Source organism: Strix uralensis, chromosome 10 (assembly GCF_047716275.1).
Source record: "Strix uralensis isolate ZFMK-TIS-50842 chromosome 10, bStrUra1, whole genome shotgun sequence".
NCBI lineage: Eukaryota > Metazoa > Chordata > Aves > Strigiformes > Strigidae > Strix > Strix uralensis.
The window spans coordinates 15,128,960-16,147,063 of record NC_133981.1 but is presented as its reverse complement, the minus strand read 5'-3'; the positions used below and the strand labels follow the sequence as shown (position 1 = coordinate 16,147,063).

Genomic DNA, 1,018,104 nt, shown 5'->3' with positions numbered 1-1,018,104 from the left:
GTTGAAATTAATTTGCTTTAAATTTGAGTTCTTAAATTTTACCAATCAAAAGCAGCTAACATCATGCAAATATAAGCAAATGACTTTTGAACAGAGTGTTAGAGTGATTCAGAAAGCCTACTGCTGAGAAAACAGTCTAACTACTTTTCTGTCTGTAGAAGACGGCTCTCTACCAGGTGAGATCTATTTGGTCCAATGGGATAACGAGAAACATTCAAAGAGCTAAAGCTGTCTAACTAACCAACAGCAAAATCTTTTTTTTTCTTTCTTGTGAAAGGCTCACAAAGTATTGCATATTGCTAGTGTTTATCAGTTTGTTGTAAAGACAAACATGTTCTTCAGAATTCACATAGAACTATTGCTGCAATTATTTCTGATTATTTTTCCGTTGGGAAAAATAATAGATAATGCATGGTGAAATGTTACTTTAAACATATTTCTTTAAAAATGTGAACGAATATTCTCATAAGTTTTTCAATATTCCATGAATGCAAAAAGATTCCAGTTTCTGTGCACCTCTGTCAGTGTGAAGAGCAACATTAATCACATATTGCAGGGCCATGTCTGTACATAAGAATCTGACATGTCAGGTGAAAAAAACAATAGAGATGCCAGATTCACACTGTAGATGCCTCCTAATTAGAGGAAGTTGAATATTAGAGTTGCTTCCGAAGTACACCATATAAGCTTATATTTTTGCATGAGTACCTCTCAAGGAGCACTGAGCAGCTGACATGCTTCCCTGCTCCGAGCCAGTGTTGGTCAGCTATTACTAGTGCTACTATTTCACTAAGAAGTGAGTAGAGTTTTTGATCAATTATGATTATTGAATGCTGGCACTTTGCACAAGTATAATTTCCAAGTCAAAGTACTGTAGCTGGTGCTACCTATATCACCCACAGTCCTTTTAAATATTATCTCAATTGACAGCCTTCATCCCCTGCTGCACAATCTCAGTAAGTGCTGAAAGGCACTTCTTTCCCAAGGATACTGTCAGGATGGACTCCTCAGGCTTCCTTCTGCTTTCTCATCCTCCTGACACGAGTCTGCTAGGAAGGACTGTGTAGGGGAACATTTGTTTGCTTGGTTATACTAGTATAATTACACCAGTTGTAATTACACCAGTCTGGCCAGTATAACTCCTCCTTTGGATATATTTAGTATGGAATAAAGATATCTTTTTATCCTTAAACAGCTTTTCAAAGTGACATAAGCTAACCAGAGATAAGCACTCATAGTCCTTATATGAATGTCCAAATAGAGAGTTATATTTATATCCCAATTATAACAGTTCTAATTAAGCCACATAACTATGCTGGTAAATTTCCCAGTGTAGAGAAGCCCTTAATTAGGAGGTATAGTCTGAAAGATTTTCAGTTGGCTAATGCCACCCAGCTTTAAAACAACACCGTGTCCAATTCAGCGTGAACTAGGCAGCGTTGTGTGCCTGGTTCAGTGTGGGGTAAATCTGAGGTCAGAGGGGGACCTTTACGGGCTGAAACCTGTTACTAATATAACTGAAAGTATAGCTGCAGAATGGGGGGTGAAAAAAGAGATGATGTGACCAGTCTGGTGTTTCCCACCTTTTTTAAGGATGCTTGGTCAGGACTCTTCTTTGGGTCAGATTTATGCCTGGCAAAGAGCTTAGCTGTTTCTTTCTGATGTGGACCAGGAGCCTTTGCCACTTCCAGATGAGGCTGCTGCAGTGTACCTGTACCTCCAGGAGAGTAGACTGATAAAGAAGAATATCACCTGCTTAACAGATGATGTAATAGCATGAAGTCCTGCTGCTTTGTCATCTATAGGTAGTAGCTCCCAGACTGAATTTAAGACACTAGTTTTGATTTAGAAAGCTCCAAACAGCTTTGGACTATCCTATATGAGAGAATGACTCTCCAGTGCCATACTTTTGTACTTAAAATGAGCAAAGGCATCCCATTTCACTCTGAAGAGAGGATGCAGTTGTCTATAAATCCTTTGTTAAAGTCATCCCTTACTAGAAAAGCCTCAGTGTGCTGATTGATCTTCAGGGCATTTTGCAAAATACATCCTTTTATATGAATTTTGGAGCTTATGTGTTGTGATGGAAATTGGAGCTCTGTAAGGGATAGAAGGTGTGGGGGAGTTTTGCACAGGCTTAATCTTGATAGTTGTCAAGGAAGGATGTGAATATTTAAATCTTGTCTGGGTACTTTAAAAGGTACAGAAAGATTCTGGGTAAGTGCTCATTCTTTGTGACAATTTCGATAAATATTTAAGCATATACTGTCAGATGCACTGATAACCTTTGACCTCAGAATTAGTCATATTTTAGTTGTAGGTAGAATAGTTTAATAAACTGTATATAGAAATTATATACAGTTAGAGCTAGCTGTTATGGGAAACACCCTTTGATTTTTTTCATAGTAACAAATCAATCTGTGTTCAGGAACAAGCATTGTACTAAGCATGAAAAAATTGCTAGAGGACTTGTATATTTTTGGCACTCTAACCCTGATTTTCTAATATTAGATTTTGACCACCAAAAATAATGTAAAATATCAGTAGAGCTTTGCAGCTCTCCAAAAAAAGACCAAAAAAAGTGAATAAATCCTCTGAATTGTTGAACGCATTCAGAAGGGAAGGACTTCTCATCACATTTCAGCTAGTGCTGCAGACAGTAAGTAATGAATTGCGGAAATCAGATCAAAACTGTAGCAACATTTGTAGACAAAATCTAGAGCTGATTAATCAGGCTCACATCTGCTGATTCAGAGAGGAAAAGTGCACAGTTGATTAATTAGAGAGATTGATGCTAATGCTTTAATTCAACACTCTGTTGCTTTTCTCAATAACGTGCAAAATGAAGAATGTCTGGTAGCTGATGATCAGTATCTATGCGAAATTTCCCACTGCTGTCAGAATTGTGTGTGATACACAGTGGTGTTCTTTGGGGAGTAATGCACTTGGTTTCGTTCTCCAGCTACACGTTTAGTTACTTTCTCATACTTGCATCTTTCCTCATGGATTGTGGGGCCTAACTCTAACTGCCTTTGCCCAGGGAAATCTACAGTTGAAGGTAGGAGAAATCTGCCTGCTTAAGTTTTTGGCACAGAGAGGCAGGACTTCTTGAATCAAAGTCGGAGGCATGTGTAAAAGCAATAGCGGGTGGCTTTAATGAAGTTCTCCCAAGGCTCTACAGCTTCTTAGAGAAGTATTGACTGCCAGGCTGGTTTTTTCCAAGCTCTTACAGCTCTAGTAATATGGTTTGAAACAAAAATAAAATACAGAAGCTTAGTTAATTTATGCCACTTTCTTAGCTGTGTTTAACACACAAGCTGAGTCCTGAACTTATTTGGTCATTTTGATGATTGGCCAATTATGTATAATACATTGTACACTTTGGCTTTTTGTTTCCTGTTTAATTCTGAAAAACAATTACAGTACCTCCCTAAGAAATGGTTGTAGTCTTTTTAAATGTCACGGCAATTTAAACATACTTGTATTTTGGCAATTGTCACAATGCATTACTTCTTTAAAAATCATTTATGCACATTACAGATAAAAGACACAATAGATTTTGAGGAAAGACTGCATGCCACAGAAATAAGTGATGGCAGTTGTACAACAATATGGGTAGCTGTTAAATTGTATTAAGTTGCGGTCAACGTTTTTGGACAAAAAGTTTTAGTATGCTTTTGTTGTAACCTTTTTCTTTCCATGGAAAATATTTTTTCCTTGGGGGAAAAAAGCACATTTTTTCCTTTAAAAAAAAGTAAAATCCAAAAATGTTTACTTTGAACTGACATTATGAAGCAAAATGATCAGTTTCTGTTTCACTAAAAGTGTGTAATTTTGAATTTAATGTCAAAATATTTATTAGAATGGCAAATGTTATCTTTTTGTTGAATACCTCTTCATTTTTTTTAACTTGAGAGCTGTAAAACTATATACAATTCTAAGTTTATATAAATAGCAACATATTTTAATAAGAAAATATAATTCAGATCTGTCTGATTGTCAACTTTTGGAAAAGCAGATGAAGAATGAGACAGTTTGCTAAGAAAATGCTGTCTCTGTTCAATAAGTTTTCCCCTTCATATTGCAGTATAACATTAAGCTAGGCTTGTTCAGATTCAGAAGGCTTGTTCGGATGCATGTACAGGTCTATCAGCTTTGGAAGCACAGATTTTTTGCTCAGAATTAAACACATGCGTAAATGACTGCTGGAGCAAAGCCTAACTTAGCAAGGGACTTTACCCCCTTGAAGGACAGTGCTTCACAAACCCAGTTCTGTGATATTATATGCACAATATGTTCCAGAGCCATGCTCAGTGACTGATGCATCATTTGACTTCAATATGCGTTCATTTTGGATTCTTTGTTTCAAAATGTGGATTTAAAGACAAATGAGCCTGAACATAAGCCAACATAGGGACCTCTTTCTGTCTCAAACTATTAAATGCCTAAGCATCTTCAATTAAAAAAAAAATAAACAAGGGACCTGATGCTAACTGGCCTGAGCTGTAACAACCGTGCTTATGTGATTTTATTTATTTTTTAACATGTGTGTGATTGAACAGTATCAAGGCAAACCCACAATAAAATACAATGGAACTTCAGCATTAACATCTGTTTGCCCTATGCTGTTCAATGGAGGCAAAAAAAATCCCCTTTTAAACCCATCTCTTCCACTCTTCCTTCCCCATAAGGGAAGAAAGTGGGCATTGAGCAGGCTTTGGCCATCGCATTGTTGGTTCAGGTAAGAAACAGAGTGCCGGTGCTGGGTGTGCTTTCAGCTAATCTGCTCAGACAGACACCCCCGTGATTTGTATACCCTCTCTGATCTTGAATCACAGATCAAAGGAAAATGCAGGCTGGTAATGTCAAAGCACGCAGCTCTCAGACTGTGAAAGCGAAGAGCAGCACCTTGAGCTGCAACCATTAAGGGAATCTGCCATAAATCCTGTAGTGGCATTAGAGCAGGATAGGTGAAAGCCACCCACTGTGTTTGGCTTGTAGCTGCCACTTGGGTTTTACAAAGCCTGTTCGCTGCTTTTTTTTTTTTTTTTTTTTTTTTAAAGATACTTTGGTGGTCTCTATTATAGTGCCATCTAGTTCAGTACTCTTATAAAAGCAGTGGCTTGCATGCTTTTTGCTAGAAGACGAGAATTTTTGATAAAACACACATTTATATCAGGGGAGTGACAGGCATTAGTGGCAGCAGTCAGGACTTTCCTTTCAGTAAACAAAGGGAGAAGCTCATTTCTATTCCAAGGCCTGATGCACTATTTAAGCCTTGTGTTTGGACCAAAACCCTGGCAAACTATAGGTAAGTGGCAAAACACTCAATAATCAGGATTAGGTAATAAAATTGAAATGGTTTATGGGACTTTTGTGGGTCCTGGGCATTGAGACAAATTTCCCTCACAATTTCCATTGAATTAAAGCATCTGGGGAAAGAGGCAGAGTGCCTGAATGAAGATAGACGTATGGAGAAAGCAGTAAATGGTGGCCTGAGAGGAGCTGCTCAGTGAGCCTGTACTATCACATAGCACTGCAACAGAGCTGCTCAGTAAGTAAAGCCTGTCCTCAGAAACTGGAAATTTTGGTAACAAAGATTCAGCACTGTCAGAAGAAGTTGTAAGCTTACCATGCTACAACCTGAATCCCTTTAGAAAGAAAACCTTTGATTGCGCTGCAAGAAGAGGTAACCTGGGCGTGGAGCTGAGGCAAAGGGGAGGCAGAACTAGTTGCTTAGGTGCCTTCACATCCTCTCCCCTGCCTAAAATCCTACAGAAAATTTGCCTGGGCGAGGGCAGGCAGAGAAGAGGAAGAGCAATTCTTGTGGGAAAAATGATGCTGGAAAGAGGATGAAGCAAGATGAGAAAATGTCTTGATTCTTTGGTTGAAGTCCCTTCAGCTTTGCATTAACACAAGGAGGTCTTTATTTCTTAGGTTATTTATCCACCCTCCACCCTACTGTTGAATGAATGAAATAGTTGCCTGCTGCTTTGTGGAGTCCCTTTGGTATCTCAGTGACTTTCCTTGTGTGATCATTACAGGCATTTTCTAGAATCCCAAAGATGAAGCAGAACCAGCAATTAATCAGGGAGCAAAAAGAAACCCTAATGCTGGAAGTTGTTGTGGTGGATGCCGAACCATTTCAATGATGCCTCGGACCAGAAGCTGTTAAGTTCAGTGAGATTGGGTCCTTTCAGAAACGAAATGTGTAAAGATACTTCCTGCAGGAATTGCCACACTGCAGTGACTGGTTAAACAATGAAAACAGACGGGCTTTTGTTCTGAGTGCTTCATAATGGGTAATACTGAAATGATTAATGAGTTACTGGAGAACAAGTATCGACCTAACTGTTATTCTGTATGGTATTCATGAACTTCATGAACATAGCTGTTCGGCTGGAGAAAAACTCAAAAGTCAGAGCTTTGAAAAGTTTAAGCACATAAAAATGTTACACTGTTTTGTGTCTCCAGGAAGCACACAGTAATGTGAAACATCCACCACATGTTTAAACTGTGTAGGATTATTTATAGATGTGCATGTTTGTGTATTTATAGGGGGAGAGAGAGAGAGAAATAAAATTATGTGATATTACTGTTTTAAAGCTGTTTGCAGATATTCTATAGCAATTTTGTAAAAGGAATGTCTAGAATGAAAGAAATGAACACCCAGCATTTAAAAAAAAATTAAGTAAACAAGATTGTCAGATATCACGCTGGTCTAAAAGCTCAATCTACAAGAATTAATGGAGGAACTGGACCATGAAAGCCAAGAAATGGGGTCTGAAAATAAACTTGATTAAGAAGATAATGCTCAAGATGTACAAAGGAAGACTGATTATTATAGATGAGAACATCAGTGAACAAGCAGAGGAATAAATCTAACATAGACAGTTGCTCAGATCAGTTTGGAACATATTTAAAAGATGAAAGACAACATAAGGAGCAATTTCTGATTTATACTGGAGAGGAAGGCCTCCAACTGATGTATTCCTCCTATAAATGGCTTTTGGCCAAGACACAAAGCTTTGTCCACAAGAAAATATGGTAGTTGGTTTGCTTTTATCCTGAAAATCTGTAAAAAGACCACAACAGGAATGCCATTATGGGAAAGGGACACAAACTGATGAATAAAACAAATTTAATCAGCAAATAAATGTAAAGGCAGAAAAGGTAGTAGACTGGGGGCATGAGGGTGGGAATGAAGTTATGACTGATAGCTTATGCACATGCGAAGTAAATGTCCCCTGGTGGGAAAAGCCCAATTTTGATTTTTTTTTTTTTTTTTTTTGAAGGCAAAAGCCTTCAACCAATCAGACTGTGAAAGCATCACCACAGTGCAGGTTGCTAGCTGTTTATTAATTATTCTGCTGAGGGTTTAAGAGTGTGAGTAAGTCTCTAGATGATGGGTCAAAACTGAAATGCATCATCTCTGCTCTGAAAGACAAAAACAAAACCAGAAGGTTGGCAGATACATACGCTACAAGGAAATATATATGATACAGACAAAGTTAGCTACAAGAGCTTTTTTTTTTTTACTTTTTTTTTTTTTTTTTTAAATTGAGAATAGAGGCTTAGAGGAATAGAATGGAAAGAAAGACCTGAGCTTGTCACCTGTAGTTTATACAAGACATAAATAGACATGTTTTGTCCCAAGGGAAATGATTAAGGAGAAACAGAAGACCTAATCTGGCTAATGCTTTGTTATCATTGTTATACTGCTTTTTGGTAAGTTTAATTCTGAACGGACATTGCCATAGGGTGGCCTCACCAGCTCGATGTGTCTGAAGGTGAACAGGGTTGGGTATTTTGGGTCAGGCACAGGCAGTCACAGCTGTTGCTATTTTTGCGCTGACTCCTCTCTAATCACTCAACACATTTTAAAACAAGATATAATGATAGACTATGTTGCCAAGACAGAAAAATCAACAAAGTATCTAAGGGAATATGAAAAGAAATGAAAATTCAAAATGTATCTGGAAGAGAAATATAACAGACAAAAAAACTTTTGATAAAGGTTGTTTCTATAAACTTGGCAATGTCTCTGCTGTAAGTAAATATGACTGTCTGCCTGTCTTGCTTTATGTTCAATATGTCCAAAATTGGGTGTGTGTGGGGGAAATACAAGGAAGTCTGTTCTCTTGGTGTAGCCAGCTGAGTTTTCAGGCCTAATCCATTCTGAAATTAAAATTAGCTCAAATGGTTGGATTCTACCAGGAAATTTAAAATGGAGTATTTCCTTCATAAATATGGATAAGAAGAAGACAACTTTTTGGATGTTCTACACAGTGACTTCCATTAGGAAAAAAAAATAATCTTTTCCCAACAGTTTACCAACGCTATCTCTGAATTTCAGATATTATTTAATACATGACTGAGTATATAAGTCCCAAATACCCATTACTACTTATGAAGTATCTGTGGGTTTATATTGACATTTTTAATGGTAACCATTGAATCAGCTTACATGGAACCCAAGGACAAAGTTCCATTAACTTCATCACTACCAAATCACAAATGGGAGGTAGTAAAACCCCTCTGATTTAAACAAGTTAGGAAACACCATGGTTTAGTACTCCCCTTCTAAGCAATAAAAGTCCCAATCCAAAACAAACTGACATAAATAGAACAGCTTGTGTTTCTGATATCAAAGGGGTTTGGTTGCAACTGCAAATCATGGTGAATTAGGCATAATCTAGCTATGCTTCTATTTCTTTCATTGTAAAGACTGTCTTTCCATCTCCATTTTGGGGGGGAGTTGGGTTTTTTTAATTATTTTTTGATCAATAGTATTGTTTAGAATACATAATAATGTTTTCTGGCAAATGTAGGACAAATAAATTGCATTGTAATGACAAAAAATAGGTCTTCTACTGAATCAAGTACTCCATGTACCAAACATTGTAGAAGCTGAAATATGTGACATTCTGGAAACAGATTTCTGGTAATTAGTAAAACTGTATCATTTATGTTTGCAAAACATACACTGCATTTACATCAGCAAACCACGTGCTCATCAGGAAAGTCTGTAACATGACACAGTTGGTGCAGAGGATCTGACATCCCAAAATATAAATAAAGCAAGGAGTTGAACTCTGGGCAAGGTTTAGCACAGTCCCTTGGGCAGATGACCCACCAAGAGCTCCAGTACTTTACTGGGGCTTCTGAAACACATCTTCCAGTTCAGGTTCCTCCAGACCATGGGTTCCTCCGCAGCTTCACAGCATGAAGTCCAGCTAAGCAAGTGGAGAGTTGCTTCAATGGGTACGTATCTGACCCAAAAACAATGCTAATGTAAGTACAAACAAAATAGCTCTTTCTTTGCTGTTGATGTTGCTGTTAGACATTTTAAAATACTTTCTTAAGACAAAGCCATAGTGTAAAGTATATTTGTGGATATTACTTGCCAGAGTTCTTTATGAATTTACTGCACTGCCTCTGTCTGAATTACAGATTGTTATTACTTAAAATAAGAGATAGATGGATTACGCTGAAAATATGTGAAAAAGGAAAAAAAGACTGTGGTTTACAAGCTGTGTAGGAGGTCCACACTAAGTCAACATGGAAGCTCTTTAATTTTTTACATAAGTTTTCATAACTAATATATCTTACTGTTTCAAGAGGTATAATCAGAATTGTTTTGCTTCAAACCTATCTGATTTACTAATATTGAGTAGAACTAGTCACATAACTGCATCTCAGACTGGATGTTTTCATATGATGTTGATGTTGGATGCTATTCTGGGTACTCAAAAATCTTACAATTAGCCAAAGTGACTTTTTAGAACTACCTGAATATATCACGTGAATTATGCTTTTCATTGCTTTGCTGATGCAGGGGTAAAATTTGGTGGTGTTTCCCAGGATATGCAATTAACACCCTCCCTTGTGGCACAAATGGCAATGGCAAAACACAGACAATATGTGCAGCTTTGAGTATTCATTTTTTAAAGAATTTCTCTGTTACATCATAGTACCAGATAAGCTTTTGGTTGGGAAATGTCTTTTTGTTTTGTTTGTATAATAGAAATGTATGTATAAAGAAGTAATAATAGCAGTAATTCTTATCACACAACTAATCTTGAAAACTAGCTTTTGGAGAGGCAGCTGTCAGTAATGATCATTCCAATAATTTACATTTTCCTGTTATTTTCTAATTTAAATATCACTATTTTGCTACTATGAAAATGGATATTATTTTAGCATTTTTCTTGTTAGTTAAACTTGTCTTAAAATGCCCTTAGGAATAAATTTGTACTCTACGCCAATGTGAAAAGAAAATTTGATATATAACAGTTCTGATTTTATCCAAGTGAAATCATTTTAGCTAATTTTCTGATGAATAAGATTTGCGTTGCAAATAGCACTGAATCTTTTTTTGCATGTGGCTATTTCAAATACAAATATCTTTCCTTTTTGCAGCATTTAATTTGTGTATGAATACTTACTGAAATCAAACCCCACTGTGACAAACATGCCAAAATATATTAGGTAGAACATAATAGTAATGTGTAAACAAGTAAGTAGAAACAGAGCTCTATGGGAAAGATCACTCTGGATCCTCAGTATTAAGTAAGACAATTCAGTCCTATTGACATATGGCTCAAACCTGAAAATAACGAAATAATTGAATATGGCTTTTTCCTCAAGCGGGCAAACACTTCTCACATCTTCATAGTTTTTATCCCAGCCCTGTTTCCTGAAAAATGGCATTGCCTACGTAATACACCTGCTTATCATAATAAGCCACACTTAGCAATTTTCTCTTAAGTTTTCCAGAATGAAACCAGATTTACAGCTGTGTATATAAAGTGTGTATTTAAAGTATTTTAACATACTGGTACTTTTTCCGGTCAGTAACTTTGCTTTTACTTCCAGAGGCCAGCTATATGTGGCAGGATGGGTAACTCCTGATGTACCAATCTCTGTCTTGGTCCCCCACTTGCCCACACCATGAAATCTCAAGTGTCTGGATCCCTGCCTGACCCATGTGCCTTGACTCCATCCCAAGGAGACTAGGTTGTCCCCACCTCTGGCGTTGGGGCACAGCCAGGAACACACCTGAGCACACTCTGCCGGCATCCAGAAAATATCTTGACCCAAGTGCCGTTCAGACCAATGGATAGGTTCCTATAGACTAATGAGATTTAGACCTGAACCTGAAATATGGAGTTCAGGCTTGGTTACTTACATACACGTTAAGTATTCAAAGTATGGCCAGCACTGATATTCAATCTTAAGTCAGTTTGGTCTGTTAATGCATTTATTGCACGATCATGGAAGGCTCAAGCATAAGCTGATCAGGTCACATAATGGCTTTATTTACTTAGCAGGGCTGGAGGCAAATTCTTCTGTTTCAGTAGCTAGAGAGCCTTTTAATACTTGGAAGTATATCCTAAAAGTCTTTAAAAACTTTCTTTAAAAACAAGTGCATAGCATGTCCCTCTTATGAACCTGTGAAACCAGTAATATCCACTATCACACCATCAATATTATTACATCTACATTATCACATCTATGTAATGTTCTTGAGAGCAAACATAAGTAAATATTTCACATTCTTAACTATTCCATACCTACTCTCCCAGAAGATCCCCCATTAAATAGCTGCGGGATGGAACAGGAACAATCTCCTGTACCTGTTTCACTACTGGGATTTCTTAGTTGCATTTTACCTTGGGCACACAGTATTGAGGATCTTGCTATCAACTGACAAGGATAAATCTTAAGTAGGAACACATATAAAGCATTTTATAGGGTAGAAGATTAGTGTCTGATTCATCCTAAAGACCGAGTAAGGACTCACCCAGCCACTGGGATACGGATTGCATGTTATCAGGCTTCTGAAGATCTTACAGGTAAGGGGGATAAAAGAGCTGAAATACTTAGTCAAATACCTCTACATAAGAGTGAGCTTTATAGGAATATTCACGGTGTTCATTTTTTCCAGATTCAGTCTTATTCTAGATCTTGTGCTTCGCTTTCCTATCTAAATTGACTTTTAAAATGTCATGTTAAAATTATGTTTATTCTGTTAAGTGTAAGGCAAAATACTTGCTAGATTAATTTCTTTAACTGCTTATATATTTGTTGCAGCTTGAAACAAGAAAAATAACTGGCTAAAATTCCAGTACCTAGTATACGCCTACATCTTGTTACGCAGTCACCCTCAGGTAATACCTGTGCCCATATAAAATAATAAAAGTTAAGGCAAAAAGGAAAAGAGTATATAAAATAGCAACAGCATGTGATACCAATTATGTTACAGCCAAAAATAATACTTCTTGGCATGTTATGCTTAAACTATGTTCTGTTAATGTTACTTGGATATAGGCAGTTTTCGATGTACGCTTAGAAATATTTCTATTTGAGAACGATTAGGAAAATATTTTGAAATTACAATGTTTGAGCATGTGGAATGAGTTACCTCCCACAATTATGTGAACTACTGTATAGCAGAGCTGCATTAGATTCCGTGCAACTAATGAACCGTGTCATTAATTACAGACATTCAAAATAAAAATTACTCCAAGGCAAGCCAAATATTTACTATAAATAAAATGGTCAAGAACTACAAAGTAGCCATTTCATTCTAAACCAATTGTATTTAATTTTTATCCTCTTTCTCCTCAAATTTGATTTGAAGCAGATTAACTTGATTTTATATGTCAAATCTGACAGCTGTAGGTGCACCCCCAATGAAAATTCCATCGGGGCTAGGATCACTGGAAGATTTGCAGTAAAAGTGTTAACTATTTTAAGGATGTGTTTATTAAACTCACGTGACTTGTTCTCAAAATAGGTTTCTTTTGGATATAGCTAGGACGTGTATTTTCACAGGTTTCCCTTTGATTGTCTCACTACCTTCAAATTTCAGTCACAGCATCAGGCTGGTAAATAGCTGCATCCCCTCATCTCAGAGGAGCTTGGGGCAGAGGGCAGAGCCCTGGGACTGCACAGAGGGCTGTGGGTCAGAGCAGAGCTCCCGCTTGCCAGAACGGTGGGAGGAGGACCCCTTAACTCTCTTGCTATTTCTCCTCACCTGCTGCAATAAATGGGATCTGGCAGGTGCCACCAGCTTTCTGATATCTGTACAAGGGTGCTCCTCAGTGTTCACTAGGAGCTGGGGTCCTGCAAGGCCTTGCATGGTTGAACCACTGCCGTAGTGTTAAGGTACAGAAAAATGCGGTGCAGATCCTAGAAATTCAGGTAGGGCCAAAAGCTGACTGCTGTTGGTGGGTTTGATTAAAGGTGCTGGGGCGGAGACTGTCCACAAAGCTTCCTTCGGTGCATCAGGCAGAGTCCGGCTGTTGCCTCGGTGCTGGTTGCTGCAGCTCTAAAAGCCACCATACCCATTCTGCTTGCAGGAAACTTATAGCAAAAAAGTTTGCTTTCTTCCTCATTTCAGGTCTCCACTTTGCTCCTCTACTATATGCTGGCTCAGTGGCAGAGTGGGAAAAATAATTATAATTTTTGCGTAAATCTTTCTGTGGAGGAGAGTTTTCCTTGTCAGGCATCTAAAGGGGAACCCTCCCTCGGTCCTGCGGGCGAGCAGTGGCTGTCAGGAGGGGAGGCACTGCCTGCTGGCACTGCATGGACTGCACCACACGCTGCCTGACCTGCAGCTCCTACCCAGAGTCAAGCTCTCTGCACTGCCACTGTACTAATATTTTGCTTGTACTTTTACTATTTTGTCTAAGGTTAGTTTTGCTTGGTTTGGGTGATTTATTTATTTTTAGCAGGTAATATACAGTCCTAAGTAATGTAATAGCATTTTCTTCTGTGAACTCGTTATAATGGTTTGTGTAAGTCACATGATGTTACATTATTGCAAGTTACATCATTGAATATTTTATATTATGTATACTATAAAATATTTGCCCTCTATTTTCTTCTTTTTCCTCTTTGAACCACATTGTTACCTCTCCAAAAGTCAGGCATGAGGGTAGACAGATGCACTGACCATATAGATAACAAACAAGAGGTTTCCCCAACAAAACAGCCACATAAAAGTTCCTCAGGCATCCACCACCATGTTTGTAACTTGTTTGGCATAATAAAGATAACAGCAGTAGGTAAGTAGTTTATCTAAATGTATTGCCAAGAACAAAAGCAGACAAAATGATGATAAAGTATGACTGCTATCAGGAAGCCAGAAAGTGCCACAGTTCAACCAGTTTCTGTACTATTTTCAGTTAGGTTCAGTTGTGTTCATAGAAATTTTAACAAAAGTGAGAAAAACAAGAAGAGGAATTGAGTGGAAGCAAATAGCTCAAGCAGGCCTTGCTGGAATGTGGGAAAGTTGCTAAAAGTCATATTAAAATCAACAAAAGCACTCAATACATGTCTAGGAGAAGGAGGTTGTGTTTAAGTAAGGGAAAGGGTCAGCTGTTAAAAAAAATATTTGGGCAATATGAAAAATTACAAATCATTTCATCAGGAGTTTGTGACTGATTGCATGAGGTTGTACAGACTTAAAAGTGACAACTTTTACAGCTGAACGATGCTTTTGCAATGAAATCCTGGCTCCATTCAAATCAATGGCAAAATTCCCATCCGCTTCAATGCAGCCAGGATTTCATGAATATCTGTCTTTTTTCATTCTTCCTTGATATTTGTATCCCAACTATCTGGCAGACTGTTGTCTCTACAGGTCAAAATTACAGCTTTCTATTCATATATGTCAAGGTTACTGTTTGTTTTCTCACCAAAAAAAAGAAGAATGAAAAAGTGTTATGCATACGTGTAGTGGTATATCATTCACTTCATTGCTCAGAGTAAAGAATTGTTTGCTGCATCCACTAGGAGAATGACAGAAATGCAAGCAAAAGGGCTAAATGCTGCCTGTGTGTAACTCCAAGGCTTTTAAAGAGCTCTTATTTTCATCTCTACATGTATTAAGTTTCGGATATGGGTGTCACGGGATTTAAGTAGGGGCAGAATTACCTCAATGCTGTCTCCTCTTAAAAATGCTTCCTGAATATGGAAAAGTATTGCATGAGCAGGAAGGAAGGTGACTTTCATCAAACAAATCTGTCATGCAGTGAGACTATTTAACTCATCAGAAAAACCAGAGGCATTTGTGCTTCTGAATATAAGCATTAACCTAGAAAAATGAAAGAGATTAATGAAAATTCAAATTGAGAGAATGAAAATAAGAGATAAACTACTACTTTGCAGATGAATGAATTTTTAAAAATGCTTAAATCCACAGAGCTTGTCAAAATGCACCAAGAAGTGCCCTTGTAAGTGAGAAATGGCACAGAGAAAGTAATAAATGTGAATGGGGAGCTTTGTGTTCCCCCAGTGCACTATTTGTACACTACAAAAGCTTTAAAAGAATTGTAATTCTACACTCACTGTTGCTTATCTTGAGGAAAGTACATGCAGTCTGCAATGTGGCTATTGCTATTCTGTTTTTAAAGCCCATCTGAGAGCACACGGACATTGCAAACCAGAATGTTTTATAAATATAATGGGGAGCCTTAGGAAAGTAAGAAAACATTCAGACAAGTGAAAATCCTTTAATCACAGTCAAAGAAAGTTCAAAAAGAGGCAATATATCAGCTGGCTTTAGTTAGTGGATGGTAACATGGTAGATAAAATATACATGGTAGTGCATGTGCATCTATCAAAGACAAAGGAATATGTCAATAGTGAGTGAATCCCACGTAAGAAAATGATAATTAGATAGTATTGATCTCCAGAAAGAATTCAGCTCCAGGCTAGATATAGAGTGAATGCCAGAGCAGGGCAGTTTTGGATACGGTCAGTAAATAAGAACATGTTCATAGTTCTTCTGACCTTTTCTAGCCTCTATTATCCCAGACAAAGTCCATGAAGTTACATCAGAAACATTACTGTGTCATTAACTTAATGGACAACTGATCTGATCAAATATATTTGTTGTTTAAAATAAATATGCACATATATTCTCAATTCAGTCATAGTTAAATCTTGCACAATCCATGAAATAGAGGTTACACTGTCCATCTGTTCTGGTGGGGTGCGTGAGCATGGTATTTGCTATTCAGGTGCTGTTGCAAATACTTGTGAGTACATCGTTAACATTCAATACCACAGTGGTCATTTCTGAAAGCTGTATCAGCAAATATTTCTGCTAGCAGTCTCTTTCTGCAGAATATTAGTAGAAATTTAACACACTTGGGAAGTGCAAACAGCAGGGTTGACAAGCCTGGGATCACTGCCAGGTTAATGCAGCTACACAGCTTTTGTACCAGCCAGTTCATATCCTACAAGCTTGGAAAGCAACTAAGGAGAGCACATCCCTCCATGTAAGATGTACTTAAACATGGCCAAGACACTGAGGCAAACATCATAATTACTGATGGAAAAGGATGCCAAATGTATTGTCTCTCTTGTCTTTTCAGCTAGCCAGTGGAAAAGAAAAAGAAATCCTTTCTGAGTAGAAAAAATATTTCTCTTTTCCAGTTCTTCAAGGTCTCTTTCTCCTGATCCTGAGATGCTGAATGGTGTTTTGCTCACTGCAAATATGGATCATGGAACTGTCCTTTTTCCTTTGGCATATTTGCTAATTTTTTTAGCTTTCTATATATTGGTAATGGTGAGAACTTTAATAAAGCTCGAGCCTTAGATTCACAGAGAAAAACTGCAACAAACATGTTTGGAAAGTTTGCTGTAAATCTCATTGCTCAGATTTAATCTGGAAGCCACAGAGAGGCAATAAACATGGTAACCCCTGTTGCCACTTAATGTGTTACTTTTCAAACCACAGTAAGATCATAGTTTAATTGTGTTGACCTCAGGAATCTCTTTGTGATATTTCCATGAAATTCATGATAGTGAAAATTAGTAATTCTGTTTTGGGAGCCAAAGTTACCAGTTGTTGCCAAAGAATTGTGTGCTACTTAATTGAGTTTTGATGTTTTTACTATCTACAAACCCAATTTTTCCATGTGACTTTGTGATGAGATCTAAATCTCTGTATCAAATGTTAAAGCCCGTGGCACTTGCAAAACAGAAAGATTTATGTAATGAGCGATGGTTGAGGAAAATAAGATTGTTCTCACTAGGGAAGGGGAGACATTGTGGTGATCTAACTGATGCTTGTCCTCATATGCAGAAGACTGATAAAATTGATCTAGACAAACTTTTCCCACTGGCAAAAATGCAAAAACAAGATGACATAATGCACATCCTAGGAAATTAGGAGCAGGTAGGAACTTAACATGAAACCACTGTATTTCATCCAAAGGGAAATACACATATTGAATGGATTATAAGAGGTCCACTAAGAGTGGCAAAATCAATTCATTCAAGAGATAGTTAAAGAAATTGTAGACAGAAATGATTGAAAGGCATAGGAAAAGGCAGGATCTTTAAAAGGACAAAAAGGCAAAAGAATTCCTTTGGTTTCCACATACCTTGAATTTCTGGTTTAAAAAAGGTGCTAGTTCAAAAGCACAGAAGCAGGAAATTATATACCAAGATATTCCAAGTCTAACATCCCAGCTCTGAAATGCACCGTCTTGCTCCTATTATACACTGACCTGGAATATGTATTGAATGAGACTTATATGGTCCTTTTGTGGGAAAAAGTCAACTTTCAATTGGAACAAAACAGTAGTTCTAACCACTTTCAGGTGACAGTGCTTCCCTGTCTTTCTTCAAACTCAAAACTATGGAGGTGCAGCAAGCACATTTAAAAGTAGTGAAAACCTGACCATGAAAATCAGTTATGAAATTCCTACTGTTTCCCAATTCTGACTTTTAATGAGGTCAGAATCTACTGAATGTAATCTAGATATTTTGTCTAAGTCTAATTAGGTCAAAAGGAAGTTCTTTTGACTTAAATGTTCTTCTGGCCATGGCTATTTCTTGCAGCTCTGAAGATACATATTTGTAAGCCCCACTGACATGTAAATTAGCTCAGAAGCACTATTCACCATGAATAACACAGTTCAACAGTTTGTCTTCTATTCCCTGAAAAAAAACTGCACTACGTCCTTCTGAAATCAAAGATGATGTGTGCTTTAATCGTGTCCTCTTCCTTAAAAGCATTGCTTCAATATCACAGCGAATTTATATGCATCCATGAAATTATACTCTTCCTCCTAGAATGGACAAAACCAGGACCGCTTCCTGAAGTCTCTCTCAGTATCACCTGGGCAGCTGTGCTTATCATTGTCTTGTGAACATGTCCTGAGAAGCAGTCAGCTTAAACATTTGAAATGACAGTGTTTAGCCTCTGAACTGAGTAACACGAGCTGAGTGACTGCAGTGAAGTCTCCACGACACAGGATCCCCCACACTGGAGATCATGAAACACTGTTACACCTTCCTGAATTTCATGCAGGTGTGAGCTCTTTAAAGCAAGGGAATGGCCACATATCATGTCAGTTGTTTGTAGCAAATACAAAGGTTGGAAAAACCCTTGAATAGGAGGAGGAAAACAGAGTCTGAAATACTGAGAGTTTTAAGAAATTTAAGTTCAGAAGGCTGGAAAAAATGCTGGTATCTTGGACATGGGATTTCTTTTAAATATGGGATCAGATAAAGACTAAGGACATTGGTCAGTGAGGAGGAAGTTTCATTTGATTTACCACAGATGTCTGGTGAGAAAGAACTGTGCAGAAAGGGAAAGGGACTAAAACACTAGCTTAAGCAAAAACTGCTGAAAATAGTCAGGAATCTTGAAGGATAAAATGTATACCTATTTTCTGTTGCTGAGTTGAGATCTTGTACTACTTTTTGAAGTTGATTATCTTCACTTCTATCTACTATCAAGTGCCCCTGAAGAGGATAACTATAGAGTTTGTCTTTTGAACTAGCATCACTGGGCATTCGTTAGGTAGGGTAAGCCTAGGACAGAGAGAAGGCGAGTCAGCTCCTGATACACTGGTCAGCAGAGAGACACCAAGTCTGCTTTCCCACAGTACCTGTGTACTATATTACTGAGTACCTGTGCAAAGGACACCTGCCAGAGGTAAAAAAGAGGTAAGAAAGCATCACTGTTGCCTGTTCAGATCAAAGGGATTAATTTAGAGATTGTCCAGCAGGATAGCCTCATGAGGGCTATCCCCACTCTAACAATTCTGAGTTTATAGGACATGAGGGACTAAATATATAAAGAGAAGCACATGCTTACTTGCTTCACTGTCTGAATTAGAGCCTAAGTACCTGAAGCAGTAGGGTATGCAGGAAAAGCTGACTCTATTTCTTGCCTTTTTTGTATCTACTTGTAGATATGGTTTGTTAATGCCCACAATTAAATACAGAGAAGGAAAAAAGGGTGATACCCCTAAGAAGAAAATATTTCTCCCTCTTCCTCTAAGTGTTAAGGCTTCCCTGGCAAGGAATTCTGGTTTTCTGCTGGTCTGGAAGATGGTTTGAAACTGAAGAGCTGCATTAGCACTTCTGGAACAAGGAATAAGAGGAGTTGTGTTGCCCAGAGCATGACAAAGCACTGTGGAAGCCTTTCTGCTTGAGACACTTAAAAATTAAATGACTGAAGCTTTTAGAAATGTAGTGTAGAAGACTCACACCCAATTAACAGGTAAATAAAACAGATTGCCTAGGACTAATTTTTGAGTTGCAAAGTTTTGCCATACTCTGGTGCTAGCAGGGGCACTTAACTGAGCTGTTCCCAGGTGAATGACTCTCTGCTCCTACAGCAGGCTCCAGGCAGGAACTGACAGGAGGAGGAGGTAAGCAGAAGGTCTTACAGGGTGTAAGTCACTGAAGGAATGATCTCAGTTGGTTCCTGGGGTAGAGTGATCAGGGGAGAGCAGCACTCTAGACATTAAAGGGTGCAATCAAGCTTTGAGCATTTAGGTATCCATAGTAGCAGGAGCCAAAAGAGGCCAGTTTTGCCAAGTCTGGTAAAAACTGAACCTTCTCCCCCACCCCCATCCACATCTTCTTAAAATAGAAGGGAAAGTAAGAGAGAAAGATTATCTGCTTAACATGCCACAGTGCAAAAGGAGTCAGTCCATTGACAGCCTCTGGAGACAGGTCCAGGGTAGCTCTCGGGGCCAGCTGGCTCTGCATCACAGCCAAGGACCAGGCTGCAGCAGGTCAGGAGCTTTGGAGGTGAAGTGTCTGTTGGAAGGAATGAAGATCTTCAGATCCACCGGTTCAATTAACATAAATCTTTATATTTCAAAAATAATTATTTAGAGAGTCTGGTATATCTTATAACCATATATTCACACCCTGAACATTGTTCATTACAGTTATGTTTCTAAGAGTGACAAGGAAACCTTCACCCTGCTATTTAGCCTCATCTGCTGTGTCTTGTCTTGTCTTGTCCATGCAGCTGAGCCAATGAGGGAACTTGGGGAACTTTCTTTTCTACTTAAGCAGATGTTTAACTTTCAGCACCTAAGCTGACCTTTTGACTTGGGTTTGAAATTCTGGCCCGGCTGAAATGGGTGGAACTTTTGGCGCTGATTTCAATAGAGCAAGCATTTCATTCCAGGTGCTTTATTCAATAAAGCGTATAAAATTACAAACCATAGGCCTTTCCTCTTTCTCAACTTCTCAGTCATCCTAGGAATCACTAAGTGATAAACACAAAAATCTTGAGGAAATAAAATAGCATCTTAAAAAAGGCTCCTACATGAATGATTAAAATACCTTTTAATATATATAATAGGTACACCTATGCACACATGCACACACGTATATAAGATGTCAATGGGATCAAAGCTTTTCTCCAGCACTTTAATAGGTGGCATGCACCCTCACTTATCTGCTAAAATCAAAACTTGTACATGCACGTGCAGGTGCTGGGAGTTGCTTTTTCATATTGTTGGCACAGGGCCACAGAGTAGAGCCATACACCTTCATTTTTTAACAAGCCTGTGTTTTCTCAGGTGTTCATTTATCTCTGTGAAGAAGTTTCTCAGACCTGTAACCTCAAGTTTAGTATGCTAATAGGAAGAGGTGCTCTTGCTGCCAATAAACAAGCCTTTTTCTGTCTTAGATGCAAGGATATAACAATAGAATTCCTTTAATATTATTTATAAATATTCTTTGCAAATGAAGGTATCATGCACATGTAATAGAAATAATTTGCATTTGGAACAGACTACCAAAGGATGTTGTAGGTTTCCTACCAGTGTTTTACCATCAAAGTTGTATAACTTTCTAAAAGACGAGTTTGGGTTCAGTCTGCAAGATGCTGTCTTAGAGACATGAACCACTGTATGAAATGTATGGCCTGTGTTGTAATGGCTCTTTTTGGCCTTAAAAATCCATCAGTCCATGCTGGTTTTGGTGACAGAAAGATACCATGAACAAAGGCAGAAGGCAACTAAAGATTATTTTCTTGAAAAAAAAAAAAAATTGCTTTGAATAATGAAGCAGAGCTAAGGAAGGTGCATATAACTATCCATGTGATTAATATAAGCACTCTGTTCAAGTAAGCCAGTCTTTTAATTCACTGTTAAGTTTTAAAATTGCAGAGCGGATTGACTGAATTTTTGAGTGAGTGATTGAATTGTTTATACTGAATACCTTTTTGGCAATTTAGGAAGTTACTCTGCTCTTTCTACTTAAGCCCCATTACAACAATTGTGATTTTTCTGCAGGCAATATTGTCAGTTCCCATTTCTCTCAATACTCTGCATTTTGACAGCAGCACAACCTGGGAGTCAAATTACTGATTTTTTCATTGTCTGAGAGGCCTTTGCTTTTCTGCAGTTGTCTACTTCAAGGGTTCATTCCTTCTCCTTTACAGTCAGTAGTTTTATTGTTGTCTCTCACAGTCTAGGGATGGGGTTCTGGTTTTTCTTTTGTGCATTTATTTGATCCAAAGAGCTGGCTCTCGTTATCTAAACTGAAAGTCACTTTCTCCTCCATTAGTCATTGAATGTTAAAGATCAAAAGTTTGGAGGATTTGTTGTTGATTCTAATCTCACGACATTTTTCTCTATTTACTGCTCTTGTAGATTCTGTATTTGAGAATTTGCAAAACTTGTTTTCAATGTCAACGTCCAAGTACTTCCCATAAATAAAAAAGCTGAAGTCACTTAAAATAGTTTCAAAGACTTCCCTACAAAATCTCAGATGGAATAGTCTGTAGTTTCCTGGTATTAATCTATGTTTTTATTTTACATTATAGTATTATGTTGCCACTTGTTTTTTCTAGTTCTTTTGGATCACTGCTGAAATGTATAAGGTTATGAAAAGAAATGATATCTTTGAAGAATGCTAAAACCTTTCTAATTGCTGCTTACTTTTATGGGTACTCTGGAAGATGTACTGTTTTCAAATCTTATTAGGATCAAAAATATTTAACTCTTACCTATTTCAGAGTTTCCTGAATGAGCCTGAAAAAAACCCCAAAGAAAAAACAAAAACATAGATTACTTAAAACTGTATATTTTTCTAAGCATTAAAATGAGAATAACTTTCAGAGTCATCAGTTACTTCTAGGAGGAGGAGGACATATGACAGAAAGAGGCTTTTGGGAAGGAAATCAGTGTGCAGGAATATTCAGCTACCCAAGAGTAACCCAGGATTTTGTGGACAAGTTAACATCCCATGTGTCCACTGCATGGAGCAGCATGAGCCATTAGAAATATTCTGAAGAAATACTGTGGCTCTCCAGTACCAGCTAACACCAGCACTGCAGGAGCTGCCTTAGACCGTGCTTATTCTGTACCTATAAATGTTCTTGAATGATGTACATGGCTCCATTTCTGCCTTTCCTGACTCCCTGTGTCCTACTGCTACTCATGATGCTTCTACATCACCTGGCAGCAAGCAATACCCACAAGCATGGATACTAAAGACACTATTTTCCAAAGACTTGCTCCAATAGTCATTGCATTGACAGCAGGTCACCCATGACCTTAATGTTTGCATCTCCCAAGGGGCGTCTCTCCGAAGCTGCTGACAAACTCACGTCTGCTTTCTCTGGGACATACAGAATCACAGCTGCGGTGGGACAGGGCACCGCTACAACCTCCTGCTGTTGGGACACCTCTGGATCCTGCATGAGGAGGTTTGCGGTGCGCCCCCAGCAGCTTTGCAAATGAAAGCTGAGTTGAAATACTTGATTTCTCTTAACATGCTGTTTAAAGTCTTCCCTTTTAAATAGTAGTGCTTTCCTCAAAACCGTTGTCATACACTAAGGGACACCTCAGAGCAGCAGTGACATTGGCACTAAACCCAGCCCAGGCAGATCTGAGACCACTTGGGACATGCTGCCATGTTCACTGCTCATCACAAAAGGTAGGAGCCATTGTTCAGTGTCAATCATCTTTTCTCTCTTTTTCCTGCTGCTTTAGAGTAATTGTTTTTAGTAGTTTTTATGCCTCAACTCCTCTTTTCAATGGGCTCAGTGGATGGCTTATTCTCCAATTTCTGGTATGGATTATATTGATCAAGGTGCATTTTTCTCTTAGTACACTCTTTAAATAAAGCAGGGGGAGTATTGCTTGAGAAAGAATTTAAATTAATCTATTGGTTTATTTTGGTATTTGCAACAACTTCATTTACTTTCTTTAAACTTTCATACAAGGGATTTTTAAATTATTATTATTTGTGGGCGTAGTGATAGGAAGAAATAAAGTCTATAAATATGTATAGGCACAATATTTACGCTGCAATTCTATGTTTATCTTGGATGCTGTATCTGAATTAGGTACTCTCTAGTCTGGAAGTGAGTGATAGCATGGGGCTCGGTGGTCAGTAATTATCACGCACAGTTAGTCTGAAATATTGCCCATTGCCAAAGGCTTTTCAGCAGTCCCTAAGGTGAGCTGTAGTTTCATTGAGCTAACAGGAGATTTTTAAGTAAATATGTTTGTAAAAAATGCTAAAATTGACTTGGAAATTGCTTGCTAACCAAAAGAGGGGCTGTGACTGTCATATGAAATATCAGATGTGGATAATTAGCCAAGGTCTAGTTTTGATGTTTTTTAAGTTCTGATACATGCAAGCTTCATTTCTACAGAGGAATTTGTGTATAATCCTCTTTATACTGCCCCTTAATTTTGTTTCCAAAGAATGGCCATCTATTTGTATTTTTCAGGTAGTGCCTTTATAACATGCTTTATTCTCTCACTGATGTGTGTCCCTCCCCAGTAAAAACCACGAAGCAAACCATAGATTTCAAAACTCATGTCCTCCTAAGCACTTTCCTAGGAATTTTGCTGAGCTTAGATGTCTTCAGTATGTGTGAGAAAGTAAATATACATGTAACAAAGAGTTCTTCCTTCCCTGGGCAAAAGCATGTTATATAATGAAAGAAATATTATTCTTGGCATGATAATTAAAAAGAAATAATGCATTTGAATAGTATTAGCCCACAAAACTCAGGGCTTACAGCTGGCAAGTCATATAACATTATTCTAGGATGAATTTTTTTTTTCCACTAAGGTAGGAGTTACATGGGTGATATGTCAGGAGCCTTTGGCTTTGGTTAGTTTTTGTAGTAACATTAATACAACTGAAGTCATAAAATTTTATTTCATATATTAATTTTGCAGAAGTAATTTTCTTCTCATTTTAATTGAACAGTATGAGTGAAGTCCATACATACCAAATCCAGAACGGTTTCATAACAGTATAATTATTTCTTAATTTTTCTATGAGATTTCTTCTAACAGTCCCAGCATATTAGAGGTTATATATTTACAGAACCTGTCTTTCTCATTCGTCTTTCTCATTTTGTGCTGTGACAAGGCTAGTACAGTCCAGGTTCCTGCTCTCCTCCCAAGCAGCATGGCTGTGCCTGGAGATGTTCTGAGCACTGGAGTATCTACCACTTTCAGGGGTAATTTGCACTTTATATTAAATATCCATAAAAAAGTGTACCTTTAGCATTCTGCAGGTCAAGCATGGAGCCTTGGGAAGGCTGTGAAGCTCTGAAACCAAGTGCCTTTTTTTCTCTCTTTTTTTTTTTTAAATGAGTGGATTTGCGCAATGACCTCAGGGACATGGATAAGTGCCACAATTTTGCTTTAAACGACTATATCCCCAGAGTACATAGTATCAAGGACCTTATGCAGGGGAACCTGTTGAGGCGATGGAGCAGTACCAGTGCCAGAAAGAGCTAAGGATGTCCCAGCCTCTGTCATTCTTTTCTTCCTGCACCACATTCTCATGTCCCCCTAGTGCATGTGTAATCACAATATTCCCCTAAGAAAACATCTGTAACAAAAAGGAAGAGAAAAAAAAGCCTCAAATCCATTCATTTCAGTTCTAATGAAACTAATTATCAGATAATAGATGCCATCTGTAGCCACTGATTATTGCCAAGTCAGGGAGATCAATGGGGTTTTAGTGATTCTTGGTTCCAAGGGAATGGGCAGACACACTGTCACCTTTTCTCACAGAAGCCCAGCCCAGTCTGGTGGCAGACACTATGGCCAGGAGCTGGGGTGTGCCAGCAGGCATGCTGGGGAGCGGTTGCAACATCACCTTCTGGTGGAGAAATCTCCGTGTTTACCTTCAGGCGCATGGTCTGATCCACAGCCCACGGATGCTGTTGCTGGGTGGCTGGCAAGGGCATTCCTCGCATGCTTCTGAGTAAGTATTTGGAAGGAGGGTGGGTGGCCACACCTGTCAGCAGCTGCAAAAGAGGCTCATAGTTCCTATCTGTTCGAAAGGCAAGGGCTCTCCCTACATTATACTGCCATTATATCTTCCTCCACTGTAGTTTATTGCCAAGTAGTCTACAAAACAAGGAAAACCAATATGAAACCTTTCTGATGGTATAAAAATTGTAAAAATATTCTTCCACACTCCATTATATAACAGTGTGGAGTGTTCCTGAAGATGCCAGAAATACTGGGAGAAAGAAGAGACAAAGCACATGTCACCCTCTGCAATCCTTCTTCTCCTCCAACGCAAGTTGGATGATGAGCTGAGCTCACACCAGCCCCTACAGAGGTTCAGGACTTCCAAGCTGAGGAAACCTAGGGAGGGATAGTCTGTGATGGAAACTTGAGGGAGCCTCTGAATTTGCAGATCATTTAGGGGCTGTTGTTTTCCAGTGTGCATTAGTGTGTGTGTGTGCACAAGGCTGGTGGGTTCCTTAGGCACCGGTAGCCTTTTGGAGGTTGCAGTGTATTCGAGAAGGTTTGCTTTTGGCATCATGCGGCCAGAGTCTTTGGAGCCTGATCATGCACTACAGAACATGTCAGGAAACCACAAGACATAGTTTCTCTGTGTGGCGATAATCTGCAGGGAGCCGGGATAGCTGTAATGGTACATTGCTGCTTGCTTTATGTCTGGCTTCGCATTAACTCTTCAATTTGCTTGCTTTGGCTTCCCTGACTGTTAAATACATACACGCAGGGTCACTTTGACATAGTAAAAAATCGGTTTCTGGAATCGGCTCCTTAGTCTCCAAATCCTGGAGCTCCTTGCACCGGTCCTGCTCTCGCGTGCTGTGTGGGGTCGTGCCGCTGGGGTAAGTCACCATCTCGCCTTCCCTTGCAAATTTGCTGTGACAATGACTAATTCCAGAGGCATTGGTAATGAGCTAGGGACTTTCACCTGAATAAAATTTACTGTAAAATTTACAAGGATTATTTTTAACTGTTATCAAATGAAAAATAGTTTTTAAAAGATCTCTGTCTACCACTTCTGCCTTTGCTGTGCCAAACCCCAGCAAGCATGGGGCATCTGGCTTTTTAACCCTTTTCATAGTTTTCTACTTTTAGATCTCCTCTTCTACTAATGCAGAAGGTTTGCACTTTCCACAAGGCCTGGAATATTCCACTTCCTTTCTCTCTAATTCTTCTCTATTTTGATCATTTAGATTTAAAGAGACTAGACAAAAAATGGTGGCTGGAACATCTAAAAACTGTCTTTGGAAGAGGAGATTGTTGTCCTTCTCTCCCCACAAATCAGGACAATATTTGCAAGGCTGCAGAAACACCATTTCCTCTCCCATCCACAATATATCTATACATAATGGGGTCACTCAGGCCCAAGAGATGCAAAATGTATTGACCTGGGAAATAAGATTCCCATGAATTTATAGTACTGGAGGAAACTTTGAGTAATTGTTGCTAGATCTAGCTTTTGTTAGTATTTACTGCTGCTTTTATTTAAGCAGACGTACTTTAGATAATTTATATTCCTTGCTGATTGCATCTAGTAAAAACAGACAAAATAATGTTTGATAAACATAGCCTGTTAATTGAAATAAATTGTTCTTGAATGACTATCATCAGAAGTGAACTTAAAAAAAAAAATCTGTATTTTTCCATACTAAAAACACCCAACCTCAGATTTACTCCTACTGTCTGTGACTTAAACTTAGATTGAAGAGAGACAGGTAAAGAAGAACCAAATATTAACAGCGAGAAAAGAAACAAGGTGTCTGTCAGAGGGCACAACAGATGCCTTCCTGTCTAACCTGCTGTTTCACCTCGATGCATAAAATGGAAACTGGCCTTAGAGCTAGGTGACCTGCAGAAATGGAAAGATGCAGCATAGGGGGAAAAAAAAATAAATCAGAGCAGCAATGTAGCTAGATATACCAGAAAATATTTGGTTTGGCTGGAGTGCCAGTTTAAGCTTTAAGCAGTTCTTGATTTTTTTTCAGGTTGGTTTACGCATCATTAACAAGGACCGTACTACAGTTAGCTCAGTCACACAGAAGCTGCTCCCAGGATCTCGGTATCTTGAGCTGTGCTAAAGGTGTGAGTCAGAGTAAACAGGCGATGTTTACAGTTCATAGTTAAAGTGAACAATGCCGCATTGTCAAATCTCAATTAGCCGTGCTCGTGTATTTGGTCTAAGGATTATCCTTGCCACGGACCCCGAGCACTTGAACCTCCCAGATTTCTTCACCGAGCCGCAGCTGCGTGCGGACCGGGCCCTTCCCGCCGGGGCCGCCTCGGCTCCGGGCGCAGCGGGGCGGAGAGCCCCCCTCAGCCGGCCGGGCCGCGCCGCGGGGCAGCTCCGCCCTCGGCACCGCGTCCCGCCGCGGGAGGGACGCGCTCCGCGCCGGCAGCCCACCCGCCGCCTCCGCTCCCAGCCCCGGGGCTGGACCCCCGCCCGCGGGGCGGTGGCGGCGGTGACCGTGTCCCAGCCGGGCAGGGAGCGGGTCCCCCCGCGGGGCAGGGACCGTCCTCCCGGCGCGCGGCTCCGGTGACGCCCCGCGCTGCCCCCGCCTCTCCGCGGGCTCCGGAGTTTAACCCCGACGGGTTGGGGTTGTCAGTAGCGGTATGTCCAGGTCGCGTTAGCCGTGGCTCCTGGCAGGGACTCGTTTTTTGCAATTCTTTGCAATTCTGGATTGCATTCTTCATCATTTCACTCCTCAGAGATTTTTCTCCCAAGCCCTTATGGAAACCCAATTAAGCATACAGCAACGACTATTGCCTTATTAGTGGAGAAAGAAACAATGTAGCTCATGAATAGTAAATTAGTAAAAATTATTAAAAAATAGTAAATAGCAAGTTATCCTTCTTGTCACGAGTGTCTGATAACTGTCCAGCCCTGTGGGAGGCATTACACTGTAGTTGTATGTGGCACAACATGTTGTTACTCCCATAGCAGTGCTCTCAGTTGTAAGACTTGCACTTCAATATAAATGTGTGCAAGAACATGCATTAGAAGATATATCATCTTAGCACGTGAGACAAAAGCTTTTCCCTTGTAAATAGAAGCCTGAATTAGAAGTTTAAAATGCCTTCTATAAAATACTGCCCAAATATAAATGTTTTTCTTTAGATAATGCAGACGCCTTAAGACTGATTTAAAAAAAAAAAAAAAAAATTTAAAAAGCCCTTTCTAGAATTCTGTGGATGGATTTAATAGTAAATGATGTTTCTGGAGCAAGGAGAGGTTAAGCAGGCTCAGCTCTGATGGCTCTATTTCCAGCTCCAATAATATATTCCAGAGTATCTTGCAAGAGATCCTGTAAATGTGAATACAGAAAAACTGAACATTCTTTTACACAGGCAGGTCTTTTCCTCAAGCATAAAAATTTTTTTGAGATAAAGGCTATATCGTTACCAGACCAATGGCTGGACTTTCTCTTTGAAAATGAATCATTGTAAATGATGTGTTTCTGAAGTCAAATGCTCATAACGTCCAGGGAAAATTTCACCGAATATTCCATACAAATAGCAAATTGTATTAACTAGCACCTTTCAAACTTTACACAAAATTAATATTACATAATGTTGAAAGAAATAGAAAGTTATAAAGCTACTTCCCATGCAAATAATTTGGAGTTTTTATGCTTAAGTCCCTTCAAGATTTTTGAAATTATTCATGCACCTAAATGTCATGAAATTAAATGGAAGTTAGGACCATAAATAAAAATAAATGTCTATTTTTCATGTTTATTATTAACTTAAATCTGAGCTTCTTAAGAATCTTTAGAATTTTTTCAACTTTAATTAAAAAGTAAAACAGTGAATATGCAAACAATCATATGCCTCAAACACTGTGTGCATGAGAACAAATCCAGTATCTAAAACTCTGTAAAAAGGAAGTCAGAAGTCGAACATGATACCATCATGTACAATGTACAAGAATATCTTATAGTAGTTTTAGAAGATTATTTTCAGTCAACACCGAGCTCTAAACTACACAGGAAAAAAAAAAAATAATAATTCCATTAGATCTAGATCTTTTTTGAGTTGCTTGTTTGAGGATGCTTGCTTTGATTTAAAGAGCTTTAAGATATTCTTTGCCTTTTCTTATGACAAGTAACATAAAAAAATAAAAGATTTCCCCATATAACAGTAGCCACTGGTGTCCTGTGTCAGGGTATTAACCTTTTTAACCCTGTCAGTTGTCTGGGGCCAGGATATATAGACTAGTTTTTTACTACTCTTCTGTATGTCACAACTTTATTACACATCACATTTTTACTCTTCTGAAGTGTCCGTAGTACTAAAAAAAATAGTCTTGTAAAGAGAATTCCATGTTACATGGCCAAAAAGGTATGTAGGACTGAATATCATATATTTTATCAAAGCAATGTCCTTCTTCATCCGGAGTGCACTATTGTTGCTCTGTAAAATCTTAACATCAAAGAAAGACTCGGGGTTCTGTTCCGTATTTTGCAAAGGTGCTCTCTGAGCATTTCTAGTTGAATTATTCAATAGTTTGCTGTATATCATTTTGCTGATGACAAGAAAGCTGTCTCATACCTTTAGTGGTGTCTGTACAAAGTTGGCTTGTCTTTCAAGGTAGTATAAAGCCATATATAGCTGGCTAGCAATAAATATTTCAACTGCTATTAAAGAAATTTTAATTCCTACATGTAATAGTGTTGTCCATTCTTTATACATACTATACTCAGAGAGCTTGTACACATCCTCCATTAAGAAAAATAATGAAAATTATATGAGCACCTACAAATCTTGTGATGGTAAAATGGCATCATATTACTAGGATAATCAAAGACACACTTTAATTCATAGAAAAACATTGCTTTATCACTTAATTATAAATCTTCAGAGATTTACACGTTATTTTCAGTAATCCAGATGGTGGTAGAAGAATGTTATCTTCCAGTAAACATAATTTTGTTAAATATATAACAGCTTTGGGCATTACATGGCAAGCTGCATCTAATTCTCTTTTCATTGCTGGGGTTATAGCTGATGCAATAGCTTGGCTTCTTGCTCCTTATTCTTATGTCATTTTTTCCCAGATTGTCACCCATAATTTAGTATTCATGTTTGTGTGCAAGGTTCACCTCCAAGCACTATTTTTTTTAACAACCGTGGTAGCAATGGTTAAAGTGACTTAGAGAGAGTGTCCTCAAACCGTAGTGGTATCTGCCTGCCAGGGGCAGCAGCATTACAGGAAAAGGAGTCCTCTGTCCTATTTTGATCCTGACCTTGCACGCCTCTGCCTGGTGCAGGCAGGTGGCCCCAGCCATCACCTTTGGCTGGAGAGAGCTGCCTTGTTGCCTGCACCTCTTGCCTGCACTTCCCTAGGATCCCCTTCACCTTTCTTGCACCTGTGCCACCACTCTCCTCCCTTGGAGCCAGAAATGCGTAAGGTTTGGATCCCTCTGTTGCAAAATGGGTTGGGTAAACCCAACCAGCCTGCAGGACACCAGGTGGGCTTCCACTTCTCAGGTCACAGCCCAACCCCCTATTACCTTGGACCATCCAAGTTCTTGCTTGTTTTCTTTTTCTCTTTCTTTTTTTTTTTTTTTCTTTTTTTTAGGGGTGTGTGTTTGTGTTCATTTGGCTTCTGTCTCAGCAGCCTCCTTTGATTTAACTCCTGGCAGCCAAGCAGGGTAACGTCACACAGATAACCCAAGGGAATGGTGACATTTATTCCCTGCAACTCTGCTATTCTCCACAGAAGGGTATTTCTTTGGGGTAACTTAAATATGATCCGAGGAGCATTCTAATGAGATTTCATCACAACTAGATGGAATTTGGTTCCCAAAATCACTCTCTTTCTCCTTAATAACTTTAGTCCTTTAAAAAACTGTGGGGAAGACCATGGCAACACTTCCCGTGAGGAGGTGTTGTGTGCTGCAGTGGGATTTCAGCTTCATTCTGATCCCTCTGTGCACCTCTGGCAGCCTTTGGTAGACAGATTTTTGGGAGATAGATGTTTTGGGGATGAATTCAATCAGTAGAGCAGTAAGAAATAAAGTGAGGGGAAGTTTTCCCATTTGGTGAGATGATGCAGCACTGTAATAATCTGGAAATAGATGGACTGAATAGACTTTTGCTTGACTGATTTATAAGTGAAGTAGACAAAATAAAGGAGAACATACTTTCAAGAATAATCCTACCTCAGACTTTTCATCTGAAACTAGTTTGAGTTGGTTACTATTCACATTTTCCATTTCTTAAGCTAATAAGTATTCAGAGTTTCCAGTTTTTGAAAAAATGCTTAGTATTCAAAATGCCCAATTTTTAACAAATGTTAACTCATTCTGACCTGAAATAAAAACACAGCATTTTTGAAATTTTACACAAAATCAAAATTCTGGGAAAAAGATGTTTCCCCGCATTTTTTATTCCAGAATTATGAAATGTGTTCCAATCTTTGGACATATTTATAATTCTGCAACATATTTGTTGTTATAAGACAGTTTTATTTCTGGTTTGTGATTTATCAATAATAGTAGTAATCTGATAATATAATAATCAGTATGGTCTGTTCATTTTAAATTAAGGAGAAGTGCTCGTGTGATTAAAAACGTCTTCTTTTCATTCACAGTGGGTATATTTTAACCACCCCTGACAGCACTTTACATCATCAGAAGAAACTCCATAGTGACTGGTGTGTCTTTATGGTCCAGAGCAGAGCAGTGCTGAGAGGTTAATGAGGGTCCTAAACTCAACAGAGCTGTGCTGGAAAAGTTAGAGAGTGGTAAGTGCAGCAGCAGATAATGGGTTTGCTCCACTTTATCATCTTTTGTGGATTCCTTAAAGGTAGTCCAAAGACTTCCGAAAAGACTAGTGGAATTCAGGTTTATATCTTTCTTTTCACTCTTGATCCTTGTGAAAAGTATTTCAGTCCATTCTAAGGAGCTAAGGAGGAGCAAGTTATTGCGATTACTTTGTGTCATGTTAGGCATCAGTAGTTTGTACACTGTGTACTTCTGCTGACTTGCCAGAAACTAAAAATTAAGAAGAGCATTGTACAGATCACTGCCTGGAAAATTGAGATTATAAATGAAATTCCAAAATATTATAAGGTAAAAAAAACTCAGTGAAAATTTGTTCATTTCAGAACATTTTTCTTGAAAAACCTCCATCCAAACTTCTGAGATTTTATCAAGCAAGTTTATGGTGAAGGAATATTTGACTAAAATGTCATAAACCGTATACATATGGAGAAGGACCAGGTATATCTGGTCTAAATGAATTGCAAATAGAGGTGTTATTTAACTGAAATTTCTGAGCTAAGGAGTACTCCTTATTCATTGATTTGATGGGAATGACAATCTTTTTTCTGTATCACAGAGCTTGTTTACTTGGAGAATATGCTTTAAACCTTCACATTACATTTCAGATGGAAAAGGTTAATTTTTTTGAAACACTGTGCATGCTATATAAATAAATCTTGTCCTATTTTAGTAAGATAATCCATTTTACCCATGCCAAAAGTGGAATGTCCCTGTTCTGCATTTGTAGCTGAAATATTGTTTTTTAAGTTTAAGACTCTACTTTCATTTTTTAACCAAGTGAGTTTTATGGTAAGAGTAATTAAAAATGCAACACATTTGTTCCAGTAGCCTCTTGAGATGCAATTCGTGAAGTGCATGCCCCTGCTCTGCCTGGCCTTGCCTTTCCCTCCCTTCCTTTCCCTATTGTCTTTTTCCAGCACAGCAAATATGATTGCTTTATACCAAATATCATACATGACTTTTTTTACAAGGGTTATCCCTTTCTGGCATATTTTTCTAGTTTGTAATATATCAGTCCATCTTCATTTTTTTCTTATTTCTGGCACAACCGAGTGTTTGGAACTTGTTTTTAGATTTTTTTCTATATGCAGTTAAATGCAATCAACTTCCAGTAGTAAAGTTTTGGTCACTTAGTTCAAAATGCTGAAACAACATATCCTGTTTTAAGGTTTTGGTTTTTCTTCAAGACGCTAATATGGTGTTCATTATGAAAGGACAAAGGGCACTCTGAATTGTAATAAGGACTTTCTGGTTTTAAATTCCATTACTTGCATTAAAACCACTTACTGCCACTAAGAAAAATGAGTATAACTTTGTGCAGTTTGTGGCAAATAGGCAGTCTTTTGATATCTTATAGCAGAATGTTTCAGTTAATAGGCCTGCACTTGAAAGTACCCTTTCACACCAATGGTTGCAAGTGCATTCTGTGTTTTTGTTTAAGTCTGACATCCATGAAAAGACAACCAAGATCTGTTTCTTATTGTGCATTAAAGAGGATTCTTTGGAAATTGCTGAATAACTTAGCAATATGCTCTGTATCATTTTTACTGATGACAAGAGAGATGTCATCTCTGGTGCATCTGTCTGAAGTATCCTCTTGGATAACTTCTGTATATAGCAATCTGCTTCATTTCTTCAAATAGGAAGCAGTTTCAAAAGCCCTATTAATTGGCAAATACCAAAATATTTCACTCATTTGCAAGAAACAAAAATGGAGCATGCTGACTCTTGGGAATCAGTTCCCAATAATAACAAGTATTTCATTAAAAAGAAAAAAAAAAAAAAAGGAAAAACCCCACAACACTCTTGCACTTGATTCAAGAGCAGGACTATTTTTTTTCAACACAAATATGTTGTATCATTTCAAGCATTCAGGTCTTTGCCTTGGCATGTTTAATGATCACAGCTGTACCAAACTGGTTTATCTTTCAGTAAAGGTCAGGCCTGAAGACTGACTTTTATTATATTTTAGTGTTTAGATTCATTTTATTCTGTTTCTCGCTTTTGTACATGGAACAAAAAAGGAGTTCTTTCCAAATAAAACCCTTTCAAATCAAGATGTAGGCTACGTCTCCTGGTGGTGAGGCCACCATCTCACCAGGCTTCATCTGCAGGACGGATCAAACCTGACTGTGCAGTCCTTCCCCCTGCGCTGTGCGGGACTGATGCAGATGGGTGTTGAGTGCAGAAAGCACACGCATGTCCTGAAAGGCAGCTGATGTTTTAGCCACTGCTCTCTTGCAGAGAAAACTGCAAATCTGCCATGAAAATACGGTGTAACAGGCGCTTGACACACAGCCTAAAATAAGGAATGCTCCAGCTGCCTGCTGGTACATTTAGCATAGAGGATTAAGTAAAAACAAGGGGAGTTACTGCAAAATGAAGCTGAATAGTTTTACAACACAAATTTCCTGGAAATATTCCCCTCCTTTAAAAACGGAACAGCAGCAGAGCAGGGCAGAAGGGAAGGAAGACGCAATGGGAGGGAGTACAAACAGGGTGCACCTCCAAGTGCTGGCTGGTACGGCTGGATCTCATCCCAAACATGGGGTGAGACTGGCTCAGTGGCTAACATGGGTTTTCAAAAGGGACAGCTCAGTGGTGAGCATTGGTAAAAAGAAATCTGCCATCCCTGAGGAAATGTCCTCTGACAAAAATGAAGTAATTTTCAACATATTTTACTCAACGGTGCTAGCCAATGATGCTCAGTTAACATATTTGTGTTGGTTTTAGCCTGTAAATAATTGGACTGCCCATTACACGGTATCTCAGTGGAGACCCTTTTGAATGGAAAAGGCTCAGGTTTAGTGTATCCCTGTTATATCTGCGGGGGGGGGGGTGTGGTGTGTGTGTGCTGAAAGCTACACTAGTCTTAAATGAGCCTTTCTTCACTGTAGTTGTGGCATGGACTCCTGCCACAAAAATTCATCCCTGGGAAAGCTGCTCAGGATTTATCACATTACTGTGACTGGAGTTTGGTAATTATGATACTTAGATTGAGTATTTTTTAAAGTCCTGAGAGTTTTGATTTAGCATATTTTGTCAGGTTGTTATAGATACAGTGAGTCAGCATCAGTATTCAAATCTGGATCAAAACCTTCACATAATTTGGACTTCTCATACCCAGGGATTTTGTGATCCCATCACTGCTGCCCACTGCAGGTGGCCAAGAAATTGATAGCCTCTAATTGTAAAATCTTCTTGAAAAGAGCAAACATTGTTTGGTGAGATGTGAAGAACCTTGCTCTTATTGCTAGATTCACACCCTTCTTTCTCCCAAAATAAAATAAAATATAAAAGCTAGAAAAATGTTACTATTTAAAACTATAAAGACTGTCTCTTTTCATTTTTCTTTACGTGCATATACTTCATTATCTTTTTTTAACAATGTCAGTTCCGGCCATCTCTCTGTCACCCTGACTTACACTATGATTTTAAGATGTCAACAGAAACATTTCTTTTAGTGACTGCCAGTCATTAATTGCTTCTCTTGTATGTCTCCATAAACATTATATGTAGATATATTGGTATATAATATTCACATGTTTTATGTTTGTATAAACATACTGCTAATACTGTGTTTCTCCAATAGAGATCTCTATAAATCTAGACCTCCAGAGATACCTTATAATGACTTAAACATTAAACCAAACAAGAGATTCCAAGAGGACATGATCAGGATGTAATAATGGGCCAATGTCAAAGAGGATTTATGATTATTATTCATATGACTCAACCATATGCTCCAGCTACTGCTGTAATCTTGCTAGTCTTGGTCTGACATCTGTAGTGATAATGAGTAAAATTGCATTACGCCACAGAAAAAAATCAAGACACTTAAAAAATATCTAGTGGGCTGCCAGGAGAAACATTGACCTCCTCTGTAGGGTCAAGAGATGGTTTTAAAATACGCTGGATGCTCCTGACAAAGTTGAAGCACTCTGAGGGTCTGGCAGCCAGCTGTTCTAGCTTTATTAGAGAAGAAGTTATAATTGAATTCCTAACCCATATGTATTTATCACTGCAGTTAAATACCACACATAATCCTATCAAGCTGATCTTAAAAAAGGGAAGTTACCTATTTCATTCTATATAGTAGGACAAAGGTATCCGTTCTAATAATGTGAGTTTGGGGAAGATACTTAGATAACGTGTATTTGCAGGGTCACCTGAACAGTCATGGTACCTGTCTGTCTTTCCTGGTTAAGCATCAGGCTTCCAAGTGATTACAGTGAAAAGACAAATATTTCTGTTTTTTTTCCCTCTAACAGTCTTGGTCTGTCTTGGTCTTTTAGGGAGCAACCCTCAGCTCTGGCTGCAGCTGAACCTGGTGCCGGCTGGGAAACAGTAGCTTATCTGTGCCATTTCCAGGCTTCCCCGTTCAGTGGGAATTTAGCAAACATGCAAATAACTTCTGAAGAGATGTACAGACATTGAGAACTCCTTCGTGCTTCTGGACTAATATATAGTGTTGTGCAATGTAAATATATGAGCGTAGACTTCCCTAGTTTCTGTCAAAGTCCATTAATGTTCCATTACTGACTGCAGCACTTAGGTGGTTCGTTTCTCACAGAGAAAAAGAAAACTCAGGTGAAATGGCCTGATGTCAACCCTCCTAATCCTGCAGTGGTGGTTAGCAGATGGCCAGCAAGCAAAAGTCAAAGGAGCTCATGCATAAAGCCAGCTAAATCACAAACCACCAAAGCTGCTATAAAATCATGGCCAAACATAGCAGTAAAGGACAAATATTTAGGCAGTGTCAGTCAGTCAACTAATGTATGTATCAGCATATTAGTGAGGAAATCCCCAGAAGCTCTGTGGGAGTTTTTCTTTTTGATCTGCCACCACCTGCCAGGCTGCTGGCACTGCCGCTGCAGCCACCAGGCAGGCAGGAGCAGTTCCCCTGGGACTTGAACAAGTTGCTCCTTAAGGCAAATAGCCACTTCATTAATTCAAAGGCAGACTGAGCAATCAACAGCAGGTGAGGAGCAAAAGGCAGGGAATCAGACTAGAGGCAAGCTTGTCTGGATCCCCAGAACAGTGACGGGAAAGCTCCTTCTCTGCTTGTTAATAGCAGCAAATGTTCTTCATTGCTGTCAGACTTGCACAATCTCCATTTTGCTCATACTAAATTTTGATGCCTCTCCCCATCCTCCTGAGATCCTCAGCCAAAAGACATGTTCGACATCTGTGAAGCCTGAAGTCTTGGCTCGCACGAACACAAGCACTGGTAGACTCGAGATGTTGTTTTAAGCACCTGACATCCTCCATCTGTCTTCTTTATTTTTAATTATTTCTAGTCTATAGAGTGACCTAATCAAACAAGCTCCCGTCTGATGTCAAGGTTCTTTCTTTCCTTTAATCTCTTCACATTTATATATAGTTTCTTTTTCCTCTGGAACTATCAAAGTGTCTTTAACAAGCCCATCAATGAAAAACAAAGTCTGCATTCTTGAATTCTAAGTCACACATAAACCTTAAAGATGCTGTTTGTTCAGTGTTGACAGAAGCAGTCGTCTGCCCTAATTTACCTTCATCATATGTTTTTATTAGCGCTGTGAGAGCATGCATAAACTCACCAGGGGCACATGCATGTTACAGGACTCTTTTCTTAAACTCTCTCAGGTCTAATAAAAACACATGGGCTAAAACACTGTCTTGTATTGGGACAGTAATACCTCTCTGTCCTGTGTTCTTTCAATATGAGAACAATTGTCTCAGAATATTCACTCACATAAAAGTCATCACAACAGAAGTGAAGGAATGGTCTTCAAGAAATGGTCTCAATGAACTGTCTCTCTTCCACTGATGTTCTTCTGCTCAGTTCTGCCAAAGAGCTTAGTGATGCTTTAACTCAGGCGTCAAGCCTGATATCCCTTTTCTAACCTAATTATTTTTCAGGTGCTTATGGGGAGAGAGTGATGCCATGGACTAACGCTAATGGGCATCCAGAAGTAACTAAAATGGCCCACATATTGCTATAGGCTCACATTTTCTAAACAGGATTTTCATATCCACTGTGAATTTTTTGAGGCCCTACTAACTGACAAATATTACATATGGATGTATATAGCTGTATGCATAAACATCAAACTGAGACAATATTAGCTCAACAGTAGAAGGGTTATCACTGTGGCTGATTGGGGTTCTTCACGTTTAACTTGTAGTATTACTTAGATTAAAGAAAGGTGTCATTTGATCTTCCATTTTTCCACAGATGCTGCCAAATAGTTTTCTAAATCAGTCCCAAATGTGGCCTGGTCTCTGTGTTGGGCCAGTGTGAGCATAGTAGTGGTTTTGTTCCTCCTTGCTACCTTTTCTTCTCCCCCCATGCTTCCTCCTAGAGTTTGGGGCGAGAGCACTGAGCCCCAGAATATCACACGAGTTAGACAAAACAAAGCTCCAATGTGCGCTAGATGTAATAACCTGCAATGTCTCCCCTGTCATCCCAAATTACTGGAACACACTGTGTTTCAGCTCTGCCTACCTACATGCCTGCCTGTTGGAGAGAAGTGCCTCCTCCTCATCATCAACCAGGCTGGTGCAGGGTCAGGTGTCAGCTCCTTTCTGAAACATGCTTGCATTGCATTCTGCTTGCCTCCAAGGTCATGGGCAAACAGTGCAAATAGTGAAATAGTTTATGTAGTAGCTCTTTGAAAATTCATCTCAACCAGACAGAAAGAGGTTAGAAAACCCTTGTTAAAGGGTATAGCAAGTGCTAACAGCCAGGTGATCATGAGTACTTGAAGGCAGTAGACTCTTCCATTGGCTTAGGTGGGTCCCAAAGAAAATGTTTTCCAGAGCCACATGGTGAGGGAATCCACACCTACCCCTTTATTGCAGTCCTGTGTGCCTCAAAGAGGGTTGAGGCTACACCGTAACACATCTGTAGTCTATCCTGGTGTACTGACTGGCATAGTTGAAAGATAAAGGTGTAAAACTAATATTTCAGGTAAATCAATGCAAATATGCCACAAAGTGGTAAAACATATGTTTTCCCATAAATCAGTGAATTGCAACATAACTTGTATTTTTTCTCTACTTACCCCTGCAAATAGTGTGTACTGATCAGAAGACTGAGTCCTCAAAAAACTCTGAGATTGCATACATGCTTGCATGTGACATCTTTAATCACTGATACTTTGTGATCTATGTCACTTACTGCTGCCTTGTTCTTACACCTAGTTGTCTTTTTATAGGAAAGTTAATGATGGAAAAAAGTTTGATTATTTTGTAGGATGCCATTTACTCTTGCTTTCCACATACCTTTGCCTCTCTTTACCTGATTAAAAAAAAAAAAAAGCAAACATGACAGAATCCCATATGTATGGCCTGACATAGCCCCCACCCAGTTAAGACCCCACCTACCCAGCAAACCAGATTTTTTAACAGTACTTTCTTGAAGTGTGAGTATATGAATTTGGAGAAAATATTGTGGAAAGAACTCTAAGGGTTTGAAAAGGCTTGTTTGGTTTTTGTTTGATTTGCACAATATAATTTTTTGCTTGCAGCAATATATTTAATGATGATTATGGCAGAAGTAATTCCTAGTGTCAAGCAAACTCTTGCTTGACACTAGGAAAAAAAAGTCCTGCTTAATCTTGCATTTATTTAGAACCTTGTTTTGAAAAGCACCAAAGGATCACTAAGTGCGTAAGGGAACAACTGGAAAGGCAAAGTTCAGGGCCTCAAATGCATCTCTGCTCCACTTTCAGATGTGGACTGACTAACACAGCTAAGGACAGAGATGTAAGTGGAGAAGAACATGCGTCATTTTCTACCCATGAATATCTAAGGTAAGATACAGACAGTTCTAAAAGGATGACTAAATTTTTACAATAGCAGTTGCCTAATTCACTTCTTAGAGCCTGTCTAGAGATTATGCTTCTAAAGGGGCAGTTTGGAGGAAGAGACTTGGAGAATCAGACTAGAAAGTCATACCATGTTCAATAGGGTAGCATGAACACAGGGATTCAGGAGGTTGTAGAAGTGGAAAACAGGGATATAGTAATTGGCACTATGGCTAGATTAGTAGAGATAGATACATGAAGGGTTTATAGATAAGAAACAAGCAACACTCTTCTGCCCAGCTGTCCTTGGGTCACATAACTGAGTTATGTGAGTGGGCTCCAGATCAGGATTGCACCATACTAAACTAGGGACACAGGGTGACAACATGGCATCTGGATGTTAAGTGGTGGAGAATGGCGTGAGAAAGATCGAATTCCCAAAGCCCCAAATGGACTGAAGATAATGTCCATTAGTACCATTGCTTCCTTTTGATGTTTGCTTTTGATAATGTCTATTGGTGCCTTTATTTCCTTTTTTAGCCCACCTAAACTGCTTTGCTGGGCATAAAAGTACATAGGAATGCTTGAGTATCTTCAAAGGTGATGGAAAGAGAAATCCCATAACTTAAAAGTGTATTTGCACAACGTTAACAAAGGTCTTTTGGTAGACTGCAATCTGTATCACTGCTAATCTACCAAAGATGTCTATCCAGGAGCACAGTGTCCAAAATCAACCCAGGGAAATTTCCTCCCAGTGGTCACAGTGTGAGAATAATCACTGCCACCTTTTTATCATAGGGATTTCATATCTTTCAACAGACTTTTCTATCATCCTTGCAGTAGTGGTTTGTGAAACGAATGAGGTCCCATAAGTGAAAACATAAGTAGAGTAAGTGACCTTCATACATAGAGGTATAAAATAACAAATCAAGCATCGCAACAAGCCAACAGTGCAGTGTGCACAGATGGAAGCAGACAAAATAAATTAAAACAATGTTGATATCTGCTGTATTCCCCAGTATCTCAGAGGTTCTGAAAAGCTGCCTACATTTTTAGTTCCCAGTTGCTTATATTCAGATTTTTAAAAGCCCAGAATCTGCTTTATAGATGTTTTTCATGTCATTTAATGACAAATTGAGGGAAGGACTACTATAACTTCAGTCACTAATTGAGCTAGTAATTTAATCATAAATTAGATGGCAAAACGTTTTTATTTTCAGTAATAATTTTTGCTCTGCTTATTGCTCTGTAATTTAAGATTAAAACCGCTTTTTAAAACCACCATCTTAAAACTCAGAACAAAAAGAACTTACAAAAGGAAGTAGCTGAATGCTAGTTTTGGGATGTTTTTATTAGAATACTTTTAGAAGAAATTGTTGGTGAAATATTGTTCTAGTAGCTCAGTTTTCCTTACTACTGAGGAAAATCAGAAGCAGAAAAGGAGGTGGTTTCTGGTCACACCACAAGTCTAGAGAATTAGGGCTCAGTCTCTGTTTACTGTTTGAACTCATAAAATGTGTAGGCTCATCGCTTAGTTCAGTGGAGTTGCTCTGATAGCTGGCAGCCACACCAGCCTGTTCACCCGGGTTACTTCTAACCAGATGTACGAGCCCGTATTCTGCCTTTCCATACCTGTGTCCTCAGTGCCGACAGGAAGGAGCCAACACATACTTCTGTAAGCAGAACACAGCCACAATAGCTTGTCATGCCAGAAGAGATTTCTTTTTTCCAGAGATTGATGTGTTTTATAATGGTAACAGAAATGCCTTTCCATGCAAATTCTAGCAGTGACACACTGAACTCAACAGATTCAAATCAGGAAAGAATTTGAACAATACATCTAGAGTAAAAAAATCAGAAACAGAAAAACAGGGTAGGTTTTGTTATTTGGATTCTTTGTATTTTCATTTTACTGTTTTACATGATGAGTTCCCAGAGTTTCTGGAAGTTTGAATGCCTCTGCTGGGGGAAGTTGCCCCAGCAGGGGCATAAACTGGGCGCTTTTGTATACCTGGTCCCATGTTTTCACTTAATGCATGTATGACATTTGACATAGAGCTAAGTACATATACAGCTATCTCTGCAAGTAGCATTGCACAAACATCTCTGTTTTCTGTGTTTATTAGTTTTCCACACCCTTCCATTACATGTGGGTCTTAAAACAAAGTTATAAGAAATACTACTGTTGTATGAATATGAAAAAACTCCAAACCAAAGGCTGGGTTACTGCCCTAACAATTCAACCAGCTGAAACATTTTCTCTGTGTAATCAAATACACCTGTCTCATTACAACACTTAAGCAAACAGCTTAATAGGTGGCTTAGTCCAAGGATGTACAGCCCAATGTATAAGAAAATCTTGCTTTGTAGCTTGTCTCATGAAAAGCAAAATGTAGATTATGCCTTGGAAGTTGTTTACAAAATTGTTCTTGGTCTGTCCTGAAGATCAGGTTGTCAGCTTTATGAGCCTCTCGGCTGAGTCGCCTGTTCATGTTTCTGTGCTGCCCAGAGCAGTTTTCCTGGAGAAATAAGAGTGTCCTCTGGTGGCTGATACCCTGCTGCAAATCCCAAGGGTCTCGCACTGAGACAGGGGTGTCTGTAGGCACTGTAAGCTGCTGAGCCAAGTAACCGTTATTTTTATTTTGTAAATCGGGTAGTCTTTTTTGCCATGCAGTATCTTATTTTCCTTGCAAGTATCCTTGTTATTTGAAATGTTCTGTGATTAATGAAATGCTCGAATGGATCCTGCAAAGCATGTCCTCTCCTTGTGAGTGAATGCAGTGGCCCTGGTGGCATTCATGCCACTGTAAGGGGGCATGACAGGACGGGTTAACTGACTTCTGCTGTGAGATTTTCATAACGATAGGTTGTATCTGTGAGAGCTTGTAACTCAGCTTGCGTGCACCCACATCACACAGTGCTGTGGGAGCTGCTTTTGCCACGAGGACTAAGATTACAGAGCAGTTTTCTTCCCAGCCTCGTGACTCCACGCGTGCACACATGCACGTTTCCAAAATACTTGGTTCTGGGGTATAAGGGTTTTTTTGGTGGACTTGCTCTATGCCAGAATATTCAGAAAAATCTTTTGAACTTTTTGAGGGTTATGAGAGGACAGAAATGATGCTCTTCCTATGAGTTAAAAAATTCCAAATTCTGTTTATTTCAACAAGCAACAAGTAAATGTACTGTGGGTCCCACAGTGTTTCTCTTCACAAGCCTCCTCTTCTCTAGTCATCCTCCTCTTTCCAGAAATCATTGCTTTCAGTTTCCCCACTGCAAAAGCACAACCTATCTCCCTCTTCTTTCTCTCCTTCCTATCAAACCTGTTCTTTCTTTTCCTAGAAAATCCTTGCTTCTCATTTTCCCCTCAATCTTTTTAATACCACCTGCTCAGACCATAACTATTCCTTTTCCCAGTGGGCAGAGCCTGCAGTGTCATGATCCGTTGGTAAAACCACAAATGAGTGGAATTTGGCCCCATACTGACTACATGGACAGGACCCCAAACTCAGGGTTTACAGGAGTGCCCCTCTGAGAATTTTAGTGCAAAAGGCACTGTTTTATTCTCTTCTGCACCATTTTAAGCAAAGAGCTCAATTACCCAGATACAACAGTATTTGAGTCCCAGTGGTCCCATGATTTCCGTGATGAGTTAGTTGGCTGGAGTACCCCTGAGGACAGTCCTTTGTTAATGTGCCCACACTGATTATTTTCTTTCATTAGTAGGATATTTTCATTCACTGGAGTCAAACCCTCTCTCTTCATTTTGCCTGTCACTGAGATGAGCAGAGTTGGCCCATCTGGACCGCAAAGAAGGATCTGGTCCTGTTACTCTGTGGTATCTTTGTCTGTTTGTAAATTTTGTCTTTACCTTTACTTTACTGTCTTTACTTTACCCTGCATGAAGTGGTGCATCTGACATTTTAAGCCAATCTCTTTGTAACATCTCTAAACTAAACCCTCCGTCTTGTTTGTTAGTTTGGTTTATCTTTACTATCATCTACCATGAAGCTACAAGCTTCACATTCTTTCAGAAAATAGACATGACTGACAGCAATTACTATACAGAAAAGCTGAACCAACCATGCTTTGATAGATTTTCTGTTAGGATTCATAATAGCATGGAGTTAAAAGAGAGAAAATAGGTGCTTTGGAGCATAAGATCGTAAAATGCTAATTTCAGTGACACAGTGGTGGACTGAGTAAATATAGAAAGGATTTATTATGAAGTTCTTTAGTGTTGTTGGCACTAACAGCAAATTGCTGGGCAACATTATATCGCCAAAATCCAGGAAATAGCACAAACATTGAACCACTGTATTTTCAATGACAATAATGAGAGAAGCTTTGGTATTGGTTGGCATCTCCACAAAAGGCACATGTTGGCATGTTCAGGAATGTAAATGATAGATCTGCTGCTTGAAGTTTATAATTATTTAATCAAACCCAGACTGCAGAACCTGGAGGGACATCGTGTATCCTTAAAGGAGAAGAAAGAGGGAGAGAGAAAGAAAAGAAAGTCATACTTTGCAAATGACGGAATGTATCAGTCCCCCGGGTGTGCCTACCATGTATCTGTGACTGCTGCAGAATTTGTGGGTGATCTTTCTGCTCGCTACATCACCATATATTTAAGTAGCACTGCAGGAAACAAATTGCCGACAATCTCTTTTATGTGCTGATGGAAGTCAGATCAATTATCCTTTCATGGAAGAAAGAAAATCTACAGATCAGGACAGGAAACCACTCATTTGATGAACTATTTCTACACTACTGTATACGCACACACATACGCAACCTCCCCCCTTCTCTCCCGCAAGCAGACACGCACACAGCTACAAGCCCTCTCTTTTCTAGACACACAGAGAGGCACGTTATTTTCAGCTCACATTTCATGTTTAGATTATTATTACGGAATTTCAAGAAGACTTATTCTGTTTCCATTTTTTGTAAGGAAAAAAAAGAGATAATGAACATTCCGTTTTCAGAAATAAATCTCCCAGTACTGTATGTTCTGGCTGGTAACAAGCTGAGTAGCAGAGGTCTGCTGTGTTCCCAGCCCGGGCTTTGCTGACGACTCAACTTTCAATTTAGTCCTAGCATGATGGAAAAAGAAAAAAGTCTTTCAAAAGCAGTATTTGTGTGTTTCAGGGGAGAGAGAACAAATTGCTAAATCAAATTAGCATTACATTTCATTCCTAGACCCTAGGAGATTCAAGGATTTACATAAGATACTTTCTTAAATTACGTTGTTAGTGTAAACATTAAGATTCTGCACAAAATCCCTGAGAAGTGATGCATCATTAGGTGATGTCATCATGCAGTTATAATAAAAAAAAAAAAAAAAGGAAGAAATGCCTTAGCTGCACATATCAACACATGATTGCACTGTTTTTAAAAATAAAAGTACAGGATTTTATTATATTCTGAAGGATTTCATGTCATTAATCCATTCACTGTGTGTGCTAGGAATACTTGCGTTGGTTTTTATTTTCCTCTCCTCACAGACAAAGATATTTCCTGTAGGGTATTCATGGCTGTAGAAGATGAAATCCAGGCCCCACACAAGGCTGTGGAAGAGTTACCATGGATTTCTATGGGGTTGTCATTTGACTCAAAAAGGCTAAATAAGGGTCCTCAGTATTACTCCATTTCCCATCCCAAATTTCTGTATCTAGTGACCTTCTCCTTCTTCATATTACCAAATTCTCTGTAATTCTCTCTAAATGTATTGCTTTCTTTTTTTGCAACACTGAGGTAGAACAATGTTTCCATGTGGGGCTCTGCAGCTCATTGTTGCCCTATGGGCAGCCACACTCTCACACGCTGCTGCAACCAGCCACGTGGCACCAGGCTGCTTCTAGCTTGAGTTTTAAAACTCACTCTGCCAAAAAAAAAATGCAAAAAAAATGTTATCAAAATAAAAAGACAAAATTGGCTTCCATGTCTAGAGCATGTGCACTTGGTAATTAATAATTTGAAAATTAATCAGAGTATAATATAGAGAATTTTATTGTTAATTTTATGAGTTTCAGGTCCACCGAAGAGCTGCAAATGGTAAAAGGAGAAACAAAGTAAAATTGTATTTATGTCCTAAGACATATAAAGGACAGTCAGTACTGTTTTAGTTGTTGAATTAGAACTACCCCATTTGAGGAGCTAAGCCACAGCCGCATAAAGAAATATGCAACTTCTGTTTAATTCTTTTTAATTTAAACATGACTTAAAGAACCATACAAAACAAGGACAGCATCAAAACATATGGAAGTCAAAAATCTTCATAACAGTAAAAAATTATTATAGTGTTCAGGTTTTTTTAAGTTGGACTAAACAGTTCTGTTAATCCTAGGAATCTCTGTATATATTTTCTGTGTTTCAGACTATAAATGTTCCTTACAAATTTATGCAATAATATGTAATATATTCAGGGAAACTAATTACCGAAGCAATTTATGTTTGGAAAGTTATGTCTAACGCCAGAGGGATAGAAACATTTTGTATAATGAAAGCTTACATCCCACATAGAATTTCTTTTATTTAATCTACCTGTGTATAGAAACCTATTATTAAAAAAAATTATAATTGTCAGAATAAATTCAGTAGTTGAAAGACATAAAGAATAAATATGCAAATTGTGGAATAAACAGCTAAAATTACAGGTATTTTAAAACTTCTTTATTAAAAAAAAATATGAAGCTAAAAGTTGACTGTGTATCACAATATGCTACCACTCTAAATGTACCCTTCCACTACCTTGCAAATGGGCATTTATATTAATAGAGTGTTGCGAAAAAATGAGCAATGACCGCTTCTTATCTTTTTTGGTTTTTTGTTTGTTTTCTTGACAAGAAATGTGGAATTTACATTTAAATTTCCTGGCTTTTGTCTGTTTGTCAGCACTAAGGCCATCTCTGTGATTTACTTTTTTTGCATTTAATAATTTTCTCAAACAGCATAAGAAACTCTCTTTTTTAGTTCTGCTTTTAACATCTTATGTATTGATAGCAGGTTTTAAATAAGATCTATGATTAAAGAAAGGTGTGGTTAATTGTACAGTTCAAAATTCTTTTTAAATATAAATAAATTAATTTAAACCCCCCCCAAAAAACCAAGATCATTTTGGAAAGCCTTCACTCATTGATTAATCTGTAAGGATCAGCCAGAGAGGTGAAGGAATATCTACAATGTCTTAATATAATTTATATGAAAAACAAAACCCATGCACATTTTTTTCTCTGTGTCACAAAAAGTTTCTTTTCCTGCTAGTTGCTGGGTGCACTGCTTAGCTGCTGGTCTTTCTCAAAGCCTGAAATTTCAGATGAGACAGATCCATTATCCCAATACATGTGCTCTCTGCAGCTGATCCCAAATCCAGAGAAATCAAGGGAAGACCATGCATGAAGATCATACATGCCAGATGCTCCACACAAGCATGACTTCACTGAAACCAAAGGAGCCACATCACTTCACACCAGAAGTAACCCTATATACAGGCTGTTTTTAACCGATATTTTAAAACTGGCTCAGTTTCTCAATACGCAGAAGTCTCATGTAGAACATATATTCTGTATGTCGATATGTTCATTGCTAATAATACATCGAACTGTATCCCTAGGTGTGTTGAAGACACTCCCTAGGTATTACTAGGAGTCATGTATTAATACAAATTGAAAGAACTGGGTTTATTTATTAACTCACCTATGCTCCAAAAATGTTTTCACCTCAATGTTTTCTTTTTTCTTTCCTACATTTCCCATCAGTCTTTCCCTAAACTATATGCCATATTTGTGATTTTTTTCAAATATCATCATTGTTACTATGTCAGCTTTTTTTATCCCACAGTTGGGAAGTCCACACAATTCCTTCCTGATTGTCCAAGAGAGCTGTGTACACCAGGAGTCTGTATTTCAGGAATTAAGAAAATGTAATTACATGCTTAGATATCTTATGTCACCAACTCATTTGTTGTTAAGTAGCCGTCAGCTTTCAGCCCTGTCTTCTTGGTCCCCTCCAGCACCAGGAGTTCTATGTGTGTCAGGGGGAGTTCTGGCTCATTCCAGGGGAGGTGCCAGCTGTGCTTGAGCCAGCTGCACTTCTTCCTTCTGCCTCTGTATCACTGTGTGCATCTTCGGACACTGAAGTTGTTGATGGCAAATATGTGGCATAGTTTGTACTTCAGCAGCTTAAGTTAAATTATATCTCCTCTGTTAATAGCCATCTTTTGCCATTTAGGACAAGATCTGTTCTTCAAAGCACACTGCTTAGTTAAAGCATTTGTGTACGATTGTTACCCAAAATTTTGACTTACAAAGTCTCATTTTGACAGGCACATATAGAGCATGCAATATTTAAATGTGGTGTATTTATATCAGTTGTATACAGAGTAATTCATTCATATCTCTGTATATCAGATAGTTTTGTGTATAATGTAAATACCATGTCTCTTCCAAACAGCACTTACACTTCAGCAGTCTAAATCTCCATTCATCCTATGTTAGCAAGATGAATAAATTTCTCCAACCCTTCAACCCAGAAAGCTAAACATGCGGTTGAGTGGTGAACCCTTAAATTAATGACATGGTCTATGCTGATGTCACTGGACATGACAGCAATTCCACAGCATAAAACTCACCCAATATAATATCAACACACACAAGACTTAAGCAAAAGTTTCACAGTTTAAATATTTTTCAGAAATGTGCTTACATAAACAAAAATGTCAATGGAGAAAAAACTACACTGTTGGTTTCATTTATTTTTAATAAGAAATACATTACAATAAGAAGTGTTTCATCATTTTAATTAAACTTATTTGATTTTTATACCATATTACTAATTATATCATTTAACATTATAGCATAACGCAATGATGAACACTCAGAATATTTCAGTAGCTGCAGCTTTCAATCTCATGCCAATATTCATATTTCAGCTCACTTTTATGCCTTGCAATAATTTATTTTTGATTCCAAAATAGCCATTGAGGTGGAATTTTTGATTTCTGATCATCTTTAGAAAGCACGTCAGTATTAGGAGGAAATTCTTTTCAAATTTGAAGAATTTAGTCAATATTATATACATATATTCATATCCTTTCTCTGTGCCTCATTTTCCACTTTTGTAAAAGGGAAAAAGATAGGTCTTCCATTGTAAAGTACTTTGAGATTGACTTATGAAGAATTGTTTATGAAAAGTTGTTTTGGTCTTTCTCATCACGCTCTTCGTTTTTTTCACCAGGTTCTCCAGGACCAGATTCTCTCTCAGAAGCATGAAGCTACCCAGGAGCTGACTCCCCCCTGTACCCTGAGGTTTCTTACTGCCTACAAAACTCTTTCTACCATTTCACCTCATCTTTCCAACTGAGCATGTATCATGCTTGCATTCACCTGACTCAGCTTCTCCAGACAGGGCTGTAAGTACCCTCATCAGCTGGATCAAGAGGCAGAGCATGCAGCCGATTTTGTTCTTTCCCAAATGTTATTGCAGTGTGTGCCATAGGAGAGACAAGATCTGGATCATGGGCTGCCTTTTGAGTGAAAATGACTCTTGGCTGTGCACGGTTAGAAGCATGCCTTTGGTAACAAAAGTGGGGGCACTGGGCAGCAAAAATGCACTTATTTACTTTGGCTAAACCATGTGAATGCACCTGGCATTACCTTTTCAACTCTCTCAAATACATAGTGTGAACTAACTGGCAGTACACCAGTCTGATTGTGTATACACTTAATGGGAAATGCTTTGCTACATACTTAAAATGAGCCATGTAGATAAATTGAGTGCCACTGTATGAACTAGTTTACACAATCAAAACACACAGAAGATTTTTGGCTATCTTGCTCTGGAAGGTAGCATTGCATGGCAGTGAGCAGACCCAACAATACAATACCAAGGGTATCTCACAGGTAACATCCAGAACCCTGGGAGGATAGGTTGTGTGCCTGGGACAAGATGTGCAAGGCACTTAAAAATCTTATAAGGTTGCTGTTAAAACTAGAAAAATAGAAAAATTGCTGTTAAAGTCCTATTTAAATTCTACTCTGCATTGTTTTCCATTATGTTTGAAAACCTGGTAATAGTTCAGCAACCTATCAAAAAAGAGAGAGAAAAAAAAAAAAAAAGATTACGTTTCTTTAAGTGGGAAGACTAACAAGATTACAGCATCTGGGTGTCTATTACTCCAAACTACATTGTACAGAGCTAAAATGGATCTTCCTACAGAAAGCTAATCAAGGTGGAAGAGAAAAATTGGGTTCATTAACAATCCCTGTCACTGAAAAGTCACATAATTCTTCACTCTTCAGTTGAGTCCAATTACAGAGATATTATTAGAAATTGTTTTTCTGTAGCAGAGAGCTTTGATGGTGGTTTTTCTTTTTTGGCACTTTACTTATTGCTCACTCACATTGCACCCATTGCTAGGTGGAGATTAACACCTGTTACTGTTTTAACAGAAAATGATGAATGGTGCCATTACTGGCATAGCTTTACGTGAACAAAATTAAGCTTGTGTGTGTTAACTTTTGTAGTTACAGCAATTACCACAATTACTTTCAAATTATAGTTTGCACAGACCCTGCACCAAAGCTGAACAACTGAGAACAACCATTCTCCCATTTTCTTGGAGCAGGCTGTAGGCAAAATGCAAACTGCAAGCTCATTCCATGCCTCCCTTGAGTCAAGGGAAAGCTATAAAAGACCCCCCTTATTTTGCCCTCTCAGCTAGTGATTTTCATAACGCTCCTCTCTAATACATGTATAAGGTTCTCACATTTCAGTTTATAGCTACATTTGACTCAAATATGAAATGGATATTTATAAAGCTTGAGTCAAATCTCAAGTGCTTATCTGGATTTTTGAAACCTGACCCACATGACAAAATTAATGGGCACAGTTGTAGTTTGGCTTTAAATATATGTATCAGTTGTACCACTCATTATAATTCATCTCACCTGGTGTCGACTGTCGAAGGTTTGAGTTCCAATTTAAGCTGCTCATCGAGGTTCCCTCTATAGTCATTGGGGATCAAGACATGTCCACTCCACTGAAGATAGACGGCTGGTATTAATGAGATCAGTTGCCATCCAGAAGTGCCTTTTTCTTTTCTTCGACTATAGAGGGAGCCCACACAACTGGCTTGGACCAGAAGCCCAGATTTTATTTAGGATTAAATTCAAAGCCATCTAGATGAAGTGAAGGAAAATTGCCATCCGCAGATAGTCACTTATGGCTCTTCAGCTGGACCAGCCAGTTAAGCAGCTGTCTGTTGTGCAGTAGCATGTTCTGCTGGGTAAACTTCTCTATTAAAATAGAGAGTGCAACTGTTCTGCTTCTCTTGTTCACAGGCTGTGTTCCTTATAGTGAGATGTGCAAAAATCACAGCCCATACTTTCTGAAATGTGATATGTAGAAATGTAGTTGTTAAGAGATCTAATAATCTTTTAGTTTATTAGACTTATGGCTAATAAAAATATTAATGACATTTTAAAAAATTTTCTTTCCTGCAGCTAACCATGGAACTCAACATCCTTTGTTTTGTGGTGAGACCAGAAAAAGTCTCTTTGTGATTTAATCTGATATAAAATATTCTCTAAAATACTTTACATAAAAATTGTTCTTACAAAGAAATATATTTTTCAGAAAGAAAAAAAACAAAACAATTCCCATATCACATTTCTTGGGACTTATTATCCCCATTCATACAAACCAACCATTATATCTTCCTGTTGACAGCACTGTCTTCTTTTCTTTTCTTTTCTTTTCTTTTCTTTTCTTTTCTTTTCTTTTCTTTTCTTTTCTTTTCTTTTCTTTTCTTTTCTTTTCTTTTCTTTTCTTTTCTTTTCTTTTCTTTTCTTTTCTTTTCTTTTCTTTTCTTTTCTTTTCTTTTCTTTTCTTTTCTTTTCTTTTCTCTTCTCTTCTCTTCTCTTCTCTTCTCCTCTCCTCTCCTCTCCTCTCCTCTCCTCTCCTCTCCTCTCCTCTCCTCTCCTCTCCTCTCCTCTCCTCTCCTCTCCTCTCCTCTCCTCTCCTCTCCTCTCCTCTCCTCTCCTCTCCTCTCCTCTCCTCTCCTCTCCTCTCCTCTCCTCTCCTCTCCTCTCCTCTCCTCTCCTCTCCTCTCCTCTCCTCTCCTCTCCTCTCCTCTCCTCTCCTCTCCTCTCCTCTCCTCTCCTCTCCTCTCCTCTCCTCTCCTCTCCTCTCCTCTCCTCTCCTCTCCTCTCCTCTCCTCTCCTCTCCTCTCCTCTCCTCTCCTCTCCTCTCCTCTCCTCTCCTCTCCTCTCCTCTCCTCTCCTCCCTTCCCTTTTTGTAGCATGTGGATCTTTTGTTTTGTAGCATGTGGATCAAAGGTGTGTGGATTCTTGTCTTTTCTTGAACCCACAAGCAAAGTAGTAACACAACCAAGTTATAAAAGTTTGCAAATCATTAAGAAACAAAGCAGACAAAACATAGTTTTCCCAAGAGACCTGAGACATGAAAGTATCCGTGTTGTGATGTACGTACACAAAATCTGTTGGGACTAGACTTAGTTGTTCAGTAGGACTCAGAATGCACTATGATTCAGATCTCCTGTTGTAATTTCACAGAATTGGTTTATATATTTTGCCACAAATTCCCCAGACACTATGTCTGTAATGGAGTTGAACCTGTTCATTACTCTGGGCTGAACTTCAGATTTTAGGACACACTGATCTCCGTCAAGATTTTAGGTACATGTCTCATAATACATGTTCTACTTGAAGACAAACTCTGCCAACTTTTCCTAGGTTTTGTTTTCTTTACAAGCCTTATATGAAAAACTATCCCTATTGAAGTTAGTGGGGCTTTACCACTGCCTTCAGGATTTCATTCCTGTTTCTGTTTTCTTGCCATGGTCCTCTGGTGATAAACTTTCTGGTCTCCTTTCCTGCTTGTTTCACCTGACAACGGTCAGCCTGACTCCACACAGTTAGCAAGAGCAATGTCAGGCAGGAAACTGGCATGTGCTACCACACACAGTTATTACCCTCATTTTTCACTCTTCCCATAAACTACTTTACTCAGTGCTAATGCTTTAATCAGGTTATAGTGAGTTACTAAGTCAAATGTCTTATACAAGTCTTACATCTGTATAGTTACCTTCATCAAATTGTTTGACAAGACTTATTTTTCCATAAAGCTGTCTTGACTGGAACCAATTATAGTGTCATCCTTTAATTTTATACTAATTAAATCCCTTATCAGCTTTTCCATTACTTTAGTTGGGACTGAAGCCAGACTAAGTGACCTGTAATTACTGTGATCATTCTGCTTCCTTTCTTTGGCTTTTGGCAACGTTGCATATTTCTACTGTTCTCTAGCAACCTTTGGATTTATAGCGTATGGGATCTTTGACATAAAAATATTCATCTCTAATAAAAGGATTTTAACAGTGAATTCCTGGGCAATGCAAGGGAGTTTATTATCATTGTGTCATATGAATGTATTATCTTTTTTCTCTTCAAATACTAAGGAGTCTGTGTGTGTCTGCATGTTTAATATATATTATATACATGTATTTATGTTGTATATTGTATTTATATTTATATATTGTATAATATATATTATTTCTGTCTTATCTATAATAACACTGTCGATTTAAGCAATCCAGTAATGTGTTCATACCATTTAAAGGAACTGCAGAGGAGACGGTATAGTCCTGAAAAACCTTCTTATTGTTCTTAGCAACATATACTTCCTTAGCTTGCTTTATCATATTTCTACATTATTTTCTTTGCTAATTTATACATACCACTGTCTAATTTGATATACGTATATGTACATATATACAAACGAGAGGTTTTCCATGTTATTCAGCAATGTCATGTTATGTTTTGGTGTTTTCTGCCAAAAAAAAAGAGACATAATCACAAACACTGCTCATATGAAATCAAATGATCAGAAAATATGTTCTGATTGAATTTAATCCATTCTGTTCTGAATGGTGTTATTTTACAGCCCAGAGCATTTATTCTAGTATGTTCCAGTAAAGAACATAAGACACCCTCAACTCAAGCCCCTCTTTGTTTCCTTTTCCATTGTCCTTTTTTTTATTTGTTTAAACATGAGTTGTTTGGAAATTCTACTTATTCTACTCATTCACTTTTCCTTCAAACGGTCAGTATACATATGTCACTGCACCAATGCATACCAACAAAACAGCTTGAAGCTTACCAATGACATCCTGACAGCTGAAGCTTGCATTCTCAGTTTACTGGTTTTTTTATCTCTCCTGTTTACTGTAGCTTCACAAGAGAATGGTATTTTATAAACACCTGGTAATTTAGCTAAAACAAGGAGCTGGACTTTTAACAAGAGAGCGAGGTTTTTTTAATGTTTGGCATTCAGATATAAAACATATGTTTATTGTGCTTTTTAAGTGTCCGGGAGATCTTGTCAAAAGTGTCTGGCATGTACAGTGATTTTTATGTTATATGTAAGTGTATATTATTCTTTGTTTTCATGTATTAACACATGTATATTATTTCATAAATGAGTTTTGTTTTCTTATTATGGAATAATACTTTGGGTAATTGCCCGCAGCTCTGCATATAAATGTGCTCTACAAAGGTGTTTGGATTAAAGATGTCTGGCTGCAGCTTTATTAAACAAACTGTTAATTAATCTCAAATATTATCTAGCATGCCAAAGGCTTTCCCTTTGTAGACAATGAAGGTTTATCTATGGAATCTCCAGTCACTTGGGCTTTCTTACTTCTTATATGCCAAACCCATTTCAGTTGTTTCCCCATGCAGAACGCTGGGTGTAATAATGCATTCTACAGCCAAGAACTAAAGTCTTGATATGCAGCTTCGCATTGTCAAATCACATTACCAACCTGGACTGGACTATTGTCCTCACATTGTAGAATGTAGACCTCACCTTTAAAGTTGCATGAAATCAAAACACAAGATCAACTTTTTAATGGCAATTTCTCTTAGGACATCGGTCCTTTTCAAGCATTATTCTTAAGAGGAACCTTTGTTAAGAAAGCAAAGCTCTGGGAATAGCAGCCACTCCCACAAAAATGTTCCCATTAGATTCTGCAGAGACAACCAATTCCCAAAGCTCTTGTCTCAGCTCTTACTCATGACTAAGGACTAATAAAACCAAGAGGGATTAGTTCTTAAAAGCCCTCAGAAAACACCATTTGGGGATAGACTAACCGTTTAAGTGTGCCAGTCTCAATCTTAGTCAGATTCTGCCCTCGTTTATGCTAATTTAAATCTAGTGCAAGACTGTTGACTTCAATAATGTTCCAAATGAGGAAATTAAATTCTGAATTTTGGCCTATTTTCCTTTATGCTACCATTTCTGTTCTTTTTTGTCTTCTCTGTTTTGTCTCAGTCTATGTCCTCTTCTTTTGCATCAGCTAGTGAGTCCTCTCTGCAGCTTTATTTCAGATTTTGTTTGCCTCCAATCTTTTTCTCATTCTTCTAATGAAAATACATATTCTTATCCAAAAGACAGTAAAAAGATGTGTTTCCTGGACTAAGCATGAATGAGAGGGGTATAACACTTCTCTCTGTGTCTTCTGATTAAAAAAAAATTCTAATTATGGAGCAGTTAGTGGAGGAAAACAGGCAATTATAAATGAGCCTAAATTTAGAATTATGAATTTGAGTCAAAGCCCACGGAAGACCATAAGAGTCTTTCCACCAACTTCAAAAGGATGTGTAGTCTTACCTTGCTACTTAATACAACTTTGGGTAAGAGCTGCATTAACAGCCTAAGAAAACTGCCTTGAAGGTTAAGCCCGCCTTATTTTCAAAGGGAAAGTTTGACAAATTTTGCCAGACTCTGGAACTTAATTAAAACACTGGAAAATTTCAAAGTGACAACTACTTTAAGACTTTTTTTTCTATATTCCTTCTTGGGTGGATCAAGTAAAGTAAAAGAAAAAAGAGCATCTTTGATTGCTGGGAATATTTTCTTTCATTCAGATGCCTATCCAAATTCCATTCACAGAGAGGAAAAAATATTACTTTGACCTCTTTGATATCTTATGCAGAAATTAAGTTATGGGGTATTTATACATGTTGCCCTGTATCACACTCAGGACATGTCTGCTGTCTTCTAAAAAGAAAAATCATTACCAGTCATACTGTTCCTGTGATGATCTTTTGTATCAGAACTATATTTAGTACCTTTTGCTTTAACAGAATGCAAAGTGAGTCTGTAATTACAAGTTTTAAAACTAAATTATTGAAAAATTGGTTACTCTGATGCACTATAAAGATTTCAGGCCTACTCATGTTGTCATGTTGACAGGACTAGCCACTCATTTGCTGCACCACTCGTAAGGCAGAGGTGGTGCCCCCATTGGTGTCACTGGGTCCCTTGGGTCAAGACAGATGGAGTTTCTTACTTTATGAAATACCTTTTTTTTTTTTTTTCTTTGGGTATTGTTGTGCTTCAGAGCAGTAGCCATTTTGCAGTGTTTCTGAGGAAATGGATACTGTCAAAAATTATGGGCTTGAAAGCAATGTCACAGGGTACTGCCAAAGTACAGAATGCACCTAAGAATCCAGAAGGCACTGAGTGAGGTGACGTGGATCATGCTGGCTGTGCTTGTCTCTACCACAAACAAATTTCCCCTCCAAAGTTGTAAGTCTGTGTGTAGAGTTTGTGTGCACAGTATGCTTTAAAAATGCTGTGGTATGGTGAACCTCCTGGGGAGCCATGGGGAGCTTTTGCCTCCAACTTCTTTCTACTTCAGCAGTCAGTGTGGGATGCAGTCCCATGTGCCTTTGAACTGTGTTGTAAGATAAGAATATGAATCTTGCATGTAGAAATGTATGTAAATATTGTAAGATTTGTATACAATAAAAAAATACCGGTGTGTATATAGACATGTATTTAACTATGTATATTTAATACTTTTTTCTAGCATTGATCTAAATTTTCAAGCATTTTTCTCTGTTTAGATTTCCTTTATCCCATGTGCAGATTCACTATTTTCTTGTATCAGGAAACCAAAAGAAAAATCAAGAGTAAATTGCTTTCTCATCTCAGTTTATAGTATCATCTGACAAAATGTAGGTTTCTTCTCCAGATAAACTGTATAAAAAGTTAGCACTTTGCCAGAATCCCTAGAGTGCCTGTTAAATACTTAACAGAAGGCTTGTTTTGACAAAGGAATATCACCCCTAATTGTCAAATCCATTCCAAACAAAACTGGGAGAAGATGAGTGGGTAATATTTTCAGTCAGCAGTCAGGCCTTTGAAAACTGAATTGTGGACAGTCAGAGCTAATGCTGCATTTTTGTCTTATCAGTCACAGTTTCATGGATTTCATTATTTTCACGGGTTGCTTTCGTTTGATACTTTAAACATAATGTTTGACATGTGGGGAAGACGGACGTGACAGGACAGTATTTGGAAAGAAAACTGCTGAGCTGATTTCCTCATGGTGTCTGCTGGTATGTGTTAGCCCAGGCTGCAGAGCGGTGGGAGCTGGGCAGCAGCAGTATACCTGATGGAAAGGTCCAGGCCCAGGAGCACAGGTACAACAAGTTTTCTTGGGGTTTTTGGAGTAACATCTGTTGAGAATGAACTAAGTTTCTCCTCTCTTTCTCACTGTCCCACAAGGGTAGTGTCTTATGGTCTCTTTGTCTCAACTCTTTTTCACGTTGTTTTGTAATCCCTTTGAGGCCTGTTCCCACCCTCTTTTCTTTTTCCAGTACTGTGTTGCTTAGAGGTATTGTTGTCTTCCTTCCTCCAAGGTCTTTGCACTTTTAGCTAAAATTAATAACATTTGGGTCAGACAGCCAAGAGAAAACTGGATCCTTCCAGTTTAGGGACCAACTTTGTTGGCTTTGCAGAAGGACCAGCCCTGGAAATTGTTGACATAAAGGGAGACTGCACACTCATCTCTGCCTGTATATTTTAAAGGCTTTATTTTCAAATGACACTCTGTGTTTGGAGAAAAGAAAAACCACAGGATACACTTATGAGGAAAATAATTTCTAAAGCCATGCCAGATCCTCAGCTCTTTCCTCTGGCACAACACTGAGAAGCAATCTTTAAGCTGCCTGCAGAGGACATCTGGTGATTCTGTGGTATAGGGGAGTCATCATGTTGCTCAGCCACTTTAGGACATCTGCTCTTTTTAGCTTTTGGAAAGTGGTGAGACACAGCCAGAATTTGCAGTATTTCGAAAAAGATCAGTCAGCAGAATAGTCCCTGGAGAATTTTTTTCTTGCTGGTGTAATTTCAGGTTGATTCTCTCTTTGCTATTTCAAAATCAACCAGAAAAGACCCAGCGCATCTCCAGATGAGACATCAGAGATATGTTTTAAAGCAGCTTTTGCCACTTCCATGGACTCTGCCCAAAAAGTAGGTTTCCAGACAGGAGGGACCTGTTTTGAACACTGAATGTAAGTTTTTCCAGGAAATATCTTAGCCACTAATAAGGACAAGAATTGTGTAGCTTCATAGAGTCAGCATGAATTGAGAGATAGGGATTGTATTAAGATGTTGAGAGAACAAGGCATTTGGTACAGCTCTGAACTTCCCTGGACATGTCCTGAACATGAACAGTTGCAAGTGCCTGCTGTGCTGGTGATGTTTCTGTATGTCAGAAATGCTGAAGCTCCAACTGTCGGAATTACCTCTCCAGTCCCTTGTACCACCTTCTGCCCCAGTATTCTTGGATTGAAAACATCAAAGGCTTGATTGCATGGAGTTATGCTTTATTCTCTACAAATCAGATGTACATAGACTTGGTCTTACTGTTCCTACATGAGCAAAAAAGCAGAGTAAATCATTCACACATCCATCACGATGGAAAGCTAAATTTACCTGAAAGGTGAGTGGATCATGAATTAGTCACCTTCTCCCACTCTCTGCTACCTTCTTTTTTGGTAAAGATGGCCCAACCTCCACCAAGAAAATAAGATAATAGAACGATAACATAAGATAAACTCATTTGTTATGAACTGGAAGAGGATGATATAGAAATTTCCATCCTCTCCCATGCTATATGTGGTAGCTGCATAATTAGACAAGTTATTCTGTCACATTTCTAACACGTTAATCTGCTTAATAAAGAAAGTCTCATAAGTCTGATGTTTTTGACTTCTAGATAAATAATCACTCATGGAGCACACACTGTAACTTCTGTATGGACGAGATGGACTGGAACGTATGGAATGGTATCATCCTTCTTAGCACAAAACTGAGTTGGTATGTACTAAATTATTTTTACTCTTTAAATATTATAAGCAATTATTCTTTCCATATATTTAGGTAGAAAGCAAAAAATTAAAAGTACTTTTATATTTACATTCTAGAATGCCAACAAGGGAGACCGAGGAAAATTGTTAGGAGGATCATGTCTAATGTAGAAGATATCCATGAAAAGTACAGACATTTTTAATCCTGTCCTGAACAGATACAAATTCCTTGGTTAACAAAAAAAAAAAAAAAAAAAAAGGTGCGATTGGGTTGTTATGCAAAAGAGTAAATTATTTCAATTGGTTATCAAAATGTCTGTCAGGTGTTTGAATTTGTGAAAGTAAGATATTAAAATTACAAGTAACATCGGTGATCATGTAAATGTGAATTCCTTTTCAAGTATCTTAAGCACTGAGAAGTAAACTGAGCTGTAGAATATGCAGGTGTAAAGCCCATTGCCTTGAAAAAAGATTTACATTGTTTAAACCGTGAATTTTGTGCAGAATCATTTAATCCAGTAGATCTGATATCCTGAAATAATCTTGAGATATTAAGCCTCTTCAGCAGGTCTTCTAGAAACAGACATTTTTCTAGAGACATAAACTTCAGAATTTTAATCACTTTTTCAGACTGCTGGCACCAGTGATATGCATAATTCATGAGTTTCATGTTGCAGACATGTTAAGGCAACTATTGCAAACATGTAGCTACTTACCGTGTACATACAAATCCAGAAGTAAATACTGTTCATACTTCACTGCGCAGTGCAAAATGCCTTTTTGCTATTGAAATATAGAGGCAGCATTTTATGATTTCCATGGCCACAAAGAGCTAAGAGCGTGAATAGGTGGATTTCAGTATTTCTGTCATGATGGAGATGGTAACACATTTTCCTTTCCACAAGTCTCAATTGTTAAAATACATAAATCTTAACAGTGATTAGAATTTTAATTAGAAATGCTCTTTTAATTAATTTTCTCCTCTCCTTTCTTTCTTCAGAATCCAAGAGCCCTTTTCTGAATTCAGTCACAAATACAGTGGAGGCTTTTGAAGCAGTTCATTTGCAAATCTCAACCACAAAATAGAAGGAGTCACCTCTAAGATACTTGAACTACCTCAAGGAAAATGTCAATGTCAACGTTTACCAGTGAGGTGAATGACATTTTTTATTTAGGGCACCCTTAACATTATTAAAAATCCCTATGTGTCTTCAGTGCCTGCAAAGGGAGCCAAGATGTTGTTTGTTATTCTTTGTCTACTGCTCATCCGTTCATTCCCATTTATCTTCTGATAACATTTGTCAATACATGAAGCAAAGTGCCCTTCCAGCACTCCCCATGTGCTTCACAGATCATGAAAAGCCATCCATGTTTCTGAGAGATGCTCCTGGCTTTTGTAGCAGTTCAGGACAGGGAATGGAACAAAAGGGTTCGAATCAGGCAAATTAAGAATGATCTCTAAGATAAACATGTATTATTCCGTAACCTTATTTAAATTCCTGGAAGTCTGAAGACCAATACCTATTGCTTTGTGTTGCCCAAAGCCTGCTCTTTGTCTGCTGTCAGATTTTCAATGTATGGCTGGGGATGGCTGACTTGCCCATTCATTTCCAGGCATAACTACTTTCTCACTCTTCAGCAATGCCTTCAGATGTTTGTCACAGTCAAGATTTGTGGCTGTTGGCATGAATTCCACCAGGTCTGAGGAGGAGGAAGACATTGCACATTTTCACTGAGACAACTCAAGTCATCCTTCTCCTATTTCGGTCGCACTCTGCTGTCTCTGTCTAAAGTGATCAGAAAATGTTACCTTTTGCAGCTGACTTTATATAACCTCAGTGATACCTTAATAGATTCACTATTTCTGATTTTTTTTTTTATTTTTATCTTTTTACATGTACTGTCTTCCTATTAAACAAAGGAGGTGGAAGAAGGAAAAAATAACTGCCTTCAGTCATTCTGTTCAGACTGAAGCTGGGTAAGCTTTGAATTTTACATATCAGTGTCATGAGAAGAGTGCAGGGAGCATGCAAATTTCATGTCTTGAATATGAAAATATGAATGATGGGTATAAAGTACAAGTTTTGCTGCAGTTATTGCTTGAGTGGAGCTCACTTTCAACAAGGCTCAGTTAATGAAGCAGGGGAACAATTGTTTACCCTTTGTGTTTTTTTCCATTCATAGTAGAAAAATATGCAAATTAGAGCTCTGTCAAACATAGGATATCTATCTTATGCAAGGTCTTGAAATATGGCTCTGTTTCAAACTGAAACAAAGCTCCAAAATTTCCAAATGTTCAAATGAAGAAAACTGTCAGAGAAAAGTAATTCACCCTGGGTTGGCTGAATCATTTTACTTTGTCAAGACTGAAGTGTTCTATTTTGACTTTGATTACTTTATATTTTTGATATGATGCATCTAACCTGATGCAAAATAGAATACCTCATTCAAAACTTTCAAGTTCAAAAATCCTGGAAAATGACATCTGCTAGGCATACCACTTTGAAAGCAGAGTTATCAAAATCTTCACAGATGTCTACTGAGATTGTTGAGAGGGGAGTTTCAGTCATTTATTAATTTGTAATTGGTCATTTAGAATTGTTTATAACCATTTATTCAACAATGAAGCAGGGAGGCCAACTGACATATACCGAGCCCTCCCCACTAATGCCACCTGAGTATGGTCCCAGGGGTGTTTAGGGAAGCCCATGCAGATGCGTGAATTATCACAGCATAGGCTGAGGGTATGCCTCTAGCTGAGTGCAATCACCTGCTGCTTCAGGTCACAACCCATTTTAGCTGAAGGATGAACAGTCCTGGTAGAGAATGTTACAAGTTTCCTTCATGATCTGAGTTAAGATGGACTGAAGTTTGGGTCTCCATAACCTTGGAAGATTCTCCTGTGAATTAGCCTTGATCTGAGACCAGCTGGATGGAGTTCAGCAGGTGTGCCCAGACCATACAGGTGAGTTTTATGTATCCTAGAACAGCCATTGGCCATAATGAAATATTTAACAGCTGCATTATCCTTTTTTTTTTATTCTTTACAGTACCTAGCTAGAACACAATCTGGATGTGTAACTGGGAATACATGTTTTGAAATGATTGAAGCTAACAGTGGCAAAAGGGCTGTCCTTCCCCTACTCAGTTGCCACTATGTTGATCCTGTGGGGCTTGACTGGTTTTGTTTGTTTAGTAATCAAGCAGGGGCCTTTTTAGTCATTCTTTAATCATCAGGGCATAACTTGTTCATATGTGGTCATGACACACATTTCCATCACAATTCCTTCCTACTGACTATAAGAGGCATGACTGTAGCATAACCTAGGAGGGCACGTTCACCCCTTGTTTCATGTTGTACTCACAGCTTGATCACTGCAGTTTAATCACTGATATACAACAATGTGTGAGCTGAAACCACCACGTTTCTCAGAATAATTTGTTGGTGGAGAGTAGACCTCTAAAATAGAAAACATTAGGTTAGAGAGTTGGTTGATTCCTGCCATTCATTTATTTCCTTATAGAGCATTGATGCAGTAAAACTCCCATCACAAAGACATTAAGTAGTGCACGTTTATTTGCTTAAGGAGTCTAATAATCAATCAAATTTCTCCACTTGTTTTGTGGCATTGTACTTCATCACTTGGTAGGGTATGAAACATTATCATTCTTTACACAAGTTTGTTAATGGAATATTTATTTGAAAAGTTTTCAATATAAATAAAGATTTTCTACATATATTTCTTTAAAAAGATTTATTTTTATTTCAACTATTTGTTTTCCTATGAAAAATTTATGTGAAAAAATAATCCAGAAGTGTAAAAGTCACAAAAATGAAATTATCCATCAGATGGAAGGGGTGATCACTCTAAGTTAAGTATGTAGGTTTGGGTGGAGTACAGCAAATGGCTTCATTTGTTTATACGTTTGAGAGATTTTTCTCCATGCCCCTCTCTTCCCACTACTGTAGATCATTTATCCTTTGAGAAAGAAAAGAAAGGCTGGTATAAATTAGGAATGGTAATGTAAAAGCTTATATCCACTGCATAAAAGTTTTTCAAATTAATACAAGCATTAAATTGCCAAAGTTTTTTCCATATACTGCCAATATTAAACATGACATGCCTGCTAGGGTTGGTATAAAGTTTTGTCAACATTTTTGGCATACAAGGTCTCAGCCTGGGGTCAATATTTTCTTGACCAAATTTTGTTGTTTCAGTTGCCTTTTTACACTCGTATATTGTAAGTCAAACATTTCCAAAAAAATGAAATTTGGCAGGCTATTAGTCCATAATGTGGTCTAATGCCTTTGGGTATTTTTTTAAATGTAAATCACTGAGATATTTAAGGTTTGAGGTTTAAGAACTGTGCACACACTTTAACAACTTCTTTTAAAAATATTTAGTATGCATATTTACTACATATGTATCTTATAGAGACTAGAGATTAAACTGGAGATTACTTGCTAAAATATGCAAACTGCTGTCCATGAATAAACATCCTCATGAACTCCTATTGAAAGTTTTTCATTTAAAAAAAGTTGTTTAAAACTACAATAAAAGCAAAGGGAAGTAAGATGGGGAGAGGAAAAAAGCAACATTTAAGTAACTTTAATGGTTTAACTTGGCCACAGAAAATAAAAAAGTTCTTCTTTTTCTCCTGGGATCTAATCCAAAGCCCACTGAGGTCAAAAGAAGGCTTTCCACCTATTCCCATGCGCACTGGATCTGGTCTCTGCTCTGTTGCTCCCTCACTGTGCTGTGCTGATGGGCTGCAGCAGCAGCCCACATAACACAGTAGACCACTCATCTGCCATATATATTACATAGGTTTGGGGTAAGTTACTGGTGGCAGAGGAACTCCCCTCTAGAGTGTCCTTCCTCCTGCTGTAAATTTAAATCAGATTTCCACTTTTGCTTTGACATATCAGTGTTTACCAGTTATTCATTATAGTCCTCACACAGTAAAATATGGGAGGAAAATTGCAGAGTCCTACAAACGTCCCAGTGCGCCTGTGCACATAACAGTGTTACACACCACACAGCATCCCTGAGCCTGAGAGTTCTTCTAGATATTAACCTCATCTCAAAGTAATTTTTAACATCAGCCTGGGAATACATTCTGTAATTTTTGTTAGTTACAAATGACAGGATTTGTGTAATCAATGAGCACTGGCGCCATCGCATGCAATGCTCGTTAGAATGCAATTCCTGCAGTTCCTGGACAATCTGTTCCTTATGGTGATTTCTGGGAGCTTGTAAACTCTCACTAAGATGCTGGCAACATCAACCAAACATCTCAGACACATTGTCTTTCTGAACCTGAACTTTTTAAATGGTGGTTAAACATGTTGTCTGCTTTAGTTTCCTGTCTATCTTCATCATAAACCAGCACCTGTTTCCAATAAATTATACACAGAGCTGTATCAGCAACACCTTGGCAGCAGCTGCCACCCTGAAAAGCAGAATGCCCTTGAGGACAATACACCTGTGAACACATACAGTGTTTATTTAGCTGAAAGGCAAAACTTTTAAGTTACATAAAGCAATTATCTAAAGCCTAATGTATGCCCATTATTAACACAAAATAACCTTGTTCTTAAAAACCAATAAAAATCTATTTAAAGGCTTTTTCCAAATCCCAGGGAAACATGTACTAGCACTGTGGATCTGCTATTAGCCTAGGACTTAAATGTCTGATGGTGGGAAGACATGTGGGGGAGGCTATGTGTGCAGAGTTCCAAAGTAATAGGGCACAGATTTGGAGTTCATTATACACAGAGAGGAGGGAAGAAGCCAAATCCTTTTCAGAGAAGCTGTTGAACAACAGACTTTTTTTCTTTTTTGTTTCACATTATAAAGTAGCATTTTGTTGCTGAAGTATAGAACTACTGTGTTTAAGACAGTGTTTGATCTTTCCATCACTATGAGGAAAAAACGGTCCTGAGAAAAAGATTTTCTTATTACTAGAACAAACCTTTTATATCCAGTTCACTACCAGCACTGTCCTTTCATGTAACAGCAAGCCTCTTTTAGCAGCAGTAAGTGGAGTTTGTTGTTTGTAGCAGATCACAGGATAATGGAAATGAAAAAACTTATGATTAAAATAGAACACAAATTTGAGATAAGTTCTCAAGCTTTGGTAAAGTGAGAAGTAACACTAGGAACTCTGTAGTTCAAGTAAATTGTAAAATGTTTTCAGTTAAATATGCATACTTTAGAGATTATTTGACACATGAACTTTATAAATCACTTAAAGGGGAAGACATTTTCTATTTGATGTTTCCAAAATTAACACTAAATATGAAAAGTTTTTATATGTGTGTGCAAGTATATATATATTGCTCTATTAAATGCTCATAAAACACTTACACTTTTAAGTCATACTTTACAATACTTTCATTCCCTGTCTGATGCCTCCTGATGCCATTTAAGTGATCAACTTGATGCTCTTAGGTGAAAATGTGTTTTAACACTTCTGTTTGGCCAGACCTGAAAGCTATGTAAGGACTTGTTAATGAGTATCACAGCTTTCTTAGGTGTCATTTTTTTAAACCCTTACAATGCTGAATACAAATATATGTAGGGTGGTGATGCCAGCATGTAGCTATTCTCCCATCAGTAATTTCGGACAACTAGATCCAATGGGTTATGTTATATTTTATGAAGCACAAAATAAAATTCCAAGAGAATAGCATTAGCATAACCTCACAATAAATACCTTGTCTTTCAAATGTTGCTAATAAACATAACATATTTTGTTTCATATTTTATCATCAGATAGTTTGAAGTTTAATATAGCCGTATTTTTTCCAGTTGACTTTCTTAAAACGGCTCTGTTTTCATCTCAGAACAAGCCTGGTACATTTCAGAGATCCAAGCTAAAACATATGGATTAAGTCAATGATTCAGTTTCTAAACCTCCAAATGACTGTTCTGATTACTCATGCAAATCTATATTTTTGCCAGGTTTCCTTAAGACTTTAATACAAATAAAATTAATAGGAATATATTTTCTTCTCCTAATGCACGTGAGAATATGATAGACTGATGGTATCCATTTACAGATATAAACCTGCTTCTTGATTTCAGTTTTCTTGGCTGTGTTTAATTCTAATTGAATATAAATGCTAGGAGCACCCAGCTAAGATTCCAACCAAAAGGAAATTCAGCTATGGCTACAAAATAAAAACTATTTATTTTCCCCTGGAGTGTTTAGCTTTTATTAAATGTCAACAAATCTAAAAACATGCTTTACTAATCTATGGCGTGTATGGGAAATAAGTCACAAATACAAGTCACTGAAGATGATGTTTGCTTTGGTTTAGATAAACAGGTTCCAGAGAACTGGAATCTCTCACAAGTATTTAAAACCTACCCCTTGTTTTCCTTTAACATTTGTCAGATCTCCCACTGGTGATCAAAGAATGCCAAGCTGTGATACAGTGCAGGGGGTGAAAGCAGACATTTGTGATTGTTCGCTACCCTCTGTGATAAGTTTATCCATTAGTTTCTTTCCTGTTGACTTGCATGCACAATATTAAACCAGGATGTTACATGTTCTCAAACAGAAAATGGAATTACAAGTGGAAGATGCTGCCACCTGGAAGGTCTGCCTCTGTGCTGCCCATTCAGAGAATTGCCTTGGGAGTAAGGACCACAAAAGCAGCTTCATGCTGGGACCTGTGAGAAGCCCCACTTTGCTCCAGTGTAAGCTGTGTTCCTCCTGACCTCACATCTGTGTTGACAGAGGCTTTGCTGAGATTGGGATGTCAGAGTACAGGTAAGTGCTGTACATAGGAGAAATGTTTTAGTTATAAAAGAGAGGACGCAACCACCATGCTTCCTCCAGCACAGTTTATACTAGATTCAAAGAGGATAACGGGAGTGAAGGGCCATGTGGGTCAGTCCAGACTCACCCAAGGGATCCCAAGTTTGGTTTGATTTGGTGAAGAAACCGCTAAGGTTTTATAAACTGAGTTGCCTTGTGGAGGGGAGTAAAAGGACAAAACACTACTGATATATGGCATTGCAGCCAGTATGTCCAGGACAGAAGTGCTGAGCCAACAAAAGGAGGAGGTTAGAGCTGTGGAACCCTGCTACCCTCTCAACATCCTTACTCCAGTGTGGTCTCTTCTATTCATTAGCTGTCATCACTGGGTTTCTCATGATGTGATGTCTGGGCCCAGTAAATATAGGGCTTGACTTTGGTCTCCAGTCAGATGGCATCCAAAAGTAGGTATCAAAAGGCACCCTCCTCTTTTTAAAAAGCCAAACAGAAGAAGGTACAAATGCAAAATACAGTTTGGGTACAGTGGACAAACAACCACCAATAAGGCTAGGTATGTATCAAACCATCTTCTTCAAGAACATTTTATCTCAGACACAACAAGGCGGGAAGAGAGCCATTGGTATGAAAGTTTCCTTTATTGCAATGCTTCTTTATTATTTTAATAACATTTCTCTCCACTCATGGAGATACATAAAACAATAAAAAAAGCAACATGAAATGTCACAGTATGCAAGATTCATCTTGTATTCACAGGTTTTGTGTAACCCATTTTAAACTGATGTTTGCTTGTTTAAGAATGCACACCTGCACATTACCACTTGTGGTAAATAAGTTTATTAGCCAAGGAATGTCTGAATACTTACTGGAAATCCCATGTAAATACAGTTATGTTTTCTGTTAAGATCCTTCTTTGGTAAAATGTGCTCTCCCACTTCCATACTCCAGGGGGAAAAAAAAAAGCAGTAAATGGTGTACAAACATGCAGGAAAGATGCAGGTGAAAAGATTCACAGGGCTTAAAAATGTCGTATGCCTGATGATTCAGTGTGCCTTTCCATGTACAATTTAAGCATTCTGTTTCATATAATATTTATGTCAGATCAAGTGTTCCACTCAGAGACTAGGTCTTTATTAGTGTCTCATTTGTATTTTTTTTACTTTGAATTAAAACCTAAAGGTAGTGACAGAAGAAAGTCTGATGCTTGGCATAGGATTAATTCTTGAGGGCCATTCAACTTTGTTAATCATCCATTTGAAGAGAATTTCCTTATGCAAAGAGATTGCTCCACTTAGGACAAAACCATTTTTTTATGTCTGAACTCCAAAGAAGCAGAAGGGTGGAAAGAAAGTGAGGGGAGGCAAAGGAGCAAAAGGAGACAGAGTGAAGTGGGAAGCTTTGATCCTTTCACTGAGGGGCTGAGGCAGTTCAAAATGAAAGAATCTCTCACCACCTTAAAAAAAATAATAAATTAAAAAGGAAGAGAAACAGAGAGAGCAGTATGACAGGAGACAAAAAGCAAAGCAAGAGGCAAATCCTCAAAGTAAGGGCTGATGCCAGGCTCTGAAGGAGAAGCTTTGCAAGGAACAGAAGAGAGGAAGCATCTTGACTTCCTAAACCTAAGGAACTTCCAAAAGAAGTAAAGAAATTACAGGAATAAAATACATTCAAGTGACTTCTGATTTTGCATTGCTCATCACATTTCTTGCACTGTCTAAATTATAAAATAATTGTGCCATAACTGGACTGAACAGCCTGCAGCTATGGAAAAAAAACTAAGACAAAGATACTGGGCAATGTGCAAGAAGAGCACTGGCCCCAAAGCCTTCAGCAGTAGGACTGAGAGATGCAGCCTGGGTGTGTATCAGGGTTTGGGGAAGGGGCAGTGTTGAAGTCCATTTGGGTCAGGGTAAACTTGAGAGAAAAGGGGTCTACCAGCAGGTCTATCAGCTGTTTCATGACCCATGAGGGACAGGTCTACTACAACTGTGTCTCTGATTTAAAATGAGCAGAAAATTAATGAATTTAGCATTTGGGTTTAATTTTGTCATAGTCAGTTTGACTGGTACATTATTCCAGCCCAATGAAATGAGTAGGACTTCCCACAGAGCAAAGCATTATTACACTTGAGGCAGGATAAGTCTTCTAATCTGCTACCCTTATACAGTCCAGTTTTCTTTGTTTACACCTTTTACGTTACAATGCCTACATCATCTGTCAGTAAGCATTCTTTTGACCAGCCAACAAATTGAGGTGGATGTACAAAAAAGCCGATTTATCTGTGCCTGCACTTTGCCAGGGATCCTAATGGAGTATGAACGTACAGCCCAAACACTGTAGTATGCCAGCACTGTTCCTGGCAGTACATAGTTAAGCACGAACAATCTGTGATTTGTTGAAGACCAATAAGAAACTTGAGTCCTTCTTAATCTGTAGTAAGATCAGTTTTTGCAAAATAATGATTGCTATATAAGTGGTGCTTAGTATGCTTTTATTTTTGCATGATGGTAACCTCTACTGTTATAATTTATTCTTAAAGAACTACAGTGTATAAGTAATTATAAACAGCATATGAATTCAGTGCCTGAATAACTGCCATCTTTTTTTTTCCTACTAACAGCAGTCACTGTTCAGACATTTAAATGGTAGAAACAGAATACACACCTACCTACTGTAATTTATTTCAGTCATTTTCAACAAGATGTCCTCTTTAGAAAGAAATTCCTTGAAAAATCCACATCAATCCTTCATCTCTCCTCTGAGGGATGTGTATTTATATTATTCTTGAGCCAAGAATGGATCATCATTCACATATGCAAAAGAAACATTAGACTGCTTCTAGAGTTTGCCCATTCCTACTTTATTCTCTTCACTTTTGTGCAGAGTTATACATTAAACGAGTTCCTCTGCTGAGTGTAATAGGAATACCTGGAACCTTATATAGAGAAGAGTGCTAAGAGACTGAGTGAACATTGTCACTTACTTTTGCAAGAATCTTTTTTTTACAAAGAAATAATACAAGGCAAGCAATAGCAAGGTACTGGTTTTCTGAATCCTTCTGGAAATATTATTTACAAACATACCAGACCTTTTCTTTGTCTCATTCAATGTCCATGCTCAAAGAGAACGGGATTTCACATTAATTTAGCTGTATATGTTTGTTATTTCAAGTAAAATTCTCAAAGCATCAAAAGGCCTCTACATATGAGGTATTTCAAGAAAGCAGACACAGGCACACCAGATCAAAGGTACAGAATACAGTCTGATTAAACTAATTTTTTAAAAATGTATCCAAAGAAATTTTCTTTGATTCAGGGAACATGAAAACCAAACTACCTTTGAACAAAAAGTTCCAATGAAATCCAATATTTTTTTATAATTTAAGAAATTCAGGGGTTTTAATGTTTCTTTGCTTTTGCCTTTTTATATGTCAATTAGAGTCGGACAGAGCTATTGCATGAAATATATATGGGGTCAAAGCCTAAAGTAGAGTCATCAATAATAATGTCTGCAGAACATCTAAGCTTTCTTTGAATTTCATGCCACTTTAGAACAAAGATGTTTGCAAAAGTCTCAGCAAGTAGTGACATTTTAGGTTGTTTATTAAAAAACAAAGAGACCAAACCTTTGAAAAGCACAATATAAGTACATTTACAACTATCCTTGTTAATACATTTGGAGACTTCTTTTCTGTTCAGCATTTATCCTGTTTAGCTATCACATAGCTGGTCTCACTTCATGCTATCCTGCCAGTCTCACAAAATGTAAAGCATCCCCAAAATCCAGGACATGAGAGACATTATGGGAAAATTTAAGAGCACATACAGATTGTGACTTATGGAAGCAATTAGACATGAGACTTGTCTATATCTTATTTTAGGTAGAATTGTAGTATCTGCTCACTGTATGCTCAACTTTAAAAATTTAGTTAGCTTCATTCTTATGTCTTCATTAGTTTTGATGCTTTGGTCACCAGCCAACATGCTGCTATAGTTTCTTACCTTTTTTTAATTAAGAAAAATGAGGAAACATGTCTCTGAATATCTGAAGGTTTGGAATTTTTCTCATTTCCATTGACAAGAATTTCTCCAGCTAATGGCATACAATTAAAACTATCCAGCCCTCACTAGCTTTATTCCTGATCACTGCCAACAGCAGCACACTTCTTGGTCACAGTTTCAGTAGCCTATAGATGGGATAATCTCCAATAATATCTAGTTTCTAGTCAAGACTTGGGACCAGTCTGGAAAGTAAATGTTGTCCTTGTAATTTATCATTTTTCCCCTTTTCTACAAGAAATTGCCTAAAAATTGGTTGTCTCTTCATCAACTTTGGTTTCCTGACTAGCTGAGGTTTTTTTAATCCTCTTTTTATACTGTTCAGTTGTCATCCCTTTCAATTCCATAACCTCTCATCTTTCATCTTCAAACTGTCCTTCAGAAGCTCCTGAATTCTCTGAACAGATCAGCCTTTCTTATGGCATTTGTACATTCTTGAATGTAACTCTTAGATTTCAGTGAAGGCATCTTCTATAGAGACTCTTCTCTAGAATGAAAGGTACGGTGCCTGTTGGAAGTACTGCATATAAAGTCACCAACTCCGTCTATTTACCTACCTTCTATGGATGTCCAAATCTTATTTAGAAAACTGTTAGGTGAAAGCCAAGATTGTGAAAAAGTTTCCCAGTAGCAAGTAAACTTTACTAGTTATGCTTATAAAGTTGTGATAACTATAATCAGCATGAAGGCTATGAGCTTTCAGAAATGGCAAGCAAAAAAAATGCAGATTAATGGATATCAGTGGCTGTTAAAGCATTGCCTGGCATAAAGGCAAAAATAAGAAAATGTCTGTTAAAAAGTATATTTTAACTTTTGGATAGATATCTAATGACAGTAACCTTGACCACCAGTGTCTGGTTCTTGCTCATTTTCAGGATATTGATGCTAACATAGGTTTTGGACTGTGATTATAATAAACAAAAACCTAAAGACTCACCAAGCGATTGAGTGCAAAGGGACTGAAGAAGCTGTCAGACATTCTCATGTGTTGTCTGTGCTGTAATTGTTTCCAGTGGTCAGCAAAAAATGAAACAGAACCATAAGGTTTTAAAGATTAGGCTTAATGTCTCCCGCATAGTCTAATACATGATATGGCCCTTTCCTGGAACACTGTATGCACTGAAAGAGAATGATGAAGCAGAAGAATGGGCACTATGCCATTGCATCAGATGAAAGGGACGTTGGTGGATATTTGCCATGGGAATACTTGACTGTTAAGCACTTGATCTACTGTCTGTTAGCTCATGGGAATGGAACTAGTAAACTTGGGAAACCTCAAATAAATTCCCATTGTATATATAATATAATCCAAACCAGAATCTTCTTGGGAACAATTGCTAATGATACTGGAAGTCATCCTTGTTTAGTGGAAGAAGAAACAATTTTCTAATAATGCATTTCAGTACAGATTTTTATACTGAAAATTTCTACCCAATATTTACAAGATGGGAAGTCTGTCAGTGAAATCTCCATTTCAGGCATCAGTTTACTAGGGTACTAGAAAGAATATTTTTTAAAATGCCTGCTTCTGCCATCCTTGCAACGACATGAAGAACCTTTAAAAATACCTATATGATAAATTACTGTTTCAGAAGAATTCTTGAATGAGCTCATCTTTGTACCCTATCCACCATAGTCATGGTTTCTGTTACAAACCAGATGAGCTGAACATTTACCTTAGATCTTTTTTCTAATTTATGAAACAAATGTATAATAAAGACAAAGTTAGTTTCACATACAAACATTTTCACTAACATCTAAAACAATCTAATGGTTTTGTCACTATATTTTAAAATTCTTCCTCATCCCAAAACTGTTAAGTTTTTTTAAAATCAATCATCTGCAGATACTTCACACTGAATAAGTCATGCATTTCTAGCTGGCTTCCCTAAAGGGGTTTTATTCAGTGTTTAACAGAAACCATTAAGTCACTGGAGTCAGAACACACAGCTAACATATTAACAAGCCCAGAATAGAGTAATTGAAGTCAATCTGTAAAGAATTTCTCTTTTAATTACTAGGCCCCAAATAATGAATCAACATGGACTAGTGAATGACATATCAAATATATCTGGTTTATAAGGTACATATAAATACTTAGTGTGGCATTGGAGCTGGGGATATGACATATAATGAAATCTTTACATACATTCTTTTTGCAGGCATTTTTTTAGAAAATAGACTACTGTCATTTTAATAAGAGTTTTCTGTTATAACAGCAGTTTAATAACAATTCAATAGCAGTTTTCTTCTTACTGCCTTGCAGATTTGTTGTTCATTTAAGTTGTCTTGAAAGCATGTTTCTGTATTCACTGTCTAAAACCCAATATCTCCATAAAAATTTTATCTCAAAACATCTTTCTTGCCTACTTTTTTCACTTTCACAAGACATAGCCAGAGAATAATGTGTCTCAGATGCCACAGAATGAATTCCATCAAAAGAATGCACCCAAATTTGACCCAGGGAACAAGATACACCCCACAGTACATAAAAACCTTAATATTAAGTTGCCAGAAGGGTATCTGTCAAGCTCCAAATTAAACGTCTTTTCAGTCGTCTCTAGCTACTCTGATACTCCATAACCTTCTTCCCATGGCACACTACTTTTAGGTACTTTAAAAAAAAACAAAAACAGTTTGTTGGAAAGACAAGTCTTTTCACAATAACTCCAAGGTGCAGGTGAAACCCAATTTTCCTATTTAAATTATGCTCAGTTTTCATTCCCCTCTTTATCTATATTCTTCTCCCTTTCCTTCTGTTTTTCTGTCCTTATTTCTGAATGGATTAAAATTAAATTAAATTCTTTAGAAAAGAAGGGAGAAAAAAGACACACACATATGCATGTCTTCTCAGCTTTTTTTTTAAACTCTCACAGCTCTAGTAAAAATACTTTATACCTAGGCATTGCAAACCAACATTATTTTTGCTGTAAAAACACCACATGCACGTTCTTAGACATGAGCCCTCTGTGCAAGATCTTTTCACACGTGCAAAAACAGCTGACATTTCATCACTTTCATACAGGGATAAATAGAAGAATCATGGAAGAGAAATCCACTACTGTTCTTGTCTGTTCTTCTAGCTACAGATGCTGCTTCTTCAGCATCAGGATTGTGCATGTTAATATTAATTATGAAAGACCAGTGGCTGCTACTGCAGAAGTTTAAATTATTTGTGTGCCCTGCAGTTGTCACAAATGCAGTTCTTACAAAATGAGAAGAAATATTTATTTCCTGGACCAATGTCCTGCTGAACCCGATACAAGTACTAATCTACTATCCTATGTCACAGAATCACAGAATGCTTCAGACTGGAAGGGAGCTTTGGAGGTCATCTGGTCCAATCCCCCTGCTCAAGCAGAATAACCTAGAGCCAGTTGCCCTGGACCATGTCCAGATGGTTTTTGAACTCCTCCAAGGTTGGAGACTCTACAACGTCTCTGGTCAACCTGTGCTAGTGCTCAGTCACCCTCATGGTAAAAAATGTTTCCTGATGTTCAGATGGACCCTCCTGTGTTTCAGTTTGTGCTCAATGCCTCTTGTCCTGTCACTGGGCACCACTGAAAAAAGCCTGGTTCAGTCTTCTTTACACCCTCTCTTCAGGTATTTATATACATTGGTGAGATCTATCATGAGCCTTTTCTTCTCTAGACTAAATCATCCCAGCTCCCTCAGCCTTTCGTCATATGAGAGGTGCTCCACTCAATCATCTTTGTGCCCCTTTGCTGATCTCTCTCCAGTATGTACAGTATTTGCAAGTCAGGGTGGGTTTAAAGCAGCGCAGAACCTAGGTTAAACACGCTTGAATAAGGCAGCAACACAGTCAGTGAAACCGAAAATAAAAAAGCTGAGCAAATTAAAAAAAAATCAAAAATAATCTGTTATGCCCTGGATTTTGTACATAAAGCCTTAGCACGCAGAAATACAACTTGCATGGGGATTGTTCTGCTTTGGTTCTGGTGGAGAGCAAAAAGGGAAAACCAGGCATTACAGAGAACTAGGAGATGGGGCAGCGCAGAGATGTTTAGAGGTAGTATGCACATGTGGATGCATATGACCGTGTGTCTGTCTGCATGCCTACAGATAGTGGTCTGCTACTGTTAAGGCACTGTAATCTGATGCAAACTGTTTCACATATTAAAAAGCTGCATCAGTAAAAAGAACTTTTCAGAAATAGACAGATGTGGTGTCTATGCCAAAAAATGACATTGCAAAGGGATTAACTGTTTAAGTGGTCAAATTAAACAAGACAGAAATAGTTAGCTTCCCTTGGCCTGTAGCTCCTCTGCATGAGGCAGCTTGTCTCAAGTTGCCAATACCTCATTGCTACTAAGGCGAGGAGACAGTAACGTTAGGAATTGGGACATTTCCCAGTCTCTCACTGTCTGACCTTATGCCTTGTAGGCTTATCTGTGCTAGGACAGGATCTCCCAATCTCCCTATGCCTAAACCTGGGCCATAGAAGAGTGCTTTCCCGGTGTAGCTATTTCTAGAGAACTGTCCTAGCACTTGGCGTAGACATGTTTATTCTGGCAAAACTGCACTTTTGCTGCGTAATATGGGTGAAATAAGCTACCCTGGTGAATACACAGTTTTGTCATAACTAAGTCCACAGCAGGGACTTTTGCTGACACAACAAGGGATAATACTCTTTGACTGATACCGTAGTTTGTACTGGAAGCCTGGCCTAAGTCCAGGACTGGGGCCTATAACCTGCTTATTATTATTCTTATTAGCAATCTTATTTAGATTAAGGCACTGGTTTGATACTTGATTCAGGAGATTAGGAATAGCAATGTGCATATGGAAGAAAACACAGGGACATGCAGAGGTGCTCTGTCCAGTCCGAGGGCTATTCCAACACAATTGTTTCTGTCACTCAACTCTACTCTTTCAGAACAAGCTCAGCTATCTTTGGACAGTATTGCATTCTGCCATAAGGCTAATTGGTCTCTTAAAAGAGTATTAGCTGGTGTGAGAGAACATCAGCTGTTTTTTTCTCTTCTTTTTTTCCTTAGTAGGAGAAACCCACTTTATAAATACCTGTTCAGTTCTTTGCTTTAGTCTCAAGTTCCATAGCAAAGTAAGTGAGATGTGCTTTAGTCCTATGTTGGCAATATAAATTTAAAGTAAAAATGAAAGAAACAGCTCTCAAAGTCAGCTTAGTCCTTCCAAAGGCCACACCTGGTTCCATCTCCTTCTCCCTTGCCCAACTATTGTAATTTTCGCAGCCTCTGTGTGCACAAGTCCTGTCACTTCACTCCTTACGGCGCCAATGCATGATCTCTTTCCTTAGGCTTACCAAATGCCCACAGTGCAGTTGATATCTCCTTTAAGCTTGGATAACATGCCTGCAGCAAACATGAACTGAGATGCACGTTGCCTTGGCTGGTCCTGCCAGAACCAAACGCCAGGAATTGTGAACTAGTGTCTTTGTAACATATCTAAAGTATGTCCTGGCACAGCTCTTGGAGCATCTTGAGTTGGGTTTTTCAGCCTGACTTGCTTAAAACAAAATGGCTTCATAACCATGGGAAGGTGTGCTCCTTCCCACTCACATTACACTTATCAGCCACAGCAATATAGTGTGGTTGTAGTGTATTGTGATAGATATGGGCAGCCCCATGTGGCATCCCTAATTCTCACACAAGGTATCCTAGATGGTTCACTGACCCTACTCTGGACCGTGTAAAATTATCATGCCAGAGAAACCGACTTAAATCTGCCAGAATTTTTATTACCAAAGCATAAAAAGTAGATTCTGCAGACCTCCTGCAAATCTTAAACAAAATGCCAGAGATTGTTAAAGTCCTTAACTAGAGAAAATTGACTTTGCAACCACCATAAATTGCAAAAGAAACAACAAGTGATTTGGCAACATTTGCTACTGATACTAGGTTCTGAAAGATGACAAAAACATTTGCAGAAGAGTTGTATGGCACGGGGTGGCTTGATGCTAAAATGGCAATGACCACACAGCCCAGCACAGAACGAAAGGGTAACACTGAAGTACTTACTAGCACTCCCAAGGAATGAGACCTGGAGCCATAATAGATGTGTTTAGAACATCAGTTCACAGTCAAGCTAGACCATAAGGAATTATTAGGGAAGAAAAACAAAACTGAGAACTGCTCTATACCTGTATTTTGAACACCAGGTACAACTGTGGTGTGCTACATTTCAAAAATAGCAGAAAAGGTGCAGAAAAGGATACCAAAACCTGGTCAGTCCTGCAGAGTGGCAGGCACAGAAGGATGGGCTTGGTAGGACATGTCCTGGTTTCAGCTGGGATAGAGTTAATTTTCTTCCTAGTAGCTGATGCAGTGATATGTTTTGGATTTAGTGTGAGAATAATGCTGATAACACACTGATGTTTTAGTTGTTGCTAAGAAGTGCTTATCCTAAGTTAAGGGTTTTTCAGTTTCCTGTGCTCTGCCAGCAAGCAGGTGCATAAGAAGCTGGGAGGGAGCATGACCAGGACAGCTGATGAACTAGCCAAAGGGATATTCTATACCATAGAATGTCATGTTCAGTATAGAACCTGGGGAGAGTGTCTGGGGGGCAGATCACTGCTCAGGCATCTGTCAGTGGGTGGTGAGCAATTGCATTGTGCATCACTTGTCTTGGGTTTTATTTCTCCCTATTATTATATTCCTTTTCATTAGAATTATTATTATATTTTATTATTATTATTGATTTTATTTGATTTTATTTTAGTTATTAAACTATTCTTATCTCAACCCATGACTTTTTTTTTTTCTGATTCTCCTCCCACTCCCACTGGGAGTGGGGAAAGAGTGCTTAGTTGCTTACGGGGGTTAAACCACGACAGGGCACAATCCCCTTGCTGTCAGCACCATCAGACAGAATGCAGCTCTTGATGGCCCTCTGGTCAGCCTTTCCCTGTTGGGGTTTTTAACATGTAAATCCTTCATGGAGCTAGATCTGTATGGCCTTGAGTAGCTGGAAGGAAACCTAAAGAACAGGCCAAGTAGGGAGAAGAAAACAGAGAGGAGAGAAAATATTCACAGTCTCTGACAGAGCCAGTCAACACAGCTGGAAAAAATGTTCTGGATAAAAAATTGCAGCCAGTAGAAGTGATGAGGTGCAGTTAGATTGAACTACAGCAGTTCTGAGTGGACTTTGTCAAAAATATGCTTGCACAAGCAGTATCTCCAGTATCATTCACAAAACTGCTAGTGTCAGTGAAGCTGACTTTACCCAAAATAATTACGGATTTTTCTACTTTTAAGTATTCTCTAGATTTGCAAAAATACCATCAGCAACTCTAGTCTTCTATCCGGAAGTCAGATGGACAAACAGACAGGGATTCACACAGCAGCTGCAGAGCCTACAATGATCTAGGGGCTGCCTCAGCTGTCAGATGACAAAAGTACTAATACAGCAGATTGCTGAAAAAAATGCATCAGTAATTCTGTAATATTTGTGCTACATTTCTCATTTATGGTGTCATGTCTGACTATCTCTATAGCTTTGATCTTAGAGGGACCTGGCAAAGGACTGTTCTAACTACGCTTTGCATCGTTCTTTCTGTGAGCAGCCTTGGCATGGTCAGTATCTCCCTGTGCAGGTTGCCTGTTTGCCACATGTTATCCTTGTGTATACAGACATATGTACATGCTGATTAATAAGTTAATTTAGCGCAAGAATTCGATGGTGAGACAGAAGACCCCAAGAGAAAAGTTCTTTCCTGTTGAGATAAAGCAGCAACTCTGTTAGCTTAAGCCAGCAGAGACTTTTTTTACGTTACCCAGAATTGCTTAGACTGAGATTTTCTGAACATCTATGCATTTGAAAAAGACTAAACTATTTGAAAGGATCTATTAGCATGCATGCTTTAACTTCACTTCTTTTTCATGTTTGGCTCTTACGGAAAAATACCAGATTTTGATATGAACATCTGTTTCATGTTTTTCTAAATGTGAGCTTAGCATGAAAATTAACCCCTGAATTTTTGGTTTCAGCAGCCCTTCTAGCTCTTCAGCATACATTCAGGAGCCTTCTCTTCCTAGTATTGCTAGGATCTCAGCCCAGCCTATGGCTGCTTTGTCTTCTGGAAAGAACTTGGCCAACACTGGATGTGTTCAAACATTTAATGAAGATATTTTTCACATAGTCACCATTAGCAGTTGTCGCTTCTTTTTGCTGAGGCACTCCAATAGAAGTAACTAACCCAGCTCTCAGTTTCATGCAACCTCATTCAACTTTTATCCCAAGAAAATGTAGGAAAATAACAATCATAATTGGTCTTTCCAGAAATGTGTTTTAGTTACTAACAGGCCCAGAAGATGTTTAGCAATGGTGAAACCACTCTACAGAGCACAAGTCTGAGCTTGATTCAGTGGGGAGCTTCTTCTTGCTCACCAGAGGAGTATGGCATCGGACACTAACATATTTTCATCTACCAAAACAAAGGCAATTTTCTTTCCTGTCAGTTTAGGGTACATTAGCTAAAGGTAGTGACAGCTAGCAAATCTCCCCAAATGCAGGACTTCCCTTCACTGTGGGTGAGCACCCAAAATGCCAGAGGATTTTCTGAGTTACCCAAACTGCCAAGTCACCAAAACCAGCCTTTTGGTACCTCCTGCTTCAGGCTGGCTCCAAAATTGCTCAAATGTGATCTTTCTTTTTGACAGATTGGTGGTTCCCATCCAGAATTAAAGGGGGACTATACAAGGGGGAAGGAAATAACTAAATTAAAAAAAATAAAAATCTTTTATGCATTTTTAACTTTTCAGAATGTTTGACCTTGACCTGGGTGAGTTTCAGATACAACTCATCTCTCACCAGTTTGACTATCTGTGATCATAACAAGGTTCTGCATCAGCTTATGGAAAAGGTAGGTATTTGATTCTGTTACTATCTGAAGAAACCATTTTTCTTTTACCACAGTGAGAAAGTTTTGCACGCATTTGCACCGAGGACTTAAAACCAGTAGTAATATCTTTCAAAGCTAATGAGACGCTGTTAATCTCCCCTTCAAATGTCTAGGTGATGTACAGGGTTTTCTTTTAATACCTGTTCATGTTTTTTTTTCACATACTACCATTGTATTTCTGAGGCCATCAGTGACATCCAGTGGCCAACTAGATTAAGTCTAGACATGTTTTATAGACATCTGCTTACTGCTTTCCTTAGTAAAAAAAATCAATTAAAATGTTAACCATGCAGTTGACCTATTTAGCTTAATTCTCTCACAGGTGTGATGGGAATCTCCCTGGAGGAAAACTCACAGGATTGGACCCCCACTATATTCCCTCCCTTTGAACTCATGAGACCCAGATGTTTCACAGGAGGCACAAGGTTGTGATTTGGACTCTGCTTTCTGTGTCAGTGTCACTGAAGTGAGTCAAAACTGAAGTTGCAACCTCTCAGAATTTGAGTTGGTACAAAACTATAACTCGATTTTTTTCTTCTTGATGCAAGCAGACTTGAATCTCAGTATAAGCGTGTCCTGTCCTCTTTGTTTCATTAATGAAATTTCATTTTTACTAATTTATTTTAAAAGAGCTACTCTAAAAGCAGTTAATAGGAAAAGTAAGGGAAGCACAAATATTTATTCAGCCCAAATCATACATCTGGATAAAAAACTAGTGTGAAGCACTACAAAAATGTTAGTCATACTGTATCTTACAGAGATGTGAAAACAAAATTAGGTGCAGTAACAGATTTCCAACACTGAATTTTAAGCTTGCTTGCAGTGAGTTACCATGTTATTAACTCTGTTAATAGCCTTCATTGGGTAAAAAAGAGGTGCTCTGAAGAAGGTGGTTGGTGATGTTCAACCCCTTCAGTGGTGACAGCAGGGCAGCACAGGGGAGCCATATCTGGTCCTCACAGTGCAGTCCTTGCTGCGGGTGGTGAAATTGGGTGTCCCCCTCCCAGCGGGCCCTTCTCCTGTCCGTCCCTGGGGGCACCCGGGGTGCTGAGTTCAGCTCAGTCTTGTCCACAGGTAAGTATGCCACACGTCATGAAAGTGCATGGGGGTGACGTTTGCCCTCACATGGTTAACCCATGTAGAGTGTAAAATGATTATATTTTTCTTTGTAAAAGATCTTTTTAAATAGAAAGGATATGAAAGAAATAGAAATTAGGGACCACAACTTCTGGTGTGCGGTTCCCAGGGCGTAGGGACTTCAATTGCTGATTTAGCACTACAAAGCATGGACAATAGTACCAATGGTCACTACCATTGTATTCGAACAGCAGTAGTAGTCATCGTGCTACTAACGTGTCTTATTTGTGGTGCCTCTCATCTTTTACTAAATAGCCAATTTTCCTGTGACCTGTTCCAATGAAGTATTACATCTGCGCTTCGCAAAAAACTGAAGAGCTAAGTGCAATACATTGGAAAAGGACATTCATGCCAGCTATTATCATTGTCATATTTGTGATTAATTTCCCCCATTATCCTTTCTCCATAGTTGGCACAAACTAAAGAATCAGGGCTGCTTATGAAAAATATTTGCGGTCATCAGAAACAAGAAGAAAAAATAATAAATTCCAGAACTCTAGTTTAGAATAAAGTGTTTTACTTCTGGGAAACATAGTGTAAGTATGAAGTAGCAGTGAACAAGAACTAAATGTCTGTTGTTCATTAGTTCAGCAGATAATGAATTAAAAATACTTCATGGATTATAGCATGTAAAGATGGAAACTGGGCTCATGAGCTCATGACAAGGGGGAAGAACATCAATGAAACTGAAACTTACTCCCCCACTTATACTGTCAGAGAAGGAACTGCCCCTTGTTTACAGTGTTTTAAATTCCTTTAAATACGTAAATAATATGCATTTAACTGGTCAAGAAAGGCCCAAAACAAACCCCTGGTTTCATAAGCTTACATCTTTGAAGTGCACTAAACAGACTTTAAATTAAAAGATAATAGGTGTTTACTAAGCTTTTTTTGATTCTTGCCAAGGGCAGACTGACTTACAGAGCAGACAGTCATAGAAAATATGCTACCTTCTCATTGTAGGCAGAAATTTTTCATCATCTCTTCATACAATCACAGTTCCACTTCCACCTCTACCCTTTCTACAATAACTAGCAGCGACTCAAATGGCAGCCTTGTGCACCTGGATGCCAGTAAGCAATGGTGAGGGACTGCAAATATGTACATATAAATATTTGTAGATAATTTTTATATATATAATATATAAAAATATACATATATAAATATATGTATTTGAGAGAGAGAGAGACTATAGAGAGAGAAATTTTTTTTTCATGCCAAGCACTTATCCAGAAACAGCACATTAATGAGTCTGTTGAAGGTGTCATTACAAATATCAGCATTCAGATTCAGAGTCTGAGTGCCTTCATTTTTTCAGTGGGAGACGAGCAGTTTCCTCCAATTTCACAGCAAAGAGAAAGAACAAGGCTTGCAGAACTTCTACAAATGAAATACAGAAAAATTGTTGTGAATCATTTCTGTAGTAATTCCCCCTGAAAGCCAGTAATACATTTAGAAACTAGCAATTATACATGCAAGGCATCGTTACTGGCAAGTTGCACTGCAATGAAAGGCTGTATAGTTGGTATTGTGGTTACTGATGGTTTGCTCTGTTCTGCTATATGGTTTCCTTTTTATGTATCATGTAAAGATATTTTGATGATGTTTCACCACTGTAATATACAAACATCATTTTCTATGAGGCAGAAAATTAAAATCCAAGGTGGATACCCAAAGGCATTGAGAAAATATTAGCTACTTTATTTATGCAGTTATTTAAAGAATCTCATAAGAAAACTGGTATAGCTAAGCCACTACTCATTTGGACAGGATAGTTGAGCTCAAGATCTTCAGCTCACCATCAGCTGCGTGGTCAGATCATTGCATGGAGCTTTTGCCATATGTTTTCTTTGCACCGTGCTGATAACACAGCTTAAAAATCCCACTCAAAACTTTGAAGATATTCCACTGTGAGCAGGTGGTATGAGAGGATACTTGTGCCAGTTTTCTGTGCCTGAAGCCCTCCCTCTATTCTCAGAGCCAGTCAGCAAGAGCTGCCCCATGTGGGTGGTCAGTCTGCCAGTATCCCTGGGAAGCTGCAGCACAAGAGCATCCTGTAGGTCTGAAAGAGGGGAAGGTATGATACTGCTCGTCTAAATGAGAGGCCTTGAGCACCAGGCCTATGCAAGAGGCTATGGGTGTTATTGCTGGGATATGCTTTTTACAGCAATGAGAAGGACTTGCACAGCTGGATCAGAAACCATGCACAAACCACCTGCTGACGTCGGTCTGTTTGGAAGCAACTTTGGCAGAAATATCTACTAAAAGAAGAAATACTGAAAAAAGTACATCTGTTTCTTGGTGTGTCTCTGTCTAGAGGAAGTTCAACCTCAGTCGAGGGTCTGGCAACACCCAACCAGTCTGCGTGAAGGGAGCATCTGGGCAGCAACTATGGAAAGATGTTTCTATTCTCCACTAGGCTTCCAGATGCAAAGGATGGGAAATAGCTTCTCCCCGGAGAGACAGAGCAGTGAACGTGCATCTCTGCCTGTCACGGCTTCTTCAGTCAGTGTGAAGCATTTGCTAACTTTTGCAGGGAAACTAATCATACCTGCATTTTGGAAATCTTACTTTTAAAAGGCCCCGTGGCACTTCTATTGATGGGGCTCAGGTCTGCTGAGCTTTCTTGATGTTGCTGAACCTCTTTTGTTAGCATTTCCTGGCTACACAGACAGCTGATCACAGCATTGGCAGCGTTGTGTTTCCAAGGTTTGTCTCAGTTTTGGTCTAGGTTAAAGCAATTATGGAATTAATTATTGGCTGTACAGCTGTTCTCCCCCTGCACCCTGCCAAAAGTCAGCTTAGCATACAGTCTTCCCTTCACAAAATGTTGGTGACAAAGCAAATCTAGTGTACAGAAACAGCACCTACCATCATATAGCCAAACCAGAGGATTAAAAGCAAATGGTTACCAGGAAAGCTGCCATGCATCCGGCATGCCTGTCACTCTGCAGCCTTTAAGCAAGCGTTGTGAACACACCGCTGGGATCTGTAACATAATATATGAGAGTTAGTGATGCAAATTGGTTTGTCTTTAAAAAGCATTTGCCCTCTGTTTAGACCACCAAATCCTCTATCCAGTTATACTAATACTGAACCTCCTTCATCAGGTGTAGTAGAATTCTTTTTCAAGCACATTCTTTGTACTGATTGTCCTTCATGTGGTCTTGTGCATTTCAGTATGCTGGAATAGAATTATGTTTGGTCCACTTCTTTTATTGACATGGACACTTTTTTTCTCTAAGAACTAAAGGTAAAATTACCAATAATCCAGTCTAATTGGTGGCACTTTCCCTGCTCCACCTGCTTCCCTACATCCTGCCCAACCACTGTCCCACAAAAACACCTCCCATATGCTTCAGAAGAAGGTAGATTATTGTTATAAAATATCTTGTTTAAAAGAGCCCATATAATCACATGTGTCCTTGGAAAGTATACCCCTTGCCACATCATGACTTAATTTCACTTGCAAGGTCTGGTGTTGAGCAGCTGCCACTCACAAAGCCACCTCTTGCCTGCTTCCCAGTTTGGCACAGGCACGGAGATTATGAACTACCCAAGTGAATTTAAATGCTGGTTTCATCTTTGAGGATTTAGGTGACTACCGGGTATGTCATCTCTGCTGATGAACTGATGAGCCATAATATGCTTCATGTTATATGGAAACTGAAGTGAGGTGCCAGGAGGAGAAATGAGGGCAGTCTGGGACTGCCCTGGTTGCTGTCCTGGTGACAGGTGCAGGCAGGGTGTGTGGGTTTGCATAGTGCTCTGAGCTGGCTGCCAAACTGGGCTTTTCCTCAGCCCCACAAGCTCACTGCAGCCAGAGAGAAACCTGGTGGTCCTGGCACAGCAGGGCTGCTGTGGCCACATGTTGTCTGCCCCTGCCCTCAGATCAGGAGCCCGCAGGAGCACCCAGCTCCTCTGCAGGTGTAAGATGTCAGCACAGACCTAACATGTGGCTCTTGGTTGCATTTCCCTTAGTTTGGTTCCTTTGCTTTAATCAAAACAACCAACATGCACCTTTTTCTGCTAAGAACCTGTAAAAGTGCCAAGCAACTTTGATGCTCTAAGAGAAATTCAGGAGCCTGAAGGACAAAACACAGCTGCCATGAAGAAGCAAACTGGGCTGAATTTAAAGCTGCAGCTTAAACAACTGTCATCTGCAAGTGTTGCAGTTCAGCATAGCTCTTCCTGATGGCTCTCACCAAAGACATCTTCTCATTCAATAGTCCCCACAACATCTCAGCAGAAAAGCATATATCCTTCCAGTGTGCTGCAGACTATTATCACCACTTGTAAATGGAGAACTTGAGGTGTACAAGGATGAAGGAATCAGACTTTCAAAGATAGCATTAGTTCTCCATTATGTTTGCGATTTGTAATTCATTGGATTACATAATCACCTGATCAGTGACCAAAACCAATACCACATCACTTCAGAAGCTAACCACACCAAGGCTTCTGACATTTGAATAGTGAATCCTTACAGTGAATTGCTTGTGTACTATACAAAAAGCAAAATAATATTTTTAAGAAATGGCAAGCAATTCTGAGCAAATAGACTGGATAATTTTTTTAAAAAAAATGTGAACAAAAAAAGGAACTTCTTGTTAATTGTAGTTCATACTTTCAGCCTTAATCTCTGAAAAAACAATTCATATACTTAGGTGTTTCCACTCTGATTATCCTCCTCATGGCAGTTTTTACTCAACAGCTAGCAGAATTGTTAGGTTTTTTCTTTTGAGGATTGATTTCATCTGGAAGAATTGTATTAGGTATAGAAGTGGTAATAGGGAACTTTTTGGAACAATATATTATTTTCTAATGAAGTGTGTTTTATTGTTATCCTCATTCTCCTTTGTAAGTGAAATCTGAATTGGCCCTGTAATATCTGTGAAATTGTGCTTCCATGTCTAACCCTCACATCGCTTCTAGTTTCCAGTGACTTTCAATAAGTTGTCCAGTGGCTCCCTGCCAATCTGAAAATCTCTGTAAATGCAAAGCAACTCTCTGAGGATCATTTTGGAAGCACAAATGCTTTTGGTTTCGGTAATAGACACGGCAAAATCTAAAAAACATTTTGGGATATTTATTTATACAGCACAAATGGGCACACTGAGTATCATGCTGTTGGAGTTTTAATTCCCAAACTGCATCTTAGAAATTCAGAGCTTTTCCCCTCCTACAGTGAAGTCTGACTGTTGCAGAAGCAGAGAGAAACAAATGAGATTTTTCTAAAATGGTATGAAAGTTATCAATAACGAAGAGATCAAATTTCACCCCTCTGGTACATATAAATCTGAAATGACCTGAGTGGTTTCAGCTGAGTCATTTCCAGTTTGCACCAACAAATCTGACACTGGAATTTTCCTTCTCAGTGATATTCATCAGCTGCTTTTCCTGTCTCTGCTGGTCATTTTGGGTGCAGGGATGGGACTACGTGCCTCCATACACTGCATTGTACCTGCAATCTGAGCACATCTGCTGTTGTCCAGTAAAACAAAATAAGCTTTTAAATAAGTATGTGCTTAAGCCTAAATTTGTAGTCCAACACTCATGGCTCAAGCAGCCCAGATTACAGGTGAGGTCTGTAGGTGGTAATACCTGCTTTTGGTGGGTGTTTGAGGTGGAGGACTGGACAATCGGACAATTAACCCTGGGGTTTTGATATTGTGGTTGGTTGGTTGGTGGGGGTTTTTTAACATCTCTGAAGAATGACAAAAATTTGTAAAGCAGAACTGGACAGACAGTTTGCTGGCAAAAGAGGAAAATAATGGGATTGAGCAGGTGTTAGGACTGAATTTTCAGCTACCCCAAAACAAGCAAGAATTAACTTGAATAAAGCTGTTTCTTTGGGACCAGACAAGTATTTCATTCCAGCTGAAGTGTTTAGGCTTTAGTTTCTTTGAGTGAAATTATTTCTGGCTAGCTTTTGTTGACCTGAATAGATCTTTTTTTTTTTTTTGGTAAAACAAACTGTCCAAAAAGTTCATCCACCTCAGCTGTAGAGGTCACTTTTACACAGAACTGCTCATTGCAGAGCAGTGGAAGTTCATCTATCATTTCTCCCCACCAATGCAACAGAAACAGTGGACACCACCATTCTCAGGACAGAAATCACCAGCATCTCTGTGTGAGTCTGAACACACGAGAGTACAGACACCTGCAGGGCGGCTGGGAGGGCTGGGCATTCCCATCTGCCCATTCACTTGCTTTTTCAGTCATAAAGTATTGTGCCATTTGCACTGAGCTCAGATCAAAAATCCTTCTCTAATCCAGAGGATCTGGGACTGAAATGCAGAGGTAGGGATTTGTTTGCTTATTTTTTAAGACCTTCACAACCAGTCCTTTCTCACTAGTACACTTAATTAAAAACACTACTTCCACTGAGGTTTATTGATTTAGTAAATGTGTGAGACTGCATCATCAGTTTGAGTAAAGGAAGATCTGGCACAATATGTTTTTCCTAAGAAAACTACTGTGAGAACGTATGTACAGCAAATACTAAATACACAATGCGTTCTTCTTCACCAGATAATATACTGTCCTATTTGGTCACTGTTGTAACAAATTATGCAAAATCAAGAGATACAGAAAGAGTTCATCCTCCTGCAATAAAGCTGTTCACCTGCTAATGCTATTACTCAAGACAGGAATCAATTCTGATTAGTAAAGAGGAGACAATTGCAAGAGACACAACAGTATGATATGCTTTTTCTGCAGCTGTTTTCAACAGTGCTATTTTTATAATCATCTTGGAAAACTCCTGTGGACTTAAGAGTTGGCTGAAGTTCACTGAGTATCCAGCAGAAACACAAGACTAAGTGCTTACCCCAGCTCTGATAAGCAGAAGGAATCGGGCTGACAGGGTTTGCTCATTCACTCAGGACCCAAGTCAGCTCCAAGAAAGGAGTGACCAGCCAGCAGAAACATTCACAGATACCCCATGGACATACCTTGGTCAAAGAACCCAGCTAAGTAACGCAATGGAATATCTGTCAGCTTGTACCCAGTACTGGTTCTGGGGAAATAGTTTAAAAACAGATAAACTCACCAGTTCAGTGAATAGAAGTGCCTAAACCCTGCATTGTCCAGGTCAGGAGTGAGGAAACTCTGTTCAGCTGAATTTACTCCCAAATGAATCACCACTTAGGAACTAAAGCGAGAACAGAGTAAATAGTAAATAGGATGCCCAAAGTCATGTAGTAATGCTGCCACACCATCAGAAATTGAGCCTTTTCTCTGTTTCTCCTGAAAACCAAACCATATGCAAAGCCCAACAAGGAGAATGATCATCAACCAACTTCAGTGGCAATCCTTTTTGCTTTGCACTCCAAAATGACTGCACAGGCACTGATTATAATAAACCAAATATCAGTTGTGCTTGCCACACCATGCCAGCTAGCAGACACACTTTAAAAGACAAGTAATTATAACCTTCTGAGATCATTAGATTAGATTAGCAAAAATATAGCTGCAAAACAGATTTAATTACCATGCTAATTTTCTCTTGGTACGAGAAATACTGACTACTGTCCTGGAATTACTTTATACATCAAACCTTGCTAATACTACTGTTCAAGTTACTAAAGCACTTAAAAAGATGGAAACTTCACTGTAGTTGTGAAGTATGCTGAAACAACCTGTGAGTATAATGCAGTTCTGAGATCTTAAAAATGCAAAAACTAACTTTCATCCCTTTCAGGGGAAATAAAACCTAGAGCTGCAAAGCACTAGAGAAAATACAAATATATTTATCAAAAATATGTTCTCTGTTCTATGAAGAACTTGTGAAATTTTTAGTAATTGATGCAAAATGAAATCTGGGGATTTCCTCCTTCCTCCATTAGCATTTTAGCACTGATAATAAAACAGTCTTTCTAATGAAAGCAAAGAAGTAATCAGTCGGACATTCACCCAGAAAATGCTCAAACTTGGCCCAAATCCCTGAGTTTACTGTCAGTTTACTCAAGAAAATGAAAAGTGGAATTCACCATGGAGGTCTGTGTGATTTCAATCATATACTCTTTAACACCAAAAATCCACAGTTCTCACTATCTTCAGTGTCATGAGATCAAAGTTTAAAAAGAAATGCAAGAAAAGAGTGTCTATGTTGGATTTGCTGCTTGATAGATGTAGACACTCCTGCTATTATCATGCAGAAAGGAAAAAGTTCATGCTTGAATCCTTCCCCAAGGGCTGTCAGCCAGTTAGTGAGTGTGTACAGCCAGGGCATGGCTCCCTGCCTGGCCCGTGAGAGCCCCAATGGGCTTGTCAGCGAAGCCATTACACCAGTGCCCCAGCATCAGAGGCTGGTGCAGAGGGTCTGAGAGAGAAGGAATCTTCTGGGGGTGGTGGTGGTGGTGGTGATCCCAGGGGGCCCATGCAGGCTTACTGGAGCTGTACAATACACATCTGCTTCTGCCACTCCCTGAGTCTCACTTGGCTCCATTGCATGGGAAAGGGATGATGAGATGGGAGGCTGGAAAAATGTCATTGCTCTCAAAGGAGACATCAGATCAGCTCACCTAGAAGACACAATCCCATTTGGACATCAGAAATATCTATCATTCCTTCAGAAGAACATACTTTTTTTAGCCATATTTTTCTTCTTGCTCTTTTTTGGAGATTAATTTTACGCCTCTTGTTCAGCTCATCTTTACCTTCAATAGCAACAACTACCACTTTTTCCATTTGGGAGTATCTGCTATAGCTGGTATTGGTATTCAGCAGCAAAGAACTGTGCAACATGAGCCTTCAGGAAACAATCTCTGCCCTCAGATGTTCATGGACTAGTCCCATTGAACCTGGGGCATAACTTCACCTTATAACTTGTTTTTATCAGCAACATAATGTTTCTCTATAAACTGTTCTGGATTGCTAGGCAAACGTAAAGTGCTCTTTCTGAACAGTAAAACTATTTCCCACCCCCCACCCCCAAAGTAGAATATGCTTCTATTTTTGGCAAGAAACTCTCTCTCTACCCTGGGATAGCTTGAGTGAGTAAAAGGAACAAACCACTATAAACTGAATAAGAAAAGAAAGAAAGAAAGAAAGAAAGAAAGAAAGAAAGAAAGAAAGAAAGAAAGAAAGAAAGAAAGAAAGAAAGAAAGAAAGAAAGAAAGAAAGAAAGAAAGAAAGAAAGAAAGAAAGAAAGAAAGAAAGAAAGACTCTCCTCCTGCTTGCAAACAGAAGATCAGTTCATTTGCGCATGCTGTGTAAAACTTGCCACAAAGTCCTTTGTGCCATCAGCATGAAAAGAATCTTTTGCCCAGGCAGGAGATTAGGGTGGCCAGCGGGAATCCCTGCACCCGAAATTCAGATCAGAATGGCTAAGTTCATGGGAAGTTGGGATTTTAAAGGGATTGTTCTGATGATGCCAAAAAAGCAACAGCAACAACAGCCAACTCCATGAGCCTATCCAAATTTCTGTTTTCTCTCAGTAAAGGTACACTGAAGAGACACAGTGCAAGGGGCTGGTTTTGCTCACCTTTAAGGGTACTATACAGGAGTGAACCATAAAGGTGGTAGCAGGTACGTCAGGCATCTCATTTGAAATCCCCAACTGCAGCCTCTCCCTTCCCTTCATATTAGCAAACCCTGAGAGATTGGTGTGATGTTAAAAGCCCTGCAAGGAGGTAGCGGGGGCAGCTGAACGCTATGGTCTCATGCAGCACAATCAATGCATCAATCTTCCTTACATTGGTGTCTTATCTTGGCTCCCAGAGTTGTACTCAACTCCATAAATTATAAGGGCACTGGGGAGCGGGTGCTGAGATGCGGGCGCTGCAGCTGCCACTCCCCTCCTGCGCCGGCAATTGTGCTGCCACCTCGGGAGTGCTCCCGGCTGCCCGGCCTGGTCAAAAGACCTTTGAATTAACCTTTTCACTAGAAAAGAGATTGTGGCCCTATAGAAAAGTATGAATTCAGAGCAAAGCCTTTCTGCAGGATTAGTCCATTAGAAGCAAAAAGGAGAAAGGTTTTTTTGTTGTTCTGCAAAATATAAGTGATTACGGGATTTAAAGAAAAAAAATCGTCTGTCTGTAGTGGGGAGTATCTATGTTGGAACAATGTGCGCTCTTATCCTCTGCCTAAGTCATTGTACTGCCCTTATCTCCATCACATCTGACTGCTTGCCAGGAGTGTGAGCTAAGAGATATAGTGTAACTGCTGTCCTGTGTGGTCCATTCCTCCATCCTCTCTGAAGAGAAAAAGGTGTGTGTGAGATGTAGATCTGCTTTGCTATAGGATTTTTTTTAGGGAAGGGGGAGGGCTGTGCTAAGATTTTATATCAGAGGAAGAAAAGCCAACTAGTTCCCTATCAGAGTTTTTTTCTTTTTTTTTTTTTTGTTTTTGTTTTTGTTTTTGTTTTTGGTAGTGTTTCCTTTTCCTCTTCTTTTCAAGTTTCTCCCAGTCAGATATTTATCCCACTAATAGCCAAAGCACCCCCACCAGCTAATTTCACCTTTGAGAGAAAAGTACCACAAAACACAACAGTCCCCTCATCACCTTAGAAACAAAGGATTCTTTTGTATTTTCTTAATAAGATATCCATACACATGTGCTTAGGTACACAGGATCTTTTTTTTTTTTTTTAATTCTCAATTATTTGGGGGAGTATTTTCATTTTGGTAACAAAAAGAGTGAGATTTTTTTTTCCCCAGGGGCTGGAGAATAGCACTTACTTACTAAGAAATCTGTTCCCAATACAGGATCTAAAAACTGGAAGACAGCAAACAGTGAGCACCTCTGTTTTAATTCATCATACAACCTTAAATAAAGCTAAGGTTCCTATAGGCCCCATAGTAACTAAAGGTAAAAGGCTTTTCAAATTTCAGATCATGCAGTCCTTATGTCAAAACTATTTAGTGCGGACATTATGATCAGACTTTCAAATAGATTCTGATCTTTGTTTAGAAACCATCTGGCCAAAGAAAAATAGCCAACTGTTTCATCTCCCTTTTTTTTTTTTTTCTTTTTTCACCCCATCCCAAAAATATGTTTTGAGATCAGCATTCCACTTTTCATCCCTTTTTGTCAAATATGATAAAAGACTTTTAAATATCCAGTGCATGTTTGTTACACATAACAAAGTTTGTGTAATCACATGCTTGAAGCAGTAAAATCCCATATTCCTCCCCTTTACAGATGGTGCAGTAATTATCATTTAGCTCTCTGAATATGACTCAGGGTGTGGAAAAGATACGTAAAGTTTGCACGCATGCTAGCCCACCCTTTTACAGAATTTCAAATGTAACCAGTTTTTTGGTTGTATGGTCACATTAAAATTCCCCTTTTGCAACACTTTATGCAAAAACCAAACACCTGGATTCAGACTTTCCTAAAGGAGTCATCTGAAAATAGGTACTTTCTGCCAAAATGTCATGAAGATTTATGTGCTTACATTCATGGATTAAATTGAGGACAGGTGGGAGAACATTCAAGTATGAGAAGGAATGATAGCAAATTTATGTGTAAAAAAGGGTGGGGGAGGGTAGTTATTATGATTTCTGGTGGTTTAGATAAAAAAGACATAGATTTGTAAAAGGGAAGGTACTGTACCTGGAAAGCCATCCTTCAGCAGTAAAATAATTATCTGTAGGATTGTATTTCCTTAAAACAAAAATAGAGGCATTCTGGAATTCAAAGCATACTGTCTTGACTACAACCACGGCACTGAATGGCACTTGGATGCCATGCAGAGTGTTGGAACAGATGTTTATGGGGAGGATTCACAGTGTATCAGCATGGTGCAAGCAGGCACCGAAACACTGCAGCTTGCTTTCCTTCCCTGGCCAGGATAATTGCTCCTCTCCCAAGGACACCCCTCCCACCACAAAACAGGAGACAGCAACGGCTGCCGCAGGGGAGAACTGGATGGTCTCTGCCATTCCCTGGAGCCTCTCAGACATGGTGACCTCCAAGCTCTCGGCAGAAAGCCCATGAGCAAGTGAGCACTGGTCATGAAATACCAGTGCAACACCTTACCTCAAAGACTCAAAGCAAGTAAGCTGAATTAAAAGCAACAAGTTGTATATGGAAAACTTTTAATATCTGATTGGTATTTCAAACACTTTTGTAACACCAAGGTAATCTTAAAGTATGATCACCTAATGACTGGCCTGCTAGAAATGGATGCTGGAATCTGACAAATGTCCTCTTATCTGGATTTTGCTGGATGAGGGGGTTCGGGGGGGGAAGGTGTCCATTAAAAGTTCTGCTGTGACCAAACCCTATATAAGACACTTTCAAACTAAACTTTACACCAAAGAAAACTGTAACATAGCTCAATAGGCAGCCAAGCCAGCTGTAGTTTGAGCCTCTAAACCACCATCCCAACTATTATCAGCATCCGTAGCTAAGATACATTGTAAATCAAGCTTTTCAGTGGGAACTAAATTCCTTCTAAATTAAAATTAACATTATTCCAATCCATGCACCACAAGCTGGCTGTGTATACATTATTGTTCCTTTAAAACAGTGGTGCAGTGAAGATCAACATATTCCCAGTTTTTAAATCACAAAAGGTGATTACACTAAGGCAAATGAAAACTGAAGCATATTGACAAGCTTTCTTTTTTTTCCCTCTCTGTAGGGAATGACTGTAGATGTAGGCAGTCTAGTGTTTCACAGAAGTAATGTGTTTTATGTAAATAAATATATAGCTAGGAACAGTCATGAAGGTTAAAGGGCATCTGTAAAGAGAAAGTATGATTTCTAGACTCTTTGTTAAGTTTATTTAGTAGAGGGACTAGAGAAAGTTTCAGATTGGGCTGTAAGGTGCTAATAGTCCGACCAGATAAATGTTAGCTTCCCAAGTCTGGATGCCAGAAGAAACTGTAACATGGTTAAGAGCTGACACAAAATTCTTCTATCCAAGAAAAATACGTTATTCTGCACAAAAATTAGGGTATAGGGTATAACACTGATGTATTATTTTTTCTCAATTTCTAGCCTTCAGGATGATACATTGTTATTGTTCTATATTAATCCTCTTATGCATATATTTAGTTTTAAAATTGTCTAAGTGGAAACCATGAACCTATGCTTCACGATTTAAAATTTATTTTTATTCACTGTCACCTATGATTACTTCTTAGAAATTTAAAGCTGAAATAGGTTTCCTCTCTAAATCTATTTTTTTCCTGTATCACACATGCATAAAGATTTATCAACATAGAGCACTTGTATGAATTTTGTTGCGTTCTGTCCAGAATTGAATTAAATTATTTACACAGGGACAGTGACTGTGGGATTAGGACTTAATTACAGCTACACTTTTGCAAGCAAAACAGGTTGAACTCTTTGAAAAGTGGCAAATTCAAAGCATTCTTTCTCTCCAGCAGGATGTTAAATTTTGTATCTATTTACACGGTGTGATCAAATCGTGCCCCTATTTTCACCTGTACAATCACAGTGAAACCAGTGGAAACAGGAAAGTGAAAAAGAAAGAAGATGTACAGTGAGATCATTGTTCTTTTTTTCTCAACGATAAGAAGATTTCACATAACAACACCCTCTGGGAAACAATACATTTTAGACCAAATTAGTCCCAGTGGTAATGCTGATTTTTAGCAACTGTGTTACACCAGGTTTATGTTTAATCCCACTGTTCTTTGTTGTTCTCGTTAATAAGCCACATTATGTCACTCTGTCTGCATGCAAAAGTATCATTACTGTTATTTAATTACTTTGTTTTTGTAAGAAAAACTATGAGAATCAGTTGAGTATAAACAGTAAATGTGGCCAAATCAAAGTTGTGCACTCCAACCTAAATATTTTTTACTTTGTTTCTGCGCATATAATTGCATGTAATTTTTAGTTGTGTACAGAATTTTTATGATAAAACCTCATTAATCACAAATTCATCAATGCAGCAAAAATACATCCAAGCAAATGTGGTATAATGTTACAAACATAAGACATGTTTCAGGATGGAAAGAGGCCAGAATCCCCATCTTCATCTATCCCTTAATGTTACATAAATGGCTAAGTCATCATATCAGTGGTTTTCACATGGAAATATAAACACCACTGAAATTCCATATGCTATAAATGGCTATGACTTTAGAGTGCTCAAAATTACCAAGAGTACCATAAGAATAGAGTACACAATACCCACTGAAGGATGAGAACAGCCAAGGCAGCACTGGCAGCGTGGTGCAGTTCATATGGGGCATTAATTGCCATCCAGGCTTCTGCTCCTGGCTGCATTATCACCTTCCCCTGTGCCCTCACACACAGGTTGCTTCAGATCTCTGGCTGTTTGGTTCCCTCCAGCTCCTGAAATGTTTGTTATACTTCTGTCACTCTGGTTATTTAGCTCTGAAGACCTGCATGCATGTCTATGGCTGCTGAGGGAACAGGGTCTGAAACTTTGTTTAGCCTCTGAAGCCCTATTCTAGCACTAAGTAAAAATAACCGTTCACTGTGGACCCAGCTTCACACTCTTCTGCAGCACCGAGGAGATGAAGTCAGTGAAGTTGCTTCTAATCTATAGCAGCATCCAGGTGAGAAGAACTTTGCTCTGTCTGTGCTTTTGCAGCTAAACCAAAGCCAGGATATAATCTAATCTAAATATAGTCCTTAAATCAGCAGCTCAGGGTCTTTTTAACTTCAGAGTCTCGAGAAGACAATTCACAGACAAACGGTGGTTGTGAAATCCAGTCAGGCAAGACTTGCCCCTGATTTTGAAGCAGAAATCCATTCTATGTTGATGGCACTATTGGCTCAAATATCATATTTACATTCTGGTTTTTAATGGCTTGCAGTTAGGAATCAGACAAGCTGTTCCGTAGGTGGTCTAAATTATATCCTGTGTGCACGTTGCATGCTGAGAAGAGAGTTTGCTGATCTAACAAATGATAAAAGACCAAGCAATCACCCACTGTAAGTTCAAATCTTTACCCTGGCAAACCTTGCACTGATTTTTCACAGGAGTTTTGCCTGAGTAATGACTGTAGAATTTGGCCCATTTTGACCACACCAGTGATTAAGAGTCCAGCATCAGGACCCCTGTCCCTCCGGTCCCTTTTAGGTATTTAAAGCTGATTCACATTATTGCAATAACCAAAAATCTTACTATCTTCTAGTCATTTTTAACCTCAAATTTCTCTGTGGTGAAGATATTTTCTCCATTTAATGCTAATATTTTTTTTTTAGATATCTTTGGTTACCTAAAAATGTAGATGTATGCCTTATGGGATTTTCAGGAGTATCTGACTACCTGTCTCTCACTCAAATCAATGAGAATTAACTCCTAAATATCTTTAATGAGTCATACCAAAGTGACTGATGGAAAATATCACATTAGACAGTTTTGATAAAGCAGGAGATTTATTCTGCCACCCATATGCCAAACCACTACTCAGGTCCCTGCACTTGACTTCTGTCATCCTCCTTTCCCTTCAACTCACTTCATTCATGTACTTTAAAATAAGGGGATCTCTAAGATATGACCTGGTCTTTCAATCTGTACATAGCTTAGCAGTGAAGGTCTTAATCCTGACTGAGACTGGGAATTACTGAACTGAAATAATTTAATTCAAATAAATGGTAAAACTTAGAAATTGTAGTGACACCAGTGGCAAGCTGCCACTTTCCATTTTTGTTTTTAATTTCATACTTGAAATAGAAATGCTTGCAAAAAAGCTTTCTTACTTGGGAGGGCAGGTGAGTAAAATTTTAATAACAATTCTATGACAGGCCCCTAAATGGTATCAAAACCTAACACCTTTGTGCTATAAAAGGCACAAAGGATGGTACAACAGCCTCTGATGTCTGCTCCCTACCCAGCAGCTAAGCAGCTCAGGCTGCAGGCTCATCCCCAGGTGCGTGCACATCTAAGGCCTTTTGCCTGAAGCTGCTGAGGACAGACTCTGCAGGGCTGTGGCTCCTACCCTTTCTGTACTGGCATATTTACTGCTATATCCATGGCAGCAAATATCCAGTGCAGTCATAATAATAAAATAAGCAGTGCAGTCATGGTGGATCTAATGACATGGACCCAAAATCAACACAGTGCATTTCTGAGGGGAAAGGGGATTAGCTCTGGGCCAGTCCTGGGCTCACAGTGACAGCAGCAGCAGCCTGGGAGGTGTTTTGAAGCACGCTTCCCAGGAATTTGTGCTCTGAAAACACACTGGCTAGTGGGAACAATTAGGAGATTTACCTCCTGATCCAAAGTAACACGAGACATCATGTAAGAATAAGATTAAAATGATTAATTTGAGGCAATTGCAGGAGAAACAGCCTTTCTTTATGTTACTTTTTCATAATCCTGAAATAACCCCTGGAAGAAGGGAATTTCAGTTTCCTTCAACACCTGCTAATATGTTTGAGATATGTGTTGTAACCCTTATTCCTCCTTCCTGTACCTTGTTGGACTTTGCCTTTTGGGGGTGAGATTTCTGTAACTGTATCTTTAATTGAATATAGTTCTGCTTACAGCCATGAGTTACTAACACTGTGAAAGTCCTCACAGTGTCTCAGCTCTCCATCGGGTTTAGGAACAGTTTAGCAGATAAGGTGCTTTTTTCCCCTCTTTATCCCATCACCTTCCTACAGAGCCAGTAAAGAGCAAGGAATTGGACTATCTGGGCTACCTCTTCATTCTCAATAAAACGCCACTATGCTTGCCAGTAACCACAGAAGGACAGAAGGAAATGCTCCAGGAAGTCCAAACTTGTTGCCAGCCCTGATGGTCAGGCAGAGGAGGGAGCTGGTGGGTGCCCAAGCATGAACCCTGTCTCAGTGGAGTGCAGGCAAGGGGAGCAGAGAGCAAACCCTGTGTAGGTCTCACCTGCAGGAGCTGCTGCCACAGTTCGTGGACAGGCCATGGAACTGCAGCTCTTGCACCTTCTTGTAGTAGTTATTAGTAGTATAAGAGTTAATATTTTCATTCTTACAGGCAAAAATTAGTCTCTTTTTGCTGTTTTGCATGAAGAGCACTACTGAAAGCTCATTGGTAGTGTATTGATCTGGATGGTATTTTCAACCTGGGTGCAACCACCTACTATTTTCCTGCCCAAGACTTTGGAGAAGGCAGGACACCTGCACCATGCCTGTCCTGGCAAGCCAGGTGGGTGCTGCCCTGCAGGAGGTCAGAGCCTGCCAAGTGAGAGCTTTTACTCGGAGAAAGAAGAGTTTCTTCCTCTAGGAGCAATGTCCTAATCTTCAAGCCTTGCAGACCCTCAGCAGCAAAAACTACAATTCTCCATGGTTGTGCTTCCCCCTGTTTCCCCTCCCTGGAGGCTTCCCACAGCCCTGCCGAGAGGCCGCAACTTACTGCCTCCTTCCAGCGCCCTGGATTGAACCATGAGCTGTTGAACTGTCAAATGTGCTTTTTGGTGGGTGCACACAGTAATGTTTTGTCTGCTGCTCCTTCTAACTTGAGTTCATTTGTCTTGGTGTTTCTAACAGATGGTTACAATAAGACTGCAAATGGTTTCCCTGCTTTAAAAAAAGAAGAAAAAAAAAGCAACAAAAAACCCCTCTCCTTTCTGGTTTCTTAAGTAAAACTTAGATATCTTAGTTAGGAAGTATACTATGCAGTGTAGTCATTTTAGTTTTGCTCACCTGGATTTTTAAAGTCAGACCTCTCGGGGGTGGAAATGTTCCCTCTGCAACCCAGGGAAGAAGAATCTTTGCTGTGGTGTCTTGGGTGAAAAAGGCTATATACAATAAATAATAACATGGTAATATTTTCAACACTATCTTTGGTCATTTCATTAATCATCCCTATACATAAAAAGTAGTAGGCTTGCTGATCTGCTTACATATTGTTCTGCATATTATAGCTTTTTTTTTTTTTTAATATTATAGCTTTTTTTTTTTTCCATCTAGCTTGCTAGATCATGATGGGATAATTTCAGGAAGCCTACAGCTAGATTCCCTCCTGCTTGCACTGACTCTCTGAGCAGCAGGACATCTATTTCACACTAATATAAGAAAAATAAGAACAAGTTTTCACTGCAAGAGGTTCCTCTCCTAATTCATTCAGACTTTCTGGTAGAAGGATGAAAATGGCTTTGAAATATAAAAGACTGCTATAGCTGACTCTTCACTAGGGTTTGTCATATCCCATTAGCAGTGATCTGGAAATATCAGTGTCATAATGTGTTGGCAATCACTCATCTTTGCTAGTATCATATGAATGCCTATTCTTGCTAATGTGCAACCTGTCACTCAAACAGCTACAAAGGCATATTGCGCAACAGAAAAAAAATTGCTAATGCACGTAGACTTTCATGTTACCAATACGAGTAATGGAATAACATGCTTTATCCTGTAGAGACTGGTACCTATGTCAGTGTACGCTAGACAAAAAACATCACCATCACAGGTGCTTTCACCCTGTTTGCAGATTTTACATTTTAGATATTCTTTTAGCCCCATTAAAATCCATTGCTATACATGTATTTCATGGCCATAGTGTTTGTTGCAGTTCAAATTAAAATATAGCTCCTCTGCCTAATAATGCCTCATTTTTTTTACTTGTATTCAATTAGGCCCATTTTATTATAAAAGCCTCTATGTTCTCTCATTGTCAGGGATTACTATTACATATTCCTATAAATAATTGTTCACTTTAAGGATAAAATGATTAGGAATTTGCTTCCAAAGCATTTTCATAAATATACTGTCAGTTTACTGCTGATACCTTTTAATTACAGGGGCTTGTTTCTGGAGATTTATCCTTAAATCTCTTGATAATCCCAGCAAAATCTTGATGTCAACTAATGACCATTCCCCTTACAGTGCAATTATATCAAGCAAAGGATCTAAACAGTTCCTTTCCTTTTTCCTCAATTTAATGATATAAAATTGTTAAATGGGAATAGAATCTAGGAAATGTCAATCCACAAAGAAGAAAACTCCCAGTAAAAGAGACAGGGTTACATCTCTTCCTCTGAACAGAAAAAATTCAGCTGCAAGTCTGTGGCATGCAATTTCATCTTTTAGGAATTTTATTCAGACTCACAAATGAATACGCATTATTCAGCTTTTGTCCACAAAAGAAAAAAACAAAGCCAGCTATGCCTACAAGAGTTCAGAACAGGAAACAGAGAGAAGCAAAAGAATAGTCTTGAATTTTGAATAAAATTTAGATGTTAGGTGGCTGAGCTATTTGAAATATAATTGCAGTTGCAAATATTCTAGGGTTGCTCAGTGAAATTTAATAAATAAGTAAAAAATTGGGTGTGAACATGCTGTTGATCTGGGCATTCGGCAAAATGCCATCTCTTACAGACCTACAGAGGTTTTGTGCGCATTTTTCTGATTGAATGCTATTCTCCCAGTCAGTCAGAGCGCAGCACAAGTTGCCAGAAATCATTCATCAGCCCCTCGCAGAAAAGGCTGTCAGCTAAGGCTACAGGCCTAGCGCCAGGCTGTCAAGTTTTGGGCTTGCAGCCAGTCTGTCATGGTTTGAGGCTGGTAGCCAAGCAGTAACTTTGATGTTTAAGGGGTTAGCCAACTGGTATGTGAGGGTGGCCTATCAGCTCAGAAATAATATACCGCACTCAAAGGTCATGAGTTCTGAAACTAATCTGGCTGTTATAATATTTCTAATAAAAACTGAGGTAGACCTTTTATATTGTAAAAAGTGTTCAAATTATTTCAGTATTTGTTTTGATTAAAATTTCTATTACACGTGCTTTTCATTATGCAACTCAATTAGTATATAAAAGATTTTCTGTTTAAAATGTTCAAACGAGCATAATTGTTCAATTTGGAAAGATTACAATGCTTTTATTTAATTAACACTGCAATAAATACTTCATTTTGTAATGAACCCCATACTTTTGGGCCATTAACCATTCAATAAATTTACAGTATGGAAGGTTCTTTATGGGGAAGAAGATAAATAAAGCTATTTAAATGAATGTGCAACAGCTCTGATGCTAAGCAGCAAATTATAGCTTTTTGCTTCCCATCCACTAGAGTTGTACCTCGATTACAAACATATGGGAATGTAATAAACACTATACATTTCAATTACTATTTTGAACATGAGTTACACAACACTCTTTCAAATTTGTTACGTAGAAATGCAGTCCGCATTCGTGGCATCTTCCCAGAAAAAGAAATTGAAATAAATTTTCATCTGCCTTTCACCTTCCCCTTCTCCCACCCCATCCACAGCTTCTTCAGTTCTGAAAATCCATGTGGAATGTCCTTATTTATATCTGATCATTTGTTTCTTCATAAGAATAAAAGGAATCAGCAATATAGTGCAAACCCTAGCACTCCAGTTGGATCATGTAATAACATCCCTCCGTTCTGAGGCCTATGACAAGTGCGTCTAAATCCATAATTAACAAAGAGGCTCAAGAAGTAAAACTGTCTCTGTCAGGTAGTGGAAGTACTGCTCAGAGTGTGATGGGAAGTGAGAGTCTGGAGTCCCCACAAGCAGGGTGATCTGAGCCCACAGTGCCTGACGTGACTGACCACACAGTATTAAAGGCCTTCAAATCCCAACAAAATCAGCAGACCTGGGAGCTCTGGACAGTTGCAGAAGCTCTTCAACATCTTGTTCCATCCTGGGCTGCCTGGGAACTGTGGCCAGGGCCACAGTTCCATCCACCTGCTGAGTAGCTGTCATGGAAAAGGGGTTCACTTCTGTCAATATTTTATGTTGTTTCATGGTTGTATGCAAGGATGTAAAATGGGAGGGCAAAGTTATTTCAGATTTACAGAGCAGCTCAGCCAAAAAAGCTCATAAAACTCTAGTTTGCCAAAAACGGCAACATAACCAGTAACAAAATCTAATTTCTGAACTTCACTGGGAAAAAGGCCTCTTTGTGAAACTATGATATCATCTAGGAATATGGATTCAAAAGATTTTATTATTAGCTAAACCTCACTTTGTCTAATCCATGTGTTACAATCCTGAATCTTTAAATGAAAACCAAAAATATCCACCCAAGAACCAAACCACACCAACAAACAAACAAACCCAAGAAAATACTTTGGAAATCTATTAGACTTTCCTTTTTCACACTTTTAAAAATGGCTGGACAGCATTTTTCTAAAATGCCTACCAGAGTCATTTCAGATGTTGCACCGTGTTTACGGTATAAATTGTTTACAATAATTATGAAATGAAAATAAGCCACATAACCATGTATTTAGGTGTTCCCTATGAACTGTAACCACTGAACAAACTACTTGAAAAACATTACCGCATGCTGTATTTTTCAACTGTCATTTGAAGAATTTTTTTCCTATTCTGAAAATAATATATAAACAGCACAGACATAAAATCAGTTGTGGATGTAGAGAATGTATAAAACTACAGGTGAAAAGAAAAAGTACTGCTGAAACTTAAAAAATTTTTCTTAAGAGCATTTAAAATTCCTAAGTATACATTAAAAAAAGTAAACATTTAAAATGGGGTTTTTTTTCAGGAAATCTAGCCACCTGTTTTTGTATATTTTCTGGAAAGGGAAAAAAGATAGACTCCTGCTGTGTAAAAATAAATTGTGCAGTTTGTGGTAACTTTATTAAAGATGAGTAATTTTTAAAGCTAGCAGTGAGACATAAATGTTTAGCACAAGAGACTCTTTCTTATGGAAGCTTTGAATAAGGACATGCCTGTTTTAAACTGTAGATTTACAGGGAGAGAAGGAGTAAAATATTTTAAAATATTAAGTGTATAGTCTGGTCAATGAAAGTGTTAAAATCAGATTAAAAACTCAACAAGCCACGTCCTGTTTTATACAAACTTCTTAGTCCCTGGCTCTTGCAAACCTAGTGAACTAGTCTCGTAATAAGTGTAATAATACACTTAACATTGCTAGGAGAAGAAAGGATATATCCCTTAAAGTCTTTTTGAAGGCCTAATTCAAGGGCCTGATTAATTGATACACTTAAGCCTATTTCAAGGGCCTGATTAATAATCAATACACTTAAGAATATTCTACATTTCATGGTACTTAAACACAAGTATTTGAAGTAGTTTAGTTTAAATCCAATTGTTTCTCTCTGATAGTAATCTCTATCTGATTATTAGTTTTCTTTCTAATTTCAGACTATGAGAACTGCTCTTTTCTTGCCTAACTGCATGAATTAGGGTCAACCAGATTAAGAAATGATAAAAGATTCCTTCGTAATTAACTGATGTTATCAAACTCCAAACATAAAAGTAAAATATTCTGAAAAATCAAGTCCTCCAGTTTAGTTCTGCAGTGTTGCCTCTGAACTCTCCACCTAGAGAGGGAGACATCTCTGTTTTAAAGCTCAGGTACCAAGGAAATATGACATTCCTGCCTTTCATCTATATGGCAAATGAGAGAAAAAAATCAGCCATAACTGTCTAAAGGATAAGTTATTAATTTCCTGCTTTTGACTGTCCTGGCAAAACTATTTCTGTTTACACAAAGGAGGTTGATTTTTGTTTTGAAACATTTTTTTCTTTACCATTCTTATCCCAATCCTCAAAACTCTTCATCCCTCTCTTTTTATGGCAATAGAAACACTGATAGTAATAATGATACACTCTCCAGTGTTGTCTTCCCTCGTACCTGAACCTTCTATCTACTTACAGCATCTTAAGAAAATAATTGAAATTATCAGAGTGGGTTTTTTCCAGTGCATTCAGTACATGATTACGCACCAAATAGAGTATTTTATGAAACATGTGTTGTAGAACTCTGGCACTGTCCTGAAGTGTAAACTGGAAATAGGGTCAAGAATGCTGATTTTTTGACCAATCTGTATCCTAATGACAGTAGAAAGAGCTGGGGGTTTGTGGGCTTTTTTTTTTCTTTTTTTAGCTTTGTGGAAGTTTTCAACTACGCCATTAAGACACTTTTGACTTATATGACCAACAGACAGTCTTGCCTGGTGCCTTAAATAAATGTCTTGTCCTTTATTATATAGATCAGAAGTTGAAGTATGACACGTCTCATGCACAGCACTCTGCACTCAGTGTGAGCTCTTCTGAGATCCTTATCTCTAAACCAGTTTTTCTTCAAAGTCATAAACATCTGGAAATTGTGCACCATTCTTGTTATAGAAATCAAACGCTCAAGTCCTTATTTGATCTCCCAGGGAACATTCCCATTGCTTTCTTCTGTTGTGTAGGTGCCACAGGATTTGGCTTTCTACTTGACAGCTTCTTTTCTTAGGTGACTGGGAATCAGTCAGACAAGGATAAACTAGGTCTTTTTTTGCCAGCTGCATTATTTAACTAACTAAATAATAAAATCTTCAAGAGAGAGTAGGTTTTATATTGAGATAAAATTGTTACAACAGAAAAGTTAAAGTCTCATTTGCCCTTACCAGGCACACAGTGTCCAGTGCCATTCAGGCTTTACCTGTCCTAGAAAGCTGTGGGCCATTATGAAATCCAAACTATTAAGCATGTTTCTGGTTGGGGGTGAGACATATGCCTAACATAGTGTTTTGCCTTTGACTGACTAAAGGAAAAAAATAAACAGGGTAGGTATACAGTGATTTCTTCCTCAAGAAGCCCTTGCAGCTTCTGACAGTATCAGGCTTGGGGACTTCCTAAATTGTTTTCTAAAAGATAACACTCACTACTGTCACATAGTTGAGACATTAACAGTTTTTCCAAAAGAGACAGATCTTGCTCCATCTGAATGCAGCAAGAGTAGAGCTTGGCCTGATCTTTGAGAATGGAAATTTCCATAGCAGCTTCTTAAAAACAGGTTTGCATAGAAGGCTCTTGTGTGTGGCCACAGCTCAGCTTTAAAAGGAAGAGCTTTAAAGGATTATTGGAAAGATTTACTATCTATCTCATCCTGATTTTCCTATTTTCTCTGTTACTGCCATCAGGTGATCTCAGTAGCTTCATAAGGAATTGAAGTTAGGATATTTTTTAATTTGTCAAAAAAAAATCGGTGGTATATGTTCTATCCTTGATTTATCTTTAGAGCTAGGGAATACAGTTCCCCGTATCATGGTGATCCTACTGGCCTTGTAGTTAAAATCCTGTTCCCATCAAAGAAGAGTGGCCAATGTTCCCTACTAACATTTTATTTGGTGCCCTTCATTCAGAGAGATTCAGGATGTCTCACACATCTCAGGAAGCAACGAGCATCTGCCGTGTTTTTCATGGAAAAAACAGTCTGAATAAAACATCATGAAAATAGAAGCATAAATGGCACACTGGAAAAACAAATCTTCCATTTTTCATGTCAAACACATCACTTTCTTGAAAAAAAAAATGAAAGATTTCTATGTGTTTTCTTTTCCCCAAAAAAATACTTGAATTTCCTCCCGTCCTGTTTTTATTTTTATTTTCCTTTAATGTTTCCTTCAGGAAAAGAACAATTCTGACCAGGTCTATTTTCCTGAATGCTCTAATATAAAATTTCCTTGGCAGCTTTGCACCTGCAGGATGTGGCCCCTTGCACGGAGCAGGAATTTCTGGAGGACCTGGCCCATTAGAGCATCCCATAAATAGGAGAGACCAGCAGCAGGTGAGCAAACGCACTGCTTCAGATCTCAGTTTATCTTTGTGCCCTAAAAGCCTGAAGATGTTTCATATAAATGTCTTAATTGTGAGGCTGTAAATAAGGTGTACCAGATTCTGAAATGGAAGTTATGAAAAAATGCATTTTTTTTTAACAGGTTACCCCACATCATTAAACTTTCTGAAGGGCTGTCTGTATTTCTTAAACTTTTATTTTTGAACAACCCCTTAGAAAACAATGAAGTCATAAAACTCATTCAGATTATATTTATAGTTATGATGAAGGATAACAAGTTTCATGTGAGCATCTGAATATATGAAAAAAAAAGCAGCAAGTGAGACTGACTATACACCGGTGAAGCATCAAAATGTATTTACTTTCATGAGTTCAGGATGCCAAGCTAATTTATGAGCAGCTGAATGAAATAGAGCCATAAGTGAGTTCAAGTAAGTGGTCATTCCAGATAAATAAAAAAAACCCAACACTACTAGCCTCGCATCTAACCACTGGAGATGTTGCCTGTCGTGTTGGACCATGTATATTATCTGTGCAATAAGGAACAAGGGGAATTTAATGCTCTTCACGGGGTCTAAAATGTACATTTAGTGGTATTAGCAAGCAATTGTGCTGCAGAAATCTTCATGGCTGGCTGTCTTGTTCTAGTCTGGGAATTGTCAATCTCTCTACAGCACGTGAGAATAACATGTTGGGATGCCACAAGTATGTGGGTAACATTTATGTAACCTTCAGCCTTTGTGGGAAAATAAAAGCCTTTGTTACTTGGATTTGACTCTGTACCAGATGGTATGAATAAATGTTTGCAATGCCAGTGTTGTTCAGCTTGGCTGATCGATTCTGTCATACTCCCAAGGAGGTAAGAGAAGGCTTAAATAACTGATTCAGGATGTAGAATATATTTTCCTTTTCCTGTTGCAGTAGTATTATGTAGAAGTGACACTATTCTGACTGTCAGCTTCTCACTCGGTGGGATGCATGAATTATGTAAATATTGATCAGGTTTTTAACAAAGTTCACACAGCTCATTGCTAACCCTTTCACGTATTTTAATTCCCAAAGAAGCTTAAAGCACAATGGACACTATCTTTTTTGGTTTTGGTTTTACTGTTTGGTGGGATTTTCTAAAGTATTACTGTTGCTTGGACTAACCAGAGCTGATGCAAAACCTGTGTTCAGTTCTTGATCAAATTCTTTCTCATTTCCTATGGCAGAACAATTTGGCAAGCCTTTCTCTGGCCAGTACATGCCTGATGACAGCAATCACCTTATTTCTTATGTGTGGAATACAGTGCCTAGTACACTGGCCTGAAGCTGACTGAGGGCTTCTAGGTGCACACTGAATAAAAACAACAAAGCAATTCATTTATAGAGTTGGCATAACATGTCTTCTTTAAATTTTCCCCCTTTCTTTTCAGGATCCAGGGTGGTGGATCTCACAAACACAGGCACCATAGCTTTTTTCTGGAAAGGTTCAATCTCCTACACCCCACATCCCCAAAAGGCTTCAGCCCTTAAAGTTTGATCATGTGCCAAACTTTCTGTGGACTTTGCTAAAGCTGGACCACAGAGACCAAACTGCTTTTTTGTGCAAAATTGCAACCAAAAAACTCACTGATTTTTCATAATTTTCAAAAGCATGTGCTACTTTCAACTTCCATGCTACATACAAAACTTTGCTGAAACACCTAGTGTGGTATCAGGTGGGAAAAGTAAGTTTCTGCATGTTTCTGATGCAAAACCATTTTTATTTTGGCAATGTCACATAAAGAGCTTTATGTTGTTTTTTTCTGAAAACTCCTGGTCTATTTTAACCCATCTCCTCCATTTATGCTGCACTGTTTCATTTAGAAAGCTGTGAAACCTCCAAGGGTTTTTTGTCCCTTTTATATCCTTAACACAGTACATATCAGACCTGCTTCTGCAGAGAATTTCTCACTGCTCTTATCAGACCACAGCAAAGTCTCAAGATAATCTTTCTACGTGTCTTAAGGTGGGGGAGATACATAAGTGTTTAAATATTGGTGTCTACAAAGCTATTATTACAAGGAAAAGAAAAACCTCTTGGACAAATTCACATATGAATCATTTCATTGATACCAATAGAGCAAAGCTGTATTTACAATATTGTAACTTAAAAAGAGATTCCCCCTATCTCTATTCTACCTGAATTTACAACAGATGCTCTTTGGGATATATACATTATGAACACAGAACTGTCATCATGCCACTCAGGACTACATTTTAACCTGTACATGTGGTGTACACCTGTGCTTTTTCTGACAATGCACTTGATTTGTGGTGTGGTAAACTCCCAGGTTCAAAGCTAATCTAGTGTCTTTCTTTTCTCTGATGACATCTTTTTAAGCTTTCTTCTGCAATTCTTACACAGCTTCTGGGGTAGCTGCAAATTTAGTTCCATCTCCTTTAAGAATATGGAACTTATTTTCACTAATACAGATTAAACTAAGAATAGAAGGGCCCACTGCAAAGCACAGAGGATTATGATATGTCACAGCAATGTTGTTGTTCAAATGCTCTACTCTATATATGTTCCCTCAAAGTCAATAATGTTCAAGAATAAATAAATTTCATTAAATTCAAAAAAAATTACAAAGCCAAACCCCACATCTAAATGTAGAGATTTTACACTGTTTCACTTCAAAGACCATAATCACTGTCTCTGTTATATTCACCCTGCAAACAACCCTTGCATTTTCATGTGATGAACAAAAAATGGTGGAGACATTATACAATTATCATTCCAAAAAAGATCACCAACCTCTTCTCTTTCTCATTCTTCCAGGCCAAACTGTTTATGGACCCAAATGGGACCATGGACCTCCCTTTCCTTGTGCTTTCCTCACCCTCCCTTGCTGTATTCAAGGCAGCTGCTGCGTCCTGAACTCAACAGTAACAGAAGTTGGCTATCTAGACTTTTACAGGCAAAATGGCTATGTCCTATATATGGAGTATACTAGCCTCTTTGTAATTTAATGCTGGCATCTTTGACAAGGTAGCTGCATTCTGTCTCACAGCATGTTGTATATTTTAAATGCTGTTGTACAACTGCTAGCCAGACCGCACAGTATAAAGTAACGGCTGAACAAAAAAGAGATTCAGTATTAACAGGCAAACCACAGAAGTTTTGGCTGAGCATCCAAAACTGCTAATGCTTATCGGGACCTCGTGAGAGCCCCCTTCTTTCCTGCAGCCCAGAAACCTCCACCACCAAGTGTCCTGATCCTCATTAACTTCACATAACTGTCATTTGTTCGTTTTTTGCAGCAGCAGCCTCCGCAAGCTGCTTGGCACTTCCCAAACACAGTAAGAGACATGCTTTGCTATTGTTTTCTCCTTGGTTGTTTTTTTCATTTTGGGGGATGGCAGGAGACGTGAGCTATGCTGGAGAAATTACAGAATTAGTGCAAACCCTGCTCTGTTTCTGTGCAGCAATGTGGTGCCCTCTGATGAGAGCTAGATTCTGGCCTCCCTGGCCCTTTCGGGGTCCTTTGTTCTTTGTCACACCATCAGGCCTCCAATCCTGCCAGCTTAGTCTGAAGCATGGAAGCAGCTCCATTAAGTTAAAAAAGAAACCCACTTTAAAAGTTATGCCTGAGATCTTATGTCTTAGCAGAGACAGGGACTCTTACACGCATGATATGAGACTGCATCAAAGTGTAATGAAGAAAAGTTTTAATATAGCTCTCTATGTAAGTGCCTACGCCACGCATTTACCTGGCAGACAACAACTTCTCAAGCTTTTTCTTCTGCTCCCCATTCCTGCTCGGTCTGTGACTGCAGCAGCAAGACCACAGCTATCATCCACAGCACAACTGTCAAATTCAGTACTAAGACTCCATACATATTTCTTGATAGAAATACCATCACTGATCCTTTCCTCTGCCAATAAGCATTACTGCAAGATCATTTGGGGTTTATGCAGTTTCTTAGAAATAGTCTGCGACCACAGATGAGCTTCAGGATGCACCATGTAATCACAACTTTATCTGAAAACTCCAATTACCTTTCCAAAGGACAGAAATTAGAGGAAGACAACACAGACTCTATCACAGGATCAACATTTTGTTCACTAATTCTCTTTTTCTTTCCTTTCTCTTCCTACTTATCTGGATGCTCTTCTCCCCTTAGTGTTATTTTGTCCATTTGGCTTCCTGTGACAGACTGCCCTGCTCCTGCCCCTCTCTCTTCTCCTGTGGTTTGCAATGCTTTCCTCTTACATTACAATTTATGATTTATATCTGCAGTCACAAGACTCTGTTTCTGAATGGTCGATCAGGTACGATGGCATGTGTGACCTGACACCAGCAGAAAGTTTAGCAACACTAATTTTTCTACATATGACTAAGAATCACAGTTTTACAGGAAAGCAGCTACTCTAAGTCTTCACAAATCTGTGACCTGCCAGTGCCCTGGGGAGTGTCTGTTAGGTGTCACCAACACTCAGATAAAAGCACTTGCTAACATGATTTCACTCACTCAGAGTGTGACAATATGATGTTATCCCTTGGATCTGATCCACAGTGCCAAAAAGGGTGAGTATGTGTTGGGTTTTTTATTTGTTGTTTTTTAACAATAGCAAACATGGCTTCTGGCTTCTTTGTGGGTGGTATATTAAATTTAAATTTTTTCCCCCTAAAGATATTCAGCTATGAATTTATTTTCTCCCCGCCCTGCTTGAACCATAATATTATGCTAATATAAGTTACACTTTGGGGTTGCTACAAATCAGATATGCTGATTTTAGGATTTTCTTCTTGTTTTTTGTCAAGAGTTAGAAAATAATTAATTAGCATATGATGTAGCACCAGAAAAATCCTGATTACCAGCATTTTCATAATAGGCAATGTCTTCTTGCCGACATAGTCTTGCTGTAGATAATAAAATGATATAGGTTCAGTAGTTGTGGTGGTACTCTTTAGCAAGGGGCAGCAGTGCAGATTATGGATAAAAAAGGAAATTGTCAGAGGTATCATTAGAAAACTCTCATGATCCTGCAGACAAACCTCCATGGGAAATGAAGTGAAGTCATTAGAAAACTCTCATGATCCTGCAGACAAACCTCCATGGGAAATGAAGTGACACAAGTACCCATGATATGGCTCTATTTAACAAAGTAGTGCTTGTTGACACTTGAAAAACTAAATAATCCTTTAATTTAGAAAAGAAGTTGAATAATAATAATTCTCGGAGGAAAAAGCCCACCATCAAGTACATCCTTTATTGCTGTCTCATTTCTCACTTTGTTAAGGAGATGAGGTTTTCTTTGACCAGCTGGGGAAGAAGAAAATAATGCACAACTCACAAACCAGATCTGTCTTTTTAACTGTATATTAGAATTACCCAAATCATCTAACATGCTGCATTATTAACAAGAAAATAAATCATGGTTATTTTTCAGCAGGTGTGTTAAGAAAGAAGAAGAAAAAAGCCCTACCTGAAAACATGCTACTGAAGGTTCACTACTGCTTGTGTGAAGTTATAATCTTGCACTAACTGCTGTCAGTGGACACCATAGTTTGTCCTGGGATTACACACTGACTGCTTACATATTTCATAATTATATATTATTACATATCATCTTCACTGTTTTTTGGACATACTTCCCACATCTATGCCACTCTGCTACATAACCATACAGTGGAGGGGAACGAGGTCTCTATTCTGTGTTTCACTGAAATTCTGTTTTAATTAAACTAAAAATATGTGTTCCTAATGGCTAGCAAAGTTTCACAAGCAAGAAACTAGCCATTGTGCTTGCTTTCTAACTCATCTCAGAACCATCAGAAATAGTGATTTCCCACTAAGAAGTCCCCTCTGAGCACTTTGGCTCACTGGCTGCACAGTGTAAGAGGAATTTATATATACACTGGATTATATACAATCTTTGTCTGGCTAAGTCTTTTGCTTTTAAGTTTGTTAATCCTGGTATTTTTGGGTTCTGACTCACAAGTCAGATAGTTATCTTAGGATGTCTGTAGTGATTCCTGCTCTTTGGTGCCTGGACCACCCGCCTCTTGGAGATCTCCCCCCAGCCCCACCTTCCTCCCATTGCAGCATGACTCATCAGCTCATGGACCAGCCGTCACAGTCTCACATCTTTAAATAAGGAGGGAATGACAACGACCCACATCACCTCCAGCATAGTGCTCATCTGCAATATAGGTGATGCAGACTTGTGTTCTCTGACACTTCAATGGAAGTTAAACTCAGTTATCTGAATTCTGAGCAAATGGTGAAAGGACCTTTCTCCTCTCCTTATTTCCCTTCCCAGAGGTTTCATCAGCACTGTTTTTCCCCACTCTGCATGAGGCCCTTTTCCATGAGATCAGGCCATGCACCCACATGCTCTTGGAGGTTGTTTTGAACAGCCATGTGCGTAGTACATCAGTTGTCAGGACCTGTGAGGTCTGGCCATGTTCAGAAGTGGATATTTAGGTGTTTAGGGGTATTTAGAGTTAGAAATATACTTCTTATCACCATGTTCCAGTATTTAAAGGGTGGCTTCAAAGAAGATGGAGACTCCCTTTTTACAAGGATTCACTGGAAAAGATGAGGGTACAAGTTACTCCTGGGGACATTCTGATTGGACACAAGATGAAAATTTTTCACAATGAGAACAATCAGCCACTAGAATAATCTCCCCAAGGAAGTGGTAGATTCCCCAACATTGGACAATTTTAAGATTCAGCTGAACAGGATGCTGGGCCATCTTGTCTGGGTTGTGTTTTTGGCAAGAAAGGTTGGACCATATGATCCTGAGGTCCCTTCCAGCCAGGCATTCTATGATTCATGTAGCAGCTTAATCAAACTGAGGTACAAGCTGCAGAGGAATTTTTCAGGACCTATTTAAATTTAAAGTGCCCGAGTTCCTTTAGAGAGCTTTACACACCAGTTAGTGACTGGTTTAGTGCTAATGAGGAAGTGAGCAAGAAGTATGGAGAAACAAAGTTTGCTGAAACATCGAAGTCTGGCACAGAGTTTGAAAGACTGGTAAGCAACATAAGGAGTGATGGGAGCAGCATTTCCTTTTTGACACATACAGCTTTCGGGTGCATATGAAGTGTAATTCTGTTTTTATGATGATGGAAGTTAGCAAATGTAACTGCATCTTGTAGCTGATAGTAGACTACCCACTGGTTGTGAAGAAATGGGCAAATATCATAAATTTATATAAAATGTTAGAAACTGTTTCTGAGGTCAGGTCACACAGACTGTATCAAGCTATTCATTTTTCTGTGGGGAAAAAAAAAAACAACAAGAACATGTTGGGGAGCACTGACCTCTCTGAAAACCTTCTATAAAAGCTGCCATTGTTAATTTTCATCCTATGGAATAATAGAAAGTTTTATGTTGTTTATACAAGTCTTCCTATTATTTTTGTTTGATAATGGAATGTGTATTAATACAAAGTCTTCCGTGTTCTCACTTGGAACAAGTCATCCCTAGTACTGACATTCAACCTGGAAAAATCTGTTAATACCTTGCCTAGCACCTAGAGCTTTTCTATTCTTGACTTTTTGACTGCAAACTTTGTTTCAGCTTTTCATGTCATGGTTCTCTGTCACCTGTTGAGACAGTATTATTTAACAGGCTTTTTTTGTCCTCAGACATTTCTTCACAGCATTTTACCATCTGGCTGTCATGGCCTGCTTTTCTGCATGTCATCTGGTTTTGATTTAACAATTCTGGTGTGTGGTTTAGAAACTCTTGTCTGTGACCTCTGTATCTTGAATATCCTCTGTGAGTCACCTTCATCATCACTGTCTTCTAATTCCTCTAATTTCTTCTGATCTCTACTTCTTATACCTGACTAAAGAGATTTGTTTATTTTGGCTCCAGTCTAGCTTCTGATCTTGTGCTTATTTAATCCTTAATCCTCTTAACACCTCAGTTGAAATACATTTTTCTTTTGGGGGCATCTGTTCTTTCTAAATGAATTCTTAACTACAGTATTGTCTCAAGCAGCCACTTAATATTTAGATCTTCCTCCTTCTTCAGCACTAATAAGGCTCAACATTAATGCAGTGCTCAAGCAGGTGGAAGACAGAGCTCAGTTAAACCAGGGCTCCTCTAGTATTTTCATTGCTCGCATAAATGCAGTTAGACACACAAGTTTAGGCTCTGAGACAGAAATTTCAGCAACATAAATTTTGCAGCTGACAAAAGGAGATACAAGCCAACTTTGGTTTGGCCTCTTGTCCACCAGTAACACTATGTCCAGGTTTCCCTCTATTGCTTGTGAAGATGCAACAGTGTAGGAGACACAACTAAATGTTTTCAGCACAGAACTCTGCAGACCACTGGCCACCTTTGATAGACTTTCCTGTTCCAAAAGGGATGAGTGATCCCTAATGTTTCTTCATTACCCCTGTGTATAGTATTAAATTCATAAAAATTATATGTAAACCTGCTGGCGTGCAAGAAAGACTGAATTAACTTAGGCATTGATTCACTGATTTATCGTACTTCTTCCAAAACACTAGTGATCAGGACAAAACTTGGATCACAAATATAGTGACTGGAGCTACAGAAAACATCATGCAGTAGACCACAGTCAATAATGTAGCATTTTTTTTTGCTTTTTACTAATACAGCTTCTCTGAAAAGATGACCTTCTTTGTTTGCCTAGTTGTCCTACCTTGAGACTATCTGAGGTAGCTGTCAGTCCGCCTGTGTGGTGGGAGCACCAACCAACACATCAAACACCTGTGTCATCATTTTATTTTTCAATTTTACACTACTTCAGTTTGTCATGCATTCACGGAAACACAACAGATGTTTGGCATACTGACTGCTGCTGTGCTGTGTTGTTGTCTGGAGATCTTCCCACACTGCTGACCTGGCTGGCTAAGCAAGCCCTCAGCCACACTCTGGCACTTTGCTCTCTCCTATGAAGAGCTGCTCTTGGCACCTTCTGCCCTAACCAGTGCAACTCTCCCAAAATGGCACTCTGTGTAGCTCCCACCACCATCTGTTCCTGCCATTGGAAAGCATTTTTTCTTGAAGACTGGTCTGTGATGGCTGAAACATGGCTGTGCAGTAGACACAGGGAAGAACTGGATTTGTGTTTCAGCTACACATCTTCTTTAGCTTATGATAAATCCATTTCTATAATAAGAATATCTTCAATGAAAATGACAAACCAGTCTTCCAAATGTACTAGTTTGGATGTTCTTCATTGCCACACAACTCTAGAGAAAATACCTGGGTGTCTGCAATCAGAATATTTTTTGTTCAATATTATGTACAATATACATAACCCTTGCTGAAACCACTACTGAATACACTCTTGATAAAACTATGAAGCTATCAAAATTTATCTGTACTTGTCTTAGAAGTGCTTTTCAGGGAAAGATGCTTAAGGGAAAACTTATGTAATCCAGTCTTAACATTTCAGTCTTTGACTACACTGACATTTGTGGCTTTTCTCAGATTTGGAACATTTCTCAGTTTTCTTACCTAAACCCCCTTACTGGTGAGCCTTTGGTGACAACAGTATCTCATCTATGAGAGATCCTGGTTAAAGAGAAAAGGTACACTTTAAAAATTTGCTTTTCTTTATATATAAACTGGAAAAATTATTCTATACCAAGAGAGGAAAATACAATTGAAATGGTATTTAATACAGATAGTCCTTGAATATTCAAGATCATAAACTGACAGTAACTTGCTTTGATAGAGAAACATGAAGTTTTTTAGCATTCCTTTCCTTTGGGGCTTTTTTTGTTTTGTTCTATTTTTGAAGAGCTTCCTACAAGCATTTTGTATGTGGAAAAACATGTAAAGAACAATGACTGAGCTCAAAAAAATAGAAATTCTTTGTAATATAGGAAAGCTCCTTTGTTGTTCTGGCAATTTTAATCAAAATAGTTGATCAAAAGAATAGATCTACAAGGCAGTTAAAGGCATGTATGAAGTAATGACAGTATCACTTAGTAATTTCTGTCTTCATGATGGATATTAAAGAAATTTTGCTTAGTTTACAAACACTTTCCACACTTAGATCTATGTTATTAGTGATTAATAAGAGATCATGGTTTAAGCAGTTGGAGGTCCCTTTTTTTGCCTTGAATTAATGTTGATTCCTGGAACATGGTACCACTGGTTCTGCTAATATGGTAAAAAAACATGCTCATACACAGCTCAGTGAATGTAAGCAAAGATGTCTTACCATACCTGGGCACTGTGAGGACTGCATTTGCCATGAAGATGAACTACACAGACTCAGACCTTGGCTACAACTTGGCCGAGGGACAATATATAGAAATGTGTGCATAATTTTATTATTCCGTCGTCTGTGGTTTTGCTAATGGTGATGTAAAATCAATGATAAATCACTTCTCTGTGTGAAATTGTCACTGGGTTTTCCCTTGACTGCTGCAGTTTTGGAGTCAGGCAACATAAATCCATTGCTTCTGCACAGACCTAACATCTTTAAAGGACAAAACTTCTCCTGAAAGGCTCCCATTTCATACTTCAACTGACACTTGAGTTCTTTGTGAGAATAGATTACTTAAACGGGTGTGTACAGCTTGATGCTGCTCGGTTCTATCATATAATATGAAATATATACAAGAAATACAAATCCTGCTCATCTCTTCTAGCTCTGGTAGCTTTATAGAAGCTGCTGGCAAATTTCAAGTTTTCTACCTTGATTTAGGCTTTCCCCCTCCCCAAGAACAATGATGCACAGATGCTTGTCTTTGGACCTTTGGAAATTGGCTGGAAATAATATAGAAATATATATATACTCTGCCTTTAAGAAAGGAGAACCTCAAATTATGTATAGCTTTTCTAGAAGAGCTGCTGAAAATGTTGTGATGGTTTCTCTTTTTCGACAACTGCTTCATAACTTTAAAAATATTATCTCTGTTCTTATCTTCTTATTAGGTAATTTTAATCACTTTGCAGACATGGCAAATTCACCCTATTACTGAGAACAAAAAAACCCCATGCATAACTTTCACAGTTCAAATGAGCCATGTTTCAGAACATAAAAGCAAATATTTTCTACAGAAAGATAAGTTGTTATCCAAACAAATATAATTAGAAGCAATCTACTGAAATAACACTCACAGTCCCAATTCGTGTGTAAGAGACTAAGAGAAAATACAAAACTAAACAGTACCGAGAATCTTTGTGCATTTTTGTCTGATTTATTCTACTTCATCCATTACTAAAGTTTTACAAAGCAATCATACTCTAGATTTTTAGTCAGAAGCTAGAAGCAATATTGCCATCCAAACTACAGACCAAGTCTGGGCTGTAATGATTTCTTTTTCTTGAAAATATAGTAAACAATTTTGCAGTGTATATGACTAAGTTTATCATTGGCCATGCTAATTGGTATATATTTTACTATAGCAAGCTCAAAGCATTACAAAAGTGAAAGATGAAGAAATATCCCTCATTTTTATATTTTATATACACAATAAAATGTACCAGTTTATAGTAATAACAGATCCAACCTTCCAGAAAGCATTGAGCTTTTGTGAACTGTTCAAGCACTCATTAGCTGTTGACATTCTTTAGAAATGAATAATTTATTTGAGTTTGGGAGAGTAGCACATGATCTAATAAAATAAACAAGTCATTGTCATCTGCAGGTAGTGTGCCAGATATATGACTTAAGCCTTGGTGGAAGGAATAGTACTATTTGCATAGAATATTCATTTAATGCTAATGTTTGGAAAGCTCTGCTGACAGCTCTCGGCCTCTGCAGGGAGATATGAATCTTCACCTGCTGTCTGCTCCCACCTGCTGTTGAGGTCTCTTGTAAACTTAAGGACAGCCCTTGGCTCCTCTAAAAAAAAATTAATCATTCTATATATAACTACTCTACACCAGTCATTTAAAGCATAACTTGCTAGACTCAACTTTTTATCAGTACTTATATGAGCATGCTAGACTGTGTCTTTTGTGAAAATAAATAAGAGGGGAGTGATTTGTGATTAGTGCCTTCTGCTCTACTCAGACTGAGGACAAGGGTTGTATACATCTTATTCCCAGGCAGCTCTCCTGGCTGAGCGGACGTATCAAAGGACTCCAACTGGCAAGTTCAGCACTTCGTGGTGAAAGAGCGTCCCACCCAAGAGGCAGTCACTCCTCTATTTCAAGCCTTATCTCCAGAGACAACTGACTAGTCCTATGGAACTGAGATGACTTGGCATAGATAGCTTTAATACCATCACAGAAAACTGCATCAGCTCCCTCAAGCACATTACGTTTACTCAAATGCTCGCTATTTACCACACTGAAAGGTTTTGTTTTGCCCAAAGGACATGAATAGAGAACTAACTAGAAAAAACATTTTAAAAAGTCATGGATTTGTAATAAAATTGCAGGTTTCACCAACTGTTATGCCATGGGAACTGATAAAATGTACAATATCAATTAAACAGACTTGCTAGTTGTCATACAAAAAAAAAAAAAAAGCACAAGCTCTTAAATGTTCAAAGCATCAGCTTACAGCGCAGGAACTAATTAAGCATGCACTAATAAAGTATGATCTTATGAAACAAGAATTAATGAAACTTCAAAGTGCTACCTTTTGAAGTACAAAGCTGGCAAAAACAGCTCCAGATAATTGCCTAACTACTCAGAGTCAGGTCCCAGTCCAGGCTCCAAGACAGGCCTAAAAATAAGTTGCCACCCCTTCCCGTAGCCACAAGGAAGTGAACAATCAATCTCAACTAACTTCTGATAGTGGCATTTAAGGACTTGCTCCCCAACATATATATTTATACAATATGGACAACCTCCAGCAGGAAGTGAGCAATACCATCACCTCGCCAAAAGGAAACAGCTGGGGGCTAAACTACACAAAGCTGTTCAGCCCTGTGTCTGCAGGAGACTGTTTTGAAGTTAACAGAGAGAAGACAAATTCTTGATCTTGGCAGCTAGAGCTTTACAGCTTTGCTATCTGGAACTTCGTAAGCCAGTGTTTAGGAGTTTCTTTAGCTAATGTACCAAGGGAGTGACAAAACTAAGGGTTGGAGTGTCCAACTCTTGTTGCTTCCCTCCCTGCCTAATGAAGAGTTAGTTAATACAAAGCAGGACAGCTACAAAATGAAAATCAGGGACATATCCAGAAATAACAAATAGTCTGGTAGCTAAGGATGCTTGCCAGACATGCAGAACACTGCCTTGTAGGTCCTGGCTCTGAACCAAGGCCAAGCAAGGACTCAGCTTTGGTATCCAGCACCCGTACCAGCAGGTTACAGAGGTCATAGGAGCACTTGTATTCTCCATCAGCAAAATACTTTACTAAGCTAGAGAAACACTCTGAAAAATTACTTGCTTGGGAATTATTCGGAGCTTATCAGTGTAAGACGCGTCTCTTCAAAAAACCTGGGGATGAGGCTACCTGGGGCAGAGAATGAATTTTGAGATACTTTTCCAATCTGTTCAGCCCTACCATCTCATCTGAACTTTCAAGGCTGCAGTAACAATTGATAAACTGTCGTTTGCATCTGTCTAGACTCTTCAAAAATGTGCTTAATCCAAAAGATGTTGTTGGTGATTCTTTGCTTTGACTACAAATCGTGCTTCACAAGAATCAGTCCCTAACGGGCCTGCGGGACCATGGGAAGCATGCATGTAAGTAAAACAAATGGCTTATGTACCAGTAAGGAAAACACAACTGGGAAATGATGCATTTTAACATATTATCTTCCAAATAATACTTCAAAGTCACTTACATAAAACATAACTCTACATCATTCAATATGTTCCCTTCACCTAAAGTTCAGATCATTATTGACTTTAACTGGAAAGACTCTAAACCCTTGCATCAGGCAAAGCCTTTATAGGAACTCTGTCAGGCAAAGACTTTATAGGAACTATGGTTTTTAGCCACAATATCTCTATTAATATGAATACAGTTTGCATACTACCAGTATTTAACTTGTGCCTTGAGGAAGAACCTCAAAGTCTAACATATCAAACGCACTTTCTTCCTCTAGGTACTGTAGGAGAGCAATAAATGGCAATCTGAAGCTTATTATTTGAACAGATCTCAGGTGACCGTGTGTGAGGCATAAAAGAGATGTGGACTTCATTTCACACAACACAAGAAAATGGTGTTGTGCAACAACACAGTTCAAATCTACCAAAGAAAATCTGCATACTGGATTTTAGTTATGAAGAGAGAATTTTAACCATTTCATAACTTGCTCCTGCATCTCAAGTTTGGATTGAGAACATTCCACTGTTGACCCACTCTACTGTATCTTGTCACTCACTTTACATTTTGTTGTGTGAACTGCTGCCGCTCCACCTTTTGTACTGTGTCCACTGTGTGTCACAAAGATTTTGAACCACACCTGAAATGTCTGGAATTTTAGTCTCTCCCAAATCATTATGCCTTTAGCTTCTTCAACAGCTCTGGTTTTGATCTGATTTATTAGTACTTGTCCTTCTTTTTTTTAACTACACTTTCAAGGAAGAAAATGAAAAATGTCATACAAATTATTGTTCTCATATATAATGAAAAGCCAGATAAGGTCACTGGATGTAGATTTAAAGCTCCTTTCTTTTATTTAAAAACAGTAGGATTATTTTCATTAAAACATCTATTAAAGTTTGCCCAATATTTTCATAGATATGTTTTTGCCCTTTTTTTTTTTTTCAATGGAAAAATATTTTCCAAGGACATTTGGATATGTTTTAAACCGACAGTCACGAAATATGCGGGATAATATCCTCAGCTGGTGTAAACCGATGACAATCCATTTCTTTCAAAGCTAGATTTGTGCAACCACCCTGTTTTTCGCCAGTTGTGGCTCAAAAACTATCTGGAAAACAACCACTTTGGAAATGTTTACATGCCTGGCTGGTCTTATTCTATCCTCTTTTGTTTATATCTTAAATATTTTGGACCAGATATATGATTAATTCAGTGGAAATTTTACCCTGGTTACTCACGAGTTGCTTTACAGTGGTTTGATTTAACTTCAGGGAGTGGAGAGATTGTGTTTACTGATGGAGGAGAAAGAAACAGCAGTCATAAACTCCACACTTTGACACTGCCGATGCGCAGGAATGCTGCATACCGCCCTGTCAGCATTACACCATGCTTTCATACTTCTCTCACAGTTTACCAGTGAGAGATTCAAGATTCCTACAATTCCCAAAGTACCCACATCTTCTAGACTGAGGCCAATATCAAGTTATCACAGTAAAGTTCAATGAATTGTTGTAGCTTTTCAGACTGTATTTATAGGTCAAGAGGAGGATTTGTTTTGTTTTTCCCTCTTTGAAGCTTCAGAACATATACTTTTTAACAAGATATTATCTTCCAATTAGAAAAAAAGAAAAGGGTTTCTGGCCCTAAAATCTATGGCCTGCAAAGTAAACATACAAGCTTTCTTCTTTCATGTTTTCCAGACCAGACATCTTTAAACTCCTGGGAAGCTCCTACCTCCTGCTCCTATCAAAGGAAGACAGTGAGGAGGGGGATAGGGGAAGCCAGGACTTTCAAAATTGGTTTATTGGGGGATCAATTGTAGACTCCGTGATGCTGCTTTTGTTTTACACAGATACCAGGACTTGCAGCTTCCTTCTTTCCACAGAAACCAAACCTCCCTTGTCCTCCCTGCCATTTCTGTGGCTATCAGAGCTTTCAGCTATACAGAGCCATGATGAGAACAGAGATCCAAACCTCCAACAGAGCTCAGCTAGGTAGGGAAATAACTTTCATAAAAAGCTAATTGAAGCATAAGCCATTCTCCCAGCTCAGGTCGAAAAGACCCCCTGTCACTGCCTACTCTTAAAAGACCAGGTAAAAGTCACTTCCTTTCGTATTTTAACATCAAAATACTGACATTGGAAATGATCTTGAGACAGATACCTTAAAAATACTTCATTGTATGAAACAAGTTGAGAGAATATCCCACAGACAACTGATTGGGTAGGGAGAAGATGAACATGTGAATTCAACTCCCACAATGCTTTTGAATAATTCTTAATACTCTGTAATGGCTTATAAGCAATAGGAACACAGTGAAAGCTGTCTTTTCATGAGAAATTGCAGGTGGAAATAGGGAGAGAGAAGTAGCAGTTCACCACAGACCACCAGAGCACCACAGACCTCAGAGACCTTGTGTTAGGAGGGATTAATTCTGAAAAGCGAAATTAGCTTCCTGGTATTCAGTATAGCCAGATCTACACACCCAGAAATTATGAATGAGACCCCCAAAATCATGAGACTGGCTTTAAAGTGAGATTTAATAAAAATAGTAGTGTTTTATTTGCTTTCTGGGTGTTCAGCCTCTAGGGTAAACATTTCCAAGCTGCTGTTTGTAATCACAAGGCCTAGAAACCCACTATTTAATAAATGGAAACTGAGATTTGTACATGTGAAGGAAAAACCCTAAGCCTTGTAAGAGATGTGATAGAGTCATCGTAGTTGGCAGCACTGTGGATATTATATAGTTTGGCCTTGTCCAGGAGAAAAATATTCTCTCCAGCTGCTGACCTTACAAATTCTCCTGGTCTCTACTGGTGATACCGCTCAGTCTCAGGCAGTTCCTACACCTCTGCACAGCTCTTCTGAACTCCAAAATGTTTAGAGTTTGTTCCACAGTAAACTGAGCTCAACCCTGAACAGGCTGATCAGCCAAGGAGCCAACATCAATAGCTTTTCACAGTTTGGTTGGCCCCAGGAGTGCCAAATATACCATAGCAGATAGAAATCTGAGACATATTTTTCTAAAAAGAGAGCTAATTTTCTCAACATCTAATTGAATTCTTTAGTAGTTTCACTAAAAAAATCTTGTGCTGGTTTCATCTCAACATTTAATGAATACTGATTTTTTAAAGAAACTGTTTATTTACATTGAAAATTTACTTCCCCACATTCCCCAAAGTATCAAAAGAAATTTAATGTTAGATTTATAATTAATGTGGTTTGGATTTTAAAAGAAATTTTTTACAGCAAAGAACATTTCCATAAATCATGTCTGTGATTGAAAAAACATGGTCATAACTGAAGACAAAACTGCTTCATTTTGCATCTGTTTCACATATATAAATGTGTCAGGTTTACATAAAACACACTGATAAAGATGAGGAAGAAGGGAAGAAAATGATTAAAATAGCCTAGGTTGTATCGGTAACACCTCTTTTATTATAATTCTCTCTGATACTATTGTGACCAAACTCATGACTTTTCTTGTCTGGTTTAGTCACTTAAGCTGTTAAAAAGTTAAAAGAAAAATAACTTTTATTGAATTAAGCTCTTAGTTCAACCCTAGAAAAAAGCTGGTATGTGCAATGTGTCATTACCTTATTTTCTTCTGACCACTTCACAGATAACAACACTAAATTAGTTCATCACAGAAGTGATTGCTTTCTGTTCACACCAAATGTGGTCATATTGATAGCTTTGACTACAGGGCCAGTGTTGGCAGGGAAATGCCAGTTTGCACCAGGAGAGGACTTGCCCAGTGTTCCCATAAGGCTGCGGAAGTGAAGTAAGCAGTTTGCCAACAGAACCACTTATCACATGCAATGTCCTACGTGTAGTATTACTTCACAGCATAACATATGTCTTCCAAATAAATAACTCTGATGCCTAGTTGGCAAACAATCTACTATTAATAAAAAAGGTACACTAATATGTTTCTTCTAATATTTTTAATTAAAATATACGTCTTTAATGTATTTGACTTCTTTTTACCACAGCAGTTTGGCATGAAACATCAGAGAGAACAAGAGTATACAGCAAAAATAAATTGTTTAACCTACCACCATCTTGATGGGAAAGCGTATGTAGTAGATTATTCAAACAGAGGTAAGTAATGTGCTACATAACCTTTTTCTCCTAACAAACAAGTGTGTGGTTGGGGTGGCTAATGCAAAATGTATCTCTTTCACATGTAAAGTCCCTTTAAAGTTGTTTTCAGGCTCTTTCCATTTATAGTGGAATCTCCTTCAGTTTACTTAGGACTTAAATATTTGTGTGCTTAAAAAAAATATCCAATTCTTATTTTCTATAGCTTATTTTAGCAGCAATACATTATTTGGAATAAAAAAACTGTTTGTGAGTCATTTCTGCCAATAAATTCCCCTGTCCTTCAATGGCAAGGTATATTTCTTTTTGTGATATGTCCATTCATTTACAAATTAACAGCAAAAAAAGAAAAATCCTTAAATATTCTTCAAGAAATGGTAAGTAAGAAATAAAACTATCACTCAGTTTTCAGATGTTTCAGTTAGGCAAATTCATATGCAATTTGCAGGCTCAAGTGGATCTGGAGACTGCCATTGTATATGCGGTTTTTACTTTTACTTACTGATTTTTAGGAAGTAAAATCTTAGAACTTACTGATTCTAACTTTGGTTTGCCTCTGACCTCTCTGTGCGTTAGGGATGCAGCGCTGCAGCTTTTACTTCCAGCTGTTTCTCTACCACCATTGCCTGCCTACATACACATGATGGCCATGGGGCCTTTGCTCCCTTTCCAGAGGCGGCAGCCTGCCCTCGCCAGCGGCGCCCTGTGGGACCCTCTGGCCAGGGGCCACCCCCTCAGTGGGCAAACGCAGTCCCGGGGTGGAGAGGCCCTGTGGCATCCCAGCAGGCAGGGCGCAGGATTCGGCCATTTACACTCTGCTTTCCCATCCAGCCTCAAGAGGCTTCTAAAGCTGGCGTGTGGCAGGCCTCATTATTGTTTTGTGCTTCCTTTTTATTTTAGTTGGCATTTATTTACTTGCTGAGGGCAAGGTATCCTCCAAACTAAGGCAAACCGCATTTTTAGAGGCACAGAAAGAAAGAAGCGATACAATTTGTGCTGACAAAATGGAAACTCAGTTTGCTTCCCCACAGCCCCTGCAGCTGCACAGCTCCCTAGCCACAAGGCCCTGACATGGCCGCCCAGTTGGGGCCAGGCCTGTGCTACAGCCCTCACTCTTGGCTCCTGGGCCACCAGGCATCACCGTGGCCACCAAGCACAAACATTGAGGAATATCATAGCCATTTGGGAACAGGCCCCCACTTCCTCATGTCCTGATCACCTTTTGAAAGGGCTTTCAAAGCTCATGTTGAGTGTGGGTCATGACCAGCGCCCACCAAAGGTTGTGCTGTCCCCAAGGTGCTTGATGGCCACAAAAAGCCACCCAGCAGGGAAAGGCCAGGCGCCATTCCCTTTCCTGGGGCCAGGAAGCACCAAGCCAAGAGCCAAAATGCAGCTGCCCTCACTGGTGTGGGCCAGGGGTCCCCACAACCCTTCCACCTCCTTACCAGCACCATGCCTGGCCCTGTGCAGCCTCACTGGCACAGTCAGTCCCCAGTCTGAGACCCAGGAAAACACAAAACCAGACAAAATAGGAGGGTGGAGAGGAGGGGGAGAAGACAGGACAAAGAAAAAAAGACAAAGGTTTAAATAAATATGAATAAAACAATGAAGCAACAGAAACTGGAGAGCGAATCTGACAAATGACTTGTCTGCTGACAGCCCCCCTGGCTCTGGGACACACACTGGAGCAGGAGGGTTTGTACACACACAAGGCCTCAGGCATATTTTGGGAGATCCTTGGCTGTGCTTCCACCCGTGGTTCCCCAAGCAGCCCTGCCTTCTGCACCTCCAAGCTGACAAATTTGTCATGACTTCAACCGGCACAGACAGCACAGAGCAAGGAGGCAAGTGAGGAAGGACGCACCGGGGTCCCTTACTGCTAGAGAAATGTTTGTAAACCTGACAAGCAAATGGCCCAGTCATGATATTTTTCCCCTAATGTGAATAAGCTGTATGAGAAATTTGTTTTGCATGAGCAAAGGCTGCAGGACTAAGCCTAGGGACTACCTTATGAAAATGAAATGTTTCTTCTGATTTGGTTTCTATATTCCAAATCCTTGCATTAGCCAGTCTCCTAAATAGCAGTAATGCCAAATTTCCTTTTACTGAGCCTCAGTCCAGCTGGCTTTAGGTGCCAAGCCAAAACCAAAAAAATTTATTGTATGCTGCTATCTCCAGCTCCTAACAATATATTACTCAAAACCTGAAAATTTTAACTGTGCCAAGCATTCTTTATCAAGGAGGTACCTGTATAGGAACCTTACTTTTTGAGTGTTTCTGCAAAGAATAAACTACTACTTAATGGTAGGAACATTACAAGATGGATATATTCTGGCTCTATAAATTTGAATTCTGTGCTGATTTTACCCTATATACAGAAGAACATAAGAACAATTGTACTGGGGTGCATCTAAACCATATCCAGTCTGCATCACTCTGTCAGCTGGCACACGGGGAAATGAAAAACAAAAGGCAAAGATGTTGAATACTCCCATTACTGGAAGCATTCTCCCAGTCTTCAACTATTTTCAGCTTTGCTGATTCCCAGCTCCAGTCTGGTTTGCTCAGTAACCCTCAGAGGGTCTCTTTCATGAGCCCTTTTCCAGTCTTGGCTGGAGCCCATGTGAACACCCAACACCCAAAACATCCTTGGTCTAGAGGTTCTTCTGCTCATCTCATAGAGAACTCGGGGTTTTGGACCTGTCCCCCACAGCCCTCGCCTGTGAGTCCTCATTCTCCTGTTAGAGACAGGCAAGACTCAATCCCAGTCCACCTACTCATAATTTTCTAAACTTAAAAGAAAAGTAAGTAGTAAGACACTGTGCTTTTAAGAGGTGGGGGGCAAATGAAGAAAAAGGCAATTAGGAGGTAATAGCTCTACTGGGTGAGCTATTGAAACACTTTGATTTCCACATTAAACCAGCAAAACTCTGATGTTTCCAAGTTCACTGGGATGTGTGTCCAAATTGACCTTTTATTGCATATGGTCAAGTGCTGTGAAAAATCCCACCACTTAGCATCTCTCTGTTATCTCAGTCACAGGCAGGGAAATTCTCCCCTTCAAAGAGAACCATAAAAAGAGATAACAGAGACAGGGACTTCTGTGCCATCAGCATTTCAAACTCCACATCCCCTCAGGAAAAGAGGGGGGGGGGGGGGTGGTATAAGGGAAAAGAGAGTTATTTGTAAGAGTAAACTGATCAATGGCAGTAGTTTCTCACCCACCAATCTTATGCAACACAGGAGAAGAAATGCCTCCAAGCCCTCCACCTGGAAAATGTAGTAGCAAACCAGTGTGGGTACAATTCCTGGAGTACTAATCTGGCACCAGTGGCATTGGTAAATCACCTTACCAAACACACATGCTTACAATTTTCCCATATAGTTGCAGTGCAAAGACAGCTTTCTACCCAACTCTTACACAACCTCCTTTCAGCTCCCTTTTTAGCAAGGATCATGATTTTTTTTTACACTAATAGATCTATAGTCAAAACTTCTGCTGTATACTGAATGCCAAAGTAGATGCTGCTGTATGTGGGTGGGAGGGGGAAGGAGTCTGCCAGTATAGCACATTTCATTCAGGGAACTGGTATAAACTACATACAGACAAAACACTAGCTTGCCAGTATAAGCTGTGGCTACACTAGGAAAGTTTGCCAGAATAGCAAACTGCCAAATCTTTTCTAGCATAGAGAATCCATGCTATGCCGCAGATAAATGTTGCTTCAGACATTAACTCTCACTAGTCTCACCATACTGCATGTGCAAGCTGATGCAACTGGTAGATGCTACTTCTTTTCTCCATAATCTGTCTGAGGTCAGCAATTTCAGGAGGCCCAAACTCTTTTGGGGAAGATGGGAAGGGAAGAAGCCTTTGGAGACTGGGTTATACCCCTATACATTTGCTTCCGTGGGACAGATGCAATGGGGCATGGCCGCTGCCACATACAGAGACAGAAGACCTGGCTTTGCTGCATCAGAAAAGAAAGGGGACTACCATTTTGTTTCACTTAGCTGGAGTAGTCACTAGAATCCCCAACTGAATTCATCAAGCTATCTTCTATCATAAAACATGACAGAAATGGATTTTACTTGCAAGTGAGAGAATTGAACAACAGCTTGATGAGGAGTTAGAATAACATGCTATTACAGTAGCAAAAAATATCACCTGGTATAGCAACAGTAATCATTTCACAGGGTTTCCCATATGTTTGTGCAGGACCTTTTCATGTACTACCTGTGGCCATCTTTCCTATACTTTTACCTGAAGTCAAAGCAGTGATAGCTATGGTTCTTCAAAGACTTATACACTTAAACTAAGAGTAGACACAGAAAGGCCAGAACATCTGGCACAGTAAATACCATAGATGCAGAAGCAGGATTATCAATCTAGCACAGAAAACAAAATAAGCGCATTCCTTTTTTTTAGATGGCACTTCAAGGTAATGTCAAGAGCTTTGCTGGGAGAACATGTGTAATATAATATAATCACATCTGAAAACACAACAAAAATTATCAAAAAGATCATGCTGTACTCAAAGCATTTATCACAGCTTGAGAAAATCCTTTTATTGTTCAAAGTAATGGTTGACTCAGCATCTGAAAACAGAAAATGGAGGTAAAGAAGTAAATCAATCATCTAGTGGAGTGTTGCATATATGGCTTTTTCTGTGCAGGTTGTTTTTTTTATTGGAATTTTCTTCACATTCATGAAATCTTGATAATTAACATGCTAAGAACATTTAAACACTATTTGTGTAGAGCACAGGAAATGAAACCATTGAAACCACCAGAAATACCCCACTTTACAAAATTTTGGAGGTGATGCCCCAAGGCTATCCAACAGTGGCTCATGCTTTTTGCCACAGTGAAATAATTAATTTCTGATATGGGTTTAAATTCCAATCCCCCTCCATTTATTTTTTTTGAGAATTTTTCTTTCCTTTTTGCAGGTAGGTGCATTGCTTATTTACTTCATGTATTTATTTTTTTTTCATTTGTTCTCATATCATCCTGTCTTTTGTTAATCTAATTTCTGAGAAAAATTAAGTCTTCAGATTTTTTTCCTGCATCCCCAGACTGGCTGGCAACTGGTCCTACACTGTTAAAGGAGAGATGACAGTTTATTAAGCATTAAGCTACAGACTAATGAGTTCTTGCCAAAGCCCGTCAAAATTAATTCATTTTTCAGTGAAGTGAAATGAGTGGCTGAGTGGATCAATACAATTGCCTGCAATCAGTGCCTCTCCACAATAAATGTAAGAAAGTGCCGCCACTAATATTCTGCTGTATTTGTCATTAGTGACTCAAGTCTCAAATTACCCAGCTTCTCTTCCGGCTGCTTTTGCAAAAAGGTTTGCCAGGGAGGGTGAGGAAATTCAGGCAAAGTAAATAACAGTGTTATTAACTAATTTCTTATTCTCATCCAACATCTTTCCCCCTATTGCCCACATTTGCCAGCACTCAGATTTCATGTCTCCTTTGACTTTCAGGAAGAAATACTTCAGTTTCTCGTAAGGCTATCTTACCACTGCATGGGATCTGGCTTCAGAGATAGTCCCACAGTTCTCAGAGAGGACCAAAAGAAAGCAACAGTGGAGAAGGGCTTCAGATCAGTGGAAATACACATTCCTGGGTTAGGCACTCCTCAGTGTGAGCCAAGGTATTAGTGTGTTGCCACCAGGTTGTCTAGACTAATTACCTTGAAACACCACTGTTTATTATTAAAATTTATTTCACAGCTTTGTCTGTTATTTCTGAGCTTCTGAGTTCGTCCTTGTGACTCATTCCTCCGAATGCTCCTGCTCTGTCCCTTCACAATTAAAAAAAAAGTTAAGAAATCCGCCTTCCCCTCTTCTCCGGCCACCTTTCCTGGGGATAGTATGACCTAACTCACACATCAGGTCTCGAAACACAAAAGGCTCTGGAACCCCTTTAACGTAGCCACTGACTGATTTAAGAGGCAATTTTTATTTATTATACATTATGGTAATACATTTTTCATTGTTTGGGAGATTCAGGGGGCTTTGTGTTACCTTTAAAGAAAGTGCTGACAAGTTACCACAAGTGTAAGGAGAGAGGCCACACAAGAGGAGGAAAAGAAAACTGGTGCTAATGGCTGTTTGCTTGAATATGGCTGATATTCCTCATTCAGTCTGTATTTATTTAGGAACTCAAGGAGTATTACAATTGTGGCAACTAGTCAGGGGCTACTCCATTTTATAAATTGGTTCACTTATTCATATCAAGTGCTCAAAGCCAATAAATGTCCTGGTTTGGGATGTATGACACCAAAGTGCGGAGTCACCGAGGAAGGCAATGAGAGCTCTCCCTCACTCCAGCACTCAGCACTTAGCAATCGCTGGCTGCTACATAAATACTGTGCTGTATTATGATATGTGCTAGGTACAGCCTTGTTCTCTGGTCGAGCCCCAGCACCATTGCTTTGGCTCTGCACAGAAATAAGTTAGCTCCTCTCTTCAGACTTGGACATAGGAAGCAGAGCCCTGTTTTCCTTTCCTGTGTTTACTTATTTCTTGTGTCTTCTTACTTTTAGACAGATGAAATTTATTGGCTTTCTAGGATCAAGAATTTCAAATGTTGATAATGATCCCATCTCGGGGTATCTTCATAAGCAAACTCCCTGAGAGATAACAGTCGGTCTGTTGATGGCAGAGGCAGGAAAGCCTGCTTTCCTAAGAATTTGTGCCTGATAGTGAACTGCTGGGTATGCCATTATCTACAAGAGATTAACGTTCACTACAACCTGTCCTTTGGTAGGGACACAAGTTAGGTCCCTTTTCTCTGCTGGGATATTCTTATAAAACAAATAAAAGTGGAAACTATTTTAGAACTTTCCCCTTCTGTAAAGTTTTGTTTAAGCATCATTGGATGAGAATGGAGGAAAACTGACAGTGAAAAAACAAAATACCCTGCAAGAAAGAGCATTAATTACTGTGTAGAGCAAAGGTTGGGAACCCTAGTCAATTCTATTGTAGGTAAGAAACAACTGGAATAATTTTTCAAGGACCACATGATTAGTATATAGCTGACTAATAAACTATTTAAGGCATTTATAGGATTCAGGCAACGAAGAGCAGTATGCAATTAAAAAAATCCTCACATTAATTGCAGAAGTACACCTCATACACTATAAAGTGGATATAAATATAGTAGAAGAGTAGTGATTGTCATTTCTTTTATACTATTTCTACATCAGTATTTGTTAATTCTAGCTAATTCTAAGATACATTTTTATTTCCTATATTCCTAGAGATAACATTATAGAATAAATCTTCAAATCCCAGTCCCCATGTTTTCCTATGCTCAGAGTTAATATACACAAACACGTGCATTATGCACAAAAAAAGGGGACAAACAGCACATGTTTAAAAGAATAAAGAAATCATTACTTTAAAGCCAAAATCTCAACACTTTGAGAGAGATGAAGGGAGGGGAGAACAGGGAAGATGAAAAGGACCAAGTCAGTTTTAGAGTTTTTGCAGATGCTATTATATGGAGCAGCCTGAAATAAATAGGCTGTAACCAACATGCTCTTTCAGCAAGAAAGATACCCACATTCAGAGTGCTCTCTTGATGTCCATGCTTAGAGCCAAAGCTTTTTTTTTTTTAAATCATATATTTTTCCCAATTTCCAATCAGAAATCTGCAACTTGGTTGCAGGTCTGTCAGATATAAACTATTGGACTAAGTAACAGAGCTCCCTCTAATGGTGCTTCTATAGTTATACCGATTTTTAGTATATTGTTATGTCATGTTCTTTGTACTTGTTGCTAATAAAGTTACATCAAGCTTAGGACTGCCTTTGTAGTATATAATTGTGTTTACTCATTCCCATCTGGTACTACAGCTTTTCCCTCTGAGAAGAGAGCAGTTCATTGCAATGGAGTCTGAATATCAAAGGGAGCTTGTGCAGAAGAGAATCATTGTTATGTATTAAGCAACCCAAAAAGGGAGCAAAAGCATTAGCATCTAGATAGCATTTTATAGGGCTTTTTTTTCTGTTTGTTAATACTGGTTACTTGCTTGCAAAAAGCATGCATTAAGAAAGATAGTAATACTTTCTTTGCACGTTTGGATTTTATTTATTGTTTTCTTATCCTGGCATCCCATCATGGGAGAGGCTGTTGCTGTCTTTGGGATACTGCCAGGCATAGAATTGTTGAGGTGGGTTGAAGACAATACAGGATTCAAAGAGAAAATTTGAGGAAAGAAGTGTAAGCACTTGACAAACCTAAAGTAAGATAATATGAAAACTTGCTGATGCAGAACATTAGTTCATTCACTTGCTTTTCACCTAGAAATTTGCCAAAGCCAGGCTTATTTCATATAATTCTCCCGGCTCCTCCCCACTTGTTGCAAGCTCAAATGAAGCAAGACCCAAAGGCAAACCACACCTAATTTTGATCTAGAAAAACAAAAACTACGATGAAGATTCTGTTTGTTTGTTTTACCCCCAGAGCAATCCAATTTTGCCCAGAAGAGCTCTGAATATTCCAGTTTGACCACAAGTAGAAATAATCTGCAGTGCCTCATCTTTCCCTTCATTTGTGCATATCACCAAGTTTAGTAAATTAACAAAATTACAGCTGCTCAGTGAAGGAATAAGCAAAACATGAAAGAGATATTGCCAATATGAAATAAGAGGTATTGACATGGTTGTGTAAAGAAGTCAGCACCATTAATTCCCTCTTTAGTATAGGTATGAAACTCATGCACATATCTTAAACAAAAGATAGAATTGAACAGAAGCTTTACTACATAGTGTTGAAAGAAGAATAAAACAAGGACAATCTGTCCAACAAAAATTAAAAAATAAAAAATAAGAGAAGGAGAGAAGGGAACAGAAGCTATTGGAAAGAAACCTGGTTTCACAGAACTGTAACTATGCACAGCTATGTTTATACGTATTTTGTACTTTATAAAAAATTATGAGTATACACCACACTGGTTTAAGAAAAAAGAGCAGCAGAAGTACTGAGAGAAATAAAACACACCCTTGGCTAAGTATCTTGGTCTGTCTCCCCAGGGAGAGAAAGCATTTTTGGTGGTCAGGCAAAAGGGAAAGCATGGATTCGTTATTATTACTTTTGTAGAACTATATTCTCCATGCAAAAGGAAAGAATATAGAAACGGCACTTATTTTAACTTTCCCATGTACTTAATTGGTAACACAACTTTAAATAACAGATTCTCTTCCTGCATAGTACCTGCCTATAAAAAGGTTGGCCAGTAATCAGATCTTTTTTTAAGTTTGGTGGGTTTTTAAGTTGTTAGTGTTGACAATCCATCTCCTCAGAAAATCATCTCACAAGTTCAAAAATCTGGAAATCAAGAGTTAACAGAGGCATCGTTCAGCAGCTGGGGCACTGCAGGTGTACAGGTTGCAAGTCCATTTTAGGTCACAGTAGTGGGTGGTAGTGGGTGGCACTCGCAGTGGCTTATTTGATCCTAAGCTACCATCTTATTTGAGTTTGAAAAAACACCTAGTCGCGGTTTTCAAATTATGGAATGAACTTAATTAAACTGTAAAACATTAAACAACAGTAGGAAAGATTATATCCTTGGAGGAAAAAAAGAATAAATCAAGTGCCTTAGTGACTTGGAGAACATAAACATAAACTGGTTGTAAAAATAAATCAGCAGTTTCCAGTCCCACCCATCACCTTTTTAGTGGAGACAACAAGGTGAGTGTGCCTTCTTAGAGAAAGTTTCTTCAAGAAAAAGAAAAGAAAAATCTGATATATAGATGCAGGTCATTGAGAAAGATATATCACCTCCTTTCTCTTTTCTTCTCTTCTCCTTCCCCCCTCCCCACCACCCCTATGCCACTCTGTCATGCTAAGAGCTGCACACTCCAAAGAGTTTATATGTTTTTCTAAAGCTGAAGAAACACGGTAAAATGTGGAGCATTACAACATTACCACTTTAATTTATCAAAAGTTTGGAATGCTTCTCGATATGTGTGAGTGGGGAGGCAGAAAGAGGCATTTTTGACATGTAAAATCATGATTAGAGAACTTTAGAGAAAGTTCAGGTAAAAAAGGAGAGCAAAGGGAAAAAACAGAAAACAACAAAAGGAGAAAAAATTATGGTGGGGAAACAAATTCACAAATATATCTGACATTAATTTTTTTTAAAAATAAAAAACTGTAATGAATTGAAAAGATTTTCTGCATGGTAATTGAAAGAAAAAAAATTAAAAATCAGATGAAGTCTTTTACATGAGACAAAAAAATGTGTCTCTACCAGCCATCACGAACATATTGCACAATGACTGGCATAGAAAACTAACCCTCAGCGGTTTTGGGGTTTTTGTTTCTGGGTTTTTTTTTTTAATGTATAAGCAATGCATCAGAAAAGCTAAACTGGAAAAAGAAGTTACCACATTGTATTTAACTTTCAAACAAGTAAAAGCCTGATTCTTCTCTTAGTCTGTGCATTGTCGAACTACTGAAGACAATGTGATACTGAGAGATTAATTCAACAAGGTACTTAACAGTGTGCCCAACTTCAAATCAAAGTGACTGCTCAGTTCAGTCAGTGAAATTCTCCAAGTCAGGCTGCAGCAAAAATCAAGGACAATATTAATATCTTCTGTATAAGAAACTGTCAGTAAGAAATTAAAGTCCTTGGTCTTTAGAGGAGTCTTGGAACTGAGTAAATCACAGAGATTGACCAGGAATGTGAGGACAAAAACTGTCAAAGAGATAGGCTGGGACTATGTAACACCTTACAAACAAGGAGAGCAATTTCAAAAACAGTATGGTATTTGACTGGCAGCCAATACATTTTCAAAATAAATCGAATGTGCTCCTGTCGTCTCCTTTTCATAAGAAACCTGGCAGCCACATTCTGTGCTAGTTGGAGTTTATGTAAAGTCCCCGGTTCCCTTAACATAGTGAAAACCCAGCCTACACTACAAGTATTTTCACTGTTCATCTAAACCATACTTGCATCCTCAAACACCACTCTGTTTTCTCATGATTTTTCATCGTATTGCATTCATGAAGAGTCTTTAAAAGGTTAGATTGCCCCGATGAAGAAAATAAAAAAACAATTTGCTTGCAGTGTATGATCTCAGGAACATCATAAATAGAAGATTAATTATGTATGTGTAACTGAATGCTAAACCAGATCTAATGACTTTCACAAACAAAATTAACTGGTCTCTTTAAAATTTGGAACGAATTGTTACTTTCTGAGATTCGTTTCACATGAATAGTTTTTTTAATATCGTAATATTCTGTTCCAAGCATAGTATATTAATATTGAGAATTAGTATTTACTCTAACAGAAAAATTTCAGTATCAGTTGAATTCTGAGTAATAACTGAGTATTTTACAAAGATTAAACAGAGCAGGAATTGGCAACAAGTTGGGGGTGGGGTGGGAGGTAGGAAAGCAAAAATATTGCTAATCACTGAAAGGGAGGGAAAAGACCTGTGCAAGTATGGTGCAATAAATCTACCTTTAGAAAGCAATGAAACAAAAAGTCAAAACAGAAAATGAAGAGCCTTGCCATGATGACACACAGTAATCAGCGTCAACCAAATGTCTAAGTGGGGAAAATCATTACACTGCTTTATACAAACAAAACCAAATTACATTAGTTCAATTAGATTTTTTAAAATTCAATTATATACAAAAGTCCAGATTCTTAATATCAGACTCTTGATAGTAATTTGGGGAAGACTACATTAGAAACAGCCAAGACTGATACAGCAGCAGAATTTTAGGTGAGAGAAAAGATGCAATGGGTATAGTGTGTTGTCATAAATGTCTTTATAAGGGCAAAGAATGAGTGATTGCTGGATAAATGTTAGAACCAATTTTACTTAATATCTTTATTAGTAATCTCTAAGAGGGAGCACATAACACCTTAACTAAATATGCACAGCACATTAATTAGGAAGTGCTGCAAACATCAGAAAGGACCTAGAGATGTTTAAAACCCCAGAGAGGAAAAACCAAATGAAGTACCACCCAGACAAATATATACTGATATCCTGGGGAAAGAGGTGGTTAAATTCTGCACTGAACTTGGAGGTCTAGTGGCTCTAGCAATGTATGCAGAAAGGAAATTAACTGTGCAACACTTGCTTCACATAATACTACACAGGACAAAACCATCTAGAATATTTTGCATGCCTCCTTTTAGACAGGGAAAGATATTCAAGCTTCATTGTGGCAAGGCTAGCTCTTCACAATGATGCGTCAAGGGAAGAATGCCACATTTGGCTAGGATTTATCCAGATAACCAGATGAATTATTATGCTTTTTTTATCTTTAATTCCTATAGCTTACATCTTCCCCTTCTTTTTTAACCAGAAGAATCCTCCCCCAGATCCCAAATATGAATTCTGATTAAAAAAGAGAGTGCAATGTAGCTTGATTACTATGTTTTACAAGTTATTTGTCTAAATTATGTTGCCTCTGTATGAATAATTACTCTTTATCATTCAGTTTGCTCTCTATAAAGATAGCTGAAAGCTAATTAGAAATTGTCAGTGGTTAGCCAATGCTGTCTTTGATCACTCCTTGCTTTTAAAGTTTGTTCCTGTGCCCATACTGCATTCCCAAGATGTTTTCATTTACCATCAGGAAAGCAGATAAAATTAGATCATGTCACAGGGGAAGAGTGCTGAGACGATAAGTAAAATCAATGCAAAAAAAAAAAAAAAAAAAAAGAAAAGGCAGTTACGGTTTATCTCACAAGTTTTAAAAAAAAACCAAACAAGTTGGGTATTTTAGGATTTTTTTTGTAAAGAAATGAAATTGGTACAGTCCTTCCAACATGCTTATGATCAAATCCATAATGTGGCAGCCAAATATCCAGTGCTCATTGCTTATTGCTTCAATGGCTCCTTGTTAATTCACTTAACTCAAATATTGAAGTTATGTTTGGGAAGCCCCACTCAAAATTTACATGGCTAACTGACTCAGAAACGTCCCCCTGCTTCCATTAACTCTTTTTATATCTTCCTTTCAAAGCCTCATCACTCATGGAAAATAGGTCACTTGTGGCGGACTTTGATTTTGATAGGAACGCCATGGGAAAGGCAATTCGCACATAGGTGGGGTGGGCAGAGGACTGTTCATGTAGCACTCTCCAAAGCTCTTATGGAAACTCCTGTATTCAATATCACAGTAAACAAGGAAGTTATCAGAATGGACTCCACACCACTGGCCATTTGATACCTGATTATGCAGCAGGCTTGCCAGCAAGCTTGCTGAATAGGCTTTAAAATATCTTATATGGCTCAGTGGTCTCATAATCCCCATTATATGAGACCTGGAACATCTCTCTTGGAATTCACCTCTGCTTCGCTCAGTGTAAGTCTAACTGTCTTCAGCCTAAGCAGAACATATTGATCCCATTTGATTCTACAATACGTCTGCTTCAAAGAGGTTTTGCCATTACAGCTTTTATTGGGAGGAAGCTTCACTATAAAGGGCAGCCTGCTGCCTGCCCAGCATTTATCAATACCTATCTTCAGGGAAAATGAGCTCATTAGCAGTGTGCTATGTGGAAGGGCTGGAAACAGGGAAACTGCATAACAAATGACAACCCATAAATTAGAAAGTAAAACATGCTATAGCAATGATGGACAAATTTGACATCACAGCAATGTCCCTGCCCACACTCAGTGAGTAAAGGAGGTCTGCACTGAAGTTTATTCTAGACAGTAAATAGCAAGTGCTTCCCTTGCATTTGTCTTGCAGAATTAGCAGTGTGGCTAGAAATTGCTCTTCTGGGAAAAGCTTTACATTTTATGTTCCACATCTTCTTGGGAATTGTTGGCACCTCTATCTAAATCTTATCAGTAGATTTTGCCAGCTATCTCCTTCTTCACTCCAATTAGCATAGAAAGAAAAGAGCATTTATCTTTGTCTTCTTTAGGGACTGAACAAGGTGATAGGAGTGGCAGATAATACTGGATGCATTACAGGAATTTTTAGACCCATAGTTACATGCACTATGCCCTGCAGCACAGGTTTAGAGTTGCTGGTGCTCTCCAGCCTCTGAGGTCTTCTACAACACAGAGCCAGAAGGATGGTAAACAGGGATGTGTACTTCAAATAGTGTGAGTGGCCTCTCTAATTTTTTTAACAGAAACTTTCTTACTTCCTTAAGAAGACAAGACACAAACTTTGCCTATAAGAGTGTCAGTACTGGATCAGTTCAAAGATTCATCAAGCTCTGTATTCTGCCTCTGACAGCAGCCTCTAACAGACAAGGAGGGAACAGTAAGGATCACCTGAAGATACGCTTATAGATGAGTGTGCTGCAGTGGTACTCTCTCCAACATCTGCCTTCTTAACTTCAATCATAAAATGGCATAAGGACATCCAGAGCTGGGGGCTGCACCTGGACCATAGATTTTAACAGCCCCTGAAGGACTCAGCCTCCATTAATGTATCCAGTTCATTTTTAATCTATTATACTTTCAAAAACACAGGCCCAGGGTTCACTTCTTCCTCCCAATCAGCTCATGGGAAGGGAGAGACAGTCAGAACATGCAGTTGATGGTTTCTGGCTGCCTGGCTGTGCCTCTTTCAGAAATTTCTTATGATTGCTGAGGTGACATTTGAGAAAGGGGTAAGCAGGACTTCTGTTTTCATCGTGTTTAAAAACAAACTTCCAACACCACCCAAGCAGTCCAGCAGCCTACAGTAAAGGGAATTGTATCCACTCTTGCAGGTCCTGTGTGGGAGATTGGTATATTAGATGTGAAACAAGCAGTGCTGCTGAGCAGGATTTGATACATGAAAGACTAGACTGCTCACAGACTGTCTCTGCTATTGAAAATAAAGCGGAGTCTTTTTCTAAGAGATTAGAAGGTGCTGAAAACAAGTTTGCTGGTCTGCAAATTAGCTGTGCTGGATATGTTGGCATGTTTAATATGTTGCTCAAGGAAAATAAAGTGCTACAATACAAGATAGACAACGTAGATAATGAGACCAGAAATGGGAATTCTAAGAATAGTTCTTCACGTCTGAGAAAACCTAAACAGGGAAAGGGGATGTTTTCTCTGCACAGTGGCTTGAAGATCTGTAGTACTGGGGGAGGACTGGGTGCTGATTGCTTTGATCTCTGCTGGAGGAGTACCACAGAAAAAGCAATATATTCTGCAGGAGTCTGTTACCCAGTGCAGGGGGCCCTTCCGCACCAGTGGGAACCTCCCAGAGATTGGACTATCTCAAAGGTGGCTCAAGGCTGAGGAATTAACTCCCCCATTTGCTCACCACTTCTGCTTCCAGGGTAAAATACACCTTTTTGACCCTGTTTTCCCTAACAATTGCACATAAATTGCCACAAAGCTGACATGGTACAGCCTCCTGCCTTTGGGATGGGCCAAGACTCTCCGGGAGCTGCTGTGATTCATGCATGGGTGGAAAGCACCCACGAAGTGACAAGTGAGTCCCATAGCTTCATTTACTTGCTCTGGTGTTTTACTAAACTGTCTCTCCTTCCTGCTAAACACAACACCTAGTTGTTCATTTCACACATTAATGTCTTGTTCCAGTCACATCAAATATTCACCTTAAACTAGCTTAGAGGTCCTTTTCTCAAAATGTTTCTCTCTCAAACATTATATCAACCAGATGATAATAAACAAAAAGTAATCAGAAATTCTCAAAATCTGTTTTCTTTTACACTCAACTCAATAGAATGTTCCTCTGACATCAGTCTGCCCATTTTTCCCAAGTGCAATATTTATTGAGTACAGTAATTTTAAATTTGAGGAAATTATTCTAAAACGAGGGGAACTCTCTTGATTTGCATGTGAGAGTAAGTATGCACAAATTTCTATCCTGAAATCTTTTTTTCTTCCAGTTTGCTGCTTCTTCTCCTCTCTTCTCCCTGACGGTACGATTGGAACCTAGTTCAGAAAGCATCTTCAGCATCTGCTGCCCAAGAACACCAGTGAAGCAGCTGTTTAAAATGTCTACATGGTTTCTGAATAGAGGCCAGATAAAATGCATGTTTAAGTCTTTCTAAATCAGGGTGTTATACTTAACACAGGCCACTGTGCAAAGCCTTAGCTAGTCAGTTTGTTGGAATAGGGACCACTCACCTTATTTGCAGTGCTAAAAACATTGGGTTTCTAATCCTGATTTGTTCTAATGTTACATAAACAGAGACCTTTTGGTGGCTGGTGAACAAGAACAGTTTTGGTGCATACAGCAACTGCTCTACATTTACAGTTCCAATTCAGCTTGTTTACATACCCACAAGTTGCATGCGAATAGGTTTGTTCCCATTACCCTGTCGCATTCTTGTCCCTTCCGTCACTGAATGCTGTTGCAGTGGATGACAAACAACTCCCCACATAAAAGGCAAGCTAAGCTAAAGGTCATACTGCTTCTTCGTTCCTAAAGCATAGCTACTCCATTTCATTTGCTACAAGAGAAAACACAGTCCTCTTCACAAGAACTCTTTACTAAACCTGTGTTATTTAGGCCTAGATACAGAGGGTAAGAAGTGGGGGCAGCATCTTGCAAACACCCATACACACAGGTAACCTGACCCTGTCGCCTGGCTGGAGCCCGACTGCCCCATTGCCACGCACAGTGGCTCATGCACCAGTGCCAGGCCTGGGGGTCACATAGGTGTTTTGTAAATTTTAGGAATTGCTTCAGGAGAAGGGTATGGAGGGGGTATTCAAAATTCAGAAACATCTACTTTGATGTTGCATGCTTTTCTCCTGTCATTCAAACACATGTTTTTTTGTTTAAGGATGATTAATATATTTTTAATGTTTTTCCTAACTGAAGGGAAGCCTGTGCTATATATTAAAAGAGGCTAGAAAAACACCCCGAAAGCTGAGCTGGCATAAGTGGGTAGCCTGTATGTGATGTTTATTATGATTTTTCCTTAAGATCCTTGTCTCCTCGTTTTTCACTGTTTCTTTTTGCATTTGTCACTGCCCTGTTTGAGGCATCTTGTCTTCACTCCTGTATTAGTCCAAGTCCCAAGAAGAATTCAACCCAAAACACCCTTTGAGAAAGCTTTAACAAGTACAAAACTGAGCCAAGCTCTACTCAGAGCTTTGCAATACTTACAGAGAGCTAACTTTACCACCAGTGCAGTTCAACTTGACAAAAATCTGGGTGTGATAGTGCAGATTTCAGGGTGTTTGTCAGGTGCATGCATTAGGGTACAACCTGGGGCATCCAAGCCTGGGTATGGGAGACCCAGAGCCACTGATCTGACAGGGGAAGAGGAAGATTAACTACCCACCACATGCCAAGGCTCTGCGTTTGCCCTGAGCAGTAGCAGCGAGACCCTGGCATGTCTCCGCACCAGCCGCTCTGCAGGAGCCACCTGCCCCGGTCCCAGCGGGCCTGGGGAGAGCACTGGCCTCATCTCCGTCTGCTGCACATGGAAAAGTCATTTCAGTGTCTAACCCTGGGTCCAGGCAGATACGGCGAGTCCTACCAAAGGCAGGGGGGTTTATTCTCACTCTCATTACGACATTTTTCAGCTTTAACGGGGGTAATCTCAGGTGATGGCTGTGCTTGGCACAAGAGAAAAAAATGGCAGAAGAAAAGTTTGTCAGAAAACATTCAAATGTGAACAGTTCCTGGAACTGGATTCACGACACTTGTTAAACACTGGAACTGGGGGAGGCACCAGGTTTAGCAACGACTGAGCTCAGGCTTACAGGTCAGATGAAACAGCTGCTTAAATGTCCACGAAAAATGACTGTTTCACTGGCATGTGACACAAGCTGTAACATTTATCAAATAAATAAACAGTAGTCCATGTGGTCCACAAATTCATTCATTTCTATTTCTATCATTTTCACCTTGCAGATAAGACAAAAAAAACTCATTATATTTCCTAAATTTTATGACTCTGACATCTACTCAGGAAGATTGCCTTTGCTGTCGTTAACTACCTGCCAGCACTCTCATTAAGGTTCATTTAGGAATAACCTATTACCAAAAAAGAAAGGTCCAAGTTTCAAGGACAGATTATTTAAATCACAGCATGCCATTCTGCAGCAACAGGAAAATTGCCAGTTCCCCCCACCAGCACCTTTCAGAGCTGCTCAGTGGGGGAAGAGGCAGCCCATGGGAAGGTGCATTGAATTTCCAGATGGGAAAGTAATGGCAGAAAACTCAGGCCACCACAACTCTGGACAAGTGCAAAAGAGTGATATTTCACTCTAGTATGAAGAGCTGCACACAAAGAATATACATTCTGCACTGTCCCTTAAAAACTATCCAGATGGATGATAAGAATATTTAAGACAGCACGTGCCATGTAATATTATTTGCATAGATAGTATTCTTCTTACATGCATTTATAAAATAGAGATACAGAAATGACTAATATATTCTTGGAAAAGATACAAACATAGGCAGAATGCAAAGCATAAGGCTATTCTAAACTGCAGGTAATAATACATACACCCATCTTTTTTCTTTGATTTTAAAAACTTCTCTAGAAACTTGAATGTATGCTTGAATCAAAACTTAACAAATATTATAGTTTATATCACTTTGATGATTCACTTTAAAATATTTCTCATCATCTAGTTTACTTTTTAAAATGCATTCAAGCATAAATATTTTAGGAAAAAGCAAAAAAATGCTAATGGATTAAGAGGAGGAAAAATCAAGTAATATTGACTGACACATAAAAAGTAGGCTTTGTTAATGTTATATTCATTACCTTAGAAAATGTTTTACAGGAAGTGTAGTAAATCCACCACAGATGTGATAAAGATTAAAACCTCTTTTAAAGCAAATCTGCCCATTTAAAATAACCCAAAAGGCATATGCAACATTTCTTAGCAATTCTCCAAATAAATAGCTGATGAAACAAACTCAATATTAAACTGAAGCATTTCATAAATTCTAGACAAATACAGTCCTGTTAATCAAGAGGAAAATCACAAAAGCCCCATTTTTCCCTTCATCTCCAAGAGATATTAAAAAGCACTTAGAAGCTAATTTGAAATGGCAGTCCATTTGCTCTAGCACTGTGCTACCTACCACAATGACACACAAAACTGTGTTCAGTGTAACATGCATTTCCCTTAGAGCACTACTTACATTTAAAAAAAAAAAAAAAAAAACCAAAACAAAACATATTTTGAAATACAAGTATCTAAATTAAGAGTACATTATCTGATACATTTAAGGGAGGAAATGTTACTATTTTATCCACCATGTTTCATTTTGTTTTTTAATAGACCATCTTTAGATGAACCAGGATTAAATATTTGCATTAAGCATACCTATAAATGCCATTGAACAGCTGGGTCCTATCAACCCAAACATCACAAATGGCTTGCAAGATTCTGATTACTACATGCATATTAAATCAGCATTAACATTTTTTCCTAAAAGATATATGACAGCGCAGTAGAGTTAAATGAGAGTTTAAAAATAAAGAATTAAACCAGCCACTTTATCATGATAACATGTTGTATTTCATTCTCCTCCAATGAGTTTCCCCATCCTGCAATTTTCATTCAGGATTTCTACCATTCTCCCGTATATTTAATCAATGTTTCAAAGCAGTTGAATTGAAAGGAATATTTAGATCAACAATAGACACCCAGAAGAAAAATAATCACTTCTACATACAAAAATATTTTGCAATTGCTTTGTAAGACATGGTATAACCTGACCATTACATACTACTCCCACGCATGAGGTCTATAAGAGAATACAAAAAAAGTTGAAATGGTGCAGCTGAAGAGGAAAAACAGCCTTGGGACCCAAACCTGCAAACATTTTCTCCCATGATTAACTACTCTGCCATGAGGAATCTCATTTGAATCATTAAGAGTACTCAAAGTCCTGAAGTTAAATACATACATAAGTATTTACAGGCCTGGACTTTGATATGACCCAAGGAAGCAGCAGAGAAACTCTGTCCCTATTTTTCTTTGTTCTCAGCTGAGCTAATTCCCATCACTAACAGGAAAGACTTCTTCAGGAAAAAGACCAGTCATTGGATGGCAGCTTCCCCTGGGTACACAGATTATTAATTCAGATTTTTAATTTGAAGAAAAAGTTATCTCTCTCCCAACAAAAGCAGTACAAAGAGAACATGTGTGCAGACTGCAGCCCATAAAACTATATATAACGTTAAATATTTGCATATCTTCTTATGTTAGCTTGGCAAGAATTAAATTTGCTACTCAAGAGTATTGCTGACATTCCAAGTTCATGCCAAGAAATGTATTTACTACCACACACTGCCATCTTTTATACAACATAACATATGTGTGTGTTTATATGCATATACATATATGCATACACAGTCAAAAAGAGCTGTGCCATAAATAATAATAATAAATCAAGTGAAAATAGTATTTAACCCCCACACACCAAACTCACTAATAAACACAAGCAATGTATAGACAAAACCTATGCTTGACTTTCATCATGATGTAATTGCTATTTTAGATCAAACTGAGAAAATTAACATGCTAGCCAAACTAACACGAAGTAGGCTAATTTGGCCAAAACACCCAATTTCTCACTTTCTTTCTGCAATAAAAATATTACTGAAAAATTCCAATTATGTAAATGAGGTACGAATAAATAAAGTGTTAAAAATATAAATCAGTTCCAATGAGGGAGGAATACACCAGGGTATGAACCCTGTTTTTTAATCAGGCTAATTCTCTGCTGAAAAAAAGAGTGCGCAGATCAGGGTATGCCAAAAAGAACACAAGCGATCCAAATACAGCACCGTGTGTTACAAGGGAAATGTTACTCTTTTTTTTCTTAAAAGAAAGCAATGCAGTAAGTATATAGACTTCAATGCTTAAGAAATTTTCCCCATGGATGGCATACATAATTTGATATATTATATGTATTTCCTTGTACATTTCCTCCAAATTCCTATACTCGAATTAAGTCAGTTGTAATACACTATTTCTCAACAGGAGCTTTAACAGACATCAGATCTTTCACTCATCTGTGACTGTGCTATTTTCTCACAGAAATAAACAAGAACCAAACTTGCTTCCAATTAATTCCCTGATGTCCCATGCCTATGAAAGGACAAGGCACCAGCCTAAGTAGAACCCACAGCATGATAGCCATGGTACAGACTTGGACAAAGCGCAGTCCCTGTGCCTGTGGGGTTGTTGCAATATATGTTCATTCTCTGCTGTTCAGAAAGTGGGATGTGTTCAGGACTGAGCAAGAGAATCACAATTTACCTTTCACATCTGCATCAGTGGCTGTATATCACGATGTCGGGTGGTGTGTTGTGTTGGTGCCAGATGTCCTGATACAACACTGTTGGGCCCCTGCACTTGTTTTGTTCCAAGAAAAAGAGCATCTCCTTGTCTAAAAAGATTCCCACCTGAAGAAACAGTCCCTGGAGTGCCACTTGGCATCATTTAGAACAGCTAAAACCACCAATCCAGACCCCCAAAGCAGTTACGAGCAGACACACGCATGTCTACACCATTTGTGCACACATATTGACTTGGTTCTTCCAAGTCAAGCACAGCTCACCTGAGCCTGTAGCCCTGCAATCACTGCAGTGACTCTTACAGGTCACATCATGGCAACTATCAGAAAGATGAGTATGCTCCCCACTTCACAAATTTCTCTGGCCAACATCAAATGTTGATGTAGTCCAAGACCACATCAATTACACAAATTAATGTAAAGTTCACTGTAAAAACGAAAATCAAAATATTGGAGTCAATACACAAAATTCTGCAGAGAGCACCCTCAGGATTTCTATTAGTGAGAGAGAGCAAAATGCTCATAAAATGTAGGCAACTGGTAATAACATCACGGCAAGAAAGCAACTACGTATTGCTTAGAAGCTCAACAAATAAGTTTCTTACAATGCCTGGTCATTTGGGGGATTTAATTAACAACTACCTGTAAATTCTTACTTGAAAACTGACAAAGTTAATGAGTGTGCAGGTGACTGTCACCAGTGGGGTTGCTAGAGAGTCATTAATGAAACTTGAATAAAAAGAAGAAACTGCCACCCCCTCCCCCCCCCCCCCCCCATTTCAAGTTGATGAATGACATATGTGAGTGTGCCTTTAAATGAATAAACAAAACAAAACAAAAAACAAAAAAATAAAAAGAAAAGAGAGAAAAAAAAGGTTTCCTGATTAAATAATGAGCTATTGCCTGGAACAGCAAAAATACATAAACAAATACAGTGACTGAGAGCGCTAAAATGAGGAGAGAAAAACAGTTTCAGTAAAGACCAAGAGCCTCTTGAGAGCATGAGCTGTGAGCAGTAAGCCGAGCCCACGTCACAAGTATGGTTGGCACCAGTTACCACTGAGGATATCGGTTACCAAAATGTGCTGAATTTTTTTTAGCACTGATCCCAGCTCCTTACATGTCCCGGAGTGCATTTCTCTTTTTTTTTTTTTTTTTTGGTATGGGTTTGTTTTGGGTTTTCTTAAGTAGCAATGCAAAGTAAAGGGGTGGAACAGGTTGATATGGTGATGGCATTAGGTTTTGATCTCTCGCTTCAAACAAAAGATGCACACCCAGCTATCAAAATAAAGTGAACATTGTTTAACGCTACTTGCCTGACTTTCCCTTGCCTTTTACCTTGCATAGTCATACAGATCTGAGCCAACAGGATATAAAAAGTTACCCAACCAGAACTATCCACAATGCAGTTATTTGATACCCATGTTGCCGCCTCTTGTTTCTGAATTCCTTTTATAAATGTCCTTTTTACCTTAGTCCTCTTTGTAATATTTAAGTAATTTTCAAAGAATAACAAACTCCCATCTAATGCACAGTGTCAGAAAGGGAAAGCCATTTTTCCAGGACAGCTTCCCTTCCTCTCTGTCAAAGAACAGCAGGATACGGTGGGTCCCAGAGCAGGTGACTGATTTGTAGAAATGTTATGTATGACTAGGAAACCCTTCTCTGCTAAGCAAGAATAACTGTAGCTGCTAAAAAAGTATCATCAGCAGCATTATACGCAGAATTCTTTTAAATGGCATATTATAATATTGATGTTCAAGTAGGAGCTTCCACCCATTCTGTTATTTTAATATTGTCCAACCAGAAATATGTCAATGTATATATTTTTCATAAGGATTCCAAACTTTTAGATATCTCTAGCTGGGAAAACAAACAACACCCCCCTGCTCCTTCCAAGCCTCCCATTTCCTATTCCTGCAATGCAATAAAAATGCTTGCAAAAGTTTTTGGACAGTCTCCTATCTTTTCTCCTGTTTGAGGAGAAAAATAAATGTTCCTCAGATTCCTTATAGCAGAGAGAGGTTTAAAATAGTTTCTAAAAGATTTTATAGCATCTTAAAATATTCTCTTTTATCTTTTATATTTTTCTTATAGTGTCTGTAGATTATGGGCCGAGTTTAAAAAACCCTTGGGTGCTACTTTTGGAGTTGAGAGTATGCATATGGTGCACACATTTCCAACTAAGTGATGACTTCCATGAGACGTAGTACTATATGTGGGTGGGATGCTGGCAAGTAACAGATTTTAATGTACAATTCAAATAAGGGCACGAAAATCCAAGTTTTGCAATAAAAGAAACATGTCGAAATTCAATGGGAGAAATTTAAAGTTATTTATTATCTGCCTTCAAAAGAGCTGGGATTTTTGGTTGTGTCCTGAGGCTGTACAAAATGGCTAACTGGAAAATCTGTCTCCAACCAAATCTGCCCGGGACTGCAGGCATTAAGCTGGTTTTGTGATGTCATCTAGAGTATTGTTTCACACAAAATATGGAATTGATTGCATTTCGCTAAGTGAAGTGGAAACAAAAAGATTTCTCATGCTCAGTTGTAATCACTTCAAAATTAGGCCTAATACATCTTTCTGCCCTCAACAGAAACCTCTTTATCTATAAACAACTTCAGCAGCCTCGAATGAGGTGTGCTGATACCATGATGCCGCCTAAGCAGCGGGCTCTTAATGTTAGCTGGGCAATAGCCGTGGCTGCATTAAGATGCGGATAGTGTGGTCTTTAAAGCTGGAGCAGCAACACTATAAAAATTCTTTGCCCAAGGCACTAGCATAATTAGGGATGGCTCTGATCATTAGTGTTGGGGAAGCAGTTATATTGTTTTGCAATTTATCCAGTACCAGCAACATTCTCAGTTCTGTACAGTACATAGTTTACATTTATTTCCTTCCCCAAGGAAAGTATAGATTGACCACACCATGAAATGTACTGTGACTGGGACATTGTGTCCCAAATATGTTACAACATACTCTGCTCTTTGTTGTGTAGACACTGTTATTGAATTGTGTTATAGCTCTAGATTAATAAAATATTTTTAGGTCTTTAAGTGTGCTGACAGCTTAGTACATAACAGATAACCACCAGATTCTTGAAAGTCTAGCATCAAATTTGTACATATCCAAGAGATTTACCAACAAGTCTTAAAGGAAGGATTTGTTATAAAGACAGTTCCTGAAGAAAGAAAAAGTAGGTGTCTGTTTATTACAAAAATGGGAAGATGTTCTCACAAACAGAGGGAGTGGGTGGTGACAGCATAAGGCTTAGGAACATAAGTGGGAGAAGGATGAAAAGTTTGGGGGATGCGGTATCAGGAAAGAGCAAGAGGTTATGTAAAACTAATGAGACATGCAGAGCCCTAAAACCACATGCTATTACCCAGGGATCAAATCCCACAAACATCCCATGCAATTTCAGAAAATCATTTTTTCTCATCAGATCTAAGACATACAATATAGTAGGAAAATAGCGTCTCCCTTTTTTTAAGCTTGGCACATCATCAAAGTCTCCTGTGAAGTCAAAGAAAAGCACCTCCACCCTAAACTGAGGCTTCTACACAGGGAAAGAAAACATGTTCCCTTCACCAGCTATTTCTACTGATGAAAGCAGAAAGTAGGTGGGAGACACAGAGAGCAATCAGCTCTTCCCATTACACCTTAATTAAGCTGGAATTCAGCCAGGACACTACTACAAAAATGCCATCGAAACCTGTAGTGATCCAGTCCACCCCTTCACAAAGATGGCAACTTTGGAAGTCCACCACCACTTTAAGCACTAATTTATCCCTGACTCAGAAGGGCTCTGCCTCCTGGTAGCCCACCGGCTCCTGATGTGCCCGGGCTTTGGTGGCTTTGCAGAGACTGCAGAGGCCTCGCCCTCGCCTGCGAGCTGACAGCTCCCAGACCAATGGGGAATGGCTGCGCACTTGAAAGACACGCTGCTTAAAAGGCTCTCTCATGTTTCAGCTGACCATGTGTTTTCTCTTAGTACTCTGCAAGTTCAAATACCTCTGTATAACAGAAGTCAGACTGAAAAGGCATTGTGCATAAAATAATTCTTATCCGCATTGGTACGAGCCTTTGTGCTTTTTAAAAGCATATACAAGTAGGCAGGGTACTATTCGCGCTACTCGGTGCATAGATTGCATCTTGTTCAAATTCGGTTATTAAAAAAAAAAAAACGGTTTGTAAGGGTTTTCTTTTAAACCTGATCTGTAGCAGCACAGAAATATTTAACAACATCGTTCATAGGTAACTATCTTTTGAGAAAGACCAGATTTCTCTCTCTTCCTATGTAACACTGCTAACTCGAGTGCGTGTGCCAACCACAGGATCAAGCTCACAGTAATGACACAGTTTGCAACAGCATCCTACTAAGTCCTAAAGCCAATCCCAAATCACACAACTGTTTTCTAAAATAAATTTTTTTAAATATTAAAAAAAAAAAATAAATTGCAGTAGTAGTTCTGAAGTATTGGAGTAGTATTGAAGGATGCAAGTCCACCAGTGGCAAGAAATCAGGAATTGCACCAACAAGGTGTTTGGTAAACACACCCCAGTTCTGAAAAAGTGTTTGTTATCTCTGATTTTTATTAGTTATTTAAAGGTACTGTTTTACAGTTGATTCAATGCCACTAAATGTAATCATTGAAGTAAAATTTCTACACAGAATGAGTAGTCACTGTCACAAAATAAGGTGCGACTTCTTGAGGACAACAGCTTAAGAAAATTTTGATTAAATTGAGAGGCTCATATTTTACTATATTTTGCTTTCTACCAAGTTATTCATTGTCCATGAGCAAACATTTCAGCAGCACTCCTCAAAGTCTTTGCATTTATACTGCAAACTCTGGCACTTGCTCCTAGACATCATTTAAGACGATGTGATGGACTCTGCATATTTGATCTCACCGTCTACTTACTGAGCTAAGCCAGTTGCTCACTCCTTGGCATGGGAGTTAGGAAGCAGCTGAGAGGTGTCTTCATTGATGATTTTAGGTACTAACACATGGAAAAAAATAATCTTTTGGTGGTGACTTTCCAGCCTTGCAGATACATAGTCTAAAATGAAGTGTAGACAGAGACACACACACACACACTTTTCCACTCGGCATGCTCAGCCCAGGGCAGCGTTGCAGGTTTGCTTTCAAGACTCAAAAGAGCCTTTCAGTGCAGGGCCCCACTGTATGGCACTGTCCTCACCCTGTAGCCATCACATCCTTCCCCCTTGCAGCCCCAGCATGCTTTTACCACTCCCGTTTACTCTTTTTCTAATAAGAACATAACAAAATAAGAACAGGATTGCCCACACTGCCCACAGACTACTCCAAACTCCTGCAGACCCACACTGAGACTAATGTCAGGCGTTAGGGATTTAGCCAGTCATCCACACAGGTCAGAAGTAACTCCTCTCCTCACCTGTCTCTCTACTCCTGCTCAATAGCCACAGTCCAAAAACCAGAGGTCAGGGATGTGTTTTGAAGCAGTACAAGTAATCCTCTTAGGCTGCCAGGAATTATTCCCCAAACCAGGTCAGTAGGGCTGGGGGAGCTTCGTCTTCTTCTGCACCACAGGGCACTTTGCCACTGCATCCACCTGAGCAAAACACTGCAGCAGCTACCAACAAAGTCTTGCAGCGGGCAGCACTGGGAGTTTCCTATCCTCTACCTGCAGTTTAATTTCCCAGTTTCCCCTAATCAGCTTGTGAGGAGCACCTCACTACTACAACCATATTATTCTGAGTACTTAACTCATCCTCTAGGTTGTGCTGTGCAGACTACCCTTAACAGTCTGAGAAACGCAGTCTTCATGACCTGATGCTCTGCTATGGATTTTAGAAAACTCCAAATGCTTGTAAAACCCACATTAGCATACTGCATCCCATTGTCATGAAATTTTTTATCATTACAGAAAAATTCCAGTGTCATGAGAGCATTTACAATAATAATTTCTGTCAGAATTGTATTTTACAAAAGCCTTTTTCATTTGATAAAAATCAACCTACTTTGTTAAGTAAAATTTTTCTGCGTAAAGGCAAGTCTAATTCAAAACCAGCAAATAGGTCTAGAGCTTGTATTGCTTGTATCTGAGCCAGAAAGAATTAGTTATAAGATGCTTATTAATGTATACCTTTTCTACTATGTTGACTCAGCCTTCCACGCATTTTTTTTTCGTATACCCCACTTTATACCATCCATCCTCTCTGCTCACACAGAAAACTGAGACTGGCAGCCTTTAAGAAGCATGTTAGCTGAAAAAGCTAGAGGTATATTCCACATTTCATGTATTAAATTCCCTCAGCCTGCTGACCTCTTCTGCTTTCAGGGAAAACGCAGGCTGCATCACTGGGCAGGACTTCAAAACAATTAGGGACAGGGATTAGACACCACTGGACTAGTCAGGGTGAAGATTTTCTTTCCTTAAGAAAATCTACAAGACTCATGCTTCAGTTCTCATTCACAGTTTTTCTGGAGCACAACGTGTTCTGTGTTGCTGTGGGTTATGAACACATATTAGGGAAATTAAATAAGTACCTAATCCAAGCACCACTCAGTTAATTAATACCTTGCTGTTAACAGGGTTATAACTGCACGCGTTTCATGAGAATTAACAAGATTTGTTTGCGTTAACATGGTCTTACATCTCCCAGGTGACAGCAGGGACCATGCAATGGGGGTTTATGCTGTGCTTTGGCCGCCGTCACCAGTGCCCGGAAGGGCTGGGCAGGGACCCTGACTCTGGTGCACGGAGGGCTCTGATCCCCACCCATCACCTCCAGTGCCGGCTGAGGAAGGCCACAGCTTGAGCCCTGCTGTTGAAGCCAACTGTAGTTTGCATGGGGGAATCTGCTTGGCGCAGAGAGAGGGGAGATGACCCCCTGGCCTACTGATTAAATAGACTAGAACTGAACTTGCAACAAAAATAAACACAGCAAGTACACAAATCAGCAACACTTGCGTGACTTTATGAAGACAAAAATCAAATTACTTCAAGATGATCTTTACAATTACGTTAGCAAGTTCAATAGAGCATCAAAGTTGACAGCTGTAGCTTTCTGCGGCAAGGAGCCCGCAGAAGGCGGTGACAGAGTTTCTCTGGGCTTCGGCAGTGGCAGGGCTGTGCCCCTCTTCTCTCTCATTCCTCAGCCATTACTCACATGAGTACCATGAAGATTTTCATTAAACAGTATTGGGAAGAAAGTTAGGATAGAAATGGTAGTCCTGCTTTGTATTTGGCACTGGTTAGGTGAGACGTCTGCTATTTTCAGTTCATGATTTCCTCCATTTGCTCCTCTTCAGTTGTCTGTCTCACCAACTTTGCAAACTCCTACATTGAGAGAGGAGATGCACCTGCCCTGCTGCCTGTACGCTGCTGACAGCAATGCCTGGAGCCTTAGCGATAGGCCCAGGGTGCTGACAGGAAAACTGTGGACACCACTCTATAATAATAGATGGGTTTTGCTGTCCATTTGACTACGCAACTATTCATGATTAAAAGAAATTATCTTGCTTGCTTTTATAAATTTCAACTGTAACAATATTTTGCATTAAATCATTTACCTCCAAACACTGCATTTGTCTCCATTACTAAGAGTTAAATTTATCCATTTTCAGCAGTAAATAGGACAGTAGGACCCACAGCAATTTATAGATGAACACTACATCAAACTTAAGGTTTATACCCTTGAAAGGTCAGTATTATGCGTTTGATGTAGACTACACAAGGTTTAGCCAAATGATACAGGCCACATTATGGGGCAAATCTCTGTAGATCTAAGATGAGGTCCACATATTCTGCTAGTTTGCTCATTTGCAAACATCTGGAGCAGAACACACTGATCTTCCACTAAAAAAAACACCACACAAATGGAGTCAGTTCCATTTGTTTTCCATATATGGGAAGAACTGTCTCTAAACAAATTTAATTCTTGACTCCAAGTGGGACTGAAGATGCTTCTCAGATAAGAAGTGGTAAAATAAAATCGCAAGAGATCACAGAAAATTATGTTGTTATTCCCTTCCTGCAGCATTCATCTAATTTTATGTTTTGCATTGGGGCAGTTTGGCCTTCTCATAAGATCAGAAAGACAGCAGACAAACAGCAGTTGAGCGGTGGTTAGACTGCACTCATGTAACCCAGCAATCATAATTCAAGGGAGAAAATGATTTCCTGTCAGAAATATAGACTGAAACTGCCAAGAAAATCTCTCCAAAGCTACAAACTTATCACCGTTCACCCATTAGACTTGTGATGAGGAGAAAAATCAAAATTGCAGCACTTAGTAAACCATGGATGGAATATCACACAGAGAGGAAGAAAAGAAAATATAGCCATGAAGTCAGCTTGAGTTCTACTAAATACTTTGCTTTGAAATCACATTTCTAAAACATCAGAGAAACAGGTAAAAACACAGTGGCATTTATAACCTACCCAGTGTAACATTTTTCCAGACAACTGGCAACATTTTGCATTAGCTATGAAGCCATGTCCTAACAATCTTGTGGATTCACTCATCTTTCTATCCTTGGTGCCAGAACTGTCGTGTGTGATGAACAGCAAGTTGGCTTTAGGACACCATGCATATGATGAGCAACTGAGGGGAACACCAACCTGAGAGCAAGTGCCTGTATAACTATTCAAACCTCCCTAGCTGCAGTCCAGCTTTCATAAGGTTTATACCAGGATTATAGTCAAGTTAAGGAAAGTTTGAGAGGTGATGCTTCTTGAGCTTTTTCAAAAGTATTTGCCCAACGATAGTGAATTCCTCTCCCCAGTATAAGTGGCACTAGCAGTAGGAAAAGGGGAAAAAGCTTGCACAGTGGGATTTCTTGATTAAGCTACTCGCAACCTGTAACCTTCTTGGTCTATTTTCATCTGGTTTGCTTTGTTGTTTGGTTTTGTTTGGGTTTTTTTACAGTTTCAACTGCTGGGCCTAAAGGAGATCCATGTCAGAAATAGATGGCTGGTTCATAGCAGCATTATCTCATGCAGCATCAGAGATTTTCAGTTGTGAAACCCTTGTCCAGTTTTTTTACACTGGTGGCTATAGCAGATAAAGCTTCATCACTAATCCATTATCCAATGTATTATTTCAACATCCCAGAGGAAAACAGACTGGAAATTCAGTTATCTATTGCCACAAGTCACTTTGTTACACCATGAAAACAAAACCCGAAGCAGATTGATTTTTTTTCGTAGAGCTCCAGAAAACAAAACTTATCAAGAAATGAGAAACACAGTGAGAGCTGAATCTAACTACAAATTCTGACATATCTCCACTAATAATGATTAATGACTAAGAAAAAGAAAAGGGAGGCTGCATGCACAAATGCCAGCCTGAACTGACATTAAGACATATAGCTATTTTAAATATTTTCCCTTCTAATTACATATTTCTTACTACTGTAAAATACTCAACATACAAAACCAGATTGGCTCTATTGCCTGTCTCAAAAGCAGCAGGCAGTCAAATAAGCTCTGAAAAGCTAATTCAAATGCCACAAGTAAAACAGAACTGCTGTTTCTTTCATAGAAAATCCTAATAAAGCTCATTTACTTCTCTTGTGAGTATAAGACAAAGGTATTAACACCACAGTAGACACATTCTATGGTAATATATGAACAAGGAGACTGAATGCCCAAACCTGCAGTGCCTAGTACAGCCTCCAATATTTTTACTTACATTTCAGTGGGAGCACAACTCATTGACTTGTGGAGAGGGCTGTGGACACACTATCAGCTTGTTCACCATTATCTCCAAGAGAGAGCTCATGTGCGCATTGGTAAATACTATTCATGGTGAAACAGTATTCATAGTGAACTTTGTTCACTACTTTCCAAGGACCAAAACTACTTTTGCTGGCAGAATGGCTCTTTTTAAGGCAGCTTTACAAGTAATGCATGGCCAGTCACATTCTACATGATCTGAGTTTCACCATTCAAGTGCAAAAAATGTAAATTTTAGTATTTCCTTGTTTCATTGACAGGTGTAAATGAGAGTTTTTGCATGCCAGAGAGCATACTTGGACAGAGCTACACATGCAGCAGTAAAGGCTGTTGGAGCTCCGTGGGTCCACATAGCAGTGGGTGTTATATCAGCATCATGACATCAGCAGGAGGCTAAATGCTTGTGGTATAAAACATACCAAAGTTATTAGCATGACACCAGCATGATGCCCTACTCAGCACCCCACTGCTCAACCCACCCTGATTGTGTGTTGCTTTACCTTTGCTCTCACAGCCCAGCTTCCAGGGAAGGATGCTGTCTCTGCAGCAGTGCAGGAGGGCAGTGTGACTGAAGGGGGGCTGTGGATCTCCTCCTGCGCTGCAGGGAAAATGCCTGTGCAAACCAAAGCTTCTGAGTACAGGAGTTCAGAGGCTGTTTAGGGTTTTGGGAGGTGGGTGACTGAAAGCTTGGGTCATGCCAGGCATCACAGCCAGGACTGGTTTCAGCAAGGCCACATCTGGCAAAAAGCAGGTGACTAGCATCAGAAAACAAACCCCATCCCCTAATGCCACAGACCTCTCATACAAAAAGCTTAATAGCATGTTGATATTTGAGGATAGCAAGGTGCCCTCCTTGCTGTCCATTATCATGCAAGATTGAAATAACATCATTTGTCACTGGTTCAATGCCACGTAACACATCTGGAAGCAGGGTGTTGGTGGTATTTGTGTTATGCTCTCAGCGGGAGACAATTTGCTGGTAGAGATCATGACAGCACTGCTGGAGATGAAAACACCCAAAGAAGTGTCCCTGACTGGCAACTTTTATTTTGCAACATATGTCAGACTCTTGTCTGTGATGTGGCACAACTAGCTATCGTATGATGTAAGCGCAACAGCACATATTTTAACATACAATACAATTGTCTGGGAGAAGTTAATTCGACTCCCCACTGTGAGACACATTACGTGACAACCAAGTCTTGAAAAGTGCTCTAGTCCACTTAAAACAGTGCTGTGAGCTGAAAGGGCTTCTCACAAGGCAGGATGCACTGGGCAGAAATTTCCTGAAGCGAACTGTAAATGGAAAACCTTTAAACAAACACAAATATTAACCAAACTGGATGCAGAATTACTAGTTTGGGTTGGGCCTCCTCAGAGTAATGAAGCAATTCCCTTAGAAATGTCTCTATATGTTCAGAGCCTGCACTTAAGGCAGATTAGCCATGTTGTCATCTTATGTGAATACCAGTCTTTGCTTGGGAAAATGAATTAAGACCACACCAAAATTACTCCAATGAAGAGTTCTCAACACTCGTAACCTCAGGGATGCCGTTATAACAGCAAAAGGAACCAGCAAAATACAGACTGGTTTACCAATGCTGTTTTACTGCAGAGCAAAAACACGGTTTATGAAAGCGAAACACACCAAGGAAATACTTCGCTCAGACCCCAGCGTGGTGATGCAGTTCCTCAAGAAAAGAAAGTCCTTCTTCATCCCTTCCAACACGGAGCTTAGGAAAAAATCACATCTGACATGAGTCATCTTCTCATTCAGACATGAATTCAGTTTATCCTTGCTGGAAGGATGATCTAACCCCTACCTTCTCCAGACTTTCTCAACAGGGGATCCAGGCACAGGGGTAGAGAGGAGCTCAGTGACAGAGGTGAAAAGAGGAAGGAAAAACATACACAAACACACAGAAAAGCGATAATTCTGGAGCTTTCCTCCAGGAAACCGTGTGCCACTGCACAGCAACAAAAATAACCCAGGGGTTCCCTCTCTGCTTCAGCTCCCTGTGAGGAACCACTTTAAAGCTTTTAGAACATTTGCAGAGTTTGAGAGAAATGGTTTTTGTTTAACTTCAGCTACTTCAGAAATGCCTGGGGCCTGAAGAAACATATTTTTGGATTGCTCTTAAAGAACAGGCTGAACTTTGAAGTTTTGGGAATTTTTTTCAGATCAAATGTTAAATTAATAAACACCAACATGACAAATCGGTCTGAGTGCTGGGGAAAAAATTAACAATCACTAAAAAATCTTCTTGAATTAATTAATTGTGGCATATTGTTTCTTATTCTAATACGTTGATGGGTCTGGCACTTCAAGTTCTATAAGCCACGCTGCATAATGTGTTTTTGTGTTCTAACTAAGCACGTCTGATATTATTGCCCATTTCCCCATATAAAATAAAAGACATATTATCACCATTGAATAAATTTCAGTTTGGGTAATAACGAGATCATGAATAACTAGTTTACTTGTGGATCATTTAAGTTTAAGAAATGCACACAGAAATTCAAAGCATCTGGGATCTAAAATTACTTCTTTGTACACAGCTTCTTTATAACAGAAGTTTCATCAATGCCACTGAATTTACCCGGCACTTTCTTGTTAATTGAGGTGCTCAACTAAAGTGTCCCACATGACTCATTTATTCTTCACTGTATTGCAAGAAATGGATGGATAAGGAACCCTTGACTCCATGGGAAGTCATGGGTCAGTCGGCTGCAAGCCACACACAAACTATTAATTACAGCTACGTGGTTGCAGAATCATCCGCTAACACTGTACAAACAGAAACAGTATCATGCCGGTATTGCCACATCCACATTTTTGTATTCTCGCCTCAATTTTCCTCACCCTATTTTCGGAAGAAAAAACATGATTCATTCTTAATAGGTGCCCTATTAAGTACTTAAAAAGCAATAACGTAAAACGACCTTCCTCTATAAATACTGGTAAACAACAGTTCACTCACTGCTGTAGTTCCTTACCATCCCAGTGAAGTGTAGAGGGGGAAATTCTTCAATATATTTTCCTGCAGATTTCAGGGACATTTTTTCAGGAATCTAAGAACTATAATGCTTCAACAACCCTGAAGTGTACCTACCAAGGACCACTGGAACAAGTTTGCTTCTCACAACCTAGCTGATTTGTAAAAAAAAAGACACCACCTCCAGATTCTACTCTATTCTCATTAACACAAGCCAAGTTAATTATACCAGGACATTCCTACTGCAGGATGGAGCTGAGATGGGAGAGTTCCTACTGATTTTATCCCTGGGGAATCCTACACCAGAATCACCTCCTTGAAAAACGTGGTCCCTGCAGAGAGCCAGATCCTCAGCGGGCACTGACGGACAGGGTGCTTTGATTAACACCACAAGCTCATGACCCAGAACATCAGCGCCCTGAGGAGGATTCCAGCAAACATCTGTTACCATTAAAGATCGCTGGTTGAGATCTACACTCAGAGAGAGCCAGGGCTGAGGGATTGCATAGTTCCTCTCTGAGGCTTAAACAGCACACAGATTTGAATGTTAGCAGAGCAACATTTAAGGAAATCGGCTTTGGAATCAGGAATGAGGAATGTGAAGCTATTCATTTAGTGGTTTCTCTAATGCTTCTCCATTTAATATTTGCAAATTTAATATTTACACATGTAAGCCTTACAAAAATTATGTTACGAGGAACAGCTTCTGTACTTCTCATAATAAACAAACAACCAAAAATACATGGTATGTATAGCAAGGATTTACAGCTGGGGTCCTATATTACTTCTTAGAGCCACTTATCTAAGATCTAGTATCTATAAAAAGCCTCTCTGTTTGCTATTTACACAGGTGTCCTGGAGCATTATATAATCATGTAGCAGATCAACATAGCCTTAGGATCTCAAAGTATAATAAAAGTACATTAGGATCATGGCACAGAGGGAAAGAGTTGGCTACCATTTGACACTGGTCTTTTATTCCCTTCAGAAGTTCACCTAGACATGGAGGATAGATGTCTTTAGTTCTTCATGAGAATAAGGCAAAGAAAACACATCTTTTCCTAATCTTGCTCATCTAGATTTCTTAAATGTAGAGTCAGGCTGGCTCCTCACATAAATGTGTAAATTTTGCAACTCTTATTTACACTAAGTAGTTCCACTAAACTTGGTGATAGATCTCTTACAGTAAGGTCCACAAGCCAGGGGTGTTACAAGATCTCTGCTTTAAAACAATAAAGCCGTAGTAACTTAAAAGTATTCAAAATATACACCACTGAGGAGGACAGTAAGACATGAGAGATGACAGAGTCTACACAAGGCATAGATGTTTCCACATATCCTCTAACCACAGAGAGGATCAGAAACTACATTACAAATTAAAGCAGATTATATGATAAAAATGCCCTCCAGAAAAGGCATATATCATCCCTTCCAAAAAAAAAAAAAAAAAAAAAAAAGTGATGTATTATCCATAAAATCCTCCACAATGACTAATCTATCATTCCAATCAGCCAAATCCTGAAGACACAGTTTGAATCTTAACAAGGTAACAACAAAATCCACTAGAATGTAAGAACAAGGGACATATTCAGTTCCTATTACATCTGGCTTCGTTAGAGTTTATTCTGCTTTCAATCTGCTATAATAAAGACCTTACGTTTGAATAAAGATCTTAGAGTTTGACATGTTCATATAGAAATATATATTGCATGCAAATGACATGGCAAAGGCAACACTTACATCAGACCTTGTACTTACTATGAATGAATTATGTCCTTCGTTCACGAAGTCCTCCTGTCATTCTTTTCCAAAGCATCTGTTACGCAGGATCTGTACTACTGCCTTGTTACAGGAGACAACATCAGGATGAAGAAACTTCCACCTCACATTCCCTAGGCTGTGTACAGCTGCTGCTTATGCCAAGGCACTGCATCCTCTCCCCTATTTTTTATCAGCTCTTCAGATTCCCATATATACTAGAAGGCTGTAGCAAAGAAATAAATTCTTATATATAATGCAATGCAAATCATAATACTTTTATAAATTTAAAAAGAAATCTTATCACCTATATTCAGGTACAAGCATGTCATCATGCATACTGAGGATTGCCAGAGGTCATAACTAACAAGCATTCTATATAATGTATATAACTACCAAGGAATTGCTCCCAGACTACTATCATTCGCATTTGCCTAGTTGTATGTATATAAATCAAATGGCACTGTGGCTTAAAATGGACATACTATCTTTGACAGAAGTAACCATTTGCCTGCTTGAGCACTACAGCAACACCAGCTCTTAAAAAAAGTATGTTTGACACATCTTGCACCTTTCGTTTTCTTTATAGTGGTTTTTTGGAGCTGTTTCCTTGGTTATGGTTTTACTTCCACTTCATTAAGTCCTCAAATTTGATTTACTTACAGGCTCCTTACTCACAAATGTACTATGTAAGATGAAAGTATCATCAAGGGAATACTTTCGTCCAGAAAGCATAAATGCAGAAACACACAGACCTTCGATCTTACATGAATGTCAATCACCACCAAAGAAGACTGCTAACAAAGTCAATGTATTTGCCCACCATAACTTGGTCTTTTCCCCATTTTTTTCAGATATTTACTAGTTCATGTCTTGCTCAGTAACAACTTTCTTTTTCATGCTTGAATCCTCTCACCCAAAGGAAAGCACAAAAATACAGCTGACCAGTATTTTACAGCATTAATGACCTAAATCTCCCTGCCCCAAGTAATGGCCAGTTCAAGTTTGCTCAGGGCTTACCCTTTACTCCTTGAAGGCTGCCGATTTACAAAGCAAAGAGATACCTGAGAAGTCCTAAAACTATTTGCCTACCAAGCATTAGCTCTTCTGAAATCAATAGTCATGGAGAGTAAATCCCAGTCCATACTTGAGAAAAGCTGTGTAAAGATGCTTCTCTTTATGAAAAACAACAGGAAAACCTACCAGGAGATAGGCTTGCTTCCCTGGTAGGAAGAAGAGGCAGCAGCTGATGCTGTGATGACTGGGAAGATGCAGCTGCTGCATTCTGCTAATTAACTGCCAGGAGAGAAGCAGGAGGACACCCTGGGCAGTGGGTGGTTTCTGAAAGTCATCCTCACAATGTAACCTCTCACTGACAACATGGGAGTCACTGCACAGAGGTTACCATCCTGTACTGCAGTGACCATTTCCTTTGCTCAGGGTGTGCATCCCAGAAAAGGACTTTCCAAAAAAAATTCTTTAAAAAAATGTAATTTTGGAATGGGCTGCTTTATAAAAACAAAACAAATCCAAAAAGAACTGTGAACCATGCTATGAACTCTACGCTACGGTTTGCATTTTTTAAATTCCTTGCAATGGATCTGGAATACATCAGCAATGGGTCAAACTGGTTCAGAAAGTGTTTGAATAACTGCCCATGGAGTGTCCAGGGGTACTCCCTCAGCTGAGTATTTTGACTGCTGCTGTTCAATTACCATTTGAGAAAGCAGAACTGCTGGGAAAGACAACACAACGTAAACCAACATTGGCTATAAAAGCATACAGTGTACCAATATTCACGCTGCACAGCCTGGTTTCAGAGACATTACCAAAAGCAACTTCACATCACACACCACTCAGTGACACTCCTAGCCAGCAATTTTCAACACAGCCAAAGGTAAGAGGTCTTCAAGAAATCGTGAGAGCCCGAAATATCTCATTTTATCTCTATAATAGAAACAGTAATTGACAAATCATTATTTTACATTTATAAAATATATGATGAGGAGCATACCACATGCATTCTAGACTTTCTGTCTGCACTGGAAATCAACTGGGAAATTAGAAGGTATGGCGTAGAAACATCACTATGAATATACTGTATTACTGCTTTTGCAGCTGCAGTCCCAGAATTTGTTTCACAATAATTCAGTTACCCATGTTTAAATAACCAGCCAGCAGAAGAAAGGCTGATATATTTCATATGCATTCTCTTTGAGCAGGGGGGCCTTCACGTCTGGTCGAAAAATGTCAGGCTCATATGACACCACCAAAGTCAGGAGAGATGCCTAACCATAACTAAAAGCAGAATTTGGCCAACACAATTGGAAAATACCAGCAGAATATATACAAATGCACATATGCAACCTCATATAAGAGCAGAGCATGAGACAGATTTGATTTTTTTAATCACACCTTTTAAAAAAACAAAATTTAATTTGGTTCATTTATCCCGCTGTAACATAAACAGACTTACCAGAGCCTCTAGTAGGAGAGAAAGTTCTTTTTTTTTTTCTTTTTTTTCCCCCCATTGAGGATTTTAAATATAATTTGAAGAGCGAAAGAACAGATCTGGCCTGCCTTCCAAACTGACTTCAATAATAGATAAGCAATTTTAAGACAACCACAGTCAGCAAGTATGTACATAAGCTATACATTCATAGATTTATCTATATTTTTAAGAGAGCTTTATTTTTCCCCTTTGTTTTCATACTTTCCTCTAGCAAATAGTCCAGAAGAAAAAAAATGGATCTTTCCTGATTCAGCAAAACCACCCTTTTACAATGAGTATCCTAACAGTTCTCAAGAATTCTTACCCAAAGGAAAGCAGTTTTTCTGTCAGCTTCAGTACCAATTTCTACAAGTTTTGTATCATCTTTGTAAGATCATTCTATCAAACACATCCTTCAGAAAGGAAGGACTTCAGCTTGCTTTCTGCATGCAGTGCCTGACTCAAAGCTGCCATTCACTTCTTCAAGTTTCTTGCCTGTTCCTGGTACACTTCCTGCTAACACCTGGGGTTTCAGTATTTTGCAAAAAACAGGGTGAAAATCGGTATTGGCAAAGCCATAACTCAACACAAAGATTTCAAGAGATTACTAAAAATACAAGATTCTGAACCAGGGGATACCAGCATTTTTAATAAAATTAAACAGATAAACTTTGCTGCAAATTAAAAACAATTCTCTTGTCTCTGAGCCCATAATGACTATTTTGAATACAGATATTTACTGCTGCCAATAAAGAAAATTTTTGGTAACTTTTCTGTTATTGGGAAGAGCTTGAATACAATCCAGTCCAAAAAAATGCTGACTTTCCTAAATAGGGGCTGTGTTTTTGCAATAAAGAATACTGGTCAATATACAAGTGAAGGAAAACTGAACCAGATGTCAGTAATAGGACCACAGAACGTTGCATTTGCCCAGAATCGCTATTTTAAACACACGATGTTGGTCTACTGGTTTGTGGGATAATACATTCTTGGCAGCTAGAAGGAGTTTCGATATGTTAGAAGGTTATCCTTGAGAAAAAAAAAAAAAGAAAAAAAAAAGGAAGAAAAGAAGCAGAAGAGAGGTAGAGAAAGGCCACTAATTCATCAAGCTCCGTATAGCAGAAAAAAATTATGACTTACTCAGGAAATCAAAGAAAAACCAGTCTTAAAACAGGCAGCTTGGTTTTTACATTTTCATTTTCTGCTTTACTTCATTACTACTACTACTTCATTGTGCTTTGCCTTTTGTTTTTTTAAAGGATTCTTCCCTCCACAGACACTCGATTTCTGGGCAAGGAGTCTAGGGAAAAACTGGTGAGCTTTCACCTTGCAGCTGAAGCGGTCAGGCTGATGGGTGGGGAACCACACCCCAGCGACCGCAAGCGCAACCCAAACCGCACAAAACCCGGTCCTGAAAACGTTTCGGGTTGGAAACCTTTGCTCATGTGAGGCTCCTGCTGCCATCACTGGGATTACTGGAGGAAGCTGTTCACAGGATCAGGCCCTGCTGACCCAGAATCACTACAAGCAGCCCTGGAAGCCATAGGCGCACAAATAACATTAACCCAGGTCTTTATCCATGGCCAAATAAGTATTTATCCATCTCTAAACTGCTTTCTAATTCAGAGTCATAGGGATTTGGGATTGGGTTTTTTGTTGGGTTTTTTTTTTTCCCTTCTATTTAAGTAGTAGTTACATCTGTATGCCTTCTTAATTTAGAAATAAAACTTCAAGATGTACTTTGTATGTTTGGCGAACAATCGCTTCCTGTTTTACCACGTTGTAAATTTAAAAATCAACTCTGCTCATTGTTTTAACAAACCCTCCTCTGAAAGATAATTAAAACCACTTCCCAATATACAACCAAAGTTTTATTTTATAGTCTATCTTCCATTATGGCATAATCCTTTCTTTTTTTTTTTTAAACCAGTGAAATATACAAATCACACAAGACAGAAATATGTACATTAAATGTACAGAACAGAGGAAAGGACATAGAAGATTTACATATCTGAATGACAAGCAAAATATTTTACATTAAATAGTGTTTTAATAGCTAGGATCATGAGATTCAGCTCTGTTCAGATAAGTCACTAAAAAGGAACATGAGGTGATTCAGCAAATTAAAAAAAAAGATCATGGTTTTTGTACAATAAAAACCAAAGTGACGTATTCAATGAATTAGTGCTTTATTTATTTATCTTACTTTAAAGATATTCTTTGCAAACATCTGAAGATGAGGGGTAAATATGTCCTTGTACAATAAATTAAGAGCAATAAAGCGCCATTTCAGAAGCTGATAAATGATCGAGATGAACTTAATGATACAGCTCAAAGGCTCGTGAAAAGTTAAGGCTTTAGTACAACTAGGCTAAAGTGAAAGATTCTTCTCACTTGGTACTTGCAAAACCATTTTCTTGTTGGATGGGACTGAGTTGGAAAGAGGCATCTGAACCAATGATGAAATCCTGTGTAACTACACAGTACTGGGGGAAACGCATATGGTCCAACAAATAACAATTTCCATTTCAAAAACTGAAAAGCAAGGGCCAAATGCAGCACATTTTAAAGTTGGAAGGTGTCTCCTTTCAGCAATAATCAGTAATGCCCTTAACATGAGAGTGGAATAGACGCAATCTCCAGACCGGTACCAATTCAAGTGCAGGGTGCTGCCTCTACCAACTGCCCAAGAAAGTCCTAAAGCTGGGAAGAGACTTACTTCTTTCTGATTATCCTTAAAACTTTTGAATGAAAAAACCTTTTAAAAAAAAAATAAAAAAATAAAAAACACCAAAAGGTTAGAATCAGTCTAAAAACCGGAAGAGATCTGAAAAAGAAAATGGGGGATGAACTGCCCCTGTAATTTAGACGTTTTATTAATTCTTAAATCACTAAAATATATATGTACAAAAAGCTTTGAAATATCAGACACCAGCAGACCACAGTTCTCCCATATATATGTAACTGCTCAAGTATAGTCTGAACAGTTGTAGTGTATATCTGCAATATATTATCTAAAGCATGTGCATTAAAGACATAAGATGATAAATTTGGTATTGCTGCAACATTTCATTGAACTATAATAGTCAGTTAATGTTATTAAAATATGAAACTATTGTTTCTTTGAGTGAAAGCATTCCCAAAATCTGCGGAAAAAATAAAAATCAATCATTCCAAGAGTGGATATCTAATGATTTATTTTCTCACATAAAATTAGAGGAGTTATTTGTCAAGCTGTGTTTTGAAAGACAGCCAGCTATTACACCATTTTTAAGGCATTTTCAAATTTGGGGAATTCTATTTTCTATGGGCTTTCCAGGCTGGGAGACCGAAACTGTTTGCAAGCATTGCAGCTCCCCTCTGCCCAGCTACAGTGCTCCACTGCACCTCGGCTCTCTCCACACTCGGTAGCAGTGAAGTACTGCTCTGTAAGATGAGACACCTGGACATCACAATTAGCTAGTAAGGCCAAATTCTGCCTTGAAGAATATCTTTATTATTCATCAAAGCAGATTTTTTTTTCTGTTTTTTGGGTCTTGTTAGGTTCTGGAACCAGACACGGTGACTCAGAAATAGCACAGTTGAAGCCTTTATGATCCTTTGCTCTTTACCCTCCGATGACATTGCGTACTTAAGCAGGCACATTCAGATATGCAACTGACACCGCACTTTGTGATGAATATACCCCTTATTTGCAGAGCCCTAAATGTACTGAACAGTTTTATATACCCTGTTCTGATAACTTCTAGTGTCTGAAACTAAAAGTCATGGACAGGTCTGTGTGTTCCTCATATCCATAAAGATTGTTCTAACACCCCAAGCACATTACGTGGTTGCTCTGCCTACTGCACATGTATTACGTCCCATGGGACTAAATTAGGATATGTTGGATTTTCCCCTCAAACTACTCTATTGTTTTTAAGAAAAGTCAATTTTTTTTTTTTTACTTTGTAAAATAAATATTCTCAGGTTCTCCCCCATTATTGCCAAAAATATGCCACACACAGTTCTGGGATGGACGCAGAGAGGGTTTCCAAGGCACTTCTCTTTGCAACCTTTATATTTTTCTTTTTTCTTTCTTTTTTTGTTTTTCCCCTTCCCCCCACCCTTTTTTTTGTTTGTTTGTTTGTTGTTTTTTTTTTTTTAAAGAAGACGACAACTCGTTGGACTCTATAAATAAAGTGGAGATAGTCCTGTGGAAAGGGAGAGGGGCCTGCACCCCTTGCTGGCAGGTGGCTGCAGTTCCTCCCACCTCGTCCGTCCCCTATTTGCACACAAATTGGTCCACGATTTCTGTGCACAACTTGCATTTCACATAGCAGCACCAGTGGAACTTGCAGTGGCAGCGCTCTCGCTGCACCGTCTTGAACTGGTCATACCCCCGGCCACAGCACATGAGTTCGCAGCCGTCCATGCCCTCCGAGGTCTTATTGCAAAGGCGGCCCTGCGTGCCCAGGGACCCAGTGCTCTCGTTGCGCACGCAGTAGTCAGGGCTGGGGTCAATGTAGACCAGGTCGTGGATGGTGGGCGCATTGAAGCGGCTGTTCACTTGCACCAGCTTGCCCCGGCTGTTGAGTTTCATGGCAGCAGCGCTATCATATTTCTCCTTCAGGGCATCGCCTACCTTGCGGAAATCGGCAAGCTGCAGCCAACAGGTCTTCAGGCTACAGGAACCAGAGACACCGTGGCACTTACAGGCCACGTCAGCCAGGTTGTACACAGTCTGGAGGAGCCAGGGAGAGAAAGCAAAAATGATGATGAAAGATTAGCATGGCTGTGAAAGCATTTATTCCCCTCATTTCCTATCCTCTGTCTCATTCCCACTCACCCCTCCACAATATTCACTTTAGCATCCTCCTCCCTCCTGCAATATGCTGGGAAGGAAGAGCAAGAGAAGACACATGTGTACCCCCAGCACCCCTGTTAGCCAGAAGGAGGAGGGGAGCACTCTCGCCAGCCTCTCCCCACCACAGAGAACAGCCGCAACAGCACACACACAGCCCAGACAGCAGCATCAGTCAAGCTGCAGTCAAATTTTAGGAATTCACTCTCACGCCAGCAAAGGATTTTGCTGTTTCATTGAGAAATGTAAAACATCCCTTTATTTTCTATCTGAGTTACTCTCTCTATTGATCTCTGCTTGAGGCTGCAATTAGGGAAAGAGTTAAGATTCCTCTTGCTCCTGGCTCAGCTGCAGCTGATTGTCTACTCTTGGCTCAGCATCCTCCTCCCATCCAAAATATTGCTCTGCAAAGGAGCCTTCATCCAAGAAGAAACCCCCAAACACCTATGGGTGGGAGACAGTGCTACATAGCAATATCCTCTTTACAAAGCTTTGGCAGGGAAATATCAGTCATTTGCCCTGTACAAATAGAAATAAGAGTCAGTGTTGACACTGCCCCAAAAATCCTGGGGTCTGACACATTAGATGATACTGTAGACAACTTCCACCCAGCAGTTACAGAGTCTTAACACTGCCAAATGGCACTGCAAAGATGAGGCTGAGGAAGGAAAAAACTGCTCGAGTCTCTGTAAGCAACTGTGAAAGTGTCATTTTTCTTCTTGCTAATAGTAAATTGGCCTGTCCATTGCTTTCAGACACCCTCCTCTCACATTTAAATACTATTAATTCTCAATTATCTTTCATCTTTCTTCACCTTAGAACACAAGTGTAAAGTCTCCAGCTGAGTATTTCTGGCACTTCAAGGTCTAGGAAAATAATGATTTTGGCTCTTCATATTCAGACTATTAAAAAAAGAAAAGTTTACACCCATTCATTTAATGCATTTTTGAGATTAAAGAAACCATAAAGACATGTTTAACCACAGAAGACCATGTTTTCTAATAATATGGAGGAGCTTTTCACATCCTCTTAAAGCAGGGAAAGAAAAAAAGGTCAGAACAATCCTGCGGCACGATTCCAGCCTGGGAAGCCCAGCGCGTCCCTCCTCCCTCCAACGCACACTGTCCTGGTTGGAAATACAAACTAATAAAATTCTGTTCTACAGGGAATCCACAGTGAGGAGGGCACTTTTTGTGAAACAATACAGAGGGAAACACAACACACTTTGGTCCCAATCCCCATGGGGAAGGCAACAGGGCTGTCAGACAACCAGGAGCAACACAAATTCATGTGCTCCCCACCCACCTACACGCTGTACTTGCTGTCTTCTTGTTTTGTGCATCAGAACAGAGACAAGCCTTGGCGGCTGGTCACCACCCAGCGCTGCTCTATGCCCCACCATGGCACGTCTTTCCCCAAAAGGAGGGACGTGGACAGGGGCAGAGGGACATGCTGTTTCACAGCCACTTACTCTTCTCCCGGCCTCATTGTTGTGCAGGTTCATCATGATGCGGGCGCTCTCGTAGGAGCCTCTCTGGTAAACTCTCTCACGCTCCCGGGCGTCAACGAACTCCTTGGCAAAGCGGTATCCATATTCGATATTATCCCCACAGCCACCCCAAAGCCAGTCCCGGGGCAAGTCCTTGGGCCGTGCTGCACGGCTGCAGCCGCAGGAGGAGAGTTCACCCTCCCGGCAGGCACGACTCATGGCGTTGACCACCCCAGCTGCGCTCACCGCGTAGGTGAATGCCGTCTCCCGGCTGCCTGCACAGAAAGAGAAGCAGTGTTAGGGGAGAGCCCATGTGCACCGCTCCCTGCCCACCAAGGAGCCAGGAAGTCAAAGGCTCTCCAGGAGTCACCAAAACTCATTTGCCTGCTAAAAGGTAGAGTAACCCTGAACCATGCTTCTCAAAATGCCTCCACTCTGAAAACACCAAGAGAAACCAACCCATTAGAGCACACAAGGTGTTTGTGAAGAGCAGGAGTCACTTCTCATTCATGTTGGTGAAAGCTTGGATGAGGGAGCGGGGAGGAGGTGAATCAGAGCCAGAGCATGATGCCAGCAGGGCCAAAGCAACCGTGCCTGCGTGTGAGGGGTGGAGAGGGAAACAGACTCCCTGTCTTTCAGAAAAAAAAGAGATGTTAAATACAACTTTTAAAAGTCTGGTTCTTAAATTACTACTTCTCAAACATGATTTATGCACTTCACCCACTTGTTCCAATTTATTTAAAGTTATAGCGTTTTACAAAGCCTCCTGGTATCAAAAGAAATGCACAGCAGAATAACACACAACTTTTCACCCTATGCATAAGCCAGGCACTTCTGTAGGAAGCTATTTAAAACTAACGACAACCTGTGCTGCTTAGTATCCACCACTGCAGCTCACGTGAAAATAGCAAGTGAGTCCATGGACAATCATCTTTACAAATTACAGGGAATAAAAAACCCTTGGCACAAAGCGGCCTTCAAGGTTTTCTCCTGCATCTGGTGCCCTTAAATGGAAATTGAAAACCTCAAGTTTCAAACTTTTGGAAGAAAAAGTTACAATACCCACAAGGCAAGATATGGCCACGTACCATCTATCTAATCCCACCTTTATTTAGAGCTTGACTTCTCCTACTGCTTTTCCAAGGGTGCCACAAATTCTGACTACAACTAGAAAAGCTTTCATGTATTTTTTTCTATTTAGATGAGGTAAGTCTTATCCTTAATCTTTGGTCTAATCAATAGATCAAGCTATTTAATCTTGATTTTACAAGATTTTCCTTAGGGAACAGCATGGGCCTTTGTAAAATTAGGGCTTTAAGAGATTGCGTTTTGGACATGTCATATGTATTTAGGCAGCAACATTCTGAGGCAGAAATTCTTTGTACAAGACCTACCGTAACAGGTCAAATCTAATAGGAGCTTTCAAGCACTTCTGGAACATAAATAATTTGCAGTCTGGTCCATATTTAACATCAAGATGACACCATGCTCAGAGCAGCTTTGTTAATATAACAGCTGTCATCCACTGGATTAATTTTAGTAATAGATGCTAGTTTTAAATGGGAAAAATCAGAAGTCTGATGTTGGGAAAGATCAGATTTAAGGAAGATGAGAAGCACTTTGCTCCCTTACTTACAATGGTCTATTCTCACAGACACCTGCTCATGGAAGTACTTACATGAATTATGAGTATAAGGGGTTACAGGAGTAGCCTTTCCAGTTAAAAAAGATTTGGCTTTATATGGTGACTTATGCCTTGCATTTACTGCAAACTATAGCAGGGGGAACCTCATACAGATTTTAACGTTCCCGTTTGTTCTGTAACACACATTTTTGGATTAATTCCTTAAACAAAATTTCCACTAGATTGAGAGGAAAGAAACGTGGTCTGCTTTGGACCACAGGACTTGCCTCTTCCGTTCCATTTTATTCTTTTTCATGTTTAGTTAGCTCATGCTTTCACATGGTTAACTATGCCGTTTATTGCAGGATTTAAACTCATAAAGCTGACTTTTTTTGACTAGTTTTCGTTATTACCCTGGAGCATATTTTAAAGAACTTACTCTTAGTGGGAAAGAGAAGGAAAGGTTGGGGTACAGAAAGCGGAGCTGCCCCCCAAGTTCCCTCCTTGAACATTTAGGCAAATTAGAAACTAGCATCAGCTGCTGAAGTAGATTTCAAGCCCCCGCAGGTTGCAAGCCAACACTGCCTCAAGTCATCAACCCCAGAAACACATTAGGAGTGATGGTTCCACATGGATGAGTTACTCTGATTTTTCTCTTTTTTCTTTTTTTTTTTTTTTTTTAAGTCTTTAGGCACAACTGTGCTTTCCTTCACTGTCAAACATATCTGTCTTTTCCCACAGTCCAGCATTTCTCTCTATTGTAGCCATGGCAAGGAAACACACATTCCAAACACGTTTGAGTCCCTTCTCTCCCATATATATAAAACACAGAAATGGAACTGTTCAATATACACACACTGTAGGAAGCCACCCACAGAGCAAGGAGCTGAGCTTTACACTTGATACGAGTAAGTCTGCAAGAACAGAACAATTTTTTTTATACCTGGACATAAGATACAAAATGTTCTTTGTCTTGTATTTTAAAAGCATTCAACATCAGGCAGCAGGCATGAATCAACTGGACCCCAGCTACACCAAAGTGTCGTAGGAGGATCCAGTTATTTTATTTTACGGTAGCACTTAGCTGTTTGCAAAGCCCAAGCGCAGCCAGCCCAGGGCCGGCCACAAAGCCAGGAGATGGCGCAAGGCAGGGAAGGCAGCAAGGACCATGGCCTGACCTGGGAACCAGCAGCCAAGGAGAGCAGCAGAGAACAAAAGCCCTAAAATTTTGCAATTCAGTAAGCCACAGAGCAAGTTTCCAAACCCAATGCTAGGTTTATTTGTACAGCTTTAGCTAACTTTGCAGGATAAATCCTGGAAGAAAGACTGTCCATTTATACACTGGGGTAATTACTGTGCTGTCAGTCAGTGTTTTGCCTAGGCGCTCTCCTGTGCATGGCCAGCGACAGCTCAGATGACAAAATCCTCACAAACTATGTGCATTCAGATTGTGACTACTATCTTCTCACGTCGGTGACAGTAAGGAGTATCTGACAGTACCCGACAAGTCAGGGTATGGTGGGCTGAAGTAAAATTGAATCAGACTCTAGAAATACCCATTTTTTCCTTCCACTTGGAGGAACGGCAACTGGTCATTACCGAAGGTCAGCATGAAATAATACAACTGTTACCCACAACACCTTTCTTGTTCTCAGTGAATACACTTTTTAGGCTCTTTAACGCTTGAATATGGCTATTAACCTTGCTTCCATCTGCAATTAGAATAAGTGGCTTAATTACATGATGAATTGCTGTGTAGACATCAGCTAATGCAGTCATATTCAGCAGAAGGGTACGGCAAAGTTATTTAACTTGAAAGACACTACCTTTAAATAAATCTGTCATACTTGGGTAGGGCAGAAATGTCTATTCCAGAGACAGACACCACAAATCACGGGCCAAATCCTGTACATTTCTTCACACCAACAGTCCCCTTGAGCTAATTTTCACTTGCTTGGATAATAAATAAGGGCTGAAGGATGAAGGCCTAAATTTTAAACGTATTATTTTTGTGACATTTGTTAGATTATTAGAATAGAAAGGTGTACAGAAAAAGTTTTCTTTTGTGTTTCATGTGCTTTTGGTCAGGTAGGGTAAAAGAACCCAAACTCCAGAGGGGGGGTAACACTGTGCTTGCAAAAAGCCTAGGGAGGGGTTTTTTTTAAATCTAAAATCAGCTGTTCCAATTAGGTGCTTTTATGCAATAGATTTTTTTTCTAGTTGTCTGACAATCTTCATATAAAAACTTCTTTTAACAGAAATTGAGAACGAATGTGAATTGATGTATTCCTTCAACCTTAACTGGAGTTAGCCCATTTACAGATAAACCTAGCTTGAGTCTGATTTTAAAACTTTATTTTTTTAAAGCAAGACAGGAAAACAACCCATATAAAAGCTTTACTTTACATCTCCAACTAAAAAGCACTGCTGAGTTTGTCAGCGTACTGATCACTACATAAAAGATGACAACTGTCACCCAGAAAAACACGCATTTTTCGGTTGCTTACACAGAGTCAGCAATCTGACTTGGGAAAGTCAGAGGAAGGTTTCACCATGGACCCAGTTCAACAGCACTGGTTAAAATTTCGCCAAGGACTTTAAAATACGACGAGGTCCTTAAACGAGAGGAAAGGCAGGCAGCACGTGAGCACTGGAGAAGCACATTTCAAAGAGGATCTGATAGGGAAAGGGTTGGGTGCCCACCAAATTGTGGTAAGATGTTAAACAGGAATCTGTCTCTCTTACCAGCCATGTGATTACATTAAATGCGAGTTAGAAGGACAATCACATTTTGTCCTGATAGAACTGATTTCATAAAAATTACCCTGCCACATTATTTTTAATATAAATCAACCTTTTTCAAAAAGAGAAAAAAGTTACCATATCGGGAAATAAGCAAGAAGGAATTAGCTATAAATGCTAATAGACAGAGCAACAATTTTCATTTAACCTCCAGGCCAAGAGCAATTTATTATGCAGCCACTAACTTTGGAACTAGACATAGACATCTTTAATTTTATAAGACGCTGCTGGTTTTAATTCTCTTCGGTTGCCTTCATTTTGTCTCAGGTTTTCTAAAAGGAGATTTCAGGGCTGCATTTTCCTTTCTCCTCTATTCTCATATGCAAATATACATTCCTACTTTGTTTTCCAAGACACATGGCTGGACAGTGGTGGGAAATCACCTCCAGCTAAAAATAATTCAACTCCTTTGCCAACTTTTAAAAACACTTGGTTGTATACAGTACTCAGTAAGAACCTGGCAAGAGTTTCAAGTGCAGAACAGTATGTGCCATACATATCCTTAGTCAAGAGTTTAATTATAAAGATGTTGCTTCCTACCTATCTGCATGACTCTGCCAAAAACAGAGTTGTTGTCCACAGTGCTGCAATTCCATCTTCTATGTCTGAACTGATACTGGCACTCCTTGATGCCCGTCTTTGCACCCTCTCCAATGAACTGCATATGGTCCTGATACAATTGGCAGAGTTTCTTCTGTCCTTGGGAAAGCCCTGCTAGCTGGCTACATAGTGGCTGGGCTCCTATTATATATACCTCTGACATCTGAACAGGATTCATGGGGTTCATAGGGTTCATCCCTAAAGACCTGCATAAAAAAAGATTTGGATTAATACAGAGAAGACTCAAAAAAAAAAAAAATCTAGAAATCCCAACAGAACTGTGTCATATACATGAGTATACAACTCCTGGTTTTGCTAACAGGTGAGAAAAAAACCCACTTAAATATGAAACTTCTGTTTTAAAGACAGCACAGAAGTTATTAGTTCCCATCCATGTGGTTATCACCATAGATTAGGGACTGAAGTAATACGCAGACTTGGAAGACTTGCATCTAGACAGCCCTTTACCAACTTAAATGGATGTAGTAAAAGTAACAAAAGCTCCAAACAACTGCAAGGCCAGAAAAATAAATAAAGCAAAAATGAAAAGAGCCCCCCAAACCCCAGTTTATTTTAACACACATTTTAGATTTAAGCCTGGATTTTTCAATCTGTTCTACCAGAAAAAATAGGGAAACCTTTAACAAGCCAGAAGTTAGAAACTTGGTATAGACTATTTCTACCTTCTTCTGAACAACATATAAAAACACAGAGGCAAGTATATTCACTGTAAACAAAATCAACTTTGTTTTCTTAATTCTTAAAGTGCTCTTCACATGATACATTTCAATTAAAAGTGGCCATTAATCCAAAAAGGATCACTTGAAACAGCAGGGAAACACCTATTTCAAGAACTCCCAACATCGTGTACTACACAAAAAGAGAGAGTTTGCCAAAGCACAAATTTAAAAGTACTTCTTTGTAACAAAATATATTTATAAAGATTTAAATTACAGAAAAGTTCAAACCGAAACTTTAACAAAAGTTTTTACTTGTAAATCAGCATTCTCTTTCATATATGCAAAATCTCTAAGGGAGTTGAAATGACTCTTTTAAAAGAGAGGCAATTCTAGTAATTTACGGATGATCAGATCCATAGAGAATCTATCGTACAGCATCCTAAAAACTGAATTTTACAACACGAGATGTTGCACATTTACGCTTATTCGAGAGACCCGTTCACTTTACTACACAACGTATTACAACTAAAACATTACTCCCCTGCTGTCTCGTTCATGCGATAGTACTCCCTCAGAAACAAAGTACACAAGAAGTAAACAGACATTTAATCAAGCAAATCTTAACACCCCCTTTTAAAATCAAGTCGATACAAGATGCTTACCACCAAGAGCTGGCTTCTATTACAACCTGGGTAAAAGAGGAGAAAATGGCCAGAGCCACTATGAGGTACTGAGAAGCCATTGTACTGCCAACTGTCCCCAAAGCACCTCCTTGGATTAATACTGCCGTGGATTTCTGGAGGGGGGAGAAAAAGGATCAGATTGTTTATTGCTTCTCAGACCATTTTCGAGCATTCAAGTTTAAACAACGGAAGTATCCGGGCCCCTTTTAACTTGACTCTGACTCGCCTGCCCTTCTCCCCGCCGAGGCTTTGGTGCCAGACGCAGGCACGTCGCGGCTCCCGCTCCACCGGACAAAACCCACCCACGCACCCCCCCCCCCCCCCCCCCCCGACACCGCCTTCCCGGGGCGGCCGCAGCACCGACCCGCGCCCGCCCGGCCCGGCCCCACCGCTCCCCGCACCCCGCCCGCGGCGGGACGGGACGGGACCGCTGCTCCGGACACGGGGGACCCCGTCCCCCCACCCGCCTGGCCATCCCCGCTGCCCCGGGGCTACAGGCGACCCGTGGGCCCCGAGCCGGGCATTACCCCATCGCTCCCCGCTCCGGAGCCAGCATCGTGGAGACGAACGCTCCCGGCGGGCTAAAGGCGGCTTCAGGTTTGCAAAGCGAGCCCGAACGGGAACGGGGTGGGGGGGGGCGGGAGTGGGGGGGTCGGTGCCACGAGGGGGTCGGTGCCGCGGGGGGTGGGGGGCCGGCGGCTCCCACCCGGGGACGATGCGGCCGGTCCTCGCCCTTCCCCGCCGGCCGGGGAAGGCGCTCCCCGCTGCCCCTAAACCATCCCGCCGCAGCCTCCGGGCTGCGCCGCCGCCCGCTCTCCGCGATCGCCGAGGCAGCCCCGAGCTCCGCGCTCGCAGCCCCGACGGCAGCCCCCGGGCCCCGCCGGGGTCGGTGCCGGCCCGGGGAGGTACCAGGAGCTACAAGGAGCGACTCCGCGTCCCGACCCGGCCCCTGCAACGGCCAGGCTGCCGCTTGGAAATCAAACGCTTCCCCCGACAGGTCCCGCGATCACCGTCTGCGTCCTCACACGGGACTCTTTAACTTGCTAACCAGTGCCATTCACGGTTTTTTATTTCCCCTCCCCTCGGAAGGAAAAAAAAAAAAAAAAGACATTTCGACACTTGAGGGCTCCCTATTCATTCTCAAAAAGCCCTTAATGCTGAATTGACGCTGCTCTTAATTCTAATTTATTTCTGTTTGCGAAGGGTCGGGAGGAGAGGACCGATGGCAGCGCCGCGGCGGGAAGCCGGGCTGACACCAAACCCGCCGGGCACACGCGGGGAAGCTGCAGTCAGCGCGGGGCGGCCCGCGGGTGCGTGCGGAGCCCCCCGCGCCGCTCATCGCCACCGCGCCGGAGCTGCAGCCGCGGGGCGAAGCCTCCCCTGGCCGCCTCCCGCGGGTTAAACACCCCCTGCCCGGGGGCAGCCCCCCAGTCCCTCCCCGCGGGGGTGGGTGAGTGGGGGCCGGTCTCCCGCAGCAGGAGCCCGTCCGGTTTGGATGGGATCAGTCCCGGGACAGATGCGAAAGCCGAGGGCGTGTTAAGCAAGGGACGCGGCGAAGCAAAGCGTGCGAGGAGCTCGCTGCGACACCCAACAGCCAACGTGTTGGGGTTTATTTCTTTCATCTGTTAGTTCTCAAAATAATAACAGTAATAAAGAAGAGTCATGGAACTGCCCGAGCCCGGAGGAGGCGGGAGACGCCGCTGCCCAAGCGGGACCCCAACAGATGTGCAGCTGCCGGGCCCAGCAGCCGCCCCGGTACAACGCCGAGCTGCCCCGGCGGGGCGGGCGGCCGGGGCCCGCCGGGCGCGGAGAGAGCCGGTGCCCCCGCTGCCAGACTCGGATGGCGGGGACAAAGCCCCTCTGCCTGCGCCCTTCGAAGGGCCCGGGTGCCCCCTCGGGCCTGGCCGCCGCAGCCCGCGCCCCCCGCGGAGCTGTGCCGCCGCGCGCCCAACAGGGGGCGGCCTCCGCCGCCGCGGCCCCTGGAGGCGCCGGGGACGGGGACGGGCGGCTGCTGCCCCGCCGACGGCACCTCCCGCGCCTCATGACCGCTGCCAGCGCCTTCCTCGTCCTCCCGACACGGCGCTGCGTGGCCTGGCGGGACGAGGCACCTGCGGCCGGGGGCGCGGGCGGGGGCCCAGCTCCCCCCCCCGGCCCGACCCTTCTGCACGCAGCAGCTGACAAGCTGCCATCAAAAACAAAACAAAACGCCAACCAAAAAAAAAAAAAAAAGAAAAAAGAAAGACAGACTCGCCGGCAACATTGGCTATCAGGAGCGTGAGGCACCATTTTCAACTTTGTAGGGCCGCGGAGATTGGTTTTTGGTATTTAATGCACCCCATGCGGAGCCCGCGCTCTTTGCCGAGATGAAAAGGGAGGCTTTTACAGATCCTGCAGCCGCGGGATCGCCTGTGATCCTGTTTTACACGGGGTGTCTGGAAAGCCTGCGAAGGCATCTGGTTTTCTGGGAGCACTACCTGCGGGAAGGCGGCATCCAGAGCCCCGGCTCCGGAGGGCTGTAAACCGCGGCGGCCTCCGCGGGAGGCGCAGCGGCTCCGCGGGGAACCCCCCGGCCGCCCCCTGCGGCTTTACATCCATTTTTGAAGGGCGAGACCAGGTTTCACGTTTGCAGAGAAAGGCACTCGCTGGGTCCCCAGCCCAGCTCTCTCCTACCGGAGAGGCGGGGGAGGGGGGGGTGTTTTCCAGGGGGGTTTAAGGCGCACCTCCGTCCTTCCCTCCGCACCAGCTCCGGCCGCGGAGAAGCCTGGCTTCTTGGCCCAGCTGAACTCTCCGTGACCCTCCGAGCGCAACCGATTTAGCATACAATTGACAATTAAAAACAAACAAACAACAATAAGCCAACAGTCTTCCCAACATGGAGTCCTCGCAGCGCCAAGGGGACCCCGAGGATCCGCGCTCCTCCGCTCTGACCCAGGCGGGACCCTCTGCAGATGCAGAGTGATAATCTCCAGAAACTTAGAATAAAATTAAAAAAAGGGGGGGGGGGGGGGGGGGGGGAAGCTGACTCCGGGTCCTCCGCTGGCCCCCAGCCAGCTCTCCTTAAAGGTACAGGCCACCATTAGCGCCGACGTTGAGCTCCTCCATAGCGATCCTCCTCGGAAAAGTTTGGGAGGTTTGGAAAGATGTCTTTAAACTCGCGTTACGAGCCGCTGCCAGAAAGATGTACCGGGACGCGGCGGGCAGAGCGAGCCCAGCAAGTGTCCCTGCGGCGGGCAGCCTCTCTTGGGGGGGAAATTTAAAAAGAGAAGGAAAAAAGAAAATAAAGGCGCTTTTTCCAAGCGGGGAGCAGCGCTCTCCGCGGTGGGTGAGAGCGGAGAGGTGGGAGCGCCCGGCGGCAGCCCGGCGAGGAGAGGGCCGCCCCGCTGCTGGGGACCCGCGCCCGCGCAGGGCCGCGCCCCGCCGCGGTGCAGCCCACCCTGCGCGCCCGCGGCGGCAGCCCCCCGCGGCGCGGAGGCACCTACGCCCCGCGCGGACTCACCTCCATTGCCGCGGGATCACCGAGCGAGAGCAGCCAAGTAATCCAAGCAGAGCAGGAGGGGAAAGGGCGAGGCGAAAGTAAAATCCTGGATCGCAGGAGCCGGGCGGTATCCTCCCAAGCAGCGGACGGCGGCGGCTGCCGGGGGAGCGCGGGGGCCCGCGGAGCTGCCGGGGGGCGGTGGGCGAGCGGTCGCTCTGTCCGGCGCAGGCTGAGCGTGTCCGACTGCGGAGTGGGGCACCAGTGCAGCCTTCCTTCCAAGGTCCATCAGCAATCGCAGTAATTAGGGCTTTCCACCACCAGAAGAAGAAGGAGGCAAAAAAAAAAGAAAAAAGAAAAAAAAAAAGCCGAAAAAAAAAAAAAAGCCAACCCAACACACGCACACAGCGCCCGTGGGCGTGATTGTGCGGAAGCAAATAAAAATCTTCACAAGCGGCAGCGAAAGCGCCGCGGGCGACGATCCGTCCCACCAGCCCAGGTGGTGCCGCCGCGGGGCTCCCCGCGCTCCCACCCGGCCCCCGGCAGCGCTCGGCCGCCGCCGCGCCCCCTCCGCGGGTCGGCGCGGACCGGGCAAGGGGGACGAGTGGAGCCGAGCGGGCGCAGGGCTCCCCCCTGCCCGCCCCCCTTCACTTGCTTAAAGGCTGGGCGGTGCGGAGCTGGGCGTCCGCGGCTGCAGAGCCATCCTGGGGCTGGCTCCCTCCATTTTACACAGAGAAGAAAAAGCCCAACAGAAAAAGAAGTTTCTGCACAAGCGGGGAAGGGGGAGGGGGGGCCTTGTGCACGCGTGTGTCTGTCTTACGGGGCGACTGATCCTGCAAGGCGAGTAGGGGCAGGGGGAGGGGAGAAGTCCGGGGCTTCAGGAGCTGCAGCTCCCCCAATCCATCGCTGGCAAAGGCACACAGCGCCAGGGAGCAAGTTACGCGCGGGAGAGGGAGCCGGAGCAGACGGCGTCGCGCTGCAGCCGACCCTTCCTCCTCGGGGCTCTGCCCCCCGCCCGCTGCAGCCGGCCCAGCTCCCCCCGTGTCTCTCCCTCGTTCTTCTTCACTCCGCTGCTTAAAACTGTTAAAAAAAAAAAAAAAAAAAAAAAGAAAAAAAAAGTTGGAGAGCCAACGGCAGCTGAAAAACTTTCTCCGCAGCGCATGCGCCTGGAGCCGACCTATTGCAGACGGGGCTGGATTTTAAAGCTGTATGGCAGCGAGCGGGACCCCGGCGCAGCCTCGGGGCGGGTGGGGGGTGCCCGATACCCGCGGCCGCAGCGCGCCCCGGGAGCGCCCGCAGCGCCCAAGCCCCGCATCGCCGGGCCCTTCGGCGTGAGACCCCGCGAACACCCCCTCCTGCCACAAAGCAGTGTCCCCCCCGCCCCTACCCCAGCCGGGGGTCTGCCTGGCCGCCCTGTGCCGCCAGCATGGTATCCTGGGGTGGAGGACACCCCACCCCACACACCCCCCCCCCCCAATAACCTGCCGGGTCGGCCCCACGGGGGCTCCCCCGCGCAGACATGTGCGCGCAATGTGGAGCGCACATGGCCGAGCCGGAGGGGGCTGCACCAGCATTCCTGGCGAGTGGCTCATTTGACAAGCCCCGTTTATCGCTTGCTTCGAGACACGAGAGGCAGCCGCGTCTGCCGCTTGCCAAGCGCGGGGGGAACCGATCGGGCTCGACGGCTTTGGGTTCTTCCTTCTCTAGCGTCTTTTTTGTTTTTTTGTTTTTTTTTTTTTTTCCCGCTGTAAATTTGGCAAGTTGTTGACAAAACTGTTTGGGTTAAATCATGTAAGACCCAATGAGAGCTACAGGCGAGGAGGGCTTCGCGGACCCTTTGTACTTCAGAGTGCTTTCCCCGCTCGGCATTCCTCAGCCGAAGGTTTTTTATTGCACCTCTCACATCCCACATGCACCCAAGTGCAGGAAATGGGAGCGTTCCCCCAGCCATGCCGTAACTCCGCATTATTTCCCTTGTATTCGCCTGCGACTGCGGGTCCACGGGGGGATGCGGGGGAGGGGAGGGGGCACATTATCAAAGCAGCCCTGGGAAATCCAAACAGGCTGCGAGAGCCGCTCCGCTATCAATAAATGCATTCACTCCTTCAAAGCCGTTCCAGTGCAAATAAAATCCCTTCAGCAGCCCAGCGCGGGGAAAGGCACATCCCGGCCGGCCCGAGCCCGCCGCCGCACACACGCCCCCGGGGCCCGCAGCTCGCCCGCCCCGACGGGGCGCTGCCGCCAGGTAAGCGCAGCCCTCCTCCGGCACCGGCGGCCGAGCAGGCGGGCTCCCCTCCTCCAGGCCCCGCTCCCCCCGGCCCAGCCCCCTCCGCCGCTCTGCCCGGGGCGCCGCTTCCCGCCGAGCCCGGCGGCGCCCGCCGCCTCCCCGGGAGGGGCCGCCGGGAAGGGGGTCCCCGGCCCCGCGGAGCCGGGCAGCTCGGGCCGCGGGTGCGCAGGACGGGAGCGGGGCGGCGCGGACAGGGGAGCGCGGCCTCAGGCGGGGGCGTAAAGGCAGCGCGGAGCCCCGCGGGCCCTTGCGCGCCCCCGCCGGCACCTGCCCACCCGGGCGGGGCCCGAGGCCGCAGCATCGCTCCCGGCGGGTTTATCGCTCCCTAATACCCGAGGAGCCTTTCTCCATCAGGCATCCTCACAGCCCGGGCTGCGGTTCATTCCTCGGGACGGCTGGTGAGGAATTTATAAATTAGGTGTAGCACCGGGTCCGGGGAGGAATAAAGGGGCTGTTCGTTCCTTTTAGGAAGACCAACCTTAGTTTTATGCCTAGTAAATAATATTTTATTGCCTTTGGTTTACTGTGGCATTTCAATTATCCCCTTTAGGAGTCTGCAAACTGCGTGGGTTAAAGGTCATTTCTCAAATCACTAGAATTAGTAAAGAATAGCAGAAAACTGTAAAAAGGGGAGGAGCCGCGCAGTAAAACAAGAAAGATCGCCTGAAATAAACTAATAAAGAGCCCCGAGCTGTTTACCTCTCGCATTTGTATTCCCGAATGATGTTTATCATCATGTAATTGCATAATGTCATCGGGCACAGGAAAACGCCTAGCCCGGGACGATCAATACAGGCAGGCAAGCAGGCAGGCAGGGCTGTTAGCAGCCGTTTGGCAACAGGGGAAGCCAACACCAGATCATTTTCGTTGCCGGTATTCCTAGTCGTTGCTTTTTAAAAGAAAACTGAACAGGGAATTTATAAATCATGGGCAAATTTTCAAGCTATGGCGCATAGAAGTGGAAATAAAGGGCAGAAATCCAAACATCCTGCAAGGCTTTAAGAATTTTAATTTCTCCTCGCTATTTAAAACAGCTGGGTGAAGCTAGAGGGGGCAGGAGGGAGAAGTATAGACAATGTTACAGGCATTTGTGCTGCCCAAGCTTTTGTTTTCCAGGTTTGCTGGCGATGGAGCTCTTAAGTTAACCAGACAGTTATCAGGTGTGCTTTACTGCCAACGTCGAAGTGTTTTCTGAAGGAAAAAAAAAAAAAATGCCCAAGATATTGTTGAATGTCCAAAGAGCAGAACCCCGAACAGCAACACTGCAGGATTTTAGAGATGAAGGTCTGCTATAGCCCTGTGAGTCTCTGTAAGACAGAAATAGGTTATTTCTGGTCTTTTAGATGTGTTTCTGCCATTTTTCTACAGAGCAATGCATTTTAACAAAGGAGTGGTCACATCGAAATATTGCACGCATGTGTTCATTTTAACGTGTAGTGCTGTGTGATTTATATTTTTACACCTTGGCCAATGGCAAATATGCAGTCAGGCTGATAGGCAGGGGTTTCCATCATGAAGAACCCGTTTGGAAAGAAGAACTTTCAAGGGAAGAAGGTATTTTCCTGGGTATCTTTTTAGTTCATCATGGCATTTGAATATAGAATATGGGAATCATTACACATAGTGCACTGAACCTCTGTGAAGGCATAGCCCATCTGCAGCTGCTTTGGTATTACTATGAATAGTGTATCTGCATATATGGTTTTTTAGGTGAGGGCCATGCATAGTACTATAATGACCATTTGACAGAGCAAATATGTCTTGTTCCTTTGAACACGTAGCCTGCACTCTGCCCACCAGCACATTTACACCAGGCATGACTTTTTGTTTTAAGCTCTGAGGGACTTAAACCTAACTGCCTTGAAATCATATATGCATTTTCCTAAGGCTGTTTTCTTTCCTAAAACTTGCTGTTGCTTTCTTCTATAGACCACCCTGTCATCCAAAAGATGGCTAAACTACAAAAGAAATGCCAAAGATGATGATTTTATGGCAAATCTTGCAATTGTTATTTTCCTATATCCTTAGCCACTTAGAGGCAAGAAATAGCATGGGAAACCCTCTTTTTAAATAATCATTTTATATTTATAGCTTGCCTAACTGCTGAAGAAACTTTGACAAGTTAAGAGACTAGAAGACAAAGAGTATGGATGTCTGTCATGTCCCTCCACCTGTCCCCTTCCCCTCACTCAAATCCCAAATTCCTGATGTTGAAAGAAGTCAGGATATTTGGGGGCAGCAATAACCACTAGAGAGGAAGAAATAGAGTCTAGATTAGTATTCATCTTTACCAGGTGAAGACATATTTTAGATGCAGTGAGATTCAAATAAGAGACAGCCAGCAACAAGAAAGTTTACAGGGTAATGAAGTGTCACAGATGCTGGGAAGTACACCAATCTACAAACCTGCAAAGTCTGTAGAAAAAAAAAAATATACCATTTTATATTTGAATTGATGATAACTATACCAGCTATGAACTGCATAACAAATAGCCCCCTCAAAACACTCAGCATTTTTCTGCTGGAGAAAGACAGCTGTGGACTCATTTTTCATTTTTAATGTGCGAAACACAGGTGGGTTCTTTTTATTCCCTCCTACTGAAGTCCACTAAACCTTGCTGCCACTGCAGAAACTACAGCCCAGGTACAACATGTGTGTGAGCTGGGTCATAGAGGAAAATAAATATATAAGAAAATTCTTCACACAAAGAAGAAGTAACTCTAAGAGCTGTTGAACCAGGCTGCCAACGGAGTGCTACGTCTATTGGAGCGTGGGGCTTAAGTACCATGAGCTCAGCCGGGTGGAAGGTGGTCAAAAAATGCCCTCTCACAAGACCAAGAAGGCTGCGTTTTCGTGCCCCACAGTGATGATTATTTTACTGTTCTGGGAGGCTGGTGCCGCAGGCAGCTGCTTGTGCCCAACCCCAGGGTTCCGGCACACTGAGCTTGGTGACCTGATGGTGCAGGTGCTGACACTGATGTAGGTGTCTGAAGGAGGTGTTCAAGGAGGACGTGACTCCCCCCCCAACCGACAGGACATGAGAAAGCTGCCTTTCTGTAGTAATAGAGACCATGAAAGGGCGCTTCTGACATTTTTTATCTCTGTGATAGCAAAGATTGTTGAAGGTAATTATCAGAGGGATAAATTTATGCCCCCAGAAGTGTTTGCTGTTTTCTCTTCTGTCCTTTCTCTTTCCAGGGTATGTGTCCCTCTCCTTGCACCTTGTGCCTTTGCCTACAAGCTGTGGGTCTTTATCTTGGTGATACCTCTCCTGTCCTCATCTCAGCCATCCCCCTGCTGCCACCATATGTCATTGGAATGTTTCAAGTAGTGAGTCTGGTTTACTTAAAGAATAGTGCTTTTAGAGGAATAATACTTTGCTTTGTTTCCATTAGGACCTTAAAAAAAACGTTTATGGGAGGAAAAATAAACAATCCCACCACCACTCCTTAACAACAGAGTACTTTCCCTCTCGTAATGCTACCAGTTCCTTCTTTCACTGAGGCCAAAGGCACCTCCCATAAACTCTGGAGGGCTCTTATATGTTTCTTCTGAGTGGTCTGAACATAACTCTCTCCAATACACACACACACAAAGGCACACAGAGTTCATTTTCCAGAGATGACCAGGCAGGGAACGTTGCCACACTGACTGCAGACCAGCACAGTCTCCTGGTTCTTCTTCAGAGAGCCGCAGAGTAGCTGAGGCATGGAAGACCATGGCTGCAGAGAGCGTCCACAGAGGACACACCAGGGAAAGGACAGAACAAGTCTCTTTCCACAGCCCACCTGTATCATTCACGTGTAACAGCCCTTTAGCAGCCCTGTTCTCACATGCAGGTCTCTGCCTTGTGGCTGGGCTTCAGACTCCCAACTGCAGCAGCAAAGAGAGGGTTGAAGCGCCCCAGCACCAGCTACAGAGGTGAGGGGTCATGCTGGGATGATCTCTGCTCTTTAAACAGACACCCCTATAAGCAGACTCCATTGCACTCCGTTTACACTGCTAACACACCCCAGGCAGCCTGAGATGTTGTCTGGGGCTGCGTGTATGGTGCTGGGTGGTACATCACCACATTTGTTTCACCATCCTCCTTGGACCCTATAAGATGGTACACCTACCTTAGGAAACTTTTTTATCCCATTTTCCACCTGGCATATTTTCACGGTGTTGGTGTGATTGCTGTGCCATACTCATGACCCACAGGTAACTAGGACTCTCGGGAGATTTTGCTGATGGCAAACCAGCAGACCATGAATGAGCAGGAAGGGGAAGAGAGAAAAGGGCAACACAGACTTCCCATGAGCATGGACCAATCTGACACCCACTCCTGACATGGTCACAACTATGTGTGGTTGCCTGGGATGGTATCTGGTCCTGAATAGCACTACTTACTTCTGAGAAGATTAGGCTGGAGCTTATAATTGTAGCAATATGAGATCCTCAAAGTCTGCATAGCTCAGGGAGGAGTGTAGGTGGATGCTGTCTGAAGCTCTCACCTGAAATATCACTAAGCATGTCTTTAAAATATGTACACACACATGTTGTCAGTAAGGTGTGTTTAAGAGTGAGAGGAGGGAGCTTGGTTAGTCCTTAAATGACACTTATCTTAAAGACAACTTAGCTAATTCATCATTTCCTTAGGACTAAAGATATGTCATAACAGCTAAGCCAATATCTGTTTGTCCATGACTGCTTAAAGCCAATATAATTCTGAACATAGCTATCAATCTGTGCACCATGAGCAACACATCTGATAAATTTAACCCTATCTTTTAAGCTCCATAATAGTCTGTGAATTGACCTTGATTCTTACCAGTTTATTTAGAATACGGCATTGTTTGACAACTCATTTTATAAAGATATTTAAGGTTTAGATTAATTTTGAAGTCTTCATTTTAAGTATTTGAGTAGGCAAACCTTGTGACTTGTTTCCCCAGTGATACTGTTGTCTTTATTTCTTCATTGAATGATTAAGGTACCGTTTTAGCTCTGTATTATTTTCCTCAGTTCAAATGAAAATTGTGAAAACTTTTGAAAACAGCACTGACAGTGCAAATGTTTGCCCACAGTGAATAACACAAGGATACACTGATAGCACAGCCATGGGACCAGGCTGAGTAGTATGTATTAAGATTCTATACAGAATAGGTGTAATAGCCACATGTGTAGATCCGGCACTTATGGCAAGTGCTTCCCCTGCTAAAGTCACTAATCCAGCCTTGAAAAGTTGGAAATTGATTTATCATAGATGACCTCTCATTCTCTTTTGCTGTTTAGAGCCTGTAGACTGTCACTTTTTGAGGAGTGACCTGACAAAAAATGCTGTAGTATAATCTTGGAAGAAACAAGGACCATTGTAGTGGAACGTGGATTGTGCTTCCAGGCAGGACCTGGCAATGAAGTGGATGAGGGCATCTGCAGTGAGGCCTCTGCTGCGCTCCAGCCTGCCTGAGGTCTGGTATCAAAAGTCCATAGCCTGTGTATGTGTGACTCCTCTTGTTCTGCTTCTTCATTCGAAATCAGAGAAAAGCCATCCAAGCAGTTTACTGTGCTATTTGAGTTGAAAATCCCACAGAGATGGGAGATGATCTTCTGTTGTTTATTATAGTACGGAACACTGTAAGCTTTTTTGTCAAGTAGCTGTATTTTTTGCTTCTGGGAGAGCATGACAGGTATTCATTACTGCCTAGTGTGCTGCTTTGAACAGCTATGATAATTGCCCAGCCCTGCCTCGTTGGCATCTGTCCTGGTCACAGCATTTCTTCCACCCAAACAGTCAGTAATAACCTATAATTCAAAGCATAGTGGTGACTCCTTGATATCACTTTTAACAAAGCAGCCAAGCAAAGGAACAGCTACAGAAGTAGCCACTTAATTGCTTGATAATAGTCATTGCACTTTAGTTTATTTAATTGTCTTTATTACGGGTTGCCAATATAGCCACTTTTCTTTATTTAATCATCTGTTTTGCTAATATTTTCATGAAACACTTCCTTCCAGAATGTCTGAGGCTTGCAGGGTAACTTACCCAACATAAAGGTGGATGTACTGATCTACTGCTGGTTGTAGTGAACTCCACAGGAAAACAAAATCTCATTCATTTCTGTGAGGTTTTATGGAGAACATCTATTGCATTTTCATGATCAGTTACATGTATTTCTACGGAATGATGGAAATGCCAGAGGCTAATACCCTACCTGCTTTTCAAGCAGAGGTGCATTTCCATGCAGTGGCATCATCCTGTGACTTTTCTTTATTTTTTGATAGTATGGTATGAAGTTATTGTGAGGGCTGCATTATCACGAGTAGGATATCATGAGGATATCCTCTATTTCCATAGAACCTGACAGTATTTCTTCACTATCCCACAACACCAACTTGTGTTCCTTGGGAAAATATTTCCGAGTTTTTCAGTATTTTCTTTGTACCTCTCCTTTTTATCAAAAAGCTGCCTTGGCTGTAAGTCCCAGCTTGACTCTGTAAAAAAAGGGGTATAGGATATACATTGTAAAAGTCACTCAAATAGTTAAATGTATGTCAAAGCAGGGCCTTTCGCCACTAAGTAGGCAGGGTGCTCCCCTTCAAAATGCTGGACTTCATACTTGGCATTTGCACTGGCATGAATATTGACAGTCCTGTCCCTGAGACTAGAACAGTTTTGGGGAAAGAATTCCTTGTCTGAAATACAATTTGAGCAGTATTTTATTATACTGTGACCCTGTGAGTACACAATCAGGAGGGACTCCTGGGGTTTATTTCAGCTGATTATGGAACACAGAGCAGAATACAGCCAGTGACCTCTGTAAATGATCACATATTTGTCTTTTGGATAAGAAGTCATCCAGTCATAAATGATTTATCTAAAAGATTCTATCAGATCTGAGACTAAGCTTCACTCAGCTACATTAGCAAAGCACGTAACAATTTATAAATGTCACATGCTGTAGTATTTTAGAAAATATATTTACATTTTATATTCTTTACATATATCTGGACTGGATTTTGAAAGCTAATTCAAAGTGAAATCAGATTTTTAAAATATTTGTTAAAAAGCCCTTCCTAAAAATCTGGTATTCATTTTAAGACGATATCCTGTATTTAATAAGAATTGTTAATATAGTCTCTGTAGCAAAATTACAAAACTGTACTAAGATGTGGCACTCAAAAGAAGTGTCCTTTTCATCTTCATTCCTGCGGTGCAAGTAGGATGTGCATAACATCAAAACTATCTCTTCAGTCGACATTTTGTTTGTAACATGGTTTAAGGCAGTGACTTTGAAATGTTTTGAATATGCAAATAGGAAGAAATTTAGCAAAATAAAAACATCTGATTTTTTAAATTTATCCCATTCCCCTGGTGTTTGACCTTCCTGAAAGTACTAGGCTATCTCACATGAAGGCAGCCTTCCTTTCACACGAATTACTCAATTCAAATATCTAATTTACTTTATTTTCAGACTGCAGCTTAATGTCTGTGTTGCTAAGTAATCTAAATTCTTCTCAGAACTCTCTACGGTGTCAAGGTCCAACAAATCAGTTACAGAAAATGGCCCTTCAGTGCAATTTCTCACTAATCACTCCGAGTTTACAAACGTGCGTACATCAGAATTTGTATTTGGAATTTCAAAAGTGAAAGGGAAACATAATCATTGAGCCAAACTTATTAGGCAAGGGAACTCTGAAAAAACAGCATTTCTAAACAACCTATTTTAATATTTCCTGATTTGTCTGATTCTTTGGGACACTAATGATGGCAACCTAATGTATATTAAGAAAATTTTACAAGGTTTTCTATATTTCAGTCTCTATTGTGCAAGATGCTGATTATATTCAAATCCCACAGCAAGCAAAGGAAGGAGAGCATTTTCATATTGCACAGAATAGGACCCATAGGTAATCCAGGTCTGAAGCATGTGTTTAATTTCAGACAGTCTTACCTTAGGTTCCTCCTGCCTCATGCAGAGTCCTCTGTGCACCTCCAAAGAAGGTGGTGAAGCAGCCAAAGAATCACAGGATTCCTTCAAAAAGAAGTTTTCAAAGACTGCATATGGCACTTCTGTGTGAGGGAATTTAGAGCTGAAAAATGTGCAAAGCACTGCAGAAAGTAGAAAAATCAGTCCTGTATGCCCCTATGGCTGCAACGGAGAAGAGCAAACAGAATAGCAGCAAAGCATAAACATTTTAACCAAAATCATTCCCTGCGATGTATGTAGAGAACAGATGTGGATGAGGATTGCTATAAAAAGGTGTCAGTATGACCATGAGCATTCACATCACCCAAAAAGCATTTATTATTGATTTCAGGATCTAAGTCCTGTAAAAATTTGCTCACGTGAGTAGTTGTATTCTTCTATAAACTATCTGTCCAATTATAACCAAAAATGCCAAGCACTGATAACCCTTACTCACTTGAGAGGGACTGAGAGTAATTGCTTCTGACTTCAGTAGCGTTACTCATGGAAACAGGGTGCTATTCCCGTTCTCTGATTTTAAATTTTTAACCTGTTTCAAAGACCTGAATGAATATAATAACATTTATAGTCAGATTAGTAAACAGTTCTCTGTATTTTAGCAGAATAACTATATCCAATGCACTATGCTTCACACTGAAGGAAGTTTGTGACATATTTAAATTAATTTACCTATGAATTGCAATAACTGATGGTAATCTTGAAGAAAAATTAAGAATACCTACACAATCCTTAGGTCTGAAGAAGTTTCCACTGAAATATTCACGTTCTTGTAGCCAAGAAAAAAAATCCTTATCATATGAGCCGGACAGGTCTTTTCCTGTAGTTTTCAGACCTTGATGTTTTATTGACCAAACTCCTTGCTTTAGACTTGAGCTCATGTTCTCGGAGAAAGTACAAGTAGTAATTATGCAAGTCTTTCCTTCCCTGTCATAGGCAACATTCACAAGGGAGATTTACAACCTTCAGCTTTCAGATACGGAGACTGGTTGTTTAACTTCAGTGAGAATAACTCTGACATGGTGAATGGCATCAGAATTGGAACAAATCCTCTAGAAACTGGACCGGAACAGCCCTGGGAGTTAGTTATGGAGGGTGGGGGGGCAGGGAGGGGGTGTGTTGCCTCTTCTTTTTCCTATAGTAACCCCAACTGAAAGATTCATCAGAATTTATTTTGTTTTAGAAAACAGACTCCTTAAATATAATGCATTTTACTCCCTGAGGCAATAGAAAATCTATCTATAGCAATAGCAAACTAACCTATGGACTGAATGATACTCAATCGTGACAAATACTATGAGATAAGTGACTGTAATGTAGAGATACTATAATGAGAGACTGTGTTAAGAGTTGGTAGGAGTAGAGTTCTGACCTAGAAACAGTCAGGACAACTATAAAAAAAATACATTGTAAATGAACTTCAGTAATGAAAACTAAGATGTATTTTCTCATCACAAAGCATTCAAAAAGTCACGCAGTTTGTTCATCTGAATTACATTTAGCTCAAGTGCTGATATACAGAGGAAATGGTTTGGCCCCACGCTCCTGTAAATGTACACATTTGCTCCAGAAAGAAGCAAGTGGGGTACAATCAGAAACTTACTTTTAATCAATAGTCTTTCAGTTCACTTCAGTAAAGTTTGGATTAGTCCCTTAATGCACATCCTTACCACAACTGACAACAATCCTGCCTTCACATGTTTGATTGATCCAAGACTGGAGAAGGTACAGAGGGCAGGAGAGTTATGCACAAGGAATACGGCTGGTCCATAATGACCACATTTCTGTGACCTTTAGTGGATTGTAATAAGGATCTTTTTATTAAAACAAAACAAAATAAAACTGTAAGAGCTCCAGGGCAGATCTGTGTTCTCTTTTGGCCTGTGTTAACCTCTAACCAAAATCTGGCCATTTTAAAAAAAATGTACTTCAGCTGGTTTTCTTTATTTTTGGAAGTTTAAAATGAAATATAAAGCCCATAATAAAACGCATATGAGGACACAAATCAATAGACTTGAGAACTATGTTAAGAACTACCCAGCCATATAGATCTTCATTAACGAGGGTGTTCTTGTGAAATTCGGAAAATGCTCTTATTTCCTTGTACGCATGTTGTTGTTCATGATATTATTTATTTCTATGGTAACCTAAGCAGTAAATACAACAATGTTAGACAACAATAATCGAGAAAAAAAACCTTATTGCAAAAGAAGACAACTAAGAGCCAAAACAGAGGTGTTTAGATGATGGTGTAATTTGCTATAATAACTGTTTAGCCACATATTTGGCAAGCCCTGGATAATTCATTTATGAGTAATGCATTCGTCTAAATTACACTAAAATAAAAAATAGTTACCATGCTACATTATCATGCATTCTGCACAGATATTTCCTCTCTATTGATTTTCCCACGACAAGAAGACTTCTTACTGAACTCAAGTTAACTGTTGATTGATGCTTATTTCTCTTGTGCAACCTCTCAGAAGTTGGTTAGGTGATGTGGAGCCACACATCATCAGTCCTTCGCTATCTGGAGCTATCTAACTTCCTTGTGCAGCCTCCCACTCGCCTCTTTGCTGTCTGCTCCATCTGGAGGGAGCTGGCTGCTCTCCTCCAGCCCTGGCTCCCCGAGCGCAAGGCAGCCTGCAGCTGCCAGAACATCTGTTGTCTCCTGGCCTCGCTGGGGTGAGTACCAAAAGCATGGCTTTTTTAAAGTTGGACAGTCACTTCCATTAGAAAGTGGATGAGTTCAAAGTTCTTGGATTTGTCCTGATACTTGTAGCTATGTGGGAATATATGGTATAACTATCTATAACACAAATTCAAGTGCACATTTCAAAGGAATACATGCGTTATCTTTGGGATGCACTGGCATTTTGCCTGCTCTTCCCCTGCATCTGTGGTGATCTGGTTTTAAAATAGTCTCATTCTGAAGAAATAGTCATTTTGAAGAGCAAGGAGTGGAAGAAATGTAAAACCAAACAAAATCAGTCCTTGATTCTGCAATTGCATCTATCAAGGGTGGGCTACCGCTGCATCAGTGCCTGCCTCCAGGCCATACAAAATGTGTAGCGATGTGTCGTGGGCTACTCCTGGTGAAGGCAGAGGTTGCCTCGTCTTTGAAAAGGTGCATTTGAAAAAGGTGTTTTGTTTGAAGAGTTAGGAGTATGAAATAACGTCACTAATCTCACAGGAGGAAAATCTTTAGCCCTACATCACCTGTCCTTTTCATACATGGGCCAAATCATGCCCTGGCGACGTGCAGGGCTCCCACTGGCTTCATAATGGGAAATGTAGTACTTATTTTAGAGCTGACTTGGCTTTATTTAGAATGATTTAAGACATTAGTTATTAAAAGCTTTGTGTTTTGGAGAAGCAATATCAACAGGTGAAATACAGTGACGCAGTTCTTTGACCCTCTGTTTTGTACTTTCTGACAGGTTTCTTCACAAGGCAGGACTCAGTGTGCATAATTAGTGCGGCTCTTCCAGAATCAAACCCTGGACTTGGAGCACAGTGTGAACCACCGGGAGATGCAGTAGGTGTTCTGCAATTGGCTTTATCCAACTTGTGCGGTCATGGAGCTGTTTGGGGCTCTCAGAGTGTGTCTGAACTGACATGTTGGCTTGAAATGCAAGCAGATACATGGCTTCACCCCCTGAATGTCCCCCACTGCTTATACTTTTGCTTGCTCAAACCTCGAGCTACTTTGATTTAAGTCTGGTGTGAACAAACCGGCTCTCTTAGGAAGAAACCTCAAGCTCAGAAGAGGTTGACCCTCATTCAGGCTCTCTCCTGTAGGGCTGGAGGAGCTCTTGACTGTATGAACTCAGACTTCAAGTTGAGGTGAGATGTTCCTGCAGCCAGAGCTGCCCTCTGGGGAGCTCCCCTCCCCTGAGGCATCCACCAGACACAAACACACTGGTCCTGCCCCTTCCCCTGGGGCCCTCGCAGCCCCTTTCTACAGAGGAAAGAGGGGACTCCTCGCTGAAAAAAATCTCACAGAAAATGGGGCTCTTCCCAATCCACTGCAGTCTTGCTCTGTGTCCTTAGTATGACACGCTGGCACATACTGTCCCCTTCACTGTGCAGAGAGGCAGGAGCTGTCTTTAAAACAGGAAGTGATTAACGCTGAAAATAGAGTAAAAAATGTGTGTTTCCAATGGAGTAGGATGGAGAGTCCCCTAATACAGGCACTGCCTGAATATAGAACAAGGCCATTCTGAAAAATTGTGCAGGTCTAGAAAGAAGATAGAAGCAACTGCTACCCAATTTATAGTTTTGCAACTCAAAGCTAAGTAGGCATAAGTAGAATACACAATAAATGTATATTTAGCTGTAGTTAAAAGTGAAACTTAATATCCTATGTTAGTACATAGTACTCTCTTACCAAGAAAACTAATTTATAGGTAAAGAAACAGAGCTTAAAACTAAAAGACTGTGTGTTTTTAAATAACCTAAGTAAAATGCATACTTACTTACCTTTTATTCTCCTGCTGTGTGTGCCCTGAGCTGGTCCAGGGAGTTCTATGAGGTAAGAAATTCCTGTTCAACAAAAGTTCCTTTTCTAAAAAAAGTTAACATAATGGAAACGGGGAACCACTTACCAGGCAGCTGAAAAAGGAGCTGACTGTGCAGAGAATTTCACACCTTATGGCTTTTGGTCAGTAAAGTACATAAACAAAATGTAATTTTCTATGCAATTACACAGGGTCACACAAGAATATTATGTTTTAGAAACCCACTCAAAAGCATATTGCTCTCTAAGAGCCCAATCCAGAAAAAGGTTCCTCACTTTACTAAAGTTGCTGGTAAGCATTTCTGGGAGTGGGGCCTAGGAGACATTTTCCTTTTCATGCTTTCTTAAACAGTTTATGTGATAGCAACAACAGGAAGATAAATTACTTTGAATGGTAGCAATTAGAGAAATAAGGAGTGTGATAGATTTACCATGTGGAAAACATCTCTCACACATTTTCTTACAGTCATTAAACCTACTTTTAATGACACAACACTGATTTCAGAAAGAAACAAAGTTTATTTGATGAATATAAACAAGCTGATCAACACTAAATACTTCCCATACACATGATAACAATGTTATGAACTCTAAATACCTTGGTACTTTACACTTCTACTAGACATTAAATTACAATGACTGTCTAATACATGCCCACTGGTAATTTCTAGGAATTCCTTAGTTTCATATCAATGTCCTTAACCATATATCAACATCACAATCCAGAACATGCCACTCACTTGAAAAAATTATTACAAGAAGCACTATCAAATGAGGACCTAAGGTAAATAGGGAATACTGACCCATTGCTGCGGAACATCACATTCGAACGTCACCCTACACACACAAAAAAAACATTGCAGATATAGTTTGTGTCAACACATCTGAGGTCTTTTCATAAACACTGTTTAAAAAGTAAATTGAAACCCACTTTCAAATGAAAGTCAATGTGCAGGTACGTGCATACTGGATACACAAAATTCATTAAATACAAAATTCATACTGTACATTTAAATGAAAGAAAGAATGTGCAGTACAAGACTGACCTCACATTAAAATAATAATCATTATCTTAAATGTTAACCAAAAATTGGTTTGCTTCTTTACACTTAGAGGGGGAAAAAAACCTACCAAACATTGCTCAAATAAAATATTTCCCAACATCACAGTGTTTATTGTAAACCCCGAGATTCTATTTTAGTGTATGAAAAGATTTTCTCCAAACATCATAGAGTATCACATGAAATGGAAAAAAAAAAAAAAAAAGAAAAAAGCAATGTTAGACAAAATTTTACTCTTTAGGGGCTAACTTGCAGGCCCTGATAAAAGTTTAGGTCAATACTCTTACCAACATGAGCGGAGCAAAAATGCCCCTAAAATAATATCTGTGACAAAATTGGCACATACATATAAATATCTAACTATACAGCTTTGTATCTGTGACCCTATTTCCCCCCTAGTTTATTTCCTACTTCAAGTATTCAGTTGCAGAGTTAAGGTAAAGACCTGATTGTAAGAGACACAGACAATTGTCCCCTACTGTGACAACAAATTTGTCATGAGAAACTAGTTTTGTTGTCTGAGTTTCCAAGTGCAACATTTGTCATATGTGCTAAATATACTCCCAAAAGCTTTGCTGTTTCAAAAACAAAGATCTAAAATGCCATTGATAGTTAAAGGACAAACTTTTTAAACATGAATGAAATTGGGATTATCTATGCTATACTAATGCTATACATTTTACTTTATTTACTGAAGACAGTAGCATCCAGCAGGACTCCTGCTCGAATAAATTGCTCTTTGATTGCACCAAGAATTATGGTACAAATAAATAAAATATCATCTCTAGACAATAATTTTAAAGGGGTTACTATGTATGGCTCATGTAAGATGTTTAGGGTTAATTGCACCACAGGTTCAAAAAATAATTTTTCTAAATTCAGTGCAAGACTTTAGGAGTATCCATTTAATTTCTTTTTTTTTTTTACAGCAGCAAAGAAACACTACTAAGGATTAAGGCCACCCATGCTTAAATTTATTGTTTGTCCTTTAAAAATGCAGATATTCTATTCCCACTCCCATCAGCATGGAAGCATTTCTTCCATGGACAAAAAGATGCCTCAATAAAACAGCCAAACATTTGCACGTGTTTGCCAGACTGACTGAAAATGTTCATGGAGTCATACGGATCCTCTCCTTGAGAAGTGGTAGAGATTTGGCTATCAGTTATATTCTCTCACTGAATGTAATGACTTCACATTTTTATTTTTCCTTGCATGTGATTTAAATTTATTTTATTAGATACATTTTGTGGATGCAAACAGCCTTTAAGTGCTATTTGTTCATTGGTATTTTCTTTAGCATCTCAGATTCATTGGGATCCATGTTGGAGACTGTTTTTCAATGTAGAAAACAATAACAAACAGTTCCTCATTTACAGGAGACCTAGTGCATATACTGTATTCACAGCAATCTTATATTTAGTTTTGTTTTGTTTTGTTTTTTTTTTAAAGAGTCCCAGCTTTTACTGTTGAAAACCTGTATGCTTTTGGATGGTAAAAGGTTGATACATCCTTCTGTATATGTCCATATATATACATACATACATATGTATTTATATATGCCTCAAGCTTTTACCATCCAGGAATAGATACATTTTGTATATAATCTTATATTTATGCTCAAATTAGATGTCCTATGCATTGTCAGAGACACACACCATATTTTCATAAAGCTAATATTTGTCATCAGTTATTAGTACCAAAAATTGATTTCATTTCCAACCTGGCCCAGAGCTTAATACCGGTTATACTATCAATGTTTTGGGGGTTTTGTTTTGGTATTTAAAAAAAAATTATTATTATTTTATCAGTAGATATAAGAAAACAGAGGAGGGTAAAGGCTTGGGTTTTATCTTTTGGAAAAGCCCACATCTAACCGGGGGTAAGATTAATGCCAACACCCTTATATAGCATTTTACTAATACCTCTCTGATAATCTAGTGCAATAGAAGTGATACTTTAGAAGAGACTAAGTAAAATCAGCAAATGCAGATACCACATCTAAGAATCTGAATTACTTATTAAAATCAATATCAATTTACCAAAAATTAGTTAAATAACCTGCTTAACTGAACTTCATTAAACAATAATCTGAACAGATGGTTTCTTTGTGAAAACAGAATAACTTCCAAGACCCATTAAAGACAGAAATGAAGCTCTTACAATTTCTGCTTGAGTCTCCTTCATTATTTTCCAAAGTACCTAATTTCATAGTAGACTACAAGAAATAATGGAGAAAATGCCAATTAATGCAGCATTTCATTAGATATCAACCTTAGCATTAATTTTCTGCATCTGTGATCTTCTCCAGGATATCATGGTCAGGTTTAGAGATCCAATGCAATAGATTATCATCGTTAGCTTCCAGTGCTACATTTTTTTCTTCCTCTTTCGCTAGTTCCTCTGACAACTGTAACAAGGAAACAAAATATTCTGATTAATAACATGATCGAAGCATACAAAACATCCTAGTTCTCATCTAATCAAGCTTCTCATAGACATCAGTGGATATATTGCTTTTCTAGGGACTAAGGATTAAGTAAGGATTTAAATTTGATTTGAACCCACTTATTATGTTCATAGGGTGGCAATTACTTTTACAGCTGATTTGTATGACAAGATTCACCCTAAAAGGGAAAATTCTTAAATTCCAAAGATGTGAAATTCTGTTGTGCTTGTGATTCTGTGAATGGCGACTTTTCTGATCTTGTCTATAAGCACAGTAGTTTTGAAGTGGAAATGCTATTTATAAAACTAAATATTTTTGTTTGGAAACCAAAGGAATCATCCATTTCTTTCACTCTGTTCCATGGCAGGTGGGAATATGTAGTACCTCTTGCAACTCTCCAGAATTGAAGGTACTGACAGCAACACTTTATCATTATATTTTAAGCACTTTAAGTCCACTTTAATTTACAAAACAGTGGAGAAGGATTTTATGGATACAAGAACCTCAGATTTATAAAAGTTAAAATATACAACAATCTGTTATGAGTTTCTCAGCCATCCAGGCTGGCAGTCAATGACTGTTGCTCTTCATGGCCTGGCTGGCACTGCTGAAATCTAGGGGACTACGAGAGGTAACTGGTGTAAGCCTGACTCTGTCAGTGGAAAGAGTCTTCCTGCTTTCCACGGGCTTTGGATGAGGCTCCGTGTCTGATTGTAAGCGACTACAGAGTGAGGCCTGAATGATTTTTATTGTTACACTAGTTCTGCTGCAAGAAAATGGCACAGTATTCTTGAACACAGAGCAGTGGATTAGTCTTATTCACATTATCTGTGTATCAGATGAGTGGGAGGAATTAAATGATTCCTTTACAGGGCAGTTGTTCATTTATCCACTGACTTTGTTTCTAGAAAAGTGGAAATGGATTATGTATGTGATTCTCTGTTATTGCCCTTGCATTTATGTAACCTTAGAAGTTTCCAAAACATCCAATTTTATGAAAAAGAAATTGCCATAGAATGCTTACACTTTTGCATACAGCTGAAAAATTGTTGTTTTGTAAATAGAACTAGTTGACTAAAATGCCGCTTTAAATTCTAGAATCTAATATTTATCAGAGTAATTATTCTGTGAGTAAAGTGAAACACCGTTTACAGAATAAACTCACAAATTATTTTAAATCCCTATTTTCAAGTTCATATCTTTGTGGCAAGTACATGTAATGGTTATATAATACAAGCTTAGATGAATAATTCTACTTTTCCAAGGGGAGGTTGGTACAATTCTTCTGGTTGAAACACTTAGGGACTAATCCAAAGCCCACTGAAATGTGGAAGGGTTCCCACTGATTTTAACAGGTTTTGGATCTGGCCCTTGAATGGAGAAAAAATGACTTCTGCAGAGCTGGAAAGCCAGGGAGTTCCTAAAGTAGATCATGTTACTAGTTCTGGCACATAAAATCTTTGCAAACTTTTTATGAAAACTGTAAGTCAGAGCATGCATTACGTTTTGTGAACTGTGCATAGCTCCCATTCTTTTGTGTGCTGAGTATTTCTTAATCATCAAAGAGATACATAAGCATATGAAGCACCCACATAAATTAACGAGGAGAGTACAATTCCAGAAACTGTAGCACAAAAATGTCTATATTTTTTAAGAGTTTCACTACAAACATAATCACAGCAAATCTTCAATATTTTTGGTATTTTACAAGTTCCTTTGCAATTAATATTCATTTATGCTCTTAAAAATAAGAACCCAGAATAAAGTATCCAATCTGAGGAACAGTAACAAATCACAAAATATAATATCTGTCTGACTTGCTCCCCAAATTTTCAATGGGGTTTTACTGTAGAATGAAACCCCCAAATAAACCCCACCCACTTAATCAACCCACCCATTCATCAGGAAACCATACATGTATTGGAAGTGTAACAAAAACTTGTTCACCACAGGTAGGAAATGCAAAGTATTTCTCAAGTAAGTCAAATAAATATATAAAAGGATATTGCTGTCAAATACCAACTGAGCTTGAGTAAATTAAATTTATATTTGTTTCTTCAATGCTCTACTTGGTATAGGTCACTGAACCTCTAAAACAGAAATAAAATTTGGTAACATACATTGGGCCTGAGATTCAGCAGTGCTCCAGCTGAAATTAATGTCTTACGAGTTTGGCACCTCTGACAGTCCATTAGATACCAGTCAATGAAAACAGCAGAAGGATGTGAAGATATAAAAGTGTAGTAGCCCACAAATATTTGTTCAGATTGTTTTTCCTTTGGATAAAGACACCTGCCTGATTACTACTTTTTACCTTCAGTCCTTTCCTCTCAGCAGTGATTTGCAGAAACAAGCTGGAGAGGGTGGGTAAACACAAAGGGGTTAAAGGGGAAACTGTTTAATAACAGTAGTAAAATGCAGGCTATTTTTGACATCTGGGTTAATGTCCATTATGCTCCATATGCTTTCCAAATGTTTGCAACAAGCACCCAGATACAAAAACAGATACCCATTCACATAGGCTTAAATTGCCCTCTCCTAACCTGTTACACATGGTACCTACATAAAAGGCCAACAACTGATATGGTAATTAGTGAGTCAGAAAGAGAGGGAATAGCCACTTTATTGCAGGGAATTGGTATCTGACCAAATGTTAGTAGAGAAGGATATCATTAATAAAAACCTGTTAGGGCTATTTCTGCTCCTTAGTCTATGACAAGGCATCTGCATTATAATGTGACATCTTTTAAAAAGCTGTCAGGATGAATGACTCAGTTTCCTTCTCTAGACTCATTCATCATTACTGTGATCAGAGTACCAACAAATGATGGGAAATTATTTCATTTTCCAGAAACAAGTAACTAGACTGAAAAGTAGAATTTAAAAAATAAGGCTATAACTCATAAAGTCTTTCTCAAGTGACCTCCTGGAACTCACCTGCACCTCTTGCAACAGCAAAATCTAAATGCCGTGAAGAAAAAAAAAAAAGCATTCTCGATTTTTACTTTTGTCTGTGCAAAATCATGAGAAGAATGACACAATTAACTAAGACAAAGCCCTGGCACAGTACTGTTCTGAATTCTGTCCCTGCCACTAGCTTATTGTGTGACTAAGGAAAAAGCCATATCATTTTTCTGTGCCTAACTTATTCTTTGCTATAGCAGGGATAACATCAGGCTCCTCACAGGAATTTGCAAGGCTTAATGTTTGTAATGTGCCTTAATAGTCTTGGATGAGTGCTAAGTATTATTATTTTTCAGTTCCTGCATTTGATTAAAACTGAAATAACATAGTAAAAATTAAATTAATATATTAAGTTACAAGTAAAGAGCAAGCATGTGGTTTGTGGAGCTACTTGTAACACTTTTAATACAAACATGTATTACAGACTAGGTGATTCCCAAGGTCTGTAATGACATGTACCATGTGGGCATAACTTAACAACTGCAGAATCCCCCCAGATGTTTGATTCAGCCAAAAATCTGTTCGTGGCTTCTGTGCGAGCCCAGAGCTCGGACCAGTGGGAGCACTGCGGGCTGCTTTTTCCCTGCCCCTGAAGTGCAGTTGCAAACATGATCACAGTCCAGATATTTGCAACTCAGCACAAGAAACAATATTAGGTAGCACAGATCTGCTGGAGTGCTCGCCACAATATAGTTCCCTTAACACACAGGATACGAAAATGGCATGATATGTACCATTTGAACTTCTCTGTCATTACAGTCTCAACATTAAATACTGGTTTTGCTACTTCCTCCTGGCCTAACTCTCATGGAAAGAATGAAAACCCACTGCTCGCTTTCTAAAGAATACAGTAACCTGTTAAAGCCTGTTATAGTGATGTAAAAATCTCTAGCGAGGAGGGCCAAGAAGAGAAATAATTAAGACATAAAGTTGTATCCAATCTATGTAGAAAACTTTCAATGCCGAGATGCCAGAGACACCTAAGACACTTGTTGAGCTGAGTGAAAAGGTAAAATCTAGTTTAAATTTATAGCATTCCTTCAGTGTCCCTCTAGGAGTTTGGCTTTTTGCCAGTGTTCCTTGTTAAAAATTTGTTAAACGTGTTTGGCATTAATGCAAACACAAAGTGCTCATTTGTTACAAATTCTATTGGAATGCATTCATTTAAGGCAATGAAGTAGTTACCAGAAAAGAAAAAATGTTCATTAAGTACATTTTAAAAATACAATGATGTATGCGGTGCATAACTATGGCGCCCCAGTGGCTATATAAATATCTGACAGAATAACCACAAGTTGTGTTTGGTTTGAAATTGGAATCTTTTAAACATAACCGATAGAACAAAAACTGGTTTTGTTTGTTGTCAAAACTGATGTTAGTCTTTCTTGTTTAGAACTAGTTAAAATAACCAAAGTTTTGGCATACAATTTCTTACATCTCAAATCAATAAAGTCCACAGGTTAAAGCAATGCTAAAGGAAGTTTCTTGATTCGAACGGTAAGTGCAGCACTGCATATTATCTGGAGAACACTGAACACAGAAAGTAAACACCATGCTTGGAGGAGAACAAATTTTCGTCATTCTTAAAAACTCCACTTAAGGAAATGTTACCTGTGAGACCTGCAACTGTCTGACAACATTCAGGTATACCTAGGCAAAGCTGTCCTGCTCTACTCTTAATGCACTGATCCTTTCAGAAAATAAATAGCTCAAACCTAATTTACAAAATCCTAATAACAAATCTCTCTTTTATAATAATGTGAAACATCCCTGATAACGATAACTTGATTTTGAATAAGCAATTCTGAGGTGTATTTCTTAGAGTGTAGAAAATATCTTCTTAGCTACATTGTAAAAGTAGAACCATTTTTCATTTTACTTTTTCAATGATTTATAGTTACTTGCAATAAAGCTTAAAAATGGTAAATACACGAGTAAAATACATTTTAAAAGAAAGATCCAGAAACTGTGTGATTTAATTAAATATTGAAAGGTTCACAAAAAACATCAGTATAGAAAGTTATTTATAACAAAATTAACTTTGTTCCAATTCTGGCAAAGAAATTATTTATCCCATTTGTTGCTATTTATGTTTTAAATTCATTATACAGTAAACTTCAGAAGGAACTACAGCTGGTGGTAGAATCACTGCTTGAAAGTGATGAACTTTCCATATTGCTATAAAGCCAGAATTGTTAATCTGAGTTAGGGATAAAAGCAGATACCATTGGGATGAATAAAATCAAATGGATTCAAGCTCTCTAGAGAGTGAGAGACCTTGAAAACTACTGTACAATTATATGATAAAAGTAGATGAAGTTTATGAACCTTGAGACTATTTGGACAAGGATGTCTTCTCTACTGGGAATGTTTATAAATCAAAATTAGGTAAGTGGTATATGAGTTGAAAGACAGATTTTTTTTTTAATAAACTTTTTCTTTTCATAAAACAAGTCTAGTCCAAATCAAAGCTCTTCAGAAATATGAGAAAACTCAGCACATGTTCTTCAATCTGTCACTTTCACGCCGAATTAAAAAGAGGTCTATGGGAAATGGTAAGGATGGCTTCAGACTAGCACACTTCGATGGGCTGAGCTGGAGTGTATCAAAGATGATGGAAGAATTTCTATCGACTCCAGTGGACCCGAGAGCTGCTCATGGAGGCAGCAGTGACTCAGCAACGCACGGCATGGAGCTCTTTGTCAAGACATTTATGACTTCCTTAAGATGCAGCATGTGAGACCATTAAACTTCTTTTTTTTATTATTTAAATGAAACAGAAGTGACAAATAAAGAAGAGGTTTGGGGTAAAATGGATCAAACAACAAGAGTTCCCAACGTGATCCTAAAAACTGTCAATAGCAGAGATTACTTGATGAAATTTGAAGGACCCTTTTTCATCCTTGCTGATGTGGAATGCCATTTATTCTCATGCTAGGGACTAATTAGGGGCCTTTTTTGAAGATCAAGGTTTTGCGATCTCTGCTTCTTAATAACATGGTTTGCCTGTCTGCCACCTGGGACAAGGCAAGGCACTCTCTCTAACTCCCGAACAGCAGGCACTGCCTTAGGCCATTGCAAGTGCAGGCAGGAAACTGATCCTGCCTTTTCAGTTGTTTAACCCGTTCACTGCCAGCCCTCCACAAGCCCACTCAAAGTCCTGAATAGGCAGTGACCAATCCAGTGGGAAAGCATTAATTTAATATACTAAAAAATCGTGTGGCTGGAAATCTGACATGAAGGGCAAAATTATTGTATTGGTGTAGTGACAAAGTGATCAGAAACCATGCTCTACTTATAGACCAGATTGAATGCATGTGGCAGTATTTGCTGCAAATCCACATACCACTTACTGTGCTCCAAGCAGGCAGACAGTTCATGTTTCTGGTGGCTGGGAAAAGAAGTGGTTAAATAAAAGCTGTGTCAAGCCCCCAATCTAATAAGTCATCTTATTAGGAAGTTGTGATGCCCTGTTTGCCCTAGCCTGTGGCTTGTCTGCTCCACTGAAAGGTCTCCTGCTGGGACCTTTGTGGCATTATATGAGGTAGAGAAGGCTGCTGCAATATATGAGCCTTGGTTTTGAGCAGCCAAAACAGCAGGAGAACTAAGCTGCAAAGAATTAAACATGTAACAACTTTGTAAAAGCACAGACAGTGATTGAGGTTGGCCCTTTTGCTGTTGACACATTCTGGCCCCTGTAGGTTGTGGTCACTAAGCCCATTAGAGTTGCAGTGTGGCAACATCTAGTTCAGCAAGTTCAATGTGTTTCTGTTTTATTTCTAAATACTGGACGCAAGCTGGCAGTGATAGGAGAGTGGAATATGGCACCAGAAATATGTCATAAACACAGTCGTCATTGTCAGGGATGTGAAATTACTTTTCAAACTGTTTATTTTTGGCAGATGGAGGTTGTATGTACTTTTGCATTTTGTTAACTGAAATTTAATTGCAACTTGCTGCATGTTTTGTGTAATTTAAAAAAAAAAAAAAAAGGAAACCTCAAGATGCTGTTTTCTCTTAAAAGAGAAAATTTTCACTGGATAGAGAAATCTTTGTTGTCAGAAATTCATTGCAAAATGAAGACAGAAAAAACGAACCCACTAAAATCCCAGCTGGGATAAGTTTCACTTATGAGCATCCACTTATTTAACTCAACACTCCTCACTGTTCTTATTTTTTTTGTTTCTTGAAGACTAAACATATATTTAATTCAGGTTTTAAAAACTGGATTCTGAAATGGACAAGAGAAATGAATTAAATTAATGGAGATATTACTGATATAACTGAGGGGTAGATTTAAATTATAAACCCTAATATGAGATACAAATCAGAAGAATACCCCTCCCTATTGCCCCAAGGACTACACTTTTTTCAGGGAACAGTGTAAAGTTTCTATTGCACATTGATGAGGATGCTCATGGTCCCTGAGCTCTGAAGGTTCTGTTTGCCTTTCAAAACTGCATTGTGATCCCATCTTTTGTAAATCCCTGCAAATTCATCACTGCCAGTCTGTAGATATGGAGCAAATGATGAGCTGGCTGAACCCTTGTGTATCTGAAACATTTGACTCTCTCAAGCCTGTTACGTGTTGCTGCTGTCCTCATTCCCAAATGAGCTAAGGCTTATGTAAGAGGTTAAATGTGCAGAGAATGATAAAGACAGGTCACAGCTGAAGGAGGGATGGGGTTGGCAATCTTTTGTTCTTTCTGTCCACAGGCATTTCCCTGGTGCCCTTCCCTGTTTCTTCATGGGTGAGGTAACAGTGTTTTTGCTCAGGCGTAGTCACCCTTTGGGTGCACCCAGCTCACTGCTGCTGGCAGCACTGCCGAGGGCTCAGTAAGATCCGACTTGCTGATCCACAGAAATGACTGGCCACTCCTTTTGGAGGGACAAAAATTATGTCAAAGGAAAAGCACATTCTTTCTTCAGCCAGCAGTGGTGAGGGGGTGTTTCTTTCCTGTTCTTAGGAGTTTGCCTGAGCCAAGCAAGGTCATAGCTGTGGCTTTTCTCTGGATGAGGGGAATTTCTAGAATTTGTAGGACTTTTTTTTTTCTGTCACCTTTTTAGATTTGCTGATAGTTTGGGACTAGAAGGAAATTCTTAAAATCTCATACATATTTGTCTGGTTGTAGGAAGTATGATTTGGTTTTCACCTCATGCATCCTACCAGAGCCAGTCAATATTTAATAGCTAACATTGGCTGGCTGTCACCACACTCTGTTGTTAGAAGCATATTGGTTACTAGATGTTGTACCAGAGTAAATACTAATATATTTGGTGGTTGTAGTGAGGAAGTTTAATCCAAAAGCATTCCAGCCAACGAGCAGGCATACAAGGGCTGTACTCCTTTTGAAGTACCCAAAGGCTGGATGGAGTCAGGAGGAAGAGAGGTGGTGAGGGCTGAGTACAGGTTTGAGGTACTTCATGTGTGGGCCCAGTTCTTCCCTTAGGAAAAGGCTGAATACTTGACTAGAGAGGACAAGTCTTCTTGGAAGTGCTGGGCATAGCATGGTGTCCTTAGGGCAGATGACTCCAGTAAATTGGCAGAAGTTTTCTGGGATTATCTTTTTCTTAACCAAATAATAAGAAGAAAATTAATAAAGATGCATCTAATGGCTTATGTCTGCTTTTCCAATCACCTTAGATGGCTTATCTTCTAAAACTGAGAATAAACGAATGAGCTTCAGAGTATTGCTCTGTGGATCTGAATATTTGTACCAACAGCTGTATGTTCCCATCTATACTTCATAATTTAGGTAAACCATTAACATGCCATTTCATTAGTTTGTTCTGCTAGTTAATAGCCCTGTACTCTTTGAAAGTTATCCTATCAGTTATATTTAAATACTAATTGTGCTGTGGAGGGAATTGTGAGGTATACTTATTGTATAAATAATAATATAAAATAAATCAATATGCCAAAGGATAGCTCAGAGTTTTGTTATATATCAAAAGCCTGTTTTACAGCACAAGATGTACTTTCATCTTCTTCCTCTCCAAATGATCCTAAATATTTTTTATTTTACATGGTTCATGATATGAACCTAATTATAAACGTGAAGTGTGATATTTACAGTTGCATCTTTTAATGTCAGGAAGAAAGAGATACAACTAAGGAAAATGTTAGCAGGTTTGGTCTATTTGAAGTAAGACCAATGTTGGATCCACTTAAAACTCCTCAAACTGCTAAAGCATTACAATGACTGTGTGTGGCAGTGTGAACATGACTGTACATGCTTGACAGCTACTTATTTTTTAAATACCCATCCAAACAACATGCAGCATTTTGAAATCTAACTTGTGTGGTCTAATTATGCAATAATTTTTATACTTTAGGCCCCAATAATATGAGCTTCTCCACAATTATGGGTCTGCCCACGCATTTCTCAGTGCATGTTAGGGAAGACTTAGGGGCCAGTTCTAGTAAGCATATAAGCATATGTTTAATTTTTACCCTAAGTGAGACTTAAATGTGCACCTAACATTAAGAGAATACTTAAGAGTCTATAATGAAAGGGACCTTACAGGCTATCCTTTTACTAAGGGCATGCATACAAGACCCATAGTTACCAGTATACCAGTAATAATGACTATTGCATAAAGGGAAAAAATAAAATAGCAATAAGAAACTTGTTTAAGCAAAATCTTGCTTCCCCTCCCAAATTCCAAATACCATCTTTTTAACCATTTACGAACTCAAAAGCATGCAACTGTGTAAGAGTTGGCACGATCAGAGGCTTAGATTGCAAGATTTCCAAAGGAGATACTCAGACTTTCCATGCAAGTGTCAAATGACAGATAAACATACACAATGAAAAATATGAACTTCATTATGACATCATATAAAATTACAAGGGCAACATTTTCTACTTGATGCATTTATAAAAAATTGATAAACTGTGTTTATTAATACAAGACTAGTAAATTTATGAGCAGAAATAATCACTACAATTCATCATTAATCACAGCTTACACTGAATAGTATTTTTTTCTAGAGAACACCTATTTCCCTATGCCCATTTTCTTTCCCTTCAATCTCCCATTCCAACTGTGCACAGACCTTCTCTATTTTTTTCTCTCTATTATTCTTCTTGCTTAAGCTTTATTTCTCCCCACTCTTTTTCATTCCATTCTCTGCAGTAGTGCTCTTACCACTCTGTCAGTCTCTGTTGCCAATCTCTGACCAACTCATTGCTGAGTGATGGTATTGGACTATAACTGGAAACTGTGTGATATCATCACCGTCTACTATGCTTGCGTATTGCAGTTCTGTTAGTTGGAACAAGATAAAACACGAGAAGAGTAATTCACAAAAGCATTTTTGAGGATAATTTGCTAATTAAAAACAGCAAAACAAAATCAGAAGATACTCTTGTGCATGCACAAATGTGTCAGTCCCACTGAGGAAAAAGTAAAGCCCAGAGTGGAACTTAACTCATAGCAGCAACTTGGAAAATAAGAATAATGATGGCAGTACAAACTTTGTTAATTACTCCATTAATTTTAGAGGGAGTAGCAACAAAACTGGTACTTAATTTTTTTTTTTTTTTTCCTACTGAAACAACTATATTACAAGAAAGATAAGATAGTTTCAGGGCTATTTTCCAGAAGCTTTGTTCTTACTGGACTCTCTAATTCAAGAAGTGAAAACCAAATTTGACAACGCATCCTAATTTCTCATTAAGTATTCTAAATACAATAAAATTATCCAGCCCACTTAATTCTAGTCTTCTGGATTTATTTCCTTCCTCACACTTGCATGTCTTGCCTCATTTTCTATCTGAACTTAAAGATATAATATAGGTCACCACTGCTACATACACCTTCACATTCATATTTATACACTTCAGATATGAGACACAGTGGCCTGTGCTATATAAAGAACATTAGAGTTGGATACAAAGACATGGGAAATTCAGCAAAAAAGCACAGTTGGACCATGATATCATATTTGAATTTAGTGTACTGTATTGTGAGGGCTAGAATATAAAATGCAAGGATTAAGTCAAAGAACATGGTTTCACTGCATTTTTTTGATGAGAAAAACCTTGGTTTTACAAACATTTGCACAGATCAAATCAAACTTAACTTTTTATTAATTTATCTAAGCTACTTGTGCTTTTGAACAAGCCAGTTTTAGTAGCATATACCCTAACTGTAATTTATCAATTGTTTTATCATCAAAAGCAATTGATTAAGCCAGGAATAGCTTTTTAACAGAGCTCAAAAATTAACAATCATGTAAAAAACAACAAAACCCCATTAATTTTCTCATGCAAGTCATGAGATCACAAACATAGGACATTTTTTTCCAATAGAATGTTTTGGGATCTTTACTTTTATTTCATTAAATGAAATCTTATTTTTAATTCCCCAAGGTACACTCCTGATGGAAGCATCATTAGGCATTGCCCACAATAATGATCAGAAATCGTTTTGTAGGCTCATAGAAAATGCAGTTTGTTCCAGTAATATTTTCTAATTTATCTCTCTTCCAAATTTTGAAGTATGGATTAGGAACAACTCACACTTTCCACTATCCCTATGTAGAAGGAAACAGGGCCTGCCCTTCCCCTCCAGAGAATATATTCTCCAGGTTCCCCACAATGCACGTGCCCCTGAGAGTTCAGGGATCCCTGCTAAATCCGGAATGTTGCATTGAATAACCATCAGTAGACCAAAACCATCCACAAACCATTTAGCACTGTTCCAATTTCATTTATACTTGCGGTCTCCGCAGTTGGCATGGCAAGCCTAGGCAACAGTTACATGATATCTGAGTAAGTATCGCTTGTATTATATCTAAAATCCACTGCCTGCTCATTTCACTGAGTGTCCATATTGTGGGAAAACTTACCAATAATTTCATATTCACACTCTTCAGACTATTCATGATTTTAGAGACTTCTAATATTTATACTTCTTTTCCATATGGAAGAATTATATTGCAATAGCCTCTTTTTATGTAAAAACAATTTGAAATCCTTTTTTCTAGCCTTTTCTGTGCTCTCTATTCTTTCTCAGTGGCTTATTAAAAATGTGTGGAATAGCAAAGCTGTGGGCAAACCTTGAACAGGTACAGAGGTTAAAATGGCTTTGTGTTTAGATATCTATTTCTTTCCTACATATTTATAGTATTGTTTGCCTTTTTGATCACTGCTCCAAATAAAGCTAAGTTTTTCGAGGACTGCACAATAATTTCAATATCTCCATCCTGAAGAGTAACAGTAATTTACATCCTGACATTTGGTATGTAGTGTTAGGGTTGCTTTTCTCCCATATGCTTCTTTTTACATTTATCTAAAGAACACTTCATCTGCCATTTTACTGCAACCCAGATTTTGAATTTTCAGAATTCCTTCAATCCTACAGAGGAACAAAATAGATTTCAAAACCATTTCATGGGAAATTCCCATTAAATATATCTGGTTTCTCAAAAGAATGATCTGAAACTTGCAGGGCAGCTGGGATCGAGGGAAGGCAACAGACATATTTCCATCCTGTGCATAATTCAACAAAGTGCCAGTCCATGCTTGTGGAATCCTTTTCTGTGCTGGTGTTGCTGGCTGACACAGTGTCAGCATTTTTCAGGATTATGCCATTATCAGCCTGTACTGGGACCCTTTAAAACCGCTGAAATAAAAGGGCTCTTTTTGCCTATTTATGCCATCCTGCTCTGAGCACTTCCTGTTAGCCCCAGTAAATCTCTTTGCTAAATTTCAATCGACTCTTGTGGTGTTCCAGCTGTTAGATAAACTTCCAAGGATATTTTTGTGACAGGTACAAACCTAGACAGGAAATCTCACGAAGAAATCCTAAATTAATTATATGTCAACATTCAAGCCACAAGAAGGAGCAATTGTCATAAATTTTTGAAAGTTAGAATCCAATTTTAGTTGTAAGTGCAAAAAAGTTCACTGACTCAGTTGTGAGTCACTGCCAATAAAATAATATATTTCACTTCTTTAACAGTTCACTTTGGCTAAACATAGAAGGGAATAAGCTAAGGTTAGTGAACTGTACATTTAAATCACATAAAAAGACTACAGACACAAACCAATAACAAATTGTAGATTTATAAATTATAATTCAACATTGCCTAATCTTATTTCACCTTTTTGAAAACACGTACAAAATATAAACTAATTTTGTGCTAAATGAAAACATCTTCACTGCCTGAAAACCTGATAATGATGCCAACAAAATCTTTCTGCCATACCACACAACACGTACCCCAGCTCTCTTCCTCTATACACACATACTGTGCATTTCGTTTGTTTTATGAATGCTAGTGATATGGAGTAAGCAAGGGGTTGAGAGGGCAAAGAGTGTTGAAACAGTACACAGTTGACACAGGGCCCACAGAGGGTTGCCCATGTTTCTCTGGTTTTAGCATTGCTACGGATTTCTTGACAGCTTTTCCAGTTCCTCTGCGACATGCCCTTGCAGAAACTCTGCAGACTGCATCCGGGACACATAGGCAGTTTGAGTGCTCTGCAGCCGCTACCGGCTGTGCAGGTGGCAGAGATTCCCTGTCCTGTTCCCCCAATATTCAAAACATTTTCCTGGGAACGCTGTTGAGTGCCATAACCCTTGCAGTGCTGCTGCCTGGCAGTGCTTCCCCGGCAGCAGCGGCAGTGACAGTGTGCGTCCTTCCAGGCCTGTCAGCTGCACACAGCTGGGAGCAGAGCTCTGATCCACTCCCAGCTGAGAACAGCTGAAAAAGCCAACCACTGTGTGTCAAGTCAGGTACTCAAAAGCAACCTTGTGCTCTAGCCCGGTAGGGGGCCCTTTCCATACCATCTGCCTAAAGACAAAAGAGAGAGATTTGAGATACCTGTTGTCTCAGTACAGAGAAAAATGTGTTGTGGGGGTAGGAAGAGAGGGAGTGGGAGAAAATACATTAAGTTTTGCAGGCTGCATTCCTTGATGCAGCTTTGAGGCACACGTGGGAGATGCTTGTGGTCCTTATTCTGGCACCAGGTCTGTAAGAAGCTCTGGCAAACAGCAGAGCAACGCAGCGCCGCTCTGAATCCTGTGGCATCTATACAGACCTCAGGATACTGTCTGCTAGGTACGGAGCTAGCGGTGAGAAACTGTACTGGCCACAGCCATTACTCCTACACCTGGCAGCGCTCTGCACCATCGGCCATTGGCTACATGGTCCAGCAACCATTGCTCAAGAAAGAAAAGCCCAAGCAGGGAGATGCAGCCACCTTCCTCATGCAGAGAGGCAAGACAGAGGGAGCAACCTAGAGAATTTGCTTTACAGCAAGAAATGTCACAGCTCAGAAGGAGAGAAAGACTATTGAGAGGAGAAGCAAGAAAACAGTCATCTCGCACAATAGGCACGAGGCCATGGCTGACTATTCTGTCCATAAACAATATCCTTTTATAAAATACAGGTAACATTCCCCCTGCTTTACCGAGTGCTTTCTCTTCACAGATGAAAGGCACTAAAAGGATACATCCAAAGCCCACAGAAGACAAAGTCTTTCAATTTATTTCAGTGGAGCTATGTCAAACTAGTACCAGGAAGCAAACACTCAGAGACCCATCTGCAGGCAAAACTTGGCCACAGCATAAAATACAAATACATGAGAAATCTGGCAAGGCACCAGCAGGAACATACTGCGCTTAACTGACCACCTTGATTCTGTGTCTCTGAAATACTGTGGATAAATAACTATTTATGTCACCCTGGGAGAAAAGGAATGTATGATATGGCTATGAAACCACCTGGACTTTTATATATAAAAAGTGTTTTCACTACTTATGGAAAGCCAGACATGTAAATTACACTACCTTTAGCAGGAAAAAATATGTGCCACAGACCATGCCTAGGAGCAGAACTCAGGAAGAATGGGGGTATGGTCATGCCAGTTTTGCAGTGTTTTCTTTTACAAGCCTGTTTTACTGCTGAGGTAGGGGAGACTAGTGTTATTGCTTCCTCAGAAAGCTGTTCTCACAGGATTTGACTATTGGTCATGAAATTCTTATAAGGTCAGACAATCCTGCAAGATTTTAAGAAACTGAAGGTTTAAATGTGTTGCCAAGATTTTGGTTATGTCTGTTTATAAGATGGAAAGTAATCTACTTACAACTGTGTATCCCCTGGGAAACCAGAATTAAATAAAAGCAAATCTGGAGATCTGAATTCAGTTCCCTTGAAAGTTTACACAAATTTGTTATCAAATGGTTTATCTACTTTCACCACATGGACAGATAAAGTTGGCATTATCAGCAAAACTACATCTGCATATTTAGTATGGAAATAAATAGGCTTAGCCTGTTTTCTTGGTGCTGAAGACTGATTATTTTGCAAGACCAAGAAGACACACAGCCAGAGCATCCTATGCCATTAGAGGTCCCCTCAAGGCTGATTGTTAGCATTAGAACATTAGCAATCTGTGTATTTATCAAAATGTGGACACTAGAGTGGCTTGAAGTAGTTTCACTTCCTCTTAAATGATAATAAATTGGCAGCGTGAGTGTTGACTGCCTGAAATGCAACTTCATTACTTCAGAGGTTAATGGAGCAACCTCTCTCTGTTGATCTTCCTGTCACCATTGGCTACAAAAGACTCTCTGACACAGTGCAGTTTTCAGGAGAGGCACAAGTATAACAGAGATTAACCACATCAAAAAGAATGCTGTCCCGCTCCATTATATTCTGCAAAGCTGGTGTGCAGTAAATTACAACACCCAGCAGTGTGATCTGCCTTGTCTAAAAATAAAATTAGCATAAAAAGAGATTATGATGCTATATTACTGAGAGAAATACCTTTCCATCTTAAAAAGAAAAAAGAAAGAAGAAAAAAGAAAGGGAGAGAGGGAGAGGGAGAGGGAGAGGGAGAGGGAGAGGGAGAGGGAGAGGGAGAGGGAGAGGGAGAGGGAGAGGGGAGGGAAGGGAAGGGAAGGGAAGGGAAGGGAAGGGAAGGGAAGGGAAGGGAAGGGAAGGGAAGGGAAGGGAAGGGAAGGGAAGGGAAGGGAAGGGAAGGGAAGGGAAGGGAAGGGAAGGGAAGGGAAGGGAAGGGAAGGGAAGGGAAGGGAAGGGAAGGGAAATGTGAATACTTGAATTATGATGTAAAGTATTAGGAGCTGCTGACCTTGTGCTATTTTGCACTATTTCTATAGAATCCCTCTTGTATTTCTTACAGAAAGCTACACAGTGATTTAGCCAAACTACTATTCTTTTGAAAGATGAATTCATGCTTTTGCAGGAGATGAAGACTGACAGGAAAAAAGTAGGAGGTGGCTACCGAGATTCAAAGAGGATTACATTTAATGCTGGTTAAGTGAATAACCCACTGAATGAAAGTGTATTCATTTAGGGAAATGTGCCTCTTCTTGTTATATGTAACTGCCCTGAAATGCCTGGAAGGTGTGATAACTTTCAATAATTCATAACTCCTGTTGATCACTAACAACACAATGAACATGTCCCCCACAATTCTGAATAGAAAACATTGCTCAAGGAAGCAGAACATTCTGTACATCCTATAAACAAATAATTGGAAGTCACTTCAAGAAGGGAGATTACTCCTGTCCTACAAGCAGCATCTGCTTTCTCACGAACATTAACCTAAATTCACAATACATACAGGTTAGTTTTCTTTCTGTGAATATGTGAATGAAATAAAATTTCTCATTAGAAATGTTTCAATTTGTTCAATATTTATGTTCTCTTCAGCAGATTAACAGATGAATAAATAACTAAAAGTACATCAGCATGTAATTACAGCACTGTAAATGCATGCACATATCAAGTAATTATATGTGGAGCTGTGCAAACGATTCAGGTGTGTTTCAGGTCACTTGTATCCACTCTCCACTTCCCACCCCCACTAGTGTTTGGGATGGTGTTTAGCAAGTCTGACAACACATCTACAGCAAATATATCAAATTTCCTTGTTGAACTCTTATCTTTTGGATGTTTCAATTAGAAGTGAATACTTTTGAGCATGAAACACATCAGCCTGAATGAAAGCATTCAATTCCTACACACAGTGGCAGGTACCTGGACTTCTTATTAGAAGGCAACAATGATAATAAGAAGTGTCTGCTGATAGCATAAGGGAGGAGGAACCTACTGGAAATTAGGGGAGATAAGGAAGATTGGGATTTCTTGCTGGAGAAGCAAACTGGGTGTGAGATTCCAGGAAGAAACTCCTCTGGATGCCAGAGCAACTGTCACCTTCCCAGCCTGTGATCTAAGTGTTGTGAACAACGGGACAGGAATTCAGTGTTCGGCTCCAATTGTGTTAGTGGCTCCTTTTGAGACCTTGGGCTAGTTGCTTAATCTTTCTGTATCAAGATTTTCTCAACTGTAAAAATCAAAAAAGCAGCTACTAAACCTAGAGAAGTCCCTTATAACCTACAGATCAAAGTGGGATTTAAATACTAAGCTTTCTTCTGTACTACTACACCACTTCAGTTTCTTTAGGTTGAAAAATGTATGCAGTGTTATCTGAATTCAGGTTGATTAGGAATCATGGCTTACCTTTTAAAAGAGTGAATAGTGGCTCTGGATGACAAATTTGAAAAAAGTAAAAATGTTTCACTTTCACAAAGTATTCAGCCTTTCTCTAACTTAAGATGCAAAAATGAGGTCCACCAATTTGAAGTTGTGTTTTTCAATAGCTGCTATGTTGCAGATAACCCTTTGGTGAATGATTTAAGAAAAGAATTGAAGAGAAAAAATTGGTAGTTCAATGACATGTTGACCCCATGAATGTCAGAGTTGAGAACATCCCTTCCACAACTATATCAAACTCAAAAATAGATAATTAAGATGACAGCGCTGCAGGTTCTAAAGGTTACCAGTCATTGTCCCACTGAAAAGAGTTTGAGAAATTGTATATTGCATAAAAATATTAACCGAATATGAGAGCGTAAGACAACTCTTAAACATGGGAAAACTCCGCCTCTGCACACACAGAGCATCAAAATGCAACAATATATACTTCAAAGCTACATTGCTGCAGACAGAATCAGCCACATCTCTCTTTGTAGACTCTCCTTTGAAGAAGGAACTTTATGGGTAAGTGGGTGAGAGGTATAGCTGCCACTTGTGGCTACACAAAGAAAGTTGTCCTTCCTTATCCCAGAATGCTTCATTTTTGCTCCATTCAAAAGTGGACTATGGAGTGGCTGGTCTATAGGTTAAGAAAACATTTTTGAATATCAGTGAGAATTTAATTCCAGAGTTTTTTCTACGTCCATAGAAATTTTTTTGTATTTGTTTTTTCATATCTCTAAATCACAGTTTGGCTCTGCTGCAATGTTGCTGCTGCAATGCCAAAGTAATATACAGCTAATATAATGTTCAGAATCATGTAATTCCATCCTGCATCATAATGAATACTGTTGTAGATACGTTTATATAAAAGCACTTCACTTGAACAACCCAGAGGAAAAAAAAGTCTATTATGTATTGCAGAATCTATTCAGTAACACAGCTTAACAAAATACATCTGACTACAGATAATCACCTTGGACAAAGGAAAGTTACAGGAAATAAGGAACTTGTACCAGGAATCCTAATACAGCAGAAAGTTTTGTATTTTCTGAAATAGTATTATCTTATTACTGATATCAGGCATCAGGTTTTATTTATGTTATGTGTATATTTACAGATGCCTTGTCACCCACCATTGTAGCACAACAGTGCACTTTACCTGTGTATGAGAATGAGCAATTCCCATTCTCAATACAACACTGGAATTAAAGCAACATCCTGATTTACAAAAATAATTGAGCATAGACAGTTTATAAACCAACTACTATTAACTGCATTTGAATGACATGTATGGTTTCCAGAAAAGTCTATGGTAGGTAAAATAATCCTAAATATTTTAAAAATTTCACAGTAAGAAAATATTCTAGATTTTTAAAATAGATTCTGACTTTGCATCCTGAACTTTTTTTTAATAAAAAACCCTCGGTTCTTTCTTAATTAGAATTTTTAGCAACCAAGAGAAGAAATCTTAGAGGGAAACCTGTAGCTATGTATTTTTCAATGAGATCCAGAATTTAGAAGGGTTTTCTTTGTAAAAAAGCAACACTTTTCTGATCTTTATCTCCATTTGCATGGTAGAAGTATTCAAAGGAGTGAAGTATTACTGTCATTAGTAAGTAAAAGAGATATCAAGTGTACTAAATTCAAAGATTATCCATCATAAATGAAAGAAAACAAAGACTTTACAAGTATAAGATAGCCCCTTTTTTCTGCTGGCTGAAATCTTTCATATGGTATATAATGCTGGCAAAACAAAATTTTTCTATTCACCTTTTTCCCTATTGAAAAGTAATGCTCTCTTTATCTAACCTTTTCTAAACCACCATTGAAAATTGTATTTTCTGATTCAAACAAAACATTGTTTTTCTTTCTGCTGCATATGGCTAATAATAAAGATTTGAGGCAAATCTCCCTACAGCTGCTTTCAGTTCATTTTAAGTCAATGAAACCTATATAATCCTGTAATACAGTCAATTGTTTCTTTTCTTCTAGGCCTGAAGGGCTGCAAGCTTAGAAAGGGAAGAATTACTGTTTTGCTTTTAAGCACCTATTAATATTTTGCCCCTCCAGCAGTTCTTTTTTTCCCCTTTGAAGCCATTTTCCCACTAAATTAATGTTTAACAATTAAATCAAGCTGAAGGAGATCTTAAAAGATCTAGACAATTACTGATTGGGTAGAAGAACAGGCCTTTAATTTAAATGGGAAACATCTCTCAAATGATGGTATGAGACCCCACAACTAATTACATAATTTTCTGCATCTGAGAAAACATGAGCTGAGAGAATGCAAATAGAGCCACACATGTAATATCAGGAAGAAAAGCTGGAACTCTAACATCTACCTATTATCTTTGAAAATAGAGCAACTTGTAGAAAAACAAGCTTTGTGCTACTAGATATACAGAGCGAAAATATAACTTCACAAAAAAAGAAGAAAGTCCAAGGGATAGCATCTCTTTTTCAGGCAAATATTACCAATACACCTAGAATGGCAATACTAACTCTCTATGTAAACATCACAAGCAGGCCTAAGAGCCCTTTCAAAATTGTATATTCTTTGTATACATAATATACTTTTGTGTACTTGTAAGATAGAAGTGTTCTGAGTTTCCTGCTTTCTTCTACAGTAATGTGTATGTTAACTTAAAAATACATCCACAGCTGAGCAGTAAGCTATGATAATGGAGTTTTTCTGTTAGGCCTGAATAAATAGAGTTTGTCCTGAATGAAAACCCTTAACCTGAACTCAAAAGCTGGCTAGTGGCCATCTCCTTTGTCAGATCCTCTGAGTACCCAGTCAGAGAATTGTCTGCCCCCTTGATTCAGATAGTCCTTTGGGTACTGAGACCAACTCAGCTCCATAACCACACGTGTCTCTCCAGATCTCATGGATACATTAATGTGTGCTAAGATCCCAAACACTGTTCTTTGTCCCTCCTAACCCAAGAAAATTTAATCTGCTCCAAGCAGAGTATCATGACTAGCTTTGCTTCTTAAAAAGGGTCAGACTGAAGTATGGCCAGGGAGTGTTTGGACCAAATGTGCGTTACCAAGACTTAAGTAACAGAGTCAATAACATTATCCTGCTTCCAACGCAGGTGCAGAAGCAGCTAAGGGCACCTACTAGAATGTCCAAGAAAATGATGGATCATACCAGCAGAAACCAAATAGGTCTATGGTGTGAAACTTCCAACATCGAACCCATCCCCTTTAAGTTTGTCTCTCACACAAGTATTAGGGACAGACATTCAATGAACTAGACACCTAACTTCCCGACAGGCCCTCTAAAATATTTCCAAAGGAACCTAACTCCCACTGATTCCAAACATATGAGAAAACAGCAGTTTTTAAGAGCAATACTTTATGCTGGTTCCAGTTAAAACATATAATAGTTGAACTCTCAGGGAACTTGAAGGCCTCATTTGCTGTTTCAATGTTGACTAAACTACAGCTATTCCTTAAACCTTTCAGGAATTGCACACTGTTCTGTGAGATTTTGAGTATGTCCTACTACAAGACAAGCCACAGGTAAATGAATTTAAAAAAAAAAAATCTCAACAGATTTTCACAATTCAAATACTTGCTTAATATTTCAGATGGAGTTTTCTCTAATACAACAGTTTTACTCATCCCTAGATAGAATCCAAACATGATCTGAGGAAAAAGTGTTACTCAGTTTTATGAGTCATCAAATAATTTTGAAACACCGAGACCATTTTATCTCACCATCTGTTATATAACTTCAATGCAAAGTAAAAAATACTATGTTTTTGGCTAGAAATCTGAATTCCATTTTCAGAAAAAGTTTGAGATGACAAACATACTATGAAGAACACATTCAGCCAACCAAAAACACTCCAGCACTTCCAGGAATTAAGCCTCTGATTCCTGTAATAACAAAAAACATCACGCATATGAAGGTCATGTCCTTTCCTGCTTTTGATAATATTTTTTAAAATACAAATTCTTTAGTATCTTTCTATTATTCATTTTAAATGTTTCATTTCACCAAGGCAATTATATTAACAATACATTTCCCAATACAGACTGCAACTGATTCATGAATGTGTGTACAGCTGAGGCATATCCACTAAAAAGCTATCCTCGGTCAAATGTCTTCTTGTCCACAGAAAGAACAAATAGGTAATGACCTCACGTTTGTGTAATTTACACAACATGTTGTTAAAAATCAACAAAACTAGCAATCATTTGTATCTTATGCAACCCCCCACCCCAGGACATTCTATAGTTAACTTCATTTATGCTCCCGAAAGGAATTGACTCTCTCAAGGAAATATATACGCTGAGGACCAACATAAGCACCAGCCCCTTGCAGAGCACAGGCTCTGCTCACAGGTTCATCCCACTTAGTCCCTGTTTGAAAATCATTTGCGTGCGAGCTGGTGGGATGGGTGACAACCTCTGGGGCTGTGACTGAGCAGGCAGCAAGAGGAGGAGACGCAGCCGGGCAAATCAGATAGGAGCTCAGGGGCTCCCACCACCGCCAGCATCAGTCGGGTGCAGAATGTGTTGGCGGTAGCTCTTAAATGACAAATCTGAGGTGTGGTTGTAAGTGCACAAGTATCTACTGAGCAACCGGTACTGACTCCAGCACAGACTTACCTGCTGCCACTTTTTTTCTTCTGAATCAGAGTGCCACCAGAAGCAGCTGTCCCACACATCCAGTAAGATGCTGGAGCTTAGCCCATCCCTGAGGTCTCCAGCTCCTTCTGAGTTGTCAAGGGCTCTACACAGCCGGATGGCTTGAGGGCTGATCCCTCACCTGAACACGACATACTCACCAGGGTGCAGAGCAAGGCCTCCTGTAGCACTGCAAGAAGCAGCAGCCATGGTGGGCTGGTGACTCGGGAAGGGACGCACAGGACAGATGCCACTAGGAAGAACAATGATGATGGCTCCTGCAAAGCCTGGGACAGGCAGTGACAAACTTGTGCTGTGCCCAAAAGCCCCATCCTGCTGAGCTGCTGCGCTTTACCTCCACATTAGGCAGCAGATCCTGTTACCAGCAAGCTGTGAACCATGTCCTCACTCCCCTCCATTTCACCAAGCAAATCTGATGAAGACACTGTCCTCTGACACCTTCTGTTTCAGAGAAACTACAGAACAAGCAAAGATGTTGCTAACACTTCAAGAATGTGCTGATTTGGGCAGTAAGTTTGCTAAGGATTGTCTGAGAAGACAGAACCACCCTCCTGGGGCAATCTGAAGGGAGCACAGTATTAAACACTGTTTTTAAAAGCTGTGAAGATAGGGTAGGTCAAGAAGACAAATAAGGCAAAAAGTAGGAGAGAGATGAACAAAAGCACAGGCTTTGGGCCAAAGATTAAACTTTCCTTACTGTGTAATAGCAAAGGTGAAGGGGAGTTGACTGGCAGCAAGAAACAGCCTGCAAGTTTCCAAAGAGGGACTATGCCCCTCTCTAAAAGCTGTGTTCCTAACGCAAGAAGAAATTAATGCAAGGACATAAAGATGTTTCTTTCTTTTGGATTCAGGATACTTCTTGCAATGTCAAAAGTTCAAAGTGAAAATTTCCATCTCAGTCTGAAGAAAGATTTGACCTTTGGGAAAGCATGAGGATCTTCCTGGAGATCCGGCATGAATACAGGCCTAAGCAACAGAAAGCTGGTCTGAGCAATTAGAAGAGCATGTCTTGAGAAGGCGCACAGGAGCCCTGAGCCAAAGGCAGCCCCAGGTTCTGCTCAGAGTCAGGAAGATTGAGAGAGCACAGCTCCAGTGTGGTGGGACCTAAAGTCAGAGCTTGGGGAGCATCCAGCCAGGGAAGCCTGTCCAGAGCCATGACACCTAGTAACAAATAAATAACAAACAAAGATATACCGGTGACAACAATCAGCTTTAGAAGTTAACGGAGAAGCCTGGAAAGTGTAAAATGTATTTGTGTTGCTAGGCAAAGGCAGTGAAACTAATTCTAGAGTAATGTTGTGTCAAGTAGAGTTTTGTGCAGAGGAATTCAAAGACCAGAAAACACGGAAGATTAATTGTTATTTAAATTTCCAGATTTGGATCCTTCCCATAGCCTGACAATGAAAAATTAATAGTACAGATTCATGAAGTTTGTAACAAAAAGAAAGAGGCCAATATTGTGTTCTCAACAAACATTAGCTAACGGGCATGGGAAGGTTTAAACTGTTACCATTCAGAGCAGTGATGATGAGTGAAAAGTGACACAGGAAACTTGGGGACTGTTTTTAATCACCCTTGCATAGCTGTTAAAGGCACAATAAAATGGCAACAGGACATTATAAATAGAGCATGTAAAAGAGCGTTCTGTGACAGGCAGAACTGTTACAGACTCCCTTATTAGACAGGTTGGCTTAAGCATTCACTCCGTCACCTTCCCCAGTTGGTCAAATGCTCCATTCCATCTTAAAGATAACTGAGCTTGTTCAGCGTGCTTTGGCCCATCTCTAGTTTAATATTAAAAGGGTAATGTATCAGTTAGTTTAAAAAGCAAACGAAGCAACAACACAAATGTGTTAAAACCTTTTCATTTTCACAGAAAGGATGCCAGCTTTGTTGTAAAAGCTTCACGAATTAAAATTCACGAATTTCACGACTTGAAATACAATTTAAATAATCTGGGATGTTTGGAAATAAATTTGTTTATAGAAAAGAAACCTTTCTCCCCACAAAGATGCTGGGAGAGGATGGAGCTTCCTGGTGATCTCTGGTTGTGTGAGAAGTGAATTTTGCACATCTGTCTGCGAATCACTCCCCAAACAGCATTGCACAACATTGTCTTTTGGCCTAATTTTCAAAGATCTTGATACCAGCAATTCCCACTGAAGTCAGTAGGAACATAGAACTAGTGAAAGGAATTTGAACGCTTATGTCACTTATGAAGAATAAATGATAATCAGTCCATTTAGTCTTGAGATGTAGCATGCAAGCATATTAAATTCTAGATGCTTTTCACAATTTACAGCAACAGCTTCAGCACACAGCATTCAAGCTTAAGAAAAAAAACGAAGACAAATGTTTCTGTTTTTTTAATAATTCATTTGGATTCTTATTTCACTGCCAGTTATGAACTGTAATATAGAGCATAAAAATCAACTATCATTCAGAGTGAGCACTGAAGAATTACTAATTTGTTTCCAGCTTCTACTTCTTTTTGTTATTACATCACAGATGCGCACACATTTGTTTTACTGTTTTGTGCATTTAAGGTCACAGTTAGAGATAAAGAAAATGGGGTCTTCCTTTAATATCTTGTTAGCAATACTTGCTTTTTGTAATCATACAACAACATACAGCATGAAGCCCATAAAAGGAATATTGGTGCTCATGTCATTTAAATTTCTTATTCATCCTTCCTTTCCTCAAATGTGTATTGTGCTCAGCTAATATCACTTGTCATTCTCAGAAATGTTTAAAATAATGAAAAGAAACTCCTTAAAGAGAAAGATGATTTCCCTTAAGGCTAGGCATAACTGAAGTATTCCAAGAAAATAGTATCTGTAGTGCTCAAAGACAAAGGATCGTTCACAAGACCTACAGTTTTGGACATTTTAAATTTACATTCTTCTCCCAAATGAGGCAAAATATCAATGATTAAGAAGAATTAATGTTTTTTTGGGGTCACCCAACAGAAGGAAAAAAAAAAAAAATTGAAAAATAAAGAGCAGACTAGAATGCTGGGAGGGAAATTAAACAGTAAATAAATAAATCTGATTAGATTTAAGTGTGCATTTAATGCATGTTTGGAATTCTTCACTCATACCTGACTCCATTATTGCACAGATCACCTTTTCTTTACCCTTCCCTCTGGAAAACTAATTAATGGTATAGATGAGAGATGCTCACCAGGCACAATGAGACATGCAAGGGATGTACACGAGGAATACTCTGAACAGTCTTTGTAGTAAATCATCCCAGTTTTTCTAAACAAATGAGAGTGTAAATACGAAGTTCACATAAAAGTCAACCACACCGCACTTCTGCAAACAGACATGCCTCGTCTTACCAGGAGGCAACTGTGTGCGGAGTAGACCAAACCTTCATTATATGTCTCCTAAGATAAAAAAGGAACACACAGCAATGAATCTTACTATTATCTTTAGTTTTTCAAGTTTGGCATTTTTGTTCTGTTGCAAACTACTCCATTCTCACAGCTTAGAGTAGCTGCAGACATGCTTTAAAATGATGCCACTACTTCCATGCCTTTTCCATCTTACTGTACTCAACTGTTTCTAAAGGAAAAACATTTGGAAGCCTTTTCCCTCAGAAAATCTCCTTATATAAAGACTGTCTCTGAAATAATTAAGATTGCTCAATGCTAACCTAGAAAAGGATTGCACAACTCTGAGAAATAACCCCCTAGACATAAGGACATGGTAAATGACAGGATGTCAAAAGAAAAAGGAGGGAGACACCTGCAAATTAATTCTGTCATCTGCTCGCTACTCACCCACTCATATCACGTGGGGCTGAAGAATGAAGGACCTCATCTCATTGGGGTGGTGAAAGGATCACCAAAGCAGCAGTTGATCATAACAGTTGCAATTGAAAATTGGAAAGGAAAAGCTCAGGGAAAATTGAAAAACTGAAATTAAATACAGACATGGAGAAAGGCCAAGATAGAAGAGATAAAACACCCTAGGCAATTAAAGAGAGAAGACTGCATTAGAAGAAAAACAGGGTTTACCCCAGTGTGTCAAACAAAGGCAGACTGCAGACTTTGTACCTGAGGGTGCCCTCTGTGCCGAAGTACATCGAGGGGACTGATGGATGTCCCTGCTGTTTCTGAACCTGCAGAGAAACTTCCCCAGTCTGGAAGAGGGAGAAGGCAGGTACAGGCACAGCACTATCCTTGCTGAACTCCACTGGAAGGCTGCCAAAAAGTGAATGCAGTTGAGGATTAATTAAACTATGAGCAAACTACCATTGCTGAGCAAATCCTCCTCCCTGTGTTTGAGAAACTGAAAAGGGGAAGACTGAAGTGCAGAGGTAGCACAGAAGCACCCATCACCCCTGAGGACCGCCTTGTGGCTCTGGAGGATTCCCTGTGAACTTTGCAGACCTGACTGCTCACTTCACAAGGGAAAACCATACTGCTTCTGCTGCTCTACAGCCAAAAACAACCTACAAGGAAATTTTCCATTTTTCTTGTGGGCTTTTTTCAATTAGAGTTAGAAGGTCGTAACATTGAGATACAAATGCCTGGCTTGAAAGTCTGCAAAGTTCACCTGACAGTATGCCTTTAAGGAAATGTTTGTGTGGAGAAGGGCTGTGTATGTGGGAATCTACCTTTCTTCAAAAGAATATGTATCCTTATCAATGTGCATTTGCCTTCCCTCCTTGGGAGTAGGTACAAGTATCAGTGTAAAATGATAGCTTGATTGTTCAAGCATTTACATGGTTTTAATGAGTAGCTGCTTAAATGGTCCAACAATTCCACACATAAATATTTGACCCCAGGGCTACAGTAATTTATGGACCTTCCAATTATGGAAAGTATTCTTTTTTCTTTTGCATTGTACTTGGACTGTTCCTTTTATTGCTTACTCCGTATCTTTTCCCTCTGTTCCCCTATGAAGTTTTGGGTGATTGAAGGAAGTGACAGAGGAATCTGTACATTACTCTCACACGTGAAGGAAAAGGGTCTATTTGGACTATTTACAAGGAGGCATACAAAATACAGGGAACACTGGAAAAGTTTATGTGGAAAAATTCCACGTAATTTCTACTTTTCTAGAACAGCATGAAAGGGGAACAGAGCTTAAAAACGGGGACTACAGCTAGAGGTTCAAAATGATATATATACTTGCCTCTAGATAAAAGTTAAAATCCTGGCCTTTCAGGTATGTGTCAATAACTGCTGTAAAAGTTTATGAGGGAAAATGGAAATTCTCATCTAATTCAAGCCATGCCAGAAACATATCTGCATTGTCTACAGTGATATAGAAACTGTATCAACCACAGCCTGATCATATTAAAATTTTAATTACAAAGTCCTACGCAACTATGAACAAAGTCTTTGGATGTTTCTTCATGAAGTCCAACTTAAGACACACATTCCAGTACTTAAAAACTCTTGCTGTTTATAGCAGGGGATTCATTAAAGTACTTTAAAAATAAAAATTCTATGTCTTCCATATAATATTTGCAAAATCTGTTCTAAGTGTGTGTATCTTAGTGCTGGCAATATTACAACAGCATTGGAAAAGAAGAAAGCCACAAGTAATCTCTGTCCAGTTAATAACGATCTTTTCAGCTATCTGAACTAGCTAAAAATACACTGCTTGGATGAGGAAGGATAGCTTTCAGGTAAAAATAGCAGAAACAAAGAATATTTAAGACAAAACAAAAAAAAATCCCAAATCATTCTTAAGAACTTATGCAGAGCTTTAATATTTATAACCTCCTTTCCCAAGCAGAGCTTCAAAACGCAAAGAGGACATGAAATTGATAACAAAGGAAAGATGCCAAGAATGTACAAAATAGAAAGAATTTCTGCATTCCTTCTGTGAACATGGAAGTCCTCCCTCTGAAGCAATTTATCTTGGCTGATGAGGGATAAGTGGGTGTGCCCAAGACAAAACTTGTCAGACAGACATGTTTGTTTGCTTTTTATTTATCTTAAAGTCAAAAGCACAATACATTGCAGTGCTAACATGGGCCTTTCCAGATCTTCACTCTTTAGTGGGATATGAGATGGAGAAAAATACTTATTCCAAAGGGAGAATAGATCTGTAACTAACTCTGTAGTTATCATAAATTTGTATAATAAGTAGCCTTTGAAATGGCTGTACAAGCATATTGAAAAGCATTCTAAATAGATAAGACAAATAAAGGCTGAAAACAGCAGCAAAGACAGAGGTGAACCAGTATATTCCCCCTCCTACGGTAGAATAATGACCCACTCATTGCTAGAACTATTAGACTATAGGGCCTTGCTCCCTGCAGTGATGTTCCACCCCAAAGAAATGTAGATCCTTCAATTAACATAAATTAGTCACTCCAGCTGAAAATTCAGGCCTAACTGCAAGACAAACTTCTTTAGTTTATGTTTTCAATTCCAGTCTTGCATACACTGAAAATCTGGTTTTGAAGGCTAGGTATTATCCAAAATTAAGAGCTTCAGAAAAAAATGCTGCTTAGGGAGTAGGAAAATGGAATGGGTGAACTAATGTGTATATTTTTTAATTTCTATTGTCCATGGATCCAAGTGGACAATTGACCTTGAAAACTGCATTCCCAGCAAGATTAAACAGAGTACAATTAACTTTCTGTTTAGAACAAGATTAAAGATCATCTCTGGAAGACAGAGGGTCAATGTTTTACTTCAAAGATAGGTATGAAAATTCATTCTGACGAAACAAAACAATATCAAGTGAAAAGTCAGAAAAAATGGTCTTGGATCTCTACTAATCAACATTGCTTTTTTCAAAATGGAAATCCAGGAATTCCATCATCAGGAATTCATTGTAGATGAATTACAGTTAAATCAATTTATTCATGCATTATTTATATTATTTTATACTTTTAACTGTAGCTTGTTTTGAAATGCAATGGGCATCGAATTAATGCACTGGACATAGATTCTTCATTCTATTTTATACAGTCATAATTTCAATGTAGAACTTTTGGAAATCGGGAAGTTTTGAAATGCTTAAGTGTTGCTACATCACTCTGGGGTAAACTCTGCCTTGCATATTCTTTTGAGTGATTGACAACAAGAATAAAAATAGTACCATGTTAATCCTTTTTCTTGATTAAACTTGATTAATTCTAGTTACATTTATAATCTTATTAATCTCTTGGGATTACTAGTTTTAGGCTACGCAAGCTAAAATGTATTATCTGATGCAATCATTTGATGAAAATAATGGGCTAAGTGATTACTACGGAAAATGAGTGTTCAGTACCTCAGGGGATGAGGGCCTACCTAGGGGATAGCAAGGCATTGTTTTTTGTCCAAATCTTAACAGTTACATAATATTTACTGTTACCCACCCATTTACTAAAAACACATAATGCAGATGGTATTCCTAACTTGTATTTGTCTCATTCTCAGAACAGCCCACGGTGATTTTATTTATTTACAAAAAGACACTGAAGAAATAAGATATCCACTGTACTTGCATAAGTCCTGGTGAAGACCTAGGGTTTACTTTAGGCTGTATGAGTTTTAGAGGACTCACACCCTCCCTCATGTTGGAGTATGCCATATACTACCAATGCCTGAATTTTAGTCATGTTATTCTCAATCCTGGACAGAATTCTATTGGGTTTTTTTAAGAAAATCAGAAAGAGGAGAAATGGGAACACCTGGAACTTTGTGGTAATAAATGGCATTTTATAGTTTCTCCATGACCTATTTACCATGGGAAGAACCCGTAGAAAGGGGGAGGTTTGCGCCTTCCAGCATCAAGGTGCAGGGAGAAGCTTCTGCCTAAATAAGATACTACAAGGAATGCATAATTTTCTCCTCATTCTCATGAGTTTCAGAAGAAACTACAGCACCATACCTTTTTTTTTTTTTTTTGTCTTACAATCCCTTTTTTCATGCACTCAACCAGTTCTGTCTCACATACCTGTTAATCAAAGATTCCAACTACCTAAGATCATTATAAGAAGCATTTCCATTTTCAGAGGCAGGTCAACAGCAGAACATTTCATATGAAATGTGTATTCTCTCATGAAACAACATCTGAAATTTATCTATTAAGCAGACAGTGACTAGATGGCACAAAATAAATGTAATTAAGTAGCCAAGCCCAGCAACAGCAGGGTCAGAAGGAAATCTTGAACAGTCTGCAGTGCAGCAAGTTACACTTTTCCATAGGTTTTAGTCCTAAAGTAGAGAAATCCTGGAAAATTACATCTTTTCACAAGATTCATATAAAATGCAAAACATTCATAAATATGGTTTTAAGCTCCTTAAAATATAATGCTGTAAATCTTATTACAGACTTCAGATGTAATTGTTCTGCTGTTTGTCTCATAACGCTGTGCCTCTTAACTTTATATGGTTACAAAGGGGATTAATTTTGCTTTAGTCCTTTGTTTTCTTTCGCTAATAAAGACCAGACATGTTTGTTCATTTTCATTCAAGTACTTCTGTTTCTTATAGTGTGAGCTCATATAGATGTAATATAGGAAATTGGTATAAAAATCTAGATAGTTCAGGTAAAGTCCAAAAATTTGGACAACTTGAGAATAATTGGAAGCTTTTGGGGTCATCCATTCCCCTTTTATTCCCTCATATTTCTCATATTCCATCTCATATTCCTCTTCCCTTGAATTTTCCTTTTATTTCAAACTATTAGATACTTCTTTCCCTCCTCTTAACTTCATTTGCTTTCCTCTCAGAATCCATTTTTCTTTTTCCAAAGTATCACTGGCAATTGAAAATACCTTCACATTACAGGCTTATCAGTTCATCTTCAAAGGTCATCTTGCCAACAGGGATGTACATTTCTAGAAAAGACCATCTGATCCTCCTGCCAACTGAAGGGACAGACTCTTGTGTTTGTATAGTGCTTTGCTGGTATGAATGTATGGCAGATTTCCCACATAGCATATCTAGATCAGGTCCAATAGTAATAATTTCTTTTAAATACAGCATCACTTAATAGAACTCAGAATATAGGTTTATACATTAAAAAAATATTTTTTTAAAAAAAGGAAAGATATTTTGAAAAGTCAGCTAGAGTAGAAATGCTTTCAAATTTTAAAAATAATACAAATAATAATTGAAATTTTTTTGTATTGCAAGCCCCTAAAACCTGTGCTGTGATCCCAAATACAACTGCATTACAAACAAAAAGGCCAGAGTAGCTAATATATTATTGCCCAAAGTGAGAGTAAACAGTCCTTACAAATGAATGAAATAAATTTCATCCTTACAAATGAATGAAATAAAAATGTGCAACTGAACCAAATGTTAAAGTCAATAAAGATTTTGGTATGCTCTTCTGCTGCAGAAGCCCAAGATATTCATATCAAAGTAGGAGCTATATAGTTTACCTTGACAATATTCCTTTGCATTCTCTACTTATAATTCTATTTAAAGGATGAAATACTGTTTTAAATAAAAATTTTCATGAAAACAGCTCCCTTCATTGTATTCTTTAGACAACACAGGGCCCTCTGACCTGTAATTTCCTGGTCTACAACTTACGTACATATTAATAAAGAAATAACAGCTCTGACTTGTTATTGGCAAAAATTTTCCTCAATTTAATAAGAGATAAGCTCTTAGAATGTAGATACCAGAAATACCAGAAAGTTTGCTTATAGATTTTTTTTTACCCATCTCATACAGTAGTCTAAGGCAGGATGAATAAAGTTCAAGCATTACTATACTGTTTAAGCAGACCTTCATACAGTCTTTCTGACTTCATCTTTCCTTCCCCTCTAAATATATAATATTCTAAGCAGCATATAACTATGCATGTATATGCACTTGGTACTAATAAGTTTAAAGTAGGAAATGATGGTGATGTGATAGCAAATGAATGTTGGCAAAATGTCAAATGTCCGGTGTAAAATTTTATGAGCATGCACATTCCAATGTAACGTGGACACAAGCCATCTACTGTAGTTCATTTTGGCAGAAATATTGCAAAAATATAATTTTAGCATATATTACAATTCACTTATGGATACTTAAAAACACATTCATCAACCTCCCAAGAAAAGTCAAAGAAACACACGGGTATACCATATATAAGAGGAACTGGTGTATCAGAAAAGACTGGTTGAAAACTGAGACACAGATAGGTGCATCAAAGCTACTGCATAGATTTCTTAGTGCTGACTGGGCTACAAGTAAATACAAGTCTGACAGTAGGGAAAATGTAAGTGAGCACGGCTATGCTGATTTTAGTGGAACTATAGCAATTTAATCCAAGTAATGATCAGGCCATTAATTTGCAGAAGAATTAAAATCTTTGCCATCATCATTAAATGAAAGAGGTTTGATGCTTTGTGATGGTACATACATAGGGCCATGTTTACGATCATACCTGAGACAGTATCCATTTTTTTCATGGAATAATCCAGTGGTTTAATTTGTGCATTAAAAAGACTGAGTAGAACTGTTAGTTGTGTGTTTAATTATGGGTGGAAACTGGAAATCTGTTCTTGTAGTGGGAGAGCTGTTTTTTTAACAATGAAGGGATAGAGAAGTTGTGAAGAGATAAACAGGGTTAAATTATATACCTTATTGCTGTACAGCAGCATTGCACACTGGCACAGATGTAAGCAGCAAACAAGCAAACTTTGGGGCAGGACAATACAGCTAGAATCCACCAAACAGAAAACTACTTTTACACGATGTCTGAGCGAGAGGCATTGATGTCAGTGGGGTTTCTCAGCACATACAGTGCTTACAGCTCTCGGCTCAGTAAGTGTCGAGAAGTGCTGTGCTGGTACAGGGTTTTGTGCCAGCAGGTTGCTGGGCAGTCAGGCACTTCTGAACCTCTGTAAACAAAATCTCTGTGCACCAGTGACTGGATTACAGAATGACTCTCAAATACACCTTAAAAATATCTTTATAAATGTTCATGTTCTTAAATCTACTATGTATAATATAGGCAATATATGGTGGACACTCACATCACAGCAACAGAGAAGCAAGTTCATTACAGTGTTGAAAATTTTGTTATATCATTTGAGCTGGTAGGTTTTGAAAATAAGGTATCTTTACATTACCTGACTTCATACTCCTAAACATGTAGTCATTGGGAATTAGAGGTTTTCAGGATGGATATAAATATTCATTATTAATTCTTATTTATAAAATCAAGTTCACTAATGGAAATATGTCATTTGCCACACCAAGAATAATGCCGTGGTGTGCAGTATTTCTTTGAGTCCCGAAAAGCACATTCATTCTTTAGTTTGCAAAAAACACCTGGCATCTGGCAGAATTGCCCTCTTGGGATCTTCATCTTTATACACTGCTTCATCACTAATAATTATAGTATTTGTGAAAAAGGGAAACTTACTCAAGGCTTTCAGAACATCTGCCATAACTTACAAAACCACTAACTCTCAGACAAAACTTTCCTGTTAAAAAACATACGACATCCCTCAAAGCTCTACCTCTTCCAGACTCATTAGCAGGAAGTGATAAAAGACAATAACGAGGGAGATACTTCTAATGAGCTTGCACAGAGGTCTGTGGGTGTCCGCTAGCAGCCCAACCCCTTGTACTCCCTGGGCTCCTGTTTAACCAAAATAGGTCTCTTCTGAAGTGTGATTCTCTTCCTTCGGCTTTTGTCATCCCTTTACAAGCTGAAAGTAAGCAAGTAAACTAAAAACCAAAGAGCTCTGCTAAATATCTGCCTGGCAAAGTTGCTTTCACAGCAGAAGTCATATCGCATGTTCAGAGAGCATATGATATCTGTTGCTAGTGACTACTTAATACTAGGCAAAAACAAATAGCCACTGTCCTTCACCAAGCTTTGTGTGGCCAGTATTATCTCACCAGAAGTGCGAACCTTCAGCTCACAAAAAATGGCAAAAGCAAAGATCCTTAAGACTTCTTGTGACTGGAAAGGCTATGAGAAGTTAATGAAACATTCTACTGGATCAAACACCCACCAAATCCTTATCATAAACATTTGCTTGTCCATAGTGTTAGCTTCAGGCAGAAGTTAATGGAGAAGACCTCTAAATGGGGAGCGGAAATGTTAAAGTAACACTGATTGTCAAAGGTGCCCTGGGAATGCTGCCCAAGACACTTAAGAACCACCTCAATGACTTTTTCATTAGTCTCCAGAGTTTCCAAGAGTCTAGACTTACTATCTTGAAAATGTCAGTATCAGACAAATTTATGGTGAGAAGCAAAGTTCATGAGATAATGGGGGTGGGGAAAAAAGGATGTTGGGGGAGAGGGGGAGACAGAGAGGGTGGGAAGAGAGAGAGATAATAAGTCTAGACTTTCTTTTGAATATATCTTCCATTTTGTGACAAGATCTTGACTTCTAAGGATCTGGTTGATCTTGAACTCATGAAGAAATAAATCCAGTTCATAGACAATAGCATCAGTTTATATGATTGTGATACAAATTAATAAAAACAACAATCCTTGATATTATCCAATTAGACTAGCTAATGACCAGGGATTCACTGTGATGCACATATAGCTAATTCCTAACTCAAAAAAAGTATCGATTCAAAGTTGCAGACACAGAGTGTAAGATGGGATCATACAGAAATGAATATGATGACAAACTAACAGAGTTCTCTTAGGTGTTCTTTCTCATTCTTCAGTCAAAGTTTTACACTTGGGACTAAAAGTAAGGTAGATGACACTGCTGCCCAAGGCTTCTTCCATTCTTATCATTCTTTAATACTTAATTCATGGCTGTGTTGAAGCTTATTTGTACTGTACATATTGGTTTATGCAGCCTGAAAGCAATTAATGCTTAATAAATTTGCCCACTTCACCTAATGAACAGGCTGACCAGAATGAGCTTCCAACCTGCCTGATTAAACAAAGAAGAAAGGCAGACCTGAAAAGATTATAGGGCTTAAAAATCGTCTTTGATTGTCATTAACTGATCTGCATCTGGAAAAGGCATCAGAGAGCATAACGTGATAAAACTGAAAAGTTAAGATGTTTGCAGAACAAGAATAATCCTTATGCTATAGACAGGAAATATTCAACTCAGAATAAAGTTTAATGAGGCCAAAATAAAGCCTAAGCATGTGGAAATGCTCCTCTTTGAGGATATTCTTTATACCAATTACTCTTCAAAGTTATTGCATTAATGTTTTTGGCAAAAGATTACAATTAAATCAGATGAATAGTTTCCAATGTTTTTGCATCTAATGTGCTCAAAAAGGTTCTTTTGCTCATATTATGAATCTGTCATCCTTGTATTTTATTTTGGCAATTCATATAGATACTGATTTCAATTATGTCAAGAATTTAAAAACATCTCAGCCTATTAATCTAGTTTATGACATGACAAATAATTAATTGGTTTTCGTTATTGTTTTTTGTTTTCCAAGAATATCACATGGGGGGAAAAACTGCCAATAAGTTCCTACTTATTTCTTATTTCTTCCAAAGAGACCTATTTTCTTATTTTTATTATTACCATTTTCCCCTTAAGGATCAACCACTGTCTTGAACTATACAGCCGCTTCTAATTTCATTCTAAAAAATTATTTTGCCTTGTTACTGTACTAATATCAGAAGCACAGCAAAATAATACAACATAGTAATTCTGTGATAAAGCTAAATTTTGGGACACAAAGGAGAACATTTTTTGAGCAGTGAGTTCAAGATGGGGAGGCACACCGGAGTTGGGATATTCCTCAGTGTTTAACTTCCCACATATGCCCTCAAAAATTTAACCCCATGTTTCAAAAACAATGCTGTAATCTTTATTCCCCCACAAATTCTAATAATAGCAATAAGCCATTTTGGTTATGTCTGGATACAGAGATCTCCTTCCTTAGAAAATCTACTTAATCAGGTGATAAAGATCATCTTGAAAAGATCTGGGAGATGAAATGCACATCAAAGTAAAGATCAGTCTGAATGCACTTCAGTAACAAGAGCGGGGGTTGAAATCTCCTATCTCATGCATTCATAGGAACTTTAAACTCTGGATTCCTCTTTTTCTTACACCTTTTCCTATTGTCCCCATACCATTTCTGCAAATTCTCTCATGTCTGCCATATGCCATTCTGCATAGGACACCCCACCTTTGCAGGACTCAGTAATTCAGCCTTTTTTCTGACTGGTATTCTTGGACTTCTGTGTGTGTGCCCAAGACGTTGCCATACTCAGTGGTGCTAGCCTCCACTGAGGTGTCTTGCAAGCACTTTTGGATCACAGAAAGCAATCTGAGGAAACAAGGGGCAGCTGTGGGCAATTAGGAGATGATTGATATTTATTAAAAAATATATTTTTTTTCTTGAAAAATAGAAAAAAATTGTGACATGGGAGGGAGTAATGGGGAAGAATCTCAGACAGGAGGAAGGTTTGACATACTCTGTTTTCAGACATAATTACTTTTTAAAAATCTCTGTCAGAAGAGTTGGAGGAAACATTTTTTGTATAAGGATGTCAAGCAAGGCACAGTCTGGGCTGGGAGAAAGCAGCCTCTGGTAATAGGTGCTGATGTAAGAATCCCTGCATATTATCTCCCTTACAGTTTAGCTCAGGAGGACACTTGTCTCTTCCAGATTATCAAAACTTCGAATGAAATAACTGTTGTAGGTTGATTGGGGGTTTTTGGTAAAAAAAACCCAAACAAACAAACAAACAAAAAAAACACAAAAAAACCAAAATCCAAAAAAAGTTTATAGTAAGAATAGGTCACCATTGTGTTTAACCTTTTGTTTTCAAAACCTCTAAGTGAGCAGATAGGAACTTCTTATTAATCTAAGTTTTTGTTTTTCTGGAGATTAAAATTAACTACCTAACCAATATATTCAGAAAATACCAATATGAAAGATTTGTTACTGACAGATCGGAACTGCTGCACCAGCATCTTGCTGGATTTGGCCTCCCCTCGCTGGATCCTAGTTGCTTTGAATCACAGTTTTCAGATCTTTGTGTGTTTCCTTTTGCATTACTTTAACCTTTTTCTAAGTCCATACTTACCTCCACTGCTGTGCTCTCCAATAACAAATCCTCATTCCAGCTTTTTATATATTATAATTGCTTTATAGTTTTAAGAGGTTTGCTAAAACGAAGGATGATAGGGTCACCATAATGACAACAAAATATACCTTCCCTTTGTTTCCTAGCCTATTATGAAGAATTTAGAGATAAATTCATGTATACAATCAGCACTTTATTCCTTCGATAGAGCTTTTGTGCTCTATAAAATAGATGTACTACGTCAACTACCAAAAGGAAAATTTTTGTAGATCTCTTTTGTCTAACAGTGTATTAAATTAGGAAAACAAGTTGGATTTGAGTAGAAACAATGTAGCTGTTCTACTCAAACACCACCATAAATCTGACTCAAGTGCTTTGTTCAGAATTAGTGCAAGGAGCCATTACTGTAATTCTCCTACTCACTTTTTCCATCACACTTCTTCAGCACTGAAGAACCATCCCTCATTCCTGTGCTTTGAAGTGCATCCTCAGCCAAAGAGATCCACTTCCTATCACACACCCTTAAGTAATTTGATGCCATTTGCCTTCTTAACTACTACACAATTTGTTGGGATGCTTTTTCCAGGCAGCTGAACAATCACATGTGTTACTACTAAAGAAAATTTTCAGAGTCCCAAAAATATGAATGGAGGCAGTATTTGTGCAGCAAGGTGTCTAAACTTTCTGCCTGCAGTTATGGAGCATTCCAGTCTGCATGTGGAGCATTCAGCAACTAGCAGGCAGCCTTTTATGGTGAGATACAGGCCTACCAGTAATGACAGCAGTAAAAAATGACAACACAGAATGCCTTTTATAACATTGCTAATTCATTGCAGACTACAAAGTACATAGGCATGCAAAAAAGGAAAAAAATATATATTGCATATACTACTAACAACTCATGTATGAAATATAACAGTATAATTTGAAAACAGATATTCAAATTATAAATAGCTGTAGACATTTCAACACTAAGGTCTTCCAGTAATATTGCTGCTAATTTAGAAGAAGAGGTTATTGGGTGAAATGGTCTTAAACTATGTCATCAATGCCTGCTGCTAGTTTTCATTCTTTTTGCTGTATAGTCTTTTGGACATTACTATAGTTCTTTGGTTTTACCTAAAGCAGAGGAGCCAAACAGCATTCCTGTTTAATCACTGTGGCCCCTATGTGCCTAATGTTGATTCCTGGGATCTGGAGTGACCAGAAGCCAGACTTCTGTGGGTCACATTTAGCTCACAGATTGTTTTTTGCAGTAGGTTCATACATTTCAAGCATTAATCCCAATTTTGGGTTTCAGGATATTCAAGAACTTCATGGTTCAGCTGAAAGAAGTATATTGTCCTGAAAGAAGTATATAGAAAGGGCGGACAGGAGGGGGAAGTGTATAGAAAACAGTTTTCTGAAAGGCAGCCCCTCTTCTGCCAGTATAATTTCAAAATACCAGTTCAATTGCAAGTAGAATTTCTGTTCCTTGCACCTCTAAGTGGACTTGACTGTGGATACGAAAAAAGTGTACCTGTTTATTCTCTAAGGGAAAAGACTATTTAGAGTAAGTGGATGCTTACAATTATGGTAATGCTTAGAAAGCTCAGTTGTGAAAAGATTTGGGGTTTTTTTTTGTATATAAGTTGCAGTGTAATCTAATGAATTGTATTGAAAATGTACGATTTTTGCATTCACATCACATTGCTCCTTCTCTGTTCGCAAAATCTCGTAAATGTAACTAAGACAGATCAAGTTTCACAGAGAAAATTAACCTAAGAAAAAAAGCAGAATTCCCTTCCACTACCACCCTTCCTGCTTTCCTCATACATTCACAAAAGAAAGACTGGGGAAATGTCAGTTGTACTGAGAAGAAAGAAACAGGTCCAAACTTGAGACTTCATGCTACATGTAGACTATGTATTTAGAAATAGAGCTTTACATGTTCTGGTATTTGTCAATAAAAATATGGCTCTATTTAAATTCATAGAAATTGTGAAACATACCATATTTTGTCTTTCATTTTTATTTATCCTCTGAATTTTGACTTCATATGCAGAAGAATAAAGATTACATGTCAAAATAAAATGCTATAAGAATGAAATATACAGCATGTACTGTGGGAAAGTACTTGGTTTACTTACAGATGCAGCAGCTGGTGTGCACTACTGAAAAGTGCTTAATTTAATCACCCGGAAAAATAAAAGAGTTTATGGCATATTTGAAGCAAAGACATCTTGAGTTTTTCACATGCTTAGTATTCAGTATTTATTTTAATATTCATAAGTCTTCACTGAAAATTAGCACTTCCTATATGAGAAAAGATTATTTTTTAACTTTCCCATTCAGTGTAATATACTATTACACAGCAAGGAAATCAAGATGTCTTTTAAATCCAGCTTCAAGTATCCACACATTCCACGTTAATCTGCAATGCTTAATTTAATATCTGTACAGCACTGGTAAACATTTTAAACAATAGATTATGTACCCTAAGGGACAAAGCCATAGTATTCTGAAGGTGGTATAATAGGTTTGAAGGATGACTGTACACTTGAGAGGAGGCAGAAAAACCAAAAGCAAGGAAATCTTTACTACAATTGCCAGAAAATAATGCAGTTACTATGTGAGCACACCCTCTGGCACTCTCTTCTGTCAGGACAGGAGAGATGTCTACAGTACTGTCATGGTCCACAGGCTACAAATGTTCCCAATGTAGCTTTGTATTCAAAGCTTTTGACAAAAAAGGTCAACAGCTGTGGTTCACTGAAAGTCTGGGGGCAATAATTCTGTGTTTTAATGACATAAATGACAATAGTTTTTCAACAAGAGAAAGAACAGAGAGAGAAGAGAAGACAGCAAAAACAGAAAATAAAATTAGTCTTATTTCATTTCCTTTCTACATTACTAGTTGGAATAAACATAGAATATGATTCCAACTTCCCTCAAGTGCTTGAAATCATTCTTCAAAATGAAAGGTGTTAATTACCTGCAGCAGTTATGTTCATCTAATGTAACAAGATTTAATTTAGACTGTCTTAATCTCTTCATAGCTGTTATTGGGCTTTTATCTGGGCAGTGGAGGGCAGGCATGTATGTTATTATTAAAAAATTCATTACCAAATTTGCAAATAAAAATTCCTCAAGAACCAAAGGAAATAAGATCATTAATATACTGGTGCATACATTTAAAATTCTGTTGCTAAATACTGGCACTGATAGCAAAAAATTCTACAACTACTGCACATGACACTGCAAACTGCATACAGCACTTCCAGGAATGATGCATAAAAGCAGTGTCTAGGGAAGACAAAATGTTTCCTAGATGATATTAACATTACCATTTAGGATGAGCCAAAAAATATCCTGCAGGTTCAACTAAACAGCTTGGGAAACTCTGGCATCAAAATACTTAGTAGATCCAGATGTTAAGAACTTAAAAACCAAAAAACCTTCTAATCTTCCCTTCTACACTTATTCTACTGTTTTTCTACCATTCCTACCATTTCATGATGTGCTTGTGATTTTTCACAGGACCTCAAAAGTTTCAGCTCAGCTAGGGAACCGATGGAATAACTTTCTGCTCTCTTGTTCTCCATAATCTCTTTTATCCCCCAGAACACGCCTTCTGCCACTGACCATGCATGCTGCCTGCATGATCCTTTCCTCCCTCAGTGACTACCAGCAGCCTGAGTACCAAAATTTTGTCTCCAATATGATCCCTAAATTTTGTGGACCTATTGCAGATTTTCCTCTTCCTGTTCTCAGATTTTTAACAAAGCCAATAAAAATGGAGGGTCTGCTCATGGAATCAGTTCCACACATACTTGTCTTATGGAGGTGAATAATCCTGCTGATTTCAAAAGAATGACAAATGTGCATGAAGTTCAACATAAGTGTAACTGATTGCAGGCTCGTGGCCTGGATGCTGATCCCAGGATTTGGCTCCAGCAGCACAACCTTATGCAGCTTGTGCTGATAAGTCTTATTTTAATATTAGTAAAGGGGATATGGCACAGAACGTGTCTGTTAAAAGGTTTAAAATACATGTGTATTTTATTTAAGTAACGTTGAATTTCTGGGCAACCTCCCTAAATTCCTTTAGTTTGCTGAACAATTAGAATCAGCTTTGGCATTCTTGTGTAATGACGCAGCAGAGAATTAAATGACAGACCATATGTATGTGAAATGTATGTAAATTAATACAAACATGCAGTAAAATTAGACATATTATAAAAGAAATAATACAAAAGTATATGCTGTTTTGTGCACATAAGGTTCTACATTGTGGTAGAAAACCTGCTGTGCTTGCCTATGAATTAATCCTAATTTGCTTTCTATATAGAACAAACAAATGTTTAAAACTTTTCTAAAACATTTCTTAAAAGAAAGTGCACATGTGTTCACCAAATCTGACCTGAATTTGCACACAGTATTGAATCTTTCAAACATTTTTTTGGAAACAAATTTAGATTTTTCAACAAAAATGTTCCTAATTATCCTCATATAAAGATAATTTTTAGATACTGTAAGACACCAAAGCCCAAACTAGTAACATGTACTGAATCCTAAAAAAAGGAAGCAGACCTCTCTCTTATCTGTGTGCCCAGCCACTTTTCTACAAGAGTTTGCAAGCCACATACACACACACAGGCACTTATATATGCAGTCAGGGGGCAGTGCTTAGATACAAGATTTCAGTCGTGGTGTTACCCCCATATAACTCTTCACTTACAGAATGTCACAAGTATTTTAACACCCATAGCAAGATGTCACACTGCTTACAAAGCAATCTCTTAGAAGTCCAGGCAAACCAGATGATTTGCTTTCCATCATTTCACTGGTGTTATTTTCCTGACATTCACGTGGGATACTTGACCTAGGGGCTGCTGTGATCCCAATAAGAACAGCATGCTGTACAGATCTGCCTCACACAAAGGGGTTCCTAGCAGGGGAAACGGAACCTGCATTTTCCTGCTTCTGCTCCACGGGCAAAAGCCAGTTGCAGCAACCGTCCTGGTTTTCCTGACCGCAACAGCCTGAACAAATTCTATACTTGCAGCAGTGCTGATTATACTTAAAAAGCGAGACGGAACTGTCACTTGCGTAGCTGACCCAGTGCACAGGGAAGTGACCAGTCCTGCCGTCCAGTCGCAAGCAGAGAAGTGGCCAGTGTGACACCTTTGAGCAGGGTACTGCCTTGGCTCCCAGCAACTCTGGGCCAGGATTAGGAGCGCTGCATTCCTGCTCCCCCGGAGGCTGTGATTTGCAAGTCACATTAGAGTTCCTGAAACTGGCACGATGCCATCTTTTGTATGGGTGAATGTTTTTGGAAATAAGAATGAAACTATTGTATTTGCAATCACATATCTTAGCTGTAGGTTATCTTTTAAAAGAAATAATTAATAAAAGCTTTGCTTTCATGCAAAATTAATTTTGAAATGCATCAGTAGTTTTGCAGAGGACTGGAAAAAAAATTTAAAAGTTAACCTGCACTCTGAGAGAAACCACTAATCTGGAAGAAGAAAAGAGCTCAGCAAATTTTCCAAAATACTTCAGCCCAAATTTCCACAGGCTTTCTGAACCATGATCATAGAATTTATGCATGTATAATGACTTATTACAGATTTCTATATAACCCAAGGCATTTACTTTCTTAATTTGTTACATATCATAACAAGCAAAGCGAAAATAGTAATGACCACCAGTGACACAGATTTGTCAAATATGGACCACATTGATCCATGACAATAGGGAACATGAACAATACATGGACTGAAAGGAATTCTCTCTCAAAATGCAGTGCTCAAAAAACCTCTCCAAAAGCAACACTGATTTATCGATAAAGAACAGGGGAATGTTAAAATGAAAGTCCGTCTCTATCCATCCAATTTATACATCAAATAGGAAAAAAACAAATCCATATGGTCCATGATCTAAACACCTGCTAAAGTAAAGTTTTGTTAACATTTCTATAGTAATTTACTACAGTTGTTAGTACATAACAATTAATTTCTAATTATCTTCGCAACAGGAGAAACTCCTAACAAAAAATTATAGCCAGATATTAACATTGGTTGAACCCATTAGCAAAAGCAGTCATCCTCATTGTGGAAAATTCATCATCACTGTGGACAGTCCTAAATAAGTAACGAACATTTCCATTGGCTTTTGGTAAGCAGTAACTAAGCTAATCTCAAATTAATTTGTATTTGGTTTTGCATACCTTATTTCCCCATGAATTGGTCCAAGCTCTCATTTGCTACTGCAATTCCCAACTGGTCTTAAAATCAGAACAGACTTCTTGAATTTATGAGTCTCTGTTAGGAAGCTGGACAGATTCCAGGACACAAGATATGAACTTGACCCTCTGATTCGCAGGCAGCAGTTCAATACTTCTAAAGGAAAGTGCCTGGGGAGTGTTCGGTAGGAACTGAAACTTGCATATACTGCACACAACCCTCCCTGCCCCCCCCCCCCCCCAAAAAAAAAAATTCCAAACCTAAAACCAGACAAACTAACACACATTAGCAAGAGGAGGGGAAACAGTATGTAGTTTGCATCCATTCATTCATTCTCTGTTGTATAGGGACTGGGAAATATAGCTGATATCTGAAAATGATCTGGAATGCAAGAAGTATTTAATACTGGACCTGGGTCTTCCTTCAGAGATTTTTATATCCATTTAAATGAAAGTTGAATTATAAAGCTAAAAGATACCACACTCCTATGGAAGCTGTAATACTAAGAATTCAGTGCTTTTTCCGACAATGATTTAGTAGGTCATACACAGCAGTAAATTTTTTTCTGAAAAGTTTCTATGTTTGTGTATGTGCTGCAAGTGCATGGATTGGTGATGATAAAAATAACACTGGTCACAGAATCTGCTGTAAAACTATTCAGTTTACCAAAAAGGTAGGGAAAACTAGCAATTTTTCTGTTTGAAAGTATTTTTCTATCAAACTACTAAACCAAAATATAGTTCTTTTTTCCTTTCATAGAAAAATGCCAAGTGGCTTTTAAGCATGGAGCTTCACTCTTCAGCAAGATGCTACAGATACACATATGATCATTAAAGAAAAAAAATCCACCAATGGCAGATCCCTTCATCACAGATATGTCACTGCAGATTTATCAGTTTAATTATGGCATCCAAGAATGTCTGTGCAGCTGTTTTTGTTATTAACTACTTATCCTGTGGTAGTGCTAAGTTAAAAGCTTTCAAAAGAATGTAATTTAGCTAACTGTTTGCTAACTGTTCAGCAGCTTGGATTTACATAGCATAGCAGAGCTATTACTGTATTTGACAGCATGCTTATTGGAAGTCATACATGACTGAGCTTTGATACTTATGCTATGCACTTTTACCCAGAAAGAAAGAATGCAACCCATGTACCAGTTAATTTCCTGTATTCTATCATTTAGATATTCTCTTAACGGTTAGTTTCATAGTATGTAGATAATATTAATCATTACTAATTGATTTATGATGAGCTAAAAATTGTTTTGTTAGCTTCAAGAAACTTGTGATTTGCCATTAGGTATTTCCAGATCTTCTGTTTCCAAACTGAGGGTATAGAGCAGGAATACAGAATATAAATTGAAAACAGGCAACAAGTGCTTTTCTTGTGAATGACACAAAAGCAGGGAGGGATTTAGATGGCTTTGTGATTGGCATTGTTTCAGTGCTTCAATTATTCATTCCTTGTTTAGTACAAATATAAGGGTGTCAAATACTCCTTTTTAGAGATTGATTATGTACAATGTTTTTAACTAGTATATTTCTAAGTGATGTTGTGAATGGATTTAATAATTAACTAAGTGTAACTAAGTAATATGGCAGCCTCAGCCAACTTCAATTTATAATTTTTTTTGGTTGAAAAGAAAAACAATTACTATACTCTGCTTTACTCCCAAATTTTCAAGTACACGTAGGCTAAATATAAACTTAACATTAAACACAAATAAATGCATTTCAAGCATGGATGTTCTGTATCAATTACCTTTATACATATTAAGTCATAATTATACATCAAGTTTTTCATTGCTGATAGAGTCTGACTGATGAAACAGTTACTCTAGAGAGCCCTTTAAAATTCCATTTTTTTCTTTATTAAAAGATATGCAATCCCTGGATTGTTACAGGCTCATGCAAAACCTTATATAAAATGGAGGATAACATCATACAAAATAGACCCTCTTTTGAGTATCATTGGAATTAATTTTTTATTAACTACTTATATTTAAGATATGCAAGTTAGAAGGCTTAGGTCTGATTGACAAAACAGTTCTGCGTATTCTGTATTGAATAAATACTGATTTCTGAAAATATTGTTAAAAACAACACTATATAAAACAGGTACTGAAAAAGAAAGAATTTTTATGTTTTTGCAATTGGTAGACCTACAGCACATGTAAATATTTAGTGTATGTAAGTTCTACTACAAATATGACCAGTCTACTTACCAATATGTCAGCCTTTTCTAGTATCTTCAAAAACTGAAATTACTATAATAGTGGTATATAGAAAATGCCTCCATGACTTTCCTCTTAAAGAACCCAAGTGTCCCAGAGCAATAATTGTCTGGAAGAACAGCAGGTTGCTTTGCTCTTCACATACATGTATATAGTATTATTCAGATACATCTTTTCATACTTCTTAGACACTATTATCAAATTCAAATTGTAGCTACCATTGAAACCTTGATTTTATAGTCAGGTCATGATGAGTAAAATAGAAGATGCAAGGCTTCAGTGATCAGAGAAATTCCTGTATGGGTGTATATGCAGAAAATTGACTCTAAGTTCTCTGTAGGAAAAGTAAATATCTCAATACAAGGATAAGGGGAGGTGCTGACATTCTGACTTGCATAAATAAAAGAAAGCAAAAAAAGAAATTAAACACTAGGAAATCTGAATATCCCACACAAATCACTACAGGGAAAGCTTTGGATTAGGCTTCTAGAAACCATGATTCAGTAAACCAACAGTTGTCAAACTGATAGCAGACACGACAGCTGTTTCCTGTCTGGTGCTGTCCATTATGGAAATAAATTTACTAGATTACTAAATCACTGTGGAAAATGCTGCTAAATGAGTAATTCTAGCGGAGACCTTTTTTTCCCCTATTTATTATTTACATTACAATAGTGCCCAGGGGCTGTAAACAGGATTGGAACCTAGACACAAGTTTAGACAGCTCTTTGCATAGTGTTGTCTAAGCTTGCTTAATAGGTATGTATACATAAAATGAACATGTGTGTATACACACACACACAAATATAAATCACCCTTGCTTAGTACACATACGATTTTATTTACATATTCAAAACCATTCTTTTACACTATCAGGATCATAAATATATATATTAATATAGTATATAATGCAGTGACCTCCTGGTCCATAAGTGGGCTGAGTAGTCACTTTTTATAAAAAGCAATGTAGCACATAATCATCTGAGATCTGCTATTTTTGTAAGCAAAGTCCATAGTACTAACAGAAACAGATGTCATACACGTTTTAGTATTTTTAATTATTTTTCTCCCACTTCTCCTCCATTTTATAAATTCATCATATACAAAGAAAAAAACAAGTTACACTTATTTGTTAATTATTTGATCAGTATTTTGAACTTGAGATAAAGTAGGCATCTTTTTTTTGTGACTTTCTGATCTCTGTGGCACTGTAGCAAATAATTGATCAAGACTATGGTAAATATCCTTTAAGTAGGATTTTTCCTTACACTTCATGTTAAAAGACATGAAGAGTGGTTTCATAGCAGCTCAGTTAACTAGGCAAGTAACAATGCTCTTCAACTCTGCCCAGAATTAGAGTATTATCTTATGTTGTGCCTGTCAAATCTACAGATATTCTTAGCCTAGACAGACAACTTGCTCTGTAGATCACTTTACACCTTGTAACAATTTGAGTTATATATCTGTGTCTACAATCTGAACAGGAGGGAAAGCAGAAAGATAAATCTATAATACATCTCAGTTCCTTGTTGAGACTTCTATTAATTAGGTCTTCCTCATCACCATCCCTTTAATTGGCATTTTTCTAATATCAGGAAGAGACGCCTAATGTTTAGGTGTCTGATGCTGCATCAAAAGGCTACCAATAATGGCACAGTCCTATTTCAGGAGAAGAGCATGTGTTGTCAATAGAATTATTTCTCATTTTAAAAACAAAGGCTAAGCAATGAAGAACTTACAGTGCCAGAAATGAAAAAACTTTGAGGAAGAAGAGAAGCAGAAGCAGTGTTACAGGCTGCTTCTGAAAAGATAAATGTTCCCTAGCTAAGAGGACATACCTATATCAGAATAAGAAGACAGAAGAATAAAAGAGGACCATACTATTGGAAAAACTCAGAGACCAAATGACTCTGAAACATGCCAATGAAAGCAAAGAAAGGAACAGCACAGAAACATTTTTCTCCACCTATCTATGATTTTCACATGTGTTTTATAAGTAAAGGGCACATATTTAAGAAATTCCTCTGTGCAGACTATGAGGCTAGGATTATAACAGGCATATCGTACATGTGGCATTCTTAACTAGACTGGACTGCCACAAGGGAGCAGATCTGGAGACAGGAGATATCATACAGATTCAAAGCTAGATGTAATGTCGTGTATGACATACCAGAAATGTATTCAAGAGGCCAGATTTAGTAGACAGGGCCTGGAAGCTTTTTATTTCAGTGGAGCTGAGGAGGACACAAATGTATAGTTAGTGCTGTGTAGTACCTTGCTGTCAGCTGACAAGAATGATTTGGGTAAGACATCAACTCTCACTCTTCCATAGGAAGACAGAATATTCCCAGATATTAAGAAATACTGGCACACATTCTTTTTCTGTTTTGAGATGTATGCTGTAAGGTTTTCAGACATGCAACACACCTCAGGCTTCCATGAGCTTTCTCTAGGTTTTTTGTTTTGGGATTTCTTGGTTGTACAAGGACTAGGAAAGTAAATGTAAAACACCTTAAGATCTGTTACCTCCTTCTGTGTCTGGTTCTTTTCAAAGTTTTTTTCTAGTGCCGTGATATTTGCCTCATGATCCTTTTTCATCCTGAAGAACCATATCTACTGGAAGAACTTACTTGCTAATATTCTCAATCATTATTTTTAAAAATGCCCTACAGAATTCAAAACAATATGCTTCAACTAGGTACTAACGCAATTATTTATGCATTCCTTCATTCCTTTCAAGCAAAATCTGATTTGGCCCTACATCTGTATGCCTCTTAAAGATAAACAGGGCATTATTTAAAAAAAAAAAAAAAAAAAAAAAAAAAGTTGTTGTTTAGCCATAAGCTAAACGAAGCTTGGTGAATGTGACAACAGTTCTTATTTACACACAATTAAATCAAGGCAGTATTTGCGGTCTACATTTTTAAGGGTTTTCTGACATTATGAGTTAAATTAATTCAGCTTTTTGATTCTATTTTGCTGAATGACATTAACTTACTGTCTTTGATTGCTGTACCTTTGGTATTCACGATAAACGTGTCTAGATATTTATACTGATTGTGTTCTAAATAAGTTTACCTAGCACTACATTTTTATTCATGAGCAAAGTGCTAGCGATTAGAAGCTCATTATGTAGTCAGTAGAACTGTTTGTCTGAAAATCTACACATCTGTTTAATAGAGAAAGAGACAACAAGGGCAGGAAAGAACAGTTTTTGGTAATCTAGAACTAGATATATTTAAACTAAAGGGTTGTTTCATAGCATCTCAGGCTTTGATTTATTTTACATTGAAGGGATTCTGTCCCACATCAAAGATGTCTGTTAAAGAAAAGGAAAAAAAAAAAAAAAAACCCAACCAACAAAAAAAGATTCCTTTCTAGAACAAAAATCACCTTTGGCTGAACAAATAATTTTCAGTTTAGGAGTAGGTGACAGTAAGATATCTCCCAAGGGCAGTGTATTTAGACTTACATGGAACTAAACAACTCTGTTATGATGAAAGCCGGACATTCCTCAGTGCTGTGATCTAATGAAAACATCAATGTTTTACTAAGTTTTGAAACTGACAATTTAACAGTTTTACAAGAACCATTTAACATTTATCATCACTTTCTGCAAGTTACATTTAGACAAGGGAAATAGTTACATAAAGCAAACCATTCTTGCATATAGTAAAAAAAAATGCACAAACTTCTTAAGATGAATGTACATTGAAGAATGATGCCTCTTTGCAATAAACTGTCAGCAATAATAGGTTCCCATAAACAGGAAATGGTTTTATAAAAAGAAGAACAGATTATTATCATCTCTGATGACAGAAACTACATACTTTCTTTTTCTCTGACCATGCTCAGTGCAAAGTCCATCAGGTTGAGCACTTGTACGGACCAAGTAACAGGAAATTGTAAGGTCAGAACAGAACAGTGAAAATTACTGTAACACAACTGTTACAAACTTCTGTGCCACTGGAGAACAGTAGGAAAAAGCTGAAGAGGCAGGAGATAGATGATGTAACCTGGGAAAGTGGGGTTTTAAGTTTGGAAAAAGAGTTTGAACAGTCTGCAGCTTGCTAATGAGGAAAGAGGAAAGAAGGGAAAATAGACTGGAGATAGGCTTGAAAATAAATCAAATGAAGCTGAAAGCCTGGAAGGAATACTGCAGCTGGAAAAGGTTGTAGAGGGAAAGGAAAGCACAGCAGAAAGACCACATAAGAGAATGAAGAGCCACTAGAGGCTATAAGAAAGGAGACATTGAAATGCTGGATGAAAAATGTTAAAAGAGCAAATCTGGCAAAATAAGGATAAAGTGCTTCCTTGAATCAGGTAGCTGAATATGAGGCATATCCATACAAGTGCTGAGATATTAGTAACTGGAATATTGCAACATTTGTCATATAGATAATTTCCATTAATGACATGAGGCACATTGTCTTTGACAGGAGTGGTTGCTGGAAGACAAGCTCTAGGTGCTCAAGAAAACAGCTGGACGACAAATTTGAGGAGATACCATAGTTCAGGATCTCTGAGATGTCAAGAATGTAGAAATTATAAAAGGGACAATACAAACTGATATTTCTGTTTGTCCTATAATGTCTAGAACAGGAGGATTCTACACTTTAGAACTATGTCTTAGAAATCTTGTGGGTACTAAACAACATGAAAATTAATTAAACCAGATATAAACAGTTTTATAAGCTAACTTTCAGATATGCCTTTAACTGCCTATACAAACCACTGCTCTAAGAGAAATTGCACATATCCATTTTGTAAAACACCATTTCCAGAAGCAAAGTTTGCTCTCATTGAAACACATTTAAATATTTGTGTTTAGATGATGAATCCATTTGCTTGTTCTAAACATTCATTGCTTTTGATTCTGCATCTATAAGAAAAATAAATTTGCACAGAGGTTTATCACAATACTATTTCATTAGCACATAGAAAACCAAAACTGTTGGAAATGTGCAACAGTACCTTATGCAACAAAAGCCTATTTATGAGTTATGACTCTATACACAATATGCCTTGGGGATTGTTCCTGTTCTAATCAAATGCTTTTGCAAATTTGTTGGCCAGGATTGATAATCAAAGTGGGGAGAAAAACTCCAATGCGTGAATGGTGCTTCTATGGGAGCGGTGGTAACATACACAAATATTTGCATTTTCAAAGTATCTACCTGTAATAGTTAGATAAAAGAATGAGACTATCAGGTAAAATATATTTTCATATATACTTTGGATGTTTTATTCACTCAGTAGCCAGCTTCCAAAGCTTCCACAAAAAAATTAAATCACATAGCTTAAATATTTGTCCGCAAATAACACTGGTTAAATAGCTGCAACATCTGGTTTCCTTTTCTGTTTGCTATTTGAGCACTTTTTCTGAGTATAATTAATCCTTATAAAATGGGAATAAAGCAAGTTACTGTCTTCTGGAAACTAATGAAGTATATTACAACTACAGACAAAGGGACTGTACTTCATTCTGCACGGCAGAGTTAAGATGCCCACAAAGAGAAAAAGAGCTTATGTTCATAAGAAAACGGTATTTGGAACTCCAAGGTCTAGATTCACTTAACAAATGTAGTAAAAGGAAGTACTTAGAGTAACCACATAGTTGAAGTGGAAAATTTCAGGAGGACGGTTTGAAGAGATGGGAAATAAAAGCACAGGGAGACATGACAGGACACTTTCCTTCTGTCTTCATTTTCCATGTTGAGGGCTTTGTGCCAATACAGACTGAATTTTTGGGCTGGTACAGATAATCAAAGTGGGGAAAAAACCCCAATGTATGAATGGTGCTTCTATGGGAGCTGTGGTAACATACACAAGTATTTGCATTTTCATTACAGTATTGATCTAAGACCAAAGAAAGGTTTTGTTCTCCCTGCATCTGTCAAGGTGCACAGGAGAACAAAGCCACACTCTTAAGAAATCATCTTTGAATTTAGGATTCATTACTGTAACACTTCAACCAGCAGAACTTGAAAGGGTAGTTCCAGACCAAGCTGCCTAAAAAACTCTACACCAAAAAACTCTTTATTATGCCTAATTACAGAGGGCAAAACTAACATATACCAATCTTTCTTCTATAAATCAATAAAGCTTTTCACCATTGATTTCCATGAACATAGGTTTAGCATGAAAAAGTCAAGAATAGCCAAGAATCTTGTTGAAAATACTGTTCTACCCTCCTGTTCTGACAAGAATGGAGATTAAACCATTTTATGTTCTGTCACATCTTCTTTTTCTATTTGACAGAAAAACAAAAGAAAAATGAGGCACAATACTAAACTTAGCTAAAGCAGCCTTTACCACTGGTCCAGTTCAGGTACTTGGTCCACACATAAAAATCAATTAAAATAAAGGGTGGACTTTTGTCTCCCCTTTAAAATTAATACTGCAACCTAATCAAATTCAACAAAGGAGATTCATATTGATCAGTTAATCATGCCTCTGTAATGCATAATAACATATTATCTACTTTCCATTTTTGTTTTGAGGTTTGGTCTGATTTTGCCTTGTAAACACGAAGTGCTATATTTATAACTGTCTTTGTTTATAGAAGACATCTTTTATAATCAAAGCTTATTTTATGTTTCAACAATATATTACCCACAAAAGGATCCAGACTTTACTGAAGGGGCTGAGCCAATCCATTAGCTACCTACACAAGCTACAGTTTGAACCACAGACTCCAAAACATAACAAAGAGCTTGTCTTCAAGAAAGCCTCAGCAGGACTGTGCCTCAGGATGTAACCTTCAGTATCCCTCAGCATTTCAGACTGTACAATATATATGATATGGAAGAAGAGTGAGAGATATACATAGGAAAGTCACACAGCCATAACACTGTAAAGCACAAATGCCCACTATTCACTGTATTCAGTTTAATAAACCCTTATTTTTACAACTCTTAATTGTATCTTAAGAATAGGATATAGACCTGCGCGTAACCAGACATGTATTGAACTTTACTTGCATGGATCAAATTAAAACCATGAATTTGCATTACCAGTTTGAACTGGCAATAAAGACAAAATTAATTAAGTACTCTAGGTATGCCACATTACGCTGCTTCCAAAAATCAGTTTGCTAAAGGAAATCTTCCTGGAGAAAATGTCAGTTGTATACTTTTCAATATGTTTCGTATTTCTGCATTTTTCTGCATCAATTTGTTATGGAACTATCTTTCAGATTATCCCTGCTTTTATTTTGTTTGGTGTTTGGTTTTAAGTAGAGTCATAAATGTATTTTCATTTCATGCTATTCCCAGTTAGGAATAAAATGACGGTACTTCCAAGAAAGAAAATTACCAGGAATCTGTTCTGCATTTGTAGGCAGGACTGAGGCACTTTGAATGGAGAAGAAGAATTAAATTAGCCCCAGATATAGGGGCTGAATACTAGCCATGTGTTTTTGAAGTGAGTATCTGCAAACCCTTTCCTATAGATCCTTTACAGTGTGAACTTTATACATATAAATATAACAATATAGGTATAATCTGGTAAAAAGCTTGCTGCCCTACAGCAAGCACAAGTCTATCCAATTTTTAGGCAAAACACTTCTTTTTTTCTCTTCCAAAGGGACCACTGGTCTTTGAATAAAATATTTTTACCTTCCCCCACAGCCACCAGTTTAGAATGAAAGTATATTCCATGTTTAAGATTCTATATTTACTTAGTTTAAATATTTATGGGTGAGATGTATATACAGAATTGAATAAAACAGAAACCAGATTCATTCCTTAATGAGTGAGAAAGAATAGACTTCATATGGGGCAAAAAGTAGCGTTAGAAATTGTCACTGTGTCTTTAAAGTCAGCAACCACAAGAAATGTTAAGTCTTCTCAACTACCGTACAGAATAACAAAACCAAAATAGGTTATTAGTTTTTCTTCTATATTATCAGATTTTTATGACAAAGGTTAGAATGTTCAAAAACGTGTTTAAATTTATTCAGCTGTTCTCATAGTTTCATGTTTCACTGGGCTGCTACACTGCATTATGTTCCCATATGACTGGATTAAAGCTATCTAACATGCTGGTTAAGCTATTAGTCCAGCATCTGAATACTTGTTCAGAACCTTCTTCATCAAGTATTGACAAGCTGCAAAAGTCATATTGGATTTTTTTTTTGTTTTAAACATCACATCAATGGTATTTGTCAGATCAACAATTCTAAAGACTGCTCTTCCTCCAAAGACACTGATAAACTAAAAATGGTGTTAAACCCAGTTGTAGCGGGATTGAACAGCCCAAGGGAGAGGTAATGGGATACAGAGACTTTAACCTTTAGGTCATCAATTTAAATTCAGCTCAAGTTGATCATGACCAACATTCCCACATGATGAATGTTTGTTAGCCTGTGTAAAGAAATAGACACAATAAATATTGGTGGACACATTACCAAGGTAACTGATCCCTTTTGGTAATCTTAGAAGAATACCTACACACTGACAGGGCACAAAACAATCCTCATTCCTGTATTTTCATGGAATCCATCATCGGCTGTGTATTCCAAAACAATGTCCCAACCACAATCAAATTACTTATGACAGGTTTTGGAATATTATTTTTTTCAGTAGGTGCACATTTCAACTAGAAGCATCTTCAACAGTGATCACCACTGAGTTCACCTTGTCATAATAAAGTATAAGGTGCAAAAACAGAGATAGAAAACTATATTGAAAAATACCATTAAACTAATTGCTGTTATATCCCAGGTACTACTTCCAGGCAGGTTTGGTTGAACTGTTACAAGTATGGATATAGGAAAAACAGAGAAAAACCTGAGACAGATGACAGGAATAACCAGAGGCATGGAAAGATAGCTCTATATGGAGTCTGAGATTGAGATTTGCTTTAGAGTCCAGATTAATAAATGTTGCCTGGTATGAATATATAAAATAATGATCATTGCAGGCATTTCTTCAGAGCCTGGGGGTTATGAATAAAGCTAGGCACAAAGGTTCTTTCCTAGCCTATGAGAATTCTGGAGATTTCAGAAAGGTCTTTTTAGTATTAGGACAAATCCTTTCACAATTTCCACAAAAGCAGAGATACCCAACCTATTACAGACAATAGTCCAGTGGTAATGACAGTTGCCTTGGATGCATTAGATATTCAACTGGGTTTAAGTCTCTATTCATCTGGATTCAGAAAAGGAAATTGAACCAAAGTCGCATGTCTTAAAGGATAATGCCCTAACTATTAGGCTCTGGGCATTGTAATGCAGATTTCTCAAGATTTCTTGTTGAGCAGTTCCATTTTCAATAAATTAGTTATTTGCTATTTGAAATTAAAGCTTCTTAAAGGAAGTTGCTTTAAATTACCCTTGATATGAAAGATGTTTCAGGTTCGATAAAGCAACAATTTCTATCAAAAACTGTTAACTCGAAAAATTCCCTATCAGCTTCAGTATTTAAGAGTAAATGCAAATAAGTTTCAGACATTTGTAAACAGTCTATTTTTCCATTGTGGCAACACTAAAGAAGAGACAGTGAGACCAGGCCATGCAATCTTTTTCTGTTCAAGGTATCAAGTGATTTAAGGCTGGGGAATCATTGCTACTAATCACCCATCAATGAACCTCTCATAAAATAAAGATAACAAAATACGCAACAAAATGAGAAACATTTTCATTTAAAATTGATCAAGGGAAAGCACAACAGCATTTATATTACTTTTTTTTTTTTTTGCTAACTGACAATGCAGTTGACAATTTTTATACCTGGGAGGATAAGGCCTTGTGATTCCTTTTAACTCTTCCTATCTATAATCTTGAAAATATGCTGTTCCTAAATTAAATACTAATTTTCATGTGATTTGAACCGCAAGTCTGTTTTTCATTTCATTTCTATAGGTTGTCTTACATTTGACTATACCTCTATCAAGATGCTTATTGATCACAATTTTTAATTATTATAACTACCTTATGCAGAGCTTCCCAAATTACACCAATTCAAATCAGATAGAATCATGTAATATAGTTTATCCATAGTTATACAAACTTTATTCATTCTTCATAATCTCACCTCCAAATTTTACCACTCTATCAACACATAGCTTTTAAAAATTTTCCCTTCTGTAGAAATGTTTCTGTTTCCTCTTCTCTCCTACTCAATTTTCTGATTACAGTTTTCTTTTAGTCCTCTCTATCTTCCCCTGTCATTATGTAGGTTAATACAGTGTTTTTTTAGCTATTTATCCCAAATTCATAACACTGGTATCTAAGCACCCCATTTAACATACTAACAAACACCTACTTCTCCAGAGCAATCAAATCAACACCGTGCTAAGCAGTTAAGCAGTTCCCTACATTGGTAGGTCCCCATGCACACAAAATAATAAGATGTTGACTTACAATCTTTATCAATTTAAATTCTGCTGACTGTGAAAGGAGAGATAGCATTAAATTGTGCAAATGGTAGCCCTTCTAAAGACAGATTATGAGACAGTGAAAGTTCTGTGTGTAGAAACATAAATGCTGCCAAATGAACTGCACATAAATCTACTCTGTCAATAACTAGGATATGGATTGCATCCTTCCTACTTTTTCTGAGTGCTATCTCACTATATAAAAAGCTCCACTGCAATGAAAATAGACACTAGCGAGGCAGAAGACGACTTGTCTTTAAAACCAACAGCCTGTCATGAATATGAGTTTCTATTCCCACCTCCACCACCCCCAATTTACCATATTACAAAGCAGCAGTAGTTCACATTTGGATACCAAACTAGGTGACACATCTACTGCCAGAAAAGTAATGTGTAATGAATCACATTATTCCTCCAGTGTTTTAAACAGGTAGAAACAATAATAAAAGAACTGCCAAGAAAATCCACAGTTCTAATTTTATACTGTCTGTAGTTCTTCAGACTAAAAATAATTCACAGATGTTATTTTCAAAATTAGCACTTCTATCAAAAAGAAAACGAGACTCATCCTAGTTGATTTTAGATACTGACTTACCAGAAGAATTCCACTGAGGCAGATAAATGCATTTGCATGAATAAGGACCTGCACTGCAGGACTTAATAAAAACATACATATCGAAAGCCTAGGAATTAAGTCAGAAATTTTGAAAAACATTTGTTTTATAACTGCAATGCAATTAATTTAGTTGAATATTCCTGGGTTCAGATCTAATACACACTGCTCTACAGAACTGCCTAAAAGCATTAACACATTTAAAGCAATTTCATTTTATAGAGCTTCAAAACGCACTGTGTTTGTCTATGGTTCATAACTGTCAATGCACTTTTGAACCACAAATTCTTCCTATAATCTTGTTTAATTATAACACATTCTTTTAAAGTTAACTTATGTTTGAAAAACAGGTTCATAAAATCCCTCAGTTCCACATTCAAAGGAGCTGTTAAATTAAAATAAACTAATTATAGGCCTAAAATATGGGAATTCAAAATGGAACATGAGGAGAATTTAGGCACCTCCAGCCAAAATGGTGATTCTCAAGGCCCCTACCTCATCCTGGAGATGTCTATTCTCTGAAGACAATACAGTTTTTGATGGTAAGATGGGTCATCTGCAGAGCCAGAGTTTACTCACATGGCCAGGACTGAACATCTCACTGTACAGCTTATGTCTAAGCCTGACTGGGATCTAGAAATGAAGCCCACCCCTGCATAGATGATCTGAGGAGTTTGCTCCAACAGGTTTTCTCAAAGCCAGCCTAAGCCAGCCTAATAAACACCAACCAGGTGGGTTTCCTACAAAATTCTTCAGGTACTATTTCTTTCTAAAATGGTAGATGAATAGCAGTTGTTCCTAGCCTAGCAGCAGGACTACTCATCCCAGAAGGCAAAATCCCCAGGTTCAATTCCTTCTTCAGTCTAGGACTCAAAGCAATGTCTTTTAGCAGAACGTTCTGATCAATAGGCTACAGGCTGTGCTAAATGATGGGACAAGGATAGGGATATATTAAAGCACTCCTGTTGAAGATGTATCATTGTACAGAAAATAATTCAAGATTCATTGGGCCAGAGAAAGAACACAAGAGGGAGCAAGAGTCTGTAGCCTAGTGATTTGGGCACTCAGCTGGGAAAAGGAGTCCTGGGTTCCTGGCCTTTGCTCCACAGAAGGTTTATGCAATTTATCTAATAGCCTTTACATAATGTAAGTTCTAGGTTGAATCTGGCTATATTTTCCTTCTTGATCCAAGTCTATAAATGACATTTTGTGCAATAACATTTATCGATGTGAATTTCGCAAACATCAACATGTCTTTTGTATGATTTTAATGCTAAATTTTAGAGAACATCAATAAAACAGAAATGTGCCAAAAACCCAAAGCTTAATTCATATTAATTTTGCTTTATAAACATATAAAATACAAGAACTTACTTGAGAGCAGGTTAAAAAGAATATTAAAATACAAATACATTTATTTACCTTTGTCAATAATGTTGCTTGGAATTACTAAGTTGGAATTTATTTTTTCATCTCATCTTTCTCAGGATGTGGTAAGATTTTTATGAAGTTATAACAATAGTAACAGACTTCTAATATCTTAATTCTGCTCAGTTTCAGTTTCTGATTCTTACTTAATAGTATTTTCATTTGCTGGTTCTCATTCCCTAGCTCAACAGTGCAATGTCATGCAGGCGACTGTTTAAATCCAAGCAAGTTTACCCTGAAATTCCCACTCCAACAATTTCATGGACATATTTCTGTTTTTGCTAAACATTCTTTTTATAATAGCTTCATTTTGGCCCTAAGCCTACGTAACAGGGTCCCTTTAAATAAAATTCCATGCCTTGAAACATATTACAAAAACTGTTATATCAAGGCAAGTTATGCAACAGCTCTCTATGGTTTTAGCATATTTACTCTGTCACACCATATGTGAGACTGCAGTCTCCACAACAAAACCTTTACACACTGAAGTCATTATCTCTGTGAAGTCTGCAACTGGCATTTAAAACTTATTGATGGCCTGGGTATTGGTGGCTCAGTAGGCAGCACTCTTGCCGGAGGCCCAGAAGGTCAGAGGTTCACATTCTGCTCAAAGAACAAGTTGGACATATTCCAGGATGTGTGTGGGCTGTGCTAGACTCCTAAAGGGGCAGTCCTTAGGACAGTAAGTGAAACCTTATCTGTTTTGTGGATATCAAAGTCCTCTTGGAAATGGAAGAGTAAGAAGCAAGTTTAACTTGCCTGAAGCAAGTGAATGAAAATGAGCGTACCTGCTGGGGACCTGGATTTAGTTGCCTGTGCTATACAGTACACTGAATAGTTTTAAACAAGCCATTTTGTCTTTGTGGTCAGCATACGTTCAAAAGACAGGTACAGACTGTCAGTCATGCTCAGTATCAGCTAACTTCCTTAACAGTAGAATGACTTTGGATTCAATTCACACCATGGAACTATGAAAAATGCATGTGTAGTTTCAGTAACTGAGTAGTCTAAACAAAAATGCTTTAATGCTGCTGAAACTTCAGAGCATACTACATAATCACTGAAAAAAAATCTTCAGCCAAATATCCAAGTCAATACTAGCAACATATATATAAAAAAATATAAACGGAGATTCAACCTGCTCTGGTGTTAAACTTTGATACTTGAATATCCCAGATGTCTCCCTCCTCCTCTTCTTCTTTATAGACAGGTAAAGATGGATCTCTTGAAGGAACTGGGGATCACACTCTAGGCAAAGGTTGGACAGGTGATCAATGTACAGCATGAGATTTTGCCGTGGCTATGTGCCTCCAACAGTGACTGGATCATCTGGTTTAGAAAAACAATTCAAAATTGTAATATTTTTTAAAGAACTTATTTAGGGAAAAATTAGAAAAAGGGACAACAAATAATTTTTATAACATTGAATGTATCACAGAACTTCTTCCCATAATTATATAATTTCAAAAATTCATTTATTTCTACATTTAGTTCATTAACTTCTCAATTCCTCAGAAGTCAGACTTTAGAGGACTGTACCCCATTTCCATCAGCAGAAAGCATTCAATAGTTATTGATGAGATACGAAGTTATTCTTATGTTTCAATTTCTTTTTTTGGTGTCTAACACAACCATACAAACTGCCAAGGCCAGGTCTGGCCCATTACTTAAAGCCACTATTTATTAGTCAAATGGGATTCTACCCGGTACTGCACTTCAGGGAGGTATTCACAGAGGTTAATGTTTGTTAATGAAGATTCATCTCCCCACATTCCCTTAATTGTCAATAGACTGAAAGAACATTTTCAAAAGGACCATTCAGAGAACCTGAAGTGAGACTTTTTCTTCTAGCATTTAGAAACACCATCTTTTATCTACTTATCTTGTACATAGTGCTTTTTTTTTTTTTTTTACCATCACGGAAAGACAAATAATGCCTTCCTTCCCCGAAATACCCATTAGTATAATGGAGCTTTAGGCTTAAGCTTGGTGAAATCAACCTGTATTTAAGCAGCAGTGTTTACACACAGTAAAAGAGATCATGAATTACAAGCATCATGACATCTTTAGGCTATCACACAAGTAATGTGTAAGCAATGAGCTTACACAAAACAAGTTAATGATGGCATTATTTCTAGTTTAGAAACAGAGGAACTCATAACAGAATCCCAGTGCAAATTTGCAAAGAATTACGAGTTCATTTTGTCGCCAAAATATGAAAAGCAGCTATTTCAAGGAACGAAGGATGTCCTCTTAACCTGTGACAACAAACTTGTTTGTTTTCTTCTCTTTTCAGTAAGAAAGCAATTAGTTTTTTTCCCAATAAAAATATCCTTGTTCATATATAAACACTCCTGGTAATCATGTAATTACCTTACCCAATCAGATTAAATTGCTGTCGGTTGAGTTCCCACTGTTGATTAACTTTCGTGTACTCTAAACCTAAATGAAGTCTTTGGTAAAGTCACTTAGTCATTTACAAAGGTGTCTCTATGATTCCAAAAAGTGTAACAGCAATATATTATTTGCTATGATCATCAAATATCCAAGGTCAAGGATAGATCACAGTGGACCTCTTTTTTAAAACCCAAAGAAACACAGAATTAAACTATGTTGCTTATTTTTGTGTTTCTTGCCATGACTTCTAAACGTAATAGTAACCTTTGACCCCCCACATTAAACACCATAATTATGTAATTAAAACTAATTATGCAATTTAACATACATATTTTTGTCCTACAACAGGCAGGTCAATTACCTCACTCATTGACCTTGGAAGCTTTCACAGTTTAAACAAAACAATGAGGCTTTCAATTAATTTTAAAGTACAAACAGAGGAGGAGTAGCAGAACCACAAGTCTTCAAGCTGATGTTACATAGATGGATCACTTACAAATCTCTTCATTTTGTATTACATAAAATAAATCCCCCGATAAAAATTTCTGAATGTCTGTCTTTCTTATACGTTCCTATCATTAGAAATGTTATCATAGCTGTGAACAAATCATATTACTCGTCAAATGCAAGCAAGAAAGGAGGCCATATAATACTTTTTTCTTTGTCCCACTTCTTCAGTATGGTTTCCACTGCTTCCTCTATACTTCTCCACTTCCTGTTTCACCTTTACTTTCTGAGGTCTTTTTCTTTCCCCTTTTTGCTTCATTATCTTCTCTGTTCCATTCCTAGCTGTAAAACTTGATAGGAATTTATATATAATCAAACTGCTGTAGCCATTTTCTTTTCCAGTTTCCACTTGCATCCCTAAGCCCATTCACAAGATGGTGTTTCTCATCAGGTCCTGGCACCAGTGGCTCCAGCTGATGATAATCCAGAACTTTGAGGGAACTCTGGACTGCAGAAAGCTACAGCTAAAACAAATACAGTATAGTTCTAAAAAACATTCTAAATTTTCCAGTGTGGGAAGTTTCGTACAAGTGAGAGACACTTTATGAAATTATTGAAATACGTTTCACCTGGATAATGTCTTTATTATCTTTATAGACTTCGGTAAGCTACATATACTGCACTGAAAGTTTCTTAAATTGTACAACAGAGACTCATGCAATATTACAATGTGTGCAAGGAACCTCTTTCTTTTCATAGAGTAAAATTAGTATCATAATTCAACCAACCTTTTATTTTTCAATAAACTAAATCCCATTCATTAAAGAAAAATTCTTAAAGCAAGTACAAGCCTAGGAGCATTACATTAAAAAGACTCACATTCTGCCATCCTATTTTTTCAATTGCTATCTTAGCCACAAATAGTTCCACTGAAGTTAATAGACTTAGCTGTGAAGTGACAGACAATGTATATATAGGTACACCAATCCAGCTTTAAGTTGTTTTCTTTAAACCTTGTTTTATGTGGGGATCAGAAAATAGCTACTGACAAAATACATACACAAATCTTTGCTGACTTCTTGAAAGTAAGGCAAAAATATCTACAGCACACTTTGTGTTTTGGTGTCATTTCTAACACCATTTTTGGAGTCCTTTCAGTTCTCTGCTTTAATTAGACCTGACTTGCACATGGGGTTTGAAAGATATCAGTAAACCTTTGACATAATGGAAACAAGTAGCACTGAACTCTGAATGAGGAGTTACAACAGGAAAGAAACAATTTAAGACGGTTGCAAGCCTTATTGCAACACTAAACCTCAAATTGGATCTGATTTATATAAAGTATACCAATATACTGAGATAGTGCCCCAAACTTCTGGACCACAGTTTGAAGGAAAATAATATAGTGCCTGTGTAGAAATTCTATCCAATGGAGCAGATGAGATTATTCCTTATACTCTCATTTAACAAAAAGGTTCCTTCTGTTTTGAACAGAATATTAAAATTCTAATTCAGCTCATAGAGCATCCCAAACAGAGCAGCAAAAGAATGTGTGAAGGAGTCCAAATATGGTGCTATTGAAATAGAGTGGATTAGAGGAACTGGCACAGAATCCTACAAGTGGCTAAATAGCAGCAGGAGGTCAGCTTCACAAACAGCAGGATGCTGTTCTTTCCAGACGTGAGTGACATAATACAGGCAAAACAATCAAGATTTTAGCTGATAAGTGTATGTACTAGGAAAAGGCCTTGCTGTAGAACTTCTAGGTAAATTCTGTAGACCTAATTCACACTGGAGAACATTTTGTCTTATACGAACATGTCATGTTAATCATGTAAAACAGAATCATTTGTAACATCGAGACAATAAGTTTTAAGAGCCTAAATGCAGAAAACACAAGAGTATTTGCTTAATGTTTCAGTAAATGGATAAAGCCAAAAGCTTTTGTAGTTTGACACAGCTTCAATTCTGTCCTAAGCCATTCTATGTATATTAGGTTAAAAGACATAAAAATATTAGCTCCAAATATCTAGGATACCTAGAATGAGTAAGTAACAGAATCTATGTAATCCTACTGATTATTCATAAATTCCATACTATAGCAGTAGTATCAGAGAGGTTTTAAGGTTCTGAAGGGAACAGTTGCATTTGTAAAGAGACATATTGAGGTATCAAAATAAGATGCACTTAATTAAAAAAAAGGATTAATGGATCATTTTGATTTCCAACTTTGATGGAATTTTATAAAATCACACTTTCATTCTAAACATCTATTTTTCACTCACGTTATTTTAAAAATATCTTTTAAAAGGCCGAGATTCCACTTACTTTCCATCTTATGTTATGAGCAACCAGAAGAAAGTTTATTCAACTGTTTTTTAGCTAGAGAAGCGCAAAACATTACATGTAAAACATTCATCTGTCTTCCCCAAAGTATTCCCCCGTCCTCCACAAAATATCCTTTTGGACTAATTACTTTAGTAAATTTGAAATATAGTATAATTCTTACGTCAAGAACAGATTCCATCCTGGAGTAGAGGCCACACTTCCCCTCGACTCTTAGAACATAGAGAGACAAGACTTTGAGTGGTAGGGTAACAGAGTCCCTCTGCCATGGCTTGGGTTGGGCAACCACATAAGAACCACATCAGCAGAAGACACCTGAAGACTGTATTCCCTGAGCCCTTTCTCAGCACATGACCAGAAGTTCACTCACCATCTGATCACAAAACAGGCATTTCACATCACATGATTGAGTGAGTGAACATGATAGATGATGTCTGTACTTTGGTAATTTGATGGACATGTAAATAGATCTATAGTCACTTCTGGAGAAAGACCAGATTACAGAGTAGATCAAGTTCTTGCTAGCTGGCTCCAGTCTATGGATCTTGCCACAAGCTGGCCGTCTGTGATATTAACGTGTATGATTTATGGAGATCTTTCATAAAAATGTGCAAACAGAAATTTGAAATTGTGTAAAGATAGTCATAGTATTCAGCAGTTCTAGCTCTAGCCCCTTGCTTAGCTGAAAAACTAGACAATGTTGCTTTTCTATTACCTGCAGCATTGTGCAGTTATTGAAATATGTAGTCATCTTGTTCTCATCACCACAGGGAGTGTAACTTATTTACATGTACGGATGTATTGCACATTTATAGCATGTTTGGTACAGAGCAGAGCAGCTCTGTAAAAGCTGATTAAGACATTATGCTGAACTAAAAATTGGATGCTTTGTGTTTTGGCCTTTCCCCAAATGTCTTCCCCCCACAAAGTGAGAGAGGACAGCTGGAGTAGACTAAGTTTCTGTACACAAGAGACTTTTTTGCTTCCCTTTTGAAGGTATTACTTGCATATTATTACATTTACATAAAGGATTTTTATTCTTTCCCATATATAGTAAATTGTACTCCAGTATGCGAACGTTGTATAGCCATTTCCCCCCAAATACAAAATAGAATTATCCTGTCATTCAAGGTTTTTTTTTCCCCATTACAAAGAATTGATGCAAATCTATTTTTGTTTGGTCTGGTTTATGCTGACAGCAATTAATTCTAAAGCCTACAGCATAAAGACATACAAGTATCACATATGTTTTTCATCTACAAGCAAGTTATCCAATTATTTTAGGTAAACTTTATGATCACAACCATTCTTACCAACTCTGATATGATAGGTTACTTTCTTCTTAATGGCTTAAGACTCATATACACTGCTATGGGGAATATACTCTTGAACATTCCTTATGTTTTACCTCCTGATCTTGAAATAATAATATAATCAATGAGCACATTTTGTTTACACTTATTAGTAAAAGACACTAAAAGCATGCTGGGAAATAATATTCCATGCCTTAGGACTCAAACAAGTTCTCTTTATAAATAGATCTTGTGTAAATCACGGACAAAGTTGACAAATTTCATGGATTAGTCATGGTGAAAATACCAGATTTCATGGTTTAAAACAGATTAATAGGAAAATCATATTAGAATCACGATTATCCAAATTCTGCATGCTGCTGAAGAATGAAATGAACATAGTAATAGTTCCAGAGTCCATTCACTTATTTACACTTGCACTGAGTCACATACAGAGTGTAAATCTTCCTCATCAATCAAGTGCCTTGTTAAACCACTGAAATCTATATTTAGCTACATTAGGCAAGACACACTAGGAACGAGAACATCAGGAATTATAGACTATAGTACATTCAAGCTATTTCAATGCACTTTCCCATCAAATTATCCTAACGTGAAAATATTTTGTCACCTTATAGAAAAACTTTAACTAGAGGAAGAAACCGATTTTGAAATGAAAGCTGTTATATTCAGTTATTTATATTGGGTCCATTTAATCAAAAACTAGGGAAAGAATCTCCTAAAGAAATTTCACTTTAACATAGTATCTTGGAATTCTGGTAAAAATATAAAATTCATACCAGTGAAAAACATTTGGAGTTAAGAGAAACTATCAGTTTTCATGTAAAACTTCATGGCTTTTAAGTCTTTCATGATGATGTAATTTAAAGTGAGGCCTTATTTAAAAGAGAGGTTACATATAACCATGTGATTCAAAGAGACTTGTTGACTATATAACTATTTGGCTTGATGCCTACATCTCTTCTCCTTAGTTGTATAGACCACTTGTCATCTTTGCATATGAAGACAGCCAATTTGTCAGACATTTGCTTTAATTCTTTTTCTTTGTCTTCTTTTCAATATCCTTCATATGCATCCTGGTCATCAATATCATATATCTGACTGGAGGATGGAAATTCATTTGTGTCTCCGTCTTATTTCCTTTGCATGCAATTCTCCTGGGTCTTATAGGATGTACTTAATAAGAACCACATTATTCTGTTAAAGGAAGTCCTTGAGCAGACTTTGAGAAGCAGTATGGCAAATTAGTTTCAGAATGTGGAAGGTCAGGTTGGAAATAAAAAGCTGCAGTTATCTGCAGTATTTTCTGCACTTCAGAAAGTAAGAAAAAGAGGTCTAACTTTCAAGAAAGGATTTGTTTGATGTTTTTCCTTTAGAAAGCTGGATTGGATTAATTTTTCCACAAACAATAATGTGTTGGACATTAGCTGAAACTAATTAAAATTAGCTTTTAGTTAAATTCACATTTTTAACATATGAACAATCACATTTCTCTTCCAAGTGTATTTAAATGCTTTTGTTTCCACAAACTTAGAACATTATTTGCAACAAATTCTATACCATTCAAATATTTAAATTTAAAAGTGTGTTTGAGTTTGATCATAAACAGCCCTTTAGATGATTGGCAATGCCAGGTTTATAGCTGTCCTTGCAGCCTTTATTCTGCCCCCTGGTGTCTATAAATTATGGTTATTTGTAACTAATGATCACATATTATTTTTCACTCTAGGATCTCAGTGTCATTCTGTTCACAGGCTTAATGCTTCTTACAGAGTGAAGTTGCCTTTCAACAATACCAGTTTTTAAAATGCTGTCTTTGCTAAGCATCTCCCCGAAACTATGTTATTATTTGCTCCCTGGGCGTCTCTGTGCCACTCATCACCATATCTGGATACGTCTAGAACACTAACAAACTGCTTTCTGCATCTTCTTTGTGATACGAAGTGAGCGTTATTATCTATGTGAGAAAAGATGGTGCACAGACAATGGGAACAGTTTCAAAAGTCTGTTTGTTGCAGATGTCTTGGTCAACTGCTCTAATGCATTAGGCTTACTTGTGGAAAGTTCTTCATTTTTTATAGTCCTTTTCATTTTTGAAACAGTTGTATAGACTTTAACATGTTATATTTGACACATCTCCATAAAATAAAATTGTACGTTTTATTTTCCTCATTTTGTAGATGTTAAAAAGTGACTTTTACCTAGGCAGTCCAAAGAACTGTTAGAAGTGGCTTAAAACTCAGAACCACTCCTGGTGCCTCTGCACTGGTTTTGCTCCTGATGATCAGATACTTTTACTACCACAGTGGCAGTGTTTTCATTGCTCTGAGGTACTGCAAATGCTCTATATATCTGAGACAGGTCATGACTGCAATAAATAGAAGTTCACACAATACCTATATCTTGGTCTACACTATTTGTTAGCGCATAAGAAATCTGTGGCAAGTGAATGGATAGGGCTAAGCTGACCAATAACATTGTCTCTCCCACAGTCAGTGTCCCACTTAATATGTAACTCAAGAACGTATTTAGTATAATAGATAGTAAGCATGGAACAGCAGTGACATACTACAGAAAAGGTAATAAATGGCTATATAACTGAAAAGCACTGTAACATGTACCAAAAAGGGCACCAAAATAAAAATTACATGAGTGACTTTAAATCTGACACTTCCTGACTTCCAGACTTTTGATTTATACTGTAACGTCCATTTAATGAAGCCATTCTGTTGACTTGTAACATATATTTGCTGTATTAAAGGACAAAAGTTACAGACAACTTTAATGATGGTTCATCAGTATCAGAAGCAAAGTTTGAGCTCTTACCAGTGACAGCTGAAGTACAGATACATACCATTTAAAATAAACCTGTGGTTATTGGTGATCACTTCCAATTATAGTGTCATGTACTGAAAGAAAAAGCTGCTAGCTTATATACTTCAGCAAAGGAAAGCATTTTAGGTTGCTTTATTTATTGTTAAGACACACTGGAGTATAAATCCATCACCAAACAAGATCTGAGTGCCCTCTTTGGAGTGGCCATGCAAACTAAAAAATAGTGAAAATAGGGCTTTTAATTCTTTAAACTTACAAGCTTTTCCTCCTTATTTTCAAATGGATCTGGTCCAAAAATCAGCTGAACTTATAACGAGCTTTTTTGTTGATTTCACAGTTAGGTGACATACAACTTGGAAGAGTTTGAGCAATGTATACAGTCAGGTTAAAAATATCAGATCTACTCTTTGTTTTTATCATCTGGTTTTCAATCACACAGACCTCAATGGATTTCTCATTATCTGTTCTAACATCAGTAAATTAGAATCAGCTACAAAATTTAATTAAATGAATTTATTTGTAAAAGCAATGAATGCATTATTAAGATCCAATAATAGTCTCAGTCAAATCTATCAAAAACCTCCCATTTTCCTTGGCAAGAGCAGATTAAAACTGAAATACTATGAAAATTCCAATTTATTCTCCAGTAGTGAGCTTATGTGTTTTTGGGTCTGTATTTCATTCTCTTCAGTGATGAAAAATTATTATAACCAATTTTTGGTTCTTAATATTTTGGAGTGCAAGAACTGCAAAAGACATGCTTGATTTTCTATTGACACTGAAATAAGAGAAAAAAGTATTTCCTTTACAATTCTTAAAAAAAAAAAAAAAAAAAAGGAATATAAATTTTGGACTAAAATTGGTCAAAACTTTGTCATAGTAATCTCTCCCCCACCTTCTCACATACTGAAAGAAATAAGTAATCCATGTTTGTAAAGTGTTTTAATGAACTCAGATGAAAATTACAGAAATGCAAAGCAAGTATAATTGTTATTATGATGAAAACGTCTAGTTCTACTCACTATGTTCATTGCCTTAAGTAACACAGTGGGTAGCCTGTTATTACTAAAGGAATAAACTTTTTCATCAAGCACTCTTTATAAAAATATTTCCCTGGAAATGTAACACAGCATGTAGCAAGACTACTACAATTTTCCATCAACTATGAGTACATGCAGCATAGGTACTGTATTTAGATAATTTTACTCGAGCTTTTTGGCAATAGTTCCTCTCAAGGAAACCTACATTAACCCGAAATTTAGAGTCTGTTATCCCCAGGCCAGCTTCACTGGAATTTTTAATATGGCACTGTCTATTCAACAGTTGTGTGTAAAATGCCAATAAACTGGCCAGAAAAGAGCTGAAGGGCTAATTGCCTTTTAACTCCACTGTGATGATAAAGTCACATAGAAAGAAAGGAAAAACTCCCACTGCTTTAACAAGTTTATCTGACTGCCACTTTAACATTCTCTGTCTGCATGCACTTTAGTGCATTCACCAATAAAAGGATAAAAGCATTCAAAATCCTATACCCTCAATAACTAAGAAAGTCCAGATTCAAAACGTCTGCTCTGCTGCAATCAGCCCATTAGGTCAGCTAACTTTTTGCGTGGTACTTGATTTCAACTATACAGCATATACTAAGAAAAATTTTCCTTCTGATGCAAAATATTATAAATCCTTAGGAAACTGGAGTTAGAGAAGAAAAGGAAGGATACCATTTTGAAATAATAATAATAAAAAGCAGAAACTGCTTCTCACAGATGAAGGATGAAAGGGCCAATCAAGTCAGTGGTGAAATTCCCATTGACTTTAACAGGTCAAAGATTTAATCTCAAAATAAAATACAATACAGGAAAACATAGCATCATTTAATTTTTAATGCTGGATAAATATATAATTTCAATTTTCAGTTTTTTTCTCTATTCCTTCAACCACATCTTATATTCTTCTCTTCTGTACTTCCCTCTACAAAAATCCAGTTTTATAAATACAATTTTTCATCTGATTATGAATGAGATTTTTCTACCTAACTCTGTTTTTCTGCACCTTTTGCACAGTATTATTTCTTATTAAAAGTAGACATCAAATAATGTCAGGTATGGAAGTCAGTATTTATAGACAAAAGGCATATTTTTCTTTGCCAGCTGAGTGATAACCGTTCTTGTCCTACTTGATTCCAGAAAATGAGATGGTTATTAAAAGACATATCACAGAATGATTGAAAGGAAGAAACTAGTGGTCACTTAAATTTTTGCTAGACCTGTATCTTCACTTTGACCAGAGAAGGAATACAATCAGGTCTGATATTGAATTGACTTGTTCCACTTAATAGAATAAAAGCAGCACTAAGGCATTGTGATTGCCAGCTGCAAACCACCGAGTGTTGTTTTTCTATTAAAAATTTCTTCCATGTTTTTCTTATTGTAACCTGGAAAGAGTACAAAATCTGAAATCCAAAAGAATTTCTATAGAAAATAATACTGTTAACACCAAAAGTTCTTCAAGTACTCACCAAAGCAAATGTTATATCACATTACAGTAAAATTGAAAAAGAAGTTCAAACTAAAAATGGAGTGTCCTTCAAAACAGACTTAGGTGCATCAGAGCCTATGCATTAATGTACTTATTTACATAGAGTTCTGCATTTCCCTTCTCCATCACTTCATAATTTGTTCCAGATTTTGTTATTTCTTTCACATTTGAAGGTACATTGTTCTATATTTGGGTGATGAAAGACTGAACTGTATGGAAGTGCAGTGAAATGTTAGCGGGAGAATGAAAACAAAAATTAAGTTAAATTTTCAATTTATAAGGTAGTATCAAAACTAAAGAAAATTTAGTGCTCAGGGAGACCTGGAATGTTCATGTTCACAGTACAAAATAAACAACTTTGTTATCCTTCCAAATGTAAAATGCCAAAACCTAAGGGAAATAATGAATTTATCCATAACAATACACTACTTTTAGGTTGTCACTGCAGTTCAGGGCTAGTCTTAAAGCTTAGATCTTTGTTACTAGATTAGAAGGCTGAGTAAACTAAAAGATCAAGCTAATCTAGGATAAACTTCTTTTCCACAGTTCAAAGGCATTGGCCTTTCCACAGGTTCAATTGCAGGTTTCTTTGAAGATGTGCCCTAAAGTTCATTAAAGAAATTTCACTGACTTGAACTGATTTCAACATTAAAAAGATAATGCAAGAGCTTCATTTCCAGAAAGAACCTGACAGACTGACTTCGAAGCTTTTTTAGGTGGTATTAGGTTATTTTTTTTATTCTTCCACTAAAATCCTTCTTTATTTAAACAGATCTTTATGTTTAAATCCTTAAGAAAACTTTAAAAATTAAATTTAAAAAAACCTTGAAAACACAGATTTTAAAAAGTCTGGTCAAAAATCATTACTTAATTCTTTCTACAGAATCCAAACTCAGCATCACTGATTTTTTCCCTCTCATTGACTGTCCTTAACAATATTTCCAGGTGACAGTGCACACAGTGAACTGTCACCATGCATACACGTTTGCAAAGAAATGGCAAGAACAACTGCAGTCTTTAACAATGTAAGACTTAGACACATATACATAGCCTTATCTTAATAACATTATTATTAATTAATTATATTAATAACAATAATACAATCAGTTATTAATAGTAATTATATTATTAATAATATTATTAATAATTAATAATGATCTGAATGTGCTCCATAGCCTGTGTCAATACTAATGTGAAGAGCAAAACACTGTTTAAGATTTTCTCGACCTCTGCTGAAATAAAGAGACACATTTACTGATTATAACTCTGGAGTTATACTTGGTCTTTATAATAAACATTTGGTTTTTTACAGTAGGGTGAATGCTAATCTCCTTATTCGGAAAAAAATAGTAATTGTTGGTATGTCAGTCTTAGGCAGGGGACTTTTATTAATAAAGTAGCTGAAGGGGAGGCTCTGCCTAGAGAACAGGACTGCACATACCGTCAAGATTTGCTACAAAATAGCTTGCAATGTATTACAATGTTGTACTGGTTTTTAGTACATAATGCTGCACTGATGACATGAAAAAAAATTAATACACAGAATATTTCCGAAATCAAGGGTAAGCACATCAGCATCAGTTTTCAGACTACCCAGGCACCCTCTAACTTTCTAGCAATACAAGCTTAGTTCCTGGTTACTATAGTCTTCAGACTTCTGTACCAGACTCACATAATGGTATTCTTGAATTTCATTCAATTTCAAGTTTGGTCTAAATACTGACTTACTGACCGGATCCTGTCAAATAAAAACCCCATCATGGTGTCTGACAACTATCATTTTGTAAACACGGCTGATGCATGGAACTTGCCTTCTTGGACAATAAATTCTACATATTTAGGTCAATTAAATACTTTCATTGCCTCAAAAAATTGCTTGCAGGACAAGTCAAATATTCAGGCAGTACTCTATTCCACTTTTAAGTTATTCTACCTTGAACCTTTATGAGAAAATCCTAAACAGAGAACTGTCATATGTACCAAGGTTTATTTGAAACACAACATCCTCAGCTTTTTGATGTATCCTTTGTTACTCTTTCTCTGTCTAAAGAGACACAGCTGTCTCTTTAAGCCTATTTATTTACTTTGCTTTTTTGAGTTCAAGATTTTATCTTGTAGATTTAAAAAAAAAAATGACAGAACTACCTGTCAATGTTGACACATTTAGGCCTTGTAGTAAAAGCAGTCAGGCTATGCAGCTCACTCAAGGAAACTGTTTTATCAGAATAATGGAATTGATTACAAAATAATTATTAAAAAAATTATAAGATGACTGATACAGGTATACATACTGAAGATAAAACACTGAAATTCACATTAAGCTTTTGTCATTTAGCAAATATTTTGCTGTATATTCAACCTCTTGCAGTGATGAACAAGCAAATATTTTACTGATTAAAAATAGATTGAGAAGCTGATCCTTCTTTCTGTCACCTAATGTTAACCACATAATGTGATTAAAGTCTAGACACACATCAACATTTTTTTTTTAATTTACACAATGAATTTCCAGAAGTTTGTCTACTATTTTGTACATAGTCTACTTAATGTGTATTCCACACAGAAAAAACTTCTATGGTATAACATTATCAGCTTACAAGTTGAAACAAGCAAAATGTAAAAAGTTCTAGAATTAAGATTATCTATTCAGCCCGAATTTTGCATCTTATTAGATATTAGTTATGATACAGTCCTTATTTCTGCATATTTTGTTTTTCCCCAGGACTCCTGCCTCAATCAGTATGCAGAATGGATGTCAGGCCCTCATCCATCACCAACTAGCCAAAATTGTTGATACATGTTATCTTTGAGGTTGGTTAATTGAATGCTATTCAAACACTATTGTCAAAACAAATCTATTCATTTTGTTCAGGCTTTTCTAGAGCATTCTTTGTTATGACATTATTACATTCATTTACCTGAGTATCAGCATCCACTACTCAGCCAACTTGTAGTTATCATCATCTCTCTGGACCCTCTTCAGTTACTACCATTAAAGATTTTGCTCAGCCCGTTCCAATTTCCCCTCCATCTTCTGTATTCAATCATTCTTATTTGTGTACTCTGACCTCCACCATGACCTCCAATCCGCATCTCACAATCTCTTCCTTCACAGTTTAGAAGTCCCAATGTTTCCTGTCTCCTGAACCACCAACCATTATTCTCACCTGTTTGCACAGATACCTCAGCTCTACCTTACCCCTGTAGCTGATTTACCCTTTCTTTTCTATTGAGATATATTCCCAAAGTCTTTTTCCTCCCACCTCAAGGTTCTTCATCAGTCTCGGTCCTCTCTGGATCTCATTCTCCCTCCTCAAATTAACTTCTTGACAAAAATCACAGCTGTGGACTGGCAGATGACACAGAAGATACAGGAGACACAATGTCTCAGCTTCAGTTCTGGACCTGGCACACAGAAGCCATCCCAAACTGAAAATAAGGGAAATCTTCCTCAGCCCCAGAGCTGATCATGCAGATAGAATCCTAGTTGTTAAACCCTAATGATCTTATAGAAAGCGGGATTCTTCTAAATTAACCAAATTTAACAAACATTTACTTGGACAAGAAAAAGTACATCCATGAAATGAATACTATCCAACTGGTAAAACTCAGGACCTCAGGACACCATCTTGAAGCAGTTGGACCAGTAAATTTTTTCAAAGAAGTTGCCACTTGTACTGTTTACTAGTTTGTTGGGGTTTTTTTCCTATATTCACTGTCTTGGAAATAGCTGTCTCTTCAGCTAAGCACATGGAACCACTTGTGCAGAGTATAAACTCTTGAGACAGATACCGCACTTGGCAAGTGTCCCAAGTAATTTTATAAAGTTATCAGCTAAAAAAAAGGATTTCTTTATGTAAAAGGTCAGACAACCTTTAAAAGAAGAAAGGGCACTTAGGCAGGTCTGTAATAAACCCATACTACTGCTTTATTGTAATAACCTATTTATTTCTGTTTGTTGTTGCAGCTAGAAATGAAATTTTAAAGTGCTGTAATTATGAAACAAAAAGATGTAGAAAACCTTGGTTGATAATTTGTTAAAACAGCTGAAAAACTGTTAAAAAACCCCAGCAGAACAAGCTAATAAATATTGTAAAAGTTCTTCATAAAAAATTATATGATCTTATATGTCAATATAATTATATTTACATATTGATATATTTTCACATACTGATATACATGTTCATATATTGATATAAATGTTCATATACTGATGTAATTTTGGGGTCCTTCTTGCTAAGGGCAAAAAAAACCTCCAGCATGATAGGAACAAAAATTTGTTGTATACATATATATAACAGTTTCAAGCTACAGTATTGTCAGAGAGAATGTTGTTATTTAGAGTTGATTAAATATATTTATATCTATTTTAATATCGAGAATTATTTTTTGCTTTTAAAATTTTGTAAAATATTACTGTTCCAAATGAAGTTAGGGGTACAATTAGTCACAAACCAGGTCAATACAAATAGATAAATACCAAATAATTTATGAACAGGTCATAACATCTTTGTAGTTCAGTTTATCAAAATAGAAATATAATAGTTCCTACTTACAAATTATTTTGTGAAGTTTAAATTTATTAAAAAGAGAACACAGTATTAGTAGTAATTAAAAGCAGATATTATGATTAAAGATGTAATTAAAGGCCTCTCAGAGGAACATAATGTGTAAACTATATATATAATACTTAAAAAGAATGGGCTGCTTGAACAACACCCTTACACTTCAGCAATGAAGGTAAAACTTGCTTTTATAGTTTGATGTAATAGGTAATGGTTGACTTTCAACTGACATTGATGGATTGTAGATCACACCTGCAAACCTAGCTGGATGAATTCCAGTTTTCATAGGTGTGATATCACTATCAGTATTGCTACCACAGTCAAATAATTGACCAATGACATCACACTCCAATTGCAAGATTTTATTCTGAGTCCATGGACTGCCATGTGTTTAATACTACGGTGTACCATGAGGGCCCTTTAAGCATTTCCTTTTAATTTTTTTTTCTTCTGTTAGCTGGGTTATTAACTGTATTAGCAGTATTTCCTATTCTGCATATAGGAAATACCTGCTCATACCAGTAATACCTTGTCTAACTGTTAAAAATCTAAAAGGAAACTATCCACTATCCTACACTCCATAAATATATCAAGCTCTTAGGCACATAAAAGTGAGACCCTGCGATCCCTGGTTAATACCAGATAGATCTCTGTTAGAGTATTTTGGCTTCTTCTACACACATCCCACCATTAAATTTGATTCAACTTAATCCTGTCTAAAATTAAAATAATGGTCACCTGCTATATTTACTTTATTGAATGTGAATGCTTACTATAAGACGAGAAAAAACAACTAAGTAGAAGAAATGACAGCACAGCCATTTGAAATATAAGTATTTGTCAGTTTTTAACATAAAATTATAAAATTAAAATATATTTTAAAATCAGATCTATTTACTGACAAAAAAAAAATCTTTGTCTACAATGTCTGTTGAACTCAGCAAGTGCACTGCCTTATTTTTTAGGGCAAGGACCATTCATAAGAATACAAAAACATTTTATCTTCCTTGGGCTCTTGGGAATGACTGTTCTTTTGCTAAGATACTGTATATTGTATTCTATGGGAATGCTATAAAATTCAATCTCATTAAATTAATGCCTCACATAAAATTCAAAATTGTTGGTTCACATTATGGTGTATGGAGGATAACTTTGTTAGCATATTGCATTTCCCTTAACTTTTAGCCTATTAATTTCTGCATCAGAATTCCATTTTTGCAAAGAGTGTACGCATAAGATATTGGCCTTTTTTTTCAACTCTATGAATGAAGTAAAATGATAAACACCTTGGGTTTTTTTTTCATTTCTAAGGTAAAAAGCCCAAACCACATTTTAATCTATGCATTTACACCTTGAGATCAACACAGTCTGAAACCCCAGCGAAGTCCAGGACACACTGTCCCACAGAAATTCTGTATTAATTAAATATTTGAAAGGTGCACCTTTATTTCTACAAAGATTACTTTTAAATAATAACAACTTCAAGAATCCCCTAGCTGTAGACGTTAAGTTGTATTTAGAATTGTAAGAATTTTCTCTTTTCCTCTTAGAGGAACATCTGAAAACATTTTGTTTATTAAAACTTGCTAATCTCATTTCTGGTTTTTTTTTGTACCACAAACAGATGCAGAAATGTATAATATTCAGTGTAGACATGTCTAAAAATGAAAGGCAACAGAGAATAAGCCAGAGTCAAATTCTTTCTCAGCATTAATTCCACCCTTTTTTCCTCCACCATGCATTCTTGCCCCTTCTACAACAGTCCTTGAAGTTTAGCAGCTTGAAATCATATGTCTGTCTGTTAAGCTGCTAGGTATGTGGAAATAAAGTTTTTAGGAGACCCATAAAATCAAACAAGATCAGACTAAATTATCTGCTGCTGATCTGCACTGATACATTACTGCTAGTCACTAAACCAGCCACTTTAGGTCCTGAAAAAAATTCAAGGGGCAATGAACCATGCTATGCAACTTCACTGAAAGCTAGTTGAGCACATTATCAGACAGAAAAAGCATTTTCAACTCCCTTAGTTGTCAACTTGGAAAACAGTAAGAGTGATAATTACCTCTTTAGCACTAGTAGAGACCAACTGAGGTATTACAACATGAAAACTCTTTCATTACACAAACTGATCTCCTACTGACTAGAAATGCATTCAATTATTTTTTAATTATGGGATATAAGTTATGCCACAAAATTTGTACAGAGACCTACCTGAAGAAAATAAGGCTGCACTTCAATCACTTGCCATTGCAGATACCTTCTATATGCCAAGTATCTGAGATCAGATCAAAATGTGGTTGTTGGGCTTTCACTGCTCCTTCTTTTCCTTTTGGAAGACAGTATATCAGACAGTGCTTTATTTACCTCCCACTGTAGAGCTGTAACCAAGCAATTATGTTTTCTTCTCACTCCTCTGCTCTTTCTCCTATATCACAAACAGAGTCTGTTTTCCTCTTAGGTTTATACCTTCTAAGGCAAAAAAGGGTCTACAGCAGTCATTTAAACATAGTGTTCCAAATCTTTTCAGATCACCTGCTAATTCTAAATGAAATCAGAATTAGCCACAGTTGTAGAACTAGTCACAAATCCCTTGTATTTACTATTAAAGACAGTGTGAAAAGGTGTGTAAAAACTAGATATTGAGTGTGTATTTGTGCATGAGCTTCCAGAGAAAAGTCCTGATATTTGAAGACAACAGTGTGCAGGTGGTGAGCAAGTTAAATCATCCTTACTTTATAATGAAATTCTTAACACTTTTTCAGGTCCTTTGCTTTGTATAATTTCCCTCATGGTTAAAGCCGTGAAAAAACTACTGATAAAGCTGAAGTCCATCCATGACATTATGCATAATGTATCTTCAAGTGATTCCTTCAACAGATCCAGAATTTTTTGTTTAGCTGAAACACTGGATCTTAACTGAAGGTTTCAGAATGACAGAATCCACCACAATTTTTTGATGTTGTCTTCCCTGTTACAAATTTCTCTCATCTGTCATGTGAATTTTTTTGGTGTGAAATATATACTATTAGTTCCATCACAAGTTTCCAGTCATCCTAAGTGGCTATTTGCAATTTTCAATCCCTGAATGTCATGACAGTGGCTTCTAAGTGCTTCATCCCCTGTTTTCCTCCACAGTCATGACCGTTGGTTTTCTCTGCTTTATACTCTTCACTCACCAGACTCCTTTTACTTCTGCATCCTGCAAGAGTTGTATTTCTAATTTCCACTTTCTCTGTTCCTGCTCCCACTTTGCAAAACACTGGATAAAGCCTCATATCCATGAGGCTTCCTTTATTAAAAATTTGCTCTTTTCCTCCATTTTTAATAGGCTTATTTTGATAAAATTATTTCTACTAGCCATGACTCATTCCAAGATCCAAATATTTATTTGCCATTTCTCAAGTCTACCTCCCAGCATATTGTCACTATCTTTGCTCTGAATGGTTTTGGCAACTTTTTCAGCTTGTCACATATTGTCATATAAGTTATCTGACAAAATGTAAATACCAAAAAGTTAAGCTGAAAACAAAAAATATTTCTAAAAATGTATCCATATGCAGATGTGGGCCAAAAGAGGTACCAGAATGTGAAAGTGATAAAAACTGAGAAAGCATGTCACTTATCAGAACTACCAAAAATATTGTTTCTTTTATCCACTGTTTGACCTATACATTTACCCGAGAAGAGGTAAAAAAATAAACTGAATAAATACAAGAATCATAATCTCTTTTTTTTTTCTCATCAGAGAAAATTAGACAAAATGGAACCTTTGAGAATTATTTCAAGTACAAGTAAATCCCAACTTACTCCCTAGTTTTTGACTGCTGTATTTGAAATGACCAGGATATATACATGAGGAAACAACTTGAAGAGTTAAGAATAAAACTGAGTAAGAAATAAGAGTATGAATGTCTGAACAATGTGATTAAATACTAGAATCACAGACAGGTTTGGGTTGGAAGGGACCTTAAAGATCATCTAGTCCCCACCCCCTGCCATGGGCAGGGACACCTTCTACTAGCCCAAGCTGCCCAAAGCCCCATCCAACCTGGCCTTGAACCCTTCCAGGGAGGGGGAAGCCACAGCTTCTCTGGGCAACCTGTGCCAGTGTCTCACCACTCTCACAGTAAAGAATTTCTTCCTTCTATCTAATCTAAATCTACCCTCTTCCAGTTTAAAGCCATTACCCCTTGTTCTATCACTACATGCCCTTGCAAAAAGTTCCTCTCTGGCTTTTTTGTAGTCTCCCTTTAAGTGCTGGAAGGCCGGTATAAGGTCTCCCTGGAGCCTTCTCTTCTCCAGGCTGAACACCCCCAACTCTCTCAGCCTGTCCTCACAGGGGAGGTGCTCCAGCTCCCCCATCATCTCCGTGGCCTCCTCTGGACCCACTCAAGCAGGTCCGTGTCCTTCTGATGTTGGTGCCCCCAGAGCTGGCCACAGCACTGCAGTGGTGGTCTCAATGAGAGCAGAGTAGAGGGGGAGAATCCCCTCCCTCGACCTGCTGGCCACACTTCTCTTGATGCAGCCCAGGACGCGGTTGGCTTTCTGGGCTGCAAGTGCACGTTGCTGACTCATAGTCAGTTTTCCATCCACTACTACTCCCAAGTCCTTCTCTGCAGGGCTGCCCTCAATCCACTCTTCACCCAGACTGTATTAAATTATTAGACACTATTAAATGCATTAAAACTTTGCCTGCTATTAATAGATTAATAGTCAGCTATAGCAATACTCATACTGAAAATACTCATTATAAAGTAAAACACAAAAAAGCAACTGGCATGCCCTGGTTATGTATTGCTTATGATCTGAATTATGACAGTGTGTGAGTTAAAGGTATAGCTACAATAGTTTTGAATCACATTCCTAATTATGAATCTTGCAAGCCGGCACCTCCTAATACTGACTATCCACCCTTGATATTAATATCTTAACTTCTTCATGGACTCAATTTAATTACAAACATTTGAAAAATATTTTGGCTCTAATAAAATAAAACTTCTTTATTGTTGTTCCAACAGATATATCAACCCTGTTCTCAAAGACTCCGAAACCTTTGGCTATATGAGAATAAGCATCTTTTAAGTCTTTGATTCTTTGGATACTTATCTTCTCCGAGTATATCAAGGAAATTATGCAAATATATAAATAACCCAACTTTGAACTGCCATGCCTAAGACCTTTAAGTAGCAAACAAAAATACTTGACTGAGTTATGTTACGGTAAGGATCCAAACATCATATATACACTACCATGCCACACTCTTAAAACTAAGAAAATAAGAGCCACCATACACAACAATACTGTGTTTTTTAATTCTCTCTAAACACACAAAACATAAATCAATATGATGCACATTAGATGTATGTCTTCATCCTTTTTTCATCTTTTGGTTTTGATCACTGGTTTCAAATACCTTTTTTTTAAAGTGTAAGGTGAAAGGAAAAGCAACAATCACAGATTGGTTTACAAAGCAAATGTTCAAGTAAGATCTGTGGAACGCTTTCAGGTACTAACCTCAATCACTTGCACTCCTGCCATGCCTGGTTAGCCCTTGTATTCTCAGAGCCATTATCATCAGTTATGAGGCAGGCACAGTTACAAATTGAAACAAAAAAATCTGTTCCACTTCTAAATTCTGGAAGCTTTTCCCACATCAAATACTTTGTGGGAGACATCACTAGAGGAGGCACAAAATGATCTAGGACTCAGTAACATGCTCAGTAATGTAAACTACACATTAATAGCTCTGCTACAACTACACAGTATGTAGCTGCAGTGCACGCAACAAAGCCAAGGAATGCTAGTTAAGTTGTGGATCTCGACTGAATGAGTTCAGCCTCTTGTTTCAATAGTCCTTTCCTGTCTCTGAACTTTTTATTGAGCAGTTACCCTCACTGAGAGGAATTATTCACCACTGTCTGTATAAATAATGACAGCTATGATTATAGTATTCCTCTGGCATCTCAAAAATTAGCACTCCTGCTAGGTTTATTAGATAAAGACTGTCTTATCTTCTCTTGTGAGCAAACATTTAGTGTGCCTACAACATACAAACTACAGATCTTCTTACTATGAAGAAGAAAAGCAAAGAAACTATCTTTCAGAGACAAAAAGCCTTAACAGCAAAACTATGTATCAATCCTAGCAATTTACACTTTTAAAATAATACCATTTCTACACCTATACACAAAAAGTGAAGTATAGCAGGTAATGATGGCTTCTGGAAGAGATATTCAGACTAAGTATCTATTTGCCCCATGCAGTCAAAATTAATGGTGACTGAAACTTTCTAAGGAAGGTGGGAAATCACCCACTTCAGACAAGAGAATGCAGTGGCTGTAAGGGTGAGCATGCAGCTTTCCCAGCTCCCCAGTGCCTGTCACAATCCTAACAAATTGTGGGGCAAAGCTTTCCTTGCCACCAAAAAAGGTCTGTGCAACAATGCCCAAGAACTACTATTTTATAGCATTGCTTTCAATAAACTTCCCTAAGTGCACATTCCTTGATTTCTGATGTCCTGTGATTTAATGAAAATGAAAATTCAAAATCACACTGCTCATAACATTCAGAATTACTGATTTCTATTACAACTGCACCTATTATCCATTCAAGGACTTAAGTCCCATCATGCTATTCACAGTATAAATACCTTTCATCCAGAGTTTTCACAACTTACGATAAAAATATAAAGAAACTAATAAAGGTGAGATGAAGTAGATACAGCCCTGATATGAAATTGGAATTTATCAGCTTTGCTTGTCGCTTGCCCCTCTTTTGTCAGACAGAAGTTAATAGCCTTTAAGGATAATTATTAGTGATTTAAAAGGTGACATGGTAGTGAGTTTATAGATTTGGACATAGTTTCCCCTCACCTGGAAGAAACATGAGAGAAAGTGCAAAGTTATTGGAGGAACAAGTAGATTGTACTAGCAATAAATGTTGGACTTCCTGATGCAACCAAGGAGAGAATGACATTGTGTCCTGGAATCTTGGGTCTAAATGGTAGACAGCCAATTTCTTACTGAAGATGCGAAATCCAAAATGAGACAGGCCTAAAATATTCAAATTTAATGCATACTTTTCTGAGCACCTCAAAGACAAAGTTTACTGATGAGCTTACATCCTCAAACCCAGGACTCTTTTTTCTGCTGCATTAATAGCAGATGCTATACAGAAAGCAAACAGGTATGAAGACAGAAAATAAGGAATAATCCCTGAGAACAAAACTACAGCAATATTTTGATGCACAATGAATTCCCAAGGAATGCCATTTAGAAATCTAATTAGGTTGAAAGTGTTGATAAAAAATATTCATAACACATTTTGTACTAACTTTACCAGAGACTCAGGGCCAAAACTGATATGCTTATAGTATAAAGATAGCAACTGCTACATATATAACACAACTGTAATACATATCTTCAGGCATGTCAGCATTAAGTTTTCAAAAGGGTTCAAGAGCTTCCTATCAAAACCTGCCACACAAGTTAATAGAATGTGCTTGGACAACATATTATCAAAGCTGGTGATCCTGAAGATTGTCTTATATTTTAATGAACCTAGGAAAGCTTTGGAACAATCTCCAAAATATGCAAAAAAATGCAGATGTGCATATCGGAAAAAAGGAGAGATGTTTCAGTGACTGGTGTTTTGAGTGCACATACATGATAGAGAAGCAGCAAAACCAGCCCCGGACTGACATGGAGGGGAAATTAAAGCCCAGCTAGAGAAACACTTGTACTGTGACCTGCATAGCTGTGTGGACTGAACACTGCCAAAACCAGGATAGGACACCAAGTAGGTACAGCACTTCTACTTTATTTCTTCCATGCTCTGGCAAAAACAAGCTGTGTGTATTAGAATATAGATATATAGGTCAGTAACAAAGACAGTTCACTATTAATTGTCTCTGTTCCTGGAACAAGTGCACCAGGCCCCAAACACTGATAAGTTAAAAGTGGTAAATTTGTCATTGTGTTGAACAGCTTGGATATTCACAGCATCTCACCTCAGAGGAGATGAAAGAGCCACTGATATCAGAAGAGATTAGATCACCCATTAAAAGTTCTAGTAATAGACTTACCTTCGAAGCACAAGAGCAGCTCTATGTACTGCTGTGAAACCTTACATGCACATCCGGGGCAGCATTTGCTTCATACAATAAGATACTGTATTTCATACAAAAGATATTTTATTTGTATTTCATAAAAAAGATATTCCAAATTCTTCACCTATGTTAGTTGGTGCACTTATTCAATTCTTGATTTGATTTGAAAAATTTGAAAAATATTATTTGAAGAATAATAAAGTGACTTAGAACTGAAATTGCCCAGCATTCATTTAAAATAATGCAGTTTGGTTTTGGTATCATTTTTAAATACATAACTTTTCCCTTGTACAAATGCAAATATAAGCTTCCCCAAACACATGCCAGTAACTGCATCTGCCAAGCCTCACGTGCTAAACATGAAATTCATTCTTTTGGCCCCATCTCATGCTCTCCTGCTGCAAGACCTCATGCATTTACAACATGGTGCCGCTTCCTCTCTCCAAAGCCATAACCTAATACACTACATGCAGCTGACAGGCTAATCGACCATGTGTATCCAGTGTGACTTAGATGGCAGTGGGGAAGTGACAAGGGCAAGTCATGCAGCTGAAAAAGCATGCTACAAGGCCTGCATGGGCCCGGCTGTCTCTATCATGTGAGCAAACACCCATCTCCCTCACTTACACAGCTCACATGTTGGGATTCCAATAAACTGAAAGGGCTGGAGTGCGTAGGAGGGATTGACATGTGGAAAATCAAATATGGAGGGGAAACACTTCTTTTATGATGCACAAAACCCATTGGTGTGGTCAACAGATGGAATGTAGCCAGATGCTCATTACAGCAATGCTATTGACATTGCTACAATTAAGGTAAGAGTCACTGTTTCCACTGTAAACTCCTGTTGCAAGACCTTATAAATTGGCCGTAAAACTTCACTTCAGGCAGAACCTTAACACACAAGGTCTCAGCATTAATGTTTCACATATATTAAAAAAATGGTGTGCCTTTCAGATTACATGGTAGCTCAAAACAGGTTTCCCATTCTTGTTCTAGTATTCTCTGCACTCCTTGCACTCAGAAAAACCTTTGTGTCTACTGAGGAGAATGATGGAATTTTCCATTCTAATTACAATTTTCCACAGTTGGTAACAGTTTCATTTCTTATTTTACTATCGCATTAATAAGCTAAGTTGTTAGCTTTGGAAAACTGGTTATCATCTTTTGAAACAGTATTTTTAATTCATAACACCTCCTATATATTCATTTAACATAATCAAAATACAGCTTCATATAATAAAGCACCTTGGTTGAAAAGGATGCATTATAGTTTTTAGTCTATTTTCCTCACATAAACACCCACCCCCCACTATGTAAAACAAATTCAGCCAGCTAATACAGTATGTTATCCTTTGTCCTGAAGGAAGAGGGAAAAATTTCCTTGGATTTCACCAGGAGCAGACCCAAGCTTTCAAAATACATGGGTGCATAACACTATAATTACTTCTTATTTATAGAGTGCTGACAGTAGGCTCAGTGCTGTACAAACAAAGGAAGACATGGTCCCTGCCCCTTGGGGCTTACAATCTGAAAACACAACAATTGAGGCACATAAAACATCAAGTGGTGATACAGTCCACAGTGGAACACTGGCATGTTTGTTTTCCCATAAATAAATAGCTCTTTGGGAGTAGAGAGAAAAGGTATAGATAGCCTTCTTCAATTTGCTTTTTAAGAGAGGATTTGAAAGAATTCATATTCCTATCATCCAGCCTTCCAAATTCCCCATCAAATACAACTATGAGAAAAAATAATCTATAACAAGTAAGGACTTAGTAGGCAATTACTGTTACAGAAAAAAAGTTTACATCCCCTTTAGAAGTAGTTGAAATGCTACTGTATGTCTGTATTCCTCAGCTATTGAAATGCACACATCATCCTTCTACTTCTCCATAGGATGTAACAGTGTCTTTATACATACACATAACTGCATAACTAACCACGGTTAGCACTCTGATGGTGAAGTTATCCACAGCAGTACAGGACACTGCACTTTTCAGTAGAGCCTCTGTGCTTGTGAAACTTGCATTGAGATATTCAAAACTAGTGCACTTTCTTTTTAAAGAACAAATGCAGCTGGATTTTCTAAAGCTCAGAAATGACACTGCTCTAACTTCTCTAAGATAGGGTCCATTTCAGTAGCCCTCCAGGAGACAGAGAACATTTCATTCTATTCCCTTCCAGGCACTTTGCTGGTTATCTTCCCAGCAGACACTGAGTCAGACACATCCTATTCTGCAGAGCAACTCCTTGTTTTAGTATTAGTAGTTTTACACTTTAATCAGATCAGTTACAATGCAAACATTAAAAGTAAGACCAACCACTCCTTTCTCCTAATTTCATCTCTCCTGCATAGTGACATCTATACAGCATGCTCTGTATGTCTTTCTATTGCCAAATTAAGTTAGGAAGAATGTTGAAAACAGGAAGACTGTTTGGCACATGCAACACTTAATCCCAGCTAAAGTGCTAATGTTAATACTTTTGAAGCACTCCCCAACTGTGTATATGACAAAATCCAGTCAAAACTTTGTAATAGCTAGGTCATGCAGCTAGTAAGCTCCACAGTTCAAGTGCCTGAGACTACAGCTTCGCATTCTTCACATAAACTTCTTATGACCTATGGCTTCATGGCTGGATACAGTTTTTTAATTAATCCAGCCTCGATTATTTATCACACTGGGTCAGTGACAAGTTTTTAAAAAAACTATTCTTTAAATAAACATTTATGCTGTTAACTTAATAGTCTGTAATATCTTCACAGAATTATAGGGTGGTGGTTTTGGATTTTTTTTAAAGTGACAGATCAAGACTGGAAGGCCTATTACGTAGAACTAATCATATTTCCATCAACTTTGACTTCACTCATTGTGTTGTTCAGTTTTCATTGAAGAGACTACATATTTATGATTGTCTAGTGAAAAACAGAATACACTAGCAATTTAACTTTCTATGTGTTTAATATAATGCATATTTAAATCTAATGTTAATTCAATTGTAAGCATATTTAATAAATTTAAACATTAAAATATTTAATGCATTTCTAGGTAAAGACATCTGGTTTTAGGGATTAAACTGTAACTGAACAAAATGTTTTATTAATGCCAAATGAAAAGCAATTGACTCAACTACCTGCAACAGGATACACAACTCTCTTACAGAACTCCCCTATTTGCTCCTTGCTGGGGTTGGCTCAGTCACAAGGAAAGGAGGAATCTTATCTTAGCTACTGCTGATACCTTTCTGATATCCAGGAAATATCATGTCTAATGAATAGGCACTTTGTTACAGAAGTTCAGCTTCTGGTTAGAAATAATTTTTCAAGTGCTATATATAAGAAATGACAACTGAAATCTATCCGAAGAAAGAATAGTCTATGGTTTATAGCCTGCAATGATGGGAAAGCTCAATTTTCGTTATGCTGAATTTGTATTTGACCTTTAAAGAATTGGTTATCTAGGTAAAATGCAAAGACCTCATGTTGGTGAACTGTTTAAAGGAAACAAAAAAATCCATATTGGTTGAACACATTAGTATTCCAAACTGCTTGGATTATTTTTTTTTGTTTGTTTTAGCAGTATATTCCTAAAACAGCAAACATGCAGCGACTATGAATATTACAATTGATGCCAATGGATATAATTTTACAATTGCCTTCAGTTTATCTGCTCTTCTGCTAAAAGGGGACATCCTATCTTCCTATGCCCCCTCTCCCTGCACCTCCCACCTCCCAGTCACAGCCATGCAGTTCTAATCACTGGCTTCTTTTGGCATTATTATTCATTTGGTTAACTGGTGAGCTGGATAAGCTCACTGATTCAACAAAGTAATTTTTTTTTTTTTTTTTTTTTTTTTTGTGTAAGGGTTAGTGTTCAGCCAGATCTGCAAGCTGAGCATGAGTACTAATAATGGCAAAAAGACCACGCAGCTAGGAGTCAAGGAAAGGGCAGGAGCATCCTTCACAGCAGCATCAACAGACTTAGACCAGCTTTCACAGATGACAAAAAACCCTTTTGGATATTTTGTGCTTTCCTTACACACTGTTCTATCTCTGGTTTTTAATGTATCATTGCTGTCTTCTGAGATGTACTTTTTTAGTTATATGGCTATAAAGTAATAAATTAAAATTAATTAGAATACCTCACTCTCCTATGAAATATCTTTAAAATTAAAGAGTTTTGCAAGTTAATTTGATTTCTATTTTATGAAGCTAGAAAAATGGACAAGTCAGGTTATTGATAAAGGAAGTTAAAGATTTTCTCCTTTAGGTAACAGATTCACATTAATAATTATTGCAAAATTACTATAATCAAATAATCTTTTAACTGGCTGACATTAAATTAGTTACTATCATCTGAGTTCTAATAGACGGTCAGAAGTACTATATAGTAGGCCAGTACAGTGTTACTGGTTATCTGAAGGGAGAAGTCAAGGCAGAGAAGACAAGGTTTGGGGCTTCCAAATACAGAAAAGAGGTCCATTCATAGGGTTCTCCTGAATGCTCTAATAAATTCACATACCAAAGTGTATTGGCACTGGTGGAGTCATTAGGCATGTGCTAAGTTCCTTTCATAGCAGTTCAATCTCATGTAGAAAAAGGGCATTTAATGATCTCTAGATGTGCAGGTAAGTTTGATTCGTAACTTCTCTGTTCCTGACTGACCACTGATGACCTAAATTCTCCTTGACACAAGCCCAAAGTCCTCCTGCTGAGAAGGATCATTCACATAGTATTTGTGATGCCAGCAAAGACCTTTCAGCTACATCTGGTAGTATATTACCAACTTCACAATATCCCTGCTTCATCCTTTCTTGCATGAAATGTATATAGACAAATACATAATTTGTTCTTATTTCTGTACTACCTGTTTATATGTTTCCATATATTTCACTGACCATATAATCTGAGCTCTTGGTAAAAAAAATCTCAGTCCGAACAAGGGTCCGCATAGCCTGATCTAACTTTGAAGTTAGCACTACTTCAAGCAGGAGTGTCATCATAAGTAAAAATCTATTCATGATAAAATATAGTGGAAAATTTATGCAACATATGAGTTTCTAAGCTTTATGTAAAATTTTTACTTGAGCCTGAAGTCTCTCAGGATGGGACCAAGTGTCATAGCACTACTGAACATTAAGTAAGTTTGTCTGAGAAAGTATTTATTTCCTTTTGTTCATCAATGAACATGCTTTTTAAAATTATCTGAGCTGCCACTTGGTTGTGAAGTGCCCCAGACATGAGGATGGTTTATATATAACTGCCTATTCTCTAAGAACATAAATCAGCAGTCTTTTTTTTTTTTATTACTTTTTAATGTACACATGCACTATTCAAGTACATTATCTACAGATTTCCCCTAGAGCTGCTTGCTACACATGTGTATATGTTAGCTTTTTCCATTAAGCTGAGCTATTTTCTGCAGTACCACCTGAACCATGCCTATTAAAAATTGTCACTCCCATGTAACATAATCCCAGCTAAAATTCACATGCAAGATGTAATCTCGACAAGCCACTTGGAATCCTCTCTAAAATAAGTAAAAGCCTGCATTCTTCCAAGGGAATGAATCAATATGATAAAAATGTCTCAGATGGATGACTAATCTGTTCACATGAGAACCTGCCAGCAGAACACTCACAATGTAAAATTAAACCACCTTTATAATCTGTCATTAGAAGGAAGAGTAATTAATTCAATTTCCGAAACTTCTCTTAGACTCCCAGTTAAGATCCTTCTCTCATGTTTTCATGTTTGCATGGAAACTCCAGCAACAAAATGCATTAAAAAAAAGTAAAAAAATCAGATTTTCTTTACAAATTCCTCTTTAGTTTTGCCTCTAAAAATCTACTTCCATTCAAATCCTTCCTCCAGAAGAAGTATATAAGGTTTAACTACTAAAACAAGATATCAAGATCTTAAATTTATAAGAATTTTCATTAACTTCTGTCAATTTTTCTTTTAAATCAACAAACACAGATCTGAAACTACAATCATCTTCATGCATTCTTAACACTGATCATATGTCTAAGTAATTATTGACAGTAATACAGAAAACATTCTATTTCCATGACCAAATTCAAATGAGAAATCCAGATATCAACTTAATAAATTATTTCAAGTGCAGGTTAGTTAATATTCCACATGAAACAGAATTCTACATAAACTAATCAAATGGCTAACCATATCTTTGATCACTAAAAAGCAAATATTTCCAAGAAAAATATATCTACAGCACAAAGTAACCAAAAATATTATTTCACTATGTCTTCTGTAATGGATTTTACAAATTTTACTTTAGAAAATCCTTTCCACTGACATTTTTCTCATTACTGATCTTTAAAGGTAAAGCATTCATACTTCAATACCTCCTGGGAAGCAGACACCTCTGCGTTATCTCCCTACAGGAACCAGTGGAGATTACTATTTTAGAATTAAAGAGAAACAAGTTAATGGCTTAAAAAAAGCTTTCTAGACTAGGAAATAAATATAAGCTAATTCTAACAGCTCTGCTAACCACTTGATAAATCCTCTTCAGAAACAATGCTAAGACATATGACAATAATTTATCTGCGTAACACCTATCATCCAGAAGGGTATGTATCTACCCTTTAAACGATGTATATTTGAACCAAGACACTTCAAGCCACACTTAATTTTGAGTAAAAGTTACAAAAGTTAAATAAAACTAGGAAAAAATTAAAATTTAAAAAAAAAATTAGGAAAAAATTAAAACATACTAACTCCAGCAAAAACTACAATGGAGACTTTTAAGTGCGGCAGAATATCAAGAAAATGACTAAGTTAAATATGAAATTAAAGAGCTCTACCTTCCTGAAAAATGTCATGGTAATTTGAAGACAAGCTGAAAATGGTGATACCACTAATCAGCAAGCAACATAACTTTTTTTTGGTCAGAAGCAGTGTTATAATGATTTCATAATGGGTAAAGCAATATACTGGAATAAAAAGGAGCTGGCTTGAATTCTTCACAGGCAAGACCAGGATAGCAGTAACCAGGATGTCTCTCTCAGCTCATGCATGTTTGACACTTAGGCATTTTTTAGAGAAGTGTGCAACATCAGTGTTGTTTTACCATCACTATATAAGCAGAAACTTTTGACTGGCTAGGAAACACCAAACCTTTCTCCTTACCTATGACTCTTCTAGCCACCACAGTGCAGGCATTGTGTCCTCTAGAACAGACTGCTGTAACCTGGAAATAATTTGGAAATATTACACTGATTTCCTATCATGGAGTGGGCTGCTGTAGGTATATAAGCATGGAGCTCAAATCTCCCAGAGACTATCTATGCCCTATTTCTAGCTCAAAATGCTAACCCCAGCTACAGACCTGGGCCAAAGGTATATCTAAGTGACAAAATGTACTATCTTGCAACAGTAATAAGCTATACCTGAATGTTTGACCCTCACTACCAGAAGCAGCAAAGCTTTGCAACCTGATGAACATCTCAGGACAACTTGTTTCTGTAGAGTATCACACAATTTCATCTCCACAAGGTATGAAATCCTGCATTAAATTCTGAATAGTTCTGTCACTCTCTTTTTTTTCTTTTTTTTTCTTTTTTTTTTTTTTTTAAAATCTGGCAACAAAATTATCTAAATCAATGTCATATGAAAATCTGGAAGAAAAAATAGCAAGTGATTAAGGAGAAAGCCTATGAATAGTCAAGACATCTTCATTATAGAATCACAATTTGTGAGCATTAACATTGAAAATTACATGAATTCCTGTTCCAGTAAGAAGCTAGAAATTAATAACATGCTGAAAGAAAGAACTGTTACTGTTCACTTCACCTAGGGTGAATTTTCTGTGGTCATTATTTTAGGCAGTATGAAACAACATACAGTAAGCATCTTTCCTTGTTCCAAGCAATGAACTGAAATGTCAGCTCTATTTCATTAGGATTAATTCTATTGGAATAGTGCAGTTACCCATGGCAGAGGCCTCCTTGGAAATGGGGGTCCAGGTAATACTTAAAGACATATTACTTATTCCATAAGAATAGGGACCAGTTCACAGCCTGCACAGTCTGTGTAGTTATATCAGTTCCTAAAATTATAAAATACAGCAGGATGCTATTTCTAAGCTTTAAAATCAACAGTGTATCACTTTCCTCAAAGGTTCCCTGTAATAACTTATCCATGATACATAAGGTTGCTTGTATTCTGACACACATCTGCTTCTAAGTCTTTTATCAGTCACTCCTCCATACTGTGCACTTTGTTAAATCATCAAAAATCCCTGATTTGTGTTTCAAAGGAAGCACCATACTGCTTAAAAATTATGCTAAAAGATGAACATCGTAGATGATCCTACTAACTTGAACATATGCCTTTTTGATTCCACTGACTTTTATTTTCATAGTTTAAGACAGAAATATTTTTGACAAGGGAAAAAGCAAATAGAGGGAAAGCAAATGAATGTGAAACCAATGCTACTGAGAATCTTTTTATAAAAAGCACCATTATTATTTACAGCATGGAAAATAAGAACCAGAGACCAGCTGAGGTGTCAGTCTTTTAATTCACAGTAGGGCATTACCAGGTTTCAATCCAAGTATGCAGTTGATGGGCTGGATTCAGAAATCAGGTGGGAATTTTGCAAATTGTTTTCAGAAATTGAGATGGATTTCTTTATCCCCATGAACTGAAGTCCCACCAGAAAATGCTTCCCAGCTACAAATGTGACCAGGACTTGAAAATAGACCCTTTCAAAATTTGCATCACACCTAAGAACAAAGCAGGGGCATGGACCTAAACTGGGTAGTAGAGTCAAAGCTACATACAGAATTTCAAAATGGAATTTCAACTTTAAACAAAACACGTTTTTTAAAACAGGGTCTGAATGCCAGCAATCAATAATTATGTGAATTGTTTTTTTAGACTAAAATATGCAAACAAAACACAAAGGGTTTTTTTAACCACTGGGATATAAATACAATGTAATTAAACACTGAGAGACCTGTTTTCTACTTTACAATGGATTTAGAGTACTCAACTTAGCAAACTCCTTTTAACACTTTTATTGTTATTACTTACTTAAATTATAAATTTGAAAAAGAATGATTTGTTATTGAAAAAGATTCAAACTAGGGGAATTTTTCTTTTCGTTTAAGAAAACAAAAAGGGACACTTGCCCCATCCTAGCACACCCTCCCAAATAAATAAATAAATAGTATTTTTATGTTTATGGCAAGTTGCCAAAGCTTAAATTGGCCTCCCTGAGAGGCTGATAGAGCTGTTTTAGTCACTACCACTTTGTTTGAAAAACTGAATGAAAACCAGGGAGGCTAAAAATGTCTTGGTTTACATTCACTAGTATGTAAGAGAAAAGAAATAGTGATAATGGATACAGTGAGTGTAGCTTTGCCAAAATACTTTAGTCACTCTGCTTAAAAACAATGAAGAAAAAAAAGTGAAAACCCTCTTTGTAAACAGGGATGTTCTAATGGCTTTTCATTAAGCTAATTGGTTGGAACTCACACTGATCCTTTTCAGAAATGAACTAAAGTCTGATTAAAATTTTGAAGGATTTTAAATAAAGCATAATTTCTTGATGTTCTCTAAATTTATTTTAAATTCTTTGCTTTCCTAGAATGATCTCAAGTATTTCACCAAACCCTTCTCAAAATTTTCCCACTAAGGGGGCTATAATTCACTCCCTCTTTTCATTCCTCCTAGTGCCTCTGCATACTATAAAGTTCTTCAAGGATAATAGGGTCTGTGAGTCCAGGAAAGCAACAGAATGAAGGACCTAGATTAGAATGCTTTCTTCAGATTTGTAATTTGCTCCCTGGCTACTAGTCACATAGCAGTTTGCAAGTAGCTAAAATAGGCGTGTTCCTTTAAAGTGTTACAATGGGTACATTCTCAAAACAGAGTGCTCTAACACACCAACACAAAAAACTCTGTTTAAAATGTTAGTAGAAACAAGCATCTTCAGAGAAGACAAGCTTCTACAGTTACTATTATTATTATTAGCAATATTACAATTATTGCTACTATTATCATGAGTCATGATATCTACCTTGTGCAAAACACCAAGACAGGTCTCTTCAACAGGGCATTATCAGAGATAGGAAGAATTGGGGAAAGAATTTTTCTATTTATTAATATCTTCTGGAATGTGAACTTTCCATGTTAGTTTTCTGTGCAGTATTTTTTTCCTATTGTGTGGTGAATCAGTACCTTCACATAGGTAGATCTGTATATATATTTTTCCAAAAATTCTCATAAAAATACTACTAGTGGTCAAGCACAATCCTCTTGTCTCTGAATAAGGTTTAATGAAATTAACGCCTATTTGTATGTTTGAAAGATCTTCTCAATACATTATTTAATATGCATTTGGATCAAATCCCATGAAGAAGTTCCTGTTTAAATTCCTGTTGCTTAAATGATTCCTGATACATAAAATGCTTTTAAGGAGATGACTTTCCATTCAGTTTTATGCAACGTATAAAGTTTGTAGAAATAGTATTCTGTAAGAGAAGCCTCATGTAAGATATGGTTTGATTTGGGTGGTTATCATCTTAAGAAGAAATATGTCCTGTTCAAAGTTTTAGTCCTGGTAATAATTTACCCCAGACTACAGACAATGTGTAAGTTAATGATTCCAAGGCCCAAAAATATACTTGGGGTAATGGTCAAAGGTATCTATATGTACACCAATAGGCAACAGTGAATTTTTATAACAATTCAGACATCAGGTAGTTCACAAAAATTCAAAAACCAACTTCTGCAAATGTCAGAAAATGCCTGAGTGTATTGTAAATTTAAAATACCAAAGTAATGTAATTATTATTTTAAATAGAAAGATTAGAAATAGATCGAGACAAGCTAAACCCTATTGAAAATAAGTTTACTTTTTTTTTAAACTTCCAACTGCAACTGAATATGAAGTTTTGTTATTTTGAAAATGTTTTGACATTTCTTGAACTAAAACTGAGACACAATTTCAATTAAAGTCAAACCCAGTCTAGAGATGAACTGAAAAGTTTACCAGTTCAATTCCCTGCCAAGAAAATTTAGGAATGACACGTATTTTTTGAAGTCACTAAAGAGCTGGGAGATTAGTTTCTCATCTCATATATTGTTTGGAAATATACCTTACTGGACCCATTTATTCCTAATGCAATTTAAATGGCATCCAGTGGATTTAAGCAGACACTAGAGCTGGTACTCTGTTTTAAAAGAATGTCATTCATCATTGTACATAACCAAAAATCAAATGAGATCAGAAGAAACCAGATCTGAGCATTTCTTCAGCCCTACTTAAATTCTGAAAATCTTCAGTATCTGCCCAAGCACTTGGGATCATTTCACCAAGAGATTATTTGTCCACTATACTTCACAGCATTTAAAAAATAAGAGGTAGAAAGTTTCAGGTAAATTTTCATGTTGCTTATCTTCATTAGTATTTTCATCGGTTAGGCTTACTTTTCATTGTGCAGAATACAGAAGCAGACTTGCTATAAGTAATTGTTAATTACAAGTATCACAAAGTATAAAATGGTCTGTGAAAGAAGGCCTACTTGGCAGCAACTGTGAAAACTGAACCAAGGTATTAGAGGATTAATCTGCTGCTGAATGTGGTCTTACAAGTGCAGCTTTGGAAATGAAGATAAAAGAAACTACTGTCGTCCAACCACAAATCACTTCAGATAAGAAAAAAAGAAAAGACTGATAAATCATCAAAAAGGCAAATCATAATCGTAAGGAATGACAGGAAACAAACCCTACTGAACTACTACCAAGCATCAGATGATGTCCTCTTATTCTGTGCCTTTTAGTTCACAATGACATGAGTGCATTTTGTCTCAAGAAGCAGAGATACATGAAAAAAAATTTCTTTAGATAGATTTAATCTTGTAAGATTATAATTTAAATCAAGTACAAAGCTCAATTTCAGCATTCCTTATTACTAGCCATATTACAAAGACCAGCAAATTGGGAGGTAAAGCTGCTTTAGCAGTGATGCTTATCTGACTTCAACACATCTTTCTTCATGTTTCAATCAAAGAACAGCTGCTGTCATCCTACTGAGAAAATAGTGATAGCAGAACACATAGCAAGCCTTAAAAACTGCTAACACAGGAGCCTTATTGTGGAAATAACTCATCTACAGTTAAACTTCACATACAGGAAAGCCTGTAACTGAGGTGAAAGGATGGATTTAGCAGTAACATTCTTTCAAAGTCTTGTGCTCCCTTTCCAGAAGGACAGCTCTGAGCCAAAACAAGGCCTTGTTCTACAGGTGACGCACCATGATCTCCTCCAGATCACCGGAGAGATGGTCTTTCAACAGCCAGGCTGTTATGATGATCACAAATTACTAAATACATCATTGTCCCATCACAAGCCTTTAAGACAAAGTGTGGTGTGTCTTACTGTTGACAACAATATTAACAAAAAGTTATTTTTTTAATAAACTATTTATGCTACCTTTAAACTGCTATGTGGTGCAGAGTTTTGTTTGTTTGCTTTGGCTACGATTACAATATGTGGAGGTTTTTTTTTTAATAAGAGTAGAAATTAATTTTATCATTCCATTCATTGAATTATTTGGAGAAACATATTCCTTTAGGCAAAAGATTTAAAACAGTAGTTTCAATAAAAATAATGTGCTAAAGCAAATGCAGTAGTGAAAAACAATCATCCCAACAGTAGGACAGTGCATTGAGACATCATGTCCAGGAAAGGAAGAAGAAAATTCCCTGGACTTCCTAGCTTAAATAAGGACCTTCTGTAACTTTACATTTGGTGCAAATGAGAAGAGAGTAAAAGTTTTGTAAACCTAATACTTCAATTGATCTAATTTTATTCAGTTGTTACATGAATGAGATCTGTGTACTTTTTAAAACATATTCAAGTTTTCTTTAATACATGCAAAATAATAAAGTCTTCAAAAGTTATATAAACTTTACAACTAAGAAATGACATTTTAGGAGGATGAGTACCATTCTCCTCTAAAAGGATGATAGGGAAAATGAAAAGTGAAAATCCTTCTAGGATTTCACATCATTCCTATTGCTTCCAGGAAATAGCTGCTAATATGTAAAATCTCTAAAGATTTAAACAACAAACCACAAGGACCAACGTATTGACCTTCAACCTAAAATAACTTTTACTGTATATTGACCTTACTCATACAGTTGTTTCTTTGCCTTGATAAATAAAACAGAATATTAAGCACACTGCATACTGTACCTTTGTTAACATAAGAAATTCCCATGAAGAAATGTGTGTAAGGAATACCTCAGACCTGGATGTGCTCACTTTGCCAGTTGCTAACCACTTTGGTAAGTAAAACTTCCTGCCAATATGAACAACTAGATCCTTTGGGAAGGAAAACTGGCATGCTCTACCTCATCACGTTAGCCCTCATACCACACAGCTAGTTAAAGAGACATTCACTAACACATGCCAGCACGGACATGTTCTGCTTAAACCATAGGTGAACAGCAAACAGGCATTATTCCCAAGTATGTCCTTTATACCCCCTTCCTTCTTTCACTGACTCAGAGTATGCTACTGGTCAAGCTAGTCTCATAAAATCATAAACAGTATTTGACTATGCCTACAAAAAAGATACAAGCCATATAGCTAAATATGCAAATTAAATGGGATGGGTAAATGCCAGATGGATTTACATTCATGTGGGTTCAGTTCAGGTATGAGTGATTGGAATGACTGACTCTGAAAGCTTGCAGTCACTCCATGTAAATAGGGATGAATAAAAAACTTTGGCACAACTACTCAATCCCTTGACCCTCGCAGGAAAGACAAGTCAACTGGCCAAAGGAATTTAGATCTAGACTTCCCTGAACGTATTAGGATAATAAAATAGTACATTAAAAAATATATCTTATTCACTAAACAAAGAGCCATGTCATTTACTCTTTCAACCCCAAACACTGATATTTTGTTTCAATGCATGTCAAATTTTCAAGCATTCAGAAGCTAAAACAATTAGGAGCTCATTAATCTAATCAGCACAATATATTTACCTTTTCAGGCTTACAGTGCTTGCAAACATAAAAATAAAACAATAAAATATAGCATTTATGGCAAGGAAATTAATGAGTTTTCTTTGAAGTTGTTGTAAATAGGAAGAGCAAAGCAAAATACGCCCCTATAGAACCAGGAAATTATGCCAGAAGCCATCTTGTTAATTTTATAATATTGTTTTAAATAAGCAGATTGACTAGTTGATTCATTTCCAGTGATGACACTGTAAGTATCTTGATTTTTTTTTTAGCTCAATGGTCATACAGTAATTTACTGAGTGCTAGATAACCTGCCAGATTCCTACCTGGAAACTCAATAAACAGCACTGTCCTAACCACAAAACCAAAATAGCTGAGTTTATACTTTTAAGGCTTTTGCACAACAGGCCTTCTTTTTACTAAGTGGCAAACCCTTGGGAAAACACTACAGACCTGATGTGGAATCTGGTAGACCCGATTTCTGCCCTGACATAAAGAAAGCTTAAATCTGGTAAATCAAACCCTCTCATTTTTTTTTACCATTGGGATTTCTTTGATGGTGTACTGGCATTTTGGTCATATTCTTTACCATGATACACCTCTTACACCACAGTAACGTAAATAGTGTACAATTCTAAGAAAGGCAGAAGAAAATGGAAATTTACTAGATTTCAAATGACAAAAATGCAGCTATCAAAAGGTACCTCTAAGCATGTGATTCATTGATCTGCTGTCAATGATATTTTGTAAAACAAAATTATAATAAAAGTAAATGCACTGAGTCACAGTAATTTAGGGAAATCGATATTTTCAAACCCAGGTGCAAAAATAGGTGCACAAACCTTTGTTGATGCTTGACTTACATTTGATTCATTTTTTCAATATGCATGTACATACCGGGCTTTGTGTTCAGAAAAGGGTACATAAAAGGATTTGGAAATGTAAGCCTTGGTGTGCTATATCATACTGCATTCCAGTTATATGTTAAGATTTTTTTATTACCTGTTAATTTTGTTTTAAAATGGAATTTTCACCTAAATCTGCAAAGCTTTTGATTATTGACTCTAAAACACATAGATGTTCACAGCATAAATTTATTTAAACTATGTGTACATCCTACAGATTAATAAATGCCAAATTCTCCCATTGCTTCCAAATTTTTGTCCTGTTTTGAATATCATAGAAGCTGTCCTATACAATACAACACTGTTTCTGCCAGAAATTGCTAAAGTGAAAACAAGTGTTTAAGACTGACTTCAGCAGTTGCCTTGGCAATTGGCAATAAGGATCTAGAATTTTTATTCTGCCACACACCTGAAGTCTTGAGTCATTCCTGATTTCATAGGAGTAAATTTATACTGTGTACTCTGTATTAACAGATTCTTTTTAAATATTCTTCTTCATATTCTACGGCAAAGTAGAAAAACAGAGATTATGATGCATCTGTTTGTTTGGAGGGAGAACAATAAGATGGATTCCTTATAAGCAAGCTATATTTGGGGTGCACTTAACCGGCCCTTAACCATCTTTGTAGACTGGATAGACCAGCAGAAAAGATGACTGGCAGGCAAGCCCCTGGCTCTTTTCAATCAAAAAAATAATGTTGATGATGATGCATTCACACTGAGGGAAAAAGTAATTGATTTTATCTTCCATACGACTTTCTACAACTTTTCTGATTCCTCCTTAGCTCCTGAAAATTATTTCAAATTTGTGAAATCCTGGAAAGAATTTTCAGACTCTTTAAGACTCTACCTTTCACCAAATGGAAAACAGAAGACAGGGTATTATTTACCTTGAAAACTTATTTCTTTTAATCTAACAATTTCTTAAGTAATAAAAGTGAAAACTTCCTTAAAAGTGACTGACCATGCATAATTTTACGCTTTAATTATTTTTATTGTCTTCTTAATCAGAGAGATTTGAAAACTACTAAGAACTGTAGAATAAAAACTGGTTTCCCCAATTCAAAATTGAAATGTAGCATGATTTAATATGTAATATGATATGGAATATGAACTCATTACTTGTTCACTATCTCAGAACAGCAGTTTCTAAGGAATCTTTAACCTCAATATATTTTATAATATTTTATATTTTCTATCTAACTTCATTGTACATATATATTTCTAAACCCATTATATAAGGCAGAATTCTCCATCCACTAATGGACAAATCTTAAAAAAAAAAAGAAAAATCAGATAAAATGTCTTTTCCAGTGTAGTTTCAATTGGCTTTGAAGAACAAAACAATTTTTTAGACTTTTCTGAGGGAACGGGGTTTTTCTGAGAACTGACAAAAAACCATGAAGAAAGAAGAAAAGTATTGTCACTGCTCATATGCTTTTGCTAGCTCACAAAAGCAAATAAAAGCATCTGAAACAAATAATAGCACTTACAATATCATTGGTTTAATAGTTTGTTGGGTTTTTTTTCTTAAAATTTGACCTGTTCAGCTACTGAGGGCATAAATTATGTCTTCCTTAATAGAATACACTGGGCAGAAACGTAAATACATTGTAGGAGAAGAAGAATTTTAAATCTTGAAACATTGTGTTTAAAGACTTCAACTGTTGAATTAACCTTTTGAATACCTAGGTAATATCCCTGTACACTAGGAGTGGGATTTCTTTAATCTGTCCACATGACATCTGCTATACCAACACAATTCTTTTTTTCTGTATTCTGGTCTGCAGATTGAAGATAATTTAACTCACTGTGCCAATTATGACTATTTCTTTCTACTGAAATGGTTTTGGTTATGCTTTGTTATAGTAACATAGCTAATATATATTGCCTAACTCACTGGAAAGACCCCATCAGAAGATTCTTCCACAGGCTGGCAAGATGATGTGTATACTACAGATGGAGATCCATCCACACTAAATCCCAGCCAGTTTATTTTGTATGAGAACTATCATGTAGTGACTCATCTACAGTAGCAGACAGTCTATATCTGTTAGTTATTACCTTTAGCAATGAATAAAACAATCGTATTCTGTTCTGGAAGCTGGAAGCCAATTTCCTAAAGGGGCTTTCACAATCATAGGCTAAAGTAAACATCATCAAAACAAAAGCTGTTCTGGCACAACACAGGCATAACAAAGGTAAAAAGAAAACCTAGCCTTTCTCTGTGTTCTAGACCTCACCTCCCTCCACTTTCCTGCTTTGAGGTTTCAGCTGTGTGCTGCTCATTTTATGTGCCTGCTGAAGTAAACTACAGATCATGGTAGGCTGGCTATTTGGGGAATCTAAACAAATTAATTAATAAATAATATTAGAAAAATCATATTATGATAGAATGATCATGAAAGCAAGTAAATAAAAGCAAAAGGTACACTGCCTATTTAAGACTTAGTTCCTCAAACTAATAACTAGATACCTAAGGGTTGTAATAGCTCCAGTTTTAATTTGGAGAAAATTAGTTGGATCATAGCTCTGATTATGAACTACCAGCAAAGACATAGTAAACAAATAGGTTTGCAGGTGAGATTATCCAAAGGTTAAGGTGTAGAGACATAAGAAAAGGGAAACAAGAGAAAATGGAAACAAAAGGAACCTCAAAAAAAGTGATGGAGAATATCCATCAAAGAATAGTTGAAGGGAGTAAAAAAATAATGCCTATATCTCTCAGTCCTTTGCTGTTCTCCCCATATCCTAATTCTATCCCTAAAGCTAACTCTTAGCTTACAGTTTACCTACCACTTTCATTGGACATAACCCAAATAATCTGTTTTGTCATTCACCTTTTCACTCCATCATCTCAGATGTTCAGTCTTGCTAAAACAAACTACACCCCATCCTGGCGCTAAAACTAGCCAGGTTCTTCAGTGACTTCCTACTTCCACCTGCCCGAAAACATTCGTATCGGTCAGCAAGTCTGTCTCTCTTACAATCACATACAACAATCACAGGTTTGAAGAAATCTCTTTTTGTCAATCTGCAGTCTCAGAAAGTCAATTCCCAACTTCATAACCAATCTCTTCTCACTGACATATCACCAACCCAAAACTATCTTCCCTCATTACTGACAGTGGAACTGAAAAAGCAGAAGCAAGAGACAGCACATTATTTAGCCAATACTCCTAACTTGTGATCCAAGCACAGTTTTATACATTATTTGATGAAGTTTGTTTCTTTATAAGAATGGCAAAACTAAAAATAAATTATTATTCTACAAGGAAGAAAGAATATTTCCTGCCACCTCATCATGCTTCATCCCTGTTACTGGGGATAGCTGTATCTTGCTGTGATAACCTTGATTCAAGGATCACTATCTTATACAAGTTGTAGTGTTATCACCAGCATTGAAACATTTAGTAATATGACAGAATCCACACAATTCTTCAGGAAGTTAATTACCACTAAGTTTTAAAAATAAACTCATCTACTACCAGAATCTACATTTCACCATGTTACTCATATGTTGACCCATGTGATTAAGTTAGCCAAAAAAACCCAAACATAAAGGGCAACAAAATCAAATAATTTTGAAATGTAGATTTAATATCATATTGTAATATAAATTTGTACACATCCCATACACAAAAGCACTGATTGCAACAAGACACTTGGAAATGAAACCAGCTTTTTGCATGACCTCACTTCCTGTAAGTGGTTTAAAACTAATTTTTTCCATTTTAATCCAGTATTTCAAAGCAGCATCTGGACAAAATATGCTTTTAATATAGCCCAGTGATTTATTTATTGCTTAAAACAATATTTGGCAATAAAAATATTCATGCAACAACTTCATGCAAAACTGTTGCAAAGACATTCAGAAAAGCAAGTACTTGTAAAAGACAATTAGTTTGCTAAGAAAGAAGGCAGGCAGTAACATGCATTTTGAATGACATGTCTAAGTTTCAACAGCAGCTTCCAGGAAACATTTACATTTGAAAAATCCCTACTTTGACCTCTTTTCCCCAGTTTGCTTGCTGGCAGATAGGAGTACATGACAAATGAACCTAATTTAAGTGGGCTGAATGCCAGATTGCCTGTTAAAAAAGAGCACCTGATTGTACATTAGGTGAGAGGTCAGTGACACCGAACACCAGCAGGTGTAATAACAACCGCAGGCTTTTTGTAAAGGAAATGCAAACAAGAATTCACCCTGAGGACATTCACGATAGTACCTATCTGCTTAGGTACCAAGTGACTGGCAGTCAGGACTGCACATCAGGATACTTGGTGATGCTTTGTTAAGCTCTATCATGACAGGACGTTGAGCAGTATGTCACAAAAGACGGAGTCTTTAGCTAAAATCATAAAACAACACAAAACTAGTCACTGAAGAAGAAAGCAGCTTTTCTACTATTAAAAAAGCCTCAAAATACACAGAATAAATCGTTCTGCATCTCAGCACCTGTTTTCTCCTTGCTACAAAGCCTTTATTCATCTGCCATCATTTAAAAACACCAGTGTTGGAACTACCTGATCATTAATCTTTGAAACATTTGCCAAGAGAATATTAGGTTCTTGAAAACTCTGCACACTCTACCCACCATTTGTGGGAAGAACATAGAAAAACAATAAGTAAATAAGATTTTAAAACAGTATTATTTTATCTTACTAAATTACATTCATTTGTCAAACACCTCTCCTGCAGAAAAGTGACTGGTTGATAAACAATACTTTTCTTATACAGAAGCTTGCTAAAATTGTATTATTAATGCCAATACCAAAGCACACAATTTATAGCAACCACAGTGCAGTCTTGTAGCAAAGACTATCCAGCACAGCTTTTATAGATTTGGGGGCTTTATTTTCTAGAATACCACATCCACACTTTATTTCTGGAATGTTAGCATCTCTTTTGGTTAAGATTTATTTACTTTATATTGGTTTAGAATCTGTCAACGTATCTTTGTCTGTTTCAAAAATTCAATCATGATATTAAGAAGAATGTAGAGCTCTTGGGTAACAGGATAAATACTTTAGTTAATTATTGCTAGCAGGATCCTAGCAAAACCCATACGTGTCATATGTATACCTGCATTGGATCTCATGTAATAAAATTATGAAAAAAACCAGTTTGGTTAGTAATTAACTTACTGCTTTCCATTTTCTGAAATACATTGTTCTGAATGATGATATGTGGTAGATCCTGCTTGGTGAGAGAAATGGCTTGATTATCTTTCAGATAAAAATATTTGTGCTACAATGAATTTTGAACAAAATTTTTCTTACAATTATATTGTATCAGACATACCAAGAAAGGCTACTTATTAAAAAGACACTCACTGCTTAGATTTTTCTATCATATTAGTAACAAAATACAGCAGACATATTTAGATTTTGGTCATTATATTCTGATTTGTACTGGAAAGCAATTAATAATCATGAAAATGAGAACAGAATAGTTGACATACTCTCCCTTTTAAAAGTTCTTGTGTGAAATTTTGTCCTCAAAGAAGTCAATGGGACAACAATAGTTTACTGACAGTGTGTTACTGCACTGTAAATTCTTCAGGACAGTGGTGGCTTCACATGCCATGTCTTTCATCTTCAACAAACATGTATTTGGCATGTAATAAATAAAATTAGATGAAACCATGACAAAATAAAGATTTCTAAACCTAGCATTATACTTCTAGAAACAAAGTGAAACACCCACTGGCATTACTTTTGAAGTAAAAACAGTCTGTGGCTTACAGATCTTCCAGCTGGTCAAGTCTGTTTCTGAACAGCTTTTATATATAAAACCATGCACAACCACACCCTACACTACTGTTTCACCATACTCAAAATTTATAGAGCAGTTGACTATTAATGAATTTTTCCAAATACAGAAAGCATACACAACTGAAAAATATGCAACAATTTACTTGTGGAAAGAGCTTGTTTTCTTAAAATAAAAATGCAGTTTCATAAGGTGCTTAGTAATTCTTCCTTTAGAGAATTTCATATTCTAAGACAATTTGGTAGCAATTTACATGTATCAGATCACATAAATTCATGAATCTGAATACACAAAGACAGCATTTGAAATATTTCTAATGTCAGTTTATTAACTGAAGTTTGTTTTACGGGTGCGAAGCAGATACTTAATTTTGTCCAATCAGCTCATTTAGGGAAGTATGTACTTATGTGTTAATCACCTGCTGGGTGGTGGTGAGGAATCTATCCTTTGATCAAAGGGAGACATACTGGTTTTACTTTACATCCTGTCTCTCTAGCTCTCAACTGGCCCATACCTGGAGGGATTCATTTCAGGAGTTTTCTTTATTCCAAGTATTCTGTTACTTGCTGCATACCACCACCCAAGACATCAGGGCTAAAACTAAACATGCTTTGTGGTACACCCATGACAGACTTCAAAATGGAAACAATATTTAAGTTAAACCTGTAAGATCAAGTTTGCTGAAATCCTGCAACACGTGCAGCTTTTGAACACTACAACATCAGATCAAAGTTTGACAGGCAGAATCAAGGAGAGAATCAGTACGTTTAAACCTATCAGTCCTCAAGGAAAAACAGAGGACATTGGTAAAAGTACAGTTGACAGTATTTACGCTGTCTTGGTGCTAACAGCAGCTAAATATAGCTAGAGAGCTCATGTTTTTTCTCTGTAGAGTACCTTTTTTCTTTAACTAAGGCAGAGTTCTCAGCTTGTCTTAAAATACATTCTTAGAAGCTACACTGCTTTCAAGAGGGAAAGAAAGGGTATTTTTCTTTTGATTCTTATATTGAAAGACCATTTCCAGATAAAACTTTCCCAAACTGTCTTCAAGCAATAAGACTGTATCTGTGGAGGATTCATATACAACTTCAGTAGTTTTCACAGTAAGACCTCTCTTTCCTACAAAACCAAGAGAAGGTACTCTAAGGCACTGCAATATTTGAACAAGTAGTCTTCATTAGAGAACTTATCAAACAAGTAAAAGAGATGTGACTGAAAAAAAGAATTATCTCTCTGAGAATGAGCCCTCCCCTCTCTCATGCCATCAGTTGCAGGCTTTTTTTGGTTGACAGGTTCAATTCTAAAACTATTACTACTAGAAGATATTTTTTGCACATTTATCATTTTTCTTAAAATGAATGAAAATTCAAGTTCTAAATATTTTTCCTTCGATGAATTACACACTGACAATACATTACAAGCCTCAAGGTAAACTGATTTGCAACACTGCAATTGTAAAATAGTTCATTTCAATTATAAACAGTTAACAATAAGAGAGCTTCTTATTAAAATTTCTGCTGCTGACTTAAGAAATCAGGCAAATTTACAAATGAAGAAAAAGATCTCCTAGAAGATGAATGACCACAATTGTGTAAAAGATTGAATAAAAGCTGAATCTGATTTGGTAAAAAAATCTGGGAAAAAAACAGCAAAGATATTTCAAGCAGTTTTACAAGTTTTTAAAAGGATGACCTACCATTCATAAATATTTTACAAATGAGTGCTGCAGGATCTCGGTAAATTTCTCAACAATTTTGTCAGCCTCAGACAGACTATGAGTGAGGGTAAATTAAATAGGGTGGATAAGGAGTTATGTTTTCATTAAATCTAACTACAGATTTAAATCATAACTACAGCATATAGTAAGGCAGAGAAGAAAATTTAGAGACTTGGTAAAAAATTCTTTCAGTAGCATGACATTGGAGGCAAGCCCAACATTGGATCAGGAACTATTATAAAAATGTTTTGCAAAAGGAGTAAAGTGTCTCACCTTTATCCTTTTTTTCCCCCACAATTAATGCAGGTAGAATATAATAGTCAATTATATTAAAAAAATATAAAGGCAATCTCAGAGGACTTTCCATCCGAAAGTCTTGAACACAACTTAATTCAATCAAAATGTTAGGATCTGTTATTACTTACACAGGTATAAATTCCTATAGGGGTACAGAAGCAATGTGATTCAGACCTAAAGGCTCTAACTGCCATAATCAAAATCATTCTAGCTAACAGAATTCCTGAACCATTAAAAACTTACCTCAGTGTTTACATTTGACCCTATCCATATTCTTAGAACCAAAATGAATCCTCATGAAAAGCTCACATGCAGGAGCCAGGTCAACAGATGTAAAACACCACACAATGAATGTGCCTGTACTGTGCTTCTTTGATGGCTCCAACAAATAAAGATTTAGGCTTCAGCCACATTAGGGAACAGTAGTAATTCGTAAACACTTATAGGTAGACTTTAAGATCTGCTATAAAGGGCAAAGCTTGCAGCTTTGTTTGAGATTTATCACCTAATGTATTTCAAGGTCCTAGAACCATGTGTGACAAAATTAGTCATATTATTAATATAATTGGCCCAGCAAAGACTTATTGAAAGATCTATCAAAAAAACCCAACCAAAAAACAGTTTGGAGAACTGGTTTTCCTAGAATTTAACACTGATTTACTATCCAAAATTATAGCTCCTATATAAAACAGAAATTATCATTTATTACTGATCTCCATGCTTGCATCTGGTAAAAATATGTCTATCTGCAAAACGAACAAAGAGGTTCTGATTCTGATTAGTTAAACAAGAAAATGGCACTGGTTTAATTTAAATTATTTTAATAACCTGATTACCTAAATTGGTGCAAGTGCCTTTGAAGATGATCTCAGTGAGGGTCTTTTTGTTTTTAACTTATGGACATAATTCTCTTCCAGACTCAGCTTTTCCACTTGAAGATGTTACTGGCACTAGCTGTTCTTCCCTAACCATCAGCTGTATGTTACCACACAGTTTCTAACAGAGAAAGAAATGTCAGAGTGCTCTCCACTCCACACTAGGCAACAATAAACAGGCTTGTCTGATGAATGGGTATTCATCACTATTTAAGCTAACCTGGCTCAGTTTGCTTGAAGTTGATATGGGATTGATGGGAGTGATTTCTTCTGTTGATAGATCTGGGAAGGGTAACAATCTCTAGCAGAAAAATAGTAATAAGCACATAAGGGTGGGTGGTAATAACGTCATCAGCTGGCACAGCTGTTTGTAGAGTGCTCTGCCCATGGCCTAAGGCTGTGGACAGATATCCTCATCTACATCCAGATATGCTGTTGAAAGAGATTCCAGCTGCTTGTCCCTCTCCCTTCTAAGACTCTTACTTCAAATCTTCCAGTAATGCTGCTCATTTTAGTCAAAAAGATCTGGTTTAAAACAAAACTATTACATGAACTGTTCAGCTAGCTTGGCTCACTTTGGTAGAGCTCAGAGCCAGGCTACAGAAGAGCTCATGATCTGGCCAGTCAGATGATCTGAAAGGCTCCAGGAGGGAACCAGTGAAATCATCGCTGCTCTTCTGGAAAACAGACCTGCAAACATTTTCACTGGTGAACTGTCTATAAAGCAAAGATCAAAACTGAAGCAAAATAAAGCAGCAAAGCTCTGCCTTTTGTGATATGCAGGGATATTCCATCACAACTAAAGCTGCGTTTTGCCTAGTGGTCTCTGAAATGGGTAGCACAACAGGTATTTTTGAACAAATGAGAATATTGATGCCAAAATGGATGCCTAATTAGAGTGGGACAGTATAGCAAAATGAGGAATATTAACAAGCATTTCTTAACTATTTCAAATCCATTACATTAATATTTGCTACTAGAGCACAAGTATACAAATAATGTTGTCAAGCAATGTTCCCAAGATGCTTGGGATTAAATCACATGAATAAATATTTTTCCTAGATTTCTGTATGTACACTTATTTGTACAAGTATTTGTATTATATTGTATGTACAAATCTCTGTTATAGAATTATTCATAAATTATCATGTTTCAGCCACAGATTGAAGGCTCCAAACACAAGACAATCCCATCCTGCCCGGTGCTTTTTCTTTGGCACAAAAAGGGAATGGCCATGGAAGCAGTATACACCTGCTGAAACAGCCAAATGCCTTTTTAATTTGTTTCTTTGCATCTACGCCTCACTCAGCTCAGTTGGAGCTCCAGCCACCACACCCAGTTGAAGTGCTTCAATTATTGCATGTGTGTGATCTGAAAATCTGCATTAGAAACCACTGCCAGAATAACATGAAGCGTAAGAGACAGGGATGTGTCTCAAAACTGGCTCCAGGCCTTGTGGCTGGTAGGACTGGATATCAATGATAGCAGTCATCACCTATCAAAGCTTTTCCTACAGGAAATCAAGAGACATATGCAATATCAACTGGTATTTCATTGACGTTAAGTAGGTCAGCACAGGGAGGTTTTCTTTTTTTCTTTCTTTCTTTCTTTCTTAAAAAAAAAAAGCAGCATTATAGCATTGTAACTAACAAAATAAATATGTTTATTTTATATTAAAAAGAGATACTAGATAATTTTTATTAGGTATTATTTTCTCTACTTTACTGAATATTTTCTCTTGTATTTTTCATAAACTTCCCAGAGCAATTTATATAAATCTCATGCTTATTCAAAATTGACTGGTTTTTTTCATGTTTTTGTATTCAGTTTTAAAATCTTGCATTCAAATGTTTAGGTCATATGAGCTTTGATTAGGTCTTCAAGTCAGGTGGTACTTCTGCTTCCAAACAAACCAAGACCTACCAAGAGGAATGCTGTGCTGCCAGTCCCATATTCATATACTCTACTATTCAGACAACTGCTTGAAACTCTTTTCAAGACAAATAATAATAATTTCACATGTTCACATGAATATTTGTAGAAGTGCAATTCATCATTGAATTTGTCTCTTTAAAGGAGATTTTCGCTACTTAGGTTACTCAGCTTAGCTTCAGATATTAAACTATAATTAAATTATTTCATTACTTCTTTTGGCATGAAGTCAGTGATTATCTACTCCTGTTTACAGCAACTATAACATTTTGAAACAAAGTTTAGCTGTGAAAATCCATAGTGCCTTTTCTCACTTTCTACCATGTTAAAAATTGCTCTAGTATGTTATTTGTTTTTACTATGAAAGATTATACAAGAGCACAGTTGATAATTGTAGGCCCTGTGATTGTTGTCTTTAGGCTGACTACATCAAAAGCTTTGAAGTTCAGTTCATCAGCTACATTTTCAGATTGTTTGCACATCTTCTGCACCTGCAGTGAAGAAGCTGAGGCCAAAGTTCAGGTAGAATGGCCTGGCTCACACAGCTAAAACACAAGTGACAGAAAAAAAACCTATTGGATTTATATAATAAAGTTCTATAGCTAGACATAAGGGTGATTTGGTGTCTCATAAATACCAAGGATAAGATAAGATAAATGCCTGTCAGATTAAAGACATCCAGTTTGTAGAAATCTTTTTGAGAATACATATACGTATATGCACAGATGTTTTTCTACTAAGACAATGAACAAATAAAAAGACAGAAACTGATCTGAGTGAAATAAATAACAAGACTTTCACTGACTTCAGAGGGCCCAGGGTTTCAACTTCTGACCTTAACTCTAATGTATTTGGCTGTAGCAATGTTGTAATGGAAAGTTAAAGTATTTTTTTTAAATAACAATGCTGATGATCTTTACTAATCTCACATTCCATAGGAAACACAGAAAAGTTTCACATTTGTCAAGCAATTCATGTATTTCCAGTGTATAATCAATAAAAAATAACCAAATACATACAGCAAAATAAATTCCTATGTACTTTTAATGAAAAGCCTCTGTCTTCAACGGTGGGCAATCAATACCCAAAACTACTAGCAGTAGTAATGACATCTTCAAGGAAAGGTAATTTTTAAAGTAATATAGAATTTCCCAAATAAATTAAAAACTATAAATGTCTTCCATTATGAATAAAAGTATTTTAACAGGAATGAAGACTAGTCACAAAAATGTCCATAGTCTGCAAAACAAAGATTCCTAGGGAGGTTCCTCCTTTTGTTTAGTAAAAACCAAGTTGCAGTAAAACAACAATCATGTCTAAAAATTCACAAATCCAAAATGCCCTTGGGCTCCAGTCAATGTAGCAACACCCTCTTAGCTTATTAAGCATAGAGCTAGTATTCATACACTCTATGAGAAAATTAAAATGAACACTGCAGTCATGCTCCTTATTTTTCCATTGCTTTGCATGCTACTGAGACTCATTTCAAAGTTAACATGATTTTTCCAAAACAGGCTAAACAGAATATCCCAAATGTAAAGAAAAATATTTACAGAAATCTTGACTTGAAATAATGAAAACAAAAAGCAGAACAATAGCTAATAGTTAATGTCTTTAAACATATCCTTATATAGTAACATGACCAAATTTTGTTATGCTTTATACTGCTATTAGTAAGGACATCTTGAAAGAGAACTGTTCACCACATCTCAACAAAGACAAAGCTAGGCACCACATTTGTTTTAAAACAGCCTCTTCTTCTCCTCCCTGAAAACATACAAAAGACATCCAATACTTAGAAGTGAACAGTGAATATTTGCCTGAGCAATAATTAAGAAGCTTTATTCTGTCGCCCATTCTGTAGAGAAATACTGCTTTGAAGGGTTTTTTTTATCAAAGGACACTGATGTCTCCTGAAGAATGCCTCCACAGTATCTCCTAAGGCAAAATTTAAAATTACAGACTTTATGTTCTGCTCTTAAAACCAAATTTAGCAGACTAGCTTTATGATTCTAGTTTCAAAAACACTAGACGTAATTTGCTGCTAGGCACAAGCTTCAGTCCCTCTTTGTCTCAGGTGTGAAGGTAACCCTGCTCTAAGGATATAACAGACAATAAACTTGTCCAAACACTCCTAAACATCATCTTTCAAAACATCTAATTTACTTCACATCTGACAAAGAATAAAGTCTACAGCACTGTACAAACAAAATACTCTACAAACAGGTTTTGTGTTGATTTCTCTTACAGACACGCATGGACAACTTGTGGCAAAGTCCTAACTGTTTTTCCAGTGTCTGCTGCACTTCAGTGGTAGGAACTGGAAAGAAAAAAACAAGCACTTGTGTTCTACCTGCACACCTCAACTGTGTCACAAATCATACTTTCTGAGTCACATGGCTTCAGTTACCCATGACAGACTGCTATATAGGCTTAATTCTTAAAACTTATCACCTCCTGATTTTCTTTTTTTTTCCCTTTGTAAGGGTGAGGAGAGGGGAAGAGATCCCATTTCTAAACAAGCCCCAACCAGTGCAGCTACATGTGCTACCAAATTTGCTGGCCAGTGAGATTTCCCTGAACACCTTGTCTGTTCCTTAATGAGTAACTAGCTGTCTATAACCTTACAACATATTCTCGTCCTGCCACTCTACATTTCCACCATCATTTCATGTCACTCTTGTGTAGTATTTAAGTACGGAAGTTGTAAAGTTTAAAAGGACTTCACTGATTTTTAACTTACTACTTTTTAAACATAATTTAAACTATGGACCAGCCTGCACTATCCTTACTTAGGCAGAGTACTACCTCATGGCCTCAGGAACACTTTTGATTGCATGAGACTATCTGCATGGTACCTAAAACAATGTTAGTAAGACTATATAATCAGGATGAAATTAGACTTGAAAGAAGACAAGTTCAGAAGCTAAACATTTTGGTATCACAGGGGTTTTTTGTTTTGTAGAAAAAAAAATCCACATTTTTGCCATTCAAATACTTTTAAAATTAAATTGCTGGTAAAATTATATTTTCTGCTGCAACATAAAATATATTCCTCATGTTCATTCTCATTGGGCCTCTTGGTTTTCTCATGTTCACAATTAGATTTTGGTAGAAGTCTGAAGTAAAAAACAAATAGAGAAGAGCTTTTCTAAAGAAGATATACACCCAATTTAATTGTATTAAGTCTGTGTTTTAATATATACTAAACTGACTGAGAGATTTGATTTCCCCCAGTCATTCTGCTTATGAAAATCAGGACAGAGAGGAAGAATGGCAAAAACAAGTCTAATCCCTTGAATTAAGGGCTGTTTTAAGGGTTCTTATATTATGAAGAGTGCAATCAGCTCCTTCCTACACAGAGATGAAATCTCGATCTCATTCCCATTCCATTTATCTAGTTTCTAGATCTGTTTCAACAGGCTGCTGAAAGTTCACCAGTTCGACCACTCATCCTCTCTACTACTATCATGCAAAAAGAGTCAACCCATCCTGACTAATCCTGCAGCCACAGTGCAATGAAGATAACTGGAGTGAACTGTGCACCCATCATTCCTGGTGGTGAACAACTGTTCAGGGACTTTTATCACCTTGCTCTGGTGAGAAGAGCATCCAGACTCCTCTTACATGCACTGTCAAAAACATAGGGCAGAGCACTCTGTAGTGAAGAGTTTATGCCTACAGCTCTAAAACTCTGCACAGAAATGGATTTATTGTCATGACCTTCTGGGATATTCTACTCACGTTAACAATGCCACTTTTAAATAGTAATGCAACATTCAAGACAGTTCATTTCACCCTGATTTCTAATCATTTGAACTATTAAATTCATTTAGCCTTGAGCCATATGCATCCAAGACAAATCTTGTGTGTCTTATTTAAATAGCAATAGAAATGATTAAAATGTTCCAAAACTAAATCGCAGGCACTATTCCTTTCAATCCATAACTACAGCATCATAACGTGGATGCTAAAAGGAATATCATACAACAAGTTATAAGTACAGAACTAATTATAACGTCCAGACTTTTTACAAAGCAAACAAATGTGGAAAAAAGTGTATTTTACAAAGACGGTGTTAGATAAAGATAAAAAGATACAACTGTATCAACCTTGTATTGATTGTAAGTAGAAACAGGAAATAATCCATTTATCCAAAATTTTCATTTCCTTAACAAATCCAGGGCTTTAGTTATGTGGCAGAAAGTACCATAGTGTTACCTTAGAATCAAGTAATTTTTAACTGCTGCACTGCTCAAACTTCAGAAAATAGGAATAAAGACCTCAGAAGTAGTTTATGTTGTAACTTTTATTCCTCAAGAATACTTCTGAGAACTTAAGTCCAGTTTTCCTCTGGTTTAATACAAGAGCTAAGTAGTTCAGTTCTACTTGAGCAACCCCCATTGCTGAGCTAGATGAGTGGAGACTGCGAACTCCTGTGCTCAGCCAGCCAAATCAGGCTGTTAGCTCTCAAGTCTGTGCACAATAGAAAAAAATTATCTATTATTTTTTCTAAGTATATCTTTTGCAAGCATCTCTTTTGTAGGATATACTTACAGCCCTTAACAGTGAATGTGAGGAAATTTAGTATTACTACACGTATTTTCATAAGCTTTATAGGTCTGGGACCTAAACTATTCTTTTCCCCTAGGGAAGGAGGTCTATGACATGAATTTTCACCTTATGATAGCCATTTCACTAGACTCATGGCCATTTTTCCTACAATGACAGGTCTATTCATGAGTTCAGTCTGGAGGACAGACTATCCCTGCTACCAGCTATTTGTTATACATTTGCAGTGCTCCCCCACTTGAAAAGAAACAGCAAACAAGTTATTTGTCAAGGATCTGGTATATAACGATACCAGATAAATGATGTTGGCATTTGAACAAAAGAGAGAAGAATGTCTGTTTTTAAATTGGAAATATATATGGGCCTGGAAAATAAACAAAGATCTGCTCTCCACACCCAAACCAGAAGAATGATGCTGACAAACAGCTGAAAATTACATTACTTTTAAATAACATCATAAACTGCTATTAAAATATCATGCAGCTGCAGTTAACAGAACTTGCTAATTACTTAAAACACAGCACTAAGAAAATCCATAAACCTTTTTTTACATTTTTATGTGAAAAAGAACAATTCCAGATTCTTTTTAAGGCTGCTTATTTTCAGAAAAGAAGAAAGTGTAGCTAAAAAAATTTGGAATATGAGTCACATCCTTTCCTACTGTTACCACATGCAACATGTGTGTCCATAAACAAGGAGGTTATCTACACATACAACCTGTACAAGCATGACATTTAAAATTGAATCAGAAAGCATAAAACCGAAAAAGGTCTATAACTATACTCTGATAAACCAAGGTTGCTTTCTTTTAAATGTTAATGGTATCACAGTGCCCATTATTTTATTTTACAATTGTTGAATCTTAAAATACTCTGTGATGGAAAGCTTCAACAGTTTGGGGTTTTTTTTAAACAAAATACAAATTATTCATTATGGATAGCACTAATTTTGCATCTCACAGCTATTCTAAAAATAGTAAGTATAAAAGAAAAAAAATTATTTTGGAGATTTTATTCCTGTCAGAACGACTGACTTGTAACGTGGCTTATAACGCTACTGGAAACAAAACAAATCATACAGTCTTCGACTTGGGGTGACAGGGGCCAAAGTAATATAAAGTATGGCAGCTTTAATAACACATTAATCTTTACTTATGTGAGTTGATTTTGCTCCTCTGAAAAGTCCCATTGTAAATAGAATTGTTCCAGTAAGAAGTAGTGACATGAGCAACATGGTCTATGAGCGAACACCAGGCCCAATGATTTTAGCAATGTTGAGACCACAGTGATCATGAGCTACAAATTACCTACAGCTTCAAAGGCAACCACCAAAGAAGTGGATATGCATTGATCAATAACACAGTGACAATATAGTTACTTACTCATAACTGAAAGAGACTTAAACAAAATAAACTGCACTTTATACTCTTAAATATCACAATCAAATTATTGTACGGATGTTAGTCCATCAGATTATTTCAGGCAAAGAGCATGTATTGCATAGGCAGATTATACTTCCCTTATTAAGCATCTACTGCTTATATTAAAATTTCACCAAAACATTTTAGCTTAATAGGTAGTCTCATTTTTTCCATGCACATTATAAATTATACTCCAGTAAAATTGTATGCTTAATCTTTGGCAAACTTTCTTAAGTATCAAACTTTCACACTCATTCTCCAAATATATTACAGTTTTCTTACAGTGATTAATAGCAGGTTAATATTACCTTAGAGAAATTCTTATCTATTGAAAAAAGGAAATTGTTTAGACAGATACAAACAGATCTAAATACATTCCTTTTAAAGTTTTGTACCTACCTACACCTTTAGCCATAACAGGCTGTGAAAAAAAATTAAAGAATTAGACATATTTTCTCATTGTTCATTGCATATGAGAAGACATTTTTACAGGGTTTACAAACACACTTGTCAAGATACACACAGCTCCATGCAGTTTAAAATGAAACAATAAAAAATAGACTGCAACTTGAAAGAGATAGAAAAGAGAGTTTCTCACCCCTCAAAACAAAACTGGAACTTTGGTTTATAGGAACGGCTAAGCCCATATACCCTCCTCGTCATCCTGTGTGCCAGATATTAGGAGTTGCACAGAGAAGATGTTAGCATTGGAATGAAAGAAGAAAAAGTTAGTTACTTTGGTGCAAATAAAATACAGTTTTCTTGGCTGTTAAAAACATGATTTTTTTTTTTAGATGTAAGCTAGCAAAAACAACTAGAACAAGTTTGAGTTGTATATACAAGAATCTGCATCTATAGCAACCAAAACAACAAGAACAGTGACGTAAACATTTTTCCCACCCAGTTAAAACAGTGTGTAGGAAGTAGATTATAAGATTAAATATTAAAATATTATCTATTTTTTAATTGCATGCAATTCAAACCAACATTGACAGCAGAAAAAGATCAAACCTTATAAGTAAGCAAAGTAATTACTATAATCAAATTGTCTTAGATTCTGTTAGGTTAAAAGATACAAAACTGCTGAAGTGAACTTCATTAGTGAAGTACAGTTTTCTAACATGCTATCAAATCTATCTTTTAAGCAATCCTCAAACATTGCAAATCGTTGAATGCTATTAGACAGTTCCTCTCCTTTTTTCCATTTTTTAACCATTAGGATTATTTATTTAGAGTTTTAATGATAGATGACATTAATGACAAATACAAAAAATCATAACAATTTCATGAATTTGTTTGTAAAAGGAATTACTTTACTGTAGATACACTGAAAGCAGAAGGTCTTTCTTTATGTTTATTGTAAACCTGAAGTTAAAAAGCACAAAATAAAAACCATGAACTAAAGCAGGGGAGTGAAATGTTCTTTCCTGGATATGTTTAATGAAGTTTAGATTTTTTTATAATGATTATTTATCTATGCACACACAGATGTGTATGTGCATATCTATATAGTTCTACTGTGGCAAATTCTGATGGGATGCTCAGCTCCTAGAACAGAGGCGCACAACACAATGTTTTTCATTTAACTCAGCATTTCAAAATCAAATAAAATCTTATAATTTTAGATATCTTTAAAATTCACCCATTAATATTTTAGAAACGTAAAAAAATTACAATCTATAGTTTCAGAACTTTGCAAGTTAGCTGGTGTAACATACTGCTGGCCCTTAATTAAATCTAAAAACTAAATAAAATGAATGGTAATTAATTATGATTGAAACAGACAGGAATTTTAGCCTGAAAATATACACTGCCAGTATCACTACTGTTCCTAGTCCATTCTTGGAATAAAAAAGAGCTCCCAGATGTCAACCGTTATTAAAAACCAGATGTTAAGATACATGTCTTGCATGTTGCTGAATTGAGTAAAGAAATCTGACAGTCCACTATAAACTTAGCTATCATTTAACACAGAAGAAATGTGGGTAAAATTTTTACAGTTAACTTGGAACATGTCTTAGTTATAAGGTCTGCACAACTACACTACAAAGCAAAGTCACAGTAAGGCCTGAATATTCTTATTTATTTTTGAAACAAAGGGACAGATTCTGTAAAACTTCCAATGAGCTGGGTTCACCTCACTGAAAATACAAGTCTGTCCCTCTGAATTCTACAGGAGCTACTTTTATTCAGGCCTACTAACACTAATTGAACTGACTTTGAAGTTGACAAGAGTTTTGCCAGAGTAAAGGTTGAAGAAAGACTGAAGGATTTCTTTTCCACTGAGTAGTTTGATCCTAATTTCACTAACAGAATGCATTAGGTTAATCTTTGGTGATATCTTTAAAAACAGCAAAAATCAACAAAATGGGCAACTCAGTACATTTCCAAATGACTTCTAACTACATACAGCTGGTTTGCTGTTTAGTGTATTGTAATTCTTCAAACAGGCAGACGTTCATTTTTACTTCAATTACTTGCATGATCTCTTTTTGGCAGAATTCTAGAAGAGTTGAAAAATCAAATATTGTCAAATATTTTTAAAAAGTATTATGGGAAATTACTGACTATATAGTTTGACACTGATCCTGATATACAATAAGCAATAAATTAAAAGCTGGAACTCAGTTAATGTCAATCAATATCACTTTATTGTGTACTTGTCCTGTCAAAATAACTTTCTATCTTTTTCAATTACATAGAGACTCTTTCTGATAAGGTAAGTGCTTTGAAATAACATGCTGAGATTTGTGGAAGGCATTTGATTATATGCCATGAGACACAGTGTCAGCAAAATTAACTCTATATAGAATGAATGCTGCTGGAGAAGGAAGGGGACCAGCAGGTATCTTTTCTCATCCCAAACTTGTTCTGTATTCCCATGATCTGAAAGAAAAGTCTCACAAAGACTGCTTGGAAAAGTGAATGTATTTGGTATTACCTGAATAAATGTTATCAGCTGCATACAATATGACTGAAATCATGTATACAGTGTCATCACTTGAAAACATACAGGGCAAACTTAGAAGACAGGGGACTGCATCTGAAATTGATGATATCAAAAAGGGCTACACAGACCATGGTGGACATGAACATGTGATACAGTGTTGAATTTACAAGGACGAATACAGATGGAGAAATAAAAATCAAAGTTTGCTGTATCTCTATGCAGTAGCATAAGACCATTAATAAAACTACACATCTGGTAGTCATGTCATACTTTTGTGAATATTGGGATGACTGTAACCAGACCAGGAAACAGCTACAAAATTATTGAAAAATTAACTTGGCAATGAGAAACAAAAGAGACTCAACATAACTGGTCACTCAGAAAATATTCAAAGATTGTTTGATCACTATTAACTAACACCTACAGAAAAGGAGACAGCTCTTTTATCTAGCAGAAAAAACGGTAGATATTTATAGGATATAATTGCACTGCAAATATGGTACATATTTTTCAATAGTGCATCACTTCTGGATGACTTGAAGATTTTATATCAAGACTTAGACACTTTCTAAAAGATATGGATAACTGTATTCAAAATAATTAAAGAAAAAAATACTGATTTAATGAAGAAATTATTGGGTGGTCAAGTCCACTTCAGCATCTACAGTTAATAAAAATCATCTTCCATCTTTTTTCCTCACATCTGTTTTAGTGAGAATGTCTGTGCCATAATCTTATTCTGTACACAAAGAGTTTATTATGTATTTTCCAATTTTAGTGATTAAGAAGTTCATAAAAAATTAAACACGGTTGATCTATTTTGACAGACAACTGAATAGAAAAAACAAACCCACACTGGATTTTAAATTTTTAATACTAAGAGCAACCTCAAAACCACTCTCAACATACTGTCCTGTTTAAAAAATGTGTTTCTATACAGTTTTTTGACTAGAGTTATAACTATCACAGAAAATCTGTTCATATCTCATTTTCAATTCCACACACTAATTATTTATAGAAGATAAACAGATTTGCACTAACCTAAGTAGAGCTCATCTGCTCATCATTCCTATCAAAAAAGCCCAATGTTTCATAATAATGTGCTTTATTACCTAATATGTTATTTAGTTAATTATGTCATATATTGATGCTAGGTAATGCACTAGCCTAAAAATATTTGGCACTTAATGATAGTTGAGGATAAAGGTAAAATTCCTACAGATATTGGAGAATGTCAACACTCTTTTTGATTAAAAAAAAATAGAATTAAACCAAAGAACCATAATTTCATTATAGGTACTGTCACTTTTTAATTTAACAGAAGCCACAACGTGGCTTTAAGATGCAAGATCTTAAAGAATTATTAAAAGAACTCATTGATCACTTACTGTTCCCACTATGCATACAGGCTGTTTTCAAGCCTGCACTACCTCCTTCCAGTGCATTGGATCAAAGTTATGAGGTAAGACTCAACTATCCTTGTCATTCTGCTGCCTGTTACAATTTGAGGAGTGGATATTTAATGGTGTAAATCCTAACTTAGTGTTACAGGCTTTACAGATTTTTCTGTATGGATAGGAACAACTACCTAAAAGCACTGGATAAAAAGCATGTCAGAATCAGGATTGCAGTTTTCATTGGTTTTGTGAATAAACTATTCTATCAAGAAGCTAAGGTTTGGTACCTCAATGCAAACAGATAATGTAAGAGAGAATACAGAATTTTTCACTGATGTTCAGAGATAAATTAAGTTCATTACCTATTTTTGCATTCTTGACATACAAGCTGCAGTTATGCTTTATCATTTATTAATATTGGATCAGAGGCTTCCAGAAGTATGCTTAGTCTTTCGTATCAGTGTGTATCCTACAGAATCATTAATCTATGGCTCTTTCAAACAATAAACTATAATCAAGCAGTTTTTGATTAATGTTTGTGTACATTAACTGCTTTTTAAACTTGGATCTTTCATTGGTTTATGCAGTCAAGAATGACAAAAACTGCAAAGCAAAATCTCAATTACAGACAAGCAAAAAGGGAAAAAAAACCAAAATTCAAGAAACACCAATGGAATTGATAAATTAGCATACATGCTTAATTATTATAAAATTATTATAAATTCAAAATATTTAAGATATTGAATGTCTTGTATTTTTAGCACTGACATCCAAGTCTCTAATTTGGACATATATTTAGGTACAGTACATTGGTATAATCTCAAGTACTATGAAAGCCTTTATACATGGGCTATTTATATATTATTAATTCATTGATTTTATCTCATCCTTTTGCTAGTCCTTTCTTCTGTGCTGCTACTCATCATATTTGACATCTTAAAAAGAAATATCCGGTGTTACTAAATATGATTTACTCTTCTGATCCAATTGCCACAAAACGTGACATTAATACCTCAAAACGGGCTTCAAATTAGCAAGATGAGGAATTTAAGGAGTAGTGTTTGGAAAACACTGCACACAGATGTAGAAAGATGTCTTCTGCTTTACTATTGAACTATATCTCAATTCAAGTTTTGCAGGCACATTTCTCAGTCATCAATTCTTTAAGGTTTGTCAGTTTCAGTAATAAATTTGAGACAGATAAAAGGGGATACATTACACTGCAGGTTAGAAACAAAGGATAACTTTAATTATGGTGTACATGATCACGTATATCTAAAAAATTTTAACAATTAGATGCCAGAAATTATAAGCCTATTCCTAACTGGTTTGCATATAGCATATTCTTGAGTACTGGTAAATGTGAAATAGTTGCAAGAGGTTATATTTAGCAGTGTGTTGCAACAGCAACAGATCTACAGCCAATACAACTGGTACTGAGAATCAGCATCTGTACAATGCACCTATCTTGAGGGGGGGTATTCTGGATTAATTTTGCTCTGTCTGCAAGTCTAAATTCCCTTTAGCAATTTCACTGTGTTGGGGGACCTCCTGGAATGCATCTTTCAGTTAAATTTAATCAAAAAGGAATTCAGTATGCCCACTCCCACACCGCTTCTGGATATGATCCATAGTGGGAATTATCAAATTTGCACTCTTGATCAGAACTAAAACCCTAATGTAGATGCAATCAAAGACTGCAAAATTCTGCATTGATATGAGGCCCACTGGTGTATAACATTTGGTTACCTGAAGTGAAGAACATAGTGAAACTGACTCAAAAAACAGACAGCAAATACTTCCATGAAGCTGAAGTACAGCAGATGTCCCCTCACTTTTGTGGCATGCAAGTATCTTTATAAAATCCATTCTTTAAATAAATAAATTTTAAAAAAATCCTAATCTCCTTTTAGACAAAAAGCTTTTGCAATGCAGGCAACATTAAAAACTTGGTAAGTTAAGCTTTTCTGGCTCTCTTCCCACATTAGAAGACCCTTCCTGACAAGGCTCATCACATTTCCCTTTCATGTGCTGGCATGCTAAGAATTAATGTCTTAACTTGGGTTAAATAAATCTAGTGATAACCTGCTCATCTCTTGAACTAACTTTCTGATGACTGATTTACGCTACTCTCCTTATTATCTATGGCTACTAATGGGTCATTAAACATGTAACTACTGTCTCTGGACTGTGAAACTGTCCTACTTACAGCAAACAATTACATTTACAAATATTAATTTCCCCATGTGACACAAAAATCTACCTGCTAACCAGTGAAGTTTCTCTCAAATCTAGAACTTAATCTAAAATCAGAATCTTTCAGATCTTAGACTTTTATCTGCTACTCAATTTCTAGGAGCAAACATAGCTGAGGACTAATCTCGTGAACTCTCCATACACAGAACAACTGACTACAGAAGAGTTTTGTGCATGAATGATTTGAAGAACTGAGCCTGTAACTGGAAAGAGGAAAGGCTAACAGTGGATTCATTGAAGGCATAGAGTTTTAGAAGGTCTTTATGTTTCATTTGTGTATTCAAAAAGTTGAATAAATCTTAAAAATTGCTTCAGAAATACAGATTTATGTTACAGGTCTATTTTCAAACCTATCCATAACAGAAGGGGTCACAAGTAACCATGCATCACCCAATTATGAAAATGACCATAAAACCCATCTCACCATTTGTTCTATTTGTATATAGTTAGGTTAAAATCAAACATAAATACTGGCAGTGGGGGTAAGTGAAAGGTTGTTTCTGACCACTTACTTTACAACACCCTGACTAGCGTTAACATGAATAAGATGTTTCACCAGATACTCATGCATTCTAAAGCTTTATCACTAGATGAAGCGGAAACTCAATGCTTCTTACAAGAAGTGGTCCGTGAAATCAGATTTGCAATGCAAAAATTTATGGTCCCCTTTGTAGTGAAAGCCTGTGACATGTTATCTCACTTAAGTAACCAGCACCAGATATGCAACTTTTGTTATCAAGTTACTGTCTCCCAGAAATGCATTTTTGGCTCTTTCAGCTGGTCTAAAGACCTATTTTAGACTATGATGGTGGCAGCTAATTTTTCTAGTAAGAAATAGAAGATAAATGTAAACCTCTATACAAGTGTTGTATATTCTAACACACACATTCAGGGGAAGTGAGGGGGAGAGGTTTCTATAGCTAAACATGATCTCAAAAAATTCTTCCATATGTGGAAAAGACTGCAAAGCTAACATATAAATATAGATATATATAAATATACACACTGAGCAGTATGTATACATTTATATCACATTCATTAAACCTCAAAACATAAAATAAATTCATTTCTGTAAGCAAAGGAGAGGTATAACTTTTCAATACACAAAATCCATCTCCTTGAGGTATCATAGACAGCGAAACCTATTTTCTACTTCTTACTCTTAATACAGTTCCAGTTTAGCTGGTCTCTTAGTCAAATTACAAATTTAATATAATTAAAAGGTATATGAAAAATCATATGGCTACAATATACTTACAATTAAGAGGCAGGAATAACAAAAACATTAACAAATATTACAAACTTCTATTGGCTTTTACTTACAATGAGAAAACTTGAGTAGAGCACAATGTTTGTAACTGTAAGATGGCAGTATATCAAAATCAAGAACTAGAGTATCCCTGAAAGATAAATTCATACTCAGAGCAGACTCTTCCAATTTTCAAGGCTCTTTCTTTTGTTCCATCACAAGTACAATGTAATCTACAATGGAATTTAGGTTTGAAACCAATCATATTTTCCTCAAAATCTGGGCAAGCCTCTATTTCAGTTTTTAGGGTAAAGTAGAGAGAAATACCCAGATAGATGTCAGAGGCAGGAAAAATTCTCTGTATCTACTGAAATAAGCATATGATAACACTTACTATCTACAGAAATGCTTAGACAGAAATTGCATCCTCATTAGAAGAGAAGTATTTCCCATTCAGTGACATGTTTATAATAAACAATATAGCCAATGATAACTGCATACAATTTAACTGGAAAATTGACTTTTCAGTGGTGACCATGACACAAATAGGATTTTATTGCATTCAGTTCAACATGTCTGAATGATGTGTGATATGAATCGTAAATTCTTTGTTCCAGAGGAAGAGTATGTGTAGCAAAGATGAAAAATTAGAGGAAATACTTAAAAATGTGAAACCATTTATATGACTAATTTGCACTGTACTCCTGAGATCTCAAAACACTAATTAATTCAGCACAATACTAGTTATTTACAGTGGATATGCCTGGGATTGTTTACACTGAATGTACCGACAAGCAAACCTTGCCCTGCCCAAATTCCTAAATTAAATAAATCCATGTGACTCCAATGAGCTTAGAGCAGGCTCAGCACTGTGCTAATGCAATTGCGTGCTTCCTTGCAGCTTGAGGCACCAGCAGAACAAGTTCACATACATTTAGTGAACAGACAAGCGCAAGCTCACACCTGCCCAAACACAACATGTAAACATACAGAATAAAGAAACACACAGAATATTAAACAAAATCTGGGTCAGGGAGGGAGCCAATAATTCCGATTTACTGCATTAAACTGCTATATCATATCACTTCTTTTATATATTAAAATGTTACTGGTGCTTTGGGTTTTCCCCTTATTTCTGTTTCTTCTTCCCTGAACAATTGAAAGACAAAGTTTTAATATTGCAGAGAACTCCCAAACATGATATTTTAGTCTTCCAGATACTAAACTTCTGCTCAGATTGAACTTGTTACTCACAGTCTAAAGAAACTTGAAGAATTTCATGCTTTTCAAATAACCATCGTTATTTGAATAAACTAAAATAATCAGTTTGGGTTTATATATGTCCTCCTTTTAAGTTGTTTGGTTTGGTTTTGTTTTGGTTTTTTTTAAGACAAATCCCAGTTTCAATACTCCTGAGGCCTATTCAGGAGTTTGAGGTTGGCAATTTTCCAGTACGGCCACAGAATATAAGGCATTGTGCTAACAGCCAGGGCTGCCAAAACACAAAGTAGCATGCACTCCTTTCCCCTAAAATTACATATGGATCAATACAGTGATTTGCAGATCAGGATTCAGACACTAAAATAATAATCATTGTTTGACTGTCCTGTGGCTCTGATTTCAAAGTCATCCACCTCAAACAAAATCCCATCTGACCTGTTCAGAGTTTTTCACATATCATCTTTCAGCAACTCCAAGGATATTTAGCAGTTCCAGCTGATGAACAAAGACCTGTTGCCACGACCAGTCACCACTTTACAAATCAATAAACGTTTTTCTTGAGAGCACATGGTCGTCTTCAAAAATTTAGCTTTTAGTGGTGTACTCCTCCTTCAGAACAGTCAGACTGTTGTCAAATTTTGTGCATCATTGCATGTACCTTCTCAAATGAATTACTTTATCAGCATACTTTAAAAAATCTTTTTAAAATGACATGTATTTAATACTAAGACAGCTATCAGGTAGCTCTTTAAAAGTTGGCTTTCTGATTGGAGAGTGGCAGTAAGGGAAGTTTCATAGATACACACTGCCCAATCACTGTCCTAATAAGGAGGAGTTTTCCTTCAGATAAGAGGATAGTTCAGAAACCCTGAACTCCCTGAACTACCTTTTCGGCATCTTTGCTGAGATTTCAGAGTAACGGAAAACTTGATGGTGAGTTTGTGACAAATTACTTCTAAACACCACCACCTTGTAGAGGGGCCATCAAAAACGTTTTAAATAGGAACTAAATCTTTACACAGCCAGACTGGATTAAAAGATGTAAAAGAACATGTGACATGCTTACGACACTCTGTGACATTCCATCCTCAATTGCAGCTTCTAAGAATAGGGCCAACTTTTTGGAAAGCAGCCAGCTCCTACAGTCTTATAGCACACTCTATGATATTCAAATTTTTCTAAAAGTCAGATTCTTTTAAATGAGAATATCATCGCTCATCATAAAACAAAATTAAAATATATTTGTAGCCTTGGTGACCATGGAGTAAAGCATTCAACTTTGGTTGTAGCCTTGGTGACCATGGAGTAAAGCATTCGACTCAGCTACAGCTTGGGAATTCAGGAAATTCTTACGAGATGAGAAACACTTTATATTTTATGTCTTTAAAAATCTCCAGTACTATGAGAAGTAAGAAGATTTGATAGTTCTTATAATTACCAGGATTGGCAATAAAGTCCTGAGGTATGAAAATTCTTTGGATGTTATACCTTCAGTCTTCCACTGTGTGGATGCAGAATCAAGTTTTTCCACATGCCCTCTCAAATAGCATAACTTCCTTTGAAGAATGCCATCAAACTATCTTAAGTATATCCTAGACACATACATGTCATAGATTACCTACACAACTACTTCTAAATCCATTTTTTATGCAGAGATGCTGCTTTTAATTTGAATAATCAAGTGCATTTTTTTATTATGTAGTCTATAAACAGCAAGTTGAACCTAGGACCTTTCAACCACATAGCAAAAATTTCAGGTACTTGTTCAAGACAGTCCTGGGTGATAGCAAAAGAATGCTATTTGTTATGTGGAGACCTCCTAGAGTTCTGTCATACAAGCCAACAAGTTAAGGACTGTTTCAGAGACAGCAAGGAATGTAAAATGCCCACCGAAATTAATAATAAGTGAATAAGGGTGAATGGAGCCTGAAAGTCAGAACCAGATACAAATATGGAGGGGCAGAAAGGCTTCTGAGATTAGAAAACCAAAGGGAATGAGATGTCTCAATTTGACCAGACTTGTGGTTAGCAAGACAGAATTCCCTGTTGGTTACTAACTTACAGGCATGTTATGATACTAAAAGTACAAGAACGAACTGACAAAAGGACTGCAGTACAGTAAAGCAACTGGACAGGGAGTACAGATGTGCTGATTCCTATCAACTTTTAACAGTAACAGAAATTTCAAGAGCACACAGTCACTTGTGTGACACAAACAGGCACTTCCTTCAAAACATTTTCAACACAAGGAAGAAAACTGAAAGATCATGTGAGCAACTGAGGCCAAGAGAAACAGTTTTTAAGGAAAACCAGTAAGGATGTAAAGGTGAGAAATAAGAGAGGCAGCGAGTTGGACAGTAGGCTTTGTGATGAAGTCTACACAATGGGGCAGGACAGCTTCTAAATCTGAAGTTCCAATTTATTTAGCCATCAGGTTTTTTTGTTCCAGATAGACCTTGGATGCAATGATCCAGATTAGATTACTGTAATGCACTCTACAAGGGGCTACATATTACAACTCCTTGGAAACTGAAGCTAGTACAGAATGCTTATTAAGCTCATTTTCTTGCTGGGAGTATTACACCCACACTCCAGGATACACACTGACTGCCAAAATGTTTCCAGGTGGAATTTAAGAAAGATTGCCAACTATCAAGCCAAAACTGAAGAGAATAAATTTAAGTTTTTAGTGCAAAGCTGCAAAATTATCTTTTTTTTTCCAAGTTTTAAGAAGACTAGTAAAAATGGTTAATATTGCAATGTTATTGACATGGCAGCACTCAATCACCAGAAATTTATTTATATCAAATAAAAATCACATGTACCAACATAACTAGGGAACACATCATGACTCACTGTAACATGACCATGTGTATGGGCAGAGGAGAGTTAGTGTCTTCCTACTGCTTGTGAAGTTTTCTTACATCTTCCCCAGAGTTTAGGTCCAGACATACAAGAACAAAAAAGGTTGCCTACCTATACCTCTCCCTAAAGAGAAGAGCAAAAAAAGAGGGAATAAAGGCAAGAAGGGGCTGGAAATTTGGCTTTGGTCCCTAGCAGCAGCCAGAAGACATAAACACATCCATTACATCTGAAAAAAGGTGCCAGACTAGGTCCTTCAAGAGAAGTCAGAGATTTGATCCCTTAGTACACCTAGAACCATGCTGCCACATGCTGCCCATAGCAGGATATGATACGGCGTAACAGTTATAAAAAAACCATGATCATTAAAACAAAACATCAATACCCGAATTGAACAGCACCATGTAAAAAGTATATATATTTCAAGCAGGATGTGTGTGTATTTTTCTTCCAAGACTAGTGGTACACTATTCTCTTTAAAGGGGGTATAGACTTACAGTAGCATATATACAGTGTTCTACAACAGTAAGTAGGAAATGTCTTATTCTTTGCTACAAATATGTACTTTGTTACAAATATGTACACAGCCATACATAACATACATGCATTTCTCCATATAAATGTAGCATATAAATTAGAAAATCCAGTATTATGTTTCAAGATTAACACTGTGCATTCAAATTTCTCTTTCTCTCCAGAATTTGTGAGAAAACATTCAAAAAACCTTCCCTAGCATTCACTAAATTAAATGGCATTTATGTTACAATATGCACCACTTTCTTGTCTTCTTACAAAATTAAAAATGCCCTCCAATGATTTGCAAGTGTAGTGATAGGATGAGGGATAACTGTTTTAAACTGACAGAGGGCAGATTTAGATTAGATATAAGGAAGAAATTCTTCCCTGTGAGGGTGGTGAGACACTGGCACAGGTTGCCCAGAGCAGCTGTGGCTGCCCCCTCCCTGGAAGGGTTCAAGGCCAGGTTGGACGGGGCTTTGGGCAACCTGGGCTAGTGGAAGGTGTCCCTGCCCGTGTCAGGGGGTGGGGACTACATGATCTTTAAGGTCCCTTCCAACCCAAACCGTTCTATGATGATGATGATTTTCTCAGTTTATTCTGTGGTTTCAAACCACTAGCAACATGTTGGATTATGGTCATCAAAAACCACACATCTAGAATTTATGTGTAATACACTATTGAATGGGAAATACAGGTTTCTGTGGCACATGGCAGTCAAATTGCTGTACAAAAGGATACTGTACAGAATGGTAAATAACACAACACAGAAAGTGAAAAAATAAAGTAAAATCCATGACTGAAAACTGTAAGTTAAAACAATATCCAGAGTTCACTCATGATTATCATTGACTGTGCTGTTCTCAAAGATTATTTCAGCAAGGATTTTGCTATGGATCTCCTAGTTGCTTGCTTTACATGTAAACATTTGCTTGGCTAATACATTATTCACAGAAATTTAGGGATGGCAGTACTTCAGGAGAACACCTACTCCAAGCCCAGTGCACCAGCACAAGATGAAATAAAGCTATTATGTGCAACAGATATTAATCTAACCTGTTCTTAAAAAACTCCAAGAAAGGAACTTCCAGTAGATCTTTATGAAAGAATGTCCACATTTTCTTTCCACCTACAGATTAATTCAAGTCACAGTGAAAAGTTTCCTCTTTTTAATAACTAACCTAGTTATTCTTGGTGAAATTAAATTTACCACTCCTGCTCTTTCTCCGGTGGGCACTGGAACACAATTGATCATCGTCTTCTTTACAACAACATTTTATGTATTAGAAGACTTATGTCTCCCCTCTAGTACTTTCTAGACTAAACAAATCCAGTTCTTCAAACCTTCCTAATAGGTCAGGTTCTCTAAAACTCCTATCATTCTTGTTGCTCACTTTTTGTCCCTTTCTAATTCGTCTATCTTTCTTAAAGCATGGTGATCAAAACTGTATACAGTTTTTCAGATGAGGTCTCACCTGTGCTTGAAAGAACAGAATAATTGCTTCCTGCTTCTTTTTCAGTATTACATCCATCCCAGAATTACATGCAACTTCACTGCAATGGTATTCCATTGTGCAATCCAGATTCCTTTTTCCATGCTATTGGCTCATCAGTACATGAGACCTCTCCCTTGTAAATGGACTTGTCTTTAGTGAATTTCAGATTATTTATTCTAGACTTTCTCTGCAGTTTATTGAGACTGAAGCAGCAAGCAGCTTATTGAGCAGTTTAACTGCTCCTACTAGGCCTGCAGTTTCTTGCAGCTCGGTTCATTATCAACAATATTCATGGTTTTCCCTATTTCATCACTGAAATAGTTTTTCTAAAAAGATACTCCACAGAAGCAGATAAAGGACAGACCTCTTTGGAACCCTGCTGTAACTGTCCTTCTCTGACACTGAGTAACGGAAAATTTGTCTGTAGCATGTTATTTGTACCAGTTGCATACCCATCTCATGGTGATTTCATAATGAATTAAATTAAAATATTACTTATAGCTACAGCTTTTATTATTGTAATGCATTTCACTTCACATGTTAATTACATTACAAATTCATTTATTTATTTGTATATTACAAATATATGGTGTGACGGGACAGTGTTAAAGGCCTTATGAATTCAAAGTATGTCACAGCTACCATTTTCTTCTTTAGCCACAAAGCCAGTTATCCCATTAAAGGAAATTAGATTTGCTTGACATAATTTGTCCTTGACAAACACAGGCAGACTAAATATAGGATGGGTATGCTATGTAACAGCCATCTAGACCTGCATTCTGTTTTAGAGAGTGGCCCAAAACTGTCACCTAGGAAAGAGCACAAGAATAAAGTGAGTACATAGTGATAAACAATCTCATATCTTCAAGAATGTAATGTAAAAATAGTTTTTCTGGACTAGGATAGGAACCACCAGTTGATGATTAAGGAAAGAGGATAAGGGTGAAGCAGGTAAAAGGTGATCTGATATACACTGAGATGGATAGATCTGACACAGACATGAAGCTACTGAAAATGAACAGTAAAAAGACTACTGGCTTTCTATTGATTCACTGATTAATAATATATTCTATAACTTTCCAGGGTCTAAAATAAAGTTATTCATAAATCCCCATACATTTTATTTGTAAAGATGAGAACAGTGTTTGCCTTCCTTGAGCCTCCAAGAAGTTGTTGAATATAATCATAAATAGTTCGGAGTAAAACTGAGAATACTAGTACTAGTAAATACTAGTAAAATAGGTAGTATTTTAAGTACTCTATATTTAACCATTTTAATCATTCATATAATTTCTTCAGTTTTTTAAGTTCTTCAAGATAAAGACTTTCATTATGCTTCTTATCTGTTGTCTTCCCTAACTTGTTATTGTGCATTGAAAAGTGCCTTCTTCACTAAATGTTAGCTCTCTTACATTTTCTTGCCCCTCAAATTTTCTTTAGAGGTTCAGGTTTCTTGAATTAGTTTAAACCAGTGTCTGAGTTTCAGTAACACAGAGGTTGTTACCTGTTTTTTCACATGTCTTGCCTTAATTCTGTTTTTCTCATTCTATTCCTTGCACAAGGCCAAAACTTTTTTTATTTCATGGTCTTTTTCAGACAATATTGCCTTCTTTTATAAACTCAGCCAACTTAACTCTGCTACTCAGAAATGGAACTAAAACCAAGACAGCAAGTCCTTAATACCCTTCTCCACTTTCTGAAAGAAAAAGTTGTTTTAAGCGTGTTCCAAGAACTCAAAGGATTCCACGTTCTGTTGTCCAGGTTTTGGTCTGGTTTTTTTTTTTTTTTTAGTTGCTATTCAGGAAATTGAGTTTTCTCATACTTACCCTTTCCTGTGTTCAGTACATTTAGTCATTGTAAAAACAGTGTCATTTACCTTTTTATCTCCTATTTCAGATTAAGTAGTCTATCATACATCCCCACTGTAACTTCACCAATGTTTTCCCCTTTTATGTCTACCCAGACATTATGAACTTACAAGCTAATTTAGTATCAAACAATGATTCTTCACATAAAAGTAATGCTTTAATTTCCTCTGGGGTTCTCTACCTGAAAAAGAGTTACTTGCTTCTATAGACTGTTTTTCCTACTCCAGATAAATATATACATGGATAACTTCTCTCTTTGTCCCACTGTCACTGAGTTCCTCCTAAAACTCCTGCAGCTTTCAACTCTCACTCACTGTAGTAGGCTGAAGAGTCATAATAGTGAAAAGGAGTCTATCTTAAAATTTAAGTCATCTTCAGGCCAGACTCCATCCATAGCTGACACACTCTCCACTTACTAAACGCAGTCATTTGAAATGGAAGAGTGGCGCCCAGTATCAGCTGGAAACGTATGGCATGCTGGCAGCATATATGTTTTAATTTCAAAACAGAAGTTTGTTTCTTGAAATTTCATCTACTACACCTTAGCTTCTTTCATTTGTATTTCTTGTAGTTTAGCATTTCATACACATACATGCATGTATGTACACATACTATTTTTTACCATAACAAATTTTTAACAGTATCAGATGCAGACACCTCAGAAAACAGTTATGAAAACCTGTTTGTTGTCAGAAGGGTGAGATAAAGTTGTCACTATAATTTGAAATAATATTTTGGTGTGTATATATACAAATACAATGTATCTTTTATATAATTACATAATGAATTAAAGAATTTATTATTTTCAATACTATAACTTTAGAATGATAATGAGCTATAACTAGTAACTGTAACATTACTACTAATAGCTATAGCAATGCTATAACATTATTTTCAATATTAGAACTATAAAATTAAAGCAGATACTTTATTTTTGGTGGATCTGGCCTTTAAGCTTTCCAGAAATAAAAGGCGCAGCATTTTCTGTTTGGAAACATCTGTTTCAAACACATCAAAACAATAAATTTTCAGTCAAGGTGTCTGCTTCACCCAGTTGTCTATGAACCAGAAGTACTGAGCTGGCACACTGGACACTTAGCAAATTTCTGCCTACTGACAGCAACATTATCTGAAAAACCATATTAAAGTAGTCCCAAAGACAGTGTTGGAATGCACAGAACATCACAACCTCCTCATTCCAAATATACAGTGCAAATATTAATTTAAAACTGTGACAGTAAACTTGTTTTAATATTTTTGTATTTTAATTTTGTCTTAACTTTCATATCTTTAATATTCTAAAATATTATCAATAAAAGCAAGTGAGTTATATTTTTTTTTTTTAAATTGTGGTTGGAAAATTGTATTTATTTGTAAACAAATGTTGAAATTTACAAAATCAAAATAGTGTTGGGCTTATGGATGTTTTTTCAACCTGGATGGAGTAGAAAAGTTACAATGCTAACATGCTCAATTAACATAATTTAGAAGACCATGTTATTAGGACAGCTATTTGCCACTTCTGAAATGCAGGACTCTAAGAATAATAATATTCTAAGAAGAGTAATAGTGAATTAGTAAGCATTTTTAAAATAAAACATCTCTGGAATTTGGTTTAGTATTACCTAGCAAAAATGCATCACTATTGATTTTTAAGCTATATCTGTTGTTTGAAAGCTTCATCATAAAGATACTTTCTAAAACAGTTTAGAACCATTGGTTTACAAGTTGCCAAAGGGAACTGCTGCACAAGATTTTTCAATACTAATGATTAATCTATTTAAATAAACAAAAAATTATTCCAAAATTTTTCGCCGATTTTCTACTGAAAAAGTTGTGTTATGACATGCTGAAGATAGCTGCAAAGTTTATAAAGATAGGGAAGAAAAATGTAAGACACCAGATAAAAAGCCAAAATGTTTAAATTGTTTCAGGGATGCAAATAAATACGAGAGCTATTCGTTTCAGTTCAAAGAACACATCCCTTACTTATTATTTCTATGGAATATTTATTTTATCTTGAAATATCAAAATAGTAAAATTATAAAACTGAGGGTGAAAAAAGAGGTGACTAACCTGATCTGGAGAGGGTCTGTGGTTGGAGTGTTGTGGCCTCCCAGGAGATCGATGATGGTGGTGGTGGTGATGGTGGTGGTAGTGGTGATGGTCATCATCGTAGTTATCTGCCATCAGTTTCATTCTGTTTTGTGTCTGTTTAAGATGAAAAGTGAAACAATTCTATTACATGCTGGATTATATTACTCTTAACTGTTTTAGAAAGATCTTAGCTTTTTCTTAGCTCTCTTTTTTGGTGGGTTTTTTTTTTTTTTTTGTAGCTGTAAGGATCCAACAATAGAAGTCTGGACTGCTGGCTAACAAATAAAAGGAAATAGAAAAAGATAACAATGTGAACACATATTCTGTCTCAGTTTTCACATGTGTAGAATCGCACAAAGTCAGAAAAGGATTTGATCTAGGATGTTGCGTTTGAAGGGTGTCAGCTTTTCTAATTCTACTGTTTTAGAATCGTTTCCTATTTTTTTCCCATCTATTATTATAGCTTGCCAATTAACTTGTAAAATCTCACTGAAAGGAATATTAAGTGTACTTCAAATATTTACAGTTAGCTACTGAGGCATGTCAACAACAATCTTGACTAGTTATGCTAAAAGCTCTATTTTGGCTTAATTATTCTATTCACCAGAATCACCCCAATAAACAGTAAATTAAAAGGATCTGAAAACTAACTGATACAGACACAGGCAAATAAGTGATTATGGAACTTTACACATGTTACTGAATGAAAGTCTTAGATACAGATCTTGAAAAAAAGATGAATGCTTCAGCTACTGCCGTGTGCAGGTAATAAAATCTATGTCACCATGAGATAACAAGATACATCACTGCTCTTTATCGCTATTATAATTATTCCATACCATGAAATAAATAGACTGGAATAATTCAAACCTTGCTCATAATACCAAAATAATCTTACTACCAATTGCCCAATACCAGTGGATACAGTACTTATTTTTAGTGTTAGTAGGACTGAAGTCTGTCTCAGGCAAACTTGTTAACCTGTAATCAAGTTTTACTTAATTTTTCACTAACAAAACCCAGAAGAAAATGCTGTCAACCCTCAAAGACCTCTTCCAAAATTAAAAGAAACAATTAGAGACACATACAATTAATATCATGCAAATGACTAAAGGAAAGATAGCGGTCCTAACACACTTAATATCAACTTCAAAAATGTCACCTGGAGCATGATCTATTTTGTGCCATTTCTCTACGTGGACATCATTTGAGTTGGTCAAGCACACACAAGCCTACTTTGCACATGGACGTTTTTTGAGAACAGTAAAGACAATAGACTGAAATCAATTGCAAAAAGCCACAGTTTATTTGTACCCATGCTCCAAGGTAGCAGGATTCACAGTAAGTCCAGTGAGGGTGCTGGCTAAACACATTACCCCTGGACTTGCCCAAGCTAATGAGTTCTAAAGGATCAACTTAAACAGACAAATTTAAACACAACTCATTTGTTCAGGTACATTCCTATATTAACAGGTCTAACTGGCTTCCGATTCAAAGTGCCCATGAGATAGCTAGTGTTGCATAACTAGCATGTGGTAAATTTACTTCAAGGACTATTGTAAATTGATTTTCATATGAGAACTATCCTATATCAAAATCTCCATTAGGAAAATTTCACTGGTAAGTATATTTTAACAGAAAATGTAAAAATTCAGAGATTGCTATTGAATTCCACAATTTTAATGTTTTTTGCTAAAGTAGAAAAGAGATTTGGAAAAAAGGCAAATTAAATATTCATATCACACAATATTTCTAAGTCTAACAAAATCTAATACACAGAAAACTATGAACCACAGGGATCACAAGAAATCCTGATGTGTCTTTTTAGCAATTAATTTTTTTTGAAATGTCACAATGCTTCTCAAGCACTTCACATGATGTCCATTAGAAGGATCACAGAAAGCTATTTTACAGGAGGGGACCCATACTCAGGTCAAGTAAGACCAATCAACCAACCAAAACAAAACCAAACCTTAAGGCATCCACAATAAAAAGATAGAGGAACAACCACAGATCAGATGTGCCCATATTTTAGCCACTGTCAGATTCTTTCTGAGCACGTCTACAGCACTGAAAGAGCATCTTCTCAGTGTGTTACAGAATAAATGTCTCCACAGGTCAAGTGGTGAACTCCGTTGAACAGGAATTGCACTGGCACTATTTAGTATCATTTCACATTTTTTAACAGTATTTTCTGCACAGTTGAAACCATTTTATTTTCTCCCTCCTGGATAAGAATATGTAAGCATATAGCTGTATGGATTTCAGCTATGAATTTCTACTGATTTTGCCAAAAGATCAACTCAATCTGAATCATCATAGTTGGTCTGTTTGTCTTTAGACTCAAAGAGGATGGCCTTTAGCACAAAAGAGTGGAAAAGATGACGAATTAATAGACAAATAATAACCCACTTACTGTAAACACTGTAATATCCTGCCTCTTTGGGGAAGCTCCTAACATTTTATTAGTTTATTTTCTTATCAATGAATAGCCTTAAATTTCCTACCTTTCAACTGTATTCCATAAAAGAATGCAAAAGTTAAACAAGATGATATATGCAATCCTAAAAGTGTCCCCTGTAATGAGGTGTTGGGGATTAGACATGTCATGGGATAAGAACTGTAAATGAATGATGTCATCTTTCTAATTTGGTGCTGAAATATAAATAAACCACTTCTAATGTTTCTTCCTTTTGGATGCCAGATTGCAGTAAAATGTGCACAAAGAAACGTTAATGCTGTAGTGGGCTTCCTTTAGTGTGCCTGCTCTGAAAGCAAAATATATAAATGTGAAATGAGAATTTATCTTCCACTCAAGTGATCAACATCCAAACTTTTACCTGGCTTGTGATTGTCATTAATTTCTTAAAATGATGCTAAATAATTTGCAAAATACTATTTTTAAAAGTTTTTTGTTTTTATTTATTAGCTCTTCACAATGATAACTAATATGATTTTGAGATTCTGTTTGTCTGCTTTAGCTACTGTCAGAGTGCTATATTCCACACTGAACTGTATGTTCCAGGTATGCTTAGCTTTGACTTAAGAAGTACAAAACATGGTATGATTTCAAACTTTTAGAAGCAGGACTTTTGAGAAGAATGAACAGGAGGATTTCTGAGGAGGAACAAAAGTAAAGCCATCCAGAGGAACAATACAATCCTTTCCAGGTCTTTCTAAACAAAAATCTGTAACATTACTTCTGTTTGCTTCCCTCGCTAACTCTGAATCATTAGTAGGCTTTCAAATGCCAGGTATATTTTTGTTTGAGGAAGAAATTAATTAACCACATTGGAATTCATTCAGGACCCCAGGGCTTCACACCCCTACACCTACATAGAAGCACAAACACAAACACACAGAAAGGCATATACATTTTAGGACGTTGGTTTATCAGACAGTAAATCCTCCTGGTCTGGGTCCCACATCAGGACACTGCTTCAGTACTGATTGCGAGGGAAAAGTTCCACCTACTGACTTGGCAATGCCATCGTTTCCTGCAACACCTTCAGCAATCTTGAAAATTTCCTATTCAAGAACATCCAAAATCTTTTCCTACACTACTTTTGAAAGCACAACAGATTATTCAGTATGACTTTTCTGGATGATCGGGAAGCTTGGTTTTGGAATGTACAATTCATGAAAATTAGAATGATGATTGTACATGCATTTAAACTGTGCAATACCTAATTTGCATCATAACTCATCTGCATGAGTTACTCCATATCTGAAATAGTCATATAGTTCAAAATTTTATTCACATTTTCTTCTCAAAACTGTTATTATTGATACAGTTTTCCTGAAAATGGGTTTTCTCAAAATATACATAGCCACAGCTCTGACAACAAAATTATCATGCCAACATTTCTTTTTGAAAATGCCTGATGAACACCAGGCCCACACCTGAGAAGGAGCAGGTTTTAATTTGGATTTATACTAGGAAAGAAAAAAATGTTAACTTGTAAAATGCAACATTAATTAACTGCATCTCCAACAAATCATGTATAGGCTTATTAGTTTTAGCCTAGTTTTCTCAGATATTTTTGCTTTACGTTTATTGACTACATTCAATAAACATTGCATCCACTTTGAAATAAAGGAATGATAGAGGAATTAAAAGCAGCTTAAATCTGGGCGCACAGGTATATTAACCCTTAGGGCTCGAAACAGTTGTCTTTGATCATTCAATATCACTATTTGCTAAGCTGTCAAGGTCATGAATGGTATGTGTAACTAAATTTTTAACCAATTTACCAAAGAATTTATGATCTAGCACTGTAAGAAAACTGACAGATATTTCTTATCCTCCTAAAATTCTGTTGAGTTTAAGTAAGGATCTACTGACGTGAAATGAAAGTTTGATTGACTGGTAACAGACTAAATAGCTTAACAGCAATCTGTAACTGTAAAACTGTAATATTAAAACTGTCTTTTAAAAAATATTTTAGCAAGGTGGCAATAGGGAACTATGCTTTGATCTGTCATCTGGATCAAGTTAACAACAAAACTCTCATGAATGAGGTTCAAATGAGGAAAAATAGTAGGATCTGTTGCTCTGGGATATAGGTGTAATACCATTCAATAGCTATTACTTTCCTTTGGATTTTCTTCTCAATCTCTTCACTAAATGGAATTTGAAATATTTCTGGAATATTCACTTCCAATAGGGTAGGATTTTTCCCTATATAATATGGGAGAGATGCTGATATAAGGCCTACAAGCTATCCTGGAGATATCCTGTGGTCTAATTATAAAACCATGGGATTTAAAATCTAGAGACTCATATTCTAGCTTTGATTCTGCAACGGCCTCTTGTTGTCTTCAAAGACAGAGAACCTCTCTTTCTTGCAATCTCAGTATTTTAAGATAAGCATGCTAATATTTCCACAAAGCACTTTGAGATCTTCATGTGGCAGACGTTTAGTTCTAGTCTTCCTGAATTTTACCAATAAATTATTTAATCTGAGCTTTTTTTTCTAAGACAATAATTTTAGAAAACACAAATAAAATATTTTTTTAACTTTGAAATCCAGAAGGTAAGGATCTAAAAAATGGTGTGCTTAAGACTTTATAGTTCACCAAGTTTATCCAAAAGTTGCATAAACTGAGTGGAATTAACCTGGTTTTAATGAAAGCATGTGAAACTGCAGTTGGTTTTCCAGTATGAATCCAGTGCTTCAGCCCTGAATTCCATTAGCTGAGGGTTAACAAAATGTTTGCTAATTAAGCAGCTCTGTACTTAGTCTCTTCAAATAAAAAGTTTTTATGTCAGAACAATATTTTTACACATTCTTTGAAAACTGTCACTGTCTGAAGACAAGTGAAGTATTTCTTATCATTTCAACTGCTGCACAACACGAAAGTTGATAACTGCCACAGAATACAATTTATAGATGATTTGTTATTTGATAAATTAGAGTTAATTAAATACTGGACAACAAATCCTGTACTTGGCCTCAAACATCCTTAAAGTTCCCCAAATTGCATTCGTCACTCTCAATCTGTTAAAGGACCATAGCAGTTTGGACGAAATGAAGACTTTACAAAAACAGGAAATATTTGTTCATTAAAAAATACAAAACATTCCACAATGTAGATTGTTATGCTTCTGTAACAGAGGAAGACAGTCTTGAAAAGTAGATAAAAAAGCCATTTCAGAAGGCAGCACAGAATGCTCTGTTTCTAAGTAATCCTTATGGTAACTTCTAAGACCAAATAAGTCATCACAGGCTACACTGAAATTAAAATTAAATGCCATGTAAAGCCTGCATTCCTAGAACTTGATCAAGTCCACTGCCTTTTTTTTTTTTTTTAAACTCTTCAGCAAGTTTCCATTTGTTTCACTTCTGTCATCTGATCGCCATTAAATATTTTTCTGAGATCAAAAATAACAAGTTCAAGTTCCAACCTTGAAGCCTCCTAAAAAACATGGTTCAACATCACTGTCATTATTTCCACTTTATTTGAGCATCTCAAGCTTACTAGAGATACAAGCATCCTCCATAAGTGATTCGATAACAAACCAAATTTGCTTAATTGAGCTTAATTTGCCATCTAGAAAAGAGATTTAAGAGAGATTCCATTGCAAAGTTTCAGTTGAAACTTCTTTTGCTTAAACTTCTTGATATACTTTGAGATTTTTGAGCACTGGTTCACTAATTATCTAGTTGAAGCAAAAAAGATAATTCCAAGGATATTATTGTTAAAAAGCCTAACCATGAGACTGCTCTCAATTCTTTTCAATGGTAGCACAATTCTTGAATCAACACATAATTAAATGAGACAAATTGTTAAAACATATCCACCAGCTATGGTTTTGACAGGAGGACTTGTGTCATTTTTACAGAAGCCGAAGGATCAGTTAACTGGCCATTGCTCTGAAGGATCTTTAGCCAATACTAGAGCTGCATGGAAAAAGTGGACTTCAGTATTCTTCAATATACTTCAAATACTTATGCTTCAAAGTATTCCATAGCTTGCATTACTTTATGCTAATTATTCAGGTCACTTCTAACAGCATAATACTAGCAATATAATGCTAATTATTTCCAAAATAAATTATACTCTTGTCTTCAATTGTTAGAAATATATGATAATATTCAATTCAGGATTTTTTGCTGCTTATGCAGTGAGTTTTTAGACACCAAGAAAATTCCAATAGAAAAAAAAGTAAGTTATGAAGACTATAAGTTTGCAAGCACTCATCAGTAACCAAAAGATAACAAAAAAATAGAGTATGGTAAGTAACTAGAAACTCCAGATGCTAAATAACTATCATAATCATAAGCTTGTGGGTGTTGGAATGCATCACTATGGGGTAGAGTTATGGTTTACTGGTGCTTTAATTATGCATTTTCTTTTATAACATCCCTATAATGCATTCTCTTCTTATATTCTAACTCTTAACTGTATTTTAACATGGTTTTCCTGCTTTTTTCCCCACCTCCATTGAAGAACACAATTAATTTTTTCCCTGTTAAAATTCCAAATGGGCTAATAAGCATGTTTTTCTTTTCCTGTTATAGTGTATGACTTATCTTGGAAAGTGTGAGAGACAGGATACATGCAGGCTAAAAGTGTGCATGATAGCTTATTGAAGAAAAATGTGGCTACTCCTCATTTAGCTCTTTTTATTTTTTACCTCATTAATGATACAACTGTTGCATATGAAGTAAAGACCACAGTAAAGTTTTTATGCTAACAAAGCACATATTTTTTCCCCCTCTGTATCTAGTTATAAATTAAAGTTAATTCATATGATGTTTCACATTAAAGTCTTACAATTCTTATAATTTGTAACATGCATGTAACCAGAACACTTCTTCAGGTCATGTCTGCCCCCCCCTCCCCCCGCCCAGTTTCACAGGACAGAGAATAGGGACTAAGAAACAGTAGAGTATATTCCAAGTTTTCATGAAATCCAATCTTCCTCCCAGGTGAAATACAAAAGCATTTGCTGGTCAAATTAGATACCCTAACTCCTGTGCAGCAATGGAAAGCAGCTTCCAATGATGATCTTTCCAAAGACTTGGATCTGATAATTTAGTGCTGATCATGAGCATAAAAGATTTATATATATTGCAATTCTTTTTAAATTAGAGTACTATTTAACTGATATTAACAACCATTACACCTGCTGCTTTGCAAGATTACAAAATGTACTAACTTATCCTGAAAGTTAGAGCTCATAGTAAGTCTCCCTCTTCACAAGCTGAAGGATAATAGTCTCAGAAACACCAGCTGGAATATTAGACACTTGGCAGACCGAGACAGGCAGCAGTTTCAAGTGCCAAGCAGACACTTATCTAAAGTACTAAGGCCAAATTTCAACTTCCCTGACACTTGTGACTGAACAAAGTTTGAACATGGTCCATCTGACTGTTTAGTTGCGGTCTCTGCATTTAGAGTTTGTGTTTTTGAAGTCTTTTTAAGCACTGTGAATTAAAAGTATGGCTTGAAGCACAGGAAATATCTTGTAATAATACAGCATACTCAGTAATGTATAGGCTAAAGTCATGCTAAAAGTATTTGTCTGAGCCCTACTACTAAACTTGGTAATTACACAGAAGTATGTAAGAACATAGACACAAAGAAATGGGTTAAAAAGCATAATTAAAGCTCTGAAACAGTAGCTGCCTGAGGATATCTCAGGCCAGGTCCTACTAAATGCAGACAAGCAACGTGAGAACGTAAGGTTCTCTGTTTTTTTCCTTTTTTTTACAACAGGAAATAACTCATTAAAAAGATACTTCCCCATAATAATTATTTAAAACCAGACATGAATCAGAAACTGCAGTAGCTAAACAAGACCTTTGAAACTGCAAATCTCTAGTTAGTAGTACTGATTGTCTTTTTCAGCATCTTTAATGTCTGAATAGTTCGTTTCAGCTGTAATTTCTGCAATTTCATTACGAAGCCCAGTTCTCTCACTTGTATCATATACAAAATATAGCCTAAGCTGAAATGACTACATTTCTTCCATTGTATGCAATAAAAATTGATAAATAAAACATAAATTTCAACACATGGATGGTATATTGGAATATGGACCGAAATGGAGATAACATCACAACACTGTCTTGATATGCTTTGCAGAGACACCTTACCTATTGTTTAATGCTAGCTTGTAGAAATGATGTTTTATCCACCATCACAGGAGCAGAAAAATTTGACACCCAATTTTTACAATATTTTTTTAATACTTGGCTACTTAGCACTGTACTTGAGATCAAGTGTTAAACTATATTTAGCGTTATTATCATGGGGTACTTTGTAGTAGAACTTAAGGACTTGTTTCAAAAATGTCTCATGGAGGAAAACAACTTTTTGACTTGGGTGTTCACTCATTCGTATAATGGAGGTAATTCACTATTCTTATCTGAGATACTTAATACCCATTTTCACCTATAGAGCCAGCCAGATCAAAAATTACAAAAGTTCCAGTGTTAATATATAAATTATTTTATATCTTCATTACCTAATATTTCCATTTCAGATTTTCAGTCTCAGTTGAGCTAAACCGTTTGTCTGAACAACGTGTGTTATGACAGCTATAGCTATTGAGAGGTTCTAGTGTAAATTCACGAGATTATCACCAGTGAAAAAGGGTGCCATTACACATGGCCATGCTTAAGATATGATATAAATTCTTCAAGAATTAAAGCTCTGAACAGAGAACAAACAGAAACAGATTTTAAAGCAGATCACCAACTACAAAGCAGTAAAGGACTTATGTACCAGGCCTGTGATGCCTTCAGGGCCCGACTGCTATAGGCTACATGGCAAAAAAAGCCCTTCTCATTGGAAAATGTTTGTGTAAAAATACCATCCAAAAGAATTTGGATTCCTGAGAGCGTAAGGAGGAAAAAGTGATGCCATATCCAGTTATGACTTGAGTCCTTCATCTTTTATAATATAAATTGTCAAATCAAAAGTGTTGTGTGAGCACTGCCAACATCTTCAGCATTTTTCCAAGACAGAACATTTCTTCTGAATTAACTAATTTGATCAGGCAAAGGCTATTAGCTACACACACACATTCTCTTTCTTACCTTGTGCTATATGGAGCTTGTTGTGTTAAGCTATAGAGAAATGTGTCACTGGTGCTTCACCCCTACACTAATCTGTCCTCAATGGGCTTCTATCTAAGATGCTTGTAATTGGTAAATTGAGAATTATAGACTCAGATGCAAAAATACAGATTCAAAATTCAGGTTACAAATGAAGAGAATAAAACACAGTGTTAAGACATGCAGAGATACTGCCTTAGGATATTTTTAATTAATAGAAAAGTATAAACTACAAGGATTTTTAAGATAGTCAATAAATTTAAGGCCATTGAATGCATGGGCTGCTTGTATTGATGTCAATGGGGTCTGAACAGACATATTGAAAATCAGAGATTAATAGCCATTTTGCTACATTGCCTGAGAATTCTTAAAGAAAAAATAACCAGACTGATTTTCCTCATATGAGAGTTCAATATATGAAGTTATTAGAACACCTATTCTTACCTGCCCAAAATAAAACAAAGAACTTGTGTAGCATAACTGTAACAAAACTCCTGAAACTTAGGGGTCTCAGACTACTCCTTTGTTCAAAGTTAGGTGCTTAAAGCTTGAGCAAGACCAGTATTATGAGTGAGAGTAAACACTATAAACAGAAGAGTAAAAAAAATAGCACAATGATCAAATATGTCTGCAGTACCCACGTGACTGGCTTCATAACATGGATTCTATTTACTGTGCAGTAACATTTAGACTCAACAGTACAATAAATCTCTCTCTGAAGCAAATATGTATGTATAATAATAATAATGATGTAGTATTCTGTGCTCCTACAATATTGCCACCTGTAAAATTCAAGGAAATCAGAAACATTAATTTAGTCTGACATCAGAAACAGAAGCAATAGTGATCAGGAACCAACATAATACCAGGACAGTGCTGCTGATCACAAGGTCTACAGATGATAATTTCCACAGACACCATAAGGAATCATTGCAAGACTTTATTGTTCCCACACTTGCTAAACATTAGGGGGCTTAAATGCAATTAATTAATGCACAGTTTTGCAGAAAAAATGTTTTGGGCTGTCAGAATAATCACAATCACAACTTCTAATCCTATACTTTTTCTTATACAGTAATATAAACACTGTCAAGATCATAAAATACACAACGCAGTACAGCTGAAAATCTAGCAGGGAAAATATAACTTAAGGTATTTTGTTATTCTTGAGTACTTGATGTCACCACCATAATATCACATTGGCACTATTTTTGATGTACTTAACTAGAACAGTACATGTAATGCAACAGACTGCCTTCAATTCCATTTTACACCTTTGCTGCTGAAAGAGTTCTTTGAAATATTTGGATGTTAATTAGTAAATAATTCTAGGCATTGCATGCAGGAGAAAATGTTGCTATTGGTTAATTTGCTGAGAAACTGTGGTTACACAGATTTTTAAAATTCCTTGATTATCATTTCTCATTCTTTTTGTTTCATTAGCAATATGTTCATGTGATGAAATATAGAGTAGTGAACTAATGGACTAGAGAACATAGCCAAACACCAGCTTTGCCTCTGGCCAGAGTATTCTGTACACCTGCAGTCTTGAAAACACTGGAAAGGTTTCTAATTTCATGTTTTGAGAAGAAAAATAAAATGCTCTCAAGGAGTTAGAAGACCTTGTATTTTGGCCAATTCCACTTACATTTTTGGCTCTATATCCCAAAAGTGAAAAGAGGCAACTGGGAAATTTTCTCGCAGTATCCAAGTTCAGAATGAATCAGTAACATAGCAGTATCTTCTGCTCTTACCAAAATCTCCTGAGATATTCTAAAAATGGACTTTAAGCTAATTATTTCATGAAGGATTGCATCACTACACAAAATTCTCTAAAAATAGCTGTCTCAGAATTCTCAAAAGGAATCTTGGCCAAGGTTATTATAAATATTATGTAATGACTCAGCCAAGCCCTCGTGGTGATTTTGTTTAATACTGTATTTCTGAAAGTTTTTTTAAGCCTACTACAAAGTTCTATGGCTCTCAAAATGCAGCATTTGGTGTATGAATCAAAACAATTCCAGTGGTTCTGTTTTGCTGGGAGTGCATTAACTATGCTTCCCATTTATTTAAACCACTAAACAATAAATATTTAACTGACACATTGCAGCTGCTAAATTGTATTAAAATAATTACAATTAAATATGCTCATTTCTTATGGGAGGGCATTTGCAACGCAGAACTCAGTATTATTGCTACTAATTTTACAGGTGGATACACTGTGATACAAATAATTTTCCTAGGTTATCAAAATATAATGTGAAAAAACCTGTAAAAGTAAGCCAGCACCTGAGATAAAACCAGTGCTTTTCTTTTCTTCCAGCTTAGAAATTTTAGTGAGTTTTAGTTAAACTCACACAGTCACAATCCATAAAAAGACTGCTCAACTCATTCACATAAATTATATTTTGGTCTTTAATGTATGTACAACTGTAGCTTCATATTTAAAATAAATGACATATGCTCTCATTCCTTTACAAAGGCAGTATATTTCATTTCTTTAAGATGCTTCTTTTTCTTTTTCAGTGTGAAGAATTGTGACAAATTACTTCAAAATCAATGTCTTGGTAGTTTACAATCTGTTTGACGTTCCCAGAGGCCAGAAAAAATAGAATAGAAAAACTGGAGAAAAGCATTCAACTGCATATTTGGTGCTAGGATCAATATTTAAGTCATGAACTATTCAAAAAGAGAAAAGAACCTGGAATTTGCAATTGAGACTTTCTTTTTTGAATACATTCTATTTCTGCTTTAATTCTGTTTTAGTTTAGATTACTACTGGGATGTCCTTTGTCAGTCTGCAGGCGCTGCCAAGCAATGAAAATTAGTACATTTGTCAATGTGGAAAACATTGACATTTTATGACTAAAAAAATAATTGATAAAAATAAATGGATGCAGGTGGTTTTTTGAGTTTGGTGGAGGGGGACATAGTTGGGAAGTAAATACTTTGTCTCCAAACTGATTAATACTGACTTCACTGTTGTAAAACCACATTAAAAATAAAAGACATAAAATAACAAGTTTATGACATGGATACACTAAGATGAAAATGCATGCCTAAGCAGGCAGTACACTGTATTTGTTTTAGCTTTGCCAAAATGGTGTCTGTTTAGACAATAGCCTGTCACTCCTAGATATTGAAAAGCTCTTGGTACTTTTCTTCCTCATGGAAGTTTTCATCTTCATTGCCTGTGCCACAATGTTAATATTCTTCTGAAGCAACCCTAAGGAAGCTTATGGAGAGACAAGAAGCTTCTAGTTGGAAATCAAAATACACCAGGATGCTTCAGGAGTCTACCAGAGTGATTAGAGAAGTTTTACACAGTGTAAGTCTGAGGTAAAAGCAGCTACATTTGCATTTAGGCAATTCAATCTCAGTGCAAGTCTGTGATACATTACAGCTCAGCGATAGAATCTGTTTTTCTGGCCTTAATCCAATAACAATAAAATTCTATGAGTAACCTCAATACTTTGGGTTACTCCACTTAATAGAATTGACCTCCTGAACCTGTAAGACATCTACTACATACTGTGCCCTATCTCTTTAAATATGAAGCAGGCTTCTGATGACCTCACATGGTGGGAGCCACCCCAGCTCTTGTACAGCATTATGAGTGCAGTAGATGAATTTGCAAAAATTTTGATGTTCCAGCCAGGTAAGCACCTATAAATGTTACAAAGTATATCCATTAAAACTCCACAACCTTTAAATTGCAACCCTCCCTGGCCTCATCAGAGTTAGGTGAAAGAGCAGTAGTTAGTCCTCTCCTGCACATGGCAATATTAAGGAGGATTCACATTTTTTGTATGAAAAAAAATTCTGACTCTAGGATATTTACTTTCAACAGGATTTTGCAGAGGAAGACAATGACTTCCCTCCTTATGTCTCAAGAAGGATATTCCTGGGCATTTCATGTATACAATCAGAAATCTTGGGTTCTGATGAATTCATGTACATACCTCTTCTCTCTCTCTCCCAAGAAACAGCCTTTGTAGCCCTCTCAAAAAAAGCCCTTTGTACTTATTTTACATATCAGCAGAGGACTTTCCAAGCTACAGAGATCCTACCTCAGACACTGAAGTCATCACTTCAATAGCAATAGTAAACCAGCATCCTAGGCTTGGTTGGAGTATAATGTTGCAAATTTTTTAGGTATTATCCATTGCAATGATCCATAGTACAGTATGATTTGAAATTGCTAGAAATATGGAATTGGAGTTTATCAACTACATGACAAAGTCTAGGATACCACTGAAAGAGACAGCAGCAGAAACAGAAACTCAGAGAGTTTCTGAGATAGAAAGAAACTCCCCAAACTGCAAACAAAAGCATACAGCAAATCAAACTGTCAGATATATGATGATGCAGCATGAGGTTTGAAGTTTCACAGCAGCTTACTTAGTCCAAAGTGATCCACCTGCCCATAAAAATTAGAAAATAAAACTTGATTGAAATAGTATTTTCTATTTCAAATGGTAAAGTTATCCTCACTGAAGGGTAATCAAATTATTGCTTCTTTACTAAAATGACAATTCTTTGAAAAACAAAATGTTCTTGGGAGACACGGACACAAGGCGAGCAGATGAAATTAGAAGCTCAATTGCAGCATCACCACATGAATTCTGCAGTACAATGAGGAAAATATAACAAGACTATCTGAAGAAACTCTAGGACGTTGCTTCTATATGAGCTTTGTTGACATCTACAACAGTGCATGTAGATTTCCAGGCAAGATGAAGTTATGTTCAAGCAAATTTCTAACTTCAGTTAGCACTCTAAAATAATTACAAATTATTTCCCAATAGCTTGGCTACATGATTTAAGACATTATCTGCTTTACACTGCAATAACTGGCCTTCTGTTTTGCAATGGTGACATGAAAGTCTGGTTCTTAAGAGAACACTTATCAGCAAAAGTTGGAGAACATTAGACATAGCACAGGAATTGTAAAAGGAAGACAGAAAAATAGGTGGAGTAAAACAACTTTCTTCTGAAACACCTAGGAAATATTTTTATATTTAATGAAGAAATCTCCTAAAATTGATGGCACCTGTAATAGTAGCAATTTTGTAGCAACACAGAACAGATAAAACTGTACTTTTTATGTTCAGGAGATGCATTGTTTGATGTGCAAGTCAAGAATGGGACTTCCTCTAGGATATAAATATATCAGAATAAATGTCTGATTTGCAGATGCTGAAGGAGAAAGAAACACATTTACTCTTACCAGCTGATGCCTCTTTGTGGAACAGGGAAAGCCTCCTCTTACTGATGTTCTGCTAATAAGATTTTCAGCCACAGTGCTTCATATGCAGCCTAGCTTTCCCATCACCAACTGACAGTTAGTCAATGTAGCCATGAACAGAAGGCTTCCTGCTTGATTGGATCCATAGATAAACCAAAAATCCATTTGTTATTGTGGATATACATGAAGGGAATATAGATTTTTATCACTGTCCACCACATTATTTTGCCTCTCAAAACAAAAATTCCTCCTACAGTATAGAACAAGAGAGGATTTGGGGACCTAATGTTTAGCATTATCTAGTGAGTCATTTTCTAATATTTATAAATATCTCTCATGATCACATTAGACGGGAGAAGTTGGACTTTTTTTTCTTCTTTCTTTCAGCAGTGTAACAGCTGTGGAAATGGGGGATGGGCAAATAAGGCCATAAGAAAAAATTTGATGCTGCAGCTGATCATTCACTGAAGTTCTAGTGAACCAGAAATAGACTGGGAGATGGCATCTCTGCCGTCTGAGGAACAGAGTGGATATATCACACAGTGTGGAATCCGTCACTTCCCCCCGGGCCAGCACAGTCACAGCAATGAAGAGTAGCACTAACAAGCCTTTGTGTTGGATGCACATGTGAAAGCTTTGGGGGTTGACAGGGGTTCTCCCCAAAGGGATTAAAGAGGTATGAATGATCTCTACAACCTCTATTATCAGATAATTCTTAAGTGTAATAAAGTGGTGACCTAGTTAAACCACATTCCTGTTTCTGGTGTCTCTTTTTTTTTTTTTGTGGTGTCTAAGATAACAGGGAGATTATTTTGGCATCAATTTAATCTAGTTAAATAGCTTTACTGAAGATCTTTATCACTATAAATAATGGAGGTATTTGAAGTATTTGGTTACAATTCTAACTGAAGTTATCCAAAACAATGCCTATCTAGCAATCCTCTTCTGCTGTTCCTTCACTCTGTCTCAATAAAGTTATGAATGTTATTGCTTTTCAGCAATAGCTTAAAGGTACAAAAAAAACCAAACAAAAAATCCCCCCAAAAAACCCAGTTTGCCCAAGACTCTGATGAACATTTAGAAAACACCTATGACAGGTATCATGGAACATGGCAAAGTTTCATCACTCTTCAGTAATGAAAGATGACTATGAAAAAAGAAGATATCTAAAAGAGAAAATAACTGCCTTCTCTTTTCCAAAACAAACCAAAACAAAAATGCTTAAAATTACTTGGAACGTAATATCATCTGCTCCGATGCAGCACAGTGAGATGAAGTACTAAAAATCATAAAGCCTATTTAGCATATAAAATTTGGGTGAAACGTCTCCTGGCCAGCTGACTGACCTGAGACTTGAGTGCATCATGGCTGGAACACAGGTACTTGGCTGGGATGTCTGCAATGAAGTCAGCATCATGAGTGGATGGTAAGTTCATGCTCGGGAGCTGTTTCCTATTCTTATAGACCTGGGGGGAAAAGCTATAATGATTAGAGGCATGAGGTCAGAGCTATTGGGAATTTAGCACAACAGCAAGGGTCTTCCTGAACTTGCTGTTATTGAGTGCATGGAGTTCCTCAGTATGTAATGCATCCTTCAGAATAAAGAATCATAACATTGACTATGCACTACGTCCTAAACTTTATTAACATGGCACGCTCATTTGTAAAGTGGCACACTGCCTGACAGTGGAGTAGTTACTTTGACAGGCTAAGGAGACCAGAATGATTTTGCAGATGGTATTCTCCTCCTCCTTAAGCAACAATCACAGAATTCAGTAATGTCACACAAAGAAAAACATCAGATACAACAACTTCAGACATGGTCTGAAAACATCTTTCTCATCTTTCTCACCTATTCTGAAAGAGGAAAGGTGTTTAACAACATACATGACACACAGCACAGGTTTTAATGCCTATGTTATATGAACATCCTTTGTCCTCTTGCCTACAGTACCTCTTCTGGCTATGACTATTACCTTTTCAAAATCAGGGGTAGTAGCCACTGCACAGTATGCAGAGTTTTAAACATTTTAATTAGACAGAGAAGAGACCTATGTACCGTGTCTGGTACATGTGTGCTGTGTCTAGTATGGTTATTTTCCTCATTAATAAAGCAGAACATAAATTTACTTGTGATAAAGTATATTTCTAGAGTTTTTATTAAAACCTCAAATGACTTATAGTGTTGAAGGTAGCGTGATTTTTACTCACTTGAGAATTTATTTTAAGGATAATCACAATTTCCAGATCACCTCTCAGAAAGCCTGAAACCTTCTGAAAACACAATTACTTTACAACAGATGAGCAAACAACTGAACAGAAGAAAGTTAGAAAGAGTCAACAGAATGGATAGTCTTGCTTTATGGCAAAGAGCATCTGCTCTCCTCTGTCTCACATAATGGAGAAGGTTGGGAGCTATATGAAGAGGGAAAACAGAAACTGTATTGGCTGCATATAATATGAGTCAAGCAAGCATGCAGCTAAGTACTTAACAACCATAGAGAAGCAATAAACACTTACATTGAACACCTCCTACCTTTCGTAACCGCTGTCACATGTCAGACCTGGCTTGAAGACTTTCAATATGAGGTTCGACTAAAATAGTGCAAATGAAAATAATGCTGATTTTCTGTTGCCATGAAAATAAGAAAATTAATGTCTCCCCACCTGCTGTTTTAACTGATGTACTAATCTGTCCTTCTCTCGTTTAAGAGCCATTACTTCCTCTTGAGTCTTCTTTTTCTTTGAAGCAGACAGTTCAAGCAAGGCAATGTTTGCATCTTTTTCACTAATTGCAGCGAGCAAAGCTTCCTGTCTGATAAAGTAAAATAAAATCTGTTATATTCTCATTAGAACAGAACATACACTACTATATCACACTACATGAGGTGTTTCTTTTAACCACTAGGAGAACAATCAACCACATTCTGAACACTTTAAATAGCATTGTCAATTCTAATCAAATAATGAAATAAACTGATTAGCCAAAAAAGTTATCTTTATAGATTTCTCATTATTTAACTATTTTATAAAACATTTATCTCAGTCTATTTTAGTACAATGTGATATCTAACAATATTTCTGTGAAATGTCTTCTTTTAAAAATCTTTGGTATTTATTTTTTAAAGTCACTTTCATGAATTCTAGAATATCTTATATAAACCTGTTGTGAATTATTCAAATCATACAGACTGAATAATAAAAAGCAAAGTGATACAGATGAAGTTTTATATTATCCTGTTAATTTGGTACCCTAGAGACCGCAGTACAGAAATCTCTGGACATCTTCCTCACATTTACTTAAATGCTTTCCTATGGATTTATTGTTATTCATTGTGTCACCACAAAACTAGAATTCTCGAAGTTAAATATAACATTGAGAAAAGAAGTTCCTTGATCTAATTGTTCCTGAGGAATCTTTTTCCTTTGGAATCCTGACACCTCAATCTCTATACAGCAAACAGAAACTTACAGCACTCAGAAACATATAGAATTACATAGAAGCTAGGAGGGGCACATCGTAAATCATTTGTGAGGACATATTGCAAAGTTAATTTTTACACCATGCAGTTGGAAGCACAGATCTTGCAGTATCTTATTATTTCTTATACTCTAAAATGTTCATGTTGGCAAGGCCATAATCTGTCCCTTATTTTCCTAAATAAAAGAAATATATTCATCTTCTGCAATGCGTTCAGTGACAGACTATGACTTATCAGCCAAGAAAAAGCATATACTACTTAATAGCTTTTAGAACAGAATATGTTATGGCCTATGCCTTTTTCCAGAACTATATAAGATCAATCATTAAAAAATAAACATGGATAAATGAGTCATAAATTAACCTTAGGCTCCAACTGCTAATAAATATAAGAATACGGCTCATGAACTTCATACAGTCAAGGTGAGATAGAAGCTTGGAATTCTCATAGTCCTTTGCCTGCCAGCAAAAATGTCAAGAAAGCTATTTCACTTTTATTTCAAAGTTCCTAATGTATTAATGTAAATATTTATAGGACAATATTTCTGATGGAGTCAAAGAAAAACAACCCATTTATTTTACTCTCAAAGTTATGAGACATGGATCAATTTTAGATAAACAGTTTCATTTTATTCATACACTTAAATAGTCTCATTTATTATTCTGTCTTCTTCTTTCTAATCACAGTTAAATGATGTTTAAAAGAGGATGCCATAACTCTCCAACAGTCTTAATTTAAATGAAAGCTATTAATTATTTTAAATATTAGATATTAAAAAAAACCCCAATACATCAGAGGGTCACATATCCACAATGCTAATTTGAAATGAGATACAGGTATATTGTTTTCTATAAACCTCATAATAACACATAAAATTGCTGCATGGTAATTTGTAAAAGATCATCAGTGTTTTCACGTGTTGTGCTCAAATAAAATATCAATTAATTTTTTGATGCACTGAAATAGAAGAAAGCTGGTTTACTACTGTATTCAACAATCCCTCTCACCTTGCAAAAAGTGAGAATTCATGCACCATATAAAATCTAAATATGCCTTCTTTTGAGCATCTGGCTCAAACAGAAAGAAAAATGTAATACAATTTCAGCTTTTTCTCCACAGTACCTTTTACATACAAGTCCTTACTTTTCTGTTTTACAAATGTGTCCTAACCCTAGAACATGGGGGTTTTTTTCAGGGGTGGTAACATGAGCTTTCTGACAGAAAGTGTCAGCAACAGGTATTCTTTGACTTTAAAGTCAAAGAAACAGGATATTGCATTAATACTTTTCTTCTAAATGAAATAAGATTATGTTAGTTCCTCTACAGTTATCTGACAGCAGGCTGTATTAAAATTACAAAGAAAGGTTAGTCAGAAGTTTTGACAATGTTCCACTGGTTTGCAATTTTTAACTTGCATCAAGCAACAATTTTGTTGCTATTTTGAACATTATTAAAAAACAGGTTTCACAATGTTCCTCTGGTTTTCAGGATATGTAGGACAAAGATTGGCCCTGTCTGCAATTAACACCAGTGGGATTATATCCTAATCTTTAATTCATGGTATTCATTGCTGTAAAGTAGGTACCTCTGGTAAACAGCAAAACATAAATCTATTTAGACTAAAATTATCAGTCTAAATATATAATTATTTAAGACCTGAAAGTAAACATTGACATAACCATCACAAACCTGACATACTCAGAATAAAAATAGGTAAAGAAATATACATCTAAGAAATTCCAAGGTTTTTAAATATATTTAGATTAATTCTTAAATTATGTAAGTTAACTCCATCCTAGCCAGACGAAATACAATGTCTACTCATCTAATAGCAAATTTCATGGTAAATACTTGCCATCTACAAGGTTTCTAATGATATATAATGTTATTTAATTATGTGTATCACATATTACAGTTGTAAAAAGCCACAAACAGAATAAAAGTTTTAAATTTACTTGCAAACTACATGAAGTTATACTGAAATTTTACTTCTCCTCCAAAGTTTAGATTATTTCACTGCCTCAAATATGGCAGTGAAAACACAAACCTGACTAGTGATGAAGAAGAGTCAGAACTAATGAATTATTTGGTATCATTTCAACATCTGATAATGGATTCATTCACACCCATTTTTTTGTATTGTCAGCCAAAATGATCACACATTCTTCTGGTCATAACTGTTCGACTGTGCAACACTCTAGCCCCACTCTAAAGTAGCAGATGAGGTAAAACCTTCCACAGGAGAGAACAGCCAGTCAATATGCTCTGAAAAATCTGCACTCTGGATTCTGAAGCCCCAAAACCACAAGATTTTGCAGACCCTAGCACACTTTTTCTCAGCTGATGGTTTTGAGGGATTATGAAAGCCAACCAGAAGTTATGAGAATGTTTTTGCAATGAAAAGCTAACAAAATCTTTTTATCTATTGTCTTGTGGCTTACAGGATAATTCCATTCATTATACCACTTCTCCTATCTTGGGAAAATACATAGCTAAACACGTACTTCCAGGAAATAATGGTTCATAGTCATGCGAAATAGCTGCTCTCATATGACTCCATAACTGCTCCACTGAGACGCTTTAAGATTTGAATCAAACCCACAGCACATACACAAGTTTGAACTGGCCTCCCAAAATTATTGTCAATATATTTTTTAATTCTTATCTTTATAGTAAATGTAAGTGGAGTTGGGAGGCCTTAAACCTATGAATGTTGAGATGACTACACAAGAATATAAGGATGGGGATTTCTACTTAATTCCACAGCAATGTGGAATGATGACTATATCCACACAGATGGGCAGCTGAATGCAAACTTACACTGCCAGTACTCTTGAAGCCGTCCAAATGTGAGTCAGCTTCAGTTCAGAAGCTGTAAAGCCTCATTTATCTAAGAGACAAGGTGTTTTAGGTTGGGCATGGTGCCACACAACATGCTGATGGCTTCCAGACTGGAACTGGCTCACATACAGCCTGCTCAGACTGTACGCAGAGCAAGCTTGCATCTGTCTGCACCTGTCTGCACAGACATACTCCTGGAGTATGTCGACATATTATCTGTGTCTATTATCATGGATAATCTGAACAGTAATAACCTCAAATATATAATCCAGTGGCATTTAACTAGGCATCCAGGTTAACAAGAGTTCAGCTGAGAAGGACTGTATATTCTAACAAATGATACATATTGGTTGCTTGCATTCTTATCAATTAACTACTTCAATACAGAGGGAAGACAGAGAGACCCAACAGTTATTATTTTACAGTGTGAAAAATAAAGATGCAGGTTGTGACAGGGCATCTAAAGAAACCGAAGTGGCCTTCTTTAATTCTGCATGGTCAAGCATACTACCAGAGTTACAGTTCCTCCACTACATCCCTGGGAGATAGAGGTTGAAAAATACCTTGCCCATGCTGGTGAAGCACCGTAAATGAAGACATCCAAGCCATTTATTAAGCAGCCTTTGAAGATAGACCTGGAGCTCTACATTATCATATCTCATTTATTACATATCACACACTGGTTTACCCACATTTGTGAAAGTTGCTGTGCTACCCTGTCAACATACTTCAAGTTCCTATGGAAAAACCAAATCTGATTAACAGAAGCAATTTATTTTAGCTACCCGGTGACCCTGCTAAAAAATTAGTATCACCATTTTTGCAGGAATCATTTGAAATGAGATTATCTGACCACTAGGAAAAAAGCTGAGATGTCAGCAAAACAGCTGACAATACTGACTTTCTCACTTACAAACATGAAGTAAACTTAGTTCAAAAATGTAAACAGGTGGCAAGGTCTTCATCTAAATCCCTCAGGTAATACACCTCTGCTTTGCGGCTAGAAACTGAAACTCATCATGCATTTCTGTGCAAGAATTTTTGAAAATCAAGACCTGAACTGGCAACAAGAACATGCAGTCTGATATATTCTCCAGCTAGCATGCTTAAGAGTGTAAGTGTAATTTATAATTCCTAATTATCTACTGTCTCATGAAAAAAAAATACTATCCAAATACAGTACTATAGAGATGTTATCACTATTTGCAGCCAAAATGTCTCCTTATTGTTTAATAAATGATGGTAATAAAATACATTTTAAAATAATTTATTAGAGCACTGAATTAAATGACATTCTTTAACAGTAATATTTATAAAGAGTAATCCTTTTAGCTATTAGTAGTTTTCCCTCTCTTTTTTGGCAAACTAATCTGTTATACAAGTAACAAGGTAGTACTTTTAACACCAAGAAAAATCATTCTAACTGTACACAGTAAAATTAGGTAAACTCTCAGATTACTAAAATAAATATTAAATCTAACAGAATTTGCTCCACGTTGGTAATTATTCTGCACATTTGCCTTTAACATATATAAAATAATTCCTAGGATTCCCAATCTATATATCCTCCACTATAACATGGTTGCTCATTACAAGTAGGAGAAGGAGAACTTTTGCCCAGAAAAACAAAACTCATGAAATGAAACTTCATCCCCCCAGCAAAGCCTGACTGCATTCTACTCCATAGTAAACTACTACCTCAAGCTAGTGTCCTTAATACAAAGACAGTGTCTTGATGGGCATACATGCAGCTGTGAGATCAGGGCTTGAAGTACTAATGATTTCAGTGAGAAGCACCAAGAAACTTGCACAAATATCTCAGTACACTTCATACTAAAATAGCACTTCATACTAAAATACAAAAGAAAAGACAAGAGGACCAGTCCCTTCCAAGTGGCCAGGAATTCATTCATTTATGCAAGTGGTATTCCATCCAAAACTATTCAGGATTCCACTCTGTTTAATGTTTTCATTAACTACATGGGTGATGGACTAGAAAATCTACTTATTACATTTCTATGAGACTTGAGACTGGAAGGATATTCAAGAGCCATGAAGACAGGAATAAAAATGTCTTGACAAACCAAAGATGCTGTCTAGAAAACTAAGGAGGAACTACATATTAAAGATCTGTTGTGAATGAGGCAACATCGTACTGTGAACTGTAAATGGAAATAGATTGCAAGACAGAAGTGGTTCTTTTGATCTGTGTGTCTTCAGGAAGATGGTAGCTGAAATACTGAACCCAGTTTGGATATGCTTCTCCATGAAAAATGTGGAGACTCTTCAGGGGAGGGCAACAAAAGCAGTCAGAGAAATGACTGACAGGAAAACACTGGAAAAACTGTAATAAATACTCTATGAGTGGCAACATGATAATCAGAAGATAAAATGCTATGTCAAATTGAAATAGAACATTTTTGTCCATATCCATGACACAAAGAACACGAAGTAATGTGCATAAATTGCAGGAGAAAAAGTTGCAGGTTTTTTCCTCCTAATGTCTACCCAAGGTCTAATGATAATGGCAGGTAAATATGAATAGTAATTGAGTACGGGAAGAAATTTCTGCGGAAAGATGGTCACTGACAGTGGAAGTCTTTTTGAACAATTAAGGCAAACATCTGTTAGAAATGACCTTGGTATAGCTGATCTTTCCCCAAGACATGACTTTACCAGCAACGCAATTATTCAATGATTCAATGTTTTAAAGCTGATTTAGTGAGTCTCACTTAAGACAATAGTCCTTGGAGCTAATCTTACATTTTATCTGATTCCATCACATGCTTGCTAGCCTTCCTACGACTGGGAGAAAACACCTTTTACATTTAAGTTTCTACATCTATAATAAGAAAGAACAATACCATTTTCTGTGAAAATTTCCATGACAACAATTACAGATAAGAATGACTTTATACTGCATAGGCTATTCCTCAGTGATAGTGAAATAAAGAGATGTCGTTCATTGCAGGATCTATCAACTATTAATCTGACAATAGACATGGCTTTTAGACAAAAAGATAGTATAAAATCTTATAAATCTTCTAGCAAAGTCACTGGAAGTAGTGTTAAAGAACAATTTGAATTAAAGAAAAATACCATACACAGGATTAGAGAAAGCAGATGATACCAAAGCAACTCAATTATAAATGTAACCTAACACCCGAAAAACACAATCTTATAGATCTCTAGCAATACAGACATAGAGTATGCATTTGTGAAAGCATCTGTCTTGAAGTGAAAAAGATTACTTAATATGAAAAGGAAGCCTTAGCATACTAGAAGGGAAGATAAGATAATGCAAGAAGAAATAAATCCATGAAAGACTCTGTTGAATGCCAAACTGAAAAAGTATATTGTATACAGTATTTTATCAAACTGCAGCCTAAACAAATGTCAAATGGAATAATTTCTTTAACAAATACGGGCAACAACTGAGAAAAAAGGGTTGTTCACTAGCATATATTTAGTCAAGATTAACTACGGATAAAAAAATGTACTAAGAACAGATTTAATAACCCTAAACTGTCATTCAGCTTGTAGGAGGTATTCAAGATACAGCTAATAAAACACAAAAAATGGTTCTAACCACCCACAAAAAAATCTCAGTAGTATAAAACACTGAAGGATGACCACTAAGATAAATGCTTTCTTTTGAGAGCTGCCTTGCAGTTAACCTTCTTAAAGAGTCTCCCAGAAACCTCTAATCATAATACATTGCATTGCCACTTATCACAGTCAATTTAGAAGTGAACTCTGCAAACACTCCTGCTTTACTCCCCACCTCTGTTAGTCTAAGAAAAATTTTCTGAGCCTTAATAAAAGAACTCATGACAACTTTTTGGGAGGTGGGGTGTGTTCTTAGAAACAGTCCAATTGTAATCTAACAGAATTCCAAGATTAAGATTTATAGAAACAAGATCTTCTAACAAGAACTTTTACTGCCTTTACTACTTAAGCTGTTTTCCACAAAATACAGAAATGCAACTTAAAAAGTCACCATTAAACTTAAATCAAGTCAAAAATGTTTCAACTAATGATATACCATACTCAGCCAGCCTCTTAGATGCTAATTCTACTGAAGAAGAAAAAAAAACAGCTCAATCAACTTTTTCTCTTAATTATTGTTTTCTTTCCCTCATGACCCCCAGTATTCAACCTTAAGTTCAGTAGGAGGTGACCAGAGATAGACGGTGATGAGAGATCCTGTTTGAAACAGCTTCTCTCTGTCACTCCTAAAGCAAATAAATGGTTTGTTAAAACATGCTGTTAATCCATTATGGATGTGCATGCATCTTAGAAAATAAACTTCAGAATATTATTGGTATTTTAAAGCTTTTTCTTTAAAAACAAGACATACTGATCACAAGCATGAAATTTAAAATCTGTATATTCAACAACAGAGTTGTAAGTCTAAGCTAGCTGTGTGACACAGACATGTAAATTCAGTCACTATTGATATTAGACAATTATCCTAAAATTGTACGTCTGAGGCTACAGAAAATTTGTCTCTCCAGTTACATGACTAAATATGCTTTCCAAAATCACACTTATAGCTTACTGCTTTTAAATGAACAATTATTTTGCACTGTTTTCAAAGAACAATGCCTTTTGAAGTACTTTCAGAAATAAAAACAGCATGAAATAGCACTTCAGGTTGGCCTGGTGCCCTTCCAGCAAGCACAGAGAGCTACTGATGCTCCACAGCCCAAACACACCAAGAAGCAGAGAGGACTGCTCCATTAACTATGGGACAGAAAGACCGGGGGCCTCACTCCTACACACCCCAGTCCAACTCACCAAGCACTTTTCCTCACATTATCTGAGTATCAAACCTTGAATTTACCATCTGATCAAGCCTTCTGCTGGAAGCAGGTTCACACTGTGTGAGATAGACAACAAATAGTCTCTATATTGCACCTGTATTAGATGTATATTTTCATTAGACTAGAACCAAGGAGAGACAGGAAGAAGCAGCTGTGCTTAATGTGAACTTTCAGAGTAAATGGAAAGAAAGAAAAGAGAGGACCTGATTCTGAATAGTCACAGAGGAGTTTCTTGAAAAAGCAGCTTTCTTATCCATTTGTCCTTTTCCTCCAGTTTACCTCCCCAGAGCCACAGTTCAGTGCTTCTTCCTTATGTTTCATTATTCCCGTAACCACATTTCTCCTTACATCCTCCAGCAACAGTAACTGTATTGTCTTTAGATTGGCAATTTTAAATTATAACTTCATTTTCCTCCTTAACAGCAATTTTGAAGTGCATATAGGACTTTTGTTCAGCAAACAAAAGTCATCCAGTATAAAGGTACAAGTTCAGATAGAAATTTTAAAAGGCAAAGAAGGAACTTCATGCCCATCTTCTGGGGCTAATTTTCAAGTAAGAAGTAGGCATTCAACTGCCCTTTGAATTCTCTGAACTTTTTCAAGCCCTTTAACATCGTACTGCTGATGATTTGTTTTAGAAATGACAGATAAGTGAAACAGACCTCCTCAGAAAAGACAGATTCATCTGTGAAAGCAATTACATCATAGTTTCATAGATCATGCTTCAATAGCCACTGCATTATCATTTCATTCAAATGGGCAACATTGCTCACACATGAGTAGATATACCAAGCTTCAGACCATGTGTGAAATGCAGAGAAAAAAAGAATTCACAGTGCTGCAAAAGTTAGATGATGACAATTATTTCTGGGTTTTGCAGCTTATTACTAGAGTTGACTCCTATTGTTCATTAGGCTTTGTATGATTCTCCATAGGAATGCAACCAACACTTGGTTAAAATACCTCTGCCTGTTTTATGCTGTACCACAACATGGTGCAAAAATGGGGACTGCTGAGAAGAAGGACAATGGCATCTGAACGTTTGGGATTGTGTTACAGCAGAACATAGCACTGCACAGGGTCCACCTAAGTTAAACAGGAAAACAAAACTATAGGTAATCTGTCATTGTCAGCCTCCTTATCCTTCAACACCACTTTTTGTGTTTATAGAAGACAAAGATAAAAGTACTTTGCAGGATGAATGGTTTGATCTCTAGAATATAGTTCTTGGTAACGTTTTTGAACTGCCAAAGAAATATTTAAGCTTGGAAAAAAGTTAGTATTAAGACTTACTATTGTTTTAATGAATTTGCAGACAATTCAAAATATTTGAATCAAAGACATACAAAACTGAGATGCAGCGACAGAATATTAAAAAGACATAAACTTTGATTAATTATATTCTGTTCTTAATTTTGAATTGACAACATATTCCAAATGGCCATTTGTTACAAAGTAAATGTTTATGCTAAAGAATGAGTGGGCTTTCTTACAACTTTTAATAAATACTGATCAACAATCAAAATTATCCTTCTGGCAAACAGATAACAACTTAAAAGATACCAAAATCTATTTCCTTCCTTTCCATTGGAAATTTAAGAACAAGATCAGTTTGATTTTGAAAGAAGTAACTTAAGGTCATCCCTCTAATTCCCATAAAGTTACAAGCACCTGCCCTCTGAATAACATATATAACAAAACTCATAAAATCTAATTTAGATCACACTGAACTTTAAAGTATATCAGAGAGGGAATAATTAGCTCCATTTTGAAACAACATACAGAAATCAATATGAATATGTATTAGAATTTATGCCTTGAGCTTTACAGTATATTAGAAGGCAATTTTAAGAAAGAAAATGACCTGAATACATATGATTAGCAAAATGCATTATCTTGCAGTGCATAATTCATATTTCATAACTGATCCGAGGGCATAGTTTAAATGCTCACTTACCAAATAGGGTGTCAGACAGAGATTATGTAAAGCAGTGTCATATAATTTTCACTAGCCACAAGTATATGTCAGAGTACAATTCTGTGTATTAGCCTTAAACTAAGAAACTCCTTAGAATCTTGAACGCACACACACACACACACACACCCCCCAAACAGGCCGACAGTTTTTAACATTTTAATTATTGTATCAAGATCCGTGAAGTCAGAAACATCATTACCATCATTAACATGACAACATCCATTACTTACTGCTACACTATGAGTACGTGTTAAAACTGTTACATAGCTTAACTTGATAGATACGGAAAATTCTACAAATTATTACAACTCAACATTTTTTTATTTTTTAAAACAAAAATGTTTTTGTTAAATTTGCCTAGTTGATAAGGTATTGCCTTATAAATAAGCCACCATTCCTTTAGGTGAGGGATGTCTAAAGACCCAGGTGCCTAAAGGCATTTTGCCAGAGAACATTTATTCAAACACTGCCTTCCCTCATTTTACCTCAGTGAAAAAAAATCCTTCATTTTTAATAAAATACTGCACGCCCAAAATACAGCATATGAAAATAATAACTATAAAATAGAAAAGTATCAGTAAAGACAATGAAAGCCTAGAGCAGGCAGAAGATATTTTATAAGGAAGGAGAGAGGGAATTAGACAGCAGCACACAAATATTTCTCTAATTAGTATCTTAAAAGATTGGGAATGAAAGAGATAGGATACCACATGATGTTATTTAATTATATGACTTCCTTGCTAATGGAGCTATTCACAAGCGTTGCCAGGAGCATGAAGACCATCATATGATTCAACTTTGCATAAAGACATTCGCTCATTGATCTTCTTTGGTGGGTTAACTGTTTGAAAATTTGTTTCAGACTAAGCAAGCATTTTAAAAAAAGGCATATGTACAGTCTTAGAGCTCTAAAATAATACACATTGACTTACAGTGAAGACAGTTTGTAGTAAGTTTCTCAAAGCGGACAAAAGAGGCATAAGATGTAACACTGAACTGTATGAGAGAGAAGGTATAGTGCCCAGCAAGGCAGATGTCTGAATGGCAATAAAGAGCCATCACACTAGACATAACAGTAGTTGGATATTTCAAGACAGTTCCACAACAAATTGTAGCATGTTTAGTCTTGATAAACAATTAACTAACATATGAAGTTCTCTATTGATCTGAACAATATTTCTGATAGTCTAGAAAAACTTCTAAAACTGAAGGACTTTTACTGAGGGCAAAGAAAGAGTCTGCTTTTGAGCTAAAATCAAGTTAGTTCAAATTTTACTACAAAAATGGATAATAGAATGACATAGGACTACACTGACTACAGAAAAGTTGTTTGATGATACTTTTTAAATTATTAAAATCAGTGAACTAGAAATAAAAAACTTGGTTTGGTAGGTCAACCAAACTGCTTCTCCTTCCTTGGCAATGTTTTAACTATCAGCTCTTTCCATAGTTAGATCACTCCCTTCTGTAGATATCAGTTAGATGTATGTCAGAAGGTATCTCTTCTAGTTGGGTAACCTCAAGTATATGTTAAAAATAACTGACTGAGGTGAATCTTCCTGGGGAAAGGGGATATTAAGACCTTTTCTGAAGAAGCTACCTAACCTGCAAGGTGACACACAGAAAGATGTCACAGCAGGGAGCTGGGGGTCAGCAGCTTGCACAAACACCCAGATTACAAGCAGGGGTGGCAGGGGACAGACAGTACTTCTGAGGAACCAGTAGGAACTGGATAGAGTTTGCTGCCATTCAAAAGTCACTGAGTTAGCTGGAAAAGGGGCATGTCTGCGGGGGGGGTGAAATTATATTTAGATCTTTTAATTTCTGATGAGATATTCCTAGCCTTTTGCTCATCTTCAAGGAATGCTTAGGGGCAAAAAAAAAAAAAAAAAAAAAAAAAAGATCCATGTCAAAACTAGGACTGAGCTGTGGCCTTGTCACAACACATTAGACTTTCAGACACTTAAATATGTAGTCATTCAGTCATGTCTCCATCAACCATAGGATCTGAGATCCATCCAGATGGCACACAGCTGAATTTACTCATTAGTTAAACACATACATGTTGGCAATGAATACACTGCTGTAATCTTCAAAGTGACAGTGGAGTACCAGGACTGTGTATAGTGGTTTTGTATATATTTTCAAATTTTTCTTCCTAATGAAGAATGCAACATTTTTCTCCTCACTCTTTCTGCTTTTATCTTATGGAAAACTACAGGAATCGGCAATGTTTCCCTTCCACCTCATTGTATCTGCAAGATTTTCAAGGTCTGAGAGTTCTGCTCCTCACTGCATTTCATTAATTGGGAGGATACAAATTACTTTTCTGTTAGAAACAAAATATGTCAAGTCCAATGTGCAAAGTCTGTTTTTAAGGTAACGCTTTAGAAAACATAGAGAAGTAATCTGAAAAGCCATCAATAATAAAAAGTCAAAATACTTCCAAAAATACAACTTCAAAATACTATCTAGATGTTATTTTGCAAACTTTTGATAGCTGTATCTTAGAAAAATATATAGAACCGTTGCAGAACACTGGGTAAAGTGACATTTATGGTCTTATTAAATCTAAGAAATCTTTAAGAAGTCAACAAAAACTACAGAAGGCTTAGTATTTGGCAGCCAAGCTACTTAAACCTGTACTAGACATTACAAGAGCAATACAAAAGCAGAGGATAAGTAATTCAACTAAAGAAACACAATCAGAAGGGATTGAAAGAATCAAAATCAAAAGGGATTATTATTGAAAACCCTGATGTTTAGACCAGGATGGATGACACTTTTTGGCAAAGAGGACGTGAAGATATTATAGTGCACTTGAATTTTAACACAGGCATAAATTTCATAGTTTAAAAGAATGTTACAGGGGAAAATAAAAGCACAGCATAGACACATCATGCAGAAGGCAAACCATTTCAATTTTCAATTTTATTTTTCAAATCTGACATTCAACAATGATGACAAACTTTATCCCATCAAATTTAAACTTGGGTTATAAAAAAAACCAAAACCAAAAGCAATGCAGGTTTAAACACTGAAAACTGGAAAGTACTCTGACAGTAGAGACAGTAAATTCATACAATCAGGTTTTCCCAGGGATAGTCCTACAAAAGGTATGCTTGCAAGAACATTTAAATTAATAAAGACTGCTAAATTTCCACAGTGGCTATGGTACAGTCAAAAACTATAAATTACTTCCAAGACCTAAGGCACGGACTGTAAGTGTAACTAAAATCAATAGTGCTTTTGGAAAAGTAATAACTGGCCCATTCAAACAAAAAATGCTTGTTTAGAATCAAATAAAGGATACTTTCTGGGGCCTCTGCATGTCCATGGTTGACTTGATTTTTTTCTTTTTTTTTAAACTATGTACAAAATTGTACACTTACTATAACATTGGATGAGCTCTAGAATTTAAAACAACAGAAAAATAAGATGTTTCTAAGAAGGATTTGAACATTACCTGAATCAACAGCACATCTGGAAAGAATCGTGACAGAAAGAGGCTAAGAAGTAGTTGCTATGGAAAATGCTCTCTTAAATTGCTATCCGGGTGGCCTTGTGACTCATACACATAATATGATCCATTTTAAGATGAGCTGCCACTAGAAGGAGGAATGCTAATAGAAGTAAGTGCCATTGCTATGAGAAATTAAACAACAGCTGTTAACTTCTGCAACGAGCAGAGATTCTGTACAGGTGGTAGGACATAACAGCACCTCAGCAGCTCAAAGAAGCCAGAACTAACCAAATCAAAGTCTAGATACAAAAGTAGGTGTAGGATTTTTTTCCTGTTGCACAAAAGGGAACTCATTAATTAGTACAACTGAGCTCTGCAGGTAGATATGCTATTGAATACACTGTCCAAGACAAAAGAAAATGCACACTCTCAAAATACAACAAAGACTTGCAGTACTCCAGAAATTTTTTTTAAAGCATATGAGAACCGTGTTAGCTGGCTAGAACAATATTTCCCCAAATAAGAATATAGCACAAACATTTGCCAAAAAGATGCTGAAAGAGAGGATGAAATGTTATCCTTTCTGGAATAGAAGATTAAACAACATAAAAAATTCAGGTCAGGATCAGGTGCTAAGAAAGGTTATGTATATCTGCCTTAATTCTTCCAAAAAGAGAAAGATATATAGGCTATTATTGTATTAATTACAAAAACTTTTGATTTAACAATAGAAACCAATGCCTTGGTTAATAAAGAACTGATGTATTTTTAGTAGTAGGAAGAAACACTATGTAAAAATCTAATAAATACAATATTTAAAAAATTAAAAAGTACATTCAAGTATTAAAAATCTGGCAAAGACATAATTGGTTTGGCTGTTCTGCTCGTTTTATAACTATACTATGTGAATACTGCTCATGATTCCACAGTTAAGGTTGACTTAAGCTTATCCTTAAAGCAGAGAGTCATATTATTTAAGTACAAAAGAACAAAGTATATTTCTCCCCAAATTACTTCCATGCTTCTGAACATTAGTGGAAGTTACTTTGTAATGAACAATTACTAACAGCTACAATTGTTTGGGAGGAACAGAGTGCATATGATGTTTATAAAGGCTGACATATTCAGTTCACATTTACAGGAAGCAGACTAGCTTGAAGCAAGAGAGCTGAAGAACAAGGAACTTAACCTATCAGTGCTGACTACCTAAGTGAAAAGTAAATCAGTGTAGTGTATGGGAACATATTTTCACATATGTTGACAATACCTCCAAAATAAATAATTTCTTATGTTTTCTAAGTCGTCACTGTCTCAGCCACTCATATAATAAATTATTTGTTCTATTCTGCAATCAATACAGTGTATAAGACATATGCGCATTATAATAAAAGGAAGAACTGCTAATAGAAATTTCCTGTTTTTTCAACAGGTAGAAAATCCTGTGCTGTTAGTGAATTTTTGTTGGGCCTGGAATGTTGAATAGATAGTAATTTTTGAAGTCCTTCCACCCAACTATAATCTATGTCACTAGCTGCCAACCTTTTTGCAGCTGAAAATCTCTTAAGGAGTAGTGCCCCATTGAGTGATCTACTTTGACAATCTTCCCATTCACAACACTGGGCTGTTGCCACCTGTCTTCTTTCTTAGCAGGTACTGCTGCCACTTCCACTTAACCTCAGCACTAACAGCTCTTCTGCATCCTGCAGTTGTGCCAGCATTACCACTAAGCCAGGAAGCTGGCTAGCCTGAAATCTCTGCCCTGTGCAGCCCAGCATTTCCCGGTCCAGCCAGCTGATAGACAGACAATTGATGGACAAACTGGACAAACCTAAAACCTACCTGGCAGAATTCATCTGTGCAGTTTATTCTGTGTAGTGCCTCATCACTAGGTTTATGTCATTATCTGGTAACTAAACATCAGGTAGTCATAGTATAGTCAACTGAATAAATCAGAGCAACATCAATATTAGGTGAAAACAGTTCCCAAAGTTCAATGCTGTACCTAAAAATGACCAATTCTCTGAGTTGAGAGATGGACAGAACCCCAACTGTGCCCCCACCTCCTTTCAGGAAACAGCTTAAATTTCTGAAAGGACCCAAGCATATGTTTGTATTGTTGAGAGATGCTTTAGTTTTTCAAGTAAAACAGTCTCAGCAACCATGACTTTTTCCAAATTAGCAAAGAAATTATTATGGACAATGACTACTGCACCTCCCTGGTGATTTGTTAAAGATGTTGATAAAATTCTCTGGTTAAAAAGCTGTGTCATTCATTTTCTACAGATGGATCTAACACTAATCACCTTAAAATAATTTACTGCAGCAGTGACACCTCAGCTGCTACAGGAGATGAGAGAAGCAGATGTATGTTAGCTACAAAAAGAACAAATAGCATTTACCAACATTTACCATCTCATAGATCATTTTTAGTTATCTTCTTCAAGGTGAACTAATTCAAACTCTGTTCTTTAATATACAAACACAAACCTACCAAATTACAATTTCATACCGTACATGTGACAATATGACCCTACGTGTTATTAAAAAAGCTGTAACTTCTTTAGCCTAATGATGAAAGAAAAATTAAGTTTTGAAAAACATTCAAAATATCCCACAGATCCCTTTTGCACAGAAACTAAAATGGTGAGAACCCTACAAAGGGCCATGGAACTCTTGGATGGGGTAAATATTGCTTATTCCAATCAGTTAAGATCACTTTTAGGAAACCCTACTCAAGAAAATATTTAAGTAAATCTCATTAATCATAGATTGTGCCATTACCCAGCACAAAATCACAGCTTCCAGGTACTGCATGATTATAGCCCACAATAATGAAGATAAACATAACCATACCTCTCAGGAGTCAGACTATGTCAACATCTCTTGATTGAGCAGAATGCCCATAATAATACAGGAAATAAGAGAGCTTGCTGGCAGGCTTTAGAGCAACCAGGTAACACTCACACATGAGACAGAAGTCCTTCGCTCCTTGCTTGATATACCAGCAGCCCATAGGCTTGAGATAACACTCTTCTGTACCTTCTCTGGCCCTAACCATAGTAATACATGAGCTAATCTAGTACAGCAGAGCTTGAGGTAAGGATTAAGTTTCATATTGCTCCTGCCAGGAATCCCCAGAAAAATTAACAGAATGTGTCTTTTGAGTATAAAAAAATAGAGATATTGAGAATTCCAGGCCTGGTCTTTTCCTATTCAATACAGACAAGCAATAGTAGAGCTAACTAAACCACAGCAACCCTCTAGTGTAAACAAAATCCAGCTGCTAGATTTGGTCCAGGTCTAATTCCAAAAAGGGACCCCAAGGACTCTAGTCCTCATAAGGTCACCATGTGGTATTAATTGGACTAATGTGTCTTTCCAAGCGCCTTTTTTTGTCAAAGATTCTTGGTTCCCAATGCTACATCTAGACTGCACAGCTGGCGCACATTATTCTTCAACTCATCCAGATTGGAGGCCTGGTTTTTACAAGGTCACAGGATCAGAGGGCACAGCAGCTCTTTTCTATCTTATATTCTAGAGTTTCCTTCCTGTGGAAGTTAAGTATAAAGGTGAGTTGATGGGATTACACACAGACCTCATCCTGCCACAGCTCAGAGGTAGTGTTGGTTCTCATACTTTCAGCACTGTCCATCAACAAGACACTCCCTTTGAGAAGTGCAAAGCTCTGTTTTAAGAAAAAAAATATTTTGAGATGACAAAGGAAAAGATCTCATGTGTCCAATTCATCCTGGTTCTGGCTTTGTCCATCCCTTGCAGACTCTCCATAGAAGGTATATCTCCTATGAAACACAACTATGGCTATGTGTCCAACAACAGACACTCTCCTACAAAGAAGGTCTCGCTCTGGACGTGGTCGGTTTAAATGAAAAATATAGCCAAACTATCAAGGGCACCTTACTGCATAAAGCCTAGGGATTGTGGAGTTTTTGGCAATGGAACAGGAAGCTGTAAGGGTCATAGCTTAGGTGTGAATCAATGCAGTCCTAAGAAAGTCAATCAGTTGCTTCACATTAGCATCACCATGGGCATTATCTTCTAGAGCCCTTCCCCGTCTTCTTTTGTATGGTGAGATGATATGGGCCTAAACTATACACTGGAATAACCAGAATTTCTTTATTACATTCACCAGGAAAAAGTGAACTCTATGGTTAAAGGAAGAAATCACTGTACCAGCTACTAATAACATATGTTTATAAACGAATTTTATTACATATATAACAAACTGATATTTTCAGTCCAACTCACAGTAATTTTTCTTTCCAAATACTAATATTTCCATTGTACTCGCAGTAGCAAATGTTTACACACCATATCTCAATCAACAAAGGCAACATGTTAAGAGATTACAAAGAATCTCTCAAACATGGCCTCCATTCTCTCAAAGTGTAGATTTGGCCAAACTTTTCATACACATTTGGTGTTATTCCACATTTAAAATCTGTGGAAAATTAAGTCAGAGTATTTACAGGCATTCATAAAATATGTAAATACCACATGAGGAAACAAAAATTGAAAGGAGTATGAAGAATCTGATGACAATTATATTGAAAATGTTGATTACATACCAAACCAAGGACTTCTGTAAGCTGCAAATTTACAGTTCTTTACTAACTAGAAATGATGAGACTCACAACTGCAGTAGTGAAAATATTATTGCTTCTGTAAACTCCATGCTCAAGTATAAAGTAGATATGTAATCTTCAACTCCCTAAACACTCCAATTTGGCCACTAAAGATGCTGTTTTACATTTCCAAACATTTTCCCCTGTCACTACGTTTTATACTTCAGTTCTCAGGTTGTAAGTATTTGTTACTTGCAAAGCAACTCCTTTTGAACACAGAATCATGGGAGGCATTTGTTACTAACTGCTAATGCAGCCTGCCAAACAAAAACTCCCTGCTGGTGACATGACCACCTAGTGACCTCTAAAAATGTTTTAACAATGTGAAAAATATCTCCCTCTTGTAGGAAACAGCAATTTTTTAAATTAAATGTACATTGAATGTTCGCTTACATACAGATAAATGGTATTCAGAGTCACCTTCTCTGTTTCCAATTTCAATCTTTTGAAACCCAGCCCAAACCTAAATAAATAAACGTTGATACTAAGAGGAAACTAAGAGCTCAAGAGCCTTGTGATTTCACAAACAGCTTTTTTCCATTTTCTAAAATCTAAACTTCGAGCCAGACATAGAACAGGTAATGAAAAGAAACAAGTTTGGCAGCCCCTATGTGGGTCTAAGCTGAAAATATGTCAGGCAAAAGTAAGTTGCTATAATTTGGCAGATTTAAAGTCTTTAAAAGTTTGCAGCTTGCTAGACTGATTTTTTTTTTTAAGTATGTAAAATTTGCAAATTGAAACACTATAAATGTGTTGAAAAGTGACTGTTACATAATTCCACCATAATCAAGCTTTTAAACATCATTTTGCCATTATCTATCCCTTAGGCAATAGCATCACAAAGAGAAAAATAAATTAGGGTATCTACTTATTGGATGATGAACGTCTAATGTTTAAATATGCTATATTTCTCTAATATTTTTTCAGAATTTTTTTTCAAGTTACCAGGACACTGACAGCTTTCAGGTAAATACTTTTTAGATAATTAGATCTCATTTATTTATTTGTTCTTATTTGGAAGATACTGGATTAAAAAATAATGCTATCTGATAACTTTTTAACAAAATATAACAGTTTCTGGAATGTTAACCTGTAATTACTTCAGATCATTCATAAAGAACAAATTTGCCAATCTCCATCAATTTTTACTAAGAATAATAAACTAGTTAAGATACAAGACTTGAATCTCTCTCCTACCCAGAACTATTTGGCCCTCTGTTACAGTAGTGTATCAGGTTAAATTAGCAGGCTAATACCACAAGACTGACAGAAGTTATGGCACCTTCCGTGTCACTGACATGACCGAACATAACTTCAAGCATGCTGTATAAATTAAAGCACTTTAGTCCTATTAAAATAAAACATGATAAACTTTTCCCATATTTAGACTTTGAATGAAAAGTCAGAAAATCTGAGATATTAGAGCTGAAATACTGACACCACAAATAATCCAAAGGAACTACCCAGGGATCCAGAACACATTTGAGTAAAGTCCATGTTACATCAACATGCTACATCAATGAACAAGGTCATGTATTTGCTAAGATAAGTATGGCTTTCAAAAACTTTCTACTGTACTAATTAGCAGTCATATTCACTATGAAGCATGGATAATTTTAATGGAGTCGTGAAGAACACTCCTTCAAGTACCATGATGAGAGCAGAACTTTTTATCCAGATAAAATTCTATTTCAGTGTGTAACTTAATCAGCAACATATGGAGGTTTTATATGCATCTAGTATGTGCAGCTACTAACAGCTTAGGTGAAGTACTCCTGTAAGGAGTTCCAAAAACTTATTCTTCTAAACCTTTTTCCTAGGCTACAGAGTATGTCTGCTTGATTCTTCCTTTGTTCCAAAGCAAAAAGTGTTATTTACACTTCTGTAACTGCAGCAACTGCCAAAAAGTAAAGGCATATAATTCAAGTTCTGAGTAACAGCACAGAATGCTCTTCACAAGAATAATACCCAAGGCACTGAATTATTTCTAATCTTTGACCCTGACCAAATACTACCGTTATCTGGGCAGCCTGATGCTGGTTCCCGCATCTGTCTGGAAGCAACCTGGAGCAAGGTGTTCTCCATTCAGAGGCACTCTCTCGGACAATATTCAGTATAGACATCTGATATAGACTGTAAGATAAATATACCTCACCTCCTTTATATCTGATGCAAGACAGACTTGTGCAAATACAATCATAAACAGATTAAAAGAATCTTTGTATTGCAGTATTTTTGCACCAAAGAGAATCTGCTGACTTATGTGAAGTGATGCCCTTTTGATGATATGAGGACATATTCTCAGAGCCAACTGTCACCTGTACTTTAAGTGTGCTTTTATATGTGAGGTACAGAGGTTTACATAAGGCTCCTTAAATCAGATCTCTAGCTGGTACACATTTGTAAATTTGACTAAAATCACAGGGACTGTCCTAGTTCAAACATAATGGTCTGGTACATAAACCTTGCACTGAGCCAAATTACCTTACATTAAAGGTGTAAAGATGTTATTGTGATTGTTTGGCTTGTATTTATTAATGCAAAACAATAAAGTTAAAAAAAACATATTTTAATGCTTTGGTATACTTATTAATATATTTTCTGACTTTTTTTCTCTACACTGTTTCTTCATAGATTTGATAACAAACTGGGGCAATACATCTCTCGAATTCCATTTCCAAATAACAGTATCACTGACTCTCTGCCTAAAACATTATTAGGTTTTATTCAGTCTGCTTGGACTACTGCACAGGAAGAACTACTCAAAGTTTTCTTTCTTCTTTTTTTTCACAACAGTGGGAGACATGCCAGCTGGGACATTTTAAGTCTCTTTCATTAAAAAAAGGTTAAGGTCAAAATAAGTATGATAAACATGGTAGTTCATCTTCTCAAAACTCAAGATGAAAGACTAAGCAGAAAAGAATATTTTAACCTCACTAATTGTAAAATATTTTTTTTCTTAGTGCATAATTAGAAGCAAAAAAGACAAGAAAAAACATTTTTGCTATAAATTTTTTGTCTTTAAATGTACTCAGTAGTTAATTTAACAACTACATGTCTTAAGTTTATTATATGTTTTCAATTATCTAAATGACTGACACTTTCAAGTTTTATGGAGGATTATGAAGAGTAACATACTTAAAGAGAAAAAAAAATACATTTTCCCATTGTAAAAGGAAAAAAAAAGTTTAAAAGAGAACTCATGTTGTGTTTTGGTTAAATGAGTTGTCCTTTGTCTAAAAATTTCTAAATGCTATGTCTCAGAGTTCCTTGCTTGTAGGAATATATTAAAATACAGTAAATCCCTACACTTTGGTTTCTTATACTAAAATACTTTGTTACAAGAACAGTGAAATATGTTTTCACTCACTTTCTTAAAGAAAAAAAACCCAACAGAGGTTATCAGACAAACGGGGACAATAGATTAACTTCCAAAGAACTATATTCTGTTTCTTGTAAAAGAAAAGTAAATTTATAGCACATCAAGCTTTTATTCCCAAGTGAATATGATAACTGGAATGCAAAAGTCTAAAACTGGCAACAAGTAGAGCTGGTCCAAGCATATGTAATGAAACTTGAAACTAGGTAAAGAGATTTGAGAGGTTAAAGGGAGATAGGGTGGGAAGCTAGCAAGGCAGACCTGTTCTCCCTCAAAACCACAAGAAAAATCTTCAGTACAGTGAAAGCAGCATGGATTGCATAAATTTGAAGTGACAGAGTCTTTTGGACTATGGTGTTATTTAAAGTGGGAGGATAGCTGTAGGGGTGGCAGGGATCCATGGAGCAGTACATGGGAGCAGCTTTCTGCCCAGTCTTATGGGTTAAAGTGAAGGAGAAATATCAAATGGACCATATTAAATTAACTTTACCTCAAGGACTGGTGCAATGAATTACCCATGGAGAGATAAGGAGAACGAAAGGCTCAACTAGCTGTTTTCCAAAAATACACTGCCACAAAACCCCTCTGTTAACCCAAGAAAATACATTATTTTTTTAGTATCCTTTAAGTCATAAAAAAATTGAAATCATGGAAGTTTTAATAGATCTAGTAATTATTCTTAATGGATAACATAAGTCATGTAGCATCAGTGAGTAAAATGTCCACAAACAGCTGACATAGAATTTATTAAAGGAAGAGGAAGGCTTCTGGTTTGTACAGTTATAGAGGAAAGGCAGCTCAAAATGGTGCCAAGTATCAACAACTAATAGCGTAACTCTGTTCTGATTTACATACCATATACACCAGGATGACTGGCACTGGAGAGAGTGTAAAATTAGGTAAGAATTTAGTCTAAAGTGCCCTCTTGGGCTAATTACTGCGATGTGCTCAACTCAAGGCAACTCTAGCACTGATGCAAGGGGAAATCTGAGCTAATGCAGAGGGCAGCAATCCATTTAGTAAGTCGTATATTTTAGACAGAGATCTTAACACCAAAACTCCATGACCTGCACTGGCTGGCTGCCAACTTCTGGGTGAAACTGAAAGTGTTAGTTTTGATCTACAAAGTCTTAAATGGCTTGGCACCTGCTTACTTGAAAGATTCCCTCTTACCCTTCTTTTGTGCTGGGCAGCGTAAGAGACCCAGCAGGAGTCTTTCCTATAGAAGTGTGAGTGTGTGGAGGCAGGGGGGAAGAAAGGAACAGGGATGAGGGAAGAAGAGAAAGTATTACGTGTTCTCTCATACTTGTGTAAAAAACTGCACTTATTGATGTGAAACAGTCCATGAGGTTATGCTATATAAACCATCATTTTACTTGAGTGTATGAAGAGGGTATGGTTTCCTATTCGTGACTATTTGATGAACACACTAACTGCACTGGCAAGAATTCAGTCTTTAACTTCATGTTATTCTGAGGTTTTCTTTATTCTTTGACTTCACTTATGGAGTTTCCTTAAAGAATGATAAAACAATACTTAGAGTGGTATATGATTATTTTTTTAAGCGATCACTACACAGCTAAATAATAACAAGGTTTTATATTTTCACATGATGCCCTAAATTTATAGCAAAAGTCAAATGGAAGTTACTAAAAATCACATTTTTATCAGTGTTTAAAGTACACCTTACTCCCAGTCAAATAAAGTCTCTGCATTCAACGGTGCTTCTCTGAATTTACCGCTATTTTTCAAGGTTGAAGCACTGCACTTAATGTAAAGACAGACATTAAGATATAAAATAAATTATATAGCAACAATTTCCAGGGAAATGCCATGTCCATATTGCTGTTATCCAACAGCAATAAAAAAGACTTAAAGATTTTGTAACTGAATGTTTGGAATGGTCAATGAATAGAACATCAGTTTTATGACTGTTTAAAAGACACTTTCACCACATATCACATAATGCTTTTGTACACATGGCAACCAGGTCTTACTTTAGCATATAAGCAGTTAAAAGGTACTGAATCAGGATAAGGCAAAGCAGCTATAAAGTTCAGTTGTTATTCAATATATTACTGCACTATTTTCACATATACCCTTGAGGAAACGAGAGCAGAAACATGCTGCACAGTTAATACACAGTTCAGCTATGAGACTACTGTATTCAAGCAGTAGATAAAGTCTGGGAGATGTCCCATAGGATATCCCTATTAAATACTCATCTGTGATTTAATCTAGTTAGCCACAGGGTGTCAACACTGGTCCACACAGAGGCATGCTCACTGAATATGCATTTGCCAGTTTAAAAATAAATCTTAAATAAAACAATCTAGAAATAACAGTTTGAACAATCTGACACGTACAATAAACATATGGAATGACTTAAAAGGCAAGGAAACTGAAGCACAGAGCAAAAGTGAGTTCAGGAGACACCCAGTCTTGTTACTTAAGCAAGCAATAAATTGAATCAAGTTCTTTTTGCTTAGAGCCAATGGGACTGGGTAGATGTCTCGGACAAACAGGGCAGAGATAACAGGGAAAAAGCAAGATTAGAATAGATGGAAAAGGACATCAGGCATCTTCTTCACCCAGTTATACTACTGTTCTCCAAATTCTTTCCCCAAAGAGAGTGTGAACCTAACAACTTTTCAAAGCTGATCATGCTATATAGTAAAACTGTAATTGCACAACATGTATTTAGTATTGTGGCTTGGATGGGCACACGCTTTGCTGGGTAAAAAACTGGCTGGATGGCCGGGCCCAAAGAGTTGTGGTGAATGGAGTTAAATCTGATTGGCAGCCGGTCATAAGTGGTGTCCCCCAGGGCTCGGTTTTGGAGCCACTCCTATTTAACATCTTCATTGATGACCTAGACGAGGGGATAGAGTGCACCCTCAGTAAATTTGCAGATCTGCAAGCCATCCCTATATACAGATCCTACTGAAGTCCACTGTAGGGGAAGGACTGCTAAAAAGAACCGCAGCTAAAGAGAGATGGATTTTAGCTCCCAGAACTCACTTATACAAACAGTTCCATCATTAGTGCCACTTTCTGAAAGCTGTAATTTTTTCTTTACCTCAGATGCATCCAGTAAAAGCTAGTAAAAAAAAAAACCAAAATAAAAGTCGTAAACAGCTACTTCAGTACTGGAAGATTAATATCAATATACATAAAGCATGTTGGAGATACCAGAAATTAAAATAATGTTTGCACATTATCAAGAATACCTTGTATATTGTGTCCTAGAGTCACAGAATATTAGAAGGAAGAGATCCATCTAAAACCTGAGAATTATAAAAATGACTTCACAGTGTTGTTTCAGTAAAGTAAAAACATGGTAATAATAACCGTGCTACGCTATGCACTAATCAAGCACTTAATGATCTATGCAGACTAGGAAAAATAATTAATATCAAGTGAAAATCTTCAAATACTGGAATTTCATTCATTATTCTAAAAGGTCCTGTTTTAACAGTTTAGATCTCTCCAGCAGAATCACTGACTGCATGTGCCATATACAGCACTTGAGAAATGTGCTGTCTGGTCAGTGGTTTTTCACTGCCATGACTTGGAGCAAAGTTGCCAAAATAATTTCTCTATCCAGAATTTCGTTCACTATCCAGAATTTCCATCACTTCCCTATTCCAGACATTCTGAAAGGGAATTGTTTCATTATGTAATATATTCAAAATACACTGATTAAATATTGTTCTCTGTTCACCCTAAATATGGTGTTCTCCCTTGTAATGACATGATCTTTCTTAAAAAAAAAAAAACAAACAAACAAGCAAAAAAAACCAAACCTAGTTTTAACTAGTTTTTCCATATGGTGCCAGTTAGTTACAACTACCAAAAGAAATTTTGTACCTGTTATCTGAATTTTTTCAAATTACTGAAGACAAAAGGAAAGAAAAGTTAGAAATACTGACAAAGTGATACATATATGTACAAGTTGTAACAGAAACAAGTGACTGTAATGGTTCATGGAGTCAAGGATGTAGAAAAATCCAACCAAAGACCTGCAATCACCATTAGTGATTATACTCCAAGTCTACAGAAACCCTTTAAGATTATTTTCCTTGACTAATAAGGCTGAGTCCTGAAAGCCACAGAGTGGTCTGCTCCTATTCACTAAAGCATTTAAACATATGATTTCTCATAAGCAAATGAGATCTGAATTCAGTAGAACTACCTATACGCTTACAGATAAGTATGTGCTCAAGTGCTTTTTGGTCAGGAATAGTGAGATTCTTACTTGTAAGATCCTCCCGAAATCCCCATCTATTTGTGGTTTTAGGAGCTGGTAAAGGGTCAAAATACTCTGTAACATTCTTTGTGTTTCCCAGAATCTTATTTAATCTGCAGATAAGAGCAACTATCAATCTTTTTAGCATGCTGATATCTCTATTCTGTTCATTGACTACAAAAACATCACCTGTTTGTATACTACCTCTATAATACAAAACAAGTCTTTCCAAGTTTTAAAGAGGTTGGCAGATCTTTGGAAAGGACAGATTTCTGCCTGAATCCAACTAAGCAATATTTTTTCACACAAGAAAAATAATTACAAACATTTGGAAAAAAAAAACCCAAACAAAAAAACAAAAAAAAAAACCCAAAATTATCTAGACTTTTAAAATGATAGAAAATATAAGTGGAAGAACAGTAAAAGCAGCCAGAAAAGAAGGGGAGACAGATTTCATATATGAGAGTAACGCATGAGACATCAGGACAAATATCATAAATTCAAGAGTAGAATAATATAATTATAATATCTCTAGGGCATTCTCAAACATTCTGTCTTCCTGCATATTGCTTTTAGCATGAAAACACAGTCCCTATGATAGGGTGTCTTCAAAAAAACTCACCAGACCTGAAAAATGGAGTGATGTACCATGTTAAGTAACGGATACTTTAGAAAATTACATCTCTCATAATCCTTCATACTTCCAGTGGCAAACCTCAACTTCAGCAGGCACATGTGTCACTTCTGCCTCTTCCACAGTGGATATTAATTCAGACCCACATAAGAACACATCCATCAGAGTCACTTGTCTGTGTGGTCTACAGGAGATAGGCCCACCACTGGTTTCAAAAATGTGGGGAGACAGTAACTGAAGTATTGTTCCAAACTAAAGTCATGGTAGTAACAGTTGGCAAGAGGTGATACACACACATTTGACACTGATGACGCCTGACTGTTCTAAAAATCAATACACCTAAAGCAGACCAATTTTATATTAAAAATAAATTGTAACTTTTGATGTTGTGGCCAAAAGTTGAGTTCAAGGAGTTTGGATTTATTGCTACCTTAGATCCATTATACTACACTAGTACTCACCTGGGCTTCACTTTATGTCCTTCTTTAAAGCACAACATAAATCTACAAACCTGACAAATTTAGAAACTTCTTTAGGTTGTAGTAATTAATTTCATCTTGATAGTTTTTAAGTCTAAAAAGTCTTTACACTGATCATTAATTCTGGACTGAAATAACACAGCTGATTATTTGAAAGTGTCATTTTTCTATTTCCTTAAGCAACTGTACTTTATGCAAAACCCTCCTGCAAGAATGATAATCTAGTCTGTATGTCAGAGATCATTATTTCTCTGCAGAGAGAATTTATAGAGAAGCAGTGAATCAATTTTAAGATCTTCTGCTAACAGACAGTGCTCTGCTTGACCTTGCTCCTTGCTCTATCATGTTTACATTTTCTACTACAGTATGTCTCTAATCCCCAAAGTGTCCCTAAGGGAACTTTGCTGTTTCTTAAGTCATGCTCGACTGCTGAACTTTGCAAAACACAGCCAGAGAACAAAAAAAGTATGTGAACTAACAAAAAAATTGTTTTCTATCTTAATTTTCTCCCAATTAAATATTAGTGGGGGTTTTGTTCCTTTGTTTAAAAGATCTACAATTATGATAGTCATTCATCCTGGATTTTCCTCTCACGAAAAATTTTACTTTCCAAAAATTCATTGCCTCATTAATATTCATTTATAAATTACTCACTACTGAGCTTGTAGCATAAAATTAAGAAATAATTTTAACTCACAGAAGTTATATCAAATATTCACCTGCAGCTCACAGCTTTTAGAACAAAGATGTGACTAACTGGCCTGCTAAGTACTTAGAATTTCAATAAACTCCTTCAAGCTATCTATGAGATATACTGTTCTCCATTAACATTCAGCGACCTTGTATCTATGATCCTGTGCGAAGTAACATTTAATGCAGTTTCATTATTAATCTCTTACTATACCGTAAGAGAATCTTGTATTGATATCACTGAAGATTAAAAAAATAAATATACTCTCTCAATGTTGCAATCATAAAAATACTTCCACAGAAGTCTCTCATCTGTGATATTTCTGCATAAGTTAATGCTATTTGGAAAATTTGACTCTGTATAAGATACAGTACTATATTTCTTCTATGTTCTTATAGCTTTGCCTACATATGCAAAAGAAATCTAGGCTATCAAGGAAATAATTGTTGTCAACAGGCAATGCATTAAGCACATTTGAAGGTAGATGATGAAAACAGGAAGATAACTCACCACCTCTTACAGTGCAGACATGGTATGCTAGAGTTGAGGTAATGAATCTTTGTTAACTGCAAGCAGGGCAGGGCTTTCAGAGAAAGATGAACTGTTAACACGCACAGTAAGAGAGCTGTTATGTGCCTGTGGACACAATGACTGAAAATTGTCCTACATCTTCGATCTCCTTACCTGCTCTCAGCCTTCTTATAAATTTCTGCAGAACACAGTTTGACATTCTTATGTCTAGTACTAACTAGTCTAGTACATGTCCAGTACTATCCAGTACAGTTAGAACACCAGGTATGAGACAATGACGTGCCTCTTGCCTCTGTACTAGATTCTGCAAACTACTTTGGAAAAGTTACTAAAAGGCAAATTAGGAAAAGGGTATTTAAGAGTTTAAAGATACCATTAGAAGCTCAATGGACAGGAAGAAAATACCCTGGTAAGTAATAGCCAATCTGTGGCAAACGGAATATATTGCTAACAGCATCTCAACTGTTCACCAACTGGGATGCTGGAAACTCACATGCTTTCAACACAGTGATACCCCTTATTTTCAGCTTGTCTACCAAACATTCCTGAGAGTTTGAGTAATGAAGACACTTTTGCTTCAGAGGAAAGAAAAGAAGGTTACCTAGATTCATGAATCTCTCTGTTATACCCAGTGGAACTTGCTCATGACAGGTGACCCAGGGTATCAATCACAAAAGCTAGCGCTGATAATACTTCTAGAACATGTCATGAAAACGTTTTCCATCATTTACCCAGTCATTTTAGAAACTTCTACTGATCTGTTGCTTAATTGTGTAGACATATACACAATTACTTAAATCTGGCTTGTCTCTTTCTATATCACTTCTAAGCTACAAAATAGGAATCATGTTAGGCATGTTGCAACAGTTAACTACATTGCTGTTATCATGATACTTAGACGTAGAAGTAATTGGGTGATATATATCTATAACAGAGATATTATGCAACTTAAAATAATATGGGGTTTTTAGCTAAAGAAATACACCTTTATTCCTCCTCTTAAATCAGAAATATCCTAAGTAAAAATTTCCACAAGGAGACTAAGTACACTCAAGAATTTGGATGTCAATTTTTTCATGTTTGTATGTGGTACTATGATTCAGAGATCTGAAGCTTTTTCCCGGTAGACAACATCTTTCCATTAGAAGTCAGTGCTTGCTCCTCATACAGCAAGAGAAATACTAGACCTTAACACAACATATGCAACTACAAAAAATTTATCTTGCTTAAAGAACTTAGGGAATCTGGTTTCCACAAACCCCCATACAGTAGGACTGATTGCAATTTAAGGCATTCATATTTTGAGGGATGCAAAAATATCCAATGTGAAAGTTCTTCATGGTTTAGAGTTCTAGCTTAAACATTTTATTTTTTACAACATCTGGCATACACAAAATGAGCAATGGTATGTTATGGTAACTTTTGTCAAAAGGCACATAAAATCAGCATATATATACACAGATACACAATGTTTAGCTATATTCTGATACAAGAGAAGGTGATAGGTTTGGGAGTTACAGTTGAGGAATGGGTGTTTTTATAAGGGATAAATTAATCCCTAGTGCCATTCTACTGATCTACCAGTAGAAAAAAAAAAAAAAAAAGAAAAAAAAAAAAAACAGGGATTAATCTGGCCCAGGACACCAACTGTAATAGTAAAATTATTTTGCGGCTGCTTTTCTATGTGGATTTATTAGCCCTTACCATGCAGACGAACATTGTCAATAAATAACATCTCTGTTCACCTAGCAAAAGGCCTTTCTTCTTAAAAAACTATATAAGGTAAATCTGTATTCTAGCACTTTCAACTTTTATAACATCATCTTCAATGGAGATTTCAAAGTTTCCTCTACTAATACCACAAAATAACACTGAATTTTGTTTTTCTTCCAAGAATCATATCAAGCATCATTTGTTATATTAATAACGATGTTGGGAACATCCCTAAGCTTTGACTCTGCTGACAGTTACATATGTACTTGACAAAAGTCAGCAGAAGTATTTGCATTCTAAAAATTAAGCAATACTTAAACATTGGCAGGAGTGGATCATAGTTTGGTTTCATTTAAAATAAAAAAATAGTATTTACTTACAAATATTTCTTAAGCAAATTGTAAAATTAAGTCCTAAGCAAATCTGCAATATCATAAAAACAAAATGGGGAAAAAAGAGTTGGTTTAGGCCAACAGAAATTAAAACAAAGAAACAAATGAGAGAATATATTTAAATGACTGCATATCTTCCATCTTTGAGCTCCAAAATATGACAGCATTATCATGGTAACAAAGTAATTCAAAGGCCACATAAATGAACTGTAATTTTCCCATATTTTATCCAAATAAGTGTACTATATTTAATTTTCCTGACATGTTTCATAGTCCCACACAGAAGAAGCTGAATTTCAGCTTTCAGTTCTATTTCAATTAAAATACCAATTTGGGCTTCAGAAACCCAAACATGAAAAACAGTATATACATAGTAAAGTATCTTCCAAAGGAGTATACATGATTCAATAAACTCAAGTAAATGAACTCCTAATGAATGTCACACATGTTTAAACAGGCAAAGCATTGTGTTAATGCATCTATGCCAACAGAACATGAAGATCCATGGACATAACCTATTTTTCTGGAATTGTGACTGGGTAATTAACTCATAGTACACCAATTACTGACATCTTAAGGCTTCATAAACATATGTACCATTTATTGGAAACAAAATTTGCCAACAAAAAACTTCCCTTTCCTGTCCACCATATTCACACAGGCCCAGGATTTCTGGGTTGGTGCAGAATCCAGCCAGTCCCCCATGCTCTCTTGGAAGGGTTTTTACTTCCCTCTGAGGCCTGGGGGGCTGCTTTCTGCTCTGCTCATCAGTCTCTCTGCTTTAAACTGCTAAACTACTGCTTCCCGCCCCATCTCTTTGGTCCTCACCAGAGATCCCCTCCAAGCTTTTTGCACCGTGCATGCTTAGCTCTTTCCCATGGAAAAGCTACCTCCCCTCACCTAGAAAACAACTCCATATAATCCTGTCATTTCTTTTTTACAGGAATACAACAAAAAGGAAGAATCAAACAAACAAAAGATATGTCAGTGCTGCCCCTTTCAGACAAGGCAAATCCATTGGATGGCAGCAATAGTTGTTTGTTTGACAATATATTTCCTTTTTAAAAAGCTAACCTACTATTTATGCATGGGACTGGTTTTTATCCTCACTGAGAACAATTCCCGTATCATCTTTGAGCAAGCCTTATTTATAGTTATTCAAAATATGATCTGGTTTTATGGAAATATATATGCAAATATATAATATAGAATGTTACTTTAAATATATGTAAGGAATTCTATTTAAATACAGTTTCACAGAAAAGAAAACAATAAGAAATACTTCACAAATAGAATTCAAGAAGGGAAAATCCAGGGTATCAAAAGTAATTTCAAAACTTTTAGGTAGCATTCAAAATATAATAGAAAAATTAACACATTTTTACTCAGAAGTGCATTCATAGAAATTCTTAGAAGTTTCTACAATAAGACATTTACTATAACTTGATATTTTCCATTGGAGTATCAGGGGTTCAAAGTTCATTCTGTGTATGAAAAACAAACTATGACACAATATTGGACAAAATCATGAAATCATAAAAGCCATGGTTTTAATTTCAGTGTAGGAACAGTTTCTATTTTCAACAATTCTTATTTTGATCATGGGTACTTTTTCACAATGATCAAAAAATATGGATAGTGGATATAACCTTTTTTTTTTTCTAGAAAGCACAGTACTGAATTTATACTAGGAGATCATAATTTTATCAAATTAACTTTCTCAAGGGGGGAAGTTATCTTCACCGCAGTTTGTGAAGCTTTCCTTTTCAGTCATCAATATATAATAATTTAAAAAAGGATATATTGCCTAGCTCCTAAGCAAGGAATAATCATATTACATTGCCTGGAACATCACCCTCAGCTTGATCCTGAAATCACAGCATAGGAAGATAAATTATATTTCCATTGCAAAGTCTCCACAAATAGTTCAGTGTTTTAATAGCTTGTTCTCCAGATATGCTCTTTCCCTAGCCTTTCAAAAACTACAATGTCAGACAATATGATAAACATAGTAATACAAAGGTGAAATTAACTTTGTAAACCAAGACCCCTAGGTAATGCAGTTGAAAAATGAAGCAAAGGTAAAAATGTCAGTGAAGTTCATCTTGCTTCATATGATGTTTGCTGGCTCAAAGGGCTTGTATACAGCCATGACCTAACACAAATTAAGTAACTCCAAAGTAGGAGGACTGTGACTACATCAGCACAGTGCCACATCCCAGCTAACAAGACCTGACAAGGTTAATTGTTTCAGATAATGATGTATTGCTGCGGTTAAACTGTTCCTAGAATTCAAACTTGCATTGCTCTGTAGAACAGAAAGATCATCCTCAGTTAATAAGAGTGTTTCTAACACTGCACTCCTGCTAACCCTTGTAACAACCTTCCATTTAAACCGAGCTAGCATTTGTTAAAATCACTCACATCCGTCTTCTATACTGGTATGCATATACCAAAGTTTCACAGGAGAAGATTGGTCTTAATTATTCATTATCATGCCATCTATCTTAACAGAAAAAAAAACCAACCTAAAGATCCAACTACTCATAAGCTTTTCTTGTTGCTAACATGGACACTTCTACCCTACAGCAGAAGGCCTATTCTGTACAGAATGAAATTTATTCTATGGAATAAAGCACTTTATTACATTCACTTTATAGCATTTATTTGACCTTCTATTGATTGTCCCAAAATTCATTGCACTGTTTTCAGGTTCTATCTTTACGTGCCCATGCACGTTACAGGAAGGAAGCAGGTGAACGAACGCACCTTGTCAGATATCCCACACTTCTATACTCACAAGGAGAGCCCTACATTCAAGGCCGCTCACTTCTGGTGTAGGACAGGAAAGTAGCCAGATCTTCAAATAAACTGAACAGTCAAAGTGTACCCACACTAACTCTTTCAAATCAGTTTCCCCAGATAGAATCTTGCTAGTTCTTTTGCTAGCACTTCTGGAATGGCACACCATATCAGAAAGACAGGACCAAAGCAAGACCACACAAGACTCCAAATTTTCTCCATGAGCTCCACTTAATTGAAAGTTGTCTTTGGTCACATTGCTTCCCTGGTTTGGGCTTGTTTCTGGGATTTTCTTTCTTTTTGTTTATTCCTCTATCATCTTTGACAAAATGGCAAGGATTGCCCTGTCACCTCACTTAAAACTTTAATAAACGCAGAGGACTACACTTCCTCCACTAAAAGTCCAGATTTTTTTTCTATTTAATTTTCTTATATACATCTCCAAGAAAGCAGCAATTAGCTTCAGCAGTGCACTGAAACAGGAGGGGTCCATAACAACATCAGTTTGCCCTTGACTTCCTTTATAAACCATAAAGTAAAAGGAAGCCAAATGTGGAAAAGCTAAAAGACACACAGAATGTAGAAGTCAAAAAGAATTCACAGGCACAGTAGATTAGTTTAGCTTTAGTCTTTCACTATTTAACAGCAAAGATCAAACAGCTGAAAACTTTTTCCTTTGTAAATCAAATATATTCTTATAATCTCTAATATCAAATAAATGCAATTTAAACTCACATCTAAACTTAAGAGCACTTTACATGCTGCACAGACTTGTTCACTACCTCATTTTTACTGCTAGAACCAAACTGAGGTGTAGCATAGGATGCCAATAAGCAGTACACTTTGTAAAATAATTTTTAGTACTCAATACGATAGCTGCATGTCAGCAGGATATGGTGATAGATTTTTTTTCAATGTTTTGTACTTGCCAAGTAAAATATAATAAAAGAGATAAATAAATGAGATAACTTCTTCAGTTTCTGCCTTTTACCATTTATTAGGGCTTCTGGACCAGTTAAGGAGTGACAAGACACCAGAAAAAAACAGGGATGTGTTATTTCTTATGTTACAATCACTATTAGTACTTATAGTGCTGTACTTTCTCTCAAGACCCTCACCCACGATTGTGTATCTTATGTATCCATGCACATGGAAGACATAAAATATATGTCAAACAAAATAAAGCAAGTTATTAAGTCAAAATAGACCCTAAATCTTAGTGGAAGTCAACAGATAAACACACTATAGGTCTAGTATAGCCTAAGTACACAATGCATAATTCAGAGCTGAACTAAGTTTATAACTTATTGCAATATTTCTTACTCAGAGAGAGGTCTGGTATATTAAAGCATTGTTCAGTCACTAATTCAGCAAAATTCATGAGAAACTTCTTTCTTACTTATAGTTGGGGTTTTTTTAAGAGCCAGTACATCTCTCCCATGCTTGGGAAGAAAAAACTCTGGTTTGAATCGGTCTATAATTAAACACAGAAATTTATTGCTAAATTATTTGTACTCAGTGCTCTCACTGCCACATTCATACACATATTACTTCATGTAATTCCATTATGATTGTTAGTAAAGACTTTTTTTTCCTTATCACTGGCTTTCCCAGGCATCCATCCTTCTGGACACTGCCATATAAATTCTGCTTACCACTAGTGTAGAATGTTTAAAATATTTTGTAAAATATTTGAAAATATAATGTGAACTTAAAGGCATAATAGATTTATGGAAGTATTTATCATCATCACCATTAAATATTTAATAATATTCATGACAATTTCCATCTCTACAATTTATTAAAATACAGATATAATCATAAATATTAATATCCATCATCTGATTGATAACGTTCAAATCTGTGCACCAAACTTAAGCATTCTATGCTCTCATACCTGTCACTTTGCAATGCTGAGAAGGAGGAGTAGCTCAATCTGAATGTAGAACATAAGGAATTCCCTTTGTTCCCAGCTGGAAAGAAACATCCTTATGAAAACAGACATGTTCATCCCCACAGGGTACAATACAAATCTCTCATGCAGAGTGTAAGGAGACTACCAAGATGTTAGGAACCCAAGAAGGAACAGTAGCATGTGGGAATCAAATAAGACGAAGAAGGGCAACCCGAGTGCAGACAGAAGACTTTGCAATTTCAACTTTACACCCATTTTCTGAAACTAAGCTAGGGCCTACCAATCCTGAACAGTTCAACTTTCATCAGCAAGTTCACCAATGACACCAAGATGTGTGGTGCAGTCAACATGCTGAAGAGAAGGGATGGCATCCAGAGGGACTTTGATGGGCTTGAGAGGTGGGCCTGTGCAAACCTCATAAAGTTCAACAAGGCCAACTGCAAGGTCCTGCACATGGGTCGGGGCAATCCTAAGCATAAATACAGGCTGGGCAATGAGTTGATTGAGAATAGCCCTGCAGAGAAGGACTTGGGGGTACTAGAGGATGGAAAACTGACTATGAGCCAGCAATGTGCACTTGCAGCCCAGAAAGTCAACCGCGTCCTGGGCTGCATCAAGAGAAGTGTGGCCAGCAGGTTGAGGGAGGGGATTCTCCCCCTCTACTCTGCTCTCATTGAGACCACCACTGCAGTGCTGTGGCCAGCTCTGGGGCCCCCAGTATAAGGACATGGACCTGCTCGAGTGGGTCCAGAGGAGGCCACAAAGATGATGGGGGGGCTGGAGCACCTCCCTGTGAGGACAGGCTGAGGGAGAAGAGAAGGCTCCAGGGAGACCTTATAGCGGCCTTCCAGCACTTAAAGTGGCTACAGGAAAGATGGGGAGGGAGTATAGGGATAGGATGAGTGGTAACAATGTGGCAGTCTTCATGGAAAGTCATAGGCCACATATGAAAGATTTAAAAAGAAATCAAATTACTTTTTTATTGTAAAAATAGGATCGCATGAGAAACAGTGACCTCACATATGGTTCTTTATTGGTGACAAAAAGTCTAGAACTATGTTAAGAATTTGTAGCGAAACAACTCCAATACATACTCACTTAACTGACAATATGTCACTGCATCAGTCCAGAGAATTTATTATAATCCAGTGAATGATGGAAAAAGGTGGTTGCTATTATTTACAAATCCAGTATCACTGTTCTGAACAAAATTGGTTTAAAGATATTTTACCTTAAATTAAGCACATATAGAAACAGCGTTTCTGTTTAGTACTGCCTCCCCCAATCCTTTTCCAGCATCTCTGTGCTAACCGTTTTTTCTCTCCAGTATTTACTCACTGGTTCAGCTATATAATTAGTATTTCCATTTTCATAAAAATCACGAAGAATTTCCTCATTCTAGTGTTTCTCTTCTTCTCTCATTTTCTAACATTCTAAAATCCTTTAAGCTACATTTTCTCAACATTTACTCCACTTCCTAAATAAACTTCAAATATCTCTAGTTACAATACCTACAAAATTTCATTCAGTAAACATTGTTATACAATTAGTGCCTCTTCAATTAATTATTATGTGACAGTATTACTTCAGTTTGTTCCAGTCATTTAAATTTAACAGCAGTGTCATTCCAACTTAGTCATGATATGCCTTGCATATTTCTATATTTCTTCCAGCCTGCTTTCCACAGTATTGCCCATGAGCATAGCAGTTGATTAGGATGATAAACACATGCTAAAAATTATCTTTTATAACCTAAATTACAGGGTTTATGATTAAAAAAAAATATTTTAATATTGTTTTACATTTTTAACGTCTGATATTCAGGAATTAGGGAGAAGTTTCTGATCAAGCGTCTTGCAGGACATCCCTTATTCACGCAAACTTAAAATTAATATTCTATTATAAATTTCAGTTACAAGAATTGAAATTGAAAGAAGAATAGAATTACTAGTCTTCCTATTCTTTAGTGTCAAATTTATTAATAAAAATTCCATGTTAAAAGAAAAAAGCTGAATAAATGCATCACTCACAAGGCAAACCCAGGATATGACAAATTATGGGACAATACTTAATTTCATGCCAGTGCCCAAATAGCATATTTTCAGTGACAGGCTTGTCATCATTATTAAGAACTTCCCCTGTCTCCCAGTGATGAAGAAACACATTACAGACAAACACATTAATCTTTCCACACAGTACAATGTAAAACCTTAATTACAACCTCATGCTTTCCCCCACAAACACACAACATACCACAGACCTAAACCGTACATATGTCAACCCTGAATATCTGTTGATGTTCTTAAGATTGCAGTTAAGGCTTTGTGTGAACTGTGAGGGAGATCACTATGTATGAGAATACAGCACGTTTTTTTCTCAATAAAAAGTTTAGAAAAGAACCCACGAAGCCCAACCTGTTCTCATAGATTTGGGGCTGCAGGTTTGTACATATATACAGACTCCTAATACAGAGAGTTTTCCAGCAATGGAATTAAATTATCTTTTTTAAGTTAAAGACAGAACTCAATACAGAGGTGCAGTTCAGTGACATAACTACAAATTGATAGAACCAACACACTCAAATGCCATCTGTGTGCTGATCATAGGCAACACCTTGTATCAGAAACAGAACTCAGTATCTCAGTATTCCTCTGTTTTCCCACTGCTAGTCCACTCGAAGCTCGGTCAAAACCTGACTGAGACTCAATCCAGATAAAACAAAATGTTTTCCAGGAAAGGAAAGGAATTAGAGTAACTGAGGGATTAGGGTCAAATATTTTCATTCTTTCTTTTAATCCACTGAGACAAGGATAGGAACCCAGTTTTCCCCAGGTCTCCCATAAACATTGGGTGATATTTCTTTTTTCTTTGCAGAACATTATTGCAATAGCTCTAGAAGATGAGACTGACTGACAGCCAACAGGTTACAATATTTTCCTAGCAGGTGAAGGCTGCAGATTCAACCACAACCGATCAATTAAAATGAAGTCAGTGCTCCTTCTCTGATACTGTAAGAACCTAAGCCCTACCTTTCTTTCCGCTACAATGAGTGAAATGAGTGAAACAAGTGAGTGAAACAAAAAAATTCTTGCTTGTTTTGAGAACAAACTCCTTCCTCCCATCACTGGACAAAACGAAAAATAATTACATGGCTATAAATGTGGAAGCTTACTTGATTAGTAAAATATGGTCACACACTGATGCTTTTACTAAAATAATTTTGATTCCTGCCTGTTGCCAAATTTGTTTGCACTTTACAACTCATTTTCCACTACAGCGAGCCTGGATTGGCCTTCTGCTGCTGAAAAATTGCAGGTCATCACTCCATTTGACCTCCATCCTGTATTATTGAAATGCTACGATTAAGGATTACCCCTGAGATCACTAAGACATGTCAGTCAATGTACTTCAACATGAGAAGCAAGGATTCCCATGGTTTTGTTCACAAAAGTACAACTTAATAAATGAGACAATAGACAAGGATTGAATAACAAAATTTGTCTGCACAATGTTCAATAGATGTAACAGGATATGCATTTCACATACAAAATTGTAACAGAGAACTCGGGAGCATTACTTTATTTCTACTTGAGTGGGATACATGCAGCTCAACTTTTTCTGCCTATCATCTCTGGTTCTAATATAACTACAAGATATGCTGCAAACACTAAAGCTTCTCAAGTCAGAGAGAGAATACCAGAGCAGAAAAGAAATGTTGATTTCTTAACTACCAGAGATAAACAGTCTTTTCTACTAGTTTACACAGATTTTAAAGAAAAGCTGCAGATCATGCTACAGCAAAACGTATTTTATGGATACATGCATATGAAAGGAAAATGTGCTTATTTACTTTTCTAAAATATTTTAAAGTATTATAAGGGGACAGTAAAAAAACACTTGCCTATAGTGCCACGTTGAATTTTCATGGTTCATCAAAATTTTCAAGGGAATAAACTAATTTTCACAACTACCTTACAAGAAATATATTTCCACAAAGCCATTCAAAAATGTTGTTAAAAAATTGCAAAGTAGAGACCTGTTTCTGTGACATACTCAGAACCTGTAACTATGCCTTTCAGCAAAAGCATTATGTTCAGCATCCTACAGGACACTTTCAGCAGATCAGCCTCTCTATGAGATGAGACTATGCTATCAGGTTCTGGTCATTTTTACAGGGCTTTAGTAAGACAAAGATCAAAAGAAATGTTTGTCTCTGGTCCTCAGTAGATTTACATCAGTTCAACTGCCAATATTTCTTAATTCACAATGAAATTGTGCAGTGCACCCTTCATAAATATTTATTCAAAAAGTTAGACAACTGAATTTTAGTAGTGTGCCAAGCTATAAACTAACTGAAAGACTATTTGTTCTTCCAGGGAACAGATGTCAAGGTACTCAACTTCCTCTTCATGTAGCAAATCTACAGGCATATCAGTTCCATTTTTTTTTTTTAGTAACTTACTACTAAGTTGAATAGTGATTATTCAGACTACTAAATGTGCTGGAATTCAGATTGTGCAGTAGAGCCACTATGTGTATTGTTACAGGATAGACCTCAGTCTCTTCTTGAACATGAAAATTACATGTAATGAGTAATTTCCTGAATTGAAGATTGCTTTATAGAGCTATTTATCCATTAAAGTAAGTTATTTTTAGTGATTATCATAAGTGAAATAAAATTCTAAAAGGAATAGGAATCATGCATATACTGCAATAGTTTATTTACTTAAATATTATGTAAGCATCATGCATTCGATAAAACCTATGTTATTATCATCATCTACTTTGTGTCATACGAAATATCTAATCTTTGGTTCTCAGTTTACACTAAGCTCAAAGGTGAGTAATTCCACCTTAAGAAAAATGTCACTAATAGACTCTGTAGACGTGTAAATGGTATTAAAAAGGTCAAAGAGACCAAAGTCTGGCTTTCATGAGGTCTCACAGCTACAAGGCGTTTGTCTTTGTTGTTGGTGCCAGTTAAGGCATGTCTGGCTTATTTGATCCCCCAGATTAATACAAAGAAGATATCTGAACTGTGAAAAAAAAAATACACAACAGGAAGCTTAAATGCAGCCATATGGACCATCTGATTCTTTCAACCTCTTAACAGATGAGGGTTGAAATAACTTCCTTTGCTTATTAGCTAATTAAATCGTCCTAACAGTGTATAAAATGGCTATAATAAAACTGAGTTTAACCATAACCTCCAGCTATGTTCCATTAAGTTTCACATTCTAGGTCATCTTACCATACAGTATACAACATATTGCTAACTGAAGTATAAATATATATTTTCTCAACTTAAAAAAACCCCTCATTTTAAAACTAATACAGCTCACAAAAAGACAAGAAAAATATTAAAAGTACTTTAAAATATCCACTTATATATATTTAAGATTTTCTACCAAGATTAAATAATTACCTTTACATGGCATTAATGCAAAGTCACTTATGCCTTAGCCCCTATTAAACTTTCTAGTAATGATTACGTGACAGTACCTATCGTATCTATCTAAAACAGCTTTCTTTTTTGTTGTTTTTTTAACACAGGGAATACTCTGGAATCAGTCATAAGAGAATTGAAAAAATAAAATGTGCTTTAATGTTGCACATTACATGCATGAAGATACATGCTCTTTCTCCACAATAGCTGCTTTAAATGTTGCTTAATTATTTGCTGTATTACTATGAAGTTTATTGCCCTTTTCATGTTGCACAGCTAAATGACTAAATAAAAAACATATCAGTGATTCTAATGCATACATATCATCAAGATAACAGTTCCTTTTTAAATTCTTCCTTTGCCAAGTTCAGATGAATTTTAATTAATGCAGCTGAAAGGACTCTACAAAATATATTCTCTGAACTAGAGCAAAGCCTATGACTCTTTCCAGAATGACTGAAAGCTCCTTTATATCCTGTTATCTCCAAACGATAACTGTACCTTTCAATGTATATTTATTTCTCCTAGATAGGAATAGCTAAAGTACATTTCCACAACATATGACTTCCATTAGAAGATGTGATGAATGACCCTCTCTCAACAGCCCAAGGAAGAGCTCATCTGTGCACACTGAAGTAACATGACTAGAATGAAATTCTTCCTCACATATCACCATATATTATCAAATTGACATGCACTGTAATTTTAGTAAAAGATACCGTACTGCCTGAATAAAAGTAAAAATAATCTCTAATCTGCAGTTTTCAAGGATGGTATTTTTTTTTATTGATACTTTGAAACCACTCTTCCTTAAAATTTGAATTAATTACATTTCACATTGTAATGCTGCCAAAAATTGCTAGTGATATCCTGTTTTCTTTAATCAAAGCCAAAATTGCCACCAACTTGATGGTGTCTGACTTTCATGTGTCATTTTAAAAATGGTGAGTGTGAGAAAAGTGCAACATTTAGTCGCCCATGAAACAGCAATCATTTGAAAGAAGAAAATTGTCCTTGCAATGGAACATATTAACTACATAATTTTACCTCAGCTACAAAAGGTGATATTCTCTGAGGCATGAAGTATCACTAACTTGCCTTGACAAAGCTGCCGGTAAGAAATTAAAAGGAGGTGCTTCCATATTTCTTGCATGTAAGTAAGTTAGGAGAATGGATGGATGGACCATGGAAAAAAAATGCAGGTGTTTTGTGATCATGCCAAAAGAAACAAGGACAGTGGGTTACAGTAAATGAGGAAGTCATATCCTCTGGATCTGGGAGGACTACTTATTTCCTTGTCACCAGCATTATGAGCTGGTTTACTGTGAGTTAATGTGAAAAAAGTGAGTATCACTCACAAAGAAAGAAATTAGCTCTCTGGAGTTCATTACTCCAATAACAAAACATATTCTGCTATAAAGGTTTGAGTGACGGATGAGGCAAAGTTAATGGATTGTCAAAGATTTTGTACCAAAGGAGGGTTTAATGCCACACTTGACATCACTTATTTTCGCTTTATGAATTTGCATTTCCAAGTTTCTCTAATACAACACACATTGAAAACACTTTCTCCTTACAAGACATAATGCACTGGAAAAACAGAAAATTTATATTTCATTAATTTAACACAAATAAGTTTTCATATCTATAGGCACTTAGGATGAAGAATTAATAACCTACTACTAAGAGAAAAATCACATTAAGAGATAACTCTAGCTAATGCTTATTGCTAGCGATTTCTAGCATAAAGGTAAGAACATACACTAGAGGACAACATATTTTGTAAAAATAAACCAACTTAGCATCTTCTTCTTTTGAATTATACAAATTAATTAATACCTAGCGATTTCATAATTGCCAGTATCTCCGGCAAAAATAACTCCTTAAAGAGGCTAAAAGTTGCACATGATTTTCTCGGACTATGTTCATCTCTGCAAAAGGATACCAACAGTCTGAGATTCATAAACTTTATCTTATTAAGGTGTACTTAGAGACAGGACCCAAATGAAAGTTTTAGAAAGAATAACTTTCTATCTAAAAATAATACCTTTCAAGCTGAATATACTTATTGCACTAGTTATTTGCTATGTTTGAAATATTAAAACTCTAGTTTTTCAAGCCCCACATTTGGAGGGTTGCCTATACACCCCATTTTCACTTCAATTTTCTTTAGCATTTCAAAATTCACAAGAATAAACATCCACCACTTCAGGAGAAAAAACACTGAACTCCTAGCTTTGTCTATTTTGGCTGGTGTTTCAGCTGGTCCGCTACATTTTGTAGGTTAGTAACAAGAAAACAGTATTCATATGTTTCAACTTTGGATACACAAAACCTCCCAGTAATTACTGCTGTTCTATCTGGATTTTTTGAACAGTTGGGTTTTCAGATAATGCAGTATTACCTTTTCCTAAAAGCCAGAGTTCTTAACTTATTTTTATTTTAACTTTACTTACTGGACAGTTTGAGGCATTTCACAAAGAGCCAGCTCATCTCCTGCTACAAAATAATAGCCATGAACTATTTTAGAACTGTTTAAATTCAGAAAGATTATGGGATAAAAACAGTTACTATTGTGTATGTTTTATGTATATGTACATAAATATATTTTTAGGAATATTATATGTCCACTCAAAGCCTGTGAAAAACTTAAGCATCATTTTAGAGTGATCACGTATAGGAAAGCATTTATATTTTTTGATATTTCTTTTGAAAGTCAAAAAGTGAAATAAAAATAACTATGTAATTTTCTCACAAATTGCCAAGACAGAACTAACAACAGAACTAACCCTCCCCACATAGTGGCCATGATACTATCCTTCTTCTCTTCATCTCTTTATCATGCAAGCTGATATGCTTGAACAATTTATTAATAGAGCAGGATGAAGATTAACAGCTGGTGGAGCAGTATGCCCGTTTCAATCAAGAAAGCCATGGAAAAACATCAATTACGGTACAAGCTCCCATGTTATCTTTGAAAAAATACCCACCTGGGTAAATGACTTCATTTTCACATATGCTAGCAGCAGTAAGCAAAAGAAAATACCAGGGTCTACACTTCAGGAAGAGATCCCAATTTAAAGTATGTCCAAACAACTAATTAAGCAAACAGATTGGTCTGAGAATCACAGAATGTTGGAATGCCTAATATAACTATTAATAAAGGTTTACTGGATGTGGAGACCTTCTGCTGAGACTTCTTCAGATACTGTACTAGAGCAGACCATTAAAATGTTCCTAATGTTTTTTAGATTACACAAGCCACTCTAGAACTTCCAGAATGGGTACTGCTGATTACAGCAAAGAAATAATTTCTCCAGACTAAATCTGTCTTTTATCTCCAATCACTGCAAAGGCCACTTTTTTTTACTACTATCTATCCAAAGTGAAAGAGAGCTGCTACTCTAAAACAGCAGATTGCAAATGCTTAAGTACATGTTGAACCTGTCCTCTAATACCAGGTATTAGCTATTAAAAATATTTGGGTTTTCTTTCCATTTCTCTTTGATAAAGAAACAACATTACAGCACATACATGCTGCATATAACAATGAACAACCACAGGAAGCTGGTTTGAGTAGTGAAGAGCAGTGAAGAAGCAGAGTGTTTTAAAAAGGAAACTTGTTTTGCATGCACCAGTTGTGCTTGCAGACACAAACCATGTCAAAAAGTCATGCAAAATGTAACAAGTGATGCCATAACAGCATCATCTCTCTAATTTGCTACAAATTAGAAATGAGCATATATGTGACCAGTAAAAAAAGTTAAACTTCTTTGTGAAGAGGAGTTCCTACCCCCTGTAGGCTTGTTACCCCATCATATCTTAGGAAATTATGCAACACTAATTGACTAGAATAGCCCTCCAGCTGCTGCTTTTCTGAATCCTGTGTCCAAGGAATTACTGCTTCCTATTACTACCTATATAAGATTGGACTCCATCCTCTACATGTTCTTCATCCTAGTTTATAAACACTGCAAGATTCAGTAGAGTAGCTCTCCAGCTCTTGATTTCTCTGACTTTAACCTTTACAACTAATTGCAGTGTGCAACTAATGTACACTGCAAACATGCCTTTCCATACACAGACTTCAACATCCACATTGACTCAAAGCATTCCTGCAAATAAATAATGACCTAAGCATGAACAACCAGTTCCTTTCCCTTGCATCATGTGCATACTTCCTCCTGCTAATCTATCCAAAATCCTAACCATCCTCTAACACTCTCTGCTGTCCATAGGAGGAAAAGATGAGTCCATCTGTACTGCTGATGTTTGCCCTCATTTTGTATTGACAGAATATCCCGTATCCAGAAAATACACTGATTTTTCAGCTCACAGTTTTGTAACTCGCACCATAAACTTCATTTCAAACATTCACATGAGCACAAGCAGACCTACCTATTACAAATGAATCCCTATTCCTTGCTAACTTCCATCACTAGCCTCACTTACAACAGCACTGAAGATCCTGCAAAATGGAGCTGCCCATTTTCCATTTTTCTAAATTTTTACTGCATACCCTCCCTTAAATATCATGTTAGGAAACATCCCCATCCCCTCAGATTTCATAGTAAAGCTACAAATTTAATTGTAAATCTGTTTCTATCAAAATTATCTGGTTTAGAAAAATGCTTAAGTGTTATTAAAGAATTTAAAATAATTTTGATCATTTTGACAGAACTAGGGTAGGAAGCAAATAAGAGTATAAACAGATTATAGTCACCTCTAGCAGAGCAGAAACATGCAGTGTTGAACTAAAAGAGGTAACTTCATAGCCAGACTCAGCTGCAGCCAGAACAGGGTGTCTAAATGGAGGCTAAGATATGCAAGAGGGTTAAATCAATTATGGAAAGCTTACCAACATTTTCACTCCATCCACTGAGATTACAGTACAAAAGTTTAACATAAGAATTATTGACTACTGCATTTTCAGGCTAACTTAAAAACATGCCCATTCAAAATAAACAAAACGCCAACATGGTTAAGATAGGCCATTTCTAAAAAAAAAAACGGAGTGTATTCCTCTACTCCATTTTGTCAGATTTATCATATTATTTCAGTTCTACTACTCTGTTACTAGAAAGCTGTGCTGTCAACAAGTTGGAATTCACTCTGGAACAAATGTATAAAGAAACAGTAACAAAAAAATATGCTATAGCCGGGTGGAGATTCCCAGTGCTGAAATAAGTCTTCAGGAAATAAATAAGAAAATTCTAAGCTGCAGTGACTTACCACGTTAGCATGTGAGCAGCAGGATAACACAAACTTTATATTACTTGAATGAATTCTTGCTTCAAGATTATGTTATTAGCGATATCAAATAAAAGAATAAAACAAGAATATTGGAAGTTCAGTCATCCAGTCAAGTAAGTTACTTACTAGGTTACTCTTTCTGAATTACTGAGGTCTCATGCCCACAGGGAAAAAAAAATCCACTCTCTAGTTCAAGTACCTTTCATTGCCAATCACCCAATACAAAGTTTAAGCAACACTATTTGTAGTAGATTCTAATGTAAACATCAGCAGCAGCATCAAAATTATCACGTAACACTGAAGTTACATGATCCTACTAAAAATAATGAGTGAAACCGCATTTGTGATACAAAACCACAAATACATACATACTGATTACGATACAAGAAAGTAGTATACATTTCCTTGAGTAGGAAAACTTTTTAGCCTTGCTTTAACAAAACTAACACCATAGCTCTAAATGCACTAAGATCTGTGCAGTGCTGGAGCCCAATGGTGCAAAAATCCTGAAGTGTGAACAACTGTATTTCCATCATGTCAGCTGATTATAAAAAACAGTGTATATTCCAATTTTAAGTTGCCTGCAGGAGAACAGAAATGCTTCTTGCAAAATATAGCAGGAATACAATAGAATAGTCCAGCTGGAAGGGACCTACAATGATCATCTAGTCCAACTGCTTGACCATCTCAGGGCTGACCAATAGTTAAAGAACGTTTCTGAGGACATTGTCCAAATGCCTCTTAAACACTGACAGGCTTGGGACATCAACCACCTCTCTAGAAAGTCTGTTCCAGTGTTTGACCACCCTCTCCATCAGGAGATGTTCCCTAATGTCCAGTCTGAACCTCCCCAGTGCAGCCTTGAACCATTCCCACACGTCCTACCACTGGATGCCAGGGTGAAGAGCTCAGCACCTCCCTTGCCTCCTCCCCTCCTCAGGAAACTGTAGACAGCAATGAGGTCACCCCTCAGCCTCCTTTGCTCCAAACTAGACAAGCCCAAAGTCCTCAGCTGTTCACAGAATCACAGAATCATCTAGGTTGGAAAAGACCTTGAAGATCACGTAGTCCAACCATTAACCTAACACTGACAGTTCCCAACTACACCATATACCTCAGCGCTATGCCAACTCTACTCTTAAACAACTCCAGGGACGGGCACTCCACCACTGCCCTGGGCAGCCCATTCCAACGCCCAACAACCCGTTCTGTAAAGAAATGCCTCCTAATATCTAGTCTAAACCTTCCCTGGCGCAACTTGAGGCCATTACCTCTTGTCCTATCACTTATTACTTGGTTTAAGAGACTCCTCCCCCCTGTCTGCACCCTCCTTTCAGGGAGTTGGAGAGGGCCAGGAGGTCTCCCCTCAGCCTCCTTTTCTCCAGACTAAACACCCCCAGTTCCCTCAGTCACTCCTTGTAAGACCTGTGCTCCAGACCCTGCACCAGCTTCGTTGCCCTTCTCTGGACACGCTCGAGTCATTCAATGTCCTTTTTGTAGTGAGGGGCCCAAAACTGAACACAGTAATCGAGGTACGGCCTCACCAGTGCCGAGTACAGGGGTAAGATCCCTTCCCTGTCCCTGCTGGCCATGCTATTTTCAGCCCTTTCATCAGCTTTGTTGTCCTCCTCTGGACGCATTTCGATACCTGAACATCCTTCTTAAATTGTGGGGCCCAGAACTGCACACAGCACTCTAGGTGAGGCCAACCAATCGTAAATGCAGTGGGATAATCACCTCTTTTGAACAGCTGGTTATACTTTGTGTGATGCACCCCAGAATATGGTTTATCCTCTTGGCTGCTAGGGCGCAACAGTCATATGGTCAGACAATATTTGATGTGGAATAGGGTCTGCCAGAAGAAATACGCTTTCCAAAATAAATGAACCATAGGGGTGAGTTTGTACAGCATTCATACTTAACAACGTAATTGATCTGTTAATAACTACCTTAAAACTGTATTTACTGTCTCCTGAAACAAAAATCCAATCTGATAAAGAACTGCAACAGATTGGGCCAGACTGCTTCCAGGTGAAACAGCCTCAAATTTCTGCTCAGAAGGACAAGTTTTGGGATTACATATCTCTCTCACAATCAGTCCTTTACTGGCAGAACTTCCTAAACATGGCATCTCTAAGACTCAGTAGTTCACAGAACTAAAGGTATTCCACTGTCTCTATACCTCCATCCTTCTTTAGAAACTTTACACTGCATCTCCACAACACTTAACTCACCTTTAAGAATCTGCTCATTTACTATTACAGATTCATCAGGCATACTTGCAGATTTTCCACACTGCAGCACTGTCTACAACATTTTTATATACATGTTGAACACTCCACTAACCATTTCCCAAGCTGTATCATACACTTAAACTGAACTATGTCCACAGTGACTACAGCATATACTTTTTCAAGTCCAAGCCAGATTTCCCTTTCACTCACCTCCCTGCCTCCTCCTTGTATCTGTGTCCCCACTTGATACAAACTTGGTTCGTTCCAGTCATGAGTCAGAAACTGAACCAACATGTTGACATTCTAGCAAAGAATTAAAGGTTTGAGTATAAAATCAATCGTCAAGATGACAAACCTAAAAAAATTAGGATTAGAACCTTTAAAAGTCTCTACTAATCTACATGCTTTCTTTTTTGAGTACACAACTTTACCTACAGCTGCATGTAATCAACAGATGATAATATTTTTCTACTAGAAACCTCAGGTTAAAAAACTATTATTAAACTGTGACTTCAAAATCTTGAGAAAGCTGTAGAAAAACAGAGACTAGAACTAAAGTATCTTAAACTTTATTCCAGTATCATAAATACTGTGTAGAGTTTTTGCTGTTCTTTTTCAGTTGTTTAACTTGGTCTAACTTATACCATTAGCTATGTAGTCAGACTACAGATATTACTGAATTCAGAATGCCATATGTACTAGTTAGAAATTTTGGGCCCTGGCTAGTGTATATAACACCTAACTTCCCAAACTAAGCATTTTGTTCTTTAATGTTTATTACACTCTTGTTACCATTTCCAGTTATTGCTAAATATACAATAATTTCTATCAAGTTGTATTGTGAAATACAGACGTAGAATATATTTTATATAACAAAAGCTATATTCAATGCCCACTTTATAATGTAAATACATAGTACATTATAGCTATATACATTGTAAAATTCATACACTATGAAACAAAATAATTTAGGTGAAGATCTTCAGGATTAGAAGTTATAAAAGAGCAGAGGGCACATGCATATACACACAGATCTGCTAAAACACAAGTATTTCAGTTACAGACTGGCATTACATTTCAGCATACTGTATTTTTCTCACTTTAACTTTGTTTTCCATGTTGACTTTAATTTTTTTTTTTATTTGCTTGGTATATTGAACCCTGGCTTGGAATAAATGGATTCAAATAAACACAGTTCAGTGCCAGAACTGCCACAGGCACATATTTTTCTTTCAGTGGTCCTGGGAAGTGGTTTGTTAAGCTATTGTTCTCAATTAAAAACTCATGTGTTTGTTCAGTACAATATGGGTCGCTGCTTTGAGTGAAAGATTCCCTTGACATGGCAAAACCTCTAATTGTAACAAGTCTATGCCAAGTATGTTTAACCAGATGCAGCCCCGGGTTTGATTAGCAGCCACTGGATTCCATGTACAATCAGATAATGATGGTTTTGCTTCTCTGCTGAGCAAACATCCTTGGCTTTTAATCAAGTATGTATGTGTATCTATATACGTATGTACGTATATGTGTATATTTCTAAAAACCTCTATACACATAATTATGAGCAGCACAACTATTTTAAAACTGTAGTTCATCTCAACTTATTTGACCTTTGACTGTTTAATCTTAGGAGGACCTGTGCAATACCAACTAAAAATAAATGGAATAAAATATTTATTTTGGCAGATACTATATAGATATAATAAAGAGACATGTGGTGCATGGAAAGTTTTTACCGCACATGTAGAGAGCAGAAAAGGCTCTGGAATACATTTTTGTTTTCCCACTTGTGGGATAGCATCTATTGGATAATGATGATATTAGAACTGCAAAGACACGTGCCATTTTGGAACAACATTCCAATACTCCTTAACTATGCCTGAGGGAAGGTGGTGAAGGTTGGTGTTTATTTTATATAAGAGTGGATATTAGTTAAGTTTGCTAATATGACTTCAAGAATGTTTTGGACTTCTACTATTTGCATTTATTTTTGGTTTTTTGCATGTATTCAATAAGGGCTATTAGTGGAAGTTGAAACAAAATTCTATCCCTTTTTTAAGCCTGGGCTTCTTTTATTCCAGAAATAAATATAGTATTATCTTAAATACCCAACACAATCAACATAATCTCTCACATAAAGTAAGAAATAAATGTCCTTCTTTTACACACTATATACACAAAGATAGTTAATTTTATCCTGTTCTGCTCTGGTTTATTTTGTTCAAAAGCACAGAACTGAGTTAAAAAGAACAAGGCAAAAAATAATTAAAAGTAATGTGTAGTGAAGTTCAGTCTAGAATAAATGTAAAACAAATTTTAAAGAATCTAAATGAAGGCTATGCTGAAGAGTGTTAGGGGAAAATTCTCCTGTGTCTTTTAAACTTTTATCTTCCGCAAACAGCAACAACACATATTCTGCAGTATTGCCAATGGCATACTTCCCTCTATGCTAACATACAAAAGCATATTTATTTCTTTCTATATAAACTAGCATTGTTCTTTCACTGAGAAGCATGTGTGTGAAATTAGCTTCATGAAGCACATAAAAATAGTTAAAGAAACTAAACATAAAACTATGTGAACAGTAGATAATATGACTTTTTTTTTAACTTGTTTGTTGAAATTAGTAGAAGTCTCAATTTAATCATCACTTCAAGGATGCTGTATGTAAATGTACTGGTGTCCTAGCTTCTGTCACTGCCATTCATAAGCAGCTGAGAGAGATGTGGGAAAGTTACTTGCATGTACTTCCTACCAGAGTCTTTAGACCAAAGCTGGTTCTAACACACAGTGTCAATTTTTCTATTACATTAATATGGACACAGTGACAATAGAAAGAAAAAGAAAAACCTTAAGGCATTATACAGCTTACAGTACTGGGCTACTAAAAATACTTGCCTCTAACAACAAACAGAAAATAGCACAGAATACATTTCTAATTATTCTCACTTAAGCTCTTCTTTTTCCATTTTCACACTGAAAACTAATGCAGTGCAGTATTCCAGTCTATAGTTACACTTAAAGTTTTACGAACATTTTAAGACTAGCAGCATCTCCTTATCATATGCTTCACAATGAATTTTCATCATGTAAATAAGCAGCTAAAACATGGTTGAAAAGCACTCAAAAGTCAATATACATTTTTTATCTTCTTCAGCTAAACTTCTTTCTTATGTTTACTTTGCAAGTAGGAGGCGTGGGAGCTGGGAGGAGGAATTGTACTGCTTTGTATCTACACTACAGTACTAGTACTGTGTTACGCTTCTGTGTCATGCTACATCACAACTCCACGGATACCTATTAATTCCTCCTTCCCAGTTCTGTTCTTGATTTGCCTATCTGTGTTGAATATTATTTCCACTGTGTGGTCTTAATTTCCTAACATGCTGTAAATAAACCACATTGTGAAATAAGTTATATTTTATTTAGTATCTCATAATTTGAAATATGTATAGTAATACCAAATAAATGATGAAAATTGCAGATTTCACCTGGTTCTAAAAGAAACACTCAACTTTAGAAAAAAAGAATATTAGTGTACATAGATAACTTGGTAGAACAGCAATTCCCCCTGCCTCACCTCCACGAGACGTAACACCAGGCCACAGCTGCAAGATAAATTAATACATTCTCTTTGGCACTGCCACTTGACTGCTTGCAGTAGCTTGGTCATTTTTTACAGTAACCCAAAGTGTTTCTAAAATGTTTTCTTCAACACAGACATATTTTATAGGTATGATAAAGCTGGGAAAAAGCATTGCGTAATTACACCTGCAAAACAAAAATTAAGTTTCTGCATTTTCAGGAGATTAATTAAAGAAATACCCTGGGAAACTGGGCAGTTAACACAGGCTCTAGGATGCAGAACAAGAGCATATACATTCTGACTTCCTAATTCCGAGCTGTGTGCACCTCTCTGTAAAATTGAGATAATGTGCAAAAACGATGAATTCCCATGGAAGAGTAAGAGATGTTTCTAACATTGCACTCCCTCAAGGCCTCTACTAGTTGTGGAGAGCTGGTGAAGAACACTAATTGACATTGTGGAGCAGCTCACCCTCTGGCATCACTGGCTATATCCCTCAAGGAGAGTTCTTGTAATGCAGTACTGGATGCCAGTGGAACCATCAGCAAATGCTTCTGCCTGGGAAAGGAAATAGCCTTACACTGTACCCTGAGGATAAAGAAACTTTGGCTTTGTTAAACCATGTATGTGTCTGTGTAAGAGAATTCCACAGTCAACAGACCTCCACTGAGAAAGTCCTGCCACCAGATGTTTAAATCAACGGATTGTTAGTGCACCAGCTGATCTCAATTGCTGGTGGTGGTAGTGGAGGCGCTTTTGGCTCTCTTTGAATTGGGCTGTTGTCTCCCTAGGTGGGGCTGTCATTTTAATAATAGATCATTGTATTTCCCAGTAGGAGGCCCACTGTCATGGTCCAGAGTAGGATGGGGAGAATTAAGCTCCTGTTTAATATTTTTTTGTTATGTCATATCTCACAAATAGCATTGTTTTACTCTGTAGTCCATGGAGAGATCTCGTGCCTAGGACTTATTTGGAAGAAACAGAATTTTCATATTTGCTTACAAAGAAGAGTTAGCTTATAAGCCTGTGCACACAAAACATACAGAATTTAGGAACACTGCCAGAGATCTGACATATTACCAAAAAAATCATAGTGCAGTGTATGTGTGGTCTACTGAATTGAATAAAGGTTTGGTACCAGGAACAATTCAGTTCCTCCCCACTTAGATATACTATGTGGCTAAATACAATATTTCAATTATGAAGCAGTTCTAACCCAAGCATCATGTACTTCATGGAGTTAAATCTCATTTATCTAAATGAATGCCAACGTGATGGACAGAGATGCATATTTGCATTGCCAAACACCAGGTGCATTTCTGGGGAAATGCACAGGCAGGGAAGTAGGAAATGCACAGCCTGAAGTAGTGTGAAATTAATGTGTTGCCTAATTCTCATCTGGAAAAAAACTTCAGTAAAAAGTTTCATTTCCATGAAAAGAAGCAGATTTATGTCTTCATTTATCTGTAAAAACTGCAGAAGCACTACTTCTCTACCACACCACAATGCTTCAAGAATACATCCATTATTGATAATTTAAGAATTATCAAAATACTACTCTATAAATAGGTAGGTGATATTGCCTCAGATTCAATGATGTTCAGTTCCCACAGATTATTATTTTTAAATATGACCTTAGTTGCAAAAATAACATTTTCAGCGTTTATAACATTAATATACATTTTCAATTCAGATATTTTGCTTCTAACCTGTTTATACATATTTACAACTCCAATATATTATTGAAGCTGTCAGGGATCTCATTTATCAGAGGTATCATACATAATGCTTCTACACTTGGAGTACACTGTGTAAATAGGTAATTTTTAAAAATCATGACCGGAATCAATAACTGAGTAAAATTCTACTATAATGTAATAAAAACTTTTAAAAGTATAACTATTCCCATGGCCAAAATGTTTTCAAATATTTGAGGGTATCTAAAGCATTTTATTTTTCCTTCCCCTAAACATAGATGATCTTTGTACTCCATCTTTATATAGATAAAAAAATTGGTTTGTTCCATATTTAAGTATTCTTCATATATATGCTTTTTAGCATACAAGTAAATGTCAATTAAATGAATGAATGTATTATTTACAACACTTAGCAAACACTATTCATGGATTAAAATAAAGTATAACTTGTCCAAGAGGACTTAATCCATTAAAGGCATAGGAAATCAGCTCAATTTGTCAGAATGGCAGCCATTAACTCTGCAAGGTTATGCAAATACAGCAGATGAATGAGAAAGTGCAGACCATCCCCACTGTGTCAAACATAAATAAACTGTATAAAACTGGCAGCTAACAAATTTGTTGTGTAGAGAAGGCAGGTAAGGAAACACAAATACTTTTATCCCTTAAACAGGAACAATTTAAATAATTCCACAGATGTTGTTAATGTTTGTGAAATTATACAACTACTTTTGCCTATAAATGCTAATACATTTCTTGGTCTCTGAGGTTCCCTAGAGGGAGGAAAGCTTCAGAATCTCTTGACAATCTGTGTGGAACTGGCATGTCAACTGGTAATTACAGACCTATAGGAAGTACTTAAACATAGTCTAAGTATAAATTTAGATAAATTAATAATATCACTAAGGAATAATATTGCTGACATGGAAAACCTTTGATTTTAAAAGTATATGACTTTCCTGACTCCATCAGGTCAATTACTGTTTTAAAAGCAGTAATTCCTGAAACTATTAGACAGTAGAAGAGGGTTAAAGGATCTTTCACACCACTGACAAATACAAAATCTATGTGTGTGCATGTATGTGTGTTATAGATGCAGATAGACAGACAAATTGACAAAGATCTTGCAAAACTTAATGCACAAATGGTCTGAAGTGGATCATACAGGTTTACAAGTCAGTACATCACTGTAATAACTTCAAATTTGTGTCGTTGCTCCCTATTGCTACTGTTATCTGGATCTTTCATGCATAGAGGCCCTTTTTTCCAAAAGTAAGTGTGGATAAATAGTCAAAGAACTCGTGAAGGGGCAGAGTATATAACCTTGGTAAAGAAACATGAATGTCTGTGTAAGAGCTGCTGACAAACACAAACTAGGTCATTTAAAGAAATACAGGAACATGTAACTATGTAATTACTATTTATGAGGGAAGAGGAGGAAAAGGAGAGAAAGAAGCACCCAAATCAATTTGAACAATAGTGTAACAGTCAGATAACCCAGAAATACTGGAGAAAGATTATATTGTACAGGAGTAAGATCGTCATGATCTATTATGTAGCATTAGGGAAAGAGTCAGGCATAAATTTCATTACACTCTAAACACATGTGCAACCAGTTTTACAATTCTGCTTTTTGGTTGTTTCACATGGAACAATTTTTATTCCAACTTTTTAAAAAGTGGGTCACATAACTAGCCACACGATCCCAAAAGATGACTACAAATAGTTTTGAGGTAATTGCTATATATTAAGCAGTATATCCAAACAGAAGGTCAAAGAGAAGATAAATTGTGAGACAGTGCTTGAAGCAAGTTCCTAGCTTTCACAGGGCAATTTCAGAAGGAAGACAGAGGGAACAAAGTTGTTTACATCCTCTGCATTTTCAGTGCTAGATGGCTGAACTCTTTAGAGTACTGAACCTCCCTTAACTAACTTTATCAGTTCAAGTTATCATTACAATTGAACAACCCCTAGTGTACCTCTTGACCAATGACCTCTTCTTTCCAGTTGTCCATCTCACTTTTTTTCAGATCTTCCACAACTACATGAAACAGAGTCTTTCTAATGCTGAAGTTTTTGTTTGGTTTGTGTTTTTTTTTTTTTTCCCCCAGCTTGCTCTACTCTGTCTTGCTATTTTCAGCTTCTGAAAAGGGCATTTTCTCCCACCCCAAATTTGCAACTTAGTTTATCCTTCAGCACTACACACATGCAACTTACAGTGCACAAACTTTTCCTGTACTGTCAGGAAAGCCCACCCTTGGATCACTTATCATCCCTGGGTTGGCCCCGTTGTACAAAACAGAAGAATTTGCTACCAATCCCCTAACAGCTAAGAATTAACAGAAAATCACATAGGATCTACTAGCACTGCTGCTCTTGAGGGGCTACAACATGAAGAAAAATATAAACCACACAAGATAGTTGTTCTTCCCTACCATATAAAAAACACTTACCAAACACTTTAATATATTTTTCATCATTAAAATGCTTAAATATTGTTTGCCAAAGTAATTCAAAAGAAACTCTTCCTTTTATAGTCATTCCACTACTTCCTACGCTCTCCCCCCTAGCCCCCGCAAGAACTCAGTCTACACATTCCTGCTAACAACTTTTCTTAAAAGGTAGAAAAAGATATGGAGCCATAGGAAATGCTTCTCTGAAGTTTCACTAATGAGGAAGCAGATCTTAAGGCTCTTGCTGCTATTGGGCTCATTTGTATTTTTTATGAGCTGATGTACTAGTGGGTAGAAGAGAGACAGACTCTCTACTGGCAGATTAACCAGCCCTTTAAGGGTGCCTGCTATTAATTTTGGTTATTCATCTGCACATCTGTCTCTGCCCAACTGTGTCATGACTATTGCTCCTTGCAGCTCACTTCATTTAATCAGATGCTTTTCACCACTGAAATCTGTCAGCTTGTTTTCTTCTCTTACAATATCTCAACTCTAATAATCTAGTTGAAGATCAGATCTTTCATTTCCACTAGTGGGAATAAAATAATCTCTGATATTAGAAATTCAAAAGTTATTGACTACATGTTTATTCACCACGTTACTGACATGATGGTTCCTGACAACAATTAGTACATCTATTATTTTCCTTAAGAAAACATGTTTTACTAACCCCAGACTGACCTAGCCGTGACTCTTAAGGGAGCCAGTCATACTAGCAAAATCTCTGAACTGAATACAGTTTAAACCCTCCATTGCCTTAAAATTTCATAGATAATTCCCCTATCTTCCAATGGAAGAAAGACTAGCTTGTACCAGCTTTCAGATAAGAGATGTTGTGTTCTCTACTGGAGAATATTTCCCTTTGTTTTGTCCCTCTTATACATCTTAATTCTAAAGGAACAAGTCATATGACCTGTTTCTTTAATGTCTTCACTTTCATTTTCTAGACTCTATCTGACTATAATAATTGACTTTGGATTGTTACTACCACCTGTGTACAAAGTGTAGTACCTTATCATTTCAGAAGGAATATACAGTACATTACTGTGAAGTTCATTTAAGCTCTGCTCCTGTCCCACTACTGCTTTGTTCACTTAGGGAAGCATGGGAGTTTTCTCAAGCATTCCATAGATCTGGCAAGTAGGAGCATGGAATCTGCTGTTCTTTACCTTTAGCTGCTATAAACTCTTGCCTATACAAACAGGAGACTGCTAAAACACTGTATATTATCCATGCTTGCCCTTTATGAGACCCAACCATGTCTCACATGGTTCACCTGACTTAGAAACAAGTGATATAGCAGAGTTGGGATTAGATCACATCAAATATATTCTGTTTTTATTTACATTTGCTTTGTTATGAATTCTACTTTAGAAGTACATATGGTCTTTCCCAGCTAAGAAACATGCTCCAACCACAATGGTCACTGTCAAAAGAACCACAGTACAGAAATCGGTTGTTTCCTTAGTAAGGCAGGATGTCTGCTCTCAACGTGAATCTTTTATCTGGTGTTCATTTATTCTGTCACTGTTCTTATCAGTCTGAGGGTTAACTACCTGAAGGAATACAACTAAAGAAGACTTTCTTCCTATCATAGTTTTGCCAGATTTACAACAATACAGGGTTCTCCAAATCAGGCTGTTTTCTTTACACTCTCGTTAAAGAAACCCCCTGCTTGCTTTGTGATGCCAGAATAACACAAAAAACCACAGCCACTGAAAGATTTTGCCTGTGGATTACCATTTATCTATCCTTTAAATAATATTTTCAATTTATTTTTAGTAACATTTAAATACCTACACAGAAATTTTAGCATTTAGATTCATCTAGCCTAGATGGAAGCCGGCACACTGCAAAGCTCTAACCATTAGCAGTTTCTCACAAATCCTATCACACCATGCCTCTTTTGGGCCACAGCGAACAGAGCCACTTTATTATGAATGATAGGTAAAACTGCCTGGATGCATAGGATCAAAGAAAATAAACCGCCGTAGATACACTTATACTATCTCAAAAGCTAGGTACTTTTAAAAAATGCAGGGTAGGAAAGAAGCTGTTTCTTACAAAAGTAGGCTTCCATATCAACTATGCCTGGGGTTTTTACATGCCTTTCCACAGACTGGGATAGACAACTTTAATAATCAAATTTCAGTCAAGGATGCACACATACAGTCACCATTATTTAAAACAAGCTAAAAATTTAGTGGTTTTGTGAACATTTCTACAAGCAAATTCTTTTCCTACACTATTAATAGAAGGTAAGCACAAAAATAACTGAAGATCAGCTGAGACAAATTTAGTGTCTTATTTTGGTGAATATTAATTTATTTTTTGAGGTCTGAACAGATTCCGTATAACAGGATGTTAATATGAACATCCCTTATTGAAAAGATTTTTCTCCTCCTAGTGTTTCTACTTGATTCAATAGTCATTATTATGGACTGTGAAATAACATTTTCCCAAAGGTGAAGAAAACAAAATAAACTATTTCATGATTTCTCTATCTTTCTACTATCTCCTACTCAGGTTGCTGTGTGATTCTTCATTGCTCAGGACTCCTTCTGTGTATCTGTATTCTACGAATAATTTTAAGAAGGCAGCTGCAGGTCAAGATTTGCTCTATCTGGTTGGATGCCTGTGGCCTCTGAAGTGAGAGTTAGTACTAATACAGATACCCCATAGAATAGACTTTTTATTCATATGCTTCCTGCAACTGTTAAGAGAAAAAAGCCATTAAAAGCAAAAGATTAGATCTAAAATTTATCTTTAAAATAATTCCTGAAACAGGAGTCAGACCAGAACAAACAAGCTTCTGATATTTACTGCCAAGCATATTGGTAAGTATAATTCAGAACTGCAACCACCTTGTAACATTTATACACAAAAGACTAACTTTGAGACACCAAATTACAAGTACCCGCCCCAGTTATAACACCTGTGCATTCCTGGACATATGTGAAATGATGAAAATAAATACACAGCAGCCTTGAAGTTCTACTCCTTTTGACATATCAGTATAATGGTCTGTGTCAGTATATGATAAAATTACAAAGTCTAGGCCTCTCAGAAAACAGAACAATTTTATGTATAATATGAGACATGGTTTGCTCTTGGAAAAAGAGAACAGGAAGAAAATTTTTAGATTTCTTTGTTAAGGTAATGAGGAAAAGTGAAAGGAAGAGAAATTACTTAAGTGACTCAGAAGGTAGCTACAATCTTTAAGAAAAAAATTATTAACTGGGGAAAAAATGGACAGAAGAAAGAACATGGTTTCAAAGAGACATCCTGAATCACCAAGTCTGGTTGCCTCTAAAAACCAGAAAAGGGTAAAATTAAACCTGAAATTCATTCTTAGGGTATAAAATTCACTAAGGCCTACCCCTTTCTATATGCCAAAAATCAGTGATTTCATGTGGAAGTCTTTCAGAATGTCCCAACTACTGCTTGACAAAAAGGCCCAGAAAACAAACATGGATCCCTCCCTTTGAAGGGGCATCTGAATCTTCTGCCTCACACAGAGACTGCAGGAAAAGTATTATCAAAAGGAGAAAATTCACATATATGAGAAGATACTGGACCAAGCTTTCTGTTAAGTGACTCCAGCAAGGTAAAAATTTTGTAAATGGGACATACAATGTCTATGCACTTCAAACAATACCAGTGTTCAAAGGAATTTTTTATACCGATCTTTCATGCCTACATTCAAGAGACTTACTTTGGTTTGGTTTGGGTTTGTTTTGGTTTTAACTGGTTCAAAATTCTGGAATTCTTTCCTGAATCAAAACATGTAACTAAATGTATCAATTCCCAGTGGCAGAATAAACATCTGGAATCATTCTAAGTAAGCCTCAAGAGGCATACTACTGTCACAGGGACCCTCCTAACGTTACACAATGCAAAGAACATTCTGGAGGCACATAGGAATTGTTCTGCCTATCTCATGTTTTATAGATCACAGTTGCTACAAAATCTGTCTGAAAATGCTAACAAGATGCCCAAGCAATGGCAACCAAAGAGGTGTTTGACTCAGTACTACACCTGAAATAGCTTCAGAACTGGGAAGAGTATGATCCTCAACTTAGGAAACAACCCTATGTTAAAGGGCCAACAGTGAATATTAGTGTCTCAGTTAATAAAATTTTATAATTAAGGTAGCCCAAATATTAGAACCGTCCTCTGACCAGCATGTTCTTTATTTTACATTTCTGACAAATAAGTTACAAACATGAAAATAAGGTTGTAAGATAACCTGAAGGAAAAATAAACACCGGTTTCAGGCAATGAAATATGGGTATCATTAATTACATGTATTTAGTTTTGAAAAAAAAAAAAAAAAAGGAGAATTTATACTATACCCCGTTCAGAATTCCTATGGTAAGTATGTATGGCCTTCACAGAATTCTTTATTTTCTCATTTGTGAGTTTTACAAAGGAAAGTAGTGGCACTACACCTTTCTTAGGGTATTGCTTTCACATAGGATGATAACAGTCCCTTCACTGCATATTCAGAAATCTAAAATAACAGAAGTGATGAGGTTCATTTTCTGACCAAAGAAAGCCACTCTTCACATATTTTATAGACATATATGGGCAGTCTATGTTTTCACATGTGTGAAGAACTTTTAAAAACTTAAGAGAAGTTAAAGTAGTTTTCATTAAAACAGCTATAGTTCACAAACCAGAAATGAATACATGAAGCTAGTGCAAAGGTAAAAGACAAATATTTCTATTAGGGGAAAACTCAGTAATACTGGTGCAACTGAACATTTAAAACTTACTTTAAAAGAATCTAATTTTATTGAAAAAATATATAGTCTACCAGCAACAAGATTTTTAGAGTTCACAGTGCGTTACATTCTATCATCTCTCTGATATTAAATAAAAGCAATTATTGTTGCACTTATAATGTTATTTAAAGCTTGCTATTTTTTAAATATAGTGTCTCAGCTTTAAAATTTGTATTGTTCAAAATCTCAGGAAAAAAATATTTCTGCTATCAAAGAATGAGTAATTTTCTTTCCTCCGCATGCTGGTTGTAATCCACATGTATTTTGTCACAATTTATCCTCACAAAACAGTAAAATCAATAGAAAAAAACTCTAGGGAAAGCCATCTGCAATGAAGTATAGAATGAATGCTGTTAATCTGCTAAACAAGAAAAGGGAAATTAGGGGTGGACTGGCTGCTGGCAGAAGTAGCATTATACATTTAAATTAACATTTCTTAATTAAGTTTATTTGTAAACAAATCTTGAAACACAGTGCATCATTTGTGTTCTAATATTTTCTGAACAAAAATAAAGTCACTGTAATATGGATTTTGACAGCTAAATCCACAACATAATTAAAAGGTAGCAAATGAAATCGTCTACAATAAAATGTGAGCTTGTGAAATGATTACCTCCTTTAACTGGGGCTTTTATACCTTTCTTTAGAGTTATAAATCATTCTTTAAGCTAATAGAATTTTAGATTTGTTCAGCACTTTCGAACAAATTATTCTCAGATTGTTTCATATTGGTACCTACCTTTCTGCTTTGACTTTCCAGAGCACCACTGAACCATTTGAGAGGTATTGAATAATCAACATTTATTCTGATCAGCAAAATTCTACCCTCCACTCCACGTTCATTTTATGTTGGGTTCCTTAGATGCCCACATCAAGGGTTATGATAGGCAGTTAGTATGCACACTTCGCCAAGACATGCCAAAATGTTGAATGTTCTCCATCAGACTCCTGAGCAACTCAGAAATAGCTCAAAAAATATTCTTAAATTTCTATCCTCAGACCTTCCTTCCCCAAAGGAACGAGCACTGTGAAAAAACAGCTATAGTTCTATTTACACTAAAAAAAAAAAAAAAAAACAAAAACAAAAAAACACAACCAAAAAAAACCCAAACCCAAAACAACCCACAGTTCCCTAGGGATGTACTTCTGTAGCAGTGGGAATCAGCATGCATTACTTTATAGCAGTACGTTCTGCATGCTTAGTTCTTTAGTATATAAAGTCACTTCATCAACCCAATTATTTCTTTTTTTTCCTGTTTTTTCCCCCAAAGTAACTCTAAACTACTTTCAAACACCTTCATTACAGAAATGATTCAACCAGCACTGCTGCAAACCATGGAAATGTAAAAGCTGTTAAAAATGTATTAAATGCTGTCCATGCCACAAGGGTACTAGTGTAAAATGACCTTAAGTTTAAAGGCTCCCTATGAAGGCAGAACAGTAATCTGCTCTGCTTCTCCTAATGAATAACAAATGGGCCTTCACAATTCATTTAGTTCAGTACAAGCTGCCATTACAACCCATTTTGTTTTTTTAACTTTGTGGTAATGTATCATCTTGCCTGACTCTATGTCATCTTCTTGAAGGTCACCAAAGATATGTAACTCCACTCTTAATAATGAAAAAAAGGAGGAAGGAAAAAGAGATATGACAAATTTTGACAAAGCACCAACCAGTCCGTTCCGATATACTATATCACACAGTGAGGCTCATACTTCCTACACAAAGATGCTTCCTCTATTTTTAAAAAAGTCAGAAAATCACTGAAGTCTTCAAAATAATTCTGTTTTTCAATTAATAACTAAAATACAACAGTATCGGGGAAAGAATCCTTTGGGTTTCTATTTACTTACTCTTGATTTTTGTTATGCCTTAAAATATAGTCTGAATCTGAGCATTCAAAAAGGAATTAAAAGACCACGAATATTTATCTTTATTTCACAGGTATTTAGAAACATGTATTATGTTGCTATGGACAATTAGCCTTTTATCCAATTTTAGTTGGTAGTTTAACTCACCCACCCTAAGGTTTTAATTATCCCCTCAGTCTGCATGCTTAGGCCTCAATTCATGCAGCTGGAAATCTGCCTCAGTGATGTTATAACCTTGTTAATGTAACAAAAGAGGAGTTTACTTAAAACTGTACTGACTGTGGACTTAAGCCAAATTTACTTGAAAGAGGAAAGAGACTGTCAAAAATCCTACAATAAACACAGAAATGCAGTTCTTTCATAACCTTCACCTTAATTCATATAGACAAGCAATTTACATGTAAGTGGATTCATATGGCCTGTGAGGGGCCTCCTCTCTGGAGCTGGACTATTCTTTGTACCCTACCCCCATCTTTAACAAAAAAGCTCCAACAGCTCACTTTACAGAAATGGCAAAGTATCTGCAATCTTTTTTAATCACAATAAAACATAATTAAGATAAACATTTATAAAGCTAGTCAGTATCAATAAAGGCAGCATAATTTCACAAAGCCAATTTCAAGTAAATTCAGCTAGTCCTTTGTCAAATACATATTTTAAATTCAATAAAGGTTTTATTTGAAGAGTGTAAAGTTGCACTTCTAATGAGGTAATAGTTACTTTAGCCTTAAGTGGAAGTTGCTTGTCATATACTGATATCCCCCATTCATTTAGTTGCCAAATTTCGGTAGGGATTTCCTACATTCATCTGTTAATTAGATTCATTTTTAGGCTAGATACTAACAAAAACCTACATTAGACTAAACAAAACATCATAGTATTGAAGTGTTGAAGGGAAAGCTTTCTAAGAGAGAAAAAAATATAAATTCTATTTCTTAATACAACTGTGAAAATACCATAGGTAATTTTCATCCTGATTGGATCCTTGTACTATTTTTTTTTAAGAGGGGATCTGATGGGAGGGGCAGTAGTGCGTAGCTGGGTGGTACACACGTATGCATAAGCCACAAAAACAATAACAGACTCTGTTTTCATTTCACCAGTTTTCTTTCAGTTGCTTCCAGGTGGGCAAGGAGGGCAACAGGCACCCAAAACAAAACCGGAAAGCAGTCAAGTTTCTTTCATGCATGCTGAAAGTTTAAATATTTTTCAATAGGTGAAAAGGCTTTTCTTTAAGCTCATGAATGTCAAGAGTATTTTCCACTCTGTTAAGAGGGTATCAGGTGGCTCGATGTCAGATGATGATCTATCACACTTCTTGGGCTTCTACTCTTTAGGTGTTATGTAATAATCTCTACTTTTTTGCTACTGAATTTCACACTAGTCCCAACACCAGCTCCTGCTCTAAATGCCACAGACATGAACTACTTACCTTCTGTTTATGGACCACACAGAAAACTAGAAAGAGTTTCTCAAGATAGTCATACAAGATCTGGATGAGGTTGTCCAGCTCACAAAAATATTCATAAGTTATCAAACACAGTAAATCCCCTAAACAGTGATGAGAAAATTCTGGTTTTGAAGCTATTAGATTGAGGGGGTTTAAAAGTTCAGATTTCTCTTCCTATTAACTGCATCACTCCTTCCTAACCAGTCTTTGGAACACAGCTTGCCATAAAATGCAGACAGCTGAACATAACTACCATGAAGTCCCCTCACTACTGCTCACTGAATGATGCAATAAGGTCCTATGTTCACACCTGACTGCATTTTATCCAAACCTCTTCCAGTCTAAAGAAATAATGCAGGATATAAAATAACATTCTTATGAGTGTAGATTTAAGTGGAATTAGAATTTTGTTCTGTAATGTATATTCACATCCCACATAATGTAAGGATTTGAAAGTATCTAGGCTAGTTTTGATTCTGTGTTGCACACAGAGGTGACTTACCTATCCTATCCTATAAAACCTACTTTTGACATTTTCTCCTCTGTTTCGACATTTTCTACCTCTGTTTCCTAAGCACAAAGCAAGCTCAGGAGGGTTGAAAAACAAAAGAACAAGTTAGTACATTTAATGACTGTCTCTCTCAGACCAATCTACATTCTCCCTCCCACCTAGAAGGTGAGAACTATGTAAGCTAGTCCTCAAAGAATGCAAGATGAGTTTATTGGGAAGCAAAAAAGAAGAATCCCTAGTAACTAGAATGATTTTAGCAATATGGTGATCCTCAGAGGCCTGTGTGGCCTAATTTTGGTCAGAGTCAAATGCAACAAAGACAAACTACATGTTTGAGGTAGGAGTGGTTAGAAACTGGGAAGAGTTTAACCACAAAAAAGTATTTTTACATTACTAATCTAAGCCAGTAAATCACAGTTCCCCCCTTAGTATCTACATATTTACAAAACTAAAACTGGATGGGGTTTGAGAAATTCACTATTAAATATGAGGAAAAAAATATACCATCTTTCACTTGCATCCCCCAATATACTTTTAAATACTAAAATGCAACATAATAAGCATAGTACTCCTATGAGGATTATGCAAGCTCCTCTACAAATGCAACATTTCTATTTACCAACAATTGAAAAAATCTTTCCACTAACAATATTCTGCACAAGTTTGTGCTGTCACCAAGCTTTTGTTTCACCTTGAAAAGTTTATCTATTCAATTGAAGCAACTTCACCCTAAGGGAGCAAACCAAGGTGTCCTTTTAAGGTGATGTTTATCCTGAACACAACAGCTTGACTGTAAGACGTAGCACAGACTTACATAATGTACCTTCTTAAACAGGACTTTTCTTTGATAAGATACCCTGGTACACTGCGTAACAGTGTGGACATAGCCAGGTTCTTCACAATCAGAGAAAATTGAGATGAGCTCATCCTAATTTCCACTGTCATCACATAAGTCATGATCTGTGAGTCTCTGCTAAACAGCAGCACAGCATTGAAAGGAAAGGTGGTGTTCATTAGAAATTCAGTGCTTTAGCACATTTTTGTGTGTTGTGCCATATTTTACCATTTTACACCTCACAAAGCATGAGAGGATGCACATTAGAGAGCATTAATGAACGCTCTCAGACATGAGAGAGCAAAATTTCAAGCACATCTTGCACCTTATTAGATGCAAGAGAACCCAATCAGAGGAAACAAAGCAATAGGAACTGAGATTTGTTTTGCCACAGCACACAGAGGAGTACTTGTTTTGCTGGGGGCATGGGGTAGGGGGGGGGGGGGGGGGCGGGGCAGGGAAGGGAAGGGAATGAGGAAGCACAGGAAGGAGGCAGCAGTGGATTTACTTCATAGCACCAAAGGAATAACAGGAAGACAGAGAAAGCTAACCGAACCCTTCCCTTCTGCCACTAAGCAAGCTGTTCCTGTTTGATTGCTTCTGACTCTGTTCTCTCCTGACTTTATAAGACCTTTTCCTTTTAACAGAAAACATCACCATATACATTTCTAAGCACATTTTATATTTTTATACAATATTAAACAATAAACCAGTAACTTAGTTTCAGTGATCCAAACCTTTACATTTCTTTGGTTCTCCATTTTCAAAGATCTGAGTTTACATTAAGTTCAGCATTATCCCACTGGGGAGACCCTCAGCTCATAATTCCTACCATTGAATTGCATGTCCTGGGTCTCAAATATGCAAGATTTGCCACTGGAAAAAGGAAAAAAACCTGACCCATCATATTTTGAGGTCTAAAATGCAGAAACATCTGCTAGAATCATATTCAGTTGGCTGAGGTTAGGAATATGGGAGCCTGCAGTTGATCAGCGCTGCCCTAGGTGTCACGGAGGCCAATGGGAATTACACTAAGAGGGTTTCAGTAGACAAGGGCGTAATTCAGTCAGCTTTAAAAAAAATCCATGAAACAGAAGCCTAACTTTTTCTTCCTTTTTTTTTTTTTTACTTTCAGCCTCCTACTCCTTCCTTTCTGTCTTTTGAGCCACTTGTTCTTTTGAGTATATTATCAGAGGTGGAGGCCTTCACATTCCCATGCTGGCTGAACTTCAAAACAAATGCCATCCTACTTCATCATTTTTATCATTACTGATTTTTTAGCTAATAAAAGCACTTTTAAGGTAGTTTTAAAACAAATCATATATAGCTTTGTCAAGATCAATAACTACAGAGTACAACTTTTTTCTATAGTATTGTTCTTCCAGATTTTGTTGCTTATATTTTCTTACATTAAAAAAGTGCAATAGAAACCAGACAAAAAGTGTTTAACACTTAGTAGACAGCATACAAACTTCTTCTTCTTTATCTAAAAAGTTCAGATTGCTAAACTCCCCAGTAAGTTAACTGTAGATAAAAATCATAAGCTTCCTTAGAAAATAGAAACATACTTCAAAACTATACTTTTCCTTTGGAAGAGTCCAGACCTGGATTTTTATTCTTCAGGTCTGTATAGCCCTCCTCCTTTTACCATGGCCCATGTTTTACTGAATACTAACTCATAGTCCCTTCTCATTTTTATATGCTATCCTTCTCATCACTGTCCCTTTTCCAGCTCACATGACTTTAGAATGCTATAAATCAAGTTATATCATAAACTGGTGTATTTTAAACCCTAACACATTTATAAACTAAAAAAACCCAGGCATTTTAGTTTAGAGGTTGATTTTTTAAAAAGGAAAAAAAGAGGAGAAACAAATGTAATGATTTTCAATTGCAATAGTTTCTTCAAATTTTAATTTACATTACAAAAGACTAGAATACATCTCAAAGTCCTTCAAGCAGCTTTAGACACCTGTAAACCTTGACACACTGTTAATCCTGTCTGTCTTCTAAGTGGTGCAATCACTAGAGAATGTCATGTAACTGTCATACTTCACTCTTACAACCTGCACTTTAAAACAATCACTTGGTCACTTGTATCATCTTGTAAATTCTCTTATATACTATAGGGCAACAGATGCAAAAGGCTATTCAAAGTGTGGCCTTTAATCTTTCTGGAATGTATTAGTTGACTTAATATAACTGGTTCTCAAAAAAAGTTTTAAGAATCATCTGATCATTATCTATATGTGTTTCAACATAAGACAGCAATGTGGGAGGAAAGAGTTAATACTTCAGAGAGAAAATAAATTTTAGGAACATAGTTCAAGAACAGCAGCCAAAGAGTATAAAGAAGTAGCCATTTATGGATCTCTTGTCCATGAATTTGTATAACTCTTTTTTGAACCAGCTGATGCCACCCTGCCCTCTGTGAAAGCAAGTTCCAGAAGGTCACCAACCAACCAATCCATAAAGCAACACTTCTCTGTCTTTTGAATCGATTACTGATTAACCTCAGCAAGTGCCTGATATTCCTCATGCTGGGAGATCTGGCAAACAACAGTTCCACATTCAGTTTACGCCTTCCTTTGAGATTCTGCAAACTTCAAACATATCCACCCCCTGCCTTCCCCAGAGTGAAAAGTCTTTAAGTCTCTCCCTCATAAAGCAGCTGCAGAATCCCCTTGATCTCTCTACCATTCAGGTTCTGGAGAAAGCACTTGAGGAATAAAACCCCTAAGTATTGTGGAATTTCCAATATAAAATGTTTGCTGGAGCATTGACTGTTATTTTTCTACTGAGGCAAGGTACCGGAATGGGTAGAGAATAATGGCAACAAAAACAGAAAGAAAAGTGCACTACTAGGATACAAAGCAGCAACTACCATCAAAGTTCCTTTCTGTCTGGCAGATGCCTCAAACCATATGGATCACAGGAACCTGGAAGATCATTTTAACAACTAGAGAGTCAGAAGCTTAAATCTCTATAGCTTTTTGAGAATATTGCTCATGGAAACACATGATAATTAAACCAAAATACTTATAAGATGAAGAAAACAAGCTGGTCAAAGTCCAGACCAATTTTCTAGATCAGAGAAGTATGCTTATTTATTATAACCGTAATATGTGTTGTCCGTAATATGTTTGAAGTCTTTCTGGTTCGCCTTCAGACAATGCTTCTGTGACATAAGAAGCACTACTGTCATTCCATAACAGAGAGGAAGACATTGCCTTCATGGGAGGGAAACACTTTGAAAAGGTTGTTACTGCACTCTACCACTGTCTAAAGCGGACAGGAAACATGGGAGAGGCCAGCTTCCTTTGCTTGGATATCCATTATAAAAACTGGCAAAATACAGCCTCTCATATCACATTTTGGAAAAATCCTAAATTGATCTTACTAGCCTCCAATAGCAGGTGACAATCTAATTTGAAAGTAAATTATGACCTTAACAAGAACAAAATGAAGAAATAGCACACTTTCTTCCCATGATGATGAAATTTCAAACATCACAAATCTTATAAAATAAAATCAAAGTATACTATCATTTAGTCTGAACATATAAGACTCAAGTGAATAGGAACTTGGTGACACTCACATGTCTTTAAATAAGAGAAGTGCTTTGCCAAGTAAACAGTTCACTCATTCTGTTCTCACAAAGAGAAACATTTTATTGCTTTGTGCCCCTTCGTTGTTTACAAAAGAAAAACATCTCTTCATTTTAGTCAAGAAAGCTTCTGTTCCAGAGAACAAAGCCTTCATTTGGGTTTCTCTAATCTTTATGGTGTTTGCAAGTTGGTGTCAAAAATGTTAGTCAAGGCATGCTGTGTTACAGGTCTGTGGGGCAAAAGCAGTCACAAGAGACTTTCCACCCAAGTTAGAAGGAGACCACATTACCATTCTAACTACTTCCTATGGAAGTCACAGTTGTATCAACATCCTGCTGTTTTGTTTGTATTTAACTTGGGATATGACTCTCTACACTCTCAGCATGAATCCTACAATTAAATGGAAGCAGTCCACAGGTTACTAAAAAACAGTCTAGTGTTCTACATTCAAAATGGTACAATTTTTGAGACAATCAACTTGCTATCCATTCACTGAACATGTTTAGTATACATTGCCACTGCTGAAACAAGTCAAAATAATCCCTCTAATAAAAATTATAAAAAATAGTAAACTGCTTTCTGAAAATTATTTTTTCTCCGCAGCTATTTATACACCACTCCGTTATCTAACCTATTAAGTAAAGATATGTTAAAGAATTCATGTTAGAGAAATTATCATAGCTATCTTTCTCAAAATATAGGCTGTACTAGAACTGACAAAGTAGCAAAAAATATTTTAAAACGATCCTACTTTCAAAATAATATTTTATTAATAGTCTAAGAAATCTGACCCTGGTATATTTGCTTAAAGTTCAATTCAAAGATTATCCTTTAATGTCATGTATCCACTACTACTTATTTAGCCTAGAACTATCCCCAAGGTAGGCGCTGGTTCTTTTTAGAAGATACTAGCATGTAAAAAAGGAGCATAAACCAATCATCTTTGCCCACACCTTTTAGTTAAACACCTTAGTTTCCAGTGGAGGCAAGAGAAACAGTTATCTACCTTCTTGCTTTCCTTTCTGAAAAGAAGGGGGCAGGGAGAAAGCATTGCCTAACTGTAACACAGAAAGCAGACAGTTTCTGTAAGCAAGTTACCATTTCAAGTGGTTTTAAAGAGTGAGTTACACGCAATTTCAAAGAGTAGTTCCATTAAATCACCCTGCCAATTTCTCCTACCTTGCTATATTGCTTTCCTCATCTTTGCTGCTGTCTGGAAGAACCCAAAAAAAGGCAACTAACTACATGCAAGTAGAGTCCCTACAATTTCATCAGGGATTTTCCGGTCAATGAGTGTCATGCTTCTGGCCCATGTGCACTGAACAGGTGAACTGCACACACAATTCTCTGAAATGTTCCAGATGCACTGGATTTATTACTCACACAGAGATTTCAGAAGCACTCTTGACCATAGCTGCACCCACAGCAATGAGGAAGAAACCACTATCCTGTGGGTGACAGAACATCTTGGGGTGGCGTAATTAGGACATAAAGGAAAACATGCTGAGTTCCTCACACTTTCCCTCCCGAAGTGCCAGTCTGAGATGGAAACAGTAATAGGGGAATGTAAGGCAGGGACATGAGCTGATTTGTCCAGGTGCTGGAAACATGTCTAGATTCTCTGGACATCCAACAGCCCTTGTCAGAGCTGCAGCTCCTACTGAGCTGCTACACAGATGTGAAATCCCCAACTTCTACTCCAGTAAAATTTATAGATGGAAAAAAGGGGTATGTCTGCAGAAAACCAGATGAATGGTAAACTCCCTTATACTTCTGCCACTAGTACTTCATAAAGCATTTTGACTTCCCTACAAACTCTGAGTGTGACTCACTAGTTTTATATCTTACACAGTCTTCCCCTTAGGCTGTGATGCCTGACTTTCAGAATCCATTCAAAGACCCTCTTCATCCCTGCAATATCCTCAAAAGTCCACTTGAAGCCATTTGTATACTTGGCCATGCTTGAATTTCCTGCACTAAAAGGAAGGAGGGGACCAGTCAGATCAGGTGACAGACAAATGGGCAAGACACATTCTCCTCCCTGCTACATGACAAGCTTCCTGCTTACTCTGTGAAGCTGCTCATATTCAGTTTGTTGAGCCAAGCAGATCCAGACCATGGTCTTGCGCCCGAGACTGGCACCTAGTGGCAAATACAAGTGCCCTCTCCTTGCTTGGCAGAGCCCCTGAACCACTAACCCAGCAGGTAAAGTGCAGTATCTGTTCAGCACTTCGATAAAGACTGGCAGCTGGTGGGACTGAATCCTTGGTGGAAGAAACATTTTATCCCCTTCTTCCCACAAATATTTCACCCTTGACTATACACAGGTGCTGTTAAATGAATAAAGTAAACACACTGAAAAACAGAGATAAGCAATACTCATTTATTATTTTCAGTGAAAAAATGGGTGGACATTCTTAAACACAGGAAGGGATGTTTAATTTTATACTGTCACTGTAAGAAAATTTAATGCAAAATCTTATTTAAAAATAAATTGGTATTGGACAGCACAGCAATGTTCTATTTTTGTTACTGAACGAAAGGACAATTCTGTGATTCTGTGACTAGTAGCTGGTTATTTTATTAGGAGATATTTAATGCTCCGTTATTGAAGTAATCTGATTTATTCCACATAAGGGAAAATATATATTCTTCTGGAAATTTGTAGTGAATTTCAGGGCAAGGTCACTTCCAACAAAACTGATTTAGCAATACCCACAGGTGATGGCATGAACTCTATCAAAGGCAAGGAAATTGCCTTTCAAACTCTTGGAATTTCATTCGGGATACTCTGAAAGCTTCAGAGCACTGAGTGTACTGAGTTGACTGCTAAAGGAAATAGTAATTAGCAGTTGGATCTCAAAAATTAAGAATTCACAGATCTTCAAGTCAGAACATGGAGTTCAGTCTTTTGGGGGATTAAACCCATGGCCACTGATTACCAAGTGCAGTGTTTGTCACATGTTAACTAAGTCACTGAAAATTGAAATTAATGCAAAACCACAATGCCATAATTTTCTTTCTTTTTAAATTTTGTATTTAAACATATTACTAAGTAGAGTAAACACCACAGAAAGCTAATTTAAGGGCTTTTAGCCAAAAAATCCCCAAGTTTTGATAACAAAATTTTGGGGTTTTTTAGGGAGGGTAGTGTTTTCTTGTTTTGTTTTTAACTTCAGTGGTTGCAGCTTGAAGATTATATGCATATAATTTAAAAGTTGAACTAACAAAACAGGTGATGATAATCTTTATATCTTTTCCCTCTAATGCCATTAAGACTTTCTTTTATGATAATTGGCTCTCCAGGTCAAACCTTATCTTTCAAGGGGAAAATAATTTTGACCATTTCTAAAAAGATGATCTATCCCATAGAGTAAAATCCACTTGCCATAAGGACAGGCATTTATTTTACATACATATATAAAGCAATTTTAATATTATAAAAATACTCATTTATATATCTATACAGCTATCTAATTTTGTTACAAGCAGGTTTATGAGTTTTGGAAGGAATCACCATATAGGAAAGGACATCTGTATGAAAGTGTTGTGGATGCCTTGTGGTCATGAAAGTATGCTCCACAAATACGGCATTTCTGAAACATCTGAAAAAACCTCTGCCACATCACAGCACAAAAACTCCTACCCTCAAGCTCTTCATATTACAAAATGAATAAGCTTTTCTAGGCAAGTCTTGTGAAGTTCTCAGTAGGCTGTGCTCCTTCTTGCGGACTCTCAGAAAACAAAACCAATGTCTGGAAAAAGTAGTCTTGATATATATATATTTCTAACTACCAATTTTTAAGTTCAGGCCAATTGAAACATCGTTATGGATGATAAATACATTTTTAAAAAATATTAACATGCCTTTTGTCACACTGTGCAATACAGAATTTTTTTTTAAACTATCACTTATTAAAAAATAAAAAAGTGCATTGATTTTTTTTTTTATGCTCAGTTAGAAAGAGCATAAAGCATTAAGACAATTAGGCAAAATGATGGATTTGAACACATGCTGCATTTTACTGTATGTGTAACTTCCATTAATGTCAGTATGAGTTATGTGTGGACTGCTAAAATAATATGACCATAACAAAAATATTTCCTCCAGAACTAATATAGTAATATTTTTAATAGACGTTTGGAAAATAAACCCCACATATTTAGAAAGTAACATGCAAATACAAATCCTTCTCCAAACTTAACACTTTGGAATTCTTTAAAATAAATCTTATTTTTTCACATGTTGGCATCAAGTTAAGAATAACTCGATGTTTATCTCCTTCTATCAAACTAGTTTTCATTTAATGGATACTTATCTAGTTTCTGGTTCAAAAAGACCAACCAGATAATGAACAAGATTAAGCTGCTATCCATTTTTATTCTAAACTTCCTTAAATAATTGAATGTATATGGGAACATGTAATGACAACTGAAGAAGTTATCTAAAACTGACCACTGATTGTAGCCAGTAAATTAAGATGGATCTTGGCAATGTCGGCCAGATGGGCCTAGAATGCAGAGTTATGTTTGGAACTTGAACATAATACAAGCATAGGAAATCATCATGAATGTTCTTAAACACACAGTTCATGCCTATTTAACTGGAAGCTAGCAGCCAAAATCACTCAATATTAAATTTTAAAAATGATAAATAGGAGACATGGTCAATGCTGTCAATTAATAAATTATCTTAAAATATCAGAGGGAAGACACACTATTTTAGTATATTACTACAACACAGAAGTATCATTATTCTGTCACTGGATGCCTGGGTCTTCACTGATTTCTACAATTGATTTTTGAGAATACCTTATTCATAAAAACAATATAATGCCATATTTAGTATATTCTGTTGTAATGCAGCAGTGTTATAAACTGTCATACACTTACTCTAGTGAGCAATTTCAAAAATTAAACTACTGTAATGAAATATCTGAATTATTTCTAAAAGACATTTACTAATGCATGTGTATCTATTAATTTGATTTTAGTATATCTTATTAAATTATCTGAAATTGAGATTTACATTTAATTTATATTTAATAGCAGTCATGCAGCCCTTATACACAGAGCTCAAAAAAATGACTAAGTATGTTCACCTTTGCTTCTCTGATTCAGTACTAATGTTGTTAAAGAAACAGTAAAAAAAAAGTAAATATGATCATGTGAATTTCTGTCATTACTCTTTGTTCTCTGTTTAGTAATATTGTGCTGTGATCTTACATATTTCATTTTGTTCATTAAAATTCTAATTTACTCCTAGACCAGCAAAACCATCCTAACATCTGATAGCCATATTCATTTCTTTCCATCTCACCACAAGCAATAGAAGTTCCGTCTGATTCCATCTCCAGTATGAAATCAGCCATGTAACATATTTCGCAGAAACTAAAGTTAGGATGGAATTAAATATAGTAATAGAATATATGGGGGTTTTATGAAAGTTAATTCTAATTCTAAGTTATTAGCTGAATCATAGATTTCAGGGGGAGTGATCTGTATATGAGTTAGAGCATTAGACTCTTACAGGTAACGACGCAGAGCTAAGTAGCTGGGAAAGCTACCTAGTAGAGGATTAGGTAACCCTCTGTGGCCTAAGTAGGAAGAAGTATGCATTATAATTAATTCTGTTTTATTATTACAGGTTAGAAAGGGTTTGTTATTAACTTAGAATTTCAAACAATTTTTAGGTCAGTTCAGGATTAAAAAATGAAAACTGTATATGAACGATTGCTTCTCTTGAAGACAGAAAAAAGACAATAGCAGAAGAAGTCTACATAATTACACAGCTAACAAAGTAGCAATTAAGAAACCAAACACAAAAAAGAAAAATAAGAAAGAAGTCTTACAAAAGAAACCATGTTACTCACTACACAAAGAAAAAAAACAAAAACAAAACACAACAAAACCAACATCCATTTAACTAGAATTTTTACTAATTTAATTTTTTAAATGCTACTTTAAAATTTTCTTCTAATCTTACTATTTTACTCATAAAATTTATATTGTAAAAAACACACTATATGCTTATATCTCATTTTAAATTCCAAACTATTCCTAACTTGGACCTTTGATACTGGGCCTTTCACCACTAGTACCATCTACTCAGTCATTTATTAATAAAATAGCTTTTACAAAAGAGGAGTCAAATTTCACTATTTGCCAATGTCACTCCCAGACTGAAGATACATGCCTTACACAGTTCTTCTGTGAGGTTCTGTGTACCCAACCAAAAAAATCACAATAACAAAATTAAAGATACTGCTTTTCTCTTCCCTATGTTGCTCAATAATTGATACTTATGATAAAAAGAAAAAAAAAAATCTTACCATTAGGATGAAAAACAAGCATGCACTCAAAGAAACGGACCAAAGCACTATACAGAAAACAGATGACTTCATGAAATATACTGGCACTGAGCATCTGAGTTATCATAGGTGAAATAATATGTACATATAAAAGAAAATCAGAGAAAAAATAATTATCTATTATAGAATATAATATCACATACTACTCTAATTTGCAAGTGCTCCCATTTTTCTGTATAGATACAGACCTCATTAAAGTCAAAAGCAGAAGTTCTCTGATTTCACTGAAAACAGTCATGCTTACATTACAGTATTTCTGCACCTGTATTACATGGCAGCCATTCTTAAAACCTACTTTTAAATTTAGATTTAAATTATATGTCTATCTTCCTTTTTCATTCTGTAGACATATAGATAGTGATCATGTGTATGCAAATAGGTTTTTGTTGTTTGGGGTTTTTTTTAACCAATTTAATGCAATAACATTTGCACCATCCACAAAAAGTTAATAAACCCTTCTCCTTGAATTTTACACTAACAGAAAATCCAACATAGAATTCCTACTGAAAGATGGGGCTTTAGACCCTGAATTTCTCATGAAAGTTATACTGTGCTGATATTTTATTTGCATGTAACAAAGGACAGCTTTCAAAAAATTCTTATCATGTCAACTGTTGAGTACTTCTAAACCGAAGACTTTTGCATTTCCATATTTTAAAAGGAATTTAACAGTCTTACAACTATTAGAAGTTCTTAGATTCAGATTTCAAAATATACATAGAAAAAAAACCTTACAGAAAAAAACCTTTCTCTTATGGGAAGAAAGTAGTAATTTTAATTTTTCTAGAAATTAGAGAAATCAATGTACTTACTTCATTTCTAGAATTTCTTCAAGCTGTTTTCTTCGCTCTATTCTCAGGTTAGCCAGATGTGCTTCTTTTTCAGCCAAAGACTGCTGTGTTGAGGCAAGACGGGCTTTGGTAGAATCTAATTCTTGTCTAGTCTTTTCCAGTGCATTCATCAGCTCTTCTACCTAAGAGAGATAATTTTTTAAGCTCCACATTCTTTACAATAAGTAAATCTTAAATCTATATAAATAAAAAAAAACCAACCCACACAAAAGGAATTATTTTAAGTAAACGGCTGTTCAAATCTATTCCTATCTTAACTGTTTTAAAAAATAACAGTAGTCTTTACCAAAAAATCTTAATGTTTCCATTAATCCATCAAGTAATAACCAATATTTATACAAAACAGAACTAACACAGATCGCTAGAAACCTATTTAACCTGAGCCACCGCCACACACAGACAAAATTTAGAAATATTTTCTGCACCATTTAAATTATTTAAATTCAGGGTGGTAGTAACTCATCATAATAGCAATTTCAGAAATTTTAGATGCAGATGTAGATATATATTTTAATATAAAACTGGTCATGACAATCCATCTATTTTTCATCAAAAAATGCACTCCCTTCTGTGCAGCACAGGTTGGCTAGGGAACCTGTAGACTTGCCAATCCTTGGGTATTTTCAGATCCTGACTGAATGAAGCCTGGAGCATCTGATCCAACTTCAAAGTTATCCCTGAGCAGGGTTTTAGACTACATTGCCTCCAGTGGTCCCTTCTAACCCAAATTATTCTATGATTCTGAACTTTAAATGTCTGTGACTGCTCTAATAACAAGCGAGTTATTTTCCTCATGACAACTGTGAGAATCTCTGAAGTATGAAATGTAGGAATGTTAGGGTGATCTTTCTTTAGCATTGGTAAATGTCAGCTGGATGTAGGATAAATTGCTTGTTGCAGGAATTCAGAAAACCTTAATCTTTTGAGAAAACAAAATTCAGAAACAAAAAAGTGTATGACATGGTCTATCACATTATTTAAAGAACACACTAAAGAATGGAGACTACATATGACACCTGTCTGGCAGCAGAAAATTTACTTGTGGGGTGAATCATTATATCCACAGAACCGGAGGGTCACAAATAGTCTCCAGCAACCAAGACACCAGTATGATTTCCCCCTATTCAAATGATACAGTTACATTAAGAGCTGCAAGTAAACAACAGATTTAACTTGGTTTTATGAGATATAATGATTTAAATAATAAATGTCCTATTTCCTGTATTTTCTTTTTCACCTCCTTTGTCCAAATATTAACATTTTATAAATTAGCAAACACTTCAGGAAAGAACATCTAAATAAAATTAAATGGGAAAGAGGATATATTCCAGTTGTTCAGGTCATGCAAATCACTGAAAAGTGTTCACTTTTGCTGGTGTATTGAAAAGTCTGACAACATTCTACTCTGGTCGTATAACAGAGAAAATAAGATGTTTTCTCACAAATTCATGCTTAACTGTTGTTTGCTGTTGTTATCTCAATCCTACTACCATGGGATCAGTGTTTACAAGCCACATATTTTTGTTTCAATTTGAACACACGTTGCCTCCTATATAACAGGTTTAATAAAGCAAAATTAATAATACAGTCCTCATCAAATTATAATGAGGACTCATACCCTGTCTGAAGATGATACACTGATCACTTACCACTTCTACACCAGCTGCATCTGCATCTTTATAAACACTCTAATAAGATCAATGGAATACTAGAAAAAGTCTGACACCCTTCAGCGTATAAGAAGTTATATTTCATGAATGCAGAATCAGAATTACCAATAACATTGAAACTACTGATGTTCAACCTTCCACTCAGAAAGTAAAACCAGTGTAACACTGATATAAATGAAATAGCAAGGAGTGCAAATTGTGCAGTAGAGTCTGTGCAGGTGCAAGATTCTACTAAAGCAAACCATGAAGATGAAGGCTTTCGGTATCTTTGTAAAATTACTATCTAAAGAACTTTTACAGTAGAAGCAGCAAAGAGAAAATATACTTGAGGGAAATAAAAAGTAAAAAAAGCTTGACTTGCATTTAAGTCCCGGGGGAAAAAAAAATTTTAAAAGCCAAAAAAAAAAAAAAATGCCAGAAGGAGAGATATCATATTTCTTTAAAAATACACTCAATTTCAATAACACCAGATACTTCATTTTCTCTTTTAGTACAAGAACACAAACCCATGCTGTCTCGAACATGGACAAGCCTCCACTGCTAAAACATAATATGATATTTCTACCTGTTTTCTTGGGTTATTTCTTAGGCTTGTCCTTGTGGTTTTTAAAAACTGCATATAGTTTCTGCTGAGCTTCCAGCCTGTTAGTTAATTCCAGGCAACATACATTAATAGAAACAGTAGTAAGGATTCAAGACTGTGAAACTCTTTCATACAGACTCTTGGTTTGAGGCAGCATCTTTAAACACCAAGTCACTCCACACTTGCAGATTTGTTTGGCAATGAGAACGTAGAAAGGCGGAACAGCAGCACTTCCGTATCTTTAGTATCATTGCACTCCTTTGCCTACAGGTTCAGCTGACTTAGTACCCAACCTGTTGACTGACTGAATGCTCACCTGAGTTCTGATATATCACATCAGTTACACTTTTAAACATTTAAGGGAATTAAAGACTTGTGGAAAACAAAGCTGTGGATTTGTTAATGTATATTAATAACATACTCTTATATTACAGACAAAAGAGATCAAAGTTTAAGAGAGGGGGGAAAAAAAACCTTTAAAAATTTAAATATGAAATCTTTTTCAAACCACAAATCGTTAACACATGTAGACTTCAAAGTTATGTTTTCATTTACACTTTCAACAGAGTATTTGCCAGCTAGTTCTTCCTCCACTTTTTGAATATGACCCAAGTTCAGAGTTGTATGTTTTCCTAGTTAACGGTCTCACCAACACCTACAGCAGAATTCAACTGGCTGGCATGTGCAAAAGAAACTGATTTTTTTAGGGTTTTTTAGATGAACTACTATCACACACTACTATGTGTGTGAATGCTGAAGTTGCACACAAAACCATCTTAGCATGTTTATTATTTAGCTGTAGCAGATATATTACAACTGAAAATTAAACACTGAAGGCAGTATTATCTAGATATAAAAGTCTAGGGGGAAAAAAAGCATTGTAAAACATAAACCAAATTCTTAATGTAAGCACATGTTCTCTTCTTTGATATTAAATTAAAATGACAGCAAAAAAAAATTAAGGTTTAATGTTGATGTACTACCTCTTAGTCCTACTGTAAGAAATGGAAATAAATCCAGTAATACTAATGACAAATTTTAGCTTTCTGACCTATGGCAAATACTTCTTTTGCTGCACTTAGGGGCACTTCATCTAGAGAATAATGCATATGCAGGAGTCCCTTCCTCTCCAAAGCACTGGTATGGTCTTGCCTTCCAGTTTCTTTTTAGTTTTTCCACTCTCCAGATATTCAGCTGAGTCCTCCATTGAAGTGTCAGATCAATAATGACCAAGTAACACATTTACATACTTTTCTTATTGTACAAAGGATCAAGATAAAGTTTGTATTCATGACCATATTTGTTACCTGTAATATCTCATCCAGCCATCTTCCCCCCAAACTGAAGCACGTATTCTACCTTAACTATCACATATGCATCCTTAAGACTTTTATTTACACCGAAATACAGAAAAGTCCCTCAAAGTAATTGTTGATCAGTAACATATTCTAAAACCCAAGCAGCGTTTGAAATGCCTTCACGTGCTGAAGCCAGGGCCACATTTTCACTGCGCGCACAACGCTGGTGTTTTTACCCGCTCCGGCAGCACCTCAGCCTTGCAGCGGCACCTCTCGGGAAGGCTGAAGCTAACAGCTCCCAGCTCCCTCCTGGCTGCTGAGGGGCAGCTCCTGACCCAGCCTGGCAAGACAGTTTGCCTGAAAGCTTGCTCCTTTTTTCCCCACTATATCTCTTAGTCTAACTACTTCCAATCACAAACTTTGCCGGTTTAGATACCAGCTAAAGAATTAATAAGAATTCATGTTTTGAAAGTTTACTGTGAGAACCTCACTGAATACAAAGTTCTTTCCTAGTAAGTACTCTATGCCCTGAATACATTATTAACTGGGTTTTCTTCCCCTTTGCAAGACAACGGCTTCATTTTATCCTTTGCATTTTCTAATAAAAGTCATTATTTTTTTTTCATACATCCAGAAAGCTTAACTGACCTCAGCACTTCAAGGATTTTATTAAAATTAGTACTAGAATTAAGTTTACATTTCAGAATAGCAGAAAACCAGCAAACTAAACTATTATAAATCTTTCTTAGCTTTGAGTATTTTAAATGAAGACTTTCTACTTCTGAGGCTTCACATTTTCAAGTCCCATCAGTAGTGTTTCACACCAAGATAAGAAAAGAAAAAAGAAATGAATGTGGCTGAAGTATACATCTGCATTACCAGATTCTGCAAATTAAAGAAGGTTAGAGTTCAAATGCATGACAGTTTATTAAAAATGCCCTGGAGCATTCTTAATTCCAGATTGGATTCGGCTCAGCACAACTCATGCTAACATAACACTGGTCCAGTTTGTGGGAATAAGGAGGGGGAGGGACAATTGGATGTTTTCTCAGTTCAAGTATAATATATTTCTGCAGGATGATGAAGAGCTGGCAACTTTACAGCAATCAAGTTTAGTATTATTACTATCTTCAAAGGGTTGGCATGACATTTTAGCAACTATATTGGTGATAAATACAAGGGGTTTGGATTTCCCTGACTTTTTCAAGTATCAATAGCTACAGAAAATCTCCATACCTACTTTAATTTAAAACCTAATCTTGTGTTAGTACACACATCATTTATTAATTTTACAAAGTAAAATAAAATAAATAAATCCTACTATTTACTTACAGGTTCTTCATTTTTCTTTAATAAAGAATCTTAACCATTCTAGATAATCCAAAAAAAAAAAAAAAAAAGGTTTAACAAACTATTACGTTCATCCAGTACAGGTTTATGTGAGCTATATTTTTATAATAATAAATTAGTCAGTGTAAAAATCCATCCAATAGTTTTCAAAGGTGCTTTCTTTTTTCCATTTGCTAAGGAAATGGGGTTTTTGTTTGTTTGTTGGGGGGGGGTGTGGGGGGTGGTGGTGGTGCCAAGTTACACACGATATGTTTCAGTTATCTCCAGTTCTGTGAAGATCAATTTAATAAAACCTGTATTTGGCTTATTTTCCCCATGATTACTCATGCGATTCCAAAAAAGAAAATACTATAATCCTTAAAGTTTCTCTATCCGGCTTTCCTACAAATTTATTCTGTCACTGGACTAAAAGGACATAGATAACACATTCACAGAGATGAGGGAAAACAGATAAAAACCTGGATTTGTACACACAAATATCCACTTACCGGCTCTTCTGACTCACAGGCTGGAGACTTCAGCTTTTTACACTAATGGATTGCCTATGCTATGCTCTGCGTAGTGAAGGATGAGCGCCAGGCGTCCCAGGGTCCTGTACCAGCGGCTGCTGGCCACGCAGAGAACCACTCTATCTCATGACTAATTCAATTACACACCTACAGGAGGTCCAACACAAGTCATGTGGATCTACTGCTCTTAAAATTGCCAACACTGTCCTGCAATATAGTTGCAAAAACCTTGTTTCTTTCTGTTTCTAATGGAAATTTCTCCAGTGTACAACTGCCTACACAGTTTCATTACAAAGGTGTTTTTCACAAAAGCAAACAGACGTAGCAAAGTGTCATACTGAGCTTTGCAAGACATGGAAATAAACTCTTTGTCACCCTCCCCTCCACTCTCTTCCCATCCCATTTGTCATCCATAGCCAAATTCCTCACCTCTGACTTCTTCCATCACAGCTTTTAAACCCAGGAAACAGGTCTAAGAAAACCAGTACAGATATGAAGGCTGATGCTCCTGAACCTTTCCAAATAAAGAAATTAGACACATGTTGTCTCTCACAATTTTGGATTTTGTCAGAGAAGAAAAAAGTAATCATACTCTAGAATGTATATAAGCTTTAAAATAAACATCGTAAGTGAAGATTTGACAGAAAATTAAGTAGAACATTTATAAAATCCAAAATAATAGTTCATCTTCAATTTGGGATTGGTTTTTTAAAAATCATAATAGACTAGGCAAGTAGGGCCCAATTATATCAACCAGCAATGTAGTGGTAGTATAACACAAATTACTGGAAGCACTGAAATAGCACTCCTCATGAAACGACTTGCCATCTCCAAAGGAACACAACAGCACAATTATTAAATGGGATGCCATACTGCAGAGTCTGAAATCTGAAACCTTATTGAGATTATTTTATTACATACAGTAGGATTTAAAACATTTTAATCCTTTTGTTAAGCACTATGTTCATAATACGTGAAGTTTAGTTTTATTCAAATAAAGAAGCGAGACAGTATAGATATAGCACATATTTCCCATCCAGACAAGGACCACAGTCAGGGAGAAAAGGTACTTTAGCTTCCTTAGTATTCCCTTGCTGGCTGTCCCATGGTGGCTACCAGTCATGTTAATTTATATTAGCATGGTGTTATGACAGACACATACGTCCATCTCTACATAAAAATTGAGCAGATTCCCATAGATTAAAGGAAACATATAACCTAAGTGGAAGGATTAATAAAGTAGTGGTCTTTATTAAGTTAATTTAAGACTTTGCAAGACAGTTCTCAGAACTGTATTGTATTAAAATTCTTAACTTTCTTGATACTGATACTGACAGAACATCAATCATCTTATATTCTAAACATCAGTAATTCGATAAAATATAGGATCACAGCAATATAATTCTTGGATTCATTATCTCATCTTCCAGTTAATATAGCGATTTAATCTACAACTGGAAAACATAATTAAATAATTTTGGAAAGTATTGGTAATAATCAACTTAAATAGAATAATAATCAGTTTTAAAAGCCAAACCAAAATAACAACTAAAAGCAACACTAAAAATGTTTTAATATATCTATATATATATAGTTTCAATTAACTCAAATGAAAATGATGCTATAAATAATGTTAACCTCTGTGCTCTAGGGTCCTGTTTCTAGATAGATGAAAACAAAAACTATTCTCAAGTGCAAACAAAAATGGTGCTTCCACTGCAGTCCCAGGAACACTGTAATCTATTTAAACACTTCATCTTGTGAAACACAACTGGCCTCCAATTATCATATTCTCAATTAGTTTCAACTAGAAAATGCTGTATGACAACCCAGTGTCAAAATGTGAATGTGACCTCCTGCAAAACTGAAAAGGATAGGGAAAACTGCAGAATACTCCTCACAGATGCAGCTGGAATGTTTTACCCCAAATAACAGCTCTTTCATTAGCAGCAAAATACAGTTATATGATGGTGTAATTAATATCACATTCTGGTTTTGCAATGCTATATAAATTAGAAAAAAAAACCCTCAGACCACGTCAATAAAGATACAGTATTCAAAGTGTTGCAAGAATCAGTCAACAAATGTTCTTTGTCCAAGGTAAACTTCATGCTGACAAGACCTAACTCACTGTTGGCCTCACTGAACTCTAGAAGTCATCCAGACATCACTGGAATGGCAACAAGACCAGGCACCTGAACAATTGTGCAATTCCACTTTTTACAAAAAAGTAGCGCTTTTTAATTATTTAGTTTGAAAATTAATTATTTCATTGACATTTCTTATTAGTTTTCTCTCCTTTTCCACTGAGCTTCATTTGAGCAAGTCTGTGATTGTCTTAAACAGCTGGTAGTCTCAGTTCTGCTCTTACACTTGTTTGATACTGTGCAAACCTAATTACAAAAGTAGCATTAAATATGTTTTATAGTTGTGCAAATGAAAGCAGATTTAGATATAATATACTGATAAATTACAGAGCTCAACCTAATGTTTTCAGAAGTATAAAAAAAAGTAATTGAATTAGCTATTGAACATATGTTGATTTCAGTAGGACACTCAATTGTCCTGCAGGATATTGTATCTGGAAGAGATCTCTTATAGACTGAAAACAATTACACTGTGTGATTTCAGTGTTGAGTCTTTTTAGATAAACCATGCAAGTAGAGCAGAGCAACTCTTTAGCTGGTGTTAAAGTACAGCGCTGTCAGACTGGCCTCTCTGGTTAATGTCAGTAGCACTGCGTATAAAAGGTGACTAAAGTGTGTACAAATGTTGATCTTTGGAGAAGGCATGCCTAGAATCATACACACATCTACTATTTCATCCACCAGGTCAACTTCAGGGAGAGAGGGCAAATTGGGAGTTTTCTTGCCAAAAGCTGATTCTTAGCACACTTGTTAGGTTACACTGCACAAAGCTACTTCCCCACTGCTTTTAATCCATAATCCAAATATATTATTGAAGTTAGAAATGTTTCTCCCTTAGAATATTTCCAAAGGTAGCAGAGATTCACATGGTATGTGTAAAGTCTTACTGCAAACAGGTAGTTTATGTACTTAAGAGTTTCTCCACACACTACAATATCATGAAGTAGCACATAATATTTATTATTAATTTATCATTATGCATGAAAATACTTGGATAGTTTTATGTGAGAAATCTCAGAAAATTCAGTTTCCTATCTAGTTTTGACACAAGCTAAATAATACTACTAAGCATCAAGATAAATAAAGATTCATGCAACTGGTAACAAGGTATAGTTTCTGCACCAAAGAAATTTTATACCATCTTCAGCACTGTGATTTTTAACATAGCATTCATGTGAGTACTGAATGCCCAAGGAAGTTTGGCAGAAAGGAAGAAAGATTATCTGCACTCCTCTCAATGCAGATGATCTTTCCCTGTTTACTTAATTCTATGGCATTTTTACTACAAAATTATTTATGCAATATTTTATAGGCTTGGCAAACCTGCAAAAGTCACAGTGGCATGGACATGCTACATGCTTATAAACTAAAATTAATTCTTATTGTATATAATGCAATATCAGCTATATAAACAACCTCAATGTATGGACATACCATGACTTCTCTTAAAGATCCAAGTTTTAGCTCTGGCACACCCCTTTGCAGATCCGTCTTATCAAGAAAAAATTTAATACTTGGTATAGCAATCAGTAGTTACATCCTTACTCAAATTTGCCCAGAGCCACAGGTAAAGTACAGGAGAACACATGGAGCAGGACCACAAACAGCTAAGTTAATTGTTTCAGACATGGTACAAACATAAGCAACACAAGTTTACTATATGAGCTCTGTCTTTATAGGTCAAATAAACTGCACTTAAGCCCCCAAAACAAAGGTTATATATTTAGTGTAATTTCTGGTACTTTTCTGGGGAAAAAGGTTCCTTAGAAGGCAATCTTTCTTACCAAAAAAAAAAAAAAAAAAAAAAGATAATTAAAAACTGCTTTGGAGGGTCATTTCAGGAAGACACCAGTCAACTGGAACAGAACTGAAGTGCTTATGAGTCTGTCCAGGATAGGGTGGCCCATAGGACAGTCAGGGGAGGCCTGCAGGGGACAACATGTCTGACAACTGGACTCCATTATTAACACATGATAAGCTAGGAATGATCACATGATGGAGCAAAAATATCGACCCAGAATTTGTCAGCAGGAATTCCTCCATGAGGCAGTTTACAATCAGCATGTCAAATTTTCAGAGAGCTAAATAGAAATCTTGCTCAAATAGGAGCTCCCTGTTCATGAAACTATCCCCACACCTACTACACAGTAATAAGCTTGCTGGACAAATCAGTCACAGGTCACAGCGTCTCCCTCAGTCAACACACTAGAGAGAAATTCCCTGTGGGAGGAAGAAGCAGTGCTGAAGGAGCAGGATGCCGAACTGAACTCAACAACAGTCTCAGGAAATACTACTTGTGCAGAAAGGGAGCCAGATGTGAGGGTGGTTGCAGAGCCTGCTGCCTCTGAGAGCAGGGCTGCCGGCAGTTAGCAAAAGCCAAGAAGGCAGTAACAGAGCCCGTAGATGCCTCCACAACACTGCAGGCACACTAGCTCAGGAGGAAACTATGCAGCAATTAAACAGATGCTTACACATAATTGCACAGACAGCATGCGATGCTGCAGAGCGAAGTTGCAAAGAGACAGAATATGCAGAATTATACACACATAGAGTATGCAGAAAAGAAACTCAGTAGGAATGACTCACTATGATTACAGAGACAGGAGAATAAAGTCAGGTGGGGGAGAAAACACTGACAAGGGTAAGAAGATAGCCCAAGAAATAATGTCTTTCTGAAGCTGCAAAATTTTCCTCAATCACTATCTGAAGGAAGGAAGAGACGTAAAGAGACTTCGTAACAATAGTTTTACTCCATGTTAGCTCCTGAAAAATTCATCTCCATCTCTTTGTGAAATACAGAAGCCAGTTAACAATGAATAAAAACATTGTTGGGAAAAACAAAGATGCTGAATTACAGAACCTGCTCTTTTCCAAGCAACAAAATTACATTGTCTGACTATCACTGAACCAAAACAAAGTATAGTGAGGATGAAGAAAAAGAGCTGTCACTTAAACTATTGCCTCACCTACAAAAAAAACAAAGATTTCAATTTTGCCACATAGGTTTGAGAGAGTTTGGCCCATGTATAAAAATGCAAATACTGTACACTCAAGAGTTCCAGCAGCTAGACTTTTTGTCTTCCCTCATGCAGTTAATGATATACCAGACAAATACACATTTAGCAATGCATTCCTATTGAGTGATAGATTTTATTTAGACTATAAAGGGGAGGTGGAGAAATTATAATATTTGCACCTCTATTCACCTTATCACTATATTATTACAAAGTACTTATATTATCCCAACATCTACCAGGTACAAGAAAATAATAGAAAAGGGCAATAGAAAATGGTGCTTAGCTCTCTGTTCTATTAATTCAGTTGCTTCTTCCCTCTTATAACCGTCCATGAGTACTCCCCCACCACAATGCTCTGCCAATCAATTTTCTATGTCCATTCTAGTCCCTTTTGGCTTCCGAATAAATAAATATCACAGAGCTGCTTCTTTAGCAAGCTCCCAGAATTTGCTGAACCAGTTCTCCCTCTTCCACTTCATCTTCCCAACCAGCTGATCCAAGCCATATTGGAATATTTCTCTATATTATTCTTGGAGAGTTTCAGTTCCAAATTCTGCTTAGTCACTTAACTAAATGGTTTTGCCTTTTTATCTTCTCAGCCCAAAGATGTGACTGTTGAAATATTCTAACAGATCTTCCCTACAGAAGTTAATTGATTTCCCAACTATCACCTTTGCTGAGCCTTTTCGTGGGTTATATGCTCAACAACTGGGGTAAGGCAGCTTTTCTCATTTAGTGATACAAGCAGGTTTTGCCATCTGCTAGAATGAAGAACACCAGCTGTCAATATTTAGATAGAGCTTTCATGCTTCCTAAGTTGCACTTCACATTACATTACCATAGGTATCCTTATGAAAGACAGCCTCATTAGATGCAGGAATCCTGTTTACAGGTAGCATGAAGAAAGTTGCTGTATAGATAAAGTAATAATCAGTTTATAACAAGAAAACTAAGAGAAACTGTACTATAAATCCTTGGCCTGAACTGGGCAGCCATAATAATTGCTCTATGGAATTTACTAAAGATTTTACTATTGTAACTGTTCTTGTATGATACAAGATCATTTAGATACAAAAGCAATTGGCACTTATATAAAAGCCTAAGTTTTATACAGCTATAAATACATTTTTAGACAAAATACATTAGGCAAAGTTTGATGAGAATAATAGTATTTCTCACCAGAAGAAAAAAGGAATAATAACAGAATCTTTAACTAACGTAAACTGCCTTTTATTCCTCAGCTAAATGTTGTTTTTCTTCTTAGCCTCTCAAGACTCTTCCCACACGAGGCAAAATGCAGGAGAGTATGAACAGAAAACATGCAGATATGCAAGTTGATATTATTCACTCTATTTTGAGGCAAAAATATGGGCATTAAGAAGACAAGCTAAGTGACAGGACTTAGAAAACTTACAGCTGGGACGCTTAAACTGGCATGGATGAGAACTGTATTTTGGATCTGCTTGACCTTTCATGTAAACTAATACCCTTGCCACTGTTCATATTCTGTACAGTAATTCTCATCAGAACTATCTTTTCTTATTCTTAAGTCACTCTCATCCAATGACAGGTTTGGTTTCAGAACATAGATATGACTATGTCCACATCAAGTTGTACACTGGAAGTATTTTTTAAGATCTAGAGTCCCTATCCAAGAAACACACAATACCACAAGTGAGGATACATTAAAACTATATTAATTAGAGTGTATTTACAAACATACATATTTACACATCATGTTATAAATTAATGCTTGTTTTCTCTCTCAACTTTGTACAGGGTTTTGTCCCACAGACAAACTTTATTACAGAAGTCTCTGCTATATCCAGCAGCTAAGTCCTTTAAAAAAATTAAATTTCTGTCTTACTTGTGCAGGAAAAATTTATGAAACAAACAAACAAAAAATTCTAGATTTATCTTGTATTAAGTAAGCAGTTATGTACTATGAATTAAGTAGGCAGTTTTTTAAGGCAGAAGAGCATTTCCATCCATTTCAAGGTGCCTGATACAGAAACATGACTCTTTAATGCTTAAATTACATATATACTGTTTCAGATGGGCTATTCAATCTCTCAAATCAGCTCCAGTACATGATACAGTAAATGAAATTTGTTGAGCATCTGATCTGTATTATGAGCAAAATCCTGAACGTCTTTTTGATGTTTTAAGAGATCTCACCTCCAAATGTTCAGCAAAGAAAAACTTATTCTTTCATCCACAGACTAACAAAAATAGTAACACCAACAATGTAACTGTGTGCTCACACCATACGATGTTACAGTTCGAAAACTGCCTACAATGGCTGAAATTATGTCGCCTGTGTTAAGCACACAGGACTGTTAAGAAGCAGGTTATATAGTTATTTAATTATTTTATTATTTGTATTTCCAATCAGATGCAAGTATTTTTTTTAAATGTTTGGGAATGACAATAGTCTAGATATAATACACTTCTAGTGGAAATAACATTTGCTCCATTTAGACCTCAGGCACTGCTGATGGCAGAACAAGATTGAAATGTGCAGATAATTATCTTTGAGGCTAGTCAATAGGTAGAAGTCCCTTATAATATCACCTTTAAGATCAAGCCAAGACATTCCAGTCTGAATCGAGGTTTATTTATTAAAGGATTTAGCACTTTTAGATCCAATATTCCCTGGAAGACCACCAATTTCCATTCCCAAATATCTAATTTCTCCAGTTTCTTGGACCTTCAAAATCACTTCAGTGAGCACACACATATGCACATAAACAACATCTAAATTCCTTCCCCTCTCTAAGATGAATTCCACAGGAAACACCTCTACAAAGCAAAATCTCCACAGACACTGTAGATTTCAATAATTCTCATTCATTTAGGCCACACAGCTTAGACAATTGCAGACATTTTTTATTGAAAGTTGGATTTTTCTTGATCTTGATGGGTAAAGGGATACTGAGAAGAATATTGTTTCAAGGCTAGCAAAAAATAAAATTAAATAAAATTAAATCATTGGTATACAAAAATCATCATATTTGTCCATTTTCCTTGAGCTAACAAAGACAAAAGACACATTAATTAGACAACAGTGGTAAGCAAATACATATAAGATGTGCTTTGAACATTTATCTAGGAAGAGAGGTGATCACTTAAAACTTTTTTACTTTTTTTTTCTTTTTAAGAAACACTGTTTACTATGAGTAAATATTAGACCTCAACAATTCTCTTGTTGTAAGTTGGCTTTTTCAGTCTGGGGTCTTTTTTTTGTGTTGGTGACACTTACCTAAAATCTACTGTTCATGACAAGACCAAAAGTAATGGCTTATAATACAACATCTGTTCAGTAAGTTCATGTGATAGTGTAATATTAAAGAGGCTTTCTATAAATGAACAAAAAAGAAATATAGCCTTTCTACCTATAATGGATTTGGTCAACAAAAAACCTAAATACTCACAGTATGATCCTGGTTATCCAAACTTCCCTGCTCTACATGTCTTCCTGTCTGACACTGACTCCTCATGATACAAACACTGAGACACCCAGACAAATTTAGTGTCATAGAAGTTGTTTGAATAACTGGTATCCTACTGTATTGCATTATGAATATAGTTCAATCTCAGATGTATCTCATGGTACTTCATGTAATATTATACAACATTCCACTCAAGGGGTGGGAAAATCAGTCATTACAAAAGAGTAACCCTCATTGCTACAAATGCAGAGTAACTTATGATAATAAAAATAGTAACAACTATTAACTTACTATGCTGTTGTAATACTACAAAAGCACCAGGTATTTCATATTAAAAAAAAAATACTGACAAAGAATGTTTAAAGATTTTTTTTTTTAAAAAAAGGAGAAAAGAGCATCTACTTTACCAAGACAATATCTGTAATATCTGTCTCTCCTTTACTTAAGTAGAGTTAGTAGTTAAGCTGCCAAAAAGAGGCACAGAATATAAAAGATTTCCCAAATCAAGTAACATAAGCTTCCTGGACATAGGAAAGAAGATTCAATCTCCTTATGTTAAAGGACAGCAACCTTCCTCCCTGCCCCCCACCTCCTCCAAATAGGGTTTCAAAGAGAAAAAAGAAAAGCCAATTATATCCTCTGTCAGGAGGATATATTCTACTCCCACATACTGCCCTTGGCTTCAGCAGGGTAGAAGCAGTATAGCTGATACAGATAGCAAACCACTATTATTTTTACTCAGAGTTGCATTTATAAACTAAAGCCATTTTAATATTCCCAGCACAGGGTTATGGTTAAAAGCCCACATGGTCCCATATACACTGTAATATCTAAAATGAGAGTCTTGAAAAAACAAAGAACTGAACCAAAGCTAAGAGCATTGCTGTCTTTACCAGAGAAGTCAACTCAGAAATAAACACAACTGTTCATGAGAAAGATATTAGAAGCAGTAAATTTTCTAGTGATGAGTGTTTTTAGGTGTATAATTTATGTGTGCAAACACTCACTGGTGGTATGACCAGAAATACAGATATCATGGAATGAAAAGAAGAAAAAATAGGGTAAAGTAGAAGATGTGGATATATGCTCCACTAGGCTGATAAATAAAATGAGCAAACTTATATGAAAGACTAGATTGTGACATATTTTCACAAAAGCAAAAACAAAAACAAACGTTGTTGACTCAAGAGTGAACGTTGGCAGGAAGCTGCCATTAGGTCTTCTATAGTTTACACTATATTTTTTCCTTCCAGACGCTGCCAGTGGGAGGTTTTATAGGATAATGATATACTGAGAAACTTATGACAAGCATGTCCAAACAAAGTAAAACATATTTTTCACAAAACAGTAAACTCTGATAGCTTTAAATACATGGAGCCAGAGGTAGCCTGAAGACTAATTATAGCAGAATTGTTAACTTGTGAAACCTGTTTAAGGTATTTAAGTGTTCTTGACTTTTTTCCAGAAAATATTGTTATAGCAGGAAGTTACTTCTAAAAAACAGAGTTGAAATAGGAAAGGCATTATTCATACAAAAATGCTGAATAGTAATATGTTTAACAGCTTGATGACAGCAAAAATAGACAAATTTCATAACTGGCACAATTAAAAAATGTATCTGGCGTAGTAAACAGAATTTTAAAGGACTGAGTATGCATAGAACTTGAATAGATTTTTACTCCTAGGAGCTGTTTTTTCTAAGTCATACTTAGAGTTTGTTAGCAAAACAGTACAAGGGTGTAACTACATTTGAGTATATTTAAATGTGTTGTGTAAATGGAGATATGACAGTCACCCATACAGTCACCTCTAACTTTTATTGCATAACCACATGACTAATTCCTGAAGTACCAAAACCCTGTAAGAATACAAGAAACCCTTTTCACATATTAAGACAAGTTTATCTGAGTCTGTGTAGAACAAAAAGATTGCTGAAGAACCAAAAATATGTTAAAAATAATATGGGTGTGAAAGATAAAATTTTAAAGTATTGGCAACAGAATTTTTTTTTAATCCTTTTATTCTTGTTAAAACACAATCTTGACCCAAGAAAAATTTCTCATCCAAGTTAGACAAAAAGGCAGAATCAACATCTTTTGATTCTCCTGACACTTTCAGATAGAGAAGATGCAACATTTCTCTCAATATACAATTTGGTCCCAAATCTACGCCACAGACTGAGTATTAGTAACCACCACCTGAGCACTGGCATGTGACAAGTGCTGAGTATGTCCATTATGATGATTTTTCGCCTTTCCTCCTAATATAAGGAATCAATAATTCTTTCATTCTAATAATTCCTAAGAGGGGATTAAATAAGGCACAGGGGCCCAGATGTGGCTTTCCCAGCAGAGATGCAATTGAATTCTCAGCAGTGTCTTGGGAGGACAAAGATAATCTCCTAGCATATTTACATGGCACATCTAGTCACAAGCAGGAATTTGTTTGTTCATCTCCTTCTGTGATCCCAACTAAGTAAATAATGAACAGGTCCAGCCTTACCCAGACACAACAAATCCACTCTGTCTTCTACCTGGTGCATAACTGCTGTCAGAAATAAAAAGGCTAACAAGAATCTAGGATATGGGATAGACTAATAATCTAAATATGACTGCTGAAAAAGAGTACCAGGATCAGGGATTATTTGGAAAATTAACTATATTTTTCAGCTCCTCCTTTCACACAGTCTTAACTGTACTGATAGCATAATACTTGCATTCCATGTGTATCATTCAGAGTTTAGTCCGTAAATTCACTAGTCATTTTTCTGTTGTTACTGAAGTACTTCTTTAAATACATATTGACTAATCTATGGTTTCATACATCAAGTAGACTATTTTTCATATACAGACTTAAATCTGGCTTTAAAAACTGTACGATGAATTGTAAAAACAGTTTAAAGTTATGATTGGCTGATAAAGTGAAATTCTACTCCATTTCACTTGGATTAGTGTGCAGCTGCAAGATATAAATTCTGTGTGAGAAACAGTACATTTTTTAATGCTCTTTGAATTATCATGTTTTTGCAAAATGAAAGACAACTGGTTTCATATGCAGGTAAGAAATATTGGCATAAGGAATGTTATTTGATTTTAACTGAGTCATGTTGCCAGAATGCATGAAACAGCTGCACGAGCCGAGTATCTGCCTGAGGCTACAACTGTATTTCCCCCATCCTTTACCACCTGTCTGTGCTAAAGTTACTGGATGCTGGTAGATATCAAACTCCACTGGGATCTTTAACTATCATAATTAGGAAATGCATTCTCTACTATCCTATTGACTTTTAATGTCCAAGCAGTTTGTACTAGATAAAACAGCATTATCCCTTTCATTTGCAAACTTTTAAAAGAATGTCATAAATAAACTCACATACAAACAAAATTACTAAAGCTATACTGAAAGAGTGAGGCTTAACTCTATTAAACTTACTCTCTTTGACACATCTCTTAATTTATTATATGATTATGCTAACACCACCAAAAGGCAGATGCTCTTTTACACCACTCTACTAAGGGTAGCACTGATCAACTCTCTAGTACACTGAGGGAGGGAAAGGAAAAATCTGTTAGTGGGGGAGAAAAACAACAGATAACAGAATACTGGGATGTTTTAATATTAGCTAGATATAGTGAATTTTGTCCTAGGAATAAAAATGGCTGATAAAATCTCAGTGCTGTTGAAAACAAAAGTGGTTTTGAGAACTCCTGGGGAAGAGTTGTGATAGCAAAAAACTAGGGAATGGCAAATATAATTTTGATCTTAACAAAAAAGACTGGAGAATTATAGATAAGTCAGTTTTGATTCTGAGACTTACTAGAACAAGTAATCTGCTTCAGACTATTTGTAAACACCTAGAAGAATCAATACAGACTTCCCAAGAAGTTATGTCAAACTAATCAAATTTTTTCATATGGCAGAGTAATTGGTTTTGTTGAAGGACAAGAGTAGCAGTCATATTTGGTAACAAATCTCAAGATATTCGCATAAGCAAGCTAAAGAAAAATATGATCCAAATGAAAGTAACATAACACGGATGCCAAACTAGTTGGGGAACTGTAGCAAGCCACCAACAACTTGCTGTTAAACTAGAAGGATGTTTAAAAAAATGGGATTTTGCAAGGTCATATGATACTCAATTATTTTATTAAGAATCCCAAATACTAAGACTACAAATTTGCAGACGGCATTAGTACGAAAAACAAAAATGAAACTTTTAAGACATCTTGGCAAACTTGAGAACTGAACTGGAAAAAAAATGATTATATGTAATAAGGAGAAAAGCAAGGTCATACACTTCAGCAGAATTAATCAACTCCACAAATCCAGGAAGAGAAATAACTGATTAAGAAATTGTCTTTTTCTACTAAAAAAAAAAGGATCAAGACACTAAGGTGACAAGTCAACAGTGTCATGTTTTTGCAAAAAACACACTATAGAAAGATGTGTATATATAGTAGTAATCCTTCTGTTTTCTTTGGCGCTGGCAAGATCTCAGCAGGAGAACTGGATTCAATTTTATCCACTCAAAGATGTGAACAAACTGGAAAGACCACAAAGAAAAGCAACGAGGACAATAAGAAAACTAGAAAACATAACCTCTATGGTAAGATTGAAAGAAGTAGGGTCTATCAACTTCACGAAGAGAAAACTAAGGAACATGATATGCATTTTCAGATACAGGCCATCAGGAGGAGGAAAAAAAAAAAAAATCAGTTTACTATGTCCAGTGTGGATAAGGCAAGAAATAACTGCCCAAAATTAAAGAAAAAGAGATTAAGTTAACATATTAGAGAAATCTTTTAATAGCGGTGGACAATGAATCATGAACAAGGTTATTACAAAGGTCACTGAGAACAAGCTAGACAAACTTCTCTCAGAAACAACAGTGGTGCAATTGATACTCACTTAGTACTATAGATGCACTAGAAGATACCTTCACATCCCTTCCAGCCCTGTTTTCTATGATATTTTAGTTTAAAATATATATATCTAGAAAAATTGTTTATCTTATTTTCTAGCATAAAATGCACAAAAGAATTGCTAGACAAAACATTCCAGACCTGCCAAAAATCATTTGAAAAGAACCTATTCTCCCAGTTAAGAAAGACAAACAACTTGAAACTATCTGCAATGAGAAAAGGCAGACTTTCAAGCAGAATTTTTCAGCTGGAAAATGCACTATTGAAAAAGAAGCCAGAGACCATAAATGCTATAGAGAAGGTGAACTGGGAACTATTGTTCACTATTTCTCACAGCTGAAGAATTATGGGCACCTAAGGACATTACTAGGCAACAGGCTTAAAAACCACATAAAAGGAAAAACTCTTAATATGACATTTTAAGTTGCACAGCTCAAAGATCTGGGGTAATTCTCAACCCCAAAATGAGTGCCAAAAAGTTTTAAACACTTTATTGATTAAAAGTTCTATGGCTTCTAAACATGACAATATATATGCTATTTGCAGCTCAAAAGGTCCCTAAAGCCACCAATGAGTAGAACCTGGGACAGTATACTAAGGAAAAAACAGTCTGCTTATTTTTATTTTTTCATGCCCTAATTCTTGTATTATTCTGGTTCAAGATTTTTTGTGCTGACCAGGACAAAAAAATTAAGTAGATGCATCTCTTATCTGATGCAGTGTATCATTTCTTGTGTTGCAAAGATTAATGCATTTTAATTGCATGAAAGGAGGACAGGAATGGTATCAAGGCTGCTGATTCCTTCTTTGAAAACACTGCTGCCACCAACTCATTCTCAATTCACCAGGAAGGCATAATTACTATAATAATACCCAGAGACAGTAGCTGTGACACAGAATTACAGAACTAGTTCCCAAGCTGCAGGGACCAATTACAAAAACTGCAGACATGTTAATTAAAGCTACTGCTGTTCATGGCTCGCAGTCTAATATTCATTCTGGGGAAATATCTAAAAATCACTCAGGTATGTCACACAAGTTACACTAATTCAGCCTCAGAGCATTAGTAATGTAATGTATAACCTTACATGGTACCATATTTAAAAAAAAAAAAAAACCCAAACCACACACCAAAACAAACTAGTAACAACCTCAGGGTGAAAAGTGCTTACAGAAGTGCAGAAAGATTCATATCTGGAAGAAAATTCTGTGTCATTCTTTTGCATAGAGTGAAGAAATAACTCTTGGTGAGACCCGTACGGTTCTTAATCGGCTAAGGATTCCAAAATAGAAAAAGAAATATAAGTCAAATTCCTCTATGTTTCTACTTAAAATCAAGAAAGTCTATCAAAGAGTTAATGATAGTATCTAGCATAAAAGTACTAAAAGCACTTCTCTGTTTCATGAAAATAAAATAAATATTTAGGAAAGGTCAAAATATATTATAAATTGAAAAGGACTCACAAGTATTATGGAGAGTAAAATCATTAGTACTGAAAACCAAAAGGCATGACAGGAGCTGGAAGCTTGTGATCTCCCCACTAAACTGAAGAAGAATGACATGTCTTCTACCCTTCAGGAAAACTTTACTTCTCAGTGGCCAACTCTGTCTATAAATCAAGCTGTTTATAGAAACGTGTATTAGTTGCTTAAATACAGCTGTGAGTAGATAGATAAGCACTGACAGATACTCTTGGTCCTCTGGTATACAGTAATGTGGACAGAAGTGCCCTACTGTAAATCACAGTATCTTACACTAATGCATGTACATTTTTCCTTGACAACACTGGAATTTAAAATGTATATATACCATATCATTACATTCGTAATTACTTACTGAAATGAATGATCATATGAAAATCTCAGGAACCATTTGTCTCCAAAGATGCTGCACCTCAGTTCAGATAGCTCATGAAACAAAGCCATTTGAGCTGCCATTTTTGATTCTTTCCTTGGAAAGTAAGACACCAGCTGCTGGATTATGGGCCTTGATGTCTAGAGTTTGTTCTGGGCTTTTACAAGCAATCAGTGACTTATGTCATGAAGTTGTTTTCATGTTCAGAATATCCTGTTGCAGCATGGGGGTGGGGGGAAAACAGAGAAAATCTTACAAATTATTCTACAGGTACAAAAGTTTAAAGCTTTTGTTCAGATTTTAAAGTGGGGGGAAAAAAGCAGCTCTATAAAAAATAAACATCTTTCACAGACTCTATAAGATCCAAGCATAATAATTTTAGCTTTTTCCTGCAGTCTCAGATATTCTAAAACATTCTTGTACATATCTCTGCGGTGCTTTAGAAAGCACAAAACTAACTGCTGGTATGCAAAAGGATGTAAACCAGGGGTCTCAAACTTAATATATTATTCTTCTACTAGCTAAGTCCTAAGTAATTGAGCAATTGACCCTATATACCTGTGCAGAAGTTAAAGCACATCCTCCTTACTTAAGTATTACTCATGCATTGAACAACTCTAAAAGTTCTGAGACGTGGCAGTACCACGTGCACTGATTTTACTTTTGCAGCCCAAGAACATCATTCACTATGTATTCCAGTTCCTTTTCACATTTTCAGCTTTTGCCTGATAATTTCACTGCCATCAACCAGTATCAATTTTACATTCCCACAGATAGAAATGATTGGTCTTGTGGTCATTCTGGGAACCACTGTTCCCCTAAATTTCATTACAACATTCATCCTACCTTTCTTAAAGACTATGAAAAAATTCTCAACAATTCCACAAGTGCAGATTCCACCCAAATGTTGTATTAAGCCTACCATTCCTTCTAGATCTGTCAATTAACTGCAGCTTGTTTTGTTACCAGAAAATTTTTCCTGTGAACATGTATTCTAGATATTAAAAATATTTATTATTATTTCTGTTCTGCATAATTGAAGGACCAACAAAATCAGTGATATGTCCTTCCATTTTAATGGGATAATTTTAATGGGATCAGACTTAGCTCAGTTACACTTCAAGTCCAAATTCATGCTTGCTAAGAGCAGGATTAGTTCCTCAGTTACACAAGTTTCCTTGTTTGAGTTGGGTTTTTTTGCTGTCTTTAAAAGACACATCCTGCTTATCTTTTTTATCCTAAGTCACATTTTGGCTGTATGTGAAATGGGTTTCCAGACTGTGACTCTTGAGCCCCATGTCAAGTGGATAGGTCAAATAAAGTTCCCATGATAGGGTTTCATTACACAACTGATAACAGAGCTTTGCAGTAGGGATACGGCTGGGTAATCTGAATCCCTGGCTGGGAAGGAAAAGAACCAGCTAAAATTATGAGATTGACTTATATACCAGCTCCATGGCTAAAGCAGATTCACCCACTGACCCCTAGAGATAGAGTCATTTCCTATTTGGTAAACAATCCGAAGAGCCCAACTTCTATCTCCCTACTTTTGATTTTTCAAGGTGTCAGTCTTGTGGCTCTCATCCAGAAAATTTTTGGTCCATAGGTTGTACGATTAAGGAATCCAGTCAGCTCTGATATACAATCTCACCCAACCCATAGACAAATGTGTATCTTTATCTCCTTTCTAACATAATATTGTGCCTTTAACTAATAAGTACAATGAGAAAAAGGACAGCTTACACCCAGCGTGGTTCGTTCCCATCTCAACTGATAAGTTGATGAAGTGGAAATCTTGATTCTTGACATCATTCTTGATTCTTCTATTCAGCTGCTACCTTTCTTAGCTAAGTACATTGCACAGAATTAAGCCCACTATCAAAAGCTACAGATCTGTATTGGGCCCTAACTAGTGCCTTCACAAAGAAATAGACATTTTCATTATTTACAGTAGGTATTTCTGTAAGTTAAAAAATAATTAATTTTAAAAGCCGGTATGTTGGTAGCCTGACGTTTTATATAAACCCCCATGTACTTCTAGTATTCCAGATCTCTTCAGAAACTTTTATCCCACTTCCACCAAGACTACAGTATTAAGTGTTTGACTCTCCTATACAGTTTTCAGAGAGTGCTCTTACTGGTGAAGTATCTATTTACTGGGTCAAACAGTCACAAGTGTTAAGAGTGCAGAAGCCTTTCACATGTTTATGAATCTACATAAAGACTTCACATAGAATCATAGAATCATTCAGGTTGGAAAAGACCCTTGGGATCATCAAGTCCAACCATCAGCCCTACTCTACGAGGTTCTCCCCTACACCATATCCCCCACCATCTCATCTAAACAACCCTTAAACACATCCAGGGATGGTGACTCCACCACCTCCCTGGGCAGTCTATTCCACTGTCTGACCACTCTTTCTGTGAAAGTTTTTTTCCTAATGTCCAGTCTAAACCTCCCCTGTTGGAGTTTAAAGCCATTCCCTCTTGTTCTGTCACTAATCACCTGTGAGAAGAGACCAACACCAACCTCTCTACGATGTCTACATGTAGAACCTTCTCTCTGCTGCCTGTCCCTGGAGATGAGCATGCTGAGAAGGACATAAAATAAGGGTGGAATATAATTTTTTTCCACATATTCTTCAGCATCAGTGTGACATGTCTAGAAGAAAAACCTGTAGCATCTTCAGGGAAAAAAATAGGTATACGTTCCACATATAATAAGCATTACCCAGCTGTATCCCTGCTGCTTGCAAATTCCACACAGATCTTTTGCTGAACAACTAACCTTCACTTAGAAAAATCTAACAGAGACACTTCACAGGAAATACACTTCCAGCTTTTTTATTCCTAGTTAGAGCAGAAACTTACTTGCGCCTGTCCCCACACCCCCCCCCACCCCACCCACCCCACCCACCCAAAAAAAACCCCCAAAACCACTAACCTACAGAGAGAGTTCAATCACAGAGATGCATGTAGCATGAAAGATTCTCTCTCCCTAATCTGTTTCAGCTATTGACTTACCATGGGAAGGGGACACAATAATAGAGCTGTATTCCATGCACTCAGGATATACAGTCCTTGCTTTCAAAACAAGTAATAAAACAGAAATGAGGTTGGTTATGCAGCATTCAGAGTAACAAAATCTATCCCCCTTCTTCCCCTCAATTCCTGATTTAAACTTTTCAAGGAGCTCTGTTTTCTAAGTTCCTCCCCTAGTACCCACAGGTTCCTTTGCCATAGTTTATTGTGGTCACTGCTTTTCCACTTTGTCTTTAACAAACTGAAGGTAAACAGTTACTCAATAAAACAGTTCGCTGATGAATTATGAACCTAATGCAAATTCCCATTTCTTCAATAGCATAACTAATTTCAATTTCGGGGTAAGATAAAAAGAAATTTGTCATATGAAAGCAAGCAAAGAAGATGATACTAAATTTATGATTTGTAGATAAACACTTTACAGTTCAGCTGAGGATACGGTTATTCAAGTCCACAAAGCCAACATAAAAAATAAAACTATCATGAAACTGCAGATATATTTGTGATACTGTCAGGACTGCAACTATTTTTTTCCAGATAACAGCTTCACAATACATACAATAAAATTCTGGAAAACTAAGTTTTCAAATGAACCTTAAACTTGTCTCTTTTGAGCTGTAATATTTGGCTAAGGTTACATGTGAATTTTTCATAACTCCATAATTCAAAAATTGGCCGAACTTCTGCAAACTTCACACACACACCCTTTTTTTAAAAAAAAAAAAAAAATGACAACCTGAGTGTTACCAGGAAAATTTTTAGGCCAAAGGAAAGCTTAAAGTGTGATCAGTTTTGTAACCTTATAAATGGGGCCACAAACATAACCCCTTAATAATGTGAAGAATAATATGGTTTTGATTTGACCATACAATGTAAGAAAAAATAATGGGAGAGGAATTTGATACCCTTAACTTCCCAAATCCCATATGGTATGTTTATCATTTACCATATGTACAGTGTCTGATGTGCATACAAAGACTACAGATTTGAGATGCTTTCTCAGTCCAGCAGCTTGAACATATCGTATCCCGCGGTTTCATGAGATCCAAATGAGATGCAGAAATGCACCATTTACTGTATAGGCACGGCTGTCTTAATGGAAAGTGGTATTTACATTACCAGAATTTGAGAGATACTTGTTAATATGTGACAGAAAGGAGCCAAACTATATCCATTTCTTAAACTGTTCAGTGTTTTTAATGTCTTAATTATGTCATTTCATATTCTGAAACACACAAGAAAGGCCAAGTATCTAACACTATCACTTCCACCATAGAGACAAAATGAAATATTTTCAAAATGGACATGAAGACACCTCATCATTTCAGATGGTATCTACAACCTTGTTCAAATTCTTCCATAATACAAAACTGAGAGACGAAACATTTAAGGTCTCATTTTTCATCTCCTTATGCACATACAGTAAAAAGGCTTTTACTGGTTATAGAGACTCCTATCCATTAAGATTCAGAAATAGAAAAGCAGCTCTGGAAAAAAGTGTAAAGAAACAAAGAAAGGGGAAAACCATTATGATAATTAGAGTTGTGTGAAACTTGGCTGTTATGGTATGTACGGTTCATCCAAACCTTTTCTTTGGCTTTGGTTCATATCCCAAATGTTGCTTTGACTTCTGGGCTTAAAGGAAGCCAAAAACTCCAAGTGAAACATTGCCAAATCCAACATATTTTTGCAGGTTTAGGGTCAAAACCATGCAAACCCACAGAGTTCCTCCTACCATCATAAATCAGCCCGAGTTTGCCAAAATGTTCTTTTCTGTTCTGCATAAACTTTTTCACTGCATTTTTCCCTGTAACGTTTAAGCTTTTTGCCATTAGTAGTGCATTTAGTAACATGATTACATAGCTTCATATCTTAATGGCTTTCTTATTCTATGACAGTTGTCTTTTTTTAAAAATAATGACTCTTATGGGTTTTGTTTTTAAAAACTACCCAGCTTCCTATGAGTTTCCAGGGAGGCACAATCAAAGAAACAATCCTTGGTCTTGGAGTGGATGATGCTGAATTTCAATAAACTGTTCACTCTCTTCTCCAGGCCTTTTAAAAACACACCTAACAGTTACAACACAGATCCTTATGGGACTTTTGAAAAATATCATGACTTGTGAACTCATGAGGAACGACTTAATTTTAGGAAAAGCACTTTGCCTCTTTACCAACATACTAAGCCATGTGCCCTCTAATTCTACTTTTTTTAAAACAATTTCTCTTGATTTGTCTAATGTGGATGTCATATGAAGAGGTAGTTTTCCAAAACCTACCTGAAAACCTTTTTAGAAACAGATGTCACATTAGCCACCTTCCAGTCCTTTGGTAAAAAGAAAATTTTAAGCAAGTTACACACCGGAGTTATAAATTCACATATTTCACCTCTAATTTTCAAGAAGTTTAGAATGAAAACTACTTGGTTTTGACAGCAACTTGGCCTGACAACAAGTTCACCCTGCTTTGAACAAGAGGCTGAACTTGATGATCCCTTTGAGGTCCCTTTCAACTGGAGTGATCCTCTGATCCATTGGTGCTACGATGATGGCATTGTTAATTTTGGTAGCTGTTGTAATCTCTCCTACAGTAACCTCACTCTGAGATAAATCTTCCAATACTTTGCCCATAAAAAGGAGTTCCAGAAGCAGAAATTACCCAAGCTCTTCTTCTATGAACACAGGAGAAAGAAATTTCTTTCATATTTTTGACCTCATGACCTTATTTTCTAAAAGCACTCTTTATATGTCTTGATTATCTTTGGCTCTATAGATTCTCTGGCAGGCTTCCGCCTTCTGACACATTGGAAAATTACTAGTTTGAATGCATTTCATGACTTACCCCTTAATGTGCTTCATGCATTTCATGGTCTGCCTATTTGTGCTTTTTACATTTTACTTGACAGGGTTTATGATTCTATTTTTCTCAACTGGACAAATTTCAGTTTTTTGAAAGATTTTTTTTCTTTTTTGCTTATGATAGCTTCCTTCAGCCTGCTGTTTAATTATGCTGGTTTCCATTCAGTCTTCCTAAAGTAGTTTTCAATAGGTCATATCCATTTCCTCTGAGCCAATATAACTTTCTTGAAATAGCCTTCATGATGCCTGTAAAGCTTTTACTCCTTTGACTGTCCTTTTTAATTTCTTTTTGACCAACTTCCTTATTTTTGTGCAGTTTCCTTTTTTTTTTTTTTTTTTTAAAAACAGATACAATGTATTTCTTGGGTTTTGTAGCTTCAGAGTCCATAGTGAGTCCAGGTAAAATGTCAGCTGCTACAGCATCACTCTCAGTACCCAGTTTTTAAACCAGGTTTCAATTTCATATTATTCAATCAGCACAGGCTAATATTAATTTTCTTTATTTGACTGAAAATACTAAACACCTACAGAGAGTATCAGCAGTTAATTAATATCACCACAGCTGTACCACATTTGACAACATAAGCTGCATTTTGCTGACTTTCCAGCTTTACCTCATGAATTGTAAAACTTCGTTTACACCAAGAAAAAAAGAGAACTTACAAAGTTCTCTGAATAGGGCATCTATTCAGAGAATGTTGCAGTGGTTTTTGAATAATGAGAATGTGTTGTCTGTTAATACCTATGGATGCACCAAACCAGAATTCCTTAGGTATTCAACACTGCGAATCAAGACATAAATATGAAAACACGATACTGACAACAAACAAGAAGATATTTGGATCATTTAAAAGATATGAACAATAAAGACATAGCTTAGTGTGAATGCTAGTGAAGTTTTTGACAAAACTACATGACTGCGAAAGTGTAGAGGAATAAATACAACCTTTTATATACATAAAACACAAATCAATAAAAATCAAAATTGGGTCAAATTTTAGATTTATATACTTTTAAAATTGAGTAAAATTTTCAGATTGCAGGAAAAATGTAACAGCAATACGGATACTAAATGTGACTGAGACTAAAAGCCTCAGAAAATTAACGTTCTCTTAAGCAGAATTCCATTTGTTCATATTTCAAATATTAATTCTAGCAAAGAGAGATTCTTGATTCTTTCCAGAACGCACACACAAAACCCCACTTTTTTCCCCACAATTTATAACTCCTACATGTATGGAAGTAAGCTACATAATTTCTTAAAGATAAATAAATTGGTGTATGTATAAGCTCACATATTCATATTATGGGCCTAGTTTGACTCACATTTTGTTCAATTATTTCATTAAAAAAGTAGTGGAAAAGTTTTTTTTTCCTTCTGAATGCATATTCATTGCTAAACATCTCAAATTTTCATGAAAATACTGATCTATTTTGCAACATCCTAACATTCTGAAATATATTTAAGTCCTTTGTTACTAGCTAACTGAATTTATTATTGATTACACTTTCCTTTAAAGCACAAATGCTAGAGTTACATTCTGCCTGATTTAATGACTTTCAATCACTATATGAAACATCTGGCCAGATGTGCTTTACCCAAGGTTTAGTCTTACAAACAGTAAATGTGAGGGGAAAAAATTATTTTTTTTAAAAAAAAAAAAGTACAACAAAAAAACCCCACACACCCTATCAGAGACATCAGACTCCTCAGAACCTTGCTAAAAGAGACAGATCGGTTTATACTTGCTATATCCATATCTGGGTTAGAGGACAGATGGTCACTGCACATGGGGTATAACCTGTGAAGGAAAATTTAATACATGTGCACCAAGCAGAGTAATTACAGCATTAATCCTCGAACAGAAGCAAGAAAAAACATCAGCAAGATGAATATGTAATTGTATCATTAAATCAGGGAAAGGAAGGAGCACATCTTTAAAAATTTAAAATTTTTGAAACTGCAGTTTTCTAATTTCTCATAAGACTCCTTTCACAAAGAAAAAGTGCAACAAAACCACAAGTGAATATGATGTAATGCTTCAAAGTAGCTGTGTACGTAATTTTCAACACATGCAATTGAGTCTACCCACCAGTAGTTTACTGCATTAAAATCAACATTACATACTTCAACCACTGAGCACGAGAGGACAAAGCTGCACCTATATATGAACTTTAATGATGTATATTTCAGAACTGTACAAAAACTGATTTAAATGAAGAGGCATTTATGTCTGTGTCCTTTACTAAATCTACTGTAATTGCAGTCTAACACAAACACAGATTTAAAGACTACCTATTTAAACTACTTATTCCTTTCTCAGAAATTTCAGATAGGAATATTAATCTGAAAGCTCTTCATTGTAAAAGACAAGGAAAATAAATATACCATATAGTAATACTTCAATTAGTTAAAATGGTTTAACTGAATTATTACTATTCAACTGTTTTAAATTAAAGCATTATTTTTATGTAAAATGTTTCCTTTTTGACCTTGAGGCTTTTGCTTTGTATTTGAGTGATGTTTCCAATTGAGATATACTTCAGTGGTACAGGGTATTTCTCTGGTAAGCACTGCCTGACTGAAATATTCAGTGGAGACAGAGAAAAGGATGTACAGAGGCTCGAAAATCTTTACCTTACAGACTGAAGGATTCATACTCTTTTTTAGGTTTTCTGTATGAAATAACTTGGTCAGTAAGGTGAGGGAAAGAGGTTACATAATATACCATATCTCTGCCAGAACTATGCTGTAGGTTTACCTGTCTCCATCCCCCAGACTGAGGTCAGCCCTTGGCTGTCAGTATCTCATACTGAGTGGACCTGGAGGGTACATGGCAGCCTGTTATCCCCAGCCAGGCCTCTGGCCGCCATCTCCTGCTCCTCCTGACTGGGTACCTTGATGGCCCTTGGACCCAGTTCATCACTAGTCAGGCCTGGGACTGTGGATAGACCCTGCTGTCAGCACCCAGCTCTGTCTGCCACACTGAGATCCTGTGGGACTGGACCAGCTGGCAAGGGCACAGCCCATGCCTGGGTGGCCTCATGCTCCCAGTCCCTGAGGGGGCAGCTGGCCTGCCCTGCAGCCTGGCCGTAAGCCCTGGCCTGCCACAGTCCTACGCCATGGAGCCTGCCTGTGCCCCTCCTCCTGAGGGCCCTGGCCTCTGATCTCCCAGCAGCCGACCCCCTGCGCTGCCCCAGGCTCCTCAAGGACTTCTCTGTCAGTGTGTGGTGGGGGGCAGATTCTCAGTGGCAGTCTCAAACACCAACTCCCCACCACCAGCCACAGGTCCCTGAGGCATGTCCCTGCCATGATGCTGACCCAGCTGCAAGTCCCCTGTGCCACCTCCCTGTCCCCTGAAACAGCCCACTGACACCCCATGGCAAATAGGTCACTTCACAGCCAGTTCTCTCAGAGCCCAGACCTTCAGGAGGCAGGAGGATGGGGCTGCTGTCAGGACCCTGAGGGCACCAACAGGCCTTAAAGGCCCTGACTGGCATCACCTGGGGCCTTCCCCACCCCCTGCCTACAGACCCTGGACCTTCATTTCAGCTTAGCCCTGTGCCCACCCCTGTCCCCAGTCCTGCCTCCTGGATCCACTCCAAATTCAGCTGCAGCTTGCTCATTACCATGATCAGCATTAGCATCAAAATGTTTGTGTATGGTTCCCGCTTCCCTTATTAGGACCAGGACAGCACTATTGCAGAATAATTCTGTACTGGAAAGTTGCAGAAATAAATATTCTTCAAAAGTTTTCACATGTATTTTATAACATCCTGGCTTTTCAAAGTACCACAGCAAAGTGAACAGGGAAATCACAATTTGTGGGATCAACCAGGACAACAATTATGTGAAACTTTCCCTTTTAGCTTTTAAGAAACATTTTCAGGATTTGAGATAAATTATTTCACCCGTCTACTAGACAAATCGATACATGTTTTAATTTAATAGGTGCTTTATACACATTTCAATTAGGTAAGGATAGAATGTAATTTGCAGTTGAAAACTGGAATAGAGTACCTTAGAGAACCAACATTACACAAGTTAGCTTATGTCAGGCAGCTAAGTATAGTTAATAATTTATATCCTAGCACAATGGATTTAGGATACCTTGATCCAGGTATCCCATGAACGTTTTCTAGGTAAGAAGCCATTAGGTGATGTTTTCTATGCTAGATTTCTGGTATTCATGTGATAAGTTTATTTCACATTTAGAGACAAGATACAGAAGAGAAGGAGTTTAAGATATCATTATCCTGCTTATAGCACTAATTATTTTAGTGTTCAGTTTCATAAGAAAAAGGTGAACAAAGCCACTACGCATAAAGGATCAAGGCCTATGCTGAAAGCAAGAGAACCAGACAGCAGCCTTCTAGCAGTCTTTTCTAATGTCTGTATTAAGAGAAGTAATGATGTTTGCTAGGACTTGGCAGCCAAATGTTCTTATAAAAGAACACCCAGACAGAAAAGCCAGTCTTGACAAACCTTACAGCTGACTGCGGAAGGACTTTCTCACAAATTACAACTCCCATCAACAGATCAGATGTAAATGATGAATGACAATGGACTGTTTCCATTTGTACTTGAGATCTGCTTTCTCAATGACCTTCTAAGTTTATTTTTTGTCTGTACAGGGGTTTTTTTAATTATTTTTCTCTTCATGTGAGAAATCTTTGTCTGACAAGGCAGTGGCAAAATTCCCATTAACTTCACTAGAGTCAGGAATTCACCCCATATGCAGGAAAACACAAAATTCTTTCTTCAAAACGACGGGACTATAGCACTCATGTGACACACTGTTCACATTGTTATAATGTCCCTTTGAAGTTTAAACAAAAAAGAGGAGGGGGGAATCACATACACCTGGCTTTTATCTTTGTCATAGCTTCTAGATGGATAAATTATGGTAGTTCTCAATATGACAAAGGTATGTGACAGCTAAAGAGTAAGTGTAAAATGCTTCTTATGCTAATATGCAACTGTGAAAAGAAACATGACTGGCTGATACTGAATAATATTGCTTAATAAAACTCCACCGCACTAAAGAACAAATGCATTTGTAAAAGTATTTCTAATTCATGTCACTAAGATATCCACAGAAATACAAAGAATAATTCAAAATATATTTTTTAGAAGGCAATATGAAAAATCTGCATTCTGTTCATAGTTTTGGTGTTTAAGATTCAAAGTTAACATATTTATAGTTCATCTATATCAAACTCCTATTTTAAATTAAGTTCATTTTTCCCTATTGACAATTATGAAAGTGTCACGGAAAAAATCTCCAATTGTATTGATACATTTCTTTAGTGAAAACATTAGGATGTCAACAATGTACACAACATATCAGGCTTTCTTCAAGGTATTTCTAGGAAAGGAGTCTTTTTCAGATGCAGAAAGCTGAACAGAGTGTTTCCCAAGGAAAGGAGAAATGGAAAAATACAAACTGAAGTAGAGGATCAAAGAAATGCTTGTTAAGGCAGTAAGGATCCTAGCTGTAACTTGAAAGAACAGCCTACTATAAAATTTAATGTACTGCACTCCAGTGTTGTTTGTCGATTATCTTGACAATCCAGGTTTTTTTTAAAAAAAAAAAAAAGCTGAATCCATTGTAAAAGAAATCTAAACCACAAATGGCAGTACTCTTTTCTTTTTCTTCATATGCAGCTATTATAGACCATCCACAGAGAAGCGAGAGGCTAGTAAAACTGCCTTGTTGCTGCAAAATAGTTAATGTGGTATGTAGTCTTCCTCAGCTTTCACATGCTAAAGACCAATCTTCCAATTGCTCACTGGACCAAAAACTATATCAAATTCACCTGCACTAAGTACCTCAATCAGTATCAATTCATTAGCAAACATTTTATTATGATGAGTAACACACCACTTCAAATTCTTATCAGTTAACAGTTCAGACCAGAAAATGGAATACTGGATAGACTAAGACTAAGTCTGTGCTCCTTAATGGAGCCATCTGGGACACCTTGTGTGTAACCTTTATTCCTTATGCCTCAGTTTCTATCAACATATTTGTTATATCTCTATTCTGTAAAATACTTTGAGATCTATTAATAAAGTATGCCTTCTCAAATGTGTGGCTTCATAATTGAACACTTAAAGTTTTCCCTTTACCTTTAGTCACAACTGAGTATTTTCTGGCAGCCTGTGGGTTACTGTTTTAACTTGCATGTATTGCAAAACAGCTAGGAACCTGAAATATTAACAATTTACTCTCATACTTCCATGGTTAAGTAGTCAATATCTGAATACAACTTTATTCTAAGTGACTACAAAGTTCAGTACGTGGCCAATACTTGTTCTAGTTGGGTTTAATCTGATCACATTATATTTGTGTAAATTAGAAGTGAAATATATTTTTTTTAACTTCAAGATCTGATGGTTCACCTTGAGATTTGAAAATCACCTCCTTTTCCCCTGACTTATCTCTTCTACCATAACTAATTTTGCTGGCTAAATTCTGTCCAGCTAAACCAAAACAATTTAAAAAAAGGATAGGCAAAGTATAACAGTGAAATTTGGTCCCAAAATCTTCAAAATCTATCTCTTGAAAGCTTCTCAAAGCAAAGATGCATTTACAATAAATAATTTTAAGAAAACTTTCCAAGGTAGGAGTGTTCTACACAAGATTATGTAAAGAAGCACCTTCACCTCCCTTCTCTTTCTAGTCTGTAACACAAGGTAGTCTGTAAGTAATAGTGTATAAGGCAATTACAGAACACTTGTAATGAGAGATAAGTGGTATAAATCTGGCTTATTAGCAACCAACCAAAATAATTTTACTGAGGCTTACCTCAAACAGAACTTTTGTTACTGAGCAGACGTATTAGTAACAGACTTGCATGCTATTTAAAATGATCTATGGAGAGTGACAAGCAGCAGCAGCTACAGCTAGCAATGGTTACAAACAGGTAAATACAAGACCAAATTATGAAACTAGCTAGAAATCTGAGCTTGATGCAGACCACAAGAAGGTTTTTGAAAACCTTTTTATATTTTCAACCAGCTTATCATGCTTTCAACAAAAAAATGCTATAGCCCATGGATAAGTTATGAATATAACGAAGTATACAGAGATACAGTTTGCATAGAATTTAGCTAATCAGTTGTATTTTTAGAACATGATTACTTTTTTGCTAGTTTAGATATAGGAAAACAGCTTTAATTTATGAAAACTGAAAATAAAAAAAAGTATAGGTTACATTTTTAAGCAAAGCCTAAACTGGAAAAATCTACGCTAATACAAATTTCCATTATACTGCTTTTATATTACAGGGTTAAACCTCCTATATTCATCTTATATTGAAGACAGCTACACAAATAGGGTCAGACATTTTACTGCAATTTCACTTTGCAGAATTTCAATCTAAATCATTGTTTTTGTCATTGATTATAATTTATGTAATATAGAGTGTTTAAATACATAAGTTAGTAAAATATTAGATGAGCTATAAGTCAATGTTAAAGTTAAAAATGAACTATATGTAGAATCCTATATTGGACAGTCATGTGCTGAAATACTAACATCTATTATAATGAGGTTATTGATGTAGAGTTGACATATGACTTGATTTGCAGATGCCCTACTGACTAACCTTTTGCAACTATATCTCAGTGTAAACCTGTGGTAATTATTGCTGGGCAGGGAGAGTTGGTTTAGCTGAACTATTTCTTTTGATGCATGTTGAATGTGATTGCCCCCTGGAGACTACAGGAGTCCCACATGTGTGAGTTATTACATAAATATTGAGGGGGAGAAAAAAGGTGTATCACATTAAATTTTTCCTGTTTCCTATTGTTGCAGTTTTGTTTTTTCCAACAGGATCTTTTTCTTCCAGTGTCTTGCCATATATGCCTTCTTCAACTAAAGCACATAGTAGAATTAACTTATTTAATCTAAACATAAAATACTTGTCAATAATTGCATTTCACAGATTTCTAAATAATTATATTAGAATATACAAATTTAACTTTGTTTGCAAATCAGGATGTCCAGGTTTAATTCTTGGGTAACATTACTTAAACACTAAAAAACATTATGTTTCTGACTTAAATGTAGAAATTGAGAAAGATGAGAAAGTCAGTATTCTGACTTTCTGATAAGGGATGCTCTAAAGTCCTTGTAATCGTGCAAATGTTGTATTAATAATTATATATTGTTCTATAATACTGCGTACTTGCCTAAATATCCAAAAGTAATAAATTGGAATAGTTCTAATAATAAAATTCATGTTATTTTATACATACTCATATAATGTAATACTCTAGACAGAAGAAAGGACATGACAACTACATACAACAGTTGCACTGATAGTGTTTTACCCACTAAACTTTTTTTTTATTTTATAGCTGGTTAGAGCAACACAGCACACAACACAGTCACTTCTGTCAACCTACCAATTATTACAAAGAGATTTGAGAGACTGTGAGTCTAGTAGAAACCAATCTTCAAGTGAGATTTTCATAGATTGTCTATAGGGACATTTTATAACAATAGTAGTTTTGGCTTCTGGGGATTACACTGCACAATGAAAACAAATGTCAAAGTAAGTCCCCAAAGAAAAAAACCACTTCTGGTATTGATCCTCAGACCCACCAATCAACCTTCCTGCCCTCTGTAAACTCTCAAATACTTTTCTTCATCTGAAACCTTTTAGAAGTATTTTCTTCAACATAACCTTAAACTACTGGCTTGAGTTCAATACACATTTCAGCAACACATATGGAATTTATCCACAACTTATAGAACTTCCACAGGCCAAGGAGGAAAATTCCTAAATGTCCATCCATGTTTACAATCTGAATTTATATTTCTATTATGTTAGAAATCTGAAGATAAGTACACTAGCTGTATCTTCATCAGTCTCACGTGTGTTTGAATTGATTAGTCTGAGTTTTGTAAGTATGCACTTCTAATCCGGTAACTTTTTAATATATTGCACTACATCATCACAGACTTATTTGGTTTTTCTATTACCTGCTGCCTGAACCTCCACTCAAAGATTTTTGTCTTTATAGATTCATTATCAATGCATCACAGAAAAGATAGCTTTGCTAATTCCTACTTTTTCAAAATGCCTATTAAAAATTTATGTTTTGTTACCACTTTAAGAAAATGCAATTTCTGCCTTTTTCCTAGATAGCCACAAGAAAAAAAAAAGTTCCCTGAACTGTGAGAAATTTATAATAAGCTATAGATTTTGCTGAAGGCTGGACATTTTTGAAGTTGTAGTTATTAGCTACACTCCATCTTTGCAAAATACAGCTACATTTAGAGAAGCAGAGAAATGCCAAAGGAAGTACCCATGAACATATCACTAATGCACACAATTGTGCAATCTACTGTGCTAGGTTCTCTACATTTGCTAGTACATAACTCTTGCTTTATAAGGGTAAAACTATTTGATATGTACATAAACGCTATTTTCTTACAAATTGACCAAACTTCAGCTTAACCACTCAAAGATGAAACTTTACAGTCCCCAAGGAATCTATAGTTTGAAAACAGAAGCATAAAAGAACATATTTCAGTTTTCAAGCAATAAATTGAAGAGAAATCTGTAGATGTATTACAGAAAACTACCATAAAATATTGACTTTTACATTTCTTCATATGTTAGTTCATTAACGTAATAGACTATATATGGAGAACTTAACCAAAAATTCCAAATATTGCTCACTTGCACTTGGAATCAGTTCACTTGTTAAAAAGTTTTTGCAACAGCTTAAACAAATGTATCCATTAAAACAAATTACAGTTTAGTGTGAAACTTTGAAAATATTTCTGCATGGGCTACAACATTAAATAGGACATGTACAACACAAGACCATCAAAGTCTTAATCTTAAATGTCAGGTGCATCATTAAGGTTCTGCTTTAATTGTAGAAAAGTTCTGGTAAAATAAATTTTTGACTCACTACAACCATAATAAAAATAAGTTTCTATTCTGTATTTTCCACAAACAAATCCATGGCAGTTTTAAAAGGAGAACTTAATTCTAGCTGTAGCTTACCCCATCTTCTGAATTTGCCACTGAGCTTGTTCCAAAACCTTATGATTCTTTATTAGCTCACACAAAGACTGAAAGACTTGTTGCAGCTGACTCTTACACAGATTTTCAAAAAAAACAGCTTTTGTTTCAAAATATTTGTACCTGAGAGCAGAAATCTTAGCAAGAGGCATGATCTTCACAAGCATTGGAGGCCATATCTTATTCTTTCTCTTGCCTCTGTACATATTTCCAAGATTCCATCTCCATCATATCTCATCTGTGTGTTCTGATTGCTCATAATACTGAGAAAGAAAAATCAAGGGCAGTCACCTGTTTCCCCTTATCCTCTGGCCCACAACTGAATGAGAGGTAGGGAGCAACTCTACTAATCAGAGCTAGACCACAATATGTGCTTCATGCATGCACGTTGTGGAAATCAGAGAAGAAAGGTGTAAAAGGCAAAATCCGAATCTTACCTCCATCTTCCCCTATAAAATGACCAGCCTTCTGAAGACAGAGAGATACAGAATCTCCTTAACGCTTGGAATTATTAAAGCCTTCCAGAGAGGTACAGGTCCACCTTTGGATGCATGCTTAAACCAGAATTCACTTTCAATACAGTAACTTATGATTTTAACCTCTTAAAAGGTTGAGCTTTCTCACTGCATATGTATTTCAGCACTAATAAATACAAAGCTATGTGTTTATGCAATGAATGCTCTCCTGCCTTATGTCAGCTACATACACTGATGCCTGTCTGCGTAAGTCATGACTGTTTCCTCTGTCTCTGAACTGATTACACTGCTCTGTTCATTTTTATTTGCAAGACTTCATCTCATTCCCTTCCTCTTTTTATTAATATTATAGTTTCAAAGTTTTTGAGACAATGCAGTAGGAAATACACTATATTAAGAGAAAAATCATAATAAATTAATGTTAGGTACACCCCTTGTTTAGGCCATACTTCTATTTTATTTTAAAAGACACAAACATAACATACAACAAGATGCTATGTCTTCCAGATATTTTGTATTTCTAGAACTACTATGGAGCTGAAAATTATATGCTGAAGCACAGAATGAAAAATAAAGAAACAAATCCAAGTTTAAGGCTTTACGCTGACTAGCTGTGAAATCTCTTGGGACCTATTTTTAGTAAGATATCACAGATATTCACATGGCAAGAATCAAACAGCAGTAATATTAACTACCCAGTTTTTCTCTCTCTTTTGATGGGACTTTCTCTTGATCATGTTTTATTCACTACTTAAGACTAAATTTCCAGCTGGTATGGAACTATTGAAAAATGAGAATTCTTGCCTTGCCTCACTATGTCCAGTGACAAACCAAGGCTGACATGCTGGACTCTGTTTAAAAAGCAAGATATTTACACCTGGAAAATGTACATGTGTACACAATCTGTTTCACAGTACTTCAGGCTTAGAGCATTGATCAAGCTGCCCATATGTGATATTTGAAATCAATGAGAACTACACATTGTCTTGCTCAAAAACAATTTAAGTCTCTTTTCAGTACGTGGATTTCATAGAATCATAGAATCATCTAGGTTGGAAAAGACCTTGAGTCATCTAGTCCAACCATTAATCTAACACTGATCATTCTCAACTACACCGTATCCCTATGCACTATGTCAACCCAACTCTTAAACACCTCCAGGGATGAGGACTCCATCACTGCCCTGCCCTGAACAGCCCATTCCAATGCCCAACAACCCCTTCTGTAAAGAAATACTTCCTGATATCCAGTCTAAACCTTCCCTGGCACAACTTGAGGCCATTACCTCTTGTCCTATCGCTTGTTACTTGGTTAAAGAGACTCACCCCCAGCTCTCTGTACCCTCCTTTCAGGTAGTTGCAGAGGGCAATGAGGTCTCCCCTCAGCCTCCTCTTCTCCAGACTAAACAACCCCAGTTCCCTCAGCTGCTCCTTGTACGACATGTGCTCCAGACCCTTCACCAGCTTCGTTGCCCTTCTTTGGACATGCTCAAGTCATTCAATGTCCTTTTTGTAGTGAGGGGCCCGAAACTGAACACAGGAATCGAGGTGCAGCCTCACCAGTGCCGAGTACAGGGGTAAGATCCCTTCCCTGTCCCTGCTGGCCACGCTATTTCTGATACAAGCTAGGATGTCATTGGCCTTCTTGGCCACCTGGGCACACTGCTGGCTCATGTTCAGCTGGCTGTCAATCAACACCCCCAGGTCCCTCTCTGACTGGCAGCTCTCCAGCCACTCCTCCCCAAGCCTGTAGTGCTGCTGGGGGTTGTTGTGGCCAAAGTGCAGCACCCGGCATTTGGCCTTGTTGAAACTCCTACAGTTGGCCTTAGCCCATCGCTCCAGCCTGTCCAGGTCTTTCTGCAGAGCCTCCCTACCCTCGAGCAGATCAACACTCCCACCCAACTTGGTGTCATCTGCAAACTTACTGAGGGTGCACTCGATCCCCTCATCTAGATCATCAATAAAGATGTTAAACAGGAGTGGCCCCAAAACCGAGCCCTGGGGGACACCACTCGTGACTGGCCGCCAACTGGATTTAACTCCATTCACCCCAAATCTTTGGGCCCAGCCATCCAGCCAGTATTTTACCCAACAAAGCGTATGCCTATCCAAGCCACGAGCAGTCAGTTTCACCAGGAGAATGCTGTGGGAGGCCTTACTAAAGTCAAGGTAAACAACATCCACAGCCTTTCCCTCATCCAATAAGCAGGTCACCCTGTCGTAGAAGGAGATCAGGTTTGTCAAGCAGGAGCTGCCTTTCATAAACCCATGCTGACTGGGCCTGATCATCTGGTTGTCCTGCATGTGTTGTGTGATGGTACTCAGCATGAGCTGCTCCATCAGCTTCCCAGGCACCGACATTAAGCAGACAGGCCTGTAATTTCCCAGATCATCCTTCCAACCCTTCTTATATATGGGCGTCACATTGGCTGATTTCCAATCTCCCCGGATAGCCAGGACTGCTGGTAAATGATGGAAAGCCGCTTGGCGAGCACCCCAGCCAGCTCCTTCAGCACCCTCGGGTGTATCCCATCCGGTCCCATAGACTTGTGTGTGTCTGTGTGATGCAGCAGGTCACTGACTGTCTCCTGGATTGCAGGGGGGTCGTTCTCCCAGTGTCTGTCTTCTGGCTGAGGAGGCTGGATTCCCTCAGTACAACTAGTCTTGTTATTAAAGACTGAGGCAAAGAAGACATTAAGCACCTCAGCCTTTTCCTCATCACTTGTAACCATGCTTCCTCCTGCGTCTAGCAGGGGATGGAGGCTCTCCCTGGTCTTTTCCATGGAGGAGTGTTTCTGGACTTAGTACAGATATGATTCCATAAGATTCGATTCACTTACTAAATAGATACTTCACATTTATGAAAAGTATGATCAGAAAAAAAGTGTACATTTAGTTTCTTTTGAGGCTATATAATGAGACATATGGGAATATGATTATGTGCACATTCTTACTGTTTACTTTAGAGAAAGGACTTTGTTGTTGTTGTTATTACAGCAGGTTTGAAAATCAGAATCAAAACCACACCCACTCAAATTCTCAATGTTATGCAAATGCTTTCTTTCCCAATTCTACTGAGGTAACAGTGTTACTGGAACAAACACGTTCCATACAAGAATCCAGAAAAACACATCTCAGGAAATAAACATCTCGCATCTATAACATTGCAAGATCCTTCAAAGAGACTTTATGACATGAACTTTATGACATGATACCTGTATATTTCTTAGCTTAGCATTTCTCAAAAAGGCGATCTTTTTAAGACAGACCAAAAAAAGAGAGAAAAATGAAGGCATGTTAGATACACCATTCTCAAAAAATTCCATGATAAAGTGTTCAAGGGCCAGCTCTCCTGCTGTGATGCTTTATGTAATATATGACCATCGTGTCTGGCAAGATTTGCACAGGTCTGCCCTTGATTTGTGAAAGGAAAAAGGAGAAAACCTCACAACTATTCCTCATTCCCAAGAATTAATCTGAAGTCTGGCTCCCTGATGTTTCCAATTTTACAGTGATCCAAATAACCCCCCAAAACCACACCTGAAGCATCACTCACAATTATAGCTGATAGCTGAGGGAGACCAAAGTGAATTCCCTCCTCAGGCATCCCAGGGCACCCTCCATCACAGCACTGGCCCTGGAGTGCTGTGAGATGGGGCCATCAGAGACTCAAACTTGACCTGCAAGCACTGATGCTAGGATATGAACCAGGCTTTTATCTGAAAAGATAGTGAAAAGTCTCACTAATATACATGATGCTACAAGCCTCAGAAACTATTACACACTACTGAAGCTTCAAAGAAACTACAGACTCCTGAACTACTTCAAACCTATCAGAAAGCAAGTGGACAGCTGAATGGATAGAGCTTCAGCCCCTACTTGAGCTGCACAAAATGGATGGCTCTTCAACAGATTGCTTCAGTTTGCCCTGAATGACTCCCTGAAAGGTCTGTGGACAATTATACTAGCTTGCTTATTACATCTTTTCCAGTACTTCTGCAAAAGGGATTGAGACTTGGCTGGAGTAAATGTAATTTGACTAGTCTAATTGCTCTTCAGTTCTCAGCTGAGCTTATCACAGCTAGCCAACAGCCAGCTTATCACAGCTAGCCAAAAAATACAATCATAACATCTGGCCAGAGAAGTTTAGGATATACATTACCCTAACAGCTCCATACATCATTCACAAATATAACAAGTACACAATAGACACAAGCACTATGTGTTATAAATGCCTATAAACAGAATGTGTTTCTATTAAACATAATAGAAGATATTATAAACAGTAACAAGAAAAGGTGGTCAGATCCCTATGGTTTACTAGGATTCAGTATTTATTGAAATACCAATTAATGTTATTTTTAATTAGCAGATGCACAGTACTCCCAGAAACTTGTTTTTCAAACCATATCATATATCTCACATCATGTGTCTCCCTACAAATCCTGCCTCACTTAAATCCTTAGATCACTTCTGTTACATTTTATTAACTCTATATATTATTTATAAACCAAAATTTAATATCAAGAATGATCAAGTATTCTACTCTGTCAGATTATTTATTTAGTCAACTCTAATATCCCAATTTGAATTCTGTATATGTTCACATCACTAGAAGAACTTCAGTTTATATTTTGCTTCCTGGTGAAAGTATTGTACCCTTGGGTTGGTAGGAAATAAAATAAATTTAGCTATTACATACTGCATTACATGTATCCTTTTGAACACATGCCTAAATAAGTTCAGATCTAAAACACTCACAAATGTAGCTGCATAGTCAGACCTGCAGAAAGCTGGTGTGTTCCATCCCTGCACCCAGGCATTTGTGGCTAAATATTACAAAAGTAAACATGTATTTTGTGCCAAATACATGAAATAGTTTTATGTGACCAGGTACAAAAGTGTCAAATCAAAATCATTCTGAAATAAGAAGCCATACACACCAATCAACATCATAACTGCATCCACCATAACTTGATCAAATTTTTTAAAAGGAAAAACTTGCATTTTAAGGAATATTTGCTCTTTAAACCACTCTGTGGAGGAGGAGGGTTTTTTAAAAAAAAAAACTTATGACAAAAATTTCCTTTGTCTACCAAGGCTAAGTGACTATAGCTTTAGTGTTCGTTTAGTTTTTTAACCAGTCAAAAACATTCTCATTAGATTTCGTATAAGAACAAGACTTGATGCTCTCACCTAATGTTGTAACTACCTTACACATATAAACCAAATAAACCATATCAGTGAAAAACTTTAAATCAAAATACTCTCCTCTCAGCAGAATAAATGCACATCAGAGTCATGTTACCTCCACTACTTAATGTCAAACTATTTGCTTTAGTTGTAAGAATCACTGTGGCATTTACGTACAACAACTAAAACCTCTCCAAATCTTGTGATGATAGGGAAACCTCAAATTCCCCATGTGTGAGGCAGGAACATGTTTCCTTTAGATGCAGAAGTATATCAGAAGCTTTACTGGAACAATGAATTTTGTGATTCATTTTTGAAGGCAAACCCTAAGGAACTTCCACAGAGTAAGAATTCCTTTACCTCACAAGAACAAGAAAAAAAAAAAAGCCCCAGATACTACCACTACCTCATCTTCCTTAATCTTATGAAAGAAGCAATCATACAAGGACACGTTATCAAGCCCATTTTGGGAAGGGTCACTTGAAGCAGTGAAATGGTATCTGTCTCCTGTACCTGCCAGACCAGAGCAACTCTGTATCTTAATTTGCCGGGGAAGGAAAAAGCTGCCAGACGTTCATCAAGTTTGACTGCTTTTGTGCATCCCTCACCATTCACTTTGTTTCCTTAGGGATTTACTTGAACACATCAGAGTGCTGTAGAGTCAAACTTCTATTTACAACTGCACATCTCCAGGTATTTTAAGGCTCAATCTGTAAAGTCAAACAAGCCATTTGCCTTCAGGTGGATTTGCCTCTGTGATCCATGCAGTGACAGCCACTCTAATTCACTAAAGAAGCAAACTGCAATGAAAGAACACATCCAGCCCTGCGTGAACACAACGGTCAACATTAAGAAAAGCATTGGAAGACACAGGCCAAGGAAATGAGGAAACATTTTAGACACAGGAAATTTAACAACTCATATGGCAGCAAACTGATGAGAGGAGAAGATTGCCTGTTTTGCTTCTGCCAGAGAAGGCAGGATTAGCTGTACCAGCATGCCAGCAGCACTGACAACCAATACTCACTTACTCCTGTTCTTGCAGCTACTGAAGGAAGAATTGGGGAATGCAAAGCACCTACTGACAGGCAGAAGCAGTTGGGATCCCCTCTTTTTCACTTTCCCAGAAGCTCAGCAAGTGTAGGATGGGCCACAACACATACACGCATACATTACTGAAAGTATTATATTGAAGTACACAATATCAACATTTTAAGGCATAGTAACAGAGAAATAACAGTTCTTAGTCAACTGGTTTTCATAAACTGTTCTTAGTGTGTAAATGCTTTATAGCAAGTGAATGGCACAGAAGAGCTATACACCAGACAAGGTTTTTCCTTTCTAAATTCAGGCTATTCAGCCATGCTGCTTCCATTTGATAGACCCATTCTCATCACATGACTTGAAAGCTCCAAGCATAGCAGTCACATCAAAGACCATAGGAATGACTTCTATTCTCTAGTGATCACATCACTCTGAAAGATTTCCAAGATAATACTGAAAAAATAAAGCTCTAATATATTCTTTTTACTGAACCACATTAATTACAAGCTGCTCAACACTGAAATTTATACCAAGTATTTAAAATATTTGACCAAATATTTCACAAGGTTTTATTACTATATCTGTACAGTAGAATGCATGGTGATGCAATCAGTGTGTAGTGACCAAGGTTTTAAAGTAGACATAACACTACACAGATGCATAAATAATGTATCCTGTTCCTGAACTCGATTCTGATATAGTTTCACCAACACAAGCCTGAAGAGAGGTGTGGTGTTAATTTCTCCATTTTGCATACAGAAACACATGAGAAATACAGTACCATCTGAAGCATGTGAGGGTCAAATTCCACCTACTGGAAATTTTCCAGAAACCCACTATATTAGCCAGAGCAAAGCAAAATTCGTATTTTGCACTGTAAATTAGACTTGCCTATAAACACCGGGTATGGAGACATTGATGTTGTGACAGAAATCAGTACTTCACAGTTTTTCATGGTCAGATCTCAGAATAATTTTTAAGTCAAACATCAGACTTGCTTTGTGGCCTTTAATACAAATTCCCTAGTATATAATGTATCATTTACACCAGATCAGCTAGTTATCATTCAAATCTCAATGCCCAAACTCAATAACTTACAAACTGTAGAAACTCTCCTAGAATAGGGTTCAAAGTCTATCTCAAATAAAAAAGAAATATAGGAGAACCTTTTCTTTCCAACGGTAAGAAAAACGTTTCTGGTGTAGTAACTGTACAGTAATGTTTATAAGAGATCTCTCAAATGAGACAGCTATAGCTGTCTCCAGTACTTCTCTATGCTACATCTAAGTATATAAGATAAAATGATCTTTGGTGAAGATTCTAAATTCATCATTACCCTGTTAGATAATCTATCCTTACCCTTTTAAGCCACTACATATGCATGTACAGAGAGATAATAAGATCAAATCACACTCAATGATCTGAGTATGCAACCAGATGATGATACAGAATTTCACTCCCAGACAGTGGATTTTAATGTGAAGAGCTACATCTAAAAACATAGAACAGGAAGGGGTTCGTGGGTCTCAAATGTTGTTGCATTCAATCTCCACGCTGGAAAATATGGCAGAATGTCTGTTATACAATTGAATGCTCTTAAAAAACTAAATTGTATTTTACAGAGCTAATGACACCATTATGTAAATGCGCCAGTAAAAAAAAAAAAAAATTAAAAAAAAAATCACAGCACGCTACTATTTGATATTCAAACATGCTGAACATTCATAACCACACTATATAACCTCACTATGGCTTGTGGATATAATGCTGTGAATAGCACAGAAATAGAATCCAGAGAGGATAATTATCCTTCTATTTTCTGACTCTCCTCAAAACAAGCTATAATGACTTACTTGCTTTTAAATAAGTAAAATACAGTCCTTGTGAGGAGAGGGCTTCAAATTCTATTGCTTTTTCCTCACCCTAAATAGTAAATATTTCATGGATGCAACTGAAGTCAGTAGTGGCCTCTGGCAGGAAAGGAGAGAGCCATCAGCCCTTTCTGGGAAGAGATTCATTTTACATCCTGGAAGACACACAGTGAAATAAAAGTGTCCTTTCTTTGATGGTTTTTAAAACACAATTGAAAAATAAACTCACTTGTAAATGTTGAGAGTTGTCAGTCATATTGTCCTCTCGCCTACGAACTTCTTCCAACAACTGTGCATTCTTCTTTTTCTCCATTTGCTGATTGTGCTTCAGATTAGCAACCTTCTTGTTTTGGTCCTTCATATGTCTAAGAATTGTACACACATATGCATTAGTGTTAATGACTACAATCACTTCTTTTTCTCTATAAATTAACTTGTGACTATGACACAGGACATTGATTCTCCAACAGATACAAGTATTCCAAGTACCAGATGTAAACAATAAAACTTCATCTTGTTTTCAAGATGGCATATCAAAACAGCTTTAATACCATCAGATTATACAACATTAAAGAAATTGGGCCTACAACATTTTTTCTTTTTTATCATTTGCTCACAAATACTCATACATGTTCTAAGCACTATGCAGAAAAATTGTTGTTGTAACAGAGGGAGATTATCCAACAATCTTTACACACTCACTGAGTTCAAGAACAATTCTAATAGGTGCCTTAAGTAGCATTAATTTAAAAGGAAGCCAAAGGTGAAGGTGATGACTAATGTATGCTGTGAAATTCTATTTTTGAAAACCTGGAGTATAAATACAATGTTTCTAGGAATTAAAGTGTGATGGGGTAGAAGGTCAGGCCATAAATATGCCATGAAGAATAAAGGATAGCTTTGTACATAACACAAACATTACATTTCTATCTTTTTTAATAATGAGACTTCTTTCTTCAAAAGATTATCAACAAATAGATTTATGAGTAACTTCTAATGAAAATTAGACAACCTTTACCATCGTTATATATTTTCTTCTGTTAAGACTGTACTCAAGTAAAAAAAAAAAAATTAATTGTTTCAGTGTTTAATTATCTTTTGCTGTGGATCTTATTCATGACGTTACCAGAAGCTGTCCCGATTCTGATGCTTAGCATACATCCTTTTAAGAAAGAAACAAGCTAATTTTGCCTGGCAGGCACTGAAAAAATATCCTTGCAGTAATGGTTTCTACCTGCTTGGATTCTTAGATATTATTTTCCCGACTTTCTCTGACTTTGAGGAATTCACTCCCTTTTATCTATATAAAAATAAAGTCATGTGCAAATTCCTAATGAGATCTACTCACTAATCCTACTATGGCAAATGAAGAGAATATTATTCAATGCCCAAAGGATCACTGAAAATGTCTCTGTCGCTTCACCATTAGAACTTTCAGTGAGAAGTTACAGCATACATTTCTTGCACTGGTTTTATTATGCTAAAGAAACTGGGTCATTTTCTATTTACTTCTATGACTGGTTTCTCTGTCCTACCATTGGGTTTTTTTTCACTGCTATTTATACTAAAAAATTAACAATAAAACTCTACTCAATAAATGTTGCCATGGTATTAAAAATTCTTAGGAAGACACTTCATATACAAGTTTGTAGGTACAGTACATAACAGAAAAGCTAATGTTATTACTGAAAAAAGTATCTTCGACTTGTCTAGAAAAATAAAAGTGGTCACAACTAATACAAATAAAAATCTTTGCTTTTTAAAGCCCACAGATATTTTTTTTAAAAAGACAAGTATGAATTCCTCTATTTGAAAAACAGATTTACCCTACAGTTCTGTTCGAGTTTGCATCAGCCCATTAATGCACAAAAAAACAGATTAGCCTAACTGATCATCTGTTTATAGCATTTGTCTTTTGTACTCATTTTTTAATGTTAGAAATCAAATTTGTGAGGACTGTACGTACAGTAAAGCTAAAAGAATCCTCGACAAGACATTGATACCAGAAAATAGACCAGTTTCAGAAAAAAAACTAAAACAATCCTTTTTAAATTTATTTATTTTTAGTATAATCATTTCTATATTACACAAAACAATGACTGGAAGACGAACAGCTGAGCTTCTCCAGGTTGAACCAGCTCCAGTCAGGAGTTAGCATTTTGCAATGCTAGAGACTTTGAGACCTTAGTCTGTATCTTCCTCAAATATTCTCAAATATTTTTTATGATACCAAGATATAATTCTAATAAACTATACACCTAAAGTTCTCTCCCCTTTAGACATACCTTTAACAAAATGACAAGACTCCTAAGAAACAACACCTTTCTCCCAGCTCAGAGAGACTATCAGTACAGCCCTATAGCCGTCTCCTGACATCACATTTAAATCCCCAAATTAAGTTGACTTGAGAACAAAAAATACACTACATGATGATCAGAAAAAAACTGCCTACATGGACCTACCACAATAGGCCTGGGACTACAGCATAAATCACCTGCCTTTTAAGAAAGCTTAATTTTCTGAAAAACATAACACTCTGCCATGGCTGACCAATAATAAGCAAGCAACATGACAGTGCTAAAAATAGCAGGGATATTTCTGTCAAAGTTACACTGACACATTAATAAATAAACAACCAGAAATTGCATGTCCCAGTTTAAAGTTGTTTCTAGGGCTTAAAAAAGATAATGGGTTTAGCTATTGAGTTGTCTATTTTACTAAATTTCCACAAGAATTTTAGAGTGATGCCCTTTGTCTTTCTAAATCAAGTATTCAAATATATGTTAGATGCTCGGTGCAACTCTAAATAAAATGAGTTCTCTTTCACGGGTCCATGTCGCATAATTGTAAGCATAGACCCAAACACCATAAAAACAAAATGAATATTAGAAAAAAATTACTTTCACAACTTCACATTGAAATGTGGTATTTGACAGAAATTTTGGTGGTATAATATGACTTTGTGCTGTTAAAATATAAAATGCTTTTTAATTCTAATGCTGAGTAAATGATAAATTCATTTATTTAATCTCTGTAAAAAGTTCAATTTTATGCCAATGCTAACTGCTTCTTTCATCATCCTTCCCCTGCACAACTTCCCATTTCAGTTTGTCTAATGCCACACTGAAAAGTAGAATATGGTAAAGCTCCAAAGGAAAACATCTGGTGCCTGTGATATGCAAAATCTTGAAGAGAAGGAAATAAAAGAAAGCTGTGTCGCAGCCTCGCTTTCTTCCACAACTGACTACATGCCTATGAAAATGAAAAGAAAATGCTACAGTTAAAAAGCCTAGCTAGTAGTTTTCTTTTAGCCTTGCATTAAAGGTACAGTAGGAGTTCAATAGAAGAAAGAAATACAAGACCACATTCCCCACCAATTTTAATTTTTTTTTTTAACAACAAATACATCAAATATAATCCTTGATCTAGTATATTTTTTGAGTATGCTTGCTCTGGTATTTTTTCACATGGCTCTGTTTCTAAAATGTTTTTGAATAAAACAGAAGATTAGGATAAGTGAAAATTACACACAAGAAATAGAAAAATATTTGGGAACAGTACACAATCAGCACAAAATATCATATGCCATTACCATGTAGAATATAAAATGTCCACATAGTTTACTAGTAGTTATGCTGATATGCATAGTTGAATCTACATTATTCTTTATCATAAGGAATTAGTTTCATATGTTCTGCTACACTGTTTCAATTTAAAGCTATAAGACCACAAAATTCATTAGACAGAATAAAATAAATAAAACATTACTGTTTAAGATATATGTCTTCAAAATCTGAAATATATGCTGCAGGGGTCTGGGCAGCAGAACTGATCTTACCATCACACGTTAATCATATTCTGGTACTAAAATATATGCAAAAGTATTCTTTGTTTGACAGTCCAACTGTTCCAAAGCAGTAAGATGAAATCCACAGCTTTCTGATTTTCCATATTGTTATAGTCCATTTTGAAGTTGGGTATCTATTATCTTATAATGAGCAAAAATCTTTATCCACTAAACTAGGCATTACAGTCATCTCAGACTGGTAATTCTAGAATACTATGCTGTGTTAGCAATTTTACAAACTTAACGTAACTGGAAAGCCAGTCTTCAAACTAGTTCTAAAGCACCCAAGCCCAGAGCACACTGAAGTGTGCCAACATCACCTTTGGCTTGAAGAAATAATGTTCTGAGCTCATACTACTTAAGAAGGAAAAAAGCAGTCTAAAAAGCAGTACAGATGACTAACACTTTACTTAGATGCTTAATCTTGGCCAAACATTAACATGGCTGATTAACGACACTTTTTCAGATAACAAATTTAAATTTCTGTTTGTGTTCCTATGGTTATAACCAGTCAGCAATTGTTATAAAACATCTAGCAGCTTCATCTATGGACAAAAGTAGAATTCAGAGTGAAGCTAAGCTGTCTCCAAATGGAGCTAGAATGTAAGCACATCTTGAATAGTTTGTTGAATAGTTTGTTTTTTTAAAAAAAAAAAAAAAAAAAAAAAAAGAAAAGAAACAAGTTCTGTTCTATTCCATAGTTACAAACTGAAGGACTTCATGGGCATCTTCCAACTCATTTGATCATTTAATATAGAGGAGGAGTATCCAGCAAGATGGAAAAGGGGCCCAAGAAAGCTCATTAATATTGAAGGATCATCTCCTCCACGCTCAGGAGCGATGCATCCCGATAAAGAGGAAGTCAGGCAAAAACACCAGAAGGCCTGCATGGATGAACAAGGAGATCCTGGCCAAACTCAAACATAAAAAGGAAACCTACAGAGGGTGGAAGCAAGGATAGCTAGCCTGGGAAGAATACAAAGAAATTGTCTAAGCAGTCAGGGATCAGGTTAGGAAAGCCAAAGCCCTGCTGGAATTAAATCTAGCCAGGGATGTCAAGGGCAACAAGAAAAGCTTCTGTAGGTACGCCACTGATAAAAGGAAGACTAGGGAAAATGTGGGCCCTCTGTGGAAGGAAACAGGAGACCTTGTTACCTGGGACATGAAGAATGCTGAGGTACTGAATGACTTTTTTGCCTCAGTCTTCACCAGCAAGTGCTCCAGCCACACCACTGAAGTCGCAGAAGGTAAAGGTGGGGACTCAGAGAATGAAGAACTGTCCACTGTAGGAGAAGATCAGCTTCGAGACCATGCAAGGAACCTGAAGGTGCACAAGTCCATGGGACCTGACAAGATGCATCTAGGGGTCCTGAGGGAACTGGCAGATGAAGTGGCTTGGCCACTATCCATGATATTCGAGAATTTGTGGCAGTCCAGCAAAGTTCCAGCTGACTGGAAAAGGGGAAACATAACCCCCATTTTTAAAAAGGGAAACAAAGAGGACCTAGGGAACTAAAGGTCAGTCAGTCTCACCTCTGTGCTGGCGAGATCATGGAGTGGATCCTACTGGAAAATGTACTAGGTCACATGGAAAATAAGGAGGTCATTGGTGACAGCCAACATTGCTTCACTAAGGGAAAATCATGCCTGACAAATTTGGTGGCCTTCTACAACAGTGCTCATGGATAAAGAAAGAGCAACTGACATCATCTACCTGGACTTGTACAAAGTTTTTGACACTGTCCCACATGACATCCTTGTCTGTAAACTGGAGAGACATGGATTTGATGGATGGACTAGTCAGTAGATAAGGAACTGGCTGCATGGTCGCATTCAAAGAGTTGCGGTCAATGGCTCAATGTCCTAGTGGAGAGCAGTGATGAGTGGTGTTCCCCAGGGGCCAGTACTGGGAACAGCGCTGTTTAACATCTTTGTTGGGGACATGGACAGTGGGATTGAGTGCACCCTCAGCAGGTAAGACAATGACACCAAGCTGTGTGGTACGGGCAATGCACTGGAGGGAAGGGATGTGCCATCCAGAGGGATCTGGACAGGCTGGAGAGGGGGGCCCATGCAAACCTCATGAAGGCCAAGGGCGAGGTCCTGCACATGGGTCAGAGCAATCCCAAGCACAGATACAGGTTGGACGGAGAATGGATTAAGCAGCCCTGTGGAGAAGGACTTGGGGATATTAGTGGATGGAAAAGTGACTATGAGTCAACAATGTGCGCTCGCAGCCCAGAAAGCCAACCGTGTCCTGGGCTGCATCAAGAGAAGTGTGGCCAGCAGGTCGAGAGAGGGGATTCTCCCACTCTACTCCGCTCTCATGAGACCCCCTCTGCAGCTCTGGGGCACCCAGTATAAGAAGAACATGGACCTGTTGGAGCAAGTCCAGAGGAGGGCCTCAAAGATAATCAGGGGGCTGGAGCACCTCCCTTATGACAACAGGCTGAGGGAGTTGGGGTTGTTCAACCTGGAGAAGAGAAGGCTCCAGGGAGACTTTATAGCGGACTTTCAGTACCTAAAAGGGGCTACAGGAAAGGTGGGGAGGGACTCTTTATCAGGGAGTATAGGGATAGGATGAGGGGTAACAGTTTTAAACTGAAAGAGGGTAGATTTAGATTAGATGTAAGGAAAAAATTCTTTACTGGGAGGGTGGTGAGACACTGGCACAGGTTGCCAACAGAAACTGTGGCTGCCCCTTCTCTGGAAGGGTTCAAGGCCAGGTTGGACGGGGCTTTGGGCAACCTGGGCTAGTGGAAGGTGTCCCTGCCCATGGCAGGGGGGTTGGAACTAGATGAGCTTTAAGGTCCCTTCCAACCCAAACCATTCTATGATTCTAAGACAGGTGAAGGGAAAAGACAAATAAATTCTTATACATATAGCCCTACAGCTTTGTCCCTTATGAAGTCCAGACCAAAGAACCTAGACCTCCTTAATCTTGTTGTGCAAACAGCAATATGCCGTTAGATCAATTACACTAGCCATTCATTCTACTTAATTTTTTAATTGAAATGTCTTTGTAAGAAATAAACATCAGTGTCATGGAGACCCAGACCCTTGATCAGCAGAAAGACAAATATCAAAACAGTAGCAGCACTTAGCTCTTGTTAGTGTGAATATCACTAATTGTAATGACTACGTTTAACCATATTCGCTTGTGGGTTTTCCTTCTTCTGGAATAGCATACAAAATGATCTCATAGTTCTAACTACAGTACATTTAATTCCTTCAGTCCAACTTTTTAAGACAAATATTAACATCTAGTTTCTGCATATATGTGAGTATCTTTCCAATTTCACTTTACAGTAGTGTGTAACTGTTGTCTAAACTCCAATGTCCTCATCTCTGGTAGATATAGAAAATCACACTATTTCATTAAGTTCCCAGCTTTAATTACCCATCTGGGTACCTTGGCCAAAAAATTGGTAACGTCAGCCAAAAATCAGTGTTACATGCTTAGTATAGCCTTTACTCTATTTCATAAAGATTTTTTTTTTCCCCAAAGCATCCAAAAAATGCAGACCTGCAAAATACTCCCAAGAGCAAAATCTGTAACATTTTCTAAAGGAATATGTCTCTGTAATAATTTTCATTACATTGATCAGCATTACAATGGGACCAGCTGCCTGAAAGTGAATCAAAAAATTCTCCAGTATGCTAGGAATCTGTACTCCCAACAAATAAAAAAAATGCAATAAACTTACCAAATAATGTTTTCAGGGGAAAAAAAAAGCTTTATGAAATACAACAATTTAGTCAAAACAAGTAATTTCTATAAAATAGGAAAGTCTCAAAACAACATTTTGAAATTTAATCCAGTACATATATTTTAAATTATCAAACATCTTCACCTATTGTTCTAGGCATGCACTATGTAGAATATTACCAACATCATTACTTGAAAAAATTACTTTTCTTTTTAACAGATCATCTCTTTCTCCTTTGTAAATAGTCCACACCTTTACAAACAATTGATGTATGTGAGCAATAGAATGAATCTTAGCATTGTACAAGGCACTCTGGATCTCAGTAGCTAGTCATGCAGAACACCTGATCCTGTAAATCCTGTCCATGTGAATGTCCATTCTGAACTACATCACTTCACTAAGACTCAGTAGAAATATTTCCAACAGTTCAGTTCTCACTGTCTTAAAAATGACAGTGCGCAAAAGCTCCCATAAGGGTAATTCTTTAAACTTCAGATCCAAGTCAGTTGAAATCTATAAAATAGAATTTACATTAAGATACGACCAACGTTAAGTATTGTTTCTTGCATCTTCCTGGAATACAAATGTATCTGCTACTACCAATCTATAAGCCTGAAAAACAAAGATTGGTTAGACTCTAGCAAACTGTAAATATCACAAGAGATACTAAGAGGGTTACTGACAGACACATTCCTGACACAAATATTCAAGGACACTGTTTATTCACTTGCAACCCATAGATGGATTTGTCTGAGGAAAATAGGTATTATCATGATAAGAAAACCTACATTCATGACAGGCTGAAATTTTGATATGACAAAGAAAACATAACATGCTTCAAATAACCATAATTTTTCTAAAAGAAAGCCCTTGTGCTTGACTGCTAATTTTATTTAATAAGTTAGACTCTAGTCACCTTAAGATTTATCATATACTAATAAAAAACTAAGTAGTATCTTTCTGTGCTGTCGTTTGCATTTACAAAAACTTTCAGGGTTTGTTTTTTTTTTAATCCAGATTTTATAACCTAAAGAATTATTAGTATCCAAAGCATGTTTTAAAATTTGAGGATTTTTCTTATTGTTTCTTATTTTCTTTTTGTTAACTAATGCAATTGTCATGATAATAAAAAAAATTAAAGTATACCTTAAATGCAAAAACAAAAGAAAGCATCCCAACCATTAAGAAATTAATAACTTTAACACAGCCAGCATGTCCAGCAGAGCTGAGCTTCAAAGTAACTTTTATTCTTTCTCTCTTGATGGCAAAAAATTATATTGGGATTGACCTTCTTTTTAATGATGTAGATGATGCTCAGAAGCTAGACTGCTTGTACATTTTAGTCCAAAACATTCATCTAGCTTTATGCCCCGATATAAAATGGCAGAGAGCAATGATCATAACCACAGGAAGAAAACAGATTAAAATTTATTAACATATAAAACTATAACATTTTATTTCATCAGCATTTTGACTTTTTCCTTGTAAAATGAAATCTACTGACTGCAAAACTGCAAAGCTATCTCACCATTGTACACAATGATTTTTTACTGTGAGATCCACTGACTAGCAAACATGTCATGTTACAGCAACACAAAATGCAACTATTTATTGCTAGTGCATTTGTTAAGAGAGAGGAAAGAATTAGTATGTCCAAAGCTGCACAGAAGTCATTGAAGTAAGGTGTGTCACAACTGCAGTACCAAAAAGGGAAAAAGAAAGGTACAAAGCAGCTGTCTGGTTCTCCCAACAGGGAGTCTTCAAAACACAGAAAAATATATATATATGTTGTGGGGCTAAATGCATCAGCACGAACTGTTTCAGTGATGTCCTACCAAAACTGATTCACAACCCACACTGAGTGCATATTCACCACTGATACAATATAATCCACCCACAAAACAAGCAACATATGTAGAATGGAGCCTAAGAAAGTCCCAAAGCTATAATTAAGCAATTTACCACTTCCAATATGTTACCCCCTCCAGAGTAATTATTTCACTTGAGGTTTGTCTCTTGGGTTATTCTGACAGTCTGATGACGAAGCTGCTATGAATATCTGATCTGTTACTTTGTTAAAAATGGGACCCAAACTTGTAATACTTTCTCTGCGCAGCCTCTTTATTCCGTTTGATAACGCTACACAATGCACACGTATTCTGAGAATATAAGTGACCAGATAACTGTCTGCCTTAAGGAAGACATGGCTCATACTAATTCATCTGGAACTGAAGTATGACACTGGCATAAATCAGCTCCGTTCTCTATTCCAAAGCTATTACACCATTTTGAAAAAATAACATTTCTTCTGTTTCTCTTGAATTTGGGAAACTTTCTACTTTTAATATGAAAATTTGACAGACCAACATAGAAAGCTCACAGATTAATACAGACCACTACATAGGCACATGTAAGTAAAGTGTTTTGAATGAAGACTTCCTACGGGAGGAAAAAAAATAAGATCTTTCCTGGAGTTTTGTTGAGGCAGACTCAGAAGAAAAAAAACAGAATTTTTTTCCAGATCTGTTATCAAAAAGGCCACATTTTGGAGGAATACTTCATCCCCAAATCCCAAGGGATTCCTTTCTTTGCATGTCTGACTAACCTATTAGCATCATATAGAAAAATTCCTGTCTATCCTGTCTCACCTTTGCCCTTCTTACCCTCGCTATTCCAAAGCAGAAAATCTAGCAGATCTTAGTCCCACCTTTTTCCTTTTCTCTAGAAGAACCATATTTTCTCCTCTCTACTTATCACCGAAAAGGACCAGGGGCAAGACTTCAACTGCCTGAACTAATTGCCTTTATAATTGTCTAAACTCCTAAACTGTGGAACAACATACCTACCACCCTACAGCTGACCCTGTGACACAATTTCATTTTTACAGTGGTGCTATCTGATTTTGTAACTGAAAAAAGTATCAGTTCTACAGTGACATAAATGGGAGTAGCTCAGTTTCCCTAGCATGTCTGTTATAATATGGGATGAGAAGGAAAGTTTGAGTGGTTGCCTCCTGGAGAGACAGGAAAACGTTGTCACCCTGGGTCTGGATTGCCCCTGCTGCCAGGAGGGCTAACAGGGGACATTAAAAGCTTGTCTTATGAAATAAGCTTATGATAACTGATTAAAATTTTGTTGCCTTTTGGACAAGAGAATTTGGAGGAAGGTAATACTCTCTGGTTAACTTTGGCCAAACTGACTTTATCTTTTGGTAATAAAGGCCACTATTATGCTACACGCCTCAGAGAATATTATCACAAGAACTCAATATTGTCATCTCTTACTGAAGAAAAATGCTTGGTCGTCTTTCTGCCATTCACCTCAAGCTGAGACTACAGCAAACTCCATGTCGCAGTTCATACTCCATCTACGCACCAGAAGAACTGAGAAGCACACTCTGTGTTCTCTCTATGCTGATATAAAGGACGGGAATCAAAATGACCAGCATAAACAATGGGCAAAAAAATCATCCAAATCAAACAATATTTTTAAAATTTCCAAATAATTTGATTCCTACATCCCTAATTCTCTAGTTGAATGCAAAAATACTGCAATGCCCAGAGTTACTAATTAGAAAAATGAATTTTAGTACATTCAATGTTTACATTCCCAGCTCCTGTTACCAATGGATTACATAGCTATTTCAGTTTCACTCAAAGGAGCAAGCCTGCAGCGCACACAGATCTATAGGTCTCAAAAAACGCAAGGCAATTCTATTACTGGGTTTAAAAAAAAAGCCACAAATTCAAATAACCCTTTAATTCTTTTTTCCCTCCTTTAAATCTCATTATTTCAAGTGTTTGAAGCCTAGTTTAAGATTTCTTAATATTCAGATTATGACAGTGCTTCAGTATGACAACTGTTTTGCCTCCAAACGCACCACAAAAAGATATTGTTGCCTTGAGAGAACCAACAACTCTGCCTGGTAGAAATAAAACGAGTGTCACAGAAGTCACTGAAACATTTCTCACCTCAAAGACAAAAATGTGGGAGGAAGGGTTTACCTAACACACAATCTGGGAAGTTTTCCAAAATCTTTGTTTAAGAAGTGTTTAGTCTGACACAGTTCCCTCCAAAGCCCTAGAGAGATGCTAGAAATATCCACATGAGGATAATGCATGAATGAAAAAGACCTACTAAAATCCTGTTCCAAAGTATGGTTCATATCACTTTGTTTCAACACATATCTGCACTGCAACCACTGAAACTCCAATACAGTGCAGTGCACTACTGTCTTTCTCAGCACATTCTTACTGGATGACACTTCATATGAACATGTGTGAAATCCGCACCAGAAGACTCATCTGTCACACATCTCTTGTACACCCAGGATTGTTCTGCATTTTCTTCTGATGTTGTTCTTTTAAAAATTTTTTTTAAAAAAAACAAACCTGCTGATGACAGGACACTAGATGAGAAGGATATTTGATCTGATTTAATATGGCAATTGCTTGCTCAGCTATTTTATTAATTGATACCATTAGCGATAACTGTAGCCAGTAACTGGAAATGGTTTGTTGCCTGATATTTGCAACCAAGGAGCTGCAGTCCTGCTGCTGCTTCATCAGGTTCTTTCCAGCTGTTGTTCAGGTAAGCTTTTATCTTTTTTCTTTTTTTTAAAAAAAACCAAATCAACCCAAACAAAAAGACAAAAATACCCTGCAAAAAAAACAGACAAACAAAAAACCCCCAAAGAAGCACCAACTCCTGACTCTGTCCAATTATTCTCTTCATCCAACTGCTCTATAGCATATCCAGCTCAGCCTGACAGCAATCAGGATCAAATCTCCTCTGCTGCACTTCATGTTTCATTGCAATTTCCATCTGAATCAAATCTTTCGACTGCAACTCCTGGCTCAACCTAGCAGTTCTCAGGATCAATCCAGCCATTATCATTCAATACATAAATCAAACTTTCCATGCTTATGAAGTAACCTCTTCAGACCTTCAAATAAATCTCATACATTTTGTATGATTTCTTGCTTTGACTTCCCCTTATTATAAATTCAGATCAGAGCATTTCAATCCAGTCACAATCATGTTGTCCAGGCATGTTGCTCCTGCATTATGGAAGCAAACAATGCAAGTGGAAGAAGTGGTTCCACCAACAGCCCAATTCCTAAATTTAGTTTCCCTGTCTCTTTTCAGTCACAGCTTTTTGAGGGTAAGCTTTGCTATCTCACAATGATTCTTCACTCACACACCCCTCCACTGTACACAGGGAATCCTGACAGCATTGCACCCAGGCAGTCACCAAGCTCCCCAGAGTGCTCTATGGCTACTTTATTCAGACATTCAAGAGGTGAAGAAATATGCACTGTGGATCTTCCCCACGGGAATACTACTGGAAGCAGCAGGTCTAGAGAAGCACAAGAAATATCGCTCTATCTTGAAATTAGTAACTGAAAAGGGAAGAGTAACAGTTCCTTGTGTTCTCTCTTCCCCAGCTCAGAACTGTGGTGTCAGGTCCTACCCAATCCAAAGTGAATATTTTTCCTTCACACAGGTAGAGCTCTTTTCTCCTCATATCCAGTTTATGCTGCATATCCATTTACTTCCACAGAGTATTTGCACTCCAAATCAAAACCAAAAAAAAGTACATCACTGAGAAATTACAAAATATACTTCTTTATTTAAATAATACATTTCTAGTTGTCTCAGAAATTATTATTTTAACCTCTGCATGCCTTTAAGCAAACTGAAAGGGCAAAGTATAGACCTGAGTAGACAGGTTCAGGAGTCAGTGGGATAAAATTAACAACAATGCATTGGACCCATTTGTATCATTTTATTGTTTATCACTGATTCCTGCTTATTTTGTAATATATTATTATTTTACTTTTTTTAAGAAAGTAGAATTCCAAGGAAATAAACTTTCTACTTTACTATTTCTTAAATAAAATGAAATGTAAATGTACACAAGTTCAAAACCACACATGTAATCAGCTAAATCTAAATAATCTCTTCTCAATTCTCCATCTCTTTCAAAATGTTTAAATGTTAAAATGTTCACAATGTTAAAATGTTGATTCTGTATATGTAGCAAACAGACTAAAACAGAAAGACATGACAACAATCTGCCTGTTATCCAATGTGACAGCTTTGTTTCTCACTCAGAATAACCAGTCTCTAAGAAGAGTAATGTATATCACAGATTCTCTCAGTTTTCCTTAGTACACTATCTCAATTTCTCCAGGGAAATTATCTTTGAACAACATATCACTCTGCCCTTGGAACCATCAAACTGACATTTGACAAAACTGTGGAAGGCTCATAAGTTAAATTTAAAACTCCATTAAACCTTGCCTTACACATCTCATTGAGCTCTAGCCTCCCACGGAAACAGTGAGGAAGGCCAACACCAGAGGCTGGTGGGAAAATTTCCAGCACTGGTCAGTATATTATACATGGAAAAAATATCCACCTCCTCTTTATCTGCAGTTTGGGTAGTATATAAACTGCTGTAACCTAAATGAAAAAAAAAAAAAAAAGAGTTACTGTACTGATTCTTGTGCTCAGAACACTTTTTTACTGTATAGGTAGATGCACATGAGGGGTTATGCCAATGTATTCGATTTTCTTGTTTGCCATCAGTATTAATAGCCTGTCAGGTTATAAAACAGATGCAACATTTTTTTAAGCATTCTAACAACATATAAATATAGATAAATGACAGCTACGAACATATTGATAAGCAGAAATTAAAGAAATTAATAGATCTGTTTCTTAAATTAAGTTTTGACCTTAATGATGATTCAAGCTGCGAAAACTTAACACTTCACTGAAATCCCACAATAAACTCTAATCATACGCTACAACTTATCCAGGACTCTAGGGATGAAAGTTGGCAGGGTTATGAGGACAGTTTGCTTCAGCAAGGTCAGCTGGTTTTTTTAGGTCAATAAAACATAACAGAAATTGCACCTCCAACTGCTGAACAAATGTTTCTGCATACCAATCATTGAATTCCAGTGAAATCAACCATAATGACAACCGCATAGCATAATACCTTTCTTTAAGCTGTCTCCAGCTAGAGAGATTTTCAATCAATGTTGAGTATGTTCTGACAGAAATGACAGAGTGGCCACGTTCAGACAATACTTTTATAATAGACAACTCCAAATGCATTTATTAATTTCTGGAAGAAAGACATATTCTGAAAACAAATTGTTTAAGTATTTTTATAATTCAGGTGTAATAACTATTCATTTAAGCACATTAAAAAGTGCTTATAGTAGATAGAAAATTAAAAGAAAGTGTTTATCCCATTCATTACTGCAGTTATTAGCCACAAATTTCAGAAACAAAATTTTTCAGCTGGAAAGTAACTTGCAATTGTGATGTGCGTTAAAGCACATGAGGAAAAAAAAAAATCTTGTTTTGTCAGTCTTTTCATATGAGCCACCTTTTGCCACATAGTTTGAAGGCATCCACGTTAGAAACTTCTCTGACTTGTCTGAACTGTGAAATGTGAACTGTGCTTGGTTTTGAGACTAAGATACCAAAACTCTCCCAAACTGGCAAACTCTGCTTCTATATGAACAGAGAACAATGCTGTGCAAAAAGTATACATTGACACAAAAATTCTGAAAACTTCAGATCTGAACACATTATAAAGGCAGACTGGACATGTGCCATGATCCTAGTCAAATGTGCAGCATGGCAACCTGATACCTGGCACTGTATCTGCAAATGCAAAACGTGGAAATCCGCCTGAGAGCCTTTGCAGTATATACCCTCCTTTATACTCCATTCTGATTGATCTATGAAGAATTAAACACTTTCCACCTTGATAATGATTGAAAACCAAGTCTGTTCCTGCCTAAAGCAAAGCTCCCCACTACAGGAAGCAAGACATTATGCAAGTTTCAATCACGAATTTCAGAAACTGAAAAATAAGGGATGAGGTTAAGAGTATAGAACTGTCTTAAATATCTGTCACGGGAAAAAGAAAAAAAAAAAAAAAGCCACACTCTGAAATGAATGGGGAAAGTAAGCAGCAGATGAACCTGTAGTCCAAACCATATAACGTTATTAGTTTCTAAAATACTAAGTAGATGCTTCAAGACTCTGCTAATTTACACTTTACAGCCTTTCATAAGCATGAGAAAGCAAAATTAACATCAAGGCCCACTAAGAGAAAAAAATGTTGACTAGATCCATTTTTACTTTCAACAAGCACCACAAGACATGTAATAATACTTGATGATAAGATTACTCAAAAACAGTGCACAAGCACAAATGCTAGCTAAACTAATCTAAAACCTGGAAGAAAGAAAAACATGACTCTGACTAGATGATGCCATACACAAACACAGCATATAAAACACACATACATACATACATCCCACTTGCAGTTATGTGCTGGTCCAGAATCTGGTCAGCACAAACAGCTAGAAGTTTCTGAACCAGAAGCTGAACCACTCCAACTCATCCTATAATGTTTGCAATAACAGAAAAAGGGGTGATGGTAAAGTATTAAGAATTCTGATCTTGGGTATAAATCTCTCTGTATACTATTGCTATTGTTCCATCCATTACCTACTGGGTTGGTTTGTCTACCGAAAAGTTATTACCAATGTTGAACTCCCTAAACAAAGATAATAAAAGTAAAACTGAAAGAAGAAAAAAATCTTCACACAAAACAACATATGAATTGAATATGTTGTTAATGAACATTTTTTTCTTACTGACTTTTGACAAAAACATTCATTTACTGTGAAGTTTCTGATCTAGAAATGGAATGACCAAAAACTTCACAATAGAGACAAGCAGAATAAAAACAAAAACGAAAAAAAGACAAACAGAAGTTATTAATATGGAATCAAAATGGCCAAATAAATTAAGCTTCAACGAAAACCTTCATTGTGGAAGGAGCAATTAAGTAGGAGAGCAGAAAATACTGACCTGGAAGTCAAGCTGGTTGGAGTAGGGATGAAAGCAGCGGTTTGGAGAAAAACAGATAGGGAGGAAGACAGCAAAAGAGAATAAAGGGAGGAACACATTAGTTCTTTAAAAATATAACAAGCAGATGTTATATCAGCAGATTTTATTCAAAAAAATGAAAAGGGAAAGCGAGAAGTAAAATAAAATCTCTGTAGCAATATACCCTTGCTGTGCACTGAATAAAACAGAAATTTTAAAGTAAAATGGCATCTTGTCATTTGTGGACTGTGGAAAACCATCCATATCTATAACTATCCAAATGCATACACAAACTGAACGGAACAACTAAGTTAGGTGGATATTGGTAGTGTTTGCTGCCACACAAATGTCTCATCATATACCACGTAGCCTTTTTTTGAACTGACATAGGTTTGGTGACCAACATTCATCAAGTCTTCCCATGAAAGCCAAAACAGCTAAACAATTTGTTCAAAGATTTTTAAAAGTTCACAAAGCACTGGATCTAATAATCAAAGACAGAGATTTGCTCCCCCCCCCCCCCCCCCCTCCAGGAAAGACAGACCCTTCTAACACTGACAGCAATTTTTTTCTTCAGTCTGGAGAATAAGGTTAATACTTCATCATTGAAAATACTCTGATAACTTATTTGTTAAAAAATACCTAACATGCCCTTTCAATTAACTAAGACCAAAAAATCCCTGCCTGACACCCAACTAGATTAATCCTTAAAGTTCTCACTGGTCCACAGTTTTTCATTCACTTATGAAAGGGAAATTTTTTAAAAGCCACAAAAATACTTTTTTTTTTTTTAATGCAATTATTCCATATGCTGATGTTTTGCCATTTATGCAATGAATTGTCAGTGCTGTGTGGACTTATTTTCATCAGAATTCAAATCCAAATCAATTCAGAATGAATAAATTGTAGTCTGAACACGCCAAGAGCTTAAATGCACATCTATGTTATTACCCAAAGCTTACCACTGCATAGGAGAAGTGGATAACAAAAAAACAAACTTTTTGTTTAAAAACAAACTGGTTTTGCCTCACAGCTAGTAGAGTATTTTAAATGAACTTTCATACTGTTGTAAGCTTTGCTGAGAAGCTACACTCAATCAAGCAAATGATCCCCCATCTAACATACCACTGGAGAAAAGCAGATCCAAGATTTTGCAATCTACACTATGTTCTCATCACTTTCTTTCTCTTTTCAGTCTGAATTTATTAATGGATAATTTATATCCACTGTATTATGTGCCAACACTTTTACTGAAATCACTCCTCTTTCACCGAAGTGCTTACCCCTTCACATATTTATAGAGAACAGGCATCCCTACCGAGCCTTTGTTTTGCCAGAGAAACAAACCACTGTTGTTTGGACTCCTCCTGTGACACGAGCACTCCATTCCTTTAATTACCCTACCAGCCCTCTCTGCACCTGTTTGCAGTTTTCATTCAACCTTCTCGAATATGACTGGTGAGAAGCATACAGCAGTGTTCCATATGGAGTCTTGCTAGCGCTTGATGACATTAATACCTTCCTATCCTTACTGCAGACATTTATTCTGACATATCAGGATTCACACCTCATTATTTAGAGGTCTGCTTCATTATTTAGAGGTCTGCTTCATTATTTAGATAGTTCATAATGACACTGCCATAAGCAAATTCACCCAGTCTTTCTCTTCCTAAACTGTATCAAGGATTATCCTTAGTTTACAGCTTGCAGTCTTACTGGTCCTAACTTCACAATCATGCATTTTGTACTATTGTATTTCACTTATTTTCATGATTCAAAGTTCCTAGCATATTTCATAAATATACTTTTCATTCTAACACCATTAATAAAAGCATTAAACAATATACTCCTTCCATCTTGACAGTTCCACTTCAGCTGCAGTTACCTCTATTTGGCTAGGCCCTTCACATTAAAATTTAAGCTGATCACTATCTTACCCAGTTTCATTTACATTATTAAAAAAAAAAACCCCAAAAAACCAAAAAACAACAAAAACCCACGACATTTCCTTCATCAAGAAAACCAAAGAAAAACATCAATCTAAGTTTACCGAAAGTTCATTATGCTGGGATATATTACATTTAATTTTAACCTGTTCTCATTATTAACAGATAAATCATGACAGATGTAATAAAAGTTATAAAACAGTTTTAGTATAGGAGGAGGAATTAGTTCTCCTACGTAGTAATGTTATAAAACACAAAATTAATATATATCAAGTAATTTAAGAAACAGACCAACATGTTTTTATACATGAGGAATGGTATGAATCTTAAGCGATGCAGCTCAGAAGGGTGATAGCTTCTGTGGCAAGAAAATCACATGAAAACCAAAAGAATTACCATTCTCATGAAATCGTCTTCGGGATTATTAATAATGTTCATCTGCCAAGTAGCATACACTTATAAATTTAATTGGCCGTATCTTGAAGCAGATATTTCTACCCTTGGGTATTTGACACCTTCTGTGTTGATACTTTCTGATAAATAGTAGAAAGTTAGTATTCAACATCTTAATTCTTTTTTGAATTTGTAAATGATAACTGTATTACATATGTTTTTACTTTTCAAACTGATTTATACAGGTACAGCTCATTATGCTGACGAATTTATATGTGATTATAATAAATATTGTAAAAAGATACTATTGCTTGCAATGCTCTTAAATTATAACTCTCTCAGAAATTTATGTTTATAAATTTTGAGAATTTATGTTGTTGCAATTATCTTGCAATGTAAAGATGTTGGCATAGCACTGAACATGGATCCCAGCAAGCCATTAACCAACAAATACATTTCAAAAGAGCATTCATTTTCCTACAAAACCCCAGAGATGCCCTTGCATCTGAAATTAGGGGAAATGTTAAAGATACACTGTTTCTGAGCAAGAAAAAAAGGAGAAAAAGTAAGGAGAGAAAATAGCAACCTAGAGCACATTATATGAATTACAAAACAGCGGGACAAGAAGGAAAGAACATTTTCAAATATGCTTCTGTTAAAGTTGCAGTCATTTTCACAATGCTTTATTCCCATAAAGAGGGTAAACTGAGCTTTGGCTCCACCTCTTCCCTTCAATAATGAGCCAATCAAGTAGTCATTACAAGCAGAAAAAGTAGTAGCACTTCATAAAACGTTACAGCAATTTACACTCCACCTAACCCCCTAGAAAGGGGAATTTCAACATCAAAGTTCCCTCTCTAAGGACACCAACAGGTGGCACAGTTATATATAGATTTAGATCTTTAGGCCAATGTTTTTAGAAAATAAGGAAGAGGGAGAGAAAATAAATTAAATTTTAGAGAACTGTAAGGTAAGCCTGATTAGTATAAAAGGTTAGATACCCAGTCTCTGAAAATATTTCCCTATGACAACTTTATATTGCTGGCAGCATCCTAGCCTTACTGTACTACTCAACAAATTTGGACCTGTGCTTATGCATGGTGGAAAGTGGCTTTAAGACTCCATTACCAAGTAAAGGCAGTAACTTTGGTTGATGAAATCAATAATAGATAATTTTTATGTAAATCCTTTTTTCCCTAGTTTACAATAATTAACTTATATATACTCTGTGTATAGGAATTTGGAATTAATCTTGAAAGCTATGCATCAAAGTGAGAAACTGCATTAAAGTTAATAGAATTCACAAACAAATCTTAGAGCATGATGATTCCCCAAAACTGCAACATACTACTGGCCTTAGCTGGTCATGCCACAGGTATCTTATTGTAAGCATTACAGAAGCACTTAAAGGTTCACAGCAAAGTTTAACTACTTCATCACATTCAAAGTACAGTATATCCTGTTCAAAAAGTCTGTGCTTACTCAGTGGTACCAAATTATTTTCTGAAAAGTTACTTCAGGATCAACACCCTCATCAACAATAACAGACTAGAAATTGGTATCCCAAAATTCCACTGACAAAAGTACATCAATTTTTTAGAAAATCAAAATAAATAAAAAATAGAAAATTCTGTCTGATACGTAACCCACTACAGGGTTTGCAAACAATAAGAAGAAGCTGTATGCTGACAGGGCCATAGTAATATCTCTGCACCCCTTGGTTCCTTGTTTCTTTGTAATCAATAATTCTCAATTTAATTCAAATAAATCTACTGATCTATATCAATTCTTTATTTCTTTTTTATATAAAATATTTAAATCAAATTAACATTTACTGAAAATTTTAGATCACAAGCTTCACTACTTCATGTTCATCTTTCAATCCTGTCATTTTAATATTCAACCATTCAACACGTATGAGCTACTTAATAAATCTCCTGAGATTATCCTCTTGATCAAAAGTTTAGCATGCCTACTATTGTGTCTCATGTCACACAATAATTCAGTAGGTTTTATAGCCCAATGAGGATATCACTCACTGTTTCTGTAAAAAACATACAGTCAGTTTCCACCAGCTTGGTCACACCTGGAGTCACTATATTACCAGCCTAGGTCTGTAACTGCCCTGCAGTACATGTACCAATGGGTGGAATAACAGCACTCTCCTGACCACACAAATTCAGCACTCATGTTATCTTTTTCCAAGATGCTGCTTTAGGATTTTGGACAGTTTAGGCAGCACTCACAGTCGTGGTGCACAAAGTGACCACTCTTCATCACTAGCTTCCTCTGGTATCTACTTTACACATTAAAATCAGTGCAAACATTAGAGCATTCTAAACTCCTTCTGATGTGGTAAAAGAGGTAACTGCTGATTAAAGTTGTCCTCATGTAAACACTGAGTTCTACTGTGAGTACAAATCATCTTTTTTCACTTTAGATTTGAGGTCTCGTTTCTCATGACACTTTGATTGATAACTATATACCATTCATTATTATCATTATTAAACCTTTGCCAAATGTCTGCAAAGATAAGTTTTGGCAACAGATAACTGTGAAGGTTGATAAGTCATCATCAATAAAAGATGCTCTACATATCTTCCTTTCCAAGCTGGCTGTTTTCCTCCCCCTAAGGTAACCAACATTTCCAGCAGATCTTCCCCTCTTTCATGGTAATTATCCCTAATGGGACAGACCAGTGCTATGTCTTGACTGGAACTATAGCAATAATCACAACAGTGAGATCCCTTAAGCTTCTCTTTTGGAACCATGAAGCACTTTTCTTCTGACTTGATCACTAGAAAACAATTATATAAAATATGTGAAACCACAAAATTCCTTCTTTCATTTACCTAAGAGTGGCTAAGTACAGGAAGAGAATAAAGAAATCAGATCCACATAAATTGCTTATCAGTCAAACAAACTGCAGCACACCATATGGGAGAAGGTTCCAAGAATCATTTAATTATGAAGGGCATGAGACAAATGGATCCCAAAACCTTCCTGTCTCAGTTAAGGAAAGACTGTACAACCTTCCCAGAAATAAGACAAACATTGCCTGGACAATATCAGAAAATATTCATTTGAAGTGGACTGATTACAGAAACACTGAGAAATAGTTACAACTATTATTAAATAATCACGAGACTGGTTGGAAATACTTACCAATACTCTTCAGGACCTCTGAGAACTGGAGATGCTGTTCACACTGAAGAAACATGTGTGGGGACAGTTTCAATTTACCGGTTACTAGAGAGACAGGATTGTTCCCCAAGGTTTTCTGGGAGGGTTTCTGTCACTGTAAATTGCATATGGCTTTTCCTATATGTGTTCCTTTTATAGAGACTGCTAAACAAGTGGAAACCTTGAATTGTTCCAAAATCAGCAGACAGGAGATATAGTTCTCAGGTAGCCATTTTTTTTTCATTTCCGATTCAATTTTAGAAGACATAACAAATACTCTGTTAAAGAACAACTTCTACTCTTAACTTCTCTGCTCTGCAATGAAGATCAAGTAAGTAAAAATGCCACTCAATGTAAAAAAAATAATATGAGAAATACCTTTCTAACTCAGCAATTTTCTTATCCTTGTCATTCTTCTCATTCTCTACTTCCTTGAGTATTTCTAGAAGTCTGTCAACCTCAGCCTGAGCTTTGCCACATTCTTCTCTATAGTACGATGCCTCTTTGTCAAGTTGTTTCATTCTGTCTGCAAATTCTGGATTCATCCGTGCCTCCTCTTCAGCCTCATGAGCCTTCAGAATCAATATTTCAAAAAAAATAAGGATGACAATAATTTATATAGCTTTAAGAGCCTTAGTTCTTCAGTCTCGGAGTTCAAATTTTCACTAAAAAGGATTATGGGTATTTCTGTCTGATGACAATGTTTTCCACAGAAGCAATATAAAAAGGAATGTAAATATCTTCATAGTCTAAAATTATAGTCAAATGCTATCATCCTGAAGGGGGAGGGGATTTATTAAGGTTTTTTACATATCAAAGCAACCATATTTTAAGGGTGTTTTTTAAATTGAAAAATCATCTTAATTCACATTAAGCTTTTAAAGTGTTTCAAATATACAGGCATCTTCTTAACAAGTCATATTCTCTCTCTTTCCCCATATATATACACACACACATTATCCATGTATATATATACACAGATACATATATACATATTGTAATCTGTATCACCAGATGTTTCAAATGCAGATTGATATGAAGAATTTGAAAGGAATAAATTGTTTTTATGCAGTGCTGTTTTTAAAAGGCAAACCAATAAACTAAAAAGTTGCTTTCAGCAGACATTTTACCCAATAATCCTTTTTCTCTTATTGTTAATACTTAACCTGAAACATCAGAAGAACAAGCCCATTGGCGAAAATGGCACAAACCTGGCAAACACATGCATGGATGGGTGGCAGTTTCACAGACAAGAAAGAACGCAATGAATACAACAACAACAGTGCAGAGCCCAATCTTACTCCCATCAAACCTAATGGCAAAAACCCAATTAACTTCAATGGGAGCATGATCTGGCATCAAGTGCTTTAAACTGTTGGCTGGAATAATCACAGACAGATGGAAACAACAATGCACTGCAATGCTTAGCCTACCCCTTGCTTCCCATTATTCCTAATTGGCATCTTGAAAGAGCAGGCAAGGAAAAAACAAGTAGTTTAAGGCAGTGCACATTAAACATAGAAAATTCAGATAACATTCTCTCAACATACATAAATTTTACAGAAATTCAGGATATTTAGAACTGAAGGTCCTCCAACTATCTTATTACACAGAGATGGTGTGGACTTAACTTATCCTTCTTAATTTCAGGGAATAGACAATGCAAGCAAGCAATGAAAGAAATGCAGATCAAAATGAAACATGCGTGGTTTGGAAAGAATTAATATAAACTACAGATACTAGAAGGTTCATATTCTTTGCAATGGTTAAAAGTTTCTGTATAAATAAAGAACAAGTCTGGGTTTAGTATAAATACAACAATTAAAAAACTGAAATTACTAGGGAAGAAACTTAGGGGGTTTGCATGTAACATATCATTTAAGCATGAGGATAGTAAGAAAAAAGATAGTAGATTTTAAGTGTTATTTATTCTAGTGTGAGATTTTTATTCAGAAGAAATATTTGGTTACCAAAATAAGACAAGGGAATGACATGAGAAGCCTACTCTTGCTCTTCAAATTCTCTGTTTTGGATAATAATACATGCTCTAGCCCTGAATTCTATGCAGATACAGGACTTCCCTAACACAGAGCTCGTTTCAAGGAAACATCCAAAGAGTATCTTGATTTTACTGTTTGGGTGAGATGATAGCAACAGATTCCTTTTCATCCTCATAAATCTTGCTGCTTTAATAATAAACTTTGATTTATTTTTCTGGGTGTTAATTGTGTCAAGAAATTTACTTTCAATTAGCTTTGCAATTTTTAAAGTAAATGTAATATTCAGACTCAGGGCCAATTATTTGAGATACTGTGTATCAATTTCTAGCTGTAAACCACTTCAATTTTCAATCAGCTCTATTAATACATTAGACAATGTTTTATCTCTCCAGAATGAACACTAAGTGTTCTTTTGCAAAGAATAAAAGTAATTCCATAGGTTGGCAAAGGTAAATTTACTCTAGGAAAAAAACAAAAACCAAACACACACACCCACACACCCCCTACCCCCCCCCCCCCCCCCAAAAAAAAAAAAAAAGCACCAATGCCTACCTTTAAGATACTAAGAAACCTATGCAAAGAGTATGTTGTTCCCTATTGCTCTTCATATTTCTCTTCTCCTAAGGGTAAATCCCAAATTTCACAGTTCCCCTCTAGAGGCTATCACTCTTTCATATTTCTTCTTGTCCCCTTTCTTTCCCTTCTGTTTATTTTAGTGTATAATTCACTTATTTATCAGCCTTGCTTCCACCATTTCATAAACAGGCAAAACACCCACCTTCCTGCCTCTAACCAGTCTTTTCTTCACTTTAGCATACACTCTCATCTTCAGCCCAAATTTTTTTTCCCCCGTGCACCTCTGCCCTAATTTTAAGCCAGGACAAGAAGCAATGCAGAAAAGATAGAGAAGCCTGTCTTTTCTTTGCTTTTCATTGCCACACTGGACTTTCTATGATGAAAATATACAACTGGGCAATAACATGACAGTGTCACCAATGCAAAGGTGCTGAACGTTCAACTACCATAGAACACTCCTGTAACACAGAGGCTCAGAAATGTACTGAGCAAATTATCTATTGCACAGCTTATAACTAAAGCATCAGCTGAAATAATAAATTATATCCTTCAATTTAGCCCTATAATCCTTGCTCAATAGCATGGTAAGGAAATTAATGTTAAGTTGCAAGAGTATTTTCAATTCTTGTGCTTTCTGTGGTACTCACGCCACTCCATATTTGTGGGATGTGTTTTTGGAAAATTCTGTAGCACAAACTTGGTCATTGTATTTCCTCATGGTTTTCAACACAAAGAAGAGGGTATGATCAAATCCAATGTGATTAAGAGTCCAACCCATACAGGGTTTTGAGGTGCAGCACAGTCATCCATATGTCACATATAAATCAATATAAGCATTCAGTTCAAAGACAAGTATAAGATTATTCTAATCTTTAAAAAAAGAAATCCCCATATTGCAACCCACCAATTAAGTTGGTTGCCTTTACTTTTACAAGCACTTCCTATAGAATATTTTTTTACTATTGGCAGGAATCAGGTTTCTACAAGGGCACTGCCTTAATGAAGAAGAAATGCAAAGTTAGTTAAAAAGGGAGCGCAAGAACATAAAACATTTTTGAAAAAGAGCATTCTGCAGGTGATACTCTAACTTGCAATGAGTCCCTTCAAGGGAAGCCTCATGTTGTAAACAAAGCTGCTGATACTACAAGAGTGCAAAATCAACCCTTCTGACATTCCCAGGACAAAAGCATAGAATTACTCATAAGAGCCCTTTTATATTTTATGGCTTTGAAAGATGTGTGTGGATTTGAACTAAGCACTTTTTTTAATTGTTATATACAGATATGGGGTGATTTGTTGACAGATGGAACTTGACTTTTGAGGTCAAACAGTAGGCCCAAAGGAGATGAAAGGCAGTTCAGCTGATATTGACCCTGCTCCTACCCAGACAGGGCAGATCTCTTTGGCTTTTTTGCAGGCTGTGGGAGACAGGCTTGGATCACTTCTAACCAGAAGCTGTATGGTTATCACATGAATCAGAAAGTCTCCACATATTACTGCTATCCTCTCTTCTATCCTTTTTTTTCATTTCTGTCCACTTTCTTCTCCCTAAGTTCTGTTTTCTTGGGAAGAATACATTTTCTGGTTTTATGGGGCTTTTATGGGTAAGAATGACTGGTTCACACATACCTTTCAGCAGCAAAGTAATTGATCTCTTAATCTGTATGTGTAAATGATAATACTTGTGTGTGCAGATTAGCCTAGTTTTAAGATAGCACACTTGGTTTATGATGCTTTGTCTGTCAATCTTGTGACTGTTGTTTTATGTTATTTTTACAATTCAATAAAAATAGCATATCACTCTTACCATTAGAATTTCACTAATTTTTACAGTAATTGTGTATCTGTTCTGACATTTGCTTAATAAGTACTACAAGTATTTTAGAAGTAAAGTAACATTTCCTTACGTAAACCACAAATTTCCCACAGAAACACCATAATAGTGTGGCATAGACATGCAACATGAATTATTTAGTCTACTAAAATTTTATGGTACAATTATGCATGCATTAGCCTGCATAACAGAAATGGATGAATAGATATAGTATTTAATTTTTAAAGCTTCAGACAAACATACACAGAAATCAACTCAGTACTTCATAAAAATTAAATGAAACAGCAGAATTTACATGCAAGAAATTACTTTGTAAGATCCTTCAAATTTTATTACTTTCAATAATAAACTAAAAAAAAAATTGATGTCAGCTTAATTTTTTTTTAGTCTCCTTAAAACTCAAGGGTTTTTTAATTTAACTTCAGGGACTGCTCTAAGCAATTTAGGGTGGATTCTGCAAGTACTTTAAATTTTAATCTGATGTTGCTCTGATGGACCATTTGGAAAATTAAGTCTTTATTATTCAGAAAAAGGTTCACCTGAACTCCAAACCAAGTACATCATTCTATTTTCATTACAGTACAAAATAATCATGTAAGTTCTTATAATCAATTTTGCAGAAGAATTCATTGGGTATTTCAAAAAGTTCACCTTTCAAAACATGAAGAAATGTTTGCCCAGTTCTGTTCACATCTTATTCATGCAGGTGAATACATTGTGAAATCATTTGCTATAGAGTATGCAGGATTTGCACCCCTTCCATATCATCTCCACTTTGGTACCCAAATGTGTGTAAGAATAAAACACTTCTATCCATTGCTGTATTTTAAAAACATTAGATTGAGCAATAAAGTCTTGGGAGTTGATACCTGCCTGACATAGTAGAAAAATACATATTCCACCACAAAAAAAAAAAAAAAGCGGTATATTACTGCATGGGCTAAAAAAGGTCTAATCAGAGACTGACTGTTGTTTCTCTGACACATGTAAACAAAAGACCATTAACCTTCAGTATTTTAAGATTAGATTGCCATCTGGTTTTTTATAACACTATTATTGTCAAACAAAAAAATGGCAAGGAAACATTCTATTAAATAAAGTATCATAGTGATTTGCAGTACCAAAAAAATGTTTCAAGTAACTGCTATTATGCCATCTCAAAGAATAAAGGTGGAATCTTGGCCTTGTGGAATTCAAAGAATATGTTGCCATTGACTTCAATCAAATCACAGTTTCATTTCCAGGTCTTAGGTGGTTTTGGGGGAGAAAAGGAGTATTACTACTTAAATTGTTAAAAGTAGACTGATATATATAAGTAGGAGAAGAAAGAAGATGAGCAAGAAAAGTTTATTAAATAAAATCTGTCTCATGGATATACTACGATTGCTGCCTGGTGCCAAAGGAAAAGGATCTTGTATCCATTATTTTGGAACTGCCAGCAGGCTGTCCTTTTGAAAATTAAGCACGTAAAGGCAGGAAAAAAAAAAATTTAAAAGGACTGACTGACTTTGGAATACCGCACACAAATAGACTAGGAAGTAACAAAGTAACAAACAAATTCCATACAGCAGAATAACTAATATTGAAATAATGACTGGAAAGCATTTATGAAAATCAAGAGAAAAACTAACACAAAAAAGACTCCAGTCTGAAAAGACATGCACATTAGGAGTGCAAATGATATGAATAGAAACATAACTACCACAAAGGTGAGCCAGGATGATAAGAAAAAAGAGTTTTATCATTCAAAGGGAAAAGCTCTTTGGCTAGTAGTGTGCTGGATGGTAGAGGTGATAATATGAGGTCTTATGCTACCTGGATAGCATATCCATTTATAACTGGATTCTAAAAACAGTTAACCCATAAATTTAAAAGTAAATACAGCACATTCTGTGGAACTCTCCTTTCTCATACATAAGTCATGACATATCCATTACATGGTTAGAAGCTGCAAAACTTAGCAATAATAGACTCCAAAGCTGGAATCCTGGTCCACTGACATTAATGGCAAAATTCCCATTGACTTCAGGGAAGGCAATACCTTCCCTAATGCATAGTATCACATTACTTCAGCTACAAAACCAGTTCTTCTGTATATACTCTCCCAATTACATGGTAATTCCAACTATGATTACTATGTAAACTGTAGCTTGTAAATTGCTATTACAGTTACATCATTTTTTCTGTCCTGTGATGCTCACAGCACATTAAATGTAACAGACTCAGCCAGAAAAATTAAAACTCTTCTCTGCAGAGAGAATGTTTGTTACTGCTCTTCCTCAAATTGAAAAAGGAATGAAGTCAAGTATTGTGCAATTAAAGCAAACATTGGCAAGAATGATAAAGCTAAACAAGCCAAAGTAATACTGTTTGGCTTTTTCAAATACTACCCTTTGCATTCATCATTTTATATTTCAGCATTTTCTTCTATTAAATATAGTGTTTCCATATTCTTAATGTGGAAAATATTCTTAACGTAGTCTTTTATGAGTAAAACTGTTCTGAACTATTTTAATCATACTGACTTTTGAAAATAGTACCAGTCACTTCCGAGATATTATTATTCACATAATCAACTCAGCTACTTAAGATAAACTGAATAAATTAGAAGTTATTTAAGTTTGAAGGATCGAATAAAGTACTGCAGAAGGAGGACTTAAAAAGCAAAGCAAAGCAAAAAAAAACCAAAAAAACAATAAAACCTGCATGCTTTTTCTAATGGAGAAGTTGAGGACCTAAAGGCTAGGATGTTTGTTTTCTCAGAAATACTGTATGTACCTATTTAATACATTTCATATTCTTAAAATGGCCTTGAAGTCCACAAAGTTCATTTATTTGGATATAATGAATATAGCATAGTGAGCATCAGAAGTATTCTGCAAAGCTCCACAGAGGAAGAGCACAACACAGTAAGGTAATGGATCCTCATGCTTTCATATGTTACAGCGGGCATTTTAAAAAAGAACTTACTGGATTGTACATCTGATTGAACAACTGTTCAGCTTGCTACATTGCAAAGTTGGAAGGGAGTGAAGCACAGACAGGAAAAGAAGGAAAGATCCAGGAAAACAGCATTAGCTCAACAAAACCAGTGCATTTGCACAGAAGAACTTGTCATAAAAAAGTAGAAATTTAAGATCCTAAACATTCCTTGGTGAAAGTGAGAGGCACTGGGGAAACATAAATGTTGACTTTGGCTCCTAAAAAAGAATAGCTGGAGTAAGAAATTTAAGGTTTGTGTTACTTTCCCTTTCTCAAGTTAAATAACCCATGAAATAAAGAAAGGTGTCCACTTTTGATGATACATTAAGTGCTGGTCTCAAGCAATGAATCACGAGAAGTGCTTTTGGCTGAGGCTGCAATTTATCACCAAAGCTTCAAAGATGGCAATAATAAAAGATTAATTAAATTGTATCATTAAATTTATTACTTTCCTTTTGTTTAACACAAGACTGAATTTTCTATGCAGAATGACTTTCAAACAGTACAGTTTGGCAAAAAGTACTTTAGCAACTGCAAATATGTCAGTAAGCAAGTAAATTTAAGATAATGAAAAACAACAAAAGGAGGAAATTCTAGAGTGGATAATAAGATTATATATATATACACACACATATATATAAAAAACACTTAGCTACCTATTAGGTAATTCCTGCTGTTCTTTCACTAGTAGCAATACAAAGTAAGTCAACAAAAAGTCTGTGGAATTTTGGCAAAAAAAAGCATTGAGAATTCTTCTGGGTTTTATGATTTTTTTTTTAATTTTATGAATTTCAATCCATAATCTTTGTCACAAAAAGTTTAATAAGCATGACTATGGTTTTAAACACTGTTTTCTGTACCAAAATATAGCACAGTTGCATGATAACTACTCTTTACAAATATTCTATTTATTACTTTTTGAAATGTGTCTACTCTACAGTGGTTTTAGAATCAGCATGTTTTCTCCTGCTGAAGTGCGAGTAATACAGTTATGTAATACTGAAAAATATTTGGATCGAATCAGACCCAATCAAAACCATCTTTATTATCAATAAATGAATCTTACTCTCTTCAAAAACAGAAAAGAGAGAAAACAAGGAAAGAGATGAGAAACTTTAAATTTTTTTTTTTTCATTTACAGATTTTGTTTGGATTTGCCCTTTGTACATGCTTTCTTTCAGGCATAGTACTTATCACCATTAATGCTCAAGGAAAACTAACTCCTAGCAAATGTGCACAGAATGCTATCTTCATATTTATTAGTATAATTTGTTTAAACATATAAATCAACATTAAACAATAGTGATTTTACAATACCATAATGAAAAGTGTCCTCTCTGATATTTTTAGAGAGGAGTAATGTGTAAGCTGCATTCAAATTTCTCAAAGTAACAGACAGCCCCTTGGAGTCACTTTTGAAAAAGAGATATAAACTCTGTCCGTTTCTTCTAGCTTCCGTTGTGGTTAATGTTCATACATAAGCACACTTATGGGACATGCAGGTTAATTTACTCCGAACTATGTTGATGTTCCCTCCTACTCTAACTCAGACATATGCAAGAATAACCCAGATTTCTGTTTCAGTTAGTTTCCTAAGGAGTGAAAACATGGTGACGGTAGTTTTCTGGGGACCAATTACTTTTAACACAGGATATTTACAGGTTTGAACATAAAGTATTTTATTAGAGAATATGTGAATTGAAAATTACTGTTTGGAGTCTACTATCATTAACAGTCACTGTTTCTGTTCAACTAAACATGCCCACAAAGAAGGTTGTAACTACATTTTATTGTGGAAATACCTGGTCTCCTACAAATGTTGGGTGAATTTCCATTGGGGCTTTATGCTGTATTTATGATATAATAAAACTATTATGTTTTCAACTTTCATTTAATAATCCTTTGTATTTATACACAGGGAACATACTCCCTTTTTATATGAAAGACGTCCCAGACACTCTCTGACTTTTATAAGTGCTTATTTTTCCATGACTGTATGATGTGTTTATATGTACAGTCATAAAAGATTGACTTAGGATTTCAAGTCCTTCAAGACAATTTTGATTTTTTTTGAGCTGCGCTTTTAGGGTTTTTTAAACTATTTTTTTAAATTAAGAAAGTAAGATATTTCAGACTGTAGTGAAGTATATTTTGTTGTGAAGTGCAAAGTAAACAATCACATTTTCTACAAAAAGAAAACAGAATAAAGGACTTCCAGAGAAATAGCTTCTTTGGATGTTTTAATTCTGACATCATTAGCATTTATAAGCTATCAAACATTTAAAGTAGTTGTGTTTCCATGAAAAGCTTCTGTATATGTTTATTGGAAAACAGTAACTTCTTTCCTCTCCACAACTAAACATGTACCACAGGCACCTAAATGCACTTATTCACTCTGAATTTAAAAATATAAGGTTTACACCCTGTTATCTGTTATACATTGCAATACCTTCTTCACAGGTAAGGCTACAGAAACAATGTTTAAACACAGAGCAGGATACTACTCAACCTGGGTAAAAAGAGTGTCAGAATATTATCCTTTGGTAACATTCATAGAACAAATAAATATTCTCTCCTAGAAAATGAAACATTAGCTATCAATATAAAAAAAATAATGTTTGACATACACTTAGTCATGGATTGCAGAAGGCAAACATAATGCCTAAACCCATCAAATATGTCATGAAATTGGTGTTTGAACAATGACAGCAGACATTACCAAATGACACAGAAAAAGGTCAAAGAAACAATGTATGGTAGAAAAGGCATCAACAAACTTGCAAATCATTTAAGCAAAAACTATTTTAATGCATCAATTTAAATAAAACCATGTTATAAAATATAGGATCTGTACATTTTCCTTTAAATGTTTGCTTCCACTACTTGCTGAATAGAAATACTAAATTGCTAGCTTAGATAAACTATGTATTATTTTGCTTAATTATCACAAACATGTTCACCAACAAAGCCAAAAAAATGCCAAAATAAAACCTAGCTAGAGTTTCCATTTTGGAAGCAGAATTTTTTTGATCAGGAAGTACAGCATCTCTTGGATGAGCCTTGAATTTTTTCCTATGCTACAAACATTTTAGTCTACTTCTGATAGCAATATAAATTCACATACATACAAATTGCTGATTTGATAATTTCTTTCTGCCCTTTTATTTTCCCTCCAATGTCCTGCTCCCAGTTCATCTATCTGTAGCAGCTTCTCAGAATTCCTTCATATACGTATTCAAGATAATTTCTGAGGCTCACTAGTGGCTTTGGTACAAGTCTCTTAAGAAAAAGTTAGCAGTATTTGATGCAAGCATCAGCAAACAGCGTAAGATGGGTAGATTTTAGATTTACTCCAAAAGAGTAAATAATCTCATCTTTTCAAAATGAGGGGGTGGGATGTTGATTTTTGGTTTTCTGATTGTTGTTGTTTGTTTTAAGATGGAACTTACCTTTTTCAACTGTGCTTCCAACTTACTACACTCTTCTTTCTTTTGTTCTATGGCTATTTCTAAAGACTTAAGTTTGGAGTCTCTTTTCAGCCCTGCTGATGCCAATGAAGATGCATGTTCTTTGAGATCGATTAAACTAGACTGAAAAATGACCAAGAGTAAAAAGTTAATTCCTAGTCATCAGGATACTAACTTATTGCCAACTTAGTAATCACTTGGATCCTGTTCCCCCTCCCCTTCCCCAAAAAGAGTTGACACAAAGATAAGAATTGATAGTAAAAGACACCATTTTGAAAATACAACCAGTTCGAACCACAGGAGCTGGCATGCAGTGAAACATAGAAACATTCATAATACAGACGTTATATTCTGGAAGTACGATTACTTTGAAGTCCATTGCTCTGACAAACGAAAACAGGAGAAACAATGGAATATTTGAGCCTACTGGAGGCTTATGTAAAGGAAAAAGTAGAGATAATGACACACAACTGCGCAAAAACTGAAGCAATATTTTATGTACAAAAGTGAGGACTATGAAGAATGCTTAAGAAAATAGCAGTTCAGAAGCTGACCACTGAAGTGGCAGGATTTCAGTACTTAAAATGAGTAATCCTAATTCACTTCCTTTCATCATAATGACACAGATAGAAGAATATAGATTTTACTGAAAAGACTGACCTCTTTTTCTGTCAGTTCAGCTTGTAAAGCATTAACTTTTTCCTTCAGGTCTTTGTTTTCTTTTTTATAAGATTCAATTTCTTCAAGTCTTTCTCTGTCATCTCGCTCCCTTTGCTCCTTCAAGCGCTCTATTATTCTTTCCTAACAAGGGAAAGAATTGCAAAATGGAAAAGTTGTGAATCATTCTAAGACAGAATAAAAATTTCTTTACATTAAGTAGCACTTAGAAAAAACAACCTTTAGAACCAGAGGATGATTGAGTTAATGGTATTAAAGTCAATGCAAGATTTCCCCTGATTGCAAAAGCATCAGATCAAGGTTTTAAATACTTGATAAGAGTAACATAGTACAAAACTTCATTAAATACCTATACTGATATGAGTATGTTTCGTCTTTTGATACTTATAGGAAGTTATTAATCTCAGTAATGTATTTCCTGTATTCATAAGCGATTGAAGTCTTGAATAAAAGTTTAAAACAGAGAGGCCTTGACTGGTTTACTCAGCTTGAATTTGGTTATGGTTTTTAAGTGCTAGTAGCCTCTACAGTGGTTGTAAGAAGTTTTCAATATTCTAAATCTAGAAATTCTGATACAACTCATGATATTCAAAGGAAGACTTTTCGCCATCTTATTAACAGCAACCCTACACATGTTTAAACTCAACCACGTTTTTGAATATTTTGCTGACTTGCAGTTACTATGAGAAGGATTGCTGAAAATCACCAGTCAAGGATTGGGTGATAAATTCAAAGGCTGAAATTTAAAAAGCAGATACAGTATGGTTTTGTTAAGCTTTGACTACATTCTTCAAAATCACATTCTACCAATACTTGAAGGACACAAATCCTAATTGGAGAGAAATATTTAGGGTAAAATAATAACCACTAGAATCACATTTGAATTGGGCATAGGCCAATTTAGGCAGAGTATCAGGGGAACTACTAGCATCATTTTGTAAGTGGTAGTCAGTCGGGCAGTGGAAGCACCATCATTTAGCAAAGTTAAACCTACATGAGAGAAAATTACATCCTGACTGATGAAGTTCTATACTATCAGTGGTGTGGCTCAGGTAGAACCATCAGCATGCTCATGGATCCTATCAAGTCCTTTTGTACTTATGCTTGAAATCTCCAAGGACAAGTTTAAGAGTGGGATCAATACTTAAAATACTATTTCATAAAACTGGATAAGACTGATGGAAGCCTAATATTATCAGAAAGAGAGAAAAATGTCATGCTAATTCCCTCTGTCTATGATTCCTTATACTGCCATATATATACAAACACACACACTGGAGATATAGAGATATATATATACACACACGCATATATATTTATACACTACACATATACATAAAGTTTACCTTTGCCCACATCAATATACTCTCAGCTGTGGCTATTGTATCTCAACAAACATTACAACACAAGCAATGTTTCAGCACATCCCCTTCTGATTTGTAATAAACTTAGTCATTATAACAAAAGAAAAAAATTAATTCATTATCAAAGTTAGCTCAAATAGTAATAGCACTTTCAGAAAGCATATATTGTTCAGACAATCCTGGTTATTCATTCATTTTCTCCATACAGTAAGTGTGGTGTTCCCCCAAGCCCTAGAGGATCTTCTCAATATGCTTTGTGCCTTTTAAAGATCAAGGCATGTTTTGCAAAAAAATGACTGTCAACACTTATACACATAAAAAAGAGCCTAATCTCAAGACTGTGATTTTCAACACAGCAGTCTCCAACCTTGGAGATACTCAAAACCCAGCTGGACAAGACCCTGAGCAAACTGCTCTAGTTGACCCTGCTTTGAGCAGCTGGGTTGGACTAGATAATCTCCAGAGGTCTTTTCCAGTCTCATTGGTTCTGTGGAATAGGCAGAGACGTTTTCTAGATTCTGTACCTTGAATACCAGTTGTTTCCCTTCTGCTCAGTCTCTCTCCCCTCATTTTCACAATTCATCCCTTTGTAACACTGACCATATCAGCAACTCTGATGACAACTGCCCAGTGCCTCAGCTTGTTGTCTGTTCCTCCTTTCATACTGCATAGCAAAGGAACTACTTACTAGAAAATGGAACACATAGTGTTTTCAGAAGACTGGGAAGTTTTCTGTAAATGTCCTCTTCTATTTTCAGCTTCTATGTATCTGCCTTTCACTAAACATCTGTTCAAGATCTCCCATTTATATACTCTCCTGTCATTTAAATGCCATATTAGCTACATGTATAAAGTTTAAAACTGATAATCAGTTTCTGTATGAACTGAATAAATATTTTGTTATTTTAAATTACTGATTCAAAACTTGGCTACACTTAAATCCATTTGACTTTAATGGATTATGTATTTCCCTGAAAATATTTAAATGCCAATTCAAGAAATCGAAAAATTCATCTCATACTGATCTTTACTTATTTGGAAAGTCTCTAATGTCTGCGGTTGCTTATTACAAAGCTACCTGTAGATTCCAGAGTAAGTGCAATTAAGCATATTAGATTTTTAATTTAAATCTAAATTTTATATATCCTTAAATATTTTAAAAATTCATTTTTGCATTATGTTTATATAGCAAGTGTAAGCTATGATGCAACATATTTTATTATGTAACAGGAGCTGTTAAGATCAAATAGCAAAAGCAGATGTGGGGTATTAATCTTCATAGATGCATTCTATATTACTAGTCTATTACTGAATGTGAAACTAGGCCTAAGTGCAAAAAGTCATATATTTCATATATGTTCCTTATAGAGCTATTTCAAACATTTATGCTCATCTGACAAATTAATCTTTTTCTTCCACTATATAATATTGGCTTCCAGCTGAAATAATTTGATTCACCAACAGTCAAAATTTTTAAAAATGCATCACTATTTTATAATGTAATTATATGTATTAGTAAAATTAACGTTAAATATTATTAGAAGGTTTTAAACAATTAAAGATATTTACCAAATAAGTAATTATATTTAAGTTTGTAAATAAACGTATTTTGAATCTTTTACACATTCAAAAATAATCAGCACTGTACTGAATAACCTTGCAATACGAATATTGATTTTGCTACCCAGTTCCTAAAAAAAAACTTTCCAAAGGGCTGGAAGTTCATAGTGCTACTTTCATTTTGCAGCTAGCGTTCCCCTGACATCAGGGACTCCCTTTTACAATCTAGGTAACTGAACATATGTATTACCAAATGAGTATTACTGTAAGAATCTTCACAGAAAACAGGGTTGACTACTCATATAAAACTCATACCCCTATGTATTTCATTCAGAAGGAAATACACATTGATGACATACTACATTCCACTTAACATACAGTCAAAAAGACATGGTCAAAATTAAAGGTAGCAGGCTATCTGTAATTAAATCTGATTGCAAGACAGTATCAACTGTCTGTGCACTGAGAGCCCTGGAACTGCAGATGTATGTGACTCCTGGCTTCATTCAGCCCACTGGCAAAATCTCCCTTTGGCTCACACCTGGCAGGATTTCAGGTAGAAATGTGTTCTAAAAGGCCTTATAGCAGCCTTCCAGCACGTAAAGTGGGCCTACAGGAAAGGTGGGGAGGGACTTTTTACAAGGGCATGTAGTGATAGGACGAGAGGTAATGGCTTTAAACTGAAAGAGGGCAGATCTAGATTACATATAAGGAGGAAGTTCTTCCCTGTGAGGGTGGTGAGACACTGCCCAGAGAAGCTGTGGCTGCCCCCTCCCTGGAAGGGTTCAAGGCCAGGTTGGACGGGGCTTTGGGCAACCTGAGCTAGTGGAAGGTGTCCCTGCCCATAGCAGGGGGTTGGACTGTATGATCTTTAAGGTCCCTTCCAACCCAAACCATTCTATGTTTCTATGGGATACTAAATAACTTCAAGTACATTCCCAGTAACAAATAACATAAATTCTTAGTCCCTTGAATATTAACATTAAAATAATAGGAATATTTTTATATATATATATTCTTAGCAACAATAAAGATTACATTGCAATAAACAAAAAATAATTTTAATCCTATTAAAAAAAAAGTTTGACAGACTATGCAAAAGTGCTATCAGCTTCCTTGATGTTTTAACAAGAAACTTTTCAAAGAATATCTCAGCTCTTGGACTGGCCCAAAGCAGCTCAAGAGGTTGCTTTCATGAAGCTGATATTTATAAAGTTGGTCCTACTGTAGCAGCAGCATACAGCAGATAAGCAATTGAGTATGTCTGATAATAGAGCTATATGCTGTGGCAATTCAGTTCCTGCTTCTGCGATAAAGTGCAAGTAGATTAGACCTGTGAGGTCCTAGATTAGTGCATAAGGAAAGCTTGCCAATGCAAATAAGACTGAAACAAGAACACATTGTTGGGATTTCTGCAAGTTAGCTGTTAATCAAGTAAAACATGGTATATTAGGACCTTTTAACACGTTTTTGACATTTAGCCTTATGCAGCTGACAGATAAATTAGTCTTCTTCTGTGATTGACTGAGAAAAAATTTATACTGTTCATTAATAAGATGAAATAGTGTAATGTTTAATTTGTTATAGAAGAAAAAATAATCATTTTGGTAAATAAATCTTCAAGAAAGAACTGGTACAAAACTAAGTCTGAATATAACTAGGTGGATTCTGAACGGTTATTAAACTATTCCGCTTAGTGGAATATATATTTATTATTCCACTTAGTTGAATAGGGATAAGAAAGGTTACTCACTGAGAACAGCTAGGATGAATTGGAAAGCTGGACACAAATAGGAATAAGACATGTGGAAACATAAACTATCAAGGTATTTAGCTGCCAGAAGACACAAGAAAGCTAGACATAATACTTCATTTGGAACTTCCAGAAGATGCCTATGGGCTTCTTTCAATGTATAAGTACATCCCAGAGACTACACTTAAGATTGAGAAATCTACCCTTGAAAGCACGGCCTTCAAGGAACATGATGGGAAAGAAACTGTGCATGATTTCTCTGTACAATAAACAATCAAAGTCATATAGAGGGATGCTTTTACCTTGAAAACTTCCTCCTCATTGTGTCTAATGCTCTAAGATCAAGTACCCTGTTTCTTAAAAGTTCATATTAATTCTAGTCTGTAGTGTTGCTTTTCTCCTTATTTTATCTAAAACACTAATCATTTCTCAACTGTAAAAAGACTTCCCAGTAGCACACAGTATCTGGTCACACATTACAAGTTATAAAGCTCATGTGTAGAAAAAGGTTATTATTTAATAATTCTGTGTATGTTAGATTAACAAAGTAGCATTTCTGAAGTTATATAGAACAATAAGCATATCACTATCATATGGAGTACCTGCCTTTATATACTGCCACCTAACTTTTATAAGTAACAATCTCTCCATAAGTGATTGACACCGTCACCAGTAACCACAGCACAACTCAGCTTCATGCCACTTCTCAAAAGCATTGGTTTACAAAAGATACCATTGCCTTCATTAGCTGCAAAAAGACAGAAACCTCTGTGGCAGAGGAAAACATCCCACAGTATTCATTGTAAATGTGTCGCAGAGTAGCCTGCAAACACTGCAGGAAAGATGCTGTTCTCAGCTGACTGTATGTAAGCAAAGTAACTACTTTGTACAGAATTCAACCTTAGGGATCCCAGGTGAGTTCTAATCAATTCCACTTGGAAAAGCCACACTGATTCTTTTAAAAAGGGTCTGTTTATATACATCCACGCAATTCCAAATGAAGTAGACATGAATTGCAAAAAACAGATTTCAGAGAAGGATCTAAATTCATCTAATTTTTTCAAAACATTAAAACTAGCATCATTTATGAGACTTTGAACTTTTATTATATCAATCAAATAAAGCTTGACACAAAATTTCCATACCATCTGAGTCTCTTGTGTGGTCACATTTCAAGTTATCATATACACAAATAAATTCTATAGCACAATTTTTAAAAAACTCTGGGGAAAATCCTCACTATGACATTCAAAAATAATGCATCCTGAGTTTAGTAAAATTTTACAATTTGTATGCCTGACAATTATAGAACACTTTACTTTCAGATACATACAAAACTTCTTCAAAATTATAAAAAACTTTTACATTTATTTATTAGTTTACATTTATTTCAACAGATTTTAGAATGGTACTGGAACAAAATTACTTGGAAACAACAAATTGCCACTCATTCATTTCAGTTAGGTTTTAACCTGCTACTACTTAATCTTTTGTATTTCTGGTAGTGAGAAGATGACTATACATGATCTATTCAATGCCTTCACACTAGCTGCTTCTACTATGAGCCCTGGCAAACTGTCATTAATTTAATATTTTCAACAGAGAAATAACATCACAGTTGAAGACAGACTGCAACATAGCAAATTACCCCCAGCTAAGAAGTATTGCATAAGTGCATTTTCTCTGAATTGCTGAAGATATAGCTGAGGCGGAAAATGGAATACAAGATTTCTTTGGCTTTTGACCATCTTCTTCAAGCTCAGTTGCACAGGAGAACTGGGAAGTTTGCAGTGTGACATTCGCTCTGCTTTCTACATTGTCAACAGTAGCATGATGGTTAAAGGACTGTTTTAAACTCTCAGCTGCCTCTATGGGCATTTTGGGAAAGTGACGACGTACACTAATCCAGAAAAGACAGTTTACAAGAAGAAAAAACAGATTAAAAAGTACTTTGTGAGATTAAAAAGTACTTTGTGAGATTGGTGAGCACTGTGTCCAGATTGGCAGTGAAATATTCACAAAACGCCTATAACTTTCTTTACTGCATAAATGCTGGAAGCTTATCCATATGAAGCCACAGAAATAATAGTAATGCCAACTTTTTTCACTGTTTTTGACCAAGCAAATGTAAGGTGATTAAACATACAAAGCAATGAAATAAAAAATTCCAACATTAGCATTTTAGGTGTTCGTGCCAACACCACAGTGGCATTTTAAAGTCATATACAGTCACACCTTCATAGGATTCCACACTGCAGAATGGCACATAATACTTTAATTAGTTGCAGTCACCTGTGCACATTTAAGTGACAGATATTAAGATCTGTGAGCTGCAAAAAGTGGATGCTTGTACTAATTTTTCTGGCATATAAATTCACTTGGATTACCTGTATTCAAAGTTAAATTGAAGAAAGACCCTGACCTCACTGAAACTGGTAGAAATGTTGTCACTAATTTAAACAGTCCGGATTTATCCCTTCTGCTAGGTATTTCCAATTTAAAGGCATATAGTTTTTAAAGGAAAAAAAATTAATTCTCCATTCAACAGTTTTCTGTCCTTTCTATTAGGTATTCCTTTGCTAAAAAGTATCATTTTCTAATAAATTACAGGAAATACATTTTCACTTATAAATTAAGTGTAGGAAACTAATAGTCCTAACAGCAAATCAGGGTAAGAGTTGGTACAGTCACTTGCTGATGAGTCTTCAGTTAGACTCTGCTTAACAGACAAAAGAACAGGATAATCAAGATCACAAAGGTATAAAAATACCCAAAACTCTACCTTCTTTAGGTCAGGTGTCCATGCCTTTCAGTTCTTTCAGAGAACAACCACTCATCCCATTGACTAAGGAAAAATCTTCCCATGTCCTGGGCCATTCACTCTGGCTCCATTTAAAAGAACATCCTTCTTTACCTTAGAGTCCTGTTTCAGTCCTGATTCAGCCAGGAATCACTCCTTGCTCATTCTACAAGAACAGAGCCACCTGCTTTCCCGACAAGGCCCACAGGCTTTGTTGCAGGTGCCAGACCAACTTAAAAAGACATTTTCTAGACATGCTTCACCCACAAGAGCAGCACATAATGCTGTTCCATGAGAAAACATTACCTTTTCTGATAGAGCTTCTTCTAAGGTCGCTAGTGCTGTGTCTGTGTTACTAGAATCCGTCTGCAATGACTTCACTCTGTCTTTTAGATTAGTTAGTTGTTTGTCTTTGTCCCTAAGTTGCTCCTGCAGATTTTCAATCTGAAAATAAAAACAGATGATAATGTTCATCGACCTTGTCTTCACATTCAAAGGCGGACTAGGATCAATTGAATGTATACATATCACATATGATACATATGCCTCAGTATACTCCCAGGGTACAATATCAACAGTTTTCTGTCCTTTCTATTAGGTATTCCTTTGATAAAAAGTATCATTTTCTAATAAATTATAGGGAAAATGTCAGTGCAGTCAGGTATTTTATTATCTAAATATTTTCTGATATCAATCACTTTAAGGTACTGCATTATCTGAGTAATTCAAACTATGTGTGGAAATATCCCTTTAGATTATTCTAGTTGTAATAAGAAGGACAAAAAAAGGGAGAGGCAAAGTGAGCCTTAAACTGCACGAGAAGATGACAACCTACTTATCTAAAAACCTCTTCTTCCACAATGCCCTGCTGTAAAGGAAACTCACCTGGACAGAGATCAGGATGCTCATATTTCAAAAAGCCAAACCCAGAAACAAAAGCAAACAAAAATCCCCACACACTCCAGAGGCTACCACTTCCATTCACTTTCTTCATCTCCATGAAGATTTAAGGTATGTCATGCTATTTTGGATATAAAAACTGCCTTAAGCAGGTCTAGTTCTTCCTCTAGTGAGTATCTAAAAATACTGCTAAGGTACCTATAAACACACTGGTTTGTTAAACACGTCACAACTTACAGTGTTCAAATCAGAAACGTTTTGCACAAAAAATTGTCCACAGGACCATGTGGGTTTTGGAAGCAAATCTGAATAAAAGCATGCAGCTTCTGATTGTCATGGTAATCACCTTCTATGGCTGTAAGGCACTATGACCTTCTGGGCATAATGCAGCAAGGACACGTAGTACGCCATATGTGCAAAATTTTATTAATTGTCTGTCAGAAGAATCAACCTCCCCTTTACCCTATGCTCTCAGTGTCACTCACTATTATGCCACTGGCATAAAACCAAAATTTGTCCCATAACACTTAGCACAAATAAACAGCAACAAGAAAATTAACTAGTCTATTATTTTAGTATGCCACTTTATATATATGACAAAATATGCCTAAATCCATAAGGTATCTTTTGTTCAAAACTGGTTTTGAATATGCTGTTAAAATTAGACAAATTATTACTATCAACGGAGAGTCAGATTCTTACTTTCATCAGTGATTTTACACTTTGGATCATGTTCTGTTGTCACTGAAATGAATTAAGTTTTGCTGTTCATTTCATAACATAATGTAATTTTTCTCATGGCCAATGTCATTTCCATTTAAAGCAATTCAGATTTTAACAGAAGCAGGATCCTTCATAATCACTGTTAAACTGTTTTTAAAGAATATTTTACAAATCTGAAGCTGAATTCAATGCATGTGCAGCTCCACAGAAGTCAACTGTTATGTCAATAAAAATTTGCTCTCCATATGCAAAAATGTATCCCCATAATCAAACACACTTTAATTTGGGGCATACTTTGATAAAAATTCTCCTACTACTACATTATCCATGTGCAGGAAAAAAAGCCTTTAGTTAAGTTTTGCATTATATAGATCTATAATCAACAAATCATAAAATCCATGGTACAGCTGTGTGTACTGTATAAAGTTTATTTAAATAAATCTAAATTTTAAAAGAACTTGAATAAAAAAATAAAATTTGCAGGAGCACATTCCAAGCAGAAATTCTTTGTAACAGTATGGCAAACACATATTGTACCTTTTTTTTCTTTTTTTTCTTCATTATATACACAGTTTTGTATGTCAGATTACTGCTATGGGCCAAAGATTCCACTTGCTCTGTAAACTATAAAATACTAAGGTATATATAGAAAGGTTTCTTGGGAAGACCTGACAGAATAGCTCACTCTTGTAAACGACCTCTCGTAATATTTTTCTTCGTGTGTATATTCTATACAGATACAGAAATAAGATACATGTGTTAATGAGTTAAGAACTTTTTATTTTATGGCATGTGTATTAGTCACATCTAAAATTACATTAACTGGCATTCAGAGGACTGCACACTATGTTTCTTTCTTTACTTTCATCCAAGTATTAATGATTCTAACAACTACCTCATGACACCCTGTGGAATACTTAAGCAATTGCACATTTCAACTTCTCCAAAATAAATTCTCAAACAAAAAGGAAATAAACCAGGAGAGTGAATATTGATTACATGTTCTTTGAAACAAAGCTAAGATCTGTTCCTTTATTATCATCAGCTTGACCTACCGATTCTAGGCACCCTAAATTAAAGTACTTATTTCCTATGCACAGCGCTTATCTGAATTCCACAGCATTTACACGATTTCCTTCCTCTTAAAACTAATTTAAAATATGATCCAACCCTTAACCAAGAAAACATGTTCTAAAATTATTCAGCATTTACAAAATTCTTTCCTCAGAGGTAAAGAGAACAGGCAGCAAATTAAAAACATCCCCATTGAAACACAACTGGTTTAAAATAAGTCATCCAATGCATAGGCAATAGATAAAATATAAGGAAAGGATCTGATTATTCTTCTATTTGTGCTATATAAATCTGAAGGAAATACTTTGATGGAAACAGGACCACACTGTGGTATGTGAAAGTAGAGTCAGTACCACAGAGTATTTGTTTGTTTGTTGGGATGGTCACAGGATTAGTAAAGATCTGCTAATGCAGACAAGATTTTATGACCAGTTAATCACAAAGTGTTCTCTCAAAACGATTACAGGAGACAAAGAGATTGAGCAGTCTCACATGCTAACATCTTGGAACACAAGATATGATTTAGTTCTTCCTGGGTTTTTTAAACCCAGAAAGAACAACAAACCCTCTGGTAACCTTTGTCATTCTCCCAACATATATTTGGGTACAGGCATGTATGTATATAATTTTATAGCTGAATAATGACTTACTTTTGAGCATGCCTGAATTCAATTTATGACAAGGACTGTTAAGACTTTCTTAATCCTCAAGCACTTACATTTTTATCTGATAGGAAATTAGTTACTATGTAGTTTTGTCAACATGTAATTCTTACCTCTGTAACTGTTATGTTCCTGTGCCATGAGCTGTATAAAAAGAAACTGCTCCATTCTTTCTGTATTTCAGAAAGTGTGTATATTCCCAGATTTTAAGACAGAATTTATTCCTTTTTAAAAACAATACCCTTAAAGATAAACGTCTTTCCTATGAGACATCCTGTCAATAAACTGCAAGTGCTAATCTTGTCACTTTTTGGCAATGGTCTCAGGAATGTTTCTTAAATACTCAAGGGATTAAATTAAATCTCATCCACAGACCAGCTTTAAAATTCTACAGTGACTCGAGTCCTCAAAAGAAAATTACTTTCATTATCAAGATTAAGGTACTGTACTGTGGAATTTGCAAGAAAATTATATAATCAAAGAAAATGTTCCATTCTATAACAACCTGTCTTTAGAGATATGCATGGAAGTATAAGAGAGTTTAAGACAGTGTAAAAGAGAATTTATCAGAGGCTTCTTAGGCCTAGCTAGTGAAACTGTAAAGCCATATACTTAAACTTAGCTCCATATATATTCCTCTCTGCTCTGTATTTGAGTTTTAAGCAACTCAGACAAGTATTTTGTAACACTGTTTTCTTAAGCCTAAAATTAATTTTGCTCTACTCTAAATTTCTCTAGGCAGAACACTTTGAGATTGGTTTCATATTAAAACACAGGTCATGTCTGTTCCAGTGAAATAGATCAACAATATAAAATTAGTTTAATTTACATTTAAAATTGAAACACGGGAGGAAACAGAACTTTTGTATATATCATTTGCATTATTTACTAAAAAAAAATCTTACTATTTCAAGAAAACAAATTCTACTGAACAATTTCTCAAGTACTGTTGCACTCTACTTTAAACAGTTAATGGAATTACAAGCAAAAGAGATTTAATAAACAGCATTCATCCAACATGAGCATTAACTATGACTACTTTAAACCTTAGTATTTATTCTCAGACTCTTGCTACTGCCTCATAGATACACAGGAAAAAAGACAAAAAAAGGTAACTATTAATTGAAACAGAAAAAAATAGGTATAGTTCAAATGCAAATACTCTAAATGTCTACTTGCAAAGTATTTTTATTGGTAAGACTCACAATAAATGTTCTGTCTCATATGGTCCTTTTCAGAAACATCTCAGTATATCCCAGAACATGAAATGAGCTTTGGTAGTGACTCAGTAAAACAGTTCTATCTATAGATGTCCTAACATCTCCATTCACTTATATGTTTGTGTGCATGCATAATTTGTAATGAAATATCCAGAAAAAAAATGAAATAATTTTTCCCTACCATGACTGTAAAAATATTACTACCTGAAAGTTCAATATACAGAGGTATAGTTTTTGGAAAGCACTATAGATTTTTAGCCAGAAATTTTTACCAAATTATGTACAGTTATTGAATATCAAGTCAGTCAAAGCATTTTAAAATTAACAGGCTTTACAGCAGCTATTTGAAGTTTCAGCCTATGGGGCAAGAGGGGGAAGCTACGACTCCATAGCTTTTCACTAACATTCAGGATATGGCCTTAATACGTTTTTCAGTTTAAGCAGGATTTCAGTTAACAAAATGAGTTCGTTAAAGGGCAACTTCTGCTTCAACAGTTTGACATTGCAGAATTGTCTTCTGGTTTGAAACAGACTAGCCCCCAAAATACTTCATCATTCAGTACCACTAATTTTCACTTTGTTTTTCTTCCTTTTAAGTAGTAGATAGACAAGCATTAATTAGGAATATTTTTTCAAAAGTCAAAATACATATACATTCAGATTCTGAAAATTAAATGTTATCTTGAAAAATTATACTATAATATAAAAATTTATTATAAAATGGGGGTTTGCTGCTTGCAACTGAATATATTTATTAAAGCATAAGATTTGCACTAATCTTTGGCTTTACCAAGATAATTGGAAAAAAGCTTGCTAATCTTATCATGACATGATAAAATACTCGGATTTCACTAGCATCTCCAATAGCTACCAAAATGCATGATCATTTCTCAGCAGAACAAAGCTTCTTAGCCAGAATTGCCTATTGCACAATATGTTCTCAATTTAAAGTATTTCCAGAGTGTCCTCCTGTCACTACCTTCCAAATTTATATTTTCCAAATTGGAGTAATACAGCAGCATTGTACTTCAGATTATCTCATGGTTCAATAGTACCTTTTAGCTTTATATTCTTTCATTATTTTGCCCCACAAGACTTTCTTAAACATCAGACATTGTAGATGGCCCAAAGCATATAACCAACTCAATCCTACACTGTCGGTATGACAGTGGATTACTAAATCAGACACAGTAAAGGTACTTGTAAAACTGTCCATAAATTTTACATAACCCTTTAGGTTACGTAAAACAACATTTCCAACCATGGATATGGTGTGTGTCTGAGGAGAAAGCAGTCTCCAAATCAGTGGGTCTGTAAGGTTTTCACAAAAGACGATCTGTCCAAATAGTTTTTACCTCAAACTTCCTTCAGGACTACAGTTCAAAGTAGCAAAGTGCAGCTGCACAGTGACTGTCACAAAGGAGCTAATGAAGCAAATCCTGCTTCAGACATCAGCCCTCACATTAACCTGATGACAAGAGCAATAGAGAAGTGGCATGAGCTAGTAATTACCCCATTGTTACCTTCCCAACTCACATAATCCAAGCAGAAAAGAAAATAATCCTTCAGAATTTTGCTGTACTTGACAAGTTTAAAAAACAGGAAAAGACATAAGACCATAATAAAAAAAAACAGAAAAAAGGTAAACAGAATATTTTCTCCTGAGGTACACTGTTTCCCTCCAAAGTTACAGCCTTTCTGTACAACGCATTTTCTGCTTCTTCAAACTCATCCAAGTTTTTGCTGCTAGGATTACACATCTGATCAGATTAACACTGTGGTTTGAAAAATTACTTTTATGGTTGTTCATTATTCTTATACCATCAAAGCCTCTTTTTTTGACCCACTACATTTACATTATTAAGAACCACCTGGTCATGCCCATTTTATGCAATATAACAGAACCATCTTTCCTTTTGCTTCATTCGAAGTTGTTAATCTTTACATTCAGAATTGTCTCTAATAAAGTGGGCTGGGAGGATGTTAGTTTATACTGTGATTAAGCAAAATAAGGCTTCAAATTCTAAGAAGCATCTTCACATAAATAGCAAAATATAAAATACTACATCATTTCACAAATGAAACTGAAGCATTTGTGACATTAATTTTTTCTCAGTGAAATCAATTCATCTCTATTTTTCATCATATTTTGTTGGGTAATGTTATCGCATTATTTATTGCATTAATGTATATAATGCCATTTAAAAACAATTCTGTATAAAATAGCTCAAATAAACCAACACAAACCAATAACTTACCTAAGACGTACCTTTCTCTATACTTACAAAATGCTAGTATTATCCAGTATTATCACTGTCAACCAAGAATTTACAGGGAAAATATACCCCATGGATTTATGCTGTCCCTTGTAATATGCACTGACATGTTAAGTAAGCCAAATGTACCATTTCATAGAGAATAAATGTCAAGTCTTGGGATGACATACTAAGTACAACTAATTTTGTTAAGCAAGACTCTGTATAAAGACAGTTGTGAAAGACTGGACGAGAATTTGATCTGTGCCTTGCTCAGTGGCTCGAAAAAATTCTCTTCAAAAAATGAGTGCTGTGAATTCAGCTGAAATTCTGAGCTAGAGAAAAGAGTGCTTGCTTCGTGGCTGTTACCACTTGTATTCCAGGACTATCCAAGATTTTATGAAAGCTACTCACTCACATATTTATCTCCAATTTCTTGTTAACAAGCAAAAACTGTCACCAACGTACTAAATAAAGCAATAAAATGTATACTGCTTACCCACTAGCACCAACAAGGCCTCCAGGAGGCGAGAGCAGAATAATCAGGACAGGGTATTACTCTGCTTGCAGATGTTATACTTCCTGTTTGAATTATTAGTAATGGCAGCAAGCTCTGCGTCAATATTTTTTATATCTTTTTCTCTCAAACTGCAAAGTTTGAAATATTTTCAAAGCCATTAATGAGATTTCAGATACATCTTTTCCAATGTATCTTACAGTTTTGATTTGCTTTTTTCTTTCATTTTAAAGAAACAAATAAGGCTGAAAATTTCATATACAATTTCTATACCTAGGTTAACAGTTGGACTAGATGATCTTAAGGGCCTTTTCTGATCTAAATGATTCTATGATTCTACAAAATATTAATAATTGGTCCCAAAACTTAATTATTATTCTGGAAAGGGAAAAACAAATTCATACTTTTATTTATATTTTTGTATATTTACAAGATCTGAAGTATGATTACATTAATATATTGAATTTGATTGCAAATACTTTATCAGAACTCCATAAAATAACAGAGAAATTCATTTCTTGCATTTACTTTTTCCATTAGTGGATAAGTAAATGAACCGTTTTCAAAATTCTCACATACTTCTAGGTACAGTAACCTGAAAAGAAATAAGGTCTTCATAGATTTGCAGTAGCTGAATCCCACTTGCCACAGAAGCTCTACAAACAAAATTTCAGCCCTTGAAACCCTCTTAGCTCTGTCACCTGAACAGGACTAATAGTTGCTTTTATATTGTAACTTACTACAAGTGTTTCATCAGGTTTGCTTATAACAAATCTCTGTCCTAAGGGAGAAGTGATTTAGGAATACAGGGATATTTTAAGGTCTAGAAGACATTCTTGCTACTAAACAGTTTAGTCCCACATGTTCACTCTGTCTATCCATCCATTTGATAGTCCAGTCAACACATTCACCACAGTATGGTTGTAAAGCTGCAAAGAACAAAAAGGATATGATTAACGAAGACATGAAATTTATGTTGATATCAAGCTTCTGAACAGATGTTACACAGTAATTAAACTTTCCTAAACTAGGCTGAGGAAAGCAAATAAGTCAGTGGTAGAATCAAGAGATCTACTTACATGATGTACAAGTATTTCCCATGTCATTATATGTTCTGTATGATTCAGTTTGTTAAATGTGTGGAGCATCAAAAGAGTATTAGTCAAATCTTGGGGAAAACTGTACAGAAGCACAAAGTATCATTATGCTATATAAAAATAAATCCAATAAGATTGGAAGTTTACCTAAAGAAAATATATATGCCCCTTAAATCAGGAGAGGAAAAAAAAAAATAGCATAAAGAAGGAAAAGAACCTATGAACTGTTGATCACTAAGAGAAAATGTATATCATTTACTGGGAATATGCAGTCATATTCTCTGGTCAGTAGCTGCAATAAAGTGCTGTTATATGTGACTAGAAAAAAAATTTTCTTTATTCTATGATTGGAAACATCAGCCTACTATCTCATGTACCTGTAGAAACTGAGAGCATCCTATTGCATCAATAAATAGAAGCAAATGCAACTAAAACTGGGGATCAAAAGCGATAAATATATTTTCTTCTTCCAAAACAAGCATTTTTGTTTATTTTATTATGCAATCACTGCCAGAAATATTTCATAGAATTATAGAATGGTTTGGGTTGGAAGGGACCTTAAAGATCATCTAGTTCCAATCCCCCTGCCATGGTCAGGGACACCTTCCACTAGCCCAGGTTGCCCAAAGCCCCGTCCAACCTGGCCTTGAACCCTTCCGGGGGCAGGGCAGCCACAGCTTCTCTGGGCAACCTGTGCCAGCACCTCACCACCCTCACAGGGAAGAATTTCTTCCTTATATCTAATCTAAATCTGCCCTCTGTCAGTTTAAAGCCATTACCTCTCGTCCTATCACTACATGCCCTTGTAAAAAGTCCCTCCCCCCCTTTCCTGTAGGCACCCTTTACGTGCTGGAAAGCCACTATAAGGTCTCCCTGGAGCCTTCTCTTCTCCAGGCTGAACACCCTCAACTCTCGCAGGCTGTCTTCATAGGAGAGGTGCTCCAGCCCCCTGATCATCTTTGCAGCCCTCCTCTAGACTCACTCCAACAGGTCCTTCTTATACTGGGTGCCCCAGATCTGGACACAGCACTGCAGGTGGGGTCCAACATGAGTGGAGTAGAGGGGCAAAATCACCTCACTTGACCTGCTGGTCACACTTCTTTTGATGCAGCCCAGGACACGGTTGGCTTTCTGGGCTGCGGGTGCACATTGCTGGCTCCTGATGATCTTGTCAACCAACACCCCAAAGTCCTTCTCCTCAGGGCTGTTCTCAATCCACCCAGCCTGGATTTGTGTTTGGGATTGCCTTGACCCATGTGCAGGACCTTGCACCTGGCCTTGCTGAACTTCATGAGGTTTGCACAGGCCCCCCTCTCAAGCCCGTCCAGGTCCCTCTGGATGGCACCCGCCAGCGTGTTGACCGCACCACACAGCTTGGTGATGTCAGCAAACTTGCTGAGGGTGCAGTCAACCCCACTGTCCATGTCTCCAACAAAGATGTTAAACAGCAGTGGTCCCAGTACTGATCCCTGAGGAACCCCACTTGTCTCCACATTTCACCCATTTTTACTTACTGTGAGATTCCAGATTCCTTCTATAATACTGGATTCAAATGTACGGGTACATGAAGGATTCAGAGGAATCAACAAACATTAAGAAAGAAGACATGTGTGCTGAGTTTTCATACAGAGAGGAGAAGAAAACTCTTCTAGGGCTGCTTAGGGAAGGGATCTGCCCTCAAGTCAGCTGACACTTTTACAGGGCTATAAAAGCAGGTCAGTGGGCAAACTGAGCCAAAAGAGGAGAAGGCTGTCACACAGAAAGGAGCTCCTGGACTGAAAGCTTGGCTTCTGTTGCCAGACTCCAGCTGAGAAAGAGCTGGAACTTAATGCTAAAATTAACCTTCCCCAGGAAGCTAGCCAAAAGAAGCCTGGGCTGATAATATCCACTTGTGTATCTGGAAATACTCAGTCTCTGTCTCCTCTTTAGGGACCAATAATTTTTCCGAACAAAACAGCTTGATTCTTGGACTCTTCTAAGCAGGACTCATAGTCTTGTGAGACATCCATTGAAAAGTTTTTGCTCTCATTATATCTATTTATTGTGATATAATTCAAAATGCAATAGGTATTTTCCAGATAGTAAATATAATAACACAAAATAGACTAACACATAAATCCAGTTATGACACATGACAAGATGGACATTCATTCTCAACAAGGTAATGCTTCTTATAACAACTGTCTGTATATATTCAGGGCCAGATTTTCAAGCTGGGTTTGTTCGGTATGAATTCCTACATCTCACAACAATTTGCATGTTACAGGATAATGACTGATTGCTGAACTTTTTTTGAAGTTTAGCCCAATTGCACATTGAGAGCATCTGAAAATATGACCTGAATTACTTCTCCAAGTTAACCATGAAAAATCATACCTTTCTGCTCAACCTACCTTTCAGGTATTTGAAGACATCTGATGATTTGTTACTTGTGGCCAGTTTTGTACTATTTGGTATAGGTGCATATAAAATAGGATATGTTAGCTTATGTAAGAATTTTGCAAGAAGATTTTGCATGGAAAACTGTTACACTATGTCATATGCAAGCCAAACTATATATACTCTAATATACTCTAATGTAAATGCACATGTAGAAAAAAAGCTGCTTTGGCATACTTTTAATACAAATCATTTAAGATGAACAGTGATATACCCTTTCCTTCGTATCTTGTCATTCCTATTATGTCTGTTTCAACTGGGAAGACTTAGTGGCCTCTGCCCAGATTAAAAAAATTACAGCACATCTCATAAAAAAGTTAACAGATGGTGGGAAGAGAGAGGCAGCAGATAAGTTGTATAGACAAGTGTTGGGCAACAGGGAATACTGAAATGGGAAGCTACAAAGGAAATAGAGTAAGAATAGGCATCTCAAGAGCTGCAGAAAGAGAGCAAGAGCCAGTTAGACAGTAGTATGGGAAGTCTTCCAGAGCAATGAATACAGAGAAATCAATACGCTAGATAACATGAATGGGAAGTAGCACAAGATGTGTATGGTGTGTGCATTATTTTAAAATACACAGATAAAGGGAAACATATATAGAAATAGAAAAATAACATAAGTTTAAAATAGATGACCAATCTATTCTGAAAGCAGATTTAGGTTTTGGTATCCAAAGTATCACAAGAAAGAAGCTAAAAAGCATATTACCTCATTTTAAATAAAATTATTTCACTTTACAATATGTTATTAAAGTCAATGTAGTTATTAAAAAGCAATACAGTCCCGAGAAATTAATGAGAAGCATTCATCAATGAAAACAAAGCAGTAAAGCAGAAACAGTCTCTACCACTAAAAGACTAAAAAGAGTTTAGGAAAATAACAGAAGGAATGATTTACTATAGCTTATCCTGAGTTATGATTTTACATACTTAGGAAAATCATTGATAGGAAAACAGACACCCAGAAAATTATTTCTTTTTAATTATGGAAAAGACCCCTCATCTAGAGTTCTGAATAACAGGCAGAAACCTTACAAACTGTGCTTCATTTCAAAGTACAGTCCTGCTATGATATTCTAAGATCCGTTCCAGGACTGTAGCTGATGTTACACCTAGCATTGAAAAACCTACAGTAATTGAACTTCATTTCCCATTTGAAGGCTATCCAATCACTAAGCAGATCTTTCAATCCAATTTCATGTTACTCATTTTCTAATTTTTACACTGTCCAAAATTAATTTCTCCTCTTTTGTGATACTTACAACTTCAGAATACTTGAATAAAAACCTAAGTTCTATTAGTTTTATCCAGATACCTGTCTCTGTCAGGTCTCTAACTATTCTTTTTGTCCAACTCTTTCACATTTGCATCATTGTTCTGACAATCAGATGTCTGAAATCAAGCATGGTTTTTCAGGTGGGATGACACAAAGGCCACCTAGAGAGAGGTTACCATCTTTTGTTCTGCTATCCAGTATTTCTGCAGACAAAAATATCAGCAATTTTTACTACCACATCCCATTGTAAATACTCTTCTAAATTGATATTAGTCATCCCTTCAGCCTCCTGGCATTAACACTCCAAATTTCTTTTTCAGGCTAGTCACCATTTCTTTCTCCCCCATCTGCATTTAAACTTTTTTTTTTTTCCTAATTGAAATACTGAAGAATATTTTCTAAATGAAAATATTGAAGAAGGCCATATCTGAGACAAAAATCTGCTTTCTCACTCCAAGTCAGTCCCCCTCATCTTAACTGTAGTTGCCCGTTTATCCTTTTTCATACTTCTTCAATCAATGCAGGGAATTTTTTTTATTACCTGAAGGATTTTTTCACATTTATTCTTACTCTCCGATGTTCACTCTTTCCATATTCAATCCAGAACTATGGCTATAACAAAATATTTCTAGCCTAGAAAGTCACTGCTCCATTGAGATGTCATATACATCTATGTGGACAATCGAGTTAAAGAATTAACACCAAATTTAAAATTTATCATGATCTGTGGTCTCCCATTTTTTCTTGCCTATTTTTCATATACTTTTAATTTATGTACATATGCATTGTAATTCTTGCAGAATATCTGTTTTATTTTTACTAACACCACTATATTTCTGTTGATGGCTTAGTGTTACCGTTTTAAATCACCTGCTTGAGTGAAAGAAAAGAATACCTTTATTTCCTTTCCTGGAAAGTTTAAAGAGATATTTAACATGCTTTGTAAGGTTTGAATTTGAAACTCAATACATCTCTCATTTAAGCAACTCCTATAGTTTTGATTCCAATTGAAAGCTATAAAGATACAAGAGTCCAGACAAAAGCAAAATAAATGCACATTTAAACATCACACTGTTCTACAGGACAGTGTAACTCTGACCATATATAATTATGAGTATAGCAAATGTCTAACATTTACTGCAGCATACTACAACTAATTTTGTTAGAAGACTCTGGCCATAAATTACATGATAACAGTAATTATATATCTCCTTATATTAATAGTTTCATAACATGCTTTTTACATAGAACTGTATGACAATATTAAACATATTTGGTATAAAGATTTCAAAAGTACAGACAGATCATTCACTTGAGAGCTAATGTAAGCTTTGTTTGTTCCAGAACATAGAGAATTCTCAGTATTCTTTATAACATTCAGAGACTTTCAGATACATGTACTGCTCTTAATTCTAAATGATAAATTGATTGTATAGAACTTATAAATCACAGACATTTCACACCCAAAGGGGAAAAAAGTGCAAACACAGCACTTTAAAACTTCTCTGTCATTTTTAATCCCGAATTATATACCTCTTCCTACAAAATTTACAAAATTATTTCAGAGATTTCCAATATTCTCTTATTTCCCAGTTTTTCTGTAAAATATTCTAAATAATAATATAATACTTCAAAGTCAACAGAGAAAAAATATTAAACTTTATAATTCCTTACTCTCAGAGAAAGGAATAAGGGGGCAGACAGGTTGAAGAGAGAGGAGGGAAGCTCTAAAAATGGAAAATAACTTTAAATGAGAAAAAAAATCTGTAATAGCAAAAATTTTTACATTGAGAGCAAAAATAACAGGCCTCCCCACCTAGCTACTATAAATAAAAGATGGTTATATGAATTCAATACAGCTATGTTGATTTGTACTAAAAGAGCATCCTGCCCTTAGAAATTGCATTCAAGAGCTTGTAATAGGGAAACCAGTTTCACATGGTACTATTTTATATGAGTTTCCTTAAGTGCCAGTGGTAAAAAGTAGGAAAAAAACCCATAGCAGTGAAGCTTAAGCAGCTAGGCAGTAATTAATCAGAAATAATAACACCCCTTCTATTAGAAGGTTTCCTTTTAGCTCCCTGGTTACAGAGACCATCTGTATATATAAGGGACAGTGTAATGACTTTACATAAAAGCTTTGCAGAAGGATAACATATCTCCCTGCCCCTTTTTTTAAAGATGTCTTTTCTTAATCATTCTAAATTAACATATGGTCAATGTACATAGGTTTATATCAATTAAGAGCTGAAGTGTTCAAAATGTTCATCAGAGAACTAAGATTCTTGTTACTATGCGATGTAATTTAATATTTGCACTATAGCTGCACGAAAGACAATGCACATATTGAGTTTCACCATTAGTTACTGCAGGCCAGACACAGTCTTTCTACGTATAAACTATCAAAGCACCACTAAACTGAAACTGAAATGTTAAACGCAGCAACTTGGATGTCTTTAATCAACATCTGCTGAACAGTTTAGATTTTCTATAGCAGCAAAGGTAACACGGCAATGCTTTTATATAAATGTCTGAATAGGAAGTAAAAATAAGCTGAAGTAGTTCTGTGTTTAAGATAGTTTGCTTTTGGTATGAAAAAACATCCTTTTTTTAAAATCTTTCACTGAATTTTCTTTATCATGTATCTCCTCCTAAAACCATGCGGGTTTGTATGTGTAACTTAGCCTCATTCTAACATCACCAACTATAAAAAAAAGAAAGGAAAATTATTATATGGTAGATCTATGACACAGAAATACTTTTTTTCCTCAACCTAGTTTTTCATTGGCTTGTTGACACCTGGAATTTAGTAATCAATGTAGCCATCTTCATTCATTTGGCTTTCTTCATTTTTTTAATTTATTGTAAAAGCCTTGATGAAAGGATCCATACAGAACACTCATTGTCCCTTTGGCAATTACAGGAAAATTCATTGTAATATCCTGGAGATGCATTTGGAGGTCATCTGCTATTGCAATGTCAGTGACACTGAACTCATACTATACTAAAACTGAAAACACACTTGTAATATTTTTTTCTCTGATGTATATTTCTTTGCTTTTTATGACAGGTATTTAAAAGTTTATCTTAAAGAATTACATAGGACACTGAGAAGTTTTAGCAACTGTCAGACACAGTTGTCTCTTCCGTAGCGTTAAGCCTCCATGATCACTTCTGTTACTACCTGAAACACGTGCCCCTCTCCGTGGTGGGGTTTGACAGACACTAGATAAAACCTTCAGAAGAGTGGTGACTTAGGAGTTTTCAGTTAAGAACACTTTGAAGTCCTTTAGAGATGATGGCTATATCAAAATATATTACACAGATTGACTACCTTATCTCTGTAGTTCTGCAAGCATTAGAATTATTACAGAACTTAATTTTTGAGAGGCTTCCTCCTCAAGAACATGCACTTAACTTTAACTGTAAGATTCTTTTAAAAAACTTAAGCATTGCTTAACAATGAAATCACAATAGTCTGACCACGCTTCCATTTTCAGTGTCTCACATTCAGGAGATGATAGATACTACTAATGGTCTGGACTTTTTAAATGGCTGAATGATGGCCAGCTCAATGCTAAAAAAACATCAGACACAGGAAAGAGCTTATTCCAGAACTAAGCATACAGAGAGATTACTTTCTACTGCTCTGCTCAGAGAATTTTTATTTTAGCATTAGTACAAAAAGTTAATCAGGTAGTCTTTGAGTGTTAATCAGGTATTCTGTAAATCTACAAACAAGCAAATCTTCCTGTTCTGTTCCTTTTTATGGTTTGGAGGTTTTTTTACAGGTTTTGTACTAGAACACTTAAAGCACAGTGATAACCAGTGACTGCAGCACTGCCCATACTCCACCCACCCCAGATCCCCTCTCAAAAAAAACCCAGATTTAGCCCTTACTGAGAAATATGTGCTGCAGCATGAATTGTAGCACAGGTCTCAATAAGAAGATATGTTTGTCAGCATTACAATATGCCCAAAGAAGGAGAAATGCTCCTGCCTTGCCAAGGGGAGGCAATTCACAAGGATATCAGTATGCATTGGTTCATTTTGCTGTCTATGAGGTGGCTCTTCTTGCCCCTCCCCAAAGTTGGAATGATTTATAGGGACTCACAGAAGGTGTTGCAATTCATACATTTCAAGGCAGAGGCTTGAAAGGTATGAATATTACATTTCATAAAATGACAGTATACAAAAATTATTAACAATTAAAGAGTGCTAACAGTGAAAATTGCTGAACATGTAAAATGTCATGCAAGAAATCATGTTTTGTAAATCTACCACAATGTACAAGTCTAGCTCTCATGGATAGTTCACAGGGATGATCTCTTCTGCAACTAAATTAGCAAACTCCTGTTTTCTATTACCTTTTTATGTAGTCTAGATTCTACACTTTGAAGTTCTTCACATTTGTTCAGCTGCTTACTATCACATCCACCTCCTGACATGTAAAAAATCTGAAACTCTCAAGTGTCATGGATTTTTTTTTTTTAAATAAACATTCAAATCAAGCTATTTATGGCTCCCATGACAGCCACAAAAAAAAATCCAGACTTAACCATAGATTAAGATTTTGGGATAGGTCACAGCAGGTATTTCACTCAAATTTAAAATGTGCTTTTACATACTGTCAATCCTGTCTATCAACAAGCAGCTGCTTTAAGATGAATAGTTTACAAATTCATGTGGACCGTTAGCAGCTTCTCACCCTCACTCAAGATCAGCAGTAGGCACTACAGAGAGCAATGTATAGAAGTTCCCGTGGTGTACAGTCACTTTGGCATGGGGTCAAACACAGAGCAATAAAGGACACTGTGCCTGTCTGGGGACATGAATGGAGATTTCTGCTGTCAAATCAAGGCATCTCTTAGGCAATAAATATAGTGGGCCTGATTTTTCTCCCAGATAAATAAGGGTTTACGCTAGTATAATTACCTTTAGTAAATTTACTGCACATTTATTCCTAAGTGAATGGCAAATAGGCCAAATATTTCTTTCATATATAAAAGATTACGCAATGTTATGCCATTTTTCTTCCTCCTTTCCAAAAACTGCTCTACTCCATTCTCTTTATTTCACTTTGATCTTAGCACTGTGCCTGGCTAGGCGTTAAAAATTGAAGTCAGGTGTGCTAGAAGGAAGTGAATTAGATTCAGATTCTATTCTAAAGTTGGATTTATTCTACTCATATTCAAATATACCACTGCTGATTCTACCAGCAAGAAATACATACTACTTGGCAACAAGAAAATTATCAAAGCAATCTGACCAAATTGGCACCACTAGCTCTGGCTACATCTGTTAACAATAACATGAAGGCAAAAGTATGAAGATAACAATTCTCATTTATTGTTACCATTAAACTTATCTGCATGTGTACTCTTAAGTCTTTGAACTTCATGCTTTCATAAAGCCAATAAGAGCTCCACTCAAAGGTGAGGGGTGATGCTTTTCCAAAAGTGATAAAATATCCAATTTACTAAGGTATTAGTCTCTAGTCACAGACTGCTCAGTCAGGCAGACAGCAATGGAATACCACCAGGAAAGCATGACTGCCAACATCAAGGAGCTCTAGCAATGCATAAATTAAGGTGTTTGATTCTATGCCAACAGAAGAGTAGAAATTTAATATACTACAAAATTGGTAAAACAACTGCTAATGCATAAGTCTACCTTTTATATTTATTAGGAAATGTTTCTTTTTATTTCCAGATATAACAAACTTGGATATACATTAGGTCAAGTTGCAGATCAAATGTAACCACCTGTCCTAGCAAGGAGATGAACAAGAGCAGTACAATCGACTTTCTTACTTCAGGAGGAGGTCAGGATGGTTTAGCACATTAACAAGTTATTCAATCACTACGTTGATGAATATTTCATGCATCAGACTATGAGAAAAACATTAATCTTAGTCAAAATAGGCTCAAAATCATACATAAAATGTACCATTTCTGAATCACTTAAGACTTAAAATTATCTTCTCATGAATTTTACTGCATGTAATTAAAAGCTGATGAATTTATTTTCCTAGGAAGCATTTCATAAAACTATGATTTGCAATTTTATAGCAATTTTTAGCTGGTATGCTAAAAAGGAATAAGGATCATTAATAAAAACCTGGTAGCCACACATTTGAAACCATGTACTATAATGATGATACAAAATCATACACAGATCATTTATGTAGATTCAAAATTTATCATTATACTTTGCATATAGGCAATCTTAGTCAACTTTGAACTGTGTCTGAGACTTAGTTTTAATACACTAAATTCCAGTATGAATGGTGCATTGGTTCAAATGAAAACAAATAAATAATATCCAAATATTTTGTTCGCTCAATTTTGTGTGTAACATCCTCACTTTACCCAAGCAGGAAGTAATTATAGCTTTGAAATACCTCTAGCATTAACAAAAATCTCCCCAAACTAGTAGCATCAACAGTTGCTCCCACTATGCATGTAGCAGTAAGAAGTATATATAACATCTTCAAATATACTAGCCTGACAGAGTGCACAGTTCCCAGCTTCACAAAAGATTATGTTGAACGTGACAACTTATGTATCCCAAAGGAAAAAGATAGGAGTTAAACATCTCTACCAATATTGGTGTAATCACAGCTATGCCATGTAACAAAATGTGATATACAGAATAAAACAACTGCTGCTTTAGTTAAAGTATTACTTGGCAACATATTCCCAGCTTGCCATCTTATATATTCTGAAGCTAGAGCTATGCTTTTAACATACATGTATTTATTCTACTGCAGAATATGTCTGAAATGGTAATTTAATACAGCAGGTCTAAACTTTGGAGCCTAGCAGAGAGTACTTCCTATACTCAGTTACAACATACACAGAGAAATGGCTGCTGATTCAGAGAGGCAGCTGCAGTGTGTTCCTGTGAATCCCCCTTTTCGATGTCTGTGTCAGTCAGAAAAGGTGAGAAGCCACCCAACCTCCTTCCTCCCTATGAAAGAGCTTTCACGAAAAAAGATTAGTATGTAAATAAGACATACAAGCCTTTTGGGTTTGTGCACAACTTTGTTCCATGCACTACTTTTTGAAGGATCTGATATTGTGTCATTTAAATGAGTTGTCAAGGATCCAATGGTAAACGGCTGGCAGGTATAAAACCAGCTGAATCTGTCATGTTGAGACAGTTAGCCAGGCTGCCACTCAAAGATGCAGTTCCAAGAGCAGTGAATCACATGGATACACACTCTCAGTCAGCAGCTGAAAATTCAAAAAAAAGTCATGACAGCAGAATACCTCTCTAATGTAAAATTATTCTCAATTACATTTATAACACTCTCCCTTATCAGCTTTAATTCCAATCAGCAGACTTCTATTAGATTTCTTGGAAGGCTATTTCACAGAAAAATATACTTATTCTCTTAAGCAATTCTGATTCTCCCTCATTCTTTTTTGGGTATATAAGTAGTCATCCATTTCCCTAAATAATTCCTTTGTGTTCTTCTGCACCTCCCAAATATGACAACTTCTACCTTCTTTTTGCCCAGTCACACTACACGTAATTTAGCTCTTTCACACTTCAAAAGACATTTCCTCCAACTCTATTGAAAAGAAATTACTCTTCACACAGCTTAAAATTCCCAGCATGCAAATTGGCTGTTTTCTCAGCATGAATAAAACTTAGGATCTTATTTAAAGATAACTTATTAATTAGTATTGACATTTCAGAGCTGAATGGCAGCTTCCTTCCTCACCAACAGCACTAGTGTCACACTAGCAGTATGAAACCCTTATGTATGTATCTCATTAAGCTCAGCCCTACTTTGCAAATGGCATACTGTTTTTAAGAGCACTCTGTATGTTATGCACAACCTGAGTCTTGAACTATTCAATTCTCTTAATTTGAGCTGTGTGTGAAGAACCCTCTCGAACTAGCTAGCATAACTTGGTCTATGTTATTTACACTTAATGATTCACATTTAAAATTCTGAATACATGTGATCTATGCATACACATTTACTATTTCCCAAAAAGTGAGGTGTTTTTTATCTCTTATTTATATATTGTACTACATCACATTTTAGATCTTACAACTGATTGCCTCCTTTCTGTATATATAACTACATTTAGAAAGTTAATAATGCATTAGTTAATAATGTATGTAGTAATAGTATCATTCTACTGTGCTAAAAACTACACAATTATATGACAGCATCTCTTCAAAGCACTTATTTCTTATTTCAGCCTATTTCTTCAAATAACTAGTACTTTTTTCACTTTCACTAACAATTTCTTACCCTATAGCTCCCAAATGAATTAAATGATATAACCAAAATGTTTTCCACAGGTAGCATACAAAGGCAGCCAAATTATTATTTTTAATTTTTAGGATTTTAAAAACCAATTAGGATTTTAAAACATGCAAACAAACAGGTTCCTATATTACCTGTTCAGAGATGTATATTACTGATACATGAACCGGACTAGTTTGACCAATTGCAGTTTGAGCCTGTTTCTTGAAAACTGCATATATGTTGCTTCTTGTAATATTTCCTGACAAGTGAAGGCCATCCCAAGGAATAGATGCTTTCTCCTCATATTGGGCGAATAACTACTGTAAACTAAGACATGCTTGCAGTTTCAGCTACTTACACTGAAACGTATTGACACTTCTGAATTCTTCCAAACACCTGGTAACAAACATCCCCAGGCATTTCATTAATTTTTCAGCCATTGATAAAGAGGAGACCTGCTTAGACATGATTATTATGAGTGGATCTCCAAACAACTTTAACACCAAGACCAGGTGCAGTCAATATTTCTTCACTTCTTGAGGGTCCATGATTTACAATATACCTGATATTCTAAAAATCACCATGAACCGGCATTAGATAAAACAGTTTTTAGATTTTGTAATCTCAAGATTCCTCTTTATTTGAGGAATTCAGTAATTTTCCTATGAAGATAAATGCTTACTTTCAAATAGGTCAGTAAGCAGAAGCATGTAATCCCTACTCTCCTTGTGAAGTGCAGACTTGAACAAAAGCAGCAGTAGCATCGGGAATGGGGGGAAAAGCACAAAATGCTGGGCTTCTAGCTTCACTGGGTGGCAGATTCACTAGAAAAAACAGTAGATTCAATCACAGACTGAAAAACTTTATAATGATCATGGATTTCAAGATGCAAGGACTTACCTAAACTCATAGCTATAGTTTTAGGCTGGATGATCATTCAGGTTGGCTTCATAAGTGAACCTATATTAAATCACATATTTCCAGTGACTTTTTATAATCTGTAAAAATTTAGAAAGTGTAGTGTCCTACAAAGAATGGGAAATTATAGAAGCTAAAGGAAGTAAAAATGGTCACTGCCTCTGATCTTAATGACAGTGTTCTCACTGTACAGGTTGAGAGCATCCAAACAGCTGCACTGGTTAGGCTTGAGTTTTTTCCTGTATTTATTCAGATAACCTCGATGTGTACCGCATGCAAAGTTCAAGGGTCTCAAGGCTGAATTTTTGTGTGCAGAATCATTGAGGATCCATTTGTTTGAAGGTGTATTGGGATCAATAACACCACCACCCTGGATGAACAATTGGCTATATTTAGTTCCATCTCACTCTCAGTCTGCCTTTATCTGAATAACATAACATGATTTGGCAAAGCTGCAAGCATAAACAGCCAGCAAAGTACTATTTTCTAATACTCGGTACACTGAATGCTGTATCCTCAAAGTGGGCATATATTCTTAGAAGAAACATTTCTTAACGTAATGCACAAGTCAATAGTCACCATAGCAGCTTTGAAACATCAAAACTTTCATGTTACTCCAGAATGACTCCCTAATTTTTTTAAAAACTGGCAATCTGCAGTCAGAACATTGTAATTAGTTCAGAATTTGTTGTCTCACTCCAGAAATACAACAGAACTCTGATTTGGTAATTGCAAAACACCAGTTCACATAACAGTCTATTTACAGTGTTCTGAGATAATTTGATAAAGTTAATATCCTTCATCATGCCATCATGTCCCCTTTATGGGATCATGAAAATGTGCTTCCAACTGATTAAACCATGGGAAAAAAAAAAAAAAAAATCAAAGGCATCTTCTATCAGCAACATGCTTGCGCTTTCTACTTGTTAAGATCAAATGAAAGAAATTGGTCTCTTAGGTCTTCCTGGACCATTCCGAATTCAGAAGTTTCAATTTCAGTGTTCTCAGCCAGAATTCCTGCATCAAGCAGTAATACTGATGCAAATTTCTACGCACAGAGTAGGACTCATTTCTTTAAACTAGTATACTCCTAATCTGTCCATATGTAAATTTCTTCTTTTTTAGAAGATAGCTAACAGTACTGGTGCTTAGTTGCTGGCTGGGGTTAAACCATGACATGCGTACAATTAATTGTACAACACATTTTAGTTTAACATGAACTGGACAGTATCACCTAGTGTGCAGAGTCCAGCCACTCCAAGTACAGATTCCAATTATTACATGAGAGCTAAGACTTTATGACATTTCCTACAAATGCTAATTAGCTGGTAGGTTAGGGCCCTCAGTCATGTAGCACTTCATCAATCACAAAGCTTAAACTATTAAAGATGGAAACTGTAACATTTTACATGAAAAGTTATGTTGCAAGTCAAAGTAGAATATTATATTAGCCCCCTTTACATGGTGTTCTTTTATAATAGTCCCCACAAAAGAATTTCCACACGCTGTTGTCCTAATATGATCCAGGTCTACATCCTCTATGCTGTTCTTGTCTCAATAGCTACCATTTTCAACACCAAGACTCATACTTCAGAGTATATAATTGTTTTTTAAAATATCTACAGATTCCTAGAGAACAAAACACACCAGGTATAGTCACTGTATGAAAGAGAAAATTTGGGAGCAAAAAGGGACACGAAAGAATCATCATCCAGTTCAACACTCCTGCCCTTCAAGAGCACAACTCAGCCATATTCATAGAACTTACACATTCTGGTAAAAAATACATAAAGATTTCTGAGGTCTGCCCCTCTGCATGCTAAACTGACAGATATGAGGTGTAAGACTAGCTTTGCCAGGTTAAACAAGGCTATTAAAACAGCATACCCAACTTTACTGGCACTAAAATGTAACAGTGGTGCCAAAGATTCTAAAAGAAAGAAATATTAAGTAATATTGCACCTCTGACATTGACATAAGTTTATTATTACTCCATGCCAATCTACCTTGATCCAAATCTTCTAACTGCATGCTGCTCCAGTGCGGGGCCTCCCTTAAGCCTGCAAATTATACTGAATAGTGTAGCAATTTTTCAATTTGGTCAAAAATTACACCAAAACCACTGCATGGAAGGACAACGCATCATTAGCTCGTTATCTAGCCCATTACTTCTTCTGCAACGTGTTGCCTTATGTGTGTTCCTACGTCATCCCATGGGACTCAACACAGCTGTTTTGTTGCCAATGTTTTTGTTTCTTCCACACCTCTGGGAGGGAGCCCTCAACAGAACCTGTCCTGTCCTCCAAGTATAATAGCTATTCAGAAAGAAGAAACAGCTCCAACTTTGAAAAGGAGCTTTTCTGCTTTTAGTTTGGTCTCCTTTGTATTTTTCAACATGGCAGATAACAGTAATGTATACAAGAGAAAGAACAAAGAATTAGAAGTTGCATCTTTCCAAGTTACATATTCCTTCCTACTCAGTTTCAGGTTATTACTGACAGAAATATTTTTAAGCTCTATATACAAATTCTTCATTCTTCAATTACTTGAATACAACCATTAAAATAAATATTATTTTAGGCTGAGTGAAGCACTTCAGGCTGAGTAAAGAGAGATGTAGCCATCTATCTTGCATTAACAAACGAAGGCACTACAGTAAGTGGTTATTCACAAGTCCTCATGTCAAAAGTAAATAAAAATGCACAGATATAAAATTTGACCCTGCATAGAGAAAAGAAAATGGAGACAAGCGTTATAATATTATAGTCAGAAAAATCTAATGTCTAGGGAGAACTTAGGACGAAGAACTAGAAGCAATTCTTTCACTTTCAGAAGGGTTTTCATAAGAGTAAGAGAGCAACCCAGACAATGTCCTGAAAGAAGGTATGTGAAGTGAAGAAAATCCACTGGAGGGCCCAGTAATTGTTTCACCTCCTAAGTGTCATATGAAACGGTCTATGTGGCTTTCCACCCACTGAATTCTCCACATATATGTGCACAATTAGAACAAATTAATTTCTAAATGCTCAACATACAAATGTCTGGCTGCCATCACTTGAAGTGAAAACAATAGTGGAAGAAGTGGCCAAAAGGTCAGAAGGAGAAGATGAGTAAAAATTGAAGGAATGCAAGAGGCATGTATAATCCATCCAGGATTAAAGGGTAGAAGTGTAATTAGATTCAAGTAAAGGTGGTGGTGCAATTCTCACCCCTCCTCGCCCCTCCTTGTTGGGCTGCTTGGTGCTAGGTGTGATTCCACCCACATCCCCCGAGCTATACACCAATCTGTGGAGATGAGGACTGCTAACGTTAAGGCACCCCCTTAACAAGCCTGACTCCTGCCCTCCTGATTGCTTGGAAACGGTTATAACAGCCCATCATCTCCTAACGGCCTGGCACACCTGTGCCTGGGATGTGGTCAAATGGGAACAATAACAGAGTTGCACATTCATCAAGTTCTTGTGCAACTGCTGGAAAACACCGGTATACTTTGTTGTTCGAGCTGGGCGTGAGCAAAAGGTATCTGACACAAGTCAGTTATCTTGGACCCTATAAATTGTGACCACAAGGGAGACCCCTTTGAGCTCTCCTGGATCGCAGCAGGCCTGTGACCAGTATCTCCCCTGAGCTGGGATGCCTCTCAGGTATCAAAAAACTTAAGGTGTCATCTGCTGTCAGAGCTGACGGAAGGCCAGGGCGAAGTCAACCTGCTTGAGTCTCAATCATCGCCCGTTGAGGAATGCCAAAGCATTGTGAGTATTTACTCTAAACTCAAGAGGAGGGAAATTTTCCTTTGAGCTAGTTTCTCTTTCACCCACTCCTCTGCTTACTGGTGTGTGTGGGTACATACTTCATCCTACTGGATCCGAATACTTTTGTCTCTGTGTGTGTTTGTACATTTTGTGCTTGTGTATGCACATGTACATATGTATAGATTTAAGACACCATAAAGTAAGTTAGTGTGAATCTTGTCATCTTAGAATCTGTAAATAAGTTGCTATTTTTATAACATTTTCTGAATTATTTTATAATGATCAAGTGCTGCTAGTTATTAATAAACCTAGATTTCCTGTTAAATCATTACCATGTTAATACCTTCATCTGCAACAAGGACAAAATTACTGCAATCAGTATATATTAAATACTTTCCCATCAAAATTTATTCTTATATATGGTTGCTATTAGAAAGCTATGTTGTCAAAATTGGAAAGAAAAGAGGTACATCATACAATGTTTTTCTTAAAGCACAGCATCCACTACTAGACTACATGAAAATTCCTGAAAAGTGACTATTCAAAAATATTACAATAAGAATACTACAGCACTAGGAATTACTACATATTTCTGAAATAACACATGACTGAATGAACAATCTGCCTATGGTTAAAAAGGAGCTGTGCTCCCTTTGGCTTTGACAGACTAAAGACTCTATGAGGTATGAATGCCCCAGGACACATAACTTCACATAGTGAGGCTAAAATTATCTAGAACAGAAAGGCACTAATGTCAGGAAAGCTTCTTCAAAAAAGGAGATAGACAATGAACATCTTCCCTTCTACGTGCAAGTATCATGGTCCAGAGATGAGATTGCATCTGCTGCCAAGGAGGCTGCGATGCTCAAGGAGGCTAACCATGAGAAGTCATGATCTAATAAGCACTGCCAAAATGAAGTTGAATGCTCGGGTTAACTAGACAAGGAGATTTTTTTTTTTTTTTTTCCCCAGATGAATTTAAAAGCCTGGAATTTCCATTGGTGACATACAGAATTTTCTACTTCATAATTGTACACCACACACATGAAAAGTAAACAGTGAATGCATCCTTTAGTATCATACTCTAGATTTATTTAAATAACAGGGGTGAGTAGAGCAGGATGATATTTCAATCAAATTTTTCTCTAGTCAAAATATCTGTGAGTGAATTTATCTCCAAACATATTGGAAGCAAGGCACGAGTAAAATAATGATCCAAAGATGCAACTGTGACCTAAGGGTAATTTTTAAAATGTATTTTTCAAATATAATATTCTTTTCCTATAAACCAAGTAATGGTGTAATGATGATCTGATATTAGCATTTTTGGTCATGCTAACATCTACATATTAAGATAATGTTGTTATTAAAAATGCTTCAGATATCTACACATAACTTTTATGTGATGTAAATGAACTATTTTTCTTGGGTTTTTTTAAAGTAATCATCATAATTCACTCTTCCCTAAACAAACCCATAGCAGAAAAACTGAACTTCAGAAGTTCCCTGTTGAAGCATATACACCAGAATAAAAACCTCAAAAAAAAATTCAGGTGCTACTTCCAGTTTTAAAGAGCAAATTTAGTAATAACTCTGATTTTGCACCTAGTAGTTAGTAGGATTTATTTATAACATTGTACACTAGAGCTCACAACGCTAAGACATGTGTTTATGATTTAGAGATAGTGCAGTTTGAGAATGATTATTTTCATTAAGAAGCAGGTGCAAAAGAGGCAAGACCATCTGCAAGCCCTAATAAAATAGCCATGATGTATTAAAACCAGAAAAACACACTATGTTGCAGATTTCTGAGCACATAGCCATGACAGATAGTGCTGACAGCTCTGTGATAAGTCATATTCATCACACAATTTTGATCACTGATCCACATTCCTCCTATTAATCTATTTCCTCAAGATCTAAATACAAGACCAACTGTAAATTGTTGGTTTGTTTGGGGCTTTTTTAGAATACAAACCACAAGAAAAGATGCATCCTTTTACTTCAAAATTCTCAAGCGATGTCCAAAACTAATTAGCATTCAGCACACAGGATAAAAGGCTTGAAGTTTGCTATCTCTACAACATCAGCATTGCTAACAAGGCAAATATTCAGAAATAAGATTAAAGTGGATGAATACCTATATTCCAGTTTTGATAGGCCTTATTTCCTGGGCCTGAAAAAGCAGTCTTCTCAGTTTCTGGAAAATAAGGACTTGGCTTTTTAAAGACTGTATTTAACCATCTGCAGACGGAAGCACAGCCAGACTATGAACCCTATATGAATCCTGAAGGAAAACCACAGTAACATGAACTACCTAGATAATAATAGAGAGTAAGGAGTAGACATTCTTTGAGTGGCTGTAAAAGGAGGGAAGAAGTAACAGTAAAGTGTACTTTACTGGAGAAAACAGTAAAGTGTACTATACTGGAGAAAAAGTCAGGAACTTTTTCTCCATTTATCTGTGTGCTTACGAGTGCATCTATATACGATAGTGTGATACACATGACACACACACCTGCTAGCATAAATATTTTTGTAAGCAGAAGGAAAAGGATATGGTAAATAAACATTACTACTATATGCAGAACTCTTGCAGAGCTGCCTTTCCAGGGAATTCCCTCCCCACTCCCCCAAGTGGAAACTGCAATGATTAAATCCAACTTCCCAAAGAGAGTAAATGCAGTTAGCTAAATTTGTAGAAAGTAAGACTAATAAGGCTGTTCAGAGAGAGCCTCCCTTCTTAATGTCTTTAGCTCACAGAAAAAGCAGGTAATTGACTTAATTTAGGTTCTTTCGCCATTTCCATCCTCCCCCCTTAAAAAAAAGTCTTAAAAAAGAAAGCAGTATCCTAATCTTTTAGCAGTCCCACACATTTTATTTACATTATTTGGAAAGAGTAGAAATCATTGTTACTAAGGATAACTGAATACTTCATGTTGAGGAATAAGAAGTTTTGTCAGACTTTTTAGGACATTAATTTGATTCAATTAATTTTCTGGAAGGTGCAGTACCTAATATTTTTGTGATATAATATAATTAAGATGTAATACTATAGAAATGATCCCATGGAAAACAGTAACACAGATTTTCTGTTAGAGAATTATTTGACTATTACAGACTTACTCCTTACATTTTTTAATATATTAAAAGTTATACACTGTAAGAAATAAATATATTTCCTTTGAATGTGACTCAAAAGTTTTACAGCATATCTTTTCATCAGTGATCTTACCTTTTTTTGAAGGACATTAATTTTTCTTTCTTTTACTTCCAACATGTCTTTCATATCTCGAATCTCTCCAGCCAGGGTTCCTTTCTCTTCTGTGAGGTCTTGAAGTTGTTTTGTTTTTTTGTTCAGAAAGGTTTCTTTTTCTTCCAATCGTAACCGCAAGGCATCAACCTACAGTGAGTAAATCAAACATATTTAGGTTTTAGTAAAGATCATCAGCATACTTTATTTATTTTTTTCTATTACCCTTTTTTGTCACTTAAGAAATGTTTTTTTCTTCTCTATGTAGATTTTCCAACTTTATCTCAGACTAAAAGGTTCTTTTACTTCTTAAAATGTAATAAAAAATTAAATCACTTCCAGCACCAATACATGAATAGAAAAAGTAGAACAGTTACAACATGAAATAGCATTAAAACAGTCCAAACTTGACATACACGTAAAATACTCGAAAAAAAATCCAAAAACAAAACCAAAACATTCTTGACTTATTAAATATATAACTCATTGAAAATAGTGTTCTGTATCCTGTATTTAATTTGCCCATTAAAGCCATGAAGTGGGCAATCAGATACTACAGTGTCTACACAGGTTTGGGCACGGATCAGTAATCTAGAAACACAATTATTTAACAAAGACATGGCAAATGGGGAAATGATAAGGTTCTTCACTTTTCTTCAGTGTATATCGCATAAGTCCCTTAACAAATGGGCCTTACTGTACTTTTCTGTAGTAAGCACAAATTCCTGTTAACCAAAATAAGGGATATTCCAAAGATTGTTCTAAGCAGAAATGTCTTAATAAAGAACTTCACCAAATTGCTCTGCATTACCTAACTGCTTTTTTCCTTTAGAAAACCTAAAAAAAATTTAAAAGAAAGAAAAAAACCAAAAGCATTTTAACAGCACAGAAGGTGTATGTAGCCTTGATTGTCTCATTTCTTGCTGTAAAAAAGTTCAAGCATGCAATTTTATCATTCCCTTAACACAGTTCAAACAGTTCTCAAATTATGGTCAGGCAAATACTTTCTGGTGGTCTGGAAAAATATCTGTAGATCACTTGATACTGGTTACTATCTATATACAGTTGTTTCTACAAACAGACAGCTCTACTGCTAATCACAATTAAAAGCTTGGGTACTCATAAAAGCATTTGGAAATAAGACGGAAAAATAGCTGACTTCTCCATTACAAGAGGAGAGAGAGGGGGGGAAAGCAACAGCAACCTTCAAGGACAGATATTATCATCAAAATAGATAAAAACATTTGGTGAAGCAAGGAACAAAGTGGCAAGAAAAAGGAAAATCTAAATGACAGGGTACCTGTTCAAGGAAATGGAGAAGGAGGGAACTGGCTCTTTGGGGAGTATAATCAAGAAACAGGAAAGTATGCACAATGTGAACAGACAGACATGGCCACAGCAGTAGGCATATACACATGGATCCAGATGGAAACACACAAAAAATGTCAAAATAGGGGAAGAAAAAGAGCTAGACAGGAAAGATACTTTTTTCAAGTAGATTTAACAATCTTACTTCACAGCTTCAAATTCCTAGTACCTTTTTTAATAATATCTTTCTACACAAGCACTGCCTAGAGTAGTTACCACAGGGTAAGGTATGATTCCAAGGTGTTACTTTTCACACAGTGAAGAGGAGAGGAAGCAGTCACTGTCAAGATGTCACTGATACAATCCTTGAGAACTCCTAATATACTATTCAGACTATTGGCTCTAAAGAACTTTCAAAAAGGTATTCAAAGTAAGAGATCTTGTCACAGCTTCCTTAAATTAAAATATAATAATGGAAGGGAATAAAGCAAATACATAAGTGGTCTTACAACGATGTGAAGGTGAAGTGGAGGTGAAACTGCAAGCAAGAAGTAAAGCTGGAAAATGAAGTTTCACAAGTTTTAATGGTGCAGCTTTTTATATAGTAAAGAACAACAAAACAATTAGAAATCGATACTGTGGTAATTCAAGAATATAAAGATACTGACTGTAGAATGTATGGGGTTCAATATATGATGCATGTAATCTTTACTGACCTTGATAACTAGCAAAATGAAAAATTATACATTTCACTGAAATGGAAAGAGCAAGAAACATTACTCCTACAAGAATGTATAAAAAAAAGTGTATGGAAGGGTGGGCTAAGTTGAATAGAAGAATAAAGAACTGTAAAGGGACAAAATTCAGAAATTAAACTGAATTGGAATGCACCTCTCTAGTTTACAATGTCTATCAATTTCTTTGTCTAAGCTAAAATATGCTGCAGGGTGGGGGACAGAACTTAATTCACTAATGCCAAAGAAAGAATTATCCATCACCTAAATTCTGCTCTTAATACCTTTGTAATAGAATAGCAGACATCTCAATTCATTAAAGCAACAGATCATGTTTGAGTTTAACCATCAGAACTGCAAGAGTTGCACCTTACACGCATTGGTCCCTTCAGTGGGCACATCCACTAAATCATACCTGTTTCTGCTCTGCTCTCGTGAGACCCCACCTGCAGTGCTGTGTCCAGCTCTGGGGCCCCCAACATAAGAAGGACATGGGGCTGCTCAAGCAGGTCCAGAGGAGGCCACGAAGGTGGTCAGTGAGCTGGAGCACCTCTCCTATGAAGACAGCCTGCGAGAGTTGGGGGTGTTCAGCCTGAAGAAGAGAAGGCTCCAGGGAGACCTTAGAGCGGCCTCCCAGTACTTAACAGGGCTACAGGAAAGGGGGGAGGGACTCTTTATCAGGGGGTGTAGGGATAGAACAAGGGGTAATGGCTTTAAACTGAAAGACGGTAGATTTAGATTAGATGTAAGGAAAAAATTTTTTACTAGGAGGGTGGTGAGACACTGGCACAGGTTGCCCAGAGAAGCTGTGGCTGCCCCCTCCCTGGAAGGGTTCAAGGCCAGGTTGGACGGGGCTTTGGGCAACCTGGGCTAGTGGAAAGTATCCCTGCCCATGGAAGGGGGGTTGGAACTAGATGAGCTTTAAGATCCCTTTCAACCCAAACCATTCTATGATTCTGTGTTTCCACATTCTGGTTCAGAAATGCGGTTATAAATGAACCACTGAGCAGCTCATGGGCAGCACAGCACAGAATATTGTGTGGAGATATTTTTGGGTAAAAAAAACAGATTTCATCATATATCAAGTTTTTTAAGATCAAAAGAGACACTACTATTTTTTTTTTTTTTTTAATGTGAGCCTCATATTTTTGAAGGCTAATTTGTAAATAAAATAATACAAGAAAATATAGTATACCCGTGAAATTTTGTCAGCACTTTTAAACATCAGAAGAGACCAACAAAACCAACCCATTGTCAATGTTAAGCATTAGAGATTCAATTCTGCATTCCCTGTGCAGTCTCAAACTCCCAAATTCAAGCCTGGGGTACAGAAATAAAGGAAGTTATTCTTAGTGAAATATTTCATTTTTCCAGAGGCTGGTTAACACATTGAAACTTGGAGTCCAGGAGAAAGGATAATAATAATACTGCTGTAGACCTACTTCTACATTTGCCCTTCTGCCCCACACAGAGAAAGACTTTGTGTAGCACAGAAAGCACACAGAGGTGGCAGTATGGGCATGGAGGACATTTGCAAGGTTTGCAAGCCGTTAGAATCCCATTCTAATTTCACGCAAAGTAGAGAACTAAGATAAAGAGAGTGCAATCATTTCTTATAACAGACAGGTTTCCTTGAATAGAGGCCATTTTTCCTGATACTGTTTTCTTCTGCAGCTCTCAAACCATGAGGTGTCCACATTAAGTGGACCTACACAGGCTTGTTTTGGCTGCAAGGTACACCATTGAGAGGACAAGGTTTGGATTGAAAATATATGATGTGGCAATCTAGAATAATTCTCCATCTACAAGAGAGCTGCAGGAAGTCAGGCAAGTGAGAAATTTTAGATTCACTAATCTAAATTTCAAACGTACGAATGTCAGAAAATAAAGAACAAGGGTTTAAAGTTTACATTACCTAGAAATTCATAAAGTTTATTCATAATAAAAAGCTAGCTGGAAGTAACTGAAAGGGCATAAATATCAGTTTAGCATTTTTAAGTTCTGCAGTTGGAATACTCAGAAAGGGCCATATCTATTAAGCACTTTTATTCATAGTTAATCAGAATATTAGTAAAGTACAAAACAATCAGCAAATCTAATTTATTTATATTTATATTCTGAGTTTTGTAATGCTAAATTTATTCGAAGTAAAAGTCTTTGCCATTCTAAAACTTGGTTTGGGACCAATTTAGATGATCTATTGGATCTTGAAATGCATGTTCTTCCTGCTCTTAAAATGGCTCATTGCTTTTCTATACACTGGAAAAAAGATTTATATTCTACTGAATTTATTTTATTTTTAAGACTTTTTTTACAATATTACAGTAATGGGATCTTGCAGTTTGTAAGCAGTGTGCAGTATGAGATTCAAAGATGACTTTTTAAGTTAGAAAACAAGAAATAGTAGTAGCAGCAAACTTTCAGACCCCTTAATAAACATAAAAGACCTCATCTGAAACTCATTACCACATCTTCTTTATACTTAATCACTTATTTGCTTCATGTCTGAAAGCAATCCCTTAAGTCAAATCATAAAAATCTCTGTTGGGCCTTTAAGCTGCAGCTGAAAAGCTCGTCATAACATCACAGTAGGAGCTCCAAAAGGGGTTCTCTTCAGTCAGGCACCGCAAGTCTCATTTTCCAACTGCCACTAAATAGAAGCTTAATGCTTTAAGTTGAAGGGAGTTGAAGGTGATTAGACCCGCTGATAAACAAAGCACTGACACCGTTCCCTCATGACTGGGATAACACAGTAGCTTACACATGTGCTGATACAGTTCTGTTCTGCTTGGCTGAACCAGGCAGTTTCCGAGTCAATAGTCTTTTCTTCTCTACCCATCCAGTCCCCACCCTAAGGGCCAAGCAAACAATTCTCACTCTTCTTCATAAATTTCTTCCCACACACCCTGTCATCACAGCTCACTAGATTCAACTCGGAAATGGGGATTTGAGGCATTAAAACTTGGGAGCACAAAACCAGAGGGTTGAGAGGATGAGAAGATGGCACTGAAGTCCAAATATGTGAGTGACAACCTGTGTGGGAAGGGGGTGCAGAACCCTGTCCACTCTGGTTTCTCAGACTCCAATCCTGTCCTCATACATCTGTTAAAGAGCAACACATGACTAAACTTTTCTGCATTTCTTTTCAGCACTAGCCAGCTCATAACACGGCTAGTACATTATTTCTATTCCCTAAACAAAGACACTAATTCAACCTGGAGAGACGAGAAAAGGTGCATGGTGGTTTTCTTTCACACCAAAAAGAAACATGCATGTAACTCTGGAGCAGAGCCGCAATCTCCATCTCTCCTTTCACTGGTTAGCATTCAGGCCATCCAAACAAAAACCTTTAAGCTATCACAAAGGTTATGACCTCAGCTATACCAGAGTACCAGGCACCTAGTATTTCAGAGTTGTCTGGACTGACTCTAAATGCAGAAACAGATTGTTTTCTTGTTAATGTCGTAAATAGATTACTCCACATGCCTTCACGTAAACAGTTGACACCTTAGATCAATTCTTTCAGCTCCATGGTAACTTTTTAACACTTATTAATAAATATTCATGTGTTTGAGCTGAATTGCATTCTTCCATAAGAAGTTGCACATGGACTTAAGATCTGAATATTTTTAGATGTAAGCAGTGTAACTTTTGCCTAGAACCCCAGTTCCCAGAAGAGATTGCTCTTAATATAAGACTGTATCAGTTTTCATTTAAGAATTCATTTCTAGTCTTGGTAGCTTCATTAAAAAAAGCTTTAAAGAATGACTGAAGTGCAGCCTCAATTGCACGGAGAAAAATGTTCTAAAAGATTTGAAACAGCCAAAGAATCTTGATCCCAGTAACCCCACTTCACACAAAGACAGTGCAAGCATTGGGACAGAAAGACTATGGCAAGGAAAGATTCCTCTAAGAAGGAATTTCACCTTCCTGGAGAAACAAAAACCTTTCTCAAATATGATGAAAAGAAGCTAGTGACGTGGGTTACTGACATAGCATCTCCCATGTTTCAGTCTGGATCATGGAGATTCAAACTAATCTTTTGCAAACCATACATTTTCCTATTCTTTGATAAGACACTACCTTATTTGATGCTCCCCTTTTTTTTTTCCCCTTTGTGCAGAAATATTTTAACTATTATATATTATAATTAAAGTCAAGTCCATGTGAGAGCTCAGACTAAAACCTTTAAGATCAGAAAAGGACAATATTTATAACACAGCATGGTTTGCCATCTGTGTCATCCTTTTCTCCTTGCAAGTACAGGAAACAGAAGTATCTCTAGTCTTCCTCCCTAGAAGCTATTTTTTGTGGAGCTCAAATTAGATTGTGTCCTGACACCAATGTTGGGACGAAAAAAAGAAAAAAAAAAAAAGATCTTCTGAATATATTTTCTTGTATTTTCTTACATCTCCTCAACCAGTGGTCAAATATTTTGAGACTAATACAGCAGAGCACTTTAATTGAAAATTCACCTACATAATGAAGCCCAGGTATTTTGATAGAATAGGTATATCATCCCCCAAACTAACATACACAGCAAGGAGCCATTCTGAAATCAGTGCTCTATGTGAGTTTTCAGAGAGGCAGAACTCTGAGCCAGTGCTAGTCTGGGAGACTGAATATGCAACTCATACTGTGTGTGGTCTTAGGTGTACAGATTTATTTTCTATTCACAGGAATGCAATGTGGAGGTTTACAAGAACATCGGTTATGTCAGTCATTTGCTCCTTCCCTAAATTCTTCTTTCTGTCTCCAGTAATCATGAACCAAGCCCTTTACATTTCTCATAATGCAAAATAAAACTACCTCAGCCTGAACTGCATGCAACCTTGTACTATATGGTATCTGTTTGGTGCTAAGCAGGTATGACATCATTTCATAAGTCAAATATGAACCTCCAGATGGTGTAAAACTGAAAAGCTGTTAAATCAGTTCTTCATCTTGTGGAAGACAAGAAGCAAAATATACTACCTTCATCTATAGCCAGGATGAATTTGCCAATATTGGAAATTATCTTTTCCCTGCAAATGGTACTGTGAAATCACATCTCCCAAAAATAATGAAACAATGAAGTATTCTAATTGGAGCCTGCCAGTACACCATGAGAAATGTCTGCCATTTTGTTACTTCTCCTTTTACATCTATGTCATTTCAAATATAATCTGAAAGGAAATTAAATATGGGTCATTTTACAGCATCAGATATATATTTTTATATTTGAAAGGATAAGGATTTCTGGTACACAAAAATCCTCTCTTTGGCTTTTCACTCAACACTATGTAATTTTAAGAGTCCTTGACTTATTTTTCCCAAGCTTTGGCAGTACATTTACCAGTAAAACCTGGCAATCTGAAGAACACCATCATCTTCCAGAAAAATAAAGCAAAAACAGATCTAATAGCTAACACATAAAGCATTTCAAAGACCTCTATCCAAGTAAATTGCTTTTTAATTTTCTCTAACTTTTTTTTCCTCAGCAACTACTTATTTCAGCTATTTAATACAATAAACTCTGTCACTTGCTCTGGAAATATACAACACACTGCAAAAACTTCAGAATTAGGTTATACTTTAGAAAGAAAAGTTCGTGTAAGTGGCAAAAATTGCCAAATTCAAAGTCAAACTTTATTAATCTTCATGTCATCACCCACCACTCATGACCAGCTCCAGTAGTGACGTCTATTTCTTGAAGTTCCTTATTCTTAACTGTTTAACTTATATGCCATATTATATACATCATTTATGAAAGTGTTTTTAGTGCTATGGAGCTTCATGTGGAAGTAAAACATGAAGAAGCACTACTGTGTTTCACTTAAGAATTATTTATTTTACCAACATAAATACATTTAAAGCAAAGGTTTGGCTGTATTTCTTTTAAAACTAATTCTGAATTTACCAGTCAAGCACTAAGTGTACTGTAGTACCACACCTGGGATAACAGAGAAGGCAAACTGTAACCCACTGTCAATCGCCTTCCTAACCCCACCTCTGTTCCAGCCACTGTGTCCAAGAGCCAGTCTTCTCCCCTTTTCTACTATCATCCTCTCCCTTCCTGATGACCACTACAGGTTCCACAGGGCTCTTGACACTTTTCTGTGTTGCTACTTGCTCTCTTAGTGTATTATGCAGCCATCTTTTAAGGAACCACTTCAGTTAATCAAAAAGGAAACTTCTATTAAAGATCTTACTGCCTGTATTTATACATCCGTATGTATCTGGGAAAATGTAATATACTAAGTTTTGATTACAAAAACCAGTTCAATCCATGAAAAAAAAGAGCTGTCACTTCAATTTTCTATACAGAAGTACTGAGTTGTGAGTACAGAGAGCATATCCTCACATGGGCCTTTTTGCAAATATGAGAACTGAGTTATAAGTATAGAAAGAATATCATGTGTCTTTAAAATGTCCCAACTGTACTCTCCACTTCAGAGCTAGTAAAAAAAAAAATATATTCTAAAATACAATAAAACGAAAACTATCCCTTCATCATATCTGTCCCTCATTTTTCAGTCTGATGTGATAAACATGAGTTCTTTCAAAGCAATAGCTGTACCTCGTAATCCATAGTATAACACATTCATTTCTTTCAAAAACATCTGATGTATGTAAAATTCAAGACAGAAAAGGCAGAACATAGCCACATTCTGAAGCTGCAGACACTTGAATTTTGTACAATATGCTTTACATTCTTGTTCCAAACTGAAACTTTAGTGAGTTCATTAGCTTTCTCCCTTCATAGAGGAAAATTCCACTTTCAAGCATTATTTCAACATTCCCACCCCGTTACTCTGGGTATTACGGTTGCTCTACCTTACATTTTAATTCAGAAATTATGTTATTATAGACCTGATAGTTAACAATCTTTATATTCTATAAAGGATATTTTACTGTCCTCTTTCTCCTAGTTCAGTATTTAAGAACTGACAAAGGGAGAGAGGTTTAAAGCAGTTAAGTACATTGTAGTCGAGGGGAACAGTGAGCAACATTAGGAGGTTTATAAACACAGGACAGTTGGCTGTTCACATCAGGAAAACAAACACATACCATCTCACACCATTTCCTTCACAGAATCACTGTCACAAGCTCTTTCAATCCTTCTGTACAAGGATGGGAGAACCACCTGATAGTATAATGCATCAAATGCACTTATTCCCCTTTACTTACTCCTTGAGAAATGGCACCTAAAGGTTTCATAAAGCTCCCAGCCTCCCTCCCTGACAGTTTAGCCAGCCACCATCTCTACTAATCAATTTTGATTTTTCTTTCATTTTTTTTTTTCCACTAGTCCAGATTATGCTGCTCTTTAAAAGAGAAAATTGGTAATACTAGTCAAACTACAGTAGAAAAGGTTTTAGCTGAACCAGAGATTGTAGCCAAGATATAAATGGTTCCCTCAGGCAGTTTGAAACTCATCCTTGTGGAACATTATATGCCACAAGGAATTCTGATCATGTGTAGCTTATCAATTCAGCCAACTGCCTAACAGCTGTTTTATTCAAATTTATATCCTTGCCTACTCCTAGCACTAAAATTAGGTAGTTTAAAGCAACTAGTCCAAAGTTCAAAATTTAATATTCAGTTCAGTTCCAGCAAATTTTGGAAAACACATGGGAATTGTAACTCATGTGCTAATACTTAAAGTTTTTGTTAATAAAACTTCCAACACTAACCTTACCTCACTGAACTTACCTCACTGATTTTTATGCTCACTATAAAACTATAGCTGTCATAATATTTTTGAATTATTGCAAAAGGAAGTCAGTCATTCCAGAGTCAATATTATTTAGCAACATAATGATAGTTATAAATTCAAAATACTTAAAGCCAATTTACAAAACTATCAATCTTGGAAGCTTTTAACTTTTGAAATTTCTGTCTCCAATAACATTCTAATTTTATTATACTGTAATAGATTAATAGAAAGTGAATTAAAAGGCCACAATGTTCTTTTTTAAAGTCATGCCACTGTGTTTAACTGCTTTATGAAAAAAATGTGTAGAATTCCATAATAGTATAAGAATCATCAGTAAATATATTAGCTTTATACATGATAAAAATAGAATTTTTTACATGAACCATTTTCCTCAGTTTAATTTTTTTTAATAGTACAAGTCAGTTATTACAAATAGTTGACATAGCACTGAAAGTGTGATTTTCAAAGAGCACATTCAGGTTTGTAACCTACCCAGAACATTCAAACAAAGAAGGTGCCTGTAGGTAAATCTCTCTCCAACTGAGTTAAAGAGCCTGTGTTATGCTTGCAGGGGTGAGCTGTACCCTTGACCTCTCTCTCAATTTCACATGTTCTGAGTGAGACACATCTCTCGGACGAGAATCCTATGATTTACCCTGTTCTGAGACTGGAACACCTGTTTATGTCACCCGCTTGTTTATCAGACATTCCTACATCAGTAGGTCCAGCTGGAATCAGCTTGGCTACAAGCTTGTTTTCCAGGATCTATGGCCAGCTCATAAATAGAGTGACATAAAACAGCTTGGGCAATATTTTTCATTTATTCTTAAGAACACAGCGCACAGAGAAGAAGGTTAAAACAATAAGCTAAACTTATATTGTTTACTTTAAGGATAACACAGCATTTTCTTCAAGAAATATGCCATTTTTGCTTTTGTATCTCTCCTGCCTGAATTCTTCCAGAGACCAAGTTATAGCCTTTTCTCTGCAAACTGCTGCATTTTTCTTGAGAGTGAATAAGCTTCTAACTAATTGTAATCTCTCTGATTAAAAATTCACCTCTAAAATCTTCCAAATATAAAAGCTGAGAGTGAAGTACTCTCTCTTCCAACAAGCCAGGCTCCATAATCTCCTAGACAACAGTAAACATCAGCTGGTTTGATTTCAGCCTTGAGTACCAGCAAGTGTTACAGGTCTGCTCAGCTCCATCACTTGAGCTCAATCCAAACCTTTGGTTCTCTAGGCCCTTCTAGAACTCAGAACGTTCTCATTAGCTCTGGCTTTCAAGGCACGTAAGACAAGGCAACCCCCTTGCATATACAAAGCAGGAAGATATTTGCCTGGTATCAGAGTGCAGTAATTTACTACATTAGATGGACCAAAAGGTGATGTGGAATATTTGGCCTTCCAGTAGCAATGTTCTGAAGAGAAAAGTTGTCACAGAAGTTAGGAGGTCCATTTTGGCTATATTTGAGACTTGCCCATAAAGGAAGTTCTTCTCAAGGAAAAAAACTCAATAAAGGTTCAGTTTGCCAACATCTGGCATATTCTCAATATTTATACATTTCAACTAAAAGCTACCAGACCCTCCTACAATCAAGTCTTTAAAAGTATAAAAGGATAAAAAAAGGTACTTTTATATAAAGATAAAAATGTAATTTGCAGGAAGATTCTGTACTTAAACATGCACTTATTTAGAAGGTCTCTGTTATCCATGCAATTACAGACATCAGCCACCCTCTTCAGTAAGGCTTGATCAGTATATTATTCTTTCAGGTTTTTTTTTTTCCTAGCTTCATAGTCAGTCTTCTTTACCCATGCAGATTTGGGGTGTATATTTTCTTGTGGTACAGAGCTGTATCAAAATACCCTGTCAATGTGCTGTTTTTAAAATTAATTTCCCTTTTACAGCACACAGCTGAGTTTGGGTGATATATAGAAATAATACCTTTGGTAACAGTACCCAAATTAAGAATTATTATAAATGCCAAGTGTTTGCCTGGAGGGAAGACAGTATGTTGATTATACAATTTACTAACTGTGAAAACAGACTGCACTGACCAAACTGTGTACAAAGTTCTCTGTCTTCATCTCAGTAAATTAGGCTGAACTATTCAGGCATATCAGAACCATGTAGACTTCAAATCAGAGGTCCCTGGGACAATAAGACCTAGAGTGAGAAACAGAATTCAGCTTTCTGGTCTGCTCTGGCTTTATGCACTAATAAAGTGGTACACATAAGCCCAGAATACCTTTTTTTCCAGGAAAAGCCTAATGCCACATAGACACTCAATGCATATACACACCTGGTGAAACCGACTTTTAGAATATCCCTTTTCACAGAGAGCAAAGGTCATAGGATACCTGTACTGCTTATGGGCTTCCAGCTCTCCTGAAAGTTGCTGGTCTTAATAGCATCCTATAAACTTACAAAATGACAGCAACCAGAAATGCCGTTTGCTCAGAATTCCAGAACGTTCTTGCATCTAGAGGCAAAATACTACATTATTGGTTACAATAGCTTTGACAAAACATTTCCAAAATAACAAATAATTTCAATCTTTAGCTGACAAGCCTTAATTTTAATAAACAACAATGCCAAGGTTTCTTGGAGAAATCTTTTTTATGAGATTAACATACAATACGTATGACACATTCTCTTTCATTGGCTGCACCAGCTGACTGTTATATCTTCTTTCCATGTCTCTCCTCAGTCCTCTGTGATTACAACGTCCAGTTTAAAGACTAGCAATATTCAAGGGTAGATTCAAAAATAGTAACTCTAATGTAAGAATTAGATAGATGATATAAGCAAACTGAATGTACTGAGTCTGAAACACATGGTGTAAGGCATCTGTGTAAAGAAACCGTACCTGAAGTCTGTGAAACAAACCCTTCCTGGCTCAATTCTATCATAATTATTAAATTTGAAAAAGACAAGCTGCAAATTAACTTCAAAAATGAAATTAAAAGTGACACCCTTTTTTACATTCTTTGATCTACCAGGCCAAGGAGACAAATTTCATGAAATTCAAAAGTCCGGTCTGCTAAAACAAGAAATAAAAGAAAACTAAGACTAGCTAATTAAATTACATCTTTCTAGCAATAAAACTAGAAATTATGTAAGAACAGATTAACTTGAGAGAGATCTTTATTTCCATACTCAGAGTTGAACCATACCTACTAAAATGTTTGATGCAAGTAATAATTAGTGAGTAATATTAAAAGCTTTTTTTTTTTTTAATATGGCCTGAAAGTTCCATAAATGGACCCTAAAAGGCCTACTCTGGCATGTAAGGTACATTCCTGGTAAATGTTTTTCTCTGTATCTATTAAACATTAATAAGATCTAAAAAAAAATGATAGAGATCTCCCAGCAAGAACATTCTAAGCTATTCAGGATATAATAAATAGCAATAAATAGTTCTTTAAATAGCAAAGTTTGCATACCATTCTGAGGCAGTTTTAACGGGAAGCCTGTTTCAAGCAAAGGCACTATGCACTCTACCTACAGCAAAGTCTTTTGCTTCCTGCAGTGATAGGTTAATTTAGGGGACAACTTAGTAAGTACATGTGTGTCTCAGATCAAGGGTAAAAAATGGTATTGATCCCAGTGTTTGTAAGGATAGTATTTTGAGGTTTATTTCTGAACTAAGGGAAAAATCACTGATTAATTCTGACTGATGAGACCCAAAAAGAAATGCTTCTGTAGCAAGTCCATAGTGATCTGAGTGCAACAAATGATCTACAAAGGCATTTCAAACTCAGCTGATGATGGTGATTCTTTTTAGCAGTGTGGTATAGCCTTAGTTTTTCAATTATGGCATCTTGAAGGTTAGAACGTCTTTCCAGAGGAATGAAAACACCAAATACATGCAACACTCAAAATCTACTTCTTTAACTGAAGGAGGAGCAAGAGTTGAGATTCTGCTTTGGGAGTAAGTAAAACTTGGTGTATGAAGTTCAGAAGAAAATTTAAGTCCAATATCACAAAGCAAAAAATTTCAGACTCAGAGATTAGTAATGAAAACTCTTTTTGATAATAGGTGAAAGATAAAAAAGCTAACAGTATAAATACATATTTATAGGTAGAACTGGCAAGGTTTTAAGAACTCTTGAATTACATAATTAAAAACTGTTTGTCAGCATTGCCTCAATGTGGTATCTGCACAAATCGCTGCTTCTCATGTGAATGGATGTGTTGACTAGTCTACACCAAAGATAAGCCAGAAAAAGAACAGGATATCACTTAATAGCTCACTTAAGGAAAACAGCTCTGTGCCGAGAATAACTAAAGGAATAACAGAAGAACTGACATTCTTGGAAGATTTGACATTGTAAAAGGAAAAAGCTAAGACTGTAATAGCAAACTACTACTCAAAATTAAGGACTCCGATACAAACTCAAAAATATACATAGCTGAGCTGTGTATCACACAATTACTTCATTTTTGCAACTAATCAACTTGAAAAAATACATCAGAAAAGTGACCCTAATACAGCTCAGCTGTAACAGTGCCTTTGGATGGATCATCAACTGTTTGACACAGGAAGTTGCCAGCTGGTCTATTCTTGTAAGAGTACAGATACATGCAGTTCTCTCAACTTTTCCCATCAGTGCCCTACCCACAAACAAGTTAAACAAATACCTACTAACAGCAACACTGTATTTGTTATCTAATGCATGCAACCTTCCAGAGTGCCAAGAATGTCTTTTCTGGAAGCTTATATCTATATTAGCGATATTAGGAGATGATACCTAAATAGATATATTTATGTTATGTGAGTTAGTTTTGGGACCACAGAAGAGTCTGAAAACATTTAATTTACTAGTACGGCCACTAGGACAAGTAACATTATTAGGCTAGTTTGCAAGTGACTTGAGAACAAGATTAAAACCATACTGTGAGTCATGTGATAACTACTTATTTTCTTAATATCTCAGATCAGAAATAATAAGTGTTGAAACTTAAAAAAAATTCTGGTCTTTATGATAGTGTAGAAAAAACATGGTCTAAAAAACTCAAAACAGAAAGAAAAATATATAAAAATCCAATTTAAATCACATTTAAAATGTTATGATTTTCAGACTCAACAGATGAGTCAAGATTTAAAGTGTGAGAGCTCAGTAGTTTTCAGATTTAGGAAACAAATAGCTTTTAAGCAATATTCTGAGCTCTTTAAAAATTGCTCTGTGAAATGCTGTATCATATATATTAATTTAATTATGTAAATCATATCTTACTGATAGTAGATGGCCCATCAGCTGAAAAAGACAAGGCTTGGTAATATTGCTAAACTATTTTGTTAATAACAAGCATCTCAAACAAAAAGCAGACTGTACTACTACTGAAACAGAAGTGCAGCTGTTTTGCCTGTCTTAGACATTGCAAATATATTTACTTTTCATGCTGGAAACAGATTCCCAAACTAGTTTCCAGAGATTGTGCTGACTTGTGATAAGTATTCCGGACAAGGAAAGACTACTTAGACCATGAGAGGCTCCTTGAGATGCAGTGTGTCAAGAAAAGACTAAAAGGGCAGTTTCAGATTCCAAATTGGTAACTCCTTTTTTATGTCATCTTTGCAGTAACATTCTTTAGGCATTTTAGGCAGAACTGGAGAAGGCATTTTACTCTAAAAACCTTCAATCATCACAGAAATGGTAGATCTCCACCTCATATTTTAAGTGTATGAAAAGTCTAAGAAAATTAATGAGGCTCAACATACTGCAAAGAAATGCATGAGATTAAACTAGGGACATAAAAGCAACAATTTTATTCTATGTACAAATACAGTGCTTATAATAGAGGTTACATGGTAAATTAAAAATAAAAAGTTATGCAGGAATGAAATCAGATGTAAGTTTCAGTTGCAGGCTTCTTAACATACTAACAGAGATTAGCTTGCCAAATATTTTTACTGAATCCAGTCTGCCAGATCATCTAGCAGCAAGTCAGAGACATGTCAAGATCTGATCTTGTGTTTATTTATTATTCAGCTGGAAGCTATAGGTTTACTGGTTTACCACAATTATATTCCATCTGGGAGACACTCAGTTTCTCAGGACAGAATAGGATCTGCATGAGAAAGATAAAGCAAAACTGATATGTACTGCTTTCATAACAGTCTTGACACTAAACAAGGCATGAAAACAAACTGTATCACAGAAATGGTCTTACACTGTCAAATATGTAAGGGATACTTTCAGAAGAATCAGCATTGAAGTAAGTCTCAAAAACTACTTTCAGAGAAAGAGCCCTGCAACCTACAAGAACCAACAGTGACAGTCAAGACACAGCAACTAGAGTCCTCAGCTGAACACCAATTCAGTGAGAATACCAGCCAACTCGGATTCTTCACAGTACAAGAAAGTCTAGAACACATAGATCTCTTAACTGCAATTTCCAAGATGCCATCAATGTCTTTCCTTCTCCAAAATGGAGACAATACTAGATATCATGTACACTTTATTACATTTCAAAAAGAGAAACTCCATGAACTACATATACATGTTTGATCTTGCGCTGCAGTAGAACCTGTATGAAAAAAATCATTAAACCACAGCCACCAACACTGGGATAGTTGAGAGAAATCTTTCCTTCTTGCCCCTTTCCCAGCTCTCTTCAAGGAATCTCCAATCTATAAAGCTTGTAATCAGGAAAAAAAAAAAAAAAAACAAAATACCAAAAAAAAAAAAAAAAACAAACAAAAAAAACCCACAACAACAAACAACCCCACCAAAAAACCCCCCACACCCCACATGTGGCTAATATAGATCTACTACAACCAGAGTGTCACAGAGCAAAAAATCCCAGGGCCCTCTAAATCCTGCAGAAGCATCCCAGATTTTTTACATACTTGATTCAATGTACTATTTGCTATAAAGAAAAATATGTTGGTGAAACATAACTACTGCTATATATCATAATGAAGACACAGAAACAATCAGTGGGTGGGGAAGGAATTATTTAGCCATGAGAAAGCAATTTTGCACAAACCTAACAATTTGTTCCTGACATCTCATTCCTCTAGGCAGTCCTGCAAAACAGCTTCAAACGAAATGCCTAGGTGTAAAATTCGTAACTCTGTTGGATGTTAAAATGGCCATTAAAAACAGTTCACAGAACAAAGCTACAAAATAACATCTACAAACTCCTCAGCTAGTTCTGTGTGATGAAAATGGTCGTCTCTAGGAGAGCCCAAGGTCAGTTACAAATTTGCCAATCACCTCTGTAGAATATCCAACATACAATATAACACTTGCACCTAATGGACTAAAAAAAAAAAAAAAAACCCAAAAAAAAAAACCACCAAAAAAACCCCAACCCACTACTTTTTCCAGAATAGCCTAATTCTTTCACAGCAACCATCAAAAATAGACAGAAATTAGTTTAGCTGCATTATCCTTGGCTTGGGAGAGTCTTCATCCATAAAATGGATTAAAGCCTTCCCTAAAATACGACTGAACAAATGAAAACTACTACAATTATAAAAGGGTCAAAAAATAGCCACCAAAAAATTAAACAGCTCTTCATTTTACTGTACTCAGCTAAAATTTAAGTGTGATGCAATAAAATGCCAATTCACTGACCTTCCATCTACTACTACTATGTATCTCTTTAAAACCTTGTTAGCACAAGTCTTACCACTAATTTGAGCAATGTTTGTCAAATGCATGCTGGATATGTTTCAACAGAATTTATAGAAGAGAAAGGTGTCACAGCATTCAACTTAACTAATTGGGTCAAAAATATAACTTAAAATAAATACAGCAATATGAAAATATGATGAATACATGCTTTTTAGAGAGTTTAAGAATTACTTCTCTGTTCAACCTTCCTCCCAAAAGCACATCCAGCAATCTCCCACCTACAGGAAAGAACTAGATACAAAAGTAATGTTGCAATAGAACTGCTGTCAAAACTAAAACAGAAACTGTAATGACATTCAATAAATTATCCAAATGTATTAAATTATGGTCGTTACACATCAGATAGTGAAACATCATTGACTTAATTTCGACACAACTATATATATAAGTTCTGTGTGATATATTTCTCTTTTTCCTTTTTTTATAGCAAAACTTTGTCACCAGCAGGAAGAAGTAATGCAGGGGGAGAAAAAATGTAGTCAATACAATAAAGTATATAATTATGTCAGGGTCCAAATGACATTTTCTACCATTTTCTGTAGAAGGAATTAGTGTCTTCAGACAATACCTCAAGTAGGCAATCAACAACAAGATGTTTCTACTCTGTCCAGCTCAGTTTTCCTGTCCATAATGCAAGCATAGTAATTGCTATACTTGTCTCTCGGACATACTATGAAGTTCCAACACTTTGTTAAAACCTTTGAAAAGTACTTTGCACAACAATCCAGAGGTGAATCATGCCACAAAAGCAAAAAAGAATAAGTCAATGGGATAATGGGATGTTGAATCAGGACAGCAGGCAGGCAGCTTGAGCCATTTCTGGAAAGACCACGGTTCCTTTAGGAGCAGGATCTCTTCCAAAAATTCCCAAGGAAAGATCCAGAGTCCCATAATAACAGTTCTCCCATTGAAGCTTGTGAAATATTTTCAAGACTTCTGATAGAGACCTAAAAGAACTGTTATTATACTTTACAATAGTAGGTTGGAAGGAAAAATGCAATATGATGTGCAGCATCTTAAGAGTAGATAACCTCCAGGCCAATTTCTACTAGTATTATTACTATAAATGTTATGTAAAAATCTGATCATTACCCCTAGAAAATGAAATGTACCCCTACTCAGGTAGCCTGTGAAAACTTTCCTGTATTTAAAAACTTGAAGCAAAAGTTCAGCTGAATGAAAAAATGCACAAGTGGAAATTTCATATAATTCATTTATTTGAAATATAATATACCTTTCAAACTGAAACCTTTTCTTGACTTGGTTTGCTCTAAAAAGTGAATTTGGGAAAAGTTTGAACAAAAATTTTATGACCATTTTTGGTAAAGACAGATTCCATTTTTTAAAGGGGGAAGGAGAAAGAAACATTCTACAGATTATTTTTTTTCCACACAACAAACCCAAATTGTTGGAATGCCAAACTGTGACATGTAAATAATACTAAATGATCAAGTAACATATAAGCTACAAGATGCTGAGCACAGACTGACACGTCTACCTTGTAAAATAAAAATTTTTTAAAATTCTATTTGAGCCTGGTCAGATTACCACAAGTAAACAATCTGAAGTTGTTTAAAACCTCATTCATCCCTGAGTGGGAAATTACCATTCCTTGGCAAATACATCATTACCAAAAGAGGAATGTCACCAGTTCATAGTAGTGATAAGCAAAATGAGTTGGCTGAAATGACCCCTGCAAATGAAACCGCAATACAATGACACTTCTGAGCCAAGCCTTTTTAGCATCATCAGCAAGTTCTTCCATTTTCCTGATCATCCCTCTAACTTTCCTCTGCACCTCTCCTATCCTGGATTAATCTTTTTTGAACCTGGGTGACCAGAACCATAAACTGCATTTCAGATGAGATCTCTCAGAGTACATTAAAATATTCCCCATCTGTAACAGAATTATCTCTCCTGATACATTCTAGGATCAGATTTTCCACAGCCACATTTTATTGGTGACTAACAGCAATCTTCTGACTAACACACTATTACTACCATTACCTCAATCTTTATATTACAGAACTTCTAGTTTTCAGTCCTCGGGGGCATAACTCTGCATTTCCTACTATCACATCTTGTCCATTTTTCTCATTACAGAATTCAAGATCATCCAAATCTCCTCAGCATTGCTACTGGCTCCAATCTGTGCATCTCCATGAAATCTTGTGTGTGTGTTTCCAAAGTTTGGCAAGCTATGCAATGAAAATATTAAATATGGCTCATCGCAATATCAGGACTTGAGATGCTTCAACAACTCCCCAACCTGTTATTTCCTCTTCCACACTATCTATACTGTTTCGCTATTAGCCAATATTTCACCAATTCTACCATTCTTGGACTGAAGACTCTTCCGCTTTAATCACTTGAACATGATATGGCATCAAAAGCCTTGCTAAGATTCAGCTAGATTAGACATAATGTAAAGAGGAGAATAATAATGTGGAGTGGGACTTTTTACAAGGGCATGTAGTGATAGCACAAGGGGTAATGGCTTTAAACTGAAAGAGGGTAGATTTAGATTAGATCTAAGGAAGAAATTCTTCCCTGTGAGGGTGGTGAGACACTGGCACAGGTTGCCCAGAGAAGCTGTGGCTTCCCCCTCCCTGGAAGGGTTCAAGGTCAGGTTGGACGGGGCTTTGGGAAGGTGTCCCTGCCCGTGGCAGGGGTGTTGAGACTACATGATCTTTAAGGTCCCAAACCATGCTATGATTCTGTGATTCTCTTTGTCTACAAGATTAGTGTTCATATCAAAGAAAGATAATTTCTTTTTCAGATTTCATAACCAAAATGGATGAACAGTGGCTCTCTAAAAATGGCTAAATGAAATGGGGTTTGTCATACAAGGGAAATAATCTTTTATAGCAAATGAAGAGGGGGATACTCAGAATAATGTATGTTTTTACTTTGGATACAAACAGATTTTTTACTATTTGTTTCAAGCTTGCTATCCCATCTGGGAATGGAAGGGGTAAAATTCTATTCTAAATCCTATGCTAGCAATGAAGTTGCACACTTGGAATAAGTATTTTGTGCCATACAAAATATAGAATAGAATTCCTGCTTTTTGAATAGAGTATGTTCAAAAGACTCTTGTAGAAAGTTTCTGTACTTGAAAGTGTATCTTTGAAATACTTCTAGGGTTTAATCTTCTAGGATTTTAACCCTTTCAACTGAAGTTATCCTTAAATATGAAGATATAAATGTCTGTGGAAAGGATTTTGCTAATATGCCATAGAAAACATGCAAGAAACATTAATTTTAAAAAAATGTTTACTGTTTAATGATTCTGAATATTCTTTTTAGTGTATATAGCATATGTATTTAGTGTATAATCTTTTTAGTCTATACATATTTAGCACATATAGAGAAATGTATATACATATTAATGTATAAACAAATATTACTGCTAAAAAAATCGGGGTATAAATAATTTAACACAGAAGTAGAGGCTACATGAAAGCAGATTTACTAGTCCTGGAAATGAAACTTGGGTATGAAAATTCATTCCTCAACCTCTGACAGTTGACATTAACATGGAGCCTTATAAATCTGCCCTTTAAGAAAATTCTACAAATAAATAAATAAAGCAAGCAAGTATCATTCCTCATCTGTTTTTCTTTTCCTGGAAAGCATTCTGAAAGTAATCTTTTTTCCAGACATAGATTATTCTGCACATGGGTGAAATTCTGCTCCTTTTTCCAGTCTCCTCAAAAGATTGGGAAAATAAAGATACATTTCAAGAAACAGGACAATGCCAGCAAAAAAAAAAAAAGGAATCTTAATGTAAAGTTTAGCACAGATTATCTACACAGGATCCTGCACTATGCAAATTTAATTATATTTATCAGCACATGTGAGTATCACAATACCATCTCAAGGAGAAGGAAAAGAAAAACAACCAGACCCTCAGAAACCCCCCACCTTTCCAACCCATTAAGTTATAAAGGACACGTTAAGGAACTGCTAATATTTTTCTCTGTAGCTGTCAACCTGTCTTAAACAATACCTAGTGGCTTTCCCTGTATAATCCCATCTCATGACACTCATTTCACACAGTTCAACTAAACGGCAAAATGCATAAGCAATTTGGAGCTTAAAATGATGCTTCAAAGAATTTAATTTCCAAATACTCCTTTGGTAAGGAAGTGTAAAAAAAAAGTAAAGAGTTAGTAGTTAGCAGATAAAACCCACCACATGCAATTTAATTTATTTGTTAAATATAAATCTACCTTAAGATTGCATTACAAAAGTATATCTGTGGATACATAGGTGTATTAGCCTCTTTGATTTCCATCTCACTTTACAAAAACTGGGGGTTTTTCAGGTCTATCATCTCTGAAAATTAAATCTAGGACAGGAAAGTCAGCCTCTGTTCTTCCTGCATATATTATACCCCCAGTAATACCTCTGCAGTCTGCCTGTAAACTTGTGCAGATGCAATTAAAGTGCCTCTGTAACTGAAACTTTCTAAACCCTTCTATTATTTATGCAAGAAGAAATATAACCCTCTACCCTCATTCATCTCTGTACTGGATTGCAAGACCTAGCAGAGGAGTAAAGAAAATTAAAACTTTATTTGCTGAATGATGTATATAGATGTGATTTTTACTGTTAACAAAGAACGAACCTGAGGAACACAATGTGTCTTTTCATAGTAATAAAAAAGTCCCCATACTTTCCTGTGATTTCTTTATATATATATGTACAAACTTTTATATTTTATATATGTACATATAAAAGTTTTTACTTTTAATAGGCATTCAGCCACTGAAATTGTACCACTAAGTATGCCCTTAACTGACTATTTTTCCATTTTGAACACCTTAATTCCAAGAATCTGTCTAAAGACTTAAACTGGCATCATTATCCTAGAAACATGTAAGAGTAAATGAATCTAAGGAATAATAAAAGGTTCTGACCTCAGTGTAGGCATCTTGTATCAAAAACACTTAATAGTGTATAAAAGATTGACTTCAGGTAATCTCATTCTTTAATATAATTTATTGTTTGGCATAACAATAAGGGTTGTTCTTCTGCACAATTGCTGGTTATAATTAATGACAGTAAATGATGCAAGTTTTATACACATGAATATTTTTCCTGTAAATTAGATAACATTGAGCATCCAAGCAATACAAAGAAGCACTTAATTAGCCTCAAGGTCACATGCTATATAAATCATTAAGCCACTGAAAAATAAAAACCTTTGAAACAAAAGACAGGATCCCAAGTTTGCAAGCAGTACAGTCCTACAAAAACGATAATCAGATGGCAAATGGACATCAGATACCAAAACTCAATATACAGAACACAGCCTTTAAATAACAGTAGCAGCCTTTCCCTGGGGTCAAGTTTGCAACACTGGGATGCAATCCTTAAAATTTTCTCCTCTTATTTAGAAAAAAAATTATTTTTACATAACTTCAGGATTTCTCTTTCAACCATGTCACTGGGTGACAGAGTAAGACAACTGTAAATCACATAAAAAGTTCTAGTCTTTCTCTTTTAGCTTTTAACAGCAGATGCCTGATTATGCCACTATAACAAATACCTCTGAACTATTTAACATATTAACACAGTTAAAAGGAAAAAAAAAACCAAAATCCTAAATATGTAATTCATAAAGCAACATATTTTCTTTAATTAATTTTCTCAAAGTTTACAATATCTGTACTAATTCTCTGTAACTAGATATGTTCTGGATCCATTCTCAGAGAATCTGTGTAGAATAAACATTTGAAACATCTTAAAGACTAACTAAAACCATCTTTCTACTACACTGCAAGGCAAATAATTTTTGGATGTTTTGCATTTTTATGCTAAATAGTGCAGCTGCAATTGATAAAAAGCAATCAAGCTAATTTAAGTCAATCATGTCCAGGAGGTTCTCATCACTTGTATAAAAATGCTCTCACACTCACTTTAAGGCTTTACCACAGCAAGTAGCTTCACCCCCTCCCCCAAATTTTGGTACCTTAAAGTTCCCTCTGCATCTTATGCTACAAAGAAAATGAAATATAATTTTTATGGAATAAGAATCTTTATAGTTTTACACTATAAATTAAACTTGTATGTCTCATTTGAATAAATACTTAGGTTGATAGTACCACTTGAGCACAAATTCGATTTATCCTAATACAACAACACTGTACCTTTGGTGTATGACGAGGCATCAGGTCAAAGGCAAAGTAAACTTCTAGCACTCAAAATGCACAACTGTTACCCTCTAATGTATAATCTGGATTACATTACTGAGATCATAACATATGTTTTGAATTTATTATTTTGATTTATCAATATGGCACATCATAGCTGCCATTCTGAGTTCCCTCTCAGCTGCTGTATTTGACATTTTAAATGATGATTGTTTATATTTTAAAAATTTGCATTAACTATTGTCACTACATTTTAGACCTATAAAACTATTATAGCCATGCAAGAACTCCTTCCTAGATGGGGAAAATCCAACATAATGGAACTGAATTCTGTTATGATTCTTACCCATATGGCCAACCCCCACACACATGTGACTGCTGACACTTCTCAGCCAGCTCAAAAATAATTAAATAAATGGAAGCCTTGAACATCAAAGTATGCCATGCCTTTATTGCTGTTCCCTATGCAATGGTTATGGGGTTCACTACAGTAACCACAGATGGAATCAGAGAACCACATAACCATGTCCTGGATCTCTTGCTCCTCCATGAAGAGATGAAACCAAGTGAAAGCAGGTGCTATCAGATTGACTCAAATTGCTGTCATTGCTTCTTTTCATGTTTTCTTTGAGCAGCTGCTCATCAAACCCATTTGCTCACTGTTCCCACAGAATCAAATAAGGAAAATACAAAAACATCAAAAAAGTCCTGCAACTTACCAAGGCAAGGTTTGAAAAACATACCCTGGCCTTCAAATCATAAAACCTGCATCTGTCTCAGTGGAGGAAAATAAGATTTAATCACTGAAATAGTTTTTCTAATAATTTTTGGTCTATGGTTGTTGGATAGGAAAAGTTCTCTTTTTATTGATGAACTACTATGTATTTTTCTAAATACACTGAACTCTTAAAATCAAATAATAATATAAGCTTTTCATCAAACTGTTAGAACTATAAGTGAATAATAATTATTGGACTTTAATAATAATAATTATTGGAATTAATAATACATTGCAATTCTGAACTCATGTTCTAGAAATGCTTCTTTTGCTTATGCATCAGAACACAAAATACTTCACAACAATAGCTAAACCAGCACAAAACAAAGACAACTAACTGGAGGAACAGGCAGCACTTACCTTGGGGTTGTGGAGCCTGTCTCTGGAACTTGTGAGATCATACTTGGAGCTCTGTGTCCAGTTTGGACTTGCCCAGTACAAGCCAGATATTGCAACACTGGCATGAGTCCAACTGAGGCCCCACCTGGATGGTCATGGGACAGGGGCACAAAACGGACCAGAAGAGGCTGAGCCCCAGGTTTGTGCACTCTGAAGAAAAAGCCACAGGGAGACCTTACTGCTGTCTTCAATTACTTAGTGCGAGGGCATGAAAAGATAGAGCCAAACTCTCCTCAAGGGTGCACTGGGAAGGGATGAGACACAGCCGGAACATGGAAATTCCACCTTGACATAGAAAAACTACATTTTTTTACCACAGGCTTGGTCAGATACTGAAACAGGTGCCTAGAGAGGTTATGGAATCTCAATCCCTGAGATATTCAAAACTTGACTGGACACAGCCCTGAGAAACCTGCCCTAATTAAGATCTGCTCTGAGCAGAAGCTTGGGCTAGATGACCTCTACAGCCCGCTCCCAAGATACATGATTCCATGGTTCATCTGAACTTAAGCCTCAATCTGTCAGTGTCACATACCCCCTGCACTAAAAGCACAGAGAACAGGTGTGCTCACACTAAGCCTGGCACCACAACACACCACGTTAGGAAGTACCCACTGGAAGAGGAAGCACCTGCAGACCAACCCTCCCTGAGGATTTCCCCAAAATCACAAATATGGGCATGCAGCAACTGGGCTGCATGGGCTGAGTGTGAAATGCACTGCATAAGAGAAAGTTAGAAAGTCCCAAAATTCCAGATATCCTGTGATTTTGTTCTTGAGGTAAGTGGTGAAAATTTATTATATAACTGTTCTTTAACCATCCTTTCCAGAACGAAGTTGAGCAAAGAGACTCCTTCAAGGTTTCCACTTGCCTAAAAACCATTAGAACCACTACAGACATCAAGTATTTAAAGAGTTTGCCAGTAACTGCAGAAGAGAAATACTCCAACAAAAATGCTTAAGAATTATCCAACTGAACATAAGCAAAGAACAATGTCAAATTTCAAATCAAACTATCGGCAACCTATCAAAAAGCTTTTCTTGGGAACAATCCACTCAGAAAAACTGCAAAAGTTTAGATAAAATACAAGGCAGAGTTTACTTATAAGTACATTCAGAATACTACTTTTATTTTCACAGAATTTTGTTATGTTCATTGATAGTGAAAGCAGCAAGAAAAAAAATACTATATTTCCCATTATCCCCAGAAATTCTAGAGAATAAAAAAAAAAACCTGCCAATGACAGCATATGTTGAGAGTGTGCTGAAAACATGCTTAAAGCTTCAGACATTTTGAGAAGTAGGCATGCAATCTGAAAGCTGGTGAAATTCATAAATCATAGTCCCGTACACAGGGAAAATTGGGCTAATATTTATCCTTTATCATGGCATCCTACAATCAGAGTTGTAATTAGCCATTACTATTCATGTGCTTTGGTAGTTAGCTATAAGCACTTTCTTCTTTGTTACTATACTTTTTTTTAACCCAATTTCTAATATTTTCAGGAAAGAACTGATAGAATAATAGAAAGATAGAATAATTATAATCTTCTTTTTTAATAACTACAAACTTACGCCACTGTGGACAGAAATAAAGACCAGTCTCTTGCATTCACATCTGTATTTATAAGGCAAAGTATGTTTTAAAGATGAGTTAGCTTGCAAATGGAATTATTCTAGCTAAAATGAAAGAGAGGCTGAAAACAAGTAGTGCATTGGCATAAATTAGAATATACGCTTACAAAAGATTTTAGGACTAGGTGGTGTATTTAGTAAGAAAATTCCAAGAAATGGTAGTGCTTGATAAACAGAACACAGTCACAATCTTACATAGCAACACAAATACTTAAGACCTCACCAGCAGCAACAGTAAATGCTTATGTGCAACCCTGGTAGTGGCAACTGCCTCCCTGAGAAAGGCTATCAGGTTGGTCAAATGTTATTTTCCCTTTATGAATCCATGCTGGCTACTCCCAGTCACCTTTTTGTCTGTCATATTTGAAAAGAGCTTCCAGGATTATTTCTTCCTTATTATGATCTTTCCAGGCTTACAAGCCTGCAGTTCCTTGGATCCTCCTCCTTGCCTTAAAGATAAGAGCAACATTTGCTTTCTTCCAGTCCTCAGAAACCTCCCTCAACTACCACGACCTTTCAAAGATAATTGACACAATGCCATCAGTACTTGTAGGTGCATTCCAGCAAGGCCAAGGGACTTGTGTGTGTCCAGTTTGTTTAAATATTCCCTAACCAGATCCTCCTCCACTGAGGGCAAGTTTACCCGGCCCTGGACTTTTGTTTCAGAAACACAGGATTGCCGAAGCCTAGTCTTACTAGTAAAGATCAAGGTGAAGAACGCATTCAGTACCTTGGCCTTCTCCATGTCCTTTAGGATCAGGTCTCCACTCCCATTCATCAGTGAGCACAGATTCTCCCTGGTCTTCTGCTGTTGATGTGCCTGTAGAAACCTTTCTTGTTGCTCTTCACATCTTGTGCTATATTCAAGTCCAGATAGGCTTTGGCTTTCTTAACCCTATATCTGCATGCTCAGATGGGGTCTCCCTATTCCTCCCAGGTCACTTGTGCCTGTTCCCACCCCCCTGTATCATTCCTTTTTATTTAGCTTCATAGTTAAGAGGAGGAGGAATGAGAGCTGATTTCAATTATACAAAAGTGATCACTTATAAAAATGCATTATACCAAAACATTCTCATATATTTTAACAATTCCTGAAAGCATTCTTTGTCCAGGAAACCATACATCATTTCTTACCCTCTCACTAGGTATGCGACAGACTGCTTCAAAATTTATGACAAAAGATGACAAAGTATACCAGCCCACTGCCAGACTCCTAGTACACAGAATCAGGCTGGAAGAGAAAGAGATAACAGAGGCAACCGGCACTTCAATGCAGATAGGCCTGAACTTTTGCTTGGCTCATAAACCAACACAGCTGCAGGGCTGGGCAACAACCATGAGTCACCAATGTATATGAGTCTAGGTCAAGCCTGGCAAAGATTTCCTGCCTGATTTAAACTTAGTTTATTTGGTCCAATGGCACTTTTCCTAGAAATGGAGGGCAGGTTGACCACACATGTGTCTGTCTTTATTTGTGGCCTGACACTTGGCAGGATAAACTTCATTATGTTTATGGTTATGCTTAGGAAAACTACTCTCGATTGTTTCCAGTCTGTTGCAATCATAAATCTACAAGCTGAATTAAATATGTACTATTGTATTTGCCACAACTTTATGAAATCATGCATAAAATCCTAAAATGGGATAAAATAAAGGCAACTTCTCTTCGCCTCCCCCAATTTCTGGCAACATTTCAAAATCAACAAGGAAGCAAACCAAACCTTATATTGGAAGGTCAGCCAGGACCTTATTTACAGGAAAAACTGTAAAACTGGCCTAAAAAATAAATTGTTCAGTAAGACAAAAGCAATTTTCTCTTGTATCAACTATGTAGAAAGATGAAACAGCTCCACAATTAAACATCTTAATAACTATCTGTGTCTATTAATAAAGAAAATGGAATTTCTTCTAGGCAAAGGAGTAAAATGAAATTTACACTTGCCTCAAAAATGAAATAAATTAATAGTAAGGGAAAAGACTACTTTATTGCAACTCAGACAACGTGGATCTGACTAGGTATTGAAGAGAATTGAGGTTTTAATCTTTTATTTTTCTACTTTCTAGTCTCAGGAACCTTACTGCTCCTGATATAAAGCAGAGAAATTTAGCTATAAATATTCAAAGACAGAAAAGAATGTGGAACTATACCAAGACACAAAATACATATTCCATTTGAAATTCAACATAGTGCAGAATCCATTAGAAACCGTGCACCATGTTACATTTAAGAGTTCTGAAACATGTAAAAGATGTTGCTCTAATGGTGTTTAAAACAATGAGTAAATGATACAGTGTAAAAGTAATTAAAATTATGGAAAGTATTTTCAGTATATTCTTGGAACTTCAACAGTTTAAACAGTTTAAAGGGGAAAATAAGCATGCAGCGAGCATGATCCAGAATTGTTTTTATTTACACACTCTTCAGTCTTTCCCACCCTATACCAATCTTGTGCATGATCTCATAGTGTAGGGCAGCTGGAAGAAAGTAGTTTTTAAAGATAAGAAACAGCTGTTATGCTTGTTTGACCTGAGGAAAAATTTGAAAAAGACAAAAGCAAAAGGACATGAGAAAGAAAATAGTCTTCACAAATGCAGTGTTTGCAGAATTGTTTCAGCCTATTTCTAGCCAACTCTGGTAATAGTATCTGATGTGCACTTTGCTTGCATCAAGCTTCCATTGAAAGACAGAAGTAGAAGGGAACCTAGCAAAGGCAATGTTAAAATAGGCAGCCAAAAAATTCCTGCAGAAACAGAAACCAAAGCATCTTTATCCATTTTATTCTATCTTCTGATCTACTTCTCAATCCAACTTTACACTAGTACCAACATTTTCAAAACTCTCTAAATTCTTGACTTCTAACTCCTTGATTTTATCCAGTTAGAGCTTAGTTCTACGATACTTAAATACATTTCTAACACTAATCATAGCAAAACTCTACTGGCTCAGACAATATTTAAGCAGCTCTCTACACCAGCGCTGATGTTTCTAATCCAGAGCTATTAAATAGCAGCATCTTCTGCAATCCCTGTCCGCAGTTCCATGCTCCTTTGTCACTCATTTCCTGACGATTCTGTAGAACACCTGATTTTCTTCATGAAGCTTTAGATTATTTTAATACTTGACAAAAATCTCCTCTTCTTTCCTTCTCTTGTAACTGTTATTCCTTCAAATGCATCAGAAATATTTGTTTGCATTTTTAAAACTATTTTTTTCCACTTTTCTAAAACTATTTTTTCTAGCATGGTACTGCTTACACAGTTTCTTCTGTAAAACTAAAAATACCATCGCACTGAAAATATTCAGTCATTGTTAAGCAAGAATCTTTCAAAAAGAGAGAGACAGTTCTGTGGCAAAGAGTATACAGTGGAAATTCATCAGGATGCACAGAGTCTTTAAACAATTACAGCTGGTGGAATGGACACAGGTAGGACAAGTATGATCATGTAAGAGCAAGAAACCTACAATATATGGTGTCTGTAACAACATCAGCAAAGTTTGGCATTCTCATCACTTTTTACATCCTACACTTCCTTCTCAAATATATGGAAATTAACATTGAGAATCATAGGATAAATTAATTCTCTGTATGAGAAAGTGCACATTCAACAGAGAAGGAAACAATTCAAAGCCTTTCTTCCTTATATTTCACAGAACCAATGATAACCAAAGGCAATTAATTATATAGATTCAAATTTCTTAATGCCACATAATGCTATTTCTTTAACAAATTTTATTGCAAGGAAATAAAGTAACTAATGTTAGCGAGGGAAGGTATATGATCTTGTACAGGAAAAACAAATGCAAAGGATTTGTTTAAAGAGCTAAGATTTAAGTTCTAATGCCATACATTAAAATAATCACAAGAAAAGAATCAAAGAATTAAACAAATGGAGAACTGCACCACAGTCAACTAACTGAACAGTTTACATCGTTAACCACTTACATGACCAAAGATCTAAAAAGAGCATTTTTCAAAGGAGACAATTTCAGAACTTTGTTACAAGCACTTTTTACCTAGTCAAGTCCAGCAAATGTTAATTAGCATCCTGCCTTTGAGAACATTTTGTATTTTAATAAAATTAAATTCACAGCCTTCTCATTAACTACATATCTTTAAAAATTTTTTGCTCTAAGGACATTAATATCCTTATTTAACTAGGTGCTATCATGCACAGTAGTTGTTTAGCCCAGCTTCTTTTTAAGTGTCAGACCACTATTTTCATGGGTCACTGTGCACAACTGCAATTCCTCCCTGCAACAACTGGAAACTAAGATGATTGTTCCCACATGTCTGTGCCACCCGACGGTCCACAAGGATTTTCATTCGCTAAAGCCTTAAGGCTACACAACTTAACCGCCATGACTTACCATGGTAGAGCTGTGAAGTACCGAATCTATTTCTGTAAGACAGCTTTTGCCACACATGTATTATCCTTCACTTGTCTAAATGAAACAGTACATTTATGTCTGGGTTTCTATTTCATCCAATTTATAAAATGAAAAAGCAGCTTCCACTTTAATAGAAAACAAAAATGGAAGCCACAAAACTGGAATTCCATTAAGTTTACCACACCAGCTCATGGAAAATATACCAAATGATGACAGAATCAAATTATTCAGGAGAAAATGCAGCTGCTGCTTCTTTTGAAGGAGGTAATTTATAAATACTTTTTACCTATAACAATGACAAATCTTTCAAATTCTCTCAGAGACTGCATTACTTGATGATTTTAAGTATGGAAAGTATTATAGAAATGTAAAGTATTATGTAATTATATTATGTTATCACTTGGGATATGAAGTGTATAACTTCTGTTTGCTTTAGCTGATCTTACTTGGACGTTTCCCTAAATAGTAGCAGGTCACCTGTGAAACCATTGATCTTTCACAAGCTTGGATTCTTACTTTCATTTTCTGCTGTGATACCAAGACATAGACATTTCTTTCCTTCTAAAAGTTAAACAAGGGGCAGGGGGGAATGAAAAAAAACCAACAACAACAAAAAACAAACCAAACAAACCACACCACTGCATAGCTATAAGGAAAATATTCAGAATCTTACCAAGGAATGAATCAAAAAGCCATCTGAGGTCTACTCTGTCAGTATGAGCATCTCCAAAGATTTCAGCACAACCACAGCTGCAGAAGCTTTTTTATTTCAAATGGGTCATATCTCCTATTTTATTAAACTCTGCTTCTGCTGCAAGCATGATTTTTTTCCTCTGCAGAAACAGGACAGGCTGAGAATGCATCTTTGCACTACTACAGGCCTGAGTGTTGAGATTAAGAGCAATTGTGAGCTAAGAACTGTTATCTCTGTTAGGAAGAGCAGAACTCCTCACTGAACAATGATGCTCCCAAACTGACTCACTACTTAAAAAAGACACCATTTGCAATCTCTGGCCTTAGCACCAACACAAATGCTGAACTGTCCCACATTATAAACCTGCATTGCATTCTTAACATCCATATTACAAAAAAACAGTTTAAAAAAAACCCCAACAATACACAACCCTTACACCGGTACTGTGTAAGAAGTAAAAAGGCTACCTTGTCCCTACCTTTGTAGAGCGAACTTTCGCCTAGCTGTATGTACCCTAGACAAGGGTCAGCCTCATTAACAATTTTCTATCTTCTTTCATTTTTACCCAAAGATAGCAGACACAAGAGACCAGCCACAATTGTCCTTTCCCTCTTTCACTTTTATAGACACGAGACCCACTTGCCTTTGGTCTTAAGGCCATTTGTGGCTTATTCACCAAACCACAGCCCCCGTCTCTCTTCAGCCAGACAACTTAATTCATGTCTTCCTTTCAGTGGCTCTAGCCCTTTCTCCCCAGCTGTTCCTTAAGCATAAAAACCAAAAATATGCAAAACTACTTCAGTAACTTCTCACATTTCATCATTATAGCAATACGTGCAAAATATCATTAACAGTTTCAGACTGGGGGGTTATGTCTACTAGTTATCCTAATTACAATGTCTACAGAATCACATAATCATCTAGGTTGGAAAAGACCTTGAAGATCATCCAGTCCAACCATTAACCTAACACTGATCATTCTCAGCTACACCAGATCCCTCAGCGCTATGTCAACCCAACTCTTAAACACCTCCAGGGATGGGGACTCCATCACTGCCCTGCCCTGGGCAGCCCATTCCAATGCCCAACTACACCTTCTGTAAAGAAATGCTTCCTAATACCAGTCTAAACCTTCCCTGGCACAACTTGAGGCCATTACCTCTTGTCCTATCGCTTGTTACTTTGTTAAAGAGACTCACCCCCAGCTCTCTGCAACCTCCTTTCAGGTAGTTGTACAGGGCGGTGAGGTCTCCCCTCAGCCTCCTCTTCTCCAGACTAAACAACCCCAGTTCCCTCAACCGTTTCTCGTACGACATGTGCTCCAGACCCTGCACCAGCTTCGTTACCCTTCTCTGGACACGCTCGAGTAATTCAATGTCCTTTTTGTAGTGAGGGGCCCAAAATTGAACACAGGAGTCGAGGTGCGGCCTCACAGGTGGTAAGATCTCACCAGTGGTAAGATCACTTCCCTGTCCCTACTGGCCACGCTATTTCTGGTACAAGCCAGGATACTATTGGCCTTCTTGGCCACCTGGGCACACTGCTGGCTCATGTTCAGCCGGCTGTCAATCAACCCCCCCAGGTCCCTCTCTGACTGGCAGCTCTCCAGCCACTCCTCCCCAAGCCTGTAGCGCTGCTGGGGGTTGTTGTGGCCTGAGTGCAGCACCCGGCATTTGGCCTTATTGAAGCTCCTACAGTTGGCCTTAGCCCATCGCTCCAGCCTGTCCAGGTCTTTCTGCAGAGCCTCCCTACCCTTGAGCAGATCAACCCTCCCAATTGTGTTCCCCTTGGTTTTGCATGTACCTGGTGAAATTTCAATACTGATTTGAGGTGGGTTTTTCTTTGCATTTCTTTGTGTACAGTGCCAATACACTAGGATCTAACTGGGCACTTTTAGACTTAATCACAATATAAGCAACAGTTAAAGTACACAAAGAATCATTTCTGAAGCACTCCTATCAAAGTTCCTCTCCAAAAATCTCCAGTTAGAGCAAAGGTTTTAAATTAGTAGGTAACAGGACTAATATTTTTCTAATCATTTCCATCAACTAGAATCAAGCTTAATGGAACCTTGATTTATCTTATCACACTAAATTTTGCTTCGTTATAGAAACCCATTAAACTGTCTAAGTGAATATTGTTTTAAATGTCAATAAGGTAATTTTCTGTAAATCTAAGAACAATGCGGGGGGCAACAACAACAACACAGTTATTTAATCAAATCACTTTAATTAAATAAAAGAGATGAAACTGAGAAGTGTTTTGACAGTAAGATAAATCTAGCAGTTATTAAACTATTTGTCCCAAATAACGTGCATAAAGTCTTTACACTTCAAGTGTACAACCCTTTGTACTTTCATCTTTCCCATTTTCTTTTTATTTGTGGTTTCCTGTCTCTGGGCACTACTTTCTATAGGCCCTGCAAATGGAACTCTCCCCTCCCTCAGTCACCTTTCCCTCAGGCAATTCCCTTCCAATCTTCTTATGAAATAAAATAATGGTGTCCCCAAAAGAAAGACAGAACATTTACAGCTACTATCAAGAATGGACTCAGTCAGCATGGGGGAGGGGAAGGTGTAAATATATCAATCAATATTTAATCTTTCTGTGGATAAATGAATGCTAGTATATAACTCACAAAGCCAAAAATACACATCTTTGGTACAGGATTACCTATCATGTATTTGAGAGCACTTCATCTGTAGTATCGTAGAGTCACTGAGGTTGGAATGGGTCTCAGGAGGTCACTAGTCCAACCTCCCACTTAAAGCAGAGAACACTGAAATCACACCATGCTGTATGATGTGCCTCTGAACAGTCAAGTCTTGAAATCCTCCAACAGATAAATAGACCACAAAAACCCTTTGCTTCACAGTTTACTTCTGTTTAAATATAGCAAATTGCTATTAAGCGTTCTTTCAGGTTACCTCTTTGAATTTACTGCCTTGCCGCTATGCTCCTCTCTCCTGTTCTAAACTGTCATGACACACACAAAACATGAAAACTGTATAAAAAGTGAAATGTCTGGCAAATTCCACCTAAGATAAAGCTGCATTTGAAATATGCAACACACTGTCAAGAAAGCTGTGAACAGCTGCAGAGTGACAGAGAGAGTAAATGGTACGCAAGCCTCCAGAATAGAGCTTTTTACAGTGGGTGATCTTTCCCTTGCATGCACAGCAGATCTACCAGAACAATACACTGGCAGCACAGCAAAAAGACCACACTGAAATATCTGGCCCAGCCTGATTTGAAACAAGAAAAATCACAAAACAATAGAAAAATACAATTTCAAAGTAAAACTCTAACTTAGAAAAATAAAAATGTGAGAGTAAAATAACCGGTTATACCATTATTATTGTAAAATTAAAAGCAGATTTACATTTCAAGCAATATCAAATATCAGTATTGTAATAGAAAAATAAAGCGTTTGTAGTTTTGTTCCAAGTTTTTTGTGCTGTCTGCTTTTATTTGTTCTTTATGCAAACTATGAACTGCCAAGAAGTCAATCATTTCACAGTCCTTCTCTATAAACAGATTTGTTTGAAAGAAAAAACAGATTGCAATAAATACCTACTATAATCACCTTTCCTCTTCATTTTTATTAGGTTTTCTATATTAATACATGTATGCTGAACACATCAGTATTCAGTTACAGTACAGACTTCACCTATTTTTCTAATCTATTTTTTTCCATTTGACAGGACTATGCTCACAATTTACAAAATTTCTTTGTAGACAATTACTTATTTCACAGTTCATTAACCTTCAAACACCACACTTGCCAGTTTGCAGGTGTGTTATCTAAAGCAATGATACACTAAGTAACAAAAGTGCTAAGTATGTTTGTGTCAGAATTGCTTAAAAAAATGAATGTTTTTCTCCACTGAGCTACTCAGCTGAAATGAATTTATTTGCATCAATTTATGTAAGGTTTTCTTCCTGATGGTAAGAGCAGTAGTTAAGCACTAGTCACTGCAACTATAGTCTCAAACTCTACCATCTACAACTTTTTAGAGTATACAAACGGTAGCACCTCATCTTTTTAAATCATCAAAAAGGATCATTAATGCTGTTTAATTTCTTCCCCTCTGTAGTAACAGGACAAGGCTTCATTTAAAAATTAACATCTATAGCTTTTTCACAACAACAAGGAAAACCTCAGCAACTCTAATATTCTTCCTTTTAACAATTCTGTATGAAGCGCAGTGACATTTTCAGTGTTCTATAGCTGGAGTAGCCTGACCTTGGCTCATTTTCATCTGACCTCAGGGTTTTCACATCACTAACAAAGAGATAATCAAAACAAAGTCTATATACATTTGAGTAGGAAAAGTTTGCATAGTTTGGCACTATTATCATATATACCCTTAAAAATGGAACAAAATGAAATGCATGTAGCAGAGGTGGTGAACCTTCTAAGGACTGATTCCAAACATTTTTCCTACTGGCAATAAACCATTTTCAGACCTCCCAACTCTGGCCACCATGATAGTTATTGCTTTACAGGATCATATCTCTTTGTTTCAGCTGTCAATAAAAACTTCAAATGATAGCTTTTCTAATCAAATAAACCTATTAAAAAACCACCAAAACACTGACATCACCGAGACAACAGAAACACCATGCAAAAAGCACATCATGTTTAAATCTAGACTTATTTACTATTGGCTTCAAATTTTCTTACATCATATGGCAAAGTGTCATTGTACCTGAAATCTTAACCAATTATCATCATTTGAAGGAAATTAGGTATAGTCATCAAAAAAATCCAGATGTCCTCTTATTTCTGATGATCTGTTATAACACATGTAAAACGACTATCAGAACAGATATGCTAGTCATGCCTCTCAATAGTAGTCAATATTCTGCAGAGATTAAGAATTATTGTAATTCCACTTACACTTCATTTCTGACTGTTGAAACCAACTATGTAAGAATGAGCTCAAACTTAAACTATACTTTTAAACTAGTAATATTTTCTGTGCCAATTTTGCTAAGACATCATGAAAAGTCCAGACTTGAAACAATACAAAAAAATTATCTATTCTACTGAATAACAAACACTGATAGAATTCACCAACAATGAAAGTGAAACTAACAAACTTCCAGGGATACCTGAACTACAAGAAACAATAATACCAACAGATTACTTCTAAGCCTCATGCCCTATTAGACTTGGCTTGTGAGGACCATGGAGGGAGGTGGAGGAGTATCAAGTAGAATCAGGAGACTCAAGTAGAACCAGTATTGTACCCCAGGGGTCAATACTGCATCCAGTCCTGTTCAACATCTTCATTACCGATCTGAATGACTGGGCAGTGTGTAGCCTCAGCAAGTTTGCTAATGGTACAAAACTGGGAAGAGCAGCTGATACACCAGAGGGTCATGCTGCTCTTCAGAGGGACCTCAGCAGGCTGGAGAAATGGGCTGATGGGAACCTCATGCAGTTCAGGAAAAGGAAACAAAGTCCTGCACTTGGGGAGAAACAACTCCATGCACATGTATATGCTGGGGTCCACCCAGCTGGAAAGCAGATTTGCAGAAAAGGACCTCGTGTGGTCCTGGTGGACACCATGTTGAACACCAGCAATGTGCCCTTGAGGCAAAAAGGCAAATAGTATCCTGGGTTGCATTAGGAGGGGTGTTGCCAGTAGGTTCAGGGAGGTGATCCTTCCCCTCCATTCATCACTGGTCAGGCCACACCTGGGGTACTGTGTCCAGTTCTGGGCTCTTCAGTACAAGAAGAACATGGACATACTGGAGAGAGTCTGGTGAAGCACCACAAAGCAATTAAGATGTTAATTAAGGGCTTTATTAAAGAATTGGAGCATCTCTCGCATGACAAAAGCCTGAGAGGGGTGGGACTGTTTAGCCTAGAAAAGAAAAGGGGGCATCTTATCACTGTGTATAAATATCTGAAGGGAAGACATAAAGAAGATGGAGCCAGGCTGTTTTCAGTGGTGCCCAGCAACAGGACAAGAGGCAATGGGCACAAACTGAAACACCAGAGGGTCCGTCTGAACATCAGAAGATACTGCTGTGTGGGTGACCGAGCACTGGCACGTGTTGCCCAGAGAGTCTCCAACCTTGGAGATATTCAAAAGCTATGTGGACATGGTCCTGGACAACCAGCTTCCTGAGCAGGAAGGTTGGACCAGATGACCTCCAGAGCTCCCTTCCAACCTCAACCATTCTGTGATTCTATGAATCACATCCTGTTGCATCATATGCAGCTGCTGTCTCCAAAACCTCAAGATAACTTGCAGAGCACCATTATTAAGCTAAATAATAATAAAAGGCTTGCTATGAAGTAACTGAGATTCTGTTGAGGATTTCTTTTATTACAGGATTTACTAAGCTGATTTAATTACAACAAGGTGATTACAAAGTAATCCTATTTAGGCAGGAAGTTGACACTGCAACTATGAATACATTACTGCGCTCCAGATTAGAACTAGCCTTTGATGGTTACTTTCACCTCCAGAGAGAAGCTCTTAAGGCAGGTTATGAGTATGTTTTAGGGCAGCATAGAATTCTACAGTGATAATTAAGAAAACCTGTCCATTCTACAAATAGACATTTTGGACATGAAGGAAGACAGGAGTGTGGCTTAATGCAGGCCAAAATGTTATTAACTTTACTCATCTGGGAATGACCAATAATAGCTTGTACAGTACATCCATAATGATTTCCACCTGCTGGAGGGCTGCCATTTGCCCTGCAGCTGCTGCTGGAAGACATTGCCCTACCTTTAGATAAGACCCGAGGCCTGGAAATAGAAGGTTCAGTTGCTCTAAGCAAACAAATCTTTTCCCAATTCCCAGTTGCAGAAAACAAAACCTGCTACGTCTAGAATCATTTTTGCTGTATTGCTACCGCACCACAGTCTAGACCTTGGCCTAGTCAGCTTAAAACCCAGGTCTCAGAGCACAGCTAGCAAAGCAGCATTTTTATTCCTCATACTTGGATAGCCCACATAGAGTCTCTCACACATCACATTTGTAATATTTTCAGCAAAGATTCATATGAGATATAAACATTCCCTCTACTCCCCCAAGAGTTCTCCAAACTAAATCTTAAATTGAAAGGTAAAATGTCCTTTTGAAAGACAGGATATTTCTGAGTACTGAAGACAGACATTGTTGAGTTATATGAAGCTGACATTTGCAAAGCGATTACCAAAAAGTTTCCCCATAAAACCAAGAGTAGGTATAAAGTGAATTCAGGAAAATTTTAATCAAAGGAATCATTTTGAATTTTCCTGTCTCACTGCATCACATTTAGTTTGTACAGGATGTAACAGGAGAATGCAGCTTGAAGGCATGAATTTGTTAATTGAAATATACAACGAAGCATACAATGAAACAAGCAAAAAAATTACTTAATTCTTATTGCCACTGCCCTCTGGTCAGTCAAAATATATGAGGGTCAAATAAGCATGCAAAAGAAATAAGAGAAAAAGGAGGCATTTCCATCTTGAATAAGAAGTGCAAGCAGCACAAACCGCCTGCTTTTAACCATGTCATAACTGACTAATGCTAGGAACAAGATCAGCTATAAAAACCCTCAAACTTATGGCATCCAGTGAGTGGTGTATAGCCTCAGTAATTAATTGTTACTGAGGTGTCTTCACTTATGTTAGGGAAGTGTTCTTTCTGCTTTTGTCTAAATATTGATAAGAAACAAGGACTTTGGCCTACAGGAGTAGAGACAGAAATCTACAAATTCAGCCGCTGTCCAGCTTCTGTGTTCCTCAGAGCTCCAGCACACTTCTCCAGAACACCCACAGTTTAACAGACTTCCTCTCCAATAAACTGCACACCCAGTCTGGAAGTTGTAACATAAGAGTTTGTGGAGAAGAGACAGCCTGGCAATCATTTTTAACCAGAAAAACTCCCTAACATACAGCAGGGTGGTAAGAAATATGCTGAAACCCTGAGAGTTTTAAAAATATGTAACAATAGAACATCATTAGAACATGCACATCAGCCTTGAAGAATCCTATTTTTTAATCTGTGAAATTGCTTGGACACAGAGATCTGTCACTTGTTTTCATGATTGTTAGAGAAAGCAAGTAACATTGTCACATAGTTACACAGCAATTTATGACAAATCCTGTGTTTGGTTATATGAGTATATTTCTTATGCCTAGCTGAAAGCTGCTATAAGACTCTATTCCGGGAAACAAGACTGGATAGGGTCAGTAGTTTTAAGGAGCTCTTGATTCAAAGTCTGTTCAAAAGAGGTGAAATGTATGTTCAGATTAACCACATATCTTTTGTGAGCCTCAATATTATTTAACTCCAGAAATTGCTCTTCATTTCTCATCCCTGAATATCTAGTCTTCTAGATGGAAAGTTGTATGGCCTGTGACATGCCTACAACAACCCCAAGGCTTTAAAATAACAAACAAAAGTACTGTTCTCTCCTGATAAGTCCAGGCCTGAGAAACTAATGGGTACACAACGTGCTTTATTTCTACATACATAAGATAAAAGATCTTTTTCAGCAGATCTGAGATGTGCTACAACCCCACAATAAAGTACAGGAAAGTAATAAAACATCTAGTGCATTGTAAATGGATAAGAAATTAGATTTAATTAATATTGCCCAAAGTATGCATGTTATTAAAGTATTTTGAGATCAGATAAATTGCTGACATAATTTAAAGTTTAACACAGGTTATTTAAAGTCTCTGCCTTAGAGGTAAATGGTGCATATAAGAGCACATCCTGTAATGCTATCTTTTCAAAAATAAATAGAAGACATTTTCAGGCAAGTGTTTATTTCCCATTTTAAATCTGCTATTAGATCAAATTTATTTGGTAAACCATTTCAAATAGTGGCTGCATCAATACATGTGCATAACTGGGATTGGAACTTGTTTTCTTTATGTTACTTCTAATTCATCTCGAGACCACATCCCAAAATGAAGTCTAGTATTAACCCAATACTCAGAGACCTTCATTTTCATATGATCTCCCAGAAAAAAAAGCTACATTAATATGACCCTTCCGCCAAAAGTCTCCTGTACATGAACAGACAATTACAGCAAATTTTAACTAAAATTACTTCCCATAGAGGTGGACATAATTCACCAACTTTCCCCAATTCCCTTTACAAAGGTATCTTAAAAAGAGAAAGAAACTCAAAAATTGTTGTTGTTGACAAAATCATTACCTACACCCTACTCAAAGCAGAAAATGGAAATCACCTAGATTTCTATGGGAAATATAAAATAGTTTGCAGTGTTTCAGAGCTTCATCAATTTATGAGGTAATGTAATTACTGAAGGCTGACAATAATGCATATGAAATAAAGCCCACAATTTTTGAAGATTTAGGCACAAAAAAATTCAGGCTCAATTGATTTAGCAAGTCCATGCAGAGCCAGCCCTTAACCATCTAGAACCAAGATATACTGTGAGGACTTTTACGACTTGTTTCACTTCATTTTTAAGTCTCATATCTGCAATGACCCACTTAGCTTACAGTGTTATTCCATTCAGAAACAAACCAATGCTTTGGATTATACAGAAGTAAAGGGTTGATTAAAAGAAATAATCAAAACCAGGAATTTATCTCTTCCACTGAATCAAAATTATACTGAACATATCTTTCACTAATCCTGTACCTAAACAGATACTTGGTTGTTTTCATTGAATCTCATATTATTTGTACAAAATATCACAATTACTTATATCACAAATAACATGATATTAGGCCAAACAAAAGGGATCAATTCTTTGCTATTACAGAGCATTCCTTCTATCAAGCTACCTCTCTGGCCATTTAACATTAATTTTTCATTTGTTATTGAATACCTGTCAGAAACCAACTGGTTCTCCACCAACTTGTTCTCTGCACAACTGCAGCATTGAGAACACTGTAGATTCAGTTCTTTTTACCACTGCCCATTTGCCAGCCACAAGACTGTAATGCCTTGCATACATAATGGTCTATTAAAGAATTAGGAAATCAAATTAGTGAAGAGCCAATGGAATTCACTACCAGCCTCAGCAGCATGACAGGTAATTCAAATCTTGCAAAACAGATTTGCATACCAAAAGATTTAAAATATGTAATATTTACTACTCAAAAGCTAGATTGAGATCTGCCAAAATTGCTGGAGTTTTTCCCCTTGTTCTACTATCATTATTTTGTATTGTATACAGGCTGGCCCATTAAACACAAGCTGGAAATTCCAAGATTTCATCTGTATCTTCTTAATATACAGAGGATAAGACATACAGCACAGAGATAATCAGAATCTTAGAACTATTTATTTCCTGCTTCCATAAGAATGACGAGTTTAAGCTGTTTTTTCTCCTAGAGCTTTGTTAGCCAGAAATTTGAAACATTCTGTAAGATTTTTGTATACCTTAAATAATATGCTTCTCTGAATAGAAACTATATGCCCTGTATGACTGAATTTCACAGGTATTTCTGTTTCTTGAAAGGAGTACACACATTAAAAATAAAATGAAGCCGTTATAATAGGAATCAATCTAATCAGTACTGTGTGCTCCAAGCCTATGAACTTTTTAAAACCCTAGGAAATGAACTAATGGACAACATTTTTAACACTGGATTTACGTATTCCATTGTGTGACAACCATCTCAACTGTGTATTCCACCACCCATATTTTTATGATCTGACTTTGTAGATACATACATAGGTAACATACTGGCCTATTTTAAAGACTGAAATTATTCATATTTTAAAATAAATTGCACTTAAAACAATAACCACAGATTAATAACATGCACATTCCAACAGATCCCTTCAAAATACATCAGTAGCTTCACTCTTCAAAAGAGAAATACATAGTAGAAAAGAAGCATCATGGCAGAGCAACAGAAAGGAAAAACTCAGTGAACTAACAGATGAAGAAACAAGGAATGAAATCACAACAATCGAGTCATTAAGGCCCAATTCCCCCCACAAGCCAACAAGAATTAGGCACAAACATTTTCTTAAAATGAAATCACAGGTGCTTCTAAAAAAATTCTACAACGAGAGCTAGTGTACTACCAGAAAATACATACCAAACATATTGGCATTTAAAGGGCTTTAAATTATTTCACTATTCTTTAACAAATTGCCTTCTACACAGACTTGCACCTTGACAGATGCTATTAACAAAATATTTCTATTGCATTTTATGATTAGAAGATACAATACCTCTGTCTGAAGTATGGCAGCTCTCTGTTCTTTGGCAGTAAGTGACTCTTTAAGCACTTCAATGTGTTGCTTGCAATCTGAATTCTGATTGCTAAGGGTTTCAAGCTTAGTTTGTAAGGCAAGAAGTTCTGATTCTTTCTTTGAGAGTTCTTGTTTCAGTTGGTCAATCTGTAATGGAGGAAAAAAAAGGTTAGATCATTAATTTCATTTCCAATTCATAGTTGCACTTGAAATCTAAAAGGTGTGAACGACCATGATATGACAACTCAGACACCTGTAAATTCTGGAAGAGAATTAAGATTCAGACTTACACTCACAATTGAGTTTCTTGTAATTTAATGTACCCTGTCTTCAGAATGATCGTCCTGCTGTTGCAGAAGTTAAAAGGAAACTCTTAAAGATTATACACAATGATTTGGCCTATAAATTCACCATGGACCTCACTTAAGTTCAAAGGAATTTATCCTGTGTGAGGCAAGTCTGGCAGGACAGCAAAAATGCATAGGGAAAAAAAATGTTCATGAAAGTATAAATTCAATCCAATAGCCTATTCCTTCCAACAGCATGATTCTTGTGACTTATCACCAGCCAGAGTGAATCAAGGTTTTTTTCAGGAGCCTGATAAGGAAAAGCAGGCATCTCAGTAAGGAGAGGAAAACAGAGAAGTGGAATTTTAACCTTACTCTTCTTGAAAATGTGTTGCTGCCCACCATCCCCACCTCCCTTTTCCCTCCCTGGCAGTTCATATGGAATTCTCAGGTACTAGGAAAGCCAAGCCAAAGAGATTTACTTAAGAGAAGTCTGGGGAAAACGTTATAAAAAATTCCACAGAGTGAAAGGTCTGTGAGACTGTAAAAGCATATCCTAGGAGAAACAGCAGAAACCCAGTCACTAAGACAGAGCTTCTGAATTTAAGTGATTTTAAGGTTCATCAGTAAATGTCATGGAATTGTGATTATTCTTCCCTTTCCACAACGATAAATGGGACACATACCCACAGAATGCAGAAGTGTGGTGGATTTAAAATATATGAATCTGAACAAAGCACTGGACAATACAAAGAATGATGCTAAAGGATTGTGAATTAGATGACATAACTATTATACTTAAAGTCGTGTGAAATAACACTGGTCACCAGATGAGTTCAGGTACATCATCTCACAAGGATTATTTGAAATAAACCACGTCAGTGCATCTGCATAACTCAGAGAAACCACACTTCCTTTATATCTGGAAAGTTTTCTTGATGACTGTAAGGTCTAGATATTTTTTTTTAAAATTCAAGTTTCAATTCTGCAACAACCAAAGAAGTGCTAGAAGAGCTCTTTCCATCCTGTCCTATCAGTTGCATCCCAACAGACATTTGGGATGCAATAAAACTAGAAGGGCTAGATGGAAGGATACATTGCAAGTATATCCTTAAAAATGAAAAAATGTTCCTTCCAACTATAGTCCATATGCACGTCTTAACATATGCATTCCTTATTTTTCTTTATAAATCTCAGTATATTTATCTAGCAGGTTAAGGTACCTGGCTAGCCACCCCTGAGCTACTGTATGAAATCAAGAATCTATATTAGCACTAAAAGCAGTCACCTTCACAGTCTGAAAATATCAAAATAAGAAACATACAAAAATCAGATGTTAAGAAAATGTAGAGTGGAATTAACAAACTGCTACAGAAAACTTTCTCTTGAAAGTAAATCGCCTTCCTCCATCCCTTGCCAGAACATGTAAGCAAGTGTGACAACCGAGACCAAAATTTATACAAAATGAACAATGGGAAAATCTGTCTACAAGATATAATGACACAAGGTAGATCTGCAGCCAATCTGAATTACATCACATGCTTTATATGAGACCCATGTGAACATCACAGACGCTTAATCTCTCCTAGAAACTCTTCCTGCTTTTCCATGACACAATCCACACCCTGAGAAATAATCAACAACAAAAAAAAACCCCAAGTTTAATTTTCATTGCAAGTATGTTCTTTGTGCTTTAGAAACAGAATCTGTTTAGTATAAAGTTCTGGCTACAAGACCCACAAATTGCCAGGAGTTTAAAAATGTGTTAGAGCTCTCAAATTAAAAAAAATAAAAGAAAACCCAAAACAACACAAAAAAATGTGTTTAATTATGCTTTTGGCTGGTGTTTTATTAAAATAAAGTGTAATGGTGAAAATGTACTAAAACTTCCATTTAAAAAAATTAAGGATCAAAAATACAAAAGGCATAACAAGAAACCACGTAACTTTTTAAAGGAAATGTTTAGACCTGGGCATATTTGCTTTTTTAAAATTCTGCATCATCTATTAGTGTGCAAAAGAAATTAAACAGGGCATGAAATAAATTTCTGTGTCCAGCAGATGTGCAAACATTTTCACTTTGCTATATCTTAAGTCATGTGGAAGACCAGCAGTCGTGATTCAATGAGATCTCCTGATGTCAGTACAAACAAAAGACAAAGGCAAAAATCTAAGCAAGTCTCTTTCTCATTTCTACAACTTCCATATAACTGCAAATCAAAATTAAAGCCTATATATTTGGAAGGAGTGAATATTACTAAGAATCAGTTAAGAAAAGGAACACTTCCCAACATTCTCTGCCACTCACATACAATAAATAATATTCAGTATTGGCCTCTACTTAATACCTTCCCATTTATTTAAATCAAGAACAGATCTAACACAAGTTATACTTTGAGAATAAATGTGAAGTATTAAGAGCCTTATAGCACCTAAGAATGTTAACTGTGAGAAGAGTTTTGTTCTGCTCTTTGCCATCAATCAAGACTTCTGTTTATCAGAATTTATCAACAATCTTGGGTTCAACAGATCAGGTATAATAAGATCCATTTGCTGACAGCTACATAAATACTTTTCCACCTTGAAAGGTTCTCAGATGAATGATAAAAATAGTATCTTCTGCTGCAAATCTCAATTTTAAGTGGAAGAAAAAGACTGGTGAAAGAAAACAGACAAAGTTTCATCAGAATGGCATTTATCAAAGATCAGAAGATTGTGGCAAAACAAGGCATGTTTAATAGTTTTCTCATTCATCTGCTTTCTGTGCCACAGAAATATACTGAAGAATTTCCTCTCAAAAACATCAGAAGATTGTTAACAAAATACTAGGCTTTGTAAATTATTTTTATATCAACAGATTTGCTAAGATGCATTCAGAGCTCTGCTGTACATTACTAAAACTGAATTGCTTTGAAATTAACAATGTTTAAATAGGCAAAATAATTTTCCTGATGATAATGCTCCTTATCAACTTTAGTTACTTTTCAGTAGCTTAGAGCCACTTTTTTCAACAGAATAAATATATTCTTTCAATTTTTAAAAAAATTTTTTAATATATCTGGATTAATTTCACATGGGCACTAACACTTCCATTTCTTCTGTAGCACAAAACCCCAGGAGAAGATAAAAACATGCCCCATGTCCCAAGACACCAGCATTTCCTGTGTAGTTTACAAGATACTACAGTTTCCAAACTGGGAGTCAGTAACAGGTCTTCTGAGATGGAAAATCTTCAGTATCCAATACTACACAGTGGTAAATTTTCTTACTCCTTTACTCACTGTGGAATTCAGATAAAGTAAAAGCATCTTGTCAAGAAGGTCTCTTTTACACATGAAAACAGAAAATCAGGGAACTCAGATTCTCCAGAAAGTGCTGACACCGTTTCATTCTCTGACCATAGCCAGGCTGCATACTTTCTCTGAATCTTAGCTTGCCCAACTCTGAAAGAGTGGCAATGGTATTTATCTAGCTGATATTGCAAACTTTGTACTTAAACAGCAACACTGCTAAGTATTTTTAGCATCAACAGACAACAGTAGGCAGAGAACTATGCTTTAAGTCAATTAACTCCTACTTTTTTTGCTTACATGACCTCTAGAGAGATAGTACCAACTCCTCCTTAAGCAGTTTTTTCAGAGCTGCAAGTACACACTTCAGAAAAAGTGAATCAATCCATCTCAGTTCCTTGGAACTTCATATCCACAATTTCCCCATACACAAAAACCCCTCAACATTAAACAGAATAAGAACCCAAACAAATAACTAGGATGGAAAGACTTTTAAAATAAAGTAAGATTTCATAATAATCATAACTACTGAAGTTGTTTGCCTAGACTTTTCTCTGGCATTATGGTCAAATTTTTAACATCCCTGCAAAAGATGAGATGGCTGGCTTTCCCCTTCAGTGTTTCCACTTCAGCCTGCTGTGACTTGTGTAGCCCATCTTAGTTTAGCTTATAAATAATACCCAAAAATGCTATTTCCAAAACCTAAATTTATTTATATGCAAATGGGAGCATCAGCTTCAGTCTCCATAATTTCAAACTTTTTTTTTCTTTTTATCAAGTACCATAATGCAGTATTTATCACTTCATGAACAGAACACATTCAAGGTAGAGAGCTGGGAATAAACCAGCACAAATTGTAACATTATATATTTATTGCAACTTTAGGGCAATTATAAAAATATCAGAAAAGAAATATTAGAACTCACAAGAAAAACTATTTGGTGTATTACCTAGACAGCAGCTGAGCACATAAAAATGAAAGGAGGTAAAAAGACCAGATGGGACAACAATTTAGATATCAAGCTTTACTCCTGATGTATTTTGAAATAATGAACAAGCAATACTGTTTTGTGAGCTTGATAGAAGAAATGTGTGACATCACTATACATTTACTATCTGCTTGTGGTCAACTCATAATTATCTATGTACAATAATTTGAAATGAAATGTACCACGCAGGAACAACGTCATCAAAATGAAAGTCTCTAAAATACTGGAAGATTACAATTTGGCATCATCTATGGAACAGCAGTCCTTACTGTAAAACTACAGTCAAAACGAGGAAAAAATGCACAATTAAAATTGTACCAAAATGGAGCAAGGCAAAATTATGAACTAATTCAAGAAGCCAACATTAAAACACCATAAACAAGAAAGGGAAAAGGGAACATGTTATAGACTCAGGATTGCAGTAGCCTCTGCAGAAGTGAAATAGGCTCTTCCTTACCTTCCTAAGTCAAAACATAAACACATTTTTATTTATCAAAATGCTTCACTCCTCCATAGCTACTGAGTATTGCATTGTAAAGATTTACCAAAAGAAGACATGCAGAGAGTTGCTTGTGTTGAAACTTTTGTTTCCATTATTTAAACAGCATTAAGCTATTTTATTAACAGACCTTACCTTATTTTTCATGAATTTTGAGTGACTCTTGTAAACTTCTATTTGTTTGATTTCTTCTTCTCGGTCCTCTGTATTCAGAACTCCATTTGTCTTTAACATCTGTATCTCATCTTCAAGATCTCTTATATTGCGCTCAAGTGAAGCTATCTTTGTATCCTAAGTTATAAAAAAGAGAGTATTGAAAATTATATGAAACATGTATTAAAGCATAACAGAAGTTAAAGAAATGCAGAATTTAGACCTCTTTCACCACCAGAAAAATACGTGCAATGCTATGTCCATTGCGTAGTCTGTAGAGAATACATTCTGGTTAAAATTCCGTCTTCATTCCTACACAGTTAAGGATGAAGGGAGAATGGAAGATGCCCTGTTTTCCCATGCGTACATAACATACCTTGTTTGCTTTGCTAACCACCTAGGTCTGGGTATTCTTCCAAGCTATTAAACACAAAGTTTAGCCTAGGGAGGCTAGTGCATCATCACTGCAAGACAACAGGCCACTTCATTATGTGACTCAGACTGAGGCTGAATTTCCCTGTTTCCATAGAGTTCTGCCTACTGTCAAGAGGAAGAAAGATTGTCTCCTCATATACTTTTCCTCCACTAATTCAGCCACATCACTAAAAGGGAATTTAGCATTTTTTATTATGAGTCCCAAAATAAACAAATCCACTACCACTAAAAAATTTCTACATCACAGCCAATAGCTGCCATATGGGCCAGCACACCACTGAAAACATCCAGTGATTTTTTTTTGTTGTTGCCAGTCATTTGGAAATGGACTAAATCTCTTCAGTGAGATTCAGAAAGATTAAAGAAGTGATTACACAAACTTCTCATGTAATTTTCTGTTTAAAAGAGTATTGCAAAATTACTCATTAGAAAATCTGCTTTAGGCCCTGTTTACAGACATTTAACAAATTAAAAACGTTGTGATTCAGACTGTCAGAGAATCAGTTCAAGAACATGAAGGAGCAACCACCCATCAAAAATCAGAGATCAGAGTGAAGATCTTGTTCCAGTGAGGTCAATGAAAAAAAAAAACCACCCAACCCAATTCAGTAAGATCAGGATATTAACCTAGAAAGCTAATATGGGGAAAATTACAAATTGAATTGATCCTTTAACCAGGACAAGCTAAGCTTGAATCACTCTGCTTAACTACAACTTTGTTTCTGTTTCTTTTATCAAAATTAGTTCTATTTTATTCAGTTCTAAGAGTACCCCAGCGCTTTCTCTAGGCTGCCTAAAAGCAAGCAAAATCCAAACTCCTGTAATACCTTGTTTCATAATACAGCTAGGCAAAGTTAGCAATTTAAGACACAGGACAGTTCAGACGAAGTTCCAAAAAGCATCTGAACTTTTGGTACTAAAGCAAAAATGAAACTCAGATTTTTTTTTGAGATTTAGCAACCACTGTTATAAATCCACAGGGAATCAAAGCTATGCAAGGACTAAACAATGTCATTTAGATGACACACTATCATTCCTCTAACATTTTAGCTTTTGCCTTTATAGTCTATAATAAGTCTCAGACTGAGAGAAATTTTCTTTCATTATTTTCTTATTTCTTACATTGGTTAAATTAACAGAGGTTTTTGAATGGGAAATATTTTAACTACTCAGTTTGCAGTACAAAAAGCTGTTTATAAACAAGTGAAAATATTCATAGTCTGAAATCCTGGAGGTTTTCCAAGGTCTGACAGGATAAGTATTCATAATATGAAATTAAAGTTTGTATTTTCCTTACAAGTTTCACTCCTAGAGAAATTCTACTTAAAAATACAATAACATGATTTAATTTACAGTAACTTCAAGATTTTTCTCTCAGAAGCTGATGCTCTTTCACCAAACATGCTGGAGCACATACAGATATTTTTGACTAGAGTATCTGAGCAGAATATCCTGAATATCTGTTATGTCTTCAACTAAGGAAATAAAGAACACTTATTCTCAGCCAATCCTATTCCTGTGTGGGATAACACATCTCAAAGAATGGTATTTACTGTAGTTAATACTACTATTCTTTTGTAAGCTAAATACAAACTTATTTGCCCAAATCTTTTCCATTATTAGTGAGCCAAAAACAATAATCCACACTATAGGAGCTGTGTGAGAGGATTCTACCTGTGCAGTGTGAAACAGTCCCACCAAAACTAGCATTAGAACTTCACAGCTTCTCTGCAAAATAATGTCATATGAACACTCAATTAACCACAAAGAGCTTTCCCGTATATCTCCATTAATGAAAGTATTTAGGATACTGAGACAGTTTGCCTAGAAAAGTAAGATGTGACATTATAGTTATTTGATAAATCACAGCACAGATCGACCCAATTAGAAGGTCTGCGTAGAAATAATCTATCCACACTCTTCATAAACTCAGAGCAATTGAGCTCAAGTTCAAGTTAATCTGAACTATGTAGGAAACAAGTATTTACTTTAGTCTTCAATGACAAGGTCTCTCAGGTCTCTGTTGGTTCTTGAAAGGGTTCAACCAAGAGTTAGTATCAACAGTGAGTATTCAGTCAGAGCTTACTTGTGAGAACTCAACCCATACAAATCCATAGGACTCAACAGGCTGCATCCAAGGGTGTTGAGATAACTGGCTGATGTCCTTGCAAGCCCACTCTCTAGCATCTTTGAAAAATCATGGAAACTGGGGAGACCTCTGACAACTAGAGGAAGGCAAATGTTGCGCTCATAATCAAGAAGAGACCAAAAGAACAAAACAGGGAACTACAGGCTTGACAGCCTCACTATGTTCCCTGGCAAAATTATAGTGAAGTCTTCTTGAATAACATTTTTGATGAAGAAAGTAATTGGGAACAGTCAGCAGGGATGTAAACAACTGGCAAGGTAAAAAAACTAGTTCTATGATCAGGCTTAGAGGGTAGTGATTAACAGGTTGTGCTCTACCTGGAAACCAGTAACAAGAGTACCATGGGATCCATACTAGTACCTGTCCTGTTTAATATCTTTATCAGTGGCCTAAAAGAGGTGACAAGAGTGCTTGCTTACAAAGCCTGTAGATTACACCAAGCTGGGAGGCCAGTCAATATGCTCAAGAGCAGAGCTGCTATCCAAAGGGACCTAGACAGACTGGATGAATGGGCAGACAAGAACGTTAGGAAATCTTGACAAAAGACGGAAGCAAAGTCCTGCAGCTGTACCAGGCAGGGACTGTGGAGCAGCTCTGCTGAAACAGACTTGAGGATCTTGGTGGACAGCAAGCTTAACAGGAGCCAGCACTGTGACCTGGCAGCAAAGGTGACAAACAGCATCCTGGCCTGTATTAATATGAACACAGCCAGTAAGCAGATCAAGGGAAGAGATTATCGACTTCTACTCAGCATTCATTAGACTTCACCTAGGGTACTGCATCCAGTTTTAAGCCCCACAGTACAAGACAGATTTGATGAACTTGAATGAGTCCAGGAGGTCTTGAGTACTTGCCCTCTAAGAAGAGGCAGAGGAAAGTGGGCTTGTTCAGCCTAGAGAAGAGAAGGCTTCAAGCAGGAACCTAAAAGTAGCGTTGCAATACCTGCAAGTGTTATATTTTGACTACAATCATTGGAGATGGCTGCCCAGAGAGGTGGTGTCATTCGTCTCTGGAGGTTTTTCAAGATCCGACAGGACAAAGCCCTGATTGTATCTCTTCATCTGGGCTTTGCAATCATGAGACACTATATAGTGCAGGCAAATATTAATGAATTTCAATGGAGTAGAAAGAGTACTCTTTTTCCATCATTACTTCCACAGTAGCTGTAGTACAGTGACCTTAAGCTGAATGTCTGATGCCACTGAAATATGTTCAGCATTTCACTAGCAAACAGCATTAAGATTTTTAGTACCCTTAATAATTAATGCCTTAATAATTAATCACAAATGGCTTTGCAATATAATTAATTGTAGAAGCCCATGGACATGGTTCCCAAAAGTAGGACTGACTTCAGTGCTGCTTTCTTGGCTTTTCTCTTCTGTAAACAGCCAGCTGCATTGTTCATAACCAAAATAATGTAAAAAATTACATTTACAAGTCTTTATAAGATCTAATTCCTTTTATTCATGTGTAAACACATTTTCAATCAAACCCTGTTTCACTGAAAACACCAGAAAATCACAATGACTGTAGCAAGCAGTAGAACATGGAAATAATCTCATTCAAAACAGTTAGTTGACAATTAGTATCAGAGTAAAAGCACATTTCTTCTGTGAAAGACCATGCCCTCATTAAACAGTTTTGTTCAATTGCACAATCAAAACCACAGTAAATGAATAACACTCTACTGATATAGGTACATGTATACCAGTTCAACTATACAAAGAGAATGGCTTTAAAATGAACAGCAGGAGAAGAACTTGCTTACAGACATACAAAGTGACCAGAAAATTTTTGTGTGAATCAAAATCCTGATAGTTACACAGTCAGATCCCTTCCATATACTTAAAAAGTCCAGAATACAAATTTTCACTTTAAAAAAAAAAAAATCAGTCATAAGATGATGGGGGCAGGGGAAGAACAAGAAGGAAAAAAAAAAAAAAAAAAAGACTTGTCAAATTTTGCCTACTGCTAACATGGTAGAAATGGGAAAAATAATTTAGCCTGCTCCTGAATGCAGATTCATTCACTTGCATCACACTGTGATACACCAGTTTTCACTGGCAGGTATGTTTCTGGGTTGTACAACTATGCAAATACACCGTGGTTCCTGTCTGAAGAGTTTTTCAGTGTGTTTTAATCCAGACAAAAGCTCAGTGATATAAAAGGATGTAAAACTTCAATAAGAAATCTCAAGACAAAAGAATTTAAAATAGAAGTTGAGAAGAGCTATCTTCCATGACAGCAAACATATTTTCATGCCATACAGGCAAAGTAATGCACTTTGAGGGGAATGCCAAACCCCTTTGTGCATCTCACAAGTTTCCAAATTAACTGCATCCTCTTTCAGAAAAGCAGCTCCAGCCAAAAGAGAACAAAGTGCCAGAATGCAATGGAAACAAACAAACAAACAAAATCTTGGAATGTTAAACTTGCTGTTTCTTATCTTTTATCTCACTAGCTGTTTCTTTTCTGGAAAATATCTGATACTGAAATGATGATAATCTTTATCAGCAGTCCATATTTTCCTTTCTTGAAGGATATATTAAAAGAGAAAGAGTATTCCACCAAAAATCAATTAAAAAAAACCACAAAGGAGCTGACTAAGGATGCAACTTTAAAACAAAGCAAAACAAACCCCCAAAAACCCACAACAAAAAACCTACCACACACACACACCACCACCTCTCTATTCTGGAAGACTTCCAACCAGCTTTTATGTTATATGCCTATATCTAATATAATTATGGAGTTGGTTTTTTGAATAGCAACTTTTCAAGTTACATGTAAAATGCAACGTAAATTACTTAGTATGTTAGTCTAACGTTATTAACATGACAGATTTCCAATAGTAGAATCCTAAAAATCTTATTAATATTCACCCATGGAATCAAAATTACTTGTATCATAGAGCAAAGGCTGTATGAATGATTGTAAAAAACAACTAATCTTTCTATTAAATGGCCAGTCCTTCTCATGACAGAAAATAAACATTTTTATGTTAACTGTTCTATTCACAAAACATTTTTGCATAAACATTTTTTTTAAAAAGAAAAAAGTAAAATAAAAGGTCGAGATGGAATGAAAAAAAAAGGGGGGGGAAGAATTCTCATGAAATCTTATCATTTGGTGAAATTGGTTGAAAAGAAAAATACTGAAAGAAAAGAGGAAACAAGAATTTTAAAAGCTATCAAGGCCTACACACAACAATAAATTATTGTAGCTCTCACAGATACTACAATTAAATCAGCTTGCTCCATCAGACTTCATTTTAGAAACTTTCTACTCCTATTATTGAAGATAAAAGCAAAACCTAAGCTTCACTGCACTTTAGAATGATTTTGCACTGAAATATATTAATACTTACATGACCTGTCATGACATCTCATCTGGGAGTAGTCCTCATCAAATCTCTCCAGCTAAGTCTTTAAGAGTCTGGCTTTTTGTACTGCATTTGTATTTTACATGTTCGTAAATATAACATGGCAGAAATAATTTCTAGCACAGCCTGTTATAGTCTTCAGAAGGTTTATACATCACAGAATAACATTTAAGCTTTATGAGAAATACCTAACATAACTTTTGGAAGCATTTTCTATACTTCTATTTTATCACAAGAAGTTTGAACTCTCCAAGGAAAACTTTTTTTAATCAATTTCTGCATACTGTGATTACAGCTGTGTAAAAACGAGTTTTCCTAGTCTAGAAAAAATTGTCAGTCAGATCTGTACTAACTTTTTATTGGAACAGAAGCCAGAAATTTCACAAATTTTGAAGACTAAAATCTGTTTCAGAATAATTGATCAAAAACATCAGTGGTGACAAGACAGAAGAGAAGCTAGACATCACCTTTGTTCACATAGTGTTCAAGGAGTCAAAAATACTGTTCCCTTATGTATGAACAATACAGGACCAGCAATTCTGCAAATACAGCAGGCAGGCTGCTGGCCTGCCCAGGAAACCCGAAAGCTTTCCTGTCTGGGCAACTGCTAGACAGCAAGGAACCTTGTAGGTCAAAGATGATACAGACAGCCTAGAGCTCCCAATGGGTACTGCCACAGGGAGCTGGGTTGATAGAAAGTTTCATAGCTTCGCTTTCACTAGAAGTTTTGACAGAATAGGCACATTCCCATAAAACCTTCTGATTCAGCTGAATCAGCATTTTCCCACAGAAAACTTCAGTTGGAAAACTTTCAGCCAGCTCTTGTTGTGGCACAGGGTCTGGCAATCCTTCAGAAACTGAAACAGGAACAGATGCAGTATTTCCTTCAAACCTTTAAGACTTATTCACATTAGCAGCATTCTGAAAAACTACGTGGGTCTGTGCTGAATCACAAAGAAGATTCCTTTGCAGTAGTATTAAGGAAGCAGCTTAGTATTAAATGGTACTAATAAACACCTTTTGAGTTCTACAACAATGCAACACTTGTGCAGATTTTTCCAGTCAGACCCTCTAAATCTGTTAAAAGACATGAGATTATATAGCAAGATTTCTGATACCGATCAGGGTACTCACCCTAACCTATCCCCTCCTTCCAGCAGCAATCAATACTTCGTCCTCATCTTATTTATTAGAATAGTGTTGCAGATATTAGAACAGTGTTGCAGTGAGAGAGGTTAGGGCTATTTTCTATGCTGGACCTAGCAGAAATCATCTCTTTTGGAACATGAAATAAATAGAATGTGTCCTGATGCTGAAGAAAATAATATTCCACAATGGAATGGAACTAACTCTACAAATGAGTTTCCATAACAATGTTTCATGAATATTATATATAGTCCTTACAACAAGAGTGCTACAGTACATTTCCTGAACATCTGGGGGGGAAGGGCAAAACATTTGTAAATAATACAGCATTCCAGTCTGTCTTATGACATCATTTCAAATACCTGATAAATTTAAACTATGTCTGTAAAAGATCTTGCTTGTAGGGCATTCAACAAGCAATCAGAAGCAAATATTTGAAACTTCACATTTAATAAAACTTGCACTTAAAGGCACATATGCACACATGCTATCAACAGACCATACACGACTACTCTTACTATATACTTTTTTAAACTTTGTCAATTTAATACAGAGAATATTCAGGTTTATTTCTGAAGGCAAAGGAAAGTGAAAGTTCATGCAATCTTAACAATAAGAGTATGTTGCACTGCAAACACACGTACACGCTTTTTTAGAACCAAACCCATACCTGAAATATCAAAGCTGGATCAATACATAAAGATGGCTCTTTCTGCAAGTAAGGTAAACCACAAATAGTTTCATTTATTTTACAGCTTACCATTTTTTAAGACTTTTTAATTCTTGTTGCTGACTATATATATATTGGTTGGTCAATACCTTATAGTTAGGATGAGTTTTATGTCATATCTGCAGGCAACTCATTTCTGATTTTCTCTCTCAAGTAATATCACTGGGTTAAGTCTGGAACTGTCTGAACAAGATCATAGAATGGTTTGGATTGGAAATGACCTTTAAAGCTCATCTAGTCCCAACCCCTCTACTATGGGCAGGGATACCTTCCACTAGACCAGGTTGTTCAAAGACCCATCCAACTTGGCCTTAAACTGTTCCAGGGAGGGGGCAGCCACAGTTTCCCTGGGCAACCTGTGCCAGTGCCTCACCACCCAAAATTTCATCCTTATGTTCAATCTACATCTACCCTCTTTCAGTTTAAAAACGTTGCCCCTTGTCCTATTGCAACAGGCCCTAATAAAACATCTGTTCCCATCTTTCTTATAAGCCACCCTTAAGTATTGACAGGCCACAAGAAGTCTGAGGAGCCTTCTCTTCTCCAGGCCAAACAACCCCAACCATCTCAGCCTTCCTTCACAGGAGAGGTGTTCCAGTCCTCTGATCATTTTTGTGGCCCTCCTCTGTACTTGCTCCAACAGGTCTATGTCTTTCTTGTACTGGGGACCCCAGAATAGAATGCAGTACTCCAAGTGGGGCCTCACAAGAGATGAGTAAGATTCATGTGCTCAGGAGTACTTGTTATTGAAAGAATGAAAAGCATGTTTCCTTTTACTCTTTTTTATTATATTACTCAGTGTTAATCAACTTTGGATATGACTGATATTCAAAGATATCAGTGATCTGGCATTTGTCAGCACACAATAAGCAAAGCAGTATGCATGAGTGCAACTGCAATTAGAGGAAAGGATTTCAACATACCAGCTTTATTTTATGCTTAAACAGACAAAGATTTAGGCATGGGGAAAAAAAAGCTGTTTGATTACATATATCCACAGTCACAAAGTCAGAAGCAACCATTGCAACAAAACTGGCTTCCTGTATAACAGAAGTCATAAAATTACATGAATGCTGTTAAACACGCTATAATTTAGTGTGCATTTGCTACCTCTAGCTTCCACGCACTGTACCTTACAATGTATTTGTTTTCATTACTGGAAAGGACTTTTCTTTTTTTAATGAAGATATCTCAGGTAGGTATCTACAGACTCTAATCTCTTTGCTCTGTCATCTCCTATTTGTTAAACTACACAAAATTAAACTCCTAATATTTTTAAACATGCTGGTGGCTCTTCTGTGAACACCATGAGCTCCATGATGTAACTCGCTGTTTTGGGCAGGTATGCACTTCAAAACTTTTACCTCTTTACTAAATCCAGGATACAGGCAACACATGTAGTATGCCTCACTTTCTAGAGAATGGATCTCAGAGAAAACCATGGTGGAGTACTGGGGGAACAAAACAAAACAGTCTCTTGAAAGCAAGGTTTACAATGTGATTAAGCAAGTTTCAGAAAACCAGGAGCTCAAGGAAATAATGGGAGCATGTGGGAAAAGGAAGCATATTGCCTTCCTTCTGTCCTGTGACTCTGCTTTCTGGAAGAAAGAAGGGCTTCTAAAGAAGGTCTGTTGCAGACAAGTGAACAGAGAGTAAAGAATGTAATGGAAAATAATAAACCAAAGACATGGGACATCTGGAAGCAAACATGTCTAAGAAGAAAAACCAGAAAGTTTGGAAAGAAAGGCCTGTGCAATGCATCTGAAAAGATAATACATATCTGAAAAGGAATAAATAAAGCAATAGAAACAGGATTCAAGACACAGGATGTGAATTTTCTATCTTTTGTTTGCTCTTTTTTTTTAAAAAAAAAGTATACAGGAGATATACCCTGGTTGAGGAGACAGCAGTTATGCAATACAATTGCTGTAAGAAAAGGCAACTTGCAAAGTTTTCAGAGAGAAATGAAGAGCCTGACAGGACAGGAAAGATACTGCATAAGAAAAGATTTTTAGGAAAAAAAAAAAAAATCACATATGAGATGATAGGTAGAAGAAATGGGTATATTTCATTGTATGAAAGGGAGGACTGACTGGGAAAAGGGACAGAAAGCATTCAGCTGTGGCAATGGACAGAAGAAAACCACAGGAAAGAATAGAGGGATTTACAAAGCAGGGAAAGCTGCCTCCTGGCAGAGCCTGGGGGAGCCATGGAGGGGACTCAGACAAAAGCTAATGTGGCTAGTGGGTGGAAGGGGTTGGGTGCAGTAAAGAGAAATGTATACTGCTTGGAGCCTCGGCATGGGGGAGTATACGGCCTCAGATTGCCATATTACAGGGTAATCCTCTCCCTCCTTCTACCCTCAACACTGTAGGGAAATTATTGCTTCAATGCTTGATCATTCAAAACAAATGTTCCACATTTTTTTTCAAAACAAATGCTGTCTGGATTAAGACAATTTAAATTTACTTGAAAACATTCCAAAGCTGGAACTTGTAATGAAAACTGCTGCTTAATCATGTGGATTTCAACATCTTACATTTGTCCCTTTTTCTTTTCAATATTAGGCCTATTTTAGACAGGGCAACCCCAAAGGAGCATGTGTTCATAGGAAAAGAAAGAATTGTGTGCCTCAGAGCCAAAAGGCAGCTCCACATCAGAATGTTCCAGCAACACGATTACAGCCTCACCCATGACAAATGAAAGCCCTCACTACAAAGACCAGATTTTTAAAAAGTGGAACATCGCACCACACCCAACTCTCCTGGGAGACAAACAGAAAAGACTTTACTGTCTTCAGGGACAGACACTGTCAGAGTAGCTGCAACTGCAGTCTTCATGTGTGTCATTCGTGTTTTGTGTGCCCTCCTGTCCCCGTTCTTTTCAAAGAGGCTTGGTACAGGAAGAGGCATTGCAAATTATTTTGCAACATAACCTTTACATTGTTAAAAGCCCACATGGAACACCATAAATTATTATAATGCATTATCTCTGTAATCCCAAAACTTGAAAATTTATAATTCTGAATATTAATAGAAAGAAACAAATTTCTCGGCCAGTATCGTACTTTCCCATATACTTAGGGTAACGAGTTACTGTGAAAACACATGTTTTAGATTTCATACATAGACTTCTGAACTAGAATAAACAGGGAAGGTCCAAGGCAAATACACATCAAAAGATGGAATACTGAAATTGATGTACCTTCTTGTTACTCATATAATCCAAACTAATTATTATCTATTAAAAGGCAGATACTGTATTTATGAAATCCTGATCGTTATAACTGTGTATTTACCACAATGTTCAGACATGCTGAACTCATTTGCTCTTAACAGAAGTCACTAGCAAAATGAGGCCTTTAATTTGCACTTCCTTTTAAGACTGAAATGAAAGACCATCATTAATGTATTTCAGGAAGCATTGCCAACTCACAAATTATCTCAAGGCTCATGGTATTTTTCTTAAAGATGTACATTCCAGACTTACAGGATTATGCAAAAATACCAGTTTTCACTTTTTAACTATCATTTTTATGTCTTGTTATTGTGGGGAAAAAAGCCACAACACTTTAGCAATATTATATATCAAAAAGAGGAAACTATATTCAGGACTAAGATAGGAGTCTCATCACATTTTATCATATCACTGTGCTGATGCAATGAATATTTTCCTTAGGTTAAATGTAAAATGATAGCCAAATAACCACCAACAGAAGTATTGTTTTTAAAGATCAAGAACAAAAACATTTTACATTGGCCTTGGACAGTTCATCTACTTTGGCTCACCTGAAATTCCTCCCCCCGCCCCCGACTCTTTTTAAAAAGTAATATTCAGTTCTCATTATTCAGCAATGCTGCACTTGATTTTTTTTTAATCAAGTCTTATTAAGCAAACAGAGTGGGAGAAAGAAATACTAATTATCCCTAGCTTCACAGCAAAATAAACTGAGAAGTAAAAGGAAGCATTTTACAATTTAATAGTAAAAGTTCTAAATCGAGGTGTTGTGGGTTAACCCTGGTAGGCAGCTAGGTGTCACACAGCCACTCATTCACTCCCCCAGTAGGATGGGGGAGAGAATCGGAAGGGCAAAAGTGAGAAAACCCATGAATCGAGATAAAGCAGTTTAATACATAAAACAAAGCTGTGCACACAAGCAAAGCAAATTACGGAATTCATTTACTACTTCCCATCAGCAGGCAGATGCTTAGCTATTTCTAGAAAAGCAGGGCTTCATCATGCATAACAGTTACTTGGGAAGACAAATGCCATAACTCTGACTGTTGCCCCCTCAGTTTTGTTGCTGAGCATGACATTCTATGGTACGGAATACGCCTCTGGTCAATTCAGGTCAGCTGACCCGGCTGCATTCCCTCCCAGCTGCCTGTCCACCCCCAACCTACTTGCTGGGGGGTGAGCAGAGTGAGAAACTGAGAAAGCTCTGACTGTGTAAGCACTGTTCAGCAACAGCTAAAACATCAGTGTGTTATCAACACTGTTTTGGTCCCAGATTCAAAACATAGCACCATACAGGTTGCTATGAGGAAAATTAACTCCATCCCAGCCATACCCAGTACGTGAGTTCATGCTACAAAAATAATGCATGGGAAAACATGCAAAGACCATACCTTCATTTCAATAACTGTTTGAAGAGCCTTCGTCTTTGCCGGCTCAGGCTGAAGTTGGGTTCTTCTGTGTAATTCCTGTGGAGGGACACGATAGAAATAAGCCTGACGACTCATCTTTCCATTACTTTAATCACTCAAATGAATCTATTACAACAAAATAAAAGTCTGATGATTAGAAGCATGTAACTCCAAATGCTACAGGTGCTTCCCTCTCTGTAATCCCTCTAGCATCACTGCAGTCCCTATCTTATATTACAGTCAACTCTGATGGCACATGCGCTATTTCTGAAACCCCTATCAATAATTAATGTCATTGGTGACAAAGGCAGCAAGTAATTTCTTAGTCTAAATACAATGCTGCTGTTTCTGCCTAAACATCAAAACTTAATTAATTCAGTTGTGTTACTAATTCAAACACTGTTAAGTCATTTAAAATCTTTTACTGTAGTTTCTTCTTAGTTTTTCATCTAATATCTGAATTAAGCAATTTGAAAGACATATTTAAATTTGACATTTTAAGGATAATAATTATATAGTGGGTTGACACAGCACCCTCTACAGTAGCAATTACATTTCAGTTTTCACATTTTCATACTATTTTTATGCATTTTAATCCACGGGTAAAAGAAAAAATAGGTTGCATTAGTTAAAACATACAGTTAACAGAATTAATGTCTACTGGTCTTTATAAAAAAATAGTCTGAAGACAGCAGCACTCAGTATCTTATAAGACACAGGAGTTGTATCTTGGTATGAGATATCTCAATAAAAAACTCACATATCTATATAGAATAATGTAGAGCTGTAATGAAACATCATCATTTAAGAATTTGGTGATGCTTATACCCCTTCCACAAATCATCTGAGCAGTTTATTAGGAAACAAAACCGACACAGGACAGATACAGTCCTGTTTCTAGTTCTTTAGAGTCCTTGCCTGTAAAGGACAGGAATGCCATGGTAAATATTCTTCTCTCCCTGTTCCCTCTACCCCAGTGCTCCACATACACACTTGAAATCAACTTTATAACCATGAAAAATACATTTATGCCTGGTACACTGAGGAGCTAAGTTCATTTACCACAAAGACAGTAGCTGACTCCAGAACCTGAGCTATTGTGCTTTCCCAATTATGCCTCTCGCAGCTCATCTGCATAAATTCAGAGCAGGGGGGATCATCAAAAAAACGTAACACCGTGGATCCTAATTACCTTTATTCCCATCTCTCAAATCCCCTTGAGTGAAACAAACAATGTATGACAATCAATTGACAGACTAACAATCAAAAATACAATCAACCATGGATTGTGCACATTTATTATTCTGTCCCCCCTCAGCCTATCCTAGCACATTTCTAGGTCTCGCCTACCTTATAACCCACAAGTTTAAAAGTCATAATTTTTTATATCACAAACTATCAGTCAGTTTCTTGTTCTGTTTAGCAACAAGCATACTGCTTATCAATGACTTTGAGAAACACCACTCTTTAAAGACTAAGTAGTAGGCGTAATTTGGGGCACATTGTTAAATTAAAATCTACTGATAATAAACATTTTTATAAAATACATTCAAAAAAATTGTGTGGCCTAATATATTAAAATAACTGAAAGACACAAGTTAGTTGTGCGTGCTTCATTTAACTGAACATAGATTGCTTAACTTGAAGTGTAGCATATGACAGGACATAATATCAAGCCACCCACCCCAAAATTGTCAGGTTTCACATGCATTTTTGGTTAAAATAAAAGAAGCTGTCCCTAGGTAACAGAAAATGTTATGTATACAGAAATAGATCAATACTTATGATCTGTAGGATTACAGTTAAGTAGCCAAGTTACAGTCAAATGGCTGGTAAATTAAGACCATTTAGATCATACCAGTCTGATCTCATTTTTCAGACCCCCATTTGTTCATGATGTTAGCCTGCAAACATCTGGGGGCATGGGCAGTTTTTCATTCCCTATTTGTACCATAGCTAACAATGATACCTTAGTCAATGGCTGAAGCTCTTAGGAACCCTGGCAATATAAAGAAGAAAGATTTGGATATACTCTGTCTTGTCTATTCTGTTTTGCCTGCTCTGCTGTTTCCATGGAAGGGATGCACAAAAACATAACAGATAAACTGTTAAATTAGATTCTGACCTGAAAGAGCCTATTGATATCTTGATAAACCACAGCACAGCCTGCAAGAGTCAGATTAGGTGCAAGTGTCTGAATGCATACCTAAATTTAAGTAGGTCTGCATGCTTTTTTATTACACTAAATATATTGCAGATATATGCATGCATAGTTAAACTACCTCTAACATCTGACAACAGTGAACTTCTAATTTTCCACTGGGCATTTATGAAAAAGTATGTCCAAATGGTCATTTTCCTTGTTTTTTTATCTGCAACTCTCTCCACGTTATAAAAAGAAAGAAATCTTTGCAAATCACCTATACAGGGAGTCTCTCAATCACCACCATCTGTTTGTCTCAAATGAAACAAGTACCTTCACTACACCAATGTTTTAAAAAATAAGAGTATGTCATAGATTTGTCATATAGTCCTCCTACAAAAGTCATGGAAAAATAGTTGGCCAGTCATACCACTATCTGATCAGCAAAAATTACAGCTAATTCTAAGACCAGACTTTGCTCCCCAAGGCCACATAAACTGAGTTGGAATATAAACAGGATTCCACACATTACCCAGGGAGACAAACCAGAGTTTCCACCCCCTTAGCCAAAGATGAATAGACTGCCAGAGATGAGTATTCCTAGATGTCTATCATAGCATGAAGCCTTGCCTCATAATACTTTTCCTGTTTGCTTTATGAATCAATCTGATGCTGGCTGACTTAAAAGCTTTTCTTCTCCATCCCTGATGGTAAAACAAAGCAGACTTTAGGATTCTGGAGAAGATCAGAAAATTACTCCCACTTTATTATTTTGTGTGGGTTTTCTTCCAATCAGATTCGAATGTTTGGAGACTCCCACAAAGCTCAGTTCTTGAATTTATGTTGTTCTATGTGTGCATTTTTTCTTTTGGGGTACCTGATTCAGGGATATACTTCTGGGGTACTGACTCAAGGATACTACCACTTTATGTGCATGATACCTTATACTGATTGTTTTAGTATCTGAGGTCATCTGGACGGTTTCAAATTTGTCTGAACAGCTAACCAAGAGATATTCTGAACATTTCACGAAGTCCTCATAGCTTAAGGAAATCAGATTTTTATCCATTACATCATGTTTGGAATGATGCTACTTTGGTCTTTTTAATTTCTTTTAATAAAAAGCCCAAGGAGCCTAATAATAAACTAAAAAAAAAAAAACCAAAAACAAACAAAACAAAACAAAAAAAAACCCAAAACAAAACAAAAACCAACACATCAGGGATAGGTTTTTTTAACCTGAACTGTATTGGATGGAACTCTTGGTAATTATAGCCATGATAAAGTACTTCACAGAATTGTCTAGGTTGGAAAAGACCTTGAAGATCATCCAGTCCAACCATTAACCTAACATTGACAGTTCCCAACTACACCATATCCCTCAGCGCTATGTCAACGTAACTCTTAAACACCTCCAGGGATGGGGACTCCACCACTGCCCTGGGCAGCCCATTCCAATGCCCAACAACCCCTTCTGTAAAGAAATGCTTCCTAATATCCAGTCTAAACCTTCCCTGGTGCAACTTGAGGCCATTCCCTCTTGTCCTGTCGCTTGTTACTTGGTTAAAGAGACTCATCCCCAGCTCTCTGCAACCTCCTTTCAGGTAGTTGTAGAGGGCGATGAGGTCTCCCCTCAGCCTCCTCTTCTCCAGACTAAACACCCCCAGTTCCCTCAGCCGTTCCTTATACGACATGTGCTCCAGACCCTGCACCAGCTTCGTTGCCCTTCCTGTGCCATCATCTCTGCAACCATCAAGGTCTATACTCATAATCCCTCAGATATTTACTCATTTATGAAATTACGCTTTCATTATATCCCCTGTATGACAACTGTATCACTCCAACTGGTAGCAGTTCTGAGTAACCACTTTGCACATACAAATTAATTATAATTCTGCATAACCCAGCCTCCACCTGGGATTTCATGATGGTGCTTAGTTGTCAAGGTGATTAACATAGCCACACAAAATTAACAGGCAATCAGACCTTTTTCTTCACATGAAATTTACTCTCATATTATTTGCTTTTAGACCAAAATGAGTCTTAAACCAAAGCTGGCCATTGCTTTCTCCTTCCACATGTTTCTGGGATATTAGATTAGCATCTTGTGTTGGCCTCAAAAGTAATTTCAGCACACAATTTAATTTAAACATCAAAAAAATCCTAGAGGTGACAGCTTATATCGCATACTTTCTAAAATAATGGTGGAAGATGAGTCCTGTTCTTTAGTTCAGAAATCAATAAAAAGACCTTGAAAGATTTTATCATTATTGACTGGTATTCAAAATCCACACTACACAGCATAGTCTGAACCCAATACTAATTAAAACCGAAACAATACTGCCTTTTTATCCCAGCTTTATTAAAAACACTTCATTACTTGGCTGCAGGAAAGCCAGGGTGCTGCGAACTGATCCTCCTTTAATTCTGTTTCTGATGCATTTTATTAAGGTTCCTAAAACATCAGTAACTATCTGTTGCTCTGATTAGATGAGATTGAGCTGAAATTCTTAAATAAAAGGCTACACCAATGCTGTTAATGGAGTTCAAGGTTTTACTTTCTATTTACATAAAACTGCCTAAAATAGCATGACACAAAGTACTAGAAAGAAAATTACTTTTTCGGAAAAATAGGCAATTTAGAGATGGTATCATGAAACTGCCAGTGAGTGCCTGCATTTCAACTGGTAATCTTCTACTGAGTAAAGAACAGAAGGAAAATTGAATCATGAATCAGAAGATTTTTAAAAATTAATACAGAATTCAAGTTGTATAAAAATAAACACGTAATAGGAACAAAGGCATCGGAATCAAATAACCATTGGAAGAAGAAATACAGATGATTAAAGATGGCAGCAGCTATACCTAAGGCAACATAAAAACAGGCATGAGAAACCATTGTGTCAGTAAATCTAGCTTCTTGTATTCCTAGGTAAAATGTACAAATCTGTAAATCACAGCCGGCAATAGTATAGGAGCTGCTAGTTCTCTCAAACACCTCAAAGCAGACTGCTTCCATTCCCCTGGAAAAGAAAGCCTTGGTATATCTTCTACATGATCAGCTTGTCTGAACGTTAAAATCTAAATCAGCAATATAATAATATTTCGATCAATTATTTAAGTAGAAGCTCAGCCACTTACCTAAAGTGTCTAAACAGTAGTGTTTCTTCAGATAAAAATACCATTAAAAAGACTGAATTCTATTTAACCAGAATACTACAAAAATGTAACATATAGGAATTAATTTATTCTTAACATACAAGCTTATCTTCTCTTTCCTGTTTTCTAACCCTTCACAGCTGTTCCCAGCCAAAATGGTCTCATAGTTATTTAGATGAAAGTATATTTAAGAAATCCTGATCAAACTCTTTATCTTTCTGGAAACCATAAACTGACAACACCAAAAATTTCCACGTCTGGCTCCAGTGTGTAGGGGAAAAAAAAGCCCTATTATTAGGAAGGATTCAAAAAATCACATTGCCATTGGTCATCTTTTAAAAACCCACTACCATAGGTGTTTGAACTCTGTGAGAACCTGTTAAAGAAATTCTGTCAAATCCCAACAAATTTTATAGTTTGAAGAAATGAAAATGTGGATACCAGTATATGAAATGAAAAATTGCAGGAAACTATAAAAAGCTGATAGCTATATGAGTTTTGCAATAAAGAAACAGTCTGTTTGTAAATTACGTGTATTTAAATTTATTAAGTTCTTACAGTTAAGCAAAATACTCAGATGCATGCCTAATTATCTCTTTATTTAATATTTTCAAATAAATAGGCAAATATGAGTTTTAATGAATACAGAAGAAATTGCATGAATTAGGCACCACCAAACAACTATAAAACAAAGATCAATAGTCCATCACTACAGACAAGTCTAACAATAATCTCATTGGCCTCTGTATCACTCTTGAGCAATGATTCTGACACCACTCCTGGCCTACATTAGAAAACTTTGGTGTGTGAAGAAGGGTAGGAGGGAGGAAGGAGGAGATTTTACACCAGATTAAAACAACCATATTGAATCACTAGCCAAAATATTTCTTTACAATGATCATAGTTCTACTTATTCCTGAATTCATGCACAAAAGAAGGGCTTATGATAAGTTTTACTACTATACCTAAAGACAGGTCATAAGGAAAAATGATCTGAGCATTAAGAAACTCAGCTTTTCTTTGACTTGAATGTCAAAAACACCTTAAGCAACCATGTATGTTGTCATACTGGAAGAGTGTCCTCTGGCAAGAGCCCACGTATAAAAAGTTTCAAGTGAAAAGGCGATTTGTGTATGGAGCTTGAAATGCATGTGGGACAATTTAGTTTCTAATTGAAAGCACATAGAATGCTTCCTGAAAGGAGCTACTGAAACTCTACTTCCACCAGAATTCTTGAAAATTTATTTCTTTTCTTTGTAGAAGGAACAAAATGTCTAGAGAATCATTTCTTTTTTTGCCCAGTATCCTTAATCTTTTTTTCCTCTTACCAAATTACTTCTCCAAAGTTAAGAAAAGGGAAAAGTTACTGCTTCACAAATATCTTCAGAGAAAGAAACTTGACAATAAATAGTTTTCTCTCTTTTCCTCATCCTAATTTTATTTTAAAATCCAGAACAAAACCTCTGAGTGCATGCAAGTAAAGAAAGCCCATACATTTGTTTTTAGGGGTAGTCAATTAGTAACAGAAAATAGGAGTCCCAATCACTGCTTACACTTCTGCAATAATGTAAAATCCTTATTGTAACAAATCCTTTTCATAATCCATAGTGTTTAAAAAATCGTTATCCAACAAATCCATGACTTTGAAGATTTATTTCCACCCTCCAAAACTGTTTACTCCTTCCTTCCTCTTTAGAAGTTTGAACACACAAAGAATTTTTATATTAAGGTTGAAAAAGAAAGAAATATCACATCAGTTTTACAATAAATGTAACACAATACTAATCATGAAGTAATAATGGAACTCCACCTTAGAGTGTAACTAAGAGCAGGCTTCCTAGCTCCTGCCATCAGAAGCATACAGGCAAACCTTAAAAGGGTAAAGTCACAGCACAGATTACCAAATACAATCCTAAAATCCAGAACATACAACAGAGATGCTGCTGTGTGCCAGCTCCACTCTTCATAGATTTAAATAAATTTTAATGCATGTACAGTACTGTGTGATAGGATGTTACAAGCAGTGCCAACATATAGCGCTTGTAGTATTTCTATGGGTCGGTTCATGTAAGTAGAGGAAAACAGTTTTCCAGTAGTTCTTCTCATATTTAAATAACTAACATCCTGCAAGTTTCCTAGTTCTGTTCTAGAAAAGCAAAAAGACAAAGGACAATATCCATTTTAATGCTTTCCTCACCTTCCAATCTATGCACACACCCAGTGATTTTTAAGTTCTATTCTGCATCTGTGCTCCTCTTCACACCAAATGCAGGTGGGGGAAAAAAAAAAAAAAACCAAACCCCACAATTAAAATGTTACTTCTTAAATGGAAGCAAAATAATACTGCCAAAACCAGAATCAAACTCAACTGCTCAGAGCCAGAAGTACTACATATTTCACACACTTGTTGGACAGACCTCCTAAGTTTACTGAAGAATGTGTCAGCTGGTGTTAATATACACTGAACTTCAAACACGCTGTTCACTTTTTTTGTGGAAATCACTTTTATAAACTTAGCATTAATACTCTGATTAAGGATTGATGTTTTATCACTGCAAACAGCCTGAACAAACCAAGGAAAGTGTTGGCATTCTGTATGTCATACAAATCCCCACACTGCAGTAATGCTTTAAGTTTATTAGCATGGGACTTTTTTAATTTTGAAAATCACAGTTTACTAGATGCATCTACTAATATCCATACTTGTTATTAATGGATATGCTGCTTTGTTACTATCTTTCTAGCCTACCTTTTAGTGTGTTCCTTACTGTTTCTTTTCTCTTTGTGTTGGCTCAGTGAAATCACTAGCTAAAATAATTTATGGGTTTGATTTTCAGTTCCCTAGTTCTCCAGGAAAGGCTTTTCTAAATATGGGTGGGTTTTACTTACATGCATTTAAAATTACTGCTGGTTTAGGCTATTTAGTATTTAAACATCAGGCCTTAATCAGCAAAGCCAACAAACATCAGAGCTAATAAGACTTCAAAAGTGTAAGTTCCTTGCCTCTTTGGTACTGCAATTTTTTTTTAAATGCAGTGTTTTGTAGTGATACTTGTGGTGTCACTCAGGGGGGGACTGTATTGGGACCAACACTATTCAATATCTTGATCAATGACAAGACAGCGGGATTGAGCACACCCTCAGCAAGTTTGCAGATGACACCAAGTTGAGTGGTGCAGCTGATAACACTTGAGGGAAGGGATGTCATCCAGAGGGACTTCGACAGGCTGGAGGAGTGGGCCCATCTGAACCTCATGAAGTTCAACAAGGCCAAGGGCAAGGTCCTGCACATGGGGCGGGGCAACGCCCAGTATCAATACAGGCTGGGTGATGGATGAATGGATTGAGAGCAGCCCTGTGGAGGACGACTTGGATATTGGTGAATTAAAAATTAGGTACCATTATTTTATAACTGTAATCTTTATGTTATCACATTGTCATGTAACAAAAAGTCAAAGCTCACAATTAACAAAATTATCTCCCCTAGATATTCAGAGAAATTTCATCCCTACATTCCCAAGTAGTTAATATATGTGCAGGTAAAAGCATTGAATTGCTGGATCAAATTAATGCATAAAAGGATTGCCAGTTGGTTTTTGTTAACAATGTATAATATAAAACATGAATATTCTTTGATTAGTTTTTTCCACTACATACAATTTGAGTGTGAAATATAATAATAATTATTTTAAAATAAATAAATGTACATATTTGTATGGATGAAGTAGTAAAAAGGATCATTAATAGAAATTCTATAGAGCTGTTAGGCTATACAGATAGAGAGGGACATGAGAGCCCTAACTGAATTCTGGATAAGATATGGTCAATTTTTCATACAATTTGGGTGTTGGGGTTTTTTTTGTGGGATGGGTGTTGTGTTTTGGTTTTTTTAAGAAAAAGTTGTAAGCAACATTGAAACAAATACAATTGTTTTGTTAAACTATGTTTAAAAACCTTTAGAAGTCTAAAGCAATCAAAATTTTTCAAAGTGTTAAATGAAGCGTTTGGGAAAAAGTATTTGAAACAGCTTTTATTTTCCATTGCCTTTGATCTTTTTCAACACAAACAACTGGAATGCAACTCTTAAATGTAAAGAAAGAAGCACGCTTTTTAACCTAAAACTACATTTTATGCTTGCCAAAAAAATTCATCACACTACGCCCCCCCCCACCAAAAAAAAAGAAGAGATAAATTATTTTTAATTGATCTTTTTAAAAAAAAAAAAAAATCCCATTTTTGGATCTACCAGAACCACCAATTCAATGTAGATCTACCTGTCAGTTGAGATATGCCAACCAAGTCAGTCCCTCTCAGCAGGGAAGAGGTGGGGAGTAACGTCTAAACGTTTGAGAACGCAGAATTCATTTCATCCTGAAACTTATATTCTCCCTAAGAGCCTGAATGCATCATTACAGAAATACATTTAAATCAGAATATTGTAAAATAGAGTTGACTGCATATGAGAATATTGGAGTGAAGCAAACACCAGTGTCATCTACAAAAACTAGTTGTGATGTGCTGCTTGTCGCCTATGCTGTGCGCTACCACACTACAGAAAAGAGCCATTTAAGTCACACAGTGAACTACCTGTACAAGTAGTTATCATCCAGCTGAATATTTACCATTCTATGAAGTCTGTCAAGAGTCTGATAAACTGAAATTCATACATCAGTTCACGTTAATTTTAAAAATTTTAAAATTTTTTTAAAAAAAGAAAATCCACTTAGCCCCTGCTCCAATTCTTTCTCCATTGCCTGGGAAACAAAGTGTTGCTTGGTAACCTGAATTCATCTGTTCAAGTTTCTTCTTTCAGTCTCCTTTTATCAGAACAAAAAAAACACCCCTTAACTGAAAATATGATCAGGAAAAAAAAGTTTTCTCACTGTATAAAAGATACTACAGGTCCTTACATGCATTAAAATTACGACAGACTTAAAAATATCTGATATTGTGTCTTCAAAACAATGCTGCTTCCCTTCCCAGATTTTGTTTTTTTAAAGAAAGCAAAAAAATTTGTTTTATTCATTTTTCTTACCTCAGGGCAATACAAGCAGCAAGACACCACTTCCTTACAGTTTAGAGACTGCATCTTTTCTGTAACTGTATGCTAAACATGAATATCTATAGCCTGGGGCTAAGGCACAGATTACAAACTACTTCGCTGTGCATCAGTACTTAAAATAAATGCTGAATGCATAGGTACCATAACTATCTAAATGCTTAGTTTTTTCTAAAGATGTAAATCAAAAGAATCTCCACTGAAATTACTGGTATTATCTGTTGTGATTAAAATCAGACCCTAAAGGTGAATTCTCAGAACTTTAGGAATCCTTGTGATGATGTAAACAGGGTAAGTCTAGAAAACACAAATGGAGAAAAACTACATGATGATATACGATTCCAAATTCTGCACAGAACACATTACCAAATGTATTAAAAAAAAACCCACCACGTTACAAGCAGAAGTGGTAGCAACGACAAAACAGAGTTGTCTAATGCTTTCCATTTTTAGGCACTAAACTTACCTCAGTGTAAGTATGGGGTTTATTTTGGTTTGGTAATTTTTGGAGCCAGATTTGCACAAAGGCTGAAGACAACAGGTTTAGTTTCAGCAAATAAAAGTGCTTTAATATACTGAGAAAAAAATTACATGCTATATATTATCTGATTGCTGCGTCTATATTTTCAAACTCAAAATCTTGGAATTACTGCAATTTTAAAAATTTTATGTCATCTTTGTTTCAAAATAATGGCAGAGTCAGCTCAAGGCTTCTCAAAGCAACACTTGTTTCAGGAGATCTTAAGGGAGAAGAAAGGAATTGAAAGATAGCAACAGGCAATGGCAGAGGTTTAATGCTCTTTTCTGCTCTTACCCAGACCACGCTTCTTCTACAGAAGGTTTCATTTTCTCTTATGTGGTGCACAGGACAATGTAATGCTCACATTCAACCTGGAGGTACTGCAGGGATTCACACCCTAGAAGCAGCAGCTTTCTCTTCCTTACCATTTGTCTTGAGAAGTACCATTCACCTTCCTCCTCCTCTCAAGCTCTGGGGAGCAAAACGGAGCTGAACAAGCAAAGGAAACACTTCTTTTAGAGTTTCAAGGAGGGGCTGAGGCAGACATCATTGTCACAGGAAGGGAGCCACTCAACAGTCTGAGTCCTTCCCTCTACAGCTGGGGAGACTGGAAGGTGGTTTAGAGCAGATGATTCACAGTTTCTCAGCACAGGCAAGGGCAGGTAGATCACGATCAAGGCAAGTGCCTGCTCTGCCCATTACTTGAACAAGCCAGAGTGAATAGACTGAATGGCGTCCCAATACTGATGCATCTAAGTGCATCCATTACCTTTTTTTCCTTTATACCTTAGTAACATTTTCATTTTTAACAATCTTTATCTGCTTTCACATACTATAGTTCAGGAACACACATCAAAAAACACCAAGTTCGCTAGCCCAGTTTGAGCCACCTACTATTGCTTGTACATTGCAATCAGAACTTAACTCATCCAGTCTAAGGCAAATATGGTATGTATAGACATGATGTCATCAACCCTTTTGGACTCTGGTTCAGGCACTTCCTAAAAAGTCCTGGATATCTTCTGCAGTACATAAACTGAAAATCTGAATGGAGTTCTGCAGTTTAATTAAACCCTTGTGTCCATTAAAACTATACCTCTTCTTAAAACCACCTTAAAAAAAAAAAACCTTTTGGAAGCACAATTTGCAAAAGCCTATATGTTTTATTACTCTTGCTGCTTCGATGTTTTAAGCCTAAATATCCAGTTTCTTAATATGCAAAGAATTTAGCGACAAAGAATTGTAACAATGTAGTTTACTAATGTGCAATTAGCTTTAACAGATTCAGACCAGAAATAAATTGACTAGACTTTTCAAGCACAGTATAGTTTTATATAGAGTAAAACATAAATGATTCTGCTGTAAAAGATCATATCATAAAGATGTCAAAATGACTGCAAGAACAGCACCACCATCTAAGTACAAAGAATTTTAAGTGAAAATATTATTACAACACAGTGACATACTGCTTTGTTGAATAACTTTTTCAAAATGGTGTCCATGAAAATCAGAACAGTATGACAAATTTAGCTGTTGACCTTTCTTATATTGTAAATGCAAACTAATGGAAAGTACCAATTACACATACACACCAGTAAAGTCCTGACTATGGTTTCTGCAGCAATTATAATTGAGCCCCCTACACCAACTTCTGCCATTTTGTGGCCCTGTACAGAGAAGGATGGCATACACAAAGATATTCTCATATCATAAATGTGTCACTGCAAACAACAGTCATTTTCAATCAGGACATCCAAAGGTCAGGTTAATTTTCTTCCAAGGTATGTTCCAGCAACTGTTTCTACTAAAAGCTTCATAACCTAATTTAAAAAAAACCCACACACACAAAAAAAGCCAAAACAAACAAAAAAAAAATCAACAAACAAAAAACCCCTACAATTTATAACAGTTGAAAAAACATTAAGAAATAAAGATGTCTTGTCAAATACAACAAACTTTCAGAAAGCTAAAAGATCTACTACCTATATCTATTAAATAGTCTCCTCCTTATAGATTTTTTTCTGCTCATCCGTTGACTGCATACGTATATTCATGAGATCTGTCCCACAGATGAACTGAAGAATGTATATAAAAAGAAGATGGGTTATAGCCATTAAAAGTCTCAACTTGGACTTTTTGACTTTGAAGTTCCAGTCCAGTTCAATAAGATCTACCTATAAATCAAGACAAAAGTGCTTTCTGAATATCAAGTCACCATGTAACATTGACTAGATTCAGCTACAACATAATTTAATAATCTGGAATTATTTTCCACACAGTTTACTACACACCAATAGTACATACCTTCCCCCTTGCAAGATTTGCACATATCGATTGGCAGCATTAATAGTCCTCTACATGGACCTTTATAATAGTCCTCTACATGGACCTTTAGACACCTGAATAAGTTTCACACAATCTTAAGTATAGATAGTATAATATACCAGTTAAGTGTAGATAGTATAGCATACCAGTCCTTATGCCACAAAATGAACATTTTTAATCATCAAATGTGGTAAACTTTCCACTATATGTAGGTAACCAGAATAATTTATTCAGTCCACAGCCTCTTCCTTTCTGCCTACTGGACAGTTATGCCAGCCTACACACTGCTACCATTTTCCTGAAAAACTTGCAGTCCATCACTAATCATATGACCAAATACACATCCATTTCATGAGTAAAAATACTGACTTTTCCCATACATAAGCAGGTACATCCTGTCACTAAGCCATGCCAACAGCATTTTGACCATCCATTAGATCTACTCCTTATTTTAAGGTGTAGATGTAGGTTGGTACACACATTCAGTGTTTCATATGGAGCTACATCATCTGCCCAGTGTCACGATTGCACAGCCCCACAAGTCCCGCTCAGAAACTGTTTATCGGACAGTGAAAGACAACTGATAGATAGTCCATTAGGGACATCTTATATGCCAGCAGTAACCAGGACCCACAGTTTTTAGAATCCACAGTGCTGCCTCCTTCTGAGATCAGGAAAGCACACACAGAGCTTCTCTTCAGCTTAATAGCCCCCGAGCAGCATAGTGGATCTGCGGCGCTGCTCCCTAGCAGTCAGGGAAGTCTGGCACCCAGGAGGCTAAGCTGTGCCACACCTACCTATTTTGTTCTGCTCTTGCTCTCTCCCATGGCTACAGAGAGCAGCAGGAACCTCCTCTAAAGGTCTCTATGACACTGAAAAGGATGCCTTAGATGCTTTCCCCTTATCACAAAACAGATTTGTTCTGAACTGAGAAAGTAAACCATTTTAGGATTACTGGCCAACATCAAATCTAACTTAGCCACAGAATCTTGGTATTAACAGCAATATATACCCTTACATGATAGCTGATTCGGGTTATTTACTTACACAAGTTGGATGAACATTTCTAATTTATTACTTATTAAAATACTTCTGAGCTCAAGCAATTATTTTTATGACATTTTGATTCAATTAGCACAGGACATTTTGCTAGTAATTCCAATGATAACTAGCATTTACCTGTCTCATTAGTGAACAGATGTTTGTAGAATAGAAACAGAATTCTCAACATACTATAAGAATCATGTTAAGGTTGTCTCAGTCAATAAACTGTTTTTCCAATGTGTCTGTCTTAAACTAAACATATGCTGTGTAGTACAACTACTAGCTAAAAGTCCCCTTCAGAACACTTCTTAGCCACAACAAACGAGCCAAGCACGTAAAATACCTGCAGTGTAAATGAGAAAGGCTATACGATACATGCTACTATAAGCAAAATGGCTAATAAAATTGTTGATCTTATTTCTACATTCTAACTACATGACAAAGACTGTTTTTACAAGCAAATTTACAAGAGCACAGGTTGGCAGAAGAATCTAGTGTTACTATGGAGATTTGTATAGTTTGACTTAAAAAGAGCAATTATCTTTGGAAAACACAATCTGTTGCTGAGAATCCCTAGCCATAACAAGAAAAGTAGTCTGAAAAATTCCTGATCTCTAATTATCCCATAATAAATGCATTAACACTTCAGAGTCTGTATGTGGATAAAATTTGCATAATAAAAAAATTTAGATAAACATATACAAAATAAATTCTTTTTATAATATTCTATGACCTAAAACTCAGAACACAAGACAGAGCAAACCTTAGTCTGTGCTGACACACAGACTACAATATGTGTGGTAATGAAGAACCACCCTTTTTCTGCCTTTTATTTACAAATTAGTTTCAAAATATATCTCACTGACATATTAATAATGTATTTGTAAAGCTCTTTGAAATAGCTGAGCAAAAGGTTCTAAACAAGTGAAAACTACAACACAGATGGAGTAAAATTTCACTCAACATTTGCTTTACATTACTTGTTGCCAAATCTCCTCTATATAGACCACTGTATTTTAGGGGATGAAATAATTTTATTTCATCATTTAGTCTTAAACCCAGTTACTAGAACATAAACATTACTACCTCATTATCATGTTAACAGAAAATTTCTATGCTCTGAGGCTGCAATAGGGTATCACCTCTTGCTTGAATGTATTTATGCTTCATCCATCCTTCAATCCATCTGTTTTTCTTCTGATATGGCTCTGTTTGGAGTTAAGCACCTGTTAATGCTGACACTTCTCTTTAGGGATTCCATAACTCATACTGACTATTCTTTTATTTTTCATACTACCTTCATAGTAAAGAGCAAACACAGCAACCTGACCGAGTCAGTTCTCTCAGGTTCATTTCTCACAGCTCTTCTCTATCTTAATACTGCCTGAGATGTTGCATTTCACATTTATGTCATATCTATTACTTAAGTTTTCATGAGCTTAGACAAGGTCAGTTCTAACGATCTTTTCAAACACGGTAGTTCTATGCTTTCTATGCCTTCCCAAACCTCCCTGTGGGGAATTTGGTTTAGACCTTCTGTAAATCACTAGGGAGCCGGAATCTTATATTTCTGTCACCAGTTTAAGTGCATCCTATTGACTGAACATAACAAATCTTCAGTCTAGGTACAAATGCCATTCATAAATGTTCCATATTTTTAATTAACTACTTACTGTGCATTTAGAAGCTCTCAGTGAATACAGAATTTCCAATACTGTCACTAAATTACAAAAAAAAAATCTTGTAACTTACCTAGCAACTCTATGAATTGATAGATTTTCCTTAATTTAAATACAGCAGTAGACTGTTAGCAATTATTACCCATGCTCACCTGACATCAGATAACAAAGCTTGTACATAAAGACATTCTGGCACAAGATAATTCAAAACAAAGAGTTATAAATAGTTTAAGGGTTAAAATCTATGAGATGTAGGCTAACTGTACAAAGAGAGAAACTGTGTAGAGTAAGAACTGAAATCTAGACAGTATAAAAAGTTACCTGGTGGAAACTTGCCAACTACATAACTCTGTTGACATATTACAGAAACAATTTATTTCATAGTTTACTTACTCCATTGCTTCTTGGTTAAATACTATCTAGTTATTTACAGCTCTCCATGGACTCTCCCAGTAGAATCTAGCAGATTTTCTAGGCCCCTATGTCTTACCACATAACCTCCATTTCCAAAATCACTTCTTCACATATCCTGCCAATTGATGGACTTATCCCACAAATGTCAAAAATTCTTGGCATCAACTCCTACCTAACAGAAAACTCTTCAAGTAACAGGTCCACAGTCACTATCTCAGCATGTTAAAAGCTTCCTTTACATACATTATTCGTTTTCTATTTCAATATTGTGTGTGCCATTATTCTGGACAGAATTTTAAGGCTGAACTTCAGCACTCCCTATGAACCAATGGTTTGACTCTTTCCTTATTTACATCAGCATAAGTCAAGTGTAATACTAATCAGTGACATCACTCTGCAGCAAAGTCATTGCAGTTTAAATCATACACAAGTCTATTAAGCATAACAGAATGGAAAAAGATACTACGGGGTATCTTACATTAGCTTCACTATATTTAGAGGCAATAAAAAGGAAATGGATATAATATTTTCCTTTAGTAGCAAACATACCAACAACAAAACATCTTTGTAAGTTAGATCTCTTATGTGCACTTCTCTCATTCATTGTTCAAGTCCTCCATACCATATCTCTGTAAGCACAGTTTTGGAAGTGTATCATTTTATGAAAAACTTAACGTCAAAGTTTCTTTGCATTTGTAATAAAAACATACTTTAAAATAACTACGTTTTATATATTTTTATTGTAAGCGCTTCATCTTATTGCAATTTTGGATGATCGCATTTTCTTTAGAACAGTTTACAACATGAGGAAATACTTCTAAAGAAAAAAATTAATGCAACATAATCCTTTTTTTCGCAGGCTCCTTCTGATCCTCCTATCGTTCACGTTTTCTAGGAGGAAAACGGTGGTACATTGGATGATCTCATCACAGGGGTGATCTAAGAGAAAGAATGGTACAATGGTGCTTTAAGTTAGGTAAAAGGATTGGGATTCTGTACTTTGCTTCATTAATATATATCATGCAGCATTCTAAGACACAGCTACTATATAGTCCTCATACCAAATGGGAAGAATTACAAGCCAAGGAACTGCATCATTACCTGCCTCAATTTAGTCTTTCAAGCTGGGATCATCAATTTCTTTTTCTGACCCTTCTCTTATGCAATTCATTTCCTATCAGATGATAAGTATCTGCAAGACAGGAAAAGGAAAAAAGAACCCTAAATTGATTTGTAGCTCATATCATTATCCAACCCCTTAAAACAAAAGATAAACAGAAAAATTTAAATATAATGATAAACTTAATTGAAAAATTAGGAAAAAAATTATTCCAAGACACATGCACAAATTGTTAGTTCTGTGATCACAAACATAAATACGAGTGTAACTGACAAATAATTCATTCACTATAGCAAACTTACCACAGAAAGGCTTGTAGGACTTCTGTGGTGCAGTCATGATCAGTACCCGGTGTTCACCGGAAGAAGTGGGCCACCCTGAAGGCCCCCCTTTAGTTCTTCTGCTACACCCTGATGTTCTCCCCATCTGCAGATGTATGCATACAGAACAATCCCTATATACAGGATAAGTACCAATTTATGGGCTTCTTTTTAAGTAATCAATGACTTTCACAAAATGAGAAATGATGACGTCAATGAGTGGTTTTTTGCTAAGAAAATAGAACTGAATGTGGTTCAAAATTCCACTTAACATGCTGGTACCCTTTCCTTTCTACAGGAAGGGGTCCTGAATCTCAATATCTTTATCTCTTCTTTTTTGAGCAATATCAACACTACAAAATTTATTTTACAACAGAATAGTTTTCAAAATCAGTTCTCTAATTTTCTCAATTACCATAGCTTATCTGATAGTTAACAATTAGTTTGTAATGATTTATTTACATTAAATAATACTTTAAAAGTTAGAATTAAAGATAAGAGTTTAACACATTGGGATTTTGCTTATGCGCTGCCTCTGAATTTTGGGGGGATTTAAGTCCTATTTTAAAATAAAAAAAAAATTTCAATTCATCTGAATGATTGTTACCTTAAATTACTCAACACTCTCCAGCCTTACTCTTGATGCAGGTTTTCCTGATACTTAGTTATGTACGCTTCCTATAGTTGCACACTAAATGTTCTAGGCACACTGTTTAAGCAAGCATCAGCATGGTTATGCTCAATTACCAACACCCAAACATAGATGTTTATATCCATATTTGGTTGTTAGTCGTCATTTACCTTTACTCATCTAAAAGTTTACTTTATCTACAGATACTAGCTGAAGAAAAAGCGGACTCTGTACTTCTAATATTAGATTAGCTCTATAATGTCATTAAATATGGATCAACGTGACAGTGGACCAGAACTTTCAAGCTTCACTGAGAAGAGACACTGTCCCAGTGTAAGGACTAAACAACAGAGGAAGAACAACTCATACACAGCAGCAATGAATGGAAAGAGTTGGCAAATTATTTTCCAGATAACACAACTTATACAAATAACCTCACAGGCTTCTCTTCCTATTCAAAGTCCTGTGACCCTTCAGAACCAGAGAAATTCAACTCTGAACGAAGTGATCTGAATATTCTCATGGCTGGAAAGTGGGATATTTATAAAGTAAGACTTTCTGAGATTTAGCTGTAATTTGTAAATATAGGTACTTAGAACCAAAACATTTACATGAAAACTTGTAGATGTCTATCACTTCCTAACACAGATGTGTTCAGAAGTGCCTCAAATACTGTCAGCACCAAGACGTCAAGTGTCTTGCTCAAAATTAGGATCTCTCTGAACTAAAGAGAGTTCTTTGTCTTCCTCTTGGAACTCAGTTTAACAAATATGTTCAGAGCATATTCTGCCTCCTCCTTCCATTCTTGAACAAAAGACACAGGTACTGATTACCTCCACTAAGACTGAAAGTCATGTTACCCTTCTGAAAGCACCCTAGAATGATGGATAGCATATTGCACCTCTTCTGTTGAAAGCTCTTCTTTGAGCAGAAATAAGTCCAGATTCACTGGAGTACACAGAACACGTATAAGTCTCTGCAGCTAGCAAGGTGACTCAATTTCAGCCCTTGCTCCAAGGCTGTTTGACATACCATCACTGCCAATAACCCTCTTTTGTATTTTAGGAGAAAATGCAAATGCCATTCACTTTTTGGACGCTTGAGAGGCATCAGAATTTTGAAGTGGACAATGACTCAGGCTTGGATAAAGGGCAGTCACTTAAATTTTAAACATCACTGAAAAAAAGTGCCTTAATACATAAATACTACTCTTTCTCATTTTCTTAGGGACTGAATTTATTGTAACATTAGGAAAATACTAGCACACACAAAAAAATCCTATTAGATTATTGCTAATCCAACCTTCAAATATTCCTCTGGGAAATATGACATTCCCATGAATGCAGAACTTCCATCAAGCTGTTGGAAAGCTAGTGAGTTTTCACTGCTGTAATTCCGGAAAATCCTGAGCTGCTATATAACAAGCATTTACCGTTTTAGTAGAGCTTTGAGGACTAAAAAATCTAGTGGTATACTGAGCTATAACAGAGACAACTCTCCCTTCTGTTTTTGCAGATGGTAGGAGATTTGCACATTATCTAAGCATAAATGCTGTGCTTTCACATGAACACATACAAAGCTCATTGGATCCAGGCCCTGAACACATCTTGTGCTGTCTTTATTGTCTAAAATTAATTTATCAAATTTTACTCAGTGTCCTGCAAGACCAACCATAAAGAAATTAAAGATCACATCCTATTAAGTTCCAAATATCCTGAAATACCAGCAGAGCCTATTCAAAGAAGCCAGCAAAAATCTGGAACAAGTACATCTCTCTTCCACTTCTCAGACCACTGCACTGGTAATATTACATGAAAACTAAGAGTCTTGAACATTTTAAGTTATGAAATTAAATTTTTTCAAGACTTTAAATAAAATCACAATAAGAACAGCATCAATCAAAGGGTTTCCCTTCATCAGAAAGCACTGCTGCATTTTTAATGCAAGTAATTTCCAACAGAAAACATTTAACAGAAAGCAGTCTGGGCAGTGCTCAGATTACAAGTGAATGAATTTTATACTTTAGCTTTTGCATTACCGTAACACTACATTATCTCATCTAATTAGATTTTTCCAAAACCTCTGGAAAATGAACTTTCCACATGCTCTGGATGTTTGTTTATTGACTAAACATGGTGTGCATGAACTAAACAATGTATTATAGTAATATGAATTATGAAAGAGCAATACTACAGCCTAATGGACTACAGAAATAGTTCTGTAAAACCATCACATTATCTCTAGCACAATATGTGTCTTAAACATGTTAAAGACTGTAACTTTTATAGTTTTGATCTTTATATTTCTCTCTCAAAAACAAAATGAAAAACAGCTCCATGTTAATGTATAGGCCCTTAAAAGTTTTGTGACATTTGTAATTTAATCAATGTGTAAATTACTGTTACATTTTGAATTTTATTCTGAAAAGTTACATATTTATTCTCCACTATTTATATGGCTATTTCAGAAAGATACCCTTCCCAGGTTCCTAACTAACGGTGGTTTGATTTCACAGGCCTGTCTTATCAGCATTCTCATTTGTGAGCTGTTCACACCACACAGCATGAGACACCCCAAATACTGGATGACTGATTTTGGGGGTTTTTCCCTAATAGACTATCTGCGACTTCCAATGACTTACTCTGCAATAACACTTAGCATTTACAGTATTCTTAGGATCAAAAGAATGATACCCAGAAAATCAGAAACAAATAAGCAGACGTTTCCAAAAACTCTGCCTGAATCAACTGGGCCAGCAATAGGGAGAAATGCAGTGGCAGAGCCCGCAAGAAACATCATAGCTGAAGTCACATATAACCCCTTTATTCTATAATACCACTATTTCTTTTCTTATCCCGCTTCATTCAATACACATCCTTCCAGTTTCCAGAGCAAATGACACAGAAGTTCTGTTAAAAAACCTACAACACCGATTGACTACCTGATCCCAGTATGGAACAACTGAGTGCTATTTTTTTTACATTAAGGGTTTTGTCTTGTGGAAACACAGCGTATATTCTGTAGAGACGAAGACATTAGAGGTTCTAGAGAAAACCAGGTTTTATGCTTCACAATTTCTGAGTACCTGGCTGTTCTCTCATATTACTTTAATAATATAGAAAAAAATTCTGTAAGATACTTTTTTTTTTTAAATCTGCCTGCTTTGAGTGGAAAGAGAGAGAGGAAAAGAAGAAACAAACATTTAACAAAAAAAGAAAAAATAAAGATATGCTCCTCTATCAGAGTTTTCTAGAATAAAACAGAAGATACAACAACCTAACTGGACATTCACAGAATGGTATGAAGTTGCATCAGAGGAAGTTCAGATTGGACATTAGGAAAAGGTTCTTCACTGAAGGATGGTCGGTCGCCGGAACAGGCTCCTCAGTGAAGTGGTCATGGCACCAAGCCTGTCAGAGCCAAGGAGCATCTGGACAACACCCTTAGTCACATGGCTTAGTGTTAGGTAGTCCTGCGAGGAGCAGGGAGTTGGACTCTATGATCCATAAAGGTCCCTTCCAACTTCTGTTCTATATAGATATTCTATAATTCTCTGAAAATTTCTCTGATTAAATTACAAATATAACTGACATTCTTTGAAGGGTTTTTAGCACAGGTTTCACATGTAGTGAGTACCTTCACTTCCAAGTTCTTATCAAATTGTATTTTCCTTCAACATCTAGCACACGAAACGTTTGAGCAATAGCACAAAAGCAACTTTTCTCTCCTGGAAGAAAAGCGCAGAGACCAAAACAAAAAGATTGGTCATAAATTCCCCAAAATATCCTCAGTACCAACTATTTACGTCTCCAAAGCCATTCTTATGCGTCCCTATTACGCTAATGTCAACACAGTCTAAAAGTCAGCAAAGACCTCATATTTTTCACATGCCACTCTCCAAGCGGCAGCACAAGACTTTTCTCAGTTACCTTCAGCTATTTTTGCCTTTCCTCTATTTCTATCCTTTTTCACATTATTAAACAATAATATATGAACAGATGGTCCACTAAAAAAAAAAAAAATCATATCCTGCACTGTTACAGCCCATGTGTTACAAAAAATAGAGTATAAAACCACCCTTCACTTCAGTGCTATTTCATCATAACACTTAAAGCATGCTGGACAGACTTTCTTCCATTAAAAAGACATAGAATTACTTGCACATTTTAGAAAAACAAAAACAACAACAAAACAAAAACAAACAACAAAACAAAAAACACCAAAGAGACAAACAAAAAACCCACAACACTTGGACTTTATTTCTCAGCACATTGAATTAGATAGGATGAACAGAAACATATATACGAACACTAATTTTTTGCTTGTATAATGGCATCTAAAACAGCTTTTGAAGGGTGTTTTCAAGACAAAACAATATATTGCTTCCAGTTATCACCTACAGTGTTAGCAATTATGAAAAATTAATGACGCCTCATTTTTTTCACTCCTTCCCCCAAGGTCAAGCATTAACTCAGCTTCTTTTCAAGAGGTTCCAAGCCAGTCCCTGAAAATCCCAAAGAGCTTTGTTCTTTACAGGTCTATTTCCTTCTTTTTTTAATCTTGCTGTTTTCCCAGTTAGGTGAGACTCTACCTCTGAGTGTGACAAGATCTAACATCTTATGTCCTTCAGGAACTTGCTAGCAAAGATAAAAACAAAATGTCTCATACTCAATATTTTACACTGTTAATAATAATTTGCAATTCTGTCATCACAGTGAAACAATCACATTACAGATTACTTTGTTCAGGTACCAGAGTGCATAAATCCATTCTTTTAATACCACTGATTTAATGCAGCTGAGAACATAATGGAAACTTTCAAAGATACTTCCTTTTCCTTGCAAGGTTTTGATAGATTGTTCACTCAAGAAAGCATTGGAAAAAATATTTTCTTAAGTATGTCTCCACAGCTGCAAGGCATTCTGTAACAGAATATGCAGTTTCAACCTGCTATATATATGTATTGTCTATCCATTATAGTAAGTGTCAATTTTTACATTTATTTTTGTTTTACACCAAGAATCGGGATTTGCAGTGCTTCAGATCTTGAAGGATGGAAGGAACAACCTAGAGCTCTGAAGACATGCAAAAGGCAGAATTAGTGCAAAATATAAACAGTCTATCTTTGATTTTATTTCTGAATACAAAAATAGGTACCCTACAGAGAAAAAACCTTCTACATTTCTACATTTTAAAAAAAGCACAAAAAAACCCCACCACTTTCTTCTTTCTGCCATTCATATACATTTTACCATGTCACTGAAGAAAATTACTTTTGCATTGGTAAACAAACACGGAAAAGCACAAGGTAGAAGCGTGGGTATTACAGTTTTCCCAGAATTATTAGAAAGAGTCTTTACAGATGGAATAAATTTACATTGCAGAAAAGAATGAAATTATTGTCTAGAATATCTCTGAAGGAACATTTGGATATCTTCAGATTACATCTTTTTTATATGCCATTTCACATAGGAATACTATCGTGAAAAAGAACTAATACAAATCATCACCCAAAACATTTTTACAGATCCATTAATACAACAAAAATCACATTATAAAATATGGTACATATTGGATATTATTTACATTGAATTTTTAAAAACACTAGTTACTATCTGATAACAATGCCTATTCAGTTGCAAAACTACCATGAGGGACTGCACACTTAATGCTAAGTATGAAGAATATCTCACTATCCAGAAAATATTTTTGTATCAGAAAATCCTCTGAGGCAAAAAAGAATATCAGTTTTTTAGCCATAATTGCATTTACTTCAATAGTGGACGTTCCATGTAAAATAAACATGATTTTTCTTATTTTTCAGTTTTTAACTGGTTAACTAAAAGGCAAGTATGCTCATTCTGTACACTGCTGAGCAGACATTCTACCAATAGTAATTTTTTGCTACTCTTCTAGAAATACCTAAGTTGCAAAGCACCTCAGAACTATTATAGCAACTTGAAAATCAAACTACTAATTGTCATAAAATTGAAGTAGTTACACATATTAATATGGCAGCACTTCACAGACTAAATCTACTCATATTCTACTGTAGAGGAGAAACGTGAGGGAACCCTAATTCTGCCTTAAACTGCATTACTTTAAGACCCACACAAATATATTTCTGACAAAGACTAAAATTTAAAATAGATGCATATGCACAAGTTCTTATTGGTGGTTCTGAATCTAAATGTAAATGAACATAAAATGAAAATATCCAGACCTCTATGTCTATGTTTCATATAACAGATGAGTTAAAAATCTGCAGTTAATGCATATGATGCCTGCAACAAGTGTATTACCAGATTTCTCACTGCACTTCAGAATGACATTTCTGAAGCTTGACTCAAGATTCTCCCTCTATGGATTAAGTCCGTGAAATAAGCCAAAAACATCAAGGGCTGCACAAAAAGCAGTCTTCTTACATTAGAAAAGGTTTATTTAACAGAGACTTGTGAAATAAATTATCTCTGTCAGTATCTAAAATTATTAGTGAAAATGTTTCTCACTTATAACCCAATACGTGCCACAGTCTTATCCTATTAGCTATTACTGAGTTTCAGCTTAAGGATAACTGAAACCTTTGCAATTGTGAAGCCTCCAGAAAAGCAAACATTATCCAAAGTATCATACACAATAAATACACAAAGTTAATACGTAGCAGATTTTGTATTTAATTTGAAGGTGTTTATTTGAAACTACAGTGACAGAAATATGAATGTACAGAAATATTAAGTGACAGTAGGAAAGGGACGCTTTATATTTTCATGAGCTGAACACTGATATAGAAACAAATTAACTTTCTTTGCTGGAGGATGGGAATTGTCAACCCCAAAAATATCTGGGTGCATTTCTGAAACTTAAGGTAGAACTTTTTCAGTCTAGAGGAAAGAAAGAAAAGAAAAGGAATTATTAATAGCCCTATTGCCAAGAAATTCACTTCAAAAAAACAGGTTCAAGTCCCTGTTCTATATGTTACACTGATTTTGTTGGTAATGGTTGTATTTGTATAAACAGTGATGCAGCCATCATTCCCAAGCAACTGCTTTTCGGATTGGAGGCTGAGAACTCACTGAGGTCAGAGCTGTGTAGCCAGACAGGTGTGACAGCCAGCCAGCCACACAAGGTTACTCATGTGCTTTATACACCTGCAACAGTTACAACAGCTGCTACTTATTCTGCACACACACCCTAGCTGCGCACACAGTATAAAAGATGCAAGAACAGGGAATGACTTATCACCGCTCTTTCTATGCTCTGAGTATAGATGAGAGTGGAAGTGATGGGGCAGGATGTAGAATACATAAAGGGTCAAAGCATCTCAAATAAATCCAGAGGGCAGACAAACTGGTAAACTTTCCTTTTTTTCAGTTGCTTGGCCTTGTGAGTGTTTCCCTATAAGTGAAAGAAAAATTCTGAATGTGTTCAAAGCCAGATAATTCATAGCAAACCCCTACTCAGAGACAGACAAATTTTTTAGTCTCTCAACAGGACTAACAGTTTAGGGAAGGAGGGCTTCAACCTTCAAACAAGAAGGCTCTTCTGATATCTAAGAAGTGCCATATAATTTCTTCCTGATTTGAATGTGTCTCAGAAGGAATACAGTTTAGCGTATAACCTGATTAAATGTGGAATTCTGAAGCTATCTTGGGCAAAAATTTTGAGCATGGCTTCATCCAGATCACCTCATGATGAAATACAGTAAAGTACCAAAGTGGGACAAAAGAGTCTCACAGAAGAGTCTTGATTGTTTCGCCCTGATACTGGCTGATACTGTCGTTGCTAAAGTAATTCCACTTTTGAAGTGAAATGGAAAAGGGATGGGAGACAAAGGACTTCAATACATTAGAGCTGGAATATTAAACTCAGATCTGCAAAAGGAGGGGAGGGTGATCTTGTGGAAGAACTCTTGCAGCTCTTTCGTAAATCTGTGAGTCACTGCAACCTTAAGGTACAGCAGTCTATTGAAGGACTAGAAACACTAATGACTGCCAAGTTTACAATAAATCATTTTTATCTGGAGGGAATACAGTCAAATAAATTTAGCTGTCACAATGGCAAATGTAATTATTCAAATCATGTACAAAACCTTCTCCAATCTGACATAACAAGCTTTCTTTGTAAATTCCTTCATGCTCTTACAATCATCTAAATTTGACTTTTCTATAGTAAATGTCTATCCAAAAAGAATGCTACTAAACATGAGGAGAGAAGACAGGTGTCAAATGGATCTCTCCTGCAGACACAAGAAATCTGATTTAAGAGATTACTGAACATGGCCTCTACAGCCAGCTGAAACAGCTGCAGAAGGCCAAAGGACATGTCAATGCAGGAGATGCTACCTGAACTGCTGTTTCGGCCACAACAATTGCAATGATAGGAATGCAGGTATTAGTTAACCTGACCGCTGACTCAGAAAACAGTCTCTTAGAGATCTCTGACCAGTCGTAGACCCAAGAACTCTTTGATATTCTTGTTTGCAATGAATCCACAGATGGATAACCCCCACAACTGGCAAACTAAATACATCAAGTTAGATCTTTCATTCTCTTCCCTGGAGAGTTTCTAAGACTTGTCAGCATGTTTTAAATAACTGGTAAGCATTTCACAACATCACAACATGATGATGTACATACCAGTTCCAAACCCTGCTTGCTAACATTTGTAATTACACAGCCTACACTTTCCCTTATTTATGGAGTTTATCACTATCATATTGGCCAATGATTCTAGCAGGAAGAGACTGCAGAAGATACTCAAATACATTTACATTAGTTAAAGCTCCACAATGTTAAACTGAGTCAAAGATTCCTGTGAAGCTCAACCACCATAAATTCATACACTGGGAATACTCAGCTTATTAATAATGTATTCATAATTTGTTTCCAAAGGAATAAAATGAGAGAAAGTTTTATACAAGTTTCTAACTGTATTTTTTCCATCAGACACAAAAGCACCCAGGTTTTCTGGAGATTTAAACCAGTATTTTTAGACTTTGCTGGAATGCAAACCATTTAGAAAAAAATGACTAATAAATTAAAGAACAAGTTTGCAAGTGGCACCAGGCTTCCAACTACATGTGACAGACAAGAAAGCCCTCCTGCTGAAGGGCTCAATGGAAACAAATGATCAAACTAACCCTTGATTTGGAATCCTTCCAGAAGCTCTGTCTTACCATCCTGAAGTCCCCTATTGTTTTGATAAATTCTGTCATCTGAGTTGGTGTTAAAATGAACTTTTTTTGAGATAAGAAGAATGCACAAGAGGGAGTATGTTTATCTGTTCCCAATCTCTTGGTAAGATTTCCTTTTTTCTGGTCAATCATCCTGTGCCTTAATGATGCAGATGGGATGTAAGCACTGCCAAGACCTCTGTAAACACTCACAATACTGTTGAGAAACTGAAGGGTAACATTATATTGATAATGGTTTCTGAGACTTGTTATCAGCAGAAAAATCTTTTGTCTGCCAGATGTACTCCTATGTGAAAATATGCCTTTTTCAAGTTGAGAGCTGAAAATGTCTCTCTCCAAGCGAGTCAGGAATAATTGAGAACAAACTGATTGTTCTGACACTGAAATGTGCAGGTGTTCAGTCCATCAATGTTCTGAAACAGAGCAACTTTTTTGTTGGGCATAACAATGCATCTGCAATAAAAATCCTTCCTCCTGTGCTATGATGGTACACTTTTAAACAGAATATAGATGTTACTTCCTTTGTGAGAAAGCTCTCCTGAGTGAGCTCTACAAAAGGAAAATGTTTTGTGTGGCATGTATGTGTAACTGCACTACAAAATCAGAAAATCTCCAACACAAGTTTCTTCAAACTACAAGAACCTCCACAGGCATCTTCTATGTGAGGTCAAAAGAAGTAAAGAATGAAAGCTACATCTTAGGGAATTATCAGTATGGTACTTCCCTAAAATACTGTAATTCTTTATCTAAATGGATGTTTAATAGATGACAGCAAAGGCAACAACTGAGCAAGCAGTATATTGGGTGTTCTCATCTATCTGACATCTCCACAATCGCTTGTAAAAATGTAAATAGTGAAAAGTTGAATTACTCACATTTAGGACAGATAAATTCATCAGGAATAACATAGTCTATGAGTCTTAAGATGGAGAAAACATGAGTGCCCTGTGTCTCAGAGGTGCCTTAAGCTGCAAGATGCAGTGGCTCTAATCAGTGCTGCTTGAACTCAAGATTTTGCTAAAAACTTGCTAACGTTTGAAATAACCATAAGTGGTTTCCTAATATGCTATCATAGTTTGCCTGTACACTTGATCAGCTAAAAGATAAAAGATTATTATAGTTGTCAGATATTTAATAGCGAGCTTTTCTTTAAAAAAATGTGCAATTGCACCCCCTAGTCATCTTTCCAAAACTGCTGTAAACTGTTGCTTTATGACATTGCTCACCACAGATTTAAAAGAAAAAAAAAAAAGAAAATGTTTGAGGCAATCCCTATTCCTATTGCTCCAGTGTTCTATGTATACTGACATAAGAAACAAAGATGTATATATATCAAAAAAAAAAGTTCGTCACACAACTTGAATCTAGTTTGTTAGGGGTTTTTTTGTTATTTACTTTCCTAGTTTTTAGATGAGTTCTAGTTTTAACCACATTACAGAATACAGGCTTCCTGAATTAAATACAAAGTAAATGTTAAAGAGTAAAGAGGTGTGTTTATAAGCACCAAAGTTTTCTTGATGTGTAGCAGTCAGGCAAAAAAGATCTTGATGGTGCAAGGATACAAGCAAAATTCTCATTCATATGGCTTTTTTCTGCTTTTTCCCTCCTCTGCTTCCCTCCCCCAATGGTCACTAGCTGTTCAACATGTTCTCTCTTGTTACAGGATCTGGTTCTGAAATTCTTTTAACGTCTTGCATATATTCTATGCTATTAGTTTCATTACGTTTAAGAGTTATGTACTTTGAGATTATAAATTTTAATACTAAAAAATTATGTTGTGTGATCTATAAGAGAGCCTTCATTGGAACTTTTTTTACATTTTTTAATAGAAACAACACATCTTTTTTGCTGTTTTGAATAAGTCCCAGCTATTTCTTCTCAAGGAACACAATCATTTAAGTATTATCTAATACACAGAGATAATAAAGGCACAATGAACATCTCATGCAGATGAGAGATTAAATTTTGAATAGAAGATTTAGATTTACAATTCCTACCTGAGTAAGAAATTCGCTTTTTAAAAATCTTGTTGCATCTTATTATTTTATTATATTTATATAGCCTTCTCATCTAATGTCAGATACTTTATCTTACATACTGAAGTAATTCTAGGAAGTATTTCATATATTCCTGAAGGCTACATCTATATATTGGCTTTCATGTCAGAGGATTCAAAATGCATCACAAACTACGTGATGTGAAGGCAGCTGTATATGTGCTGCCTTTGGCTTTCTTCAGTATGGTTATACATTACCATGCCATTACAAAGACAAGAAAACTTTCTGAGTAAGCTAAGTATTCCAAGCCTATCCTGAAATGCAGCAGGGCATGTCAGCATGACTTGAGATATTCTCCACCATCCACCTTCCAGGCCCCAATCACACAGTATCAGTGTAGAGGTTAATTTCGGCAGCTGGGGTATGAGAGTATCACGGTCAAACTTCATTCAAAAGAGGAAGATGACATCTTAGTTTGCTCCTTTACTTTTGTAAATTAAAGTGAAGATTACAAACCTTGACTAAGACATTGGGACTGAATTCCACTAATACCTTCAGACTGAATTCCTGATGTCATTTTTTCTGCAGAGAGCTGCACTATACTTTTTTGTCTTCTTGCTTCGCTTCTTAGATGCAGCTATTCTAAACTGCATTCCGTTTACAGACTACTATAAAACCTCTGTGAAATTGTCTTTCCATCAACTTTAAATGATGGTTGTCCTCGTCTTTATTCTATCCTTGTAAAATAAGCAATGAAAAATAACAAATAGGGCACGATCACCTATGAAAACCAGAATGAAAACCAATCCTCATTCAAGAGTGCCATCTAGTGACCAAAACAACCCTGTATCCTTTACATGAAGGATGCGAACCCATCAAGTTACCTACCGCTGAATTTTAGGAATTATTTAGATACCCTCACCCCTTTCCCCCTTCAGTTTTTAAAGAGGGGATAAGACATTTGAAACTGTAGAATGACAGTTTCTACTCTATAACAGGCTACCCTTGCTACAGTGTAGTATGTCACTTGAAGGCCACAGCAACTCATAGGTCATTCTTAAGTGACAATTGTAATTTGAATGTCTGTGACCTCCAGTGCTGAATTAATTTTATATGCCTGGAAGTCTGTATCTTCATAAACATCACAGTGTATATCCATGAAAATGCACGTCTGCAGAAGCCTACCTATTGCAGAGGAAATGTGTATGTAAATGGAGAAGTGGTGTTTGAGAATGGTGCTGGGTATTTTTTATAAATGCTGCATATTTCCTTAAGTACACTACTAACTTTTCTCAGCTCTCATTACAGATCTTCATGTGTGGGGATTGGTTTGTGATAAAAGGAGAGGAGAGATTAGATCTCTGATCAATATTGTTCCCTATGCTATGCAATTTTATACAATGTTCACCGGGACTATGCATACAAGCATATGCACAGTTGTACTGAGGTTTTGATGAGATAAGGCCTGTCATGTTCCCATCATAATTCAAAATGCCAACATTGGAACTATTCAGGAGATCCTTTTTACATCTTTCTTTTTAAACAAACTATACGATTAGATTCTGATCAATAGTTTACACAAGCATCTTGAAAGAAAGGTATGCTTGCAGAAGCAGAAACTAGCATAAAAAGTGAACCATAAAGTACTCTCTAGTTATCAAGTTATATGACAGATTATAAACCAATTGCTAACTTTAAAATGAAAGAAGTTTGAAAAAGCAAGCAAATCAGACAAAAATATGCTCTACTCTTGGACTATCGTGTGGCTTTTTTTTTCTTTAGTCTCCACTCCTTGACAAAAGGATATATGAAAATAGAATATGCTAAGTTTCTCCATGTCTCCAGTTTTCAAGGCACAGTTCCTCTAGGAAAACACAAAAAGTTTCATGCAACCTTTCTTTTAATGTGAGTAATGCTGCAAAAGAATAGCATAATCATACAGCAGAATAGCTGTATAGTAAATTCTAAAAGAAATTTTAGTATGTTCTGCTAACATAAGATGCCATTGGTTATTTGTTCATTTAACACAATAAAAATGACTAAAACCTCTTCTACATTAGCCAGATCTGCAGACTTACAAAACTGAATCATGCTTTGGAAGCATGGCAGAAACAATGCAGCTCTTCTTTTTTGTTGGCACAAACATACTTCTTTTTGAAGTATGGCACTTCAGCTCCCCTGTAAGTGTGATATGTTGTCAATGACTGATGAAGAAGCATCAAGTACCACACTTTAAAGACAGCCCCAACCAGACCATTTGAACCATAATTTGACTTATTCTGCATATAACTAGCACAGAAAAAGCATTACTTCGTTACCAAACAATTGCTGCTTGTCAGAAGCAATCCTGCAGAACAGACTAATTTTTATGGGTTATACACATTTACAATTAACCATTTTCACTTGAAGAAGAGAAATCTGAACTCAATTAAGCTTTAGTCTTAAAATATGATCTGAATGTTATCAATAGGCACAAAAAGTTATGTGGCAAATAAGGACACAAGTTAGTAACACCTTTTTTTCCCCAATACTGTCAGATATCTAGTAAACAATACACTATTTCTTGTTCAGCATCTGAAGACCACTGCTTTAGTTAATAAACCTTGTAAAAATTCAGCTGATAATAAAAAGGAGAAATTTAATTAACCATTTGCAGGAACTTGCTGAAAGGATATCATGAACTAAGAAATTACTCAAGTTCTCCTTCTAAAGATCCCATGCTAAAAGAATACTTTTTTCCATTTATTTTCTGTTTTGAGTCAAGTAATGAACCAAAGAAAAGAAAAACGCATCATTTATCTTATATGCATTGTTATAAATCCAAAACTTAATATCCACATATTTTGGTAAATAAATTTATATTCAGGAAAATAAAAGATGTTAAGAGTCAAAGCCAATTAAAGCAGTGTGACTAAAGAAATATATATATAGCTGTTAATTATCTATTAACAGATTAAAATAATGCGTTCTGCAAATGCAGATTTTAAGGAGAACAGTGTGTGAAGCACATTCCCATTAGTAAGATGTCTCTTTACTAACCCTGATTGGAACACTTTCACAAGAAATGCTTGTTTGAAATGAATTAGGAATCGGATTATCAGCACAGCAGAGCAATGGCAGTATAAGTTAATGGAGGCATACAGTAGCCAGAACTCAGTGATACACTGCTAAGAACAACCTGTTTGCAATTACCAAGTTTAGCAGGAAGTTGACTCAGCATTTTTCTCTATGTCAATTATTAGATTATTTTTCTTCTGAATTGTATCAGTGGAACTTGGACTACGTACAAAATCTTCCAGTATCATAAGGGTCTAGGAGAGAATACAAACTGTGTATTTAAAAATAATAAATTCAAGTAAATTGTGTAAAAAGCAGAGCAATAAAGAACATACTAGACATGCCCCTTACACACCCTGAGTCTACAGAGTAGGAAACCCTACAGTTTTGTCATTCATTACAGTCTCTAACAGAGTATTGCACTCCTCTTTCAGTAATTAGGAAAACATGTCTGATTCACACTTCCCTGGATCACATATTGTTTCTATTTATCACTTCACTTCCTTCAACAAGAACTATGAAGTGTTATTAAAAGACCAGCAGGAACATTGCTTAACTCTTTTGTATGAAAGTGGAAGGAACAGGCAAGGGCCCAAACCCTACAGATATGTGCAACAGTAAGTAGTCCCCTCAGTTCATATAACTGCCTATATTAACACTTAATCTTGGAAATGAGTCACAAGAACACACAGAACCAGTAACTATTCTAAATATATTCATTATACATAAATGGTTCTAAAAAGTCTGGGTGGTTTTGTTTTGTAAAGCTTTATGTTTCAGGGAGAAGAAAATAATCTGAAGAGCAACAGAAACACTTTTACATATGACTATGATGACATATGTGTTGGTAAATGGAGATAAACCAAGCAAGTAAAGAACTGAGCTCCATCTACAGAAAAGCTGTGGTGAACTACTACCTTCCAACCAGTGTAGCCAAGCAGTTACCAAGCAGTAACCAAGTCTGGATTCATTTATTCTTTCAAATCTAATCCTATTCACTTTGAATCACTTAATCTCATTGACCCCATCTGACTCACAAAAAAACACGGACAGAATTTGGTCCTCAGTACTTTCAAACATATCCATAATTTTGGTGGATATGTCTTTCAGAGCACATTGGGGTTATTCATCAAGATTTTAACCAAATCTTTATAGTGAAATAGGATATATTTATACTACTTATCAAATTTTGTATTTGCAAATTAATATATAGAGAACTCTATAATCATGTTGGACTATCAGGCTCAAGATGTCAAAAGAAAAAAAAATTACCTATAATCAAGATTATCTCACAGACCAATGAATACATCTATAAAATTAGGATATGATCAGCTAATTAGTGACCAGCTAAATTCCAGTTCCACTACATCAAAGGCTACATGTTCTTTCTGAAGAAAGGGTTCAGACTGTTTCAACAAGAAATTTACATCTGTTCATTAAATCAGAAATCGTGTTTCATTAAATAGTTTCATCTAACATTACACTTTTCCTTCACCAAACTGAGTTTCATGGGAACCTTTGGGAAGAGCTTACATTATTAGCCATATTCTACTACCTGTAATACACTTTTATTACCGAGACAGGCCATGCATATACTCATGTTGCTACACAGAGTTTAAGATTCGTACAAGTAAAAAGTTTAGTAAATGAAAAGCTTAATTCCTTTTTAGGTGACCGGGCCAGGGGGAAGGTGTTGGTTTTTTTCAAATATGACAAAACACATTTTCTTCTTTTGGTGCTTTATTTCCATGCAAAGGAAAAAATGTGTACATACACACACACGCACATGTGTATATAGTCTCTGGCAGGAGGCTAGCCTGTTGCAGTTTTCTGGAAGTCAAGCTCATATGACTACAATACCTGGGGTTTTAGTTCAGGTAAACGGCTGCATGATTCGTAAGACAAAGGAGTCTCAACTTAGCTAAAATGTGGGGTGCACTGGAAATAGCAGTTTTGGTTTAGAATTTAGAAGTCTAGTCCTGAAAATTACAAAATGGGGTTCACTAATCTTACTCTGCTCTTGGAGCTATGTATGTATAAAGGATTTAGAACAGTGAGTGTTCTTCAACCTATTATTTTACAAAACTTTCATGTCCTTCTGGAGTTCTAAGTTTTCTTGTGAGATGATGCAGGAGGCGGTAAGTAAAAGAGATGCCAGCTTACAGCAACTTTAACAACAACTGAAATTATTCAGATTGTCAGTCTCTTCTTCCAGTATTCTTCTGGAAATACTCATATAGTGGGAGAGCAGTGTTATCATAAAAAAGATAAAACAGCAGCTTTCATTTAAAATGGATGATAAAATAATTTTTCAGACCAATTTTCCTACTGGGGTGTTATAAGTCAATAGATCTGGAATAAAAAAGGTGGTTCAGGTCTGAGGTCCACATCCTAAGTACATTTCAAAGTCCTTAAGCCTGCCGATAAACGTACCCAACATGACTGTTACTCTGATGCTTGCTTAGTAGTATGGTTTTAAATTCTCTGTAATGTTTGTAAGTAAAGACAGCATCTGCCATAAGAAACCATGTCATTAACTAATGATATCTTATATCCTGATTTAAACATTGTCCAACAGCTATCGCCCCAAAGGAAGCTGAAAAAAAATCCCAGTAGATTCAGTCAGTTGTACCTCAATTTGAAATGCAGGTAGGAGTCAGCAAAAGCAGAACACATTATTTGCATGCGCGCAGTGTAAGCAGAAGATTAGAGGAAAGTGGTTTAATTACGTTCATTGGTTTGAGAAGTATGAACAATAATTCAGCACATGAGTAAGAACCCACTTGACTGAAGCCTTAATTCTTTGACCTCATCCTGAAAAAAAATTTTTTTTTTAAATATATAAAGAATAGTCTAGAGCCTGAATTAATACTATATAATCAGGTCTACACTTCTTTTACTAGAAAACAGGCCAGCATGATCTTACAAGACTATGAAAGACAGTAAATAATAGAAGGAAAATAGAAAGCTATCGCATTTCAGAGTATTAGATCTTTCCCTCAAGAGATAGCTCGTCATGCAACAGAAAGTTATTAAATGTTAAGGATGTACACTCTCGCCCACACCTGGAATTGAATTGATCACCCTGAATTTTCGAAGTACACAGAGGCAAAACTGGTAACCTGATAAACTCTCCAGGTTTGGCTGGCTTGAAAAAGGGTGCCTGTGAGGAGCAGTGCTTATACTAGAAATCTCACATCTAATGGCAACTCTTCCACCACAAGCACTCAGCTATTCTTAAATTAACAACTGGAAACCCTCTTACCCAGGGTCTATTCTTCACACAGGTATAAGCACTACCTTTTTGCTAAGCCTTTTCATTTCCAGCTGTCTCCTCCTCAAATTGATTTGACCATAGTTGCTTGCAGCATTTTCTAGTAGCTCATGTTTTAAACAAAACCTGTTTAATATATTAGCGTGTTAAAATACATTCTTCTATTTTAAATTCAAATCTTTGAATGAAGACACTCCTTTTTCAACTACTGCAGTTCCATTTGCATAGTGGACTGAAATGCGTAACAGTGGTCAGATCCTTCCCCCTGCTTCATTACTGGTTTTCTGAGAAGACCTGGCCAGTTTGCTGACTTACCTTTTACTTCATTTTCCTCATCTATAGAAGAGGAGTATTACACTAAGAAAGACACTGAGAGGTAATTTGTTAAAAAAAACAAAACTGTGAGGCATGCAAACGTAATCGGCAACACAGATCAGATCAATATTTTTGTTATATTTAGAGTGCTGAAATTCTGGAAGACACATTCATGCTCTTCTGTGAAGGATTTCCTTGATTTTGAGTTGACTGATCCCAGTGAGATGCAAGAGGTAATAATTATCTATGATGAGCTATATATAAAATAAAACTACATCTTAAATAATTTGGTGCTTTGTTTTGATATCTGTATTTGTTTTTTAAATCTTCAGTGATGTTTCTTTTCCCCCCCTTTTTATTTATTTTCCTTATATTTTATATGAGCAACATAGCACTATCATTTAACCTTTTTTTTTTAGGCTCGAAGAAGGTAGAAATATTACTTCTCCCTGAATGAATCAAGCAATTAGGAAACACAGCTTCTGTCAGATAGCACTGTCTAGGTGTTTACATTGTGCAGAGCGACTAAGGAGATGCATCACTCTCAGTCTAGTTCTATTTCAGTAGGAGCAGCAAATTTCCACATTCTCTCTGACAAGTTTTTTCTTTTTCTAATGACTGTTCTAAGTCTTAGCCATGGATTATCTAACGGGAACAGAATTCCTAAATGAAAATAATCCTAAAATAAATGTTGAAGATAGCACATAATATGACCAAATGACTTTCAAATGCACTTCTAAGCATAATAAACTGTGCTACGCATAAATTCTGTGGGATTTATGATCTGTATCTTGTATCTTCTTAGCCCAATTAAGGTTCCTCAACAACTCTGGGCAATCTATTCCATAGCTTGAACTACTCTCTGGGTACATCTTCTTGCACTTGGAAGAGAGTCTAAAGCAAAAAAGTATACATAGGAATTCAACGGTAACCAACTCTTCTTTTCCCTGCAAATTCAGCTCTGACTCTTTCTGTGAAAATGCATCAGCATGTCAGAGCCATGAGTCATATACGTAAGCTACTGTCATTCATATAAACAAAGACAAGAAGATGAAGCTAGAGAAAATTAATTACATTATGGAATAGAGTAATGAAGTTATTGCCATAGATATAAGCAGCAACATGTTTACAGAATAGAGACTTTAAAAAAATAATAAAAGATGAAAGGAAACAAAACATATCATAGAAACCAAAAATTGATCATTTTTCTCTGTTTCATTATTGGCTAGTCCCTGAAATGTTTACATACAGCCTGAAAGTTGCAAATGTGTGAACTGATCAAACAGCCCTGCAAAGACAGTATTTCCACATCCGGGGACAACACTAGTTTTGGAGCAATTCAAGACAGTCTGCAGATTACCTTCTAAAGGATGCACTTCCCAGGAGTGCTGGCAGGACCAACGCTTATCACCTCCACATATTGAAAGGTATAGAAAAGCCAGCTTATTCATGAATCTCTGGTTTTTCCTCACTCTTCCTGAAATAATTTCTTTAGTTGCTACTCTGAGACATGTCAGTTTGAAACTGACAGTTTTCTCATATTCTAGATTCTAAACTACTGGTGATGTTGTCATGGAGAGCAATCCCATCTTTAAAGAAACTGATTTCTAAATTAAAAAAAGCTTTCTAATCCTCCACGTGGACTTTCGAAAACTATTGCAACCAAGCACCCTGGTAAGAATATGATGGGGCATAACAAAATCTGAATGGGCTATGCTAGCAGTAATAACTATTCTCTAGAGCATAATCAGGTTCTGTCTACTTTTTCATGTCTGGAGTGACTGCCAACATTGCAAAGTCCTTCTGTATACTTAAGGGGTGACCTTAAAAACACATATTACTATTGATATTTTGATAGAAAGTAATTGTCTTTACAGCAACTGATAAGATTAATATTCTGAGCTGAGCCAGGACAAATAAAAGAAGGAGGCACTAATGAACCTAATAAAGAGGTTCAGTCTAGAATGGTTGTTAATCTACATAACTAACTTCGGGGAAGAAACGTTTGGTGTCGATAAAGCATTTCCTTAGTAAATTACTACTGGCTCCAGTGTAAGACATTTACAGTAAACACCAAAAGTCTGCAAGGCATCTGTTCTATTCACAGTGGAAGAAGGAACTTTGCTCCATTAATAACTTTAAAAACATGCAATAACTAATTCATGATGGCAGTTCAAATCCTATCAGCAGCCTTCATTATTTGACCAAGCTGAGTTCAAAGATAGAGCAAGTTTAAAAAAAAAAAAAACCTTGAAAGTTTAGAAGTACACTTTAGATTGTAATAAAGAAACTGTGTTCTTCTTCTTTTTACTAAATATAAAAAAGCTGTAGCTTTAAACCATGTGCAACAACATTATTTTAAGAATACATGCGAGATAAGAGTTAAAACATATAAAATGCTATATGATCTCAGATTCTGTTTTAGTGAAATTGTATGTTATAGAGAGGGCATGTGTAATATACGTGTATGTATATATAATAAAATACTTGCTGGAATTTTAACATTTGACTTTACTAGAGATTTAGTGGGACTTTGCCTAAGGCAAGCTTTTAATAGCAATAATAAAAAAATACTTAATGGTACTTAGGGTAAATAATGTGTGGTCACTATGTTTAAAAAAAGTAATACCAAACATCTGTGCCAGATTTCCACATGATAAAATCCCCATATTCCCTACAGTCCTCCCAAAGTTATAGAGAAACAAATGTTTATTTAAAATTCTAGAAGAGACATGTGATAACCAATTTAAGAACTTTAAGGCAGGCATCTTGTGTCTTCTGACAGGAATGTGTATTCAGTGATCTTCATGATATTTAATTCTGAACATGAGGAATGCCATGGTATGACATTATGGCTTCAGGACAGATTTTCAACCATTAACATATTAACCGGGAAACTACCTGGCCCAAGAATGTCCATTTTCTTACATGTGTGTATTTGCAAAGACCACTTTGTTCCATACAGGTTACGTTATTTCTCTATCAAATCAAATGCTATATCAGTTTGTCTTAGAAAATATCAATAAAATATTTTTCTTAATGTTTTTCAAAGGTAGATTAATTTGAGTGTAGTTACAGACACAGGACTCAGTCTAACTCAGTGATGGAAAACTGAGTGCAAACTGGGCAGAAGTTCCCAGAAACCATGGAAAAGAGCTCAACATTCTCTCCTCAGTCGGCTGCGTCTCCAAAACCGAAGCAGAAACACATGCTCACACATTTTGCTATTCAATCACCATTTTATTTGTTCTTTCTTGCTTTGTGAACCAGCAACTAAGGAAACTTTTGTCATAACTATTGAAAGCTGGGAATCTAGCTGTCCTTGTGAAAGCTTATTGCCTATATTCTGAATTCCTTAATACATGGAAAGAAATCTAATCCCATTTTTTGCATAGCTTATTTCCCAATATTTTAATGAACCTTACCAACACTGACATTCTTTGCTATTCCTGTAAAAGAGCAAGATTCCAACTTCAGCTGAGGTGTCCTTCTCCTCCTGTATAATAAACCTCAAATTTGTCATTCCTAAAACCTTCAAACACAAAACTTGAGTAAACCTATCATCACAAGTTTGCCTCTGTGAAACAAAGTTTAAAGATGCAGTAGACTGCGCACTGCAGAAAGGTACAATCTTTGAGGGCCAGGTAGTTAACATGCCAAAGTCAGTCCAAATCTGCTAAGAATATTAAAACAAAGAAAAAAATGGGTTGTTTTATTTTCCAGAGTTATTCCCATGCCTCTGATACACTAGCTATTTGTATGTCTCTTCCCTGTACCTTCTCTAAGAAATATAATCTAAGGCCTTGAGAAATTCCAGATCTTTGAAAGCAGCTTTATTATGAAATTCTGCTATGAGTATTCACAGGAAAAAAAGAAACAATCAGTGGCTCAAGAAAGAGAAATTTTTACATGATTCTTGAATATTCAGCAAATTATTTTGAATCAAAACAGTAGGATATTGGTTTCTGGTAATGTGCATGCTACGTGAAATGAGCAGAAAATGAATATGAGAAACATTTCATAATTGACAAAGTGGTAGAGACTGAAGGACAACAAGAAAAGTTATTTCCCTCTACCTAGTAAAAAATTGAAAAAATTACTAGGTAGACAAAAGCAGCTCTGGAATAACAAAGAACATATCCCTTACTATTCAGTTCCTAGTATGATCAGTGCTCAGGGGGGTGCAGGTCAAGGAGACAGAATTGACAGCCATTGGAGACACAAGTGTAGAAGAGGGTGTCCTTAATTACCAATGTTTCACGACCAGTTGCTTCAGTTTCTCTCACAGCATGTTAGTTTAATTCTCTGGTTTAGTCAAAATTCCACCCACCAGTGATTATTAACAACAAAATCAATTTCTTCTGCTTCTCATCCATTAGCTTTCTATTCCACCATGTTGAGAGATCTAAAAGACTGTGAATGAACAAGAGAGAAGACAGATTCCAGCTTTGGCACTATTGTAAAGAACTAAGAAATGAACAGCATAAGGGAGAAAGATATGGTTGCATTAGGAGAAAACATGTTCAAAAGCCCAGCAAAATACATATAAGACTTGGCCTTTCTCCCGCTAGAATTTAAAAGGTAACAGGGTGGTACACAATTAGATTTCAAGAACTGAAAAACTTCAGATTGAAAGTATTTTTAAACTAAATACCAGCAGCATAGCTTCTGAGAAGTCAATCTATACATGCTTTTTAATGTAGTGCTGAGGCTATAGAAAATGAGTAATCTTCAGGTTTTTTTCCACATTCAACCTCATTTCCACCATGTTCAGTTTTTTTTCCATAGACAGCACTCTCCACTGGACACTACAGCAGAAACTATCATTGTAACGGTAAACCAACACACTCGAAAATTCTGTTCATTGAATAACTTAATTTGCTGCTACAAAAAAGTTTACCTTCCTTATTTCTAGTGCAGTGGCAGAAAGTCAAATAGCAAAACTAATTAAAAAACAGAAACAAGTCTTCAGGATTTGATCAAACAGTATGTTACATGTGACAATACACCAGTTTCTCAGAAATACACTCAACACATGAGCTCTATACTCCAACCTGTAAAAATACAGAAAGTAGAATATTTTAGATGAAGTTCTAAAATGACAAATATTTTGTTAAAGCTATAGAAAGATTAAAACAATATGAGTGACTACTAAATAATTCATGAATGGAATTAATGTAAAATGTATCCAAGTTTCAGTTCACTTCTAAAGCATTCTCAGGGGGAAAAAAAAAAAAAAAATCCAGTAACTCCGCAAGGTCATTTACACAGTTAGGATGAAAACTTACAAACACTAGTTGAAAAAATAAAAATATCAATCCATTGAGAAGACTACTGCAGAAGATTCAACACAGTAATTCCTGTTTTATCATGTTGGAAAAATGTATTGTGCAGGATGAAGACTACATGCAGTGACAGCAATTCAAATGAGCACTGCATAACAAGGACTTACCAAGTTACACATGAAGATCAAAAGTTGATCCATTTGGACTTTAACAAATAGATAAAACTACAGAGAACATCTGATGTTCCCTCAAAGCATGCAGACAACTTCCCATAACAAGACAGCAAAAGACAAAATTTGAACCTCAGAACATTTTCCAAGAGCCCACTTGAACAATCAAATCCAGATTCCTGTAAAAATAAGCAGGCATCTACTAAACATTTAGTTTCTAAAAAGTTCATACACCCTACAAATCATACTTCCAAGCTCCCTACAGCAAACTTCAAATATGCAGAAAAAAATAAAATAATCAAAACCAATAAATACCATGTGCAACAGGAAGAGAGCTGGAGAGACAGACTTCACCCAAAGCCTTGAATTCTTATAATAGCAAGGAAATTGTTAGCAAAAATCTCCATATCACTAGATAGTTCCTGCCAATCTCATAGGGACAGATTCCAGACAGCAAACCTAGTAAATTTTTGAACCTTGACCAGTTACCAAGGCATATCAGAATGTCTTAAGCAGAACCTCCAGTAAACCCCATTCAGCACTTGCAGTACTCCAGAGGAAAGACAACCTCTATATCCTCATATAAATTGAAGGAAAAACAATTTTTTTTCATGGCCCCTGAGAGTAACCGGGGGGAACTCTGAAACATAAAACTAATTCAGTATAAATACAGGAGAAACATGCACAGTCTGTAAGTAGCAATACGATCTCCTTTCACCATTCCTTGGACTAATCAATAAATTGGATACCCAAGGACTTTACTTGGAAGCTTACATTTTATCTATTTTTCAAGCTTTATTTAGTTCTATTTCTTTCACTGATCTTGACTACTGTGCTAATCAGAAACTTTCTTCAAATTTCCACTGTAAATTTATTCATGTCCAACACATACCCAAATTAGGATTCACAAACTTAAGTGATACTGGTGCCACAGGTGACACAAACAATCGCATAACAAAACAAATAATAAACGGCAAATCATCCATCCTTGAAACAGACTGTATGTACTACTCTGAGAATAGCAAATCTAAATCCAGAAACTTGTCTGCTAGTTTATAGAACTTCTCCCACAATCCTTCCTCATCACAAACTCAGTATCATTAATTCTTTATGCAACTACTTTCAGGATCCATTGACTTTCAGACTTCATTAACTGGTGGCACCACTTTTTAATTAAAATTCTGCCTGTGAAAATATTCAGGATCTACACCTTCACAAGAAAACTCTACTGAAATGTATCATTATGCCTTGCAAATCTCCCAGTTTCCAAGCTTCAGATGGGCCCCAGATACCACTGAGTCCTCAACAGATAGTCTAGGTTAGAGAAGACAAAAAAAAAAAAAGCTAAAAATTTGCCCACAGCAAAGAAAGTATTTTAACAACATGCTGTAGATGTAAATAACTGTTCTTAATCTCTAGCATTCATACACTTAGTGATATACAGGAACCAATAATATTTTCATGCTCTTGTACTACTTTTTGTCATGCTTTGATCTGTCAGTCAAATTGGTGTTTTTACTAGACTGGACATTCAATCAGACTACACTGTTGCCGAGTTTACCCTGATTTCCCTTACTGTGGGTAGCTCATACACAATGTCCCTGCAGTTTTCACCCTTCTTAGCAGGAAGCAACAGGGTCTTTCGGAGGAAGACTCACACTGTCTTGTTTGGCTGACACTAGTTACATAATGATGCTGACGGGGCTGCTGGGATGTAGAGGGGCAGATGCGCTTGACATCAGGCAGATTCTCTTTCACTTGTACTAATTGAATCACTCCAAATCCAGTCCCAAAAACACAGTCACAAGTGATGTGGGCAGCTGGTGCGGGTGGGCTTGGGATCCAGTTAAGGATCTCTCAAAGTACAGTGCAGCTATCACCCCAGTGTTTTAATGTGGCAACATTGTATTTCCCTAAAAAGTTGGGGTACCACACATGAAAATACATTACAAACGCACAGAGGCAGAAGCCTTTGTTTATGTGGAAGGCGAAACATTTTAAAACATTCATTTCAAACACAAGGGATATAAAAATCAAACAGAAAAGCAGCATGCACTCATGACTATTTCATTTATAGTGGCAGAAGGTGTTACTTTGCTCTTCAGTAGTTCTAGTCTTCATTTGCCAAACACTAATTTGTCAAAATACAAAGAATACAGAAACCACACAAAGCAACATGTCAGAGACAGTGAGTCCCAAATTACTTTTCTTCCATGAATTCTTATGCTTGCTTTCAAATGTCATCTAGTTCTGTTGTGTATTTATTACAGACGTAAAACAAATGCACGTTATCTTTTTTATCAAAAAATGAGAGCAGAAAAAGATACTCTAAAGTATATTTCTATAACTGCAGCAAGTAATTTGACAATATCTTTTAAACAAATAAATTTTTCATTACCTCTCTAAGATGCATGTTCTCCTTCTCCTTCTGATCTAAAATCACTTCTAAATGATTAACCTGAGATTCAGCCTCTGCCATCCTTCGAGTTCTCTCATTGTCATCTTCCATTCCTTTAGATGGCAAACCTTTACTTTGCAACATTTCCAGAAGCTTTTTTATTGATTCATCTCTGGCATTTAGTGTTTGCTTTTGTGTTTCAATCCTAAGCTCCATTTCTTCTAGTGTTTTCCTCAACAGGAAGAGCTCTTTAGCCTGTCTATCATGTTCTGCTTGAAGTCTTCGAAAATTCTCCTCTGTGAGCTCAATGGTAAAATGTTCAGCCCCTCTGTTTCCACTTTCTTGCTGGAGAAGATGGTTAAGGTCTCTCTGGGTTCTTAGCTCATCTTGAAGTGCCTGGATTGTCATTTGCAGGTGCTGCAATAAAAAAAAAAAAAAAAAAAGAGAGAAACAAAATCAATTTAGGATCTGCATGTAGGATTAGTCTTTGATTAAACTTTTGTTGTACACTGTTACAATAATTCATTAGAATCAATGAAAGTATATCAAATGACCTTATAAAATAGCAAATGCATGTGACAATATTTGTAATGATATCTTTCAAGTGCTTCTAGAAAAGAAAAAAGACAGCAACAAACACACACACAAAATAATGTCAGCTAAAGATAAAATAAATAGCAAAGACAGGTAAACCAACAAACCCAAACACTAGGCAGTAACACATCCATTAGTACAGCCAATATGTACCTACAAAGCTGAAAGACTCAGTATTCCATGTTTTCTAAATTACTTCATAGACTGAAAGTAATTCTGCCCTTCATGGTGCTCAACAGTACTGTTGTTTATAAAGTCAATCAAAGCACTCACTATAATTGAAGGGGGCTTTGGGGACGGGCTGAGTTGGGGCTGGTTGGTTTTGTTTTTTTCTTTCGACAACTAATGCTATGAACATGTTTAGTAAACAGGATTACTGTATCTCTAACAAGCAAACAAAAAACCACAATAAACAATACTGAATTTTGAAAAATAAATTGACTGCAAATAGTGGACAAACCTTTGTTCTCCTGGCATCCAAAAACTGAACAGCATGGTAAATGAAAAAAATGAAGCAAAATCAACATAAATAAAGGTCAGATGCAAGCAAAGGAGATTCAACAGAAAGAACTGAATTCAACAAAAAGTACCTTCAACAGAAAAAAAAAAATTTTATCAAGTTATACAAAAACGCACCAACAACTCCACAGTACTCAAATATATAAACCTACAGACAGACTTTACTCAATAGATGTGACAAAGAAAAACATATTAGAAATAATCAATCCCACAGTGTATAACGACATTCCTATTTTATCTTACTGTTTATTTACTGTGTTTTAAAAAAACCTTAAAATGTAACTTGTCCTAAAATATTTGTACTGCATCTGAGTACAGGAGTCTTTCTTTGTTCAAGAGGTAAATCTTACATTCCTTACTCAACACAAATCAAAATCAAAAAGGATTTTGTCCATGATAAGGTTGGAACACAGATAATTATCCTAAATTACTGTGGTTTATTATATTCATTTCAGATTATATTGTTATCTGATGATTTGTCTTTCTTCTTATTTTTTCCCCTCTATTCACTGCCTACACAGCATACCGAATTTATAGAAATATGAATTCCTGGATAGTCACATGGTCTGTACCAGAAGACATTTAATTGCAGGAATTTGAGGACTTAAATGCATGGCCCTAGAATTTTTTTGCATTAAAGGATATTCTGCAACTTCACATTCTAAAAACAAAAAACAAACAAAAACCCAAACAAACAACAAAACATCATTTCATTTGATACTGCCTTCATGTTTAGCACAACTACATCTGAAGCTTCCGTCTTTAACAGTAATTTAAACTACATGAAAAATGCAAATGCCTTAAGAAAATAACCTTTTGAAATCATGTCTTTTATCAGTTATTTCAAATGGAAAAGAGTACTGTCAATGGTAGAATTCTGCACAATTAGACACTTTAAATCTGTTCTATTGTTAAATAGCACAGTTTTAATAACTGTTCAAATCTTAATTCTCTTAATATTTGCATCTTATTAGGCACACACTCAATTAAGAGCATACAAATGTAGGCTAGTCATTTACAGGCTGCTTTTATTTAATGGCGGTTATCTTTTCTTAATCTCATCATCTTTTTAACTATTTATATAAACTTAAAAGCTCCCAATAAACTTAAAACTCCTCTAGATGTACCAATTTTCCCACTTTAAATCTACTAATATGCTGTTTACGATACCAAGACTGACAGTTTTAGCACACAAATTCAGTGCATAAATCCAAATCAAATTTTCAAATAGTACAGAAATTATATTCAACGATTATCACGAATGAGTGAATTAACAAAGACAGGGAAAGGCAATGACAAGGAGGGAGGGATGCTGCAAAGTAAACAGAATCAAATCAATTTATTTTTAAATGTTTTTTCACTACGTTAAGACATAGAGACCTAATTTTTGTAGGTTACCTTACCCAGCCAATACAGTAGTTTTGCAATGACTCCAAACTAAATTACACCTTTCAGTAGAGAATACAGACTTACTGTATTCTCTAATCCTTTGTAGCTTTGTAACACTGAAAGTTGGACAAGAATAGATGCTTGAAATTACTGAATTAAAAATAATTAATGTTTTACTAAATAGATTGCAAGTTTCCTTTATACAAGAAAATACTATTTTTCTTCACTAGCATTAGAGCATAAATATGGATGAAACCCTGGTTTAAGAGTATTGAAAAGAAAAAAAGAAAACCAGAAGCCACCTTCACATTACATTACATTCTTCAATGTATGACTATTGAGATGGAAAAGGCAAGGGAGCAGGTAAAAGTAACATTTCACTTTTAAAAAAAATAAATTCTCAGAAAAAAAGTATGAGAGACACCTCAAAAAACATATTGGAATATCTCCATTCTCATCTTTGAAAACATTTTAGCTAAGGTGGTGATTTGCAAGCTACTTTAAAATTACACTCAGTAGTTTGTTTCAGTGGCTTGACTGGTAAGGGGTTTTTTTAAAAAGTATTAAGAACTCATAATACAAGTTGCTATCTTGAAGCTCAAGGAACTGGCTTTTTTTCTGTTCAGGTTTTGTTGTTACTGACTGGGAGTGGAGGGGGTGTTTGCACTGAAATCCTAGCTTCTGACAGAAAGCAATTATGCATGAGACTCACAGCTTCCATTTACAAAAATACATTTTTATTCAAAGGCTTCAAAAGAAACCATGAGAGTGCTGCAAATGTAACAAAAATTAAAAATACCACAATAAAATAAAATTTATATAAAATTTTTCATTCAATCTTATAAATTTAGGGAAACGGTTTCATTTTTTATGACTTGGGACTTAGAATCACACAACTGACCTATCTGATGCATCTTTACTTGTTTTTCTGGTAGATGAAAAGGTGGACATGACCTAATAATACGCACTCGCAGCCCAGAAAGCCAACTGTGTCCTGGGCTGCATCAAGGGAAGTGTGACCAGCAGGTTGAGGGAGAGGATTCTCCCCCTCTGCTCCGCTCTCGTGACACCCCCGCCCCGCAGTGCTGTGTCCAGCTCTGGGGCACTCTGTATAAGAAGGATACGGACCTGCTCGAGCAGGTCCAGAGGAGGCCACGAAGATGCTCAGGGAGCTGGAGCACTTCCCCTGTGAGGACAGGCTGAGAGAGTTGGGGGTGTTCAGCCTGGAGAAGAGAAGGCCCTGGGGAGACAGAGCAGCCTCCCAGTACTTAAAGGGGCTACAGGAAAGGTGGAAGGGACTCTTTATCAGGGGGTGTAGGGATAGGGAGAGGGGGAAACTGTTTTAAACTGAAAGAGGGCAGATTTAGATTAGATATAAGGAAGAAATTCTTTACTGGGAGGGTGGTGAGACACTGGCACAGGTTGCCCAGAGCAGCTGTGGCTGCCCCCTCCCTGGAAGGGTTCAAGGCCAGGTTGGACGGGGCTTTGGGCAACCTGGGCTAGTGGAAGGTGTCCCTGCCTGTGGCAGGGGCTGGGGACTACATGATCTTTAAGGTCCCTTACAACCCAAACCGTTCTATGATTCCTGTTATGGAAGCATTGGCTAGAGCTTATTGAAAATTTTCAGATGAGTAATTATGGAAAAATAGATTTGTAACCATTTAAACTATTCATAAATTTGTATCAGGCTTGACAAACAGCACCGCTCAAAAGAATTCAATAAAGTTTTTTGTCTGTTTTTCAAATTAGTAGTCTAAAACTTTTTCATGCTATCCTTAATTTTAAATTGTCTTTTTTTAAAACAAAGTTAGAATTTTATGGGAAATGTTTCCTTTTGATCAAATAAAATTTCATTGAACATTATGCAAAGAAATTTCCATTTTAATTAATTTTCACGTTGGTGTCCACATCAGCTATCAGCCAGAGCTTCAGTCCCAGGGCATTTATGTGAAGCACGAAGCTCATATCTATACATTCTTCAGAAGAATGACTGGCTGAAATAACACACATATAAAGATTTACTTTACATAAGCACAGTAGACTAAATCCTCTGCATTCCAAAATTATTTCACTACTAAGCAACAGCAATATTCAGCAACTACCGGTAGTCTAAAAATACTCAAAAGAATAGTCTTCTCCAACCTGAATAATGATTTACAATGTGTCCTCCTAATTTTAAATTGGACAATATATATTGCTTGATGCTGAAAAATATTTACAAAAAATGTTTTCCCAAAGTCAAGTGGTGTCTGTACACAAAGGGCCTATATGCCTATACGATTTTAACTAAGCAAAGGGAAAGTAATTTCTAAAGTATTTAACATGTTGTAAAACAAAAATAAAAGCAAACTTAACATACACATTGTTAACACACAACCCTTCTGAACGCAAGCTGTAAAAGCCAGAACTGTTGCATCGACACACAAATAACTAGAAATCAGAACTCAAACAGCAATTCTTGTTAAGATAAACCAGACAAGTTGTTCTTCTGTCCCACAGCAACCCATATATGTGGTTCTTTAGGTTGTACCCATAACTATGTTTGTCACTAAGCACAACAGTAGTTGTGGCTGCTTCTCAGTAATTATGTTTAAACAGCCTCAACTGTGGCAGACTACTGCTACTTTGACATAAGAGAATCCATTTTTGGACACCTTCAAGACTTAGAACTCTCTTTGAACATGATGGACTAGATTTAGACTTGTGCTGGCACAGATTTTTGTATCTGCAGCTAGCTAAGAAAAGGAAAGAACAAATGTTGTGAGGGTGGAAAGAAATTGTATAATTAATTGCAGTGGGGGAGGAATGTAGGAGTGCTATGAATATCTGTCACACTGCTGTCATTACATAAACATAGAACTTTATGGGATTTTAAAAAAAACATGCAAGTTCTATCACATTTTTTGTAATTTATATTAAAAACAGACCAGTTGACCAGAAACATTTCCATGCCAATTTATTGGTAACAGATAAATAGTTCTCTCAGAATTTTTTCATTCCTTCTCTATAGCCCAACTCCAAGAGACAATCCATGGAACTGCACAGGAGGTTCCATTAATCTTTCTCTGAATTAAGCATATTTCAGGTTTTCAAAGTTTGCCCCTATAAATTAAGACAAATCTATGAAAGGAAGATGAATTAATGGCCCTTACCAGATTCCAATTCACGTTCTACACAATGAAGTTCCTCTAATCTGTGCAAACTGGCTATACCCAAAGCAACTGCCTGCAGAGAAATGTCCTACCACAGTATGCTTTGGGCCAGAGCACATAAGCACTTTCAGAGCATCGCAAAGCCTCAGATATATGGTGAACAGTAGAGGAAAAGGAAATCACAAGAAGAATCATGAATTAAGATTGTTAGTCCACCTACAGAAGTACACAGCTTCTTGTACTTTGCACCATCACCCTGGCACCAAAAGCAAAGAACATGTTGAAGAATCCAGTCTACTGTCATGTAAAAAATTGCCTGCTACTAACATGGAAGAAAGTGACAAACTTTTTGTAGGGTCAGGAAAGAGAGAAGTTATAGCTGGGGCTATCCTGACTGGGAAAGCCAACCTGAAGTATCTGGTGGCAGAAAGTGGACTTACACTCTCATCAAGTGATGGATTTTGAAATATACGTCCATCCGTATACAATCTGCTAGTAGTTTTCTGTAATGTAGTGATAATCTAACAAGCTAATTCCTCAGACAGGAAGCACTCAAACTTGGACAGCAGAGCTGCTGAAGGATTCTGAGTATGTTCTTTGACAGTTTCTGCTCTAAATAATTCAGTACAGCACTATGACTGAAGGGGGTAATGGTAGCAAGATCATCCAGGAGATCTGAAACAACTATTTCCATAGCCATCCAAGATTATTTGTTATTTTGGTGCTTTATCCAAAAAGAGCTATAGCTTCTTTATTGGACTTGAGTGTTTTTTCACTACCTAATGCCTCAATCCTCCTTCTCACCCCTCTACTCTCTTTTTATTGACTTCTACTTCCTATCTCTCATAGCTCCATTTTTAGCTCCTGATTCTCCTGTTTCTTTTCCACTCTAAACACAAGGACAAAATGCATTAGCTTTGTCTTCTGGGACCCTCTTACCTGGCTTTACAACAACTGAGAAGTAATGACTACTGTAGTAACAGTCTCTGTCCTCTCAATGTCAGAACTTCCATATAATGTGATGGTCAATCTGACAAGAGTGAAAACCAACTGACAGCAAAACCCTACAAGTTTAGAAGGAATAATCAGTGTCCAGGAAAGAGAGCCGGTCCAGGCAACAGCCAGCCACACACTGCAGGGTGGGATGTGAGGTTAGGCTGAACAGCCTTAGCTTACACCAGGCCTCCAGCAGTACTGGAATACATAGGAGCACATCAGGATAGATTCATCACAAAGACTTCCAGAAGAGCTGGAAATCAAACCAAGCTGAAGATTTCAATATATTATTTTTTTCCTTTTATTAATGCAAATAAAAATGACAAGAGATTCTGTCAGTCATTTATGATCTCTTACAGCCTTTGGAAAGGTCTAACACAGTATTTTTCTGAATTTGTTCTTCAAACTACAAATGATTGTTTTAAGCAGCCTCTGCAGCTAACTTCTTGATGGTATGGGGTATTGTAAGCAGACTTGCATGATCACATTAACTCTATGGTGCATGCAATAAAAGTAATAAAATGTACTAAAACGCCCTGTGTCTTGGACATAAATACAGAATTTACAGAGCTGGATCAGTTGATATTGTCTAGCCTCCTGACGGTGGCAAATATGATGACACAGAAGACTGTGGGGAAAAAAAAAAAACACCTTACTGTGTAACTGCATACCGTAGAAAGCTACAACTATAACTGAATACATCTGAACAAGTAAAACAGCAAATTATACTATTGACTATACTCTAATTTTCTAAAATCAAACTTCATTATTTATTCTATAATCTGCCACAGCTCCATTTTCACTCTTCACTGTATGAAGCTCTATCACCGAAAGCTAAAAAACTACTTAAAGCTTTCTTATGAACTACATCTAAACCAATCTGTATGTTAACTTTAGTTATACTACTGAAACAAGTATGAGCATTAGACTTGCAAATATTTATAACTAAACATTGTTAAGGACAAACATGCAAATCTATCTTTTCTTCTGTAAGAGAAAACCAAAAAGGGAATTGGAGATATTTTCTTCATCAGCATAAACTAAGAAATGGATACTCCTATGCATTTGCTCATCTGTCTAATGTAATATAAAATTCTGGCATCCAAACAACACCACTGAGGATCAGATGACAAGAATTTTTCTTGAATAAGACCGGACTGACAGAAAGAGGCGAAAGGAGAAAACAGATGTAATTTGTGAGGAATGACAAGAGATTCAGAGCACACACACCATGCATTTTCAGCATTAAAAATTCTGGAGGTGCAACAGATGTGAGACAACTTCTGCATAACAACATCTGCTGATAGAACCATGTATTTGAAAAGGGAGGATTCTTGTTTACTGACTTTCCTTAATTTTTCTTTCCTTATGCTTTTAAATTTGGTGCCTTGTCAAATTCTATACAGCTTGCCTCTAATACCATGCTTTTCAAGTTAAATAAGGAATCTGGTCATGTACATTTGAATCTGCATTTCTTAATAGAAACATGTGGTGGGTTGGCCTTGGCTGGATGCCAGGTGCCCACCAAGCAGTTCTATCACTACCTTCCTCAGCAGGATGAAATGGAGAAAGTAAGATGAAAAAAACCTCGTGGGTCAAGATAAAGGCAGTGTAATAAAGCAAAAGCCACATGCGGAAGCAAAGGAAAACAAAAGATTTATTCTCTACTTCCCACCAGCAGGTGATGTCCAGCCACTTCCCAGGAAGTAGGGCTGTTGTGGTTTAAACCCAGCCAGCAGCCAGACACCACGTAGCTGCTCACTCACCCTCCCCTGCCCTGGGGAATGGGGGAAAGAATGGGAGGAGTAAAGATAAGGAGACTCATAGGTTGAGATAAAAACAATTTAATAATTGAAATTAAATAAAATTTAAATAATAATGATAATAATAATAGAATATACAAACGAGTAATACACAACACCATTGCTCACCACCCACTGACCGATGCCCAGCCCATTCCCTGCTAGCAATCCCAGAGAAGAGAAGATCCTGAAATCGCAATCCTGGAAGAGAGAGTACCCGCTTCCTGGCCAACCCTCCACTATATACTGAGCATGACGTTACATGACATGGAATATTCCATTGGCCAATTTGGGTCTGTTGCTCTGGTTGTGCTCCCTCCCAGCTTCTTATGCACCTGTCTGCTACCAGAATATGGAAAGTTGAAAAGTCCTTGATTTCTTAGCAACAACTAAAAACATCAGTGTCATATCAACACTGTTCTCGTACCAAATCCCATACCGAATACAAAACACAGCACTATTTTAGCTACTAACAAGAAGAGTTAGCTCTATCCCAGCCGAAACCAGGACAAGGGCTTCAGTACGTGTAGCGATTGCTCTGGAAGACAAATATCATAATAATGAATGCCCCCACCTCCAAAAGCCTAATAGTTGACCTCAGGTTTCTCCTGATGTTTTCTGCCAGAGGCTCCAGGTGAGACCATGCTTCCCAGCTGTGGTGTAGAGTACATTTTGCACAGCTGGTCCTGCCCAGAGAGGCCCAGGAGCTACCGCATGAGATATTTCCTGTTTGATATACTCAAAGGCTTGTTGTTGCTCAAGGCTCCACTCAAAATAGTTCTTCTTTCGGGTTACTCAATAGAGAGGGCTCACAGGCTGACTATAATCTGGAATATGCATTGTCCAGAATCCCACAAGGGTTAGGAAAGCTTGTGTTTTCTTCTTTTAACTTGTGGAGACACAGTTGCTATCTTGTTGATCACATCCATAGGCACATGACAGCGTCCATCCTGCCATTTTACTCCCCAGAACTGAATCTCCCATGAAGGTCCCCTGACCTTTTTTTTTTTAATGGCAAAACCAGCTTTCAGAAGAATCTGAATTACTCTTTTTCCATTCTCAAACACTTCTTCTGCCTTGTTGCCCCACACGATGTCATCAATGTATTGTAGATGTTCAGGGGCATCATTCTTTTCCAGTGCAGTTTGGATTAGTCCATGACAGATGGTAGAGCTGTGCTTCCACCCCTGGGGCAGTCAATTCCAGGTGTATTGGACATCCCCTCCCCGTGAAAGCAAACTGTGGACTGCACTCTGCTGCCAGAGAAATTGAAAAAAACGCACCAGCAATGTCAATTGTAGCATACCAGTTTGACTCCAGTTCATATTGGAGCTCTAACATGTCTGGTACAGCAGCACTCAGCGGTGGCGTCACTTCATTCAGGCCACGATAGCCTTACTGTTAGCCTCCACCCTCCCATCAGACTGTTGCACTGGCCACATGGAACTATTAAAAGGTGAGTGAGTTTTGCTGATGACTCCTTGGCTCTCTAGTTGATGAATCAGCTCATGGATGGGAGCCAGAGAGTCTCGGTTTGTGCAATATTACGGCCAGTACACCGTCCTGGTAGCAAGTGGCACATGCTGTTCTTCAACCTGCAGCAATCACACAACAAAGGGATCTTCCAAGAGGCCAGGCAGGGTGGATAGCTGTTTGATCTTCTCTGTGTTCACAGTGGCTACACCAAAAGCCCATCAGTACCCCTTTGGGTCCTTGAAATACCCTCTCCTGAGGTAGTCTATGCCAAGGATACAAGGGGCCTCTGGGTCAGTCACAGTGGGGTGCCTTTCGCACTTGTCCCCTGTTAAGCTCACCTCAGCCTCTAATACAGACAATTCTTGGGATCCCCCTGTCACTCCACAGATCCAGATGGGTTCTGTGGCCCCTATACCCTGATGGCACCAGCGTACACTGTGCACCAGTGTCTACCAAAGCCTTATGTTATACTTCTGTGGGTCTGAGGTGCCAAGCCACTGAATCCATGCAGTCCAGTATATCCGGTCATAACTTGCCTCCTCCTGGCCAAAGGCAGGGACTCTCCATTACTGTTCCTGGTCAGATTATTCATCTGACCTTTGCAGTGCCAGACCAGAAGACACCTAACCAGGATCAAGGGAGGTGACCTCAGTTCTTTTATGTCTGCGAGACTGCCAGTTGCCTTCTTGTGTCTCTACAGCAGCTAAGCTGACAGCCTTCTTGGGTGAGCCCCTTCCTAACAGCTGTTTTCCTGTACAAGGGCTTCCAGCTTCAAGGTGGGTTTACTATCCCACTTCCTCATGTCCTCCCCCGGTCACACAGGAAGAACCAGTGTGCGCCATGTGACACGTGCCCGGGGCTCCCTTTCCCTCTGACCAGGGCAGGACAGGACTGATTTCTTGGGGCACCCCTAACAGGCAAGGTGCTGGCCCATGGGGATGAGGACATACAGAGATTTTCTTCAAAGTTTTGGAGCCAAGACGACACTCTCTCCACATACTGGTGTGGACACAGGGTCTTCTATCTACAGCTGGATATTAGTGTATCCGTATCTGGGCAATACATCACTGCCAAGCTGTTAGAATATGATGCTGGTGCACCCTGAATCACTTACATCCACATGGACTGTGCGCACAGGACACCCTCTGGATCTTTGGAGACCTCATCATTGTCTAGATCACTGTAGATGACTTCCAGCACCACTAATTCTCTCAGGTACTGGATGCCTTCATCTGCAGTAGTCCGCTTTCCTGAGGAGTTCATAACATCCTCCTTGAATGGATATCTTGCCCTCACACTTGAGAGGAATCACCTCTAGAGACTGCAAACTGCTGACTCTTTTCCAACTCCTCTCTCTTCTTTTCTAGCAAGGGATCCCAGCTGTTAGGCCTTCTTACCTTCCAGCTGCTGACTGCCAGCCCCATTATCCCAGCATCAGAGCAGCCAGGCAGCAATCCGTTCACCAGGCTGGTGGCTGTAATCTTTCCACATGTCTCAAAGTTCTGATGAGGTCAGGGACCATGTAGTTTCCACTTCCTGTCTGAATTCTGTCACTCCTTCCTCCAATTTCTTTGCTGAGGGACCAGCTTCTTGATCAGACCTTTCCTCTTCTTCCTCCTCCCTTACTAATCAATGATATGGACCTGTTGTTTTCCTTGTCCACTGTTTCTTTTTCACTACTGGGGCAATTACTGTAGTTATTGTTGTTTGGTCCTTGCCTCAACCACAGTCCTCAGAGTACTGAACTGTGACTTGATAGGCACAGGCCAGGCCCCAGTACAGTGCTAGAAGCTGCTGGTTTCCACTGGGGTAGGCAAGGCACCCTTCTATCAGGTAGCATGTCGGTTTGCCAGGGTTGCTTGCCTGTTCAACTGTGAAGTCCCAGATTATTGGAGGTGATAACCACCCTAGAAACCTGCCCAAAGCCTTCCACACACCCTGCCACCCAGGGACTGGCCACCTCAGGGCACATTTCAGTATTGCCTCACCCAAAAGCTGTCTTCTCTTACACCAGGACGACACCAGATTCCACAAACCCCATAATATACTAATTGTTAATTAGTAGTATTAAACAGCTCACATAAGGGTGAGCAAGGACCTTGGGAACCTGCATAATAAAACCATCCACGTCAATCCTGCGTAGAAGAGATTTATTAGGAGATTTATTCCCTCATCCTCCCCACAAGACAGTTCCCCAAGCACAGCAAGGCCATCAATGACACGGCTATTGTTTGTACTAGCATGTTCCCAAGCTCTGCAAAATAAAGAGATAAGCAGTGCAGCCAAGCTCCATAATCCACACAGGAGCTTGCCATTAATAACTCCTATAGCTATAGCACGCTTAATACAAAACTGCCATTGTCTTGTGCCCCACGTTGGGCATCAAAAAGGACTGGGGTGGGTGCCCATCAAGCCATTCTAGCACTCCTCTAAGCTTGCCCTTAATACATGCTTTGCAAGTTAAATAAGGAATCCCATCATGTACATTTAAAGTTGCATTTCTTAATACAGACATTAATCTGAACTATCGGACTTCATTACTATTCGGTCAGCTTCTCTGGTTCATCTCACAAATATTTTGGTGAAAAACAACTAAGATTGGAAAGAGAGTATTGCCTGAAAACTTGAGGTCATTGTAAACAATGCATCTCCATGTATAACTGAGGGGTAACTGTAGGTTAAAACGTTTTAGTAGTGCAAGTTTCATAGTAGTTGTGCACCTAACTCGTAAGGCACAATCTGTAAATATACTTCTTCCCCGATTCCCTGGTTTGTTGTGGGCTGAGAGATGTCATTTTTCATTTATTTCCTTTGCTTTGCCATTTGCCCTAAGTAGGCCTGCTATCACAGATATAGTTTGTCATTCTGTCAAATAATATTTCTTCATAATAGATATTTACAGTAGCACAAATCCATCTCTAAAGCACTGAAGTTCATTTGTTAATTTGGAGTATTCTGGGGTAGAAAAAACTAACTGTATGTCTGAAATATCTCTCCCTATAATCCTTTCCTTCTTTCTTCCACTATATTTCTCCAGCATAGCCAACGCTTTCTATGGTGTGTCTTTCAAATTCACCTTGCCTCTAAAATGCAATACTACTATTTTTTTTTCTCTGTGAAGAAAGCTAGCTGAATGCTATTTGTTGAATTATTTATTCAGTGGATGATTTCTGACATTTATCAACCAGCTTTACCCAAAGTCAGAACATAGTCTTATCTCTGTGGAGACACAGTACATTTTACCTCAGTCCACACTTACCAATAGGAATTCAGTTCTGGTGTACCTTGCATAAAGTAGTCAGTATCTCAAAAGGAAAAATTCAGTACAACCTTCTTTATCAACTTTAATCCAAAAAATTTGAATTAACCTATATGTTTTCTGCTATTGATAAACATTTTAATATTCATGGGCCAAATCTTTTAGCCTGTAAGAACCAGAAGGCCAAGAGGAAGGGACTTTTATAAATGTAAGAAGTCAAACTCCTTGAGAGGAGTAATCTGCAAAGATACATGTTCACACAAATGCCCACATCAAGTTCTCTAGTTCCTGAAAAAAGCTTTATTAAACCATGTAAGTCATCAGTGTCAGAGCAAAATGCAAGGTTTTCTATTTAGGTGATCGTTACTGGCACTATTACAAGTTTTAAACAGTCCAATTATGCTGTTATGACAAGACTGTGGCCTTTTTTCCCCTCTTCCCTTTGGAAAAATGCTGCTAGTATGTTTTTAAGGCTGAGCGACGTCAGAATCACTAAATAGTATTTTAGCTGACTGAAAATCACCTGTAACACAGATTTTGACCAATCTGAACATATCTGGAAGAATCTGTTTCAATATTACCTATTACAACTTACTGGGAAGAAAAAAACAAAATACATTTTAACAAGGCCTGGAAATCAATGTTAGCTTAAGAAAAGCAGATAATTTTTTTTTCCCAAAAAAATTTCTGTCTGTAACATTAGCTACCCAGTTAAGAACAATGCAAGTTTTAGAAGTCCTGGACACTCAAAGATAAATCTTAGGCATTCATATTTAAAAACTGTTCTCATCAGATTACATAACTATATACCATGAGAAATCCTCCATCCTCTAATGCACTCCAGTTCCTCTGATTATCTTTACTTTCCAGAATAAATCATTTCCACTCTTTTTTGAAGAATGAAGCCCTTAAGGTTCTCTAAGGAAGTTTTTAGACCATTTGGGACCATAAACCTTTATCCTTCCCACACAAGATTTCTCATATGGCCTAGACTCTATATAACTGATCCTTTCCATTTGTATTCTGACTGCCCATGGTTTATCAAAGATGAGCAGAATCTCAGTCCTACAGCTAATCCCAGGAGTAACTGCAGTCACAGAACAGAATCCCCAGAGCTTCACATCATCACAGCATAAGTCTAGGAAAGTGCAAGAGCACTCAAGACCTTTTCCAAAGAAAATTCCATCCCCCTGAAACAACCCCACCCCCAAACCCCACTGTTAATGAAGAGATACAATATTAAAAAAAAGTAAAATATCAGCATTCCTAGCTCTCTTTTGCTCATAAAACAGCAGATTTCCAGTTATCTCCTCAGCCTTTTATTTAAAAGGAACAATAAGTTTGCAACTCCACTGATTCACTGTATAGTACTTCTGGAAGCCCTTGTTTTGAGTATTGCCTTCTCTGCTTTAAAACTTTCCTATCAAAAAAGATTTAACTCAACATCATAAATATACCTCTCAAGTAATAATCACTTGCTTTCAGAAGATAACAATTTGCAGTTATCTTCAACATGTTTTCATTGTGTTTTATGTGGAGAAGATACTTGCAGACACACAAAGCTCTTAAAACTTTGCAGAAAAAAAACTTTCTTAAAACTCAGTGAGCAAAGTGTTATTCATTAACAAAACGCTGCACTGTGTATTTAGAAATTATTGACATTTTCCTTCTGTTTTGTTTTAACCAAAAAGTGGAGGAAATTCAGAAAAAAATAATTTCCTCCCTGACTTCTAACAAGTTAAAGTTTCCATGAACAATGTAGACTTTTTTTTTTTTCCAGCATAGTGATGTTTAATATCAAGCTTTTTATCAAATAGCATTATCCTCCTCTTTTGTTATGGTTATAATTCGTGGGTTATTGTGTATTTAATGCCCAGAACAGCAAAAGTGCCATACCCAGAGTAAGTTAGTAAATCACATGGAATTTAGACAACACACTAAATTTTAACACACGTCTTATTGTGAAAAGTGCATATGGATTCATTAATGATTATAAGCAGTCAACACCTCTGCATTATGTCTTGTTTAAGAGTCAAAAGAAACCTATTGTTTTCTACCAGCAAGATCTAGTAAGTGTGGCCTTAATGCTTTTAATTATGTCTGGCCTATTTCATGTGTCTCATTCATCAAAGTCACTACTAAAATTATTCTTATTATCCTTTAAGGTAAGTTATTTCCAGTGTTTCCATTCTAGCATTTTCACTTAAAATTGCAGTATTTTACCACTTTGCAGCACTAGGTATTAATCAGCTCTCATCTGCATGCCTTTGAATAAGCCTCGTGAATGCAGTCTTTCTCAGAAAGGCCTTGACCTGTTGCTTAAATAGGAAGTTTCTTTCAGGCCAACCACTTGGTTTTGAGCCATGCAAATAGAACACTAAATATTTTAAATTGCCAACAATTACAACTGCTTCCATGAAATCATTCCCTAAAGGAACATGTTGAGTAACTTCCAACAAATTATTTGAGCAAAATTACACAAGTCTCAGAAAATAACTTTTTTGCAATATGTAAACTGTACATTAAAGATGCAAAAAGACAGTACTACATTGCTATTCCACTACAAAAATGTCAAAGGAAGATATCTGGAACATGAATGACAATCCAAAATACCGTTGAATTAAGATCATGTATAATTGAGCACGTTAATGGCAAATAACATTCAGCTCTATGACAGAATTCCTATTTAAGGTTTCTGAGATGCTAACAGTCAAATAACTGAAACCAAGTGAGCAAACATTCACAGAATTTTCAAGATACTGGTATTTCAAATATTTCTGGCTATCTTTTTTATAAGCAAACCCCAAACCCAAAAATTCTTTACATAGAATTTACACCTTTCATGGTTGTCATTAAAAATTTTAATTCCTCAGAGCCTTAAACCCAAGGTTTATTTCCTTCCTTCGAGTAACACTCTTCTAGTGCTTCTGTCGTCCCTGATGCTAGGGCTCATGTTTTAAACAGCATTAGATCCTGAACATACTGGGATTTTGAATACCTCTGTAATAGCTCAGAACAGGGGATGTTCTGAAACATTTCAACTGTACCCTCCATAAAGAGCAGGAAGATCGCAGCCTTCACCTATGGATGACAGTGCTACTGCAAAAACAACACTTCTGACTAACACTTAAGAAAAGCCATGAAACTCAGTATTTCACAGTTTCCATGAGCATTTCCTACTCTAAATATTGTACATACTGAAATCATAGTAATTCATACCACCAATATAGAATAGCTTCCATGAAATGCTATTACCTGCACTATGTCAGTTCACCACTTCTTATTCAGAAAAGATTAGCAATAAAGAGATGGACTCCTCCAGGCACCGGAAATTATACTGCATAAGAAGGGGATATGAAGAGATTCTTCCCTGATATCAGTCTTGTCAAAGCAATGAGCAAAGAAGCAGAGGTACAAATTGAACTTTCCATAAGAAAGGCTACTGACCATTCCTCAGTCTTCAAACCTGCTAACATGTAACTAAAGCATCTGAGAAATTATCAAAATATTATTTGTCTCTTACCGTAACTACAAGTTTTAACGTTTTTCGTATTCCATAAAATTAGTTACAGATTTGTGTTATCAATACAAAAATTGATTAATCAAATGCTGGGAGAGGGCTGGGGTGTGTTTTGGCTTTGTGGGGCTGTTTTGGGATTTTTTTTTTTTTTTTTTTTCAGAAAAAAAAAATACAGAGCTCCCCTCACAGTGAAATCACATACTATGTGCTCAATGCAGCAGACTGAACACTGCCTTGTCAGATTCCAGCATAGATTACTGACCTACTGGAATGTATTCTTCTTTCTCAGAAAAGCTCTAGGGACTCCATTAATTGCTTTTTTAGACAGTAGTAGAATGCCACAGGATCAACATTCTTCAACGTTGTTTGGGGGCTTGAGAAGAAATTAGATTTAGCATTGATCACAGTGGGACCAAAAATGAGTGTCAGAAGCATATACTTGGAATATTTATTTAAAAACAAGATTGTATGTGACTTAAGGGAGCTGAGCTCTATTCATGCTTCTGTAGTCATGTACAACTGAAATGCACCTGTTAGAAAACTTGGGAAATTATATTTGCCTTCTTCCTGGCACATCCATGAGATTATATTCAGTAATACCAGATCAGTACGAACTGTTGTGCAAACTTCAGTTAACGAAGAACTGAAAGTTAAGAATTCATTGTTTCTGATTGCCAGCTTTAAAAAAGCCTCATAAGCCAAAAAATATTTGGCAAGTAACTTCCTCTCTCTTTTTGGACAGTAGAATATGTTGTCCAGCTTGCTGATTCAGTCAAAATAATAGCATAGAAAAAATCTTGGATGCTAAAGAGGCCTATTACTTTCTTATTTCTCAAAAACTGATGTCTTGCTACATTAAAGGAATTTTTTTTTGGGCAGTGAGTCAAGAAATTACTTACAAAAGGAGAACATGGAGAGTAAACAAGTTCACATTTCAAACACTGAAAAACCCGTGGTATTTGATTTTCAGTCCCTCCCTTTATCTGCTTGATCTTTTGCTATAAAGTTTAGGGGCTTCTGGCAGAAAGCTCACTATTACCTTGAAAATAAATACTCATTTTCCTATATAAAAATCATGTGAACAGGGCTCCCTTTTCCTAATTTGCAATCTGCCTCCAAAGAAACATACATCCCAATTATTTCATTTAAAAACTAAAATAAAATCTGAGGGCAGGACTTTCTGTGGATATAATACAGGTTCTGCTGAAGCTATCAAATTAAAAACGCACATAGAGGAAAACTATATAGGCGCCCAAATAGTGTTTCCAGTAAGGTCATAACAGACTGAAATAGGGATGGTTGCCATTGTCAGTAAGTAGTAATGGTCAAAGCACTGAATTATGTGAATTATTTTAGAAATATTAAAACAATTACTTCCATAACATACACCACGTGTTTGTTTCTCAGGTGACCTTAATATGCCACATACTGTAAAAGTTAACTTTTGTCATATCATATCTAAGAAACAACACGGAGAAACATAACAGACTGATATAGGTTGTCAATTTCTCAAAAAAAGACACCAGCGATTATTTGACACTATATTGAAAGACACAGAATAGGAAAGAGAGAAGACTAGACAGAACCTCCACACTGCACTGCAAACATACATGTTTAATTTACACGTGAAATGAGCGCGTGAAGTTTCTGTACAGAAAATCTTTACTGGCATAAGAGACAAATGCATAGCATCACTGAAAGCTGTGGGAGTGGGGCACCTTAACATTTTTTTTATGATCTTATCTTCTCCACCTTTTGATTTTGAAACTTTCTAACTATATTCTTTTAATGCAGCCACTAGAAAAAACATATGAATATAAGTTACTCACATGACAATTTCAAGCACAGCTTTTAGTAAGCCAGAAATAAAAAAAAGTGATAAAGTTCCAATTTCAACCTCTCCCTGCTATATTTTAATCAGGCAAAATACATAAGAGAGCACTCTTCAGCTTCCAATTTTTTTCTCTACTAGGAATAGTACTGTGAGTTGATTAACCATAATACATAATCATTTTCCATTGAAACAATTTGAAAAGGAGCTTCAGAACTATGTGTTCTGCTACAATTAAGAAAAAAAAAAAATCAATATAGAGATTTTAGTAGCTCCAATGAAAACAGTGTTCAGTTAGATCCAACAGAGAAAAATGATGCATCACAAAGCAAGACAACCATCTGGAAAGCCATTTCATCCTGAGTTACTGAAGAAGTGCAGATCAGCAGGAAAGAGAAATCTAATGACAACGTTAGGAGGCAACATTTTGGGCTCAAAAGGTCTATACAGTTCGCAAAAAATAAGCTTTCATAAGTTTGAAGACTTTGGTTTCACAATATACTTTGTTAAATCTATATTACTCTTGTCAGATTTAATAGGAGTACTATTCAGGCCATAAATGAGAAGAATTCAATACATCGACATAAAAAAACCTGCAGTTATATGTCTCCCACAAGATGGCACTAAATCCATAGCTGCAGAAAATTATTCACAAACACAAAAACACAAAGGGAAAACTATGGTCACGTACCTAAAATAATCAAGCAATGTAACTTTACATAAAAATTAGAACCTGTAAGTACGGAAAAATAAAATTAATAGCCCAAGCCATGTCTTTTGCTAAAAAAGATAGGAACCTTCACCTCATAATTCAATAACTAGGGCAGGGGGAGGACACACAGACACAGACAACAGCACACACATGTATGCACACATGCTCAATATATACTTACACATACTTACATATACTTAAAAATATGTACCTGTACACATATATATATAAGTAAATAAAATCCAAGCATTTGTTCCTCAATGTGTAATGCACAAAAGTATCTGTAGAAACTGAAAATCCAACCATGAGTCTGAAAACTGGATTGCCTTGCAAAGGATAATCATTAAAAGACAAACACAGGACAAAACTGAACTTAAAATCTAGTAGCAAAATGCCCTTTAATTTGGAGCACCCCAAGTGCATAGCCAAGTACCCTCTCCAGAATTACTCAAATGAAGATCAGGGGATCCCTAAACTAACAACGCTATTCAAATTTAAATCGAAGCATTACTAATCTGGAACTTTGCTTTAATTCTTAAGTTTAAAACCATAACTCACAGGCTGACTTATCATCACTAACCAAAAATAGCTGCTATTTCTTCCCAAAACCATGTATAAAACTGCAGTGAAAAAAAGCTTATTGGGTTTTTTTCTCCCCATAGAAGTTTTTCAAAACTTACTACTCCCTGACTTACAGATAGCACTTAACAACAAATCAAGCTAACCCTTAGCTATTTGTTCCAAGTTCTGATATAGAACCACAATATTTATAAGTTAAAAATTATTTCATTCCCCTGGTTACACTAACACTGGTCAGTCAATGCCAAATACAATCACACTGCACTGCAAACACAGTCAGAGGCCATGTTCTGTACTCGCATGTTTAAATATGGGATGGCCTTCATTCCTAAGAAGCAATTACAAATATAGTTCAGCTACATACATCAAAGAATGGTTAAATCTATATGTCTTCCTAATCACCATTCAACACTCCGTACTGCGCAAAATACTCAACTGACTCTTAATTAAAAAGTATTTAGGATTTTAAGTTTTAAGTACTATTGACTTACATTCTTTAAACATGACTATAACACCTGTCGTGTATTTCTGTAGGAAAAATATATCAAATTAATGGTATGATTTTGAAACTAACCCACAAACAGCAAGAAATTTCTCAGCTAAGACTACAGATCCACTGTTAAACCACTACAGGGGAGCAACTGAATGCAGTAAATACTCCATATTAAACTACTTTAAGATTCTTTACAGCTATGATTCCCTCCCCCCGCCCCCAATCCCGCTTTTCATTCCTTGTACATTGGTGGATTCTTTTTCCCCCAAGTACACAGCATAATCTAAATTACTACAGTGCTGAAATAGTAGTGTATCCACCATATGCTGGTCTACTATTTAGTAGTGGTTCAAACTCATGAAGTGCCCAGAAGCCTCCAGGGAGCCTTTTGTTGCCAACTCTAATTAAATAAACAGGTACTAAGGGTCATTTGGGGCCACCTGCATTCCACAGTGCTGAATTTGAAATTGTTAGCACTATCTTCTGCCAACAGCCTACTGTATCATACTTTTTCCTCATTTCTCAAACTGCTTTAATGTAAGCATGCTGTAAGACTATTCCATTTATACAGCTATTAAGAAAGGAGTTATTAAGGCTCTGTAACCACTTTTCAACCAGACACAAAATAAAACAATGATTAAGGCAAGAAAAGGTAAAGTGATTTTAGGATATGGTCTGTGCTCCAAGCCTTGTATTCACAAAAAGCAATGCAAGCTCCACAAGCACACCACTACTATTGATTTCCTTTCAACCACCCCACATTGCAGACAAGAACACCACAAGATCTGCGGGGTGGGTAAGGCATTTTAGAGCCACCTTGGAGTGAAAAAGGCTTATTTAGTTAAAACTGCTAGGGTTTTTTTCCCAAATCACATGCTTACACATCTGTTGGCTATATAATGCAAACTCATTGCAGTTTAAGTACAGATTTGTGATCAGAATGAATATCCCCTTCAACACATCCTCCCTTAATCCCCAGTTTTTGCACTGTATGACCAGAGAGGATTTGCTCTGTGCTGCATAAAAGGAAATGAGAGTATAGAATCAATACTCATGTTGTCATCCAAAACACTCCATGCATCCCACTCAGCTAATGTCAGCTTCCATCAATAATTTAATAAAACGTATGGTCTCTTTCAACTTTTTAAGAAATTATGTAACCTTTTATCTTTCTACTTTTTAATTCATGCTCAGATGCATCTTTGTAACAGGATCATTTTATCTTACTCTTGAGCAGCACACAAGACATGGAGCAGAATAACCATATGAACTGGCTTTACAGCTTTTCGTTTTGCTTGAATTACCTCTGATTTCTCCCTTCTCTTCTGTAGTCCACATTTTCTCTAGATTTTCCTATATATTTGCAACAAGTTCTCACTAGTATCTGGTTTACTTTGCGCAACACATGTTTTCCAGTTGCAGCTTTCCTTTAACCCTGACGTTTCCCAGATAGTGTTGTATTTTCAGTAGAACTCATGCAGTAGCAAAATCTTGAACATCTGTGTTACTGTGGGTAGGGGGGCTGTTATTTCCCCAAGTACACACACAGACATGATGACTAGTAAAAATTAATAGAAAATAAAACAAAAGTGAGTGGAACAAACTATTTTCCAACATGATGGAATGATTTAAAAACCCCGTATAGCCATATCTGAAGCCATTTAAATGTACAATAAATGTCAGCTATGATAAGCAAAACATAGTGCATAATGCACCCCAGTGTGTCTAGAAGGTCTTCCACAGTTTGGTGGACAAAGCAACATATTATTCAGTATTTAAAGAAATATCACTAAATCCACAAAAGCCCAGAGTGATGTCATTGCTTTGCAGTGAACCACCATACACATGTAACAATATCCCTGTTTGGGGAAGTAAAACCATGCCTTTTTCAGAATATACCCTTTAGACAAACTCCACAGAGATCATGAGGTTGAAAGCAAAACATCAAGTAGGTATTAAAACATCAGAGAAACACAATCTTCTTTGCTGTGCTACACACACTTTTTTTAACTTCACTTCTAAGATAAAAAATAACTATATAAAAGTGAACTAAACTTTATGACTGAATGCAGCTAATCTACCAACTTTCATTAGAAGATTGTTTGATTTAAACAGAAAGCTTCATGATCCTTTATTATGTCTGCTTTGTGGCATTGCAAAGATTTTCAGGTTTTAATGTTTCTGCGTACATGTGTTCAAAGACTGCACTGGCAATCATTATTTAGTGAGACAGGTGTGCTTGTACAAAATGTTTCTCAAAGAAAACAGAAATATTTTTGTTTTTTTGAAGGATTATAGCGTTTTCTGAGTTCTGTTTCACAACACTGATTATAATTTCTACCCTGACTTTCATAAAAGACTGAAAATAAACTAGCAAACTTGTAACTTACAAATTGCTGCAGTTAATCTCTCAGAAGCCAGACTACGTAGGTTCAGTACTGCACTTCATTCGTGTTTTTATATCACTTAATTACTGTAAGATAAATTATTCTGATGTCAGACATCATTCAGACTCCACACTAGAATGTTAGGAGAATTCTAGGGGAAAAACTTTTTTTTTTCCCCAGCACAAACTACTTACACAATAATCTGGTAAACTGAAGACACTATTGAAAATATAAATTAAAATAAACCAATTAATTTCTATATAAAATAGTGGCATATACATCTCTATATAAAGGATAAGGGAGATAAAGCTTCATTCTGTTCCTGCTCTGACTGCTGTTTGTTGATCCTTAAGTGCAAAGCAGTTGGAAATCATCTGAAATCAGGAGTGCTCCCCTCCCCACAGCCTATACAGCAATAAAAAAAAACACTGCCATTGAAGGAAGAGTGTGACAAGCAATATGATAAAGCTGATTCCAAGACTCCTTCTCTAATGAAGAGAATCACCACTCTACAAGGTGGTATTTTCACATCACATTCCTAGAAGTAGTATATTGCACTATTCTTGAACAGTTTTATATGCACTGATTGCACAGAAAAATTCGTATTTCAAACAACTGCGCTAGTGCTAGAAGTAAATGTTGAATTTCAGTTCTCTAATTTAGGGCCATCCAACCACATTAAGAAGTGGAAGAGGTCCTGCTCTCATATATTATGATGCTGTACAGATGAGATCACTAGTAGCAGCAAAGGACTAATCACAGGGGAATTGCTCTCCATTATACCACATGCTATGGCTCCAATAACTTCTAGTATGCCTTCTCACTCATAGAAGGTGTACAGTAATGCAGATGCTCCTTGGGGTATAAAATCTGCACCAGAATTCTCTGGATTAAACCTTCATATTACTCAGCGAACCAGAACGCTCCAAAGAAGTTCTTCCAGAGGACACAACATACCGTGAGAACTTGTATCAGTCACTATAAATAAAAGAAAAAGGTCTGCATCTTAAGCCATTTAATGTTTTACAATTAATACCTCTGAAGAAAATTTCATTTGCTTTTTCAACTGAAAAATAGAATTAAAAAACTAGTTTAATTCTGTAAACATTGTCTAAGCCTCTTTACAGTCAGAATTCTATTAGCCCAAGAAGGCAAGCTTGTATATAGCCCTCCATCTAAAATGTGAGACAAGAGAAGAAAGTTTGTTAACTAAACAGTATTATTCCAATCAAGTGACATGTTTTATTAGAAATGCACAGAGACACCAACATTAAACATACCACTGTTCTGTGCTTCAGAGTAGACATTCTTAATTGTAACCTGTAGATCAAGTTGCTGCTGAACTTACTTATTTCCAATTTACTCTACAGGGGAAGGATAAAGTTGCTAGTAACAACAGGAAGCCATACTATGCACATTTATTATAAGTTATTTCTACACAATAAAAAATTAAGTAAGACCTTTTCTTCAGGACTGATACCACTTAGTGATATGGAACTGTCAGCCAGTGAGGTACAGGTGTAAAATCTGAACGGCCAGACAGTGTCCTCAAGTACATAGAGGAGAGAAGGACTAGGCATCAAAAAGAATGATCACGATGTTCAGGAAAGAGATTAGAAGTCCTAGAAGTGAGAATAAAATGGAGCTTATAAGGCATTACACTATCTTTTATCTCTAATAGGATTGCCAGAACAATGGCAGTGAAGACTGCATTGCAGGCTTTATTTTTTTCATATGATCAATTTCTGTACCTGATACAGAGATGTTAAATGATCACAGATGAGAACAGAGATGCTCAATGGAACACAGTCCTTTTGTCAAGTCTTAAACCATTATCTCAGACAATACCAGATATAATTCTACAATGCCTTCCCTTCTCTTCCTACTTCAATTCCTATCTATTATCATTAATTTACCTTAATCTATTAAAAAACACAACCCCAAGATGACAAGAAAGATTAGTTTTAAAACTGTAATTTTACTCACAAACATGAAGTATTGACCTCATTGATGTCTGCAGCAGTAAACCAAAGAGCTGCAGCTCAAAGACCTATTTCATACTTTTTTAAACTTCATTCATAATTCAAAATTCAATGGAATAATGAACCATTTGGTATTATTTCTAACAAAAAAACCCCAGCACATTCTATCTGTTCAAGCCATGTCAAAGGTACTCTTTGGGGTTTTTTTTCCTCTCCAAACTGCCTTCTTACAGAAATACCTTGAGCAGCTACCATGATTCATCTGTCACACAGACCCTCTCTTTAATATTCCCAGCTGCACTGGGAACACAAGTTCAGTCCTAGATATTGAATTTTGTCTACTAAGAGAAAAAAAAGTCTAGGCCACTTGTACTCTGAAACTTTGAGAACATGAAAAAAGCCTTTATAGCAAAGTGTACCTTAAAATAACACCCTGCCATTTCTACTGCCAAAAACCTTAGTAAAACATATTATACCTTTTAGAAAGGATTTTTTTTGCTTTGATAAACAGAGCCTATAGAAATCCTGAGTCAGTGCTATCCATATGCAATACAAATCAAACACCTGGGTATGATGATGTGAATAACCATTCCATTTTCCTCTGTGTTCTAAAACTGTTCATGACAGTGAATGCTTACTGAGAAAGCAAATTCAAGAAAATACCTCAAGCACTTTTATTCTTGATTACTTTAAAAGACAAAGGATGGCCATTCCAAAAAACCACACCTTTTCCTTGTAAGCACATTTATATATCAAAATCTTGTTAGTTGCAGTAAAATGTAAACATGTATCTGGTTTAGCCGCATTCCTTTTCATCTCTCAGTTCACTCAGATCCTAGAAGCTGTCTATATGTTATAGTGTAATCTACTCAGATTTCTTGTACTTGCATGAGGAAATCAAAATTTATTTCTGAGATGGAACAGCAGGATACCCACATAGTCCACTGGTCAAAAAATTCCTTTGGAAAGTGTAACAGAAAATGCTATTGTTTCTATAGGGCTCTGCTGGTTCTCTTAAGTTGCAAAAAGAAGGAAAAATAACCCTCTTAAGGAAAAATATTTTTTGTGGCTTTCACACCCACATCAAGTTCACAATGCTTCATTGTCTATGAGCTTAAAGCTCTAATTCTTTCAACCTTTCTTCTTGTTATAGCAAGTAAAATTACCAAAAAAAAAAAAATCAATTTGTATTTCCAAGCAACTATTTGAGAGGAGGGGGGGAAAAAAGAAGTTAAATTTGCATAGTCCTAAACTCTAATTACCCAGTAACATTTTTCTTGCCTTAAGACCTTTGCTTCTTTTTCCTCCAGTGCCACTGGAGGTTTAATCAAGCTCTACCATAGAAGATAAATTCCAGGAATGATGAAATGCAAAATATCCTGACCTCCTTGGAGAGTAATACCAACTGTTTACCTGCCAAGTGAAAAGTCTTCAGCCAGCTGGATCATTTATTTTTAACTATCACTAAATAGAATCAAAAAGGAGGTGGCTCCAAACATTTCAGAAAAATGAAGAAAAATGATACATTTAATTATTTTATAACCAAATAGACTTTACAATACTATTTTGTTCTGCAGAATCTTTTATCACCTTTTTTCCTCATAATATCTAGAAAGAAAACGCAACAGTCTCTATAAGTTCAGGGCAACCAGTCGATAATTGCTCGGGTAGTCTGACAAGACGTCTCAGGAACCAGATGTTAGAGCTCTGCTTAGCTAAATTAGCTAAATTAACTGTTAAGTGTAACCAAGAGTGTAAGAATAAACCCTAATAATCAAGCATCTCTACTTAGAATTATTGTGCAACTTCATTTGTGTGTACTAAATCCATTTTTAAAAGTTTGTTCAAAATGAAACTGTGCTGAAAGTTATCCCAATGACAGATGTTTTATAACTACATACGTACCTACAAAAGAAAGTGTGCTTGTAGTTTTTATTGTGTTAAAATTCAATTCTATGAGACAAAATAGCAGAAGGCTATCTTATTGCTGATGCACCGATATATTTTTTCTGGTCCTGAAGCCTGATTCATTGCAAGCATCTAATAAAACTATTCAGTAAATAAATCAATTCACTGTAGCTAGTTAAAAAATATTACCCAAATATAGCACATTTTCACCAGCCAGTGCTCTATTTTTTTTTTTCAGCAGAAATAATGTGAATATTCGCAATAGTTTAGGCTAATTAGACTGTTCAGAACATTGATGTTTTTGCTGGCTCTTACTCCTCATTGGGAAGCAGAGAAATCTAAATTTACATGACATAAGAAAGAAACATCAAAATGTGCTTATTTAAAAGTTACAGGAAAACGAAGCATTTTTGGTCTTGTGATTTTAAACTTAACAACCCTTTTGACAGTCTTCCTTCCTCTGAACAGGATATTACTTTCTTAATTCAAACTCCTATGTTAAATCTGAATCATTTCTGGTACTTTATATCTGGTGCCTTGGATTTTAAGTGCTTCCTAAGATAACTAATACCCACTTAAAGGAATCTCTGTCTATAAAGGTCAGAAGAATCCTGACCAGATGGTATACCTCAACAACTTTATTTTCCCTATTAAAATGTAACCTTTATTAAACCCAAATGTATTGTCTCCTAAAATATTCTGCAACTGATCTACTTGTCAGTTTTGATATTAAGCATATATTTTATAGTTGCAACTCTTGTTTAGAGACTGTAATTTTTTTAGTGTTTGAACAGCTTTTATGAAGTGAGTTAACACTATCTGCCTGTGAACAAGAGTTTGCTGACAATTAATTTAGTTTGATGGTGAGCATGGTTCCAGATAGAGATGTCCTTCTGGCACTTTTGATCTGGAGACAGAATCCCTGGTTGAGAGAACCAGGATGAAAGAATGTCTGGAAGACAGACTGATGTATATGCCCAGAAGATGTCACCGTTCATTGATGACCTTATGTTATTTATGACTACGATCACTCTGTTCTTATTAAGATCAGCAAGAGGTTTGGAATGCAGTCCACACAGGTGATTCATCTTTTAAATTCACAGACAGAGAGGGGTAACCACAGTTTAAATATAGTTCAAGTACAACCTATGTGCTTTCTTTTTCTGTGCTTTTATACAATTGATTGTGATTGCGTGATCTAGTGAGAAAATATCTTACATATAAAAAAAAAGAATCTTGGAACCGTCTTTTGGAGAAGGGCAAGAAACAGTGGAGCTCCTAAGTCAGACACTACAGGATGTTTTTGTACTGGATCCGACAACCAGCCCATATTGGATGCCTAAGGAAAAGCATAAGAGGCATAAGCAAAGGGGGCTGCAGGTTCCTGTAGTCTTCAGCTCAAGGAATTCTAGGTCCAGATTGGAGATCTATGTGCTTAATAGTCCTTGAAAGACTTTAATAAATCTATCTAATGAATTTCTGAATTTGTGGAAGCCAAAGTCCTGCAACAATGAGCTACCAGCTAAACTCCACATTTTTTGTTTAAATGTCTTCTTGCTAATTCTGATCATGCTACCTTCATCTGGTATTTTCCAATTCTCATTTTATGAGAAATATCAGTTATTTCTCACTCTTTTTTCTTCCCATGCTGCTCAAACTCTTCAGATTTCTATTACATCCTACTTCTGTCATCCCTTTTTTAACCTTAGTAGACCTTCCATATTTTTGTTTACCCTTCCTTCCTTTCTCAGTAATACCTTCTCTAGTTCTATTATGTCCTTCTTGAGATGAAAGAGATCTGAATTTGCAGAGAAGTCAGGACATAGATGAGCTACAATATATAAACTGTCACTGCAACATTCTCTAGTTTGCATGTAATTCCTTTTTCCCTTTTTTTTTTTAATTTTCAATCAGCTTTTTTGATGGTATTGAGCATGCAAACTGACATTTCAGTACAAAATCTATTATAACCCCAAAACCTCTTTTCTGTGTGCTAATAGCCCAGTGAGCATCGTCTATGTAACTTTAGGATTGTTTTTTCCCTCAGGTGCACCACCTCTCACTTATCAATACTGAATTTCATTTACAGTTTTATCATACATTCATTCAGTACACTCCTGCACTCTTTCTAGTCAGTATTCACTGTTATTAACCTGCTTACGAACATCAACAAAAGATGCCACCATACCCTTTGCCTGCTTTTTCATATGATTAAGATATTGAACAGAGGATATCCCCTTTGGACTCCATAAGCAATCTCCCTGATTCATTTCAACCTGTTATTATTCCATGAGAGTTATTCCACAAGTGATTAATGCATGTGAAGGAACTTTCATTTCACATGAGATTAGTTCTTTTAAGAACCTTTGACAGGTGACTTTGAAAAAGCTTTTCAAAATCCTATGCGACTATATCAACTATGTCACCATTATCTAGGTAATCAGTGACTCCTTGGCATACACAAATACAAGGGTGATTGAATAATATGATACAAATAAGCATGAACAAATTAGTTTCTATCAGGTTTGGACTCTGATGACTGGAGAAATACAATTACTCCTATACTCAATCTGATAGAAAAATAATTGTAGGCTTATAGAGTTAATCAGACTTTTCCATATTTTGTGGAATTTTTGCCATGGAACATTCCTCATACTGTAACATGAAAAATAATAATAATAAATTTTTTTAAAGTATCTCTAAACCACTTTTTCTGAAAGTTAGTATACCAGTGAACCATGAAGAGGCCAGGAATTTATAGTATGTTGACATAAGGTATAATTCTATGCCTCCAGCTAAAATAAGACAGTTTCTTTCATACAGTAAAGACCACAGGTTATACAAAATAATTTGCTATGATCAGCTTGCTACAGAACCAATGAATTACCTACAAGGGTATGTAAATATTTTTGTCAACCCTCCTGCCAGATACAGTTAATGAGTACAATAGCAGCCCATTTTCCTGTATGTCACCTGAGAACTAGACCTGAATCCATAGACCCAGGTTTAGTTTTTGCTTCTTTTAGCATCTCTCAAATTGCTCCACTGTTACTTAGCAGACAATAGCTTGCAGAGCAGAATTCTCCAATAAAGGGGTGATGTGTAGAGCTCCTACGCAGTCCGCTCTTCACCAGCTTCCTGCACAGCAGATCTGAGGTACTCAGTTGTAGCCTTAAATGATTAAAAGACTGCAAGGATGATGCTTGAACCACAGAGCACTCCAAATCACAAAATAACACGTATAAGAAACAGTACATGATAGAGTATCCTCTTGGGACCTTTCCATACCAAATCTCTAATAGATGCTTACCAGTAACTATGGGGGGGCTAGACGAGTTTGAATACAAAACTAGTTCTTCCCCATCTTTCTATGTTATCTTTCACCATTTGTATATTTTTCAACTGAGAGCCTAAACTATTTGGCCCAACTACTCTCACAAGCAAACCTCAGTTTTAATTGGAATCTCTCAGCAATATTGGAATGCAGATAAATAATTCTCTTCTTGCAGCCTATACTGTAAGTCCGTTACTGAAAATTCTAAAATTGTTTAAATGTCATAATGTACCTGTTTTCTATATTTATCAAAATATATTACATCTATTACTTCTTAGTTGAAACATACTGACACTTTGGGATAATTTGCAAGTTTCTAAATGAATTATTTGTGTCATTTTTAAGCTAATACTGCATTCAGATTTCCTAACTTGATATTAAAACTGCACGAGTTACATTTGAATTTGTTTGTACTTTTTAACCGCACATATACTAAGCTAATTTTACAATATGTCAACAATATATGCTAGTTATATATTTCCACAGGTGGTAAACAATAGGAATGTGTGACATCTTAATGACATACAAATGAAAGTAATTTTTAATAAGTCAGGAAAATAACTCTTTGCAGTCACCAGGAAATTTAATCCTACTTCTCAAAAATATCAACTAAAGTTTTTTCACACATTTCCTATTAAAGACTACAGCAATATGGTAACAACAATGAAAAATTCTTATGTGAACCCATATCTCTTTCACAGTGATTTTCCCTGAATAAGAACTGGAAGACTGAATGCAATTTGATTTTTTTCCATCTATTCACCTACTCCTACGTTAGATTATGGCTGTTCCATACTAAATACACTGGGAGAAGAGTGTAAAGAACAGATGATACCACAAAGCTTTCAATCACACTGTCCATGGAGGAAACAGCTATTCATAAGATACTACATCAGAGGGAAAATAACAGTAGAGAAAAATTAATTTTAACTGAAAAAGTAAGGATGTGCCATAGGTCTTTCAGGCATACTTTCACATACAGAAACTGTATTTTTCCTTTATACTGCTCCTGACCACTTCATCACTGGTGAAAATTAAATCACAACTTGTCATTACTAAATATGAAAAAATGGTTCTCAAGTAAAATTATCAGGAGCTTTTCTGTCTGTAAATGCAGTGCACTATCTAACCTTCCCAGAAGTGAGCTAGGAAGATCAATAGGAGGCCTGTGAAGTCTCAAGAACCCCCAAAAGGTAATCCCCAAAATAGGATTCTTCAAAGCAAAATATTTTTACATATTTTATACATTTAATAAATAAAATTATTCTGCTCAACTGAGTAGAAAGACTAGATTCCTAGATGGTGTAACAATCCTCTCTTGAAACACTATGCCAGAGCAATATCAATAAACAGTTTTCTGAAGGAAAACCAAAACCAAACAAAAAGCACCACCAAAAAAACAAACAGATTTTTCTTTTTATTTTTTCTTTCCTAGATGATAGGTCTCAGTTGCTTACCCAGCAAGTAACAGTCTAAATAACTGGAATACCAGTAACCTTTGACGAAATAGCTAAGCCATAAGCTCTCAACTCATTGTTCCTAATAATAGGAACTAATAGGCAAGAGAAGTCATCACAAGCTTTATACTCGGCTACAATAGTCATTAGGTCTCAACACAGACCAAAAAGCACACAAACCCAACAAAAAGCAAGGTTCAGACTAGAAATCTCAGCTGATCCTAAAAAGTGGACCAGAAGCAATACAGGAAATGAAATTAATATTATAAAACTAGGGGGTTTTCTTTTCTATTTATTTTACTGTGCCAATCAGCACAGCAGCTAGACAGCATAACATGTGTATATAAATAAGTACACATCATGAAAATCTTTTAAGCAGATAAAAATTCAGATCTCCTTCGATAACAAATGAAGGACCTCTTGTAGCTCCCAAGGGGGTTGCTATAATGGCCTCATTTTTACCCATCAAAACACACGTATCAAAGGCTGACATTTTAGTCTATTCAGTACAGAAGCTTTGACTCCACTTTCGGTAAATGCTCTTAACAGAAAAGATAGACTCCCTTTTGCTCACTTTTTGTAAAAATTATCTCTGACCTGGAGGTACTGCAGAACACCTGCAGTAAGACTATCATTCAAACTTCCTATGTTCAAAAATTCAAAGTTTAATTTTACTCTTATCTCATTGCTTTTAGCAGGAAATTGAAAATTTTACAGAAATAAACTGTAGTCATAACAACACAAAAAATATGCCAATTTGAATAAGGTTTTATGCCCTTATTCAAAAATAAGATTCTGTATAACTAGAAAAAAGGTTGGGAAAAGTAATTCTTCAACTGAATTCCATGGCCTCAAAAGAGTCTGTGAAGTAGTTTGTAGCTACTTTATGTAGTACTGTAGAAGCAGCAGAGAGCAGCATCAACAGGTAACAGATCAGTCCCTCTCTTCATTCTGATTAAATGCATAGTCCTGCCAATATTAATTCATTCACAAAAGTAAAACACCCAAAAAATTATAAACACAAGGTTCATAAAATCTCAAAGCAAGGTTTGCTCATACTTAGTAAAAAAATTAATTTCCTTTTCCTGCTTTGAATCGCCTTGACTGTATTCTGCTACTCCTTATTTTGAACTACAAGCACTGAAAACTTGATTACATTTTCTAGTATAAACTTACATCATCAAATAATCTAGTTACTGAATTTAACCTATCTATATCTATCTATATAGGAAATTCTTAGAGTTATAATGGTATCAATCCTACTATCCCATATTAACAGGTACTTTGTAACACTTTTCAAAGATTATTTTATTTTATTTCAGAGTTAAGTTCTCTTTGGCTATCAAGCTAAACATTGAATGAACGTCAAGATCACTCTGCACACTGGGATATTCACAGGCAATTAAAACAAGAGCATTAAATAAGTGAAGCTCTTCTAATATTATTTCAACAAAAATTACAGAAATGTAATCTCTTATGAAACTGGGAGGCACATATTGAACAAGTTATTTTGCTCATACATAAAAGGAGTCATGTGGGTGTTTAACAAATTACTGTGACACAGAGCATAAAATTAAGATGGAACAAAAAATTATATTATGGTGACACTACTTAACATGTTTCTAATCTGCTATTTCAATACATATGTAATTTATAAAACACAGAAAACTAAACTCTACAGAAATAACTCAAGACTAAAGTCTCTTTTCTGTGGAGCTTTCTAGGAGCTATAATGCTGTAGAAAGAAAATTGTGGAGCTTTCCTTTCTTTTCCAGGTGGAAAGTGTCCTGAAGATTTCACAGAAGATTGTTATTTTCATTTTCAGACACAGAAATCCAGAGAGCCTTCATTTTAATGCAAATCAACATTTCTATAGCAACTAGAAAATTAGCTAAAAAGGAGCTATCACAAACATCCTTTTCAAGAGGCCATCTTAGAAAGTAGTGATAGGAACAGTAATCAGACCTAGATGCCTATGACTGTCTTGCCCAGGTACCCCAATATCATAACTGAGAATAGCTTCAGTCTTAATCTAGAACATTCAAATGCTAGGAATATATAGCACAATCCTATTGCTGATAACCCAGGTTTTCTTACATACTGGAATCCAAAATCCATGGAAATGTAAAGAAGGATTTCCATGGAGTCAAGAGATGGGGAGGGTGAGCAGCCATCACCACACCTCTTTTTAAAAAACATTGAATAATATTAATCACTTCCTGTTTGCAAGAATCCAGATGTTGGGGGGTTTTCCTTTCCATTTTCCCTGAGGAAAAGCAAAAGGATATGTAGCCCTCAATTTCCTACTTAAGGGAAATTCCAAATTACTTAAAGTTTTGACTCACAGCAAAACTGAAAATGCTGGGTTTTATTTCCTAGTAATCTATATTGGTTTGTCTGAATGAATATGGATTTTAAAGTATGTGCTTGCCTCAGTGCTTGAAAAACATCTAAGTTATTCTGTCAAGTTTCAGTTTAACTTGGTTATAGAAATTTAATTGTGCTGTCATAATGAAAAGATATTTAATGCAAGATTTAAAGCAGTAATTACAGTTAAAAAAATCAAGACAGAAGAGTAAGTTTCCTAACTTCCAATTTCTTCATCAACCCTTTTTAAAATAAAAACCACAGCCAGGGGTTCGGCTAGTTAGACCTTGGGACTCACTTTGAGAAACCTGGCCTACCAGGGGCTGAGGGCATCCATCTGTCAGAGAAGGGGAAGAGCATCTTTGGTCACAGGCTTGCCAAGCTGGAGATGAGGGCTTTAAACTAAAGTTGCCAGGGAGGGAAACCTCAGTCCATCCCACTCCTACCAGTTTGATGCCCAGAGCCTGGAGAGGGCTCACAGGGCAGCAGGAGAGCACCTAAAGAGCAGCACAAAGGAATTCCAGCCAGTAAGTCAGCTTCACCGGGGGCCCAACTTAAATGCCTCTATACAAACACATGTAGCACGGGGAATAAACAAGAGGAACTAGAGACGTGTGCGTGCCTGCAGGACTACGATCTTATTGACATCATGGAGACATGTCGGAATGGAAGCATACAGGCCCTTTAGGAAGGACAGGCAGGGGAGGGGGGGGTGTCACCCTCTCTGTCAACAACCAGCTGGAGTGCATGGAGCTCTGCCTGGGGGTGGATGAGGAGCTGACCAAGAGCTTATGGGTCAGGATTAAAGGGAAGGCAGGGACAGGAGACATTATAGTGGGGGTCTGCTACAGGCCACCCCACCAGGAAGACCAAGAAGATGAGGCCCTCTATAGACAGGTAGGAGCAGCCTCACGTTCACAAGCCCTGGTCCTCATGGGGGACTTCAACCACCCTGATATCTGTTGGAGGGACAACGCTGCAGTGCATAAGCAATCCAGGAGGTTCCTGGAATGCATTGATGATAACTTCCTTCTCCAAGTGATAGAGGAGCCAACGAGGAGAGGTGCTGTGCTGGACCTTGTTCTCACCAACAAGGAGGGGCCTGTGGGGAGTGTGAAGCTCCAGGGCAGCTTTGGCTGCAGTGACCATGAAATGGTGGAGTTCAAGATCCTTAGGACAGTGAAGGAGGGCGCACAGCAAACTTGCTACCCTGGTCTTCAGGAGAGCAGACTTTGGCCTCTTCAGGGATCCGCTTCCCAGAGTACCACGGGATAAAGCCCTGGATGGAAAAGGGGCCCAAGAAAGCTCGTTAATATTGAAGGATCATCTCCTCCATGCTCAGGAGCGATGCATCCCGATAAAGAGGAAGTCAGGCAAAAACACCAGAAGGCCTGCATAGATGAACAAGGAGATCCTGGCCAAACTCAAACATAAAAAGGAAGCCTGCAGAGGGTGGAAGCAAGGATAGCTAGCCTGGGAGGAATACAAAGAAATTGTCCAAGCAGCCAGAGATCAGGCTGGGAAAGCCAAAGCCCTGCTGGAATTAAATCTGGCCAGGGATGTCAAGGGCAACAAGAAAAGCTTCTGTAGGTACGCCACTGATAAAAGGAAGACTAGGGAAAATGTAGGCCCTCTGTGGAAGGAAACAGGAGACCTTGTTACCTGGGACATGAAGAATGCTGAGGTACTGAATGACTTTTTTGCTTCAGTCTTCACCAGCAAGTGCTCCAGCCACACCACTGAAGTTGCAGAAGGTAAAGGTGGGGACTCAGAGAATGAAGAACTGTCCACTGTAGGAGAAGATCAGCTTCAAGACCATGCAAGGAACCTGAAGGTGCACAAGTCCATGGGACCTGACGAGATGCATCTAGGGGTCCAGAGGGAACTGGCAGATGAAGTGGCTAAGCCACTATCCATGATATTTGAGAATTTGTGGCAGTCCAGCAAAGTTCCAGCTGACTGAAAAAGGGGAAACATAACCCCCATTTTTAAAAAGGGAAAAAAAAAAAAGACCCAGGGAAGTCTCATCTCTGTGCCTGGCAGGATCATGGAGCAGATCCTCCTGGAAAATATGCTAGGGCACATAGGAAATAAGGAGGTGATTGGTGACAGCCCGTATGGCTTTACTATTTGTCCTAGTTTCAGCCAGGATAGAGTTAACTTTCCTTAGGCTGGGAGTGAACACAGCTGGAGGGCCAGGCCCGGATTGGTCACTGGAGTATTCCATATCATGTGATGTTATGCTCAGTATATAAAGGAGATGGATGTGCTCTCTCTTCCACTTCCAGTTGGCATGGCAGGATCTTTCGTGCTGTCAGGATCGCTGTTGGGGGAAGGCTTCATACCCGTTGCCGGGTGGTGAGCAACCGCATTATGTATTACCCATTTGGACTTCCTATTGTTACTGTTTTGTCACCATCTGGTAACAAAACTGGTTTTTTTATTCAGCCTACAAATTCTCCCTTTTTCTTGTCCCTCCCCTATTTTACTGGGGAGGGGGGAAAAAGTGACTGGCTGCATGGTGATTGGCCACCAGCCAAGTTCAAACCATGACACTATGGGAAAATTGTGCCTGACAAATTTGGTGGCCTTCTACAACAGGGTCAGGGAAGAGCAACTGACATCATCTACCTGGACTTGTGCAAAGCATTCAACTGTCTCATACAACATCCTCATCTCTAAATTGGATTTGACAGATGGACCACTCGGTAGGTAAGAAATTGGCTGGTCACACTCAAAGAGTTGCGGTCAATGGCTCGATCTCCAAGTGGAGACAAGTGACAAGTGGCATTCCTCAGGAGCCAGTATTGGGACCGATGCTGTTTAACATCTTTGTCAGTGATGTGGACAGTGGGATTGAGTGCACCCTCAGCAAGCTCACCAATGACACTGGGCTCTGTGGTGCAGTTGACATGCTGGAGGGAAGGGATGTCATCTAGAGGGACCTGGACAGGCTTCAGAGGGCCCATGCAAACCTCCTGAAATTCAACAAGGCCAAGCACGAGGTCCTGCATGTGGGTTGGGGAAATCCCATGCACAAATACAGGTTGGGTGGAGAGCAGCCCTGCAGAGAAGGACTTGGGGGTGTTGGCTGACAAGAAGTTCAACATGAGCCATCAATGTGCACTCGCAGCCCAGAAAGCCAACCGTATCCTGGGCTGCATCAAAAGAAGCATGACCAGCAGGTCGAGGGAGGCGATTCTCTTTCTCTACTCCACTCTTGTGAGACCCCCCCTGCAGTGCTGTGTCCAGCTCTGGGGCCCCAATATAAGAAGGATACAGACGTGCTTGAGGGGGTCCAGAGGAGGCCACAAAGTTGATCAGGGGGCTGGAGCACCTCTCCTATGAAGACAGCCTGTGAGAGCTGAGGCTGTTCAGCCTGGAGAAAACAAGGCTCTGGGGAGACCTTATAGCAGCCTTCCAGTACTTAAAGAGGGCTACAGGAAAGCTGGGGAGGGACTTTTTACAAGGGCATGTAGTGATAGGACAAGGGGTAATGGCTTTAAACTGAAAGAGGGCAGATTTAGATTAGATCTAAGGAAGAAATTCTTTCCCATGAGGGTTGTAAGACACTGGCACAGGTTGCCCAGGGAAGCTGTGGCTGCCCCCTCCCTGGAAGGGTTCAAGGCCAGGTTGCATGGGGCTTTGAGCAACCTGGTCCAGTGGAAGGTGTCCCTGCCCATGGCAGGGTGTTGGAACTAGATGATCTTTAAGATCCCTTCCAACCCAAACCATTCTATGATGTGAAGCAGAAGTTAATTATTTCTGCCTAAACGTGAAAGTTTTGGGTGGTCTACCTTGTTAATTCAAAACTTGTTCTAGCAGATAACTGAATAATTAGGATTAATATACAGCTACAATCCCATCAAAACCAACTGAAATGGGAACATTTGTGGGTTAAAAAAGACAATACCGGAGCCTAACTCTTCTCATACTCATTATTCTGCAAATCTGGAGTAGCTTCATTGAAGCCTACAGAATAACACCACAAAGGAAAACAAGAGAGAAGGGGATCATATCCTCACATATAATTCAATCCCCAAGGCTCCACACAAACTAAAACCAAGTGAGTTTTAATTAAACACATCATATAGCTGAACTTCAGATATAGACTGTGAATCAGTGAAACTTCTATATTATCTGGATAGAGAAAATAGAGAAACTTATATAACCACTCTTAAATCCAGTGTTCAACAAAATATCATGTTTCCCTTCAAAGAAAAAAAAAATACATGTTATTCCTGAACGAGTGGGTCAGTCTGCATGAAGTACTAAAACAATATATTTTTTTTTAATTCCAGGTAGGAGGTAAGAAAATATTTTTAAAGTAAATATACTGTATTATTTAGGTAATTCCCAGAATTAAAACTAAAGAGTAATGTTCATACCCTTTATCTAGTCTATGCTATGGCAAAATAATTGGAGACTGACAGAAACAGCAGGGAAATCTTAGCAAATGTATCCACTTTCCAGTGCATAATAGCCATACAGCCTTTTAAAACCTATTATTTCCCCAGCAACACCTATATAGTCTGGGATACACGTACATTTGGCCACAAATTCTGCACCTAAGAGCAAGTCCATTCTTGTTCAAATAATATTTAGTACAGCTCTTCAGGGCATTTGAGACCCATTTTAGGCCCTTCCCAACTGCCAAAAAGCACAGAGAAAAAAGTGCAAAAAAAAAAATTATCATCAGCAATTATGATACAGTAAACACTATGCTCAAGCATAAAGATTGTTCCTCTGAATGAATCCGAAATACAAATTTAGGACTTTCCCCAACCCTTGCAAAAAGAAATAAAACTTACTTTTTTATGAATAATACATGTATTCTTGCATGCCCCGTGGTTGTACTATAGAAAACAAATGCAGAGTAACATATAGTACATCTGTTTCATATTTTCTCTTTCTGCTGTCATACTATTTCTCTCAACATTCAATAACACACTTCTGTTGACTCATAATAATTATTCTTAAACTGCATATGAAACACAGCCTACCTCTACCATCATTCCTAGCACATATTCCTCCCTCCCTCCTCATACAAATGTACAGTAAATTATTAAGTTAGCAAAACCAAAATTAAGACAAGAGAGACCAGGAGTTGTATTATCAAATACTTTATACTCCTTTACTTCCAGAAGCTTGTTTTTGCAAACACTCCTACGCTGCATTTCACAGGGAAAGTGATAGCAATAGAAAGAACATGACACTAACAGAAACAATAATTACAACTCATTTAAGCAAACCCTAACACTTGTTCAGGTCTGTACAAAGATACATTCTCCAACTGTATAGGCAACCTCAGGCACAAAAACCATGCTAAAATGTCTGTGAGGCAAAAAGCATGACAAGAGAGCTAGAAACAAGCACTGAGAAAAGAATGGTAAAGGAACTGAAACTGGAAAAATATCATTAACTGGCAAAAGGCACGTGAAGTGGGAAAAATAAATAGATAATCAGAAGAGATATTACCTATAGGGTGGACTTACAGATAGAAACTTACTGAGAAATAATAAACCTAGGGAGAAAGAATATGGCATGTGTGGAAAAGAGTTTGACCTACAAGGAGGCATAAAAAGACACAACCGGGGAAGCAAGATAAGAGCCAATACAGAGCAGTGAATACGCAAGTAGTCAAGATAGAAAATAACAAGTTTGAGCACAAAAATAATGGAGACACCCAATTTTTCTCACCTGCATACATACAGAACAGTCTAGGCAAAAGAGAAGATATAGAGAGAAACAGAAACCAATTAGTAATAATCTTTTGTGAATCTGATACTGGAAGTTGATGATCGCATCAAAAACTCAGCAATAAATATAACCAAAAAAATGTTAGTTTGCCAAAAATATATTTTCTCCAGTCTGTCCAAGAAAATCTAAATACTTCTTAGTGGCTGCCTTTTCCTATGGGCTTTATATCACGTTACACAATGGGGCACTGATTGGCAAATCTGACTACCACTTTGTTAAATAAATAAATGTTAAATAAAAATAATACAGTACTATTGTTGAAATGCCAATTTTAATTGCAATACTTCAGCCCTTTTTATTTCTTTGTGGAGCAGCTGGTAGTTTTGCTGGAAAGTGAAGGACTGGAGGTAGTTAGATTCAGCACATTGAAAATTGGCACTGGAAGTTGAAAATGTTCCATTTCAATTTTGTCACAGAGAAAGACAAATCTATGAATTAGATCATAATCTGTGAAGCTAAAGGAGCATTTAACTCTCAGACCACTTCACCATTATAGAGTCTGAATAGTTTCCTCTTGGGCCAATATATTATTAAACCTATTTTACAACATGCTGTAAATGCCGTAAATTAATAAACAACTCCATTTCTAACTTCTGAGGCACCCTTACCATTTCTTCACTGCTCTTGCTGCATAACCACAGAAATAACTGCATTTTAACAAAAAGCTAACACATGTATATTCAAAAAAAAAGAAAAAATATTCTCATCAGGAAGGCAATTTTAGGTACCTGTTGATAGAATACAGTATTACTTACAGGACAAAAAGGTTGTTTAGACATTCATTGATCCAACTGATATAATACTGATGCGATATCATATATCATACTTCATATTTTGATAGAACTAAAACATATGGTTTTCAGTAGACTGTTTTATGAATTGGACTGTTGACAAAGAATAAGCTTTCCAAATATGCCATTGGCACTACACTAAACTGAAATATTAAAGCAATTTCTCATATACTAAAACATAAAAATATCAATATGCTTCCTTGATGTATGAAAAGTACTTTATGTATAAAGAAACAGAGTATGCGTCTATACATCTTTAAACAGAACATACAATCCTACAAAATTGCTTCTATAGGATGATTCAGAATACCAATACAAAGGATAGCAGTAGAAAAGCTTTTAAAGGGAGATCTATAAACAAAAACTCCAATAAATATTTGAGTCTTGTACAGACAATTTTCCAAAAGATTTTAATTTTTACTGATAAAAGGAGAGGTGGGTCATACTTTCTCAGCATTATTCTAACAGCAAGTGAACAAGGCACTACTAATGTATAACATGCAATCAATTGGCAACTTCATTCCTTCTGGTTACTATACTGCTACGTTTTCATGACTGTGAAAGGTTAAGTGCTATAGAGTATGTATTGCATCACTTTTTCAAAACTTATGTTTTACTTGAGGATGGGATTTTTCAAGACCTTAAAAGAATTTCACAGCACAAATTCAACGGCTAAAGTTAGCAAGGACTGCTCCCTATTTCCCCAGGCATTTTTCACAATCTGCCTTCAAAGCACTAAGTACAACCTTGCACAAACTAATTTTAAAATGAACATTCTTCTCTATCTCAAGAAAAGATATATCAAAATACATTGCTTATGCCAACAGGGGCATTGTATGAGTAGCATTCACTCCACTTCAAGGAATAAAAAGCCAGGTCCTTCATACACTACTGCTTTCTTACTGTGTTTAGCATCAAGACTACGTTCACATTCCAGGTGTACTCAAAAGTTACCTACTATCTGCTATTAGATTTGAGTTTTTCTTTTACCAAGGCACAAGCAGCAGTTACAAAAGATATTTAAATATTACCAAAAAATCATGTTCACAATTTTTCAACTCTCATTTTTATTAGAATACATTTATAGCTTCATTAATATTTTTAAGCCACAGCCCTCATCCCTCAATGTACATTCATTCAGTAATGACAGACATGTTTTTCCTCAACCATACATTCATTTATGTCACCAACTTCAGTGCACAGTAAGAATGATCCAAATAGTCTCAGGCATACTAAATTCAGTTATAGGCATGCATCTAAAATATAGCATGGTATTCCCAATGAAACAATTCCATTGTTTAATTACATTTTTTAAAAATAAATGTTTCTGTAATCATATTATGAACATTTTTAAAGTAAGGTAACGGTTCAAAATGATCACTTAGTATTTATTGGATTTCAGATGGGTCCTATACTGCCAATTTTTGTGGTAAGATATTGCCTTCTTTTTGCCATGCCTCCACAACATCCAAAATATCTCAAAATTAGGCAGGCAGAAACCAGTCCTTCAGAAATTACACAAACCCTCAGTTGACATTCAGCTTCTGGCACAATGCCAGCCTGAACATGCTCCAGTAATACAGCGATGTCAGCAGCTGTAAGCTCTGGGCTCTTACCCACCATGCACAGTGCCTTTGCCAATGCAACGTCTCAGTGAGGAGAGACACCAGCAAAAGCAGCCAAGCATGCATGCGCTTCAGCAGCACAGCAGAGCTGGCAGCTGAAAGGTGACAAAAGTTGGGTGATAAAATTTCTTAGTTGTAGACATGACCTCACCCAATAGAAACTAGTTGGGACAATGAGATTTGACCCATCAAATACACACCTCTTTCTCCACCTAATGAAATGTCCGAATGAACATTCTAATATTACTCTAACATGTTGGAAAAAGTCAGTTATGCATTTTAAAGATATAAATCAAATTGCATTAATATTTTGTAAAAAGGAAGTTAAATTAGTATGTGAGATATAAAGTTAAATTTGCAGAAACAGGCCCTATTTCATGTTATAGAGGAAATTACTCTAGGGATTAATTTATGTTCATATTCACAACCATTTGTCTAATACAGTCATTAAAATCTGTTTTATGAATCACTGTTCTCATCTGGGCTAAAGCAATTAAGTACTCAAGACAGAACAGCAGGTGTGCTAGTGCTAATTAATATTCCCCTCAGGTGAGCCTCGAGTTTGCTTGTGTCTCCAGGACATCTGAGGCTGGCATTAATCAAGATAACTATGCTTTCCTGGCATCTCTCTGAAAGTACAAGGTAGGCATTTAGGATCAAGTTTCTTTTCATCAGTGTGTGCCCTCATGGTCTTTCCCTGCACTAGTACTGAGGTCAGATGTGATGCTACATTTACTTGTAACTAGCATTTTATCTAACCAACTGCAGTGCTTTCCATCTAATCCACAACATTAAAAAGTCATTAACAACATGATTTTAGCCATTTGAGTTAATCTGTTCAGGAATCTGACTACTTAACTGATTTGCTAAAAGACCAATTGGGTAAAATCTGATAATACATGAAAAAAATGTCCTATACCTATGGCACTTAAGAAAACAACTAAGAGCTAAGGAAAACCTCTTCGAGTTTGTAACGAATCCTGAAAAAGTAGTTCTGGCTGTTTCTATATTCAGCTACATTTTTCCTCCCTTCAAATGCCTGATTATCCCATTGATTCACTGACAAAACACTAACAGTAGATTTTTTTTAAAAAATATGGCTTGTTTGAATATTTTACTACTTCAGACTCTACCATAAGGTAGGCCAAGAAATTTCTCTTACACTGGGGAATAAAATTTACTCTCCCCATGAGTTTTTGGTGGGTTTGTTTCAGGTTTTTTTATAAACAACATTTCAAATGGGCTTCAGAAACAGTTTTATGTTTTCTAGTTATGCTATTGATGAATGTACTATATATAGTACATTTCACATTGTTTTAAATTTACTATGATAGTTTATTCTTACTGTTTATAAAACTCTATACTTGTATGCACAGGTAGAAAGTTGTACTAACAAAGAAATAGTTTCAAATCCTTTTCTGTTTTCTCTGTTAAATTACCAACCAGAAAATACTTAAGTATTATCATTTTTAAGTCTATAGATTTTGCTTTAGTTCATCAATTCAAAGTTTTCTCAGAGAAATCATGCAAATTTTAAAATAGAGAAAATTGAGTAAAATCCTTTAAATTCTTGTTTAAAAATGTAAAGCTACAGTTACAGTGTTGCGAGTCAAAATTTGATTTGTCTTTATAAAGAGTGCTTATCTGTAACTTCTTTTTTTCCCTAAACCACTCTGTTGGGTTTGCATGTGGCAGGGTTTTGGTAGTGGGGGAGGGGCTACAGGGGTGGCCCCTGTGAGAAGCTTCAAGGAGCTCCCCCAGCTCCAAGTCCGACCCACCTGGGGCCAAGGCCAAGCCAATTAGTCACAGTGATCAGCCTCTGTAATAATGTATTTAAGGAGTTGGAGTTGTGAAGAAAATACCTCTGCAAACACTGAGGTCCGTTGAAGAAAAGAAAGAAAATAGGGGGAGACTCACTGGAGCAGACTTCCCTGCAGCCCGTGGTGAGCAGGCAGGCTGCCCCCCCAACGGCCCATGGGGGTCACCGAGGCAGCAGATGCCGACCTGCAGCCCATGGAGAACCCCATGCTAGAGCAGGTGGCTGCACCTGAAGAAAGCCAGGACTCTGAGGGAAGCCCACATGGGAGCAGTCTGTTGCTGGGAGGATAGCAGCCTGTATAAAGGACCCACACTGGAAAAGTTCATGGAGGATTGTCTCCTGTGGGATGGACCCCACACTGGAGCAGGGGAAAAGTGTGAGGAGTTCTCCTCCTGAGGAGGAAGGAGCAGGTAATGAACTGACCACAACCTCCATTCCACATCCCCCTGCACAGCTGGGAGGTGGAGGAGGTAGAGAAATCAGGAGCAAAGCTGAGCCCAGGAAGAAGGGAGGGGTAGGGCAAAGGTGTTTTTAAGATGTGGTTGTATTTCTCACTATCCTACTCTGATTTGATTGGTAAATTAGTGGTGGTGGTATTCAAATTAAATTGATGTTCTTTCTCCCCAAATCTTTTGCCTGTGACCATAACTGGCAAGTCACCCTTCCTTGTCCTCATCCATATCCCCAAGACTTTTGTTGTGTTTCCTCCTCCTCATCCCACCGAGCACGGCTGCATGGTGCTCAATTGCCCTCTGGACTTAAACCATGACAGCCACAGTTAGGGTCATCTTTAACACACTCCAGTTACTTCTAAATGTAAACCTGGAAAGAAGAAACAGGGTCTTTGGATTAAGTTATTTCCTAACCCCAAGATATGCTTTTTAAGAATTACTTCAGATTGTATGTAGTTCAGATATTCTATCACATCAGATTTAATGTAGATTTAAACATGTTTGCATATTTAGATCCATGCATAATTCCACATATGCTGTTGTTACTGACAAGTTTAATTGCAGAGAAACTGTTCATTTTACAGGCTCCTTCAGAAGATGTCACAGGCCTGACTACTGCCATTGCTGTCCCAAAATGTTCACTGGTCTCTCCTAAGGAAGATGATTTTAGATCTGCACATTTCATAATGTGGATGCTGCTTTGTACACTTGATCAGTTCCAAAGACAATAGATCTGTATTTTTTTATAAAAATGTAAAACTCCTATCTTCACTTTCTGCAGCTGTTTGATACAGCAGCCACCCAAGCACAAATCACTACTTAGCACTCTTACACAAAATTTGAAAATCTTTAAAGTTTCAACAAAACAAGATCTTCCATCTCATAACAGTTTAGAGAATAAAAGAGGTATGTTACACAAGACGGGGCATGTGGGTGGAACCAAATAAAAAAACAAATCCCCCAGATTGCTAGTTTCCCTAATAAAGGAAGCAGTAGTCAGTCTTCAAACTACTTGTGCAACAAGGTATTTTTAGTCTCACAAAGAAGGATTCTGGAATTGCCAAAGGCTGACAACTATTTAATGGGAGCAAGGAGCAGTACAGATATCTAAGTCAAAATAGCCAATGTAAAACTGGATTTCAGCAGACATCTGAAAAGTGCTTCCATATTTCTATGATATCCTGAGAAGTGTCAGAAGACATATCTTATTATTTTGGTCCATTTCATTGCAAATAATGATATGTCACTCATACTGTAATTAACACATTCATGTTTCAGTTTACAAAACACAGTGGCTCACCATGAATAAGAACAGATATGCTGTAAGGGCTGTGAAAAGGCATCCAATATGTTAAACCAGCAGCTATTCCAGACCTTTTGAGTATTTATTTATTGATATTGATGGAATTCTCTTATCAAGAGGAAAGCTATGTATGCTCAGGCATAACTAAAAAGTTGGTAAAACAAAAATAGCTTTCATCTGATTAAGACTGAGAAAACGGAAGTAAAACATTCTTTTCCTATCAGTATATTGAAGATTTCAACATATGGTCTGTTCTTGCCACTATTTTTTGTTATGTTTCAGTGTCTAAAGAGAAAGTCATAACGGGTAACAGTAGCTCATTTATGGGAAAAGTTTCCAATTTTCTTGTTTCATGAACTTCCATTAGAAATAAGTGGCCATAAGTTGATATTTCAACTATATATTTTAAATTATATCCATTCATGTGTTGCCACTACTTGCTAAATATGCTGGTCAGAATCCTAGACAACAAGCTGCATACACATAGGTTTGCAACAGCTGGGTCTTGAACCTGACTGGAAAGAGAGGAATTACACATATTTTGTAGCTGGGTACTACTGAGCTACAAAACCTCCTAAGAAAACATCTGTGCTAAAAGGCATTTCTGCAGCTTTTATCCTAAAAGAGGAATGGGCAGACGGTCCTCTCTCCCTTCAAATTTTTGTTAATTTTGAGCGTTGTGGTCCTAAGGGTCCTATTGTGACCTTCGAGGAAAACAGCGCAAGGCATTCTTTGTCACAGTTTATAAAAACATAGCCATATGGTTAAAAATTCCCCCTACTACTCAGGTAAATGTGACCTGTATCTATCTGAGATTATACAGTGTAATAGCATATTCCATACTAATTATCGAGAGAACAGGTATACTTTTTATGTTGCTGATAAGGACACAATTCCATTAAGATATTAGGAAAAAAATGCCAATTATTTTATTGGGTTATTCATTACTAAAGCTTTTGAAGGAAAATGGGAGAAATGTAAAAGTCATTAGAGGAAATACAGTAAAGCTTTGCCACTGTGCAACCAAGAATGCAAATTTCACAGGACCAGAAAGAACATAATAAAAGGAACTATGCCTAATCTATTGCAGAGGTGTTCTGCTGACAATAGGAAGGGAATTCCTGGTCCCTTAACAGTTATTGATTAGGGATTCTTCACACAAGAATAAAGAAAAAAAAAATATATATTTATGTGTTGGGTGCCTAAAAAATAGAGTAGACCCATTAATTATTGTGCTAACCTAAATTCCTTTGTAAATTTTGGCTTCTATTACGTATCTGTATTTATAACCTGTATTTATATTTTGCAGATGCTATTTTATTTAAAAGAGACTATATGAACAAGGTTCTCTACATTATTTAAAAACAAATATAAAGTGAGCTTGGGGGTGGGGGGGTTAATATTACTTTTGAGTATATTTTACTCTTGATCCATGGAAAACTCAGGTACAAGGCGTAGGTCAGAAGAAAGCCAGCATAACTTGAATGTCGCTCAGGTAATGACATGTGCCAAGATGTGACCACAGATCGAGTATTAGTTGTCAAGGAATTTAGAGTACACTGTATCTGGGCTATTGAACATTTGGAGGCTTAAGTAACTAAAAGCATAAATAAACTCTGGTTTTTAACACTAAATGCTAAACTAAAATAGTGGACTATGAACGGTCTCCTAAAAGCAAAGAATCAAAGAGAACAAAACATTTCCCAGAATGTATGCCTTTTGATATAGTTAAACATAGGCCCATAGCTGAAGGCATATAGGGACAGCATGGAACTGTTTGTTTGAAGAGCAGCCTAATCAGTAAATGTATTTTAAGAGCATTAAATACTTTTTTCATAGCTTCTTTAGCTATTCTGTGAAAACACAGGTTTGATAATGATCAAAGTCATTAAAAATCAAATTAGTGATGAATATTGCATTTTCCAGTTCTTAATTACTTTACCAGCTATGCATTATGCACTCTTAAATGCAAATTTTCTTAGTGCTTCTGTTAATAGACGTTTTAATAAATATTCTGTTCCATTAATTTTTTGCAGGGTAGTTTATAACACAATTTCCCTTTCAGGTCTTGGTTTCTCATCCTCAGTTAAGAGAAACTTACTGGCCCAACTTTCTGAAGGGAGAATAATCTACTCACAGAATCACTCATCCAACATTAAGATTTTTTTTTTTAATTAAAATTAAAAGTGAACTAAAATCTAAATAAGCTTTTGAGGTTGCAGGAAAATTCATCTATTCCCCCTTTCTGTGCCCCATGCACAGAAGGGAAGGGACAGCCCACAACTCAGCAAATCCACAACTGTTCTAAGTCAACCTGGTTAATTAGATTTAAACAATAACTTGGCAAAGTGGCAGACATAGCTTAACAAGCACAGTATCCATCAATACGTCCATAGTCTAGCCAGAAGACTAAATGAAAGTCAAACGACATCTATGTTGAAATTAATATTTAGACTATAGCTCTGATGCCAAATAGGGCATATTATCGATGAAGTAAAGATATTTACATAATAGCCAGACTTCCTTACCTAGTCAAAACTAATCCTGTGATTCTGATTTGAGGAATTCCTCAACAGAACCTTTTCCCCCACGTGCATCCCACTTCTTCTGAAAGAAATGGTTGGCTGTCTGTTTTATAATCTCCATTTTCCCCTACTAGATGGCATCAGTGGCCACCACCTTTCCTTAATTTTATTACTGGTCCAGAATTGCCATTAAAGATTATTTTTTTTTAAATTAAAAAATTTATTGGGTTCACTACCAAGTGCACAGAGTTCAGAACTAGAACTGACAGACATTTTAGAAGGGGGGCGTGAAAGGGCATCTTTTCACACTTTCACTTTGAAGGCACTGAATTACTCTACAGAATTATTCCAGATCATCAGCTACAACTGGAAAAATGGAAATGAAATTAACAGTAAGGAATCAGATACACCAAGAAAAGTAGTATTTGTATTCCTTTAGGTACAATCACTGTTCATGTGTTCTACTGATACAAAACCTCCTGATTTATATTTTGGTAACCAATTACTATAAGGAGTTAAATTTTGAACTTTTAAATACAGGGTAATAGTAGTAAAAGATTAATGGGAATATATATTTAGCAAAATTTCTAGTAGTCTTAAAGGTCAGATTTGGGTTCAGTTTTCCTGATATTTAATCATGAAATCCCTTACAGCATAGCAAGAATCCATGCAACTAAAACAGTAAGAATCATCGTCTAAGCTGATGTAAGGCTGATGTGGTATTAAACACTAGAAAAATCAAATCCTCAGTCACTAAAGTATAAAAATACTTTTCTGTGATTGATGAAGGCAAATTAAGTGATTTGATGGCAGAGATCCATATTCAAAAGCAATGCAGGAATGAAAATCATATGCTTGGAAGCTATGAAACCTTTGACAATAGGGCTTCTGAACTGCAAGATTTACACTAGATCCAGCAGGCCAAACCCAAAAAAAGAGCATGTTTATTCAGTGAGTATTTCCAGCTGCCCACAGACAACAGAGCATGAACTTCTTTAGCTGCTGTACAGCTGTACCTTTTGTTTCTGGAATTAAGCCACCACAGTCCTCAGAAATACAGACATCTTCTAAAACATTTGTTTCTCAAATACTTCCTACAGCACAGCAAATTATTTTGAAGATATCTGTACAAAGAACTGAAACACTCCACTTTCAATAAGAAACATTACTAAGGCCTTTCAGTTTGCTGTGTCATTCAGGTTTTGCCTGGCTTAAAGGAAAATTTAAACTAAAATAGAATAGCACTACAGAAACCTGTAAGACTGTTCAGAATCACTTAACTCATTGCTTGAATACTATTCAATTCGAAGAGTAGACTGCTGAAGTAAAAGAAGTCACAAGAAAAATAGTAGAAAATTAAAAGATATTGAAAAAAAAACTACATCTCAATAACAGGTAGGGAGGTCAGGAGAATTGCTTCATATACAAGAATTATCAATTTGAAATGTGAAGTTCAACAATGTAGTTGTGCATAGGCAGAATTTTAAAATACAAGTACTGCAAATGTGCAGGTGTATACTTGTTCTTTATAGCATTTATCACAAATTGCTCTATTTTCCTTAAGATTCTTATCTGCCAGTTTGGTAAATGAGATTATAAACTGCAGAAGTGTGTACAGTTACCTACCTTTGCACACTATTATAAGTGATACTAGAATTGTTGAGCATTACTATGTAATGTGCCAAAGCCACTGCTGGGTTCTCCTGAATTCCCACCTTTTTTCTTCTTTCATTTGTTTTACATGAGTTCATGGAAGCATAAGTAAATTTTTCACTACAATCTCTTGAAATGCAAATTAATAGCTTATTTGAAATAAAGCTTCATCCAAATTTGGTATTACAGGAAATCCTCTCCTTTCTGAAACAACCTGAAGTTGTAATCTACCCAGTGTTTTACCTGCAGAGCAGCAGAGTTGTGATACACATTGGTCTAAAAATCAATGCACTTCTGGCTAAAATTTAATAGAAAAGCAACAGAAAGTGACTTTATAAAACAGTAGGTAAATTAACCATCCTGAATTATGAAGGTCTGTTTAATGGTATGGTCTGCACTGCTTCTAGGTATTGAACAGCTGCAAATGTATTGATCTAAAGTTCATTGCTTGCCTCTGCAAGTGACACAAGAATATCCACCTTCGCTGTTCTCCTATAATAACCATAGGAAATGCAAGATTCATGCACAAACACAGAACTACTTCTTAATCTCAAAAGGAAACTACTGATTTTGCTTGGGTTTTCCTGCTTCACATCTAAAGCCTGAATTTCAGAATAATTTTATAATGGAAATGTTCATCTGCTGCATACTGTTTAGAGCCTTAGTTAAACAATTACACTTCTTAGTATTCAAAACAAAAGAAAGGAACATCTCAAGCCATGGTTATTTTATATACCAGTTATTGCCTTTTTGAGTGTGGGGGTGGGGGGGGGTGGATGTCACTTTTTTTTAATTGGCTTTAATTAATACTGGTTTAGCTTTTCCAGAATTTTCATCAGAATCTTTTTTCCCTCATCTACAGCTTATAAATCTGTAGATTTTAAGTTTATCCAGCCAAAAAAAGTGAAGCTTGATTTCAGTATTTAAATAATCTGTGTATATCTGAAAGTTCATGCCATAAGCAGCAAGTTAAACAACTTGAACAGATACCATCTATTTTCTCATATTTCTTTATTAGAGAAGGTAAATTCACTCTGACTCAGAAGGAGGACTTGCTCCAGATTATCAGGAAAGGGATGTTCCTCCTTCCCGAATTGCAAAGGCAATGTAAACCCATTTTGATTGGACGACAGCTTGCCAATGGGAAAAAAGTACCACTTTTAAATTTGAACAATAGTTTACCAATTGTTATGCTCATTATAATGGCTTAGAAATAAAGTTCTCCATTATGTCCACATCCATGTTCCCAAATGATTGCTTGTTTCAGTTAAACTGATCCTGCAGCACAGCACTACGCTCCATGTACTCACTCATGGAGCACAGTTATATGGGGAATTGGAAACCTCACTTATTTTCATGGCTCTTCACACCTGAGCTTTTCATCCTCCCAGATGCGACTGATGCCCGGTACAGAAGGAAATATTGCTTTTAACGACCACACTATTCAAAGCATCATTGAAGAGGAAACACAGTTATTCTTTCGGTATTTAAATGCTTGAGCTTGTCAATCTGAGAAAAGTAGGTGAGTAGCCATGCTCTAGAGTGTGGAATTACTACCTCAAGATACTGCAGACTTTAAATTTAGGAGTCAAAGAAAATACATAGTCACAGCTGAACAGCACAACAGAAAAGGGCAGGGTAATACTGACTGTGTAAGATGTGTAAATGGTATAAATACGGAGTTTACACAAATTGACTCACTCTTCTTGATCACACAATCTTCCCAGTAGCCTTTTGTGAGCTGAAATAAAAACAAGAACAGCAGCAAACCCTGTTATGTTTTCCAGGATTTTCTACCATCTGGTAAAAATGAGTTAAGCAATAAAATGAGAGGAAGAGGATCAATACTTCATAACAAAATATATTTACTAGATTTTATTTGCATTAAAAACTGTGTTTCTGCACATTTTAGAATTCCTCATCTGTTAAGATAATTATTTAAAATGGATGATTACTTATTTCTAGGAAAAAAAAAAGAGGAAAATAAGTCTTTAAAGCTCAAAGAATTAAATTTGTTGTAGACACTATTAAGCCAAGATTAAAAAGAAAAAAAGAAAAACCACCCAAATGTTCTCGTGGTGGTAGGGAAAGACTGATCTTAATCAAGTCACTGAAAAAAACCCAACTCTTCAGATTATATCAAGATAGAATAAAAAAATATTTATGGACATTTGAAAATAAATTGTTCAGGGCAAACACCAAAGATGACATCAGAGCTAAAATGCAGAGCTAAAATACTGACCTGCCAAAGAGAATGTAATTTAACGGCAAATTGCCTTGTACACTGTAGTCATAAGAATATCAGTATTCACCATTTTCTCATGATGCTAGTATGCAAGTACAAAATACTTAAATTAGTCTAAATGTTATTCTATGCACCCATTGAGGTATGTCTGAAACAAAGACTGCAGTATAGTACAGATATTCAAGCATTCTTTAACGAAATTTCCTAAGTGCCAAAAGCAGTCAAACCTCAGTAGCAAAGAGGCTCAGCAGCAGAATCTGAGCTGCTGCCAGAATTTGAGATTCCACCTTCATCTCCTACTCTCGGCCACTTGACCCTCTACCTGCTTTACACCAACACATGACTAGATGTGAGCAGTCAGGGAAGTGATCCAGCTGAAAATTAACCCGGGGAAAAAAAAACCTAAGCATTTTGTCTCTACTGTAGCACATTATTCTGACATACAAATTCTAATAATAACTATTGGGAAAAGCATCAGGAGAACAATGTGCGAGATTGCTAGTTGGCACAAAAATAAAGTGACTTTTTCGGTGCTCTGTGACCCCTCCCACTAAGATCCAAAGTCCTGCAGAAAAAGAATGATAGCCAAGGTCAGAAGACATTAAACCACACACATTTGCCAACTTTCAGGTTTGGGTATTAAAATAGTGGGGAAACACAGTCACAACCCACAACGAGTAGAATTTGAAATAAATGAAACTTTCTCTAGACAAAACTCTGCAAGTTGGATCACCCATTCCTAATGGATGTCCAAAAGGTAGAAGAATGTCCTGAAAGCTATTAAGAGTAAGCCTTCATCAGAATGTAAAGAAATTCTACACACGATGGGAATTCTTTCAAAAGGGCATATATACAATGCGGAGTTTCACAAATTTTCAATTATCTAGCACCCACAGGAGGACTGAAAAAGTAACCCTGAAATAAACAATGCCAGCTGGACATGAACACCATTATTCAAAACTGGCAGATACATGCAGCAAATGCAGAGAAAGATTGGCGGAGAGGGGAGAAAGGCAGTGGGGAAAACACACCCACACAGAATAATAATAATGGAAGTTGGGACCAATTTGGTGTAAGGCAAAGATGCCTTCTTATTTCCAAACTACTTCTCTACTGTTTTGTAGGTTGTTTTTTTTAAATTGAGATATGTTAAAAATATCTGAAATATTAATAACACAACACTGTGTAACACAATTTACCATAAAATACTTAATAAATGTGGGAACAAGTTTTTTCATATATTTTACCGAGTTATTCCAAAAGCTTAGTTCAAGGATATCAAATAGAATAGATTCTAGCTCACATATTTGGAAACAAAATGACTCAACTGAACATATCTGGAAAGTGCAAAGATTTTGGAACCACAGGTTTTCAAATAGAGTTTCCAACTGGATCAAGTTACCAATTTCTTCTGAGACCACTGTGACATGAAAAAACAAACTCTCTAGTTGAAACAAGTATGGAAAAATATATTCCTAAAGATTATTTTGTTTTCTTGTAAATTTGCAAAATCTTCTTTCTGATATTCCATTCTATGCTTAGCCATTGATGGCACCAGTTCTCTACACACTGAAGCACTCCTTTATACAAAATCTGAGTTCTGAAAAGGATAATGCCCTACCTGTTTAACATAGAATCTTTATTACTGGTGGCTTGAATTCATGATTTACGGTTATAACTATATATTTAAGAAAACAAACTCTTCCGTTAAATATTATTTAGAAATAATTTTACTTGGACTTTGCCAGACCGGCACTGCTTGTTCATTTTGCAGTCCTGAAGTCAGGATAACGCAGTGTATTCAGGTGGAAAAGCCTATCATGAGTATTCTTGTGTAATTGCTCAAATTCTCATTCTGACAGCTCTCCCTTTTCAGTGGATGAACTGCCCAAACTGCATGAAGAATGCCTGGTTTTGCTTTCTTAAGTAACTTTTGTGCTTTCTACTCTATAGTTCCCTCCTCTCTTCCTTAAACCCACTAGGGAATCTGAAGACAAAAAAAAAATATCACTAGTGTAGGGAAAGTATTATATTATTCATACACAGTTATGCAGCTCATTCATTTCCACATTTTGACCAAACTAAGAATGTTATGTTTATAAGCAGAACAATAAACATACTAAAACAATAACAATATAAAATGAAAATGAATAAATTTTATCCACAAGAGGGTGATGGCCTTCTAAGCAGTTATTGTTAACCAATGATTAAAAATTATCCAAATCTCTCTTAAGTATCAGAAACTTCCTAGTAAACCCTATACTAGCATAAAACACAATGTCTTCCTGAACACAGATTTTGTAGGAAGAACTTCAGACTTCCAGAACACTGTAATCATTCCAGCAGTATATTGCAATTTTCATGGCAGTATTAACCATCTCCAGAAATATAAAAGGGCTGTGGTTTCATTTTGGTTTTTACAATCTATATCAAAACAAGTAAGACAATATACCGCGTAGCTAGATGTATTTATGTTAACATCAAACTCAGCACAAGCCTTTATTTTAAATAGCTTTTATGTAGGTAACACAGTCCAGATTCCAGAGAGCTGGGCTGACAAGTAGGTACATTTGCAGTGGCATGCGAAGTAATACAATTTTGGCTGTAGAATAAAGGGCAATTGGGAATTTTGGTTTCCCTCAAAAGTCAAAGAGATACAGCTTAGTTTCTATCATTTGGAACAGTAGAAACTTTTGACACAGGGAAGGAATTTAATACGATCATTGAATGGAAAACATTTGGAATATCCCAACATATGTATAATTTTTTATGTATATGTATCTATGTGTATAATTACATATATAAATAGACCAGTTGGCTTTTATCACAGACCTGTTGATTTCAGTGTTTTTCAAACTGTTTCAATCCAAACTTATTAATGCTTTAGTATAGCAAGATTTAAATCGCAACCCAGTATTTTACCTCCACCTTCTACTGTATCCAGCAGGAATACTGTATCATGATATTTAGGCATTTTTTCACTGAATTAGTTAAGAGCACTACACTTTATCAGTAACTATTAGCTATCTGGAGTTGACATCACACAGAACGAAAAAGTTCACACTAATAGGACTATTCTTTCAGACTTTCTACCTACAAATTGAAAGAGCTATGCATCAGTTTACACATAATTTAAAACAAAATACATAGGAAGTATTTAATTTTCAAAGCACAACTTCCTGCCTCTTTGTGTTGTTTTACTTTCAAGAAAACAGATTCTGCAGTGAAAATTGTACTCTGTACAATTAAATACTGTAGTCAGTTAAATGGAAAACCTGAGTCTGTGCAAAAAGCAGACCTTTTTTCAGGGCTTGCTGCTCCTCTGAAGCTGCATCCCAATGTGTGTTACGCTTTTTCTCTATAGTTTCTGCTGACCTTTGCTTTTCTTCTACAGAAATGTGATGTGGTAGAGACCTCATACTCTCATTTAATTATAGATGGAACTGGAATAGAGATTACCTTACAAGACCTCGGTGTTCTCTGAGTCTCTAACACTGAAATATTTACATTGATTTGCCTCAGGATTTTTCTTTTGGCAAAAACCATCATTTATTCATTTCCCTTCAGGGTTCGAAGAGCACTTCACATGAAACCTAACTGCCTTCTTTTCACATGTATTTTGTTAGCTTTGTATATCATCTTCAAACACCAAGAGTAAGAGCAATAACTATATTGTGGCAGATGCTTAAGGAAATTCAAAAAGTAAATAACATTTCCCCATCCCACAGGCCAAATATTCTAAGATTACTAAATTCAGAAGTTATTTGCTCCTGCTACAGGCAATCCAATCTGAACCAAAGTTATCCTCTATAAAGTATACCAAGGGCTCCTGAATGCTAATTTCTTTGCTAACTCAACTGACAGATATTCTAGCATTAAATTCAAGTAGCAAATAATATCTTGAAACTGACAGATTTTACAACTGACTCTCTGGCATCAGGGAAATACACAGTTCTATAATCAGGAATGCCAGACACCTTGAACAGAGCAAACGACAGGTAAAGTCAGAATCTGACCCTGCATGACATCAACAAACCGTAACTCCCAGACATGCAAAAATTCAGAAGAAAATTGAATCAGTGACTAACAGGTTAAGTCACCATCGTAACATTCCCTTCACCCTGACACAATCTGAAATGCATCTTAATAACACAGAAACATAACAGAAAAGATTAGAAAGTGTCATGCAAGTTTATGTTCAAATTATATAAATATATAAAACAAATAAAAATAATGCTTTGCAGCACAGCCAAAAGGGTTGTGTTTTTCAGAAACAGCCTAAAGGATGGAGTTCCCTATGGCAAGCTAATAGAATATGGCATTATCGACTGCCTGGTAGGTAAATTGGGGACAACTCTCAGAAAATTCAAGATGAAAAAACCAAAATGAGGGAAAATGTCTGAAATAGTAAAGACTAAAAATGTATAACGAGAAAGGAATGACTCATTTTTTTATTTTAATACTTCCTCCTCTTTCTCTCCCCCACTTCAGATGATGAAAAATTCTGAAGAGTCATTTCCAGCATTTTTTTCAATTAACTGTAAGGCCTCAAGGTTTAAAGACAGGAAGGAAGCCAGTTTACAGAAGCTAACAGAGAAGTAAAAATATTTTTTAAAAAAACACCCCATAAACTGCAAGCTCCATCTCAATCAGTGGAAAAGAAATTCACCAAGGATAATGTTTGATGTATTATGATGTATTATCTATGATACCTGTGAGAAACTGTATTATTCATGAGATTAAATGTTCAGTTAACTTCTTCAGGAGACTTTATTTATGCTTTGTAAACCTTGCTTTCAAAATAGTCTCCTGCATTACCAAATAGTTTACTATTTATGTGATGTATCCGATACCTCCCAATTCTAACAAAACTCAAAGCTGTTTATAAACAAATACAATTACCTTTCTCTTCGCCTTGTTGATGTCATTCTGACAGCATAAAGCACCTACTAGAATGTCTACTCTTGACTGATCCCTAATTTAAGGCAGGAGTCAGCAAAAAGCAGCAGCTGCCATGCTTGAGGTACAGCTTACCCGTAGGTACTGAAAGAATACCTTCAAGCAGGGCTTCAAGCCTAAAGCAAGGATAACTTAAAGGTAGTTTTATCCAACCTATTTCCTGCTATATCTACATTTTTTGAAGTGATCATCTCTGAGACCCTGCCAGGATCCTGGCTTCTGTACAAAGGGTTTTACCCACACAGCAACATAACAATCACTGTTGAACAGCAGAACAATGCTTCAAAGCACACCAGAATGGGGAACACAGAATGCAGCATCCATCTGAAGCTGCAAGTGAAATTTAACAAACAGAATTGAATTACTGAATTCAGCTAAAGCATCAACTAATAAACCTATAGGCTTTCAGAAAAATCCTCATGCAATACTTCAGGTTTAAGTTTTATGCAGCAGATGATCACCACCATTACAGGACAAAAAAAAAACCCAACAACCCACAACAGAAGCAGCAGCACTTTTTGCAGTATCTCAGGGATGTACCATCAAATGTTAGCTAAGGATATGAATATGTTCAAAACTGACGAGATCACAATTCTGAATCGTATAGCATTACACACTTCCAAACCCCTTTTATTGGAATGCTGTTTCTGCTATAGAGTCAATCCATCTTTCCTTAAAACATGACCGGTCTTGTTTATGCTTCTTTATAAAGAACACTGACACTCATTATTTGACACTCGTTCTAAGACTTCAAGGCACAATTGAAATAACTTCAGCAGTGGCATACTTGAGAATGACCTATACCCTGCATTTAAAAAAAAAAAAGTCACCAAAAAAGGTGACCTAACTGACTAAAGTAGGTATTTTGCTCATATTCTTTCAAGTTTAAATCACTTTTTCAACAACTTTTAATTTCTAACATGATGAATAAAGTACCTTTTGTCTGAAATATAATAGTGCTCCTTCAGATGACAGAATTTTACATAGTATATCCTAGAGACTAGAAGTCACGCTCCTTATCTTTTTCAAATACTGGAGGGAACAGAACATAAAATCAGTGTTTACTTTCCTCAGAGCTCTTTATATCTCCAAAATGCATTGTTACTATCCTTTCCAAATACCCATTAACATGGCCTATAATTTTCATATGGCTTAAACTATTAGTTTTGACTACATAATGTATATATGTTTATTATTATTATTAAATTGGAATACCACCAAAAAGCTTCAGTCATGACTAAACAACTACTTGCACACTTACAGGCACACATTCCCCTTATTCTTTTTCTAGCTCACTACTTACTAAGCTTTTTCAGATTGAAAAATCCCGTAAAAAAAAAAATCAACATAAAGTGGTGAAAAGCAACTACATTCCCCATTCACCCTTAAACACTTGAATTATTGCTTTCTCAAAATTTCCTTTGATATCTACAGCATTATGACAACCTCCTTATCTCTTTCCACCCCCCCACCACAGAGCTAGTAGCCTTTCCTCATCTTCAGTAACAGCAGCACAAAAGCCACCTCACACCCTTCTGGCACGGCTTATTCCCTCTGTTTCACACCACCTATATGCCATCACTTCTCAACAGAAGAATACTGCTATCTTAGGCTCCCCCCATTTGACAGAAATGTTTTTATTTTCAAATTAGAAAAAACAAAAATACTGATGTACTTTTGTTTCATTATACTTTCATCTTCAGATAATGAAGGTTTGCACTATAGTGAATGTTTCACCTATTCCACACATTTAAATGTTTAGACACTTTGTCTCATTTTAAAAAAAGAAATATTTTGCACTTACCTAAATTACTATCAATGTACATGAATTTAAATGAACAAAACGGTGAAAACATCCAAAATAAAGTTAAAATCAACAAGTATGCATGCAGCTCTTAAGACAGAAGTATTAAAAAAAGCTGAAGAAAGCAGGAAACAGTACAATGAAAACCAGAAAATAAGGTGAATGAATGTGCTGAACCTATTACCTTTAAAATACCTTAAAAAAGACTTTCACTGGTCATAAATTCTATATTATAAATTTGAGTTGAAAATATTTAAATTTATTACTTTTTCTTGAAAAGAGATATAGTTAGTAAAAAAACCACCACATAATGTTTTTGTTATTCTTATTGCATTAGTTTATTAATGTGATAACATACCTCAGGAAGCACAGTAAAACATGAACAAATCATTTCCATTTCTCAGGTTACTAGCTTTACCTTTTGTGTGTAACCTTGTACTTCACAAATATTTACAACAAGCTTCAAAATTTGTGGTGTTGCACACATGTACCCAGAGACAATGAAACAGGCTGAAACTCCTGAAACAGGCTGAAACAGGTAAAACTCCTCTGACCACCTCTGCTATTCAGGAACAGTGGGGGGCCACCTTTCCAACCAATTATCAAGTGTGTACTTTGATGCATATTAAGGAAGAAAATATCTATTTTGGAACTCAAACTGAAGACACAATTGCTGGCAGCTCTGCATATTCCACTAGGATCAAACCTCCAGAATGTCAATGAGCATAAACATCTCAAAAAAGATGAAGAATAGTCTCAGAAATGGACAGAGTGAGGAAATAACAGATCTTCAACTTCCTTTGACTTGCATTTAGAGGATGCCAGCAGGGTCTAAACAATGGACTGTCCAGTTTGGAAGCAGGCAGGGTTGATCCCAGCCATGAAAACCATTGGGCAAAGTTAAGAGGTGGTGAGCTTCTTTAAACATATATTATTAATAATAATAATGACTATATTAATACATTTTTCAACTATATAGTTTTACAAGTATATAAATAATTTATATCCTTTTTAATAATTTTTTTAACTCCACCAACTAGTTCCCAGATAAGCTAGCAAAGTTACAGCAAATTAAATTATAGCCCTTGCTTCCTGACTTTTACAAGGCACGAAGATGGCTAAAAGAGTGTGCTTTGCACGATGTGCAATGCATCTGAAAGCAAAATAAGTATATATGTCAGGTCTGGTTTGGGGGTTTTTTGTAGAATGCATACATTAGCCTGATCAAAGTTTTTCTAGGAATATACTTTAACACAAAGAAGGGAAACATCATTTCAGAATATATCTTAGTGTATTTTCTTCTACTGTTCTACTTAGATACTTGTCGTGAATCAAAGTAAAAATGAAAATCATGTGAAATAACTTTGAGTAGCTACTTGCAGTTCTGAATTCATGAATACGCGTACCCTTATCTACTGATTATTTTATCAGCTCTATTCTGTTAATTGCAGCATATGAGAGTTATTCATATTGCTAGAGATATATAAAAATTATTTCAAGAAATAGTTTTGTATTCAAAACTTTGAGCCTCTCAGAGGAACTGTTCACTATCCTTTTTATCCTTTCTCTTCATCTCAATCAGTACCAAACTCCTGCATTATCAGGACAGGAACTAAACTTCAAAAGATCAAAATTTATAATATGTTTTCAAAGAACACATTAAGCAAAATAAAATTACCTGGTTTTCTGTAAGAAAAAAAAAAAGGATCAAGCTCACCATTTATTTCCAACAACATATAACCATATCATGAATGAAAGAAAGCCACTGTTCATTGCACACAGTGGTTCATTTTGTATTAATTATGTAGTATTAAATAATGACATTTATAAGTAGGTAAAGGGGGCATTATTTTGTGCAATTGATTTTACAGTTTATTGCTAAAATGTCACAGTAAATCTAATTCAGTTATTGCAATGTCATAAAAGCAGCATGTCAACTGATAAACATTAATATGTTGCCTTAGAACCAGCCAATCCAAATGGATAAGCTAGGTCTCCCTCTTTTATGACAGACAGGCAACAATCCTGGGAATGAATACTGCTGAATAATTTCTTGTATTCTCCCAGTTCTTTCTACCTCACAGTCTTCTGCTCTCCACTGAAACCTTCTACATTAACTCTTGCTTGAATGTGTTACATAGAAGATTAGAGAGAATAACTATATAGAAGATTAGAGAGAATAACTATATAGAAGATTAGAGAGAATAACCTGGAAAAAAAAATGCAAAATCTCTGAGACATTGCAAATGGATGATTCCAAGATGAAGAACAACTTTAAATATATAAAAACACTTAGAGTACTTCCTGTCCCTACATATATAATCAATCCACATATAGAATAATACTAATTGTGCTGTGAGAAAATACGTCACAAAGAATATGAAGAATAGAAAGACAAGACAACTAACTTTGGGTTGTAATAACAAAGAACTAGTGCTCAAAGCATACATTTTCAAAAGTAAAATAATCTTCAGAAGAAAATTAGGAATGTCCAAGTTACTGTCCAGAAACTTCTTCATGGGTCTCCCTTTGCTTTCATACAGGTTTAATTTTTATCAGTTTTCTGTTGAAACATATCCTACTCTTTCAGACTATTTCTTCAATTTGTCAAATTTGTTTTCATTCATAATCCTATTTTCCAGCATGTTTTTAACCCTTCCCAGCTTGACATTATCTGGGTGTATAACCATATCCATCATTAAGAACACTGATGAAAGCCTCAAACAAATGACAGATCCCTACCAAATCCTATGAGACATCTTTTCCATTTCACCATGAATCATTGATAATCACACTTTGACGCAGTCTTCCAATCAGATAGGCATCCATATAATAGCAATTTCATCTCATATGCTTCCCACCAGCTTGCTAATAAAAATCTTCTGAGATAATGTAAAAAGTTTTCCTAATGTCAATGTTACTACTGTTTTTCCTTTATGCATAAAGCCTGTTTTCCTGTCATCTAAGAAAATCAGACTTGTTTGACATTATTCTTGACAAATCCATATTGAGTGTTAGTCCTTTTTTTTATATTTTCACCTATACTCCTTATATTTTAGAACTAGTTAATGATTTTTTAAAAATACAATTAGTACATTTGACAAATAACTGTGATTGTCCGTAACAGTATTTTTCCAGGAAAACATCAAACTTATGATTCACTCATTTCTCTCCTTTTTTTTTTTTTTCTTTTTGGCAGGCAGCTAGATTTGCCCTTCTCCAGTCTCCTGGGAGTTCCCAAAGTTGGCTGTGAGACTAAGAGCCCCATTCAGGGTCGATTTCATCATGCACAGCCAATCTGAAAACAGTTTTTAGTGTTTTAATAAGAGACATCTCAGCTTTTACGAAAGGAACATTTATAAGCCAGTAACCCTCAGACACTCAGGGAGAGGTCTATCACTTTTTAGTGTAGATGGGATAGATCGCATCAATTTTTTGTCTTTAAAATTATAGCTTTTTGATAATTGAAATTAGTTACTGGAAAGAATCAATAACCATGTGGGTAAGACTGACAAACCAGCTCGCACAGCCAGCTTGGACTTCCAAAGCCATTCCATCAGAAAGGCTCCTCTCCAAATGCTCACAAGAAAACTAAACAGCAACTAGATACAAGGGATGGTCCTTTCATACATAAATATTTGATTACAAGAGAGGAAATAGCAGAAACACATGGTCAAGTCATAAAACCAACAGAAGGCCCCTGTGGAGTTTTGCTGGAACCTGTGGCTGGACTTTGTGCTGTCTGACATATACTAAGCAACCCAGAGAACAGGGTGAACAGTAAGATGACTAATTTTCCTCATGACATTAGGTTATTCAGGGCAGTAAAGACAAAAGCCAAATGCAAAGAAGGATTTTATAAGACTAAGCAAATAGGCAAAGGCTGGCAGATGAAATTCAGGGAGATAAATGTGAAGTTATACACATGTGAAAGTAATCCTATCTTCATGCGTAACAAGCTGGGATCTAAACTGATTATAAACACTGGTGAGAATCTTCAGCTGTGATAAATATGTACATTAAAATATTAGCTCAGTATTCAGTAGCAGTAAAAAAAAAAAGTCATCCAAAGCTAGAAAGATCATGCAAGTTGAGTGTTGGGAATTGTTGGGAGAGACGTACAGAATAAAAGGGCAAACACTTTAACATCAATGCATAACCCATTTTACACCTGTATTAGGAAAAACGTGAGCTGTTTTGGTCTCCTCACCTCAAAAAAAGAAAAGTAAATAGTTCTGAAAAAGAAATGTTGCAGTTTCATGAAAGGAACTATCACACATGCTAAGATTCTCCTGTCTGGAAAAGAGCCGAGGGAGGCATGTGATGATGGTGTCCTACAAAATCACAGGTGGCACTGAGACAGGCACCAGACATCAACTATTTCATGCTTCTTCCAGTACAACGAACAAGAAATCCTAGCAAAAGCAGACAAAGCCTAGTGCAAAAACAAACGAAAAGCAGTGGTTCTTCAAAGAAAAGTCCACTGAGAGCTAAGCACACAGAAACTATAGCTGGATCATAAAGAGTATGCAGTGCAGATATCACCGTATACTAGATCTAGTCTATGAACTTTTGGACATTGTTAGCAATGGAATACTGAGCTACCCAGACTTTACATTATTTTATTATTGAGTAAGGATTTATGTTAAATATATAGATAGGGTAATTTTTTTTTCTTTTGTTAGGTTCACCCTTACAAGAAAATAAGAGCACTTGATAAAAATAAAAAGCTATAATATTCTATGAGATGAATGAATAGGATGACTCATAACAGAGTTACTAATTTACTTTCCCCTCAAGATGTGGAAATACCTTTTAGAAAAAAAACAAACGCAAAACCACTTCAGTGGGTGACAAAGTCTCTAAATACCAGATTCAGATTTCAAATGCCAATACAAGATATTACTGTGACACTTCTGTAAGAAAAGCTACCAAAACAGAGTGTATTAGAATATTCCTCCTACTGCTAAGGTGACACTATCACAATTAGAATGTCTAACCAATAAAGCTTTGGAATAGCAGAACCTCCACCAAACATGTTTTTGATACCATTGGTTCTAGCAGCATCCTAGTGCACCTACTATAAATATTCAGTAACTGTCAGTCTGGATACACAAATTACACAGAAAATAATAAATTAATTCACTACACTGAATTCCTGATCAAGACCCAGTCAGTTTCCCACTGAAGTAACTGGTATCAGGCTTGTTAGTTTCATAGATATTTAGGTCCACGACACACCTAAGAGGTGGAAAGTTTGGTGAGAAGTACTGCTGATCACTAACTCAGAAGTAAATTAAAAATTTCAGTTGTTGCTGCCTGCCAGCAAAGTTTAGATTGGGAATCTGGAAGTGAGAGAAACACAGGATTGTGTTTTTGTCTGGGGAAAGTTAACAGATGGTCTAAAAAGGAGCAGCTTTAAAATAAGACCAGCAGCCAAAAAGTGTGTGGAGACAGCAATACAAGAATTTTTTGATCTATTCTGTGCCACTGTTTTGTACAGCTTTGTGAAATAGCATAGAGTCTCAAAGCTTGACCTTATAGCTTTATTCATCCAGATTAAAATACTTTAATCTTTTTAGAACTTTGGGAAAAGAACGTTATGTTGTAAATAGAAGTATTTGAAATACATATTTAAAGGATGCTCTTTTTCTAAGACACAGGTCTCTGAAACCTTTCTGAAAACACAACTTCAACTTCATTCTGTAACGTAGAACTACAGAAGGTTACATATGGGTATTTAATAGCATATCTTTTTTTAACTTTAAAAAAAAATGGTCAGCTAAATCCCTATGCAGCTCACACAAAATATGCTTCTGGATGTTTATACTTTTGCAGAGATGGCTCATTCACCTCTTCAGAAAAGGTTGCTAAGTCTATTTAGACTGTTGCTGCAAAAAAGCACTAGAGAAAGTCTCAAAAGAAGTAGTGACAAACAATCATTCTTTTCAGCTATAACGTGAAAGAATGCTGCATGAAGAAAATTATAACCTGTATTCAGATTCTTATTAATGTGCTCTCCTACTATTTAGCAGCCAGAGGCAGATAGATCAAGACATACCAGTTCTTGTTGTGACAAACTTGTTCCAGCATAGGACACAGTACCATAAACAAAACATCAAGTACTTAGCTGTAAATCAACAGAAAGAAACTTTCAGAATTACTTACCTGATTTTCTTCATGGGAAACTCTCATCTGTTCTTTAAGAACTGACATTCTGGCCGCTTCTTCTTTCCTCAATACTCTTTCTTTCTTTAGCTCAGGACTCCAGAAAGTTTTGATGCTATTCATGGAGGATCCCAGCTTGCTGTCCTTAATGTCTAGTTCTTTTCTGAGAAGATCATTTTCCCTCTGTAGTTCCTTAAGCTGAGCCTGAAGGTCTAACATGGTGCTATCTCTAACCTGTCTCAGCATAGAAGGAACCTGATGGTGGTGATGGTGTGAAGATGTGGTCAGACCTCCATGCTGATCAGTATAAGAAAGGACATCTGTGTGCGAAAGTCCAGCTGAAGCAATATTGGGACTGCTCCCCATAGCTGTGACTCGACCACCATACACAGCTCGATTTGTAGCCCTTCCAAGAGTCATTGTGCCCTTTGGGAAAGTAGTAGAAGCTACACCTTCATGGTCACTCAGATACATTGGTCCAGATGTTGCATAGGCTGCATTAAGGGACTGGATGTTCTCCATTGATAACGTCTTACCTGTTCCTCCTCCTCCTCCACTATTTGTTCGCCTATGGCCCAGGCGAGGAGATCTTGGCAATCGAGGAGACCTGGAGGGACTTCCTTCTAAGTTGCTGATTGTTCTTGCACTTCCATACATTTTTCTTCTACTTTGAGGTACTATTTAGTAAGAAACTAGTAACACTAAAGTTGAATATTAAGTTTATAATTCCAGCTAGAAATATTGGCAGTTTCACTGCATTCTTCCAGTAGGCAAAAATCTATTGTTCCTCCAAAGTCAGAGACCTGAAAAAAGATATTATCAAATTAAGTAAATTTTCATCTTGGGAAGTAAGTTTACAAGTAATCAGCATATATCAGAAAATAAGGTAACCTACTTCCTAATTACTTTAAAAATAAAATTTACTATATGTTTTGTATTTCAGATGACTAGTTAAAAATGCATTTTCACACTAATTTCATTCAGAAAAAAACCTGCTCATTTCTTTCTTGCTAGAAAATATCTTGACATTTTTACTTAATTTAACAAGCTTTATGTTGCAATAAACAAGGGCTCAAAAACATCTTAGCTGATATGTTAATGGACTTAACGTCAACAGCTCTTTTTTTCCCTTTATATAATTCCACATGGTCAGTCATTTAAGAACTACTCAAACTAAGATATTACATTTTCAAAAGACAGTATGAAAGTAGCAATTCAGCAATTCTGTATGTTCTTTAATAACATTAAATTAAGACAGAACAAGGAAATAGGCAGGGGTTTTCATTTTTGTTTGGATTAACAAAGACGTTCTTGGATAAGAAAAATGATGAAGGAAACAATGCTTCTAATAGTTCAGTAAAAACATTTTAGTAAAAAAAACAATAAAACTAAGCTAATTTGAGTGAATATTTCCTTCTAAACAATTATCACATATTACAACACAGTATTATTTTTTCAGTGAAGTACTAGCTCGCCAGTATTTGTTGTTAATATGCTTATCAGGAAAAGACTGCATAATCTAAGTTTTCATTTATAGAAGGAGTGCTTATGAAATACAGTTTTCTTTCTTTTCCTATGGATATCATATTATTACTTTGATAGAACTATCCTTGTAATCTAATTAACCAAACAACAGATAGATGTGGACCAATGCTCTGTTTTCAAATTCTTCAATATTATCATTATACTTTTATCAAGTTTCAAATAAGTTGATTAACTTTACATAGCATAAATATAAACATACAATAGGACTTTAGGATTAGGTAGGTCCACTGAATTTTTTTTTTTCCCCCCCAACAAATCTGACCATTTCAATACATTTGTGGTATTAAATTGGTGGTCATTAACCAGATCTAGTACCATTTATTTCAAAGGTAAGTAGAGGAAGATCAAAAGTTGGATTCAGTCAAATCTGTTAATCTTTAACCATACCCTCAAGACATCCTCATTATCTACAGATGCATTATTTCCCTGTGTTTTAAAACATCTGTTCTACATTTGCTGTGAAAAAAGCATTGATGCAGGGGCAGGCAGAAGGATGATTTGATGTCACATTTATTAAGAAGCTCTAGTATATTAAATTCTCACCAACAATATTAGCCTAAAATATTATCAATACAAATGATGTCAGCAAAAAAGAAGCTGAGTTCTCCACTGACCCCTCATTATCCCACACGGCTTATGTGAATTCTAAGAACTGCTTGGTATATGCTACATTTCCATCAAGTTTAACAGCCAGAATAGTCTAAAACATTTTTGTTTCATTTGAATTACCAGCATGCACCTGAATTAGCTGAGATGTTTCAACTAGTGCAACTTGTTTCAACGACTATTCTACAACAGTGGCCATTCTTGGGAATTTTCACCTCCTTCCCAAGAGGTCACAAGAGTCTGGTGTCAAGAATCACAAGACTCAGAAGTGGAAGGCACAGCACTACACTACACTGAAATGCTGATGACAATGCCACTATGAGTGCTGGGCAAAAATGTAAGGGTGTGGTATTTATTCAACATTGATAATTTGGAAACACTGAACCCTGTACTGCACCCAGGATGCCTCATTAAAGAGTAATTCATTTCAATGCAAACATTGCCCTTGGCAAAGTGGATCAAACAAACTAACAACATTGTTCCATACAAACTATATTAACAAGATCAGTAATTCTGACATAAAACATTACCACTTTTTGCCATTTACAAACAATTAGACTATGCATAAAGGAAAGCAGGGGTAGCTACTTCAACAAGAAAATTTAGATTTTAACTATTTAGGAAGACAGATACAAAATTACATTCTACTCTCTTCTACTTCAGGATCACATAACTCATAAAATAACATGAATATTTTTAAATCTAGAGGCAAAAGCCTGATCCAACTTCTTGAGCCACGAAAACCTCTTACAGCTTCCAGAATTCAGCCCCATGGCACAGAGATTTAAAGGAACCGGATGCGACTTGCTGATTTGCATTTTCAAATTTTGACCATTTTATAAGTATCCAAATCTGTCCCCCTTTTCAGTTGTCATCCAGCATTCAAGAGATGACCTATAGCTTGTTCCTCAAAAAACTGGTGCAGCTTTTCTGCCATTTCAAGTTCAACACACTGATCAATAAAAACAGTATCGCGTCGTGGTGACCGGGGGCAATGCAATTGCTTATCCTAATTCTCAAGTGCCAGCCATCCTCTGGCCAAATAACATCACTCAATGCACTCCGAGAAATCCATCCTCATATATTTCTGGTTTCCTGAGAAAGTTCTGTAGCTCCGTCAAAGATCTCACATGAGATCAGAGCTGAAGAACATTTTCCTTCCACTAGCATATGGCAGATCCTGAACAAAAGCAACTGTCTTCTAGATTGATGCAATTCTCTCCACCCCCCCAAAAAAATCTGAGCTGGTGAAAAACTAAGATTGCTAGCATAAAAACTGTCAATGTCACTTCAAACTGGATACAATCAAATATTTTTAGATACAGTAGCCCTGATACATGGCCAGGTCATGGGGATTGGTGCAGATTTGTTGATCCTCAAAAATATAGGTATAGGTACCTTTACATCATATCGATACAGTTTTTGCTTTCCATTGCCACAGTCTGATAAATAAGCAATTTATGCTTCTTCGAGTCACTTAATATCCTACTTGGCTTTTTGTTTATGTCTCTGATATGTATTTTTAGGTAGTTGTTTTGCCTTTTAGAGTTTATTAGTTGTCATCTGTCTTCTTTTCTCTACTTGTGTGAAGTTTTGAGAAGTTCTCATCTCAACAGAGAGAACATGTTTGTCTTGCTTAGCACTCCAATGTTTACCATTGAGCCCTACTGAAAAAGGGAATCATCATCCCTCATCCAAAGGGAGGCTAACTTCTCCTTTAATAATAATGTTTACAGATAGATTTAACACTGTAACTCTCATATGCCTGTGAAAATTCTGAAAGTAACAGGAAAAGAGAAGTAAAACACCACCAACCAAAGAAGTGTTATTACCTCCACAGCATTTTCAATTATTATTTTTACTTTCCCCCTGAAAGTGTTCTAATCAAGATGGCGACCTCTATGTAGAAAGAGCAAGCACCTTGACAATACGCTTGGTTTTCTTACTTTCACAGGCTACTAAGAATAGGTCACAGACCAAAAGCTGAAAATCCCGATTTAAAGAAATTCTTACAGTTTATCTGTATTTTCATTTGCACTTCATTGCCTGCTACAACCTGAATTATACAGACTGGCTTTCTTGCCAACACCTTGGAAAAAAGAAAGCATGTGAAAGTGTGCTTTTTGGAAGTGCATACATCTTATGGATAAACCTTGAGCCTTCCGTTATGGCTGTGAAAAGTCTCAGACACAGTAGAAGCCATATACCATTGCTTTATGGAAGAGGGGAGAAAGGCACCTACATCATTTTCTACTCTTTACTGCTTATACACAGAGCCTTCCTAGCTTCAGGAAGATTTATTGTGTGTCTCAACACATCAGGAATTGGAGGCATGAAAAAGCAGTATCAGCCTCAGGGCCTCAACAACTGCCACACAGATCATTATCTACCACCTGGGAAAGAAACAGAGGAGATTCCTTCTCCCATCTTCCCATAGAACCTGCTGACACAGAGCCTTCCAGGTGAACTTACAGTGGGCAGATGAGATATAGATGATTCTATCTTGAAAACTAAATTGATTTTATATTGCTATTTTAATTTATGGAGGGGGGGAATTATTCCTCTAAAGCAATCTTTTTTCACCCAATATTTCAAGGATGGTTTTGCTGAACTGAAGCATAACCCTCACGCACCGTAGTGCAATGGGTGGAGAGAAAGATAAAAGGAATCAAGCAGAAACATAAGAATCTCATATATTATGGGGAGGATGGGACAGCTGTATAGACAAGAACAGTATACCTACAACTAAAGGGACCAACCCTCCCCCTTGATAGAAGGCCAGAAGCTGTAGATGTTGCAGTAGCAAGCACAGAGGAGCTCCAGTACAACTTGTGAACATTATATCCTCTTCCCTGAGACAAAGTGTCACCCAGATTCATTCAACCTGGTTTGGGACAGACTGCAGACCTACCACATGCATTTTCCCAGAAAAGGTTATTTTGAGTTTTCAAATCCAAATCAGCTTAATAGTACTAGAAAAAAAACAGATGGTCATCTTCTTGTCTCAATATTTTCTTACTTTAAAAAATACTTTTTAATGTACATAATGTATGACTTAAAAGCTAGCCATTATAATTGTGACTTTTAATATTTTGTGTTGCAAACAAAACGATATGAAAGAATCCAGAAAATTAAGCATACATTCTTGGCAGGGGGAGGGGATGGACATGACATGGAGAGGCATGACACCAGACACTTCCCCCTCACTCCCCCCATGCTCTCATCAGCCTTGAAAATCTCAGCAAATAAGAAATAGTCTATTTCATGCTAAAATACTTCCTGATGGCTGTTCTAAGTTAGGCTTAGCTTATTTCCCACATTTCTGCTCATCTCATCACCTGCACTCTGCAGACAATAACATCATTGATTCACATTATCCACATGACTTAAGTCTCTGACATTGCATTTTATTTGCCTTTTAACTATTTTTATAGAGACTTAAAACATAGGATTCTAATATGATGCTAATGGAAGGTCTGTCTCACTCAATTTACGCCCCAAATGCATTACTTCTACATTTTACATAATTACACAGTTTCCTTGAAATACTGTCTTCACAGAACCCCTTACATTCTCATTCTCACTGGTTACATACTCTTACCCCACTCCCCCCCAAAAAGAACCCACAATTAATTTCGTTAAGATATTTAAACAAATCAGTGTCACCAAGTTCAAAGCGAGTGAGAATTTTCTGTGTTGGGTCTGTCAATCTTTTCATAACAATTCCAAAAGAATTGCATAGAGGCATTTTAGTTTAGCCTCAGAACAGACTGGGGGCTATTCTGCTTGTTTCCCAAGCTCTGTGACTCAAGGTGGTTCAGAAAAAAATGGAACTAGATTTTGCCAGACAAAAGCCTGTGGCATCTGAATAAGTTTTAATGAAATTATTAAATTCTTCCTTCATACAGTTCAGAAGAATCACAATATGTTGTTATATTCCATGTTTCTCCTGTAAAATGTTTGGGCCTAAGCAGCCCAGCAGTCTCAGATCAGATATTCCAAGCCATTAAAAACAGGTAACAGTTTGAGCTTTGCTATCAATTCTGCATGTAGCCACAGCACATACAGAGATCTCACCAGTTTCACATTAGAAGTTTCATTAACAAGCAGGTGCTAGACAGCACACAGTGCAGCTAATTCAACAGCAGATTAACAACTTTATTGAAAAAAATTATCAAATCACACTATGCTGGAAAACACCAAGAAATGTAGAAAAATTTCAGTACCTATGCTCAGGAAGTGCATTGTCTACTAAATCTAAAGTACCATCTTAACCGTACAGAAATCATTCATATTACTAACAGCAGCCAAACATTTTTAGTGAAGGGTAAAGAGACTTGACTTCTTACTTCCCCTGGATTTGGGGGGTCTGGTCTTTTGTTTTTTGGTTTTATGCTCAGACTAGGGCACGCTATTAGTTTCATTAGAGTGAGTGTTACTGTTTCCTTATCATCAACTGATAACTAGTATTTGAACATGGAGCTACTTTGTGTCAATATATCTCACCTGCTGACCATTTACACATTCTACATAGGCAGACATAGTGAGGCCAGAACAGCCACCAAAATACAGATCAGCGCTACGGCTGTGTGTCTGAAGAATCCTGACAATTATGGTTAGAAAGCTCAGGCCAATTTAGCTTCTGTATCTCCTCCTCTGGCCAGAATCACCTAGTCAGCGGTAAGTTTGGATATTAGCCAAATACTTAATAGCTTTGCGCTACTACTTGCCAATATTAACATTCAGCCAAGAGCTCAATCGTTTGTAATACTACCAAAAGCTTTGAGGGAACCCTTTCCTTACAGCTATCCTCCCCAAACAATACATAAGGACAGCTAAATGCAGAAATTACCAGTCTGACTTTGGAAGTACTCAGTGGCTTCCAAACTGTCTGAAACTGTTTAGTACTATACAGCTCCCCAGATATAAGCCAAAAGCAACAAAATAGAAGAAATAAGAGATGATGTAGAAGATAACACTCCTATACTCTCCACCAGGGCTCATCTTCCATGTTTTCTGAGACACCACAAAAGGAAGGAGATCCACAGAAAAAGTTCTGTTCCATAAACACTTCCTGGCAAACAGTAAGGATTTTATTAAAATAAAGGAATCATTTAAATACTCTCTTATCACAAGAAAAAACATTCTGTACATAGAAGTCCAGGGATGCATGTGTATTTAAAGTAGTGACCGAGAGCCAGAAATATTTCTGGAACATTCTTTTGTTTTACCTAGGTTTTTGACTGCTTTAACAGTGACTCAACACATCCTCATAAAAGAAGATATTCTTTTCTTTGCATGTTTCTTATTATCCATGTTGATTTTTAACAAAAAAAAAAAAAATAGCCAGCTGATGCAAACTAGATATTGTATAGTATGCTTCCTTTCTCCATTCAACTGAGCAGCACAGCATGTCTTATTTTAGTGATGTAACAAAAAGATAATGAACAAAATGCTGGTTCACATGGAGTTAGTACAAGACCTGCATTATTTTTATTAAAAGGGCAAAATATTCTTTTTTCCTACTTACCAGACTTGTCAGATTGATCAAATTGCTTTTATTAAATTACCATTTTTTAACCATAAGAAGAAAATCACACATTTCTTCCTACTACTCTACTGTTCCTTAGAAGTTTGAAAAACAAAATATACATGACCAGCATTAAAAGCAACATCATTTAGGTTCCTCAGAGTGTCCTGATCCTGCATTTCTAATGTAAATGTAAGTTTTACTATAGCCTGCACAATAATTTTTTTTAACTTGTCAATAAATGTTAATTTATCTACTTTCTCTTGTAGTTAGTTATAAAAATAGTACATATATAATTGTGTATAAAATTAGTTTCCAAGTCTGTTTTAGTCTTGCAAGTTGGTGATGTCCCTGAACTCCCATCAATGTTAAATGAAAGAATTGGCATTTATCACCTCACAGGATTAATTCATCACACCTGTCTGCCTTTCATTTCTATTTCATACAAAAGAAATAGTATATGAAGGAGAAGGTAGGAATGGCTGCTGAATATGCATCTAATGACATACATGGAAAATTAAGTTGTCAGGCATTCTAATGTTGTCAGGTGCAGTGACAGCAATTAATACTTATCATGCAATCAGAAAACTCCAGCAATGGAAATATTTGGTCAAAATGCAGTATTAAAAATCTTGAAAAACAAGCAGTTCTTGACTGAGTTATCAGGACTGTCAATTATATTACTCACATATATTTAAGTGAAGAGTCAACAATGCCTTTTGAATTCTCTTTTATACAAGTTTCACAGTTTTAAAATAAGGCTACCATCCAGCAGAGGTACATTTTTTCATTGCACTGATTTTTTCTCTTTATTACAATGCTAGAGACATTGTAATTGTTTTAAAACACTTTTAAAGCATAATATCAATTAGAAATAGGCTTTAAGTAAAAGTAATATTTGAAATTCATCAACTGACACCTCCATTACTTTGTAACTTTTAAGGTAGGTCTCTCTTTGTTCTTAACAATTTATCTCTAACACTTCCACTAAAATAATTCTTTCCTGCAGTCCTGCATGTGAGAAAAGAAAGTCTCCCTGGGGTTTCTAAGATGCTTAAGGGAGGTGAGAAATTTAAGATTTGTTCTATTTTACTTTTCTTATGTTGTGTCCAATATCAAAGACTTGAAGATAGATCATTTAAAAAAAAAAAAAAGAAAAGGCTTCTATAGCCAAGCAATGGCAGAATCATCACATACAACTTTCATTGGTTTTGCCAGAGAACACACTGTATCTTTATAAAAAGTTACAGGCAGCACGTCTATCTGTGCTCGCCCTATCCCAGCAAGCACAACAAATTATCTTCCAATGCAGACTATACATCACTATCCAAATTTATTCTGATTTAATGGTCAATCAACAGAAGCAGGGATGTATAGCATCATCCTTTGTTTAAAATATTAAGCACCCACATTAACAGTGTTGTTAAGAGTTTCAAAGATGCAAAGTAAAATATCTCCGTTTTAATTGATCAAAGTTCAGTCCTGAGCTCATTGTGCCATTGTTTTGCCAGCCATCTGCTCTCTCTGCAACTTTTAACGTTAAGATCCTATTTTTTGTTGGGGGGTGGGTGGTGTGAATCCCAAGTAATAAGGGCTAGAAACACATACGTTCCAAAACCCTGTCTGCACCTCTCCATTTTTTTCAGTTTTCTCAAATTTTGTGCACCATAATGACCTTCTCTGAGTACACAGATATTTTTAAAAGCTTGGCAAGCTTTTGCCTTTCTAGAGAAAGAACTCCTAACATTTTAGTCTTTGCAGGTATGCAGGTGTCTTGTTAAATACTTGCTAAATTCTGTATCCTAGTCTGTATTCATTGTGCCTTCCATCCCGTAATTGTTAATCACTTCTTATTTCTTTCTCAATAAGAAATCTCATTTATCAATGCAAGCCTGCATTTACAAACTCCAGTCTCTTGTGGGGGATTATTCTAAGGCAGCAGAATTGGGTTAGCCAGACAAACAGTATTTTTACTTTAATGACTATTAAGCAGCAGTAAAAAAATTAAACATCTTAAATTTTTACTGAAATAGTCTCGTTTAGGGGAAAAAATATTAAAATGTAAAAGTATACACCATTCTTTAGGATTACTTAAAAATTATGCCTAATAAGCAGCACAATTTTGCTTTTCCCAAAATTTACCCAATTTGAATGACTATTTAACAATTTACAGAAACATGGTATTAGACATTGAATTACCTTTCTATTTCAATTGAGAAGTTAGAGTTTAAAAATAAGCATGATCTAAGAAAACCTTAAAGTTTTCTAGCAAAAACTGGAAGACCAGTCTTGTTTTTTCTATTATTTCTAAATTTTAATTATCAACAAAACCTACCTTTCTTCCCCTTTTAAGCAATCTGTTTACATTTTAAAATATAAATTACAAAAGCATAATTTTTAAAGCTTCTTTACAGAGCACCTGTAACTTCAAGAGGGACACAAGAGACAGTTCTAGACATATTTTGAAAGATTTTTTTCTCTAGCAATACTACACATATTTCATTACAAACATACGTAAAGAACCAAATGAAAACATAATGGATCTTGAATCTCCGTTTTTATAATTATTTTTAAAAGGTAAATAAAATAGTAGGACAAAGGAAAAAAACTAACAAAAACTAAGTAAAAAAATAATATATCTATATTATGGTTTAAATAGCCAAGCTTCTTTTTCTTAGCTGCAATCTCATTTGCCTTGCTCACGGAACATCCAAGTTGTAGACAATAAAAAGTGAACCAAGTAGGTTGATTCACATTGACAACTTCGTATTGCTAATTTATCATCTAGTCCACATTTCTTCTGCCTTGTTTATGATCAAGGAAAACTTGAACCCTTGACAAAGTAAATTATGGTCCAATATGTCCTTCAGTCAAATGTGAGGGAGGTGAGGATCCTCTAAACAAGTTAAAGTTTAGATCTTCTAATCAAGTTAATTCTAAATTGTATGCATGCTAATGACACTGAATTGCAGTTCTGATAGAAACCTTAGTTTTTCTTATAGAATAATTGTGTGCATTTATTTTTTCCATTCGCACACTCTGGACTAACAGAACCCGTTGTGAGTCTTAAGCAACACTTACTTACAAAGACAAATATTATTGCAGAAGTTTGTTACATCTACTGTTACATCATCATCATGCAAGAAGAGAAGATAGGATAAGGTCCACTCCTGAAAACTGGGAATGATGAACCTATATGGAAAGCTATCGTGAAAGCTTTATACCTTGCAAAAGAGCGCTCTTAGAATTCAGGTATTGAAAATACCATATTTTATTACTTTTAAAGATCAAACAAGAGATTCATAAAAATTATACTTTAAAAAATGTTTTTAATGCTTTTATATATGTGTGTTTATACTAAAGACACTGCTTCAAACTGAAAGCTTTTGTAAACACTCGTGTGTGACACCTATCATCTGTCTTTCCGCTTGCTATACATAGTAGCAAGTAAGGTTATAAGAGATTAACAATAAAAGACACAAAACAGAGTCAGTTAAATGTTCAGGAATGACAGAAGAAAAACATCATTATATTAAACAGATATTTCCTTACAAATTATGTCTACAATAGGAAAAGACACATTTCCGATGCATCAGGAACATTCTGATAATGCCAAAATAAACCATGTTTTTCAAATAAGGCCACAAGGGTAGAATAACAAAAAAACTTGTTACACATGTTCATGCAACAGCAAACATCTATACTGTCAACATTCATACCAACAGTCTTTGAAACATAAGGGTGTTTACCTGACAACACATACATATCAAACACACCTTGAAGACTGCAATTATTTGTTTTACAAATAAAACATCAGAACTGAAAATAACGTCAAAAGAAATTGATTGAATTTATAATGAGACCTGTAAATTTGTCTATTTTCACATTAAGTATGTTTAAGAATGTTCTGTCATTTACATTAATGTAATACTTTTCATTTCAAAATGCATTTGAAATTTTTAAGTCTATCTTAGAAATAACCAGAGATACTTCTACCCAATAGAGTATTTTCAATTGAATTCACTAAGGCTACTCACATGAATGTTATTAAACACAGGCTTATGTATTTGCAGAATAAAGCTATATTTTTTTTTTGCTACAAAGCTTCCATTCTCATAAGAAAGCAACACAATAGCCATAGGATCAACTATTAAGCCTACCTGTGTAACTTCTAGCATTTTCTTAAAATACTTAAATATTGGGATATTTACAATTTATCAAGCCTAAATATCCACTATGCATTTTAAATGTATTGGATTCAAGAGTAGTAACATACATACTCAAACTATAAAACAAAAGCATGTATTTGTGCATTCAAATGGTATGCTCATGCCAAAAAAAAAGAAACTGGCTGTGCCTCAGCCATGTTAGATCAAAGTTCTCCAAGGAACTTACAGGCTCTGTAAGTGATGCAAGTGATTTAGCAGATTACCTCTCAATTAAGCATAGAATCAACACCCTGGAACCATTAGAAGGCACTGCATTTCTGGAATTACTTTTTTCTTTATTTCTTCATTCACAGAAAAGTTTGAAAAGAGTTCCCCAACCACTTAGTTGCTGGTTATTAACAACTTCATAGCACAACCCAATCTTCCACCTTTGTGCTGATACTGAACCCATCTCAGCTGAGCACAGCCACGCCAATTCACAAATGCAATTTATAAGTCCTTATAAGCATCTGACATGAACACCTGACATTGATGACAGACGTTATTGTAACTGCTTTCCTTAAGGAAAAACAAATTGTCTGAGCAGATTTCAAATGAAGTCTGTGAAAGATACATAAATGAAAGCCAAGGTACATCACGACTGCCAATACTTAGCCATCAGAAATAAACATGCTTCACACAGCAAATTGTCTTCCAGAGGAGCGCCTGAGAGTACCCATTTCTTGCACTATTATTAGAATCGGTCAACAAAAAGAACTATTCTTTACCATGTCATATTCATCCACTAACCCAAATTGTTCAAAGAACTTAAGTGGCAAGAACTGTATTTTAACAATCTATTTTGAGGAAAATGACGCACTACAAGATACTGTTCAAGTCAAGTCCACACCGTCACAGAAATAACACAGGCCTATGATATTTTATGAAGTTATTAAATGATTCAGGCATTGCACATACCACAGACATAATATGTATCTTAGCAGAGTACCTGTAAATAATTTTACTGACCATAAAAAGGGTTTAGTTAACAATACTGAAAGCCGAAGAAGCATCAGCACAATCTCCAATGGGATTCAACTAATATTTGACAAAGAAAAATCACTTTGTGAGAATTCAAGTACTGCGGTCTCCAAGTCCATTCAATGTGTTATTTTTGCAACGAGACAATCCAAATGGAAGCCAAATAGCGTAGCCATGAGTATGGACACAGTAAACCTCCTTTAGCAATTGGAATGAAGTCACCAAAGTGTGTTGTGTTAGCCTCTCAGTCAGAAGAACAGTATGGCCAATAAATCAGCATTCATCCCAAGTGATCTGAGCTATGTACTTGGAGGGAAACTGTCACACATATTACCAATGCTCTGTGCAACATATGATCTGTTGGACTAAGTTGAGGAATGGCAGAGACTTTTATTACATTTCTTTCACATCTTTCAAAATAAACTGCACATTATATCCAGCTAGGCAATCATTACAGACATTGCTTTCTTTAGCAGCTTCCCACCTCAACTCCAGCGTTATCCCAGTAACTACAGCACATTATTTTCACAGATACCTATACCATTTATCTTTCACTGATCTTCTTACTCCTTTCACCGTTCCATGGCATTTCCCACAGAATTTGAGCTATTTTTCTTAATGTGACTTAATTCCAAAATAAATGTCTCATAATTTTCCATTTCTGTAGAATTTAGCTGCTACATTCTACATCTGCACTGTGACTTCAGTTAGAGGGATAGGGTAATAAGCATGACAAGCAGTGAGAAGCTTAAAAAAAGACTGTATTTGTTGGAAGAGGGATACTTTAACTAAATAAAAAGTACAGTGGTCATTAAGGAAGCCACCTGTTAACTAGTCAGAAGCATTTCCAGTAAATGGCAATCTGCAAGAGTGAGTTTCTAAGATAGTCTAGAAAAGATAGTCTAGAAAGCTGATATCCCCCTTTCAAAAACCTAATCTTAAAACTTCTCAGAATACCTTAGGCTTTGCTAAACATCTAAAACATCAAAGGCTCCCAGTCATCCAATCACAACTCAAAACCCTTAAGCATACCTCACATTCTTAGACACATTTCATCCGCCAACCTAAAAGAACAGAAATTCTGACACTACAGTTCTCCCTCATTATTCTCTTTACAAATTAAAGAGATTGTAGTGATATACAACTTTCCAAACATGTAAACTTTCCATCTCAAAGTCTACACTTCTAATATCGTGAAGAAATTCCAGGATTCTGAGAACAGAAACAGTGTGGAGCCTTAACCAGAGAAGTGCTAAAACATCTTTGTTACTCTTCTCTCCTTTGTCAGAGCTCAGCACCTGACAGACTGACTCTGAAAGAAGATGAGGTTGGTGTTCCTAATTGTTACAACTACTCCAAAACAAAATCTGGCTATTTAAGATAGTCCAAAGCTGGGCATTGAGAAAGCTGCTATCACTAAATGAATCATAAGAACTCCCAGAGATCAACAGCCAAGAAACTTAAATACTAGACTATCAATGTTAATTCATCAAAGACATTTACATTTTCATATACAAACATTGGATATCTATGCTTATAAAATTTCTCAGACCTCACAAATAGTCCACAACCATTGTCCAAGGCAAGGTTTTTCTTGATCACACCTTACATACAAGCAGTAACAAGCCAACATAAATCCATCTCACTCTATTTCAAAAAGATTTCTTTATAAAATCCATTACATAACAAAAAAATGACCAATTTAAAATCAAGTGCTCTAGAAAAAGATTTAACTGATGTTTCTGCTGATCTGCCTTTGCATTTTTCTCTAAGTATCACCAAGAAGCAGCAGCACTATCCAGTTCATTTAGAGAATTTCATTTCTAAACTTTCTCTTGATCAACTATGATCCTCTGAAAGAAATTATAATCTCATTTTGCTTTAAAGTAACTCTTGCCCTTTTGCCAGGACTTTGTAGAAAATATAGACTAGTATTAATGTTGCAAAATAAATAAGTTGAGGCAACCTCATCATTGCTAACTACAGACAAGATCACTCAAAAACTAAAGCTTACACCACAAAAATATTTTAAAGCAACCCTAAAACTGAAGAAAGCAAATATAATCTCACAAATAAAAGAGCAGTCACATTATAAAAAAAAAATAAATTCAGTATCACAGTCATATTTCCTAGGTGGATCTGACTAACCATCTCCATATATATCCCAGGCATCTTACAAACTAAATTAAACTGAGAAGATAACAAATGCATCACAGTAGATAAAAATATAATAAACACCATAAGAGATACAGGTGGGAGAACATATGTTGTCTTCGGAAGTGATACACAGGCTGGTTGCCTCACCCTCTTTGAGGTGTGAACAACCCACTCTTCTGTTAGTCATCCTTCAAAGGTCTGCAAGAATCATCTTTCTAAAGCAAGAAAATCACCTTAGGCATTCTTTCACTAAAACATGCATGCTGAATAGCTAATTGTCTAAATATCAGGTATATTTGACATTCTAAGATGGCTGAATGTGCTTACTTGATATTTAGCTGCTAAGAATATGGGCAAGTCCTTCCCTTGCCACTTTTCTACAGCCTTCGGAGCAGGCAAGAAATAGGAGGGGCGACAGGCATGGATAATTATATCTTACACTACCATTCATCAGAATTTGACCCAGAATTTGACTACCAGTAGGTTAGGGGAGTTGAAGAACCACCGATAGAGTACAAGAGGTGGTAAAATGGGTCTCCTCCAAATGCAGCTTAACCACAAGAGAAAGTATCATAACTATAATGAGTATAATAAGGCATTCAAACACTAACAAGATAAAAGGAGGTCAAGGCTGAGGAAGACCAGACACATGCACTTTCTAAGGCAAGGAACTCCATTTTGCACAGTAGGATGGGAAAGAACAACAGATGCCTCTACATGACAACTTTCTTCTTCATGCTTGGAAAGGACGGAAACCATTTCATCCTCTACCTACTGGAAAAAGGGATGCATCTTAGTTCAAGACAGAAGATACTTTCTATTCATAAACCCATCTTCATGGCAGAGGAATAAAAAGCCCCACACAATTAGAAAGTCAAAGCACGTGATCTCAATGCTAGAGTGAGGAAGGAAAACAAGACTGTATCATCTTCCACATTCAGGAAGACACCATATCAACCTAGGTACCCCACTAACTGAGCAGGATTAAAATAGGAGCTATTTAAATATAACGGCAAACAAGTCTCCTCCAAGCCTGTCTAAACACACTTTCTCCAACACAGAAATCACCTTTCAATCCCCAGCACTACCCTTCAAAATTATTTACTCAACTGTTTTCTGGAGTCAGTATTTTTACCATCTTCTCTCTCAAGTAAACAAATAGCATTTCTGAGAGAATGCCAAGGGCAGTCCACATACTCCCTTTCTCTTTCACTGGCAAAACAGTAGCTCCTTCCCCTTGCATTTGAAATTTTAGTGGTGATAAAAGAAAATGTCTATTTGAAGACATAATACAATAGAACTAGCACTACAAAAAACAACAAATGAGAAGTCTCTCAGTTCTTAACTGGAAGATCTACCCCACCCTGGGTGCACCTGTAAGAGACGCAGCACAGGGTTTCTCCATATTTTAAACATCTAGTTTCAACTTGAGCTGTGAAGCCATAAATCTGAGGGACTGCCCTTATCTCATTAATCCTTTGGAAGAAGAAATTATGTTCCTTTCACTCACAGGACAGAAAGTCACTCCTCCCACCCCAGTTTCCTCTAGGAAAAGTGAAATTGCTAACTCACCTTGGTGCCTTTGAAATTTACACGGAGCTTTCAAACAAAAATAACAGTAGCGGAAAGCTTTCTTTTAAAGCACTGAAGAGATGTGGAAAGACTTATTTTCACACACCCCCTCTTAACACAGCCACCCACGAAGCCAAGACTTAGACTGTAAATTTCTTGCATCAAGAAACGTTAACAAAGCTTTCCCCACAGAAACATTCCTTAAGGGAACTAGAGAAACTTACCATTACACACTCCCTGTGTGCAAAACCAGACCCTGCAAAGGGTCCTTCTCCTCTTCGCATCCAGGGAACAGAAGCAATGGGGAAATGCCCTGCCCAAGCAGATGAGACCGTGAGGAGACAGCGGCTGCACGAGCCTTCGCTCTGCCATGGAAGGGGTAAAGAAAACCCCGGCAGTGAAGCACGATGGCGAGCGGCCTGACCCCGCGAGGCGGCGGCAGGGCGCTGAGGGGGCGCGGGGGACCCCCGCCCCTGGGAGGCCCCGCGCGGGCTCCTGAGGAGCGACCGGCGGGCGGCACGCGCCAGCCTCCGCCCTCTCCCAGCCAGGCGAGCCGGGGCGTGGCCTGCCCGCCCACCAAGGCGGGAGGGGAGGGGAGGGGCGGGGCGGGGCGGTCCTCCCCTCCCCTCCCCTCCCCTCCCGCCCGCAGTAAGCGCCGGAGGAAGGCGAGCTGGCCTGCCCGCTCCAAGGCGGAGAGAGGTGCCTTTCGCCCGAGCAGCAGCGGCAGGGGGGGTCCCTTCTGTCGGGAGAATTGAAGGAAGCCCCCCCCGCAGAGCGATCGCTTTAGGGGTCCCTGTAGAGACGCAGGGAGGGGCGGGCGCGCCGCTCTGACGCCGCCAGCCGTGGGGGGAGCTGGGCCAGGAAAGTGGTCGGGCTTCCTCGCTCCTTGCTGACGAGCGGTGAGACGGGGAGGGCAGTGCCAAGGCCCCCGCTGCCCCCGGGGCGGAAAACGACGGACCGCAGGGCCGCGGGAGGCCTCTCCCCGCGCCCTGCTTACAGCGGCTCAACCAGCGCTGTGGAGTTTGACGATTTCCTGAGGTGGGAGGAGGGCGGTAACGGATCTCCACAGCATCCTCCCTCAGAGCGGGGCGACCAGCAGGCGGGCGCGGGCGGGGGCAGGCATGAGACGGAGGAGCTTCTCCGTCCTCGACTTCGCCACAGGGAAATGAGGTGCCAGCGGAGAAGCGACTTGATGGAGGGGGGAACCTTCCCCGCCCTTCGAAGGAGGGGGCAGCCGGAGAAGGCCTGGGCTCGGAGGAGCTGCCGGGAAGGGGCTGCGTGCAAGGCGGCCGCCCTGGACATGCCCATGGGCAGGGGGCAGGGGAATCGGAAATAAAACCAAATCACAAACAAACAGTTAAGTGAAACCACTGATTCGAAAAGCCAACCAGAAAACTAACCCTGACAAGTCAGATTTGCCCTCCTCTTGACTGCACTTATTGGCCGTGCTTATTTGCAACGAGCTTGTATCTGCCAATGCAAGTGGTCGGTTGGTGTGTCCATCAAGAGGGAAATATCACTTCGCTGCTAAGGGAGTAGATTCCCATCCATCCATCACAAGGCTTAGCAGGTAGCCGCCTAGAGATCAATCACACACTAATAAAAATATATATATATGTATATTCCTTTTCCATCACATTACTACTCTAGTGCTCTCAGCAAATTACATGTATGTATCCTTGATGAATATATGCATGGATTTTATCGTATACATCAGCCTTGTCCAACCTAAAATGATCTTTAAAAAAAATATAAATTAAGAAATCACACAGCATCATAAATGAGGGACCCCAGTAAGTATTCATTAATTATCTAACTGCAAAATAATATCCTGTTAGTTTCTGGTTTCCATTCACCAGCCACTAGGAGGGAACAGAAATCTCTCACCTTTTTCCTGACACGATTTTTAAAACACCAAACATTATCTAGTATTTAGGTATAAAGCTAGCAATTTCCAAAGCGCATCAATTCTGTTCTAGAAAACTTTAACAATAATATCTTTAAACACTGGGCACAAAAAAATGAGACTCCTATGGTTGCTTTTAATAGAAATTGAAAGAGAGGTTTCTGGTCAACGATTCTATAGGGAGAGGCACCCTGCTACCAGAATAAGATGTGCACTTGGTCCCATTTATTACAATGTATTTCTAAAGCAATAGAAAACGCCTGTTCTGCAAATTCTTTTCCAGTTTCAGCTACCAGACAGCTGTAGAAAGCAATGTATAGCAATTTCCTTAATCACAATAACTGTACAGTAATGTATTACAGCCATATTCTTGTTTAAGCTTCTCACCTTTCAAATCATTGCATCTGTCTTTCGTCCTCACATGGATTTTACAACATCACGTTTAGCTGACATCTCAGTAGCGCAGAGGAAGGAGGCAGCAGGGAGAGCCGGAGCCGCCGAACACCTACGAGGGGAGGAAGCGAGGGAACCTGCTGCAGTCGGGGGAGGCTGGCGTGCTCCCGTCCCTCGTCTTTCCGTGCCTCAGCGAGCCTCCCTCAGTCAGCTGCGAGCCTGGCTGGCTGGGCTGCCAGTCCCTGACTCAACACTCCCAGCATTCCCGAGGAGCCGCGGGTTCAGCCGCGCCGGGCGGCCTTGCCGCCGGGGGCAGCACCAAGCGCCCTGCCCGCCGCGGCGGCAGCGCCCGCACCGCCAGCCCGGGGATTTCTCGGAGGCTTCGTCGCTCTCCCTTCACTGCAAAGCCAGGGGTTCCAGTCCCCACCCAGCAAACGTCTGAAGGGAGAGGGTGTTACTCATTGTGAAAGAGCCGAAGAATACACCTCTGCCTGCGTAAAACTGCAGGGGCAAAATTGCTTTCTTGTGCTGTTCACCGAAGGCCAAAAATGCTCAAAGCCAGGTGCTTAAGAACATGGTATCTAGAAATGCATTAGTATATGTGTGTACATACACAAGGGAAAAAAAAAATCTAAATCTGTGTTTTGGCTTAAGTGTAAAACTAAGAAGACACCCGTATTTGTGGGTTGTTCTTTTTTTTTTTTTAAATAGTATGCAGGGGAAACAAAGCAGGAGATCAGCTGCTATGTGAAGCCTGAAAGCTGTTTTCATCAGAAAACTGCAAACTGCATTAAAAATTACTACTGAGATTTTATTTAGTTTTGTATTAAGGGGAGTGAGGGAAACATCTATAAACATCTGACTTCTCACCCTAAGAAATTAGGGGTTTCTCCTCATCTGTTTTTCCCCTCTTCTCAAATTTTGAGTTTAATTGCTCTTGATACAATTATAACTGATCACCCTTAGTCCTTAGCTTCAATACAACTTCATACCTTATCCTACACAGAATTTCACAAATGTATTTTATCTGCCTCTTAACCTCATTGCTGTGACAATGTTTTTAAGAAGCACTTCAGATCTGTAGTTGGTTTACTCTAATCTGTATTTTATTCCTCTCTTGCCCACAGATGTACCTATACATGCCACTATTAAACATTATTGATAAGAACAGCTTTTATGGAATTACTATTAAAAACTATGTCAAACAAAATTGATTTCAATCAATCATGTTTAAAACTAACATAATCCCTTCATTGCTGTATTTGAATCATCCAAAGCCAGTTGAAATAGTTTGCTGTAGTGAATATTTATTCAGAGATGTAAATATGCAAAACAGTGCTAGAATGCAATTCACACAAAGTATAGCGGTTTATTTCCCCAAGAAAGGGACATACTCTTACAATATCTGTATACCTTAGCTATAATTACAATATGGGGCAAATCTTTTTTCTGAGTTCAAAGTAATGGGATAAACCATGATTAAAATGCAAATTTCAGTTGCTTTTCAAACCTGTGTATTTACTTGAAGACATTTCTATTAAAAAATGGAAATTATGGACAGAGAAAATCTGTTCCTGCAGAAACTGAAAAGAAGGGACATGGTTTTGTGCAAATAATTTTGCTTGATCTAAAAAACAAATAGTACTCTGGAAGAGTTAGCAAGTCTGCATCTGTAAGAAAATGGATAAACACTACAAAATGTAGGTCACCACACTGAATGCTTCAAAGCACAAGAAGTGTCCATTTTCAAAAATGTAGTGCTTAATTTGGATTCGGTGCGCAATAAGAATATCTTACAGACCTGTCTCAGTATTGCCAATACCAATTTTGTCTCAGTACTGTTAATGATGACAGGACTTTTGTTCTACATGGTGTCAGCTGCTGACAGGTTTTTAAACAACATCCCTGTCCATATGAAAAGACAGGAACATCAGGTTCTGCTTTATCTTTTTTGTGACTCATTCACTGACAAAGGTTATGGGCCTTGTGATAGCCTGCAAAAGCCAGGATGATTCTGACAGAAGGCCAGTAGCCTAAGAATCTTCTTTCCAAGGATTTATCATTGTGGGAAGACACCATGGAGTTACCATAAGGTTGCAACAATATTGCAATGAATTAAGCTTGCTATCATTCAATAAAGTTTGTAGCAGAATTAGTCATAGACCATCTTGGAGCAGCAGACCATCTGCAGGGGGACTGTCAGTATTACTAGTGCCAAGGAACACAATATACCCACTATGGACAAGACCATTTGGTGTAAAGCTTCGTGAAAAAAATATTTTGCCAAATTGTATTCAAAAAGAGTTGTTAGAAAAATGTGCAGTTCAAGTAAAGGGGAAAAAATGATCAGAAATTTACAGCTAATCTACTTATTGTATTAGTAGAAACAACATCCATGCAAACAACCTCAGGGTCGCATAATCTGAACCCTTCAATAATATTCATTCCTTACATTCAAGACAATGTTGGAATCCAAATCCAAAGGGTAGGATAGTAACAATAGTATGTACTTCAGACTGACTTCTTTGCAGCTGATTAAAGTTCTCATTTCAGTCTAATCACAGGAACATTTGTGTTGTCTTTGGTGTCACGATGCAGGTGGATGCCATTAAGCATAAAAAAGAACGATCGTGCAAGTAAACTAGCACTTTTTTTCCTTTTGTTTTTGTTGTAAGATGTTCCAATGCATTAACTACTAGACATATCTTTCAGGCAACTCTTAGAGAAAAATCAGTCTGTTGTAAAACTTAAACCAGTATTTATATTATAAGTGTCATATGATGCTATATCTAAGGTTTACATTTTTCAATAGTTTCTACATTCAGATACATTTTTGGCTGGCATACTTTTTTTGTTTTCTGAAATTGTTTGCTTTCTGAAAAGCTTTCTACCTTAAAAATGCAGCATATTCATAGTTCTTTATGCTTGTATCATACATCAGAAGCTGTGAAAACCCCACTTAAATTAATGACAAAATTATTTTTTATTTAAATGAGAGTAAGGTAGGCCTTAAACTATTAAAGCACATATGAAATACAGATTTTTAAAGTCTGCTGTTTTCCTCAGCCTATGCTATACTGATTTTGGAAGCAGGAAAGTATAAAACATACTCTTCATATGATTTTTCTGTTTAGTTATTCTAAGTATAAATAATTCAAAATAACATTAGAAAACCTATAATGTTACTGATTGTCTTCAGTTCCTGTGCCTCCCTTTATCCTTCCCAGCTCTCTCTTCTCTTCTTACCGGTGGTAATAATACTTTAGCAGCAGCTAGCTCCCTTTCATATTTTGGTAAAGATGTACACTGTTTAGTACATCATTTTTTGAAAACAGAAATACAAATGGAAATGGAGCTCAGTCACTGCTGCTGCATAATTGAGAGCAAGCAACTGCAGGTGTGTGCGCCTTAAAACCTGAGGAAAATGCATTTCAGCTTTATTCCATTGAACCTGGCCCTGATGTATTAATCTGTGCTTCCCTAGAGGCAGAGTTGCTTTCAGCTTTCATTTTCTATTACAAAAGCCAAGTCAAGAACATGATATAACAGTCTACTTGTAAACTAAAATTTAAAAGTTAAAAACTGTAAAAAATAATCCTGGTATTATATTAACATATGAAAAACAATTACTTTCTCACAGAAATACAGCAGAAATAGAAACAACACAAAGACATGAAAATTGTTAGAAGTATGGGAGCTTCTGAAGCAGAAATGAGAGATGATCATGCAGGTCAGCTCCTGTGTTTTGATGGTAAAAACCAGAAATATGTAAGACAGTGCTAGATTAGGCTATTATCAAGAAATGGGAATCAGTAATTCTGTTTACCCTGTGTTGCAGTACAAAGCAAATAAATGTGAGAGTAATCTTCTTGATAAAATTTAGCTGTTTATTGCATTCACAAGCACTTTTAAAGTTAGTTATAATTGTCCACTAGAACTCACTATTACAAGATATTACTGAGATCTGCTGTTTTATTATTTATATTCTAAGAAAGGGTTTAAGGGATATATTTATTTTTTGGAAAAGTAAGTCATGATGGATGTTGGTGCTCTTTATTCATATTAATACCCAATTCCCAACAAGGATTAAATACAAAAGTTACTTTCATAGTGTAAGTTCTTCCCAACTGTTAAGGTCCAAAAAGAAGAAAAATTAATGGAACTGTGCAGGAAAACTACTTTCACATGGAATACATTAATATCTCCAGAAGAAAAAAAGAAAAAAAAAATGAATTCTGCATGACTTACACTGAAGGCTACAGGAAAAAAAAAATATTGCGTTTACCATGATGTGGTGATCAGACTTGGGGTAAGTACTTGACCCAAAACAAACAAAAAACTCAAACAAAATCATTGAAACAAAATTAAGTTTTTCTGTTGATTTCAGAATAAGGTCCTATCAGTCTAGTCCATAGAGGTGTTGCACCTGTCAGTCAATAACTTATAGGGCTGCTTTCTTTCCTCTTTATCAGATATCCACCTACACATATCTGTCAAACTGAATCATAAAATAGTTTCCACCAAATGTTAGTTTCCTTCTTTGCTTTCCTCATGACAGATCACCAATCAAAGTCTGCTGTCTTAGTTTTCAAAATCGTTAGAATAATTTATTTATTTTTAATCTAACAGTGACACATGCTTTACAGAGGATGGAAAAGTGCTGCTTGGATATACGTGAATACAAAATATGCTATTGTGGATTTTGTGATAATGTATTATTATGCAAAAACAAACAAGGAAACTATTCTTTTTAGTAATTGCATAATATAAGCAATTTATTATGTGCTGCACTGCTAATCTATTCAGGATAGAAATAAAGCTATATCAGCACGTGCTGTTAATTTCATTTTTGCAAATAGAGCAAAAGTAGCAAAATTATTTAATAGTATAAATACCCATCTCACAGAAGATCTTCAGCTGCCACATCCCAAAATAGGGCTATAAATAGGCTTTTACATCAATCGTACTATATATTTCAGAGACCTAAAAGGTATTTCTTAGAAAAATTCAAACTCCAGTGGCCCCTAACTGTATCTAGTAAGTCTAGCTTAAAACATCTTGAACAAGGTTTAATATTTTAAGACCTAAAATTTTATCAATGGTCCTTTATTCACCTGGTTGGATCTGTTTTCTGGAAATAAAATATTACTACTACCACTAATGTACATGTGACTATACTAGAGCTGCTGCTAAATGAGCACTGACTAATAAACTCTTAGATGCTGGTTAAGTTTTTTAATCAGCTTGAGAGGAGAGTACAACTGACTTTTTAGTAAGGCTTCAGCTTTTAAATGCCTACCTTATTTCTGAAAAGTAAATCTATATACTAAAACTTTTGCTTACAAGTGTCAACATGAGGTACTTCAGATGAAGGCAATTGAGGTTCCCCTCAATTCTTTAGTTCCAGGAAACTGAGATCTCCTTCCCTACTTATGATCTCAACCACTACAATGAAGTTAGCAGGTACAAACAAAATCAGGATTGTAAGACTGTTCACCCCCATATATCATCTTTTCTCAGCAGAGCTATAGGGAACTTGTTTAGGAAGGGCACCTTTTATTGGCAAGACAGTCTCCTCCAATTTTAAACAGCTGGGTGCTGAAGCCTGAGTTACTGCCTTTACCACATTCACATGGTGGCAGGACTTGGGCAGGAACCAACTACCTAAGCTTGTTGGAGCTAGAAACTTGATCCACAAGAGTAGTCCCAAAAATGGAATCAAGTTTCTACAGTGAACAGCTCCCCACTAGATCAAATAAATTAAGGAACAAAGTGAATACAGTGAAAAACAGCAGCTTTGTATGACTGCTTCAAAACTGACAATGAACCTGCAGATGCTTCCCTACTTTTGTACTAGTTGTGGATTCTGTTGAGGAGCTGCATGTCCAACAGAATAGCAAGAAGTGTAACATACCTGACCATGGATGGCCAATCCAGCTCACACTAATGCTAGTTATCAGCTAATAACTGACATTACATAGAAGGCATGAGGTTCACACAACTGTTATATTTATAACAAGAAGACTCGATAGTCTTCCATCTGTTACTCTATATAGACATGCTGAAGAGGATTGCTAAACTACTGTTTTGTGAGGGTAACACTTTATATCCACTTCAAAATACTCAATAGGATTACACAAACTATAAATTTATGGGGAAGTAAGTTAATTTTTTTTTTTTTTTTGTATATTACTTTAGACAATTTACAAGGTGTTTTTATAGCTGCTTTTACACATACACTAGTACTCCTCCTTGGTATTTCTGCATGGAAACACAAAAAACCCTCCACAAGTTCCCCAGAGAAAAACTATGATACAAAGGCTCAGGTTCTCTCAATCTTCAACTTCACTACAAAGTCCCAGAAACTTTAAGAAAAAAAAAATCAATACTATGAGCTCTGCTTGACTCTATAGCTAAAACATCATTTTTCCTGCCTTTGTGGTTCATGATTGTAGTTAGGGAATATTTTATGCCACCTCAACATTCTGTTAAAATTAATTTTAAATGTATTTGTTATACACAAAGTTATACTATGTAAATAAACATCTAGAAAACACAAGAATATTAGATTTTTATCTGTACCATGTATTTTTTGCTTCATGTAGAACCTAAGGCTGGATATTAAGGAATCCTACATTTCAGTAACCAAACAGTTGTTATATACTCCATAATCTTCATTGAAGTAGTTTTAACTTCATTGTCCCATTTTCTCAGTAGTGTAGTGGTAACTTACAAAAAAATCTCATCCACTGGATTTCACTTTTATCATCAAGAGTCTTGTCGGTGCTGTAACACGGAATAACTAGTGGTACATGCCCTTCTGAATACTTCCTTTATGTTCTGGTTTTTAAAATTGAAGAAAGGTTAAATATAGACTTGAAAGTGTCCTTTTATGTTACTATAATCAAATATCCATCAGTATTTCTACAACAATCATCTATTACCCTGACTTTATGAAATATCAGGACTTCTCCCACATTTGAGTAAAACTTGGTCAATATTGGAGGATCTAACTTCAAGGGGTTATGTCCACTTATCTTACCAATGCTAGAACTAAAAAGAGAAAATGGTCTTTTTCTCATTTATTTTTTCTCATTTTTACCATTTAGAACCAGCCCTGTAAACTACATGTATGCTAGAACATTTAATTAAATTTATCCCGATCCAGTCTCTGGCATAAAGAGGAAATGGCTTAGCATTATCTGGATTCATGCCTCTAGATTCTCTCAGCTCCCAAAATAGAGTATTCCCATGTAGATTTCCTATTGGGAACATACTCAAACTAATGCCAACTTCAAAAACATGCCTGAGAACTGGAAGAGAGGGAGTTTGTCTAGTACAAAATATGATAGGTACTGTTCTAACAGTTTAACAGTTAAATTCCAGTGCCAAGAAGTGCTTCCTGAACCTGTTTAATTTACTAGCATAAATGTAACTGCAGGTGAAATTCTTTCTGTTTGATTCTGAAGATATTTTTTGTCTACAGAAGCTTCTAATGAAAAGGTTCTCCTCAGAACTGAAACATGCCTTAAAAAAAGCCTACTTCAGTATTGATGATTGCAGATGAAGTGCCTTGCTTAGCTAGGGGCATTTAGATCCAGGGATCAACTCAGTATTGTCTTTTTTTGCACTCCTCCCCTAAGAGTTTCTGCTTTCTTCAATCCCACTTTTACATCCTATTCCACTAGTAGAGTTTGTTGATTATCTTTCTGACTAAGCAATTTGTGACTTCAGTAATAAAAACACGACCACATTTTGTAACAGAAGGATTTATGTATATAACAATAATGGAGGTCTACATTAAATTGCACTGGCGACTTTTTATTTCTTTATTAATCTATATAGAAAAAAGAAAAAAGGAGAGGGCTCACAAGTTAAAATAGTGAGGGAGAAAGGTTTCCTAATTGGCAGCTTGACATTATATAACATTTCCCTACAAATAGGTACAATATGGCTGCTAATGTACAGGAATTCCTCCTTGTCAGTCTGGCACATCTATTTCTAGTGGACTGCAAATCTCATATGCATACGAAATTTGTGAGCATGAATATGCCTGAGGTGTGACTGTGCAATGAGGGAGAAGGTGGCTCTCATAACATACTTCTTGCAAATTCAAGGAACTTTTTTTTTTCTGTTATCAGTTGATAAAGAATTGTTTAGAGGGAAAAAATCCATACGTGTGACTATGCCTAATCTCCTTTGTCCATTTTGGGAGGCTTTCTCATTGTTTAATTGACTTTATTGTGGGAGTCAAATAAAAAAAAAATAGGAAAAGGAAAAAACCAGGAAAACACCAAACTTCAAAGCTTAGTGGAAATAACTGATAACTTTGTTTCCAACCAACCCTGGTTATGGATTAAATATACTATAGTAACTTTAATTTCCACATATTTTTTCTCCTTTATCATTTAGATGTAATCTTAGGAAGAAAACTTATTTGAAGCTGCTGAAAAATGACAGAAATCACAGAATGTAGGAAGGAAAAATGAAGCCTATAAACAGCTGTTTCTCTAGCCTTCCCTCACCTTTAAGGATGAAGAAACATGTATACTCTGACAATCCATTAGCACTGAGTAGCACAGTATTCTTTTGGCAGATGTGAACAAAAGCAGAAGAAAACGATAATCTATGCCAAAGCCATGTAGAAATGTTGAGAAGCAGATTCAGAACTCCCAGAAAAATCAGGCAATAGAAACAAATAGAAGTATTGGTAAAATTCTTTAGTGAAATTACTGGCTAGAGGAAGAAATATCTATGCAAAATTTCTATAAATTTATCAGCTGTAGAGAAGGTAAGAGAAAAGAAATGGAAAACCTCACAAATATAGCTTATTTCCATTGTACTGAAACCATTTCTTGTCCTTCAGGATGTAAGTGAAGTATACAAGTGAACTGTAAACTATAAATCACAAGATTTTTCATATTGGGATAAAGGACTATTTTGCCATACAGTACTGAATTTATTCTAAAATCTTCAGGGCCATCAGAAAGCAAATATGTATAGCAAAAGGCAGACAGGCAAACCATATGTTACAGCAGCAAGCAGCCACTGTGAAGGGGAGGATAAATGCATTAATCACTGAAGTACAGCTCAATTAAAAAGATTTTTATAAACCATGAAAGATCAGACTACAATACAGAGCATGATTTTTTAATCCCTGAGCAGACTGTCCCACGAATGTTGTATGAGAACTGTATATGACCATCTTTAATATGAATGGGGGAACCAGAGAGATACTGGGATAAAACAAAAGGCAATAGTTACAACAGCAGTTTTTTTAATAACATTTATCTGCTTCTTACTTATATGTACTCACATTTCTCTGGTCCTTATTTAAATGTACTTTGGATTTTCAAAAATATATTTTTATTTCCTGCATTCATTTTTTTTAATACCTTGTCCAGGCAGCTGTGAAGAGAAGTACATTTGAAAATGAGTAGAAATATTTTGCAGCTACAGCAATTGGTCTAAGAAAACATATTACCTTTCTGTACAAACCTTATCTCAGTGGAAATATTTCGTCTGCTTCTTCCATGCAGCTAATGGGATTCATGTTTTTGGTGCTTAAGTATAGTTGCAGTTTTAGGATCCTGAACAGCACTATGGCCTGTGCTTGACAGACAGAAGGGTTAATTTAGAAATAAAAGGGAATCTGAGCAAAGCTACTTTGTAGTCTTTAATGAGAAAAAAGATAGGAAGACAGAAGCATAGCTAGAGAAAACAACGTATTTTGGAAGTTGACAGTTATTTCATTTATAATAGTTTACTGTTACATTAGTTGAGTGAAATAGCTCTTTACTTCTGTGTTCTTGTTACAGAGCAGAGATTATGGTGATCCACAATGTATTATAAGGAATAGAAGTGAAGAAAGAAGATCAGGCTTAGAAAGGATTTAGTCTGGCATAGTAGCAGGTACTCAGGAATGTAAGGTGAGTTCAGGTTGTTTGCACATAAAGCCACTAGATCTTCAAGACCTCTAATACTGGCTGTTTAGCACACCCATTATTAAACTTGCGTATCATATGCCTACTAATACAAAAGGTAAGGAAAAATGCCCGATAGCAGATATTGTGGTTACAGTCTTTCTTGCAGGACTCCTACATGCATTTGATTTTTCATGATTTCTCTGTAAAGCAGGATATTGGGGTGTCCAAAGACTATGAATCTTTGTTTCGGGTCCTTCCCAAACTTGTTACACAGACAAACCACTCTGGTTGCACTATAGTACAGGTTTCATTTTTGATGCCAAGCTACATTCTTCACTTCCTGAGAAGCTGCAGGTTGTTGATTTTTCATAGTCCTCTTCTTCCTCCCAATTTGATGAACACAATGCAGCAGCAAAGATAGCCATGGAATTGAATGATGCTATTTGTCAGTTACCTCCTGGTGTGATGAAGCCAGCAGGAGTAAAAAGCACAAAAGAATGCCTTTAAAACAAGAGTAATTTTCTTAAATATTGAGAAGTGGTTCTCTTAAGATAATACTTGCAATCAGCACCCAGCATGTGCAGCAGCCACGTTCTGAAAGACAAAATTGGCTGCTTCAGAGAGTTCAGCGTAAAGCAGACGGTTGGGGTACTGTAGTTCTCCTACACTAAGTTATTAAAAGACAAATCCTGTAGCTACTGAAGCTCAAACTGAGGTGTTCCAAAATCACATAGTTCTTATATAGAAGCGAAAATAGTTAAGATCTGCATGTTGCTATTTGAAATTTAAGATGTGGTCACCAAACCCATCCATATTAATTAGCGTGCATCTTAGAGATGCTTTCTTGCAGATCAGCTTGGAAAGTAGAACACTTTCAGAGGCGTAGAAATGACTAAGATACATGCAAGTAGAACAAAGTAAACTAAGGAAGAAATGAGTGAGAGAGGTGGGGGAAAGACCAGAATAAAGTACTACAATACTTAGAATTTTTATTTGTAGAATAAAAAAAAAAAAAACAAAACCAAAAACATATTGCAATGGAATTATGGTTGTGGTTGTTAAACAAATACTGAAAGAACAAATGAAAGCTACTGAGTTACTGATGAAGTACTTTTTATTAGTCCAATTCCAGCAATGGTCATCATTTGAAGTACAGAGATGGTCCCTATATTGATCGTCTCTGGCAGTCAGTTTTTAAATGGAATTTAGGGTACAGTATTATCCCTGAGATTGCTGTTTATTTCTTATAGTAGAACCCAATGTGGACCAGTACCCACAAGGCTGCACATTTCCTGTGCTCAAAAAACAGATTAACTGTTTCTAGCTATTTTAGCACTATCAGTGCTATTTGCTATTACAGAAACAAAGATTCATTCATTTAAAATACTGAATCTCTCAACATTTTGTCCTCTCTTTTCATAAGACATTCTTTCTATGCTCTGATTTTGAAGTGAAGCTATCCAAAAATTTTAAGTTGTCTGAAATAATATCTCCATTTTTATATGCTGTTGTACATTTTTGTTATTAAAAAAATAGACTAACAGAATCTCAACCATTTATTTATCAAAAGATGTTACTTTTGATGGAAGTGGTGGTGGAAGTGCTGTGCTGAATGCAGATTGTTAGAGGGGAATAAGTGTGCTTCACGTAGAGCCCACTGGAAATTAACTTCACATGCCATTCAGATTAGAATAGCATGGCTGGAGATTGCTTATTTTGTCTTGATAATATTAATACAGATTTTAAAATAAATAAATAATTATGCTCTAGAGTTAATCTGACAGTTTATGACTGGTCACATGAAGTCAGAAACACATTGAGACTTCATTTACTATGCAAAAATTGCATTTTTTTTATAAGGTGAGCTCTTTTAAGAAAATAATAACCTTCATTATGCCAGCGAACAGGAACAGTTTCATTTATTCCTAAATAAATAGATTATAAGCATGTAGCTTTTTCCTGAAGTTACAGTCTCTTTTTCAGTTGATTTTTTTTTTTTTTTTTTTAATGTTCATACCATGGTCTTCTGTCATCTGACAACAGGATCAGCAGGGAAGTAGCTACTTCTTTTGAAGAACTGCTTCTTCATATAAGGTGCATTGGTACTGCAGAGTGAGTTTTGATGCAGTCTCTTCTTGGTCTCCCAGCACTAGCATTAGCTGGTCTTTGCTCTGCCTGGTCTGTATTTTAACTCTTGCTTTATGGGACACTTCCAGAGCTCATCTTATCACAGTTATCAGGAAAATAAAAAATCTCTACCACAATGAAAGAAATGAGGGTATAATCTGATATGTATTACTTCAGGAGCAATGCCAGGTTTTGCATTCCTTGCCATCCATCTGCTCAATGATCTACCAATTCATATATGGTGCTGCACCACAATTTTTTCCATTACGACAACATAGCTATTTGTATGGTTATACGGTGAAAATCAAGAAAGTGATCCACTGAAAATTACCCCCTCATATCTTTTACCTTTTTTTCCCTACACAAAATTTTTGGTCAGATCAGTTTCTCAGTCTGGCTCCACATGTGACAGCATGAAACACTTCTACTGGCACACAGAAAAGAGTAGCAGTGAATGAAGGGGTACAATCTCCACTGAATCTTTTACCCTAGCCAAGGAGCTTCTTTCTTTCACCATGGTGAGAAAATGCTGGCTTAGTTGTATGAAAAAGCTTCTCATGTCTAATAGTATCAGACTACAGTCTTTCTAGCTGAAAGTTCAATACTAGAAATCAGAACTTTAAAAAAAAAAAAAAAGAAAAAAAAGGTGGCATTTCAGAGTGCAGATTCATGTAGTAACCATGTTGCCCTCTGCTGCTCTACTGATACACTCTTTTTACAAATACAGTAAGTATAATTCTGAGCTATTTTAAAATTTCCTAATTTATTTATTTACATTTCCAACCTGTTCATGACTCATAATTTGAGTAAGTATGTATCTAAATTACTGTTTATATTAAATACATATCTCTCTAGGAAAAAGGAACAATTCTTATCCAGAAAGTGCTGTCATATGGTTAGCTGAATAAATTAACAGTATACTGGAATAGCATTTTTAAATCTAAAGTAAATGTTTGTGTAATTTTAGTAGAAAATCCTCATGTATGTGGGGAAAAGAGCCTCTCTGAGAAGTAGAACTGTTGTTCTTATCTGACCTCCATGATAATATTCAAGATGGTACTGAATAAAAAAATTGAACTGGGAATTGATTAATCATTTTCCTTTTTTCCCCCTTCTCTACATATCCAGTTTGTAACAAATTAGAGACTCAGCAAAGACTATAGAGCTTGTATATACGGTAACAATTAGACATTTGGCTTTGTCATCTGAAGAAAAAAAAAAAATCTATTTATTGATTAGCCTGAGTCTTGTATTTTAGGAAGTAGTATAATTCTGTTCACTCAGATGCCAGTTGTTTCCAGCCACCCTTTGGATGATCTGTTATTATTCAGAAGTGGTGCGTCCTAAGGACAGTAGAGTGCAACCATGGTTTTTTCTTACCTGTAATGTGATAAGCATTCAATGACAGAATTTAGCAAGTCCAATAACAAAAAAGGCCTCTTACTTGTAGCAGGGGTCCTATTGCCAAGTGGTTATATCAGTAGATCTCGCAGCTTCTGTCACATACAGCCTACTGGTTGTTTGGCTTGTAAATACAAACACTGCCACAAATCCAGAACATTTTCAATCTAAACAGGGATAAAGTATGACAGATGGATGTAGAACACAGATGGAAGGAGGGAATAGAAAGTCTTCATTGCCACAATCCATATCATGTTTATTACGAAGAAAAAAATAGCTCAATTTCTGAAGCACCCATAAAGTATTTTTTGAGCTTGGAACTCTCATAGATCAGTTGCTGATGAATTGCTCAGCAACTTCTGCCCTTTGGGCAGTCAACAGTCCCACTGCCTCTATTTTTCTCCTTTTGTTTTTATTTTTCACCTATGACAATCAGTTCCAAGTGTCACAGACATCATCATCTTTTCACTCACCAAACCAAGATTCAAATGTCTAAGCATTTTATGATCTCCATGACCTTTCAAGTGGCCTTCAAAGTTCAGCTTAATTCCATGGTGATGTTATCTGGCTTATTCCAACTTTGCAAGTGTACAAAGGTCATTCAACAACATCTTAAGTGCTCCAACTTGTTGATTTCCTTAGCATGAAAGAAGAAAACACAATAAATAACTCATTTTTTTTAGGAAAGAAATGGAAGTGAAAAAAGACATATGGACAACAGATGTTAACCCCTTCTATACAGTAGCTATCAGGGGTGGTAAGTGTATAGCAAGACCTGGGTAAGGAATCCCTTTCCAAATAGCTTTTGTGCAAAGTTTCAGTACTTCAGTTGTCAGTTAGCTAAATCACTTGTGAAATATTACGTATCATACACACTAAGAACCACGTAGCCTTTCTGATACTATTATTTTCAGTATTTTGCTTCCCCCGAGACTGAACAAAAGGATTTATTTACCTTGATAAAATGGGGAAAAAAAAAAAAGCCCACCTCTTACAATTTTCTAAAAGTCATGTTGCATAACACCGTGTAGCCATAGAGATGAGATGAAACTGCATTTTTCTGTGTTACTGGAAACAAGAGCAATGCACATGCTATGAAAGTAAGATGCCACTTACAGCATAATCTAACATATTTGAAGAAAAATCCTATCAAATGGTTTAATAATACTGCCCTACTTTGCAAATGGAAAAGCAAAGCAGGGAGGGAAAAGGCTACACCCCAATTATTCTGGAATAGCAATTAATGTGTTTCAGCTCCTGGCCATATGGCTGTTTCACAGCCTATCTTTGGACATGTTATTTGGGCATTTCTGATAGTATAGTAGTAGCACACCATCTATCTAGCTCTGTATTTTAACTCCCTAAATACAAGTCAAAAAGCACACACACACATACACTTGGCTAAGAATAATCATACAAAATTTCAGGGTAAATATTTTAATTACTGTTAAAAACAGAAATAGTCATTACTATGTCGGTTGCAGCCTCTTGCTGTGCAACTTTACTGATACACTTTAGAAACTTCCATTGGTCTGGCAATAATCCCATTAAAACAATGTTATTTTCTATTTAGTGTGCATCAAAGTGACAGAATTTGTCTCATTCTTAATACTATGATCTAATAATGTATGCTTCTGAATTACCACATGTTGTAAAAGCATACTCAATTAAAAACATTAGGTACGACATAATATTACAGAACACCCTTTCAGAAACTGATGATTTTTTATAACCTGTAAAGATTTGCACAAGTATGAAGCAATTTCTTGTAGATACTGGAATAATTGCTGGCAGATTTCATTTGTTCCAGAATATAATACAGTAACACTATCAGATGTACATTTGCATTGCAGTAGAACAGAAAAATCACTGCAGAAGGAAGACTAGACTGACTTGAGCTACAGTAAGCAACATGATTTGTTGTCATGCTTGTCATCACAAGTTCAGTCTCATCTTGTAGTAGCTAGATAAAGTGTATTTTTCTTTGAAGTGCAGAAGATTTTTGAAAGCTATGGCACAACATTTTTATCTCCTTTTCTTAATAAAGCTCCTTTGCCTGTTCAAAAGGAATATCCTGAATTACTAGTGTCCCAATATGTTTCTATTCAAGCTTATCTACTTCAACAGTACAAAGCTTTCAGAACAAATAGTGTATACTTACACGTGTTTTTGTGTATGTTTACTTACAAGAAAAACCCCATATATATATTTAATGCGCGTGTGTCTGTATACACACACACACACCCCCATATATATAAAGTTTTCATGGTAGAAACAAAACAGTTGGCAAAGCTTACTCATGAAGTGGGATTGAATCATAAACCATTTAAGAGATCCAGGCTGGTTTCCCAAATTTCTGCAAAACAATTATTGCCAGATATAATGAACACTCTCTTCAAAGACTGATAAGGATTATATCTAAATGAATTTACATCTTCAGAAATTCTAAAGCACGTGTGAAAATGACAATATTCAGCAAGTAGCATTTGTTGAGATTTATTAAAATTATTTTGAAATATATCAAAATTCATGCCCAACTTGGTTTAAGAAGCAAGTTATGATTAGAGCTCTGCTCAGAAAACTTGACAAAAGGGGAGACTCATACAAAAGATGAGAGAACGCATTACATCAGCATAGGTCATCCTTTTCTTTTTTGTTAAATCTCCATACATTACGCTGCATTTTCTGTTTCAGCTATACCCAAGGGATGGACAGGTTAAAAACAAGACATAAGGATAAAACCAAAACATTTCCAATTCTAAAAGCCTTTTTATTGTTAAATTTGGGGGGTCGGGATTCAGTGTAGTTGATGGGGTTTATGCCAAATCAATTTCTGCAATTATTTATTTTAGTCAGAGTTGAATCTGCTATTTCTGCTTTGGTTAACTTTTTATGCACCATTTAGTCTGTCAAAGATTTATGAAGTACTGCACAAAGTGTGAAAGAAATCCTAGGAATTTCTGTAAATTGAACTGTTAGGACAGAAATCTATGAAGTTTCACCTATTGCCAACTCTAATTACAAATGTGAAATTCTGAAGGAGGGAAAAACTATAATAAAACTTTCCATTTGGGAGCATTTATGACATTGTACTAATAGAGGGACTGATTCACCATCATGTATAACCTGTAATGTTAACAGTATCTTTGAAAACGTATATAAAATTCTACTTGCTCAACAGAATTCTTCATACAGTTACAGGGAATATCAAAAATGGCAAGGAAAAGGACAATCATTTATTTATTTATTTGTTTACATTTAGGGTTAAATACATTCATCATTGACCATAAAGAAATAAATGATCACCCAAAGGAAAACCCATGGGACCAAACAGAAAATTGTGCTAACTAGACATGTAAGTCCTTCTTTCATATTCTTTTACTCTAGAAAATACAAAAGGTGAAGTTTGCAACAATTTATCACCCACACAAATGTAAGTGTCCTGCTTTTGGCTGAGGTGGAGCTAATTTTTCTTCTTAGTAGCTAGAATAGTGCTGTGTTTTGAATTCAGTCTGGGATTTGGTATGAGAAGAATGTTGATAATACACTGATGTTTTCAGTTGTTGCTAAGAGATCAAGGACTTTGCAACATCCCATATCCTGCCCATGTGCAGGTGCACAAGAAACTGGGAGGGAGCAGAGCCAGAGCAACTGACCCAAACTGGCCATGAAATATTCCATATCATATAACATCATGCTCAGTCTGTAGAGGGGGGTCAGCTGGGAAGGAGGGCTCTTGCTTCTGGGATTAAGGTTTGGGGATCTTCTCTTCTCTGGGATCACAAGCTGGGAATGGGCTGAGCATCAGTTGGCGAACAATCACGTTGTGCGTTACATCTTTCTATTTTCTATTATTATTACTCTTCTTTTGTTTTATTTCAGGTATTAAACTGTTTTTATCTCAACCTATAAGTCTCCTTACCTTTACCCCCCTAATTCTCTCCCCATCCCCTGGGCAGGGGAGGGTGAATGAGCAGCTGCATGGTGCTTAGCTGCCAGCTGGGTTTAACCATGACAATAAGCATGAATCCGATCATACGTACAGCTCAGAGGTAAAGGAAAAGAGAATGTGCTGAAATTTTGGGAAGAAATCAGGTACTGATAAAAGGAAGAACAAGAAAATATGAAAAATGCCTATGAAAATGGCATTGTTTACAGAGTAGAAAGAAAAGGGCAGATGAGGGAATTTGGTAGAAAATCCTACTATTTATCCCTCAGCACAAATAGCTTTATATTCAGTCTGCTGATACTCTACTCAGATTTTTCCTAATCAGATTAGCAAAAATACAAAATCATCTTGAAAATGGTTGTAGAGATGTCCACTTGTTTGTATCTGCCTCTAGCCCATGGATGTGCTTCTCTTCCCTTATCACACAGAAGTGCTGTCATCTAGATTGATCATCTTAACAAAATTTCTAAATACACAAAATATTCCCTAAATAACACAATGATATATTACCTATTTTTTCCTAAGTCATATTACAATAAAGTGTAATATTTGTATTTATTATGCCCTCACTGACTACTTTAACATATGTAACACTTCTATAGTTCCCCCCACAAATGAGAAACAATTGGAAAAAGTATACAAAGCATTAACAGTTTTGAAGAAAAAAGGATTTTTTTAAAATGCTGTCATCCTGTGATAATGTCACATCATAAAAGAAGGCATGGTCTCTTTTAGTAACACTTCCCAGTTTACAATAAATGGATACATAGGGTATCTATTTATATAAATGAATATATTTATCTTAAAGCAAGATAAATGACAAGTCATCTCCTCCCCTGTTTATACTTCCATTATTTCACTGAAAAAATCAACTCATAGCTGATTTCTCAAAGCCACACAATTTCTAACTCATGCTGCTATTCAGGATGTTTGTTTGTTATTGTTATGTCTATTATTTTTCTGATACTACAGAGCTCCATTTCTTTCCTGTAAAGAAATAAGCACCTTCATACTTTCCCTCACTTCCCAAGTTCAGGCAGCTATACAATTCCATATTAAATTTACTCTAAAATCCCTGAAAATTTGGTTTTAAAAATTGAACACAAGAAGCCCCAGAAGTTCAGAACGTACCTTTCACTTTTCAGATGTGATCCATTACAACATGAACATACACTTTTTATTTCCCTCAGGGATTCTTCTGAATAGACCCTTTGCCTAAATTCTAGAAATCAGAATGGTTCACATTCTGAATAAGTTAAATCTTATCCCAGGAAGACAAACAATATAATACAAAGTGATGGAAATATAATTACTAGCATTCATTTCCTAAAACTATCATTTTCTTTTATATTTCTGCAGCTGGTTTAACTTTGATTGTTTCGGTGCTTTCTCCTAGTATATCCTCTGCATGATGATTTGTCCAAGCTGATGAACATTCCCTATTTAATTGATATAGTTGTTTTTATCTTAGGGGTTTTTAACAATTTATGGACATTTTCTTCTTAAGATAAGTTGCACTTTAAAAGTATATGTATATAGAAGAAGAATAAAGAAGGGGAGAGAGGTATCTGTGTAACACCTGATCAAGTGCTTCCTCAGAAAAATTCAGTGGCTTGATCCATTTTTGGTATGCAGAGGACTTAACTTTCTCCCCTTTTTCTCCACTCTTTTGGCCTCTTTGAGTTTAAGATGACATTTTAAATTTTTAAAATATAATATATTTTTACTTTGTTAGTGTTTGATTTTCTAGTTTTTCCTTGCTTTATGATAATTATTCATCTTTGATAGTTAGAACAAATAAATATCACTACTGTTTCAGTTATTTGGTTATTATTTTCTGCTATTGGTTGCTAAGGTTTTAGTTGTTTTAATTTAGCTGTTATTAGTGTATGTTCAAATCCATACTGAGTCATTTCTTGTGAGGCCAGTTTCCGCAGTCCTCACATCAGATATTTATTTTATAGCTACTGTGAGATATTAATTTTATTACATTAAATGCTTCTGCTATTTAGGACAACCTAGTCAGTTCACACGGGACACTTGACTATGCATGAAGTTGAAGAATGCATCAGTGTCAGTATGATATCTCTATCCAAAAGAAGGCTCCTTCAAGAAAAGTAATAAAAGATTTGACAAGCCATTGGATTTTTATGAAGGGGAAAAATGGACGAGAGAGAAAAAAAATCAGGCTTATTAACCTCAAGCAAAAACTCTTAGCTGTCAAAGGATAATCCTGAGATGCTTGCCATGTCTTAATTAAACACAACATGGGCTGATAAAATGCAGAGAACCTACCTAAACTCCCTGATGTACAGTGAATTTCCGCCTAGACATCGATGACTATTCTGAATTCTCTGTAGCTTGCAAATTGTACCGAACAGTTGTCACATTTCTGCATAATGCATTTCAGTCAAGACTTGAGAAGTAAAAGGCTCATTTGTAAGTATTTTGCAGGAGATGGTCTCCTGACAAGAATGAAACATTAAGTGGTAATCTTTGCTTTCACAGTGTTTTATTATAAAGTATATTAAAACATACTTTTAGGAAAAAAAGATGATACATCCTTCAGAAGGATCACTGGTCCATCCTCACTTAATAGGCTGATCATTAGTAATTGCATTTTTTAAAAAATCCAGACTTGATGCTACATATTAGCATTATGTAATTAACATTCTAATCTTATTACCAGAAAATACTGTTATTTTGATGCAAGCTTTATTCTTCCCCAACATTTGATGGGGAATATATTTGTAAGAAATAAGACTTGACTCTTTTGTGTTTTGACAATTACTGTGTGTTACAGGATAGTACCATAAGGTTTTGTGCCTTTGCTAGTAAGAATGTAGAAAAAAAACTTGGTAAAAATCTGCAGCCACTCAGGGACACAATCCCTTCTTTACTTGAGAACATATTGCATAGTAAGGCAAAATGTTATATTTCTACACTTTGTACCAATTCTGTGATAACACTACACATAAATCCTTTTTTAGTCACATAAACTTTGAAATAAGTTTTGTAATGGATTTGAGATTTTTTTTTTCATTTAAGACTGCCATGTGAAGAAAGAGGACAGGAAATTACGGTGACAAGAACCTTGTATAGCTGTGTGCAATTTCAAAGTACCTTGTGCCATGTACAGATAACAAATCCGCAGCAAGTACACTTGTCTTTTTGAAGCAAAGCATGCAGTTAAGCATGTAATCTCTGAACAATTCCTACAAACAACGGTGCATGCAAAGGTTAACATTCACAGGTGTGCATGAGATACTTGAATATAGACACTGCTTCACAAATACTTATGCCAAATGCTATAAAGTCCAAAAAGCTAATTAAAGAGTTAGGAAATAACTTTCAATAGGAAAGTAAGATTCAACTGCTGTTCAGATACAGTGCAACTCTACTGGAGAAACAACAATTTTTGCCACCCACGAATGTGGCTGCAACACAAACTGATGGAGTTGAAGGTTACAAAAGAAAAAGGCTACTGCAGGATTCAATTTACATAAATTTGGGTGGTTTACTCCAGAGTCTGTCATCCCACTTTAATAGTGCTCAGTAATGCATATGCAATAAGCACATACTTTCTTTACGTGCTTCTTAGTGGTCTAAACTGTGTATATTTCAGAACATAAAAGTACCAATCTTCCACATAATAGTCATTGCAAGGTAACAAGTTATACAAAGACAATGCCTATTAACACAATCTCAAGCATAACTATAATTTAAATCCATGAATATGAAGGGAGGAAATATGCAATACCCCACACTGAGAACAAAACTATGGTATGTATGCTCTGCATATTTCTTGGCCACAAAGGCACGTTTCAGGAACTGCATTCCTCTGCTACATAGGAATATATTTTAGAAATATTCTACTGTTTAAAAATTTCTTAGTTTGTAGTAATCTATGATATCACATATAAACTCTAATTTATGGACATCACGTAAGCTCCTCTTGGAATACTATTTTAAAATCAGAACACGCAGTCCTGTATCAGTTGGACTGCCAAAAAGCAACTGATTTTCTTGACAGAAAGATTTTGTTTGATTTCCACAGTCAGTTTATTTGGCATACAGTTCATACATTCATTTCATTAATCATCAAGTATGCTAGCTAAAGATTAACACCATCTCATGCTGGCATTTGATTGCATAGTTTATAGTTACTCTTCATCCTTTTGCAGGAAGCAATCAAGAAAACAGGTCTAAAAACTTTCATTTACGTTCCCTAAAATGTATTGGAAGCAAGGCCAAAACTGTTCAGGTTTCCCATTTAACTTCTGAGGACCTGAAAACTAAGTATGAATTTGAATCTGTCCAGTAGCATGTAAGACATCTTGATGCTTTGAGGGCTGCTGTTCTTCAGCAGTCATCTTTGTTTCAGTGCTCATCTGTAGAGCACTTGACAGGGATTTGCTGTTTGCTCACCTGTGCAAACTACTAAATTTCATTAAGAAAAATTAAATACACCTTAAGGACATTCCTGATTTACTTTACTATATCTGCAATGGCTGCAAATCCCAGAGAAACTACATACAAGGATTAAGAAGGATGATGATTTCTGTCTGTCACTGGAGGGTTAAAGGATACACTTTCTGTGAATGTTATTCTGAAAAGATTTGGGGATCCCTTCCCCCCAAATTAAGTTAAAAACCAAAGATTAATGGACTTAAACCACACTTGCAGTATATTCAACTTTTTAAAAAATACTCCCCCATTCAGCAACAATGCCAAATACAAATCTGCCTTCATTCCATATGCATGTCCTAAAGAGATGTCATCTTTGGGGACCCTCTCAGCTGCATTTGTATTGTGAATGCATTTACAAACCCAATTTGAGGCCAAACCCCCATTGTTCCAGCTTCCAGAAGCTATCACTAATGATGTTGAATTTAATCATTGTGCCAATCCATTTATCTACCTAGAAAACAAGCGTAACAATTCTGAGTGGGGTTTTCATGAGTATGCAAGATTGAAAAAAATCAATGGGACTTGTTCTCTTAAGTCACTTAAGACCAGATATTAATGGTATTTATGTGTCTGGAGATCAAGACAGACACCTGAGGGGACTTTCATAACACCCACCTCCTACTGAAATCTCATCCTCTTACCTTGCTTATATGGGCTATTAGGAAGTTTAATTAATGAGTGATTGAAGTGCTTTGTATAGTGTTTCGTGATCCTTAGAAGAGATGCATGTAGCTTGAAAGCATTTTCATTCAGTCCTCTGGAATGATAAATCAAGGACTTAAGAATGCTGATGATTAATTTATCAGGAAATGAAACAAAGACTGGTAACTCTTTTTCTGCAAGCATTCCAACAGCCCTTGTATTATAGAAACAAACATTATCTCCTCTATTCTCCTTCCTAAAAGCATAAACACTTTAAATATTTTTGGACAAGCAGTAACAGGAAGCATCATCTTTAGATTTCTTCAGATATTTCACATCAACTCCTATTATGCCCATTATGTTGGATGCTAATATTCACATGAATTCTGCAGATAAGAATCAGTAAATAAAACAACAGAAGTTAATTATAATATGGAAGCATAGCAAGTTAGAATATAGACCATACAATGAGACATAATGTCATGAATAGATATATTATCCACACAGAATTTGGAATGCATGGCTAAAGCATCCAGTCCAAAATACAAAAATGCCTGATGATAATATGTAGATTCCATAGTCACATATTTCAAAAATATATGTCAGTGGAGGCAATTAATTTCCTATCTAGTGAAAAGATACAGGGAAGATAAAACCACAAGTTAAGGCTGGAGTTTTACTACCCCATGCAACCTATGTTAAAACACTTCAAATAGAATAGAACAATTATAGAATCAGAGAATGGTTTGGGTTAGAAGGGACCTTAAAGATCATCTAGTCCCCACCCCCTGCCACAGGCAGGGACACCTTCCACTAGCCCAGGTTGCCCAAAGCCCCGTCCGACCTGGCCTTGAACCCTTCCAGGGAGGGGGCAGCCACAGCTTCTCTGGGCAACCTGTGCCAGGGCCTCACCACCCTCACAGGGAAGAATTTCTTCCTTATATCTAATCTAAATCTGCCCTCTGTCAGTTTAAGCCATTACCTCTCTCCCTATCCCTACACTCCCTGATGAAGAGTCCCTCCCCATCTTTTCTGTCCATCCCCAGGAAGGAATTGTCTTAAAGTTGAAAGGTTCCCGTGATTTAAAATAGTAACAAATACCAAAAGGTGAAAAAATTAAGTATTTTTAAAAATGTATATCAGAGCAGGATTTATCTTCAAAGATTCCTTTACTGGTTCTTAAAAAACATTTTAAATTACAGCATGTACACTAGATAGTTAGATTTCCTTGCTCATTTAAGAAAGTATGTCAATTTATAGGCTGCAGGTAATTAGGCTGCCTTAAAATTTGTACTGTCAGCATTAGTGCACAATGCACTCTCAGTGCAAGATAGAGAACTGTCCTGCTGTAGGACAGAGTAACTCTACTTTCCAGCTTTGATACAGTCCTTTTCACAACACATAAACATTGCATAGGGACTCCCTGTGAAAGTGCGGTTCAGTTAAGGGACATTGGATATTTTTAGAATTCAGACTCTTAATATGGGAATGACACATGATATTTCAGGAGGAAATTTACAAGGTAGTTTGAAAGGAAAAAAAAGAGTTATCTGGCTTTCATGGTAATACAAAGCCAAGCGTGCATTAATGGAAGCAATAACGTTTCTACAGTGTAGGAAGTCCTTTTACACAAGTTACAATCTGCTTATTAGCATTTAGTTACCTAAAAATCTTGCACTTAACAAAATATGATCCTTCAAAAATGGCAAGTCTTTCAGGAATTTGATAAAGTAGTACACAAAGTAAAATTATTTTGGCCAACTTCATCTATGGTGTAGCTGTTAAGGAATTAGTTTGACATCTTACATGCAAGCCAAACCAGATCTACTTCAGATATAAAAAGACTTACCAAAGGACAACAGCCTGTTCAATTCAGCAAAGATAGTTTAAAGTTACAGAGTAAAAGGAGTATAGATACTTACATGCTTTATATACTGAATTTACAATAAGACTATGTGCTGGGTTGGTGTGGTGGGGTTTTGGTAGCAAGGGATGGGGCTACAGCAGTGGCCCCTGTAAGAAGCTTCTCGAAGCTCCCCCAGCTCCAAGTCTCACCCACCTCTGGCCAAGGCCGAGCCAATTAGTGACAGCAGCTGCACCTCTGTGATAACTTATTTAAGAAGGGAAATGGGAGAGGGGGGCTTTGAGGAGGTGTTACTAGAAGGACACCTGTGTGAACACCGAGCTCAGTGGAAGGAAGGAGGAGAAAGAGGGGGAGGTGCTCTGGAGCAGAGACCCCCCTGTATCCTGTGGTGAGAGGGCAGGGCCATCCCCCCACCATCATGGAGGTCACTGGAGGAGCAGAGATTTGCCTGCAGCCTGTGGAGGACCCCCAGGGCTCTGTGGGAAGAAGCCCCCGCTGTTGTAGTTCAGTGCTGGGAGGTGCAACACCGGGAGGTGCCCCATGCTGGAGCATCTCAAGAAGAATGCATCCTGTGGGGAGGACTCAGGACTGTCTCCTGTGAGAGGGACACCCCGTCGGGCAGGGGGAAGGACTCAGAAGAGTGCTTCCCCCCACCTTGGAGGAGGAGGTGGTAAACTGACTGCACCCCCCATCATCTGCCCCTGTGCCACAAAGGGAGGAGGTAGAGATACCAGGAACAAACTGAGCCTGGGAAGAAGGGAGGGGTGAGGGGAGGTGTTTTTAAGATATGGTAACGCTTCTCACTGTCCCATTCTGTCTGTTAAGGGTTGGTTTTGTTAGTGTTTGAATTAAAGTGATGTCCTTTTTCTTTTGCCTGTGACTGTAGAGGGTGAGCCACCCCTCTCTATGCTTATCTCCATTACTGAGCCTTTTGAGCCATTCTTCTCCTTCCCAGCGCTGCAGGGGAAGGGGTGAGCAAACGTGAGCTGTGCAGTGCACAGTTGCCCTCTGGGCTCAAACCATGACAGACTACCAGTCAAACTAAAAGTAAAGGTACATTCTGGTTAACTCCTTCCTCTGACAAAACTCACTTAAACATGTTTTACTTTTTTCCATTTGAGTCTTACAGAACAGTGTATGTGCTCAAGTTCTGTGTAGTGAGGAAGTCCAATTTTTGTCTCATGGTGCACATATACACATTTACCTCAGAATGAAATGTGCATCCCAGGGCAGAACATAAGTCTCTTGAGGATATGACTTTGGCAAATCAACAGGCCATTCAATATATTCCTTTGCCCTACAACAGGATCAAATATACAGTATTCTTTTTGAATGACTAAATTTCTTCATTTAGACTAACCAAGCCATACTTTTTTCCTCCTCAAGCCTCTGCTGCCCTTGTATTTTGTGCAAATAAGATGTAATATTTCAGTTAAAAATGGTTTAAAATTTAATTCCAGACCTTCAAATACAGCAAGGCAAAAATTTTTATTTCTCCCTGTAAGTCAGAAAGGGTAGCAATAATCTCAATGACTAAAAGTTATGCAAATGCTCCCATGCATGGAGGCAAGAGTTACGAAAACAAGTAGAACGGTGTAACAACAATATAATTTGGAAGCAGGGATGAAGGATGAATTCAGAGAGGGATAAAAGGTGACTTTGTTCCAGCTTCCCTGATTCTCATTTTTTTGTTAATGACACCAAAAATAAACACATGCAGTTTTAGCAAACACAGTGATTGGCACGTGATTAACTCTTTGTTTCTGTAGATGTTTACTGTAGAACTGGTATGACCTAAACAAAGAAGTGATCCATTTTCTGCAGCTATCAAAACTGAGTAGTCATGTAGTAGTACACCTGTATGATAGCCTTCCTGTGATCTACTGTAATGTATGAATTCTCCATAACATTTCATGCATATTCATTTACAAACAGCATTAAATATAGATCAGAATTAAATACAGAATACAGGGGACAGGTTTATTCTGTTACTTTGAGAGCATTCCCTTCCCCCATAATGCTACAGCAAACAACCTGATTTATTTAAGAGTCTGAATTGCTCTTTAATATTAGGGTGGCTTTTTGAAACAGACTTGTGATTAATTATCTATTAAGCCTGCATATTGTACCGCTCAACCCTATCCCATTCTGGAAGCTCCAATTCCATATGTGTAGAACAAGTTTTCTAGATGGTCTTAGACAAAGAATAGAATAGTACTGTGTTTTTCCAAATCATGAAACCACTGTGATTTGCTTTAAAAAAACTATTGAATCTTAATTCTGATATCACCCTGGACACCTCAGGAAATGTTCACTATAAACAGAAAAACAGCCTTACCACTTCTGTGGACATCTTGATAAAAGAGCAGGCTATAGAGTAGATAGGCAGGTACATAATTGAAAAATTAGTTTTATTTACAGCTTCAAATAGCAGCATTTGATCAACTACTATCAGCTTTTGAAAGAACTGTTTTTCACACTTGTCTAGCAAAACACTGATGTTTTATTTATAAAATATTAAAATAAAAGGAAATCCAAATGGACTGTAAAACTGGTTGTTTCAGGAAAAAAAATGGTTTGATTCCTTATAAGATGATCTTCTGTATGACAAAATTAAACTGTTGGAGAGATGCTTGAAACTATATTGCCACCTGCTGTCTCAAACAAAAAGCAGGAGACAGGTCTCGTTGATTATAGTATTTAAAATTCTGTAAGTATAATAGAAATCTATTAATTTGGGAAATCCATTGTGAAGCAGGGGATGAAATATAAATCTTTAAAATTGTGAAAAATGACTTAGTGCCCACTGTGCCCTTCTTTTGCTTGGTCATGATTGATCCAGAAAAAATGTGATGAGTAAATAAGAAGGAAATATACCAGTGGAGATAGTGTAGATAGTCAATGCCCTGCTCCTCATAAAACAACATTCACTTGCAGCTCTTATCACATTGTGACCATATACATACAGTTGGAAGGAAATCAGGCATATGAGATTCATGAAAATGAAGAGCCATTTACTTATTACAGACGCACTGTTTTGAGAGATTGAGGATATTGGAAGCTGACTAGGAAGAAAATGCTTCAGTCTTCTGTATCTTCTCTAGCAAAGAGGTGATCTTCTACAGGAAACTAGGATTTAGTCTCTCTATGGTAATGCTGCATTTCAGTGAATTAAGCTTTGGGAGAAGCAAGACGGGGAAAGAAACAGAATAAGGTTAAAGTTCTTTTAACACCTTACTTTGAGTGTTTTGAGGGAACTAAACAGAACATAAGTGAATTGGTATATAAAGACTGTTAATTAGAAGGGATTATGAATACCAACAGAGACCCCACCAAGAAAAAAAATAAATATTAAAAGATGTACACTGAAATGTTAGAAATATTAATACTAACTTACTCAAGTATCTCAGAAAAACAAAACAAAACACTAGTACTCCATTAAATTTAAAAAAAAAAAGCATTAATTAAAAGAGTGTAGCTTAAAGCAGTATTTTTGGGACTGGGTTAGTAATAAGAGAAAATAAAAAGTTGCTATATGGAACACTACAAAAACTGCTATTCTTGGACAGTAGACAAGGAGACACATGATGCCTCTTTGAAATGTTTTCATCCACATTAAACAAACAATGCCCTTCCTGATGTACAAGAACACAATTTCAGTGTTGTTATGGGAAAGCATTGTTGAACAGACTTTGATAAGCATGTGTTCTTTTGTCTCACTTTTATCAAATTTTCATTCCTGGACTTAATGATGATCCTACACTATATCAGCTATACAAATTAATGCTCAGAGGTTTTTCTTTACGAAATCCCAGGAAGATTCTGAGAGTAAGAGGTTCAGAGACACTGGTATAAGGGAGTCAAAACCAGCAGCAGTTATCAACAACATATCTTGTATGTTCCGTGCTTCACTGGACTTCATCTGTAGTGCATTACTGAGAACAACTCCAGGTTTTCTTTGCTTTTCCTCCTTTGTTCTAGTCTCTAAATGAAAATTTCAAAGACTCATTAGCTGATGTATCAATCAATACCACAGAAACAGCTGTGAAGCAGTATTTGGGAAAAAGACATAATTTTGTCTGATGACCAACATGTTAATTTTATATAAAGCCAAACAAAGCAATTCAGATAGTATGGAAGAGATCAGATTTTGTGTACATGTTAAACTCTGCCTCATTGTCTGTTTCTCTATTATTATTTGTTTTCTTTGTAGTCTCAAAAGGGCAAAACTTCCATTACTGTCAGCTGGAGTAAGCACTACAGGATCTGCCCCTATATATATATATTTGGCCAAACAAACTACATCTAGAAGCAACATTATTCATGACAAGTCTTAAGCTCTTAACGTCCTTTGAAATGCTGGGTTTCAGTAAGCATTTGGCTTTAAGCATAATCTTAAATGCCATCTTGAATAGTGAAAGATCTAAACAGGCTCTGAAGCATTTTATTGAATCTGACTATAGTCTTTAACGAAGCCAAATCCTCCTTACATAAGTCGAAGATGTTTTGCCTAAAAATGATGCACAATGTAGATTCATTTAATTTGAATGTTTACATGTCCTGTTATGCAAGAAGCTATACCTACAAAACAACAGACTGGACGGTGCTTAATCAGCTCCTAGAACGCTTCTCAGGAACATCACAAACGGACCCCGAATACCCACCACCCCCTCAGCACGGTTTGGGAAACCCACCAAACGCAGGGTCGATCGCAAAAGGCTGGATAGCAAAGTTCAGCGGGGCTGTCATGCAGAAACCACTTAAGCAGCCCAAAGAGTCTACTGAATAGCACTACCCGTTAACGACAGCAGAAGTTACGGATGAAGAACGCCCTACGAGGGGACGCCCGGCGCAGAGGACGGCCGGAGCGGTTCGCTGCCGGGGACTCGCCACCCCCCGCTCCCGCCGGACCAGCCGGGACACCGCGGAGCTGCTGCCGGGCCGGCTGTCCGGCCGACTCTCCCTCCTCGGCTGCTCTCCGCTTCCCACCTCTCCTCTCCTGACGGGACTCCCAGGCCGCTGTTCCCGACACAGCCCCAGGACGCCCGGCGGGCGGGTGAACCCCCTCACCGCTCGAGCAGGCCGCTCGCCTGCCGCCAACAGCCATCTCTCCCCCCATCTTCAGCCACGCGTCCCTCTTCCCTACCTTGTTTGCTTTGTCAAAACCACACCAGAAAAAAAAAAAAAAATAAAGAAAAGAAAAAAAGAGGCGCGCAAGAAGTAGCCACCCTCTCAGGAAAAGGAGCCTCTCCGGAGGGAGCAGCCAACTCGGACACCGCAGAGCCGGGCCCCCGCCCTTCCCCCGCCCGCTGTAGCGCTCCCATCCTCTCTCCCCTCACCCGTCCTCTCCCCACCCCTCCGCAGCCGCTTGCGCGCCGGGGATAATCCCCCTGCAATTGCTTTGCACCCTCGGCGGGGCCGTTGACAGCAGCGGGGTTTGTGCGACGTCTCCCGGACGCAGGACTCCATCCCCCACAGGCCTCGCTGCGGCCGACCCCGCAGTGTGCGAGGCGCCCATTGGCGGAACCGCCTCTCCGTGGGGAGCCTATCACCTCCCGGCTCCTTGCGCCTGGCCGGCAACTTGTACTACACAGCGGTTCGCGGGCTATTCGCCCCGCAGCCTTTCAGCCTCCGCTGCCTCGTCCGCAGCCGGGCAGAGCCATGAACCTGGGGTAAGGAGCGGGGGGACGAAGGAACTCGCGGGACTGGCAGCGGGAGCCGGCCGGGCCGTGGCCCTGTCCGGGGAGGCACGGCCCGGGAGCCCGCCCGACCGACCCCGGCGCCGCCAGCCAGTGCCGCGGTCTGAGGGGGCTCCCGCGGCCCGCCAGCGGTAAAGGCGCTTAGTGCCTCGCTGCTGAGGCGCTGGAAGCGGCCTGCGTGACAAAGCCGAGGGGTTAGGAGACGCTTCTGTGGGGAGGCCTCGGGCAGGGGCTGGAAAGAGGCTTAGGGGGATGAGATACTCGAAACGCCGCGTTTCAGCGGGGCGAGGGACCGGCCTGCGCCAGCCCTTAGGGCGAGCGGGGCGTACGGCGTTGGGCCCCAGCCGGTCGCCTTCCCTCAGGTCGGGGAAGCCCCAGCGCGCCACAGCCCGAACCCGTTGGCTGCTCGTTGCGTCCCGGCCCGCCGCCTCCAGCCGACACAAAGCGTCTACGAAGAAGAATAGGCGCTGGGCTCGGCTTAGCTGCCGTGTGCTGTTTGAACGTCTAGAATTACAGCTTCAGGCACTTCAGTTGCTGTCGTGTTAATTAGAAAGTTGTGTGCGAGCTTTAGATGTCTTAAATTTTTTATTTTTTTAATGAGAGCTCGAAGATAAGCGTTATTTTGAACGTTAATCTTCCTATTAGATTTTCTCAATGCATGGAAGAAAGAAAAGCATTTGCATAGTTACACTCGTGCACCTAAACACTGCCAACATTTTTTTTCTTTTTTTAAACCCATGTATTAACGTTTGTTCCACTTTAAAATGTGGACTGTTTTGCAGGAAAGCACAATTAAAAGACTGTTTTAAGAATACAGCCCCTCTTTGTGATCAGTGCTGGCATTCAGGGAGACTTGTTCAGCGTTTTTCGTAGCATGCAGTTTATATTGTTGGATTATTAAATTGTTGAGGCAGGCGTATTGCTATGTATAGCAATAGAGTGGCACCTTCAGCATGAGGATTTACTTTGTAACATGCAAATCCAAATGCTCCAGTGTCAGCAATAAAAATATGCCCTCTTCAACACCTTTTGATTTCTTCCTATTAAGTAACTTCTCAGAAATGTAGAAAGCTTAGGGTATGAAAGACCATCTGGACCAACAGTATGTGCAGTGTTATAATTAAATACAACTGTCCTTGCTATTAATGTAAAAACCTTAACATTATCAGATTACGTAATATTTCAGATTCCCCCCCCTTCTCTCTCTCTCTCATTTTGCAGTGATGGACTGAAGCTTGAAACTGAAGTGCTGGATGGAAAGCCTAGGCTAATTTTAGCTGCTTCTGGTATTTTTTTAAATCATTTATCTCAAGTAATCTTTAAAGCTTCTTGAAGTTAAACCTAAGATCCAAGCAACATGAAGCACAGCTTTACTGAAATATTTTTTATACTAGGAAGAATATTTGTGCATTGCTATTTAGAATTCCTTATTCACCAGCTTGATACTGAACTGTAGATTGATAATGAACTTCTAAATAGCCTGTCCACTGGTGAACAGCTGGCAACTAGTCTTGACTCTTTACAGCTTGTCTCTCTGTTCATTAAAAAAAGGTTAAGTACCATTATATATTGACTGGCATAACTTGATGACTTTTGTAACTTTATAGAATCTTACTTATCAGGAAAAAGGAGGCCTAGTAAATCTGCTTAATTTACCTGGAATTACATCATTACAGTCACATTTCTGACTTTAAAGCAGCTTTAGTATTTGGCAGTTGACATTTATAATTTTCAATAAGCAGTTTGTTTAGGCCAGATCTCATTACTACCATCTGAGATAGACTTTTCCAGTATATGTTCATAATTTAAGCATTAATAAATTCTGGTTTTGTGATTTGTCAAACATGTTTCTATGCAAGCACAAGTCCACTTTACCTAACTGTTCTACATAGCAGGATACAGAAATTCTCCATTTAATGCCCTCTAAATCATACTTAATTTTCTTCATTTACCAGACAGCTGTCTAATGAGGCATCATGGGGTGTTCTGCGTCAGTAAGAAATACCAGTCTGCTAGAAAGAAAACATTGCAACACCTCTGAAGCAGCAGTGCTACAGCTTTCACTTCTCACAACCATAGTTAGCATCACTGGCTGGATAGGACCAGTGTACATTTCAGAGTGCTGTAAGATAAAGCATGACCTTGGACTTTGAACCAGCCTTGATCAAGCAGTTTTGTCTAGGAATTAACATATTTGTACAACTGATAGAAACAGCTCTTCCTTGATTTGAATTGTGTCAAAAATTATATCAAATTGTATTACTTGTGGATTTCAGTTCTCTGCATTGTCAAACACAGCTCAGTGTCGTAGGGGCTGAAGTAGGATTATTCTGCAGTAGCTTCAGCTGCTGTGCAAGATAGTTGTTTCTCTCTTACACAGGAAAAAACCCCAAATAACCCATAAGCAGCGCTTTGGAGTTCCACATTATGTATCTCCCCCCACTGTGATGGCAAAGACCATATTTATGTTTCTCCTTTCCAAAGAGAAGTTGGGTTTGCATAGCACGTAGAATCCCATTTTAATTTCTGAGTAGCCAGAAAGAAGTCAAAAAGTGACTTTCACTTACTCAGATGAGGGTTGAATGCTTGAGAACCCAGTGATAAACACAGCTGCAGAACACCTTTACTACTGAAACATTATCAAGATCATAGAATCATTCAGGTTGGAAAAGACCCTTGGGATCATCAAGTCCAACCATCAGCCCTACTCTACAAAGTTCTCCCCTACACCATATCCCCCAACATCTCATCTAAACAACCCTTAAACACATCCAGGGATGGTGACTCCACCACCTCCCTGGGCAGCCTATTCCACTGTCTGACCACTCTTTCTGTGAAAAATTTTTTCCTAATGTCCAGTCTAAACCTCCCCTGTTGCAGTTTAAAGCCATTCCCTCTTGTTCTGTCACTAATCACCTGTGAGAAGAGACCAACACCAACCTCTCTACAGTGTCCTTTCAGGTAGTTGTAGAGAGTGATGAGGTCTCCCCTCAGCCTTCTCTTCCTCAAACTGAACAGTCCCAGCTCCTTCAATTGCTCCTCATAGGATCTGTTCTCCAGGCCCTTCCCCAGCTTCGTTGCCCTCCTCTGCACTCGCTCCAGCACCTTGATATCTCTCTTGTATTGAGGTGCCCAAAACTGGACACAATACTCAAGGTGTGGCCTCACCAGTGCAGAGTACAGGGGGACTGTCACCTCCCTACTTCTGCTGGTCACACTAATACAAGCCAGATGGTTCAGGATTTAATGCCTGTCTCTGCAGGACAACAATTCAGCATGCTCCTGAGTTTTAAAATGTTCATCTAGGTTGGAAACTATCAATATGGTTTTGCAGACTTTTAAGAACAATTAGCATTCTCTAGTGGCTTTAATTGGCATGCAAAAAAAAAAAAGGTACAGGTGCTACCAGTGCAGAATGTGTAACAGTCACTGCCAGAGCAATAATTGCACAGTGCAGCTGAAGAAGCCTCATTTCCAACACATGTGTTCCACTGAAATATCATCCCTACTATTTTCTCCCCCCTTTCCATTACCCATATGTGCAGGATTTCTTGTGCCGAGTACCACATTCTCTCTATTAATCAATATTGTAATGCTATTTATTACTAAGTAGTATATTAAACATAGTACTTAATATTATTTTTGAGACCACTACACCTCTATGCATCCTCTAGGATTTGGGTTAAAAGAAGAGTATTTCAGGGCATAGGTAAGGGGAACAATAATGGATGGTGTGATTGTACAAGTATTGTTTCTTTAGGCTGTCAGTGATGGAGACAGGTAACATCATGTAGTATGATGGGGTTGGATGCAGGGACTATCCTGGAAGGATGTGACACAGAAAGCAAACTGAAAAATCATTATAAACAAACAATTATGAAAAAGCCATTACCACAGGGCTCTCTGAGAAACAATTAATAGCAAGGGAGGATCAGACTGGCACAATAATTTTATTAGATCTATATAAAACTGGAAATAGTTACAGGAATATATCTTTAATTTTTTTTGCAACATACTTTTCAAGTGTGTTAGTTGGGGCAGATGTTACAGGGAAGGTTCTTTCCCCCGTCTTACAAAAATTAGATGAATGTAACTACTAATTTCTCAAGATTGTTTTTCAGGAGGAATTTGTTATTAAATACTTCTCTCATATGTTTGTGTTTGTTTCCCAAAAGATAAATCAAAGCCTGCAATGAAGGTAAGTGGAAAAAGGACTTTTTTGGTTAGAGCACACAAATTAACTAGTTAATTTGTTAACACTGAAATTTGAGAACACATTTGAACTGTCTAAATACTTGTAATCAATAATATTTATGAAAGATAAATATGTGCTTATGGGTCCCTTCCAACCTGAGATAGTCTGTGATTTCTCAGGTTCGTAATAGCTGTTAAAAAGGATGAATTAAAAGTTCTATGACTACTTTTACCTTTGGAAGTTGCTTTAGTTTAGTTTGCCAGGAAGTTACAGCAGCACAGGGAATCACCTAAATCAGAACTTTCAGAGACCTTAAAGGGAATCTGGTAAAATAGGGATCTGAAGCGTATTTAAATTCCAGTTTAGTTGTATAGGTTGTCTCTGAGTAAGCTGGAATGTAGTGGGTTGAGGAAGGAGAGGAAGCAGAAAAAAGGTCTCAATACATAGGAGATGATTACAAGTGTGCATCAAGGACCTTGAAAAGGATAAAACTTTAGTACAGAATGGAAAAATCAAGATTGAAATAGTACTGGCTGTATGGTGAAAACATATACCTGTTTGAAGCCAGGCTTCAGAAACACCAAAGAGAAGCAGAATTAATGTTTATTATTAATTCTTTTAAATGTTATGCCACAAAGTTATTTTTCATGCTGTCATTTTTAAGTATTCAAATTTTGGTGCTGTATTCTCTTCCTAAGTATTCCTAGTACACATGAAGATACTTCATTAGTTTATACTCAGTTAGTTTCTATTGATGTAACAGAGAAGAAAAATTACATTTACTTTATTTGTTGCTTCAATCTTGTTTTCATTTGTTACCTGTGCAATTTTATCTCCTTATTTAATACATGGTAAATCTTATTGCTTTAACAGATGGGTAATAAAGCCAGAGCACCTAAACAGGCATTGAGAATAAGGCATACTGGGCATGTTCTGAGGTCAACACAAAATGCTTGTATCAAGCAGGAAAACTTAACAAAACCAAGGAGTGAATCAAGCTTATCAATGACAAAAGGTGAAAAGCTGCAAGTTACAAAACACTCCTCACGTGAAGCCGCAGCTGAAGATCACTCTTTGATTTTCCAAAGAGATAGCACAAACAGATATCCTGATTCAGAGAATCCTGATGGTGTTAAAAAAAGTAAACAGAAACCACAAACCCCATGTGTATCAGCTGAAGACCTGAGAAGTTTGGTGTGTTTAACACAAGAACAGCTTCAACAGATTTTGATGACTGTAGAAGAAGGAACTAGAAGCATCTCTGAGACTCATAACGAAAAGCAAGAGAAAATGGGTAAGATACCGAGAGTTGAGTAAGTTCGTTTCATGAAAAGAGCAAAATGTGAAAGCTTAACTTCAAGTTCATAACTTAAGTTTATTTGCAGGCTGCAGAGGTGTTACTCATGTTTAATGCTCTCAGAGAAAATACTGTTTGCTATTACAGATGTGAAATTGCCTGTTACTGTTCAAAACCAAGCATTTGATAATTTTAACAGTAAAAACTAAGGATTGCTTGATAGCATTCCAGTAGTTTGAAGAGCAAAATAGCAAGCAATTCTGTCAATATTTAATGCAAAAAATGAACCATTTTACATTGGGGGAAAAACATAGTAGAAGCACACTGTACTGTTAGAAGTTTGGAAAAAAAAAAACAAAACAAAACACCCAACCCAATACCTCAAAGATATAGGCCCTTCTGTTTTTGTGAAGAGTTCAAGTCCTGCTATGTGTCTCAGGAGCAGTAGTGCCATTTTCCTCTGGCCTGAAGATGTACATGTATCTTTTTGCCTAACTGTAATATTACTGTTGAAGAGTTTGTTTAATTTTTTATTTCAATTTACTTAGAAGCAAAAGAACTACTGCATATCTTCCTATATTATATCCATACTCCTGTTTGTGGACCTATGGAGGTGGTTAATTCTTTGCCACCAAGAATTAGACACATTGCAATTAAGTAGAGTCCCAAAGTCTGAGCTCTTAGCTAAGAATAAGTGTTTATGGTAAGTCTAGCATTCTAAAAATACCCTGTGAAGTTGTAACTTAAGTGTCTTAACTATACAATCAGGGCTGAAAGCAGTTTTGTGGGGATTTTGCAGGTTTCTGCTCTTCTCAAAGTATTTACTCAATGCTGAAGAAAATTTAGTGGTCATACATACATTTATATATTTTTATATATTTATATTCTACCACAGCTACTAATGAGGCATCAGAGGAAAACATTATAGCACTGCCTCAAAAAACTTGTGAAGTTTCATCTGTTCCAGGTGACGCTAACTCTGATTCAAGCAGGAAACAAGAAGCATATGTGCAGCCAGAACAGAAAGTTATGTACGTAGATGTGTGTTACTATCTACAAAAATTGTATCTCCAATAAAGATTCTTATTGTAGTTCTTAATCACAGTAAAAACCTTTATAAGTACTAATTAAAAAGTTACCGTTAAAATTAATAGATTAGCTTTTTAGGTAAAATTATTTTTTTCCCCTTTTCTCTAGAAAGGATTCGTGGAAACCTGCTGACATGTTTAGTACCTTGGGTGAAAGAGAAGGGGAGAAAGCCTTATTAGAATTTAGAAAAACCCAGTGGAAGAAGGAATTAGGTACTTATGAGATATAGAATATATTTTTGATCAATTTATTACACTCAGGATGCCAAGAAACTTTGTGTTCCTTATGCTCTTTTAAATTTACTTAGTGCAGTTGCTACAAATTGGAAAGTACATAGTTTTGATAGTCTGCAAGACAGATTAAAATTCTTGAATTTCAAAATTTTATGCAAACATTGCCTATAAATTCTTGCAAAAATGCTTCTTAAATAAATATATTCAGTTTTGCTTCATATTTTAGGAGTTACTTGCCACCAATTTTGTCACATTCTGCCCATAGTTGATAGCCATTATAATTAATAATTTCATTTGTTTTTTAATGGGAAAAGTGTCACCCTAATCTACAAGCATGACTGAATGTATCAAATTGCAATTTGAACTTGAAACAGTTTGCAGTCCTGTCCCATCACTGACCAAGGGGAATCTCTGTAGAAAAATAAAAATGTTTAACACAGTAGTAAATTGTGATTAATTAAGACTTTTATGATTCACATGCAGGAGTGCTGTGTTTTGTTTTCAACTTGGGTGTAGACACCTGGTTTTAGGGTTTGATTCTGTATTGTCTGGAGCTTCCATGTGTAGCTCCATTGGTTTTAATATTACAGTAGTCCATAAAATTAAGATCATTTATTGTTAATTTCCCTCTATACCTGGGACATTGTTAAGCCTTCAGTGTTTTGTAGTCTTCTCAGAGAGATTCCCCAATTACCTCCACATCCCTGGGCAGAGATTCAGCCACTGTCCTCTTAAGAGCAAAGTCATGTTTAGACTGATTTGTCAGACAATGGTGACTTTCTCTTGTAGTCCATTTTACAATCAAAATTACAGGGTAGACATGCATTACTTCTTTTTAAAAAAAAATCTGCTACATGTCTATATTAGGAACTCTTACTAGAGTTTGTTCTTTTGAAGATGAACAGGTAGCATTGAAGAAGAAACTGAAAGAAACTTTGGAGGGAGAGGTGGGTTATTTCTGGGCAAAAGCTGGCAATAATAAAACCCATAAAGCGAAAGTGGAAACAGCTGACCCAGATAAGGTAAGGCTATCAATAAACACAAAAGAGCATGCAGTTTCCACAGCACTGTACCAGAACAGTTCCTCTCTTAATTCATACAAGATTTTGTTTTCTGTATGAATCCAATCTCAGTGGTTACTTTAAGCTCTTCCATGGCACGAATTGCTGCAACTCCCTGTTTCACACTTAACCTATTTGCTCCAATTTGTAGCTTCACAAATTAAGATTGTTGTAGCATGAACAACCCATTCCTGTCCTTCCATGCTGATTCCTAACTAAAAGGTATAAATCTTTTCTGGTTATGTTTTGAGGAATAGTCTTAAATGTAATTCCTGTTTATATAATTACTTACATTGTTCATGAGCTCTCATATATATTTGATGACTTACATAATAATGAGCATAGCAATTCGACTTTTACTCTAACCTGCCTATTAAAAAGAGCTGTCACTCTGAAAATGCTGTGCATATAAATATACTCAGATGAGACTTCTTCAGTGACATTGATTGCTGTTAAACAGAAGTTAGGGAGGTACCTGCTGTCGGTTATTACAGCAAAAGCAAATTGTGGCATTCAGAATTCCTAGAAAAGTTACCACTCTGCCCCGTAAGAATTTGTTTCAATCTGCATACTTAAGAAATACTGGATATGAGATGGTTAGTTACAAGTTTTTGCGGAAGTTCTAATGAATAGCAGCTTCTACAAGGATAATTTACTTATTATATGTTGAAGTCTATTTATTTAATACGAACAAAACTGCTGAGCTAAATAAATCAAGTCTTAAAGTGGTCACTTTATTTGCAGACAATGTTTCCAGCTGACTCAGTTATTACCACTGAGAAAAACTGTGTCTGTACAACTGCTTTAACCACAGTGGCTAATAAAGTTCCCCTGAATGTTTCAAGTGCTCCAGCTGGACAGTCTTCTGATTTCAGTTCTTCTGACTTACCAGCTGTCAGTTGCACAGTCTTTGCTTTTGGGGTAAGATTTTTTAAATTGCATGCAGTTTTTTTTATTTCTTGACAACAGATGTATATCTTCAGTAGTTCTTTTAAACCAGAATAATTCAGTAGACTTTTTTGCCCTATCTAAAGAATTGTGTTTGAATTAATGTTTATCAAAATACTGATGCTTTGAAGACTGAGCATTTTCAAGGCTGATGTGAAGAGCAGTACTAGAGGTGTGAGACGAAGTGTTAATTAGCTTTTAAGTATGCATTTAAAGAAATAGAGAAGTGGAACCTACCAGGAATAGAAGACTAAAAAATATATTGATGGCAGAATGTTCAAGTAGTTTTTGAGTTGTTGCTAGTAGGCACTGATTGAAGAGTGCTTTTTGTCAGATAGCATTGGAAGTTTTAAGTGTCACTGAAGTTTGTTTAATAATATAGATGTCCATTAAGGAGCAGAAACACAAGAATGAAGATGGTATCTAGAATTTACTTGAGACAGATCACTACGAATTAGATCATGGTGCTGAATCTACCTGGAACACAGACTGAAGGAAGGGATTTTTATTCATGATACACGTAAGAGTTTTTTTGGAGCGAGAGACTGATGGTTCAAGTTAGAATAATATTCTAAACTGGCTTATTTGGCATCTTTCTAACAACTGAAGCATTTTTATGGAACAGTCAGACACTTGCTACAGTTACAAACTTACATTTTTTGTGCAAGAGAACAGCCTAGTTATGCCTAGCAACTGGAGGGAAAGTTTTCAGCCAAGTCTTTATTATGTGCCTTGACAAGGTGCTAAATTTTTTGTACAAGGAAGAGACTAGCACTTCTCTTATTTCAGGAAGCTGTGCCACAGGAGCGACCTTTTAGTGCTTTGAAGCATGAGCAACAGAAGAAGTGGCTTGAGGAATTGGACAAACAGAAGGAAGAAGCTAAGCTACGAAAAATAGAAGAAAAACTTAATTTATCAAAGGTATCTGTGGTTTGGAGGGACTTTTTGGAAAAAGAGAAGTTTTTTTCTACATTTCTGTTCTAAGAAATAAAAGATGAAATCATAGACCTAACGAAGTAGCAGCAAAGATGTAATTACCTGCAGCATGTTCAGGTTTTCACCTTAAGTCCATAGGATGGTCTAAGTGAACATTCAGCCAGTAGCTGTTCCAGTGTTTCAGTGGCAGAGAACAGACTACCACGTGTCTGGTGTGATGTGTTAGAGTGCTTGCTGCAGAGATGAAGATGGTGATATTACTATACTTTTTTTTCTTTCCCACCATTGTGTGAAAGCACTAGGGTTTGGAAGGTGTTGTAGAGACACTTTGTAAAAAGAAATTGTCTGTAGACTACAGAAGGAGATGAGAAAAGAGAAGGAAAGTTATAGACAACTACACTGTGTCACAGTGGTGTTCAAGGCCTGTTTCTAGAAATACTATTTTAAAACACATACAGTCTTACAAAACTTTTTTAAACACTTCTCCAAAAAGTATTGAAGAAAATAGCCTTACCTTTTCTACCCTTTGGTTTTTCCAGGCTGTTGAATGTAGGTCTCTTATGGTGGATCTAGAAGGAAACTGTGGCCAATATAATTGCTGTGCAGGTGGAATACCTGAAGAGACTTTTAATACTGTCACTGTTGGCCAATTTGGTCAATATATCTTTTACCCCTGGAAGTTCTTCATTTAGAAGCTGACTTCTTTCCTTTACATGTTACTATTTCTACTGTTAGTAGTTTTAAGGTCAGTGGAATACTCTGCATTCTTATACAGCCCGATACTGATACACTCTTTCAAAGACTCTTTGTCTTTTGAAGTGAAGAAATACGCAGTGAGATTGTACTATTGCTAGAATTGACATTTCCAAATTACTGTCCACAGCTTTAACCCCAGGATCATATCTTTCACCATGCATGAGATGCAGTCACATCATGAGATGTTCTGTATTATTAATGAACAAGAATCTTGGTTACTAAAACTCGATTGATATGAATGTTCATAGTCTGTGGCCTTCTGGATTAAAAGGCTACAGTTTTTACTCTCAGCTGAAACATTTATGGCAATTAACAATTCCTGAACAGAAATTCTTCATTTTAATTCCATAGTTTGTAATACTAGAAGAGAGCTTTCCTACCCACCCTCCAAAAAACCCCTTGTTACCAAAGTTGGTTACCTACCCACACACAAGTCTTTTAATTTCCTGAGTTGCTGAAGGGATCAAATTTCCTTTGTCAGCTGAGCTTTGTAACTGTGAAGGAAACACAGCTGTGAAAGGTTCCTTCATTAGCTGCCTTGTTTTTTAATTTGCTAGGTGTGCTGTGGGAGGATGGTTGCAGTCACCAGTGAGTAACCTAACAATAATCTCACTTCTAGCCTCTTTTTGAAAGTTAACACACACTTAATCTTGTTTTCTTCAGCATCTTTTTTTTTTTCCAGGTCTTGTGTTATACTCTCAACCCTTCTGCGTATTGTACCACAGACCTGCATAAGAATAAAGTAGATTTTCCAACTACTCTGATCTGCTTCTACAAAATAGAGTATTTGAAGGGAACAAAACTCAGGGAACAGGAGGAAGAATAATTTGGATTCTTATTATTTGGACTGTGATTTTCTTACTTCTTTTAAAATAGGTGTGAAACTTCTGACACAAGGGCATTTTTATTTAAGGAAAGGACTCCCACAAAGTGTATTAGATTGGATTATGTTAGGTTTTTACCTGCAGATTGCAAGTTTTGAGGCAGCCATTCTCCAGTCCCTCCAGGGAAACAGTTGTTCTTTTAGTCAGAAAACCTTCTCAGTACCTATATCAGAAACAAACACCCCTTAGGTAAAAATCTTTTATTAGTGATATATCGTAATGTTCCAGTTGGTAACACTGAGCCAAAAAGATAAGCCTGGGTGGTACAGAAGAGAGACATAAACCCAGTATGTCACCTCTACAAAAGTTTTAGGTACTTTGCTAGGATAACAGCGATGGCTTCTGTGGGAGGAAGAGTTTTTGAAAGAAGGCTTATTTTATAATAGGGCTGTCTGGCTGAAAATAAGAGGTTAGAGGTTAATATCTCTGCCCAAAGCACATTAAATCTGCTACCATCCAGAATTAAAATGGAGGGGGTAAACGTAGGACAGTGTAAAAGATGCCACTTGTTTGTGTTACTAGAGAGAGAATATGTACACAACAGGAGGAGAGCATGGCAGAGTGGACAGGATATTGACTCCTCAATCAAGTAGTTCCCAGTACTATTAGAAAAATTATGGAATGGAATAGTAATATAAATCGAAAAAACAGTACCAAAAAGCCTGAATCCATGTTAACTTACATTTTTATTCTTCAAACTTTTTTACTTCCTAATTTATTTTTTTTCTGCAAATATAGTAGCAATATATTTTTGATGACCAAGTATATGGATCAGCAGTATAATTCATGATCTGACTTGCATTTTAAGCAACAGAGAAGCTTCTGTTTTCCCATTTAGGGAAGGAACTACTGTCTGATTGTAGCTCCATAACAGAGCTTTGCAAATGTTCCAGTTGTACAAAATGTGTATTGTCTGTTTTGTTAATGATACTTTATAGAAACAGTATAATTGATCATATTTCCAATTTTTGTTGCTTCATATTTATTTAGGCTGAAGAACATGACAGATGGGCAATGCATTTTGATTCTTTAAAGAACCATCTTAATGCTAATGCACAGCACCCCTCAAATGGAATGTACAAAAAGCAGCCTGAAAGTCTTTGCCTGTCACCTGACCCTAAGGAGCTGACTGCTTTTATTCACCCTTTTTCACCTGCAGCTTTAGGCAACCTCATGCCCTTAAAGGTGGGAAATGCAGAAAAAGCTGCTAAAAACAGTGCTTTGGAACACAGTCAGAAAGTCAGGTAAGTGAACTTTGTAAAGATATTCATCTTCCCAGCCAGTACATTTCTGATGCCTCCTTAGAAATTTTAAAAAAGAAATTGAATCAAGTCTTTAAATATGATCTTTGGATCTTATTCCTTGGCTTTTGCTTATTTCAGAAATACCAGTTGTTTCACTTTTGAAACACACAGGTGCTTCCATTGTTCATTAATAAAATTTACTGCAGATAACCTTACTTTATTCCTTAGTAAAATGAATTTCATAATTGTAAATTAATACAATGGGATAACCTCAATATGAAAATATTACTTGAAATCTAGCTGTTTCTAATTATGAAAGGCTTTAGAATTATTTTTAATGATTAAAAACATACATGTTCCTTTGTTCATAGTTTCCTCCGTTCAATGACAGCTCTCCTGGACCCTGCACAGATTGAAGAGAGAGACAGGCGGCGGCAGAAACAGTTAGAACATCAGGTAGACTTTTGTTTTAAAGTCTAATGCTATTTCAGTGAGAAGTAAGGATGAAAGGTAGTGTTGTCTCCTGAATAAAGCATGAGATTTAATACCAGAATCTAGTGAGGCATTTGGCTTTTATGCTTCAGATTACATGTTTACAGTTATTTAACAGTGTTTCATTCAGTTAGACTCTGCAGGGGTTTTTTTAATATTTGTACAATGATTATTGCATTTCTGTAACTGAATTCTTGCCTCAAAAAATGTAGAGTGCAGTCTTTAGAGCTCCAGTAGATTTGTGTGTATTTTTCTTCAGTCTCCACTGTCTCAGGAGGACTGATATTTACAGATACCCACTCCATGAATCTTCAAATTTTTATCTACTTTATACTGTTATTTACATTACTTCTGAGGCATTCTAACTGAATGTATATCTGCATGATGATGTCTCTAGCACAGTGTAAAGAAGTCTTAGTATAAATGTAATGAGCCTGTTCTGTGATTCTGCTAGATCAAAATTCTGCCTTACAGTATGTAAGGTAAAAATCAGACCACCAATTTCTTTACAAGAAAAGTAAAAGCATTTTTGAAAACATTAAAAAGCTACTTTTGTTTGAGTATTTCAAACTGCTTTGTTGGACTGGTGGTTCCTGCACCCCACCCCTCCAAAAAAAGAAAGGCAGCTACCTCTCTCATGAGAAATTAAAATAAAGAAAAATGTTTGAAATAAATCATCTTGATTTTTTTTAATTTGTCCAAATCCAAGTACTATACATGTATATAGAAGTATATGAATAAATAGCTTATAATATCTTAATGTTATATCTTTTCATTTTCCTTTTTTTCTGATTCTACTAGAAAGCAATAATGGCTCAGGTAGAAGAAAAACGGAAGAAGAAACAACTGGAGGAAGAGCAGAGAAAATGGGAAGAAAAAGAGGAAGAACAGCGCCTAGCACGAGAAAAAGAACAACTGCAGAAACAGTTTGAAGAAGATACACTGAAACAAAAACAAAAGGAGGTGGGTTTTTGCGTTTTCTTTAGTGCAGATAGTTTGTAATAATACTGGTTTTGAGGAAAATGGTTCTTGTTCTTCACCTTCAAAATTGTGTCACCTTATCATTTTGAAAATGAAAACTATCTGAATTTTAGACATTTGAAACCAAAATCTGTTTCCTCAGTTAATAAACTTACAACACCATACAAGTGTAAGGCAGTTTCTTTTTTTCGACAAGGGCCTTTTCAGGAAGAGGAATAAGAACTGGCAAAAATGGAACTGTAGTTTTAAATACTGCAGAAACATGCATTTTTAATTGGAAATTTTAAATAAAAAAACCCCCTCAAATTATAGGACCCAGTTATTGTTGTTGGTAACTTGATGCTTTTAAGATGCTTCAGTACCATGAAGTTTATCTGACTGGATGTGCTTTCACTCTGGATTAAAAACTTCAGAACATACTCTGGAAAAGTAATTTTAAAAGTCATTCATGTTTTAGAGCTTTCTCCTCCGTAACTATTGCTGAGCTTTACATACTCCTTTCTTATAAAAGTTAAACCAAAAGTACATTTTGACCTTCGGTAAGTACAAATTTTGGATTTGTATACATTCTTACCTCTGTAGAAGGTTAAAAGCCTTGTATGATGTTTTATTCTTCCTTTTGGCTCAGTAGCAGCTATTGCTGTTTGCCTTCATATTTGGAAGAGTAGCAGAATTCCATGAGATGTCATAAGATAGAGAAGGGTGTGTTTTTGGAATCACCCTAAAACCTGCAGAAATACAGATCCCTGATTTTCTGCATTTTTTGGATGGAAGCATATAGCACCCACCTGTAGATACTAGAACAAACTGGTGAAAAATTGGGAAAGTCATCTTTCTCTGCAATAGGCCAGCTCCTTCAAAATGAGTTATGCTAGCAGTTGTTGTTCTTTCCACCCTGCAAATGCAGTAGGAAGCAGGATGAGACAGTAATAGCAGTTTGTAAAGGAGATTTTCCTTCACCCAGTCTCCTGCACCTTGAACCTGCTGAGTCTGGAACCTGGTAACCCTTATATTCAGGGACATTCTGCCTTTGTTGGGGAGGCTTCTACTGTCCCCTTTCAGGGAAAATAGGAAGAAGGTGGGGTTTTTAATTATTTTTATTTAGGATTCGTTTATTTCATTAAACCACATGATTTAGGAAGTCATGGATGGCTGAAATTGGGGCATTTAGGAAAAGATTAATTTGTCAGAAAGGAGATAAATATCCAAATAACTTTGAGGATCTTGATGCTTGCTTTTTAATGCTAGGATTGAACATCTTTTGTTAGCACAGCAGAGGTTCTGAATTTGTCTTTATAATCATAAAAGTTATGTGTTACGTATTTCATCTACTCAACTAGTTTTGGTTTTGTTTTTTTTTAAAAAGCTTTACCCAAAATAAGACTATATGTAAGCCTTGAGGATTAATAATCCTCTCAACTTTATTTTCAAAGTAAATAATCATGTATATTTACTGTTTTGGGTTTTTTATAAAGGAATTTGTGACTCTTAAAACAAATGAGCTCTATCAGACAATGCAGAAAGCTCAAGAATTAGCACAGAGATTAAAACAAGAACAGCGCATTCGAGACTTGGCTCAAAAGGGACATGACATTTCAAAACTTCAGAAGAATCTTGGTGGTGGCAAGTACAAATCTTTTTATATTGAGTTTGCCTAAACTCCTTCAGTGTTTGCGTGCAAACTGTTTGTGGTTTTCGGTTTGGTTTGTTTTCTTCCCTGTCCCCACTTGGGTCAGAAACTGCTCCTTTGCTTCATGAACCAAATTTAATTTCAGCTTATTTACCTTTCAGACAAATATCAGTGTTAACTAATATGGACAATATTGTGTTTTGGTAAGCTTCAAATACTGTATTTCATAAAGGAAGAAACATAAAGACGTTATCAGGAATGCACAGGGAATATTCAGACCTATGTGCTGTTAATTGGATTTCCAGTGAAAAAGGGAGAGTATTAGGATCTGAACTGTAGTTCTCAGTCGTGCTTTGAGTTCTAAACCACAACAGTCTGATAACTTGGTAGCATGGTTTAAATGGAACAGGCATTAGTAAATTGAACAATTTTACTTACTACTTTTTAGGTGATACAGAATTTGAAAACTGTAATACTGGCATTTCACATCAAAGTCATAATTTTTCTGATGACATCAAGTGTCATAACGATCAGCAGACTTCTCCTCGGAAAGACACTGCTGTACAGACAGGTATGCAGGTCTTAAATTTAGTTACTCTGATATACCTCAAGAAAGACAGTAGAACAGCATATTGGTGAAACTGACCCAGATCACCGTCATTTAGAATGGAATAAAACTAGAAAAAGATACTTTAACAGACATGGGCATGTTGGTATATTACAATATATCACTGTGTTCTTCTAAATAAATTATTTGTCTATATAATTGTTACTTACCAGTTACAGAGTCAAATCACACAGTCTGAAATACAGTGTTGATTTAGAGTCACGGTCACAAGCCACGTAGGACTAAATTTATTAAGGTATTTAAATACATAGTTGTAGTAGTCTTCAGTGAGAATGTTCACAGGCTTACGTAACGTTGTTTGGTATCGAGCAGGGCTGGGTTCCTAAGGAATCCTTGAAAATATTGGCAGAAACAGTGTCAATAATTCTGGAATTAGAAAACCAGACTCATTAGAAAATGAGAGCTTACATTCAGATGTTTAGAAAAGCTTTCTACAGTTCTTGCTAAATACCCAGGCAGAATTGCAGGTCCATCTAGGTAGAATACTTCCCAGTCTTTATCTTGAGTTTGTACCACGTCATTAAAAAACCCAGCTCAAACTTAGTCTGCATTTATTAATTATTAGATGAGGTGTGAATGAGCAGATTCAGTGGAAACTTACAGTCACTTTATGCTTTTTATTTTGAAGTGTATTAGCTTGTCACTTGTGAAGTAGAAGCTGTATTTCTATTTGCTTAAGCAACAATTAGTATTTTTGGTTTCAACAGTTCTGGTAGAAACTTTACTATGAATTTGGAGAGTTTACAAATTAATTTGGTTTGTGTATGCCCCTTAGTAAAGAAAGAAGCTGGATTGTTAGTAATTTAAAAACTGAACAAAATATTTCCACTGGAAGATAAGGATTAGGAAAGTAGGTTATTCCCAGTAGCGCTGTGAATGTGACCAAACCATCAGCATGCCAAAAATCTAAACAGAAGGTGTGTTTTGCTCTTTACCTTTGGGTACCATGACAGAAATAGAATTCTACATTTTAAAATAATTTAGTTTTATTTTACATAAATTTTGCTTTACAGTGACTTGATTTCATTCTCCAATCTTTTGGGGTTTTTTCCTGTCCTTGCTGAGTTTACTTCTACTGGTCCTATCTATCTTGCACATCAAAAAGAATAAAAAAGCATCATAAAACTGTAACAACTAATTTTTTAATAAAATCAGTAATGGTAGATTGATACACATACAAAAGTCAAACAAGTAATTTGAATAGCCTAGACTTGGAGTTAAAATATACTTTTTTTTTTTAGATTACTTTAATACTTCAGCATACACTGAGTCAGCTGAGGAAAGAACTGTGTGTTGTGGGTCACCTGATATTTCCATAGAATATAAAGAAACCTCTAACAGCAAAAAATACCAGAAGGAAATGCAGTATATAGATAAACATAAAATTTCAGGAAGAGAGACTGGTGGCATTTACAGTGATCTATATGAACAATATGCAAGAAAAGAAAGACAAATTAAACCTTCAGAAAAGTACAGCAAAAGACCTGACTGGAACATAAACAAGCCTGGGAAAAGATACATTCCAGCATCAGAAAGATACCCTAAACAGCTACAAAAACAAAGGGAAGAAAACAAAGTAAGGCGACAAATGGAGCTGCTTCAGTTGGTAGAAAGAAATACCCCTGGGAATCTCTGCCCCAAAAAGGGTGGTTGTTCAGACAGGTCTCCTTCACCTCACGAAGAAACAAATATGAAGAATAAGGGACACAGAGTCAGAAAGGTAACTATCTGATCTTTAACAACAACAATGTGTGTTTTTAAGACTCTTGTTCCACTTGGTTTTGCCTGGATGGGAATTCAGTTATGTAACACAAGCATCAAGAATTTTCCTGTTCCTATCCTTTGTGTAAAGAATGGTATTACAGCCCTGTTTTGTTCATCATGATCAGAAGAATATATTCAGATTTTGTGACTTGGAATCAACACTTTGGAAGATTGAAATAACAGTAAAAGCTCTTTCATTGATTCATTATCATTGATTCATTATGTAACCAGGGAGCTTGATTGAAAGCAGTGTGTGGGATAGAATGCCATCTCTGCTCTGTTTTGTCCAGTCATTATGTTGAGATGCTGGTTGAGGTCTAGGAGTATCTGTTCACTGCCTGCAAAGAATATGGATTACTGAGGATCTACTCTGTTGTCACAGATGTGCATCCTTCTTTATTTCTTATTTTGTTCTCTATTTGCAGTAAGCAGGTATCGGTACAGCTTGTGGCTGGGGAAAAAAAAAACAATTTTCATTTAAAGAAAATACTATCAAATATATTCATGCGTCCTCTCTCTCACTTGCTCGCTCTCTGAATGTATGTATATACATATATATGCATGAATACCTCACTTTCTCACACCTTCCAACAGAAAAAAATCTGGTGTAGAAGAGGCAGCCACTTCAGTTCTGTTTAGCCCTTTGTGTACTGGGGCTACATACACATATTTTAGAAGCTGTGGGTATTAAAAAAAAGTATGTGAAAATAGGTGACTGTTCACATATTTAAAGATTTGTTAAAGTGAGTTTGTTGGTCTGTTTGAGATTAATGGTAAATCTAAGTTTTATGTTTACATTATTGAAAGGTTCAAGAATTTTGTACCTGAGAAATGTGGCAATGAACTTTAAGCAGATTTTTAAGATGAGTAAGCATTGTCCGATGCCGTAAGAAGCATGGGATATGTTAATGGTTTTAATTTAAGTGTAAAACTTCTACTGACTGTATCTAGAAACATGACCTTTTCTTTAATAATCATTATTTTGGGCTGAACCCTTCAGGTTTATAAATGCAACTTTCCAAGGTCATTGGAAAACATATATAGTAGTTTTCATAGCACTTAAAGCTGCCAAAGATATAGAAAATTGGAGCAAATCCTCCTGTAATTTCTTTGATTTAGTTCATAGACACTACAAGTCTCTTTAATGCAAGTCTTTGATAAATATCTTTCTCCTGAACTCAGGTCAAACAGTCCTTTTGGAATTTCAGAACAAATTTGTCTTGAAAACTAAATGCTTTTAATAGAAGAACATGGAGCTTTTTATTTCACTTTTGACTTTCTTGGTTTTCTCCTAGGAAGAACAATTACATAAGAATCATTTGAATGAAGAAAGGTACGTCAATACTCTGCAGTAATGAAATGTATAAATACATTAATAGTGAAATGTACATACTTCTTCCTGATTTTTAATATTTTAAAATAATGTGGATGCATCTAATTGTGTACTATTAAAAATACACAAGACCAGACAAACTGCAGGGATAAAAGCAGAATAAATGAGCAGAAGTCCAGTCCTCGGAGGATTCTTTGTCTCTACTGTTTGAGAAAATTAATCATGTTACTTAAGTATTGTTTGGGGTTTTCTTAACTGAAATTGTTTCGTACAGATCTGAATCACCACCTGTTCCAGCAGTTAAGAACAGATTACACCAAGTACAACAAACACAGATACATGCTTCTAATTTCCTGATGCATCACCACAACAGTGGAAGAGAGAAGAATATCAAGACAGATACACAGCAGAGGAGCTCCCCTCCTCCCGTAACAGAAGCTGGAAGACCTCCCTCTTCACAGTTTATTCCGTATGTTCGAACAAATGAAGTATATTATCTTGATCCAGATGCACCAGTGACTAGACCTTCAACACATGACCCACAGTATCGACAGTTTAACGGTACTGAAATGTATTATGAACTGATTCATGTACAAGAGAAGAAATGTTACATTGATTTAGTTCGAAGTGCTGCAAATTATTCAATTTGGTATTGTTTTTTACTGAATTTTGCAGTAACCCATGTGTGTCACAGCACTGTACAGAAAGCCTATGCAACCAAATGATACTCTATTAAGAAAAAATCCACAAAAAAGTTAAAAAAAAAATCAAAAAAGCAGCAAAATTTCTTACTCTTTTATCTGTCTTTTTCATCTGTTTACCTTTAATGAGGTATGATTGCACTTCTCAGATACTGTTGCATATAGATTTGGGTTTAGGAATCAAAGTGTTGTTTGACTTAAAAATAGTTATTGTAATCTGATAGTAACCAACACCTGATTTTCACAAGCTGTGAGAGTCTACTGCTTCAAAATTAAAGCAAAATTGATAAAAAGAGTATTGTTAACTGATTTGATATACATTTACTTTTAGATTCTTACCAAACACCACGACAGATTTTTAGCTCTGATCACGTTAGAGATCCTCTTCTAAATCCTGATGTAGTTAAAGTCAGAGAGAGACAACAAGCAATTCTCAAAGGATTGTCAAAATTACGCCAGGTAAGCAAAAAGTTGTTGGGTAAGCATGCATGTATATATACTAAAGTCAAAATGAACATTGCAAACTATTGCACAGTTACAAGTCTTTAATTCATTTTTCCATCATACATGATTAAGTTTTGGGCCATGTCCTCTACTTTTGTGCCCTCTTACTAATTCTGCTTTTCGTGCATTACTTCCACCTTCGGACTATCCTTAGAGACAGATTATGGACTCTTTAGTCCTTAGATCAGCTATGAAACAGTGAAGTACCTGAGAAAACTTGAAACCAAGAGGAATTGCTTTATTTAGCCTCCAGGTTTTGATAGTTAGGGTTGCTTAGAGTAAGAATGTTTCAGTTTCAAGAGGAAAAATAATAGTATTTTAACAAAACACTAGAACCCTTGTTAATGAAATTTCCCTTCTGCATTTCATGGGTAAGCCAGTCATAACAGAGCAGTGTAGTTGGTGCAGAAGAGTTACTGAGGTGGAACTTGTGTGTTAGTCATGGAAAAATACTGTAATTTGGAAATTTGAACTGTGAACACTTATAAAACCCTTCCAAGATGCCTATTCATTAACATGTAAAAGTTAAATTCAGGATTTGTCAATCAGCCAGATTTAGTGAGTGAATATAAAATGAAATTTAGTTTAATACTACACACAGACGAGCTCCTGAGACAAAAGCCTGTGTACATTTGTATACGTTGTTCTATTTGAAAAAAGTTACTGGTAATGATTAGTATTAAATATGGTGAGACTGTCTTTAAGGCTCCACATTGCAGTAGATTAAAGAAGCACAGGATTGTAGCTGGTAACTGTAAAGTTACCTTTTTTCCTGTCTGGAGTCAGAATACAGGAAAAATACTGTCAGGCATCTAGTTATGAAAACATGAGTGAATTTGATACTCCACCTGTTGGCAACAAGGGTGTGGCCTGGAGCAGATTCAAACTGCAGGTCTGGACAATGACATAGTTTCTGTTTATGCTTCTAAATGGCCTGACAGGGGACTGCAAGACAAAAAAAAGCACATTTAAGTTTGCATTTTGTTCTTGAAGAACACTAAAGATAAACATGTATCAGTATCTTCCCTTGTTTTGAATGGCTCTTTGCCTTAAGGGAGAAAAATTTCATAAATTATCAAAATAAAGGGAAGAATCTGACAGACAAGTACAATAAAGACACCAGTAGTTAAGCTATTAATTACCTGCTGTGCTTTAGAAAGACAGAAGTCTGCCATGCGTACTTCATGCTTCAGTAGTAGGTAAATTCCTTGTGCAAACAAAGGGTTGAGGCTTTCCCTAATTTTTAAGGAAAGCAGTGACCCAGGAGCACTGAAAGGTTGCCAGTTTCTAATGGCTTCCAGGTAGGTTTGACTGGATCTGGTCTTCCCCAATGCTTATTAACGTTCTTGTTAAGTATCTACAGCTGTTAAGTATTTTGTATTCAGGCTTCATTTGTCAGTGGTAAGAGTGGTTAAGAGTGAAGGCAGCTTCAAAGCACAAGCTGATCCTTGTGCTTGCTGAGGTCAACAATTGAATGGATATTTAAAGGAGATTTAAGGTGATAGTATCTGTGTTGGGAAACTTAAGAGACAGGAGGTTAGGGATATTTTTGATACATATTTTATATTCAGGTCATAACAGTGGCTAAAACCTAATGTTAAGGTTAGTCTTTCAATGGACCTTGCTTCTGGAAGACAGTTAACTTAAACCATTTAAATATCCTACCAGCTGCAGAATGCATTTAGGACGTTAACTACTGAACTTAGCTTTATCTTGTATACCTAAGTATTGCATACCCCTCCAGATGACACCTGTTCCACATCAGTTATTTCACTGAGAAAGGAAGAGTAACGCAGTTTTTTCTATGAAATACAATTTAGACAAAGAGCAGAGTTTACTTTTCTATTCAGAAGATAATCTAGTCTTGTTTGTGTTTTAAATTTCTATATACATGCATATATATATACATCAGATTGATAGTTTCAGAAGAGAGATACATATATTCACAATGTATTTGGCCAGTCTTTAGTCATCTTTTGTCTGGGGGAGTTCACAGCATATTTGACCCATTTTCAGCCTTTGAAGTACACACCCAACTAGAGTGACAGGTAAACAAGGGGCTGTTTCAGTACCAGTCCGGCTGAACCAGCTGACCTGTGGAAGGCACCAGTGCAAATCAAGGGCAGACACGGGCCTTCCTCTGCCCCTGGGAGGGGGCTGCTGGCATCACATTTGTTACGAGACAGCAGGTTTCCTATATTTCAGGTGACAGCAGTAATAGGAACTATCAACAGACTTATTTTTCACACTGAAATCGAAAGAGTCAGTGGAATAAGCCCAAGTTTATTCATCCAGCAAAGTGAATTAAGTATCTGTGAAAAAGAAGGGCCAAAATTTTAAGAAAAAGGACAAAACCCCAGTTACAGTCAGTACATACCAGAGCATCTTCTCTTTACTAAGGCAGTAAAACCACTTGCCAGCAGGTTGTAGGTGGCAGTGTCTACGCGATCCTGCCAGCCCCCAGCAGGCTGTCCAAGGACATGCAAAGAAAGACCTCGCTACTTGGCCCTCTGTAGCTATTTCACTTTACTTTTCTCTAGGCCCTTTTTATCACCTTTGCAAGCCATGTGATAGACTTTGTTCCAGTTTGCAATGTTACTTGTTTCTCACCTCAGCTCTGGGTTGGTACAGGGCAATTTATTGCACGTCTTTGTTTTGTAATATGCTACTAAATGCAAAAGTCACTCTATAATAAAAGTAATTATTGACAAAGGGACTGAACAAGCCCCCTGACCCATTAATATAAATAGTAGATACTGTTGATTAATTAAAAAGCAGTTCATCAAGTGATTAGAAGTAGGCAGCTGCTGCTTTTGGAAGGATGCAAAGAGAAGTGTAACAGGCCTCTTTGCTAACTGAAGCCAGTTCTGCAGGACCTCTCTCCCCTTCTGTGCCACCAGGAGTACCGCAGGCTCCATGCTGAGCTCTGCCAGCAGCCCGGAACCCTTCGCTTTTGAGAAGGGTCTTCTACCTCTGAGAAAAAATACTGCTGTAATTTTTCCTTTTTTCTATGTTTTAAACAAACTTGCTTGGTACCAAATGACTTCTGATGGGTCTAAAATGGATAGAGACCAAGGGGCCAGATCTATCAATATATACAATCCCATTAATTACAGTAAAGAGCCTTTAAATTTATGAATGTACTGGACATAGCTGTATCATGTATCACTTATCACATAGACAAGGATACACTTCCAGGAGTTTTTATTATTACAAGTTTTCTTCATTGTCTAGTAGTTGGCCATTAACAAAGCAGGAACCTTTTACCTTTTCAGAGTAAATATGCATATCCTAAAACATCTGACACTGTTCTAGTTCCCATGGTAATGCTATCCTTTATCTTAGAGTATAATTTATCTTAAGACTAAAAGCTGGTTCCTGTCAAGGTTTTGGGTTCAGCTCCATACAGGAATACACTAGAATACTACACCTGAGTGACAACACACAGAGGAGTGAGCAAGTGAAATTTAAAACAGTGGAAAAGTCCTTTTTCCTCTGCAGAGTCAGCCCTGGGAAGTGGACTGGCTTCCCCTTCAGTCACACTTCAAGCCTTTTACAGAAGACAGGAAATCTTGAGTCCCCTCTCTACTGAATGTATTACATTGTACTGCTTTTTTTAACATTATATATTTTAAAAGTGTTGAGCCTTAAGTAAATTGTTTTAACATATGAAACAGTAACACTTTATTAGTTCAAGCTTCTTCTCCATGAAGAAGACCGAACATTGACCTTTATATTCCATTTATTTCAGGGCCTCCTGCAGAAGCAGAAAGAATTGGAAAGTGCTCTGATTCCTGCTATAGCTCAAGAAGAGAACTTTCTTTTGCCATTTTGAGAGGTACAGTTGAATGTTCTGAATTCTTAAAATGTAAATGCACAGCACTTTGCTACTGTAACTAATTATGAACCTTCTCTTTTTTATGGAATACTTAAATTATGTGAATTTGGATAGATTACAGGGTCATGTTGCTTTTCATATTGAAGATACGTTAAACTAATGATGGTGTGTCTGTTTAGAATGGTCTTCATGCTACCTGAAGAGTATGTCCATTTAATGTAAACCACCAAAACACAGTATAAAAAAATGTTACATGTGTTTTTGTAGAACTCAGTGTATGTCTTTTGATAAATAAAAAGATTAAGATGTACTCCAAATGGCTTTGTTGATATTTTTAACTATAGGAAACTGCCTGTGCTTAACTACCGTTTTTAGGCTTAGACAATTAGCTGAAGTAATCCCTGATTTTAAGACCACAGAAATGCTGACTATAAACTTTTTCCCCCCTCTCAATTAAACCAGGATAGCAGCACTTAGCATTATAGGCAGTAGCACTCATTTATAAGAAAACTTCCTTAAACTAAGGTCTGAACACATCACTATTCAATCTTCCAGTCAGGAGTAAATGTTTACTTCAGATTAATTTGCTTTTAGTCCTCAAAAGAGAGGGTAACCTGGGGTAAAACTGTTTCCCTTCTAGATCTCTGCAGAAGCTGCATACCCTGAATTCCCGTTAGCTGTTCTGTGGTATAATGTGGTAAAGGCCACAGACCCTCGCACCGGGTGCCCAGCCAGGCCCTAGGTGAGAATCTGCAACAGTTCTTCCCAAATTCCATTAAGGCTATTGATACAAGGGAGTTCTCCTTTTTGACAAAAGATTATTTATTGCCACTGCTACGCTAGTCTAGTACTGGCTTGTTCTTAAATTTAACAAATAAATCAAACAACTGTTAATAATAGAAGGAAAGACATTCAACTTTAGCGAATTTGTTTTTTTAAAAGGTACCCTTTTTTTAAGCAGTAATATTTGTCCCAACTAATTTTGGGAGTTAAGAGTCATATAGTTTGAAGCACTGTCATCTGGTACTACACCACACATCCTACATAAAACCACTACAATCAAATTACAGACAGGAAAAACCCCCAGACGTAGGACTTTGTACAACTTGAAGACAAGAGCAGTAAACATGAGTCAAGAGTAGTAACATATGCAAAACCAGCACTGGAATACCAAGAGTAGTCTTGAGACTCCACAGCCATTTACTATCAGCTGCTGCTTTCCAGAACCCTGAACCAATTAAGAGAGAATCACAAGGGAAAAGTAAGTTTATAACTCAGCAGATGTGAAACTGAAAAGGACAAGATTAAGAAACAGATAAAACTGTACTTAAGATAATACTAGTTTACAAAAGAAAAAAAAGGAAAGCACCAGTAATCATTATGCTGAAGTAGGAGAGGACTGAGGTTTTTCTAATGCAAATTGAACTACCGCAGTCATTAAAACCAGGTTTGTCCTTCTCCCATTACAGTAATTACCACGGCAAGATAAAAGTTGTAAGATCACTCTGATGGTGCTGCGGTAAGCGCAGCCTACCAAAAGTAGATGCAAAGATAATTGCTATTCATAAAATGAAGTTCGGGTGTTTCTCACATACTTGGAAAACAATATAAAAACCACAGACAATGCAAATGTGTTAGCAAGTCCCTTGTGCATTAAAAGTTTATTTTATTTTTGTAATGGAACTGCACCATCGGTTACTCTAATTGAGGTATTTAGCCAAAATCCAGTATATAGTCAGTAAAATAACTACACTGCCTTATAGCTATGTAAAAACATTTGTACAAAATTTGTGTCAAATGTCAAATAAATAGGTAACTTTTGATATTTATGTAAAGAAAAGTGATTTGGATACTCTTACAGTTAAAAAAAACTCGCTTCACATATTTTAGGCAAACATTCAATTTTACATTAAAACAGACCTCAAACTGAAGCCCAGGTACAGGTCAAATACAAATGTAGAAACTTAAAAGTGCCAACGAACAAGATAATTCAAGTACAGTAAATGTTAAAAAATATATATATTTATTTAAATTTTCCGATGCATCAAACTGGTACAGGCCGTCAGGATTTAAATAAGACAAGAAAACATTTGAGATAAAGGACAAGAAACATTTTGTTCCAGAATAAAATAGAAATTGTTAATCCACCATTTTAGAAACAGAAAAGTCCACAGCAACTTATAAAAAGAGACTTATGAGTTTATTTCTGTTTTGAATATGGCCTGGAAGAATCACAATTTATATCCCAACCACCAGGCGATGTTGACTTTTCTGTATCCATGCTCTGGCTGTAGGCAGATATAAAATAATTGCCCCCTTCTTGGTTTTGACTTGCAGAAGAAATTGGGTATGTTGTTCCCAGAAAAGTCTGATGAGTGAGTACATTAAAGTGACTGAATTGATGGGACATGTTTAATTGTCTACTGTAAGCTGGGAAGTTATTGAAAGGAGCTTGTTCAACTGAATTGTGTTTTTCTCCTTCAGCAGAGCATGTTGTAGAAACTGAAGTAATTGGCTGTATCTCTTCAAAGTCAGTTTTAGAAGTCTTTTCCATCGAGCCAATTTGTGCTTCAGGAGATAACTCTGTAACTGATAAGCAGCTCGCTTTTGCATCTGCTCCATGTGAGCCCTTGGCCTCTGCCTGCAAAGCTTCCAAATGAGCATCATACTTAGAGGCATCACTGCAGATTTCTATTTGTGATGTTTCATCCTCTGAATCCAGAGACATGTCCTCCTCATCCTTTTCATCATTTTCTACAAGAACTACATTTAAAAAAAAAAAAGAGAAAGTCCTATTCTATTGAAATACAAACTTTGGTTAGAAAAGCTATACACTACTCACAGAGTGTTAGGCTTCAGGTGTGTAAGTCCAATATCACTTAAGTCTTGGTCTTCTGCCTCTCTTGTTCACTTACTCAACACACACACTTAACCCTCTGTGAGTGTCCAGTTACTCCGATGCTAAAAGCTTCTGCGCATTGTGTTCATGTTTAGTGTTGGGAAATCCCAACTCCCAGCTCCAAAGGGGTTAATGTCAAAACAGCATCTGAAGTTACACAATTAAAGGAGTACAATTACTGACATCTCAGTCCTTTTGTTAGGCTTTCTGAAAGCTATCCTTAAGTTTATCCTTTTCCTGAAAACAGACAGGCATATGTCTGCTTTCTCAAGGCCAGGTTAGCCTGTAACTGCAGTTAGGATCTCCTTCACTGCTCCATCCCCGCTGCTCATCCCCCATCATTTAAAACAGAAGAAGAGTAGCTTGAGAGTTGGGTTTTCCTTGCCATCTGTGGTGGTCATTTGCAAGAGTAAAGGCACCCTGTCTCAAGGACCTCCCCCACACAGCTAATTAGGTAAAGAAAGCAGAAGTGTGTTTTTAATACTACCTGATTGTCTTTTGGGAGCGTCCGAGGGAGGAAGGCTGTTTTCTTCAGTAACCGCGTCGTGATACCCAACAAGACTTTTAAAATTTTTCATAAAGTCATCAACAGTAGCAACCACTATTCCATTATCAACATAATTTGAAAGTCTTTTGAGATTCTTTTCTAAATACATAAAAGATTTTGTATTAATATTTAGCACCTCTTAGCAGAAGAGGGAGAGAAGTATTCATAAATTTTGTTTTTACCTGTTAAGACGACGACGTGTCTCTGTTGTATGTTTTGAGCCTGAAGCCTGATAAGACAGTCTAATTCTGGAGCATTTCGAGTTTGAGAATCACAATTATGGTAAGACAGAATCTCAACCAAGTGCTTCTTCTGATAGGTGTTCAGAAGGGTCAGCAGACTCAGGGCATTGGCATTCATTCTATAATGGGGGAAAAAAGCACACTATTAGAAAGATACTTGATTTAAGGCCGGTCTGACTATTAAGATTAAAAGACAAACATAAGAGTAAGTTCAACTTAATTGAGTTTTGGAGAGCATAATTAAAGCTGAAGCGCTGTAACAACTGGCAGTTGAAGAACACTACTTACCTCCCCAGCTCTTTCAGTTTTTTTTGTATTTTGCAGTGGACTTTCCACTGCCATTTCCCATCTGGGGTACTGAGATCTTCCAGAAACTTTAAGAACTGTTTTAATTTATCTGTTTTGGAGATACAGGATAGAAGTTAAATTCTGTGGCATGCAAACTGAAAATACCACTTCAGTATATACATAAAGCCTCTTTCCGTTTTCATCAAAGCATAGTTACACAACTATGAACATTAGCCTAGTACTTCAGGTTTTCTTCCGAGCAGATTAGCCAACAACAATAGTCCAAAAGTGAGCTGCTTTTTTGCAGGATGGATGCCTAACAGTGGTATCTGCTTGCGTAAAAGCTGAGTTCAGTCATACGTGGTCTACCTCACAGAAACATCTGTTTAAGAAACTGGTAACTTCGTTAACTATTCAATTTCAAATAAAGAAAAATTGGAAAAAAAAAAAGTAGTTTTTCACTATTTTTTTTCTAGTGTATTTGTAGATTGAGTAGTAAGGAATAAAAGGTTCCACAGATATAACTACACTTCAACACAAACTTAGAAAGACAAGATCTCCAAGTTCACATGTTCCCCATAAACATGTTCTCCAAAAAGGCTATTAAGAAAGAGACTGAAGTAGCTGAAGTTCTCCAAAAAACCTCACAAAAATTAGATAGAAAACTTGAAAATTAGAAGATTTAATTCTTCACTGCAATGAGTATGGCATCTCTCTCATATGCTGCAATGTTAGCGTTCTGTCTGTGCTGGAAAGCTTCAGGAAGCGCACACTTACCTGTAGTGATGGACTCTGGATTAAGGACAGATTCATCTGACACAACAAAACCACCAGACACAAACAATTCATTGTAAGTGTGATTTTTCACATCATCCAAACTATCGACACCCGCAAAGCTGACACAGGAAAGCCTCTTCAACGTTACTAAGCGAGGTATCTGTTTAACAATGTTAGAAATCAGAGATGTATACCAAAGATCATACAAAAAAAAAGGAACTATAGAACTTTCCTACTTACTAAATACCAAACTTCAAAACACCTTTTCAAACCACTGTTTTTTCTTGCCTTAGGAGGTACTCTCTCAAAAACGTTACAGGAATGAGCCAATGGAAGTTGAGCACTTAGAATAATTTTACTTTCTGTACAGTGCCTAAGGTCACCTGACAGCTGCCTCCACTTGCCATTAGAGCATCACACAACTAGAAGCAGAACTACTCAGGCCTCTGTACAACTTTACAACTACTAAGAATAAATACACATTGCACGTGTGTGGAGGTGGAAGACGACTGGGCATTTGCTACAACCATTTTTGTTTCTTCGAACAGCAACTAAACACGGGCCATTGTTTAAATGCTATGTTGATATGAGAAAGTAGCCTTGCTCAGAATGAGCTTTGTCTCCCTGGGTTTTAACAACAGCTTTCTATAGTACACATTTACTTATGTGAAATACCTTATGGATGAGGTTGGCGATGTCTTCATTTTGGATAATTATCAGGAGTTTATCTGAAGCAGCTCTTTTAAGGAACTGTTCTGGGTGGCACTCCGTATTACCTAACTTTGTAAGATATTCCTAACGCCACAAAAAGAGAAGATGGTGAAAAAAAAGTTAATAGATAGATCAGCCAAAACAATCCCCACATGATGACCACATCAAATAAGTTTTCCACTTGAACCTCAGAGGGACTGGTTTCCTTGTCGTTCTGATACATTAATGGGAAGGATGTAGCAACACAGAGATAGACTGTTTCAGCAATTCTGTCATTCTTACAGGATTGCACATAAATGGCCAACTGACAGTCTACCAAAACTGCATGAGTTTTCAAGCCAGAAGTTTTTATTTCACTTTCAACTTTCATCTTACACATTTAAATACAGAAGAACAGTAATCTCCAAAAGTTACCTGTACTATTAACTGGAGGGGAAAGGAAAAAAAACCCAAAACCACACACATGGACTTTTCATATATTCCTTCTAAAATGGTAAGCTATCACATTTTTGCCCTTGTTACCTTTTTTCCGTACAGCTACCCCCCTGGCAGTATTTTCAGAAGGAACCAAACTACAGCCTGTTCTGCTTTCCAACTGTAAGAAAAAGACTTACGTGAAAGCTAAATATAAGCAAGACTACCTCAGAAGCTCAAACGAGAAATGGGACAGGACAGCCTACTTTCACAACTCAACATTTTTGAAACAAATTTCAGACTCCCTTAGAGGTTTCCAAGTCCAGTTTTGTACATTCTGATTTGAAAAGCACTCTGTTCTATTTTAACACTATACAGAGAATGAACTGGAACATATTTACCTTGATTTCTCTGCAGAGAATGCTTTCCTCCTCTTCATGAATATAAAATTTCACAGTGTTTTTCTGTACATCTTTCATAATTTTGACCAAACTGTTAAATACTTCAGGTTTTAACTGGCTTATAAAATCAGAAAAGGCTGGTTGGGTTGAAATGTTTAAGTTCTCTGGGGATTTCTGTGTCTTTTCCGGTGGTTCCATCACATCACCACTGGCAGAGGTCTGATCAGATGTCAAAATATCTTCTGGTTTAGCATTCACATCATCTATTCCCTCCTTCGCTAAGAGTAAGCTTGATGAACGCTGCTCATTAGAATCCAGATCTTCCACCAGGTTATTACACAGTGGCTCTGGTAACAACGTCGTGTCAGAGTCCCTGCAAACAGGTAACGTGTCGGGTGGAGGATTCAGTGCAGCATTACTAACCACTTCTGCTGATTCAGGACTAGAGTAAATGGGTGGAGTATGCCTAACGTACGAAGACGACAAAATAACACTATTCAACTTTTCACTCAGTGTCTCTATATACTCTTGGACAGAAACCTCTGATGCCTGTAAACATATGTATTCAGAAAGTCTCATTATCCTCTCTCGGGCAGAGAAGACTGGTGTGGACACACCACTAACATAAGCAATATTCTTTTGCTGCAAAATTTCTTGAATTTTTCTTGCAAAGAGATTATATTCTTCTAATAGTGTAGTCTCTATTACTGCACTAATGGAATGCTTAGCTGTGAAAGGGTGATCTGCTAGCCCACACTGATCTTCGAGTTTCTCCACTTGTCTTGTATAAAGTCCATCTTCTGCTGTCCCCTTTTGTGTGTCTGAAAATGGAGAGCATGGAAACTGATAATCAGAACTTCTCTGCCTATTTATTACCCGGGGGTCATTAGGAAAGGCATCCTTTGGCGGTAAATACACCAGTGGTTCTTCTGGTGATTTCAGACCTATATAGGAAGAGTTAATCATCATCATCTCATCTGAAAGTCATACACAACTGATATACTAATACCTCCAAAACACAGTTTTAAAACAGCATTACTGTTGTGCTCCCCCCGCCAATCACTTAAATCCAAAGACTCAAGTGTTACTGTCTGCTAAGGTACAGAAGCACAGAAAATGTAATAGCTCCTAAGATGGTAGAACAATAAAGTTTACTCAAAAAGCAGAACACAAGTAATCTTCCCAGAGATTGCATCTGATTAAGCATAACAGGAACTGCCTTAATTACAAAAAAAAAAAAAAAAAAAAAAAAAAATCAAATTAGAAATCAAGCAGGGTGACAAATTATTCAAATATTTTCATTTGCTACTAGGTTATAATCCTGAGAATTTCAAAAGGCTTATTTTAGCCACACACTACCTTGTGGACTTAGACTGCAGCTTGCAAGCTGCATGTCTGATCTCACATTTGAGAACAGACCTTTTTTTGCTTAAAAAGGTAGGACGTAAGTCTTATGGTAATTACTGATACACAGAATCGGTTCTGCTGCAAGGAGTGCTGAAAGCCTCTCATAATCCAAACCTCAGATCATTTCTGCAGCACTCAGTTTCTTCACCATCCACATTCAAAACTATGGTTTTGTTTGGTTTTAAACCAAATTTAACACTTTGCTGCAATTAATGATATATATACACAGATATTTCAGATATATACAGGTATTTCAGTATATATCTGTTCCATAAATACTTCAAAGGGGGTTTGTTTGTTGGTTTTGTTTGAGGTTTTTTGTTTGTTTTTAAGTGTTGTATTATTGTTAAAGCTAATACAGTTGTAAGCAGAAAACCAGGTTTCTGGAACAGAGGCAATAACCAAAATAGTAGACAGTTTCTAAAAGTTAAGTGTTCTTTCGGAATGGGTCAATTTTGTAGCCAGTTAAAACAGTTATAGTCAGTCCCTAAATTTGATCAGGTCCATCCCAATCTAAAAGGAAAACATATTTTTCAAGGTGACAGTATCACCTCATAGTTACTTTATGCCACTAGAGTCAGAGACACCAGAAATGTGGTTCCATTTTATTTTCCTTATCAGTGAAACTGTATGTTCTGTCTTCATCCTTCAAACCACATCCTTTGAGTCAACCCATATTTGTAGTTTTCTTTAAAAGCACTAAACACAGATATAAATCAGGTTATTCCAATGAGTTCCATTCTATTTGATTGGAACCTTTTTTCTGTTGCCCTATACTTTCAGTGTTGATCTACACCTTTTGTATACACAAGGTACATTAATTTTAAAAGACTTTGAAGAAGTAGGTACCAAATTATAATGTTAAGAGAGTAAACAGTTTAAGCTCATTTGAGACACAAGGTACTTAAGAATGTGTTAGGTATCTCATTCTTCTTGAGCTGCTCAACACTTAGAAGCTGCATCACTATTGTAACCAAGAAATACTGTACTATAACCAAGTCTTAGCAAGAAGATTAAACACTACATTATGGCTTTAAATTTGGGACTATTTTTATAACTTCTTACATTTTAATACAGCTAATCAGTTGGATACCAATTTTTAGCCATTTTTTATAAGGAGAACACTTATTTCATTACTTTTCAGGATTACTAGTTGCAATTATCCACCCACCCAATCTTTCAGCAGAACCTAGCAAGTTCAAATACTGAATTCCAAACAGTTATGCACCTTACCAGATAAATACTCAAGCATTCACATTTCTAAATTATGTCAGTATGTACCCAAAGCAATATTCTCCACCAGCATCTGTTCTCATCCAGCAGATTTCTGTATTAATCAAATATCAGAAACACTGCATAGGCTATATACATGCTTGTGTACCAACATGTGACCCAAGAATGGGATCTATGAAAAACACAAGCCTTTAGAACATGTGTTCATTCACTATTTCTAGCAACATAAAGAGTTAAACCTGTCTTACCTGTAATTGGAATAAGTTTCCAGTGCATTCCAACTTCTCCTACATTATTTGAGTTGGAATGTTGCCTGCGATACACATGTTCTATAGGTGTACTAGGACAGGGATTGTAGTCTTCAAAACTACTTACACTTCCAGTGCTTGTTTCCTAAAAAAAAAATAAAAATTCTCAGCTCAAAACCTTTTTTTTTTTTTTTTTTTGGTAGCTATTAAGCTTTTACATTCTGAAAAGCTGACAGTTAGAACACACCTGAGTTTACCAGCATACTGGCAATTTTGCTGTCAATCAAGTCAAGTCAAACTTGGAAATGTTTACAGGAGGTACTTATATATTTCATTTACCTGTTTGACACTTTCTGAGACAGATGTCTCTGCTGATGGTCTATCATTAAGTAAAAAATGCAGTCCTGAGCACATACCTTAGTGTAGAGAGGCTGGGTGGGGCAGGGAGGAAAGGAGGCAAAGAAGGGGAAAAAAATTAAAAAACTAATTGCTCCTTAGCCTTTTTCAGGCTGTTGTCTTAATAGCTGTCTACAGCCATCAGATGGTGGCATTACTGAGGAACTGCCTGCAACTACTACTAAGCCCCTGAACAATCCAATTTCATCTCATATTCCAGATGGTTAGAAGCAAAACAACACAGCAGGACAAAATCCTCCCTGCTCCATGACTCAGAAACTGAGCTTTGTGTAGAAGTATCACTAACAGAGATGATAGAACAACCACTCTGCAGAGCAATGTGATCAAGCAAGCAGCTGGGGCACTCTGAACCCTAAGCACAAGGGCCTTCTCCAAAGGGTGTTCTGCCAGTTATATGCTGTCATGAAAAGTATGCACGGAACGTGTATACACCACTGCACCAAGAGGGCAGGCAAAGAGAGCTAGGCATGCATTTAAGTGCTCAGAATTTTTCAACTCTGCTCCCACCAAAACAAAATAGAGCCAATTTCCCCAACCATCTTTAATATCCATCGAGCATTTAAGACTGTGCATTCCACTATGCACATTTCTGAACACTTCCTCACTCAGACACTGCTAGATGGACAGAACAAGCCCATCATCTTTTCCACAATACCAGACCAAAAGATGATTGCAGGATCCTCACTTGTGCACTCAAGCGAGGGGCATTTTCCTGCCCTATAAAATGCCTGCTACTATTAAGTAGGAGAGAGAATGCACTTTGGAGGCGCTGGACCAAGACCAATTCCCAAAACTGGAGCAATAACTACAATTAGAGCAAAAGGATGTTTGATTGAAAAGCAGTGAGCATCACTTCATTAACCCTGAGGTATTGTCACTAGAAAAGGTCACTAACTCACACACAGAAAGAGTCAGCTGAGGCAAACTGTTGCCATTGGGGTTTTTAGTTTGTTTTCAAGATAATAGTTCAGAACCCATAATGTATCCTTAAAAGAAAACCGACTTAGTTTAGCCAATCTGTTCTATCAAGACAAAAGAAACAGCTCTCATTCTGCTTCTCTAGAGTAACTATTGATCACCTGTGGATAAACATTCTTGTTTAAGATACCTCCAACCAATTCTAAATATAAAATACAGATTGCAGTTTGACTTCTTTCACTTTCCTGCTTATGACAAGAAAGCAACAGGCCAAAAACAGTCTTGAAATTATACAGTCTATGAACAATGTATTTAATTTTGGTTTGCATTTGGGGGGAGAAGAGGGAAGAATTCACAGTGCATAAGCTTTCAAAGAGACTGTCTCAACTTAGATCTGGGAGGAACCTGGTCAAAAAAAGGCTCGTTTCTGTGCCTGAGATGGAATTTCATAATCATGACAAGTTGTCATATCCAAACCACCTATCAGGTCTATGAGGCTAAAGATGAAATAGTACACAAACATTGATGGCCTGTCCTGCAATCGTTGCCGAGAGAGTCCATATGGAACAGCAACTATTGCCTTATAACCTGCTTCAGGAAGAGTAACAGCTAGGCAATGACTATGATGAGGAACTCTCAAATCTCTCCTTACTGAGTTTCAGGTTCAGCAAACCTCAATACCCTAGGCCAGACCAAGAGTCACCTCCAAAAGGAGGAGGAAGGTGGCAGGCAGCATGTGAGCTGTTACAGTAACACTATACTTACTCCATGCAACAACTTCACAGAGTGCTAAAAAACCCACCACCATAAGCAAGCTGAGAAACAGAATAGAGCATCTTTTTGCTACAGGAGGTAAAAGACAACTGCAAGGCTTTGGTCTCAGAAAACATTAAGAAACACCCTCATGTATAGCACTCAGCCACTGAATGACAGAAGATTTGCTGCCTACTGCTGGAGCAGCTGCCTGTGACACTTATTGTAAAGCTAGTGAGGAAGCCTGACCGTGGTTGCTTTCCATCTTTCAGGTATTCTTAATTATAATTTTATTACAGAAAGAGTAGACAAAGAACCAGGAACATACATGTCCGAGTTCAGAAAATTTCCATACATGCTCCTACCAAACAGAAAAGCTTCTTCACAGAAAAGTTAGTGCTTATCTATGTTTACCTATGTAAAAAAAAGTGGTTTTTTCATTCAGTCTCATAATATTTATGAAAATAGTACATTCATTGTCAGCATCTACCTACATGGCAGTTTCACTTACTTTTAAACGTAGTGTGTGTTCAAGGCCCACTTCATCAGCTGAAAGCCGTAGATCAACATCAGCAGGGTAAGGTAAGCATGCCACATCAGTTTCCAGTATCCCTGGACTCTGTGGGTCCTTAAAGGTAACATTTTCAGCCTGAGCAGTATTAGGAAGCTCATGATCATCTTTGTCCTGTGCTGGAATGGATTCATATTCATATTTTTGTCTCATATCCTCTTCAATGTCATCAGCGCTTAATCCTAAAGCTTGATTTACAGACCGTGCCAATGATGCATCCAAGTGTCCTGCACTAGCTAGTGTTTCTGAAAGCAGTTTAATGAGGCCATGTGTGTCAGTAACAGCAGCGTCGGATACATCTTGCTGCCTCAAGTCAGTATCGTGTCCACCAAGACCAGTATTAACTGAGAGAACAGAGTGTGGCGAATCCGAGGTTCTGCCCCCTTGGAGTAGGGGGAGGAGGGGAAAAGTAATCCATTACTAAGTTTTTTTTAAAAAAGCAAAACCAGAGCCCTCCCAAACACCTGCTGCACACCCAGTCTCACTCCTTAGCATCAATTCATACAGTACACATACATTTACTTTCTTAGCAAAAATTTTTAAACAGGTACATGTTGATAAAAGGACAGTTTCTAAGCCAATAGTCTCCCCCAGATAAATAAACCTTTTTTTAGGTCACTCAATACCAGACTATTTTATGTTTTAATAGAAGTCACACACTATGATCTATGTATTTTATGGAAACCTTGTAAAAATCCTCCATCACTTGTTGAGAGAAAAAAAGATTAGTTTGAGCAAAATATTTACTTCCCTTCATCCTATCACTGTTGCTCCAGAAGCTGATGAATATCTTAATGAGTATCTTATGACCTTAACCTCATAAGTTATCTTAGACTAAATGTAATTCTAAAACTTTACCATACCTATTTATACTAAACATATACTAAACTCATCCCTTGGATGAGTAAACACCACAGGTATTTTTTCTTCTTGGGAAGAGACAGGTCAAGAAACTACTTTAAGTATCTGATGAACCCCCTAAGGCTTTTATCATAAACAATTCCATATTTCCATATAAGTCCTGTTTGACTAATAAACATCTAAATATGTTTAGATACTTAAACTCACAATAATTTAGGTAAGGCTTTCTGTGAGACAAACTACTTCTGGGGTTATATAAAAACATGGAATTCAAACCATAGGAGAGATGTTGCTGTTTTGGTACCCCTGGAGGAGTTAAGTCAAAATTTAGTTTTAAACAGATACTGTACTGATTACAGCCAGGTAGAAAAGCATTCACATATTCTACATTAATAACCAGTGTAAAAAGACCCTGAAGGTTCAGAGACTTCCAAGCAGGAATCCCAAGATCTAGTATGGAGCCTACCCTCTGCCTCCTCCATTCACACATACCAGCATCTTTTTTCCCCTCTTAAATGGCAAATTTATTCCTAAAATCAGCCACTTCATCTTCCAAAGTGATTCATGTACACATGAGAATGACTGGTGCTTGCTGTAAATCCCCCTCTCCCTTGTGCCACCCTTCTCCCCAGTTCTCCTCCTTCTGAAGGAGGCCTCTATCATTGCCTTGAGAAAAGGGTCAGGAAAAGAGGAATCAAAGGGGTTTTTTTGGCAGATCTTAAGTAAGTATCAGACAATATCTGTGATAATTATCCGAGGTTTGGATTTAGATAATTTCACGTACAGAATAATTCAATTGATACTCTTAGGTTGTTTCCTTTGTCCCACTACACACATTACTGGCTGTTTCAAAACTTAACTGTGCTCATGCTTAGCAGTTTAATTCTCCCCTTCAATCTAAATCTGTTAGGTATTATATAGGGTATTGGAGCCATAAAGAACTACAGCAATGCCTAAAGTCAAACTCTGCAAAAGACATTACGGTATCGAGTCTGCTTTGTACTCTGTATTAGTCTTTGGACAGTTCCATTGCTAAGCAAACTCTCTGGAAGTCTGCCTTCTTTCCGTAGAGGCAGAAGAAAAGCAACAACTCCTGTTAACTTGTCTCCTAAAAAGAGGCAACGTATGTAAAAATAAACTTCATCTCTATTGATAGATCTCAGACCAATGTTTAAATGAACCACCATGCATTAAAATATCCACAGTATGCAGAAAATATTCAATCTATAGATTAAACATTAAGTATGCTTTGAATTACAATGTTTAAAGAGGAATGCTAAACAAAGACTTTCTTACCTTCATACTGACAACTATTCTCTGAAGATTCACTCATTTTTAAGTATTTCCGCAAGTTTTCAGACTGTTTTTCCAGCTTCCTTTTCAGACCACTTTTATTTCTAGGGTCTTCAGAATCAGAATCTCCACCTACATTTTTTTTTCTACACTGGATTAAGTTAATAAGTTCTTTCAGTCTATCGGGATCATAGTCTCCAGAATGAGGCAGTTTTCGCTTGGCAGCAGTGGCTTCATATTTTGCATGGATTCTTTTCCCACTTTTTGTGCTGGCAAAGTCAGAGTCGTCTTCCGTGACTTCATAATCTGAGATGGGACTGAACTGTGGAAGTTTCCGACTTCCCTCCATCAATTCCTTAGCTCTAGAAACAGGTAGTTGATATGCCTCACAACGAAAAATATAGTTTTGCAAGGAGCTGTCAATATGAGATTTATTTTTTGGAGCAGAATAAAGAAATTTTTTCTCATCCAACCGTGACTCATATCGATATAATACAAATTCTCTATATTTTCCAGAGCCACTACAGCATCTTTTCACATACTCATTTATATACTTTTCCACAACAGCATTGAAATCTGCAGTAGTGTCTTTACGAGACTGGATTAAAGCAAAATGTAGAGCCTGAATAAACTTTGTGATTTCTGGAATGATTTCCCGATTTTCGTGCAAAACCACGGTAGTTGAATTTTTCTGTGTTCCCAATGGAACACTTTTTTGTGCTGCCATAGGAGAAAAGGGAATTCACAATTAAAATCAAATCATAAAGCTATAAATAAATGATGACTAGTTAGCAATATTCTGTATTATACATATTTGGTGAAAACTGCTTGGAGTAACTGTGGAGAAATAACCCAAAAGCCAGGGAAGTAATTTTTTTGTGAAGTAACCAGCTTTAAAGCATGCTTAAAAGTCAGCCTACTCATGGTCATGATGAGCTGCTCGTTTTCATAATTTTGTGGTAACCTATACCCTAGATACACGTATCATTTCCAATCGTTATCATTATCACTTCCACCTGACTGACCCTTCTAGAAGAAGGACACTTCAAAGGCTTGCTAAGGTTTACTCAGCAGCCTAACAGCTCTCTGCAAGAAAGAGGGAAGCATTACTCCTTCCTATGCAGTCCCGATGCATTCGCTGTGCTGCTTCTAAGCTCACTGGACCCTTGCAGAAAGAACTGGAGTATTTTTAAGAAACTGGCATGCACACACTTTAAATGTCATCTTATATCATATCTCCTCTTACCCAAGCTATAACCAATTTTCACAATTGTTACTTAAGTAAAACGTAAGGGTGTTATTAAAATAAGAAATATACAGATAAAAATCTAGGAAGCTGCCAAGACTTAGGACAAAAACTTCTTTGTAGAAGTGAAATGTCTGTAAAGAGCTATCTTTTGACAATATCACTTCTAACTCACAGCAGGCCAAAAAGGACTGCATTCTGCTGCTAGTACTACTTATTGCAAATTTCAACTGTAAAAGATTAACTTTAAAGTCTCATTCCAAAGCATTGAAGTTCTACTGAAACTGTCCTTTCAGTCATCTTTTATTACCTGGTTTTATCAGTATGTTCTTTGCTCAGTTTTTAGTGCATATCTCAATGACAAAAAAAAAAAAAAAATTACAGGTACGCTGAAGACTTTCAGATGTTTTGTCCTTTACATTTTGATGGTTAAAGAACACCCTCAAACCTCTCAAGTGCAATGTTATTACTAATGCATAGATCCCTTGGAATACTGATGCTCAGTTTTACTAGAATATACAATCAAGAAATTTGAACAAAGTTTTACTTTCTCAGATATGAACAAACCAACCTAAAACACGCAGTGTGTTAAGCACTTTTGTAAAGAAATAAACACTTGTTGAACACCATCACCATGACCATAACAAACGCAAACCGTTATTCCTCGTTTACACTGACAGGCCATAGCACTACTCAGTCTTCAACAGAATATATAAGCACATACACAACACTTTCAACAGTGAACAAACTTACTTGAGCTCATTATACCTCTAGGTTCTGGAAACAGAAACAAAGCATGTAGCATGCGGGGCCGTCCAGTTTGGTGGTCTAGAACACAAGAAAATAAAAATAGTTGAGAAGACGACCACTATGCTTCAAAAGACAATCTAGTACTCAAAAACCCACCCTCCTAAAAAAATCAAACAAACAAACAAAATAATCCAAAAGCAACTCAAAACCAAAAACCCAGAGTATGCATACCATAAGGGGACATCATTTGCCAAGGAGAAAGAAGAAAAAGAAATCCTCTGTCCAGAAGTGGTTTCACAAGAACCTGTTTTCAAGCAAAAAAAGCATACCATTTCAAACAAAGACATCTGCTCACTACGAATACTCTGTAAGCTAAATTCCACCATGGGTAGAAAAGTGCCCTGATACAATACGTAAGAATATGCCAGCTAAGGAATTCCAGCGAGATCATGGATATTGTAGCATGCCTCAATTACTAGTTAGTAAAATGATTTTTAAATTGTCAAATCTGTTGCACTCACAAGTTTCTCTTTCTCTAGTTTTTGAAGTAAACCCTCCAAGTGACTACCAGAACGGGACTTCTCCAGAACTTCGTAAAGGCTACAGTACATGCCGTTCTTCAACACTGACATGATACAAGCACAGAAAGAGAAGGTAAGAAAAAAAGAAACAAAATTGTAATTCAGGGAACTTTTTAAAATTCTGATTTAAAAAAAAGCTATAACTCTTTACCTTCTTTTGCTCCTAGGTAAGTTTCTTTATAGAACAACACCGGTGAAACTTTTTTCTTCAATTGATCAATGCTCATAACTTTTTCAACCTCAAGCTTCTCAGGACTGGAGATGAAGGGTGGCGGGAGGGAGAAAAAAAAATAAAGACCTCTTTTTTCCGCCCATAGTCCTACCCTCATTGACCAAGCAAGAACTATGAAATACACGCTCTTAAAAATCACTTCCTTAGACTGTCTCGTGAGCCAGTGGTGTTTATTCCAGCAAAGGAGTGTGTGTCACTTCAAAGGAAACAGAAAAACCAAACTAAAAAACAACAAAACACCAAACAAAAAAAAAGAAATGCTGACAGAGTTGTGCGCAAGAACTAAAAGCAGCTCTGGACACACACGACTCAGGAGTCAAGTTTGACATATTTAAAGCATCTAGTCAATTTTAATTTTCATCTGAGTATGTCCAAAATTCACCAGTCTCTACTGGAAAGAGTTTTAGCAGAGCCACATCGTACACGTATTGTTTAAATGGTAATACTCACAGCTTGCATGGAAGGAAAGGACGTGTTGCTGATTTCAAGGAAACGTGGCACAAAAGTTTGCCTTTATTCCAAAGCTGTCCCCTCCATAATGTATAGTTAGATTTATCTAAATTAAGATGAAGAAAGAAAGACTAAGCGAAACCACTTGCTATATGGGACTGAAAGGAAATAGCATTAAAGAAGCTGCTGAATCTCCAAAAGCAGTGTAGGGAAAATTTCATACTAGTACCAGACCAGACAATAATATGTTAAATAATAAGTTAAAAGGTAACAGAAAGGGTAGTTACAATCCTATCTTGTTTTGACCTGCTCTGAGCAGAGCAAAGGAGGTTGGTACATTACCTGTACCTGTCTATATAAGCATGCCCTTGATGCCAACATCTGTGGAATGACAGCCTCTTTCCTTACCTTAACTGTCAACCACTTTCATACATATTAATATCTTGCTTGGATGAGGTTCAAAAGAAAAGCAAGACAGAGGATCATATTATTTGAAGTGCCATTGAACAGCAGATTCAGGAACAGAACACAAGTTCTTACTACACTGTAAGTAGAAAAGGGAGGGAAAAAATACTTTTGATTTTCTTGAGTTCTACTTTGTTCTGGTAAAAGATTAGGGTGTCTGTTCGATCATCCAGTATCAGGAAGAGATGCCTGCCATCAGTGTGGTACAGGACAAAACTCAGGTATACAGTCAGCATGAACTAAGCTGGTTAAAGACAAAACTACAAAAAGGTCCCAAACCTTCCATGTCTATATCATAATAACAATAAACTTCAATTCATTCTTACCTGTACTTCTATCTGTACTGAAGCTGTTTGATCTAACAAAAAGAGAAGACAGAATGGCTAGGTTGAAACAGAAGCTTCTGGCTACTAAATTTTACCTTAAGGATACTTTATCAGTCCAACAGAATAGCAACACTAAGAATCCCCCTCTAACCTCAAGCTATCTTGTGCTACTTTAGGTATCTTGATAACTATGTTTAGCACTACACAGAACAGTCCCCACATCTGGATGCCTTCCTATCAGCATAGGTATCATAGTGTATCTGTAATCAACTGCCCATTTAGATAATCTCTCCACAAGCAGTAAGACGACATCAGTGAAGCATTCAGTGACAAAGCATATAGAATATTTTTTTAGAATACCAAGCATGATAATGCTGTGAACATTTTTATGTCGGTGAATTTCCTCAGTTATGCAAAAAAATCCACTATACATGGATTCCACCTAGCAGGTGAAAAGAGCAGCAGAACTGCTTCCTACAGGGGCCAGCCTGCTGCATTAAACCAGTTTTGTCACCTCTTGCTTTGCATTAGAAGTATTTATTATGCTAAGCCCCCGTGACATGCCCATTCATTTCAGCACTGTTCATCTAAAGCAATTCTAAGCTACTGCCAAGAGCTATGAATTTTTTAGGCTGCATGCAGTCTTTCCAAAACTCATTTCCCAGCTTACCTTGATGGGGGCAAGAATTTTGGTACTTGCACCATTTCATCTTTATAAGTAAACTTAACGACAGCATAAGGACAGACATGTCTTGGTCTTCGCCTTATCTCATCAAAGCCATATTCATAAAAATAGTACTAGAAAAAGAAGTGAACACAATGTTAAATTAGAAGTCTGGTAAACTGTATTTTGCAAACATACTAACAATCCATGACCCTTCTTCACTGAAAGAAAGGTGTACTCTGTTTCACAGGAATAGCTCACAAAATATACCTGATGATTAATGATTTAAATAAACAAAGGAAGTTTGTTTGAAACCTGTTATGCCAAACATTAACTGGCATATAAAACAAGTTATAAGTTACTATAATAAATTACATTTATGTTCCTTTTACCAACAGCCTGTTTCTTCAAAAGCTGATACCTGAAGTAAGGAAGCTTTTAAATGCCGTTCTCATATGTACTTTATAATACAATCAATTAAGGTATTTTTTTTACCTTCTCCTCCCTCCTTTATCAAACACTGACAGGATGGACACTATTTCAGAAGCTAATCAAGAATAAAAAAATAATTTTGCAACATTTATTTGAAAGTATATTCTTGATGAGGTAAGGGACAATTAACAAAACCAAAAAAAGTTTCACCAAGGAAAATAAATATTGCTAGGAGTTTTGGAGTCTATCCTTAGTTCAGTCACAGAATTCTAATGTAAAGAAAAACGTCAGTTAAGGCAAGTTTGTAAAGAGAAATGAAAGCATACACTAATTTTCTAGCCATCTGATTCAGTGCCCAGCCCTGATTTACAGAAGTCAAAAGAAGTTGTAATACTGAAGAGAATGCTTTCAAGTAAGTATCCTGAAATCTACGGACTTGATGGAATAATATGATTGCAACTGCAGTAACAGAGATGGAACAGCTGAAGGAACAGATGCTCAGAACTGATTCCATTCTCTCCTCCTTCACCATCTCCAAACCTGAGAATTTGGTATGGGAAACAAAAGAATCAGGGGAAAAAAAAAAAAAAGAAAGAAAAATGCTGTTCTTTGCTAACCCTGTTTTCCCTTTAAGGACTCTCACTTAATGCCCACTAGCCAGTTCTACTTTTACACTTCAAACTCCATATATTATCTCCTCTCCTCCCCGGCCTACATTCCAGTCCCCACGTACATTCCCTAGCTATATCCTATTCCACCTACATCCTAGTCTGAAAGAGATCTTCTCCAATCGGGTCCAGGTATATAGAAGGGGAACAGGAGAGGCTGACATGTTGTTCTGTAATTTCTAATACAGGCATTTGTTGGCTACTACTAAACATGCATCAGACTGCAGCTTTACAGGACATGCTCAGTATTTGTTCTATCTTCAGTGATTTTATCTCCATAATTTCAAAAGTTCTGTTGATAAAGTTCTTTTATAAGAAGTTAACGCATGCTCAACTTTCCTCTACCTGAGTAAGTTCGTAGGCTCGATAAGCCAGCAAGGAGGTTACTTTATTTGCATTCTTTGAAACATGACATTCATGCTTTGGTGTTGGATCTAACGCACTCTTTACTGTTGATTCCATTGCTTTCATACCAATGTGGTCATATATGCTTTTCATTTTTCCCTGTAATAAAGCAGAAGCAGAAGAACTGTACGCATAAGTTTTCTTCCTGAAAACTGGCAAAGGAAGTAAGAGAAGGGAAATTAAAACAGGCCATTAAAAAAGCCATTTACAGTAGTAGATTATTCATACTTTCAAAGAAAACAAGACATTTTTGCCTTTCATAAAAATTTATTATGCTTTACTTAAGCCCAATGTCAACATCAGATTTTAAACCTGGTAGGGTTCTAGCTTCTCTATAGGCAGATAATTGCATAAATGGAAATTGAATAAATTAGGTTAAAACCACCTTTATTTTATCAGTAAGCAATATAATCCTTCAAGAATAAGCAAGATCAATTTACCTTTATTATTTTAAAAACAATCACATCTCCAGTTGCTCCAGCTTCTAGAGGATTAGGCTGCAATAAATCAGCATACCTGGAGATATATACACCTGAGAGGAGTATAAAAAAACCCACCACATTATGCTGAATGTTAGAACGTTATTAGAAGTTTAAGAAGCATTACATGGGATTAAAGCTCAATGTATACCAAACAAAGATACAACAATCTTTTTGGAATATGATCAGAGAAAGGTGTAAGGGAATGTTCACAATTTGTAACTTCAAGACAGTAGAATAAATGTTTACTTGCACCAACTGCACTATGAAACACCACAGCAGAATATGGACACTAGCTCGGTCTGAAAGGAGCACACTCACATTACTGCAAGTGGTGTGACCAAGAAGACAAGCCCTGCCCACAGGCTATACAGATACTGCTTTCAGGTGGTTTTTTTTAAACAGCTGAGGTCCTTCTGTACAATGTCGCATTGCACAATGTGGAGATAAGCAGTGAAGGTATGACTGAGAAGTAAGGCAGGAAAACACTGGCATCTCTCATTCTACACTGTTGACAAAAATACGCTGTTTTGAAATCGTGAACTGACACACAAATGGAAAGTTAAAATAATTCCTTGCTTTTCAACACTTCAGCCATAATTTCATAGATTTGAAGGCATCAAACACAAACTATAATTCGCTGGTGTAGCTAGGTACATCAGATCAAATAACTGTAACTGAACTCTGGTACTCACAAAAGCATCCATTTTGCTTAGGTTACTCTCATTCCAAGTCTGTATTAACTGCTTTGGTAAATTGTGCCAGAACCTTTACTGGCTAAAACGGTAAAAAATTATATGCTCATATACCTTTGTTCTCCCCCTGTTGCATCTGTTCTGCTTTCAACATTCACATTATCACCTCTGTATCATGTTACTCTTACAGAGGATGACAAAACTATTTCTTAATTTTCTATTTGAAAAGCTTTGCAAAAAGAACTTCGTATCCTGCACTTTCAAATCTCTTTATCGCCTCGTGACTTTTCCAAGTCTCCAATTTATCGATGCTCTTCTTGGATTCAAGGACTTCAGTTCTATCTACATCAATACTAAGATGAGCTACTATTTCCATTAGATATTTCTGAATGCATATACATGCATGTATGTATGTACAAACACAGAGAGGCACACACCCATAGATTACATTAGTTCTTTGGCCTCCCAATTCTACTGGGAAGACATGATATATTGGTTTGACTTAAGCCAAAATAAGAATTAGGTCTTCCTTTGGGAAAGGGATTTAAATTAACTAGTCAAAAACAGAGTTATGAAATGATGTTCTGATGTCAATCTACTTTGCTAAAAATGCCTAGCTGTGATGTTCCTGAAGTAAGTGACAGAAAGGACTGAAAGTTTACACAACTACATCACATTATCTGCCAACTCATACTGAGTAATACCAGCACATAGAATCAAAAGATAGTTACCCATGGAAGGGCTGCCGAGAATTGTTATTTTGGAGTGGCCCACCTGCAGCCCCTTTTCGCATATGCTTTGGATCTGAAGAGAACAGACATTTTTTTAAGCATGTCTACCAGGAAAGTCAGAATGTGAACAGAACAAACAGTGAGCAATAAGAGTTACAGAATTTTGATTGAGCTAAAAAAAAAAACCCACAACCCAGAACAATCCCCCAATAAACCCTTATAAGCAAAACCACACAGCAGTAAGACTAGTTTGAATTGCTATATAAACTGTTAAACTGTGCAAGTCAAACACTCAGTATAAAGCAGTTGCACAGGCTGACCTGTATCTTAAAAAAGCCTCCCCTATACCTTAAACACACGTTATAAACATTACTTGCTTTTAATACACAAAGCATAAGTAAACCTGCCAAATAATTCATACTTATGAAATCCTGGCTCTATAATAGCAGAAAAAGCACAGAAATTCCCTTTCCATCACTTTCATTAAAAACATATGAACAAAGAAGATACATAAAAGATAAGATCCATTTTCTAATATTACAGGTTACCTTCTCCTTAAGGTAACCTCTTCTTGACGTGAAAAAATCCCCACCACCAAAAATCAACTGCAATGAAAACACTCAACATCCCTTTTCAATTAAAAAAGCCAAACCACAAACACAAAACCAATAAAAACCCACATGCCATCCAGAAAATCTATCCTTTTATTTATAAAATCAAGCCTAAAACAGAGAAGATACTTGACAGGCACATGTAAATGGAGCACCATAAATAGCAGAGAATAAAGGATTTAAACAGTGACATAATACCATATCTCTTTCCCATCCTTCTACACCTTCCAGTGCTGAATTTTTCAAAAATAAAGACTAGTAAATGTGTCAATAAAATACACTAATTTTAGAAAAAAAACCCACCAAAAACTCTTAATTGAAAAAGAGAAAGCGTTTCTATGTTGCTTTGTTTCCTTACCTGAGGTCGATCAACCATCAGAAATGCATAGCTTTCAGAAAGCTCTTTTTCTAGACGACCATCAAATTTCAGCTCTCTGCGTTTTTCTGTGAACTATTAGTACAGAAAGTTCTTAACACATGTAGACAGATTACTGCTGTCACATTCAGGTGTCAATGTTTTAAGGCCCCATCTATGTTAGCAGATCCAAGTGTACAAAAATAATCAAAAGATAACTTGAATGAGACTATAGTACAATAAAGTTAAATTTAAAAAACATTATACCCGTGGGAAATATCACTGGCTTAACCTGCCCAAAGATTTGTTTCTTTTTTAATGAAGGGACACTCTTCAACCAAGCCTATGCGGTAATGTTTTAGTATTATCTTTGTAGCATAACTATCCAGAAGCATCCAGCAAAATGCCTTCTGTATCATCACTGAAATTCCAGAAATAAGCTTTTTTCTCTTTTTAGCAGACAAAACATTATCTCTTACGTTGTGCATGTACTTTAGCAGTTGCACCTCACTGCTACTGAGGTGGTTTTCATCAGTGGCAATACTCCTCAGCTGTAACCATGAATCATAAATGTTATAGTAGCAGAAAAAGAAAATGCTTCGGAGTTTACCTTATAGTTTCAAGATACTAATTATCCATACGTGAAGCTTTTTGGCACTGGGACTGAAAACTTATTTCGCAGTTACAAAAGAAAGCCAAGGCTGGATTTAAGAGACAGGACGTAAGTACAGCAGAAGTGCTTCAACCAAGCTACTCCACTTGCTAGTTCAAATCATCAACTCAAATTTTAGGTACTACTTCTTGATAAACAGTAAAATTACAGAGACTATGTAAACTTAGTATCAGAAAAATATTTTAATCTTAAGTTTCACAGGAAGCATCAGGCCTTTCAAAGTGAGACACTATAACATCTTTCCAGGTCATTAAAAAGACATAAAAATTAAGAAAATCTTTGAAAACTAAAAATGCACAGAGATAAGTGGTGCAAAATACCATTTTTCTTTCAGCCTTTTTTAAGTATCTGGCAGGCAAGATTTTATGTCTATGCAGCAAAAAGCTTGCCTGAAAAATAGTTGCTTACATTTTTGGGGATGTGAGTTTACCATTAAATATCAAGCATCAGTAAAAAATAATCTCCTGGTCTTTGCCTCTAGACTCAGAAAAAACAGCAAATTTTACTTGACTTGTACCTTATGCATAAAGAGAAGCCACAAATATACTCACTTCCTTTTCCAACAGTTCACTATGAACTAAGCTGGCTCTCTTGTAATTAAAATTGGACACTGAACTTGGTTCCAAGTAAGATGAATGCAGAATCTTCACAATATCCTCAAATTCTCGAGAGCCTACAGCTACTGGCTGAAAGAGTGCTATAAAAGAGAATAAAACAATAGGCTCCAATACACATCTGAAAAAATTTCAAAATTTTCCATTCACTGACAGTTTATGCATAAAGACAAATGGCTTATGATTCAATTTATAATACAAAACACCTAAAATATTTCAAAAACATAGAACTTAGGCTAGAAGATTTAAGTTGCTTAGAATTACAGCATCTTAAAAAAATAATCATGTTCCTTTATGCTTTCTAAATATTACTCTTGTACAGCTAGTTCTTAGAAGTTTATAAGGGAAGCACATCAAGTCTGAATTTATCCTTTGATAACGTCTGATATGTATTGCAAAACACAGTTTAATTAAAGTTCTAGAAGTTTAATTACAAACTAGCTCTTTTAATTAAGAAACAGGAACAAATTGTTTTAATAAAAGCCTTAACAACAGTTTCATAGCTTAGCCTCTCTTTAGAACCATTATGGGGTTTTCTGTTCGTTTGCTTATGGTAATAAGACTAAATATGAATAAATTCAATACTGTCTTAAGAATTCCAGTAATCTCCTATTATTAAAATAAGACACTGCTTGTGTTCATGCTTTATGATCTGATCCCTTACGATAACTGCTTTAAAAGGAAAGCCCTTCATTTGTTGTACAAATTCACCTTCTGGGCAAATCTTTGCCTAAGTTCACACAGGGAAGTGTTCATCTCCCCAAGCTTCTTTATTTCTATTTGGGTACCAAAAGTGACAAGCGATCAGAAGGGCAACCCCAGAGTGGGCCAGCAGAGAATCTGAGCACCCATTTTGAGAATAATGTCTAGGAAGATAACACTCCTGGGGGAACTGAACTAGTTCAGTCAGTATGGCAAGTGTTTTCTTCCTCAGGGTAACTTCCAAAATACTCACAAAAGTACAGTATTTTTGTGGTATTTGCAAACTTCAGACAGTAAGTATTCCCAGCAGATATTTCTGAGACTGCTTTTGCTCTTTTTGTAGGAGGGTCTGTTTTTCTCTATGGAAATAAACCACCACCACCTCCTGAAATAACTAAAAGTTACAATACTTAGGAATGAACTACAATAGTACTAGTCTCACATAAAATAATCTTCCATAACTCTAACAGCAAATTAAATTTTATTACATCTTTAGAGTGTATCTCCAAGTTCATTAAATAATACCGTGGTAGATTTAGATAGCAATCTTTTCCTCATTTGCAGGAAATATTTACTGCATTAGCCTCAATATAAAACAAATGTTCCACATGAAAAGTAAATTGTTTTGTGTTAGCTAGTAAAAGCTGCATTTACACACACACTTTATAATTTAATACCACATCTGCAAACTAAAGCAAAGCAATGATTCCAACACCAGCAACCATGAATAAGTGAGTTTTTAAGAGTGGAAGTTATGAAAGGGATTAAGAAACCTTTCTTATATAACATCCTTTTTTCTAACAATGCCTTCATTCTTGAAAGACTGACAGCAATATGGGAGGAAAGATAATTGGAAGTGAATTAAATTCTCAACTTAGTATTACTAAGATTGAATGCACTTGTAGTGAAGAGAGAAACACCTATTAGTAAAATATAAAACAAGCCTACTATAGATATACACACACTGCAAAAGCACTTCCTGTCCCATCCCATCCCCAAACACCTCTTAGATCTTTCTGACAAGGAGTTATAAAGCCCTAGTGTTGTAGTGCATGTCTCACATACTGCCAACTTTTCTTCTGTCTAAAAGGACCGGTTAAGTCAGGTTACCAATGCCAGCTGCTTGTCCAAATTTCCTGTTTCCCTCACAGTGGTTAGTGTACCTCTCCCTCTTTTCCCCTAGAAACACGTGCTCAGTCAAACCCACCCTATTTCTTCCATCTTGAGTCCAGGCAAGTAGAAAACTCTACAGGACTAGCTAGAAATCTGAGCGACCACAAACTATACACAATGTCTTGCCCACTTCCCAGATGCAAATCTAGGAAGAGGCGTATTATTACATCAACTAAGATCCTGTCATTCATTCAGATATTGTCAACTACGTTCCCATTTGTGTTTGAACATTTCCTGCTTTGTCGAAAGTTCTGACAAGCAAGCTGAGACAGACTTGCCCAAAAATAGCAAGTGTCCCTGTTCTTCAGCTAGGGAGAACCTACATACACTACTATACAACTAGCTCTCAACAGATTTATGGAAGAGCTGTACTTAATGCCTTAAATTACAGAATACAGCAAATTAGAGATCGAAGATTGATGCGGTTTTTTCTTCAATTTCTTAGCAGAGGACTGAAAGTACATTTTACTGCTATTGTTACTTATTATTCAATAACATAGATACTTTCTTGTACTTCAAATTTATACCTCAAACACATCATCTAAGTTCACCAGAGACACTACTGAAGCTAGAAGGGCTGTTGCTACCTTTGTAGTAAAGACAGATCAAAACTGAAATATTTTTAAGTACTTGGGCACAAAATTCACTTCTGAGATTCCATTTTTTCAATCTGTTAACATACAGAACATTAAAACAAGACTGATTTCACCTTATTGATCACATCAATCCAAGAGCAAGACCTTACATCCACCTTTTAGTAGGAAAATGCTTAATAATCCAAAAACTTCACAGTAATGGAATTTCTGTTGCTTTGATGTGTACTGCCCACTCAATACAAAGTGAACAAGAACAGCAACTACACATACAATCTTGCCTTAGTTTACTTCATGCATAAAGTAAGAGTGATTGGCTTCATGATCAGGTGTAATCCATTGACTGAGTAAAAACGAACATGAATGAAATTTGTCAAATATATAATCCTTACAGAAGTAATACATTGTTTTTAATATTGCTTATAAACACCAAATTTTATCACCAAAACCTACTGTCTGCCTGCCACCTTTTCATATATAATAGTAGCAGACAATCCACACTTGGTTTGAGAACCAGACAGCACCCACTAAGCATTTCTTCTTCAGAGGCAGCTAGCTAATTATGTATCTATGGTATTCTATTTCTGAGTTGCCAAAGGATGAATGGAGCAAGTAATGTCTGGTAAACTGACTGCAGGACAGCACTGTAATCATAAAACAAAAAAATAAGTCACTTATCTTTGAATTTCAGATAAACCATCATATACAAGTCAATAAATTTGTTAGAGTGAATGGCATAAACTGTTTTTTTCCTTCTCTAAGGATGACTCCTCAAACACACTCATCCTCTACTTCATGACAGGCTCAAACTCACTTCCTGTTTCTTCCAGAACTTGAGGCACTGCAGGCTTTAGGTTCTTACTAAAAACCTGAAACATTACCTAATGAGGCAAGTAGCAAGGCAATACTTTTAAATCTGTCATCTAAGCATTGGTGCTAAAGAGCAGCTATTTTCTAAAGGGTTAAGGTTACTATAGAAGGACCTGTACCTCACTTATAGGAGTTCAGAAGCAAGAAAAAAGAAGTGCTAAACTAGACCTTCTACAGCAGTCGTCACCTAACTCTATGTTCACAGGCAAAGGATGAGATTATTAAGCTTATCTCCAGTTCTACATCACTTCAAAGACTAGTAGTGCATACACACATTTTCCAGGCTCACTATACAAACCTGATGTGGGTATGCTGTACCTTCATTGACCCATGTAAATTAAACAGCAATTTATGTAAGGACTAACTTGCAGTATCCTTGTAACAAACACAGTTCAATTATTGTGCTTTTGCCAGCCTCTTCTGCATAAGCAAGTACGTAAAATACTAGTTTTGTTGAGTTTCTAACCAGTGTATTGGAACATATGTAAGTATTTTTAGGTGGAAGCTTAGTTTAGCTAATATACTACCGAGTCTAGGGATGGACATTAGACTGGATGTTTGGATGCACGTAATTCCCTAGAAGCTTTACATTTCTGTTTCACAGCTGTCTGATGCTTCAACTTGAGAAAACTGAGTTTGGAGTGAGTGGGTTTGGTTGGGTTGGGTTTTTTTCTTCATAAGTCAGAATGTGAAGACGATGACAGAGACATTCTCTTTAAGGAATGCTGAACTAACTTTTAAGGGAAGTAAATTACTTATTTTATTAACGGGTAAATTGGCAGAATGCTAGCACTCTTCACAAGTGCTCCTGGTACAAAAACTCCATTTTTTACAAAAAGTCTTCATTTTTTAAGACTAAGACCAAGAATCTGTGGTGTTAATGAACTATAACACTGTTACTTTTATGGTATTTTCAGCCCAAAACATCTCTTGCTCTCAAAAGGTCTAAATAGTTATCAAGGATTGCTTAATGAAATCCCCAGGTAGAAATATCCAGTAGCAAATAGCAGATATGCATCTCTACCAAAGATACAGAAAATGAGAAGAGAAAAGGCAAAACAAACCATCAAATACTATTTAGTAGAAAAGGGACAATGCAGACCTCCAAGACACTATTGCCAAGACTTTCATGGATAAAAGCAAGATGTTTTTTCTTCTACTCAGTCTGAGAAACAGCAGTCATTTGTTAAATTGGTAGACTACAGAAATAAATGTCCAACCTTAATCAACAACCAACGCCTGAAGTCATTGGTTGCTACTTGAGCATCTTTTTTGGAATTCTTTTGGTATAAGGATCACTCATACAGTTAGTTCAGTAAGTAAAAAAATGCTCTTCCAGTGCTTTATCTTGGAAATTTTTTTCCTCATCCTATTAAACAAGGATCTTTGAAGTGTCAGGCAGACTTGGAAACCTGAGCAGATCTGACAATCAAATTAGAAGAGGCCATGACAACTGGCTATAGTACTAAGATTAAAAAAAGAGATAAGCTACTCAATGTAACACCATCACTAAACTGTATTAACCAAGAAAATGGAAACTTTCAAGGCAGTCCTAAGTAGGAAAACAAGTGCATGCACACCTTCAAAAATAAATCTCTCAGACAGCCTTTCTTACAGTTTGGGGGGGGGGGGAAAAAAAAAGGAAACCAGAAGAAACATTCTCTATGACAACTAACCACAGTTAGTTTTAAGAAATATGTTTCCTCCACGTGCATTTCTCCACATTAACAAGGTTCTTTCTGTTGACTTTCAGTCCCTCATTAGTCTTCAAATAGAGGTGGACATGAATTCCAGAAAGGCTAAATAAGCAGCTAAATCCTAAATTTTCTAGGATTTGTCCCTTGTCTTTGCAGATTCATTTTTTAATTGCTTCACAATCAAAAATTGTTCCCAAAACACATTTTGGTGTTTAAAAAAAGAAAACCAAACCACAAAAAAACCCCCACACCAGAATAACAAAGTCATCCTGTTCAGATTTTATAGTATGTACAAGATGGATTAGTGTTCATAATCAAGATAGCAGATTATCTCTCAGGATGGTTTGTCCAAGAATAAAATGGAGGTTTAGAAACCAAAACAAGGACAACTCCAATACAAGGAAGAATGAAGGAAGCTTCCATGTGTATTATTTCATGCTGGAAATTAGGATCTAGCCAAGAGCGCTCTTTTGAGAGGGACAGATGACGCTCTGATTATTTTGTTATTTAACAAGATGTATTTGAACAGTGGTGCTAAGCATGTTGCAAGCATATGCCACTACAATGTCAGATGATCAATGCACTGCTGATCTTCTAGTTTAATTGCAGAACTGATTTAATGGCATCATTTCTCAAACGCCAATGCTAATTCCAGTAATAATCTGGTTGTCCTCAAAGATTATGTTGGCAGTTTTTATGCTAGCCCACTTTTTCTACTCTTGTCTACCACATGCTTTCTCACAGCACTTTGCATTATGGCATCACATAGTGCAAGACCAACAATCAGCAACCATAATCAACTGTAAGACTGCAAGCACCATGGACAGAATGGAGAAAGTTCAATTTTGAGAATTTTGGGAACTGTAAATCACCAGTATGATTAAAATGCCCAAGTGGCTCTCTGTAAGCTGAAAGGGAAAGGAAAAAAGTGCAGTACACTAAAAAGTAAGCCCTTAAGAACAGGTCAAATGACCTTGACATTAGCGAGTGAATTTTAGAAGTGTAGGAAGAATGGCTTCCCCTTCTATTCTAGAAGCCACAGAAGCCTGATGTTTTAACTACATATTCTAAAACTTCTTACAGACTGTAGGAGATAGTTCTGCATAGACCAATGTTGAATTAGATGACCCAAATAGGTATTTTGCAGGTTTTAATTCACACTAGAACCAAATGTTAGAGAGGAACTTCAAATGTCTGTGGTTAACTACTAAACATTTCTTCTATATATTTAAAGGTATTCAAATGTAACCACACTTGGGCCTGACATGGAAGTGCAAGAGGCACCATATTTTATTCAGACATTTTTCTGTCAGATGAATGAGACTTTTTTTTTTTCCTCCAAATCAACCCAGTCCTTTTTACAATGAATCTCTGCCAAACTTGTATCACTCTCTGCCAAACTTGTATCACCCCTCGGGGGGTGGCAATGGTAAAGAAAGGGAAGGAAAAAGGGGACATTACTGCCAAAAATGGATGAAGGGAAAGACTGGATAATGAAATAAACCTACCTTCATCTCTTCCTTACAGAAGAAAGCATTTCAAGAAGTTACATGTTAGACTCTTCTCTGAAGAACTAGAAGCCTATGCGAACAGGTATTTTTGTGATATGTGCTAAGTTACTGACCCCATGTTGCAAAAGGTCAAGAACTGAGATAGGTTTCAGGGAAGAAATAAGACATGTCTTCAATGCCACTTAACAAAATCAAAGATAAGCAGAAGCCAATGAAGTCTCATGATAAGCAAGAAATACTACAGGCTTTTAGAGGAAGAGTTACTTGAAAACCAAAAAACAAACCCTGGACTCTTGGAAGAGGAATGCTTCCAAGGCGAGGCACGTGAACGTGGGATGCTCGCTTCCTCCCTGCCAAGTAAGGAACTTTCACTAGATAAGAACAGTCTTCTGCGTATCATCAATGAAGGACAACTCTGCTCAGTGTTTGTTAGTCTACCCTAAACAGGATTACACCCCTTTCCTGCAGAGAGGAGGTCAGGGGAAAGAGAAAAGCGAACCATCTTCTCTGCATGTCCGTGTCCCAGAGAACCATCTTCTCTGCATGCGATTGCCATCTCCAGAAGCGGAGCCAGGATCAACACTCAAGCCCACCCTGACAGCATCCAGCTATTCCGTCCTTTTAAAGCGACGGTCTGAAATTCAAGCCGAGGTTTTTGGTTTTTTTTTTTCCTCCTCCTTCTGACAAAATAAAAACGAAAAATAGAAGAGGGAGGGGTAGGGAGAGGAAAGAATGTAAAAGCCTTTCTGACACTAAAAAAAAAAATCTTATCCCCAGCAGCCTCGCTAGTCTGAGCCATGCCACAGCCTCCTCCACACCCGCAGGATTTTGCATGCAGTTGTGTGAGGTGCATAAAGAGCCTGCCTAATGAATAAGATGAAGAGGGGAGTGAGGGAGAGAAGGAAGGGAAAGGGAAGAACAACCTTTCTTTTCTCTGCTCTTCCTGGGGATCTGAAAGTTCCTCCTAACAGGCAGGTCTTCTGGGGGCTTAGGGAGAGGGGGAGGCCCCCCCAACACACCGCTGGGCGGCTGCTGCTGCTGCTGTTGTTCATTTGCCGTTGCGATGCTGCTCCTGCGCTGGCTGCTGCTACTGATGCTGAGGTTTGGGGGGACCTTGTCCTCTGCAGCAACAGCCACCAGCAGCGCCTCCCCAGTGCTAGTGCTCTCAGAGCGTCCGCCATTTTGTGTGGTGTCCTCAGCGGCTCCTGCTCTATTACTCTCCACCCGGAGGAGGCCCGCGCTGGTCTTCTCCGTCCGCTGATGCTGCTCCGGCTCCATCTCGCCACCACTGGGGATCACGGCATCCGCCACTCGCTCCTAGCGCCGAGAAGCGAGCACGGTAACCCGCGCCTTCTCTTCCTCCCCACCTAACTACCCCTTCCTCGGCGCCATGCACCTCCCGCTGCCGTTATTGCTCCCCCTCCGTCCGCTCGCTTTATGGCAGCCCCGCCGCCCCCTCCCGCGCTCTAACATGGCGGCGGCGCACACAGAAAGGGGGCGGGGCTCGAGCCCTCCCGGCTTGGCCAATCAGTCCGCGACGCAGGTTATAAATAGAGGGGCAGGCGCTCGCGCCCCGCGCTGGGGGCGCCGCCACAACCGCCCCCGCGGCCCCGCCGTCAGCGCGGGCGGCCGCTGCGGAGCCGCGTGTAAAACGGTGTCGGGCCCCGCCGCCGCCGGTCCCGCGAGGCCCCGGGCTGGCGGCAGCGCCTCGGAAGGGTCCCTCCGCCCGCAGCCTGCCAGGATGGGGCGGAAGAGGCATCTCGCTCTTTTGCCGCTTCCCTCCTAACAGCGGTGTGGGCGAGGAGAAGCGGCAGCGCCTTCCTCCGGCTCTGGAGAGAGGCCAGAGGGGAGGGCGCGGCGAGCCCGGTACGCAGGCAGAGCCGCTGGGGAGGAGGAGACGGGGGTATTTCACCTCAGGGTAACGCCCCAGGCTTCAGTCTAAGCAGTAATGGGCACACGGGTGTAGAGCAGGCTCCCTCAGGCGTGGTTAGCCCGCCAGCTTCCCCTTGTCCGAGCACGAACCCCAGAGCAGCATCCAGGTCCGGTAACGCTTTGCCAGCTGCAGCTTGCAGGAGGTTGACTGGGCAGATAAAAGTCCGGCTGCTCTCGCCTCTCCTGACATCGCGGTTTAACCACTTAGAAAGTCATCTCGACAAGCTCCCAAGAACAAAAAGTAGCAGTGCAGCAAGTGTGCCAGCTCTTCTTCCTCTCAAATTCAGTTTTTTTCAAGGCAGTGGACAAAATGACAAAATTTCCCCTTTGAAGAATAAAAATAAATTATTAATGATGAAGGACAGGCAAAAATCTCAACACACATTAGTAGGATTCTTGGATAGTCTCATGATGAATTAAACCAGCACCAAATAATCTCACCTTCCCCCCCCCCCCCCCCAAATCTTCCCCTCTTTATTGGGAGGGTTGGGTACAAACACCAACAAACTTTTTCTGTCTTTGGACTAACATGTCTTCAGTGTAAGGAGTAATTCCAGTCAATAATGACAGCTTTGTACAAAGACAGTATAAGAGATACAGTTCTTACTGACTCAGTTAAAAATATGAACAATATGGTTTGTTACACTTTCTTGGGACAGAATCTTAAAACTGCAAAGGAAATGTGTATTATTGCAAAGACTTACATGTTTAATTGTGTAACTTCATCGTATTTAATCTTCTCTTACATGTTTAATCAAATGCATGTAGAATCATGACAAAAGACAGATTCTGTAGTAAGGGTACTTAAGTGACAATAGCTATTTGTGTTCCATGGCTTGTAAAACTACAAACTGCAAGCAAGCTTCAACAAGAAGAAACTGCATGTGCAAGTAATGAACTATTTGATGTTCTTCAAAAATAAAACAACTATAATGTCTCATCAGTAGGATAAAGAATTACAGATCAACTGAAGGCAAAATAATCCATTATTCATATACCAAAGAGTACCATTTTTCAAATGTAGTGAAACCAAATGCTATAAATGGTTTTGTTGCTATTGAAGCTAAGTCAGTGTCCTGATTTTGGCTGGGGTAGAGCTAATTGGGGTTTTTTTCCTTCCTTCTTAGTAGATAGAATAGCACTGTGTTTTGGATTCAGTATGGGATTTGATATGAGAATGTTGATAATACGCTGATGGTTTTAGTTGTTGCTAAGAAATCAAGGACTTGTCAACTTCTCATGTCCTGCTAGTGCACAAATACACAAGAGGCTGGGGGGGAGAACAGCCAGAGCAAATTGGCCAATGGAATATTCCGTATCATCTAATGTCATGCTTAGTATATAGATAAGGGTTGATCGAGAAGCACCACTCAGTTTTTCAGGATGGTGGTTTCAGGATTCTCTCTTCTCTGGGATCACCAGCCAGGACCAGGCTGGGCATTGGTCAGTGGGTGCTGAGCAATCACAGTGTGCATTACCCGTTTGTATTTTCTATTATTACTATTATGATTTTATTTCAATTATTAAATTGTTTTTATCTCAACCTACAAGTCTCCTTACCGTTAACCCTCCAACTCTCTCCCCAATTGCCCAGGGGTGGGGGAGTGTGGGTGTGTATGCTGGGTTGCTGAATTTTCTGCCTGCACTGACAAGGGAAAAGTACAACCAGCACTCGGGTCAAAAGATTAACGATGTCTAAAAGCAAGAAATAGTTACAAGAAGGCCAGAAGAATAGAATGTGCTTGTTAAGGAAGAAACTAATAAAGAAGGGACCTTTTGGAATTGCAAAAGCAGGAACTTATCTACTGGCTACATGCAGCAATGTTTGTGGAAAGTACCGAGGGGAGCTATTTTTGGAATGCACAACAATATATAAAGGCTTGCTGCTGTTTTTAGAAGGCACAAGAGTATATAAGGGCTTGCTTGCTAATAAAAGTTTGAGCTTGGCTTCCAATCATGTTGATTGTCTTGTCTTGTCTCCTGTGACCTGCACGGGAATTCATCCCCACAGGGGAGGGTGACTGAGTGGCTGCGTGGTGTTTGGCTGCCAGCCGGGTTTAAACCATGACAGTCAGAAACTGTTTTTCCAGCAGATTTGCTAAGGAAACTAATGAGGTGGTATGCTGGGATGGTTATGTGCAACAGATTTTTTCTTTCAGTGACAGAGCTGAATAATACTGTGGAGCTGTTACAAGTTTTGTTTACCTACAAATAAAACATAATGCTGTATGGCAAAAACCAAATGGACCTAAGTGTGATATAGCAAAACATGGAAAGGTGCTAACTTGAATTACTTCTCCGTCACAAGATCATTGTTCAGTCTATTCTGTAGTCTGTAATTAAAAGAATAATGAGAGTGCCTGTAACTCTTGTGATCATGGATGTAAATCAGCTTTTAAGGAAAATCAAGGCTTCAAACATAATGCCAATAACTGGTATTTCAAAACAATAAATTATGAAATTTCATCACATCTACACAGTTGTTAGGTATTCAAAGATGAGCTTTGTTGGATTCCTCTGCAGTACTTTAAGGTATTGCTACCTCATGTTGTCCATCCTACACCTGCATTGGAGGCCAGTATCAAGTCAGAAGGTTAATATTTATTCACTTCTGCCACTGCTGCAAGGCTTATAACTTCTGGTAAAAGAAGGGTGTGAATATGTGAAAGCCAAAGCAAAGGCCTTTCTTTGGCAGCTCTGAGGAATGCACTAAATTGAAAAGTCCCTGCTGAAAATAACCCATTCTTACAGTGACTAGCAAATACAAATACTAGATGTTTACTTTTAGAAGTAACTAGCAAAACATTAAAAGCCCACAGTTTGTTTGCTTAGTTAAAAGTATACTAGTGCTGTAGTTGTTGAACAAATGCATACATTCAATAGTTACTGTCCATTTAAACCCAGCCAGCATCCAAACACCATGAAGCCACTCACCCTTCTCTGCCCCGGGTGATGGGAGAGAGGATTGGAGGCGTAAAGGTAAGGAGACTTGTAGATTGAGATAAAAACAATTTAATAATTGACACTAAATAAAATTAATAATGATAATAGAATATACAAACAAGTAATGCACAATGCGGTTGCTCACCACCTGCCAGCCGACGCCCAGCCTGTTCCCAGATAGCGATCCCAAAGAGGAGAAGATCCCGAAACCACAATCCTGGAAGTGAGAGCCCGCTTCCTGGCTGACCCTCATCTATAGACTGAGCATGATGTTATATGATATGAAATATTCCACTGGCCAATTTGGGTCCGTTGCTCTGGCTGTGCTCCCTCCCAGCTTCTTGTTCACCTGCACATGAGCAGGATATGGGAAGTTGAAAAGTCCTTGATTTCTGAGCAACAGCTAAAAATATCAGTGTCATATCAACATTCTTCTCATACAAAATCCCAGACTGAATCCAAAACACAGCACTGTTCTAGCTACTATGAAGAAAAATTAGCTCTATCCCAGCTGAAATCAGGACAATTACTTTACCAATTATCTTAAAACTGTTAACTGCAGCTATTTATAGTCATCTCAAAAGCAGTTACCAAGCTCAAATACAAAGTTTTTCCTATGCAAGGACCAAATATTTTAACCTAGCCCTTTTATTTTATTGATCTCTTTTTAGATTACCTGTAAGTCAGAAAATATAAGTACTACTAACTCAAAAATGGTCTGGTGCTAATGCCAGCCTCCAGGGTGTTAAGGTAAGCTAATAATTATTAATTTCTTCTTAGAAGTCTTTGGGAGCCAGCCAAGTTTAAATAAGGTAATTAGTATCCATAATTAACAGAAATTACAGAAACTTAACACCAAACATTTATCTAATTGCAGAAATATGGTGTTCAATTACCAAGAGGTAATAAAATCCACAAATGCAGTGTTCAACCTATAGAGAAATTAAGACTGTTTCCCTGAGAATCTGATGTCCTGCCTCTGTGAGGTTTCGGTGGTGGTAAAGAGCATAATGCGGATCAGTTGATGTATTATCAGAATAATTTTGCTGTGCTTTACCTCATTCAAATAGAATTCTCATATACCAGAAAAAAAATTGAAATACCAATCTAGTGTTGATCTCCAAACGTGTAAACCTGTTTTATTAAGATTGAACTGACAAAGCTGTTAAAATCACTTCCAGGCTGTGTACATCTTCAATATACAACTAGTTCAGTTGATCAGTGTTTGGATTTGATTATACCTGGCTTCCCTGCATTCACAAATGAGCAATAATACTACAGAGCTAAGTTGGTGTCCTCACTCTCGTTTTACACATACTCTTTGCTGTAACTTCTGGGAACACATCTAATGATTCTTTTGTGCTGCATGAATCTAAACCGTTGTATGAAAGACTGGAAGAATGGGGGTGTTTTGTCTAGAAGGGAGAAGATAAATAATAGTTATCAAAGATGGTAAGTGCTGTTGCAGAGGAGGAAATATTCTCTATGTCCTTGGTGACTAGGATGAGGTTTAAGTTGTATCAAAGGAGATTTAGGTTAAATGTTAGGAAAAACTGTCTAGCAATAGAATTACAGGAAGAAATTCTTTGGGGATGCTGTGGGATTTCTTTAACTGGTGTTTTAAAGTCAGGTAAGACAAATTTCTTCCAGGAATAGGTCCACATTTATTTAATATACGTCCTTCCAACCACACTGTCTATTCTCATTTCAGAAGAATTACTGAAAAATGTATCTATGCTTTGGACAGGGTGAAAGAATTTTCAAAACAAAATGAGGTCTTTCAGTAGCCATTAAGTTAATATGTGTAGATGTAGTAAGTAACTTAGGAAAACAATTTTTGTGTGTATATATACATACACAAACACACACCCAATTTATTTCCTTGCTTGTTTGAATTATCATAGCTCTGCTGACATACTGGTCACATTAGATGAAGACCTATTGACAGACAGTGAATAACCATATGACAGTAAGGTTCCAAAGACTTGAGAAGAAACATGGAGTCTAAATTGCATATCTTCACTGTATTCTAGTAATCCTGGAATGGAGCCACTTTGTACGGATCAATGGTAGAGCCGTTCCAATAAATTCAACAAGCACTAAAGAAACAACTACAAAAAAAGGTAACCATGTGGGAAACTACTGTCTACTAATACTACCCAGTAACTGTGAGAAGTATGCATACTACCACTTTCTCTCACAACAAATACTAGAAAATACATGAAAGCATATGTTTACAATGTATTTAGATGTGTTCAATAATGAGAAATATAAACATCATAAGCATGTATCATAACAAATCCAAACAATGTATGAAGTCTTGCTTATTTAGCAAACGACATACAAAGAAGTCTTCCTCATTTACCACTTGCTTTAAAAAGATACTTCTTTGCAGTTGTACAAAATTATTCTCTGTATTAAGATAAGCCTGGGAGAGATCATCACAAAAATTACTAATTGATAAATGATGTAACAATTCTGGATCGCTGTACCACTATAAATCTTAGATCCTGATAGATATAAAATAGGTAGCAAGGATCTCAGTTTACAAAACAAAGGTTCAGTGAAAAATCACCATAGGAAGAGATTAGTTGAATACTTCGAAGTAAAAAAAGCTTGTAAAATCTGTCACCTTACTGTCTTTCTAGTTTCTGGTTTCTGTGGTTTCTGGTATTTGCCAAGCATTCAACCACGACTCCCTGGCTTGCACCGAGTGGTTTCCCACCCAAGTACAAAGCAGCTGCAGATCCCTTTGATTCAGATGATATGTAATACATTAGTAATACAGATTTAGATCAGATTAATTGCCACAAAATAAAACACATTTTTAAGGGAGGGTTGTATGAGGTTCCATGCTCAAGGAGAAAACTTAGGTGCTTGCTCCAGACATTACCTCAGTATTCTTTCATGAAAGCAAATTTAGAAATGCAAAATATTATTTAGTCTGAGCATATTGTTACGGTTTAATTTAAATAACTAGAAATTACTATTTTACTTTCCAGAAATTACTCTAGCAATGCAAAACACATCTCATTTCTTCAAATGTGTAAGCGCTAATTTTGTGCCAACTAAATTTTAGGTGCCAGGAGATCAAAGACAGGAAAACTGTATTGCTAAACTTTCTTCATAGACCATGCAAAGAGAGGCACCTTCAGAAAATTCAAAGACAAAACCTAATTTACATACTTGGAAAGAGCTTTAGTATCATTTACCAGCCATGGAGAAAATATGCCTATGATAGTAAAAGGTGAGACAAACTGGGCAAGTAGTCTTGACTTGGCTTTGTAAAACCAGGGATTAGTAACAGAAATTCACCTAGTACTTTTTTCTAACAAATTTGTGATCCTCAGGAGAAAGTCTGAAAATATCTACTCGTATTTTTTAAAATACTTTCATTTTCTAATTATTCATATATTTAATATCTTAAAATATTTTTAAATGTAATCAAATCAGCTCTAAAAATATGCAATTTTTCCAGTAGATGGCAGCATCAACCTGTAGAACAGATTACAGTATTTTAAAATCAGTATTCATGAGTAAGCATTAAATATGGAAGAACTGTCCATTCTTGATCTGGAACCCCCTATTCAAAGGAAACAACTCTTCTTCCATACATGTAGAACTCAAGTCTCTGGCTCTGTTAGATCCTCAGAATCAAGACTGTACGTTAAGTGCCAGACAGTGTCACCATAAAACATCAACTTTTTCAAAAACAGCAATCCATTAAACAGGTATCTAAAAGTTTTGATGTTTCTTTCAAATTCTAGGAACTTCTGTGAAATCTCAAGAAACCTGGTTCCCACTACTGCAGAGGCATTCCTAAGGCACTATCCCTGGTTCAAGTGGGTCATGCTGAATAGGAGTCACCACTGAGAAATACTTCCTCTACCTTCAAGTTCAACTTTGGGCCTGTCCTTTACCCAGATTCTGGCAATTGAGTCCCTGGTACTGAGCTTCACAGATTTTACACTAAGTGCTCCTGGTGTCTCATAGCAGCCCTTTGTACTCCAGGAGATAGGCATTCATCCTTACATAGTTCTTTTCAGTCCTGCAGACCAAATCTAGGACACCAAAGACCACAGACAGTTACATTTTCTTTTATAGTCTCAGAGGACCCATACAGTTCAAGGGCAATCTCTTTACTTACCTTTCTTTCTCAGTCAAGACAATCTATGCTTTACCTTTATTACTTTGCGGTTTTTTTACACGCTCCACCTGTTCTCATTCACCTTTTTGCCATGGCACTATTCTTCCATCTGAGGCAGGAGTGATTTGAGATCCAATACAACAATTAACACAGCTTTGAACTGTCTCATTAGTGGAAGCACTGTACATGCAATGGTAGGTGACCTGAGAAATCGGAAGCAATTCTCTGCATAAGAATCACGCAGAGGCCTACGCGTACTGCACAGCTGCAGTACGCATGCCAGTTCACTGCTACAACTTCTTAAGACTCCATTCTGCTGACACCAGGATTACTAACCATGATGACCACTTTGACATATTTACTTATATTACTTGTCCTCCTTACTTTACATTCATCGTTTTACATTTTGCCCATCCTTTTTGGTACATTTCATCGTTCATGACCACCCCAGCCCTCCACCCCTATCGAAAGTCAATCTTTCAAAAGCAGTGACATTTTAAAAGTGCTAGAACCAAAACAAGCTAATCAAATCCAGAATGATATCAGTATTCTTAAACTGGAAGGCTTGTTCCTTGATTTGAAAAAAACATTATTAAGCTTTCTTAGATCAAATCAGTAGCTAAGTGCATGTCAAGTACAAAGCAAAACTCAAACACTTGCACTGCAGCATTTTGAACATGATGCTAAGTGGGTTGCTAAACAATAGTAAACAAATGTAAATTAATCTTCTGAGATCACTGGCTGGTTGGTTTACATGCCCCCAAATTCATCATCGCAGTGTTTTGGAATAATATATATTTAGTAGATATGCGACCCACAAGGAATCAGGAGAAAGAAACTAATGGCAGGATGTTAATTTTTTGTCCCACTTACTAAATTGATTATATACTACAAAAGTTTGGGGAATGTGCTGAATTGAGTGCAGTGACTTGTTTCTTTTTTACTATTTTGTATCTAGCAAATTAGATCCAAATATGTAACACTTCCAGAAGAACCAAAACTTAAGCGTTGGTCACATATGTTAAGCCTCACTGTGCACAGCTGCACTCTTTTTGTAGTCTTGCACAACTAACCAAACCAAATAAAAATCAAAATGGTTTAATGTAATTTATTTGAAATGCTTCCAGAGAAGTTTAAGGCTATTATTAAAAAAAAGTCAATACACACATTCATTCTTTCTTCTCTAGCTGAACACTACATGCTTTTCGCTCTTTTTAAACGTTTCGATGAACAGGTTTTACAAAAATGGTTCATCATCTAATATGCTTTCCTATGCCTTTTCTTTTGCATTTTTTTTTCTTTCTCTCATCTTCTCTGTCATACTCATTCAGCTCTAAAAATGAAGCAGTTGAAATAAATTACAAAGCCTGAAACAGAACAGAAAATTGACTTTTTTGAAAAACTATAAATACAGAAATATGTTCTATAGGGTAAAAATGACATTTTCTTTAAAAAATAAAAATACCTTGGTTTACACTGTTTATCATCTTGTCACACCAATTTCTGTAATGCACATCAGCATATATATATGCAAGATACTTGACAGTAAATTTTCTGTAAACTTGTAGAACACAAGAAAAATAGTTTTGGCAATAACTTAGAAGTTTTTCTATTTTTGTTGTTATAAGTACTTTGCACGTGTTATCTTGTGTAATATCAAGGATCTCTTATATTTATTAATATATCATTTTCATAGCTTGCCATACAGCACTGGCATTATTTCTTATACTAAGAAATAAAATACTACCCAGGGATTCCTGAAAAGAAACAAGATGTTGAACTGAGTGGTTTAGACTGCATTTACGTGACTCGTCTCCTTCTCATCATAATGAGTAGATTAAATCAGCCACCAGAAAACACAGTAACATTTCCAATTACAGCATGAGATTAAATGCAACAAAAACTTTTAAAACAAACTTGAGAAAAGTATAAAGGATGTAATACATCTTAAAGGAAAAGCAATTCCCTTTTTGTTTCTCTACATAATTCCATAGGGTATTTGTAGAGCACCACTGATAAAAAATCATCACTTAGTTTAAAAACCAACTACATGTAATTGTAAACAGACATTTACAGAAAATTAAATGTTTTAACATTAGTTTAGTGGTGTTTAAAACCAACAGTGGAGGTCAGTGGAGTGCAAAATGCTGAAGAGGGCCTATTCACAAGCAAAAGCTTTTTTCCACTCTTATCCTGTTTGGGATAATATATATATATATATATATATGGCACTGAAAGCAAGCTACCGGCTTATTTACAAATACCCAGTATTCTCAGCATTTCATTTAATTCAGTGCTGGCTGTAGAGGTTTGGTTATTGGTTTTTTTTATCACTTGATTATTTGTAGCATTACATGCTTTGATAAATAAACCACAGCACTATGCTGACCACTTTAACTGACCAGATTTTAGTCAATTTGGTTGCTGGATTTTAGGACAGTGCTTCATTTTGAAAAATTAATCCCTAAAGAGTCACTGGTTACATGGCCCGCTTTTTATAGTTCTTGTTGATTTAATACCACAAGAGTTCAGATAGGTGTTTTTCTTTTTTCCAATAAACTATTTTTTCCTTCCATGCCTTTATGAAAACTTATTATCTTGATACCTATCCTGAAACTCCATATTAAGTCCACATCTTCAGCTGCCGCATTAAAGGGCGAATAAAGTACTTAAAAAATTATGAAAAGATTCTTTATGTAATGCATATATAAACAGTAGTTTAGAGATTCTGTTTACAGCAGGACATTGAGAATAACTGGTCAAGTACCTCTTTCATCCACCTTAGATGTTTATGGAATATAATCACAGGACTTGAGTTGCAAGAGATTCCAGCTTATACAGATCAGCAGTTACAGTACTACACTCATAGGTACGAATACAAGGAGGACTGCATTGATGTTGTCACAAAAAACATTTTAAAAGTGCTTCTCCAAATGGTTCCGTGTATGGAATGCAAATACTGTACAGGTAAGAGAGATTTTCTTCCATGAACTGTAAGTTTTTGTCAAACATTGGTTTCTATTTGCTTTTCATTTTCACAAGAGTTTGTCTGTTCCATACGTTCACAGTCGGTGCTGATCTCGCTGGTGTCCATACTACAGTCTGACTCACAGTCCGATTGGTCCATTTGCTCGAGCGTGGTCTCCCCCTGGGGTACTCTGCTTCCATTTGGTGACAAAAGAAAATGTGTTTCCGAGCTCAGCACGCCAGCTTTGCCTGCACATGTAACTTTTTCTTTGGCCTGGCGGATACAGTTAAGCCACTGTTGTTTGTTGAAGGAGTCATTGGCTTGGAGTGAGTGAGTCTGGCTTTGAGATCCATTTTTGAAGCTGACTCTAAAGAAGTTTTTGACTGAAAGAAACAACGTATATCAAAACACTGAATGCTTTGGCTGAATGATTTTATAATCAAAGAGTATATTTAAATAACAAAATCTGCAAAATCTTTGACTTAAGGTGTTTTCCTGCCAATACCATGTCAGACCACAGAGAAGAGTCTGGGTATCTTTTGTGGGGCAGGAACACAGAACATCACAAGCGCTTCTAATAATTTCATATTGCTGGATTAAACAATTTTGGTTCTGCCATGCATGAGCTACCCATAAAGCTTTATGTGAATCAGCAGGATTAAGGCTTCTCCCACACTTCAACACCTCTTCTCCTACTTCTCTGCAAAGCACATTTCCAGAACCTTCACTGAATACTGTTTCTTGTGTCAGCCAGAGATTGCCTCATCTCTTCCATTCACTTCACTAATAAAGCAAATACATATAAAAAACCCTCAAAGTTTTCACAAGATAAGTGAGTTTCAAAGGACCCTTGTAATAGAAACAAACATCTTTATAATATGCTTAATTAGAAGGACATTAACTCTTACCCCTTGACATTAACATGAACAGCTACAGTCTTAACACTGAGCATGATGTTATCTGTCAGCTGAAAGACTCAGGGAATAGCAATCAATGTCTCCATAATATAAGGAAAGTCATAACAGCTAAAGCTTAAGATTTCAAAATATACTTGCTTATAATTTTTTGGGTTTGCCACTACATTCTACACATTGTTCCCTTCTCAATTCAGTACAGAAGCAGGTGTGTGGAGAAACCCCAATATGGTGAGCTTTGAGAAACAATCTAAAAGAAGCAAGTTATAACATAATAAACCAGTTTAAAATACAAATCAAGGTGTTGGATATAGATAACATGAATTTTAGAGAAAACATTCTGATGTCTCATTGGGAGGTGTCTTAAGTTCTAATGATCCTATATGAGCAAATAAAAAAAGGTGTACTCATACTTCTCTCATTGTTGCTGAATGCACCACGTATGGATCCACCCAATCGCACCTCTCCATCTTGCAAGTCTTCTAGCACAAGCTCCCTCACTGGAATTGGCTGCCGATACAGCTGGTAGCAGAGCTGTTCGTTATGGGTGATAGCTCGAGTAATCACCAACACTTCTTCAAACAGGAAGACGTGCAGTTTCTATTAAAAATGGATAAATAATAAAGCATTACTCCTTTTTTAAAACATCATTAAACCAAATGTATTTAAAGTCTAGTATGTTACAGCCTTGTGTTTTCAACAGTTAAAATAAATATTCCTCTCTTCCCACTATTTAAAAGTCTTATGGCGCAACAGCATATAAGTACGTAAATACAAGAATTTAAAAACTTCTAAAATTATTTTTCCTGTCCTCTTCTCAGTTTCTTATGTCATGATCCTAATTAATCTTTTAGTGTTGGGACCTTGAAATGTGCATGCTTATACGCATTCTTCTTTCTGACACCCACTTTATTGCCTGTGTACTAATCTTATTCATCCAAGTATTTTCAATGAACAATTATGAGCAATCTTTTTACAATTCACATGCTGTGCACAATCAGCTTCACCACAGCTCTCTGAAGCTCAGAAAATTACTTTCGCTCCTGGGTAGCACAAGTCACCTGTTATCATCTTTAAATTCTGTTTCTCCTCACATTTTTCAACCTCCAGTGGCTTCCAATAATAAACTGAAATTTTAAATTCATTTCACTTCACTGAAATGAATTTTTTGTTTTTCACAGCCAAAATTTTCTTCCCAATCAACTATTCTTTGCTTCTAAAGTTCACCTGACTAAATATAAATGGAAGCATTATTTGCAGTTTTAAAACAAGATAGAGCTTCAGATCCATTTAGCTCACTGTCCCATCTTCCAGTAGCTCATGTTTTCAGAAGACTATAATGAAAGAGTAATTATAGCAGAAACATTTCCCAATATGCCTTGGCAGTTTTCCGATATTGAAAAAGTTAATCTTCATTCTATTTTTCCACAACAGATGCCTCATTTTATATCCGTGAATAGTTTGTTCCTTATTCTGCAGTGCTGTCCTCTTCGGTATTAACAGAGATTCTGTGCAGAGTCTGGTAGAGTCTATCCATTATGTGTTTCAGTTTATATATTCAGCAAATGGCTACCTTCTCATATGAATGAAATGTGAAAGCACAAATGTGTGAGATAAAAGACCTGAGGTGTATACAGGTATGGACGTTTGCATGTTAGGTAGGGTTGGTGGGGTTTGGTTTGTTTGTTTGTTTTTAATATTCTAAATGTGCAGGAAAAATACCTTGTTTATTTTGAAACTCAGTTTTCAATCTATCATCCACAAAATGTGGCAGATTCTTCATAATGTAAAGCTTTGTTATGGCTGGTTTTAGTGGAAGTCACATGAAACTCCTTTCAATGATGAGATCTCTTATTTGCTGCAAAAGCTAATACTCTGTACTAGCAGGTAGATATAAATGATCTGTTTTTCACCCCAAATCAAAGAAATGCACAAACATAAAAATACCCCACACTGTCAGTTGTATTCAAGGAATACATCACTGTGGAAACCTCCCAAAAATGATGGGGAATTTTAAATACTGTTCATAAATTGAAAATAATTATATACTTAGTGTTATGCTACCAAAGAAAGGCAGGGGTAGCGTGGATGGAATAAAGAAAGTTCATTAGAAAGATGAAAGTGCCAGTTTCTTCCTGCTAGTTTGCTATACATTAACTGCCGGCCTGATCTTTATCAGGTGAACCAGAAAACAGCAGCCATTTTATCTTTCCATCTCAGCCGTATGGTAAAACATGATCCTTCTATTGTATGCATAAACATGCTAAATAGAGGCACTCCCAGTGCAGAAAAATACAGTTAGAATCCTGCTTACTTTGTTAGGTTTTTTAATAAAACTTTCATAAGCTCAGTTAATAAGAAAAAGATCTTTTTTCATTGTTTGTCCATGACTGGTTTCTCTTCTATTAACATCTCTACTAATCTACATGGGTTTGGGGGGTGGTGGTGGTGTTTGTTTTTGTGGGTTTTGTTGTTGTTGTTGGTTTGGTTTTTTTGTTTTTTTTAAAACTGAAAGCTCAGCATATGACACTTATCAATAGTGCAGACTCCTGGAGACTGGAATTTGCAGTATCAAGTACCTAATTTCTATGGTGAATAAATTAACCACAGCCTTTGACAGATTTAAAATTTGTTAGTATATTTTGTGTGTCATTACTACCATGTCTCTGAGACCAGAAATTTCTAATTTGCTTTTCTTCCCTGCAAGTTTTACTGAAATTTATCAGATTACAATTTATCCAGGATATTGTTAGGTCCCCTTAAGAGAGACACATGTAAGCTTATTATCTCCATATGCAGATATTTGACTGCTAACAAAAAAAATCAGTGTTATATATAACAGTTAATATTTTTCAACTTCCTACATATGAGAGGGTGACATTTCTGTATGTATAGTCACAGCTTTTACCTGTCATGCAAAATAAAAATATCTTAAAAAGGTATTTATGACAAAATATTTGTTCCTTACCACTCCCCTGTTGTTCTTCAGTTCACCATGACAACATACAACACGTGAATTGTCAATCAATGAATCCCTTTGGCCTTCTTCAAGATAAATAAGTCTCTCTTTGTAATACTGACATTCAGATTCACCAGTCTTTATGTTGATTTCAGCCACTATGCCCTGAATTATACTTATCTACAGAGAAACAATGAAAACACATGAACTTTAGACAGTCCAATATTCAGAGCTATCTCCTAGTAATTTGAACTGTAGCTACAAGAAAATACATCTTAATTTACATCATACGTTCCATGAATTTTTTGCAGACCAGTTTCTAAGAGTATTAATATTTGCAATAGAATTAAGCAGACTACCGTGTACAAAGATTCTTTTCTTCTTGGTTTTATCATTGTTTCTAACAATGGCTTAAAATCTGGTATTTAGCTCTTTATATCAAACGGAAACAGGCGGGATTAAGATAAACAGATGTTAAGAAATATAATCGGAGATATGTTTTTGTCAGCTGAAATGTGCCAATAAATGACACAGGACAAACAACCTGCCTTAAAAATGTTTATTTAAAATGGATTATAATTCTCTGAAAACTGATGCATCATAGCAGAGAACAAGAAACAGAAGAACTATCAAGATCTTTATCCTGCAAAACATGCAAGTGGCCCAAAACAGAAATTTTCAACTTTTGTTCATTATGAAGGTTACCCTCTGGAAATAAGGTTTTATTTTACAATTCCACTACTTGCACATACCTACAATTTTACAATTCAAAGTAATAATTATCTTGCCTTTTTACTTTAAAAAACCTTAAAAAGAAAGCTTTGCCTTTTCTATAAAAATACGCTGTCTTGAACTTCCTTATACTATGCAGTCGTTAAGGTCCCTGAGATCAATTTATCTGAAACTTAAAATATGGCTCCTTAATTGAGCATGTGCATATGAAGTTCTGTTGATTTCAGTAAACTCTAACAGTGATCATAGATTGCTTAGACCGATCAAATTCCTCTGTTATATAACTGGGGGTGGAGCAGGGAAATGGGTTGAGACATACATCCCCAAACAGATAATTCAAGAATCTACTGATCCCAGGATCAGCTTGGCTCAGTGTGCTTATAGCAGATTGCCAGACAGGAAGACAAATGTACTTCATAAGCTTAAAACAGCGTTAAGAGCCAACCACATAGAGTAATTTCTGTTTCCTAATTTAACTTGGCAAATATACAACTTATGAAATACATCACTTCAAAGATAAACTGTTCTGCTGAAGCAGAATACTACAAAGCTATATAAGGCTATTGAAATATCAAGAAAAAAATCCTGACTATATATTGTTAAACAACTCCCAAATACAAGCACTGGAAAAAAGCATTTAAAATATTTTTTAGAAGATATTACCAGATATTATGTAGAAAAGCAAATCTTAGAAATAAGCAAAAGCATTCTTTGAGATATTTATGATTTTTGTTTGGATTTAAAAGAATATGCACAAGGGGAGAATATACCTTATAGATTACATCTAAATGCAAGTATCCAAGCTTTCAATTTAAACCACAGTAGTCCAATTTTACAACAAAGAAGTTAATCTGGGCAAGGGATTTGGGGAAGGAATAGCAGAACAATAGTGGTCAGGTTTAGAAACGTGCACTTTCCAAAAAAACAGGGCTGTCATATTTCAGCAAAGAAATACTAAAATGTACAAAACGTTCAAGTCTAGGCAAATCATAAATTTGGTCCTGAAAATATTAATGAAGTTTACTTTAAATACTATTCAAAAGCAGTAGGATACTGATGATATTTATTTATTAGTTTAGAAGTGTGTTTCAAACAAAACTGCTACAGTAAACTGATGCACTCCCAGATATATACAAAATCCAATAATATGTGCATACATGCAAATATATACGTGTGTGTGTGTATATATGGGAAAGAACAGAAACCTTAGAAACCTTTCTGAATATCTGAATCAGGTCCCTTTCTACTAATAAGGAAGTTTTAAAGCTTTGGATTTATCCTCTGGTTTTATTTCAGAAAGCGCAAGGCTATTCCGAATAAAAAACAGAATGAAGGCAAATTTCAGCAACATTCCTGCAAATGATAATTAATCTAGATTCAGAGGTTATGTAAGGTCTCAAGCCAGGGAATAAAACTTAGCTAAATGATCTAAAACCTGAAGAGAAATCTCCACATTACCCAGCTTAGATTAGAATGAAAATGACATTGAAAGGTAAATAAAAAATGACAATGATCAGACAAGAGCTGTGGAAAACACCTCCCACCCCCCTCCCTTTTTTTTTTGTATCACCTTGCTACTGAAATAGGATTTAACTGGGGGAGCAGGGCTAGATATTTCACGTATTAGTTTCAGCTGCCCATATAAGTATTTGCCTTTCCATATTTTATGTAGTGTCCCTTAACTCATTAGTAAGCTAAAAGTGCTGTAATCTCCTAAAAACACCCCAAACCAAACAGTAACTCACAGCTTCTTCAAGGTGCTGCTGATCTGGATGATCATTTGGTGTGTGTCTCAAAATTTCTCTGAGTAGTAATGGGTATTTAACCAAACGGCTTCTTGGGATGTCAAGGAAATTCCAAAGGTCCAGTTTGCGACTAAAAGGAGACTCTAAGCAGCGCTGTAGGAAATCTTGTACTCTGTGATCTTGTTTCTTGTGATCCAGTAAAGCTTTGGCTGCTACTTGATTGCTGCAGTAGCTGTCATAGGAGTTCAGGCATGGAAGCTGAGAAAAAGAATAAATTATTCTGCAGCTGAAACAAAGCACAGTTTGCTACACCAAAAGTTTCACATGATTCAGGATGTCAAAACTCATGCTGAGAACCTTTAACTGGAGATTATCCCCAATTTATTGATGATAATGTTTCCAACATACATAAGGTTTACAAGGGTCCTCTGATCACCTCGTTCATCATTTAAATCATTTAGAGGCGCTAGCTCATCTCTCAGTTCCTAGAGATCTCCAATATTATTCCAAAGCATTAAAAACATCCATGACTTCAGACTGAACACTACTTAGTGAAGAAAACAGTTTAACACAGAAGTCATTTTAATTATGAATGGAAATAAAAGCCTAGGAATGAGTACTCCCAAACCTGGCCTTTTTTAGATAAGCAAACTTCTATAGTCAAACTTCTGTATTGCCCTTGAGAACCTTGACCAAACTAAGATGTCAAAACCGTGCCTTAAATCTGAGAAAAGCCAGCTTGTATATTGATTAGAACAATCTATCCATTTATAAAAACTGCTATATTAACACACAATTATATGTAAAGTCTTCAACAAAGGAAATTAGACTTGGAAATATTAGGAACAAGAGAACTTCACTGGTGTTCAAACACACCAGAAAATAAATATATTTAAAATTACTTTATGCAAAGAAAAACAGAGATAATTTTTGACACAAGTTTATCATTAACTATCTGAATTAGTTACCAGCAGTGATCATGTTTCTCTTATTTACAATAGACCACTCTTTCACACAGAGCTGCTAAATGTTATCACCTAATCCCTTAAAAACTTCAAGCCCTTTTTTTCCTGCTAGATTTCATTACTTACATATACTTACAAATAAACTTTTCACATATCTAAATCCTTTAAAAAATACCTCTTCTTTAATATAATGAGCAATTTTATCATCAACAGAACTAATAAAAGCTATTTTCAGTGTTTATGTTGTTGGATACTGGTGAATGTGGATTTACTAACTTTTTCTTTTGCAGGGCAGCAATAGCATTGCTCTTGTATCCCTGTCTGTCTTATTGTAACAAACTTCTAGAAAATTAGTATCTTCGACAGCACTAACAACTACCTGTTACCTTGACTGGAACAGACTGACATTCCAAAATAACTACAGGCTGCCTTTACACAATGTGACTGTTCAAGCTTCATTTCCCTAGAAACCAGAATACAAATGGGGGCAGATTCTCAAATTATCTACATCAGACAAACTTTAGTCTGACTCTTGATTTTTGTTTAAAGCATATTAAATACTGCTTGTCTCCTGAATAGCAAAAGCTTTAAAAGCAACATCCTAGTCTGAATCTTTTAATGGTAAATCCCTGAAAAGAGGGAAATATTCCATTATGTCCCTAAATAGTTGCCTTACCTTTTAAAAACACTTTGAGAATGTATTTTTGACATGCTATGCTAGATATGGAAAGGAAATTGTCTGATAAAAACTATGCTGCAGCTCCAAACTAAAGTCCCGAAATTGATTAAAAACTCTGCCTTACCCAACCCACAAGGATATGGCCAACATGTTCTGTTGATCCATCAGGTTTCCTGACTTCTTGAAGTCGCCTAAGAAGATCTGATCATGATTAAAAAAAGAAAAGAAACTTCACTTAATGACCAGATGACTATAAATCCATGTGCGATAGTAATGCAAAGACTATTTGAGTTTTACCTTCATGTAGAGGAATTAGAGAGTCCAATGTTCCAAAGATCTGGTTCAACTCTTGTTCTGTCATTATGGAAAGTTTAAGCATTGGGTCATGATAAGCCTGAAAACAAAAAAAGGGGAGCTCTGTAATTAATACATCATTGGTAGTTGAAAAAATAGTGACAGCATTTAAAGCTCCCTGTAAGTAAAAACAGACCAATTGCTGAGAATATTTTAAAGTTTCATAATCATATCTTAAACTATCAATTTCATACTTTAAAAAAATGAAAGCAGCATATTTAAGTGTTTCGGGAAGAATGGGAAGATAGAAATATGTTTTGGGTTTTTTCCCCATCTTACTGTCTTAGTAATTATAAAAAGCAAGGGTTATTTTAAAAGTGGTATGAACCAATGAATACTGTTTGTTATGTTTCTTAAAAAAAAAACATACCTTTTTTGCTAACTTCAGATCTTCTATCAAGTCTTCTTCTCCCTGAGAAAGTTCAAAGATAGCCTATAAAGAGAGACACAAATATTATAAAATATCTTTATTTAATCAATACGCAACTTGTTGAGTTGATGTTATATTCTGAACAGCTGTCTTAATACCATGTATCAGAACTTCTCTAGTAAACCTAATTGCAGAAATAAAGTAAGGCTTTATTCCATAGCTACAGAATCATGCACAGTATTTTTTTGAACAGCGCTATATCAGATTGTTCATAAAACGCTTATCTGACATAGCCACAGAATTAATTTTTTTTTTCAAACGGATGTGTTTCCAGATGGGGAAGCTATTTTCAGTGTGATATTTTGACTCAACTGTAACTTAACTGTTTATACAACTATTTGCATAGGAGTTTGTTGTGTTCCGTTTTAACACATGCAGTGGTAAAAGTTCCAGGTAGTCTAGTAAGTAAAAGACAGATCTTCTTTAAAACATTTCTTTGGTAGTGGGCACTTTTATTTTGGTACCAGTTCATTTTTTTGTTAGGAAGGCTGAGCTCAACTGTTGGCTGATGTTAGTTACTTCTCTTGAAACAGATTTGAGACTTTAAAGCTGGCAGATTAAAAATAATCACCAACCTAATACACTAACTTACCGAAATACCATTTATTTGCTTATTGTATGATTTCATTCTAAACTGGGGAACAGTAAAAGTTAAGAGCATTTTGGTCAGTTAGAATTACTAATTTTACAGTCAAGGTTTTCAACCTGCATAAATCCCGGAAGAACATCTTCAGCTACTGCAGATTCTCCTAGCTTGATAATATGCACATGTGGAAAGCTTGCCATAGTGTGAGTTAACTGACAGCACACACGTGAAGCAGTTCAGATATTCTGTTGAGGCATGGAGTATGGGAACCAATATACAGCAGAACCCTCATGCAAAACTTCCTGGAATACAGCTCATTTATTTGGGCTTTTTGAAGGGTCCTGGCTTCTGCCCCAACACAGTAATGACTGTTACACTAGACAAACAGTTTCTACAGTTTATTTTTCAATAATCTGCCTTTGAAGTTCTCAATTTTAAAAGTTATTTCCTATGAATTCTTGTACAATGTTAAAATCTGCACAAGAAATGCTTGATGTTACTGCTGTTTGATTTATGACTCAGTCCCTGAAGAATTCTCAGAGAGATTGTTATAAACTTTGTTGATACTGCGAGAAATTTCTTTAGGAAAAAAAAATAGTCCTGACTCCAAAGGAGCTCTGTCATTGGCTGTAACACAAACTGTTTAGAATTTGCCATGTACAACACATTAAAACCACTAATGTACTCTTTTTGCTTTGGAACATACCTCTTTCCATCATATTTCATCTTTCTAGCACTTAAAATTTCCTCAAAGACACTCTTTTCCAACAAGGGAAATGATTGTGCATTTCTGTGCGTACATATCACTTGATGAATACCTGTTCCTGAAATAGCATGCTTATCTATCATTACTAGAACAACAAAATGGAACATCCAAATATCAACTATCACTACAGAAACTGGCATACAGAACCTGTACACTCATGCAGCCAATCACAGTACAATATATCCTAGTAACTCCACATTTATTAAGGAAATCTGATGAGCTGATTTTAAAAAAGAATATATTAATCTAATACAGCTTGAATGATAAAGACTGTGGATGGAATTCTGCTTCTAGTGGAGGTGGTGATGTTCTGTTTAATTTCAGGAAAGCTTCAAGTGCTATCCTAATGCCTACTAGCATTCCTCAACTCCATGCCTTAAAGATGGCTTTTGAACATGAAATTTATTGGTAAAAAAAGTTATACCTCTTGACGCTTGATTTCTTTAGATGTAAGCATGTGATTGACACAAACATCAAAGGTCTCACTCCACAGTTTGCTGCCTCTCCGTTTTGTGTTAGCAGGGGGCATATTTCGAGACCATGGTCGCGGACTGAACAGATCTGGGCGACTGTCACTACGGAAACTGATAGAACGCTAGAAATATATAGAAGAAGAGTTTTTACTGTTAGAACAGTTTCACTTTACGCATTTTTTTCTAAGGAATTCACATACATAGTTCAGTACAACAACCAAACATTATCTAATTAGTTTTTACTGTGAACTTAATAGCAATGTTTAGTACTGGGAATGTAAGAAAATTATAATACATCTTTATGGAAGGTCAGTACTTTCATTCCTGCAGCGAACTATGTCCATGCCCTATTTTCAACATGTTTAAAAAACAATGCATTCATATACCATGCAACAAGAATGAACTACAGGGATAATGGCTGAATGGCCCACCACACTAAATAAACACAACTGATCAAATATAAAGTTTCAATTCAGTAGACACACAGGAATTATTTATGCATTACATATATCTGCCTCATTAGATCCCTAATACTTAAAAAAATAGAATTAAGGCAAATTTTAGAGACAGAACTAGCATGAATACTTTTTTTGGTTCATTTTGAAAGAAATATTCAATTGTTACACACAAACTCTGGAAAGCTAGGACAGCAAAATCTGGTAGATGAAGTCTTCTTGTGTAGCAACTGACAGTCAACAGAATTGTTGGGTTTTATTTTGAGGGGTGGCATTGTTCAAAGATGTCTGTACTGAGAAACAATAGGTCCTACCTTGAGGATATCAGATGAAAAGGTGCATTACATCAAACACATATTAATGGTTTAAGAAAAAAGTTTTCTCAGTTGGGCAGAAAGAGGATTCATAAAGTGAGACTGCCCTTCAAAACCTTTCCTCTTACCTTAGTAAGTGTCTTGCTACCTGATAGCAATACCTCTTTTTTGTGAACTGTCAGAATCATGAAAGATTCCATTGGTATAATTATTACAGGTATGTCCAAAAGCAGGATTAAAGTGATATAATGCTCTAACTGACCAAACTGGGTTTGATACATGGAGAAAACCCTTTCAACTGGTAACAACCTGCCTCTTCAGATGTATAATGAGATCAAGAAACTAATTCACACAGAAAGGTGTGAAATGGACGTCTGACTGAAAAGAGAAGAACAGTCACATTATCTTTAAGGAAAAGGATGTCAATATTCAGATTTTAATGTTTATGACAAGCAACAAGCCAGATCCTTTTCACACCACTTGCTCCTACTTACTTTTTAGCAGTTTAAGAAATGTGTTAAACAATCAGTGTTAGAAGATAGCAAATTGTGATAACCAGTATTGTGTTCTGCTCTGGTACAATCTTTATTAATATTTCTGGAGCCTCTAAACTCTGATGATGTGTACCAGCAACTCCGTATCTATTATGTGGTCTGGTCTTATACTTCAATAAAAACAAGTCCAATTTTAAGTGAGACTTCAGAGTTCTATTTGCCTGTAGACTCTTAGAAAGAGTCCAGGCTAAGGATGGATACTTTATGTTCTCACTGTGCTATTTTGAAAAGATTCCTTTCTTGCTTCATTAAAATTAGAGGCTTCTTTTTGAGGTCCTACCTCTGAAATGCCTCAAGTACTTCACATTGTTGAACTACTCTACATTTTTGTTGTTATTTAAAACCTGCCTTACACAATCATCTTTCAATTGCCTTGGGTAAAAATATTTAAAACAAAATAAATTCTCTTCATTTCCAGGTTGAAAGCAGTACATACAAAGCACAATATCTGAAATTCTCCTCTGAAGATAAGAACCCATGAAATGCAAACAGTGCCTATAAATACAGTATGTTTTTAAAATACAAGAAGACATATTTTTATAAATAAAAACTGTGCCTTTTAACAGAAGCCATTTTGAGCCCTACTTGGAATTGACAAAACCCCTAAAAATAAACACACACACACATATATATATACCAACCTTCCAAAACTTTGCAAGTCAGGTGCTAGTCTTCCTTCAAGAGTTAAGAAGATAAGAAACACACGTGAAATTACATGCTTAATTTACACTTGTTACAAAAATGAATAATGGAATCCATTATTTTCACATGCAAATGGAAAGATTAGGGAAAAGAGGCAGGTGTGTTGCATCCACAAATCACCAACCATGAGAATGCAGCCAAGCAGAAGAGTTGTCATTCCATGACCCAAGGTGGAATGCCCCATTCCATGCATTCCCATATGCATCCTCCAGTATCTAGCTCCTGTGTTTGTGGTGGTTTTTTCTTAAAGGAATGTTTTATGTTGAATGAAGAAAGTACTTATAATGAAAAGCACCAGACAGACTGATTTTTAAAGTAAATACCTTGATCTTGAAACCTTTTAACAAAAAGTCATATATCATGTTATAAAATGACATGCACCCATAACAGCAAACTGAAATTACATAGTTTTGAGAAAAGTAAGCTTTCACATCCACTGATAGTAATGTTTCTTTATGCTGTATGAGAATGCTTGATACTATTCTCTACAGCCCTATACTGTCTCCATGGGGCAGAAGGGGCACAAAAAGGCTAAGAGATTCAAAAGGAAACCAAACTCCCCAAAATCCTGCTTGCTTGCTTAGCATCTTTGCTACCCGGACACAGTAAGTGTATATTTAATTGATTTTTCTCATACATCAGCCTTTTAATTAACCATACAACATGTACCTTACTTAATAAGGAACATTGGACTGAGCGTATTTATTAGTGGAAAGGGACAGAAATGTTTTGACGTGTTATTTAACAATGAGGGCAAATTTCACTTCAACAGCAAGTGGTTTCTTTGTCACGTTTCCTTCTTTTATACACTAACACAGCAAAGGCAAAAACACTGACTGACTTCTGGTACACTGAAATCTCGTTAGGCTGAGAATCACACACTTCAGTGCGGAATCCAAGCTTATTTTAACATTTTATCTTCTCCTTTGCATACATGTTGCAGAAATTGGCTTGTAAATCTATGAAAAGACAAACTAATACATCACCAGGGAAATACTATTTAATGATAAAATTAATACTTTGTCCCTTGAGAGTCAGGCATACTTGAATCATCAGTGCTATAACAGACAAGAATAGAAATGGGATGTAAACCTGATATATAAGCCTAACTAAAGAAATCCCCAAATAAATAATTATTTCAATAAAACTCTCTGATAGTTTTAAGATATATGTACGACATCAGTTTCACCATCTCCGTTCTACTACTTTACTTATTTTTTTGCAAATAAACAGACCCATGTCATTTAGCGGACTAGAGCCCTAAACTGAAGTTCTACCAGAATTCTTTTTAAAAACAAGTTTAAAGGTACTCTGATGGTATCTTTGGTTGGTACTCAGCATAAAGGGGTGGGGGTGGGGTGGGGGGGGGAAACAGTCATGTGACAGAATCCCATGCAAGAATTGTAGGAATGTCAGAACAGCATTTCTATGTCTCCAGTCTTTTAAAAATATTTTCCTAGTTTCTGGCTTCCTTAAAAAACACGTCCAGCATACTGGTTAAAAATTACACCCATCTGGGATTATTAAAATTTTCATATAATTCCAAAAACTAAAGGAGCTGGGGAAGAATCTAGCCACAACCCCTGATTTTGTTTACTGCATTTATCTGACTGCAATAGCTTTCACCAGCTGTTACCAGACTGTTACTATGAAGGATCTATGTGTTACTGATGTTAATTCATGCAATTAACAAACCTTAGTTTCAGCTGCAGTAAAACAAACAGCTTCATGTACTGGGAAAAGGGCACTACAGATCAAAAGTCCTAGCATTCAGAACTGATGTTAAAAAGAGTTTTGTTCTTAAGGATTTTTAGAAATTTCTAGCGTCCTAAGATAGATAAAAATAATTTGGACTCCCTGCTTAAGTTCAAGACACAATGAAAACTGAAGTTGCAGAGGAAGTTAGCCAGACTTGAATTTCTCTCTTCAGCATCAGCTGGAGTTCTTTTTCTGATCCCATTTTCAGCTTTTAAGCCGAACAACACAGCTGTGAACAAGACCAAGTAGAAACAAGCAGATCATCGTAATCATTAGCCTTGCCTGATGCAGACTGAAAATACAGCTATGAAATAAAGTGGTTTTCCAGGTGGATAAACAAATAAAAATACCTGCTTAGCATCTGGCATTGAGCAGATACACAGACAGACTCTGCCAGAGATGAAGCTAACAGCATTATATTAGTCAATTAGTCCACAGTGCTCTGTGTGACAGAAACAGTGACTACAAATAGTCAAAAAATCAGAAAGCAAGCTGTAAAGACTTTATGTGTTTTGTTACTTGGAATCCTTGTGGAAAAGTATTGACAATAATTTGGAAAATCATAATAAAGTTAAGACAACACAAAAAAAATCAAATACCTCTATAATCAATAAAATATATGAAACATGAAAGGTTGCTAAGAACATATCTTAAAAGTCATTACATAGATCTCAAACACTGAGGCGTTTCTTCAACCTACATGCAGGAAGTCCATTAATATAAAGTGGAAGTTACACGTAGAGAGGTAAGGAAAATTATGCACAATAAACTTTAACTCCTACATATATCTTTCATTCAGAAAGAATATATAAGAAGGTTTGTTTGAAATACCATAAAGGAAACTCAGAATTTTCTAATTCCTTTTATTGATGCTGTTGGAGTGGTCTTTTTGGATGGATGCTCTGCTGACTTTGTTTTGTTTTCTTCCAGGGGAAGAAGTTTGTTTTGGATGTTGTGGTGATGACAGTGGTTTTCTTCATTTTACAGATACAGAACATCTAACAGCAATGCAAGAAGAATCATGGGTTTTGACTGAAATAACAGTGAAGATACATAAAAATTCATCCAGTAAAAAGAAAAAAGTGTTGATTTTTCTTACAAGTATCACACCATGAAAAAAAAATCCTGCTCTACACTGTTCCAACAAGGCACAGTGACAGCTATGTCAATACATAATAAAGTAAAAAGGCTACACACATGCTTCCCAGAATGTTTCTAAATAATTCCAAATGGGGCACCTGAACAAAAGAAAGTCAGTCTTTTTTTTTTCCCCTGTTCTACTGTTGCTGACAAAATCAGATAAGAAGTCAATTTACAGCCAGCTATGAAGGCAGTTTTGAGAGACATCACCAGCATTCATCACTTGGAAATGGATTCAGACCTAGAATTTGGAGAACATACAGGTTGATTTCTCATGGCAGCTCCTTCAAGCACATAGTTACTTAGAGGAGATGGTATGAGTAACATCACTGTTTAATCTGCTTAGAAACAGACAGTTAATTAAAATATATTTTTATAATCAGTATGAACAGAGCAAGACCGAAATGCTTGCAATAAAGCCACTGTTTTCTCTCCTATTTTTGTATAAATTTGCCCTGAAACACATTTATGTAGCGCTCATCTCAGGAAGCTGCTACATGAGTGAAAGGATAGTTTGTTTCAGATAGTCTAAATCAAACTATTAAATACAATATTGTACTGGACAACCCAGTCTCAAAGGCATTCACTATAGAATGCTAGCATAGGTACTTAAATGAGGACAACAGCTGTCTCAGGCTGTGAAAAGGGAAGCGCTGTGCTTAGAAGCAGTTTAGCCAAAAATGAATTCACTTTCCACACTCCTCACAACTGGAACTAATGTAGTCCTTTCAGAGTTGGGCCAATTTTTTCCTGGAGGCAGACTATGGAGGAGATTTATACACCCCAGGGAATACAGGCATCTCTGCTCTAGTCACGCTATAATACACCTTCTGGATCAAACCCAGACTGAGGGGAGTTCAGCCATTTTGCCTTTCCACCAACCTCACACATGTGGCTTTTCTATGCTGATGTCTGCACTTTCAAAATCATAGGAACTGAACACTGGAAAACCAATGTTCAAGAAACCCTGTAATATCAGTTTTCTAGGTAACTACCACTATAGAAGAATGGGGGTCTTTCCCATGACTTTTTATTTATTTGCCATGACTCCTAGCTCTAAAGTTTTATTTATTTCTTCCTTGAGATTGGTAACTTCAGTGATACTCTAATTAAACTAATTTTGATTAAGTAAGATTTTTAATACATTCAAGATATTTTTGTATTTCCTCTCATCAAAGAAATTACACTTGTTAAATGATTTTCTTCAGATCTTATACATGCCTTCTTACACAAATGGTTTTAAAGAGGAAACAGTCTGGCTCTCTAGGCCAGATCCACAGCAGTAGTGCAGCTCCCATCTGCTTGCCACTCATGAGAACCATTAGGAGCTGAGCACCCAAATGTTTTGCAGTCTCTAGGTCTGGAGGCACAAATACTTTACAAACTACAGTTCCATTAGCCTCTGAGAATGTTAATTATTATGCACCTATTCTACAATACAGAAATTGAAACTACAAAATTATTTACTTTCTAAAATGCATTTAGAATTTGCTTGCCCTTTATTATTTTCAGCAGCAGCTTTGGAAAATTAGTTTTTTTCCAATTGTTCACTCTTTTGTTTAGGCAAGGTTAAAGTTCGCTACACAGAAGGAAATTTAGCAGCCCTATGTGACTAACTATACCAAAAATAACATTTTCAAAGAAACCAACCAAAATTAATAGAAGGTGTCATGGAAAAGTCTGTTCATCAAATTTAAAAAGTAATAGTAATCCTTTAGTGTAACAACTCTTCTGTGCTGCAGGTGCAATAGTTTTCTTACTGGTAATTAAGAAACATTAATTATCTGGAGAGAGATGTGGTTTTTTGAGGTGAGAGTTCAGTTTTTAGGTTCAGTGACTCTGCAGTCATAAGTTGCCTAAACTTGTTTGGCCACATTACAATGGGGTGTGTGCGCATACGTTCGGTTCCCGTTCCCATCCTAACCCTGGAAGAAATAGTGAGTATGTACGCATTCCCCTTTTAGCAATGCATTTACTGCGATTACCTGAAGTGTCTGGCTGAACCGCTTCAATGGAGTGGCTCGTACAGGAGGAATGAGACTGGCTAGTGATGTAACTCTGGAAAGCGGCTTGACCCGTTTGTTACTGGGCTCCTGTAGGAGGGGGAGGAGGACAAGGGAAAGGAAAAAAATGGGGGGAGTGTGAGCATAATCAGATGAACATTGCTAACTGTTTTGCTGATTTTCCTAAGAAAGCATTTGTAAAAAGCAAGTCTGTAAGCCTGATATATAGTTAAGAGTAGTAAATAAACAACAGCAGTTCTAAATGCTGACAATGACAGATTACTCTTGGCTGGTACATACAGATCCTGGATACAGCTGAAAAATGTAATGATGGAGAGGTTGGCATGGCTGGGACGGGAGAAGTTGGCAGGGGGCAGGAGGGGAAGGGAGGAAGGTAAAGAAAGAATAAATCATTTTGTTGTATTAACTCATTCTTATAAGAGAATTTTTCAGCAGTGCTCTGCAGCTGATGCATGTTATGATAATCTTGTCACCAAAAGGAATACTGTCAAATAAAAACAATTCCTTTTGTTTCTTTGCCTCTGGCACTGTCAGCATGTGACACTATTCAGTTAAATGTATTTTATTCCAGAAAATATAATTAGATGGAAATCTCTAACTGTAATGGTCCTTTGAGTGCACGTTCCTATGGAAATACTTATATATACAGGCATACACATTAATAACATATTTACAGATATTTACTTTTTGCATAAAATAAAAAGGAAAAATAAACAAAAAACTACCATATTCAATTACATGTTTTTCTTTTCATATATACTCTTAACAGCATTTATAGTAATACACAACCACTTCAATATAATATGCCAATTGTCTTGAAGATTTAAAAAAAAGTTAACAAATCGTAACACAAGTAAAAAGTTATTATAAATACATAAAAATAGAACAGTTACCCTTGGCTTCCTAACCTCCATCTGACATTTAATGGATCTTGAACAGCACATGCAAAAGGCAACTTTTGACAGAAAAAGAGCCAAACCTTCCAAGTGAAGTTAAAAAAACCATCCAACATCATATTTCAAGGACATCTTATAGCAGTTCATCTTTCTTTTTCAGCCATGCTTATAAAGTTTGTGTAGGCTTGCTATGCCTCCAATTTCCTAGATATAGCTTTAAGAAAATGAAGCATGCCTATTATCCTTTTGTTCAGAAATCCAAATCCTTCTGGAAATAATGCAGATTTGTCATCCTTCCTGATACCAAAAAATAATGAAGCTCAGCAGCGATGATCATCATCTGTAGTGCTGGCAGGAAAAATTCTCTTCCATTAGTACAGCAGAGGAAAGGTGAGAAGCAGCTACATATTTAATTTACTTCTCAGCAGGCAGACCTGAAAATCCATAAATGCCGGCTGAGATGAGGGACAAAGTGTTTAACCCTCCAGCAAAAATAATGTATTCCATCACACATGAAACCTGGCATTAAAGAATTTCAGCAGCCTCAATCAAGTTACATCCTTATCTTCACCATTGCACTGTTATTCATATTCTTTTGTTTTCAGCAACCATGTCTTTGACACAGGTTTTTGAAGGAGTATTTTTTTTACGTCATTGCAGCACCACTAGCATACTTATCTACAGCATCACCATCCCCATTCCCCTCCCCCCATCCCCAAAAAAAGAAGAAAAATCTTTGCGATTCTACTGTAATTCTTCTCTAACTGGTGGCTCAGCCATCAGCTGTTTCTTTTTTATGATTATTCAGAATGCCAGTCCTGGTGCACGAATAATACCCCATGGCAGAACCTGCTTGTTATGAATTGTGCTGCACTGCAGTGGAAGGACATGAAGTCCCAGAGTCGGGCAGTGCTATGCCAGCAGCACAGCTTTTGCTAGCAGCTCTACCTTAGCAGCAAAGATTACTTAGGCATAAATATCACACCCTGAAAGCAAAATCTGGAAATCAAGACTGTATGGGCTTTCCAGAAGACAGGGAGAGGGTGATGAGGTTTAAAAGATTTCTTCTTCTCTATTGTGTATCCTTTCTACTACCTTCGAACTTTGCTGCTATCTGTATGTTCTTTGGTAGAAAGACAAAACTTATGCAAAAAAGCACAAATTTGATCTATACAACATCATAGCCATATCTTGCTTTCTGAAAGTTAAATTGTCCCCATAGTCTTACAGACGTTTTCCACACACACTGTGATCTACTCACAGTTTTGCAGTCCTTCAGTCTAAGGCCAGAAGCCCTTGCATAATTTTCTGAGGAGTCTACTGACAGCAAATGAAATCACAAAAGAAGTAAATCTGTATTTCACAGCATCTCTGCAGCATTTCATTTGAGTGTGTTGCAAAAACCTTGAATGAAACTTCCTGAGTAGTGTTTAAAACTAAGTAAGGAACAGCAAGTCAGTCTATCCTTATTTGAATACTTCCAAATGCTGTGTGTGTGACTGCAACTCGTTTATTAATTACTACCCCCAAAACCTGCAGGCTAAGAACTCAGACCAGGACGTAATTTGCTGTGCCATGTGGGGCACATAAACTTCAGGCAGCTGTGAAAATTGATGCACAGCATCAAATAACCTTGGAGAAAATCAGCCTAAGTAAAAAGAATGGAAATCAACTTCTCTCTTTTTGAGAGTGAGAGGAAGAAAAAAAAGAAATCTAATTTCCCCTTCTTCACATCAGACTGTCCAAAAGCTCTGAAACCTGCACTGTCTCCTAGCCAAGGATGCCTACACTTTCAGGGGGAACACAGAAGAGACCCCCTCGTGCCCTTTAAAACTCCCCCATCCATTTCAAGGAGAAAAATGCTAAGGCAGTATAATTTTTACTAACGTTCATGCTACAAAACCCTACTGAAAACAGAAATTGATGTTAAAATAGAAGGAACTCCAAACAGAGGTTCATCCAGTATCAAAACACATTTAAGCTCTTCTAGAGCTTCTTGTTGTAAGCCACCAGAGGCCAGCACTTCTCCCAGTAGTCAAAGTTAGCTAATGGGTTGTGAAGGTGTGTCTGCAAAGGTCCTACCCCTTCTGTGTCAGCACCCCATTTTGAATTCCTCATGCAATGTATCGTATTCTGATCTCACACTGAAAAATCCGATCAGAATTCAAAGCAGCTAAATATATCGTTCAAGTTAGGAATTCAATTTTATTAAGAGATCAGCATTATTACAGGATTCTCTCCAATAGAATTATTTAAGATATTTTCAGAAGTCTGAGACTTTACCAATGAGTTCTGAAAGTAAATCTTGTTAGTCATAAGTTCTTAATTATGGGGAAAGCTTTCTGAATACTTCTAACGATTTTCACCCTGCATTAGAAACGGTCTAGTAGGTTAAGATACCTAGCTGGCAGCGAAAACTCATCAAACCTTAGAGTTCCAGGTGTCATCTCCCTTAGAGAAACCTAACAGCAAGAGCAATCAGCACTGAGTCATCCCTTCCAATGTGGAATAATAAAGGTTTGTACAGGTAAGGCTTTGACTGTGCAATGAAAATATAGCACTACTGGAGCAATTCTAAAACTGTAAGATAGTAATACTGAAACTGTTAGGCACTCGATCACAGTATTTCTGTTGCATGGTCTACACCCATTCTGCCCCTACCTCCCCTTTCATCAGTACTCTTTCTCAAGCTGTGTCACCTCTTCAAACCAGCACCACAGAACAGCTGAACAAACTGTTGAGACCAATGATCTGGACAGGGAAAAATTCCACAGTCAAGTGCATAAAAAATAAGTTTTAAACAGATGGTTGTTTTTCTCACCAAGGGCCCTGTTCTTCACAACCAACAGATCAAATGGAAAGAGGGGAGTGCGTGAACTGTTCTGCTTTAACCAGAGATACTGACCAGAATCTGCACTTGCACATGAGTCCAATAAGACCAGGGAGCTGCATTCCAGATGCTGCTTCCCAAGCCTCTTCAATTTTATTTATTTTAAAAATAATAAACTGCTTGTGGTTATGAATTCCTACTAATTTGTCTCTGAAAAATCTCTGATTTTCCAGTTAACCAGGGGTCCCACAATCATAAAAATCTTTTGGGGTGTGAATCTAAGCACATGGAAACGCAGAACTGTGTGATTCCAGTGCCTGTCCCTCATGAAAGGGCTCCAGTAAGGACACACTGCCCAGGTAGAATGAACATCAGGTTCCAGATCTGTACCTCTGAGTGTGCTCAGAAGACTCAGAGCTACCCAAAGTCATCACTCCTCCTTCCCTCCTGCTCCCCCTCCCAGTTCAGGGAATTTAGAAGCAGACGGGATTGAGAGATAGGAGTTAGTGGCTGGATCCAGTTGCAACAACCATCACCTGTCCAGACCAGGAACTGGGCCAAGTTATGACACAAAAAAATTCAAGAGTTACAATGTTTTGCCTGACCTTTTAAAGTTGTTATTATTAGTATTAAAAAATAAGTTCAGAGTTTTGAAATTACTAAATGTTAGACTGCATTTTCAGAGTCAGGAAAGCTTGCCAAAACAATATGGGAAGTTAGAAAACAAAAGATCCAGACTACAGTTTGGCAGAGTTTCCAAAATGTGGAGCTGGTATATGTGAACAAGTAACGTTAATCTGACAGGGCTTTAAATTTGATATAAGGCTAAGTAAAGCTGAAGGAAACATGAGTGCAGGAACTTCAAAGGCTGAACAGTCAAGTGAAGTCAAATTAATACCTGACTAGGCTAGAACAAAGAGCAGATGGCTTTTGGGGGGAGCTGTATGTTTGAACTCAAGATGACTTTGGTAACATTTGAATTCAGAGAGCAAAAAATTGAAGCTGGAAATACCGTGTACATATGCAGCCTCAAAAAGAACTCTTGAAACTGTGAACAAACTGATAAAAGAAGCAAATCTGTGTCCAAAATCTGGATGGTTCTGGAAACCAGACAGTGAACATTTCAAACAACTACTGTGTCCTTCTGAGAGAGTATATTTTTATCATATACTTTTCTGGGGAATTCGTAGGAAGAACGATTAGAGTAATCACAATGGCATAATCACTGATTGTCACAGATTTAAGATGGGAAACTATCAGACTAAGCATTCAACAGTCACGGAAGCATGTTAAAGCAGAAGATCCTTTGAAGAATTAGGCACTTAGATTAGTTGCAATGTACTGACAGCTAAACTGATGTTATTTTTATTTCTTCATTATTGAAACCAGCACCTAATAATTTGATATTTGTATCCAATAGCATACTATACAGATATGAAAGCTTCTAGGAGGCTGATTAGGGGAAGAAGCTAACACTTCTCGTACTCTTCATCCACAAAATAAAACAATTCTTTTACTACTGTATGTAAAGAACGGAATTTTCCCCAAATTCAAAGCAGAGCGTCAGTGAGTTAAATTAATTTAATAATATTGATTGGTTTTCTATACATTGTCATTCAAGAAGGCCACCTACAGCTTAATTATCACATCTTGATGGATAACTTACTCTAGTAAAAGATTGGTTTTAATTTTCTAACAGAAGGAAAGGAAACAAGAACTAGGCCAGGTTCCCTCTGTATTGCCCTAAGAAGAGCAGAATCAATGACCTGGATAACACATCCTGAAGAGCACTGAGTAGTAGTCTAGGTGCCATATAAAAGGTCTTCATTTGCTTTAGTACATCACTTCAAAATTCTTTCACTCTATGCTTCTGACCAGCTTAGCCACTGATTTCCTCCCAGTGAACAGTAAAAGCAAATGTATGTTCACTGCTTGTATGATTTGTTTTTCCACCCAACTCTCCCACCTCTTATCAGCAACTTCAACAACAGTCTCCATGTCAGAGAACTGGTGCTGAATTTGACAAACAAGGGAAAATGAGGGGTCGTTACACTTGTGTCTTCGGCCCAGGTGAAGCACTAACTGTGACCACATTGTGTTGATTTTTCTGATTGTATTTAAAAACAAACTCAACAAAAGGAATTTACAGAGATTCTTAAGACAACCCAGAAAAAAAATGTTACGTGAAAACTGGTACAGGAACTTAGCATTTTAGAATATTAGAATTTACGCTGCTTACCTTCAAAAGCAAACTAACCTCCCAATCCACACACAAAACATCTGAAAGTGGCAATGCTTGTTAAAAACATCCTAACTTCTTGGAGTTCAAGTTCTGAGATAATTACTTAAAGTAGTAACTCTGGATTTGGGGTTGCTAACTTTCTTGATATTTTATAAAAAACATGATGTTTTTTTTTTTTCCCCCCCTTTTGATATACTTTCTATTCGTGAACCAAAATAAACAGGTATCCAAGCATTCATTCTGTGCTATGGGAGCATTCATTAGTGCAAAATGGTTTAACTTAAATTAGTCTCAAAAGAGTTAACAGTGTAATAAATGGAAGACACTATAAATTGAAACAGTACAGTAACCTTTGTTTCAAACCTAATTCATAAGCAGTGCCAGCAAACTAAAACAGAACCACTCTGTTTCAGACTTCATGTAACTGGCTAAATTTCCATACTCCTATACTTTAAAGGTTATTAGTTTTTAGTCAACTTTATAAGGGTAAGTCAACATTTGTCATGGCAGGAAGCCCAATATTATTATTTTTATTAGTCTGCTACTAGTTAAATTGGCCTAAGATTAAACAGTTCTAATAAATGCCCCCAAAACTTGCAGTTTACTAAAGAAAAAAAAAAAACCCACATTCAAGCTCTGTTCCACAGGATGTTATCAGTATTTAACCTTCAGGACAAAAAAAAAACCCAAACAAACAAAACAAACAACAAAGGTTAAAATAGAAAAAACAACCTATGTTACAACAGAGTCTCTTAATACACCAAACATTTAACCTAAACGTAAATTAAGCCAGGCTTTTTGCATCTTCAGAAAGAAGCAAATCTAAAACCAGAACAACTTTGTTAATTGTTATTAGCACTAATGAATACTTTTTTTAAATATTTGCAAAGCAGAGAATTTGCCTTTGATTCATAATATCTTAGAAATACTCTGGGAAATTCTAGAACATCTACTCTTCTAGAGCTGAGGCTGATGGTCAAGGTAGGTGAGTCTAAGCAGTTCTAAGTATAGTTCAGTGTTGCACAAAGGTAACTGTAAGCATCTGCACAAATCCATTCTAAAACCTGGGAGAGGAATCCCACCAGTAAAAGTCCCAGCATCGCGAGAAGAATTTATGAAACTATTTAGGTAAATGGATACATAAAAGCAACTTGATCATCCAATAAATTGTGTGTATCAGTGATACAACTTTCCTTCAAATCCGTAAGGTTCCATCCACCACCCACGCTCTCTGATGGGAGCAGGAGGAAGTTTGTTATTTCTCCTCTGCCAGTCTCTGCAAAACCAGCAAGCCAATAAAACAGAGTCCAGAGACATTTTGTTTTAATCACAGTGTTAAAGATGAGGACCTGAAACGATAGTCAGGGTACAATGAAAAGCCATACAGAGAAGTGGTGAAGTATTCTCAGTCAAAGAAAATCATCTGAACTTTGCAACACACTGTCGCATCATGTGTTCATCAAAGATTGGCTTCTTGCCACAAATTGGCTGCCCTCATTAGTCATCACCCTTAAGACCTCAGATTTCATTTGCCATATGCAAGACAGAACCACTGAAGTGTCAGGAGCATAAGGACAAGTTGCATCCAGCTATCTTGACTGATCATTCATTTGTCTGCAATACTCAGAAATCAATATATCTACCAGGAGTTAGGAAATGAAGGCAAATTAACAGAAAAATCTCACACTGAGGTGAATTAACACAAGCAACAAAACCTAAAAAACCCTGATAACTAATCTAGAGTTGATTAAATTCTGCATTTCCTCTCATTAGAAGCTGCTTGTACAGACTACCTGAGAAAGACCTTTTCCATTCTGGAACAAACGGGATATGAAGCTGGGCTGCCAATTAACAAGCAGACATCAGACGGTGAGTTACTGAATGGAAAAATAAAGGCAAGCTGTTTGTTTCAAATTGCCATTAAGCAGAACAGATCAGCAATTTCAAGTGCGGGGGTTCAACATGTTTCCATGTTTAGCTCACTGCAGTTACACTGCATATGAACTTACCTGAAATATATCAAAACCGCAACTTGCTAATATTTCATTAAAAATGAAATACAGACATTTATGAAGATCAAAGAAAATTCATGACTTGTAGTTTATCTCATAATCTTTTGGCCCCTCTCCCTCTGGCTCCATGCCTGGTTCTCATGTTAATGATGTGCCATGGCCCAGAGGCCTGTGGGTTACCCTTCAGGTTAGCCTTCCCGAGTGCCCAGTTAAACACAGTCCTGGCAGCCTAAACCTCCTGCATGTCGAACTAGTGGGGGTATCAGGAGACAACAAAAGACAGATAGCACACAGCCCTGATTCCTACATCTAAGATTTCTGCAGTATAAGCGATGTAAGCAGACATACAACATACTGGAGATGCAAAGGAATTCTATGCCATCATTGTAGTTTTTAGAGCCTAAACCTAGGCTCTGTATTAGATCCTGTACAGCAGAACAGAACGCACTTACACTGAGGAACTCATGTCCTCCTTCCCATGACTTCACATTCAGACCTTTAAACCTCAATCTGTGATTGTGTGTTCTTCCTATCTGCTGCCCATTCACTGGCTGCGCTTCACTTCTTTTCCTTTAGAGGGGGTGATAAGGTGCTTTAACCAGTGAAACACAGAAAATGGTATTTATCACTGGGAAAGATGTGGGGCTGCTTATATCTTAAAGCAAGAAAATTTCAAGTTTTACTAACTGTCAGTATTTTTTGATTATGAAAAAGCTGGAAAGAGCCCAACACCTCTGTACCGTTTACACCTAGAATTATTTTACAGGGGGTACGCAATGATGTATGTGAAGGCTTTATAGTATTTCCTCTATTAACTCATTCCTCAGGCATTGCTGTGTTTCGTTGCCCTTAAACCGCTTTTAGAAATAACTATGATAACTGTACTTTGACTAGAGGTACACTAGCCTTTTCTCAGAATCCAGATTTTTACTGTTCACATACATTTTTCATTTGTCATTCTTTTGTGACTGTGCTACTTCTGTGGAGTTTATGTCAGGGAAGCTGATATGGCTTAAAGAAAGAACTCTAAGTAGAAAACCTCTGTTCTCTTTTGTGCCACTGATTTGTTCCTCAAAAACATCCCTAGTTTTCCACAGCTGCTCTGCCGACTTCAAGTCAAGCCCAAGAATAAGGATGAATTAATCTACTGCCAAGAAGTTTGAGCTTGTCACCCAGAGACCTCCAGCTGGAAATTTGGGAAAATTTCAACAGTAGAGTATATGCTCAAGATTTTTGCTGAATTTCATCCCATGCAAGTACTGTTGTACTTGATCTTCCAGACTATATTTTGTATTTGTTCAAAACAAGTGCTAAAATATTATTGTTCAATAAGGTCAGAGGAAATATTTTACAATCATGAGTTTTGATTTAAAACCAAACCGCATCTACATAGCAGCAAATCTGTTCTGTTCCACACGTATCAACGTTTATGCACAAGTTAGGTTATTAAATAAATCAACCAACTTTCCATGTTAATAACGAAAATGAAACTCAAGTTTTCAAAACCAGAAATTCATAACCCCCCCACGAAACAAGCTAACTTTCTGGTGTAGTAACACAGAATTATGGTAGAAGGCGCCCAATAGCTTTATTTAGTGTTATAAATACTAAAGGGTGGAAGAACAGTTTAACATTAGAGCTTGAGAAGAATCATGGATTCCCCCCCCCCCAATATTGACAGACTTCAAAGAAACAGGCTGCATAATTCTATCCTTATAAAGCCTTTCCCAAAGAGTAGTTTTTATTTCTGCTTCCTTAACCAAGTTTTTGGAGTGGCAGGTGGTCTTTTCATACCCTCCTAACAAAAACCAGAATGTTTAAAAGTTTGTTTTCCAGAATGCTAGAAGTCCATCATACTATTGGAAACAGCCTGAAAGCATAGGGTATATTTTCTTATTCATATAAAACACAAACTGAAAGATTATAAATCCAAAACAACTGTTTGCACATTGTAATTTTGATGGATCACATCTGTTATTAGATACTTCCTCAAGCTCTATGCTTTCATTGAGACTTTTTCTTTGAAATTTGACTATAATCAAGCTGCCCTTCCTAACTGTAAGAGAGCAACACTCCAACTCTTCAGATTTGGCAATTCTATTCATTCACAAAAAACCCTTTATTCAGTAAAGGCTAAAAACATACCTCTTTAATATTATAGTTAGTAAAATGAGTACTTTTAAGAGAACCATTTGGTACTTGTCCTTTCCATAGATGTACACAGACATACACGCAGGGTGTTACTTTTCAAAAACACAGCTGAAAAAACCTCCACTTTCTTTAACTGCAATAATTAAATCCCTTTATGTAAAAGTACACTGAAAAGTAAGAGTGCAGCACCTTATTAGTCTTAGCTTAAGCATCATAATTAAATAGGGTCACTTGGCTTATGTTACTTTTACTTAGATCCACCCAACTGCTGGAGGTAATTAATCTTTGATGTAGATGTATTAAATGCACCCGGTTTAGTACACTGTCTTCACATTACTCATCAAACGAGACTAATGAAGAAGCTATATAAGCGATAAAAACTTCCAGAGAGAAACTTTATCCTTCCTCCAGCACAGCTAGACAGAATTCAGTTTTCTTCCCAAACAAGCACACAAAGCAACATTACCCTGAAGTATCAGGTATTTAAGTCCTTATGAACATTTATTCCTGACATATTCCACCACTTATGAGAATTTTGCAAGTGACTACGTTGAGTTTGGGTTAACGAATAAGATTTTTATGTCACTTGAAAGGATCTCATGCTTTTCAAGAAACAGAGTAGCCGACCTGCTGACAGGGCAGAGTTTTCAGTTAACTATTATCGGATTAATTTCTTTGTTTATTACTAATAAGGAAAAGACAGTGTTTTAAGACACTGTTTTCCAAACTCCCTCCCAGTTCCTGCGTAAGTTTAACAATTTGTAAGTAACGGTTAGTCCTGGAAAAAAAAGACATATAAATTACTTTAAACTACATATCGAAACCATGTATTTCTCAATTAGCTACCTAAAAGATTAGTTTTAATTCCTTAAAGTGACAGATGACAAAAACCTAGATTCTTTGTTCCTCGCCTTATTCCAATGGGAAGTTCAGTATCTAGAGAAGGCAGTAAGGGATGCCTAAACAAACCAGGTATCTCTACACAGGAGCCTGTTTTCAAAGCCCGTTACTTTTCCCCGAAGCAACACAGATCACACTAGAGAAAAACAACGTTGCAACCGTCTCGGCGCCGATGAATACCTCCGTCTCTTTAGCTGGGCTGGTCACCGTCTGCGCTTCCAGGGCACAGTTTGCTCTCTTGACGGACAGGTAGAAAGGGTAGTCCTTGGCCACCATGGCTGCGAGAGCCGCGATGCCGGGGGTCGGCGCGGTGCCGGGGGTGGCCGCTGGTTCCGCCCGGGTACCAAACGCGCCGACACCCCCGACCGACCGCTCCGCGCCCGCTGCGCTGACTCGCGCGCCCCGCGAGAGCTCCCGCGCTGGCACGGGGCAGGGGCGGAGCCAGCGCCCAGCCGCAGGCGAGTGCCCGCCCACCCCCCCCCGCCGGCGGCGGGCGGGAGCGAGCGCGGCCCCTCGGGATCCCTCGGCGGGGTCGGGCCGGGCGCTGCTGCCCCCGAGCCCGGATCTTCTCCCCTCGGCGGGGGCTTTGCTGCCTTACTGAGCGCGCAGCGCTAACACCACGGATGGCAACCGGGGAACGGAACCCGGCCGTCCTGCTTGCCTCTCCCAAGGAAGGGCAGCGCGGTTGGGGCCGACGCTGGTCCCGGTGGATCCGGGACGTGCTGGCAGCCAGCAGCAGCCCGGGGACACAGGAGCCGTGTCCCGAGCGCAGACTGCAGTCCTGGGGAGGGCAGGGGCAGCTGCTGAGCAGAGAAGGAATGCTGCATCATGTTATGCTGCCACAATACACAGCAGTACTTTTCTTTTTTTTTTTTTTTTTTGTTCGCCCATATTGTTGCTTCTTCCTGTCTGGCAAGCAGGAGTTTGTTTACCGTGTTTTCAAAGTTCCACTTCTGTTGCTATTGTTTAGTCAGAGAGCTCCCCTGCCCGCACCCCTCATTCTAACAATCTGAGAAAGTGGAAAAATAACCTTTGCCTAACATATCTCATAGGGCATTGGAGTGGCTGCACAGCCAGGCACTTTCTGTTTGATGTCTACCTTCAGACAAAGGTAATGAAAAGTTCCTGAAAGGAGAGAGGAAGTGTTAGGGGCCCTGTCTGCAACACGGAGTCGATCTGACAAAAAGAGTATATGGGAGACAAGGAAAAGGAAACTGAGTAGGAAGCTGGACAGGGGGAGGAGGGAAGGGTATTTTCAGCCAAAGGGAAGCAGCACAACCAAGAATAACTTTACAGAATTTGAAAGAATTAACTGGTTTTAAAGGCAGACTGTATGATAGATGTTGCTTTACAGCATTTCTTTCCCAAAAGGTTGTTAATCAGATAATAATGTCTTTGGAATAAGTTTAGCCAAATGGCAGACATAGTCCTCATTTGGACACTTTTCTTTGACTTCACCAGTATCCCAAACATACAATATACCCTCCCAGGTATACTTAACCTCCTAGGCCTTTTCAGGAGCAACCGTGGTAGAGCCAGAGTTGCTATCCTGCTGCCTGTTAGGCAGAGCTCTCTATTTTGTAATAGCCTGCTCATAAAACAAAAAAACCAACTGGTTTCCCAACCCCACAATTTCTGGAAAATTGCTAGAACAAAGTTATCAGTACTTCTAGATGTTCAATTATTCTAGAAGAAAATGTGACATTTGTACATCTTGAATGTTATGTGCAGTACCACTCTCCTCATCTCCATCATAGTAGGATGGGACAAGGTTCACTGAAAGCAAAAGTGTTGACAAGAGGCACTGAATAGCTTTCATGTAGAGAGTAATTAGGCAGACAGGACATTTCAGAGAAGAAAAGAAAGAAATTGGAGCAGGTGTGATAAAGATGTAGAAACCATGAGTGACACACAAAGTAAATAGGGAAAGATTTTTCACCGCATTCAACTTGAGGGGAAAAAAGTGCATCACATCAAACCAGATGGTGGCAGATTCAGAGCAAAGAAAAAGGAGCTAATTCTTCAATTTATGTACAATTCTTGTGTTATATACAGTAGAAGTATTTGTCAAAAGATGCTGCTGCTAAGAAAGCTTCTCAGACACAAGTTCCTGGCTACTGGGACAGTATTTTGGGGAAACATCATGACAGGCTATTTCTGGTTTGTACTCTTCCCTAAGCATCTACCACTGACCACCACTGGAGATTTGGTATTAGGGTAGATCAATCTCTGCTGCAGCCCCCTTCCTTTCCATATTTCAAAAAATATGAAAAGAATGTAGCATTTTATTTGGAGACTACCTGTCTTAAGGATTTCTGAAACTGGGAACAATTATTTCATTCACATGAATGTGCATTCATTTTTGCAAGTCTTCTTCAGTGTGATATTCAGAGGACATACCTCAGAGCATAACCTGATAATGTTGGACAGTTTCTCCTTGCATTTCAAGCACATCAAAACACCAGTACACACAGGTTGTATAAAATGGTCAAGAACCTCCTGAGAATGCTGCAGCTGCTGTGTAACCATTTAAGCCCATGAAGCCTTGATTTCAAATACCATCTGTGTATGTTTGTTTATGAATATGTATGCTAACAACATTTTTAAAATCAGCTTCACTTAAATCAGTTAGACAAAATGCCTTCAGGGCCTGTCCTCAAAGCATTCTAATCCTGTAACACGCTTCACAGCATAAAGAGCACTTCACACAGGACAAGAGTGTTACCAGTTTGAAGATTGAAATAATGAACCTTGGTTTATACACCTAAAAAAATATGCCAAGAGAGGGATTCTGTCATTTCTCCATTAATCAGGCCAATGCACTTCAGCTTGACTAAGCATTCTAGAGAAACGAGAGAAAAAGCTGTTTTAAGAGGAATACAATCCTTAAAAATAGACAGGACCTTCCTATCAGTAGGTTTCAGAGCATCTTGCATCTACAAGACAGACTTCAATGAACTTCTAAAACATGTGTTCATAAACATGTGGCTGAAAGACTCCCTAGTGAACTCCAGTTATAGAGTTGCAGAAATAAAGGTTTCAGTGATAACACTAAGGAATCTTGTAGGACTGGAGCCAGCGAGTCCACTTATTCCAAAAATTATACTTGGATAACAAATCTACAGTAATGCTATAAAAGTTAGATCTGAATTGCAAGCTACTTTCAAAAAAGAAACTAATATTTAAGAAAAAACAATGCTAGTGACTAGATTACACAGCAGACCAGTGCATCAGTTTTGCCATTTCTGGAACAGGTTTTTTGTGGGTTTGGGTTTGGTTTGGTTTTTTATTTACTTAAGCCAAAAGGCACAATTTAGTACAACAGTTACTTATCTGTCAGGGATAAGTAAGTAAACTATTTGGTAACTCTGGAAAACCCTGCTCAAGAAAGGTCCCTACCACCATTGACCTGGTTCAGGACTGAAGTTCACTGACAGAGTTGTTCTGTGATTGTCTTGTTCACACCAATGCGTTTAGTTAGTTTCCTCATACATTCAAAACCTACCACGGGAGTAATTATTGCAAAAGCATCTGTCTGCATGGCAATGTCCTTTGAAATATTTGAGTTTTGAACCTTAAAAATATATTTATGGGTGACAGAATTCCTTTTCATCTTATGCTAATCTTTGAGATCCATATAGCTTTGGTCAGAGTAATTTTAAAATTAAAATGCAGTTGATTAAAGACTTCTCAAAGGATCCAAAATACAGTGGGCAAAATAATAAAAAACAAACACCCCCCCCCCCCCCCCGTTTCCTTTTAAAGAATAGTCAAGAACCCATTATGCTAAGCTATAGCAAAAGGAACTGAAACATTTAATCTAAACGCTTAATTAAGGAAAATCCAATGGAGTGAAGAATGTTCAATCATCAAAGTCATGGGCTCTCAGGAGTTCAGTGGAATGGAAAATCATCAATTAAAGCTGAACTCTGCCTAAGGAAGAAAACCCACAAATAGATTGTTTAAAGATTTGAGTTGGTGTTTTCGTTGTTTTTGTTTAAGTTTTATTTTAACATGATCTTCGCCAACACATTTTAACTGCCTTTGGGCAGAAATGCAGAATCTGTGATTAAACAGAAATATTTTGAGATGTCTACACCCAGATCTCAATTACCTTCTTCCTCCCGATATGCTGAAGTGACTGACTGCTTTCCCTATTAAAAGTAAAAATCTGTTCTGCCAAGCTCTTAAAAAAAAAAATCAGAAAAATACAATTAATTTTTGGTAAAATATTGCTATGCCAAGAAGTAAAACTCTCTGAATGTCTGTCTGTCTGCTTCTGCTTTTTTTCCCCTCACCCAATGGGAAACAGCCCTTTTCTTGTTTTTGGTCTGTATTTGACTGTAATGCCTAAGAAGCAGCCTAGGCTTAGTTGCAACAATTCAGTCTAATCACTTATTTTCTTAATTACAACTAGCAAAGCTAAAAGAAAAACTCTATCTGTATTTTTCCTGTTATTCATGTTTATGGGAGCTCTTCCTTTTGATCTGTCTATTCTGATGACTCAGAAATGTACACTTATGCACACAGATACTTGCTTGAAGTATATGCCTACCTGACAAGTGTCCAGTAACAAGACAAGAATTTAAGAAAAGGTGTAATGCTTAAAAAAAACCCCAAAACCAAAGAAACCAACAAAAGCAACTATGCTATCACTGTAATCTTAAGAAAGCTTTTAAGAAAATTGTATTAAGAACAATAAACAATCCATTGCTTTGTTTTCAAAACATTAACTGCTGTAAGAATATCAAGTTAACCAGTAGTCTGACTCACCCTGAGTAGAGCAGCTCTGCTGTCTAGCTAAATTACTCCAGATTTACGGAGGGAGTAAAAGATTTAATGTAAAGCGTGTTGCAGAGGACCAGAATCTCCTATACAATTTTGGCTTAGTGTGCAAAGAGTACTAGGCATATGGTGTTTCTGAAAATTTTACCCACCATGAAAATCTGAAATTAAGTAGAAATATTGCATATACATTTCAAGGAAAAAAAAAATCTCAGTAGTTTGCACTTTATGGAGTATTTTCTCTCCTATATGCACCCATCCTATGTATGCGGTTTCACAAAAAAAAAAAAAAAAACAACCCACCAACACAAAACCACACAAACAGAACAGAAGCCACTGCCCAGGAGAGGTACAATTTTGCTAGGAATATTCAAAGAAAAGCTACTATTTCTACTATTCTGAAATGACCAGTGAAAGTTAGCCAAGCTAACGCGACACATTCCCGCACAGTTCTGTGCTTATTGAGTATCTCTGAAGCCTCTCTTCAACACACCCAAATATCTCTTCAGGATAATCATTAGCAAGCTTTCCTTTCAGAAAAACAAAACCAAATCAACGAAACAAACACAAACCAATCACCAAACACCAAAACCACATGCAAACAACCAAAAGAAAACTTTTGAAGCAGTCATTTCAACCAAACATTATAAATTTGAATCTGCTTGGGAGCTGGAATGCAGAAACACTGACAGTGATGAGTAAGTAGCTAGAAAGCATAGAAACTGCTAGATAAAGGGTATTTATCAGGCAGTTACACAGCTGTTCAAGAAACTGCAATTTCCCCATTGCAAATATGGATTGTACACTTGGTAATGAGAGTTACAATTTACTAGGTAATAAATATTAGGAAGAGACTGCTTCATTACACATTGGTGCTTAGAAATTCCAATAAAAATATGATTACAGAATAAGTGATTACCATTTAAAATGTTCTCTCAAAAACCACAGCTGTAATTTTTCCAGGTAGAGTCCTAATCCTGGAAAGATCAGTGCAGAACAAAGAAACACATCTCTGGGGAACATCTGACATTACAAAACTGAACCCCAAATTTCTATTCTGTCTAGATTTTCCACTTGAAGATTACCGTTCATATGACCCTTATTTACACAGCTTATGGAGTAACAAGAGAAGGAGAAAGTTATATTTTCTCACTGTTATCATGGGCTATGCTTTGGGATTTGCAGCCAAGATGCCCTGAACTATTCCCCTAAGTTTTGTCAAATACAATTAATAAATAGCGGGAGTCTCCATTGTCTTCCACTGTCAATGATGACTATTTCAAAATACGACATTTATACTGAAGTACATTCATGCTGAACTGATAGAGACACGTGATTCCAATACAAATCATCATGAGTGTTTTATTGTATGAACACATCCAGCTTGTAAAGCAGTCTGCAGGCTTCCAAAGTAAGACGTGCATACCTTGTTTCTTCATTGTAGCTTGTGGAACAGTTCTGCACTGGGAGACAAACAGATGAAACAACATGCCAAGCTGTTTTGTTTGTTTGTTTTCAATTTGCTAAATTCATGTAACTTTTGATTGCTACTGAAAGTTCTGTGCAGTTAAAGGATGCTCTCTAACAATTGCATTTGCACTGAGACAGAAGCACTTCCTTCAGGAGCTTCCCTGAGGGAAGCCATTTGTAGAGCTGCCTCAGATTCATATATAAAAACTGTTACAGTGACTGGTCTGCTGCTCAAGACTCACGATGGCTCGCCTAGAAAAATCAGGAAGGATTGATGCTTCTCCACCCCTCTACCACACCCAGCAGTGCAAACTAACTAGGAACCATGGTGGTCCCTGATGGGGGAATGCACAGGGTGTGGTGAGGCTGGATAAAATGACCCTTGGCGAGTCACACAACAAAGAAGTTGGTTGAGCTTGACTGAGTATACTTCCCTGGGGAGAGCAGAAAGGAGGAGGTGGGAAGGATTGTACTGATTTATAAATGTGATTTTAAACAGCCAGGCAAATTCTGTAGAGGGTGAAATGATAACCCACAGTGTATTGTCCTTTCCTGAAATTTTATATTGAAAGAGGCATTCTAGGGAGAGGAAATTACTGGAACCACTTGTATGATGTTTAAATGAGATTAAACGTAAATAAAATACTTTTGTTTAAGTTACAGGCAGTGTGGGAGCAGGAATTTCTTTCCAGAGCACTCCTGCTAACTGGAGAATTAAGTAACAAATTTCTTTGTAAGAAATCATCTCTAATGCAGTGTTTACCAAGACATCACAGTAGTGGTCTATTTTTTGTTTTGATTAAATTTTATTAAAATAACATTTATATTACATGAGTAACTCCATAATATTTATCCTCAGAGAAGACAGTATTTTGTAGTCTTTTGCTGTATGCTTAGATATGTGTGTATGCTTAGACACCAGCAAGAAGAAAATTCTATTCTATTAAGAAGTAACAGGAACTTTCCCCACTCTATAACTGATCTCACCTGTAATACTGGCCAAATGCCACTTAGTTTGTTCTTCCAACCATCTCCTTCAACTGCAATATGTAAAGCAAAGTTTGGGGTTACAATGGTTTATTAGACCAAATTATATAAATGGGGAGAAAAACAAAACAACCCAAAAACCCCCAAACCACCAAAACAAAACAAAAAAACCTTCCAAACAAACAACAGAGGAGCTTTCAAGTACATAGGTCCTTCTTCAGGTCAGAAATAAAAGCAGACAGAAAATAAGACTTGGGCCTTTTGAATTTTCTTTTCCTATTCACTTATTTCAAATCTTGTTATACATTCCATTGTGTTCAGTTTGACACATTTTACTACATCTATCTGTTAGCGTGATTCTCCCCAGTCCTAAGAAGTTACCTGAGTTAATCACATTCTACCCTTCATTAATGTTTTATTGTTTTTTATGTAATTTTAGAATGATTTTTTGCTTTGGGAAGTGCTGTACTCAAGATGCAAATAAAGTCTCAAAGTGCTGACAAAGTATATGATTTTACAGTATGGCTGAGGTGAATTAAAAATCTGCCACTTGTAAAAGTATAAACCTCACTTTCTTCTTCCCATTCCTCCTCCTCCCTCTTTTCATGCTCTACCACTGGCACTGTACTCTCTCTCTGTGTAGTCCTTTCCTGCCACCTTATGCCAACTCTTAACACTCATCGCACAGGTCCACAGCAGTCCAAAACCACAAAAATACTTTATTTTGTCAGGTTTCTTTTGTGCTGGTTTTGTGAGCTGAACAGGTTATCGTACCTTGAGAAAAACACCAAAACTCACTGAAGTTAAATGATGGGAAAGTGCACAGGTACAAACAAGGACAGGACAGGGAAAAGGCTAATTTTTCTCCTTCTAATAGCTATAAACTGTTAGCTCAGCTTAAGTTATTTTATGAAATCATACCCAAAGAATACTGTCAGCATTTCGGGTTTTTGGATGGAAGTTTTGGATCAGAAGCTTTATTTATTTATTTTTAAAAACAGACCCACCTATTAATTTCCATAACAACCATGCACGGTTACTCATCTTCTAGTCAGTTATTTTTGCCAATTTGAGTATCTTGAAATTAAGAGAACATCTGTGCTTCTTGAATAAATATTTAGAAGACAAACTTTGAGACTGATTTCATGTTCTCCTAAGCATGATGTAGCCTTTTCTAGACCATAGCCAAGGAAATGCCAGCAGTGTTTCTAGACCCAAAGTTAACCATTTTACAGTTCTTTGACACAGATTACAAGACATCCATGGAAAAGAGGGATGATAGTCAAGCAAAACAGTGAGACTACTACATGCTTCACAAACAGTAAGAACAGTCTAATATCTCAACTACATAGAGCAATCTTGAACCTGAGATGCCTTCTTTCTCACTACAATAATCGCTGACAACCCAGTGCAGAAAACCTCCCCATTTGGTCATGAATAGAGTTTTGTAGATCACATAATGCCTTACAATCCAAATTATCACAGTGACCATCCAAATTGCAACATTCCACTATTGTGGCCCCTTAAACTTTTTAGAAATGTTGTTCAATTCCCATGTGCTATGACATACTGCACACAAATATCAGACAAAAATGAACACAAAAAAATTAAATCATCTTTCTCTTACCCACATCCTCTCCTTATGAGGGGGGGAGGAAGAACCATGGTTTAACTTCAAAAAGAAGTGTCCTTGCAAAAACTGAGAATGCATCCACAAAAGATAGAACTAACCTACTCCCAGTACCAACTGTATTGTAGATGTATGACCTTAAAGATGATGTGGCATTAGCAAAATGTGACTACTCTTTAAGAGACAGTTGAAATGGGACATAACATCTTCAAACAGACACCAACAACTCACACTAGAACAGAACTTCTTTGTTCATACCCCTTGATCAAGAATCAGGGAATTGAGAAGCCATTCCCAGGAATGTTTTACTTTGGGTTATAACAAGGTTTTGTTTAAAGTTACAAAATAACTATCTTCCCATGTGTAAACATAATGAAGTAATCCCATATGGTACAGAAATTACTACAACAAGTTTTAATCGAAACATAAAAATATAAATAAAAAAAGAGTTTTCCTGAATACTACAAGAATGCTAACTATAATTTCTGAAGGCTATCTCCTCTTTGGTCAAGTTGTTAACCAAAACTGCTATCTGCCAAAAAGATCAAGTACCTCCTACTTTTGCATGATCTCCATGATCAAATCTGCAAACACAATCCACATAAGTGTTCTGTTTCCCAACAACGATGACTTTTAGACAGGTCCCTAACAACCACAGTTAACTTTGTCAGATAGCAGACCATCAGTACTTGAAGATGGAAAAGAAAGTCCTAGAAAGTAATTCTAACCACCACAGGTAAAATAGTGGTTATTATTTTAAAAGTTAAGAAACAACTCAAAATTGCATCAGAACAGATTTTTTGCGTCTATTAATCTTGAAAACATACTTTTTGACTGAACACAAAAGCAAGATGATATATTCATATGTTTTAGCAAACATTCTGATTTTATTATATAACTGGGTTTGGTCTCAAATTACATGGCTGTCCAATATTGTATCTTCAAATCCCTGCAAATCATGAACATACTGACCCTAGTAAATAGTGAAGTGTTAACATAAGAGACTTTAGAATAGCATGAGGAGACTTAAATACAAACCCATAGCCATAAAATTATTTTGTTCTTATGATGCATGTTAAACAAAACAGAAAAAAAAATATAGAGGCCGTATACTTTTAAGAACAGTCATTGGTTTCAGACCCCAAGGTGATTAACAGCTGTGAAGTTTGTTCTGACCATCATGTAAATTTTGAGGAGCGTTCTTCTGAAAACATGGGGCTGTATAGGGGGGGAAAAAAGCACACAGAATTAAAAAATCTAAAAAAAAAAAAAAATCAAGTTAAGGATTAAGGGTGGTATTCTAGACCAGACAGGAACAGTGAACCACTTCAATGGCAGAATGATTTGTGGGATTGGGATAAATAAGTTATCTATCCTTTCAAAAGTCTTTGTAGTTTCTGTTTGATGCAAAATAGAAGTTGTTAGAGCAATGCAAAGAGTGGCACAATATGATCAAAATGACCACTTAGGAAAATGGCTTTTGTAATAACATTTGGCTATATACATGGAAGGCAAAACTGGGTTTGTTAAAGTCAGGGGAAAAAGGTTGTTGCAATAATCAAAGCGCAACATAGTAAGTTCTTGGAGGAGAGTTTTAGCTTTGTCAATAGAAAAGACCAGAAACTAATGATGACGTGGAAATAAATACCCAAAATTAGACACAGAGCATATAAAAGGACCTACTTCTCTGGTGAATCCAATGCCATTCAAGAACACAGCAAAAGAATTTTAGAAGAGATTGCATTGTTGCATTAAAGGAATTCTTGTATCTGAATTTTATGTGTGGTAATATATGTTCCGTAATTGATGGGTAGAACAATTTTTGTTTTGAAGGCTATGTACTGTGAATACTCCCCTAGCAAACTATACACAATACTGCACACTGTGAAATTCCCAGACACATTCCTTTTACTTAACTGAATCTTCAATCTTGTACAAAAGCAGAAATTTAAGTAGAGATGCAAGTGACCTTGAACAAAAACATTCCTCCCAAAAAATCTTATTTCACTGTTCAACTCTCAGAAGGTGATTTTGTCTGTGAGTTCTAGGCTACTACAGAAGAGAACAAGATAACACTTCTCTAGTCACTAAACTTGCTGTAGCTATAATGACTTGCAAGCACTTTAACAAAACTGTTTATGATTTTTGTTACCTTGAAGGACAGTATAAACAAAGTATTTCTATGCCCAAACCACAGAAAAAAACCTTTCATTTTGGTTTTATTACATCTTTTAGACCTAAAGAGAGGGGCAAACCATGGAAGAGAAACCCTGGCCACACTGAAATCAAATGAAGTTTTGCCAGAACCCCATGCAGGTTACAGTTCACCCATATCAGAAAAACACTGCACTGGTCTAATTTAATGCAATTTGAGTATCAGCAACCTAGGCTAATTTAGAGATATTGATAGCAGAAGGTGGTACTAATGGAAGCCATCTCACCGACTCAGCTATGATCTACATTGCTCTTAGTAAAAAGTGAATTAAACATAAAAATTACTGCAGAGGGGAGGAAAAAAGAAATCAACATAAAAATAAACCACCTTGCAACCATCCAGAACTGCTAATGTAGGTTGAAGCAAAAAATATTCTGTCACATATAAAAGTTGAAAGAGGAAGGAAAGGGAAGTAAAAGGTGCAATAGGGTCAAATACCATGTTTTTCCAGGCTGAAGGATACAGGGCCTTCATTTTGATTTCCAGTATAATTATCAATTAGAAGCATGATACATTCCAGTGTATTACCTTATTCTAGATATGATAATTAAATAATGAATAGAAAAGTATAATCAAGGTACCAAACAATTAGGAGAAAAAGCAAGAGCAGAGTGCTGGCATGTGAACATATTGCAATAAAGCAGAAGAAAAACTGTTAATCGTTATGTTGTACTTCAAGCATGCTGTCTGGTACAGGTGTTCTCAGTGTGCTCTGCAAGGTGTCCTTCAATTCACTACTCCATTCCTCCCTAAAATAAAACAGGACAAGGGAGAAAAGCACAGACTGGGTATTAAAAGACGACCTAAGTGAGCTGCAATGATAATTCACAAAGAAAAAACCTAAGTGTTTAAGTCCTACGAAATGTCAAAATTGAAAGGCTGAAAGGACAGCTTCATAAAAGCATAGCTGTATAATAAAGATTGGAATGCACTTCATATCTGGAATAGAAAAGCAGGTATGTTATTACATACTCTTCTCTGGAATTTGGTGGGTTTGTTTTTCTACAAACATTCAGAGACTAGCTGCTTCTGTTCATAATTGTTTCCTCTAAATCTGGTATTTGTATTAAAATAAAGGATATCTATCCTCCCAAAATGATTGCAGTTTTACAACAATAAGAATCTACCTGTTTCATTAGTTCAGGAAGTTACATTTATTTTAGTACGTGCTATCTAACAGCAGATGTGCATTAAAATGTGTTGTTGCAGGATATATTAACCACATCACATGAATAAGCCAAACAGCTGAAATAAGAAGCTACAAAGACCTTTTTGAACACGAGCAGCCTCCCTGATCTCTGTGAAACTAAATCACCTGTCTGATATTACGCACACATATGGGAAAGATACCATAAACAGGCAATAGATCTCATGTAAGGCATAGTCTTATGCCTTGCAGCAATACACTTGTTTCACAACTGCTACCTACCATACTAGTACTTTTTTTTTTTTCCCCGAGTTGTATTTGTAGATATCTAGAGTCTATCTACAATACAATTATGATTCAGATATTATTTCCCCAAGATAAACAGCTTGGGAGGTGGAAGGGAAGTTCATTTGTTTGTGGTGTTTGGGGTTTTTTTTAATCATCGCCTGCCCTCACTTTCATTCTCAACATCTGCAACATTTGAGCTCAAAATCCTCTAAATTAATCAGCTTCTGATCTAACATTTCTGTCAGAATTTCAATATCCCCACACCCTCTGTAAGATGCAATGCAATCAAAATAATCATGTTAGCCAATTTTTATGTTTGTATCCAGGCTATGAGAAAGCAGTTTAGAGTGAGATACTGCCAATTTTTCAAAATAATGGTAACAGAGAGAAACCCAAATTAAATTACTACAGAGACATGTATTTCTTGCAAAAAGAGAAAACAGAAAGAGGGAAAACTTCAACCCTGATGAATCTATCCTGATTCCATCTCTGGTGTTTAGAGATGAGCAGCTTTCATTAGGACTTCATGTCCAACTCAGTAGGAAAATGTCACCAAACACCATGCTGAAAAACTACATCAGAAACACTGTACAATGTTTCTCATCCTCTATCTAACCTCACAGAAATAGACAGTACAAATCCAGTTTTGCCTTCTGACCATGATACAGCCATATACAGACATCTCTAAGTACCTTTTGCTAGCAAGTGGGCTCAGGAGTCAGACATTCATTGGAAATAAAAGCTATGCAGATTTTATACTGCTAATCCCCAAACTTTAGGGATCATGGACAACAACGTTAAGCAAGTGGTGAATTTACCAAAAACTTCAGGCTTGTAATTAGGATTTTTTTTTTTTTTTCCAAATTTCATATAGCCACAAGAAACATTAAGGTGATCTCAGGGACAGTGCTGTCTGCCATCTATAATCTCAGGACCACTGTTTTAGACCTTTTTTCTCTAGTAATTAATAACAGCTGTGCTTGTGAGGTGACCAGTACTGAACTGAACAGTTCACATGACAATAAAATTTAAAAAAAAAAATCAAATGAAACTCAATATAGCCCTAGTATTCACCAGTGAAAAAAAAGACAAAAATACTAAAGAAACTTTCCTAAGAGAGAACATATTTGCTTACAGTTTTTAAGATGCTGATATGATCATTTTGTTAAATATTTTTCCATATGTGAACAAATTCCAATATCTAAGACTACAGTTTCTTTTCTACTGTATTCAGTTCTTGTATGATGAGGATTATGTCTTGTTTGTGAAACTGGGTGGAAGTTTTTAATGGTCCTTTTCAGGAAGCATGCATCTGTTTTTTAAACCTGTTCCTTCCTAAACTTGCTAAAGTTGGCCCCAAAAATGTATCAGGAAATAACTGGAGGATGAGGGGGGTGGGGAAGAAACTTTAAAGACACCTTGTCTTAATTAAATCTAAAAGTGTTACTTCTTCCTGTTCAACTGAGTCACGAATAGCTTTAGCATATCACACCTGACTGGGGGGGAGGGGATGTGTCAACATCGAGAATAGGTTCATATTTCAGCTGCCTCCTGTAATTGGCAGCCTGGAATTAATTAATGAAGTGGAACCAGCACATATTTGAATGCAGCATAAAATTAAACATAGCAAACAGTACAGAAACACATTGCTGCTTTCTTTAATACTGTTTTATTGCTACAAAATGAGGAAAGGTAAAATAGTAAAGCCAAATGCAAATTAACAAACGGATGACAGTGCCTCTAGCAGTAATTTTTACCATTTGGGTGTCTCAGCTGCTAAGCTATTACCTGAAAAAACAGGTACAGTAAGAATAGTTATCCTACCTAATAAACAATAGCCTTTGACATTTTTAGTCTTTTTAGTCTTAGAATTATTTTAAATAATCTGTCTAAAGCCATATGATTCATGTGGCTGTTACCAACAGTCTCAGCTGGAACCTCTCAGTACACAGAATCAACATTTCAACTACTAACTCAGCTGGAAAGCCAGTGTCAGGAATGCCATCATGCTCCATGTACTCACCAACTCATGACAGGAATGTCATTTCTTTAACCCTCCTTCTTGATCAGCTTTCACTGTTCAGCAGAAGCCACCTTCCCAGAGATGAGCCCAGGTATTTAACTGATGTATTTTAAAGAACAATCTTTGGAGAGGTATAGACTAAAAAAAATACTCAGTTATTTTTGGAGCACTTCTTTCCATTTATTTCTGTTGTTAAGTAACAGCAGATCTTACAAGAATATTTCTAGTACCTGAGAGAGTCTCATTGTAAGTCCCTTTTTTTGTTGTTGTTGTTTTTTTACCTCAACAAATGTTAGAGAACCTTTGCTATATGTTTTGGATTGTTTCTCTTGAATCAAGCTTCCCTTCTAAAGTTCTGAGCAAACACCTCTACCAAAATCTGAACTGCAAGCTTGGCTGGCTCAAATCTTTTCTGTATTAGGAAATGACAGTAACCTGGGAACAATAAATGGTTCCTTCATTAGCTTTTATAATCCCCAAGGATAAGACCTACTTTTCCCATACAGAAGCTTCCACATGGAAGAGCTAGAACTTTTTAGCTTTTCTGATAATCTTTTTAGGAGAAGAAAGATGAATGTTGCCATTAACCATTTCTTCGACTTCCACTTCCTATTTCTTTACCAAATGGGAAATTTTAACTCACTTTTTTTTAGTTACTTTTAAGAAGTAGGAAGTTATGCAAGGTATAATAAAATACGGCATAGCTTCATCACCTGTGTAGCAGTACCTACATATACCACAGGAACTGTTTTACAAAGGCTCTATCAATCCCTCCTTTCTCACTTGCAGATAGGTTTGCATTTTGGAATGACCTCACACATCAGATTAAAAGAAAAAAAAAAATGCCGCTGAATGCACCAATTCTTTGCTTCTGAAACTAAGGTCACTCCAAAAAAACTAGAAGATGAGAAGTTTACCAGTAAATCCATTGTATATTTAAAACTTTGTGGTCTGTTTAATGTTAAGAACTGCTTTTTAAGATGTTCTCATCTGTATCTCTCATTTATAGTGGGTTTTTAGCCTACTTAAAACAGTGAATACCACAAAGAGGAAGTTATTTTTAAAGAGCTCTAAAAGTGACAAATGTGAGCAAATATATCTAGCAAGAGATACATCATTGCTGAACTAATGGATGAAAAATTATTAGTAAGTTGACACTATTTATGTTTTCTGCTAATGTAAATAAAGACCACTAAAAGACAGATGACAACAGTAAGAATCACAGTACAGCTATATTACTGCTACTAAAAAATTATTTTGGAAACAAACCTTCTCATTTAATGGAAGGGAACATTCATTCTTCCTATCCTCAGATACAGGGGGAAAAAAAACAAAAAAGAAACATCCCTCTTTGGAAAATTATTTTTCCAAAGGCATACTATCTTAACTTGCTGAGGAGTCAGGCAAAAGCTGCCAGTTATGCATCTAATCCCATTTATGACCCAAGATGCATGTGGCATCCTATTTTATTGGTCTTTCCCTCCCTACCCTCCCTCGCCCCTTAAAAAAAAAAAAAAAAAAAAATCACTGAGTTTAAAAATACAAGGTAGAGGAACAATAGATGACCAATGGCAACAAAGGGGTCATATTATCCTCAGCTCTCTCTTTGGCCAGTTAGTGTATCTTGGAACTCATGTAAATGTAAAATAAAGTGCCCATTTAACATGACACATAAAAATCAAGTGAGAATTTGATGCAGGTGCTGGCTAGAAAATGTTCTGGCAGACAGAGATCAGTATTCACTGTTATCTCAGCCATGCTGTAATGGCTCTTATCCCTTTATTTTTTCCCCTTTTTTCCTTTTTTTTTTTTTTCATTCTTACTATATAGCAGAATACCATTGCACCAACTTCATGCATTAAACCTATTTTAACACATTCGTACTGAAGTATTTCCTGGCACTGCTTTTACTTTGCTTCTTTCACAGCTATGCATCCTACATCAAAAGACTATCTCAATCACAGCAGGTCCTGAAATTCTGCAAGCAAAGCAAGCTCAATTCCAATCACATAATAAAAGAATAAGAGAATAGTAGTTTCCATTTTAATAACATTTTGTATAGTTCTTTAAATTTGATGAATTAATTTTCTTAGTATCACTAAGGATAAATAAACTCATCAGTTTATAACCAGGGAAAACAAGCTACAGATTGGGTGATACATGAAGTTCACATGAGAAACATGTGCCATAATCACAAGTAGTCTTATTACTCCAGATCAACACAAACTTAGCCTCTACATCAGTTCTTTGGCCAATTCCACATAGACATGGGCAGCAAGTTCATAATCTAAACACTGTTTAAATTTTAATATGAGCAGAAAAGGGCATAAAAAGCTGTGTATTCTGGCAAGAGATTCTACTCCAATACCAAAAATGTCTTCAAACATCAGAATACGCAAGCTGCTTGAATTCAGAGCAAATTTCACACAGTGCTCAGGAAGTCACTGTGCTATTCTAAGAAGTTATGGTACAAAAGAAAAAAGTCACAAAAAGAGCACAATTAACATGCCTCAGATGTAAGCAAGAAACGACAGAATATGAAAACAACAAATCTCTCAGAAATAACACAATGCATACAATAAATAACATAATGTATACAACATATTCCAATACAACAATGCTCAGACAACTCTCAGCTTTATGCCTCAGAACTGACTCATTTGGCTTAATTAAGAAGCAACTATGGAGCTTTCATAAAAGAGGTAAGAAAAACTTCATCCAACTACTCTGTACTACCTATAAATACTTTCACAACTTTGCATAATGATTAATTAGTAAATAGTTAATAGATATAACAAACAGTAGTGCAGACTCTCAGAAGAATGCTTCTGCTCTCATGATAAATCCAGTTGCACAGTTTGCCCCTTCCAAAGTCCCATCCTGTTTACATCCTATCACGTACACATTACTGACCACCTTTGAGACCCAACAATAGATACACATTAGACAAAAATATCTGACTTAGATGCTGACAGATGCTGATACAAAGATATCTGTAAGTAATAAATAAGAGCATATGCCTATTAAAACTTTCAACTTGTCTTTGTTAACATTTTCACACAATCAGGGTCCCTATTCTTTGGCTGAAATCAAAGGTTTCTGGAAGAAATTCCATTAACTTCACAGGAAGAAGAAATTACTGCCAACTTTTCCCCCCTCCAGCTAAGGGCCTGTATTTGCTTCATTAATTATTGCACTTCTGGAAGTCTGCAATTAGTTTAATTTACTTTCAAAGCTCTTCACTGTTTACAGAAAAGTAACAGCTACAAAAAGAACGCCAAAGCTCCTTACCAAGGTTATATATTTAAGCCTCAACTATCACACGTTTTCATTTGCATGTCCCATAATTCAAACCTAAGATAAGTGACTGAGATCTCTTGAAAGATGGTGTATTCAAAAGAGGCCAGATAACACATAGCCAGTTTTTACATTTCATTGAAGAACTACCTTATAACACAGAAAAGCAAAATCATAGGATCAGAACTTTGGGCTTAAACAGGTAAATTGTAAATCTAGTAATGCTACGGATACTCTTTGTAATTACCAGCGTTTCTACATAGCTTACAGTTACATCAGTAGGAACACATTCCTGGTTTATGTAGTATGAATTCTTAATAGCTTTAAGTCAGTTATTTATCCTCATAATAGTAACACTAAACCATTACAAATTGTCTCAACTTTTCAGTAATATGCAGTTGGTATACAATAAACTTAATATTCAAAACAACACTCTAATGCTTTATTCTACTTTAACAAGTAGATAAATCACTCATGCTGTAATATGCTACATCAGGTTCGTGCCCTACATATATTAAAATTGTTTGTTCTAAACACATAAGGATGAAAAATTTACATTTCTTTACAAACATAAAGTACTGTAAGGTAATTTGGAAGAGAAAAATCTCAAATTATAACAGTTTTATGAGGAAATACACAAAAATTCATAAAGTGTTTTTAATCAACATGCTAAAGAAAAAAAGACTAGTGGAATATTGCAGTCTTCCGAATTACATTTTTAGAAAAACAAATCAAAAGTCAATTACACTCTCACAGTGAGTTAAAATTGAGTAGTACCATTAAGCACACAGCAGCAGATATTTAAAAGTAGTAAGTTACCTCCAGTCAAGTTTGGAAATTAAATGCTTCAGTACCTGTGACAATTCTATGCAGATAAAAGCATCCATCACTACCTAAGCATCTTAAAAAAAAAAAACAAATGGCATACAGTTCTAAATAGTGCGAAGGAATACCTTTGGCAGCTAAACTGCTTGCATTCTGGGATGGAGAGCTTTAAAAAGATTGCAGTTCAGTTTCCAATTCCATCAAATATTCACTAAAGAAGCCAGATTACTGAGATAAATCAAGCAAATCCCTCCTCCATGAAGGGATCAAGCTCTTACAGGCAAACAAAACTCAAAGGGCAACCTCTATCAACAGTACAAAGCCAATATATACAGTTTAAATAATATATTCTACGTACAAAAATAGCAGCTGAAAGTATCAGCATTTCCTAAGGCATAGTCAAATCCTTGCAGTATTAGTTTCCTTGAGAACAGTGGTGAAAAATATCAGCTAGGTTGTTATACAACCATTGCTTTAGGAATTAACAGATGAATTAAAAGAATAAATCTTTTAATCCAACTAATAACTGATTTAGCAGATAAACCAGAAGAGAGTATAGTGGAAGTAAATGAAACAATCCTCCAATATAACAGCAGATTTGGATTTGACCCTGCAAATTTAGAACTGAAGACTATGTGTATGAACCTTGCAGGTTCACAGCAAAATAACAGTATTTTCTACTGACTAATTTTTGTAGTTATTTAAATGAACAAGTTCAAATAACTGTAAAGATCTCAGAAGTTACCACTGGAGATGGTCTGTCCTCATACAGGCAGGATGATTTTATGACAGTCCAGTGCTCAGAATAACCTTGAAAATTCTCAGTCTAATCTTAAAATCTAATTTTTGTAAGGCAGACTTGTAGGGTCCTGTAATGCCACGTGCATTATAGGCTCATTGCCTGTAGGTCTAAAAGTAACTAAATTATCTTGCTCAGCCTCCTGTATGTTAGTGGTTGTAGCTTAACCACCAAGCGTATTGCTCTGAAAGTTTTAATTCTTTTTTCTTCATTTTTGTTCATCAGTAGAGCTGACATACTAATATTCTATTGAGAAACACATTCACACACTTGCAAACAATAATGTATTATTTTTGGAAATGCTCTACGAGTATTTTACAAGATAGTTGTTGGACTTCTATTTGCTGGGGCTTTTCCCCCTACGTGCTGCTTTTCAGGGTGCAGCTGCATAACAAAGTGAGTCAGCAGCTGTAAGCAGATATCCTTCAGCTGTCCAGATTACACAGCTACAGTAATAATGGAATGGTAGAAGTAATAAAAAAAAAAGTTTTCCCCAAGAGATAATGGGACCTAAGGGCTACCAAATTAATTGGGAATTCACTGCTATGCAGAGGTAATATTCTAAGATTATCACGGCACTGAAAGACAACCCCAGAGAAAAGTAGTGAAACTTCTATGGAAAATCATGTTACACTTCTCTGTTACAATAAACTTTAAGATTCACCTGCTTGTATCTTCCTCCACTATCTGCACTGAAGTGACCTTGGTTAACAGCCTGCACTGGTATATAGCCCTTCCAGTTATAGTCATCAGCAATGGCAGTGCAGAACACTCTTCTACGAATTTTTGCATTCTGGTCACAAAGCAGTTTAGGAAAACAAACAAGCATAATTATTTGTGTTTTGCAGATAAGAATCTGATCAAGAGAGAGGTCAGACGGTTCACTGAAGGTTACACAGAAAACTTAAGGCTCATGCTGAAATTACAAGCCAAGTAGACCATGTAACCGCAAATATCTGTGTAAAATTCTTTATCTTTTTTCAACCTATTCTTACCAGCCAAAAGTAGAAAGTATCTAATAGAAAATTTTGTACAGTAATACTACTGACAAAATACTGATAAGATTTATAGTTATGAGGCTCATCTTTGCTTTTCCTGTTGCTAAGCTCCTGCTCAAGAAGTTATTTGATAATTATTTTCCTGCTAAAATACGGCCAGTTTTAAAAAAAAAAACAAAAACAACCTAGTGTAACAGGTTTCTTCAGAAGATACAGGCAGATATGATCTAGTATTTAATGAAAATCAGGCCAACATACTAACAAAATTACTTTAGCTTCTCATTTGCTGAAACAAATAGTACCTCCTCTGATTTGCCTAACCAAAAGATCAACTACTGTTGCATTTTACTTCATTAAAATGATCATCTTTAACTCTTGTAAAGCAAAAGGCATCATCTGAAATAACTCTACTTATCAGTAGGTCCTGGCTACAGTGAAAAGTGTAGTATAGGATCCCCTGTCCATATCTGTTCAGTAGATTTTACAGTCTTACATTGATTTGAACTAGCATGTATGGTATAAGGCAGTGTCCTAAACTAGTTTGTGACTAGGAAAATCTTGTTAACAACAGACACAGAGAAGCTCTAGACTGGATTACCTGCAGAAGCAGCAGAGGCTTCTAAAAAACCTTGCTGAAATATCTGTAATGAATAACTTATCATTTAATTCAACCATCAAGAGAGATGGACAGGACAAATGCGCTCATGAGGCCTATCCTAACCCTGTGGTATTATAGAGGCATACCAGTGTATTTGTGTACAAACTTAAATTCCTGTTACAGCTGGTCAGTCCTAGAGACATAGCCAAAATGTAGCTGGCCTTACAGAAATCTATGGACCTTAAAATATACAGCCATGCTAATTCAATGAAATCCTGACCTGACTTCCACTCCAGACTTCAGTAAACACTGGATTACATCAAACACTCCCAGCAGTTATTATCTGAAGACAAATAGGCTATCTTTTCCTTCTTCAATGGAATAATTATAGGTAGACTGTTTTTAATCAAAAGTATAACATAACTTGGGAAAACTCAACTATCTGGCTAAAGGGCACACAGAGTACATTGCTTACATGAAGCCTTAATTTCTCTTACAAATTCTGTCTGCGTGATCCGTATTATAGATTCAATATAAGATACAGTTACCAATGATGCTGTATAAAATTTAATTTTAGAAATATATATTGGATTATAGAATATTTATCACTGTAGAACTAATATCAGTTTTTATTTTGACCTCCAAACAAATCAATCTACAATAACTCTTGTTCCTTGATTCAATTTCATTATGAAAACATAACCACATCTCCTCTGCAAAGCTTCATCAAGCTGACCACCACACACATTTCTTAATAGATATCCAACTTCATAGCTGTCAATAACATCTGGCTAATTCCTGTTCACAAATGCTCCTGATTTTGCCATGTTGAAAATAAGCATATGTCAAGTCTGGTTCTGCAACCCAAAAGTAATTTAAACTGAATTCAAACTTCTATTGCCATTTTCCATGATAGAGGAATATCATAAAGAAAAACAGCATAATTCAAGAAAATAATATTCAATTTATCAAATTACTACACTGTAATGAGATACAAACAGTAAGTGGAAAATACTGTACTGCTAGCCACTATCTGCCCACAAAATCACTGTTCTAAAGACAGCATAGGATAGAAAAGGTATTAAGGGAAATTAATCAAGACCTCAGTTTTAGTGTACCATACACAAAATAACTGCTGTAGCTTAAAAAGTTGGACTGCAGTTTATGTAGGTGTGGCCAAGAGGTCTTACAAGTACCTGCCACAGCAGTATAGTATGCTGCTTCAGAGTTTAGCACAAGTTACAAGGCTCATTTAGTACCCTCAGTTGATAACCAGGCAGCCACACTGAACTGAACCTAACATATACTACTAAACTAATTATTTTCGATTTATCACAGACTTATGTGTATTACTTTTAACTGAACCAGAGAGAGTGTTATGTGCGGTTGTCATGAAAATAACAATTGCTTTGTATTTCTTGAAGATAAAGTTCTCTTTTGTCTCATATTTTTCAGTCAGGTAGTTTGCTGTGGTTTGGAGCAAAGCGTACAAACTCAATGGATCTTTTGGATGAAACATTTTTGATTTGGAGGCAAAACCTTAGTTCATTTTCTTCTCTTTGGTCATTACAGTCAAGGGAAGAAAAAATTTGCACAACCATGGTTATCTCACCAAAAAGCACTAAATCTAAGAATCTGTATAATCTGTTTCCAGTTTTCCACCACAAGTCTTCTACAGCTCCCAAGACTATCACAATTTAGGATTTGATCAACAATTAAAACAGATGGCAAAAGTATAAGCAATAGCTTTGCAATATCTGAATAGCATCCCTAAATGCCTGTAAGGGGTTTCACAGTGTCTGTCTTGCTCCACAGCTATGCATATTTCAGTTTAGGAACAGTAATACTGAGCATGCCTCATTAGAGAGAAAAAAACAACACACAAAAAACAAACAACAAAACCAACCCAAAACATCAGAAGAAAAAAAACAACTTTCTAGGAACCAATGAGTTCCCCACAAAACCTTGCTTTATTTCCCCCTCAGAGACTGCAGAATGCCAAGAATTGCACAAAGAAAGAATCTCGAAGCAGAGGAAAAGGCATACACAAGAAATTGAATTTGTCAGATATTTTTTTACTCAGGCATTTCTATTTCATTTTTACTGTTTATATCAATCATCCTCAGCTCTGGAATTTTTTTTCCTCTACTGTTACATGTCTTAACAGTATAACGACTTGTTTAGTCTAATTCTGCCTTTTTTAGTCAAGATCATAAATAGCAAGTGGACATGCTTCCTTTTGTTCAGATGTATGTCTTTAGAGATACATCTCAATGCATCTTCTAATTTTTCAAAGATTTTACAAGATGCATGGAATTTAAGTTCTACAGATCATACTGCAATTCAGTGAAGCACACTTGAACAGGCTTATCTATCTTCAAGCAGCTAAGCAGTTCCTCTGACTTCCAGCAGTTATTTCAGTGAGACTATTCCAACATTAAGTCAGCCAAACTACAGGCTTATGTACTTTGATGAAAGAAAACCCTTGAGGTCTTCCCTTATTTTGCACATGGTTTCAGTAATTCTGCCTATTACTTATTGATCTCCCATGGAGCAGAACCAGGCAAGTGTTCAGCTAGATCAATTCTGCCGTTACCAGCATTGGAAGCAGATACAGTGGTACTGGGAGAGGAGTGGCTGGGGAGGGGCCCTGCAGAAGGGATCTGGGGGCGCTGGTTGCCAGCAGGCTCACCACGAGCCAGCAGTGTGCCTTGGCAGCCAAGAGAGCAAATCGCATCCGAGGTGCCTCACACACAGCGTAACCAGCCGGTCAAAAGAGGCGATTATCCGGCTGTATTCAGTGTTGGTGCGGCCTCACCTGGAGTGCTGCGTGCAGTTCTGGGCCCCACAATTTAAGAACGTGTTCAGGTACTGGAACGCATCCAGACGAGGACAACAAAGGTGGTGAAAGGGCTGGAAGGAATGTCCTGTGAGGAGCAGCTGAGGACTTTGGGCTTGTCTAGTTTGGAGAAAAAGAGGTTGAGGGATGACCTCATTGCTGTCTACAGCTTCCTGAGGAGGGGAGGAGGCAAGGGAGGTGCTGAGCTCTTCACCCAGGTATCCAGTGATAGGATGCGTGGGAATGGTTCAAAGCTGCACCAGGGAAGGCTTAGACTGGACATTAGGGAGCTTTTCCTTACTGAGAGGGTGGTCAAACACTGGAACAGGCTTGCTAGAGAGGTGGTCGATGCCCCAAGCCTGTCAGTGTTGAAGAGGCATTTGGGTAATGCCCTTAACAACATGCTTTACCTTTTGGTCAGCCCTCAATTCGTCAGGCAGTTGGACCAGGTGATGGTTGTAGGTCCCCTCCACCTGAAATAGTCTAGTCTATTCAAAAGGGCATCCATTCCAATAAGCTGGAGGAGAAAAAGAACTAGAAGAGGGAATGCTAGAAAAAGATACAAAAAGTCCTGCAGCTGTACCATGAGCTCAAAACCACACCAGTTTATGCATTCTTGCACAAGGCACACCCATGTCCCAGCAACCTCCCTAGAACCTGTACCTATATCTTCCTTCCAGTCTCTTCGGTAGTATCTTCCCTTTGCCACAAAATATGTTTCACAGACAGTATCAAGGCAAGATTCAGCTGATCTCTCTTACATGTTCTTGTCAAAACAAGATCCAAATCTGAAAAGTATAAAGGAAATCTAGATAACTCACAGCTACAGCTGCCAAAAGGTAGGCAAGATGAATCCTACCAAAGCACCAACCGTTAAAAGACCAAGTACAGACAATGATAGATCTGTGTTAATGTAGACATAAGCAATTTCTGTTTCCCTGAAAAAATATAATTTTCAAATTTTATTCATATTCATACCTTCTACATAAACTCCGTTTAAATAACGTCTGAAAGTCTCTCTGTAAATACTTTGCCTATGTTAAACCTACTGCTGATACAGCAACAGCTTCAGTAATTCTGTCAGACCACAATGCTCATTCTGGTCACACTTTTATTTCATTAAAAAGACTACATAATTTCTTTAACATGGTATTCAGAAGGACTGATGTTTTTCTTTTTCATTTAGTTGATCATTTTTTAACATGCTGTCATAAATGAATATTAAGTATATATTTATATATTACATATATAAATTAATATTATAAACACTGCTTATTCATGTACACTATTCCTTTTCTGTAAAATATAAAACTAGAGACCCACTGGCAATAATATTTGTTTTCCTAAAGCTTTATTAGTTTGCCAAAGACAAGGTGACTGTAGCCTACCTCCCTAAACTGCATTTTCCTTCTCCGATCCCAATTTTCCATTTTTCTGTTATAGACCGCAGTTAAATAATGGGTATTCCTTACTCAGATACTCTTTCTTTTTTGTCTGTAAACAGACCTTGTTTTATATGAAATACATAGCACATTAGAACTACTAAGACAATCTACTAAGATTAGAACTAATAAGACAATACTAAGACACTGCACATCAAGAGGAAAAACGCTTTTGGAAACCTTAACACATACAGAATCACTTAATAGTCTTGCACATGGGCAGAGTTGTACTGAATTTCCCATATATGTTAATTAGTCAAAGTCTTTTTTTCTTCCATATGTAATTTCTGAAAAGAAAAAAGCGAACAATTTCCCTGAGGTCAGTAGATTCTCTGTTCTTCAGCAAAGGATGTTGTATTCAAATTATATCTTGTATATGAATTTAAATAGGAGCAAACAGATGCTAGCAAGTCACAGTAAGATATTATTATAGTTTGAATTAAACCTTAAAGAAAGTTAGTTTTAACAACCATACTTCATTCAAGGTAACTATAGATCAGCTTTAATTTCTAGAAACTGAGTGAATTCATACAAGAGACCATTTTCTTAGTTCCCAGCTGCACAAGTATGTTTTAAGACAGTTTGTGTTTCCAGAGGATTTGGCATATTTGTATAGACACGATTTGTATTGAAGATGTCCAACTTACACATTTACTATCTTCACCAGAATAATCTGAGACTTACTGGAACAATTAGCCAAATTCTGAGAAGCTGTTCAGGTAAATAAAGAGTAATTGTTTTGCAACGCTACACAGGAAGTCTGAGATCATTCCAGAATGCAGGGAAAAAAAAGAATGCAGCATAACCAGCAGTTTATACGTTTTTCCAGTAGAGCACCTGTAGGCCTTGTTTAATGAGAAATAGCAAAAGAATATCAAAACATAGCCTTAAGATAAATGACATTACACTACTCCAAATACCAACAGCAGACTGTGTCTAGTCTGTAACAATCATATGATGGATTAATAATGCATTAAGAACAGTCACTTTATAATGAAGTCTGAATCCAGATGGAGCACTGACCGCCTCTGTGATACAGCAATATTAAAAAGTCATGCATAATTCAAACATACTGTATACATCTTACTGGGCAAGCTGAAGGCCTTTCATACTATGAACATGCAACAGACCAGAGTTTACAGAAATAAAAAGACCCAGATACAATATATATTTTAATTATCTCAACTCTGATAAGCTAATGTAGAAGTAATCCTCTCTAAGCTTTTCAAAGCTAGCTCACCATACTTTAGCAACCAGATATTATTGAGTTTATAATTAAGTTTAATTAGGTCAAAGAATATTTCAGTTATATTGACTCTCAAATACATAACAAGTGATCACTCAGCACTAAAAGCAATCAAAATTAATGAACTCTGATCTAGTGTATGCAAATGCAGCTTAAGTCTGGGTAACTTTTTGTTTGTATTTTATATTGCGGCATATTTTATTAACTTGCAAGTAGACAGATGAGCAGTAAGACTTCTCCAGAATGCCCTAACAGATGACCATTTGGAAAAGTTTTATTTTCAGTAATAACTGTTCTATATAAGCAAAATAAATAACTCTTCTGAGGCTTTGCATATGGAATATGACCTTCTTTATGAAAGTGTTTTACTTCAGTTCATCAAGTATTTGTTTTGTTCCTTCTCCACAATATAACAAGAAAAAAAAGAGCAACTTTCATGAGTTTACCACAAATTCTGCATTCAACTGATTGCAGAGAAGAACTGCACACCATCACCCTGTTTCTTCTTCTGAACAGGATTTTGCTTAAAAAAGTATAATTTTATTCTGAAAAGGTCAAGTTTTGTATTAGGTTTTTGCAAATCTAGACATATTACCATTTTAAGAGCACAAGCATGAAACACTACAGGCTGAGTTTGCTGCACAGACTGAATGCAAGTTAAGCCTTCTGGTGGAGGTCAGCATAAATAAAAGCATGTTAGATAATACGTACATTTCCCTTTAAATCAGACTTCAGACATTAGTGGCCTTGTATGTTCATGCACTCAACCCTCAGAGTCTGCTGGCCACATCTGTCACAAGTTATCACAAACTATTTGACATTAAGTGGATTTACAAATCCACTTCTCCAAGCTGGCAATAAAATGAGCCAAGACCAACCAGTCAGTTTAACAAGCCAGTTTATCAACTCCTGAAGCATCAATACCGGTCCAGATCACTAAACAAATACAAAGATCATTTAACATGCTTAGGTTACCAGTCCTTGTCCTGAGTCAGCAAAGCTCCAACCAGCATTTCCTGTGAAAGGAAATTCTGTCTTTATGACTGATTCCCTGAACAAGACAGGTGTGTCTGGCATTGGTCAGTCCTAAAAAAAAATTAAAATCTGTTTTTATAAAAAGATTGTAGACAGATGATGTAAATTGGCAGGAGACCCTTATGTATGTTGCTTTCCAAGGTATGAAGCAATCCAGTCTTTAAATAGTTAATACCCTCTTTCTTTGCCATCCCCCACCCTCTCCTGGACAAAGGTGGTGAACAGATGCATTTATACAAAATGTAAAATTTAGACAGAGTAAAAGATGGCCAGATCTTTCCACTGGCAAGGATAAAAAAAGCGGCATTTTCCTGAGGCGATGCCGGTGAAGCCAGCATGGAGTGACTGCAGCAGGCGGCTAACAGCGCTTCCTTACAGCGGTGGCTGAGTGAGCTGGCAGAACTGAACTGGAGGCACTCACCTCATTATGCTGCACAGGGAAGTCTAATATGCTGATTTGTTAAATACATACGCTATTTAATAAAAAAAACCAATTTTATTACAGTCTGAGATATATATTATTAAATTTTTACAGATAACATGTAATTATCCCAGTTAGAATCTAAATTCATAATAAGGAACACATGCATTCAAATTTTTACATTGTTAGCCATTGCCATGGAAAATAAATGCTTTCATTGAGGATATACATATAAGCAATTTGGCACATCTTTAAAAGGCATAAGAGAGTCGCTAGAAAAAGACACCTGAACATTTAATTATTTACATCATGCTGCAATACAAAGGCTTCAGCTAAGTGCAGAGCCCTCACTATGTCATTTCAAAACTGTCATTGCTTGGAAGAAAAAAAGGTAGTGTATTGGACTAAAGTCATCTTGGAATGGCTATGACTCAGGCTAAGGATGGATCTCTGAGGCCAGTACCATGTTTCCAGCAATGGTAAAAAACAGCTGTCCAGGGAAGTATGTGAAAGCAGAGTAAACACCCAGTGATACACACATAGTTTACTCTCCCAGACTCCAGAAGTATGCAGGTTCAAGGATTTCTTCAGATGGATGGTTTCACTCAGTCTAATAACTCTTGATGGGTTTTTTTTCTTTCATGAATTTGTCTAATCTGCTTTTTGAACTCCTGTAAACCTCCAGTATCCAGATCACCATGCCAGAATTCTGCCACTCCATGCCAGTGAAGTAGTATCCCTTTTGGTTTGATATGAATCTATAAAGAGTTTCATTTTGTGCCCTTAATCACATGAGAACGAATAACCTTACACTGATTGTATTTCATAGAACTCATTACCCACCATTTTTATTTTCCCCAGTATATCTGATTTCAGTTTATATGTTTCAGTATATTTGACTGTTTCTTATATAGAAACTGTTCCAAACTTTTTATTATTCTAGAGACTTCTCTTTTCAAGCCCCCCCCCCATTTTTTTTGGCCTTGTATACAAACAGTGGAGAGCAACACAGTACGGAAAGGTGATCTTGCATAACACCACCACAGTTGGTTTCTATGAGGTATGAATGGATTCTTTTTTACATTTGCCTTCTTTTTGAAATTTGCCTTCACAAACATGAGAATGGCAGACAACCAACTCTCTGCCCTGTAACAAAATCTTGAATTGTTTGGAACGTCAATTATGTCTAAGAGCAAAACCCAAGACGACAGAAGACACATCTCTACCCAGTATAAACAGCATCTTCCAGCACGTCTCCCTTTTCTTATGCTTTTTAAGCACACACACAGAACAAAATGCTTCTACAGAGAAGTATTCAGCCATAGACTGCTGGATTCCAACTGCCCCTTTCACACGACAACACTCCACAGTGCAGCTAGAAGACTAATTTTCTAATGACATGAGACCCTTAGAACTTAAGGAGCAGGCGTTCAATCTAGATGCCTACCCACGCTGTCTTAACCATTATCCATCAGCAAAATATGATGTGAAAGGAAAAAAAAATTGTCATGTCCAGAAGGCTCACAAAGGTGATAGTCCTCCTTTACCAGGATGATTACAATTAGCAGGAACATGAGTCATTAGAAAATGCATAATTCTTCCTGTCCAACTTGTTTTAATGTCAACAACACCAAGTTTTGATGGGCACACTTGAACCATTACCTAAAGTTAAAAAAACTGAGGGTGTTGTTCTGAGGTCACATGCCAGGCTGATTTTCCAAACCAAAAGCACTTTCCCTCTCAAGTCACCCTGACAGCTTAAGTCCTCTATCACAGCCAGAGGGAAACTAGCCTTAACACCAATTATTATCAGTGGTGAGATCACAGGATCACATGCTGAACAGGGCAAAGTAAGTTTCAAAGACACAAGATAACAGTATATTCTGTCTGGCTGTACAGCATAAGATAATGGGTACTTTCCAGTAACAGAAAGAATGATGACAGGCTTGAGGCTACCTTAAGCAAAAAAGATAAATCAACTAGTATATACGTAAATTGTTCATTTAAATAATCTGACTATTCTTCAACATATACTGCATACCATACCCATTATATCCTCACGGGATATTCCCCACCTGCTGACCTGAGTAATTCTGAAGTCCTGTAAGGAAAGATTCAAGCTTCTTCATCTATTCCTTTCTTGCCCCTTTTTCCCCCACAATTTTCTAAGAATACAGACTTCAGTATGCATTTAAATTAAGTAGTGAAGTTACTCATTGAAGGCAGCAGGAATTAGTTTTCTTAACAGCCCTTCGCACATTTTATTGACAAGATCCCTCTAAAGTAGGGATTTACAAAAATTCAATAGTTTTAATAATCTTTGTCTCATAGATCAGCATAGAAAATTTAGTTAACTGCTTTATCTTTTCTCCAATTCATGTTTATATTCACTTGTCTTGCCAATAATAATGGTTACGCAGAAAAGCAGTATCAGGGACAAAACATTTTATAAATTTTAAGTAGCATTTAATAGCTGGAAATTAAGGACATTCTATGGCTTATCAGTAAACCATGAACCTCACTTCACCCTGTGCTTCTCGTCTGTATTTCTGTGGGCCAAATTCAGCTGTAGGATCACATTAGATTGCCCTCCTCTAAGAATTCACCTATTAACAGAAACTGTACCTTTCAAGCAGTATTTAAATCTTTAGTTAGTAGCCAAAACAGAAGTTATACTCATCCAAGTATTTCTACAGCAGCATAACAGCTTTTCCACAAAATAATTTTACATAATTGTCTTAATTATACAAGAATAAAACACATACTCTTTGCAGAAGCATGAAAATAGTTAAAACAGGCATTTTCCATCCCAGATCAGAGTCAGGCATCTAAAAAGCTATCAATTTGTCCAGAATAAATAGTCAACAATTTTGACTTTTCACTGAACAATAACAATTCCTTTAAAACTCCTTTAAAGGAATAACAATTCCTTTGAAGTTGGGCCCAATGTAAGGCCTAATGGGATTAACTAACATTAAAGTATTAGCTAACAGACAAGGTTAGGCTACTGTGGGTTTATGATCTCCAAAACAGTGCTGGATTCTACCCAGCCCGCTTGAGGTGCCTACAAGATCTTGCATTTGTCTGCAGTCATCCAGGCAGATGAACCCTTAAACGTAGTTGCTTCTTCAAAGAATAGGCATACTTCAAAAACAAAATTAAAATCTGATCATTAAAGAAATCACAGCAGTAGGTTTGACACCTACTAATAAATAAAAAACTTAAATAAAGCAGCTTTTATTCTCTATTTTTTAACTTCTGTACTACATGAGATGTCTACAGAAAGGGAAAACTGGTTCAACAGCTGGCTAAGCAAACACTGAAGATGATGATAAAAACACTGAACAGAAGGAATGGTAAATTTTCCTACATCTATTTTAGTTCCATGGATTTGAAATGATAAATGCAAGTGTACCCTTATGTCACAACTTCACATGAAAAACAAATACTGCAGTTTACTGTGTAACTACACTCATTAATACTTTGATTCAACATCCACCAAAATCAACAGAAAGTTTAGTGATAGCTTATTTTTAAAGTAAGCAGACATCACTGTAGTAATTTTTTTTTAAATAATAAAACAAGTCGGTATTTCACCTTTACTTTCAGAAACAAAAATATCACAAGTCAGAAACAGTCTATTTGTACAGAAAAGTATACACATTACAAACTGTGCAGTTTTTATAAAACATGTTTTCTGATGTTGTCTTCATCTGAAGCGTGATAGAGTAACATAGCTGTGATATGCGTTTCACTTCAGCAGTGACACATGTAGGTCTCACAATTGTATTAATAGCACATTACACAGTTCCACACCACCAGGATTAACCACCACTGACATAACTAAAATAAAATTTCTCATACAGCCATGCAATGGGATAAAAGGTCTGGTTTTAAGTCCTGCATTCACAATGTGCTTTTATCATGATAATTATTTGCTAATAATAGATTCACTGCTTTACAATAAACTGTCATTCTGACTTTTTGTTTTTCTCTTTAGAAGTTTTACTACAGAAAAATGAAAGGCAGTAATAAATCTAATTTAATTTTTTAGCAATAAGCAGAACAAGTTATTCAAGCTATGTATGAAAACAATACAGCTGAAAAGATGAGCAGGTTTGTTTCAGAGTACCCATAATAGCCGTATTTTAGTTCGAGGGTGTGGGGAGGGAAGACAAAAAGGAAAATTAAATTACTCACACTTGTATCCAGGCTGCAGATACTGATTGTATCTTCATCTTGAGTACTCTGTTTTCGTTTTTTCTATAAAATAAAATGAAAATAAAAGCTCAGTTTGGATGAATAGTACTAACTACCACTAACTTCACCCTGAAACAGGAATATATAATGGAGTCATACACATACATATGTGTATATATACAGGTAATTATTTTCTCTCATCACCATTATAATCACCATGCATGTGGATATAAACTCTATTTTCACAAGTTGAAAAGCTACATATTAGCACATTAGTAAAATAAATGCTGTTCCTTTTCTTGCTAAAGAGAGTTAGGTTCACTTCAATTAAGAAACTTTCTTCTAACTAAAAGCACAAGTAATTATTGCATATTGTAAATTGTGCTCTGGCACTTGATATAAACTTTTGTAATTAATGAGACTGTCAGGAAAAGAAACTCGTATTTTGTGTCAAAAGCCTGTACTTAGATTTTTCAAAACATACATTCAGCAATCACATACTATTCCCAGACAGTCAATATCACATAGTTAGGATAGTAGGTGAAATGTACTGCAGGAATTAAATTAACATATATTTGGATCTCAATATCCATGCCAGTGATTGCATTCTGCTCTATATTCAGTTTTTGGTTTGGAAAATGGAAAGTCCTCCCTCATGTAATTTCACAGGTTCACCACAAGATTAATTAATCTTCATGCCCTTCAAATAAGAAGTATGACATTTCATTTAACAGAGTTCTACATTTTCTACCAGGCCAGGAAGATTTACGAAACAAGAGAAGTCACAGAATACATGATCCTTATTTATCCAGCTGTGTTGTCTTCTACTGTCAACTAGAGATAAGCATTCACACATAATAATACCTGGGATTTAGTTTCCAGTCTACAGAAGTCAAAGATGAGCAATTTAAAGACCAAAAAACCCCCACACAGATGCCATATGGGGCTCCTATCTTAGGAGATGACAAAAGTTCAGCTAAAAGGCAGAAGCTGCATGTTGTGCACATATTTTTTAGTTTGGGTTTGGGTTTTTTTTAAAGTGATATGCAAAAACTCTTATCTCCCCTCCCTAGCACCCATGCTCCTAGCTCTTCTGAAACCTGAAGGTTTTATTGCATCTACTAGGTCAAGCACACGGTTTCTGAGAACTGTTTCTTTAATGAACAAAGATAAAATCCAGAAGTTTTGATTTCATGCTATTTTAAAATTAAACTGTAGGTGTTGAAACTTTTTATATTTACTCACTACTTTTCAGCAGATCTTTGACTTGTGTAATCATTTAAATACAATTTTGCTATTTTTTAGGACATAACTTGTCTCACTTTTTTCTGACAATGGTTATTTTGAAGTCATGGACAGCTGTGTTTTACCACCATTATTATTCAGAAACAGAAACTGGATCATGAGTTCTCTCATCACATTACACAATGCAAAGTGTTTTATGAAAAGTAATTCTTCACCCTCAGACTATGCACAATTAAATTCCTCTTACCATTACAGTACAGATTTTTAGCAGCAAGTTAAAGGACAGAATAGAACACAGTCATTTCTGGAGCAGACATATCTGAAATAATACTGAAATAATTTGTTTATCCTGTAGTGTTGTTTTATAAGGTTGTTCCCCCCCCATATAAACTAATAAGAATTATTATTTTAGGGTTAGCCAATGTGAATTCATGACGAAAAAACACAAAACAGGCATTAGATATTTAAAGCCAGTACTTTGCCCAGAGAGTAACATTTCTTAAGATCCTAGTGAATATGTTGCAGACTATTCTTCAAACCTAGACTTCTGTAGATACAAATGCATGCAACCTTTAGTTTACCTCAAAAAGATTATATATTGATTCTACTTAAGTCAACAGTGAGTCTTTACTTTGCAAACAAGAAATTACAAAACTAAAAGGTACCATCCCTCCTACTCAGTAGACACAGGTTAAACCAAAATGAAGGGTGTTTAGATTTTGAATAGAGATTTCTACAAGAGAAGGGTAAATTAAAATGGTTTATGGATCCGGTATACCTGAATCTACACTAACTGATGATTCTGGTTTATGGACAGACAGGATGCAACTGCATTCACAGCTTGGGTTGGTGTTGGCCTATGTCTGACACCATTAGTTATGGAAGTATAGAAAAGGTGTAAACCTAAGCCTCAGTCTGCAAAATATTAGACTAAAAGTTAATTCCGAAAGAATCAATATAGTAATACAACATCACTCAAAAAAAAAAAAAAAAGAAGAAAAAAGGTAAATCAGGTGCTTGATTAGAGTACGTGTTCACAATACTCTATGGACAGGTCACATTAAAAAAATAAAAATGTCTCTCTAAAATAAATACTATGCATTTTGGAACTAAACCAAATGTTTTCTATAATGGAATAGATGCAACTTCATTGTTAACGGAGTGTGACAGATGACCACACACATCAAATACATAGCTTCTCTGTTAACTGATTAAAAGACTTACTGGTGGTCACACAGCTACAGATTAACACAGAATGTGGCATTTCCAACACAGGCCAACTCTAATGAAAGTGGATTGAGACTAAATTACATAATATGAAGTACAAGCGTACCAGCAACGCTACAGGATTAAAGTGAACTTGAATGAAACAGGACATCCTCTTACTGCAGAAGGAAAGTTACACAGCAACTATGTGTGGGCTTCTATCTACCACATTCAAAGTGGGTATATGGGTCCAAAACACAGAGATATAGACAAAGCAGTGTATGTGAGGACGAGTGTCCAAGGCAAGGCTATTCAGGTGAAGCACAGCACAAAATGTAGTTCATAAATACCAACAGGCTGGTATCTTACTTAGAGACAAGGCCTTTGGTTATATAGCTAAATCTCAATACACTCATGAGGAACAAATCAGTATCAACTGTAATGTACACAGCAAAAGGGATGAAAAGACAGGTAAATTGTAAGAAAAGCAAGTACATATTGAATGAGTCTGGGACAGCCTCCACAAAGTAGATCCCTTGCTCTACCTTATACTTTGTTGTGCTAATCAAAGGATCACTCCTCACTATTTTAGCTCTTCTACTTACTGAAAACTAATACACACACAAAAAGAAAATCTACCTAACAACATGTACACTATACTACTCTTGTTATCTGGAAGTTTGCAAGTATCATACTACTAATGTTCTCTGTAAGTTTGTCTCAGCAGCTATACAAGACAAGTCATTTCATACAGAAATTGTTACATATCATCAACCACTGCAAGATTAATGTTTTAAAATTTAAAATTAAAAACAACAATTTCAAGGGCTATTATCATTGTATAAATGTGTGTGTAGGGGAAACACTATGGCAAAAAAAAAATCCAATAATTGAGCTACCAGATAAATTTCTTTGCCCATAATAAGTGGATTAGAAGCAAAGATTGCAGTGGATATTGTGCAGGGAGCATAAGTGTTCATTAAATTAATCACTGCTCTTTGTGAGCTTCTTTTACCCAAAGGAGTTACAAGCACTGTCTCAGTTGCCATAGGACAACGCGGCTGACGTCTGAATCTCTCGTGTTCCAGAAAATTACCCCTTAAATGTTGCTCTCCATTTTATGTTTTAAATCACACAGCACATCAAGTAATATAAACTTCACTCCACTTTGATCTCAACAATTTCGTGTGTGTTCCTTTCACCTGTAAGTACAGTGCAATAGCTTTAGGACAAACCCAGAAGAGTTACGTGTTATGGGTATGTACTGCACACAGCCGTAGTGGGATAAGCTTCACCGCAAAGCCAAGTGACAACTGGCAAAGTTTTATTTGACAATAAAATGAATTTATAGCCCAGATACTGAAATCAGTTAAGCAGCATATTAATGAAAAAGTTGAACTTCCAGAGAGAATTTAAGTAAGCAGCACTCTAAGAGGTTCAAATATCTGTTGCACGTATTGTTAGAAAGACAAAAACATATCAGACAAATCTTAACTGCATCATATTGTATTATGGTGTATTTTTCATACCAGCTTATATTGTCACACAGGACTGTGTTAAGCCAAAAAACACAGTGTGTGAATCTTTATTCAGCATGACACCTGCACTGGCCCAGGCATAGCACTAGTGAGAAAGGACCGATTTCTTAATTCCATTTTATTACCTTGCGCAGGAAGTATCCCTAGTTCTTGCTAATATTTCTCACAGTTATTTATGGCTGTAGCAATCATCAGTTTTAATACAGTCTCATACTTTTTTTTTAGGACTATATGCCTTGAAGAAGCATGTGCAATAGGGAAAATGAATGCCTATGCTGAATGTGCTATATTAAGATGACATACACTAAGTCCATGAGTATACCCATGCAGAGATCTTGCAGAAAATTGCAGAACCACAAACATGACAAGGGATAGAAAAGTTGAGGCCCTTATGGATACCTAAGCATGCCCCAGTTATGTACACAAGTTCTGTTCCTTACATGTGTAACACAATCACATTCTAAGATACTGCATATCCATGTTGTTTTAATGGAACCATGTCCAGTTAGAGATGGTATCAGTTTTTGTTTTAATTAAAATCCTGTAAGAAGCCCCAACATATTACGAAAACTATGAAGCAGGGATAAAGTTTTAAGATGCATGACCATTAACACGCCCTATATTTGTTCTTGGGAAGCACATTAAACCTATTAATATGTGTATTTCTGTAATTTTAAAATGAACTATCCATTTAGAACCCATCTCTATTTTAAATTTAGACTAATAACATTAAAAATAATCCAATTAAAAGGTAGTATGCTATCCATATACTAGACATGATCACTCATCATCTCCAGCATACATTAATTACATATGTAATGCCATACTGCAGCATTGTATGAAATAGACTAAATACAAAATACTGTGATTACTCTATATCAGGCTATGAGCAATGGACAAATGCCATCTGCTATCTCACTGCAGAGTATTTCTTTATTAGAATTTGAACGTACTCGAAACAAACTAAATTGAAAAATGTTATGAAGCTGTTTGCCTTGCTGGGAAAAAAAGGACAGCTTGCAACGCATCAGTAATTCCCCTTTTCTGCACAATATTTGTAGACCTTAAAAAAGGTGTACATGTCTGCATATCAAAAAGCATATCAATAACATATCTATTCTGAATAGAGATGTGTCTGTGTTTTCTGACTGACCACACAGATGCATTACATGTACCTGAATGCGTACCTCTAGACTGAAAAATGTTTTCTATCACACTTGGGGTTTGTCCTTTGAAATACACACACCCCACACCCCCCAAAAAACCCCAACCAAACCAACCAACACCCCTAATTCCGCAGAGCATGGCGACTGGGTGTAAAACAGGTTTGAATCTTGATCCATGTTTGAGACACTGTTCCCCTAAAATGCTGCGATTACATCCACTGTTATAGAGACAGAACACTTCCCGGTCTTCACACAGAGGGAAGAGTTATTCTCAATAATTATCTCACAAGAGATGAGAAAGTAAGATAACCAATTATATATTAAAGCAATGATTTAATTAAAGGAATTAGAGCAATAAGACATTGTTATAGGAAGGCTGAATTAATATCCTCTCTCCATCACAGGGTTTTAATTATCAATACCAGAGATTTATATTTTACCACCTGGGAGATGAAAATCAAACATGCACAAAAATAGCTTGATAAAAAAACCCATCCTGTGACGGGAAAGGAAATGCTTTTCAGAAGAATCGCTGACTTTTGCTAAATCATCTATCTATTCTGATTGCTTAGAAATGTATCTGCACACAGACTGGCATCAAAATAAATAATAGTTCAAGAAACTGTACTTGCACAGGCACATAATATCCTTAAACCTTCTAAGTAATAAACTCATTTCAAAACAAAACATAACACAACTTTTTTTAAGCTCTTTTTTCATACAGAAATCCATTTAACAAATGAGGATCCATTCATTCTACCAAAACAGATTTTCTTCACCCACCCCTAAAACAAAAAGTCCAAAATAAAGGAAAATTAAAAACAATTTAATCATTCTGTACTTCAAATTGTTTTCATATGAAAATATCTAAAAAACTTAAGTCTTTCCAGAACATACATCTGGGCACACTTCAACACTGCTAATTACAAGAACACAACTTTGTAAAAAACGTAATTCTACTATATGATTTAAATAAATATAAGTAGAGGTGCATATATACACACACACTCTTATATGAAAATATATATGTGTATACCTAAATATGTATATATATACGTATATATGGTGCATATTTTTTCCCTTTTTTTAAAAAAAAAACAAGGCAAACTTAACATGTTCTACTACGGTTCCTTTGAATGTCCTATTAAGATTTTGGGGGAGGCAAATACGCAGTGAACTAAAAAATATTTGGGTAAACATTGTTAAGTCTAAGTTAAAGAAATAGTTTTCCATACCAGTAATAATTCAAAGTTTCTTGAAAAGGATTGCTAGGTGGCAAAATGCAAGTTAACATATTTTTTCTGAAGTTCAATAATGAAAGCAATCCTGGACTCTCAATCCCAATTCTCAGGACATCACCACACACTGTATTTACAAAGGAAAATACGTAAAAAGGCATGAATGTAAACATATTTTATGTCTCTGTTTTATATGTGATTTCCTAATTGCCTGTTTTATGAGAGACAAATGAATGCATTAATTCATTAATGTATAAATGTTGCATTTTTGCTAAGTATGTCTTATGAAATACAAGTTGAATCAAAACATAAACCCTCCTAAACTAAAAAAAAACAAAAATTGCAATAATACAGAAGAGGGAAAACCATTTAGCCAACAAAATTTTTATCATTTTTATTGTTGAGGAAAATGCAGGAAGGGATTCACTGTTCTGGGTTTTATGATCCTCTCCACTTTATGGTACATTACTATCAAGAATAACACAAATCTCTATCAGACTGAGTTAAAAACCAAAACCAACCAAAGAAAAACAGTCAGAAAAGATCAGGTATAGTCAAAAATAAAATCCGAAAGGAATTAATGTGGAACGGGGGGAGAAAACATACCAAATACTTAACGAAAAGTCAAACATCACAGGGCAGAAAAGGTTCAAGCCACACTCCAAAGGGCCAACACTGTCTGCATGAAAAGCAGATCTACTACATGTTTTCTTTTAGTTTAAAAAAAGCAATCAGTATCTCCTCAGCCAGCTGATAGCTCTCTCAATCTACAAGGAACCTTCATATCAAAAGCCTGATGATGGCCTTCTGCACTAGGAATCACAGCCAGTGTTTAAGCGGCTGGGAATAAGGCAGGAACACACCGTCACTTTCATGCGCATTTCTATTTGCACTGTTTTTATACAACATTCCTTCAAAAACATCCGGTTAAGTTTATAAATTCTCTTGATACGTAAATAATTTTTATCAGCAAAATCCACATATATATATTCAAATATACTAGTGATTATAAGCACCCTTCTAATTCTCAAATACCTACCACGTACAGAAGCTAGTAAGTTCAAAAGAATATTTAGACACTACAATTCTCATCTTTTTTTCCTTTGTAGTTTGTCAGTACTTCAACACCTATGCATAACATGTTGATCTGTCTCCTAAAAAGCCCTGAAAAATCCACCTTGCCAAGACCAAATCTATTCCTTCAACTGCCCCAAAACCTCTACCTGCTGTTGCTTCTATGTTATAAGACCTGTTTCAAGTTTTCACCGTTTCCATTTCAAATTGCATTCCAATGTTCTCAAAGGTATCAAGCTCCCAGTTAGTTATATCACAGAGTATGGAGGATTCACAATCAGGACAAAGTCCACTGATGAGGCACAAATCATACAAAACAGATGTTAAAAGCTATGCAAGAAGTGAGGTAGGATGAAAGAAATAATGACAAACTGGACTGGGAGGGATGTATTTAAATTATCTGGACCAATTTAGAATGCTTCCAGAAGTTTCACAGGTCCAGAAAATAGAAAAGTTAAAATATTTCAGATTAGAAGGTAAGCACATAGGTTTTCCTAATACAATGGGAGGAAATTCTCACTAAATGCTTCAACATTTTTTTCACCTGCTGTTATCAGTTAATAAAATATGCCTTGGATCCAGCTTAAATCGGGTATAAAATTACAAGGCAAAAGATTAATAACCTTCTATGTTAAGGTTAGTTGAATAATCACTAATTTAACATTTCCTGCCACAGATGGTGGGATATAACATCACACTGCAGGCTTCAGAAGTGAACTAGAAGAGGCAGTGGTGGTGTCACATTACTCAGCTTCAAGCCAGAACACTCATGATACTGAAACAAGAATAAGCCTCATGTAGGATTACCCATTTTCCACCTTATCATGTTACTGTTGCACTGTCATTCAAGTGTCTAAGATGAAATAAAGGTACAGATGCCAAAAAACCCCAACTTTGGCCTGGCTGATACAATGCACAGTTCTAGAAAGAAGTCTGTATAGAGGGAGACCATGTCATTAATCACATAAGCATCTCTGCAATAACCAGCCAGAAACCTTTGAATTTCCTGTTGAATATGGTGTTCCTCGTAAGTTTGGTTCAGAGCTAACCAATTAGTTTCACAAACAAGTGATAATTCATTCCCTAGTTTAAGATCATTCACAGGAAGAAATTAATCTCGTCATTTTTTGAGGCCAGCCCTCTTTTCACTTTACCAGAGCCTACCACTCACCTGCACACAGTACCATTACTCCTCCCTGCTCATCTTTCACTTCCATGGCTGTACTACCGACAGTTCTAAGAGCCTGAAGGCATGGGAAGATAACAGCATCTTAAAGCAGGTTTTCCCAGAGCACAGTGCTTTTTTTTTTTTTTTTCCTGATCATACATGTTTTTTGGGACCATAACTTCAGAATACTGAATTCTAATACAAAATTTTAAAAAGGAACAGAACTTGTTACACTGTATTCCAATATCATAGTTCTTTATGTGATGTTGACAAAAATAACTTGCTTAAGCTCTAAAGAGAGCCAAAAATTCCTTAGTTTTATAATAAAACTGGTTTCCGCGTATATTTCCGCTGCCCTCTACTGTTCAGAATACCAAAGACGTTACAGGTTTCTTTTCCTCAAGAGTGACACGAATTCCTTTTGGAGGGAGAAACAGTCAGAAATAACCCGACTGCACAGTTTGCACCAGGTCTGGTACAAAGCTCTGCCGGTTCTGTTTCCCACCCAGCACATGTTCAGCTGGCAGGCTCTTTGTACATCCGTGTTAGTAACAGAAGTTGCTTGTTCTTAATACCCCAAGCAAAACAAAAAAATGAGAAAAGACTCTGCCCTAATTCTGTTAACCACAGCAGAAAACTCTGAAATGGAGGTGAGGTCATCTATGACACTTAAGACTTTGCCACTGAAAGTATCTAAGCACTTCTGAGAAATCACTCACATCTCTGCCAGACAAAATGGCAGCTCCCTTTCACCTTCCTCTGAACACAGAGAGCAAGCTTTATTTCTGCAGTGCTTATTGTGATGGATTTGAGATTTTCCGGTCAATGTAACATAAAATGAACACTGAAGTGAACAATGAAATGAAAGTTAGATTCAATGTGTTTAACATTAACAACAGGAAATGGGTGTGCATGTACGGGATGCTGTAAGGACAAGGATCAGCAGAGCTTTGTTTGAGGACTGGTATTTATTCTATCTTTATTTAACCTTCTTCCTTCCCCTTTTCAGAAGACGGGGAAGACTATCAGTCACTGGAATCTGGCAGACAGCTAAACATGCTGAAGCTTTTTCAGTTTACTATAAAGTCAAATCAAATTCAGATAAGTAAGTTACATACTTTTACTTCTTTCTCTGTAGGAGTTCTTTGTTACACAAGTGAACTGCAGTCTCTATCTGATCCTTTCTCAGTCAGAACTTCAAAAATGCTACATAAATTACACTTTTAATTAACACAATATTTAAGGATTCTAAATTCAGCTAGCATATGAATAAAAACTAAGATGCAATCTAAAAAAGTCCTTACATTTCTGTTCTTCTTACAAACACTTTTCAGCTGGGATCTGTCAGATCCAATTCTTTGTGCCCCCATGTAATATAATCAGTCAACACGCAAACAACCCCTGGATTCCTTTGCCTTTGGCAGCTGACATGATGAAGCTGTGGTTCCTGGCCTTGTATGTTTGTGTTGAGGCAGTTTATTATAGGTCTAGTTGTAAAAGCAAGAATAATCAAAGTTAGGCTATTTTAATACTCTAACTCTACCCTTAAAGGTTTTGTGCACTGGAAGGCATGGGGACTTCCTCTCACTGGACAGCAATGACCTGTACTTGCTGCCGTTGAGCATTTAATCACAGCTGTCAACCACCTCTTCTGGTTCCAAAACTGCTACATCTGTATAGGTAAGAGGTAAGCATTTTTCTTTAAACAAAAATCACAATGAAATTTTCTCACTTGAAAAGCATCTTCATTCCAATGACACTTTATTGTTGCTTTTCTTATATTATTTATTTTTAAGGTTTGGGGGTTTTATTATTTGTTTGTTTTTAAGAGTATCAGGAATCCAAGGGAGCTTCTCATTGTAAAAGAGAGCTTGGATTGCTGATGCTGCGGCACAACACTGGAATCACATACAGCAGAATGAAACAATTTCCATAAACTAAGGTCTCCACATGGCATTCAATTGGCTTACATTTGCATAAATTGCAATAATCCCTGTTATTCTAATACTCTACTGCTAGTCTGCTTTCCCACAGTCTCCTGCATTCAGCATCATTATGCTGCTGTACCTTTAAAACCACAGACAGGTTTCCTGAATATGGCTTTTGATCTAAGGGCCTCAAGTGCTGCTCTTCAGCATCACACAGAATAGTAAAATGGCTGCATGCAAAATGGATTCTTCTGCAGATAAGAACAATACCACTTTTACTAAAATTACATTGCTGTATCTATTTTTGGGTTCTCTATATATAAACACACACAAAAACACTTTAGCTCTATTTCTCAGGAAACAGGGCTTATGGGATATTGGTCGATATACCTGTGACTTCTGATTCTTGAATTATTTTATTTTTGTAATACTTGTTGCCTACTTTCAACCAAAATTGACAAAGAGATAAAGACTTCAATCATTTTGGACAAAGCATATAGAACAGGAGACACAATTTGCACCCAACTTAAAAGATTTCAAAGTGAGCTCGGCAATATTAGTAGACACCTAACAATCTGTGATTTTACTTCACAAACATGCATCTCCCTGGCGTTGTATGAAAACTATGACATTTATTAGATTTCTTCTGCTATAAATTTTCCAGTGAAGGATATCTAAAATGCACACCCACAGCAAATATGCGTATTAAGTAATCCAAAAAGACCACACCAATTTAACAGTATGGCAGTCAATAATTAGCCTTCTGCAATTTTGATTTACCTTTCTTAAACATGATTTAACTCAGAACTGCATAAAGCATTTGAGAAAACATCTTAAAAACATTCTGTGCAATAAATTTATCACAGACCATCTCTCTCACTATTGAAAATTGTCACAGGGAACATAAAAAAAAAATCCCAATTAACAATCTACTCTTAAGCTTCAGTATACTTAAACCATATTCTCACAGCAAATCCAAGAGCATACAGGCCCTTGAACATATTCCTGACTTGCTTGCTTCACACTACAGGCCCCCATCTTTATCACGTTTCTAAGAACCTCAAAGTATGGTTCTATTCAACATATATGCAAATATTTTGAAATAACTTTGCTTCTTAAATAAAGCTCTCTAATTTTCCAACAAGTGGACAGATGCTACAAAATGGGACTAGAGTGGCAAAGTTAGAGATCAGACTTGTGCACCTGTGACCCTAATGTGCTACTCTTATTCGCTTATTATTAACAGACCAAAACCCAAATCACACACAAATCATTAAGAACAATCAAGTATTAAATGCTAACCATTGCAACATGTAAAACAGGTCAATGTGTACAATGCAGTTCTTTCTAAATTACACTGAAAAGTTTGAAATGATAGTTTTTATAACATAATTGTATATTCTGTTATATTGCTTAATTAACATCAGAACCAGGAAGCGTTTCCCCCCAAAATATTTAACTTAGACCTCCCTTGCTATGAAGTAAGCCCCCTTATTCCACTGCTGCCCTTGGCAAATACAGAGAACAAGCATCAACTTTGTAACTGTTCCCACTCAGAGACAAATGTATACTTGTATCTCATATCAAGGCTTATTTTCCTACACACAACATCCACTAAATCTTTTAAACTTTCTTCATAGGCTGTATTTTCCACAGTTATTATCAATCTTGCTACTTTTCTGTCCACATCTTTCCACACTGCAATGTCTAAAACTGCACCGTTTTCCAGGTGACATCACATACACATGCTGCAGAGCAGAATCATTATGCATTGTAAATACACTGTAAATAGGATCTGTTACAGCTTTCACTTTGACAATGGAGTTGTGCATATAGCTATAAAAGTTCCCATTTAAATCTAGCATCAGCCAAAATTCTCATTTTTACACCAGGAGACAGAGGCAAAGATGTTTACACATGTATGATAAAAAAGCAAAACCAAAACCATAAAACCACCATCCTGCATCAATAAACTACCAATACATAGAGAAAAATAAACCATCACCCATCCCATTGGGAATAGCCGAGTATGTTATCTAAACTTTTAACAAACTTCTTTCCTTACAGAAGGAAACATTCCTGCTAAGCAACATTTTGGTTTCATTAATACCCAATTTTAAATTCTGGCATGCTTGGAAGCAGTATCTGTGCAATTTCAATTTACTACAATGCCACACATGCCAACAAAAAGTAACACGATCCCAAATTTACACTCACCTGATGATGCACAAAAAAGCAACACCACACCATGAGGTACTTTGTATTAGATTTTAGGAGGTTTCTTAATATTAAGCGTGACAGTGAAAAGTCTTTGCTACAAAGGAGTCCCTATGTCTCTCCTTCACTTTTCAGCAGGAACTCCTCCCCATGCAGCCACACAGTTTGCTCTCGCTTCCTGTCATGTAGCGTACTACAAGTGTCATAAGCTGAGTGTATGTATTGTGTCTCTCTGTTGTGGTTTTTCCTCACAGATTGCTTAGAATAATATTTTGAACAGACAAAAGTGTTTTAAAAATTGCTAACAAGTGAATGGCACCAACATCGTAAAGGTAAAGACATCATTAATGTGATTTTAAAGTAATAGGTAGGTCTTTGGGGGTTTTGAGACCCAGTAACTGAAAGAGAGTCCATCTGCTACCTGTGCAATTCTCAGTCTTTAACAGCAGCAATGGGCTTTAAACTTGAGGGCAGACAACTATCTCCAAATGTAGATGCCTCAGAAAACAAAAACAGCTGGTAGACACTGGGTAGAACTTTTCAAGATTTAGTTCACATAAAACTCTCGTATTTCAGAAATTAAGATATCTGCTAAATGGAGTTCTTAAAATAACAGAGGCACAATGGCAAGAACTCAGTACAGAATGCTTCAGAATCAGCCCAGGATCAAGGCCCAAAGATGAGCTTGGCTGAGCACCCAAATTCTGCATGTGAGGACATGTCAGGGAAGCACAAAGCTCAATTTTATCCATGGTAGTTCAAGATAACTGATTAAAGATACTCAATTTGTGCTGACTCTTCACCAGTGTAGATAAACAAGACTTTAGTAACTGCATTCTATGAAACCTAGTGAATCTTCATTTCACTGAAGTTTGAAAAGCTATATACCTTAATCATCAAGAAAGTATTAAACTTGAAGTTATTGATGTCTTTAAAATATCAAATAAGACTGTTGCTACCTCAATGACACTGGCCACCAATGTGATTGAGAACTTGAAGTCAGTAAACTTACAGGATTAGGTTCCAGACTCGTAATCCAAACTGCAAAATATAATGCCTCCTTGAGAGCTCTTATATTTGCATGCCAAATCTTTGGACAAGAACGACCAAGAGAGACTGACCCGCTAATAATGAGAGTCTTCAGTGGTCTCTCTCAAACTACTAGCTAGATCACTAGCACCTTCTAGTACATATTTTCCTTGAATATATAGTTAAATGCCTCATTTAGCCATCCTATTAAGTTACATTACTTCAAGGTAAGAAAAACTAAGTTTCATGAGATGTTCATCTGTAAGTTATCAAAATACATAATTATATGAAAATTTATATTTGCATATGATTCATATATACCAGTTTCAATGTGCATTTGAGCAGCCCTCTTCAAAATCTAGACACACATATATATATAAACCTCCCTTAGCCAAAGTTAGCTAGAAAACAATGCAGAATATTGACCTGAAAAATGGAATCCACAACCACCACAAGTGATTGAAACAGTGCTTTATACAGCAAGTAAAAAAAGTGTGATTTAAAATAGCTTTCCATCGTCTTTCCTGTATCACAAACTGAATTAACTGTTTTGGGCAAGTGAAACTTGTCCTCAGAAACTAGTAAAAAGGAACTATTGAGAGATATATGAGATTTGGTTCTTTTTTAAAGCATATGTGGACTCTAATGTAAAGAACAAGTGCAAATACAGGGAAAAGTAAAACCCTGGAACTTTTCTGATCCTTTGTACACAAACGGCAAATACAGAGGAAAAATTTGAGTGCTTACCTTCCAAAATATTGTCTACAGATTTGTAAGCTAGCATTATTTGGTTTAGAAAATTTATTGATTAATCATATCAGAAGACTGAATATGTTCCTACTACCATTCCAAAAAGACTTTTTTGTTTGTTTAAGACTTAAGGAATAATCATGTGAAAAGTTCAGGCAAGCAGCCAAAATGGACAAAGAGAAACAGGTGAACATATCAGTCAACTGTTTCATTTTAACATACAAAAAAAAATCAAGTTTTCAGTATATTAAACAGAAAACTAATACATTTTTGTATACACAGAGATAATTACTTCATATACCCTACATCCTTACACCTCACTCTTGATCTGTCCCTATCCTGTTCAATCTTTTGTTGCTCAGATCTACCAACACTGAGGTGTTCTGCAAAATTCTGCATAGTTCCAGTAGGCAAGAATATCAAGACAAATTTGAATTTGGGTAGCAAGCTAACAATAATTTGAACTTTATTTTTAAAGAAAATAGGTCTTTAGTGAGCTTGTGCAATCTTTCGTCAGTTCAAAACTCAATTTGAACAAAAAGTTTCTGCTGAGCTTAGTGGAAGAAGATAAAAGGTGAAACCGATACCAGCCAGCAACCAATTCCTTTGACAAGGGCCATGACATCTCTCTGCAGACAGAAAATACAAATTGGAAAAAATCTTCAGGAAGCAGACATTTTAGGCCAAGACTTTAAAAAATTAATCTAGTATTTCCCTAGCACTTGCACTATTTCTTAGGTCACCTACAACCTTCTGCCTCAGTAGCCACTGGAATTTAAGAATCCTAAAGGCAGATACCACAGATTTCAGCCTAGTGTCAGGCATGAGATTGGCCAACCAGACTTTTTCTTGTCCATCTAGTAAACAATATTTAAAACAGTCTGCCCCTGCTACCTGTATCAATCAGCACAGATTAACAGGATGGCAAACACTGCTAACCTCTGAGTAAATAAAACATTGTATTTGTGGTTTTTCCCCTGCAGCTTTGCATCAGTCAGCTCCAAGTGTACTCTGCACTTCGTTGCCAGCAACATCAATAGCATCCACCTGAAAGAAAGCGCAGCTTGAATTCACGTAATTGCAAACACTCACATAAGTACCAAGGAAGGAAATCTAAGACATCATATCTAGAATCTAGGCAGCAACTGCCTCAAAAGATTGAAGTCAAGAAATCATAATTGACAAACATAATATGTAATTGACAGATATATAAAATATATGAAAGCTGTTCCATTGGTCTCTCTGCAGCTACAGCTCTGCTGCCAAGCCCAATGCAGTAACAAAACATGAAATGAAACAAGATAGCACTATGAACACAGGATCAAATAGCCAGAAACATCCACAAAACTGTGGGTAAAGGGAATGAAATTTTACTAAAACTTTGGTTTACAGAAACAGAGAAGGACACAGGGTATTCATGATTTAAATTCAAAAAAATAAATCACAGCACTTTGTCTGAGAACCTTTCCTGCCTTAATATTCTTACTTGTAAAATGCCCAAAGCACTGGGGTGGCATAAGGTTGAAGTTTGTCAAATGTTTATAACAACAAGCACATGATAAGTCTTTATTCAGACAGTATACAGTCAGTTTCCAAGTATCTCTTGTGCTGTTGATCTTGTCAAAATGATAGCAAAGTGCAAGCAAAACTACTTCAGCAGTTTCACTGTTGCTTTCCTCTCTATAGTTCTTAAAAGGAAATTCAAAAAAAAAATAAAGAAATAAAGTCATGCTTTCAGGGCAGTATCCTACTGCTGCAACTAGGATTTTTAACTGCACAACGAAAGGAAACATACACATCTGAAGTACTGTGGTAGGAAGATACGTAACATTCCCTTTTTCCGTATCCAGAAGCCTAAGCAAGTTAAATGCAGGTTCACATGCAGCCACCAGGCCATTCAAAAACCCCTGCAGTGCTCTCCCTCTTTTCAGAAACTGTGTTGTAAGGGGCTGACTTCAAACTTTGTGTAGCAGTCAACCCATTCTTCAATTTACCTACCGGTAATAGAGGAAAGCTTCCTCAAGGTTGGCATTTGATACACATTTACTATTGGATATTAAATTGGAAAAAAGTTATTGAAAAAAAATAGCAACCTAAACATTCCTTAAAAAAAACAAACCCAAAACCAACTTAAGTTTTAATCCATTTCAGTGGCTGACAGTGACACGAGGAAAGCAACTTACTTGAAGAATTAAGCTATGAGGGGCCTCAAGTTTTTGTACAAATAAAAGGTTTTGCATTCTTCAGCAATATATTACAACAACAAAAGAACGTAAGAATTTAAACAGGAGAAAATAAAAAACCTTGCATGATAGTAATCCTTAAGAGATGACATACTGGTTTCAGTTCTGCTTTTGTCCACCCTACAAGATACTTTTAGGATACCTACCGACATCACCTCTGGGATTGCCTTTGACTGTATTTTATCTAACTGAAATAATGCCTCGCAGGCTGTAACACTGGCCTCTACCTAATTGGCATGTGCTAAATGGCCTGGCTGTGTCAGCTGATTCCTAATTCTGTGATTACAATCAAGCAGGGATCCAGAGGCTTGACCTGGCTCCTCCTAAGAGCTGGGAGAGATGTTCACTGGTAGCAAATTCTCTGCAAGACTTCCAAATATACCCATCCCATCCTCCAAAGTACAAGCTATCTTGAGTTTGTCATTTCTCACGTACGCTCCCAGAGATAATGATTTGGAAAACTCTAAGGTGATGCTTCCCAGAACATGAAAGATTCTCACAAGTTTCTGAAGACATGGAGAAGAGAATCATTTGTATTATTGCTTATATGACAGTAGTAGCCCAGAAACAAGTGTCATACAAAACTGCACCAGTCACTGCCCAACTGAGTGCCCCCCGAAAGTGCTGTGATTCTCCTCTCCTGTCGTCTTCTAGTATCCTTCCAGACAGGACATGCAATCTATCTAATTAAATTATGTTTAAGAGTTAAAGTTTAGTAAAGAGTTTAAGTTAAATCATGTTTAAGAAAGGTAAATCAAAACCTCATTTTATGACTTTTTCACAAGACTACTGGTCTGCTTTGGACTGGAAGTGTCCAAGAAGACACAGTGATTGCTGAAACTTAGACTGCTTCTTCTGAGGATATTTAAGGCTGCGAATCACTGAAAACTTGAAACAGTGCTTGGAAAAGAAACAAGCTTTCCAAATTCAGCGGGGAGCCTGCTTGCACAGACAGATTGAAACTGTTTTCTCATTGTGCATTATGTGCGTTTTAAGGATGCTAAATTTAACTCTCTCTGAAAAGCTTTACAATTAACCACAATCTAGAGAGACACAGCCTGAGTGTACAATTTTTCAATCAAAAACATCGTAATAAATATTTTTAAATGTGCATTTTAGAGAGTTTTAGAAGGCTACCTCAAATCATGTTCGGATCATATTATATGCAATGCTTCATACATCTTTCATTAGATTTAATATCCCATTTCAAAACATATAGCAGAATGCAGGAATTATGAAATCTATCATCATGAGTGGAATTTAAGAGCATCAACAGATCTGACTTCACTTAAAAAAATGTCATTTAGTATTATTTAAGAAATGTTATAGTATGTTCTTACAAATGCTTAGATTGTAAATTCTTTAGAGAAAGAATAGCTTATTATTATGTTAGGTGGTATCTAGCAAAACGGAGACCTTGTTTTCTGGTTGCTACTGTAATAAGAAAATTTGTTTCTAGGCTGCTATAAGTAAGACACACCATCATATTGCTCTTATTATGCATTTGTGTCAGATTTTAAAAGATGGCCATAATTTTTAATTGCTGCGTACATTCTAACCACAGAAAATAGCATTAGCTTTCAAGAAGAATCTTGTTCTTATGTTTAGTTTAAAAATAATTAGGACTCATTCTAAGACCAAGATGTCTCAGAGAAAATCAGCTGTGGAAGCACTTTTACATTTGGGATGAACAGCAGTCTTCATAGAGAGTACCAACAAACCCACTTGAAATGCTTCTTGCAATTGAAAACATCAGGAGGAACTCAAATTTCCTCCTCTTTTTCCATCAGCTCTTGAGGACTGTTTATAAGGTCTTTCAGAAGTTCTGAAGTTTTCATAAGGCCTTCCTTCCCTCCTGGTCCTTAAAACATTTTGTTTAGCTTTCTGTCACAACTTGACAACCTAAATAAGAATCTGTGGAACTGAGATGGAGAGGCAGATGTTAGAATAAAACCTCTAGTACAGACCAGATGATTTCCCAGCTGTTTCTGCAAATAATGCTTTTGCAACCTTTTTCAAATGTGTAGCCCATTTATTTATTTTTTATTTAAAACTTACTCCATTGTTTTAAATAGTACTATCTAAGCACTGCCAAATTGAAAACTTGTACAGTCAACTTAGACTGACCAGTGAGTTTTTACAGTATGAGTACCAGGAAATTAGACAACAGACCATCACAATGCTTTGGTAAAAAAGGAATGGGTGATGTTAATAACTTATCTTTATAATAGATTGTAACACCAAGTTCTACTGCAAGCATCATGACTAGTAAAAACAAAAAAGCAATTAAAGTCCATGCATACAACCATTCATGTCCTCTAGGCATTTTAAAATAAAATTGCTAATCTGAAATAGCGTAGCATCAAGAAAATATCAATGTATAATTCAAAACTGTTTCTAAAATTTTAGTTTCTCAAACTGAGTGGCATCGAATTCAGCTGGACAACAGCATCACCCTGTTAACCATTACAAGTTTCTGAAACAAAGTCACAGGAAATAGTAATTTCACATCACGTGTTCTCAAAGAGTAGCCACTGGTGGGGTGGGGGGAAACAAATACAAAGAAATGGGCAGAGTTTAGTTTGAGTTAAATTGAACAGGGGTCAAGTTCATCTGCTGTTGAACAAAGAAAAGAACAGTAAATGACAGCAGGAGTACAAGGTAACACCCAATCTATGATTAAAGACAGGAAATCTGCTATATAACAGAACATCAAACTTAGCCTAAGAGAATGACAATTGGACCTATCTGCTTTGTCACATGTTGCTTCCAGCTCAGTATTGTTTGTATGTGCAAAATAGCTGGCATGACGGGTTTATAGCCTATACAGAATATTTCTACTATAAATAACAAACCACACCCGGAACAAAAATAAACTGGTTACGAAGATCCATAAAATAAAGCCCCACAATGTTAACAGAATGACTACATAAAAGTATGTTTCAAGAAAATACCTATTTGGTGAAAAGATAACACGAAATTATAAAAAATCCTTCCAAAGGGGAGGTATCACACTATTTTCATTATCAGAAAACTTCAAAATATTAATTGAAAAATGGAGCTTTAATAAACAGAATACCTACACTTTACAATACAACTAATGATGGAGAAGTCTTGTAGATGTAAAAGTCTATGACAGTCTCTTCATTTCAAGAATGCATTAGCCAAGTGCTCTATAAGCATGCCTCAAAATTCTTGCCCCAAGAAACATAATCTAGAGTGTATTTTATAGAACTACCATGTAATTAACTTGAAAGTAGCCCTGTAAACTAGGTAACTGGATAGGTTTAATGGCTATGTACTTAACTCATAGATGGTTTTAGATGTAAAAAATGGTGAAAGTTTAGTAAAACAGCTACTGAATTAAGGAAAACACTGCGAATTCCTAAGCATTACAGCAATCTCTAGATAGCATGAGCAGTAACAGCTCATAAAACATGCACAGGTTTTTCTACTTGAGTGCCAAACTACTAGAAACCTAGTGAAGTCTAAAGGCCAGCCTGGATCATTTTCCTTTGTAACTAATTTATAAATTGCTCATAGATGTCTCTCCAGCACACGTTTATGATTTTTGCAGTACTACTCCATGCGAAGAACCTTGTAATTTACACTACCCACTGATCATACAAAAAGATACAGCCATTTATCACAGACCTAAGAACTAATATCACCTAACCATGTTTTTCCGGAATTTCAAATAAAGCATTCTGACATGATGCAGCTAACCTAGCATCACACACTGTGGACAGAACTTATCACAGTAATTAAACCATGCTGAGTCAGTGCATCAGTTTGGAATAATACATGCTTGAATTCTTCAAAATTGTCTCACTGGTCACACCAAATTGCTTTTTAAATTTGGTGTATACATTAAGAATACAACAATTCTGATATGTGTTTTGGAACTGCAGATGGAATTGACTGCTATCCAGTTACGCAAATGCCACACAATGAATTTCTGATAGCATCTCTATTTGTTTGCCAACATAAACCTTTCTGTTCCAAGAGAAATTAAGTCTTGTGACTAATCAACAGTTCCAATGGTTTGTTCAAAAACAAAACCAATAATAAGCTAAACCATTTAAAACTCCGCCCATAGATTAAGCAGGGAGACATCAAAACCAACTCTTTTACAAATGAAAATCAGTACCCAAGGTGTCTACTTGCTACAATTTATAAGTTCTAGTCTTCTGAACTACAAATTGTGTATCATGAAAGGAATTTTTACCATTCCTATCGCCCCCTACATTGCTATCAACAGTCTGAAGTAAAGTTTCCCTGCTCCTGCAACACTCTAAAGAAAGAACTTCAAGGCTACAGAGGAACTCAGCTTCTACTAAGCCCGTTATACAGGCCCTGTGTTTACAGTGTCCACCTTCTAGTGCATTAAAGCAGAAAGACTTACAGAATTGCATCTTACCACCTCTAATATCAGCTATCAGAGACATTCTGGCCCAAGAAAGGTCAATGCTGGACAGATGCACACCACCACCTCCATAAAGGCAGAATAAAAACAAGCCTGAACAAAGACTGTAAGAGAAGCACTGGGGCAATTAAACTCTGAAACAGAGGAGCTTGCAACCCACTGGAAGAAGAAAGAGGAAGAGATCTAAAAGGAGCAAGTGGAGCACAGGAATACATTGGCTGTTAGAAAAAGGAATACAGAATTTGTACTTTTACTTTTCAAAGTGAAAGGGGGATGAGACGGGTCAGGGTTCAAGCATCCACCTAGCACCTCTTTAACCAACTGCAGGAGGTTAGAAGAAACAGGACTCTCCACAGCGGGAAATGGATGAGCATACAGCACCAGACAGAGCAGTCGGGGAGAGCAGGGATGCCAGCAGCACTCCCCCACGTGGAGGAGGCTTTCTATGACACGTGAAGGAACCAGTTTCTGACTGTTAAGTCATAATAGGCTATTCGAGCCACAGCTATGCTGTCCATTATGCACAGTAAACCTCCCTCCCCACCCCCCCGAGGAAGCTATTTAAACTGTGCATACAACATACAAATATATTAAAATAACAGAAAACAACATGCACTTTTTAATGTATACGATAACTTATGTTTTTAAACCATGTTGGGTCATACTACGAGATAATGGTATTTAAGGACATTTTATCTAGAGACATTAGTGCATTATTTTGCTTCAACAAGTATGAATAAAGGTCTGTCTGATACCACTTCTAGTAAGTGTCTGTTATAACAAATTAGTGGATATAGACATTAAGTAAAACCAGGAATCCAGGAAAGGTAAAAAGGTGCTTTCTGTGGTAGTATGTAATGATGTAATTTATATAAGTAATCATCAAGGTAAAGCTAGGAAAGAACTCCTCTCTTAACAACTTTTATGTTGTTTAGATTCATGTACCCTGACGGAAGTAACTGAAGTCTGCCAGCCTGCACAAAATAAACTGTTTCATAAATACTGTCTGAAAAGTGTGGAATTCTTCCTATTTGTCATGAAAGACACCTTTTTTCCCCACAAATACACTTGCAGCAAAACTAGCAAAGAAACCCCTTGCACATCTAAAATTGACCTTCAGCATGTTTAGGATATTTTTATGTCAGGCTTCTCATAAATTAGATCAGCCTTCCTCACAGGTGACCACATCTGCAGCTTGGTTAGCTAAATGCTTTTGCAAAACTAAAAAGGAAACAAAAAAGGAGGAAATAGGAAGAAGCCTAGTTGCAGTAAATTATATTCAATCTTCAGGCAACTGCACTCCAAACACATGCCTCAAACTTTTTCAAGTAGAAAATGTTGGTTTAGATTTCACTATTTATTTATTTTTAGCACTGAAGTTCTTCAGCCAAATTTCATGTGTAGGGAGAAAAAAAGTAGACAAACCATCATAATGGTTCAGATGTGTGTTTAAAATACGCAGGAAATGATGCTAGCTCTTGGTGGAACAGTAGAGAAATATCAACGATAACTAGAAACAAAACCAGCATCCTCTTCAGTTATGCTTACAACCCTGACATTCTCCATTAATCAGATAACTGCTCTTCTTTTGACTATGTGGCAGTTTCTTCATAGCCATCTGAAGTGTCATCATATCAACAATGGGACTACTGTGTACCATTACTGTTGTAAACATATCTAAACATATCATTAGAAAAAAAATAAAATCATTTAGAGACTTTCAGTAACACGAGCCCACCATTCACATAAGTCTAGAAAATTATCCTGCTGGCAAAACCAAAGTGGGTGATTTTAGGGGAGCAGGAGGGGAGACATAAAGGAGTTGAAATCTGAAACTCCTCAGGAGAGATTCTTAGTCTTCTTGAATTCAGAACTTCCTTATAAATAAGCCTGACTACTCTTGCAATGGAAAAAAATAGCACACAAGTGTGTAACTCAAGACTGTATCATAACTAGCAAGCAATCACAGAAGCTTTAATCCTGATACCTTCCAACTGTGTGTGCATGACTGTACAAATGTAATCCTCATTTGCTAGGATGCTTTATTAAATAAAACTGTTTCCCAATCTACATGACAACATAACACATTATTTCCACAGACACTAGGAGCAGCATATTGAACTGCTATCTCTTATGTATAAGCACCAAATGGTGGTGCTGAGGAAAGCCTTCTATCTGCATCAAGGTTTTAAGGGAAGGGTGGCATGGAGGTGAGAAGAAGAAAAAGAGTGAGAGTTAATAGCAACCAGAAAAGAGAGCCAAAATAGGATTAATACCAATCTCTGTGCTAAGATCTGTGCTGTTCTCTTCTTTATATACATTACTGACCTGCTTCTGAATTGCCCCATCCCATCAGATATTCATGCCTCTTCTCCTTACCAAGCCCTGGCCACAAATTGCTCCCCACCCACACAGTGCCTTTATCTTCCCAAAGTCAGTATTTGCAAAGGCTGAACGGACAAACCTGTAGTGTTTTATAGAAGACTTCTGCCTCCACTTCATACTTCCATCTCTCTGCTTTCACAATCACTAGATTTTCTCCATTTCCATACCTTATCCCCTTCCACTCTCTCTCTCACACATCTTTCGCTGCTGCTTGCTTTCCCCATCCTGACTATCCCTCTTACCAAGTTTCAGCTGTCTCCTCTTTCCTTCTCCCATCCTATACCCAGTATCTTCCTTTGCTTTATTTTTCTACTCTAAGTACCGCACCTACCACTTAATCTCCTATGTTCTGGTTTTCCCATTACACTGTCCCTCCAGTTTGCGATATTCTCATCTCCACAGGTTCTGTGTTTCTTCCTCTGAAATTACAATTCTCACTATAAATACCTTACCTCTAAAATAATCTATTTGCTGGATGCCTGACTATATAATCTCTTCAAAGACCAAATTAACTGATGCCTTGTGTATATGCAAGAGGAACACACAGCAGAGAGAGTGCACTGCTTGGTAACTTTAAGTCTAAATTTAATCTAAACCAGGATTTAACAACTTATTTAAAAAAAAAAAAATCATAATCCACTCCCTTCTCTCCACTGATACCTAAAATACTGCCCGAAGTTCTCGAAGTAACTGCTACTATTATCTAAAAATGACAGCATCGGTAGAAACACGTAAATGAGATCAGCTTGACATGGAAATCCCCACTCAGAGAATTAAATGTGATCTCTAATCATGGGGCTCAGAAGAGCTGCTCAACATGGAAAAAAAGCTTCTTTTTATAAAATAAATTTAAGTAAGGAGAGGAAAAGAAAAGTGCAGAGGAGTTTGTTAAATATTTAGCATCTGGGCCTTCCTTATCTTATTTTGAGGTTTACGTTGGTGTATGTTGAAGGATGCTTTAACATGCCCACTCCATCAGCATGATAGAGACATTTAAAATCAGTGAACTGACTGCAAAGTGAGGGTAAGTAGATGAATACAACGTTGCAATTTGGTGTTTAACCACTTTCCTTTTTGTTTTTTGTTACTGTTGAAATGATCCTGTATTATAGTCTGTAATACAGAAATAGCATAGACATCTAAAAAAACATAGCTATGAATAAGTGAGCTCCAGAGTTTTGTTTGTTATACTCAAGTGTGGCACTACTCCATGGTCAACATTAACTTAATTCTTCTACCCAATAAGGTTTTACTCCTGTTTGAGAAAAGACATCAAAGTTAACCTTTTATCATTCACCATCTGTACAAAAACCTTTGTGACCTCACGTCTGCTCACTGGGCTTTTCATAACGCAATTTTTCCATCCATCAAAACAAAGTTGATGCTGACAGAATGCAAACATCAAGAGAGACTTGGTTCTACTTTTTCCAGTGCTCAACTGTCTTGATTTCAGCATCCAAACAGATCAAGTGAACAACTGATACTGGTTCTTCCCTTGATTTAGTAATTTATTTCAAACAATTAACTGCAACTGCCAATTACTATCCATTTTATGAAATATTACAACTACAGAACTTAACATCTGTGTTAGTATCCCATAAGTTTCCTTAAAAACAAGGTGGCAGACAACTCCCACAGATCTTCACTTCTACGCACGAAGGAAGCAGTTTGAAGAGCCTTTACTCACTGCCTGTTTTCTCTAATACTACCTATTCCTATTTCCTTTCAGGTTGTTGATTTCTCTTCTTGATTCTGAAGTCTTTTACTCCCCAGTTCTCTGTTCTTCGTGTACTAGCCCACTCCACCTCTGCCATGCAGTTTGGATCATCACAGACTTCATGCCGCCACACTTACCAACCCTAAGCCCTTACTTCCAGTGAGCTATTGCTCTCTGAACTTGTGATCATTGTTTCCCCAGCTACAATTCATACCTACAATTCTTTTCCTACTACTTTCATACCTACCTTCTTCCACGATTACTTTTCCAGCATAGTTGAGAATTAGAAGAAATACTAGAGTAAATTTTACTTTTAAACTGGCTCTGAAATTTATAATTAATCTACAGATTAGAGGTAGTTGGTATTTTCCCTGCATTCTTAACAATGCTGTTGTGAGAGAACTATTTTCTCAGTAACGCTGACAACTTCATCTCTGTAGTTTTGTGGTGCAATGCAAGAAATAGATGGTGAAAATAAAAAGCCCACAGGAAATAATAGAGGATGCTCTATTTAAAAATACCAAATTGGAATGCAAAACTCAGTAGCAGATATCACAAAAAATATCTTTCATTTTAATTAATACCATAGTATGACCAACACAGACCCAGTAAACCTATCAATGCCACTTACCCTTTCAGCAAAGCATTTAGGTAATGCCTTTCTACTTAAATATTTTGTTGGAAGAAGCTCGGAGCAAACACATTTATATGCTCTCCTGAATATAAAACTGAACTCTTTAGATTCAGTGTAAGTCAGTCCACACTACAGATAATGGTAATTTACTGTTTATTATACCAAACAAAGTTTGCAAGACAGAAAAGCCCTTCCTTTAAGCAAAAGATTACAGTAACACTATGACTTAGATACAACATGCAGTGACAACTCCTTCTTCTAGACTGTATCCCAGGCTACAGTACTTTCACACATGGCAAACACACCATTGCCATTTAAACGCTGCCACCATCACATTAAATTTTTCAACAAATGGCGTAGAAGGCTTCACAGGACATAGGGGACAGAAAGGGGACAATATGACTCTCTGAAAAAATTAATCTACATAATATATCTCTGAAACCTGAAGCAGACAAAAATATAAGCTCCTGATACTACCAGCAAATATTAAGGTTCTCAGTTTCACTTGCATTGCTTTTTCATGTACCTTTTCAGTCAATTACTGTGGTAATACACATGCTTCCATGTTTCCTTGCTCAGCAAATCAAATAAAAAACCTAGTCCCTTCTGCTGTGTAAGAAATCCACTTACATTAAATTATCTCCCCCACCCCTCAAAATACGTCAGCCAATCACATAAACAAAAGCTGGGTTTTTTACAAAGCCTTTTAGGAGGTCACAAAACAAACAGTTCTATTCTATAATTGTTTTGCCATGATTTTAGTCCTTGCAGATCATAGTTTAACTACAAAGTTACACTGCAACAGAATGAAGCAGAAAGGAATGTTACAGAGTATGAACAAAACAATACTAAACTTACCCCTCTGAAATTCCAGCCCTTGGTAGAAGGAAACAAGGAAAAATTGTTCTGTTGCTGTTTTGGCCTGCAAGATGAGACAAAGAAAAGTGTTTACTTTTTCAGCTGTCGTATTTTCTAGATCAGTAACAGTGACAACAGAAGGAGAAAAGAAAAACACAGGCTTTGAATACTAAGACACCTCAGATTTCCTTGGCTGTACTTCTGACAGGTTTCTCTCTTCAGTTTAGTTAAATGTTTTAATTCTGATTGAGAGCTAAGGGACATGGCAGCCTTACAAGCCTTCACAGACACGCTCACTTGATGTCTGACAACTTATTACTCCTACTGATTTTCAACACGAAGAGACAACCCTGACCTGAACAGTGTGGGTCTATGAACCTGCAATTATGCCATGTGATGCAAAATGGTGCAGCCTGCCAGCTGTACTGCATGGGGACACTAAAGAGCCTTTAATCCTAACAGTGAAGCTATGTGAGGCACCAGTGTAAAGCAAGCTAGCCATACATCTGTGTGACGCTAAAAACTAGAAGCTGACTTCTGTTTTTACTCCTTCCAAAACCTTTCTCCTACCCTATAATTATTGCTGTACAATTATTTCTGAAAAGTAACCATAACATTCTCCACTTCGCTCTTACTAAGTGCTTTTCACCAGTAAGATCTTTAATGAGTTTACAAAGGTAGGCAAACATTGCTAAGATTTTACACATGAAGTCAGATCAAAGCTTGACTGACTTGTTGAAGTTGACCAAACCAACAAATAGTTTGGCAGCAGGACCTAAGTGCTGAGCACACTTCACCTCCAACCATACAATTATACAGATTACATTAGTGATCACAAATAATAACAGGAATACAAAAACTTGTTTAAAAATAACAAATTAAATGGCTGCCTGTCAAGCCTCACCATCCAACAAGAGGACAGATGTTTTGCAGTTAAAGCACTGGACTAACACATGAAAGATCTGGGAGTCATTCCTGCTGCTTATAGTTCCTGAAGGACTCCAACACACTGTGCCCCAGTTTCCTTTCTGCAGAGTCAGGATTAACAATAGTTCTGCCTTTTTTCCATCATCTCTATTTTGGTATAAAATATTTGGTGTACAGATATTTTTCTTATTACGTGCATTAAAACACATCATAGAGCAGTGATCACAGCAGACACTTTTAGATGACAACAAAATGCAAATAATAAACTATAGTCATGACAATTGAGTCATATTTGTAACATCAAACATTGAGATGTAAATCCTCTCATTTTTTTACTCTACCAGCCAGACAACCAGAAAGAATATCAATATTTGAAGCACATTGATAAAGTCATGAAAAAGCACACGGCTGCATACATGGCAGACTTTAGCATTAGACTGTCCCACTAATAAAGCCTCCTACTGCAGCTTTCCAAGTTAAAATGTTACGAAACTGAATTTCTAACTCAAAAGCCTCACTGGAACTGTAGCTGCATCATGCAAAGAGAAAAATGTTATTAACAAGAGCAAGTTACACAGATTATCTGTTGTCCTAATGGTGGTTTGCACCCTTTTTATTCACAGATAATCTCACACTAGAACCAGTCAGATTTTCCAAAAAGTACTGTGAGCTTTCTATGGAGTTATGCTTAGTCACCTTAAGAAAAAAAATCTCATGTTTAAACTTATATTTCCGCAGTTTCTCTTTGATATTTTAATGTTTATTTTCCCATTTTATTCTCTTTGATATTTTAATGTTTATTTTCCCAGTTTATTAAGAATTGCACTAGTTCTATTTTAATTAAGCTGAATACAGGGGAAACAAGACATTTCAACTTCAATATAGCAGGATTTATCATAGTTCATACAACAGTTAGAAGGGAAACAAAAACTTCATTAAAAATTATCTCTCCCCACAATCATTCTGTAACAAGAACTGAGAACTCTGTAAGAAGCAATGTTTGTTGTATCATTCATCTACACTAAACTGAAGGCCATCCACTAGAAGAGGACTGATGACTAACCATTTATCATCATCAATCTGTAACTTTCCCAGTCACTGAAAACATCCCAGATTACACAACAGCCAGTCATTACAGAGAGCAGACAGTATTAAATCTACATTTTGTCAGTTTTCAAATAGGTATCCTCCTTCCTTATCAGTCAAGAACCTTACTTCATTTTGGTGAGAATGGACCTCTCTATTATTCACAATAGTATGCTATCTCCTTTCTTTTTAATACTATTATAGTGTGATGAAAGAGCCTTAAATGCAGCAGCCTAATAAAACAAGACAGTTTTACCAAAAGGAATTAATTAAAAAAGTAGTAAAATATACTGAGGTCATTGGATTTTCCTCCATGACTTACTGGCCTGATCCAATACATACAGGGTGTAACAAAACTCTACTCAAATTGTTTTTTCACCCAATGTGTGCAGGACTTTTCTAATGAGCAGAAATCAGGCTGAAGCATTACACTCATTTACCACCCTATGGGCCACCTTAAATAATTTCTTCAAAAACTTTCACTTTTATGCATCTGGCATGGATATTACTTCCCTATTTTCTATTCTATGAGGGGATATTCAAAGTTCAAGTCTGGATCAAAGTCTAATCGAGTCTAATTTCCCATTATAAGCAACCATTTCATATAGCCCATCTCAAACCTACCAAGATATTAAAACTGCAAAAGTACTGTCCTACTATCTTACTGAAAAACTGTTTTAGAAATCTCACTGTTCCTATAACTAGAAACCATCTAGGCTAAACACATTAATAAATTGTTTATGCCTACCATTCTGAACCAGCATTTTTCAGCTGAACACACCCCTAAATCAAAATGAAGTAAAATACAAGTTCTGGTTCTCGAATGTACCTCAAATAACAAAATATAGTTCTAACAAGCCCAAGACCTCATTTACAGTTTTCAGTTTGGTCCTTCACTATCTTAAAGTTATTTTGATCTCTTGGTCTTCCCAACATTCAACATCATGATAACTGTACTGAAAAAGAATTAAGAGTATCACAGATTTTTTCAAATACATTTTAAATTAATGTCTTGCTCTTTTTTCTACAGGGCACTACTAATGTTACTTCTGAACATTCTGTTTACTGGGTAAGTCTTTTCTGAATTGCAGCAGTATATGAGCTAATTAAGAAACAGCCTGTATGTATTATAAAACTATTAAAATACTAAATTGCTATTTGGTATTTTAAATACAAAAACATAAAGCTACAAAACTGTCGCATAATTCTATTTTTGAAATAATGAGTAAATGTTACTGTTTGATAGGAGGAATAGTATGTCAACAGGTGTGTTAGACCCCCTTGGTTTGGAAATAAAATAATTTAGTGACCAGACCAATAATAAAAGTCACCACTGGCATAAGTAGCAGATAGAACAAAATAAAACATTAGCTTAAAGACGGAAAGAGGAGACAAACTAATAGGCATTAACAATGATGAGCAGATCAGATTTTGAGAGGCATGCAAGTCTAAAATAAATTACTCGGATACTATAGTAATGCTTTTTCAGATGTCAAGAACAAGACAGGAATAATTCCTGTAACTGCATGCACTGTGATGAACACTCTTGAAATACACTGAATAGATGATCACAGACTAGATCATGGCTGAGAAAAGGAAATACATAATGTGTGAGGGAAAGAGAGGATTTCCTCCCTACAATTACTTACAACAGTAATCTCAAAGCTATAATTTATAATACTTGACCTTTCTTACAGATATATCTTTTTTCATTTAGCTAAAAGTCACCAAAACATCTTCTCCCTAGTACTGCAGTTTTAAGAATGAAAGACTAGAAGGTGGGACTATACAGAACTCTTCAGACTGTGGGAGGGAGGGGGTCACCAAACCTGTCAGCTGAGCTTGGTTTGGAGATTGCTGTGGAAAGTTTACCTTGAAAATAAAAGCCTGAAACCAAGTCCATCCAGTCTGAGAAAAGCACAAGTGGAGGCCTGCCACTTGGAAAGGTGAAGATACTCAACCTTCAGCCATGTCTATCTGTTTGAGTGTCAAATTCCTCCTCCTCCTCTTTAGTAGGAGTTTTAACTGTTCCATCTTCCATTTGATCTTTAAACTCTAGCCCTGGAAAAATAAGCCCTGGAAATGGCATCTTCACATCTTAGTAGCTCAGATGTAGTTTAGATCCCTTGGAACACTTACCAGTGAACAACTGAACTATCTAACTTGCCTGCTAATCTTTTAGCAATCCTGCTGTTTAATAAAGATAATTAGGAATTTTACTGCACAAAACATTCATTACTGCAAGAACATTTTACACTGGTAATATCCTCTGAGCTTTGGCTCTGTCTTTAACCAAGGTGCTTCTATCACTATTTTGTAGCCTGAAGATTAAGTGGCCACTGAATTAAACATACAGTTGTTACTGTAAAAGCTGGCAGAGGAACTCTCTAAGACTTGTTTTGGAGTTTTAGAAAGCAGCCATTCTTTATTGCAGCGCTGGGCGCACACACAACACTGACTTAATTTATTCTCAGTAAAAAAAAATATTTAGTGAGACTAAAAAAAAAAAAAAAAGTTAGCAAGACATTTTGGCTTACACAGTGAATATCAGTTTAACAGTAAGGTCCCAGATTCTGTGATCCATGAGAATCACTTGAAGTCCTAAAATCAGCATGAATAGAAGTTCTAGAACTTCTAATACCCATAAGTTAATCTATATCGTTTACTAGGTTAATGACAAGAAATCAACTCTCTATGCTTCTTGTACCACTTACAGTGGTGGAGAAAGGGAAAAAGATTAAGGGCGGGGGGGTGTGTGGAGAACAAGATAAACCATGAAATAAAAAATTATTGCAGAGAAGTGTTGTTTTCTTTCTCACAGCTAAGTATGTACTACAGAAGTTTATTGTATACAATAAATACAAGAAGTCACCATAAAGTCTAATAAAGTATTACAGTGGATTAAGGCTAAATGTCAGTTGGTTTTCACTGTGGAATACTGAATTAAGGATAAGGATGCATCTCTGTCAAGACTGAAGTAGGTATTATTTGTCTTATAGTATGTTTATGTTGTCCCATCTGCTGCTTGCATTCAGAAAAAAAACCCCAGTATTTCATATTAAACCAGCATCATCTTAAAGGCTTGTCTGGAAACAAAACATTGATCCTTCTTAAAATGGTTTTGCAGAAGTGATTCCTATTTTTACATTTGTTGAGTTTAGTATATATATAGCCAGCATATTCCAATTCTGTCTTGGAAATTCAATTAAACCTTGAATTTTTTTTCCCACCTGTCACCAGTAGCAATAATGTTTACAGATCGGTGAAACTACAGAGTTTTTGCAAAAACTGAGTACGACCTATAACTATTTTTTCTGCCTAAAACTCAGGCTAGAACCCAGCTATGGTCCCCAGAATTCTGTTGAGAATGCTAAGAAAAAGAATTAAGAGTCATAAAATAATGCTTTTGTCCTTAAGATGTACAGCATTTTCTGTTTAGGTTCCTTCACAGATATACTATGAATAGATACAATAAAAAAGGCCAAAACTGTTGGACAAAGATATCCTTATTGAAGTCTTTATTTAGACACAGTTTTCAGACATCAAATTAACATGAGCCCCAGAATAAATCAATAGAGCTTTTTTGTGCAACCTTTACTGTGCCGTAGGTTATTTTATATAGTGACAGACGGTAAGTAAAAGTATACAAAGGAATCTAAAGACTACAACATGCACTGAATGATTTAAAGTTTCTATTACTTTTACTAAAAAAAGTGTTATCTGTGTTGAAGCATGATGAGATAAATGAACACTTTATGGCAGTTTATATAAAGCTCATGTAACTTTTAGATCTTCATCTGATCCTGCAGTCTTTCTGCACACAGAATCACTGAGTACAACAGTATTTTTTTAGATATGAATATGCAAGCTCTGTGTGTTTTGTTTAAAATACTCAGCTGCTACATCTGTTTGAAGATAAAAGTGTATTTCACAAATCTACATGAATACTCAGATAATAAAAGGAAAGCTCAAACCGCTTAGAGGCAAGCTGTGCTAAGTAAAAATTCTTTTAAATCTGCAAAAATAAAAGGTTGTTACTACAGCTGTGAATATTTTATGAAAATACTGTTAAATAATAAATAGTACTTACTGTTCAGAACTGTTCTTTGTAATGTCATCTGCTCAACCTATCAAAAGTGTACATTGATATACTGTTCATAAAAGCACATTTATTTTAACACACTGGGATATTTGTGATACTTAAATTACACACACACACAAAATTTCTATGTGGTTTACCTGGTGAAGCCTGAGATATGCAATAGCATTTTTGCTTTGAACAATAGTTTTGAACAATACTGATTCTCTTACATGTTTTAAGTTACAGATAATAGCAAATTAATGTATCTTTGGTACTGATTTTAAAAGCAGAAAAAAAACCCACCATGATTTGACCTACTTAATAAAAAACACTGACTCCACCACTCAAAATCTCAAATACTATTTCTCTTCTATACTAGGCCTGCGGTGTTTTGACTCTAAAAGGAGACTGTGGAAAAGTTAATTTATTTTCCAAAAGGAAAATTTTTAAGTTCATATGGAGATTTTACTTAATACACTTTTTGTCTTAAAGGTAAAGCAACTCAAAGATTGCTTGTATGTTTAATTTACCAAGGTCCAATCCTGCAGACACGAGCTCTTCAAGCTCCCATACTATCTACTAATAGACAATCTTTTTGCAGGGGAGGAGAGGAGGGCCACTTAGATGATCAAGATTGAACACTTACTACCTTGAAAGAAATAAAAATATCCACCAAGGAAAAAAAACAGATGGCTGATTTTTACTAGCTGGGCTGACTTCCTGAATACTAACATGATCTTTTATTGTCCTAGTATCATGAACCATGTGTCATAAATATATTAAGAAAGAAAAACAGACCTTGTGAATCTGGATATACACAGATGAAAGCCTGCATCACTGAAGCAGGTACATGTACCAGTGAGCTGTCCCACACCTACTCTTTTCCCACACTTTCTTCAGAATGTTTGTTTATACTATGAATCAATGCACAGCACTGTAAGATATGCCATCACTAATAAAACCCAAAGAATCTACAAAATGCATGTTTTCACTTCTGCATTTGATTAATTTCCTGTAAAAATTAATACTAATTTTGAGCGGAAAAAAATATTTAGTTCTACATTTTGATCTAAAAATCAGATATTCCTAATGATGTAGCATTTCTTCTGAAGAAGGAATACAGGCTTGACTAAAAGCTTTAAACATAACATTTTAAAATCTGTAACTACTGCAGGTTAATGCAATAAATTACATCTGATATATGCCACTATAGAAGCATCCCCCTTGACATATATGAACTCTGTTCAGAACTGAAACAAAAGCCCTGGCTACCAGCCAACAGGAGGATGCAGGCTTTTCTGCTGTTTGACAGATGTATAGCTGCATTAATGCTGGGGTGGATGAGAAGCCAGTCCTGTATTATGTTTCTGTAACAAAATATCACTGTTTCATTAATATTGCAAAAGCTAGATTAGAAAGACTATTCACTGGCTCACTTTGTATGTGCAGCCTAAAATTATTCCTATAGCATTTCAATAATAGTAGGAAAAAGAAATGGCAATAACATGTTTGTTAATTTTCAGTCATTACCTCATCCCACCGCTGTATCACAGATAAATGCTGAATTCTTTACGAAGAGAACAACTTCTCATTAAAAAGAAATGTTTGCTCATCTCCACCCTGCACTCAGCCATCCAGATAAGATCCTCTAGTCCATGGGATAAAAAAGATCTGATGGTAATGCTTAAATGGCCTCCATCATGAGAGTGTCAGAAAAAGCAAGCCTCCAGGCAAAAACCTCACAATATTCGTGCCCAAGGAAAGAGAGTAAGTCTTTTGTTTTCAAAATAGAAATAAGCTCAAAATGTTCACCCAGAGAAAGCAGACAAGGGATTTAGCAGTTCGTGAAATCCAACTGAACAGCATTTCAGTTAGCCTATAGAGAAGCTACTAACACCTTTAAAATGACCATTCAAGTGCCATCACATCATGTTCTTGATAAAGGAAATGGGTTTTTTCTGAAAATCCTTTTTGTTTGGATTCATATCATCTGGCTCTCTGAAGGTAAACGTGAATTCCTGCAAAGCTGTGGTTCACTAACAGGCATTTAGAAATACCAGGACAACTGAATAAAGAGGGAAATGCTATTTAAAACAAGTAACATTTGGGGGCAAGTCAATCCAATACAAGATTTTAAAACTCCTGTACTGCTATTTCCTTATCCCTCCATTTGCAAATTTTTTTTTTTTGCATTATAACTTGTATTTCAACTGAAAAAGCCAAAAATGTAGGTTTGTAACAAAAATGTCAAATAGGATGATTATGTCATTAAGCCTATTAGTCAATTTAGAGGCTTCTCTCTGTTGAAAATTGAAAAACTCCTGCACACATTTTAAAGAGCGCTTTAAGATACTTTTCACGCCTCTCTCTCAAGGACATGACATTAAGCCAGTCAGACAAGGAAGGAAAAATGCTTTTATTAAATGCAACCAGTTATAGAGGATTATAATTTTCAGTATACTGTTTCACTAAGAAAGATTCTTCTTGCATGAAGTGTTTTACATTGCATGACAAGAACTACTCCTGTAACTTCTATGCAGACAGACCAGAACATCTTATCTTGAGATTGTAACAGCCCTGTCACCACTGGAGCTAATAAACAAAACTTCTCCAAGTGTATGCAATCATGCCCATGACTTCAGTGCGCAATAACCATCCCTCCCCCAAAAAAAGTCAAACTATACCACATAATTTCATATCTACGTTAGTTCTGCCCTCTGTCATGCCTAAAGGATTGCAGGCTGTCATGGCAAATTCCATTTAGCTACTTTGTCACATATACTTCAATAACTCGGACATAAAAGTCTCACCAAAGGCTACATGTCGCAGCATACTTGACTCTGCTCAGGACACAAGCAAGTATTTCACTATGGCATAACTAAAACATGGGCAACAGAACTTCTCCCACACTTTAAGCATTGTCAGTTAAATAAAGACCAGAGTATTGAAAAATGAAAAAAAAGTCAGGAATTCATCAATTTATCGATAACAACTCATTCACATGAAAGGTTTTTCAATATTTATATCAAGTCTGAGGGAAAAGGTTCAACTTTTTCAAACAACCTGTCCCTGCTTTTTATTTAAAAATTTAAAGTACCATGACTTGGGATTTTTTTTTTCCTTTGGGTGCCGTAAAGGAAAGCATCCAATGAAACACTCTTTTTTTCTTTTAGGGCAATATGAAACTTGAAGAACGGTTCCAGTTTGTTTAATTACTAAAACCAATATGTACAATAAACACAACTATGCTTAACAAAATGTTTAAGATACTCAGTGCTGAAACATCTGTTGACAAGCAAACATTTTTAGAAGTTAGGTACTCAATACAACCAGTTTTCTTTAATAAGCTGCCAGTATATTTAAATTTTTTTGAACTCTGTTATATGCACCAAAATTAACTACAAGAGGCCCTGAATCAAAGTGTAAAGCGATATGTGATATATACATACAAGTCATCAAGATCAAGCTATGCAACTTTCAGATTTATGAAGACATTTTCACTTGTACAAATTTCACTTGCATTATTAGCAGACTGTACGCTGCAGGAACGCAAATAAAACAAGTAGTGATTTCATCTCCACTTCAATCTTCATTTCTATCTGCACAGTAATTCCTGTTAAGTTGCATAAATAACTGTAAAAGCAATTATCAGCTCCCTGGGCTTAGAAAACTTTTTTTCTCCTCATATTTAACAAGTGATCTTCACAGTTTTCATATTTGGCTTTACCATATTTTTTTAGCTCCTCCAAAGAATAAGCAGTGTCCTTTTAATATTGATTAGTCTCCTTTGTTTGATATAACTCATAAGGACTTTTCATTGTGGCCATAAATCCCCTGAGCTCCATAAGCACTTTGTCTTACTCCACAACAGTAAAGCTACCAAATCAAGCCCTAAAATGCTTTCAAGTTTAAAAGTTTATTCATATCATAAACACCAGATTGGTTTCCCCTTTGTTCTGAATGAAAGTGAAATAAATACAAACATGGCAACTATATGCACAAAGGCCAGTTTACTCATACAAGGAGAGCTAGATTTAACAACAAACATTTTCAATAAATATTGCTTCCTCTGACATCAGGATATTCTGTTTAATACAAACACTGACAAACTTATTTCTGCAAAAGTCAAAAGAGTTTTTGAAGGCAATTTATAAATACACACTGAAGTCAACAAACACTGACCTCTACCATGTGACTTCTGTGACCTTGATCTTCATTGCACAGTGAGGTCAGAAGGCTATCAAGATAGTTTTCAAGAATTATGTCAACCATTTACATAGCAAATAATACTGTTAGTAAAACCTAAGTTATCATTTCTGAGTGGAAGATTTTGTACTACATATTTGGCATTGGAAATTTCCTTCCAACATGAAACATTTGAAGCCGGTGCCAAAATTTACACCTAATGTTTCTAATGCTCTTCATTGGTCTGAACGCTGATACTTCAGCAATATATTCAAAGGGTGTATGAACTCTGAAACAAAACATTCCTTTCATAGTATCTGGATTTTTATGTAGTAGAATGACTTCCTATTAAATGAGCAAAAAACCCATACTTTCACTATTTCCATAATTTCTGAAGGGATATTTAACCTGAGATGCAAAACCAAAATGTTTTCAGTTGTTAGTTATTATTCACAGCTGCGTTCCTGTGGGAACATTTTCTGCATCAGTGTTGCCATAGTAATTACTATAGAAACCCCTGAATGCAACGGAGAAAAAAAACCTGTTGAAACTATCATTCCATTAAAGCTCCATTCAAAATATCAATTCAGGACAGAAAATGTTCACATATCTCTACTTCTGCCAGCAACAAGTTATGTTTTCTAGTCTCTTCAATATAAATACACTAACTATATTACAGTCATTTCAGCCCAAGGCCATTTTACAAGAGTATTCAGAAAACTTTCATAAAATAATTTTGTTACAAGTACAGAATCCTATAATTAAAAAATAACATTATACCACTGACTAGTCTGAAAGTGTGCATTTTTCTCTTTGTCCCAGGTCAAAGTAGATTCATTTAAAAGTGCATTTATGGGTTGGAGAGATTTGGAACCTTTTTTTTCAGAAATACATATATATGTATATATTTTAAAAATAATGGGTTTACATGGATGAATACACACACCCTCCCCTTTTTTTTTCCTTCTGAATTAATACAATTCCTACATAAACAAGAATTAACATGTTAAGTGAGACCAAATGATCAGACAGAAAATGGGATTTTGCTGTAAAGTAGACCAGTGATGGGTTGATCCACCAATGGAGAAAATTTTCTCATCTCTTTCAAGGTAAGATTTTCTGTCCATGCCTGAAAGCAAGAAGGCCTATATCCTCTTATTTTACCTTATTTATGAGGTTTGTTATCAAGTTCCTTAACTAATACATATATTTAGTTGCTTTCCTCCTGCAGTCTCTGCCTGAAGCACAACATCAGAGCAGCAAGTGCAATAATTACCCGTTATTTTATTTGCCTCATAGTGTGCATTCACATTATCTGTTTCAAATGTATTGGTGTATGTTCTTATAGGCAGAAGACAAAGTCAAACCAAAATTTCAGGCCTATGACTCCAGACTACCTTCTTTAAGATGCCTTCCAAAATAAATGCAGTGAAAGTGCTTCAAGGTCAAAAAGCAGTCATGTATATATGAAAGCTACAAGCAGAAAAGTCTTGTAAGAAACATCACTTGTACACACCATCAAGGGAAAATTACTGCTAATAAGCATTGGATAGTTCTTTACATTATTTTTAAGATTATTTTTGGTGTAGGAAAAAAAAGAGCCGATATAATTAATTATTTTAATATGTTATCAATATTGCTAAAAAAAAAATAAATCACACTCCTGTACCTCACTCTTCCAAGAAACATGAACAAAATCCATTTACTTCTGCTGTTTGTGCCATACCTACCAAAATTTTCCTATCCAAGCACATTTAAAAAAAAGCAGCTAATACTGAATTGACATTAACCTACTGAAAAGATTGTCAGAAGGTCCTATGAAATAAACACAGCTGTCTATGAAACTACATTTTTTCCACAGTTATTTATTAAACCATAAGGAATAATAGAGTTTGCTCCACTAACTCACGTCAGAAAGATTTTTAACATAAGTTTGTCAGAGATTATTTGCTTTCAAATAAATAATTATTTTTGGGCTATTTGCCCTTGCACATATTGACATATTCTCCTAACATAAGCTAGTATAGTACCATTTTTCTTCCCAAGAAAACACTCCATGATTTGTAACAATCTATAATATCTGGTAGAAGATTCACTCTGACATGCAGAAACTACTAGTTTTAAACTCATTGTTTTTTTGTGAAACTGCTGAACATTAGCAGTTGCACAACTGCACACCATTTCATTCTGTATTTTCACCAGGTTTTTGTTTTCTTTAAGACATTCGCCACTATTATGTTTCCTCTGAAACTTTTTTAATGCCATGCCTTTAAATTAGGGCACGTTTATCTTTGCTCTTACTCTGGCTGATAGCTAACGCATTTAGGTTTCAAAGAGGTATATTAATTAGATTTAGGAAGTAGACATACACTGCAATATTTCATTATAAAAACTGAAAAGCTTGCTAATTACAAACGCAAGAGAATAGGCTTTTTCAGTCTGAATATAGAAAGCACAAGAACAATATCCCTACTTCCTACATCAGCTGAAGTAAGACAGTCATAAACCACAAGGAAAGAAATCAAACAGATATTGATTTGATCAATGATGATGAAAAATTATTTATCATTTCCTTTACGGTCACTAATACTAGAACTACTGTTGGTAGCCGTCAGAGTGACAGGAACATACAGGTAAATGGTCCTCCTTCTTTTGAATATGTGAAATATGTTTCTGAAGCCAAGCTGCTGGACTTTCTCCTATCACTTATGCTCTATCTCTTAATAAAATAGCATCTTGCTTTTGGCACAGCACTTTTTTTCACTTCCAAATGCATCAAAAATACTGTTCTATGAGTCTGTGAAAAACTGATATGAAAACAGTACAATTGATCCAATACTCTCTCCACCTCCAACTGAAGTGGGGTCTTTTGCATTAAACACATTAACGGTTTTGCATTTAACATATTAATGATGCTGCAAGACTCATTGACGACGTTATTTGTCTAACAGCCCTACAGGCAGATCTCCCAACCTTGACAACTTCAAATTGAGAAAGAACAGGTATGCAGGGATGTGATGAGTCAATCGCCTGGGAGGAGTGGCATAGCAATGAAGCACATCTAGAGCTCAGCCTTGCAAGTCGGATGCTCCTGTATGGGCTCTTTGTTAAGAGTAAAGATTAGCGATAAGAAGATGCTTTTTCATTTTAAGAGAGTAAGGTGGCACCAGAATTAAGTGAAGCAGCAGCCACACCTATGCACAGCATGTGACCTCATGATCTCCATCAGAAAGTAAAGAACAGAGATAAGCACTGAGCACACATGATAACGGCAGAGGCATCACCTTGTTGCAATCAGACACCACCTCAGCCCCCACACACTGGAACAGACTCTGCAAGGGGCAGAGCTGAAGGCGACTGGTTTCCTGTAGAAGCAGGCCCTGTGTTTCGTCCCACACCTCAGCACACTCTGTCTCTCATTACCTCTGTGACACTCTTGCCATGAAAAGGCTGTGGTTAGTTCAGAGCAACACATCTGCTGGTAGGCTCCTGCCAAAAGAACATAAAATGGCTACGCTCTGGCATCCTTCCTCACAATGGTGGTACCAATTGGGGTCTCTCACCTCCACCCATACACAATTACGTTAAAACTTGAGTTTAATGGCTCTGGTATCTTTTTAAAAATGAAACAGGGCAATGGGTTGAAGAGTTACTGGCAAGAGATAAACAGCACAGTCATATATGCCATTTCCTGAGGAAACTAGGCTTTCTTTAAACCACACACATCTTTCTGCAAATCTGACTTTTCTAGGTACCTTGAAAAGTAAAGTAAATGGTTTCATAACTTCCAGCTCCCACTCCCCCTTATGTCCTACTGAGAAAGATAAAAGCTGAGGGGTTTTGTTTGGTCGGTTTTTTAAACTCAAAATGTGTTATAACTTTTCTTCAAGTAAATCTGTGGAAAGGGGAAAAAAGTCTGTTCTTTAAATTATCATAATGAATCACCCACCCTACCCTGGGAAAAAAAATAAGTACAATGATTTTTCCCAAAGTTCATAAAATCAGGCAGCTGTTCTCAAGAGAGAAAAATTTACAATTACTAGCAAGTGAAAAATACTTAATGTTAAACCTAAACCACAAAGACATATATAGTAGCACTGTGTCTGATATGTAAACAAAGAGCTTTAGGATGATCATTCTAAACTCAAATGCACTGTGGAAAGTTAATGCAGAAGAAAACCCACTACAGTATTTTTAAGTTGTCTTTATACAGAAACCTGACAGAACAGTTACATTTTTGTTCTAGTAGAATGTAAACAGAGTTGGAGTACACCTATAATGAATGAGTTCTACTGTGAGCAAAAGCCTCAGCAAAAAAAAATTTGCTCTGTAGTGCATTTGAGATTTAACTGATTGCTAAAATGATATTAAGGCATTAAATTACCACAGAAGACATTTATTGCAAGCATGCTCTGATATCATGAGTGTAAATCTTTGCACTCCAGATTACAACATCTAATAGACAATAACACATAATGAAAAGTAGGTGCTATGACACCTTTACAACAGCTTCACACAAAAACCTTTCCATTCTTACAGAAATTTCAAAGTGTATGAGTCACTGTGTAAAGAACCTGAACTTCTAGATATTTGACTTTCAAATAAATAGAGGTATGTTGAATAACTGAGCTAGTCTTCCTACACAAGTTAGCACTGGCAACCAAGGAAATTCATCTGCTTTGCTAAAATTTCCACTTCATGAAGCTTGTAACAAAGCAAGACAACAGGTATCCACACTGATCCCAAATTTTGCTCTGTAGCACCAAAGTTTTATTTACATGACCAATTTCTAAACTGCTAGACTAGGCTGAGAAAAAGGGTTAGCAGTTTCCTCTGGGGACACACTGCTTGTTTTTTCACCAGACTACTAACTATCCTCATCCATTCACCTAAGAGATGCAAAATCCTAAATCAACTGTGATCTGATGATGGAGGAGACAGTTCCTGGGACTACCAATACCTTAGCAAGAAAGATAGTCACAGATTCCTTGCTGGGCAAAAAATATTATTTGGATCGTTGATTAAAACAGCTTCAGTTGAAATGAGCAAGGAAATAATATCCAAGATCTTCAATGGCACTTAACACAAAACCATTTCCTTTAAATAAGGAAACAGAGAATCCAAACCAAGCTTTTGCCAGTTCGAGTCCTTTGTCAATCTTCCTACCAGCCCTTTGTGACAATTATGTGTTTTTGCAGGTAGAACTCAGTTGCTGAAAGGCTTGAGGCAGGAGAAAGACATGATCACATCCTATCTGAACTGTTTATTGGAAAAAGAAACAGAATGAACATTCATGAGCAGTGTTCCTCAGGGAGGCAGGGACAGTTGCTTCAGTTGCATGAAGCTGCCACATTAACAGAGGAACATAAGAAACCACTATTCTATTTGGGACCACAAAGTTACTGTATAGTTTTTGTACATTGCATTTTACAGAGTAAGGGGACATTTCAAAGTTGTCTTGTTGTAAACAGGCTATTCAGGAACTGTAAAAGAGACCCCCTCAGTTTGACAAGAGAAAACTATGCAAAGCACATATACAGACTTGAAGAACGCTGCTGGTCAAAGAAGTCCAGTCTTACATGCACAGCATACATACACACTATGAGCAAAACCATACAGGAATAACCTTCAGAGAGGAAAAGAAGAAATGGTTCGGGTACCAGGTGAATTTACCTTTTCAACACCTTGATATAGACACCACTAAAAACTACCATGAAATCAAGTATTGTAATATTACAAGTCCTCCAAAACAAAGGACAAACACCAGTAAGTGAGAGAAGTTTGGCTAGCCTTAAATGGAATTAAAACATTATATATTTTTTTAAATTAAATGCCCTATGTAGTCACTCACAGTCCCCACAGAAAAAGAAAACAATAAACATCTATTCACACACCGTTGTTAAATACAGCCCCCTGCTGCACAAAACATAAAGCTTGTAACACAGTTACCTTTCTGTCACTGTGGTCTATGACCTTTCTGTACATTATTGTCTACTCTCTCATTTCCATACAAAATCCTGATGGAAAGCAGAAACAAAAGAAATTCAATTTCCTCACAACTCTCCTACTCCAGTAAACGAAAAATGAAACGATTCTGAATGGACAGGTACGAGGCAGCCTATCCATTGTAATACATACAAGAACCTTCCCTTTAAATTCCCCCCTCCCTTTCGATCTTTTTTTTTTTCTTTACTCAAGCTGTAAATGGTGAATATAAACATATTTTTTATATATATATATTTAAAACATCCTCCAAGTATAATGAAATACAAATCAGAATGAGGAAAAGTTCGTGATTCATTTCAAACCTCTGTTGAAATGAAATGCAAAAGAATCAGTTAAGTACGCTATTACAGAATTTGTGATCAGGCAAATGTTGCCTTGTGCCAGACGAATTGCAGGTTAAATAAGAAATATTAATGAAGGAAAGTTATTTTTAATCACAGAATGAACCATGAAAAGGGGCTATTTTTTAATCTCTGTATTAATCATATGATGTCCAACAAATTTTAGATAGCTTTAACTCCTACAAGAATTGATCAGGAAGACACTATGAAGCAGCCATCATCGTTGATTAACTGGATTGTCATAGAAGTTTCACCAGATCATATTCTGACAGATAGGAAGGCAAGAGTTAGAGGAGTTTATTGTAATTCTCTTATTTCAGGAATAATAAACCAGCAGATTTTTTTCTTTTTTGTCTGGTCACATACAACTTGCATTTTAATCTGTGGAATAGAAACACATTACATGGCTTTCAAACTAGAGCCATCTTTATCTTACTATTCTGTATGGAGAAAAATTGAGAGTGCCTCATTTATGGTGTAATTTGCTACACTAAGTGAGAGTCTTTGAAACAAAATCTTCTCCACACACAGAAGTAATTGAATTCACTTCTTAAAATCCAGCTTTAGACTCCATTTTTTAAATGAAGACATAACTAACTGGACAGTTAGTAGAATACAGTCAGCTTCTGACCTTCACCACTGAGTGCAAAACATGACAAAGAAGATGACAATACAGCAGGAAACAGAGTACCCATATTCTTGCTGATAAGTCAGGTTAATTTTTCTGGATTTTTATTTAGGTTTCTTACAGTGATATTAAAGTTCAAAGTCAGGGAAGAAAGCATGCATTCTTAATACTAACAAATATAAGTGGATATTCTGAAACATTTGCAAGTATTTTTCAGTACTTTGCAGTGCTCTTATTTTAGTAATGTATTCTTACTGAGTTTCTGTTCATAATGACCTTAATATGAGCTATTACTATTAGCCCAGCCTTCATTTTTCACATCAGAAGAAACAAATCTACAGATTTAGCTCGGGAATTTCCTTGTGTAGTTTTAAGGTAATTTAATGACACCTTACTACAGAAAAGCTATCTTTAATATTGGAGGAATTTGCAGCTGACCAAATGTATCCATCTTGAAAGATACACCTTCAAATTATCTTCTCTTACAACACTTACCTATAAAGATTTTCAGGGCCCACAGGAGAATGCAGTTAATTTAACCAATTCACATGTTCTCCAGCCTTCCCTCCCCTACCCTGCCCCAAGTAAGATCAAGTTAAAAACCAGTCTTATGCTTCTGATCTGTTGTTTCCAACTACTACAATGTTTAAGTGTTCCCATAGAAACATCATGTTTGTGTTCCTTGAAAAACTTTATCATCAGCTCTCTCTACACTCAGATAATTAACTGAAAATGGCGGGGGGGGGGGGGGGGGGGGGGGGGGGGGAGAAGATTAAGTTTCTTGTTATTAGTATTAGGGTACTAACCAGAAGCTCAACTGTACTACATGTTGAACAAGTCTATAAAATTTATAAGAACAGATACTGGAGTCTTAATGAAAAAGAGTCATGAACAAAGTCAATCTTTAACAGCAAAGCAGGATAAGCATACAGGAAACAGTTGCCAATGGTGGATCACTGGGATTTTCTTTTTACATTTAAGAAAAAATGTCACAGACACACTTCATATAGGCACATACACCCACTCAGAGAATCAAGATATTTCTAAGTGGTTAGCAGAAATTTACACTATTCTACATTTTATATGTATTTACTTATGTATTTTATTGCAATTTACTTTGAGGGCTTTTTTTGTTTGTTTAATTTGGAAGTTGTTTAGTGGGTTTAAGTTAAGAGGTCTTGATTTTCCTAAATCAACCTAGAAGTAAAACACACTCCACCTACAATGAAATGCAACAAAATCTGGTATGCTTCACTGAAAATGGATGCCTTTATTGAACAGTGAAATGTACTGGCCGAGGGAGGAATGTAAACCCACGTTAACTGAGCATAGAACACTTTGTCAGAGCTCATCAGCCAAATATTGCTTAAAAACAAACCCAAAAAATATTAGACTGATTCCTAGGTACAGATAATAAAAAACAAAAACAAAACAAAAACCCACCATGAGACTAAAGATATTGTGGCAACTAGATTTAAACAAAATATCAACTTTTGCCTTTGTGGACAACTTTTTCCACCCCGGTTAAAAAAGCAACAGAAAATCTTTACAGTCAATAGGTGATAGTGCTAATATAGCTATAATGAAGCCTGTAGGATACATAATTGCTACAAAGGCCTGGAAAACTTTAATTATCACAGAAATTATGTGTTTTGAAACACACTGGCAGACTTAACTGCAGTAAGTGGTAGCAGCTGCCCACAATGAGTAAGGGTCCCTGGAGGGCTAATTGTTCCTGAAATATTGATAACAATTAATGGCAATGAGGCTGATGAGCAGCAGAGGCATACTCCAGAAAGAACAGTCAACTTCACACGTATTTGATGAAATCTTCCATAAGGACTACTAGTATTATCTGTTTCATGTCATATCCTGCAGTCTCTCTAAACAGAAATAAGAAAACCTTGCCTTGTTCCTCTGTTAGCTTGTTCAAAACTTACTTGCTCAGATGTAGTAGTGTTATACACAGTATTTAAAGATCAAACCCATCTGAGAGAGATCTCTAAATAATAGCATTTTTCCTACAAAATGCATAGTATGTGCATCAAATACAGTGACATGCTAAAGCAGCTCTAATAGTGGGGTTTGGAGGATGATTTGGGGGCATATTGATAAAGAGTAACCCACACACTCAGATAGTGAAAAGCTCTTCCGCTATAACAGGTAAGATCTCCTGTATATATTAACACTTACTGTTTATGATTCAAGTATCACATCTGTGTATATTTAATTTAACCAGAGTTAAACATTTTTGGTAGAGAAATGGAAATTAAGGGAATTAAGACAACATAAAAACATTACAACTCTCACTGTTAATTTACTATTGCCACAAGTTATTTTTACCATTATTGGAACAGACTATGAAGGAGGGAAGTAAATATTTTCCTTTGCTTGTTAACATGCTTCATATGTTGCAAATAAAAATTTTTACTATTTCTGCAATTTTTGTGTTTTTTCACGAACTAATAGAAGAGAAAAAGCAGCAAGATGCAGCCTGAGTGAGAAAATGAGTCTCTACAGCATGAAGAATACAACTAAGACATGACAAATTTTATCCCTGTTCTAAACTATGCAAATTCATTTATTCTGTGTTTTCAAGACTGCACTAAAGGAGAACTTCTCATCCACTATAACCGTAACTTCAATTTGCAAATGACCAAAACATGAGTTAGGGATGCTGAGGCCTCCCTCCACAGTGTATTAGTTATTTACATTGGTGATCCAAGACTAATCACCATGCCTGTGTTATTTATCACCCTGCCAGCATGTACTTCTCTCATCCACGGGGGGGGGGGGGGGGGGGGGGGAATCTTAACATGCCAAAACAAGAAAGCCTGGTTCTTTAGATAAAGCTATACAGATTCAGCTTCCCAATTCCAGTGATTCATCTTCCAGCCAAGAGAGTGACAGCCACAGAAAGTCTAAAGTAACATTCATTTGTATTACATATCTTTTCTAGGTTTCACCAATATGTCCCATCAGGAAAAAAGGAAGATACTTTTAATGACAGGTGGACTGCTGGATTCTTATATTTCTTTTGTACATCAAACTAACCAAAAATTATCGGTTTTTTAAATGTTTTTCAGCTCTTTAAAAACTAAATATATTTCACTCTCTCTATACATTCTTTGTGAACGTTCCATTTACTTGTACGTCAGAGTATAAAAGCTGTGTCACTAGCCTGTTCACTAATACACATTTATAAACAAAATACCATTGAGGGCAGCCTAAAGATGGTGTTACCTTTTCATTGGATAAAAACATTGAATTGGAACCAATTAGGTGTTTCAGAAATATTTGTTCTAACTCCCTAGGCTAACAGCTGTAATAGACACGTAACAGTGAAAAAGCAGGTAGAATACAACAGAGTCATAACCAAGCACGTAGCAAATGTCTCAAGAGATGTAATACCAGTAGAAATTATTTGAAGTATGACCTAGAGACAATATAATCACATGTACAAAATGCAGATGACGGCTTTATCCAGAAATCTAGGGAGCGATCTTCTTTCACCAAAAGAGAAGAAATAAAGCCCCTGGGGAAAAAAAATAAACAAAGCAGCCACTAAATATTACCTACAAGCGGCAGTCTTAGCCCAGTAAGGTGGCTTTTGAAACAAGCACTCAGTAACCCTCACCTCTGCTTATATCTCGTTATGCAGAATAAGCAAAGGACGGGGCGGGAAGAACAACCAGAAATAAGGACAACGGTGAGTTCAACCCCGAGAGCAACTTGTTCCTCTGCCGGGCTGAGAAAACAGCGTTTCTGAATTTCGGATCAAGCCTGCCATCTTGTGGGATTCCGATTCAGCCCAGCATGCAAGCTGAACGCTTTTCTTTCTTAAGGCAAACATCAAGATTTTTTTGATCCCATCCAGGATGAGGAAATGCAATCCATACCAAGTTTTGTAAGACATGATGATTAAACATATGTTTAAACTTGTATTTGCCTCTGGGGCATGTTTTCTTCAGTTACAAAGCCCATTTCATGTGTGCATGAGAAGTCAGCAGTTGGAGACTGCGCTTACCTTAACCATTTGAGCACACTCCCATCTCTCACTGTTTCTGGGTGCGCTACAGAAGCTGAGATGACTCATCCTCTCCGTGTTCTGCGTCGCTCTCCTGGATCTTCATCCACTTCCTTTAAGGGACTGGCTCTCAGGCTGCAAGCCCCAGTGCAAATGATTCCTTCATAACAATTTTCAATTCTAGTACTCCTTTTATGGGCAGAGAAGTACAGTAAAACTAGGAAAGTTAAGTAAGATTGAAGTGATTTTTTAAAAATTTTGTAAATATTTATCTGCTTTATTAGGCTGTCATAATTGTTAGATTATGCTAACTATCCTGAATAATCTCCAGCTTTCCAAGAAGAGTATTTCCTGTCTTTACAATAAAACCTTACTAGCAAACAACTAATTCAAGGCCTCTTGCAAATAAGATGAATTTTATCTGGCTATCTAAAGTGTTAATCTGCAATTTAAGGGACTTCCTTTTTGCAAACACTGTAACCTTGTATTCTCCAATCATGTATGTGCCTTTTGTAATCACAAACATCTGCAGTTAAACTGCACTTGACTAGAGCCATTTTAAATCAGGATGACTCATTTCTGCTGATTGAAGGAGGATACAGGAGAAACAGGGAAAGTTGTTAAACTTGTTTCTCTTCTCACTCTGATTCCAGACACATAATTCTTCCTTCATCAGTTAGCAGCTGGCAAAAGCTGCAACAGAATTATGATGATTTATGTCACGAAACCTTACTTCCCACACAAGTTCGGAGTCAGCTTGAGTACTTGTCTGTCTGAAGTACAGTATGCAGCAATTTAGCTACCCTATTCTGATCCTCATTAAGAAAGAAGGGTTGTGTGATTAAAACCACATGCATTAAGGTAAGTATCTATCATGTGATATCTACATACTATCTCATCATGAAAATGCAGATTTCAGCTGCTCACCACTGCTTTCCTACCTTACTTTTACTCACATTGCAGTCATGGCAATGCCAGTTCAAGCATCTTTTTAAACTCAGTTGACCCTGTTATTTCTATTTGGTTTTTAAATAGCTTCAAATACAGTTTGCACAATACTCTGGAATAACTACTTTTTCTATATCAAAGTTTCCAAATTTTAAGCTCAGATAAAACAACAATCAACAGTTTAGGGAGCGATCCCATATCTAGCCAGTGGGCAGAACTTCACTGTAGAACCATTTTTCCGTATTAAATAAAGTCACATTAAAAGCTAGCTGTGTAATTGTAAGCCTAGTGGGTCCTAAGTAAGTGAATGATTAAAAATAGGTTTAGCACAGCAACAGCTGTTAAGAACCTAGAATTACAAAAGTGAGAAACCACTTCTCAGATGAGATCAGAGCTCAGCCACAGTAAACCCCACCATTATGGACTGAATGGACTCTATTGCAATAGAAATGCTACATAAATACGTAAAGGCATATAATATGTTTTCTGCAAAGTGTGAGAGCGCAGCTAACAAACGCTTAGGGCAGCCTGAGGCTTTTCCTCCTCCATCTACCTTCCTTGCCCCACCTTCCACCCTGCACACTTGTTTGTTTTAAATGCGAACCAGCATTTCTTGACTTTTTGCAGCCCAGTATTTTTATTTTCCCCTTGCTTTCCTGTTTGTTTGTTTTTTTCCATCATCTGTGACATAAGAGAAAACCAGCCTCCTAAAGAAAATGAGCTGTTAGAAGCAGGCTAACAAAATTAATTAGTGCCTTCAGCACTCTAGTAATTTTTTCAGTGGAAAAGCTTTTAAGTTTCGCTCTTGTAATAATTTACTCACACGTTAATTTTACAGTTAATTAGTCCCACTAAAGTCAACAGAACTGCATGGTGTTCAGAATATTAGAACAGACTGGGTATCTTCACTATATCAATTTTAACTTTTTTTGGTGACATATTGTATACAATACTTATGAACTGACAACAGCGATTTGATTCTAAGAAAATGTCTTTAAACTAGGCCTATATCATTCTCAGACTGACTCTATAAATTCTTATAGCTTCATATTGCTCCACTGAAGTCAATACTCTCACTACGTGAGCCTACTTTCCTTCCTTTGATCAGGCAGATACACACTGCGTGTATATTTTTGAAGTCGGAAATCTTTTTCCAATCATTTAAAATAAAACGTTCATCTATGAAGCTCTTAAACCCTAGAAAACTAGCGTACTCGATACTGCATCTGGTTATGAAACAGCACAAATAATAAAGATCAAAAACAACTTTTTATTCATAAAGCTAATGTTTTTAAATAATGATTAATTCTCTAAAGAAGTATGAAATTTGGTCAATTTGAGATAACATTTCCTTATAGCTTTTATAACTCTATCTTACTGCTTTAGGATAAAAACCACTAGTTTTTGCAAAGAAGTCCTAGTAAAGTGGTCAAACCCTGTGACTCACAACTTCCTTGGTCACTGTGTCCTACTCCATACCTACTGCAGTTTTTCACCTGCTTAGCTGTACCAAGCAACCATTTGTAGGGTTGAGGTACATATAAAATTACTGAAATAAAAATTAATCTCCTTTTGGGAAAGCTATTTTTAACCAAAAATTATTTTCATCTAGTTCACAGAATGGATCAGTACAGTATTGGCACAACAGAGGTGGTGGGAAGTAGTAGTGAAAATAGGAACACACAACTGAGAGGCTAGTGTTTTAAATCAGCTTCACTGCAAAAGCTAGATTATCGTGGAGCCTCGCTCCCAAATGTTTTTCTGATTTAAAAAAAAACCACTCTGGTATGTTTCAATTAATTATTTCCTGTGTCTATCTACAGTGTTCTATTTCACTTTTCTAAGGTCATGATATTGGAAAAAAAAAAAAGACAACAGTAAAAGTAACAACTTCACTCCTAGTTATATTCCAGAGTATACCAGATCCCTTGCCTAGGGAAAGGAATAGCCGAGCACCAAATAATGTGTGAGCCTTCAGTGAAGACATTAAACCATGAACTCCGTGAAGAGTCTAAAACCAAGCAGAGTTCTACTGTCTTCAGTCACTTATGATATTAAGAAATTTTTTTTTTTTCCCCTGACAAAAAGTTGCGTTTATTTTAACTTACACGAGCTTTTCTGGGTAACTATCCCTAAGTTAGTAAATCATTACTAATTACTTGGATCAAAAATTCAAATTAAAAAAACACAAGGAACTGGGATCCGTTAAAATAATTTTAATAAGGTTTGGATTGTCAAGGTGGAGAATCAAATTTTTGGTTAAAATTACTAATTTGCTTCTTATTGATGGGTGTTTTTCTCACATCTTCTGACAGGCCTTAGTGACCGAAAAAAGTTTCAAAATCTCATTCTAATGATCAAATGCAGCAAGTTCCATGTTTTCATCTATAGAAGTTGTATTCTAGATAACCACACCACTTAAAAAACTACTGGAAGAAAAAAGAGAAAAGTAAACTCTTGGTGTAGTCTTGGGTGACCTACTCAAAATCAGAGACAGAAAACCATCGTTGTTTTTTTTCTTTTATTCTTTTTAAATAGGGAACTCAAGAGAAGTTAACAATAACTTGGACCATTTAAAAAGGAAGTGGAAAACACCCAAAGTACATCTGTTTCAGGAACACAAAATGGTACACAACTTTTTACTCCTTAATATTTGTTTCTGGAAAAGATTTATGGTTTTCTTACCAGAGGTAATAGCACATACTTGACTAAGGGAATGAATATTTGATTATATAGATAATATACGCTTGGGAACAAACCATAAACTTGCTGCTGCATTCAACATTCCTCCATTTAGAGCTGGTCTAGGTTTAAGAATTGCAGAAGTCAGATGTGCAAGAGCAATTAGGTAGTCCATATATCCCCGAATCTCTGGGTTTCCATATTGTAATTCTTTCTTTCCTTCCTCAGAATCTCAACCACATTAAAATTTACAGGATAAGCTTCTAAAATCCCGAGGACAGCCCCATGAAAAATGGTCATTTTTATCTCTCTGTCCCTTTTCTAGAATATCTCTTTAAATAGGGGCAGTGCAATCTGTTGTAATGGTATCTAGCCCTCATATAGACAATGCTGACCTGGAAGGCCTGTTATGTCGATTATGAGCAAGAAAAGTAGGCTCTTCCAACTTTGTGAGAAAACATTGAGGCATCTTCCTGCAGAGATGGTGTTTTAGGCATGAGGACACAGCCTCACGTAGGGCAGAGGGCTGACCAAATCTCATCAGAAGGGCTGCACAGCCACTGCTGCATGACAAGCAGCAGTGCCATGTATCACACCAGCCACACTTAGGAGTAAGATCTTAACAATCTCTCTGCACCCTAGATACGTGCACGCTAAGATATGGTAGTAGGCTTTTCTCTTTCAATGTATGCAATTATGGAGCTGGTTTTGCAGTTAGTTTTTGTAATACCTAAGTTCAGTATCTAAGTTTGTCTTCCTTCTCGCTATACAGACTGGAGTTTCAATAGCTTCCCTTCCCCCAGAAGTCACCAAGAATAATAGTTACAAATTGTCAATCTCTCTATAGTAAATTTATCAGAAAGCAAGTTATTCTTCTGTTAAAGTTTAGTGCAGAAACATAACCAATTCCAGCCCCCAATGAAACACATAACTTATAAAATGACAGAGATTCCAAATTAAAGTTTTCACATAGGATACTTAACATTGTTATTTGCACGCCACTGCTCTCTCAGCCAAGATTAGCACCAGTACCCACATGCCTTTACAGATTACAAAAATACTTCCCTCCCAGATTGGAAAGGAAAGCTGAAACAAAAACAACCTAGCTGTTATAGCGGAAGACAAAGAACAAACAAAAATGATTTAAAGACATTTCTGTCCCCAAACTCAGTTTAAGTCAAGTCATAAATACAGACAGTCAGAATGCACTGGAGTTCACACTTAACAATGCTTATTTGGTTAGTTTTAAAATGTATAGATTTATTTCTTCAGAGCCTCATGACAGAGAGAGTTTTCAAAGAGATTTGCTACAAAAATGATGGTGATTGTCACAGAAATAGGAGAGCGTTGCGTACTCAGTAAGCAACGTGACAGAGTATTTGGAGACAGAAATGAAAAGCCAAGGCACCACAAACTCAGTCATGGAAAAGATCCAGAACCCCAAATTTCAATTATTAGTTTTAAAAAGTTGAAATACTTCCTGACTTAATCCTATGTAAAAAGATAAAGAAGCAACTAGCAAGATTTCATCCAGCCTAGAGGAAGCACGTTATAAATCTACACACACTAATAAAAACTGGAAAATTTCCAATTCCCCTGCACATTTGTTTTGAAAAACAACGTGCCAGCAAGCTACTTTCATAGTAAGCATAGATGAATTGACATGGTTCCCACTTGCTCCCTTATCTTTAGTTCCTTTCTTGCAGTTATCAACATTAAGAAACTGACAATCTGCCAAATCAGTAGCTTCTAGAATTTCAAGGCTCTCAAACCTTCATTTGTTCAAGCACTGTTCCATACTAGCTCAGACAGCGAACGGTCAGCACATCAGTTAGTAACAGCTAAATTTATCAGTATTCCTGTTTATCAAGCACAGCTTAATTTGGTTCACACATAAACCCTGCTGTGGTGCCCTCTTTATCAGACATTTACGGCAGTCACGTTAGTACTACTACTAGCATCTTTTTGCTGCTGTAATCTTGATTATATCTGTTGGGAGGGAAAAAGCAACAGAAGCAAGTGAAGCACTGCAAGTCTGAAAATTCAATTAACTTTATCTTGTAGAGGTACCAAACTATACAGATACAAACACTGATGAAATGGAATGGCAGAATTTGTAAATGGCTATACAGTGTCACTGGGAACAGAGCAGATAGTTCTGAAATTCAAACTTCCAATAGTAACTAAATTTCTTGTAATTTTGGTTGTTTTCTTTCAGAAGCTCTTTCCTATCTTACCAGATTATATTCTTTTCTGGCTCTAGAGAAGGAAAGCAGATAAGGTTTCAGATGTCCTCTTTGTAGTCAGTAAAGTAGTTAAACCATAGAATTCCCAAAACCCATTAGCATTTTTGGGAGACTGAAATTAAAGAGTTCTTCCCTCTTGAACTCCTGCCCATGAACTTCAAAATTCTACCTAATTAGTACTATACCATTAATACACTTTGTTTTCCACAAAGTTACACTATTATCTTCTATAAAAGGGGAGAAAGCAATTTAGTGAACTATTATTTTCATTTTGTAATTTATCCTCTAATCTATCGTCAATATAAAAATATATCATGCCAAAAGTATTTATGAGTGCTTTATTTAAAACAAGATGCCATGCAGTAGGTAATTTATGAGAATAAATTACTCACTAGCTGTCATTAAAACAACACATATGATTTATAAACAAAGTATAAATAATATAGAAGTTCCCAACTTTAAGGAATGGGACAAGACAGACCAATTTGCACATTACCTGAACAAATGCACCCCGCTTTTACTGAACAACATACACAACATTCATACAATGAATGCAAGTTTAGTTACAGCACTTGAGGAAACTTCACAATATACTAAGGTTATGTGGATAATTCCACCACAAGTTTGTTTCATAATATTAATGTCCTTGATATTAAGTGTATCTACCCATTTTTTGCATTTTAATAAAAATTTATTCAAAGAAAAAAATTAAGAACTTCGTCTTCTGGCTATGAAGAAAAATCATCACCAATCAATTACTCTTCCCTCTGTTTCTAGGGGGCCTGAATATAAGGCCTTACACAACATCAAAGCCTTTTACATACATGATAAGTGATGTTTAAATGCTAGATAAGGTCTTGCTCAGAGCTTTTGCTCTGTGGAGACTTTTGACTTGATTGAATAATTTTCAGTTACTGCATAGTTTTAATAGCGTACATTCCTAATCTTGCTATGATTAACACCAGTCCTTACCAATAGCTATGTTTTCATGAAAATAACCAAGAACCCATCAGAAAGTAAATATGTTTCAAGAATCAATGAATAAACAAAAAAATCCATGAACCAGTAATGCAGTGCAACATTGTACTTTATTAGGCTGAGAAAAATAATGTTTATTCAGCTCTAGTACTCACAAAACCCCACAATACCAAGCAAAAAAAAAAAATTTGGAAAACTTCAAATATATTCCACATAGATCTAAATAAAATTTTCACCTTTGTATTTATTGCATCCACCAAGTAATAGCTGAGTCACAGAGTAAAGAAGTCAAGTCAGCTACATCTTGCATTCATTATACCAGACACGCATCAGACTGCTATTCTGCTTCTCAAATCAAAAACCCAAATAAAATTCCACAGATTGCAAACATGATGCTCTTGTTAACAAACAAGATTATGGTTTACAAAATAAGAAGCTAGCAAACATAGAAGTGATATTTTTGGTTGATATACAGGTTGAAACACATTTAAGAAGATATAAAGCACATCTAAAGTTGGGTTAAATATTTTTAGCTGCTTGTAATTCAGCACAGGCCCCACAATTTACTCTAAGAGATAACCTGGCTCTCTATACCACTTCTGTAACCTAACACATGGTACTTAAATATAAAAGGGTATCACAAAGCCCATGACAGCATATATTATCCTCTGCCCACAGAAGAGTTAAATCTCAATATATCCTTAACCACTGAAGTGTTCACCATTTTATCTTTCAATAATTAACACTTCAGTGTCAAGACAAGTCAGTCCAAGCTTCTCCTGCCCCTGATCAGCACTCTCATGAGCTGTCACATACTTAGTCATAGCCAAAGTCTACAAGGTCAGATTCTAATTTAAAATTTTCTTTCACGTTTATCTTATGGATTGAAAGTATTTATCAAGCATATATCCACATGTACAGTGGTGACTACAGAACCAGTCAGTGTAAATAGTCCAGTGGTTATAGAAATCTTTCTTCCCAAGTGCCATGTAAATTGCATTAAACAATTCCTACAAAGTGGAAACAATTCTCTACATCTCAGTATACTGAATAACTTGGCCTACCACCAACAGAGATAAAGGGAGAGACTTTGAGAGTATGTCTGTTCCTGCAGATGAGCATTTGGAATTGTGGATATTTATTTAACCTCAAATCCAAAGGTAATTTTATAATGTCTGATAAAAGAAATCTCTTGTCTCCTAATTAGACTTCCTCAGCATCCTAGAATATTAAATAAAAAGATTAACTTAATTCCTGAAGAAGAGCACAATCTGTGCTCTAACCTCTGACTGATTTAATGAAGAATTGCAGGAAGGCAATGATTTAAAAATATTAGCAAGCATGACAATGTATGTAGAAGAAATTGTAGATTAGTGTATACAAACTATATATACAAGAACTGGGGGGGGAGGAAGGGTGGGGAGGAGCAGGACAGATGCAACCAAAGGCAAATCAAAGACTAGTAGACAAGTAAATTCTGCTATTTTCCACCGCTTTCCTTAAGGTCAATTACACATTTCTAACAAATCGTATCATTCAATCGTGATACTCTAATACCTGATAACATAAATTGTACTCTCCCTCTACTGTAGTCAACATTACCAAGAAATGCTATGAAATATTACAAAGAAATGCCATGAAGAAAAATGAAGTGATATTTATAGTATCATAGAATCATTTAGGTTGGAAACAACCTTCAAGATCATTGAGTCCAACTGTTAACCTAGCACTGCCAAGTCCACCACTAAACCATATCCCTAAGTGTCACATCTAAACGTCCTTTAAATACCTCCAGGGATGGTGACTCAACCACTTCCCTGGGCAGCCTGTTCCAATCCTTGACAACCCTTTTGGTGAAGAAATTTTTCCTAATATCCAATCTAAATCTCCCCTGGTGCAACTTGAGGATGTTTCCTCTTGTCCTATCGCTTGTTCCTTGTGAGAAGAGACTGACCCCCACTTCACTACAGCCTCCTTTCAGGCAGTTGTACAGAGCGATGAGGTCTCCCCTCAGCCTCTCTTCTCCAGGCTAAACAACCCCAGTTCCCTCAGCCGCTCCTCATAAGACCTGTGCTCCAGACCCTGCACCAGCTTCGTTGCCCTTCTCTGGACACGCTCGAGTAATTCAATGTCCTTTTTGTAGTGAGGGGCCCAAAACTGAACACAGGAATCGAGGTGCGGCCTCACCAGTGCTGAGTACAGGGGTAAGATCCCTTCCCTGTCCCTGCTGGCCACACTATTTCTGACACAAGCTAGGATACCATTGGCCTTCTTGGCCAGTGCAGGGCACACTGCTGGCTCATATTCAGCCAGCTGCCGACCAACACCCCCAGGCCCTTTTCCACCAGGCAGCTTCCCAGCCACTCTGCCCCAAGCCTGTAGTGTTGCAGGGGACATTGTTGTGACCCAAGTGCAGGTCTCAGCACTGAGCTTTGATGAACCTCGTACAATTGGCCTCGGCCCATTGATGCAGCTTGTCCAGATCCCTCTGCAGAGTCTTCCTACCTTCAAGCAGATCAATGCTCCCACCCAACTTGGTGTTGTCTGCAAACTTACTGAGGGTACCACTTCAATACCACAAGCAGGATAACAAACAATAAAATATATCAAAGGAACAGCATCTGTCAATTCCCCACCCCTCATTAGATTTTGGAGTCAGGAGGGAAGTCCACAATTCTTTCTCATCCCACCCCTTCATCTGAAGATTTTGTTTCTAACTTTGAGGATGTTCCAGGAATAGTAGTAGAATAGTGAGAGACATTTAAAAAGAAACTACAAGGTACTATGATGTTGTTAATTTAATTCTACATACAAACAAAAGCAAAAAAAGATTCTACATGATCTATTGACAAGGATCCAGTAGGGAATCTAACATTCATAGTATTTCTTTAATTCTTTAGCTTTTCAAGAGTATTTCTCAGACTACAAAACTAATGTAAGTTAGCTTTTTGTCCATACGGGTGCCGTGCTTTCTGTCATGAGTTTATTTGGTTGTTTTCTACATGGTAAATAAACAACGTAACAAAACCATAGCTAAAAATCTAGTGAACAACAGCAAGTAAAAATCAGCAGGCTCTCAATAATAGGCTCTCATTAACACAGCTGAAATAGCTTCAATACCTTCTCAACACCATGTTCCCTTCATGCAAACACCAAACAGGGTGCTAAAAATTGTATGGTCAGTGGCAGTTTTCACAAAAAAAGACTGTCCTAAAGCATAAGCATTTGTTCACATCTACCACTGAACAGAGTAATATTTTTTCCTCCTATACATTTTTTTTTTTAATAAAAGAGTAGAAACTATTGACTTTGTAATGTCTCCCAGGGCACGAATCTCAGAAGACAAGAAACCTGCACAGTACTGAACAGTACTAGTAATAGCATCACACAAGTGTAGCAACAGCACTGGGAGATTAAGACATTTGCCACATGTGAAAGATTCCATGAGTACAACTGGTGCACTGTTGAAGTGAACAGGAGTTTTTCCATTGCCCATCCCCCATGACACCCTGTCCCCCATGGTCATCTGCTAAAAATTCAAAAATAAAAAATTATTTCCCTTTTTCCTTCTCTGTTGTTAAATAATGCAAAATTAATGCAGTTATAACAAATAATTCTTTTGCTTAATTTTAAAACTACATCTCCCAATATTGCTGTCTGCTAACCTCTTAGAAAATTAGAAGTAAAGCTTACCAAACTTTTTCTTCTTCCATTCCTCCTCTGGCGCATTGGTTTATTACAGCAGGGCTACTCATGGTAAGTGCTGAGCTTTCAGAATTCATTTTTTTTCTACAAAGGAACAACAACATTAAAAACATGAAAAAAGCAATGTAAGTGAAGAATGTGTTTACTGATTCACTAGAAAAACAAAACTTTAAGACAAGAACTTTTAAGACCAAATACAGTATGTTTTACTCACTTAAGTAAATGTCCTAAATCAATGGGATTAATTGGATGAATACATTGAGAAGGATTTGGCAGTTCTGTGGACTTGCTAGCCATGCCAAACTCAACACTGATTGTCTTTTGTTTACTTTTCTGAATACATGCCAAAAGAGTTGATGTCAGCAAGCCTGTATCCAGGGCTATGCATAGTGTCAGTTATGTTAATTCAGAGCAGAAATCACAGCTAGTGTTGCCATGGAATGATCCACACACCGTTGGGGAGAATATTTCCATTTCTAAAATGTAAAGATTTGCGGAAGCTTTTTAGCATATTTTAATAACTTAAGATCCATATTTTAATGACCCAAGATCACATTTTGCTGATTTGCAGAAAATAACCATTCATGGTTGAAGTCACAGTCAAAACCAGTGGAGACATATTCAAGTGCTGGCAAGAGCAACTCCCAAGTTACAATGCTTCCAAAAGGTCTATATGGCCAAAGGTGCTTCAAGTAAACGACTTACATGGTAAGAACAAATGAAGTCTAAAATAAGGCAAGTTAATTTCACCAGGGAACACTATTATTTTTTGGTAAGAGGATCCACAATGTTAACATGGAACTTCTTACACCTATAGCTTTTTTCCTTTCTTTCTTTTAAAAGAGAGAAAAAATATTTTTAGCCATCAAAGTCATCTTATTTGACTGGATTTCACTCATGGTTTCTATTATGATCAGCACAAAGACCTAACTGATTAACAGAAAACAGGTTCAACTGAGTATTAATTAATATCTACTAGAACATAACCAGAAAATAGGCTGCACTTGCCAAGATAATAATCCCTTGCTTTTTGCAAGAAAGTATAAAGAACCATTAAAAAGCTGGTTTAACCTGTGTGAGACCTGCGTCAAAATTTGACTTGACAGTTATTGACAGCATGAAAAGTTGAGCACAATGCATGTGTCCCATCAGTGGCAGTGAGATTAGGCCAATCTTCACAAAACAAGTACTTTGAAGAGAATGCTGATCTTTGTTTCAAAATTCTGTCCATGCAGGAGTAGATAAAACTGCCCTAGCAAGCATGTTTATTGGACAGAAATCCCAAAATTTGGTCCTTACTGGAATTAATGTCTTCTTTTTGCCTGCCCTTTGCCATGAACAGAGAGAGCATGCAGCACTGCCACTCCAGAGAAAACAGAATGGACTTATAAGAACAGGTCCTTAATTTTGCCTTTTTTCTACATCCCTCGTAATAGAAAGGGATAAAAATTCTGCAGCCTGTTTCTAAGCAAATTTATTTCTTGAAATCTTGTTTTAAAGATCCAGAAAACTATTCTGAAAGGGAGAACAACACAAGCCTCACCTCTCTAAGGGCAGGAACAGAGACTGTTAACCATCTGACCTCTTTTTGGATCAGTGCCTGACCTCAAATCTACTCCTGATTCTGAAGTTGGATCACTTTGGGGAAAGAAAAAAAAAGGTAAAAAACCCCAACCAATCAAACAACAACCAAAAAAAAATCCCCAAAACCACACCCACCCAAAAAACTTGTAATTCTAGAAGTGGCTCAGCAGCAGCAAGTGTTGAAAGTTAAATTTTTATTTGCCTCTCTAGTCTATAATAGTGCAGGAAGAGGGAAGCTGTTCTTAAATATATTTTGAAGCAACAATGCAAGAGTCTGTACTTAAACATCTTCTGCAAAGTTCCCCTCTTTTAGGAAGCAATTTCCTGATAGGGCAAATGAAAACTTTTCTTTTGGTAATGCATTTCTACTCTACATTGGGAAAGCCTAAATGCTTCAGTGATCATGCAAGTTATCCCAACAAGTTTTACCTTCTCTTACAGTCACTCGTACTAGCAAGATCAAAGGTTCAAGGAAAGGTTAAAAGCAGTTCATTAATTCTCAAAGTTGGAAGCTGAAAGATTCAAATTACAAAACCACAAGGTTGACATTCTAGCAAAAAACCCCAATAAAACCAACTTCTACTGTTCACTTCTGAACTAGCAATACAGCAGTACAGATGTTCAACGTATGACCTCCCCCCCAAAAATAAATGCTTTTGGCTCTCCCCTCCCCACCCTTGGAAACATCTAAGCAAACAGTCCATACGTATCTCTACATTGAGATTTCCACACTGAAACTAGAGTAAAAGCAGAGGATAGAAGAAGTGATAAAAGTTACTATGTTATGAACTTTTCTATGAACAATTGATGATAAAGGTTGACATACATCTAACAGAAAATAAATGAAATATGGCACAAACCCAATTCATGTTCTCACAGGTTCCGCAAAGAAAACTACATAAAATAATACAGAGAGGAATACATCTTGTCAAACTTCTCAACTCCCTCACAGTTCCAGTCTAATATGAGATAATGTCAGTAACACATTACACTTCCCCTCGACAACCTCAGGATCTTACAAAAATCTGCTTCTGGTGTTTTCTGTAAGGTAGGCATCAAGGGGCCAGCATTTATTCATGCCGAAAGCAAGATCTCATCCACCACACCTTCAGAAAGATATCTATATGCTGGATAAGACAGCAGGATTTCTAGATACCGAGAGTCATACTCTTCCAAGACACACAGTCATGCTCTTGAAGCCTCCACTGCTCAGTTTCCAATAATATGAGATCTGTCAAGTCACCCACTAACTAAACAAATGCACTTGTCACTTACACATGTGGAGGAGAGAGGTATAACAGCCAGCTGATACAATGGAGGACAAGCATCGTTCCTCAGCTACCACTGACAAAAGGGGGATGGGAAACACCACCATGCCTGCCCCATCCTCCCCTGTTCTCTGCACTGCAGCAGCCAAGAGCACACTTCCCCAAGATCGGAGCAGGTAGCGCAAAGCATCCCTCTAACTTTTGACCCACGCTAAAGAATGAACAGTGCTCCAGCAATACCCACCATGTAATCCCTGTCTGCTGTAGCATAAAATCCTAGCACCTTGAATGACTTTTGTCCCTATCAGCCAGTTTCTTTCAAATTATACTCCTCCTTCCTTACTGTCTTTTGAGATGGAAATTGTTAAAGTTTTGAGACCAAGTGTCCATTCAGTGTTGCCATCCAGCAGCACTTCTCATTCACACTTCGGAGACTGGTCAGCAGTGAGTCAGACAAGCTTCTGGAAAATCATCAGGGATACTCTTTTGTCATCCTATTCCTGACAACAGGTCTATACAGGTCCTAGTTGACTCTTTACCAGGAGCAACAGGTAATTAAAACAGCTGATCCCCACATCACTGACAAGTTTTATAGCCTTGTCAAAATACCAAAAGTTTTTTAGTTTCTAAATGACAAATGGAAAACTGGTATTCATCTATGCTTTCCAAAGCCATGGATATCAAATATTACCACTACTTCTCTTACTTGAAAGTCATTTCAATGAAAAATTCTCAGCCTGTAGATTCTATCCTGACTCACTGTTGTGCCACAGACTGCTCTTAGGTTCTTTCTTCAGAATAACTATTTTTAAAATAAAAACATCTCTACTTTAAGATGTAGAAGGGGATATCTTTTTTCAAGCATTAAGAATATTTTGTGAAAGTATTTCTAGTGAACGAACTGCTTCAGTAGGTCTAAAATAAAATGGAATTGCTCTGTTGAGGAAAGAAAAGCTGTTATGTTCTTATATTCTCTGAAAATAGTTTATATTAAAAGTGAATCACACAAAATCAAAGCTAAAATTGGCAAAGTAAAATTTTGTTTGGAATATACTGGTTTAGGATTTATTCAACCAGAATACTAACACTATCCCCAAAAATCAGCCTCTAGTAACTATATCTTAGAAATTTAAATGCAATTAAAAAAGCAAAGGAACACTGTTCAGAAAAAATATGCTATTCACAGGTGCCTCTTCCTATATCACCATCCAACTCTTGTTTGGACTTGAACTTTATGGCACAGGCACTATACATGACGAAACTTGAAGGAAGAGAATAAATCTATCATCTTCCCTCTTAATAACTTGAAGTCAGATGCCAAGGCAAGTCAAGGAATATTAATGTAAGAAACTGCTTCAGACGTATTCTGTTCCTCATCCTCTGTTTGTACACTGAACCTTGACTGTTCCAGATAAGGAAAATGCACTTTAATTAGGTGTTGTCCTAGAGATGGTGCTGCACTGTAATAGGAGGAAGTGGGCGAAAGGCAATTCCAGAACAAAAACACAGGAAAACAATGTCAAAGACTTTATTTAGAGCAGCTATGTTTAACATTACTGTCACTATCTTACTGAAGGAACAGCCTTGAAGAAACATCCTTGCTGGTTTTGAAAAGACATCCGAAATTTAGCATACTAAGTCTTCTACAACTAAGTATAGATTAATACTAGAGTACCTAGAAGGAAGTATGCACCCCAAAATTATCTTCACAAAGAAACTCATTTTTATGCTTCCATTAAAATAATTAACTTTATCTGATGAATTATCGGTCCATCTGCCTTAGAGTAGATTCTTACACCCCATAATGGCAGAAAAAAGCCTAGTAATGGTAAGCCAAGAGCTCAAGAACTGAAAAGTGTATTATATTTAAGTGTATTTTAATTATTTAGATTTAGTTCTGGAAGTTCTGTAATTGCCCTTAAATGGATAAAAGTAAAGCGGGGGAAAAAGGATCTAGTATAGCACAGGACTCAAGCCTCTGAATACCTGCACAGAACAGCATTATAGGATCATCTGAAAAGAAAACATTTACAAGGTTCAAGAAAAGTGTTGAAGCCACAACACCCCATGTGCTCAAACCAACCTGTGATTTACAGCAAGTAGAAAGGGGAAAGTATTAGCTGATCTTTTAAAAATTGTGATCCCCTACACAAGGGCCATTTTTTCTCTCTCTCTTTCCTGCCCTCACCCCCCCACCCCCTTCTGTTACAAAGTGTAGATACACTTTGATCCTCAGGCTAAAAATCTTTTTCGCCTTTCCTTCACTCCCTATTTGTATCTCTAGACAAGTACGATATTCACAGTAGCGGTAGTTAAAAAATAACATATCATTCAACAGCTGTTCACTACAGTTGAAGTAAAAATAACCAGTATCTTCTGATAAAACATGTTCCCACAGCTCCTTACCTTCACCAAAATGCTTTGCGTTGTTGAAATAGTATCTTGTTTTACTTGGTTGATAAGAGAACTGTGAAAAAAGCTTTAGTGAACCCTAAGACGCCTCAATGCAGAAACTATTATTCCTTTTAATGAAAAAGAAGGCAGTAGCATCACTATAGTAACGTGCATCTACTACAAAGAAACAAAACTTATAAGTTACACACCATCATTCTCTCAAGCAGAAGTCTTTATGCTCACAAAACCTGAAGAGATTACTAATTAACAAGCATACATCATAACATCTTTAATTGTAAAGAGACAATTTTCCATCTCCTTACTAGTTGCACCAAAGTCTGTAATTCCTAGTGAACATTTACTCTTGTATTATCTTCTGAAGCCACATTTCCACATGCAAAGTTAGCAAGCACATAGTATCTCACATCTTGATAGCACTCAGCTCTTAACCAGCAGCCGCCTTAGGCAAATAGCGTGTTGAAGGGCAGATTCAAACTTTAAAATGAACTTTATTATTTAACTGCATAACAACAAATACCAAAACCAATCTTTTATCCAAATTGTTTTTCTGAGGTTTTCAGATACTGTAGTTGCCAAACATCTTTATACCACTAAAGCATACTTCAGTAAAATAAGAGTGAAAACTCAATAAGTTCTTGAAGAATATTTCTGACTACAACTCCAAGTAGTAGGCAGTGCTGAGAAATTTCACGTTGCATAATCACTTCAATCCAAGCCTAGCATACCATAAACTTCATTTCACACACACTATGGTTATTTCAAGTAAGTTTTGACCGCAGTGAACACATGTGGCATACCATTACTTACCTTCTTGAAGTCTTTCAAAATGCACCTGATGCACTAAAAGAAAAAGGTCTTGGAGGACCTTTTTCAGTACATATTTTTGAAAGCATTTTTATTCCTGTTCTTGAGGCATCTCATTAAAAAGTCACCTTCTGTCCTCTCAAGAAGTGCAGAGAAGTTTTATATACGTACTTTACACTAGTGCACATACAAAGCTATTTGGAGGAAGTAGTTCAGAGAACAACAGGCACTGTACGTAACTTTTCACTTCATATCTCGTGATTCCATCAGAGCTCACCAAGACGGTAGAGAAGAAGCTTTAAAATAATATAATGAATCTGTCTCACAGCAAGTAATCGAGTGCGGCTCCCTGTCCCATACACACACACTGGATATAGACAGTGAGACAGTGTATCCAGCCATATGTAAAAGACAATGTTTATTTTTGAAATAGCATGAATATTATATTTCTTCTCAGCACAAAGTAGATTAAAAGGTAAAAGACAACCATTAAATAAATAAATACAAGTTTGTACCAGGCTGAAGCCAGAGCACTGACATGGAATAGTGTTCCACGCTGGAGAAATATAGTCTACTATGAGACACTGTTCTCAATAGGACTAGTCCTTGAGTTTACCAAGACTTAGCTCTTTCCCCTAAAAAACACCAAAAGAAAAGGAAGACAACCAATTACATTAAAATTCATCTCACGTCACCCTCATGAAAGCACATGGAGAACTTTACCAGCGTCAAAGACAGAATGTGGTTACAACTCGGACATCTTTCAGGACCGTTTAAATATTTTTATATAGTAAAACACCAGCATCAGGGAAACTACAAGCAGGTACATGCACATGTTTTATTCCCAAATACAAACATGTATTTTCCTGAGTTGGTTATTGCTGTGAAAAATAAGAGTTATGAAGGAATTCATACTGCTGGTGTAGTCTATCCTGCTTACCAGCATATTATACAATATTGTACATCACTGCGATAGAGAAGAATAGAAGAGCAAGGACTCATCTGCCCTGTCCAATCTGCAAAGTTATCAGGAGCTTTGAGTCTTTGTGTGGTTTCAACTCAAACTTTAGCAGTGTAGGAAGAAATAGGGAATGTTTGTGAGCTTTGTTGTCACTTTTAGGGATGGTAGCTGATTGTCATACTAATTATAAAAAAAAAGGAACTGAATGTTTCAGTACTCTGTGTCTTAGTAATAACACACAACTAAATCTCTCTTATCTAACATTATGAAACACTAGCAGAGACTTGAACAGAACATTTTAAACCAAAGGTTTACACAAATGTTTTGTGCACACAGAAAATTAAATATACCATTTAAGCAGAATACAGAGAACACTAAGTACTATACTCTACTCAACACAAATAGATATCAAGGATTTTTTTGACACTGATGTTATAATTACATGTGTCATCCTGGACAAATCTGTTTCTCTCTGGACTAAAAGATCCAGATGTTCCTACTTCAAGTATCTGGCTTGAGCACCAGACTGTAAACAAAACAACCTATCCATTCTATCAGCGTGCAAGAAGAATTCTCCAACACTGGCCATTTCTCTACCCTTTTCCCCCTCTCCAAGTTTTTATTTCTGTCCAACAAAGCAAGCAAACAAAACATAACAGTATGATAATCTAGCATCTACTGCAGGCTTAGTGTTAGTCTTTAGTCAGTTTGACAAGCAAAAAGGGACAAAAAGTTATCTGATTTTTTTCATAAACTATGATTTCAAATGCAAATACAACTACTTTTAATCTAAATATACTGTATTGTGTTTTGCCGTTGACACTATGCAGCAAAACAATGTTGAGAGGTTCTTTCCAAAGATTATGAGTATTTATGTTCCCAATTTAGTGACTCATACAGCTAGCAATTTCTGAGATTAATTTAACTCTATCCTCCTCAAACTTCTGAATTTGAAAGGAAGCACTAAATTGTTACTCAAAAGTTGTAACAATGACAAACACAAAGATTTTATCTATTTTTTTTAAATCTAGATTTTATCTAAGGGAAAACTATTTCCAGAAATAACTATGTGCTATTTCTGTAAAGATTATCAGAAGGGCTATACAAAGCTAAACCAGTTCAAGGGACAATTTAGTAAACAAAAAAAAAGAGTAGTTTTCTGCAACTAGTGCTTAAATTAAGTCTTTTCCATGTTAACAAACTCAGAAAAAAGAAAAAAAGATACAGCATGCATGCCCAGTGTAAAATTACTGCAACCACTGCCACATTTTTTCATGTTCTTCTCTTCCTTTCAACATATTCCTGTCTCCTTCATGATAAAGGGGTTTATCCTCAACGAAAATACATTAAGAATAAGTTAAAACCAAGAGAAGTACTACAAACACAACCCATTCTCCCCTTTATCAGAATCATCATTGCCAGGGAATGGTAGCAGGTTCAAAATTTTATCTGCCTGGAAGGGTGTCACATTTTCTCCTTAACATTAAAATTATGATCCTTTCAGCCTACTATCTTAATAATCATTATTATTTCATTCAGGATTGCTGCACAGTTTAATAAGTCATTGAAGTGTGTCAATTCGGTTTTGCATTTATTTTTCTTGGTTATTTAATAGATTTGAATGACAGACAAAAAGGTATATTGTCCTCAAATTATCTTCAGTCTTTACAGCTTTTCACCTGCAATTGCTAAGCACAGTCAGAACCCAAACCTACATGGGAAGGTTTGCAAGATCACCCCTCCACCCAGTAATCGACTTGCTTGAGAGAAGGTTTTCTAGGCTATTAATTACTTATCTGTGGAGCATCAACAAATGCTAATTCTGACAGCATCTATTTCTGTAGGCAAAGTATTTTAAGGCTCATACTCACTTAAGAACCTCAGTATCTACAGAGGGATACCAGGTTTGGAATACACTCATCATAGCCTGTATCAACACAAACGTGGTGGCTTTAAGCGCTGTACTGCAATTCATACATGCCCCTAACCCCTCCCACCCACCTGCTACCTGGATGAATTAGTTAAGGCCATATACAAGCACAAGCAGTCTGTCACCCCCAAAACACACATTGTCCAAATAGCTGCTTGTTGTCTTCAAGACAAAGGTGATGTTCCAGACAGAACGTTCTGAGGGAACACTAGCTGGACACACTGAAATATTTAAAATAACATCAGTAGGATTCCTGATACAGTACAAACAATGTAATGAACATACTCTTCTCCTAGCTATAATCCTGAAAATTTATTTTGGAAAAATGCTGAAGTGTTTAAAATGAACTAATGAAAGCTGTACTTCTATTTAACAACTAAACTGAGCGATGATACCAGCAGAGCAGCTGTTCTTGCTCTACAGAATCCACGCAAGTCAGATAACTCCTGCCAACTTTCCAAGTTTATGCAAGTTTCAGTGGTATAAAAGCCAGTAAACCTTTCTAAATACAAGTTGTACCACACATTGATTACACCTGCAGAGTTATGAGGGGAACTGCATGACTGTGAGGGGTAACTAATCCTACGTAGAAGGGAAAAAAAAAAAAAAAGAAAAATCAGTAACAGTATAGGGCACCTTTCCAATCACGTTACCATTTCTGCTTCTGTATATATAATGATTTAACATGAAAAGTAAAAAAAAAAAATGCTCTCTTATTGTAAAGAACATAAAGTTTCTGCTTCTTGTCCAGTTAAAACAATTTTTGGGGAGGGGATTGCTGAATTTCACTACTGGCCATGCCTTCAAGTACCACTCTCAGCAGTAATCTGTATAAGACACGTATTACTTTGAAGTAACTCATACACCTATGGCAGCATGCTCCCTTAGATTTGAAGTTCTTTTTTTGACTACTCATCATGATTAGGATGAAGTAAATAAATATGCATGTACATATGCCCTTGTGTTTAGATATTAACAGCTTGATCCATTAACATACTAACCGCTTCAGCTAGATTCTGTACAGTGTTGAGCACCTGCAAGTTAATCATTGTTTACATTTCCATAATTGACAGCAATTCACTTCATGTTCAACCCTGGGTGACACGAAAGGGGAAAACGTTTTTTGTTTGTTTTTACATGCTCTATATTACATTTGGGGATGGAGGCCACCACACTTACATGCTATATACCTATTTATTTCAGAGTAGTTAATTTGCATCTATTACAGTCTAAAGCAAAGCACAAGGTACTTGTTAATCAGAGACTACTGGAGTGTATTTACCGAGTCCTTCATTTTGCAGTTATTTACCTACTACTCTACACGCTCTTAGAGACTTGTGCAAGACCATAGCCATTTGTTTATTCCAGATTTCATATGACTTCAACAATTGAAATCTGAAACACACCCTCACAAGCTGAGAGGCACGATTTGGTAAAAAAATCAAAGGGACTTTCATAGGACCTAGAAAATATCAGATATGTGGAAGTAACATTTTTTTGAGCCATTAACATGAAAATTTCAAGATTTTTCTTTGTCCATCAAGTTCAAGTATTTTAACCTGTTTCCACCTTTTCTTCCAATGTAGTGCTGCTCTGCTCAGGCTTTTTCCAAGTCACAGTTTAGAATTTATCTATAAAGTATTAGATTTACCTATTTATCTGTAAGTACTAGAATTTATCTGTAAAACCTGTGTGACCTTGCAATGCTTATACTCCCCAAGATTTAATAAATAAATAAAATGAAGGGACTGATTAAATGAAACATGAAGAGACTAATTATGTTAAACAAAATACATCAATAATATGATTTATAGCACCCCAAGTCTTCTAGTCTTCCACTAAGTGTATCATTTCCCAGTTTCCTTACATATTACACAGAAAGAAAATGGAAACTCTTAACAAATTACTTCTGAAAACGCACATCACACTTATCTGAGTATAAGGTGTCTGAAATATAATACATGCACAAAGCACTCCAAAAGGATTCTAAATGCATTTATTATAGCATTTGCAGCAGCGGGCAGACGGTTTCACAAAAAATCCTCAGGAAAAATATGTTTCATCAACAGAGATTGTTGAAAAACCTAAAATACTGAAAACATACAAATAAGACTCTAGCATAAACAGAATTTAAGAGGTCAGGTTAATTTTCTTTAGCACCTCAAGCGAAAGATTTAACATGGGAAAAACTAGGTCCTGAGTTGATATTAAGACATACGTATAAACTCCCAAGCAGAACCGGGTACCGGCCACTTCAATTTACAAACAGAAAAAACAAAACAGATTTTTGTTTAAGGACATGTGGTCTCACTAGCCACTTGCTGGAAGCAACTCCACATAATACACCTCCAAACTGTGCACACATAAGACTCCCACAACTTGGAATCATGCCAGGACAACTGTCTACACAAAACAGAGAAGAAGTGTGCTATTCAAAACAGAGCGGAGGTCTGAGAAAATGTGCAGAGAATGATACTGAATGTTACAGTGTTTTCACGGGTCACAGGGCCTTGTCACATTGCTAACCGATATGCAGGATTCTGATGGGAAACAATACAGTATTTTGTTTACTAAAACTGGGTTATAAATATTTACTGAGAACAGGTAGCTAGTCATATATAGTATGTAATTATATGTACATGTATAACATATATATAGCATAAAAATTTTAAATAGAAGGGCTAAATGCACCAAAAGACAAGTCAAAGACATTCCTGGGCATTCCCTTACCTCATGTACACTGGGGCAGCACCATTTCACATACTCCCCTACCTGCATTCTCAAAACCTGTTATTCTGCAATAAATATTTTAAGTCCCTTTGTTTCCAAGGCCCATGGCTTCTCCTATTTTGAACTCAAATTCTGTACAGACACAGCATCCGTTTTGTAACTTGTTGCACTTGGCAGACCTCTGCACATGCTACAGAATTGCGTATGCAACCAAATTCATTCTACAAGGGTTGGAGGATGAAGGAATTTTCTCTGTCCTTTCGCTATGAAAATGTAGCCCACAAGGTACTAAAGGATAACATTTCACTATAAATTATATTAATGTATGCATGCACACACAGAAAAGATATACATGAACATTTATATAGTCACAAGATTTAAGAACTATATCAAAAAATAAAGGTATCAACTACCAAGGATGGATTTCTTGCATTACTGTAAATGGTTCCTCAGTAAATCACAAATGCTGGTCACCACCAACCACACCACTAAGATAACCGGTCAAACGCTGGCACTGCCAGAGGACCCCAGAGCCAGCCACCAACCACCTCACAGCGTTTCACCTACACAGGCCTTCACCAGCATTAACAATTTAAATTCAGACAATGACCCGTACCATGCTAATTAATGTTGGCTCTCTTTTACAGCCTATCCAGAGTCTGCTGGGACTGGCTCCACAAGTGTAAGTAATTAGGCTCCGTGTTTGTTTTTTCCACTTCGCTTTCGCCTACAAACCTCCACCACCTCCTCCCCCCAAGGTGGAGGCTGCGCTGAGCGGAGGGAAGGGCTGAAAACCAGAGACCGGCGGAGCCGCTCTCTTACTCGCCAAACCAAACAAGCGGCTGGGGGAATAACTTATTTGTAATAACAATTACGGTTTTCAAAAGAGGCAGGAGGCACCTGGGACTTCGGCCCTTCCTTCGCGGGGTTCTCCTCCTGAACTGACACTCGTGTAAGGTCTGTCCCTGAATACATGTAAAAAGTTCTTTAAAGAATCGGTACGTAAAACCAAAGCGGCCGTTGAGCCCTGCGAGGACACGGGACAAGCGCCCGCCGCCCCCAGCCGCCGCCGGGCCCCTCACGGGGCGGCCGGGCACGAGCGCGGCTCGGGGGGCCCCGCGCTGGCGGGTCCCGCGCGCCTCCCGACCCCTCGCGGGGGAGGCGGTGAGGGGCCCCCTGCCCCCCCCCGAGACATCGCCAGAGCGGGCGAGCAGGGCGGCGACGGCGTGAGATGGAGGAGGAGGAGAGCGCGTCTCCCTCCCCCCCCCCCACCGGAGCTGCCGGGAGCCCCTTCCCGAACCGCTGGGGCCGCCCCGCTCCTACTCCCTGTGCGGTCCCCTCAGGGGCCAGCGGGTCCCCCCTGCAGGCACAACGCAACCCCTGCGGTCAGCCCCGCCGCGGCCACCCCCCTCCGTGCGCGCAAGCCTGGCCGCCTCCGGGCGCTCCCGCGGAGCACGAGCCCGTCCAGCACCGACAGGCGGCCGCCTCCCTGCCCAGCCCCGAGCAGAGCCCAAACGCAGCGGACAGCACCTCACCTCGCGCCCTCCGGCTCCTCCTCGGCTCCCGGCATGCGGCTCGCAGAGCTGCCGGCCCGGCGGGGGCGAGGAAAGGCGCGGGGGCTGGGCAGGGGGAGCCCGTTGGCGGCGGGAGCGAAGAGGACGCGGAGGAGGGGGGGGTCCAGGGTCGACTCGGCGGCTGTCAGGGGCGGCGGAGGGAGGAGACGTGGATGTGTGCCCGCCCCCCGGGCCGGCTCCACGCGCCGCCCGCCCGGCTCCCCGCCCTTCCCACTCGGTCTCCCCCAGCGCCAGTCTGCTACGCGGTTGTGCGTCCTTCCCTTCCGCTCCTGCCGTCCGGGTCCCCTCAGAACTACCCCTTCGGCGAGGTGTCGCCGCAGCGGTGGCCGCCCGGCCTCTGCCTCTGCCCAGGGATCCGGGCTGCGCGCCCCCGAGCCCCCCGCCTGGGGAAGCCGGGACCCGTGAAACGCCGGGAGTGAGGAGGGGCACCGAGCCCCGGGCTTTGCACGGCTTGTGCCGCCCGGGGAGCTCGGTTCCCACCGCCCCGCTGGTGTTCAGAACAGTTACGGAGGAAGACCGACCAAAAAAGGGCAAATGGCACCAGTTCCACCCTGAGAATCTCAAACGAGATTAACAGCAAGTGACCAGGAGTAGGTCCCATTAGGTGTACAGCCCGGGGAAAGGAGTGTCAAGTAATTCACAGATGGTAACAGGCATGTCTGTTTGGGAGGAAAGAAGGAGCATGGAAATATGCTAAGGAAGCGCTATTGACCAGAAAAGAAAAATAGGGCTGTGAAGATGCAAGGAGCTCTTTAGAGGAGGGACTATCTTTCTAGTACGCGTTTGTACTGTGCCTTGCAAAGGTAAACTTATTTTCTGTGACCGAAGTCTATAGGCACTAGTTCAGTATAATAATAAATATTAACATCACTTAACACAAATGCAAATTTAAATAAGATGTAGGTGGTGGGTCTTTTTCAGTAGTAGCATTGCCAACATAAAACAGCCAATGGAAAAATAATAATAAAAGATGAAAACTAGCTCAACACATTTTGTAGTCCAGACACCAGAAATATTTTCGAATAAAATAACTAATTGTGTTTCTCAGCTATGGCTAGGCTTTTCATTTCAGACCTAACATTTTGCAGTGAGATTTAATCTTTCAGTTGGTTCAAATTTCTGAGGCTAGAAATGTGGTATAGACATAGACATATGAACATCAAACCGTGTTTCTTTTTAAGTAAATGTCTTAAATTGCATTTAATTTCTTCAGTTTGGGGTACTAAAGTAATCTCTGAACTCCACTTTACACAGTATGAAAATACTCTGGAATTAAAGTCACATTTAAAGAAACTGTTTCTTAAGGTGACATATTCTTTTCAAACTAGGGACAAGTCAACTGGAAAATAGCCATCAAGATGCCATAGTAGTTTAACTACTTCTTTTCTGCTCCTAAACCAGCAATTCCCATAAATTAGCCAGATATATGGGAACCTGGCACTTTTCAAGCCCCACAGCAATTTATGTGTTAATCAACACTGTGTTATGGGCAAAACCTGGGCTCCCAGCAGTATTGATATAATTATCAGAATGGAGAAATCTTTGAGGCTGCTTAGGTCTGATAATTTCTGATGGATTCCTGAAACACTGAGCCAAAACAGATGTCCCACCCCCTGCTTTGGCAGTGCCACTGAAGTGGTGCCTGTTACAAAAGCAGAGCTGCAACAGGCAGCAAGTGCCTGTCCATTTTTTTACTCAGGACTTACCATGCCTGTAAAGGAAAGTGACAGTTTTAGACCCCCGTTTTAAAGCTTAATTTGGTATTCATTATCAGGAAATGGGAAGAGATGGTCTGTTTAGAGACCTTTAACTTTTAGTCTATTTTATGTGTCCTCAAAATTTCCACTTACACACATAGGGAATGAAGAATTAGTTGATGTAAATTCTATAATTATATAACATACTGGAATCTGCTCAACCACATCAGCTAAAAATGTTGTCCAGGGAAATTTAACACTTTTTAGTAATTACTGACTTGTAATTCCTGGTTTTTAAGATGATAAACTATAAAATGCAACTTGCAATTGTTGTTTTTTCAGCATTTTTAAATCTTAACAAGCATGAAATTTTCTTTAGTATGCAAAAATATAGAATGCAAGTGTTAAATGTGTTATTCCTTCAGTCCAAAACATCATCTTAAAATAAAGTGATATTTGACAGTTATACTTTAAAAAAAATGCTTAACAAGCCAATTTAAGGGTAAGAGCAGGAATATTCAAATACATGTACCTGTATTTCTCAGGTCTGAAGGCACTCTAAGCAAAGAGGGTGAAGTTTAGAAACAAGAATTCTGCCCTGCTTTCTTGATTCACTGCAACTATTATTCTCACTCCACCCTCGGTAGCTGAGCATTGTCCAACTATTCTGCAAAGAGATGGTGGTTTCCTTCCTAGCACCTAAATCACACCTTGGCACGTTTGCAAAAGCTACAATAAAGAGCCAACAGTTTCCTTTCTGTTGATGACTAATGACTTTTATGGGTACATCCCCTATATTAGACATTGCTAAAGACAAGTACGTCTAATTCTACTCTCATTTTTAATTATTTTGAAGTATGACATAACTGACAGCAATGAAATCACTCCTGACTTTCATCAGAATTATAAAGGAGTCATTCTTGCAAACCAGGTTCACATCAAGCAGTGTACTTCTAGAGGAGAAGTAGTACCAAGGAGTGCTACGGGGCTGAAACAGGCCCCTGCAGAGTCCATCAAAAGGCTGTCCTAAGGTAACTCACACTTCAGAGCTCTCTGGGGTACTGTAGAGGAAAAAAACCCACATTGCTTAACATCTGGCCCAAATCTACCTCTTCCTTCTCTTGCGGTTCATGCAGTGCTGCCCTCTGCTTCCCACCACGCTCCATCAGTAGATGACTTGGTGCAGCGGTGCTACAGAACTCTGGAGCATAAAACAGATCCCTGTTGATTGTTCTATCACGCAGGTTATTGCAAAAATACACTGACTGGTTATGGACTGTTGAAAGAAGCACCATTATGGCTCAAGACTAAGACATGAATCACTGCACTCTGTCTTCAGCTGACACCAGCTTCATCTCTGTTCTGAAGCGGATCTATTTCCTATCTAGTTCCTATCCATTTCTCGTGTAAAATGAGGATAACAACAGTTGCTTATGGTCTTTATATCCCCAGTTGTGCACTTAAGGAAAAAAATGTGACTTGTGACACACCAAACAACTCTTCTGATGTATGTCCCACTCACATTGTTAGTATCTGATTTCATAACCAGATCCACTGAAATTGGTTGAATCATCTGAGAAGCAAAGCATTACTAAAAAGGGTGTGGCCACAGCAGTCATAAAAGGCTTAGAAAAAGTTACTGAAAAAGACTTTTATACTGTGATTATTGTTCTGCAACATGCACTGTAGATTATTTTCACCAGGCAGTAGCTAGCTGCAGTGAAAATATTCTTGGCACTTGTTTCCTCAATGTAAAATCCTTATGGGAACTTTTGCCTTTGAAGTTTAGTTTGTTAACTGTGTAAAAAATAAATAAATCCATTCCTTAAGTGTTTAGTTTTCCCTTCTGCTATGCTAGGCATCCAGTCTTTTGACAAGTTTAATCCTTTGTAATTGGATTAGAAATAAAATTGTCTCAGCCATGGAAGAGGTGACTTCTATTTTTAGTTTTGATGTGAATTTTTAGTGTACTGTCAAAGGTAATACAGAACTCTTGGTCTGCAGCTGTTGGCAATAATCAATATTGCAATAAAAGGCAGAGTGTAGCCTCCAAAGATTGCTTTACTCTGATATGGGAAAAACACTCTATCAGCCTCCCAGGCCCTCTGTATAATCTTGTGTTCCATGTCTATTAGTAAGAAATGTTATATTCCCGAGGAAATTTATTATGATTATCAATAGCCAAGTATATTTGGCTGAGTAAAATCTCATCTTAAACATGGTTGGCTATTACAGAAATTCAGAGCAAGTTATGTGAACAATTTGATGTTGATTTACAGTCAAAAGCTTAATATAGAATTTGCACAGGGAGCATACATGTGTTACAGCTTTTACAATTATGGGAAACCACAGATGCATACTTCCCCTGTGGAGAAAAAATAACAATTCTATAGACTATTACAAAATAAATTTACCTGACTCGTATAATCAACAAGACTGCCTCTCTCCAAGTAGATCTTTTTGCACACCAGTAGCAACTAGATAGTTAGAATTCCAGCTAAAGCAGCAGCCTGACAGGACAGCATTCCATACACTCACTCAGGCTAGTTCAATCTTCCATCTGTTGTCAAGGCCTGTGAACCTACCAGCAGAGTCTGGAAAAAGGGTAGTTTGATTTCTGTGGTAAATCAGCCTTGAATGTTACAGCTCCCTAGCCATTAAAAATGAAGTAATTTTATTAATTGATGAAGAAAATTCTCCAGATGTTAATTTCTTCTTGCAGATGTTTACTATTCTAACAACTAGGTCTATTAATAGTTCATTCTTAACTACTATATCAACTACATATAACTAAACTCCTGCTCCCCGCTGCATCTTTCATGTTTTCACATTAATGTTTTCAAACTCCCAGCCTTCCCAAAGTATCTGCATTGGAGTAAAATACCAAAATCACTAGGAACTGAGCTTTTAGCACTGAGGTAGGTATGGGCAAGCACTTCAATTTTTGGTCATCTAAGTGACAGCTGACACCGAGGAAAGAACATTTCCTTTTCCTCTGCTTTTTGTGAACAGGACAATATGAGCAATCTCTCCCTTTTCCATGGACTGCTATAAATATAAAATCATTGTCAACAGCGCAGCTTCCCATAAAAACGAGTATCATAGGTAAATCAGACTCTAAATCAGTTCTAAGAGAATAAAGAATGAAATTGTATCCCCTTATAAAAGACATAAATTGACTCTGGTTCTGGTTTTTATGAGTCTGAGAAACAGCAACAGATGATAGCAAGAAAAATTAAATAATTTATAGCAGATAGAGGGAAAAGTTCCTTCAGCTGATCTATAGCATTGCCTTTAACTTCTGACCTTTCAAAAATAACTTGAGTCTGACCAGTTGTGTGCAGTGAACGTTTTCCACTATAACTTGAAAAGTGTTTCTTGTTGTGTGGGTTGGGGGATTTTGGTATCAAGTTACCAAAGTACTTAAATGAGAAAAATGAGAGCTTACTTCCTTAAGTTTTTTAAGATGTATTATCCATATGCACATCCTTGTATAGAAGCATATCTTTTCACATCCTTAAGATGTAACAATTTTGGCCAACAGTTCCCAAACACCAGGAAAGCATCCCGAGGATTCTCATTTTACACCAAAGGTATAAGAACACTTTCTTTCCATTTTCTTTCAACCCCCAAATTCCCTCCTGTACAGGGCTTCGAGGCAAAGGATACAGAGATTAGGACTGCAGAATATACATATGGATAACACATCTCAAAGTCTAGTTCAGATACAGAGAAGTAACTTACCAAATTCCCTTTTGAATTACTAATGCAACTAGTCACATGCTCGGTGACCCTTCAGAACATCTCTGATGTACCTGGTGATAGAAGCCGAATTCGGAACTGTGGAATAGAGGCCCAAAGAAAACAACAGGTGGCATTCCTGACTGATTTTTTTGATGTTTAGGGGGTGCCCAGGGGCTGTAAGGCACATCAAAGTCTGTCAGAGGAGAGGCGCTCCTTTGGCTCATTAGTGTGTCTGCAATATCGGAGTCCTCAGGACTAACACGAGCTCAGGGAGGGAAATGCTGTGCTTAAAGACAAACTTCAAACACAGATCTGTGTTCTGTGTCTCAGAATTTCCACAACATCACTGGCATAGAGATGCCTTAAAAATGTGTGAATGCACCGAGTAGCCTTGTCGGTCTTTCTTTGTAAGTAAGCTTTTCTGTCTTTTTCTTCTGAGAAATTTTAGGAAGAATGAAACTTCTGCTTGTCCTTAACAATTCCATGAAAGTTTAGAGAGCTTGAATGAGGAAGTTCTTAGGTGTGTGGTGTCCTGTCTTACTTCCCAAATGATGGCTTCTATCAGAAATGCGAGAAGGGAACGTGGAGCTTTGTTTTCAGTGATGAGAGCGATGGACGGATTAAACAGTGCCCCGACACCTGTCTGGATAAGGCAGATGCTTTGCACGTTGAGCAAACTAAATCGTGATGCCTCAATGGCTAAAAGGTGAACCCCAATGCCGTTTTCGTCCCTGTGCAGGTAGAACTTTGTCAGGTAAATTTGGCCAGCTGCTAAATTAGTTTTTAATCTTTCCTGTCAGGAGTACTTTGAGTCTTTTTCTCATGAGTAGAGAAGCTCCAGCCCCTGTTAGGGTGAGCAACTTTTGTCAGGTGTCTGCTGGGTACGTCCGAGCAGCACTTTGGCAGCCCCTGCGCTCCCACCGTGGGTCACAAGATGGGGTATGAATACCCAGAGCTGCTGCCTTACCACTGGAGTTTGCTTTGGCACTGTCATAATTCTTGCTAGCAGACATGCAGCATTCTCGAGAAGTAGTAAATAGTTATGAAATGTTCTTTTTTGGAGTCCTATGCAGAAGGGTTGTGAGAGGTGTGTGTAAATTCAAGTACCTGTTTCTAGTCAGGTACAGGTGGCGCTGCCTGTGGTGAGGGTTGCTGGAGGGTGGGATTTGCCGGAGGAGCAGGGTGCTGTCATGAGGGAAGTCAGTCCCAGCTGTCAGATCAATGAGGAAGGGATACAGAAGCATTTTTCAAAAATGAAGCATTCCATAGACGAGACCTTTCTTTCCAAAGCGGGAGACACTTGCTGAGCGTCGGTGTTCCTTCGGGCCTGTGCTGCGGCCAGAGGCAACGCTGGTCACTGGTGGCTGTTGCTCATTACACCTGTAACTGGGAAGTGGCTTTGGTTTTGGCTTAGAGAACAGTTCCGCAGTATGTCCAGTCAGGCACCGGAGAGTTGTTGATGTGAGAAGTTTTTCTTTGGAAAGGGAACTGCTTTATCACTTTTTGCCCAAGGTTAAGTCTTGCATTTTAAAGGAAATGCCAGCCCAGCTGTTTTACTGCAGCGCATGGTGGTTGTGGATTAGCGGGCCGTTCTCGGTAGCGCTAATTATTTGAAAAGCAGATCAAGGGACACTGCAAGTACATACAGAAGAAGGAAATTCAGCTGTATAAAGCACTTGTTAGGATAAATCTGTCAAGTGAAGTTCTTTGGCACGGCGGTGATGTGGAAAGCTCGAGTTCTGACCCAAACTGGTAGGAGCAGGCCCCTGGACAGAGCTGCTTGAGGAGACGAGTTCCCCTCCCTGGGGGGGCAGCTCCAGCAGCTCTCCTCGAGCACCCTGAGAGCCATCCCCACGCAGCCTCGGCCCGGCCGTGAGGTCACAATGGGGCCGTGACACCATCAGGGATTGTGAGGTCACATATCCCCGCGGTGACACGCTGGTTGTACTGACCGCTCAGCACTCAGACCCCAGCCCCCGTGGCAACAGCAGTAGCAGCAGCAGCAGGGAGCCATGGCCCTCACCCGCCACCTCCTCCTCATCCTCCTCCTCCTGGTGGCCCTGCATGCCAAGGTGTGCCGGGCTGCTCCGTGGCGAGTGCAGGGAGCAGGTAAGCGAGTGGCTGCTGGTGCAGCCTTTCACGGGCCAGCGGGCTCTTCTCCCTGAGAAGCGTGGATGGTGGCTTTTTCCCTCCAGTCCTTCAGCGAGGGCTTTGTCTCTGTGTGCAAGAGCTCTCACAGTAAGAAAGCCCCCAGGAGCCGTATGTTGGTCCATCTGCTCCTTGAGGGGTGTTGCACATGGCCCGGAAAAAGTGAGTGGAGAGCTGCCAAGTGCCAGCCAAGAGCTCACCAGGCCTCTCTGCAGCTTTGACAACCTCCACCTTTGTCTGGCCCGCACGTGGTTACCTGAGCCCCTTCCCGTGCCTGCAGTTCCCTAAGGCAGAAGTGAATCCCAGCATGCAGTGGCAATGATTCTCATCTCTGCTTGCTTCTAGATGAGGCTGGGGGCAGTGGTTATCCAGCTTCTGGGCTGGATGTTGGCTTAGAGCCCTTGGGGCATCCTGGAGGTAAGTTCTCAATGTCTCTTTCCTTGAAAGAGTAAACTCTGACAAGGTGGCAAGAGCTTATTCAGGTGCAATTTCCCTTCAGATCCTCTCGAGGTCGATGGATTCCCGTTTTCTTCATCTGTTGCTGTCGTGCAGTCTAAGAACAGTCCCACAGGTAAGTCAGTGGGAGGAGGGAGCATCTACCTTTTTGTCTTTATTCCGTGTGAAAGGCAAGTTGCTCCTTCTGTGGCCGATGTGCCGAGAGGGAAGGGGTTGGGCTCAGTGATGTGCCCTGGGGCGTTTTCCCTTGCGAAGCTCTTTTTGCTGGGCCCCGGCAGCCTGAGCTGCTCCCGGTGCTGGCTGCCACGCCAGTGGGCTTGTTGGGGCTGACTTCAGAGCTGGTGTGAGCTCCAGGGAGCCCTTTCTCACGGCAGCTCCACGCGTGGTTCGTTCGTCCCAGCGTGGTGCCGCTGTAGGCACGAGGTAACTCTTTGCACCGTGCTCCTTCCCCTCAGGAGCAAGCCCGTCCTTGACTTGCACGCGCTGCCACTCCGCTCCGAGGAAGTACCTTGAGCGGTGTCACGGGAGCTGATCTGTCGTGTGCTTCTTTGCAGCCGTGCCCGTAGGTAAACGTGATGCAGCTTCCCGGGAAGGGAAGGGGTCGAGCAGAGTCTCGCAGCAGCCATGCTGGGTTTCATGCCTTGCAGGCGCTGGCGACCCCCAGAGCTGGCGCAGAGCCTCTGCTGCCAGTTGTGGCTTAAGCCAAGTCCCAAGGGCAGCTGCTGCCCCCCATTGTACCATGATGGCTCAGCGCTGGTTTGTGCAGACGTCAGCAGGCAGATTTTTCTAAACCTGATCGATGTGTTTGAGCACTGTGGCGGCCTGAAGGTGCCATCTCCCCGACGCGGAGCGGCTCCATCTGATCCAACTGTCCCGCTTGCTTCCTCAAGAGACAGACCGAGAGGCTGCGCAGGAGGCAGCATATCCAGAAGGAAGCAGTGGCTCCCTGCCAGCCTATGCAGCACAAGCGGAGGCGATGCGATCTGCCGGCACGCCAGGTAATTGCTGCCCCGCGGTCAGCCAGCGCCGCTTATCGGGATCTCTGTGTGTCAGCAAGGGCACCACAGAGCAGGATCCCTCCCATGAGCTGAGGTCCGGAGCGATGCCCTGACTCCCAGACTGGGCAGGGGCTTAGAGGGAACCTCCCCATCCCCCTGCATCCTCCGTGCCTCAGCCACGTGCAGGCTTTACCTCTCATCTCTGCTTTTTTGGCAGTGGTCGCAAAGCCCAGACAAGACCGCCCTAGCAGAGTGTACAAATTTGTTTATACAGACTCAGGTACTGAGCATTCCTGCTGGGGTCCCTAAGTGGGAGACGCCTCCCGAAACCTGGGAGCGGCTGCGGGCGGTGGCCGTGCTGGGGAAAAGGCCGAAGGGGAGAGCAAGGCTCAAGTGTCTCTTGAGAAGGCCTGACTCCGTCCCCTCGGCGTGTGGGAGCTGGCCCGGGGGCAGGGAGAGTCAGGGGTGGGTGGCTCTGCCTGCTGCAGGGATGGATTTTGTCCTTGTCCCTCGAAGCAGCGACACTGGAATTGTGTGTGGTTCGTGGCTGCTTGTGTCGGAGCATGTTCAGTCGTGCAGCGGCATTCAACACCATGCGGTGATGCTAGTGGTATTACTAACCTGCAGAAATAATCAAGATTTTAATGTCTGATTCATATTACAGTAATTAATGTGAAATCAAGTGAACTGCAGAAATTAAAACCTAAGTAGAATTCCAGACTGAAATTATGCTCACAGCTGTAGGAATATGAACAACCTAAATGTAGTACAGAAGTTAAAATTTTTAGGCTATTTTCCACAATGTGAATGTATTTGTGATCTCAGCCAGAACATTAAAAGGGAGAAAAGTTCTGTGAATAAAGCTTCCTACAGGCCTAAAACTTAAATGCTTTATTGTGGCCCTTCACAGCATGACAAGTGAAAACTATTTTAATTGTAGATTTTCAAGCTAAATGCACATCAAAGAGTGGTAGGTAGACTTAGAAGTTATCCATATTGGCACTTTTCACAGAGCAAAGGGTGAGGAGGAGACTGAATTTATTGTGAAAATCCTGTAAGAGAAAACCTACATGTCAGGCAAGAGGTACGAGTACCCTTTAAAATGAAGGGACTGGTGTGTTTATGCAGGCATGAGAAATTAAATCAGCAGTGGGGCAATGAGTTAAGGCTTGTAGGTACTCCAGGTGTTCTGCATCTTGACACTGATTTGTTTTTTTAAAAGCAAATTCAGAATTCTCAGATGTCAGATTCAACTTCTGAGTTCAGGCAGTTTTTTTTCTTCTGTCAAAGCTGATGAGACTTGTGGGTTTTCTGGTCTGCTCTGAAGATGCTGGTTAGCCTGCTGCTTTGATGTCGATGGGAGGGCTTCATTGGTAGTCGGTCCACATTGGTAGTCCTTGATCCACAGATTGAGAGCCTCCTGTTTCTATAAATACTTTATTTATAAATTCTATAAATTAATAAATGCTTGCTGGCCAGGTGCTGGTGTGGCAGCCATTTGTATGCCACAGAAAGGCTCCGTGTAGCTTGGCATTCAGGGGTGTTAACAGAGCATGCTCTGATATTCTGCCATTCAGAGAGGGACCTGGGGGTGTTGATTGACAGCCGGCTGAACATGAGCCAGCAGTGTGCCCTGCACTGGCCAAGAAGGCCAGTGGTATCCTGGCTTGCATCAGAAATAGCGCGGCCAGTAGGGACAGGAAAGGGATCTTACCCCTGTACTCGGCACTGGTGAGGCCGCACCTCGATTACTGGGTTCAGTTTCGGGCCCCTCACTACAAAAAGGACATTGAATGACTCGAGCGTGTCCAGAGAAGGGCAACGAAGCTGGTGCAGGGTCTGGAGCACAGGTCTTATGAGGAGCGGCTGAGGGAACTGGGGGTGTTTAGTCTGGAGAAGAGGAGGCTGAGGGGAGACCTCATCGCCCTCTACAACTACCTGAAAGGAGGTTGCAGAGAGCTGGGGATGAGTCTCTTTAACAAAGTGACAAGAGGGAATGGCCTCAAGTTGCACCAGGGAAGGTTTAGACTAGATATTAGGAAGCATTTCTTTACAGAACGGGTTGTTGGGCATTGGAATGGGCTGCCCAGGGCAGTGGTGGAGTCCCCATCCCTGGAGGTGTTTAAGAGTTACGTTGACATAGCGCTGAGGGATATGGTGTAGTTGGGAACTGTCAATGTTAGGTTAATGGTTGGACTGGATGATCCTCAAGGTCTTTTCCAACCTAGATGATTCTGTGATTCACAACAGATCCTAGGTAAGCGACTGATGGCATGCTGAATTAATACTAATGAAATCCATGTAGCTAATTCCATTAGACATAAACCATCGTCCAAGTCTGAGACTTAAGATCGGACTTAGCCACCCCTGAGCTCCCTCAGGAGTTTGGAAAGCAAAGGGGCCCATGCTGAACCTCCTGACTCAACGGGAGAGTCTCCCTTACCCTTTTGCATCTCCAGTCTCTCTGTAATTCATGCTAGCTCGATTCTTAACTCGAGTTGCCTTTGCGTGTTTCTTCCATGTAGTAGGTAATAGAGTGAACCTTGCCATTGAACTTTGTTAGGGCGCATTTTTACAACCTCATACTAAAATCACTGTGATCATTTGCGACAGCCTTGTGTTGCCAGGCCGGCGTGTGTGTCCGCCAGCCTGTGGTCACTCAGGTGTTGGTTTGCAGTCTCGGTGCCAGCAGTGGCTCCGGTTTCCAGGACGGCCACTAGCCCTGGTTCTCATCAGCACCATTACCGGGCTTAGGGGCTTTGGATGCCCTTTGGCCCATTGCCATTGCCCTTCTGGCCACTTCCATGTTGTTTCTCATCAGCTGCTTAGACTGGAAATTTCTCAAAAGAGTTGAGACGAGCGCTAATGCATGCATCTGTCCAAACAGCGGCCATCCAGACTATTGCGTGGTGCCAAGTAGTGCGACACTGGGTAGATGACAGACACCCACTGCAGCCAGAATGGGTTAACCAGAACGGTCAACTGCAGTGTCCTTAGCAAGCTCTCCTGAGGGGGTGCAGAGTAACAGTTCCAGGTTGTCCTGGTTTAGCTAGGATAGGGTTAAGTTTCCCCAGCAGTGGAGAGGAAGCTCTAGCCGGGTTATTCATTACCATGCTGACGTCACCTCCTGGCGCCCAAGCGCGGGAGCACGGGAGAATCGGTGAACGCGTGTTTCATGTGATCGGTCTCCACACTGTTGTATCGGTATATGTATTCTTGCTCTGTTCATTGTTATTACTGATATTGTCATTGTTTGTTGTGTTGCTGTTGCACTGTTGTATTAAACCTCTCCTTATCTCAGCCCCGGGGCTTTGTATTTCACTCCCTTTCTGGGGGAGGGGCAGCGGCCGCGTGGTCTCAGACCCCGGCAGGGACTAAACCACCACACAGGTAAATACACTCTACGTACATGCAGTTTCTGTCCAGAGCTCTTGTTGGCCTCTCAGCATCACAAGAGTGGCTTTTCTCCTTGGCACTGGCAGCTTTTCTTTTCATCGTATTTTTGTAGTCTGTTTAAGTAGATGGTGGACTGGAGTTTTCATTGCTTCGCTGATAGCATTCTCTGAGAGACGATAATCGTGTTTAACTGGGGAGCAAACACTGAAGCACTTTCTCTTCCTTCATCCTTCCCTGCAATCCCAACGAGCTCTTGAAGGAACGAGCTTGCACCCTTCCTTGCTGAGAAGAAGAGCCGCCTCTTCTGCCAGCCACCCTTGGAAGTGATTCCTGTTGTCAGGTTGCTGGCCCTTGCAGTCAGGCGAGAGAAACCTCTAGCTCGCCGTTGACGTTCTGTTGTGAATTGTGTATTTTTGGTAAAGTTTGTATTTTCTCTCTGCCTCTGCGTTTGGGTTTTATCCTGTTCTACTTCAGAAGCAATCTGACTTGGAAGGTGGTATGGCAGTGTAGTGTTGTTACTGATCACAATCCCTTTTCTGGTGATATTCATGACTGATTTTTTCAATGTTTTGTGGCTGCACATGGGCTATGTAAGGCACATCAAAGTCTGTCAGAGGAGGAGAGATGGTCCTCCAGCTTGTCAGTCTGCCTGCAATATCGGAGTCCTCAGGAGCTCAGGGAGGGAAATGCTGTGCTTAAAGACAAACTTCAAACACAGATCTGTGTTCTGTGTCTCAGAATTTCCACAACATCACTGGCATAGAGATGCCTTAAAAATGTGTGAATGCACCGAGTAGCCTTGTCGGTCTTTCTTTGTAAGTAAGCTTTTCTGTCTTTTTCTTCTGAGAAATTTTAGGAAGAATGAAACTTCTGCTTGTCCTTAACAATTCCATGAAAGTTTAGAGAGTTTGAATGAGGAAGTTCTTAGGTGTGTGGTGTCCTGTCTTACTTCCCAAATGATGGCTTCTATCAGAAATGCGAGAAGGGAACGTGGAGCTTTGTTTTCAGTGATGAGAGCGATGGACGGATTAAACAGTGCCCCGACACCTGTCTGGATAAGGCAGATGCTTTGCACGTTGAGCAAACTAAATCGTGATGCCTCAATGGCTAAAAGGTGAACCCCAATGCCGTTTTCGTCCCTGTGCAGGTAGAACTTTGTCAGGTAAATTTGGCCAGCTGCTAAATTAGTTTTTAATCTTTCCTGTCAGGAGTACTTTGAGTCTTTTTCTCATGAGTAGAGAAGCTCCAGCCCCTGTTAGGGTGAGCAACTTTTGTCAGGTGTCTGCTGGGTACGTCCGAGCAGCACTTTGGCAGCCCCTGCGCTCCCACCGTGGGTCACAAGATGGGGTATGAATACCCAGAGCTGCTGCCTTACCACTGGAGTTTGCTTTGGCACTGTCATAATTCTTGCTAGCAGACATGCAGCATTCTCGAGAAGTAGTAAATAGTTATGAAATGTTCTTTTTCGGAGTCCTATGCAGAAGGGTTGTGAGAGGTGTGTGTAAATTCAAGTACCCGTTTCTAGTCAGGTACAGGTGGCGCTGCCTGTGGTGAGGGTTGCTGGAGGGTGGGATTTGCCGGAGGAGCAGGGTGCTGTCATGAGGGAAGTCAGTCCCAGCTGTCAGATCAATGAGGAAGGGATACAGAAGCATTTTTCAAAAATGAAGCATTCCATAGACGAGACCTTTCTTTCCAAAGCGGGAGACACTTGCTGAGCGTCGGTGTTCCTTCGGGCCTGTGCTGTGGCCAGAGGCAACGCTGGTCACTGGTGGCTGTTGCTCATTACACCCGTAACTGGGAAGCGGCTTTGGTTTTGGCTTAGAGAACAGTTCCGCAGTATGTCCAGTCAGGCACCGGAGAGTTGTTGATGTGAGAAGTTTTTCTTTGGAAAGGGAACTGCTTTATCACTTTTTGCCCAAGGTTAAGTCTTGCATTTTAAAGGAAATGCCAGCCCAGCTGTTTTACTGCAGCGCATGGTGGTTGTGGATTAGCGGGCCGTTCTCGGTAGCGCTAATTATTTGAAAAGCAGATCAAGGGACACTGCAAGTACATACAGAAGAAGGAAATTCAGCTGTATAAAGCACTTGTTAGGATAAATCTGTCAAGTGAAGTTCTTTGGCACGGCGGTGATGTGGAAAGCTCGAGTTCTGACCCAAACTGGTAGGAGCAGGCCCCTGGACAGAGCTGCTTGAGGAGACGAGTTCCCCTCCCTGGGGGGGCAGCTCCAGCAGCCTTTCACGGGCCAGCGGGCTCTTCTCCCTGAGAAGCGTGGATGGTGGCTTTTTCCCTCCAGTCCTTCAGCGAGGGCTTTGTCTCTGTGTGCAAGAGCTCTCACAGTAAGAAAGCCCCCAGGAGCCGTATGTTGGTCCATCTGCTCCTTGAGGGGTGTTGCACATGGCCCGGAAAAAGTGAGTGGAGAGCTGCCAGGTGCCAGCCAAGAGCTCACCAGGCCTCTCTGCAGCTTTGACAACCTCCACCTTTGTCTGGCCCGCACGTGGTTACCTGAGCCCCTTCCCGTGCCTGCAGTTCCCTAAGGCAGAAGTGAATCCCAGCATGCAGTGGCAATGATTCTCATCTCTGCTTGCTTCTAGATGAGGCTGGGGGCAGTGGTTATCCAGCTTCTGGGCTGGATGTTGGCTTAGAGCCCTTGGGGCATCCTGGAGGTAAGTTCTCAATGTCTCTTTCCTTGAAAGAGTAAACTCTGACAAGGTGGCAAGAGCTTATTCAGGTGCAATTTCCCTTCAGATCCTCTCGAGGTCGATGGATTCCCGTTTTCTTCATCTGTTGCTGTCGTGCAGTCTAAGAACAGTCCCACAGGTAAGTCAGTGGGAGGAGGGAGCATCTACCTTTTTGTCTTTATTCCGTGTGAAAGGCAAGTTGCTCCTTCTGTGGCCGATGTGCCGAGAGGGAAGGGGTTGGGCTCAGTGATGTGCCCTGGGGCGTTTTCCCTTGCGAAGCTCTTTTTGCTGGGCCCCGGCAGCCTGAGCTGCTCCCGGTGCTGGCTGCCACGCCAGCGGGCTTGTTGGGGCTGACTTCAGAGCTGGTGTGAGCTCCAGGGAGCCCTTTCTCACGGCAGCTCCACGCGTGGTTCGTTCGTCCCAGCGTGGTGCCGCTGTAGGCACGAGGTAACTCTTTGCACCGTGCTCCTTCCCCTCAGGAGCAAGCCCGTCCTTGACTTGCACGCGCTGCCACTCCGCTCCGAGGAAGTACCTTGAGCGGTGTCACGGGAGCTGATCTGTCGTGTGCTTCTTTGCAGCCGTGCCCGTAGGTAAACGTGATGCAGCTTCCCGGGAAGGGAAGGGGTCGAGCAGAGTCTCGCAGCAGCCATGCTGGGTTTCATGCCTTGCAGGCGCTGGCGACCCCCAGAGCTGGCGCAGAGCCTCTGCTGCCAGTTGTGGCTTAAGCCAAGTCCCAAGGGCAGCTGCTGCCCCCCATTGTACCATGATGGCTCAGCGCTGGTTTGTGCAGACGTCAGCAGGCAGATTTTTCTAAACCTGATCGATGTGTTTGAGCACTGTGGCGGCCTGAAGGTGCCATCTCCCCGACGCGGAGCGGCTCCATCTGATCCAACTGTCCCGCTTGCTTCCTCAAGAGACAGACCGAGAGGCTGCGCAGGAGGCAGCATATCCAGAAGGAAGCAGTGGCTCCCTGCCAGCCTATGCAGCACAAGCGGAGGCGATGCGATCTGCCGGCACGCCAGGTAATTGCTGCCCCGCGGTCAGCCAGCGCCGCTTATCGGGATCTCTGTGTGTCAGCAAGGGCACCACAGAGCAGGATCCCTCCCATGAGCTGAGGTCCGGAGCGATGCCCTGACTCCCAGACTGGGCAGGGGCTTAGAGGGAACCTCCCCATCCCCCTGCATCCTCCGTGCCTCAGCCACGTGCAGGCTTTACCTCTCATCTCTGCTTTTTTGGCAGTGATCGCAAAGCCCAGACAAGACCGCCCTAGCAGAGTGTACAAATTTGTTTATACAGACTCAGGTACTGAGCATTCCTGCTGGGGTCCCTAAGTGGGAGACGCCTCCCGAAACCTGGGAGCGGCTGCGGGCGGTGGTCGTGCTGGGGAAAAGGCCGAAGGGGAGAGCAAGGCTCAAGTGTCTCTTGAGAAGGCCTGACTCCATCCCCTCGGCGTGTGGGAGCTGGCCCGGGGGCAGGGAGAGTCAGGGGTGGGTGGCTCTGCCTGCTGCAGGGATGGATTTTGTCCTTGTCCCTCGAAGCAGCGACTGGCCAAGCAGCTGCGCTCACCCCGTGCTCTCCTTCTGGCCACTGGAGTTTTGTTTGGTGGGACAACCTGTCCCAAAGGGCGGGAGGGTGCTGCAAGCTTAGTGGTGGTGCGCCAGATGGACTAACGTCCCGAATTGCTCCTCCAGATGTGGACAGTAAGAGAACTTCGAGCATTTCTCCTCCCCCACGCAGTCAAAGTGGTTTCATGTCTAGAGAGATGGTGAAGCGCTGCAGGATCAGCGCAGCAGTAGTGGCGGTCGCCGTGCCAATTGCACTGCTGCTGTGCTGTGTCCGGATGTGGTGGCAGTGGAGAAAAGAGTGAGTTGATGATTTCCCCCCACCCCACTGCTTCTTGGATGGCTGCTCGTGGCTCATGCTGGGGAAGAGTGTCCCCACGTGCCACCTGCACTCGAGGGCCTCAGCGGCCTCCTCTCTCCACAGGGGGATCTCTGCAGACTCCGCACAGCAGTTGGAAACCAGCAGCTGCCCCTCGCCCCCGCAGAGCTGGACCAGCCGCCCCGGCACCCCTGAGAGCGGGGATGAACGCCAGCAACTGCTGCCACCCTGGTCCCCCCCTCCTTCGTGTCCCCCCAGCACCCCACCGTCCCCACCTCCCTTAAGCCCCGCCAGCCCATTCCTGGGTGCCATGACGCCACACGAGCCATCTGGCACCCCACCGTCCCCACCTCCCTCAAGCCCCCCCAGCCCATTCCTGGGTGCCATGACGCCACACGACTCACCCAGCACCCCACCGTCCCCACCTCCCTCGCACCCCCCCAGCCTGTTCCTGGGTGCCGTGATGCCACACGACTCACCCAGCACCCCACCGTCCCCACCTCCCTCGCACCCCCCCAGCCTGTTCCTGGGTGCCGTGATGCCACACGACTCACCCAGCACCCCACCGTCCCCACCTCCCTTGCACCCCCCCAGCCTGTTCCTGGGTGCCGTGATGCCACACGACTCACCCAGCACCCCACCGTCCCCACCTCCCTCGCACCCCCCCAGCCCATTCCTGGGTGCCGTGATGCCACACGACTCACCCAGCACCCCACCGTCCCCACCTCCCTCGCACCCCCCCAGCCCATTCCTGGGTGCCGTGACGCCACACGAGCCACCCAGCACCCCACCGTCCCCACCTCCCTCGCACCCCCCCAGCCCATTCCTGGGTGCCGTGACGCCACACGAGCCACCCAGCACCCCACCGTCCCCACCTCCCTCGCACCCCCCCAGCCCGTTCCTGGGTGCTGTGATGCCACACGAGCCACCAAGCACCCCACCGTCCCCACCTCCCTCAAGCCCCCCCAGCCAATTACTGGGTGCTGTGACGCCACTTGAGCCACCCAGCACTCCACCGTCCCCACCTCCCTCAAGCGCCACCAGCCCGTTCCTGGGTGCTGTGATGCCACACAAGCCACCCAGCACCCCACCGTCCCCACCTCCCTCAAGCCCCCCCAGCCCGTTCCTGGGTGCCGTGATGCCACACGAGCCACCCAGCACACCACCGTCCCCACCTCCCTCGCACCCCCCCAGCCCGTTCCTGGGTGCCGTGATGCCACACGACTCACCCAGCACCCCACCGTCCCCACCTCCCTCGCACCCCCCCAGCCTGTTTCTGGATGCCGTGATGCCACACGACCCACCCAGCACACCACTGTCCCCACCGCCCCTGTGCCATGCCAGCCGTTACCCATCTGCTACTACCTTCTGCACCCCACCCAGCAGCCCTGAGCCCCAGCCTGAACAGCCCCCCCAACCCCTGAGCCCACTGGTTCAGCCCTCTAGCAATGGCACAAGGTGCCCTCTCAAGGCCAAGTGTCATCTCTACAGACACAGAACCTTCCACCACCAAGTCCGGAGAACACTGTTTTCTCCCCGGCTAAGGAGGGACAGAGTGCTCAGGTACTAACACCAGCAAAACCCCTGAGGCATCGGTGGAGCTCAAGGCCCGGGCGCAGGCGTGGACGCCCACGGTTACGGCAGGCAGGAGCCAGGCATGGGGCTGCTCTGACTGGTGGCGGGGCCCCGGGGGGCTGGCAGAGCATTCCCCTTAGTCCCTCCAGTCATGTAATAAAGTTTTATTTTAAATCTAAGTTTCATTAGTGTCAAAATTTGACCAGTTGCTTGGGTCTGAATAGATTTCATCTTCAGTCAGCAAGCTGTAGCAGTCACAGCAACTACGGCTATTAAACTTCGGCTCAAGGAGAAGTACTGTTTGTGTTCCACGGGTGTAACCTCTCACCTGAAATTAGAAGAAAAGTCTATCAGAAACATCGTCTGCAGGTGTACATTTCTTCCTCTTTGGAATTTAAAAAGAATACAATCTAGGACCACAGCTCTGCAGCCAATACACATAGCCCAGTATGAGGCCCTAACATTTATCATTCTGGTGAAATACCTAATAGAGTGACTCTTTTCAGCTTCCCTAACAGTTACTAGCTCAAAGAAGATCACATGCCGCCAAAAGTAGTCATCTGTGCTGCTTTTGCTAGTCTTAAATTACACACAGGGATTCTTTTCTTATAAACAACACTCATTACGGCCTACACCCTGACATTGAACTGGCGAAGCCGCCTTAGCAAAAGGCTACTTAGAATGGACATATTGTTTCCAGCTCAGCAGCGCATGGGTTTCTCTACCTGCTGCCGATACAACCTTAAAGTCAATTTCGACATTAATGCAGCTCAAGACAAGCTTGAAGTAAAGGCGTCTTAGAATACGAAAATCCAAATACTTGCCAGAGAGATGTGTGACTCTCAGCGCCCTTCTTGGCAAGGTCCTCTTGAGAACAGAGCTGCAGAGGAAAACGGCTTGTCTTCCCAGAGCAGCGGCAAAGACGAAGGCGTTCACGGCCAAACACGACTGCCCTGCAGCTGCCTACCCCAGCCCGAGGCCGAGGCTCCAGCCTGCCCCCAGCTTTCACCACACCACGGGGCTCCCGGGCTCACAACACCAGCACTAACCCCAACTCCTCACAGTGGTATCCCACCATTTCAGCAGCACCCCCTGCACTGGGTGCTTCCCGCACTTCCCGACTCCTACGGACTCTTTCGGTGAGCAAGTTCCCGCCTCCGTCTCCAGCCCCGCCTGGAGCACCAGCACATCCAGCAGCCCGTTAGGGACTCAAGCTGGTTCGTTCCATGGGTTCTTTGTTTGAGCGGCGGGGACTGGAGCAGGGGAAGGGGAGCAGCACGACTGATGCCAACTTCGTTGTCCTTCATATTGCTTCTCCTCGCTTCACTCAACTGCCCCTGCACTGTCACCACGTGCTACTACACGCACGCCTCATCACCTCTTTCCACAAGAGGCTCAGTAAAATCACAGGGTTTCTGACAGGAAAGTTTCAGTGTGATTTAAAATCTTTTCCTCTTCTGTATTCACAGTTTTGGATTGCACTTTGCTCTGTATTAAGAAAGCGCTTAACTTGCTAGAGCCTTGCTCCTAATTTGTGTCCAAGAGCAGTGACAGTAGGAGAATCTCAGTGGGCTCTAGTGCGCTGAAGTAGGCTTTGCGTGCTTTTCTTGAGCTACCTGTCAGCTTCAAAGCTCTAAAATGGTCCTAAACTGCACAGGGGGGAAAAAAAGTCTCAGGAATGTACATGTTCTTGCTCAGTAGCACACAGTGGAACATCATAAGCCCTCTGAAGCTATTCTCCAACCTGTAAAAGAGAACAAGACAGCTCAGGTGACAGGTACGATTTCTATTCGTTACTCTGCTGAAGGAACAAAATGCATATTGGTGGAAATAACAAAAGCCCTGTTTCCTCTCAGGGTGCTCCTACAAGACAAACGCTTTATTCTCCCGGTTGTTTTGTCCACTTTGCAGCACAGAAGAAACCACCTAAAGCTGAAAGTGGGTTTGTGGAAGGAATAGCTCCTCCACAAACTCTGCTTTACGGACACCTACGATACGCAGTGTGGAGATAAATGGATAGCTCTGCCTGAGGTATACAATACTGCAGTGCATCCTTCTGTGAAAGGATCATTTGGCAATTGTAAATTTGTTATCGGAAAACACTATTTTACTCTGGGGCTTAAATCCAGCTTTAGAAATTCAGCGGATAAAATTAACCATAACAAACAAGTCAAAGCTGGAAGTTAGAAACCCGTGTGAAGATTAAGACTAAACAGATTAGAGGGTTTTGGTTTGGTTTTTGTTTTTATGGTGTTTTGGTTTTGCTTTGTTTTTTTTTATTTTGTGCCAAACGACTTCACCTGCACTGAAAACAGGCACTGACCAAGAAAGCAAAAACTCTTTCATTAGAATGTAACGCTTGCCAGCTGAAGTCCAGGCACCTTCTTAAGAGGCCCCTGCTTATGCCCAAGCACTTAAAATTTAATACCTCTCTTTGGACGTGCTAGTCCATTTAGCAGCAATACACTGGAGTAAGTGTAAATCACACCAGAATACTTGTTTGAACTGGCAAATTTTACAAAGAGGAGAAAAGGAGTACGAGCAGGCTCAGCACACAACGCTACACAGGTTTACAGATGGGCGTTAACTCCAAGCACGAGCAGTACCAAAGGCCACGTGCCTAGACAGGGATGTGTGTCCACTACGTGTGTGTGTGTCCCTGGCATTTTTCACACAACACCGTAAGATGAATATGTTATTGGGGACAATCAGTGGTATTAATCTAGTGTCTCAATCGGATATGCCAATATTTTTTACAAAATCTAGATCTCATTTACACAGAATTGCTTTAACACAAAGTGTTCTGGAATCTTACTCTTGTGCCACATTTTCAACCAGCTTTTGATTTTCACTTGTTTTTCTACCCGTGCAGTTACAGCTGGAATATAAATATCCAGAAACCACGGTTTGAAAGGAATTAGAAGTCACTACTGCCCACTCATGCACTGAACGAAGCACATCTCCTCTGGAAAGGTAAAGTATGTGATCGTAATTAATAATTTCTAACATGAACGCACAACCAGAGTAACGCAGATCCTAGCATCCTCCTGTACAACGTTAGGATTAAACCACCTGCGTGTAAGTGGTGCGTGCGCTACAGCACCGTACAACGCTGGCAAAAACCTCAGTGAAAGTAGAGAACACCTTGTAGTAAGGAAAATGACTAGACTAAAATGTTATCGGGTTTTCACAAACCCTTTTGGAATACACATCTGTCAGTGCACTGGCAGACGAAATAGGTGTGTGAGCACACACTTTGCTTTAGCTACAGCTTCAAACGGTACGAAGGCCTCTGCGGCGCACCTCCCAAAGGAAACTGTCGTTTTGGTTCTTTGTTCCCGCCTCAAACAGCAATGGAATCTTACTTAGGAATAGACCAATGTGTATTCATTCACCTGAGTTGTGTCTCTTAGGACATGCTCCTAGTAAGCGGGCTAACGTTTTCTGCACAAAGTTTGCACGTTAACAGAACAGTTACACAAATTCAGCAAATAATGCAGTTAGCGCACAAAAACGTTTTCGAGAATGCTGTGCTACGTTATGAATTGGCAACAGAACTAAACATCTATCGCCCTTTCTACGTCCTGGGAGCCTTTCGCCGTTTTGCAGACAAACTGATGTTTCCCCTACTGACAAGGGAGGAAAACGCAGAAGGCATTTTCAAAAGGAAAGGGACATAAGGATACAGCTTGTTAGTAGTAGTAGAAAAACAAAGTGATTTGAAGTTTTATCTGAGCTTCCTTTTGCCAAGTCTCCTGTCTTAGTATGCAAAAGAACTTCCCGGCATGACCTCTAGGAATGGACGTTGCATTTAAGACCTACGAAGTATCACTTGTTGGGAAGCTCAGTGAAGAAAGTCACCGTCAACAACTTGACATTACAGATATCACCGTACAGCTATTTAGCAAGTCCCTCTTCACGAAGCCAGCTGTGACAGGGCAAAAAAATACTATCAAATGTCTTTGCGCATGTTGACTACGCTGGAGAGGCTGCAGCAACTTTGAACGTGCGCTGTAAATAACGCCTTGGGTAAGTTCAGGCTATTTAACGCCCGAGCGTTGCTGTGAACAGAACACGTCAGATGTGACAACAGGAGCCATGCCAGTAAATAACTGCTCTGGTGAACACCCTGGCAGCTGGGGATGCTGATACCTGCTTGGAGAACCCAGGAAGAGGATGCCCTGTTCCCGAAATATTGTTTAACTAAGTTAAAGAAACAGTATTGCTTTTGAAGGGACAGATTCACTTCCTCCAAATTTCTGTCATGGATTAAATTTGACGCATTTTGATGATTAAGCATCGTCTTGTAGTATTTCCAGGTATGTTGTTAACGGAAGCAATTTTTCCATCCCAGTTAAGACTCGCATTACAGCCAGAAAACTGTCTGCGCAAAGTACTACAATTAGAGAGGAGCATAAACAACACAGAAGAGGCAAATCTATCAATGAGGATTATCATAACCTTGAGTTTCCACGCCTACAAGAAATAAGTCATGAAAACGTAATTTGATTGCGCTGTGCCATAAGCACGTTGCTGCTTACACGGACGGATTCTACACTGCGCTAACAACGATACTGAAACATAACGCAAGTGCTTAGTTTCGATCAGTACAGCGTATACTGACGAGCGTTCAAGTTTAGCTTTGCGCAACCCCACCCCTTACCCTGCTGTGTACCGACAGCATGCTTTAGCTGCCAAAGGAGGGACGTTTCATGAGGTATTTTCTTCAACCACCGCCTCCTCGTTCCCGAGCTTCACTCTTCCTACGCCGTACCGAGTTCTGCCGGCCCATCCCGTCTCTAACGCCCTCCGGAGCCACCTCCCGCAGCCGCCTGCAGTCCTGCCCGCCGCCTCTGCCAGCCCACCCCGCCCACAAGTTCCTTCGGCCACCGCTCCCCGCCGCAGGTCAGTGCTCCTCGGTGCCCCGCCCGGCAGCGACACCCGCGCTCCCGCCTCTCGCCGGGACAGAGGGCCGTAGACAACACCTCCGCCTGCGGCCCGGGCCGCTCCCCCCGCCGGGGCCAGCCCCCACCCCGCGGGGCGGCGGTGATGCCGAGCGGAGGGGCCGGGCCAAGGCCCCCGCGCCCGCCCGCAACAGGGAGAGGAGACGAGACGCGACGGGCCCGTCCGCCCCACCCACCGCCCCGCCCCGGCCCCTGGCGCCCAAGCCGCACCAGCCGTTTCCCGCAGGCTACCCGCAGCTCGCCGCCCGCCGCGCAGGAGATGGCAGCAGCCCCGGGAACCCGGCCCGCTGCCGCCGCCCCGTTACCTGCCGCAGGGCGACCCGGAGCCCGCCGATACCCTGATGGAGTCGCGGCCACTCCTGCCGCCGTTCGCCGCGCGGCGCGACGCTACTCAACGCCAAGGCCCGCCCACTGGAGCCGTCGGGCGGAGGGGCCGCCCGTCTGTCATCCACCGCCTCTCACGCCCATTGGGTTTGGGGCCGCTCGGCACCGCCTCCTCGTGGGACTCTCTCTTCTCATTGGATAGCGGGAAAATAGTCTCCGCCCCCCTCCGCCATTTATTTCAAGGCGCCTGAGGGCGCAGCCCTGAAATGGTGTCGCCGGCGGTCGAGGAGCCGCAACCGCTCTCGGCGGAGCCGAGCGGGGACGGGTCTACAGCGCTCTAGCTTCCCGCCTCGGGGGCGCCTCTTCGTGCTGGTGCTGCCCGGAGGCCCGCGGCCTGGCCTCTCCTTCTCAGGAAGGCCCGGCCCGGCCCGGCCCGGCCCGCGTGACCTTTGTGAGGGGTGCGCTCGACCCCTTAACCAAACTAGCGGTGGTTTGGTACGGGCTCCAGAGGAGGTCAAGGCCTGAGCCGTAGCCGCGCCAAGAACTTCTCTAGCAAACCCCCAAAGGCGCAGAGACACCCAGTGAGCTTCAGTGCACGTGAGCTTAGAGCAGGGACCATGCGATGAACACATGAATAGCAGGTGTTTTTTGCAAGAGCCATTTCTCAAGGAACAAAGCAAGTTGTGAGTACAAGGAGTCTCTTGCCTACCTTTCCCGTTGTATGTGATTTGACTGTGAGCCAACCTCTTCCACCCATAAATATGACAGCCCAAGGGAGCTGCCTTTGAGCTCTCCCTGCCACGCAGCGTGGCTGTGTGGTGGTGATCTCCCCTTGAGCTGGGACAGCTCTCAAGGTTCCTCCTCGAGGCAGAGAGACCCTTTACCAACGATGCATCGCTGGATGAGCCCAATTTGAGTTCTCCCTGAAGTGCAACTGGACTGCACACCAGGTGGCTCCCCTTGCACAGGGATGCCTCTCAAGGTTTGGAGATCCAGTACCTGAGACTAAGAGATCCCATCCTTACCCAAGGCAGAGAGACCCCTTATTCCTGTAGTCTTTGTCTCTCTTCCAGTTCCTCATCTTTCCTAGCAAGAAGATGTGGGGCCTTCCTATCCCCTGTTGTTCTAAATATGCTTCATTTTCTTGCAGGCATGGATGTTCATTGGCATTAAAGCTGTTGAAATCTCCTAAGTTTGTCAGGATTTTTATTTTCTGGAGGTTGAAACGTGGTTATTATTTATTCTTCCTAGAAGGGGAGCTCAGTTAGGGATCCTCATGCAGGAGGATTCATGGGCACAGCATTTGCGCTACAGCTGGCAGCTGTAGAATCCATATTTACAACAAAGCACTGGATATTTTTTTTAGGTGAATGAGGGCTAGGATTATGCTTTTTCTGAGGTTTACTTTGCATACATTTTGATTTTTAGATAATGGTTGTGGTCGATACGAATACAGATGAATGAAAATGCTAGACAGTGGTAAATGAAAGCTTACTTCATCTTTTCCTCTCTACTTGTCCCTCACTTTGGCATCTAAGCTGGACTTTCCCCACGACTGGGCTTTATCTCTAAAAACGCAGTTTGCAGAGGACTGACTGGAATCTGGCCCTTCTGGGTGGCTTAAACACTGGAATTGTGTGTGCTTCGTGGGCTGCTTGTGTCGGAGCATGTTCAGTCGTGCAGCGGCATTCAACACCATGCGGTGATGCTAGTGGTATTACTAACCTGCAGAAATAATCAAGATTTTAATGTCTGATTCATACTACAGTAATTAATGTGAAATCAAGTGAACTGCAGAAATTAAAACCTAAGTAGAATTCCAGACTGAAATTATGCTCACAGCTGTAGGAATATGAACAACCTAAATGTAGTACAGAAGTTAAAATTTTTAGGCTATTTTCCACAATGTGAATGTATTTGTGATCTCAGCCAGAACATTAAAAGGGAGAAAAGTTCTGTGAATAAAGCTTCCTACAGGCCTAAAACTTAAATGCTTTATTGTGGCCCTTCACAGCATGACAAGTGAAAACTATTTTAATTGTAGATTTTCAAGCTAAATGCACATCAAAGAGTGGTAGGTAGACTTAGAAGTTATCCATATTGGCACTTTTCACAGAGCAAAGGGTGAGGAGGAGACTGAATTTATTGTGAAAATCCTGTAAGAGAAAACCTACATGTCAGGCAAGAGGTACGAGTACCCTTTAAAATGAAGGGACTGGTGTGTTTATGCAGGCATGAGAAATTAAATCAGCAGTGGGGCAATGAGTTAAGGCTTGTAGGTACTCCAGGTGTTCTGCATCTTGACACTGATTTGTTTTTTTAAAAGCAAATTCAGAATTCTCAGATGTCAGATTCAACTTCTGAGTTCAGGCAGTTTTTTTTCTTCTGTCAAAGCTGATGAGACTTGTGGGTTTTCTGGTCTGCTCTGAAGATGCTGGTTAGCCTGCTGCTTTGATGTCGATGGGAGGGCTTCATTGGTAGTCGGTCCACATTGGTAGTCCTTGATCCACAGATTGAGAGCCTCCTGTTTCTATAAATACTTTATTTATAAATTCTATAAATTAATAAATGCTTGCTGGCCAGGTGCTGGTGTGGCAGCCATTTGTATGCCACAGAAAGGCTCCGTGTAGCTTGGCATTCAGGGGTGTTAACAGAGCATGCTCTGATATTCTGCCATTCAGAGAGGGACCTGGGGGTGTTGATTGACAGCCGGCTGAACATGAGCCAGCAGTGTGCCCTGCACTGGCCAAGAAGGCCAGTGGTATCCTGGCTTGCATCAGAAATAGCGCGGCCAGTAGGGACAGGGAAGGGATCTTACCCCTGTACTCGGCACTGGTGAGGCCGCACCTCGATTACTGGGTTCAGTTTCGGGCCCCTCACTACAAAAAGGACATTGAATGACTCGAGCGTGTCCAGAGAAGGGCAACGAAGCTGGTGCAGGGTCTGGAGCACAGGTCTTATGAGGAGCGGCTGAGGGAACTGGGGGTGTTTAGTCTGGAGAAGAGGAGGCTGAGGGGAGACCTCATCGCCCTCTACAACTACCTGAAAGGAGGTTGCAGAGAGCTGGGGATGAGTCTCTTTAACAAAGTGACAAGAGGGAATGGCCTCAAGTTGCACCAGGGAAGGTTTAGACTAGATATTAGGAAGCATTTCTTTACAGAACGGGTTGTTGGGCGTTGGAATGGGCTTCCCAGGTTGGTGGTGGAGTCCCCATCCCTGGAGGTGTTTAAGAGTAGGGTCGACATAGCGCTGAGGGATATGGTGTAGTTGGGAACTGTCAATGTTAGGTTAATGGTTGGACTGGATGATCCTCAAGGTCTTTTCCAACCTAGATGATTCTGTGATTCACAACAGATCCTAGGTAAGCGACTGATGGCATGCTGAATTAATACTAATGAAATCCATGTAGCTAATTCCATTAGACATAAACCATCGTCCAAGTCTGAGACTTAAGATCGGACTTAGCCACCCCTGAGCTCCCTCAGGAGTTTGGAAAGCAAAGGGGCCCATGCTGAACCTCCTGACTCAACGGGAGAGTCTCCCTTACCCTTTTGCATCTCCAGTCTCTCTGTAATTCATGCTAGCTCGATTCTTAACTCGAGTTGCCTTTGCGTGTTTCTTCCATGTAGTAGGTAATAGAGTGAACCTTGCCATTGAACTTTGTTAGGGCGCATTTTTACAACCTCATACTAAAATCACTGTGATCATTTGCGACAGCCTTGTGTTGCCAGGCCGGCGTGTGTGTCCGCCAGCCTGTGGTCACTCAGGTGTTGGTTTGCAGTCTCGGTGCCAGCAGTGGCTCCGGTTTCCAGGACGGCCACTAGCCCTGGTTCTCATCAGCACCATTACCGGGCTTAGGGGCTTTGGATGCCCTTTGGCCCATTGCCATTGCCCTTCTGGCCACTTCCATGTTGTTTCTCATCAGCTGCTTAGACTGGAAATTTCTCAAAAGAGTTGAGACGAGCGCTAATGCATGCATCTGTCCAAACAGCGGCCATCCAGACTATTGCGTGGTGCCAAGTAGTGCGACACTGGGTAGATGACAGACACCCACTGCAGCCAGAACGGGTTAACCAGAACGGTCAACTGCAGTGTCCTTAGCAAGCTCTCCTGAGGGGGTGCAGAGTAACAGTTCCAGGTTGTCCTGGTTTAGCTAGGATAGGGTTAAGTTTCCCCAGCAGTGGAGAGGAAGCTCTAGCCGGGTTATTCATTACCATGCTGACGTCACCTCCTGGCGCCCAAGCGCGGGAGCACGGGAGAATCGGTGAACGCGTGTTTCATGTGATCGGTCTCCACACTGTTGTATCGGTATATGTATTCTTGCTCTGTTCATTGTTATTACTGATATTGTCATTGTTTGTTGTGTTGCTGTTGCACTGTTGTATTAAACCTCTCCTTATCTCAGCCCCGGGGCTTTGTATTTCACTCCCTTTCTGGGGGAGGGGCAGCGGCCGCGTGGTCTCAGACCCCGGCAGGGACTAAACCACCACACAGGTAAATACACTCTACGTACATGCAGTTTCTGTCCAGAGCTCTTGTTGGCCTCTCAGCATCACAAGAGTGGCTTTTCTCCTTGGCACTGGCAGCTTTTCTTTTCATCGTATTTTTGTAGTCTGTTTAAGTAGATGGTGGACTGGAGTTTTCATTGCTTCGCTGATAGCATTCTCTGAGAGACGATAATCGTGTTTAACTGGGGAGCAAACACTGAAGCACTTTCTCTTCCTTCATCCTTCCCTGCAATCCCAACGAGCTCTTGAAGGAACGAGCTTGCACCCTTCCTTGCTGAGAAGAAGAGCCGCCTCTTCTGCCAGCCACCCTTGGAAGTGATTCCTGTTGTCAGGTTGCTGGCCCTTGCAGTCAGGCGAGAGAAACCTCTAGCTCGCCGTTGACGTTCTGTTGTGAATTGTGTATTTTTGGTAAAGTTTGTATTTTCTCTCTGCCTCTGCGTTTGGGTTTTATCCTGTTCTACTTCAGAAGCAATCTGACTTGGAAGGTGGTATGGCAGTGTAGTGTTGTTACTGATCACAATCCCTTTTCTGGTGATATTCATGACTGATTTTTTCAATGTTTTGTGGCTGCACATGGGCTATGTAAGGCACATCAAAGTCTGTCAGAGGAGGAGAGATGGTCCTCCAGCTTGTCAGTCTGCCTGCAATATCGGAGTCCTCAGGAGCTCAGGGAGGGAAATGCTGTGCTTAAAGACAAACTTCAAACACAGATCTGTGTTCTGTGTCTCAGAATTTCCACAACATCACTGGCATAGAGATGCCTTAAAAATGTGTGAATGCACCGAGTAGCCTTGTCGGTCTTTCTTTGTAAGTAAGCTTTTCTGTCTTTTTCTTCTGAGAAATTTTAGGAAGAATGAAACTTCTGCTTGTCCTTAACAATTCCATGAAAGTTTAGAGAGTTTGAATGAGGAAGTTCTTAGGTGTGTGGTGTCCTGTCTTACTTCCCAAATGATGGCTTCTATCAGAAATGCGAGAAGGGAACGTGGAGCTTTGTTTTCAGTGATGAGAGCGATGGACGGATTAAACAGTGCCCCGACACCTGTCTGGATAAGGCAGATGCTTTGCACGTTGAGCAAACTAAATCGTGATGCCTCAATGGCTAAAAGGTGAACCCCAATGCCGTTTTCGTCCCTGTGCAGGTAGAACTTTGTCAGGTAAATTTGGCCAGCTGCTAAATTAGTTTTTAATCTTTCCTGTCAGGAGTACTTTGAGTCTTTTTCTCATGAGTAGAGAAGCTCCAGCCCCTGTTAGGGTGAGCAACTTTTGTCAGGTGTCTGCTGGGTACGTCCGAGCAGCACTTTGGCAGCCCCTGCGCTCCCACCGTGGGTCACAAGATGGGGTATGAATACCCAGAGCTGCTGCCTTACCACTGGAGTTTGCTTTGGCACTGTCATAATTCTTGCTAGCAGACATGCAGCATTCTCGAGAAGTAGTAAATAGTTATGAAATGTTCTTTTTCGGAGTCCTATGCAGAAGGGTTGTGAGAGGTGTGTGTAAATTCAAGTACCCGTTTCTAGTCAGGTACAGGTGGCGCTGCCTGTGGTGAGGGTTGCTGGAGGGTGGGATTTGCCGGAGGAGCAGGGTGCTGTCATGAGGGAAGTCAGTCCCAGCTGTCAGATCAACGAGGAAGGGATACAGAAGCATTTTTCAAAAATGAAGCATTCCATAGACGAGACCTTTCTTTCCAAAGCGGGAGACACTTGCTGAGCGTCGGTGTTCCTTCGGGCCTGTGCTGTGGCCAGAGGCAACGCTGGTCACTGGTGGCTGTTGCTCATTACACCCGTAACTGGGAAGCGGCTTTGGTTTTGGCTTAGAGAACAGTTCCGCAGTATGTCCAGTCAGGCACCGGAGAGTTGTTGATGTGAGAAGTTTTTCTTTGGAAAGGGAACTGCTTTATCACTTTTTGCCCAAGGTTAAGTCTTGCATTTTAAAGGAAATGCCAGCCCAGCTGTTTTACTGCAGCGCATGGTGGTTGTGGATTAGCGGGCCGTTCTCGGTAGCACTAATTATTTGAAAAGCAGATCAAGGGACACTGCAAGTACATACAGAAGAAGGAAATTCAGCTGTATAAAGCACTTGTTAGGATAAATCTGTCAAGTGAAGTTCTTTGGCACGGCGGTGATGTGGAAAGCTCGAGTTCTGACCCAAACTGGTAGGAGCAGGCCCCTGGACAGAGCTGCTTGAGGAGACGAGTTCCCCTCCCTGGGGGGGCAGCTCCAGCAGCTCTCCTCGAGCACCCTGAGAGCCATCCCCACGCAGCCTCGGCCCGGCCGTGAGGTCACAATGGGGCCGTGACACCATCAGGGATTGTGAGGTCACATATCCCCGCGGTGACACGCTGGTTGTACTGACCGCTCAGCACTCAGACCCCAGCCCCCGTGGCAACAGCAGTAGCAGCAGCAGCAGGGAGCCATGGCCCTCACCCGCCACCTCCTCCTCATCCTCCTCCTCCTGGTGGCCCTGCACGCCAAGGTGTGCCGGGCTGCTCCGTGGCGAGTGCGGGGAGCAGGTAAGCGAGTGGCTGCTGGTGCAGCCTTTCACGGGCCAGTGGGCTCTTCTCCCTGAGAAGCGTGGATGGTGGCTTTTTCCCTCCAGTCCTTCAGCGAGGGCTTTGTCTCTGTGTGCAAGAGCTCTCACAGTAAGAAAGCCCCCAGGAGCCGTATGTTGGTCCATCTGCTCCTTGAGGGGTGTTGCACATGGCCCGGAAAAAGTGAGTGGAGAGCTGCCAGGTGCCAGCCAAGAGCTCACCAGGCCTCTCTGCAGCTTTGACAACCTCCACCTTTGTCTGGCCCGCACGTGGTTACCTGAGCCCCTTCCCGTGCCTGCAGTTCCCTAAGGCAGAAGTGAATCCCAGCATGCAGTGGCAATGATTCTCATCTCTGCTTGCTTCTAGATGAGGCTGGGGGCAGTGGTTATCCAGCTTCTGGGCTGGATGTTGGTTTAGAGCCCTTGGGGCATCCTGGAGGTAAGTTCTCAATGTCTCTTTCCTTGAAAGAGTAAACTCTGACAAGGTGGCAAGAGCTTATTCAGGTGCAATTTCCCTTCAGATCCTCTCGAGGTCGATGGATTCCCGTTTTCTTCATCTGTTGCTGTCGTGCAGTCTGAGAACAGTCCCACAGGTAAGTCAGTGGGAGGAGGGAGCATCTACCTTTTTGTCTTTATTCCGTGTGAAAGGCAAGTTGCTCCTTCTGTGGCCGATGTGCCGAGAGGGAAGGGGTTGGGCTCAGTGATGTGCCCTGGGGCGCTTTCCCTTGCGAAGCTCTTTTTGCTGGGCCCCGGCAGCCTGAGCTGCTCCCGGTGCTGGCTGCCACGCCAGCGGGCTTGTTGGGGCTGACTTCAGAGCTGGTGTGAGCTCCAGGGAGCCCTTTCTCACGGCAGCTCCACGCGTGGTTCGTTCGTCCCAGCGTGGTGCCGCTGTAGGCACGAGGTAACTCTTTGCACCGTGCTCCTTCCCCTCAGGAGCAAGCCCGTCCTTGACTTGCACGCGCTGCCACTCCGCTCCGAGGAAGTACCTTGAGCGGTGTCACGGGAGCTGATCTGTCGTGTGCTTCTTTGCAGCCGTGCCCGTAGGTAAACGTGATGCAGCTTCCCGGGAAGGGAAGGGGTCGAGCAGAGTCTCGCAGCAGCGATGCTGGGTTTCATGCCTTGCAGGCGCTGGCGACCCCCAGAGCCGGCGCAGAGCCTCTGCTGCCAGTTGTGGCTTAAGCCAAGTCCCAAGGGCAGCTGCTGCCCCCCATTGTACCATGATGGCTCAGCGCTGGTTTGTGCAGACGTCAGCAGGCAGATTTTTCTAAACCTGATCGATGTGTTTGAGCACTGTGGCGGCCTGAAGGTGCCATCTCCCCGACGCGGAGCGGCTCCATCTGATCCAACTGTCCCGCTTGCTTCCTCAAGAGACAGACCGAGAGGCTGCGCAGGAGGCAGCATATCCAGAAGGAAGCAGTGGCTCCCTGCCAGCCTATGCAGCACAAGCGGAGGCGATGCGATCTGCCGGCACGCCAGGTAATTGCTGCCCCGCGGTCAGCCAGCGCCGCTTATCGGGATCTCTGTGTGTCAGCAAGGGCACCACAGAGCAGGATCCCTCCCATGAGCTGAGGTCCGGAGCGATGCCCTGACTCCCAGACTGGGCAGGGGCTTAGAGGGAACCTCCCCATCCCCCTGCATCCTCCGTGCCTCAGCCACGTGCAGGCTTTACCTCTCATCTCTGCTTTTTTGGCAGTGATCGCAAAGCCCAGACAAGACCGCCCTAGCAGAGTGTACAGATTTGTTTATACAGACTCAGGTACTGAGCATTCCTGCTGGGGTCCCTAAGTGGGAGACGCCTCCCGAAACCTGGGAGCAGCTGCGGGCGGTGGTCGTGCTGGGGAAAAGGCCGAAGGGGAGAGCAAGGCTCAAGTGTCTCTTGAGAAGGCCTGACTCCGTCCCCTCGGCGTGTGGGAGCTGGCCCGGGGGCAGGGAGAGTCAGGGGTGGGTGGCTCTGCCTGCTGCAGGGATGGATTTTGTCCTTGTCCCTCGAAGCAGCGACTGGCCAAGCAGCTGCGCTCACCCCGTGCTCTCCTTCTGGCCGCTGGAATTTTGTTTGGTGGGACAACCTGTCCCAAAGGGCGGGAGGGTGCTGCAAGCTTAGTGGTGGTGCGCTGGATGGACTAACGTCCTGGAATTGCTCCTCCAGATGTGGACAGTGAGAGAACTCTGAACATTTCTCCTCCCCCACGCAGTCAAAGCGTTTTCATGTCTAGAGAGATGGTGAAGCGCTGCATGATTGGTGCAGCAGTAGTGGCGGTCGCCGTGCCAATTGCACTGCTGCTGTGCTGTGTCTGGATGCGGTGGCGGCGGAGAAAAGAGTGAGTTGATGATTTCCCCCCACCCCACTGCTTCTTGGATGGCTGCTCGTGGGTCACGCTGGGGAAGAGAGTCCCCCCACGTGTCACCTGCACTCGAGGGCCTCAGCGGCCTCCTCTCTCCACAGGGGGATCTCTGCAGACTCCGCACAGCAGCTGGAAACGGGCAGCTGCCCCTCGCCCCCGCAGAGCCGGACCAGCCGCCCTGGCACCGCTGAGAGCGGGGACGAATGCCAGCAACTGCTGCCACCCTGGTCCCCTCCTCTTTCGTATCCCCTCAACGGCCCACCATCCCCACCTCCATCGCGCCCCCCCAGCCCATTCCTGCCTGCCTTCGTGCCAAAAGACCCACCCAGCACACCACGGCCCCTGTGCCCCGCCAGCCCTTACCCAGCTGCTGCTACATTCTACATCTCACCCAGCAGCTCGGAGCCCCAGCCCGAACAGCCCCCCCAACCCCTGAGCCCACTGGTTCAGCCCTCTAGCAAGGGCACAAGGCGCCCTCTCAAGGCCAAGTACAGACACAAAACTTTCCACCACCAAGGCCGGAGAACACTGTTTCCTCCCCGGCTAAGGAGGGACAGAGTGCTCAGGTACTAACACCAGCAAAACCCCTGAGGCATCGGTGGAGCTCAAGGCCCGGGCGCAGGCGTGGACGCCCACGGTTACGGCAGGCAGGAGCCAGGCATGGGGCTGCTCTGACTGGTGGCGGGGCCCCGGGGGGCTGGCAGAGCATTCCCCTTAGTCCCTCCAGTCATGTAATAAAGTTTTATTTTAAATCTAAGTTTCATTAGTGTCAAAATTTGACCAGTTGCTTGGGTCTGAATAGATTTCATCTTCAGACAGTCAGCAAGCTGTAGCAGTCACAGCAACTACGGCTATTAAACTTCGGCTCAAGGAGAAGTACTGTTTGTGTTCCACGGGTGTAACCTCTCACCTGAAATTAGAAGAAAAGTCTATCAGAAACATCGTCTGCAGGTGTACATTTCTTCCTCTTTGGAATTTAAAAAGAATACAATCTAGGACCACAGCTCTGCAGCCAATACACATAGCCCAGTATGAGGCCCTAACATTTATCATTCTGGTGAAATACCTAATAGAGTGACTCTTTTCAGCTTCCCTAACAGTTACTAGCTCAAAGAAGATCACATGCCGCCAAAAGTAGTCATCTGTGCTGCTTTTGCTAGTCTTAAATTACACACAGGGATTCTTTTCTTATAAACAACACTCATTACGGCCTACACCCTGACATTGAACTGGCGAAGCCGCCTTAGCAAAAGGCTACTTAGAATGGACATATTGTTTCCAGCTCAGCAGCGCATGGGTTTCTCTACCTGCTGCCGATACAACCTTAAAGTCAATTTCGACATTAATGCAGCTCAAGACAAGCTTGAAGTAAAGGCGTCTTAGAATACGAAAATCCAAATACTTGCCAGAGAGATGTGTGACTCTCAGCGCCCTTCTTGGCAAGGTCCTCTTGAGAACAGAGCTGCAGAGGAAAACGGCTTGTCTTCCCAGAGCAGCGGCAAAGACGAAGGCGTTCACGGCCAAACACGACTGCCCTGCAGTCACTACTATTAGAAGTCACTACTGCCCACTCATGCACTGAACGAAGCACATCTCCTCTGGAAAGGTAAAGTATGTGATCGTAATTAATAATTTCTAACATGAACGCACAACCAGAGTAATGCAGATCCTAGCATCCTCCTGTACAACGTTAGGATTAAACCACCTGCGCGTAAGTGGTGGGAATGGGGTTGGGAAGCTCAGTGAAGAAAGTCGCCGTCAACAACTTGACATTACAGATATCACCGTACAGCTATTTAGCAAGTCCCTCTTCACGAAGCCAGCTGTGACAGGGCAAAAAAATACTATCAAATCTCTTTGCGCATGTTGACTACACTGGAGAGGCTGCAGCAAGTTATAATTATATAGTTATAAGTTATATATAGTTTTTGATATAAATCTGAATGAGAGTCTGGATGATTTACATGATCTATGGAATGCCTAAACACATTAGTCCAAAAAGAGTAATTTAGTTGTGGTCCCCCCCATCACATTATGAATCACAATCCTAAATTTAAAAGTAAACTGATTGCCTATCAAATCCATAACAGCACCAATCTGCATTACCATAAATTTCATACATCTGATGATCATAGCACCATGTCCCAACTCCCCATGTTGGTTCCTGTATCTGAATGCCATATGCAAAAACAAAATCTGAAAAGCCCAGCCGTTTAGATCTGCCATAGCCCTTGGTCCAAGTATTCCAGGGATTGTCAAGTCTACATCTAACATTTAATAATTGAACACGGTTACAGTTATCTTTTTCTCCATCAGAGGGCAAAGGCATTAGGGTAGCAGGGTTCAATGTGTTGTACCTTTCCAATTTTAAACTATCAGCCAATAATACAACTATATCTGTGCGCCCTTTGAGGAGATAAAGCTTTCTCTGCATATTGTTTTAATAGTATCTATACTTCATGGGGTACACAGACAGTTAGTGGATGTCCTAGAAAAATTGTCCTGGTTTTTCTACCATTTCAGCTGCTGCTGCTATTGCTCTAATGCAAAAAGGAGTTCCTTTAGTCACTGGGTCTAACGTAAAAGAAAAATAGGCAATAGGTCGTTCATGTGGTCCTAAAGTTTGTACTAACACCCCTCTTGCAGTTCCTTTATTTTCATCACAATACAATTTAAAAGGTTTTGAATAATCAGGAAGTCCCAGGGCAGGGGCAGATCAAAGTGCTGCTTTTAGAGTACGAAAGGCTTTTTCTCTCCCAGTACTCCAATTAATTGGTTCTACTTCCTCATTTCGGGTAGCCTCATGCAAAGGTCTGGCTATTTCACTAAACACTGGAATCCAAGGGCGACAAAACCCTACTTGTCTCGAAAATCCTCTTACCTGTTTTTTAGTAGTTGGTCTAGGTATCTCCTGAATCGCCTTAATTCTTTCAGGATCTACCTCTCATTTTCCTGGCATTAATATAAATCCAAGATACTTCACTTGCTCTTTGCAAAACTGTACTTTGGACAGAGATGCACGGTGTCCCCTTTTAACAAGTGGCATACATAGACATTCAGTATCTCCAATACAATCATCCTTAGTTTTACTTGCTAATAACAAATCATCAACATATTGTTTCAAAACAGACTTATTTGGAAAAAACAGATCTTGTAAATAATTTTTCAAAATTTGAGAAAATACTGTTGGAGAACTAGTAAAATCCTTGTGGTAACCTAGTCCAGGTTAACTGCTTTTCTTGCCAAGTGAAGGCAAAGATTGATTTGCTTTCTTCTGCAATTGGAATGCTAAAGAAATCTCCTGTAAGATCAAGCACCGTAAAATACAGTGCCCAGACTGGAACCTGTGTTAAAATGATGATCTAGACGAGAGGATCGAGTGCCCCCTCAGTAAGTTTGCAGATGACACCAAGTTGGGTGGGAGTGTTGATCTGCTCAAGGGTAGTGAGGCTCTGCAGAGAGATCTGGACAGGCTGGAGCGATGGGCTAAGGCCAACTGGAGGAGTTTCAATAAGGCCAAATGCCGGGTGCTGCACTCAGGCCACAACAACCCCCAGCAGCGCTGCAGGCTTGGGGAGGAGTGGCTGCAGAGCTGCCAGAGAGGGACCTGGGGGTGTTGATTGACAGCCGGCTGAACATGAGCCAGCAGTGTGCCCAGGTGGCCAAGAAGGCCAATGGCATCCTGGCTTGTATCAGAAATAGCGTGGCCAGCAGGGACAGGGAAGGGATCTTACCCCTGTACTCGGCACTGGTGAGGCTGCACCTCGATTCCTGTGTTCAGTTTCGGGCCCCTCACTACAAAAAGGACATTGAATGACTCGAGCGTGTCCAGAGAAGGGCAACGAAGCTGGTGCAGGGTCTGGAGCACAGGTCTTATGAGGAGCGGCTGAGGGAACTGGGGGTGTTTAGTCTGGAGAAGAGGAGGCTGAGGGGAGACCTCATCGCCCTCTACAACTACCTGAAAGGAGGTTGCAGAGAGCTGGGGATGAGTCTCTTTAACAAAGTCACAAGAGGGAATGCCCTCAAATTGCACCAGGGAAGGTTTATACTGGATATTAGGAAGTATTTCTTTACAGAACGGGTTGTTGGGCATTGGAATGGGCTGCCCAGGGCAGTGGTGGAGTCCCCATCCCTGGAGGTGTTTAAGAGTTACGTTGACATAGCGCTGAGGGATATGGTGTAGTTGGGAACTGTCAGTGTTAGGTTAATGGTTGGACTGGATGATCTTCAAGGTCTTTTCCAACCTAGATGATTCTGTGATTCTGTGAAAAAAAATCAGACTAGGATCTGGTACCACAGGATGTGAAGCAATTACATGCTCATTTACAGCTCGTAAATCTTGAACAAATCTATATTCAGGATCTCCATCTTTGTCTACTTTATGTTTACTCACTGGTAAAACTGGAGTATCATAAGGACTACAACGTTCCTTCAAAATTCCTTTTTCTAAAAACTGTGCAATTTGTTTTTCTATACCAGGAATGGCCTCATTTATAACTGGATATTGACGAATTGAAGGAGTCCCTCCTTTTGTTTTTATCACAATCGGCTCAGACACTTTTAACAATCCCACTTCATCTCCCAATGCACTCCAAAGTTCTCTGGGAACCGCAGCCAATTCAAGTGGTATATCATTCAAATAATTTTGATCTCCCAATTCAATTACTTCTGAACCCATTAAAATCAATTCCCTGTTGGAGCCAAGGAGATAAATGTACCAAATTCCTGCAAAAGGTCTCATCCCAAAAGGGAAATAGGGGAATTGGGAGAGATCACAAATCTTCCCCAAACCAATTTCTTATCCAAAATTACAGGTAAAGGGGTAGATCAGTATTTTATCTCTTTCCCTACTGCTCCCTGTACTATTACTGTTTCTTTCAAAATCTGGGGAACTTCAAAATTCAGTAAAGACAGGGTTGCCCCCATATCCACTAGAAAATTAACATAAATACCGTTTGCAGAAATCCGACCGTGCTCATCTACCTTGATTCCAACAGGTTCCATTTTTCTTTCAGTTCCCAGAGAAGGTGAGAATCATTTCTTTCACTGCGAGTGAGGTCAAGGACATCTGGCAGGTGGAGATCCTCCTTGTGCAGACATGGGTCTCAGCGGGCACTCTCTCTGCATGTGGCCTAAATTTCCAAAACTTCTGTCCGGTTAGTTATTTTCTCACCTGCTTGTCAGACTGCTTCTATTAGCTGTTGGATAGCAGCCTGGTGAGCTCTTGTTCCTTCAGTAGTTGTGAAATTCCAGTTTGGATCTTGCTCAGGCCAGGGATTTAATCCTTGGCCTCTCTGAGCAATCTCTCTATCTATCTTTTTGGAAAATCTTTTCCCTTTCCTCTACTTGAAATAGTTCTCGTAATAAAGTTTTCATATCATTCCAGTTAGGGATGCAATCAGTGACAATTCCTGATACAACTGAGCACATTTTTCACCATCATCTCGTAAGCGAGGCATTTTTGCCTGCCAAGCTACTAAATCACCTTGCTTCCAAGGTAAGTTTTAGAAAATTAAACTTTCTTACAGTTGTTTGACTATATTAAACACTCATCAAAATATCTGTTTCAATTCCAGATGTAGAGTATGAATAGCTGTTAGAGAGTCTGGTTATTTGTGTGGTGTGCATAACTGCATCCAAAAAAAGTGTTTTGGATAAAACAATTGCACTCTTAAGCCAAGTCATCTTACACTACTAAGAAAAGCCCAATGAAAGAAAGTGAAAAAAAAGTTTTATTTTTATATTTAACTTCTAAATTATAGTATAAAAATTTTATTTCTGCAAATGTCAGCTGCATTCTATTTTCAACAGTTGTGTTTATGTACAGGTACAAAATTATGGCAACAACTATACTTAGCATTCAAAATGTTGAACACACTGCCATATCTTGAACCTTCAGCTTTCCAATGCTTTTTCCACCCTCCCAGAAAATACATTTTAAAACATCCAAACAATGTCCACATGCTTGAGTCTAGTAGAAATCAAAGGGATTCTTTCACCATTAACATTCTGCTTAGAGTTTACTAATGCTTGACAATAGTAGTAAGCTAACCTCTAACGTGTGTTAATATATTTGTTTTAAAAATATTTTTTTTACAAGGATTTTTGCTGTTATTCTCATTGGAGGGAAAATACAGAATTCTTGCAAATTCAGTACTATGTCCTTCCAGCATCTCAATATACACAATATTTTTCTAATTTTTTTAAGCACTGTGGCTTTGTAAAAAAACTATGCTAAATCAGATTAAGTATTACTTTTCTCAATTTTGTATATTTTAAGTATGGGCTGTCCTACTCTGAATTTTCAATTACTTATATTGTCTTTCTTCTGAGGACATACAATATGCTGTTTTCACCTTATGCTAAGAAGGAATGAAGGAATTCTACTGTCCTCCCCCCTCCCACCCCCACAATGGATTTGACTGGCATCTGCATAGACCTTTTATAATTAAAGAAATAAGATTTACAGGATTTTACAGCAAATTTTGAAGAAATAAAAACATTAATGACAAGTGATTCTTTGTAAAACTGCTTTCATCCATTTTCAAAACTAAGCTTTCTTTGGGCTCAAAATGAAAACGTAATTCCATTAAGTAACACCAATTCCGCAACTGAATTTAACAGAACCCAGGAAATCTTCCCTATCTTTAGTCCAGCATAAAATAACAGTATGTGAGCTAGGGCTTTCCACAGAGGAAAGCAGCATTACCTTTACCAGCTAATTGCTAAGAAATTGCCTCCTCTTCATGTTTTGCAGCTTTGGCATTTCTATGCACAGCAGCTCTTCAGCACACTTTCTGCCTGTGTCTTATAAATCCAAACTCCTCTAGTAGAACAGCAAGAATTGCACTGAATCAAGATCCTTCATAGTTGGATTTAGTGGAGGAGCATTTACTGCTAGATTATTCTGCATAATTTGACCCAAGTATTTTTCAACTTCAAAGAACAGGAAAACATGAAGAATTCTGCCTTCAGTACAGCCCAAAGCAGAGCATAAAAAAAGTAATAGAATAAAATCATCAAAGGTGCAGATGATTCACCATGTACATAAAACTACCTAAACTTACTTAGGTATTGCGAGTGTGAAGTTTTCCAGTTAGCATTCTTTCAAATTCAGAAAACTGGAAGAGTAAGGAACATGACATTAATGGACAAGGCCCTCCAAATCTGACACGTCTAGTTGATCACAGAATTCCATATTACAATTGCAAAGCATGACAGAGGTCTGCCATCGATGGTTCTGTTCAAAGAACTGTTAAAGCACTTTCTTGCTCCATCTGTGACAACAATTTCAAGAGTCTTTTGTTTGGAAATTCAAATAATTAAATATAAACTGATGCAAAAAAAACCCCAGGAGCTTTAAAGCTACTCAGCCAAAATCATCACTGGTTTGATAGTTCTATCTCAGTCTATTAAAATGGATAATACAATGTAACGGTTAGCAATGTCTAATTCTCATCTATCAAAACTGAAAGAATATTTAAGGTGTTTTGAGTTCTCCCTTGATGTATTCCTAAAATAACCTCCTGTTAGTGGAATGTGAAGACATATTAAACGAGACAGAATCTGGTTTCATAAGCAAAATTTGCAAGGGCACATTAATATGGTAGCCTTTACTATTTGCTGTCATCATGCTTATTATTATAGTGCCTAGAATTGCAGTTATATAGATGGGTTTTACTTATGAAAAGTTGTTCTTTGGAAACAGCAGGGATATTCTGAATGATAGTATACCTGCCTGGTCACTGCAGAAGAAAGGATATGCATGCTCTGTGTCTTTAGATAAACATGTCCAGTTGTAGTTTTAGCATTTTTTTGTTAATATAACACTATTAATATTATGCTATCTTAATCACTTAAGTAATGTGTGTGAACTGCAAAAAAACTCATAGGCTTCTGTTTACTGGTTGGCTCAAAACAGAGCAAAGTATTCATGCCTGTTAACCACTTAACTTGTTTTACCCCAGGTGGTTTTGCAGCAGCATGTCCTTGAAGGATAATATGAAATCCCCCATAAAGCATACTCATCTCACGGCTGAACAAATCCAGAATGATGTCTTAAATACAAAATTTGGTCCGCCTTCCCTCATCTCTCTAAAGTATTCTTTATATTAGCCCTTCCAGGAAGAAAAAGGGAAACTTTGTTTCCATGGCATCACTCAGTATATGCAGGATCTGTATTTCTGTCTGTTATAAAAATGATACTTCAGACTCAGTGTGGTACTATTTGTGAGTCATAGCCAGATTTTGGATAAGAGGTAGGAGAATCATACAGAAGAGGGAGATACACGCTTATCTGAAATTAAATACTGAGACACATTAACATTCGGGAAAGAAAGGAGACTGTGAGGAAAGGAGCTCAAACATTTCTAAACCAAAATTATTTCTTCTGATGGAGAATTTCTGATCTCACCTTTGGCATTTTATCTTGCTTCTGAAAAAAAATCCTGCTCTCATTTACTACAACACTCCTGCCATCAAGTATGTTAGCACTTAAAACCAGAGGCTGGACTACAAAATTTACTAAGACTTAATGTTCCAAGCTATTTTATGTCCCGTTGGAAGATTATTTCTAGAAAAAAAAAAAAAGTCAATTTTTATCATGGCATCTGTAAACAGTGTAATATCATGACATGTAAATTAGTAATAGGAATAATTTTGAAATGTATTCCCATCTATTTTTCCATGCTGCATTTTTCAAATCATGAAAGACTTTACATAAAGACCAACAGATTCAAGTTTACTGGCCATAAAAAAATCCCTTAGGAATAACAGATCTTCAGGAGTAATTATTCCTTCAAGTAGATTTAGTGCTGAGACAGTGTGGTAGTTGAAGCACAAACAGAGGCTGTTGATAAAGTGGCAATGCATAACAATGTTGTAATGTATTATAAAGGAGCAATTGCCTGCAGTTCGTCAGTATGGAAATGGCAATGAAGTTCTGCTTTACATACTCCAGGCACTAAGAATTTTGTAGCAGTGATTACAGGAGGCTCTTCTTCCCCTATAAAAGGAAAAGAAAGTGAGGTGCATTAATTGAAACATTGATTTTGTATTCGGTCAACATTTTAGAAACAATGCAAAGAAAACTTATGAAAACTCTCTGGATCATAATGCCATACATTCATGAGGCTGAACTACCATGCTCAGTAACTCCTTATCTAAAGAATTAATATAATTTTTGTCTCCAGGCAGGGCTTCTTACAGAAGACCTTATTAGTGAATGGACTTAGTAAAGGTTTGGTTGTTGGTACTTCCTCAAAATTAAACTGCTTTGAACTTCATCAATATGATGATCTCTTTGAGAATCTTTTCTTTGCAGATCAGCAGTCTGCACATGAACTGCACTGAAAGATAGAAATTATTACAAATTATGTGACTTAGGATTTAAAGAATAAAGGAAAGATCTACCTTGAGACGCTAAATGACAGAGCTATTCAGTTCTGTTCTGACCAAGTAATGGATAAAAAATAGGCAGTCAGAACAGAAATGGTACTGTGAATTCAGAGTAATAATCTGGACATGTCCAACTCTTAGAGCAAGAATAAAAGCTAAAAAAAATAAATCTATCTACTCCTCTCATTATTAGGCCTATAAATAATAGGGGTATAAATATTCTGAATGTCTGGGACAGTAACAAGGTTTAATGGGTTGCATCCTAATAGGCAGACGATGCTCAGTTCTAGATACTGTCTCCTTTGTACCCTCCACCTGATCAGGACTTGATTTGGGTGAGGGGAGTTCAGAGTTAGAGTCAGTCAGGGTGGTGCTTTAGGACAGGGAATGGGACAATGCCAGAAGTTATTGTGGTTTCTTAAGATGTTAGAACATGAGTGTTAAGATCCAGCTTTACCAGCTAGTGCTGTAATGTTTAACCTCTACAGCTGAAACATGTTAACAAGTAGGTATGTGACTTGAGAATTAATTACTGGAAAGACTGCCTCTTTCTTCCAGTGACTCCTTGGCAGCTGGGACACCCAGCTGACAGCCCTGTGATTGAATCAGGAGGGGAATACTGGTAAAGCATTCTTAAAGAGAGGCCATACATTTTAAACTAGCATCCTACTTTCATCCAACACTAGAACCTTTACAGATATCATCTGTAATTCTTCCCACAAATGTGAGGAAAGGCTATGTTACAAGATGGCAGGAAATTAAAGAATATAATACTAATTTTGAAACAATAACAGAGTATTTGTGGCTTATGTAATTAAATCAGTAAATCTGCATTTTTTTTCCACCTGAAAGGCTTCCAAGTTTTAGTTATTTTGTCCTATGGACTACCTAGCCTATAGATATAGATGCTGTATCTGTAAACCAACATCTATATTCTCTCCTCCCCTCCCAACAATTCTAGCATCAAACATTAGTTCTGAATTATCTGAATAAAAAAAAAATAAAATCCATTTAGCCAAGAGAAAAATCTAACAAAGTAGCCCACTGTCAACACTCATTCAAGAACACAGAACAGCACAGCACCATCAAAATGCAATATTCACCTGTTGTAGCTGCTTAAGGAAAATGTCAGTTTTATCCTATGAATACAATTGCTGGAACATTCCACACTGATGTAGTTGTCATGCCAGTTCAATGTACTGTATGTAACTAGTAAGGTCAGATCAACTTTTTATATAGCCTGAGGCAGTATTTACACCTTTTAACTGTAGGCATCTAAACAGGGTATCTATTTTGGAGAGTGTCTTCCAAGCATTTAAATTCCTCCACTGAAACCCTTTTGTTCATTCCCCCAGCCCCACATCCAATGAGAAGCCAAATGTACTTCTGAAACTTGAGTTAATCACAGTACAGACTATATCCCTAAAGGTTCTAGTATGTGCTGGAGCAAAACAGGATGTCAGTTTTAGATTTATGGCCTTCAGTGTATCACCCTCTTAAGCCACACAGCTCTCAGCTGAGTATCCCAGCTGCGAAGGAGTCCCTGGGAGAAAGACACCATCTCTCCAATAATAGGTCAATTAATGAGAATTGACTTATTAATAGAATTTTAGTGAACTCTTACTTCGCTAAGAATCCCTCCCCCACAATAAGTTAAGGAAAAGATTAATTTTTCAAAAGTTACTGAAACCTATACTTTTTTACCAGCTTTATACAATGCTTACCTTTCTCTGCAGCCTTCTATGTGGCTCCTCACACATTATCTTAAGTATTTTGAGATGGTAGAAATATGCTTACAATAACCGAATATAATTTTTGAAACATTGCTGTATCTTACCTAAACCCGATGATGAAGAAACACTTCCTGTAATGGAAGATGTTTCAATTGGGTCTGTCAATAGTCCTTCCATTAAAGGTAAAGATAATTCAGATGAAGGAACAGATGAATCATAGATTCCAGAATCTCGAGGCATATCTTTAAGATTTGAAGCTTTAACATGTAACAATGGCTGAAGAACAGAGCTGCCACCACCTTGAATGTCCTGAGTTTCTATATCTTCTCCAAGGTTTAAGTGCTGAATTATACAATGAGAGTCTGAATTCCCCGCTGAAATAATATTTACATCTGTTTTCAGGTAAAAATCACTATCCATCACCTGTTTATTCACTAAGTCGTTTAAAACCAAGCCCGAATCAAATTTTTCCATGACAGGCTCTGAGTAATGCAAAGAAGGTGGAGGGAAGGGAATAAATTGTTTCTCAAACCAATCTGGTTCCTGATCAATGAACTGATGCATATTGCAAATGGCAACATAAAGGGACCTCCCAGATTTGCTCCTGAAATAATTCCTTTTACTAATGTTAACAGGAAATGCCTCTGAATCCTGTACACTAAGATCTCTGGAGTGTAAATGTGAATACAGCTGAGGGAGATTGTCCATCAGTTTGTATTTTGTACTTAGATCCAGAATACCAGGGATGTCTCCTTCACAGGAGTAATCAAAGTAGACTGCAATAAACTTGCAGAGGTCATTTGAATTCTGCTTTGCTTGACGAAGCTTCTCTGCAACAGTCAACACAGCAAACAGAAAGAGTTCTCCTTGTCCTGCATCTTTGGTTACCCCGCTGTGTTTCCAGTTCTTCTTTTCAACAAAGTACTTCATTCCCTTAGAACACACAATGATGATAAACTGGGACTCATTTATTTTTTTAATAAGCCACTCCTTCTGACCTTCTTTACAAATTTTTAGATCTTCCCACAAATCTAGAGCTACCTAGAAAATAAAAGAACATTCTGGTTGATATTCATTATTAGATATATTAGCTAGTAAAATTTAAGTGAGTTATACTCAGTGAGTCAGCTTGTATTTATCCAACAATTGAGAATTAATGATGAGTTTAACTATAGCTTGTCTGTGATGAAAAAGCAAGCTGTTTTAAAAGAGAAATAGGTAATAATTAACAGAGCACTGATAGTGGACAAACTGGAATCAGTAATACTATGTCAGTAGTTATTCACCAAAATAAGCAAGGCCTCACATTCATTCTAAACTTTGCTTGCAGGCTGAATATTTTGCTGGGTAAAGGAAGTGGCTGAATTGCTAAGGTGAAAAAGAAAACCTTTCAGACTTTAAAAAAAAAAAAAACCACAAGAATGCAAGTTACTATATGAACCCATTTTGCTGCTTATTTATTAAAGAAAAACATACCCAGTTATACATATGTTATGTATAAATTTATGGAATCAACAAGTAACGGTGCAAAGCCAAGTAGCTGAATGTAAACTAGGTAGTTTCTTAAAAAATAAAACCACTATGGATTTGGTACATAGCAATGTTTTTTGTGGAATAAGAAGAAAATAGAAAATGTGGCTGGACCAGGTAAATTACTATTTACTTATGTGATCAAATTAGGTATCATCTATCCACAACAAGCCATGTATTGTGCCTGCCTCAAACAATTTAACTGTTGTTGTATATTTGGGTCCTTAATGTGCTGAATGTAATGGAATTCCATATTAATTTATCATCTTTTCTATATGAATGAAGTCTGATACCAAGAATTTTCATATCTAGATACAAACATAAGTAGTGCCTATAACATTTTCAGTTAGGATGCAAACCAGCAGCAGCTTTCTCTGATAAGAAAGCTCTGAAAATTTTATCATGAGTTGTTTTATTTTGTACTTTGTCAAATTTTCTGAACATTCTACGGTCTGAAATGCCTGTCTACACCAAGATGAAGGACAGTGGTTTATCTCATGAAAGAAAGAATGAGGAGTAGAATAAGAGAAAAAAATAGATGCAAAAAACATTCATAATAGACACACATCAAAACTATTTATGAAGTCTTCTCTCAAGCATTTTCCCAGAGAACAAAGTATTTTTGCTCTGCTATATCATCCATAACAGAGTGGAAAACTTTGCCATGTCAGAAGACCAACAGCAGGTGGGTGCCTAGAACACAAGGACTCATGAAAACTGTTACCGCACAGTCTGTAGCTACAGGAAGAAAGTGATCATGCCTGAGGTGGTCAGGCAGTTGGACTAGATGATCACTGTAGGCTCCTTCCAACTGAACTGTTTTATTCTGTGCGTGGGAAGAGAAGTCATTTTACAGCTGCTTGGGAGATACTCTGACAAAGGTACAATGCAGGTAGATTTTCTTTTGTGTCTGTTTTTGTTTCTGTTCTTCAAACTACTGTCTGATCTCCTGTCTGTGAGAAAGGATTTTTAGTATGGTCAAGTTATTATTTTAAATGCCTCTAAATGCCACTGGTTTTGTCTTTTATGAGAAATCATGCCAATTCCATATGAAAAATACTTGTGCAACTGTTCTGTTATGCATTGAGTATCAGTTTTTATATTAAACTCCATAGCTTTAATAATAACATGTGTTATTTCTGTATGTAGTTGCTATCAATATTTTGTTATATAAATCTTAAATGATGCTTGATACCACATGTTCCATGGTACACAGTTATAGCGGTAACAGCTCACCTTAACACTATTCCAGAGAGGTATGGTGTTGCAGCGCTAAAGTACATCTCTAAAAAGGGGACTCAAGTAAGTTACTTATAAAACACCTTACCTGAACTATTTTAAACATACGAATCAATTGTGAACATCCCCAAACATGTGAGGCATCGCTTATGTTACTGTGTTTGGCCACTAGAGGCCAGACTTGCTGTATAGTGGAAAACGCAGTTCCCGTTTATCCCTCTAACATCACGGTGGCAGGATTAAAATGCAGCAAAAATAGACTAACAGTTGTCTTGCCTTTTTACAGTTGAGAAGTGAAAGACTGGCCACATTGATTATATTTTAGAAAGCAGTCTGAGACTCTAAGCCTAGTCCTTCAAAGTAACAATTTGAATTTGTCTCATAGTTTTAAATCAAATCCAAGAAAAAGACATGCTGATTTTACAGCATTAACAGAAGGGAAAAATCAATAAAAATTAAGACATAATGTCAAAAATTAATCCTAATTACACAGATTTTTCTCAATGAGTAGGAGTTTTGGTAGATTCAACTGCTTTAAAATTACAATATAAAACATATTTTAGGAATACTGAAGTATATCAGGTAGACACTAATACCTCTTTGTGGCTGCCAACTACAAAGACGCAAGACCTACTAAATAGAAAAAGCAGTTAATGTGAAACAAGCTAAACATGGCTGAATGAAAGTCCTGGAATCAAGGCAGTACACATTTTCCACTATTCTGTTTTTTTTAACACGGGCTATGATCTGTTCCTTTTGCTAAGAAAAGAAAATTTATATTGCCAATATTTAGAAAAATAAAGTTATCTCTGTGGAAAGGAGACGTTGAAATACCTAACTTTCAAGCACATATCATGCGTTTTGGGGGTGCTGTTTCAATTAAGGAAGCTCTGTTTACCTCGCAGCCACAAAAGTCCTGAAGAAAATAAGCAAAGCATTGGATGACGTTAATGTGTTTCTGGCAATCTTTACTGGAATAGCAGATGAACACTTTTGGCCGGGGGTGAAGTCTTTCTGCATGGAGACCTGCAGCATATGCTGAAGATTCTGAGCTCTCCTCATCCAGATGGGAATATATATTTTCTAAGTTAGAAGAGAGAAAGAGAGTTCACACTATAAAGCTTAGGATTGTTTTGGGTTTTTTTTAAACTTTTGTAGGCTCATTACTAATGCATACAGTAACGACTTTTTTCAAAAGACATTCCCTTCCAGCCTGAAAAAGAAAAGTTGCACACACTCTATTGATCTAGCTTATGAGTTGCCACATATGTGGAACACACTTTGAAAGTGAAATGTGCAGTTATTACTGTACAACTCAGAAAACTTAAGAAAGGTTTATTTTATAAATAGAATGAGGTTGTTTCACCTCTATCCAGCTTCAACAGTCTTCACCTCTCTGTTGAAATACTATAAGCCTTAAAGATGTATCATCATCAAGAGTTTCCCATATAACAAAGTCCCTTATTTAAAAAAAAAAAAAACAACACAACACAAGCCAGGTAAGAATATTAAACTCCAGAAACACAGATCCCTCAGAATATCATACAGTATCTCTCTGGTATATATATACACACACATGTTTGGACATTAAGTTGACATTAATTTAAATTAAGAGATGATTAATTTAAATCCAAATAATTATTAGTGTTTCTTTCCTTGTATAGATGTGTTTATGCTGGAACATAAAAGCCCAGTCTTACACCAGACTAATTCAATCTAGTTCTACAGTTGATTTGGAATAAAGCATGATCATTTCAAAATACAAATATCCATCTAGGGATTTAATTTAGAACAATTAATCAGAAATAACTATTCTGGAACAACTCTCTCTGTAGACATATCCTTAGTGATTTGTCTGTGGTTTTTGTTGGAACTGTGCTAGCTGTGCACAAAGGGATAGCTACAGAAGACCAGAAGGTAAAAGGATTTAACCCAGATGGCATATAGCACTTGCAGTATACCTCAATGCCAAAATTCAGATGGATAACACAGATATGTGAGGTTTGGGTAAGTAATCTCTTTTTCCATATTCATGAAACCGCATGATTCCCTAGATTCTACAAAAAATGCCAATTGGGTTTTAACATCTCAATGTAACAAGTGTGACTTGCCAGCTCCTGGACACAGACAAGAGAGAAGTCAGCAAAGAGGGATGGAATCTAATTTAGAGAAACATCTGCAAGTAAGTCTTAGAAAGAGTAAATTTAGGAAGATGGCTTAGGATGAAGTCCAAAGGCAACTTCCAGGAAAGTGAGCAAATCTGAAATAATAGACACAGGTAATATTCCAGACAGTGCTGAGAACTGTATTGGTATCACATGGCTTTACTTTCCTTCTGGTTTAAAAAAAAAAAAAAGAATCAGACATTTCTGAATGAAATAAGGGAGTGTTTAAAATATATCAATTTACAGATCTGTTTGTATTGCACTTGGTCATGTAGTACTTTCACAAATAAGAAGAAACCTGAAACCCAAAATATTTCCCAACAGCAATTTTGTTCTCTCCTTGATTTGTCTTGATTTGTGATACAATACTTTCCATGGCAACAAATTACCATCAAGTACTGATTAAGAATATGCTAAAAGTTTCAACACACAAAAAAGCTGTGGGGAGAGAGGGGAGAGGGCAGAAGAAAAAGCTCGCTCTTCAGATAAAGGTATTTCTGGAATAAACATACTAGTTAAGACTGTTTTGGTTGCAAAAGTGCATCTTTAAATGGAACTCTGTATTGAATAAACGCTCTTACCTTGCTGTTTCTTGCGGCACATGACTGTGAAAAGCGTAGCAAATGCTGAAATGACAACTAAAGGGACTGTAATGGCAATAGCTCTTATTGGTCCAGCCCACGGAGAATGTACTTTGAAAAATAAAGCAGAATTAGCCATATGCAAATAAGCTATATTATACTTACCTAATCAAATCTTCACACTGGGAATGTAACACTGCAGCAGTGTTTTAGGTAATTCTTAAATATACAGTAGAATCAAACATCATGTTCTGCTCCATTTTAAATCAGTTTTATACTGATTGCCCCTATCACCGCAGCATTAGAGTAACTAACATAATTAACACATGCTGCGTGACAATTCATACCTCCCACCATGAGAAGAGCTTTACATGAAGTATAGTTTTAATAAGATACGTAATAGTCATTTGGATCTGACAGATTTTTGTTCCAGAGTGCTGAACTAGCCACCACCACTTTGAAAGGACTGTCTTCCTGCACAGAATATCCTTCTCAATAACTGGTCTGATCCATAGACATGTTAAACAGTCACCCGACAGGTTTTCCAGACTGCTTGATTTGATTTCAGGGCTGAAGAACATAGGCAGGTAATGTGTTTAGGCTACTCTCACGGTTTCATTACATTATTCCACACTACTGCATGCATCAGTAGTATGCAACTAAGATACAGGCTATGATTCTTCATATCCATATATACAACAAAAGTGACTTTCCCACAATGATTTCCAATGATATATTGATCTAAACTGTACTAAATATAAATGTACAGAGATGAAGATGTGTATATACAAGTGTGCATGTCTACTCTTTTTTCATTTGGTCAGAAAAATCACTGCCCAGCTGCCTCAGTAGTCTTGATTATGGCAAACAGACATGGGTAAAATCAAGATTTATTTTCAACATAATTAAAACTGAATGTAAATTAATAAGGTAAATACTATATACTGTTTAAAAAACAAAATTCATACCTGGTTTTAGTGCATAGTGCATTGTTTTCCTTGTTGTATTAGTATCATCAACCAGCTTTGAAAAGTAAAAGTTGAATTTTATTTTGTGGAAGTTTATTTTCTGCAACATGTAAATAACTATAACTGTTTTCATGATCAAATGTGAAGAAACTTACTGTTCAAAAACTTAAAGAGCACCTCAAATTAGTAATCAGTGAAATCATTTGTCTTTGTTGGTACATAGTTTAATGTTGTAATATTAACTTTTCAGAGTTCACTGTCATCAAGTGATGATGACAAGAGAAATACAAGAGAAATAACACAGCTTTTAAGTACAGTAAAAACCGACCAAACTACAAGAATTATGCACAACTTTACTTGAAGGCACAGATGAAACTGCTATGTACTCAGGGAAGCAAAGGTATAAGAAGGCCAAGAACAATCTGCCTAAAAACCTTTATTTGCCCAAGATACTTCAGTAGGGATGTCTGAAGTTCAATTTTATCAGTGTGACTTGAAATACTTTAATTTCAGTTAATTTCTCCATTTAGCTGTTGTACAAAATGACTGTTTTTAAGTATTACCTCAATTATATAATCCCCTGGAGATACATTCTGAAGAATACAACTTGTAGTATCTGTGTTTTGCTCCTACATCAAAGAAAGAGAATACTTTGCAAGCCATTCACATACTTTTAAAACCAAATAAAAAATACATTCATATTGATTTAGAAATATACAGTGCCCTCCTGTATTAAGACACCTTAAACCAGCAAAACTAAGCCTCTCCATTCAAATATGCAAGGACTACAATCCTCTGCTTGCAGAACTAAAATATAATTATAAAAAAAAACTCCTAAAAGTTTGGTCTAATACATGAACTCTACATTATTGCCTGAAGCTCTCAAGCTTTCAGAGACTTAGGATGAAAGGTTGATCACTGAGAACAAACTTGCCACTGAATACTAAGCAAAGCTAAGGAAAATAACACAGGAAATAATATGTATAAGAAACATAATAAAACTGCAGTTTGAAGTTAATTAGTTGTAGGGTCTTCAAGAGAGAGAACAGTCCCTTCCCATTTGCTTATACTATGTAGCTCCAATGGAGTCCCTCAAGCCTGGTTTTGACTGATGAGTGCTATCACAATACAATTATTATTTACATAAATAGTACCATTTACATAAATAGTTTAAGAATTTTAAAACTGGTAGTATATTAAGTCTTAAAAGTTTCTATAAAGCCTTAGAATGAACATCTAAGTTAATAGGCTTTGTGCTTTTAAGAGTTGCAAAACTCAGGGACATACCTGTTTGCAGGTCTTTTGCTTAAATGGCCCTTCATGCTTAAGTTTGTAGTGAAGAAAGTAGTACCTAAACCCAAAGTTGTGAGGTGCATGATCAAAGGACACTTGCATGTTAAAACCCTGCTGGGTAACATTCAGATTCCTTGGCTTCCAGTCTGTCAGAGGAGATATTCATGAATTGGAAAAAGTGACTCTTCAAGTACAGTAACTTTTTGTAAGATGAATATACAGAAAATATCACATTTTACTTACAAGGTTTGCAGACAAGGTTTTCTGGCTGTAGCAACAATTCACATGCTACAAATACATAGAAAAATTATTAATGATACAGCATCAAAATGCTATGATATTTAAACAAGAGGACAAAAGAAGGGAGTTCACAGTTTTGAATACAATACCCCCATTTCTTTCCCAGTCCCTAATATGCATGGAGTAAATACATTTTGCAATCTTAGCTTCTTTGTTATGATTTTAAGTCCCTTCTCATCTTTATATGAGAAACACAGGTTCAATAATTTGAAAACAGCATCCCTTAGCGAGACAAAAGGGATAGCACTAGGCAGAGTACAGCAGGAGAGGAAGTTGAAACTAGCCTGAAATACATTTACTCAGAGTAAATGTAATAATGCTCAGCATACTTAAAGACAAGTGTTACTGAAGTCTGCATCAACAGGCCAACTTGAAAATATTTTAAGAAAGTTTTATAGGACAAAAAAACCCTAAGCAGGACAAATATCAACCCAAAGGGTACTTGCAGTTTCTCATCATACTATTTAAGCACTGAGGAGCTTATTCAAGTTTGTTTTCTCTAACTCCAGTGAGAATTGCTAAGTAATTTTGAGAAATTCAACTTGATTTGTTGCTATCTAATTTTATATGTACTCATCTATACCTATCTCTAGATATCTGTTTTTGAAACTGGAATCTCAAAAAAAACCCAACCATAATGTCCAGAGAGGAGGAGGAGCAAACCGTCTTCATGAGACAAATGTTCCCAAGAACCACAGGAGTAATCCTGCTGTAGGCAAACCTGAAATAATCTCAGGCCTACCTGAGACTTTTCTTTCGGTGGTTGCCTAACATGTATTACCATACACCACAGATTTATCTGTAGCATTCAAATTCTTTCCACTTAACACCCAGATCTTCCTTCAAAGACTACGTCAGTAACTATCTTAACCCAGACTCATCATCAGCTACTACACTGTTGTGAACTACTACTTTGTTATGAAAACTAAAGCGCCAGGGGTGGGGGGGGGACATGACAACACCCATTTGTGAAGAGATGATATGCAATACTTACGTCTAGTTCGGAAGAAAAATGGGTGATAATTACTTTCATTTTTAATGGAAGGAAAAGGAACAATCTTTACAAAGTAATCTGTTTCAAACTTCAGATTTACAAAGGACTGGGATTCCATTCCCTACAAAAATACAAGATTGCAGCACGTTTTAAAGTCAACTACTATAACTAAAAGTATCTTTCAAAACAAACCCACAGTTTTGCAAACATAAGCAGAAATCAATACACTAAAACCCCTTTATCTACCCCTCCATTACACATTGATATGAGGAATCTCAATACAGAGTTGGATGTGGGCTACTACAGATGTGCACCCATACTCCTGCATCACCCAAATGACAGTTTCCAGCTTCAGGAAAGCTTCTATAGAAGGGGACCAGATCTGCCTCTAGAGCAACAACTATCATTAGCTTAAAGAATACTTTTAGGAAGCAAGCTGCATCCTAGTAAACAGCATATCCTGTATATATTTAGATAGAGATATACTTAGATTTATAGGCAGCATATAAGCACTTTCAAGGCTACTCACACAATAAAGCAACAATGAAACTTTTCTTGAAACAAAGCACTTACTGTTCGTTTAAAACTGGGGCTGAGCTGCTTTGGATCTTTTAAAACCATCTGCTGGCATTGTCTTCCCTCTGATTTTAACTCCTCAAGTATTACTCGAAATCCTTTCAGGTATTCAATCCCTGCAAACAGCAGGGCATTTAAATAGAAGACTAGTATTTCAAAATGCATAATGTGGTATTTTATGTAATTTTATTTCATTTGCCTTTAAAAATAAAACTTACCACTCATATGAAATATATCTGTCTTTTAATACCTGTTTTGTATGTCAGTTCTTCCCACATTTTCTATCTTACCTATTCAGAATTCCATCTCTGGCAAAGGCTGCGATTACTACATACTTGTGTAATGCTTAAAGCAGAGGGGCCCACATCTAAGGTGGGGCTTCCAAATTATCACTGCAATATAAGTTATCATTACCTTCATCACCCTCAGGAATACTTTATAGTAACTTCACATTTCCATTGTTAGCAATGAAATATAACATTTTGCTAGCAAATTATAAAAATACTCCTTTATAACATCTTTCTATCATTTCTGAGACTACCAGATTAAAGCGATAGCGGTTGTTACAACTTCTTTAGTTCTAGTATAGCATGGGATAACAGAAAACTTGATTTAAATGGAATGGAATTTATTCCAGTGTGTGAATACTTCCAGTTATTTATAACTGATGCCAGAACTACATGCATTTTTTTCAAGGTACTCTAACACACCTAACTCTCAGCAGTGTCTTTCCATTTCTTTGCAATGTTCTTATCGTGGAATTACTTCATTACATGACCAAACTGAGTCATGGTGATGCAAATGTCACAGGAAAATGCCAGTGTTACCCTGTGATAGCTTTGTGGCTCAGGTATCAAAGTCACTGCATAGTTCTTCAAGGCTAACTACCACTACTCCATCTAATTACATCTTTTCAACAGCATTACATACGGCAGAATACACATTTATCAAAGACACAGCCACAGCCTTTGTAAGCTAAATGTTGCATAAATAAAAATGGATTAAGTTTATGCTATGCTTGTCAAATTAAAAAAAAAAAATCCTAAACGTATGATTTTCCATGGACCTCCTCTGTTGCACTAGTTTTCCTGGGTTTCTGGTTTTTTTTTAACGTTTTATAATTTTGTAGAAGATCGAGACCATGAGTTGCCCAATGTGTTCTTAATATTCCATGGAACAAAAGCACTATTTGTGCTTACATGAAGACCATGAAAGAGAAAGTGTCCAGTCTCCATGTTACCCAAGATGTTTCAACGGCAGTTCTGTCCTCACACTTTCCTAAGGATTAACCTCTGATCATTACAAGAAAGAACACCAAGCTTTGTTTCCCATAGAGGTTTGATTCATCCAGTCTGCAGCTGAAGATTACCAAATGCTTTCAACTGCACAGTTTTTCAGAATTAAGTGTAATTTTCATATACTCTTTTAAACCCCAGAAATTAATCATTATTTTTAATCAAACAAATGATGAAAGCATGATTTAACACTGGGAGGCCACAAAAAAATTACAATTTTTCTGATCTAAAAATGTTTGATTTAATAAATGCAGGACTAGGCTAAAAAATTTATATCAAGTTTAATAAATACACATTTGCATTATTAGTCATATCTCATCATTTAGGTTGCAATCCTACCACATAAATGGGAACTTCCAGCTGTTACTAAATCATAAGAAAAACCTCATTTAAAAGATTTTTGAAGGAGTATGAACCATGAAATATCAAGTTGAGACTCTGCTGTATAAGAAAAATAACATAAAAAAAAAATCCTGTTTTAATTTTGAAAACTGTGTTATGCTTAACTCTAATTATTTCATTGATATGGAAAAGCACCTTTGCAGTTAACATTCTTTAATGAAGTATTAAAAACATTCAAGAGGGAAACCCCACCTCTTTCATTTGCTAAACACTGGCGATTAAGAAAAATGAGTTTGCATTAAGTTACTCTATTTAGGACCTTAATTAGTGTGAAGAAAAAGAAATGATGGGCAGGTGTTGGTAAAGAGAGAGTGCACTATAGTGCACTAGTCCCCATTTTGTTGATCATGCACTCCTACCAACAAAAAAATTTTGAGCACAAACCATCAGTATATTTATAAAATACAAATATGTACTACTGTGCTAATATATTATGTACATTATAAAATATATGCAAAAAACCATTTAAAAAGCATGAGATAGACTAAAATTAATAAAAAAAGTTTTTATTTTACTAATGATACAAAAAATTTTTTGTTCCCACTTAAAACTGTTAATAATATTTTTGAGTGAGTGTTATGTGATTGAATATGCTTCACTGTTTTTTTAAATCTTGGTTTAACACTCTGTGGTATGGCAATTTGAAGGTCTGGTTCTGAGTTCAGTTTATTTCATTACTTGGTTTTAACGGCTGTCATAGCTGAAAAAATAACAAAGATACACAGGTCCAAATGAAGGAAGTGCATCATTGGCTGCATTTCCTAAATCATGATACTAATTTTTTACTTCCATTCTCTAATTATGCAAAGGTTTTTCTTGCATTTTGGCTAGTAAATTTTTATCTTCCCTGATGTCAGTTGTTCTTGCAAACTAATCAGAATGTGTTGCATTTTTACATATTTAACAAATGGGTTCAAAACCCACTGAAACTCTGCATTCTGAAGATTTTTAAACAGGCTAGGAAATTCTGTTTTCTAATTTTTTAAGTGTAAAATATGAGAGTTTTTGTAGGTAAGAAGCTGGCATCATTTTCAGCAACAAAATCACATAACAAAGGAAACCTTTCCAAACATCTGTTTTCAAAATGCTCTTTCCACAGCATGAGTTTCTTCTGAAAAGCAGTTACTTTCTCACTCATCTTTAAAATGTCACCTTTACCTTGAAGAGGCATATTAACTGTGCTTTTGGTTTGGTGGGGTTTTTTTAAGTATCTACTAGGTAGCATACTACTGACAGTCACTTGTCATCACAGAAAAGGTCAGCAAATTTGGAAGTGTCTTTTTGTGAAAGAAGAATGCTTAACTCAAAGATTTGGGTTTGACAACTCTTAAGCACTTTGCCACAAGATAACCAGTGAACCTCTGTGTGGCACAAAATATTTTCATGGTCACTGCCCATCTCCTTACAAAGTATTGTAAAGATTCTACTATTTGAAAGTCTTGTTTTTATAAAAACTAACCACACAGATGACATCACATGCACTTCTGGCTCCAATGTCATTGTTGCAAGAGTTCCCCTATGAATGATGCAATGACCAAATTTCACTTGTGGTGCTATCTCTGAAAACTTATGCCAGCATCCTTTTTTTCATTCCAGTATTTCCCTGTATTATTTCAGCCAATTTACCGTGGCGGGAATAACAACTGTTTCCTCAGTGGTATTTGGCTTTTTGCTTTTCACTACTGAGTAGGAAACCTCAAAAGGTATTTCACAAAAGGAGGCTTCTAAAGATTTATCATTAAGTTTAGTGAAATTTTGTACTTTATTGAGTATCACATGGCTTCAAACATCACTGAAAAAATTGTAGAGGTTTGTCTTTATGTTCTGCATGCTTAGTCTTCAAATGTCTTGCTAATCATGACGGCTTCACAGTATTAGCTAATATCTTAAGGCACACTATATGCTCAGGGCAAGGTTCATTCTTAACAATGGTAGGTGTAAATCTGTATTTCAAATAGTCTTGACAATTTTGGCCAACTTATTATCAGAACTGATTAGGTAGTCATTGTTTTTACCTTCTAATGTGGCTGATGAAGAGCCTGCACTAGGAGTAGGGGAACTGTCAGCTCTACTATTTTCTTGTTGTTTGCACGTGCTCGCATTATTAGTATTGTCTCCAATTATCTTAAACCACTTGTCAATTTCATGATAGTCAGTTTAATTAAAACTAGATAATATAATCAGTAAATCCAGTTAACCTGGCGCACATACACTGCTATAGGTTGCAATATGCTGAAAGAGAATGGAGACTGAGGGTGCCACTGTGAAACCCTCCACATTGTAGAACATCCATTCTTCCTTCAGGATACCTCACGTACTGCACATCAAACATGAACATCTGACACAGAGACCAAGTTAGGGTGCCAGTGTTAATCCATATATTAAATACTAGTATAGCTTAGTTTTTCTTTTCACGATCTAAAAATATGTAAATAGGTGTTCTAAAATTTTCTTCACATGCCCCAGTGGATCATCTTCAAGTGTTCAAGGCCAAGTTGTATGAGGCTTTGAGCAACCCAGTCTAGTAAAAGGTGTCCCTGCCCATGGCAGGGGGGTTGGAACTAGATGATCTTTAAGGTCCCTTCCAACCCAAACCATTCTCTGATTCTATGATCTTACACTCCCCACACTTTGGAGATTACTGCTCTAGCGGGCAACAAGGTACTTTCCGTGACATTTAAGTGATTGAGGAATATTCTTAGTGATGAGACCTGACAAGGAAACACATTGAAGTTTGTATAGCTATGATTAAATAATGTTTTCCACCTGTAAAACAATCTGCAACCTAAAGAATCTTTAAGTGTATCAGCAATTAAACTCAATCAATGCCACTGAAATGCACCAGTGCCTTAGGGCAAAGAATGAAATCAGGGTTATTGCACAGTTCCAAACAGCAGGAAATATTCAGCAAACTGAAATAGTAAAAAGCAGCATATGGCTACAGAAAGCATCCTAGTTTTAAGGGTATTTCAAGTGAGCTAGTAAAAATAACAACTTTGCAAAGCTGTTAAGAATTTCTTTCTTCTTAATCAGTTTGCTTCAATGATTCCAAGCATAATTTTTTTACTTAATACCAATCAGCAAGAAGGTATTACTGAAGACATGATGAATGAGTCCATTTCCCTTTACTACTTACCGATGGCATTTGCTGTCCAAAGTATTGTCACCGCAACCTGTTCATAACATGCATATTGACTGATAGTTATATTCTGCACATCTCCAATCACGTGTTTTCCCACTGAATTCAGGTAAGGCGTGCAGTCTAAAAGTATGGAGAAATACACATTTTAAGAAAAACATTCTAGCTGATATTCTTGTGCCATAACAGAGCAAGTAAATCATAATCTGCCAACAGCACCTAAAAATCTATTCAAGATCAGTTTCCAACATGATCTGCATCTTTCCATATAAATGAAGAATTAAGTTAATTTCCTAATTTCTTCAAGATTGAGCAAGGTAAAAGTACACGTGCACTATTTATTCTATAAAAATAAGTACTGCAATCTAGATGAAGCTTTTGTCTCAGGACACTGAAAAACACAAAACTTTACAAATCATTGAGCACAACCACCTTCACCAGTTGCAAAACCCTAGTTCACAGGACTCCAAAGGAAATTACCAGTTTATAACACCAGTGTAGCCTGTACCACACTAAGAGTAAAAATAACACGTGTTGGATCTCCCACAAGAGAACAACTTTTCCTCACTAATTACTCAAAAGAATATGAGGACTGACATTAATTTTGTGCATGTACAGTGCTTCGAGCAAGAGAATGTTGGTCAATGATCAGGCACATATGAGAACAATGAACAATGGGAAGCTTTAGAACTGGCACAAGAACTGCTTTTTAACCACGATAGTGCTTGATCCTGACCACAAAGAACCTGCTGCGTAAATCCATCTCATCTCTGTCACCCATTCAGTAGCCACATCCCTATAGACCATTTTCCTGCCACTGGATCTGGTCAGAACTGGTTTTGTCTTGTTATGCTCGCAAAATACAGTATATTCCCTAAAGTTACAGCTCTGCAAACATGTGATTATAGAAAACCTCAGCTTTCATTAAGAAAATAAAAGAAAAACATTCTTGACTTTGTTGTTGAACTTGACCATGTCTTTATGCATTGAAAACAAGAAAACAGCCCCAAATTTTATTACTTCTAAAGCCTTACAATGTTTAGGCTCATATTTTGTGGCAGGAAAAGAAGTATTGGCCATAGAATGCAATAGTTCTGGAGCACAGTATACATGAAGACGTGGATGCACATTCTGCTTTTGAACCAGTGAAGCCAACAAAATCCAGAAGAAGTTGACTAGTAGACTATGCATTACTGATTGATGATTAATTCTAAAAAACTGAGATAATCTCTATGCTATATATTTGTGTATACAGAGTCAGTAGCAATAAAACATTAAAAATCAAGTGTTATGATAAGCCAATGCAGGAAATTAAAATTTAATTCAGAGGTGTGATCTTAAAGGCAAGGAAAGTAAAATTATTAACTGAAAAGCAGTTTTGGAAAATGGCTTTTTACTATGAATAACAATGGCAAGGGGTCTTTTATGTAACTGCCACGCAAATAAGAACAGAACAGTTTGTACAACATTGCCTTTTACACAAGCTGGGCAGTTGAGTTGGTACTTTGCTGTTTGTAGAATTCTGTTGCTACGAGTGAAGTCAATGACAGCATGAACTTCCTCTTTAGGAGAATAGAGTATCTCTTTCAATGGAAAGTTTGAAGTAACAGTTTTTTGCTAGGTCTGGATCTAATTAATAGCAAGCCCAAGATTTTGGATCCTAGTTACTAAAATTTTATGGTCAAATGACAATTTGCCAAAATGGAATATAGCACAAATGTCTGAAGTTTGACTGTGAGTCACTGATTTACATTTTTAAAGAACAACGGATTTAAGAAGAAAACAGCAGGAAAAAATTGCACTTTTTCAGGAAACCACTTCTTTTACTTGAATACAAGTGAAATACTAAAACATATAAACATTTGTTTTCCACCTGAATAAATAATCTAAGCAACTAATTTAACAACATACACCACAGTTTGCTAGTGTTGCTGTGTGGCAAAGTAAGAACCTTTAAATCGCAGCCATCAAGCCAAATTCTCTTTTGTGGTAGCTTATTCATGATAAGTATGCATTTCTATGTTATATGAACTGTTTAGTCTTGCTATCAGGGAACTCTTTTCCTAGTACTGCAGAATTCAAATAACTCCTTTGTCCAGGAAGTATACGGTGCCAGCAGAATTTTGAATTAACACTTGTCATTGGTTAAACACAGTTCCTGGTGCCAGAATTAATGGAAAAAACATGACAGATACTGGGACTTAAACAGACTCCACTGTGTTAACTAAACATGGGGATCTCTGTTCTGACTGATATTATTTCCTGGTTTTATGTAGATTAAAACAGTAACTTTTTGAAGTAACCACTTACCTCTTGTACAATCCAACATACTTAAATTTTGCTCATTTTAAATATTAACATCAAATTAGATTTTTTTAAAAAGTCACAGCGAAGGATTAAAAATTCAGAAATTAACATAAAAATAGAAGAACAAAAGGATGATCAGAATGAAACAAAAGCACTATTGTTAGGTTTCCTGATACATTCTCTCAATGGTAAAATTTTACCCACATTCAGCACCCGAGTTAAATGCTTTGGGTAGGCAAAAAAGCCACCTGTGACTTGCACTGGTATTAATACAAACATTACTGCTGTAAATTAGGACCTACTCTTGATGATAAATTCCCAACGTAGTCAATAGTCATACTTTTCTGACTAGACAACACGGATGACAAAAACCTTTAAAAAATGAAAACAATAAAATATAGCCATTTAGCAGATGTTTGAAGGGGTTGAAGTATTATTGATACAACCTGCTTATTAGAGTTATCATGCTAGAGACTACTCTCTTAGTTTAGCTGCAAGACCACATCTGCTAGAGTACTAAAACCACCTGTCTTCACTGAAAATGTAGACAGCAGTTTGCCACTAACCTGGTCCTTTAACACCATAGCTAATTAGAAGTTCCAACTACTTCAACCAGATGAAGAGATGCCATTCATCTTCAATATTAATCCTTGCAAAGGATATATTCCCCATATACAAATACCAACTACACAGTTTCTACCATGAGACACACTTCACACTACTTTCCCCAAAATTACACATCAGAGAAAAGATGTATAAAGCTTGAAATAATCCTTTCCTGTGACTTTGTCTGTAACAAACCCTTCAATGACTACATTCATTCACAGAATAAAACCATTCTCTATAATTTTCCAGGCAAATACTGGGCAGATGATGTAGGCTAATCTGAAAGTGAAACTACTACAAGCTGTTAGATCCTTTTATTATCAGTGAAACAGAGAAAGGAGAAGATCTAACATACCCAGCAGAAACAAATCTAGCTGTTAAAATTATGTCAGTATTAAAGAGCTCATGTTATTCTTAGAGACATTTAAGAGACATGCTGCTATATATTGACAACTGTGATGGAGTCCTTGATTTTTGTGAATATAGTGCAAATTTTCAACTTACTGTCATATTTAAAGGTGATATTGAGTAGCCCATTGTTCTTGGTGACTGATGACAGTCCCTGTAGAGAAATATCAAGAAAATAATTTGAATAAAGCAAGCTACTTTCAATTTACATAGATTTTTACTTCGAAAATAGTTTGTTGGACAATGACAGAACTCATGATTTTTTTCCTTCTGTTTGGGCACCCTATCCATCCATCTGAACACAGGCAATGAAAAAACAGATTGCATACATCTGCGTTTACTCACCTATCATCAACTTAACCAATGTAATACTCAGAGAAGTGAAAACAAGGAGAAATCAAAGTCTGAATATAATATTTGCATGAAGACATGAAATTGTGACTTACATAGTATGACTTGCCCAGTAGATGTGAATCACAGAACCCTATTTTTGAAATAAAGTTGTGATGTTTTCAATTTCCACCATTTAGGTTAATCGTGCCCATACAAAACCCACATCTTTAATCAAGGTTTAATGACAAATCAAATTGGTTTCTCCCAGACAAACACAGTGTAAGAGAAGAGAAGAGAGAATATCAGTCTGAAGCAGCTGATCTCTATTCCACCATCACGAAAGAGTATCAGAAGTTCAATCAGACAGAAGGTATGTCACTGCTAAGCACTGCGGTCATAGCACTTCAGCTCTGTTTTCTTGGTGAACGTCATTTTCAGGAAGAAATTAAAAGTAGGAGCAACACAGCAGAAGAACTGATTAAAGA

General features: G+C 37.3%; 7 protein-coding genes and 1 long non-coding RNA gene across 34 annotated transcripts; 2 read left to right on the top strand and 6 right to left on the bottom strand.

Annotated features, from left to right (window-relative positions):
• Nucleotides 1-163,575: 163,575 nt before the first annotated feature.
• Nucleotides 163,576-180,059, bottom strand: WNT5A (Wnt family member 5A). The gene is made up of 5 exons (XM_074879355.1): nt 177,940-180,059; nt 174,423-174,556; nt 173,021-173,286; nt 168,037-168,329; nt 163,576-166,445 (listed from the first exon to the last, which is right to left on the bottom strand). Exons 1-5 carry the CDS (start codon nt 177,943-177,945, stop codon nt 165,987-165,989), a joined length of 1,158 nt encoding a protein of 385 aa, XP_074735456.1. The 5' UTR covers nt 177,946-180,059; the 3' UTR covers nt 163,576-165,986.
• Nucleotides 180,060-195,215: 15,156 nt separating this feature from the next.
• On the bottom strand, nt 195,216-725,065 carry ERC2 (ELKS/RAB6-interacting/CAST family member 2). Of its 7 annotated transcripts, none has more exons than XM_074879349.1 (21): nt 724,873-725,065; nt 705,981-706,783; nt 642,174-642,197; nt 641,120-641,536; nt 596,999-597,073; nt 584,511-584,666; nt 579,291-579,458; nt 536,636-536,803; nt 508,602-508,739; nt 500,801-500,941; nt 500,123-500,263; nt 496,662-496,697; nt 490,715-490,744; nt 489,660-489,853; nt 467,507-467,642; nt 421,903-422,063; nt 345,638-345,785; nt 328,133-328,267; nt 310,840-310,905; nt 255,325-255,515; nt 195,216-196,163 (listed from the first exon to the last, which is right to left on the bottom strand). In XM_074879349.1, the coding sequence occupies exons 2-19, from the start codon at nt 706,635-706,637 to the stop codon at nt 310,879-310,881; spliced, it is 2,952 nt and encodes a 983-aa protein (XP_074735450.1). In that variant the 5' UTR covers nt 706,638-706,783; nt 724,873-725,065; the 3' UTR covers nt 195,216-196,163; nt 255,325-255,515; nt 310,840-310,878. The 7 variants fall into 7 exon arrangements, with proteins under 7 accessions (XP_074735450.1, XP_074735449.1, XP_074735452.1 ...); XM_074879348.1 differs by lacking the exon at nt 724,873-725,065 and adding an exon at nt 722,804-722,938; XM_074879351.1 differs by lacking the exons at nt 490,715-490,744; nt 724,873-725,065 and adding an exon at nt 722,804-722,938.
• Nucleotides 725,066-754,415: 29,350 nt separating this feature from the next.
• Nucleotides 754,416-779,787, top strand: CCDC66 (coiled-coil domain containing 66). Of its 3 annotated transcripts, none has more exons than XM_074879347.1 (19): nt 754,416-754,929; nt 756,178-756,242; nt 759,132-759,154; nt 760,025-760,445; nt 761,416-761,479; nt 761,646-761,749; nt 762,668-762,792; nt 763,576-763,752; nt 764,569-764,700; nt 767,346-767,599; nt 767,971-768,055; nt 768,893-769,054; nt 770,548-770,695; nt 771,151-771,273; nt 772,572-773,050; nt 774,390-774,427; nt 774,702-774,988; nt 775,460-775,587; nt 779,384-779,787. In XM_074879347.1, exons 1-19 carry the CDS (start codon nt 754,919-754,921, stop codon nt 779,465-779,467), a joined length of 2,910 nt encoding a protein of 969 aa, XP_074735448.1. In that variant the 5' UTR covers nt 754,416-754,918; the 3' UTR covers nt 779,468-779,787. The 3 variants fall into 3 exon arrangements, with proteins under 3 accessions (XP_074735448.1, XP_074735447.1, XP_074735446.1); XM_074879346.1 differs by having other exon boundaries at nt 761,401-761,479; XM_074879345.1 differs by having other exon boundaries at nt 761,344-761,479.
• A 1,314-nt stretch (nt 779,788-781,101) lies between these two features.
• Nucleotides 781,102-811,830, bottom strand: TASOR (transcription activation suppressor). 9 transcript variants are annotated; one of them, XM_074879340.1, is made up of 24 exons: nt 811,297-811,381; nt 804,783-804,923; nt 803,765-803,910; nt 802,544-802,636; nt 801,575-801,647; nt 800,110-800,201; nt 799,610-799,768; nt 798,171-798,298; nt 797,501-797,532; nt 796,710-796,815; nt 796,179-796,282; nt 795,968-796,071; nt 795,678-795,750; nt 795,450-795,524; nt 793,454-794,170; nt 791,237-791,679; nt 788,638-788,782; nt 785,750-786,693; nt 784,899-785,018; nt 784,224-784,383; nt 783,447-783,555; nt 783,099-783,277; nt 782,857-783,015; nt 781,102-782,233 (listed from the first exon to the last, which is right to left on the bottom strand). In XM_074879340.1, the coding sequence occupies exons 4-24, from the start codon at nt 802,559-802,561 to the stop codon at nt 781,671-781,673; spliced, it is 4,503 nt and encodes a 1,500-aa protein (XP_074735441.1). In that variant the 5' UTR covers nt 802,562-802,636; nt 803,765-803,910; nt 804,783-804,923; nt 811,297-811,381; the 3' UTR covers nt 781,102-781,670. The 9 variants fall into 9 exon arrangements, with proteins under 9 accessions (XP_074735441.1, XP_074735442.1, XP_074735436.1 ...); XM_074879341.1 differs by lacking the exon at nt 811,297-811,381 and adding an exon at nt 810,371-811,268; XM_074879335.1 differs by lacking the exon at nt 804,783-804,923 and having other exon boundaries at nt 811,297-811,828.
• An 8,658-nt stretch (nt 811,831-820,488) lies between these two features.
• On the bottom strand, nt 820,489-961,626 carry ARHGEF3 (Rho guanine nucleotide exchange factor 3). 9 transcript variants are annotated; one of them, XM_074879321.1, is made up of 13 exons: nt 960,559-961,626; nt 941,840-941,935; nt 910,012-910,075; nt 883,190-883,252; nt 839,875-839,982; nt 832,918-833,088; nt 831,082-831,144; nt 830,655-830,751; nt 830,482-830,558; nt 828,714-828,971; nt 826,246-826,416; nt 823,691-823,877; nt 820,489-822,746 (listed from the first exon to the last, which is right to left on the bottom strand). In XM_074879321.1, the coding sequence occupies exons 2-13, from the start codon at nt 941,926-941,928 to the stop codon at nt 822,400-822,402; spliced, it is 1,695 nt and encodes a 564-aa protein (XP_074735422.1). In that variant the 5' UTR covers nt 941,929-941,935; nt 960,559-961,626; the 3' UTR covers nt 820,489-822,399. The 9 variants fall into 9 exon arrangements, with proteins under 9 accessions (XP_074735422.1, XP_074735421.1, XP_074735423.1 ...); XM_074879320.1 differs by lacking the exon at nt 960,559-961,626 and adding an exon at nt 955,079-955,225; XM_074879322.1 differs by lacking the exons at nt 941,840-941,935; nt 960,559-961,626 and adding an exon at nt 955,079-955,225.
• An 8,172-nt stretch (nt 961,627-969,798) lies between these two features.
• On the top strand, nt 969,799-989,112 carry LOC141947799 (uncharacterized). 2 transcript variants are annotated; one of them, XM_074879333.1, is made up of 7 exons: nt 969,799-971,256; nt 986,380-986,451; nt 986,534-986,605; nt 987,381-987,488; nt 987,706-987,768; nt 988,159-988,330; nt 988,456-989,112. In XM_074879333.1, exons 1-7 carry the CDS (start codon nt 971,235-971,237, stop codon nt 988,925-988,927), a joined length of 981 nt encoding a protein of 326 aa, XP_074735434.1. In that variant the 5' UTR covers nt 969,799-971,234; the 3' UTR covers nt 988,928-989,112. The 2 variants fall into 2 exon arrangements, with proteins under 2 accessions (XP_074735434.1, XP_074735433.1); XM_074879332.1 differs by lacking the exon at nt 969,799-971,256 and adding an exon at nt 985,858-985,995.
• LOC141947800 (uncharacterized) lies at nt 973,840-979,432 on the bottom strand. Of its 2 annotated transcripts, XR_012630266.1 has the most exons (3): nt 978,960-979,432; nt 974,515-975,434; nt 973,840-974,018 (listed from the first exon to the last, which is right to left on the bottom strand). It is a non-coding gene; the product is annotated as an uncharacterized LOC141947800 (long non-coding RNA). The 2 variants fall into 2 exon arrangements; XR_012630265.1 differs by lacking the exon at nt 978,960-979,432 and having other exon boundaries at nt 974,515-978,944.
• IL17RD (interleukin 17 receptor D) lies at nt 989,082-1,017,434 on the bottom strand. Its single transcript, XM_074879331.1, has 14 exons — nt 1,017,383-1,017,434; nt 1,013,963-1,014,088; nt 1,009,127-1,009,245; nt 1,008,554-1,008,674; nt 1,007,503-1,007,547; nt 1,007,254-1,007,405; nt 1,006,530-1,006,595; nt 1,005,967-1,006,021; nt 1,004,999-1,005,109; nt 1,003,151-1,003,335; nt 999,588-1,000,524; nt 995,422-997,358; nt 989,761-989,952; nt 989,082-989,264 (listed from the first exon to the last, which is right to left on the bottom strand). Exons 3-12 carry the CDS (start codon nt 1,009,172-1,009,174, stop codon nt 997,243-997,245), a joined length of 1,836 nt encoding a protein of 611 aa, XP_074735432.1. The 5' UTR covers nt 1,009,175-1,009,245; nt 1,013,963-1,014,088; nt 1,017,383-1,017,434; the 3' UTR covers nt 989,082-989,264; nt 989,761-989,952; nt 995,422-997,242.
• Nucleotides 1,017,435-1,018,104: the final 670 nt, after the last annotated feature.

What these genes read in the sequence shown, in the direction of transcription:
- ARHGEF3 (XM_074879320.1), bottom strand. Translation starts at nt 955,113, where the DNA reads ATGCCGGGAGCCGAGGAGGAGCCGGAGGGCGCGAG. An exon ending in GGTTCAGCCAGACACTTCAG is followed by an intron (nt 833,089 to 839,874) that starts GTAATCGCAGTA and finishes ATATATTTCTAG; the next exon opens with CGTTCTATCAGTTTCCGTAG. An exon ending in GCCATATCCTTGTGGGTTGG is followed by an intron (nt 828,972 to 830,481) that starts GTAAGGCAGAGT and finishes TCTTTTTCTCAG; the next exon opens with CTTCCATGCCTGAACTCCTA.
- LOC141947799 (XM_074879332.1), top strand. Translation starts at nt 985,899, where the DNA reads ATGGCCCTCACCCGCCACCTCCTCCTCATCCTCCTCCTCCTGGTGGCC. An exon ending in GTCTGAGAACAGTCCCACAG is followed by an intron (nt 986,606 to 987,380) that starts GTAAGTCAGTGG and finishes TGCTTCCTCAAG; the next exon opens with AGACAGACCGAGAGGCTGCG. An exon ending in GCGATCTGCCGGCACGCCAG is followed by an intron (nt 987,489 to 987,705) that starts GTAATTGCTGCC and finishes CTTTTTTGGCAG; the next exon opens with TGATCGCAAAGCCCAGACAA.
- CCDC66 (XM_074879345.1), top strand. An exon ending in GCTAATTTTAGCTGCTTCTG is followed by an intron (nt 756,243 to 759,131) that starts GTATTTTTTTAA and finishes GTTTCCCAAAAG; the next exon opens with ATAAATCAAAGCCTGCAATG. An exon ending in GCACAGTCTTTGCTTTTGGG is followed by an intron (nt 763,753 to 764,568) that starts GTAAGATTTTTT and finishes CTCTTATTTCAG; the next exon opens with GAAGCTGTGCCACAGGAGCG.
- WNT5A (XM_074879355.1), bottom strand. An exon ending in ATAGAAGCCAGCTCTTGGTG is followed by an intron (nt 173,287 to 174,422) that starts GTAAGCATCTTG and finishes TTTTTTATGCAG; the next exon opens with GTCTTTAGGGATGAACCCTA. An exon ending in ACAATGAGGCCGGGAGAAGA is followed by an intron (nt 166,446 to 168,036) that starts GTAAGTGGCTGT and finishes TGGCTCCTCCAG; the next exon opens with ACTGTGTACAACCTGGCTGA.
- ERC2 (XM_074879349.1), bottom strand. Translation starts at nt 706,637, where the DNA reads ATGTATGGAAGTGCAAGAACAATCAGCAACTTAGAAGGAAGTCCCTCC. An exon ending in TTAATGTCCTTCAAAAAAAG is followed by an intron (nt 508,740 to 536,635) that starts GTAAGATCACTG and finishes TTTTATTTTCAG; the next exon opens with ATTGAAAATCTGCAGGAGCA. An exon ending in TACATCAGTTAAAACAGCAG is followed by an intron (nt 328,268 to 345,637) that starts GTGGGGAGACAT and finishes CATCTTAAACAG; the next exon opens with ACACAAAACAGAATGAAACT.
- IL17RD (XM_074879331.1), bottom strand. Translation starts at nt 1,009,174, where the DNA reads ATGGTTTTAAAAGATCCAAAGCAGCTCAGCCCCAGTTTTAAACGAACA. An exon ending in GTGCCGCAAGAAACAGCAAG is followed by an intron (nt 1,003,336 to 1,004,998) that starts GTAAGAGCGTTT and finishes CTTCTAACTTAG; the next exon opens with AAAATATATATTCCCATCTG. An exon ending in AGGACTTTTGTGGCTGCGAG is followed by an intron (nt 1,000,525 to 1,003,150) that starts GTAAACAGAGCT and finishes TTTATTTTCTAG; the next exon opens with GTAGCTCTAGATTTGTGGGA.
- TASOR (XM_074879335.1), bottom strand. Translation starts at nt 811,651, where the DNA reads ATGGAGCCGGAGCAGCATCAGCGGACGGAGAAGACCAGCGCGGGCCTC. An exon ending in GTGAACTGTTGGAAAAGGAA is followed by an intron (nt 802,637 to 803,764) that starts GTGAGTATATTT and finishes CTGTACTAATAG; the next exon opens with TTCACAGAAAAACGCAGAGA. An exon ending in AAACTGAAAGAGCTGGGGAG is followed by an intron (nt 783,278 to 783,446) that starts GTAAGTAGTGTT and finishes CCCCCATTATAG; the next exon opens with AATGAATGCCAATGCCCTGA.